The 1153433-nt window shown below is 38.6% G+C and overlaps 2 protein-coding genes, 5 long non-coding RNA genes, 2 other non-coding genes and 1 pseudogene across 19 annotated transcripts; 4 read left to right on the forward strand and 6 right to left on the reverse strand.

The window, feature by feature from the left end:
• Positions 1-19455: 19455 nt before the first annotated feature.
• SLC9A9 (solute carrier family 9 member A9) lies at positions 19456-704592 on the reverse strand. Of its 9 annotated transcripts, none has more exons than XM_084989943.1 (18): positions 704448-704592; positions 699129-699340; positions 667215-667286; positions 556064-556266; positions 530636-530713; positions 529044-529120; positions 435458-435573; positions 398149-398254; positions 322006-322144; positions 317977-318082; positions 292725-292813; positions 245369-245482; positions 243709-243820; positions 219482-219635; positions 135512-135563; positions 121617-121696; positions 23427-23532; positions 19456-21426 (listed from the first exon to the last, which is right to left on the reverse strand). In XM_084989943.1, exons 2-18 carry the CDS (start codon positions 699211-699213, stop codon positions 21199-21201), a joined length of 1917 nt encoding a protein of 638 aa, XP_084846069.1. In that variant the 5' UTR covers positions 699214-699340; positions 704448-704592; the 3' UTR covers positions 19456-21198. The 9 variants fall into 9 exon arrangements, with proteins under 9 accessions (XP_084846069.1, XP_084846067.1, XP_084846070.1 ...); XM_084989941.1 differs by having other exon boundaries at positions 699096-699340; XM_084989944.1 differs by lacking the exon at positions 704448-704592 and adding an exon at positions 702719-703927.
• On the reverse strand, positions 165691-165798 carry LOC146397510 (U6 spliceosomal RNA). Its single transcript, XR_014825453.1, has one exon. It is a non-coding gene; the product is annotated as a U6 spliceosomal RNA (small nuclear RNA).
• LOC146397511 (uncharacterized) lies at positions 182239-188969 on the reverse strand. The gene is made up of 2 exons (XR_014824092.1): positions 183619-188969; positions 182239-182552 (listed from the first exon to the last, which is right to left on the reverse strand). It is a non-coding gene; the product is annotated as an uncharacterized LOC146397511 (long non-coding RNA).
• Positions 681986-682628, forward strand: LOC100517497 (MOB kinase activator 1B pseudogene; annotated as a pseudogene).
• A 142-nt stretch (positions 704593-704734) lies between the features above and the next one.
• Positions 704735-931567, forward strand: DIPK2A (divergent protein kinase domain 2A). 3 transcript variants are annotated; one of them, XR_014824078.1, is made up of 4 exons: positions 704735-705618; positions 794471-794617; positions 928870-931068; positions 931187-931567. XR_014824078.1 is itself a non-coding variant. In XM_013982111.3 (3 exons), the coding sequence occupies exons 1-3, from the start codon at positions 704962-704964 to the stop codon at positions 723544-723546; spliced, it is 1293 nt and encodes a 430-aa protein (XP_013837565.2). In that variant the 5' UTR covers positions 704735-704961; the 3' UTR covers positions 723547-726085. The 3 variants fall into 3 exon arrangements, 2 of the variants coding, with proteins under 2 accessions (XP_013837565.2, XP_084846077.1); XM_013982111.3 differs by lacking the exons at positions 794471-794617; positions 928870-931068; positions 931187-931567 and adding exons at positions 720294-720597; positions 723215-726085; XM_084989951.1 differs by lacking the exons at positions 794471-794617; positions 928870-931068; positions 931187-931567 and adding an exon at positions 708496-714023.
• On the reverse strand, positions 705613-706697 carry LOC146397512 (uncharacterized). The gene is made up of 2 exons (XR_014824089.1): positions 706549-706697; positions 705613-705997 (listed from the first exon to the last, which is right to left on the reverse strand). It is a non-coding gene; the product is annotated as an uncharacterized LOC146397512 (long non-coding RNA).
• LOC146397513 (uncharacterized) lies at positions 725070-729859 on the forward strand. The gene is made up of 2 exons (XR_014824091.1): positions 725070-727482; positions 728517-729859. It is a non-coding gene; the product is annotated as an uncharacterized LOC146397513 (long non-coding RNA).
• Positions 732382-738294, forward strand: LOC146397514 (uncharacterized). The gene is made up of 2 exons (XR_014824093.1): positions 732382-732551; positions 733151-738294. It is a non-coding gene; the product is annotated as an uncharacterized LOC146397514 (long non-coding RNA).
• LOC146397515 (U1 spliceosomal RNA) lies at positions 794468-794625 on the reverse strand. The gene has a single exon (XR_014825439.1). It is a non-coding gene; the product is annotated as a U1 spliceosomal RNA (small nuclear RNA).
• Positions 920499-944799, reverse strand: LOC146397516 (uncharacterized). Its single transcript, XR_014824090.1, has 3 exons — positions 944624-944799; positions 938740-938968; positions 920499-922664 (listed from the first exon to the last, which is right to left on the reverse strand). It is a non-coding gene; the product is annotated as an uncharacterized LOC146397516 (long non-coding RNA).
• Positions 944800-1153433: the final 208634 nt, after the last annotated feature.

Raw genomic sequence — 1153433 nt, forward strand, 5'->3', positions numbered from 1 at the left:
CTGTTGATTTAAGCAACTAAATTTGTGGTAATTTATTTCAGCAACAATGCTCCACGTCAAAAGCTTAGATGCTGGAGAGATTTTTTTTTTTTTTTTTTTTACTTCCGGCAAATGCCTTTGTCAAACACCTGTTTCACAGAGCTTTACTGATATTTGTGAAGGTGGACAATGACTTCCCCTGAGCTGCTTAGGGGGTTTTGCAGGTTCCTCTGGCTTTAAGAGGGAAAAGAATAACTTTGGGTTTGTGTGTGCATCCTCAAAATTTCTCCCCTCACTTACAAGTTCTCGATTCTACACTTGCTTCCTGTGTTGCACTAACAATCACTCCCCACCCCCACCCCAGCCAGCCCCTCCACCACCCCTCCATAGCAGCTGCCAGTAAAAACTGTCCTGTTGCTCGTTCACTGGGTTTTGCTGTGACAGAAATTTTGGTCAGTTGTTGAAGACAAATTAACCATTTGGGAGTTCCTGTCGTGGCGCAGCGGATATGAAGCCAAATGGTATCCATGAGGATGCGGGTTTGATCCCTGGCTTTGCTCAGTGGGTCTGGGACCTGGTGTTGCTGTGAGCTGTGGTGTGGGTTGCAGACGTGGCTTGGATCCCGAGTTGCTGTGGCTCCAGCATAGGCAGGCAGGTGTAGCTCCAATGGGACCCCTAACCTGGGAACTTCTATATGCCACATGTGTGGCCCTAAAAAAAAAAAAAGTTAACCATTTAGTTCATACTTGCATGTTGTAATTTGACATTAGCAGTGGAAAGCCAGCTTCCATTGGGTTACTGAGGACCTCAGGTGTGGTGAATTTATCGTGGGACTGGGCCTCAGCTGGATGGGAGGATGACATGACTTGGGATATGACTTGGGTGTTACTGAAACCAATTAAACTCAGAAAAGATTAATGCTTAAGCTTAGTTTTATACATCCATAACTGGGCATATTGAACGCTGGTGACTGGTACTGAGACGTGCCAACTGGAGTCTAGGGAAAAAGAATTAACTTGCTTAGTAGCTATGAAGTCAGAGCAAAGGGTAGTACTAATATATCAGAGTTGGGGTTAACTTAATTCAGGAAAGTTTTCAAAAGAAGGCACTTAAAAATGTTTGGGGAAGTCTGGTCTGTGGGAGTTATTGAGGGTGCATCAGTGATGGGGGGACCTCTGGTGGCTCCCAAAGGCCCTCAGAAATCCTCCATGGCCCTGCCGGGGACAAACTCCCTGTGCCAGCCCTGCACCATGGCCTCTCCTTTTGCAGGCCAACTTTGGAATATCTCCCATCAGGTCTGACAGGGCCGAACAGTCAGTGATGAGGTGTCAGGGCTTCCCCTCTGTGTGCTCCAGGCCAACCCCTCCCCCGTGTTCCCAAGACTGTTCTTACACTGAGTACAACATGACTAAGATTGATTTTTCTAAATTACAATTACTGTTTGGTTTTGTTTCTTTAAAATTACACTCTGGTCCCCTTTATTGGAGTTTTGAATATTCCCAATCTTTTCAGTCACACATTTACGGTCGTTTAGTTATTTCCAGATATATCCAGACATTTACAGTCGTTTGGTTTATTTCCAGATATTTCCAGACTAATATTTTCATGTATTATGTATGGGTTTACAGGTGGTGTCTCAGAGGGCAAGTTTATTCTCAACCTTTTGCTGGGTCCTGTGGTCACTCCCATATTTTGTCCACATATTATGGTACTGTGTCACCTGTGAGCAGGCTGTTTACTCTCTTCATGGGAAACCCACCCATTAGCATAGCCAGGGGGCCTATGAGGGGGACATGTTTTCATCTTCCTCCCAAATTCCTAAACGGGGTGGTGGTGGGGATTGTAAGTGTTGAAACTGGATCACATCTGTCAAAAGTGTATAAATTCAGCTTCAAAACTTGAGAAACTCAGAGTTCCCACTGTGGTGTAGGGGGTTAAGGATCCGGCATTGCTGCAGCTGCGGCATTGGTTGCAGTTCCAGCTCAGATTCCATCCCTGGCCTGGGAGCATCCATATGCTGTGGATGCGGCTGGAGCCTTAAGAAACTCAAGTTGTGGTTCTCTTCATTCAGCAGCAGGGTGAGACCCCGTTTCTCACCAGTCTAGAGCACAAAGACAAAGAAACAAATGGCACCCTCGGGAGCAACTCAACTTGTGATGAGCATCCAGTCCCGGCCTCCCTATCCTCAGCGTGGCTGCCCTACCTCCTCCTTGCTTGGCTCTGCACCTGGATTTCTTACTCTCCTTCAATCGATTTCGATTTCAGCCACAGTTGGTTGTGACTTCCTGTGACTGTGTTTAATTAACATCGAGTAGAGACAACAGTTTTCTTTCCCCCTGCCGTCCATCAAGGGACTCTGCCTATATTCTAGCTTCTGGTCCCCTCTCTGCTTCCTCCTCTCTCCCACCGCCTGCAGCTCTGCTTTCACCCAGCTTAGAATCCATGTGAAAGGCCAAAGGGGAAAAACAACTACACCCCCGGCAACCCATCCTGTACTCCCCCCACCCCCCCAACACTTTAGTCTCACACTGTTAGGTTCAAACTATCGTCCTGTCTCCCAGGGCATTGATGTTTGTTCAGAGACCCTGTCTCCGCAGAGGGCTCACTCTCATCTTCAGCAGCTGTGCTACCTGCCTTCAGCACTTGAACTTGACCTACTAATGCTGCCCTCCAAATGATCCGCACAGTGTGGGAGAAGCATCAGTGGGCTAATTACATATGCTGGAGAAGAGTTTACCCCTCAGAGCAGGAACTCTTTTGAGGTTAAAACCACCATAAGTGCTTGTGAAATGCTGATGTCTGGAGAGAAAGCGCGAATCATTCCCCATTGTTTCCGGGCCACAGGACAAAGTCAAATCTAGTGGGTGTTGGAGGGAGGAGCCGTCCTTGTAATGTGTGTGATAGCCAGAGGTCATCTTAATTGAGCTGCTAAATGGAGTTTTGTGTGTGTTTTTCTTTTTAATGTGGATGGGTCACTGTTTCTATGACTGTACTTATTTCATCTTTCTTATAGCTGGCTTGGCTTATTGGCCACTGCCAGGTATTGCGGACTGAAAACTATTGGGAGTAATTTTTTCCCCCTTCACATGGAAAGCCTCCCCTGCTTCCTCCCAGCTTATCTGTCCAAAGCATTTAGTGCCACCTGACTTGTGGTAGGTAAGTGACGAAATTGGACTTGCAGCTTCTTGACACATGTTTCTTAAAACCTTAGCATGTAAGAATACCTAGCAGCCATTGACACACCCACGGACCACCATTTTCGTAAAAAAAAAAAAAAAGATGCAACATAATTTTTAAAAAAGCAGAGTGAAAGCTGCATTCAAAATGTCCCAGTGAGAAGTCTCTGTGAGCTAAAAACTGCTCCTAAAGATGGGGAGAGTGAGAGAGGACCGCTGAAGGTGGCGAGGAGGTCACGTACACATCTGGGGACGATTTCCTGTTACTCTTCTTATTGCACTGAAATCGTATGGAACTTACTGCAGTTATTTGGATGCACTATTTTCCCTAACTCCAGGTTTTCCCATGTTTTATTTCCTTCACCCATAACTCACTCCTCGCCTCCTCCATGCCATCCCACCATACCCATTCCCACTGCCAACCTCCTCATTAACCCCTCATTTAGCCAACAGGTTTTAGTTTAGATGCAACATCTTCATATCTGCCTTGTGTAGGGAAGTGCGCCTTCCCGTGTTTCCTTGTGTCACCCTTGCCATAGCACTTGATACACTATAGGATGATGGCCTTTTTTTTGCTGCTGTTCACTAGGTAGATTGTACTCTCTGTGAAGACAGGGCCAAATCTATCACAGTTACAAACATGTACCCAGTGGAGCTACGGACACTTGGTAGAAACTCAATAAACATCTCTCAGGTGAAAAACAAAAAACAAAAACCAAAATGTCCCAGTGAGAGACTTGATAGAGGTTACCACCACAAGGACATATCCATATTCATATGCAGATCCGTATCAGTGGTGGAGAGTTTGAGCTACTGATGAGTTTTCCTGTAGTCTATTGCTTTTTATTTATTTATTTTTTTACTTTGGTCTTTTGCCCTTTTTAGGGCTGTACCCACAGCATATGGAGGCTTCTAGACTAGGGGTCTAATCGGAGCTGTTGCTGCCAGCCTTCACCACAGCCACAGCAACACCAGATCTGAACCGCGTCTGCAAACTACACCACAGCTCATGGCGACGCCGGATCCTTTACCCTCTGAGTAAGGCCAGGGATCAAACCCACAACCTCATGGTTCCTAGTCGGACTTGTTTCTGCTGTGCCATGATGGGAACTCTGTCTATTGCTTTTTAGTTTGTATTTCTACTGTTTGAAAATCCTTATTCATAATTACGTGTTTGGTAATGAGGGCCATGTAGGGTGGCTCTGTCAGATACTCTGGACGTCTGATTAGGGCATGAAGCCAAATCACAGAGTGCGTTGTCATTATCGTCTTGGTGCCCATCAGCTCCCTTGTCAATTAACGTGTCCTACTGTGGAAATGGGGACGTTTCAACAAGGAATATGATGCTGAATGGCTTCCTTATTTATTCTTTGGCTTTGTTAGTTTCCTTCATATTCTTTTGTAACATTTAGATATAGCTTTTCAATATGCCCACTAATCAGCCATGTATTTCTCTCAGAAAACAAAAGAAACTGTTCTGGAAAATAGCTATTTCCAAGAATAAGTTGTATGCACCACTATTTGTTTCTTAAAAATGCAGAGGTCTCATTTTCCAATATCAAAAATTATGGCATTTTGCTCTGAAGTGATGGGTTCAGTCTGTTCAAGACACTGGATGATGGAGTTCCCGTCATGGCTCAGTGGTTAACGAATCCGACTAGGAACCATGAGGTTGTGGTTTGATCCCTGCCCTTGCTCAGTGGGTTAAGGATCTGGCATTGCCATGAGCTGTGGTGTAGGTTTCAGATATGGCTTGGATCCTGCGTTGCTGTGACTCTGGAGTAGGCCGGTAGCTACAGCTCCAATTAGACCCCTAGCCTGGGAATCTCCCTATGCCGCGGGAGTGGCCCTAGAAATGGCAAAAAGACAAGAAAAAAAAAAAAAAGGCACTGGATGTAAGACTGTGATATGTAACTTGAGCAGCACAGTTGAAATGATTAGTTATAGAAATGGTCTCCACTAGAATTCAGGGTCATAAATTAAAAAATAAAAAAATCCCATCAACCATAACCCCCCCCACAACAATTATGTGAGCCCATTTCCCTTGACATTCAGAGTATCTTGGTGAGTCAAAGCACAGAGGACTCAACATCCACTATTTACATGGCACATATATTTACATGGCACACTGAAAAGCTCTATACTTGGTGGCTACAATTTGATTTGATATGCAACTTTTTCTTGTTAAATCAAGATCATGGCTTAAAATATGGTCTATATGCCAAAGATTCTCATGAAAAGAAAATTCCAGGTCTAAGCTGCTGGTCCCAGAGGCGGATACGAGGTGCAGCAGGGCTAGAGCAGTGGGACCCAGTGGGACCCAGCCTGGATTAACAGACTCCCCTCCAACAATGACTCATGACACATGAGCTCAAAATTCTACTGTTCGCATTGCTTAGATTTTGTACTTGTTTGTTATGCAGCAGTAGTTGACCAAAACATCTAATCTCTATCCACTACCTCTCTAGAGTTGATTTTCAGCATAGAAGATGGAATGATCCTTTCAGAAGCCAGATTTTGTCAGTTATTTGTTGCCCCTGCCATTGGGTCTTATTTCCCTATGGTCAAACAAAACTTTTTACAAGAACTCATATGGACTACCTCCTCCCCCTACTCATTTCCTCCCTGACTTGTCTCCCAGAACCTTCCTCCTTGCTAGCTTGGCTCTAGTAGACACATTTCCTTACTGTCCTTGAACCTTCCAGAGAAGACTAGCACTTTCTCCCTGAAGGTATCCCCATGGTCTTTGCTCAAAAGCCATCTTCTCATGGAGGTCAACTCTCATCATCCTATTTAAAAACCCAACTTTGGAGTTCCTGTTGTGGTGCAGCAGGATCAGAAGCATCTCTGAAACGCTGGGATGCAGGTTCAATCCCCGATGTTGTCCCAGCTGTCCGTCCCAGGAGCACTGCTTTTTTCCTTCTCCTCGGTAAGTGCTACCACTGAATAATCTACCAGACAGTCATTGTTAAAGTCTTTTTCTTCTAGAAGGTAAGTTTTAAGAGGGCTTTGTTTCTCCTCAGTATCCTAAATGCCTGACACAGTGTAGGTACTCACTAAATATTTGTAGAATAAATAAAAGTCAGGAAGTACCCTGGTGACCAGTGAGGTTCTCTCTGAACAATGGATTGTGTGGATAGACATTTCCATTTGCCTGTAAAGGCCTCCCTGGCCACCTAACAGTATTTTGTCAGTATGATCCGAACACACCTTTCCTGGTCCACGTCATCAGGTACAAAAGATTTTCAAAGTAGAGAGTCTTTTAGGAGTTGTCATTGTGGCTCCATGGGTTAGGAATCTGATTAGTATCCATGAGGATGTGGGTTCGATCCCTGGCCTTGCTCATTGGGTTATGCTGCAAGCTGTGGTGTGGGTCACAGATGTGGCTGGATCTGGCGTTGCTGCGACTGTGGTGTAGGCCGGCAGCTGGAGCTCTGATTCAACCTCTACCCTGGGGACTTCCATATGCTGCAGGTGCAGCCGTAAAAAGAAAAAAAGAAAAGAAAAGCATAGTCTGACCCAATGTTTAGCTATTAGGCATAGAACTTTGAATGAGGTTTCTGGGGTTTGTGTAAGGGCTTTTAGTAATGAAGAGAACAAAAACTTACAGGGCATTTTTTTTTTTTTACTGCGTTTATTTATTTCACATAAACCTAGAGCCGATTCATATTCTATTCACTGGTAGTATTGTCCAACTGAAAACTAAAATACCCACTAGCAATCTCACAAGATCCCAAAGGCTTTTCACCTTGAAAACCGTGTCCTAAAGTTCACTCTTGTTTTGCCTCTAAGCATAGTATTTTCAATAAAACGCATTTAACAAACATTTCAGCTAAAGCATAGTCTGACCCACGGTTTAGCTGTTAGGCATACAAGTTTGAAGGATGTTTCTGGGGCTTGTGTTTCTTCTTCAACTTTGAGCCAAGTTTGTTAATTTTGTCTTGGAAGGGATTATTTTGTACTTGTTCTAGAAAAATGGAAGGATCTTACCACAGAAGGTAAAAGAAAGTTCCCCCTGTGCTCTGAAGTGGAGGTAAAGCTGTCTTCCTTCCTCTGACAAGTTTTGTAAAAGATGATGTTCTTCAAGGGAGTGGTGACCAGATAGCTGCTGGGTTTTAGTTGTTTACCTTGTGCTCTTGTCATCCTGGTGGATTCACCTGCCTGGCCACATGTCAGAACCACAGAAATAGGCTCTCACTCAAATCTCGTTTGCTATCTACAAGGATAATATTCTGAATCATAGTATTTACTCGACGCTTTCTAACCCTACTTTTATGCCCCAATGATCTGCTTTTGAGTCACTGATCCACTTTGGGAATGTGAAGACAGAGTACCAACAATAAAAATGCATATATGCATCTCTATGTTCATTGCAGCACTATTCACAATAGTCAAGACATGGAAACAACCTAAGTGTCTACCAATAGATGAATGTATTAAGAAGATGTGGGACATATATACAATGGAATACCACTCAACCATAAAAAAGATAAACTAATGCCATTTGCAGCAACATGGATGCAACTAGAGATTCTCATACTAAATGAAGTAAGCCAGAAAGAAAAAGACTAATACTATATGATATCACTTATTTGTAGAATCTCAAATATGGCACAGATGATCCTATCTACAAAACAGAAACAGATCATGGCCAAGGAGAGCTGACTTGTGGTTCTCACGATGCAGGGGTTAGGGCGTGGAATGGGCGGGCAATTCGGGGTTTTTGGATGCAAACTACTGTATTTGGAATGGATGGGCAATGGGGCCCTCCCGTACAGCACAGGGAACTGTGTGTGATTGGGTCGCTTTGCTGTACAACAGAAACTGAAGAAACACTGTAAATCAACTCTACTTTAATAAAAAATGCATATATGATGAACAGAGCCAATTTGCCCAAATAAGGAGAAAATTTATTAATCAAGATGAGCTGTGTCCTGTGAAGTGAAAATTAGATAACTTGAAGAAGGTGAGCTAACTAAGGAAGATCTGGGGCACACTGGTAATATCATCCTCACCAGCCGTGGACAAACTTTAAAAATAGAAAGATTTTCAAAGAGACAAAAAAAAAAAAAAAAAAAGAGTTCCCGTCGTGGCGCAGTGGTGAACGAATCCGACTAGGAACCATGAGGTTGTGGGTTCGGTCCCTGCCCTTCCTCAGTGGGTTAATGATCCGGCGTTGCCGTGAGCTGTGGTGTAGGTTGCAGACGCGGCTCGGATCCTGCATTGCTGTGGCTCTGGCGTGGGCCGGCGTACAGCTCCAATTCGACCCCTAGCCTGGGAACCTCCATATGCCGCGGGAGCTGCCCAAGAAGTAGCAAAAAGACAAAAAAATAAAAAAAAAAAGAAAGAAAGATTTTTATGAAAATCACAGTTAATATTATATTTCATATTAGTGCCCTGGCTGTGTATGAAAATGGTTCTGTCACTTTTTTTCTGAAGCTGCCAAACTGCTTGCAGACCCTTGGCAGATAAAGACCACCTGTTAATCGAATCCCAAGTCTGAGAAACACTGCCCTGGCCCCCAGCTACTGGAAGTGTGGTCCAGGGACAAGCAGATTAGCATCACCTGAGAGCTGGTTGGAAATACAGAACCTCAGCTCCCTTCTGAGACCTTTGGAACAAAGTGCTCAGGGCATTTAAGTCTGAGGAGTGATGCTCTAGACACCCATCCCTAAAAGGGGTATCAGGAGAGTGGACTCACTCTCCTAGAAAGAACAGCATCCTTGCAGCCTTGAAGGATGGCAACCACATCAGCTGAATGGGAAACAAAGGGGTAGCAGAATAAGCCACCCCAGAAGGTGCCACTTTGGCATGTGGATTCTTTTAGGTTGAAGACAGTTGGAGCCCAGCAGACTCAGAAGAGCTTTTTACCTCCCCTTTAACTACCCAAAAGAATTTAGATAGGGGGCCTGTACCGGGAAGAGAGCTATTATCAAAGAGTACTTTTTATATCCAAAAGACTCATCTGCATGATGACAAACATTTGCCCCCAAACATTGGCTCTTCCCATCTTCCTGTGAATTGTCTTCCTCCCCTTTGAAGCCCAGACCCCTACCTGCTTCTCAGCTCAGGATGGTATATAAGCCTCAGTTACCTGACTGCAGGGCAGTCTCATATTTTTATGGGGTGCCCATACATACAAAATTGGTTTTTCTCCTGTGAATCTGTCTTATATCAATTTAGTTATTAGGCCAACCAGATAACCTGGAAGGGAAGGAGGGAAGAGTTTCCTAGCCTACACAATCCTTGATGGAATCCATTATCATCTCTTCGCTTCTAGCTTGTGAAAACGGGCAAACGGGGGGGGGGTGTTGGGGGGGCGTGGGGGGCAGGGCTGGCTCTTTGCCAAGGTTTCACCAGGAAAAGAATGCTCTTGGAGACCAAGGCTAGCTCCAGATCTTGATGCAGTTCTACTCTTTGGATCCAGTGCAATGAAAAGGAGACAATTTAAAGTGATTTGGTGGATGATGTTGCATGGTCACAGGGGCTTGAAGGGAGCAGTTATTTTTTCCCCTTTGTTCGGCAGCAGCTGTGGCTCCCAAATGTATTGCCTGCCAGGGATTTAGAACTTGATGATTCACAGGTTTTGTAAGTTGGTGCTTTTCTAGCTGGACAGTGGTCTCGGCCAAGCATGTAGTTACAGCCTGAGGGTTAGAATCAGATACAATGAGATCGGCATCCCCCTCACCTCCCAGCTACTTCTTAGCCCATGTGTGGTCCTTGTTGCCCAGTCAGCAGGATGCCACGGATGGCCCTATGGTTCCTGCGATCACAGTTTCCCTGCTCTCCCCTTCCCTCTGCTGTTACTGCCCATCCCAACCAACACTTCCTTTTTGATGATTTGCTACAACAGGATGACATCTGCCTCCTCCAATGCTCCTGTCATCTAGCAGGTTGCAAACTTTGCCACACAACTGAATCATCTGGGAAGCTTTATGAAATCTAGACAAGTTAAGTCAGGATCGCTGGGAGTGGACCGAGCCATCAGGAGTGTGTAAAGCTTTCTGGGTCCATTAAAGTGCAGCCAGGGTGGAGAACCAGTGCCATAGTCCTTCTTGTTTCAGGGTTTCTCTTAAGCCTCACCTCTGCTTTGGGTGATGCCAAAGACCGTTGTTTTCTCTTTTCCCCTCTGCCCAGAGTGTAAGCTTCCACAAGTCAGGGGCAGAGTTTTCTTATCTCATACCCTCCACAGCATCTAGCACATATGCATTATTTCTCCTGATCACTCACTCAGTGGTGGGGCCCTTGGGTGACTTGACCGTTGACCCTGATTGGAAGGTGTATGGTTACTGCTGCTTCTGGATTCAGGGATTAGGGGCAGAGAAAGTCAGATACACACATGCTGAGGCTAGAAAAGCCAAACCTCTGATATGCTAGGGCCTTTGTTATTAAGCAAAAGATTCTACTCTGCTAGAAAAAAGTGTGCTTAAATGTACGGATGGCTACAAACCTCTTTGTCTGTTCAGGGACTTTTTGTTTTAATTATCTATTGCTGCCTAACAAATTACTGGAAAATTTGGTGGCTAAAAACAATAGTAGGAGTTCCCGTCATGGCTCAGCGGTAACGAACCTGACTAGTATCCATGAGGATGCAGGTTCAATCCCTGACGTCACTCAGTGGATTAAGGATCCAGTGTTGCCATGAGGTGTGGTGTAGGCCTGCAGCTGCAGCTCTAGCTGTGATCCAACCCCTACCCTGGGAACTTCCTAATGCTTCAGGTGCAGCCCTAAAAAGCAAAACAAAAAACAACTCCCTCCCCCCAAAAATCCCAACCAAAAAACAACCGTAAACATTTACCAGCTCACACAGTTTTCCCAGGCTAGGGGTTGAATTGGAGCTGCAGCTGCTGACCTAAACCACAGCCATGGCAACGCCAGATATGAGCCACATCTGTGACCTGCGCCACAGCTTGTGGCAAAGCTGGTACTTAACCCTCCGAGAGAGGCCAGGCATCCTCACAGACACTATGTTGGGTTCCTAACCTGCTGAGCCACAACGGGACCTGCAAGAGTCCTCAAATCTTTGCCACACGACCTCCATATGACTGCTTGAGTGCCTTTACGACACGGTAACCAATTTCCCCGCAGAGTGAGAACCTGAGCAAGACAGAAGTTGAAATGTCTTTGATAATTATGTACTGTTACCTCCACAACATCATTTTGGCTACCTAGGCCATGTGAGAGGGGACAAGACAAAGAACTCGGTTTTTCTTCACTTCAGGAGCTGTCATTTAAATGATCCTGTTAGTTCCCGTCGTGGCTCAGTGGTTAATGAATCTGACTAGGAACCATGAGGATGCGGGTTAGATTCCTGGCCTCACTCAGTGGGTTAAGGATCCGGCATTGCCGTGAGCTGTGGTGTAGGTCGCAGACGTGGTTCAGATCTGGTGTTGCTGTTGCTCTGGCGTAGGCTGGCGGCTACAGCTCTGATTTGACCCCTAGCCTGGGAACCTCCATATGCCACAGAAGCGGCCCAAAAAATGGCCAAAAAAGACAAAAAATAAATAGATAAATAAATAAATGATCCCGTCGATCCTCTACAGGATGGGCACATGGTGTAGGCTGGCCAAACCATTGACTGTGCCCTGCAGGTGAATATTATTGGTAAAGGTGAGCATGTGACACAAACTAGACCAACCACTGATTTTTCTGGAGTAATCAAGAGAAAGTTATCCTCTTGATAGGACGACTGGTTGTAAGAATAATGGAAGCCCAGAGCTGCTGGTGGGCATCTTTCCATTGTTGGGTCTGTTGAGAATGAGGCCAAAGTGGTGAAGAGCAGGGAGAGAGGGAAAAAGCATCTATATGGTATAGTTTGCAACTTATATTCAGCTACTCCAAAGCTAACTTCTGCTCCGGGGCTTCTGAGTTATGCAAACAAAGACATTTTTTTCTTGAGCTAGATAGGTCTAGATTCTTGCCTTATACACCAAGTTGGCCCTCACTCTCCCACGGCTTGGCAGCCCAGGGCCTCCCCACTCACTCTGGCTCCCTCTGCTCTGTAGGTGACCATGCTCTGGTTTCTCATCACATCACTGAAAACCCCATGAAGCTGAGGAACACCTGTCTGGTTTTCTGCCCCTGATATTGGGCATAAGATTTCTTAGTGCATTTTTGACATACTTGTGCTAAATCTGTCTGCAGCCTAATATAATTAGGCAGGAAGTCATGGTCTTTGGAGCTCTACAGTTCTGGGTTCAAAACGCCCTTCTGCCATCAATCAACTGTATGATTAGGTCATGACTTAACACCCCTGTTTCCCAGGTCCACACACATAAGGCAAAGGTTGAAATGTGATTCTCCCAGGGTGGTGGTGAGGATGAAATGAGATCGTATATGGAAAACGGACACCTGTATCAAAGGGTCAACTAATATTTGTTTCCTTTCCTTCCTTTTGTCATTTTCCCTTTTCCCCTCTTGACATGGTGCCAGGTACAACCAGGTTCTGCCAGGCTTGGATGGAATTCAATTCAGTTCTGTTAAATCAGCCTATCCTGAATGTTGGCCCTCTGCAAAATGATGAGTGGATGGTGGGGTTTCAGAGGGTGGCTTGTGGACCAGGCGTGGGATGGGTGAGTTTCATGATATGACCGCATTGCTTTAGGCCACCTCATGAAGTAGAGGGCATTTGAATCCCATCTCTGGTGTGTGGTCCTTGCTGAGGCGCTCCCCTCCTACTGACAGTTCCCAGCAAAGACGGGGCCCGGGAGAGGATGCTGATCTGCAGAGACGCTAGCTCCTGAGTGCCAAGGCTCAGCTGGCCCAGTGCCCTCATTTACCTGCAGACTGGCTTATTGGAGCCTCCTCTCCTCCCCTCTCTTGGCTATAAGTAATCAATCTGCATGATGAGGTGATGCAATGGACCAAGAAGTCTTGAATTAATGTGCTTTCTGGACTCATCATTGCTCATCTGTCCCATCTTTACAGATCCCATTAATGATGCTGACACTGGCAATTCCTAACTATGATTATCAGCAGTATATTGTAAGTGTTTCATAAATGTTTGCCAAATCGAATGAATGACAGGTTGATGGACGATATTGTGGGAGGCACATGGAACCTTCCATAGGTAGGCTTAAGCCTTGCAACCTCCCCCACACCTAGCTTGCTGACTGTGCTTAGCAAAAACACACACCTAAGGCTTCTTGGCTAATCTCACAAGTACCTCAAGAATGTGCTTCAGAACCATCCTGTGAACATCAGTTATCCTTGAACTGCGCTTTAGATGGAGAGGGGGTAGGAGATTGGGTCAACACCATGAGTAAACCAGAATATAGTATGGGATACGGTTTTTATAGGAAACAAATCCCTGAAGTACTCCTTTCAAAAACATTTGGATTGATCAAATAAGCTACCTGTTTCTTTCTTTCCTTTTCTTTCTTTCTTTCTTTCTTTCTTCCTTTCTTTCTTCCTTTCTTTCTTTCTTTCTTTCTTTCTTTCTTTCTTTCTTTCTTTCTTTCTTTCTTCCTTCTTTTCTTTTTTTTTTTTAATGCTTTTTTAGGGCCGCACCTGCAGCATATGGAGGTTCCCAGGCTAGAAGTTGAATCAGAACTGTTGCTGTTGGCCTACACCATAGCCACAGCAATGAGGGATCCAAGCCAGGTCTGAGACCTACACCACAGCTCACGGCAATGTCAGATCCTTAACCCACTGAGTGAGGCCAGGTGTCGAACTCACAACTTCATGGTTCCTAGTCAGATTTGTTTCTGCTGCACCACAACAGGAACTCCTAGGTTAGTGTTTGCCTGAAAGGCTGGGGGTAGTTCCCACCTGATGCAGTGAGTTAAGAATCTGACTGCAGTGGCTCCCATCACTGTGCAGAGGCAGGAGTGGGTTTGATCCCTGGCCCAGCACAGTGGGTTAAAGGATCTGGTGTTGCTGTAGCTGTGGCCTATGGCATAGGTTGCAGCTGCAGCTCAGATTCAGTTCCTGGCTGGGGGAACCATCCATATGCCCTGGCTGTAGCCAAAAAAGAAAGAAAGAAAAGAAAGAAAGGAAGGAAGGAAGGAAGAAAGAAGGAAAGAAAGGAAGAAAAGAAAAAGAAAGAAAAAGAGAAAAAGAAAAAAAAAAAAAGAAAAGAAAAAGAAAGACAGACAGAAAGACAGACTGGGGATTATATCTTAGCCGACTGACCACAACACAGAAATAGTAGAAATCAGTAACAGTAGAAATAACGAGGAACAGTAGAAATCGGTGCTCCCCTGGGCTGGTTCCCTGTCTTGTGGGGATGCCCAAGTTTTTTGAACTCTCAGTGAGGGCTTGCCCAGGGCTCTTTTCACAGAGGCCCACTCTCCATCTGCTGACTATAGCACTTCTCAGCCTCTGTCCTATCCCCTCCTTCTTCTTCTTGTCTGTGGTTCTCCCCAGGATTGGGAGGAGAATCATCTGTGGTACCTTTTGAAGAAAAATATGCTTGTCTTCCTGGAGATTCTGGCATGCCCCTTTTGTGGGAGGGCACATCGGAATTTCTTTCTTAGAGAAAGGTGAGGAAGGTCATGTAGCATTTGAGAAACTCTTGAGTGAAGCTGCTGTGCACATCTTTTCCTCCAAATAGACAGCTCCAGCCTGGACCTTTTCCTTAAACTTCAGAACCTTAGTAAGCCTCTGGAAGTCTCCCTGTAGCTCTGTCTTGGAACCTCAGGCTCAAGATGTCCAGAGCTCGGCTCGTTGGCTTTTCCTTGTTCCTCCTCCCAAAAACCTCAGGGAACGGAGCAATCAACCTCCTGTCACCTAAGCCTTCAACTTGGGATTATTCTGGGCCCCTCCAGCTTCCTCAGCTTCTATAGCCAATCAGTTATAACCTTTGTAGGTTCTAGCTCTGAAATTTATGTAGAAGCTGTGTTCTCCATCTCCCCGGATTCTGCCTTAGTTGAGTCTCTCATCATTTCTCTCCTGGGCTAGGGAAACTACTACGCTAACTGGGTCCTACCTGGGCCATTGCACCAATGCCAGCCTTACATGCACTCCATTTCCTCATAACACATGTAATTTTCTTCCCTGTTTAAAATATTTCAATAGCTCCCTGTTCTCAAAAGATCATGGCCCAGACTACTTAATGTGATCTACATTGCCAGATTTATCTCTTATTCTTCCTGCACACAAACACATAAACAACTGCACATGGAATAATTTATAGCTCCTCTAACGTGCCAGGTTGATTCATGCCCTTCTGGCTCTGCCTAGGCTGTTTTCTTTGGTTGGAATGCCTTTCCCATATTCTAATGACCCACCCCGCCCCTGCCCCACAGCCAATCATGTCTGCTTGGTCAAAGCCTCTCATCTTTCCAGACCTCACTCAAAGTTCAGTTCCTCAGTGAAGCCTTTCTTGACCATCCCCCTCCCCCATCTTGAAGCCAGAGCCACTCTCAGAACTGACTATTCCTGAGTATGGGGTCGAACTGACTATTCCTGAGTATGGGGTCACTCTAAAAATTAAAAGTAATGAGGATAAACCGAAAGGCTCTCTTGATTCAGCCCTCCTAGTCCCACTCTCCCTTTGGCTCAGTCTGCTGTGGATCATTCTAGATTGTCCTTGAAAATCTTTCCATGTGAGTGCATGCATATAGCCCCACCTCTACAGAGTGTAATTGCTGCGGAGTACAGGGGTAACACAGTTTAGTTAACTCTTTTCCTGTTGATGGATATTTTCCTCAATATTTTACAATAACAATGTCACACTGAATATCATTTTGTACACCTCCTTATGCATAAATGCCAAGTATTTCTTTTCTACAGACATAACAACAGTAGAAGTCTGTAGAGAGGTATACTTATTTGATTTTACATATTATTGACATATTCTTATATTCAGTAGTTTTTGTTTTTTCCTTTTCTCATGTATTAGTAGGGTTCTTTGTATATTTTGAAGAATAATCTTTAGTCATACAAACAAAAAGTATCTATATATTTTTTCTTCCAATTTCTTTTTAAAATTTTGCTTATCATATCTTTGATTATAAAAATTTTTTCTTTTTTTTTGTATGTTTAGGACCACACCCACGGCATATGGAAGTTCCCAGCCTAGGGGCTGAATCTGAGCTGCTGCTGCTGGCCTATGCCACAGCCATAGAAATGCTAGATCCAAGCCGGGTCTGCAGCCTACACTGCAGCTCACAGCAATGCTGGATCCTTCACCCACTGAGCAAGGCCAGGGATCTGAATCCATGACGTCATGGATACTAGTCAGTTTTGTTACCACTGAGCCACAATGGGAACTCTAAAAATTTCATATTTTTATGTAGCCAAGTTTATCATTCTTTGGTTTTGGTTTGTATCTTTCTCAGGAAGACTGTCCATGTGCCAAGGTTATCCACATATTCTATTTTGTATTTTTATTATCTTATAGTTTTATTTTTTACATTTAGCTAAGTTACTTGGAATTGGATTTTGTGTATGTTTGAGGGTATTACAAAAGTTCTTTCTTTTTCCAAATTGAAAGTCAGTTGGTCCACACTATTAATTGAGTAATAGACTATTCACCCATGTCCTTAAGTTGAAATGACATTTTTTCCCCCCTTTTTTGGCTGCACCCAGGGCATATGGAAGTTCCTGGGCCAGGGATCACATCTGAGCTGCATCTGTGACTTATGCCACAGCTATAGCAATGCCAGATCCTTAATTACTGCAAAGGGCTGGGATAGAACCAGCAATGCCACAGAGACAAGCCAGATCATCAACACACTGCACCGCAAGGGGAACTCCTGGAATGACATTTTTAAAGAACTAAGTCTCTAAATAGATCCATGAGTCCCTTTCTGTCCTTTGTAGTGGATTTTCTTGATGTCTTTGCTTATTTCTGGGTCAATACCACATTGTTTTGGTTACTACAGCTTTATCATGTATTTGATACCTTATAAGGAATCAATTATTTTTTAGCTGTCTGTCTTCTACTAGATACTTGATGAATGGGACTGAGTCATCATAGATGTTTGAATTTTAAAGACCTTTTACATAGTTTGCATCCAGTGTGTTGAACGATGCAAATGAATAAACCAGTGCTCTACCTTGTATTCTCAAGGTCTCAAAGATTGCGGTGTAAAATAGCTTTACAATGCTTCCTATTGTATCTCAGTTACTTCATCGGCATCTTCTTCTGCTTTTTCTTATTTTGAATAAATGATGCCTCTGCAGGGTACAAAGTCCAAAAGGTACAAAAGTGAAAAGTTAAGCCTCTCCTTAATCCTTAAGAGGCAATCATACTACCAATTTCTTCTTTAACTTTCCAGAATGGCAGCACACCATCTGCTCTATTCCTTGCTCTTTTTGTTCATTTGTTTTTTGGCTGCATTCATGGCATTGCTTCTGTGCTCTGTGACCTGTGCCGTGAGCAGTGACAATGCCAGATCCTTAACCCACTGAGCCACCAGGAAATTTCTGCACCTTACTCTTTTAATTTAACAATATATCTTGGCGATCATTCCATGTCGGTACATGTGATACTGTTTCATTTCATGTTTTATTTAACCAGATGGCAATTCCATTGTTTTAGTAAATACATTTTGTATATGTAAAGTTTTCAAGTATCTGGAATAAAATTTCTGCTCATGAAACAGGTAGGTCAAAGGGTATTCGAATTTTCAGCTTTGATTTATGCAAATTGTCCTCCAAGAAGTTTCTAGAGACTTTGTGAATGGAGACCATGATGGCATTTGCTCCCAGGCTTCAGACTTGCTCAGATATGTGCTGAGTACCAGGCAGAACACTAGAGGGGTGCTAGCTGGGACTCTGACGGTGAGAGGAACTCTCTGTGTGTGTATGTTTGTGTGTGTGTGTGTGAGAGAGAGAGAGAGAGAGAGAGAGAGAGAGATGTACACATGGTAAGAAGTTCAAGGAAGAACCATAAGTCAATTAATTAGAGTCCTGTTTAAAGCTCTAATAATGAGTGCAAGCATTAGCGGTTTGAATAAGGCTCTTTTCCCTTTACAATTCATTAGAAACTGGCAGTAAATAATAGGTTTGAATTTCACAGTCCTGATGCTGCTAATCAAAGCACAGAGCATTTCTTAGATCATAAATTATTATCCTTCACAACAGGAGCAGAAGGGGAACTTGGTTTTATGAATTGCTAAGTGGGACACTGGGTAGCCTCTCTTCTGGTCTTGGGCTGATTCAGAGGGAAGGAGGCTGCTTATCATGCTCTGAAGCTGAAACACTGTCTGATCGAGTGGGACACAATTTCCCCAAACTCACAATATCATACATTTGTGGGGTCACCTGGCACAAGTGGTTCAGTCCAGATTAAACAGCCCTCATTCTCCTTATAGGTGGTGGTTCATGATGTTCAGCTGGAAGGAGATTTTTTTCCAAGCAGGAGGCTATTTTTGACTCCTAGCAGGTTGGTGCTGGGTTAGGTCATGTCTCTTCCCCTCCCCACCACCTTTTGTCCACTGGTGTGTCATAATCCTTGCCCCTCTCTCCACTCCTGCCCCCACTAATGTTTGGCTGTTTTGCGGGGTGGGGGGGGGGAATCTTCTTTTTCTCCACGCAAAGGGAAAGCAACAGAACAGTGTTCTCATCCCTCCCTTTCACGTGATAAGGGGCAGAAATTAGACAAACCCTTCTCTGCCTTTCCTTATATCCTTTCTCTTCTAGTACCTCCTCCCTGATTTTTTAGGGCCGCACTCTCGGCATACGGAGGTTCCCAGGCTAGGGGTCTAATTGGAACTACAGCTGCTAGCCTACACCACAGCCACAGCAATGCCAGATCTGAGCCGTGTCTGTGACCTACACCACAGCTCATGGCAATGCCAGATCCTTAACCCACCGAGCAAGGCCAGGGATCGAACCAGCAACCTCATCATTCCAAGTCAGATTCGTTAACCACTGAGCCACGATGGGACTCCTTATTTGTGTGCCTTTCACACTTGCTCCACCCCAGTTCCACTTGCTGTTTTCCAAGCTCCAACGCTGGATCCTTTACCCACTGAGTGAGGCCAGGGATTGAACCTGCAACCTCGTGGTTCCTAGTTGTATTTGTTTCTGATGCACTACAATGGGAACTCCTCCTCCCTGATTTCTGAAGCTCTTCTTGGTTTCTGGTCCCCAGTAGTGTGAAAGGAGGAGGTGCACCCCTCTGCCTGACTTTGCCTTCCCTTGGCGTCTCCTCCCAGCCTAGTGTGTTCACTTGTCCTGGACTTGGCGAGGAGCCCCCATGGCTCTTCCTGGGCCAGAGGACCCTGGCATCTCCTGAACGCAGCCTTTCAGTGCCTGCTTCACCAGGCACTTTGAGAGTCAGGGCTTAGCACTTCCAATCAGCAGATAGAGAAGATGTCTTCAAATAAAACACCGGCCAACACAATGGTACTTCATAACAAAATTTTATTAGGATTAAGTCAACTTAGAAAACTTCATGCTTTGCCATTTGCCATATTTACCTGGAATGACCAGGTGATGCCTAGCTGAGTATAGCACAATTGGTGCCCCTCGTTTCTACTGTTTGGAAAGCAAGAGAATAGACGCATGTAGCGGCAAGCCCCAGCCCTCCAAGGCTCGTGTCTAAAGCCCGATGACTCTAACAGCAGAGTGTATGTTACTTCCAAGTTTTGGGCCCCCAGGAAGGCGCCAGTGGTGCCTCTGCCTCCCTCAGACACAGACTGACTCATCAGAGCCTGGGCACCCAGGACTGGGGGAGCCTGCTTTTTTTCTAGAGTCTAACATCTGTATTTCGAGAAGCTGGGTTTGAGGTATCTTAATGGCTTAAAGGCACAGGTCATGCAGCTGAATTAAAAGCTATTGTGTTGGGGAGTTCCCTTTGTGGATCAGTGGTTAGCAAACCTGACTAGGATCGATGAGGATGTGAGTTCGATCCCTGGTTGCTCAGTGGGTTAAGGGTCCCGCATTGCCGTGAGCTGTGGTGTAGGTCGAAGACCCGGCTTGGATCTGGTGTTGCTGTGGCTGTGGTGTAGGCCGGCAGCTATAGCTCTGATTAGACCCTTAGCCTAGGAACCTCCCTATGCTGGGGGTGCAGCCCTAAAAAGACAAAAAAAAAAAAAAAAAAAAAAAAAGCTATTGCATTGGTCGCTCAGCCTTGGGCCATGAACCCAGCCCTGTAAGTAGGGCCCTGATGTTGCATCCTTGCCTCCTTCGTGTGGTCCCCATGCATCCTTGCCCTGCTCCTCTAGCTCCTGCCCTGCTTTTCTGCTGTGTGAGTTGGAATTGCAGGGCATATCTGCACTCCTGCCGTGTGGCGAGGAGCCTGTGCTATAGAATCTCATCGCCCAGCAGACGGAGGGACTTGCTACAGAGCCAGGAAAGGACTCGAATGCAAGTGAGGACAGGAAGGCTGAAACATGGTAACGGCACAAGAACCCCACTTTCCCCAAAAGGGGTCCTACCAAGGTGGAAATCGGCACCACATTTAGCACAGAGCACACCCAAGCTGCCATCAACTCCTTCAGTCGTTGGAAGCAGCAGCTTGAAAAGGATGTGAGGAAAACAGGGGGGCCCCCTCTGTGCGCCATGGGTTCTGTGAGGCCGTCAACAGTGGTATCAACAGCATTTGTCTGGGCAGATAGCCCTGGATCATTAAGAGCAAGTGGCAGCCTAGCTTCTAAAAATATAAAACATATCGCTTCCTGAATAACTGGGCATTCCCTCCAGCTTAGGAGCCACATGTTTAAGCTCAGAAACTCTTGGTCTTATTTTTAAACTCTCCCTAATGAAGGGAATAAAATCCCAAATCTGAGCGAAAGGCCTGGAGAGCTGCACACAGAAAAGAAAAACCCTGCAGACACCGCACATCTGTTTCATCCTCCCAGCAGCTAGACTCCTGCCTCCCTCCCCTCTCCACCCCTCCCTCCCTACCCAGTTCGTTAATAAAAACGGTGCTGTCAGGAACGTCAATTCAGTTGCATAATATAGAGGGCTGATAATACATTCTCGTTTCTGCAGGCACTAGAGGACACATGCGACAAGGTTTTGAATCTCTCCAATTAATGCTCTTAAGACATCTTCCAGCCTCTCCTCTCGGCTGCCTCCCAACTTGGCTTGTATTCCTCCATGAGCCTCGCCTTACCTGTGACTCCCTCTGCACTGTTCACGCCCATTAGTTCAGCTGGGATTGACCTGGAGTTTGCTCAAGCTTGAGTCCATAGCCTCCCAGGCCAAGGTCCCCCTCATAAATGTTTTCCTTGCTTGGAGTCTGGGGTGAAGCTTTCTGGTCCAGACCCAGCCTCGCTGGAGGACTGCAGGGTGAGGTGGCTTGCTCCTGGTAATTCATGGCCAGTTCATCCTGATTTACAATGCATTCAACATCATCCTCTTTGAGGTGATCCTGGATTTTGGAAAGAGAGGGAGAGGGGTCACTTCCTGATAAAGGCAGAACACAAAAGCTGTCCTATAGTGTAAGAAAATTGGATGGGAGTTCCCACTGAGGCTCAGTGGAAACGAACCCGAATAGTATCCACGAGGATGCAGGTTTGATCCCTGGCCTTGCTCAGTGGGTTAAGGATCCAATGTTGCCGTGAGCTGTGGTGTAGGTCACAGATGGGGCTCGGATCCCGAGTTGCTGTGGCTGTGGCATAGACCAGCAGCTGTAGTTCCTATTAGACTCCCAGCCAGGGAACTTCCATATGCCGTGGGTGTGGCCCTGAAAAAAAGAAAAAAAAAAAGAAAAGAAAGAGGAGAAGAAAGAAAATAGGATGCTTGTTTTCATTTTCTTAATGGCCCTGTCTTGTCCTGGCTGAAGTTTCCGTTAGGGCAGTTGTGACCTTTTCCATCTCTGAGGTCGTGGTGGAGCCTCTCCCTGAGTCAGCATTGAAGACTTACATCATCACACAGCCCCAGGGCTGTGTTGGGTAAGAGAACATGTGCTAACTGGGTGCCTCTGTGGGTTAAGGGAGTTAAAAGAAAATGCAGTTTGGAGTTCCCTGGTGGCCTAGCTGTGAAGGATCCAGTGCTGTCATTGCTGTGGCTCGGGCCACTGCTGTGGCGTGGGTTTGATCTCTAACCTGGAAACCTCAGTATGTCATGGGCATAGCCAAATAAATAAATAAATAAACAATGGATGTTTTGAATTGGTACTTAACCTGGGTGAGAGGAGTTAGGAGTTAGCAGAATTCTGTGACCTCAGAGTCCAGAATGATTCTCAGTGTTGTTTGTGTAACACTGTTGTCTATCACAAAATTCTTCAAATGCGGTTTATCTTATATTTTCTTTTTCTTTCTTGCTTTCTTGCTTTTTTGCTTTTTAGGGCCACACCCACAGCATATGGAGCTTCCCAGCCTAGGAGTCTAATTGGAGCTGTAGCCGCCGGCCTATACCACAGCCACAGCAACGCCAGATCCGAGCTGTGTCTGCGACCTACACCACAGCTATGGCAACGCCAGATCCTTAACCCACTGAGCAAGGTCAGGGATCGAACCTGCAACCTCATGGTTCCTAGTCGGATTCATTTCTGCTGTGCCACGATGGGAACTCCTCTCTTATATTTTCTTTGAAAAGCATGTCCTCACAGCATGTTTTCTTGGGATGAATGTCACAAGACTAAAAATGGTTTTGAAGTTCCCACAGTGAGTAATGGCAAAAACGAACTAGATCAGGTTGATAAAGTTTTCCTCAGAGAGGGCATCCCTTGAAGAAAAGAATTAAAAAAAAAAATTAAAATCTCTACTCTTCTTCTGTTGGCTTTGGGAAGACCACACAAAATTACCTGTAGCACGAGCCCTGGCTGGGCGAGCTCAGGTCAGCGGCCTCCAACGCTGGCCTGTACCAGAGCTCTACAGTGGGGCCTGAGATTTTGCATTTCTAACAAGTTTCCAAGTGACACTAAGGCTTTGAGACCCACTGTCTCAGGCTGTAATGCCCTGAGCACACCTGACACCTGAGATGCCTCTTTCTCTGTTTAGACGAGGGATGGGTGGGCTGGACAACCTCCGGGGGTGCTCCAAACTCCGGGATTCTGCTCCTTTCCAATCCCTGACACTCTGATTTACTGGGAATGATTCTAATTGCTTCTCAGCATTTTTTATTCCACTCCCTTGAGCGATAAAGCACAGGCCTAATATTCAAAACCTCGGAATGCAGCAGTTTGTGAGCACACATTACTTCTTTCATATTTTCTAAATTCATTTTATGGTTAAAAAATTGGTCACCATAAAAAATTGCGTTTTTTAAAAGAAGAATGAGCCCACATCAGCAACAACCGAAAAGAGAGAGGCTTCTTGACGCAGTGAATTTTAAAAACGCTTCCTCCTCAAGCTGGGAGGTAAGAGCCCCAAGGATCCCTGGCTCCTCAGTGTCCCCAAGCCTGTCCCTCTGGTGATGTTTACTCACCCCATAGGCCTGAGGACTGGTGAGCAGTCTGGAAATTGGGCCGCACCATTCAGGTAACGTTGTGGTCAGGGGGGGACCAGAATGGGTTAAAATTGGTTTCAGATATCTGCGAGGCCTGTTAAGGAACACTTGCCAAAAGGAAGTTGGGATTTAGTTTCTCACACAGCACAAAGCTTTGCATGCAGCGAAGGAGACAGTTATTTGTACCTTTAAATCCCCTACTCTCTCATTTAGGAGGTAATTTGGCCTGCGACAATTGCTATTTATAATCTTTGTTCCACACACTTTCCCGGCCCTCCTGGTAGCCTTTAATCATGGAGAGGTGGCCCCTGGACCAGCCGACATCAGAGAGAGGGATAAATGTTCCTCTCCCCCCACCCATCCCCAACTCAGTGTCTCCTCTGCTTAGAGAACACATTCTTAAGAATTGTCTTCAACGGTAGCATAAAAGATTGTGTTTTCCTAAAACTGCACACACAGCTAAACCACCAGTAATTTTTACAAAGACGCATGAAGTATTTCATAAAATGTTCACTCATTCTAGAACAGGGTAGTGAACAGAAATTTTTTTTGCCAAAATACTTTAGTTTCACTATTCAACACAATCACTTCATACTTCATACATCAATGCATCTTTATACCAAATTATGTAAATAAGCTGGTACTAGGTTGATTCTATTGTCTAGCACCTGTCTCTCTCCTCCCTTCATCCCAAAGGGCTCTAACAAGTTAAAAGGAAAAAAACCTGTTCATCTAAAGCCATGTTTTCCTCCAATCTGTCAGTAATGAAATCCCTAGACGCTGCCTCAGGTTGCTTTATTTATTTATTTTTCCTCAAGAGAAAGGAGGGGCATTATTTCACCATTCCATCAGACACACCTTTTAAGCTTTATATTCTTTCCTCGGCTGGAGACTATTTCACCTCATCAACTTTCTGAAATGCTATAATAACTAGGGAATGGGGAAAAATGGAAAGCAGTTAACATTGGCTTGTGAACACGTGCACTCACCCCCAGGCACTTGAGACAAGAGGAGATAGTGGCCACAGCTCTACTGGAGCCCACCCACAGTTGGACGCCAGAATCATCCCCGGATGCCCCAGGCATGTGGGACAGAGGGAGCATGCAGCACACAGGGGCAGGAATCCAGTTGCCTCTGGCTTCAAATTATTCGCCACCATGGTGGGGACAAAGCAGGAGACACTCACGAATATAGACTCGTTAGGACGTGAGGAGACCAACCGAAAAGACACTTAAGGGGGTCTGTAATTGCCACTGCGGATGGAAAATGTGACGCTTCCTTTCAGATGAGCAGCCGTTGTGCTCAGTGAAGGATGGGAAAGATACTAAAGTTCAGAGCCTGGCATTCCCTGTGACATCTTGTAAGTCTATCGGCAACTCTGGAAAGCCCTTGATGGTCTTCCATTCATTTTTATTACAGAGTGCTATTCCCTTCATTTTACGGATGAAGGAATTGAGGCCTAGAGATGTGCTGATTTAAAATAATCCAGAGGTTCCCTTTGCTACCTGAATCTACAGACACCATCCCCTAGCAGGTGGTAATTTATCAAGGGAGGAATTATATGTGTGACCAGCTGTTTATTCAGGGAGAAAGCTTGCAGCCTGCATCCCTGCTGGTGAGCTATGGACATTTTTGGGAAAGGGCATGTGGTCTTCGTAGGGTTTACAGTGCGTACAGATCAGGGAAAATTTTTTTTTTTTTTTAGGAAGATGAGGTGGACAAGATATAGGTACAACTGGAATGTAAGTCAAAGAAAATCCAGCCAATTTTATTTGCAGATGGAAAAGTGATGGCAAGCGAGCAACACTTTTAGCAGTGTTGTATAAATAAAAATTAAGAAGTTTGTCAAAGCTCTAGGAGTTTGAGAGGCCTGGACAGCCTTTACTGGTTCAGGTTCTCAATATATGAAAAACCGAAATGCCAAAACCATGTTACCACAGGAAAAATCCCAAATTAAAATTGTGTGATGAACATTTTCTTCTTTTCATCTTGATGATGTATGTCTTTTATGGGTCATGTTATCAGACCTGATGCTTAATGATTTAATTTGTAGCTTTCTGTGAATGTGAGGCTTGGACCAAACAGGCTGCCATTTGGACAGACTCTGGGACTTTTTGACACAAAGGACTTGGGCACAACTGCCAGCTCTGCCACTTCACTGACCCTATGACCTGTGGCCTAGCGATTGATCCCTGTGAACCTCAAGTACTGCTGTGGTTATTAATTGAAATAACATGGAAGAGTGGTGTTCAACTCTCATGGGCCATTCAAATGCTATTTTATTACAAATTTTCTTTTTTATCTTTTTTTTTCTTTTTATGGCCACATCTGCAGCATATGGAGGTTCCCAGGCTAGGGGTCCAGTGGGAGCTACAGCTGCCAGCCTATACCACAGCCACAGCAATGCCAGATCCAAGCCACATCTGAGAACTACACCACAGCTCATGGCAACACTGGATCCCCAACCCACTGAGCGAAGCCAGGGATCAAACTTGAGTCCTCAATGATACTAGCTGGCTTCGTTAATGCTGAGCCATGATGGGAACTCCTAAAATTTTATTTCTAACCAATACTTTCTGGAGAAACTGGTGTATCAATCATTGTTCAAATAACAATGGGGACATGATATGAGGGTAGACTAAAGAATGGCATTCCTGGCATTTGGTGTGACACTGGAAGTCACAGGCTAGCTAGTGGTTAGAAAATTTAAGCTGTTCCTACACCACAAGTAGCCATTTGGGTTAAGTGTTGTTGTATGGGGGAACCAGTGTCAGCTGGTAGGTGAGAGATGGGGAGAATTTGTTGACTTAGGATGCTTCTAGGAAATTCATGATGTTATTCTGGCTGTTCTGGTAGCTTGGTCGCTGTAAGTCAAAGGCATGACACACATGTATGGCAGTGAGTGGAATGTGTAAGCCCCATTCACAGACACAGCAGAGTGAAGCGGGGTTTACGTTCTCCAAGGGCTTGGTTTGTCTGCTGCTTGCCATATATTATGAGCTCAGCGGATGTTTGTTGAATTTAGGACCCAGGAGAATGTTCAGCAGTGCTACAGGTAATGGAGATTGTTTCTGGGTAACTGAGCCAAGAGAAGAATGAAGGGGGCAGAGTATAGCCAACAATGCGGTTTTCTGGAGGATAAGAGGCTAAAGAAGGTCAAGTTGAAGATGGACCTCTTGGGCCTCAGTTACTAGACAAAGGAGACCACATAGTAACGGCATAAAATAAAGTGGTTAAAAAGCAACCTTGATGTTTCACTCACTCACTGGTTCATTTGTTCTTTCATACACTCACATGCTTTGGTCTTATGTGCTAAGTCAGTGAGATATCTACACAGAGAAATGAACTACAGCATTGTAGAATGGAAAGCTCCCTTGTCCCCAGAGAGTGATTTCTTTAAGGGCAGGAAGGTCCGTTTCACATGGATGTGGTGCTCAGCACATTTTAAATGTTCAAGAAATAGGTTTTTGTTTTTGGTTTTTTTTTTGTCATTTTAGGGCTGTACCTGTGGCACATGGAGGTTTCCAGCCTAGGGGTCAAATTGGAGCTGTAGCCGCCAGCCTACTCCACAGCCACAGCAATGAGGGATCGGAGTTGATTCTGTGACCTACACCACAGGTTATGGCAACGCCGGATCCCCAAGCCACTGAGCAAGGCCAGGGATTGAACCCATGTCCTCATGGAAGCTAGGCAGATCTGTTTTTGCTGAGCCATGACGGGAACTCCCAAGAAAGAGTTGTTGTGAATTAATGACAGCAACAGGCTCAGAGAGAGTAAAAGAATTGCTCAATGGAGCCCAGCCACCTAGTCATTGGTAGAGGTGGGCTGGAGACCCCAGACAATTCCACCACATGGGCATCTTCCTTCTGCGACAGAAACTCTGAGTAACAGGTCTCATCTGAATGGCTCACTGATTTGGAATTGAGGACTAAGTGACTTTCAGAGTTCTTCATTGCTGAGCAGTGTCTAGAAGGTGGCTGGATCTCCAGGGTTACCTAAATTATTAAAAAGTAAGAAAACTCCTTTGATCTACAAAAAACCCCAACTGCCGATTTTGCAAAATGCACTATTTTTCTTGTCAGGTTCTAGTATATGTTTGGAGAGAGAGAGAGAGAGAGAGAGAGAGATTCCCCATTGGGTATTTTTGATACAGCTAGTTTTGCTTCTCTAATAAGCTAGAAATGCATTGAGATGAAATGTTAAGCTGTAGGGGGAAAAAAAAAAAACAATGACTTTTCTCATCTTTAAAGGGCATAAGTTTGGGAATAGCAGTTTGGTTCAAGAGATGTAAGTAAAAACTGGAACCCTACCCAGAATTTAACATGCATGAAATAGGAAAGACAATTAGCTGGGGCCAAAGGATAAAATACATCTTCCATCAGCAGGTCCAGAGCTAAATTTAGTGCTTAACTCAACTAACATCCCAAATACGTGGTAATGTTGATTTCTTAAATCCTCAGGCTTTGTCTATTCTCAGCTGCCAAAACCAACGGGTGCACAGCTTGCTCATGCCTGTGCCTTGTGTAACACAGTCCTGCATAGATTTGTGGGAGGCAAAAACCCCAAGCAAAGATCTAGCTCCACAAAAAACATCTGCCGCTTCGAAGGAGATAAGCCCTACTGCCCCTACTGTGGACTGAATGTTCATGTCCTACTCAAATTCATATGTTGAAGCCCTGAGCCTCAGTGTGATAGTATTTGGAGATGGGGTTTTGGGGAGGTACTTAGGGTTAGACAAGGCTGTGAGGGCAGGGCCTTCATAAAGGGATTAGTGTCCTTAAAAGAAGGGATGCCAGAGAGTTTGCTTGCTCTCTCTCCACACGTCCATAAAGAAGGGGTCACGTGAGCACACAGTGAGATGGGGACTGTCTGCAAGCCCGGAAGAAACTTCTCACCAGAACCTGACTGTGCTGGCTCCCTGACCTCAGACTTCCAGGCCCTAGAACTGTGAGAAAATAAGTTTCTGGTGTTTTTTGTGTTTTTTTTTTTTTCTTCTTCTTCTTTTTATGGCCACACCTGCGGCATATGGAAATTTTAAGGATGAGGGTGGAATCAGAGCTGCAGCTGCCAGGATCTGAGCTGCATCTGTGAACTACATCGGAGCTTACAGCAATACTGGATCCTTAACCCACTGAGTGAGGCCAGAGATAGAACCTACATCCTCATGGACACTATGTTGGGTTCTTAACCCAGTGAACCACAACGGGAACTCCCAGTTTCTGCTGTTTAAGCCACCAGTCTAGTATTTTGTTATGGCGGCCTGAGCAGACTATCTTTAAGTCCCTGACTGGAGAACCCTGAAGTGCTATGCTCTATCTTGGCTTTCTCTAAGCTGGCCTCATCATGAAGATCCTCTTGAAGATACTGATTTGGCAGGTCTGGGAAGTGGCCTGGGACTCAATACAGAGGCTCTGTATTCTACATGCTCCAGGTGACTGATGATCAGGCAAGTATGGCACACAGTGGTCTCTCTCCAGAGTACTGCCCTCCATATGAGATTCAAATCTGAAATAGGAAGAAAAGCCATCATTTTCAGGGTGAGGATAGGTAAGCTCATTTTGTCCAGAACCCAGACCTGTCTAGTGCCAATTGTTTCTAGGGATGGCTCAGCAGCTTGGTTCAACAAGATACAGCCTTGATGATGTTACGCCCAAGAGTGGATTGATGCAGAATCTCCTCTTGGCTTGTGTAGGAAGACTGTGCCTATTGGAAGAATTTGCCCATGTTTGTGTATATAGGCTTGATAAGTAGTTTTGTTACCATGATGAAGTACTTCTTAATTCAGAGGTGTGTAGAGAAGGGAAGCACATTTATCTTTTAGGAATACCTCCTGCATCCTTTTATGTATAAAACATTTCTATATGTCTTATTGAATGGAACTGGAGACTCTCATATTGAGTGAAGTAAGTCAGAAAGAGAAAGACAAATACCATAGGATATCACTTATATCTGGAATCTAATATATGTCTTATTTTCTCTTTACAATTGTAGGTGGGTATTATAGTCCCATTTTACAGATCATGAAATGTGTTCTCGGATGGCTTTTCAATTCTATTTTGATCTATTCTTGCCTCCTTTTCCAGAGTGCATTTAGTCCAGGGTTAACTTGCCACCAGAGACAGTCAGGGATCAATGGCAGGTGGGCGGGGAGGGATAAGTGCATCCTGGAATGGGAGCTGAACTTGCCCTACAAGTCCATGTGTTACTGCAGGAAACCCGGTCTCACTCGTCACTGAGTTGCCGAGTCCCCACACTGTTATTCACACAGCATCCAAGAACATAGAATACCCCCAGATTGGATATACCCCATCCCTCTTTGATTCCAATATACAAATCATACCCTTTGTGCCTTGTCTCACAGGAAATGGGGCTAACAAATTGAATGTGTTCTCCCTCTTTCCTTTGGATGATGTTGGATTTTATAATTGGATACTTACTGTCTTGTTATCTGGTGTTAAGTATGCCATGAACTACTCTACTGAGCTATTTGGGGTTCAGGTTGGAGGAGATTTTAAAGGTCTAACCAAAAGCCCTCTTCTTTTTTCTTTTTTGCAAGTTCCTGGGCCAGGGATTGAATCCAAGCCGCAGCTATGACCTATGCCACAGCTGTGCCAGTGCTGGATCCTTAACTTGCTGTGCCACATCAGGAACTCCATAAAGCCCTCTAATTTAAGCTGTTTCATCACTGTTCTCTCCAGCTCGAGGGAGGACTTACAGTTGTGCACTGCACACTTGCAGTGGGATCTCATCTTCACAGTGGCCCTTCTATTTCAAGAACAAGCTGTTAAGACGGCCCCTTCCCCTAAGCTATCCATGAAGTTCTGGTTTACAAACAAGGGAAAGGCAGAAAACTGTCACATACACAGGTGAACATGTGTTCTTTTGGTTGACAATCCTAACCTTTACCACTTTATGGGAAATTGCACTAGACAACTGCTGGGACAGAAAGGAAGCAGCAAATGCCAGAATAAACACCCTGATGGGCGAGCAGAACTACCCGGAATAAGCCAGCAAGGAGGAATTCCCATTGTGGCTCAGTAGTAACACTGAGCAACCCCCTTCAGGCTGGTCTCTGAGCTTGGCCACTCACACGTCTTTTGGAGAATGGCTCTCTCTTCAAGGCCACGCTAGTGTATCCCTTCCTCCCAAGAGCTTCCTCAGACCTGCCATGGTGAACTGCTTCAGCTCTGTGGTGGTTCCAGAGCACAGCATACATACCGGTCTGGGAGCATTTATCACAATGTCTTGAAGTTAATTGTTTACTCTCCACCATCCTCATTTATTTATTATTATTATTTTTTTGTCTTTGTAGGGCCACACCTGCGGCATATGGAAGTTCCTAGGCTAGGGGTTGAATCAGAGCTGTAGCTGGGGGCCTATGCCACAGTTACAGCAATGCCAGATCCGAGCTGCATCTGCAACCTATACCACAGCTCCTGTGAATGCCAGTTCCTTAACCCACTGAGTGAGGCTGGGGATCAAACCACGTCCTCATGGATACTAGCCAGGTTTGTTACCACTGAGCCACAATGGGAATTCCTCCACCATCCTATTTAAACTCTAACTCCTTAAGAGCAAGAAATGTATAATAAAACTTTTTAATTGCAAAATTAGAAAGCGATACGTCAAAACTTACAAATTCCATGTCTATCTGAACAGATCATTACAAGGTAAGGAGACGTTCCAGGTTCCAGGAAACAGAACAGTTGGCCACCCTTGAAGCTCTTTCCAGATATCTCATCCTAATCAAAACTTCTCCCTCTCCCTAAAAGTAACTACTACCCTGATTTTTTTTTTTTTTTTTTTTTTTTTTTTTGCTTTTTAGGGCCACACCTATGGCATATGGAAGTTCCCAGGCTAGGGGTCCAATCAGAGTTACAGATGCTGGCCTACGCCACAGCCACAACAATGCTGGATCCTTAATCCACTGAGCAAGGTCAGGGATCAAACCTGCAACCTCATGGTTCCTAGTCAGATTCATTTCCGCTGCACCACGACGGGAACTTCCATCCTGATTTTTATACTAATCACTTCCCTGAGTTTTTAATTACAGTTGTATCACTCAAGTGGGCGTTCTGGCACACTACAGTTTAGTCTTGCCTATTTAAAAAACTGTGTTATGTCTTTTAATTTATAGATTCCTTCTCCATCCTTTTCTTCACAATTTGTCTGCTAAAGAACCTGGGCCATTTGACCTGTGGAGTTTTCCATGGTATAAATTGCTTATTACAAATTCATGTACAGCGTAGTTTGTTCCTCTGTTCTTCGTGTTTCCTGCAAATTGCCAGCTGGATCTAGAAACTGGACAATATTCAGGCTCTGTTCTATCCCTTCAGCAAGGCTAAAGAAGCCATATGATATCTGGTTGTCTCTCTTTGTGTGTTTTAGTGGCAGTGATGAGTAGTACCAGTAGCTATTTGCTCAGTGGGGTGTGCAAATGGTGAAACTCTAATTTTATCTTTTTATTATTTTATTAGGTAGAATACTTTTATAAAGAGACACTTTTCATTTGTTCTTTTGGGATATTCAGTGGAACAGTCAATGTAGAAAAGGTAAGATAAATGTTTGAATTATTCCCTCTGTTTACTAGTTTTCCAGATAATGATTGGTTATGACCCTCTGAAAATAACTGATTCTTTGTTTAAATATCACTATAAAGTAATGAATTTAAATGAATTTTATTGCAACTGTTAGGACTATTGAAGCTCAAACTGACCCATCTTTGGTCAGTGGGAGTCTTCAAACTGGCTTCTGCATCCTATTGACATGATGCCAGTATCTCCAACAGCTTCCTTGTCATCTGTTAAGTTGTCATAGGTTCATCTCATACAATTCCTGTTTCAGACCTCGACTGACTACTATTTCTCCAAAATTCTCTGAGTTCTTTTAGTGAAAAATGGTATTTTAACAGCACAATCTGGGCACTGAGGGTCACATGTACAGTGGGGATGCTGTTAAATGTTTGTTGACTTTATTAAATACAGGCAGATTTGTATTTCCCAGTTTCCATGGTGCCAATGCTCCCATTATGGCTGATTCCAGTACACCAACATAAAGTCATTAATGTGGAGATGGGACCAGAGATGTAGAACCTGTTCTAACCAGCTATTGCAAACCAGCTTCACCAATACATTGGTTATATATCTCATGAGTTCCTATGGAGCCTTCCAACTCAAGTTCAAGAATTTCCAGTTCTCAAGGACTTAAGGAATGACAGAATTAGAATATTCCCTAATTACTCATTTGTTTTATCCAACAGCATTGCACTTACAGTCGTGTCATAATAATACTGATACTACCACTGTAATAATTACATAATACATTAAAATTTTTGCTTATATTTTCTCTATTCTAACTTAGTAAAAGAAAATCTGCAGGACAACTATATGTAGTTGTGCTATATTTACATTGTCAGAACATAAGAACATTACATTCTCTATTCTCGGCCCTCATTCTGTACTTTCAGCTCTACAGGTACTTCATGCTCACCTTCATATCCTTATGTCAATGTCTTTCTAGTCATTTTGATTGTCTGAAGATTGTTCTTTAGTAAATTCCTCAGGAAGGACACATGGGAACATTCTCTGAGTTCTTGAATATTGGTAAGAGTTTGTGCCCTTTATATACTGAAAGGGTTTTTTTTTCTAGAAATAAAATTGTTGGCTATACTTTGATTACTTAAATATGTTTGTATCCTCTTTTGACCTAAGAAGTTTCTCCTGAAAAGTCTAATGAAAATATAATTTTCTTTCCCTTATGAATCATGTTTTTTTTTTTTTCTCTAGATTCCCAAAGGACTTCTTTAAAGTTCATTGATTTCACTAATTTTTTTTCTGATGTTGGTTTTTTCTAGTTGATAGTCTCAGGTACACAGTGTGCTTTTTCAATGCATAGTTCCAAATGTGTTAAATGTGTTATATTTCGGGAAAGTTCTCTTGAATTAGGACTTGTTCTGTTTCCCTGCTTTGCTTTTCTTTTTCAGGGATTCCTATTTTGTGGATGTTCCATCTTCTTTATCTTCAATATTTGTCACTTTCTCTTGACTCTTTTAAATATTTTTCTTCATTTGCTTTTAACTTAAAAAGCTTTTCTTTCTTTTCACCTGCTATTCCTCTTAAGCTGTTATCCATGCGTTTATTTGATTTTGTTGTCCTTCTGAATTACTGTTCATTTCTGAAATGAATTTTTTTTAAATACTAAATTATCTCCAGAGTTTTTTTCTGATTCTGATTTATTTTGTTGTTCCATGTCTTGGATCATTTTCTTACTGTCTTTTAACTTGTTTTTAATATAGTTTGCTATAGTTTCAATCTATTTATGGGCATATTTTTTTCTGGCATATTTTCACTGTAGAGAATATCATCCACTCCTTAGCCTCTTTTTCCCCTTATAATAACTCTGTATGGGTGTTGACGTCTTTTCTGCTGTTTATTTTTATGTGAAGTTAGTTTTCCTGAACTTACAGAATGAGGCGGGGCTCACAGTTTTCCCCCTTCTGCTGTTTTTGTAGAGGGGTAAACAAGGTGGCTGTGTTCTCAGCTCTCTTGCCCTGTTTTCCCTCCCCCTCCCCCCAGCTGATCCCGGGCCTTGGTTTCCTTTTATCACTATCCTCTCTCTGCAGTTCAATTTTGATTCCACTCCAAGGCAGTTTCTCCTGAGTGCAAGGCCCTGACCCCGAAGGGAATCCTAGTGGATCCATCTGGAGAGCTCTCAGGGGTCTCAACTGCTTCGGCCTCTTCAGTCCCTATTCCTGGGACGTTTACTTGTCCTCTTAGAGAAAGCTACACCCGCCTCCTTATCCCAACACCAGTTTTAGGGACGTTTATCAGAGTGGCCCAACTTCACTTTCCAGGAAATGCTATTGGCCACTGAGGAGTTCTCCTGATTTCAAGCCTGTCAGATGCTCCCCTCTTGCTTCTTTTTCCCTCTTGGATGGACACTTGTGCTATTGGTGGCTTGTTTCTACTCACTTGTAATTTAGAGTTTGTGGAAGAACTTGCTCCTAGTTTTGTTATAAAGGTGTTCATGGATTTTGGGTTTGTTATCTTATTGTTCCACCTACTGATATGTAGAAATTTGGAGAGATTGAAAGACTGTGTTGAAGCCATTGCTATCTTGCCATAATCCTCCATAAACTCTATTTTATTTGATCTTCTATCACTGGTGATTAGTATCTAGCACATTACTAATCAATGAGGATGTGGTTTAGTTAGATTTATAAATTGTACTCTGTCTGAATTGCCTGAGCTAACTAGGAACTGCCCATAATTCACCCAGTGTAGCTTAGATTTATCAAAATGGACTTCCTATTGCACAGCCAGGTGAGTCAGATGGTTCTTAACCTTCCCTGACCTGGGACCGGCATCTCTGAAAAAATGCCCATGTGCTCGTCATTGGCAGGCAATTTCATATGACGTTTCAGAGAGTCCCCAGATGCTTTGACTCGCATCCATGCTCCCTTAGAGGTCCTGAGCTAGGAAACTCTGGTCAGGGTTCTGAGCTAGGAAACTCTGGTCAGGAATGATTAAGTATTAAGAACGAGGGCAGACTAAAGGCTGATAAAATGGTGTGCTTGCTATCCTACTGGTACTGGGAGTTGGCTCTATCAGTGATATCTGTAGGATCTACCTATCAAATGTTAAGATAATTCTACCAGGCTCCTTGCTTCCAGAGAGACAATCTAGGGGCAGAAAAAAGGCAGTGGAGTTTGTCAGAAGGGTTAAAGGAAAGAGGTCAGGTGTAGGATACCAAAGTAGCCAGCATAAGTAGGGCAAGTGAACACAAGATAAACAGGGGAAAATACTGGGATCATGAGGCTGAAGGAAACCTGAGAGTTCATCTGATCCACTGCCTTGGGTCTAAATACAAAAGAAAGTCTAAACCTGGGGTTTCTCCAAGTGTGGCCGCCTGCTCATTCGCATCAAAATTGCTTTTGCTTCTTAAGATGTAGATTTCTGGGCCCTTGCCCCTGTACCCCTTGGGTGAGGGCCTAGCAGCCTACATATTAACAGTTCCCTGAAAACCACTGGTCTAAATGATGCACAGCAGGATGGCATCTTATCTCCAGAAGGACTCTGGATGTGGAGGCGCCCCATCTAGGAGCTGCACAGTGGAATAATAGCAGTAATAACAGTGATGGGCGATAATGCTACTTTTACTCTTACTACTGTTGCTTCTCCTCCCACTATTGTGTCCTTAAATTTTTTCTCTTTGGGCACAGGATGGGATCACTAGATTTCTAGGAATCTTTGCTGCCCATCAGATGCAGTGAAATCCATTCTCTCCACGTGGAAGTTTACATTTGGCTAATTGTTTGGAGAGAAAACAGTTCTGGGGGAAAAGGCTGCTGTTGCTCATGTGGAGTGGGTCCTGGCCTTTTGTGGGCTTCTGGTGCTTAGGGAAGTGCTGTCCAGACCCAGATCCTCTGTTGGAGGCTGGTGATCATGACAAGAAGTCTTTATGGGTCAACCCCCTTGCGGCAGGTTGGAGGATTGGATTCTGAGAGGTAACTCTGCTCCAGTGTTCCAAGTCTCCACTCTGGTTTGGAGGGAAATTTTTTTTTTTTTTTTTGTCTATTTGCTATTTCTTGGGCCGCTCCCACGGGATATGGAGGTTCCCAGGCTAGGGGTCGAATCGGAGCCGCAGCCACCGGCCTCCACCGGCGCCACAGCAACGCAGGTTCAGAGCCACGTCTGCAACCTACACCACAGCTCACGGCAACGCCGGATCGTTAACCCACTGAGCAAGGGCAGGGACCGAACCGGCAACCTCATGGTTCCTAGTCGGATTCGTTAACCACTGCGCCACGACGGGAACTCCTGGAGGGAGATTTTAACGTGATTTCTTCCTCTGGCACCCATTGGATGTGGTCTTGTGGGTACTGGCACCTCAGGGTTACCCCAGGTTACACCGAAGAGGGAGGTGGCCAGGCCTTCCCAAGCCCTCTCTGGTTCATCCAGTGCCCTGTGGGGCTGGCCTCTTCCCTTGATATCCAGAGCAGAATGTGTGCCTCGGGGGCACTGGTCCCCATGTGTACATAGGCAGGCACCCTGCAGAGATGCATAATTGTACACATCTTCCACCTTTGGGGAAAAAGGAACAGGCACCTCTGCATTGGCATCTTCAGTGTGGACTCCATGGGGCATGATCCTCGGAGCACAAAGATAAAGAGGAAACTACTTTCAGTGCTTTCATGGGGAAGAAGACAGCAGACACCAAACACAGATGGCTGAGGTTCTGGCTCCGTGACTGCTTCTCAACTTGGGCAAAAGTCTCCAATTCTTTGTGCCTCTAGTTGCTCATTACTAAGACTCAGGATGCTATGTTATATCTGGTTAGGCAATGATTTAGAGACGGCAATTACCTGGTATCTTTGTTTCCCAGGGCTGCCTAACAAAGTACCATAAACTGGGTGGCTACAAATAATGGAAATGTACTGTCTCCCAGGTCTGGAGGCCAGGAACCTGAGATCATGGTACTGGCAGGATCAGCTCCTTCTGAGGGCTCTGAGGGTCAAGTGGCCCCGTGCCTCTCTCCAAGCTCCTGGTTACGGTTGGAACTCCTTGGGATTCCTTGGCTTATAGGCACATCACTCTATTCCACCTCCATCTTCCCAAGCTTCCAGAGTTCTCCTTGAGTCTTGACATGACTGGCTTCTTATGAGCAAACAAGTGATATTGAATTATGGACCTACCCTATTCCAGTATAACTTAATCTTACTTTAAATCATTACATCTAGGAGTTCCCTCATGGCCCAGTGGGTTAAGGGGTGAAGGATCCAGAGTTGCCAATGCTGTGGCTCTGGTTACAGCTGTGGCTTGAGTTTGATCCCTGGCCTGGGACTTCTGCATGCTGTCTGGGGGGAGGCCAAAAAAAATTACAACTGTAATAAACCCATTTCCAAATATGGTTATATTGTATGGTAGGACTTCAATATAGGGGGAAATAATTCAGCCCATTACTTTCTGCTACTTCTGAATAATTCCAAGTCTTTGGCTTGTTTATTTACTTATTTATTGGGTAGTAGTTAAAAAGATAGACAGACTGGGTTTGAATCACATCTCTGCTACTTATTATCTGTGAATAAGCAAATTTCCTAAGTTCTTTTGAGCCTCATTTTCATTATCCATAAAATGGAAATCGGTTACAATAAGGGACCTCATGGGGAGAGGTTTAAGTGAGTTAAAAATCAATGCATTTTTTAGCACAGATCTGGGCACCTAATAAGCACTCAACTAACATTTGTTAATAATATTATTATTATTTCACTGTGTCTTTTGAGGAGCTATAAGTATTAGAAATACATTTCAAATATCCCCCAGTCATTACTCATGCAACACCCCCTCATATGCCCTGCAGAGTTCCTAATATTTCTTCTGCTGGAGCCGGGAGAAAGATTTTTGCAAAGTTCCTCTCAGAAGATTCTTTTCTATTCTTGGAGCCATGCCCCACGCAGGGTGCTGGGAGCCTTGCTCACTGTTTCACGTCAGCAGTTCTGCCCTGGGGCACTTACTCTATGAGGCTCTTGGCACAGGAATGACACTCTCCAGAGGAATGAGCCACCACTTGGAGGGGGCATGTTTTCAGGTTGTGCATCAGGCTTTTAAGTTCACCTTAGAGCAGCCCTATCTCATTGTCTGGGCTCTGGTTGTCCTTGAGGCCAATCCAACTTTCCTATACTCTGAAGACTCTGCCTCTTCCTGGCCATTTAGTCAACTCCTTAGTAGAATGCATACCCTGTGGCTCTTGGAGGAAGACAAATCTCTCTCTTTTTGTCTCTCTCTCTCTTTCTGTCTCTTTCTCTCTTTCACACACACACACACCAGCAACACTAACTGTCGTAACCCACTGAGTTTTTTATGTGTGTGGGAGACAGGATATGTGACACTGGGTTATTTTGAGCTGTGGAATGAAGCCCGTTAAGCAGACATTAGAAACTCTTTTTCCTTTTTTATTTTTTTTTAAATTTTTATTCTTTTTGCCTTTTCTAGGGCCTCTTCCAAGGCATATGGAGGTTCCCAGGCTAGGGGTCCAATCGGAGCTGTAGCCTCTGGCCTACGAGGCCACAGCCACAGCAACTCCAGATCTAAGCCATGTCTATGACCTACACCACAGCTTACAGCAACGCCGGATCCCCAACCCACTGAGCAAGGCCAGGGATCAAACCCACAACCTCATGGTTCCTAATCAGATTCGTTAACCACTGAGCCACGATGGGAACTCCCTCTTTTTTCTTTGACTGAGAGGACACAAGAGGAGAGCCCTTTGGTGTTACAGGGTCGCGTGTCATAAATAATCTCTTTCTACTCTTCAGGCACATTTTTCTCTCGGAGGCAGTCACTTTCAAACTTCTTTTTTCACCTCTAACCCCTACCTGGAAATATATTTCACAATTGCTACTCAGTATATGTCCTAGCATCTGCTCAGTCACAAAACTAAAAATACTTCTGTGATGCACTTGGATCTGTTCCTATTGCTATTTTTATTCTTAATCCTATTTCTCCATGCTATCCCATCCTATCCTATCCTGTTCTGTCTTCTATACACTTATCCTAGGTGTTGCTAGGATACCCAAATATCCAGGTCTCCTCCTCTCTCAGGTACATCAGCATTTTTGAAGAAGGTGCATTCACTTCTTTGAAGTAGGTGGGACTCTATCACTAATTCTGGCCCATGAGTGGTCATAGTGACTAGTATCACTTCTTCACTGAAACACAGGAAACCAGAAACCCTCCAGTGGACACCTTCTCTGCTACAGTGACTGATGGAGGCCTCAGGTTGAGATGTTGGAGCCTCGGATCAAAGATGCTGCATCACTGAATTGCCACATAGAGGACCATTGCCCTAGAGGGTCATTACATCCTTAGCAGCCTAAGTGAGAGAGAAATGAAAGTGTGTGAGGGGCCATTGAGATGTGGGAAGTGACTGTTACCACAGGTTAGTTTTAGTTTCCTATTTGGATGTGATAGTCTTTCCTATTTTTTAATTTTTTTATTATTATTATTATTTTAGAAATGCTGATCATGAGTTATTGAAATGATTCTATGACCCACTACGGGTAGCCTCCTACAGTTTGCAAATCATTTTTCCAAAGCATCTGTCACATCGAAAGCCCCAAAGTTTAGATGGAGAGAGAACTCCTTAGAGGAGGGCGAACTCGTATCAGTACCAGTGCTATCTCTCCTCTGGGTTCCAACTTCCTGTGATTTGTTGACTTAAGGACCAAGTATCTGTGTGATTTGAGACCTAGAGAGTTAGGTCACAATAGCTTTGGCAGGGAAGGCACCAGGGACTAGTTCCATAGTAGTGGATTTACCTCTTCTGTGGGATTTTTTGCCTTTTAGATATACATGGATCCAGACTCAGGCCTCACATAGTCTGCGTTCTATCAGTAGGCCTATATGCATTGGGAGCCCAAATTACAAGTGTATCCCACTTGCTATTAAAATAAGTTGGGTACAAACCCATGATTCTACCACTGTTCTATCAAGTCATGAGATCTGAGTCCTCCATTGTGGCTGCATCTGTGGCTAGAGGAACTTCAGTGTCCTCTGCTGATCCTGCTTACCTTCCCAACCCTATTCCCCACACTATTCCACAAGACTTAGTTTCTGATAAATGAAATTGGGCACTGATTCCTGTTTCTGTATCAATTATCCTCTGGGCTTTTGCATTCCCTCCATTTGAACAGCTTTTCTTTTCACCCTGCCCCTTGGAAATCCTACATCTTTTCAGATACAGCTCATCTGTCACTGCTTCTGAAACCCCACTGATCTTTTATTGACTCTTCTCCGAGGACTTGCCACTCTCTACCTTATAATTATTAAAGCACAGTTCTTCTCTTCCAAAATCCCACCTTGAGCCAGAGCTGCTCTCTTCTAGCTTTTTCATCTAGGGGTTCCTTGTGAAATTCCATCCAAATAAGAGAGTTCCTTATGAACAACAATAACCATAACACACACCCCAGAGGTAGACAATCCACTGACTTAAAAAAAAAAAAAAAACAAGGTTGATTTACTAAGGTTGACATGCAAGTCTTTTGTAGGCTACTCACAGTTCCCATATTTACCAAATACTATATGGACTTTTATCTTCGCAGGCTGTTTCTTTTACCTGGAATGTCCTTCTGCACTTTGTATTTTGGGGAGGCCCAATTATTCTTGAAAGCTTGTGGGATAGATTGCTCTTTGCCTATTCCAATATCCAGTCTCCCTTTCTTCCTTACAATAGAGAGGTTCTATTTCCCCAGCAGATGGAAGAAGTCTGTTGGGTAGAATTTCTAGAGAAGCTCTGCAAAGAAAACATCAATTTTGTCCTTTCTTCCTTCCTTCCTTCCTTCCTTCTTTGGATGTGCTGTCTGATGCTCCAGCAGCCATTTTGAGGTCATGAGGTAAACTTGAGTCTAGAAACCGTATACTAAGGACAGTAGAGAAGAAAGATAGAAGACCATAGGAATACTGATGTCATCATAGAACTCTGTTACCAGCCATAGATTTTTTAATGTTGAGCTTCTTTTACATGAGTCAAAAACTTCTATTTTGGTTAAGCTATTGCTATTTGGATTTTTGTTATAGGCAGCAAAACGTAATCCTAATGGCTATACAGCTCAATTCTTCTTCATCAGTATTCCTGTATTCCAACTAAAGAATTTCTTCATAGGGGCTCCAGAGTCTAGCTTTACATCAGCTTTCACTCAGATTTCTGATCACATTTAACTTAATATATAAAAACTATTTGACTATATATCCTTTCTCCTTTTAGACTGTGAGCTAAAAGGAGAAGGAACATTGTCTCCTTCCTTTTTTGTGCCTGCAGAGCTTAATGTTCAGTAGCCAGAGATGAGTCCTCTCAACTGATATTCGTTGAATTGAATTGAGACTTGAAAAGGATTTCAGGTTTTGGATTAACATGTGAATTCTTTTGGAAAGGGTATTATCTGAAACCTGAACCTTATTTGGATCTGTTTGGCAATAAGTAAAATCATGGGAAATGACACTGGTTGGGGGGGTGGAGGCTCTGGGATAAGGGTGTGAGGGATGAGTAGTGCTGGCCCAGTCACTGAAGGAAAGGTGGGAAAACCCTACCCATGGATTTCAGCCTGTCTGGATCTCCCTAGGGCAGCTCTGGTTTGCTGCTTCTCTTTTCTGTATACAAAGCTTCGCTTGCTGGGAAGCCCTGGAGGAGGGCTTTACCTGGCCCCTCCTGCCTCTCTGAGAGGCAAAGTGTCTCCTGAGACCAGGTATCACAGATAACTGGCTCCTTGGGCAAACTTGCAAGTGCCTCCTCTGCACCCCAAGCCTGTCCCTTTGGTCCTCCCAAACCACTTTGGAAGGGCCTGTCACTCTTGAGTTGCAAGATTAAATGAATGCATGTTTGGATAAGCTGCTTTTGGGCCCTAGATCAAAGTCTTCCCTGCCCAGGGTCCAGACCCCTTTTAGAGCAAGCATAAAACCTGCCAGCTCCTCTTCTAGTGCATTATGGGTGTAGAAGGAGAGAAGTCCTGCGTATCTGCCATATCAACACATCTTCTCAGGAGCAGAGCTCAGGTGGCATCCTCGGAAACCAGTGCACTGAGAAAATGGAAAGATGTGCTTTCTATGAAAACCATTCAGACATTTTATTGGTGTGAACAAATATGATCCCTTGGCTAAAGAAAACCACCGGAGAGCAAATTAAACCATGCCACATGATATGATTATTCTCTCCTTGTAAAAATAATAAAAAATGTTTTGGTAGGTTTGCTGTGTGTTGGTATGCCTGCTTTAATAAAAGGTTCCAGGCTCTTTTTTTTTTTTTTTTTTTTTTTTTTTTGTAAGTCACAGATCTGGATATAAGCCAAACCAGTGGCAGGAGCTGTCCCACTTGCCACAGAAAAGGAAGAAAAAGCAGCGAGTCGTTATACAATTTCCCTCTCCTAAATCAAACCTTCCATTTGCCACGATTATTTACCATTGCTTTGTAATTGTGAGCAGACAGCTGAGTGGAGCTGGAAGTCTATTCATTCTTTAAAGTGACATAAAGTGGCACTTGGAGTCCCAAATGATAATTGTTCTTTTCTCCTTGTTAATATCCAACTGCTGTTAGGAGTTCTGTGAAAGATTCATTTAATGCCAGCTCCAGAAATTTCTGTGGGATTTGGTTCTTGGCCTCTTTTTGAAACCCAATTTGAAATCACCCTCAGGAATTGGGAAGGCTGAATTGACCGTGACCTTCAGTTGGAATTCCTCTCTAAATATTTAGCAGTCTGGAGGACTTTCCCTCATTCACACCCCTCTGCTCCTCAGCAGGGGCATTGGTGAAAAATATTGGCAGTGTCTCAGAAATATGATTACTTTGAGGTCATTTCTAGCTCAATCTGAATCTTAGGAACTGGAATTTGGTAAGGAAACGAGATCTTATGAGATTTTCACCTAACCTAATAGGGCCTTGGTGTTGAGACAAAAACTTGAAGCCCATGGGAACCACTTGGCCAGGGTGGGAGGGTCCTTGCCCTTTGCCTACACTCTGTGGGGTTCCCCCGCCCTGCACAGAAGTGACCATTTATGGGTAATCAATCAGCTAAGCCTGGTAAAACCTTCTGCTGCTGAAATGAGTGATACGAATGGCTGTGTTCTTTGGCTCTACGTGAGGTTCCAAACACCCTTGAGATGCCTGTTGAGAGGCTACAGATAAGGATAGGAAAGGTAAACACATGCTGATCTCAATGGGCCTTTCCACCATACAGAGAGTTCCTGCTACTCTCACCCTCCCATTTCACACTCTATTCAACATTGTTGAATATCTGACCTGGGTCAGAATCAAAAGCAAGCAAATTCGTGCCTCTCCAACCCTCTGGCTCAGAATTGCAATATTAATGGTGTCCAGCCCTTATAAACACTAGGTACGCTGGCAGCTCTGTGTTAAGTGCTTTGCATGAACAATCTCCTTTCATTCTAGAAGTAGTTTTATTATTACGCCCATTTTCTGGGTGAGGAAACCGAGACCCAGGGAGATGAGGCCATACAGCGGGGAGGTGGTGAAGCCAGCATGGGCACTTGGGATGCTCACAGCCAGCCTTAGCCCTTCACTTTGACTCGAGCACAGGGCAGCATGTCACATCCCTGGCCTCAGAAAGAATCAGCAGAGGTTCCTCTTAGAAAAGACCTTCACTTTTCTTTCTTTTCTTTTCTTCTTCTTCTCTCTTTTTATTTTCCTGTTAGGGATGCATTCATGGCATGTGAAGTTCCCTGACTACGGGTCAAATCGGAGCCACATCTGTGACCTACACCACAGCTCACAGCAACACTGGATCCTTAACCCACTGAATGAGGCCAGGGATCGAACCCACATCCTCACGGACATGTGTTGGGTTCTTAACCCACTGAGTCACATTGGGAACTCCAAGACCTTCACTTTTTTGCATTGTCTGTGATGCTTTGCAATGGGTGGAATTTTAAAATTTGTCCCACTTATCCCTAGTTCCTTAAGGACAAAGAAGAGAAGGAGAGAAAAATAGAGACATCCTGAGGGAGGAGTTGGGCTCTCTCACCCTTCTCCCTTTCTATTACATACAGTTTTGAGGTTCCATTCATGAGCTGTAGCGATTTGAGCCTTTTAGGAATGAAATACACAGTTGAGGGAATATGAGATGTGGCTCATAACCCAGAACCCAGGAGAGGTTGGAATACAGAGGTTAGCAATGTACCCAGAACCGAAAGATTCTCTTCTCTTTCAAGCAACAAAAGAGAGGTCAAAGGCATTCAAGAAGTGGAGACTTTGGAAGTTGGGGAGTTTTCATATTCCATATGCCATCTGCTGACTGAGCACGAGTTGTTATCATTTTCTCCTAATCGAGCCTCTTTTTTTTTGTGGCTGATTTTAAGAGTGTTTGCAAGGGAAGGCGTGCGTGTGCCCTGGAATTGGCAGGGCCTCCATAAACCTCCCCAGGACCTGCCCTGGGCCTGTGTGCAGTGTCAATGGATATAGAGGCTCTGCCACCTTCTTGAGGATTTGGAGCATTCTATGGCTCTGTCTGTTGGCTTCTGCAGAGCCACAGGGCTCCTGATGCCATTCAGAGCCTTCAGTGTAAATCCGACATCTCGAAAGGAGGCTGAGGCATTCCCAGTACAGGCGGTGCCCAGGGGTCCTGCTGATAACAGAGGCTTATAGCCTGGTGACATCTCCTTCAGCTCCTGGCCTGCCTTTTGCTGGGTCCTCACAGGAGTTCCTGCTCAGGCTAGGGCTGCATTGTTCCCTACCCTGGACTGACATTCTTTTCCTCCCATTGTTTCTTCCCAGCTTAGGGGTGCAGCTCCAGATATAAGCGGAGCTACAAATCACACCAGATTTCAGGGGCTTCAAGTAACCATAAAATGTCATCTTCCAGTGTTTCCCTCAGGAAGAAAATAACTGATGAAATCCAAACTCTTCAGAATAAGAGTCTGACTGACCATGAAAACCAGCACCAAAGTAGGTCGCCTTTGAGTCATTATAGCCCACTTCATTAGAACTTAAAGCAGAATGTGGCTCCCCTAGATCTGGACCTCACAAAGGAGGTGTGAGCAAAATTCTCCAACTCTCAGGCCCTTCTCTGTGCTGGTGGCTGGGCTGGTGCGGGATGGGGAATAACTACTGGAAACCAAGGGAGGCCCAGGGATGCCCGGCAAGGCGGCTCTAGGTGGGCGGCTGGTGTGACCTGAAGGAGCAGCTATCAGATATCATTATCTATTCTCTGTTTGACCTCAGGCTTGGCCAGCTCACACCTTGGGTAAAAGTTTTTCATTGCCAACTTAGAAGAGTGTTAATAAAGCAAACTCTGAATAATTTGATGATGCAAAAAAAATAGCCTGTTAAGGGGCAGGCATCCAAGGATGGACGGGATGCCTGCCTCTTAAAGGACCAGAGGAAAAAATTCTTTAGCCCCTTCTTTATCCTCTGGGAGCTTCTGTTCCCACATTCACCATGGCTGGCTTCTCTTGTGACTTTGGGTCTCATTTCTGTGATTCACAGGTGACTGGAGTTGAAAGAAGAACCAGGAGCACATCACCCATTGTTTTGAGTTATCCCTGCAAATTCACTTTCTTTGTCGACACAGTGAAGGAGCTGACTATGCAGCGATTCCCTTGGGGTTTGGAATAATTCCCACGGCTGCTATTCACACAGGCCAGGGCAATCATTTCCCCATTTTTTCTGCTCAGCACCTTCTCCTTCACTGGTGATGTAATGGTAGTGAATTAGTTTATAGAATTGTTGTATCTACAGACTTTTGCACTTTAATTAGGAATGGCCTGGGCTGAGAGGAGAGCTCATATGAAGTGAATGCCAAAGGGGAGTTTAAAAATTTCCCAGGGGTAAACTGGTTTTGCCAGAATTATGCCAAATGCTTATACTTAAGTTTCACTAGGATGCTTTTCTTCGGTGGATTCTGGCCTGTCCCCCAAAAATGTCTTCCTGGAAGAAAAACAAATTTAGGCTTTTGATTGATTTGTTTTTATTCAGGAAAGCTGAAATAGAATTAATTTTATATGTGGAGAACTGGTCATTGCTTCCACGGCTGACAGTAAGTACTACAATAGAAAAAAAAAAGGAACATTTCCTTCTGAACAGAATGGTGGTGACTTGAGAACTAAAGAGCTTATGGAAAATAGCTTTCAAATGATTATTTTTGTTTGCTTAAATGCTTGATTATGATGATTGTAATTCCAGCTATACACAGAGAGAGCACGGAAAAAAAGCTAAGCCTAGACTCCTGTTATAACAAAAACCAAGGAACACATCACAGTTCATAAAATCCAAATGCTCATTGGTTTCTTGGGACTCCAGAGTAAAATATAAAAATACAGTTCGGGTTCTACTTGTTTGTGTTTTCAGGGCCAAGAATTCTTTTTAGGCTTTCTTTAAAAGGTTTACCTTGGCCTTGGGTCACTGTAAGAGCTTATGAAATGAAACTTGAACTTGGAAATTTCTTGCTTTGCATGCAAAGGTTGGCCCTCTGGATTACAACAAGGGGCCTTTGGGGGTGACTAATACATCTGCTGGTGGCTCGGGGTTTCAGACCACAGGATTGTTTTGGGTGAGATAATTTCATCGTTGCTACAGAGAGGCTACCTCCTGCCACAGTGCTGCTATCAAGAAAAGCCCTCTTGGCAGCAATGTTGCATGAAGCCATTTTTCTTGTTCATTGCTTGGAAACAGTAGGGCCGTTATAGACATGCAGTCACCTTAACTTCTCAGACCATGACCAAGATGAATAATATTAATAAACCTTGAACCAAGAACCTAAAGACAAAAATGAATGGACAATTAAGTAGAGAACTTCAAACAAACTTGGAAGATCCAAGAGTTGCCATGCAGTTTTAATCTCTGATCCTCTCTGGCCAAAAGCAACCTTAAAGCCCCTTGCCTCTGACCTCATCCAATCTGTACAGTGGCCCTAAAGATGATGAGAAACAGTGACAAGAGAACTGACACTGTTAGTGGATGGCTAGGGTGGGCTGGTGAATGGCTTAGAGAGATTTCCACCATCAGCCTGTAAACCTGCCTCAGCCTCAGGAAGGACTGAGACCACTTGATAACTGCTGGTCTCTTCAGTGGGGCTGTTGGTGGTAGCACAGGCTGGAAGCAGAAGGTTCTGTGCTCAGGGTGGGTGGGAGGGATGCTTACAGGGCCCTTGTCTACACCTGCTTTGTTGCAGGGCTAAACAGAGGAGCTTGGTGTTGGAGGCTCAATTCACTGCCTCCCAGACAACAGCAGCCAGTGACACATCGTGCCAGTAACAAGGCTGCTCTGGTACAATTTGACTTGGCTTTTTGTTTAATTCAGCTTCAAGAATGTTTGTGAATCATTTAAAAAAAATGCCCCTTTGTCTTTACCCTTTCAGTCCTGAAGCTCTGGAAAAGGACAAGACGCAGGAAGGGCACTTCACAGTCGTCCTGACCAAAATCGACCATGTGTCCTTCTCCCCAAGATCTGTTCCTCCACCTAAGCTCCCTGCCTCACTGAAGAAGACTCCATCATCCACTTTCATGCTCAGCATGAGTCTGACCTTCAGCTCTTTCGTCTTCCATCCCCACCAGAGTCAATCAACCAATCAATTAATTAATCACCAAGTTTTGTCTATTCCACCTGCTGAAGATCTCCTTATCCACCCACCCACCCATCCATCCATCCATCCATCCATCCAACCATCCATTTATCCATCTACTTCTTTCCAGCCCAGAGCTGTGGTCCTCAATCAGGCTGCCAGGACCTCTCCCTTGGGTGGCTGCAACAGTCTCCTCACTGGTCTTGGGGCTCTGCTGACTGCCCCCAGCTCACTGCCCCACTTCCACTCCCAGTCACAGCCAGAGTGGTTCTTCCACAGTGTTGACTAGCTCATGACACTTCCCTGTCTACAGCCCCATCGAAGGTTTCTCATGGCCCTGAAAAGCCTCACCTCCTTAGCATGATACAACAGGACTCCTTGAGACCTATCTCCTGCCTCTTTCAATGTAACCACATGTGCCGAGTCCTACCTTTTCTCATCCTTCTCACTTGCAATTTCATCTACCCAAGTGCTGATTCCATCAGTCCCTGGCTCCTTCTCCTCTTCCTCCGATTTCAGGACTCAAGTGTTAGGTCCTCTCAGAAGTTCTCCTGACCCTCCCTCCTCTGGACTTCCACACTCATGATAACTACAGGGATCTTGTAATCTAATGTCAGAACCAGGATACCAATAGGAGTGAAGGGATTACCTGCACATATTATGCATGGACAATAGGTATAAACCAGAACTGATCCAGACAAACCAGGATGTGTGGTCACCTTCATCATGGTATTTATCAAACCTTGAAATTTCTTGTTAACTGGCTAGGTCTCCCCCAGCCCTAGTCCACAGACTGCAAGGTCCCTAATGACAGAAAATGCCCAGTTTTCAACATAGTCGCTTCCATAGTAGGTGGTCAGTACATGTTTTTTAAATAAATGAAAAAAGGGATGAATATGACTGAAACAAAATAGTCTAGTCATGGGGTCCTAGACTCCAGAGTCAATGTGAAGTCATTTGTCCCTAAATTCTGCTGGTAGGCCTTGATGTCTAAGCTAGATTTTTTTCTCTTTCTCCTCTGAAGAAGCCTTCACCTATCACAAATGGCACAGAAGAGGGGTGTATCAGATTACCTTGCTAAACACCCATAAAGTTCTGAATCCTAAAGCACATCTATCTGAAAGGAAGCAGATGGGTCAGGTCCTGAAATGTGTTTCCTGGTGGATAAGCACCTTAGGATGTTAAGACATAGTAAATGCTAAATGGGTTCTGAGCCCAAGTGAGTCATAGAAATTAAGCTATCTCTTTATTGCTAAGGCTTTTTTAAACACTGAAATAGGTGGTGTTTCTTAATTTTAGATGGAAACAGAACCTATCCCCCTTACCTCTCCCATCTCCCAGCCTTCATGTTCCATGGAGCCTGATTTGGGAATTGGTAAAGTCATGTTGCCCAGGCATCTCTAGGAAGATGAAAGTTTTGAGTTCCTCAAGCCCAAGGTTGTACTTTACTCATCCCTCTCCACTGCCTAGACTAGTTGGCACACAGTTGACACTCAAAAAAAATGTTTGTTGCCTGTGGACTGGAGTGCCATGCATTCAACTGAGGACACAAGAGCTTGGGGTGGGGGGATCCTTGTCATTCTACCACACCCGCACTGCAGGTGACCTAGGAAAGGGGAGGGTGACAACTTGCCTGAACATAATATGGGAAATAAGGAGGCTGGTGAAGCTTGTCTGTCACCCTGTCACCCTCCCTTTGAGCAGGGCCCTCCTTGGCCTCATACTCTGTCCCCATCCCACCTCCCTAGTGTCCACTCCCATGGGGTTTGATGGCCACTGTTCACCAAAGCCCTAAGGTGATGAGGCTTAGTCTCATCCAGTGGTGTTTCCTTAGACGGTTCCTGCTGACCAACACCCTTCTGGCCTCAAGGAAGAGCAGCTTGAGTGGCAGAAGGCCTGGCGGCAGGGCATACTGTGAGTAGGATCCTGCCACTCCACTGCTTACATCATATTTCTCACCCCACCCACGTGTAAGGGTGGCCCTGATCATGCACCAAAGCCAAAGGCTCTCTCCATTACCCAAAGGGGGCTTCATGGATTAGCATTCAGAAAGGATGAGAATGGGTTTGTTGACGGTCCTGAGACCTCAGGAAAGAAAAACACAAACACAACTTAAAACCACCCAGTGATGAAGGAGAAAAGAAAGAAGTCACCCAGAAGTTAAATCCTGCTGTCTTAGAGCAGGCTTAGGAAGTCTGTCTTGAAGGATTTTTTTTTTTTGCAGTGTAACTTTGATTTTTTTTCTTCTGAGATACTATATTTCTCTTTCAAATTTATTATTTATGATAGAATGACAAATTTTCATGAAGCTACAAGGTGAATCTCCTTCTTTTTCACTGTCCCTTTTCCAATCTAAAAGGGGCAAAAATGTCAGAAAATGCTACAGTGAAAATCTGCAGTTGAGCCAATAGGGCCTGCAAGTGAGTTCAGTTGGTAGGACTGTCACCAGCTCTGCCTCTCTAAGCCAGCAAAGGTAGGGCCAAGGGGACTCTGCTAAGGAAAAGGGGGTCCTTCTGTGGGGAAATGAATTACTTTTCACTCCTAGTGACTTCTCCCTGTGCCTTACTAAGAGTGCTTTAGCCTTTTAAATTTTGCTCCTATGAAAAGAACCATCCTCTTGGCCTAACCTACTACTCCAACTAGGACAGCAGTCATGAAGCACCAGAAGCATCAGAAGCCACTTCACTGAGCACCTGGGATGAGGGCACAGAGCCCTTGCAATTTGGCCTAGAAGACCCTGCCCTGGTCCCTGGTGTGGTGCTCAGCTGCTGTAGAATAAATGATGGGGACATGTGGCCCCTTTACTTTAGGCTGGCCCCAGATGGGGCTGACTTTGTCACCAAATGGACTGGGAAATGCTTTTGGTTTTCAGGGCAGTTTGGATTTCTGAACTACCAATGACAACTGTGGATTTATACAATTATTTCCATTGCATAACTTGAGGATCAGAAAGGTTAGGGATCTGGCTCAGTTTCTATACTTTCTGCAGTTCAGATCTGTGATTTGAACACAACACGGCCTAGTTCAAGGAACCATGTTCTTTCTGCTACATCCTGCCTCCTTCTGGCCACATGGAAGTCCTCTGTTTGCTCTTTCCTCCATCTTTGGAGCAGACTATGTGGCTGGGGATGTCACAGCTATTAAAATGAGAGCTATGGATTGGATTGATCTAGAAGGTTCCTTCCTGACCTCTCATACCATAACTCTAAGCAAACACATGTTCCACTGTTTAACATGAAGTTCATGTCCAAGGGTATTCCTAGGAAGGGAAATTTGTCCTCTTTAAGACCTCCTTTCCAGTTGCAAGACACTGGTGCTTTTGGACCAAGTGACACGCATCAATCCCCTGATCCCTCTGTGCCTTGATGCTCTGACTGCCACATGGGTGGTCTCAGCCGAGGCAGGAGCCTGGGGCTAATTAAAGTAGAAGGTGCTTAAGGGCACTAGGGCCCTAGAATTGTAACTGGAGCTCTGATTGATTGATTGATTTTAAAGAGAGGTAGGGGTGGAAAGAAACCCGTTAAACTGGAGACTATGTGTATATAAACCTCTTCCCATCTATCTTTATTTTGAAATACATTTAAGGATACATATAATATGCATTCCTCTCCTCATATATCTCTATGCTTCTACCAATTCATAAATAAAATATACAGGTGCTCTGCTAAAATGTATCACTTGTCGGCAAGATTCCTCCTGCAGGTTAATGTCTTCTGCCATGGGAGCTGCCCTGGTTTGCATTGACTTTCAGTGACCTACTTGTAGGCACTGGTTCAGGCAGGGTTTAACAAGTGGTCCAGCAGATATGTGCATCTGCACATATTCTTCATTCTTACATGATTTTAGTATTGTTTGGCTTCACCCTGCCAAAAATCAATAGTATGTGCATAAAGTTAGCTTTGCAATCACACCTTTAGATAGGATAACTGTCACGAACAGATACTTTTGGAAATGGCTTGGGAGGGGAGACTAATTCATGCTGTTTATCATTCCACAGCTGTTCTGTTATTGGCATAATCGGAGTTTGCCTGATAGTTGCCTCAGGATCTTCAGTACTTAGGGGGGAGAGGACCTTCAAAATGGAACCCACCTGAGGCTGGTGGCTGTGAATTTCAGTGTGTTACTGTCAATCACGGGAACTTATCTGAGTCTTATTTGGCCTGGAATTGGAAATTCCTGAATAATGTGACATTCAAGCATGGGGTAGTCTCAGAATCAGAAGGCAGTTTACTCTCCATGATCAGATTTAAAATATGACTCCTACAATATTTACTAATACTGAAGCATTCCATCTTGGAGCACAAGGCAGTGATTTGATTGCATCTGTAACCCTTGCAGGAGATATTCCTTGTTAAAACCAAGCATTCAATTAGGGAGGAGAGAGTAAAAAAAGAGAAGAAAAAAAATTATAAACCTCTTTACTTATACACATCTGTAAAAACAAACAGAAAAAGTAAGATGAGATGACGAAACATAAGTTCATATAAAGTATTGTAGCGTATACTCAGCCAAGTCAAGCACTTGTGCATTGTGAATAACTGTTTCTTGTAAACTAAATTACAAAAAGTTGGATAAAAAAAAAATCAATGGACTATTATTTATGTTCCATTTAATCTAGGTGCTTTAATAATATCTATCTGGCCAAATACAATATTGATTTTTCATTGCTGTGGGATTCATTTAACCGCAAATAAAACTAAAGAAAACTAAACCCCGATCGCCTACTCTCTCTTGTAAATGTTGGTGTTTACAGTGGGAAAGAACATGTTGAATTTAGGCGACTGATGGGGGAAGGGGAAGAGACGTAGGAACTTTGGTTTTCTACTTGTTTTTAACAAACACCTATATTAGCTGTGAGATAATAGGAAAAAAAAATATATATATACATGTATATTTGCCTTTAACCTGGTTCCTGACACAGGACTCCTGAATCCCTTGCAAATTCCTGAGTGCTAAGAGCACTAGGAATATTTTTGGTTCTAATGAGGTGACTCTCGGTGGGCTCCTGGATGGGGGCTGGTCACCAGAAGGACAAGCTATGATTAGAAGCTTAGAATTTTCAGCCCCATGTTCATCCTCCAGATGGGGGAGAGAGGCCAGAAATGGAGTTAAAAATTGCTCATGACAACATGGGGTAGCCTCCACAAATTCCCGACAGCAGGAGTTTGGAGAGCTTCCAGGTGGGCAAAGTCACCCACACCAGGAGGGTGATGCACCCCAACTCCACAGGACCAGGCCCAGAAGCTTCTGCGTGAGGACCCCTCCCAGACCCTGCCCTGTGTATTTCCTCTTTGCTGTTCATCTGTACCTTTTATTACAGTCTTTAATAAATTGGTACATGGAGGTATTTCTGAGTTCTGGGGGGACCTCTCTAGCAAGTTACACAAACCTGAGGGGGAGTGGTTGGAACCCCCAACCTGTAGCACAGGTGATAACCTGGGCTTGTGCTGGTGTCTGAAGTGGGGGTGAGGGGAACAGTCTTGTGGGGCTGAGCCCTTCACCATGGGCTCTGACGCTATCTCCTGGTAGACAGTGTCAGAACTGAGCTTTGAGTTCCCCTTGTGGCTCAGCAGGTTAAGAATCTGACTAGTCTCCATGAGGACGCAGGTTCAATCCCTGGCCCTGCTCAGTGGGTTAAGAATCTGGCATTGCCATGAGTTGTGGTGTAGGTCAAAGATGCAGTGGATCCCTTGTTACCGTGGCTGTGGTGTAGGCCAGCAGCTGCAGCTCCCATTTGACCCCTAGCCTGAGAACCTCCACATGCCACATCTGTGGCCCTAAAAAACAAACAAACAAACAAAAAAACTGAGCAAAAAAAAACAAAAAAATTGTAGGGACACCCAGCTGGTGTCCAAGACTTGCTTGTTGTTGTGGGGAAACTCCCCCTTCTACCCCCCCACCCCTTGTACATTTGGTGACTAGAAGTGTCAGAAGTAAAATGTGCTGTGAGCCCTAGTAAAGGAGATTCACAGGAAAGAACACAGTGGGGAAGAACCGGGTTTCCTCTACTCAAGAAGGGAAAATCTGGATTTTTCCTCTAGAGCAGGGGAAGGCTCAAATGCTTACTATGCATTTTCAAATCTTGATAAGGCAAAACTATTGCTTAACAAGGTACCCAGTGTGAGACAAGGAAGCCCAGAAATCTAGTGGAGGAGTCTACTTCCAGATAAGAGTAGAAGTAACCATTTCTATTTTACATTAACTTTTCGAGAAAGCCAGTTGTATTCTAAGTGGGATATCCAGATACTGAAAGCAAGGAAATTTACAGACGAGGGAGAGTAGAGGGGTACAGGATAAGTCCTCGCCCAAGCTCTTCCTGATAGAACTTGTGTACTGTAACTTCTAATAATTGCCTTATTTAAATCTTTTTTCGACTCTGTAATTCACATGTCAGTGTCTCCATTTTGCAGATAACAACAGTGAGTACTCAGAGAGGTTAAGTTGCTTGCTTTAAGGTCATACAGCTCCTACTTAGCAGGACTGGGATTCTAACCTTAGACAACATGTTTTTTTCTACACAGGTCCCATGTAGGCAACAGATAGAATTATGTGAAAAATAACATTACCATGAGGATTAATATTTACAATTTAAATCCGTATTTATTACTTATTGTAAAATGTTTCATGGACAAGATGAGGGGCTGATCAGAAGATCATTGACTGAAGTCTTATCATTGATAAAATTGACCTGTTATTATAGGTTTAGAAAAAGCTGAAGTTACCTCTGGAATTCCATGAACTGAAATTAGCAGATAGGTTTTGTTTCATCTGTTGACAGAACAGATAAACATGTGATGTTTACGGTTTTTTTTTTTTAATTATTTTTTTGCGCTAACGTTGAAACAAACTAACAGGAAATCTTATATAAACATCTGAACAATAAGCAGATCTGGCGATCAAATCCGGGCGCCTGAAAGGTAACAAACAGTTGGTTCTGCTCATTTTAGATGTTGTCTACAATTTTCGATTTTACCATAGTCCCCACTGACACCTAATGTCTCTCTAACATTGAAACCATACATCAATTGCTTTTATTTCTTTTTTTTCTTCATCAAATCTGGCAACTCCCTTTATTAGCTGGCCTGCCTTGTCCCTGTAGGCACTTTTAGGTGGGTGTCCTGATACAGAAAGCAGTAGAAGCTAGCAGACTTGCTAGTCAAGAATCTACCATGCCACTAATCAATTCTGTGATCTTAGGCTAGCCCATTAACCACTCTGAGCCTCAGATTCCTCATCTGTTATACAGGAATGATGAATAGTTTGGGGAAGATTAAGTAAAATCGTCCATGAGGTTATGCTCAGTAAACACTAACTGACTTTTAAGATATTCTTAAAAAACAGTCGTCAAAGAAATTTTGCCACCCCCCCCCAATCCACAGAGAAGGCTGAAAATGACAATGTACCTACAGCCTCTCATATTCATCTTACAGCTAACCTTTCTAATCACCTATACTTTTTCTCTAGACCATTTCTCCCTCTCTTTCATTCTTCCTTTAGTCAAGTGATTTTTCATTGTGCTTCAGGCCATTTTCAACATTACTGTAATTACATAGCAACATCTTTTCATAATATGAAATGCAACAATTGAGCAAAACATGCAAAGATTTCTGCCCTACCCCCAATATCTTCACACAGCTGCTCCTGGCACCCTTTCTTTGCCCATTGGGAAATAAGGCCCCCACACTTTCTGGTGTGTGGCTTCCACCGTGGATGTTTCCATTATCACTCCTGTTTCAGGGGCCTACAGCTATTGATAATATGATATTGCCCATGATGTCTGAATAACTTTTTTCTTGACTTTCGGAGCCAGTCATGGTGGTGGTGTATGTACCTGAAAAAGGCTCCAGGAAGTGGAACTTGAAGTCCCAATAGTGACAATGAAATGGTAACCTTTAAGCTGGATGCAGGTTTTCAGAGTCCCTGACTTAACCTCAAACAAGAGGGGAAATGGCCCACAGAGGCCCTTACAGGAATAACTGACCTGCATTTTGGCAAAAGCATATAATTCAAGGAAAGTTACTCAGAGTGGAAAATGGCTTTTTTCTTGCATGAATTAGAAAGGCTGAGATGGGAGTTCCTGTCGTGGTGCAGTGGTTAACAAACCCGACTAGGAACCATGAGGTTATGGGTTCGATCCTTGGCCTTGCTCAGTGGGTTAAGGATCCGGCATTGCCATAAGCTGTGGTGTAGGTCGCAGATGTGGCTCGGATCCCGCATTGCTGTGGCTCTGGCGTAGGTCGGCAGCTACAGCTAGACTCCTAGCCTGGGAACCTCCATATGCCGCAAATGCGGCCCTAGAAAGACAAAAAAAAAAAAAAAAAAAAAAAAAAGAGAGAGAGAGAGGCTGAGATGAAATTTTTGTTTCGCCTATTGAAACTCTATAGAACTTATCTATTTGAACCAATTGTTGGAAGGACTTCCCACAGCTTGGGGTTCAGTTTAACCAGTGTGTATCACTGGTCATCACTGGTCCACTGTGGATGAATATGGAGATTGGAAAGAGGGTGTTTAGAGGCTGTGCTGGGCAGGTGCTGGGCAAGTAGACACAGAAGGAAGACTGTATGAATCCAGGATCCAGTGTGACCCTCTAAGCAGATGTTCGCCTCAATCTGTGATTGAATTAGCCAGTGTCTCTTTTGGCCTACTAGTTGGAGCATAGCTCAGAGCCTTGTTGTATTTAATGGCATGAAAATGATCTCTTAGTGGGGAAATGGGGGGAGGGCATGTCTCGCTAGCATGATTGATCTTCATATGTTCCTCTCTCTGGATAGTTCACTTCCCAAGTTCTAGATGTGGCAAAGAGGTTTCCCAGTCTTCTGAAGAGCAAAGCTCAAGGATACTTAGCAGGGCATTGGTACCGCAGGACCAGCTGCCTTGGAACAGACGCTGCCATTTAATAATAGATTTCAAAATGTTTCAGGGTGCTTAAGCACAGCTGAACTATTTCACTTTTTGTGGCTGGTCTATTCTTATGCTTTGAGAGCAGCTTCCATAGTGCAGCGAGAACATAGAACACAGAAAAGAGTTGTTGAGCTAGGCATCCCCGGGGCTTTGAGTAGGCGGATCTGTTTTGGGAGCTTGTTCTGAGAATTCTGGTATCCGATCATTCCAGATTTGGAGTGTATCCTAAGCTCTTTACTTTTCCTGCTGGAAGGCAAGGAACATAGGAGCACAGGCTGATGGACAAAGTACTGCTGTCACTTTGTGATTTTAGGCAAGTTGCTTCATCTCTCTGAACCTCAGTTTCTCTATTTCTCAGACAGGGATCATCCTATTAAATGAGATGATGCGTGAGCAGGGTATATACACTGTATCACCGAATGCCTGATCCCTGGCATATAGTAGGTGCTCAAGAAATGCCAGTTCTCTTTTCCTTTTCTGATGCCTACATGTTTGCTGCCCTAACACAAAGTGTATTGAAGGCGTGGAAAGAGTGCTTAATATTTTATCAGTTACCCATCATTTTCTTTCTTTCTTCTAGAGCATTACAGTTCTTTCCAGAGAGGTAAAGAAGGCCTTAAGAAGATTAAATCGGCATGTAAATTTCAGCTTAGTTCAAAGCTAAGCCCCTTAAGAGAAGCTGCAGCTTGTAGCAGGGGCTCAAGAACAGGAGCTGTGAGCCGAGCACACTGGTTCTCAAAGGAGATAACATCAGGATGGCCTGGAGGTCTTGTTAAAACAGCTTACTAGACAGGACTGAACATTCAAATTTCTCACAATTCCCAGATAATGCTGATGCTCCTGGCCTGGGGACCACACTTGGAGAAACGCTGCTGAGTGGGAGGAGACATGTAAGCAGCTGGGAGTCCTAGGCTCTGGGCCCAGCCAGGCTTTGAGAGGCTGCATAACCTTAGGCAAGTCACTTAAGCCCTAGGAGTCACAGCTTTCTCTATGTCTAACAATGGGCAAAAAGTATAAATTGCAAAAAGTGTAGTTTATTTTTCTTGATCGATTGATTGATTGATGTCTTTTTAGGGCCGTACCTGAGTACGTGGAGATTCCCAGGCCAGGGGTCAAATTGGAGCTGCAGCTGCCGGCCTAAGCCATACCCACAGCAATGCAGGTATTCTTAATTATTTATTTTTTTAGCCACACCTGCAGCATATGGAAATTCCTGGGCCAGGGATCAAACGCATACCATAGCAGAGACCCAAGCTGCGGCAGTGGCAATGCTGGACCCTCAACCTGCGATGCCACAGGAGAACTCTGGAAAAATATAATTTGGAGCAGAGCTTATTTTTTTCTTCTAGTGAGTAGCCAACCCAGGCCCTGCTGGAGTGATGGAGAGCTGAGGGGATCAAAATCTTGGCACATCTATAACCCATCTGGGGGTTTGGTTGGGAAAATCAGACCAAGTTTCTAAGAGCATGTGCTTTCAGTCTTGGAAATCTTAGGGTAAGTTCTCCCTCTTCTTATCTGTGTGGTTTTGCAGCTGTCCACCTAGGTCTGAGCCTCAGTTTGGTCAGTTGTGGAATGGGCACAGTGCTTGTATCTATATCATAGGTTTGTGATAAATACCAAACAAAATAGTGCACATAGAGTACCTGGCATGCAAAGTAACTTAGGTACAGTGAACGCTAATAAAGATTAGGTATTGTTTCCTATTACTACTATTATTTCCATTTCTAAAATTCTTCAATTCATTCTTGTGCCTCTTCTGTACCTTATTGGAAGAAGGAGCTTAGCCTTCAGTGTTTAGAAATGTAAAAACCTTCTTGCTTTTTAATTTTTTTTAAATTTTGGAGCAGCATTGCCCTAAAAGAATGCTCCTCAGACTTGAATAGGCATCCATATCAACTGGGTATCTTATTAAAATGCAAGTTCAGATTCAATAGATCCGGGGTGGGGCCTGAGAGTCTGCATTTTTAAGCAGGTCTCAGGGATGCCCACCTTCCTGGTCCAGCTCCTTGTCCACGGACCTAGCACTTGGAGTGGCAAGTCTCCACAGCAGTTGCTCTTTTTTTTTTAATATATATATATATATATATATATATATATATTTTATTTTCCCACTGTACAGCAAGGGGGTCAGGTTATCCTTACATGTATACATTACAATTACATTTTTTCCCCCACCAGCAGTTGCTCTTGAACTTGGTTGCACGTTAGAATCATCTGGGGACCTCTAACAAGCCCAGACCATAGTCCAAACCAATTAAATTTCAATCTCTGGTGTGGGATACAAATATCAGTCATGGTGAAGCGTCACAGCTGATCCCAACGTGTACAATTTTGACAGTGTTGGTTTCGACATGGCTGCATGTATGGGGAGTTTTAGAAAATAGTGATGCCTGGGTCCCATTCCCAGAGATTCTGATTTGGTTCAGGGTGAAGCTTGAGCATAAAGGTTTTCAATAGCTCCCTGGTATTTTAATGAGCAGTAAAGTTTGAGAACCTCTCTCTAAAGTCCAAAGGACCCTTTAGTGAGGCAAAGGCAGAAGTTGGATTGATTCGTCTTCCAGGAGTTTGAAGCAATTAACTTCCCTTCAAATGGACCCTCTTTTCCCTGGGAGATCTGCTCTGAAATATGGCCAAAATCAGAATTTTTTTTTACTCTTATTTTAAAGGCAAAAAACTGTTTAACATCTGCATTCAGGAAGCTGTGCTGTACAGTAGCTCAGAAATAGGCTCAGGAGAGAGCATTTAGCTTCTAATCCCCTCCATTACCGCCTTCATTGTGACCTTGGAAAATCTTTTCATGTTTATGTTTCCATATTTTCTCATTTTCGAAGCCTGGCTAATCCTACAAAGTGACCACAGGACTGGGGTATGGTCAGCTGAGGCTTCAAAAACACTCCAGCTGCACGTCTCCAAAATTGTTCTGATTTGCCAATGAACTATGCAAAAAATGTATACGTTGTGAGTCTTGAAAACCTGGCCCATTTAAACTATAGTTTTCTTTCTCTCTCAAGGGTACCAGTTGCTTTCTGTTCTAGTCAAACAAAGTTTAGGCTTAACACACCCCAGAGATTCAGCGAAATCAGCAAGAGGGCGGAAATGGTTTTTTAAAAAGCTGTGGTTTCACAGGCTTGGCAGGGTCAGTCTTTTTCTTGACGCTGCCCCACCACTGCACGCCCCAATGGAAATGTCCCACGACTTTCCAATGGTCCACTTGGTCCCAAGCCCACACTTCTTCTGGATGATTGCCTAACACTTCAGCGTATAAAACGGGCTCATACAGCTTTGTTTCCTTGGCACTTAGCACACTGCCCAGAACGTAGTAGGTGCTTAAGAAGAGCCAGTCCAACAAATGAAGAGGCAGAAAGAAGTAACATCAGCAGCACAGAGGAGCCAACATTTTCCAGAAGGGAAACAATACTGAAGGGAAAAAGTAGATAAAAATAAAGTGTTGATGCCAATAAATATTGAAAGGATATCAAGTGAAAGGCTGAAAAAAACCAATAAGGGAGATGCAGAAAAAGCCAGAAGACCTGAGTGAGGTTTGTGTGGGTCAGGAAGGAGGAGAGGGCCCCTGAAACAGCCATAAAAAAAGGGGAACATGACCAGAGAGAAAGACTAAAGGCAGTGACTGATGAGGGACTGAGGGAAGTTGAAAATGGAGGAAGGGAGTAAAGGCAGGAAGAAGGAGGTGGGGAGAGGGAGAGTTGTCATGGGGACAGACCCACCCAGGGGCCTGGACAATAGGTCCCCTGGCTGAGGACAGACAGGAGTGGTTCAGGTCTGAATGAGGCAGAATTGGAGGGAAAAGCCAAAACGATGCAAGTGAAGTGGGTCACTGTCAGGGTTCATCCTGTTTTCTGGAGTTGGATATTTTTAAATTACATAATCCTCTTTGTTCTCCGTTATCCTCTCAGTCCCTCCCACCTTACAAATCCACCTTAGTTAAGCCCCAGACAGCCACTACCAAGACCACGACTCCTGGCAGCACTCCCTGCCCTCCCTTTCCAGCCGCCACATCCTGCCCCTCCCCCTCCCAGCAGAGCCTCTACTCCAGCTCCAGGCATTTCCCCTCCTGACTCCCAGGCATTTCCCGCCAGTGACACATGGACTCTTAAGCTGACTTCCTGTCCCCACAGACCCTTCTTCCTCCAGGGCCACTGCCAGCCTATCTGCAGCCTTTGTGCAAATTGGAAAAGGGAGCCCATGGGGTCTTGGGCAGATGACTTAGAGCAAAGTGCAGGTAGACTAAAGCAAGACTTGTGTCTCAGAGCCAGAGATTCTACAGAGAAGCCCCGTGTGTGGTGTGGGAGGGCTGTGTGTAGAGAGGTGTTTGGGAAAAGCTGCTCATCGAAAGTGATATTTGAATTGAGATTTCAATGATGAGCAAATGTTTTCCCTGTTCCAGGTGGTTTTGGGGTGGGTGGGGGAAGGTGGAATAAGGGGAGAGAATGGCTTTGGCACAGGAATCGTGTGTGCAAAGGAGCAGAGGTGGGAAACAGTATGACTGTCAGTGTTGCTGGAGCGTTTGTGTGAAAAGCGGTTAAGAGGCAGCCCAGTGGTGGCAATGAGGTTAGAGCAAGTAGGAAGGACCAGGTCATGAAGGAACATGAATGTCAGGCTCAGAACCAGATGTCACTTTACAGGAAAGAAAGAGTGTCTGGTTTTAATCTCAGGTGAGATGTGAGATTTGCATACCTTACTTTGAAAAGATATTGTCATTGGTTTTTTATTTGTTATTATTTTTTATTTTTATTTATGTTTTGCTTTTTAGGGCCGCACCCACAGCATATGGAGGTTCACAGGCTAGGGGTCTAATCGGAGCTATAGCTGCTGACCTATGCCACGGCCATTGCAACACCAGATCCGAACCACGTCTGTGACCTACACCACAGCTCACAACAATGCCAGATCCTTAACCCACTGAGGAAGGCCAGGGATCGAACCTGCAACCTTGTGGTACCTAGTCGGATTCATTTCCACTGCGCCACCACAGTAAATCCTGTTACTGGTTTTTTATATATGAGCAAACTCAGCCTCAAAGGGGTATTTATAAATGACCTGCTCCATGCCTCACAGTTAATGGCAGAACCAGTTTTCGACCCCATTTTTTGTTGTGCTAAACCTGGAAGTCCGAGTGACCTCTGAAATTTCCCTTACAGAACTTGCTATACCCATCTCACCTCCCTCAAAAGTCAAAAAAGACTAGATTCAGGCCAGTTCAGATAATGCCCCTTGGGCCCCTAAAGAGGTACTTTTAAAAATCTAGCTGCTTCATTTCTTAACAGAAAGACTATTCATACAGGGTTCGTCTTTAGAGAGCCAAACCAAAAATACTCCACTGGGCATTTATTGGCACTGATTTCCAGAAAATATTTATATCGTCAGCTGAAAGAGGGAAAGAGGGCAATTGGGAGAAAGGGGACTTAGAAGTCCCTTAGTTCTTTGTGGGAAGACAGCAACTATGGTCGATTCTTAGTGGCCACTGGAACGGTGGCCACTGGTTTTGGCTTATGACTTCAACATAAATTCATAAATTCATGAAAACAAAAGGGAATGTCTTCAGTGTTTTTTTCCTTTTGTTGCCTCCTGTGCACAGGTGGATTTCTATCAAGCACAGGCCAGAGAGGAGAGAGATGAGAAAGAGCCTTGAAAATCCAATTTCTGAGTCACTGGTGGCTGAGCCATCCAGGAAACACCCACCTTAACAGTCATGCCTGGGAAGTGCCTTCATTACCTCCAGTGGTGAGAAAGTGAACCCCTAGTCTAAGACATGAAACTGAGAGAGGAACCCTAAGTCTCTTTATTATCTGGAATTCTACAAGGGAGGCAGTTTGGGATTAGAGGAGATGTTTATACCTTGTTTACACTTGGCTTCATCTTGGTGTCATTTAGGCCTCAGGCAAGAACTTGGTTTCAAGTAGACAGAACTGATAAAAGTCTAGCCAAGTTTGGCTCATAAATAAGATACCCAAGTGCTGGCTTCAGAGAAGTCAACAAATTACTACTATCACTGCTGATAAGGCTGAGTCTCTTTGAGATTTCTCTCAATAAAGATAGTGAGATGGCCATCATTAGTAAGTCTACAAATAACAAATGTTGGAGAGGGTGTGGAGAAAAGGGAACCCCCCTAGACTCTTGGTGGGAATGTAAACTGGTATAACCACTGTGGAAAACAATATGGAGGTACCTCACAAAACTAAATGTAGAACTACCATATGATCCGGCAATCCCACTCTAGACAAAGCATTCATTGAAAAAGATACATGCACCCCTATGTTCACTGTAGCACTATTCACAATAGCCAAGACATGGAAACAACCTAAATGTCCATTGACAGATGACTGGATTAAGAATATGTGGTATATATACACAGTGGAATACTACTCAGCAATAAAAAATAACAAAATAATGCCATTTGCAGCAACATGGATGGAACTAGAGACTTTCATACTAAGTGAAGTAAGTCAAAATGAGAAAAACAAATACCACATTATATCACATATCTGGAATCTAATATATGGCACAAATAAACCTATCAATAGAAAATAAACAAACCATGGACATGGAGAAGAGACTTGTGGTTGCTAAGAGGGAGGGGGAGGGAGTGGGAGGGACTGGGAGTTTGGGGTTAGTAGATGCAAACTATTGCATTTGGAATGGATAAGCAATGAGATTCTGCTGTAAAGTCCAAAGAACTATATCTGATCACTTGTGAAGGAACATGATGGAGGGTAATTTGAGAAAAGAATGTATATATATATATATATGACTGGGTCACTTTGCTATACAGCAGAAATTGACAGAACTTTGTAAATCAACCATAGTAATTATAATAAAAAGATAATGAGGACAATAATGACTTCTTCAAATGTCTTCTTAGACGTTCAAAATCCATCCCCTGTTAGTAAAAGTTTTTTTTTGTTTTTGTTTTTGTTTTTTTTTTTTTCTTTCTGTGCCCATGGCATCCTGAAGTTCCCATGCCAGGGATCAAACCTGTATCATAGCAGTGACCCGAGCCACAGGAGTGACAATGCTGGATCCTTAACCCATTGCACCATCAGGGAACTCCTCCTATCAGTAATTTCTTTTTTAAAGGTTGGTTTAAAATTCTCCTCTTCCTCCTAGAGTGTTCCTATTAATATTTAGGACCATTTAAAAACATTAATTGCCCTACTTTTACACACTGATCTTTGTAAGGGTTGACTGTTTGCAAGCCCAGGTAAAGAGCATCCCCAACTTTGGGTCACAACTCCTACACACACACACAGACACACACAGACACACACACACACACAATAGCATTCTAGCTCCTCCTGCTGGTGGCCACTCAGCTTTGCTTGTAACTTTATAACTCAAGGTCAACCAGTTGCCCTGGTCAACTAGTTACCCATAGGCAACTTTGGAGAATATTTTATATTTTGATATTTGATAATGGACCAGATGTATAAATTATAATTAATTTTGGGGATTAAGAAAAAGATTCCCTTTTCCTTTGCTCAGAAAGTGACAGAGCAAAGTTACAGATTTTATTTTAATGTCTGTGTGCTCAAGAATCCTAATGCTGGCTGGTGTGGGCCATTTGGGTAGACTGGGAAAGGGAGAATGGAGGACAATTTTTCAAGAAGCTCTATTAGGTATTTCTTCTGTTGCTTTTCACCCTGTTCTAACAAATGGCCCCTTTTCCTCTTCTAAACCTCTCCCTTTGGAGTTTCCATTGTGGCTTAGCATGTTAAGGAACTGACATTGTCTCTGGGAAGAGGCAGGTTTGAACCCTAGCCTCACTCAATGGGTTAAGGATCTGGCATTGCCATAAGTTGTGATGCAGTTTGCACACATGGCTTGGATCCAGTGTTGCCTTGGCTCTGGCGTAGGCCCCAGCTGTGGCTCTGATTTGACCCCTAGCCTGGGAACTTCCATATGCTGCGGCATGGCAGTACAAAATAAATAAATAAATAAACCTCTCACTGAATCACGATTGTTCTGTTAGGCAACAGAGGCTACTGATGGTGGTGATGATAGCAATAATACACTGAGTGCTAAGAATTTTATATTCTTTACCTCCCTTATTCTTCTTGAAAACCATATAGGGTAGGTAATACTATTTTACAGTTGGGAAAATGAGTTTCAGAGAAGTTAAGTATATTTTTTAAAGTCACACAGCCTGTAAGTTGTGGAAACAGTTACCTGAACCAGGTTTGTCTGACCTTAAAGTCCTAAAAGAAAATTTGTTCCCTTCATAAAAGTTCTCAATTATTTGGACTTCCCTCTCTATACAACAGGGATTTGGGCAAGTGAGTTGGTAGGAAGAGAAAGTCTAGGGAAAAGGCTGCAAATGGAAATACAAATTCTCTAGTGTCAAATGACCTCAAGGAAATCTTTTAGCAAATTTGATGGATCTGGTTAATGAAGGTGAATTCTCTTTAAAGCCCCTGATCAAAACTAACAGCCCATCACCCTATAAAAAGGAATGACCGAAGATAAAAAGAAACACATTTTTGATCAGAAGTGGGTTGGCAAAAATATAGCTCAAGTTATTGAATCCTCTCCTAGGCTTCTTTCCCAACTTGTCTCAATTCCTAAGCTGTCAAGTGGTGAGAAGAATGTTTGTTATTTTTTTTTTTTTTTGTTTTTTTGTTTTTTTGTTTTGTTTTGTTTTGTTTTGTTTTGTTTGTTTGTTTGTTTGTTTTGTCTTTTTGCTATTTCTTGGGCCGCTCCTGCGGCATATGGAGGTTCCCAGGCTAGGGGTCCAATTGGAGCTGTAGCCACCGGCCTACGCCAGAGCCACAGCAACACGGGATCCGAGCTGCGTCTGCAACCTACACCACAGCTCACGGCAACGCCGGATCGTTAACCCACTGAGCAAGGCCAGGGACCGAACCCGCAACCTCATGGTTCCTAGTCGGATTCGTTAACCACTGCGCCACGACGGGAACTCCCTGTTTGTTATTTTTCAAAGTCATATTTATTTCAGAATGAACAAAACACTCTAACAAAACCTCTTTTTGTAGTATATTTGGCAATTTAATCAGATTATAAATGATTTCTTTCCCTCTTTGGTGTGCATGATCTGAAAAATCATAAGAATGGAATTCCTTAAAAATATTCTAAAATGATGAGTTCCTGTTGTGGTGCAGTGGAAACAAATCCGACCAGGAACCATGAGGTTTCAGGTTTGATTCCTGGCCTCACTCAGTGGGTTAAGGATCTGGTGTTGTCGTGAGCTGTGGTGTAGGCTGGTGGCTACAGCTCCGATTGGACCCCTAGCCTGGGAACTTCCATATGCCACAGGTGCAGTCCTAAAAACAAAAACAAAAACAAAAAAATTATAAAATGATAAACACGGACATTGTTTTCCTTACTGTCCCAATTTAGCCTTACTTCCTCCTGAAATATTCTAATGAAACCCCAGAAGCACCATCAGGGAGGCTGTGGGGAAGCTCAGGGTTTGTTGGCTCCTGAGAGGACCTGGCCCCCTTCTGCCATCATGACAGCATCTACCTGCCTTCCAGATAACCCAGGCACCTGCACTGTGAACCCACTTGCTCCCAGTTGATGACCTAATATCTCAAGCAAGGGCAACATGTGGACCTATCTCCTAGAATTATTTGAGAGTTAAATTAGACAAATGCATGTAAAATGTTAAGTACTATGCCTGGCATGCACTAAAAACATGGGAGTTAACCCTTATTATGTCTTTTAAAACAATTTCTCCACTTTCCTAGAAGTTCCATGAAAGCTGGGACAGTGTTCTTGTTGATGAATCACCAAGGCTTCACACAGGTATAAATACATGGCTTGAGCTCAATAAATATCTGATAAAAACAAATATATAAGTCCTGGCCTAGAACACCAGCATCTTCCACCTGGGATATTGCCACAGCTGGCCTGGCCTCCCTGCTTGCCCTGTCTCTCACCCTTTAGCCAGAGTGATGGTCCTGTGGCTGCCTTAGCATAAAACCTGGCTCTGGAAGCTGGAACCTGCATTGTCTGGTCTCTGCTCCTCTACAGCCTTGTCTTTCCCTGCTCCAGGGCTTTCTCAGACGTCTTTTCTCTCTGCCTCCCTCTCTTTCCTCCTGGCCTGCAAAAATGCTGTCTCCTTCCTTTGGTCATGTCTACGCATCCTTCAGGTCTCAGTAGAAATCTCCTTCAAGGAGGTCCTCCCTGTTCTCTGTCTAAAGTTATATTGAGTTTTTCCCCCCTCTCCTTCCTCTTCTAGGACACTTTTGGTGTCACAGTTTGTTGTTTCTAATAGAGGTATCTTAGTGCTATGCTGGTGAAGATTCCCTAGAGCAGATTCAACACAACTTTCCCAACTCTGTCTTAGGTGACCTCACATTGGTAGCTTAGTATCAATATTCACATGGTGGGAATATTGATACCATGGAAATTGGCATATGCTATGAAGCAGTTTTTTACTTTTTCTCCAAATAGTTGGTTGTTAAACATTTATTAGCACACTATTGGTTAGTTCCACAAGAGCTGAAGGTATCCTAGCCCCTCCCATAGAAGCTGGTTCATCATAGAGTTCTTTAAATATTTATGGAATTAAATAAGCATAAATTGATACCTTCATGTGACCACCCTGAACTGAGCACTCTATCTATCTATCTACCTGTTTTTCTACCTATCTCTATATAATTTTTCATCTCGACAATGACCTCTTGAAGTTCGTATTGTGTCTTCCATTTTTCAAATGAGGAGAGTTAGGCTCAGCAAAGTGATTTCACAATGTCACAAAGCAAGTAAGCTGAAGATCCCTTGAGTCTGTGCCTTGGGGGTCTGTTCCAGATCAAGGTCGACAGCTGCTCTGTGGCTGGGCTCTGCCTTTCAGGACCTATGTGTGGCTCTGTGGGCATAAAACATGCCATAACAGGTAAGGTCTGGGGAGCTTCTAGAACTCCATACTTGCAACTGGACAGTAGGGTAAGCAACTCATCCTGGTTTGCTGGGGCTTTTCCAACTTTAGCCCTGAAAGTCCCATGTCCTGGGAATCCCCTACAGTCCCAGGCCGTCTGGAAGGGTTGGTCACTCAAGTCAGAGCACAGAGCACTCTGAGGCCATCCGAGGAAGGGAAATCCCAAAGGGGCTCTGAAAGCACAGCACCACTTAGCCATTCCCTTCAGTCACTTTCACACTGCCTGCTGACTCTGTATGTTTGTGTCCCCCTCTTTGTAAGTGGCCAGGACCAAGAGCAAGCCATTTAAAATTTCTCTCAGTCTCTGTTAATCATCTGTAACACGGAGATGTTGAAGCCCAGCTGCATAATTTCTAGGGTTCAGTGTGAAATGAAAATGCAAGGTTCCTTCTTCAAAAATTATTCTCAAGCCGGAGGCTGGCCCTGGAGATAGATAACACCTATCATTCAGAGTTGTGGGGATTCAATGGCCCAAAGCATCAATAGCGTTGAGCGTGGTACCTGGCCCAGATAAAAAATGTCCAGAAGGTGGGGGGGGGGGTGGGTGGGTGTGATTGTTTCTGAGGTCTGGCCTGACTCCCACTGGCTTGCTCAGCCTATTTCAGAACAGACTCCTGAATTCTTACCTTGACAGTAATGTGAATTGGGTGATCTTTTGTAAGTCACTTTAGCTTCTCTAGGCTCAGATTTTCCCTCTATAAAACATGGGGATTGCAGGAAATCTCTAAAGAGCTTACCAGCTCTAAATCTGTTTTGGCCAACTCCGTGACATTTATATATACGAGCAAGCAAGGTCTTAAAGTTCTTTTGAAAGCAGTTTCTCCATCCCCGGGTTTGCTGAGATTCTATTTGGCCTTCAAGTTCCATTCATATCAGAGAGTCTCTCTTTCCAATCCCGAATATGTAAATCAAGGGTTCTTAGATTATTTCAAGTTCCTCTAATTCAAAGGTCAACCCATTTTATACATGAGCAGTCTGAGGCTTGGGATGGCTGACTGCCTTGCCTGGGGCCCTGTAATGAGATGGAGGAGGGTAGGAATCCAGCCCTGCTCCTCCACAGTATTATATTATTTCTTTCCTGGCTAAGGAAACACCAGAGTTCATCTTTATAATCATACTTTGCAATGATTTTTCCCTGAAAAATTTCTTATAAAAATAAAGACGAAGTAGAAAAGGAAAAAAAAAAAAGTAACTTTTCATTTAGGCTCGTTAGATGGTTTTTTTTCCCAAGTAAGTTCCCATTTCCTCAAACCGAGGACACCTAAGCCAGGTTGGGATTTATGATTTCTCTAGTAGTTTCTATTTAGTAAGAATGAGGGGTCCTTCTGTTCCCATTTGAATGCAGGATTCCCAGATCCTTTCTTCTCACGTTTCTGTATTCTACGGTGAATAAACAGGTGTTCCTTTTAAGGCACATCTTAGCCTTCTGTTTCCCCTCTATCTCAACTCTTTTTTTTGGAGGGGTGGGGGTGCTATCTAATAATTTCCTTAAAAGAAAATGGAGAAAAGAAGGAAGAGATATTCTCAGCCATTCCCTGAGTCTGGTCCATGTAAATTCCCACTAGACCTCTCCATGGGGCATCTGGTCATGTGCCTGTGGTTGGAAATTTTTGAGCTTTTCCCAAGGGTGAGAGTTAGAGACAAGAATAAGTTTCTCTGTCTCTGGAAATTTTATTACTCCCTAAAGTGGTGCCAGTCTCATTTTTGCTGATCTTTTACTGAGGGAGCCCTAGCCGGACAATGGATCCAACTCACTTTTTTTTTTTTAAGCTTGTGGCATGTGGAAGTTCCTGGGCTAGGGATTGAACATGCACCACAGCAATGGCAATGCCTGGTCCTTAACCACTAGACCACAAGGAAATCCAACTCGCTTGTCGAGTAATATATTTTTAAATTTCAGGTTGCACTTTTCACATGAACTAGCTCAAGACCAGACTACTCATGCATCGTTTTCGTGGGAATGAAGACTGTAGTTTTATGCTCTTCTCTTAGTTGCATCCGCCCTTCTCCTGTTTAGGTTGCACTGAACTGACAGATGATTCAGAGTCAACTGGAAGGGGTTTTTTGGTGACACCTCAATATCTATTGAGATTTAGAGCAATATGCCATTTTCTCCATTTTCAAACAGCTCAGAAAGGAAGCCCAAAGGCTCAAATTCTAAGGAACTGCGCTTTGCTAACCAGTCTGGATCAGCTTGCGAACGAGGTTTGTAAACTAAGAACAGTTTCCAGTGGGCACTCCTTCCTTTTCCATAGGCTGTGCAATAACCTCCTTTCTAGAAGAACGTCAAATAAATCTGGGGCTGCTATGAATTTTCAACTGGTATCAAGCCAACATGAGGGCTGAGAAGCTGGGAGCGAAATGCGGGGGTGATGTGGCCTTTATAAAACAAACCCACACTTTAAAGTCTTGCACTTTAAAAAAAAATCCTTTTTTAGAATCTGGGTTTGCACCAGTTTCAGAAATGGATACTTCCTGCTTCCTGTCCCCATCTTGACACAACGGATGTGGCTTTCTCACTGTAGAGGTTGTAGAGTTGAGGGACAGTTATGGCTGTTTGGGTAGATGGAACATTCCCTAGAGGGACTAAGAAAACCAGGGGGCAAATCCTGTGTGTGCAGAGAGGGCAGCTGTGAAAAATGGGGTATTCATGAGAATTTGTGTCTCACACCTCACAAGACTGTGGAAACGCTAATAAGTCCAGGTGGTCATGAATTTCATGAATAGAAAATCAAGAAAATTTAAGTTCTAGAAAGCTATTCTGTGCTGAAAATCCTTTGGGGTTCAGAGTGTCCTCAAGTTAGACTGGATTGCTTAGTTGGCAGGATGTCAGATGTCCTTAGGCCCCTCATTTTAGAGATCAGAAAATGGGCACCTGGAAAGGTTGAGTTGCCTGAGGTTGTAAGAGCTCTCTGAGTAAACAACTTGATTTCCAGAGAAATTTTCTCATCCAGTTGAGCCAAGACTAAAACTGGCTTCCTACTGGCACAGGCAGTGGGAGAAGGTGGTCTTTTCTTTAAAAGCAAGTCCATTATGCACTAATTGGCCCTGGGTCAACTGCCTTGATACAGTGGCCAGGATTCTTCTCACCTGCCTGGTAGTTCTCTCTTATAGGAGGGCTTACCCTTTAGCGATATAGGGAAGCATGTCTCAGTGAACAAAAAAGACAATGAAATAGTCCTGATAGCCAGAAACCAAAGTATGCCTTGATCTTCCAGATTTTGATAATTTGGGCATACCTAGGGAAGATCTTCCATGGCTGGTGAAGTGAAATGACATTTTATTTGGTATGGGATTGGGTCATAAATATTCTACATTAATAAATTAATGTGTCTGCTTTTCCTATTGGTTATGTCCTTCTCTTACAGTGAATTGGGGAATTTAATGGAACAAAACCATGCAAATATCATGCATTATTATACATTTGTATAGCACTTAACAGTTAATGAGAACACAATGTTTCATCTGCTCTAAATGTCTGTTTTGCAAGGTATGTGTTCCCATTTTCACAGATAAGGAAATGAAAAGCATTGGAAAGAATGACTTGCTGAAGGGCATACAATTAAGTGGCAGATGTGGGGCTTGACTCAGGGACTTCTTATTCCAATTCAAAACTCTCTTTCCACCTTAAGACAATTCAGTGTTTTCAGTTATGAGAAATTCTTCTCTAGGACCCAGGGAGAAGTGGATTTCACTCCCAGGCATGTTAGGTGCTTCTACTAACAATAAGCACACCTTTAATGGTGCAGAACTAAACCACAGTCATGGGGAGGATTTGGACAAGTAAAGTTGTATTAGAAGCAGGTGACATGTCAGATATTATTATATAAAATAAAAATATTGGGAAAAAAATGTCTCTTCTAATTATGTTGACAACGGTGGGGAGAGGAACTACATTCCGATGGGTTTTTTTTTTTTTTTTTTTTTGTCTCTACCTGTTGCTCTGGCTGACTTTCCCCTGTGTACTGAACACCAAGCCTAAGCATTATGAGACTGAAAAGTGAGGGTTGCTATTCCCTATTTTAGTTTCTCTGAGATCCTCCTAAGTTCAGCCTTAGAAAATATTTTGAACATATATCATACTTCCCTACTGTTGGGGAAAAATGAAATGAGTTAGTTCTTTTGAGGGATGAGACACATTCTATTTGTCTACCAGAAGGTGCAAAAAGCATTAAGCTCCAATCTTCATGGGGAACAAAATCTGAATGCTGGCCATTTGGTCTGGTAAATCTTTTTTAAGTTACAGAGCATCAAAACACTCACTTGGCCTCTCACAATGTCAGAAGACGTGGTGTAACCTATTTCTGTCATTTATTGAACAAGGATTGATGTGTGGGTGTGTGGGTAGGGGGGTGGTGGTGGATGGTTGAAGATGTATTGTAACAAGGCTCAATCTAATAGCAAGTCAGAGGAGCCAGAATGAACTTTGCAGGAAACACAGAAATGGTTGCCAAAAGTTGAGCCTCCAATGTAATGTCAGAGAAGCACCTCTACAAGAGGACTTGCCTTGCCATTTTTGGAAATATGAGCATTTGTCTGGAGAAAGGCTGCTCTCAAATCTTTGCTCCAACTTCCATCTGACTCTCTCTGACTCTATCCCAAAGGAGAGAAGGAGGTTAGAGCTGCTTGATATCACTTAAAGGCAGGAAACATGGTCTTTCTAAACTAGACATTGGCTCACTAGGCCTGAGAATGAAGTGTGAATGAGTGAAGTCATCTGTTCCCTCATCCTGCCTTTCTGTCTAGTGGATGAAAACCTACCCTGCTTTACACAGCTGACAGAGAAGTAATGTTCCATACCTTCCTTCGGGAAACTCATTCCATGGGGTAGCAACCCCAGCTTCCTAGAAGGTCTTCTCACTTTTGAAACTGAGTCTGTCATGTTGCACTTCTTTCAGGGCAGCTGGCGACTATCTTCTAATACTATCAGACATTTGGGGACTGATGCTATACCCCTCTTACCTCTGACCATTGCTCAGACAAAGGTGGCATCTCATGCCCTGTGACGACCCATCTTATATTGCTGGCTCAAAGAATTCCCCAATCTTCCAGCCCAGATAATAAGCTTTTTTTTTTTTTTTTTTTTTTGCCTTTTTAAAAAAATTATAGTTGATTTACAATGTTGTGCCAATTTCTGCTATACAGCAAGGTGGCTCAGCCTTACACTTTTTAAAAAAATATTTTCCATCATGGTCTATCTCATGAGATTGATTATAGGAGCACAAACTCTTTTTAAGATTATATCTCCTCTTTTTTCAGATATCTTCTTTCAGGTCATTCTCTGGGCGAGAGAGCTAACTAGCCCATCTCGTGAGACTTTGATGAAGTTAATAATATTACACAGGAAATAGCACAAATGGTATGGAGACTAAAAAAAAAAAAAAAACCTTAAAAACTAGAATTAATTGATCTTCTACTGTGGAACACATAGACCTTCACAGCTAATCCTCAGGATGGTTCTCCAGGCTAGGTCTGGCTGTTGCTGGCCTTGTATTGGAGGAGATGGAGCCTCAGTTCTGTTGTGAATGGAAAAACTGCAGTTTGGTGTCTTACTGATCCTCTAAGGCTACACACTCAAGGAGGATAGGGGCCCAGTGATGGGGAAAGGTTCCATCCTCAAGTTTAAATCCCATCCCTTCCTCTTTTTAAATTTTTTGGTCCCCCTGTAGCCATAGGAACAAAGGTCCGCATGTAACTCACAAAACACAGCCAGGGCCCGGCTGGGCTAGGTTGGAATTGGCAGAGTGACCAAAGCTACAGTCCTGCTCCGTCCTGGAGCCACAATGGCTTTGAACACTGCTGCAGCCTTCTCACCAGAATGTCAAGAGTTCTGTTTACTCCCTGAATCTCCCCTGGAAATGTTGCAAGTGTTTTTCCCATTCTAGGGATAGAGAAACCCATATCCTGAAAGCAACGGGAGTGAAAGTTCACAGTCTTTTGACCTCTTGGCTTTCGGGAACACTTGGTCCTCTAGTTTTTTGCATTTCAGGTAGAGGCAAGGCAGCATGTCTCTCTTGTCATGGATTGTCCTGGAGAATGGCCCTAATTGGGATGCTGGCCTTCACAGTGGGCCTGTCATTCATGGGAAGTGCCACAGCACAGAGCACAAAGACAGAGGGGGGCATGCTTCACCTTGATCCCATATGGGCAGAACCCATCTCCAGGGAGTGGCTAGGCCAGGCCCAGAAGCTGACCATGTTGCTGCGACCTGCCTCTGCGTGGGACTGAGGATGTGTGTGTATGTGGCTGGAGTGGAAAGTGTGTTCAGAAACTCTGTTGGGAGCTCCCACTGTCCCAGTGTCCACTTCCATCACTTTTTAAGCCTCTGTCTCCCCATTTGAGCTCCTTGAGAACAGGGTTTGCATCTTCTCATTTCCATCTCCAGCAGGCAGCATAGTTTGTTAGTGTGCAGTGATTGCTCAATAAATAAGTGTTGGCTGAGTGGAAGGAGGAACATGGCTGCCTCATGGAAATCCCCTTCCTTACTGCTGAGACCACGAGCATCTCTATGCCATAGGTTGTCAGGATCCCACGCTCCTCTCCCTCATCCACCTCTCCTCATGTTCTGCTGGCCCTTCTCCCTCTGACCTGTCCCCATGGAGGGGCTGGCCCCAGGGAAGAGAGGTAAGGAATCCTATAGATAGAGCCATATGAAGGAGCATTACAAGCAGGCTTAGGGGTGGGGAGAGAATGGTTTGAATTATAGTTTTCCGGTTTTGAAGAGGGGCTGTGTGAGTGACACCCAGCAGCTGTTTCCATTTAAAATTGATTAGCAAGTATCACTACAAATGAACTCAGAATTCAAAAGAAAACTCCATGGAAACGAATTGTTCTAAATCATGCTAAGTGGGTTGAAGGAAAGAAGTTTCTCCAGCTGAAGACCGAAAAGCTGTCCTTTAGTCCCACTTTCCCCTGACTAGTCAGCCCTTCCAGAGGCGGCAGTCCCTGCCCCCATCACAGAGCTACAATGAATCCCAATTCTTTCTCGCTGGCTGCTTGTCATGAATTTTAATGGGTCCTAAGCAAATTCCTTCTCTGCAAAGCTGGAGGTAAAATGTCATCTGAGAAGGAGGCAGCCAGGCTAATCTTACTCCACTTTGGGTCAAGAGCCATATTCTTGGAGATGAACCTCAGAGCAGCCTTTGGGATGCTATCACAGCACTCAACAGTGAGTAGCTGAAAGGCTGGGGGCAGTGCTATTTCCATCAGCCCTTTAGCACCTGTTTGGCTTTTGAAATGTTCTTATTTGAGAATTAAGAGTCTAATTCACAGAAACAAATAACCTCAAGGAAATTTCAGAGAGTCTTGTGGTTATTAATAGCCATACAATGGCAGTCTTAGTAGAAAGCCTGATAGAGGAGGCAAATCAAATAAAGAAAATCAATTTTTGAGAATAAATTAAATTTAAAAAGCATCAGCTGTAAGTCCCCAGCAAAGACAAGTTATAGTACATCTTCTGGTCATCTAACTAATGGAAGTCACATTTTATTCCCATTATTCTGGGCGCACGGTACCGAGCTCTGATCTCTCTAAAATTAGATCTTTGCAAAGATATAGTTGGCTCCTCCTGACAGGGCTGATAGGTGGTGAGAGCCTCTAGCAGCAACACACTCCATCTGGGAAGATTCTGTTCTGCTCAGCTCTATAAAGCATTCTTTGTGTGTCAAGAGTTGATGTACTGCTGGCCGGCGTGACAAAACAAAACCCAGTGGGCTGCTTCCCTGCCCTCTTCAGCTTAGCGCCGAGTGAGTACATGGCGGCCCGAAGCGACATGTTGTCACCCCCAAGGAGAGCTAAAGATGCCACTTAGTCCCTTTCTTATAGAATTTTGTTTAAAACCACGTGTGAGGATCCTGGCTCAGGAACCAGAAGATGATAAAGAGCCAGGGGGTTGCTTGTCCTTCGGTCAAGGAGACTTGATAACGTGTACTTATTGTCTGTACCAGTTTTAGGCTTTTACATTATCTTCTTTAATTGGAGGTATTCCCACTTGGGCAGAGCTAAAACAAACCCAGTGTTTAATGCTTCCCTAGGGTAATGCTAAAATGCATATTAATTGTGTGCCGGTAGAGTGAACGTGATCCCACGGCCCTGTGCTGTGGAAAGTCCTGGATAAGACGGATACTGGCATCTAGATGGAGAGAAAAGAGCTCCAAATGGCACCCAGGAAGGACTTTTGGTGGATGAAAGAAGCCAGGAGGCAGCAAAGGAAGATGGTGACACCTAAGTTCCCTTGCCCAAAGCTACAGCCAGAAGGTTCTGTGGTAGGTATCTGAGTGTCTGAGTAGACAAATTGGGTTATACTCAGCTGAGGCAACCAGGACTGAAGAACACTGGGGTTAGGGAGTCAGAAGGTTTGAAACTAGATATGAGGAGGAAGTGATGTGTTGTTGAAACTGCACAAGTGAAGTCATCCCCCATCTTTAAACAGTGAAAACAACTTGCCACTCACAAGACCATGAGTTCAGCCACACGGGCAAAGGGGGTTGCCAGTTGTATTTTTGTTTCTCAGTTGATCCACCCAGCATTTACAGTGTGCAATTACTACGTATCAAGGAGCTTGCTAGCCAATGGTGATACAACCATAATTATGATATAGTCTTTGTCCTCAGACTTGCTCCAATTCCAGTGAGGGAGACAGAAAGTAAACAGGCAACTTCAGTTCCTATGCTCGATGCTCCGAGAGGGGCTGGATAGGAATCTTTGGGAGCACACAGGATGGGAACTTATGACCATACTCAGGGGCAAGAGGACCTCTGTTACATTCACAGAAGAGCTGGTATGCAATGAGATGCCAAGCATAAAATATTCCATGTGTGAATTGCTTTGGAGATGGGCCTTTAAGACTGCATGGACATGATCCCACAATGATGTTAATAAAATACTTAGTTGACCCCATACCAGGCATGTGAACATGAAGTAATGCACCCTCAACATGTGCTAAAACCCTGACCACCAGACATGGATGAAAAACAGGGCAGTGGGGAAAATTAGCCCTGCTAGAATCAGCAGGATCTAGTGGACACACCAGGGAAGGACTAGAGAAAGATGATATTGACAGTATTATCAGCAAATTCATACTGAGCACTTAAAACAAGTGTTACTGCTGTTAATTCTCCCGACAACCCGCCCAGGAAGAAGTGATCAATATTTCCATTTTATTGATGAGGAAACTGAGGCTTGGAGAGATCAAGTAGCTTGTGTGGGCTAAGACACTAAGTGGCGGGGCTAAGACACTAAGTGGCGGGCCTAAGAATCAATCTTAGCTCTGATCCTTGGGTTGTTACGAGGACTAAATACATGCAACGCGCTAGGAACCAGGCTCAAAACAGTAGCCAGTCGTCAATGAGCATGAACCATTATTACCAACACAGGGAAATCTCTCCAGCAGATCCTGTCCAAGAGAAAAAGAAAAGATCTCCTTTCAAATAGCCAACTTAATGCAGACCCCTCCGTGGTTAAAGGCACTGACTACCTTCCCCAAATGGATAAAAGAAATGTGGCAGGAGCTGGTCAGCCCCCTCTATCCAGCCAGGGTCCAGCTTGCATGCACAGAGCAGGAACCCCTCCATGAAGCCAGCTGCATGGGCGGCTTTGCTCCTTGCTCAGGTGGAGCCCAGTGTGGCTCTGGGAGCGCAAAGCCAGGATAAGTCCTGCCTCATTTATGCCTCCCTTTTTTCTCCAGCTGGATGACTCGATGTTACTGAGACTAAAAGATTTTGTTCAGTTAAAATCCTCCTCATTCCCAGGCCAGCAGCAGTACATGAAGTCTTTGGTGGGAGTGGAGTGGGGGTTGGAGGGAGAGATGAGATTCTGCAAACCACACCTCCCCCCAGTGTTTCCCACTCTGGGCACTGGAGAAAGTAGACGTCTATTGTCTTTCTTTTAGAGAAAGCAGTGTCTACAAAAATCATTATGTCTAGAGATTTGACAGGTTCAGTGTTCGATTTCTTCCTTCTCTCCTCATCCCAATCTCTTCATAGGCTTTTGCCACCTAATGAGATTTCTAGAAGATTGGTACGAGCACCAGCAGGGGTGCTGGGTATTGATATAGAGTCACCTTTTTATTTATACCTTTTCTTGGGCAATCGATTTTCAAAAACTACACCTAAGGTTGTTTAACTATTGACTAAGAAATGCTCCTAATGCATTTTACACTTCTTTCAACAAATCAAGTCTAGGATATTTCAAAGGGAAGATGAGAAATAAATTAAAACTGTATTGAGAAGAAGCTGTCATTACCGCAATCTTTAAAATAAGGAAGATAAGCTGTACTTTTTATCATTTTGTATTATTTCTTTAAGGAACTCAAAGTAACATTCAGTTAGCTCTGTGAAGTAAATATGAGAGAAGTGTTATGAGGTGCATTTTTTTCTCATGAAGAAACAAGCATGGAGAGGAAAAGTGATTTGCTGGTTCAGAGTACATATTGCACTTAAGCAGAACTTGTAACTGCATACAGATCTGACAATTAGCCAGTAAATGTTAATAGTCAACCATCTAGAAGCATACACTGGACCACATAAACCAAAACAACCCATCAGTCACAAATGGCTGCCCTTTATGGGGCACGAACCTTGGACTTGCCAGAGTTCCCACCACTCCTCCCTGACACAGGGTGGAGTCTCTCTTGGCATTCCTGGTCTTTACTTAGCCCGTGATACCTGTTTCTGTTGCCTGCCTGAGAACATGGTATAAACAGTGCACACAGGTGACAGGACCAACCCAAATAATATGACAGGGAAGCAAAGGGACAGGCAAGGACTATCAGCCCACTTCAAAGTCAGGGAAATAGAAACACAAAATAGGAAGGCATTTACTCCTTAGTCCCTCCAGGCTTCCACTCTCTCTGCTACCATTTTGCCCCGATGATCTTGCAGATGTTTCTTACAAGATCTTAAATTTGAATTGCAACAGGAGTCCTTAGTGGCTTGTCAGTCTCACCACCTAGCCTTCCCCCCAGCACATTTATCCTTTAGGAATTTGTGACTTGCGACAGACTGTAAATGTCAGCTGGGGGGAAAGACAAATGATAATAATACACTGGGAGTTGCAGCCTCTTTGCTAATTCACAGAAGCTGTTTCCAGAAAAACATTGCCTGCTAATTAAACAAACCCTTTTTTTCTTCTTCTCTCTCTCCTGACAGATGAAAACATGGTGAAGATATTATCCCATCAGATGGAGAGTGGCCACTGCCCTGGGAGGCGGCCTCTTTTTCTAAGGGGATTGACTTCTTGGGAACAGCAGTAAAAAGCTTTTCAACTAGGTAGAGCTCTGATCTTCAAGCCACTTGACAAACATTAGCTAATTCATCTACCCACATTCTGTGGGTTGGTATCATTCATTAGCACCACTGCTTCAAGGTCTCTGCTACAGTATGCCCACATACACAAGGTGTCTGTCACTGAAGGTCCCCTCAGTTCTCTGCCACCTGGATGGCCACTTTGGAGCTGCTGGGGTGACACTTCTTACTACTCTCTGAAATTATTTTGCTTGTCTGCTTGTTCACACTTTGTCTCTCTCCACTGCACTCAGAGCTCCATGAGGGCAGGCTCCTTATCCGTCTTATTCACTATGGTATCCTCAGTGCCTGAGACTGGCCTGGTGAATAGCAGTTGCTATATACTGCCTGTCTCCTCCAATGACAACAAGCTCCCATTTAGAAGAAGTTTCTTCCTTTTTTTTTTTTTTTTTTTCTGGCGTGGTAGATGTTGTTTTATTATTTTAATGCTTTTACTTAGCAAAATAAAATTTGACAAAATGTAATTTTTTTTACATGATAATAATAGATTTGAAGCATAGGAAATCATGGCTCTATATACAGAGTCAAAAGTCTCTATCTCACATTCCATTTATCTTACATGTTTCAGACTCTTCTCCAAAAGAAGAGGAAGTTTCTACATGTGAATTGTTGTGGCTGAAATGTATCCCCCCATACTGCATATTCAAGTTCTAACCCTGAGGGTCAGTGAATCTGACCTTATTTGGAAACAGGGCATTTGCCGGGGTAATCAAGTTAAGGTGAGGTCACACTGGATCAGGGTGGGCCTTACATTCAATGACTGATGCCTTTATAAGAAAAGGGAAATTTGTACATAGAGACATGGGGAGAAGAGGATGTGAGGATGGAGGCAGAGATTGGAGTGAGGCGTCTACAAACCAAGGAAAGCCAAAGATCGCCTGACAGCAACCACCAGAAGCTAGAAGAGCAAGGAAGGATTCCTCCCAGAAGCTTCTGGAGGGAGCCTGGCCCTGCTGACTCATTAATTTCAAACATCTGGTCTTCAGAACTGTAAGGGAATAAATTTCTGTTGTTTTAAGCCACTCAGTTTGTGGTACTTTGTTACAACAACCTTAGGAAATGAATACAAGAAGGTTACTATAGATCAACAAGAGACCTTTTGGGTAATGAGACAGGAAGCTCCCCTTACTTTTGCCTGGAAGCTCAGTTTACATATGACCTCCACTGCTCTTTAATCATAGTAGCTTTGTCAGAGTGGTAACGGATACGCGTGGGAAGAGAGGGAAGTTGGTGGAATTCACTGAGGCCTTCCCTTTGTGCCCAGGAACCCTCTGACCCTCCTGGGTCTATCTGGCCACAAGAAGTCCTTCATGTTTCAGAAGGCATTTCTCCCAGGGTTAGCTTCACTTGGCCCATTCACCGTCATGGATACCACTGGCTACCTACTGACTGGCTGCCCTTCATTCCGGAGCTTCAAGTTCTTATTCTCTGTTCCAAGTGAGACCCAGGGGTCTGCTATGGGCACTGCGGTCTGTGTGTCAGTTACGTTCTAGGACATTTTCCCTCACTTTAATCATAATAACTAAGGCCCAAAGAGTCAGTTGAAATCATACATCCATTGCTCTGAAGTATGTTCCTTCTTGTAACTTATGAATATTTAAAACTTCAATGGTTCTTGATTCTGATTATTAGCTCATTAAGAAGATTCTGCTCACTCTGGAGCAGTAGTTCTTAGACTTGCTTAGGTAACAGGCCCTTTGAGCATCTGATGATGTCATGGAGTCTCTCCTGACAGGTGAACATCCACACATTATCTGGATGATGCTTTAGGCCCTGGATCCCAAGTTAGGGACCCTGTTCTGCCCTTGGTGGGTCATCTCCCTCACCTCAGCTTGTCAAAAAGGGAAGCTTCTTAGCCTTTCCACAGACTTCTTGGAAGAGTTCCTGGCCTCTGGCTTTCAGGAGGATAATGGAGGAAGCTTGACCTTTTGGTTGATGTCATCTGACTCTTTTTTTTTTTCTATATTTGCATAATTCACCAGCACGATGGCTAGTATTATGTCAACTTGACTAGGCTATAAGTGTCCAGAAATTTGGTCAAACATTATTCTGAGTGTGTCTCTGAGAGTGTTTTTGGATGAAATTAACACTTGAATCAGTAAACTGAGTAAAGAAGATTGCTTTCCTCAGTGTGTATATGTGTGTGTGTATACATATATATATATATAGTGTTTATATATATAAACTATTTTTATATTTCTTTATATGTATACACTATAAATATTTACATATATACTATATACACTATATGTACACACACACATGATATTTATATATCTATTTATTCTCTTTCTCTGAAGGGCCCTAATATAACCAGGAAAAGCAGAGTCAGGATCTGTACCTCATTCTGCCTATAAACTGCTTCTTCCTTGGTGGATCTAGCCCTTTCTTGTGTGTGTGTGTGTGTGTCCAAACTAGAAATTCCAAGAGTTACTTTGAGGGTATTAATTAGTACAAAACAGGATGCCTACAGATTAAAAGAAAAAAAAAAGAAATCTTCCAGATCAGAGTGCCTGGCCTGGTCTTCACACAGTTGTAATCATAAAAGATGATTATGTTTGCTTTGTTTCCTGCATATGGCTCCATTTATAATACATATGTGCCCCGAGGAAACTAATATTTTTAAAATGGATTCTTGAAGCTTCAGTTTGTCAGCCTAAGAAAATGGTTACCTAATCTTCCAATTATTTAACTGGCCTACATACTTGGTCCCAGTGTATCCATTTTGCTTTGCATTATATTTATCAGTCTGTTCTTGGTGGTGGAGGTGATGGTCCAGATTGGAAGTTACTTCCTTTTGCTGTTCTTTGCTATCCTCATCAACCCTCTCCTTTGCGTGACTTAAAATTCCTGCTCTCTTGGGAAAGGGCAGAGATGCAGGCAGGGGAACAACCTCAGCCTTCTTCAAAGGGGACCTACTGAACAGGTAGGAGCACCATGGAGTCACTGTAATGCTCCCCAGGCATCGAATGAGCCTGGTCTAGGTCCCCTCTCCATTCCCACAGCCTCCTTGGGCCCCCAAATCTCCAATAACACAGGCCAGTGGGGAAGCACTCTGCAGTCAGACCAGCCTGGCCTTTAACTGCAGTCAGAACGCTTCTTCTTACTAGTGTGACCCCCCACTGTGTGAATTCCTCCAGCTCTGGAGGCAACGCCTGTCTTCTAGGGCTGAGTGAGGACAGTGCACATGTAAAAGACTCTGGATGGTGCTGTAAGAGTGTGGACACTTAGTAAATAGTAGCTGCTTCTCCATTAATCTACGTTAAGGCTCTCACGGCAACTTCCTAAAGGCTGCTGCTCCCACCACATACACGGCTGTCAGCTTAATCTTATTGTGATCAAAAATCTCCTATGGGAAAGATGCAAAAATTCCCCCAACCTATTACTCTGATTGGTCAGATTACAGATGACCTGCTGTTTTCTGTTTTTAAAAAATATATTTCTGTGTCTTCTTACTGACCAGAAAAAATAAAATAAGATAAAAGCACATCCCCTTTTTCCATGATGGTGAAAGCAGTTCCAAGCCCACCCTCCATTGATCCTGGCTGAATTTACCCTCACGGATTGTGTCACCAAGTCATTTAAACCCCCTCAATCCCAGATTTCTCTCACCTGTAAAACAGTGTTTGTGTAATGGGAAAATGCATATAAAAGAGTGCTTAAGTACTGAGAGCTTTGATCCCCAGGAAGTGCCTGAAATACTGGCCTTGCTAAGTATTTGTCAGTAGATCTGCAGAACATGGTCACCCAGGTCTCTCATTTCCTCGCTCTCCATAACCTGGAAATTTGCCCTGGCCTCAGTTCAGGTAGAGCTTACTGTCGGGCTGAGTTCTACTCTGGCAGAGTCACCCTGGCTGTCCTTCTGGCACTCCCTCCCAGACCAGAGCCCTGCACCTTATATGCCACACCTGCAAATCGGGATCAAACGTTTACCTCCCTTTACTAAGGGCAGGGATGCTTGCGGGCAGGAGTAACTGAGACACTCCTGGAAGGCTGTGGCCTGTTCCACAGGACAAGACATCCCCTTGGGCTCTGGTGTGTTCAAATCTTTGAAAGCCCATGGCCTCATGGCAGTCAGGACTATCAGCAGTGGCATCAAAAGGGACAGTAGTGGACTATTCATTGGTGCCTTGTCAGGAACTGCTTAAAGTGAATCCTGCAAATGTAGTCTCTGCCTATAGGATGAGCTCAGGGCAGACGTAGAGGGGTGTCTGTGAAGATTCTGGAATGTACAGATGTGTCCTCTGTCAGTCCTGAGGCATCATAATGTGTCCTGACTTAATGTATTGCTTTAGGAGGATGACTTTGTTTCCTTATGGTTGAAGCGCTGATACCACTTGGTATTGGTTTTCTCTTCATGCATTCAACTGTTCTGTGAGCACTTCATATGTTTGCTGACATGGGACTATTCATAGAAAATTCAATAAAGAGTTGTTGCAATGGTGGGAAAAAACAGAAATCTTGGACGTGCAGTGAGAGGAGGTGTTGTCTGTATTTGGACTCAATTATGGAGAACTGAAGACTTTGAAGGGGAGGAGGTAGAATTAGAAGACATTTCTCAACAGAAGAAAGGGTGGGGGAAAAAATGTAATTGTAACGTATACATGTAAGGATAACCTGCCCCCCTTGCTGTACAGTGGGAAAATTAAAAAAAAAAAAAAAAAAAAGACATTTCTCCCTAGGTCATTTCATCCTCTGTGGCCCTTCCTGGGTATCCCTTGTTCCCAGGGACCTGCGCAGTGTCTGGGTTCCATTTCACAGAGAACTTCTGGGCCTGCAGGTGACCAAGTGTTAGCACCCGAACAGGGACATATTTTGCGGCAGGGAAAGGGGCTTCTTCTGGAGGAAGCAAGAACAATCCTCTCTCTGGACAGAGTTGGAGAAAATCATTCAACTGAGCTGTGGTAACAAACTTCATCTGGCTATTTAACCTTGTGGATGACCCTATTGAGTTTTGTTGTTGTTTGTTTTTGTTTTTTAGAGAAGATTTGCTTTTCTTCCCTGAAATGACTTGCTTTTCTCCCCTCCAGCTTCCTGTTCTACCCTTGTTGTCAGCCCATGACCTCACCACATACTCTGCTGAAAATAAAGAGGAACCATCAGCTATAACATTCAGGAGCCACCTTCTCTGCCCCCCATCAAATGTCCATCTGGCTTGCGCACTCCTCCTCTGCTCCTCTTTCTTCCTAGGGTTTGTACCACCCCCTCAAAGGCCAGTCCATCCCCCTGGGATCTGGATTCCATCCCCTGACACCTTTTTTAGGGAATTCCTTTTTTATTCACTCTTCAGCACTCACTGCTATTTCCCTCCCTCCTGAGTCATTTCCATCAGCTACACACAAACGTGATCTGAAATCTTCCACATTTAACTCTTCTCCACATTTTGCCCTATTTCTTTGCTTCCTTTTGGAGCTCAAACACTCAAAGGAGTTCATTTATGCTCATTACCTTCACTGTCTCATTTTTATTCACTCCTCAATCTACCCCCAGCTTTCATTCCTGTCACTCACTGGATTTTGCTCTTGTCAGGGTCAACCAATGACCTTTGTGCTGCCAACTCCAGAGGACTCTTCTCTGTGTCCCTCTGTGCCCCAGGGCACAGTGACCACCCTTCTCCACACACCCTGCTACCCGAGCTCTCAAGATGATGCATCCTCCTGGCGTCCAGTCTACTCATGGGCCTCTCCTGTGACGTCTTCTTTGCAGATTCCCACCTGTCCACTTAAGTCTGAAATCTGGTTTCCTGGAAGGGCTGTCCTGGGACCTCCTCTCTTCCCCCAGACACCATCTCTCCAGGTGATCTTGTCTGTCTTTAGATAGCATCTAGAGGTTGACAAATCATATGTAACAAATATTAAGTCTTCATATATTTTCTGAGCTCTAGACTCCTATCTCCAGCTGCCTTCTTATCATTTCTACTGGCCATTCTCGAACTTACCTAAACCTGAATTGTTGAGTCCTCCCTGCCCCCACCCAGTCCTATCTCTGTAAATGGCATCACCATGTACATAGTTGCTGGAGTCAGAAACCTGCGAGTCAGTCCTGATTCCTCCTTTTTCCTGGCCCGCCTACCAGCCCCCACACCACATGCCTGAAAGTCCTGTGATTCTTCCTCTAGACTAGATTCAAGGTCTCCACAGTTCCTGGCATCCTGGCTGCCCTTGCCTCCTGCTTGCACTAATGCAACAGCCTCTCAACTGGCCTCCCAGACACCACGCTCACTTTCCTACAGTTCTGTACAGCATAACCAGAGTGACCTGTGAAAAAGTAAATTAGATCACATGATTCCCCTGCTTGATGGATGCATACTTCACTTAGAATTAAAGCTACACTCCTCAGTCTGGCCTCCAGGGCTCTGCATGATCTACTTCCCTCACTGGCTCTGCATCTCAGGCATCCTCTCTCTCCCACTCTTCAGCCCCACTGTTGCTAAGATCTTTCCCTGCCAGGTCTTTGCACACACTGTTCCTTTGAACTGGAACCCTCTCCTCTTAGCTCCTCAAGAGGGTGGCTTCTTCTCATTTTTAGTTTCAGAAAGCCCTTTCCTGACTGCCTTCTTTAACGTAGCTTTTCTCCTCTGTGGTTATTCTCCATCATGGTAAACAATGACTGACTGTGTAATTATTCCACTTGTTTAATTTGATTTCTTTTTTTACTTCCCTGCTCGATTGTTAGGCTATAAGCTTCATGATAACAGGAACCATGTCTTCCATCCCAGCTCCCAGCATGGTGCCTGGTGCTGGGGAGGCACTGGATAAATATTTGGACAATCAGGAGTTCCTATCATGGTTCAGTGGTTAGTGAACCTGACTAGCATCCATGAGGATTCGGGTTTGATCCCTGGCCCTGCTAAGTGGGTTAAGGATCCAGCGTTGCTGTGGCTCTGGCATAGGCCAGAGGCTACAGCTCCGGTTGGACCCCTAGCCTGGGAACCTCCATATGCCATGGGTGTGGCCCTAAAAAGACAAAAGACAGAAAAAAAATATATTTGGAGAATCAAAAAGTGTTATATCTTTGCACACTTAATGATCATGTTTCTCTCTCTCTCTCTCTCAGGAGTCAATTTTCTCTTACCTTGTGCTCATAGTTCTTACAAATGGTGATAGAGGCCACTCATCCATTTTGTGGTGAAATAAAGTAAGTTTTTGTTATCAGTAGTAATGATCCCCTTGAATCTGTCAGCAGACACACATTCGGAAAGAAGTCTTTTTAGGATAATTTCAATTGAAAAAGCGCAGAAATAGTCCTTGCAAGTATTCTGAGAGCACAGTGGAGAGCTGGAAACATACTTCTCCAGGATTTCAGCTAGAACTCTCATTGCAGAGGCTCTTTCAGACAGGAAAGAAAGGAAGGAAGTCTAAATTCACCAAAAATTGCAAACGATAAATCCAAATGAGAGCAAAATTTTAAAAAAATCACCACCTCCTACAATTAAAGAAAAAAATCTATAAAAGTAGACTTGTGGGGGTGAGGTAGAGTGGGGTGAATGAACAGTAGAGGAACTTGCCTATTAACTGTGGGGACTGAAGAAGAAAGCCAGCTTAGACACTGGATCAGACCGTGCAAAAAGGAGAAGTCCCTCGGTACAGTGCCACATGGAAGAGCTATGAATTTTAATTCAAGAGAAGGAGACATAGCTTTTGTCTGTTTAACTTCTTCCATCTCCTCTTATTATTACCAGTGGATTGATTCCATTTCTTGTGCCCTCAGGCTTTTCTTGTTTCCTATCATTTGAACTTAGAAGTATTTTCCTCTGTTCCCTAAGCCTCCACCCCTTTTCCCCTTCACTATTCTTAGTTCTTCCACAAACATCCTCCATCTACGGCTGGCCACCTACTGGAGATTAACATTTTTTTGTGCTCAGTGTACTTGAGGGTAATACTCTGAATGTAACAGGATTAACAGAACATTTTGACCTCAAAATTTTGGTGAGTGTATTCGCACACTGTTCTAGAATGCGGTAGTAACTAGATTTTCCAGGCTATCTTGGGGAAAAATTAAGTACATGTTGTAACTTTTACGAGGAGCAGTGCTGATTCTCCCAACTTCGTTCTAAAGTCTTTGAGTGTTAGGGGTAAGGATCTGGCATTGCCATGAACTGTGGTGTAGGCTGCAGACGCGGCTCTCATCCTGCATGGCTGTGGCTGTGGTGTGGGCCGGCAGCTGTATTTCCACTTTGACCCCTAGCCTGGGAACCTCCATATGCCGTGGTAACGGCCCTAAAAAACAAAAACAAAAACAAAAAAAGTCTTTGAGTGCTAACTAGTCTGATCCTCAACTTTCATGTTCCATTAAAAGTTGCAAACCTGGATAAGCTATTCTTACTAAGAAAAGAAAGGCTCCAAAAGGCTTCTCTCTTCCTGCTTGCAAGGTGTGTCAACGGAGGGAGTTTTTCTAAACGGACATTTCTGCTGCATGTGCAAATACTATGTCTTCCCTGTTTACATGGGTTTTAATTAATGATAGCTAAATATCTAGAAATCGGAATCCGAGTAGTTTTTGAAAAAGTAAACCATTACGTTTGTTACTGTAATGACGGATACGTGTCATTCCATATTTGTCATATTTGTCACAGAATGTACAACACAAAGAGTGTACCTTTGTACTAAAGTAAACTACGCACTTTTAGCTAATGATAATATATCATTAGTTGATCATCAGTTGTAGTAAATGTATCACACTAATGCAAAATAGTAATACTAGGGGAAAGTAAGTACAGAGAGAGAGTGTATGGAAACTCTGTACTTTCTCCTCAAAACTATGTAAACCTAAAACTGCTCTGGAAAGCAAAGTCTAGTAAGTAAAAAAATGCAAAGTAGTTTGTAATCCCTTTGGTTTCAAGACTTTTGATTATACCAAAGACTGCTTCACAGAATCATTCTGAACTGCCTGAAAACACAGCAACAGTGAGCACCATTTCTGTTCCACTCATCTCAGACCTCAGCAGTCCAGCCCTGGACTCGAAGGTCTGCTCCTCCTTAGGGGTGGTAGGGGTGCCTCAGGAGCCTGGTCCTGGGACCCTGGTAGCAGTCCCCTCCCCCCGCCCCAGCTTTTCTTAGCACCTGTACTCTCTGAAGGCTTGGCCATGTGTTTTGTTTTGTTTTGTTTTTTTTTTCTTGGTCATATAGGAGGAAGGGTAACTAGGAGGAAATCCCAAGAAAGAGCTTTTGAGATATTTAAAAAAAAATGCTGGAGGTGTAATTCTAGGAAGAGTGGAATGTGGCCTGGCTATGACCTGCCACGTGGGGCTTTGAGTCCTGGGTGGAGGAAACAGATGGCGAGGTGAGGGCCAGTGTGTGCCACCCCATGTACCAGCCAGAGCCATCAGCAGGAGCAGGTTGAACAGAGGGCGGCCCAACTGTATTTTAAACCACCATGGACTTGAGGGCAGGAGAAGAGAAGGATAAAGCTTTATAAGTGGGAAGTCAAGACGTTTGTGAATGGAAAGTGCTCAATCGTTTTATTTTAAATTTAGTGCCAAATGGTAGGGAATGGACGTTATTAGCCTCAAGTCTCACCTTCAACACTATGGACAGAAGCTGAAAGGGACTGTTTCCAGATAGTTTATATCCATTTCTGAGGATGGTGCCCAACAGTCAACTAATCAGACCTGAACTGTGGAATAAACGGCACCTGGAAATATCTCGTTATCATTCATTTTCATTTAAAAGCAGACAAGTGGTTTGGATACTATTTTGAGAGTATCTCTTTAAGTACTAATTTATGATTAGTGGCAAATATTTTAGGATATGGTTAGTTACATTTTCTTCGGTGTCAAGCATATGCTGTTTCCTAAAAATCATAAAAGATCTTCCTTCTGTTCCTAGCAGGAGTGACACATCCCATTGTCTTGTTTCCACAATGCTTAACTGTGTTATAGCTAATGTCACTAGTGAATTAACTATCCCTTTGAATGTTTCAAATATGATTTTTAATTAAGCATATTAACCTGATGTATCATCACTTGAGCAGCAACTAAAATAAGATTATAGGCATTTTCAACTTTTGGATGCCCACAGAACATGAAAAGCACTTTATGAAGCTTGCATTAATGCATATTTCATTATAATGTAATTCTATATTAGATATTCCACTTATGCATGGAGCCAAAATAGTTTCTGTTCTGCAGCAATGCCGATTTAAATGAGTAAACCCCAAGGAATCCAGAAAACTTAACTCTTTTTGCCTTTCAGGCTGGTCGTGGTGCTTCCTCTTCTCTTGGGGCAGAATTTCACCTTTAGTGAGTGGAGAGAGCACTTATGTTTCAGGTGGGATGGGGTGAGAAAGGACAGATGCAACATTTCTTCTGCACGACGTTAACTAATTAGGGATCATCCTGAGCAAACCCTGAGCACTTTCCCTTTATGCCACATAGACAGCTGATGAGTTTCACGGCACTGAGCAGTCAGCAAAGGCAGAGTGGCACACAAGAGGGTTGTGAGGGGCTGGTGGGCTGCCTTGACCACATGGATAAAAAGAACACGTGCAATAGAAATGCATAAAGAAACCCTGGGAACTAGATGGATGGTAATCTTGTAGGGCTGCCGCAAAACATCTTGCACAATATTACTAATAGACCGTTTACAATTTTTATAGCTTCCTGAGTTATTTTTGAGTCCATCCTAGTATTCAATTATTTCCTGTTGAATAAGGAACAAAACAGGCCTAAAGACTGAAAGAAAAAGCTGCTGTGGGGAGTGATCTCTCCAGATGGAAGTTTTCTGGCAGATTGTGATTTGTGATTCAGAATCAGCCCAGATCACTGTGCCATATGGATGGCAGCAGAGCCTTTAGACACTGACTCAGTCACTCAGCAGACTCCTGAATTCCCACTATGTGTCAGTTACTAGCTGGGCACGGGAAACAAAGATGAGTAAGTGATGGTATCTGCCACCAAGGACTTCATTCATTCATTCATCCATTCATCAACATTTACTGAGCATTAATGATGTACATCGTATGTATATTAGGGGACTTGAATATGTAAACATAGAATAAATTACCATATGGTATTATGACAAAGTCAGTTATAAAAATAGGGGGAAATGCCTCACAGGCATAGAGGTGGAGAGAGAGACTAATTATATCTGGCACAGTCATAGGAAATGTCTGAGAAAATGTGACATTTAACCTGAATTTTGAAGATGGAATTGGGGATTGAGAGGTGGTGGTGGGGTGGAAGGAGGGCAAGGTCCTTTCCTTTCCTGGCAAAGAAATAGTATAAGCAAAGCCATGGAGTTAAGGATTATTGTTTGGGAGGAAAAATAAGAAAATAAGAAATTGATTGTGGATAAAGCTTGTGGCTTCGTAAGCAGGAAATGGATCTAGAGAAATAACCTCTGCACGATCTTCAATGTCATGCTAGAGCTTTGTCTTTAGTATACTGGGAACGGCAAATCGCAGATCTCCCCGCTTTCTGCTCTCATGGCAGATGTCCCCGGGCTGCCATCAACGGTGTTCTTTCCTGCTGAGCCCAGGCCAACCTGTGGAATTCTTTTCCACACAGGGCTTTAGGAAACCACCTCCACCTTATTGGAATTGGAACATAGGAAAGGTATATTCACCATCTTTGCTATAGGCAAAGGAAGCTATCCAAGGTTTTTAAATATACAAGTGACAAGGTTAGATTCGATTGCTGAGAAGCCCATTTTACTAGTACACTAGAGAATAGATTGAAGTGGGCAGAATCTTGAATCAGAAGAACTGAGTGTCAACTGTTTAATAGTTTAAGCCATTGATTTTCAACCCCAGATGCACACTGAAATACTTGGGTGCTTGTTAAAAATATCTTGTACGTAGGTCTCACCCTAAACAAATGAACCCAGATGATTCATGTGTACCTAAGGCTTGAGACCCACTTGTTTGGGTATTAGTTAATGAGAACATTTATTTTATTTAAAAATTTATTTATTTGTTTATTTATTTTACCTTGAGGTTTTCCTTTTTTAAAAAATTTAATTTTATAGGAATATAGTTGATTTACAATGTTGTATTAGTTTCAGATGTATACCAAAGTGAATCAGTCATACACATAACAGAAGAGGATTAATCCTCCTTTGTGATGAGCTTGGAGAGAAGAAAAGATAACTTGTGGAAGAAGGAATGGATTTGCCATTGTTTGCTCTTTAACAATATAACTAACAGTGACTGTGCTTTCTTGGGAATCTTCTCAAGAAAACATATGTGTTTACATGTTTGCTAACTTATATACAGATATATCATTTCATTTGACCCCTAGATTAATCCTCTAAATATGTATTTATCATCCCCAATTTACAGCTGAAGTAATTGTGTCTCAGAGACCTTAAGTAACTTGCTTACAACAGGGTAATGTGAAAGCAAGAGTTATATTTTTTTCTCTCCTTCGTGTTACTCTCAGGACTTTAATTTAGACCACATAAAAAACACAGGAAATATATTAGAAGAAATAAGAGCAGCTGGGGAGTGTGTTGTTATAATCAAGTTCACTTTGGGGGAACTAAACCTGGACCTCTTGCTTTGTCAAGTAGACTGAGCTGGCCACGTGGCCCAGGAAACGGTGATTTTACACCTACTACAGACTTTTTGGGGAGAGACTGGTGGAAACGAGTAGTTCTCTCAGGTCTAGACAAGGTAATTCCCACCTACCAGGAAGTGTGTTTTCACTCTGTGTTCTGGTTGCCCTAAATCCTCATTGTATGAACATCACATCATTGCCCTGACTAGGTACATTTGCTTGGTTGTGATTCCTGTGAGCAAACAGTACAAAGAAAACTCTGAAAATTTTAAAAGACACACTGGCTCTTTTATTTATTTATTTATTTGGCCTCACCCATGGCATGTGGAAGTTTCTGAGCCAGGGATCAAACCCACACCACAGCAGCAGCACCAGCCACTGCAGTGACAGCACCAGATCCTTAACCCATTGTGCCACAAGGGAACTTCCCACACTGGCTCATTTTAAATGTCCTTTTGTAAATGTCTATAAATTTGGATTTGTTTCGCCAGTTGTTATTTAGCGACCAATTAATGCTCTGTGGCTACCTAAGTATCTGGATCATTTTAGAACTCGTAAGCAGGAAACTGGTGATTCACAGTAATTGCTGTTCTTACTTGGGCTAAAGTTTCAATTATATTATCTCTCTATACAATCAAGGCAGCTATAATAGCCAGCAGCCATGATGTGTGTTTAATTTGATAAGCTGTATCTCATCTACAAGCCAGCAGGTTGCTTTCTGGCCTGGGTGACAGGCCATGAAGGTTGGGCTTGAGGAGAAGCATGTTACTGGAGCCATGCGAGCCCTGTAGCTTGCCCTGACCATAAAAGACGCCAGCAGAGGAATGCATGACAGTGCAGAAGTCCTAACTCCAAGTCTCAAATCTTCAATTATCAGTTAATATTAACTCCTAACAATGGAGCCAAGTAAGGAGTGTCTTCTTTATTTGTTGTGATTTACTCCCTTGGCAAAATCTTATGCATGTCATTAGCATCTGCTTTTTTTTCTTTTTCTTTTTTTTTTTTTGATCATTGGAAGGAGACCTTAGGACCTTGATTTTCCAGTTATGTTCTGCGGAGCTCAAGGATTATTTTGTGTATGGGGGGGACCTCAGTGAGAAAGGGTGGGGCTCTAGGCCCTAGGATGTTCATCTCATCTTCAACCTGAGCAGTTTTGCTTTGACTAACTTTGTATATTTTTTTTAAAAAAGGCTATAATTGGTGTGAAAAGCACTGCACTAGACATGAGAAATCCCCGGGTAAGCATCTGCATGTGTCAATCATTTGAACTTCTTTTAACTTTAATAGTCTAGAAATACAATTTTGATCCTATGCATGTCTGATAAAAGTGGCCTGAACATAGCAGAAAAGAGTTGTCACAAAGCCCATGAACTTGACTCTTAGGAGAGGTCTGGATCTACCTACATGCCCTATACCATGACCAAAGACTTCAAATGGGTTTAAAGACAAAGTTTATGGTTTAACAATCCTGGTTATTAGATTTCAACAGCACATATTGAGAGAGAAGCTGACATGCTGAAAACTAATAGAAGTTACAGCAGAGAAAACGAGTTGAGACTCAGTCACCCACTGCATTGGAGGGGCTGTTCCATACAGCGTCCAAGTGAGGACTGTGGGATCTAACAGATTTTGGTTGATGACCCAATTTGGCCCCTTAACTTACTTTGTGACTTTGAGCCTCAGGGTTCTCCTCTGTAAAATGGGCATAGTAGTCAAGCTCTACTTGAATCTGCAGGGCAGCTCTTTCAGAGGATTGTGGACTCTCCCAAAGTTTCCTGCCAAGCTGCTCTAGCAGAATCCCCTGAGACAATGGTTAAACACACAAATACTCTGGTTCTACCCTCAGGCTGCCTGAATCAGAATTGTCAGGGGGAGGGTCAGGGATTTGAACTTTCAACCAATGCCTCAGGGGATTCTGAGCTGCCTCAATGTTTAGACACTACTTTAGAGGCAGCTTGATGAACCCTGATGAAAGTTTTTGGGGATCTAAAGAATTGGAAGGGGTATCTCTAGCCTATGGTGACCCTGATGCTGACTTTGTACTCACGTCCCTTTCTTCCTAGAACTGTCATCCTCTCTGTTGGCAGAGGAGCATCTCCTTGGGTACTTCAAAAGTCAGAACCCACTGTTGCTTCTTGTCAGGGCCAAGGTGGAACCAGTCATGACCCTAAGAAAAAGAGTCACATGATTTTTGCTTTTCTGTCCTTAAGGAAAGCGTTAAAAAGGGGGTGGGGAGGCTTCTTGAATGCCAATTAAGTGGCTTTTGAGACTAATATGGCTATCTCTTTAAATAAAAAGTCCTATTAAAACATACACTCATATGTCTTTGGAGAGTGTACTTTTTGTACCAGGCTACAAACTGGCTATGTTATCATAGTTGTCTTGGAGAGTTTCAAGAAAGAAAAGAGCTCTCATTTTGTATTGCAATGTCAAAGTGTTATTGTTATCAATCCAGTTGTGCCTAAATACATTTTAATTATAAATAAAACTGAATCCTGTTTTCTGTAATATTTCAGTTTGCACAAAAAAAGTGGCCAAGGGAAGGGTATTGTGGACATTTTTGGCCCAATTTGGTCTGTAGTTTTCTATGTCAGACTGAACTTCCTGACAGGCAGATAGGACAGTGTTATATTAACAGACAGCCTTGTAAAACTCATAGAGAGAAGGCAAGAGAGGAAGCAAGTGGGAGCCAGTCAGCTCTGTTTTACAATTTACTTTGGATTTAACTCAGTTCCAGCCCAAACTGTGTGTTCAGAACATAGGACCCACATACCTGTATTTTAAAAAGATTCTTTAAAAGTAATGACACATCTGATTGCATCCAAACCAGGTGATGGCCTTACCAGGGGTTTGCGTCCACTCATGGCAGCCACTGGGTAGAGGAAAAGAATCAGAATGGTCCAGGGCAATCAAGCACCTTGATGTTAAAAAATGACTTAAATCAGACTGAGGATTGTATGTTCAGGCTGCCAAGTTCTTAAAATAATCATGAATGTGCCGTATGGTGTTTGGCACTTTACTAATATGACAATAGCTTCTTCCCATTTTGAAGATTAGAAAACAGAGATTTGAAAAAGTTAAGTGACTTGCCCAAGTCACTCAGTAATTAAGTGAAAGACACAGGGGTCTGAATCTTATGTGTTTGGAATCCAAAGACCTTCTAAGTTCCACAAGTCATGCCACCTCTAACTCATAACATAAGAGAATGTTCTGTGATCTTTTCCCATAGGCCTTGCTGGAATTAAAGCCAAAGAGTTCTTGAGAATGCTGGAAAACTTCAGATTCCATGATATGTATTTTATCGACTACACAAGGCTGTGTGTCAGCCCTGGGGGATGGAATTTTGCCTTCCCCATGCCTCTCTCTTACCCCAATGGCTTCACTCACCACCATCATCAACAATTACTTTCGAGTCCCTGGAATTCCACACTGCTGTGTCTCACAATCTTCTCACTAGTGCCCCCTCCTGGTGCGGAGGCTCATCACTCTACTCCTTGGCCAGGTGCCCTCTACCTCCCTCCCTGTGGGGATGTGTTGGCTGTCATGTATGCTTTTGTAATTAATTACAGTTTGCTGCATAGGAGCTGAGTGGCTGGAGGGCAGAAATGCATTTCCAACTCTCTTGCTCACCTACTTTGCTTAGGATCTTCTTTGCTTGGGTTCCAGGCTACTTCATTCTAGGTCAGTGCTCAGGATTGCTTTTCCCTCCAGCTTCCCTCTGCCTCACATTCCCTCCTTCTGCACTGACATACTACTTTGTTTTTTAACATGAATAAATGACTCTTCAGATCCTTTTCATAGATGTTCTCAAGGTTTCCATTACACTGCATTGACACATCACTGAAAACTTGTTGTGCCCAGTGAACAGTAGTTTTTACTAAAACAGCAGATTATTGAGGTGTTCTCTGGAGTTCTCAATAATCACATCCACTCTGAGAATTTCCTTTCCTGTTCCAAAGCCAAGCTTGGCTGTGTTCAGTTCTGATTGTTAGGTTCATGTTAACAACTGTTGCTCAACTCACTGTTTTCTTACAATTATTAATATGACTCTGGGAATGACAACTGCTTCTGTAAAAAAATGGTGCTGCCTGAATTATGGGGTATGCTACATGCAATTACAGCTCCCAAAAGGGTGTTAACTGACACAGAAAAAAAAGCAATCAGGTCAAAGAGCGATGCATAGGAAAAATTTCAAAAGCATTAAAGACGCAATATAAGAACTTTTGCGTCTTGACATTGTAAACAAATTAATAAGTGTCTTGGAATCATGGTTGATTAAATTAACATTAGAAGTCCTTAGTACTATCATATTATGCTTAGTCTCCTAGGCACCCTTGCGCATTGTCAGCTAACAAACTATAATTTCATGCTTGACTAGCTTAACATGGACTTAGGTTCCAGATTCTGTGCACAACCATGCCAAACCACAAAAATTGAATGCAAACAAATAAATAAATAAAGAGGTAGGCAGAGGTCAAAAGATAATGCCCAGTACAGTCTCAAATAGAGCAAGTCTTTTGGTGAATACATTAGTGTTTTTACTATCATTTAACTGAAGGACCTTTCTGATTATCTGCTGCTTAGACATTTACTGGAATACCTGCTACGTACCAGGCATGGTGGCAGGCCTGGAGGCTATCACTGTGAGAAAACAGGAACCCAATCCTACTTGGGTTCATTACTGCTGAGCCACAAGTTTGCTCCAACACAATTCTAATGTGTGGTTGGAATATCTCAATGGAAAACCAAGATGGGTTCCCCATCTCAACCACTCTATAGAGTGGAGACTTTGAAGAGACTCTGTCAATGAGGTTTTGGTTCAGGTCTTTGGTGACTTTCCCAGGGCTCTCTGTTTGCACCTTCTTCAAGATTTCTACTGGAAAGGGGGCACCAATCCTTTTTCAGATGTAATTAATAATAACAAGTAATTATTATTTTATTTTATGAATAAATTCATATTATTTCAAGGATAATTCATATTACTATTATGACTATAGTAAAGCCAGTGCCCTTACCATATTCATCTGTCTGAATTTCAGAATATACTCAGAAAAGTTCTGCTCAGATTTTATCTCCACTCGGTAAAGATTCTCTCAAGGTCCAAAAAGCCTATTCACAGGCACCTTTTCATTTGTTCTTTCTAAGATGACAGTAAGAATGGGTTAGTATGAGGAATGAAAAGAAGAACGATGAGGAATTTATTGAAATTTGCCAATCATCAGGGGAAAAGTTTTTATTCATTTCTAAATATTTTGCGCAATTAAGATCATCTGAACTTTATCACTCTTGCTAATAGCAAAATCATAATTAAAGCTGAAAAGAGTACTTAATTTGAAGAAAATTCTTTAAGAAATCTTAACACAATTCTTTTTTTTTCCGTCTTTTTCGGACTGCACCTGTGGCATATGGAGGTTCCCAGGCTAGGGGTCAAATTGGAGCTGTAGCTGCTGCTTACACCACAGTCACAGCAATGCAAGATCCAAGCTGCATCTGCGACTTACACCACAGCTCACGACAATGCTGGATCCTTAACCCACTGAGCGAGGCCAGGGATCCTAGTTGGGTTCATTACTGCTGAGCCACGAGGGTTGCTCCAACAGAATTCTTAAGGCTAACCCTCCCACAATCTTTTAGGCTAAAAAGTCTGCACAGACAACTTTTGGCACTTATATTGAATATAGACAGTTCTTTTCTCTGATTAGTATTAATTTGGTATGATTGGGAAGTAATTTCCTTTAATTAGGATCTTTTTCACTATTCCATAGTGCTTCTATTGTGTAGACCCTTTAAGCAGAGGGCTTGCAAGTGCCTGGCTACTATGAACTTTTGGTCATGAGAACATATGCCTGAGATGGGACCAGTTTGGGAGCCTCCAATGCTTGAAGTTAAGAATTTGTGATCTGGAGTGGTTTGGGGGATCCAGGGCAAGATTTTAAAATAATTATCAATTCATGACTGGCTTGATTAGCAAAGGAGGGCAAGAGAGTCATCCTAGGTCATTAGCTGTACAGTGCAAATTTAAACTGAAGAATGAAAACTATTGGAGGACATTCTGTAGTAATCATTACTGGGGACCTGTGAATTTAAGCACACTTTTCAGGAGGTGACAAGGTATTTGCCATAGTGTGATGAGGAGAAGCTCTGCAGAATAGTTGGGAGAGATGTGAGGAGGAATTAGTCCAAGACATAAAATTGAGAATTAAACTTCTCAAGGAATCTTTGAACCCTGCTAAAGTAAACTGAAAATATATTCTCTTACTGAAACTATTCCAATAATCACATGCATAAAATAGTGCTAAATAGGTAGTAGAAATTGAAATCTTTCACAATGATGTGATATATTATTACAACAAGACAATGAATTTGTCATATTTTCTCTTTCTTGCTTACTCAAATGAACAGGAGTGGATCCAGATTTTGTGAGCCTGAAGGTTCTTCAATTTGGGGGACCCTCCTTAAAAAGCATATAAACTTTGAATATAAAATAAGGACAGATTCTTTACAAGGGGATCCCTCAAGTGAAGGGCCCTAAGAGTAGAATATCATTGATTCTTGGCAAATCCACCTCTGGATGCAGACCTGTGTTAACAGCCATGTCATGGGCAGGACCAGCTCTCCTGCCACCCCAGCAGGAGGCCAATGTGGAAACTATGGTTCTAAGTTTCACATTTTACTTAGCACATCTGAGTGTTTTGCTGACCCATCTTAGAAGTTGCTTTTTGTTTTGTTTTGTTTTTGCTTTTTAGGGCTGCACCTGTGGCCTATGGAGATTCCCAGGCTAGGGATTTAATCGGAGCTATAGCTGCTGGCCTACACCACAGCCACAGAGACGCCAGATCCAAGCCACGTCCCAAGTTGCTGTGGCTGTGGTGTAGGCTAACAGCTACAGCTCCAATTAGACCCCTAGCCTGGGAACCTCCATATGCCGTGGGAGCGGTCCTAGAAAAGGTAAAATAAAATAAAATAAAATATAATACAATACAATACAATAAAATAAAATAAAATAAAATAAAATAAAATACAATAAAATAAAATAAAACGCTGCACCTGAAGTTCCCATCATGGCTCAGTGGAAATGTATCTGACTAATATCCATGAGGACCAGGTTTGATCCCTGGCCTCGCTCTGTGGGTTAAGGATCTGGCATTACTGTGAGCTGTGGTGTAGGTTGAAGATGAGGCTCAGATCTGGTGTTGCAATGGCTGTGGCGTAGGCCAGTGGCTATAGCTCCAATTTGACCCCAGCCTGGGAACTTCCATATGCCATGGGTGCAGCCCTAAAAAGATAAATAAATAAACAAACAAACAAATAAATAAACACCACACCCAATGCTATCATCTCTGTAGCCACCAGAACAATATCCACAAATGAAATAACTTTCAAGGCCAAACAGCTGCCAAGAACTGGCTTTATCAAGATTAACTTGAGCAAGTTGTTAAAATCAGGCAGTGCTTATAGACACAGACCCTGTGGACATTGTAACATATCCCCTTATTTCAAAAGACCAAGGAAACAGAAAATTAGCTGCAAGAATTCCTATTGGATGATGGATCTATCTAATCTGCATGTGCACACACAAATATGTCTCTAGTCATGAAAAAGACTCTTTCTTCTTTCTATCTTATCTCTTTGAACAAACTGTGAAATAATCCTCTAGTGCTAAACAATATAGTCTTCAAATGCTAGTAACATAAAAACGATACAAGTGGCACTAATGCCATTCATGGTACATCAGTGAATGGCATTAGTGCCACTTTTACTGTTTCTCAAATCTGCAAATATCCTGTTTTCCAGCCTTTATTCCTTTATCTACTGAAATGAGTGAGATGGGCAGTTTACACACCCAGGGGAGGAGATAATGGTTTTGACCTTAATAGATGGTTTGATTGTGCAGCACATTCCATAGACTTAATACCAAAAGAGGTTACGGATTTTTCCCCTTGGTTCGCTTCTTCTTTATTATGAAGGGACTAATTTTCTGTGATCATGCACACCCGAGCACATGTATGACAGGAAATATTAAATTCCTTCTGATTTTTCGTTTTGTAGTGACAGGAACAGGCGGGCATTCTTTCAAAATTCTTTTCTTCTTCTAGGCAAAGTGTGGGAATGAAGGGTGAGAGTAAACCAATTTTCAGAATGAGATGTTCTAGCAAGATGTTAAGAGGGGAAAAAAAGTAATTTTCAACAGTAAAGAGAGAACTGCCACAAGTGGTAGTCGATCAAATCAATGACATGGCTTCATAATGTGGTCCCGGATTCAGCAAGAAAATGGTATAAAGAGAAAACTGCAGGAGTCCCTATTGTGTCCCCCAAAATGAATTTAAAGGCTCTGCTGGAACTTGGAGGGCTGTGACGGTGGCGTGACTACCATTGATTCTTCTGATGGTGTCAAAGATGATTCATGGTTATGTATAAAGGGAAGCACTTTTGTCTGCTATTCATACTTTAAAAATGACAGAGGATATACATTTTCACCTAGGCTATTTACCCAGCCCTGCTGCCTTGGAAGCCTGGTTCTAGGTCCCATGAGTTCCTATTTAACAAGTCTCTCTCTGTGATCTGAGCTCTGAATAAGGTCCTGAGCTGACTGCCTGAGCAACATTATATATAAACTAAAAGCCAGGTGTAGTGATCAATGATCTGAACAGCTTGCAAGTTACGGCTGAAAGAACAGCTTACTCATCAAACCTATATAACTCCCAGAATAATGATTATTTCAGCTTTGGGGCTGAAAATTATTTAAATGAAAGATTATTTACAAAGGGAGCAGCAGGGAGAAGAATCATGTAAATTAGATTCATTAAGTGGACAGATTCACTCATAGTTCATTTTGGGAAAATTTATGCCAGTTTTTCTGATGTCATCTGTTGTTCAGGTTAATAAATAGTCATGCTCATTATTAACTGATGGAGGTTGTTCTGTATTTTGGCAGAGGGAGGGATATTTATTTGGGAAAACTCCCATGAATATCAGTTTCAATATAGGTAGAGGGTTTATTTGCAAAAATGCAACTCTTGGAGTTCTCTTGTGGCACAATGGGTTAAGGATTAACTGTTGTCACAGCAGCGTCTTGGGTCACTGCTATGGCACAACTTTGATTTCTGGCCTAGGAACTTCCACATGCCACAGGCATGGCCAAAAAAAATTGCAACTCTTATGACTTTAAACAATTCAATATCCTTTTTTCTTTTTCTTTTTTTGGCTTTTTCGGGCTGCACTTGTGGCATATGGAAGTTCCCAGGCTAGGGTCGAATCGGAGCTTCAGCTGTTGGTTTATGCCACAGCCACAGCAACGTCAAATCCTTAACCCACTGAGCAAGGCCAAGGATCAAACCCTCATCCTCATGGATACTAGTTGGGTTCGTTTCCGCTGAACCACAATGAGAACTCCCAATTTAATATTCTGATACATTTAGTTCTACATTCTCAGGATGCTTTACAGAAAATGAATCATTCTTTACTAGTGTATAGTCAAGACTCAATGAAAACAGGGTAAAATGGTCATTCTAACTCTGTAGTGCTTTCTGTTTAGAACTAAATGTAATATTTTCAAATATATTGAGACATCACTCTTACAGACCAACTTACAGATCTCTTGAGAAATCCAACGTGATGATGATGCCCACTTACAAGATTTTATGATCAGAAAATTAAAACTCTGTTTCACAACTTCACCAAAGGGAAGAAATGTATGTATCTAAGAAGGGGAGACATGAATCCATTTAGACCTTTTGAAACTCTTGGTGTAACTGCAGTCCTGTATATGCCTCAGTTCTGTGTAATTTAGTGACTCTGACTTTGAGGAGGTGACAAGAATGATGCCCACTATTAATGCTGTTCCTCTTTTAAAACAAAATATTTCCTGGCATGTATTTTTTTTTTTTATTGTTGTTGTTGTTGTTTTTTCAAAAAAATACTTGACCCTTTGCAGTATTTCACACTTACATCATTTCCTATTTATAATTCTTTCTTCTTTCAGTGTGGTGGAGGAAAAAGAGGTGTTATAGAGTTCTTTTAAAAAATTCAACCAAACAATAACAAGCAGAATATTCTAAGCTATCCTGAACATAAATTCTGAAGGTAGTAAAACTGGTGAGAGATGATTTACAAAACAGCTGGATGAAGGAAAGAATATTGTGTGTGGAGGGAATGCTCAAGCTTTTTGTCTACATAAGAGAATAGAGGGGATGTAGGACATGGATTAGGTCTGGAGGGGAAATTCCTGAGTATAAGGCACATAAAATGGAGACACCAAGTTGAATCTGTGTACCTGGAGTTTGATGGCAGTTGAATTTGTGACATCTCTGTTTCCCTGTTATTTTATCTTACTTTTTAAATTTTTTTGGCCACACCTGTGGCATATGTAAGCTCCTAGGCAAGGGATTGAACCCATGCCACAGCAGGGACCTGGGTCACTGTAGTGACAATGCCAGATTCTTAACCCACTGAATCACCAGAGAACTCCAATGATGTCTTACTTAAAGTTATAAATATTTAAAGTCACTGAATATAAATATTCTTTTTAATCAAACTGAGGGGCAAAAGAGAACTAAATCCAATTTTAACTCCTCTGTCTCCCCTCAAATTTGTAGGAAAGTCTGAGCACAAACAGAACAGATTTCAAAGGCAGGCTCAGACTTGTATAAATTCTTATCTGAATATAGAATTCTCCCTTCATGCCAGTTAAAACTCTCTCAGCAGAGTAAATTTGTGGGGAAAAAAATGCTTTCTTCTTTTTATTTGGCTAAGGGTAAAGGAACACCACTGTGTACAAAGAACTGGAGTCCAGATGAGAAAAAAAAATGGAGAGAGAGGATGAAAAGCACAACTTTACTCAAAGGGGAACCTCATTTCATTTTTCCATTTTTCTCAGCAAAATGAATGCTGAGCTAATTGCTAGAGAAAACTGATACTTGATGTTGTAAAAAAATATACTTAAAAGTAATCACACCAAAGTCACATTTCTTCCTCTGCACCATGTGGCCTTTTAATATTATATTATTTTCATTAAAACTTGTGGGTAAAATGAAAAGGAAAAGAAACACAACACTAGCTATTAGAAAACAAGAGAAAAATCATGAGAAAGAACATTACAGTCAATCTCCACAAAACTTTTCAGATGACTGTTGTGAATTGTGAATTTCCAGAAAGGAAAATGACTAGTTATTCCGGAAAAGCAAAGGAAAGGAAACGGAATTTCTCCTTCCCAACTACGCCTCAAATAAACACAAAGCATCTAACAATTCAAGGCCCTGAACTTGGACCTGGTTGGGGACATACTGAAGCGACTGCTAGAATCCCAGAAGGTGCCTCTGAGATAATGGATAACATTTTCCTCGGCAAGGAACATCCAAGATTTGTTTCATCACTGAATTTGGCCATGTACTGGCTCAAGAACTTTCACAAATAGGGCAACTAATCACTTTTTTTACTAGAAAAGTGGCTTTATGTGTGGTTTAATCAGTGGGTAGCATGGGAGAGGAGCAGGAACAGTTATATTTGTTTGCATTAACACGGGGAATGATGAGAAGGATAAAAGGGCAAATCAAGAAAATCACTCAAGGAAACAGATAAGTGAAGGAATAAAAATGAAATTCAGAATTCCTCCAGAGAGAATTTGTTATAAGAAAATGTAGACATTTTCAGCTAAGCCAGCAATCAAATGGTGCTACTTCATGATGAAGTCTAGAGCGATAAAACAGATAGGGAAAGAGCCCCTGGGCAAGGGTGTCCCATGCCTTGGGTTTCAGTTCCAGCTCTGCTAAGCCTCAGTTTCCCTACGTCTAAAAAGAGGAGAGCCCCCTGCTCTGTGCTAAGAGAAATAGGCTGCCATTGTTACCACCTGCTCACTCCTATCCACAGCCAGATTTACAGTAGCTGTCTTTTTGATCTCTCTTCCAAATACTGGAGATGTGGTTTAAGGATAATCTATGAGTGAGCATGTATTTCTACCTCTGTCTTGAAAGAATTATTTCAAAACCAAAATGATGAAGAGGATCCAGTTAGAAAAAATATTTGTAAGGCGACAATTTAAGGAGTATCACAAAAAAGGATAAGTTCACGGCTTGTCAGAAACGATGTAAGATTACTTGTTTTGTTTCTATCAGAAATGGGGTAAACTCAGGTCCTGCTGGAAGCTGGATGAGAAGGTAAGCAGCTATTGATGGCAGCTTATAGGACTTTATTCCACTATTTCTTTCATTTTCATGTATGCTTCCTGTGATTGAATCATAGGAAGTTAATGTGTCCATTATTTACTCCCCAGGAGTCTAAAGAAAGCACCTTTATTTACTACACACCATCAAAGTGGGATATTACATCTTGCTAAGTTTGCAGAGATTAAAAACATGGCAAGTGTGCCCTATTTGTGGAGAATAGATTCCAAGTGGGCGACAGAGAGCCAAGGATGGCTTTCCTTTCTCCCCCCCCCTCCCCCACAAAGCCAGGGGAGGATACATACTCTTTTTCATAAAAGTGGCTTTCATTTTGACCAACTTTTCACAGAAGGATTTGTTTTAAGCACTTCCATTGTGCAATACAGTGTTGGTTGAAAGCATAGGAGGATGTGAAAAACTGCAAAATGAGCTCTAATTTCCAAGCATATTGAAAGATGTGGGGGGCACTCTGTGGGAATCACAGGTTGGCAAGACCTTGGGTTCCTGAGCTTGAGTGAGGAGTGTTGTGTGTTGGGGGAGTGCTCTCATTGTTCAAGAACAGGAAGGGGCATTCCAGGTCCTCACAAATGAGGAGCCTGGGGCTTGGAGGGGTTGCCTCAAGCTCACATGGCCAGCAAAGTGGGGGCCCCCAAACCAAGACTTCTTGACTTGTAATCTGCTGCTTTGTGACCTCTGGGGGCCAGCAGCATGCTCTTTGAATAGGATTTCTGGTTTAGCTGGAGAATAACTGACTTTTTCACAAGGAACACTCTATGCACTTAAGTAATTGTTTGAATGTAATGTTTGCAATCACATTTTATGACTAAAAAAAAAGAGGCACTTAAACTTCATGGCCAGGTGGCATCCCCAAGGATTATTCTGATTGCCCCAGCAGGAGGAAGCCAGCTACCTCAGCCTTCAGCTGATGGCAGCCATGGGAACCCAGTGTTCCCTGAGCCCCAACCCCTTACCCCTGGCTAATGGGTGACCAGAGTGGTACACGTGAAATAGTCCTGCCTCTGTGCCCTATCTCCTGGGGAGGGACACGGGGTATTTTTGGACCACTTCAAAAGTTATTTTGGGAGTTCCCGTCGTGGCGCAGTGGTTAACGAATCCGACTGGGAACCATGAGGTTGTGGGTTCGGTCCCTGCCCTTGCTCAGTGGGTTAACGATCCGGCGTTGCCGTGAGCTGTGGTGTAGGTTGCAGACGCGGCTCGGATCCCGCGTTGCTGTGGCTCTGGCGTAGGCCGGTGGCTACAGCTCCGATTCAACCCCTAGCCTGGGAACCTCCATATGCCGTGGGAGCGGCCCAAGAAATAGCAACAACAACAACAAAAAAGACAAAAAAAAAAAAAACAACACAAAAGTTATTTTGCCTAAAGAGACTGTAGATGGGTTTAAAGGTGTTTACCTGAGAGAAGAGGGGAAATAATAGCCTTTTTGCTCCTGCAGACATAGGTGCTGTCAGGTCAGCCCTGGGAGCCCCTCTCCTTGGGCAGAACCTGGCTAAGCCTCATTACTTTCATGGAACTAGTGAAAAGCTGTAGTGTATGGTTAGGAAGGTGGGTAGAACACATCAATTCATTCCCTTGAATAAGAGTAACAATAGCAGCCCTTATTGAGGGCTTATTTTTTCCCCCTAAGATCTATGCTGGGTATGTTTAATACTGAGCATCTTAACAACTATCCTGGAAGAGAGATGCCATTATTTGATCATCACTGTTTTACAGATTAGGAAGTTAAGGTTCAGAGAGTTTGAATAAACTCCACAGTGTCACACAGCCAGTAAGTGACAAAGATCTAAACCTAGCTATTTGACTCATCCTCCAGGCTGCTCCAGGCTAATGAGTTTGAACTTGACTTGGCAGGGTATGAAATCAGGGTTGTGTTCATAACACAAGTTAACCTGAGGGTTAATTTAAGCATAGTCTACAAATAGAAGACAGATTGATGGGACTAAATTTTCACAAAATACTAAAATAAGTGTTCTGCTTCCTTTTGAGTAGAATTTTAATCACAGAGTATCTCTCTGTGAGAGAGCAGCTCAGGGGAAAAAATCAAGTTCTCTCAGAGGTTGAGAGAACTTGTGAGGCAAGACTGGGCCAGTGACTCGTTTGTCCCACAGAACAGGCTTGTCAAGAACATGGAGCAGGTTCATGGAAACCAGTTTCCACCTGGGGGGCACCAATCTCTCATCTTCTCCCCATGAGAGTAGTCTTCCTGCCTCCCGTTCCTGTGCCTGGCAGAAGCAGAGGGCTGGAACCCTGCACTACCTGCAGTCCCCTCTCCTCCAATAGCTGCACCTCCCTGGCCCTTCCCCTCTGCAGCCCTGACACCCCCAGGACCACAACATTGGATTCCATGGGTTTGGGGACATAGTTTTCTAGCATCTACCCTTTCTAGTCCCATTGCAACCACCTTCATTTAGGTCCCGTGACTTCTCCCTAATCAATGCTCAGATCAGTCTTTCTAAAATAAGACTCTGTCACTCCTGTGTCTATAAATCATCAGATTCCTTATTGTCTACTGAATCAAATCCAGGTGTCTTCACCTGATACTCAAAATCTTTATGTATTTCCCTAAACACAGCTTTTTATTCCTTTCCTCTCTAATATCCAACCCTCGTGTGCCAAGCCACCATCCTCACTTCATCCCAGGAACAGTCACCCTTGACTTGTGACCTTTGCTTTGCCTGGAAAAACTAACTAAGCATATCTTGTGTTTGTTTTTCAGAGTGGTTTCACTTACCTGCTTCCATTTGAAAAAGTGGGGCAGATATTATACTCATTTTGCAGATTAGAAAATATGGGCTGTGAAGACATGGAAACAACCTAAAAGTCCATCAACAAATGAATGGATTAAGAAAATGCGGTATATATTACTACTCAGCCATATAAAAGAACAGAATAATACCATTTGCAGCAATATAGATGGAACTAGAGACTCTCATACTAAGTGAAGTAAGTCAGAAAGAGAAAGACAAATACCATATGATATCACTTATAGCTGGAATCTAATATATGGCACAGATGAACCTTTCCACAGAAAAGAAAATCATGGACTTGGAGAACAGACTTGTGGTTGCCAAATGGGAGGGGGAGGGAGCGGGATGGACTGGGAATTTGGGGTTAATAGATGCAAACTATTGTATTTGGAGTGGATAAGCAATGAGACCCTGCTGTATTGCACTGGGAACTATATCTAGTCACTTCTGATGGAGCATGAAAATGTGTGAAAAAGAATGTATATATGTATGTGTGACTGGGTCACCTTTCTGTACAGTAGAAAACTGACAGAACAGTATAAATCAACTATAATGGAAAAAAATAAAAATCATTAAAAAAATAACAAATAAAATAGAAAATATTGGCTGTGAGCAGGCCTAGAGCCTGAGTCTCCATAGCTGAGAATTCCAGGCAGGCCTAGGAGCCAGATCTTCAATTCCCTCTCTACATGGCTACACAGCTCCAGGCTACTTTACTTCCCCTCCCCCCATCTGGCTTTCCTGTGGCTCCCTCCAGTTTCTACCTGTCAAGTTCTACCTTTTTCTCAAAGTTCAGCTCAAATCCACTAACTCCGTGGACTCTTCCATAATAACCCATAAGAGATGATGGCTCTCTCTTCCCTAAGCTCTTACAGGTCCGTGTCTAGCTCCCCTGATGCTTAAGGCCTTTAGGTAAAAAGGGCTGAGAGTTCCTGGATAAGGGTTTGAGGCCAGCATAGGTAAGGTTTCAAGTCTTTTTGATTATGGTTTCCATTAAGAAACACATTTTATATCACAAACTAGTATACACCTACACAGACCCTTGAAAAAAGTTTCATGATAGAGTATTTACTTCTAATTCTGCAGTGCACTCTCATATTTTCTCTAGTCTACTTTCTGTTCTTCAAAAGTGCTGCTTAGGAACCTATGAATTGATTTTGAGCACCACTGAGTCCTGATCAGCAGTTTGAAAAACTCTGGTTTAAATTTAATGTCCTTTTAAATGGCCTAGTAAACATTTTCAAAGATTTGTAAAAGACTGAGCTAGCAAGACTACTATGTTCCTTAGGAGTTTAATCTGTTGTTTTCAGCTCTCAAAATGGCTAAGCCAAAAGGGAAGGGCCTCAGCCAGAGAGCACCAGCTTCTACTTGCTGGAAGGTTAAGAATAAGGATTTTTTTCCCCCAGCTTTACTGAAGCATTGTTGATAAATAAAAATTATATATTTGTAAGGTATACAACATGATGTTTTGATGTATGTATACATTGTGAAATGATTACCACAATCAAAGTAATTAACAAATCCATCACCCCACATAGTTACCTTTTTTTTTTTTTTTTTTTTTTTTTTTTGGTGGTGCGAGCACTTAAGATTTACTCTTTTAGCACATTTCCAGTATCTAATACAGAATTATTAACTCTAGTCACCATACTACCCATTAGTTCTCCAGAACTCACTCATCTCATATAACCAAAACTTTCATTTCCCCCAGCACCTACCCTTGGTAAGTACCATTCTACTCTCTGCTTTTATGAATTTGATTTTTGGGATTCCACCTTGGGATCATGCAAGGATAGGCATTCTTTTTTTTTTGGTTATGCCCATGGCAAGCAGAAGTTCCCGGGCCAGGGTTGAAACTCACACCACAGCAGTGACTCAAGCCACAGCAGTGACAATGCCAGATCCTTAACTACCAGGCCACCAGGGAATTCCAAGGGTAGGCATTCTTAATGGGTTAATTGACAGAGGAGTGGGGTGCATCCATTTCACAGTGGGTCATCTTCAAAAGAGTGGGATCGTGAGTGCCAGAGATCTGGGGAGAAAGATTTCTCAATAAGGCACATCTGTAGACTGAGAGGAGATGCATGTGCTCGGCATAATCTTGAATATAGCAGGAAAAGAGCTAGAGTTTTAAAATAATAAAAATGTAATAAAATTCTTTGTTTATATCTGCATAGTGAGTCTGAGGGCCTTCAGGCCTATAAACCTGTCACTGAATTCAGTACCATTTCAACTTTATGAAGCACTTGATGTTTGCAAAGTGCTTGTACAATTACCAATTACCATAATGTTCATCTTCTGAACACTGCAGTTCAGAGAAGGCCTGAGGACTTCAGACGAAGAGTAAAAATAATAAATAAATAAAGGGAAAAGAACTGGTCAAGCCAAAGACCAGGCTGCTGAGCTTATGCTACCGGAGCTGTTTAGATGTGAGGGCATCTGCTCCTGAGCGAAGTCCGCTCTTCCTGCAGCGCGTGCAGCTGGCCTTGGCATGCTGCTCTCGGGAGCTCCAAGCATGATCTGCATCTACATGAAGCAGGAGAGGGAAAGGCAAAGGGGTCGGCACCTGCAACCCTAGTCCTCCTGCTACTGAGGATGTGCGAAGAGGTGCTTGTGGCTTCTGGGAAAGGGTAGTGAGGAAAAGGACAAAGCAGTTATGTTCTTTACTGTTCCAGTTATTAAATACTGTATGTATTACCTGGAAATCAGCTCTAGCTATGTTTACAGGCAACAGGTCGGTGCAACGCAACACACTATTTACTTCAAGGAATTCCAAGGAAATTGCTTCAAAGGATGTTAAAGGCAATGCTTTGAGGATGTGTCTGTTTCCTTTGGAAAAAGGTTAGGTCTCCTGTGCTTCTTCCCCTGATTTAAAAGCATCAGTTACCACTGGCATGTGGCTGACTCCAAGGCTGAGTGTCGCTTGAGGCTGGTGGCATTCTAGTTTATCAGTTTAGGAACAAAAAGCAGCCTTTTTGCTGGAAGTGATTTTTAATTCAACCCTTTCTGTTAGATTAGTTAAAACCTCTGTCAGCAGTGCTCTGTTTTTGACCATGGAGAGGCAACTGCCTTACCAGAGGCTGAGCTGAGAGACTGAGTTAGCTTTTGAACCCCAAAACATCCTGGTGGACCTTAACAATTTCACCACTGGATCATTCTCCTTAGTGGAAGTTTAAGAATAAATCTCTTAATGAAACGATAGCTTTATATTTTAACATGGGTATCTTTTGAAACACAGAGTGAGTGTTCCAAAATGTTTCTCAAAGAAGAATGACAACATTCCTTTTATCCACATAGAAAATGAGTGGGTGTTTTGAGAGCAACTATACAGAATCATCCTAAGCTTATCATTCTCCCCATTTCCTGCTTCCACACAGCCAGGAGTTCTCTTCATTGTAATGAACTGGACTGTGTGACCCCATGCTTCAAGCGTCGTGTCAGTCTCCTGTTGTCAAGAAGCTAAACTCCATTTTCTTGACCATGATACGTGTAGTCCAGACCAGTGTGTCCATATGAGAGCTCTCTATAGTTTCACTTCCCACTGATCTAGTCACACTGAACTCTTACCATTTCCCAAACACCTCGTACCCCATTTGTGCCTCTGCTTGTGCTGTTTCCATAGCTAGAACATCCATCATATCCTCAGCCCAGGTCCTTACAGACTCTTCCTTATTTTTCTCTACCTGGTTACAAACTTACTTCTATGCGGTCTCTGATTCTCCAAAGTGGGTGAAAGAGCTGGCTACACTTGCCACTAGCTTCCATAACACTTTTTGCTCATAACTTTAATATAGCTCTCGGTGCCTTGGCAGCTGCTGTCTCTACCTCGTTAGGATGCTGGCCTCTTCAGGGAAACCATCATTTCTTTTTTTTTTTTTTTTTTTTTTGTCTTTTTGCTATTTCTTGGGCCGCTCCTGCGGCATATGGAGGTTCCCAGGCTAGGGGTCCAATCGGAGCTGTAGCCACCGGCCTACACCAGAGCCACAGCAACCCGGGATCCGAGCCGCGTCTGCAACCTACACCACAGCTCACGGCAACGCCGGATCGTTAACCACTGAGCAAGGGCAGGGACCGAACCCGCAACCTCATGGTTCCTAGTCGGATTCGTTAACCACTGCGCCACGACGGGAACTCCTTTTTTTTTTTTTTTTCATCATTTCTTATCTATCCTTGTGGCTTCAGAAGAAGCCAGAAGACATACTCATGTATTTTTTTTTTCTTCTAGGAAATAAGTATTAAAACTAAATTCAGTTAAAACAATGAAAGAGAATTTAAACAAAATACTTTTTCTCCCCCTAGGGAAATATTAAAATGAAATTTAATTCTGGAGTTCCTATTGTGGCGCAGTGGAAACGAATCTGACTAGGAACCACAAGGTTGCAGGTTCAACCACTGGCCTTACTCAGTGGGTTAAGGATCTGGCGTTACTGTGAGCTGTGGTGTAGGTCACCGATGTGGCTCGGTTTCTGCATTGCTGTGGCTGTGGTATAGGCTGGCAGCTGTAGCTCCGATTCGACCCCTAGCCTGGGAACCTCCATATGCCATGAGTGTGGCTCTAAAAAGAAAAATGTAAAACAAAATAAAATGAAATTTAATTCTGGAAGAATTAAATAAATGGCATCTGGTAAATGACTGTCATACATATGAAGCAGATTTGTGACAGAAAGGAAACTTTAAAGGCTCCTTAGCCTGTGACACACAGGCCTGCCATGAGCCATCTGAGTCACTAAACAAAGAAATAAAATTAATACTGATAAGAGAGAATTCTGATTATACTAGGTGGAGGGAATGAGAGCTTCCTCTGCTTCAAAGGCTGACACACAGTTCCCTGGAGACCACCTCCTTTCTCTTCTCCCAGTTCTGTGCCTCACAGGCAGGTTTACTCAGGCTTCGCTCAGCTATTCAAGCCACACGAGTCATGGGACCTCCCTCCATGTTATTCTCTCGGCTCAGAATGCTCTTCTTACCTTCCCATTGTTTAATTTCATATTAGGAGATCCCAGTTCCTCCGTGGCCTCTCTCCCACATGACTAGAAAAACAGCAGTCATTTCTCCAACATTTCTTCCTCTATTAACCACCAGCACAGGTATCTCTTTGCCCACTCTTATTTATGAGTTGGTTTGACATATGTTGAGACAGTGTCATCGCCATCTACCTTGTGGAGTGAACTTTAATTAGGGCAGGGCCACATCTGCTCACATGCTTTGTGTTGTGTCTACACAGCTTCACATGCAGATGAGGGCTGAGGACTGCCATTCAGGAGCTCGCTCTACTCTGCCTCTGCCTCCCTGTCAGGTGATAATATGTGAGGCTGGCAGCCATGGTTCATGCTGATAATGTGTCTCTGGTAGCTCATGAATTTGTTGGCAGCCTGTAAATGCCTTGGCTCCTACAGTGCAGAAGGAGTGACCACAGAGCAATGAAAGAAAATTTAAACAAAATATTCTTTTTTTTATTTTCCCTGTGGGGAAGAAATGGTGAAACTAAATTCAAAACTAGCAACATTAAGGTAATACATATATTTTTGTCAGTCTCAACATTTTTTTCCTTCTCATTTATTTTTAATAAAATGATTCAATATATACTGACCTAGAAATCTTCAAATATCACACCTCACCGCTAATGACAAAACATGACGCCTTCACCTGAAAGGTGCAATTAAAAGATTTCCTTTATCACAAGAAGGTGCAAGAGGGATAGATAATTACCATCAAAGGCTTGTATTGCTTCTGTTGTAGGACAGAAAAATTGCTATACTTTTTTATCAAGTCAAACTTGCTATCTGTGGTATAATTTCCAGAAAAATAACTATGGGATGATATACCATCACTTAAAAAAATCATAAATGAAACAATCACATGTGCAGAACAGGAGATACAAAGGAATGTCAAGAACCTGGCTACATCCATTTATTCCAGACCAAACAAGAAGAATTATGTCTGATTTACAGCCTAACTGGAACCTTTTGTTTATGGAGACTGAAGACTTTCTTCTGGTATTAAAATACGGCTGTTGCAACTAAAAATTATGACAAGCATACAGATCATGGACATTTTGGTCACTCAGTGATAATAAATGGCAATGAATACCAAACACATGACATGATGCCTCCCTTTAAGGTAGACATCACCAGGTAGTGATGTCAATAATAAAGCTCACATCATTTACCCCTTTTCTGAGTACTTCGTGTTAACTTACTTAATCCTCAAAACAAACCTATGAGATAGGGCCTTGTATTATTCCCATTTTGCAGCTGAGGGACTGAGGCACAGAGAGGGTAAGTAACTTTCCGAAAATGACACAACTAGTAAGCAGGTAGGCTACAATAGCAAACCAATAAATCCTGGCCATTGAGCCAGACTTTCCTCCAGTTGAGAAAAGCCCATAGTGGAATGTCTATGGGTATCTTTCTTTATACCATAGTCATTTCCTGAAAAGACATCTGTAAATCAGAAACTTAAAAGCGGAACCAGGTTGGAATGTATGCTTTGTGATAATTTGTCAAAAGCAGTATCCCTAGTGCCCAGTACAGTACATGGCTCATGGTAGGTTCTTGAGAAGCATGTGATGGATACATGAGTGAATAGAGAAAAGGGGAGAGTCTAATATAGTGCTTTGCAATGAGAAAGTACTCAGTAGATTTTGGTTTTTAAATATTTATTGGCTTTAAAGAAATTTATTTTATGAATTCATTCTAGAAGAGGAGGAGTTATTTTCTGATTTCTTGTTTGAATAAATCCAGATTCTCATATGTTTGCTTATGGTGAAGATGAAATGGGAAATTACTATCATTTAAAAGAAATATTACTGAAACTTTTACAGCGGAAAAGGCAAAATAACTCAGGGATGCCAAAACTCTTGTGGAATCCTAGGATTATTGTAGAAAACTCAATTATCATCTCGGGATCCACACTTTTTCACATTCGCAGTGGGGGATCCAACATGTTTGGGCAACAGTTCACAATATAATGCTTGTTGTCACTTGTCAGAACTCCAGAAGAGTTTTAGTTCAGTTATGGAATATTTCAATGTATTTAGGCCATAGCATCTTAAGAAAACTGCACTACTTAACTGTTTCAATCATGTTAATTGTGTTTTGGCTCTGAGAGGTAAGCAAACAAATTACCATCATTAGGAAGCTCTTTTAATAACTAGCCAACTTTTCTAATGGATTTAGCCAAAACAATAAATACTATTGTTCTCATTATATGGAAGAAGAAATCATGGAAGATCCAAGTTGGGATCTGAGCAAAAGACAGATCATGTTTCTGGAGGGAGTTAACATATCCCTACTTTGGTTCTCACCAAAAAGGCAAGAAACACAAGGATCCAGGAAGCTAGTGTTTTCTTTTAATGAATTTTAATTTCATTTCACTTAGGTACAAGGTCTATCTATAAGATCTTTCTACAGCAGCATCTGCGAGGTTAAGGATGACCCACTACCTGGTACAAGCTCAGCTCCTCCCTCCAGCCAGCTTCCCAGGTAGAAAGTAGGTGCATCCTCATGGGGGATACCAGTGGGAATGTATTTAGGGAGAATGTTTAGAAAGCTGATGACTTGTGTTTGTTTCAAATATTTTTAATTTTTGGTGCTTTCTGAAACTACTCGTGGAGTTAACTGGCTACATTTTACATGTGAGGGTTACAAATGATTTTTATTTATGGCTCCTTAAAGAGTTCTCCCATTAAATTTCGGTGATGTCAGTGTTTCTCTTTCCTACACTAAGGACCACCTGTCATTTTCAAGGGGCTTTGGGGTCATGACTCAATGAGTCAAATAAACAAGACTTCATGAGAGTCCCCCATACCTACCTTGCTTGCTGTTGGCCCTCAGTACCTGGTATATCACCTGGCACATAGTTGGCACTTGATAAAGTTGAACAAAAGGCATCTTATGTACATCTTCTGCTATCCTTCTGGCTTTCTACTTAAAGTACAACACACCTTACCCCCAGACTGGTGAAGCTTTTGATGAGCCATCCTAGATGCTATCACTTAAAACTATCAACTGTATGCCAGGCACACTTACAACAATAGCATCACACACATATTAATGCCACCAGAACTCAGTGGAAGGACTACCCAAACCAGGATTCTTCAGGTGGACACAGCCTGCTCTTTGTCGATTATGAAGGCTGGCTCCAAGTCCATCACAGAACTTGGATGTGACTTTTGTCTCCTTTGGGCTCAAGTGCCTCATTTATAAAACAGGAATCATAGAGCTAACATTCCTTGTTCCTCTGAGGGTTTTTTGCGAAGTAAACTCGAGTCATTCACAAGGCCACAGTACCAACCCAATAAATAATTCATAGAGGCTTCAGCTAGTCAGAATAAGAAAAAACTGCAATGCAGTGATCATCATTTAAAATGGAAATTGCTGCTCACAATATTCATACCTATGATTTAGAATAAGTGTGACTGTGTGGGGTATAATGAATTCTGTCAAGTTTTAGGAGGAAAAAAAGTTCTTTTCCCTTTTTTTTAAAGACTACAATGCCATAACATTTAAATCCATTAAATACTTGGTTCCAAGTACATTTTAGATGATCTTGATGTTCATGTTTACTTCTCCTGGAATGCAGTCCCTGTCTGTCACAATTTGGTACAAGAGCAGGGTGGTCTGCTATCCGCCACTTTCCTTGCCAGACTGTTTAATGGAAAACTCAAGAGCTGCAGCATCCACATATCTGTGGACCTTTCATTTTGTTGATGATATCCTGGTGCACAATTTATTTCAAACCAGGGATGGGAAGGAAGTCTCCATCCATGTGATTTTATGTAATTCTCTTACTGTGTCAACTTGCTAATCCATTGTTATCTTTGTGCTTTCTTTACACTTTTGTAAAATGTTGGCTACCGCAGGATGACTCCTTATTTTCAGTTGATGTTGGCGTACAGGAAGTGCTAAAAATGATTTTAGACTGCCCTTTTTATTTTGGAAAAGGTCATTCATATCCTGTGTCATTCACATTTGTAGGACTAATATATACACTTGCTTAAGGAGAGAGATGATAAATGACAGAACAGAGAGAGATTGTAGGATGCAGACAGTCCAAGCAGCATCATTAGTCACCTCCAAAGAAGGCCACCTATGATCCCCACACCAGCTGTAACACAGCAAAGCTTAGCAAATCATTGTATCTGATGTCTTAAAATCTGAATAAGGGGGCATCAATTTCTGCTTCTGGCTTGTCTCATTACAAGACATTGTTAGTGAGGATGATAGGTGGCTCTAAAATTCTGAGTTCTGTATATAAATAAAATCAACACACAATTGGGGAGATAAGACACAGACACCCAGAGAATGGCTTCTAAGCCAGAGCTGGGCTTGAATGTGCAACAGGGATCCAATTCTGCAGTGCGGCTGTCCCTGCCAAGGAAGAGGGACACTGAAGCTGGGGGAGGGGTGGGTGTCTACCTGGGGTTTGACTTTTGGGTACCAAAGGGCAGCCTGAGTGAAAACACTATTATCTGTTCTGCCTTGCTCTGCTTTAAGACTCACTTAGTAACCTTCAGATAATTCACTGGATTTTTTCCTCTACATCAATGTCTATGATGAAGATGCCATGGATGGAAAATGTTGTGTGCTTGTTTGATTCATTCATTCAATGAATATTTATTGAGTGTCTACTATGTGCCAAGCATGGTTCTTTGCCGTGAGTACAAACCCAGATCTCTGTCTGCAGAAAGCATATATCCTGGTGGGAGGAGAATATTATAACAAATAAATAAAGTACATATGGTGTCAGATGGTAAGAAGTGCAAAGGTGAAAAATGGATCTGGAAAGGGTGAGGGAATGCTCCTGTTGGGACTGATAATTTAAACATGGGGCCAGGAAGGCCTGACTGCCTAACTGGATGAAAGTGGTGAAGGAGGGAGGTACACAAATATCTGAGAGGAGAGGAGCCAGTGCAAAGGCCTAGAAGCAGGAATGTTCTGGGTGCATCTCAGGAAGGCCAGGGTGGCTGGAGCACACTGAGCCAGGGAGCAAGAGGAAGAAAAGTGGGTCAGAGAGTCACTAGGGACAAGATTGTGACTCTACCCTTCTAAGGGCTGGAAAAGAATATTCCTCCCCATGAGGATACATAGGATGATTAGGAATTTGATGTCTGGTTTAGACTGGTGCCTCCTTTGACCTTGGCTACAGTACATCCATCTCCATGAAACTAAACCAATCTTGGAGTCTTTGACATATTGAACGTTCTGCCTCTGAAAAGTTGAGGACCTGATTCAGAAACTTGGAGACTCCTTTGCGGTGGTGTTCTTAGGGTGGCCAACCAGGACTCCTAACCTTTTCACCCTATATATCTTCAGCAGATGTTTGAGATATGAGCTCTGCAATGAGCAATCATAATAAGCATTGCCTTATTGGTGACATTCTGAGCATGTAGAGATGGGGTTTTAGATGTAGAGGAGGGCTATTAGGGACATAGAGCTGTCAATGATAAAGCTCATTTAAATATATTTATGGACTTTAGAGTGAGGCAGATCTGGACTTGAATCATGGAATTGACACCAACTATGGATCTTAAGAAAGTTATTTAAGTTTTCTGAGACTTTATTTCTGCCATCTCAAAGAGAGTCTTTGTGAGAATTAAACCCAAAGGGTGGTTATTAGGATTGAATGAAATCATGTTCTCGATGGCAAAGCACTGGGGCTCAGTAACATATTTCCCTTGTATGTCTCCCCCTTCTCAATTTCTGCTTTGCGCTGCATGACTCAGAACTGCTGCCCACAGGGAATTATAATGAAATCTTAATTAGTCATCAATTTTGGCACCACAGGCTTCCCACAATGTTCTTGAATGGGAGAGCTCAGGTTGTTTCGTCAGAAGCTGACACAATCAGCAGTCCATTTGTGCTGAATTATACTCTCAGACCCTCCCACCCTCCTACAGAGCTGTGGGGGTGAAATAAAATTATAGTGGAAAGCTCTCAACCCAGCGCTTGGCCATTGTTCATCCTCAAGGAATGTTGATTTTTATTATTTTCTTTTCTAGCTTTTGGAAAAAAATGTATGGGAATGTCTATATGTACTAATTATGCTATGAAAAAGTAAAAAAAATAAATAAAGCCAAACTATATGACCAACAGTGGCTTGCTTTGTTGATACCAATGACGACTTAAGAGACTCTATCCTTTCTATCCTTGGGTCTGAATAGTGGGCATAAATGAATGTGAACTGAATACTGGGAAGTTTAGTTTTATGTGTTAACTTGACTAAACTACCTAGTCAATCAAATCCTAATCTAGGTGTTGCAGAGAAGGTATTCTGTAGGTGTGATTAACATCCACAGCTGACTTTACGGAGATGATCCTCAATAACGTGGACTTCAGAGCAAAACTCAGGTTTCCCTGAGGAAGAAGAAATTTTATTTCAATATTACAGCATCTCAGCTCCTGCCTGAGAGTTTCTAGACTGGGAACCTACCCTACAAATTCTAGACTTGCCGCCTAGACAATCACATAAACCAATTCCTTGAAATAAATCTATGTATGTGTGTGTGTGTGTATGTGTGTGTATACTGCTTACTGGTTCCGGTGCTGTTTCTCTGGAGAATCTGAAACCGAGCCCCTACAGGGGTCCTGGCACAAAAAGCCTTTCTGTGTCCCCCATTTCTTGTTTGTAGGGAAGAGGCTCCAGCCTCCATTACTTTCCCTGAGTTCCAAAGGGCAGGTTCAAACAGTGGCTAACTAGGGAAGGGAAGGGCTGCATAGACAGGGGAGGAGAAATCAAGAAATAATAGCACATCCCTCAGGCAGGGTCCTGGTTGCTCCTCAAGGGATACACCTAACTATATCTTTGAGTTCTGCAGAACCGAAGTTCCCAACAAATTGAAGATGTTAACCTCTTCTTTTTTTTTTTTTGTCTTTTTGCCTTTTCTTGGGCCATTGCCGTGGCATATGGAGGTTCCCAGGCTAGGGGTTGAATTGGAGCTGTAGCCACTGGCCTACACCACAGCCACAGCAACGTGGGATCCGAGCCACATCTTTGGCCCACACCGCAGCTCACGGCAACGCCAGATCCTTAACCCACTGAGCAAGGGCAGGGATTGAACCTGCAACCTCATGGTTTCCAGTGGGATTCGTTAACCACTGAGCCACGACGGGAACTCTGAAGATGTTAACTTCTTGATGAAGCATTCTTCCTTCCAGAAAGAAGGTCATGATAATCTCAAGGACCACCAGAACCAGCCCCCAGCTGCTAAAGACCAGCTTTGAAGAAGAATGTTTGCTTCAACCCTGATCCTTATCTGCAGCCCTATTTCCCACTCCCTAAACTATAAGACCATTTCCTATTTTTTCCCAAAGAAGGGCACAGTCTTTAGGGCACTAGCCTGCTGTGGCCTCCTTTGCCTGGCAAAGCAATAAAAGCTATTCTTTTCTAATCTGCCCAAACTCTGTCTCCATGTTTCTATTCGGCACCAGTGGACAGAGGCCGAGTTCCCAGAACAAATCCTCACTGATAATGGTGCACATGAAGCCTCATTTATTCTTCTTTTTCTTTGTCAGTAATTCTTTATGATGCCTCATTTGCATGATGCAGTTTTACTAAAATGAAACTTGAGCAGCTCCAAACTGCATAATCCATTTCTTTCAGCCTCACAACAATTTATTTTTGGCCTCTGCCAGGCAACCTGACCCTGGGGTCAAGGGAGAGGGTGGTTGGGGGTCATCTCTCACTGATAGTGGCTGGCATATCTTACCCATGAGGTTCATGGGGTGCTTCTTCTGGGTTCTAGGTGGACAATAGAATGAACATAAATGCCAAAAGGCTAATTTATCTCTAAAAATACAGATAGATCAAGAGATTACAGAGTGGAAACTGGTTGGTTTTTGCTACTCTCTGGGTATGAATTCTGAGCATAACTAGGATATAAAAACTCTGTTGTCTAAGTGAAAATATATTTATGCAGTGATGGTAGCCCTGCAATTTTTAGGATGAATGCATAGGAGGACAAATTACCATGAGAAGAGATATTACTGAGAGTGTAAGTTTGCTTTCATTTTTTGCTAGTCTGTCCATAATCATATGGAAATAACCCCCTCCTGAAAAGTGAAACAAAAACTATGACATCATCTGAATTTAGTGTCACTGCTTGAAACTTAAAAACTTGTGTGGGTTTCCACTTTCATTTTTCTTGTCTCCAAGTTTTTTTTTCTTTTCTTTTTTTTCCCATTTTGCTCCTTTTCTTTATTGTAAAGCATCCTTCACAGCACTGTCAGAATTTGAACAAAAACATCTCATCTCGTTTCTCATTTATGACTGTGTGATATCATGATTTATAAGAAGAAATAATGTGTTTGGGCTTCATCCTCAGTTTTGGCACCTAGCTCTTAAAATCCTTGGTATTTCCTAAGTGAGGAAAGCAACCGAGGTGTCTTTTGTTATGTTAATGAGTGACATTTAGACTCCACCTAGGGTTGGAGTTGGTTGCTCCCCCCAACCAAGCATGTAATTAGAGGGTTAGACCTTTCAGTTTCTACCCTTCCCACATCTGGGGAAGAGAAGAGAAGCTGGAGATGGAGTTCAATCACCAATGGTCAAGATTAAGCAGTTGTGCCTATGCTGCGAAGCCTCTGTGAAAACTCAGAAGGATGGGGTTTAGGAGAGTTTTCACGTTGGCAAACAGGTGGAGACTGGGGAGAGTGGTGCACATACCCTGCCTTATGCACCTCTTCCGGCTGGCTGTTCCTGAGTTGTTTCATTTTATAATAAAACAGTGATCTAGGAAGTAATATATTTCTCTGAATTCTGTGAGCTGGTCTAGCAAATTAATCAAATTCAAAGAGGAAGTTCATGGGAACCTCTAACCTGTAACTGATAGATCAGAAGCTAAGGGAACAACTTGAGCTTGTGACTAGTGGTGGGGGGAGGGCAGGCTGGTGGGACCGACTGCTTACTTGTGAGCTTTGACACTGTTTCTGGGTAGACAGTGTCAGAAATGAGTTGAATTGTAGGACTCTGAGCTGGTGTCTGGGGGATTGCTTGGAAGTGTGGGGACGCCCCCACTCCACAATTTGGAAATCGGGTCCAGGAAACCCAGAGGACATTTTCTTACCCTACATCGTCATAACCAAGCAGCCTTTATATGTACTCTTTAGCCACATTTTTATAACTTTCTATATATTTAGTTATCAGATAGTTTAAGCAATGGCAGGGGAAAATTGTGTTTCCGGAAGAGAAATCAACCTGGAACAGAAACCAGTATAACTTTCAAAGAATCAGCTTCCCTCAGAGAGACCAGCAGCATTTTGGGTGGTTAATGAAGTACCAAAACCTCCCAGAGGCAGTTAATGGCCAAGGTGGACCGAGTTTAGGGTGTGGCCACCTACACTGTCCATGAAAGCTCAGGATAGAGCTAGGTGAGGTATTTGCGCATAGGTAACAGAAGTGTAGAAAACAAAACTGTAGCCTCAAAAAACCTCTACCTTCAACATTTCTATTTCATAATTCTTGGGATGCTCTACTTTTCCAGAATTGCTTTCTAATTTTAACCATGTTTTGCTTATCTCTGCAATCTCTACTTGGCTTCTCTTTACTTCATTCTTACTTTTTTTTTTTTTCCTACATTCATTCCTCTAATTTGCTTTCCTTTCCTCCTGCTGTGAATTTCCTGTATTTCTCTTGCCTCCTCTCCCCTTTCCATTTTTACCTCTTCTTCATCTTACTCTCTGAGTTGCTTTTCCCGTTCTTAATTCTTCCTCTCCCACTGATCTGTTGTGGCTTTAATCATTGCTGAGCTGCTTTAAAATCACCCAGTGACTGACATTTTCTCCCTGAAAGGAGAGGGATTTGTGACTGTGGAAAACCAACTACAAAGACCCAACACATTCAATTTTCGGCGCAGTTCTTTCCTTTCTTCTGTGGCGCTTTTGCCTGGGATTAGAGATGGACCGCTTACTGCAACTCACAATGGCAAAGCCCTTCAGGCCTGACTTCTCAGTCCTGTGAGTCACAAGGCAAGGTGAGCCAGAGCTACTATGTTTACACTGATTGCTAGAATTTTAAAATTGTCCTTCTCTAGAAAAAGCTTACTCAAGTGTTTCCTGGAAAACAAAGTAGTGTTATTTTACAGTTTGATCACCAGACTCCTTCTTCCCCTCGGGCCATTCATCCTCCCTCCCCACCCCCTTCACTTTTTTATAGAACGAAACAAAAACACACAAATGGGTTCCTGGCAGAGGGGCGAAGGGGTTTGTCATCCTGGTCAACTCAACAGAAGTAAGACTTTTTACAAAGGAAAGAACAGTAAAATTAGTACAATAGGTCAGCTTTTCAGGACATATGACTTTTTCATCTGGCTTTAGGAAACACTAGATAGCCATGAACACACCAAATTCATTTGCCTCTGGGAGATTTCACTTTAGCGCTTTGTAACATTTAAGTACAGACTGCACAGCTTTTTATGTTTTGAAATCACTCTTTTTGCTAAGTTTGGTGATGAATTTGCTTTACCTTTCTGTGTTTCTTGAAGAGCAGGCACGCATACCTCAGTGATTAAGTGCTCCAGATTAGTCATTGGCAGGCAGCAGGATCTGGGAGATTATCATTATCAAAGGATACTTGTGGTCAAAGCTGTACCACATTCTGAAGAGCCAGGCACTCTCTGTTTTTGTCGTGCTTTTATTCAAGTTATTTGCTTCCTGGAGAGAGAGACAAATAGAAAAAGGCGTTGGATAAGTTAATCAATATAAAATATTGGTATAATATTACCATTAATATATAATACAAATATAATATTAATTTTTTTGGTCTTTCTAGGGACACACCCTCCACCCTTATGGAGGTTCCCAGGCTAGGGAGAGAATTGGAGCTATAGCTGCTGGCCTACACTACAGCCACAGCAACACGGGATCCAAGCCTCATCTGTGACCTATATCACAGCTCATGGCCGGACCCTTAACCCACTGAGTGAGGCCAGAGAACTAACCTGCATCCTCATGGATACTTGTCAGATTCGTTACTACTGAGCCATAACAGGAACTCCAATATTAATGTCTTAACTCTAAAAATACATGCCAGGAGTTCCCGCAGTGGCTCAGTGGTTAACGAATCGGACTAGGAACCATGAGGTTGCAGGTTCGATCCCTGGCCTTGCTCAGTGGGTTAATGATCTGGCGTTGCCATGAGCTGTGGTGTAGGTTGCAGATGCGGCTCAGATCCCGCATTGCTGTGGCTGTGGTGTAGGCAGGCAGCTACGGCTCCAATTAGACCCCTAGCCTGGGAACCTCCATATGCCTCGGGAGCAGCCCTAGAAAAGGCAAAAAGACCAAATTAAAAAAAAAAAAAAAAAAAAGTGCCAAACCAAATCAAACTTAGCCACTTTTTCTTCCCTTTTTCGGCTGCACCCGTGGCATGTGGAAATTCCTAGACCAGGTATTGAATCTGAACTGGAGCTGCCACCTACACCATAGCTGCAGCAATGCTGGATCCTTAATCCACAGCTGCTGGGCCAGGGATCAAACCCATGCCTCCACAGAGATAAGCTGGATCATTAACCCAGTGCACTACAGGAGGAACTCCTAAATTTAACCACTTAAAAAAAAAAAAACAAACTTTCTTCTTATAGGCATTTTCATCTAAAGGGTGAAGCAGCTGCCAAGCAAATTAGCTCATAGATTTTGCCATATGGATGGGACTCTTGTGGCATAATTCAACATTTACTTTTCTTAATAATCCCCACTTTATTAAACTGCTAAGAAATGCCACTTTTTTGACACCAGTAAAAGTGATATTTCTGTCAGATTATTGTTGTGGGAATTTTGCCGTTACTTCTGTCCAATTTGGATGGTATTTGTTTATGACTTATCAAAAGGTCAAGACTAAAGGGATGATAATTATTAAACTAGTTTTCATTTTTTTTTTGATAGATAACCACAAAAGGCTATTGTTAATTTTTTTTTTTTTATTTTTAGGGGTGCGCCCATGGCATATGGAGGTTCCCAGGTTATGGGTCCAATAGGAGCTGTAGCTGCTGGCCTACACCACGGCCATAGCAACTCAGGATCTAGCCCTGTCTGTGACCTACACTGTAGCTCATGGCAACGCCAGATCCCTGACCCACTGAGTGATGCCAGGGATCGAACCCACATCCTCACAGATAATAGTTGAATTTGTTTCCACTGAGCCACAATGGGAACTCCAGGCTATGGTTAATTTTTGATCTCTTCCCCCTTTGATTCTTAAGTGGTGAAATAAATATTCCTGATAGCGGAGTACTGTCATGGTGCAGAGGAAATGAATCTGACTAGGAACCATGAGGTTGAGGGTTCAATCCCTAGCGTCGCTCAGTGGGTTACAGATCCAGCGTTGCCATGAGCTGTGGTATAGGTCACAGATGCAGCTTGGATCTGAAGTTGCTATGGTTGTGGTGTAGGCTGGCAGCTGTAGCTCTGACTGGACCCCTAGCCTGGGAACCTCCATGTGCTGCAGGTGCAGCCCTAAAAAGCAAACAAACAAACAAACAAAAACAGAAAACAAAAATTCCTGATAGACAGCCTGTAATAATTGAATGTGTTTGTCCTGAACCTCCTCCCCTCCATGCTCTCTCTCTTTTTTTTTTCCCCAAAAGGACCACTGTGGGAGGGAGGAAGAAAAGGAATTGAGAAGGACAAGAGAAATCATTTAATGGGTGTTTATAGATGCTTATGTGAGAGTAGAGGATGAAAATTTGAGGAGAGGGAAAAAAGATGAAACATTTTTCTGATTTTAGAGACAGAAGATAATGAACATTACAGTATGGTAAGGAGATTTGGTGACATTTTTACTTCTTTGTATTCCATTTTGCATATTAAGAAAATAGAATGCACGGCTTCAATCAGTTGTAATTATCTCTATCATTAAGAGCATTTCTGTCTTAACACGGACTTTACTGTTTTGTTTGGGCCCTTGGTTTCTAACCCACAAGTGTATAAGGAATTCACAGTCCAGTAATAATGTGAACATGCTCAAGAAATCATGAGGCATGGAGGACACTGACAAACCACCGGCTGCTCTAGAGCCAGTCCTTGATGAGAGCAAGTTGATTTGCTTTCATTTTATTTTATTTACTTTTTTGCCCCTTTCCAGACAATTCCACTCCTGGTTAATGATAAATAACTGAATGCAAAAGGCTGTATTCTGCTCTCTGAAACATGTGTAACAGCAGATGCTGCAGTCCCATCCCCCACAAATAAAACGGGCATACAAGCATGTGGAGGGTGGTTCCTTCCCAATCAGCCATTTATCCTTTGTCTAACATGGTTGAAGCAGAGACTCGAAATAAAATGAAAACCCAAACTGGCATCCCTTCTCATTGGTTATTTTTAAATCTATGATTTCCAACACTGAATGGTTTCCTAAACAGTGTTCCTTAGTATGTACTGTTCTATATGATGAGAGAAGTTCTAGGCCAATTGTTCAGAAAAAGATGGGTTCAAGAGTGTTAAACAGGCTTGTTATATACAGATATTTTTGGAATCTTTCACTTATAAATGAGCATTGTAAATCTTCAAGAGGGAAGCACTTCTCAAACTTACCTGGCTGTGGATCTCATGCCCCATTCCCAAGCCACTGAAGAAAACTGATATAATGGAGTGTAAGCAAATTCCTTTTTGTTTGGTTGTTTCTAAGTAAAGGTGGACTGTGTAGTGTAAGCTTGGCTGGCAGTCAGGGGCCCTCGATTCTAGCACCCACTCTGCAGCAGCTTAGCTGAATGATGTTTGCAATAATGACAGTCCCCATCTATGGAATGCTCATTAATTCCTACGCAGCGTGCACATCACATTATCCAGTCATTAACTTTTCAGTCATTATTTTTCAATTTTCACAACAATCCATCAGGGTAGGTGGCATTGTATCTGTTTTATAAGTGAAGACCTAGAGAAGCTCAGAGAAGGGAAGGTATGAGTCCAAAGTCACACAGCTAGAAAGCTTCAGAGCTGGAATTTTTTTCTCTTTTTTTGTTTTTCTTTGTCGTTTTTTTTTTGTTTTTAGGGCTGCACACGTGGTGTATGGAGGTTCCCAGGCTATGGGTTGAATCGGAGCAGTAGCTGTTGGCCTGCACCACAGCCACAGCAATGAGGGATCTGAGCCTCGTCTACGACCTACACTGTGGTAGCTCATGGCAACGCCGGATCCTTAACCCACTGAGCACGGCCAGAGATCAAACCTGCACTATTCTAAGTGCTTTCTATATGTTATTATTACTGTTTTACAGATGAGGATACTGAGGCACGTCATGGTTCCTAGTTGGATTCGTTTCTGCTGTGCCACAACGGGAACTCCCAGAGCTGGAATTTGAACGTAGGACTTCTGGACTTCAAAGATGATGTTGTTTCTGCTAGTGTCTCACTCAGCCTTTAAACTTTGGAAAGCACACACATGTATGATAGACTTCTTGGGTTGCAGTTTCCTTGTCTGTAAGATAAATCTAAGAAATTGGACTGGCTGGTCTCTGAGGTCCTAATCATATGGAAAATACTATATTTTCATGAATGACAAGCACTGCAACAGCTGACACTTCTTGAACATATTCCATGTGTCAGACACTATTCTAAGTGCTTTCTATATGTTATTATTACTGTTTTACAGATGAGGATACTGAGGCACAGAGAGATTTCAAAGCACATTTGTGACCGCTCAGCAGCTGCTAAGATTCCCGTCATTTAGGTAGGGCCCCAGGGTGTGAATGAAAAGCAAACTAAGGCAAGTGGGTATGTGAATAGGAGATGAGGTCAAGATACTGGGATGCTCATTGAGCTTGAGATAGATTGGTATATATATGCCCAAACATAATGACAATGCATGGCTCCCCCTAGCTGGGAAAACCTTTGATGGCCCGGAAAGTGTCCTTGTAGACACTTAACTTTTATGTTAGAAATTTCCCTAGACTCCTAAATACTAGTTTCAGGGATTTCCTAAGGTCTTAGAAAACTTCCCTGTCTTCCTCTCCCTTTTCCCTCTCCTTTTTATTTTATTTCTTGAGGGGAATATATTAGAACACACAGGAACTTCTGAAGGAGCTTATACTCTATTTCTGGCAAATATTCCAGGGTAATTTTTTTTTTTTGTCAGCCCATGAGAGCAACACATACTAGGTAGCATTCTGGAAAAAATATTAATGCATGTAACCTATTTTTCAAACTTTAATTTACTTGGGAGACTGAAGATGTTATTCGTTCACTACTTTGTAGAGAAATAAACTGGGTTCCAATTGGAATAAAACATAGAACATGTTTTTTCCCAGTGAGGAAAATATCACTGATGACCCACCCAACATTGACTTTTCTGCTGATCTGAGATAAAATGTTCAGTGTATGTCTTAAATATCTGTTGGCCCAGTTCTGGATCCATTCATTTATTTTTCTGAAGTTATTGATGACTTAATAACTTGGTTATGAAAGGCCATCAATAAATGAGTAGAAATAAATGAGTTAGTCCACTGTGTGCTCTGCTTGTTCACTGGGGGTTGAAGATAAATGTGCCCAGGGAAGGCCAGCCTTTGCAGTCACCCTGGAACAGGGAAGGTAGCTGATGAGGCAGTGCAGAGGGCAAGTCCCTGGGAAGGCCCAGATGGACAGAGGATAGTAGGGAGCATCAATTTACCTGGATTATTCTGAAGCAGAGATCAGCTCACACCCAAGGACAATGGATGTGAGCAGTCCTCAGAAGTAGAATCTGGAACTTGGTGATATTTTCTTTATTGCCAGCAATGTGTCTTCTCTTTTGAGTCCTTTGATCCCAGTGGGAAAGTGGTGTGCATGTTGGAACAAGCAGAGGATCCAGAAACTGAAGACCAAGGTTTGAGTTCTGACCCTAGCAGTTACCATTTAACAATAATGATGCACTTTCCAACTCTGAGCCTCATGTTTCACAGCTGTAAATGGGAACTGGAGATTCAAGGGCATTGAATCTTAGTTTTTATTTCCCCTTGATACTTCTAAGGAGCAGAGTGTTTGATATATATGCAATTTCTGGTTCCTTTATTATCCTCTATTTCTGGGAAAAAATGTAAAAATGACTGGGGCATTTGATTTGCTGTCTTTCCTTTTTCTCTTAAACAAGGGAATAGACCAGAGACTGGGAAGTGGCTGAGCCCAACAGGGAGTGACCCGTCTAGCACCACCCTAGGGTGGGAGCAACAGGAGAATTATGAAGGCACTTTTTGTTTTGTGCTTCTTTGGATTCCTGAGAGAAAACAAAAGTCTCTGGCCACAAATCCTTGAAAGCCAGACACTGAAGCAAGAGGGGATTGTTTGTTGTATTAACCTTAATGAAAAAGAACCAGGCAAATGTAAATACATTTCTCTATCAATATTCAATGAGGGGCTTTTGCTAAGTGAACTGGATGAACTTTTGCTCTGTGACAATCATATGGGATTGCTTCTCATTTCAGGGGGATTCAATAGATTAAGAGAGAAAAGATTTTCCTTCCTATTTCACAAAATTCCATATTCAATACTAATGCCAATGGAAGTTGCACAGAATGATGACAAGGACAAATAATTAGCATAACAAATCTGTAGAGTTCCTTATGGGCTTCAGAGCACTTTTTCAAGTAGTAAGTGTGAATGGAATTTGATAGCAGTATGTTTGCTCTGCCATCTCCCCCAGGTTGTATTCATGTAATAATTTCAAGTTTATTGCCTTGATTTTCCGATTACCAAGAAGAGCACCAGATTCTGTGTCCCTAAAGAGAAATATTTCCAGATTCTGAAGAGGGGGAACATAATATTACTGAGGGTCAATAGGAATTTTTTTTTCAAATTTATGTTTTAAAAGCTAAAATAATTTCCAAGCCTCCACATAGAAAGTATTTTATGTAAATATTTTCACCTTCCCCAAACCATAATAAATTCATAAATGTTCCCAAGAAGGCATAGTCATAAAACACATGCTTAGGGAGAAAAAAATGAAGGAAACAACTAGACAGGATGGGTGAAACTGTCAAGAGGACATGTAGACATCACAGATATACCATCAGATGGGCTAAACTCATGGTCTAGCTACCCCCAAAGAAGGTTTGGTTCAAATAACTTTGTCCTTACAAGAGATCCAAGTCAATTGAGGGAAAAAAAAATTGTTTTGTTTAGGTAAATATAATATGGTTTTGGTGATTTAAAAACATACATCCACAAATTCTTTGGATACTTCTTCCTTAAAAAGATGTAATTTCCCTTCCTATTGAGTGTGGACTGTACTTGTGGCTAATTTTTAATCAATAGGATGGGGCAGAAGTGATCCAAAACAAGGCCATAAAAAAGCATTGTTGTTTCCTCTTTGCTGTCTGTCTTGGACCACTTGAGGAATGTCAGCTACCATAGCGCGAGGACTCTCAAGCAATTCTATGGAGCGATCCATGTGCTAAGCAACTGAGTCTCCCTGCCAATAGTTAGCAGGAAACCGAGGCCTCCAGCCAACATCCAGTCATCTGCAGACTCAGCCCCAGTCAAGTCTTCAGATGCCTATAGCTCTGGCTGACATCCTAACTGCAACCTCATGAGAGACCCTGAATCAGAAACACTCAGCTAATTTGCTTTCAAATTCTTGGCCCATAGGAACTGTGAGATAACAATTGTTTGTTATTTTAAGACACTAATTTTGGGGATAATTTGTTATGCAGTAATAGAAGGCTGATACAGCTATATACTGCAATTGTAAGTTCTAGATGTAAAAGGCATTGGAGTGGAAGCTGGGAAGAGAAAATAAAATTATAAGGTACAACTTTTTGTAGTTTACTAAGTATATTTGCAAAGGTAATATATTTGTGGTGTAGAAGACATGTTTCCACCTTAAATACATATGTGAAATTATCCTAAGTCAAGTATACCATGCTACTGATTGCAGATTGAATAAAAGACATAAAATGATGGACCACCTTAAAGGCAGGAGAAAGTTCACATCATCTCACTGTATTAACCTCACTGGATTCCTAATTAATACCTGATTTATACCATAATTTAGTTAGTGTATTGACTCTTTAATATACCTGTGCACACAAACACAGAAACATACACATACGCCCATACACAAACTATATTAGAGGAAAATGCACTGTGGAACAAGATCTTAGCTCATGCTGTCCACTAAACCAAAAACACCATAGCAAAGATAAGAGTCTTGCATCTAGGCTTGTGATTTGAGTATACAGTGTTATATTTTTGTCTAAAGCAAAACAAAACAACATTCCCCCCCCACAAAATTACTTCCAAAATGTATAATGTTTGGCCATGATGGAATAACTGGTATCACAAATATATGATAGAATTCAAGCATTGGATAACAGGCAGCAAAGTACTATGACCCTTGAGAGAAAGAACACAAATGAGGTGAGCCTTATATTCGCCTTTCTTTCTGCCTGGAGGCCCCCTTCAATTGTAGTTGGAGGATTCAGAGTCCAAGCAGAGAACAGCAGTCTCACTGAGCTCAGGAACTAGGAATTGGAGTTTGGTTGTTATTGAAATGGCTGAAATTTTTTTTGCTGTTGTCTTGGGAATGTTACTTTAATTCTTTGAACTTCAATTTCATCCCTTATAAAATGAGATTTACAATAGGTATCTTGATTGGACAAGGTAAAGATTAAGTGAGATTTTATATATGGCACCTAATGAATACATCGTGGCTTACCATCTTCCTCCACTTCCTCTCCCTCATTATTAGTTCTGCTTTCTAGAGCATTATAGAATCTGGAGGTAAAAAATACATATAGAGAATTATAGAGTCTGGAGATAAATATATATGTGTGTGTGTGTGTGTGTGTGTGTGTGTGTATACACATATATTTAGTCCTAAGCAGTAAAAATGTAGTGGGGAGGGTATATACTTTTGGTGTATAAGATATAAGTAAAACCAAAATAAATTCAGCATTGGCCAAGGGAAAAGCCAAGCTCTGAAATAGTCATTCTATTTTTCTCAAAGTACTGTTAATTGCAATAACATAAAAAAGAGAAAACTCTAATCTGGGTCAGATCAATTTTAGAGCCTAGTATTCTATTTCTGAAATATTTGTTGGGATGTAGCATAGAGTTTACATTCTATGGTCCCAACTCCAACAGCACGGAGACAAGTATGAAAAAATATTGATAATTGTTAAATATGAGGGACATATAATGGGGGACTCTTTATTTTCTATAAGCTTATTAGAAATGTTTGGAAAATATTCACAAGGCAAAATTAAATTTTAGTTAATAACTAGGTGATCCTACCATCTGCTAATTAATCTCTTTACTTCCTGAATCTACTTATATTTCCAGCCTTGCAATTCTAGATGACTATGAGTATGAAGTATCAATCATGTAGAAGAACAAATACTTTTTTTTTCCTTCTCCAAAAGAGCTCTTTTAGGCTTTAAGTGTACTTCAGGTTATGGTTCTCTGGAATTTGGCAAAGTCTTCATTCACCTTACTCATATCCTTTATATTTTTAATAGAAACTGTGTTGTATCCATTCTTAGTGCTAGTCTTTTTGCTAGAGAAATCCTAATTCTTTAATCTTCCTCTGTTCATGAAGCTGCCCTTCTCTAGCCCTTTCTCAGCTCTGTTTTGACTTTCTTTCTTTTCTTTCTTTCTTTCTTCTTTCTCTTTCTTTCTTTTCTTTCATTTTTTTATTACAAATGAATTTATCACATCTGTAGTTGTATAATGATCATAACAATCTGATTTCACAGTCTTTCTCTTTCTTTCTTTCTTTCTCTTTTTCTCTCTTTCTCTCTCCCTTCCTTCCTTCCCTCCTCCCTCCCTCCCTTCCTTCCTTCCTTCCTTCCTTCCTTCCTTCCTTCCTTCCTTCCTTCCTTCCTCCCATCCATCCCTCTTGCTTTCTTTTTTGGTCTTTTTGTCTATTTAGGGCCGCACCCATGGTATATGGAGGTTCCCAGGCTAGGGGTCTAATCGGAGCTGTAGCCGCTGGCCTACACCACAGCCATAGAAATGCGGGATCCGAGCCGAGTCTGTGATCCACACCACAGCTCATGGCAACACTGGATCCCCAACCCACTCAGCAAGGCCAGGGACCGAACCCATGTCCTCACGGATGCTATTCGGATTTGTTAACCACTGAGCCATGACCGTAACTCCCTGCTTTGACTTTCTTGAGCTGCAGTGACCAGAACTGATCCACTCAGGTTCCACACAATCATAAATGACAACCAAAACCAGAATTTTGATGAAAGGACCTTTAGAAGCAAAAAGAAATTGAAAGGTAGTATTAAGAGAGCACACAGAGAAGAAAGCATAGTGTTAAAAAATAAAATTATTTTAGAAAAGATGAAAATTAACCTCACTGTAACAGTCGACAAAGTTGGAGATGGAAGAAAAAATTTTTAAAAAGTTTTTAAGAGAAGACTGATCCCACTACTTCCAAGGGCAAAATCTGCAAGAGTTTTTGCTTGCATCACACATAGAATGAAATCAAACTTGCCACTGTAGCCAATGACCTGGACCCTCTTGGGAGATGCCAAGACCCCTCTCCCTCTCCATCTCAATCTGCTCCCACCTCACCTCACTGGGCTCCAGCCACACTGGCCGTCCTGCTGCATGGAGCACACCATAACCCACTGGGACACCGGGGTCTCTCTGGAGTTCTCTCTGCCTGGACTGTTCCACCACCGCCCCCCAACCCAGCCGAGGCTCACACATTGTTCAGGCCTCTAATCAAATGCTGCCTCCTTCCTCAGAGAGGCCTGCCCTGCAGGGCCAGCCTGTACCCCTCCTGCATTGTTCTCCATCCTCTTAGCTGCTCTATTGTTACATTCTCTGAATTCACTGTATGGAGCTGTTTACCTTTTTCTTCTCAGTGTCCCCCATTAGAGTGTAAGCTCTGTGAGTGAAGACTTTGAGTTGGTAACTGCTGCATCCTCCTCACACTTAGAGTAGTGCCTGACATGGGTGGGTGGTGTGCATGAGGAAAGGAAGGCATGGTGCAGACATGCACACCGGTTAAGAGGGGAAGTTCTAGAACCAGATTGTCTGGGTTCAAATTTCACTTCTTCTCACTACGTGTCCTTTGGCAAGTTATTTAACTTCTCTGCAGACCGTTTCCTTATTTAAAATAGAAGCATAATAGTAGTACCCGCACATAGTTTTATCTTGGCAGGTAGATGAGTTCATACAGATAAAGTGCTTAGAACGGCATTAACAATGGAGTCACAGATAATAGGATGATCATGAAAAATGGCAAGAAGGGTAACTGAAGAGCAATAGCAGCAGCCCTTCCTTGGGTAACAGGAATTTTCTACTGAAAAGTCTACTGAAAGATTAAGGCAGGCATGGGGCGCCAGTGATTCTCACTTTCTCTGCAATGTTGTGCTGCCAAGGACATAGAATCAATTACAGGGAAAACTTCCTATGGGGAAAAGGGTGTTTGAGGTCTTTTTATTTTATTTTTTTTTAACATTTAAGAGACATAAAATTCAAACTGCAATCCCTTCCACTTCTCAAAGTGGCACATTTGCATAGAGTATGTATTGAAAGTTTAATGCCTACATGTGGAACATGCTTTGTAAAGATTTTGGGTCTGGCATAGGTAAGATATAATACCACTCACACTTTTAAGGTGTTACAAGGTGAGAGTTCCCGCTGTGGCACAGTGGATTATGAATATGACTTCAGCAGCTTGGGTTGCTGTAGAGGGATGGGTTTGATCCCCAAACTGACACAGTGGGTTAGTGGCTCTGGCATTGCCACAGCTGTGGCATAGGTTGCAGCCTTGGCTCAGATTCAATCCCTGGCCTGTGAACTTCCATATGCTGCAGGTGCAGCAATAAAAAAAAAAAAAAAAAAAAGTGTTACAAAGTAAAACGGAAAACTGTGACATTGCCAGTTAGTCAGTACCACAAATTCATATTTCCCAAAGGTTATCTTACTCTCCAGAACAGAGAAAGAGGAAATTTCTTCAAAAACATGTACATGTCATTACATATGTTTATTATTGATTTTGAGAGAATATGATTAGTAATTGCCATCTGTGAAAGTTTTAGCTTTTGGTAACTTAGAATAAAGTCTTTATTCAGAGGTTGATCAATGCAAAGATTACTCTATTTGTTAATGCAAGGCCAGTGTGATAAATGCAAACTGAGTAGAAAAATGCAGTCCTCCTAAGAATTAGGTTTATGCTCTGTAGTCAGAGCGACAAATGCTGATAATAAGCAAAGAGCTGTTGGGCAAAATGAGGGCAAAGAGGTTCTTGACACATGGTCTGGAAAGTCCCTAAAAAACCCCTCTGTCCAGGTCAGTGGCAGCTGCTTGGACAGTGTGGTTTGTTATTTCTGGCCTGAGACCATTGTTTCCTGTACTTGACTTTGAAGATCAGAATTATTCCAAGGTGTAGAGAAAACCTCTTTCTGAAATGTAGCTACCTTGGTAGTCAAACATCACGAGTAAGAATACTTCTAAGGCACTTCTTAAGAATAAAATTACTTTTAAGCAGCAGCAGATCAGTAGGAACAGTGCAAATGACAGCAAGTTTAGTTAGACGGCTCTTTATGTGTCCTCTACAGGAAGCCCCAAGTAAGGAATTTCTTTTAAAGAATTGTGACCTATGAAGTTTTGTACCACTTGAGGCAAGAGTATAAATTTTCCCTCTAATTATAATAATTTAGTACATTGCTGAGTATTATTTACACCCCCCCCCCGTCCCTTTGGCTACCAGAAAGCTTACTTGTGATTCAACCTTATGGTTTGCTTATTCATGGATTTTTTTTTTTTTTTTACTCCTCTGGTTTTGTTTTCTTCTTCTTCTTTTTTTCTTCTTTTTTTAACTGAATTTTAAAATTCTTACAAAATATTTTCCTACTATTTTATTATATGTGGTGGTATAAGCTGCTTTATCAAGTCCTTCATAAGACAGTTTTAATGAAATTCATTGTTAGACAGTTTTCAGAAATATAATTTCATTTGACTGTCATAACAACCTGGAGGAGTAGACATTATTATCATTCACATTTTATAGACAGGAAAACTGAGACTCAAACCCATAGAAGACTTGCCCAAGATCCAAATACCATGTAGTTTTCACTGTACTATGTTGTACTATCTCATTTCTCTAACAACAAGAAAAATACATTTACTGATTTAAATATCTTCAGGTAAGAGTTATTTCTGAATTGACAATGGGGTGAACAAGCTAAAATAAATTTAATTTATAAAAGAAAAAGTTAGGCTGGTAGGTAATCTTACCATCAATTATATGTGATTGTAAAATATAAGGCAGTTAGAAGAAGATGAAGAATTTTCTTTGATGAATTTTCTTCTATCTCTTTTAAAGAAAAAGATATAAGGGAAGGATAAAATTTAGATAAAAGTTTGGCTTGAAAGTAGGAGAAAGGATTCGTTGACCTATATGAGAGAAAATGCTTTGTGGAAATCAGCTCCCACCAGCCCTTCCTAACTACTCATTACCGCCCACCAGTGTGAAGAGATGGGCTTTGATCTCCTTTCTAAGGTCACCACTCTGGCCCGAATCCCTGTACGCCGACACCCCTGCTGGGCTCAGTCCTGCAGTTAGGTGTCTGTCCTGGGCAATAAAATCTTGTGAAAACAGCACCAGCCTGGCCTTGGACCACATAAGACAAAAAAATTCAAAGTACCTATGACCAGGATCATTGCCAACTTAATTTTCCAGCCCTTTTTGTAGAGCATAGGATCCTTCCTTCTTTTATGTGAACCAAGAAAGCAGCAGCATCTTGCCCAGCAGCACTAACCAGCTGTGCCTCATTGATGGGATAGTAGGAAAAAACCAGGAAATAAAAGCGACATGGGTCCTCTTCAAATATAGATATGATCAGGACACAATTCATTAAGCAGCATCCCTTACTAATGATGCTGTTCTTTCATGTCTGTCTACCAGCAACTTCAGCAAAAGGTGTAACCTTTCTACACGATTGTTCGCTCTAAGTACTGAATTAAAAATGAGTAAAGCAAAATTGCCAATGACAGATTTTACTGGAATGTTACATTCAAGTCCAGAGTGTAGAGATTATATTTCCCTTACTTGAGGCGGCAGCTCATGGTTCTGAATAATTTTCCCTAAGGATCTTCAGGCTGTGTTTTTGCAGATTTTCCATGTTTCTGTATTTCTGTATACCTAGACCTGATAAATGAGAAGTCATGCAGGAGAAGCAGGCCCATCTGTTGTGGGCCCAACATGTATCAAGTATGCATCAAGTAAATCCCACCCAGATGATCAAACTAGCAAGTGGCTGGGCAGGGATTTGAACTCCAGCCTGTCTGATTCCAAGAGCTGTGCTTTTGCCCCTAAACTGCAGTGTCCAGGCTTTCTGCTGCCACAAAGTAGGCACAAGTGTATGCTAGTTCAAAGCACTCTAAAATTTATGCAAAGCTTATTGACACCCCAAATTCCTATGTATTTTATGGTCATCTGATTTGTTTTATCTTCAGAGGCAGCCCCCTTTAGAATGAGCCTCCTGGCCATGGGACAGAACATCTCATATCTCTGTACCCTATGCATGGGCTGCTTTGACTTGCCTGGTGTGAGGAGGGCTCCTGCTTCTGATCTTCATCCAGTTCCACACCAACTCTGTGAAAGAGGACAGAAAACTGGTAAGAATGTTGCTGAAAATGAGAGGAAACAGTCTTGTGTGTCAGCACCAGAACCACAGACAATACAAATCAGAGGAAAGCTTTGGCAGAAAACCATCGTACCTCTCCCTGAATCAAAAGAACTTCAAATAGGAGTTCCCTGGTGGCACAGCAGGTTAAGGATCTGGTGCTGCTGCTGTGGTGCAGGTTCAGTCCCTGGCCTGGGAACAACCATATGCAAAGAGTGCAGCCAAAAAACAAAGAACTTCAAATAGATTTATGGCAAAATGAGAACTTGTACAGCTGGGCCTCCACACAGCTGGGGAGATGGGGTACCAACAGCTGTTCCTTGCTGCTGTCTTTCTCCGCAAGAGCAGGAGCCCTTGAACCTAAAGTAGGAGCCCTCAGGAAAAAGACCTCCACGGCTTCAAAACCAGTATCCTGGAGGGAGGAATACCCGCTCTTCCTGCAGGACTCACTGACCAAACTGGTCTGGGAATGTGATGGCCCAGCTGCAGCAGGCTCCTCAGTACAGAAAAAACAGATCCTTTGCTCAAATGCTCTCGGAGGCTGGCACTAGGGAGGCTCCAGGTTTGTGAGGCCTGAGGCTTTATACAGTTTGCGGGTGCTCTCTTTAAGAAAATTAATACAGAAATACCAATACAAAATTAGGTATGAATGTGACTCTTCAGAAAGAGAAAATAAATTATAACACATTTCGTAGTTTTAAAATCTGGCAAATGCAGTAGACACCTCAAAATCTAAAATACATAATATCCTAATTAATTTACTGCCTGTTGCACCTCTAAAAGAACTTTTTCCTAATAAGCTTTGCCTGCGTATTTTGAAAACTATTTTTATATGATAATGATTTTGTATAAGAGAGACTAGGGAGATAAGGTAGTCTTTGCTCTAGCAAGATTGATCAAAATTACTAACAACTGGGAGGCTTTAAAGCATGCTTCTCCCCCCCCCCCTTTTTTAAGGCTGCACCTGTGGCATATGGAAATTCCCAGGGCAGGGATCGAACCTGCATCCTCATGGATACTAGTCGGTTCTTAACCCACTGAACCACTCAGGAACTCCAAAGCATGCGTTCTTATACACAAACACATTGGCTGTGTGCAGTACTGCTAACGGTTAATATTCCTGAACAGACAAGATTTCTGATAAATTTCATTTCATGCAATTCTCATAAACAGTACCCATTACATTAATCGTAGTATATGCTAAATCATTAAACATGCGCATTCCTGAATTTTGGTTTTGATGGGGCATCAATGAGAACAGAATCCTCCACTTTGGATTTTACACATCTTGTGACTGGAAGAATTTTTCCACAGACTAGCCTCTGGCTCAGTGCATTTCAAGCCTGGTTTTTTCTCCTCTATCCCCAGATGCCACAGCACCTGTTCATCTTCAATTCAGGCTTGTGGCACTATCCCTGTAAGCAGTTCCTGCAGGAGGATGGCCAGCAGCGACTTGGCCTTGCCTAGAAGTGAATGCAGACCACAGAGCCACATCCCACCAAACATAAACTAAACGCACTCCCAATTCGCTTCCCTTTAGGGGGATCCCACAGATGGGGGAGGGAGGGGAAAAGTGCCGAGAAGCTGTAGTAGCTAGAAAAAGCCCTCAAACCCAACAGTGGTGCAAATATATTCCTTTTGCGAGTCTTACAAAAACATAGGACCATGGGAACACAATGCTGAGGCTCTTCCCAGGGCCTTGGAAGGGCTGGAGCACATGAGAGCCTGGAGCTTGAACTTCCTCTGCTCCCCAGAGTGGGCCTCTGCCTGTGGAGGGCGGGATGGGGGGCTGCTCAGGGCCTCAACCACCCGGCTCCAAGCACCATCAGAGCCTTTCCTGAGAACACCACAACTTTCAGAGCTTTCCTTCCACTTCCGCCATGTAAACCCTTCTTTAGGGCCCTCGTTCTGTCCTCTCCATGGGGGAAGGAGAGGCAGGTTAGAAGCCACTGGTCCTGCAGATGTGACAGCATGTGAAAGGAAAGCTACAGTGGAGAGACAGCTTGTTTAAAATACCTCTGATTTTCCAAAAATTAGTGTCTGTGGGGCATGAATAACCCCTCCTCTCTAAACCAGGGGGTGAAATGGGTAGCTATTTATTGTGTGCTGAACTTTTTGGCCTTCAGGTAACTTGAAAGAGCTTCTGATGGGGACTTACCTTTGATATTCTTAGAGTAGAAAGAGCTTTTTGATATATTTCATTGAAGTTGGAGGGAGCGAAGGAAGGGAAGAGGGAGGAGGGAGGGAAAGGGGTCAGAACGGAGAAAGAAGGAGTGGGGAGGAAAGGGAAGAAGAGAGAGGGGAGGTGGGAGGCAGTGCTGGGGGAGAGAGGGGAGAGCATACTGGGGCAGGTGTAGGGGGTGGGAGGTGAGAGACAGGAAGGAAAGGAGGAAGGGGGAGTGGGGAGAGTGGAGCAGGAGGTAAGGCCCAGCCTCCTAAGATGGTCTACGCAGTGACTTTGGGGTATGGGTGGCCTGAATGCAACCTCTATGGACCATGGGGCCCAAGTGGGAGGCACCCTGGCTCCCTTTCTCAGAAGCTGGGCCACCTTCAAGACTCTGGTGGATCCAAGCTTTCTGGTGGATGGTGGGAGCCCCAGGAGCCTTTATTACTGAGTCAGCCTAGATCCCTCCTCCCCAGAGCTACCTGGTACCCACGCAGGCTGTGAGTTGAACTGAGGGTCCTGAAGTTCCCATTGGTGCCCCCGTTTAGGGCTTTTTGTTTTGTTTTGTTTTTGTTCTCTGTCTAGAAAACTGGAGAGAATAGAAATCAGATTTCATAAGAAACCTAACATTTTAAAGGCTGAGGCATTACTGAGGTTTTCCACTAAAACTTAAGCTTTTCTCCCTAGCAGCAATCAGAGCAGACATTTCTAGTTTCAATTATTCCAGAAGCCAGATGGAGCAGAGGAACCACAGCAGCGGATTATGTTCTTCAGTTTTATGTGGGACTCGGTGAAAAGCACCTCAGGGGCCCGAGAGATCTGCTGTTCTCCTCAGAGCAGGAATCCGTCTCCTCCCTCCTCCCATTTGATGGAAGGTCAGGGTCTACTCCTGGGGCCAGGCCTGAAGCCCTTCTTGTCCAGCACAGACTAGACCTCCTCAAGAGGCCTGAGGAAAGAGAAACTCTGTGTGAGTTATTTCCCTCCTGGGGCAGCTGGGCTGAACAAAGCAGACATGGTCCCTGCTCTCACGGGGCCATGCAGTTTGTGGGTTTAATTAGAAAAATCTAAAAACTTGACTAGAATTTAAGTGCTATGAAGGAAAGGCATATAAGAATGATAGCTTCTTCAGGAGTTCCTGTCGTGGCACAGCAGAAACGAATCTGACTAGGAACCATGACATTGCAGGTTCGATCCCTGGCCTCACTCAGTGGGTTAAGGATCCAGCGTTATTGCCATGAGCTGTGGTGTAGGTCGCAGATGCAGCTTGGATCCTGCATTGCTGTGGCTGTGGTGCAGGCTGGCAGCTACAGCTCCAATTTGACCCCTAGCCTGGGAACTTCCATATGCCACAGGTGCGGCCCCGAAAAGAAGAATGATGCCTTCTTTCACTTGTGATTTTGGCTTCATTTGATAGAAATCTTGCTAAAATATATTACCTGGCTCACTGCCTCCTTAAACAGAGCATGATGAGGATACTTGGAACTTTACTGGAGGTCTCAGTATCGCCACTGGCCCCATAAAATCTAATACTCACTGTGTTATAATGATTTCTAAGAGGTATGTGAATCTCTTTATGCTAACATTAAATGGTCCCTGGCTACTCTACTTTTTCTTTTTGAAATTCTTGCATCTTCCAGTTAGATTCCTTTGATATCCTGCCTGCAAAAGTCTGTTAGCCTATTATCTCTGTGCTCCACCCCTCTCCTTTTTAGTATGGAAGCGATAACCTGAGAGTCAAAATTAGTAATTTTTTTTTCTGTTCAAGTTTATAATATACAGATCCATAACAAAACAATACAATGGAAAACTTATAGAAGGGCTTATAAGAAAACACAGTTGTCTTCTGCCACACTCTGTACACCTGCCACACTTCTGTACACTCTGTACACTCTCCACTGCCTCTGAGGGCAATTTTTGGCCTTTTCTCAATTGTGACCTATAAACTAACATCATCATGCATGGCACATTCACACATCATCCTTGGGGTTAAGCAATCACCCCAGCTGAGTCTGTATCCCTTACTCTCCGCTTCAGAAAATCAAGTCAGAGTGTGAAAGTGACATTCTTTTAGGGTTAGCCTTGTATCCACTCACTTTTATTTGTAAGAGATTGTTTATACACTACGGGTTCTTGAGAGATTATTAGAAAGAAGACACGATGTCACCTTGGTATGTGGCACCACACATGTATACAGCAGCTCGCAGGTGAGATCACAACCCTCTTAGGTGATATCCAAGGTTCTTTAGCACCTTTCCCACCACGTCAAACTACCCTTTCTGCCCATCCAATCCGGATACAGTGCCCCCAGGGCTCGTAACTGGACCTGCCCTTGTTTTTGAGCCTTAGTACCCATAGCCATGAGGAGCTAGCCGGTGCTCTTCAGGATACACCAGTCCATGAGTTCTGATTCTGCCTAGATCAGTGCTTCTTCCATCCACTGAACCCCCTCTATCCAAACTCCAGGTGATGTTTTGGGCCATGCTGGTCATCACTGGCCATCTGTGATGTCTCACCTCCTTTCTTGAACTTCCCCCTACACCCTTCCTCTTCTGACTACCACTGTGGACCATCCATCTTGTCCCAACTTGGTTCAGATACCCCATCACTAAAAGTTTTCACTGACTTGGACTGCAAGTAGCTGTACACCTTCTACTCTGCTCTCTGCTTCTTGACAGAACCCCCATGGAGCCCCTGTGATTGTCCTGCTGTGGCTATGGCAGCCCTAGCCCACCCTGTGTTCACCTGGTTGGTTCCCCTAGCCATGAGGAGCTAGCTGGTGCTCTTCAGGATACACCAGCCCTGGCTGGGATCCGGGGACTCAGGATTACCCTGTGGTTGTTGAGGGGTGAGTAAAACTCAGCTATTAAAAGCCTCTCACTGCCATGTGACCTGCATTACTCTGCCTGGGTTTCCTTGTTTGTAAAATGGTGATAGTGACAGGATTTGCTGTGGTGGAGATTTAATGAGAAAATATTGTTAAGTGTTAGTTTAGGGCCTGGTACCTAGAGAGCTCTTAAGAAAGGGAGTTCCTGTCGTGGCTCAGCAGAAATGAATCTGACTAGCATCCACAAGGACACAGGTTCAATCCCTGGCCTTGCTCAGTGGGTTAAGGATCTGACATTGCCTTGAGCTGTGGTATAAGTCACAGACACATGACACGACTTGGATCTGGAGTTGCTGTGGCTGTGGCTGTGGCTGGCAGCTGTAGCTCTGATTCAACCCCTAGCCTGGGAACTTCCATATGCCAGGGGTGTGGTCCTAAAAAAAAAGAAAGAAATGTTAGTAGCTATTGTCCATGTTATTGTGGGTTTTTAAAATTATTATCCATACTTTTTAAAATCAGTGGGGCCAGGGCTCAGTACTGCCATGCTCACTGCTCAACCCTTCCAGTCCCTGGTTCTGTACGGGGCTACCCTCGGGTATCTACTAACAGCTACAGTTGAGCCACAGAGAGTGCCCAGTGCCCAGCGGGGACTTCCAGTTTCACCATAAAATATCATGTCTACTTATAGAGGGCTAAACTCCCCAGATTGGAATTCATTTACAATTTACCGGTAGGCTAGGGAGGTGAGAAGGCAACAAAGAAGGAAAGGAAAGTGTCTAAAGAGCATGGGGAAGGGAGGAAAGGGCAGAATTGAGCACAAAGAGAAAGCAGGTGAAAAGGAAAGAGCACATTAGTATAAAGGGTAGGTGCAGGTGATGGATAAATCACCAGAAAGCTGAGTGTAACTTTAGAAAGGGAAGCTGAGGGTGGATGGAGGAACACAGCCCAAGAAAATTTCTAAAAATATAGAGAAATGAGAAACCAGTAAAGGATTCAAAAGCCACTAAAAGACTGGTTAAATTTTTATACGATGTTTTGCATTTTTGATGTACCTTTTAATTTGAAACAAGTCGAGTGCCGCCTCCATGGTGTTCGAATGAAAATGAAAACGAGCTCTGAACATATTCCCAGCTGTGCCCTCTGACACCTCACTCTGGGTTCCACATTTACAGCATCCGGCGCTGGTTTCGGAACAAAACGCATCTCTGGGCACCATGATGTACCTCCCCACACCCCAGAGCACCTTCATTCTCTGGGGAGTTTCATTAGACACAGTAAAGTCTCAGGATGCTCCCGTATCCAACCACGGCAGAAAGAATGCTCCATAGTTGGGTTTTTCTTAGAGGGGAAGCAAGGTAACTAACAAAAGGCTCACTTTTCTCGTTAAAGCCAACAAAATCCATTCTGATCCTTATCACTTAGCACCTCCGGAAAGGCAGTGAAATAATATATATACCAGGGCTTAGTCTCATTGTGTGAATGCCAATAGCCTCGGGTTCAGTTTGGTTCTTTCGAACCCCCTGCTGATGGGGGCTAGGCAGTGGGGGAGGAGAAAACTATTTTCCTTAAGAACTGTATTTGATGGCTAAATGTAAAAAATGACATTTTCAGTACGAGAAGAGCAACTAGATATTGAGCACAATAAATACACCAGGACAATGGAGGAGTCTAAAAGACACCAGGTGAGGTATGTGGACTATTGCGTAGCCAGGAGATCATTACATAGGGGCAAATATCCGGGACTTCACTCCATTCTCATGCCATATCATTTGAATAAATATGAGTGAGGCTTATGGATGAACAAAATTAATCTAATTAATCATGCAAATATTTTAAGTTGTTTTGGGAAAATAAGAAAATGGACTAAAGTAAGTGGAAAATCCTGTCAATTCTGTGATGTCAGTGTGGAGTTGAGACCCTGGAGCCAGGCTGTACAGGTTCACATTTCATTTCTATCATTTACTACATTTGTAACTTTGGGACAAAGTGCTTAATCTCTCTAAACCTCAGTTTTCCCAACTGTAAATAGGGAATAAGAATATATTTACTCATGGGTTATGATAAGGATGAAATGAGCTAATATATACAAAGCAAAATATTGGCTGCCACTTAGGAAGCACACAGGAAACATTAGCTGATGTTTTTGGTGTTATCACTATTAGGGAGAAATCGATGTACCCTAAGTTGAATGGTAAATACAGTACAGATTAAAGCTAAGAGTAGACTGTCTGTAAATGACAGATGCTAGGATATAACGGTCAATGATGGGATTCCTGCCATCAGTGACCCTAGAGCTAATGGGAAAGACAGACATCAGAAATAAACTAGAGTATAGTGAGGTAAGCATTGTACACAGAATTACTGGAACACACCAACAAAGAGCCCAGCCATGATGGGCTGTGGAGGGCAGGGCATGTTTCAAAGAGGAGCTAGGTATTGAAAAGGGAGTGTAGTATAAGTGCCTGACATTAGGCTTTTGATTGCCAAGGCATCCATTTCTGAAGACATCCATGTTCAGTAAACACATCACCAGCTATATGATACAGCTCTTAGCCAAACCACCAGATGAGGGATTAGGCTGCCCACCCACAAAGTTCCCTCTTTCAGAAAGGCCTGGGTAACCCAGATGACTGGCTGCTTGAGTGACCCAGATTCTCCTTTCCTGCACCTGAATTCCTGTTCTTATGCTTTAAATTAGCCAATAAAGAGTGAAGACCCGAAAACCTAGACACCACACTCTCATACCTAATAAAGGTCCATATCCTCTCTCTCTCCCCTTGACCTTCTTGTGTGGCCTTGGGGACGTCAGATAGCCCAGTATACCCTCCGGGACATGTGAGCAATGAGTCTTGTTCCTTCAAGTTCCCCAGGAGTTTTTGGAAGAGTGTCCTGCAATCATAACAAAAACCACAAGGGCTGGTCCAGCCACAACTCTGGTCCCGGTGAGGGGAATGTCTGTGGGGTCTCTTTATTAGGAATTTGGGTGAGTCAGTGCCTCAGGCATCTCTAGCTCACAGCATCTCTATTGTAGGCTGGGACCCATGCCACAGTGAGGATTTAGTGAAGGAGAGGTTGGGGGAGGGCACTCCAGGCTGAAGGCACTGCATGGGCAAAGGCCTGGAAATTTAGAACAAAGTTGATTTAGACCATGGTAAATAACCGTGAGTAGACTGTGAGGGTTAGGGTATGCTGAGGTGGGCAGTGTTGCTTTGGGCAAGATCAGAAAGTAATCTGAGGTCAAATTAAAAAGGATCTTAAATGCTATGCTTAGGAGAGTGTTTTTTGTTTTGTTTGTCTGTAGGCAGTTGGGATTGAAATAATTAGTTTTATGTTCTAAAAAAACCACTGGTGGCACAACTGTGATATTAAGAAACTAGAGGCATGGAGGTCATTTTGTGGACTATTGCAATAGTCCGGCCAGGAGTCTAAATTGAAGATAGGGTTGGTGGAGAAGAGATGGATTTGAGAGACGTGTATAATGAGGAGTGGGGATGGTGGTATGTGACTGGGGCGTGAGGGAGAGGAAAGTACTGAGATGATTCTGAATTTCTACTCAGGACCCCTGAATGGTTCACCCCTGCCATTAGACAGGAGGAGCATGTGTGGATTTTCCCTGAGGCACATACTGTAAGAAAGACGGGACTGAAGCGCAGCATCAGGAAGTTCTGACCAGTCGTACTACGGGTGAAGCAAGGTCATCCCTCTACATTCTTATCAGCTGAAGGAAAGTAGCCCCTTCCCCTTAAGAGTTTGCTTGTCTGAAGTGGAGGTTGAGACCAAACTGTGAAATCCAAAGAAACAGGGAGAGAAAATGGGTGTTTCAAACCAAGATCAGTAGACTGGGAATGTTCATGGAAGCTGGAGAAGGGCACATCACATTCAGTATTTGAAGACAGATTGGACATCTTATTTAAGAAAGGCTACAGAGAGACTTAGGAAAGAGACTCTGGAGAGTAATTTACCACAGTCTTGAAGAGAGGTGAACATTTTCTGGATGTAGGCTGTGGCAATAGATGTAGGAAAATTTCAGTTTGGATTAATATATGTTACATGGGCAGTACCACATGGGAGCTACCCAAATGTAGTCGATGTGGGCTCAGTATCAAGAAAACAACCCCTCCGCACCCCCACTTCTTGTTTGCTTTCAAGCAGAGAATGAGGGCTCCTATGAGAGGTATGAGAGGGAGTCCCTTGATCATTAACTGGGTAGATGGTTTTACACTCCTACCAGAACACTGGATTTCAAGCACACAGGTTAATGTGTACACAGAGGCAACTCTGATTTTGAATTTCGGGAGTGATAAGGTAATACATCTGCCAATGAAGTAATAATTGTGAACTTCCACCTTAGAATAAGACACTGGCAAGTCTGGGGATGCTGCTGAAGGCAGAGCCACCCTCTGGGTTTCCACTAGCACATGGACACAATGTCATTCATTGGTCTCCTATTTGTTCTGCTAAGTTACACTTTTCTATCCCTGGGACTTGGCTGATTACTAAGTTGAAAACGGCTAGATCAAGGGTTCATGTAACATGTCCTGGTGTTCTATGGTTGCTCATATGATATTTGTTCTTTATGAGATTTTGCATGTGGAACAGATTCCTTGGATCACTGACAGGTTGATTGGACTAGAGGTGGGTCTGGTCTTTCTTTGCTGATCCAGGTTACTAAAATTACTAGGTAACAGCTAGTAAGAGCATATAGCATAATCATTAGGAGTTAGATACCCTGACAAGCTGGTCCCACTATTTACCTGTGTAACTATAGGCAAGGAGCTGTGCCTCCCTTTCTCTTTCTATAACATGTAATATGAGTAGTAACTATTCCATGGGGTGTTGTGAGTTGATGCATGTAAGGGGCTCTGCACAGGGCATCATCAAGGAAGTACTCAGGAGAGGTAGCTGCTGTTCCTGTTGCGGTGGCTGATGCTGTCTTTGCTACTTAGGCCCTCTGGATAAAGATTTAACTGTGATCATCTCCAGCATAGGAGTTATGTTTCACCCTTCCTCATCTGACCTTCATGTTCATTTTCCATGTGACTTTTGATTCTGGCAGAGGCTTATTTACAAATGTAAAGACTGAGAAGAGTAGGTGCACCCTGGCTGCATAGATGAACGGTGGGGCTAGTGTTTATGATCTCTAATAATTTAGAAATGCATCTTGGAACATATAAGTACACTGGAAAAATTATGTTCTTTGAGAAATAAACATCAATAAACAAATATGTCACGGACACAAATGCACATCTACATCATGTTCTTTAAGTTTGGCAAAACTTCCCTTGAATCTGGAGTGCTTAGTTCTGCCAAGATGTAAGCTAATTTCAGGATACAGATAAGAGTCAATTAGAAATGGGATTGAGACTGAATGCACAGACTGATTTCTCTCGATTTAAATCGCAAGCGCACTGACACACTTTGGTGGGAAGACAGATGTAATAACTTATCAAGGCATCTGGCCTTTCTTCCCCAAGGCTTTATTCTGGGTGCCCTCTATGGACAATCAGGGATTTATCAGAGCCAAGTGCTCATCCTCTTTCAAGAAAAACCATTCTTTCAAGTGGATTAACTTGTTTAAATTCCAGTGTGTTACCAGGTGGGCATCTTCTCAATGTCAAACTGAAGACGTTGTGTGAAGAAAAAGAGTGACATTTTACTACCGAATATAAAGTGGTTGTAGGAATCTGCTTTATATGTTGGTGTGAAACCAAAAATGGTTGAAAATAAATCCCAGACCATCAGCAGTTTGAGTGAGAAGTGGAAAACTTAAAACTTGGAAACTATTGTGGCTACTTCACAGTCAAACAAATAGGCTCCCACGACAATACCGGAAGTGTGTCTCCTCCCCTGGCTCCAAAACACCCCAAGCTGTAAGGATGTCCAGGTGGAACTTTGGCATAAGCCCAGCTCTCCATGAAAGACCATACTTGGTGAGCAATGTGGGTCTGGACTGGCATTTCAGAGCAAGTCTTCACACTGCTGCTCTCTGGTGTGCTCAGACTTCAGTGGGAAGGAGCCTGGATGGCAATGTCCTCTTGGTACAAGAAGCATATTCTCCCCATGAGAAATCATCCACAGAAATCAAGAATGGACTTTGGCAATGAGGGGGAAATATATGGAACACACATTTAGGGAACCATCAAATTCCTCAATGCAATAATCTGGAAAAATTGAGCAAGCCAGGAATGATGACCAGGAAACATTTCTATTATTTCCAGGATATTATTTCCATTATATCGTGGAAATAATCCTAAGAGGAGAACCACAAAGCTTGGCAATTCAGAGATGTTTACCCACAGTACAACTGATGCAAAATGTGTAATTCCAATGGTTGGTTCTGATTTCTCCATCCTGAATTAACTTTAACTGTTGGTAGGCAGGTAATCTACAAGATGTTTCGAGAAAGTTACCTCCCCAACTCTAATTCTAATGCCAGGACTTTCTTAGCATGAGATAAAGTGCTTCATTCCCCATTGAAGATTAGACCTACAGGCAAGAATTTGGAAGAGGCAATATTTGGACTTAATAGTCACACAATGTACAAGTGACTAGATCAGGCTTATTCCTGAGAACAGAAAGAGATGAGAACAAAAGGCCAAAGGCAAAAGGGCACCTAAGTACTGAGAGAAGGCACCGTGGAGTGTGGAAGTAAGGGAAAGAGAATGTGAAAAGGCAACTGGAAAAGTAAACTTGAAATAATAGTAGCAGCTAACCTATATTAAGTGCTCAAAGAGTGCTAGAATACGCATTAGGTGACAGTTATGGTTTTTTATTTAAAGCATATGGAGGATGGGAAGGGGATCTCAACTTATCATTGTAACACCATGTATTTTAGTAATTAAAATAAAAAAGGGATTTATAACTCATTTCTTTAAGTTAGCCATTAAAAAGCACTTGCAATTGGGTTCTGTAATAATTTTCCACCAGTAAATCTGTTGCTCCTGTCTATCCATCACCTGTAGATAGTACAGAATTATTAAGCACGTGGACATAAAACATGAAAAAACAGCCAAAGAAGATTGTTTCACCCATACTAAGAAATCACTATAATTGAAATTGAAAGCTTTGGGGTAATAATGGTGGCCAAAACCATTACTTAAGCCCCAAATTGGAAGTAGATTGTGATCCATAAGCTCTACAAAGCAACTGAAATCTTATTCTCCTTTGGGGTGATTAACAGTTTTTAAGGTCATGTGATGCTATTAATAATTCACACTCAGCTTTTTGAAATACATATACTTATTTTTTTAATGAAGAAGCCTCTTCCTTATCCCCAGAAGAGAATTAAGATAGAAATACTAGTCTCTTGTGAGTTCCCGTCATGGCACAGCGGAAACGAATCAGACTAGGAACCATGAGGTTTTGGGTTCTATCTCTGGCCTCACTCAGGGGATTAAGGATCTGGCATTGCTGTCAGCTGTGGTGTTAGCTGCAGATGCAGCCCAGATCTGGTGTTGCTGTAGGTATGGTGTAGGCTGGTAGCTGTAGTTCTGATTGGACACCTAGCCCGGGAACCTCTATGTGCCGTGAGTGTAGCTCTAAAAAGCTAAAAAAAAAAAAAAAAAAAAAAAAAAAAAAAATACTAGTTAGTCTCAATATTGCTTATCTTGCTTTTGTTAAAATGCATAAATATCTTATTTTTGAAAGGGAAATTGACAGGAAGAGATAATGATAAGCTGGGAAGCTGTTACTGCATGACTCATAAAAAAGAAGAAAATAATTTTAATTTCTTGCTGAGAGGGGATTAAGGTAAATCACTAGACAAATAATGTTTTCTCTGGCCAAGCCAGCTGCTATTTACTGTGAGACCAAGGTGCATGCCTGCATGCAGGAGTATGTTAAAATGAAATACAATTTTTAAATTTTAAAGCAAAAGAATTCAGGATTAACGCTAGAATTACACTGAAAACTACACCTTGATTTCAGAATCAAAGGATTAAAATCAGGGATGTGAAATGAGAATTAATGAAAATGCCATTGGGAAGAAGTTATCTTAGAGCAGATAAAGAGAGAGCCAAGAGGAGTGAGTAAAAATCTGCTGTAAAACAGGGTTTCAAATTATCATGAAGTCTACAGAAAGTGCATAGCATGGAAACAGAATTAGCATCAATTTGGCAAAAAATGAAATAATGAGAGTTAAGTGAATGCTCATGGCTAATGCAACACTCAGGCGTTTTTAGCCTGTCATCTCAAAAGATCTAGATGATAGCTTAAACTATTGTGTATGAACTGATATTTTTCCTGACACCACACTATCCAAGCCCTAAAGGTAAATATCAGCTAGGATAGGACTCCTTCATCCATTCCCTCCTTCACTCACTTCATTTATTCATTCATGAACCGGTTGGTTGAAGATTGACTGTTAATACATGCTAGATGTTGTGATAGATACATGCCAGATACATACTCTAAGTAGTTGCATTGGATTTCATCAAATCAAAGATGCCATCAATTATAGGGCACAGTATTACTTTGTATATCTCTAAGAAGAATACTGCTAATTGTACTTCTGCCACCATTGATTATAAGACAAGATTGACCTCAGAAATAAGATGTGAAAAAATGTGCAGTTGGAATCAATGACACATGCACACAAAATAAGCAAAATCTAGTGCTCAATGCCAATGCCAGGCTATTAAGCACAGTGGCCTCTGGGTATTTCATGTATCAGTAGTATATTATCTGCTTGGTTCTTGGGGGGAAAAGTCGAGATATTTTTAAAGTTTCTAAAGAAATATTTTAAAATTTTTTAACAAATGTTCTTTTTATGCTTAAAGATTAAAAGGTAATGTATTCTCCCTCTTAATTCTATTTCAAACAACTGGAAATCTTGCAGTGAAATCAGGGCTAGGACTAGGTGACTTCTCTCTCCAGTGCTGAACATTAGCCTGATCCTGAGAGGGAGCACCTCTTTGTTAAATTTTGCATCCCAGATACCTTGCCTGCCTCATCCTATTCCTGATCTTGAGTGAAATAATCTCATGGCTGATTTTGCTGTCCCGTGCCTAGATCTGGGAACTGCGTGACTTTTTCTATTTGCCCCTCTACGTCCTCTCTTACCCTTCTCCACATTGTCTTGGGCTCTGGAATGGTCAACATTAACTGTGTTCTCTTGCCTTCTGACTTTGGAGGGAAGCACTGACAGGATATTGGAAGCAGGTAGGAGAGTGAAGACAGTATTTCTTGAACTCCCTCCTTGCTAGTTCACTGTGGTTGTCTACGCACCTCTCCCAAAGCCTCAGCTCCTAATTGGCAGCTTTCTCTATACAGCTGCTCTCTCTGATCAATATTCCCTCACCCTTCCCTTTTGGGTACAGGGTAGCAGCTCCTTTCCACTGCTTCTAGCCCTGGGGTACTGCACCATGCCCTGCTGGTTTTCTTAGGCTAGCCCATATCTTTGTAAAATTCCCTTGATTAACTTTCCTTAAATGAGTCAGTTTGAAGGTGTCACTTGTTTCCTGCTACTCAGGCTACTGTAGAATATTTTACACCTCTAAACATGCATGTATGGAAAGTTCTTACTTGAACTGGGAACTTTGTTGACAGCTGAAATTTCTTAAGGATCTTCTGAATATCCTCTTAACAAGTCTTAAACAGAGTTTTGTTTCCAGCCTTAACAGTTAGAATTGTGATTTTAATTGGTTCTCTAGGGCACCTGCATATTCCTGCTCAACTTGACATAAACTGCTCCCAGCTCTAGGCTGGCTCAGATTTTCACTGGGAAAATCTGCCAACTACAGATATTAGGAGTGCAGATCATACCACAGACATAATAGGATCTAAACAGCAGGAATAAATGTGTTTCAGAACTGAATACACTTAGTACAACCAAAGTCAAACGTGCTTTATTAAATGCTCCATCTTAAACTACGGAATTCTGTAGGAAAGCTAAGAGTTCATACAAGTCTCTCTAGAAGTTGAAGTTGTAGCCTAGAGAAACAATTTCAGTAATCTGGATCCTCCTGACCTTCCTGATGGTGAGCTTGGTGAAAACAGTTCATACCAGCTCCAATAGGACCTCTAATGGTCCCATCCTACCACATCATTTATTTATTTATTTGTTTATTTATTTATTTATTTTTCTTTTCTTCCTTTTTTTTTTTTTTTTTTTTTTTTTTGCCACCCTATGGCATATGGCGTTCCAGGCCCAGTGATCAAATGAGAGCTGCACTTGAGACCCAGGTTGAAGCTGTGGCAGATCCTTTAACCCACTGTCCTGGCTGGGAATTGAACCTTTGTCCTGGCACTGCAGAGATGCCACTGATTCCATTGCTCCAGAGTGGGAACTCCATCTTACCATATCATTTAAAAAATGAGAATGCCAGGGAGTTCCTGTTGTGGCTTAGTGTGTTGAGGACCCATCATTGTCTCTGTGAGGATGTGGGTTTGATCCTTGGCCTTGCTCAGTGGGTTAAGGATCTGGCATTGCTGCTGTGTAAGTCACAGATGCAGCTCGGATCTAGTGTTGCTGTGGCATTGACCTCAGCAGCAGCTCTGATTCAACCCCTAGCCTGGGAACTTCCATGTACCACAGGCGCAGCTATAAAAATTAAAAATAAAAAAAGATAAGAATGCCAAGACCCACGGAGATTGCCTGGCAGAGGTAGTTAGGTTATAACAGAACCAAGACTTAAATCTGTTTTTAAATTTAGGTTGTTTCTTTTCAACTTTGTATGCTGCCCACCTTAAATAAGCAAATGAACAATGATGGGGGTGATAATAAAAGCTTTTTTATCCTTTGGCGAGAATGGCTTTTTAGCAGAAGGAAAGATAAAATGAGATTAGTAGAAGATACTTATTGTCTGAGATGTTGAGATGTAACAATGCAGAGTGACTTGGAAATTTGAGAATAATATGGCTATAATGTGGCAATTCCCAAAGTCTAATTCACATAGAACTCTGTGATTTTTTTTTTTTTATCTAACTGAAAGCCACTTGTACCATCATTTCTTTGATATTTTTCTTTAACTTTTCTTCCATACTGTCAGTTTTGCTTCATGTATTCTGGAACCTTGTTGTTAAGAACATGTGTTTATAATTGCTATATCTTCCTAATGAATTGACACTGTCTGTCATTATAAAGGAGTCTCTAGCAACCTGTGTGTGTACAGGTGTGTATGTGTGTGTGTGAGAGAGAGACAGTCCATTTTGTCTGCTATTAGTATACTGCTCTAGTTCTCTTACTGTTACTGTTTCCATGGTGTCTTTTTCTATCTTTTGCCTTTTAGCCTATTTGTATCCTTGAATCTAGTTGGATCTTGTTTTATTTTTTTTTTAAATCTAGTCCAATAATATCTGCCTTTTGATTCTATTGTTCAGTTCATTTATATTTAAAGTTATTATTGATATAATCATTTTTACCTCTGCCATTTTGCTACTTTTTCATGCATTTTTAATTCCTCCATTCTTCCTTTATTGCATTCTTTTGTGTTAAATGGATATTTTCTATGTATCATTTTAATTCCTCTAATATCTTTTAAAATATTTTTTGAGTAATTTTCTTAAAGGTTGTTCTGGGGATTACAATATACATCTTACGAAACTCTACTTCAGATTTATACTAGATTAATTCTAGTAAGATACAGAAAATTTGTTTTACTCTCCCTCTTCTGTATTGTTAATATAATATATATCACATCTATATATGTTACAAACACAACAGTTTGGTGTTATAATTGGTGTTTTATATAATCATTTGTCTTTCTAAGAAACTAAGAGGAAAGCAGAAAAATATATTTACAAAGTTTTTATAGTAATCTTATTACCATTTCTGGTACTCTTCATTTCTTCCTGTGAACTTGAGTTATCATCTCATGTCACTTCTTTGCTCACTGTATGTAGTGTCCTCTCATTTTTCCCTTTGTATTATATTGTCAAAAAAATCTCTATAGCTAGAGGCCCCACAATTCAATTTTATAGATATTGTTTTATCCTGTTGTCTTTTAATTAATTATGAGAAGGAAAAGAGATAATGTAATTATGTTATCTTTCATATTTAATGCATGATTTCCTCTGCAAGCACTTTTTGTTTTTCATATGGATTAAATTACAGTCTAGTATTACTTCCTTTCAGCTTGAAGAATTCTTTTTGTACTTTTTGTAAGGCAAGGTCTGCTAGCTACAAATTCTTTCAGTCTCTGTTTATCTTGGATTGTCTTTATGTTTTCCTCACTTGTGAAAGACAGTTTTGCTAGATACAGTGTTCTTGGCTAACAGGTTTTTTTTCTTAAAGCATTTTAAACATGTTATCCTCTACCATTTGGACTCTACTGTTTCTAATAAGAAATAAGCTGTAATGTCTTTGGGATTCCTTTCCATGGGATGAATCATTTTTCTCTGTTGCCTTCAAGATTTTCTCTTTCTCTTTTAACGTTCAACATTTTGACTATGATATGTCTAGATATGGCTTTTTCTTCTTAGTATTTGGAGTTAATTGAATTGAGTGTATAAATTAGTGTTTTGCATCATATCTGGGAAGTTTTCAGCCATTATGTCTTCAAAAAAAATTTTTTTTTGCCCTTTTCTTCTTCTTCTTCTTCCTCCTCTTCCCCCTCCCCCTCTCCCTCCCTGTTCTTCTTCTTCTTCTTCTTGTACTCATATTACATGTGTCTAATAGATCTCAAAGGATCTATTCATTTTTCCTCATTATTATTATTATTTTTTTAAGTTCCTAAGGCTGTATGATTTCTAATGATCTAGCTTCAAGTTTGCTTATTCTTTCTTTCCAGCTCATATATACAGTTGAGCCCCTGTAGTGAATTTTCCATTTCAGCTATTATGCTTATCAACTTCAGAATTTCCATTTTTAAATATGATTTCTATCTATTTGATGAGTCATAGTCTTCATGGTTTCTTTCTTTCTTTTTTGTTTGTTTTCTTTTTAGGGCTGCACCTGCAGCATATGGAAGTTCCCAGGCTAGGGGTCCAATTGGAGCTGCAGCTGCCAGTCTATGTCACAGTCACAGCAATGACAGATCTGAGATGTGTCTGCGACCTACACCACAGTTCACAGCAATGTCAGATCCTTTAACCGACTGAGTGAGGCCAGGGATCGAACCTGCATTCTCATGGATACTAGTTGGATTCTCAATCCACTGAGCCACAATGAGAATTCCCTTTAACATGGTTTAATGGCTTTATTTGTTTGAACATATAATAGCTGCTTTAAAATCTTTGTCTCCTTCATCTGGACCCCCTCAAATGCAGTTTTTATTGCTTGCTTGTTGTTTTCCTATACAAGGATCACAATATCCTGTTTCTTTCCATATTTCATAATATTTTAACAAAAACTGGACATTATAGGTATATACTGTACCAATTCTGGATTCTGATTAGTCCCCTCTCCCACCCTCAGGGCATGATGATGTTGCCATTTTTTATTAGTTTATTCATTTAGTGAATTGCATGGACAAATTATGTAAAGTCTATTTCCATTTTGGAAGTCTTGCTCAATTGATGTTTAACAAGCTTAGTTTATCTTGAGCAATGATATCTATGAAATTATGGTTTGATATGTTGTCTGTATATTTTAATATCCCTTTATCCTTGGTATACTATCAGCATTCATTGGATCTAATTTTAGTTTTTAATTTTTTTTTGAGTAGTTCTCTTTGTAAGTATTGCTATTTCATGGCATTTTCCCCTTCTTTCTTACAAGTCTTCCAAAGCACAAAGAGAAATCTTACATATTAAAAAAATAATACTAATTTTTTTCTTATAATTCCAACATAGTGATTGGATCCTTTTAGAAGTCTAAGATAGGAGTTCCCACTCTGATGCAGCAGACTGTTGCTACGGCTGTGGCGTAGATCACAGCTGTGGATAAGACTCACTCCCTGGCCTGGGAACTTCCATATGTCAAGTGTGCAGCCAAAAAACCCTCACAAAAAAACCCCTAAGATATATTATAAAATCTTAGTGATCTTATTTTTCCTATCTTGAAAATTTTGCCATTTTGTCATTCTAGAAATTATATCCTCATCACTCATTGTTCCCAATGATGCTAAAAATAATAAATTAATTAAAAAACACAAAGACTGATGAGATCATCTGGATACAATAGTGATATGAGCCATCACTATTTTATTATCCTTCAGTTTTCTTTCTTTTTTTTTTTTTTTTTTTTTTTTTGCTATTTCTTGGGCCGCTCCTGCGGCATATGGAGGTTCCCAGGCTAGGGGCTGAATCGGAGCTGCAGCCACCGGCCTATGCCAGAGCCACAGCAACGCAGGATCTGAGCCACATCTGCAACCTACCCCACAGCTCACGGCAACGCCGGATCGTTAACCCACTGAGCAAGGGCAGGGACCGAACCCGCAACCTCATGGTTCCTAGTCGGATTCGTTAACCACTGTGCCACGACGGGAACTCCCCTTCAGTTTTCTTATTGTGTTGCCTTAAGTATTGTGTTAACCTGTTAAAAATGTGTAAAATAAGATAGGAGACACTCTCTTTGTAGTTGTACTCTGCTTTTAGCTTTCACTGAACACAACTGAGAATTCAGAATTTTTTCATTTCTCACCCATAATGATAAAAAGAATAAAATGTACAGCAGAAGACATTTCACAATTATTAGACAAATGAGAAGACAAATGCAAAGAGACAGCAAAACTCTATTCTCTAAGGATAATGGTCAAATTGATTGTATTAGCAAAACCTTAGGCCATAATTCTTCAGATAACAATATCCTAGATGAATTGTTTTAAACTCAAGAATACGTGAGTGATGAATATAATTCTAAGAGCATAAAGGAAATATGGCATTCTCATTCATTTAGTCACTGAACAAGAAGAACTTTATCACGTAATATTTTGCAATGAGAACTTGGCTTATCCCATATTTCTAAAAGGACAATCCATTATTCTTTTACCTTTTATGGTGTTTTTGTACCAAAATTATTTGATATGATTTGTAAGTAGACAAATGCTAAATCAGATTATGTATACAAAGATGAGTGGACGAAAATTAAAATAATTCAAATATAAATTATTATTCTAATTGCTATTTATAAATCGAAAATGTTAATTTTCTAATATGAAATTTAAAAATACAACCTCTTCAACAAAATTATGATTAATCAAAAATTCCAAAAAAATCTTTAAGTTTTCCATTTTCATGATGTGAGGGCACAAAGGAGAGCCATAAGAAATGATATGCTAGAACCTTTTAGTGATGTATTTGAAACCTAGAATATGTTCTGGGTGCATGCATGACAGATGACAAAAACTGATTTACTCAGTGGATACTGCCCAGTTCAGATTTTTCTCTCTCTCTTTTACATACCTAGAGAGAAGAGAAATAGGAAAAACATATTTAAAAATTATGTTTTATTTATTTATTTATTTATTTATTTATTTATTTATTTATTTATTTATTGTTTTTTTAGGGCTGCACTTGTGGAATATGGAGGTTCCCAGGCTAGGGGTCGAATTGGAGCTATAGCTGCCAGCCTACACCACAACCACAGCAATGTCAGATCTGAGCTGTGTCTGTGGCCTACACCACAGCTTGTGGCAACGCTAGATCCTTAACCTACTGAGTGAGGCCAGGGATTGAACCTGCAACCTCATGGGGTTCCTAGTCGGATTTGTTTCCACTGCGTCATGATGAGAACTCCTGTATTTGAATTCTTATTAAAATTTTGAATAAAGTTGCTTTTCACTATCCTTTTATTCTGAAAATTATTTGTCAAATAATTGAGTATATAAAGAACAAAAGTGCATTGGATCTAGATGGTAAATGATGATGAGTATTTTTCCTATTATATTAGAGATAAAACATAAATGTGTAACTTAAAAGAATTAAAGTTCATCATTGTACCTCCTAAAATACTTCTGCAATCATATATATCATAATTTAGGCACAGGAATGGGCTAGAATGCCTGATGGTTTTGGAATCAGGATGACCCAGCTTTGAATTTGGCTCCACTCCTCTTAGCTGTGTGACCAGGGACAAGAAACATCCCTTCTAGGAATTATAGTTTATTCATCTATAAAAAGAGAACAATAGAACCTGCTCTACAGAGTTAACATCATATTCAGAGATGAAGACAAGGCAACCAATATATTTACTAGGACACATCAGATGCTCCAAAAATGCTTGCTTCTTCCTTCTTTCCTTTTTGGTATTAACAATCTTTGTGGAGGAGGATGCATGATGACTAATGAAAATATAGGTCTGGCTCAAAAAAAAAAAAAAAAACTTAGAAAAGAAGAATGTCTTGTGTGTTTAAAGATCTACAATAAGTGAAAATAAATCTTAGTGGAAAACTGAGATGGAGAGTGTTTCTTCATTGATGAAAGAGAAGTGGAAGGATTCTATTCTGGGAGTATTATACAAACTTCCAGGCCACATGGAGGCTTTGATGTACATTCCTAATACTGTGTACTGACCGATACAGAGGAGAGAAGAGCTCCCACTCCTGGGAAGTTTTTTTTTTTAAAGCATAAGGCATCTGATTATTTCTTGGTTTTTCCTTGCTGACAATTTCATTACTGCCACCCAGAAGAAAATGAAAGTCACAAAGGGATTGCTGTTTTGCTTTCAAAACTGACCAAGAAATCAGTACAGTGATGACAAAGAAAGATGCTCACCACATCATCCAGGACTTTATTAATATGAGGGAAAGAAATGATAAGCTCAATCAGGTACATCCTCTGGCTTCATAACATTCAGAAGACATGGTTAAACTGTCAGTGGTATTAGAAATCACTTCAATTCTTTTATAGAACAATTAGGCAATATGGCAAAGTCATATGTTGTTTGGTAACAAAAGCCTATTCCTGGGAATTGATTCTGAGAGATTAAACCATCCAAATGTTATTTAAAATAAAACCTAAACTAAATGCATCATCATGTTCAACATTGGTTATCACCAACAGTCCAAAAACCTATCTAAAAACAACTTAGGTTGTTCTGTCCCTTGACTCTCATTCTAATTCCCCTAGAATAGCAGTCAGCAAATATTTTCTGTAAGAGGCCAGTAGTGATTTAAGCCATACTCTGTTGCAACTACTCAACAGTGTAGTTGTAGCAGGAATCCACTCATAGATGATAATATAAATGAATGAATGTAACTGTGTTCCAATATTTTATTGTTAACTCTGAAATTTTAGTTTCCTATAATTTTCACATGTCAAGCAATATTCTTTGAGAAATGTTTCTTAAAACATTTAAAAATGTGAAAATGATTATTAGCTCATGAACCATATAGAAACAGGTGGTGAGTCTGCCCTTGGATGTGGCAGAGGAGAGACTTGGAGAGGGTAGGAGAGGGTAGAGTCCTTTCCTCCCATTCCAGGACTGGGTTTGGATTTCCCTGGTACCCACGCAGTAAACAGTTATCTGTTGCCCATTTGTCATTTTAGATGCCAATCCCTATTTGTAATGTTCTTTTTGAGAAAGAAACATTTGTCTATTAATATATGTTCTTCTGGTCATGCATCCTATTTCACCAAATAGTATCAATACCAAGGAGAAAGCTAGGAAGAAACATGCATTTATTTTATATTGGAAAATATTCAGGTTTTCTGAAAGGCAGTATATGTGATTCCAAACAACATAGTCCTATAAACATGATGGACCATCTTCCCCCCAATAGATTTCAGAGTAGGCCAATGCCACATACAAACAAATGCACTTGTAGGATAGGAAGCCTTTGGTATAATCCAAAGAGTTGTGCAATTGGTTTAATTTTGTACCATACAACCTCTGGTAAACCTCTTATAAAGATTCCTGAAAAGGGAGTGTATATTTCTGGGCTCACAAATGCATAGGGTTTTCCCAGGAGCACCTCTTCATTCTTAACCAGAGAACCAGGGTTCTCTTCATTTTAGAGATTGGTTGGCAAATTGAGATTAGCAAGGCTCTTCCAAAAAAAAAAAAATCAAATAATCAAAGCCTAACCAAGGCTAAGGCTCATTTCAAAGCCCATCCTGGTCCAAGGCTCAAGTTCTTTCCGTGGAAAAATGACAAAACAGGGAATGGGTTTAAATAATATCATGATCAAGGCTAACTAAGCAGTGTCTTTCTCATAACTTTATATGCAGGTTCATCATTCAAGGATTGTGTTAGGATGAAGTATCTGTTTCAGCAGGCATTTTAGTCAGCTTGGGCTGCTATGATAAAATACCACTGACTAGGTGACTTAAACTTCAGACATTAATTGCTTACAGTTTTGGAGGCTGGGATGTCCAAAATGAAAGTACTGGCTGATTGGGTTACTAGTGAGATCTCTTCCTGGATTGCTGCCTTCTCACTGTGCGCTCACAAGACCTCTTTGTGTGTGTGTATGTTGAGAAAGAGCATGAGCTCTTTGGAGTCTCTTCCTATAAGGACCCTAATTCTATTGGTTTAGGGCCCCACCCTTACAAACTCATTTAACTTTAATTCCCTCCTAATAGGCCTTATCTCCAAATACAGTCCCACTGGGGATTAGATCTTCAACACATGAATTTGGGACAGTGACACAGTTTAGTTCATAGCAGTAGGTGTGTGTGGGGCCTGAGATTCTGCAATTCTAACATGCCCTCAGGTGATATGGATGCTGCTGGACTTTGGATGACATTTGGAATATCAGGAAACTAAAGTCAAAGGTCCCAGGACCTGCTTTAGGACAGAGTGGGGGTGCTCAAGGACAAATGGGATGACACACAACTAATCAGGTAAATAAATCTTGTTTAGGAATGATGCTGATAAGAATGACAGCCCTGCATCCCATTTATATGTGAAAGGTTACCACAAGGGCAATTAATTCTTAAGCAAATGACCTTAAGTGAAACTTTCTGGAACAATATCTTTCATATTTCTGGATTTTTTTCTAAGACATGAGAAATTCTCCAGATGAAATGCTTCATGCCTCCAAATCTGAAAGTCTATTACCAAAGACCCCTTTTCTGGGACATTATCAAATGTTAATTTTCAGCTGATGTGAAGAGACAAAAATATCAGTACCATATGAGAAGAATAATCTTAGCACATAGATGGGAAAAGAAAACCCTACCTAAATTTCCAAATTTGCACCACTATTAACTCTACAGAGATAGGTGTAACTTAAAAGATGAAGAATCAGGCCATTTTGCCATCATTTTATTTAGGCTTTAGGTAAGCATCACCAGCCAGGAGAAATGAGCACTGACTTTACAAAAGAGCTTCACACAAAGAAGAGAAAAAGAAAAAAAAAAGGAGATGCCTGCCCAGATGTATTTTGACAATTTCCTATAAATGAGAAAAGTTAACCCTGGGCTCAGGAAAACCATTTTTTTCTAGTGATATGTCAGTGGTTCTCAGAACTACTTTGGATTATCTGTGCTTTTATTTTCCTTGAGTATTAACTGGGCTCATTTGAATGTTAGGTCAGGACACTGTGCCCACTAACAGTGTTACCTCAAAGAAAAACTTTAGAGGATTTAACTCTAAATAGTGTGATGTCCTGCTATTTCTTCTGACTGAAAATTGATAGGTAAAAATAGTTATCAGAACTTCTGTGGCCTGAATTTAGGAGAACACTTTTTGAGATACTGCACAGGCGCTTTCAGACACAGGTTCATGGCTGGAGGACCAACCTTAGGTCTCCATGTTGTAAGCATCTCTGGGAATCTGGAATAGTGACTTAGCCTCTCAATAACAAAGCATGGCCTCAAAGGAAGAACCAGAAAGCTTTGATTAAAAATCAGCTACCCGTATTCAAAGTTTCCGTTCCATTCAGAGGTTAAACCTTCTCACCAAAGACTAACTTAGCATGGAACAAATCAGTGGTAGAGAATTAACTTTTAAAGTATTAATTAATTAGGAATTTCCCTCTGTGGCCTAATGGATTAAGAATCTGACTGCAGCAGCGGCCCTGGGAACTTCCAGGTGCAGCCATAAAAGGAAAGCAAAATTAATTATTTTTCTTGAAAATGTTTCGCAATTTGTTTTATTTACAATGCCAACTTTTAAAAGCCACTAAACTAAAGTTAACTGGACAATGAACTAGGCACAAATCACTTTACAAAAGACGGAAAGCCCAAAATGCCACTTTCTATAGAGGATCCACCGTTCAGTTTTATTTACAGCAAAGGAAAAAGAAACTTCTGATCACACTAGAAGAAACTCAACCATAGGTTTGGAATTTGTACTCAAACTACCCAATGCAATGTGGGTGATCTTCTGCCTATACAATTGACTTGCTGCTGCATTTGTTGACTGTTTTTCTAATATTAACACTATAAACAGAGCAGTGCACCTAGTATTGGGAACAATCCTTACAATGTCATAGCACACAAATGTCAGGCACAAAATTTTATTTCTCCTCACACCACTGGTTCTCTTTGCATACCTGGGCTGATGTATACCTGGGCAAATATACTCTGCCTAAAGCTATTCTTCTGTGTCAAAGAGAAAACCAAGCTGGCCTAAGTAGAGGCACAGAACTGAAAAGTTTTTCCCGTATACTTCACTGCCTGGCTCTTTTTTTCCCACGCAAGTATTGTCATTGACTTGCTACTTTTCTAGAAACCATGCAAGATTAATTTGGATGAAATCCAGAATGTTTGTTATCAGATTTGTCTGAAAGTGTTAGCTGAATATTAAGAGATCTTGACCAGTAAGTCTTTTATTTGGTTCCCCAGATCCAGAGTTCTCAGGGATGTGTTGCTGGGGTGTTGGGCTGCAGGGGCAGAAGGGCAGAAGGACAAAGAAAACGTAAATTGAGCTGAAGTGCTAAAGCCTTACTTAATAGCCATTGAGCTACAACGGTGAAGTTGTGTTTAATTACTTCAGGAACAAGGCTCTTGAGAAGCTCCCTTGTTCCCTAAGTAGGACGTTTTGAGTTGAATAATGAAGCCTGATTGAGGAAATGCTGACCTTGCTTGTTTCTCTCTGTCCTCACCCTCCAATCTCTATCTCCTAGGACAGTCCCTCTGAACTGTAGCAGAGGAGAGGGTTGGAGAGGATGGAGCTTTCTGCTCTCTCACTCCAGAGCTTGGCTGCATATTTCTGGGATCAGCCTATATTAAATGTATGGGTTTTTTTTTTTTTTAATTTTCTTTCTTTCATCTTTCTTTTTTTTTCTTATTTGTTACTTTGATATGCCAACTGTAGCCCTGGACTGGTGACATAGGAATTTGGGTGAGCAGGGGCATATACAATTGTATAATGAGTATAGCACCTCATAAAATGCCTTGCCCATTGCAGACATGGCACACTCTATATATTTGAAATGGAACTTCATGTCTTCCCTCTCAAATTCATTCTTCCTTCCCAATTTTCTGTCTCACTAATAGCATCACCTTCACCGGATTATTCCATCTCCAACTCTTACACCTCTTTGATTCCTTTCACTTCCTATTTTCTGTCTCCAGATGCCAGGATCATTTCATTCCAGAACAACTTCTCAATCCAGCTCTTCTTTTTGATCCTGCTGTTTTAGTATTTCAGGCCTTCATCATTTTGCTACAGAATTATTTCCATCCTTATTTCAGAGCGTTTCTGATTGCTTAAGTGAACAGGTATATTTTATTTATTTTGTTTCTTTACTTTCGTTTTCATTTCTCTAATATACTAAAACATTTAAAGCTAGACAATTTCCCTTTGAATACAGTTTTAGTTGTGTCCTATACTCTTTGGTATGAAATGTTTTCTTTTGTGTTACTCCCTAGATAATGTCAAATTTTGGCTAGGTCTTGCCTATGAGATCGAAGAAGCTTTCTTAATTTGCAAGCAGTTACATTTGTTTTGGTTAATCATTTGTTGTTGATTTACAATAGACAGTAGACCCTTGAACACCATGGGTTTGAACTGGGTCCACTTATATATGCAGATTTTTTTTCAATAGTAAATAGTACAGTACTACACAATTTGCATTTGGTTGAATCCATGATGCAGAATCACATATATGGAAGAATCTTGAGTACAGAGGATAGATTATAAGTTATAGGAAGATTTCCAGCTGCAATGAGGGCGGCATCCCTACCCTTCACATTGTTAAGGTCAAGTGTAATTAGAAAATGGGTTCTTTGATATTACTTTCTTTTCCCTTCCAGATGAATGGTACTTAGGCTGGGTAAGATTTTAGGATCATAATCTGTTTTTATTAATAATCCTTCTTTCTCTATATATGTGTTTTATTTCAGTATTCTTTAGATTGGAGTATTTCAGATGATGAGTAAGTGACCTGTTCTTTTTGTCAGAAGGGCTGCAAGATTTTTCTCCCTATCGTGAAATTTCACTAGAGTTTGTCTCAGGTTTTTATTGTTGTTGTTTTCCCCTCTTAATTCATCTTCTTTAGGACTCAGTGGAGTTTTGAGTATGAAGAAATATTTCTTCAGTTTAGGGGATATTTTCTCCTATTATTCACTTATGGCTTTCCACACACTTGTTACTTCATACCCTCTAGCATTCCTGTCATTAACATGATAGACCCTCTGGATGTGTCCTCTAAGGCTCTTTTCTTATTCCACCTGATTTCTGCTTTGGGGACTAGTTCTCCCTGCCTTGAGATATTTCTTTAACTTGATCTCCCAGAATATGAATTCTATTCTCAGCAGTGAGCATTCATTTTTTCAGTTTGCCTACTGAACTTTTAAAATTCAGAAGTACCATTCTTGTTTCCAGAAAGCCTTTTCTGTGCTCTAATTATATCTTGTTCTAATTACTTTTATTAATGTCTTCTCTCTCTTCCATTAGTTCTACTATAAATGAAGTTGCCAGCTCTACTTGCTCAGCTTCATCTTTCTCCCTCTGGCTACAGAGTCCCCTGAAGTGGGTTGTAATTTTTCACTACCTACTGATTTTGTGTGCTCCCTCAATACCTGTACTGGCCAGTCTATTGGGGAATTCTATCAGTGATTGCAGGGCAGGGGGCAGGAGGCATGCCAGTGCCCATTTTTATCAGCTGGCGGTCAGCACACTGGCAAAGTGTTACCTTCCGCTGAGGTGCTGACTGAATCCTCTGACTGAGACCAATCCAGTCCATCTGGGAAGCTCCATGGAGGTCTAAGAGGGTGAGTATAAATTGGTGACCTCCTCTAATTGCACATCTGTAGTCAGTAGAGAAGAACCCCTTTCCAAGAGGACAGACAGACATCTGCTAGATGGGCTTCTTCAGGGAGTCACAAACCCAAGGTCTTCATGTTGAGGCTCCTCCTCTGGTGTTGGTCTCCACATCTTGCTGGCTGCCATGGAGCCAGAAGTTCCTAATGTACTCGCCCCTTGAGACTCTGGTTCTAATCTCACTTCTACGGACTCTAGAGAAGGGATTGAGAAACACAAGGGACAAGGGCCATGCTTCCTCTCTGGTGGTCACTTTCTCAGATTCCAAGTTATCTTCCTAAAATGTAGACATAACACTCACACGTTCGAGTGGCTCCCCATTTCCCACAGCATGACATCCAAATGCTAGGCCCTTTGAGCCAACCCCCCCTTCAGTTGGCCACACGGAGCCAGGCCTCATCCCCCGCTTTCTGCTTTACATGACTCCTCACATTCTCCAAATCCCTGCCATGTATCCTCTGTTCTGCGTTAACATGCACGTTTCCTTGATCTGGAAGTCCCACCACCTTCCTTGTCTCTGACTTTTGGCTTCCTCCTCATCCTCGGATTCAGATGTCACCTTTTACAGGAAGCCTCAGCTAGAATTTGTTCCTCCGTCCTCAGTGTGTGTATTGGTCCTGGTTGTTCCTCTGTGGCAGTACTTAATACAACTTTTTTATTAAATTACCCATGTCCCTCTCTCCTGGTCCCATCCCAGACCTTAAATAACATGAAGGCAGTTCCAGGTTTGTTTTAATTATCTCTTTGCACAGTGTCTTCCATGAAATGGATGCGCAACATTTGTAATGCTGAACTGACAATGGAGAGCAATTAAACTGGACACTGGGGGACCAGTCCTGAGTTTTTCTTACTGTAGGTGAGAAAGAGCATCATTAATATCTGCTGAGGTTCACCAGAGGAACTGATATCCTCAGCATCAGTTTATAGACTTCTATCTTCAGAAAAGGCCTCTGAATCCCATGGGAAGGACTTCCTATTATATTTTCCCACCTCATGGAGGTGTCATTGTACAGAGAGTGACATGTGGGATGTAGGGAAATAGGATTTGCGGTCAGCCATAGCCACTGAATGTCACATGAGGCCCTCTTCTCAGCTGCCTGGGAGGATGCAGGCCAGTCAAGTAGAAGGTGGCCGCCTAAAGCAACAGCCATCTCAGACCAGAGGTTTGTGCTTTTCAGAAGAACTGTCATACATGAACCACTACAAAGATATGCTCTGAGGGGGAAATGGCTCCAACACTTCAGGAAGTTTGGAAAGATGCATCATATTAAGCGGAAAGATTAGTCAAGCCAGGCACAGTCCTACAGAATGCACAAAAAGAGCTGAAAGGGGCCTTTCCCTTATTATGAAGCAGGATGTTCTACCCATACCAGCTTGCAGATCCTCACCTCCAGGAGAAGCCAGACACGGGGTAGGGGAGTGGGAGCTACTGTGCAGAGTTGTCGTATGGGAGGAGGGTAGGCTATGAAGGAAGAGATGAGCCATAACTTTCTGAATAACCCTTCACCTGTCATTAGTCCTCCTTGTGACTTGGGAATGAGCAAAGATAATGCTATTGGATAAGCAACAGTCTAATCTTGACTAGTCTAACTATTTTGCTGCTTAGGGCCCCTTGAAGTAGGTGATCGCATGGTGCCATTTTCTTGCTCTTGCTTTGGAAGCCACATTGAAGGCACTAAAATACAGAGACCAGTATTATTAACTGAGTCAGTGTGTGTGTGTGTGTTTATTGTAAAGATGTATTAGCATGCTCCCAGCAGCCTTCCCTGGGTGAGAATATACTGCAGCTCTTCCTGGAAAGGAGCCTATTGCCCCCTTTAAGAATCCCATTAAGCATGCTGTCACTTTAAATGGACCATTTAAAGGCAAGGGCCAGCGCATCACCCAGGGCCAGACACATAGCAGGCTCTTGAAAAATGTGACAAAAATGAAAAAGTTGGTATTCAGTGGAAAGGTAGAGATTCAGTCTGATCTCTTCTTTCTTCATGCTATTTGTTTGTATTTTTTTTGGAATTTTGACAATTATTTTACAGACATTTCTTTTTCCCTTTTTTCCTTTAAAAAATAACTTTTATTAAAAATGTGGAACATTTCACAAATTTGCATGTCATCCTTGTGCACAAGCCATGCGAATCTTCTCTGTGTTGTTCCAGTTTTTAGTATAGGTGCCACCAAAGTGAGCATCACACCATTTATTTTTGCAATTGCATTCCAATTCTTCCTTATGTCTTCACAATACCTTCAAGACTATATGTATATATGTGTGTTTGTATATGTATGTTTGTATGCATATGTGTGTATGTGTTTATGTGGGTAAAGTTATATATGACTCTTACATGTGTATACACACATCTGTGTATACATGATTATATTTTTGTATGTATAAGTGTGTGTAAATCTGTACATATGCATGTATGTGTATATATTTATATGCATGTGTATATCTGCACATATGTGCGTATGTATGTCAGCATGTGTATATATGTGTTCATGTACACTTGCTTTATACATATAAATATATATATTATAAATAAAAAATTATGTATCTATATCAGATAACCACTACAACTTGATGATCAAGCCATTTCTTCATAAAAGCTAGATTGAAAAGAGTCTAAATGACATCTTGCTTGGGTTTATTCCCTGATTCTTCTAGCATTGCTGGAGGAAGCCAGGGGAAAGGTAAAGAAGAGACAGTTATTTTATTGTACTGGATCATAGGAGACCATTTTGGGATGTTGATATTGGCCCTCCAGTCTAAAGGGAGATGTTGATGGTATGGGAAAGAGGGAGAAGAGGGTTGAGGGAGGAAAGATCTGAGAAATGACAGAGGATAGACTCCAGAGCTCAGGGAGGGGTTGCTTTGATAGGGGAAAGGGCAAATCTTCTACTGGATTATGTGGCTCTTTCCAAGCTAGATGACCCTGTTTCCCTGCTCTTGGGGCAGTAACAAGTGTGGCAGAGGCTCTGAAATAGTTCTTGCTATGGACTGAATTGTGTCGCCTAAAAGTCATATGTTGAGGCCCTAACCCCCAATGTGATTGTATTTGGAGATAAGGCTTTTAAGAGGTAGTTATGGTTAAATAAGGACATAAAGGTGAGGTCTCAATCCCATAGGATTAGTGGCTTATAAGAAGAGGAAGGAAAAGATTTCTCTCTCCACCTGCACAGCTGAAGCAAGGCCATGTGAGGGCATAGTCAGAAGATGGTCATCTGCAAGGCAGGAACAGAGTCCTCACTAGGAACTGACTCTGCTGGGACCTTGATCTTGGACTTCCCAGCCTCCAGAATGGTGAGAAATAAATTTCTATTGTTTAGGCAGCCCAGGCTCTGGTCTTTTGTTATGGCAGCTGGATCAGACTGACACCCCTCAAAGACCCTCTCCACACAGTCATCAACCTGTGGAAGAGTAGCTTCCGAGAGCCCGAGGGACTCTAACTTAGGGAAAAGCATATCTTTGCTCTGTGGATGGTCACAGAGGCTGGGACAATGGGAGACTCTTAGAGGAAGGTGTATTGGGATTCTGTAGACTTACTCTCCAGTGCAAGGAGCTTCATTGCAAACATTTCTTGTGCTCCCCTACCCTGGCATTCTATTTGGTTAATTCCGACTCAATATTCTCAAGAAGGAAGTAGACCCAGCAGGAGGGTCTGCTCTGAGCACAAAAAGGTTGACATAAAAATTCATGATTTATTACCTCTGCTTCCCGCATCTGCTGTCCGGGCCTCATGGTGAGTCTATACCGATTTGAGAATTCAGTCTGGAGTTCCTGTCTTGGCACAGCGGAAATGAATCCGACTAGGAACAATGAGGTTTCGGGTTCAATCCCCGGCCTCGCTCAGTGGGTTAAGGATCCAGCATTGCCATGAGATGTGGGGTAGGTGGCAGACGTGGCTCGGATCTGGTGTTGCTATGGCTCTGGCAAAGGCTGGCAGCAACAGCTCTGATTAGACCCCTAGCCTGGGAACCTCCATATGCCACGGGTGCGGCCTTAAAAAAAGACAAAAGATAAAAAGAAAGGAAACACTAGATGTATCAGTCTGAAAAATTTGAGGAGGATTAAAAATTATATTGTAAGCATCCAGGCAGGGGGTGAAAAGGAGACTTCTACAAAAAGCAGTCTGTTCACTACTAAATGGTGAAAGACAGGCATTCCTGTCATGGCTCAGCAGTTAACAAACCCGACTAGCATCCATGAGAACACGGGTTTGATCCCCAGCCTCGCTCAGTGGGTTAAGGACCCGGCGTTGTCAGGAACTGTGGTATAGGTCACAGACGTGGCTCAGATCCTGCATTGCTGTGGCTGTGGTGTAGGCTGGTGGCTACAGCTCCAATTTGATCTCTAGCCTGGGAATCTCTATGTGCTGCTGGTGCAGTCCTAAAAAGACAAAAAAAGAAAATAAAAGAAAAGAAGAATTCAGTCCCTGGAACCCAATGCCTGGGTTCATCAGTTACTGGTATTGTGACCTAGGGCAGGTTACTTAACCTCCTTATGCTGTGTTTTCTAATCTGTAACATGGGAATGATAATACCATCCACATTATAGGCTTGTTGAGGAGAATCAAGAAAGTCATTATCTATAAAAAATCTTAGTATGTAGTAATTATTGCGCTGGTTTATTATCTTTTGCTATTCTTCTTCCTTGAGTTCATTAGCAGTGGACCCACAGCAATTCCTGGAGCAGAAGCATGGGTGGTTCAGTCAGTTCTAGGCAACTGCTTTTTTTTTTTTTTTTCTTTGTCTTTTTATAGCCACACCTGTGGCATATGGAGGTTCCCAGGCTAGGGGTCAAATTGGAGCTGCAACTGCTGGCCTACACCATAGCCACAGCAACCCCAGATCCAAGCTGCATCTGCTACCTATACCATGGCTCACAGCAACTCCGGATCCTTCACCCACTGAGCGAGGCCAGGGATGCCCTCATGGATACTATGCAGATTTATTTCCACTGAGCCACAACAGGAACTCCTAGGCACCTGCTTCTAAAGGAAAATGCTCTTGACTGTATTGGGAAAGAAGATGCGGGCAAGTGAAATTGCGGCAGTAGGTTTGGTGGTGGAGAGTGAGAGGATGTGTGCCTGCTGGCTTCTGTATTCTCAGTGAAGAATGAAACAAAGTCACCAGCTGATGGAGAGGGTGGAGGAGGGGCCGTGGGAGGCTTGTGAGGGGTGGAGAAGGAATGAATTAGATGCCTAAGAGAGGGGGAAAATGAACCTTCTAGAGAAACCTAGCAAGCTTGCTGAGCAATATTGAGTGCCAATTTGAGTCTTGAGATCATGAATTTAAAGTGAAAACAGAGGCTTGATTGTGTGAATTTCTTCCAACATCCAGCAGCCCTGGGTGCTGCAGGGAGATGGCATGGTGTTGCTTTCTGATCAATCGTCCTCATTTGCAGGGGTGTGTGTCCACGGTGCACTAACATTTGCTTTTATACACAACAATTGTACCAATTTTTTTCGTAACACATTATGTTAATTATAAAGGGAAATATACTAGAGTCTTCTCACCTTGTTGCAGCTTCATTTTCATTTTCTTGTCCCTTTCCCCTGAGAACACATGTGTAAATTACCAGTTTATGGTAATTTAATTTGTAGAATGCTTTGGACAAAGAACTCGTTTTCTTAGTTTATGTGGCTTTGGGTACTATATTTTCTTTTTATTGCCCTCTCAAGGTCTTAATCTCTGCTAAAGCAACAAAGGCACAAGATGACGATGAAGGCTTACACCTAAAAAGCACTTACTCTGTGCTGGCACTGTTCTAAGCACTTTACATATATGAACTCACTCATTTTTCCCAACAACCCCATTTTATAGGTAGGGCACAGGGAACTTAAGTAACTTGCATGGGGTCACACAGCAACTAAATGTCAGAGCTAAGATTCAACCGAGGCAGCTCTGAAGTCCTGGTGCTGTACTGCCATGCTTCTCTAAAACATCCTTGACAAGGGGTTACAATATTTGTGTCTCTTAAAAAATATTTACTTTCTGAGAAAACTTATAATAGCTCTACCTACCTCTAATGGGGCCATTGCCTTATCTTCCTATCACGTGGCATGAACCTCCTCACTTCTCACATCATTAAGGACAAAGATCATCAGTATCACATCTTTCCAGCCAGCCAACATATATTTATGAAAGGCCTACCCTTTTACAGTGCAAATAAGATAAAGGTGACCAAAACATTCTCCTTGCATCCCAGAACTCAGTCTAACTGGGGATCACACCAAAGAACAGGGAAAGTACAACAAAGGGTACAGGTAACTCCCTCTAGACACAAGATCCTATGAAAAACAAGCCACGTAAAGAAAAAGAACAGGCCTGTGGCGCTGAATTGTTTCATTCTCAGTGGGAGCCTTTTTAATCCCTGAGCAGATGCTAATTCTTTTGGTTGTGTTAGGGAAATACTCTGGCAAGGAGATGCCAAAAGCTCCAGTCATTGTACATATGAATTTCCTGAACATGGGGAATGTGGAATGCGGGGAACTGGAGGTGATGTTCTGAGCTCACTGTGGCAATTTTAATTTGTCTCTTTGGCCAAATGGGGCATGGTGAGCATTGCACAATTCAAGTGGACGGGGTCATATCCTGGGCATGTTTCTCATGATGAGCAATGGGACAGTGGGCTGAACAGAAGGTAGGTCTGGGACCCCTCGCACACTGAATCCAATCTGGACCCAGTCTTTTACTGACTATGCAGCCTTGGAAAGACATTTAGGTTTTCCAAACTTCAGTATTCTAATCTATGAAATGGACCTTCCTTGCCAGGATGTTGTAAGCATTACCAATGAGTTTGCAAAGTTCCTAGTATAACATGCATTCAATCAACCAAGGCCACCATTGTTTATTATTACACAGTTAAAACTCTATGGTAAACTTTTCGGAAGTGTATCCTTCATTGCTGAAGCAATCATCTCTTCCTCCTAGTTCTGTCATAGCTTGGGGATATTCAGAAGGTGAAAATGCCATTAAATGCAACTTATTATAAGCAATTGCTATTTTAGAAGGTTATATAAGTGGACAATACCTAAGAAATCACATGATCATTTTAACTTGTGTTGGACTTTTTTTTCTGGCTTTTATTTTTGCCATTTCTTGGGCCGCTCCCTCGGCATATGGAGGTTCCGAGGCTAGGGGTCTAATCGGAGCCATAGCCACCAGCCTACGCCGAAGCCACAGCAATGCGGGATCCGAGCCAGGTCTGCAACCTACACCACAGCTCATGGCAATGCCGGATCCTTAACCCACTGAGTAAGGCCAGGGATTGAACCCGCAACCTCATGGTTCCTAGTCGGATTCGTTAACCACTGAGCCACGACAGGAACTCTGGACTTTTTTTTAATATAGGAATAATTACAGTCCTATTATTATTATTATTACCACTACTACCACTGCTTAACATTGTGGTGAGGAGGAAGGTGAAGGGAATAATTATTTATTAATTGTTTCTACCTATCAGAAACTATGACAAGCAGTTTTGCATACAATTAAATATCACAACCACTTAGGAACTTGGTGGTAGGATTATTTACGTTTTAAAAATGAAGAACAAGGCTCAGAGAAGTTAAATCATTTTTCCAAGGTCATACAGCCAGGGAGTGTCAGAGGCAGTCTGACCAGAGGCCGTTTGCTCTGACCTTCATACGGTGTGGTCTTCTGAAACAGGTATTACGGTCAGAGCTATTTTACAGCTATTTTAAAGAATGGCAAACCAGCGCAGTTAAAATACTTGTTCAAGATCATACAGCCTTGGAAGAGAAGGCCTGAAGACTCACAGGTTTCAGTCCAGTTTCCTTATTTGTCCTGGATCTCTGGGAGCAGACAATAGAGTAGAATATGTAGGAGCATAGGCTGTTAGGTTTCTTGATGTCAGAGAAGGGAGTTAACAAACATGCGAAGGGAAAACGAAATGGTTTTAGACTAATATTGAAGGCACTGGTGTGAAATTCTTATTTAAAGGTATATCTAGTGATGAACAGATATAGAAATGAACTATATGTAAATCACTCTTTCTTCACACACACACAAACACACACACACACACACACACACACACACACACACACACTTCTTAATTCTTTCCCTAAAGGGTGAGTTTTGAAGCAGCAAAGAGCACATCTAGCATCACATCTTCATTTCTAAATACTGTTCTTCACTAACAGAAACCAGAGATCCTTGGAGAAATAGTTGATGACAGGGCTGGAGCAAGGAAGGTACAAGATGAGCCTGGAACAGCTTATTGTGCCAATTAGCAAGGAAGTGCGTTAAAAATGATGGGAAAATTCAAAAAGACAAAGCAGACAGGGCTTTGTCTTTTTGAAGGGTTCCCAACAGGCAAATAGATAATTAGAACATCAAAATACACAATAGTAGTCATACATTATAATCCACTGAATAAATAGAAAAGCACGAGGCTGTGCTGACATTAATAAATAAATGAATGACTTGAAAGTTGATAACAACTGGAATATTTACATAGCTTCAAACTACCTCCCCATAAAATGCTTACTAATAGTGGGAGGTAAAAAGAGTAATTTTACAGTGGAGAAATCTCATTGACATCATCTTAATAAGTGATCAAAGTAAAGATTACTGGCAATGTCACAAGTCCAAATCATGTGTCCCATCACATCGTACAATGAGACAAACTCAGCATCACTTCTGTGATATTCCAGCTAAAGATGCAAAATATGAATCTAATCACGAGGAAATATCAGATACCTCCACAAGGGAAGGATCTCTATGAAAGATCTGTCCTCTAATCTTCAAAGGTATCAAGGTCATGAAAGTCAAAAGATTGAAGAACTGTTCCAGATTAAAGGGGACCAATGAGATGTGGCAAATGAATGCAGCACATGATTTTGAACTGCAGCTTTTTGCTTTAAGGGGCATTAGTGGTAAATTGGTAAAATGTGAATGCGGTGTGAGGATTAGATGGAAGAAGTGTTTTGAATGTTAAATTCCTGATCCTGGTGGTTGGGTTGTGGTTGCGTAGGAGAATATCTGGTTTATTGGAATCACAAATCTATTTCAGGGTGAAGGTGTATCAGGTGAATAATTTACTTTCAAATGGTTCAGAAGCAAAAGGTCTTTGTATTGTATTACGTTTTTTTTTTTTTTTTTTTTTTTTTTTTTTGTCTTTTTAGGGCGGTACCCTCAGCATATGGAGGTTCCCAGGCTAGGGGTCTAATCGGAGCTACAGCTGCTGGCCTACACCACAGCCATAGCAATGTGTGATCTGAGCCACCTCTTCCACCTACACCATAGCTCATGGCAATGCTGGATCCCCGACCCACTGAGCGAGGCCAGGGATCGAACCCGAATCCTCATGAATGCTAGTTGGGTTCATTAACCGCTGAGCCACGACAGGAACTCCTGCAGCTATTTTTAAATTTGATATTTTTCAAGATAAAAAGTTATTTCCACCAATACATATCTCAAAATAAAAACAGCAGGTGGTGCACACAGAGGTTATAGTAAAGTGATGAAAAATGCTCTTTAGGCTTTGAATTCCAGCTCTGCCACTTACTAGCTAGACAAACTTAAGCCTGAGTTATGTATGACTTACTTTCTTGGTCTATAAAATGGGGATAATAAAAAGTACCAATGTGAATTCCGTGTGGATTTAAATAAGTTGGCAGCCATAAAGTACTTAATATCAAGGTCTGCAATCACTGCTTAGTACCTTCAGTGGTTTTGGTTACATGGTAGGTGATGATATGATTCTCTGTGATCCATTTTCCCTACAGAGCATATGCCAGGGAGTGAGATCTGGTGTACCCTTTCTGACTTGTCCAGCTAAAAATAAAATTCAGCTAGAAAACATTTGCTATATGGTTAATCCTATTATTCAGGCAGATGGCTGCAGATTCATAGACTGAGAAAGTTTAAAATAACACTGTTATGTTTATAATCTTTAGATATACACTTTTTGATGGAGGGCAATGAGTAAATACATATATATTTACTACATGTAATCATTATATTGAACCAAAATATTGTGTTAGGAATAATCTAGGCATTAGTATGAAGAAAATGTGATTATCACATTGACAAGATGTTTCTTAAGCAGTTTAAAAATATACATGCATGGCCCATTATAAAGGATTACAGTGAATTTCCTATCAAGACTGGCTAATTCAATTAAAAATGGAAATTAAAAAATTGAAAGTAAAACAATGTTCCGGTTGGAAAGGAAATACAGAGAGCACTTTGATGTTGATTCTTTGAGATTATTCCTTTTCTGCCCTTTGGATACTTAATATTGAGCAGGAGTTGAGTTTGGGGGTGGGGAGAAAGGCTGATATTTTGCTAGTTATCTTTCAATGCATAATTTTTGGTCCATCTCCACTAATGAAATTCAGTTTTAAGAACCCTGAGTTCTTTTTCACTTAGCTTTAAATTGACATGAGAGCAGATGGGCTCTGACAAAGCCTCTTTGCTCTCTTATTTGACAGTCTTTAAAAATGCTACTTTAAAACATTTTAAAGGTTCACAGTGACCATTGCTAACATGAAAAAAATGGGCTCCACGTCACCCCATAGAAAAGAGTGAAAACCTCCAGCTAGGTTGAACTTTAACCTTGACCCAAAGATGCCTACTTGAATACGCCCCTTTTCTGAACTAAAGAGCCACACTTGGATTTTTTTTTTCTCAAAAGGCAGAGAATTTGTGATGCACCTTCAAGATTCCATTTATATCAGTGACATAATGGTGTCAGCTCTTTGAAGGAAGAAAGAACAGGCAGCAACTGGTATTATATTGTTAAGTGCCCAAGAATCAATTACATCCTTGCTGAGACAAGAGGCAATTTTCCCATTTAAACTTCACAGATGTACGGACTGGCAAATTATTGTTGGGTTGTTGCTTCTTTTATTATAATTAACAATTAAAAAACACACGTTATAATGTAATTAGCTGTTTACTGGCTATTACTGGCTTAGGTTGTAGTCGAGACTTTACGTTCAAGGATATGAACTACTAAAAAAGTATTTTAATCAACCCTTTTATATTCAGTCACTAGTGTGGAAACATTTTGGCCCCTCACAATTAAGTCACTGGAAATTTCCAAGCTGATCTGAGTTTATAAGAAGCATCTTATGGAAACCTATCTGTTTCCTTTCTTAAAACACCCAGCTTGGAGTTCACTGATTCTTCATTTCTGGAAAATGTAGCAGAAATTTTTTTTGCCCCCCACCCCAACATTTTTGCTCTTGTTCATCTCTAAATAAATTCTTTTATGTCAGTGTAGGCTCATTCTTAATATTTTTCAAACACACATACATATATCCTACTCCATGGAGACTAAACAACATGCTACTAAAAAACCAATGGGTCAATGAGGAAATCAAGAAGGAAATTAAAAACTATCTTGAAACAAATGATAATGAAGACACAATCTCTCAAAACCTATGGGATGCTGCGAAAGCAGTGCTCAGAGGGAAATTTATAGCGATACAGGCCTTTCTCAAAAAAGAAGAAAGATCCCAAATTGACAACTTAACCCTCCACCTAAACGAATTAGAAAAAGAAGAACAAAAAAGTCCTAAAGTCAGCAGAAGGAAGGAAATTATAAAGATCAAAGAAGAAATCAATAAAATAGAGACTCAAAAAAAAAAAAAAGAGAAAATTAATAAAACCAAGAGCTGGTTCTTTGAAAAGGTGAACAAAATTGACAAACCCCTGGCCAGACTCACTAAAAAGAGGAGAGAAAGAACCCAAATAACTAAAATTATAAATGAAAAAGGAGAAATCACAACGGATACAGCAGAAATACAAAAAACCATAAGAGAATACTATGAACAACTGTATGGCAACAAGTTTGACAATCTGGAAGAAATGGACAATTTTCTAGAATCTTACAGCCTGCCAAAACTGAATCAAGCAGAAACAGACCAACTGAACAGACCGATCACTAGAAATGAAATTGAAGAGGTCATAAAATCACTGCCTACAAATAAAAGTCCAGGACCAAATGGCTTCACAGGTGAATTCTATCAAACATATAAAGAGGAATTGGTGCCCATCCTCCTTAAACTCTTTCAAAAGGTTGAAGAAGAAGGAATACTCCCAAAGACATTCTATGAGGCCACCATCACCCTCATTCCAAAACCAGACAGAGATACCACCAAAAAAGAAAACTATCGGCCAATATCTCTGATGAATATAGATGCAAAAATTCTCAACAAAATCTTAGCCAACTGAATCCAACAACATACCAAAAAAATTATACACCATGACCAGGTTGGGTTCATCCCAGGTTCACAAGGATGGTTCAACATACGCAAATCAATCAGCATCATACACCACATTAACAAAAAAAAAGTCAAAAATCATATGATCATCTCAATAGATGCAGAAAAAGCATTTGACAAAGTTCAACATCCATTCATGATCAAGACCCTCGCCAAAGTGGGTATAGAGGGAACATTCCTGAATATAATCAAAGCCATTTATGATAAACCCACAGCAAATATCATACTCAATGGGGAAAAACTGAAAGCCTTCTCACTCAAATCTGGAACAAGACAGGGATGCCCACTCTCACCACTGCTCTTCAACATCGTTTTGGAAGTCTTAGCCACAGCAATTAGACAAACAAAAGAAATAAAAGGCATCCATATAGGAAGAGAAGAGATCAAACTGTCACTGTATGCAGATGACATGATACTATACCTAGAAAACCCTAAGGACTCAACCCCAAAACTCCTTGAACTGATTAATAAATTCAGCAAAGTGGCAGGATATAAGATTAACATTCAGAAGTCAGTTGCATTTCTGTATACCAGCAATGAAACATATATCTCTATATGTATATATCTCTCTATCTCTCGCACACGGAAGCTATCTATTTTTGCTCAGGTCAATTAGATATTTTATGATTACCCTGATGTGGACAACCTACTTGAAGGCATCTAATAATTTAGATGATAAGCAATGCCATGCTGGAAAACGGCACTAGAAATGGAAGTTATTAAGTGCAACAATAGATGACTATTCATAATTATAAGAGCTAACACTTATAGGGTACTTATTAGGTGCCAGGCACTGTTTTAAGTACTGAATATGCTATCCACAATTTAACTCATTTAATGCTCACAATGACCCTCTGAGGTAGTGTCTATTATAATTCCCAGTTCATGAAAGAGAAAAGGAAGGTGCCAAGAGGCTAAGTAATTAGGCCATGGCTATAGAACTTGCAAAAAGCAGGGCTAGGATTCAAACCCAGGTGGCTGGCTCTAGAGCCCATGCTTTTGGCCACTGCAGTCTACTAGTATCTACAAAACATGATGACTGTTAAGGCAAGGTTGAACCAATTTTCATGTGTTTGTTTTTAAATCCATGAAAATGAAGTAAAAGAGGTTTCAGAAGCAACTTGTTCATGTCCCTATTGACAGCCAACACTGATGAGATTCCTGGGGAATGTTCCATTTGGTACTGTGCACCAGGCTAAAGTATGAAGTGGGCTAAGTGCCCAGAAAATATCCATGGAAATAATGGCAAAACCTATGCTGGTATAATATACTCATGTACATAAGATTATTGGGAAGTTACCCATACTCCTTATGTGGTCTTGTACTCTAAGAAATTACCACATTTTGCCATAGAATTAAAATTGTCATTATTATTTAGAAATTTAGGTTACCTTTTAGGTCTTTAAAATGATGATCGGATCTTCTTCCTACAGCATCTGAGCATCTTGATTACCAGGCCTAATGTCTCTAATAATTATCAAATAAGGTACTTCTTACCCATACTCTATCCTTTTACAAAGTAACAGTTGAGGCAACTTATAATGGAAAGTCAAACAGTTGACTGAGGACAAGTGTTATGCCATGAAAAAGGGGATGGAACAGAGCGAAGGTAGTAGAAAATGATGGTTTCAGAAAACTTAGGGCTGGACATAGTTACTACAATTGAGCCCTGCATTTCAAGTTTAACTGGCATCAGGCAATGGTGCAATGTTGGTAAAATGTGTCTTGGCTCCTGATATATCATTTCATCCTTCTTCCCTGTCCAGCTACTGGCACTTGATGCTGATATTACTCTCAGGCAGGTTTCCTGTGGTTCCTTCCCCCCAGGGTCTCTTAGCTGGCTGTCAGCTCATTTCTTAGAAGTCACAGCTTGATATCAGTTTGAGGAACTACCTCTCCTAAGAGATTGGGGTAGAATAAATGAGAACACTCAGAAAACTTGAAAAGGTGTTAACAATATTTATTGTTATTATTAATGGGAATTCAAAGCAATAATACCTTTAAACTCGGGAACCAAATCAAGTGGTGAGTTAGGCAGTCGTGAGGATGTTTGAGGGATGTTTGGGGTGAGGGGCCAACTTGGGATTCCCTAATAAGACTGTGCGTAAAGCAGGCATTGCCTTGCAGTAGGAAGAGAGGAGAGGAGAAGGCAGGCAAAGGTAGAATGCAGAGCCCCACTGAGTCTATTTGTGAGGAGAGGAGTGGAGAAGGCTCTCTATCCCTGCTACCTTTCTAACCACAGTTAGAGCAGTTCATTTTTACAAACATTTGCTGAGTGCCTGCTGTGTGCCAGCACTGTGCTGCATGCCAGAGGTACCATGGTGACCCAGACATGACCCTGCCCTCAACAGGTTGATGGTCTAGTGGATGACACCGAGACAACTCCCCTCCATGTCTATCCACATCAAGATACCTACTTTTTGAGGGGTTCAGGAAGAGGATGCACATGTGGCTGGAGATCACCTCTGCAGATGGAGAGGCAGAGCATATGGGGCCCTTGCCATTAGAGAGTGTGTAGAATGAAGCCTGCATCCATGGTGGCAGCTAAGGTCCAGCCCAGGCCAGAGTTCCAGTGTCTAGTGTTCATTTCTCAGCTGTATTCGCCTTAGAGGTCATCTCCACATTGGTTATTTTGCAGGTGAGGCAACTGAAGGCCACACAATATACTGATTCACTGGGCAGCAAGTGGCAGAACTAGAAATAGAAACTGGATGCTCTGATGCCACAGTTAGGCCTGAGCCACAGGGGCTTGGAAGCTATTAAAATGGGGACACACCTAGGGGAGGGGATATTTTCTTAGGAATCATTTACACTTCTGGGGGAGGGACTTCATCAGGGCCTTGAGGAGCACTTATTTGGAAAGAGGGAGAAGCGAGATGGGCCACAGGAACCTGGGATCAGGGAGAGTTGGTTGGTGAAATCAAGTTTTGCAGACTCCCTGTGTGGCTTGGTCACACACAGCCTTGGATCCCCTCACATATGTACCTTCCTGCTTCATCACTTTGGCTGACAGGACAGAAAATTCTCCCAATAAAACAAAAGTGAGCCCAGCCGTCTTAGGGAAATTCTTTTTTTTTTTTTTTGCTTTTTGGAGCCGTACTCTCGGCATATGGAGATTCCCAGGCTAGGGGTCTAATTGGAGCTACAGCTGCTGGTCTACACCACAGCCATAGCAACCCAGGATCTGAGCTGCGTCTGTGACTTACACCACAGCTCACGGCAACACTGGATCCTTAACCAGTGAGGCCAGGGATTGAACCCGTATCCTCATGGATCCTAGTCAGGTTCGTAAACCACTAAGCCACGAAGGGAATGCCATATTTTAGGGAAATTCTGAGTATTATGTACATTCATATATCCTTCTTCTCCACAGAGAGGCAGATCCCAAAGGCAGCACAGGGGCCCAGCCCACTGCTGAGTCAGTGATGCTCATGGACTTGCAGGAAAGGTAGGACTTAGAAGCCCCAGCTGGCCCCCCCCTGGACCCTGGGGAGGAGGCAGGGCAAGGACAGTCAAGGGGGGGAGTAAGTGCTCCTGGGTAACTCTCCTGCTGAACCTGGCTCTAAGAGGTGGGGAGGCCGTGCAGCTGCATGTTGCCTTCTGGGAAACATCCTCTTCACTGGCATCAGCTGCATTAAGAGCCTGCATTGTTAGTTGTGGACACACTTGTTCCACCAGCCCTTCTGCTCAACCATCTTCCAGGTAGGAATGGTCATGTGACCCAGCTGGGCCAAAGATACATAAGCAGAAGTCTGTTGGATGGGGCTTCCAGGTTTGCTTTCCTGGTGAAATAAAGGAGGTGATGGGTTCATGTATTATACATGTTCTCTTCCCCCTTCTTTCCGAGAACTCGGACCTGGTGGCAGCCTCTTATGACCATGACAAACTAACACAAGAGGATGACAGAAAGAGCCTGAGTCACTATGTTATCATCGATTTTCTGTACTCGTTCTGGACTAATCTTTGGATTTCTTCACCTGTGAGACAAAATAAGATCCTTTTTGAATATGCTCCATAAGCTGGCATTTTCCTGGTTTCATAACAAGCAGCTAGCCTAGGACTCAAGGCCTTTCCCAATCTGATGTCAAAAAACCCTTCCTGTTTCACCTCCTATCATGTCCCTCCCTTATCTAAACGCCTTTCCCCCAATTCCAATATCACAGCCCTGAGAAGTTCTCCCCTGAACTGGTGGCACAACCTGCTCTACGCTCTAACCTTGTTCATGTCATCACCACAACACATAAAACCACACACTATTTGTTGATCTGCTCAGACTCTTTCAATTGCCTCCTAATTTGACTCCCAGCTTCCACCTTTGCCTCCCTACAATGTATTCTCAGGACAGCACACAGAGGGGTCCCTATAACATGCCAGTCAGATCTCATACCTCTTCTTTGCAAAACCTCCAGTGACTCCTTATTTTTTCAAAGTAAAAGCAGGTCCTTTAAATGGTCTATAAAATCCTATATGATCTTCCTGCCCCCATTTTTTCTCTCACCTCACCTCCTAATGCTAACTCTTCACCCACACTGGCCCATTGCTGTTCCTCCAACGTGTCAGGCCACTCTCACCCACAGGCCACATAAGCAGTTCCCTCTGCTAAAGTGCTCTTCCTCCTGCCTCTCCTTCAAGTCTGCTTGAGAGAGACCATCTTATGGGGCCTACCTGAACCACCCTAATTCAACAGCAACCCAAACCCATTCCCTATATCCAGCCCTCTACTCTCCCTTACTCTGCTCTATTTTTCATCACCTTCTAATATACTGTATTATGTACCTATTTATTATGCTTATGGTTTATTTCCTCCTGCCAGAATAAAAGCTCCCTGAGGGCAGGCAATTTTATCCTTTTTTGTTAGCTGATTTATTTCAAGTGCCCAGAATAGTGCTTTGTACATAAATATTTGTTGAGTGTATGAATAAACTGATTCATATAAGATTAATATGGCATTGAGGACCTACTGTGTGCCATACCCTTTCAGGTCTTGGAGCTTTGGGGATAATGAGAAATGATCCTGGCCCCTAAAGAATCTGCAGCTAGACAATTGCTTACCATCCCAGTTACCTCACTTTAGACCAGTCTCACTAATAGGCAGAGGGTATATTTAATCATATAAGGAAGAATAAGAATTAGAACATTAATTTCTGGAGGGCTACTTCATTACAATCACACCTATAATTCATACAGAAAGAGAAACAGATGTGGTCCAGGTTTCGAGGAACTGTAAATGAAAGATGTTATTACAACAGGCAGGCTGCCTGGGTGTCAGTCTTTGAAAGCTTCCTTTCCCTGAGAACGAAGGCCAGCTGGCTGATCTTGCCCACATTTTATCCTAGCTGAAGGCACTCTCACCTTTTTGACTATGGCTGAAACTCAGAATCCAAGACATGATCTAACTGGATCAACAACATGAACTAATTCCCTTGTGTATGAAGTTACAGCCCTGATAACTTTCTTTGAACTTAACAATGAAAGGGAGAATTTAAACAAAACCCTCGGGCCAGCATTCCTTTTCATGCAAATCTAATTGGACTTGATCACAGGATTCAGTCTTGATAAGTGTGCTCGTGATTTTATGGAAGGGTGGACAGCTCCTCTAACAGCTGCAAAGATTTCCTCCCTAACTCACATGGGTCAGGGTAATAAGAGCTCTTCTTGATTTTGACTTCATGGCATTTTTTAAAATATAGTCACTTAGTCCTTTTTTTTTTTTTTTTGGTGGGGGGGGGAAAGAGTATATAGCACAAACATCATGGGGATTTATTTACTTTTATTCAAAAATACTGTGGTGAATAATTTTTATTGTGTGTTTTGATTCTCCTTATTTCTTTGATGGAAAAGTACTTTATAACTGATAGGCATTTCAGCAGATCAAGGAGATTCATTACCCTGGCGGTTTTTCATTTTCAGATAGAAATGAGTAGGAATTATCCAATTTCTCTTTTTATAATAATGTCCAATACATTTAGTGTCCAATTTCACACTGCCCCTTGATTTATAGCATTTGCCAGATTAATCAAGATCTGCTGATATTATAAAAGATTGGTGTCTCTTAACCCTATAAACTCCAGGAGGCAGGCATACAGAACAACATAAGGATTAAACCTGTTTGACTTTCAAACATACTTCAGAAAGCAATTCATTTATATTCTATTTACTCATGTATTTCTATCTTGTCCTACCCTGCTCCAAATCTTGAGGAAATATGCAGATTCTTGGCAGCGGCAGGAGTCTCTTAGAAACCTTTAATAAAATCGTCTGGAAATTAAAGTAAGTGGGAAGGTGCATATCAAACTTTTAGCTTTTCAGTGGGTTTGCAGTTAGATAGTCCACATCTTTCTTCCTCTTCCTCTTCCTCCTCTTCTTCTTCTTCTTCTTTTAGGGGTCAAATTAGGGTTGCAGCTGCTAGCCTATACCACAGCTCATGGCAACAGTGGATCTTTAACCTACCAAGCCAGGCCAGGGATAGAACCCAAGTCTTCATGGGTATTAAGCCCGGTTAATTGTTACTGAGCCATTACAGGAACTCCACATCCTTCTTTTTTTTTTTTTTTTTTTCTTTCTCAAGACGCACCCTTGGCTTGTGGAGGTTCCCAGCCTAGCAGTCAAATTAGAGCTGTAGCCCCCGGCTGACACCACAGACACAGCAACTTGGGATCGGAGAGGAGTCTGTGACATACACCACAGCTCATGGCAACACCAGATCCTTAACCCACTGATCGAGGCCAGGGATCAATCCCGCATCCTCATGGCTCCTGGTCGGGTTTGTTAACTGCCGAGCCACAAAGAGAACTCTGGAACTCTACATCCTTCTTATCTTTGCACATCAAGTTTTCATACAGGTGCCTTCCTACCTGCTCAGTGCCTCTCATTAGAGGGTCATGTACTGCACATGGCCTTTGGGTCAGGCTCTCCTGGCTGTGCCACTTACTGGCTGTGTGGCTTTAAACAAGTCACTTAACCTCTCTTGGCTTCATTTCCTTATTGTGCCTTATTTTAAAAAATAGGCACAATAATAGGATAAAAAGTCAAGTTGATGGCAGGCAGTAGCACTGCACTATGATACCTGTCTCCCCCTCCCCAGAACACACATCCTTAGTTACTCCTAATTTACACGACATTTCAAGTTTGCTTCAAATTTCAGCACCTTTTTCAAGGTGGCCTTTATCATGAACTACAGTGTAGGATGTGATGTTGACATGTGGGTGCAGTTTTCTCTCTGCAAACATATTAAGCCTCTTTGAGAACAGGGACTAGTATTAAATTGTGTTTCTTTGATTTCCTACATAACTATATATAGTATGTCTGCTTTATAGATGTTTAGTGACTGATGACTTGAACGAGGAAAGAGAAGCAGAAAGGAGAAAGAAAGAGAAGGCTTATAGGTTCTTTCTTGCGTATTTGGAAATCCTATGTTTAGATTTCATTATGCTGGCATCTCCTGCTGTGCCTCTGAACTGAAGAAGTTCTCATGAAGAACATGCTGTAATTTTCCTTTCCAGCCTCTGTATTGTGCTGTAATTTTCCTTTCCAGTGTGCTATTGCAACTACTAAGACCTTGGCTTCCTCTTGCTGGCCTCATCCAGTCTGAGGACACAGGTTGAAATCAAAACACTTATTTCTGGAGTTCTCATCATGGCACAGTGGTAATGAACCCAACTAGTATCCTGGAGGTTGCAGGTTTGAACCCTGGCCCCACTCAGTGGGTTAAGGATCTGGCATTGCCAGGAGCTGTGGTGTAGATCTACACCACGTGTTGTTGCTGTGGCTGTGGTGGAGGCCAGCAGCTAAAGCTCCGATTAGACCCCTAGCCTGGGAATTTCCATGTGATTTGCATTTGGCCCCAAAAAACAAACACAAAAACAACCAAAAAAACCCACAACCTTATTTCTTCAAGAATCTGCCCGTTCTGTCTCTAAAATGCCTCCTGTATCTGCTCCTTCTCCCCAGCCCCACAGCTACTCCCCTAGGTGAAGTATTCATCTTATTTCATTTGGATCCAGTCCCACAAATGTCCATCTCCCCCTACCTGCTGGACCAGTTTGACTTGGGTAGAGCCCCCATCATCTCAGTGCTTCTGACTAGAGCATCAGATCCCTCAGCTGGTCCTCAGCACCCTCCATGATTTCTACACACCCAGTTCTCTCAGCCTCACCTCCATCTCTCCATGCCTCCTGGGCTTCATCCTAACCAAGCTCATGTGGTCCATCCCACCTGCATCTTTTGACTCCTCTTTTACTGCTCATGGTAACCCCTCCCTTGGTTGCTCAATATTGCCCTTGTCTGGCGCTCTGGACCCAATTTTCTTCCAGGCATGGCTCCTGTGCCTCTTCATCATCAAGCTTTCTCAACCTTTAGCTGGAGTGAACACCTCTACTGGCATCCCTTAGACCTTAATAAGACACCTTTAAAAACATTTACCCCTCTCAATCTTGTCTTATATCTAACATATTTTATATATTGTATATTATAATATTTCCGGTTTTGGATGTCTTTTCTCTCCTATCTGACTTTCTTATCCTATCTGACTACTTATATCTAAGTATTTTGGGGACAGAATGCATGACTGTGTTTTTGCTTTTTAAAGATTTTTTTTTCCCATTATAAACCCAGTGTGCCTAATTTTCTGAGTTGGAGGAAAGGCCTTTGTAGATAGTGAGAAAGTTCCATAGCCTTGTATTTTCTTGGTGAAGAAGATAGCAAAATCAAGGTTTTAAAGTAAGAGTATTGAGTCACCTTTTCAAAAAGTAGTTATTTCTCTAATAAATGCTCAGCTCACGTATTTCTATATATAATAATAATTCTATAGCAAATTCTACTATCCAAAAGATTTTCTTTAGTCATTACAGAAAACGTGGGAACTTCAGAAGTCAGAGCAAGGGAAAATGTTCTCACTTTAAGTCTGACACATTAGACTTTCTCTAAATTATCTTGAAGGAATGAATCAATGAAATCAAGCTTTTAAGGAGATAGGAGCTTTGGAATGAGAGGACCAGAGGCATGGAAGCCAGGGCAGATTTCTGGAGCAGCCTGTGGAGTGACAGGATTTCGGAGGTGAGGGGAAGCCCCATGTAAAGCCGGGAAGGTTCCAGTCAGTCCAAAATAGCACGAGAGAATCCTTCTCTCTATTCCTCTTGGTCAAACCACAACTAATCCACTTGAAGGGCTAACAATGATAACAAAACAGGATTATGTCATCCTTTTACATCCTTTCCTCCCTGGAGGACATACTGAGTCCCAAGGTAGTACCAGGAGGAATTCTGTAGAAAGGATTCACATGTTGCCAACAATTCTCTAGGATGATCATGCCAGCTCTTATATCACTAACTAACCAATCCCCTACTTTGAACCCACGTTTCTCCTTACCCTCCCGCATCCTCAAGAGAGGCCTTCCCTGTTTACTGCATGTTTCTCTCTGCTTTTCTCTTGCTCCAAGTTCCTCTCAATCAGCACCTCTCCAGTTAGGGCCATGGGGGCTCCCCTGGTATGGGAAGAAGTGGGTTAGAGTTTGCATGAAGCTCATGCTTGGTGTCTGTGGTGAGAGCACTGGCTGATGGACATAGGGTCTAGTCTACAGCTGACAGGCTCCACACATGCCACCCAGCCCCAGCTGGCTCATAAGCCAGACCCTGGCCTTTGAATACTCATTATGAGGACACTTAGCATTAGCATGAGACCCCGTTCTCTGTCATGCTCACAAAACATTCTGAGGCCTTCCAGTGGGGAAGCGTGATAAATGCAAAACAGCCTTAGCCAGATCTTGCACAGTCCATCAGCAAATGTGAGGTAAGTTACTGTGCTGTTCCAACAAGTCCCCTGCAATTTGGTCAGATGATATGTGAGAATCAGAGCAGAAGCAAGGTCCTTTGCTTTTTTCATAGTTCAGATGGAAGAAGAAAGAGGCCTGGCAGTACGGCTGCACTGATTCTTGGTCTAATACAGCAAAATAAAATATTTCCTCTTCATGGAGAGTAATTTGTGGCTAATTAGGTAGAAATGCATTCTGGCTGCCCAACTCCAATGCAGAGGTCGGCTGCTGTGTTTCCTAAGGGATCAACATGAGAGAAGGAAATGAGCATCCTCAGCCAGGATGCTTGGCCGAGTCTGTGTAAGCTCTGCTCCTCTGTCTGGATGGGTTTGCCTGGAGCCATCTCCCACCTACTTAACTCATCTTTTAGGAGTCCACTCAAAAGTCACTCCCTTCTAATGGCCTTTTCCTGCTCCTAGGTACCAGTATAGATTTCCTGATTATGTCTCATAGTCTTGTGTGCCCTTCTGTGTAGTTCTAATCAGAGTATTATCATTTCACACTTGATTCAACCCATGCCTCCCACTAGATTCTGATCTGTGTGATGGCAGGACCAGTCTGCCTTGGTCCCTCACTACTGTTCCAGCCGCAGAAGCTGCCGCTTAGCGGATGATCAATAAAATTGAAAGAAAGGCTCACAGACTGTTAGCAGTGGAAGGGATGATGAAATTCCCAGACGTGACATCATGTATCTAAAGACACAGTCCTCCTTATGGCAATCCTATTTTCCTGATTTCGAATCCCACATTCCTTCTTACATTCACTAGTGAGCCCCCTCCCTTCAGAATGAAAAGTGTTGCTCCCAGAAGAACCCTGGTCCTTGGACATGGGCTCAGATTACGGGATGGTAATTGGTGGGCACAGGGTGGCTGGAGGAAGGGGATGCCTGGCGAGGGTCCTGTCATCTCCAGCTCTCTCAGATATTAATGCAGCCCACTTTCTTTGAGGCACTGGGACATTGTACTGAGCTAAAGATCTAAGACTTTAACCGAGAAAAGAGCTGATCTCTACTAGAAGAACATTTGAGGCCCGAGGCAACTCAACAGGCAGAAAAGTAGGTCAAGTTAAATTCTGTACACAGGGATATCTGTGGCTAAATGATGGGGTGTGTGTGTTATGATCCCACTGATAGGGTCTAAGAGAAAAAGGTTCCCTACTGCCCAGTCACCAAACTGGAGATGGAGAAAAAAATTAAAGGACTTTATTTCCTAGAAACATCTCTTCTGTTCAGGGAAGAAAAATAGCTCTTAAGAGTGTTCAAGAAATAATTTCAATCAAGAGCAAGGCCATAAACATAACAGCATGAATGGTACAGAAGGATATAAAGAGCCAGGTGCACCAGAAAACACAGTGTCTTTAAGTTAAATGGCTGGGTTCTCTTATGGTCACTAGAAAATTATAGAGCGAAATTGTTAGCTTGGCATTTCCTTTTTCAATAGTAAATCAATGGATCTTTCATTTTCACTAAATTGTTTTCCTGCCCTCCAGGGAAAATATGACACAAGCATAATGCAGATGCAGAAAGGAAAGACCGGACTGGGACAAAACATTTAATTAAATCCCCTTTTATAAAACAACCTTCCTTCAGCTTGACAAATGGATGAAGCAAAATGTGCTTATACAGGCAAAACAATTAACCAGGTTCATAACAGTTTAAAACTCACACGGATCAATCACAGGTGGTAATTCATCCCATTGCTTGCCTGGTGTGAGCTAGAGAAGGGCTGGGGCGGGAGTCCTGGTCTCCTTAGAAAGGTGACTTCAGAGCTGAAACTCTGCACTCCCTTCACTGCTGGAGAACTTGCAGGCTCAATGGACTGAGGAAGCTCATGCCACTGACTAAACTCAGGCCTCCCTGGTCTGAGGTCAGGGCTAATGCCACCATAAGTTTCTGCCTCCTATGTCCTTACCAAGGTCTTCTCATTTGTTGATTCAGTCATTTACAGAGTTGTTCAATGTGTACAGCGTTAAACCTGTGATTGCTCCCACAGTGCTACCCATGGCTGCAAGAGATGAGGATTAAAGATAAATAAGCAGCCTTTATACCCTGGGGAATAACACAGCCCAACAGGAGTGACAACCCGTAATACTGCACAACAGTTACAGGAACTTATCACATGGGAGGCGTCATTTGGAGCCTTTTCTGTTAACTTAGTTAATTCCTCACAATAACCCTGCGCAGTAGGTGCTATTGACCTCATTTTTCAGATGGCAAAACAGAGGTGCAGAACAACTTGCCTCAAGTCACACAGCTAAGGAGACCAAGGGTCTAGTACCTTGGTCGCAGGGCTCCGAGCCCGTCTTCCTAGCCACAGCCTTGCACGTCTCTGGCTAAGCTTGCTGTGCCTTCAGAGTCCAGCGCAGGCACAGGGAGCAAGGGCCAGTTCTCTGGGGGATCAGGAAAGGTTCATGGAGAAGTTGCCATGACAACAGCACCAGGCAGAATAGGAAGAAGAATTAGGGCAAGAAAGGCAGCCTGAGCTCTGGGGGTTCAGCAGCAAAGGCTGGAGGGACTTTACCTGGCTTGTGGAGTCACGTGGCTTTCTGACATGTGTAATGTGTCCCCTCTGTCAGGGGCCAACTTTTGGGACCATACCATTCCTCTCTGTCTCCAGAGCATCCAAGAAACACCAGGTGAATGAAGGGAGAGGTGGGACAAAGAACACCGGCACCCTGGCTGTGAGGGGAGAGGGCTGTGTGGTCTGTTATAGACTTTGTTAAGTGGGGGAGAGGTAGTTCATGGGCAAGTGTGACCACAGGGACAAAGCAGAAGCCAGTAGTGCTAGGGGCAGCGGTGGCTCTTCCAAAGCTCTGGCACCTATGTCTGGGCTTTAAAATTAAGCCCACAATGGCTCTGTGGATTCAGGAGTTCAGAGCTATCCTGATGCCAAGTTCAGTGTGCCCCTGACCTTGTGGGCTTCCCAGGGCAGCAGAATTAGCCAGTGCTAATTCTGGCTTTGCTTTGACTTTGACTAGAGTTGCTTTGACTTTGTGCATTCACAGTGTGCTTATAGCAGGAAAGAGACAGTTAAGATGGAGTGAATGGGGAGTTCCCATTGTGGCTCGGGGGTTAAGAACCCGACTAGTATCCATGAGGATGCAGGTTCAATCCTTGCTTCACTCAGTGGGTTAAGGATCCTGCGTTGCTGTGAGCTATGGTTTAAGCCACAGATGTGGCTCAGACCCCGCATTGCTGTGGCTTTGGTGTAGGCCAGCAGCTGCAGCTTCAATTCGACCCCTAGCCTGGGAACTTCCATATGCTGCAGGTTTGGCCCTCAAAAAAAAAAAAAAAAAAAAAAAGAGTGAGTGGTGCAGGAAACAAGGGGAGCACAGGCTGACACTAGTGGAGAGTGTGTTTGACTCTGGCTTGACACTTTCCTCTGCAGGGGAGACCCACCTAAGCATTTTACAAGCTCTGAAAACACAGTGATTTCATAATGTTTCCTGTAGGAAATCTAAAGGTCCTTTAAGGCATTCTAGCAATTTCTTTAATCTCCGCTATGCTAATGTGGCTTGAATTCTGAGACTTCTCTACTGTTTACTGTTGGTAGGGTGGGGACACACCCCATTGGGTACATGAAATTATTGATGAACTGAGCCACAGGAACCTGGAGGGGTTTGCCAAGGGTCTTAGCAAGCCTTTGCTTCCCAAGGTAGGATCTTTACTGAACACAGAGAGTCTCTCTCTCTTTGATGTGAAATTCCAGAATGATCACAGAGGGCTCTGTGGTAGAAAACCACTTGCACAATATATTCCCCAAAGGAGCTTTGCTGGCAAAATTGAAATGTTTAAAAATGTTCATATAGAAGAGGCTTTAAAATAAGCCTGGCATAACTTTCGTGGGTTGTTATTCTGCAGAGCTTCGTCCAAACCTTAGATGTAAAGATGCAGTTCTTGGGAATTCTATTTACTGAGCTGAGCACCCGGAGTGGTTCAGCCTTGCTGGAGTGAGAGGGGGTGGGAGGGTGGCGTGGGAGCAGGGCTGCAGAGGCAGGTGCTGGCTCGATGGAATGCTGCTTTTTAAGTACTATGTGAACCAAAATGGACCGACGGCGACACTTCTACACAAACCACAAGATGGACTTCCTACAGAACAGTTTCTGAAAGGACTCAATGCGTTGTTAGAGACCAGCCTTTCGGCGGAGATAGTTCAACATAACGGAGGAGGAGAGAATCCACTTTCAGCTCCCTAGTTGAGAACGCTCACCAGGCTCTCTCACACACAGGCAATCCCTGAGTTATCACTTTGGTGAAGCGCTTGCTACCCATGCAAATCCTAGAAGTGTTTTAAAAGCCACATTTTTCAAGTACCCTTTATTAACAGGGGAAAGAAAAACAGGATTGGAGTGGCAGGTGAGTAGAGACTAATGGAGGCTCACTTAGGTGTGACAGGCTGGGAGGGCACGCAGTGCTGTGCAAAGAAACCGGGTGGGTTTATGGGGCCCCTGAGGGTGGGAGCTGGGGATGAAGGACAAGGATTTTCCTACTTCGATTGGAAGAATGTTCTCTGAGGTTGCGATCCTTTGATTGTTTCCAGTACTTAAGCATGATCAACTGCCATTTAAGCTGTGTAAGGTATGACTAAGGACTCCGGTTACAGCTTTGAGGAAAGAAAGAAGTTTTTGAATCCTCTGTAAGCCTTTCTGGCTGAACAGACAGGTGAAAGCACGGTGTACCACAAGCCATCCTATAGGTGAACAGAGAAGGGCGGCGGGGGGCGGGGGATGGAAAAATTACATTTTGAGGCAAGGTTTGGAGTGATTTTATCATCACCTGCTTTCCATTTATGATATCTCAAAGTCACTGCAAGGTTCCTGCACTGCTTGTGTGGGTGCCTCCTAGCTGATGAGGTGAGTATTGTTTTCAGGTTTAAGCATTATAGTGTTAAGATATAACCTCATTTGCTGCTCTTTTAATTGCTGCTTTGTGATGTTTTATCTATTTTAATTACTGTTTTAATGTGCTGCTTGTACCCCGAGGTGCTGGTAACATTTTAAGAAATGAAGAACTAGATAAACAAATAATGCACAGGTGAAGGATCCCATTAGTCAAACCTGTAACTAAAAGAGCATTTTCTACTTGCCCAGTGTTGAGTGTTAATGAGCAATAGTCTCTCTTTCAAGTGTAAGGACTGAAGTGTGATGTTCAGACCTGGACAGACATGGAGCCTGGGTAGAAATGAGAGTGGAAGGCAATATTCCCAAAGGCTCCCTTAGTTTCTAATAACTAAACTTCATGCTATCATGTTTAAATTTGCTCTTACGTTCTCAACAAGTCTTTAAAAGTAACAATAGTGCTAATGAAGACAAAAGTATACATTTTCCACTTAATCCTAGCAGCAATTGAATTGTCGTTCTCTTGGCCAGGAAACAAATTCCACAGACCCAGTTCTTAACCTGAGTCATGTTACCCTTAGTCACACACTCGATGGCATTCCTTGGCTCAGTAAAGTAGGAAATGGATGGTCAGTTCAGAGTTTCCTGACCTGAAGTAGGTGCTGTAATGACATAATGCCCCTCTGCTCCCTCCATGGCCACGCCAAGATTTTTATTTCCGCATTTAAGCACAGGCAAGGTCAAAACAATAGATGAAATTTCATAAAACAGTAGTAGTTACGCCTAAATGTTTTTACTGACTTCCTAAAAACATGCTGGAATCAGCTCCAACTGCGTTTATAAATGAAAAAGGAAATGGAGTTCAACACCCTCACCACAAAATTCTTTGGTCCTGACTTGGCCAGATTTCCTTCCCGTAAACAGGGTCAAATGTGAGTCCAGCCAATTGTAAACTAAGGTCCTGATCTCCTGGAGCCTCATGATCAAAGATGTCAACGAAGCCACCACAAAGTCCTGATGCAACATCTTAGCATGGAGAAAGGCCAGGCTGATGATCAGCTCGGGGGGCCAAGAGCCCTTGGAGTGAATATGACTCGTGGAACAACTTTACCATGCCTCCTTCCCCTCCACCCAACGCGCGTGCACACACACACACACACACACACACACACACACACACCACACACACACCCCTCTGCTTCTACAGACTCTCTCTATGGAGCTGGTACTGTGACTTTCTACTACTCTCAGATAGTTTTAAAAAAGAGTCCTTGGGTCACCTGTAATCACAGATATAGTCCCAGGCAATAACTATGTTCAGTAGCATGTAATAATATCAGAATCTGAATTCCACTGGAAGTGAGTTCCCCCCCTATCAGCCTGGGCCTGCTGCAAGGCATCATCTTTCTTTTGATTCTCCTGGTATTTGCTCAATGGAATGTGAGTAGACATGATGCACACCATGTCCAAGTAGAAGCTTTTAGAAACTCTGGGAGTTTCGGCTCCGTTTCTTGTCTTCTGCCACGAGACAACAGCACATTCCAGGTTCCAGGCTGCTCCATTAGCCTGGGTCTTAGAATGACAACACAGATGGCAGAGCTCCAGCCGACCTGCAGCCAAGAGGGGTCCAGCCTGGTTGGGCTGAAGCTAAGTAGAACCTAGGACAGTCAAGCAGACCTCCTAGCCTTTACATAACTTGAACAAGAAACATCTTTGTGGCTGCAAATCATTGACATATTTGGGCTACTGTCCCTGAAGCAAAAGCTGACTAGCTAAGTAGTAACACAAAAGGTATTTGGAAAATTAGAGGGAGTATGTCCTAGAATCCAGGTGAAGAAGGAGGTTGCAATTAAGAAGGAAGATCAACTGATTTAAAAGCTGTTGATAGCCCAGTAAAATTAAAGGTGGGGCTTGACCACTGGATTTAGCAACATGGAGGGGAGCATCGGACTGGAGAGAACAATTTTGGAAGAATGATGAAGGCCACAGCAGTATCAGAGGACATTCAAGAGAGAATGAGAGGTGAGGATTTGTTAATACTGAGAGTTGAAAACTCTTGAGGAATTCTGCAGTAAAGAACAGCAAAGAATGAGGCTATAGCTGGAAGGGGATGTGTGGACAAGAAAGATTTTTTTTTTCTTTTTTCCTTTTTTAGGGCCGCTCCTGAGGCATATGGAGATTTCCAGGCTAGGGGTCTAATCGAAACTATAGCCACCGGCCTACACCACAACCACAGCAATGAGGGATCCAAGCCGTGCCAGCAACCTACAACACAGCTCAGGGCAACACTGGATCCTTAACCCACTGAGCAAGGCCAGGGATTGAACCTGAAACCTCATGGTTCCTGGTCAGATTCGTTAACCACTGTTCCACAAACTCCGGAAAGATTTCTTGCTTTTACTTTTTTAAGGTGAGAGAATTTTTTTTCCCCTCTTTTTGGCTATACCCTCAGCATATGGAAGTTCCTAGGCCAGGGATCAAATCCAAGCAGCAGCTGTGACCTACCTCACAGCTGCAGCGATGCCAGATCCTTAACTCACTGTGCAACAGTGGGAACTCCCAAGATGAGAAAAATTAAACTAGGTTCTTAAATCAGTTAGTGAAGGGGGTAAATGATGACATGAGAAAGAAGAGGGACAAATGCTGGAGTGATGTTTTTCAATAAGTGAGAGAGGATGACACTGACACACAAATAGGAGGATGGGCCTTAACTGGAGCAAGGTCACTTTGTCCCTCATAATACAATGGAAGGTGGATTTTAAGGGCATTGATGCAGGAAATTAAGTAGATAAAGGGGGTACTTGTGAAAATTACCTATCTACCTATCTATCTATATTTTGCTATCTTATTTTAAAAAATTATTAAAGTATAGTTTATTTACAGTGTGCCAATTTCTGCTGTATGGTATAGTGACCCAGGCTGTATACGTATGTGTGTGTGTGTGTGTGTGTGTGTGTGTGTGTGTGTGTACATTTTTTTTTTCCCATATGGCATTTGCAGCAACATGGATGCAACCATAGATTCTCATACTAAGAATACTAAGTGAAGTAAGTCAGAAAGAGACAGATAAATACCATGTGGTATCACTTATATATGGAATCTAAAGCATGGCACAAATGAACCTACCTACAAAATAGAAACAGACTCACAGACATGGAAAACAAACTTGTGTTTGGCAAATGGGAAGGGCAGCAAGTGGGATGCACTGGGAGTTTGGGGTTGGTAGATGAAAATTATCTTCTGATTGGTTCTATTTCCTTAGTGAATTGGGAAGCTCAGCCATAAGAAGAGGAGACTGGGGAAGAGGTGAGGGGGCTTGAGGGGAGGAGAGAAGGTATGAATGACTTGCCTTGCGGAGTGAGATTGTTAATGGTTACAGAACTTTAGGATGATTGCTGAGCAACCCCTAAAGGTCCTGAATGCCAAGTCTGGTTCTAAAAGCTAGGAGACAAAGGGAAGAGATCCAGATCTTGCCCTCAGGGCCTCACAGTCTAGGTAGAGAGCTGTCATTCAGAGACATAAGTGGGGCAGATTACTTGTGTGAGGCGTGATCTCTCAGGAAGGGGCTGTGATGGGATCATGAAGTAGGAAGGAACCTCTTCTAGCTGGGGGGCAGACGTTGCTGATGAGAAAGTTCTCAGAGGGAATGACTGGCTCCAAGTCCAAGGCACAAAGGACAACTAGGAGTCAATCAGGTAATGAGGAGGAAAGTCTGTCCTGGCAGAAAGGAAAACCTATATTGAGGAAGGAGTGTGGCATATTTGGGAGGAAATAAAACTCTTTCAATATAGCTGAGATATAGGGGTGTGTGTGTGTGTGTGTGTGTGTGTGTGTGTGTGTGTGTGTGTGCATGCATGCACATATGTGTATGGACTCGCATGTTTAGAAGAGGGGTGTATGTGTGTCTAGCACATGTATTGAATGCCTTGATTAGCAACATTCTGCCTTTCTTTTTTTTTTTTTTTTCTTTTTAGGCTGCACCTGTGACACATGGAGGTTCCCAGGCTAGGGGTCCAGTTGGAGCTACATCTGCCGACCTACACCGCAGCCACAGCAATGCAGGATCCGAGCCATATCTTTGACCTACACCACAGCTCACAGCAATGCCAGATCCTTAACCCACTGAGCGAGGCCAGGGATTGAACCCGCAACCTCATGGTTCCTAGTTGGATTCGTTTCCATTGTGCGATGATGGGAACTCCACATTCTGCCTTTCTATTTCCATACAAAATGCATCACATAGTTGAAATTACCTCGGTATTCCCTCCGAGCCCCACCTATGGCAAATACACTTGGCAGAAAACAAAATTACAACGTTATTATTTATTTTAATAGTGTGTATTAGAAGTTATGGGACACACTAAACAACCCAATGAGAAGTTAATTGTAAGATGTAAACACAGGCGAGATTTTCATTTTACCTTGGTGTCCTACTGAGTTACACAGACTGAGGATTTGGCTCAGTGATTGGAAAAAAAAATCCCAGGCAAATATTTCTGCATTGGAGCCAGAAATATTAAGTAAAACAATAAATCAAAACTATACTATCAATATACACCAGTAGCTTTTCAAAATACATTTACTGCTACAGTTTTGTAATTCTTTTATTGGCACCAAAAAATTCTCTGAAAATGACTGCCTCAAAGTTTACCTTGAAAAAAAGAAACAGCACAAGACAAAGTTTGCAAATGCCCTGTGTGACTTCTGTTTAAAATGGTTTCCAGTTGGCAGTCCCTAATGGTTCTTCCGCTAACTTCCTACTAAAATGCTTTTGAAGGCCCAGAAAAGGCAAATAACTCCAATAGCATTGAAATCCAAAAATAACAGACAGGCTAATGTTAGCACCTCATAGGAGCTTTCAATAAACATAAGGCTGGTAGAGCTATTTTGAGATGAGCAACCAGCAGCCCATCCCTACCCCATCTTATGGAACATAGCATCCTTCCCCGCCTGTAAGACAGCAGGCACACACTTTGTTCTTAGCCCCACTATCTGCCCTGATTTAGAGAACTTGTATCAATCATAAAGCTAGAACAAAACGTCATAAGGTGGGGTGGAAGGTGGGCATTGGGGGTGTTGTATCAGGTCTACAAAGGCAGGGACTTTTGTCTCTTCTATTCTATGCTCTATCTGGTGGCTGGCACACAGTAGAAGGTCAACACATCCTTTCTGAATGAATTTCAATGAATAAGAGAACAGATTGGGGACACAGTATTTGCAATGGCACATTGCATTCTGGGGGATATATAAGTCCCATAAGTAGAGTGGCAGTCAAGGGTGGAGGTGAGGATATGCCAGGAGCAGAGGGCTTGAAGACTGAGCAGTGAGGACAACAGAAAATTCTATGCACACAGATCAGAACTTCAAAGATGAATATTTGCTTGATCCTAGAGCCTAGATTATAAATGTTGCAAATTAACTTAGTTGGCTATGGCTCCCAGAAAAGAATGTGATGAAAAATTAGAGGGTCATTGAGGGGAGATCGGGGCAATCCACACACCTGTTTGTTGGCAAATACCAAGTCTAGAAAGCTTTCTCCATATCTCTACTAACTGAGATAAGAGAAACTGCACAGAACTTATCAGATGTTCTATAGAATGAAGAAAAAGGAACATCTTCTTGAAGACCTAGAAGAAATGAGTTTCGGAAATCAAGACAAAATTTTAGAAAACTGTTAGGCATCCTCAAAACATGTGATAATCCTGGACCATAACAAACAGATTGGAAAGTTACCAAGGAAAGAATAAATTACATTGCTGGTGTTTAAATTAACCTAACCTTACTAGAAAACAATTTGACAAAATATATTTTGAGCTCTAGAAAATATTCTACCCTTGACTCCTTAATCTCATTTTTATTCTAAAAAAATCAGATTCAAAAATTTTTATACATGAAATAACCATATCATCATTTAAACAGTTTAAAATAATTCTAGTCTAATATCTTCTATACCAATTTAAATAAATAATTTTGGCATATTTATGTTTTGTTATTCAGTCTTGAAAACATAATTTCAAGAAATAGCTAATCAAATTAGAAAGTTATCATGCTATATATTTTTTTGGCTGCACCTGTGGCATGCAGAAGTTCCTGGGCCAGGGATCAAACCTGAGCCATAGGAGTGACAGACAATGCCGAGTCCTTAATCACTAGGCCATCGGGGAACTCCCTCATGCCACATTTTTAAGTAAAAACAAAAAATAACAGATTGAATTTTGTAAGAATAAATTTGATTGTCACAAAGTCTATAGAAATATGTACTACTGTTAGTAGCAATCTCTGTATAAAAGGACTTAAGATGAATTTCATTTTTAAAAATAATTTTTTAGTTTTCTAATTTTATGTAATAAATGTGTATTAGTTTATACTTATAAAAATTAGACGTGCTTAAATGCCTGGTATTGGTTCATGAAAAACAAAATTAAGATTACTGTTTCAAACATTTACATTTTCTCCCCTTTCTTTCAGAATCCCATTGACATGAAAAGAGTACTGTACAAAAATGAGTAGATCCATGGCAATAATAAAGTAAAAAAAGAAAAGGGTGGGATTATTTTGATGGCTACACCACAATAAATTGCAGCCTACATGGACAAAGGCTGCAGGCAGGCATGCAGCTACACTCCCTAGCAAAGCCCAGGGAAGGCCACACAGATGAGGAACACGGGTGAGAACACCAGGCTGAGGGGGTCCCAGAACGGACTGAACAAAATCCAGCATTTGAGCTGTAGCTTTCCAAACAAAGATGATCGTATGCTTGATGGGGACTTATGTGTGGGTGCTGTGCCCAAGGAGAAAGAGAGACAAAAAGGTTCAAGGGGACATGAGGTAACTTTTGATGTCCACATTGAATCCTGAAGAAGATCAGAAATAAGCACCCAGTGCCACAGAGAATTTAGCAGTTGAGACACTTTTCAATCTCACCTCCAAATACAGGTGCTGCTTCATTACTGGACAGTTATACTCTACCCTGAAAACCTAGCACCGGGAAGGGTGGAACACTCTTCTCATTAAAAAACAAAACAAAACAAAACAAAAAAAACAACAGTTAATGTTCTTCCAAACATTCCCTGTGCTGAGCACAATGAAACCCGCATTAAAAAATATTTTGCCTCCGGAAATGAATCCGACTAGGAATTATGAGGTTGCAGGTTCGATCCCTGGCCTTGCTCAGTGGGTTAAGAATGCGGTATTGCTGTGAGATGTGGTGCAGGTTGCAGACTTGGCTTGGATCTGGAATTGCTGTGGTTGTGGCATAGGCCGGCAGCTGTAGTTCCAATTAGACCCCTAGCCTAGGAACCTCCATATGCCGCAGGTGCGGCCCTAAGAAAAAAGCAAAAAAACAAACAAACATGTTTTGCCTCTAATGAACAATTTCCTGTCTTAAGCAATTTCTTTAAAGTGACTCTGTGACAGAATCCAGCACTTATTTTTTAAAACTCCAGTTAAAACCCCATATTTTGGCTACACAATTGATCTTTAGGATAGATGTAAAATGGGAGTTTTATTTAACTCTTTGGATTTTACATGGTAATTTTTCTCAAACTATTTCATTAAGGTTTAAGATGCATACTAGCAGGTAAAAAATTATAACAGATTAAAAACTAAGACTTTTTTTTTTTCTCAAGAGATGTTAAGGACCTCAGGGAATGAAATGTTGATCAAAACACTGAAATCTACTTCAAGCAATGCTAGCTCACTGCTCACTTATAACCAAGATAATATGGAGGAGAAAGGGAGTCCTGTCTAGTACCAATGAAAATGATTTTTCCATATTACTTTCACTCTTTATTTTAGGAGTCTATGTTATGAGAACTAGAAGATAGAAGAGGGGCATGAACATATAAGCATATGGCCATTTTAAGTTTTATCTCTGGGATGAGACATACCAGACAATTTGAAGATTCTCTATCATAAAATAGTATACTACACAACACATCAGAAATATGCAAGAGACTAAATATTAAATTAGACCTTGGTTACAAAAAAAGACCAAAGTGGAAAAATAATGTACCTTTTTCAGAATCTGATACTTAGTAAAAATATAGGTAAGGATACAGGAATTTGATTAACATAATCAAGAAACTCAATATATAGCTACAGAATTTTCTTAAAAATAGCAAATGTAGTTTTTTTTTTTTTTTTTTTTTTTTTGTCTTTTGTTGTTGTTGTTGCTATTTCTTGGGCCGCTCCCGCGGCATATGGAGGTTCCCAGGCTAGGAGTTGAATCGGAGCTGTAGCCACCGGCCTACACCAGAGCCACAGCAACGTGGGATCCGAGCCGGGTCTGCAACCTACACCACAGCTCACGGCAACGCCGGATCGTTAACCCACTGAGCAAGGGCAGGGACCGAACCCGCAACCTCATGGTTCCTAGTTGGATTAGTTAACCACTGCGCCACGACGGGAACTCCAAATGTAGTTTTTTCATGTCCATGGACCATATACCCAAATCAATGATGTAGTTGATTGCAAAGAAAATCTTATATTTTAAATGTAGAATCACTACATATTACACCCTCATTATTTGATAATTAGAAATAAAAAATAAAAAGGTGATCAAAACTGTAATCATCTGATAAACCAAAAAGCTCAAAGAAATTCTCTGTCAAAGGAAACCAAAATGCAATCATTTCAAATGTAATCACTCAATCAGGCAAAGACTATCAATGGATGCTGAAAACAGTGAGTCAAAGAGTGTTGGCAACAGGAGATTTACAGTGTTCAAGTATTGCTCCAGAGGTTGAAAACTAATTACAAGGGTAAAAGCATATTTTACAATGAAAGTTACCACAATAAACGTATGAACAAATTTAGCATCACCAATAGTGGGACAACTTGACCTTACATGCCTGTTAATATGAAATATGCATTATAAAATTTTTTGAAATGCATGTTATTAAGTATATAGCATCAGCAATGAATAACTTGCCAAAAATGTTCAACCTGAATTTCAAACCTTGACCTAATTTCTAGTTCACAAGAAATATAGAAGAGAGAATATATTAATTGATGCTCTGAGAAAATAACCAAGTCCAGAATGTAGAACAGTGTGCAAAACAACTGACCTGTTTTTTTTTTTTTTTTCTAAAAATCAATGTCACAGGGGGAAAAAAAGGAGGAAAACTGATTTAAAGAGACTAAAAAAATTTGACCAAATGCAATACGTAACCTTGATGGGATCACGAATTTAAAAACATCTATACATGATATTTTTTTTTGCAATAACTGGGGAAATCTGAGTAGTACTGTTAAAACTATTAATTGTTTTTAATACTTTTAATCACAGTAATGATGCTTTGGTAACTGAGAGTATGTTCTTATTTTTCAAAGATTCATCCTGCAGTATTTAGATATGAAGTATATGATGTCTGTTTTTACATTTAACTGATTCAGTGGAAAAAAAAGAAACATTTAATATATTTGATGTATATGTATACATAAAGGTAATAAACCAAAATGTGCATATTATTAACAGTGGATAAAAGTCAGTAAAGGGTATATGAATATCCACTTTACTATTAGGCTGAATCATATGAAATTGCCAATATATGACCATTTTGGAGCTAAAAAATGACAATTGTACATTCAAATACACTAATTACCATAGGAGACACTGGAAAGATGACTAAAAAACTACCATTAAAATGACTCTAGCAACCAGATGGTTTTACAGCTGACTCCTCTCACTAGTCTTTAAAGACCTGATCATTTCTGTGCTATGCAATTTCAGGCCATGAAAAAATAGAAAAGCTTTTAGCTCATGCTATGAATATAACACATCCTTAACACTATCCAAACCTAATAAAGAGAGCCTTTTCTCCCCAAAAGAGAAAAGGAAAACTATAGACTAAGCACAGTTACTATAGATAACAGAATTGTAGAAAACATAGCTATCCTGAGACTACAAAAATAATTCAATATCGGGATAGCTATCAATACATTTCATAACAAAAACAAAGATAAAACTATGTGATTATCTCAATATGTACTGAAAATGCTATTAAAATTCATCTGAATAGAAAAAGCTGTGAGTAAGACAGGGTTATTAATGAGTGCTCAGTTCTGCTCCCAGGATTTTAACATGTATTTTCTTATTTAATATTCACACATTTAGTCTTCAGCTGTTGTCCCGTTTTACTCTCTATGCTAAATGTCAAGGAAAGAGAATACTGAGTCGTAAAATAATTGTATGTTTAACTTTATAAGAAACCGCTAAAGTGATTTACGATTGGCTATACTGTTTTGCTTTCCCGCCCGAGTATATATCTTTATTTTCATTCTCTTAACGGTATCTTTTGCAAAGCAAAATATATTCATTTGATGAAGTACATTTTATCATGTGGTTAGTTAGATTTATTCCTAAATATTTAAAAATTTTGAAGCTATTGTTAGTTTATGTTGTTCATAGGTGTACATTGGATTCTTCAGTGTGGACTTTGTATTCTAGATTCTAGGTGAACTCATTATTTCTAGAAGCGTTAATTTTTTGGCAGCTTCCTTGGTTCTATACAGACAACTATATTGTTTGCAAATTGAGCATTTACATGTCTTCTTTTCCAATCTGTAAGAAACATTGATTTTTCTTTCCTTAATGCCCTGTCAGGGGTTGCCAGTATAATGTTGTTGAATAGAAGTGGTGAGTAGACATCTGTTTCATTCCTGATATTGGGAAGAAAGCATTCAGTCATTCACCACTAAGTATGATGTTAGTTATGGGATTTTTGATGCCCTTGATCAGTTTAAGGATGTTACCTTCTATTTCTAGTTTGCTGCAAATTTTTTTTTCTTTAATCATGACTGAAAATTGTTTTTTGTAATCCTTTTCCTGTATCAAGTGATATGATCATGTATTTCTTTAGCCTGTTATATGATAGGCTTCATTGATTAATATTTGAATATTGGACTGATCTTGCATTTGTGGGAGCAATCCCATGTAGTTGCGGTATTTAGTATTTTTGTGTATTGCTGGATTTGATTTGCTCATATTTTGTTGCATCTATGCTCATGAAAGGTATTGACCTGTAGTTTTACTTTTTTTGTGATGTTGTTACCTTGCTTTGGTATTGGGGTAATTCTGGTCCTTTAAAATGAATTAGAAAATGTTCCTTCCTCTTCTGTTTTTTTATTGTTTTTAAATTGGTGTAATAGCTTCTTCAATGAAGAGTTTGCCAGTGCAAGCATGTGGACCTATAGTCTTCTTCTTCTTTTTTTTTTGGAACGTTTTAAACTATGAATTCTATTTTTTAACGGATACAGAATTCAGTTTCTTTCTTCTTCTTCTTCTTTTTTTTTTGTCTTTTTTTTAGGGCCACACTTGTGACATATGAGGTTCCTAGGCTAGGGGTCAAATTGGAGCTGCAGCTGCCAGCCTATGCCACAGCCACAACAACATGGGATCCGAGCCTCAGTGCAGCCTACACCACGGCTCACAGCAATGCTGGATCCCCAACTCACTGAGCAAGGCCAGGGATCGAACTTGCATCCTCATGGATACGAGTCGGATTCTTTTCCACTGAGCCATGATGGGAACTCCAGTTTTTTTCTATTGTTTCTCCATTATCAAGTCCATTGATTTCTGCTCAAATCTTTTCTTATTCTTTCTTTCTCTCACTTTGGGTTTAGTTTGCTCTCTTATTCTTCAAATCCTGGAAGATTATATTGTCGACTCAAAACCTTCCTTGTCTTCTAACGTAAGCATTTAATGCTATAAATTTCTTTCTGAGCACTAATTTAGCTGCATTCCACAAATTTTTTTTTTTTTTTTTTTTTTTTTTTTTTTTATGTAAGAAAAGGAATTCTTGGGGTGTGTTTATTTAGATTGGCAAGAGGAAAGCAAAAAACTGTTTTGGCTGCATTGGTCTTTTTTTTTTTTTTTTTTTTTTTTTTTTTTCTTTTTTTTTTTTTTTTAATTTTATTTTCCCACTGTACAGCAAGGGGGTCAGGTTATCCTTACATGTATACATTACAATTACAGTTTTTCCCCCACCATTTCTTCTGTTGCAACATGAGTATCTAGACATAGTTCTCAATGCTATTCAGCGGGATCTCCTTGTAAATCTATTCTAAGTTGTGTCTGATAAGCCCAAGCTCCCGATCCCTCCCACTCCCTCCCCCTCCCATCAGGCAACCACAAGTCTCTTCTCCAAGTCCATGATTGATTTTCTTTTCTGAGGAGATGTTCATTTGTGCTGGATATTAGATTCCAGTTATAAGTGATGTCATATGGTATTTGTCTTTGTCTTTCTGGCTCATTTCACTCAGGATGAGATTCTCTAGTTCCATCCATGTTGCTGCAAATGGCATGATGTCATCCTTTTTTATGGCTGAGTAGTATTCCATCGTGTATATATACCACTTCTTCCGAATCCAATCCTCTGTCGATGGACATTTGGATTGTTTCCATGTCCTGGCTATTGTGAATAGTGCTGCAATGAACATGCGGGTGCATGTGTCTCTTTTAAGTAGAGCTTTGTCCGGATAGATGCCCAAGAGTGGGATTGCGGGGTCATATGGAAGTTCTATGAATAGATTTCTAAGGTATCTCCAAACTGTTCTCCATAGTGGCTGTACCAGTTTACATTCCCACCAACAGTGCAGGAGGGTTCCCTTTTCTCCACAGCCCCTCCAGCACTTGTTATTTGTGGATTTATTAATGATGGCCATTCTGACTGGTGTGAGGTGGTATCTCATGGTAGTTTTGATTTGCATTTCTCTTATAATCAGCGATGTTGAGCATTTTTTCATGTGTTTGTTGGCCATCTGTATATCTTCTTTGGAGAAATGTCTACCCAGGTCTTTTGCCCATTTTTCCATTGATTGATTGGTTTTTTTGCTGTTGAGTTGTATAAGTTGCTTGTATATTCTAGAGATTAAGCCCTTGTCAGTTGCATCATTTGAAACTATTTTCTCCCATTCTGTAAGTTGTCTTTTTGTTTTCTTTTGGGTTTCCTTTGCTGTGCAAAAGCTTTTCAGTTTGATGAGGTCCCATGGGTTTATTTTTGCTCTAATTTCTATTGCTTTGGGAGACTGACCTGAGAAAATATTCATGATGTTGATGTCAGAGAGTGTTTTGCCTATGTTTTCTTCTAGGAGTTTGATGGTGTCCTGTCGTATATTTAAGTCTTTCAGCCATTTGGAGTTTATTTTTGTGCATGGTGTGAGGGTGTGTTCTAGTTTCATTGCTTTGCATGCAGCTGTCCAGGTTTCCCAGCAATGCTTGCTGAATAGACTTTCCTTTTCCCATTTGATGTTCTTGCCTCCCTTGTCAAAGATTAATTGACCATAGGTGTCAGGGTTAATTTCCAGATCCTCTATTCTGTTCCATTGGTCTGTCTGTCTGTTTTGATACCAGTACCACACTGTTTTGATGACTGTGGCTTTGTAGTATTTCTTGAAGTCTGGGAGAGTGATGCCTCCTGCTTGGCTTTTGTTTCTCAGGATTGCTTTGGCGATTCTCGGTCTTTTGTGGTTCCATATAAATGTTTGGATTGTTTGTTCTAGTTCTGTGAAAAATGTCATGGGTAATTTGATAGGGATTGCATTGAATCTGTAGATTGCTTTGGGTAGGATGGCCATTTTCACAATATTGATTTTTCCAATCCAGGAACATGGAATATCTTTCCATTTTTTTACATCTTCTTTGATTTCTTTGATTAAGGTTTTATAGTTCTCGGCATATAGGTCCTTTACCTCTTTGGTTAGGTGTATTCCGAGGTATTTGATTTTGTGAGGTACAATTTTAAAAGGTATCGTATTTTTGTATTCCTTTTCTAATGCTTCATTGCTGGTATACAGAAATGCAACTGACTTCTGAATGTTAATCTTATATCCTGCCACTTTGCTGAATTTATTAATCAGTTCAAGGAGTTTTGGGGTTGAGTCCTTAGGGTTTTCTAGGTATAGAATCATGTCATCTGCATACAGTGACAGTTTGATCTCTTCTCTTCCTATATGGATGCCTTTGATTTCTTTTGTTTGTCTAATTGCTGTGGCTAAGACTTCCAAAACTATGTTGAAGAGCAGTGGTGAGAGTGGGCATCCCTGTCTTGTTCCAGATTTGAGTGAGAAGGCTTTCAGTTTTTCCCCATTGAGGATTATATTTGCTGTGGGTTTATCATAAATGGCTTTGATTATATTCAGGAATGTTCCCTCTATACCCACTTTGGCGAGGGTCTTGATCATGAATGGATGTTGAACTTTGTCAAATGCTTTTTCTGCATCTATTGAGATGATCATATGATTTTTGACTTTTTTTTTGTTAATGTGGTGTATGATGTTGATTGATTTGCGTATGTTGAACCATCCTTGTGAACCTGGGATGAACCCAACCTGGTCATGGTGTATAATTTTTTTGATATGTTGTTGGATTCGGTTGGCTAAGATTTTGTTGAGAATTTTTGCATCTATATTCATCAATGATATTGGGCGATAGTTTTCTTTTTTGGTGGTATCTCTGCCTGGTTTTGGAATGAGGGTGATGGTGGCCTCATAGAATGTCTTTGGGAGTATTCCTTCTTCTTCAACCTTTTGAAAGAGTTTCAGGAGGATGGGCACCAATTCCTCTTTATATGTTTGATAGAATTCACCTGTGAAGCCATCTGGTCCTGGGCTTTTATTTGTAGGGAGTGATTTTATGACCTCTTCAATTTCATTTCTGGTGATTGGTCTGTTCAGTTGGTCTGTTTCTGCTTGATTCAGTTTTGGCAGGCTGTAAGATTCTAGAAAATTGTCCATTTCTTCCAGATTGTCAAACTTATTGCCATATAGTTGTTCATAGTATTCTCTTATGGTTTTTTGTATTTCTGCTGTATCCGTTGTGATTTCTCCTTTTTCATTTATAATTTTGGTGATTTGGGTTCTTTCTCTCCTCTTTTTAGTGAGTCTGGCCAGGGGTTTATCAATTTTGTTCACCTTTTCAAAGAACCAGCTCTTGGTTTTATTAATTTTCTCTATTGTTTTTTGAGTCTCTATTTTATTGATTTCTTCTTTGATCTTTACAATTTCCTTCCTTCTGCTGACTTTAGGACATTTTTGTTCTTCTTTTTCTAATTCATTTAGGTGGAGGGTTAAGTTGTCAATTTGGGATCTTTCTTCTTTTTTGAGAAAGGCCTGTATTGCTATAAATTTCCCTCTGAGCACTGCTTTCGCAGCATCCCATAGATTTTGAGAGGTTGTGTCTTCATTATCATTTGTTTCAAGATAGTTTTTAATTTCCTTCTTGATTTCCTCATTGACCCATTGGTTTTTTAGTAGCATGTTGTTTAGTCTCCATGGAGTAGGTTTTTTCTCTTTCCTTTTCCCATGGTTGATTTCTAATTTCATGGCATTGTGGTCAGAGAAGATACTTGAGATAATTTCTATGCTCCTAAATTTATTGAGATTCGCTTTATGTCCCAATATGTGGTCGATTCTTGATAATGTTCCATGAGCATTTGAGAAGAATGTGTATTCTGATTTTTTTGGATGTAGTGTCCTGAAGATATCAATTAAGTCTAACTTTTCTATTGTTTCCTTTAGGATCTCTGTTGCTTTATTGGTTTTCTGTCTAGAGGATCTGTCCATTGATGTGAGGGGGTATTTAGGTCTCCTACTATGATTGTATTCTCATCAATATCTCCCTTTATGTCTGTTAATATTTGTTGTATGTATCTGGGTGCTCCTATGTTTGGGGCATATATGTTGATGATAGTAACATCCTCTCCTTGGATGGATCCCTTAATCATTAAATAGTGTCCTTCTTTGTCTTTCTTTATGTCTTTTGTTTTAAAGTCTATTTTGTCTGATATGAGCGTTGCAACTCCTGCTTTTCTGTCATGTCTATTGGCATGAAATACTTTTCCCCAGCCTTTCACTTTCAATCTATATGTATCTTTTGTCCTAAGGTGAGTTTCTTGTAGGCAGCATATTGAAGGTTTTTGCCTTTTTATCCACTCAGCCATTCTGTGTCTTTTGATTGGGGCATTCAGTCCATTGACATTTAAGGTGATAATTGATAGATGATTATTTATTGCCATTTGATCCTCGTGTTCCAGTTGATTCTATGGTTCTCCATTCTTCCTTTCTTTTTTTTTTTTTTTTTTTTTTTTTTGGTTGGATGGTCTCCTGTTATTATCTGCTTGAGTGTATTTTTTTTTTTCATTTTTTGCAAATGCAATATTTGGTTTTGGCTTGTGGTTGCCCTGTTTTTTAAGTATGCTAACCCCTTCCCATAATTGTGTGTTTTAGCCTGATGGTCCTGTAAGTTCAAACACTTCATTATTATATTAAAATTAAGAAGAGAGACATACATACAAACAAAAAGGATTATTTACCTCCTAACATCCCTTGCCCACATTTTATGGTTTTGATGACTCTTTTATTTTTTTCTTTTTAATTTTATTTTGTTTGAAGCATGTTCATGATTAAATCTGTATGCTGGCTTATTTGAGTGACTGCTCTCTGATTGTATCTTCCACAGTCCTAGTTCTTCCTCTTCTTCTTCTTCTTTTTTTTTTTCTTTTCTTTTTTCTTCCCTTTCCTTCCTTTCTTTTTGGTTTAGAGAAGCCCTTTCAATATTTCCTTTAACCTGGGTTTTGTGTTGCTGTATTCTTTAAGTTTTTGTTTGTTGGGAAAAATTTTTATTTCCCCTTCTATTTTAAATGATATTCTTGCTGGATAAAGTATTCTAGGTTGCATATTTTTTCCTTTGAGCACTTTAAATATCTCTTGCCATTCCCTCCTGGCCTGTAGTGTTTCTGTAGAGAAATCAGCTGATATTCTTATGGGGGTTCCCTTGTAGGTAACATTCTGTTTTTCTCTTGCTGCCTTTAGGATCCTCTCTTTATCACTAACTTTTGCCATTTTTATTATGATGTGTCTTGGTGTGGGTCTGTTTGGGTTCAGTTTGTTTGGGGCCCTCTGTGCTTCTTGTATCTTGAATCCAGTATCCTTTAGATTTGGGAAGTTTCCAGCGATAATTTCTTCAAATATATTTTCCATTCCCTTATCTTTTTCTACTCCTTCTGGAATTCCTATTATGCGTAGATTGGCCCGTTTTATATTATCCCATAGGTCTCTTATATTGCTTTCCAGTTTTTTGATTCGGTTTTCTGTCTGTTGACCAGATTGAGTGATTTCCATTATTCTATCTTCCATATCACTGATTCGTTCTTCTGCATTATTCATTCTGGTTTTTACTGCCCCTAGTTCAGTTTGCATCTCTGCAAATGAATGTTCTAGTTTTTCTTGGCTCCTCCTTATATTTTCTAGCTCCTTTCTGAGGGTATCTGCATTGCTGTTCATATCTTCTCTTAATTCCTTCAGTATTTTCACTATTTCTCTTTTGAACTCCAGGTCTGTCAGACTGCAGAGATCAGTTTCATTGTTGACTGTTTTAGGTGAGTTCTCCTGTTGGTTTGACTGGGGGTGGTTTCTCAGCTTCTTCATCTTGCTTGTTGTCTTCTTTCTCCTGAGGGAGTTGTACTCTCCGTTATCGGGTAGTGTTTGCCTTGTCACTGCCCTGGAATATTTCCTGAGGGCTGTCGTTGTTGGTCAATCTTTTTTTGAGGCAGTGTGGCTTTTCTGGAGTGTTGATGGGACTAACAGTGTTTCTTTGAAGCAAAGGAGGACTTCCTGAGGGCAGACAGGACTGGGAGGTCCACCCCACGATGGTAGCAGATTTCACTTGGTTCTCAGCACCCCCTGGGGTCTTGGGCGGGTAGCAGGGCCCTTGGAGACTCAAGAGGTTCCTCCCCAGGGCAGCCCGACTCAGAAAGACCGTCTGAGATCTTTTCCCAATTCCGCCAGGCTTGTTGCAGCTTTTCTGGGCTGCAGGGGGTCCTGCCTGGAGCTGGCAGTCCTATGCAGCTGGTCCACTAGGTCTCAGCACCCCTTGGGGTCTTGGGCGGGTAGCAGGGCCCTTGGAGACTCAAGAGGCTCCTCCCCAGGACAGCCCGACACAGAGAGACCGTCTGAGATCTTTTCCCAATTCGGCCAGGCTTGTTGCAGCTTTTCTGGGCTGCAGGGGGTCCTGCCTGGAGCTGGCAGTCCTATGCAGCTGGTCCACTAGGTCTCAGCACCCCCTGGGGTCTTGGGCTGGTAGCAGGGCCCTTGGAGGCTCAAGAGGCTCCTCCCCAGGACAGCCCGACTCAGAAAGACCGTCTGAGATCTTTTCCCAATTCCGCCAGGCTTGTTGCAGCTTTTCTGGGCTGCAGGGGGTCCTGCCTGGAGCTGGCAGTCCTATGCAGCTGGTCCACTAGGTCTCAGCACCCCCTGGGGTCTTGGGCGTGTAGCAGGGCCCTTGGAGACTCAAGAGGCTCCTCCCCAGGACAGCCTGACTCAGAAAGACCGTCTGAGATCTTTTCCCGATTCGGCCAGGCTTGTTGCAGCTTTTCTGGGCTGCAGGGGGTCCTGCCTGGAGCTGGCAGTCCTATGCAGCTGGTCCACTAGGTCTCAGCACCCCTTGGGGTCTTGGGCTGGTAGCAGGGCCCTTGGAGACTCAAGAGGCTCCTCCCCAGGACAGCCCGACTCAGAGAGACCGTCTGAGATCTTTTCCCAATTCCGCCAGGCTTGTTGCAGCTTTTCTGGGCTGCAGGGGGTCCTGCCTGGAGCTGGCAGTCCTATGCAGCTGGTCCACTAGGTCTTAGCACCCCCTGGGGTCTTGGGCGGGTAGCAAGGCCCTTGGAGACTCAAGAGGCTCCTCCCCGGGGGAGCCCGTCTCAGAAAAACCGTCGGAGAATTAGGTCGATCTATTCACGGCCTGGCTAGGCTTGTTCTAGCTTTTCTGGGCTGCAGGCCTTTTCTAGGGGGCTGGTGGTGTTTGGTGCTGCTCTGTGGAAGTGTAGCCCCTCCAAAGGGCAAGCAGGCCTGTGCAGGGAGAGCCCCTGCGGTGGTAGGCTTCAGGCAATTGTTGAGGCCAGCCCTCCTGGATGGCAGGCAGCCCCAGGTTCGGCGAGAGCGTAGGGGGTGGCGGGGGTGGGGGGAGGGAATGCACTGGGAAGCACAGCTTTCTGCTAGCTAGCGGGCCTGTAAGCTTGCTGTGGCGTGGGGGGTATTCTATGGGGACCCACCCCTTCTTCTCTCCCCTCCCCAGCACGGGCGCAGACCAGGCTCTTCTCCCAGGTTCCCTCTGAGGCGGCTTTCCCCTTCCCCGCCCCTAGAGTATTGCTCCCTTCCTCTGCGACAGCTTTGTTTTCTAGTCTCCCAGGCAGTCTCTGCCCCGTCAAATGGTTTAGAGACCTCCCAAGCAGTTTCCGCTCTTCCCCGCCCCCCTAGCCCGGGGACTAATCTCTGGAGCCGAGGTCTCGGTGCCCAGCCCCCCCCAGGCGGCGCCCCCCGGCCCTTTCTTGGGGACTAACCTTCGGAGGCGAGGTCTCGGTGCCCAGCCCCAACCCAGGCGTCCCCCGGCCCCCTCTCGGGGACCAACCTTCAGAGCTGAGGTCTCGGTGCCCAGCCCCCACCCAGGCGTCCCCCGGCCCTTTCCCGGGGACTAACCTCTGGAGCCGAGGATTCGGTGCCCAGCCCCCACCCAGGCGTCTCAATTTTTGGTGACTGTGCCCGTAGTTCAGATGGTCCGTTGGGTTCTTGATCGTTTTTCCGTACTCCGACTTACTGCTACACTCTTCTCTGCATCTGGAGATTCCTCCGGTTCGTTTGATGTTTCGCCCGGTAGGAGACTTTCCAGGGTGCGGGATCCCTTTCTCCTCCGCAGTTCCCTTTCGGGAGCGCCCGTCCCGCTCGGATTCACCTTCTCTCACTCTCCTCTTTTCTCCCGTTCTGCCCAATAATGTCACGAACTTCTTGCCGTTATTGGAGTTTAGGTTCCTCTGCCAGCGATTGGTTGTTGTTCTGTGCGAGTCATTTCTTCTGTAGATGTGCTTTTTTTGTTGTGTTTGTGGGAGAGGGCGAGCGTGTCCCCCTACTCCTCCGCCATCTTGTCCTCTCCCCACAAATTTTGATATATTTTCATTTCTCTTTACTTCAACTATTTTCTAATTTCCTCTGCGTTTTTATCTTTGAGTCATGGATTGTTTAGAATTTGTTGTTTAATTTCCAAGTATTTGGGTATTTTCCAAATATTTTTTGCGTTATTTACTTCTAGAGTAATTCCATTGTGGTCAGAGAATATACATTGTATGATTTAAATTTTCTTAAGTTTGTAAGATTTGCTTTATGACCCAGGATATGGTCTATTTTGCTCTGTGTGCACTTAAAAAGAATGTGTATTATTCTATTGTAAGTTGGAGTGTTCTATAAATGTCAATTAAATCCAGTTGGTTAATGTCGGTTAATGGTATTGTTTGGTTCTTCTATACTCTTGCTGATTTTCTGCCTACTTATTATACCAATTACTTAGGGAAGAGTATTTCAGTTTCCCTCTATAAGTATGGCTTTGTCTATTTCTCCTTTCAGATTTACCAGTGTTTGCTTCATATATATTTTAACTATGTTGTTAGGTACATACACATTTTATATAGTCATGTATTCTTGGTAAGTTGACCCTTTTACCATTATGTAATGTTCTCTTTAACCCTGGGAAACCATCTTGTTCTGAAGACTATTTTATCTCATACCAACATGGCCACTCCTGCTTCAGTTTCACTTTTGCATGATACATCTTTTTTATGTATTTTTCCATTCTTTTATATTTAATTTACCTATATCATTATATTTAAAGTGTGATTTTTATAAAGAGCACATGAGCTTATAGTTGAGTCTTATTTTTTTGTCCACCCTGATAATCCCATTCATTTAATTGACATCTTTATACCACTTAAATTTTATGTAATTATTGGTATGTTTGCTTTCTGTTTGTTTCTCTGTTTTTCCCTCCTGTTTCCTTCTCCTTCTTCCTTTAGGGTTATTTGAATGTGTTGTGTATTCCATACCATTTATTGAATTTTCTACTATATCTCATTGGTTAGAATTTTTTAGTAGTTGATCTAGAAATTATAATACAATACTTAGCTTTTCACAGTCCACTTTGAATAATTTTTTTACCACTTCAAGTGTAATGTAGAAAACTTACATCTTACAGTTCCCTTTATACATTCCCCTCTTTGAGAACCCTATAAGACAATGTTAAAATTTTTCTTCTAGCAATTTTTCTTCTTTTCATATATATTTGAAAGATTCTAAGAGGAAAAAAATCCAGTCTATTATATTAAACAGATGTTTACCATTTCTGTTCTTTTCTCATTTCTGTTGTTCAAAATTGCCATCTAGTATCATTTTTTTCCCATTTGAAGAAATATCTTTGGCATTTTTTAGAGCAAGTTGACAAATTCCATCCCCACTTTTGTACAAACTGAATAATTTCTAATAACCTCTCTTCAAGTTCACTGACTCTTTCACCTGTGATTCTTTATTTTGCTGCTAACCCAATCCAGTGAATGTTTTATTTTGCCTACTGCATGTTTTTATTCTAAAATTTCCATTTCTTTCTTGTAGTTTCTATTTCTCTACTAGCTTCCCTCTCCCCCATTTTTTTCATTTGTTTCTATTGTGTTTGCTCATACTTCTTGGGGTATGGTTATAATAGATGTTTAAAGTCTTGCTCTGTTAATACCAACATCTATGTCATCTTGGTAGCTGTTAGTTGTCTTTACCCTGGTGAAACACTAAGATTTTTCTTGGTTTTTATATGCTGAGTAATTTTGGATTTATCCTGGAAACCTTGAATGTTATGTTAAGTGACCCTGGATTTAGATTGTTAAGTGGCATAGGATTCTCCTATGAAGCATGTTGATATAAATATACTTTCAATCAGGCAATTAACCACATTAGGTCCAAGACACAAGTTTTTTCCTGTCTTCTATCTGTGGTTCCAGAGTCAGTCCAGTTTCAAAGTCTTTGCAGTGATATTCAGATACCCTACATGTGCGCCATCCACTGTCCAGTCTGGGACCTGAGTGATGCTCTACCTTGTAGCTCATTTCTCAAAGACTTTGGTGTGCTGTTCATGGTCAGATACATGCTTACACAGGTTGGCAATGAGCTCAAAGTTATTTGTAACTTTATTGGTTCATTTTCTTGTACTCCCTCCGCTCCACAATCTCTTCCACACTTTCTGGCTTCCCAAATCTCAGGGCTTTAGTTTCCCCACACTGCTACATGTTTTTCCATAATATTGGGCCTGTTTTCAAGATCAAGCATTGAGAGGAACAAGAGAGAAAAAAGTGCAATGGGAATTCTTTTCAAGGCCTCAGGACCTTAGGTCCTCTGGTTGGAAATTAGTGGTCTGTCCAAGTGTTGCTGCTGTCATCCCCACCACTGCCTCTGGCTTACCTGTCATTGGGATGAAAATGAAGTAAACAATAACAAATCCAGGGGATTATCCCCACTCTTTTGACCTACAGCGGTTCTTTTTCCTGTTCCTTATACCCAAAACAGTTTATTTTGCTGTTCTTTCTGTCTTTCTTGTTGTGCAGTTCTGGCCATTAAATTTCCTTCGAGTTCAGGTGAAGATTCCAGAGAGGAAAAAAATGGGAAATTCTCCACTGGTTTAATAGTACTCTGAATTCTGGCTTCCTTCCCCCAATCTGTCTGCTGGTTTTAACAGTCCTTAGATAACTGCTAAACGCCTTCTATCCAGGGATTTTAACTACATTCAGTGGGGATGGAGGATAGTAAATATGACCAGAACTGGTACCCCCTCCACAGCCTTTTGAGTCACAAGTTCCATCTATTGCATTTTAAATCCCACCCCCCCCCAGACTTCATCTATTACCTAAAGTAAAGATACATTCATTTCTTCAAGTAAGGCACCTATATTGGATCATACTTTATATCAGGCTGATAAATTCTCTTCAATAGAGCAGGATGCTCATTGTTTGGTAAACTTAATAAAAGGGTGAAGCTTATTGATACTGATGTTCTCAAGAGCATGTCAGAGAAGATGAAGAACGTGCCTAGTAGAGGGTAGCTGGCCATTGTGAAGATAAAGACTGTTATCTCTGGAAGATTCTGCACACAAAAAAGCATATTCAAGAGCCTAGATGGCATTAGAGGCAAATTTAGGAGCTGGTAATCCATGCTTGCTTGAAATTTAGGCTATATTTAGCTTAACAATAGGTTGCTAGAGTTAGCCAATATCTTTAGTAAAATGTATCAAAGTAGATTGATTTAAGCAATTCATGTTTGGAGTCCTGAAACATTTTTTAAAAGTGCTTACAGAAAATAGAACATGGGGGTTACAGGTAGAGAATATTAAGTGTAAGTTTACATTCAAACTAGAAAACCAGTTTTCTATGTTTCATGACAGAGGGTATTTCTCAAGCCTGCCAATGAAAATAAATCAATACAAAATATACAAATTGGTACAAAATCCAGCAAAGTAATAAACTGATACAAATCAACCAAGTGGTACAAATTAAATATCTGAGGAGAGCCTAAGCGAAGATTATTATGTTAAGAAGAAAATAGAAGCATGGTCTAGAAGGAAACTTTCTGAGCTGTTAGATAAATATAATGCATTTTGTGAGCATTTTTCTTTAAGAGGCTTATCATTTTGAATGCAGGAATGGGAGCTGCCTGTAAAATTGATGAATCTAGTCACTACATAAAATGAACTAAGCTCCCCAGAGACTAGTTCTTTCTATTTTCCATGTAAACCATGCTTTCACAAATACAATTAATTAAGAACAATTTATGTGTATGTATGCGTGTGTGTGTGTGTGTGTGTGTGTGTATACTATAGGCAGTAAAAGAGTGGATAAGAAAAGGTTCATAGGTGGTCATTTGGGTATTGTTACAGTAACATTTACTGAGCACTTACTGTGTGCCCTTAATTTATATGTGCAATACTTAATCCTTACAATAATCTAAAGAAGTAGGTATTATTAGTATTCCAATTTTACAGATAAGAAAATTGAAGCATACGGAGGTTGAATTTGTTGCTTAAGTCCCACAACTAGTAAGAAAGAGAGGCAAGATTGGGCCCCATATCATCTACCTCTAGAGTGTGTGCACTGCTTACAGTAACATTTACTGTTAATATGCCAGTGAGGTAAATCGTTAAACATGCATGAGACTCTGGATGCTGGAAGGAAAACCAAGCAGAACACAGCTAGATACAGAGGGAACTTGATTATACATATTCTCCGATTATATTAAATTGACAATTCCTTACCCAGCAATAAAGGAAATCTGTATGTGGGCAGATATATTCAACTCTATTATTAAGATTAAAAAATATTACTAAAGACAGTTCTCTCTTTACTTCTGTGTGCATTCCCATGACGGCTGTTATTAAAAACTTTGTAGCCAGTGGGTATATAAGATAAAGAAATCATTCTAGGATGACATAAAATAGGATGGGCCATAAATCCCAAATAAAACTTAAATACAAACTAAAAGAATGATAGTGGAGATGTTGTGCTATCTAAAAAGTATTCACTCTTCAGGGCAGTATGTACAATATTTTATTTGATCTGTGGAAGAGGTCTATAGTAGGTAGACTTGGGATTCCAGATGGAGTTGGGAGATGAGCCTGAGGGTAACAAACTCCTCTAATTCCAAATTCCTATAATTGAGGAAGACAAACTTCCCTGCCTGGCTATCTTAGACCTGGGCTGACCTTGTTTACCTCTAACTTTTCTAGGTCAAAGAGGAAATCTGCACCAAAAAATTTCTGTGCTGCATGAGCCAGTCAACCCAATCACTTATGATAGATGAAGATTTCCTGTGTTTGTTTTTAATAGGCCTTTCTTGGTTATAAAAGTACATCTCTTTTTCCCAGAAGGATTTATTAATCAAGGTAGATTGCAGGCATCAGGAATAAACTCATTTACTTTGGGCAGCAGAAGAATGAACTATTGAAAGTGCAGGCCCTGGGCTCAGGCTGCCTGGCCTTGGAGTCTGACTCTTCAGCTGGATGGTGGCTTGACCCTGGGCCATTTTGCCAGGCCTCTCCCACGCTGGGAGGTGGCTACTACTATCATCTCCATTTTAAATATTAGAGGCTGAGTCACAGGAAGGTTTTGTGCCTTGTACTTTATTATCTAACATCTAGCACAGAGTAAATAGTATACAAAAGCTGGCTATTATTTTTTGAGTTGTTCGAAGTAAAAATTTGGCAGCTGTAGAGGTCATCTTGCTGAGGGCACTTTCTCATATTGTCTGCAACACAAGTTCTCAATTGCTCTGGTGTGCAAGGCTTTCTGCACTGTGGCTGAGATACTTTGAAGAGAGGAGTCCAGTATTTCTATCTGAGAGAAGCCAGGAGAGGTTTGCAATATAGCATTGGCTCCATTCTAAGGAGTTTCATTAACTCCGTGTGGTGCCCTATACTAAACTAAGGATGAGGTTACCACCCAAAATTACATGCCTCTGCTCTGCCCACGCCCCTTTGGTCTTTGAGGTTTATTTGCAGGCACGTATGATCATACTGTTTACTGGCCTCTGTCGGGCAAAGCCTGAAACATTTGATCTCTTGCTTCCTGGCTAAGAGCAGAGCTGGTCCTTGGAGACAGAGGGTTGGGTTTCCCTCACCACAGGATTAATGTATTTCACGGAAGGTAGGAGATCTGGATTCTAATCAAGAAACCATTCTGCTTTCTTTTACAGGAAAATCTCCAAAATAATACTGGAAAAGTCTTTTATTTTTCTCTAGAAGTTTAAGAAAAAAGGTCTGTGATTTATTTCAAATGCTGCATTAAAATATTTTGTTATTATTTAAAAAAAACAGCTTTAGGACAGGAAATTCGAATGTGCTTAGGATAAGACTTAACCAATAGAGAATTTGTTTCATATGCAAAGATCACTCTGAATTTCCCTAAGCATGAGGTCATTGCTCTTTTAAAGTTATTTCTATGAAAGTGCAAGACATATTAATATTATCAATTTTACCTTACATAAAACATTTTGTCTGCACCTTATTGTGGTAGTTTGCAGCTGAATGGCAAATTTTATAGGGATAAAAAAACCAACTCAAGTATATACCTAATAGTTTAAGAGAAAAAAAAAGTAGCAATTAAAAAAAAAGGCAAGAAGGGAAGGCAATGTAAGGTGTATAAATAAGTCATAACCAACTGAGGATGTTTGAGTTCATTCAGTATCACATTTGCATTCCTGCCCCTTGGGTTTCCCTTTACGTGTCATTTTATTAAAGCCCTGATTTACTTACAATCTGGTATTTTATGGAAAGAGTCTGACATGAAAATTGGTTAATGAGATGTTGCTCTGTAAACAAGCTAAATATAGTGAAAATGATGGACAACTATCATTTAAGAGCTATAATGAAATTAAGACATTTTTGATAGCATTATAAACCATGACAGGAAAGTGGAGCACATGAAGGTATCACTAAAACATGATCAAACCAGATTTATATTGTTTGTGTGCATTTGAACATACACTAACTTATGGTCCTACGGCTGTTTCCCTCCCATTGATCAATGCACAGTGAATTTTTCTCCTCATGTTAGCCCTTGCCTCCCTCTGGTATAGGTGCTACAAATTTTAAACTCGAGGCTCAGGCATGCCTGGCCCTGGAGAACTGCAGCCAAATTTGACAGTATTCAATATTAGCCTCATCTCCACATGGGGCTATGCGTCTAAACCGGTGGTTCTCAAAATACGGTTCTAGAACCAGCAGTATCAGTGCTGCCTGGGGTGTGCTAACAATGAAAATTCCTAGGCCCTGACCCAGACCTACTTGATTAGAAACTCTGGGGCAGGGGCCCAGCAATCTGGGGTTTAATGAGCCCTCCAGATCGTTCTGATGTTCATTAAAGTTTGAGAGTCTTTGGTCTTGGTCTTGCTGCTCTGTGTCTTGCCTGCCAGGGTTAACTTCCTGGGTACACACATACCTATGAACCTCAGTTATCTGCCTCTGATTTCCTCATGACTGGGTCTCTGGTCTTTCTAACTGGGTTTCTGTTCTGATTTCAGATTAACACCCTAGTTCCCAGCTAGGAGTTGCACCTGGCCTGCTAGACCAGAGTCCTGTAGTGCCTTTCCTTAAAGACATCATGGTCCTGCTTTTCCTCTTCCCTCCTCTGGCTGGTGGACACATCTGGCACTGAATTAGTTGGGCTATTTGGAGACAGTTCCCATGGGGGCATCTTCATGACCTGGCAACTCCACGGTACCCCCCTCCCCCCCACCACAGGTCTAGTAACACTGGCCTAAGATGACCTCCATGCCTGTCACCCATGGACACTAGAGTTGACATTACTATCTTTCTTTATTAGGGCCTGTCCTATAACCTGAGTAAACATTCTAACCCCGCTAAACCTCCATTTTATATTACCCTCTCTCTGCTGATCCAGATATCAGGAGGCCGCATAAGCTATAATATCCATCTGAAGTCAGTGGATGCCTTCGGAAAACACTTTAGGGTAAAACGTGTTACTGATGTGGGGACAACCCCGCAGGGTAAAGACAGACAATAGTAGAAAATAAATTACATTTGAATGACTTTAAAAAAATGCTGGCATCACCACTTGGCTTTCTAAATATTTTCATTTACCTAACGGAGCATTCAATACGTTTATCTTGTGGGGACTGGTATCCTCTAACTTCCACTTTCCAAGTCCTAATTTTTCCGTGCATGGATCCACCTACTGAATTTTATTTTCCAGAAACCTGAGCACACCATTATCTTACTATCAGTTTACCGGGGACCCAACACTGTAGCGTTTAGTGTAATATTCATGCTCATCCAGAAGAGTCTACAAGTAGCTACCACTGTGAAAGAAACTGCAGGCCATATTTATATGCCTAGAAAATAGTTCAACAAGTATTTCAAAACACTCTCCATTTCAATCTTTGGTCAAAGCCCTTTTATATGTTTATCAATATTCACAGGACTTTAAAGATGCCCTTTCCCCCTGGAATTTGGTTTAATGTATAGCCACTTGACCCAGTTTAGACATAAGCTTTCTTATCTCAAACTCCTGAGACTTGCTTCTGTTTCTGTTTATCAAATAGATAGGAATTTGTCTGTAGACACTTAATAAAGTGAATTTATATGTGCGGTTATACTCATTCAAATTTTCACATAGCAAATATTTATTCAGCTCTGCTATGTGCCAGGTATTATATTCATTGGTGCTAAAATAATAGAGTCCTTGTCTGGAAGAATCTTCTTTGAAGTCCCTCTCCAGTCACATGGGTCTTTTCCTGTCAGATGAGGTGGGTATGGCTTTGCCTCTTAGAGAATGAGGGGGGACCAGGGATGGGCTGTATGATCATCAATATGCATGACTTTGGGAAATAAAATGTGATTTATGTAAAACCTTGTTATCTTCTGGAATATGAAAATGGAGACCGAGATCAAAGAAACACTTAAATAAAGACAACAACATTTTATAATAGATTTACCCTTTTTCACCACTGGCACAACCTATTCATTTCTCATCAAATCATCTGCTACCTGCATACTTCAGGTTCATAGCAGTCATCTTCCAGGCACTGCTTATTGGAGGGCCCCTGACTGAAGCCTTGACCCCATTTTCCCTTGAGAAAATTGTCTAATCAGTGTCCATAGCATCCCTCTGGCTAAACATATGGCTCACTAATCAAACACATTTAGGCATTTCCTGTGTCCTTAATTCTATTCTAAGTGCCACGAGGAATTAAAAACAAAACAAATTCATCTTCTTCTTGGTATTACAGCTTTTTCTGTATATATCCTCTTGTATCATAAGTATCTTAAGGAAAAGACTCATGTCTTACTAACTTTTGTAAATTCCATAGCATACCACATTGTACTCAAAATTTATCTATTAATGGAAGAATTAATAGATAAATTTATTTCTAGGGACAGACTGTAAACAGAGATAATCCTGAGAGTTCTAGAACTCTTGGAAAGATCAGTTTTGTTGGTGATAGGTCATGTTGTTTCACCTTATGAATGAAAGCCAACTTTATTCCAGGTCAAGTTAGGGTACAGATATACCACTGTACTCTTGACCAAGTCAGTGACACCAGAACAGAACAGCGCAGCCATGCCTCACGATGATGTCTTTTGCTAAGCAGCATCACTCACCTGATCTGAAGCCACGTCAGCATGGGGGTCGTTCCTCCCCCGAATACCCAGACTGTGAAGAACACAAGGAGCAGCGTGGTGGTGAACATCATTTGCTTGGGCTGAGATTCTGTGTTCCGAATAGCTAAGGCAAAGGCTATGGCCCCTCGCAGACCTTACAGGGAAAAACCAAAAAAAAAAAAAAAAAAAACCACAAAAAAACAGTATCTTCAGATTCTCATTTCATTGACTTTATCTTTACAATTTACTGACAAACACAATTGCTTTTTAAACTTTCTATTTTGATATAATTGTGGATTCACATTCAGTTGTAAGAAATAATGGAGACTTACTATGTGCCCTTTTTCCACTTTCCCTCCAATGGTAACATCTTGCGAAACACTAGTACAATATCACGGCCATGATGTTGGCACTTATACAATCAAAATTCAGTACATTCCCATCACAAAGATCCCTCATGTTGCCTTTTCATAGCCACACCTACTTCCCTCCCACAAACTTCCTCTTTAACATCTGGCAAGCAGGAATCAATTCTCCATTTCTATAGTTTTAGAATAAAATTAAATGGAATTGTTAACTATGTAACCTTTTAGAATTGGCTTTTTTTCACCCAGCATAATCCTCTGAATACTCATGCAGGTCGCCAAATGTATCAACAGTTTGTTCCTTTTTATTATTAAATAGTATTTCCATGGTATGGATGTTCCATAGTTTGACTGTCATCTGTTAAAGAACATCTGGGTAGTTTCCAGATTTTGGCTTGTGAACATAAGTTTTCATCTCTCTGAGATAACTGCTCAAGAGTGCAATCACTGACTGATATGGCATTTGCATATTTTTAAAAGAAATTACCAAACTGTTCCAGAATGGCTATACCATTTTACATTCCCACCAGAAATATATGCCATTCAATTTCTCTGCATCCTCAACAGCATTTAGTGAAGACACTGTTTTTTATTTTAGCTGTTCTGATAGCTTATTGGAGTTGTAATTTGCATTTTACTAATGTGTTAAACATTGTTTAATGTGCTCTTGGGTGAATGACCTCTTGGGTGAATTGGCTCATGTCTTTATCTCACTTTCTTACTGGATTCCTGGAATTTTGACTGTTAAATTTTGGAAGGTCTCTATATATTCTAGATAACAGCCCTTTGATGGATATGTAGTTTACAAATATTTCCTCCCACATTGTAGCTTTTTATTGGTGAAGTCTAATCTGCTGATTTTTCCTTTTATAGATCATCTGTTTGGAGTCACGTCTAAGAACTCTTGGCTCCAGGTCCCAAAGATTTTCCCCTATGTTTTAAATTTTTTTCTAAAAGTTATAACTTTACGTTTTACATTTAAGACCATCATTTTGAGTTAATTTTGGTATAAGGGGTAAGGTTAAGGTTGAGGATCCTTTCCTTTTTCTTTTTTCTTTTGCCTATAGATGCTTAATTTCTCTATTGAACTGCTTTTGTACCTTTGTCAAAATTAGTTGAATGTACTTGTGTGGCTCTATACCTGGGCTCTCTATTCTGTTCCATTGATCTATGTGTCTATCCCTCTTCTAATGGTACAATGCCATGATTACTGAATGTATCTGGTAGGCCTTAGCATCGGGTAGGGTGATTCTTATATTTTATTTTCAAAATTGTTTCCTCTAGTCTATATCTTTTGTCTTTCCATGAAATTTAAATCAGAATACAGAATACAGAATATTGTCTGTATTTACCAAAAAAAATCTTTCTGGGCAAAAGTACTTTTAAAAAAATCAAATATATTAGATAACAAGAAAAATCAAGCTTATGGAAAATTGAAAATTAATAAATTTTTAAGTAACATTTAAGAATGATTCCAGCTTGAGTACATACTTTTACAAAATTTATACTCTAAACTTACCTATTAAAACTTGTTAGTTTTATTTTTATTCTTTAATAACAATACGTGAATTGAATTTTTATGAATCCATATTAAATTTATTTATAAGAAGAAGTATTAAAGATTAGATGTGAAAATTTCAAATCAAAGTGTGATGATGTTATAAAAACAGATGTAAAACCCACAGAAAATATAATACTCAATGGAGAAAAGCTGAAAGCCTTCCTGCTAAAATCTGGAACAAGACAAGGATGCCCACTATCACCACTTTTATTCAACATGGTATTGGAAGTCTGAGCCACAGCAATCAGACAAATGAAAGAAAAAAAGTTATCCAAATTGGAAGAGAAGTAAAATTTTCACTGTTATGCAGATGTATGATATTATATATAGAAAACCCTAAGGACTCCACACAAAAACTACTTGAACTGATCAATGAACTCAGCAAAGTAGCAGGATACAAGATTAACATTCAGAAATTGGTTGCATTTCTGTATACTAACAATGAAACATTAAAAAAAGAATACAAAAATACAGTATCTTTTAAAATCACACCCCCAAAAATAAAATACCTAAAAATAAACCTGATCAAGGAGGTGAAAGACTTATGTGCTGAGAACTATAAAACATTAATCAAGGAAATTAAAGAGGATTCAAAAATTGGAAAGATATTCCATGCTCCTGGTTGGAAAAATTAATATTGTAAAAATGGCCATACTACCCAAAGCAATCAACAGATTCAATGCAATCCCTGTCAAATTACTGATGACATTTTTCAAAGAACTAGAACAAACAATCCAAAAATTTATATGGGACCATAAAAGACCCAGAATTGCCAAAGCAGGAGGCATAACTCTCCCAGACTTCAGGCAATATCACAAAGCTACAGTAATCAAGACAGTGTGGTGCTGGTACCAAAACAGACATACGGACCAATGGAACAGAATAGAGAACCCAGAAATAAACCCAGACACCTACGGTCAATTAATCTTTGACAAAGGAGGCAGGAACATAAAATGGGAAAAAGACAATCTTTTCAGCAACTGGTGCTGGGAAAACTGGACAGCCACATATAAATCAATGAAAATGAAACACACCTTCATACTCTGCACAAAAATAAGCTCAAAATGGCTTAAAGACTTAAACAAGACAAGACACAACCAAACTCCTAGAAGAGAATGTAGGCAAAACAGTCTTGATGTCAACCTTACAAATGTTCTCTTAGGTCAGTCTCCCAAGATAACAGAAATAAAAGCAAAAATAAACCAATGGGACCTAATCGAACTGACAAGCATTTGCACAGCAAAGGAAACCATAAAAAAGAAAACAACAAAAAGATAACCTATGGAATGAGAGAAAATAGTTTCAAATGATGCAACCGACAAGGGCTTAATCGCTAAAATGTACAAACAACTTACACAACTCAACAGCAAAAAAGCCAACAATCCAATGAAAAAATGGGCAAAGGACCTGAATAGACATTACTCCAACGAACATATATGGGTGGCCAAAAAACACACGAAAAAATGCTCAACATCACTGATCATTAGAGAAATGCAAATCAAAATTACAATGAGGTGTCGCCTCACACCAGTCAGAATGGCCATCATTAATAAGTCCACAAATAACAAATGCTGGAGAGGGTGTGAATAAAAGGGTACTATCCTACACTGTTAGTGGGAATGTAAATTGGTACAACCACTATGGAAAACAATATGGAGGTACCTCAGAAAACTAAATATAGAACTTCCATGTGACCCAGCAATCCCATTCTTGGGCATATATCCAGAAAAAAACTTTCCTTGAAAAAGATACATGCACCCCTACATTCACTGCAGCACTATTCACAATAGCCAAGACATGGAAACAACCTAAATGTCCATAGACAGATGAATGAATTAAGAAGATGTGGTATATATACACAACAGAATACTACTCAGACATAAAAAGAACAAAGTAATGCCATCTGCAGCAACATGGATGGAACAAGAGATTCTCATATGAGTGAAGTAAGTCAGAAAGAGAAAGACAAATACCATATGATATCACTTATATCTGGAATCTAATATATGGCACAAATGAACCTTTCCACAGAAAAGAAACTCATGGACTTGTGGTTGCCAAGGGGAAGGTGAGGGAGTGGGAAGAACTGGGAGTCTGGGGTTAATAGATGCAGACTATTGCATTTGGAGTGGATAAGCAATGAGATCCTGCTGTATAGCATAGGGAACTATATCTAGTCACGTATGATGGAATATGATGGAGGATAATGTGAGAAAAAGAATGTGTATAGATGTATGAGTCACTTTGCTGTACAGTAGAAATTGACAGAACACCATAAATCAACTATAATGGAAAAAATAAAAATCATTAAAAATAAAAAAATTAAAAAATAAAAGCAGATGTAAACTTTGAAGGAGAGTAAATAAAAACACAAATACTAAAGTAGAAAAGTTAGGAGTTCCCGTCGTGGTGCAGCGGAAATGAATCTGACTAGGAACCACAAGGTTGCAGGTTCGGTCCCTGGCCTTGCTCAGTAGGTTAAGGATCTGGCCATGAGCTGTGGTTGCAGACTCGGCTTGGATCCCCAGTTGCTGTGGCTCTGGCATAGGCTGGTTGCAACAGCTTCGATTTGACCACTATCCTGGGAAACTCCACATGCCGTGGTGTGGCCCTAAAGAAAGAAAACATAGGCAAAAAAAAAAAAAAAAAAAGAAAAGCAGAAAAGTTAAAATGGAAAGTCTCTCTTGGGTAACACAAAATTTATAAGACAACTATAGGCTCTGTTATACCATGTAACAGGGTAAATAAACTTTTTTAATGATAGTAAATATAAGACAAAGAGGTAGTGATTTTATTTTTATAGGAAATTTTAAGTCACATACATACATTTCAGTGGTTCACTTTTTATGATATTTACTGCATCATCTAGGTTTCTAAGTTTCCAAATCTTTACTCATACAGTAGAAGACTTTTAGAAAGTCAACATAGGGTAGGGTAAGGAAAACTATAACTACCTTGGTTGTTATCCTTGGGTTCCCAACTTTGAATATAATGCTCCTTTCTTATTTCCACACGGAGAATATACAAGAGACAAGTAGCTTAACACAAGATCCAGAGGATTAGACTAGAGAGACTTAACATATTTTGCCTGAAACAAGGAAGCCTCAGAAAGAGAGGGAACATGCACTCTTATTATAAAATTACCTTCAAGGAACAAAATGTAATGGAGGAAGAAAATTATTCTAAATCTCCATGTAGACAAGGAAATGGCCTGAAGATAGGGAAGATAACATTTGAAGTAGATGTTAATAAAAAAAAAAAGTTCTTTTACATTAGAAATTCTGAACACTTAGATGGCTGTTCTCAAGAAGAAAAGTTCCCTACCAGAGATGTTCATGCATTTAGACCCAGCTGCGGACAAGAGAGTGGGGAAATTAATAACCCTAATACTGGAGAATATTTCAATAATGTTCTCTCTAGGAAATACAAATGGTGTCATTAGGGAACGAGAACTGAAGGAAACAGTTTTGCAACAGTCTTCTATATCTGAGGAGAAAATTTATAGGCTAAAGTAAAGCTTCTAGCATTGTTTAATCAGGGTAAGACTGGAGATAGAAGGTAATCTTTACATTTTTTCTTTTCCTCAAGTACACATTGCCAGACATGTCCATAAAATGGCAATATTCCCAAATTAAGTGATATATATTGGAAATATTAAGTGACGATGTTCTAAGTTTTTATTTTCATTTTATTGAATATTTGTGTGTGTGTTTTTTTTCTTTTTTCTTTTTTTTAGCTTTGAATTTTGTGAGAAAGAAAATAGAGACAGGGGTAAAACTTACTATATCATGCTTATTGTAAATTTTCATTTTAGCTATCAAGGGCAAGGAAGGACATATTTATCTTCCTAAATATGCTTAATAATGTATTGTTATGTTAAAGTAGTATAACTAAACTCAAATCTAAATTATCTATACATGAGTAGTTCTTGGCTTAAAAATATATTCAAAAGATGTGGTGTTTCGACTTCTTAAAAAAATCTTTATCCTGGAGTTCCCGTCGTGGCGCAGTGGTTAACGAATCCGACTAGGAACCATGAGGTTGCGGGTTCGATCCCTGCCCTTGCTCAGTGGGTTAACGATCCGGCATTGCCGTGAGCTTGGTGTAGGTTGCAGATGCGGCTCGGATCCTGCGTTGCTGTGGCTCTGGCGTAGGCCGGTGGCTACAGCTCCGATTCAACCCCTAGCCTGGGAACCTCCATATGCCGCGGGAGCGGCCCAAGAAATAGCAACAATAACAACAACAATAACAACAACAAAAAAGACAAAAGACAAAAAAAAAAAAAAAAAAATCTTTATCCTATACATAAAACTCTCTGTATTTTTGCGAGATGCAATGTAGAGATATTTTTAAAAAAAAGAAGAAGAAGAAGGAAAAGTATAGCCACTCCCTTGTACTTGTTCTTGTGGCATATTAAAAAACATTGCTGGGAATTCCCATTGTGGCTCAGTGGTAAGGAACCCACCTAGCATCCATGAAGGCACAAGTTCAATCCCTGGCCTTGCTCAGTGGGTTAAGGATCTGGGGTTGCCATGAGCTGTGGTGTAGGGTACAGATGCAGCTTGGATCTAGCATAGCTGCAGCTCCAATTTGTATTTGACCCCCTAGCCTGGGAACTTGCATGTGCTGCAGGTGTGGCTCTAAAAAGAAAAATAAAAAAGAAAAGAAAGATTGCTAATTAGAACCAACTCCAAGATGGCCTTTCAAGTGGAGGCCTTCTCCATATAACAAGCACTTAAAAAACCACAGAGATAGTGTTTTTGGGGAGGAGAACATCTGTCTGCACCACATGTGAGATGGCCTGGTAGCATGGGAAGCATGGACTTGGGAAGGGTGAGGTCACTAAGTGAACAAAGTGAAGCTAATTTAGAACTCCAGATGAGAACTATTGCCTACATCCCACTCATTCTTTATGATGCCAAAGTTACTGATCACACATTTGGAGCCCAGACAATTGTGAAATCAATGGCCATCCATTGCTTCGTTCAATACATTTATGTATTAATCTGACATAACAAAATACCATGGTCTGGGTAGCTTCAACAACAGATATTTATTTCTCACAGTTTTGGAGGCTGGGAGGTCTAGGATCATGGTGCCACTATGGCCAGGTTCTGGTGAGAGCTCTCTCTGGCTTGAAGAAGGCTATCTGCTTGCCTTGCAAGAGCAAGCTCAGTGGTGTCTCTTCATATGGAACCATTGACTGAAACTGCCCACCTTGGCCAGGCATAGTAATATCTGCTTGTGTGAGTAGTCTCACGGCAGGAGGGCTTGGTAAGGAATGGGGTGCTGCCCTAAAGACTAAATGGGAGGATTTGGGAGGGGCCAATAGGAGAGAGGAGACAACCTTCTTGAACTCCATCTTAGCTGAGTGGTACATGTGTCACCAAGAAGGACCAGACCAAGTACAGGCTGAGCAAGATGATTTTCCAGACACAATCTGGAAACTTAACCCATTCCCATAAAACCAGACTGTGAGCCACATGGCAGAGCATTTCTCCTCGGTTCCCTTACCCTGCTGCTCTCCACTCAGGTGCCCCTTCCCAGTAAGTCTTTTGCTTTGTCAGCACGAGTGTCTCCTTGGGCATTTTTTTTTTTTTTTTGGTCTTTTGTCCTTTTAGGGCCACATCAGCGGCAAATGGAGGTTCCCAGCTAGGGGTCTAATTGGAGCTGCAGCTGCCTGCCTACACCAGAGCCACGGCAACACAGGATCCTTAACCTACCCAGTGAGGCCAGGTATCGAACCCATAACCTCACGGTTCCTAGTCGGATTTGTTTCTGCTGCACCTTGACAGGAACTCCTCCTTGGACAATTCATTTCTGAGTATTAGACAGGCCCTTGGGTCCTGGAAGGGATCCCTTTTCCTGCAACACCCTCATAACCTCATCTAAACCTAACTGTCTCTCAAAGACTCCTTTTCCAAATATCATCATATTGAAGTTAGTGTTTCAACTCATTAATCTGAGAGGGACACAGTTTAGTCCATAGCAAGATGTATTGATTATCTGCTGGGTGGAGTTTCTGAATACACTTCTCCTATCTTCTTCACATCATGGATTTGGAAAACAGAAGACTTTAGGATTGAAATAAACTACTCAGGCTACCAGCAGAATACTAGAAATGAAAGATTAATATTAACTTAGGGGTTTCTCTTAGCAAAACACTATTTCCAAAGCACACATGCCATTTTGCTTAGAAAAGAGTAAATTCAGAACTCATTTTCAAAACTTGTGTTTTGTTTCATGAGTAATTTGACTCTTTGATTTCTTTTTCTTTTCCTTTTTCTTTTGGCCAATTAATGGACATAATTCTATAATTCTGGGGATTGATAGACTATATCTATCATTCCATTTTAGAGGGGTTTACTGTTCAAAGACTTGACATATTTCACACACTCAGTTGGAAAGTTAGTATCATCTTGGGGAATAAAAGAATTACCTGCAATTAAATGTGGTTTCATTTAAAACCGGCCTCTAAGGGATTCTTATGTTAATTATGTTGATCTATTCATAACAATAGAAGCCTACTGAACCAAGGAAAGCTTTCAGGCAAGGACCCCTGCTGCAGAAAATGTGCAGCTCCTGTTTATCTCTAAACAGCAAAAGTGAAATTTAATCTATTATAAATTTGCAAATGTGTTTCAATGGGTGAAGGTCATATACAGATACATTTAAATCACAGGAATATAACTATCCCCTAAAGCATTTCCATTGAAGATGCAAAGCACTAGTCAAAACCTAAGTGTTTATTGAGCACTCATTCTGTGCTACATTACCCAAGATGCAGTTGGAGAATGCACTGATGCGGGAGTTTGGGCTCCTCTATTCCAGGGCTCGAGGTCCTACACAAACGATTCTCTCTGCATGTACAGTCTGATGAAGAATAAGGTAAGACTGGAGTTCCCGTCGTGGCGCAGTGTTTAACGAATCCGACTAGGAACCATGAGGTTGCAGGTTCGATCCCTGCCCTTGCTCAGTGGGTTAACGATCTGGCATTGCTGTGAGCTGTGGTGTAGGTTGCAGACACGGCTCGGATCCCACATTGCTGTGGCTCTGGCATAGGCCAGAGGCTACAGCTCCGATTTGACCCCTAGCCTGGGAACCTCCATATGCCATGGGAGCGGCCCAAGAAACAGCAAAAAGACCAAAAAAAAAAAAAAAAAAAAGTTTAAAGAATGAGGTAAGACTGCTAAACTTCATGAGGGTCAAGATCATGACCATTGCCAACAAATGTGCAGTCTTTAAGGTGGTGAAATCAATGGTGGGGCAAAAGAGGTCTTTGCATACATGGTTTTCTATACTTGAAACATTTTTCTCCTAACCAAATTCTCTCTATCTCTTTTTCCTATAACTTTCACCTAATTTTTACCTAATTCCAACTGATCTTCAGAGCTCAACTGGGCCTCTGATTTCTCTATGAAGCCTCCTCTGAGGTCTGGGGCAGGGTTAGGATAACTTACATTCCTAGTACAAAATATGCTTGGCCTATGACATTATGTTGTAATTGGATGGCTGCTTGTTTATCCGCAACACTTAGAACAATGCCAAGCACATAATAGGTGCTCAATAAATATTTGTTGAGCAAATCAGTGAATGGATGAATGTTCTGATTCTTCATGATTCCAGATAACATATGGAAAAGTGATTGATACCTCTTAGTTTAATGGGATGGTTGAGTAATTGTTTTTGCCTTCTGCCTTTTTACTATTCATTGAGATCCTTAAAATCTTGTACTGAGAGTCAAGGGACCTGGGGTTTGTACTTGGGCCTGCTTCAGCAGGTTGCATGATCATAAGCAGGTTGCCTCATTTGGATCTGTGTTGTCTCATCACGAAATGGAAGTTTCAAGACTAGATTATGGTCTTTAGCTGGAAGTGCACAGCAGAACCAGCTGTGAAACTTGAAGATACATGAGTCGTTCATGCTAGTGTCTGACTCTAGAGATTTGGATTCAGCAGAGAATGAGTTCCCTCATAGCTTAGGCTCCTTTCCTTTCCCTCTGTACCCCTTGGTCCAAGGCCCATCACCTCACACTCAGACTGAGCCTTGAACTGACACTCTGGTCTCTTGGCCTCACAGCCTCCAGCCTCTCCTCCTTTTGGACTACAGATGTCCCTTTGAACAGTTTTCTCAAAATGTGGCTTTATGAGCTTGAGATCTGAGCCATAAGTGGTTTCCCATAGCCAAAAGAAATTCTTCCATCAGAACTTCAGCCCACTTTTCCTGTCTTCCTCCTCTTGTTCACTGAGAACTTGTCATACCAACAAGGTGGCCTTTCTCTCCACAAACAGTTGTTATCTTGCCTCTGTGCCATGAACCTACTGTTAGCCCCTTGTTTTACTTTTTTTCTGTCTTTATTTCAGCCCCATGAACTTTTCTTAGAATATTCCAGTCCACACTGTTCTTTCTTGGAAATCCTATAAAACATATTGCTCAGTTCAGTCATATTATTAAATGATAGCCTAAGATGAATCAGTAGTTTAATGTGATCTGGTCTTTACCCTCAATTCTTAATCTTTTAAAAAGTTGGAATTACATATTTTTATACAGTTTTATATCTCTCATTGTACCTAGAACATGAAATTCAGCAAATTCTTTTGAATTGAATGATTATAGTGGTTTCAGACCATCTAGATAATCATGTATTCATGTACTCATTCCTTCATTCATTCATACTCCAGGGGATAGAAGAAAACAAGAGATAGTCTCTGCCTTACAGAAGATGAGTTTAAAATTTAAAAGGAAAAATGTATATAAGATGCTATGAAAAGAACCAAAGTAGGGTAAGAGGATAGAGAAGATATTTATGTGAAGAGTAGAGGTGTTTAGGGTGGTTAGGAAAGGTACTTTGGTTAGGTGACTTTGAGCATAGACTCTAATAGAATGAGGCAAAGGCTATGCAAATATGTAGAAGAAAGCATTACAGCCTTCTGGAACAGTAGGTGCAAAGGCCCTGAGGCAAGTATGTGCTTGGTGTGTCAAGCAGCAGCAAAGGGACTGGTGTGGCTGGAATGGAATGAATGAAGGATGGGAGGTAGTAGAAGGAGACAATGCCAAAGAGGTAACAGAACCAGATCATATTGGGCCCTTGAACAGTAAGGCTTTTGAATTTTATTTTGAGATGGAAAACTTTAGAAAGATTTTTGCCAAGGTAGTGATATGATCTATTCTATGCTGAAAAGAATCACTATGGCTCTGGATCTCCACGCCGGAGGTAAGGTCGGTGAGGGGGCTGCTGCATTAATCCAGACAAGAAGTGGGAGTGGATCAGAACATATGGTAGCACAGGAAGTGCTAGAACAATGCCAAAGGTCAATGATATTTGCTGATGGTTTGGGCAACAGGTATGAAAAGAAGAAAGAATTCCAAGAACTTATGGCCTGAGCTCTTGGAAGAATTATGGAAAAGCATGTTTGGAAGAGCATGTTTGGGTGTATGGGGGAGATCAAGGGTTATGTCTTGACAGTGTGAAATCCAAAATGCCTATTAGTCATACAAGTGGAGAGGTTGAGTGAGTGGCTGGATCTAAGAGTCTGGAGTTCAGGGGAGAGGTTAGAGGCTTTTTACTGAAGAGTGCTGGGAGGAAAGTTTGGAGTCTGAGAAGTGTGGAAACATAAAGTATATTTTAAACCAAGTTTGATCTTGCTCCAAGGCCTTCGTATGTGCTGCTCCTCCCACCTCCAGTGCTTCCCCAGGCTGCCCCTGGCTACTCCTCATCATCTCTGTCCTCAGAAAGGCTGCCAGTACTGTGCCACCTAAGTGCCCTCTGCTTTAACCCAGGTCTTTTTTTGCATGTCTTTTATTAACACTTATCATCATCTGAAATTATATGTTTACTTTTTAGCCTTTAAGACCTGTGTCCTTCCACGAGAAAGTGAACTCGGTGACAGCAGGCCCAGAGCTAGAATGGGGTTTCTCATAGAGTAGGCACTCCCTAAGCACTGGATAAATGCATGAGTGAACAGATGAGGGAAAGGTCATATTTTGCATTTGAAACACAACTGGAACCCGAAGGAAAATGAGCAGTAGCTGGACAGGAATGCAGAGATGTCCCTGAGAGACTGACCCATTCTTTAAAAGGAATGTCTTTTAGATGAGTTATTTTGCTGCCTTTCTTTCCATTGGGGGTATAACCCACTGCAATCCCTTTTTTCCTTTCACCTCAAGTACTATGAGGGGGTTGATTTCAAAGATTTAACACATTCTTATCATTAATCTGATAAATCAAATCCCAGTTTAGGTCTACAATTGAGTAATGTATTGCTTTTCCTTTTGCTGAAGACCCATGACCTTGCAAAGGGTAACTACTTTCAGCAAAAATGTCAGTCTGATTTCAAAATACATTTTCCAGGATGCTACAACCTTGTTACACAGTCCCATTTTCAGTTCAATGTCGTTTTGTCGCATGGAAGCGAAGCCAACAGATTGTTTCAGTGAAAAACCCTTCTGCATTCAAAAATAAATTGAGTTTTTCTGGAAACTAAGTCTGTGTTAGACAAGCAGAACTTTCTTTCCTTCATCTCTCTTCCTGAACTTGAATCATTTAAACTTAAGGCCACTGAGAAGGAATGCAACATAACTTCAGTATATTTTTGCATACAATGAAGTTGCTTTGGGGACAACTTTGGCAGCCAGGAAGGGTAATTGTAAATGGGATTAGTTCTGTCACAGCTCTGAGTCAACATGCATAGATGCCTCTGGCTTTGGAAGCTTATTTTTTATGTAGGTAAGGTAGATGTGGTAGGAAACTGTGGAGTAATCCTTGCTACCAGCCGAAATCTTCAACAGAGGGTTTCAAGAGAAAGGCTAGCAGAGATCAGAAGAAAGTTGACATGCTGTGAGCAGTACCCAACTTAGGGCCAGGATGTGTTCCAAAGGTCAATTTATAAGTTTTCTCTTTGACCAGTTGTTCTCAGCTTGGGTGATTTTGTTCCCCCAGGGAATATTTGGCAACGTCTGGAGACATTTGTGGTTGTCCACAACTGGAGATAGGAGATGTGACTGTTAATTTAGTGGGTAGAGAGTAGAGATGCTGCTAAAAATCCTATCACAATCCTATCCTGTACAAAATAGCCTCCACAGAAAGGAACTCTCTGTCCCCAAATGTCAGTTGTTGCTGGTTTGAGAAACCCAAGTATAGACACCAGATTGCCTTTTTCCCATAGGAGCAATGCTAAAAATGTTGATAATATTCCTACTGCAGAGGGCTATTTTGGCAAAGATGCCTATCTGTCCACCAGCACCTATTTTGGTTATCCATGGTATGCTGCAGTAACTGCATAAACAGCATTTCCTAGCATCTCTTGCAGCTAGGAATAGCTATATGGTGGGCTTCTCACCAGTGAAATGAGAGCAGAGGTGATGCATGTCATTTCTGGGCCAAGGCTTTTATTTTATTTATTTATTTTTGATTTTTATGGCCATATAGAAGTTTCCAGGTTAAGGGTCAAATTGCTGGCCTACACCACAGACACAGCAACACAGGATCTGCGCTGCATCTGCAACCTACATCACAGCTCATAGCATCACTGGATCCTTCACCCACTGAGCAAGGCCAGGGATCAAACCCTCATACTCCTGGATAGTGGTTGGGTTTGTTACTGCTGAGCCACAACAGGAACTCCATCTGGGCCAAGACTTTTAAGAAGCATTAGTTCCAACCCCAGTCTCTCTTTCTCTTTCAACCAGCCAGTTATAAAGCATGATGAGTCCCTACCGGAGTGCTCCTCAAATTTCAGCTACATCGGAATTACCTGGAGGATCTGTTCAACCTTAGACTACTGGGCTCGATCTCTCCAGAGTGTATGATTCAGTGGGTCTGTGGTGTGGCCTGAGCATTTACATTTTTAACAAATTTCCAGGTGTTGCCCATATTGCTGGTCCAGGCACCACACTTTCAGAACATTTGATTTCGGAGATTATGAGGCCACAAGATGGAAGTAGCCTGGTGATATCTGAATCACCATCTGGAGGAGAGGCATTGTTTCCTCACCCCCCATGTTAATATCCACCCTGGCCTGTGATTTGAACCAGAGATTTACTACTTTGGTTCAGCAACTGAATGTTGGGCGTCTGTGTGTTCTAGCAATTTAGCCATCATACGGCCCTCTTCATCTACCCATCTACATCTCTCTCCCTTACATGACCTGTGGAATCACAGAATATTTTCTTAACAGATGAGGGAATATGGGCTAGGAAGGATGGAGTGGCTAAGTAAATGTTATGGCTGGTTATTCAATCTGTGTTTCATCCCCCTGATTGCATATATAACCTATAACAAAGATAGAAAGATCCTGTTTATCTTAAGAATTTGAATTTTAAGGAAAGATACGAAGAAGAAAATCTTCTTTCCCTTTCCTAGGCAGAAGATCAATCAGAGACAACATTCTGAAATAGCTGTTTTGCCTTTTGCTCCCCCTCCCCAGTTCTTTCTGTGCCTTCCGTCCGGTCTCTCCCTTTCCCTGCATCACTGCCATCATGTTGCCCTCCCCGACCCAGCCCAGGCCACCTTATTCTAAAATGATAGGTTTGTGATTCTCCAGTCAAAACCCCCATTTCCGCATGCAGCCAAAATGAGCTTCCTGCCAGGAAAAAAACAAGTGGAAAGAAGAAATCTGCTGGGGAAGGATAGCATACAATTCTCTTGAAGTGTGTGCTTTTTAAAATAGTTGTTAACAAGCCTGCCTTCATGTTTACTTGTGGAATTTAAAATAGCTCCAGGAAGGTCCAGTGACATTTTTCAGGCACTGAGGGGAGTGGGCGATGAGTGGGAGGGAGGATTCTGCAAAAAGAGGGCAAGACTGTTATTCACAGGCAGGGTATCTGCCCTGGTATCTCGTTCTGCCCCCAAGTGCAACCACAGGTCTCTGAAAATTCCTGGTGCTTTTGAAAGTGGGTTAGTGAGAGGCTGGGTAGTGGGGCTTGGACCTAGCCCTACTCATAGAGGTTTGGTCTGTCTGTAAAGAACTTGGTTGCCCAAACAGCATTTGAGTGTCTCCAATATATCAGAGCAAACGCTGAAAATTCCTAAATGACGTAATGGCCCTATGGAAATTTAGCACAAGGCATTTCTAAATGTAACTGCTTCTTGCTCATTTGCACATGTAACTTACTTGAGTCAATCTTATTGACTTCTTCTGGACTCAATCCATAGAACCTGAGGGCAGAATTACAAGGATTTATGCATGGCACACACAGACTTATTTTTTTGAGCTTGATTTGTGTGTGTATTGATAGTTTTCTAAAGTTATGTCTACCTAATGCCAAAAACAAACAAGCAATTAGGAAGCGAATTCAGGCAGAAAACAGGGAAAAATAATGTAGTCCATTTGATTGCCTCAGTTGACAAGTTAGCTTGGCCCAAACTATCAGTCAGATATTTGTGATATCTGTGACACTCTGGACATGCTGAAAAATTGAAATGTGCACAGAAATTTCCTGAACTAAATAAGATTATTTATTTTTCTGTATCTTTCTAAGACCTTATCCTTGAAAACAAGGAGAGGTGACAAGCATTCTGGGTTGTCCCCTTTCATTACTCAGTGTCTCTCAGGGGCTGGTGTACTCTGTTGGCTGCACTCCTTCTCTAAATAGTATGGATGGATTATCTACAACGTCTTGCCACTTTTTCACACTCAATAAATGTCTAAACAGATAGTGACATTTTGCATGTGTCAGCTTGAACCAGAGGGGGCTACAATATATTTTCCTCAGAAAAATCGGTATTTGAGTCACAACATTTCATGTCTTAGTGCCAGGACTAAGTCACTGCTGGAACTAAAACGAGAATATCATTAAGTGTCCTTAAATGAAGTCAAGGGAGGAGCTTGGAGCATAGGGTCTTGCCATCACTAACACTTAGCATTGGCCTTAGACTACATCTTCAGCAGTGGTTTGACCATCAAACCTTCTTTGGAATGAAAACTTTAATCTCTGATAGGAGATTATATGACTCATGTCTCTGTGAGGCACTAACAGCTCTCTCGTCTGTGGTGGTTAAAGAAAGTGATGGGAACTCCCAACTGTTGAATGTTTCCTAAGTGACAGTCCCTGTGCCAGGCATTTTATATACTTTTTTAGTTTGGTTTTCAATATTGCCCATCTAAAGTAAGTACCATTTTATAGCCAAGGGAGCTGAAGTTTGGTGAGGGTTTTAATCACTTAGCACCCCCTGGCTGAGCTGGTTTCAAAGCCTGAGCCCACTGTGTTTCACCAAAACAGTAGCTCTTATTTAGAAGACATTGTGGTGTGCCATATAGCAGAACCTAATATGCTGCTTAAAAATGCAAGAGCTAATAACTTCTATTGTAAATTTATCTTGGAACTAAGTGAAGAATATGCTATTTTGACTTAACAATAGGGGAAAACTATGTGGCTGCCTGCGGTTCAAAGCTAGTTCTTAGATGTTCTGAATTCATCATGATCACATAAACTTTTCTCAGCATTTGAAACTATGAGGACTTAATAGAATCTGCAATTCATATGGGTCTTCTATGCTTGTCTACTTTGTCACAGCAGTGCTGTGAGTGGTTATTCATCATTCGAGATGACTTTTTCTGTGATTGCTTGATACGCTTGTTAGAACATTTTTATGACTCATTTCCCGCATAAACTGGTTCACCTTGTCTCATCTGAAGACCTCAGAAGACCTACGCAGGCTGCCACTTTGCTCACTCGTGGCCCCAGGCCACAGTGCGCAGCACATGAGAGAGGTAAGGACTTGGTAGAACTTCACCTCCTCAAATGGAGAAAAAGTCCTCAGCCTGTGGCCCATTAGCTGGTTAGTGGTCTTGTACTGGAAAGGAAGAAATAGAGGCCTAAGTAATTGCACAAGATATGCCCAGAGCCAGAAGGAGACATAGCACAGAAGGGGAAAGAACACTAGTTTTTAGGAGATGGGGCTGCGAAGAGGTAGGCTTGGCAAGCAATGCTTGACAGCCACCATGATGGTGTCATCCAGACTGTCTGTCTCTGGAAGGATGAACAAAGGAGAGAGGAGAGAAAGAGTCCTGCTGCTTAAAGGACTCAGACTCTCAGACAACTCCTGCATATACACTTAAGGAAATATTTTTCCTAAATTGAAGTTAGATTTACCCTGGTACACAATCCAAATCACTTGGCTCGTATAAAAGTCCCAGAATTTTTAATGAGATCTTTGTTTTTTAATTGGAACTCAAAACAACCCCCCAATACAAAGCAAACAAAGATTTGAAAACTATTCTACATCTGAATGCTACTTTTGAGGAAGTGTTAACAACGTTTACTGTTATGAACACTCAGGGAAGGGTTTTTTATCTAGAAGTGAATAGGTGAAAAATATTTTCTTTCATTTTAAAAATAGGGAATTCCCTTGTGGTTCAGTGGGTTAAGGATTTAGCTTTGTCACTACAGAGGTTGGGTTGCTGCTGTGATGTGGGTTCCATCCCTGGCTCAGAAACTTTCATATGCCACAGGTGAGGCTAAGGAAAAACAAAACAAAACAAAATTAAAACAAAAGGTTTTGTTGATCTCTTTCCTTAAATTTATTGTTGCTTAGCTCTTGCTTGTGGAACTGGGCTAACCTGGTCTGAGAGCTGCCTTTGGGGCCAATTCTGGAATTGGGAAGTTCCCAGGCAGGGCTGATAGAACAGGAATGGATAGTCCTAAAGTGGCATTTTAGTGAAATGTACAATTTTAGTTGAGTAGACGTTGTTGTAAGTTGTTCATTCATTTGCTTGTTAATCCATCAATTATTTGTGGAAGGCTACTCAGGTTCAAGTCGTGGGCTGGGTGCAGAGTGAACCAAATAGATAAGCATTTGGCTTTACAAATCTCCCTATTTAGAGGGGTGTACACGCAGGCAAATTAAAAATCACAGTAGAACGTGATGGGTACTAGGAGAGGAGAAGTGTTGGGTGTAATGGAAATGGAGGAGAGGGACATTAACCCAGACTTGAGGATTTACAAGGTTTCCTACAGAAAGTGACATCTAAGCTGAGTTTCAAAGGATGAAAGCAATTAGCTGAGTAAAAGAGTGAAGGTGGGTTGTTGTGGAAAGTGGTCCGGGCATTCGGAGAACCTAAGTGAACCAGGGAAAGACCTCTGCATGCTTAGGAATTGGAAGAAGTTCAGTAACTGGGTAAACATTGCTGTGTTGATCAGATGGGCAAATGGGAGAACGAGAAGCAAGATTAGCATCTGGGAGGGTCTAAAGCAAAACAGAATAAGGTGGGAGGAAGGCATAGAAGTGAGAGGTTCAGAGCAGAAACCATGAATTGTGATTAAGTTCTGGGAGGTGCTTCTCAAACTTACATATGTGCAAGAATTGCCCCGGGGGGTTCTCATTAGAAGGCAGATTTAAATTCAGTATTTCTTTTTTTTTTTTTTTTTTTTTTTTTTTTTGTCTTTTTAGGGCCATACCCGTGGCATATGGAGGTTCCCAGGCCAGGGGTCCCATCCAAGCTGTAGCCACCGGCCTATACCAGGGCCACAGCAACGTGGGATCCGAGCTTCGTCTGCAACCCACACCACTGCTCAAGGCAATGCTGGGTTCTTAACCCACCGAGCAAGGCCAGGGATCGAACCCTCATCCTCATGGAAGCTAGTTGGGTTTGTCAACTGCTGAGCCACGATGGAAACTCCGAATTCAGTATTTCTAAGTGACCTCAAAGCTACTGGTTGGGGGACCACACTCCTGGGTTTGAAAGATCAAGAAAGCATGGAAATGTCCCTTTTACATGGTGGCTGTTAGTTGTGGGACAGTCCTAGTGGCTTAATAAGCCCCATTAATGTGAGTGGTCGTACATACAGATTCCTGTTCCTAGGCATTGCTGAAACAATAACCCTTGCTCTGCACTTTGTCTTTTTTTTTTTTTTTTTGTCTTTTCTAGGGCCACTCCCGCAGCATGTGGAGGTTCCCAGGCTAGGGGTCTAATCGGAGCTGTAGCTGCCAGCCTATGCCAGAGCCACAGCAATGAGAGATCTGAACTGTGTCTGTGACCTACACCACAGCTCATGGCAATGCCGGATCCTTAACCCACTGAGCAAGGCCAGGGATCAAACCTGCAACCTCATGGTTCCTAGTCAGATTCGTTAACCACTGTGCTATGACGGGAACTCCTCTCCAATTTCATAAATTCCACTTATGTTTCCTTCCTGGCTGTAACTGATATATCAACTGGGGAAGGCTGCTTTTTTGGTCTTCCAAAAAGTCTTAGAGTCTTAGACTGGCTCAGACCACAGCCTGATTGGTGGCTCACCAAAAAAAATACACCAAGAAAGGTGGTCTCCTATACACTGACAGTAGTTCCTAAGCTGTCCTTCTGTAGAACAGCGGGGTTCTACACAGAGCATAGTGTTTCCTCAAATTTGAGTAGTAATGGCAGCCTATTTACCATTACGAGGGAAAAAGAATGCTAATAGGAAATTTTTCTTAATTTCAAGTTGTTCTTCCATGCCTTTCTCTTAGTTCTTTGGTGCCAGCGGCTATCTGAGCTCTAATGACTGCTGGGGATAACCAAATGAGCAGAAACAACATTAGCAGCAAAGCCTGGCCATGCTTGGTGCTGCTGTCTTTATGGCTATCTAAGCTTATGGATGAGGTTTTCTATTATATCCATACACTGAGGTCATATTTCCCTGGTTAAAATTCTTCCTGGTTTACGTGATAGGACACATTGGGGTTGCTATGTCTCTTCAAAGTACAACGGAAATGGACAAATTAGAGAAACATGTCCTCTGACACACCCTGGGCTCTGTCAACCCACCCGGGTGCTCCCAGGCCTTCCTTCTGTCCAGATCAGCACTCAGCTCTGCATGGAGCCTCTGCAGCCCAGTAGGCTACAGCCCCTGGTCACAGTGGTTTCAGGAAGGCTGCCAGGGCTCAATTGGGCTTGGTATTTCCCCTCCTTCCAACAACTCCCGGCTCTTATTTAGTTTTAAATTAAATAAAAATTGCAGCACATGGATTTGAATTAAAACAAGAGGCCCGATCTTTGTAATATGCACCACATCAATAGGAAAGCTAATTTGTGCAAAGCACATCTCCTCCTTTAATTTAAACCACAGAGCACTGCCTCTTCGGTTTCAAGGCAACTGAGAGCAGGGCGGGGCGGCTTACTCCGGGCATTAACTAAGGCTGCACTGAGAGGGACAGGAACAGTTTCAGGGGAGCTTAGCCTTCCTCTTAAGCCCTTTGTGCTGGGTGTCACAGGATACAGCAGAGCAGCTACGAACTCCTGGCCTTGAATTTAAAGAAGGTCTTAAAATGTCTCAGGGTAAACTTCCCCAATTGGCTCTTAGCTGCAACCTAGCTACCAAAAACAGAAGTTGCATTATTAAAAGCGTCTCAAGACAGAGAAGGCAGAGAGACCACGACACTCCTGACCTTGAGACCATTCCTCATTTTCAGATTCTAAGGCTGCGTGTGTGTATGGATTACTAGTCTATACAAAACAAATCAGCTAGGGTCTGTGCTAGGTGAGAAATTCAATCTGGGTCCTGACAGTCACTTCACTCAGTTTAACTGGCTCTAGGGGCCAAAAGGGGGAGGGGGGAAGGGCAGTGGGTGGTAGAGGTGGCTGAACAATGTGAGCTTTACTCAAAAACACTGCTGAACCCCAGCCATGTCCTCAGCTCCACGCCTTGCTTCAGTGCTCACTGCGGGTTGTGTGCTCTCACCACCAGGAGATAAGTAACGAGCAGCTGGGTCCCTCTGCAAATTATCACCTCCAGGGGCGTCTAGATTTGGAGGCAGGTCTGATTCAGGTTTGGCGAGGCCTACAACTTATACATTTTGGGACCCTCCTTAAGAAAAATGACACAGAACCATCTTTTACAAATTTTATGTACCATCAGGACACACTGCTAGGGCCCATCCCAGGGTCTCGGAAAAGGACATGAGGGAGCTTGACACAGAAGCTTCTTTAACTTTACAAGTGAATCTACTTCTGCTTGGAAAGCACCAACAGCTCTTCCCTGCCCAGGGCCAAAAAGGCATGAACAGGATGAGGGTGAAATGATGGAAAAGGCTTTGCCAAATAGTAGGTATAATTGACTAAGACAGAAATTCTGGTTCTTATTTGATTGGCCTTTGAACTATCCTGTGGTGTAGGGTGTCAGTGAACCAAGCTTGGCCCAAAACCAAGCTCTCTTTCTCAGGCTGCAAGCCACCTTAAGGGCAGAGTTCTCATCTTTGTCTTGGTTCACCCAAGTACCTACCCAAGAGAGCCTGGCAGGGACTGTCTGCTGAATGAGTAGCTGGGTGACTGACTGAGTGACTGTGGAAATAAATTCACACTCCCATTTCTAACTGAGGGTCGTTGTTGTTTACCTTCTCCAAAGGGCTCTATGAAAAATGTTTTGAGCTATGTAAAGAAAGGCTCCATCTAAATTTATTAGAGAGGCATAGACAACTAGATTCCACTAAAAAGCTTCTAGAGTCATCCTTCTTGACCCAGACCACTCCAGGCATAATTAAGAACATTACACTGTATTTTAATGCAAATATTCTTTAAGGGGGTTGGCTATTTCTTCTGATTTCAGCAGCTGTTGTGCCCACACACCCACAAAAGGCTAGACAGTGTGTTACTTGATCTGCCTTTTCACCTCCTCCTCTGGCTTATGTTACCTTAAGTTGACCTTTTAAATTCTTCATTTCCTGGCAAAGGCATTCAAAACCTTAGGTCCTGAGTGAGGTATGCATATCAGAATTCATGCAGAAAATCAAAGCCTAATCTGGAGCATTCTCTTTTGAAAAAAAAAAAAAATACTGCCCTGCACATGGTGAGCTCCCCTGACTTTTCCTGCACACTGATGGGGGTCAGTGGGTGCAGCCTATGGCTGGGAGGGTGTCCCCACACGTGCAGTTTACTGGGAACTGGATTGGGGTCAGGATTGCATGAGGGCCATGTCAAATATTCAGAAGTTGGCCCAGGCCAGGAAGGGCACGGTTTTGATTTAACTTTTGTTCTTATGACCTTGAGAGTAAGTCTGAAGTCATGTTATACAGATGAGAAAGATCTAAATTCAAAGTCAAGAGACCTGGGTTCAAGTGTCACTTTCATCTCTAATTGGTTGTCAGGTTGTGAGCAAGATGCTCAAACTCCCCATCTTTCTCTCTCTCTTTCTTTTCTTTGATCTGCAGAAAGAGACCTGCCCTGGCTATGAATTTCAAAACGTTGCCCACAAAAGGCCTAGAAAGGTATAAAGCAACTTTTGAGTTGAACATCTATGGTTTCTACATAACCATGTAACATGGAAATCTCCTCATTTTAAGGCTAGAAAGATAGAGTTTTAGCAGAACATTCAATGTTCTTAAAGATAGGAACAAGCAGATGGGTATTCCCCTGAATTAAGCTAATAATGTCAATCCCAATAATGCGATGGGGTTATTGTTTTCCTTCTAGAGGGTGAAGATGCTTTAGAATAGGGCCAGATAGTATTAGGTTTTATGTTTCACACAGTTTCTACTGCAACATTCAATTCTGCCCTTGTAGCATAAAAGCAACCTCAGACAATATGTACACAGAGGGGTATAGCTGTATTCCAACTTTATCTACAAAATTCCTGTGGACTAAATTTGGTTCAAAGGCCATAGTCTGCTGACTCCCTGCTTTAGAATATTATAAAGGTATCACTAAATTTTGGGCTTCCTCATGTCTGCTTATATACACCACACTGCTTGCCTCAGTTTTTAATGCAGCTCTAATATCTGACAGCTAAGCAAGCATAGAAGGTGCCAAATCCAGAAAACCATCAAGCCATGAGGTTATTCGGGCAGACACTTCGCTATCCCAACATGGCTATCTAAAACCTTTCATTTTTCTTAAGATTTTCTTTGTAAAATAAATCATTGTTTAAAATATAATACCTAAGTTTTAAAAATAAACCACCACTCTTCAGAGTAAAGCTAACGACATTTTGATGGGAAAGTGCTTCCCAACTCCTAGAAATGCTTTGCAAAAATGCAACTTCCTATTTATATGATCCAATTGGCCTTGTGCTTCCCCATAATAGGAGTCAACTTTTACCAAAGTTCATCAGTGCCCTAAGTCAAAGATTGATATCAGTAAAATTTACCTTCTGTATGACTCTCTCAGAAATGTGGGGAAGCACTGACAGAGGCCTGTAGAAAGGCAGTTTTTAACTCTGGATCTCCACTGGCCTGTACTTGATTAAATGACTCATTCTCAATCTGGGAGCTGCCACCCTTTACTGTGTGGAACAGGCTAGGAGAGAAGAGAAGGTGAAACAAACCTTTTTATTCCTCATACTACCTATAAAAGTGTGGATTTGGGGCACTTAGTTGGGTTCGAGGTGAAGTCTCCCAGTCTTGGGTTCAAGAATGATTTTATCCTTTCTTAACATCTTTGAGACCCTGAACCTTAGTTTTCCATCTACAAGATGGGTTAATACCTGCTCCATAGGATTGATGTATATAGTGAGTGACAAACAGCAAACATTCAATAAATGACAGTTTCTCTTGCTTTTTTCTATATTCCTCTGTATACTCCAAATTTTGTTTGCTCTATTCTAAGCAGTTTTGTTTGTTTTACTCTCGTGTATCTTCCAAAGAACTGCCTCTGAGGAAAATATATGTGAACAGATACATAGAAGGCATGTAAGGGGAAAGGTCCCCAAATAGGGAAAAACAGACGGTAGGAAAATTAATTGAACAGAAAGAAACACAATCGGCAGAGTAGTTCAGGATCAGCAAATTCCTTCTGTTTATCTTTGGGAAGGAGCCTTAAGGTATGGTTTGAGAGCAGAGACCTTGTCTGTTTTATCCACCTGTGCCTAGAACGGCTCTCGGCATTTGGTGATCATGTAACTAATACTTGTTTTCTCAATTAATAACTGAGCATAGTTACATATGATTTGTTTTTGTATTAACCATAAGAGACTCCTAGAGCTTTGCATAGGGAAGGAGTGGGAGTTCTGAGGAGGAGCCTTAACATTGGACAAAAACGGCATCATTTACACACTCTTTACCTTCAATTTGTGAAATCATGATGCAAATTCCTCCAAAATGAAAACTGATCTGAAATAGGTCAGGGGGAAGTCCAATGCCTCTTCTAGGCCAGTTTCTGGCAGCTACTGAACCTTGAGGCTATCCCAACAAGATTCTCTTTAGTTTCACTTTTCTTCTGAAAACAAAAATCCTACTGTTGCTCAGAACTTATTGCTATCAGCATGGTAGTATGTACAACAGGGTAAAGAGAAGTTATGTTTCCCCAGAAGGTCTCTAAGAATCCTCATGGTTTTCTAAGTACTGGGAAAGTATGAGAGCAGAGTTGCACTAACACACAATATAGTTCACATACCTGAAAACATCATCATGTGCTGAAAGTTCCAGGGGATCTTTTGCTTCCGGCCCAGATTCAGGAGGAAGGAGAGGGGATATATATTGCAGGCTCTGGCTACAAAAATTGCTATCTGAAGATGAGCACGGGGAAACATTGAGGAAAACATTGCCGCAGTAAGGGTGAGAGTCCTTGAGCTTTTAATATTACGTCCTTAAGCTTCTCTATGTTATGACCCAGAAAACAGGGGTAAACATATCAATCCATGTATGTCCAACTTGCTTCCAAAATTCATCTTTCAATGTCAATTCTTTTCCAGAAATAATAGAGAACTCCATCTTCTTTGAACATATTCTTGGGTTAAAATTGTTAACCCAATGCCATTTCAATCACTGTAAATTTTCTCATTACATTTATGTTGCTGATAACCGACTCTACGCTCAATTCTGCTGCAAAATGTGAGACAGAGACCATTTGGAGGCTGTGGCATTATCCTCTCAAGCAGCACTTTAGAAAGGATAAATGTGCTTCAGCTCACGATTATCATCTTACTTTCCATCAGTTTATACTCCCTAAATCTAGCAAGCTTCACTTATTTTTTTCTTTGAGTAGATTTAATTTGGAGAGGAATTGCCTGTCTAAATGTATAATACAACTGCTGCTTTAAGAGGCGTTTCATGAAAATCCAGGCTTTACAGGTTAAAATCTGTAAAAATATTGGTGGTAGTCACCTCTCCCTTTCTGTCTTTTCGGACACCTTCCCTGATAGTCTGTCTAGTCTAGTTTGTCCTCAAACGGGATGGAGTTATTTGGGAAGAGGGAATTTCCTTCTAAGACCCAGGTTTTGGTTGGAATTTGAAAATTCACTTGACTGCTCAGTGAAAAGAGAACAAGAGGCAGATGTAGGCGTTTAGTTGGGCCAGCGCCTCCAGAGAGGAGTCGGATCTCCTGGCTGTTAGGATCATCTGCCTGTGACCAGAGGGGGCATCTGGGAAGAAGGACAACAGCTGCTGTCTGTCCCTGGGGACATGCTGAGTAGCTCGGTATTCTTTCTGATAGACATTCATTCCCATTGGGAATGCTTACTAAGCTCTCTGCATTTAAAGTGAGGTGTAGATTGTACCTGCCTTTTTACTTATAAGAAAGGGGCTCTCTTATTAAAATTAACTTACAAGAGCACAATGCTGAAGATATTGAAAGCACATCCATCATGTTAATTTCACTTGCTCTTTATTCTGTTCATTCTTTTTTCAGAGTCCTTGCTGGAAAAAAATTTTACCATCTTGTAATGAAAATATTTCCAAAGTTCTAAATCCTGAACTGGCTGATATACTCTAATGAAGATTTAATGTATTTCTCTACAAAAAAAAGACTGACAAAAATTTTTTGTAAATGATTCATAATTTTAGTTAAACATATTTTGAATATTCAAAAGCTGTCATTCTCTTTTAGTTTTCCCCCTTTATTTCCCTCATGATTTTCTGAACTTCTTATCCTGAACCATAAGCATTTCATAAAGATTGCAATTTCTTAGGATGCTTTTTCTCCCCTAACTAGAATTACATATCTGCCTTGAATTTGAGCTTTGCAGTAAATCTGAAGAAAGTAACTATTTAACAGAATAATCACTAAAGTTTGTTCTCTTCTTTCATCACCCCGTGCTCTGTATTTCAAAGGATACAAAGGCTCCAAGTATGAAAAGAGCATTAAAGATATGATTCTGGAACGTGAACAGCGCCAGACCCATGTAACAGAAGATGACGTTCTCAGCCAAGAAGTTCATAAATTCAAACAACTGAAAACAAAACAGAAAACAAAACACATTAACTATGATTCAGCTTTGAGTCCACTTAATTTCTTGAGACTGTATTTGGTGACTGGGTGATCTTCCTGCATCTGGAAAGGCCATCCTTTGGCCTTGGGCTCAACCTCTGGGGGGGCGCGTGGGCCCCTGCCTATCCTGCTGGGCCAGCAAACTCTACCCTGGCTCTCTACCCAGTGACAGATGCCACAGCCGTGTCAACATCCCAGCCTCCCTTCCAGCTGCAAAGCTGCCAGAGATACTCCGGGGTGATATTAACAAGCATGATCCTCCATGGAGCAATTCCTATTAGGATGACAGAATATTCCCAGTTTCAGAATCTGAAACCATGTGGTTTTCTTAACATGTTCTGTAGTGAACAATGCAAAAATTGTTTAGCCCTTCTGTGCTGCACATCATCCAATAGGTGCATTTGAGTTCCCAGACCTTGAAAAACTAAATTAAAAAAAAAAAAAAAGTCTAAGCTAAATTACCTTCCTCAGGCAGGCAGGAGAAACAAACTTGGAAAACTTAGAAACTTGTAGGATGAATGTCTATTCTATTTCAACATTAGAATGATCAGTATACTTCAAAGTTCAGACAATGAGACTCATTAAATTGACTGATGTAGGTATATCCATTAAATGTCTACAATTTCTAGCTGGTAAAAAGAAAATGATTAATCCCAAAGATCAGTTTATTCAGCAAGAACACAATAGATACATCAAATTCAGTGAGAGGAATAGAATAATAACATGTTAGGCTGAAGGATGCTCCCAAGAGTTATTCTTAGACTGTTAACTAAACAATTTAAGTTGAACATGAAAAACGTTCTCCAACTTCCAGATTAGAAGTGAAAGGGAAATGTGTCCAGGGGCCACAGCAGACAGATTTGGAAGAGACTTTAGTTTATGTTCCAGACTTTTTATTTGGAAGTTTCTGAAACTTCATTCCCAGACCTACATAAATCACCGTGTTAGGTAAACGTCTCTGCAGGCATTTCTCTTGACTTTTTAAGGACTCATTATTTCTTCATGTAATGTATTTACAGCCCCACAAATAATGCCCAATACCTGTTCCACTGACAGTTGACAGAAAGAAAAGCAGAAGCTTGTCAGACACCTTATTTAAAACCAGTAATAGAAAGAAAGGATTAAAAAGCCACAGCTCCTTTGGTATAGGATGGTCTTTCTGCAGGGGGAGAGATCATCAATTATCCTGAGCACTCACTTTACATTCTAGGCCAGCTCATCTAAACAAACACTGCTGCCCAAGTAACCACAGACTATTTGAAACATGGGGGAAATATAGGAGATGGGGGACACTCTTCTACCTCATTGTATCTTCATTTTTTCAAAAAGTGAGATCTGGCCTTAATCTGCCATAGCAGGTTGGGCTGCCATAACTAAATACAATGAACTTGATTACTTGAACAACAGAATTTATTTCTCATGGTTCTGGAGGTTGGGAAGCCCAAGATCCAGGTGCTCGCTGGTTCGGTTCTGGTGAGGACCCTCTTCTGGTTTCAAACAGAAGCCTACTTGCTGTAACCTCACATGGCAGAAAGAAAGAGAGAACCTCTCTTCTGTCTCTTCTTCTGAAGGCACTAATCCCATTCAGGGGTGCTCCACACTCATGACCTAATTATCTCCCAAAGATCCCACCTCCAAATGCCTTCACATTGGGAATTAGGACTTCAACAAATAAATTTGTGGGGTGGAGACAGCTGTGGAGAGACATTCAGTTCAGAGCAGCTACCTGGTTTTTGATTATTAATAATCACATGTCAAGGTTAAATTGATAGCGTGCCTCCTCTGGTCCCCATCCCAAATGCATTCTACTCTAGAAGGAACTTTTTGCTGACTAGGATCCTTTCCACATTTTCTTAGTAGCTCACACCCCAATTTGTCTCTGGAGTCCACCTCTTTCCTTACATTCAGCCCAGCTTGTTTGGTTCAGATATGCATGTGATGAATTCAGCAATTATGAGCTGGAGTTAGGACTTCTGATAGAGAGATATTAAAAACGAATGTAAGTTAAAGAAACAAAGGATACAATTGTATGTCTGAAACCAGATTAATATATACATTTACACATAACTTTCACTTCACTTTAGGGACACTTGACATTTGTATTATTATTATTTTTTACCATGAATATGCTACATTCACTGTTTAAAAAACTAAATTAAATTAAAACAAAAATTTTAAAGTAGAATAAAGTATATTACAAATGTTTTCTTCCTTTAACCTTGCTCAAGAAGCAACTCTTCATTTTATTTTCAGGATATTATCAAGCATTCTTATGTATTTCTAACATTTTCCTTATTTTCTTTAAAAATCGTTCTTGAGTGCAGAAAAATACAAACAACAACAAGAAAGCACTTATCTTTTTGTAGAACATCTTTTTCAATGATTTCTTTATTCATAGATCCACAGATTATATAGAACACATGCATAATGTTACATAAATCTGACCGCGTTTTTTTTTTTTGTCTTTTTACTATTTCTTTGGCCGCTCCCGCAGCATATGGAGGTTCCCAGGCTAGGGGTCGAATCGGAGCTGTAGCCACCGGCCTACGCCAGAGCCACAGCAACACAGGATCCGAGCCGCGTCTGCAACCTACACCACAGCTCACAGCAACGCCGGATCGTTAACCCACTGAGCAAGGGCAGGGATCGAACCCGCAACCTCATGGTTCCTAGTCGGATTCGTTAACCATTGCTCCACAACGGGAACTCCTGACTGCATTTTTTAACAACTTACTTTAATTAATTCAATAATATTTCATAAGCCTCTTTCCATGGCAATAAATTTGAATCTACTAAATAATTTTTAATGGCAGCAAAATGTCCCTTTGTATCTTCATACCAAATTTTATTTCACCATGCTCATTATCCATGATTAGACATTTGGTTGTTTCAGATTTTTTCCTTAGAAACAACACTGCATTGAGGATCTTTATACAAATACCTCTCCCCGGCTGAGTGATTACTCCTTAGGTGAAATTCCTAGATGTGGGCTACTTCTGTCAAAGGATATACATTAACATTTCTTTTTCCACATACTACCAGTTTGCCCTTTAGGAAGACTGTATCCTTTTATATCTCTAATAATGGTGTAGAGGGTGTTGTTTTCCTCATACTCTTGCCAAAATTAATTTTTATCAATTTAAAAAACCTTGACAATCTCATAGACTCTTTTATTTTAAATTGTAGATGGTTGTTATCATTTAAAAAAAAATTCACTTCATAGCGAGGCAGCAGCACTGATTAGCAGTCTTTCGTCTATTTATATCATGTAACAACATTCCTCTGAATGAATAGGCTTCATAATAACTTCCTTCTTGGGGCACTTAATGAAAATGTGTGGGCAAATTCAACTTTGTGTTTAACATGCAAAAATCTCCTAAAGAAAAGTTTCAGAAGGAGAATCTACAGTAAGGCCAAGTTGACAGAAGCAACCAATTTGGCCTGAGTCTGGCATGGAGTTGTCAATTACTGAGGGAATAGACTTATTGGTCAATTTTGGAAAAAGGAAAAGAGAACAAACTCCACCCCCAAATTAATAACAACAACAACAACAACAACAACAAATGCCAAACTAGCAGATTCAGTATTCAATATGAATAACCTCAAATCTACCTTCTTCCCACTCAGGGTCACTGAAAAATAACTTGATTCAATGTTTTACTTATCCAGTACAATAAACGGCATTTGCTTTATTTCCATTAATTCACAGTTTGTAAGCTTTTGGAGGGGACCCAGGTTAAAAGTAATATTTGCTTAGCAAAGCTTTTCTTCAGGAAAAAATAGCAAGTTAATAGTGCAAACAAGACTAGGGAAATATTTAAACTGCATTAAGAGGACAATCTGTGTTTAAGAATTCTGAAAGTTCATGCTAACCACTCACATGTTAATTAAACAACTAAATCTGGTCAGCAAACCATGTTCTCTAAAAACATATGTTTTCTGGTCAGTGTTACTGTACTTATTGGAAAGAAAAAAGGCACATCTATTTTATAAAATATGTTTATTACTAATTTTGATTGACTTTTTCTCCTATTAGTAAAATAATGAAACTACCATATTACTATGGTTCATGCACAGATATATTACAGCAGTTCACCCTGCCTTGCTTAACTAACACTAATTAAATTCACATGAATTCCTCAATATGGCTTTCATTTGGCTTAGTAAAGTTCAACACAACCCACAGACTTTCATCTACTTGTCCAAGTAATGCACTGAAATTCATTTTAACTGGGATGTTAACACACAAAACTGTAATAAAGTAAAAGGAAGAACTAAATATATTCTTTATTTTCTCCATGATTTTGTCCTGGGATGATGATGATGATGATGATGATTGTTTATAAAATGTGCCTTTATTTCTAACAGGGAGCCTGTTTTAGAGACTATCTCAGATTTCATTTTTTATACATTATTGGGTATATCTGTAACTACTTTTATTCCTCTGTTGGGGAATTTGCAATTAAACATTGTAATATATTCTATTCAAATGATAAAGTTTTGCTCCTGAGATTCCAATATTTGCTTAGTCCCAAGTCCTGAGGAAATCTGTTCAAGGCGAACCCAGTACCTCCTAGGGGCTTTAGAGGTAGCACAGGAGATGAACTGTGCTGAAGACCTGTGATCTTTACCACTAGGAAGGACACCAGAGATCTGAAGTCTTCATTGCTAGTCAAAGTCATGGTTCCCAGAGTGAAGCCTCTCCTTACAAAGCTGGAGATTTACAGTTACAAATAAACACAAGCGCAATCCTTTGAGATCCTTTTCTAGATTTAAGACATAGCGATAATATTAGTATTACTACTTCTAAAATACTAATAATGCTAATGGGACTCATTTTTTTTTAAGACGTATGTTAAGGCTTTTGCTTGCTTTAAAAATGTTTAACAATTCACATTATTATGACGACAGAACTCATAAATTGATATTATTTCTATTTTACAGCTGGGGAAACTGCGCTCAATGATTGCTCTCATTTGCCCATGTAAAACACAAAAAAGGGAAGAACTGGGTTGTTGTGAATTTTGTTCAAGGCCCATACCACTTCTGCCAGACTTGGCTGCCTCTCTGTTCGACACAATTCAGGTTCAGGGATAGCAAGATATTTGTTAATAATAGTATTGGTGAATATTTGTAACACATTAGTGTCTACAAAGCATAGTTTCATATGTATATACATCTTGTTTGACCATCAGAGCAACACTTGGTTGATAGGGAAGATACCTGTGACTCTGACCACATTTTTTTTTTTTAAGTAAAGAAACACAAAGGATAAATTTCTTTGTACCCAAATAATGGCGGCGGGGGGGTGGTGACTTGAGGTGGGGGATACTTATCCTCTCCCAATGCCTATTACCATTCACTCACCCAGGACAATCCTTCCCACCTTCTTCCTCCTTTCAAAAAACAAAAAGTAAAAACAAAGCTCTAGCTGTGTATTTGTAACTTCAAGACAAATCTCCTTCCCAACCACCACCTTCCAACCTGTTTTGCCCTTGGAGAAATTCTGGACTTTGTTTCCCATGTTACCATAATAATGATTGTATATAGTTTTATATATATATATATATATATGTGTGTGTGTATATATGTGTGTTTATATATGTATATATGTGTGTATATATGTGTATATATATATAAACTGCACTCAATATTTTATATATATATATAAAATCTATCTTCCTATCTATCATCTATTATTTATCTGCCTAACTATCTATTTATCATCTATTATCTGTCTATCTATCTATCATCTATCTACCAAAATAAGACAAACCATGCAATGTCTCTGCCCCACTTGCAGGAGGTGGCCACCAAACCCTAGATCAGATTCTTCAAGATTAAGACCATGCAGCCCCTGAGTAAAGGATGTATATACCACTTCTGTGTTTAGAGAACTGTCCTTCATCATATATTTCTTTGTCTGAGAATTCTTGGGTTCTCTATGCATTCCTGGCTGCTTGCCCTCTTCCATCCACTGTATTTTTCATTGTTTTCTTTTAAACTTAATTTGACTTTTTAAAAACATGAGAATATCAAAAGCACAGCCTATAAAAACACAACAAAACACATTTTAGGAAGATGAATAGGCATCATTAAGTAAGTAAAGATAATATAGGAAATAAATGTAGTTACAGCTATAAGGAATTGTTTCATTAAACTGAATAAATAGTGTAGCCAGATTTTCTTGAAATCCTTGAGCTTATAACTTAAGGGGAAGGTTATTTTCTGTGAATTTACTAAATTACTTTAGCCAGTAAACACTGATAATAGTGTTCTTATTTCTGGAAGCTTTCGACTTTTGATTCTTCCTTTTTGTGGGGCTATTAGGGTAAAAGTTGGTGCAGAGTTTTAAGGTTGCATTTAAGTTAATATCCTATTAGGTTAAAAATAGCTTCTCAAGTCTGTAACTTCAAAGTGCTTTATTATCATGATATTGATCAGAAATACTGGTTCCCCAAATAAGACTGCGCTTAGAGATGTTTTGGTGAATTTAAACATACACTCATATACAGTCATACCCAACAATATAGAAACACAAGTTTCAAAGCTAGAGCGTATATGTAGTCCAGATGCCTAGCCAATGCTTGATTGCTCCAACACTTTTAGTAAGGGGCTCTCTAGCTTGTAATTAAACACAGACAAAGGAAGAAACCTCACTGCTTCCAGGAAGAAAATGGTATTTCTGGACATCTATAACTGTTAGAAAATCTTTCCTTATGTTGAGCTAAAATTTGGTTCTCTATCACTTTCAACCACTTCTTCTACTTCTTTAGTTGATAGAAATTAAGGCAAATAGGATATCATTTTGTTCCATACTGCTTTGCTCTCACTGCAGAAAAGGGATTCTATCAGAAGAGTTTCAGTAGTAAGCATTTCTATTGTAGGCAGCAACTGCCCCTTCCCATTCCACAGTCTTGTTAATCTTAAAAGTAAACATTTTGCTAGGAGTTTGTGGTTGGCATGTGGGCCTCTAGAATACCTGCAAGGGCTAGTGGCTACAGTAACCAGAATTATGTTCAAATAAGAGTTCTCCAGAAGGACCTTCTCAGTAAATCTAACAGTACTGACCCTTAAGAAAACAAAAAAAAGTCACAGCATAAGAATTAATTTCTTGGTGGTCTTGCCAATAAATACTAGTTAAAGAAAATTAACCAGTTGAAATAATATATTTTCTTTGCCAAAATTAAAACTATTCCTTAAAAAAATGTCTTAGAGAATAACCAAGAGAAACACTGATATTGTTATGCATTGGCATAAAAATTCACATATGAAAATTTTTGAAGATTAATATTCCATTTCTTTCTTTTTTTATCTATTCTTAATCTCTTTTCTTATTCATCTTGTGTGTCTTTTTATCTTTATGATTAGCCTATGCTGAATTCTTTCTTGAGTAGGAGTATGAGGAAAGTTCACAAAAAAGGAAGATTTCCAAGGATGTCAATACCAATACCCCAGCACTTATCACTTATCTGACAACCACCCACAACATGGCTGAGGATACACCACTCTATCCACTATGAGAATAATGTGCTCTTTTTACATGAAGACTGACCACCTGTAACATACAGAATATTGAGCCCCAAATACTATGAGCTGTGTTTGCCTTCTGCATGCCATTCCATTTCCATGATGAAAGTGTTGCAAACCAAAATACCTAGGATTGAGGACATTATTCAGTGATGTTTTATAATCAGCTCTTTCACAACATCATGCATTAGGCTATCAGGACAAGTGTAAAACACTGGAATCAAACCAGTATTCTTCAAGAAAGGCTTTGTCTCAGTATTTCAGATTGAGAAGTTAAAGCATGAGTTTGGAATAACACTCAGTTGTATTAGCAGCTTGAAAATTTCTAGAGCTTCTTTGCTTCCTGTTGTATTACTCCTAATAGATACTGTCATTGTTAGTACATCTATCATATTTGAATTCCTTTTCTAAATTAGCTGATTTTGAATACTTTATTATGATAGTACAATATTAATCAGATGTTCTCAGAAAAAAAAAATTTACCACCCTTACTCCATCTCTACCCGCTTTTTATTTTTTTCCTTTTAGGGCTGCTCCTGAGGCACATGGAAGCTCCCAGTCTAGGGGGTGAATTGGAGCTGCACCTGCCAGCCTACACCACAGCCTCAGCAACACCAGACCCTTACCCACTGAGCGAGGCCAGGGATCAAACCTGTGTCCTCATGGACACTAGTTGGGTTTGTTACTGCTGAGCCATGATGGGAACCCCCCATCTCCCATTTTTGAGGGAAAATAATTTGAAGACTAACTCAACTGATTTGCTATTTAATTTGAACAATCTCTCTGCGCAACTTTTCCTTTTGCTTTGTGATCATCTTTTGTACAATACATGGAGATAGGTGACAATTTAGAATAAAAAGAAGTATAGATTTTTTCTTGTGTATTTCAATATGACTTTCAGTCTAATATATATACATAATACTCAGCTTTCAATATATGCAATAGTAATATTCAAACTCTTAATTTCTTGATTTCCAGATAGTTACAGAGTTATTTGACTGACGAAGGAAAGAAAAAAGCACAACTTGGGAATAAAAATCTTCTTCATTATGCAAAAGATTTTGGCTTTAATTTCTGAACTATGGTAGATGGATTATGGAAAGGCATTCAGTAGAAGGCTGAGGTTTAGAGTAGAACAGTGATTGTGCTAAACATGATAAGAAATTGGGAGTCTTTATAAATCAGATAAATCAATAAAAGTGAAGACAAAAAGAAATACGACATTTGAATAATGCCATCTAATTAGAAAACAGCTACCAAATGATTTTTATGAAGGCATGGATATCAATAAATCAATAGTTGATGAAAATTAAATTTGCTTGACTTGTTTCTTTGTAATGTACAGCTGAAATGTAGTGAACATAGATTGTCAGTGCTTGTATCAAACTCCAGAAAATTGTTAGTTTACACCAATTAACTTTGTTGAGCTTTCTTTTTCAGCAAGATTTATAAAGCCCCCCCTCCTTAAAGCCTCTTTGTACTGAATCCACTGCACACCCTTGACAATATGGTTAAAATGTCAAAAATTATGAATTATTACAGTACAACAGTATATTTCTCTTTGTTTCCAAGGAAGGCAGTTTTATTTCCACATAAAAACCATGCATACATAAATCAATTCTGAATGAGAGTTTTAGCTTTCACTTACTTTGGTAGTTTGGAGCTAATTTTATTTTTGTTTCAAACTGTTTAGGTACTTCAAAGTTACCCCACAAAGATCCTTCAGAAATTTCTCCTGAGCTACATGTGTATTCTTGATGATGTTCAAAATGAGTTTATATGCAAAACAAATCAGGTACATAATATCAAGGGAGAGACTCTGCTGTAGACATGTACTAGAAGCTCTTAATCAGTCTCCTCTCCCTAGTTTAATGCTCCATTCCTTTTGGAAAACTCGGTGACCAATGCCTTCTGCACACTAAGTGCTGAAGGTACGAGGTTACTCTCCAGTGCGCCCAAGTTACTTCTCTCACCACCAAAATTTCAGGCTTAACAAGAGTCAATTCCACTTGTTTCAAATCTGTTTTATCTTTGCTAAAAGTTGGCATTTGTAATTGTTAATTTGACTGTGTAAGTTAAATATGACTATGAAAGAAAGAGTTGAAGTTTTTCAGAAGAACTAAGTTGAATCTGTAGAAAAGAATTGGTAACATTTAGCTGCTTAGAAAATGCTACTAAATCGGTAGTCAGCAGGACAACTGTAAAGTGTTACCAAAAATACATCTGAATATAGAAGAATCTTATATGTTTTACCAATGTCTCTTAATTCTTGGCTCTGAACTAAAAACACAAAAATAGAAACTGGAATTTCTGGTAGATATATTTTGGGTGTGCTTTGTGCAGGAAAGATATCCTAGAACTTTAAGATTCAAAGAAGCAGCATTGAATATTTATCTAAAGATTGGCAAATACATGCATTTATATAAGTGACAATTAAATGTCGGAGGTATTTGTGTCATTTTTCAAACAATTCCTTGCTTTAACTGACTTTTCTATTAACTGACCAATTTGAATTTTGTTTTAGATAAAAGTGGTGTCTGTTTTTCTTTATTTTAACTTTTTTTGGTATTTCATATTCCACTTGCTTATTTTTACAATTTCTTGCACCTGTTCCATGTTAGTATTATTCTCCTTTATCTCTTTAAGGATACTAATTATGCTTTATTTATTTATGTCTTTTTAGGGTCACACCCATGGCATATGGAAGCTCCCAGGCTAGGGGTTGAATTGGAGCTACAGCTGCTGGCCTACACCACTGCCATAGCAATGCCGGATCCTTAACCCACTGATCAAGGCCAGGGATCAAACCTGTGTCCTCATGGATACTAGTTGGGTTTTTTACTGCTGAGGCACAACAGGAACTCCTAATTATACCTATTTTAAGTGGTTGGCTTGCCTTTTCCAATAATTTTGCTTCTTATTATCTATGTCCAGATTTTGGTCTCAGTTTTTTAGTAGTTGTGCTCACTGGGCATCTTGTTATCTTGCCCCGTGAGCTCATATTTTCCAGGGTCAATCCTGTCTGCCAATGCTATGATGAAATATTAGGAAGGACACATACTAGAGCGCCCCTTCAGTGATTTTTAGGTGATGAGAAGGGATGAGCTCCAGGGTAGAGAAAGCCTCCATCAAGTTTTTGATCACCCCTCAAAACTGAATTGGGTTCAGTCTTTTGGCAATTCCTCTGGCAGGGACTCACACTTAAATCCTTATAACAAAGCAACACTGGGAAGAGGCAGTCAGTCATTTTCCATCAGCCTAGGGGATGAAGAAAGAGGATACTCAAGGGCAGAGCAGCGGATCATCCTGCATCTTCATTAACTTTTTTTTTTTCCTTTTTATGGCTGCACCTGTGGCATATGGAAGTTCCTGGACTAGGGGTGAAATCAAATCTGCAGCTGCAGGCCTACACCACAGCCACAGAAACACTAAATCAGAGCCACATCTGTGACCTATCCTGCAGCCTGCAGCAATTGAACCCAAATCCTCACGGACACTCTGGCAGGTTCTTAACCTACTAAGTCACAATGGAACTACTTCATCAACTTCTTTACTGCTCAGATGCTACTCTTGTCCCTGACAGCTGCCCTAGGCTATGGCCATAAGGCAGGTGAAGTTCATCCCAAAACAATGAGGGCAATGGGTGAATGCAGAAGTTAAAATCTCTAAATGATCCTCTTTTCTGGCTCCTGCTTGGGCTATTGTGCAGGTGTGGCCATTCCTCACACCACTTCGAGACCACCTCTGGCCTTTCCAGGTGTCCTTAATAGTTTTTGTTATCTGCTCAGTTCCATGCTTCTCAATTATGTAGATTCTCCAGACTTGATTTGGGAGGAAGGAGCCTGTAGCTGAAGCTAGTTTGTTATCTTGTCATCATTGAGTTTTGTATTATTTTTTAAAGTTGCTGACTGAGAATGATAAATAGTATTGAAGGGTCCTCCTCCATAGGGATTTCTGTGTTTAATTTGAGTGAAATTACTGTCCATATGGGAGTATTGCAGAGCCTGCTCAAGGCAAAGCTGGGAACACGATGCAGTTTGTGGCCTACGCCCCCAGCCTCTCTGTGTGCTGCACTCCCTCCCTTTCCCTGGGAGAAGTAATCATATATTTCTGACTTGAGGACACCAACCTCTTTTCAAATACTTTGTTCTTTTGTCCCCATATAAGTACTCTTGTGCTTTTATCCCATCTGTTCTACTTTTGGTTTGGAAAACAAAGTTACTTTATCCAAAGAGATGTCATTCCTTGTACCCCTTATACTTCAGATACCGAATACCCTAAAATCTTATCTTCTGGAAAATCAAACTGAGAACACAGAAGAATGGGTTAAGTCACAAACAGGCAATTTCTTAAAGAAGATGATACAGACAACCCCCAAACTAATCTGTAAGCTCCAGAAGGGCATCAAGCATATTTGCTTTGTTTGTCACTGAACAGCAAACCCCAACAGAGTCCTCAGCGTATCATAATGCTCAATAAAAGTCTGTTGAATAAGTAAGATGAATAAAAAGGGAACTCTCAAGAAATGATTTATGTCACTATAAGTTTGCACAGTCTTCCTTCACAGAAGTTTAGGAAAATATAATAAAATTTATAGGATGTAAAACCATGATCTGAACAATTCTACTTCTTGGAATTTTTCCTAAGGAAATAATGTGACAAGTATACATAGATTTACATTAAGATGTTCACTGCTTAAAATAAAAAAAAAATACAGAAGACAACCAAAACATACACCAAAAGAATACTTAAACAATTCAAAAGGGATTGCACTTCTAAAAAGTTCACTGCCATGTATGGTATTTTCTATGGGTTTTTAACCGAATACCTGTTTTCAGATAAAGAAAATTCTTCCTCTGTATTTTGCCAAGAATTTTTTAAAGCAATTTATGTGGACTCTGTCATATTCAACACTTTTTCTATATCTACTGAGATTTTTTATTTTTCATTTGTTTATGTGGTAAATTATACTGAAAATATTCTGATGTTAGAGCATACTTATATTCCTGGGATAAACCCAGCTCAGTCATAGTGTACTTTTTTTTACATTGATGAATTCAGCTTGCTGATATTGTGTTCACAACCCTTGCATATGTTCATAAGTGAGATTGGCATATACTTTTCATTTTTATTACTGCCACTGACTGATATTTATTTCAGGAGTATTATAATAGTTTCATTAAATGATTTGGGGAGCATTCCTCCTTTATCTTTTTTCGTGAAAGTTGTATAAAATTGAAAGATCCGTTTCTTGAAAGTTAGAACTCATAAAATAATCTGGGCCTTATATTTCTTGGTAAATAGATTTTCAGCAACTGATTTAATTTCTTTAACAAGTATAGGTCTATCTAGTTTTTTTCCCTGTCAGACAGTTTTGATAAGTTATGTTTCTAGGAAATTGTCCATTTCATCTAAATTTTTAGATTTATTTGGATGACATACTAACTTTTTAACTTCCGTAACACCTATGGTTACCACCTCCTTTTCTTTTCTAACATGGATAATTTTTGTTTTCTCTTTCTGTTTTATCAAGATTGTCTATTTTGTTGGTCTTTTCAAATAAACAACCTGGCTCTGTTAATCCTCTTTATTGTAGTTTTGTTTTCTATTTTTATTCCTGTTTTTATCTTTATTTTTTACTTAATTTTGTTCTTTGGACTTGTTCTGCTTGTTTCTTTTCTCACTTCTTTAACTGATATTCTAACTCATTGAGTTTAAGTTCATCATAGTTTTTAATATAAACATTAAAGGATGAAAATGCTCTAATTTCATTTAAATACTGCATTTAATTAGCTGCAAATTTTGTATGCAGCTGTAATTGTATTTCCTTTGTAAGATTAAATATAATTAAACAAGCAATACATAAATATGCTTAAAAATAATTAGAACATTACAGAAGATAGAACCCTCATTGACTATTCCTCCTGGTCCATTTCTCTCCAATCCATGTAGTCTATTTTTATCTAAAAGCTATACTCACAAAAATATTATTTTGTGGGAGTTCTCATCATGGCTCAGTGGTTAACAAACCCAACTAGTACCCATGAAGACAAGGGTTTGATTCCTGGCCTTGCTCAGTGGGTTAAGGATCTGGCCTTGCTGTGAGCTTTGGTGTAGGTCACAGATGTAGCTCAGATCCTGCATTGCTGCGACTGTGGCGTAGGCTGGCAGCTACAGCTCTGATTGGACCCCTAGCCTGGGAACCTCCATATGCTGCCAGTGTGGCCCTAAAAAGACAAAAGACAAAAAAAATATTATTTTGTGCATATATTTTTCAAAAATGGTATTACTTTGAAAATATATTGAATAAAAATGGAATCATTTTGAAATTTTGTTGGTTGTAGGTTTATACATTGTTAAATTATTAGATGAACAAAATTGTCTTCTATGTGAGTATATCTTTTTACCTTTTCACGAGAAGTTGATTGGAATATCTGTTTCCCTAAAACCTTAAAAACACCTAGCCTGGTCAACTTTTAAAATTTTTGACAATCTCATGAATATTATCTGATTATTGTTTTATTTGTAGTCCTGATTAATAGTGAGTTTGGACAACTTCTCATGTTTATTGACTGACTGGGATTCCTGTTCAATGAATAGCCTTTTTTCTTTAAGCATTTTCTTTAGATTTTTGTTTAAAATTAATTTTGCTATGTATCAAGTAGACGATATGGAATCTTATAACTGAGAAATATAAAAAATAAATAATATAACATATGTCTACACATTCCCCATACAGTTAAAGAAAAAGAACATGGCTTTTTACATTTCAAAATTGTTCTCTGCTCCTCTGTGATCCCATCCCTTCCTTTCTGCCTCTGTGGTAATCATTATCCTAAATTTTGTATACCTTATTACCCTACTTTTCTTAATATTTTTTTTCTGAAAATTTTACTATCACTGAATAATACATTATTGGTTGTTATGTTTTTTGAATTTATGTACTTATTTATTTATTTATCACATAGAATATATTGGTCAGTATTTTGCTCCTGAGATTCATCTATGTTCATTTTTCCATAGTTCTGATTCATTCATTCCCCCAGCTCTAAGGTATAAATCAATGGCAATGCAGTTAAATATTCTACTGTTGATGAGTATTTGGGTTGTGTCTAGTTTGAGCCTTCACTCTAGCAGGAATGGGTATGGGGACTGCTGTATTTCAGCTGTGGTTCTCATCTCCCTGGCAGTAGCATGAACTCTTTGGGGAAAAAAAACAAAAAAAAAAAAACAACTTGATATTTTATGACTCCCTTCCTGCTTTATTTTTTTACCTTAATGCATATCACTACTATACTGTGTATTTCAGTTATTTATCTTATTTAGTGGCTCCTCTATAGAATTTAAGTTTCAAAAGGCAAGGATTTTTGCCAGTTTTGTTCATTACCATATCTCCAGTTCTTAGAACAGTGACTGGATAGTAAGTCCTCAATAACTTTTTGTTGAGTGAATGAATGAATGAATGTCTGGTTTGGGCAGGAGGGGGCAAGCCCAATGGAGAAAATTTGAGAGGGAAAGTACAAATGTCAGAAATTATCTCATGTGCCATGTGGCCAAGGTAGGAAACTAGGAAAAAGTGGGATTATCTCAAGTGTTAGCTGAATGGCACCCTCCTTTTCACTGACTTTGCCCCAGGAATTTCAAAGGCACCAGGTTATTTTTTTGCCTTTGGTTTCCCTTCAATGGTGGTTGAAAAAATATCAAGGTGGGTGTTGAAATTTTAGTGTCCAACAAAGCTATCATTGACTTAAAGTAAAGACAAAGTAAAGATTTTTAAAATAGTGAAGAAGCAAGCCAGGTGGACATCTGGAAGAGGAACATTCCAGTTAAAGGCTCTGAAGAGTATCAAGGAACCCAGTGTGTTTGGAACAGAAAAAGAGAATGGAAGAAGAAGAGATGGGAGTGAGAATCAGGGATGTGGTAATCTAGGAAACTGAAGGATTTAGGATTTAGGCTTTTACTGGGGAAGATGGGAAGGCACTGGAGGGTTTTGAGCAATAGAGTGACATGGTTCTGATAAGGGTTTAACACCATAATTCTTGCTATTGTGTTGCAAATAGCCTACAGAGGCCAGTACTGAAGTTGAAAGACCAGTCAGAGGGTTATGTAATAGTCCAGGTGGGAGATGTGGGTGAACCTGGACGACTGGCAGTGACGAGGCTAGTGAAAGGAGAGAAAATTTTGTATATATATTTTAAAACAGAAGTAAGAGGATTTGCTGAAGACCAAAGGTGAAGTCAAAGATGACTCAAATATTTTGACCCAAACAAATGAAATAATTCTAATGAGATTAACGCCTCTATGAGGTAAGAAGAATTATTAACCACATTTTACAAATGAGGAAACCAAAGACCAAGTAAGAGGAGTAACTTGCCCTCAGCATATAACTAGGTATGTGGATCTGGGATTTGGACCCAGATAAGCTGACTCCAGAGTCTGTACTCTGAACTACTAAATTACATATTTAGGGTTTTTTTTTTTTTTTCAACAGTTTAATTTGAAGTCCCTATATGACCACTGATATTGAACTTTTTTTAATTTATTTTTTTCCTATCAAGTAGTCTTAATTGTAATCAATTGTTATTACCCCAATACATTATTTTTTTTTCTACTGTACAGCATGGCGACCCAGTTACACATACATGTATACACATTTTTTTCTCACATAATCATGCTCCATCACAAGTGACTAGACATAGTTCCCAGCACTACACAGTAGGATGTCATTGCTAATCCATTTCAAAGGAACATTTTGACGGCTATTAAGATTTTCTCTCATGTGAAATATCTAATACCTTTGTATAGTTTTCAAATCAATTGATAGTTTATCCTTTTTTTAATTGACTTGGAGGAATTCTTTACACAGCCTGGATACTGAGCCTTTGGAATTTATATGTCAAATTGCAAATATATTCTCTTATTTGTGACTAGACTTTCTACTATTTTTATGATGTCTTTTAATGAACAAAAAGTTTTTTTTATTTTAGTGAAGTCAAATTGATCAATCTTTCCCTTTGTATATTTTTGTGCTTTAGAAGTCTTGCCAAACTCTGAGTTCATAAAAACTGTCTTCTGAAAGTTTATGAGTTTTGCTTTACATAATCTAATCTAATCTGGAATAAAAATCTTTAATCTAATCTGGAATAAAAATAAAAATTAATCTATGCTGTTAGCGCAAGATAGTGGTTACTCTTTTGGGCAAGACTGGAAGAGGAGCAGGGAGGTGACTGGAGGGAGGCTTCTGAGGTGCTGGTGATGTTTCTTGACTTGGGTGCTATTTACATAGTTAAGTTCAGTTCACAAAAATTTAGCAAGCTGAGTACTTATATGCATTTCCCCTTCTGTATGTGATACTTCAACAAAAATTTTGAAAAGTTAAATCTATGGTTCCTTCCTTTTAACTAATGAGTTTATCTATTTACAGTTTTGTTTGCTATTAATGTATTTTATTTTATTCCTGCTATCTGCTTTCAAATAACATTGCCTTTTCTATGCTTTGGAGTTTTTGTTGCTGTTGTTGTAGTTCCCATTTCTGCCTGCTTTTGTATGATTGACTTTTTTCCTTATTTATTTCTCCACTGGGATGGAAGTTATACATTCTAACATACATATTTTACATAAACTGAATTTCTGTTAATATTTCCTTTTAAGAACTTAATGTTATTTGATCTATTTGTTCTTTATTTTATTTTTTATTTATTTACTTCTTTAACTTAAATTTATTTTATTTTTTATTAAAAAAAATTTTTTTTTTTTTTTTGCTTTTTTAGGGCCATATTCATGGCATATGGAGGTTCCAGGGCTTGGGGTCGAATCAGAGTTATAGCTGCTGTCCTACACCACAGTTACAGCAACACAGGATCCCTAACCCACTGAACGAGGCTAGGGATTGAACCCACAATTTCATGGTTCCTAGTCGGATTCATTTCCGTTGCGCCACGACGGGAACCCCTGCTCCTTATTGTAATCATTTATTTTCTCTCCTCATTTTGCCTCCACCTTTTTTTTTTTTTTTTTAATAATTTAAAAAACATGGAGTTCCCATCATGGCTCAGCAGAAATGAATCAGACTAGAAACCATGGTTGCAGGTTCGATCCCAGGCCTCACTCAGTGGGTTAACGATCTGGCATTGCTGTGAGCTGCAATGTAGTTCGCAGACACAACTCAGATCTGGCATTGCTGTGGCTGTGGCATAGGCCAGCGGCTACAGCTCTCATTCGACCCCTAGCCTGGGGTCCATATGCCACGGGTGCGGCCCTAAAAAGCAAATAATAATAATAATTATAATTTAAAAAACACATTTTATAATCTTTATACAAATCTTGGGTTCCAATTCTGTTGTTTGCTACTTCTGCTGTATCTTATGGTAGTTTGTTTCCTTATATCTTTAATTTTGGACTATGAGCTAATGTTGGTGGAACGTTAACAGAGGTGGTGTTTTTATGGCATTGTCTAGAATGTGGCTTCCAAAAGATGTTTGTTTTTGTTTTTGTTTTTACCAGTTGTTCCAGGAAGACTTCCAACCTGGACTAAATTTTAAATGTATTTTGAGTATTGTGGATACCATAGACAATATAAATTTAAACCATGCATTCTCATAAGGTCAAGCCTGAGATTTAAATTTCTCAGAGCATCTCTCCCCACTCAAAACTCACCAGTGTTTTCTGAGGCACTGTAGATACTGTAGTTCACATTTAAGAACTATTTATGAGACCAGTCAAGAAATTAGATTTGAAAATAGTTTAAAATCACTATTTGTATCCTCTTCAATTCCCATTTATTTCCAAATATTGGTTAACGGCTTACCATATGCTAAAACTGTGCTAGCCACTGGGGATACTATAAAGAATAAAAAATAATTTTTATTTTCAAGCAGTTAATAGTTAAATAGAGGAATTTACAATCTTATTACACAGAAATGGCCAAAACCTAGTAATGGGTACCACAAGTTCTCCCTTATGCTCATGACAGTCATCTTATTGGTCCCAGTTTTCTTTTCTACTGATTTTGGAAATAGCCTCCATCTCTACATTGTATTGTCAATTCATCTGAGTCTTCATACATCATCCCTTCTTGTCTTCCCTGACCTAGGAGAAAGATGTGAAACATCTCATATTCCCTCCAAATATAACCAGCTTCCAAGATCTGAAAAGACTGGGCGCCAGTGTGGCACAGAAACAATCGGATATAACAAGGATTTCCCAGGGCTACTTTAACACTGCCCTGTGCATCTACCTACACTATGGTACAACTTTGCCACTTCATTCTATTATATTCACTACATTAAAACTTATAAGAATATAAGAAAACACACGTGAAAATATGATTAAAATTTTAGTAAAACACAGCTTAAAATATTACCCTGAAAAATAGGAAAAGGGTAATAGAAAGAGAGTCTGTTAAGTTCCTCATTAGGCCCACTGCCTGCCTCTCATTACACACACCTCCTGATTCTCATTAGGCCTGTCCCAATTTCATTCGGTTCTCAGGTCATTGCTTATTTTCATACAGAGGCTACATAACAGTCTCTTCCAGTTCTAGAATTCCATGGAGAGAAAAAGAGAAAACGTCAATAATTAATGAGTTGTCAGGGAGATACATCTTCAACACCTCTTGAATCATGTAAAATTTCCTAGTCTATAGGTCTGAAGAGTGATGAGTAAAAGGCCAGCATATAACTTTTCTGAATATATTTTCATATTTTTCATAAAATAATGCTTTATATCTGTTTCCAAAATGTATGGTTTTATAAGGTAGAAAAAAGTTGGTATGTAAATAGAAGTGAAAAATGTGGATAGGAGTGACTGACTTTTACTTCTTACAAAACTTAAACTTTGTAGAACTTCCTGTTTTTCTAGGTTTTGGAAAAATAAATCAATAAATTAAAAAAACCATATAATTAATTTTTATCAAAGCTTGAAGTTAACCCCAGTAATCACCCTTCCTCATAATCTGTACCTCTTAGGAACTGTTGTATATTCTTAGTGTTGAGTCATAAAAAGAAAGTGTTGAGGTATAAAGACGCAGCTTGAATCCCAGCTCTGGTTGCAAGCTGTGTGAACTTAAGAACTTGAAGCCTCAACATCAGTCCATGTAAAATTGGAGAATTTAATACCTGCTGTACAAAGATGTTATTATGTAAACCTTCTGGGAAACATAAGGGACTCAAGAAGGGTAACTATTATCATTACATTTTTCTGTAATCCCCTCAATATCCAGCACATAGGGATTCTCAGTTATTAATTGTTGAAAGACAACATATGATGACAATACTGTATCATCTATACCTGAAGTAAAAAGGTAATGATAAAGAAACAAATTTTTGATGGTATTCATATGTACTTTTATTTCTGCCATATAAGCTATATATAAAGAAGAAAGTTGAATACAGCTGTCTCCTTTACACAAGTCAAATAATAAAATCTAATGGTAATGCAACATTTCTTTGACATGCTGAAAGGACATGATTTTGGGATCTTTTCTGAATGTAGACTTTGAGGCCTTAGTAGAGCAGATGGAAGACAAAGACGAGAAGATCAGAGAGCAGGAGGAAGTTCAGGAAAGGACTGACTGTCTTAGAGAAAGCAAGTGAAGAGGTGGTTTAAAATGCATCTATTGTCTACAATGAAAAACACTTCTGAAAAGAAACAGCTGGAATGGATGCAGAAGTTGAAGATACAAAGGAGGAAGAAGATGACCCAAGTCCTTGCTGACACAAGAGAGGAAAAGGAAAGGCTGAACTGAGATGGGAGTCAAGGCGAATAGATTCCCCAGCCAACTGATGACCTCAGTTGTCTCAGTCACACTGAAGCCAAGGGAGGGGTAGGGCTGGAGAATGGGCAAGAAAAGGAGAAATGAATCAGCTTTTTTTTTTTTTTTTTTTGTCTTTTCTAAGGCCTCACTCGCGGCATACGGAGGTTCCCAGGCTAGGGGTCCAATCAGAGCTGTAGCCACCAGCCTATACCAGAGCCACAGCAACGCCAGATCTGAGCTACATCTTCGACCTACACCACAGCTCAAAGCAACGCTGGATCCTTAACCCACTGAGCAAGGCCAGTGATGGAACCCACAACCCCATGGTTCCCAGTCGGATTCGTTAACCACTGAGTCACCATAGGAACTCCCAATGAATCAGCTTTAATAATCAGGGAAGAGTATATGGTGGTCATGCTGTTTTTCTGTATACACACAGATATTTTGAAAATGCCTGGCAGTACTAAATCAGTTTTTGCATACATTTTTTGAAACAAGCCTCTGGAATTCTATCTATGCCAATCATTTGGGTTTCCAGAGTGCCCTTCATTATGATTAATTCATATAATAAGATTTCTTGAGAAGCTACATTCATACTTGACCTAGATGAACAAAATATATTGAATGCTATGCAGATGTCAAAAGAAATTGTCAGCCTAGGCAAAACATGCGCTACCTGTTTAAAAAATGCTAGCCAAAGGAGGATGCAGTTAATTTAGGAAACAGGTTTCATACTTTTAAGGCTTTTGAAAATTCCATTTCTCTATTTTTATATTGTTTAAATTGACATAACTCCATAATGAAAAGACTTCATTTTGAATAGTAAGGACAGAGCTCCAACAAGCATTGATTACATGCTAAACAGTGTTGCCATTATTTCTCCCATTTTGCAGATGAAGCCTCTGTGGTTCAGGGAAGTGAAGTGACAAATTTAAGATCACACAGAAAGTAGTGACAAGTGAGAACTCTGGTTCTGTCAGCTTAGTGATGGATGCTTTCTCTAGAATGCTGAAGTAGGATATGAATCTCATCCTTTGAATCTCCCCACAATCTTCTCTTAGTTCTGTGAGTCTCTTGGGGAACTAGTTCTTCTTTTTTTTCCAGTTTTTAAAAATTTCATTATTATTATTTTTTTCTTTTTAAGGCCACACCTGTGGCATTTGGAAATTCCCTGGCTAGGGCTTGAATCAAAGCCAGCTGACGCCACAGCCACAGCAATGCCAGATCCAAGGTGCATCTAGCAATGCTGAATCCACTGAGTGATCCACTGAGTGAGGCCAGGGATCAAATCCACATCCTCATGGATACTAGTTGAGTTCTTTTATACTAGGAATTAGCAATTAAATGTTATTTTGAGCTTAGAGCATGTTTCTGGGCCTACACTGAAGAACATTTTATCCCTTTAAAACACACCCTTTTACTCAGATGGTGTCAATAAGTTGTGGGGAGTTCCCATTGCAGTGCAGTAGAAATAAATCCAACTAGTGTCCATGAGGATGCAGGTTCAATCCCTGGCCCTGCTCAGTGGGTTAAGGATCCGGTATTGCCAATAGCTGTGGTGTGAGTCTCAGACGCAGCTTGGATCCTGAGTTGCTGTGGCTGTGGTGTAGGCCGGCAGCTGTAGCTCCGATTCTACCCCTAGCCTGGGAACCTCCATATGCCATTTTCCCTAAAAGGAAAAAAAAAAAAAAGCTGTTGTGGAATCTGATTTAATTTGATCCATAAATAGGAAAGAATAAAATGATAAAAAATCCACAGATTGTAAGAGAAGAAAAGTAGATGGATCTAGATAAATCTCTTTGCCCAGAAATGACAAAACAAAGAAGACTTAGAATTAATGGGAGATGCTTAGATTCTGTCAGGTAGACAGTGCAGGAGACAAAATTGTACACACACAGTTTATTCTTGACTAAATTAAAATAGCTAAGAAAGACTGGATGGAAAAAAGCCAAAATATTAAGCAGTTCCAGTGGTTGCTTTTAGACAGAGGTAGGATTTTCTTTTAGTCTTATTATTCTGTTTTATATTTACTGGTATAAGAATTCTGTTATTTTTTATAAAAAGAAAAAATAACAAAGTCAACACCATCACCAGAACCTTTTGGCAGATGGCTTTAAAGTCTGGGTCTTTTAAATCCACAGGGGGAACTACACCAAACTCTCAAACCACAGAACCCCTGCTTGTATAGGGCCAAGGAATGACAAAGCAGATGCCAAAAGCACCACAAGGAAAAGTCTCTGGGGTTTGTTGTCTCCTTCCAGTGAACAGAACTGAATTTGGGTCTGCAAAGGATTGTTTCAATTCACTTGTCACAGTGGCGAGGACAAGAGCGGCCACCCAGAAATGCTCCGGAGCAGCTGCTCCCTGGGGACTACGTACTAAAAGAAAACAGGCAGCCATCATCCAGCAATTCCAGTTGTCTTTAATGAAACTTCAAGCTAATGCACTTACTTCCTGTATTTTAGCATCTACACTGGGTTTAAAAAAACCAAACTGCTGATAGTTTAAGAGAACAAAGGCCCCTCTCAGCCCCCACACACCCCTCCCCAGCACTGCACCCTGCCTCCACGCAGCAGCGCTCACCTCCAGCGATCAATTCCATTTCTAAGGAGACAGAGAACAATTTATTCAGCTTCAATTTGCTGAGAGGAAAACCTCCTATTCTCTAATATCAATTCTTGAAGCAGATTCAAAAACAATTTTTGTTCCTTGCCAAGGTTTGGGGCTTTGAAAGATATTAATGTAGACAGTCTTTGAAGTATTAGGAGTTGGCAGCCATTGTAAGGATCTTGAACTTAGCAAGGAAGTCTCAGTGCAAAGTATATGCTATCTATGTGCTGAAATATGTATCAAGCTTCCTGTGGGGTGAGGGGCCTGGACACCCTTGGGGAACTCTGGACACGTACATAGAAAACTGTTGCATTCATTTAAAGCAGATCTACCCCATAACAGGAACCAGGGATATTTGGGGAGATCTTTAAAGTAGTTTATTTATTTATTTGTTTGTTTTTTACATTTCTAGCTCTGAAACTCCTTCCATGCAGCTTTAGGCAAATCTGTTTGAAAACCACAAGCACAGAGAGAACAGTGATCACATGGTTTGATAGCACATTTCAGCACCTGTTTCTCCTTCATAGATTTAACATTTTCATTTTTGTTTTTGCTTTTCACTATTTTTCATGGATAGCATGAAATGTGATCTGTCATTCCTTTTCAGGCCTTAACATAAAATTAAGGCCTCATTTTACCTAAACATATTAGTTGTACTGGAGCACAGTAGGTTCCAATAGAGTTAAAGTGTTTGTCACTTGACAAAACTTGACAACTTGTGTCTTTTTTTTTTTTTTTTAACTTGTGTCTTTTTATTTGTTAGAATTTTTATTGGCTCAGGAGAGTGAAAATCAGGGAATGTGATCACAAGGCTGAAGTCACTGAATTAGGTTGTTTTTTTTTTTTCATTCAATTGACCAGCTGTCTTGGTGCCACATTGTATATGCTGAGTGCTATCGCATCAGAATTTGTCGGCTCTCATATAATGAAAGCAATCCTACAGAAGCCCGGCTCCAGTCCATCTTCTGACTTATCTTTCTAAAACACCATGTGCTCATGCCATGGCTTATAAACTTCAGCTGGCTCCTTACTGTCTATTGAATAAAAGCCAAACTGCTTAGCATGACTTTCAAGATTGAACACTCTTCAAGATCTAGCAACAGGCCCACCCCCTGAGGCTTAGCCCTCCTCCCCTCTGCCCCTTAGCAGTGGAGAACAGAGCCACGGGGGCTCTGGGCTGCAGGTGAAACTGTGTTGCAGGAAGTGATGGTCCAGGCAGAGGGGAGGGACACCTTAGTGGACAGAGGGTACCACCTCATGTTAAGAGCCAGGCAGTGTGCACCGGGGACAAGGTGAGGGGAATGTCACCAAGTTGGGGCTGGGCAGTGGCACGACCAAGGCTAAGCAGCTGGAATGAAAGTAAATAATCAAGGCAAGGTCAGGAGGAAAAGGAAGAAGACAAAAGCCAGAGAGGGACAGAGAAAACCATTTCCATTCCTTTTCCTCAGAAACCACTTTCATTGACAGACTTTGGAGAAACATAGACACCTAAGGGAAACACGAATGTTTCTCCTTTGAGCACTAAATCTGGGTTCAGATTCCTTGTGCTCTGCTCCCTGCTCCACCACTGCAGGCTCCGCGACCTCAGTCACGTTGCTTGGCTTTTCTGTGGCTCTTTTTACCCATTGGTAAAATGAAGATATGACTAGTACCTACCTCACTGAATCATTGGAAGGATTAAGCAGATTAACTCAGGTGTCTGCACATGGTAGGCCTTCCATAAAACTTACTGATGATTCTATTATTAGGATGAATTTAGAGATTTTTTTCTTTATACATTTAGGAAATAAGAAAGCACAGAAAGCCAAATTTGACTACGATGTAATAAGTAGGATGACCACCCAGTCCCAGTTTGCTAGGCCCTTTTCCTGCTATTAGCACTGAAATCCTATATTCTGGGAGATGCTGGACAAACCAGGACCCTTGGTTGGTCACCTAGTAATGAGTGTGGGAACCCTCTACAAATGGAATGTCTGGCTGCTTAGCAGCATGGTATTAGTTGAATCATATCAAATTCCCAGTTTTACAGGTCAAAATCATCAAACAGCAGTCATTTCAGATGGTCCAGTCTAGTAAAAAAGTCCCAACATGGTTAGGAGGGGCTCTGGAGAAGAAGCAGCCTTCTATGCTTTACTTTGTCCTATTAGCTCAAAAGAAATATAAGGCAACAAACATTTCTTGAACATTTACTGTGTGCCAGGGGTTATACTCTCTGATAAATCAGGAGTTTACTTTGGTTAATCTTCATGATTCATAAGCTGGGAAAATCAATAACACGAAACAATGGAAATATAAAGTCAGCAAGAGCATTAACGCTAAAGAAAAAGGGAAAAAAAAAAAAACCTGAAGGAGAGCAAATTCAATCTTAAAGATGAGGAGGAGAGAGGCAGGGCCAGGTGGGAGGAGACAGAGCCTCTGAACAGGGTGCAGGGACCCCTGCGGGGATTTAACTCATCGAGGTTCAGAGTCCCAATCAGGCCTCTCAAGCAACAAGCATAATATCTCATTTCAGGGTGGGAAATGCCTTCCAACGTTTCATAGCCTAAATCACAACACTGAGACAGTTAAGGAAAATACAAGTTAAACTTAAAAAATTTTTTTAATAAAAACACAAGGGGGGAAAAAAGTCCAAGTTCATCTGGCTTTTGGAAAAAGGATTTCTTATTCCTCTGAAGCTTTTTGGCCCTGTTTCTACTAAAAAGTTTTAATTGTTTTTGATATATAATCCTCTCTAGGGGTTTGGATAAAATAAGGGCATTATGAAGTTTGGTTTAGGGAATGTCATCTCATAAAAGGATTTGTGAGTGGATTGTGGAAAGATCCAATACGTTTTGTTGGATAGTTTTATATATGGAGTGAACCAAGCACATTAAAGCAGGAATTTTAAACTTTTAAGACAAGTTGAAATAAATTTTAACAGAAAGAAATAGAAATCATAGCTTTCAGTTCCAAGGACCCTGTGAATGGTTACTGGCTTCTAGGGGGAGATTGAGAAGGCACAGAATTATAACAAGTATAAAAAATTTATAAAAGTTTATATAGTGTTTATAAATTAGATTTATAATTTATAAAGTAGCATATAATTGTTGATTTATATCAAAAGTGAAGAATTCACAAATGGAAAACTAAGAAGATTGGACACTATATTTGATGCTACATTTCTTTTAAAATTCTTTTGGCTGAAGCATGTGGAAGTTCCTGGGCTAGGGATATAGCCCACGCCATAGCAGTAACCTAAGCTGCGACATTGACAAGGCCAGGATCCTTAACCCACTGGGCCGCAAAGGAACTCCTGATGCTGTATTCCCAATTAACTTAGCAAAAGAACAATTTGTCAAAGGCGTGTCTTACTTTGACTCAAATTAATGATAAGAAGAAGAGATGTCATCCCCTGTGACTCCAAGATGGAGGAGTGAGAATGAGAAGTTTGGGGTCAGGCTGTGCTTGCCCAGAGTCTAACCTTAGCATCACCTGTTCTTAGAGCCCAGGCAGCAACTGCAGCCTTGTTGCAGGTTTACACTTTATTTCAGCCTGCATTTATTGAATTTATTATATACCCTGTGCAAGGAGAAGGGAAGGAATTCTTGCCTTTGAGGAACTGAGAAGTCTGTGGCTAATAAACAAGAAGTAGATAATAAGCAAGTAAATTATCACAGTTGGTAGAGTATTCAAGTTATGTTATCTGGTCAAGGTTTTTCCTTACTGACCAGATGGAAAAATGCCCATGCATTTTCTCAAGTCTGTCAGAAGTCTTGAAAACACTATCCAAGTAATCATTGCAACAATCAGAAAACAGAGACAAGAAACAGGCAGCTGTCTAAAGGGCAGATCTGGCCTCTCACTGCTCTGCCAAGACATGCATTCCTCATTACCTGTCTTCTGAGCTAATCGGCTTGCGATTGAGCTACTGTATCTAAACTCACTGAAAAATTGCTATAATGTGATCCAGGATGTGCTTATGTCAACTTATCTTCTTTTAGCATTTTTAATTTGATTTCATGGAATAAGATAATCCTATTACAGATCAGAAGCTTGAACTGCAAAATGAAATTATGAGTCCTAATTCTAGCACTCTGGAAACAAACAAAATGAAATAACCCAAACAAAACCTAACGTGCATATAAGTGCCACAAACACTGTAAAAACAAGTGTGTGAAAACTAATTGAATCCTCACAACAATTCTATTCATTCGTTAACAGCTGTTTGGTGAGCACTGTCACAGATTCTGCTGCCGGAGGTAGAAGCTATGTTAACCCTGTTCACAGATGAACTTGATTCACCCCCTCAGGCCTCCTCTTGGGGCTCCCAGTCTCATTGAACTCTAGAGATTCTGAACACTCTCTTCGTGAGGGTGCCAAATCAAGATCCCCAAACTTCTTTCCTGACCTCTGCTCTGAACTCTCTAGAGCCCATGTTTCAATTCTCCTCAGAAGAGTAGTAGGGGACGTTTTGGATCACTGGGTAATGGGACTCAGTTGAAGGAAGGAAAGAACCAGAAGCACAAGTGGTCCACCATCCATTCTCCTGCTGGAAGTGGCACTAAATGGCGAAGTCATGACAGGTGGGGAGCTTATCTTTAAAAATTTTCAGAAAAGCAGCAGTCTACACAAACATTACTGAGTTCCTTCTCATCTCTTTATAGTCTAACGCTCCATAAAATACAGAGTGTGGGTGTAAATGATAAAAAATGGTAGGAAAAACAAGACCAAATGATCTAGGTAATTGTTGCTCAGCATATATTTTAATGAAGAACATCTATATTGTGGAGTTTCCCGGTGGCTCAACCGGTTAAGGATCCTGTGTTGTCACTGCTGTGGTGCTGATTTGATCCCTGGCCCCAGAACTTCTACATGTCATGGGCATGGCCAAAAAAGAAAAGAAAGAATAAAACAAAAACATCTATGTTGTGGCCTGGGAAATTACCATGATATGGTAAGTTTAAAGAGCTTGAAAAATAGTAAAAAGAAAAGAAACACTTTGCACAGGGGGACACTACAAATGTATGAGCAGACCCAGACTGAGAGCCCAGGTCTCCCACACTCAGCATTAGTTGCTCTCCCTGCCCTACTTCCAGATGCCAAGGTCGTGTGAAGACTGACTTGAAGACATGCAATAATTCAGTATTTGTATTCTCTCACTTCTGGGAGGCATTGCAAAGGTGTTAATAATTCAAAAAGTCATGGCTCTAGCCCAGCAGAAGATCCTTTGAAAAGGACAAATACGCTAAAACCTGGAAAAGTGCAGTAAGTGAGGCTAAACGGATAGAAGTAGTCAGATATATGAGCATACCACCTGCAAAACACAGCAAAGCTGACCTTTGTTGTGTTACTGATGCATAACCAGGAAAAAAACCCTTACATCTTTAAATATCACATATCTTCAAATCATCTGGTGGTGGATAGGCATTTTAAAAATGTATCTGAGAGAGAGAAAAATAATTCAAACAGACCATTGTAGCAAATGTGCCTCTGTCAAGGAAAGGTCTTTGCAAACAAAGTGAAATGGCATTTTTTTTTTTTAATGAGGTGAACATTTGTGAAGAGCTATTATGCATATTTTTCAAATAAATAATAGCGTAGATCTCTCCTGTAATGCAATAAATGTCTGGGTTTAGTCCATCTAAGCTATTGTCTAAAATAATGCAATTTTTAACATAAGCATCTACAAATAAATTGAGCCATATATTGCAAGTTGGAGCAATTTATAAAGCTATAGCAAAAGCTCTTCTTATTAAAGATTTCATATGATAAAACCTGAGTGTAATAATTATCTTGCCTAGATTTCACTCAAAAAAAAAAAGTTCTGTTTGTGGAAAGGAAGCCCACATTTTACACATTGAAAATTAATTCAGTTATTAGATGATACTTTGAAACTGAAGACGAACTCATAGTAATTAAGAGATAATGCTTCAAGAATCAGGTAAATCTGCTGCTCTACCGATGGAGTTATCCAGGCCCTCAAGAATCAGGTAAATCTGGAAGTCAATAAAACACAGAAATGATTTATTGGTGCTTTTAAAATTTTGAAAATAAATTAGAAAATTATTTTAAATTCTGCGTAACTTCGGTGCACAATCAAATCATCTCTGTTTACCTAGTTCACAGTTTGAAAGGTAAAGTATGACTTTATAAGGTTAACTGACTGTAAAATGTGAGCTTTTTAAATGGTTTTTCAACATGACTGCCATGAAGTCTGATATTCCTGTAGGAATGGCTGTCTCCCTGAGCCCACTGCATTTGGACACCTCTCCCAGAGCCCTGAAACTACTCCCCCATGGTCAGGCAATGATGCTTTTTGAGTGCAGGTGGTGGGTGTGCTTTAGTGGGAGGATCATTGGTTCATGTTAAAGATCATGAGTTCATTTAGAGACCCTAGGCTTTTTTAGTCCACAGGGCTTGGGTTTCCTCCCAGAAAATGGTGTCAGGGCAGAGCTGGGGAGCTTGGTCCCCACCTGAGTCTTGTGTGCTGATAAGCAAGATAGATTTAAGTATTTCTTTGTCAAGCTTAGTGGTTGCTTGGCTTGGTATTTGGAAATCTGGTGGAAGAGCTGGGATGCTGGACAGTGTATCAGAAAAACACATTTGGATTAAATAAGTTTGGCATGAGGTTTTCTTTGAATTGCAATCCTTAAGTCATTGAGAAACTAATGGACAAAAAACATTCTACTCAAAAAAAAAAAAAAAACCCAAAAAACTTAAAAAAGTCACTTTTTGTGTTCTGTGCCATAAGCTAAAGCTTCTATTGCAATTGAAAATCAAAAAGCATTTTCTTTTCGAACCGAATTTCTAGGTTGAAGGTGGCCTTTAAAAAATGATAGAAAAAGAAACTTTGATTGCATAAATCATTAGAATATTCGAGTGAACAATAGAAATGAAATCATCTCTCTTTTAAAAGCAGATCTGAAGTCTAACTCCTGTAGGTTACCACTTAAACCATCATAATAAATCACAACCAAGGAAAACATTTAGGAAAGAATCAATCACTTAAAAGTACTTAGAAGTGTTGAGAAGGCATATAAAATATATAGTCAAGTCAAAGTAAAATTAAGCTATTGATGAACATAGAGGTTGGAGCAAGTCTTAAGACAGCTTAAAATATTTTAGTGTTCTGTCACAGAAGTTTCTGTATCACAAAATCCACTAGAACATATTTTTTTTCTGAACGAAAAATTCATGTTAGAAGCAGAAACCCATAGTCAGGTTCAATCCTATCACTTTCTGCCAATGATACCGGGGTGTTTTTATTTTCATGTCCAACTGAACATTGTTGATGAATTCACATCTTTTTTTTTTCTTATCTCTGGAAAACATTGCGCAAATTGCTTGAAACTAAGGACTAATATATGCTTTCAGAAACAGGATTTTCCTTATCTATTCCCAAATAGTTGAATATGTTCCTTATGGTGATGTGAGCTTTTGGAGTACTTATAACTGATGACACAAATGTTTTCTTTGTGGGGAAGGGATTCAGTGAGTAGAATAATGTATTCGAAGATGAAAGCTCTTGAGAATGTTAAAGAATCTAAAATTCTTAAACATGTACAACATTTGCACATAGATCATAACATTAAATACGCATTCAATTCTTCTTTACGCATCTACCCCATTACATGGAAAACATTTAACTTTCTTTGGTACAGTTCTGAAAACCATCAAAATGTGCCTTGGCCATAGCTTTTGAAAAACAGACATGGCAACTTTCCTCCCAATTCATATAATAATTAGAATCACTGTCATTTAAGAATACCACCTCCTCAGATGATGAAATTAGATATTTGATTTTAATATTCTCAAGAGTATTGATTCTAAGAAGATATTATTTATTGCGGCTACAAATAATTGTAGAAAGAGAAAAATTCTCTACACTAGAATTATATACAGCATAGGATAGTGTAGGTAAGTCTAGATTCATATAGATCCTATAGTTAGCAACCTTCCAAATGCATTCCAGGAAATCATTAAAAAATTACCTTATGAAACTAAAGGTGGCAAATGAGAGTTAAGCCATGAGATACTTTTATGTTAATAAGCAGAGCTAGAAGATAGGCAGTTTGGTGATGTGGGAGAAAAAACTGGATTTGGAATCTGTCCTAATCTCATGTATGTCTATTTTTTGTGTCATCCCAGGTAAATTAGTTACCTTCTCTGCGTGTCAGTTTCCTCCTTAGTAAAATAGCTATTAAGATTTAACTCATTAGTTGTTGTCTTGAAGATTAAATATACTAATTTTCATTAAACCACCTTAGATAGTGACTGGCACTGATCAGGTATTTGATAAATATTAATCAAATCCACATTTTCCCAAGTTAAAGATGAAAGCAATGAAAACAGATACCCCTAAATAGTTGAAAGTCCCATTTTTTTTTTCCTTTTTCTTTTTTTAGGGCTGCACCCATAGCATATGGAGACTCCCAGCCTAGGGGTTGAATCGGAGCTGTAGACACTGGCCTACACCACAGCCACAGCAGTGCAGGATCGGAGCCTTGTCTGCAACCTATACCACAGCTCATGGCAACGCCAGATCCTTAACCCACTGAGCAAGGCCAGGGATCGAACCTGCAACCTCACGGTTTCTAGTCAGATTCGTTTCCACTGAGCCACAACAGGAACTCCCTAAGTCCCATTTTTTTTTTTATGTAGTGTAACAGTTTTACATGCTGTGATTACTACAGTGAATCTGTGAAGCTTAAAGTGAAACCTCCATTTGTTTGTTTCAGACAGACAAGCAAGTCACCCTAGGAGGAGGGGTCTGTCAATTCCCAATTGTTATTTTTGGTTCGTCAGTGTGACCGCCTTCCCAGATCTAAGAACTGTGGAAATACTTATCCAGATAATGTCTCTGAAACATCTTGACTGAAAATATAAAGGCATTTGTACAAACATACAAATCTTGATGACTCTGGGCCTCCACCTACTCATACCAACTATAAAATCCCTTCCAGAGTTTCCTTTCTTTGGAATATTTATGAGACTCCCAAAGGGGAGCTTAATAAATGACTTCAATGACTCCCCTAGGTCACTAATTCTCAAGCGTTGCTGTACATTAGAGTCACCCAAGGAGTTTTAAACCAGCTCTGCTGCTTGGGCCACCCTACCCATGCCAATTAAACCAGAATCCCCTGGGAAGGGACTGGGCACAGCTCCCCAGGTGATTTCAGTGCAGCCTGGCTAGAGAATCAGGGCCCCAGGCCCAATGGTGTGTAGTTCCTACCACACACAAAGTCACTTGGACAGTTTGGCTTCTATCTGTTGGATCAAAACCCCACCTGCCAAATGACAGGACCTCAGCTCCACCCCATCCGGTGTCTTTCTAGAGCCTCACTTTTAATGACTCATTAGAATCACTTAGGTAGAGTTAAAAAAAAAAAAATTGTGGCTGAGGCCCTGCCACAGAGTAAATACATCAAAGTTGCTGGGCACAGGGCCCAAGCATCTAACATAGTCCCAGGGTTGAGAATTATTGCTCTGAAGGCTTCCAGAGGAGGGAGCATGGGTGGCACATATTATCAGAGTCTAGAACTTATTACGCACAGCCTAGCTGCCCATGTGGTTGCTCTGCTCAGCCACAGCGATGCTACCTGCACCAACCTGGTCTTGCTCTATCCAAGCTGCTGACCACATTTGCCACTCTCCTCTGCCTGCTGCCTGCAGTTCTAAGACAGCCTCACTCCTTGGGGCATGTGCTATTTTTGCCACTGGCACCTTAAGGTCTATTTCTGCCTGCCTCCTGGTCTTTGCCACTTCTATCTCCCTCCAACCAGTAGGGGAGGGCTTCATTTCCTCGTGTCCAGTTCTTTTAGAGATGGTCCCTTAGTAGAGTTTTTCAGACACCTGCTTAAATTCTTTCTAGTTTACCCCCCAACATTCTGGGAACAGAGGAAGGTCCCAGCAGGGAAACAATGCTGCTGCTCCCACTTCCCATTTTATCAGTTAGTGCCTGTGTCCTCAGACTGCAGACACGCCAGCCGGTGGGAGGGTTGGGAGGGCCACCTCCATTCTCACAGTGTCCCACAAGGGGATGCTGACCTCAGGCTGTACTAGATGACTTCTCGTTTATAGGAATTTCCCTCTTAAGGGTTGAACTATTCCTCTCTGTATCTGGCTTCTGTCATCACCCCCTTCCTCACACTTGTATCACTACATGCCTGAATCCTAACCAGGGATAAAATTCAAGCTCCTTCCCTTGGGTTGCCCGGACCTCGGGCAAATCAGGAACTAGGGCTAGATGTCCCATGTAGTGCCTGGGAACATTCTGGAGCTTTTAATAAGGTGTTTTAAGCCCAGAACGTAGAGAAGACCCTTAAGGGATGTTACCTTATTCCACAGGCTCAAGTATCTGAGTCCTAGCAAGAATCTAGCTATTACATGAAACATTTGGTGGGGCCAAACAAAGAAGAAATATTCCCTTAAAATCAGACTATTTTCCCTGGAAGTTTAGATGGTCTCAAACTTTTACTCTAATAAACATAGATGAAGCAGAGATCCACCTGTAGACCACCTGCCCCAATTTTGTACCATAAAAGCAAGCCAAAAAAACCAAACAGTAAATTGGCATAAAGAATGGTGGTGTTTTCCCTAAAAGGATGGTGTAAGTCATTAATTCATGCCAGAAATGAGTGTCAATAAAATTGAATCATTATGGCACTGGCCTTCAAACCACTATTTGCAAGCACCTACTAAAGGGCATAAATGGTTAAGAGATAGTTTGCCTTGTGGCCCTAAGGCTAATCACTTAACTACCCAGAAACCTTCTGTGTCAGAATTCAGAATATTGAAACCTGGTTGGTTTTCATCCCATGTGCTACCCACAGTCCCTCTCTGCCAGCCTGTTTCCAGTCGACCAAGACATCTTCCACCTCAGCCCCTAGTTGTAGATCCAGATCCTATCATCAGAACAGCATCTTTAGAAATAAAAGCAAGTCAGAGGATGGCAAGTGCTGAAGTTTGAAGTCATTGTCCTAAAAACCCAAAATAACACTTTTTCCAGACCTGAGTCCCAAGGGCCACATTTTCACAGATCTCTGGGGAAGAATTGTGTGAATTCAGTTACCTACAATGCTTGAGACAAGATTAGACATTCTTTCCCAGCAGAAGAATTCCTTTATTTTCCATCAGTTATCTTTGCCCCTTTAGTTTGTCCTTGAAAATTTAATTTGAATGGAGCAAGGCACAGTACAAAAAGGGTAAAGAAATATTTTTTCAAGCATAATTTTTAACAGCTTGGAACCAGTGGAAAAATACATCAGGAATATTTTGCTATTTGGGTGTTCACTGCTAAAGTAGGTCCATTATAAGGGACATTCTCTTCTCCCTCAAGAACAGATCAGTCACTGCTGACTCCAATCAAGTTCTTTCTTAACGTAACCCAGAACAACTGCGTTGACTTTCCTGAAACCAAACTCTTCTCATTTATTAGATTTTCCTTTCAGGTATTTTCATCTCTCTACCGATGGGATTATTTGGATTTTTGAGGTTGGCCTCCAGAAGCATTTCAAGTTCTCTTTTGAAGAAATTGCACAAAGACTTAACATTTTATTAAATCCATTGCTTCATCTTTCAAGACCATCAAGGAAATGGCATCCTTAAATTTGGCAGCATTCTTTAACAAACACACACTCTGGCACATGCATTCAGCCTTGATGTCTTCTGCGCTGCATCAATATAATTTAATTTAAATGAGTAGAAAAATTATAATAATTTCCATTTATCATCCCAAAATGCCATTATGAGACTGAAACCCTTCATAGCTACACCTATTCAGCAGGGTGATAAAACTATAATGGGCTGTTCAAGAGAGTTATACCATTGCCACCCTTAGAAATTTTAAGGTAATAATGAGCAACCATCTGACTTGAATGTCATCGAAGTGGGGACCAGATCAGCTGATGTCTTAAATACTATTCAGATACATTTTTCCATTAAGCATTACATGGATCATATATATTTATATGTTGGTACTTAAGCATTAATGATGGAGTCATTTGTTTTCTAAAGGTGAAAGACAGAGGGAAAAAAAGGAGAATAAGAGAGAGAAGGGGGGCCCATCCCTCTGAGAGACTGAAGCTCTACCTAGTGGTAAAGAATGCAAAGCCATTATTTGGGGGGCAATGCAATAAAAATTAAATTTTAGAAAACATTTAAAGATGTAAGTATACTTCCTTGGGGTTTTGGAAGGTAAGACAAAAATTAAGAGAAAGCTTGGAATCTTGTTGGCAAGGGATGCCATGGTGAATTAATATGGGCCACAAAGATGTTGCCTATTGGGTAGAGATGGCAGTCCTGGCAGGTGATTTGGATATAGTCTTTTATGGTCATAATGAAGACGCAGAAGAAAACAACAATGAAACTCAATTACTGTTAGCTACATGGAACACTGATGAATCCTGAAGAAAGAGGAAACTAACAGTGGAAGAATGGAATAAAATATCTGTCACATGAAAAAGAGGAGAATAGGATAGAAGATGTGATAGCATCAATACTTTGGTGGAAAAAGAAAAGTCATTCTTGGTTCTACCTATTAATAAGGCAGTCTCCAGTCAGTGTTAAGGACGAGAAAGGAAAAGGAGAATAAAGGCAGAGTGTTGCGGCAGGGACAAGGTTACTTGGGTTCATCGTCATCTATTAAAGGGGACAGGGAGGAAGAAGAGAAACCCAAGGGGAGGAAGAAAATGATAATGATAAAGGGAGAAAAGAATAAAGTAGAGAATAGGGTAGTAGAATGTATAAACAAATCCAAGTTCTATTCCTTAAAATGATCAGTATTATATGTAGTTTCATAATTAAAGGGGAAAATACACATAATTTTCTACTGGAAAAGGCTATAATCACATATATAAAAAGACATTAAAAATAATAATGGGTGATGGTGCCCAACTCTATCCTTTGGGTGACCTTAACTTCTCTAAGGTTTGTCAAATCTGTCTAGTGTTAGTATTTATTTACTTCACGGACTTTTTGGTAAATGTTAATTGGAATAATTACTATGAAACATATATTTTTAGTGTCTGGTACCATAAACTGTTCAGCAATTGCCATTATTAGAATTTTTTAATATCTGGAGAGACTAGATGGCTTGCTAGGAAAAGAAAGTTGACTGAAGAAGTGGAAAATCTAAACATTCAACCATATAAGAAATTGAAACTATATCAAAAAATTATTTCCAAAAAAATATCAGGCTCCTACAGTTTTAAAATATGTTCACAATTCTTTGATACTCCTCCTTTCAGGAGGTGGAGCTTAATTCTCTTCCCACTGAGTGTGGCCTGAGCTTAGTGAGTTGCTTCTAACAAACAACATGGCAGATGTGTAATTTCAGAGACTAGTTCATAAAAGGCACTGTGCCTTCTTCTTTCTCTCTCTCTTTCTTTCTCTCTGTGGTTTTACTTGCTCTGGGAGGAAGTAACTTTCCCATCATGAGGATACTTGAGCAGCCCAATAGAAGACACACAGTGAAGAACTAAGGCTTTCTGCTAACGGCCATGTGAGTGAGCCATTGGAGTGGATCCTCCAGGTTCAGTCAGGTCTTCAGGCACTGCAGCCTTGGCCAACAGCTTGTCTGCAACCTCATGTGAGCTTCTGAGCCAGAACTACCCAGATAAGCTGATGCTCCTAACTCGGATCCTCAAAAGCTATACAAAATAGTACAAGTTTGCTATTTTAACTGATAAATTTTGTGGCAATTTGTTATATAGCAATAGATTAACAAATACACCAAAGGCTGGTTTTTAGAGGTGGGCACTGTGATTTTCAGTTTGCAGTGCATATTCCTTGAGCACTGGTCTATATTCAGGTTGGCCCCTTGTTTGAAGAACTGACTCTACCCCTCCAGTCATCACACTTCCTTGGGCTTCAGTTTCCTGCAATCAAATTCTGAGTTTAAAAGTTTATCTTTATAGTCCTATTGTGCTCTGAATTTCTTAGACTTTTATGCCTTAAATTTTTCAACTGCAATTATATACTATGATAAACAAACACAGATGTGTGGTTAAAAGAGTAGCTGAAATTTAATTGAGAAGTTATAGTACAATTATAGGAGTTTCCATTGTGGCGCAGCAGAAACAAATCTGACTAATAACCATGAGGTCACAGGTTTGACCCCTGGTCTCACTCAGTGGGTTAAGGATCTGGCGTTGCCATGGGCTGTGATGTAGGTTGCAGATGTGGCTTGAATCCTGCATTGCTGCGGCTATGGTGTAGGCCAGCAGCTTTTAGCTCCAATTAGACTCCTAACTTGGGAACACCCATGTGCCATGGGTGTGGCCCTAAACAAATTAACAAACAAAAACAAAAAAAAAAACCCAACAACAAAAAAAAGAAGTTATAGTACAGTTAGAGATTTATCAGAGAAAAAAAATAGATGAACAATTTTCAAGGGAGAGTACATCTCATACCTTACTTAGCTTTATTTTTTTTGGCCCCAGTACCTGACATACAGGAGATACCTACTGTCACCAGTGCCTAATGGTCATTTGTGGCCCATATTATAGTCCAAGTTGGTTGCTGGAATAAGGCTTCTTAACTAAGTGCTCACAGACTATAATTCTTTCTGGGCACTGAAGTACAGTGTGTTCTTGTCATGATGTGGGAGCTCCACTCTCATTAGCATTTAAAAAAGAACACTTATTAGCTGAACTACTAAATGTCCTTTATACAATATAATGAGTTTCATTGAAAAGAATCACCAGCTTAGCTAAGGAGAAATTTAAACACTTCGCTATCATTTATGAATTCAACCCTTCTAGGATGGTATTTTTAAAGGTACTTTGAATGAAGGGAAGAAGAAAAGTGGTAGAAATCTTGACAAAAGAAATGTAATTAGAGTTTTTTTTAAAAAAGGCAATTCTATGCTTTATGAAGATATCTTTGATCTTACTTCTCAGAAGCCAGGGAGGCAGGGGCATTGTTGCCCATGACTTTCTCTCTCCACTGTGCCTCAGAACAGGTAACTGGAATGGAACGTGCTTTTGTTAAAAGTGACGGAGGAAATTGCATAAAACCATAATCAAAACCCACTGTAATGCAAATCAATAAGGCAGAGGCACACTGCGGGAAATTCACACAAGTAATGGAACTGTACTTGATCTTTCTTTCGGTATCTTGGGATCACTCTAGAAATTTGCTTTATACATCCAAGTCATCACTTTTAAATTAATGCATCATATCAGAATGAACCATAAAACTATTAATTAGCATATATTGTTTCCCTTCTATTTTATCTTGGAATGTTAATGGTCATCATTCATTCATTTATTAATTCAGTAACTCCTAAATCCAATTCAAATCAGATGGTAAATTTCCATAAATTTTTCATATGGATCACAATATTGTAAGAGATTTGACAGCACAAAAATATATCTAGAGCCACAAAAGGTTAAGGTAAATTTAGATGCTACATATGCAAGTATTTATCAGAAGGAAGTGTGGTGAGCAGTGAGATTGATGTTATAGACTGATATCACTTCTTCCATGATGCTACCTTCATTATCTTTGGAAGCCAAAAATCTGATTATTATCATCTCTATACCTAAAAGCTTTAAGCAAATATTAGCCTTATAGAATATAATTCTCCTAAACATAGCACAGTGAGAAACTAAAATGTCCCCCTGAACTCACATTTCTATTTTATTTTTTAATTTTTAAAATTTAAAAAAAATTATTTATTTATTTATTTATTTTGCCTTTTCTAGGGCCTTTCCCGAGGCACATGAAGGTTCCCAGGCCAGGGGTCAAATCAGAGCTATAGCCACCGGCCTACGCCAGAGCCACAGCAACGCGGGATCCGAGCCACGTCTGTGACCCACACCACAGCTCATGGCAAGGCCGGATGGATCCTTAACCCACTGAGCAAGGCCAGGGATCGAACCTGCACCTCATGGTTCCTAGTTGGATTTGTTAACCACTGTGCCACGATGGGAACTCCCACTTTTCTATTTTAATTCTCTACTGTCCCCCACAAGTTTCCCTTTCTTGCTCACAACTATGCCAGCAGCCCAAACACACTCCTATCTACTTCTCCAAGGCAACCTGAGCCCCAGTCAGAGGGTGCCACCTTTTCATTTCTGAGACTTGTCCAGTTCCTTCTCAGTTTTTTGATTTTGCATACTCCTTTCTCTTTGCTTTCATTCCCCATGAGGTCTCCAAGCTTATCTCCTAATTATCTTTATACCCAACTCCAAAACACCCAACCCACAATCAACTTCCCATGAATACCTGGCTTCCAGGAAGCAATTCAGTCCCCTGGTTCCTGCGACATGGTATGTACCCTCTATGTTACCACCTGTCACATAGGATTCTTGTTTGTGCCTCTGTGTGCATGTGTGTGTTACCTGCTATATTAGGAGCTCCTAAGGGTGAGAACTATGTTTTATTTGCCTTTGTCTCCCTGGCTTCTACCGTGGTGCCTGCCATGCAACAATGTGGTGCTTAGTCTACACCAAATCCATGCTTGAGAAGAAAAGCGGGGAGGTTCTTCATTCAAGCTGAGACTGAATGGTAGCAACATAAGCTCTGTACTTTCCACCCCAAAGGCAGGCAGTCTTTTAGGAATCCAATGTAACCAATCATATAGGGGCAGAGAATTTTTCTAGGAAGAAGTACCCAGCCCTCAGCAAAGCTTTAAATCCCAGGATGAATCCAGGACTTTGATATTTGATTGCTTCATCCTTGGATTTGCTGTGACAACTTATTAAAATGATCCACCCAGGAGTTCCTGTTGTGGCTCAGCAGGTTAAGAACCCAATTAGTATCCATGATGATGCAGGTTCAATCCCTGGCCTTGCTCAGGGGTTTAAGTATCCAGAATTGCCATGAGCTGTGGTGTAGGTCACAGACTCCGCTGGGATCCAGCGTTGCTATGACTGTGGTGTAGGCCAGCAGCTATAGCTCCTATTTGACCCCCAGCCTGGGAACTTCCATATGCTGCACTGCAGCCCTAAAAAGACAAAAACAAAACAAATACGCAAATAAAATAAAACGGTCCACCCAATGATTTGTCAGCAAGAGCCAGGGCAAGCTCTGATCCATTCTCTTATCCTATGCATTGCAATTTGTAAACAAGTGATCCCTGCCCCACCGAAGTTTGGAAGAGGGAACCAGATGAATATCTTGTGCTCTATGCCAAGTCACAGAATATTAGGTTTAGAGCAACATCCTTCGAAGCCAGTCATAGAGTTCAATCGTTCATTTTACATATGAGAACACTGATGCTCATAGGTGTATAAATTAATTACCCAAGGTCCCATGACTAGTTATGGAGGTAAGGGAAAACTCCAGCTTTCTGAACTCTCTGTCAAGTATTCTTTCAACCACATTGTCTGATTTCTCCCACATTCCAAATCTTTTTCTTGAATTTTCTTAAAAAATTAAGCACAGCACATCCAATTTGGCTCCATTGTCTTTTTTTTTTAATCAGAAATTTAAATTTGGATTTGCATTGCTGCCTTTTCATTCAATAGTGATAAACACTGAAAATATCATCTGGAATGAAAATAAAATAAGCATCTGTAAAGAATGCGCTATAATGAAGATGTCATTGTTTGTCCATAAATGCTAGGCAAAGAATCTGGCTTTTCAAAAATAAACACATGAAAATATGTATGTCCATCCCAATCTGTATTTTAGTAAAAAAAAATGCACTGAAATTGTTACACTTTTGAATACGATAGAATTAAAAATAAGTAGCTAATTAGCTGAAAAATTAATAAAGACAGCCACTTATTCATTCATCTATCCATCCATTCAAAGTTTACTGAATAAATGATGCTAAGCCCCACAATAGCTACTAATTCCAACTACTAACCAAAGAGTATTTAGTAAGAGGCAAAATAGTTTGAACTACAAAGTCAAAGAATCTAAGTTCAAAATTTGCCTCTACCACTCATAAGTCTTGGCAAATCCTCTAACACATAGTCTTCTTTATTAGTCCCATCAGCATACATAAGTACTGTTATTCCTCCCATCTAAAAAATAAAAAGAATTTTCTTTTGGTCTCATTTCTCCCTCCACCTCTCATCTAATTTCTCTGCTCCCCTCACAGCAAAACTCCTTTGAAAGACTTGATACACATAATTCCTTTCCTCCTATCCTTTCCATTCCCTCCCATTACATTCAGGCTTTTACTCTGACACTATGGTTCTTACCAATGTCACCAGTGACATTCATGTTCTTCATTTTACCTGACCTGTCAGCAGTATTCGGCACCATTCATCATGCTCCTTCTCAAGACACTCTTCATTTGACTCCCAAGACACCATACTTTCTTGGTTTTCCTTCTACCTCCTGACTATTCCCTCCCAGTTTCCTTTGCTGGTTCCTAACTTCTTACCATCATTGGAGAGCCTCAAAGCTTGGTACTTGGATTTCTCCTTTGTTACTTCCTTAGATCTCATCCAGCCTCATGCTTTCAATATCATCTATATATGATAACTTCAAAAATTATACTCCTAGTCAAGACTTTTCTCCTCAACTCCAGAATTCTATATCCAACTGGCTATCGACAGCTCTGCTATGGTAAATAACATACATCTCAAATGTAACAATACCTGGTCCTTGATTGTTGCTCAAAGTGCTATCTTGCAATCTTCCCCAGGTAATAAATGGCACCTCCTTTCTTTTCAAATTGAAATTGTGTCATGCCAAGCCTGAACTTAAAAGCCCTCAGTGTTCTTCTACCTCGTTCACTCTCTGGGACCTGTCCCTTGTTACCGCTCTGATCCTGTCTTTCATAGACACACCACCTTGGCCACACTGGTCACTCTGTCTCAGGGTTTTGTTGTATATGTTGTTCCTAATTGCTGGATAGCTCTGTCCCAAATGTCCACCCTATCTAAAAGAGCAAACCTCTTTCCTATATGCACACTCCTACCTCCCTTCCTTGCTTTATTATTATCCTTATAACTTACTATGAATGCACTGTATGCTTTGCTTATTTATTACTCTAAAGGTCCTCACTAATAATTCTTTTTCCTTCACTCTCATACCCAGAACCTTGAACAATGGCTGGCACAAAAGAGGCTCTCAAGAAATATGAGATGAATGATTGCAGGTAATCAGTCACAATAAAATCTACCTCTTAGGTAGAGAAGTAAAAACTAAACAAGTACTTTGTGGGAGTTCCAACTGTGGCTCAGTGAGTTAAGAACCTGATGTAGTATCTGTGAGGACGAGGGTTTGATCCCTGGCCTCACTCAGTGGGTTAAGGATCCAGTGTTGCTACAAGTTGCAGTGTAGGCTGCAGTTGCTGTGGCTGTGGCATAGGTGACCCCTAGACTGGGAACTTTCATATGCCCTAGTGTGGCTGCAAAAAAAAAAAAAAAAAAAATGCTTTCTACATGTTAATGCATCATAGATGTTAATTATTTGAATTAATACTATATGCCATGTATGCCTATTGGGGTAATTTTTAGGTGGAAACTGCAGGAAGGAAAGCAGAAGTTCTAGTTAAAAGAGATGTTAGAGAAGTACATGGTTTTGTAAGTCAGCCTCAGGCAAGGATGAGACAGCTGATGGAAATACCCTGGAGTTTGGCGCAGATCACAAGCTCCCAGGCCTGCTAGGGGGGTGAGAGCATGAGGAATAAAGGGTTGGGGAGCAGGCTAGGACTTGTGTGAGTGGGGTCATGGGGGCTGTATGCACTCTTCCAGAGGGTTCAGGGTGAGACCTCTAGGCTTACAGATTGCTATGTGCTGATGTCCATCTCAAGCATCTCTAGTGGTTCTCAGTTTCTTGGGCAAAAGTCAGGGCTTACCATATTTGTCTGTCTGTGTCTCTAGAGCTAGATGTGCACACCCTAAAGGAAAAACACTCTCTCTGAGTACAAGGAAAGGGATTGTGGCCTGTGTTCATATAAAACTCTTTACACACAGAGTGATGTTACATGTTTCTTTATGGGTTGAAGGAAAAATCAATTCACCTGAATCTAGATGGTCATCATCGTCAGTTATAAAACATATTTTAAAGTAAAACTGCGATTTTAAAAGTGCACTCTAATTCTTGAAGCTATAAAGGATATATTAAATCTCAAAATCTTGGTATCCAGATGTAGCTGTTTGATTAGCTGGTATAGGCACAGTCCATGAATAAAATTCCCTTATAAATCATATTACCTAATGATTTTATAGCACAAAGTTGATTTTCATAGATTTCCCCTGAACTTCACTAACTGATTTCCTTCACTCCCATTAAACAGTTCTGGGGATGGAGGCAAAGAAGCTACTTCTCCCACTGACAATGAACACAACTTGGGGAGATGCAGAGCAAGATAATGTATTCTGTAACCATGTTTCATCATATAATACTTTATAAACCTTTCCTGTTTCAAAGGAAACAGTGGCAATCTCTATAATACCTGCCTTAGCTTTTCTTTACAATTTCTAATTGGTTTCCCACATGGAATTCAAACTGCTTGACACATTGATGCAGATGTGGCCAAGGACTTCGGATCTGTGAAGTTAATTAAAGGACTAGATCTCATTTCTTTTAAAATGATGCCCAAATGTCCATTGACAGATGATTGGATTAGGAAGATGTGGTATATATACACAATGGAATACTACGCAGCCATAAAAAAGAATGAAATAATGCCATCTGCAGCAACATGGATGGAACTAGAGACTCATACTGAGTGAAGTAAGTCAGAAAGAGAAAGAAAAATACCACATGATATCACTTATATCTGGAATCTAATAAATGGCACAAATGAAACTTTCCACAGAAAAGAAAATCATGGACTTGGAGAATAGACTTGTGGTTGCCAAGGGGGAGGGAGTGGGGTGGATGGGGAGCTTGGGGATAATAGATGCACACTATTGCCTTTGGAATGGATTAGCAATGAGATCCTGCCAATGAGATCCTGCTGTGTAGCACTTGGAACTCTGTCTAGTCACTTATGATGGAACATGTGATGTTAGAAAAAAGAATGTATATATGTATGTGTAACTGGGTCACCATGCTGTACAGTAGAAAAAAAATTGTATATAACTCTTTAAAAAAACGGTGACCTCAGACTCTAGATACTAGAGTGGGGAATGTGTATGTAGAGGTATGCATGTGTATACAAGCATAAATATGCATATATGCTATGTATGCATATATTAAGAGAAATGATAAATAGAAAAAGAGAGATCCTGAGAGAGAAAAAGTGAGGAAAGGTATGAGAAGGGAAGGGAAGGGAATTAGCATTCATTAAGCTCCTACTATGAACCAGGCACCCAGGAAAGAAGGCAATGGGGGAATAAAGATGGCGGGATCAATTATCTGGATGTTAAAAAATGAACTTGTAAGAATCTCCTTCCTTAATGGAAACTACTGTAAAAATGGATGCTGGCAGCCCATCAGGGAGGGCTTGTCAAGCCATTCAGAGGAGAACAGAAGGCTGTGGGGCACTGATTTTTGGCTTTGTTGCTCTAGGTGCTGGGCTGCTATCTCGCCATGAGATGAGTGATCTTTGAAGTTCTGCTGAGCAGTCTAGATAGCATGACTTAAAAGTGCAAGTCCCTAAACAGCTTCCCAGAATACAAATGCTCAGAAAATCATAGGAGGTCAGGAAAAACCAGCCGAAGATGTTTCTCTTTAAACGCTAGAGAATGCTAGCTGTTTCCATAATTAAAAAGATCCCATGGAGTTCCCGTCGTGGCGCAGTGGTTAACGAATCCGACTAGGAACCATGAGGTTGCGGGTTCGGTCCCTGCCCTTGCTCAGTGGGTTAACGATCCGGCGTTGCCGTGAGCTGTGGTGTAGGTTGCAGACGCGGCTCGGATCCAGCGTTGCTGTGGCTCTGGCGTAGGCTGGTGGCTACAGCTCCGATTCAACCCCTAGCCTGGGAATCTCCATATGCCGCGGGAGCGGCCCAAGAAATAGCAACAACAACAACAACAAAAGACAAAAGCCAAAAAAAAAAAAGATCCCCAAAGAGTATATATTGGCGGTTTCAAGGCATTGATATCAGTTTTTTGTTGTTGTTGTTGTTCATTTTTTCAAAATAAAGGATACTTAACATTTCTGTAATTGCATCTTTTGAGTCTTCTGATGGGCAGAGGGTGAGTGTGACCTTACTGAGTCCCTGGGTAGGTGAGAGATGGGGTCAGGTCCAACTGAGCTTGGGACATGACAACAAGAGAAGAATGCAAATAATAGCCATTTTAGAGAGATTTAAGATAAGTCTTTGAAAACTGTTTAGGAATTCCTAGTCAATTACAGGTTTGCTTAGATGTCTCACTGGCTTTTTCTACACCCATTGCCCCAACAGCACATCAGATGTTCTCAGCATCATTGAACCTATTATAGGAGCCTCTCTACTCCATTTCCATTTTGGGATAGATTGTAACCATTTTGTCAAAATCTTCATCATTTTCTATATCCATGTTCCTTTATATAACTTTACAGTGGTCTCCTGCTGTGGGCTAGTGACTTGCTCAGCCTCTTGACCTTGGGCTCAGCCATGTGGTTTTCTTTGCCTTTGGATGTTTAGGAAATGTGGTGCAAGGAAGGGCTTGAAATGAACTTGCACACTGGGGTTTGTTTTTCTGCCAGGTGAAGAATGATCACGCATGCACTGGCTGCAGTGCTCCAGCCAAGCCTATCCTAGAATGTAGTCTCACCAATACCACAGACAGTGAATCAGTCTAGCTGAGACAAGTAGAGCCACCCACATCAACCTATATCAAAAGAGTTGAACCCTGCAGATGCATACTAAACAAGTGCTTATTGTTGAATGCCCCTGGGGTTACTTGCTACATAGCAAAAGCTAACTGATAGAAGTATCATTTGATCCATGCTCTTCTTGTCTGTCCGAGTGATATTTTTAAATAGAACTTCAATTATTCTAACATTACTCTACCTAAGATGCTTCAATGACTTCCTGTTATAGGATGAGTGATGTCCCCTGAAATTCATATGCTGAATTTATAACCCCCAGTACTTCAGTATCTGACCTAATTTGGAAATAGAGTCATTGAAAATGTAATTTTTAAGTTGAGATGAGGTCATAGTGGAGCTAGGTGGGGTCCTATTCAAATATTACTGATGTCCCTATAAAAAGGGGAAATTTGGAGACAGACATGATCTCAGGGAGAATGCCATGTGAACATGAAGGCAGAGGTTAGGATGATGTGTCTATAAGCCAAAGAACACAAGAGATCCTCAGGAAACCACCAGAAAGGAAGAACAAGCAATAGAACAGATTTCCCATCGTAGCCCTCAGAAGAAATTAATCCTTCCTATCTATACCTTAGCTTCCAGAACTGTGAAACAGTAAATTTCTGTTAAGCCACTCCCCATCACCTTTAGGACAAAGTCTAAACTTCTTCAAAAGTTATGATGGTCCTTCCATAACCTGGTTTCTGGCTGTGTGTGTGGTCTCATCCCTCACTATATTCCCACTAACTTCAGCCTCACTCCATTCACTAGCCACACAGAACTGTTTAAAGTTCTCCAATCACCTGCTTCAGAGCTTTTGCCCTGATGCAACCTTGGCCTTGAATGCCCTTTCTGCTACTTCTCATCTCCTACTGGATGTTACATCTTTACCTAATTAACCTCTATTTGTATTTAAAGCTCCAGATCAGGCTACCATCTCCGGAAGCTTCCTCCTAACCTTCCCAATCCTAAGCATGAGAGGAGGCCCTATCAAATTCTCCCCAAACAAACTCTACAGATATTTCTATCACAGTACTCACCACACTTTGATTAAGTAATTGCTCATTGCACATCTTTATCCTCCACAGACTTGACAATGAATCACTTAAAGGGTCTGCCCTTTTATTCCTAGGACCTAGCACAGTGCTTGGCACAGAGAAGCTATGCTGCGAATGTTTGTGGAATGAATCTGTGTTTGTGTGAAAATACCGAAACAGATGTGTTCCTGGCATATGGGAGATACATTCTGCTTGTGTGACAACTGGCAGTTGAATTTACTTGGAAATGAAAGCACCCAATTAAAGACCAAACATTAATTCCTTATTCTTCTTCATTTCCTTCTTTCTATATAACTACCCAATCTCACATGCTTTATAATGCTTTTAGATGTAAGTGACTGTGAATTATTACTGACAGTGGGCCTTTCATCTTTAAGACAGACAGTTTCCATTCCACATTTCTCAGGAGGGAGAGACTATTATAACTATATTTTTGCTTACTAAGAGAATTGTTAATAGTTATTCTGAAGGAAAAACAATCTATAAATATCCAACCTATAATGAAGATTTAAGCTTACTTTCTTTACTAATCAAATTCTTTCTGAGTCCACTGCCAGAAATGCCACGTAACCATTACACTGAGAAAGGACACAAAGCCTATAGTGAGTTTTTTCTTTTACCTGTTTAGTCCTCATTTTGGAATCCAACGACAGGTTGTTGTAGGTATAATGTGCTTGTGTGACTCCACAGAAGAGAACAGCAACTATCCCTGAAATTTAAAAACATACCAGTCAAAATCAATATTGTTTTTCCCATCTAAGTCAAAGGGTAGGGATATCCCAGCTAGAAAATGCACTTGGTGTCAATAGAGTTAAAATTGCTAATAATTACGATGATGAAACCTGGGTAAACCTTACAACTTACTTTAAACATGGAGCTTGCAGGATTAAAGCTAAAGAAAAATATTAAGAAGTAGATTCTTCCTGGGGATAAATGATTCTCTGGTCAAAAGTTAGGAAAGTTATACTTGGAAACCCATGAACAAAAGACTGTATAGTCAACTTCAGGCCTCTCATTATCAGTGCCAACTACTTTGCTGCATTTTATACTAAGTGCTAGCATATTTGCTTAGATATTTGCTTTCCACTGTGTACTTAAGTCTGAAGTTCCTATCATACCATAATTTAGTATTAAAAACCATAAGTCATAAACCTAAGGTATCTACAAGGGTTCTGTTGACTCTGCCAATGCTCCTACTTGCCAAGCACAGAAAGAGGTGCTTGTTTGCTCCTCTGCCTCCTTGGCACAGCTGGGGGCTCCATCTTTCTGCAGCTGAATAATATCATGAACATATCCAAGGCAAACACTCCTGGAACGTAAGCTGGTCTGTTTTTGTATGCTTCCGACCTATAATGAGCACTCAGCTGCTTCTTGGCTGGTTGCAGGATTTATTTCATAAGCCATCATTACACCCAGCTTTAAATGCTGTAAGAAGCCACACATATAGTAAATCCTGCCTGGGGACAGAGGAGTAGTAACCATGGGACATATGTGTTATTTATCCCCAGGCTCTGTTATTTTCTGTGTTATTAATGCCCCTGAACTGGGGTGGGGCAGTGATAGGGGCTGTATTCTACCTTGGATTAAAGATTTGATTAATTATGGGAAATTGAGCATAGAAGAGGGCTTTGGGAAAAACACAAGATGTAAGTATTCCTCAACTCGAACCAAGGGGATTGAATTGAATTTTAAACAGCAGAATCTTTCCAACTAAAAACACTCATAAATTAAATGCTGATGATTCTTAAGAGTATAGAGATATGTGAACTGAATACTGACATTTCTAATGAATCTGCAATAAAGAATTTTAAAGAACCAAGCATATTTTTTATAGGAAGACATGCTTCTATATATATGTTGGTTATTTTGGGGGTTGGCTTTGGATAAAATATTGCTAAGATACATTTATCTAATATATTTATATCACTTATTTCCTTTTAATATTATGCTTCAAAATGTTAGGCAAAGGAACAAAAACAACTGGGAAATTTTGCCAAGAAATATATACACAATAAGCATTTATATAGATTAGATATTTTAGGTCAATTTTCAGTTTTCTAGCCTCTCTTCAGAAATTCTAAGAAAAAAATGCTTATAAAATATCATATTTCACTCTTCACAGAATTTCTATTAAAAAAGAACAACCAGTACCAGGGAAACTTTTAGAGTCCTGAAGGACTTTGAGGACTTCGAAGAACTAGGAGGATTGCCGTGCATGTTGTTTTGGTATCAAATATTTTTCTTTCTTTACTGAAAAAAGCAATTTATCTATCTCTGCTGATTCTGCAGTCTGTTGGAGGTTTTTCTGGGTGAGGTTTAGCTGATCTCCCACTGTTGTGGAGATGTTTTGACTATTGATTTGCTAAGAAGTAGTGAATAAAAAGGAAGGGGAGTGCAGGGAGTGCACAAGTGCATACTGAGAACAAGAACAGGTACCAGAGAATTATTACAAAGGTTGGCCAAATGCCTATTGTGGGCAAGGAACACACTAGTTTTATTTATATCACCTTCTTTATTTCATTGTTTTACTCTCTCACAACATGCTCCCCACTAGCAAGCAGCCCCTCCTGTTGTGTTCTCCTTCTCAGTAAGAGCATCTCCATGCTTCCTGCTGCTGGGGACCAAACTCTGGGAACACCCTTTACTTCTTGCTCTGTACATCAGCAATTTCATTGTCTTGGCCTTCAAAACTCACCTGGAATCCAATCACTCCTTAACACACCTCCACCCCAAAGGCCTTTACCAAGCTACCATCATTTTTTGCCTGCATTACAGTAATAGTTTCCTAATTGGCCCCCTGTATCCCTTGCTGGCCTCCCACCTCCACAGTCTATCTTCCACTCAGCAACAGTGATTCTTTTTTTTTTTAGGACCACACATGCAGCATAGGGAAGTTCCCAGGCTACCAGGCTAGGGGTCACATTGGAGCTGCAGCTGCCGTCTGCATAGCCATAACAATGTCAGATCTAAACTATATCTGTGACCTACACCACAGCTCACAGCAACGCTGGATCCCCAATCCACTGAGTGATGCCAGGGATCAAACCTGCATCCTCATGGATACTAGTAAGGTTCGTTTCCACTGAGCCACAATAGGAACTCTCAGAAATTGTGATTCTTTTAAGGCATTTTGAATCATGTCAGTCCTCTGCTTCCAACTCCGTAATGGATCCCTGTAGGATCTGGGCCTGCTCCCTCCTCCTCTCCCCACAGCCCCCTGAGCACCTCTCCTACCTGCTCCCTCTTTGCTACACACTGTTCTTGCCAAGCAGGTTCCACTGTAGAACGCTTCTATGTCTGGTCCCTGCTGTCTGAAAAGTTCTTCTCCAGACATCATGGCTCCCTCCTTTCCTTAAGATGTTACATTATCAGACAGGCCTTTGCTCTGAACTCTATAAAAATAAATCCCTCTTATCACTCTACTAGCCTACCTTGATCTATTTTTTTATACTGTTTACTGCCACCTAACATTTTATATATTTATGGGTTTTTTTCTGCCTCCTTGCACTGCAGTGGAAAGCTCAATGAATGCAGCATGATTCACTGGTCCCCATCCATTAGAGCAATGCTAGGTACATGGTAGGCACTCCACGTATTTGTTGAATAAATAAATGAACATTCCTATCACCAGGTAACAAGAAACCAAAGTAATTTATTCAAGGTCACCCTGAAAGTGGCAGAGTTGAGATTCAAAATTCCACAGACTCCCTGTACTTTTCTGCCTGCCTGTATTAGACCATCCATTAATGTTTTAAGGTAATTTTAAGCCACCTAAAAAATATCATTTATTTATTTATTCTTTTTTTTCTTTTTCTTTTTAAGGTCTAATTGGAGCTTCAGCTGCAGGCCTGCACAACAGCCACAACAATGCTATACCACAGCTTGTGGCAATGCTGGGGCCTGGCATGGCATCTCAGCTGATGCCAAATCCTTAACCTACTGAGTGAGGCCAGGGATTGAACCCACATCCTCACGGACATTATGTTGGGTTCTTAACCTGATGAGCCACAATGGGAATTCATAAAAATATCATTTCTGATGTTCCATGGAAAGAGTCAGAGATATGATGATGAAGATTATGTATCTGTATTGGCTGGAGATACCTTCTGAGGATATTTTCCCTAGTAGCTCCACTGGTTTTCGTCTCCTTGCATCTATTAGAACACTAATGGGCCAAGTTTCTGCTAATATTTTTTTGAGTTTTGTGTACCGATATGTCACACAAGCAACAAACAATGGAGAGCATGCCCACTTGACCAGAGTCTTGGTGTTGTAATTAAAATAAAACAGCTATGTTGATCTGACCCTTAGTATTAGCATAGATAATCACAAGTCTGTAGCTTGGTAATGAATTAAGTCACACAATTACTATAATTAGTGTGACTTAGAAGCCAAAACACATCTTGAAAATGTCTTACCTATATGTATCTATTAACTATTAAAATCTTGGCCATCTAAACAGATACAGAGTTAACAGTTTTCTACCTTACAAAAATGTGTTTTAACTGCCATTATATTTTTAAAAATCTGTGTGTGCCCAAGTTGTAACACTATTATGTGGGGCTCTAGACAACTCTCTCACATGCTCTGGATCTTGGATTCTCAGGTGTGAAAAGGAGAGGGAAGAGTGTCTCTTGCCAGTAGGTAAACTAGTGTCTCAGCTGTAAACCCACTCTCCTGTGCAGGCTCTCTGAGCCTGGGGCTGGGCTCTGCAGAGCACACCTTCCTTTGCCTGGGCCTGTAGGGCTCTGTCAGTATGGAGCCCTGGAGGAGAGGAGGATGCAGGAGGGGGGAGAAGGCCTTGCTTCTTCCTGTTTGCCTGCTGTTTGTGTCAGTTGTATCACAGCAATGGATTATCACCACGGCCTTGGCGGTTGCGCCAAGCCTTGTTTTCTGTTTTTGTTTTTTGTTTTTGTCCTTCACCTCCAGACCAGCCCCCTTGGACCCCCACAGCGGAAGAAGCAGCAGCCAGACAGTGTCCTCAGAGGCCTGAGTCCCAGCTTGGTGGCTCCTTCTTAGGAGCTTCTAGATTCTCTTCGCTTTGTCTTCTAGTCCTGGGAGGGTCGCATTTGCTTCCTGTAGTTTTTCCCTCTGTGTTGCCTTGGTGCTCTTTTTTTATTTTTGCAATTCTCTACCACTTCATATCTGATTTCCTGCATTAAACTCTGTCAATAGTCAGCTAGTTCCTCTTTTCTTATCTGAATCCTGTAGGATCCTTCTTATTCTAAATTTTGGTGGTCCTCTGAAACCACTGAGGGTGTGTCATCTGGAAGTAAGACTCCACCTGTATTCTCCTATTATAACTAGGACAATGGAAGATGCCAATGGCACCTGAGATGCCATGCCAGGTCCCAGAGGACTAGACTCAGGCTCGTTTCAATCCGACCTATGGTTGGAATTGGTGTTTTTAAAAGTGGTGAGAATTTTAGCCATTAATTTAGAACAAGTGGCTTAGGGACAGGAGTAATTAGGCCTAGAATGATTAAAGAAGGATGGCCCAGACTTGGAAATATGTCTTCTGATTCCCATTCACTGATTTTTCAAAATATGAGACCATCTTACAATGGAGTGGCTGCCTTGAAGTATGAGACTTTATCATTTGAAATGTTTGGGCTGAATGATCATCTGCCAGAGCTGCTGTAAAAAGAACTTTCTACATAAAGTAGAAATTTGAATACCCTCCAATTCCGTGGGTCTGTCATTTTCCTATATATTATTTTATTAATTCACTAGGATTAACACCTCAATTTAGACTTTTTTTTTTATGTTCAGGACAAAGAAATAATACTGGGTCCAAATGAAAGCTTTAGATAATTTCAATTGAGGCAGCCCGACTTTCTCAAAATATTTCAAATATCCTTTCAATTTTAGACAGATATCCCTTCTAAAGTAAAATTTTCAAACATATCATTATTATACCTTTGAATCATTTAAACTTAATTTTTTCAAGTAAATACGAAGTTTAAAGATGAACACAGGAAGTCTCCTCTGTGTAGAAAATGCTTCTAAATTTCTAGACCACAAACTTTCGGGTCAGAGGCCACTGCAAATGGTAAATTCTGATGTCTGTCTTAAAGTGACAGGCATATCTCACTTCAGAGGAACCCACTGCCTTTCTTTTCTATTACTGCTATTTCTCACCCCTTGTGTTGCTTGTCACTCCCAGGCTGTGCTTAATTTATAGCTTATCCTACTTTTTTCCCCATACATCAGAAGCCACTTGACCTCACCTGGAAGCTCAACTGTGGCCCAAGAATCTGTATCAGGCAAGAGAAGTGTCAAAACTCCACCTAATGCCTCTGGAATATTAATGAACATTCAAATCACCTGGGAATCTTGTTAACATGCAGATTCTGCTTCAGTACGTTTGGAGTAAAGCCCAAGCTTTTGCATTTACACTACCAGGAATGTCCATGCTACTGGTCCTGGGATCTCACTTTGAAAGGCAAATCTCTGACTAACACTTTGGTACTAAGTATCAACTCTCCTTTGCTATGGCTTGTCTTTGACCTTTGTGGTCCTTAAAATAGACTTCTGCCTTATTCTTATCCTTTCTGCAACTTGGGATAATTAGAAAGCAGCTTCAAAGAAGCAACAGTTTTTTTTCATTATCTTTTTTCTTGGTTCATAAACAACCTTCGCTAACTACAAAAAAAAAAAAAAAAATTTTTTTGTGTGTCTTATTCTCCATTTTTTTCTGTGACTTTCTAGAATTGATATGATTCTATGAAGTAATTTTAGTTTCATGGAACAATTATCTATTAATAGCATTTAATAGGAGTTAACATTTTCTTTTTCTTTATTTAAATTTTTTTAAAATCCCAGCAATACTAGAATGTAAAAGAAATTTTATGTAATAAAATTGAATATATTTTACTATCAAATAGTTCAATAAATTCTTTCCCCCTCCAAAAAAAAAAAAGAAAACAAATCATATCTTTATGTTCGTGATAAAATGTTATAAAATTCTAAATTAACAACAAGCATAGTTATATAAACATACCTATTAGGGATTTTAACTGTATTCTTTTAATAAAATTAAAGTTGAAAATGAAATCAAATTTGAAATTTTAGCTTATGAAGAAATAAATAACAATATGTGTATATTATATTTCTTGTCAAAACCAGTAAGATAAAACTTAAGGATTACTTGCAGGGAAGATTATAGTCTTACATGCATTTAATTAGAAAAAAATTGAAAATAAATGGACTGTTTACCTCAAGAATCTATATAAGACATAAAAATGGACCAAAAGACAGTAGAATTTAAAACTTAATAAAGAAAAAATTAGGAGTTCCCATCGTGGCTCAGTGGAAACGAATCTGACTAGGAACCATGAGGTTTCGGGTTCCATTCCTGGCCTCGCTCAGTGTGTTAATGATCCGGCATTGCCGTGAGCTGTGGTTTAGGCTGCAGACACAGCCTGGATCTGGCATTTCTGTGGCTATGGCATAGGCCAGCAGCTGTAGTTCCTAGCCTGGGAATCTCCATATGCCACACGTGCAGCCCTAAAAAGAAACAAACAAACAAACAAAAAAAAAAAGCAAAAAGAAAAAAATTTTAAAAATAGCCAAAGAGAACATTCAAAAAATAAGAAAAAATAGGTTTGGTCATGAATTAAGAGTTATAAAATGACAGTGTGGTCCATGGCTCTCAGGCTCTGGGGTCCCTCAGCTCTCCATCCCCCCAGGCTGCTATTCTCTGGCCATGGCTGCAGGTATACAATAGGTGATGCTGGCAAGGGCTCAACCCATCTATGACTCAGTTTTCTCATTTGGATAGCACCTACCTGTCTCACAGGTCCGTTCTGATAAAACAATACTATATACGGGTTTTCGAAAGATTTGTAAACTAAACACTAATGAGTAAGTAAATTTAAGGTTTTGCTATAATTACTAGAAATAGATGAAAGGAAGAAGATGTGAAAAAAAGGAATAACTGAGAGAAGCTCTTTCAGGAACATTTCCTATTCAGTAAGTTGCTGAGGAAGAAATGCAAAGCATCTAGTATGTTTCACACATCTTACGCCCTTCATCATTATTTGTTGCCTTCTTTTCAACACTAACTTCTGTATTAAGAAGAGCAGGTGAAAATGTGCTCCTCCCTCCCAGCAATCCAAACTTACACAATTCTCAGAAATACCACAGTTAGGGTACCAGATTTTTGCAAGTTAGCTTAAGTATCTGCTATTCATCCACGCAAATGCTGTCTCTCTATTGAGGTCATTCAATGAGGAAAGCACAGGTTATGGATGTGGGGAATTCAGGGATAAATAAACCTAATCCTAGACCTCAAGTAGCTTGATGTCTCCTACCAGAGACAACATGTATACAGAGACATCTAATAGCAGGTAGATATGCAGTAGGTGATAAGAATATGAGAATTCTGAGAGAGACTGATTTCTTTGGAGCTGAGGAAGGTGGAAGAGAAATGGGAAAAGTTTTCCTAAAGGATGCAGAGGCATTTAGGTCTTGAAAGATAAGAAGAATTTGGAGGTGCAGGGTCAGTTAGGGGATTCAATGTGAGTGAAGGTGGCAAGGTAGGAAACTGTGTGACATATACAAGAACATGCAGTTTACCAGCACACTTTGGGTTTGAATCCAAGATAGGTTAGAGAGTAAATACACATTGAATTAATTACATTTTTTCTAAATACAAAACTTAGAAACAACCAATATGCTCTCTGCTTAAAATGATCAAACTATTCATTATAGGTATGAAAGTATTTCTCTTACATTCTTTATTAATCCAAATACTCATAAAATAGAACTATAAAACATGTAGTATATCAATCTTCTACTGGTAAAACATTACTTCATTTTCTTTCTCAACAAAAATAAAATCTAATCATTTTGCTTCCATCTCTTCTGAAAAAACTAGCAGTCATTAAAGGCAACTATTAGGTTGGATGTCTAAGGTCTTGGTTTCAAGTTGTATTTATGGGGTCGTATGGCAATGACCTATGGAACCAAGTACATACACCTGGGTGCATAGGGAGTGGAGCAAGCTCAAAAATATCTGAGAACTAAAATAAATAAGGACCTTTGAAAGAAATCGAGAAGTGGCTTAGATAAAATAATAATAAGAGTTTCTGACTCATGTGTGTGCTCAAAATTGCCTTTCAGTTTGCACATTGAGCTTTCAGTGGTGGACAAGATCCCTGAAGAGCTGTTGGCAAGGACTCATTTATGCAATTTTGAACAAGAACTGGAACCAACACTTTATGACACTAACTAAAAGAGCTGTTTGAAAAACCACAAAGAGATACACAGTTAAATTCACAGTTAATTGGCAAGCAAAGAAGTTTAGGAAACAGCATGAGGAGGTCCATAATTCTTTGGGAAGAGAAACGATTCTGCTGGCAAGTAAATTTTTTCCAGAGAGATCAGTTTTGAGAGGGCAATTAATTCCTTTTGGTTAACAGAGTACCATTTACACTGCTCTCCTTGATTCCCACTTTTGGACCCTCCCAGAGAGCATCAGTACCATTAGTATTATTAATATAATGCTAGTGTGTGTGTGTGTGTGTGTGTGTGTGTGTGTGTGTGTGTACAAACATGTGCTTACATATCAAGTTTCATTGTGCGGTTGTAACTTGCATAAGAAAAAATGTACCACAAAGGTTGTCAGGAGACCTGGGATCTATTTGGTCATAGTTCAGACACTGAACTAGCTGAATGACTAGTGCAATTTAAATTCATTGCCTGGTCCATTGTTTTCTTCTCAAGGAATTAAAGAAGATGGTCTGCATTAGTGTTCTTTAAACTGGGGTATAAAAGAAAAATCACTGAAGGGTGGAAGAAAATATAAGAACTTCATAATTTTTAATTAGAATTTTTGTGCATTTTAAAGTATGTAAGTAACTTTGTGGGCAAAAAAAAATGCTTGTATGCAGACAGGTGCATGTAAAATGATTTTATTTTATTTTTTCTAATAAAGCTCAGAAACTCTGGCAAATACCTCTCTAGATGATCTCTAGGCACCTTCCCATCTTGTCTGTGATCTGAATGGCTCTTTTTACATTTGTTTCAAGATCTGATATGCAGAATTAAAGAATTACATGGGGACTTCCTGACAACTATATTACCAGTGTTCCTTCTCAACCTAGATCTCCTCAAAGGCTGGGTCTATAACTTCCTTCTTTGCATCGCCCCCAATTCCATAACAGTGCCCAGCAGACATCAGACACTCAAATGTAGGTTTTCCAAAGGGATGCATCTCTATTTCAAGAAATATTCATCTTCTCTGAAAAGGAAATGTAGGAGAAATTATTTTTGATCCTTACATACAGATATATGTTTATCAGGATTTATTGGTGGCAGAGTCTATTTTCTTCTAATATTTACATTTTCTTATGCAAGACTATTGTCATCTACAGTCTCTGCTACTGATAACATTATTCAGTAGTTTTTTTCTCATTAAAAGTTGATGAAGCCTTCATATACAGAAGCTGAAAAATAAACATCTGTCATATGGAGCATGATTTTCTTTGACATTAAATGCAGACTTGAGGGGTTTCTAAGACTGGAGAATATTGCGGTTTTGGACAGGAAATATTGATTATATCATCAAAACACAGAAAGAGAGCAAGTGAGAAAAAAAATGTGTCTTGCTCTTAGGCAGTACTCTGAGGGGCTTTAAGGTTGATGGGTTATTTTTCCATGCCACACTTTTATTTATTTTTGATCTAGTAAAAAGAGACATTTCTGACAGGTTTCTACCACCACTGCTGAACGTGAACTTGGATCTGAGAAGTCAAAGATTTAATGAAATGAAAAACTCCTTCAGGGAATATGAAGGATTCCAAGTTTCCAAAGAGTACAATTACTGTCTAGTCCACCACATTTGGCAATCCTACAGTTGGCAGCTTAATCATGAGTCTGTGGGATATAAGAGTATCAATATAGAAAACAGCACAAATCTATGTTCTTATTTCTCTATTGTCTAATGCAGAGTGTAGGCATGCACTTAAGAGATACTTCCTATCCATGATGCAAGGTTTACAAATTTCCATTTAAAACAAAAATTTCCTTCAATAATGTAGTAGTGAGTGTTTTTGCAAAGTAGCTTGAGGTCTGAAGGAGAAGAAAACTTTTCTTTCCCTTAGATCCCTGGCTTTCTATCTCAAATATTGGTGTTGGTCAGGTTTACCCTTTATTTTCAGTTTTCATTTCCTTTGAGTCAGCTAATACACATACATCAGTGTCACCTAAACTTCTAATCAGCAACCTCATCCCAGACAGTCATGCCCACTGGCCCACTGTATCTTTCCATGTGGACGTTCCACACTTGTATAGAATCCAGAAGATTTTCCAATGAACTAATTTTTGTGTCTCTCTTTCTGCTACATGCATTCATTCACTAATATCCCCCATTTTGGTTAAATGAACCATTGATCCATTTGAGAGAGGGACTGGGGATTATCCACAACCCTTCTTTCTTCTTCACCTGTATGTTAATATTCATGCCATCTATCTTCTGACAATTTTCTACATGCCTATGCAGAACATGGGCAACTGAGAAAGAACTTGCTTTTCCCTGTACCTGCTGGCATCATGAAGAGACATTAAATAATGACTGAAAACATTTGCAGTGAAGAAAGTAGAGGTAAATTTGTCCACTATTCAAGTTACATGTGCAAGGTTGTTTGAATACTGAAATGATGAGCTATTTGGTTCAAGAAAGTGCAGGTGTGAGTTAATGACTCATAATGTGAGGAGATATACTTTACACCTATGTTTATTGAGATGGTGTCGTTGCATGTTTGCCCTTGGTTCAGTGAGTTAGTTAACTAATCCCCTTGAGAATTTTGGGTGTTGATTGCTAGAGCTTGAATGCCTAATATTTTGAGCCTCTGGGTTTTATTTTTGGCTTGGAAAGCACTCAGTGAACCTCATTTTTTGGTGGATTGTTGGCTAATTAAGTTGGATTCACATGGTCCTGTCAATATGAAAGCAAGAACAGTTTAAAGCTGAGATGTCAGTTAATGACATGTATTGAGACGCTGAAACCGGACAGACTTGATTTGAGAATCAATTCAAACTAAGGTCCCCTCATGGTGATTTGTTTTATTTACTAAGATCTAGAAATATATTTCCTATCCAGTCATGCAAGGCATCTGTGGCAAGCCAAATGGAACACATCCACCTCTGAACTAGAAGCCTGTTCAGAGTTTCAGACAAGTTTTTTCCAAGCAGAGAGATGATGGAGATGAGACGTAATGAGCCAACCTACATACTCAGAGCAAGTAAAGTCTCAACATGTCCAATAATAGTCATTTCATTTGGAAATCTTTCCTCTTTGTCTATTGCAAAAAAGAAAGACTTCCTCAGGTTCCCTTTTCCCTGACTACTTATTCTACAAAGGCCTTTCAAGAGCTGATCTGACAGATAAGCAGGACCTGAGCTTTCAAGTGTCAGCTTTTGCTTATCATGACAATGTAATTAAGGCTTTGTCATTTGAGACCAACAGGAGAACATGCCTGGGTGATGGGGCTGAGATGAATAAACTGTTTATGTTGTGCTTGATGCTTGTGTGTGCTGAGTTCTCTTTGTCAGACATCTCGGCCAATTCCTTAGTGAATGGGCAGAATGTCACTTGTTTTTACTGTCCTACATTAAAAAAATTTTTTTTCAGACTCTCTAGAATCAGACTGCAAAACCCAATAGTATTATTTAGTAATGAGGACTTTTTCTTTCTTTCAGATTTTTACACGTTTATTTTCCTAGACAGAAACCATTCTAAGCTGAGTAAATAGTGGGTTATACTGTTTAACTATTTTTATGAGAAAGTGAGGGATGCTCATGGCCTCCCTCCTCCTCCTTTGCTTCCAGTGGACATAAAATATGCCCAGGAATCTAAAAATGGAAGCTGCCTTTATTACAGCAGTGCCTGGAAGCAGAGAAATCATTAGACGCAGTGTCAATGTTGCCATTAGAAATCTTACCCTTTGGGTGTTTAATGACAGGCCCTGAAAGTTTGCTTCTGGCAAAAACCTGACCCCCAAAGTCTCAGCTGGGAAACAGATTATCAAAATGAATTTTTCAAACAACCTGTCCAGCTGTGTTTTTTGGTTATCTTTATAAACTGAAAAGCAGTTTCTATGACAGGATTCAATTCCACTAGAGATTATGCTATAAATAATACTGCTGAATTATTTTCAATATTACCTTTAAGACAATGGCTCAGTAACCTAATGACTTTTAGAAAATAGGCCTCTGCACAAGAAAAACTCTACCCGATCAGAAATTAGGTAGGCATGTATATGGCAGACTTCAGAGAGGGAATACCCTGGGTCACCTATTTAGCCAAAAGTCACATTATATATATATATGTGTACAATGTCCTTCCATTTCAAAATAATAAAATCCTGTTACCTTAGCAGTAAATAAAACTGAAATATTAGTCAATAGGGTGATTTATTCCAATCCCTCAAAAGGTTAGCAGAAGAGCTAAAAACCAGAAACACACCCCTCAGTGGCTGATTTGGTAATGAGGGCAGACTCTTCCACACATGTTCTTCCTTCCATCCTCTCTCAGCATGTGAGAACCCTTACAGTCCATTTCTGTCTACATACCCTCATCCTCCAGAAAGACCTCTCACTTGCACTGGACAGTCTGTGAAGTCTTCCTGAAGAAAAGTTTTCTCAACCTGCACTTATGTACTCCCAATAGCAGAGCATCAGACTTTTGGGTAACAGAAATGCCAACCTTCATTTGCATGTCTAAAAGCCACTTGTTTCCATAAAACTAAGTTCTTCTATGTAACTACTGAACATTTTGCAGGTGCAATTTCCAAGAGACTGAGATGAGGTGCCTGCAAATGTGGCCCTTGAAGTAAAAGATGATCAAAATAAATCAAATGATCATCATCAAATTAGCAACAACTGAAAGTGAAAGCAGAAGATGTGGTAATTGGCAAGCCACCCTCACACTGAAGTGTTCGTAATGAATCTTATAAGGAGCTGAATCAAAAAGATAATGAACACTGTGCAAACTGTCTTTGTAAGCTTGATTCTTTTTGTTTGTCCATCAGTATGCACCTGGCATAAGACGGATCTAAACATCCTGGCCTAAAGGCTGTGCTGTCTTTGAGTCTCTCTTCTCTTCTGAATTGTTACAAAGTCATGCAGGTTTTTTTTTGTGGTTGTTGAAATACCTCTTGGATTATTCCTTCCCTTGTACTATTTAGGTTTCTTTGTTTGCAAGCAATAAAAACTGATTCTGGCAACGGTAATCAGAAAGGAGTTTAGGAATGACCTCAGGATTAAGATGGCGGAATAGAAGGATTGGAGCTCAACTTCTCTCCTAAAAACAACAAAATTCACAACTAAAGGCTGAACAATCTTCACTCAAATGGACCGGAAACCTTAAAAAAGATATCCTACTCCAGAAGACAAAGAGCAGGCCACATCAGGAGGTAGGAGGGGCAATTACACAATATAAGCAACCCCATACCTCATGGGTGGGAAGCCCCACAGACTGGAAAGTAACTGGTTCACAGAGACTCACCTACAGCAATGAGAGTTCTGAGCCCAACATCAAACTCTCACATGAGGGGATCTGGCACTAGGAGAAAGAGCCCCCAGGGCATCTGGCATTGAAGGCCAGTGGGGCTTGTGTGCAGGAGCTCCACGGGACTGGGGGAGATGGAGACCCCATTCTTAAAAGGCGCACACAGACTTTCATGTGCACTGGGTCCCAGGGCAAAGCAAAATCTCCATAGGAATCTGGGTCAAACCTGACTGCAGTTCTTGGAGGACATCCTGGGTAAACAGGAGTGAATGTGGCTGACTGTGAGGAAAGGATATTGGAAGCAAAGCTCTCAGGAATAATCGGCAGCATGCATTGCTCTGGAGGTGGCCATTCAGTCAGCTGCTGAGAAGCCACAGGGCAAACAAAAATCCAGGTGGGATCACAGCCCCACCCTTCAGTAAACAGGCTGCCTAAAGACTCCCAAGGCACACAGCTCCGCCTCTAATCCCATTCAAGAGACAAAGCCTCACCCACCAGAGGGAGTAGAATCAGCTCCACCCACCAGTGGGCAGGCATCAGCCCCTCCCATCAGGAAGCTACAGCAAGCCCCCCATACTGACATCAGCCACAGGGAGGCAGACATCAGAAGTAAGAGATGCTACAACTCTATTATCTACAAAATGGTCACCACACAAAAAAACCTATCAAAATGAAAAGACAGAGAACTATAACTCAGATGAGGGAGAAAGGAAAAACCCCAGAAAGTCAGCTAAGCCATGAGGAGATTCTCAGTCCCCAGGAAAAAGACTTTAGACTGTTGATGCTGAAGATGATGCAAGACATTGGAAATAAACTGGAGGCAAAGATGGATAACTTACAGGAAACACTGACCAAAGAGATACAAGATATAAAACTTAAACAAGAAGAGATGCAAAAATACAATAACTGAAATAAAAATTTCACTAGAAGAAACTAACAGCAGAATACAGGAGGCAGAAGAAAGGATAAACCAGGTGGAGGACAGACTAGTGGAAATTACAGATGCGGAACAGAAAAGAGAAAAAAGATTGAAAACAAATGAAGAGAATCTCAGAGAACTCTGGGACAACATTAAACGCACCAACATCCATATTATAAGGGTGCCAGAAGAAGAAGAGAGAAAGAGGGAGACAGAAAAAATATTCCAAGATATAATAGCTGAAAACTTCCCTAACATGGGGAAGGAACCACTCGCTCAAATCCAAGAAGCCCAACAAGTACTATATAAAATAAACCCAAGGAGGAATACCCCAACACCGTATTAATCAAACTGACCAAAATTAAAGACAAAGAGAAAATCTTGAAAGCAGCTAGGGAAAAGAAACAAATAACATACAGGGGAACCCCAATAAGGTTATAGGCAGATTTTTCAGCAGAAACTCTGCAGGACAGAAGGGAGTGGCATGATATGCTTTACGTGATGAAAGGAAAAAACCTCCAACCAAGAACACTCTACCCAGCAAGGATCTCATTCAGATTTGAAAGCGAAATCAAAACTTCACAGATAAGCAAAAGCTGAGAGAATTCAGCAACACTAAACCAGCCTTACAACAAATACTAATGGAACTTCTATAGGCAGAAAGAACAAAAGAAGAAGGAAAGAAAAAAGAGCAGCAAAAACAAATCCAAAGCAATTAATAAAATGGCAATTAGAACATACATATCAATAACTACCTTAAACGTTAATGGACTAAATGCCCTGACCAAAGGACATATACTGGCTGAATGGATACAAAAACAAGACCCACATATATGCTGTCTTCAAGAGACCCACTTCACTTCTAGGGACACATACAAATTGAAAGTGAGAGGATGGAAGAAAATATTCCCTGCAAACGGGAATCAAAAGAAAGCTGGAGTAGCAATACTTATATCAGACAAAAAATAGACTTTAAAATGAAGACTATTTTAAGGGACAAAGAAGGTCACTACCTAATGATGAAAGGATCAATCCAAGAAGACGATATAACAATTTTAAATACCTATGCACACAATAGAGGTTCACGACAATATATAAGGCAACTGCTAACAACCTTAAAAGGACAAATTGACAATAACACTATCATAGTGGGGGACTTTAACACCCCACTTACAGCAATGGACACATCAACCAGACAGAAAATCAACAAGGAAACACAGGCCCTGAATGATGCATTAAACCAGATGGACTTCATAGATATTTATAGGACATTCCATCCAAAAGCAACAGAATACACCTTCTTCTCAAGACCACATGGAACATTCTCTAAGATTGATCACATCCTGGCCTACGAATCCAAACTCGGTAACTTCAAGAAAATTGAAATCATATCACGCATCTTTTCCACACAACACCATATGACTGGAAATCAACAACAAGAAAAAAACTGCAAAAAACACAAACACGTGGAGACTCAACAACATGCTACTAAACAACCAATGGTTCACTGAAGAAATCAAAGAGGAAATTAAAAAATACCTAGCAGCAAATGACAATGAAGATACGACACTCCAAAACCTATGGGATGCAGCAAAAGCCGTTCCAAGAGAAAAGATTATAGCAATACAAGCCCACCTCAGGAAACAAGAAAAAGCTCAAATAAACAAGCTAACTTTACATCTCAAGCAGCTCGAGAGAGAAGAACAGACAAGACCTAACATCAGTAGAAGGAAAGAAATCATAAAGATCAGAGCAGAAATCAATGAAATAGAAACACAGAAAACCATAGAAAAGATCAACGAAACAAAAAGCTGGTTCCTTGAAAAGATCAACAAAAGTGATAAAGCCTTAGCCAGACTTATCAAGCAAAAAAGAGAGAGGACTCAAATCAATAAAATTAGAAATGAAAAAGGAGAAGTAACAACGGACACCACAGAAATACAAAGGATCGTACGAGACTACTGTATGCAACTACACATACGCCAATAAAATGGAAAACCTAGAAGAAATGGACAAATTCTTAGAAAAGGACAATCTTCCAAGACTAAACCAAGGTGAAACAGAAAAGATGAATGGACCAATCACAGGAACTGAAATTGAAACTGTGATTAAAAAACTTCCAACAAACAAAAGTCCAGGACCAGATGGCTTCACAGGCGAATTCTATCTAACATTTATAGAGAAGAGCTCACACCTCCCCTTCTGAAACTGTTTCAAAAAATTGCAGAGGACGGGATACTCCCAAACTCATTCTGTGAGGCCACCATCACCCTGATACCAAAGCCAAAGATACCACAAAAAAAGAACACTACAGGCCAATTTCACGGATGAACATCGATGCACAAATCCTCAACAAAATACTAGCAAACCGCATCCAACAATACGTGAAAAGGATTGGACATCATGATCAAGGGGGATTTATCCCAGGGATGCAAGGGGTCTTCAATATCCACAAATCCATCAGTGTGATATGCCACATTAACAAACTGAAGATTAAAAACCATATGATCCTCTCAATAGATGATGCAGAAAAAGCCTTTGACAAAATCCAACACCCATTTGTGATGAAAACCCTTCAAGAATTGGGCATAACCGGAACCTACCTCAACATAATAAAGGCCATATATGACAAACCCACAGAGAACATCATTCTCAATGGTCAAACGCTGAAAGAATTCCCATTGAGATCAGGAACAAGACAAGGATGTCTGCTCTCACCACTATTCTTCAACATAGTTCTGGAAGTCCTAGTCACAGCAAGCAGAGAAGAAAAAGAAATAGAAAGAATCCAAACTGGAAAGGAAGAAGTAAAACTATCCCCATTTGCAGATGACATGATACTATACCTAGAGAATCCTAAAGACTCTACCAGAAAACTGTTAGAGCTCATCCACGAATTTGGCAAAGTCGCAGGATACAAAAATCGATGGCATTTCTATATACTCACAATGAAAGATCAGAAAGAGATAGTGGGGAAACAATACCATTTACCATCACATCCAAAAGAATAAAATACCTAGGAGTACACCTACCTAAAGAGACAAAAGACCTGTACTCTGAAAACGATAAGACACCGATGAGAGAAATCAAAGATGACACAAATAGATGGAAAGATATACCATGCTCGTGGATTGGAAGAGTCAATTTTATCAAAATGACTATAGTACCCAAGGCAATCTACAGATTCAATGCAATCCCTATCAAATTACCAAGGACATTTTTCACAGAACTCGAACAAAATATTCTAAAGTTTGTTTGGAAGCACAAAAGACCCAGAATAGCCACAGACATCCTGAAAAAGAAAAGAGGAGCTGGAGGAATCAGGCTTCCGGACATAAGACATAAGACTCTACTACAAAGCAACACTCATCAAAACCATATGGTACTGGCACAAAGACAGAAATATAGATCAGTGGAACAGGATAGAAAGCCCAGAATTCATCCCACACACCTCCAATCAACTAATCGATGACAAAGGAGGCAAGGATATACAATGGAGAAAGGACAGCCTGTTCAATAAGTGGTGCTGGGAAAACTGGACAGCCACATGGAAAACAATGAAATTAGAACACTCTCTAACACCACACACAAAAATAAACTCCAAATGGATTCAAGACCTAGATATAAGACCAGACAGTATAAAACTCTTAGGGGAAAACATAGGCCAAACACTCTCTGACATAAACCACAGCAACATCTTCTCAGATCCACCTCTTAGAGTGTTGACAATAAAAACAAAAATAAACAAATGGGACCCAATAAAACTTCAAAGTTTCTGCACAGCAAAGGAAACCCTAAACAAAATGAAAAGACAACCCACAGAATGGGAGATAATCTTTGCAAGTGAATCAACTGACAAGGGATTCAGCTCCAAAAGTTATAAACACCTTCTGCAACTCCATACCAAAAAAACAAACAACCCCATCCAAAAATGGGCAGAAGATCTAAACGCACAGTTCTCCAAAGACATACAGATGGCCAAAAAAACACATGAAAAGACATTCAACATCACTCATTATTAGAGAAATGCAAATCAAAACCACTCTGAGGTACCACCTTACACCAGCCAGAATGGCCATCATCCAAAAGTCTACAAAGAATAAGTGCGGGAGAGGGTGTGGAGAAAAAGGAACCCTCGTACACTGTTGGTGGGATTGTACATTGGTGCAACCACTGTGGAAAGCAGTATGGAGATTCCTCAGAAAACTAAAAATAGAACTACCATCTGGTCCAGCAATCCCACTCCTGGGCATCTATCCAGAGAAAACCATGACTCGCAAAGACGCATGTACTCCAATGTTCATTGCAGCACTATTTACAATAGCCAAGACATGGAAACAACCTAAATGTCCATCAACAGTGGAGTGGATCAAGAAGAAGTAGTACATATACACAATGGAATATTACCCAGCCATTAAAAGGAATGAAATAACAGCATTTTTAGCAACATGGCTGGACCTAGAAACTATCATGCTAGGTGAAGTCAGCCATACAATGAGACACCAACATCAAATGCTTTCACTGACACCTGGAATCTGAAAAAAGGACAGACTGAATTTCTTTGCAGAACAGATGCTGACTCACAGACATTGAAAAACCTATGGTCTCCAGAGGAGCCAGTTTGGGAGGTAGGGAGATGTGCTTGGGCTGTGTGATGGAAATCCTGTGAAATTGGATTGTTATGGTCATTATACAACTACAGATGTGATAAATTCATTTGAGTAATAACAAAAAGAAAGGAGTTTATTGGAGGGAAGAGGCATAAAGGCAGCTCTAGGGATCTGTGGCAGGAATAAATAGAGAGTCCCAGAAGGGTCTTGCTGTTGGAAAGTACAGGTGTCAACTATTATTTATCCTTCTAGCTCCCTTCTAAAGGTGACACTCCAGGGAAAGAGCGTCTGGTTGAGCTAGCTTCAAATGTCCCAATTCTCTTTGGCAGGGGAGGGTGAGGTCCTTGATTAACAAGATGGTATCTGAGTAAGAGGGGTCGTTTCCCAATAATATAAGGATGCTGTTACTCATGAAAATGAGAATTGGTGCCGGGCAACCCAAACTGACATATGCCCACCATATTCTTTAGACTAAGCTCTTGTTTCCTCAGGTCTACATGTCTCTATTTTAACTTAACAACTGGGGAAATGAAATTGCAGATTAATGTAATGTATGATATGTCATTTAGCTGTGTGAATCTGCTCTGGAATACCCTGACCAGTGGGCATGTAGAATCTGTGAGAATATTATCAGGCAAGGCATTCGCTACCTTATAAAACAGCCTGTTATTCATATTTGGAAAGTTTTCCTTTTGTTGAGCTAAAATCATTCATTCCATTGCTCAAAAGATATTGAATGCCTCGCATGCTTTGGCCACACTACTGGTGCTGATATAGCCTTCGTGGACCTGATAGTCTAATATACCTTCAGCCCATCAATCCTAATTCTACACATCAGCTCTGGTTCTATATTTCAGCACTGCAGAGAGTAAATCAAATAGCATAGTGAAGTCAAGATGCACATAAACAAACAACAGCCATCCAGAAACTATAATGAAAGAAGTTTCCATTCATCATAGTATGCCAAAATGTGAAATAGCTTTAAAAGTACTTAATAAGAAATTTGTAGGTCTAATGTGAAAACAACTATAAAAATTTACTAAGGGCCATAAAAGATGACTTAAATAAATGGAGAGACATAACATATTCCTCAATGGGAAGAGTCAACACTGTAAAAACACCACTTCTCCTCAAATTAATCTAAAAATTTAATACAACTCCAATCATAACCCTAAAGTTATTTTCTGTTTGAAACATAAAGTAATTTTCAAGTCATTTTGGATATAAATATGTGAGTATAGTAAAAAATCTCTTGAAAATGGGAAAGGGAAGTGAGAAATGGATTGATGAAAATAGTGAAGAGCAAAAGTCCAGTGGACAATAGAAAGCCCAGAACATACACACACATATATGTACTTACATACATGGGCATTATATTATAAATTCACAGGTTAAAGTTGTTAGGATTAGTGAGTAACAACCTAGGAAGAAAATCAAATCCCTACTATATCCTGCACCTCATACCGAAAAAAATTCCAATTGGATCCCAATACAAGAATAAAACCAGACAAGTATTAAAAGGATGTATACATTATTGTAATAAATCCTGAGCTTTTAAGTAGAAATCAACAAAGTCTTGGGCTTTCTAAGGAAGAGATAAAATTAACCATATGAAACTTGAAATTTCTATAATGACATTTTACCTTACCTAAACATAACATATTTAAAAGGCAAAACTATGAACTGGAGAATATTTATAGCTTACATGACAGTCAAAAGTCTAATTTTTTTAACAGATAAAGAGCTTCTAAAATTTAATGTAACAAAGATAAGCACCTCAGTAGAAAAAAAGACAAAGGGCATTAACAGGCAGTTTGCCAAAGGAGAAATACAAATTGCCAATGATATATAATTAAAATGATCTCCTCAGTAAAAATGTAATAAATTTAAATCTGAATGAAATGGAACTTGATCATCATATTAGTAGGGATGAATATGATGTAGGCTGGTGAAGATATGAGTGAATGAACACTTACATTGATAGAGGAAATATAAAAGAATCCAAATTTTCTGGAGGATAACTTGGATGAATTTTTCTAAGACATTAAAATTTCAGCATTTTTATTAACACAAGAATTTTATTTTTAGGCAGTTAAATAAATAGAAGTTCATTCATCAGTCTGTAAGGATTACCACTGCAATCATATTAATAATGTTGAAAACTATAAACAATCAAAAGGTTAGTATAATAAATTACAGCAAGTTAATATGACATAGTACCAGGCAGCCATTAAAAATAATAATAGAGAAGAACACTTAATGCCATGAAAAATATTCATTATAAATTACTGAGTGAAAAAAGCAAGTTACTTAAAGATAAAAATATAATTACATATATCTATGCAGATATATATTAAATTAAGTGTATGAATATGGACTCAGACAAATACAAACAAAAGCTATTAACAGGCAGTGAGAAAACAGGTAACTCTAATTTTATTTCCTTCTGTGAGTCAGCATTCTCCAAATTTTCTGCAGTATATATGCCTTAAACTTGGTAGTAAGATAAAGCAAAAAAAAAAAAAAATGTTCTCAAAAACAGATGTATTTTGTTTAAAGCAACAGAAATTCTTTTTTTCTTTTCTTTTCTTTTTTTAGGGCCACACTTGCAGCATATGAAGTTGCCAGGCTGGGGTCGAATTGGAGCTGCAGCTGCCGGCCTACACTACAGCTCAAGGCAACACTGGATCCTTAACTCACTGAACGAGGCCAGGGATTGAACCCGCAACCTCATGGTTACCAGTCAGATTCATTTCTACTACACCAAGATGCGAACTCCCAGAAATTCGTTTTTCAAACGAAATCTTATGTAGAAACCCAATTTGTGGAAACAAAAAGAGGAGTGAAGTAGGGCGGCAAACCTGGAGCCCTGCTCACTTGATGGGCATCCTTGAACAACCACCTAGCAATGTCAGGGCCTGGGGAATTGTTGGAAAACCTCTGGTTGTAAATGCCATTCCTAGGACCTAGGACAGACATTGATGTGTAAAAGGCCCTGGGATTGCAGGTTATCACTATCACTCATAAACGATTTAAGAGCTCATTTCATTTCATTCACTGTATTCATTATCAAATATTCATTTGTTAAGCATTTTTTTTTTAATTTTCTAGATTTTGGCTTTGCATTATATTAGTTTACTTGTGGACTAAAACTAGAAGGATTTTCTTATTATATGAAATACCTTCAGAGAATTGTGATTTAATACCACATTGAAAGTTGATATGAGAAACGACTGCATGAAGAATGGCTCTCCATCTTGTCTAAAACAATATATTGTCCATTATGGTACTCAGAGGCCCTTACATAAAGAAGCATGTGATGAATTTCCCTAAAATTTTAGGGAAAAAAAAGGTTGCCCGTTTTTAGAAATAAGTGTGATTCATTTTTAATTCTATATTATTCCTACATAATTCATCATGTTTCCCTTTCGGCTTTGGCTGCCAGAAAGCTCAAAGCTATATTTATTGCCAGACCACAGCAATGAACAGCTGCCTAATTTTGCAGAAAAACTCCATCCCAAAGCAGTTGAGTGTCTACCCTCAACTAAATGGTCCCATGATATACATGGTTCATGTTATGAGTTGTCTCTAATCCAATTTAGAAATAGGCAAGGATTAAATAATAAACAAACGCATAAGTAATTTGGACTAAGCAGGCTTGGTCTTTGGCAATACAAAGTGCTCACACCTAAAGTCTGGTTTGTATCAAATGCCTGTTGGGCATGTTGCTTAATCTACTGTTTTGGATGTGAGCACTTCCCTGGACGCAACTGTGGACATTTGGATCTTTTTGCTACTGAGGCCCACACCTGCAGCCACACAACCCACGATGCTGGCTCCTTAGAGGTGATATGCATGACGTCTAATAAGGATATCCTGTTGAAAACAGTGGCAGAATAACAAGGCACAGATAAACTAGCCATTCATACATGGACCATAACCTTTAAATGAGTTAAGAAAATAAGATCTTGTTGAAACGGGACAGGAAATACTAAGACAATTGACACACTGAAAAAAATCTTAGGCATGGGGAATGTATGTGTGTGTTTATTACAAAGTTCAACAGTAGACTATAAAATATCAGGTGAATTAAGATACTAATTTACCTTTCCAGAGGGTCAAATACCTCATTCTAATTTTTAACATTATTTATATTATTTTACAACAAATTAAGTGCTGAATAAAGCATAGAATGTGGAAGAAAGGAAATCAAAATTTTTGAATGACTGATGTAAATTGTTTCCTCTAATATTTCATTTAAGGAACACTAGTATTCTTTTTCTCTGGAATGTGTATGCTCTTTGGCAACCTCTGTAATAACATGGTAAGGCACTAATATAATGGATGTTGTGTTGGAATGACTTGGAATGATACAAGGGCCCGGGAGGGCGGACTCTCGTAATGTCATCTTGATTATGTATCATAAGATCTGGCAGGGTGGCTGTCTGTATCAGAAACAGACCCTCAAAGCCTGTGGGAATTGTCTGGTTCCCGTGGCTATGAAGTAAGACAGGTCAGCTTCCTAGAGTGACAGCTTATCATTATAAAAAAAGATTTGCCATGGCTTTCACAGGAGATCCCAAACCAGTCTAGAAGCAAGTGGACTCGAAGGCTCTTGGAGCTCCAAATATCTTCCTACTCTTGGGGGCCTGCATCATATTCCATAGGTAGAATTTCATTCAAGGTAGCAGTCATTGGTACCCATGATTCCAGGCTCTGCAATCAGATCTCTTAAGTTTGAAATCCCAGTCTACCATGTATTGTTAGATAAGTAACCAGAGTATAGTAACTAAATTTGGGTCTTTCTGTAAATTAATGAGAATACCCATGAAAGACAGTTAGCCAGCACGTGGATCATGGTACACTTTCACTATATGTCAACTTTTATTATTATTTACACTTAAAGTATCACCTATGAAAATGCAAGATATGCCCAGGGAGGCGTATCTTAGCACTTCAAGGGGGGAGTCTCACCACTTGAATTCAATTAAGATGTAGTGAGCAGGCAGGGATCCAGGAGTGAACCCCAGAAGAAGCAGGAAACTCGGGCAAAGGAGAGAAATAGCTTGACATTTGCTCAGAGCCACAGTGATTCTTCTACATGGAAAAGCACCCAATCGTTGAAGCTAGCCAAGTGTAAACCCTCGCTGTTGCAGAAAGGCAATCTAATTGCCCTGAATCCAGATACAGGATGGGTGGCCCCCAGGACCTTAGGCACTGCTTCTTTCTCTATCAACTGTTCCACCTCAGAGGACTCTACATATAGACCTTCTACGGTAAGAGATATTAAACTCTGGAACCACCATGTTAGCTCCTCATTTTCTGGCCTGCCGTGGAGTGTCTGCAAAGATTTTAAAAACTGCTGTGTGTGGAGGTGTGCACCCAGGAGAGGCTTCCTAGGTGGGCATCACTGTTAACAGCCAAAGAAAAGCCACAACCCTGTTCTTTGCAGCAGGTGGGCGTCCCTTCACACTCTGAGCAGAGACTCCCATTATAAAGTCATCCATCACTTTCAAACATCAGTCATTCATAGATTTCAACATCCCCTTCCTGACCAGCAAGGAGAGAAGAGGAAATGGCAGTTTGGAGACTTCTGGTTGAGCTGTTATATAAATGAATGATTTTTTTTCCCCTCCACAAGGTACCCAGGAGGGATGTGACACAAACCTACAATGAAAGATTTCATTTCACCTCCTGCTGGGTCAGGGAAGGGGATGTGTGTGTGTGTGTGTGTGTGTGTGTGTGTGCGTGTGTGCGTGTGCGTGTGTGTGTGGTGCGGGGGGACACACACGTAGCCACACATCCAGTTTGCAGAACAAAGCACTGACCTGTTAGGCCAGCGGCCTCGGCAGACAGGAAGGCGCTCCAGGACAGGAGGAAAAACAGGCCTGTTTCCAGCATGGGGAACTCACACAGTTTGGTAAATTTGGTCAAGTGACAGAGACACGTTAAGGGAAACAACTGTTTTTACAGATGAATCTCCTTTTTAACTAAGAAAAAAACTAATCTGGTTGTAATAGTTTTAGATGAGAGAACTGATTTTCAGGCACGACTGTAACTCTCACTGAGGCTTACTTTGAAGGCCAGCATGAGTTTCATGCTCCACTGGGGGCTGAGCACTCTTGTAAAAATGCAAACTGGGGTTCAGATAAAAAAAGACATCTTACTAAGAGGAGAAAATCAGCTAAGTGTAGACACAAAATCTCTGAGAATTGGCCTCAGTCCTTGGGGTGTGCCCTTCAGGAGACTGGCAGATCTGGGAAAACAAGGCCAAGGAGCATGTGGCTAGGTGATGTGCTGCCAGCACATCAACATCAGAGAAGGACACTGCTCCCTGGGGAGCCCTGGGCTATGGACAGATCATCTTGAAGGGCCTTCTTTCTTGGGAATGTAAATTGGATGAGGAGGAGCATTTACATTCAGTGATAGGGAAGCTGCCACCCAGGCCCTCTTTGTATGAGTAGGATGGAAGAAAAGGTGTATTATTTCTAGGTCAAGCAAGATGCTCTTTGGCAGGCAATGGTTCATTTTGGCCAGGGTGAAACTTGATCAATAGTCTATAAGTTGCAAATAGAACAACTGCACGGTGATCTGAGTCATGCAAAGAATGGGTTACAGGGAGATGATTAGGAGAAGGTGCTAGATAGGAAAGGGCTACACTGCAATTGTGTCCATCATTAGGCAGAAAATGCCCTGACAGATAAGATGTTACATTGCGTTTTTGTGCTTCTAGGACAAAATCTAAAAAAAAGTTCCACATCAAGAGCTGTTTAGTAGAAGATCTGGGTTTGAACCTTGGCTCTGCAAGTCACTGGCTGTGTGATTTTTGAGCTTCTCTGAGCCTTATTTGTATCCTAGGTGAATTGGCAATAAGAATAATAACTACTCGCACAGTGTGGAGAGTAAAAAGAGACGACATATATTTAAAAAGGTGTTGTTTTTTTAAAATTTTTTTGCCACACCCTTGGTATGTAAAAGTTCCCTGGCCAGGGATCAAACCCAAGCCACAACAGCAATCCAAACTACAGCAGTGACAACACTGGATCCCTTAACCCACTATGCCACTGAGGAACTCCTAAAAATGTTTGTTTTTTAAGTCTTAAAAACAATCTTACAAAAAATACCAAGGATAATGTCACAGTTGGGAGTGTGGTCTTCAGAAAGCAACCACCTCTACCTGGGCTCATTCATTGTATCAGCTTAGATGCATCCCCTGGCCACTCTGTGCCTTGGTTTCCATGCCTGAATTGCACATAAGGATGCGACTTATGTCTTAGGTATATAAACCACTTACAATATGTTAAGAACTCAGAAGAGGGCCCTGTATGCAAGAAGGAATGTGTAAGTTTTTCAACTAGGGAGATTTGAATAAATTTGTTTTGTAAAACATCTTTTCTGGAAAGAGATTCAGTAAGGATCTGGAGACAATTCTTTATCTAGAGGAAAGTATGGGCTGCCCTTAACCCCTTCTCTAGCATCTGCTCTTGTTACTCAGAGGGAAGGCTTTGTTTCTATGAAGTTTGTTTCACTGAATCCCCTCTTATAGTGTGTTTTAAAGACAATACTCGGGCCAGATTCAGTAACAGTGGGCATAAGGGGTTCTTCTCTTTCCACGGCCATTAGAGGTTCAGTTCTGAGTGAAGCCCCAACTTGTCCAGAGTCCAGGGGCCCACATCCTGAGGAGGCTTTGCCTAGTTATGGAGGTACCCAGCTGGTTATGATGGTGGAATTGACCATACTCTTGTCTCCTTTGCAGCCTGAGTTTGTGAGAGCCAAGGCCAGAGGGCGCCACCACTATTTCTGAGCCCCTCTCTCTTCCTTTTCTGTATCATATCTCTAAGATCTGGACCCATCTCAGGGCATAAGTCCAATCTCCAGGAATAGTTTTCCCTTTCCTTATCAATTTGTTTACTTATGTGTCCATACATTCCCTGTGCAGCAGGCAGAGAAAAGTTCCAATCTCAGCTCCTCTACTTAGGGCAGTCCCTGGGGCCAAAGATCTGGCTTTAAATCCCTGTCTTGAAATGTCCTAGCTGTATGACCTTGGTCAAATTGTCTAAACTTATGTGTCCATTTCTTCAGTTGAAAATTGGGAGAATAACTGTATTTCTCTGCCTGACATGTCACCAATAACAGATAGATTGTTAGTTCTTATTTTTGTTGGAAGTCAGTCCGACCTTTTCTGGCTGGCTTTATTTTTGTCAGTGGAGTTGACATTCTCCAGGGTTTCCAGGACAAAACTCTGGGGTGGCCTTTTGATTCTCTTCTCTTCTTTATCTCTTATAACCAACCATCACTAAGTCCTAGAGATTCTTCTGAACATTGACCTCCTTCCTGATTTTCCCCCACAGTTCATCACAGTTTTCCTTGATTTTAATCCTCCTCCTCTCTTTCACTCTACACATCAGTTCCTCATTTATGTTCTAAGGACAGGACTTTCAGTGTCACTCTCCTGAGCAGAAACCCTAAATAGCTAATTGTGGACAACAGAAAGAAGCTCAGACTCCTTTGAATAACACTCCAAGATACTCCACCAGCTGATGCCATCCTGCTATTACCAGCTTATCACCCACGGCTTGCCAGACGGAGCCCTCCATTCTCTCAGGCATGACTGCCATGGGCCACAGCAGTCCCCTCCTCACATCTTCATGAATACTGGCCTTCTCTTGAATTGCTTATTATGTAGCCTTTGCATGTATCCTACCTATCTTTCAGGTCAAGCCCAAGTCCCATTCTGCATGTAAAAAATACTTTTCAGATTATTTTCCAGAATCATAAGATTGGCCAAGAGTCTGTTGGACTATTCCAGACACAATAGCCTCATCCTGATTTGAATATTTATAGTCTTAATAAGTTGGCTGTGGTTTGGCACTCTCATTTTCTATCCAACCCTTACTCTAGAGCTTGTCTTTCCAAGTTGGTCATTATTTAAAGGCAGTGTCTATGTTTTTTTCATCTTCTGACTTAGAAACCTTTAGTAGAACCTAGCTTTTTAGCTATTGCTCAGTGAACTTCTGGGCCAGTCCTCACCAACATTTTGCTTTCTTTTCCTTGACTCCTGACCCCTTTAGCACCTTTCTCCTTTCTTCTTTTTCTTTTTCTCAAGGTCTTTGGCCTTTTTCTCTGCCTTTTTTCAGCAGCCTCTGTTAAGCCCTCACACTTGACATCAGCGTTCTGGCTTTCCTCTTTAAATGTGACTTATTTTTGCCTTACCAACTATTTTAAGTGAAGAGCCCACCAGACCAGCTTCTTTCCCTGGCTCAAGTCCTCTAAGAACTCTACCCATCCTCTTGCTTCTCTACTGAAAAAGAGAGAATGAGAAGACACAATTGCCAATGACAAACATCGTATCTGCATTGCTTGCTGTTTCCCTTCCATAAAATAGCCATGCATGCTTGTTTAAACCCACAGTGATCTCTGGCTGGGCCAATCCTGTGAACTAATGATTGATACAAGTTTAAAAGGGAGGCAGAAAATGCCTAGTTTACCACTCCCAGTCAATCCTATTCATTCCTGACCTTGGATCTTCAATTCTTCCTCTCGACTCTAATATAGCCAATCATGATACCCCTGTATTCCTAGGTGGTAATTTTTTAAGACCTTTGATATCCTAGGTCAGACAGTATGAGTAGTGTGAAAACTGGCCTTGGACAGGAAAAGAGCCTGGTCCCTTCATCCACTGGTATCAACCTACGCTTCTAGGGGTGGCTCAGAGTCAAGATGGCCCCAGTGGTGCTGTACTGCACTTAAACAAGACTATGCAGCCACTTCCTGGCCTGAAATTTGTCCACCCACAGAAACATCCCAGAACCTTGACTGCTCTTAACAGTCCCCAGCTTTCCACATACAAAGGATATCAGTGCCGTGACAACAGCATATGCTGACCCCATTGCAAACGACCCAGCGAAGATCCCCAGGAAATTTCCCACGGACTGGAAGAATGCTGCAGCATCAAATGCATTTGGATTCTCCTTGGGACTGTAAATGGATATAGAACTGAAAAGAGAAGAGAGTGAAGGTTAGTCAGTGACTCCCATCTCATGACTCAACCACCAGACATCAGAATTGAGCACCCATTTTTGGGAAGGGCAAAAACACCCACTTTAGGTGCTAGTTGGAAGAGTTCAGGGGAAACAGATGAGGACAAGGAGAGGTGGATAAGGTGGAAAGGTTTCCCCTTCCTTACAGCCCAATCCCATGGGATCCATATATTGCTGCCAGTCAGTAAACATTTTTATATTGGAGGGGTCGTAAAGAATATTGTTTCTGAGCAAACTAGGCATTAAAACATTGTAGGTGTATAAGGATTCTGCTGAGGAGATAGATAACTGTGAATTATTTAGTGGCCATATGTCTTCAGTGCTGTTATATATTCACAAATGTTCCTGATAAAATGTGCACTTTTATGGCCTGTGCACAAATGGGTGATACAAATCACAGCATGCACAAAATATTCTGCTGTAATCTTGTCATAAACTACAAAGCATTGCTCCTCTTCAGTGTAACCCTTCAGAAACAGAGCTCCAATGACGTTTTGAGCATCACAATATTGACCCCTTGGGAGAGACAAAACTCTCATTTTCCCACTGAAACAAATGGCAGCAGCTGCCAGGGGTCATCTTTTATACCCCAATTCTGGTGGCTGCCAACAGATTTATATCCACTGAGAAAAATCAATCCACCAATAGGCAGTCTGCTCACTTAAATATTTTTGAGGACGTCGTATTTGCTTTTTTTTTTTTTTTTTCAAACCAGGACCCAAACCTCACAGTGTTAATGTAAAAGACAAGGTATGTCCTATTTTGGGAGACATGAACTCCATAAGGTAGCATTCAAATGAACAGATGTGCTAGAACCAATAGCTTTGGGGAGACTAACAAAGTAACATTCTGGATTTTTTTTTTTTTTTGCAGTTTTTATTTCAATATAAAATCTTTAAAGCTAATCTGGTAAAATCAAGAGTTTCTCAGTGCTTCTGGAAGGGACTCTCTAGTCCTGTAGAGAGCAAACATTACACTAGACACACTGACTTGAGATGAGATTGGATTTTACAGAGATGTAGCTGAATCTTTTATGGCCTGAATGATTAGAGCACGTTAACTCTCCAGCCTGATTTTTTGTGTCTAGAGACTAGTTAAGAGAGAGCAGGGGGAGTGGATTCCAATTCTCCTCCAGGAAGATGTATGGAATAAAAAAGGTAATTTTAAATGTTTCTACTTTTTCCCTGGATGTCTTTAAACCCCCAAAGTAGGCCAAACACTTCTGCTTTGATCACGTAATTGGATAAGGAAGATAAATGTGGATCTCAAATGCAGCCCTGAAATGTATGCGAGAAAGGGATTGCCTTTGAAGTGTTTTTCTCTTTGTAAAGTGTTGTGCTTTGCAGAAAAAAAGGAAAAGCAAACCCATATTTGAGTCCTTTGTAGCTGATAGTCCTGGGAAAGAGTATAAAACCCCACAGCCATTCTGAAACTTGCTGCCCAAAGCTACGTGTGTGAGCTTATGTGAACATATTTCTTCATTCTCATGAAGAAATAATAGAGACGAGAAAACATTCCAGTTGCAGTTTGCCTTTCGAATAAAGTTTTTTGCACAATAACACAGTTTTGTAAATAATTCTGTTAAATCCTAAGGATGTTCCCAGCAGATCCGATGCAGAACAGGACCCTTTTTGCCTCCATCCTCACCTTTGCATCCCCCACAAGTGTTTTCTCTGCCCTGTACTTCCCAAGCTTGAAGCACTGCCACTACACCTCTTAGCCATATTCCATGTCATTATTTATGTAACATTTGTCTTTAAATCATACATTTTTATTCAAATGAAAATATTATTTTAAAAATAATACTAGGAAATCATAGATTTAATGTGCTTATTCTATTGCTTTTTAATACATATGAGATTATGTAATTATTAAATCTGAAAAAAAAAGTTCCCCCGTGTGTCACCCAACATCATCTGGGTATCCCCACTGGTTCACAGTCTGCATTTTGGGAGATGTTGTTTGCTTCCTGGGCTTTGATCCCCACCCAACAAGGTACAGCCAAACTCCATACCTTACCTGTGGTGTTTGGCTTAACTGAAAGGAAGAGCTTAATTCTCCTTGATCTATGGAGACTTGTCGAGTGAACTTGCCAACCGTAAAGTGCCTAGGATGTTACTCAGGATGCACAGGGTATTTGCTAGGTACCAGGTGATACATTAGGTGCAGGTGTTGGGGGCAGGCAGGGAAGGGCATAGAGAAGAGAAGCAGAATTGGAGCCTACAAACATTTTATTGAACACAGGCAAGGCAAAGGCAGAGGAGCCTACGATACAGATGACAGCTAGCTCTACTCCCAGTGCTGAGTGTGACAAGATGTATAGCATTTATGGGGCAAATGAGGAAATGAGCACTATTTCAGAATAGAGGGGATGGCATTGAGCAAGGAAGCAAGTCAACAACTGATGATGGGGAGAGGGTATTCCACTCAGAGAAAAAAGTGGAAGCAAAGGTGAGGAGGTGGGAGAGTGGAGGGCACTTCAAGGTAGAGCCAGATAGCTATGGCTGCAGCCTGGGAGCATGTCTGTGGGCATCTGCAGAGGGATAAGGGTAGGTAGGTAGCATCACTCAGAGCTTTACATTCCATGTTAAGAATATACAAAAAGCCATCGCATTTACCTTATATTTAGTCCTCTTATTCTTACTTTACAAATTTATTCATTTCTATAACACCTCTGCCAGGTAAATCATGCAGGTTGGTTACCTGTCCTTTTTCTTTCTTTTCTCCCCTCATCTTTTAAAAAATAAAATACAGAGACTAATGGTCAGAGAAATAAAGATCATATAGCTACTAAATTTAAAATGTAGCTTTTGGAGTTCCCTGGCAGCCTAGTGGTTAAGGATCAAACCTGCTGTGGCTCAGGTTTGATCCCCGGCCCAGGAACTTTCACATGCCATGGGTGCAGCCAAAAAAAATGTAGATTTCTTTTTTCTCCCTTAAAAAAGTGATCTTTTGGGGAGGAAAACATGAACCCACATCTGGATAGTCGAGCGAGTGTGGCTGTGACTACAAGAGCAATATGAGTTCAGGTACCAGAACCTTTAATTTCATGCCTGGAAGGAACATGAGCGGCACTCTCCTGTACACAAGGATAGAGCAGAGCACGTTATTTGGGGCCATAGCGCCCTTTCTCTATTCCACTAGCAGGTGAGGTGCAGGGCTTCTCCTGGAAACCTGCTTTCATGTCTTGCTTCTGCTCCTGAACTTAAGCTTTGCGGGGTCTTGTTTCTTCTTGTATGCCCAGGACACAGCCTGCTGCCTGGCCCAAGGCAGGCTATATAAAGGCTGATGGAATGAGGCTGACTAGAAAGTAGAATGAAAAGAAGGAAGACATGCAGGAAGGAAGGAGGTTTGCAAAACTATTTATCTCTTAAAATGAATCATCGTCTACAAGATGTTTTATTAGGCATTTTTTATATGTAGTCATGCCGTGGGGAGTTTTAGGGTCATCAATTCAAGACTAAAGACAACACTCAAGAGACTTAACTTGAGCCTCATAGATCTGATCCTTATTGGCTGTATGGCCTTGGGTATATTACTTCACTACTCAGGCTGTTTCAAAGTCTGTAAAATGGACATAATGATACTCATCCCCCAGAAATGTAGGAGGATATGAGGTACATTTAAAACTTATATTTGTCTTGCAAGCCATTTCCTGAATGCTGATTATATGCACAAAAAATAAACACTCAGTGAATGTTGACTTTCATCACCTGTCATCATCATCATTCTGCTAAGAACTTCTACAAGCTCACAGTGACAGAGAGCAGAGCACTGTGGCCGAACCAGGCCTCAGTTCCAACTGTGGGCTGATGGGGTGTGGCTCCCGTCCCAGCACACCAGACTTCCAGGTTGCAGAGAACCTAGTCACTTTTGCATGGGAACAGAAAGGTCTCCAGGGAGGAAATGGCCATGGAAGTCAGGCTAGCAGGTCATGTTTAGCTAGGAGCTCTTGGCTCAGTTGATTTAGGAAGAAAGGAATGTCCTCAGCAGCCTGGACAAGGATCTGCCCAAGGACAAGAACAGGCCAGGTGACTGAACTTGAGGTGCATCTCCCCAAGTCTAGCAGTGGACATTCGGCAGGCAAAGCCCTCTGGCTTCTGGTGAAGAGCAGAATAAAGAAAGCAAGAGCTTTCATTTCTTTCTTTCATCTCTCCTCACGGCCAGGATTTTAGGAAGTTGTTCCTTTAGGCTCTTACCCCTGGCAAAGATGGAATCTCTCTCGGCTCTGGTTTTCAGTTTCCACAATAAGCCTCTGGATTATGGAACAGTAGCTGTAGAGGATGTTTTTGGAAACAACCAAGGGTTTGAGTAGTGCGTGTAGAGTTTTCCAACTTCAACTCGAGAAAGGATAGATTATCATGTTCTGATGGTTTCAGCATTTTAGACTTAAAAAGAAAACACCTCCTCCTCTGCACCGAGGGAGATGGTTAAACCATTAGTGTATACAAATCCTGAAATGGGGAGAGGCAGGGAAGAGGAATCCAACTTTCCGCCAACCTGTGTGATGCTTATTCTTTGGGATATCACTCTGAAGAGGCACTGTTTATAGCACAAGCTGATGAAGATAGATCTCTGATTCTCTAGATTTCTGGAAAACAATATTTGAGCTGTATAGAACTAATATCCTTGAAAATATCATGACACAGAAATACACAGTGGTCTTTAAATATTCATCTCATAAATTGGAAGTAAGTCCGGTTATTGATTCATTCTGTTCTGGAATAGATTATTCAGCAAAAACTAGTTTGATGACATCATATTAGATCTAGTCTCGGAAATAGAAGTGTGTATCTTTTATTCAAAAATTTTGAAATGGATGAAATATCCTAAATTCCTTTGATGAGAGCAACATGAATAATAGGATCATATTGCTCATGGTATCATTTAAGATTCACAGATATGATCGAAACTCTACATTTTTTCTCAACCACATTTCTTTTCATCTTTATGATGCTCCTACAGGGAACCCCCTGGCAGCCTAGGCAGCATTAAGAGCATAGGGTGAAAATCTCAGTCCTGCCACTTCCTGGCTATGTGACCTCAAGCAAGTTTCTTAGACTATAGGTACCCAGTTTCCTATGATGATGATAATTTTAAAATGATAATAAAATGAGGGTGATAATAATAGTGATAATAGTAGTGTAATACCTATCACACAAGGTTACTATGAGAATTCAATGAATTAATATTTAGCAAGATTTTGAAATGGTATCTGGCATATAAAACTAGATAAGCATTTCTTATCATCCTTCATCAAATAACCTATCCTTCCTCCTCCCCTTCCCCTCTTCCTCCTTCTCTCTTTCTCTCTTCTGTCTCTCTCGGCTTGGTTTAGTTCTAAAAGAAGTACCTCAAACTAGATGTCCAACCAGTACCTCAACCAAAACAGAACTGAGATGTCATCTCCTGACTCTCACCCTCTGACTGATTCTTGGTCTAGAAGCTTTGGGTATCAGGGATCATTTACTCTTATGCACTGTTTTGTGTGGAATGGCACGTGGCACATAGACTCAATAAATGTCAGTGTTGAAGAAGGAGGACAAGAAGGGTGAGGAAGAGAAGTAAGAGGAAAAGAAAGTAGAGATGAAAGTATTGCAATTATGCTGAGAGTGAAAATGAGATAGTGTATGGAAAGTGTTCTATAGATGGTACCACCATCATTACCAGAAATGCCATCCCTTCCAAAACTCTGGCCATCTTCCCATTCTGGGCCCAACTGAGTCATCTCTCTCTTAATTCTTACAATCTTTCTCAAGACCACCCAGCTTCCAATACCGCCCACTCCTACTACTCTTTACCACTACTGCTAAAATATTTTCCCACAGTTACTCACAGAAACTATTCAACAACCTCAAGTTCCTGGGCAGCTGTTCTTTCACAATGATGCTCTCCTCTGACGGGTTCTTCTAACTCCCACAGTCCACTCACTGTCCTGGGTACCTAATTGGAATAACCTGTTTCTCTGTCTTCCAGTCCAGTCTCACTTCTTCTGTTAACATGGAGTCAATACTACTTTAAGATTTTAAAGGAAAGTATTAAGCAAATATATCACATCCCTTTTAGTATTTCTATGAGCTTAATAATTAATGGGAAAAGGGGGAAGATGATTACTATAGCCAAAGATATACAAAAAGACCTTCCATTTTCTCTGCCAAATCTTTAATCCCTAACAAAAAAAATTAAACTACTGGCACCAGTTTACTATAGAGTTCTTGATTAGTTGGGACATACATATGAATTTTTTTTCCAATCACTGCTCCCAAGTGTACTATATTGAATCCTCTTTTTGCTGGGTATATAGTTCCATTAATGATGTCTTGGTCAAAGCTCATTATTCAGTTATTGAAACTTAGTACTGTCCAGCTTAAAATCTAAATCTAAATCTTCAAAGCAAGATTCTTCTCTTTGAAGAACTAGAGTGGCAGGCAGGATAACTTGGAAGGGAGGTGTCCCTCCATCTCCCTCTTGGACACCAGTGCCCCCTGCTGTTAGAGGCATGGAGAAAGGATGGGGAGACAAGGGCTCCATTTTTTTGTGGTCAAATGATTGTCCATGGTGCACAGGGGTCCCTAGCCTCACTCTGGTTCCTGCTTGCTCCCTCTCTTGGAGGCCTCTGCTGACATGGTGGCACTCCATTTTGTTGAGAATTCTCTTGCAAGGGCCACTCAATGTTCCATCTGCCTTGGCAGCTATACACATTCCCAGTCCTTTTCTATGGCTTGGATCAGGGCTACTCTGGCAGCTCAGTGACCATCACCCCTCTCTTGGCCTCCAGTCCCCTTTGTTTGGGGCATTACTGAGCATCTTCCATGGGTCATGAAGCACTGCTCTGAGTGGGCTCACCTCACTTCCCAAACACATCAAGCCAGGGAGCCTTCAGGTCCTGCTGACACAGAGGCTCCGGTCGACTCCCTTCAGAAATCTCTAGGCCTGTCCCTGTATTCTTCTGCACTCAGATGCCAAGAAGTCACATACAAGGACTCTGTTTTGAGAGGCCTCAGTCCCTCTGCACTTTCTTGCACCAGGGTTAAGCTAGAGCCTTCTTTTTGTAGGCAGTCCCAGTCTACTTGGGTGATTTCAGTGGAGTCCCTTTCACTTGACTTAGAGGAGAGAAAACTCCCTCATGGGGAGCAAGAGCAGCTTTACACCTCAAACACTGCACTCTGTCCAAGGAGGACCTCTATTCTTTCCCAATCCTTTCATCCACTGATTAGAACCAAAGAGATGGAGTTGGAATTGGAGGAGATGAGGCTAATTCTGTTGCAAACTAAGCCTACTGGTAGGTGTGTGGCCCTAACTGCTGGGAAGCCCTGCTGCTCCTTTTAGTACTGAGGCATTTAGCAACTTTTGTTTTCAGTTCTGCTCTCTAAACCCAATTTGGAAAACAGGAAAAGGCATACAGGATGACACATCTTGTGACCTTTATGTTTGGATGCTTCTAGTTTCTTTTTTCCCCCATCTATCTAGAGTTGCCTTGTTATTCTGCTCAAAAGGATACATCTTAAGGAGAACTACAACATGGAGAGGGTGATGGAAATTTGTAAAAGCTGTTCTGTTTGGTTGGCCCTGAGAATCACAGGTAAGACACAAAGTAGAAGAAAAACTAATTACAGTGCTATTTTGTGTTTAAAATTTTTTATCCCCCATCTACAAAAAGAAACAAGTGGATCCTTATCTATTATTCATCTTTTAATAACTGTACAAACCTGCCTTTTCTCAAGAAGCTGCTTAATTATGAATAAGGAATTGATTTTTATGGGGCCAAGAATTGTGTGTACACATTGGAATTCATTCTGGCATCTGGTTGCCCATTATTCTGGCTTATGTTCTGCCAAAGGCCAATGAAGCTCTGTCAAGAGAACCTGCTGTAAAACATAATGACTTCAGGAACTGGGGGCATTCCAGGCACCCTGGGAGGTTAGAAGAGTTGCCTCTTAATAATAAGAGGTTCTGGCCAGAAGTTCGCTGAGCTTGAGTTAGAACCATAGGGTTTCACCTTCCCAAGGGCCAATGACCCTGCAGAGAAAAGAGCTATGTTTGGGGAGGCACATTAATCAATTCTTTCAGCTTCTAGAGGATTGTTTAGTTAATGACTGCTCCCTAAGCATCCAAATTCACACCAAAGAGTGATTTTCCAAATCCCTTGACAAATACCATTTTGCCATTTTGATGTCTGGCACAAAAGAAAAAAAGATGAGGAGAATTCTTTGGGAAATATGAGTTAGTATATCACGTACCCAAGAAGAATACAATCTCAGGCTGAATTAACAAATTTGTTCCATTAACAAATATTTATTGAGCACCTACTGTGTGCAGACATTGTTCTAGGCACTAAGGATACATCAGGGAACACAACAAAGCTTCTGACCTCATGTTCTTTGCATTCCAGTGGAGAAGTCAACATAATAAATAACTAAGCAAATAAATAGATGATTTAAGGATAGAGACTGAAAAGAAGAATAAAGCTGCATGAGAGGATAGGGTAGAGAGTGAATGACAGTGCTGCCTTAGTTGGGGTGGTCAAGAAGGGCTTCTCTGAAAGACATGGCATCCTGAATGAAAAGCATAGGAAGAGCTTTCCAATGCTTGAAGCAGAGCTGGATCCTCAATCCGTAAGTCTGAGGAGCCACAAAGATGCAGTGTGGCTGGAAGGTAGTGAATGAGGGGAGAGTAGAAGACCCAGCTGGAGATGTTGCACAGACCAGGTATTGTAGAAGCTTTCAGGACATTTATAGGACTTAAGATTTTCCTCTAGGAGTAAAAGGACATTCACTGGAGGGCTTGGGATAGAGGATCATGGTGCAGAGCATTCCAGGTGAAGTCTACATTGATAGCAGTGGAGAAAGCTGGGCAGGAGTCAGAATGGTCCTGTCACACTCCTCAGTGGCTGGAGCAGACAGGCCTCTCTTCACTGGTCAGGATGCTACCATGTGAATGAGACTTGATGAACCACAAGAAACCACAGGAAAGAGTAGGGTGGTGGGGAAGAAGATGTAAGGAAGGAGGCATGTTTAAAGGATAGATGAAGTTAGCAGAAATAGCTACAGTGAGCATTTAAAAGATTATTATGCAGAGGAAGGACTGGCCTCATCTTTGTGTTTCCTGAAGGCAAGATAAATCCTACAAGTAAAACATCAGAGGGAGAAAGATTTCAGCTTTATATTCTATTTCCTAATTCTTACATCTGATGGAAAATGGAATGGTACCTATAAAAGGCAAGTGCTCTGTCACTGGAGATACTTAGAATGAAAGAGTTACCTGCTAGAGTGCTATGGATAAAACTCATTCACTAGACAGCTGGATAATGTAGCCTTGAGGTACCTCCTACCCCAAGAGTCACTGACTCCCTATCTATTTTCCAGCTTCCTCCAGGACGACCAGGAGAGGGATGGAGGGTACTTGGCTTTCTGTGCTAACCCAAATCCCATCATTGGAAACAGCAGAGAATTCAGCGAGCAAGGGGCAGTACTTCAATGGAGATACAATGAAGACAGCAATGATTTAGGTTGAAGCCAGGTTGATAATGACATCAAGAACAGTTACAAATTTCAGCACAGAATAAAGTCTTTGACAGATTCCTAAGTGGCTCTGGTCCATTAAGTTCCAACTTTAAAATGACAAAGCGTTCTGAGTTTAAAATTGGTTAAAAGGGAAGAAGAGTTAAAGGAGGTTTGTTATGAATTATATGTGCATTTTCTTTGAAAGGAGATCTTAAATTACTTTGCAATTTAGCCTGAAAAATCTTGTCAGAATTGAATTAGTCTGTGAGCTTTGAGAAATTTTCTCTTACACTTAATATTGAGAAGAAAGTGAGTTTGAGATAGTCCTATATTTTCTTTCTTTCCTTCTTTCTTTCTTTTCTTTCTTTCTCCCTCTTTCTTTCCTTTTCTTTCTTTCCTTCCTTCTTTCTTTCCTTTTCTTTCTTCCTTTATTCCTTTCTTTCTCTCTTTCTCTCTTTTTTGAAACAGGAATTTGAATCCCTCTACTGTGAGCCTATGCAAAAGAGAGATACACTAATTCTTATGATTTAATGGGAACTTCAACCCTTTCTGCAACTTTTCCTAGTTCCTTTAATCCTCACTAATGGAATCGTAACTCCAAAGAGTACTATGGCATGTGAAACTTTTAGTCATAATAGATATAAAAAGATATAGAAAAGTAGGTTAATAGCCACTAAAGATGGAAATCTAGTTAAAATTAAAATATAATCATTAACAGGTGCAAGGAATACCAACTATTAATCCCCAAGGCTGAATTAGAAAAGGGGGTCAGGTGCTACAGTATTTACTGAGCCCTCAAAATATTCTCTGTGTTTGTTACTATGGAGAATTTACTTTGGGTCAAGCATTTTTTACTTAGGTTAAGCATTTTTATAAACATTATCTTATTTCACCCTCACATGATCCCCTGAAGTAGGTACTATTATGATTCCCATTTTATAGATAAGGAAACTGTATCTTAGATAAATTAGATAACTTTATATATTCTAGCTCATTTAATTCTTCTAACAATCTAATGAAGACAGTATTTGCATTTTAGAGACAAACAGACTCAAGGATGGTGAATCACCTGTGCCAAGTAACTCACCAGTAACTTGAGCGGCAGGCATTCAACTCAGGTCTCACTAGTGAAAGCCTGTGTACAATGCAGACTGGGAAGTGGGAACACTGGGATCCATGCACACAGATCAATAACAAACATTTCATCTTCACAGGAAAGAGGCAAAGACTACTCTTGAAAGTTTAAGATTTTAGGACTTCTAGTACTAATTTGTAGGAAAAGTTTGTATTTGTGAATACATTCCTTCAGCATGAGTTTTGCTAGTGCTGCATGTAGGCCAGAATTTCCTCATGGAGGCCTCTTCTCCATATCAAATGGGTTTGTTATGAAATTACATATACCCCATGCCCCTTGGTGTTCAAACACCAGCTCAGCTCTCATATCATCTCGTACAGTTGTTCACCCCCTGCTGACACATGGTGACTGCTGTCTCCTTATAGTAATTACTTAATCTGTGTCTCAGTGTCTTCATCTAAAAAATGGTGGTGATAACAATTATTCCTCCTTTGTAGAGTGAGGATTGACTGGGTGAATACGTTTACAGTGCTTCTACTTGGAGCATAGAAAGCACTTCATAAATGTTAGCTGTTATTATTATTGTTACTGTTACTTAATATTAGTATTGGAATGATTACTCTGTGTTTCACCATTTGCTCAAAAGGAATCAATAAAAAACTGGGTTCTACTTTTAAGAATATGAGGGCATTTAGAAATTCCATTTCATGTGTCAGAATGAATCTTCTGAGGTGGAATGAGTAATACATTTAGAGTTAGATCAAATACTAAATTCATCTTTTTCTTAATGAGGCCTGTAAAGCAGAAGGTTTCTGGGATAGTATCAAAAAAGGAGACTCATGTAAATTGGTAACAATAGTTAAGACCAAAAGATCCATGGCTGTCTTGCAAATCCAACAGAGCTGAACTTCTGGCAGCCTTGCTGGAGAAGGGGACACCAAGGTAGACATAACACAGAAACCCTGTTGCTATACCTGAAGCAAAAAGTGTTCATGAACAGAAAATACCAATGAAGTTGTACAGAACTGCTGATCAGCAACAATCAAGGAAAAATCATGAGACCATGCAGTTTGCTTTCATGGCAATCACCAATTCACAGCTCACCACATGCTATATAAAGATAAAGAAGAATCTGAAGACAGGCACTTGCTTACACTGGAGCATGCAGTGCTTCATAAATGGTGTGTGCTGAGGACAGAGATGAGGGGCTGAATGCAATGCTAGTTTCCTCTGGCTAGGTCAAAGAATTTTCAGACAATGTCTTACAAAAAGCTTTCCTAATCTGAGTACCTTTCATTCCTGCATTAAATAAAACTCTTTCCTGTTACAAACAGCTTCCTGAGACAAACTGATGGAATTTCACCTGGTGACAAGCCAAGTCCCAGAAAATATTTGCACTGATCAACTCATATCCCTAGATCCTCTTCTTCCACTTAGCAATTAAGTGAGCATTTGGGTCTCAAATTAACAACTTAATTGAGAATCTGCATCCATTTTTTTAGAGTTGCAGATTATTTTGCTTGAATGCAAGATTATCTTTGGGGGCGAAGCACATAGTTATCTTCTTAAACTAATGTATTTTACCAAAGCATTTGTCTTACATCTACAGATTTTCATTTCGTGTTTGAAGTATGGGAGCTGCAGACCAACAAATCTTACCAAAGGGGGTTTTGCTTTCCCATAATGCTTTTAAATTTCATTATATGTGTCCAGCAGTTGCTGTGAAGTAGATATTGCAGAATGCTATAAAGTTCCACAGTACAGTCATCTCTGATACTGGATCTTGAGGACACAGCTTTATCTGCAATAAGAATATAGACTTTGCAGTATATTTAATCTCAAACCAATATAACCTGTAAAAATTGAGAGATTCCAAACTCAAGCAATTAATAAGTCGTTCCTACCCATGTAATAAAGAGAGTTACTAAGACTTGGAGTCAAATGCCAACCATCAGGATGAACACTTCATTTACCAAGGCCATTGCTGAGCTTGGCAGAGCACAAGCTACCTCGCAGTACCAGAAGCCAGGGCCCTGGAAGCAGTCTTGAAGAAATCAGGTTGGTTTTTGACATTTAGGTAGACGATAGCTCAGAGGCTGGGGGAAATTACAGGCTGGGTCGGGATTGGGGTGGAGGCAGGTCAGTGGAAGGCTTCGAGATAGACCCAGGTCAATATGTAAATAACCAGCAAGGCTGCCAGGGAATGGATGATACATGGAGTGGATGTGAACCCAACATAAATGCACATGTGCCCTTTCTTGGAAAGAGAGTCCTTAACTTTTACATACCTTCTCCATTTAATCCATGACCTCAAAAAGGTTAAAAACCACTGATGTAAGGGTACGCCAGTGCTAATAGCAGAACAAGGAGGGGGTGGTCAGAAGCTGAGGCAAATGGTAATCTGCAGAAGGTGAGATGAGGGACAGCATCAGACAACCAGTGCAAGGCACAGGAAATAGGACTGGGGTCACAGAGGAAAGCTTGTGCCTAACCCATGACTTTTCACACACTTTATGCTCAGATAGGGCTTGCATATGGGTGCTGTGGGCTAGCAGGAAATGCATGGGAGAATATAAATAAATAATGACATCTATATAGAGAGAAAGGTGAGATTTTGAGAGTTGCATTTACACAGGAATTAATGACAGAGCTAGGAAGTGTAGCAAATAACATCATGAAGCATAAGTTAACTGTGGCTTAAATTAACCCTACTTTCTATTCATGGTTTAGCTTATGTCAACTTTATTGAGGCAAAACATCCAAAGTCACATGCCAAGACTCACCATCATCACCACCACCACTACCAGGGCTTGGCTCTCCTTAAGTCAATCAAAATGTGTGAGACACAAGAGCTCCCGGGCTTTGTCCAGTACATTCATGGCAAGATCTTTGAAAGATCCACTATTGTCATGTGGGAGAAATAGGGAATTTGGAAGAGAAATGTTCCCTGATGGCTCAATTATGAAATGAGTAACATGTTGGTAATAAAAAGCATTTGGGATGCAGATGTCTCTTTCTGAGATGGGTTAAAAAACTAGTGAATTGTTCATATTGTTTGTAAGGGAGGAAGCTGGTAGCCAGGGTGGGTGGAAGGAGAAGCTGCTACAAGGTGCTGGGAGATATAGGTTTCCTCTTATTTGGAGGGCAAGTGACTGGTGGTGAGGGCTGCTTTTGGATAATTCTCCTCAGTTCCTTTTATGGTAGGGGGTCCTCCTACGCTCTCTCATTCTCCCCCCCCCCCACTCTGTTTTGTTTTTGTTTTGTGGATTTCTTTGGTCAGGTCTCCTTTGTACTACTGATCTACCCACTTACTGGTTATGCTACCACATAGTGTTGAACTTTACTTCTTAAGTGGGACCAAGGTTACATAGAAAATACAGTCTTTTGAGAAAAAGGGCTAAATTCAATAAATATACCTCACTTCTCTTGATTAAGCATATTTATTAGATTTTGATTCAAACATATTACCACCTTCTTGGAAAATCCAGCTTAAAAAAATGCCTTGGGGCCATTGTTAGAAAGCATAAAAATGGAAATAGAGGTGAGCCAGGGATAGGAGAGAAGCATGCTCTTTAGATGAAAACAATAGAGAGAGGACTGTGCTGCTCTCATATCCGTGTGTGTGTGTGTGTGTGTGTGTGTGTGTGTGTGTGGGTGTGTGTTAGCTGAAACTTCATCAGGAGGAGGTCAGTGCATAATTAGAGATTATAGCACCATGGATGCATAAGAAATGTGACGTGAAGCCCCAGGTAACTTCATTACAGGAAAAATATGATAATCTCCACAAACCTAATGCCAGAATTTTAGGACTGAAATGAAATGGAAAGTCTCAGAGAACTGGACAAGTGCCTCTGCCATCCTCTGACTTAGAATTGGCTGACAACTAGTCTTGCACCAACTAGTCTGTGTAGGTGTCAGTGGAAAGGAAAGAGAACATTGGATCCATTGAATTATTTACCTTGAAAATGTTCAGCCTTCAAAATTCTGGGTTTAAAAAAGGAACTTAGTAAATTACCAAAATGATGACACAGAAAAAAATAATGCTATCTGGCTTTTCAAACCATAATAAAATAAATTAGTAAAATATAAAAGGACAGTTTGTTGATAAATTGAGTGATCGTCTGTACAATGCCAGCTTCATTTTAGAGTCTTAAATATTGAATTTGGAAAGCATATATGGCCTGTTTCTGCAAACTGTTCAGTGTTAATATTCTCTTGGACTCTGTCCTTTCTGCAATGCAATGATAATAGCCACCATTTATGGCAGGCCCCTTGCAAGCCAGAACTATGACAAGGATTTGTATACATTATTTGTAATTGTTACAACAACCCCACAGGAGAGAGAATATTATCTGCATACTACAAGGAGAAATTGAGGATACTGAGGAAGGTTAAGTTACATGGCCAGTCACATGGCAAGTAAGTGGTAGGACCAGCATTAGAACCTGATTCCAAACCTCTCCTGTTGCCCTCCCTGTCACTGCCTCCTCCCAGTAAACTCTGGGCAAGTTTATGCCTCAACAAAAGGTTAGTTATTTGTATAGTAGCAATAGGCAATTTCTTCCCTTAGGTAGTCTCTGCTAGTGAGGTGAGGTCTTTCAAGTATCTATCTGCCTATTTATTTAGTTCTTCCTTTATGTTTTGTGAACTGGATGTTGGCACTTGTCATCTGGCTCTGTGTGGATTAAATCATGAGCCACTGCAGCTGCTGATACTCAACAGCCCCTGAAAGGGGTTCAGGGTGGAGATCAGGAGTGAGGCACTCTGTGCTCTGAAAAAACTGGCAGAACAGTTCTTTACATAGTTAGATATTTTCAGGATAGTTAGATATTTGCATCTCCTTGTATCTGGAAAAGCACTAAAATCCTTCATGGTGACATCTGCTCCTTATGATTAGGATACTAGCAGCAACCTTCTGTAAAAAATGTGTGCTTGGTTGCATGTACCTCCCCCCTTTACCAAAATCACATATATACTGACATTCTCCCCTGCCTCTTAGGAGTGGTATTTGAAATGCTGCCTCCCAGGCCATAGTCCTCATTTTGCCCCCAATAAAGCTTAATTCTCAACTTTTAGGTTGTGCATTTTTTTTTTTTAATATGGCCGCAATTGCGGCACATGAAAGTTCCCAATTGAGAGTTAAAATTGGAGCTACTGGCCTATGCCACAGCCATAGCAATGCAGGATCCGAGCAGAGTCTGCTACCTATACCTCAGCTCACAGCAATGTCAGACCTGTTAATCCACTGAGTGAGGCCAGGAATTGAACACGCATCCTCATGGATACTAGTTGGGTTCTTAACCCGCTGAGCCACAATGGGAATTCCAAGGTGTGCATATTTTTTATCGACATTTAATAGTAAACCAGTACCAAAAAGAAAAATTGTTCCAAGAGCTATTGAAACTGAAGTTGAACAGGGTCAGCTCTCCTCCAGACTGTCCCCTAGGGGCTTAAGAAAATGTTTGTTTTTGAAAAGTAGAAAGTTTTGCCTGTTATCTGGCAGTAAGCAGCATGCATATCTTTCCTTGGCTGCTACTAAATTTTGCAGACAATCAAAACATTTTTTCTATCAAATGGAGACTCTTCTAAGGGCAAAATGATGGAATCCTACACCACCAGAGCAGACTTGAAGACAGATGTCACTCTTGATGAGTTCTCTGTGAACTGTACTTCAAAACACAAGGATTTGGGGTAGTGATTCCTTGTGACCTGAGCACACTAGCAAAGGTTTTTATTTTTTTTTTTTTGGGGGGGGGAGCTTTTTGTCTTTTTGGGGCCATGGCCGCAGCATGTGGAAGTTCCCAAGATAGGGGTCTAACAGAAGGTGTAGCTGCCGGCCTACACCAGAGCCACAGCAACGAGGGATCCGAGCTGTGTCTGCAACCTACACCACAGCTCATGGCAACACCACATCATTAACCTGCTGAGCAAGGCCAGGGATCGAAACCTGCATCCTCATGGATGCTAGTCAGGTTTGCTAACCACTGAGCCACAATGGGAACTCCCAGCAAAGATTTTAAGTGGAGCTGGTGGACCTGCTTCTCCTTGCAGATAACAAGATCCTCCCAAAAGAATCATATCCCCAGAGTTCCCATTGTGGCTCAGTAGTAACGAGTCCGACTAGGATCCATGAGGATATTTGATCCCTGGTCTTGCTCAGTGGGTCAGGGATCTGGCACAGCCATAAGCTGTGGTGTAGGTCGCAGTCTCAGCTCGGATCTGGTCTTGCTGTGGCTGTGGTGTAGGCCAGCAGCTACAACTCTGATTTTAACCCTAGTCAGGGAACTTCCATGTGTCACAGGTGCAGTCCTAAAAAGACAAAAAAAAAAAAAAATCATATTCCCTTTGCTTCAGATGTAGTTGAGCAAAACTGAATACATACATTAAATGAGAAATTAATTATATTAACATGCATTTTATGCCAGATGGTGACTCCTTCTCCACCAACAACTCTTATCAAACATCTGCCTGAGGCTACCATATCTAGGAAAATATACTGACTTCTTACAAAGAGAATAATTATCTCCTTTACTGCTGCATTCCTTTCAAGGTTCCCTTTCCTGCATCAGGATTTTAATCAGCATGTCCTTCCTTTTTGGCTAGTTTAGTGAAAGTAAAATTGTTTGAGTTACCTTCCTCTTGAGTCTCTTAATAAATGATGCAATGCCATGAATAAACTGATGAGGGTGGCATGGCTGAAGTATAGAAATAAGGGGGGAATAAATCACAAGCACTGAAAATTTCCCTGCGAATATTCCATCAAATGATGTTCTAGTCCCAAATTCTGGTTTATTTTGTGTAACAGTTGCTTGGCTGGCTTAAATTGGGAATAAACTTGGCAGTGGAAAGGAGAGAAATGGGACATACTGCTTTCTGCACAATAGGTTCTAATATGCTGCCTTGTCTTCTAATAAAAATAAAACAATCCCTAGTGGCTGGGCTTAAAGGGGGAAAGGTTTTTGTTTTTTAGTCATTTCTTGGAATAGGATGAGATGGAGCCTTTTTGCAATATGTTTCCTATAGCCCACGGCAAAAACTTTCTCCATGGGCTTCTTTGCTTCTTCTGAGTGATGAGACAAAAACAAACCAAGGCACAATATAGTTTGACAAAGTTTAGATGAAATATAATTTTGGTGCTAAAATGTACACTCTAAAACTTTAGGGACCAACAAACAAAAGATATATGGAATAACTTTTTTTTTTTCTTTCTACAAACTGTAGCATATGGAAGTTCCTTGCCAGGGGTTGAATTAGAGCTGCAGCTACCTGCCACCATATCCAAGCCACATCTGCAAACTATGCCATAGCTCATGGCAATACTGGGTCCTTAACCGAAGCAAGGCCAGGGATGGAACCCACTTCCTCACAGAGACAATGTCATGTCCTTAACCCACTAAGCCACAACAGGAACTTCTGGAATAATTTTTATTTAATGGATTTGAATTTCATGAGAAATAAAGCGAATAATATAAATCCTAATCTGTTTTTAACACACACTCAGAGACATGAGTAGCCACACACCTCTGCACACTTGATCAGGTGTCAGAGTTCTTTGGAAGTGAACGAAGGGTTTTGGTTTTGATGGATGTTTGTGCCAAGGCTTATTTATCTGTAGTCTCAGAGACCACAGATTTTGGAGGTTTTATTATTTCCATAAGTTACCCAAAATTGAGATGAATTTTCTGTTTCCTTATAGTTAAATACTTCCTGTCGAATTATTTGGCTGTCTCCATCAAGAACACGGTCGATGGAATCATTAAAATGATGTAACATCACTTACAGAATACGAAAAACTTATTCAAAATCCAGCATACGGATGCTCCTCCCATAATGTATAGTCTTGAGCATATGTAATGGCAAGTCGTTCTTTGTTAGCTTCCTCTTCACTCTTCTTGTTAATGTTTAGCAAAAAGATAGTGCAAGAACATTTAGCATGAGCCTATGAAAGATGTTAATCTAAGAACTGAGTTAAAAGAAAACTGAATCTTACTCAAACTACTTTATACTTATTGGTTGAGATGAGAGCACATTGATTCCTACAGTCTCAAGCTTAGAGGTTCTTCAAAGCTCTAAAGAAGGGGTGGTGCTAAAAGAAGCAGAAAACTGGCTTCAATTAATTGTAATCATCACTGTCACTGCTATTAAGCTATTCTGTTTAGAATACCATGTTGGGTACTGCGGAGTTAAACACAAATAATGAGCACCGCCCTCCCTAGAATCCCAGTGTTGAGAGCTAGTAAGAAACAGTTGGATTTTAACTCAGGGGCCACAGATAAAAGACTTAATTCTTGCTAACCAATTCCCTGAGCTCTCCAGTTCTCTGGTAAATTTCTTTTGAACATACTCTTATACCTTTTTATTTTTAAAAAATGGAAATGTTAGCAGGAAAAATCTCTTCCATTGTAAGGGGCACATTATTCTGAGAGCATGGCTTTCCTCACATAGATTTCCAGTGTCACTTCCACTGCTCTGTAATAAGTGGCTGCAGCTGTTGCCATGGCGATTTTCCTTTTTTTTAAAAAACTGTATCCACACAAAGACAGGCAACACGGCTGTTGCTATGGGGCATCATAAAACACGCCCAGATGTAATGATGCTACTGCCTTTTGCAAGAATGAGAGGGACGTGTGTATAAGTCTGAGCAGAACCAAAGACGGGGCTGAAGCTAGGCTCCCACTGGGGCTTGTTGGAGGGTAACTTAGAACTCATGAGAGTTCAATTTATACCCAGTTTCCTTAGGCAGATACTTAGCTCCAGGTCATAGCTGTTTGCATAATTTTTTTCCAGTAGCTGCCTTTGAAAAAGATACCCTCATCCTCCAAATCTCAACATGTACCCCAGGAAATTCCAGAAGCAAGCTCTACTGTCAGCCCTCACTCAGTACTTATCTGAATTTCCATGGCCATGTGCCTATGTGTTACTAAAATGCTACAAGAAAATCAACATACTGTATTTAAAATCCTTTACCCTGAGTTCCTGTCGTGGCTCAGTGGTTAACGAATCCAACTAGGAACCATGAGGTTGCGGGTTCAATCCCTGGCCTTGCTCAGTGCGTTAAGGATCCGGCGTTGCCGTGAGCTGTGGTGTAAGTTGCAGATGCGGCTTGGATCCCTGTTGCTGTGGCTCTGGCGTAGACCAGCAGCTACAGCTCCGATTCGACCCCTAGTCTAGGAACCTCCATGTGCTGCGGGAGCGGCCCTAGAAAAGGCAAAACAACAAAAAAATAAAAAATAAATAATAAAAAAATAAAATAAAATCATTTACCCAGTTAGGGAAAGTGCGTTGTCCAGTGCTGTCCTGGTTTTTCAACAGGGAAAAAAAATTGGTTTTCTCTGCTACATGGGGTGCAGTGGGCATCAATAAAGACAAAAAGATACCTGTGGAGCTGCCATTTCTTTAACAATGACATAATCTTTCACAGGGAGCAGGACACTTTTGATTGTTTTGTTTTTTGATTTTAGAGCCTTGATTTTTTTGGCAAACCAGTTGCTAAAGATTCTGTGAGTAGAACTCACAGCTTTGAAATGTTGGTGGCCTCAATCCTTCATTCCAAACAAGATTCAAACTAGTTATCCCTTCATTAACCTGGAGGGATAGTTCTTGCTGTCACACAGGCTCAGTGGGACTGTGACAGCAAAGGAGGAAAAGAAAGCCTACCATGTGCCTCATGGAAAAAAGGTTTGAAAAGAAATTATATTCCCTGTCAAACCCTCCTCCACATCTCCTATCACCATTTAACTCTTAAAAAGCATAATTATGTTTCTGGATTTCTCTGTATTTTATCAAACAATTGGTTATAGCTATTTTGTTATTACTAAGAGCACTGAATTACAAATGGTATAAATCACCAAATGCCCAGGAATCTAATAATAAAAGGACTTTACTTGGAAAGCATAAGTGGTTCTTTTATTCTGTGAGGAGGGCCTTTGTTTGCAAAGAAATTTGGCTATGCTTAACATCCAAGTAATCAGCAATCTTTGTGGTGGTTGTTGTGATTAAACATAAGGTTGAGATGAGACCCACAAATAATCCACAGGAAGCTGTGGGGCTTTATGAGCTAAATAATTGCCTGAATTTGGTCCTAACTTGCCACTGACACCCTCTGGGACCCAGCAAAATATCACTGCTCTCCTCTGTGCTACTGCAATGGAAATGGCACTCAGGCTGACCACAGATAAGGCTGTGAGGAATAAGGAATCCAGACTCCTTCACAGTGCCCTGAAGTGTTCAATGTCACTCATAATAAAATATTATAATAAAATGGAAATAAGACAAACAAACTCTATAGGTCCCTTGAGACCTGGAAGAAATCAGTGTCCCAAAGTACTTCATGTTTTCTCATTATGTCCCAAGTGGGAAACCAGTGATTCTTTACATTTTTTTTTTTAACTCAGAAATGAAAGGATATCTGCAGAATGAAGTCACTTGTTCAGGGTCAAGCAGCTACTCAATAACCATCCCAACTATTGTTTTCTAGGCCTCTCTCACCTATTAGCCCAGTGTTGCCCTCAGACAGCCTGCTGCCCCAAAGGCAGCAAAACCAGAGTACTTTCCTCCAGACAGTTTAGAATTCCTTAAGCGTGCAAAAAATAAACACAGGTAGAACTCATTAATTTATCAGGTTTAAATATTAACATTGGTAACTCAATCCTTAAAGCTAACAAACATTATTAGCTTTTTAAATATTAATGATGTACAGATTAGTGACATTCTTATTCCTCAATGGATCTGAGATCTCTGCCTCAAACTCAACTTCCCCCAATAAATCAGAAAATGTGATCAGTAGGACAATGCCCATACTGGTCAGCAACCATGGCTAAGGTAAAATTGGGAAATTATTTCAGAGTTATCAAGAGGAGCTAAGGTAATAAAATATGGGTGATACAGATGGTTAAACAGACCAGAAGGATGAATTCTCCCCTCCCCCAAATGCTTCAACAACTTCAAATCCTCTTTTTCACTATGCCCAAGGCTGAGAGGAGAAACCCACTGGGCTATCCCTCTAGCTCTTGGCAGGGCTTGATAAAGATCAGAAAACAATATGGGGAGGAAGCTCTGTGTGATTTATTTTAACTGAGCATAACTGGTGATTGGGGATGTAAGCGGAAATGCTACAAGTATATTTGTTTGAGCACAGTTTCATTTCCCTTAGGCACAGGAGGTTGAAAGGGGAAACAGTCTCAATAATGACAATAGGAGTTAGTTTTCAAAATTTCTTCTCTTTAATGAAACTCCAATATGACCATTTCTATTGATATTCATGCTTATTTGTTCAATAGATATTTGCAGAGTGCCTGCTAACTGCCTGGCGTGATCATAGATGTGGGAGATATGTTGGCAGTATAGGAGAGGGACGCAAGGAGATAGACAATAAATAGTAAACCAACACTCAACCTTCTGGGATGAGGAATGATCTGTGACCCTCTCCGCACAAAGATTTGAAGTAATTCAGAATTTAGAATGGGAGGAAATAGTTTCAAATGATGCAACTGACAAGGACTTAATCTCTAAAATATACAAACAACTTCTACAACTCAACAGCAAAAAAACCAACAACCCAACTGGAAAATGGGCAGAAGACCTGAATAGCTATTTCTCCAAAGAAGATATGCAGATGGCCAACAAGCACATGAAAAAATGCTCAAAATCACTGATTATTAGAGAAATGCAAATCAAAACTTCTATGAGGTACCACCTCACACTGGTCAGAAAGGCCATTATTAACAAGTCAACAAATAACAGATGCTGGAGAGGGTGTGGAGAAAAGGGTACCCTCCTACACTGTTGTAAATTGGTACAACCACTGTGGAAAACGGTATGGAGGTATCTCAGAAAACTAAATAGAGAACAACCATGTGACTCAGCAATCCTACCTTGGACATATATCGGGACACAACTTTCCTTGAAAAAGACACACGCACCTCCATGTTCACTGCAACACTATTCACAACAGCCAAGACACAGAAAGAACCTAAATGTCCATCAACAGATGAATGGATTAAGGAGATGTGGTATCTATACACAGTGGAATACTACTCAGCCATAAAAAGAACAAAATAATGCCATTTACAGAAACATGGATGGAACTAGTGACTCATACTAAGTGAAGTAAGTCAGATATGATATCACTTATATCTGGAATCTAATATATGGCACAAATTAACTTTTCCACAGAAGAAAAACTCATGGACTTGGAGAACAGACTTGTGGTTGCCAAAGGGGAGGACTGGGAGTCTGGGGTTAATATATGCAAACTATTGCATTTGGAGTATATAAGCAATGAGATCCTGCTGTATAGCACAGGGAACTATATCTAGTCACTTATGATGGAACATGATGGAGGATAATGTTAGAAAAAGAATGTATATATGTATGTGTGACTGGTTTACTTTGCTGAACAGTAGACATTGACAGAACATTGTAAATTGAAAAAATAAAAATCATAAAAAAAACAATTGTAAAATGACTTCATAGAGAATATCTTATCTGAATTTCATCATATTCCAGTGAGGTAAGTTTTGTGGTAAGCTTCATTTTGTAGATTTGAAGATTGAAACTCAGCCAAGTTAAGTGACTTAGTCAAATCCAATCAAATAGTGAATGGGGAAGCCAGGGTTTAAATTCAGGACATCTTTCTTCAAAACCTTTGCTCTTTTACTGTATCATACTACCTCCATAAATTGATTTAAAATTTTGTGTATCTATGTAGTTTCCAAATCCAGTATTAAACGAGTTTCCAAATTCATGTTTTTACCTCTCCTACTCCCTACTGCTAGTTTATAGCACTTGAGTTTAACCATTGCTTTCAAATTTCACTATGGAGTGAGATAGAAGGGCTGGTGCCAGACCCTCTGGGTTTGAAAGTTAAGTTCTTCCACCCCAGAGGCAGCAATTTACTGGCCAAGTCACTCAATTTCTCCAGGACTGCTCCAAGGATTCAATGGGATTAGAGGCAATGGATGGCAAACCTAACATGATGGCTACCTATGTAAACCTGGGGAGTTACCACTACTTTTCTTTGCCTCTGTTGGCTCATCTGTAAAGAGGGAATGATAATTACTTTATTTATCTCAGGGTTATCATAAGAATCACACTGCACAACAGATATAGGGAGACTTTGGGAATGGTGATGTGTAATTATCATTAAAGGAATCCTCTAAAATCGCTGTCTGGTGGGAGATATGTAGCTAGACTAGGCTTCTCATTATTTCCATTCATGAAGTTTCCATTCAAACAAGAATTCTGCTGAAATCTGCGGGCAATGCCATGGTTTGAGCAGTACTCCAGTTAACAGACTAGGTAGTCTAATTCTTAGGTTTTCAAGTCCAGAGGCCTGTAAAACACACCTTTTGGGGTGATTTATGGAGCCCATTATGTACCTCTCATATAAAATCATCCAGAAGGAAGACCCAGTTTTTACATATTTTGAAAAAGTTTCTAAACTTGATGGAATATGTCCATGTGTTTGCACAAGAGCTCTGCTCTCTCTGAAGACAATTCTGGAGGAAATATCCTCCTTACCTGAGATGCTCTCTTTCCTGCCCCACCCCCCACTGCTCCAACACTCATCTCCCCTCCAGAACCTGGCAGAACCCCTACCACCACCTCTCCCACTCCCCTGGCTAAGACTTGAGGCTCTGCTGGGGAAACTTTCCTACTCTATTACATTTCCAGTCTGTATATGACAGTCTTCCAATATCCTCTTTCTTTTTTCTTTTTTTTTTTTTGTCTTTTTGCCATTTCTTGGGCCGCTCCCGCAGCATATGGGAGGTTCCCAGGCTAGGGGTCTAATCGGAGCTGTAGCTGCCAGCCTACGTCAGAGCCACAGCAATGCAGGATCCGAGCTGCATCTGCGACCTACACCACAGCTCACGGCAATGCTGGATCATTAACCCACTGAGCAAGGGCAGGGATCGAACCCACAACCTCATGGTTCCTAGTCGGATTCGTTAACCACTGTGCCACGATGGGAACTCCCTCATATTTGTTTTAAATTTTTAGTCAATGCCTTTCTTCAATTTTTAAAAACTTATTACTCAGATCAGTTTTATTTGTCCTTAATACTATCATATAAAAATTAACTTTGCTGTTATATTATTTAATGTTTCAAAACAAGAGTCAGGGGAGAGAGACGCCTGTTGGACCAGTTTGCTTTAGAAAAATCACCGACTTGCTCATTATAGGACCAGAAGCATGCAGCCAGCCCTGCAGCCATGGGTCTCCTTCCTGTGCACCCTACTGACCTGTGCTGGAGGCTCTGGCTCAGACCCAAGAACTTTAGGTCAATTACTCTCAAGATCTCACCAGTGAGATCTTAGTTAAAGTCTGTCCTGTAAGAAGTTCTTCCCAGTGAGGGAAGCCAGCTGTTTCAGGTCAGTTGCTCCAGACGTTTACTAGCTGCCTATAAAAGGACTGAAAGCCATTTTTTTTTTAACCCCCTAGAAATTCTTAATACTTAAGTACATTACTTTAACTCTGTTTAATACTAGCCTTTGTGCTTTTTTAAATTGATATTTCATTCATTTTTAATGGTTTAATAATTCCTTTTAAAAGGTTAAAGGAAATATAGGCATGAGTGGGACAATCCTGCACATAGTTGAAAATGAGAGAGCCTAATCTGTTTTTTCCTGGTTAAATATATCTGATGCTTAGTTCTATAATATCGAGTAAGATACTTAATCCCCCTCTACAATAGAGATGATAATAGTACCTGGCTTTCTCCAAAGGAGTCTTTTAACATGAGACAGTGCCCTTCTTCAGCTCTGTCCCTGAGGACCATTTAAGATACAGTTCTACTTAAAATCAGTCATCTGAAATGGCATTTCTAAGACTTGTGGCTGAGAGTGCCTGTGACCACACATGAGCTTAAAGGTTTTAAAGCCAGGAGTTTTTCTTCTATATTTTATGTCCAAAAATCTATGTGCAGCTCTTTAAGTACTTGGACACAATCAGATTTCTTTCTAGGAAACTGTTAGCTTTATCACCGCAAAGATGGGAAAGAAATACACACGTTTTCACCCCATACCAGGTACATTTGTCTCCTGAGACTGGAAGTATATACATCTCTCAATAATCAACAATATAAATATTGACTTGCAACCATAGACATCAACTTTGAATGGTTTTCATGCAATACTTAAAAGTGCTCACATATGAGATTCTACAAGGATCATCTAAAGTACATGAGAACAGGGACCTGCTGTATAGCAAAGAGAACTCTACCCAATATTCTGTGATAATCTATGTGGGAAAAGAATCTGAAAGAGAATAGATATGTGTATACGTATGACTGAATCACTTTGTTGTGCAGCAGAAATTATCACAACCTTGTAATTCAACTATACTTCAATAAAACTTAAAAAAATACTCTCAAGGTATGCATACACATGCATAAATTTTTAAAAAAAGTATAGGAGAACCAAACATTCTTCAGGTTGCTGTGACAGCCATCTTTTGAGATGGCCTCCAATGATCCTTGACATTGGTATCCCCAGCTTTGTCTAGTCCCCTCTCCCACCGTACCAGGGCTGGTCTGTGTGCCCAACAGAAGTGGTAAGGTGTTGCTTCCCAGATCAGATGTAAACAGATATCACAGCTTCCATGTTGGTTGCTCACTCATTCTCTCACAAATGCTACATCATAATCTTTCTCTTGGATTGTTCTCTGTGGGGAAAGCCAAGTCACGGCCAGCCCTGCAGAGGAGTACCTGTGGCATGGAAGTTAAGCATTCTGCTGATAGCTCTGAGGGTGAGCCTGGAAGTGGATCCTTCGGTCCCAGTCAAGTCTTCAGAAACTGCAGCAGTAGCCAACAGTTTCACTGCAAAGTCACGAGAGACCTCGAACCAGAGCATCCAAACTCAAAAGACCCTCAGGAACCATGAAATGAATGTTTGCCATGTTAAGCAGCAAAGCTGTGGCGTAATTTGCTACCTGGCAATGGATAACTAACAGTTACTTAAGCTCTAACTTAGTTTCACATCAGTTTATCAGGAAACAACTTTAAAGAACTATTATAGTAGTGGCTTTATTCGGTTGGGATTATTGCTTTATTTTTAGCTTTTGTAGAGGGCAGATTTTAGAAGGCCAATTTTAAAAATAATTTTTGTCTTTCATAAACCTATAGTCAAGAACATTGTCCATTACGTTACCCTATGCCCTATTTCTCATGGAGCTGAATAACAAAATAATACTGGCAGATGATTAGTGTGTTTTCTTCAACTGGCCCCTTTTCAATTTGTTGCCAGGAGGCTCTGAACAAAATTTGGTGCTAAATTCAGTATCTAATTGGTGCCAGACACTCATTTTTTTTTAGACATCTTATCATCTTTTACTGTTATTTATTTATTTTTAAAATAAATATTCCTTAGCCCCATAAACTAACTCAAGCCCTTTATGGAAGTAACTAAGTTTAATTCAAGATATTGTGAGTTTGATGACTACCTGTTAGGTGCCAAGCAAGGTACCAGGCTCTAGAAATACACAGATGAACAAGATAAGAAGCAGGGCTTGCTTTTAAGAAGCTCAGAACCTGGTACTTAAAACAGCTGCATGGAGAACCAACCATAAAAGCAGTTGATAGCCATGCCCTCAACAGAATGAATAAAGCAGGATGATGGTGTTAGCAAGAGAAAATGACTTCTTACTTAAGACAAAACCATGGCTAGGCCTGAAGAAGATGGAGAGGCTGGCATTAGGTTTCAGGGAAAACAAGAGTCATCTAGTATAGGGTGAGAAGTTTAGTGTGGCTCAAGTGGGGGTGAGGTAGAGGTATGGTGTACACATTAAAAGAAGCAATGTGTTTCTGAGTATCTGGGAACACTGTTTACGTGAAAGAGATTGCAACATAATAAAGGCTATTTTTCCAAATGAGTACTGACCAAATTAATAAATAGCTAACCTACCAGGGAATAATAACGCTATTTAATAACAGTTTACAGCACTCCCACTCAGCTGGGATACTGCTGAATTTTTACAAAACTAGAAAGAAGGAATAAGTTAGAACTGGAAACATATCCAGTTCTCATTAATTACCCAGAGGTTCTGTCAAGTCTCCAACAAGAGGCCCACTGGTTGAAACAAGAGTTGGAGAGCATTCTGGAGGCTCTGCTTCCAAAGAAACCATGAAACCTCACAAAGATACAAATGCACCAGTACAAACCAAAAATCAAAGCCTTTTTCTGCTTTTCTGCTGGTCTAATCCATACTGGAACCCACTGTGTTCATATTTACTGCAGTTAGTGTACACATTTTCTTTACAGGACCTTAATTTACTCCCCCAAATAAATATGCTTCGCTTGGAGTATATCAAAAGAACAGATCATCGTTCTGAACTTAGTGAGTTAAAGAAGTGTGGGCATGCTGAAGGCTGCAGCAACTAACCAGATTAATCAGCCCTTCACACACTTATTAGGATCTGAATGGAGATTTATTTGATAGCACTTTACAAAGTTTTCTACTTTCTTAGACCAAAGTTACAAACTCAAGTGCCTGCAAGGCCAGGGCTGTAATGTAAAGGAATAAGTTGTCTGTGGAAATAAGGGTGAAGGATGAGAACGCTAACTTTCATGATTAGCACAGGCATGCAGGAGGAATTGCATTTTTCTGGGGGGTTTTTTGTTTGTTTATAAGAGATAGTGAAAAAATTTATTATGTAAAATTGGCCAATAGTTAAAGCTTAGAAATGAATATAAAAATTTAAACATTGTGTGAATTAAACAAAATATGTATGCAGATGGGATCTGACCAGTGGACAAAAGCTTCGGCTTTAGATAGTCATATTAGCAGACACTGTCTTTGGCACATATTAAAGAAAATTGTACAGGAACGATTTTTAAGATTTCTATTTGTTTTCAATGACCTTGACATCACTGAGCGCTGACAGGAGTAGAGAGCAGTGTTAGGGAAGTCCATTGTCCTTAGAAAGTCATTAATAGGTGGTTCTTGCAACAGTAGAACAAAACTAATAGTGTTTCCTCCTACATTAGTGTATATAAATTTACATGTGAATTATAACAACTTTTTGAACTCATAGCTGAATGCAAAATAAATAAATGGAAATCCCCAGGAGCTAGAAACAAAGGGAAACTGAAAGCAAGAATAATAAGCTCTACTTGATGCTATTAAAAAAACAAAACAGAACAAAACCCTCACAAAAGACAAGTTTGTATGCTTTCTTTAACTGATCTGAAGAACAATTTTAAATCAACACCCTTCTCTTTTCATTCTAACTTTGTTTAATCAAAAATTTTATAATATACACAACATGTAAAACAAGAAACCACTCTGAGAAAGACGCAGAAAAAAAAAAAAAAAAGTTTAAAGGGAGAATTAGAACCATAAGAAATAGACACAGCAGCATAGTCTGAAAAACCCTCCAAAACATTTTAAATGATTAATAATACTTTAAAAATAAATATAAAACATAATGAAAGGACATAGCAATTTTGAAAAAAAGAAACAAACCCAAACCTAGAAAGTAAACCATAGGTAATAAAATTAAAAACTCAGCTGCCAAAATTGAATTAGAGGACAAGATCTAAGGAAATCACTCAAGAAATACAAAGAAAGAAAAATTACAAAAGAATAAGACAAATGTAGAATAAATTGAAAAGATCCAATACATATCTAATAGCAGTTTCAGAAGAAAGAAAAGAGATAAGGGAGAGACAATATTCTAGGAGAGTTTTTATAGAATTGAATAATCATATCAAGCTCTGAGTGGAATAAAGTAAAATTAATAAACACTTAGATTGGTGTGGTGAAACTACACAATTACAATATATAAAGAGAAAACCAACAATAATCAGAGAGAAAAGACAGACTGGCTTTAAAAATGATAATTATAGAGCATATTTTTAATCAATAGCAACAAAATCCAATATTCAACTATGTAATATGTCCAAAGTTATGCAGAAAAATATTTGTCAACTTTGAATTCTGTAGCTAGATAAACTATATTTCATAAGTAAGGACAAAATTAAAAAAATTAAGCCAAAGACTAATAATTTATTGCTAAATTACTATTACCGAGATAATTCGTTAATCTCATGTCTTTAGTAATCATTATTGGAAAAGATTCAAAAAGAAGAAAAATGGACACAGAAGTAAGAGTAGGCTCATAAAGTAATGTTAATTCAAAAAAAATTAAATACGAAGATAAACCAAAATAAGCATTAATTGTAATGATAATTATTCATGGTTAAAAATTAGATGGAATTAAAATACTAGACAACTAATAACATGAATAATGGGAGGAGTAAGAAGAGTTAAAGCATTTTAATTTATTCAGATTATCCAGGATGATGCCAGAAATATTTACTTACTTCAGAGTTTGTTAATTATGCATATTATGTGAATTATATATTTAAAATTTAAGGGTAATGACTAAGGTAACAAAAGGAACTGAATGAATTACTTCACAATAGTAGAACAAGGACAGTATAAGAGAGGCACAGAGCACTCAAGCAGGAAAGGAGAAATCAAGGAGCATGGAAAAGCAACACAGAAAGCACAAAATAAGGTATATGTGTGCATGCATGTGTGTGTGTGCCATCAGCGATGAAATGACAGGATCTATTAGGGAATGACATGATCTATGAGTGAATCAGGGATGAAAATGACATATTCTGTCGTCTTATTTCAGTGATGAAAATGACATGCTCTGTCATCCTACTTCACTGTTTAGATATATATTTTATATGTCATAATATATAGTATGCTATATTTAATGTAGTATGTAAAATATGTATTATATATTACATCATTACATAAACTATATGTATTATACATGAAATTTTCACATGCATATAAAATATGTATATATACATACAAGGATTTCATTTTTGTAATAGTAAAAATATGGCAACAACTTAAAAGTTCCATAAACAGAAAAATATGACAATTGTTATATATTTATATAATGAGCAACTACTCAGCAATTAACATAAATGGATTATATCTAGGATTACCAATATGGATAAATTGTAAAAAAAAAAAAAAAAAGAAAGAAAAAGCAAGTTTTAGGAGTTCCCTTCATGGCTCAGTGGTTAACAAACCCAATTCTGTGGTGTAGGTCACAGATGCAGCTTGGATCCTGTGTTGCTGTGGCTATGGCTGTGGCTGGCAGCTGCAGCTTTGATTTGACCCCTAGCCTGGGAGCTTGCATATGCTGCAAGTGTGGCCCTAAAAAGAAAAAAAAAAAAAAAAAGCTAGTTTTAAAAGAATAACATAGCAGACATCATGACTAGCTACTTAAAAGTTAATAGCCCCTTTTTTTTCCCCAGTGCTTTCTCTATGAAGGAAGCTGAAAAGCTAAAATATTCAGTATCTTGCCCTCTCTTGCAGCAAAGGGTATATCAGTTATAGCAAATGAGATGTAGTGAAATTCTCCCGGTGTATTTTCCTTCTCAAATAAAGTGACAGAATGGCTGTTGCCTTCCCTCTTTGTCCTCCCTGGAATGTGAACTGCTGAGGTTTTGTAGCCAACTTGTAACCAGCAGGTGAAGAGTTACCCACTGGAACAGTGGAGCAGGATGACAGATAACATCATTCTCATCTCTGATGATATCACTGAGCCATTGGATCACCACAGGATCATGGTTCCCTAGACTTTTTGTTCTATGAGACAAATAACACTCAATTATTTAATATCATATAGAGTAGTTTTCTGTTCCTTCAGGTGAATGCAATCTAATTGAACTAAATGAGTACACCATAATACCACTTACGTAAGAAGGGACCTGAGGGAAGGAAGAGAACAGGAAGGAACACAACTACGATAATAGCTGTAGCTTCATTCCTTTAAAAAGATTTCTAAAGTGATATGAATCTTTTGAAAAAAATCTGAATAATGGATACATTTTTTCTATATACTTTTATATAGTTGAATCCTTTGAAACATTTTCTCTAAAACAAAAGAAATGTGAAATCATGCAAATTCTCTGGCTATCTATGATGGAACATGGTATATTTTGTCTGTTGTGTGTGGTGTTCTATAACCCTCATCTGACCAATTTCCCCACTCCAGTGAATTAAAGTATGGGTGAAGATAAGTCAGTCAGTTCCATATTCAGATCAGCTGCAACTGTAGCCAGCAGATGACCTAAGAGAACAGATAACTGGGAAATTTTATGTTGCCACAGAGTAAATATATAAAAATTTTAGAGAGTGTATTCCAAGAAGCAAGCAAGAAGACATGGTGATTGGCAATTGGAGTTAGTGTAGGCAAAAATATGGGATGATGACAAGCTTGAAGAAATCCCAGCTTGTGGGCCAATTTGCCATAGGGCAAGCCAGCATAGAATCAATATTGTTTCAATTACATTTAAAAACTGTGTCACAATCTAGTATTTGGACAGCAAGCAAACAATGTTGTAGTTATTAATTTTAACAAAATTTTAGTTATACAAGATATGTATTCTTATGGGAAAAAAATGGGGAAAAAAAATCAAAGAGTGCAGAGGGTATAAAGTGAAACATGAAAGACTCTCCAGGCTCCAATTCCCACTCCCCAAAGTAATATTAATATTTCTTCTGCTCCTAGATCTTTTACACATGGATTAGCAAATATATACTCTATCTTCTTTTAGAACAATATGAGATAATACTGTACATATTACTCAATAAACTGCTTTTCAGCTTAAGTGAAGTATTGAATATCTTCCAAATCAGCTCACATATAATTATTTCATTCTTTAGAACAATTGCAAATATTGTATAAAGTTGTTACATTTATTCAACCCATTCCATATTGGTGGACATTTAGGTTGTTTTTAAATTTTTTTATTTTTATAAGCAATGTTGCAATAAATATTCTGTTGTAATTCATCTTTTCTCTACAGATATGAAAAGCCAACTTTACTGTATCCAAAATTCCCATATGTGTTTGTTTGGACTTTTTCAGACTCTAATCTTCCAGGCTTTTCCTTCACAGCACCAAACATTGATGACTAGAGCTTCATAATACATTTTAGAATCTTGGTAGACCTTGTACCCTCCAGGGCAACTCAAGACTTTTGGAATTTTCTTTGAATGTCTATTTTTTTCAGATAAACTTTAATATCATTTTGTTGAGTTTAAAATATTCAATGTCTCTCAAAGCAGTCAGCTATCATCATGCATGCTACCTTAAGATTTACATTTTTAAGAAACTGTAGGATGGGGGTTCCTGGACTGGAGACAACAGGTACAGGGGAGGAAGAGTGGAATACAGAGCTGAATAGGTGTGGGTTAAGTAAAAGTCCATATTTTATTCACCGTTGTGAGAACCACCAGATCTTTTTCCATACTGTACTATCAGAATGTTGATAATCTATCTTTTAATTACCTTCTATTAGAGGAACTATTTGGAGAAGATGACTGGTTCACAGATGCTTAGATTTGGAAGTGCTTCCAAATAAAAATCTGGCTCAGAGGGTTACAAACCCAGCTAGTAACCATGAGGATGTGGGTTTGATCCCTGGCCTATCTAATTGGGTTAAGGATCCACAGTTGCTGCCGTGAGCTGTGGTGTAGGTTGCAGACACAGCTCAGATCTGGTATTCCTGTGGCTGTGGCATAGACCTACAGCTGTAGCTCCAATTCAACCCCTGGCCTGGGAACTTTCGTATGCCACATGTGAGGCCCTAAAAAGCTAAAAAAGAAAAAAAGAAACAGGAAGAGAGAGAGAGAAAGAAAGGAAGGAAGCATGGAAGGAAAGAAGGAAATCAGTCTAAAAATGGACAAAAAAGAGTAAAAATCCAAGTGAAGGCATTCACTATAATAAGGACAGTTTATCTGAAACTAATGAAAAAGATTAATAAGATAAGGTTAGGGGATTAAGATGATGGAATAGAAGGATTGGAGCTCAACTTCTCTCCTAAAAACAACAAAATTCACAACTAAAGGCTGAACAATCTTCAACCAAATGGACCGGAAACCTTCAAAAACATATCCTACTCCAGAAGACAAAGAGCAGGCCACATCAGGAGGTAGGAGGGGCGATTACACAATATAAGCAACCCCATACCTCATGGGTGGGAAGCCCCACAGACTGGAAAGTAACTGGTTCACAGAGACTCACCTACAGCAATGAGAGTTCTGAGCCCAACATCAAACTCTCACATGAGGGGATCTGGCACTAGGAGAAAGAGCCCCCAGGGCATCTGGCATTGAAGGCCAGTGGGGCTTGTGTGCAGGAGCTCCACGGGACTGGGGGAGATGGAGACCCCATTCTTAAAAGGCGCACACAGACTTTCATGTGCACTGGGTCCCAGGGCAAAGCAAAATCTCCATAGGAATCTGGGTCAAACCTGACTGCAGTTCTTGGAGGACATCCTGGGTAAACAGGAGTGAATGTGGCTGACTGTGAGGAAAGGATATTGGAAGCAAAGCTCTCAGGAATAATCGGCAGCATGCATTTCTCTGGAGGTGGGCATTCAGTCAGCTGCTGAGAAGCCGCAGGGCAAACAAAAATCCAGGTGGGATCACAGCCCCACCCTTCAGTAAACAGGCTGCCTAAAGACTCCCAAGGCACACAGCTCCGCCTCTAATCCCATTCAAGAGACAAAGCCTCACCCACCAGAGGGAGTAGAATCAGCTCCACCCACCAGTGGGCAGGCATCAGCCCCTCCCATCAGGAAGCCTACAGCAAGCCCCCCATACCGACTTCAGCCACAGGGAGGCAGACATCAGAAGTAAGAGATGCTACAACTCTATTATCTACAAAATGGTCACCACACAAAAAAACCTATCAAAATGAAAAGACAGAGGACTATAACTCAGATGAGGGAGAAAGGAAAAACCCCAGAAAATCAGCTAAGCCATGAGGAGATTCTCAGTCCCCAGGAAAAAGACTTTAGACTGTTGATGCTGAAGATGATGCAAGACATTGGAAATAAACTGGAGGCAAAGATGGATAACTTACAGGAAACACTGACCAAAGAGATACAAGATATAAAACTTAAACAAGAAGAGATGCAAAAATACAATAACTGAAATAAAAAAATTCATTAGAAGAAGCTAACAGCAGAATACAGGAGGCAGAAGAAAGGATAAGCTAGGTGGAGGACAGATGAGTGGAAATTACAGATGCAGAACAGAAAAGAGAAAAAAGATTGAAAACAAATGAAGAGAATCTCAGAGAACTCTGGGATGACGTTAAATGCACCAACATCTGCATTACATGGGTGCCAGAAGGAGAAGAGAGAGAGAAGGGGACAGAAAAAATATTCCAAGAGAGAATAGCAAAAAACTTCCCTAACATGGGAAAGGAACCACTCACTCAAATCCAGGAATAACAACGAGTACCAAATAAAATAAACCCAAGGAGGAATACACCGAGACACATACTAATCAAACTGACCAAAATTAAAGACAGAGAAAATCTTGACAGCTAGGGAAAAGAAACAAATAACATATAAGGGAATGCTGATAAGATTATTGGCAGATTTTTCAGCAGAAACTCTGCAGGCCAGAGCATGATATACTTTACGTGATGAAAGGGAAAAACCTCCAACCAAGATTACTTTACCCAGCAAGGCTCCCATTCAGATTTGAAGGATAAATCAAAAGCTTCACAGATAAGCAAAAGCTAAGAGAATTCAGCAACACTAAACTAGCTTTACAACAAACATTAAATGAACTTCTCTAGGCAGAAAAGAAAAGACAGCAACAGGAAACAAAAATAACCCAAATGACAAGGCACACCAGTAAAGGTATATATACAGTACAGTTATGAAATCATCCATGTACAATTATGCCACCAAAATCAGAAATCATGAGAAGAGGTGGGTACAAATGCAGGACACTGGAGATGGACTTGCAATTAAGAGACCAGCAACTTAAAACAATCATATATATATATATATATATATATATATATATATATAAAACAATCACATATATATATAAAACAATCATATATATATAAAACAATCATATATATAAACAATCATATATATATATTCATATCAAAAATTCAGAATAACTGCAAACCAAAAATCTGCAATCGATACACAAACAAATATGAAAAATCAACTCAAATATAAAACTAAAGATTGTCATCACACCAGAAGAGGAGAGAACAAGAGAATAAGGGAAGAAAAAAAGGAGCAAAAACAAATCCAAAGCAATTAATAAAATGGCAATTAGAACATACATATCAATAATTACCTTAAATGTTAATGGACTAAATGCCCTGACCAAAGGACATATACTGGCTGAATGGATACAAAAACAAGACCCACATATGTGCTGTCTTCAAGAGACCCACTTCACTTCTAGGGACACATACAAATTGAAAGTGAGAGGATGGAAGAAAATATTCCCTGCAAACGGGAATCAAAAGAAAGCTGGAGTAGCAATACTTATATCAGACAAAAAATAGACTTTAAAATGAAGACTATTTTAAGGGACAAAGAAGGTCACTACCTAATGATGAAAGGATCAATCCAAGAAGACGATATAACAATTTTAAATACCTATGCACACAATAGAGGTTCACGACAATATATAAGGCAACTGCTAACAACCTTAAAAGGACAAATTGACAATAACACTATCATAGTGGGGGACTTTAACACCCCACTTACAGCAATGGACACATCAACCAGACAGAAAATCAACAAGGAAACACAGGCCCTGAATGATGCATTAAACCAGATGGACTTCATAGATATTTATAGGACATTCCATCCAAAAGCAACAGAATACACCTTCTTCTCAAGACCACATGGAACATTCTCTAAGATTGATCACATCCTGGCCTACGAATCCAAACTCGGTAACTTCAAGAAAATTGAAATCATATCACGCATCTTTTCCACACAACACCATATGACTGGAAATCAACAACAAGAAAAAAACTGCAAAAAACACAAACACGTGGAGACTCAACAACATGCTACTAAACAACCAATGGTTCACTGAAGAAATCAAAGAGGAAATTAAAAAATACCTAGCAGCAAATGACAATGAAGATACGACACTCCAAAACCTATGGGATGCAGCAAAAGCCGTTCCAAGAGAAAAGATTATAGCAATACAAGCCCACCTCAGGAAACAAGAAAAAGCTCAAATAAACAAGCTAACTTTACATCTCAAGCAGCTCGAGAGAGAAGAACAGACAAGACCTAACATCAGTAGAAGGAAAGAAATCATAAAGATCAGAGCAGAAATCAATGAAATAGAAACACAGAAAACCATAGAAAAGATCAACGAAACAAAAAGCTGGTTCCTTGAAAAGATCAACAAAAGTGATAAAGCCTTAGCCAGACTTATCAAGCAAAAAAGAGAGAGGACTCAAATCAATAAAATTAGAAATGAAAAAGGAGAAGTAACAACGGACACCACAGAAATACAAAGGATCGTACGAGACTACTGTATGCAACTACACATACGCCAATAAAATGGAAAACCTAGAAGAAATGGACAAATTCTTAGAAAAGGACAATCTTCCAAGACTAAACCAAGGTGAAACAGAAAAGATGAATGGACCAATCACAGGAACTGAAATTGAAACTGTGATTAAAAAACTTCCAACAAACAAAAGTCCAGGACCAGATGGCTTCACAGGCGAATTCTATCTAACATTTATAGAGAAGAGCTCACACCTCCCCTTCTGAAACTGTTTCAAAAAATTGCAGAGGACGGGATACTCCCAAACTCATTCTGTGAGGCCACCATCACCCTGATACCAAAGCCAAAGATACCACAAAAAAAGAACACTACAGGCCAATTTCACGGATGAACATCGATGCACAAATCCTCAACAAAATACTAGCAAACCGCATCCAACAATACGTGAAAAGGATTGGACATCATGATCAAGGGGGATTTATCCCAGGGATGCAAGGGGTCTTCAATATCCACAAATCCATCAGTGTGATATGCCACATTAACAAACTGAAGATTAAAAACCATATGATCCTCTCAATAGATGATGCAGAAAAAGCCTTTGACAAAATCCAACACCCATTTGTGATGAAAACCCTTCAAGAATTGGGCATAACCGGAACCTACCTCAACATAATAAAGGCCATATATGACAAACCCACAGAGAACATCATTCTCAATGGTCAAACGCTGAAAGAATTCCCATTGAGATCAGGAACAAGACAAGGATGTCTGCTCTCACCACTATTCTTCAACATAGTTCTGGAAGTCCTAGTCACAGCAAGCAGAGAAGAAAAAGAAATAGAAAGAATCCAAACTGGAAAGGAAGAAGTAAAACTATCCCCATTTGCAGATGACATGATACTATACCTAGAGAATCCTAAAGACTCTACCAGAAAACTGTTAGAGCTCATCCACGAATTTGGCAAAGTCGCAGGATACAAAAATCGATGGCATTTCTATATACTCACAATGAAAGATCAGAAAGAGATAGTGGGGAAACAATACCATTTACCATCACATCCAAAAGAATAAAATACCTAGGAGTACACCTACCTAAAGAGACAAAAGACCTGTACTCTGAAAACGATAAGACACCGATGAGAGAAATCAAAGATGACACAAATAGATGGAAAGATATACCATGCTCGTGGATTGGAAGAGTCAATTTTATCAAAATGACTATAGTACCCAAGGCAATCTACAGATTCAATGCAATCCCTATCAAATTACCAAGGACATTTTTCACAGAACTCGAACAAAATATTCTAAAGTTTGTTTGGAAGCACAAAAGACCCAGAATAGCCACAGACATCCTGAAAAAGAAAAGAGGAGCTGGAGGAATCAGGCTTCCGGACATAAGACATAAGACTCTACTACAAAGCAGCACTCATCAAAACCATATGGTACTGGCACAAAGACAGAAATATAGATCAGTGGAACAGGATAGAAAGCCCAGAATTCATCCCACACACCTCCAATCAACTAATCGATGACAAAGGAGGCAAGGATATACAATGGAGAAAGGACAGCCTGTTCAATAAGTGGTGCTGGGAAAACTGGACAGCCACATGGAAAACAATGAAATTAGAACACTCTCTAACACCACACACAAAAATAAACTCCAAATGGATTCAAGACCTAGATATAAGACCAGACAGTATAAAACTCTTAGGGGAAAACATAGGCCAAACACTCTCTGACATAAACCACAGCAACATCTTCTCAGATCCACCTCTTAGAGTGTTGACAATAAAAACAAAAATAAACAAATGGGACCCAATAAAACTTCAAAGTTTCTGCACAGCAAAGGAAACCCTAAACAAAATGAAAAGACAACCCACAGAATGGGAGATAATCTTTGCAAGTGAATCAACTGACAAGGGATTCATCTCCAAAAGTTATAAACACCTTCTGCAACTCCATACCAAAAAAACAAACAACCCCATCCAAAAATGGGCAGAAGATCTAAACGCACAGTTCTCCAAAGACATACAGATGGCCAAAAAAACACATGAAAAGACATTCAACATCACTCATTATTAGAGAAATGCAAATCAAAACCACTCTGAGGTACCACCTTACACCAGCCAGAATGGCCATCATCCAAAAGTCTACAAAGAATAAGTGCGGGAGAGGGTGTGGAGAAAAAGGAACCCTCGTACACTGTTGGTGGGATTGTACATTGGTGCAACCACTGTGGAAAGCAGTATGGAGATTCCTCAGAAAACTAAAAATAGAACTACCATCTGGTCCAGCAATCCCACTCCTGGGCATCTATCCAGAGAAAACCATGACTCGCAAAGACGCATGTACTCCAATGTTCATTGCAGCACTATTTACAATAGCCAAGACATGGAAACAACCTAAATGTCCATCAACAGTGGAGTGGATCAAGAAGAAGTAGTACATATACACAATGGAATATTACCCAGCCATTAAAAGGAATGAAATAACAGCATTTTTAGCAACATGGCTGGACCTAGAAACTATCATGCTAGGTGAAGTCAGCCATACAATGAGACACCAACATCAAATGCTTTCACTGACACCTGGAATCTGAAAAAAGGACAGACTGAATTTCTTTGCAGAACAGATGCTGACTCACAGACATTGAAAAACCTATGGTCTCCAGAGGAGCCAGTTTGGGAGGTAGGGAGATGTGCTTGGGCTGTGTGATGGAAATCCTGTGAAATTGGATTGTTATGGTCATTATACAACTACAGATGTGATAAATTCATTTGAGTAATAACAAAAAGAAAGGAGTTTATTGGAGGGAAGAGGCATAAAGGCAGCTCTAGGGATCTGTGGCAGGAATAAATAGAGAGTCCCAGAAGGGTCTTGCTGTTGGAAAGTACAGGTGTCAACTATTATTTATCCTTCTAGCTCCCTTCTAAAGGTGACACTCCAGGGAAAGAGCGTCTGGTTGAGCTAGCTTCAAATGTCCCAATTCTCTTTGGCAGGGGAGGGTGAGGTCCTTGATTAACAAGATGGTATCTGAGTAAGAGGGGTCGTTTCCCAATAATATAAGGATGCTGTTACTCATGAAAATGAGAATTGGTGCCGGGCAACCCAAACTGACATATGCCCACCATATTCTTTAGACTAAGCTCTTGTTTCCTCAGGTCTACATGTCTCTATTTTAACTTAACAACTGGGGAAATGAAATTGCAGATTAATGTAATGTATGATATGTCATTTAGCTGTGTGAATCTGCTCTGGAATACCCTGACCAGTGGGCATGTAGAATCTGTGAGAATATTATCAGGCAAGGCATTCGCTACCTTATAAAACAGCCTGTTATTCATATTTGGAAAGTTTTCCTTTTGTTGAGCTAAAATCATTCATTCCATTGCTCAAAAGATATTGAATGCCTCGCATGCTTTGGCCACACTACTGGTGCTGATATAGCCTTCGTGGACCTGATAGTCTAATATACCTTCAGCCCATCAATCCTAATTCTACACATCAGCTCTGGTTCTATATTTCAGCACTGCAGAGAGTAAATCAAATAGCATAGTGAAGTCAAGATGCACATAAACAAACAACAGCCATCCAGAAACTATAATGAAAGAAGTTTCCATTCATCATAGTATGCCAAAATGTGAAATAGCTTTAAAAGTACTTAATAAGAAATTTGTAGGTCTAATGTGAAAACAACTATAAAAATTTACTAAGGGCCATAAAAGATGACTTAAATAAATGGAGAGACATAACATATTCCTCAATGGGAAGAGTCAACACTGTAAAAACACCACTTCTCCTCAAATTAATCTAAAAATTTAATACAACTCCAATCATAACCCTAAAGTTATTTTCTGTTTGAAACATAAAGTAATTTTCAAGTCATTTTGGATATAAATATGTGAGTATAGTAAAAAATCTCTTGAAAATGGGAAAGGGAAGTGAGAAATGGATTGATGAAAATAGTGAAGAGCAAAAGTCCAGTGGACAATAGAAAGCCCAGAACATACACACACATATATGTACTTACATACATGGGCATTATATTATAAATTCACAGGTTAAAGTTGTTAGGATTAGTGAGTAACAACCTAGGAAGAAAATCAAATCCCTACTATATCCTGCACCTCATACCGAAAAAAATTCCAATTGGATCCCAATACAAGAATAAAACCAGACAAGTATTAAAAGGATGTATACATTATTGTAATAAATCCTGAGCTTTTAAGTAGAAATCAACAAAGTCTTGGGCTTTCTAAGGAAGAGATAAAATTAACCATATGAAACTTGAAATTTCTATAATGATAGAAATTATCAGTACCATCTCAGTAGATGATGCAGAAAAAGCCTTTGACAAAATCCAACACCCATTTGTGATGAAAACCCTTCAAGAATTGGGCATAACCAGAACCTACCTCAACATAATAAAGGCCATATATGACAAACCCACAGAGAACATCATTCTCAATGGTCAAACGCTGAAAGAATTCCCATTGAGATCAGGAACAAGACAAGGATGTCTGCTCTCACCACTATTCTTCAACATAGTTCTGGAAGTCCTAGTCACAGCAAGCAGAGAAGAAAAAGAAATAGAAAGAATCCAAACTGGAAAGGAAGAAGTAAAACTATCCCCATTTGCAGATGACATGATACTATACCTAGAGAATCCTAAAGACTCTACCAGAAAACTGTTAGAGCTCATCCACGAATTTGGCAAAGTCGCAGGATACAAAAATCGATGGCATTTCTATATACTAACAATGAAAGATCAGAAAGAGATAGTGGGGAAACAATACCATTTACCATCACATCCAAAAGAATAAAATACCTAGGAGTACACCTACCTAAAGAGACAAAAGACCTGTACTCTGAAAACGATAAGACACCGATGAGAGAAATCAAAGATGACACAAATAGATGGAAAGATATACCATGCTCGTGGATTGGAAGAGTCAATTTTATCAAAATGACTATAGTACCCAAGGCAATCTACAGATTCAATGCAATCCCTATCAAATTACCAAGGACATTTTTCACAGAACTCGAACAAAATATTCTAAAGTTTGTTTGGAAGCGCAAAAGACCCAGAATAGCCACAGACATCCTGAAAAAGAAAAGAGGAGCTGGAGGAATCAGGCTTCCGGACATAAGACATAAGACTCTACTACAAAGCAGCACTCATCAAAACCATATGGTACTGGCACAAAGACAGAAATATAGATCAGTGGAACAGGATAGAAAGCCCAGAATTCATCCCACACACCTCCAATCAACTAATCGATGACAAAGGAGGCAAGGATATACAATGGAGAAAGGACAGCCTGTTCAATAAGTGGTGCTGGGAAAACTGGACAGCCACATGGAAAACAATGAAATTAGAACACTCTCTAACACCACACACAAAAATAAACTCCAAATGGATTCAAGACCTAGATATAAGACCAGACACTATAAAACTCTTAGGGGAAAACATAGGCCAAACACTCTCTGACATAAACCACAGCAACATCTTCTCAGATCCACCTCTTAGAGTGTTGACAATAAAAACAAAAATAAACAAATGGGACCCAATAAAACTTCAAAGTTTCTGCACAGCAAAGGAAACCCTAAACAAAATGAAAAGACAACCCACAGAATGGGAGATAATCTTTGCAAGTGAATCAACTGACAAGGGATTCATCTCCAAAATTTATAAACACCTTCTGCAACTCCATACCAAAAAAACAAACAACCCCATCCAAAAATGGGCAGAAGATCTAAACACACAGTTCTCCAAAGAAGACATACAGATGGCCAAAAAAACACATGAAAAGACATTCAACATCACTCATTATTAGAGAAATGCAAATCAAAACCACTCTGAGGTACCACCTTACACCAGCCAGAATGGCCATCATCCAAAAGTCTACAAAGAATAAGTGCGGGAGAGGGTGTGGAGAAAAAGGAACCCTCGTACACTGTTGGTGGGATTGTACATTGGTGCAACCACTGTGGAAAGCAGTATGGAGATTCCTCAGAAAACTAAAAATAGAACTACCATCTGATCCAGCAATCCCACTCCTGGGCATCTATCCAGAGAAAACCATGACTCGCAAAGACGCATGTACTCCAATGTTCATTGCAGCACTATTTACAATAGCCAAGACATGGAAACAACCTAAATGTCCATCAACAGTGGAGTGGATCAAGAAGAAGTAGTACATATACACAATGGAATATTACCCAGCCATTAAAAGGAATGAAATAACATCATTTTTAGCAACATGGATGGCCCTAGAAATTATCATGCTAAGTGAAGTCAGCCATACATTGAGACACCAATATCAAATGCTTTCACTGACACGTGGAATCTGAAAAAAGAATATGATGAATTTCTTTGCAGAACAGATACTGACTCACATACTTTGAAAACCTTATGGTTTCCAAAGGGGACAGTTTGGGGGGTGGGGGGATGCACTGGGGTTATCGGATGGATATCGTATAAAAATGGATTGTGATGATCATTTTACAAGTATAAAGGTAATAAATTCATTGAGTAATAAAAAAATAAAATGAATAAAAAGAAAATGTTAGGAACAATGGTATGTTAAGTTCTCGTTGATTGTGTAAAAGTTAATTTATAAACAGTGACTTGGGTAGTCCTAAAAATGTATGCCTTTAGGAGAAACTAACAAAGAGGATGAAAGAATTGAGATTTAGGGAACAAGAAGTAGATTTGAAATATGTTAAATTGTAGAATAGCTGGGGCTCAGGAAAAAACACTCTCTGAGTCCTCACGAGAGACAGACACTTGCAGCAAAAACTTTAATGTAACCCAATAAAGAGACTTGGTGGTAGAAAATAATTTGCTCATAAGAAATTTGTTAAGATAATTTATTCAAAAGAATGACTTGCCAAAAATAATTATTTAACAACATTTTTTTTCACAAAGAGATAACTTGGGTGCTTATTTAGTTTATTTTATAATGTCTTATTTTTAAATATTTTTATAAATTTCCAGAATATTTTTCTCTCCTTTTCCTTTTCTTATATTTTCAATACTTATTTTTATAATTATTAGTGTACCTCTTTGTAATGGTAAAATATTACCAACACACACATCAAATACAACTAATATCCAACAATAGATGATTGGTTAAATGTTCTAAAACATGAGATATGCTATAATTTCCTTATTAGGTATATATGTATATGTTACATATATGTATGAGCAAAGAAATGGTATATATAAAATGGTGGTTGTTTCTAAGTAGGTTGGATCAATGGAGATTCTGCTGTATTTCTTTTTGCTTCTACGCAATTTGTGATTTTCTTCTAAAGTCCATAAATTATTTTTATAGGTGAAAAGAAATCAAACACAAAAATGGAAAATACTAAAATTTTTTATACTTCGGTGTTTTAGATATTTTTCTTTAATTTATAAAATTTGAGTTAATTCTTAGTCAAATGTGTCTATTCAGCTGTTAGACCTGTTCTGTGTTTTCCTCATATACTACTTCATGCCTTTTATACAAAAAGTTATAAAATTGTCATACAGTGAAGAGAAACAGTCATTTTTTATCCTTAATTCCTTAAAAACTTTTTCAAACAATTACAGAGGCATCAATCCACAACTATTGAGTACTTAGGGTTTTTTCAACATGATACCTTTTTTTGAACATTTAGTTCCTCTTGTATTCTGGGAGGTAGAGGTGGAGAGAAGTGGAGGCAACAGAAAAAAAAAGAGATATGATCAGAGGAGAACAAAGCATTATAAAACTGAACGTAAAAAATCAAACTAATATATGAAAAAAACCCAGAATGGAATATTCATTTATGGAAAAAAAACTATACTGATAGCTCAATTTGTTTGCATCCAGTTGGTCTCGCAAAGTTGTTTTAAAGTGGACCCTGTTCTTCAAGATGAGTAACTAGCAAGTGTTCTGGGGCCTGGGAGCATGAGTGAGAAATACAGAGTGGGTTGATTCAAAGTGGATCGTGGATAGAAAATCAAGAGGTTAAGGACAACAATATTATATAGGTACACACGAATCAACTGAAGATTAAAGCAAGGGGCATTTTTAGATTAAAACTCTGGGTCAATCATCAATGGCAGAAGCGACTAAAAGACGGACAATGAGTGCTGGACTTAGCCAAGACAGCATCCCAGGCTGCTCCACATTGGGGGTGGGGTGGGGGAGTTGCTGCAGAGTTGCACTGGCCCTGTCTCCATGCATCGGAAGCGCAAGCTTGAAGAGAGGTAGTATCAGTATGCATAGCAGCAGAGCAGTTATACTTTGCATTTTCAGCCTGTTTCCAAGTCTCAAATTCTGAACCCATGTGAATTTGCATGCGTGCAGACCATTTAAACAGAGTATTTTCTGCAAGGTAGAACCAAATCCTATGCAATCCTATTGCTTTCAGACAGTCTCTCACTCATGGGGTAATCTAACATAAATAAGCAAGGATCTGGCCTGGCTTGCAAATCACACTGACCTTCAGGGAGGTGCCCCAGTGATCTAACAGGTTTGCAAGAGGAAATCAGGGGTTAGGATGCCAAACTGCCAATATGGAAGTTGGATTGAAAACAGAGGTAAATAATTGCTTCTTTGATTTCAAGGTTCTCCAACAGTACTGTGTATTTATGAAATCTCCATTTCACTGTATCCCTTTGTTTACAGAAAAACAGACCAAGACACCTGCAACTAGTCTTGGCAGATTTTAAAAGATATACAGGGGAATTCCTGGCTAATTTGCACCAAGTTATATTTCCCTGAGGGCAAACTCTGTGACACTGCTCACTGAAATGTTCCAGCCTGCCACTTAGAGGGGACCACTGTGATTTCAAGTTGAATATTACACGTAAACAAAAGGAATTACCTCAATAGCAACTTACTTAAAAAACTGCCTTGGAAACCTGAAGCACTTTAAGAAAGCTAAATCAGACCAACATGGAATTTTTTTTTTTCCCTAATGTAGAAAAAAAGTGAAAAAATGACACAGCAGGAGCTGAAATATGTGACACACAATTTGGAAACAGCTGTGCTGATTGCAATAGTCTCCTGATAATATACTGCTTGTATTCTCTTCTCAGTTTGATTCCTTGACTCCAGGAAGTATTGAAAAGATACAAAACATTTTCTTATGGCAAACTGCTTTTACTGTGATCAATTACCTTTCCTTCCTATGCTGTGCTGCAGTTGGAGTCATGTGATTAATGTCTAAAGGCACAAAGGGGTGGGGCCACAAGGTATGCCCATTTTTTTTTTTCTTTTTTCCTTTCTTTTCAAAAAAGTCTTAGAATTGAAAAGTGTGTAAAAGAAATTCCAAATATCAATACCAAATGATTAATTTTCTGGCACTTAAGAACAACTTAGACTAAAAATAAAGTACAGAATCATAAAGCATTTGTGAAACTTTCTATAATTTTAATATATTTGAAGACTTAGCAACCAAAGTCTTCACAATATGTCTTAGAATACTGGAGATCCTCTTGGAATATTGGAGTTATCATCATGGCTCAGCAGTTAATGAACCCGACTAGTATCGATGAGGACATGGGTTCGACCCCTGGCCTTGCTCAGTGGGTTAAGGATCTGGCATTGCCATGAGCTGTGGTGTAGGCTGGCAGCTGAAACTCCGCTTTGACCCCTAGCCTGGCACCTCCATATGCCACTAGTGCAGCCCTAAAAAGACAAAAAAAAAAAAAAAATCTTAGAACATTTTCTAACACGCCTTTTTTTTTTTTTTTTTTTTTTTTTAAAACGGCTCCGCTTATGGCATATGGAAGTTCCCAGGCTAGGAGTTGAATGGGAGCTGCAGCTGCCTGCCTATGCCACAGCCACCGCAGTGGAGGATCTGAGCCGCATCTGAGAACTTGTGGCAATGAGGGCTCCTTAACCCACTGAGCAAGGCCAGAGATCAAACCTGCACCCTCATGGGTATTATGTTGGGTTCTTAATCCATTGAGCCATAATGGGAACGCCAGAATTAGCATTATTAATGATGAGTTTTTCTATGCAGTAGTACATTTCTCTCCTCTTCAAACTTTATAATTCCCCTCCTATAGGTTCTGAGCTTTACCTCTGCTTGTGTTTTCCATTGCCCATCTGCTCCAGAGCAGCAACCAATAGCTTGAATGAGTTTGTTATTCCTGTGTTTCCCTTGGAGGAGTTTTCAACAAGCCATGTAATGAGTACACCATCTCTGAGGGATGAGGCTAGTGTCTCTTAGGCTCAATTTCACGTTCCTGCTTCAGGTTAGCTCTCTAAATAGGTCCTTTTACTCATCTATGGTATGCTTGTATCAATTTCTGATCCCTTTTTCCTGCTGTCACCCTTGCTACCCATCATTTGGTAAGCTGTATATTTAGTTCTTTGATTGAGAGTGCTGGCTCTCAATCATTTCTAACCCTCCTTTCTAATAAGCCACAAAGCATATTCAGAGATACTGCTAGCTTGGGAGAAAATAGACCGTGCAGAGCTCTCTTCTGATTCCAGGCACTTTAATTCATAGTCTTCCAACAGACAATAGAGTACATCTTACTGATTTCCTAATAAAACGATGAGAAATTGCTCTCTGAATGTGCCATAATTAGATCATGTCCTTGCTCACATGGCATTCAATAGGGATCCAGGACACTTAAAGTTTGTTTTTTTGTTTGTTTGTTTGTTTGTTTTTGGTCTCTTTATTAGTATAAGAAAGATATAAACCATAGTTAGGACTTTAAAATTTTCCACTCCCATAATAGGTGATGGAACTATCAATTCAGATTCCATATTTACGGGATCTTTTTATGTGTCAGGTGGGGTACTTGGTGTTCTCTCAGGTCCTGACTGTAATACAACCTCAATTTTTCAAAATGCAGCTGTAAGCCCAGATATTTGAAATAAAAAAATAAGTTATAAAAGCTTAAGTCCACTTATTAGAAGTATCACAGGAGACAACTCAAAGCCAATAGTAATAGTAAAATAAATGTAGTAGGCACTGTTTGCTGAGTTTTATTATACATTAGATGCTCTAATTTATCATCATTGCTATTACAACAACTGCATGAGGCATGTAAATTTATCCCCATTCCATAGATGAAGAAGACATGTGCTCAGAGATTAGGTACTTGTTCCAATGCCACTTGGTAAGTGACCAAAGGAAGAACTGAATCTTCATCTCGCTAATATTTGTGTTCTTTTCAGTATTCTGCTTCTGTTTGTCCTTACTACCTACATAATTCTAAGACGTTTCAATAAGTTGATTACCCAACTGTATAATGTAAAACATATTAGAAACAGCAAATTGGACAGGGTTGAGAGACTTCTAGGAATACAAAAATTTAGAACTGAAATTTTAGGAGGAGAAAATAAAATCAGTTTACAAAAAAAGAAGAATATGGGGACATTGAATGAAGAGGCAAACAATTCTGTATGTCCCCTAATAATCTCTGAAATTATTACTGGATTATGGCATTAAATAAGGTTAAACTATATTCACTCTATGATTTTTTAAAATGTTGAAAAAAGTTCCCAAAGAATGTTAGGGATGGAAGGGAAATTTATGGACATTTACCAGCCCATTATGTTGGGCTGACTTTACAGATATAAATAATTGAGGTATCAGATAAAAACAGTATCAGATTTGACCCAGACAAGTGTTGGTCACCGGAAGAGCTAAGTACAGACCTGTTTTCCTAACTGATAGCCCAGGAGGTTGACAACTCCTCCAGGCTTCTTCTCCTAAGGACACTCAATGACACTTCCTAAGAAGTCTCTCCTAAATATGGATAAAGAAATAGAAATTTCATTGTTTGGTATTGTTATATTAGATGTCTAACTTTTACTTATACATTATATATTTTTTGCTAGATAAATTAGATATTAGATAAATGTTTGAGAGATAGTAATAGTCTAGTCAGAGAGACAGAGAAATGAAACAACAAAGCAAGTCTAATGTGGTAGAAAGAATGCTCGAGGTAACATGGGATACCTAAGAGAGTTGGGCTTTCAATAGAATCAGGCATGGTTTTCGAGGCAGGTGTTTATGAGTTAAGTATTAATGGGTGCCTGGGAACCAGCCAGTCAGATGAAAAAAGGAATTTCAGGCAAAGGAACGGACTCTATCATCACATGGAGTCTGTAGAGAAACATCAGTTATCTTAGTTTGATTAGGAGGGTGTCAGCAAACTACAGTCAGCCTATGGGCCTAATCCACCTGTTTTTTACAAAAAAGTTTTATTGAAACACAGCCAGGTTCATTCATTTGCATAGTGGTTTTGGCTGCTTTTGTGCAATGACAGAGTTAAGTTGCCACAGAGACCTTGTGGCTTGTAAACCTAAAATATTTATTTTCTGACAACCTACAGGAAAAAAGTTTGCAGAACCTTGGATTAGAATAGGTGGAAGCAGGGGACAAATTAAACGCTGATGGTGTCTGGGCCTCATCTGATTGCTATGTTTTATTTCACCTCTACATTGTTCTTTTGTTTGTTTAAAAGAAAATATGTTAATTTCTGGTGGCTCAACAGGGGTTAAGGATCCAGCATTGTCCTGCTGTGGCTTGGGTCACTGCTGTGGCATGGGTTCAATTCCCTGGCCCAGGAACTTCCATACGTCATGGGCTTGGCAAAAAAAGAAAAAGAAAATATGGAATATTTTCAACATTTATAAACTGAGATTGCACAGAAAAATCCCAATTCCTGACTACGCTTGAAAAATAAGACGTTCTATCAATTTTGGACATACTTTTCTGCATGGCAAGAATTAGAGCTGAGTAGGAGCAACCCCTGCATAGGGATGAGTTCTCCATTTTCCCATTGTCCTTCTACTCCCAGCCTAATTTGCTCATTCGTCTACCTCCGCCCTGTAGGAATCTAAGTTTACAAATTCAAGAAGCTAGAGATAAAGGTAGTAATGATTCAGTGAAGAACTATGAATGCCTTGTTGAGGAGTATGGACTTGATCCTGAGGTACCTGGGAGCCACTGAAAGGTTTAAAAGAGACAACTGACCTGAGGAGATTGGCCTTTTAAAGAACAAGAGTCTGATAATATCACAAAGAATGAACTAATGGAGACAGAGACTGGAGGCAGTGAGACCGGTTAAGAGGCTTTTGAAGAAGTCCAGTAAAGAACTGAGGAAGGCTTTGACTTAGTGTCAGAGGAAAAGTAAAGAGGAAATCGATATTAGGAATATTTGCATGGCAACCAAGAGCATAGCTAGGACTAAGATACAAACAGCAGATATTAGATCGACAAAAGCTAACTACATCTGCTCTTACTAGAATGATGTGGGGAAAAGCATTAACACTGACTATTTTTTGAATCCTAATGTCAAAAAGGGGTAGCTTTATATGGTTGACTGATCAACCTTGGGTCAAGACAGCTTGTGCATCAGGGGCTTTGAGGATGACAGGTGTTGAGGTAGGGCAGAGAAGCTCTTGAGAAGAGACTATAAAAAAAATCTCAGGGGAGTTCCCATTGTGGCTCAGCAGGTTAAGGAGCTGACATTGCCTCTGTGAGGATGGAGGTTCGATCCCTGGCCTCTCTCAATGGGTTAAAGTGTTGCCTTAAACTGGAATACGTCACAGATGCAGCTTGCATCTGGTGTTGCTGTGGCTGTGGTGTAGGCCTGCAGCTGAAGCTCAGATTCAACCCCTAGCCTGGGAACTTCCATATGCTGCAGATGTAGCCATAAGAAGAAAAAAAAAATCTGGGGCCAGTGGACTTCCATTGCAAGTAGGGGTAGAACATCAAGTTGGATTAAGGGAGAAATAGTTTTTTCAGGAGCTTTGGTGTTCAATGCACACCCGAGATTTGGAAAGTCTAATAAATATAGATAGATAGAGACCTCATAGGGGCTGAAAGATAGTACTAAATCCACATGGGTTTTTCTACTCTTTCCTAATTGTCTCTAAAACCAAGGGTGGTTTATGATGGTGGGAGAGAGACTGCCTCAAGACCAATTTAGGACTACAACAGGAGACTTACCATGCTTCTCAGCCTCCCTAGATGCCCAGCAGGTGAGTCACTTCTTACCTGTTGAAAGGACCCTCATGAGCTTTCCAGTAAGGACCTATTCCCATTTAATAGGAAGGAGCAGCACCTTACAGAACTGAAATGCTTCTTCCACTTGTGAAAGGAGAGATAATCTCAAGATAGTTATTTATTTGAAAAAAAAAATTACTCAATAGTATTTTTCAAAGATTTTGACAAAAGGGAGAATGAAAGAAGGACACAGAGGATTTAGGCCATTTCTCTAAGGAGAGAAGAAATGGCAGTTACCTTGGAGCATCGCGTCAAAGGAACTCAAACCAAGACATCTTAAAATTTGAAAATTTTGATAGTTTCCCCAATCAAGTTCATCATAACAGTGAAATGAATCTTAACAGAGAGAAAGGATTTTTCTCAACAACCCACACACCTCTATCTAATTCATTCAGAAGAGTAGCCGAGGCAATTTTCTGAGCCCTGTATTTTACCAATATTATAGAGAGATGCTGAAGAAAGTCCACAAGGAGTAACTGCAAGACAAGGGAGAAAGCAAAAAGGTTAAAAAGGAAACCTAGAAAATGCTGTCGCTGTAAAGATTACAGTTTCTGAAGCAAAATCTCAGATAATGCTCACTATTTGAGAGAACTTGTGATAAATGTTCCAAGCAGAGTAATTTTGTTTGTGTATGGAGAAAAAAGAAAGAAAACACATTTCTAAACAGTAACTAATATTTAGAAAGGAAGCTTACTTGAAGCAAACCAGAACCATTATGCTTGTCTGATGAAAATGGGATTTTCACATTTGCAAAAATTTGCATTTATACATAATGCACACCCATTTTCCATGCACAGCTTTCAAATATTAAAATCTTTATAGACCCTTTTATTTGGTGTAATGCATGTATACAATGTTTTGCAGCGCTCCAGACAAAAATTAATCTTGTGGTGTCATGCTGTGTCAATCTTGAGGAAATACATACAAATCCTCATTTTACCAGGACAATAGCTTTGGGTAAGAGGGTAAACTAATCTTCCTTAATGTCTACTAGCCTCCAGTTGACTCTGGAGGGCCACCCACATGGCCAGATATTTGGGGAATAGCTGAGGTGAAACACTTCTAAGAAGGGCCTTTTCTTTTCCAGTATCTCAACAACTTCTGAACCCACTAAAAGTAGAGGCCAAATAATAAATGCCATTTTCACGGTGCTTTACACTTAACAAAGAGCAAGTCTCAGTAAGTTTCCATAAAAGCTGCACCTATATTTTGTTGATGACAGCAATGTGGGTCAATTAGATTAAGTTGTTCAGGATCATTAGGAAGTGGCAGAGGTGGGGCTTCAACCCAGGCAGTTTGTGCCTTGACAGTGGAACAGCAGCAAGACTGGGGGAACCTCTATTCCTCTCAGTGGCCCCTGTGTCTGGGAGTCATGCAATGATCCCTTAGTTCAATTGCAGGAAGGGTCCTTCTTTTGTAGGACGTCTTTCTTTTGACATTCATTCTATTTATATCACTACAAATTGTACCAAATATCTGTGCAGTGGCCCATTACTAAGTTCTGCCTCTTCCTACATGAGGAGTTTTGAGCCAGTAGCTTAATATCCCTGAGCCTAGGTTTGTATTAAATGGGGATGAGAAACATCTATCACATAGCATTGATGGGAAGATTAAATATGATGGTATACACAAATCACTCATCAATATATAAGACATAGTAAACACTCAATAGATACAATTTAAAAAAATTAGTAGGAAGCTGGTAATATAGAAATTCAGTGGAGAACACTCACTTCTCTAGTTAAACTTTGAGACGTCAGAAGGACAGGCCATTATTTATTTACAAATATAATAATCCCTTCTACACACGCTTAGGAAAACACCACTTTCTTGCTGTTTGTGACCTCTCAGAAGAAGCACGATCTTGTTTAGAATGTGAGGACCTAGGGGGCAGAAGCTATTTCCCTAAGGGACAGATGGATGGGGACAGTGAAACAGAACAATAAAAGGATAGAGTACCATAAAAACTCACTCTTTAATACTTATCGTTAGTAACATGGAATGAATATAGACACCTATTTGAGTCATTTATTTATTTGTTTTTGCTTTTTAGGGCTATACCCATGGCATATGGAAGTTTCCACGCTAGGGGTTGAATCAGAGCTACAGCTGCTGGACCCAAGCCAGGTCTCGACATACACCACAGCTCATGGCAACACCAGATCCTTAACCTGCTGAGTGAAGCCAGGGATTGAACACACATTCATGGATAATAGCTGGGTTCCCTTCTGCTGCGCCACAACAAGAACTCCAGACTCATTTAAATTGATTATCTCTCTTACAACAATCACTTTCTGAACTATGAAGTTATTTTCTGAACTATACTTTGGTGTATCACTACAAAAATAAGAGGCATTTAGTCAACAGTCACTTTACAGATGATGTAAATCAGGACCAAAGGGTATGTTCAAATATATCTTTGGAATGTCATAGTAAAACTTTGTTTTCTCCAAGATTAATGCATTCAAAATTTCTTCTTGTGCAAAATAATAAAAAATAAATTTAAAAGATTTTAATGAAGCTTAATTACATATTTTTCTTTTTCATAAAAGATTAAAACAAAAACAAATACCATCATTAAAGGAGATTTAATATCAATGGCTTACTAATTAAAATTTCTTTGGGGTAAATCCATGAACTTTTCTGTTTCCTCTGGATTATCTGCACTTAGAGAGGTCACCTTTTTGGTGACATTACCAAAAAAAAGAAGTGATATTCTTTAACTGACTACAATCAGTCACCACATGGTGGGGGGAGGGAAGCACTAAGCAATAAATGGTCTGTCCACTCAACACATCAATCAATTAATGAAAAATTATTTATTAAGCTTGATAGCTCATCTGATCTCCAATCTACTCACTCAAAAATATATATTGAGCATCTACCAGTGCAAGGAATTGTATTGAGTGATGATGATACATTGTTAAGGAAAATGGACATGGTCTCTGACTCCATGAAGTTTACAAAATAGTAGGGGATAATAAGCAGTAAATGAGTATATAGTGAATATATAATTGCATATCATTATAAGTGCTGTGATCAGGGCAACATATTTAGGGTTGTCAGTATTAAATTTACATGTAGTAAAAGAAGTATTCATTGTTGATCTGAAGTTTCAATTTAACTGGGGACCCTACATTTTCATTTGCTATTTCTGGCACCTCCGCCAGTATATATAAGCGTGTGTGTGTGTGTGTGTGTGTGTGTGTGTGTGTGTGTGTGTGTGCGTCTGTGTGACAGAGAGAGAGAGAGAGACAGAGACACAGAGGCACATAGAGAGAGAGAAAGAGAGAGAGAGAAAGTCAGGGGAGAGTTATATTAGATAGGATACTCAAGCAAAGCTCACTTTAGGCACTCTAAATTGCAACTGGACATATGAAATGGAGCTAGCCAGGAAAGGAAGAGAGTGGAAAGGAGAGAGCTCTAGGAGAGAGCAGGAGAAAAGAATACCAGGCAAAAAGAATAGCATGTTCAAAGGCCCTGAGAGCTTTGTTCATTCAGCAAGTATTCACTGAGTGCCTATTATGAGCCAGGCACTAGGGATACAATGATGAATGGGTTAGAAGCATTCTACTCTCACAGACCAATAAGTCTAAAGAAACAACTGAGGATAATGGGGCACAGTAGCAGTGAAATCACATTTAGCAAGGGGATGAAAGGTAGTCCAACTATACCATTTTTATTCCCTAGCTGCTAATATGAGGCTCAATGAAAAAACAAAAATATGTACTTTTGTTGAATTCAACAATGATTTATCCTCAACTTGGTCAGGAGAAAAAAATTAAAAAACAAAAATAAAACAACAGAAAAGAAAGAAATTGACAGAAAACATTTTGTTATCCTTTACAGTAATTGTCTTTGGTTACTCATCAATAAAATGCCTCAAAATCAATGAGAGGTAAAATGAACTCTCTAGAGAAAATTCAGACTTGTTTAAATAACTCCCTAAACCAACCAACTGAAATGGGGAAAAAAGGCAAAGGCCACAAAGACAATAACATAAAACAACCACATGTTTGATCCAGTGTGCCTCAAGAATAGTAGAGATCTCTGGATATGAAAAAAGGACCAAAAAAAAAAAAAAAAAAGATAAATTCTAGAAATACAGCCATCTGGGAAGTTCCAAGATAACCATAAACACCTTATACTCCAATGAATTGTCTTTTTTCTCTGAGGGTCAGTTTATCTGGGGGAAAGGAGTGATTCTTGGATAAGAACAAAGAGCCATTTCTCTTAATCATATAAGCTTGCATTGACGATTATCTGAAATTTTTAGATAATATCCATTGTATTAATGATAATGCAGTTCATAGGAAAAATGGTCAGAGATTAGTTTTCAGGCCATGAGTTGAGTTCATTTTGTGAAAATCTAAGGGGAAGAAAGAGAATTCTCATTTACAGCTTGATTTTTAATTTGCTTGTTTGAACAAATTAAAAAAATGAATTCATATTTCAATGTATTTTCTTCATATCACAGACTTTGTTTAAAGTGTATTTCTTGGAAATGCTCTTAACTAGGGTTATTTATTAATTAATACCCCAAAACAAAACAAAATCTCATAGGATGATGATGACATGGTAATTAATAATTTAAAGACTAATTATACCAAACTAATCTTCTTTTTTTTTTTTTGTCTTTTTGCCTTTTCTAGGGCCACACTTGTGGCATATGGAGGTTCCCAGGCTAGGTGTCTAATCAGAGCTGTAACCACCAGACTACGCCAGAGCCACAACAACGCGGGATCCGAGCCATGTCTGCGACCTACACCACAGCTCACGGCAATGCCTGATCCTTAACTCACTGAGCAAGGCCAGGGATCGAACCCGAGACCTCATGGTTCCTAGTCAGATTCATTACCAATAAGCCATGACAGGAACTCCCCAAACTAACCTTAAATACATGTGGTCGTCTACTTCTCCAGCTTGTTGTTATCTCCTGGAATATCAGCATCTTATTCAGTATATTTGCTATACCTCTTAGATTCATAGCAATTGCAAATTTGATAAGCCTGCAATCTGCCCCTCCATCTCAGTCATTGATAAAAAATATTAAACAGAATAAGTCACTAAATAGAGCTCTCTGCCAAGCTACTAGAAATATTGATTTTCATTGCTACTTAAATCAATACCCAAATACTAAATTTTGCTTCTCATTAACTCTCAGTTCCCCACATTATTCCACAGTTTCTGATGAGAGGTCGAGCGCCTTGCATAAATACAAACAAAATTTAGTGGGGATTAAAAATAATCCCTGCATTTGTGTCAAAAATTTTAATGCACTTTTGAAAACATAACAGCAAACCCATTCACAGTAGAGCAACTAAGATGATGAAGTCAGAACTATGTCTTATGTAGAATAGAAATTGGGATTTGTACAGGAGAAAACATTTAATCCTTTCTGGTAGTTTTTAAAAAATATCAAAATGTCTTTCATATGAAAGAGAGGATGCTCTTCTTCAATACTAAGGTGGCAAATTCAAACTTCGACAGAGGTTGAGCAGGCAATGTGAAGGAGGGAGGACAGCCTTACTCTTTTCTTCCTTTGAAAGAGACATAAGAAGAAGAAATAATGCCTCTCAACTTTCCTGTAAAAAGCTGCTGCACAAACTCAATAGCTCCAGGCAAATGACACTTGGGCTCAGTTTAGGGGCAACAGAGAGTGTTGGGAACTGTGATTGCCTGAGGTGTTGTGCCCAGGTTAAAGGGGAAGGCAGCTGTTTCCTAAAGCTGGCTAATTGTTGTCAGGGAGATGTTATCTATGCTCTCTGAACATTAGCGCCTGTAACAGATTTTTCAAAAGAAACCAGAAATCTGTTTTTTGTTGTTGTTGTTTTGTTTTTCTTTTTATGGCCACGACAGCAGCATATGAAAGTTTCTGGGTTAGGGGTTGAATCAGAGCTGCAGCTGTTGGCCTGCACCGCAGCTTGCGGCAATGCTAAATCTTAACCCAATGAGCGAGGCCAGGGATCAAACCTGCATTCTCATGGACATTATGTCCAGTTCTTAACCTGCTGGCTCACAAGGAGAACTCCAGAAATCTGGGTTTTTATGTTAATTCTCTTGATTTTTAAATCTGGGCAATAAATTCAGATTAAACAAAACAAAACAAAATACTTTGCTGATCATGTTGGAAGGCAATCTTATCTGAGACTGGATTGATTGCCCTTTAGAGCCCTGTGTCACTTTGAGAGGCTATGGTTCCAAATAAAGCTGTCCCTGGGGTTTCAGAGAAGGAAATATATGGCTGGAAGGTTCTTGATAGTGTTTGTTGGTGAAGTAGGATGTGATCTCAGCTTTGCAAAACAATAACCATTTGGAGACAGAAGATTGAGGAGGGAATTCGTAGCTGATAAAAGAGCAGGCACAAAAGAAAAAAGGTCAGAATAAGGGTGGCCTGAAATGGTAGTGGCAATGAGAAGATTCTAGTTGAAGTGAATGGTTTATATGTCAATTAAACCTGAGTCACAAACTGGCCACCTCCAGTCATGTTGTCTTGTATCCTGGACCACGACAAATTTACATTGCCTGATTTGTTCCCAAAGTACTTAGAACTGCATTATCATTGGTACAAAGGCAAAAAATTTTGATTTTATGTAAATATATTTTCCTGAATCAAGTTCATGATGCACACATCCAGTACCTCTTAAACACTATTATGTGGTTAGGAATTTGGAAATTCAAATCAAAAATGATCTAAATAGATTGGCCAAAGATTTCAATTGTCTTTTCTTTTTCTTTCTTTCTTTCTTTCTTTCTTTCTTTCTTTCTTTCTTTCTTTCTTTCTTTCTTTCTTTCTTTCTTTCTTTCTTTCTTTCTTTCTTCCTTCCTTCCTTCCTTCCTTCCTTCCTTCCTTCCTTCTTTCTTTCTTTTTTATTTTTGCTTTTTGGGGCTGCTGGTACAGCACATGGATGTTCCCAGGCTAGGGGTTGAGTTGGAGCTGCAGCTGCCAACCTACACCGCCACAGCTACGGCAACATGGGATCCGAGCCACGTTTGCGACCTACACCATAGCTCATGCCAACAATGGATCCTTACCGGACCAAGCAAGGCCAGGGATCGAACATGCCTCCTCATGGATACTGCTGAGGTTCACTTCTGCTGAGCCATGACGGGAACTCCCAAAGATTTCAATTTTCTTTTTTTTTTTCTTTTTTATTACTCAAATCCAAAGATTTCAATTTTCAATCAATGGTTCTGGCATGAGAGGCACACACATCTCTAGGGTTTAACTCTTACAATTTAAAGTCAGATGTTGCTGTCACACAAATATCTGTGCTTGTATAATCCTTTAACAACCATCCTCCCATTGGATCCTCAACACATCCCTATTTGTTCATGCATTAGATGGAGACCTACTAACAACAGATGGCCAACTATTACTGCCAGTTATAGGTGCTCAGAATGTAGCAGTTAACACAATTTAAAACCTCTACTAGGTAAGCAGGTGAGGCATTTTTACTCCCATTAAAAATGCATTTACCACAGAAGTAAAACAGAAATACACTCTCTGTATTAAAGGTTAAGGCAATGCAAAAGTATATAGAGTAAAATTTGGACGTCATTCCCTTACATTTATATACAAAATCATTTTTTGTATAAATGCTATTACACAACATGTATTTTTCAGAAACATTATTTTGTAACTAAAAATATCTGAGATTTCTTTATGTCGACTTTTTAAAGGCTCAAAGTTTTCCCTAGTTTGTATGTAGTACAATATATTTAATCTCTTCCTTATCAATAGATATTTTTGGCTGTTTACATTTCTGTTGTCATTACAGTGATGCACTGTACAGGTATCTTTGTCTGCATAAGGAAATATTTATAGAAGTATATTACTAGAAGTAGTTTTACTAGGAACATTTAAAATGCTGAGTGATACTGACAACAAAGTGCATAAAAATGCCTAATCCTCTTCATTCTTGCCAATATTGAACTGAACATGAAAAAACGCTTGAAATCTTGTCAATTGGATGGATGTGAAATGTCCCAGTTGAATTTGTATTTTCTCCATTTGTAAATAAACACCATTTTACTTGACTATATATATTTATATGTATATATACACACATACAGAGAGAGGTCTGTAAATTAGTTGTTCATATTTTTTATTCAACTTTCTATTGTATTACGTTTTTCACATTGATTCGTAGGTGTTCTTTGAGTATATTTAAAACATTAAAACTGTTGATGATGCTGCAAATATTTTCTTCTAGCCCGTCATTTTTCTCCTATTTATGCTTTTATTTACCTTTGAAAATTCATGTGTAGTTGATTAATTTTTTAACACTAGATAAGTATATATTTATTTTTTTTACTCAATGAATTTTATTACATTTATAGTTGTACAATGATCATCACAACTGATTTTATAGCATTTCCATTAAGTTGATTAATTTTTAATTCTACTGTTTTTAAGTTTTGAGTCTTATTTTGGAAGAACCTCAACATTCCAAAATTATAGAAATAGTTCCTGGTATTTTCATAGTTTTTTTCTTAGTATTTTGCTCTGTAACCCCTTTTTAGGATTTAGGCATTTAACTTTTTCTCCCAAAGGAATAGCCCATTGACCCACACTATTTATTAAAACACCTAATCTGCTGCCTTTATATTGGAAGAACAATTTGACTTGGGTTTCACATTCTGTCCCTCAGAAGCGAAAATGTGCGGCCTTTCCATCTTCTGAAATTGAATGTCACTGTGGTGAAATCCAAGGCCAACCTGATTATTTCTGCTTTTGTAAGTGACTTGGATTTTCTGCCTAGACAGCCCCATAATTCTTTCTTTAAGCTTGAAATTCAATAACTTTGCCAGATTATCTCATCTTTTTGATGATTCCAAATGAAAATTTCCTGGCATCTAGTGGGTCCTTCAAGTCTTTCAGTCCACTTATTACATCATTTCAGAAGAATATTGTTTTATAACAATTTCCATGTGTTTTATTCTTCAAAAACACTCAACTATCTGCCATCCATTTCTGTCCTATTGCTTGTAGTCATTATTGTATCTTTGTTCTTTTCTACTTTGTTTTGTGTTATGTCTTCAAATCTGTCCCCTATGTCCCTGACAGCGTTTTCAGAGAATTTCATTCTATTTTTGTTGCTTCTAAAGTGTTTTTTTTTATCTTCTAAGTGATTTTATCTCTCTAGCTTTTCTCTGAGCTCTTCTAGCACACTTTTAATCTTCCTTGATTATTTTATGTCTCTTCTATGAAATCTTAAATCATATATCTATCTGTATCTATATTGAGAGAAAGACAAAATTCATGTTGTCTTCCTAATAATGGAGAATTCTTTGTCCAGACTGTTCTGTCATACTTTGGTAAATCTGTTTGGGAGGTCATGGGCTCTTCTTTGGCTTAAAATATATATATGTATTGCAGTTTCAAAGAACATGTCGCACTCCCTCCTTTTTGATTATTATTCATCTTTAAATGAGACTTTTTATTTATTAAAGAACAGTATAGTCTAGGGATAAAGGGAAATGGGTTGAATAAAGTAAACAGAAGCCAACTGCAGCTTTAATTTGGGTTTTTCTCTGGTTCTCTATCATTGCATTTAACAAGCCACCCCAGAATGAATGGTTTAAAACAAGAATCAGCTGTTTTGTATGCAAATCTGCACATTGGGCAGAGCTCAGCAGGTTCAGCTCATTTCTGCTCCACATGGAATCAGTTGGAGCAACTCTAAGAGGTTGAAGGATTCACTTTGAGGATGGACCACCCACAGGACTCAGCACTCATCATAAAGCAGAGCAGCTTGACCTCACAGAAAGGTGGTAGCATTCCAAGGAAGAGTGTCACAAGGGATATGAAATGGAAGCTGCTAGTTTCTTAAGGCCTAAGCTTGGAAAATGGCACTTCATCCTTTCCTCTACATTTTATAGATTAAAGGGGACAAGGAGACTCCAGCTCTCCATGAGGGGAGTGTCAAAGAATTTGAGGCATGTTTGAAAACTCCCTCAAGTTGTCTGTCTCATTTGTCACTAAATCTGTTTTCTTTCTGTTGGGCACACATCTTTTTGCAGCCCATGACATTCAAATTGAGTGCCACTGAGAAAAGACCCATAAGTTACAGATAAATTATGTTTTGATTTAGAAATTGTTGCCTCCCTTCCTCCCATGCAAATAGCCTCTTGCAGTGCCCTAGCTGGGAAACTGCAATGTAGGTCAGAGCGATTTCTGTTCATCTTTCATTTTGAAGGGGCAGATTATTTCCCCCCGTTTCTTCCTTGGCCCATTCAGTCTGATCTTATCTGCAACCCTAACCAATGGAATATTAGCCAGTCCTTTCAGTGATGTGATATGTTGTCAGGTCTAAAAGGAACTGATTTGGTCAGCACCATTCCATTTCTTGTTCACAGTATTTGGCAGCAATATTTCATACATAAACATTTCATATTTTATGGTTTGGAATTGTGACTATTTCTCTGCTTCATATGCTATAAAAATTTCCTTTCTATTTTTTCAATGTTTCTCATAGTTTTAGTTTGTTTTCAGCAGGTCTAGTAGAATAAAATATTTTATCCTGCTGTCTTAAGCACAAGCTCCATGTGAACTTTAGAATCACCTTACAAATCCATTGGGATTTGAGAAGGGAGATTATTCTGAAGGTACAGTTTACTTGGGAGAAGGGTTGACTACTTTACAATATTGAATCTTCCCATCCTATTTCACAGCAGGGCTCTTCATTTATTGAAGGTGTCTTTTTTTGTCCTTCACTAAAGTTAAGGTTTTTTCTTCTCACATATCATGAGGGATATTCCAATTATTTTAGATTTTAAAATGGTATGGTAAACAAAATAATTTTCCCATGATATTTAATCATCAGTTGTTACTGAAGTCTAGGAAAACTATTGATTTTTTTGTGTCAGCCTTCTGTCCAGCTGTATTTCTGAGCTCTCTAAATTTTGCCATTTGAGTCTCTTTCTTTCTTGCTTTTTAGGGCTATACCTACAGCATATGGGGGTTCCCAGGCTACTAGGAGGGAGCTGCAGCTGCTAGTCTCCACCACAGCCACAGCAACGTGGGATTCAAGCCATGAAGTTCATGGCAACGCTGGATCCTTAACCCACTGAGAGAAGCCAGGGATTGAACCCACATCCTCAATGGATACTGGTTAGTTTCTTTACCACTGAGTCACGACAGGAACTCCCTGAGTCTCTCATATTTTTAAGTAGACAATCACATCAGCTCAAGTATTATTTTGAATTTTATATTTTAAATTTCTATGATTTTACTTTTAAAATTTCAACTTATGCTTGTTTTAGGGATGTAAATAGTCTTTTATTCCATCTTAGTAAATAATTATACATGTTTTGAACTTTGGTTTTCTATAGTTTTGTTCTCCATGACATTGATCTTATCTGTCTTGATAATCTATATCTGCAGTGTAATCTCACTTCTATAATCCCAACAGATTTTTATATTTTAAACTGGGATTGATATGTATACTGAGGCTCCTATTTTGAGGGAATTAGAAAGCAGAACTGAAAAGGCTGACTGACTTGCTCAATGGCATAAAGTTGGTAAATGGTAAAGTCATTATCCAGACTCCCAACCCAATCTTCCCTTCTTCATGGAGAAAGTAAAACACACAATCCATACACGAAGCATGTTCTAAGATTAAAATTCTCCTGATACTTTTATCAGAACTACTAATAAAACAAAATTGAAGACATACGTGTATATATTTTTTACTTTTCATAACTTGTTCTTATAAACATGCTAATAAAAAGGCTATAAGCAGATAGAGCAATAGGCAATGTCTGAAAATATAAGCACTCAATAATCACATAATTAAGAATTAACTCCATTTAGAAGATATTCTGATGTCCATAAAAACAAAGTAGGCGGGTGAGAGTAGGGACAAGGTTAAACATAAAAAGAATAAACCTCCAAATATATTAGGGTTAGGGTTTAACTTAATAACATCAGGTATAGCATGCTCGCATCAATGGCATTAGATCAAACTTGATCATTTAATTGCCATTCTGGAAATAAGCTATTTGGCACAGGCTTCAGAATTTAACTTTCATATGTTCAGTTGAATTAAATACCTTTAGAAAAGTCAGATGAAATTACTTTATGATTTGGATACTACGGGATAATGTCAACAAGGATGCGGTCTGGATTTTATGTGTTTCATTTCATATAAAAATTCACGGGGCACTCACTCCACTATCTTTTGAAATGAGAAACTCTTGCTGTAAACCTAAGAAAAACAAACTAAATAGTGAAAGAATTTCTTCCTTTTCCCTTCAATATGACTGCCATTCTGGCAATGAAAAAAACGATGTATTTGAGGACCCCTGGGACAGGAAAATCGCTAAGAGCTCCCAACTTCTTTCCTGTAAACAACCGATATTTTAAAGCTATTAACACAGGAGCTGGGCATTCAAAGATAGTTCATTTATCATCCAATAGCTGGCAAGCGTGTCAGGCATTATAGTCATGTTCTGAAAAATGGGCCTGAGTTCACCCTCCATGGCTGAACAGCTGCTCTTCCCCAAAGTTTTAATCAGATTCCAGAGCATTACATGCCCAAGTAAGGCAGAGCCGACATAAAACCTGCAATAAGCCTGCCATGTAAATTCATTATGGAGCCCAAGTAATATGAACAGATTATATTCTCCAGGCCAAGAGAGAGCTTTTAATTTAGACCAAAATTATAACTGCATATTGATTTGGCCCCTTGTTCTCTGGATTTTTTTTCTTGGAAAAAAAATTCAGAATTGATCACCTAAAATAAAAAGGCATTTTATTGATTGTTCAGAATGAGAAGTCAAGCTTAAACACACTGGAAAGAAAATATGCCCTCAGGACAAAAAAAAAAAAAAAAAAAAAGAAAAAAAAAAAAAGAAACTTAACCCAGAGCTCTTGAAATATAAAATTTTGTCTTTTTGTTTAGATATACCTCCTCCTCTCTGAAGTGAGAGCTAAAGCTTTCTTTAGACTCAGAAGGAGTGATTAGTCACAGAAGAATTGACAAGAATCACAGAATCAAACACTGCAAGTAACCATCTCAGCTTTATGTAGTGGGGAGAGAGCAAGGTTTAGTTATCCTAAATAAACTTTGAGTAGTTTTAAATCGTCCTCAGTGTTCACATGGATTTGGGGAGTGGTTGCCTACCGCTTCAAAATTCCAAGTTCCAATGGGGGAAAAATACCTTTTGTGTGAAAGATGAAGATAAACATCTGATTCATCAATCTACCCTTCATCTGTTCCCATGCTGACCATACATCCCTCCAGATATTATCTGTCTTTATATGCAGGTCTGCCTACAGAAAAGATTGCGTTTATCATATATGATCTTTGGGACACTTGAAATCTTGGTGACGATAATTTCCTGTGGTGAATTAATAAAGTAGATGCTGATTATGATTTATCTCCCTAAGTAGCTGGGCTCTAGAAAGAAAATGAGCTGATTGTGCTAGCATGGATATTCTGGCCCGTGGGTCAGTAGTTTCTTGGTGTTTATTACAGTAGCACCCTGGTGTCCTCCTCTGCTTCATGCATATGTTGGTTGCTTAGTGCAAATTATTCTCTTAATATATGGCTGGTCACCCTAGGCTGAGACTGGAGAACAGCACCAGGTTCTTCAGTGTACAGAGTGAGGCAAAATTTCAAACAGGGCCAAAAGTGAATAAGAAGCTACTATGACTTAGTGATAACGTATATAAGAAGACAGAACTACCTCTTTCAACTCTCTCAAAACTGATTTGTTGCTTAGTACATTAGCTCGAAGTCACTCATACACATAAAGAACAAATTTTTTTAAAAGAATCGCCATCATGTAGCGTATCAACAATGGCTGTGGCAGAAAATGTCCCCTGCTTTCCACCTATAGAGATAACCTTTTCCTGGGACTTGGCAAGAACTGCACAGATGAATTCCTTGTGTGGATCATGAACCTGACAATAAGAGAATAGGAGGCAATCAGAATAAAGAGTAAGCAAACCCAGGAAGACAATGAGAAAGATGAAGGACAGCCTCCAGAGAGAACATAATGGGTCCAACACTTGAGACACTAGAGGTACAAAGGAGAAAGCCTATAATCTTGAGCAGAAAAATGGAAAGATCCCAGGGAAGATGCTTAACCAGCTTCCTAATGTATAGAAATACTTTATACAGTTTGAAATTATTAAAGACCCTCTAAAGGTTCAAAGCACATATAAGTTGATTTTAGTATTTCTAAACCAAACTGAAAAGGATTATCAGTTGTCAGAGTCTTGCAGGATTTTGAGAAACATTTTAATGAACACGGCTACTTGAGTCAAAATTGGATTGCTTTAAAACAGCTCTTTTGTTGTGTCTCCACTTCCTCTACACACCATCAATTCTCCCTCCGCTATCATTGTATCCAATGTCTTTGAATACTGCAGTAGATAATATAGTGCCTGTTACCTCCATAATGTACCCTTCCCTGTTAATCATCATCATTATTGTCATAGTCATTCCTTATTGGATTTATGATTGACCAAATTCTTTGCTCACCACACTTCGTCTCCCACTCCTTTATGAATTCAGTTTCTCATTTCTATCATTGATTATCTGAGTGGTAAACTCTGTCTATCTGAAAATGTCTTTATTTCATTCTTTCTCTTCAGTGATATTTTAGTTAAATTTAGAACCTTGTTTGTAGGTTATTTTCCTTCAATACTTGGTACATATTATTCTACTGTCCTCTGGCAGCTTTTATTGCCAATGAGAAAACTGCTGCCATCCAAATGTTTCCCATTGTAAATAATTTATCTTTTCTCTCTGGTTGCTTTTAAGATTTACACTTTGTCTTTGATGAACTCACATTTCATTATAATATATTTGGATGTGGGTTAATTTTCATTTATTCAGCTCTGGACATAATACGATGTTTCAATTTTTCTATTCAATTCTGGAAAATTATCATCCATTATCTCTTCAAGTACTTCCACAAATCAATTCTGCTTTGCATTCTGGGTCATTTGTAAACTTTATCTTCTGGTTAACCAGCTGGATTTAATATAACATTTATCTTATCTGCTTAGTTTTTAATGTCAAATCTACATTTTTCATTTTGAAACATTCTTTTGTTTCCTATTTTACTATTCTTTCTTAACTATTTTTCTGCTCCTCCATTTATCTCTTTATTCATTTTGCTATGTTCATTTTATAATTTATCTCAAGATTTTGTAATTTTTATTTAGTTCCATAGGGTGCTTGTTCTTCTCACTGTTTTGTTTATCTCCTGGCTTTTCTCATAGTGAAGTTATTTCCTTTTGTGGCTTGTAAATTTTTATTATGAATTTATTTGCAGGAAGGATTGATTGTTTTCTACTGTGAGATTTCCATGTGTCTGGATTGAGATAGAATCACTCAGAGAAGTTTAGCATATTTAGAAATAAGCAAAGGGAAATAAGGCTGCCAGGTGTTTCAATTGTTCTAAGACCTTTTAATTCATTGGTTTGTATTTCCTATATCACAACTTCTCAGGCCAGGAATTTTGATGCAAAATCTAAATAGATGAAAAGTTTCTTTGCCATTTCTTAAAGCTGATGGACAGGGTCTGTTGACAAAAGGAGCACTTTGAAACTCCAGGCTTCATTCAAAAACTTTGCTCAAGTTCGTTATTATGAGTGAGTCTACAAGAGACAAGGCTCTGATTTCCCCATGGAAATGGGGCTCCAGCTCCAAAAGTTCTGGGTCTGTATCCTATACAAAAACATGCAGCCACTGACTGTGGTAGCTTGTCACTCTTGCCTTGATTCCTCTCTTTTTTCTCACACCTAGGGAATCTCTTTTTCTCTTCTTCAAATCGATTCTACATTTAGAAAATATTTTTACCTTTCTAGATAAAGCATTTTCTTAAGTTTGTAAAGGCATAGGGCCTATCTGCTTAATTGCAATTCATTATGTTCTGAATATTCTATTATTGTGAAATATGGTAGCTGTTGTTCTGGGATGCCCTTTGTATTTGTCTCCCAATCACATCCTTCTAATAATAGATTCCATGCCACTAGCCACAGAGATGGGGCTATCATTCATATCTTGCCAATCACCATGTTTAATTTCTATGGAATACTATGTGATTGGCCTAGAGGTGATCTTCTGATACAAGCAGAGCCAATAGGATTCTTTCTCTGTGGCTGATATGAAAGTATTGGGAGATGTAAATATTATTTTGAGCTAGAACAATATAAGCCTGGAAGTGCCATTAGTTACCCTCTCCTGCTTCGTAGTTATCTATCTGTGCAGTTATCTAGCAAAGAATGATGCTAACACTCAGAGGGAATCAGGGCCAAGAAAGAAGAAGAAAGAATAGACAACCACATTTGAATCCCTAAGTCCTGGCATGCTCAGAGTCAGCCTAACTCCTCTTAAATAAGCCAGTGAATTCCTTTTGCTTAAGCTAAATTGAATTGTGTTTCTGTCACTTACATCTGACTTATACATCAATAAATTAAAGTACAATGGAATTGAGAAAAGAAACCATCAACATGGATTTATTTTATTTATTTTTGGTAGATCAGTTTGCAGTGCATGGTTTGGCATGAAGCAAATCGAGTTCTGAGTTCTGAAGCAGCAGTGAATATAAACATCAGATCTAAGCTGACAGACAAAGGATGGAGTCACAGGGTAAAGCCAAGGTCAATTCCCCGTAATCTGAACAGGGACATTTAGCGCTAGGGTGAAGGAGATGCCAGAGTCATAGCCAGGAAACAGGAACCAGGGATCAGGAATGAGAAAAAACAAAAAAACAAAAAAGGCTGCAGCAGCAGGCAGGGGTATAGGCAGCAAATGTTGGGTGTTCTGACTTAAGCTGGAGGTCAGCTGAGCTCCGCCTCCCAGTAGCTTCTTAAAGATGCCAAAACCCATTGCCATTCCTGCTAGGTGGTGCCACCTGGTGTCTAAAAGATGCAGTTGGCATGGAATTGACTGTCAGGACAAGGAGTCCTTAAGCAAAAAAGACAATAACTTTTTTTTTTTTTTTTTAATTATGTATCCCAGCAGTATCTAGACAGGCATCAAAATAAATGTGTTTTTTTTGCTGATTATGTTTGCAAGGCAAATATCCAAGTGAATTACCCTCAGATAGATGTGTCAAGGAGTTCCTGTCATGGCGCAGCAGAAACAAATCTGACTAGGAACCATGAGGTTGTGGGTTCGATCCCTGGGTTCGATCCCTGGCCTCGCTCAGTGGGTTAAGGATCTGGCGTTGCTGCGAAGTGTAGGTTGAAGAAGAGGCTCGGATCTGGCGTTGCTGTGACTGTGGCGTAGGCCAGCAGCTGTAGCTTCAATTAGAACCCTAGTCTGGGAACCTCCATATGCCGTGGGTGAGGCCCTAAAAAGCAAAAAACAAAAATAAAAAAAAGAAGGATGTGTCAAGATATAAGAAATTTGTTTTTAAGTTAATCAGATTCATGAGAAATATTATACTTCCTGGTTGTAATAACAGTTTTGGTTCATTCTCATCAAAAAAAGACACCTTCTTATCACCTCTGTGTTTACAGCTATGGGTCAAATGGGGAAGGAAGTAGAGCTAATGAGGATTCCTAATAAGCCTTTTCATATATTTGGAAGAAGCAATATGAAGAATATTAAACATCCATCTCCTGGAATGGATTTTAATGAGAGGTTAGTAAAATGCCCCCACCTGTATTTGAAAGGGTATATTATCTCACTTGTTTGGTAATTCTTTGAGACCCTTCCAGATAATTAGCTTCATGTCGTAGGGGATGGAAAAGAGTATAATTTGCCTTCGAGAAGCTTGTACTCTACTTAGAGAAATATTAAGAGAAATAATAGATTTCTTTAGTGATACAGGTTTATAAGCAATTCTCACATAGCTCTTTTCTGGGATGCTTTTTAGAGCAAGGTTTTGTTGCACCTATTAAATCCTGCTAGAGCGATCATTCTCCTATTTCAGTGAGGAGTTGGTTAAGAGCAGGGATGGGTGACTGTGCCCGTCCATCTAGATCACCATCACTTAGCCTAATGCTGGGCACATATAGGTGCTCAGTACATTTTTATTGAGTGGCTAGATGACATCTCAAGGTTCCTCTTAGTGACATGGTACTTTGAATCTCACAGCCATCCCATTAATTTCCATGTTAAATTTCCCTTAAGATGCATAGGATATAAGAAATGTGGTCTTTCAAAATGTCACTCACTTTAGGTGCCAAGCATTTGCCAGTATCACGCTTTTAAGCAGCGTAACACTTTTTTATTCAAAGAAAGAAAATGATGCTCCATTTCTCCCTCTCTTTTAATAATCTACATTGAATTTCCTTATAAGCATTTGCTTAACAGAAAATAAAAGCACCTAGTATGTACTTATTATCATCTAAGAGTCGGCTCTTTAATGAGATTTTTATTTTATCTCCAAGAAAATCTGGAGGCATTTGTACAATGTGGAATTATTTCACAAGAAGATGTTTCAGTACAATACTAGCAATATTTCAGTTTTGCAGATAAATGGCTGAGAACACTTAAAATCTTCTTTCTTCTTTTTAATGGGTAGAAAAAATTTTCAGACTTAAACCTGTGTAGAATCTGCACTTAAAAGAATATTGCCAATTATGAAGTATGTTAATGGGGATTCTTTGGACTAGAGTTGATCATAAGTAGTTTAATCTATTTCCAATAAATATATACAAGTAAAAATAAAATAAAAATCACCTGTGGTCCCAGCTAATACTGTGATTTTATAAATAAATTATACTTATAATGTGTTATAATTATACACACATACGTGCACACACACACATGAATTTGGCTGTTTTTTTTTTAACCAAAATAGATCTTATAGTACATACACATCATTTAAATTTTTTCTTATTTTCTTTAAAAACACTGTGAATACCTTTCAACGTCAATACATTTTTTTCTATCATCTTTTGGAATGTCTGCACAGGATTTCATGACATTAATATATTAAAGTTTACTCAACCAACTAGTAATTCATTTACGACTTCTTACTAAAATCAATGCACTCATTTCCATGGAGAAATTTTTGCACATGGTCTTCTTAACTGCTTCTTAGGATAAATTTCTAGAAATGAAATAAATGGATGAAAGGATTCACAAATTCCAATGATTCTATAAATATTGCCAAATAAATGGATGAAAGGATTCATAAATTCCAATGATTCTATAAACATTGCCAGTGTGCCTTTGTAAGAGTTCTATCTCTTTTCTCTTTCACCAGTAATGTAGGAAGGTTCCCATTTCCCTGAACTCCAATTTACTCCAAGTATGATTGTTCTTTTTTTCTGAAAATTTGAAGATTTGCCAGGCAAAAAATGATACTCCATTGTTGGTTTGATTTGTTTTATGTTGGTTTAATTTGTTCTAGTGAAGCCAATCTTATTTAGTAGAGTATTGCATTTATGTTTCTTCTCTCATTCTTTATATACTTACATCCTTTGTTCATTTTTATACTATGCTTAGCTTTTCTTCATTGGTCTTTTATAACAGGAGTAATATCAACAGCTAATATCTAATGTTTATTTGGTGTTAGGAGCCAGGCCTGTTCCAGTTATTTTTTGTTTAATCCTACCCAATGAGGTAAGTGCTATTACCATCCTTACTTTATAAATGATGTGTCTAGAGCACTGAGAGGTTAAGTAATTTACCTCAGGTAACATAATTAGTACATTTGTTGTATTAAAAAGATTAATAACTCATTACATATATTATAAAGACCATTAACCTATCAACATATGCATCAAGGTGCTTTCCTTGGTTTATCCTTTGTCATTTAATTTTGTTTATAGTGACTGCTAGGATTGCTTGACTCTATCACCATTAAATAAACTTGGTTTTCTTTTATTTTAATATTTTATCATATGAAGAGTATGTTAAATAAATATAATTCAAACACATACAAACATTCAGACAGTATGAAAGGATACAAAATAGTTAAATTATCTTTTCCCCCTTTATCAGGGTCCTACATAGCAAAAGTATCTCCTTTTAACCATTTATGTTTTTATTTCTTCTGATGGCTGCCCTATGACTCTAAATACTATGCATATACCTCCTTCCATTTCTTAATTTATCAACTCCACTCATACATACTGATTCCTCACTGTGAGAGATGTAGTATTTTAGGTGACTTGGTCCTGCCTTCTTCAATCTCCTCCTCCAATTAATTTCTAAAAGTAGCATCAGTTTTTGTTGTAAGTACTTGCAATACTTTAAGTAATAGACTTCAACCTCTGGTTCTTGATTTATCTACTTGAGACATTATGCTTTAACTAAGGGGTTCATTCCTAAAGGTGAAAATCACATATAAAATAGTTATTCTCTCTATTCTTTGGTTCATAAAATGTCATCTCTGTGAAGGAATGCTTCACTAGCAGCAGGTCAATCTTGAGTCATTTTAATGAAACCAGAGAGATCTGCGTAAGCAGAATGAAAGATATTGATATAAATGACTATATAAATTATAATAAGTATACGTTTATAAGCATAGATTACATAAATTATATAGATGATAGAGCCTTTCTAAAGATATTGCTTTATTTATTTCCCAAAGTAATTTTGTAATGTATATAGAACAACCATTCTTACACATTAGATATAAGTAAGGAAACAAGTGTGGAAAATTTACGGCCATATAAAGTCATTGTCATAGTCTTTTAGCTTTACTTTCTGATCAGCATCTACTTTTCCCTTTTTGGGGCACTGTTACTCTGAGAAACAACCCCACCTTTCCCCAGTCTCAGTTTATGTACTTCTAAGTAGAACCAATTACTGCCTTGAATTCATGAAGATGGTGACTGAGACCTGAGACAATAAATGCAGCACATTTCCCTGGCCACAAGTGGATCTGAAATGGCCTCACAATCTATAAGGTGTACTAAGATTTGGGCTGGAGATAATGGGACAAAGATTCTTGCTCTATTTTCCTAAAGAGAGATACAGCCCTGGGAGATGCCAGCAACCATCCTGTGACCAGGTGAGGGAAATAACACTGAAAAAGCCAAGTGAGGAGAGAGTCTAGCTCTTTTCACAGGGTCCTTTCTTGAGGCATTTCTACTCCTGCTGTTCAGTTACATCAGCCAACATAGATCCCCCTTGTGTTTATTCCAGTTTGGGTTGATTTTATGTCAACTGTGATAACTATACAGTTTAATTCTGGTGACTATTCTGACACAAGTTTTTTTGACTTAAATTTAGGGCTCTTTCTACTCTACCATGCTGCCTTTAAAGGTAATGTCTTTCAAGGTTTCTTCAATATATCTTTTGTTTTCCTCCATTGCCTATTAAACAATCTTTAGAAATATAAAGCCATAATATGGAATTTATTCATGAACCAATATGCATACATGTTTGGTCATGAAATTCCCTATATATTTGCAGTAATAGTATGGATCAGAAAAAAATTTACTTTCAAATTTTTTTTAAATAAAGTTGCTTTTATCTTAAGATTAAAATTTCTGCATCACTTTAAGCCTTAGGGACACCTGCTGTGTACAAGAGTTGTGGTCATCAAATTCAATTTTACATTAATTGTCTGAAATTCAGAGCACATTTCACCTAAGAAACAGTATTATAATTAGTTACTTGCTGCTTAGATTAGCACAGAAAAGCAAATTTAATCTAAAACATGGCTAAATTACTCTGTATTTGAATGAAAAATACTAGAGCACAGTACTGCCACAAAACTAATAATAATTTTTTAATTAAATAGGCATTTTATTTATTTATTTATTTATTTAAAACAAAGTTTTTTGAAATACTAAGAGGATGGTTCTTTTTTTTTCCATGCCTGCATCATGTGGAAGTTCCTAGACCAAGAACTGAACCTGTGCCACAGCAGTGACCCAAGCTGCTGCAGTGACAATGCCAGATCCTTAACCCACTGAACCACAAGGGAACTCCAAGGATGGTGCTTAAAGAAGGAGATGTGCTATTGGAAGAAGGGAAGGTAATTGAAAATGTACTGCCATTCCAAAGAGGCTCTGAAGTCATTGCTGAGGCCATAGTGGTTGATGATTTAGGTCCTTTACTGTACTTGATTTCACATCAAAATGTATCTTTTCTTTTCCATGGTATAATGAAAGCTCTAATCTCTATTCTTAAACTTCAAAACCACACAAAGATGGAACACTGAAAAAGGAAAAAATACAAGAGGTTTTCATTTGCTCTTTTAACGTATAGTTCAGGGGAGTTCCCGTCGTGGCGCAGTAGTTAACGAATCCGACTAGGAACCATGAGGTTGCGGGTTCGGTCCCTGCCCTTGCTCAGTGGGTTAACGATCCGGCGTTGCCGTGAGCTGTGGTGTAGGTTGCAGACGCGGCTTGGATCCCGCGTTGCTGTGGCTCTGGCGTAGGCCGGTGGCTACAGCTCCGATTCGACTCCTAGCCTGGGAACCTCCATATGCCGCAGGAGTGGCCCAAGAAATAGCAACAACAACAACAACAACAAAAAGACAAAAGACAAAAAAATAAATAAATAAAAAAAAATAAAGTATAGTTCAAGTGCAAAGACTCTGTCTTCAAAAATTTACTATCTAGAAAGGCAAATATACATGTAAACTCAAGATTGCACTGCTGAGCTGGCAGAGAATTGATGGAGGCACATACAGGAGTGGAGTAGGGACTTAGAATGTGGGCTAGTGGTTCCTGAAGGAGCAAAATGAGATGTGTGGTGAAAGACTTGATTACACAGAAACAGAAGCTGGGAAGGAGAGAGTTTTGCATGTGTAAAGAAACATGAAGTTATAAGCCAGAGAATTGTGTCTGAACACGATGCAAAGTTTAGAGGGAAGGAACAGAAAAATGAAGACAAATGTTTGAACTTTTGGTCTGAAAGTCATAAAAAATTTTCAAATAGTGCTCTTTCAAGGGAACTAGAAGATAGCTGGAAGAGAGTGTGAGGATGGAGCATTAAAAGGAGAGGAATGCATGTTTAAGTAGATGTATAAAAAGACATTGTCATATGTGCTGTAAAACTAAGTTTAAGAAACAAGTGAGATAAGTGAAGAGTTAAAACACATGGAAAATTGTGCACGGTGAAAAAAGTAGTTAACAACAGACAGGACTGGTGGACAGAGAGCCCAGAGCCAGGGTAACCTAGGTACAGGTGGCCCTCCATACATATTCCTGGGTTCCTCATCAAAGGATCCAAGGTGACCTGACTCTGCAGACATGGAACCCTTGGATAGAGAGGGCTGACTGTACTATGCCATTTGATAGAAGGGACATGAGCCCCCAAGGGTTTTGGAATCAATAGTGGTCCTGGAACTCATCCCCCATGGATACAGAGGGACAGTCATACATTAACACTCAGTAGAGCTCCTGGAAGGGTATGGTGGAGTTCAAATACATCAGGCAGAAGAGAGAGCCTGCAGATGTGAATGTGTGGAAGTTTCCAGGTCAAGTATTTCTAATTTTGAATTACCTTTATTTTAAAGTTAAAATTCATGGGAGTCACTCTGCACAACACCTGAAATGCCAAAGCTGGGAAGCGCAAGATTTCCACTAGCATGACAAGTGCCTGGTGCCTAGAATGGAAGGGATCTTGCCATGGTGGGAAACATGTTTTATTAAGACATGCAACACATGAATAGGAGAGTAGAAAAGACACTGCCAGTGATAACCACTTATTGACCTGAGGAAGTATTAAATGGATTGTTTCAAATGTATCCCATCTCAGGCTTGTGCTCAACATCATCAACATGCATCCTTGGAGTCTGCATTTTTAAGGCAAAACTACTGTGAGTGGTGGTACTGAAGTGGAAAGGCCAAACCTTTCCTTGGTTGTAGCTGCATGATTTTTCCCCAAGCTCGTTTGTGCTTTAGTGGTTTTGCTTTGCCTGGCTTTTTAAAACTTGGCAGCTCAGGAAGTGAAAATGGGGGACTCAGCAGATTTCTAAAAATTTTTACTCCAAATGTTCCTTTAATACTAGTATTTCTTGGACAGAGATTCCTGATGTTCCAGTTAATTGTTCTTGATGTTTCTTTAAAAGCATCCTTTAGCATTTGTGAATCTGCTATGGCTTTTGCTCTTATTTTGCACTCACTGATATTTTCCTTTAACGCAGGAAAGGCCCTTCTCAGTAGCCAGCTGAAATATAAATTTATTCAGAGACTCTTTCTTGAAAGTTGCTGAATTCAGTGGTAACTCTGGGGTAGCAGCCTTAAGAAATGTCAGCTGGCAGAACAGAAGAATAGTGGTGTTCTGTTGTTTCCTACTCCCCTCTGTGAGTTCTGACTTTTAAAAATCCTTTTGTACTTCACAATACATTTTCAAATGGATTTGAAGTAATTAACACCCTGGATTGAATCTTGTTGTCACATTTAATTATGGTAGAGTTACCTTCCTTGGGGGTATGTGACAGTTGCCCAAAATGTTGGTCTTAATCTAAAGCAAAGAAGAGACCTCTGACACAGTGAAAGCCACCAAAGTGGCATTTATTAAATATAAACAGTAAGTGTCTAAAGGGTAGGTGAAGAAAGAGCACTGGTTCTCATCTCAAAAACAAAATTCTTCCAGGATGAAGGGAACATTACATTAGCTCTCAGCTGAAGCTCCATCAGTTTTACTTGTCACGTGATGATTTTAAAATGTGGGTGTTCCCTATAACACATTACATTTGCACTGATAAAGGATATTCTGATGCAATTTCTAACTCCAATTTGCCAAACTTATAAAAACAATGGTTTCTGAGTCTATTATCTGGAAAATAACTTAAGGGAAAAAAATCTAAATAATATTGATTTGAAATGCAGAAAGCTTATTTACATGCTTTTAGGAACCCTAAGTGAATCAGCTAAATATACGCACCAAGAAAAAAAAAAGTTACCCTCTGCATGGTATCTTGTAATAGGCTAGAAACGCAAAACTTATTAATAGTATTAGAAATTAGGTGCCTAATGAATTGTACCCATTATTGGAGATTTTCTGTAGCAATAGTTCCTTAAAAGCTAGAAACTGCCTATATGTCCATGACATAGAGAAAAGATACTATTAAAGCCATTAGGAATTATCACCAAGTAGAAGCATATTTCTCATGGTCAAGAAGCACAGGTAAAGCTCTGGTACTTACTATGTGAGGACTATGGCAACTGCGTCATTCAACACACTCTCCCCAAACAAGAGTGTGTATAGGTCGGGGTCAACATGCAGTTCATGGAAGATGGCCAACACTGTCACTAGGGAAGAAAAACACAAATATGCAGAGTTAGCTGGGACATAGCTATGGACTTGTCCTTGGTTGTGGTCATCTCTATAAAGCACTCATTAACTGCTCATCTTCTCAAATCTATCACTATACACACATAAAGCCTTTAATCAAAACAATCTGATTGATCACTCCCCTGTTTAGAGATTTCTCTGGGCTCCCCAGAAAGTTTGAGCTCCTTGCTACAAGTCTTCCATAATCCACAAACCATTTACCTTCAAGCATCTTTGTATGTATCCCCTGCTCACACTTTGCTGTCTCCCTCAAGCCACACTGAATTTGTCATAATTTCTCAAGCACATAATATCATTTTTTAAATTACCTTTGCAGTTTGGTTCACTTTACCAGGGCAGCTATTTCTTTCCCATCTAAGTCCTACTATGCCCCTCCTTCCTTAAATATGCAAACACACACACACACACACACACACACACACACACAAGCTTCTTGCTACAAAAAAAACCACTTTATTTAATTTTTAAAACCCTTTTAAATGCTCCCCCCACCCCCAACCCTCTGATCCCTTAGCAGAGACCTGGCTCACTTCTTTTTGATTACAGAATTTAGATCAAATCCCAGAAGAGACTGTGAGCGCTTGGCAAATGCTCAATAAGTGTTTGATGTGTGAATGACTAAGTGAATGAATGAATAAACGAATGCCATTGCAGTGGCTTACTCCTGTGAAAGGAGAGGTGGTTGGCACCTGGCTCACATTCTTTTAAAGTCACAGTCATGTATAAAGATGGACTCAGTATTCCTAAGGATTCATTTTTGGCAGTCTGCTGCATGGTTACTATATGCCACATACTTGTATGAAGCCTCTGGGAGTGCATCAGGGCAGTAAATAATCACACACTGATGAACTGTGTTCATCAAAACTATTCAGTATCTTGATATTTGAAACAGTCATGCAAAGTGTGAACAGCAGTCATTAGGATAATGATCCATTGAGTTGATTGCCAAAGGGGAAAAGAGGGAGGTTGAAAATGATACTCATGGTAAATTTTTGAGGCAGAGTGGGCATTTTCATTTCTGTTCTTTCCTTTCCTATTTCATGAACTGAGAGTTTAGTAACTGTTGTAAAGAGTGCTGGGGGGAGAAAAAGCCAAGTTGGAATGTTTTGGAAGTAGGGTCAAAAAGTTTGTATATTTACAAAGTTATGCAACTATCACCACTATCTATTTCCAGAACATTTTCCAGAACCCAAAAAGAAACCTTGTACCCATCAAGCAGTCACTCCCCATTTCTACCTCCTCCCAGCCCCTGGCAAACACTAATCTACTTTCTGTCTCTATGAATTTGCATATTTGAATGTTTAATATAAATTAAATCATACATTATATGACCTTCTGTGTATGACTTCTTCACTTAGCGTAATGATTTCAAGATTCATTCATGTTGTAGCATATATCAATACTTCAATCCTTTTTGTGATTGGATGATATTCCATTATATGGGTATACTACAGTTAGTTTATCCATTCGTCAATTGATGTGCATTTGGGTACTTTTCACATTTTGGCTATGATGAATAATGCTGCTATAAACATTTCTGTTTAGGGTTTTGTATAAACACAGGTTGTGTTAATTTCAGGTGTACAGTAAAGTGATTCAGTTGTACGTAAAAAAAGAAGTTTGGCACTTGTCCTGCTATAATAGAAGGGTTTTAGTCAGACAGTGATGCAGTCTGATTTAAACTCTGGAAATAAAGTGCAAGCAGCAGGGCAGAGGGTGGAATGGACATGTGGCTGGAGCCTTCCCCAAATGTTTTGGCAAGAGATGAGTTGTCCCACGACAGGAAAAGTCCTAGACTTAGGCTCCTAGACTCTTGTATATCCTGCTCTGCTCTAAACATCCACTACCTTGTGTTCTGATAGGTCAGTGACCACAGTGCTTTGTACTTATTTGCTGGTTTTCATCTTCCTTGTGTGTCACTCGCCCTTAGCATGGCACTAGAATTTGGTAAGCCTTTAGTGAGTGAATGAATAAAAGATAATGGCAGTGAGGATAGAGCAGAGGTGATAATACCCACAAGATATTTGGGACGGAAAATTGTTGGGCCTTGGTGCTTGAGAGACAGCAAAAAATGACCTGGGTTTTAATTTTGGGCAGTTGGTAGATGCGCTGCATAAGAGAAATTAGTTTGCAGATGGGGGAATTTTGTTAAGTTTGTTTTTTGACATGTCGACTTAAGGAGCCAGGTGGAATTTCAAGTGAAAAGTTTAATAAGAAAACTGGAAGCAAAAGGCTGAAACCATATAGAGTTAAAGCAGAAGAAAGAATTTATTGGTTAGAAGCATGTAGAGGAACATAAAGCCCCAAGAGTGGCTTAGATTGCCTGGGAAAAGTACATAGAAAGAGAAGAGAGATCATGAAAGATCCTTGAAGAACACACTAAGGTGGAAGTGGAGAAAAAGAAGCATGAAATACATATGTGGTATATTTGCCAAACCTGACCTCAAGCATGAACAAATAGGCTGAAGACTATATCCGTCATGAATAGATTTTTACTTACTAAATTTATTTTTTTTTTACTTACTAAAAATTATCCTAGGGAAAGGAGTATTGAACTCAACTAGCTTTGGGGTAAAGAGACAACAGATACAAAAGTCATGAATTGGCATGACATTTAGCCATGTCCCATTTTGCTAGGCATAGAGTCAATTTCATTATTTTAACTAAACAGATCCTTAATCATGATAGGTGGAATGGCAGAGATGTATTCTCTACCTGTGTGTAGCTGTTTACATTTGCCACCATCCACAGCCCTTGCAGGTGGTAGTGGGAGGAGGCCAATAATTACCTCTGCTCAGTAACCTCTTGTTCTTGCTTGAATAGAGTCAAGACCCTGCATCTAATCAAAACAAAGAGGCTTCAATTGGGGGTTTCAACTAACAACATTTTTCTTTTGCTAGGGTCTTGTGTAATAAAAGTAAAGTTATTCTTAAATTAGAAAATTCTACCATGGAAGCTCTATTGCATATTGACTTTAGTCTCTGCAGATGTTTATTTGCATTTCCAAGATTTGAAGATGACTTGCAGCTTGTCTGTAATCCCAGACAGGTTTCCTAGGCCATGAATAGGGAGGTAAGTCTCTGGGCTTCTCTCCCCACTTCCCCAGTTGCTAAGTTCACCCTGTGCTGGGATGGACTCTGTGTCTTTCCAGTGCGAGCTTTGAGCCTCTGGAGGGAAAGACTTTTAATTGAATATCCAGTGCTGTTCCAAACTGCTCTGACATTCCCATAATTCCTTTTGCACAAAGAACTGAACTCTACTTCATAAACGTTATCCCACACAAAAGAGAAAGCTATTACTTTGTGCATTCCTATCTACCCTGTGAAGAAATGGAACAGCTTCCAAATAAAGCCAGGCAGTGTGTCCTACAAGAGGGAGTATTTGCTGGGACCACAAATGACTTGAATAGGTGAGTCAGGAAATTAGCCACCCACTCACTGCTAAGCTTAGAGCTTAAAAAAAACCCTCATTTAATTAGCTTGCTGGCAGGGCTCAATCTCACATACAATGTCCAAGACTCTCTGTGGCACTCTCCCAGCAGAGAATTTCTTAGAACAGCTGTGGACATGCTCACACGTCTCTGCTTGCACCTTGCTGGGTTTTAAGGAAAACCCACGCTGGAGGCTGGGCTGAAAAGCAATGTCTAGTTAGACAGTATGAAGAGAACATTCCAGACCTCGTGTAGATAGGAAGGGGAGAAGACACAAACCAATTTCTTTCTTTTCTTTTTAGGGCCATACCCACGGCACATGGAGGTTCCCAGGGATAGGGTCTATTTGGAGCTACAGCTGCTGGTCTACACCACAGTCACAGCAAAGCCAGATAGGAACTGCGTCTGCAACCACAGCTCACAGCAACGCTGGATCCTTAACCCACTGAGTGAGGCCAGCGATCAAACCTGCATTCTCAGGATACTAGTCAGATTTGTTTCCACTGAGCTACAGTGGAAACTCCCCAAACCAATTTCTTAAGCCTATGATTTTATCAGGGGAATTAGTCATTTTTGACTTTGTCATATTTTAGCTATACTCATTGCTTAGTGGCAGATTCTAATGCTCCGCCTGGGGCTTGGGGTTGCTTCCCCACACACCCCCTTCCAATCTGACTTTTTAGCTGGAGAAAAATCCAATTTGTCTCCCAAAATGGTAGTAAGGAATATAAGTGCATATAACCTTATGCTCAAATACACACACACACACACACACACACACACACACACACACACACAACTACCCCCAGGTAAAGTGATGGATGGCTAAGAAATGCCATTGAATCACTGGAGATATCTGAAAAAAATAGTTGCAGCAGTCAAACAGCAAGGAGTTGTGGGGGGAATGAATGAGGCAGTGGTGTGGATAGCACTTCTGAGAAGCTAGTGATAGAGGGAAACCTATGGAGTTTAGAACCAAGTGAGGCTTTCCCCTTGATTTCTACTATTTACAGGTTGGGCAGAATAAGCAGAAAGAGAAGGTGAAGACAGAGGAAAAAGAAAGGAACCTCATTATAGCATCAAAAACTAATATTTTCTCATTTCAGATGTAAAAACCATACCTGGAGATAAAAATTCAGATAACTGCCTGATCCCATCAGTATCTCAATGTGTTGACTCCTAAATAATGCTTTGCCTTTTTTTTTTTTTTTACTGCTAGCTGTTAAACTCACCATTTTCCTAATGCTCTTTCAGTCTTTCAGTCACAGCTAACTCTTCAGGGTGATTTAGTGACAGTCCCTTCACTAGAATCTCCGTTAGAAGCTCTCTGACTCATATATTCTTGGTGTTTTACAATGAATTTAAATTTCAAATGATATTTTAATGCAGTAGCTCTCAGTAACCTGGCACAAGATCTGCCTAGGTCTATGGACAACACCACACAATAGTTCCTACTCCTGTTGCTCTAAGTTGCCACTCAGTCTTGTCAAAATGCTGGCTCTCCCTGGAGAATGCTCTCTGTGGTTTTCTGTGCAAATCAGTATGTATGACACTTGTCCCTGACACAGGGAGAATCAAAAATGTCCCTGGCTTGTGAAGCTGAATCGTGTCAGGTCTGACAGTTGGAGAACTCGGGGATTCTCATAAACAAGATAGCATTTTTCCATTTCTAAGAATGATTATTGGGGAAAAATTGGGATTTTTTTTTCTTCTAGTAATTCCTGTATAAGAAACTCTCCAGCAACTTGCTCTACTTCTCTGAAATATTGTGCAGAGTGAGATTTCAAGGAAAACCTTCCAAAATAGTTGTGGTATCCTAGTACAAGCTGGAATACTTGAATTATTTTGAGCCTATACCTTCTCAGTGAAGACTTGGCAGCAGAAGCAGTACGTGTATTGGTTTTGCCAGTCAAGCTTTGCCAATCATATCCTAGAAATACAACTAGAAAAATTAACCCTTCTGAAATAGGTCAAAGAAAACAATGCCAGATCTAGAAAGGTAACCACTGGATATTACTTTGTTGCGGCATTCTAAATTATAAGTTATATAAACCATCATGAATGATTTAGCCCTAAACATTGCAATTTTATTTTGGCCATCAGGATTAGGTGTCATTTTGGTACAGAGTTAGTAGTGGAGAAAATGCTATATGCAAGCACACTATTGCAGCCCTCTTCACCAGGGTCCTTGGGAGAAACAACACCTAGTGCCCCATGGCAATGGTTTCAAAGCATGGTCCAAGAGCCCCTGGGAGTTCCTGAGACCTCTCCAGGGAGATGCCCAAAGTCAAAATCATTTTCAGAAAGATATGACAATGTTACTTGCATTTTTCATTCTTATGATTTCATCTGTGCACAGTGGAATTTTCCAGAGGCTATATGGTATGTGCTAGAGCACTTGAACACAGAAGCAGATGTGAGAATCAGCTGTCTTCTACTATACCACAGATTAAGAACATTTGCAAAGATGTCACTCTTCTCGATAATTTTTTTTTTGTTTTGGAAATAAATTTGTTTTTTGTAAAAATGTGTCATTTAATATGTGAATGGTTTATGATTATTATTTTAAATAGCTCAATGAAAACATGTTAAAAAGTTAAGTTCTAACATGGTAAGTATTGATAAATATAACACTCATAAACAAAAAACTCCTTAAGGTCTTTCCAAATTTGGAATAATTATAAAGGGACTATGACACCAAAAAGCTTGAAAACCATTGCCCCAAGGCATTTGTTGTATGCCTTTACAACAAATGTATATTAATTTATTCAAAATTTGTGAATTAATTTACATCCTAGGCAGCCAGAATGATAGTAGATAAGCCTCATCTTTGAGACAGATGAGAAAATAGTTCCTTAAATCATTTTCTGTAGAACTTAATTCCCTTGTTGGATTCCTGTTGAGAAAGCCTCCCTATATCTTAATATCTTTTGCCACACAATAACCAGCTGATTCTGTTGGCACACATGTAGAGGATTTCTAATAACTCTTATGTGAGTAAAATTATTCTTTTCGCATTAATTCAACCAGCACATTTCTGGAATCATATTTCTGTCATTAGAATTTCTGTCTGTTTAAATCCTTTTTGGAATGTAAGTGATTGGTGGCAGAAATTATTTCTTCAATTATATGGTTACAGAATAAAAACACTTGACAATTACACATCTTTTTCCTTGACTTCAAACATGGCTGAATGGTGTTCCAGAATAATCTACTTCCTCTTCTGCCTTAAAACCAGAAGTACAGTCCTTAGCAGTAACTGAGAATATAAAAAGGTAATCAGAAGATCATGAGGTCTAGCATTAAGAAAAGAAAAATAAGGCACAGTGGGCTAAAGATCCAGTGCTGTCACTGCAGTGGCTTAGGTCACTGCTGTGGCACGGGTTTGATCTCTGGCCCAGGAACTTCTGCACACCATGAGAACAGCAAAAAGAAAGGAAAAGAAAAAGAAATAAGATGTATAAAGATTAGCAGCATTGAGAACTATGTCTAGATACTCATATTGCAACAGAACAATGGGTGGGGGAAAAATGTATACATGTAAGAATAACTTGATCCCCATGCTGTACAGTGGGGGAAAAAATGTATAAAGATTAGAAAGGGATCAAAAAGATGTTATGTTCCATCCCACGCTGCTGTGCCTGTGGTGTAGGCTGGCAGCTATGGCTCTGATTAGAACCCTAGACTGAGAACTCCATGTGCCTCAGGTGCAGCCCTGGAAAAGACAAAAAGGTAAATTAATTAATTAATTTTTAAAAAAAGATGTTATGTTCTAGATATTTATATACCTAACAATTAGCCTTACAATGTATAAAACAAACATACAGAATTGCAAAGAGAAATGTAAAGCTTTTAAAACCATAGTAATTAACTTCTAAGCAGCTTTCTCAATCATTGACAAATGATCACCAAAGACATAGAAGATGTGAACACAATTTAATGAAAATATGCATTGGACAACTTAAAAATACATTTTTTCCCAGACACATATGGCATATTTCCAAAAACTGATTACATACTAAAGATGAACAAACTGTTATTGACTGAAAGTTTACAGATTAATAACCAGAAGATAAATAAGGAATTGCTGTATATGAAAAAAAAAGTACTTCTGAATAACTTAGAGATAATATAAAAGATCATAGTGGATAGTTCAAAACCACCTAGAACTAAATAATAATAATGATAATAATAATACCACCATATAGCAAGGTTTACAGAATGTAGCAAAAGTGGTAATTTGTGGAATATGTATAGCATCTGATCATCATAATAGAAGAGAAAATAGAAGAGAAGCATAGCCTAAATATTTAAAAAGAGGATAATAATAATTCCAAAAGTATACAAAAAGGAGGTAATAAAAAATAGAAGTGAATGAAATATTTATTTACTAAAATATTATTTATGCATAAGTATTTGCTGGGCACTGCTCTAATTGCTTTATAATTAGTAATTCTTCTCTCTTTTTGATCAAACTCTTCTACATTCTGTAGTAACTATATTCTTTGTACTTTTTGCCTTAATGTTTATCTTGTCTTGTTTTTTAAAATTTTTATTAGTATTGTTTGGCATATTGTTTCTTTTTTTTATTGTTATTTCCCTTTTTACTTTTAATCTGTATGTGTCCTTAAAGCACAATTTCCAAATAAGACACAGCAGATTTTCCTACAATTATTGTTTTTAAACTGAAAATAATATTCACAGTGATTATTAAAAATTTGATTTTTTCTATGATTTAAGATTTGATTTAAATTATCCAACTTGTTTTGCCTTTTAAAAACTTTAAAAAAAAATGGAGTTCTTATCGTGGCTCAGTGGAAACAAATCTGACTATCATCCATGAGGACGCATGTTCGATCCCTGGCCTCGCTCATTGGGTTAAGGATCTGGCATTGCCATGAGGGTGGTGTAGCTTGCAGATGAGGCTCAGATCTGGTTTTGCTGTGGCTGTGGCTGTGGCTAGCAGCTACAGCTCTAATTGGACCCATAGCCTGAGAACCTCCATATGCTGTGGGTGCAGCCCTTAAAAAAAAAAAAAAAAAAAGACAAAAAATTAAAAAAAAAAAAAGATTAGAAAGGGAGAAGCCTGAAAATAAATATGGCAGTTGAGGGGAGATGTTTTCCAGACCCCATATTTGGGAATTTATGGGCTGGAATCTGTTGGCACTTTAGCTAGAGTTTTAAAAAATTTCCCCAAGGTATCTACAACAGAAATATTCTAAATTTAACATTAGCACAGAACATAAACATTTAACAAAGTCCCAATTTTCTCACCAATGGGGTTTAATGAGCCATGTTGTAGTTTAATGGGGAATCTTTGCAGCATGTTCAATATCTGAGTGAAGATGACTCACCCTGTCGTACAAGCATTCTCCAATCAGGATTATGACTTAAGCGTTTTGCCACTTTAAAAATGAACATGGTAGGCAAGGGTTTGCCTACAAATCATGTAACGAATTCACAGAAGAGCTCCGTGGAGCCATAAAACAGACAAATTTTGGATGGGTCAGCAATGGAAGGTAAAAATATCACTGTGACCCACCAAATGCAACAATTGTAAGAATAGAGATGCCAGTGTTAGTTATGTTTGTGGAACACATAATATAAATGGGTTCCACAGCTAAATTCTCTTGCTACAAAAAAGGTATGAAATAAGCAGATGTCTTAAACCTGTGGATCAAGACCCTGAGGGACATTACAGAAAGGTTTCAAAGTAAAGAGTGCATATTCCTGCTTTTGATTAGCAAAGCTGCTAAGGGTGAACTAGAGTAATATCGAGAAGAGTCTACACTGGGAGGGGGGGAATGGGAGGAGAACTATCATATCATAAATCCAATCATTTCTGTCATCACTCTGTGTGGTAGGCTGAATAATGCTCCCCCACCATCCCCCCCCCAAAGATGTCCATGAATTTACTTCTGGAACCTGTACATATGTAACCTTACGACTTGCAGATGTAGTTAAGGTTCTCTTAAAATTGGAAGATTATGTTGGATTATTTGGTTGGGTCCAACCTAATCACACTTAAAAGTAGAGAAATTTCTTTTCCTGGAGTCAGAGATCCAGCTAAAAAGACAAAGAGAGACTAAAAAAAGGGAAGTCAGGAAGACTACTAACTCTGAGATGTAGGAGCTCATTTGCAAGGCTAGAGAGAGACTTCTAGAAGCTAAGGTATTTCCAGCTTTCAATGAGCAAGGAAACAGGGACCTCAGTCCTATAACTGTAAGGAAGTGGATTCTGACAACAAACAGAATGAGCCTGGGAGCAGATTTTTCCCAGAGCTTCCCAACAAGAGCCCAGCTTGTCAACACCTTGATTTTGTCCTTGTGAGATCTGGAGTACAGAACCCAGTTGAAATAACTGGCCTACTTACCTATAGAACTGTAAAATAATAAATTCATGTTGTCTTAAGCTGCAACATTTCTTGTAATTTGTTACAGCAGCCCTAGCAAATGAATACACTCTACTCCCATCTCACTAAAGGAACTATCAAACTGGTGGGCAAGCAAAACTCCCAGGCATTTGATGTTTCAATATATGAGTCACTGAGTGAGGATAAGGCTAGAATGGCCCTTCATCTCTCCCTACCTCTATCCTACCACAGGTAGAAGTTACTTCGACAGATCCATTTTTTAGTTCATGCTCATCAAGGAAAAATCTGGACTCATGAGAAGGCTTTGCAAATCTTTGTGTCTATGGGATCCTCTGTTCTGATTAATTATCCATGTGGGCCACCCTTGATGCAATCATCACACACAACAGATCACTCAGAATACATTATTTTAAAGCTCATCAAATCACTTTATTCTCCAGTGTTTATTTTATCTGCTCTATGCTGTTGAACACAATCACTACTAAGAATTGGTGCTGAAAGTAGGAATGACAGAGGCAAGCCAAGTCTAAGGAGAACAAGCCAAAAGTCATAAAGCAGCTCTCATGATAAAAGCAAGCCATGGCCATTTTTATTTTTCTTCTTTGAAATTTTTTTGTACATTGTAAATTTTTTACAATAAGTGTACCCTATTTTTAGAATAAAAGAGGACAAAAAGCCATTTTAAAAATCGCCAGAACTTAATAAAGAGATAAAACATAGAACGCAGAGTCTCTTCCCATGGCCCAGGATGCCATATGTGGCAGTCTCTCCTCCTCCCTTCTCAGAACTCCCATCCTGGGCTTCCAGACTGTCGAGTCCTCTTGTGCCATAACACTGCGGACCCTTCTTACTCTCCAAGTGCTCTCCTCCTTTGTGTTGGTGAGACTAGCATCTCTTAGTTTCCCTTCAACACCTCTAGCCTCTCTTCCTCTTTCCCTTTTGTAAACCCACCCCTTTGATACAGAGGCTTGCCAGGAACTCTTCCTCAGTTCTTTCTCACTCTACCAACTCCCCCTGAAACATCTTATCCACACTCAGTGATCTCAGCCTCCAGCTCATTTCTTCCTCTCCCTCAGCAAGACTCCCATATCTAGCCATTGCCAAGGCAGCTCCACCTGGTGTTCTACTACCGGAACAAATACTTACTAAGCATCACTGTGTCCCTGGCACTGGGCATGGATGTGCTAGAACTTCCCTATCCCCTACCAGACTTTTTCAGTCTGCTGCTTTTGCTCTTCAATTACCAATAGCAAGGAATGACATCATCACCTACCCAGAAACTTTTTGTGTTAAAAAAATGTGATTCATCTTATTTACAATGGGAAAAAAAAATCTCTGGCATTATAGGCTATAATATCAAGAGACAAGCCACACTTTGCAGTTCAGTAGTTTACAAGGTGAACCAAGGAAAGAAAAAAGAAGTCAGTTCTAGAGGTGCTATTATTGTATCAGATACTGCAGTATGAACTAGCTTTGTCATATCTGAAATTTTAGCCTTCTACAGTAATCCCCTCTGGACTGGAAAATAATATAAGAATGCAGAAGTTCAGTTGCAAATAAATGCTTTTTGTTATGTGAAAGCAGTATTATTAAAAAAAATTCCCAAGAAACGACCTGCAAGCATTTTAACTTTTGAGTTGGTCCTCTTGGATAAAAAGTTGATCATCACTGGTACTGGTTGTTCATTTATGTATTCAAATGATGTCTTTGATAGTTTCTGGCAAGCAGCAGGCCATTAATCCTGTTGGCTGAATGAGTGAATGAATGAATGAAACTTGAAGGTCATGTGCAGTGTGGCTAACTCCTTGATGATCAGACCAGCTCCTGACTCTCTTGTGTTCTCCCATTGTGATCAGTGACTTCTTTGCCTACTCACTGACCTGACAGCACTTGTTATAAAAGCTATCTCCATTTTAGTTCAAAATAATACCTTGAACAACATAATATTTTTTTACTTGTAGTTCTCAGGTCAAGGGTCAGTCCCTGTCTTTTCCCAACTGCATTCTAGAAGAAGGGAAAACACTTTTCAAGGAATCCTAATCCCAGGGACCTCTGAGAGGCTTTGTAGAGCAAGGTGACTCAACCTGGGCTGTTACTTGCTCTCCTGGCTCCCTAGACATCTCACCCTTTAGAAGATGCCCACTTTCAGGTTGTGCAAGTGCCGACTCTGCACTTATATATGACTTCCAGAGTAAGTGCCACCCTCAGTATGACTCACTAGTTGCCTCCCTGCCCATAGTTTTGACCTCAGTCAGGCAAGCTGAGCCCTAAAGGGAGCAAGACAGCCTCCTGTCCAAGAAAACACTCTCTAAGAAATTTCCAAATCCAATTGACCACAATATGCAGTGTCTTCTTTAACACATAAATGGAAAACGTGGGCTGGACATTGACTTTCAGAACTTCTGTCCTGCAGGTCTGTCTTTGAGCACTGCTGAGAAAGAACTGCTTTCATTTAAAGAGAGTCATTCTGTTCCCCAAAGCAGCTAGCCAGAGAGGTCTGTCAGCCACAGCTGTTTCCCAGCTGTCCACAGAGCTGCTGAATTGTTTCAAATTGTTTTTCAGCGTGCTCTTGAAATCCCATCCTCAGAACACCTGGAGTCCTGCTTTATCCACTTTCAATATCCTGAGGCATTTATATAGTTGGTTGTCATCCATTATCTTCTCTAATTCTGTTCTATGGATCTGACTTTCTATAACTGGGCCTCTGATTTCTGAAGCAAGGCCTTTGTGCCAAGACCTTGCTATTCACAACTCTGCCCTGAAGTAATGATAATGGTTGGGAACTTGACTCTGATGTCAAAACAGCCTGTGTTCAGATCCCAGCTGCAATGCAAATAAACTTGGTGATCTTGAGCCAGTTACTTAACCTCACTAAGCTTTCAGTAAGCTTCACTGGCAAAAGGGCAAAAAAAATATTCATCTTCATGTAGGTTTCTGGAGAATGATTAAGTAGAATAATTTATGTGAAGTGTCCAGCATATTGTCATTCAATTAATGGTGATAACTATTAATGCAATTATTGTCATTAAAACCATCAGAGGGTTTGTCCATTATTACGTGAAATGACACTTTCCACTTCTGTGTCTCCCCTTTGACACTCAAAAATGCCTTCAAAAGAGATAAATAGATATTATCAAGCAGAGGAGTGATGAAAACTCTTCTCTGCCTCCTCCCCTTTCCTACAAATTACCCCTTGAATTTCTGCATTTGGAAAGAACACCTATTCCTATTCAGTGTACATTTACTTTCTTTTTCTGAGTCTCAAGATCCTACCCAAAAATGAGGTTGTCTTTAAGGTCTTTCCAAAGCTAAAATTCTACGGCTCTCAAAATTAGACTCCAAACTGTAGACTCCAGTTGTGGGGAGTGTATATTTTCCTAATTACGCTGATGGAGCCTGGGTGCAGGATAGGAAGCAGGGTTTGCAGAGCAACAGGGGCAGAATAGTGTCAGAGACAAATGATCATGAGTGTAGCTCTTTTCTGCATAAGTGAGGAGAGAGCTGCCATAATAACAAGTGTATGTGCCCTTGATTGGACCCTGACCCCTGGGATTATCAAGACAGGACACTCCCAAAGAGAGTCTAAGCCCAGGGGATCCTGCTAATGTTGGATAGGTCACATCATCTGTGGCCTGGATGGGAATTTTAAAAACACTACTCTGAAGGCCATCTATTATAGGAGAGAAAGGTGGTTTGTGGTTCCTCCAACTCACATATCTTCTTCAATCAGGCAAAATAATGTCTTTAAGGAGGCTTTAAGCCTTCCCAGAGCCCTGTCTCTACTAGAGTTCATGGGGCCCTTCCTCTGGGCTTATATAGCTGTCTGACTATCTCTGTCTTATCTTGTAAACTTATTGCCAGTTGTTGTATTAATATCTCCCTTTAGCCTGGAGTATCTTGAGGGCAGGATCTGTGTTTTGCTTTTCACCCTCTTCCCCAGTCACTCGGATATTGCTAGTGCATAGCTGGTGCTGAATAAATGTTTGCTAAATGAAATCAATTATAAAGTGATAACTTGATATTGGGTTTCATTTTTTGCTAAGCCTGATTGGCACATCACTGTTCTATTTTGAGAAATACCAGTGGTATAAGACAAAGAATACTGGACATGCTTTGTCTCCCATCTCTGCCACTTATGAGCCTTATAGACTTAAATAATCCACTTAAGTATTTAGAATCTTAAATTTCTTAGAATGTAGACAACTGACTGGCTGTGGTGATAATCAAATTAGATGATACATGTGTACACTTAATTAATGGTTGTTATCACTAAATGACACACTCTCCAGGTAGAAAAATTCAGACAGAGTTTTTCATTTGCTACCAGTTGGTGGCTTTGGGTTCTAAATATTGACTCAAGTTGCTTTGATGGGTAGAATAAGGACATTACTGATTTTAGAGTTGGCTGCAAGTTAGCTGAAGTCAATAACATATTTTTATCACACAGATGTTAGCGTCTTACAAAAACAGTCTACTCTTCTAAGAAAACAGAAGTCCTGGTTTTGTGTCAATATTTCATCAACTAACTATAAAATCTTAAGAAAACCCCAACATTTCTCTGCGCCTCAGTTATTTCACCTAAGAAATGGATCCTCTCTACCCAGGAAAACTATGTAAAAGTAACTGAAATAATGTATGTGAAAGCTATTTGAGTTCTTTGAAAGAGAAACATAATATAAATTCAAACTGTTGTTTTTATTTCTGGGTAAATTTACTCAAGAATAGAATCTGGATTTATACAGTGGTGTTTTATAGACCTGAGTTTATGTAGAGGCTTTTCAATTGATGCTATCTCAGTGTGCTAACATGGAATTGGACAGACACAGAAAACACAGCCGAGTACTATTAAATGACACTATGTGCAGGTTTGAAGCACAGACTGCATGCTGAAATTGGCTGGTCTGTCTGCAGTCTCTAGAAGCTCACTGCCTTCAATAGGAAGGATGCTGGTCTAAGATCCTCTGACTTTCTCAGAGGTGTCATTTTTTTCCCCCTAGAATTCAATGAAAGCATTTGAAAAGACCCTGAATGATCCATCACTGCTTCCCTTTTTCCATAGCAATACTAATACAATACTTCTCTACCAAGTATTAGATAGTAAAATAGAATCACCCAAGTTTCTCTACAGATGACCAGTCAAATGATTTAGGGACATGAACCTTACGCTGCATGTGAGCTTTTTTTTTTCCTTTTTTCAAAACATGGGCATAAAACCATCTCAAACTCTTCCTATGCTGCTTAGTAAGATATTAAATGAATGTTGTCTTTGTTTTCAAAGCCAGCCCTCGTGCTGAAAGAACTGCTTTGTAAATTACATCTTTTTTTTTCTTTTTGGTGTTCCGATGAAAAGTTATTCAGTTTTCTCTTGAATTCCTATGTAGAATGCTGATAATATCGGTGATGAGAAATCACAAACTTGGTGTATTCTAAAGCTGTGAAATACAGAAGCAAAGAGGACCAGAGGAGAAAAAGAATATATATGACTGTAAAAAGAAGATATAATACAACCAAAAGAAATGAGTGAAGACCACAATTAGATATCGAAAAACAACAGTGAAGAGAGTGCGCAATCAAAGGGACTGAAAAAAAAAAAACCCTAAATAATGAAAACTCTTCTGATTATGACAATGTTAATAATCATTTCTTTCATATTAAAAAAATCAAAATTCTAACCAGAGAGTTCAATGACAAATGAAAAAATATGAGAGACAGCCCAATTAAGTCACCCTTACTGGTGAGGCTTTTCTCCAAAAATAACAGTTCTGCTTTTAATTATAGGTTCTTGGGTGTATTAATCAGCCATCTTCCTCAAAGCTAAGCTTGGTGCAAATAACAAAGAAGGATTCAGCAAAATGCCCTGTTTAATTAAAAAGAATTTAATTAAAAATATTTTTATATACATGACCAATCACCATTATTTATGCAGCTGTTCCCTTGTGCTTCTTTGGAAAGGCTTTTTTTCCTTTATTTTCCTCCTTTTCTTTCTTTCTTTTTTTTTTTAAATATGCTGTTCTTCTGCAAGAACTACTGTGAAATGAGAAGCACTATGACTGGTAGTTAATACCTATTTTTATCAAAACAGCAGTGTAGCTTGCACATCACCCGTGCAGCCGTAACCATAGTAACCCCAAATAGAAAGGGTCTTTGGATTATCAACACGATCAAAGGTAAGACAGTTCATGTGCTTCTGGAATAGTTACATTGAGGAAACTTTAAAGGATAAAGGTGGCTCCCCCCCCACACACACAACTTAAATGTTAAATGAAAATAGCGACTTGCAAGTACAGTGTGTAAAAATGCCTTTCATTTTGGAAGACTCTTATTTCCTCGAAGTGTTAAATAGTAGAAAAGATGAAAACTCAATGCTGCTCATTTGTCCGGTGCTTCTATCTGATTATACTGTAGAGACAATAATTATCATTTTGCCAAGTTGGAGAGTTTGTTACAGGGAAAACCCTACCCTTGGGCACCCTGCAGGATGAGATGCCATATGCTGTGTCCTTGCACTCAGAGGCTGGCTATTGTCAACTGTGATTGTCAACACACATTACATGGGATAAGCTATAGTCAGGGACTCGAGGTGTGGACTGGCAGTCAAATTACAAAGAAAAGGAGCCTTTAATGTGAGAATAAGCAGAATTGGTTTGAAGAAGAAGTGAAGTACCAACCCAACACAGATGTGAACTTGGCTTTATAATTTGCGGTAGGGGTAGAATGGGGTGAGGAGGGATGAGTAAGCAGGGAATAAAAGGCTAGAGCACCCATGCTCAATTATTCCATGACCTATATAATCCAAAACAGAGGCTAGCATACAAGCATTTATGCTACATTTTGTAATGCCTGATATGACTTCAGGGGCAGCATCTGGAAGCATGGGGGAAACTACTCTGAATTTTAAATATTTAAATGTACAGTGGATACTACAAAAAGTCAAGAACTCACACAAAGATAAATATGTTTTAATCATTGTTTCTTTTTAATCTTTTTACATTAGGGATTTACCCTGTATGTAGGTGGAAAAGTAATGAAATAGTATGAGAAAACAATTATTTCATCATGGTTACTTAAGAGAAGAATGGCTGGCTGACAATTTTATGTTCAGTTTTAAACAAATAAGAATGTTATGATAGTGTCATCTAAGAAGCCAAGAAAGTAACTTACGCAACTCATTGTGAGTAAAAATTTGCATAATAACACTTGGCAATTTACAAATAACAACATTTCAGTTGATCTCACAAGAACTCTGAAGAATTTGAAGGTATCTATGCTTTGTTTTGTTTTTAAAGCATCTATTTTAAAGCGATGGAAAGTAGGATTCAGAAAAGTTAAATCACTAAAATGTGGTGCTCCATTCATCTATGACACTTATCTTGCCTTAATGAACACATATTTTCAATATCCAAAATACACTGGAAGGCCCCATCCTGACCTCATTTTTACATAACTCTCCTATCCCATCACATACCTATTTTATTTTTAGTGGCAATTCCTCTTGGGATTGAAAGTTTATCATCCATCCCTAACTGTGATCCTTTTATGTGGAGAATTTCCTGGGCGCTCTCTTAAATGCTTTAACCTACAGAGAAGCTGGTAAGTATTCCCCAGTGCCCTAGCTCACACTTCCCCTTGACACCAAATGGCCCCAGAATTAGAGTGACACCTAACTGTGATTTTCAGTAACACATGCTGGGAAAGCTGGGTAATGGAGACTGCCAGGAAACTGCAACCTGGTGCCATCTCAGGAGGGAGGTCACTACTTCCAGAGATGGAAATCTCAGAGTTTTTCCAGCAGCACTTTCTACATTTCTGTGGTCTCCTGGGAACTAGGACTTTTACAGTGCACATTCTCTGAAGAGGGAACACATGTGATGGGGAAAAATTTATACTTACTATAATTACGCTGAAAAGTTAAGTTTTGCCACCCTTGAAATTACATGTCCTACAAGTGCACAAACTGATATTTACCTCAGCCTAAAAACATCAGTACTGAGCCTACTTTACTCTTGATGATTCACTATGTTTATTCAGAAATGCAAATATTTCACTCATCAATTCTTAGATTCATCAGCCTTCTGGACTGGCATCATTAGCATCAACTGGATGTTTATTACAGTTGTAGTTCTGGACCCCACATGGATTTACTGAATCAGAATCTCTGGAGATGGAGCCCAGTAATCTGCATTTTAACAAACTCTTCAACTGAGTTTTATGTATGCTCAAGTTAAAGGGTCACTAATGGAGAACAGGAAGTGTGACCTCAGCAATCATCTAATTCCTCTCAGAATGTATGAGGAAAGTAAACAAACTTAGAAAGGCCACCCAAATTTGCCCTGTGACGTAGTAACAGGAGCTGAACTAGTCCTTAGATCTCCCAATGCCCAGTAATAAAAATAGCATGGTGCTACAGACACTTGTCAAGTAGAAGGTGGTTGGGCTCAACATTAGCAAAGCAGAGACTGACTTTGTGTCTATATTCTTCTTGGCTTCTAATTTTGATAAATGAATTATCACCCATGCATTTAATTTAGGCTCCAGACAGGATAACACAAGAGTGAATATTATAAATTCAATTAACATGAGCCAGTAGTCTCCCTATGAAATCCAACACCCAGTGCTCAGGGCTTCATCAAGCACTTGGGATTCTTAGCACACTTCAGCTGCCAGAGCAAGTCAAGATGTGACTTACATGTAATGTGCAAAGTCATTGAAATTTTTTTGTTTGTTTGTTTGCTGCACCATGGCATATGGAAGTTCCCTGGAGAGGGATTAAATATGAGCCACAGCTTCAATCCACACCACAGTTGCGGCAATGCTGGATCCTTAAACCCAGTGTGCTATAGTGGGAACTCCCACTGAATTTTTGTTTTTATTACTTCATGATACGCATACTATCATATTGAGTTTGAAGATCTTCCTTTAAGATCTTCTCATTACACTTCACAGAGATTTGATATCAGGACATTTAAAATCTGGGTCAATTTTCCCATTTCTATAAAATTTTTAAGTTTTCTTTTTAGCATACATAGACATGCTTCCATAAATGCATAAGTGCATAAATATACAAATGCACAGTGTATATACTCTTTGTTAATTTTTTTTTGTTTTAATGGTCTTTTTTCTTTTCCTTTTTCGCATGTCTTTTTCTCCATATCTTCCTTTCCTTCCCAAGTAACCCAACTCTACAATCTAGTATCTGCCCCACCAGTGTCTTTATATGAAAATTCTCTTTATAATAATCGCATACACACACATTTGTAATGTATATTAAATCAGAAATTTGGACTGAGGAACAAAGAAAAATAACATTTTCTGCAGTGAGGTGCACAATTTTAAAGTATTTATTCCAAAAACCAGTTACATGACTCCCTCACACCTCTCACCTACATTAAGAATGTGAAAGGATCTCTAGACTCTAGCCTAGCAGTTTTAAGATTTGTGAATAGAGTTCTTCTGCTACTTGTGAATTGTGAATCTCACACTCCCAAATGGGGAGGCATGGAAGTGTCTGACCTCATCTCAAGCCTATGCAAAGGATCTTTGCCTAGACCATCATACAATTTAAGATGTGACCCCTGGAGTTTGAGAACACAGTGCAATACTGGTTGACTCTCACCTGAGAAATCTAATGGGATGTGGCTGTCCAGCTGCTCTAATTGTGGCTTATCATTAATCAAATAAAAAATATCCTTATCTTATCTCTACCTCCACCTTGTAGGAGTCAAGAACTGCATGTAGCAAGCAATAGATGAGGCACATGAGAAAGAAGACTCCAGCCATACCTGCCTTCAACATGCTAGGAGAGGTGGGGCAAGGTCTTGAATTAAATTTAAAACTTGCAATATTACATGATATTGGACAGGTTCATTGCTGAATTGAAACTCTGATCATAACTTAAAGACAAAAGTTTTTATCCAGCAAATGGGAAAGGAGTAGCCCACTGAATACTTTTAAAGAAGCGGTGGGAGGGAAAAACAAAAAAAAAGCAGTTATTATGGTTATATCCCATGAGTCCTGCTTTATATACATATATACAAATACAGGCATGAAAGTTAGTTAACTCTATGTAAATACATGAAGGGGACTGTTGTTTTAAACAAATGGAATCATATATATACTTTTCCACATTTTGTTATGCTTAGTCAACAGTGCCTCCTGGAAAACTCTCAAGTCAGCTGAAAGAGCGCCAATTTACCTTTTTTGATGGCTACATGACCTTGTGTAGATGTCCTACAATGCATCCAATGACTGCCTTATTGATAGGGTTCACTTTGTTCCTTTTATCCCCCTTCACTTAAAAAAATGCTTCAAAAATATTCTTATCCCTATATCCTTAAGAACTAGTCTTTTCACTTGTGTGGGACAGTCTCCCAGGAGTCAAATCGCTGGGAGAAGGGTCTATGTATTCTAAATTCTAAGAATTGTTGTCAAATTGCTTTCCAAAAGTCTGTTAATGATTTAAATTTCCACTAGAAATGTGTAAGAGTCCACTTTTCCCTGCCTCCCTGCCAGCAATGACTGTTACTTGGTGTTATAATTGTTGCCAAACTGCTAGGGGTAAAACAATAGGCTATTACTTTATTTTACATTTCTATGATTTCTGATGAGCTTAAATAACTTTTCACATTTTTGGCCCAAGTGGATTTGCTCTTCTATGAACTGTCCCTTTATCGTCTTTGTCCATTTTTCCTTTATTTTTTGCCAGTTTGTACTTTTAAGTGTTCTTTGTATACTAGAGATAATACTGTTCTGTCCTTTATATTTTTACCTAGCGTATTGTTTATTATCTTTTTTTATTGGACCTTTTCTCATTTAAAACAATTTTATACAGTCAAATACATCTATTCTAGATTTCAGTTTTCCACTCTTTGCTAAGAATTTCCCTATCTATACTCTGCAAATATAAATTTACAGATTTTTTGCAGGATTTATTTTACTTTATTTATTCATTTGCATTTTAATTCTTCTAGGTATATATTTATAAATGGTTAAATAAGTGTCCAATTTTAACATTTTCTAAATAGATAGACAGCCAATTGTGCAAATACCATTTGTTAAATAAACCATTCTTTTCCCCATTGAATTGAAGTATCATCTCTGTCCAATTCTCATTTATACTAAGATCTGCTTTTAGATTCCCTATTCTTTTCCACTGGTCTTCCTACTCCTAGACCAGTACCATATTAATTTGGTTATAATAGATTTGTAGTATATTCTTATAACTGATTAGGCAGTTCCTCTTATGATTTTATTATACTTTAAAAACTTTAAGATAATTTTATACAGTTCCAATTTTAAAGGGTTAGGTTTTCATGGGAAATGCAAAAAAAAATTTACATTAATTTGGGGGAAAGTGGCATTTTTATCATAGCATTCTTTCCATCACCAAGAGGACAAGCTGGTGTAAGCTACTGGATTCCTCCCCTAAATCAATGATAGAGAAAGTATAGAAAAAGATGAATTGGAGCTAACAAACAATGTTAATAATACCAACAAAAGCCATGAGAAATCCCCAGGAAGAAAGAAGGCTATTTTGAATTGCTGCTTATGGAAGAGAAGTGACAGAGGTGGGAAGGGCACATCAGACTCCAGCAAAGGGAAGCTATACAGAGCAGTGAAAAGACAAATTAGAAAAAAGTAATTTAAACTTCACCCTTTTGGCTCACTTTCATTCCAAGGAATAATTATTGCTCAGTTTTGCCACACTATGCAGACACAATTAGCTAGACACTAGGACAGGTATTCATGGGAGTAGTATCAGGGCAATGACCAAAGATCTCCAGGGGTAAAGAGTTGATGAGAATCTTAGGCATTCTCTTTCCCTTCAAATCCTGGGGTTGGTAGATTACCAAAGTTGTTTCACCTTAAGGGTCTAAACCCTGATCTGAGAAATTATCTAAAGCACATTTCTCAATCTTGGCACTGCTGACATTTGGGGCCACATGATTATCTGTTGTGGAGGAAACACATCATTCTGAATCATTCTCTTCTTTATTTCTCTATTCAGTTGTTTATTTGGAAAAATCATGAATTTTATCTGCCCCTGATCCTCTTAAATTTTCTTATAAGAATATTATTCAAATTGTCCTCAGACTATATCAGGAACTCATTCTGTGTGGGTATGTATGTTTTCTGTTTGTTTTGATCTTCCTCTCTCAGGCTGTTTAAGAGCCATGTTGTGTTTTTATTTTTCTTTGTTGGCTTATTGAGGCTTAAGATTGTTGGGCTACCTTCCAAGACAGCAGTCCTGTAAGTGGCAGAAGGTATGCCAGTGGTTTAGAAGAAGCAGGTGGGCTACCCTCAGGCACCTGGAGGAGGCCACCCCCTCACCCTGAAATCAAGGAATCCAAGTTCACTCATACATGGTCAAGCAGCTCAACCTAGTCCCCCTTTCCCATTATCCAAATCCCCAAATTTCTGCAAACCCAAACCTTTGTTGAATATTCATAGCTTTCTAGTCTCCATCTAAAAACATCTGTTAGGGTGGGATCTACGTGCTCACACTACTCATGGTAGGGAAAGCTCAGTGCTTGTTATTTCACTTGTAGTGAGCTCATTGCCTCATTGGCACTCAGTTGCATATATATTTCTAAACAATATTCAATGACTGCTCTATTTATTCAATAAATATTTACTCCGCACTGTGCAAAACTCAGTAGAACTTCTGTACTTTCGGACATGTGTGGACGCTTTCTTAGTTCTACTCATTAAATATTATTTAATGTTAATGATAAAGAAATGGATCCTGTTAAACACTATGTATATTTTGATTTGTTTAATTAAAGTATAAACTAATAATTTACATCGAATACACTTTTAAACTTTAAGCTTAATGAAAATAATTATGGGCTATATTTTCCTAAATGGCTGCACAGATAATCTCTATTTATTCCTTTTAGATAAATATTTATTTCTGATATTGAGTCTACCCAATTTAGGGACATTAAACACATCAACTTACTTTGAAACAGGGTTAACAATATAAATGTCAAGTTTCTTGAATTTCTGACAAGCTACATAAAATAAAACAGTTAATGGGCATTACAAAAACAACTCTGAGATTGTCAGGCTCTGAGAACTTGTTATTTATGTCCTACTAATGAAAGGAACATAACAGACATTTGGACAGGAATTTATTTAATCTGCTTCTCTCAAGCCAGAGGTTGCTGTATTTATAGTTTTGAATGGCGTATGCATGATATTTAAATCATACAGATATTTACTCTCATTTCTCTTTGATTTGCTTCTTACAGATGGGTGTGAACTAGTTTATGGGTTATTGTGTGTTGGAGCAGAAAAATAAGACTAGGCAAAGAGGCTTGAGAAAGAAAATTTCAGACATGTTAGTTCCATCTTATAAAAATAAAGGGCCATATTTCACCAAATGCCATAAGCTATGCAGTATGTTATATCTGTGCTTAATTTGTCTACTTGACTTTAAATTGTGGTATTTCTATTAAGGATCATTTTTGTGTGCGTAATCTAAAAAAGCTGACCTCATATAAATGGAGAGTCGAATGGTGGTTGCTAGGGGGTAGAAATGGGGGAAATAGAGCACAAGTGAGGGAAATAGAGTCCAACTATAAGATGAATAAGTTCTGGGGATCTAAGATAGAACATGGTGAACACAGTTAACAATATCATGTTCTACACTTGAATATTGTGAAGAAAGTAGATCCGGAATGTTATCACCACTCACATACACAAGGTAATGAGGAGTGGGGATAGAAATGTTAACTAACCATATTGAGGTAATCATTTCATAATACATATGGGTATCAAATCGCCACCTGCATACCATAAACACACCTATGTTATGTATCAATAATATCTCAAACTGAAAAAATCATATTCTTCAGCTTACAACAGTTTCATATCTATATTGTTCTATATTAGTGATGGTCAATAAAAAATATAATGTAAGCCACATATTTAAAATTTTCTAGTAACTATATTAAAAAACTAAAAAGAAATGGGCAAAATTAATTCTAATAGTATATATTATTTAACTGAAGTTAATATAATTTCAAAATATAATCAATGTAAAAATTATCAGTGAGATATTTTACTTTATTTTTACATTAAGCCTTTGAAATCCAGGGTGTATTTTATACTTATAGCCCATCAGTATCAATTTAGCCACATTTCACGTAGCTACTGGTGGCTCACAGCCACCATATTGTACAGAGCAATGCTTGAGTAAGCCCTATCTGAGGTTACCAAAATCAGGAAAACCTGGTTTAATTTTCTTGAAAGAAAATAGGGTAAATCTATGGAGAAAGAATTATTTTCTAGTTTTAAATACTAGACTAATAGCTCTGGAGTTCAAAATAGCACAGCTGTATTTGAGTCTTAATGCAGCTGCATTGTATAAAATGAAGACATTTTAATCCAAATAGGAAACAGGGAAATTGATGAAGTGAGAAAATGTACAGCCCACTTGTGCTTGAATGAATGGCTTCCTGGAGACCCTGGAAGAAATGTCAATCCTGTAAATACTAGGATGAGTTTCTGGCATCTTTTGGGTGATTAGTACTTAATGTATTGTGCTGAGTTCTTCCTTTTCCTAAAGGAAGTTCCTATTTTAGACACCTTCCAACCTGAAAGGAGAAAAAAACAAAAACAAAAACAAAAAACAAAAACCCTCCCTCACTATTGTAACTGCTTCTGAAAGTCTACAATCTATGGCTTGGTGCTCTCTGGAAAGTATTCAGTAGCTGACCACCAGTGAACAAGGAAAAAGAAATATATGCTACACAGCTGAACAATAAGAAAAGCATGTATTTTTGTCTTACTTGAATATCTCTCTTTTTTTTTTTTTTTTGGAATACAGAAACTAATATTGCTACTCAGCTATGTGCTGGAAATTCAGCTATGTGCTAGAAGTTCCACCTTCATTCTGAGTCATTGTCCCTCCCCAGGTCATGAGGTTCTTCAGTTCTGAGTATGATCTGGGACTCTCAGCTGCTCATATTTCGTGTCTGAGAAGAGATACCATTTCAAGCTCTACACTTTGCTCTAGCTGGTTCTTCCACAAGTTTATCAATTCATTCATTTAAAAGTATTTATTGAAAGCCTACTGTTCTAGAAATATATTTAGAAATATAAGAGTGAAAAGGTAGGGGAAAAATAGGATAAAATCTCCTTTAATGGGACAAAGAAAAAAGGAAAAATAAGAAACAAATAAATAGTAGATCGATAGTGACTAGTGCTCTACAAGAAAGTAAGTCAAGGAAAGAGTATGGAAAGCACAGTGATTTGGAGTGCCTCAGGGGGAAAAGGTGTGCAATTTTTGATAGGACGGTTAGGGAAGGTCTCATTGAGGTGGCATTTAAGCAAATACCTGAAGAAGGTGAGAAGGGAGAAATAACAAGTGCAAACACCCTGGAGCTGCAAAAAGACTGGAGCATTCCAGCTAATGTCATATTCAATGGTGAAAAGCTGAAAGCCTTTCTTCTAAAATCAGGAATAAGACAAAGATGCCCACTCTCACCACTTCTATTTAACATAGTATTGGAAGTCCTAGCCACAGTAATCAGACAAGGAAAAAAAAAAAAAAGTCATCCAAATTGGAAGGGAAGACGTAAGAGTGTCACTATTTGCAGATGACATGATACTATATACAGTATATATACCTGATGTCTCCACTAGAAAACTATTAGTAATAATAAAGGAATTCAGTAAAGTTTTAGGATACAAGAATAATATACAGAAATCTGTTACTTTTCTTACACTAATAGTGAATTATTAGAAAGAGAAAGCCAAAAAAAAATCTCATTTAAAATAACATCAAAATGAATAAAATATCCAGGAATAAACTTAACTAAGGAGATGAAAGAGCTATACTCTGAAAACTATGAAACATGGATGAAGGAGTTTGAAAATAGAAGGAAATGGAAAGATATCCCATGTTCTTGGATTAGAAGAGTTAATATTGTCAAAATGCCCAAAATACCTGAAGCAATCTACTTATTTAAAGCAATTTCTATCAAAATATACATGACATTTTTAACAGAACTAGAACAAATAATCCTAAAAAATTATATGGAACCACAAAACATGCATAATTGCCAAAGCAATCTTTAGAAAATAGAACAAAGCTAGAAATACCACACTCCCTGACCTCAGGCTATACTGTAAAGCTATAGTATTCAAAACAGCATGGTACTGACACAAAAATAGACACATAGATCAATGGACTAGAGTCTGAAGTAAAATCATGCACTTATGGTCAGTTAATCTATGACAAAGGAGGTAAGAATATACAATGGAGAAAAAACAGTCTCTTCAAAAAGTGGTGTTGGAAAAAATGGACAGCTACATGTAAAACAATGAAATTAGAACATTTCCTCACATCATTTACAAAAATAAACACAAAATGAATTAAATAAGTAAATGTAAGACTGGAAGACATAAAATTCCTATAAGAGAATGTAGACAGAATGCTCTTTGATATAAATCATAGAAATATATTTTTTGGATCTATCATCAAAGGAAAAAGAAATAAAAGTAAAAAATAAACAAATCGGACCTAATTAAACTTAAAAGCTTTTGCACAGCAAAGGTAATCATTGACAAAATGAAAACACAAACTGCTGAAGGGGAGAAAATATTTGCAAGTGATATGACCAATAATATGTTAATAATATCCAAAATATATAAACAGCTCACACAACTCAATACCAAAAAACAAAACAGCCCAATTTAAAAAAATGAGCGGAAGACGTGAATAGAAATTTTTTTTTCAACAAAGATACAAAGCTGGCCAATAGGTACATGAAAAAAATTCTCAACAAGCTCTGAGAACTTGTTAATTATGTTATTTATGTCCTACTAGGGAAAGGAACATAACCGAGACATTTGGACAGGAGTTTATTTAATCTGCTTCCCTCAAGCCAGAGGTTACTGTATTTATAGTTTTGAAAGGCATATACATGATATTTAAATCATACAGATATTTACTCTCATTTCTCTTTGATTTGCTTCTTACAGATGGGTGTGAACTAGTTTATGGGTTATTATGCAAGATAGGAATATGTAATTAACAGATACAAATTAATGTATATAAAATAAGTAAGAAACAAGGAGGACATATTGTACAACACAAGGAAATATAGCCATTATTTTAATAACTTTAAATGGAGTATATAATCTATTAAAATATTGAATCACTATGTTGTAATTTGATTATACTTTAATTTGTTAAAAAGCCTGGTGTGTTCAAGGAATAGCACACAAGTACACCAGGATTCCCAAGTGGCTTTACACATCTTAAAGACTTTTCTATCTCACTTGACCCATATAAAGGGACATTTCAGATTTATTAATAAAAATCATTATCTTGGACCATCTAAATTTACCAAATTGGGCCCCAGGTGAATGATGAAAGAGATAAGAAGATAGTATGAGGCCAGAGGAATCCGTAATGGGTTTTGGCCATTTGTAAAATGAGGGATATTAACTACAGCATTTATTTCCAGCTGCTGGGGCTTTTACTCTATTGCCATTTTGTTGATCATTTCTCTCCCCTCCCCCATACTCCTCTTTCTCCTTGTCTAAACATACCTGAAGATGAGCTGGCTCATTGATCAAGCCTGCTTCATACCTCTTCCCCTACCCAGCAACTTATCATACACTGTCTCTTTGATGGCTCTGCCTTTAGTTATTCACTCTTTCTGTTAAGGGCTGCAGGTGATTTTACATCTTCAACAAGGTCTTCATAAGTGAGGAAAGGAGGAGATTAAATCAATCAAATAATAGCCTAACTGGAGGTAAACAGAAAATTGGCTGAAGAGAGTCTGAAACATGCAGGAAGAATTAAAGTCTAAATATGTGTGTATGAAAGAAAAATATGACTAGTTAATAACACCTAGCTAAAATTTAGCTAAGGCTAATGGGAAAGAATTAATTTAAAGAAGGCCAAGAAAAATCAGACCCAGGGAGCATAGGTTCTCTTTCATAAATTAGTGAGTCACAATAATTTAGGCAATAGATGAATAATTGTGGGGTAAGATTAACTAGGTGTTTAAAGATTGTTGAAGACTTTAAATTGCACCAATTTAGCAGAGAGTAGATTCAATGTGTTTTAATTCAACAATTAGCTCCCCAAAGAGAAGGGAGCTTAAGTATCCCTTTTCATGCGTGGGTCTCTGCTATGTGATATCTTCTCTAACATTTGCTGAGTTGGAGTTAGAACCCCAGAATGTCTGACTGGGGTGCTTTGGGTTGACTTTTAACTTTCTTTAAAATTAAAAAAAAAAACTCACAGAAATAAGAATCACAAAATGTTAGAGCTGGAAAGGGCTCTAGTCAAAACTTTTCATTTTACAGATGAAAAGTCAGTTTCTTCATCTGTAAAATGAAGAGGTTGGAAGAGATGAGATTGGATATCTTACACTTCCAAGAACACATAAAGTCTAGAGTGACTAAGTGGTGCCCAAAGTTGCACAGCTGGTCTGTGCCAGACTTGAAAAGTCTGGCCTTGGTTCCCAGGGTTCTCTTTATGGCTGTTAAGTCAATTCTGTGTTTTAAAAAATTCAGTCAGTTCAGTTTGTTTGATACAAAGCAGATTAATGAACATCTCACTGAGTTGGATTTTTTTCTATTTTAATCAGTTTTCCTGAGTGATGTAAACATAACCTCAGGAATATCACTAGATAAAGAAGGAGCAAAGCTTGAACATAACACACTTATGCTTGATGCTGGCTGAATAACTCAACAGAATACAACAGCTTGGCCAGGAAACAATGGATGCAATGCTTTTTGACATGCACGTTTGTGCAAAAGTGACCTAAAAGGAGACCTGACTATGAAAAGCAAAGTAACCATATATGGCAGAAGAGAACAACCCCAACTAACTAGAACACACTGATGGGTTGAAAATACTTTGTCTTGAGGCCCCACTTCTGTGGATGCCAAGGAACTTCTGCATTTCCTTGGTGCTGGGAGAGTATAGCATTAAATGTTCCAGCAATGACTTAGTGGCTAGGTCATCTCCAGACCTGGAGATGGAGCAGTCTATCCCTGTACACCACTCTGGGGCTCTGATCCTGTAATTGACACCATGGATTCCAAATCTGAGACACCCTTTAATTTCATCCTCTTATAGGAAACAGGTCAACATCATACATTTAAAAATGCTTTGTATCAAATACCTCGGAATACACCTGACCAAAGAGGTAAAGGACCTATATGCCGAGAACTATAAAACCTTAATCAAAGAAATCAAAGAAGATGTAAAGAAATGGAAAGATATTCCATGTTCCTGGATTGGAAAAATCAATATTGTGAAAATGGCCATCCTACCCAAAGCAATCTACAGATTCAATGCAATCCCTATCAAATTACCCATGACATTGTTCACAGAACTAGAACAAACAATCCAAACATTTATATGGAACCACAAAAGACCCAGAATCGCCAAAGCAATCCTGAGAAACAAAAACCAAGCAGGAGGCATAACTCTCCCAGACTTCAAGAAATACTACAAAGCCACAGTCATCAAAACAGTGTGGTACTGGTATCAAAACAGACAGACAGACCAATGGACCAGACTAGAGAATCCGGAAATAAACCCTGACACCTATGGTCGATTAATCTTTGACAAGGGAGGCAAGAACATCAAATGGGAAAAGGAAAGTCTATTCAGCAAGCATTGCTGGGAAACCTGGACAGCTGCATGCAAAGCAATGAAACTAGAACACACCCTCACACCATGCACAAAAATAAACTCCAAATGGCTGAAAGACTTAAATATACGACAGGACACCATCAAACTCCTAGAAGAAAACATAGGCAAAACACTCTCTGACATCAACATCATGAATATTTTCTCAGGGCAGTCTCCCAAAGCAATAGAAATTAGAGCAAAAATAAACCCATGGGACCTCATCAAATTGAAAAGCTTTTGCACAGCAAAGGAAACCAAAAAGAAAACAAAAAGACAACTTACAGAATGGGAGAAAATAGTTTCAAATGATGCAACTGACAAGGGCTTAATCTCTAGAATATACAAGCAACTTATACAACCCAACAGCAAAAAAACCAATCAATCAATGGAAAAATGGGCAAAAGACCTGAATAGACATTTCTCCAAGGAAGATATACAGATGGCCAACAAACACATGAAAAAATGCTCAACATCGCTGATTATAAGAGAAATGCAAATCAAAACTACCATGAGATACCACCTCACACCAGTCAGAATGGCCATCATTCATAAATCCACAAATAACAAGTGCTAGAGGGGCTGTGGAGAAAAGGGAACCCTCCTGCACTGCTAGTGGGAATGTAAACTGGTACAGCCACTATGGAGAACAGTTTGGAGATACCTTAGAAATCTATACATAGAACTTCCATATGACCCTGCAATCCCACTCTTGGGCATCTATCCGGACAAAGCTCTACTTAAAAGAGACACATGCACCCGCATGTTCATTGCAGCCCTATTCACAATAGCCAGGACATGGAAACAATCCAAATGTCCATCGACAGAGGATTGGATTCGGAAGAAGTGGTATATATACACAATGGAATACTACTCAGCCATAAAAAAGAATGACATAATGCCATTTGCAGCAACATGGATGGAACTAGAGAATCTCATACTGAGTGAAATGAGCCAGAAAGACAAAGACAAATACCATATGATATCACTTATAACTGGAATCTAATATCCAGCACAAAGGAACATCTCCTCAGAAAAGAAAATCATGGACTTGGAGAAGAGACTTGTGGTTGCCTGATGGGAGGGGGAGGGAGTGGGAGGGATCGGGAGCTTGGGCTTATCAGACACAACCTAGAATAGATTTATAAGGAGATCCTGCTGAATAGCATTGAGAACTATGTCTAGATACTCATGTCGCAACAGAAGAAAGGGTGGGGGAAAAAACTGTAACTGCAATGTATACATCTAAGGATGACCTGACCCCCTTGCTGTACAGTGGGAAAATAAAAAATAAAAATAAAAAAAATAAAAATGCTTTGTACACAGTCTTAGGAGTCTATACAAAAACTGTTACATCTGATAAACAAATTAAGCAAAGTAGCAAGATACAATATTAACATTCAGAAATCAGTTGTATTTTTGTATACTAACAATGAAATATTATAAAAGGAATATAAATATCTTTTAAAATTACAACAACAAAAAAATACCTAGGTATAAACTTGACCAAGGAAATGAAAGACTTATACACTAAGAACTATAAAGCATTAATAAAGGAAAAGAGGACTCAAATAAATGGAAAGATTTTCCATGGATTGGAAAAATATTGTTAAAATGGCCATATTACCCAAAGCAATCTACAGATTTAATGCAATCCCTATCAAATTATCCATGACATTTTTCACAGAACTAGAACAATTATTTCAAAAATTTATATTGAACCATTAAAAAACAGAATTGCCAAAGCAATCCTGAGGGGGGAAAAAAACATAACTCTGAGGCATAACTCTCTCAGACTTCAGACACTGTTACAAAGCTACCATAATTAAGACAGTGTGGCACTGGTACAAAAGCAGACATACAGACCAATGGAACAGAATAGAGAACCCAGATATAAACCCAGACACCTATGATCAATTTATCTTCAAAGGAGCCAAGAATATAAAATGGGAAAAAGACAGTCTTTTGAGGAAGTTGTGCTGGGAAAACTGGACAGATGCATGTAAATCAACAAAACTAGAACATATTCTCACATTATGCACAAAAATTAAACTCAAAATGGCTTAAAGACTTAAAAGCTTAAACACAATACCATCAAACTTCTAGAAGAGAACATAGGCAAAACCTTCTCTGACATCAATTGTACAAAGGTTAAGTCAGTCTCGCAAAGTAATAGAAATTAGAACAAAAATAAACCAATGGGGAACACAAAAAAATTGAAAAGACAACCTATGAAATGGGAGAAAATAGCTGGAAACAATACATAAAGGAAATCATAAAAAAATGAAAAGACAACCTATGAATAGGGAAAAAAATAGTTGCAAATGATACATCTGACAAGGGCTTAATCTCCAAACTCATACAACTCAACAACAACAACAAAAACCAAACAACCCAATTGAAAAATGGGCAGAAGACCTAAATAGACATTTCTTCAAAGAAGACATATGGCTAGTAGGCACATGAAAAGATATTCAACATGCAATGCAAATCAAAACTATAATGAGGTATCACCTCACACTGGTCAAAATGGCTGTTATTAATGGGTCTACAAATAACAAATGCTGAAGAGGGTATGGAGAAAAGGGAACCCTCCTACACTGTTGCTGGGAATGTAAATTGGTACAGCTGCTATGGAAAATAATATGGAGATTCCTCAGAAAACTAAATATAGAATTATGTTTATGCATACATCCAGACAAAACTTTCACTGAAAAAGATAACATGCACCCCATGTTCATTGCAGCACTATTCACAACAGCCTAGACATGGAAACAACTTAAATGTTCATTGACAGATGAATGCATTAAGAAGATGTGGTACATATGTACAATGGAATACTACTCAGCCATAAAAATAATGAAATAATGCCATTTGAGGCAACATGGATGCAACTAGAAGATTATCATACTAAGTGAAGTAAGTCAGAAAGAGGACAAATACTATACAATATCACTTACATGTGGAATCTGAAATATGGCACAAATGAACCTATCTACAAAACAGAAACGGATTCATAGACAGGGAGAAAAGAGTTGTGGTTTCCAGGGGGAGAGGGAGAGGGAGTGGGGTGGACTGGGAGTTTGGGGTTAGTAGATGAAATTATTATGTTTCGAATGGATAGACAATAAGGTCCTATTATATAGCACAAGGAACTATATCCAATCTCCTGAGATACATCATGATGAAAAATAACATAAAAAAAGAATGTGTATATATATATATATATATATATATACATATATATATATATATATACATATATATATATATGTATGACTGTGTCACTTTGCTGTATAGCAGAAATTAGCACAACATTGTGAATCAACTATACTATAATTAAAAACATTTAAAAAATAAAAATGCTTTTTCTTCCCCTATCCATAAGCAAAATAAAACATAAAAACTGGGAAAATATCTGTAAATTACATTACAGACAAAAGGTTAATATTCCTAGTATTTTAAGGGCATTTAAAATTTGAAAAATAAGGGAGTTCCCATCGTGGCTCAGCAGAAACAAATCTGACTAGCATCCATGAGAATTCAGGTTTGATCCCTGGGCTCGCTCAAAGAGTTAAGGAACTGGCGTTGCCCTGAGTTGTGGTATAACGGTCGAAGACCTGGCTTGGATCCTGCGTTGCTGTGCCTGGGGAGTAGGCTGGCAGTTACTGCTCCAATTTGATCCCTAGCCTGGGAACCTCCATATGCTGTGGGTGCGGCCCTAAAAAAAAGGGTAAATTTGAAAAATAAAATATGAACAACCCCACTATTAAAAGGGCATCTTTTTTTTTTTTTTTTTTTTTTTTTTTGTCTTTTTGCTATTTCTTGGGCCGCTCCCGGGGCATAGGGAGGTTCCCAGGCTAGGGGTCGAATCGGAGCTGTAGTCGCCGGCCTATGCCAGAGCCACAGCAACTTGGGATCCGAGCCGCGTCTGCAACCTACACCACAGCTCACGGCAACGCCGGATCCTTAACCCACTGAGCAAGGGCAGGGACCGAACCCACAACCTCATGGTTCCTAGTCGGATTCGTTAACCGCTGCGCCACGACGGGAACTCCTAAAAGGGCATCTTATTAACATTTGGTTTTCAGGAAAATAAAATGCATACATCCCCTAAATGTATGAGTGAATGTTTAGCCTTATGCAAAATAAGAGAAGTACAAAGTCAAACCATAGGGAGATACAAATCCTCACCTACTGCATGGGTAAAACCCCAAAATTGTAATAGAATTCTGCACTGGCAAGGCTGTGCAGAAAAGATATCGTTATACATTGTGTATGAATGCAAAAGAGTATAAACTTCCAGGGAGAAGAATTTGGCACTCTAGGAAAATTACAAATTCCTTTTAACCTGTTTGTAGAAATCTATCCCAAAGAAAGAGTGGAAAAATGTGAAAAGCTATTAATTTTGACATTTTTAATTGTAGCACCATTAATAGTTGCAAATGGTAAGAAATAACACAAACGTCCATCAACAGACAACTGGTTAAAAAAACTATGGAGTACTCTGTGGTTACGAAAGAAAATGATAAACATCTTTATATGTTGCTATGATTTATTTTTCAAAATACTGTTAATTAAAGAAGAGCAAGGTGAAGTACTGCCTTGTACAGCACCACATGTGCAGTAGTATCAAGTAGAGTATGTTTGTGTTTGTGTATTTGCTTAGATTTAAAAATAGAAGCAACATGATTGAAAAATTAGGGTAGAGGGAATAGGGATAAAGCTAGATTTCTTTTGTTTTGTCCTATGGTTTTCATATTGGAATTTTGTAGATATTTAATCCAAAACAAAAATTAAAAGCAAAATGAAACAAATGAACATTATTGTATACTGACTTGTGGCTTAATCATACAGAGGATTACTTCAAGAGCTCTTAAAACAGAATAACATTTAACTGTTCATGCTAGTGGCATATATACAAAGGTTAAAAAGAACCACAATGAAATCTAAGCAGCTTTCAATAATCATATTTTAGTAATAATAGGCATATTAAAATTTTGAAAATATACTTAAAGGAAAAAGAAATTATATTAATGTAAGAGAAGAAAAGTAGACAGAAGAAAAATTCAAATGCAAATAAAAATTCAATCAAATGCAAATAAAAATTCAAGGGAATTAAGTAAAATTCCTATAATCCTAACCTGGATAACAATATTAATATGATTTTGTGATATAATTTCTTCTTCAAAACAAATAAAAGTATCTAGAAACAATGAGCAATATGGTAGCAATGAAAACACCTCCTGCCCACATTTTGGTATCTAAATAAATTTCCCTCTTAGAAAGAACCAGGGCTTCTTAGAGAAATGTCTGTTCCATGTCAGGATACAGGAAACACACACACACACACACACACACACACACACACACACACACACACACACACACACACACACACACACACACACACGATAAGCAGCATATCTAGTCCTGCTCCAAATAAGAAATCTATGAAAAGACCACTGAGTTCATGACAAAAGGATACAATAAAAACTTGAAGAGTCTCCTTGTTGTCAAAGATGGAGTACTTTGATCATTAAAAAGTATAATTACAGTAGAAGATTGAAACATTTCAACTATCTTTAGTCTAACGCTCTCCAAACTGAGCTATTTCGGCTGCTTGAAACATTTCAACCATCTTTAAATCCATGTGTTTATATTACACTTTTAAAAAGCCAATAAACCATCTCTTTGGTCATACATGGGGAACACTAGGAAAACAATTCATTATTTTAAAAATTAGAAAATTCATAATTTAAAAAAATCAATAATTTATCCTTCTCTTTTATTCAAATAATACCACAGGTGCTCAAATAGTAGATCTGGAAAACTCCTTTTAGGGGAGTACCAGCTAATATATGCAAAAGGTAGGACTGATTTAGCATAGTGCTAGTTTGTAACCTTCAATAAATACTAGACTAAGCAATATCCATCAGTGGGTACTAAAGCCATTAGTTAAAATGGGGAAGTCTAAAATGTAGAGTTTCTCAAACTTTAATGTGCACATAAATCACTTGAGGATATTGTTAAATTCTAGAATCTAATTTAGTAGTTCTAGGTTTGAGCTTGAGATTCTGCATTTATAACAAGCTACCACATGATGCCAATACTGCTGGTCAGAGGGCCATTCTGAGAAAGGGAAAAGCAGTCCCTGGCATGCGGGAGCTGGCTTGGTACTATCAGCTGGACCTTGTTATTCTTCCGATGAATGGGTGAATGTAAACAGTATCACAAAAAATCGTCAGAAAAGTTCACTCTATGACTATGATGGATTCCAAGACTGCTGTGGAATCACACCTAAGCACAAACAATAAATACACTCCAAACTACAAAGTTGACCAAATCTCCCCCTATGCTGGCTCTTACAAGTGATGCTGCTTCCTTACCAATTGTAGCCTTAGGCTCTACTCAGTCTTCCTCCTGCTGGACAAGAGTAAAATGCCCAATCACTCATGCTTCCTTTCAGCATCTAATGCAGAACAAAGCCCCAATTCCTCAAGCCATCTCTAAAATCAACAAGCATAAGCCCAGATCTTATAACAAGTCCTTTCTACCATTCTCTGAGAGGTCCCATGGTTCTTCTGATGAGCATTCTCCTCACCAAAAAATGTAATAAACACATCTTGTTCAACTACAGTGTCTTCTGGTGGTCTTTGCTGGAGTAGCAATTCAGTATTGTGATGGATCAGGCTGACAGCTGAGTCGCTAACAACCATGAGCTTCCTGATGCTAGGCTATAGAGACTCAGAGCAAGCAAGTAATCTTTCCAAAAATGATGAACCCCAATCTGATTAAACCTCCAGATTTAATCATCAGATTACAAGAAATACAGGGGTTAGAAGAATATTTTAAGCAACCATATTTAATTTAACCACAAATAAATCGCTTTTTTTTTTGACAAATAAGTGAAAAGGAAAATAGAAGATGGAGGGGAACATGTAGGTTAAAAGAAGCTCAATAGTCATATCCACCGATTGTAATGTATAGTCCTTATATGGGTCCTAATTTTTACAAACTACTACACAAACTAATGACGATAATGATAGTGACAAAAATACAACTGGGGATATCTTAACAGAGGCTAGCTCTTTGATAATATTAAAATAATTATTAATATTTTCAGGTATCATACTGAAAATGGTCATTTTTCAAAACATTTACAAATAAAACAATATGATGTCTAGAATTTAACATAATTCAGTCATAGTGAGACGGTATAGATAAAAACATTGGCCATATTTGATAGTTATTATAATTTGATAATTTGAAGGGTATAAGACAATCATTTTTACTATTCTACCTTACTCTCAATGTTTGAAAAATTACATAGTAAACAGTTGTTTAAAAATATTTTTACCATTCAATTCAATAGATCATTTTTAAAGAAGACAAGTTAAAAAGAGAAAAATTAAGGAAAAAAAGAGTTGAAAATGAATGAATATTCTAGAGAAATAAACTATAACAAATTAGAGTCTTTCCCATTACTGAAATTTCTTTTGGGACCATTTTTTGAGAGCTGTTAGAATATTTGCCTTTTTTTCTTTTTCGTAATCACTAACGGATATGTCAACTGCAAGTGAAGAGGAATAAGGGATTATTATTATGTACACCAGGTGATGGTCTTTAGAAAGAAAGACATTCAATTTAAATGTTTGACTCTTAAAAAGAAGACATATTATTTGAGCAATTACCTGGATCTGTAGCAGACATCAGTGAACCAAAAAACAAACAGTCAGTGAAATGAAAGTCTCCATTTTTCAGCTGGTCAGCATACACCATAGCCTTCACAAAGCCATACATAATTAACCTGTTGAAGAGAAATATATGATCTTCAAACATCAAGTTGAATCATGTGTAAATTCATGCCATCATAGCTAACATTCTAATACGCTTTCTGAAGAAGCATAATGCACAAATTACCACTATTCTGCCAATTCATGGCCGTGCTAGTTCTCAGTACTCTGTCTAAATCTCTTGACAATGAAAGACACACTGACCAATTATCACAACTCACTCAAAGGCAAAAGGTAACAGAACATTTTATAGTATATTTCAATGAAAACAAGTCTCAAAGATATAAAAAATAATCTGTAAAATATGACATAGCAAATCAAGCCCACAAATCCAGCAGCTGGGTTGACATCTGTAAATGGGATTGCTTTTCATTTTTTATTGTTTTGCCTGCTAGGAGTGTCTGAAAGGGTTCAAATTTTCAAGTCTGTCACTGCTATGAGAAGGATATTGGCCACTCACAGGGAACTTGGTCACCAGTTACTTTACAACAGATGTGTCTCTACTCTGGCTGGTGTCAGATCACTTCCACACCAGGTAGGGAATCACTGTTAGGTTAAAGCATGTGTATCTTCAACACATTGTTGAAAATGAATCCTGAAATGGTTACATTTTAACTTCGCAAGTAAAGCTGTTCTTTTCAGATGATTATAAGTTTACCAAACCCACACCATGGAATGCAAATTGTTTTGCTCATAATTTGCCATCCTAGAGCTTTTAAATTGTACTTAATTACTTAATTGACTGGTTGACTTTGCAAAATCCTAGTAGAGGAAATACAGAGATTAGGGAACTGGACCACAGCAGAAAAACTAAAAGCGATCATACAAGTCCTTAGAATCTGTAGATCCTCAGGCTAATAGAAGGCTGTTTAGGTATTCACATTAACTTAAAGTAAGTTTCTTGAAAAATGTTCCAGGGTTGTGAACATGGCTAAAAAGGCTAGAAATCAGATATTAGAAATTATAAAGTTAACAAGAATGTAGATGTTTAAATTCTGTTAAGAAAAATTTCTCTGTGAGAGAATATTTCAGACACAACTGCATTTAAATCCAGTTTCTACAACTCACTAGCTTTGATTTTAGGGGGTTACCAAAACTTTCTGAGACTTAATATCCTTACTTATGAGGTAAGGATAACAACAATGGTTAGCTGACAGAGTGTTTTAAGGACTATTTTAGATAATTTAAGTTTGGTTTTTGGCACATAATTTTCTATGAGATTATTACTAGTGCTAATAATAATTATCAAAATAGGTAATATTTATATACTATTTCTACTTCCTCATACGTTTTGACTCATTTCATTCACAGATTGATCCTATAAGGTAGGTATTATTTGCATGGTACAGATAAGAAAACTGAACACACTATAATCAAGTAACTTGTTAAAGGTGACACAGGTTTTAAATTGTGAAATCCAGGTATGAGCTGTGGGATTTGGCTCCAGAGCCTGAGCTTTTAACTACCACATCGTATTGCCTAAATGATCAATTCCATATTTTTCATTACATGTTATCTCATATAATAGACTTGCAACTAGCCCATAAGGTGGTTGATCTATGTAGTATAAAGGGGCAGCAATGGAGTAAGAACCTGGAAATGATACGTCCTTCTGAAATGGATATTAAGACAATTGTAAGGAGTTGGAGCAGAGATACCCAACATTGCTGCAAAGAGTGTAATTCTAGTAGAGGAGGCTGAATCTTCACCAGGCTGCAGGTATTAACATCCGAAGAAGACTATGTGATGGGACACAGCAAGGGTTTCTTGGAAGAGGATTCAATCATGTAGTTCACCTACACTTATCCTGGAGAGGGCATTCAGATGGTTACCAGGATGTGCTGCCTCTGGACAGGTATAAGGAAGCTTTATTCAGCTTATTTGTTCATTTAACAGATACACTACTGAACCCCTAAAATGTGTCAGGCTCTAGGTGGCTAAAATACATCAGTGAACAAGACAAAAATCTCTGCCCTTATGGAGCATGCATTTTATAGTAAGATAGGTAGAAATTAAAATAACCATACATTTTAATTACATGTGTTTTGTACATAACCCTCTGAATTAGGTTCTGTATGTATGATAAACACTGGGACACTCTGGACAGTCACAACATTATGGAAAATGCTCTCCAATGGTCATTCCTCAGTCTCTTCTGGTGTTAACCCAACTTCACAACAGTCTTTACTCACTTGAGCTTCACTTCGAATAAGGAGCATAAACAGGTTTGGAATCAATAAACTTTATGACCTGTGGCTATATTTATGAATTTTATACCCATTAGTTCATTTTACAGTTTAGAAATCAGAGGCTCAAAATTAAAATGACTTGTCTCATATTACATAGAAACCATTAGAGCGTGTAAAACTTAAAAATATATGCATATATACTACCCAGGCTTGGCAAAGTTATATGGATGCTAGAAACCTCATATACTATTGTTGAAAATAAAATTAAAATCTTTATAAAAGTCAATTTGACAATTTAAAACTATTAAATTTTTATATTCTGTAGTTTATTAAATGACTTTCTATAAATTTACCAAGAAATTGATTTGAATACAGACCAAAAGCTGTGTATTTAGATTATTTCAGATTACTATTAGTTATGAGTAAAAAATTCAACAGTCTGAATAAATTACATAACACACATATGATGAACTAATACGCAACTATTAATACTATATTCAAGAGTATACATTAGGAACAGAAAAGAAAATTGATAAAACAACTTATAAAGAGGTAATAAACAATAACTTCTAATTATATAATAATTGAACATACTTAAGCATACATATAAATAGAAAAAGATCAGCAGCACATAGTCTGGGATGTTAATAGTGGTTATATAATGGAATTAACATGTGACTATTTTCTTTTTCCTTTTCTGCATTTTCCAGTTCTTTTTAAATGTCATAATAAAAAAGAATAACAGTGTACATTAGTGAATGCTATTATGTACCACAATAGACATTCACTGTGTCATTTAATCCTCACAACGCTATGAGTTAGGTACAATAATTATTCCTTTTTACAAAGGAGAAAATTAGGATTCAGAGTGGTTCAGTAAGTTGCCTAAGGTCACAGAAGTTAGCCTGTGACAGAGCTGAATCTGAACTCAGGCTCTTGGATGCCAAAGCCTACATACTTAACCACTATTCTATAAAGCTTTTTAATTGCTTTGAAATCAGTATAAACACATGTACATGTACACACACACACACACACACACACACACACGCACATCTACCTATATACACAGTTTTTTTTTTTTTTTAAATAAAGTAAATGACTTACTTACTCCAAATCAACTCCTGGACACAAAAATACTATAGTTCCAATAGCTTCCTTGAGATAATATCGAAAAAGTCAAAAAAAAAAAAAAAGCTCAGTTCAGTATGAGCTCAATATGATCATTTTGTTATTATTACTAATAATAATGGTCATTAACACTGGTAATTATAATAAGTAAATAATCAGTGTACATGCCAGGCACTCTTTTATAGATGATAGCTATTATCATTGTTGCTACATTATTATAACTAACTAGTTATAACTATATTAACTGGGAGGATTAAAAAAATGAACTCATTAGCAACCACCACATTTTCAAAGGATGTGATATCCCATCAGCCCTTCCTGAGTATTTCAGATGGCTCAGGAAACCGGAAAGATGTGATCTGATGGGGAAAGGGAATCCAGTGATGCTCAGGGAGTGAAGATGGTAGACCTGAGTGAGATGTTCTCTCCTGGGATCAGTGTGTGGTTAGGGACTGAGTCATAGGGATTGGGAGAAGCAGAACTACCGTGTGAAAAGCAAAATTGTTGATAATATTAATTTCATCAAATAGCCATTTAGTGCTATGCTTTGAAAAGCATAGTGCTTATGCCATGGAGGATACAAAGGTAAAAATCCATGACCTGCCTTCAAAGAGTAGAGTATCACAGGATGGCAGTCATGTCGCTTATGCTAATGGAAAGCACTGGCTAAAAGAGAATTTGGGGAAATGCCCTACACATTCACTTTATTGAGTGTAACACACGCACTGATTTTAAATTTCATGATGATGTTTCACACTATTAAAGCTCCACACCTAAAGGCATGCTGCAAAAATGTTCCAAAACAAAAAGTTCCAGAAGGCTCAAATGCTTGGATGACTTTTAAGTATGCCATCTCAGTCTCTCTCAGTATTTTTTAAAAAGAATACATCTTCTTTTTTTAAAAAAAATAGTCTTGATCAAGCTATGAATAGATCTACTGAAAAAGGCAGTTTTTTGAATTGCTAGAGATAAGCAAGGGGAATTGCTGTCAGTTTGGAGACAGCTGTGTGGACCAGGCCTGTTAACTGTCAGAAGAGCCACTTCTCTGCTGTGAAAGCATGTGAAACAGACCATTACGTGGACCCCACTCTACAGTGGAAAAGCCCAGCACCAATAAGGTCTGGAAACAAATGGAGGTTATAACCTGCACCTAGATTTCTGATTTCTATACTCAAACATATCCTTTGGATAAATATCTTCCCCTATTTATTTGTTCACATTTTATGGATAGTTGCAATCCCAAAGTTTCTTTTTTTCTGGGGTATGCATTCCTACTGAAGAAGTCATAAATTCTTTTTCTTTCCGGTTTTACTGAGATGTAATTCACAAATACTATTATGTCAGTTTAAGGTGTACTTTGTCTTGATTTGATATGCATATATACTGCAAAATGCTCACCATGATAAAGTTAATTAACATATCCATCACTTCACAGTTACAACACTTTTCTGTGTGGTAAGAACTTTTAAGATCTACTTTCCTAGCAACTTTCAAATATACAAGAATGTGTTATTAACTATAGTCACCATGCTGTATGTGACATCCTCAGAACTTACTCATCTTATAAGTGGATGTTTGCATACTTTGACCATCTTCATTCACTTCTCCCTTCTCCCCCTCCCCCCATCCCTAGTGACAACCAATCTGTTCTGTTTCTATGAAAGAACTCATAAATTATTAATGCTGGGATTGGGAAGGTTTTCTAGCCAAATTCATTCACCCTTGCATTCATTAATTTACTCATTAACTCATTCATTCAATAAATAAGTACCAACAGACATAGGTCCTACTCTTGGGGAGCTTAAATTTTATTGGGGGAACCAGACATTTAGTAGCTAATTTATAATTTATTATTTTATCAATACTGTGGTGAAGTCCTATGGAGAGAAATATAGATTGCACATGTGCACACTTTGATCAGTTGGGAACATGTGTTTTATAGGAAAGATCACACATTCCACTTTAGAAATATTGGTATTGAGGAGCTGGTGAGCCTGCTGGGTATTCAGAGTTGGACTTAATGAGGGGTTTGCTCAAGAGACAGATTTGAGAGAACTGTGTGGTGTATGTTATTACAGACTTGGGTGTGGATGAAAGTGTTAAGAGAACATAAAGTGGAAGAGGTATCCAGCATTTGAAGATGAGGTAGAGAAGAGGAGCAGAGGATATCAAGAATCAGTCAACAGAGACATGAGTGTAATCTAGTAGAGTGTCACAGGAGTCAAGAGAAGTGCTCAAGAGGAGGGTATGATAGACAGGGTTGAATGTTGCCAAGGTCATTTTATTTAGTGTCTTTAGGAATGTGGGAGCTAATGTGAGATTAGAATGGGTTGATGAGTCCACAGAAAACAAGGAAATTGAGACAGGCAACATACCCATTCTTCTGGGAGGTTTGATTATGAGGGGAGTCAGATCTGTCTCCAGAAGGAGGACTGGGGTGAAACTTGAGTTGATTTTAAAGACGTGAGAAAGAATCTATGAAGAGGCTCCCATCTCATAGGTGCTCATAAACAAACGTTGCAAAATAAGAATTATTTGTCAAGATTAGTGACACAAGGTGGTAAGTCTGATTTTGGGTGAAATTACATGGGCCTTAGTGGGTCTGCAGAGCCATTGACTCCTACAGGTGTCAAAGGGATGTTTCTCCTCTATTGTTACTGTTTCTCACTCTTGTTTCATGTGTATACACAAATACATACAAACTCATACACACACACACACACACACACACATATAGTAAATGTCTCTTTCTCTCTCTGTATAGACAAATACAGCATTTACTAAGGTTGATAAAAAATGCAAAGATCAGTCAGGCATAGTTTCCATCCTCAGGAAGGAGAGACAATCATCTACAGAAGCAGAATAAGTGGTAGAAAGTGCTAAATGTCCTAGGAGAGGTGCAGATCAAGGGCACTGTGTTCACAGAGGAGAAGCAGCTCTCTTTACTTTGGGACTCAGGAAAGTCTTTGAGAGGAAAGTGGAATATTTGCTGAATCTGAAATATACATTCAAAAAGGACACTGACAGCAATGTCCCATCTCTATGTGAGATGTCCAAACCACTGGAATGCAAAAACCTTTCCTACTGAAGGTGGTTTCTTTCTGAATCAGTAAAACCCAATGGAGGAGTTCCTGTCATGGTGCAGTGGAAACGAATCTGACTAGGAAACATGAGGTTGTGGGTTCGATCCCTGGCCTTGCTCAGTGGGTTAAGGATCTGGCCTTGCTGTGAGCTGTGGTGTACGTCACAGACATGGCTTGGATCTGGCATTGCTGTGGCGTAGGCTGGCAGCTGTAGCTTCAATTAGACCCCTAGCCTGGGAACCACCATATGCTGCAAGTGTGGCACTAAAAACAAACAAACAAACAAACAAACAAAACCCAATGGGCAAAGAAATGAAGCCTTTCCTTTAGCAATATGGGAACCATCTGCCATTTGCCACCCACTGCAGAGATGACCGGAAAGGCTTGTATTAACTGAACTGTGGCTCTACTTATGGCCTTTATCTTCTGCCCCCAAGAAGCCCATGAAGATTCAGGTGCTAAGATTTCACAAACTAGATGACCTCTTGGCCCATTCTCCATTTCCTACAAGTCCCAAGATTTTGTTCTTTTTGTCTTATTGAAAGTTGGGAGCCAACTGGGTGGCTTGTGGTTATGTTAAAAAAATGGGGGATCAGATGAAGCCCCACTCAGCTTTGCTATGGTGACAAATGAGCCCCTGCCCAGTTCCTACATCAGATATCCTGTACTAGGAACTAGGAAGACTGTAGACTGCCTGCCCTTAATCCTCTTTCCTCTGAAAGGGATAGAGAGAGAGAGAGGCTTCCGAGGAAGGGAAAGGTTACGTCTAACTTTTCTGCCCCTAAGTGGAAAGAGGAGGCTGGTTAGGAAATAGGGGTAGGAAGGGGAGGAATGAGGGGAGGGTTCTTTGTCAGGGGCATACATGTGTGTGTTCATGTTGGGAAATTCTACGCCAGGACATTTGACCACTCAAAATTTTTGTTTGCGACAGACATCATCAAGACAATTGTACACCCACACTTCTTCTATCCATGGACTCTACTTTCTTCTTAGCTACCAACCTCATGGAACTTTAATTCTTCTCAAGGTAATAATCTGCCATTAGGTAGGGGGCTCTCTAGCCATGAGATATTAAGAAGGAATAAAAGTAATAGGAATAAAAATGGGAGAAGGGGGAAGGAAATGAACATTTGAACATTTGTTGAATTCCTACTCTGTACAGACCCCATGTTAGAACATTTTCTCTATTTTTAGAATCTTCACACACACACACACACACACACACACACACACACACACACCCCATTTGGGCAGCCATCATGAAACATATTGCAGGCAAGGAAGTCCAGCAAATGATAGAAATGAGATTTAAGTACACTTTTCTTTCACTTATTACTATTGGAAACTAAGAAAATTTAAGATATTTTTGCTTTGGCTTTCCAAACTTAAAAAGTCAATTACTATATTCTTTGTTTTTGACATGATACATAATGGGACCAGCTTTTTAAGGGTTAGGAATTGCCAAGAAGACCTTGCTTTTAGGCATCAGATTTGGCTATAAGAGGGTTTGGAAAACATCAGTACTTCCATGATTTCCCTTTTAAGCCAGTTCTATATCAGGCTTCCCATAGGCTTAAAAGAATACATGGTCACCTGGTTTTTCAAGAATGGGAAGGCTACAGAGAGGAGGCTGTGATGAAATACACTGTTCTTTAACGATGGTTGGGGTCTAAGGCTCTGGGACCTTGGGACACTTGGACCAAAGTTAAATAAGTCCATTTGCCCACATACTCTACTGCCCACTTGCCTGTCAACTTTGTTACCTTCTTGGGCCTCCCCTGGAGGCCCTATAGCAACCTACATAGTTGCTTACAGGGAAACAAGCTTCCTTCCTGTTGAGTGCTTCACCGTTCTTATAGGAAATGTGATATAAACCCCAAGCATGAATATGGAGTGGGCGTAAGTACAAGGCTGAAATGCAGTCAGAGGTTGAGATCAATTGAAAGGTGAATTACGTGTAGGTGAGAACTTGACCAGGCATCCTTATTGTATGTTTACTCATAGCCACTTTGTGGGAGCATGCTGGCTTATTTAGAGGTGAAAAGGGATCACTTCAGAAAAGACTGAGAGGAGCAATGAAGGCAGTGTGGGACTCAGTCACACTTATTAAAGTCATCATGTACCCTAAATGACAACCTCCCTCATGGCTTGTCAGTCTGTGCCAGCATCCAGGGATGCATGGCCCTTAAAGTTCTCTGAATAATCTCAGCTCCTCACCTCTTTCTACAACCCAGGAATCTTGCCTTCTCCTTTCAGAAAATACTGCCTAGTGTTTACTGGATATAATCACTGCTCTCTTCCCTACATCTCTGATGTGGTTAACAAATCTCTTTATCTTTATTTCATCCAGATCCTAAATTCCACCCATGGATTCTTTGTGTGCCCATCTTACCTGACTAATATGAAGAGAGAGTACATCTGGGCTGTTTGGCCTTCTGCCTTTTTTGTTCCCATCTCCATTTTATGCACATATTACCCAGACTTGCTAGATGCTAAGGGTTACAAAGATGAGTCTGGTATAGTTTCTGCTCTCTAGGAGCCAATAGCTTAGAAGAAGAGATAAGCAATGTGTGTAAACAGGACTACTACTTGAAAAATAATAAATTTGGTAAAAAAGCTAAAGTGATATGGGGTTCAGAGGAGAAAAGGAGAATATGGTGTAGCTGAAGGAAGTGTTGGAGGTGAATCTTTCTTGAAGGGCGATGGGGTCAAACAAGAGTTGTGGTAGGAGGAGGAGAAAAAGGGGTGGTCACTAAAGAAAAGGCAACAGGCCACCAAAGCATGTCCACACAATTCGGTGTGATGGATTCTTTTACTATGAATTACTAGACAGTCTAAATCAATGGTTCTTATATTTTGCTGCATATTAGAATCACATAGGAAGCTTTGGAAACCATGATGCCCAGGCTACATCCCAGCCTAAATATATCAGAATCTCTGTCAAGGGGACCCAGGCATCGGTATTTTTTTAAGTTCTTCCATTGTTCCAATATGTAGCCAGGATCTAGAACAAGTGTTCTAAATCACCATATCCAGTCTCTAATGTCCAGACCAAGCACCCAGGGATCAGCAGCGGGGAGTGTGGCCCGAGATTCTGCATTTCTAATAAGCTTGCAGGGGCCAATGCTGCTGGTCCCACACTATACTTTGAAGTAGGAAACTCTAAATGAGGATGCTGTCAACTAAGCAAAATCACTCAGCCACTTGTGTACATTCTAACCCTGATGGTAAACTCCTTAAGGGGACAGTATTTGGAATTCACAAATGGAGTTTGCCTCTGATGTAATTAATAATACATGCAGATCAGCACCTAAAACATGCAGATTCACATGCAGCTAAGCACCTGATACCCACTGCACGGTGACTTGGTCTCCCTGCTGATTTTTGGGTAAGTGATGAAGATTACTGAATAGCATGTGAGCATTCAACGTACTGTTACCTCTCGGTTCCAATTTGGAGCTCCTTGTAGAAGAACATTTCAAAAGGAGTAGGGAAGAGGGATTGAAAGAATGAGTTTCTCACTAAAATGTAAAATTTAAGAGACTTTCATTATGTCTTTGATCTACAGCTCCATGGAGACTTCTGTCCTTGGTACAGAGACCCCCTCCCCCGTCCTTCACTGACACAGGAAAAGAGCTGGATAAATGCTTTGGTCTCCTCACATCTGAGGCTGCTCACTGCAAAATTCTATTGCGTTTTCACAAGTGGTAAAGGGAATCTTCAAACTTTTCCTTTTCTTTTTATTTATTTTTTTGTCTTTTTAGGACCACACCCTCAGCATAAGGAGGTTCCCAGGCTAGGGGTTGAATCGGAGCTGCAGCCACTGACCTATGCCACAGCTACAGCAATGCCAGATCTGAACCATGTCTGTGACCTACACCACAGCTGATGGCAATGTCGAATCCTTAGCCTACTGAGAGAGGCCAGGGATTGAACCTGTGTCCTTATGGATACTAGTCAGATTTGTTTCTGCTGAGCCACAATGGGAATTCCCCAAATTTTTCGTGTTAAATGTTTTTAAAAATCCTAGCAGAAATTTGCAAGTTTATTAAAGGAATAATATGACAGTTAAAAAAACAGGCTTTTTTGCTTTCACTGAGATGTATCAATTCAGAAGCTCTGACTAGCAGTACAAATATGTGTGTGTATGTGTCTGTGTGGCACGTACATAGATATATATATGTATACACATATAATCTTTAATTAATAACAAGCAAGGAAGCCTGTACAAAATATCTCCAACTATGAAATTCATCCAGGCTAAAGCAGCAATAGAGGAGCTGCCCTATACATTTAGGCCCTTGGCTGCTACCTTCGCCTTTAAAAACATATGCATGACTGTTGCCTCCCTTGCTCTCATTCTTTCTGGGAGGTGGGTAAAAACAAGAGCCATTATCCTACTTTCACAAATAAAGTAACTGCCACAAGGAGATTAGAGGTCTTTTCACCACCTCATAGCCTTTGCTCTGATATTTTTCCTCAGGTTTGAAATGAAAAACTTTAGAATCAGTTGTTTAGGTTGGGAGAAGAAAACTTAAAAAATTATTCAACACAGAATCCCTATTTTTTGAATGGATAAGCAATGGGATCCTACTGTATAGCACAGGGAACTATGTCCAATCTCTTGGGTTAGAATATGATGGAAAATCATATGAAAAAAAGACTGTATATGTGTGTGTGACTGGGTCACTTTGTTGTACAGCAGAAATTGAAAGAACATTGCAAATCAACTATACTTCCATTAAAAAATTAAAACATAAAATAAGAACAATGACCTACCCAGGTTAACAGCTTGGTCAAAGTCACACTGAACCAGGCTAGTACAGGAGCCAGGATTGGAATGCCAGTTTCCTCCTAAAGAGAGATTTCACCAGAATGGGCAGATTCCACGGATGTTCTGGTGGTTGAGATTTCAGCAAAGGGAATAAAACCTATGATTTGAATATAACTTGCCTAATCTATTATCCCCCCAAAAAAACTTTCCATCCCTTTTCATATCCCCTAGCATGTTTATGTTCTTTGGCTGTACCACTTGGAACCCTAAAGCAATTGCTGATTACAATAGAATGGAAATAACATGAAAATGCAACTCTGGATTTTCCCCAATCAGATCAATTTTCCAGCAAGTAGTAAGCTCATAAATAATGGAGATACTTAAAATATATTTAGTTCAAAGTAAGATGTTACATTATTTACTGTTTGATTGATGGCTTTAAAATATATTATCATTATTGGTGACAAGATTGAATGAACAATTTATCTTGTGAGTGATGAAAATCAAACATTAATTTCTTACCCTGATTCTTCTTTTCAACCATGTCAATATATTTTCGAAAACTTTTTGGTGTAGAATGGAGAGTTTCGAATGGCCTGTTTTGCTTATAATGCATGTAATACAACTTCTTACTTGAAATTCCTTTGTAGTTGTAAAGTGAATTTCTCTTGCAATATTTTACATCACTTTTCAGAACCCAGAGACAGATTGTTCTCATGGGTTTTTCTTCTAATAACAGAGTTTACCAACTAATCAAATATTGAAGAAATCACCAAAATGATTTAGAGAACCAGAAAAAAGAAAATACTTAGTCCCATAAGTAATTATGTATTCCCATATACATTCTGAGCTTTGAGATCACTGCTGCTTCTCCCCAGCATCTCCCCAGCAACACAAGCATTTTCTAAGAACGTCACTTGGTTTGCTAAATCTTGTTCCTCCCAGTGTCCCTGGAGTAATACTAACTGATGAGACTCTAGGGCCTGCCTAATCAATCTATGGGAACATTTCTGACAATCACCCAGCTATCTGGTCTACATCACACTAGATAATTGATATAACTTACTCTTCATCTATGACCCTACTTACTGTCTACTAACCCCATCCACCCGACATATGAACTGCCTTTGCACTATTAGGCACTGAACTGAGATGCAGACAATTTGGCATGCCCCCCTGTGATTTGGGTTGAATGGGCTTTTAATTCAGCTGTAAGACAGAACATGGTGGTGTGTACCATCTACAGATGATCCACCCAAGTAAATGGGCCAAGAGTTAATGATTTGATTTATTAATAATTCCATTCCTCTGGAGAACAAAGCATCTGTTATTATCAAGCATAATTTCATCTTTTTAAACACAACATAGAAGGAATAAGTTTCTTCCTTATAAACATGAGGCTTAGAAGGAGAGGTAAGAGTCAAGTTTACTTATTAAGTCCTAAATACTAATTTATGTGTGTATTTATTTATTTAGGCTGTGCCTATAGCAGCAGAAGTTCCTAGGCCAGGGATCAAACCTGCACCACAGACGTTGCCTGTGCCACAGCTGTTGCAATGTTGGATTCTTAATCCGCTGCTTCATAAGAGAAGTCCCATACAATGCATTTTAAAATCAGTGCCTACTATATACTGAGCACCCTGATAGGTGCTGGAAATAAAATAGAAAAAAGATAAATATCCCATTGTAAAATGCCTCCTAAGATATAGAGGGGTTAGAAATATGTTAAAGGGGCAAGAGACGTAGAACTGAATTTGCTACCTGAGAGAAGACTGAGAAGCAACATGGCACACGGAGTTTAGAACTGGAGGATGGACATAAGGAAAAAGAGAATTTAATCTCTTTCTTCCAGAAAAGCAGGGGAAAATGAAGGGAAGTGGACATTACAAAGAGTCAGAGCAGCCTACTGAAAAACTGCCCAAAGAATGACATAGGAATGCATTATTAGAGGATGTAGTGAATTTCCTTCCCTGGAGGAATTTAAGCATCCCTTTAGTATTCTATGAAAAGAATCCTGGCTTATTACATAAAAAGGATACAGGTATACTTGAGGGAGTGAATTTTGGGGGTGGAACTAAATGAATTTTAAGGTGATTTCAAACTCTAAAACTTTATGATTTTATAGAACTCAGAAGAAAAAAATAAAAGCAAAGACCAAGAGGGAAGATGGGAAACTTTGTAACTGACAACATTGTCTAGCATTTAGTCAGTTATCAGAGTAAAAATAAAGACAAGTTTGACAGGACCTAAGGTCTGGCACCAGGATCTGATTTTATCAACCAGCACTTTTCCTTATTTAACAGCAGCTCCTTCACAAATGCTTAATTTGGGATTAGAATGAAAATAGATGAAGTTATCCTTGTCTGTGTCAAATACCTCAACCTCCCTAGGAGATGGGAGGAGACATCCACAAAACTCATTTCATTCCCCAAGATTGGAAACAATTCACTTTTCTTTCCCAGATGACCCTGAACAGGGTGTCTAGAAGCCCTTTTACCACATCTAATGCCCAGGTTCCTGTTCTAGTTTCTAGAAGGACCTACGTCCTATGGGCACGTTAACACACTAGCTTTGGGTCTGAACACTGGATTATATCCAAAACCCTGGAGTTACTCCAGTCTCTCTCTCTCTCTCCCTCTCTCTTTCTCTCCCTCCCCCCATTTTGACTGTGCCAGCATGCAGAAGTTCCTGGGCCAGGGATCCAGCCCACAGCAGTGACAGCGCCACATCCTTAACTGCTAGGCCAGCAGGGAACTAAAATCAGTATCTCTTTTCTTAGCAAAGGCAGTTAACTCCTACCCAGAATACTGGAGGTCATCTTAAACACATCTCTACCTCCTCCCTGTGCCCCTTCCCATAGGGGGAAGTCCATCACTGAACTGCTGTTTTACCTTTTGAATTGTTTTGAAATACATTCACTATCTCATCTAGACTACATCTCCTCCAGATATTTCTTTTTTTCTTTTTAGGACTGCACCCATGGCATATGGAAGGTTCAAGGCTAGGCGTCAATTTGGAGCCATAGCTGCCAGCCTACACATAGCCACAGCAATGCTGGATCCTTAACCCAGCAAGAGCGGGAATCAAACATGGATACTAGTCAGATTCGTTACCACTGAGCCATGATGGGAACTTCAAGATACTTCAATAGCTGCTGAAATTGTCTCCCTGTATCCCCTCACATCCCACCAATGTGTAGCCAGAATCACTGTAAAACACAAATCTGACCATGTAGCTCCATGTTCAAAAGCTTTTCATGACTTCCCATTGCTCTTAGATTAAATGCTAAGATACTTCTAGTGGTTATTCCTTTTCCCATCCATTCTCCATCCTTTCCTCCCTGCTCTGTGCTCCAAGATGCTGACCTGTCTGGGCTCCATCAGTGGGTTCCCTTCTTTTCTGGATTTTGGTTAGATTTGATCAATAGGTCCAAGGGGTAAAGAGACACTGGCAGGAGATGAGAGCGGGAAAGAAGAGTGAGGTTAGGGTACTTACTCTTCATTCTTTCATTTCTCTCCCTTCAGGGTCTATATGGGCTCTTTGTCCTTCAATAAAGGTCACACCTCCATTCAGTTTGTCCTATCCACATAGATCTCTCCACAGGTGTGAGTACCACTTCACCCCTTTTCCTCTCAGATAAGAGTGCCCCACTGTTACCAGCCCTGGGAAAGTGGACTACCCCTTACGGCTTTCTTTGCCCTACCCCCATCTTCCAAATGGTCTTTAAACATCACTATTTCAAGGTAACTATTCTGAACCCTTTTGCAAGAGTCATATCTGCCTAATAGGAGTTTTTGTAATGCCTGGGCTTCATAGCACTCCGCACAGAATTAAATTATTAATTGTGTAACAGACTGTCTAATGTTCATCTTGCCTGTTAGTATTAGGGTGGGGACTATCTCTGTGTTAGCCATCCTAAATCCCCAGAACACTTACACATAGGTACTCAATAATTATTTATCCAATAAGAGGGTCAAGAGAGTGGAGAAAAGTGAGAGGTAGAGAGGAAGGCCAAGGCAGGAGTGAAAGGGCTCCAGTCAGAATACCAGAGCCATCATAAACCCCAGTCTCCTACACTACAAGGCCAAGAAGTGAGGACACCATAGACTGACCTCTCATTGTCATAGAAAGCTCGGGGAGGTATGACATCAAAAATTTGTTTGGCGGGATGCTTTTTGCAAAGAGATTATTTGTCAAAGAGGATGTCTCCAGTTAAATGCATTTTAAAATGTGAGGTTTATACTCAAAAGAGGAAGTCATTTTCTGTTACTGCATGCCAAACCATCACATAGCAACTTGGCTGGATGTGACATGGGTGTTACCTTGAGTTATTTTCAAGAGAGAAATGGTGTTTTTTTCTTCAAGACTCAAATGTCAATATTTTTTTTAGAAAACCACATACTTAATTTCTTATTAAGCACTACCTGTTAATTATCAGTTCACATCAAAGAAGAGATTAATTAAAGTGTCTCATCTCAGACTCCTGATAAGTGGAGAAGAATTCAGCATAGGATCATGGGCTCCAGAGACTATGCTGTATTCAGGCAAGTCTCTCCTGTTATGTCACTGTCAGAGGAAGAAGGACACTCAGAAGAAGCATCCTAGGGGGTACAGGGTCAAGGTTAGGAAATCAGTCCGGAATGGGGTTGTCAGCCCAGTTGGTGATGGACAAAGGCTGAGGCAAAACAAAACACAATCAAGCCCAAAAACAAGCAAGATGATGAACAAGGAGGAAGTAGTAAGGAAATGTGCAGAAGATAGAAGAAAAAAAAAGGAGAAATAATTATAGAGTGAAAGTGTAGGCAGAGCTGATGCTCTTTATGTGGCTCTTTTGATAGTGACTTGGATGTCTGAGAGATCTATGGGGAGCAACAGCAATGTCTTCTTCAACCACAATTGGTGAGACCAGGGATGGGGCAAAGAAGGATGGGAAAGGCATGAGGGAGGGAGAACTGTAAATAAATCACAACCTTCAGCTGCTTTGCATCTGTAGCTCCTAGAGCTTAATAAAACCTTCTCTTGTGCTTCCTACAGTGGGTGAACCATGGCAGAGCCCCCTTCCAGAACATTAAAGTTGTCCTTACACTAACCATCATGTTATATAGACATCAATGTTTCTCAAAATCTAACATGCAGACCAATCACTTAGGTACCTTGTTAAAATACAGACTCTGATTCAGTAGGTCCGTGGTGGGGCCTGAGATTCTGAATTCTAATGCATTCAGATTTGAAAACAGGTGATATGAATACTGGTGGTCAATGGACCACATTTTAAGGAGCAGGGTTCCAGACTACACACATGGTAGGCATCTGCCAATAAATAACACCGTCTCAGCATGGCCTCTTCATTTCGTTCCTCACCTATCACAGAGACTGTAAGCTGGCTGCTGAGTGGCAAGTGAATGCCTTGAAAATTGTTAGAATTAGTGGCTAACAGTAAAAGATCGCACATAAAAATTCAGACTACAAGCTCCCCTGGAAAATAAGATCTAGCAATGTTGGACCCTTATTCTCTCATGGAAGCAGCCCATTGGAACTGAATGGTGACTGACTGCCTGCTTCCTGTGGGATGAGCCTCTCTACCTTGCCACTGTGTGAACTACTCTTACATCTAGGTACCTTCTATCATTACATCCCCTGCTTCATGCTCCTCTGCACTTGTGTCTGAGAATTATGATACGCTAGTTTGAACTGAGATGCACCCTTTTTTTGCAAGAGAACTTTGTTTCAAGTAAAGTCTTTTTAGTTATCAATATAATTCTCAATTTTACAGAGCTATGTCACTGGTATTGAGGACGCCGACAAGTCCAGAAAGAATACATTTTCTGTAGGCAATCTAGCCTTGTCCGTTTGTAGATAAAAAGAGAAAAAATGATTAGCTGAATAAACAGCGTTGGGGTTAGTAGGACCACACGTTACAATGCGGATGTAACATTTTCAAGGCGTAAGAATTAAGCAGCTAATCATGTTTAATAATGACTGAAGGATCCTGATGGTGATAGAAAGTTCAAATCACAGAAGCTGAAAATCAAATAGGTTATGGGGAGTTAAACAGGGGAAAAAGAATGACTGACGCTAAGAAGAAAAAAAAAAAAAGCCAGATAATGTATCCCACCTAAGACATTTCTTAGGAATTGGCAAGTTCACAAGCCTCTGACTAGAAAACAGTAAGAACAAAAAAAACATTCAGGGAGAACAGCAAAAAGCTGAAATAACTCCTTTTTCCTCCTTGCAGTCTTTGGATGTACAAGCTCGCCTACTGGTTTGATTTGCACTGTTTACTTACATTTTCCTGTTCTTCTTACATATTTCTCTCCCCCACACATACAATTTTGAGAAGAAACTCAGGGGGAAATGTTTTCCTTGCATAATTCTTTCTTGTTTTTGTTGAAACGATATCCAACAGAGTCCTTGCAGAGTGAACATTTCTGTCCTTGTTATGGAATCAAGAGCTCTGAATGAAAAGCACAGGCAGCAAAGTGCCAGCAAGACTGGATCAGGCCCTGCCATACTAGCACCTCTTACCTAGAGCTGAACTCCTCTCGGGTTGAAGTCCCTGGCTCCATTCCTTCCCAGCCCATTTCCACTTACCACATGGACCAGCAGGTTCTGCTGTTGCCCTTGAGCCCTTCATAGCTCTCCGACAAGTGGCCCTGGCCCAGCTCTGCTGCAGCTCACCTGGGTCAGCTCTCATGGACTAAAAATTTCCTGTTCTTCTCTCCTCTTATAAAAACTATTTAATCATAAATTGCATTCCTTAGAACTCTGCTTTCTGAGGTTCAAGGTAAGAACTAAATACAGGGGAAAGAGCATTTGGCTTGTGGTCGGAAACTCTGGGTTCAACTCCAAGCACGGTTATTCAGTAGCTGTTCAATGAGGACAGCTTAGCTTCTAGGAACGTCAGTCTCCTTTTCTGCATAATAAGGATAACAATACTGACCTGGGAGGCTGTTATGCTTACACACAGCAGGTAGCTAAATAAATGGCTGTTGAATCTTAAACAGATCTTTAAAAATCCATGCTAATGTGTTCATGGACAATAATTTCTTAAAGTGTTCTTTCAATTTGCATTTGTTTTTTTTATAGAACACAATGCACATCACTGAGAGGCTCTAACTGTGGGAATTTGTATTCCATGGCAGATAAAGGGCTCAGATTTTCATCATGCAGACAAGGTGACTTGCCACCTTCTATTTTACAAGCTCTTTGGGCAGGACTTGCAGTTTCCTCAAGGCCTCCATTCCTGTGGGGAAATATCTGCGCTGTAACAGGCCATGGGCACCAAATGCACAGGCAAGATGCTTGATGATGATAAAATAAACTGTAAATTTAAACTCTGTTTCACTTGGGGAAAAAAAAAGTCCCTTTTCCTGTGTCTTTAATAAAAACACAGATGAAGCCATGTAACCAAAACATATTCTTTACCTTTCAAGTAAGCCCTTTCAGAAATGGGAGAGATTAATTTAAAAGACAGTTTTGGATCTTCAGCTTTTAATTACCTTTGCCCTAATTAATCTAGTGATTATTTTATTTGAGTATTTGCTTGCTTTCTCTAATAGGGAAATGGTGAGAGTCTTAACAATGTAGAAGATGGTGGTCCTGGAGAAATACCATAGTCCATATTTTTACTTGGAAATAAAATCTATGCAAATATGTATGGTGTTCCTTTGGAGTAACATGTAGGGCTAATAAAACTGCACCTTGGTACTTACTGTTTCCTTCACATGGAATACTTTCCACCTCCACCACTCCCACCCTTGGACAGCCACTGAAATAGTCCTACTCATTCTTCAAGTTGCAATTCAGGGGCTGTGGTATCTTTGGAAAGCCGTCTGGACCTGTCCACTATTCACACTGGATCTTCCAAAGCAGTCTCTCCTTCCTTCTCCTACCCCTGATTCCCTGGGAGGTAGAGCTTATCTTGCTGCTTTGTAACATTTGTTTACTTGTTGTAACTAAGCTGTGGGGGCCCTTCAGCAGGCACAATGGGTTATTCTCTTATCTTCAATACCTAGCACAGTGCCTGGCATTTAAGAGGTGCTAAATAATTGCTGGTTGAAAACATTTGTGTTAAATGAAAAAGGCAATACTCGGTAGCAGTACTGAACTGTCTCCAATCCTAGTCCTATGTATACCCTCTTGTCATTCTGGGATATTACCTTCCACTTTTCACGCATCCACCCATATGTATGTGGGTCAAACATGGTAATACTTTTTGCACACCAGCTTTCAATCAGAGAACCAGTGGCCCTCCTACATGCAGAGTCCTTGAAGTTCCCTCCTGAAAAATTGCTGTTACTATACCTACTATTGAGTAGATGCCCAGTAACTAATCTGCTATTTTTTTTCTCATCATTAAGCTGTAATTCCTAACCCTAAATAGCTGACAGTATCTTTTAAAGGCTTCCAAATGAATGTTCTAAATTAAACCATTTTGATATCTGTAGAGATTCTCTCTCTCTCTCATACACACACACACACACACACACACACACACACACACACACACACACACACACACATGTGCCACACTTGGGTTCTCTACTAGAATTGTGAGGTTCTAGCCATACAGCTATACACATGATAAATAATTTGAAAAAACAAGATAGAATCCTATCTAGGCCCAGGGTTTTTGGTTTTTGTTTTTTATTTTCTGGGGTTTTTTTTGTTTTTTGTTTTTTGGGTTTTTTTTGCTGTTCTTTGGCTGGCAATCAAATTCAGGACTAATTGTGAGGCTAGAGACCACTTGAGGAGGATGCATTTGGCTGCCAAAGCTTGGGGCCTCACCTGCTGAGGAAAGAACAAATGAGCAGGTGCAGAGTTTTACTTTTTTTTTTATTCAATCCAGACATACAGAGATGTCAGGAAACCAGGCTCTCCTGCTAGTATAAGCTTCCTCAAAATGTCTCCTAGGCCTATGGGTGTCCTGTCACACACTTTATAACTATAAAGAGCCAGTATCCCTTCCACCTCTACCTTCTGTTGCTTCCATCAGTTTCAGCTTCCCCCTCCTTTCCACCCCCGTCCACCTGTCCCAGAGGAACACATGTAGTCTTCAACAGGAAAATGGGCAGAGCACTGAAAGTGCCTTTTTATGTTCTCATGCTCAGGTCACTTTTTTAGGTTCAGTTTAGGAAGGCAAAAGAATGGGTAAATCCAAATGCTAGCTGTCTAGGTACAGGAAGGGTCAATTTAATATTTTGAACCCACGTATAATTCAATCCTTAAGTACTTTCCTTTAACTTTATCTTTGTTAAAAGAACAAAATCCAAGTCACCAGATATAATTTTTGGACCTGAAAAGGTCCCAACAATACCGCTTAAAATTCCTCCCTTACAATCGCATGCAGCAGGTAGGAGATGTACCTACACATCCTCAGAATGTACAGGCACATTCCTTGTGGAAGGAAGCTATGAGAGAGGACCAAGACAGAAACCCTTGTGTGAGCAGACAGAGGGAGAAGTGCTGGGAATTCCTATTTATTAGTCTATTTAATGGCATGGTATAAAGAAACAATTAGAAGTGGTATTTCTACCCTCTAAATCAGAAGATGCCTGTGATGGTGCAGGGAGGGAGTCTCTGGAGAAGAAGGTAATTAGTAAAAAGAAAGTGGAGGGGAAAGAGCTGGAGGTGTGCCTCAATAATCCATCCCAGGTCGCAGGGAGACGCACTGTGACAGTAGGATGTGGAGGTGGGTAATTCTTTTTCAGCCTCATCCAACTAACTTCCAGCAGGCTGGGCTTTGCAGGGTCCTTCACACCAGCCTTGGGCAGAAGTGAGGCACAAAATTACTTGTGGTGGTGGTTGTAAGGGTCAGCAGTGGTGGAGGCAAAGGAAAGGAAGAAGAGGAAGCCCCACACAGTATCAGCTCAACACAAGGAGAGAAAGTGGGGAGTCATTTCTGATGTGACCTGTAACACCAAGCATCAGATAGACATCAAAAAAAGACAAAGGAAGAAGAACCTAGAAAAACATATTTTTAATGGAATGTTTGCTTTAATATCTCAGCAATCTGACTAGTCAGTGTCAAAAACAAGGGTAGTATTGAAAACATGGACTTTCTGAGGATTTTTGTAAACCAACTTCTTTAAGTGAACAAAGGGAAGCAGTATCATGTTAGGTTTTAAACAATTTGATGACTGGAGGGGTGGGGCCAGGGTAAGATGGGGAAATGAAGTACAGTTTTGCCAGAGGTAAATCTGGTAACACTCTCCTCCCTCCTAAATTCAACGGTTTTCCACAGGCTTATATGCATCATGATCATCAATGAAAATCGATGGCGCACCCTAGGGCCAAGTGAGTATATAAAAGGTCTGGCTTCCTGAGTCCAATGCAAACTGCAGAATCACACAGAACATAGGTTTCCCTCTCTGTTTGGTCAAAAATTCTCTGGTTTTAACTTTCTTTTCCTTTGTTCCTCTTTCCTTGGGAAGAGGACATTTTCTTTTCCACTCAACTCCTTTCAAATTTCCTTTTCATTTTTAGTCAATTTTGTCTTCAGTGGCCACTAATTAGTCTCTGTGCTATATTTTCCAAGACCATTTTCTGTTTATTTACCCATTCTCTATTCCTAACACCCAATTATTTTTGAAAATTAGTATTCTAACATTTGCTGAGCATACCGAGTATAAACAGGGTTCAGGACACTGATAACTTTGCTGTCTCCTAATTTTTCCCTCAGTCTCCTTACTATAGCTTGACGATTACTCTCCACTTCACTTCTCTCCTAGTCAACCTAGCAGGCTGATTGAGCTCTGGTACCCCTACAGATAAATAAACACAGCAACATATAAATCTGCTCTGAGCTTCAGTATCTGCCTTCTTTAGATCATAAAAATAGTATGTCTCCTTGGTATATGATTGATGGAACAAAGATTGCTTTTAGAAATCAACAAATGAATAAGCAGAAAAAAGAAGAAAAAAAAAACACGTGTTCCTAAAAATCAAGGTCAGGACAAAAATTTGGTCAGACTCTTGCTTATGTAGAGTTAGACACTAAACTCCAAAAACAAACATCCTGAATAGAGAGACCCAATCTTGCTATTGCTTCAAGTTTAAGTCCATCAGAGGCCAGGATGGTGATGAATGAGGCCTCTATTTTCTGTAGATAGGTTCCTGGGGATTTAGGGCAGGAGATGATTTTCATATTTTTCATGTTCATTCAAGCCAGAAGCCTAAACTAGTGGTTTGGTTGCCCCACGGAAAATGTGTGTTTTGGTGCCATTTTCAGAGTGCTGACTGGATTTAATTCACAGGAAGCATGTCCCCTGAATGAGGTGCCATTTCTAAATTAGGCAACTTTCATAACATAAATATCTTGAAACACAGTGGTCAGTATATCATTTATCCAGAAAATGTGGACCCATCTAACACCTCACCAGTCCAGTCACCTGTCTAAGTATGTCCTTGGTCCAGGAGCATTCATACCACCTGAGAGTGTATTAGAAATGCAGAATCTCAGGCCCACCTCAGACTTACTGACTTGAAATATGCCTTTTAACAAGATTCCCAGGTGATTCGAATTTGAGAAGTTTAACTTGTGAAAGTTTGAGAAGCCTATTGAAGAGAAACAAAACACCCCTAATGGTCAGAGATGTTAAAACAATGTTTAAACAACTGCCCAATCATTTGACTTCTGGAGATGGAAGTTTTACCACTGCGAAGATCTCTTTTCCTCTGCTCTCCCTCCCAATTTCATTCCCTGTTTGAGTTGTAACTTTCTGAAGATTTAAATCAGTCGAAAGTCACCTTAGAGTAAAGGAGACTGGCCATCAGAAGAGATGATGGACAGTTGAGGACAGTCTCTTGTAGCTATATCCCGGCTAGAAATCATCAACTAACATATTTCTCAAAACTGAAACAAAAAGTAGCTCCTTCAAATTAATTTGAATTATATAAATAGACTGAAATAAAACTCTCTTGTTTCTGATGAGAAGAGTTTAATATGCTAAGCATTAAAATAATTAACTTTTATTAAAATGTATTTGGTGAGTGAAGTCAGATATTTGACCTACCACAGGGTAATTACCGACAGACTTCTACACCAATGGCAGCCCCAGGGACTTGAGCTAAAATATAAAAGTGTGACACCAGAAGTGCCTTTAGAGGTCAGGTGGTTCAAGCTCCTCATGTTGTAGGTGGGAAAACCTACAGATAGTTAGAAATAGAGTTTGTACAAGAAAGAGCCCAGGCCTTGTATGTATTGCTTAGTCCAGGCCCCCTCCCACCTTGATACAGCCTGCCCCCACCCCCATGATTCTTGAGTACATCACTATCCTGCTGTTGAATTTCTTTGATGTCCATTTCCCCTTCTCCCATTAATGCATAAAGGTTTTGAAGGCAGGAGATGTGTCTTGTCCTTTGTTCTGCCCAGTTATTAGGACAAAGTTAGAAACAGCCCTGGAATTCCTGTTGTGGCTCAGTGGCAATGAAGCTGACTAGTGCCCATGAGGATGTGGGTTTGATCCCTGGCTTCACTCAGTGGGTTAAGAATCCGGCATTGCCATGAGCTGTGGTGTAGGTCAAAGATGTAGCTCAGATCCTGAGTTGCGGAAGCTGTGGTGTAAGCCGGCAGCTGAAGCTCCAATCTGACTCCTAGCCTGGAACTTTCAAATGCTGTACATATGGCCCTTAAAACCAAACCAAAACAAAACAAACCAAAAACAGTCCTAATCAATATTGTTTACGGGGAGAATGAGGGTGACTGACTGCAGAGGGGCACCAAGGAAACTTTTGAAATGATAGAAAGACTCTTTATACTGATCGAGGTGGTGTACTGGTACCAAAACAGACATATGGATCCATGGAACAGAATAGAGATCCCAGAAATAAACCCAGACATCAACTGTAAATTAAGGAGGCAAGAATATAAAATGATAAATAGACAGTCTTTTCAGTAGGTGGTGCTGGGAAAATTGGACAGCTGCATGTAAATCAATGAAACTGGAACACACCCTTAAACTATACACAAAAATAAACGCAAAATGGCTTAAAGACTGGAGTTCCCATCGTGGTACAGAGGAAACAAATTCAACTAGGAACAATGAGATTGCAGGTTCGATCCCTGGCCTTGCTCAGTGGGTTAAGGATCTGGTGTTGCCATGAGCTATGGTGTAGGTCACAGACATAGCTCAGATCCCGTGTTGTTGCGGCTGTGGCATAAGCTGGCAGCTGCAGCTCCGATTAGACCCCTAGCCTGGGAACCTCCATATGCCACGGTGAGGCCCTAAAAAGCAAAAAAAAAAAAAAAAAAAAAAAAATGGCTTAAAGACTTAAACATAAGACAAGACACCATCAAACTCCTAAAAGAGTAAAAGAGAACATAGGCAGCAAAACATTCTCTGACATCAACCTTACAAATGTTTTCTCAGGTCAGTCTCCCAAGGCACAAAAATAAAAGCAAAAATAAAACAATGGGACCTAATCAAACTTAAAAGCTTAAAACTTAAAAGCTTTTGCACAGCAAAGGAAACCATAAAAAAAAAAGACAATTTACAGAATGGGAAAAAATAGTTTCAAATGATGCAACTGACAAGCTGTTTGTATATTTTAATCTATAAAACTTATACAACTCAACAGCAAAAAAGCTAATGACCCAATGGAAAAATGGGCAAAAGACCTGAGTAGACATTTCTCCAAAGAAGATATACAGATGGCCAACAGGCACATGAAAAAATGCTCAACATCACTAACTATTAGAGAAATGCAAATCAAAACCACCACAAGATACCACCCCACACTGGTCAGAATGGCCATCATTAATAAGTACACAAATAACAAATGCTGGAGAGGGTGTGGAGAAAAGGCAACCCTCCTGCACTGTTGGTGGGAATGTATATTGATATAACCACTGTGGAAAATAATATGGAAATACCTCAGAAAACTAAATAGAGAACTACTACATGACCCAGCAAACCCACTCCTGGGCATATATCTGGACAAAACTTTCCTTGAAAAAGACACATGCACTCATAGGTTCATTGCAGCACTATTCACAATAGCCAAGACATGGAGGCAACCTAAATGTCCATAGACAGACAAATGAATTAAGAAGATATGGTATATATACACAATGGAATACTACTCAGCCAAAAAAAAAGAACAAAATAATGCCATTTGCAGCAACATGGATAGAACTAGAGACTCTCATACTAAGTGAAGTAAGTCAGAAAGAGAAAGACAAAGACCATATGACATCACTTATACCTGGAATCTAATATACAGCACAAATGAACCTCTCCACAGAAAAGAAAATCATGGACTTGGAGAACAGACTTGTGGTTGCCAAGGGGAAGGGGGAGGGAATGGGGTGGACTGGGAATTTGGGGTTAATAGATGCAAACTATTGCCTTTGGATTGGATAAGCAATGAGATTCTGCTGCATAGCACTGGGAATTATATCTAGTCACTTAAGATAGAGCATGATAATGTGAGAAAAAGAATGCATATATGTATGTGTGACTGGGTCAACTTGCTGTACAGTAGAAAATTGACAGAACATTCTAAATCAGCTATGACGGAAAAAATAAAAATCATTTTAAAAAAATGGAAAATTACACCTTGGTAAGGTTCATTTTAAAAGATAAAAAATCACAAATACTGCTAATTTTTTGTTTCATAAAACATCATTAGGTTTGCACTTGCCCCTGAATATTGTGAATACTGTCTGTGACATACTTCTTGTGTGGGTAAGCTACTTATCCATGAATAAGCTATAATATAAGCGTATTCAGATAAAAGCCAGGAAGAGGTGAATGTACATTCTCATAGCCAGAGTTTTAAAAAGTACTGATCTGTTAATTAAATAATGTCTTCATAGACTACAAAAAGTCCACCTCCTTTTTAAAATGCCTAAGGGAAATACTCTGGGAGGATATGTTTGATTGGAAATATAATAACCAACATAGTAGTTGTCTTTCCTTAATTCTCAAGGAATCCATCATTGCAAAAGAACCCATCACAAAGTATAGAGGACTCATCCCAGTGCCTCAAGATTGGAATTACTGCACCTGTGGGACTTTTAATCATCACTTCATTGAGATGAATCATAGAAGATTTTGAACATAAGGGATCCCCACCTCCACAGAACGTCCTGAGTAATTAGGTGGAAAAAAATGAATAGTAAGCAGCCACCCTCTAGTTATAGGGCAAAAAACAATAGAGGCTTTGAGTTTTAAAATGACAAAGGAGAAACAAACTTTAATTAACACTGTCTGGCACATCACAGATATTCAATAAATATTTGTTGTCTGATAAGAAGAGATAAAAAATTTCTGAGTACTTTGAGAAGAGAATACAAACCTCTAAAATCTTATTTTTACTTCTAAACAAGGTATCTCAAACATAGGTTGTGTTTTCAAAAGGTGCAAATAAAATCTACATTATTAAATGCTTTCTCTATAAGTGCTACTTGGGGCATTAACGGAACAATTGCTACATTTTAAAATCCAACTTCAATGACCTGGTGTGTTGTGTCATTTGAATTACAAATATTTGAATTATAAAATTTAGAATTAAAATATATCCCTATCCATGCATTAGCCTATGAGGACCAAAGATCCTCTGACCACTCTTTAGGCCTGACACTTGTTTCACTGTTATTACTTTTAGTGAATCATATTCTATTTGCTACCAAGGGAAAGGCTTTTGCCTCTCTCCTGCCAACATTTTATGGCTACCAGGGCTCATCTTCTATAACAAATTGCATCTTGGCTTCAAATTTGTAGAGTAAAGAAAAAAAGACAGATGAGAAAATAAAACATATTAATTCACTGAGTGCTTTCTCTTCATAGATGAAGAAAATGTTTTTGACAATGACTCAACTGGTGCTATTACTTTTACTTGCCACTATGAAATCTGTTAGTATTGAATTATTTGCCTATGTCAATAGATTCAATCACTTAGCTAACATTAATTTATTTAACAAATATTTATGGATGTCTATTTTGTGCTGGGCACTGTCCAGAGTAGTCACTTTGTTCCATGCCTGCTAAATCGAATTTATCATTACCTTACCTATCTACATTTTCTGCACAAGTTTTTACTACTCCTCCATATTATTCTATATTTCATATTGTCCCTTAAAGTTGTTTTTAAGACTCCAGTTGTTAGTGAAGCTTTATTAAAGAATTACTGGAAGGCAGCTATACTTCTAAGGACTGGGTGGGCTATTCTGGGCTAGGCACTCAGGGCAAAATGTGAATAGAACCAAATAATTACTGTCCTCTTGGGAATTAACAGACCAATAGAAGAGACAGACATTTAACAAGCAGATTCATGGTGACTGCTTGTAGTGAGGATAATAAGAAAATGGCAGTATCAGTGATGGAGCACAAATTGAAGTAGGATAATGGAGAATGGAAGGAGGAATCAAGTAAAGCATTGTTTAAGCTGAAATCTGAAGGATGGAAAAGAGGAAGTCATGTGAAGATCTAGAAGGGGATTATTGCAGGCAGGAAGATCAGCATGGACAAAGACCTCAAGGCAAAGAGTACAGTGTATTATAGGGTCTTGAAGGAAGTGGAGCAAAATGGAGGAAGGGGAGAGAAAGGTGAGGACAATGTGGAGAGGAAGGTAGAGCTTTCTCAGCTATGGTTATGTTATTTGGATTTTATCTGAAATAAGCAAAGCCACGGGAGGATTTCAAGCAGGGGTGAGGAGGTAGGTGGTCTGAGCTACATTTTTAGAAGGTTGCTATGGATGCTGAGCAGAAATGCAAGGTCACAAAGGAAATCCTCACCATATCCAAGTTAAGAATGATTTGCTTAGACTTGGGAAGTGGCAGTGAGGATGAAGAGCGGAGATGATTAGAGATACATTTAGAAGGGAGAAATGTCCTCATTTAACTCTTTTTTTTTTTAAGATCTGAAATTATACAATTTCTTTTTTTTTTTATTTTCCCACTGTACAGCAAGGAGATCAAGTTATCCTTACATGTATACATTACAATTACATTTTTTTTCCCCACCCTTTGTTCTGTTGCAACATGAGTATCTAGACAAAGTTCTCAATGCTACTAGCAGGATCTCCTTGTAAATCTATTCTAAGTTAACTCTTGATTTATTGAATAAAGAGGTAGGGGAATGGGAAAATCAGGATGACTATCAAGGTCTAGTCTTAACAACTGGGTAGATTATGGTTGCAAAAACTGATATGGTGGAAATATTTCTGCAAGGACCAAACACATACATAATAAGTGAAATTCAGACTCTTTGAGACTGCATACAGTACTTTTATTAGTCTGTAAGCCCTCTCCCATTTTACCACCTCACATGCCTCTCTTACCCACTCCTCTGGGCAACTCCCCCAATTCACCTCATTGTGACTTCTTACCCCCTAGAAGATTCTCACCTTAAATGGCCACTTTTTCTGAGGTTCCTTGTTTCCATCAATCCTTCTATCCGTAAGTCCTTTCCAACTTGCAAACTCTTACCATTACTTATCATTCAAAATCAACAGAAATACAATCTACTCTCTGTACCTGAGCAGTCTTCTCCCATTGTATCCCTCAGGGATTTCACCTGTGTGCATACTTTTGCTATAATGTTTCCTATCGTATGGTGGTTATGTGTTATGGGTGTGTTTTCTCCTCTATCCTGTGAGCTCCTTAGGTACGAAACTTCATGTTTATCTATGTATCTTTTCTTAAAGATATCACATATAGCAGGTGGTTGATTACGTAAATGTTTTCATAATTGACGTGCACACATTAAGGCCAAGTAAGGTGCCCTTATCTAATTCTGACAATCAGAACCAGAAAGGGGGTCATAAAGACTTCAGGGAGCATATTCACTTGTTGGACAACCTCTGAAAGAGGTATTTGGGGGGACTTTGGCATGACTGTGTAACTCAAGAGCAAGGATTAGTCTTATAACCTATCTCCCATCCTTTCTCAAACCTACCTTCTTTCTCTTGCAGAATCTGAATAAAATCTTTTTTTGTTTGCCATTCTCTAGGCTTCCTTTATGATGCAGATAATTCATTTCCATGTAGCCTCCTTTCTGCTTGGATTTATATTTAGGGATTAAGCAGTTGGGATTGCTTTACTAATTCTTTTTGCTTCTTCAGTTCCTACTCCCTGAAACATACCTTCTGCTGGGCAAGTTCTAATCAATCTCTTTTGTTCTACTATACATCTGACCTGGAGATTAGAGATCATCCCTCCTTGAGCTGAACCACCAAGACATTTTATACATTCCTATTTTATAAGATTTATATCATCTGCTGTGAGCATTGCAAGAGCAGGCAGGGGATATTTACAGCTCATTTTCATATCTTCTCTACTCATCTAAATGCCTGGCATATTGTAAGCACATAATACATGATGGATGGATGGATGGATGGATGAATGGAGAGAGCAGAAGATAGAGCTTTACAGACAAAACCACACCCCCTCCCTCCAAATTCCACCAAACTTTCTGAAAGTTGGAATGACTTAAAAAAAAATCTATCAGTTAAGATGTTATAGGCTACAAGGGACAACCCTACCTACACCCAGCTTGACTCATACGGGTAATTTTTCCGCTCAGCTGTTTTCACCTGATCAACATAGACTGATTCATTTGTGGTCACATGATGGCTGCAACATTTTGTTCCAGGCATTATATATAGATATAACCCATCTTCAGAGAGAGAGGAAACCTTTCCCAGAAGTCCCTCAGAGACTTCTCCCAAAAGCCTCATTGGCCAGAACAAGTTCACATGCCCAGCCAATCTCTGGCAAGTTACATAGTCACACCTTTAGAGATTTACTCTTGAACTAGGAAAGAGATCACCATCTTCAGAGCCATGTGGGTAATAGGTAGATGCCTAATTGCCTGAACAAAATAGGGGTGCTGGTAGCAAGGGGAAGGAAGAGAAGATTCTGGGTAGGTACTGTTCCCCAAGTCAAACTTCCCAACTGATTCCCTTATTCATTATGTACACCCAAACAAGTGTGAGTTCCACTGCTCCTTCCTGGTCCTGTGCAGGGTTTATAAAAGGATGAGGACAGTGTTCCTGCTTGTTATGAGCCCCTACTTCACTCTCTCTGTGTTTCACTTCTCCTCTTCCACTCCAGTTTGTTCTCATTCATCTTCTCACATGCAGCTTGACCTCATAAAGAACCCACAGCCATAATTCTGATCCAAGAAGTGCTGGGATACACCTGCCCCCCTCTAACATCAAGTACTCTTATGGTTAGGATGATTTGGGATGCAGTGCCCCACAATGAACATGAGAGTCTTAAGATGTGAAAAAGTTGCCCTTGCTACACCCCTAACCCAGGACAGGTCCTTGGTGCCCAAGCTGCAGTCACTTTTCCATGTCCATTGCCCTTTTCCAAGGAGATTCTACTGTGTCTTTTGCCCAGGTCATTTTTGAATGAAATCATTCCTTTCTGAGTGGTAATATATCCTCATGATCTGTTAACTTCTATCATTCTCCAGCGATCAAAGAATGTGAGACATCACTTGAAATTGTGCTCCAGTGGCTCCTTTAAGCACTTCTCTTACCTGCCATCTGTTCAGCCACAGCAATATGTCCAGGAATTGCCTTGATGTCTTAGTCTGGTTCACTGTCAGTGCATGACCTGCCCAAAAGAGTTTATTTACATGGCTTCTGTTCTTGAGGATTGGATTCGCTCCAGGAACTCTGTGTTGGTTAGTGACTAGAGTCTGTCACTTGATGTTTATTGGAGCATGTATCACTGATTCGGAGGATGAACTTGATGACAACAGAAGGCCTAGGTCTCACACTTCAAAAGATAAGCACACTGTGCCATGAATTTAAAATATTTTGCTTTGTCTGAAACTTGATGACAGTTTATACCTCTCTGTCAAGAATCCAAGTCCCTTAATTTGGCCTCCTAAATTCTATTTTGTATTTTATCTGTGAATATCTTAATTTGCATTTAATCTGTGATCTAATCATGGACATGTAAAGAGTTTATAGAGAAAATGGGGAAGCTCTTCATCACTCTTTCCTCATGCGACAGAGATCCCTCAAGTACCATAAATGACCTTTTTCTCATAAATGAAAGTGTTTATGGTGTTAACCTTAAAGAAAGAAAGAGCTTCATGCAACACTACCTTCTGCTGCATGTGTGAATGTCTTGGAGAACATGGGAATTGTGAGTAAGGATTTGAGGACAGCCTCTGACCAATTTTACTTTAACTTCTCATTAACAAAGACTTGCTTAAAATGTTTAACGTCCAATTTTACAACAGACGAATCCACGCTTCAATAGAATCCATCTAAATACTTCATTAACCTTCTCTCTGGCCATACCTCCTGGGAATCCAAGGCACTGCTAAGCTATCTTCTCTAAAGGAGGTTTTCTCACTCACAGAAAATAACAATGGCCTGTTTGTGAACTCCAGAGGGATGAAATCTTGATCAGAGATAAGAAGTGTTAAAATATGGCATGATTATCACTAGAAAAAGTTTGTCAGAATACGTGGCTGTCTTAGAATGAATATGCTGAGTGGTAACTAGCCCTTGGAATGGTGAAACAGAGGCCAAAAAAACTGTCAAAACCATCAACTGTCCTATCAGTAAGTAAAGACTGCTTTGCCTTATTCTCTAGAACTAGATTGATTTTTTTTCCCAAATAGTCTGTTCCATGAACTACTACAACTTCATTTTAGTCTCACCTTGGCTCAGCTTTTGGCTTTATAGTAGATCTTGGCTTCTCAGATTTTGAACTTTAAAGTAGACAATGACTGGAGAGAAAACGGCTTTCGCGTTTTTCTCAAAAGCTTAGGCTTTGATGTGAAAAGCAAAGGTCTTGAAAGATTAAGGTCACAAATGAATAGATCCAGAAGGATAAGATTTTGGCCACAGCCAGATTTTCCAAGCCCTCCACTGCTAGCACCAAATCCAGGTCAGAAACAGTTTCTAGGCTAGAAGGAGAGAAGAGATGGGCATGGGAGGAGGATAAAGAAAGGACTTTACATATTGGTTTGTCCCCAGGCTTCAGGATGGGAATGGAGATGGAGGGGTAGATAGACTTGGGGCAATTTGAGAGCATAGGATTTATGGACTGTTTTCCAGTCAGGCCCCAGTAAGGGCACCCACCACAACTTGGTCAGAGCATGCCTTGAGAGGTATCATGTAGAAACAGGTGTGAGGGACCCACACACACGGGCCTAAGGCAACTTTTCCTATATATTCTAATTCTTAGCAAAGAGACAGGCAGATAGGCAGCAGACCTAAGAGGCTCTGCTGTAAATACAGTAAGGACATGGTGGTCATCTATCTGAACCAAAGATGAAAAACCACCCAGGATTCAGATCTAGCCATAGATCGTGGACAGAGGATAATGAAATACCAGATGTCCTGACTTTCCACCAACACTGTGACTCCTGGAACTTAGAGAATCCCCACGAAAAAAGAAAGAAAAGAACTTGAACTGACTTAAGATAACTTGGATTGACTAATCAAAATCTAAAAGTCAAGATTTTTTTTTTTGCCCCCAGGCGTAATGGTGATTTGATGGCTTACATACCATGGCTTAGATACCTGAGTTGTTTTTTTTTTTTTTTTTTAACTGATTATATGTATCCATAATTTGTGGAAAAAGAAAAGAAATATGTAAAAAAACAGGATAGTAGAATTATGTCTTATTTCTTCTTCATATATATTTACGGCTACACCTGCAGCATATGGAAGTTCCCAGGCTAGAGGTCAAATCAGAACTTCAGTTGAGGCCTACACCACAGCCACAGAAACACTGGATCTGAGCCACATCTATAGCCTAGGCTGTAGATTGAGGCAACATTGGATCCCCAAACCCACTGAGCAAGGCCAGGGATCAAACCCACATCCTCACAGAGACAACATTGAGTCCTTGATTTGCTGAGCCACAATGGGAAATCCCTAATTTTTATTCAACATTTTCCAAGAGGCATGTGGACTTTAATATTAGAAATAAAACTTAGTTAAAAAAGAAAGAAGTTGATGTAAGTAACCAGTCTGTGAGTATCAGAGAAACAGAACATCAGAAAAAAATGACCCTAAGCCCTTCGTGTTCTGCAAGCTGGCTGGAAACCCTGTAAGCAGTTTTGTCCCAGGATGCAAACAGGATGTGGTTCAACACCTGAGGTCCTTTCCTTCCTGTCTTTATTTCTTCTTTAAAAAAAAAATTTTTTTTGTCTTTTTAGGGCCACACCCATGGCATATGGAGGTTCTCGGGCTAGGGGTCAAATCAGAGCTACAGCTGCCAACCTATACCACAGCCACAGCCATGCCAGATCCAAGCCGTGTCTCCGACCTACACCACAGCTCACGGCAATGCCAGATCCTTAACCCACTAAACAAGGCCAGGGATCGAACCTGTGTCATCATGGATACCAGTCAGATTTGTTTTCACTGAGCCACAATAGGAGCTCCCCTTCCTGTCTTTCTTGCCAACAGAACCTTTCGTTCAGGTATCCTTCCTCAGTGCACACTGGGTGCCAGCCCCATGAGTGAAGCAGAACAATCTAAACATGAGGGGCGATCTTCTGGCGAGGGTGGATGGGTATTATGGGATCCATGTGTGAGAAACAGCTGCCTAGAATTGTTTCAGCTGTTGTAAAGAGAGGAGTTGACTTGATGGGAGGAGACTGGAGATGGCAGAACAAAATGATGGGAGGAAACCAGCCTGGATATAAGTTGCTCAGTTAACCAACTGTGAGAACTCCAGATGTCTGGTTATTTGAGATAGTGAAACAACAATACACATTTTCTTCGAGCATTTTGAACTGTTCTTGTTTGTTTTTTACTTGCAGCACTGTTACATGACATACGTACTTAGCACATGGTATGATCAATAATGACTGATTTATTTGTTTGTTTTTCATCCTCCATGAGTCCTTCCCTCTTCCCACCTTGCATCAGGACCATCTTGGGAATGTGGATTATGTTATTTATTTATCTTTGTATGACTAACCCAGGGCTGTGAAAATGTAGATGCTCAATGGATGTATGTAGAGCAAAATTTATTCTACCACAAAAAGGAGTGAAGTCTTAAAACATACCACAACATGGATGAACCCTGAAAACATGCTAAGTGAAATAAGCCATATACCTAAGAATAAACATTTTATGATTCCTCTTACATGAAATATCTAGAATTGGCAAATTCATAGAGACACAAAGTAGATTAGAGGTTACCAGAGGACTTAGAGGAGGGGAGAATGAAGAGATTAATTAATGGTCACAAAGTTTCTACCTGGTAATGTTGAAAAAGTTTTGGAAATAAACAGAGATAACGGCTTTACAACATTAGTAATGCAATTAATGCCACTGAATTATATACTTTAAAATGCTTAAAAGGGCAAGTTTTATGTTATATATATTTTTTCACAATTGGAAAAAAAGAATGAAGGAACACTGTCCCCACCACCTACCACTCATGGATCATATGCTCAGAATGGCCACAGGAGGATTTTGAAAGTGATCAAGGGGAAGGGAGAGCAGGCTAATGGTCACAGGCTGTAGGAAGCCTTCTTTAGGGGTTTACAATTCAGAGGAAGGAATGAAGAGGGACAGTTGGTCTCCTTTCGTTTTTTCATTTGTCAGGGCCCAGGATCCATAGCAATCCAGGCATTTTGATCACTGGACAGATAATTCCAAATAGATCCTCTGGGAGAAAGACCAAACTGGAGGCAAAAATATAAGCAGCTGCTGGAGTTCCTGTTGTGATGCAGTGGTTAACGAATCTGACTAGGAACCATGAGGTTGTGGGTTCAATCCCTGGGATTGCTCAGTGGGTTAAGGATCTGGTGTTGCCGTGAGCTGTGGTGTAGGTTGCAGACGAGGCTCGGATCCCCAGTTGCTGTGGCTCTGGTGTAGGCGGGTGGCTACAGCTCCGATTCGACCCCTAGCCTGGGAACCTCCATATGCCACGGGAGTGGCCCAAGAAATGGCAAAAAGACAAAAAAAAAAAAAAAAAAAAAAAAAGTATAAGCAGCTGCTCAGTGGAAACAGAGAGAGGAACGTCTGTTTACTTGAGTCAACAATACAACTGTTAAATGTTCATATTTCTTGACAATTTTATTTTTTGGCATTTGGAAAGATGCCCTATTTTTATTCATTCAATACTTAACTACCTCTGAGCATGAATTTAAATTTTTGCTAATAGGAAACCACATAGACACATGATGGTAGCTGTCACCACTACAGACTGTCAAGAGGAAACCTGAGGTCAGAGCCCCTCATGGTGCATGCTCAGAGCTAGCCCAATTTCTCCATGGCCCACCTCGTGGGCTAGGAGCTGTCTCTAGCAGAATATCTTTCCCTCCTGCCTTTGCTTCAGCCCCCATTCCAGAGCAGTGTCCATAAAAGCAGCAGAACATTATATATTTGTAGTCCAGCCTTGTATGTGCTGAATCATGGTTACTTACATCAAATCATCATATTCCGCAGGTGTTACTGAAAGGAGCATTTTGGTATTCTTTCCTCCTCATATTCTTTCTCATCTCTAAGCCTCACTGCCAAAGGATTTTATCCTCCGAGATACCTGAACCTATTTTAATGGGTGTGGTTGTTTCTAAATGTTATTATTCAATATTTAACATATCCAAATAAGAACAAATCAACACACAACTATAGTAAATACGTATCTACCCAGCTCAGAAATAACATGTCATCAAGACAGTTGAAGACCTCTCTTTAATCACATCTCCAATTGATTTATTTCACCAGACAAAAGAATTCCTCAATCCCTCTCAGTAATAAACTAATGTTCAAGATATATAAATACTAGGAAATTTTTCTGTATTGGCTCATTAATCCACGTGTGCTTTCTTTCAACTAACAGATCAAGAATCTTTTGTGTGCAAACATCATGGGAATAGCTTACCTAGCCTCTATTCACCAATCTATTTTGTAGGCCCTAATTTTCCTACTTTGTATGCAGTCAAATAGCAAACAGTTGATTGCCATCTTTAGGGTAATAATCCTTCATATTGCTCAGCACCATTAATAAATTATCTTTCTCCTTAATCTAATACCATGAACCTCATTCTCCACAGTGTTCCATTTCAAAGTTTACACTTCAACCTTCTAACCTTGTGGTTCTTCTCTAGCCCTTTTCTAATGCTCTTATATCTTCCCATGTATATATGGTACCAGACCAATGAATTCCTAGAAAATAATGTCAACACTTAGCTCTTATTGAGTACTCATTACATTCTGATTTCTTTACATACAGGTGCTATGTCTAATCTTCATACATATCCTGCTGGGAGGTTTGTGGATGAGCATACTCTATTATGGAGAAATTTAATAATGTGTTCAAGGTCACAGAGATGACAGAGTTGGGAGGCAAACTAAGTAATGTGAGTAATGTGGCCATGCTCTTTCCTCTATTCTCCCTCTCTAAATGGCTAAAGAAAATCCCAGGTGAGGTACCATGTGGATAAGTCATAATAAAAATGATTAGATTGTGAATTGTGTTGTCCCCTGCACTTTGGCAAAGATGAACCAATTCAGAGTTCCTATTGTGGCTCAGCAGATTAAGAACCCAACTAGCATCTGTGAGGATTCAAGTTCAATTCCCGGCCTCATTCAGTGGGTTAAGGATCCAGCATTGTTACAAGCTGCAGTGTAGGTCACAGACATGGCTTGGATCTGGTGTTGCTGTGGCTGTGGTGTAGACTATCAGCTGCAGCTCTGATTCCACCCCTAGCCTGGGAACTTCCATGTGCCACAAGTGTAGCCCTAAAAAGTAAAAGAAAAAAAAAAAGATGCATCAATTCAACATGGCTACAGCTCAATTGGATCCATTTAACAAAAGACAATAATATATTGTACTCAGAGTCAAGCACTTGCTTTGGGTAGAAGGAAAGGTCCATTCACTAAGACACAGAACGCAATCTCTGACAAAATCGACATTAACACATGTGAGAGCCACACTTCTTGCGCTGTTGTTAAGATAAAAATGAAAGTAAACTCACTTCTTTCTTCCCATTCCTCAAAGAGAGAGCAATCTCTGGGAATGGCTTTTGAGGACCAACTACCTAAATGAAAATCTTAATAATGATTAAAGCTTCTGCAATACATAATGTGAAGCAGAACAATAGACAATAGACCCTAAAGGCCTCAAATAAAAGAACTCCTGCCCTTTGTGGGAACTCCAGGAATTACTCAAATAATATTTTGTTCGGTCCTGGAATTCTAGATTTAAAAGATATTCTATGTGTAAAATTAGATTTTCATTAACACTTCAGTGAGCTTGAGAAAGTAAAGTTGGAAATCAAGACTTTTCTCATCATCTTTCCCCCAAACCCAGGACAAGCAGTGTTATGAATCAATGCTAGCATAGTGCCTGGTATCCATGAGCTGACTGAAGGAATGAAGCAATTAAATTGTGGAAGGCTAAAGGGAAAATAGGTCTCTATAAAAGCATTCAAACTATAGGCTTCCTTTTTTAAGACTTCATGTCTTAAATAAGACTTTGAATAACTCACTTGATTTCTCAGGTATAATAATTCAAAGAAAGAATGAACTAAGTGGAAGCCTCACAGAGACTGCCAAGAGGTAGTGTTAGTGTGTAAGATTATGGATTGTAGAGTTAGGAAAGATGAGTTCAAACACCTGATCTCCCATTTGATACTTGCCTAACACTGAGCAAGTTACTTAGCCTCTTTAAGCTTTAGTTTCTTCAACAATGATTTTAATGTGCCACTTTCAGATTCTCCTTGCAACTTATTTGTTCTTTCCCATGTCCTGTCATTTCTCTTTTTTGAAAATCATGACACAAAACATCAAAAATTTGCGGATCATGCAGACAACTTCCCTTGAGATATTTTTAATAGATGATGCTTTTCTTTAAATATGTTGAGTTATTTCTCTGGAAACCTTCATTTGGCTTGTGGAATACCTAACAATTCTTTAAAATCTATGTCTCCTTACCCCTAGAAAGTTTGCTCTGCCTCTATACCACGACACCCTCACATCCTCCTGACACCAAATTTTTATTTATTTTTAATTTTTTTTGTTTGTTTTTTTGGGCTGCATATGTGGCATATAGAAGTTCAAGGGCTAGGGGTCGAATTGAAGCTGCAGCTGCTGGCCTATCCCATAGCCACAGCAACACAGGATCTAAGCCCCATCTTCGACCTACACCACAGCTCATGGCAACACTGGATACTTAATCCACTGAGCCACATCCTCATGGATACTAGTCAAATTCATTACCTCTGAGCTACAGCAGGAACTCCCCTCCTGACACCAAATTTAGTTTTGCCCTGAATGGCATTCTTTCCTGTACCTGTACTGTAATAATTCATCACCTACTACCTTATATCTACTTATGTGTCTGTTTTTCTTCTAACCTGGAAGTTCCCTAAAGGAAAGAACCACGTTCCCTTTACCACGGTACATTAGCATCAGCCAATTGTCCGTTTACTCATTAAACACAAGTTTATTGAGCATTCACTTCATGCTAGGCACAATTCTCAACATGTGGGTTCCAAGATAATCCAAATAAAAGCCTACTCTCTTAGGAATGATGTTCTAGTGGAAGTAGATGTTCAATAAGTGTGGTTTTTTTTTTTTCCTTCTTTTTTTGCTTTTTAGGGCCACACCTGTGGCATATGGAGTTTCCCAGCCTAGGGGTTGAATTGGAGCTGTAGCTGCTGGCCCATGCCACAGCCACAGCAATGCAGGATCTGAGCTGCATCTGCAACCTACCCCACAGCTCACGGCAACGTCAGATCCTTAACCCACTGAGCAAGTTCAGGGATCGAACCTGCATCATCATGGATACTAGTGGGGTTCGCTAACCACTGAGACATGACGGGAACTCCAGATATTCAGTAAGTATTGAACAGACACAGAGCATATCCTAAATAGGGGGCTTTGTCAAACTAACTATTTACTCTCTCTTTCAAGTTTTATTTGAATATCTGGAGTTTTGTTTTAACCAATAGCAAGAAGGTCTAAGGCTGAGGAATTTCTATTTGCCCTTGGTGTTCATAATGATCAAAATAAATGACTATGGTAGGTGACATCTGTGAAAGAGGAACACACCACAATTCCATGCTCCTGTACACTAAGGAGAGGCTAGTTAATTGGCTCACTAATCAGTTTTTGAGCAAAGGGCTAACACAATAATGGGCCAGTAATGAGATGACTCTTCCGAGTCAGGCTGCCAGCTAATCACATCTGGTTTGTAAAGTATTAATCAGCTCTGAGTCAGTGGGTAGGGAACATTAAGAATGTGGTTACTTCCTAAATAAGTTATTTTCCACTTACTGTGACAATCATAATTGGAGTATTTGAAATAATTATTTTAATACAATAAGTAGAGCAAAGCTCAGATTTCGAGTCATTCTAATAATATTCTTTGATTAAAATACCAAGTTATAATATTTTATACTGTTAAAGATTTATGACAATAACTTAATAGGCTTCACACCACATTAAAAATGTCAAGGCAGTATGTAGCATTTTAAGATTTGTTCTGGAAGTACTATGTTTTCTAGGTCTTTACATAATTTCATCATGAAAACAACATTTTTCTACCCCAGTATTTTAATTAGCCCTTTAACTGGAATTGTCTCCCTGGGTTCACTGAAAAATTAGCTCTCTTCATTCTCCTATTACTCTTTATGTTCCAGGTATATTTAATGTTCTTCCTGTTAGTCATTTGCCTTTTTCAATTTTTACCAAGATGTTCTCACAGGAATTGGATGCACTTTTATTTTTAGAAGACAGCAGGTAGAATAATTAAGTTTGAATCACAGAAATAAAGGCTTGATTCAGAATTCACTCAATACCTAAAATAAGAAACCTACTAAAGAGAGTTTTTAAACTCCTTTGAATGGCAAAGCTAGTAAGCATTGGGATGATGGAATGTTTCAATCTCAAATTTCAAACATGTGCAGGACGAAGGTCAATGTATTTGGTTCATGTAGAATACATATTTTGCTTATGAGTTTATATACAGTTTCTTCTAACATGCTATTCTATACTAATATTTATATGCACTTATAGAAAATATGATTTCCTATCATTTATGTTGGTATTTAATTTTCTTCTAAATATATAGTAAGTTTTTACTGTAGAAAATTTGAAAGAGTGGAAAAGTATAAAGCAGATTTTCCATCATCCCCTTCACCCCCTAAGCCCTTATCATCATTGTCATCATCAAGAATGTTTACACTGAAGATTTCCTGTTGTGGTCCAGTGAGTTAAGAACCCAACTAGTATCCATGAGGATGAGGGTTCAATCCCTGGCCTCTCTTTGTGATCCAGCTTTGTTGCAAGCTGCAAACTTCAGTATAGGTCACAGATGTGGTTCAGATCTGACATTGCTGAGGCTATGGCATAGGCCAGTAGCTGCAGCTCCAATCAACCCCTAGCCTGGGAACTTTCATATGTTGCAGGTGCATCCCTAAAAAATAAAAAATTACACTATCTAAATATTTAAAATGTGCTCATATGCTTTGTCAATACTTTACATGAATTTGTCACTTAATCCTCATAAAAACCCTATCAGATAGTATAGGGACTGGACTTTTAAACTATTTTTAGGTGATTAGCTAATAATATTCCCATGCTTCTTTGTGCTTTTTCCTTTATCACAGGAGTTGGAAGACCAAGAACTACATGTCCTAGACTCCACTACCACTCAGGTTCCAAACGAAATTTGCATTTGCCATTTAGTGAGATGCTAAGAGGGAATCAGAATTCATTCTTCTCCTTGCAGTGGGACATATGCCTTTGAAGGCAGATATGTGGGACCTCAGAGAAATTAGTCTTTCAATGGCTTCTGAATCCTCTTCCAGTCACATGTCACAAGACTTAGGCATAACTGGGATAACAAAGTTTTCCACAATCCCTCATCATTGGTTGGGATCTCTGAGACACAGCTGTAAAACCTTCTGGCTACCTTCTTGATTTCTCTCTCCAGCCCTTCCAATTGTTTTGTAAGCCCCCAAATATTATTACACCTTTTCTGTTTGAACTACCTAAAGTAGATCTTTTTCTCAACTGAACCATTAGCATTATAGCTAATAATATGAGTTCTTATATATTTTACAGTATGAACAACCAATTCTCCAATTATCTAGACACTGACTTGGTGTTCAACAATTCTATTTAATTCTGATACTCTCTACTTGGAGTTAGCATCAAAATCCACAAATTAAAGGGCACAGTCCCACAAGACTACTCTCAAATTAAATTCGTCACAAGGCAAGAGCCATTTGTAGTTCTAACCCACCAGCTATAAATCAGGACTTTATATAACCCCCTCTCAGTTCAAGAACATGCTAGAATAGCTCAAAGAATACATACGAACTTTTTACTATTACTAGTTCATTGTAAAAGGTACAACCTGGGAACTGGCAAATGGAAGAGATGTATAGAGCAACGTATAGTGGCAGTGGTGTGGGGGTGTGGAAAAACAGAGTTTCCAAGCTCTCTCCAGGCACACCACCTTCCAAACACCTTGATAGGTTCACAACCTGGAATCTTTGAACCTCATCATTTATGGCTTGTACAGGAGGTTCTATTACATAGGCATAGTTGATTAAATTATTGGCCACTGGCGGATGACTTAATCTCCAGCCTTTCTTGCTTCCCTGGAGATTGTGGGGTGGGACTGAAAGTTCCAGGCTTCTAATCATGCCTTGGTCTTTCTGGCAACCAATCCCCATCTTGTAGGCATATAAATGCCTGCAGGAGTCACCTTATAAGTATAAACTCAGGTATAGCTGAAAGGAGCTTGCTAAGAATAATGAAAGACTCTACCATCGCTCTGAAAACTCCAAGGGTTTTAGGAGCTCTGTGCCAGGAACCCATGGCGAAAACCAAACATTTATTTCCAATTGTACCAAAACTCCCATTTCACAGTGGAGAACAAAAACAGATTAACAAACCCATTCAAGGCCACATGGCTATGAAGTGTAAGACCTGAGGTTTATGCCCATTTAGTCTGCATTAGGAGGGAGCACTTAGTACTGAATACTAAGATAAACTGTATACATTAGCACATTTTATATCAATCTAATTTTTATGCAATTTAACCCATCTGTAACCCATACCATTTATAAAATGTTGAAAATTGCTATTTTTCACCTGATAAATGATTTTTTGTCATTTACACACTTAACTTGTAAGAGTTACAGAACATTTTATTTAATGTACTATATTTATAGTCCTTTAGTATTGGACATTGAGATGAATTTCAATTTCTACTCTTAAATAATTCTCTCAAATTTTGCCAGCATTTCATACTGGACCATAAAGAGAGATTCCTAAAAACTGGATTACTATATCTCAGGTTACAAATTTATTTAAGATTTTTATATTAATATTTTAAGATACACTTCAAATGATCAAATGAAAAATGAAGAAAATTTGAGGTTTATTTTCAAAGTAAACCAAGAAAAAATTTTGAAAAAAAATTTCCTTCTTCCTCATATTAACTGTGACCCCCAAACAACAACAAAATCTCCCTGATTTTAAAAAGATCAAATCCAAAAAGAATTATTTAATCATTAATAAAAATCTGCCATGAAAAGAAAAGAATTACAACAAAGAAGATAATGTCAATAATTGTCACTTTTATTAAATTCACAGGTTAATATTTCCTTACTAACCTTTCTTGGTCTTATGATCAGTGACCACAGTACAATTAAGGAAACTCCAAGGTCCAAGTTTAATTTAATTTAGATACCTAAAATTACATTTGTCTTCAAGAATTTTTCTTCAAGCAGTGATATTTTCTATAATAACATATACAAGGTCAATCTTTCCTTGTGCTTCCTTTAGGCCACTGCCTGAACACCTGAACCAATGGTTCTCACAGTGTGGTCCCTGTACCTAGGACTTCAGAATCTCCTGAAAGTTTGTCAAAAATGCCAATTCTTGGGACCCACCTACTAGACTAGAAACTCTGGCATGGGACCCAGCAATCTGTGCTTACTAAATCCTCTAAGATTTTAAATCTCTCTCCCTAACCCTATCATGGTATCTTGGTCCTACATATGTTCCATCCAAGATGCTATTTCTCAGTTGGGTTTCTATAAAGTGAAGTGAAAGCATCAGTGTTGTCAACCAGAACTATCTTATTTAAGAGTCTGACAAAATCCAGCTTCTTCTCTCAGAGATCCTGAAGTCCTCTACATTATACCATTTGAAGAAGTTGCAAAAACAGTGAGAAGCTGGCCATAGTTATGAACTGACTGTTGCCTCACGTGTTCTAGAATTTTATGAGACTAGTTTGGAGAGAACAACATTGCCAATTTAGACCAAAAAATTAGGAGAAAGATATATAATGTATACAGATTATTATTATCTGCATACCAGATTATTTTTTTGAACGTGAAGAATGTCATAGATTGAGGATCTGAAGCTAAAATAGGATTCCTAAATGCCTATGCATTAAAAGAAGATACAGGTATGATATAGACAGCCCTTGTACATAAATTAACTCAATTTTTTCCCAAACTTTAGCCTTTCCCCTGTCACTGTCAATTTTCATTAGTATGACCCAATTTTTAAATTAAATATGTTTACCTTTGTCCTAATCAATAGTTGTCATGAAGTCATAGTTTTGATAGGCTAGTTATGTACTTTTTTCTAGTACAAATTAAAATAAATGAGTATCTATTAAAATAAAGATGTCTTTAAAAACCATCTTGCATATCACCAGTGATATGTTTGATAAACATGAGTTTAATGTATTTATTAAATTGTCACATCTCTTCATTAGGGAATTCCTGGAAAAAATGCAGACTTTGATGAGTATATAGCTGTATTACAAATGTGTGAAACAACTCACTAAAGGGAGAAAGGGGAATGGTTGACCTAAAGACCTAAAGGCAAAAGGAACTGTAGGGAAATACTTTTCTGTAGTAGATTAAATTTTTTTCCATGGTGGTATGGGTTAAAACCTCTGATAATGTTATACATGTATATTGGAATTAAATAATTAAGTAAATGTTTCTTCTTATTGGAGAGAAAATTTATAGATCAGGAAGGGAAAGAGCCTAGAACAATCCTTATGGTAATAGGTTAGAGTTGGAGATGTCAGTAAGAACTCATGTTTAAGTTAACATAGATTCAGGTGGTTACATATAGAGATACTTATAGATATATGCATATAGACAATTAGTACACACACATATATTTCCTTGCTCTGTCGGCTGAAAGGCCTAAAAAAAAGGACCCAGAATTTCCCGTTGTAGCTCAGTGGTTAACGAATCCAACTAGGAACCATGAGGTTGCAGGTTCAATCCCTGGCCTTGTTCAGTGGGTTAAGGATCTGGCATTGCCGTGAACTGTGGTGTAGGTCGCAGACGCAGCTCGGTTCTGACATTGCTGTGGCTCTGGCATAGGCCGGCGGCTACAGCTCCAATTTGACCCCTAGCCTGGGAACCTCCACATGCCGCGGGAGCGGCCCTAGAAAAGGCAAAAAGACAAATAAATAAACAAACAAACAAATAAATAAAAGGACCCAGTAGCAGTGAGTACACTACCCTCAGAGGCTGATTTCTAATATCATTCTCCAACAAAAGAAACAAGTGCTCCCTGGAGAAATGGCTGCTTCTAGCATTGAGCAGGAAATATATAACATGAATAAGCTTGGAGCATCTTGGAGTGCCAGAAAGTAAGGAAGTGACACCCCTCCAAGGAACCCCACAATGATGGGAGTATGTTAACAGGGCATAGCAGCCAAGTGAAAGAGTTCCCAATGATCAAAGCTAAAATAATTTGAATAGTAAAATAAAGTAGTATTGGATTATAAAAAAATATTAAATAAATATCCATGAGTCCATACTGAAACAAATAAATAATAAATAAGTTAATAAACAGGGGAGAAAAGACAAATATCTCCATGTAGAAGAATTCCAGAAAAATGAGGCAGATACTCCATGGAAAGGAAAAGGAACATAACTCTCTACCCGTTAAGTGTGGGCTATGCATAGTGACTCCCTTCCAAAGAGCACAATACAGAAAGAAAGGGAAAGAATAACTTTATAGTGAAGAAACCTGACAAACAAACACTAACTCAGCCAGATGACCAAGGTCAATATCAACAGTCAAAAATCATATTGATAGTTTTTACCCTTGATAGGATGTGATAAAAATAGCAATTTCCCTTTGTGACCTTCTTCCCTAAAACCCCTAACCCCAGTCTTAATCATGAGAAAAACATCAGACAAATTCCAACAGAGGAATATTCTATAATATATCTAATACTTAAAATTGTCAGTTATTAAAGACAAGAAAAGTCTGAGAAATTGTCACAATCAAAAGGAGCCTGAGGAGATGACAACTAAATGTGATGTGATTCTGGATGGGATCCTGGAACAGAAAAAGGACACTAGAAAAAGGAAATTTGAATAAAGAATGAACTTTAGTTAATAATAATTTATCTATATTGATTCCTTAGTTGTAACAAATGTGCCAAACTGTTAAAAAAAGAAACAGCAGGCCCAAAATGGAGTCACTTGTGGTAAGCCTCATGTAATCAAAGACTTAATACCTAACCTAATTGCAGATACGGCCTCTCCCAGGAAGGTAGTCTTAACCAGTCAGTCTAGAATTTTCTAATCAGCACCCATGAGGTAATCTGGGGGCTCAGATTAGTCCCCTTCCTTCCCCCAGAGGTTAATACCTAAGCCTGAAATCACCTACTCTTCTTCCCCTTCTGCCTATATAATTCTTCCATTCCATACAGCTCCTCAGAACTCCTTTCTATTTGCTAGATGGGTTGCTGCCCAATTCATGAATCATTCAGTAAAGTCAATTAGATCTTTAAAATTTACTCAGCTGAATTGTTGTTATTTAACAAAACTAATGTAGGACATTAATTATAAGAGAAACTGTGCATGCAGGGAAGGGGGAGACATAATGGGAACTCTGTACAATCTGCCCAATTTTTCTGTAAGTCTGTAACTAAAATATAGCCTATTATTTTAAAAAATTAAAATAAGTACATTACAGTTTTCTAAGAAAGCTACCTCTTCCTAGAAGGTTCTCTTTATCTCCTTGCAAATTATGTCAGCTTAGGAGGGTGATTCAGGGCTGATTCTCAACTCCCACTCTGCTTCTACGGACCATGGCCCAGATGTTAGGCTGTACCACTTCAGAGGGGGCAGCTTTGCGTAATTTGTATAAAGGCATTGGTATGTCCTTATAATTTGCATAAATGCCTTGGTATGTGCTAGTTCCTGTGTTAGTTTCCCATAGCATTCCTAATTATTTCAAGAATGAAAGCATGAGGCTGAGGAGAATATTTTTTCTGCTGTACAGTTCTTTAGATACATGAAGGCAAGTGAAAAAATTCAACTTTAATATATCCTGACACTTTTAAGCCCCTAAAGGCAGAAGTTTGGACCAGATGACCATCTAGGCTTTATGGCTTTATGATTCTGTGGATGCAGGTGTTGAGTAGCTAGTATGATTAATATAGTAGCAACATCAATTAAATACTTAACCATGTTCCAGGCACCAGCAATATAGAATTTAAGGTAATTTTTTGACAAGTCCAGAATCTTTCATGCCTCTAGGTTAATGCCAATTCTCAATTTTGCTTTAGAGCATAACAATGATACAGTTGCGCCTGAGTCCCCGGTATCCCCAGACAGTCACTCAGCAGGGAGAAACCTGCCACCGCCCGTCGTCTTTAGGAATATTGGCAAAAGCTACTTCGTACCGGTCAAAGGCATCCCCCATGGCCCCTCTTGACTGGGAAGATCAAGCCTCTAACAGGCCCTGAATGTGTCTCCCTCATTGCAGGACTCCAGGCCGGGTTAATCAGAAATGACAGGTACCTGCACACAGTCATTTCCCACACAGGTGTCCCTAACTCAAAACCCTTTCAGAGCTGAGCTACAATAATGGGAAACTTGTCTCTCCTTTCCCCAGGGCCCCATCTGTACACTCACCAGCCTACTCAGGCCCTGCATGTGCTCCTCTTATCATTAAAAAGAACTTCCTGATTCTTTTTTTTCCCTGTCTTATTTAGATAATAATTAGAATTCACCATTTTACGCTCTAAAGGTTTTAACAGGCTTAAAAATCTCCATTGGTCTTATAGCTTTTTTAGTCAAAATGATTAAGTGAAAAACAGCTTTAAATGTTTCCTGAATTAGGCAAATGAATAATGATTAAGTCTGATTAAGTGGAGAAGGAGAGGAAAGGGGTGTGAGCCAAGGGTAGCTTTTTATACCAGGTATTTACTGAGCCAATATCCAGAGGAAGTTTTTAATGAGAAAGGAATTAGATAATACTTATCTGAAGTGAGCCCACTAAGGGGGAACTATCTTAGATTTGGTGGCTACCCCAGTGCAGAGTTAGGCATTGGTTTTTAAATCAGTCCAAGTCTAATGGCTAATTAAAGCCCATTTGTTCAACTCTGTCATCCTCTTTTGTTGTTTACTGCTTCAACTTTGAATGCCAGAAGCTTTTTAAAGAGAGTTTGCCCTTTACACAAAGGAGCTTTTTCAGTTTAACCTCTAATTTAATATGACTGGCATACAAAATATACTAGTTTGATGTTCAGGTAATAACTCAAAGGAGAGAGGGAGATAGAGCTTTTAGACAAAACACAGCATAGAGACTGATAAATGAAAAATATTGACCAGTGAGCATTTTTAAGCATCCAAGACATGGTTTTATAATAAGTTTCTCTGATTGCTAAGCATTTATAGATATTGTTTCATCACAGAACAAAGCCTCCAGAGAAAGATTTTCAAATAACTAATTAAAATTATCACAATTTTATCTCCTGGACTGTTCTAATTTTAAAGTGATACTGTATTTTTTAAGTCCATTTTTACTCCTGTGTCATATTCTAGCTCAATGACTAGCCTGGAAGTCTGGAAAAAACACTAAAATCATCCTTCATGAAAACTTTACAGCTGTGCAAAGCAGCCTTTATGGGATTAACTCTCAAGCCTACTTAAAGGATTGGGATAATAACATCACCACTGTCTACAACACTAGGGTTTGATGCATATTTTGGGGGGGAAATTCTTTCATCAAGGCCTTGGCTTTGGGCAGTATAGATTTTGAATTTTCATATCATGCCAGCTGTCAAAGCTTTCATCCATCTTGTCTTATGACAAGCAATGGGAATAAAATGTTGCATAAGATTAACAAAGTCCTGCCTCAAGGAAATTGCATTTCAATTGAAAAGAAAATATAAATAAATAAACACAGGAAATTACTTTGGAAATTGATACTTGCTATGGGCAATCAGAAAAATTCCTCTGTCAAGGACATACCTTAGCAGAGACTAGATAAAAACAAAAGCTAAGGTAGAACAAGGGAAAGTGCAAGATCAAAGGACCTGAGGCAAAAATAGGGTCAGAGTTTCCAGGAAGAGAAAGAAGCCTAGAGTGGTGGGAGAAATGTGAACAACTGCAACAATAAAAGGTGGGCAGGGGGTAAACTGTGTAGTTTAGAAAGCCCTGGCAAGGAAATGGAATCTTATTTCCAACATGATGAGAAATAATTAGAGGTTTTAGGCAGAAAAGATGTGGATTTCTTGCACGGAGAATGGATCTGGAGGGATTAGTTTGGAGGCTGTTAGAGTGGTTCAGGCAAGAGGGACGGTAGCTTGAACTCAGAGTGGGATGGAGGAGGTGTTAAGGAGGAGAGGGCAGTGGTCCATTCATTCAAATATTTATTGAGTGCTCCTCGAATGCCCAATAGTTTCCTACGTTCTCTCTTTTTTCCTCTTGGACCTTTAGCCTCAGCACTTCAATCATATCCTCCTCACAGCACTTAGCACATTGTATTTTCATTTTCATAATTGTTTGTTTCTGTCTCTCTCTCACATGTAAATTGTGAGCTCTTGGATGACATGTATGGGATAAAATTTATCTTTCTACTTCCAAAGCCCAGTGCTTGGCATCTAGCGGTGTCTCAATAAATGTTTTTGAGTTTAATTAAAATGTTGAATTGAATTCAAGACTCCTATCTCAAATTCTCAGGAAAAAAAGCTTATCATCAAGCCCTTCCTATTTGAGTACATTCACCATTTTTTTTAAGTACTCAGATAATTTCTTTCCAATGTGATGTGGTTTGCCACCTGCCCATTCCAAATTAAAATAGTTCTAATGAATATAAACAAAATTGGAAAACAGTTGGCTAAAAACTGCTTTATTGGTCATCTGCTCTGAGTTTTCCTCCCTAACCATGGAAAAAGATGACCAAATAGAAAACTTTTGTCATCACTGGCGATGGTCTTGACAGCATTCAAGATGAAAATATTTATATCTTATATTAAATCATGTGACAAATCGAACTGCTTTTCCCCCAAAAGTAATTTTTTAATCCTTTTTGACCAAATATTATAACTTTAACCATCAGACAAAGACAATGCTGTGGTACACTGAACAGTGTGCCCTGAAAATATCAGGTCCTAATTGCCAGAACTTGTAAACATTACCTCATATAGACACAGAGACTTTTCAAGTATGATTAAGTTAAAATCTTAAGGCGGGGGATTATCCTGGATTATTCAAGTGAGTCCTAAATGCAACTACATAAATCCTTATAGACAGAGGAAGAGAGAGATCTGAATACAGAGAGGGATTTGTGAAGATGAAGCAGAGAGATTTGAAGATGATGGCTGTGAATATCAGAGTGATGTAGCCATAAGCAAAGAATGCCAACAGCCACCTGAAGCTGGAGGAAGCAAAGAATCAATTCCGGCTAGAACTTCTAGAGGAAAAGGAGCCTTGCTGATACCTTGAGTTTTAGCTATGTGAAACTGATTTCAGACTTTGGCCTCCAGAACTGTGAGAGAAGCATTTCTATTGTTTTATGCATCCAAGTTGATGGTAATTTGTACAGCCATAGAAAACTAATATAGCAATGTTATATTCTGAGTTATTTTTTTAATGAATTCCCCTTGGGAATCTGGTCACTTTCTGTCCTCTACAGCTTCCCACTTCACCTCCCAGCTCACTGGACAGGCAGAGCTGCTCTCAGACCTGATGAAATGACCAACTGTCCAAGGTCCTGTGCTCTAAAGACCCAACTATCGAACTTGTCCAGAGATCCCCTCTCCCCAGGGTAGACTGTGTATGGGCCAAGGAGATGTGGCCACCCTGAACCCATAATCCTCCTATCCAGGCCACACTCTGCTATCTGAGATTGCAGGAACCTCTGCCACTAATGCTGCCAATCCTGCTTCTGTGGGTCATTTTCCTAAGTCCAAGGTGGAACCAGAGTGGGTTGGCAGCCAGGGATCTGAGACTCACACTCTTACTGTCTCTGTATTCTGGTACTGTACTTGGTCTTCCAATTTCCAAATTAGAACTGGTCTTCTAGGTCATTATAAAGGTATATTTGTCAAGGCAGAAGTATGAATATAATAACTAAGCAGTCTGCTGGCTTGCTTTTTAACTTTAGCTACATGATATATAGGTGTCCATTTGTTCTTTTATACTGAGCCCCACAAATGTTGGAGCCCCACGAATGTTGGAGGCCCAGGAATAGGGTCTTACCAAGCTGACATCATGACTTCCTCTATCTTGCCCAAGACCTAGTATGTCTGATGGCTAAAGAGCATTCCAAGTTCTTGATCTCCTTGGTCTGATTTCTTGTCCAAGTTCTTGGCACCTTACCACAACCAACAGGGCAGAGAACCAACAGGAAGAATTGGGGCTCTGGAATCAGACCTGGCATCAAATCTGTGCTCCACCACTGGTGGCACATTCTTTAATTAAGTTCAAGGGGCCTCAGCTGCCTGTCACTTGCCCCACTGCAGTGACCTCAGAGTCTCTACTCTTGCCCCTGCACAGTCCATTTCCCACCAGAAACTGGAGTGATATTTTTAAGAAGAAAATCAGATCATGTCACTGGCAAAGATTCTCACCTTCACCAAACTTTGTCAGGCTCCTGCCCTTCTTAAGCTAGGCTCTGTTTAGGAGTCTTGTCCTCAAGAGCACAAATCCTTTTAAGTCAGTTTATAGAGAATCCTTTACCTTAAATATCTCATCACACTGAGGGGATGCCTTCAACAAAGAAGACTGTTTAGTTAGATTAGACAGGATTCCCCCCTCAGCCCTAATGTTTTTTCAAATAATTTTTAATGAACTGACCCTCACCCTGCTTATTGGCTGTAAATACCCTCTTGTCCTTGTATTCAGAATTAAGTCCAGTTCCATACTGAGGTCTCTTTCACCCATTGGAAGAGTTCCTGATTTAAATTGGTTTTGACTACCATAATCACTGTGCAGCTTTGTTTTTGTTTTTTGTTTCTATGGCATCGCTCCTCTGCAGAAAACTAGCCAAGTACTGGCCATCACACTTAGAAAAAGAGCCCATGGTCAAGGTGTGATGCCTCTTTGACTTCCTCTCTTTCTTGCTCCCTCCTTGCTCACCTTTCTCTAGACCTACCATTCCTTTTGTTCCTTGAAGATGTTCTACTCATTTCCATTTTAGGGTCCTTTGCCTAGGATGTTCTGCCCTCACACTGCCTCTGGACTGGACCCTTCCTTCCAAGTATTTCCTAGCAAAACAATCACTTCCTGAGTCCTACTCTCAGGCTCATTCTATCACATGTTCACTTGTTTCCTTCCTTTTTGACTGTCTGTTTCTCTTAATGGAGTAGAAGCCCCACATGGGCAGGGATTTTATGACTGTTTCCCTGCTGTATTCTCAGTGCCTAGCATAGTGCTTGCTCTGTAACTATCTTCTGAATGAATACCTGTCAAAGGCTTACTCTGAGAATTCAATGAGTCCATCACCCATCTTATATTAAGTTTCTAATAAATGCTGATCCTCCTCACTTGCTTCCCTTTGACAGGGTATATGATTCATGATCCCCTGGGCACACTACCTCTTGCTTCAGGAATGTTCATGCTTTATCTGGTACTGTCATGCTTCTCTTTCCCATCATAAACAGAAAGAACCTATTAGTCCAATGAAGCTCTGAGATTTGGTTATTTTATTCTTTCTGTTTTTGGTTTTGCTTCCCTGATAACAGAAAGGACCTTTCTGATGGGGAATTCCTATTCTTTCTTCAGGCCTAAGCACAAGTATTTCCAGTAATTTATCTCATGGAATAATGATAGCTTGTATACTATTCTGTCTTTTCCCATGGCCATGAGTTGCCTGAAAGCAAGCATCATATCTTATCAATCATTTCTTTCCTGCAAGTGAAACACACATCCAATAAACCAATCAATATGCATGTTGACTATATACATTTAATACATATGAAATCTAAGAGGTTTCGTCCTGATAACATTCATTTGTTCATTCAAATACACCCATGTAAGACAGGTTCAGGGACATGTATGCCTATATATATATCAATATTTAAGATGCCTTGTTTATTTGCTTGCTTGCTAACCACTATCCTCCTTCCTAAACACACAAACACAGTCACATATAAACACACACTTTCTTCATAAAAGTGATTTCAGAAGTCTTAATGTAAAATATGATAGATTTATTTCAATTGTATAAAATAGTTGAAAGAGAGTTAAAAGAATACATATTTTTAAAAGGATGGTACTAACAGAGACAGGAATAAAATGAAAATCGCAAGGAGTTCCTGTCGTGGCTCAGTGGTTAACTAATCCAACTAGGAACCATGAGGTTGCAGGTTCAATCCCTGGCCTCAGTCAGTGGGTTAGGGATCCGGCATTGCCGTGAGCTGTGGTGTAGGTCGCAGATGTGGCTCCGATCCTGCATTGCTATGGCTCTGGCACAGGCCAGCAGCTACAGCTCCAATTGGACCCCTAGCCTGGGAACCTTCATATGCCGCGGGAGCGGCCCTAGAAAAGACAAAAAGACAAAAAAAAAAAGAAAGAAAAGAAAATCGCAGACCAAAAAAACTCAAACATAAAAAGAAGTGTATAATAGCATCATACAAATGTGTGAATAATAGAAGTGTCACTTTCCATAGAAAATAGTTAAATATGGTATATATATTTTCTGACTCAACTTTATTTTTAAAATCTTGGTCTCTGTCTAGGTTTTAGTGCATTTCATGGATGCAAGTATAGACTATTTAAAAATTTAAAGCATTTTATTATTATAAATATTGTGGACACATGGTTTTACTTATTCGCTTTGCTTATTTGTTATTTTAAGATGATGTTCATAAATGCTACAAAAATTGCTTTGCCCTGTTTGGAGGCACTGAAACGGTTGGGATGTTAATTAAAAACAGACAGCTATGCTGTCATTCTTTATCACACAATCAAGATGTTTTCTTCCTCTACTCTTTGTTTCTTCCTTTTAGAAAAAAATGCATCCATGGTTAAAGTTAAGAAGAAAATTAACTGTTAAATCACATTTCAGAAGCATGACAGTAATGTGAAAGACAACCCACAGCAAAATGCTACAGCATCAAAGAGCTAGGCTAAGAATTCTATGTCTGGAGACTTGGCTGGAATTCCTTTTCTCCCACTCAGGAAAACATTCCTAGATGCTAAAGATTAAGCATGCTACTTTATAGGACTAATTTAAAATGCTCTCTACTTCATTCAAATGTAAAAAGCAAATAATTTATAAAGTTCAATATTTTATGAGTAGGCTAATATTTATGTTATATCTTAAAGCTAGAGTTGAGGAGAATGGCTAGTTGGAACAACACTTTTGCTCTTTAGTTGATTTCAAGGCCTAAGCAGCTTAATGGTTGATTTGTTTATTATTATAATTCTCCGATAGCCAGAACTGCCCTTGAACATCCCTTAATTGGTCCATGAGGTACCACTATCCTGGTTTCAAGAATATATTTTTGAGGGCAGAAATCCTAGAGTATACCATTAAAGTTTGAGAACCACTAGCCAGAAAAAATTAGGAACAAAAGGAAAATCGATATGCAGAAGCTTAGGCCTCTAAATTATCCTGCCTTTTAGATATGATTAGACCCCAGCAGTGAGGAGGGAAAGAAATCTAAATTACACAAGCTCCTTTGCAGGCCCTACTCTATTTTTTGGTAAGATTAAGCCTCCATGATCTTAATATTTGTTAGTAGCCTTATCATTGTAAGGATAAAAGCTCCTAGCAGACAGAGAGAAAGAGAGACACTCAAGTCAGCTTCTTGGTTAAATGCATGGTACAGTATTATCTTGATAATGCAGTTAAAAGTGGCCCTAAATTCAAAGAGAAGAAAATTAATGCATCAAAGAGGTCCTACTTAAAGTCCTATCCTCAGTTATAATCATTTATTTCGAACTTTGTTCTAACTTTCAATTGAACCTTTAATGGCTTAGTAAATGACAATGTGTTTGATTTTCCACTGATGTTTTCCATTTTCTCAAGCTCCACATTTCTTCATAGAGCCCCAAGCTTGGTGGAATATTTTTTGTGACACCTGTAATCAAGGCCTTTACCCAGGTCCTAAGCAAAGCTAACAAATAATTATCCTTCACAATAGAGCTAAAAACAGGAGTCTAATTAATTAAAGCACTAATTGAACTTCCCCATTACTGATACATTAGTTCCTGCTCTGACATAAACATTAATCAAAGTCATTGAATAATTCAGCTCTCCACTTCCCCCACCCGTGTAGACAAATCTACCCACTATCCTCTAATGATAACATAGAAGAAAATGTTTCATTATGCTGTTTGGTAATATTTTTGTCAAGTGCCAATAACTGATAACCATTCTTCAGTAAAGTGGGAAGAACAGACAGGTAAAAGCAAAATGTAGTCTCATATATTATATGATATGCAAAATACATACTTAAAAATACATGTATATTACATATACATATATTTATTTGCTTCCTCTTTAAATAAAAAAATTAATCCATGAAGTAAAAAGTCTTTTCAGGGAATATTTTAAAGTATTTCACAAAACTTTTGGATTTTAATGAAGTGGGCCATTTAGATTGCAACTGTACAGGGACAGTGGATTTCCTTTAATGATGTGATCAAATAAATATTTATATTTTTTTCTCTGTGCTGAAATTCAGGCTTCCTGTTGAGTCAAAATGTTGGCTCTCTCCTCTCCAGCTGGCAGAACCAGTTTCCAGAGCTCCTGGAGAAGATGTACAGCAGATGCTGCTTCGATAAGACATGAAATGATGACATTGTAGACAGTTCTGTTTTTGAAGCCAGGCTAACTAAGACCCGAGATTGTCACTGTAGCGTGAGTTGAGGCTGCTGTTCTTGCCACTGCTCAATCACGTTCCTGCTGTGCATACAGGAGGATGCAGATTTTTAGAGGGCATGCTCCTTTCTAAGCATCTATCACCTTAAAATCACTAGTAGGATATTCCTGGCAGGCCCACCTAAAGGTCTAACACGTACACTGTAGTAATGATGTGATGCGTGGCCGCATCTCCCTTCAGTAATGCAGGACTTATCTGCCTGCTGCTGTTAGCCCGCTATAGGGGTGGCTGTGGTTGAAGAGACTCATCTTGTTCGAGGGCGTACGTTCTCCTAGGGGCAGCTTCCATTCAATAATGTAAAAAGTATAAAGACCTGGCCTTCTTATGTCAATTTGGGACAACTCTGAAGGGCCATCCTGGCTCCAGGGTCTCCCATCCCCTTGGGGCCTTCCTTGGGACTGCAGGAAGCTCACCTTCTCCCTCTGCCCCATCCTACCTCCTTCCATAGGCTTGTATCACAAGACCGCTCCCTAACCTGCACATTAACCTCTGCTTCAGAGTTGGCTTCCTAAGAAACTGGACTATAATAGAGGTGACAGGAAGTTCCCTTCCCGAAGAAATAAATGATATGATACTGATTAGAGTAACAAGGTGGGGATGGCATCAACAGGCAAATGCCAAAAGGAAGTAAAAGAAAGAAGTTGGAGGTATGGGGGAGAAATAGGCTACACTGAAGACCAAAATAAAGTAGACAATGCTTTCCTTTCTCCTCAGACTGAGTTGAGACAGGGAGGTTCTGGACCAGAGGATGGAAAATCCTCAGTGAGTCCAACTATTGAAAAATCTGTTCTTGACAACATGGCCCACCTTTGAGAGGAAAAGACAACTAGGGCTGGGAGAAGAGGCTATTTCTCTATCCACAGTCTTTTTAATCACCTCTCAGACATTCATCAAACTCTTCAGAAACAGCTTCAGAGTTACTTCAAAGAAGCCTTACTTCAAAGTGATGTTCAGAGATTTTAAAATAAACTCCAGAGTTCTCAGAAATCTCCTCAGCAGCAGAAGCAGAGCAGGCACCTCTCCTGCCCTTATCGTGGAAGTAAAATGGCAATTCGGGGATCTGCCTTGCTGGCAGAGAGAGCAGAGAGAAGAATGGCCCATCTTTGGAACTAAAGATATGGAAACAAACTGTTCACATAATTCTAGCAGAATCTGGCCACAATCCTGTCTGTATTGAATTCTCCTTTTTATCACCTTTGCCACAAGTGGTCTAGTGAGTCTCTGGATGAGACCATGGGTTTTAGACACTACTACCTGATGAAGGTGAGACAGGATTTAACACAAGGGATCCTCACTGGGCTTTACTGACCATTATGCAAAGAAAAACCATTGCAGCTGCAAGCATAGGCCTGCCCACCTAAGGGGGAGTGGAAGTGGGTGGTCAGAAAGGCAGAAGGTAGAGGCAAGAGTATAGGGGCAACTTTAAAGAATAAGTGTAGACCTAATACTTGGTGATACTTTGTCACCAAAAGCTATCGCAGGCCTGGCTGTCTGCACACAGCTGCATCTCATGAAAGGGCACTAGGAGGGCTATGTGAAAAGGTTTCTTTTTTTTTTTTTTTTTTTTTCTCAAGTTATCTGCTAGATGCCCTGAAAAGAGCTTTTTGTGTTGAGCTTAAGGCAGCTCAGTTTAACTAGCAGTAGGCAGAGCATTGTTAAAACGGATAAAAATGGGAGATAAGCTTTGCTCCCACAATCTGCTTCCAATGGATATGGAAAAGAAAAGAAGTGGCTCCTTGGAGGCACATTGTTATTGCACTTCTTGGGCTCAAAGGCCTTCCTCTGGAATTAATATTTACCTCCAATTACAGTTGTCTGGGGTAGGGCGTCCCCACAGATGATCCTGTTCTGAAACGCTTTGATTTGTTGAAGGGGTAGGCAAATCCACTCACTTAGGTACCCCCTCACAGAAAGCAGCCAATAAAAAGATTAAAATCAGAGCAGGAGGAATGTTTTATTTACATTTCTTTGAAGTTCAGGCCTCCATTCCTTCTCTTTCCCCACTCCCTTGAGCAGAATGGCTCCAAGAAGTTTTGCTCTGCTTTTAGAAAGCTCACATCTGCCCCAGGCCATAATTTCCCTTTGTATTTTGCCACATTTGGAAAGTTTCCCTGCTTCCTTGAAATTAGGGTTTGGCCTATGCGGCCGGGGGTGGGGGATAGATGTGTTACTTTTCTCACTCCACATGCATGCAAGCTGGGGAGTGACAGGCGGGTTGAACTTTGCAAAGATACCAAACATTGAACAAAAGCTCTGCTTTCCCCAACCCCCTTATGATATTTGCAGCCAGATAGGGCTCCAGCCCCTTCTTCGGATGGGTAGGAAAACAAGGCAGGATTTTTACTCCAAGAGAGAAAAATAAAGGAAGCCAAAGGACTGTCCCCTTAGCCTGATGCAACATTGGCCTTTGTTCTTTCCTGGTGCCCTTCAGGACCCTCACGTGTCATCACAATTGGGCTTCGCAATGGCGACCCATCCACGGCAACCTTGGAGGATTTGTAAGGATGGATGCTGTACTCCACTGTAGCAGCCCCTAGAGCTCTTTGAACCCAGTGACCCCTCACTGAAAATGGATGTGGCTGAGTACTGAGGGCACTTAGTCCTCTCAGGCTTCCTGTCCTGCTGGTCCTCAGCTTTGCCAGTATCACTTGCATACTAGCACTGCCCAGAAGGGCATGTGATAATAATATATTATATATATATATATATATATATATAATATATGTAGTCTTGAAATTAAGTCCTAGTTTTTTCTGTGGAGGAAAGAAAGGAAAAGGGAGGCTGAAGAAGAAAGATTTTTTGATAAATGTAAATAACCTACTTAAGATTGCCTGTCAACAGAGAACAGATCAACAGGTAAGCTGAATCTTCCTCTAAATCAGGCATGTCTAGATTTCTCAGGATTTCTCTTTCTCCTCCTAGGAGGCAGGAGAAGGGCTTGAAGCCCAGCCATGCTCTACAGTTTAGGATAGGCCTTTCAGAGACCACGTCTGACAGACTCTTGGGACAAAGATACAGAAAAGAGAGGACTGACTGTCAGAATTAGCCACCTGAATCCACAATTGTGGAAGAATGAAACCAAGGAAATAGAAAATATAGAGAAACATCACCACTAAGCCGGTAAAACAAGAGGAAATGTTCCTGTAGCCACTCCTCACAGTAAAAGTTAGTTCCAATACAGTAACCCCAGGGTCAGGCTATAATGCTTTGGGGATTTTCCTGCTCTTATCCCTCTGAACAGGAATAAGGTCTATGGCCAGGAAGCTCCCACCAATGGATATTTTCTATTCTTTCTTTGTCAGGGTTTTCCTTTCCAAGCTCCCAACAAGATCATTTTGCCAGGGGAGTGTTTCTTGTGTGCAAAGGGTTTTGGGGATTGTTTGTTCTGAAAAGCATCTGCAGACAATAATTGGGAAATGTGTTAAACCTGCCATCAATTTGCTTTATTGATGTGGAAGCCTCAGTGGGTCCCCGAGCAGAATAGACTTTTCCCCATGTGAACGAGCGACTGAAAAGGCTGAGCCACTGAAAAGGACGAGTCAGACAGAGGCAGGCGCCAGGAGAGGAAAGTGACAAGAGGAAAACAGAGGGGTGGAAACTGAGCCAGAAGTCCTGAGACAAAGCCTGTGATGAAAACAAAAGCTTCTGGAGATGTTCAAAAGGAAAGCTGGTTATCATGGAAGCACCTCCAAAAAAGGAATTTTCATGGATTAAGACAAGGGTGGGTGGTGAGGAGAGATGAGGGAATATGTATATCAAAAGAACCTCATCTGGGTGGCACAGTTCCTGTCTGTTAAGCTGTTAAGGTTTTATAGAAGCTTTCTCCCCCTGTCCCCATTACAACATAGCATTCAGTTCGGTCATGGAGAAATCCAGTCTCTCGACTTGGTTTATGGCACCTGGACAAATGGTAATCATCAGGCTGTAATTCCCTTGAGGGGAACTGATGTTTCAATAAATTATAAGAGCTGAGCTTGAGTGGTTTACAGCACCATCAAAGTCTTGCTATGGACATATAATCTTATGAATTAAGATTGTGAATAGGTGTTTGCCCAATGGGTGATTTAGTAGTTCTCAGAGAGCACTGAGGGCTGGTGGGCTCTCTCTGGCTGCCCCCCGAGCCACCCTCAAATGGAACTGAATACATGTCCCCCCTCAGTAAGTTGCAAGGCTCACTGCCTTGACCTCTCACAGTGAACACATTTGGAGCCACACTGGTATATACATCTATAAGATTTGTTGATCCCCCAAAATAGTGATCCCCAAAATGACCACAAGTGTGTTCTCAAGTGTTTAACATATTCACAGGTATCTCAGAGCACAGAGAAGTTTTATAGACTACACCCAAGGATACAGGGAAAGGGAGAGTGCCTAAATCAGTATGCAACCTTGGTCAGAGTGATTTAAAATTACAATTTACAAGATCTGTTTTGAAAATGTGTTAGAGCCAGTATTAGAAACAATAGGATTCAAGGCATTCAAGAAATATTTATTGTGCAGCTCCTATGTGGCCACATAGAAATGTCCTATTAAATAGTCAGGTGGAAGACAGAGAAAAATATGGTACGATTGGTAAAAAGCACTTAAAAAATAATTCATTATTTATCTAGTGTATTTATAATACATACTCCTCTAACTTTCTAAAATAGTTTGAAGCTGCTTAGGAAATGTCATAATATATATTATGCTAAATATATCTATTATAAATGCAAATACACATGCATGTGTATATGTGTAGGTAATTTTTAAAATGTATCAAGGAAAGAGTGTGAGAAAATTGTGCTGGATATCAAGAAATAAGTTAAAGTAACTTGGCTCTAAATTTATCTGAGCTTCCTAAAACAAGAAAAGAAAAGGAAAGAAAAAAGAAAAGATGATGGGTACCATATTACTGTTTCGGAAACTGCAGTTCCACTAAGAAACCTGCTCAGTGGCATGTCTTAAGTAATGCAGTAGTGATTCCGTGGACCAAGTCCCTAAGACACTATGGCAGGTAAATTACCATCTCTCATGAATTGAGTCCTATTCCTCCTCTCTGTACCCACACAGAGTCAAACAAATGACTTCAGCCATCACACTGTCTCATAAAGAGAAAATATCTAGAGGCCTTTCTGCGCCTGTGGTCACAAAACATGAAGGCCACAATCCCATAATTAGACATCAGGATTTGGGAAAGAAAAGCTTGTCTTCACAGAACAGTGACTGTATCCAGGCCTTATAAATCCCTGGAATAAACCAATTAAAGCCATTGACTCACCAAGCAAGGGCTTTAGCATGAAAAGAGAGGTATTGCTGTCCTTTCCATACACTATCTCGTTCAGGTACCATAGTTTTAGTCTGCTTTCCTAAAAATGTCTATGTTCCAAATTGCCTGACAAACTTTAACACAAACATCCATTTGCCTTACAATCTTTGCCCTATGTATGTGAAACAGCCAAAGATTTTCAAAAGTACTTATTTTCAAAATAAGTCCCCCACACCTTTGCACATTAGAAACCAGTGCCCTCTGGGGGAGATTTTTGGTCTATTGAATAGATAATCCATTTTGCAGCAATAAATACAGATAGGCTGAAATATTAATAGGAATAGCCACATTATAAGAATTTGTGCAATAACATATTTTCAGACTCCAATATCAGTTCATGAGGTCTGTCTTTCCAAACAAAGGTGTATGCTGCCCTTAACTGCACAAGAGAATTCTATAATCTATTATGTGATTAATCCAAGGAAGCACGGAGTTACATTAAATATCTGACTGAAGTAACAAAGTAATCCTGGTAATTCTATTCCTTGTAATTGATCTCTTAATTGGTTTTCTTCTTATTTTTAATTGTCCTGTTACTATAAGCTACCTCAAAGTCTTTTTTAAAAGGTATAAATCATGTATAAGCAAATGTAATAGAATAAAAATGCTTTCTACAGGGGTTTAGGTAAAATGTAGGATGAACCAGAATATCTTTATCAGAGCACAAGAGAAATGAGAGAATAAGGGCTCCTTGAAATAGCCTAGAAACTGTCCCTTGGAACAATGTCAGACATGGTCCACAGGGCCAAACAGTTCACATATTTGAGGAAGAAAAACCAAACTAATAACAGGAAGAACACAGGGTTCTCCTTTTCAATAATATCGATTTATGACACCTAAACCAAAATCACTAGGCAAATTTAAACGCCTTCAAGTTGCAAGTAGGTGGTATAAACAATCAGGAATAAAGTCGTGAAAAGGGAATGGGCTTTATTGGAAAATGGGGGAATGTGCCTTCCCACCACTCAAATTTGTATTTTTTATAAAACAAGCCTCAAGGCAGACAAATCTGTTCCCCACATTTACTGGCTCAGTGGCTATGTTGAGACCACCTGATCTAAATAATCAATATATTTCCTCCACTAAAGTTTCTCAACAGTGGAACTACTGGCACTTGGAGTGGAACAGGTTTTCACTGTGTAAGACTTTGCCAGGCATTGCAACTATATGAATATCCAGATCTCCCAAGAACCAAAAGCTTAACACCATTCAGGCAACTAAAAGCATTCCCCCAACCCCACAAATTTCAAATGTGTGTTTCCCATCCCCCAAGGTGAGAACCATAGGGTCTAGTTCCACGGCTAAACCATTCTGCCTCTTGATATTTTCATATCTCACCTTGTATTTTTCCTTCTTTACAACATGGTTTTCAGGATTTAAGAAGAAAAGTATAATAGCAGACCCTTTCCTTTGTCTTACACCGGATTAGAACGGGTACCATGAAGGAGCTGGCAGGAAATATGAAGATAATGAGATGAGGAGGAGGAGAAAATGATCAAAGGACAAGCCAATGCAGTCACCAGGCAAAGGAAACAGCAGGGAAAGTATGTGGGGAGGGAGGCTGGACTAGTGATTTTTTATTATTTCTACCACCACACAGTTTTTCAAAGCTGCTCTCTTTCATCCTTTTCCATCACCTTGGAACTTTCCCAGGATGCCCAATTTGAGAAACTTTGCATTTACATCTTTAGCCCCTAAATTAAGTTAGAATCCTGTCTTAATGACTACCATTTATAACATCCAGTTCTACATAATGAGGCCATTGCCAACTCATGGTCAACAGCCCACAGTAACCCAAGGTTACTGTTATGGATATAATTAGCTTTCTTAAATGAAAAACTCATGTAAGATAGATGTATTCCCAAGTCATTGTTCGTTCACCACTCAACCTAGTTATACACCTATTGATATAGTGTTTCATTCAGAAATAGAAATTACTTTTGGATGACCCACGTTATAATAGACTGTGTAAATCTGGCATCAGTTCTCAAAGTGCAATTTTTTTGTTTCCTTTGAACAAAAGGAAGCATCCTTTTGTCTCCATTTTGAGTGGAGAATGTTTTAACCTATAAGGACTTAATGACTGTAAGGATTCCCCCAATGGAGTAATGGTCTTCCTATCTTTAAAAAACGTAAAAAAAAAAAAGAAAAAAAAAAGACGAAAAAAAGGGGTTCCTGTCATGGTGCAGTGGTGAACGAATCCAACTAGGAACCATGAGGTGGCAGGTTCAATCCCTGGCCTTGCTCACTGGGTTAAGGATCCTGCGTTGCCAGGAGCTGTGGCGTAGGTTACAGACGCGGCTCGGATTCCGCGTTGCTGTGGCTCTGGCATAGGCCAGCGGCTACAGCTTTGATTCGACCCCTAGCCTGGGAACCTCCATATGCCATGGAAGCGGCCCTAGGAAAGGCAAAAAGACAAAAAAAAAAAGTAAAAAAGTTCTCAGGGACATGCTAATTTCAAGATGTTTGGAATAAAATTATTAACAGAGAAGAGAAAATGAACCAAGAGAGAGGTGAGGGTGTGAATACAGTTACCAGACAATTTCAAAAGTTCACAATAGAAGAGTGTCAAATATAGGTAAAGCAGCATGGAAGTCCCAGGGTAAGGAAAGGTCAGGAGGTATAACTGACACTAAGCTTGGTGCTAGCACAGAAGCAAAGACTGGCAGACTGGCTGTGTGTTGCTGAGGAGAGAGGGGACAGAGTGAGGGGTGGGGGGAAGAAGGAGTCTTCTAAACCTTGGTATAAAGCTGGGCTTTTCAATGTAGACATCCATGCTCATTGGCAAGGAAGGGAGGATTGCAAAATAAGAAGTCACTAACAAGTTCCTACAGCCTCAGAAACTGATTCAAAGTAACCCTGGATAGGTACCTTTTCAAAATTATGATAATATCAACAACTAACATTCATTAGCTATGCTCTATCGACTGCAGTGTTCTATTAACTTTATATGGATTAGCTTTTTTCATCTCAACACTAAGGGCATCCTCATTTTACAGATGAAGACGCTAAGGTGGAAAGGGTTAAATGACTTGTTCTAGTCAGTCCCTGGATGACAGACCCCTTGAGAACTATCACTGCCTCCCTAAGAATGGGCCCCAGGAGTCCTGTGTGCACTAGCCCCTCCCCAGGATAGAAATGTTCAAACTGACGTGGGCGCCTGGTCCCAAATTAATTCATTCAGATTTTCTCCCCCTCGCAACCCCCAATAACTTGGAATTAGGATAGAAATAACCAGTCAATTTGGATTAGTCTTTTTTGCTAAGAAAATGTCAGTGCAGGGGGGGGTACCAAGAGTCTACTTCTTCCCTCCAGGTCTCCTGAGACAGAAGATGGGGAATGAGTGGAAAGACACAGAAAAGAGATAGAAAGTAAATATCTGCTATGACCTTGGCAGTTGTTCAGTTCCTTATTCCAAGCCTAACTGAGGCCGGATCCTTTCCTGAATCAGATTCGGTGAGATACCCTCTGTCCTCATAATAATCACCTTCCTCATAATAATCACCTTCTTTTTGCTTAACCTGCCCTGAGTTGGTTTCTGCCACTTACAACCAAAGAGACATAATTAAAACAAATAGAGACCACCAGTCTGTAGTTTCAATCTCCTCTTAATGTATTTTACTGTCTTAAACATTTATCCATTTCATCAACATTTTGTCTTCTTTCAGATGAGAAACACTTTCCTAAATCCCACTGAGATTTATTCTTAGAAAAATAATATCATAGACACCAGCAGAATTCCATCTCCTACTATAAAGACTGGGAATAAAATAACCACAGACTGTAGAACACACATTTGATTTATGGAAATGGCTTTAAAAATAATACCTATAGCCACCACCACCATCATATCTAATATCATAAATATCCTTTTTATTTGTAGAGTGGACTTTAATTTTAATGGTATTTGTGCTATTTTGATAGTCTACCAATTTCATTAAAATGGAATCCTACTATAATCCCTTGCTAAATAATTAAAATAGCACCTGATAGAAGTTTAACTTTTATATTCCTAAATAAAGCTCTGGAATGGGATGCTTTAATAGTGTGATGATCCCCAAATCAACTTTCCCACATGGACTATGTTTATATGAGTGAGATGGAGACAAGGATACTGCCTATGGTTATTTTCTCAAGTTGACCTGAATGTCCCTGAGCAATTAATATGCTTGTAGATGAGCACAGATAGAACAAGGAGATTTCTTTCTCCATTATCCTCATTTTACAGATGAGGATGCTGAGGCTTAAAGAGCAAGATCACACAATTTAGTGGCACGGTTAGCACTGGATCCTGAGTCAGCTGGCATTCTTAATTTAAAGTTCTTTACATTTCATCTCTTTGAGAAGGCTTTGTAGCTTTTACAAGTTTCATAACATTAAGAGGAAACCTATGGTTGAGGAACTCAGATAAATTCAGATGAGAAGTGGCCACTGAAATGGCCAGACACTGCATGGGTAATTCTGGTCCAGGTTCTACCATTTATAGAGTTGTGTTTTGGGGTTCCATTTGTGAAAAGGGGAAGGAGATGAAACTACTTTCAATAGCAATTCTTTCTTGATATTTTAGAGACTCCTCAGATGTCTTTGGAAGAACCAGCTAGCCTCCCCCTTGGGACTCTTGGTGGCAGCTTCTACTGGCTTTCCTAAACAGTAGACAGAGCTGGAAATACATGCGCTCCTCTTGTGAGACAAGAGTCCCCCACCCTCTCCCTTTAGAACCCAGATAATGGGGAGTTCCCATAGTGGTGCAGTGGAAAAGAATCCGACTAGGAACCATGAGGTTGCAGGTTTGATCCCTGGCCTTGCTCAGTGGGCTAAGGATCTGGTGTTACCGTGAGCTGTGGTGTAGGTTGCAGACATGGCTTGGATCCTGCATTGCTCTGGCTGTGGCTGTGGCCGGAAGCTGTAGGTCTGACTGGACCCCTAGCCTGGGAACCTCCATGGGTGGGCCCTAAAAAGCAAAAAAAAAAAAAAAAAAAAAAAAAAAAAAAAAAAACCAGATAATGTACATGAGATATAACACAATGACTTTCCAATATTTGTGTCAGTCACTAAAGTCAGAGTCATTTCGTTCACAAGCCTTGGAAATTTACATTCTTCTTTTCTTTTTTTCATCTTGACTTTACCTTACTAGATTCTGAACAAAGAAATTTTGATTTAAAAAAAAAAATCCCATAATCTGATTGAAGGTAAATGTCTGTATAAAAAGATAAATTCAGGTAATTGATGTGTGATTTGGTCATTGTTGTACTAAAACAAAGCACAAACCCCTGCACTTCTCTTTTATAAAAAATACTCCATCATGAATTTTACACTCCTAGTTCCTGGCATCAATACAGCCTCCTGTGATAGGTGTTACTAAAAATCCTTGGAGTGCTTGTTTGCACAGGCCATATTTTCTTTAATATACCAACTGATAAATAATTCCACTCTGCAATCTTTCTAAAGGAAAAAAGTCATGAAAAATAAAGTAAAAAACAAAATGAAAATTTTTACATTCCTTCAATTTTTTTGTCATAAGGATGTCTATGGCTCAGGATCTCCACCTAGTGGAATATTCAAGGTGATAACTTAAAATACCTCTGAAACCCAAGAAACTTGGGGATGGGGCCATCAAGTCAGAGGAGCAATTTTTTTCCTACACAAAATGTATTTATTAAGGGTCTGATATGATAAGTCAATATTGCTTCTTTTTAAGTTGGATGGTTCACATCTCCTAGGTTATTATCAAGAGATTTTTTTCTATTAAGATCTTTGAACCCCAAAAGCCATCTTTAGTCATATCATGTGCAAGTTCTTCCTCCTTCCCTTTGCCAAGCTCATATTAAAAGATTTCATCGCTTTTAAAAAAATCCACTCTGGATGGCTAGGAAGAGGGATAGGGACTGTTGCTTAGGAAAGGCCATTTTTCTCCTAGTTATTAATTCTCATCAAAAGTTTGATGGAGAAAGTTGATGATAAGGTGTCTAACAGGTTATGTGAGTGCTTTAAGAGAGATTAAGAGACATAATAAATCACGTACTCCCATTTACTTCTCAGGATGAAGGCAAACTATTTCTGTGCAACCAACTGAAGAAATTTCAATGATAGCATGTCATTTTCCAGACAGACCACTCTGATCCTTTTTCCCTTTGAAAGATAAAACATATGCAAATTATACTTCCACAAGCAGTGCTAACTGCTGCCCTCAAAATAACTTCTGGAAAACCTTTAGGTGCATAGCCATCACCTCATGTGGTCACCCCAGTGATATGGAAAGGCTAATAATCCCTTCACTGAATTTTCCATCTTCTCTTCATTATGTCTGGTATTCTGTTTCCAGCACCCGTGTCCATTACCAGTGGTCTCTGAGAGATCATTAAATCAAGAGGGATCCCTGTTTTCCAACTCCTTGAGGTCAGACGCTATGAGTCTGTCACACTATATATGTGCTGCCTAGAAAGGTGGGTGGCATTTGGGGTTCAGAAGGGATCTTGTTATAAGTATGCTGCTCAACAGACTAGCTATTTATTCATGACCAACACATCATATTTGGTAAATAAATCCTTATTAAATTAGGTAGTATTTAATTTGTATATAATAGTTGTTCTTTATTCCCAAAACAAAAAGCATCAGTTGTTAGTTTGTATAAAGACCACCGTCTATGAAAGAATGAATCTGTGATTGCTGATATAAATTGCTGGCATAAATCTGAGCTTCATAGTTACCCTGGGCTCTGCACAGCCAAATTCAATATTTCCTGTCATATTTTAGTGTGATGATTACATTAATGACCCCATTTCCTCACCCTTCCATTCATTTGCCCTGTCACTTTGCAGTGCCCTCTCATTCTGCCTAAGGCCTTAGCCCTGTGGCTTGATTGGCAAATAGGATGTTAGCAGACTTGGCTCAAGCAGAGGCCTGACAAGGGTTTTGCACAGTTCTGTTTCACTCGCACCACTGCCATCACCATGAAAACACATTCAGGTAAGCCTGTTAAAAGGTGAGTGGTAAGTGGCCCAAACCCTAACCCTAACCCTAACCCTACACCCTGAGCTTGCTTTGAATCCTCTTCTGCATCATGCTTTTCCTACACCTCGAAACCACACTTTCTCTTTATTCCCCTCAATGAATTTATACAATCCCTAACCATGTTAATGTTAGGGAAAACAAGTCCATATTGAATTCAGTTGCTGATACCAACCTAGCCTATTTAATGTTTTATTTCTTCAGTCCCTAAGGGATTCCTCTGAAACAAAAGCAAAATCAGGAGAAAACACCAGAAAACGTGAGAACTGTTTCTTTTCCACACGAGTACAAACATTCTCTTTTGCTATTTTCTAAGAGTAGCTTTGTGGCCCCCAAATCTCCAGGAAGCTATGCTAACTTGTAATTCCATGTGGGCTAACAAATAAAAAGTACATATAAATATACATAAATATAGCAACAAGTTACTCCAGTATTGATCTAAAAAGGTAGTACTCCACGAAAAGGTCAAGAAAGTACAGCCATCTGTGTTAGGTAAATAAGAGCATATGCTCTAGCTACAATTCAAAATATTTTTACCCCCAGTGTGGCACAAGGATGGATGATGTTTACATGCAGAATACATGCTCTTGAGTACAGAGATAAGATATGCCAAGAGGACAGTGAACTTTCTAGGGAGCTCGCTGCAACTATGGGCTCTCTTCCCCCAATTCAAGAGACGGTGTACCTGAATGCAAGTAAGCCTGAGTGCTTATGAATAGCCTGACATTTACTCTAATAGCCTTACATTCATTCTAACTATATAAAGAATATAAATTATTTCCTCATTGATAGTTTATCACTCATTATAAATTACTTGTGACATGTATTTCTCGAATAGGAGGACTCAGCCTCATAAACATATACATTTTTTACAAGTTAATTTATAAATTTGATACATTCCCAGTAAAAACACCTAGTTCTAGATGATTTTGGTATAAGATTATATACATAGTTCATAAGTTAATATTGAAAATAAACAAGAATAATCAGAAAAATTATGGGGAAAAAAGAAAGCGACGTTAGCCCTATCATACATTAAAACATATTTTATGGCCATAATAATTAAGATAGTGAGGTACAGATGCTTTTAAAAGAAGCAATGGATAAATTAGAATACACCAATCAGGAATAGATCCAAATAAAACTATAAATATGGTATATGACAAGTATAGAATTTAATATAAGTAAAAGAGACGTATTGTTCAACCAATGCTATAGGAATAAAGGGGTAACTATCTTATGTGTGGAGGCTGGCTGGAAGGAAGATAAAGTTAGAGACTTACATCATAACTATTATGTCAGAAATTGAAGACAGACCAAATAGTTACTACAAACACAAACAGACATGGAAGCACTTGAATTAAACAAGGAAAAAAATTTTAAATAACATTTAGACAAGAGAAAGCCTTTGTGATAATGACCTAAACCCCACAAAATAAAGTATTGATAACATCAACTGTATGGGTGTGGGGGGGAAACCTATCATAAACAAATAACAAAAATATTTGCAACTCACATCACAGCAGACTAATCTTGATGTACAGAGAGCTCCTATGACTCAATAAAAGACAAAACAGATAAAAGTTATGAAGAAGATGAGTCACTGAAAGGAAATATAAATGGATCTCAAACAAATTTTTTTTTCTTTGTCTTTTTGTGTTTTTTTTTTTTTCTTAAGCCAATCCCGCGGCATATGGAGGTTCCCAGGCTAGGGGTCGAATCAGAGCTATAGCCACCAGCCTATGCCAGAGAGCCACAGCAATGCAAGATCCGAGCTGCGTCTGCGACCTACACCACAGCTCACGGCAACGCTGGATCGTTAACCCACTGAGCAAGGGCAGGGACCGAACCCGCAACCTCATGGTTCCTAGTCGGATTCATTAACCACTGCGCCACGACGGGAACTCCGGATCTTAAACAAATTTAAAGATGCTCAGCCCTATTCACAATGAGAAATGTTAATATTTTTACCTATCAAAATGGCAAAGATCAGATCAAAAGGTCTATAGAATGGAAAAGGCCTCACCCATTATGTTCCACCTGGAGCCCTGATTCCAAGCACACATTATGTAATATTCCAGCTTGAACCTCTATAACAAAATACAATACACTGGGTTGCTTAAGCAACAGACATTTATTTCTCATAGTTCTAGAGACTGGGGCATCCAAGATCAAGATGCTGGTAGATTCCACTCCTGGTGAGAGCCCTCTTCTTGGCTTGCAGATGGTTGCTTTCTCACTGTGTCCTCATATTGGCAGAGAGAGAACAAGCACTGGTCTCTCTTCTTCTTCTAAGGACGCTAATCCTATCACTGGATCCTATCTTTATGTCATCTTCTAAATTTAATTATCTCCTAAAAGATCCACCTCCAGATACCATCATTTGGTATGGTATCTGGAGGTAGGTCCTTCAGAATACCATGGACCCACATGATAAGGCTTCAACATATGAATTTTGGGAGGGAGACACAAATAGTCCATACATCACAACAATGCAAAGAGGCAAGGGAATCTCATACCAGGCCTGAATTATAATGGCTGAGAGTACCTGTGGGGAACAAGAAAGCAGTATTCTCTATATAGAACCAATGTCCACTGAGTTTCAACCATGTTAAGGAGGAGGTTTTTTGTTTGTTTGTTTTGTTTTGTTTTTGTCTTTTTGCCTTTTCTAGGGCCGCTTCCCTCAGCATATGGAGGTTCCCGGGTTAGGGGTCTAAACGGAGCTGTAGCTGCTGGGCCTACACCAGAGCCACAGCAACACGGGATCTGAGCCATGTCTGCAACCTACACCACAGCTCACAGCAATGCCAGATCCTTAACCCACTGAGCTAGGCCAGGGATCAAACCTGCAACCTCATGGTTCCTAGTCAGATTCGTTAACCACTGAGCCACGATGGGAACTCGAAGGAAGAGGTATTTTTTATGATATTTATTTTCTTCTTATGACATGGGTGGTACTCTGATTCAATCACATATGGTGCATGGTGTGTACCAGAGAAGGGAAGTGAAGCAGTGACTAGATTGCCTTTTCATATTACCACTATCCTTATTAGTTACATACATGTACACACTGACAGACACCCTGACCCTACGGAGAGTTAGGTACCATGGGGGAAAGGCTGACATCTCAAGCTTGAGAATAAAGAGACTGAATGGAAATTTATCCTCTACAATGAACTGTCCCATTTCAGGCTAACTTGTGATTGAAAACCCAGGAAACTCCTTAATTATAACAGGAATTTTATTGACATTGGGATGGACTTAGTTAATAAGACATTATGATTTCTTTTCTATTCTGATTGCCATTCCTTGTCATGTTTTTGGCTGCGAAAGTAGCAGAAACTACTCAGACTCTTTTCTGCTATTGTCATCACTTTTCTGCAACCAGTAGAAGACTTCAACTTCTCTCTTCACTTACCAGAGGGTGGAGAAATGACCACATCCCTTTCCTAAATTAGTAGACAGGAAGAAGCAACCTCCTTTCCAGACTTCCATCCAGTCTGGGCAGCAAAAATAGAAGAGGAAGTGCTCGAGGAGAGCCAGACGGGCTGCTGAGACATAGCTGAGCCTCCAGCATAAGTATATGGGTCCAAGGCTGCTTCAGAGGATCCCCAGAGAGAGAGAGAGAGAGAGAGAGAGAGAGAGAGAGAGAGAGAGAGAGAGAGGGAGAGAGAGAGAAAGAGAGTGTGTGTGTGTGTGTGAGAGTGTGTGTGTGTGAGTGTGTGTGTGTGTGTGTGTGTGTGTGTGTGTGTGTGTGTGTTGGGGAGGCAGCAGAATGCTTCACATGAATCCCAGAATGGCACACACAAGATTCAGGCTGCTGGCAGCCTTGGTGAGACTTTGCTGCCAAGACACGTAAGATATACAGGTGAAATGTATATCCTGAAGTCCGGCCTATGGTGTCTCTGTGAATGCTAATTGCCCAGATAACATCCAGGAGGCCCCTTACCCCTGATACCCTGGTGTTCCATAGTCTCCTTGGACATGATCCCTGAGAGAGATGCAGTCAGCCACCCAGACAGGATATTAAAGCCTCAAAACAGAAACCCATTTTAGTAATAGGAAAGAGAGTCAAGGAAAATTTATTTCTGGTATACTCAAACTTATGGATTAAAAGACAGTATAATCAAATATAGATATTTGAGAAGAAAGGTTCTAGGTGGAAGGGCTTCAAATTCCAAGTTGAGTCATGTGTAGTTTATTCTATAAGCCCAAGGACTCCATGGTTGTTTCTGAATTTTCTCTCCACCTTGTTGTTACCTGAAGTGGAAGCAGGTTCTGAAAGGAACTGTAGCTCTTAAACCCTACTAATTAAATACTTCAAAAGGCCTTTTCACTTCAAAAGAAGAGTTCTGACCACTATTGTGAAGTGCTAATTAGCAAGCTGACTGGTTGTTCCAAAGTCTAGTTTTCGGAAAATTGTCAGATCAGAGCTGTGACTGGAAACATTAAGAGAGACATTACTGCCCCCAAGAGGTCCTAACCAACAGATTTTGATTTCAGAAGTTTGTCATTAGCTCCTGTAGTTCCAACAGCAAATTCCATGAAAATAAAGTTGATCTTCACTACATTAAATAGTAATACTTTAAAATTATCATTGTTGGAGACCATGGTGGGTTTTGAAGTTTGTTTTGTTCCACTTTTTGTTTTTTTAATTTTGAGTGTGTGCATGGCTCAAATCACTAGCTCTACTGGACCAAGAATTCTTTTTTAGTAGCGGTTGTATATTAATATTCGCTGTAACTACTCATATGCTACTAGTGTTTAAAAACTAGCTCTTTGGGAAGAAAAGCCCTGATTTTATAGCATTTGCCAATTTCTATGATGTAAATATACAAAGGCCAATTTCAAGCTACCAACGCGAAGTCTCTGAAGTAGAATTGGGAAAAAATGAACAACTGTTAGCACATTCTTATATCATATTTCCACCATACTGATAACAATCATAGATAATATCAAGAGCACAAATAAATAAAATGTAGCAAATATTAGGAAGTGATGATTTTAGTGTTTATTGAATTTGTTTTAATATAATTATATATTTTATATTCATGTAATTTAATCTTTAATAATGGTTGTGTTGGACAGTTGGTTCACAAATTCCTGAAATGTTAACCATTGGCTCTTGGGAACCACTATAAGCCATATTTCACTGTGCCACTGACTGTAGCCCTGTCCTTCCAATGGTGATTGCCATCTGCTAGGTGTTTTACAAGTGTTTGGTAAATTAATTGTTGTATTAGTTAATAAGTAACAGAGCCTAAAAGTCTTCCAAGTGATAATGAAATAAAAGATTCAGGTTTGTTTAAAATCAAGTAAGGGGTGGATGGGGCGATCCCCACATATAAGGCAAAATGCATATAAAGCAAAAAGGCATATAAGGCAAAAACTATGTTTTCTCAGCATCAGTAAACAATAAACCATCCAGTAAACTTCCACTTTTACTACTATGTAGCTTCCTTATCAACTCAACAGATGAGATTTAAACTCAGTAAGACAAAATGAGCCACTGTGAGACAATAACTTAGCCTTTCTGAGAAAGGCACCTTCACTGGTTGGGGGCCTTCACTGGTACCAGTGATGCCTTTCATTTTTAAAGTTGAGCCATGGGTTATAGGTGTTTATTTATTTTTATGCTTCATAATTTCATGTAGGTGTGGCATTCTTGTTAAGAGCATGGGTCAAAGACAGATGACTGGGGTTTAAACACCAGCTCTTCACATTTACTGTCCATGTGACATCTGTCATGGTATCCATTCCCGCTGGGCTGCAGTCTCCTCATCAGCAAATTGAGAACAACAACATCACCCGCTCTGTGGGGTGTACGTGATAAGTGAATGGGTTAAGATGTATGAATGGCATGGAATAAAATACATACAAAAAAATTGGCCTATAAAGTTAGCTGTTATATTATGATCATGTATATCATATTTATTATAAAGAGGAAAAGGTAACTTTTAAAAAAACAGAAGTTGAACTATGTATTGTTGCAATGTTCTCTAATTCTAATTTTTTTTTTTTTTTTTTTTTTTGCTTTCTAGGGCCATACCCACGGCATATGGAATTTCCCAGGCTAGGGGTTGAATCAGAGCTACAGCTGCCAGCTTACACCACAGCTACAGTAACATCAGATCTGCAACCTATACCATAGCTCCCGGCACTGCCAGATCCTTAACCCACTGAGTGAAGCCAGGGATTGAACCCATATCCTCATGGTTCCTACTTGGGTTCATTAACCGCTGAGCCATGAAAGGAACTCCCACTCTGAGCCTTTTGAATTGTCCAAGCACTTGTGGACAAGTCCACCCCAAGGCTGGGTGAAAATGCCCCATTGTATCTCCCATCTCCACTCCTACCCCAAGACCCTGCCAGCCTCCTCTCATCTGCCTCCTTCGTTCATTTTCTCTTCAGCTTTCCCAGCTTCACAAGCCTCCCTGCGGCTCTCTGCCAGAGACTTTTGTCCCCACCTGGCCCAGGGCTGGTGACCTGGAGTTGGATTTCCCACTGCTAACTTGTGTGAAGGACCCCAAGTCTCAGGCCTCTGGTCTTATCAGCCGAAAAGAGTAGCACCTCCTTGGACCCACCCCTGCCCTGCTGGGGTCTTGCCCCTCATTAGCTCCTCTCTGAAGAGGGACAGGAAGCAAATAACATTTTTAAAGCCTGTATTTGCAAATACGAATAGATTGGAGATATGATTTCAACACTGGGAAGACCTTAAATTAACAGAAAGTAAAGAGGGAACGTATTGGACTAAATTCAGAGTTAATGAGGTTAAATGAAATGATGCTTCTATAGTGTCTGGCACTTAAGATGTATTCAATAATTAATACTTTCTCTGGGACACAGGAGAACGGAATAATAAATAGTTCACTTTTTTTAGGCCTGGCTAAATTATTTAACACCTCCAGGTAAAACTGGGAGGTTGGATTAGTTGATACCTAAGGCAATTCTGCCTCAAAAAGTCATCATGTATTTTCCCTTAAGCTAAATTTTGATTATACATAAAGCACAGAAACAAGAAATAACAAACCTTGTTGAGTCAGTTTAAAACTGTTACATTGTGATTTACAAATTTTCCCACCAGAGGGCACAATACAAAAGCCAATGGCTGCCGAGCTACAGCTGGTGTATCATTTACCGCATATAAATTCTTTCATTCTGTTGATTTTGGAATGGAGTTTCAGCTTCCTAGGTGGTGATGGTTGCCCCCTCCTGTTTAACATCCATTTTAACATGATCCACACTCCATTCTTCACATGTTTAGGGTTTGCCTGAGCCTGAAATTCACAAATAATTTCACCAGAATGGTTTTTCACATCTGCTTATTGAAACAAGCCTTTTTAAAGTTCCAACTTTTCCTTCCAATAGTCAAAAGATTGTAACTTTGAAATCATCTTGAAATGTAAACTTACAAGAAAACACTGCAGTGTCTTTAAAGACTGCTGAAATCTGGCTTCATCTCTGCATGGGTATTAGCCATCAGAAAGCAAGGGTGCAGGTTTATCATTTTGTTTTGTGCTCTGAATCTAGTTTATATGCAAATCCATGTTCTAAATAAAATCTCCCACCTTCAAAATTTAAATGCATATTCTTTAAATCTAAAACATCACAATTATATAATATGCTATTATTTTCTGCTTTCTTAAAGCAATATGTGTCTATTTAAAGTACTAGCAGTTTGAAAGAATTTTAATACATACAGCATTATTCCTATCCTTTAAAAAAGCTGTTATAAAGATTACTAATAGATCTTTTTGTATATAATATATAGTTTATTGTTAGATCTTTATATATACACACATACATACGTGTGTGTGTGTGTGTGTATTTGTGCCAATTGTTAAATTCTTCTCCATCTATTCAAACCAAATTTTGTTAAGGGAGTTTCCCCTTAGTATTGAGATGCTTTTCATAGTGAATTAATGGACTTATCCAGTAAAGCTGTAAACTAGGAAGAAAACATCTAAACATCTTGAAAAAAAATCTGAACAGCAAGGTGAGTGATAAAAACAAACTCTAAAGCATTATAAAGTTAACTCTTGCATTCTAAAGAATATTACTTGTAATATTTCCCCCCTTTTAAAAAAGGATAGAGTAGGAAAATGCCACTTAAAATAAAAGCTATTTTCCATAACTATACTTCTGCTATAGACTATGGATTTTTAAAAATTGTGTAACTGGAGAAAAAAGACTAAAATTTAAATTGAATAAGCAAAAAGTCTCATAAATATTATTAGATATTAAAATTGAAAATTATGAGAGATCTACAAGGGGGAATACTTTTCTAGATGAGAATTATTTTCAGTTATAAATAACATTCCAAAGCAAATTTTATTTCCCCTTCAAGATGAATAAATTTCACACCATGGTAGGAATGTTGCTTCAACTGAGGAAAATCTTTTCATACATGTTTGTTATTTTAGAAAGAGAGCAAATTTTGAACACTTCCCATCATAAGAATTCTGTAAACTCACCTAAGGGAGTGTTAAGATATATTCTCAACATGAAACCTTTTTTTTTTTTTTTTTTTTTTTTAAAGAAACCACTCAAATTTCAGGAACTGAATATCTCTCTGGTGAAAGATACATCAGCTTAGCTCTTTGGGGTATCAAGGAGGCCACTACAGGGCATTTTTGTCACCTCTTCCTTTGTCCCATTATCTTTCTCTCAAAAACACTAGGCTGGTCTTGGTTGGTGTACCCATCACAGAGATCATGCCAGAAACTCAGTTCTAATGGGCCCCTCCTGGAAAACAGCCACTTTCATTAAAAACTGTTACCTGAAGCTCAGCTACTTTAAATAAACTTAATATGGAAAGATTATGGTAGGAAGAAATGTAGCTAACTGAGATTTCAAATATCCACCTGAATTGCCTCCCTTTTCTCCCTGACTCTAATAAAGGAAATTCTGAAGCAAAGTTTATCTGAGTTAAACATTTTATACTTTGTAACCAAAAATCTCCTTCTAGGAGTTCCCGTTGTGGCTCAGTGGAAACGAATCTGACTAGCATCCATGAGGAAGCAGTTTCCATCCCTGGCCTTGCTCAGTGGGTTGAGAATTCAGCGTTGCTGTGAGCTGTGGTGTAGGTCACAGATGCAGCTCTGATCTGGTGCTGCTGTGGCTGTGGTGTAGGCTGGTAGCTTCAGCTCCAATTCAACCCCTAGCCTGGGAAACCATATGCCATGGGTGTGGCCCCCAAAAAATTTTAAAAAATTAAAAAAGAAAAAAAAAAAAAAACCTCTGTCTATAAAAAAAATAAATGCCATCTCTTAAAAATGCTTAAGTAATTTTCCAATGAAGCTTAATGAAATTAAGATTTTTTCTTAGTATGATGGGAGATAATATGGGGAAAAGAATATGTATGACCAGGTCACTTTGCTGTATAGCAAAAATTGACCCAACATTATAAATTAACTACACCTTAATTTTAGAACTTTTTTTAAAAAGACTTGTTCTGAGAAACTAGTTATCCACCTAGTGAACTTTAAACTTTTTTAAACCATAACCTAAAAATGATTATCTAACCATTTTCTTTTCCTATATGAAATGCCCCTATCATAAGGAAGTCTCTGAATTGATCTTCCTGAAAACTGCTTCTCAAACTCTTTGTGGTGAAAGATTATTAATTAATTAAATAATGTTATTATTATGATTTCCAAACTATTGCCATTGATGCTTTTATAAAATGCAATAAAACAAAATGCTGCATAAATTTTATTTTTACATTACACAAAAATGCAAGTCCAGATATTTTATTTTGAATTCAACAGATATCAAATGACTGTGAATACTCCTAAACACTTATTCTCGGTTTTATAATTATTCTACCCAGTCCAGTAGCACCCAGCTCACAGACCAGCGCATGTCTACAGACAATACTTTGAGCAGTGTTGTACTCATGGCCTTTCCTCTTATAGCAAGGTTGTAAAAAACTTGATATGTTCTTAAAATTACATTGTCTGAAGAATACTAACACTGTTCAAAATATGTTTCAAAGTAACTAAATAACTATGAATGACTCAAGATTTAAGTAAAGTCCATTTCATCTTGTGAAGTTTTAAAACAAAAATCCCATTACTATTACCGAATGCCGAAATTCTCCAATATGAGAGGAATGGAGTCAGAGAATAGCTTTTGGAACTGTATATCAATGCCTAAGCATGTCCCTTGTAAATTTATCCACCTGGGATGTAGGGAGGAAGAGAAAAAGGAGGGTTAGAAATCATGTGGCAACTATGTAAGAAAATATCTTTTAAAATAGCTGTATTTTCCTAATCTGATAGATGGAAAGTTAGTTAAATTTAGAAGGAAAAAGAGAAAAGCCTTTGGAGAAACTTCTGTACTTTTTTTCCAACAGGAAAGCCAATTTCCTTACAAAAAGTTATGCATTAGAAGAAGCCAACCTAAACTGCACATCAGTGGAAGTAATAGAACAGTTGAATCTAAGTAAAGATTAGAGACACAGCTCCTAAAAAGTATAATTTGGGCTGCAATTGAGTGGGTTAATTCTGGTTGACTTGCCTGCTCTGTGTATGTAATTTCCTCTCGAGATTACCTAAATATAGTCCTCCAACTTCTGTGAGCACAGCACTACTGCTAATGTAGGACTCTTGCAATGACATGAAATTACACCTCCAGTGTTCTTTACAGTTTCATTGGATTTATATTCATTTCTGGATGTGGCTCAGGGATATCATTTGCAGGAAATCTCACACCCCAGCTGGCTTGAGAGGCAATTAAAATAATAGATGTAAAAAAATTAATTAAAAATTAAATGTGTGTATGTATGCCTGTGTGTGTATGTGTATCCATATGTATATGTGTATATATACAGTGTATGTAATGTACTGTTATTATTTATCATGTCTCTTATCAGTCTCAAATTTCACTTGTTGTACTGAGTAATCAATAAGAGAGTAGGCTTTAAGGGTAGAACAGGCCTTTAACCAAGGCTGAAGAGCATTTGAAGAGATCTAGGAATTCAAAAAAAATTAGTTATCATCCCCAGTTTTGACAAATACTAATAAAAAAGTATTTGAGAAAGTAATTTAACTTCTCTAATATTCAGCTTCTATCCATAAAGTAGGATAATTTCTGCCCCTACCTATCCAGTATGGTTGCTGTAAAAGGCAAATGAATACACTTCATGAAGAAGGTAAGGAACTATGGAAATGGTACCTTTTGCTCATATTTCTAACATTAGAGTATCATTCCTAAACAGGCCATTTTAAGGTGAATTGGCAAATAGTCAAGAAATGTGTAAAAATAGGTTGTAGGTACCTATTATCCAGTGGCAATGATCTTCAAGATTAAACTTGCTCATTGAAGCTAAAACAATGATGCCATCATTCATATTCATGATTCTGTTGATAATGTAGCTTGCCTCTTAGAAACCTTTATAGCTACCTGTCTTGCAGTGGGAATTAGTAAATAAGGGTGAAATAGAGCAATAAAGCATCTCAGAGCTATAATAAGATTGACTTCTATTCCTTTCATTGGGGCCATTTCATTTTAATGACATCAGAGTGTAATTGGTAAATCAGGTTGAGTACCTCCCACACTGATAGTGCTAAAACCCTTGGACCAGAATGTTGGGCATTTCTCACTAAGATGGCACGGTGTGCTCAACTAACAGTAATCTACCGATTATCTTCTGCATAACATGCATACAGTATTTGACCCAGACGTGTGCAGAGACACAGGTAACTATTTAAGTCTGGTGGATATAAATTATAAAATTAATTGATTTGGTTTAGTTTCAATGATGCCTGGGTAATATGGATTACATACAAGTTAAAGACATCTTGATTCCTATAGTCTGTTCTTACTAAATCCCTAAGTAAGGTTTTGTTTGTTTGTTTGTTTTTAAATAACACATGTCACTTTATTAAAGTAGATTTTGGAGGTGTTCTTTAATTTTATCCTTTATGACAAGCTATTGTTCAAAGAAAAAAAGATGGATCCTCTCCTGGCAGAGTTCAGCCACTCTCTGCCTCTGTTGGTCAGGTTTTCTGAGTTATTCTGTGATCAGATTCACCCTTACTCGTCTAGGCTTCAAACCCAGTGCCATCACCACAATCACGTGTGCTCAGCCTGACTCACTGAGGAGAAAGTGCCCCCTGGGGAAATTGTTTTTTTTTTTTTTTTTTTTTTTTTTGCTATGTTAGGGTTGCACCAGTGGCATATGGAGGTTCCCAGGCTAGGGGTTGAATTGGCACGCTAGCTGCTGGCCTACACCACAGCCACAGCAACCCAGGATCTGAGCCACATCTGCGACCTACCACAGCTCATGGCAATGCTGGATTCTTAACCTACTGAGCAAGGCCAGGGATGGAAAGCACATCCTCATGGATCCTAGTCAGGTTCATTAACCTCTGAGCCATGAGAGGAACTCCACCCTCTGGGGAAATCTTATCTGGACTTTGCTGACTGTATTTAATCCCAGTGTAAGTAAGGTATTAAATCTCAATACCAAACTGGAAGTACTACATAGCAAATTTACCTAAGACTTTTGTTAATATGCACATTAGGATTCAGGAGGTCTGGGATGAGGCCCGAGACTTGGCATTTCTAACAAGTTCCAGGTGCTGCTGCAAGTCCAAAGATGTAACTTAAGTTGCAAGGACGAATTTGGCATACAAGCTCTGTAGTCAGTCACTCCTTAGAAAAATTACTTAATATAAGGCTCACACTTCTCACTTACAAAAACGGGAATGATAGAAATTATCAATCTTTACTGTTTGTTGTGAAGATTAAGTGAGATAATAAATGTAGGATGGTGAGTTCAAGGCCAGTAACATAGAAAATGTACCAGAAAGCTAGTTTTTGTTGTAAATTTTGTTATTTCTACTATCTTGTTGTCAACCAAAGGATATGCATTTCTCAAATCTTTCATTAACTCATTGATTCACTTGGAAATATAGTTACTGAGTCTTATTAAAAGTAAGGACATGATAACCAAGAGGTTCAAGTCTACTAGGGAACATAAGATAAGGATGGAAGGGGATAGCAGATGAAGTCCAAAATGTTTTAGATCTGACAGTCAAATGCAATGAGGTCCTTTGTGGCACAGCAGGTTAAGGATCTGGTGTTGTCACTGCAGTGGCTTAAGTCCCTGGCCTAGAAATTTTAACATGCTGCAGGCGCAGCCAAAAAAAAAAAAAAAATCAGAGTGAGCTTATGGTGTGGTGGAAACCAGAAAATTGACAGTCACCCATGATGGCCTTTAGTTGTCAGTTGCAGTTCGCAATCAGTTCTCAAACCCAACCAAGTAGTCTCCAGGTTTAAAGTACCATCACCTCCTAACCACTATCTTGTTTTCCTCCTTGATCTGCTTTTGTCCATCCTCATATTCCAGTTGGAGTGAACTTTTAAAAGCACATATCCCCTGTTTAGCACTTGACAGCCTATAGAGCTACATCCGAACTCCAGAAGCAGGTCTCAAGTCCCTGGGATAAATTCTCTCCTCACCCTGTGTATCTCCTCTTGCTTCCTTTCCATACTCTGGCCTCTCTGGACAAAAGCCAAAACTAAAGTTCCAATTTGCTGCCTGCCTCCCACATGCTATCCTTTCTACCTAAAACATCTTCTCCCAGATCTTTGCCTGGCTCTCTCCTTTGAAGTACATACAAGATCTTAGGTTAGAAGTCATTTCCCCAGAAGCCTCTCCTGCTCCACTCAATGTGCTCTCACAGCCCTCTCTACCTACCCCTTTACAGTTGTTGTCACACCAGACCCAACCCTCAAGCAGATCCTCCAAGTCACTGATGTCTTTGTACCATTCACTTCTCCTTGCTCACACTCACTGCAGTTGTGCTTTTCCATGTGTTTGTGTGACTCCCTCATGAATGTCTGCCTTCCTTGTAGACTGTAAGCTCCAGGTCAGCTGCAACTACACCATTTTCTTGATGGCAAGATGCTAAATTCCAACACTAAGAAAATAAAATGTTGAAAATAAACCTATGTACAATATAATACAGTATTTTTAGGAAGAAACTGAATACAATTTGTGCAAGACTCTCCATGAAAACTTTTGATCTTTATTGGAAGACTTAAAACCTAAGTAAAGAGAGATATCAGAATTTAATAACAGAAAAACAATATAAATGTCAGTTTTCCCTAAACTGTTCTATAGATTTGATGCACTTCTAATCAAAAGGCCAATGCAGTGAGTCAAAGAATTTGATGAGATGATTCTAAAATGTTCATAATGAAAGAAAAAGATCCAGAGAGCTCAAGAAGAATTCTACTCAAGAAGAATATTGTAGGGAGTATGTGGTAGGGAGGGGGTGATATTGTTCCTATTAAATAAAGAGTTAATTACTAAAATGCAATGGTAATTAAAATAGAGTGGTATTGTCATAGGGCTAGACAAATTGATCATGAGGAAGTCTGACAACACTAAGCACTGATGAGAATGTGGTGTAATGGAAACACACAAGCTGGTAGGGAAACATTTTTTTGCTCCAAGTTCATTGCTTAAATACTGTTTGACAAGGGCCCATGGTGACTTGCACAAAAATATTCATAGATGGAAGCAACTCCATCAATAAAGAGAATAAGTAAAATGTGGAATATTCACACATTTGCGTATTATCGATGAAAGTGAATGATGAACTACAGCTGGAAATTATAACGGATGAACCTCAGAAAGATCATGAATAAGGGGAAAAAAGGAAATGGCTTGATGACATAAAGTCTGATACTGTTTCTATAAACTTTGAAAGCATGTGGAAAAACTATAAATAAAAATTCAGCATAAAAACCTCTGGGGATGGGGGAAAAGAGAATGGGGAGGAGCACAGGTAAGTTGGACAGTTTTGGCAGTGTGGTTTAAAATTTAGTGAAGGATTCATCGGTTTCCATTTTTAAGTTAATCTTCAAGGTCCTGAAAAGTTGCAATAAAGGCCATGTGGCATAACTCTTTAACCTTATTCCTGCTTAAACTGTTCAAGCAAAATGAATAAGCTGTCAAGATCAAGCTTTAGTCATCTCCAAAGTTTCACACTTTCCCAAAGCACCACCATCATCCAGACAAACATGGATGAAAGCCCGGCAGCTCGACATGACAGCCCTTGACAAGGGATGTGCAGCCATAAAATAAACCTCAGCAGAAATGTTGCCTTTACAGCTAACATGGCCACACCTTCACCTCCATGTTCTCTGCATCACTTGTGGGAAAAAGAGCAATTGAAACTCTCAAATTAAATAAAACTTTCCCATAATTCTCCACTCTAGCTGAGCAGGGCTCAACTTTCCATGAATGCCCTTTGCTTTGGTAGCATAAAATCTTAGTGAGCCATGCTCTCTATTTCCTTTGAACTTTATATTTTTCCATAAAAGTTTTATATCCAAACATAGAACATTATATTTCTTGTGAAGGCACTTAAGTTATCTGGGTACATATTCATTGTTACTGGTTTCAAAATATCGGAAAGTGTAACTGAGAAGGCTAGCAAGTGAGCCCCTCTAAGCTTGACTTAATTCTCTATTATGTTTTCCTTTTGGAGCCATAGGTTTTATACCATATTTTGAGTCCCCCTTTTTAAATGCAATCTCTTACCTTGATATCTCTGAAGATATTTTGTAATTCCTACCTATGGTAGATTATTTGCAAAGATGACCACAATAACTCTTCCCATCCCTATATGCCTACCCCTTTGTAATGTGACTTTATCACACCCTGCATCTAGAACTGGAGCCTATTTCCTCATGCCTTAAATCTTGGCTGCTTTCATGACACTTTGACCAATGCAATGCACTGAAAGTGATATTGCAGGACTTCTGGGACTGAGCCTTCAGAGTCTTGCACTACTGTTCCCATCATCTTGGAATGTTGCCTTGAGACCACCAAGAGAAAAGGCCAGGACTAGCCTCCTGGAGCTGAGAGTTTGCACAGAACAGAGCTGAGTTCCCTAGACCAACCAGCTAACAGTCACAATTAGCTACCAAACATCTGAGTGCTCCTACATTGGACCATCCAACTCCTGTCAAGCCCCAATGACTGTGGCGACATGAGAGACCTCGGATGAGAACCACAGAACTGCCTAGCTGAGTGTGATCTAAATTCTTGAGCCACAGAATTGTGAAGTAATAAAACAGCTGTTGTCTTACATCATTAAGTTTAGGGAGTGGTTTCTTATATAGCAATTGATAACTGATATATTTTCCTTATTATCTTTTTAACCTTTTATCTGCACAGGCTATGGGGTGTGTGTGTGTGTGTGTGTGTATGCACGCGCACACGCGAGCGTGCATGCACATGTGCATGTGTGTGTAGAAGCTGAGCTACATTTACTGTAGCTCCTCCATCATATTTTGGTCAAATTAAGAAAAATGTTTGACTTTGTGCCCCAGGGTGCTGAAAAATGAAGGTAAACTAGGTAATTCCAAGACTTGAATATTTAATTTAAAAGGAAACCCATAGTTAGAACCTTTAGGATAAGTTGTTTCATGATGATATGGATCAGGTGAATGTTTTTTCAGAATAGAGTATGTTTCAATTATTTTTATACTTTTTATTATTACACATTTCTCTTTTTTCATGTCAACCATCTCTCATATCATTTTGTTCCTTCTACATGACTTTCAACATTTCCCTTCCTAATTTGGAGTTAGATTTTATCTGCTTTCCTTTTTGAGTCTTTCAGAATTTGTCCTGTCATTCTGATTCTCGACAAGGTTGTGACAGAGGGACTAAATTGGTGTCTAACATATGTGGCTGTGACGACTTTACTTCCTTTATCTCCAAACTACCTCTCTGATGTTTTCACAGTCCCCTCCATTCTATCTTTTGTTTCTTTTCTTCATAAACTTTACTCTCCTCTCTGCTGCAGGAAACGAGCCCATGCCTGCTGTGATATGGATATGAGAAACCACACCGCTAAGCAGCTCAGGCTGTACTTGACAGATTAGAGATTATTTTATTTTCTTATTTGGCTGTGTCAGGGCAGTGGTGTATTTATTTTTCTCTTTGATGCCAGTGACAACTATTACTATGCCAGCTCTGAATCCAGAGAGTAAATGAGTGAGAGGAGAGTGGGGCCTTTTAGTCTGACTCAACACAGGCCCGTCCCCCCCGCCCCCCGCTGCCGCCTCCCCAGCTCTGCTGTGTTGCAGTCTACTGAAAATGGAATCTCAGAGAACAGCAGACCGGAGTCTCAGAGAACAGAGAGAAAAACATGGTTGGGAAGGAGGGGAACAGAGAAGGGAGAAAGAAGGGAGAAGGTGAAGATAGGAGAAAGGAAAAATATAGGGCTTTGTGGTTGATAAGAATTAACCAGGGGATACTGGCAAATACACTCTTGGTGCCTTTGTATCTCTGCTACTGCCTGCCAGTCGGAGTTATTCTTACTAACACATACACAAAGTGAAACAATAGAAGAGTCAGGTTTCCCAGAAATTGAAGTAAGCAGTATAATCGAGCTGCTTAAACTTATAAAACTATTAAATAGCTCCTTCCACTTATTTTTTCTTTTGCTTTCCTTCTAATATAATTGATACATGAAAGAGAATGTAGAGAAGACATACGCAAGTTACAAATTATAACAGTATATTGAATACCTGGAAACCCACTCCAAGCCATGAGCCAGAATATTACCAATAACTTATCCCTTTCTGTGTGTTTCTTTCCATCACATTCTTTTCCCTCTTTTCCAGAAATTACCACATTGCTGAATTTTTTTTTAATTCCCTTATTTACTACACACACATATGCACATATGCATTCTCACCTGTATGCATGCATGCTTATACAATATTGTTTAATTTTCATAGTTTACAAACATTATAAAAATGAGGTTATGACAGACCACTGTAAACCAGCTATAATGGAAAAAAATCATTTTAAAAATGAGGTTATATTACATGTAATTTTATGGGGCTTGATTTGTTGATCTTTATAAATATATATATATATTTTTCCCCCCACTATACAGCAAGGGGATCAAGTTATCCTTACATGTATACATTACAATTACATTTTTTCCCCACCCTTTGTTCTGTTGCAACATGAGTATCTAGACAAAGTTCTCAATGCTACTCAGCAGGATCTCCTTGTAAATCTATTCTAAGTTGTGATGATAAGCCCAAGCTCCCGATCCCTTCCACTCCCTCCCTCTCCCTCCCTCCCTCTCCCATCAGGCAGCCACAAGTCTTTTCTCCAAGTCCATGATTTTCTTTTCTGAGGAGATGTTCATTTATGATTTGTTGATCTTATGTTTCCAAGATTCACCTACATTGTCATAAGCAATTTTATTTCATTGCTCTCCACTGCTGTGCAATATTATATAATATAAATTTATTTTCCTTTTAATGAAATGTTTTTGCTATTTTGAACAATGTTGCTACTAATATTTTTTATACCTGGTATACATGTGCATATGGTTATAAGGTATACAAATATGTTCAAAGTATATAAGAATGTATTTATAAATGTTAAAGCTATATACTCATAAATATATACATTGGAATAAATTTCTATTCAAGAGTAAAACACTAATAATAGAAAAAATGCTCATGAAGATGGGTATCCTTTTAAGGTATAAAGACTTATTATAAAGCCATCATAATTAGGAGGGTATGTTTTTGGTGCAAGGATAGACTACAGACCAATCGGATAGAATGAGTACTTGAGAAAAAGAAACCACAACACATCGAACAGGGGACACAGTAGATTCTGGGGGAAAGTGGGGTTAAAAAACAAATGACGTTAGAATAATTAATTGTCCCTTTGAGGAGGAAAAATTCAATTAGATGTCTACTTCATATTATACACAAAAATCAATTCCAGAAAATGGGCTTACTGCAAAAGGCAGACTTTAAAACACTTTAGAAGAAAATGTCTTTCTGATTCTGGGCTATGGAAGAAATTATTAAATAAAATTTTAAAAATGCTAACCATAAAAGAAAAAAATTTATAAACTGACTACATTAATTTAAGAAATTCTGTTCATTAAGAGACATCATGAAAAAGTAAAAGCACAAGACACAAAGTGGGAGAAAATATTTGTGGCATATGTAACTAAATTCAGATTACCATGTAAAACATAAAGAAATCAAGCAAATAAATTAAAATATGATAAAACAACTGATTAGAAAAATGAAACAGAAACTTTGGTCAGGTGTTATATGAAAATATAATCAACTTCATTAACAGTCAAAGAAATACAAAACAGACCACAGTATAATTTCATTTCATACTGATTATGTTGCCAAAAAATTAAGAAGAAAAATTGGTATAACTACTTTGGAAATGATTTTACATTATTTTGTAAAAATGAGTATTTATTTTTAGACCCTACCACATGGCAGTTCCACTTCTAGGTATGGATACAGAGAGGCCAGCAAATCTGGGAACACAGACAAATATGTAATAGCTGGTTTATTTTTATTACATTATAGTATATGATAAAATAATGGCATGCGTATTTCCAGACTTTATTATGGCCACCCTGAATACAGTCTAGAGATTTCTTTAGTTCTAATTAAATATGGAGATATGTAAAATCCTTCCTTTCCCAACTCTCTGTTTAGGTTCTTGAAAAACATACTCGTTCTCCATCAACAGTAATTCCCATGCAAAGCTGAGGAAACAATGAAATCTATGAAGACTTTCTCCCATAAAAAATTTGTGGATAATTTAAGGGAGTTGGTTGCTTCCCTGAAGTCTTTCTATGCAGCTTCTAAGGGTCTGTTTCCTGGATTAAGAACTCTGCTCTAGGAGTTCCCTTTGAGGCTCAGTGGTTAACAAATCCAGCTAGGATCCGTAGGATGCAGGTTTGATCCCTGGCCTCGCTCAGTGGGTTAAGGATCCAGAGATGCTGTGAGCTGTGGTGTAGGTCACAGATGAAGCTCAGATCCTGCATTGCTGTGCTATAGGCTGGCAGCTACTGCTCCAATTCTACCCTAGCCTGGGAAATTCCATAAGCCACAAATGCAGTCCTAAAAAAAGCAAAAACAAAAAACAAAAAACAAAAAACAACTCTGCTCTAGGCCATTCTCTTTCCATTGTTAGCACGTAAGGCACTGAGATCTTGCTTGGCTTCCATCTATGGACTGTACCTCTTCAGGATTTGGTTCCAGGCCCTTGTCCCTTCTTCCAGGTTTAGGGGTCAGAATTTTAAGACTATTGAACCCCCCCTTACCTTATCCCATTTAAGGACAGAGAAGTAGTGATTCCAAAACCAGCACTATGGGCGCTTAGGCCTAAAGGTCCCCAGGTTAGCAGGCACAATGATACAAGAGGTCAGAGTGTCAGGCATGCTTCTGTGGTATATTAAGAAGCCCAATAGTAAAGTCAATATTCCTGAGGAATGTTGAAATGAATAATATGAACAACCTCCCATTTCTGAATCTAGGTTTTCCTGAGTGAGTTATCCAGAGACCAGCAACTCTAAGCAAGCAAAAGGGATTCATACCATCCTTCCAATACCTCCAGTAAGAAAAGACAAGCTCCTCAGAGCTCCCGTTGTGGTGCAGTGGTTAATGAATCTGACTAGGAACCATGAGGTTGTGGGTTCGGCCCCTGCCCTTGCTCCGTGGGTTAAGGATCCGGCGTTGCCATGAGCTGTGGTATAGGCTGCAGACGCGGCTCGGATTCCGCATTGCTGTGGCTCTGGTGGAGGCTGGTGGCTACAGCTCCGATTAGACCTCTAGCCTGGGAACCTCCATATGCTGTGGGAATGGCCCCAGAAAAGCCGAAAAGCAAAAAAAAAAAAAAAAAAAAAAAAAAAGGACAAGCTCCACTTCCGCTTTTCAATTATATTCACAGCTCATTTTTAAACATTCAGATTTTTTTATAGTTGCTAGCCATAATAACAAATGTAAGAATCTGAAATTACTGAGGATTTGGTTTGACTGGGAGATATAGTTATTAATTGCAAAACACTACAGGAAATGTAAGGCATCATATCATCTTAGAAGGAGGAGAAGGACAGGAGATTCTAAGAGTGTCTGTTCTGAAGTCAGACTGGCTGTTATTTATTACCATTTACTTACTGTGTACCTTGAGCAAGTCTCTCCCTCAGCATCCTTGTATATGAAATAAGTATACCAACAGTATGTATCTCATAGGGGCATTGGGAGAATAAAATGAGGTAATGTGTGTAAAAACCATAGGTCAGTGTCTGGCACATGGGATGTGATTTAAAGCATGATCTATTCTTAAAATTTAAAATACACTCTTTTCTTCATCATTTAGATCTGCATTCCTTTTTTCAAATATTATTGAAGTCATGGCATTTGTTTTAATTTCTCATTATCAGGGAACTAAAAGGGTATAATTTTCATTGTTTTTAAAGAGGAAGCATTTTATGGTTACTAATGAATCCTTAGGACACAAAAACGTACGTTCTGACAGTAAGCATTAGTTAGGTTGCCACTGTGATGACAAAACTGTGTTGCCGTAAGAATGGAGACATGAAATCAAAGATAAAAGAATAGTCCCCAAAGGTAGAGAGATGAATAGAGAAAAACATGGGTTTTATTTAAAAACAGTATTTAAAATATTTCTTAAGTGATAAAAGGAGGGAGAGGACTAGAAAAAGTAGTTGAATTCTTTAAGAAAAATCTATCCTTAAAATTTTTTTTTAAGATTTCTTTGACTTTATTGGCCAGGGAGATATTGTTAAATTTTCCCATGTAATATAAAAGGTGATTTACATCTAATTTTTGAAAGAAAATGAAGTAAATAAAACTAAAGAAAATCATTTAAATGGACTCAATGATCTCAAGATCTCAGATATAAAGTATCTGAGTCCAGCTCTAAAACCAACCTATGGGAGTTCCCGTCGTGGCGCAGTGGTTAACGAATCCGACTAGGAACCATGAGGTTGCGGGTTCAGTCCCTGCCCTTGCTCAGTGGGTTAATGATCCAGCGTTGCCGTGACCTGTGGTGTAGGTTGCAGACGCGGCTCGGATCCTGAGTTGCTGTGGCTCTGGTGTAGGCCGGAGGCTACAGCTCCAATTCAACCCCTTGCCTGGGAACCTCCATATGCCATGGGAGCGGCCCAAAGAAATAGCAAAAAGACAAAAAATAAAATAAAATAAAATCAACCTATGGCTGATTAGATCCAGTCTTTACCTATGGGAAGACCACGGCCAGTAGCTGAGTTTTCATTCATGTTCCACTATCACTCCTCATGACCTTCACATTCTCATAAATTTCTGATCCTGGGCTCCACAGCTATCTGTCAGCTCACGCTCCAGCTTTTCAGTTCCAATATTCTCTTACATTGCTCTGCAAAATTTACTGTCCAACTTGGAAACTTGCACCATATTCTGCACACCCACCACGACTAATGTACTTAATAATATGGGAAATCCAACTACTTCGTCCTTTTGCATTAAATGAGTGCCCAGAATCTACCTCCTTTATAAAATTATTCTCAGAGTCCAATCTAACTGACTGTCCTAAGGCCCTCCTTTTCCCATTCCATGCAAGTATGAGTATAAATTCAGGCATCCCTTCTTCCCCTTAAAAATGTGATTATTTTTGGATGGGATTCCCCAATTAAAAAAAAAAAATCTCTCATGTCTATGAGAATTTCTAAGGGAATAAATGAAGAAGCATGTGGCATGTTAGTAAATACAGACTGATTTACACCATTTTATTTTTTAGTTTAATATTTTAAAGTTATTTTTAATGATATTAACAGATAGAAGTAAAGCACATTTTTGACATTAAGAATTTGACTCTGGAGCCAAACTATTTAGTTATTAACACCAGCCCTATTACTTACACTGTATTATTTTCTCCAAACTTATGCTGTCTCAACTGTTATGAGGATAATAAAGGTATCTTCTTAACAGGATTACTTGGAGGATTAAATGAAATAATCTGTGTAAAATACTCTTTAAAAGGCCAAAGTACCTATCAAGTACTTAATAAATGTTTGTTGTGTTGTTCTTAACATCATTAATTTATCAGAAACATGTAACTGGTCATTTTCTAAGGTTTAAGTGCTAAGTTTGAGTGACTCACACAACAAGATTCACCCAATTATGAAAGAGTCAGTTTGGTCAAAATTTAAGTGTATACCTTTCCTTTGGAATTTCTGAAATTGCACCTGGAGATCAAACAGCATGAAAGTAAATTATTGTTTTTCATCATACAGTACCCCAAAATATTGGACCTGTCAATATTCTTTCTCTATTTGAGTGTGAAGTCACCCACCATCTTGCAGGGGTTGAATCCAGGGGATACCTACACCTGCCCCACTTGACTTCTCATGTGTTAGACACGGTCCACCCTCCATCTACCTCTTCCTTTGATCACCAGACACATTCCCTGATGATTTGCTTCCTGTTTCTTGGGCCCAGTACTTCTTAGTCCTTTGTGGGAACCTCTTCTGTTCCTTCAAATAGTGCTGTTGCCCAAATACCTTCCCTTCTTGCTCCACACACTTGCCCTGGATGACCCCATTCTCTCAGGATTTCAACAAGTTGATGACTCCTTACACACCCTTACTGCCACTGCCTGACACTAGGCCCTCATCACTTGCCAACATACCCTGGAAGGATAGGAAATTCCCTCTTAAGTAGTCCCCTCACTGCCTTTTCCCCACTTTAAAATTTGTCCTTCTAAAGGCCACCAGAACAACCTTTGTAAAGTATAAATCTTGTAGTTCCCATCGTGGCGCAGTTGAAACAAATCTGACTAGGAATCATGAGGTTGCGGTTTCGATTCCTGGCCTCACTCAGTGGGTTAAGGATCTGGCGTTACTGTGGCTGTGGTGTAGGCCAGCAGCTATAGCTCCAATTAGACCCCTAACCTGGGACCCTCCATATGCCATGGGTGCAGCCCTAAAAACCAAAAAAAAAAAGGTGTAAATCTGACCTTGTTACCCTCAAGCTAAAACTTGTAAAAATTTCCCTTACCTTGGCGGACAAAATCTTAAAATATTTACACTATCTATCCTTTCTGCATTTTAATCTAACGACCCACATTAAGAAAGCACCCTGCAAGTTTTTGTTGTTCAAACAAAGAAGACAGTTCTAAAAGTTTTGCCAGGGATGCACTTTTTATTCAAATCACTTTCTGTTATAAATTATTGATTGCAGCCTTAAGAGTCAATTAGAATAGTTTCTCAACTACAGTAAATATGTATCACCAGGTCTCTTGAACTGAAAATTTTTAGAACAATTAACACAATGCATGTGTATGACACACACACACACTCTGTACATTGTTGTGCTTTACAAAATAGATGTGTAGATTTGTAATGATAGTAAAAGCATATTATATAAATGCATACACTTAAGTATACTTAAAATCAGTTATGCAAAGGAAACAGGGTAGTAATGAAACTGATTATTCCATAAAATACAGCATAGTCCACAAGTTTAGAATCTGGATCTATTATAAACTTTAGATTTCCATATTATAGAACTGCTAAAGATCAATATTTGCTGTAAACTGATAAACAGCTATTAAGAGTCCACACATATCAGATTCTGGCATCAATGTACAGGAACAATGATTAGGGATGTAAAGGAATTCAAGAGAAATTGCTCAATGAATAGGATGGGATTATAAATCCTATTGGACCAGGAGCAGAAGTTCTGAATTTTTTCCTGACCAAGGTTCTGCTTCTTGTAGATGATGAGACTAAAACAATTAATTGGCCTTTCAAGATGTTACATTTCTCATCTTCAGAAGGAAGGGTTTTAATTATACAGATATGCAAGGCCCTTGTCAACTTTGAAATTTGAATATTTGGCTATGGCATACCCACAGAACAGAAAAGCCATCCCCTGAACATGCTTTGAGAAGGAGCAAATCTACTGTGACTCTCCATCACAAACTGTTAGTAGATCTCTTAGCTGTCTAGACTTTATGCAGCTCCCCAGTCTACCTCTGCAAGCTTCTAGCCACAGGTGTTAAAATCCTCAGGTTCCTCACTCCCTTAACCATGCTAGACACTTTTATATAATGTAGCCTGAGTTGCTCTAGGCTTGAATCAATAAAAATTTAACAGAGAATTCAACATAAACCATCCCCGCTTTCAGGTCCAAATAATAATAGCTCCTTAGCCTTCCAATGACACATGCTAAACACTTCATAAGCAAAGGCTGGATGAGTGAATAACATGTGTTTTTAGATTCAGTTTCTTGTGTTAGAGACATACAGCTGTATGCAGTAAAATTCCAGGGTAGAGACTTGGCTGTTTCAGAAAATGTAAGACATCCACACCATCATAGTCATAGCTGCTGAACATGTTTTCTGCAGTGGAGATTTAATGTATTGGATAGGATTATAAGTGAATTGGATTGGCTTCACTATTTTGTACCACATTTTGCTTTATGATGAGCTGCAAGCCAGAGTCTATATAGTTATACTTGAAGCTTAGCAGCATAACTAATAAAATATAATGAGAAAAAAACAAGTTTGCATTTGACAGTGTATTGACTGAAAAGCCATCCTGGCATTAAATAACTCTGCTGATATTTGGAGATGTCTGTCTCGGACTGCTCTCTTATAAACTTCCCCTTAGAAAGAAAACCCTTGACATTTGGTTACTTTTGCACTTCTGTCAAATATAGGTAAGGTCTTGCAAAGAAGACGGAAAAAAGAATGCAAAAAAAGAATGCAATGTGCTTATCTGTGTTATTTAAGCCCCCCCTCCAAAGGCAATGTACTTCACATAACTCAAGCCAAATTATCCACATTCTAAGTCAGAAGTCCAAAACTCAGAAAGTCCAACAATCTAATTCTAGTTTGCTTTGATGTGAAGCCTTGTATTTGTCAGAAGACATGCGAGCTTTGAAACTGTGTCAGAAAAATGTTTAAAGATGTGATATACTGAAAAAAACGACAATTCACCCAGTCAGTGTGAGTCCAGGAAATGTGCGATGTGCGATTCCTCCCACAGATCACTGGACCCACAGCCTTCTGGAACTTGAGCTCCGAATGTCACTTACCCTATGATGATACAGGAGATGGCAGTTCCCAAGAAGGCATATGTTAAAATAGATCCTAAATTTTGAAAAAAGTGTCTCTGGGGAGAAAAAAATTTATATTTCATATCAGCATTTTTTTTTCTCAGTGTAAGAAGAAGTAAAAAATAAATGTATGAGTTTTCATAGCCCGACCTTTCCTCACTGTTTAGGCAAACTTGATTTTTGACATTTCAGTTCCTGGCCTTATTATACAAATAATGTTTATCTGATTTATACTGCAAAGCATAGAGGTTTCCAAGAATAGGGGGAAAAATACATCTGGAAGGTGAATTGGTAAGATTAGAGAAACTACTTCCAGAACTGGCTGGACCTGAGGACAGAGGGAAGGGTTGGGGCAATGGCCATGCAGGACTCTGAAATGATTCAAGGAAAACAGGGTTTTTTTTAAAAAAAGTTTTGTTGCCACTGGAACTTCTTTACCACTTTAAAAATACTATACTTAAAGACTTCAATTGCCTTTTGACTTTTATTGGATTGCTGATTTATATTTGTTCTGAATGTGATGAAGCAAAACCTTAATCACCTACAACAGTTTATTTTAATGAATCACACAAAATGACACTAGGCTTTGGATGAGGAAGGATGACAGGAATAAATCCAGCCTTCTAAATTGTCGAATGCTTGCCTAGGAAAACTCCCTTTTAGTTCTCTAAGTTGGATCTGAGTAGCCAGAACTGACAGCAAGAGGGAGCCTAGAGTACACAAGAAAAATCAGATCTGTGCTAAACAAGCCAGGACTGCTGGAGCCCACAAGCCAAAGGGAGGAGAGCCCCAGGAACCTCTGGAGTTGGGGAGTGAAAAGCAGCTGCACTACCTCTGTATCTCGAAACTCATTTAGGCCAGAGCCTCACTCTGCAGCAATGGGGATGCTAGCACTTAAATCATGATGCAAATTACTAATTTAGGAAATGTGCACATTCAGGCTGCACCTAAGCAATGCCAGGCAAGTACATAGACACTGCAAAACTGGACTTTCTCTCTGTGAGAATCAACAGCTGAATGTTAGGAAAGTACTTCTGAATTTTCTCCCCAATGGATAAACTCAATATTAATTAACAACTCTTTGGTTACAATCATCTAGAATAATATTGCCCCAAAGAAATATAAATCATTTAAAAAATTGTAGTAGCCACATTAAAATAAGTTTTAAAAAGCAAAATGAATTTTGATAATATATGTCTTATTTAACCCAATATATGCAAAACATTATCATTTCTACATGAAATCAATCTAAAACATTATTGAAATATTTTACATTCTTTTTTGACACTGAATCTGTGAAATCCAGTGCATATTGTACATTTAAAGCACATCTTCATTTCAGACTAGCCACATTTCAAGAGCTTAAGAGTTGCATGTGGCTCTTGGTCAGTATATTGGTCAGAGCAGGTTTAGAAGAATGCTAAGCATGTCTAATTTGAGTCTGTATCACAAAATCTAAGATAATGATATTCTTACCAAATAAGTAAATGTACAAAATAACTGGCTTTTTTCAACAGTGCTGGCAAAATTCTCTACTTAATGATAGAAGAAAGTGATCACTCCACAGTTACCTTCTTTAGGCTGTATCCTGCATGAAATATAATTGGTGGCAGTAAAACATTGAAGAAGATTTCTGGGTCAAATGTCATCTGCCAGAAAAGACAAAAGTGTAAGTTAGGAAGCTATTCCTTTGCGCTCTTAAAAACAGGTTTTAAAGAGTTATAGTCATCTTTGCTAAGGTGGATGAGGCATATTAACATGCTATTAAATTATCAGAGATGAAAAATAAGAGAAAATGCAAGCTTAGAAATTCATAATTTAACTGTAAAGTAGTATTTTAATTGTAAAACTTATACTCCAATTCTGTAGCTAATAAGAACAACAAAAAAACCTCAGCAAAACCTCTCTAGGCAAAGAAAACTCTTTCCTTTTTTTTTGATTAGTCATCCTTCATATTTTAAATGTTCTTATTCATTTTTTTCTCTGGTCAAGGGGATTGGTAGTGTTCAAAAATTGTAGCTTCTGACAAGGATTTATTTAAAGTTTTCCCAAACAAAACATTTTTAGAAATTTAGTCTTAGTTTTACCTGCTTTATCCCATTCTAAAGTTCAATATATTTTCCAGACTCTGGAAAAACACGTTTGAAAGTGAAAGTGGATTTTTCTAGTATTTGCCTATTGGCTTTTCCTTAAATGTTTAAATAAACTTGGCAAAAAATTTCTTAGTGTGAAGTACAATGAAATGAGATGTAGATATTCTTACATCCCGTATCTGCTATTTGCTGGGTAGTCTAAAAATGAAAGCTCTTTTCATTTTTAAAACCTTCTCTAGACACATTTTCTTCTTCCCAATTTCTCTTTCTCTCCCCACCCTCACCCCCACACCACCATTCATTTTACCTCTTAAGCCTTCTTGCCATTACAGTACTCATCAAAATCTTTCAGATGTATGGGTTTCACAACTGTAGTTTCAAATTTCCTCCCCTTTTTTGCCTGGATTCCTACTCATATCTGAACCTGGAGCTCAAAAAGATACTCCTCACTGAAACACACTTTGATTTCTGCAGTCAAAACTGACCATTCTTTCTTCTACGTTTTTTCATCACTTCATACTCTGCCTTACAGCATGTTTCATAACGATTATGGTTTTAACGATTATTGGTTTGTTTTAAACGATTATTGGTTTGTTTGACTATTTTCCCTATTAAAATTGGGAACCTATCAAGGATCAATCACAATGATGCCTTAGTCAATTCCATATTGCTTTCATCCCTCCTGGTGCTAGCCCACTGCTCAATATATATATATATATATATTTTCTAAACTGGAAAAAAAAAGTAATTGCCTTCGAGAGTCAAATCTATTAAAATGGAATGAATTATATATATCTAATAACCTTACACATCACAAGGAAGAATTACTTAAGTAAAAATTAGAAAAGGCTTTCTTGACTCCATTTTTTCACTTTGGACCTAATTGAGCAGTTAAGTAGGAGTCACCTGACTCAGCTGGGTGCCCCCTTATAAACCTGGTTATTTGCTCATTGATGCTACAACATCTTATACCAGCAAGCATTCAGCTAGATCAGCTTGGCCCATTCATAGCTCTCTGTGCCTTCATTTCTTCATCTTTAAAATAAATATAAATCCTATAAAACTGAATTGTGATGATCATTGTACAAATATAAATGTAATAAATTCATTGAGTAATAAAAAATAAAATAAAATAAATGTAATAATCTGATACCTAATTCTAAGGTGGTTATAAAAATTCAATGAATTAATACTTGTAAAGCCCTTTCAGCATTGCCTAACACCTAGTAACCACTTTTAAGTATTTATTATTAAAGAAAATAAAATGTCTGACTAAAAATTTCTAGTTGAAGAAATTGTCCTGCTGTCAGGAACTTTTGAAGGTTACAACTGTGTAACATTTGAGCAAAGGTGTTACTTTTTCTTCTAAGTTTACTCTTTTTTCTAAGATTATCTGAAACACCATATTTGATCTATTTTTCTGAGGCCTCTTTGAGAGTATATCAGTTACATATTTGAAAGTTTTTAGCAAGGAGATATATTGCTGAGTTCTGGAGGAGCAAAGTAATGCAGCTGTGATCATCAGGAAGAGAATTACAGTGGCACATCTTGGACAGAAGATCCCTTGCCTCGGCAGTTTTTCTGTAAAAATCAGGTTAATCACTCAACCAGAACATTCCAATAATCAGAATGCCCTATCCCCTGCATGTAGGTTAACTAATGTGCTATTGAATTATATTTTCTGGAGCAGGCAGATGAAACTGGCAGACTGAGAATGGCATGCAGCGTACGAGGATTTATCTGTATATACAAAACAGATTTGTGTTCCTTTCAGACTTGCTATAAGCTTAGGAACTGCTAAATCAGAGTTCTGGGAGTAACTCCAAACCCAGACAATTTCTCAGAAATCGCTGGATCAGCCTCTGCACCAACCTCCAGATGGTGGTTCTACATGTCATTCTCCTCAGACTCTGTGTTCAAATCACAGCTTTGAAGATGAGACTGTTTTTTAAGGCCCTAATAATTAAAATTTTTCATTACAGTATGGGGGGGGAATCTAAGACAGATGTGAAAGGGAAGAGCAGAAAGTTAAAAATATTTCAGCTCAATACATTAGTCTTAAGATACAATCTTATGGACCAGCCCTGTCTAATAGAACTTTCTGTGATGATGGAAATGTTCTATTACTATACTGCCCAATGCAGCAGCCACAAGCCACATGAGCTACAGAGCAGTTGGATTTTAGGCTACTGGAACTGAGGGGCTAAGATTTTTACTTTCCGTGGCTAGTAATATTGGTCACGTATTTATAAAGAGTTAATAGAATTTAAAAATTAAAACCACTCAGTTTCTAGATGGTCTATCATCCTATATAAAGAATGGCTTCTTTGGAGCAACAGATCTGAGACTCTGAGATGGGAGAATTAAGGATGCTTTATGAAAGCTGAGTTTTTTTGTTTTTTGTTTTTTTCCTTTGGCCATGGCTATAGTGGAAGTTCCTGGGCTAGGGATTGAACCCATGCCACAGCAGCAACCCAAGCCAGACAATACCAGATCTTTAACCCACTGCACCACAAGGGAACTTCTGAAAGCTGAGAGAGTTTTACTTATGCATTTTTTTGGAATTAAAAAAAATTTATTATAGTTGATTTACAATGTTCTGTCAATTTCTGCTGTACAGAAAAGTGACTCATTTGTATATATATATAGTACATTCTTTTTCTCACATATAACCTCCATCATGTTCCATCGCAAGTGATTATATATAGTTCCCTGTGCTATACAGCAGGATCTCACTGCTTATCCGTTTCAAATACAGTAGTTTACATCTACTAACCTCACACTCCAAGTCCATCCCACTCCCTTCCCCTCCCCTTGGCAACCACAAGTCTGTTCTCCATGTCCATGAGTTTGTTTCTTTTCTGTATATAGGTTCATTTGTGCCATATATTAGATTCCGTATGTAAGTGATATCATATAGCATTTATCTTATTTATTTTATTTTTATTATAGTCGATTTACAATGTTGTGCCAATTTCTGCTACACAGAAAAGTGACCAAGTCATTCATATATATGTATACATATGTGTTTGTGTGTGTGTATTCCCTTTCTTACATTATCTTCCACCATGGTCTATCCCAAGAGAACGATTTTTAAATATTGGGGTTCAAGTATTAAAATACCAGGTAATAAGAGATAGAAAAATACTAATATGTTCAACTATCAAAGACACAGAGTAGTTTTTTCTATTTTCTCATAATATGCATTATGCATAAGTACTTGGATAGGAAGAGCCAGACATATATTCATAGAGGCAGTCAACTTGAAAACTTTCAAGAGTAGAAGGGAAAGATTCCAAGTTTAATTTTAAAGTTCATGAGAAGGTTATAAATACAAGATTCTGTTTGGGCCTGAGTATTAATGCATCTAGCAACTCAATATGAATTATCTGGGAAGAAACATCAGTGTTCTATGCAACCACTAAATAAATAAGCACTAAAATAACAACTTGAATAGGGGACTATGATTTATGTGGCATATTACTTCCAAAGAGGTCTTTTTAAAACATTGTTTCATCACCTCCGGCAACATTCCTGAGTGGTAGCTGGCAAATGCAATTACCCCCAATTTTCAGATACAGAAGAAGAAATGAATGGGCATGCCCAGTATCAATCACTGTGACAGAGCTATCATTGGGAATTGGGTGTATAAGCATGGGTAAACTGAAGGTGTGCTTTTCAAGGGAATACCAGACTGACACAACTACTTAAAGCAAGATTGAAAAGTGTTTAAGAGAAGCTGGGACTTCAGAAGTAGGTTTTCATTATTTTGGCAATCCCAGATTTCTCTGGAAAAGTAAAAATGGTTAACACAATGTGTTCACTCATCTTCAATGCTTTGTTCATTAGAAATGTAACAAGCTTCTTCTCTGCTGCAAACTTCTTGAAGATATATGATAGACGGACTGAACCCATGAAGGTCATAGTCAAAGGAAGGAAAGACACTGTGCAGTTTCAGTATGAGGCATGGGGCTGAACTGTAATTCAGAGTTCTTTAGGACAGAGACCTCACTCTAGGCTTGCTGACCCTGCAGGGAGACTTGATACCGAAGCAGAATATGAGCTGGGTTTTGAAGGATATAGGAGCTCGTCTATGGGCACTAATATAAAGAACCACGTGTAATATAAAGAACCCCAATATTTATAAAGAGGAGGCCAGGATTTTTAAAGCAGAGGAAACTAGTAGCTTCCTGGAATTTCAGTTACACTTGATAGCAAGTAAAGTAATCTGAAATATTTAAAAAATTTTTTAAATTCAGATAAATTAAAAAGTGAAATTCAAAATCTTAATGCATTTTTAATATAAGTCGGAGACTTCAAAGAAAACTTAGCTATCTCGAGACAGGCAGCTTTGGGATGTATCTAGAGTCAGCTCAAGGGCATGTGCTTCCTTTCCTCTGCCCTAAGTCATGCTTTGATGTGAGAAGCACTAGAGAGGGAGAAATAAGAATGTAAATTCAAAATATCTGATGAAATATACCACCTAGTAATTAGATGGTCTTAGTTCATTAACTTGATCTCCTTGAGCCATAGTCTCCTTATTTGTAAAATGGACCTGCTTTCTAGAGTTACTTTTGAGGATGATATATGTAATAATAGATATAAATGGTTGTACTTGGTACCCAATTTTGATTGTTTCTTAAAAAGTGCTCACTGACCTGAATCTAAATGAAAGAAACTGTTGAAATAATGGAGCAAGGATTGGAGGCACAAGGCACACTTGGAGAACAGAAGCAGACAATGAACACCGCCTAAGGAATGGAGGAGGAGGTTAAGATCTGGCATATGGATACTACCCAGACTACGAACCTCTCTCTGACCAAGAGGAAATGAATTGAAATTGCATTTATTCAAACATAGAGAAAAGAAGAGATATTTCACATAGCAGGATTAAACAATAAAATGGCTATTGGGAATATAAATTTATATAACCTTTTAGTAGGATAATTTAGCAATCAAATATCCATACCATTTGATGCAGCAATACCTCATCTGAGAATCTTTCCTACAGATATACTTGCACATGTGTGGAATCACTTAAGGACAAGAGCATTCATTACAGATGAATGAAAGGGAAAAAGAGAAAGCAATGAGGATCACTGAAACATGGACTAAATAAATCATGGTATTAATAAATCCTGGGGATGTCCCGCTGTGGCACACTGGGTTAAGAAACTGACTGTAGCAGCCCAGGCCACTACAGAGGTTCAGGTTCGATTCCTGGCCCAGCACAGTAGGTTAAAGAATCCAGTGTTGCTACAGCTGTAGTGTAGGTAGCAGTTGAGGCTCGGATTCAATTCCCTGGCCTGGGAACTTCCATATGCTATGGGTATAGCCATTAAAAAATGGAATAAAATAGTAAAGTAAAATAAAATAAAAAATTACTGGTATCATGGTTAAATAAATAATGATATACAGCTGACCCTTGACCAAGGTAGGGGTTGGGGTGTCCAACCCCCATGCAGTCAAATATTCGCATACAACTAGTCGTACCTCTGTACATAAGGCTCTTGCCTTTCTGCAGTTCTTCCTTATCCATGGCTCTTCATCCAAGGATTCAAGCAACTGTGGATCATATACTACTGCAGATTTGCTACTGAAAAATATCTGCATATAAATGGACTCACTCAGCTCAAACCTGTGTTGTTCAACAGTCAATTGCAACCCGTAAAACTGAATACTATGCCACTATTAGAAAGGCTGAAGAAACTGTCTATGAACTGATATGGCTGATTTCTAAAATTTATTTTCTAGCTAAAAGAGCAAGGTATAAAACAACCTGTCTAGCATGTGTAACAAAAATTGCTATGGGCTCACCACACCCCATTTCCCTTTTGTCCTGGCCAGATACCTATACTACATTTCCTGTAGTCATGTGAGTGAGGCCATATGACAAAGATCTGGCCAGTTGAATATGGATCAAAGTAATATAGATAATTTCCAAGCCTGGTCCCTAAAAATCCCCTAGCTCTTTCACATACTCTATCTTTCTGCCATTTTAGCTCATGTAGAACATCTGGCAGATGTCCCAAATACTAGGGACTGGCAGAGCCACTAGATTAAAGGAAGCTGGGAATGATTAATGGTCCTTGGAGAAGACTGCAGTGCTCCCGTCATTGGCCAAAAGGCCTCACTGGATTGAACATGAGCAAGAAATAAACTTATATTATGTTAAGTCATTGAGATTTGGGGTGAATTTGTTAATGTATTTGGCCTATTCCATGATTTGTGTAAAAAAAGGTGGGCATGTAGAATATTTACCTACATATTATTTATATGTGTGTGTGTGTATATATATATATATAATTGTATATTGTGTATTCTATATGCATGTGTATGTGTGTGTATACATATACACGTGTGTGTGTGTGTGTGTGTGTGTGTGTGTGTGTGTGTGTATGTGTGTGTACCACTATCAGTTGCCTCTGGGGAGGCCAGGGAGGAGAACTTAGTGGCAGTAAGTGTGGGGACTGGAAGGATTTCCTGTATGTACTTAGTGAGGGATGACTTTCTTTGCCCTGGCTTCATAGCTATAGGTACAGAGGTGACTGCTACTTTGAATGGTGCATCCCAGCATTTTTGCCATCATGAAACACACACGGAAAATATACTGGATCAGTGAGGTAAAGTGGGGGCGAGAGTATTAGTCTTCTGATGAGACTATTCAGTGCTCAAAGGATGAGACTAGAACTCTGACCATCCTCAGCTGAGGATGAAGAGATTGATAACTCACAGCACACCTGTAACCCATCAGCACACCAGCTGGGGAGTCCTGTATAGGATTTCACTATGACTAAAAATAATGCAATAGGTATTCTTGTACTTAAGCCTTTGCATACTTATGCAAATTTCTCTAGAAATGGAAAATACCTAGACATAGAACTGCTGGATGATAAGGCCTAGGAATCTTCAACTTTAGCAGGTATTGCCTTTCAAGTGATTACATCAGTTTATACTCCAAGGAGAGTATAGGAATATTTCCCCACATTCTAGCCAACACTCAGTACTGACAATTTCAAATGGATAAGTATGAACTGATACTACATTATTGGGTTATTTTTTGTATTTCTCATTACCAATGAAATACGCATATATTCCTTGTTTACTGGCCTTTAGTGATATCGCTCTACTGAGTTTTTGGATCACTTCTTTTACCCAGCATGGCTTTTTCTTATTTATTAGCTCTTCATACAATCTGGCTACTATTCTGTTTTAGTTACTTACAATTCAAATATATTCTTCCATTCTCCGACCTCTTTAAACTTTTTAATGTTGTCCTTTAACTTTATCAATGGTGTCTTTTTCATGCAATTTTTAAAATTTTAATGTTGTAAAATTTAATCCATTTTCACTTTGATTCAGCACTTGGTAATTTCTTTAAAAAAAAAGTCTTCCCCATCCTGATGTTGTATATTTTCTCATAAAGTTTTATAAAGTTTTATAATTGGTTGTTTACCTTAAATTTCTAAAAGCCTGAGGGAAGCTTTAGGTTATAACAATGAATAAAATTACAAAGTTTTAGAGACCATCTGATTTAAACCACATAAAAAAATAAGTAAAATATTTGTAAATATATTTATTTATAATAATATATAATAATCATAAATTATCATTGAGAAATTGTGAGACTACTATACCACAAAACTATGGTGACGTTTCAAGCAATTAAAATTCCAGAAGTCAGACATATACTATTGTGATCCTTAATATATACAAAAATGACAGATATAAACACTGGTATTTCATTGGAGATAGGTGATGTCTACAAACCCATGCAAACTTAAGTAGAGAACTGCGAACAAAAGATTTATGTAATTATAAATATTTAGCGTGGTAGAATGGAGTTGTGCAAATAACACTGAACTCAGAGTCAGTAGACCTGGTCCTAAGACCAGTTCTGCCACAGGTCAATATTGACCAAGTCACATAAACTTTCAGAGCCTCAGTTTCCAACTCTGAAACATGGGGGCAATATCTGTTCGCCTCATGGAATAATGGCAAGATTAAGTGGAAATAATAACTATCTTGGAAAAGGGAATGTACAGTCATTATAGCTTAAGGCTGGAGTTCAGGGTCTGTCTTCACTTATAGACTGGTACTATTACCTATTATAATTAATCATAACAATAATTAATAATAAAAATAACTGACATTTCCATAAGGTTGTTACAGTTTTAAAAGTGTCTTCATACATAGACTTGTTTTTCTTCACAACAACTCTTTGAGATAAGTATTGTGAACATCCCAATTTTACAATGGTGGAACAAAGGGTCAGAGAGTTACAGGAGCTTTGCAAAGTCACATAACTTATAAGCAGCAAGATTTAGACTTAAGCCCTAGCTTCTAATTGTGAGTCCATTGCTTTGTTGATAACAATATAATAAAACTAAGAGTTAATATACCTTAAGCACTTACTGTGAGCCACCAAGACTGTTCTAAATGCTTTACATGTATTTTCTCATTTGCAACTCACAATGACCCTACAATTTAGTTAGGAATATTCCATTTTGCAAATGGGAAAATTGAAGCATAGGGAAATTCATTATCTCATGAACATCACACAGCTGGTAAGCAGCATTTGAACCAATAATATGGTGCCAGGGACTGCCTTCTTAACTAAAATATTCCATCTGCTATTCACCAATGGGTTCAGTTTACTCACTCCACTGTTGGATGTGTCCTGATTAGCTACAAATACATAAAGACCACTTAGGTTTTCCAGATGATTGACATAGCACCTAGACACTGACGGCCAGAGAATCTCTTATGTTTCTGCATAAGATTCTTTGACACGTGGATTTACCTCTGTTAACTTTGCGACCCTTTACTGAGGTAAAAATACCCTGGTTTGACCAGAACAGTCCCAGATAATACCTGTTTTCCTGTTTACCTTTCCTAGTTATCATGCTCCCTTTCACTCTCAAGAGTTCCAGTTTGGAGTTCCCATCGTGGCACAGTGGTTAATGAATCTAACTAGGAACCATGAGGTTGCAGGTTCAACTCCTGGCCTCATTCAGTGGGTTAAGGATCTGGCATTTCCATGAGCTACAGTATAGGTCACAGAAGTGGCTCGGATCCCACGTTGCTGTGGCTCTGGCGTAGGCCAGTGGCTACAGCTCCAATTCGACCACTAGCCTGGGAACCTCCATATGCCACAGGAGCAGCCCTAGAAAAGGCAAAAAGACAAAAAGAAAAAAAAAAAAAAGAGTTCCAGTTTGAAAATCAAATAATATGGTTTCCTACTCCTTGACCCTAGACATCCAGCCTCCTGGACTTTTAACTGCCCACACATAACTTGGGCTGGCTGTGCTCCCCTGTGGGCCTGCCCTTTGCTGTGTGGCTTGTCTACCTCTCCTTACCCCTATTAGCTGTGGTATTAACATGATAGGGGGATTTCCTGGCTTGTTATGATCAGGGGAAGAGAAAATAACCCGTGGATGTAAAAAGCCTGGTCCTCCATTTCATCAAGAGTATTCATTCCTCAGTACCCAGTTGAGAATTGCAAAAGGAAACACATCCAACACAACTGAAAACCTGGGCATCAAAAGTGGTTTTCCCACTCCAAAGAAGATATACAGATGGCCAACAAGCACATGAAAGAATGTTCAACATCACTAATTATTAGAGAAATGCAAATCAAAACTGCTATGAAGTTACCACCTCACACCTGTTAGAATGGCCCTCATTAAAAAGTCAACAAAGAAAAAATGCTGGAGGGGGTGTGGAAAAAAGGGTACCCTCCTCCACTGTTGGTGGGAATGTAAATTGGTACAACCACCATGCAAAACAATATAGAGGTACCTCAGATAACTATATATAGAACTACCATACACCCCAGCAATCCCACTCTTGGGTATATATCTGGAAAAAAACTTTCCTTGAAAAAGATACATGCACTCACATGTTCATTTCAGCACTATTCACAATAGCCAAGACTTGGAAACAACCTAAATGTCCATTGACAGATGAATGGATTAAGAAGATGTGGTACATATACACAATGGAATACTGCTCGGCCATAAAAAGAACAAAATAATGCCATTTGCAGCAACATGGATGGAACTTGAGACTCTCATACTAAGTCAGAAAAAGACAAATACCTTATGATATCACTTATATCTGGAATCCAATATATGGCACAAATGAACCTTTCCACAGAAAAGAAACTCATGGACTTGGAGAACAGACTTGTGGTTGCCAAGGGGAGGAGGAGGGAGTGGGATGGACTGGGAGTTTGGGGTTAAAAGATGCAAACTATTACATTTGGAATGGATAAGCAATGAGATCCTGCTGTATAGCAAAGGGAACTATATCTAGTCACTTATGATGGCATATGATGGAGGGTAATGTGAGAAAAATAATGTGTGTATATATACATTTGTATATACATGTATGACTGGGTCACTTTGCTGTACAGCAGAAATTGACAGAACACTGTAAACCAACTATAACGGACAATAAAAATCATTACAAAATTTTTTTTAAAAAGAGTAGTTTTCCCCTCAATCTGGAATTGATCTTAATCTTGGCCAATCTTTACAGTATAGGCAAAAGAAACTGTGCTTTCCAGACCTCAGAATATACAGGAGCATCACAATCCCCCAGAGTTTCTTTTTTGCCTTACAATTTTTCTGAATTTGCGTGCAGCTTCCCCATCACAAGACCTCACCAGGGAGCAACTGGCCTGGGGAAGCTGGATAGGGAAGGGCTGAGTCAGCAAGGACCACAGGCACAGCAGGAATGCTTGAGGGGATTTGGGGGAAGTGGAGGGAGGTGCTGAAATCAGCAGAAAATAGATGCCAAACAGCTTGATTTAAAATTAAAATGATGTGTTTTTCAAACAGAGCATTCACCTTAAAAATGATGTATTAAAAAACAACAACAAACTTCCCCCAACATGCCCACCTCAAACTTTGTCCCAAAGAGGAAATCCATGCTTGCCAAGGGCAGATGTTAAAGAAGTACAGTAATATTTACACTAATCATAACATTTTCTCATTTATTTTACATTGATCTCAGTTTTATAGATTAAAAAATATATATATGAGAAGTTAACTTCTCCAAGGTCTCAATGCTAGAAGTGGCAGAGATATGTTTCAGCCCAAGTATTAACTGCAAAACTGCAATAGACTGAATACTCGTTTTCCTCAAAACTCTTATGTTGAAATCTAACCACCTCCTTGGTACAAGGAGGTGAGGCCTTTGGGAGATGATTATGTCATGAGAGAAGAATCCTCATAAATGGGATTAGTGCCCTTATAAAAGAAAACTGAGAGAGCTCTCTCATTGTTTCCACCACCTAAGGACATATAGCAGGAAGACAGGCAATTATGAATCAGGAAGTTAGTTCTTACCAGACATCAAATATGTTGGTGCCTTAATCCTGGGCTTTCCAGCCTCTAAAACTTAATAAAAGTTTTTTGTTTAAGTTACCCAGGCTAAGGTATTTTTGTTATAGCTTCCCAACAGCACTAAGACAAAACTCACACATTTCTCTATATCACCTTAGAGGCAGTCAGTTCAAATTGAAGATATGAAGATCTAACAGTAGAATTTTAAGATAATCATCATGTGGGAAAGAACTTTCCTGTGAGATGAAAAGTGAGATGTGTGGATATTTCCAGTTCTCCTAAAAGTGCAATGATATAAGCATATATTCACTAGTGTACTGGTAAATTATCTCTCTGGAGGCAAAAAAAAAAGCCCACAAACCCCATCTGCAGCATTTGACAATTTCTGTGATCTAAATACTCCTATCATGGCCCATTTCAAGCTGCTAATGTTTTAGCAGCTGGCTTGCAAAAATGCCTGGATATTTAATTAATAATCAGCTCTCAGAGCGGGACAAGCTGCTCTAGCGCTCCACTGTGTTATTTACTCCAACTATGTGTTAATCCATCATTTGAGTACTCCTCTTGATCATACAACCTATATAAAGCTCCCAGATTATGGAGGGTATAGAAGACCAGAATATAACCCCCTAAAATACACCTTTGGAGCATAATAATTATTTTGAGTTGATTATTTTGAGAAACGGCAGGCAGAGGAGAAGCTCTGAAAACAGGCAAGAAGTTACCTATTTACATTAAGGAAACCTCCGTTTGTAAAAATGTCTCCTACTTGGTACCAGAAAGAGAAGGATAACTCTAAATCAGAAGAAACTTATCAATAAAAAAGGCACAGACTTAAATCTGCACAACAACCTTACCCTTGTTTATTAGACATTTCCTGGTCACCTTCTTAAAACTTGTCTCCCCAACACACTTTTCTTTGTTTTAGCAGAAGATGGTATTGAAGACTGAAATCTAAGCCATCTCTTTGGGTTACTCATTCCCTAGATTTCTCTTAGGTTTATATGAAATAAACATGTTAATAAAGTTGTTTGTTTTCCTCTTATTAATCTGTCTTTTGTTACAGATGTCCTAGCCAAAAACATGGACAGGTAGAAAGAAAGCCTTTTCCTCCCATGCAAGAGTCGATGTGTTGGATACTAGGATTCCCCTTCAATGAAGGCCTCACTATCTCTGCTGCCTGGAATGCCATCAGCTCCTTCAGAGACTGCCAAGACCAAAAAGAGCCACCTCACCCCAAGCCACGCCCTTTCCAGAGTGGTGCACATCCAAACACAGAATGATTTGGTATGTTAGAGTCCAGGCCATCTCAGTCCACCTGGGGGGGATGACTCTAGGGCCATTCTAACTCCAAGGAGTTAGACAAAATTGTTGGGCCTGCATCACAGCTTAACTTCTCCCCTGGCCCACTCAGGCTTCCTGCCTCTCCCATTCATAAGGTGTTGCTCTCCAGGGCACTTAACCATTCTAATCACTAAACTCCATCTCTGAGTCCTCTAGGAACCCAACAGTCAGAAAGAACAGTGAAGAGTACCTGAGTTTGCAGAATATTCTTGATCCACACACCCCAACCTGAGGCAGAACTCTGTAAAGCAGACCATGTCCAGTTAGTCTTAACATTAGAACTGGATCTGAGAGGAGCATCTGGGAGACCTCTACCTCAAGACAAGCTTAAACGGCATCAGCAGACAAGCCAGCTAAATGCAGAGCTTCCTTAAGGTTCCCACCCCTTCTGATTGTTCCCACCCCTCCTGTGCCACTAATGCATATCCCACCTTCAAGTTCTAGAAGCTACTAATGAGGAGCCTCTTAATGACCTTAAGGAAGAACCAGGAAATGCAGTTTGATGGAACCTTACATAACTACTCTCTGGGGACTAGCATGATAAATGTGCACTCTTGCTACGGTTTAATATTTTAGAAGGAACAAAGCAAAAGGGAAAGGAATTGAAAGATCTATTTTAGGTTTTATCAACTCAAAGTCTGATAAGAAATCTTTCTCCCTCCCTTCTTTTCTCCCTCTCTGTTTGTCTCTCCTGTGCTTAGCCTCCTTTTTCCCTCTTCCTCTATCCTTACTGGATTATTTGTAAATGAGACCACCAGCAAGTCAACCCTCTGAGTAGCAAAAACAAACAAACAAACAAAACCAAAACAACAGCTAAAAACCATCACAGGAGTTCCCATCATGGTTCAGCAGTAAGGAATGACATTAGGATCCATGAGGATGTGGGTTCAATTCCTGGCCTTAGGATCTATGAGGATGTGGGTTCAATGCCTGGCCTCACTCAGTGGGTTAAGGATCTGGGGTTGCTGTGAGCTGTGGTGTAGTTCACAGACACTGCTCAGATCTGGGGTTGCTATGAGCTGTGGTGTAGTTCACAGACACTGCTCAGATCTGGCATTGCTGTGGCTGTAGTATAGGCTGGCAGCTGTAGCTCTGATTTGACCCCTAGCTTGGAAACTTCCATATGCCACAGGTGTGGTTGTATTAAAAAAAAAAAAAAATCACAGAGCCCTGGTATTTCACTTGGAGGAAAAATCTTTGATATATGCTTGGGTATAAAATGGCCAGCAACTAAGACAGGACAGAGCTGCAGTGAGAAGTAGAACTGACAAGTGGAGAATGATACTTCATTGTATCATCTATTCACCTGCCAGAGTCCACAGAGTATCAGCCATGGGCCAAGCATCCTGCTGTGAGCTGAAATTACAAGATGACCACAGACAGACCTGGTCCTCCTGGGGGCTATAGTCTAATGAGAAGATGGACATTAATCCGACACCACAGATAGAAATATTAACTTACAATTCAGCTAAGATACAGTGGGAGAACACCAGCTGGAGCTCTGAGACTACAGAACTAGATACTGAAGTATAGCAGTATGGGGTCACTTGGGGTGGGGCTGAATGTTCCTACAAAGCTAACAGCCACTCAGAACATCTTTATCTCAGTCAAAGAGCCTGTGTACATACTGGTACTGCTGAGACTCAGAATAAAGTAAGATTTCATGAAACAGCAGAATTTTTCAAGAAACATATCAAATATAGTTAAAATAAAAACAATAAAATATGAGCTATTCTATTGGTCTTTAAGTTTAGGTGTACACGTATACATTAGGAAGTGAATGAGATGATCCACTTGGGTGTGCAAAGAACTTTTTATATTTTATTTTTATCTCATTCCTTTAAAATTCTACTTTGATGTTGCTTTACAATGTGCATAATACACTGATACAATAGTACCACATCTCATTCATAAATAAACAGGCACATATTAGGCACTATACTCAAGAATGTTTTACTGATGGAGTACATATCAAAGTATGGAAATCAGTATTTTAAAGTACTTAGCAGTTAGCTAGTGCTTAATAATAACAGTTAATATTTACTGAGGACTTATTACATGCCCTGGCACATTATTTCATTTAGTCCTCATAATAACCTTTTGACATTGATACTAGTATTGCCCCATTTGACAAAACTAAGGCACCAAAAGTTAGGTCACATGCTGAAGATCACCCAGCAGGTTACAGATGGACCTGGAATTCAAACCCAGGTATTTTGATTGAAGAGTAAGGCTCTAACCATAATGTTATGCTGCCTCATACATACCAGTTCTTACCACATACGGTGCTGATGTTTAAAAGAATAATAGTTTGGGGGTTTTGGCTTTTTTTTTTTTTTTGAAAAGTTACTTAGGAATACTTTGTTCTGAGATAACATGTAATACACACAAGACTTTAATAAATACAGAAAATAGTATCAAATAACAAGGTATGAATCATTTTTAAAGACTGGCCTCTCATGGAACATTTAAGCACGATCTTGAACTAAGTAGGAGAGTAAAGTGTGGAGAACAGCTTCAGAGCCCCCAGCTACCCAGTCCTCCCCAAAATAACTTTGAAAACCTGTCCTTTGATATCTAAGTGGATGGTTACTCAGCATCCAAAAATGCTAGCTCACGGTGTGCTCTGCCATGCTGGCTCCCATAGTTCCTAAAAATGGGTCTATGCTACTACCACTTTAAGTCCTTTATGAAATTAGGCAAATGGATGACCAAAGGGATGGAACTAAGATGGTCCAAGACTAGGCAATAGTCAGGAGGAAGGGATGATTGGGAGACGGAAGACATCTCAGTTGTTTCCCACCCTAGTGGTCTGGTGTATTTTCTTGGGCTTAAAGCCAGGAATCTAAGAAGCCATCCCTTTACTCCATAGCCACTCCCCTCTTATCAAATTTTGTCATTTAGAAAGAGCACCAATGCTGGGGCTCAACCTACTCATATATTTCCATATGACTCCTTTCCTTTTCCAACCAAGAGTGAGTGTGAGAGACATCAGTACAATCTGCCCTAATCACATGGCACTCCAAGAGACTATTGCCACCAATGGCTTTGGCATTATTTTGAGTAGCTAGGTTTTTAAGAAATAAAGTTAGACAGCTGCTTGGCATGCAATCCCTGCCACAAATAAATGTTCTGGTGGTCACTTTCCTTAGAACACGAGTCCTAAGTGATGATCTGTGAAGAAGAAAGGAAGTCACAAGAGTCTTTGAGTGCTGCATCCATAGTCCTGTCTCATAATGCCAATTCATTTCAGGTGGCAAGGACTTAACTGAAATTCCGCCAAACAGATCTGTCTAGGGTAATTCTTAATTCTGCATTTGGATGCTCCAAGTTACAATCAAGGTGTAGTTGAACAATCCTTGGTATCTGGACTGTGCATTTCGAAGGCAAGACTGCAAAAGTATCCAGGACACTAAGCAGAGCCTGCCAGTCTTTGGGGCGTGATGTTCCTGTTATTTCTGCATTTTCTGCATTTTCACTGTCCATTCCAAGTTGGTATCTCTCTTCTTCTCCTCCACCCTTCTCAACTACAACAAAAATAATTTTTTCAGGACTTTTTGTGTACACAAAATGATTTGGATATTGATGAAAAATATGGCAAAGATATGGCAAGGAAAAAAAATGACACCCAGAATGCAAAGGTATCTCATCTTAGTTTTGCCCTCTGCTTTGAAATTCTCTTCTTCCAGATCTCTACATGGCTCACTTCCAACTTCATTCAGATCTTGGCTTCAATTTCAGCCTCTTAAATGAGGCCTTCCCTGCAGAACATATCTAAATTACTTCTCTCTCCATCCTCTCATTTTGCTAACCTTTCTTCATAGCGTGTCTCCACCTGATATTGGATTATAAATGCTTCTGCTGAAAGGTGCCCTGTCTATCTCTCCCCTAGAATCCAAGCTTCTTGAGAGCAGGACTTTGTTTTGTTCACTGCTGAACTTGCATCACCTAAGACAAATGCTTGGCCCAATAAGTAAATATTTGTTGAATGACTACATGAATAAAGAAAATCTTTGTTGTTCAATGACTAATCAAAACCAAATAGAACTGATCATCAGGGAAATGCAAATCAAAACCACAAGGAAATAGGAGCTATCACCTCACACCTGTTAGAATGGCTATTACCAAAAAGACAACAACTGTTGGCCAGAATGTGGAAATAAAGGAACACTTGTTCACTGTTGGTGATGCAGCCATTATGGAAAACAGTATGGGGGTTTCTCAAAAAAATTAAAAACAGAACTACCATATGATCCATCAATCCCATTTCTGAGAATACATCCAAAGGAATTGAAATTAGGCTCTTGAAGTGACAGCCATATGCCCATGTTCACCATAGCATTATTCATAATAGCTGAGACATAGAAATAACCCCAGTGTCCACTGATGAATAACTGATTAAGAAAATATTGTATATAATAATAGAATATTATTCGGCCATAGAAAAGAAGGAAACCCTAGCATTTGCAACAACATGGATGGATCTTGAGGACATTATGTTAAGTGAAGTAAGACAGAGAAAGGCAAATACTGTATGATCTCATTTACCTGGAATCTAAACATAATGAACTCACAGAAACAGAAGACAGATTGGTGGTTACTAGAAGTGAGAGATGAGGGGTGGGAAAAATATTTGAAGGTAGTCAAAAGATACAAAGTTCCAGTTATAAGATAAATAAATCCTGGGGATATAACATACAGCATGGTGACAATTATGTAAGAATTTAAAAGTTCTCATCACACAAAATTTGTGTTACATCACAAATAATAACATGAAGTAATGTATATTAACTAAACTTACTGTGATAATTATTTTGCATTTAATATGTATAAATACATAAAGTCATTATGTTATACACCTTAAACTAATACAATCTTATATGTTATTATCTCAATAAAACTGGAAAAAAATTTTAATGGAATGGAGTCTTCTGACATTTCTGAAATCATTTCTCAGGTCAATTTTCTGCAAAGAAAGTTGAACAAAGGTGGGAGAAAACAGATAAAACAAATTAAAAATGCTATGTTTCCTGATTCGCAACAGATCTTTTAACTAAGGTTTAGGATGAAAGTAGCTAAGTTTGTCCAAACAGCCTCATCCCATGCACTGCCAAGCTTGAGATTCCCTGGGACCACATGATGTGGAAGAGCCAAGACTTGTCATAACAGAGAAACATAAATCATGAATCCCTGTTCTCTGTAGAATGCAGAAATAATTGATAGTATCCTACAATTGTTTCTCCAAGCCCAAAGTGCTGATTTATTGTGATGCTTGCTCTGTTGTGCCTAGAGCAGTTTTAGAGATTTCTTTCCTGTCTTTTCTTTATCCTCAACCAAAGTGTCCCAGCATTAACTTGCACATATTTCATTTCATGATATAATGACTCTGGTCAAGCTATTTCTATTACCAGAAGAGCTTTGCCTTCTAGCCTCTATAGCCAGAATAATCAAGCAAAAATAAAGACTGGAAAGAACAGAAATAGTTTACAAGTAAATACCTGAAAATTAAGAGTCTGAACCACAGTCAAATCACAACTAGAAAAAGTTGAACAATGAGGAAAAATTAAGAAACTGATGTTTTAATGCTGCAAATACAAAACTATTTTTCAAAGTCTTATAGTTAGCTGTTGCTATAAGGACTTCCCTAAAATACCTCAAAAATATCCAATATTATCAGCACAATTGATAGTAGCTTCAGTGTGAAGCTCCAACTCCCTTCATTGAAACAATAGACAGGACAGATTATTCAGCAGTATAACTCACTCCAAAATAACTTCCCTTCCCAAATGATAGTGTCACTTTTCACACAGGAAGTGAAGACTTAGCAAACTTTTTACTGGGTAGTTTCCTTTGACTTTTCATATTACATTCAAATAGTCAACAAATTATAGGAAGTGTAAATTTAAATGTGCTGACAACTTTTTGAAAAGCTACTGGATCTGCAAGACCTCTCCAGCCAAATGGCTTGCTGACCTTAGAATCTAACTCAATGTGGAAAAATATAATGTGTTGAATCAATGACAAATAAATTAATGATGAGATAGACTGATTCATTCATTCATCAGTTTTAAACTATACTTGTGAATTTCCACAACAAACTAGCTCCTTCTCTTAACTTCTAAGTTCCTCATTTCTGTCCTCCTGCTCTCTGTGAACCCACAAGACAGGGTAGCAAAATAAGCTCTTCTCTCTTTCTCCTCATGACCAATTGATCCACTCTACAATGTCTTCCTTCCTGGCTTCTCTTCCTCTGCCCCTTAGTTACCATTCAAGCTCAGGTCTCATCTGTCTCCCTGCCTTCATTCTCTACCTTGTACACAGCAGCAGGCTTTGCTTTTGTCAACATTACACTCTTCCACTGACTGTAGAATGGGCATTACTCAGCCTGGCATTCAAGGGATTCTGTAACCAAGTTCTGCCCTTATCCCCAGCCCTATGTTTCATTGGTCTCCCATACTCCAACAAATTAGAAACATTTTCCTTTCTTGGAATATTATCTACCCCTTCTTCTACTTTCACATCGTGCTTTTCCCTCTGCTTGGAATAAGCCTCCCACCACCACACATTACATATATCACCACTAGAGTAAATCAATTATCCTGCTTTGAAACCTGTCCAATCACACTAACAAGAAATAATACTGTCCCCTCTGAATGTTTGTGGTGTTTACCCACTCCTTTGATGCATGTCTTGTGGTGTATGTATTCACATTCATTTATGAGTAAATTCCCTAGATTTACTAGTAAACTTCTTGAGATCATTCCTGATTTCAGAACTAAAATTGATGTAATTCAATTCATTTGTTTTGAAGGAATGAATGAATGAATGAGTGATAGAAAAGGTTCTTTTGTCATCTATTCTTTAAAAGCAAGTTTTAAACCTCCTATTGATATGAAATTCAGAAATTCTTAGTAGATATTTTGGTATTCCTAAGTATTCCGTAAAGAATTAATGTCTGTAAAGCCATTACGTAATAGAGTATAGGCCCCACTCAATTAAAACTATCTAAGAATACCTTGAATCCACAGAATAATTTGACAAATGGTATTAGAAACATTAACTGGATAGATACGAAACAATACAATCTAGTTTTATTCTCTCAGAAGGTTGTTTTGAGATCATTAGCAGCTCATAACATATATAAAAATAGTCTTCACCTGTCTTGAAGCAAAAATTTTTTTTTCTTTTCTACACTTTGATGTCTATTGAGCATGAACAAAAGAAGCTTGGCATATGGCATTTCCTGAACTTTTCATGTTCATAACATGGCATAAAAGCACAGCACACACTGATGCTTATATAAATGCCAACAGCTCTAATATTTTCCAGTTTTATATCTTCTTATTGGAAGAAACTTAGGGAACCATCAAGCCCGGTGGTGTTTCCAAGTACCTCAATGCCTAACCATCCCAGAAATATACATGCTCTTACAAATATTCCAAGAGATGACTATATAGCGTAGGAATTTATTCCAGCCTTTCCAAGTCCTGAAGTCAGTAATTTCATCCAAGCCCCTAAACTACATTCTTTGGAGAGTAAAACTCATTTCCTCATCCTGTAGCTTTGGAAACAAAGGCCAAATACTCCCTTTAATCTAGACCACAAAGGAAAAGGACTCAGTGATGCCACTCCACTGGACCTCTTTTCCGTTCTCTGTCCATCCTCTTCTCTTTCTAGCATTGGTGCTCATCTCCTTCTACCTGTCTTAGTGTGGAATTCCTCAGACCTCAGCCTGAGGCACCCTGCCCTTCTCTGTCCACAGGGCCACTTAGGAGCCCATCCAGTGGTGTGGGGTATGATAAACCACTAGGACTCAAAGTACTATGGGTCAGTTCTGCCTCTGACCAGTGGATGAACCAGGTAATTTCTCTGGATATGAACTTATATCTGCATGCACACAACTAAAATTAGATAATATCTTAGTTTTGTCAACCATTAAGCATGCAGGGCATTATTCTACCAGCTCTAAGATGATAACTTCCAAATATTCTAGCTGTATTCATCCCACCAAGCACTCAGATTCTTTCATTCATTCATTCACAAACTATTTAGCAACAATATGAACTGGGCACTGTAGTAGGCTTCAAAGGTACACTGGGTAATAAAAAAGGCATGGTCCCTGCCTTTGTGAAGTGTATAGTCCAGTGGACATCAAACAATATAAGAATGATAATTAATCATCAAGAAAATACACAAAATTTCAAATAGTGCTAAGTACTTTAAAACAAAAGAACAGGCAAGAAAGAATATGGGAGAGAGGGTGGGGGGATACAGTGTGATAAAAATCACAGGGCAAGACCTCTCTGAAGAGATGGCATATTCTAGGGATAAAAAGGAGCCTGACATCCAAGAAGCAGAAGTAAGGTCATTTTGAGCAAAAAGAATAAAGTCTGGAGAGGTCCTGAAGCAAAAAAAAAAAAGTGCTTTTAGTGTAAAAGAGGTTGATAGATCTGCAGCAGTGGAGGTGAAGGGAAACACAAAAGTGACATTTATTTCCTCACCATATTAACCTGAACACAACATGGCATTTAAATCAGTGGTTCCCAAATCTGTTTATACATTAGAATCACCTGGTGATTATCTAAGAATTCCAAAGCTCAGGCTGCACCCCAAACCAGTAAAATCACAAGCATTGGCACACAAGCATCAGGGTTTTTTGAAGCTTCGTATGACTCCAAAGTAAAGACAAGTTTGAAAACCACTAACAAATCACTTTAGGGCTTACGTTGTTCTTTTACTCATCCATAAAATGATGGAGTTCAACTTAATGAAGTCAGGTCTCTTTCTTCTCTAAATTCAATGTTCTCTCTCTAAATGCAGATCTACGGTCATTTTTACCCATCTTCTTCCACAAATCTTTCTTTCCCTTGCCTCTATCCTGGGACTCTCATTTTCTCCTAGCCAGACCTGACCTGAAACCTTAGAATCTTAGATTCTTTTCTTCACCCTGTTCCTACAAACCAAGCAGGTTTCATTGATTCAAAGCATCCATGAAGCCCTCTCTTCTCTTCTCACCTAGATAACTACTTCCTGCAGGCTCATTATCCCGCCCAGACCTACTGAACTGAATCCTGCTGCCTATCCAAACCATACCCATCCTTCCAAGCCCTTCTCAGGTCCCACCTCCTTCAAGAAGCCTCCCTAACAAGTTTAAGTGTCTTTGAAAACTAATTTGTAAAGTTTTATAATCCTCATAGTCTCTATGATACAATTTGGAACTGAATTATATTCTAGCATATATTATACATTGGTCTTATCTCCCCAAGGGATGTTAAATAAATGGAAAAAAAAAAACTAACCATATAGTTTGTTAATTCCTGGCATATACTAAGCATTCAAACATACCTAGTGGCAGCAGTGGTAGCTGGAGGTAGTGCAGAGGTGATGGTGCTGGTGGTGGTATTAGAAGTGGCAGTATTAGTAGTAGCAGAGGCAGTGATAGCAGTATGATGCCAAGGGCCTTACAGCAGTATACATCACCCATTTAAACATTAAAACAACCCTGTAAAATAGTTCTAATCTCCCCACTTTACAAATAAGAAAGTTGGAGATTAGGAAATTCAAGGAATTTAGGACAGTCTGGCAGATCTATCTGGTCCTGGTTTTTTTCCCATTACCCCATGTTACCTCCCTATAAGCCTTCCAATAAATAGATCCTTTTTGAGAATTCTTTTGTATCTGACATAGATTGATAATTGATTGGCTTATATAAATATAAGTTGCATGCAATGGAGAATTCCTAGTAAGGAAGACAGATTACGGGCATTTCATTTTCACAAACTAGGGTCCCCCTACATGGCACATAAGCAACAAATACTCATTTAAGATATACTCTGGCCATTTATAAAAAAGATTCTTTCCACTTAAAGTTGTCTAATATGGTATAAGTGTACCAGTGGATGCCCCTTTCTCCACTAGCAATGAGCTGGGGGATTTACCCTGGGTACTGAGTCACCTATTCTCAAATTTGGATGCTAAGGGGAACAAGTGCTAATAGTGACTCAATAAGTCACATAATTTCTAAAAAAAAAAAAAATCTATAATATAATTGAGCCAAACAAGGTAATTTAAACATTTCAGGTGCAGAACTCATAATCCATCCAATGTAAAAACCAAAAGGGCCCCAAAAACCTAGACATTTTCTCCATCTCTTGCCTTAATTTTTCAAGAGCAAACACTGGAGTTTGGTGGCTGATAAAAAAAATCACTATGTCAATAATATAATAACAAAATTTCTGCTCAGGTGTTTGTTGGCAATCCTGTTAGAGAATAAAATTGCTATAATAACAGAGTTAATTATCAGCATCTTTTTGGGTCACACTCTTTGGAGAAATAGTGCTGCTTAGAAATGCAGATAAAGGAGTTCCTGTTGTGGCTCACAAACCCGACTAGTATCCATGAGGACGCAGGCTTGATCCCTGGCCTTGCTCAGTGGGTTAAGGATCCAGCATTGCCATGAGCTGTGGTATAGGTCACAGATGTGGCTCGAATCTGGCATTGCTGTGGCTATGGTGTAGGCTGGCAGCTGTAGCTCCAATTCGACCCCTGCTGTGGGAACTTCCATATGCCACAGGTGTGGTCCTAAAAAGAAAATAAAGAAATGCAGATAACATTAGGTAAGAGAGGAGGAAAATAATTTATGTTCTGGTACTAACCAAAATAAAACCAAAGTGTGTATTTAAATCCTATGCTGCTAACAAGGTCATTTAAAAAATTGTTTCTTTCAAAATAGATAATTTTCTATTATCCATGTGAACAGAACAAATCTCATGGAAGAGATCATCCAAAATAGCAGATCTAGAAGTTGCCTCTATTTACTTCAGAAATACATTATTTCATTTGCTTTTTTGTGCTTCAATTCACTTTCATAAATCTGATTTAGGTTAATATTATAATTAGTTTGGCTTTCCTGAGCTCTCACCAAGTGCTAGGATGAATTTAATCTAGAAAGGAGCTAGTAGAAGATAATATGAAAAAAAAACAGTAAAAATTACATTCATCTTAAATAAGGAAAAATGGTAGATCACATATTTCCTCCTGTCTCAACTCTCTCAAAATGGAAAAGATATATACATATTTTAAAACGAAACTAAATCTATACGGAATAAAAGTGATAAAATGTACTTCCATAACGTAAAACTTCTCAGCTCTGACACAAAACTATCTAGAATAAGTGATGTGAGATCATAGTTTTTAGCATGTACTTGGGTCATTAAATACCAATTCACTTGTTCCAAAGACTGATCCACACACAAAGTGCCACAAAGGCAACTCCACCCATTCTCTGACTCAGAGTACTGAGAGCAAAAGAAGTTTCTTTCCAATAACTGAAGCAGTTCACATATTTGCAATAGTAAAACCATTTTGTAAAAGATGAGCAACTTCACAATTTTTCTTTTTTTCAATCTATGATTCCCTAACTAAAATGACAGAGTTAGGATCCCATGAGATTCTGTGTCAGGGTATCCATAAATAGCCAAGTGGCCAATGTTTTCTGTTAACAGGACAAAGTCAGCCATCCTAGACCAAGACTTGTAAGTGCAAATTTTTTACTCCCCTCCATTTTCCTTTTGACTTAATGAACATATGAACCGAGTAACCAACTCAGTGACACTTAAAACACATGTGTGAAAATTTGAATCAGGTATCATGAAAGGCAGAGTCAGATGAATTGTCTTTTTTTTTTTTTTTTTTTTTTTTTTTTGTCTTTTTTGCAATTTCTTGGGCCGCTCCCGTGGCATATGGAAGTTCTCAGGCTAGGGGTCTAATCGGAGCTGTAGCTGCCAGCCTACGCCAGAGCCACAGCAACTCGGGATCTGAGCCACGTCTGCGACCTACACCACAGCTCACGGCAACACCGGATCATTAACACACTGAGCAAGGGCAGGGATCGAACCCGCAACCTCATGGTTCCTAGTCGGATTCGTTAACCACTGCACCACGACGGGAACTCCTTGAATTGTCTTTTTACCTAATGTAACTGTAGCTTGCAAAACAATTATATTAAAAAGTATTATTTTCTGACTTCTAGGGAAAAATGCAGACAACTGAGCTTACAATAAGAGTATATCAAGGCATTAACTGCTTAGTCAACTAAATTACCCTATTAATATGGTGTTAAAAAGGAGCTTATGCATATATGTGAATGTATTACATATGATACAATTATTTATACTGGAAAACAGAAATATATGGCCAGTAGGATTCTTACCTTTTCAAGTATCGCATTGCCTTGGTGAGGACTGATGTTGTGCTGACTTATTTCTCTCTTGTATTTATATTCATGAACTTGGTTACTGATATTAATCAATAGAGTTGATGGACTGAAGACCAGTTTTCCACAATCATACACAGTTCCACTTTCAATATCAGTTGGTGCTGTAGCATATCGTAAAATTAACCCCATTACAAGGCCTAAAATAAAGAATAAATAATTGCACTGGAGGAATGTAATGTAAAATGTTCATTATCGGATGCTTTTAAATATATGATTTGGAATTTAAACAGGTGGCATGAGAAAGGGTCATTATCTGGTTTAGAAAATTGTTCACTCTTCCACAGATAGCAGTTCAATAAATTGTATGGTTAAAATATTTGTGATGCACACTGTTAATAGTCCCCCCTTTTTTCCTTCCTAATGTACCCACAAATTTTGGAGAGAAGTGCTACCCACCTCTTCTATTCATCCAAGTACTTCAAGAAAACCTTGGCTTTGTGACAGATACTGAGTAATCTAATCCGTCAGGACATGGAATTCCCCTGGAAAAAGTTTCTGGTCTATAGATCAGCACATACATGAGACAGCCCCATCAGCCTAAAAGGTAGCACTTATATACCAGGGTTAGGGGATACTTGTTCTTATTCTCTTCCTCAAGACATGATCAAGGCAATATGTTTCTCCATTTTTTGCTGGCGGGTGTCTTGTGACCTTGAGGGGATGCAGTCCAAGGACATAGTCAATATACTGAGGGTGGCAGGACTAAGATACAGACAGAACTCAGGTCCTAAATGATTTCACTGAGCCTGGGATCAACCTATCCTGGAACTACCCTAATTCTAGACTTGTTATGTGACATAAAACATTTTCTAATTTTTCTAACAATTTTAAATCAAGTTTCTGTTTACCTGTAGCCAAACACATTATAATGTACAGTATTCCTTTTAGTGAAGAGTTGAGCCCAAGTAACAATCCTTGAATTTTAAGTTTATAAATTCTGTTAGGATGCTCATGGTAATCTGTCTGATAAATGTGAATTCTCTAAATGTTGTGATTTATTAACAAATAGCAAAAAACTTTAGAGGCCCACATATTCCTCAATTTAAAATTAGGGTTTATGTGTTTGTTTTAGGATAAATACACAGTTCACTCTTCAGAACATCAAATGTTGAGGGTTTTACCACTCTTTTGTGACTCCAGTCATCTAATTGCCTTTCTTTTATTTAATAAAGCATTTGTTAGGTGCATATATTGTGCCAGACATTTATGGATTTAAAATAAAAATACAGTCTCAGTCCTACAGAAGCTGAACTTTGTAAAATGAAGACCATAAGCAAACAATTATAATACAACATGACATGTGCTGTGACAGCTGGTAAGGACTCTGTGTTATATGAGTATGGAGAGGAGACACTCCAAAGCCCTTTGAACGATGCGAAACTTTAGCTGAATCTTAAAAGGTCACATAAGATTTGTCCAGATGAGCTGAATCAGGGACTGAGCTGGGATCCAGGCTGCACATGTGGGTGGCAGCATGTCAGTAACAGCAGAGACAGCTAACCATTCCCTAGGATTTTTGTTTGTCATTGTGCAGAATAGCTGTCAGGAAATGGCTGCTCAGCCAGAGATTGTGTTTCTGGCTGTCTTGCATCAGGCTGGTTTCTCACCAATGACATAGAAGCAAAAGCATGATAGGTGCCACAGCACTGAAGAAGTAGGTGAGTTTTCTCCCTTCTCTTTCCCCATCTATTAGATGGATCAGGAGGAAACAAAGGCTGTGGAGGTAGAGAGAGAGATGGCACTGAGGAAGCCTGGATCCCTGAGATAGTAGGTGGGGGAAAGCCATCCACCAACCAGGAAAACCTCCATTGGGCTGTTATATGAGTGAAAAGCTAACTGCTCTTATGTAGTCACTGAAATGGGAGTGCTTCTGTGTTAACAGTCGCTAGGGTAACCTAATAACATAATGTATAAATACAGAGGGACTTAAGAAATCTGATGGATTTAGGGAATCAGCAGTGGAGTAAGAAGAGAATAAGTGAAGAGAGAGAGAGAGAAACTAGACTATAGGGGCCAGCTTGTAAAAAGGCTACTCTGTCATGCTAAAAAGTTTTTATTTTTAACCCATTGGTAATATAGAACTATTGAAAGATTTTAGGCAGGAGAATAAAAGTCAAATTTTCATATAAGAGCTATCACTTTGGCAATAATATGGAGAACTTGAGTGAGAGGAGAGAATGAAAATAGATTTCCGTCAAGAATATTTTTACCTTACTTGTTCCTGCTTCGGCATCTAGCCCATTCCTCCTTGATAGTGAGAAATATGTTATCCTAAGCTTTGCTAAGAAAAAAATAAGTGATGAATGTGTAATCACCATGAGCATTTGATCCATCAGAGACCAGTGGGCTGCCTTCCACATAAGCGTCAAATTACTACAATAAAACTAGTCAGGGAAGAGAAGGGAAGACACATCACGTACATGGTTTGGGTGCCCATATAAGAACATAGATTTTCTAATACTCTAGTTGAATCCTAGGAAGTATTAGGTTTCTAAAATCTACTTGGCAGATACTATGAATGATACTATGACCCCTATTTCTGCTAAGTGAGAAATATAAAGAAGAGAAACAAGATACTAGCTGTCCAGGCTCTGAATGGAAAGAACCTGTTTAATATTATTTGAAATTTCCACTGGGTAAGCTGCTTATTTTTGCAATATACTTTCAACTCAATAACAAGAAGTAAAGGTGAAGTATCCATTATTTTTTTTCCAAGCAGGGAAAACAAGTAATTGTCATAACAACAAATGCTTAGTACCTGGGCTTCTGTGGGTAAATTCATACAATGCCTCAAAACCTAAATGGCCATCCCTGGCCCGCTGTATCAGCTCTGGTCTGAGCCTTCAAGAAGAGGCTAAGAATAAGTGGAGTGGAGGTGCTTGCCACCAGAGTGACCAGATGTATGGCTATGCAAATACACCATTCAAATAGATCTCCCACTATGAGGAGTACAGTTAACTGATGATCTGGAATACACAACTGCATTCATGCTGCGGTCATCAATGACTGATGTCAGCAGGGGCACTAAGACATGGAGATGGCTCAAAGACTCTGCATCAGCCAGGCCAAACCTTTTTTAGAATTGCACCACAACCTAAACCTTTTCCTACCCAGCCTCCCCTCCTTCTTTCTCTCCACCAGAGTTGCTTGGGGCTGCACCAAGGCCTGACAGGTGACCTAGCATCCGCAGGATCCCTCCCCATCTTTCATTAAAGGAATTTACCCTGATAACTCTTTTGTGCAACTAATCTCTTTTCAACATCTGCTTGTTGGAGGACCCAAAGTAACACACTAGACAAAAGGCTCTGATTCTCTCCAACCTCAAGGATTGAGAGAAAGCAGTATCTTGGTACACTGTAAGGGCGAGGGGGAAGCTGCAGCCTCACCATGTACTTGGTTAACAAATGCATCCAGCCATTGGTGTGCCTCTGTTGCAGCAGCAGCAACTGGAAAATCCTTAATATTGGAGGCCAGAAACCTACCCATAGACACTCATAATGCTTTTGACAGCCACTCAGAGCTCTAGCCAATGCTCACACAAATGCAGAGTCTTGAGTTAAAACACTCCAGCCCAATGTTGTATGAGAACAGGTGACTGATTGCTAGTAGAAAGAAAATGCTAATGAAAAGGGGTCATTCTTATATTCCCACAAAGATACAGGATAAAGAAAGCATCAACCACTTATGTACAGAAGAAGGAAAGAAGGGAATGTCTACCACAGCTTATGGACATAAACTAGTACTCTCTTTGGTAAGCCATGAACCAGAGTCCTTCTTGCCCACGGAGAAAAGGAGGCAGCCTGTCCCATCTAAGCAATACCACCAACACATGTGTGCATAGCCCTGATCCCAGGTCATAGCCTCAGAAGCATGATACTTTGCTGAGCTCTGTCACCTGGCCAGGCATTACCTCCTCCAGACAGAAACTCTAGTCCAGACGTATCCCATGGGCCTATACGTCTGAGCATCTGGCAACTAGGGTGACAATAGTGGGAACCTACTCTTTAATGAACCCTGACCTTTCCCCAGCAGTATGCAAGTCCCATAATGGAAGGTGGACAACATCCGTCATCCCCAAAGCACTCACAATCCTACGAAGTCCATCTCAAATCCCACCTGGGAAGGGGGGAGGGGTTCTCTGATGCAACCTGTACTCACTGAGTTTCCCAACTTTGAGTACTTACAGTTTGAACCACACCCTTTAAGGCCCAGTTTTATAAAGACGTATATTGTTCAACATTGTTTTGAGGCTTTGGCTTTGTCACCCCCTACCAGACCATGATTCCGTTTAGGGAAGAAACTGTACTGTTCATCTCTTTTTTCTCTAGAAAAGCCAAACACTTAAGGCAGTTGCAAACCAACTTTCTCCAAGTCCACAAATTCCCTTGGATTCAAGAAGAAAAAGGTCCTCTGAATTTATGCAGTTAGTCAGTGGCCAACATTTTCAAATGTCACATGTAAGAAGCATCAAACCAAAAACTTTTAAAAATGAAAAAAAATAAAGAAAAAGAAAAGGAGCATCAAACCAAATGTTGTGATGTCCCTGTCCTTTCTGAGCTTGCAACATAATTCAGCAGATGCCTGACTTATAGTTGATATGGTGATGTCTGTGGGAGAAGGAAGGAGGGAGGGAGGAAGGAAGGAGGAAAGAGCTCATGAGCACTCAAAACGAGGAACATTTAGGAATATGGGAGTTCCTATTGTGGCACAGCAGAAACGAATCAGACTAGTATCTACGAGGATGCAGGTTCAATCCCTGGCCTCATTCAGTGGGTTAAGGATCTGGCATTGCCATGAGCTGTGGTGTAGGTGGCAGACACAGCTTGGATCCTATGTTGCTGTGGCTGTGGTGTAAGCCAGCAACTGTAGCTCTGATTCTATCTCAGAGAACTTCCATATGCTGCAGGTGTGGCCCTTTAAAAAAAAAAAAAAGAGGAGCATTTAGGAATATGAGCCTTATCTTTCTGGACTGGCTTTCCATTCTTCACACTGAAAATGAGAGAAAACCCCTCTCCCTCCCTCATTCTGCTTCCATGCTACAGACACAAAAGGCATTTCTCTAGTACTTATGAGAGTTATAAAAATGAATAAAATATGTCCCTGATCATAAAATATTAAAACATTTTAATCCTACCAGTCCTTTTCCCTTGGCCTAATCCTGTGATACTGATTTCCAGTAAGAATCAGGTACAACAAGAGTTTTCTAAGTATCTTCTTATATTATGTCTGAATTTCATAACCAATTCCCCTGCATCTCATTGACAGTCATTCTACATGATGCTTAAGCATCAAAAAAGGGTCTTTTCTTAGAGGAATATGAATGGGGATTTACTTTTCTATATAAAGACTATATTTATATATAATGAGATGGATTACAGGATGGTTTTTAAAACACAAAGTGTTGAAACCTCTTTGGCTATGTTCAAACCAGTAATCATGTTCACACACCATCACACACACTGCCACACTACCTGGCACATTTCAGCAGGCTCCCTTCAGATTCTCTTCCAGTCAGAGTGATACTCCCCTGGAATCTCATAATGCAACCAGCCCAGCTATACTCATGCATCTAATTAGACTGCTACACAGGTTTATATTTAAATGCCACATGATATTGGAGAGAACTAAGGGCCTTAAGAAAATGTAGTTAATACATGAAGATTGTAGAAGAACTGAGTTTTGTAGGTTTTTCACTCTGTGCACTGAGTTGCTACCAAAAATAATTTAGATAAATCAGGTATTGTCTCTTACTTGAAAAAGGAAGATATATCATCCTTCAACTATGTAATATTATATTTCAACTTGGAAAGGGTATTAGACACTGTTTATTGCCAACCCAGCATCTTTCCCCTCATTTTCGCAACAAAGTCTTGATTTGTTCAGCAAACTACCCCTCCCCATACATGCTTAGGGTAAGTTGACCTCTCTCTCAGTTCCAAGGATGTTTCCATTCCCCTTGCTTATAATTGGTACTAGAAGGCATGTGACTCTATTTTAGTCAATAAAATATGAAGGGAAGCTTGCTGGGAGGCTTCTTAGAAAATTTCTGACATCCTAAGAGAGAGGAAGAGGGGAGAGAAACTCTCTTCTTCCTCAGGGCCCGGTTAGGACATCAGAAACTGCCATACCCATCTCACTCCCATCCTGATACTGAAGTCAGCACTGGGAATAGCAAAGCAGAGAAAAGGAAAGAACTGGGTCTTTGACGACAATAGGAGGCTGCTAAATCATCCAGCCCTATAGACTACTCTTTTCTAAACTTCTAGTTATGGGAGATATAAATGTCCAGATTTCTTCGGCCTGTTTGAGTCAGGGTGTCTATAACTAGCTGCTGAATACATCCTAACAGATACAAATGCTTTTATTTTTTACCAAGTCAATGTACAAAGTCCCAAGGAATCTTAAAGAAGATCAACTATTTCCACCCCTAAAAGTGTTAAGAAAGGCTTCACAAAGGAGCTTCTTCATGATGCATAGAGTGTGCAAGGTAGAGAAAAGGGCATGGATTTTTCTAGGGAGAATCATACGGAAATCAGTGAACAAATAAATGGCTCATCAGGCACATTAAGCAGTTTGGGTGGCCCAATAGGGCATCTGAGATCAAGGGCCCCAGGGCAGCTGAGAAGCAGAGGGTGTTCCAGAGGGAAAGATGGTTGCCAAGAAAATCCTGAGGAAGAACAGAGTAAGCTCCTTTTGGGGAGGCAGATTTGCTCTATTTTGGAGTAGAAGAGTGTTTGGAGATAATTACCTGAAGAGAGAAAAGAGAATTGAGAAACAGTGGAAACATGGAGAGGAAGTTAACATTAAAATTATGTTTTGTGAAAAAGAGGAATTTCAAGATGACAGGAATAAAATAAAGCCCAAGGAGGAGTGTTCTTAATCACTCTTAAGACTTTTTACAATGGGAGACTCTTCAAGGCAGGGAATCTAAGATTTTATTTCAATCACTCAGATTAAAAATGTGTATGAACTAGGGATCCAGATGTGGAAGTGAAGAAGGAAACGGTGTGATAAATATTCTAAGGAAGCCAAATCAGTGGACACCATTTAACTGTCTTTAAGATAGTATTCAAAAGTATTAGACATTAACTGGAATCTCCACAATTTTTTAGCTGTTTGACATTTATTCACCTCTACCATCTTATCAAAGCCTCTGTCATAACACTGATTTAGAAATATGATATGGGTTTGAGTTTCAAATGCTAAATGCATTTCCTAACACTTTCTTTTAGCAGTTAGTTTTGCACCAAGATTAGTCAGGGATAGAACTGAAAGTAAAAATATACAATGTCTTCTGGTTATTTAGGGCTTTTGTTCTTTCTCTGCCCTCCCACCAACCTTCTAAATTCAAAGGACTAAAAGAAAGTGTGGAGGTTGCTAAAAGGGACACAATTTATTGCTTTATGCTGGCTCACTATCAGCTTGCCTTAGTGAAGAAAAGATGCCCATAAAGATTTCAGAACAGGTCTGGGGCATCTGCCAGCAAGAGCATCCCACAATACTTCAAAGTGGAAAGTGGCCAATGAAGCTATTCCACCTTGGGATGCCTAATCCATTCAAAGTTCTATCTTCTCACAGGTTAAAGTCACATGGGAAATGACAGAGAGTCCCAACCATGAGATCCTCCACCATAGTGGGCTGTCCAAGGTGTGCTGCCATCTTTGGTGCATACCAGACAATATACATGTGACACACTCATGCACACAACATACCCAAACACACTCATGCACGCAAAACACACACACAAGCACAACGCACACGTTTCACAGCACTCTGGGATTCCTAGCACTATGGGTAACTTTCCTCTAGAAGCTACCTCAGCCACCAGCTTATACACAACTAATACCCTTCCGTGAAACCATCTTGGGAAATTTACAGAAATAAAGAGATAAATATATCTAACTGGATAGATACTGACTAAAACAAAATGATTCTTACTTTATAATGTTTACACAAGGTCTATTTTTTTTTTCTCAAACCAGAGGTGGAAATGTCACAAAGTATTATAGATAATGAAAGAGGAAGGGACTCTCCAATACATGGAGATTGTCTACCAAACTCTCTTCATCACAAGAAGGTAATGGAGTGAGAAAGAAAAAAGATGGGAGGAATGAAAAAGATAAAACAAGGAACTGCATGTTCAATTTTATTTCCCTAGTAGTTCTCATACTTTAATGCATCAGAATCCTCTGGAAGTTTTGTTAAAACACTGCTTTGTGGAGTTCCCTGGTGGCATAGATACAGTGTTGTCACTGCTGTGGTGCAGGTTTGATCCCAGACCTGGGAACTATCTGCATGGCACAGGCATGGCCAAAAAAACAAAAAGCAAAAAAGCAAACAAACAAACAAAAAAATCCCACTGCTTTGCTGGACCCCATCCCAAGTTATAATTAAGTAGGTCTGGGTTGGAGGTGACATATTATTTGCATTTCTAACAAGTTTTCAGGTGATACTGATGCTGCTAGTCCTGGGACGTCACTTGAGAAGCACTGTCCTGTAAGGTAACAGTTTCCAACAATATGAGTACCATCATGGTTATTGTCAATTCCATCAACATCCACGTAACCATAGGTTCACATAGGTCTCATCAAGCCTGGAGACCCCAGGGGGCATAATTAAGGATTTCTATCTTCAGTCTCTTCCAAAAATGTAATTCAATTAAACTAACATATGACGAAAGCCTATTTTGCACACTCCATACAATTAAAGCACTTCAGTACCTTCCCCACCCATTCTAACAACCACAGGCATTTAAAACCAGAATGAATGTGGACTTGCAACACCATCTTCCCTGATGCTGGGGCAGGTGTGTTCAGGTTAGCCTCATCACTCTCCCTGGCACATTTCAACCCAGCTACTTGGCATGGATGTACTTTCACGATACTGCTCCCACTGTCTTTCTCATGCTGGGCTTTTTGCTATCGACAGTATGACATTTATGAGGCCTCAAGGTAAAAAGAAAACTTAACTACTCATTTCCCTTCCCCAACCTCTCTCCACTCCTAACTTCGTGGGAGAGTTAAACACCAACAGGAGACTTTGATGAGAGGACAAATGCAGTCAAAATTTGAGGGCACTAGTTTTCAAAAACAGTGCTCTTGATAATTATTGTGGGCCTTGGCCATAGTTTGTGTTGAAGTTTGTTTCCTTATATACAAACAGAAGATCCTCATGCCTATTCTTCACAGATATGGTGATGATTAGCAACGAGAGTTAATACGTAGTTACATCTCTCAATCTCCTTTGCCTATACATTTTCTAAGGTACACTCACCTGGTACAGGATTACATTTATTAAATAACAACAACCTTTCTAAGGCTAAATGTGTGGTATAGATGAAAAACATGGATTTTACAGTACAGGTTTTGAAATTCAACCCTGGCAGTTACCAGCAAGTCACTTTATGTCTCTCAGTCTTGGTTTCATCACCTGTAACATAAACAAGATACAACTTCCCCTCCCACACCCCTGGCAATACACGCATGCACACACAAACACACCCATACTTGTGATACACAATAGCCTCATGAAGACAAACTGCCAAGGTCTGAGTCCCAGCTGTGGCATCTAACAGATGTGTGACATTAAGCAAGTTACTTAATCTTTGGCGTCTCAGTTTCCCCATCTAAAAAATGCTTGTTGTAAGGATTAAATGAGTTAATATATTTAACGTACTTATGATAGCATAGATCATATTGTAAATGCTATTTGTGTTAGCTATTTTTATTATGGTTATTTGTTACCATGTAATTTTTATTGTTATTCTGACATAATAAATGTTTAACAAATGTTATTTCTTTATGTTCCCACTTGCCTAGCCATATAATTTTAATTCAATTTAGACTATATATAATACTCTGTAAATAGTTTAAATCCTAAACTCATTTTCTTGATGTGCACACTCATTAGCCTTTAGAACCCAAGAGGGGAATCCTTTGAAGTAATGGAGTAGTTTGCTCTGAGGGCTTCCTCTGTAGCTCCTTAGGGATTCAGAAGCATAGCGGAATATACAGGAGGTTATTTTCTTAAAATCAACTTTTAAAAACCTACATAGGAGTTCACATTGTGGCACAGTGGAAACAAATCTGACTAGTATCTATGAGGACGTAGGTTCCATCCTTGGCCTTGCTCAGTGGGTCGGGAATCTGGCATTGCCATGAACTGTGGTGTAGGTCGCAGACACAGCTCGGGTCCTACATTGCTGTGGCTGTGGTGCAGGCCAGCAGCTGTAGCTCCCATTCGACCCCTAGCCTGGGAAAATCCATATGCCACAGGTGAGGCTCTAAAAAAAGAAATAAAAATGAAAATAAAAAACCATACATAGATCAACATGCCTTTAATTTTTCTACTTTTTCAACCTTTCTTTGGCTACACTTTACAGCATGGAAAACTTTGTCCTGATTGCTAAAGCTCCTTAAAATCAACCTTTTTTCACCAAAAGGGAAAGCAAGTTTAGTTCATTAGGCTCTTAATAACCTTTTCTACAGATTCCTTCAAATTAAACCAGAGCCACTCTGATTTTCATACAACATACATCCACGAATCCCAAATCCATAACTTTCTGATGGTAGAACTTTCTCTCTTTCCTTTTTAACAGGAATTCAAGAGGATTTACTGAGTACTTAATACCAAATCAGAGCAGGACTGAAGGAACTAAGAATGGTAACTAAAGTCCTGTTTGGGAGAAAAGATTTGGATGTCATTATAGGCTGATACGGTTCTGGGAAAAACTATTGAGGACCTGGAGTAGCTGTGAGATTCAGGTCAGTCTTGGCCTAAATTTTGAAGGGCTTTTGTAGCAAGAAGGGAGGTTAGTGATATATATTTCATCTCTTTCACATTTTATAAATGAGAAAAGTAAGGCTAAAGGTTAAGTTCCTTGCCCAAAGTAATGCATCTAGCTACTGAAAAAAAAAAGAAAGAAAAAGAAAATCATAAAGATGTAAAAATTCAAATCCCCAAGAGTGTATCCAATGCTTTCTCCAAAAACCATGCCACATTTTAATAAGTAAAAAGCTTTAAAAGGGCCTCCCAGGCTGCGAGAAAAGTGTGTAATGGCACTCAACACCTCCTATGGGCCTGGCAGTCAAGGAGGAGGCCTGGACTGGAACAGGGTAAATGGGTCAGTAGGGTAGAGCTACACCATCCCCAACAACCCAATCTTATCCTGAGGCACCTCCAAGCAGTGCTAGGATAAAATTAATGCCTCATGATTTTTTTCAAGAAAGATAGCTTTTAAAGCCTTGATGATTGACTATGTAATGATATTTTCTTTAAATATTGAAAAATAGGCTGTTGAGTGAACTCAACTGGCCCTACTAAACTGCTAAGGATTTCTTAGGGGATAAGACACAGTTTAACAGTTTAATTTAATTTAGTTTAATGAATTCAAAAATTTAAACTTTGTGACTTGAAATTTTCCTTCAACACTAAACAGCAAGCAAGATTTCCACTTGATTTTGAGACCATCCCTTATATTGTAAGGCCATGAAATCAAAGGTAGAATTCTAAGAGGTTTAAATTGTTCTGCCCCTAAGCTGGGATCCCAACCCTCAAACGCATGGCATTGTGAACGCCCTGCAAAGTCAGGGAGCCCCCAGTGATGTGTAATGGAATTGTTAATGCTATCAGGGCACAAGGAGCAATTTTTCTCTTATGAACAACAAGCAAGGGATATAGGGCTCTAAGCGAGCAGCACTAAGTGCACCATCTGCTGTCAATCAATACTTTGGCCATTAATAGTCTTTTAAGCTTTTAGTCCAATTTAAATGAATATCATCATGGCTTATATTTTAAACCAGTTATGGATTCTAATTCTTTGATTCTAAAATAATGAGAGCTATAGAATGTCCTGAGACACAATTACCAATTACTGTTCCTGGTGAAGCAAAAAAAAATTGTTAAAATGCTGCCACTAATTTTTAAAAGCATCCTAGGACACTTGATACCAAGAAACAAGCTATTTTTCTTATAATGAATTATTTTATTTAGAGCATTAGATTTATCTCCAATGAGCAGAGTCAAACCTAAAACCACACATGGTTTTTCTTGGCTTCTACAACCCTTCATATGATAGTTTAAGGTTAACAACTTGGAAATTGTTTCTAACAATAACATAAAAGGTAGTAAAATGTTCTGTCTGATCACTTTTTCCCTCACTTTCCTTTAACTGCACATTTTCCTAAGCCCCTGATCCCTAGAATTTTTTTAACTGGATTTCCTGATATACTGACAAAAATGCATCAACATCTATTGTGTATTCTAAAGGATAAAACATGTCAATGGAACACCAGCAGAAAAGCAGACAGCAGGCTGGGCTAAGGTATTACAGGAAATCTGGTGCCTAAGAAAAAAAAATATTTATGGTTCTTGATACAGAGGAAAATGACACATTGTACAAATAGTTGGTGAGAGTAAGAGCAGTAGGCCGGTAGGTGAACTGCTAGTCAAATTCATTGATAAGCATTAGGTACAAGACCAAGAAAAGTTAGAAAATGTACAACTGCATCTGTATGGAAGATGGAGATGACTGCAGTAAAGTTTACTCTCAAATGTTCATCTCCATTAAAAAAAAAAAGCTTTTATAAGTTTAATTTAAAACAAAGTTTTATTTCTTCTCTTCCTCAACGATTATCACTATGCTCCTTGTAGGACTCTCACAGGAACCATGGGTTCTGTCCTCTCATAATGAAGAGTCTATATGGTCTTATTCTGAAATTTCACTCTTTTTGACTTCCTGGAAAGCAGAATCTATCAGACTAATATTGTAAGCATAAACAATATGATGATGCATCTGGATTTCACAGATACATCCCCGCTCCAGGACAATCATTGAAGAATTTACTTATTTTAAAACATTTTCAGGGAGTTCCCTTCGTGGCTTAGCAGTTAACGAACCCGAAAAGGATCCATGAGGATGCAGGTTCGATCCTTGGCCTTGCTCAGTGGGTTGAGGATCCAGCATTGCCATGAACTATGGTGTAGGTCATAGACGTGGCTCAGATTCTGCATTGCTGTGGCTGTGGTGTAGGCCAGCAGCTGCAGCTCCATTTCAACCCCTAGCCTGGGAACCTCTATATGCTGTGGGTGCAGCCCTAAAAAGCAAGCAAAACAAAACAAAACACATCTTCAGTATCTCTTAGTAGAGATAGAAGTTCCAGCTCGATGGTTAACTAATAACATGACCTTTGTGTCTCTAAGTCTTCATTTTCTCACCTGTGAAATGAGAATGATGGACCTACAAAATCTAAGACTCCTTCTTGAGGAATGTATTTCAAATTCATTTATAGCTACTGGGACATTCTATTCACTTGGCATCTCCTTTCCCCTTACCATTGAAAAAGGTTTACTTGAATGTCCCATCTTGTTTCTCTGTTGTAATTTCAGATGATTTTATTACATTACTGACAGAACGTCCCTAATAAATATTACAGATAAAACATTTAGATCACCCCTGAAGAAGAAATACGAGATGTCACTAATGCCATCCATATGAACCATTTTCAGAGATTATCAGTGAGAGCTCTTTAGAAATGAACACAAACCTTATTAGACATGTGGATGAGTAAAAGCACATGGATGCCACCATGAGCAGCTATTCAGTTTTAGGGAAGTTACTTCATTTCTTTGAGATTTAGTTTTTTCCTCTATATAATGAGGTAGCTAGAGAAGATAATCTCTAATGTCCCCCTTAATTCCAACAATTATAATTTATGCCAACAAAAAATTAATATTAAAGTAAAAGTCTTTTCATTGACTTATACAATTCAAGATAACTCAAGTATACTAAAAGTTCTAGTAATGGAATAATTATACATATATAACTCCGTGCTCTGAATATATATATGCATGTCTCCATAATTTTTATAATCCTTAAATATTTCACTGATTCAATAACTTGCTTTCAATAACCTTAATATAAAAAATCATGAAAGGACAGAAATCAGACAGCTCAACTTAATTACAAACCTACAAATCTTAAGCCTAAACTTCCTTAAGAATAGCAATTTAGAGAAATAGAAACCTCAACTATTGTTCAATGTGCTAATATTTTCTGACTTCAACCACAACTTAAAGGTATTTTATGGAGTTTTTGAGGATTGAAATTGATCTGGAAATTTTCAGGTTCAAAAGTAAAAGTTACATTTAAATATTCTCAGTACAGAGTATATCTGAATTTTAACAGGTCACCAAAATTTAATCAAAATTTTACAAAACAGTATCTCCATCATATGTAAACCGAAATCGGTAAAGGAGTCATAGTTCAATTCCAATTCAGGGCCCTGAAGAAATGTTTCTCTCTAATAAATGTTTGTCATTTTAAAGCCTGTATTGTTGTGCTAAACCATTTATAAACCTTTAACTTAATGACAAGAGTGACATTGTTTCTGGCATCTCAGATTACATCCCATATGCTTGTTGATTATTTATTAGTGAGGTCAAGAGAGAGAGCCTGGTCCATTGATGATGGGGAAGAGCAATGACTGGCACCTAGGGCTTTACATCTGGTGGCATCACTTCCCTTCTCTTTCACTATTTCTCTCCTTAACCTGATTGTGAGCCCCTTAAATGAGAGTTTCAGCGTATGTTTTAATTCCCTTTGGAGCAAAGGAATTTAACTTTGTGCTCTGAATGGATCAGCACATCATCCTCCTGAAAGAAATTGCACTGCTTTGCCTGAAACTTCTGCCTTCTAACTCAGGTATCTCACAGTGGGATCCAGTTAAGGCATAGGATTTCTTATGGTCTCAAATCATGGCTATATATTTTTATCATCAGGACATCATATGGTTAGCATATAAAATGTGCATTGATCCTGTTCCCTGAACCTCAGGAGTATAAAAGGCTTCAAAACTTCCAAAGTAAAGGAAGTGAAATATAAAAATATATTCTTTGTTATAAATTATAGCAATGCTTCAGCTATTTCCATTGTGTTCAAAGTTCCTATCCATTATCAAGCTGAGATAAGAGTGGTAAAGCAAACTATTTCTTCAGTAAAATCACTTTAAAAACTATGTCTTATATTTTACTTTAAAAGATGAGAGCACACCCTGGATAATCTCTGTCACATTTTTTATTAAACTTTCTGAAAAGAATGACATGGTAAGTTGCCCATAAAGAGCAATGACTTAGGAGTTTAAAGGGTTAAATGCTTTTCTACACCTTCTCTCTCCCTCCGAAAGAGAAGATTATAGCAAATAATACTGATAATAACAATAATTATAAATTAGAAAGTATGAAATCATGCTAAGAAATGAAGAGTACTGCATAAAGAAACTTTTGTGTATTATAAGAAAATAAAACATGTTCATATAATTTAAATAGATTTGAATAAAATTATTCCAACAGAAGGGGCGGAATACATTTCTGCAAGTTTTCTTCTTGAAACTAGTTGATGTAAGAAGATTTACTCAATCCATGTTTAAGTGATATTATTTCTAAAACTTTATAATGCTCACCAGCCCCTCGGTATGAAAGAAGGCTGCTCTGCTCTTTGTGATTACAGAGCCATCACTTCCCAAAATCTATCATTACAAAAAAACAAACAGCTAGCCGGGTTTGACTCCTCACATGACAATGGATCCACATCTGTCAAAAGGCTCGCATTCTATGCCCTGTGAGAACAAGAGTGTGGCATTAACTCTTGTGACAAGGCAAATTTTAGCAGCTCATCTGGAAAGAGATGAGCATTCATTATGCTGCAGCACCTTTCATCAAGCTAATGACATTTCAATCAGCACATTTTCTCCAGTTTCGGTACTTTGCCATCTGAGCACAAGTCTCTAATTACACCCAAGCAACAAGTTTCACATCAATCCTACAATTTCTGCACTCACCGTACACCATCGCTCCTCCGGTTTCATGCAAGAAGCGAAATCGATGATTTTTAAATAACCAGATTGTCAAAATGGTAAGGATGAGCAAAAAATTAAAGACAAGCAGCTCCACTGCTCCCTGATGTTGAAACTGATACTCATCCTTCTCCGACATGAATCTTTGCTGTCTCTCCATTCTCCAGTCTTCTCGGAATTCCTTAGATAAAAACCTGGATAAGGACTATTTTATCAAGGTTTGCCTAAGACAGGCTGACTGCCTGAGGATTTCAGGATAAACACTGCCACTTAAGTTGCTACTTCATGAGCATTCTGCCTTGGCTTAGTATTCAGATGGCTTCTAGTTACAACTTCCTGTTTCTCTCTTAAAGCAGCCCCGTCTCTTTTCAAACTCCAGAGTGTGGTTTCATTGTCGGCTCTTACTGTCTTTAAATGATTCACTCTATGAACTTTTCTTTCATATTAGACAAACCTGCAAGCAATCATTCTGAGATCTTCAGTCATGATCTTATTGTTTCAAATAAGTCCTCATAAGCTGTATAACTGGTGAATTGTAGATTAATTATGAAACACATCACTTTACATCAGCAATATTTTCTAAGTTCAAAAAGCCAATTTCCAAATCATACCCTCACTAACATTCAAGATTTTTCCTCTCCAACTAAACCCTAGCAATGTGATGAGGATTGACTTAGTAATTTCACAGGGATTTTTTTTTTTTTTTTTAAGTTGAGAAGCAAGAAATAATTTTGTGTATGACTCCCTCTCTCTCTCTTCTCTGTTTGGTTTTACATAACTGGTAGTCAGAAGAGCAGTATTTAAACTCTAAATCAATTGTTTTTCTTTTGACAAGAATAGATGAAAATATAACAAAAAAAGAAATCTGTCCTCATCTCTGCAGCTGCACTGTTTTTATAGGTAGTCAAAATAAAGATAGAAAAAGCGGTAAAAAAAGAAACCAAACACATAAACACGTATCTTTGAAGGAAGAAACCATACACTCATCCTCAGTAATACCACATTTGTGCTTTCTTTTTTTTTTCTTTTTTTTTTTTGCTATTTAGGGCCACACCTGAGGCACATGGAAGTTCTCAGGCTAGGAGTCTAATCAGAGCTACAGTTGCCGGCTTTACCACAGCCACAGCAAGGCAGATCAGAGCCGCGACTGCTACCTACAACGCAGCTCACGACAATGCCAGATCCTTAACCCACTGAGCGAGGCCAGGGATGGAACCCACATCCTCATGGATCCTAGTCGGATTTGTTAACACTAAGCCACAACGGGAACTCTGTGGATTTCTTCTTGTAAAGCTCCTGGTTCAGACATCCAGGACCCGCAGCAATCTGCCACAGGTCACAAAACTCCTGTCTTATGGCAAAGCAGTGTGGTTCACTGAGAAATAATCTGCCACCAAGAATGAAGTTTCCAGAATCCAGGGCACAGACAGTGGTTACTCTTCAGATCATCTTCCGTTTGTCAGGTTTATTCTGTTTGAATTAATATTTCTATGCTTTTTGAAAACGTTCAAGACAACATTACCATAGGCTCTGCTATTTTCTTAGCAATTATTATGATTTGTTTGCCTTCTTGGTCCTATGGTGCAACTAGATATAGGGTTAAGTGAGGTTTTTCATCATTTCATGATAATATTATAACTCAGGGGTTATAATAATCATCTAGCATCCCCATACTTGAGAGAATTAGCATTCAATTCATTTAGTGTAATGATTCATTAAGTAGAATGAGTACAAATATAGCCTCAAAACATCTTGTCACCAAAAGCTAGAGGTCAAACCTGCAGTATATTTGGAGCTAACTAGCTTCTCAGTAACAATTTTACCCACAAGGAAAGCCTATCAGCCACTTAAGATAAAACCCTGCTGTTTCAGCTTATTTGCCTTCTGCAACTTTTGAAGCTGATTTCCTGAGTTTAACTCAGCAGGGGGTATTTGTGTGGGCTGCAGATGTTCTTTTAAGACACCACCCTTTTTGGCAGGCATATCTGTGATGACTAATACTCAAACTGTTTTGAAATCTGTCAGATAATGCTTGCAAGCATTTCATGAAGCTTTGCTAGCAGGTTCTACCTTTACAATTTTGCAACCCCACAGGTTTAGTCTTGAGTGTTAGATTTACAAGATAACCCAAATTCAAAACTTGGTAATTTCCTATCTTTTTTTCTTTTCAGTTATCATTTAATTACTTTGGTTTCCTTTTAGCAATGATGATCATTCCATCTGAGCAGAATAAACTTTATTTGGTTGTCTTATTACAACATCCAATTTCACTCTTATCCTGTGAAGCAACTCAGTGAAAGGATTAAAGGCCCATGGAATATTTTGACTGGCTAATGTACTGTTTTTAAAAATCCTGAAGTTAATGTCAACACATGAAAAAAAGTATATTCCAAATTTTAAAAATCAGACACATGCCTTCTCTAGAGAAAACTGGCAAATCTGGCACACTTGCCCCTCCTTCCTGTGTGGCCACAGTCAGTGAGGCCTGAGGGGTTGCCTGTTTGCCACAAGTCCCATTCATCCCATTTCACTCATTTATGTTCCCTGCATGGCCCCTACAGTTATTTGAATATGTGGTCCCTGGTTTATTCCAGGAATGGAATATATCACTATTCCATTTTCCAATCCTGATATTGTTTAACATTAGGTTGGAAAGCTGAAAGAAAAAGGGGCTTAGGAAACTTTTCCAACTCTTTCGCAGAAAAGTATTTCATCTCCTCCTATTTGTGTTTTCTTCTCAGAATATCATTTATATTCTTCTGTACCAATAAAAATAAAAACATAAAATAGAACCACATATTAATTTATTATCTACCATGGAACAGGAAATAAGCTAGGAATTTAATTTTGTTTAAGGTAATATTCATAAAAAAACTCTACGTGTGAGGGATTTAAGGCTCAGAGAGGGCTGATAATATATCCAAGGTTGCACAACAAGTAGGAGTTAAATTCACATGTAGGATTTAATGGCCTTAAGATGGGTGATCCTTCATCTTGGCTTGTCAGATATTTTCCCAGTTTTAGCACTGAAAGTCCTGTATCCCAGGAAACTCTTCAGTCACAGGCAAACCAGGGCAATTGGTTACCCTAAGAGCCAAGTTGCTCCAAATTTACAAATCCTATACTACCAAAAATGACTGTTCTTTATGACAGTACTGATGGAGACTATCAATTAAAAAAGACTATAAATAAAAAATTAAGGCACTATTTTATTAGTTGGTGGAATTATCCTTCATGCTAGGTCTCTTGATGAAGCTGGGGTAGAATTCAAAACATAAGTACAAGACTCAAAGAAGAATTCTTGACTTCCCTTAACAGATCTTAATACCTGCTGGCCATTGAGTCAAAGGTTCTTGCTGCAAGACACAACATGCCGGTAAGAGGAAGCAAATAAAATGAAAAACAGGATGGTCCAGCTTACTGTGGTGAGTATGCCCTGCCTCAGTTTGACAATCCAGCTCCATGGAAGGAAAAAGTCAAAGAGAAGAGCTTTCCAGACCTCGTGTAACACCTCCCATTAGTGAATATGACCAGTTAGAATGCATAGACTGAGTTTATAATCTAACAAATCACTCAAAATTTCCTTGTTCTTAAAGAGGACAGTGGAGCTTGTGGGCTCATAAGATCAAGAAGAGAAACTTTGCTGGGTGAAGAGAGATGCTGAGAGTTCCTCTTTCCCACTCCCTGGAGTCCCACTTTGCCCAGTCTTAGTTCTCTCTTGACCACTGAGTTTAACAGAAAATATTTTAGTCAACCCAGGCTCTGGGTTAGAGGAAAATCCCATTGCCCCATTCACTTGGCTTCTCCCCTGATATTCATCCCTCTCTGAGACCAGTGATGTGGGAGTTTCATATTTTGCCCCCAAAGTTCTAAAATAGGTCTGGACAGGACTATAGCTAAGTTTGCTTAAAGACCACACAATGCACTAAACCAAAGATTCACCCCCTATTCTATTTTCAAACTTACCATAAAGCCATCTGTTAAAGTAATTAAACAAGGCAACTATTAGATTAGGAAGATTCTAATGCCTTGGTCACCTAAGCAAGCAAACCAAACCTCAGCCAGAGTCAATGTGCCCAAATCCCAGAAAAAGAAATTTAAAAACAATCAGGAGTTCCTGCTGTTGCTCAGCAGGTTAAGAACATGACATAGTGTCTGGGACGATGCAGGCTTGATCCCTGGCCTCGCTTGGAGGGTAAAGGATCTGGCATTGATGAATGCTACTGCACAGGTCACAGGTGTGGCCTGGATCCAGCATTGCTGTGGCTGTGGTGTAGGCCAGCAACTGCAGCTCAGTTTCGACCCATAGCCTGGGAATTTCCATATGCCGCAGGTGCAGCCATAAAAAGGAAAACAAAAAAAACAATCGCAAATGGCCAATTAGGCTTTCCCAAATAAGACAACCACTTAAGCTACAGCAATTCAAATAATGCCCTAGCTTTGTTTCCCCATCTTTTCTATAAAAATTCCTGTTAGTGGAGCACCCCTAATCACTTTCAGTTTCACTGCCCCAGTTTGAATGGATGTATGTTCAAATAAACTCTTATAAATTTTAATGTGCTTCAGTTTATCTTTTAACACATCCAGCTTACCCTATCCCCGAAAGACACATGTTAGCATAAAAATGCCCCTAATTTGAACAATATGAACCTCTCCCATTAGTAGATTCCCACAGAGAAATGCAATTCAAAAATTTCACAAAAAGTTAAATTCCATGATATTTGAACAATGTTAAGTCCCAAAGAAATTCACTGCCCAATACCTGGTTTTCCTCTTTAGGCTCTGCAGTTTGAGTCTATGGGATCAAGGACCATGAGTGCAGGATAAAACCCTCAAGTCCATATTCTTTCCACTGCTCTTCATTATGGTGGCAAGGTGAAATAAAGGTCATTGAGAACTCGTAAAAATTAGAGGGCATGTATAATTTTATTACACAATGTGTACATGTATGAAATCTCTTGCTGCTTCTACCCCATCGACAGGTTCTAGCTATTTCCTGAGGAGGGAAAATCAGGGAACAGACCTCAGTGTTTTCCCAGGTGTGATCCTATATCTGGATTGTTCATCCTTGATGTGCACATAATAAGGTCCCCAAACCAGTGATGACCAGAGAAGAGAGGAATCACCTTGCACTTGCACGAGATGCCACTTGCTGGTTTTGCACCAAGAAACACATGCTGGATCCCACTTTTTATTTAAGTATTCTTCATTAAAGAGTCCCCAAACTGTATAAAGCTGAAGAGAGGCAAATCTGGCATTTTTCCTGTGATCTAGCCATGTCATCCCTATGCCATCAAAGACCAATGACCTCACAGCTAAAGCCTCAGAGTGAGGGAGGTCCCAAATAAATATCCTTTGATTCCTAATTCTGCCTCTCCTCTCCCTTTGTCTCTAGACTTTTAGCCATAGCATATCACCCCTTTTCTTTTGCAGAAAGTACTTTTTTTTTTTTTTTTTTTTTTTTTTTTTGCCATGCTCGAAGCATGCAGAAGTTACCAGGCCAGGGACTGAACCCAAGTCACAGAAGGGACAACTCAGAATCCTTAACCATTAGGCCACAAGGGCACTCCAAAAGAACTTTTTAAGAAATAATTAAGGTTACGTGTCAATTATATATTAGTGTTTTTTTTTTTTTTTTAAATAGAAATAAAGTTTCAATCCATTGGTCCCTTTTCTGTCTTAAACATATTGAAGGGTCAGTGATAAGAAAAAATTCACTCATTGGCTTTTTATTTTCATCAGTCTCTGTCAGCTAGCTCTTCACAAGGCAGGGTAAGTACAAGCCAGCCACAGTGGCTAACCTTCCCCACAACCCAGGATGGAGGCTTTAGAGTTGGAAAGAAATATAAGCTCTGGAGTCAAGGACAGGGAGAAGATGGAGAACTGCCACTCCAAGCTGCAGTTTATTTTAAACCAAAGTCCCTACGATCAAAGACCCGAGAAAATTTATTTCTTTGATCTCTTAAGTGTTCACATGATAAATTCACATTCCTCATAAGATGTAACTTCTATGTCTTACAAACTAATAACTTTGATCCATTATCTAAAAGATAATTTGTCCTATCACTTCTGTATTGAATTATAAAAATTTATATTAACTAGCAAAGAAAGGCACCACACCCTCACCCTAGTCTCCACATTTTTTTCCAGTGAGAGAAAGGTATACAGGAGGAGAGAAGACAAAGAGCCCAACAAGATGAAGTAGCATATACTCAGAAATATTTTTCTGAAATGAGCACATAAATGCCAAGAAGATTTTGATAGAAAAGTCTCTTAGTCCTTCTTAAATCTATTCAAAAAACAGCCTTTGAAACAGCCTTTGTTGGAGGATATCTGAATATGGGTACCCTTAAAAGCAGAGCCTGAGACAAGGACACAGGTGTAGATGGTTTACTTAGGAGCCAGCATCATGAATCTCAGGTGAGTGTGCACAAAGACTAGAAAATATTTTTCAGAAACAAAATTTTAACCCTCATTGTAGCTTACTCCATTTCTTTATAGGGTCTATGCACTTTGAAACTTTAGTAATTTAATCTATAGGTATGCTCAAAGCAATCCTTAAGCAGCAACTAGGATAGCTTTTGTTTATGATAAAGGTAATTAAATTATATAGTAAATTTCATGACAAACAATATGGGTCTCTCAGCTAAGAAGGCAAATCATGCCCTACGGTCAGCAGAATTAAAGTCCCATATCACCTGTGGAAAGAGAAGTCAATTTGATTTGAAATGTCATTTTCTCATGGATATGTCATATCTAAAGTTTAAATTTTAATTTATTTATTTTATTTTATTTTTTGGCCATGCCCACAGTATATGGAAGTTCCTGGGGCCAGGTATCAATCCAAGCTGCAGCTGCAGCCTATATCACAGCTGTGGCAACAATGGATACTTAACCTATTGCACCACAGAGGGAACTCCTAAAGTTTAAATTTTAAATTAGAAGTTTAAAATTACTCTGGGACTCCCTGAAGACAATATATTTGGCATAAAAATACAGTACACACCCTGCCAAGTTCTTCCTCTAAATACATTTTAAATCAATAATGTGTTAATTTTAATCCAGTCTAGCAGGTTTTAAGAAATGTCATAGGACGGTGTGATTTTGTTTCTGTAAAAATGTCCTGCATTACAAAACAACAAGTATTTACAAAGCAAGATAGAGTTTACAATGGCAATTTTGTTGTTACATTACATACAGATTCAAGAATGTTTCTTTGTTACCTAGGCTGAGTATGCATACACTATCCAATTACTAAAACCCAAATATCTAAATAATCTATTTTCATTTATAAGCCATCACTGAATGTTTACATCTCCCTACCCCAAATTCATACTTGAAATCCATCCCTACTCTGTTGATTTTGGAGGCGGGGCTTTGGGGAGATGATTAGGTCATAAAGGCACACCCTCACAAATGCCCTTTTAAAAGAGACCCTAGAGTGCTTCCTTGCCCCTCCCACCATATGTGAAGACACAGCTAAAGACAGCCATCCATCTATGAACCAGGAAAAGCAGGCCCTTACCATACACCCAATTTGCTGGCTGACCTTGATTGTGAATTTCCCAACCTCCAGAACTATGAGAAATAAATATTGTTTAAGTTACCTAGTTTATGGCATTTTTGTCGTAGCAATTCACATAGACTAAGACACCAGGTGGGGGAGAGAATTGTTCCCCGAAATACTATTAGGGACTATAAATCTCAATTAAAGTTCCAGCAGAGAATATTGTATTATAGCAGCTCACCCTCAAAAAATTACCTAAATTTTTTTTATAACTTTGAATATTTGTTCATTCTTACCATCCCTGCTAAAAGAATTTTTCTTCAGTATATTTGGGCTTCAAAATTGAAGGACTATAAATGGTATACAGTTTTAAATGTTAAAGTATTTTTTGAAAAACATCAATGTCTTTCTAACACTACTTTGAACTTACTTTAAACCTTGTCTGTTACGGTACTATAATCTTAAGAAATGTTGGATTTTGGAAAAGCAGAATCAATTGGCTTTCAGCAATTTGAGATTGAAACAGTATTGGCTTCCACCAAAATCTACTCTAATAGCTGCATTTACCTCACTGTGAAAAAATGGAATTGTTCTGTTGAAGGTTCGGCAGCCTAACCTCACAGTTCCTCCCTGCCACCATCTTAACCAAAGAAGAATACATACAAAACAAATTGCTGAACATCAACATAATCAAATCCAAAATATAATGTTTTTGGTGAACTATGTTTGAGAAAGTGGCTTAGATCAGAGGCCTCCACCTCATCTCAAATCTACAAAGCGTCTTAGAAGAACACACTTTAGAGACACATTTGTTGTTGTAAGACATTTTCTGCAGAACAGAAGCCACATCCATGTACTCAGCCTGTTTTAAGAAGGGGGGGTCTCCTGCACAGACTCCACAGGAAAAAGAAAGAATGTTAGGGCTTCACGCACCCCTTAACCTTCTGGGCTCGCTTTGATTGTAGTAATCAAAGTACGAAAAAGTCAAAATTCTCTGCTTCTGAGCCTAGGTGTGACCCAACCAATGTGATGCCTAGATGACCCACTGAATATTCTTGTTCCAAAGGATCAAAATTGAGGCAGAAGCTCCCTCACAGCACTTGCAAAAGGTCAGAAGCATGGGCAGAACTTTCCTCCTGCATGGACCAGTGTGGAAATGTGGGGATAGGAGCAGAGGTGTTCCCCATTAACTCTCTCCAGGCATTTGTTCTTTAAACCTGTTGGACTTTACTACCAAGTCTGTGGTCAGCCTGGCTGAACCAGTCCAGAATGGAAATGCACTGTATGCACGCAATCCTGCTCCTGTGTTCAGGAGGGTGTTTCTTTTGCATCCTCCTGGGACAAAGTGTTGAATAGTCTGTTTCCCCAAAAACCTGTGACAAAGGGTAAGAACTCATTAAATTTGCCTTAGCTCCACCCCTCACCAAAGTGTGAAAACTCACTCACTCCTACTCATTTTTTTTTTTTAGTGAGTTGTGTTGATCAACATTGTTCTGCTCATAGCTCAAAAAAAAGTATACAAGCTCCATGTGCCAGCATAAAAATACTCAAAAAATGCACCATACAAACAACATTCAAACTCCTCAAATTTGAACATTAACTATTATTAAATTATAAAAATCACTAACATTCTAAATCAAATTCTCCTTCCTCTTGTAAACTAAATTCAGATTTTTTTTTCCGTCTCTACTTTCTGGTTTTGGTGGATTTATTTCACTCTGATGGGGCTAGATTTCTTTTAGTAGCTGCAATTTTTTGAGCCATCTTTGAAGCCCTAGAATAACTATAGCTTCTTCAGCAGCTATGAAGTTGAATCAATCCAATTATAAATTAGTCATGCATTTTGCTATATCAAAGAACAGGGCACTTGAGAATCACAGCATCGGGCTTACTCTAACAAAGTTTTGAAAACACCGGCAAGCAATTCCTGTGACACTATAGCATCATCCCAGGGAAAATTATCTGTCCCTAGTTTTGTAAACAGTACCATCTAGGTCTGTGTTTTTGTTATCATCCATGGAACATTACTGCAAATTTTATCCTAGGTAAAGATAGGCACATGAAGAAAACACCGTTACAGATAAGCTATTTTGGTTTCAGGCTAACCAACAGAGACATCAATCTGAGCATGTGGTCCAGAGCCATTTCCAGAGAATTTAAACCCATAAGGGAGAAAATTCTCCTTCATGGTCATACCACGTTTCTTGCAACAATGAGAGAATTCATTTGGAACTCACTCTCACCATTAGAGAGTGGCATTTTAAACACTATCTTATTGCAGAAAATGTAATTGATAAAATTCAACATCCATTCATGATAAAAGCTCTCACCAAAGTGTGTATAAAGGGAATGTATCTCAACATAATGAAAACCATTTACAACAAATCCACAGTGAATATAAAGCCCAATGGTGAAAAGCTGAAAACCTTTCTACTAAATTCTGGAACAAAACCAGGATGCCCACTCTCATGACTACTATTCAACATAGCACTGGAAGTCCTAGCTACAGCAATCAGATAAGATTAATAAAAAGTGTCCCAATTGGAAGGGAAGAGGTAAAATTATATATATGCAAATGATATGATACTCTATATAGAAAACCCTAGATAATCTGCACAAAACTATTAAAACTAATAAATTAATTCAGCAAAGTAACAGGATGCATGACTAACATACAGAAAGCTGTTGCATTTCTTTACACTAACAATGAAATATTAGAAAGAGGAAGTGAAAAATCTAGCAATAAACCTAACCAAGGAGGTAAAGCCCTATCCCCTGAAAACTATAAAATATTGATAAAGGAAATTGAAGATGACTCAAAGAAATGGAAAGATGTCCCATGCCCTTTGATTGGAAGAATTAATATTGTTAAAATGGCCATACTACCCAAAGCACTCTGCAGATTTAATGCAATCCCTATCAAATTACCCATGACATTTTTTCACGGAACTAGAATAAATAATTAGAAAATTTATATGGAACTACAAAAGACCCAGAATTGCCAAAGCAATCCTGTGGAAAAAGAACAAAGTTGAAGGCATAACCCTCCCAGACTTAAAAATACTATAAAGCTATAATAATCAAAACAGTATGGTACAAAAACAAACATATAGGTCAATGGAACAGAACAGAGAGCCCAGAAATAAATCCACACACCTACAGTCTATTACTCTTTGATAAAGAGACAAGAATATACAATGGAGAAAAGACAGTCTCTTCAGAAAATGGTAATGGGAAAGTTGGACAGCCACATGTAAATCAGTGAAGTTAGAACAGTCCCTCATACCATAAAAAAATAAATAAATAAATAAACTCAAAATGGCTTAAAGACTTGAATGTAAGACATGGCAGTATAAAACTCCTAGAAGAGAGCATAGACAAAATATTCTCTGACATAAATCATACCAATGTTTTCTTAGTTCAGTCTCCCAAGGCAAGAGAAATAAAAGCAAAAATAAACAAATGACACCTAATCAAACTTATAAGATTTTGCACAGCAAAGGAAACCATAAACAAAACAATGACAACCTACAGACTAGGAGAAAATATTTGCAAACAAAGTGACTGACAAGGGTTAATTTCTAAAATATACAAACAGCACATACAGCTCAATCTCAAAAAAATAAACAACCCAATCAAAAAATGGTCAGAAGACCTAAAGAGACATTTCTCCAAAGAAGACATACAGATAGCCAATATGCACCTGAAAATTTTTAGAGAAATGAAAATCAAAACTACAATGAGGTATCACCTCATACCAGTCAGAATGCCCATCAATAATACTTCTACAAATAACAAATGCTGGAGAGGGTGTGAAGAAAAGGAAAGCCTCCTATACTGTTGGTGGGAATGTAAATTGGTTCAGCCACTATGGAGGATAGTATGGAGGTACCTCAAAAAACTAAAAATAGAACCAGTAGATCCAGCAATTCCACTCCTGAGCATATATCTGGAAAATGTGAAAAACTCTAACTCAAAAAGATTCATGCAAAAGATATATGCACCCCAAAAGATACATGCACTATTTACCTTAGCCAAGTCATGGAAGCAATCTAAATGTCCATCAATACATGAATGGATAAAAAAGATGTGGTGTGCGTGTGTGTGTAGGAATATTATATATAATGGATGGGATATATATAATGGAATATGTATATATAGTGGAATATTAGCCAAAAAAAGAATGAAATGTTGCTATTTGCAGCAAGTTGGTTGGAGCTAGAGATTAGCATCTGAGTGAAGACAGAAAGACACATATTTTTAAGATATCACTTATATGTAGAATCTAAAAAATAATACAAATGAACTTATTTATAAAACAGAACAGACTCACAAACTAGAGCACGAATTTATGGTTACCAAAGAGGAAATGGCCGGGGATAATTAGGAATGTGGGATTAACGGATACACACTACTATATACAAAATAGATAAATAGTAAGAATTTACTGTAATTCCATATCTTGTGACAAACTATAACAAGAATCTGAGAAAGTGTGTGTGTGTATACATATATTCATTCATATGCGTGTATACCTACACACTGAATCACTGAATCACTTTGCTGAACACCTGAAACTAACACAGTATTGTTAATCTAGTAATTTGAAAAATAAAATAAATTAAAAATGTATAAATGCCATCTTCTAAAACTTTGAAATATGCAAGGGTGACATGTCTAATGCAGTCCTCCAGGTTAACTCAAGGTTTCATTGGTCCCCTCTGTGTCTGCCCTATCTGTTGAAAACCTCTGAATTATTTATTAATGAGATGATAAATATTTGGGCCTTTAACATACTCCACAATAAAAGCATGTGAGGGACTTGTTAAAATAAGAATGACAACAGTTTTATGATTGTCGGGACTACATGATAGAAATCATTCTTTCTATTTTTGTGTGCAATTGAAATTTTTCACAATAAAACTTTTAAAGTAGGTTTTTATTTCCTTCTTGAGTTCTGCTTTTGGAGACCCATAGCTTGAACTCTGCCTAATGATAAAGCCTCCATAACCTTCTAGGCACATTTATGACTCACATTCTATGTAATCTTAAACTCTTTCCCTTCTCTTAATCTTCATCGGCAAGAGAAACCCAAGAGGGTTTTAGCTGGTGCTAGATCGGATTCGTAACTGAAATTCCTTTCATCTTAATCTAACAAACCATATCTTATAGACACAGTTCCCTTTTATCATACTGGTGGCCTCATTTAAAGACTTACCCTCAGTAAAGCCCTAACTGAATCATCTGTGGACAGTTCTAAATGAGGATCATTGTGTTGCTTTTCATGTGCTTTCCCCTCAAACTCTGTCTTTCCTTGGCTTTTGGACTTTTCAGACCTTGAACATCTTTCTTCCCACATCATCAGTAGTAGAACAATTCCTTCAATTGCATCTTTTCCTATAGGAGTTTGATATCTCCTAATGACCATTTCCTTTTCTCCTTCCATGAATTTTGCAGGCTCAGCAGAACTTTGAATTTTTTTTCCTTCTGAGTAGCACTTAGAGCTGGGTCAGAGTTCACAACTTCTTTTTTTTTTTTTTTTTTTTAAACCAGACAGTTGTTCTGAGATCCCCCATAAAAAAATCTGTGAGTTCTACCTCAGCCAAATATGTTTATTGTTCAAACATAGCCACTCACTTTCACCATCTCAAGTTGGATAATTCTACCCACAAATACCCATAAGTACCTGAAACTGATCTCTTTTGAAACTACTGGGCTCTCCTTCACTGTATTTCATCTTCCCTAAATCTTTGTTCAGAGTCCTAACCCTGAGAGTTTCCCATAAGCAATAACCATATGAGCTTTGCCACCTGAAATGATTGTGTCACCTTCAAAGTCAGCAATTTTAATATATTCTCTTCTAAACTTCCCAATCCTTCTATCATAAATGTCAAAATTTTCTGCAACCACCTAATGTAGAATTTTGATGAAATATCCATGAATATATGAATAATAATATATAGACACAATATGAAGGAATTATCATTATTTTCAAATACAATTTTAGAGTAGTTTTAGGTGTACAAAAATTTAAAAGGAAGGTACAGAGATCTCTCATATACCGCTTGCCCACACATGTGAATAGCCTCTGATTATCAATATCACTCATCAGAATGGTACATTTTTTACCAAGTATGAACATTATTTTGGCACATCAAAATCACCCAAAATCTATAGTTTACCTTAAGATTCATCTGTGGTGTTGTCCATTCTCTGGGTTTGGACAAATGTATAATGGCATACATCCATCATTATAATATCATACAAAATGATTTCACTGCCCTAAAAATCCTCTGTGCTCTACCTGTTAACATTTCCCCTCTCTCTACCCGCTGCTCCTTACCAGCAACCACTGATCTTTTTATTGTCTCCATAGTTTTGCCTTTTTTAGACTATTATATAGTTGGATTATATAGTATTGTAACCTTTTCAGATTGGCTTCTTTCACTTTAGTAATATACATTTAAGATTCCTCCTTGTTTTTTCAAGACTTGATAGCTTATTTCCTTTTGGCACGGAATAATATTCAGTTGTTTAGACTTACCGCAGTTTATTTATTCATTCACCTACTGAAGGATATCTTGATGCTTCCAAGTTTTGACAGTTATGAACAAAAGTTATGAATACAACAGCTATATGCATCCATGTTGAAGGTTTCATGTGGACGTAAGTTTTTAACTACTTTGGATAAATACCAATATGCTGGATCATATGGTAAAGTATGACTAGTTTTGTAAAAAGTTGCCAAACTGTCTTCCAAAGTAGATGTACCATTTTGTATTCCTACCAGCAATGAATGAGAGTTCTTGTTAACTCCACATTCTGTATTTGGTGTTGTCAGTGTTCCAGATTTTGGTCATTCTAATGAATGTGGAGTAGTATCTCATTGTCTTAATCTGCATTTCCCTGATGACATATAGTATCTTTTCATATGCATATATGTCATTTGTATATCTTACTTGATGAGCTCTCTGTTAAACATTTCGCCCATTTGTATTTGGGTTGTTTATTCTTTTATTGATGAGTTTCAAAGGTTCTTTGAATATTTCGGATAGTAGTCCTTTATCAGACATGTCTCTTGCAACTATTTTCTTCCTGTGGATGGCTTATCTTCTCATTATCTCAACATTGTCTTTTGCAGGCCAGAAATTTTTAATATTGATGAAATTCAGCTTATTATTTCTTTCATGGATCATGACTTTGTGGAGTTGAATCTAAAAAGGCATTACTGTAGACAAGGTCATCTGGGTTTTCTCTTATGTTATCTTCTATGATTTTTACAGTTTTGTGTTTCACATTTAGGCCTCTTATCTATTTAATTAATGTTTTGAAGGCTGTAGGTCTATGTCTATTTTTTTTTTTTTTTTTGCATTTGGATGTCCATTTGGTCCAGAACCACTTGCTGAAGAAATTATTTTTGCTGCATTACATTGCTTTTGTTCCTTTCTCAAAATTCCATTGGCTATAGTTATGACCATCTGTTTTGGGACTCCGTTCTATTATATTAATCTATTTTTCTATTATTTTGTCAATACCAAACCGTCTTGATTACTGTAGCTTTTTTATTTATTTATTTATTTATTTTGCTTTTTTAGGGTTGCACCCACAGCATATGGAAGTTCTCTGGCTAAGGGCTGAAGTGGAGCTACAGCTTCCAGCCACAGTCACAGCCACAGCAGCGCCAGATCTGAGCCGCATCTGCAACCTACACCACAGCTCCTGGCAACATCGGTTTCTTAACCCACTAAGCAAGGCCAGGGATAGAACCTGTGTCCTCATGGATATTAGTCAGGTTCGTCACCACTAAGCCACAGTGGGAACCAGTCTTTTTTTTCTTAATTGAAGTATAGTTGGTTTACAGTATTGCATTAGTTTTGGATGCACTTCCTTCATAATTCTAAGTTTGAGTTTTTTAAACTGAGGAAACTACGATGGGAAGGCCAGAACTTTAAGTGAGTCACTTAATGAGACAAATCACAAATTCAGAAGCTTTCCTAAAAAAAAATCATAGAACTCTTTGATATCCCTCTTAGTATAATAATATAATTTTATATTGTAATGCTTCTAACAGTTTTTCTAAATTCTAAACATTTCATCCTTGGAAGTACAACCCTGTATTTTAATATCTCTGCAGTAACAGCATATGAACTCAGTAGGAACATTCCATTTTTTGTCAAACATTGTGATCCTCAAAGAGAGGTCTGGACCAACAGCGTCAGCATGGCCTGGAAACTAGTTAGAAATGCAGATTCTTTCACTCCAAAACACTGCATGAGAAGCTCTGATGCGGTAGAGTCCAGAAATATGTGTTTAACAAACCCTCCAGGTGGTTCTAATGCTCACGAAAATTTGAGAATGATCAATTCAAAAGATAACTTGATAGATTCATGGATTGATATAGCAATAAATGGCTCTTATCATAAAGCAAAAGGAGCAAATACACAAATGAAAAAGTGCTAAAGTCTGGTTTAAAAACAATAATATAACTGGTATGGAACATCAAGTGTAAATAATACTACACAAGCCAAATCTTCAAAGTGATAATTAACCTAGTCATGGATACATCAGATGCAAAAATGTTCCTCTTTAAGAAAGAGTTGTGTGTAGCCAGTGCTATATTTTTTCCTTTTTTTAACTGTGCAAAAAGATAGTAAACATCCTGCTCATTCTCACAGGCGTTGCATCACTTTCATTCCCAAGAGTTCACATCAGCGTCTCCCTACAGTATCTCACAGGATTATCCTCTTGTCTCTTCCCTCATCATTCATCTGATTTCTTTCCTTTGTACACTCTGCCTCACCAAGTGGCATCGTTATTTTGAAATAATATTGGATGTGGTTCTGCCCACAATGCCACTAAGAGCTTTGACACAATAGACATAAAGATGATTATTAATCTAGACATCTGTAATAACAAATAGTATTGTTGTTGTTTTAGTCCTCTAATCTTCTTTTCTCCTACCTTCTCTACTCTCAGGAAGCTCCTCCAGACATAATGTCTCCTTTCTCCTTTCCTGTATCCAGTTCTAGCTCAGCACACCAGCTCAAGCTTCCTGGTGACATCTTTGTGAGTCCATCTCATTTTCTTCCTTCTTTTGCTTTTTCTTTCCTTTCTCCTTAATTTTCCGTAACACATTTGTATACGTCATTAGATCCCTCTTTTTCCTTGTTGATTTCTTTTCTTCATCTTTCATCTTATTTCCCCTCTCAGCCCAACTTACTCAGGAGAAGCTGAGCCACCTGAGAGACAAACAGGAAACACTGGAGGTGCTCTTGAGACACTGAGGACATTTGCTGAAAGTCCTTGTCTTGTGCTGGGCACTCTTGGAAGTAACAATATTTAGAAGCCAAGATCAGCTTAAACTTTGTGTTCTATGCACATTATTTTCTTCACGATTGCACAGTTTAATTCTTCCAGTTTCAGGCACTTGCCTTCTCTGGTTTCATCTTCCTGTCTCTGCTCCATTCAACTCTACTGCACCTGAAAATACCTGTTATATAAAACAGGCAAGATTGTAATCCCACTTTCTTATTCTAATTATTACAAAACCATTGCAGAAGATGTAGTTAACAGGCATTCCTGTGTGACTCATCAGGTTACAAACCTGACTGGTATCCATGAGGATATGGGTTTGATCCCAGGCCTTGCTCAGTGGGTTAAGGATCCAGAGTTTCCACAAGCTGCAGCATAGATCACAAATGCAGCTCAGAGCCTACATTGCTATGGCTGTGGCATAGGCTGGCAGCTGCAGCTCCAGTTTGACCCCTAGCCTGAGAACTTCCATATGCCACAGATGTGGCCCTAAAAAGAAAAAAAATGAAGAAGTAGTTAACAAATAAAATGTATATATACAACAGCCTTTAAAATACCAAGTGACAGAGATTTAAATATCTTACAAGATTCTCATTCTCCCATGGTGTGTGCTATTCCCATAAACTTGTAAGCCTTGACAAGAATCCAGAGAGCATATCAGAGTTCTCCTATTCAGGCTTTCTGGAAAGCACATTTCTGGAAACCATCCCTTATGACAGGCAATAATCCCTTAATAATTTTTAAGAATTTTCTCCCATTATACTGGATTTCTGCTTAAGAATAACCCTGTTTTCTTGCTGAACACCACCTTCTTCATTCCTCAGATTCAACTGTGTCCTCTTCAATCCAGTGACCATTGTTGCTCTTAAGAATCACAGAACTGGACAAAAGTGTGCTCTTTGTCACCTCTCAACAATCTGCCCCTTAGTATTTTATAAAAATACTATTTGACATAGGTCCTGCAACTTTGTAGTATTTGTCATGGATGTTCCTTACTTAGATGTGCCAATCATTTCATGGTTCTTATAAACAATAATAATAGCTAACATTACTGTTACAATACCATTTCATACAACCTGTTTAACCACGCAGTAAAGTAGGTACTATCATTATGCCCATTTACCACTTGAGAGAATTAAACACAGAGAGAGTCACTTGCCCAAAGTCCCGCAGCTAGGAAGTAGTAGAGCTGGAACAGGAAATACTTATATCATCCATCTTTGGATTTGAAAATAAAGATAGTAATAATGTAGACTTAATTAAGGCCTTTTTATTTCTATTTCTTTTTTCCTTTTCCTCTCTTTGGTCTCATATCATGTAAATCTAACTAAGACAGAATTTGGATAAAAGGCTTTGAAAGGAATAAATTTGTTCTTGAAAATAACACCATTAATTAAAGGCCAAGTTTCTTTTCATTGAACAAAACATGACTAAAATTGCCAGAACATTTTCTTGGGTTGGAGGTTGGGGGAGATTCGGAGCAGCACAATCCTGAATGAAGTTATGATCACTGATTATTATTTACTTCCTTTTTAAAGCATGAATCCACTTCCTGCTAGGCAGTTAGCTATTTCTCTTAATTTTGCCCCTATTTTTTTCCAACATGTAGTATCAGAAGATTGACCTTTTTACTGCTTATAATGATGTACAGCAGGAAAATAACAAAGTAATCTCACTTTATTTCTTTTATGCCAGAATTGGATGACACTTTCAGTGTGTGTCTTAGTTTGGGCAGCCTAAAAATTATCTACAAATTATCATAGACTGGGTGATTTACAAACAACAGAATTTTATTTATCATAGGTCTGGAGGCTGGAAAAACCAAGATCAAGACACCAGCAGATTCAGTATCTCAGAGACCTTCTTCTGGTTAAAAGCTGCCATCTTGATGTGTTCACATGACAGAAGAGTGCTCTGGGGTCTCTTTTTTTAGGGCACTAATCCTACTCATGAGAGCTTCACCCTCATGACCTAATAACCTCCCAAACATTCTACCTCCAAACCTCCAAATATTATCACATTGGGGATTAGGTTCATCATATGAATTTGAGGGGCACACAAAACTATTACACAATATATAGCAGTGTGTAAGTAGACTTAAGTTCGTTACTGGTAGAAGATATTATTTCCTGGCCCTATTCTAATGTTGTGCATGAAGGCATTTTATTCAGAAGTAGAAAGAGTATGAAGTATATGGTTAACTGGATTTTATTCTGAATATACATAGAAAGTGAAAACTTAAATGCTTAGTGTTTCTTTGGGCTGAGTCATGCCCTGCATATCAAACTTACATTAAAAAGCTACACATTGGACTGTTAGATTCTTTGATTTTTAATTCTGAGTCTGCCACAGGCGTATGTGTCTCTGAGAAAGTCTTTGAAAAACCTTGTTTTCACTTGTACCCTTGTAAAATGAGATTTTACAATCTGGTAGGGAAATTCTGAGGATTAAATATCAAATGGTAGCAAAGCACTTTGAAAGTACTAAATGGAGTTATTAATAATTTAAGAGAGAAGCAAGCCTTCATCTGAGTTGTTGAAAGGAACATGTGGCATATTTATTTCAATCATTTATCATTTCACTGAAACTTCCTCTACTTTGAGCTACTCATAAAACATTTGATTCCCTTTAAAAATAAGAGTTTAAAATTAATTCTCTTTTTATAGTTTTTCAAAGTATTCTCACACCAGTTATCTTGTTGGATCCCCACAAAACTCCAAGGAGGTGTAAATAACATATAACATAGAAATCAGACTACAAGGAATAGACCACCTAACAAATCCTTGTTTAAACAATTAGAGGTTTATTATTTTCAACTAAGGAAAATCCCAGGGTTAAGATGTTCAGGGCAAATGCAGAGACTCAGTAGTGTCATCAAAGACCCTGATTTCTTCTTTTTCCTTCTGTCATCTTTGATGAATTGGCTTGTTCACAAAATGGCTGTTATGGATCCAGACACCATATTTATTTTTAAGGTAATAGGAAAGGAAGGAGGAAGCCCCATTAATCATCTCTCTCTCTCTCTCTTTTCTTTCTTTCTTTTTTTTCTTTTTAGGGTGGCACCTGTGGCATATGGACTTCCCAGGCTAAGGGTCTAATCAGAGCTGTAGCTGCCAGCCTATGCCACAGCCACAGCAATGCCAGATCTGAGCCACATCTGTGACCTCCACCAGAGCTCACGGCAATGCTGGATCCTTAACCCACTGAGTGAGGCCAGGGATCGAAACTGCACCCTCATGGATGCTAGTCAGATTTGTTTCTGCTGAGCCACGATGGGAATTCCAACCATATCTGTTTTTTTTAAATGAGGAAATAAAAGTTTTCCTAAAAGTTAATCCAGGCAAAGTTCTACCAGAACTGGATCATATGACCCTACTAGGGCAAGAGAAGAAAGGGCATTAAGTTTATGGCTTTCTATGCTCTGTGGAGGGAGGTGGCAAGGAAGAAGGGGGCTGAGAACGTTTTGGGGAACTCAATGCTAGTGTTGAAAAATAAACACTAGCATTGTAAAAAAGGTGTAAAAAAAGTCCATTTTTCAAGGTGGCACAATAGAAGAGGTTAAAACATCTGAATCACTCTGCTCAAGTGGAAATATCTAACAGTAACTTGTAAAATAAAGTAGAATTCTTTCCTGGTGATCACTCCGAGGACTACTCCATGTACTCTCACTACATGACTCCATTGCACCCCCATCACAGTGCTGCAGCAGAGGAATGGCTTTCCACTTGTGCACATGATGAACTTGCTGTTTTCTGAGGAATCATCCTCTGTCAGCAATCCGATTCCTCAGGCTGCACCCTCCTCTTCTTCTTCTCCTCCATTACAAAGAGAAGCTCAGCAAGGTCTCACTAAATATGTTGGAAAAAATCAGTCACTTAACAGAGAACTGTCATAGGGAAGGCAACTTCTGTGGCTCCTTGTCCAAATCATTTAGGGTTTGTCTGCAAGAAATGGAGCTGAAAGGATGCAATGCAGGAGATTGGGTGCTTATAGAAGTGTTACAGGGGCTGAAGGAATGACTCCCAATAAACATCATATAATAGGCCTGCCAAGAAAGCTGCTACCTCCAACATGTTCAGAAATGTGGGACATAAGGAGGTGACATTTTGGTTGGCTGACCTGAAATCCCATAGCCACCTACTGTGTCCCAGTGTTCAGGAAACTGCAGCCATTGCCCTCTCCATCACAGCTGCCTCTCAGCATGCAAGGAGCTAGTGAAGGGACAGTGGATTTCTTCAGAAAAACTCAAAATCCTCACAACTTTGTTTACCAGTTAGATTCAAAGCAATAGGAAGATGGCACCCATCTCAAGTTCACTTTAAAGTCTCTGTGTAAATGCACCCAATTAAAGAGTTTAATCTGTACCCAGAACACCAGCTGAGTAAAAGTTTAGGAAAGGCAGGTTTCAGTGTGCCAGTCCCTGCACAACTCCAGAGACACATGGAAGAGTTTGGAACTGATGTTGAATGCCAATCTACCATCTCCATAACATCCTACCACTCCCAAACATAGACAGGAGACAGCTATCAAAGGACAATAGAAAGGAGCTTCCCATTAGCATCTAACTTTTGGCTGGGACTTGCACACATTTTATGAATTTAACTTGATTGGAAGATTGGAAGTTCTAGTAACAAAAACTTAATTTAGGATAAATTCTACAGGATGTCAGACCTAATTTCTGGAATATAAAAGCAAGAGACATTATTCATTGAGGACTCATTTTGTGCCAGACACTATTTTTAGTGCTTTGCATATAATTTATTAAAACCCACAATAACCTTTTATGACAGAAAATGTTATTAGAGCCAATGTTCAGATGAGGAAATTGAGGCACAGAGAGATTACTTACTGAATATCATAAAGGTACCAGTGCTGGAACCACATTTAGCACAGCAGTATGTCTCCAGAATCTAGGTTCCTAACAACTATAATGTATTGCTGCCCCATAAAATAAGTTTAAGTGTAAAGCCATGCTGGATAAATTTGTCCTTCAAAATCTCCTTTTGATTTACTGTTAACTTCTTGCTATCTTCCTAATCAACTGATCTTGATGACTTTATAGAAGTATCCAAGATGGTACTATTAGAAGAATTCCTATTCGGATAATCCCATTTGCCACTGATTTATATCATAAAATTAGAGTTGCATTTTGCTTGAAACTCTGAGATTTAAACTCACACAGAAAGCAGATTATTATTTTCTTAAGAGTACCCCCAAAGCCAAAAGTGAGGACTGCTCATTTTACAATTTTCTCTTCTCAGAAAATAGCCCCAATTGTCTGGAGGCGCCCCTAGTGGTCAAACATTACAAGATCACCCCTTTAGGCACACTTGATTGGTCCCAAGTTGTTTGTAGGTTAATGAAAACCGCAACTAAGAAAAGAGGTATAGTCCTTCTCAGGGATCCAAGCTGTGAAATGGGAATTGGGAATAGGGAAAGCAGGCATGCAAATGAAGTCCAATGACCTAGGAAAATGATATCTAGGAAAAGAGAAGCAGCAATGACCAGTGGATAGGGAGAAACTGATAGAGATACAGGAAATTGTGAAAGTGATCAATCTGATTCCAGCTGTGCCCGATACCAGTCTGTATCCCTGCCTTTATTTGATGAAAGTGCCCCAGAGGTCGTCTCAAAAAACTTCCAACAATTTCCCCTCTGTTCTAGTTATTCATTCATTGGTGTGTAAGAATATAAACCATTCCCAAACAGAGTCCTAAAACAATGTACCATTTATTTTTATTATAAACCTGCAGTTTGGGCTGAGCCAGGAGGGGACAGTTTGTCTCTGCTCCAGTCAGGACCAACTGAGATGGCTTGAAGGCTGAGGGCTGCAAGAATCTCAAGCCTGGCTCACTTTCTCCCAAGTGTGGCAGTTGATACCAGCTGCTTACTTGGAGCTCAGGTGGGGCTGGGGTGGAAATAACCTTCACAAAATCTTTCTGTAGGGCTATTTGACTTCCTCACAACAATGTAGTTGGATCCCAGTGGCAAGCATCCCTAGAGAGAATGAGAGTTTGAGCATCCATATCACTTTTTATGACTCAACTTGAAATTCAATTAGTCACTTCCACATGGTTCCAGAACCACCCAAATTCAAGGGAAGTATCAGAATCAAATGATAAGAAGAGCTTGTGAGGTATGATATATCGATGTAGCTACTTTTGGAAAATATAAATTGCCACATCCTCTATAAGATGATATCATTGTACTATGATGCAATAAATATATTTTTGATCTTTGTCTGTGGTTCCTAAAACCCTTAGCATCTCTGGAGCCATGGAGTGTCTACAGTATGCTTGTGAGATGACTGCTATTCAAGGGCCCCTAGATAGTTCCAGGATGGGGGCTGTTTGCCAGAAAGACCAAGACATGACTAAAAGGTTTGAACTTTCAGCACCATTGCCTAACCTACAGGAAGGGACAGGGGTTAGTAATTGAGTTAATTCCCGAGTTGTGCTTTTTTGAATAAACCAGTAATCATAAGTAAAATGTTTTCCTAAGTTTTGTGAGCTTTTGTAGATTACTAAGCCTGAAGAGAGAGTCATGAGAACTCTCAATTTCTAACGGGTCAGTCAGAGTAGGGTGATTCAGGACTTAAAATTGGTATCTGAAGTTGGGGGCAGTCTTCAGACTGCCCTTGGAATGAATGCTTAAACTAAGAGGTCTGTTCTAAGTCTTGTTTGTTAGTGTCAGAATTAAATTGTGTTGTAGAATACTCAGTTGAAGACCAGAGAGTTGGAGAACTTGTTGGTGCTGGGAAAAAAACAGAAACAAAAACATGCATTTGGTGTCAAAAGTGTTCTGGGTAGAAATATTTCACAGTTACCTAAAAGTAAAAGTGTTTGCTATTTACAAACACAAGTATCCATTTTAAGAGATAATGTATTTTTGTGATCCAAAACTCAAACAAAAAGTAATTTGTATATAGATAGAAGTATAGTGAAAAATGTCATTCCTTCCCCAATCCCAGTCCACCATGTACCCTACGTGGGGCAATACATGCCAAGAGCTTCCTGTAAGTCTTTCCAGAGTTACTTTTTGCTGCTATAAGAAAATGCTGTACATATACAAAGACCTCCCTTTCAACTATTTTATACAAATGGTGTCCCCCCTTCATACTTTGTTCTTTTAACTTATATTTAGAGATCATTATATATCTGTGACTTGGAGCTCAGCTGGGGCATATTTTCTCAGTCTTCTTGAGACTGCTTAGTATTCCAATATAGGAATGTACTATAATTTATGTAACCAGTGACTTAATAATAAACATTTAAGATTGCTTCCAATAACACTATTAAAAACAACTCTTCAATAAACTTCTACATCTTTCACTTTGCATGTGTGTGAGCATGTTTATTGGATAAATTTACTGGAAGTGGGACTTATAGATCAACAACTATGTGCATTGCCAATTTTGTTAGATTTTGCCAAATCTCAGCATTAACTTTGACAGTATCTGGTTTCCAACATGGTCCCTAACACAGCATGCTATCAGGTTTTCTTATCTTTGTCCAAAAATGGTATATCTGAGTAATATGCATTTTTCTCATTATAAATGGTTCTATACATCTGTGCAGGTGTGTTAATAGACATTTACACCTTCTTTCCTTTGAACTGTCTGCTCATATCATGGGCCTTCCAAAGAGTGAAGCAAAAACTTCATCATCATCCTCATCATTATTTTGCTTCTTTGCAATGAACCAACTCTCACCTTCTGGAAGATATCTACAACCACTAACCTCAATGTCTCTCCCAGCGTGGAGGTGAGAGGCATGGACAGAGACAGGACCTAGATGGGCAGGATCGTTTCTTCTCTGAAATAGATTTTTTTTTTCTTGTCTTTTGCCATTTCTTGGGCTGCTCTTGTGGCATATGGAGGTTCCCAGGCTAGGGGTCGAATCGGAGCTGTAGCCACCGGCCTATGCCAGAGCCACAGCAATGCGGGATCTGAGCCACATCTGCACCCTACACCACAGCTCATGGCAACGCCGGATCCTTAACCCACTGAACAAGGCCAGGGATTGAACCCACAGCCTCATGGTTCCTACCTAGTCAGATTCGTTAACCACTGCGCCACGATGGGAACTCCCTGAAATAGATTTTAAAGTGTTTGCTTTTTTTAAAATTTCATGATTCAAATGTTAAAATGCTTCTAAGTGAACTAATGATAAGAGGGGACTTTTCTTTTAGTTACCTAAAAGATGAATCAAGTATACGACAACATTCAAAGAAAGAAAGGGAGAAGGCCATTAAATGCTAACTTAGATGACCTTCCATCCTCTAGAACTTTGTCTCTAAGGCAGGATGAAATTTCTTACAGAGTATTTCCTCCCCTTAGCTGAGCCTTTCAAAACAGGATAAAAATGAATTTTGCAGGAGTGTGGACTCTTTGTTTCCTCAATTTTTAGGCAAGATTGTTTTCATTAAAATTATTATGGTAATAATACTGAAACTGAGAAGGGCCCTGAGGCTCCCTCCTGGATACAAAAGCCTTTCTGTGTCCCCCGTTTCTTGTTTTTAAGAAAAAGACTTTAGCCTCCTAGACCTTCCCTGAGCTCCAAATGGCAGATTTAAACAGTTACTTATTGGGGAAGTGAGGGAATGCAGAAACAAAGGAAAATTAGTCAAGAAACAATAATGCAGCAGCAATAAAACAGAGTCCTCCTCAAGGAATACAGAACCTGATACATAGCTTTGATTTCTTCTATAGGAACTAAGGCCCCCATCCAGGTGGAGGACGTCTACTTCAGGCTGAGCACAAGCAGTAGACCCCAGACTTGTGGGAACCAGAAGGCTGAGCGCAAGATTCCTGGAACACCATCCTGTTACCTCATAACTAATCAATCAGAAGAAAGTCACACACAACGAAGTCATCCCTCTAAATTTTTACCTTTAAAAATGCTTCCCCTTGAAGTTCCTGTCATGGCACAGTGGTTAACGAATCCAACTAGGAACCATGAGGTTGAGGGTTCAATCCCTGGCCTCGCTCAGTGGGTTAAGGATCCAGCGATTCTGTGAGCTGTGGTGTAGGTCGGCAGCTACAGCTCTGATTAGACCCCTAGCATGGGAACCTCCATATGCCGAGGGTGCGGCCCTAGAAAAGACAAAAAAAAAAAAAAAATGTTTCCCTGAAAACCATCAGGGAATTTGGTTCTTTTGAGCATGAGCTGCCCATACTACTTGTTTGGCACCTGCAATAAATGTTAAACTTTCCTTTACCACAACCCAGTACTGGTAGGCTTTGTGTGTGGCAGGCAAGAGGACCCAAGACAGGATTCTGTAACAATACCTGAGTGAAAAGTGACTCTTCTGGTTATTTTTTTGACTTTTGTCTTTTTAGGACCACATCTGTGGCATGTGGAGGTTCCTGGGCTAGGGGTCCAATCAGAGCTGTAGCTGCCAGCCTATGCCAGAGCCACAGCAATGCCAGATCCAAGCTGTGTCTGCGACCTACACCACAGCTCATGGCAATGCCGGATGCTTAACCCACTGAGTGAGGCCAGGGATTGAACCTGCAACTTCATAGTTCTTAGTCGGATTCGTTTCCACTGCACCACGATGGGAAATCCTCTTCTGGTTATTTGTTTCCACTGTAAGCACAATCTGTGTATTTTGTTTGCTTGCTTGTTCACTTTTATTCACTTCAGGAAGTTCTCTAGCTGGAAAAATATATATATATATACATATATAATTATAGAGTAAGATTCTCTGGGTTTCTGATCATCAGCTAAAATCTAGTTGAGGAAGAGGACCCCAATCAGCTGCAGTTCAGGGGTGCCTTGTGTCAGTGATCTTGGGAGAAGAGGGCAGTGACCGTAGACCAAGACCAAAGGGCTAGTAAAGCAGTTTTTTTACCTGGCTGTGATATAACTGCTCTCAGTGTGGCCAAAGTCAGATTTTCCATGATACTGAGGTTGGTAGGACAAAATATGAAGAGGATGCCATGGCAAATACAAAGAGGACAAAAGTATTTTCCTGTTAATTCAAGCCTTTCCAAGGAAACTTATAAATAGCCAAAATGACTAAGTAATAAAACAGAGTCCTTCCTCTTACTTGCTCTGTGATTCTCTGAGGGAGATTTAGGAGGCAGAACAGGGACCCAGATAAATCAGAACTGGGAGTCTCTATTTATTGTGTCTTCTAATCTTGGCACTTCAATTGCCCTGGGTGGTGGGGGTGGGAACGAACCTTGTGTATATTTATTATCCAAATATAAAAAGCAGTGAGCTTTACAAGGTGAATATAGTTAATAATGTGAGTCTAAATGCTTTGGTATAAAAAGAAAGTATTGATTATTTCCCCTGAATGAAGAAAACATAACCTGGAATCTAAATATGTGGACAAAATGAAAGATAACTACTAAGACTTGTTATCATTAGCCTTGTGACTGTAACAGATAAATTAAACTGAAAGGATATTTCTGCACAGGTAGCACAGCATTCCTTTTGTGCACTAGGAGCATTCATTCAAAAAGAAGGTCTTCTGGGAATATGCAGATGTTCTCACTGGCTCTCTATGGGCTTCCTTTCTGAGCTCTTTTTCCCATTCTCACTCATAAACACAATTGAGTTGTAGCTAAGATGTCAGCTTTTGATGTTTAAGACCTTATTTTCATCAGCATGGAGTTCAAGCAAGGGTTCTTCGAAACCCAAGAACCTTCCAAATGCTGTCATGAATGGTAGAACTTAGGTATTAATAGCTCTTGAGTGTGTGTTGGCAGGATGGGAAAGGCAGGACCACCAACCAAGAGAGGAAAGGATGCTTTCAGGTAGGGATGACCAGGGTAGCATGAGCCTTCAGGGTTGAAGATAAAATAAGGAGCAGGGTAACATTTTTAAATACCACCCAGTGTTTCTCTGTAATTCAGGTGGTGTTTTCCTCTTCAACTCATTGTCATAAAGACAAATACAGAAAAGCAACAAATTGGTAATACCTGAAGTTAAGATGTGTTTGAACTTTTCTCCCGGCAAGACATTTTTCTTCCTAATAACCTGGCTTTTCAATCCCACAGCTGGGTTTTCACACATCAAAACCAAAAGCTTGAATATCAGTCAAGGAAAAAAAAGGACAAAGCTCAACAGGTGAAAAATCATCCAGAAGCTAGAGGAAGAGAACTGGGGAGAAAGTGGGTCTCCTAGAAGTTCTTTGGAAGAAAGGCTCTGGAAAATTGAAGACAGTGGGACATATTCCCTTTTTTCCTTGGGAAGACAGTGAGAAAACTGCCAGCCTGCTATTCCTGCCTCCAACCCAGGCTGGGTAAGGCAAGGAAGTATTGGTTGGGAATCTAGGTACAGGCCTGTACTTAGCTATGCGAACAACCTCATAGGGTCCAACCTCACCTGTGGAGAAGCAGCCAAGTATTCTTAGAACCTTGAAGAAGAGATTCTAAGGAGACCTGGTGTCAAATGAGAAGGCCACAGTATGAGGGGACCTAACAACTGGGGATAGTGGCAAGGTCTATGTACATTCTGACATTGACACTTTTACAGACTGTGGGTAAAGTGCTTGTTGTCTCTGTGACTACAGTTTCCACATCTGTATCTATATCTCAGAGCTGGTATGAGAATTGCAAAGTTAGTACACCTCAAGTTGTTAGAACAATGCTCTTCTATATGGTATGAGTTCAATAAAAGCTAATTGTTATAAGCATCAGTTGTAAATACTACTCTGAACACCAGATGAGACCACCCTCACCTCCATAGTTGATGGAACAGGACCCCAGTCACTGAGGCCATGAAAGCCTGTAGCATATATGGCAAGTGGCCAAATGAAGTGGTATACTATAACCAGGTCCAGCAAGGATGAGATGACAAGTCTCTAGAGCAAACCCATGAACCACGTTTCCCAGATTTACAACCACCAGAGAAGGACTAGATGGAAAAACACAGGGTAATTATCCAAAATATACTATATTAAACTGTAGGAGATGGAGACAAACTCACCTGACAAATCAAATATTTTCTACCATAAGAGGCATGAGAGAATGCAAAATAAAATGGGACAAGTTATTTAAAAAAATAAAGGAAGTTTTTTTCCCTGCACATCTGAGTCATAGGAGTGAACTGAAATCTTGTTATATGGCTCTCTGGCCCTGTTTTGCAGGAAATTAATTTAATTTTCTGCACATTTGATTCACGTTCATCAATTCACTGGCCCACATCTGTCTGTGGAAGGGTTTAAGACCACCAACACTCATTAATCAGTAGTTTCACTGTTGATTACAATTATTTTTAAAATAAATTTTATATACTTTTCTGATAATAAACATAAAATTTGAAATTTAAACAAAGTGTAAAAAAGAAAATTTAAATCACTGGTTATCCCACCAACCATAATTAACTACCAATAACATTGTAACAATTTACTCTACTTTTCAATTTATGCACTTTTAATTACAATCATATGACATCAAAAGTTTTGTGTTTTGTTCTTCTATCTAGCAATTACCCAGAAGTAAGAATTTGGAAATAATTTGTAATGCCTATGTAATATTCCACAATGTGAATAAAGATATTAAATTTTTCCACCATTGTTGGACATTAGATTGTTTCCAATTTTTCATTATGACTAATAATTCTATAATAAACTCTTTTCACTTATATCAATTGGTATGCATATTCTGGATTTATAGAATTGAAATCTATAAATTTACATTTTTTTTGAAATTTTATTTTTATTTATTTTTACAGAATAAAACACATATATTTAAACACAATTACACTCACACAGATTATTATATCATGGATCTTAAGAAAGAGATTAAGTGACTCCCTCTGGAGAAGTGGAATGGGAAATATGCTGAGACAATTAGGAAATTTATTCTATACTTTATCCCATTTTGTATGGCTTTCATCTTTACTATTTAGTATTATCTATTACATTTCAATTTTCCTTTAAAAATTAGCATTATATTACAATTGTGTATATTATGCAACTAAAATTTATAAAGAAAGCCTTATATACCATTAAATATTTTATATGGCATAATAAAAAGAATAACTTAACTGGTAAGAATAGCAAAAATAATACACCCTCTGAAAATAAGTAAAATATAAAATGCATAAATTGGTTAAAAAACAGTGTAACTATATAAATATGTCTTCACAATTTGTTACATCTTATTGATTCTTCAATATAGGCATTAGACCATTCTAGGTGATGTGATAAACAAGACATTGTAGACCTTACATTGTACCATGGAGAGAAATGGTTATTAATAATACAATTGTAGAACTGTATTATTTAATTGTACAGTTGCATTATTTAATTATAATCATAAATTCTTTGATGGAGAGGAAATCAGAGTCAGATCAAAGAAGACTTCAGCATTCCAAGAATGATGTCAAATGACTCCCTTCATGGTGGATTATGCACTTATTTATGATGAGATATATTTCTTCTCCAGAGATTCCTTGTTTGTATATCAATTGGAGATTACTGGTTTGCAGTTATTCTGAAGTTTTGATATGAGTCTATATGTATATGAGATTGTCCTAAGTTGTTGTTCTTTTAATTGCAAGTTCATCTCCAGTGTCCTGCATTTGTACCCACGTCTTATGATTTCTGATTTTGGTGGTATAATTGTTCATGGATGATTTTGTATCTTTACTGTATATATACCTTTACTGGTGAGCCTTGTCATTTGTGGAATTTTTGTTTCCTGTTGCTGTCTTTTCTTTTCTGCCTAGAGAAGTTCCTTTAGTATTTGTTGTAAGGCTGGTTTAGTGTTGCTGAATTCTCTCAACTTTTGCTTATCTGTGAAGGTTTTGATTTCTCCTTCAAATCTGAATGAGAGCCTTGCTGGGTAGAGTAATCTTGGTTGGAGGTTTTTTTCTTTCATCACATTAAGTATATTATGCCACTCCCTTCTGGCCTGAAGAGTTTCTGCTGAAAAATCTGCTGATAACCTCATTGGGGTTCCCTTGTATGTTACTTGTTTCCTTTCCCTAGCTGCTTTCAAGATTTTCTCTTTGTCTTTAATTTTGGTCAGTTGGATTAATATGTGTCTTGGGGTGTTCCTCCTTGGGTTTATTTTATATGGTACTCATTGTGCTTCCTGGATTTGAGTGAGTGGTTCCTTTCCCATGTGAGGGAAGTTTTTGGCTATTATCTCTTGGAATATTTTTTGTCTCTCCCTCTCTCTCTCTTGTTCTTCTGGCACCCCTATAATATGGATGTTGGTGTGTTTAACGTTGTCCCAGAGTTCTCTGAGACTCTCTTCAATTGTTTTCAATCTTTTCTCTCTTTTCTGTTCTGCATCCGTAATTTCCACTAATCTGTCGTCCACCTGGCTTATTCATTCTTCTGCCTCCTGTATTCTGCTGTTAGCTGCTTCTACTGAAGTTTTTATTTCAGTTATTGTATTTTTCATCTCTTCTTGTTTAAGTTTTATATCTTGTATCTCTTTGGTCAGTGTTTCCAGTAAGTTATCCATCTTTGTCTCCAGTTTATTTCCAATGTCTTGCATCATCTTCAGCAACAGTCTAAAGTCTTTTTCCTGGAGGCTGAGAATCTCCTCATCACTTAGCTGATTTTCTGGGGTTTTTCCTTTCTCCCTCATCTGAGTTATAGTTCTCTGTCTTTTCATTTTGATAGGTTTTTGGTGTGGTGACCTTTTTATAGATAATAGAGTTGTAGCCTCTCTTACTTCTGGTGTCTGCCCCCCTTGTGGCTGAAGTCAGTATGGGGGCTTGCTGTAGGCTTCCTGATGGGAGGGGGGCTGATGCCTGCCCCTTGGCAGGTGGAGCTGATTCTAATCCCTCTGGTGGGTGGGGCTTAGTTTCTGGATGGGATTAGAGGCAGCTGTGTGCCTGAGGGGTCTTTAGGTAGCCTGTTTACTGAGGGGTGGAGCTGTGATCCCACCTGGATTGTAGTTTGCCCTGGGCCTTCTGATTGATGGGTGGGACCAGATTTTCCCAAAAATCTGGGATGCATTCGGCATGCTGCTGAATATTCCCGAGAGCTTTGCTTTCAATGTCCGTCCCTCACAACAAACCACATTCACCCCTGTTTTCCCAGGAGGTCCTCCAAGAACTGCAGTCAGGTTTGACCCAGATTCCTATGAGACCACGCTCTGCCCTGGGACCCAGTGCGCGTGAAAGTCTGTGTGCACCTTTTAAGAATGGGGTCTCTGTTTCCCCCAGTCCTGTTGAGCTCCTGCGCACAAGCCCCACTGGCCTTCAATGCCAGATGCTCCAGGGGCTCTTTCTCCCAGTGCCAGATCCCTGCAGGTGAGGGTTTGATGTGGGGCTCAGAACTCTCACTCCTGTAGGTGAGTCTCTGTGAACCAGTTAGTTTCCAGTCTGTGGAGCTTCCCACCCAGGAGGAATGGGGTTGTTTATATCATGAAATCACCCCTCCTACCTCTTGATGTGTCCTCCTCTTTTTCTTCTGGAGTAGGGTATCTTTTTTAATGTTCCTGGTCCATTTGGGTGGAGATTGCTCAGCCTTTAGTTGTGAATTTTGTTGTTTTTAGGAGAGAAGTTGAGCTCCAATCCTTCTATTCTGCCATCTTAATCCTCTCTCCCGAAATGTTTACATTTTTTTAAGGTTCATTATGACCATTGGTGGTGAATGGGACATGGGCAAGAGAGGCATTGATTAGCCTAAGTCTCTATTCTTTTAGGCCAGGAAATTGGTAAGAGTGATTTGGACAGGGGATATGGGAGTAAAGGTGGTGAGATATGGACTCTAGATTATTATTTGTAAAATTGGGGTTTTTTTTACGTAATTGTTATTATTATTATTATTTGTCTTTTTGCCTTTTCTAAGGCTGCTCCCACAGCATATGGAGGTTTCCAGGCTAGGGGTCTAATCGGAGTTGTAGCCGCCAGCCTACACCATAGCCACAGCAACACAGGATCCTAGCCGCATCTGTGACCTACACCACAGCTCATATGGATCCTTAACCCACTGAGCAAGGCTAGGGATCGAACCCACAACCTCATGGTTCCTAGTCAGATTCATTAACCACTGAGCCACAACGGGAACTCCATAATTATGTTTATTCTTTATTAGCCTCTTATTTGCTATTTTGTTGGAAATATCTTCCTGGTTGTCATTTAACTTTTGAGTTTGTATACAATTTTTGATGTACAGAAACTTAACAATTCCATATATCAAATCAATTATTTTCATGTTATATAATCCTCTCTTGCCCTGAAACTTTCTTTTTTTTTTGTGGTTAATGGGTTTATGAAAAATGATATTAAAACTCTAAGTCCTGTTGTCATAGTTTTTTCTGAAGCCCCAAAATCTCACGACAAAAAAAAAAAAAGGGTGGCAGGTGCTCCCACATTCCAAAGTGGGATGCTTAAACTTCAGTGCCTCAGCAACACTGTAAAGGGGTAACAAATACCAGTGTGTGGCTCTCAGCCAAACACAGAAAAAAGGCCTACAACGACTGACAATGAAAAAGTCAAGAGAGGGTGGCTTTTTTAGGAGGTTGTCCATGTGGTTCCCATACCTACTCTGAAGGTAGGTACTCTTTGTTTTCCTTATCATGTTTTCTATAAGGTAAACTTAGAGAAAGAGTCTTGCATATTTTATACATTATCTGGGCACTGTAGCAAACTCTTGTCAATTCTAGGAGTCTTTTCAGGTACTCTTTACACCATTAGGAAAGGTGAAATTATTGAAGTATGATAACTGCACCCTTCACTCTTAGGCTGTCTCAGCCTGTCCTACAATAATTCCTTTTTGTTTCTTTTCCATTCTTCCTTCTTTTTCACCCTCACAAAAACTATTTCTCCCTCCTTTGTTCTTTAGTAAAAATTTTAAGCTTTTTTCAGTTCTTCTTTGGAAAATGTTGTTTATCTCCTCTGATATTTCACTGCTAGGAAACAAAAAGAAAGCAACTACCCTCCAGACTCCCAATTTCCCCCAGTTTTACCTAGCCCTTAGAATGGGTTTTCTAGTTCAGCCCACATTATAAAGCTCTTACTGTTTCTTTTCAGCCAGTGATAATCAGATCAAATTGCAAGACATGAGATGTAAATGACCCCAAATCTGAATGAACTCACCCCTGATGAAATTTCAGCCCCACAGAAAACTGGGTCTGCTTCAGTTGGAAGATCTATTCCTGAACCAAGAGAAGCCAATAAGTTTGAAAAGGAGGACAAAGATTAAGTAAGCAAATCATAAACACTTAAGAAAAAGAATAATTTTCGTTAGTCCATGAACCTATTAAAAATTCAGTTCTTAATGACCCGGAAACACAGCACTGCTTACATAAAAAGGGCTATTCTTCATCCACAGCTCTTCTCAGCTGAATCACTGGTATTTAACAGAGAACACAAATCATACTTTAAAATGCTGTAGGAAAAAAAAAAAAGAACAAATAGTTTTGCTGAATGAAAATATTGTGCTTTCTTTAAAATAGATAGAAGCAAAAACTTTTCTATTCACTGGAACCAAGAGCCAGATCAGGCCACCTCTTATTGTATGGGTTGCACTCTTGAAATGTTTTTTTTTTTTAACAATTTTTAAATTGTAAAAAAAAATCAAGTGAAGAATAATATTTTTATTACATGAAAATTACATGAAGGGGAGGGAGTGGGATGCACTGAGAGTTTGGGGTTAGCAGATGCAAACTATTGCATTTGGAGTGAATAAGCAATGGGGTCCTGCTGTATAGTACAGAGAACTATATCCGATCACTTGTGATAGAACATGTTGGAAGATAATATAAGAAAAAGAATGTATGTATATGTGTAACTAGGTGACTTTGCTGTACAGCAGAAATTGACAGAACATTGTTAATCAATTGTAATTTTAAAAGTTAAAAAAGTTAAACAAAAAAGAAAATTATATGAAATTAAAATTTCAATGTTATTAAAAGATAAACTGATTAATATTTTAAAAAGTAAGAGTTTATTTGAGCAAAAATTGATTCAAATGGGGCATCACCAAACCAGAAGTGGTCAGGACAGCTCAACTGACAGGAGCTCAGGAGGGACTTTTACAGAGAAAACATGGAAGGAAGGAAATTATTGATTGCTACAGCTTAAAGCCTAGTTGGCTATTTGTGACTGGTTGTCCTTAGGTTTCAGTTTCATAAACTTGTGGCATTTATAGGCTTAGATTTTGGTTTGCTTATGTAGGCAGTCACAGCATTAAAGCCACCTCAGCCTAATGGTTTCCTTGCTTAATTAATTTAATAGTGACAATAAATATAATTTAATAGTGTCCATAAACACAGCCACACTCATTTGTTTACACGTTGTCCATGGCTTATTTCACATTACAATCAGAGTTGAGTCATTGCCACAGAGTATGGCCTAAAATGCTTACTATCTGGTCTTTTACAGAAAATGTTGGCTAAACTCTGGGTAGACTAGTTTCAAAACCTTGGCACCAAAAAAAAAAAAAAAAAAAAAAGTGTCAAAAAAAAAAAAAAAAAAGAATCTACACATGTATATGTAACTGGGTCACCATGCTGTACAGTAGAAAATCAAGGAATTCCCATCGTCGCTCAGTGGTTAATGAATCTGACTAGGAACCATGAGGTTATGGTTTAATCCATGGTCTGCTCAGTGGGTTAGGGATCCAGCATGGCCGTGAACTGTGGTGTAGGTCGCAGACGTGGCTCGGATCCTGCTTGGCTGTGGCTGTGGTGCAGGCCAGCGGTTACAGCTCCAATTAGACCCCTAGCCTGGGAACCTCCATATGCCACGGGAACACCCTAGAAAAGACAAAAAGAAAAAGAAAAAAGGAGAAAAAAAAAGAAAATTGACAGATCACTGTAAACCAGCTATAACGAAAAAATAAAAATCACTATATATGTGTGTGTAAAAAAAAAAACCTTGGCACTAGCCCAAGAATTCCCACATACTGCCTGTGTGGCAAAAAAGAAAAACAAACAAACAAACAAACAGAGAGAGCCTGAAATAAATGTTGCAATTCTCATTCAAAAAACAAAACAAAACAAAACTTTTCCACACTGTAAACCAGCTATAATGGAAAAAATAAACATCATTAAAAATATAAAAACAAAACAAAACAACCTTCTCCAGCCATTGCCCAATGTCCCCAGAGGGGCATAGATCCTTCCTGGTTGAGAACTGTCACAGGCAAAGTCCACTGTTATCCTCAGAAAAAATAAGACGGAATCTAGGTGACAAGATCTAACCTCTTCTTTAGTGTTAAGTCTAGTTTCACTTGCCTACAGGGGGCTGTGTCCAGAGACCTTGCATATAACTCAACAGGTTAGAGTTCCCAGCACAGAACCTCTGCCCCTAATGCCCCAGCTTGGTGGACTGTGTGCAGAAGCACTGTCTACGACACTGAAACTCCAGGTGGTAGGTAACAGCACACGGTGTGCAGAGACACTGCACCCAGTACTCCAGCCTGGAGTGCTCTGAGCAATAAAATTGCACCAACCCACGAGAACTCCACCTCTCACTCTCTAGTGGAGACCCCTGAGAAGCAGCCTGCCAGCAGTGTCTCTGGAAGAGCATGCGCTCTAAGCTCGCACCTTTCCATTCTTTGATTAAAGGATAAAGCTTTCCTTTGCTCGTGAATGGAGCTCAATCTCTTTCTATTTGCTTACATGGCACTGAGCAAAAGAACACTTGTTGGGGACCAACTCAGACTTTAGGAGGGTCCGTAACAGAACCACTGCTGTAAATGATGAAAACACTACCCCAGTAATCTTCACAGGGTCATAAAGATGATTCAAGTTGCTAAAGGAGAAGAAGGGGGAAGGGAAGAGAAAGAAAAAGGAATGTGCTAATCTATCGCTGAATACTATTTTTACTTTAAAAACTCCCCAAGCAAAAGGTGTACAATGCTATTTAAATATACCACTCATGTGGATTCTAGGTATGCAGAAATTGTAAAGTTACTTCTTGTTCTCAAGACATCAGCCTTCTTCTTAGCCACTCCATTAATATAATGTATAATATAACCTCCCACTTGCAAAGAATTTTTACATGTTAACTTTCTGATAACTTTCAATTATATGCTGAGGATGCTACATATTGATTTTGCTATAAGCCCTGTGCTTTATTTCTTTAGGTTCCAGGAATTTCTATGATGGAAGAGAATTTCCTCAGTCCATTCAGTGAGGATTCATTCTGCAGAGAGAGAGTCTTTTCCCTCAGAATTCTTTTGGTTTAATTTTGTTGAACCTTTTATACTTTAAGCCTCCTGAAGTTATAGCAAGTAACTTCAAAGACCAGCTTCCCAACTTTTTCCAGGAGTCCCAGAGTGAGTTTAGTCTGGCATGTCTGGAAATCATGCAATGGGCTCACAGCAGCCTTGTTTCCCTGAGGACTAAGAGCCAACTGAGGTGCCTGCTCTGCCTTCATTTTTTTTGTTGTTGTTTGCTTTGTTTTTGTTTGTTTGTTTTTTTATGGCTGCACCTTGCGGCATATGGAAGTTCCCAGGCTAGGGGTCAAATCAGAGCGGCAGCTGACGACCCATGCCACAGCTGCAGCAATGCCTGATCTGAGCCACTTCTGCAACCTACTCTGCACCTGCAACATACACTGTAGCTTGTGGCAATGCTGGATCCTTAACCCACTGAGCGAGGCCAAGGATCAAATCCTCATCCTCATGGAGACTACACTGGGTTCTTAACCAACTGAGCCACAATAGGAACTCCTGTGCTCTGCCTTTTTGCTTTAGCTCTTATATTGTAAAGAATTATCCTTTTTGAGGTCTACTCATTGGCACATTTTTTGCATTTTTGTAGTTTTCTTCGTGATTTTACTGTTCAAAAATAAGTCCCACATGTAGTGCTGACATTCTACCTACTGCTTCAAAGCTCCAGAAAGCTGTGATATACCTTACAGGGAAACTTGATGTGTTAGATAAGATATATGCAGGCATGAGTTGTAGTGCTGTTGACTCTGAGTTAAATGTTAATGAATCAACAGTATATATTAAATAAGGTGCCTTTAAACAGAAACATACATTAATCAAGGTTAAGTATTGATTAATTGATTAAAATGTGACCAGAAGCTTGAAGGAAACTAACCCTATATTCCTCCAGGAGCAATGTCAGTATTTGCTAATTCAGAGTTCACAGTGACTTTTTAGAATGTTACTACCACAAACAATTAACATCACCTGTATATATACTCAGAGGAGAAAAAAATAATGCTTCAATAAAATTGCAAAGATAGATTTTTTTAAATGGTCAATGACTATTAAGACAATAAAACTTTCATACTGGACAGAAATCATTGGAAGCTTATCAATATCTATAAGTTAACACCAAACTTACAGAGTCTAAGACTTAATCAATAGTAAATAGAAAGTCAAACAAACTTATAGCCCCCTAGAGCATCAGATAACACTTAATCAGGCATGGTAGACAATGCTCTAGTACAGGGTATCTCAACCTTGGCACTACTAACATTTTGGGCTGGATAACTTGGATTAATTGACATGAGGAGTTATTCTGTGGGCTGTATGATGTTCTACAGAACCTCTCAACCCCCTGGACACCAGTGACACGTCCCCTCTCAATCATAACAATAAAAAGTGTTTCCAGATATTTTCAAAGGACCCTGGGGGACAAAATTGCCCATAGTTGAGAAGCACTAGTCTAGTATGATTTTGAAAGGGCATATAGTAAGTTATCTTTTTGCCTTTTTTTCTAAGCTTTAGATTTTTTTTTTTTTTTTTTTTTTTTTTTTTTTTAGTCTCTCTCTCTCTCTCTCCTTTTTTTTTTTTTAGGGCCTCATCCATGGCTTATAGAGGTTACAGGGACAAATGAGATCTGTAGTCACCGGCCTACATCAGAGCCATAGCCAATGCAGGATCTGAGCCACATCTGCAACATACACCACAGCCCACCGCAACCCCAGATCTTTAAACCAATGAGTAAGGCCAGGGATTGAACCTGTGTCTTCATGGATACTAGTCAGGTTCATCACCATTGAGCCACGATGGAAACTCCTAAGTTTTAGATTATCTTAATACATTTATAAAAAGAGAAAGATGTACTTTTTCCCATGCAGCACTCAGATTTGAAACCTTCAAAACGTGCCAAAATTTTTAGTTATATATATAAAAGTTCACTAGCTATATTCTATCTCCCCTATGGTGGCCAATGATGATAAATGAAGCACAGTGCCAGGAAGAACACAGAAGACATTCAATTAACATTTTCGGTAGGAAGTCAAGAGGTTTGGAAGGTTTCAAGATCTCAGCTTGGGGTGAAGCACAGTAAATGAGGATGGAGAGAACAGATACCTAAGGAGAAACAGTCTTACTGAAGCTGAATTATTGTTGCCCATAGAAGATATCTGCCTGCCATCTCCCAGAAGGACTAGAGGGATGCAATCTGTAAGGGATGAGACCTAATTGAGCAGGAAAGGAGAGGTCCAGTTGGAATTGTAACTCCATTTACAGACACAAGTTACTAAGGCCTGGGGAATTGGGTGATACTGACATCAGCCAGTGATACTGTGGCAAGGATGGCTCCTGGAGATAGAATTGGTACAATTTATGGTTCTTTCACTGAACCTCTCAGAGCTGGATTTCTCCATCTACAAAATGGAAATAATAACGGTACTGCTATGAACTGAATTGTGTACGCCAAAATTCATATGCTGAAACCTTAATGCCCAATGGATTGTATTAGAAGATGGGACCCTTGGAAGATAATTAGGTTTAAAATGGAGCCCTCATGATGAGATTAGTACCCTTATAAGAAGAGACACCGAAGAACTTGCTCACCCTCTCCATCCAAATGTGCCAAAGAAGGTCATGGGAGGACACATGGACACAAGCATCAGACAACAACCCTGACAGCACCTTGATCATGCACTTAAAGCCTCCAGAACTGTGAGAAATAAATCCTCGTATAAGTCATTCAGTCTATGGTGCTTTGTTATGGCAGTCTGAGTTAAAATAAGTATCAACCTCATAGCATTTTTTTAGGGATTAAATGAGAAATATATATACATTGCCTAGCATAGGACCAAATGGCAAATATAAGAATTCCTTACATTTTAACCAAAACAGACAGACTATGAAATGACAGTGGATAGAGGCTGACTGTTCAGCTGACTTGAAATTGCCCTCTATATACAACATCCCTTTCCTGTCTTGATGCATTTACATCAGAAGAAGCTGATATTTTCACTAATTTATTTTGAAGTTAGAACTGTAAAGCAATACCAATATTCAATGCACAGTTTGATTATTTTTATATATACCAAATTTTATAGCTACGAAAAATGTATCAGGCCTAATTTATAAGAATGGATAAATAATTATCTATTGCTGCCTTTTTGAAGAGGTCTACATGTTGTATACCATTTATGCCATACCCAACAAAATACCCAATAGACTCATATATTATGTGACCTGACAGAGTTCAGCTATGTGCAGAAAGTGAGGAGTTGGGCGCTCTGCACAAATAATGTAAAGTTTAGTCTGAGACTAAACTTGGAAAGTTCTGTGTCAGATAGTTGTATGGTCCAAACGCAGGATATGAATTAATGAACCAATGTGAACTAATGCTTTTATAATAGGGACTTTCTTTTACAGTGGTTTAGGTCACTCTCTGTACCTGATAAGTATTTTAACCTTATTTACATAAACTTCTCTTTCTATTTTCAGGTCCTTTAAATTTAATGACCATCTCCTTTCATGTTTCTGTGAAAATGGCCAGAAAATAATTCAGAAAACAGACATCATTCTTGTCTATGTTAGAACTTCAGTCAATAAAGAAGAGACCAAAGCCAAAATGAAGGGTAATTTTGAAGGAACAAAGAAAAGCATTATATGACATATTCCAGATTTTGGAGATCTCCCTAACAAGTTTCCCAGAAGAAACTTTGTCCCAGAAAACACTTTATTTGGGTAAGGACATCGAAACAAAGTTTCATTGTTTATAGTGTTTGGATAGTAAACATTTCTAATTTAGAACATTTGTTTTAAACATCTTGGTGTATACTAAATGGCCCTTTCTTTGGAAAAATTAGGGAACAATAATTTTTACAAAAGTTTTCCACTGTTGCTTAAATGTAAAAAGTGTTACACAAGTGCGGCAGCAAAGTATAGCCCTGAGCTCTAGATAAGATGGATGTCAGCTGAACCAGGGTACCAGTTCCCTCCTTTACAACCTCAGAATGCCTGTGCTGGCTGTGATGGATGGTCAGAGGGTCAGGGTCATGAGCACAGCCTTGGAAATATTCCCCTGGCCCCAATATTCTTCCAGAGCTAAATCACAGGGTTTGTAAGTGACCTTTTTTAGTACTTTCACTGCGGGCTTGGAAAGATATACAGGTATAAAGAGGTTTAGTGCTCTAAGCCAATTCCTGGATAGCAACTTAGTCAATGATGCATATATGGATTTTACCCTACAGCTCCAGATGTGCAAGAATGTCATTTTCTTTATTCAGATCAAAGTAAATCTCAGTCTGTGTCTTGATTGTTGGGAAATTTAATCTCAGATTTATTAGGTCCACTCACTAGGGTCATGGGAGGGTCCTGGGGACCTTATGCAGGAAAACATTTCAAAGGGTGAGGAGCAGCCAGGAGTGTCAGTCCTCTTTGTTACAAAGCCCACGTCTCTTAAAGTCAGGGGCATGGCTCCTTTTTGCATGAAGGCAAGAGACTCTGATGGAAGCCATTATCTGACAGCTCACCAGGACATCTAGAAGGCTTCAGGTCCCTAGGACTTCTGACCCCTTCTCAGTCAGAGGAAATTGTCTTCCTTTATTATACTTCTTCTAAAGTATTTTTGGGACACTTTCCTCTCCACCTTATGTCTCCCACAGGGGTTCTCTAAGTGGGTTCTTGAGAGCAGCAGCAGCAGTACTGAGGGAGCTTGTTTGAAATACAAATTATCATAATCCCTGATGTAGAGGCCCAGAAGGAGGTGTTTTAACAAATTCTCCACATGATTCCAATTTAAGGCTACATTTTGAGTAAAACTGATCTAGCACAACACATTCAATTAACTCACAGTTTTGAAAGAAAAAAACACAGGTAATTTCTGTTTTTAATCTTATTACATGTACCCCACCCCAGCTCAAGGCCAGGGAAGGAAAAGGCCTGACTATAATAAAAAAATAAACACTTAACATAAAACATAAGCATCTTGTATAGGAAAAGATCTGAATAGACATTTTCCTAAAGAAGACACACAAGATGGCCAAAAGACATGAAAAATGTTCAACATCACTAATCATCAGGGAACTACAAATCAAAATCATGATAATATACAATTTCAGGCCTATTAGAATGACTATTATTAGGGAGTTCCTGCTGTGGCTCATTGGGTTACAAACCCAACTAGTATCCATGAGGATGCTGGTTCGATCCCCAGCCTCACTCAGTAGGTTAAGGATCTGGCATTGCCGTGAGCTGTGATGTAGGTCCAAAACACAGCTCAGATCCTGCATTGCTGTGGCTGTAGCATAGGCCAGCATCTGTAGCTCCAATTTGAGTCCTAGCCTGGGAACTTCCACATGTTTCAGGTGCAGCCCTAAAAAGCAAAAAAAAAAAAAAAAGAGAGAGAGAGAGAGTAGCTATTATAAAAAAGACAAAATGTAATGAGTTTTGGCAAAGATGTGGAGAAAAAGGAGCACTTGTGCATTGTAAATGGAAATGTAAATTGGTGTGGTCACTATGTAAAACAGTGTGGGAGGTTCCTCAAAAAATTATAAATATTAGAACTACCATATGATCCAGCAATTCCACTTCTGGGTATTTATTCAAAGAAAATTGAAAACACTAACTCAAAGAGATATATGCACCCCCATGTTCACTGCAGCATCATTTACAATAGCCAAGATATGGAAATAACCCAACTGTTCATCCATCAATGCATGAATAAAGAAAATGAGGTGTTTGTGTGTGTGTGTGTGTGTGTGTATATATACATCTATAACAGATGATTACTCAGGCATAAAAATGAATACACTCTTACCTTGAGGGCACTATGATGAGTGAAATAAGTCAGACAGAGAAAGACAAATACTGTATGATATCACTTATATGTGAAATCTTAAAAAAAAAATGAACTCATAGGTATAGATTTCAGATTGGTAGTTACCAGAGGTGGCGTGGAGGAGGGGTGGGCAAAATGGGTGAAGGACATCAAAAGGTACAAACTTCCAATTATAAAATTAAAAAGTTATAGGTATATAAAGCAAAACATGGTGACTATACTTAGAAATACTGTATCATGTACTAAAAGTTAAGAGAATAAATCTTAAAAGTTCTCATCACTTAAAACTTTATAACAATGTATAATAATGTTAAATAGGCTTGTAGTGCTGATCATAATACATATGATATTGAATTATTATGCTATATGCTTGAGACTAATATCATATGTCAATTATATATCAATTAAATAATAGGTTCTCAATAAAGATTTGGAGAAAAAAAAAACAAAAACATAAGCATCTCTCTGATTTTTCTGAAACAGGAAAACAACATACCAATTAATAGCTCAATAAATACTTTAAAAAATTATCTGGCCATAAGGATTAACTTTAACAATAATAGATTTTTTTTTTTAGGGCTGCACCCATGGCATGTGGAAGTTCCTAGGCTATGGGTCGAATTGGAGCAACAGCTCCAGCCTATGCCACAGCCACAGCAAATCAAGATCTGAGCTGCATTTGCAAACTACACCACAGCTCATGATTATGCCAGATCCCCAACCCACTGAGAGAGGCCAGGTATCGAACCCTGTCCTCATGAATACTAGTCAGGTTCATTCCGCTGCGCCACAGTGGGAACTCCCAACAATAATAGATTTTTGAGCAGGCAAATTTTAGGAACAAGGAGATGTGGTAGAGGTGGGGTGATTTGGGGTCAAGAATGAGTCCAGGAAAGTGAGATAATAGATGAAGAAAGGTGCTACATCAATGATGGGGGATAAAAATGAAATTTTCCTGGGCCAGCATTAACTTCTAGAGAAATTGGTCATCAAAACCTTTTATTTCCCAAAGTGAGGCCTAAGATGGCTTTATGGGTAGTGATTTTAAAAAGTCAATGACTTACACTCCTCAGAAAAGGTTTTCTCAGATGTCCTGAGGCTGTGACAGACAAATTTCCATTCATTCCTTTCTGTGTGTGAGTGCAGTTGTGCCTGCCTATGTGGCCATTTAGCTAGAGGCTACAATATGTCCCAAGCCTCTTTGCATCTAGTGACATAAGGAGTGTCACTCCAGGGCCTGGGCCTTAAAACAATGCCACAAAGCCTCCTTGCACTTTTCCTTTCTGTGAACTAGAACAAGTTGGTGCTAGTGACTTACCTTTGACCATGCAAATGAGGGCAACAACTTAGAGTATAAGTCAGAGGAAAGGAAGCTGGGTCCCTGAATAGCCATGTGGTACATACAGAACAGTTCACCTACCCACACTGGACCACTAGGTAAGAGAAATAATATTCTTTAATCCACTGATTCATTGGGCTCTTTGTCACAGAAACTAGATTCTCATATAACTAATACCAAAAGCAAGAGCTCATGTGAAATATCAAGGCAATGCTTGCAATTCATTGGAGCCCAATAGTACCAAAGCCCCCACAGCAGGTGCTTCATAAATAGTTACTAAATGAACGAGTGTGGCACCATGAGGACCTGTTGGGGCAAGAGATGCCCAGTTGTCTCATAAAATTATCTGCCTAAAAGTAAATGTAACTGGTGGGTTGCCATCTACAATGAGAAGAGCAGTAGCACACAAATAGCATCAATGGGTTAAAATCAAATGAAATCTTGGTGTGTACAATGTAGAAATGATTGCTAATTACAAAGCAGTCATTTTAATGATTTGCAGATAGTAATCATAGTCACTGTCATTTTCCAAAACAAAAGAGTTATACACGCACAGAAAGGTAAATCCTTCTTTTAACAAGCTTAATAAGACATCAAGATTGCTATGCTGTACAGGGTCCATAATAAAATGAAAATCCATTGCTACAATATGCAGAGTGAATACAAAGTCATTTTTAATGTACTCTGCAAAAGGCAATTTTTGGTAGTATATGGCCTATAACTCCAAATCCATTGCTGAACATTTTGAAGAGTCTACTGTGTTAGAAGTACTGCATTAAATAAAATGAAGAATTCAAAGATACTAACAAAAACTTTAATAAAGGTATAAGAGGAAGAGAGTGCTATATAAAACAGAAGTGTATGAGTTCCTTTCGTGGCTCATTGGTTAAAGAACCCAACTAACATCCATGAGGATGCAGGTTCGATCCCCGACCTTGCTCAGTGGATTAAGGATCCGGCATTGCCATGAGCTGTGGTGTAGGTTGCAGTCATGGTTCAAATCCCACATTACTGTGGCTGTCAGGTAGGCTGGCAGCTGTAGCTCTGATTTGATCCCTAGTGGGGGAACTTCCATGTGTCGTGGGTGACACCCTAAAAACAAGCAAACAAAAAACAGAGGTTTACATTTCTAACAAATGGCAATTAAGGAGTGCCTGAACTGATTGGGCTATGCTGAAACTTTTTGTGGTTTCACGACTATCACAAAAGTGATTCTGAGACAAAGTAACATATATAAGGCACCTTGTGAGTTGAGCCCCAGAAAATGCTACTTCCATTCTTATTAACCTGTACTAGAGTATCTTAAAAACTTGAAATATCCTTCTGAAACTATTTCAAAAAATTGCAGAGGAAGGGATACTCCCAAACTCATTATATGAGGCCACCATCACCCTGATACCAAAACCAGACAAAGATACCACACAAAAAAGGAAAACTACAGGCCAATTTCACTGACGAACTTAGATGCAAAAATCCTCAACAAAATACTAGCGAACCGCATCCAACAATACATTAAAAGGATAGTACATCATGATCAAGTGGGATTTATCCCAGGAATGCAAGGGTTCTTCAATATCCACAAATCCATCAGTGTGATACACCATATTAACACACTGAAGAATAAAATCATATGGTCCTCTCAATAGACACGGAAAAAGGCTTTGACAAAATCCAACACCCATTTCTGATAAAAATCCTTCAGAAAGTGTGCATAGAGGGAATCTACCTCAACATAATAAAGGCCATATATGACAAACCCACAGTGAACATCATTCTCAAATGGTGAAAAGCTGAAAGAATTCCCGCTGAGATCAGGAACAAGACAAGGATGTCCACTTGCCACTACTCTTCAACATAGTTTTGGAAGTCCTAGCCACAGCAATCAGAGAAGTAAAAGAAATAAAAGGAATCCAAATTGGAAAGGAAGAAGTACAACTATCACGATTCGCAGATGACATGATACCATACCTAGAGAATCCTAAAGACTCTACCAGAAAACTGTTAGAGCTCATCCATGAATTTGGCAAAGTCGCAGGATACAAAATCAATACACAGAAATCGATAGCGTTTCTATATACTAACAATGAAAAAGCAGAAAAGGAAATTAAGGAAGCAATCCCGTTTACCATCACATCCAAAAGAATAAAATACCTAGGAGTAAACCTACCTGAAGAGACAAAAGACCTGTACTTGGAAAACTATAAGACACTGATGACAGAAATCAAAGATGACACAAAGAGATGGAAAGACATACCATGCTCTTGGATTGGAAGAGTTAATATTATCAAAATGACTATACTACCCAAGGCAATCTATAGATTCAATGCAATCCCTATCAAATTACCAAGGACATTTTTCACAGAACTTGAACAAAATACTTTAAAGTTTGTTTGGAAGCACAAAAGACCCAGAATAGCCAAAGACATCTTGAAAAAGAAAAATGGAGCTGGAGGAATCAGGCACCCTGACTTCAGACTCTACTACAAAGCAACACTCATCAAAACCGTATGTTACTGGCACAAAGACAGAAATATAGAATCAGTGGAACAGGACAGAAAGCCCAGAATTCAGCCCATGCACCCACAGCCAACTCATCTATGACAAAGGAGGCAAGGATATACAATGGAGAAAAGACAGCCTGTTCAATAAGTGGTGCTGGGAAAACTGGACAGCCACATGGAAAAGAATGAAATTAGAACACTCCCTAACACCATACACAAAAATAAACTCCAAATGGATTCAAGACCTAGATATAAGACCAGACAGTATAAAACTCTTAGGGGAAAACATAGGCCAAACACTCTCTGACATAAACCACAGCAACATCTTCTCAGATCCACCTCTTAGAGTATTGACAATAAAAACAAAAATAAACAAATGGGACCTAATCAAACTTCAAAGTTTCTGCACAGCAAAGGAAACCCTAAACAAAATGAAAAGACAACCCACAGAATGGAAGATAATCTTTGCAAATGAAGCAACTGACAAGGGATTCATCTCCAAAATTTATAAACACCTGCTACAGCTCCATACCAAAAAAACAAACAACCCCATCCAAAAATGGACAGAAGATCTAAACAGACAGTGCTCCAAAGAAGACATACAGATGGCCAAAAAACACATGAAAAGATGTTCAACATCACTCATTATTAGAGAAATGCAAATCAAAACCACTATGAGGTACCACCTTACACCAGCCAGAATGGCCATCATCCAAAAGTCTACAAACAGTAAGTGCTGGAGAGGGTGTGGAGAAAAAGGAACACTAGTACACTCTTGGTGAGATTGTAAATTTGTGCAACCACTGTGGAAAGCAGTATGGAGATGCCTCAGAAAACTAAAAATAGAACTATTATTTGATCCAGAAATCCCACTCCTGGGCATCTATCCAGAGAAAACCACTACTCACAAAGACACTTGTACTCCAATGTTCATTGTGGCACTGTTTTCAATAGCCAAGATATGTAAACAATCTAAATGTCCATCGACAGAGGAGTGGATCAAGAAGAGGTGGTACATATACACAATGGAATATTACTCAGCCATTAAAAGGAAAGAAGTGCTAGCATATTTAGCAACATAGATGGACCCAGAAATTATCATGCTAAGTGAAATCAGTCAGACAATGAGACACCCACATCCAATGCTTTCACTGACATGTAGAATATGAAAAAAAGGACAGAATGAACTTCTTTGCAGAACAGATATTGACTCACAAACTTTGAAAAACTTATGGTTTCCAAAGGAGACAGTTCAGGGGGCGGGAGGATGCGCTGGGGTCGTGGCATGGAAATCCTATAAAATTGGATTGTGATGATCATTGTACAACTATAAATGTAATAAAGTCATTGAGTAAAAAAAACTTGAAATAATTTTCAAAATGTTTCATTGTTCATCTGTTTGAGCCATAATAGTGTTGCCTATCTCAAACCCCCACGTATATGTATATGCTCACACATACTCTCCATCCAGAGCAAATAAAGAGTATTGCACTTTGCAAACCAAGGAATAATTGGCTATGATGAATAAGAGGGGTTTCAGATGTAAGCAAGAAAATTCCACTCTGGTTATTTATGCTGAAAGCTGATTTATTGGAAAGAAATCTAGTAGCTTACAGAATCCACAGAAAACTAAAAAATGATTGTTCATTTACATTTCTCCCTAGTCATGGAGACAGTTGTTACAATATCACTGTTGATGTGGCCATCTTGGGATGCTAGATGTGTCCTTAAATAATCTTTGGTCATTTCCTTGACTACCTACTGCTGCCAGGTCCAGTTTTTGTACAACCCAGAGCTGCTGGACCCTCATGCCTTCAGGTCTGAGCAATTTGCTTGGCTTCCTAGACAGAGAGCTCCAGAGATGGCTCATGCTGTTTCTGTGGTGCTAAATGCTTTGCTGCAAACATCATCACATCTCCTATTATCCCCTACTTTATCAGTCTCCCCTGAGATGGGGTTAAGTTTTGCATGGCCCAAGCAGCTTGAGAGCCAATCTAATCCATCCACATATACAAAGCCTTCCCCATAGCTGCCCCTGAGGACAGGTTAACACAACCCCAAAGTGCAGGTCAGTTAACAACCAAATGATGTTGATCTGTAAGGGAGGAAAGATGGGAAGAGGCTGGAAGATAATTCTTCCTGCTTTCTTCCCCCTCTGGACTGTTCTACGACAGAGTTCCATACACACACTGTGGTCATGTCTCACATAACTGAGCTGCCAATGGTGTCTACTTGAGAAGCTATGGCCAGATTTGTAATATATCACTTTGTATTTTCTTTCCCCCCTGCCCTGCTTCACTTCCCCCTTTTCTCCTCACTCTTTATTTCCCTGGCAAACAAAAGCACTTGGCATCTAACTTTTTTCCAGTGTCTTTTATCTAGTAAACCAGTGCTAAGTCAGTGTTATACTGTTAACTTGCAGATTTCCAGGCTGGAGCAGTCAGTTAGCTGATATTGGACTACAATGCTTATGTCCTGTGCCAGCAATCTGGGAAAAGGAACTTCTGCCTCATTTATGAGGCCATGGTGAGAGGTGGAGTCCTGCCTCTCATATATTTGGAATTAACCCCAAAGAGGAAAAATGCTTGGATTCTGAATAGTCACAGAAATGACAAATTTCCCTTCTGAACCAACCTCTGGCCTTAGGAGCTCCCTTCCTTCCGCCAGGTTCCTCCACATCAGTGTCTTCCCTCTGTGTATCATCACCTCAAGGTATCTCCTCCACATCCACCTCCTGCCAAATCAGTTTTCACCTGTTCTAGACTCGCTGCTTCTGATATACTTGTTGTTCCCATTTTCCCCATCATACCAAATATTCCATATTGACCCATTCTTCCTAGCTTCCCCCATTCCCAAATGCAGAACTCAATTCTCCTTTGCATTTCCCAATCCACAGGCATCAACTAGCCAGCTCTAACATCTGCCCCTGGCATTGGTCCCCTGTCTGGTTGAGCATTTCAGGTCTTTGCGGCCAGCAAAGTAAGAGTAGATGATTTCAGGTATAAATAGAAAATTGTGGACATCTTAAATCTTTTAGTACAGAGGAAGATTAAGCCAGAGTCAGCAAGGATCCAATTCTTTGGATTTGAACAAGATGGTCGGACAACTCAGCCTTTCTTTTTTAAAAAAGTGTCTGGGGAAAAGTCTTGGACTGTCTTCAAAAGGGACTTTCCTGTAACTGTAGATGCACTAGTCTATAGCTCTAGGCATCTATATTACTGCCTAGTTTGGAGAAGTATTACTGCCTAGTTTGGAGGAGGTATACACTTTTGTGATTTTTAAAAACATCATTCATTCATGCACACGGAGGTGGTAACATTCTCTTTGGCTAGTTATAACCCGCTCTGATTAGCAGGCTCTCACTCTCAAACACTTCTGGGGATTCCCATGGTATGCTATGGTATTGCATCTTTCCAGTACACAGATGTGTACAATTGTGCAGGTCTGTAATACCAGGGGAACCACACATAAAGGGGCATAATTCCCACTGCAGATATCGTAGGATTATTGCAACAAATTTTTCTGGCAGACAGAAGTAAACTGTTTTAACAAAGTAAGTTATCAAGAGTTTAGCTAAGCTGCTCCAAGGAATTGTTGCCTTGGCATTCATTTTGTTCAGCCAGGCATCCTGCAGTAACCTTAAACTGACCCTAGCCCTTATCATACAAGTACATGTCCCAGATAGCAGCCTGTAGGGTCAGAAGCAAATGTAAGTTCTGATATTACTTTCCCAGCTTCCTTTGTGATCAATAGTGTCCCCTGCCTCCCTGTGCCTGATTGTTTTATGTGCCTCTTAGATAAGACACTCATGGGACTTACCAAAACCCAGCTCTTTTGGTTTGATTTGGCTAATCTGGCCTTTACTTAGGAACCCTAAAGCACCTCAGCTTTATATACGTGTGTGCCCTGGGTCATGTCTCTCTCTCTGACTTGATACCCCCAGGTGGCCTCACGATATGTGTCAGGCACTTCCTCCAGGACCTATGTGCAATAAAACTTGCCTATTTCAATTTATCTTGGGTCTGTTGTTGAACTGCTGATCACTCTTCAGCACCCTGGGCTGCACTTAACAAACGTTAATTTGTTAACGTAAATGTATTAGATCAGTTTCCTGGTGGAAGTAAGCAATCAGATACTGAAGAATAGGCATCTTCTAATTTTATAAGGAGCTAAAGGCAGTTCTGCCTGTCGCTCATCCAGCCATTTTACTCTGAACCCAGAGCTTCTGGGAGCACATGGTGAGGTGCTGCCACTGCTCCTAACTCAGCTGCTTTGTTTGAGTGGACCCCACCATTCACCACCACTCACATATATCCTGAAAGCTCAAGTGAACCCAGGCTAGAGTGTTTAATACAACTGAAGGCTGAGAGCTTAGAAAAGGGAATTTAAATAAAGGAGATGAAAATGTTAGGCTCTTTGTATAACATTGTTCTTACCTCCCCTTGGGCCAAACTGCTACTCAACTATCTCTTTAACATTCAGATAGATGTCATTTAGTGGCCAGCCTGCTACCCACATCTATAAATGCCTTTTACCATGTCACAAGGAGGGGACTTTTTATTATTTCCTTGCTCCAACCTATCTCCAGTCTGATATCTGTTGAATGATATGGTAATCTCTAAAAAACAAAACTAAGAAAACCACCACTTTGACCAAAATGGAGACAATCTACTGCATGTGTTAATGCAACTCAGTCTAGCTTTTCTGCGTCCTGACTTGGCATTCTGGAATTGAATTTGTCTTTACCTTTGCATAAGTAAAAGCCCATTAATATATTTTCTTAAAATAAGTTTAAGTAAATCAGTTAATGCCTCTTGGATAAAATAACCAATTGTCTGTCTTTCCAACAATCACTCCTTCAGAATCACTGGGGTTCAATCTTGAAGTACCTTATTACATATTTAGCAAATAAATGTCTAAAGAGATTCTTTAGGAGCCAGGCCTTGGGCTAAGCACTAAGAAAGCATATCAGTCAGTTGTGGCTTACTTTTACCTTTCAGCTTGGAGAAACTGGGAAGTAAACAAGCAGGTTCAAGAAATTGGAAAGGAATGATCATTAAAGAGCATATAGGTTAAAACAGTAATAGGAAGGAACAAATGGCTCTTTTCAATTGAGGTTGGAGGGGAAGGATTATAAAAGCTTCAAAAGCCATTGGCCTGGTAAACAAAGGAGGAAAAGGATATTCCTGTTAGAATGGCAAATGCAAAGATTTTGTTTAAGAAAATCCCAAGCAGCTGGGCATGTCAGAGTGTAGGGATGTGAGGAAATGTCTACTAAGACATTTAGTTCCAATGTCTAAAAACCCCAGAAGTATCTGGATGATGGAAGGGCACTTAATGTTGTACCAAGAGAGGAAACACAGAAACAGGACAAGTATTGTGTTAGAATTTAGATAAAATTAAAGTGGTTCAGTTTCTAAAATTATCACCATTCCCATGTCCTATGCACTTGAATCCCTCTGGGCATGCCCTATTCTCTGCCTAAGGAACCCTTGAGAAACCTGACCCAACTCTATGGGAATTGGGGCAGGGAATTGCTCCTGTGTTCACCTTCCTACTTCAGGCTGGACAGTCTCCCCGTTTTGGCTTCCCATCTCAGCTGGCATTCCACACCAAGGAATTGACTAGAAATCCAATCTTAATCATTTGCAAACAGACTGTAGATACACCACCAGGAAAGCCCCAGTAAAAAGCAACTACGTAATACAAAACCCTGATGAAATAAATTAAGTCAATTAGTGGAGAAAGTAAAAGTGATAGGCATCCATCTGACTATGAAACTATGGTCTTCACTCTGGAGTCAGTTGCCACCTCCACTGACAGTGTATCTCAAACAGTAGATAATAGTGTGAAAAAGAACTTGAGGCCAGCCATGTACCCCATAGGGTGGTGATCTCCAGGAGCGCAGTACCAGAGGAGATCAGCCAAGCAAGGAGCAAAGAAATAGGGATCTCAAAACACACAGAAAAAAGACCCTACTGTTTACTAAAGCTTGAAGAGCAAAAGAAAATAATCTAAGAAGTAAATATCAAGGAAAATTCCAAAGCTTCTCCTACTATAGAAAAAAATTTTAGTAGAGGTTAAATGTTTCCTATTTATGGGAGTAAAATGCATTAAGAAATTTTATCCCAAAGCCAGTAGAATTATAGCATTTTGTTTTTTTTCCATACAATTTTTCTGGATTGGTTTAGATATTCTCTTTTTAAAAATTTTTCCAGCAGGGGTCTCTCTCTGCACATGGTACAAAAAATTCTTACATGTCGAAGTGAAGTATTTTCATTTTGCTTATCCATCTTAACAACATAAATGGACACAGTGGCAAAATATGTCAAAACTTGTTTGTTACATTACTCAAAAACCAAGGTATAATGTTCCGTATGACTTGGGTGATTAAACAGGTGTATTCATTATGTGCTAATTTATCATTTATGATTTTTAGGGAGTTTTGTGCTAATGTATTATACCTCAAAAAAGTGAATTTCTGAAAGATATAACCCATAATTTGTCTGCTATTTGCATATTATCTCATGTTTTTTATTTATTCTTTAAGTATTTAGAACAATGGAAATTGGCTCTTTTATCTATTTCATTTCATTGAATTTTATACAAATTTTATAAATTATGATATTTGGTGTCTGTGTTGAAAGAAAAATAGGAAAAAACTAAAACATATCCGTAATAGTCAAAAGAAAAATGAGGAGTTCCCGTCGTGGTTCAGTGGTTATTGAATCCGACTAGGAACCATGAAGTTGTGGGTTTGACCCTGGCCTTGCTCAGTGGGTTAAGGATCAGGCATTGCCATGAGCTGTGGTGTAGGTCGCAGATGTGGCTCGGATCCTGCATTGCTGTGACTTTGGTGTAGGCTGGCGGCTACAGCTCCAATTAGACCCCTAGCCTGGTAACCTCCATATGCCGTGGGTACAGCCCTAGAAAAGGCAAAAAGGCAAAAAGACAAAAAAAAAAAGGAACAAAAAAGAAAAGTGACATTTAATTGAAAGAATTTTCAGTAAAAAGCTTCACAGTGGTTTTGAAATCATGAACTTTTACCAAGAGGCATTATCGTCGTTGGCATCCAAGCTTTTGGGTAGGATCCCAAAGACCAGATGGATATTCATCCTATGACGTGCTCTGGGATTGGTCTGTATTTCTAGTGAGAACAGGTCAATAGGGGCCAATAGCTATGGAAAATGTGGCCCTCCCTGAAGAGGTTTGCTCATCTGGTGTCAACCGGTTGATTTTTTCTGAGCAGAAGAGAAGTGGCTACAAATCACCCCTTGCCAATTTGACAAATGACACTTAAAATACAGTGGTTGAGAGAAATATTTGTCATTAAAATAAAAACAGAAATAATTAAAATCCTATTAAAATATTGGGAAAGATTTTTGCAAAGCACCTGGACTGCTGGCTCTATGCTTAAATCTCAAGCTTTTGCTATTTTTCTCTTGCTTTATTCTTTACGGTTGTACCTATCACATCTTTTCCTGTCTCTATTTTCATTCCTTCTTTAATCTCTCATTTCTCAAAATCATCTTTTGATTCTTAAGAAAAAAAGTATCAACATTTTTGTGGCACCTTTTAACAAAGTACATATTTTCCCTTTAAAAATTAATATTGGGCCATTAAAAACTTCAATCTGTCTGAGCACTAATAAAACAAAATATTAAGTGAAAATGTTTTATTCCAAATGACATTGCCACTTATTTTTTAAATAGTATTAGAGTAATTTCCTAATTCTATCTTGGAAAAAACACCCATGAAGAGCCTTTAATGAAGGAAATATATATTTGTAATGGACCAAATGGCAACATGCCCTTATCTGAAGCAATCACACTGTCCAATAAAGGAAGATCCACATTTAAATGTGGGGCCTCTGAACACCAAGTATTACAAAAATTCCTAGTCAGCAGGATGCTATGCCAAATGCACTCCGTAAATGGGTCTACCCTTTCTTACTAACTTGTGGCCCTATTCTAAGTATTTCTTTTATAGTAATAGTAGCATAATGGATAGTTCCAACAATATAGACCTTAATACCTCACATTTATCTCTGGGCTAGTCAAATCAATAAATATTACAAATCCTTCATTGGAAACATTTTTTCACCACTTTGCGTTTACATGTTTCTTCCTGCCTTGCTATTTCTTATGCGAGCCACATTTCTGCCCTCTGTTTTGCTTATTGTTTCCTTTCTCTCTTGTTTGTTCAGCTTCTGTACAATCATTTCTCTTTGCTCTGCCCCTTGCTCCAGTCTCATGTTCATTTCAGCCTCTACCTTTTTTCCTTCACAAACCTCTTTGATTCCAGTTGACAGCTTAAGGTTTTTTTTTTTTTTTTGGCTTTTTTTTTTTTTCCCTTTTACTTTCCAGAGGCTCCTGTTGCCATAGTGATACTTGATGATGAAGACCATGACTGCTTCCATTGGCACTCTGGTTGCTATAACAATGTCAGTTAGCTGAGAATTCTGTGGAAACTTGTGAGAAGGATGCTAGTTTACACCTTTGCATGGGACAGCCAGCCAGGAAATGCTTCTTAGTCAATGGTTGTTTGTAGCAGTAAAACTCTAGGCCCTAAACTTAATGGCAGCCCACTCAGGAACTAAAAAAGCCAAAACACCAATGTTTACCTCTTCACACCCTGAAAAATTTCTCTCTCTTCCCTGTCTTTGTTTTCCGTCCTTTACTATTCTATTTATTCTCGATATTAAAAACATATCTGCTATGGACTGAATGGTGTCCCCACAACATTCATAAAATTGAACCCTAACTCACAATGTGACTACACTTGGGGCTTTTAGGAGATAACTAAGGTTAAATGAGGTTGTAAAGGTGGGCCCCTAATCCAATAGGATTGGTAGCGCTTTAAGAAGAGAATTAAAAATTTAAACTTTAGAGTTTAAACAGACAGCACAGTCCAAAACATGATCAACCCACGAACATACTGTAAGTTGGCCCTGTATTCAGCTGCACAAATTCTGGAATCACAATAACTGAATCAAAACAGTTGAACAATTGCTACAAATGGGTATTATCTTTAACTTGACTTAGTGCTTTAATTCTACAACTATTGAAGTTTAGTCACAAGAGCTTTTCCTCACCACTCCCTCTTGATGAACCAAGTAGGATGCAGCTTAAAAAAAAGCTAAAGAGGGATTTCCCATCGTGGCTCAGTGGTTAACAAATCCGACTAAGAACCATGAGGTTGCGGGTTTGATCCCTGGCCTTGCTCAGTGGGTTAAGGATCCGGTGTTGCCGTGAGCTGTGGTGTAGGTTGCAGAGGCAGCTCGGATCCCGAGTTGCTGTGGCTCTGGTGTAGACCAGCAGCTACAGCTCCGATTAGACCCCTAGCCTGGGAACTTCCATATGCTGTGGGAGCGGCCCTAGAAAAAGGCAAAAAGACAAAAAAAAAAAAAAAAAAAAAAGCTAGACAAATGTAGGAAAACTTAAGTGGTTTTTTTGTGGGGGGGGGGGTGTTTGTTTTTCCCTACCCTTGTGGCATGTGGAAGCTCCCAGACTAGGGATTGAATCAATGTTATAAGCAGTGACAATGCCAGATCCCTAACAACTAGGCAACCAGGGAACTCCGACTTAAGTGATTTTAGAGTTTAATTATTCAAGAGAACTTCAAACCTGAAAATATTTGATCTCCAAATTGCTTCATCTTTGAGTGAATGAGTTGCTCTATGAGTGTGTGCGTGTGTGTGTGTGTGGGCATGTGTATGTGGGTAGAGAGAGAGAAAATGAACAAATGAGCCATTACGGGAGCAGACTGACTCAAGAGGAAACAGATCTGTTGCTATATTTTATAACTGTCATTTTATTGAGTAATAGCTTAGAAATTATTGCAATATATAACTGTAACCAATTTTGCGGCATCTACGTATTGCTAATTGGCATATACTATAAATAAATTGCCCTTCAGAGTGTTATGATTTTGCACACATTTTGGTCCTTGGAAATCCCAAAGTATGAATGATTCCATCTACCCTCTGGGCCCTTCAGAATAAACCTTTCATGTTTCTTAAGGGGGAAAATCGCATCAATGAAATGTTCTTCAAAGAATTATCTTCTCTTTGAAAATGCACACATCACACTGATCTTCTCCATAGAAATATGAGGAATCTCACATTTCTAAGAGGTGCTCCCTCCTGAAAGGAGGAAAGATTAGAATTTTAGGGGTAACATGGAAGAGGACTATACTGACCCACTGGGCAGTGAAGCAAAGGCATATGGACTTCTAGGTTCTTTAATACCTGATTACTCAATAGCCTCCTAGCTCCCAATTCCTTTCATGTGCTAGCACCAGGTAGTAAGTCTTAGGTCATTCAGTGTGCATATCTCAGGCTAGTGTTTAGAATATCAGTCTACAAGGAATGAGAAGCAATGACTCTTCTTGGTTGATCACTAAAAATTATCAAATCAGTAATGATGTTGTAAGAAAAGGACTGATTGAAGAATCAAGATACTTGCCGTATTACCCAAGCCTTTTCACTCTCTAAATAACTTTAGGACAATTAGTTACTATTTCTAGGCCTCAGTTTCTTCTAAAAATACTTCTTAGGGTGTTTCAGATAAAATTGAGTTTCTTCTAAAAATTTAGGGTGTTATTTCTGTAATTAATATTATGGATAATAGGTAGTTCCTTGGTGGTCTAGTGGTTAGGACTTGGTGCTTTCACAGCTGTGGCCCAGGGTTCAATCCCTGGTCTAGGAGCTAGACCCCACATCAAGCCACTGCATGCCAAGGCCACACCCCCCAAAATTTTAAAAAATATTATGGCTAATAGCAAAGGAATAACCTATATACATTTCTGCTCTTCAGATGAGATTGATGAATACTTGTTTCCTGAAGACAGAAACATGTTCAAGGGAGGAAAGGCACAGGACTGATTCCTTGACTGAAGAATCCTGATTCTTTAGGCTAAGATCTTATATATTAACTTATATTAGGCTAAGATCTTATTATTAACTTATCTGATTCCCTTTGTTGCAAAAAGTCTTTGGGGTGACATAAAAATGTATAACAAGCAGAATAAAATGAATTGCTGAGGTAACTGGCATAAACAAAAATTATTTCAGCACATCACATATAAACAAGTAAAAAATTTGGAGTTCCCATTGTAGCTTGGCATAGAACCTGACAGTCTGTGATGATGCGGCTTTGATTCCTGGCCTTATTCAGCAGGTTAAGGATCCAGTGTTGCCACAAGCTGCAGTGTAGACTGAAGATGTGGCTTGGATCCCGTGTTGCTGTGGCCGTGGTGTTGGCCTGTATCTGCAGCTGTGATTCAATCCCTGGTTCAGGAACTTCCAGATGCCACAGGAGTAGCCTTAAAAAGGATAAAAAGAAAAAGGAAATTTGCTTTTGAATCTCCTGATAGGTGAACTAGAGAGGAAAAAGTGATCAATTATAAAATTAACTATAACTTAAATCCTGTGCTTGTGCTGGTTAGAGTGTAGGTGGGAATGGGGGGATTAGTTTAGAATAATTTTTGCTAGAACTGAGGTAAGAGAGGTGTTTTCCATGTTTTTTAATAAAGGAGAAATAGGTGATGTACTATAGTGGTTTTCATCTGGATATGTATGCAACAGAAGAGGTCTCTGTTAATATACAGAATTATATGTTTTTTAAGTTTATATGATTTTTAATTTTTTCCATTGTAGTTGAATAACTATAACTTTCTCTTAGTTTCTACTGTGCAGCAAAATGGCCCAGTCACACATATATATTTTTTTTCCTCACATTATCCTCCATCATGTTCCATCACAAGTGACTAGATATAGTTTCCTGTGCTATAGAGCAGAATCTCACTGCTTATCTACTCCAAATGCAATAGTTTGTATCTATTAACCCCAAACTCCCCGTCCATCCCACTCCCTCCTCCTCCCCTTGGCAACCACAAGTCTTTTCTCTTTAAGTCTGTGAATTTCTTTCCTGTAGAAATTTCATTTGTGCCATATATTAGATTCCAGATATGTGATATCATATGGTATTTGCCTTTCTCTTTCTGACTTACTTCCCTTAGTATGACAGTCTCTAGTTTCATTCAAGTTGCTGCAGATAGCATTATTTTGTCCTTTTTATGGCTGAGTAATATCCGTTGTGTATATATACCACATCTTCTTAATCCATTCATCTGTTGATGGACATTTAGGTTGTTTCTATGTCTTGGCTATTGTAAATAGTGCTGCATTGAACATAAGGGTACAGGTATCTTTTTCAAGGAAAGTTTTGTCTGGATATCTTCTTTGGAGAAATGTCTATTCAGGTCTTTTGCCCATTTTTCAATTGGGTTGTTGGCTTTTTTGCTGTTGAGTTGTATAAGCTGTTCATACATTTTAGAGATTAAGCCCTTGTCAGTTGAATCATTTGAAACTATTTTCTCCCATTCTGAAAGTTGTCTTTTTTTTTTTTTTTTTTTATGGTTTCCTTTGCTGTGCAAAAGCTTGTCAACTTGATTAGGTCCCATTGGTTTATTTTTGCTTTTATTTCTGTTGCCTTGGGGACTGACCTAAAAAAAAGCATTTATATGGTTGATGTCAGAGAATGTTTTACCTATGTTCTCTTCCAGGAGTTTTATGGTGTCTTGCCTTATATTTAAGACTTTAAGCCATTTTGAGTTAATTTTTGTGCATGGAGTGAGGGTGTTCCAGTTTCATTGATTTACATGCAGCTGTCCAGTTTTCCCAATGCCACTTACTGAAGACTGTCTTTTTCCCATTTCATATTCTTGCCTCATTTGTTGAAGATTAATTGATCATAGGTGAGGTATCTGGATTTATTTCTGGGTTCTCTATTCTGTTCCATTGGTCTGTACGTCTATTTTGGTACCAGTACCACACTCTCTTGATTACTGTAGCTTTGTAATATTGCCTGAAGTCTGGGAGAGTTATGCCTCCTGCTTGTTTTTTGTTCCTCAGGATTGCTTTGGCAATCCTGGGTCTTTTATGGTTCCATATAAAATTTTGGATTGTTTGTTCTAATTCTGTGAAAAATGTAATGGGTAATTCGATAGGGATTGCATAGAATCTGTGGATTGCTTTGGGTATATGGCCATGTTTATGATGTTAATTTTTCCAACACAGGAGTATGGAATATCTTTCCATTTCTTTGAATCAATTTTAATTTCCTTGAATAATGTTTATAGTTCTCAGCATATAAGTCTTTCACCTCCTTGGTCAGGTTTAATTCCTAGGTATTTAATTTTGGGGGGTATGATTTTAAAAGGTACCATATTTTTATATTCCTTTTCTAATATTTCATTGTTAGTATACAGAAATGCAACTGATTTCTGAATGTTAATCTTGTATCCTCTACTTTGCTGAATTCGTTGATAGGTTCAAGTAGATTTTGTGTGGTGCCCTTAGGGTTTTCTATATATGGTATCATGTCATCTGCATACAGTGACAGTTTTACCTCTTCTCTTACAATTCGGTTACCTTTTATTTCTTTTGTTTGTCTGATTGCTGTGGCTAGGACTTCCAATACTATATTGAATAAAAGTGGTGAGAGTGGACATCCTTGTCTTGTTCCAGATTTTAGTTGGAAGTCAAATACTTTTTCTGCATATATTGAGATGATCATGAGGTTTTTGACTTTTGTTAATGTGGTGTATCTTGTTGATTGATTTGCATATGTTGAACCATCTTTGTGAACCTGGGATGAATCCCATTTAGTCGTGGTGTATGATCTTTTTTAAGTGTTGTTGGATTCAGTTGACTAAATTTTGTTGAGATTGCATCTATATCCATCAAAGATATTGGCCTATAATTTTCTTTTTTGGTAGTATCTTTGTCTACTTTTGGTATTAGCGTGATGGTGGCTTCATAGAATGTCTTTGGGAGTATTCCTTCTTCTTCAACCTTTTGGAAAAGTTTAAGAAGGATAGGTATAAGTTCTTCACTATATGTAGGTAGAATTTGCCTGTGAAGCTACTTGTTCCTGGACTTTTGTTTGTACAGAGTGTTTTTTATTACATATTCAATTTCATTTCTAGCACTCAGTTTGTTCAGTTGATATATTTCTACTTGATTCAGTTTTGGGAGGCTGTAAGTCTCTAGAAAGTTGTCTATTTCTTCTAGGTTGTCAAATTTATTACCATATAATTGTTCATAGTATTCTCTTATGGTTTTTCGTATTTCTGCAGTATCCATCGAGATTTCTCCTTTTTTCATTTCTTATTTTGCTAATTTGGGTTTTTTTCTCTCCTCTTCTTGGTGAGTCTGGCTGGAGGTTTGTCAATTTTATTTACCCTTTCAAAGAAACAACTCCTGGTTTTATTGATTTTTTTCAATCTCTATTTTGTTGCTTTCCTCTCTAATCTTTATGATTTTCTTCCTTTTGCTAATTAGGTTTTGTTTGTTCTTTTTTTAATTCTTTGAGGTGCTAGGTTGTCTATTTGAGATTTTTCTTTTCTTTTCTTTTTTTTTTTTTTTTGAGGAAGGCCTGTATTGCTATGAACTTCCCTCTAAGCAGTGATTTTTGCAGCATCACATAGATTTTGAATGGCTTTGTCTTCATTATCATTTGTCTCGAGGCATTACTAATTTCCTTTTTGATTTCCTCATTGACCCATTGGTTTTTTAGTAGCATGTTGTTTAGTCTCCATGTAGTCAGTTTTTTTTTCATTTCTTTTCCTGTGGTTGATTTCTAGTTTCATGCCATTGTGGTCAGAGAAGATACATGAAATAATTTCTGAATTTGTTGAGGTTAGTTTTGTGCCCCAGTATGTGGTCAGTCCTTGAGAATGTTCCATGTGTACTTGAAAAGATTGTATATTCTGATTTTTTTGGATGTAATGACCTGAAAATGTCAATTAAGGCTAATTCTTCCACTGTGTCATTTAAGATTTCTATTTCTTCATTGATTTTCTGTCTAGAGGATCTGTCCATTGATGTGAGTGGAGTGTTAAAGTCTTCTACTATTGTTGTATACACATCCATTTCTCCTTTTATGTCTGTAAGTATTTGTTGTATGCACCTGGGTGCTCCTATATTAGGACCATATATATTGACAATTGTAACATCCTCTTCTCGAATGGATCCTTTTATCACTCAACAGTGTCCTTCTTTGTCTTTCTTTATGGCCTTTGTTTTAAAGTCTATTTTGTCTGATATGAATATTGCAACTCCTGCTTTCCTGTCTCTTCTATTGACATGAAATATCTTTTTCCATCCCCTCACTTTCAACGTATATGTGTTCTTTGCCCCAAGGTGAGCCTCTTGTAGACAGTAGATTGTAGGCTCTTGTTTTTTTATCCAACCTGCCACTCTGTGTCTTTTGATTGGAGAATTCAGTCCATTGACAATTAAGGTAATTGTGGATAAATATGTATTTAGTGCCTTTTTAAACTTTGTTTTCTAGTTGACTATGTTTTTCCTTTATTCCTTTCCTTTTTTGGTTGGATGATTTACTTTCATTTTATGCTTGTATCCTTTTCTTTTTAGTTTTTCTGAATGTAATATTTGGTTTTGATTTGTTATTGCCTTGTTTTTCAAGTATGTTAACCCTTTCCTATATATGCCTGCTTTAACCTGATAGTCATATTGGCTCAAAGACATTCTAAAAAAAAGTATCTAGATTTTCTTACTTTTCTTATTTTATTTTTTTATTTTATATTTTTTTCCACTGTACAGCATGGGGACCAAGTTATCCTTACATGTATACATTTTTTTTCCCACCCTTTGTTCTGTTGCAGTATAAGTATCTAGACATAGTTCTCGATGCTACTCAGCAGGATCTCCTTGTAAATCCATTGCAAGCTGTATCCAATAACCCCAAGCTCCCAATCCCTCCCACTCCCTCCGTCTCCTGCCAGGCAGCCACAAGTCTTTTCTCCAAGTCCATGATTTTCTTTTCTGTGGAAATGTTCATTTGTGCTGGATATTAAATTCCAGTTATAAGTGATATCATATGGTATTTTTCCTTGTCTTTCTGGCTCATTTCACTCAGGATGAGATTCTCTAGTTCCATCCATGTTGCTGCAAATGGCATTATGTCATTCTTTTTTATGGCTGAGTAGTATTCCATTGTGTATATATACCACATCTTCCGAATCCAATCATCTGTCAATGGACATTTGGGTTATTTCCATGTCTTGGCTATTGTGAATAGTGCTGCAATGAACATGCAGGTGCATGTGTCTCTTTTAAGTAGAGTTTTGTCTGGATATATGCCCAAGAGTGGGATTGCGGGGTCATATGGAAGTTCTATGTATAGATTTCTAAGGTATCTCCAAACTGTTCTCCATAGTGACTGTACCAGCTTACATTCCCACCAACAGTGCAGAAGGGTTCCCTTTTCTCCACAGCCCCTCCAGCACTTGTTATTTGTGGACTTATTAATGATGGCCATTCTGACTGGCATGAGGTGGTATCTCATGGTAGTTTTGATTTGCATTTCTCTTATAATCAGCGATGTTGAGCATTTTTTCATGTGCTTGTTGGCCATCTGTATATCTTCCTTGGAGAACAATCTATTCAGGTCTTTTGCCCATTTTTCCATTGGGTGATTGGCTTTTATGCTGTTGAGTCGTATAAATTGCTTATATATTCTAGAGATTAAGCCCTTGTCCGTTGCATCATTTGAAACTATTTTCTCCCATTCTGTAAGTTGTCTTTTCATTTTCTTTTTGGTTTCCTTTGCTGTGCAAAAGCTTTTCAGTTTGATTAGGTCCCATTTGGTTTATTTTTGCTCTTATTTCTGTTGCTTTGGGAGACTTACCTGAGAAAATATTCATGAGGTTGATGTCAGAGAGTGTTTTACCTATGTTCTCTTCTAGGAATTTGATGGTGTCTTGTCTTATGTTTAAGTCTTTAAGGTATTTTGAGTTTATTTTTGTGCCTAATGTGAGGGTGTGTTCTAGTTTCATTGCTTTGCATGCAGCTGTCCAGATTTCCCATCAGTACTTGCTGAAAAGACTGTCTTTTTCCCATTTTATGTTCTTGCCTCCCTTATCAAAGATTAATTGAGCATAGGTGAGGTGTCTGGGTTTATTTCTGAGTTCTCTATTCTGTTCCATTGGTCTGTATGTCTGTTTTGGTACCAGTACCACACTGTCATAAAAATGTTCCCTACAAATAAAAGTCCAGGACCAGATGGCTTCACAGGTGAATTCTACCAAACATACAACAAAAAACTTATACCCATCCTCCTTAAACTTTTTCAAAAGACAAAGAAGAAGGAACACTGCCAAAGACATTCTATGATGCCACCATCACCATAATTCTAAAACCACCAAAAAAGAAAACTATAGGCCAATATCTCTGATGAATATAGATGCAAAAATTCTCAACAAAATTTTAGCCAACCAAATCCAACAACATATTAAAAAGATCGTACAACATGACCAGGTGGGATTCATGCTTTGTTCACAAGGATGGTTCAACATATGCCAATCAATCAACATCATACACCACATTAACAAAAGAAAAGTCAAAAACCACATGATCACTGCAACAGATGCAGAAAAAGCATTTGACAAGGTCCAACGTCCATTCATGATTAAAACTCTTACCAAAGTGGGTATAGAGGGAACATACCTTAACCCAATAAAAACTATTTATGACAAACCCACTGCAAATATAATACTCAATGGAGAAAAGCTGAAAGCTTCCCACTATAATCTGGAACAAGACAAGGATGCCCACTCTCACTGCTGTTATTCAGCATAGTATTGGAAGTCCTAGCCACAGCAATCAGACAAACAAAAGAAATAAAAGACATCCAAATAGGAAGAGAAAAGGTAAAACTGTCACTGTATGCAGATGACATGATACTATATATAGAAAACCCTAAGGACTCCATCCAAAAACTACTTGAACTGTTCAACAAATTCAGCAAAGGAGCAGGATATAAGATTAACATTCAGAAATCAGTCATATTTCTGAATACTAACAATGAAACATTAGAAAAGGAATACAAAAATGCAATACCTTTTAAAATGGTACCACAAAAATCAAATACCTGGGAATACAACCTGACCAAGGAGGTAAAAGACTTATATGCTGAGAGCTATAAAACATTAATCAAGGGAATTAAAGAATATGTAAAGAAATGGAAAGATATTCCATGATCCTGGGTTGGAAAAATTAACATCATAAACATGGCCATATACCCAAAGCAATCTACAGATTCAATGCAATCCCTATCAAATCACCCATGACATTTTTCACGGAGCTAGAAAAAAAATCCAAAAATTTATATAGAACCGCAAAAGACCCAGAATTGCCAAAGCAATCCTGAGAAACAAAAACCAAGCAGGAGGCATAACTCCTCCAGACTTTAGGCAATAACACAAAGCCACAGTCATCAAGAGTGTGGTACTGGTACCAAAACTGACTGATTTTTAAATGTTAACTTTTTATCCTGTAACTTTGCTATATTACATATTAGTTCCAGGAAATTTTGGGTGATTCATTTGGATTTTCTACATAGATCATCATATCAGCTGCAAACAGGCAGTGTTCTTTCTTTCTTCCCAAATTATATACTTTTAATTTCTTTTTCTTTCCTTATTGCATTAGCTAATATTTCCAGTAGGATGTTGAAAAGCAGTGGTGAGAGGGGAACATCCTTGACTTGTTACTGGTCTTAGCAAGAACACTTCAAGTTTCTGATCATTAAGTATGATATTAGCCATAGGTAGATAGTATATATTCTTTATCAAGTTGAGGAAGTCCCCTCTACTCTTCATACACTCAGAGTTTTTGTCATGAATGTGAATTGTGTTTCATCAAAATGCATTTTCTGCATCTATTGAAATGAACATATGATTTTTTTCTGTAAAAACACTGAAAATAACATAATATTATAAATTGACTGTACATCAGTTTAAAAAGAAAAAGGAAAGGAAAATAAAATTACTGAGAGTTGTAACAGAAGTGGGGAGCACTTAAATTTTGGACGTAAAAGTGGGTGGGATGGGAAGAAATTCCTCCAGAAGTGGCATCTTAATTGAATACTATAGAGTGAATAGAACAAAGGGCGGTGGGAGATGGGAGGAGTCAAAGAGTAGCAAATAAAAGAGACCTAGAAGAGGAAAGGCATTATCTGTGGAGCAGACCTGTGGCTGCCCTATCTATGTCTCTTGGGCTTGAAAATGTCCTTGCTTCCAGTGCACTTCCATCTGCCTGTACCTGCATCTGCATGTGAGAATTTTCTCCTAGGCTATAGAAGGCTATTCTTCCCTGTTCTGGGGAGCTTGAAAAGACTCACAACCCTAATAGCAGCCCTTGATCAATGACAGAAGGATGCAGTTGATCTGAAAATACCGCAGTTCCTTCTCCCCTCAGGTGGAATAATTCTGAGTGTGTTTTACAATGTTTCTCAGAGTTTCCCTGGGATTAAGCTCCAATCCACCACTGTGGCTTTTTCCTGCATCATTTTCCCACTCCCTACCAGTGTTTTTTGTGCTCCTCAAATAAAGTGTTTTCACGCCAGTCCTTGTCATAGGATCTGCTCTGGGGAATCTAAACTAAGCAGCCTTATTAGGTGAGTTGCAAGCAGCTGAGCAACAGAGGAAACGTAATATCCAAAGAAGTTAAAGCAAAGTTAGGCCAGAGAATGCAGGGGTCTTATTTGCTAGATTTAACATATAAAAATACATATGTACAGGTAAACTTTAATTTCAGATAATAAGAAGTAACACTGTAGTATATCCCAAGTATTACAAGGGACATAACTTATACAAAAAGAATTACTGTTTACAAAATTAAATTTAAATTTAATTTGTATCCTGCATTTTATCTAGCATTGCTACATGATCTAGAATGAATTTGGAGCTTTATCTATAGGACTCTTTGACTGCAGTGTACTGAGGAGACCTAGGCCTGGGGCTGTCCAGGAGATGGGAAAAGTGGATGGAAGGCATAGGGGCATTTGGAAAGCTCTCTGCACATCTCAGATTAACTGCCAGGGCAACAGAATTCTCACTGGATAGAATAGGGAAAGACTGCCAAAAATGATTTCAAGATGTCCTGAAAATACTCCCTGACTGTTAAGAGAAAGACCTCAAACTAGCAGTACAGGGCCTCTTTTCCCAGCTTCCTCTGAGTGTTTATGCCCATAAGTGAAACACCTCCTCAGGCCCAAACACCTAGCCCTCTAAATCAGGCTACAGGGACAGCTTTGGGCCTAACCACTCCTCCTGAGCTGTTCCAAAATCTGCATTAGAATGGCCTCTGCTAAGCCCTATCCCCAGACAAGCCCCTGACCAGAGGCTCTGAGAATTACTGGCTGTGCATGATAAGGGGCACTAAGGAAAAGCAAATTCTCTTGAGGCTCATTTTCTTTTTGTTGTTGTTGTTGTTTCCCTGGGATGCATCTTGCCCTAATTGATAACCCCAGCCATGACGCCCACATTTCTCAGTGATGGCATGGAAAATCCATTCTCATTATGGAGATGAATGGGAAGCATATTTGGAATCATATGGCCTTCTCTTTGTGAAGAGCTCTTCGGTTTCGTTTCAACTTTCATGAAGGAAATTCCTGTGGGAATCTACTTCCAAAACATATAACATATTAAAATAGAAAGGAGAAAAATGAAACCTATTATACCAATGGTAGACTCTTTATTTGGTTTCATTGTTTCTTCAATTTGAAAAATGCATGCCAAAAACCATGAGGGAACATAATTTGAATTGCTTTACTCCGAAGCAATGTTAAAGTGTTAAAAAAAAAAAAAAAAAAAACTACACCAAAATGAAAACAGACCTTCATTCATGTTCTAACACCTGAATTTGATTGTATCTTTCATTTCTGAAATTATATAGGGCAATTTCTTCAAAATAAATTATAAATATTTGTATCAGACTATAAAGACACATACGTGAGTAGTTATCTAGATGTCACACAATTTCCACCCACATTCACATACATACACAGATACCATGAGTGACCTGAGTTAACAGAGCTGTTGATCACATATTCAGCCACCTCAGAGTAGTCAAGTTGGCACCCAAAGTCTCTGGATCTCCTCTGCCCCAAGGATCATTTTGGTTATTTACATGTAGTATATATTTAATTCTTATAACAACTTTATATGGTGGTTATGCCCTTATCTACTTTATAACTGTAAAAACTGAGACTCAGAAAGATTGAATAATTTTCCCAAGGTCACACAGTTGATAAGTGACAGTTGGGGGCTGAACTCTGTCCCTTTCAAAATTTATATATGTTGGTCCTAATCTCTAGTACATCAGAATATAACTACATTTGGAGATATGGTATGTAAAAAAGTAATTAAGTGATTTGCAATGTTGTGATAATTTCTGCTGTACGACAAAGTGATTCAGTTATACGTGTACATGTATCCATTCTCTCAGATTCTTTTCCCACATGGATTATCACAGAATATTGGGTAGAGTTCTCTGTGCTACACAGCAGGTCCCTGTTGGCCAATCACTCCATATACCTCAGTGTGCACATTCTAATCCCAAACCCCCTGTCCATCCCCTCCCCTACCTGTCCCCTTTAATAACCTAAATTTGTTTTCAAAGTCTGTGAGTCTGTTTCTGTCCTGCAAATAGGTTCATTTGTATCCTTCTTTTAGATTTGTATCTTTTTTATCACAACATTGTAAATCAACTATAATTCAATAAACCTTTAGCTCAAATCCCCAGTTTGCCTTGGGATATTGGATATTAAGTAAAATTAATTCTTCCTTAACTCCATTTCCTCCTAGGCCTGATTCTCTGGTTAAAAAAAATAATAATAATAAGATTTCAAGCCAGGTGAAAACTGTGGGTTAGTCACTATGGTTAGTTTTCTAGGGCTTCCATAGCAAAGCTCCACAGACTGGGTAGCTTAAACAACAGAAATTTATTTTCTCACAATTTTGGAGGCTAGAAGTTCAAGATAAAGGAGTGGCAGGGTTGGTGTCTCCTTAGGCCTCTCTTCTTGGCTTGCAGATGGCCAAGTTATCTAAGATAGTCCAATGTGGTATCTTGGTGATGGTGGGTGCTCTAGGGAGGAAGGACATAGCAGCAGAAGTTCCTAGGCAGTTCAAACCTAAAAGAGTAGCATTGTCCTTCTAGGTAATCAGTTAATTGAGTCACACTGCAGACCATGACAAGAGATTCAGAAGCAGAATCTAATCCCCATCATATAACCCCGCACAAGAGACTGGCAGAAAGTGTATTGTGTTGCCCACATTCTCTTCCCAGCATTTACTCTCCCACAGGTTTTCCAGGTATTGCCCTGGAGTTTTGATGGCTAAAGGATCAGACCCCTCTCCTGGTCCAACACAGATCAGCTGGGCAGGGCAGGGCAGAAACTGGGCCCAGGCCCAATGATCCAGAAACGTTCCCCAGAATGCTGGAGGGGCCAGTTCTTCTTCCCACAATGCACTTTTTCTTCTCAGAAATTTGAGCACCTCCCAAACAGGAAGGAGTTGAGTACAGCTATCTATGGAATCCAGTTTGTGCAGATGCTATTCAGTGGTCAACTTCAAATAAAGCAACCATCACTCTCCCTGGATTCCCAGGGCAGAGGCTTTGATTTTATTCTACCCACATCTCTTCAGTCTCACTACCATATTCACAGGTGAAAGTTCTCAGTTCTCAGCCCTGTATCCTCTGAGCTGGATGGAGGCCAGGTTCAGCACATAAATTCCTCTAATTTCGCTTTGTTCTATCGGTTACAAAATATCTAAAAAACATCCTCATAGTTTTGCAACTTGATATTTCTGATACATAGGTTGTCCAAAATTCAGAGCTTGGAGTGAGAGCCCTTTCTGCCCAGGTTTAAGGGCTGTGCTAGAGTACTTAGTTCCCTAAAAAACAAATGTCCAGAAAGTCAACCAGATTAATATTAGAAAAATTATTTTATTTTTCTAAAACTATAAGTTAGTTTGCATTCAGAGTAAAATGTATGAGGTTTATAAGATTAAGTCAAGATTATATCTCAGAAGTATCATAGATTTTATTGACATATGGCAACAAAGTTCATCTGTAACTGCCAAATGACAAAAGCTTTACATGGTGAATTGCTGTGTGTCCCCCAGTACTGGATACTTTCTTTGTCACTTCTAATGCAAATCTTCTTTCACCAAAAACGAAATGTGATTGGACAAAGTTTCTCCACAGTGCTTAGAGGTGAAAGTAAATGCACAATGAGCAAAATAAATGTAACAGAACATGGGCTTCAAATTCCTAATGGTTGCTTGGCAGTAAAATATGTGTATGCAATAATAATGGCAATGTATTACCCTCAAGAGCAATGAGATTCCTCTCCGTAGGAAAAGAAGTGCGTTACAGTGCCAAGAAACCCATTCTAGCAGCCTCAGTAGGTCCCCTCCTCCTGTTCCATCAATCAGTCAGGCAGGGTAGGAAGCACTGGACCAGGCTGGGTCCTTGAACCTGACGCTGAAGTACCAGAGCAGAGCCTGGGGTGTAGAGTGTGTGACATGAGAATGTGGAATTACAAATGCTACTCCAAACCCCAGAACAATACAGAGTCATCATGGGTGAACAAAAGAGCTTCCTGGGAGAAGAAAATCATATATTATAAACAAAGTTTGCCAAAGAGAGTTTTTTAATTCCTTTTTGAGTTGCTTCTCTCTGACCTCTCTTCTGTTAGTACGAAGAGTCTGAGCTTCAAAACTAAGTTCTGAAAGAAATTCCTTGCATGAATCTTTATATGTATAAAAGACAGTGAGTATCTGAGGGATAAGGTCTTCAAGATTTTACAGTAAATCTGCAGAAGCAGATTTTATGAAGGGTTTGATAAGGAGAAGCAAAACTGGTTCTCAAGAATATTCCTAGCAACTGTTTCATGGTTGGTAGAACAATTGGATATATAATCAGGGAGTATGCAACTTTGATTATAGTGGATTACATCAAGAGACATAATAATACTGCTATAATTATATATCAGCAGTTAGGGCTCAAATTCTTTTTTTAGAAAATAGCTACTACAAGTTTTACAGAAATAGATCCAAGATAACAAGAAACATAAGGATCACAGTAAAAGCCCTTTGTGACTAAAAATGTGGCATCCTGCTCCTCCCCACTCCTCCATCTTAAACCTCCTTAAAAATAAGTTCTTACTGCATAGGACAGCAAACTACAAAGCATATTTAGATTTTAACTTAATTTTTTTCAAGTATAAGCTAAATGCCTCCTTTCAAAACAGATACATGCTTAAAGTGATTTACGAAATTAAATGGCTCAAACAAGACTGACTAGCAATATTTATTGAGGAGCAATTTCTTTTTCAAAGCTTGTAAGATACCACTTTCCTTTACCAGAAATACTGAAAGCTTTTTTTAATTGTTATGGAAACCAGAAATATATGAAGATCATTTTAGAATAAAACTAGAACACATTAATTCAATCTTGATGATTTTCAAAAAGTTATCATCCTTGAAGCTAATACTTTTTCCATTAATTAAAAAAAAATTTTTCCTAAAGGTCTTATCAGAGCTATGAGCTACTCCTAATAGTATTGCTACCACTAGTGTTTATGTTCCTAGTATTTAATTATTTTTATATTTTTCATCAATTATGATTGCATATGTAGTCTACTTTCGCTTGCTGTTTTCAAAATGAAGTTTGTTGGAGTTCCTGTAGTGGTTCAGTGATTAAGAATCCGACTAAGGAGTTCCCGTCGTGGCGCAGTGGTTAACGAATCTGACTAGGAACCATGAGGTTGCGGGCTCGGTCCCTGCCCTTGCTCAGCGGGTTAAGGATCCAGCGTTGCCGTGAGCTGTGGTGTAGGTTGCAGACGCGGCTCGGATCCCGCGTTGCTGTGGCTCTGGTGTAGGCCGGCAGCTACAGCTCCGATTAGACCCCTAGCCTGGGAACCTCCATATGCCATGGGAGCGGCCCAAAGAAATAGCAAAAAGATAAAAAAAATAAAAAAAAAGAATCCGACTATGAACCATGAGGTCGAGGGTTCGATCCCTGGCCTCGCTCAGTGGGTTAAGGATCCAGCATTGCTGTGAGCTGTGGTGTAGGTTGCAGACGAGGCTTGGATCCCACATTGCTGTGGCTGTGGGGTAGGCTGGTGGCTACAGCTCTGATTAGACCCCTAGCCTGGGAACCTCCATATGTTGTGGATGAGTTCCAAGAAAAAAGACAGAAAAAGACCAAAAAAAAAATGAATTTTGTTTACAGAGGTGATAATTGACTAATTACTGCAAAGACATATGTGGAATATCTCAGGAGAAACTGATAACATAAAAAATGAAACTGAACTTCTAATGTGGTTCTTTGCAGGCAATAACTGAATTATAAAATTAGATACAGAAAACTAAGACTCTAGGAAAAGCACTTTCATTTCATATAAAAACAAAGTGAGAAAGATTCAAACCCACTCATTGACAGGTTTGACTTCAATGAAAACATGGAATTTTCTTATTTCATGAAGTACTTATTTCCAAATTAACAATCAATTACTCAAATATTCTTTCTTTGAAAATAGAGTTCAAATGAGATAAAAAATTAATCTGTTATAAAAATTCACAAGGGGCTAAAACATTTTAACTCAGAATATAACTGGACACTTAAAATACTCCATGGTATTTGTATCCAAAGTAAATTTTTGATACAAGTTACTAGACAGAAAGTAAAAATAATTAAATTAAATAATAATATAGTCTAAACTTTATAAGGTGAATTACTGTTGTCAACTCTTGTGCTTGTGGCCCATGTGCCATCTGGGTTCCCTTCCCATGGGGTCTGGGAGAGACTGACCTGACCTCAGCTTGGTGAAAGCTCTGAGCCTTCCTCAAGTTTCTCAAGTACAAAGTGAGAGGACAGGGAATATTCTATTTTCTTAAGGTCATGTTGGCCTCCAGGATCCTTCTGACCCAGTTTCAGTATTAACTCAGATGCAAACATCTCCCTTCTTAAATTCTCCAGAAAATTGCTCTTCCAAAGCATGTGAAAGTATATAGAATTTTCTGAAGATTATGGCTGATGGAACTCTTAGAAGGGTTTATTTTGCAGCACACAGGTAATTTCAGATGAACATGTTCCTCTCTGCTCTTTTCCTATCCTTCAGTCTCTCTGTCACTGGGAACATGCACTGGCCCTTCTCCCCATGGAGATTCCTGTCCCACATCTTCAGAGGGTTCTAGCTTCCTATCTCCCTCTCTTCCTACCCCATTCTCTCAGCATTAAAGAAACTTGTCTCCCCATCTTTAGAGTCACAAGTTCCCCAACAAGATGCTCATCAAGACACTAAATATACCTGAATATAAGAGATCCAAGAATGTATCTTCCTAAAGAGATAATTCCCTTTAAAAAGTTTTTAGCCAGGTTAAATATGCATATAAAAGACTGATATTAAATGTCTTCTTACAGTATTGAGTTTATCAATTTAATCACACAATCATACTTAAAAGCATGCATTAAAGAGGACCTATATTGCTTTTTAAAACAGATTTTTTTTTTTCCCCACTCTCAGAGTTCATGCAAATTCTTCACATTTGACATGGGTGTCTTGCTATCAATAGAGTCATTGCTAAGTCACTTAACACAGTTACCTAAAACACATTAAGTTCATGTTTTTCAAACTAATTTGAAGTACAGCATGTTTAATCCAGTCAGCCTGTTTGTACTGAAATTTTATCCGGAGCCATAAGAATCAACTTGTTATTTATGTTCTTCATAATGTAACCACTTAATTTATTGCTTTTTAAAATGACCTTTAAGCCTATTTACAATAACATTCAACACTTGCAATTGAGAGGTTATGCAGGGGAATAATGATTACAGCTGGGTTAAATTTCTTTGCCTCCTTTTTTTTTTGTAACCAATTCTCTTGGGTGACCTTTATAAACAACTGAAATTAACATTGATTGAAGCAGTTTCAGGCAGATCTCCCCCAAATGGTTCTTTTTGTCCAGCATGAAACTACTGAAATAATGTTCTATAACGTGAGATTTAAATTTAAGGTTGCAATATTTTTTGGAGGGATAAATAATTTTGAGGGTGAAAAACCCAAACTCTCACCATATATTCTAGCATATCAGCAACTGTCCCTTAACTTTCTCCCTAGGAAGGATTATGCTGTGAGTTGTTAAATTTTTCTTTATCACAGATGTATTAATTTTATCATTAAATCTCCATAGCAGGGAAAGTACTATAGCTATGCTATGAATGAAGAAAATGAAGTTCAAAGAAATGTACCATCACATGGATTGACACTGGGTCAAGTCTAGCCAGTTGGTTGTCCTTAGAATGGAGTATTACTTAGCCATAAAAAATGAAATAATGCCATTTGCAGCAACATGGATGGATCTAAAAATTATCATTTAATTAGAAGTTGGAGAGTGAAAGATAAACATTATATGATATCACTTATATGTGGAATCTAAAAAAAGGATACAAAGAAACCAAACAGAAACAGAAACAGACTCACAGACTTTGAAACACTTATGATTACCAAATGGGACAGGTGAGGAGGGGACATGGACTGAGGGTTTGGGATTAGAAATTATCAAACCTTTTAAATCAACTATACTTCAATAAAACTTTTTAAAAAAGTTGCTAAGAGAGTAAATATTAAATATTCCTACCACAAAAAAAGAAATGGTAATTACGGAATGTGATGAAGGTGTTAGCTAATTCTGTGGGGTAATCATTTTGCAGTATATAGGTGTATGAAATCAATGCATTGTACACCTTAAATTTACACAATGTTATATGTCAATTATAGCTCAATAAAGCTGGGGAAAAAAGAAACATATACAATGTACTCAGTATGGTTATAATAGAAAAATAAAAGACCCATCAAATTAATTAATTTTTTAAAAATATGGTAATAGTTTCAGATTAAGAGGAAGATTTTTTCCTAGCAATTGGTTCTGTAATATCAAAAATAAACACAATTTCTTATGATGGAGCATGATAATGTGAGAAAAAAGAATCTATACATATATGTGTAACTGGGTCACCATGTTGTACAGTAGAAAATTGACAGAACACTATAAACCAGCTATAATGAAAAAAATAAAAAACATTATATAAAAAAATAAACACAGGAGTTCCCTTCGTGGCGCAGTGGTTAACGAATCAGACTAAGAACCATGAAGTTGTGGGTTCAGACCCTGCCCTTGGTCAGTGGGTTAAGGATCCGGCGTTGCCGTGAGTTGCGTGTGGTGTAGGTTTCAGACACGGCTCGGATCCCGTGTTGCTGTGGCTCTGGTGTAGGCCGGTGGCTACGGCTCTGATTAGACCCCTAGCCTGGGAACCTCCATATGCCACGGGAGCGGCCCAAGAAATAGCAAAAAGACAAAAATAAATAAATAAATAAATAAATAATAAAATAAACACAATACTTTTAACTATTTCTAAGATTAAGAGGAAGACTTTTCTAGCAATTGGCTCTGTAATATCAAAAATAAACACAATTCTTTTAAGTATTTCTTCATTACTAAACACTTTCAAATATCCCTTGGAACTCTTTTCAAAAGTCCTTCCCTTTTTACCTATGATAGGGTCATTTATTACCAAATTCAAACGTTTGAATAATCATTTTTCTCAATAACGAGAAATAACATTTTAAATAATTTGTGCCTATGCTAAAATAAGAAATCTTCTATTTTATGCCTGCTTATTTTAAAAACAAAAGTGACACATCCATTCAAAGACTGTCTTTCTAAGGAAGTTTTTGTTCTCACTGCTGAATTGAGGAAAAGGATTTTTTTCTCCAGAATCTCAGGGGGAATACTCAGCAGGAGGAACACACCACTCTTCTTGGGGGAGGTCAAGCCAGACATTACTTGGGATTTTGAGAGTCTGGGCTGCGGACTGTGAAATTCAGGGTGTGTGGGTGATAGAGAGGACTGCCTGCAAAAAAAAAAGGGGGGGGTGGGAAGAGACAGTGATTTTTAAACAGCTGCTCAAAGGTGAAAATGTGGAGGAGAGCTGCTAATAGATGTCAGGGTTGCAGGTATGATGTGCAGTGTGAAATTACTGTGCCGCCCCATTAAGAAAACTCATAACAAATGTCCAAGTCATCTTCAGGTCTTGCGTAGTCTCATTGTTCTTTCAGGAAGAGGTGAAAGTACTTTGCAGTTCAAATCCTTTTTAGGGAAGGGAGAAAGAAAACAAAAGAAGTAGCCGAGCTAAGTTCTTTAAGCAAAGATTTGTTCATTGGACTGCCAAATCCTAGATTCAGACTAGCCTTTCCACATTTTTCAATGCCAAATACTTTGCTTTTGTCCTCACTCAGGAATGATAAAACCTGAGCAAGGTTTATGGCTCCCAAAATAAATCTGAACTGGAGGAAGACACCAGTTCATGTATAACATGAATGCTCTTATAGGTTGGAGTGCCAGCCTCTTCAGCATGGTCACCTTTTCAGCTTAAACCCCAAATATTATCAGAAGCCACTGAATTAGTTCACTTAAAGAAATCACTATCAAAGGAATCAGGCAAAATCCAAATTCATATAATCTCCTTGTAGGTGAGCCCTTGGAGCAACAAATCAGAAGGCCCTTTGTTCAGAGGGTCCCTTCTTGGGATAAAATCAAATCAAACAGAAACACTAACCTGAACCTCAAAAGGAAAGGTCTTGGTTTAAAAAAAACAAAAACAAAAAAATACTCTTGAATGTTTATCAGTAACACCTTGCATCCACAACTACACAGGGACTCATTAGAGATCAAATACTATGAAGTCCAACTGCTAGGAAACTGGGTACTCCTTGATTGAACAGCTCCCACCCTATTGGCAAGTCCTTCTTTGGACATCATGATTTATTCAGTGAGGGGTCAAGACTTCTGTCTTTCTAATTACTTTGCATACCTATGCAATTATTCCCTCTACTTTGATCCTTAACTATCAATAAGCAATCTTATTTCCTTCCTTTCCTACACCTGGCTCAACATACTACAGGTGCTTGAGAGAATCCTACCATTACTTCCTAAATAACAGTGTTATAATTTCTGTAAGAGAAACCACACAGTCACTCATTCCTTTTTAAAAATAATTCTTTCCTAAATTTCTATTTCTCATTACTTAAAGACTCTAAGAAACATATATAAATGTAAAGGTATAAAGTCTTATAAAATTTAAATGATATTCCTTTTTAAATGTTTAGGCTTTGAACATTAGCAGAAGATAGGGCCGTGTAAGTATTCTGGTAAACACCTCATTTTACTCCCTTTCAACATTTTTAGAGTCAATAATAAATTCTTCCCTAATCTCTTCATTAAGTCCAAATGGAATTCTAGCCTATCAACTACTTGTGTTTATTTATTTGTTTTTATTTTCATTCTTGTTCTGCAAAAAGCTAAAAAAAAAAAAAAAAAAAAAAAAAAAAGGCGGAATGCATTTTAGAGGGCTCTGTGCTTCCTTGGGACAATCCAGTATCATAGCAATCACTAAGGTTAAGTGTCCAAAAAAAAAAAAAAGAGGTCTGGAAAACATTTACTCTGCCTATTTATAGATTGAGCCTGTTTCCATGGCATTCCCAGATTTAAATAATGCATGGAGCCCTTCTCTACCCATCCTGATTAATTATTCATTCACAAATATTTTCTGAGCATCTCTACACTGTGTCGAGCACTGTAAGAGGTACAAGCCATACAGAACAATGAAGTTCACATCTAGAGCCAGCATCTAAAAAAATTTTTAAATTGAGCAATGCTATTAGATAAAAAAAGCAGTACACCCAGTTTTTATTTATAAATAACATATATTTTCCTGTACTAATACTGTATATAAGAATTCATAAAAATAGCAATTTTAAATGGATGAGTTTTTTTCAAAAGTTAATAAGAAATATATGTTCTAACATTTTGTTTCCACACTCCACTGGATCAATTTGCATAGCAATTAAGGTATGGCAGTGCCCTACTTTGAAGATCAACGACTCTGTTGACCAGTGTTTAATGCATCTGTCATTGTTATTTAAATATTGAATTTATAAAGTGGAAGTATATTTTTCAAAATATTTTACAGATGAATAAACCTCCTTCAAAATGTAATATTAATTTAAGAGTTACATGTCAATGTAGGAAAACAACTTAAGAAAAAATATTTTTCTGCAAACTTCTGCAATTTCCCACTCACAATGTTATGATTTTAGATTTGTAACTTAAAAAATATATATGGCATGAAATGAGTATCTCAACTTGGAATTCAGACAGAGAATATAAATATGTTATCTTATAGTTATATTTCTTTACCTTTGTATTAATATGAATCAAATTTAATGACACTCCAATGCAATGTATAATATAATCGTTACCCAGTATCTTGTAAAACAATAAAATATTGACTGATTAATAATTGTGATCCTTTACTAAATTTTTCTTTTTTTTTTTTTTTTTCTTTTTTAGTGCTACACATGCAGCATGTGTGGCCCTAAAAGAGTTCCCAGGCTAGGGGTCGAATCAGAGCTGCAGCTGCTGGGCTATGCCATAGCCACAGCAACTTGGGAGTCAAGCCAGGTGTATGACCTACAACACAGTAATGCCAGACTGTTAACTCACTGAGTGAGGCCAGGGATAGAACCCGCATCCTCATGGATACTAGTCTGGTTCATTACCACTGAGCCATAACGGGGACTCCTTTTACTAAATTTTTCTTAATAATGGAGGTGTAGTTTGTTGTCATAATTTATCTTATTGCTAAACTAATAATTCTTTTTAAAAAAATTCTGGGGAGTTTCCAACGTGACTCAGCGTTAATGAACCCAACTAGGATCCATGAGGACATGGATTCGATCCCTGGCCTTGTTTAGTGGGTTAAGGATATGGTGTTGCCATGAGCTGTGGTGCAGGTCACAGACATGGCTTGGACCTCACCTTGATGTGGCTGTGGCATAGGCCAGAAGCTATAGCTCCAATTCTTGGGAATTTCCATATGCCAAGGGCATGGCCCTAAAAAGACCAAAAAAAAAAAAAACCTCTTTGGAAGATGAATACAAAAGGCAACAACAATAGACCTAATTCCTAAGGATATGTTGGATGAAGAGAAACATCTTGTCATTTTAAAATACACAAAAATTTTAAATTTTAAAAAATTTACATATTTATAAATAAAAATGTTTATGTGTATATGTTTGTATCTATAAACCATAGGATTTGAAAAGAGAAAGATGTGATGGTACATGGAAAATCTTCTTAGTAGGAAAGTAAATCTTCCAGATTAAGTATGAAAAAATATTAGAGGTCAACAGACAGGGAGAAAAGAGCTTTTTGGGAAACCTAAGTAATCAACACCAAAGCTTTTAAAATCCTCACTTTAATTTTGAAACAGAATATTTTAAAAGAAAAAAAAATTACCTCCAGCAAAAAATTTTCAGGTGGACTATTAAAAAGGAAGACTGTATTTGAGATCTTTTGATCAAGGAAACTGAAATTCATATTACTAAGTGAAAGAAGCTTATCTGAAAAGGTTACACGCTGTATGATTCCAATTATATGACATTTTGGAAAAGGTAAAACAATGTAGAAAGTAAAAAAGGTCAGTGGTTGTCAGCGGTAGGAGGGTGGCAGCAATGAACAGATGGAGCACAGAGGATTTTTAGGGCAGTGAAACTGTTCTATATGACACTGTAATAGCAGATAGTTGTCATTACACATATGTTGAAATCCACGGAATGTAGAACACCAAGAGTGAACTCTAATATTAACTGCACACTTTGGGTGCTTATGATATATCAGTGCAGGTTAATCACTTGTAACAAATGTACCACTCTGATGGGGGATATTTATAATGAGGGAGACCATGAATGTATGGAATCAGGCAGTACATGAGAACTCAGTACTTCCCATTCAATTTTGCTGTAAATCTACAACTGCTCTAAAAAAATAAAATCTTAAAAATAAAATCTTGAGGAGTTTCTGTCATGGCACGGTGGAAATGAATCCAACTAGGAACCATGAGGTTACGGGTTTAATCCCTGGCCTCGCTCAGTAGGTTAAGGATCCAGCATTGCCATGAGCTCTGGTGAAGGTCACAGACATGGCTCAGATTTGGCACTGCTGTGGCTCCAGCGTAGGCAGCAGCAACAGCTCCGATTAGACCCCTAGCCTGGGAACCTCCATATGCCATGGGTGAGGCCCTAAAAAGACAAAAAAGACAAAAATAAATAAATAAATAATAAAATAAAATCTTGAAAAAATAAAGTCTACTTAAAAATCTGTAAGCTCTGGGATGATGCCATTTCTTAAAAGGAAGTTATTTATTTATTTATTTTTAAGTTTATTGAAGTATAGTTGACTTAAAATGCTGTCAGTTTCAGGTATGTATATACACATTCTTTTTTCAGATTCTTTTCCCATATAGGCCATCACAGAGTATTGAGTAGATTTACCTGGACTATACATTAGGTCCTTGTTACTTAACAGATTTTGTGCATAGCAGTGTGTATGTACCAATACCAACCTCCCAATTATACCTCTCCCCAACATTTCCCCTTGGGTAACCATAAGTTTGGTTTCAAAATCTTTGATTCTGTTTCAGTTTTGCAAATAAGTTCTTTTGTATCATTTCTATTAGACTACACATATTAGTGATTTCATATATTTGGCTTTCTCTGACTTATTTCACTTAGTATGATAATCTCTAGGTCCATCCATGTTGCTGTAAATGGCATAATTTCATTCTTTTTTTCTGGCCAAGTAATAGTCCATTGTATATATATACCACATCTTTTTCATCCAGTCCTCTGATGATGAACATATAGGTTGCTTCCATGTTTTAGCTACTGTAAATAGTGCTACAATGAACAATGGGGTACATGTATCTTTTCTAATTATGGTTTTCCCTAGATAGATGCCCAGGAGTGGGATTGCTGGATCATATGGTACTTCTATATTTAGCTTTTTAAGGAAAATTTGTACTATTTTCCATAATGGCTGCAGCAATTTACATTCTCCCCAACAGTCTAGGAAGGTTCCCTTTTCTCCACACCCTCTCCAGCATTTATTGTTTGTAGACTTTCTAATGACAGCCATTCTGACTGGGATAAGATGATACCTCAATGAAGTTTTGATTTGCATTTCTCTTATGGTGATGTTGAGCATCTTTCCATGTGCTTTTGGTCATCTGTCTTTCTACTAGCATAGAGAAATGTCTTCTGCCCATTTTTTTTTTTTTTGATTGGGTTGTTTGTTTTATTCATGTAGTTGTATGAGATGTTTTGAACATTGATCCTTTGTTGGTCACTTCATTTACAAATATTTTCTCCCATTCAGTGGGTTATCTTTTTATATGGTTTCCTTTGTTGTACAAAAGTTTTAAGTTTAATTAATTCCCATTTGTTTATTTTTGTTTTTATTTTCACTAATTTGGGATGTGGATTCAAAAAATGTTGCTTCAATTTATGTCAAAGAGTGTTCTGCCTATGTTTTCCTCTAAGTGTTTTATAGTATCCAGGATTATGTTTAAGTCTTTAATTCATTTGAGTTTATTTTTGTGTATGGTGTTAGAGAGTGTTCTAAGTTCATTATTTTGCATGTAGCTGTCCAGTTTTCCCAGCACTACTTACTGAAGAGGCTCTCTTTTCTCCAATGTATATTCTTGCCTCCTTTGTCATAGGTTAATTGACCATAGGTACCCAGGTTTATTTCTGGGCTTTCTATGCTATTCTTTTGATCTATATTTCTGTTTTTGTGCCAGTACTTCATTGTTTTGATGACTGTAGCTTTGTAGTATAGTCTTAAATCAGGGAGCCTGATTCCTCCAGCTCCATTTTTCTTTCCCAGTATTGCTTTGTCTATTTGGTGGTCTTTATTGATTTCATACAAATTTAAAAAAATTGTTCTAGTTCTGTGAAAAATGCTATTGATAATTTGATACAGATTGCACTGAATCTGTACATTGCTTTGGGTAGTATAATCATTTTGACAATATTGATTCTTCCAATCCAAAAGCATTTGCTTCACCAATGTCAATTTTTCAGAGTACAGGTCTTTGCCTTTTAAGGTAGGTTTATTACTAGGTATTTTATTCTTTTTGATGTGATGGCAAATGGGCTTATTTCCTTAATCTCTCTTTCTGATCTTTCATTGTTAGTATATAGAAATGCAAGAGATTTCTGTATTAATTTGGTATCCTGTAACTTTATTTATTTATGAGTTCTAGTAGTTTTTTGGTAGTTTTCTTTAAGATTTTCTATGGATAGGATCATGTCATCTGCAGACAGTGACTGTTTTACTTCTTTTCCAATTTGGATTCATTTTATGTTTTTTTCTTCTCTGTTTGCTGTGGCTAGGTCTTCTAAAACTATGCTGAATAAAAGTGGTGAGAGTGGACATCCTTGTCTCGTTTCTGATCTTAGCATGAATTCTTTCAGCTTTTCACCACTGAGAAGGATGTCAGCTGTGGGTTTGTCATTTATGGCCTTAATGATGTTGAGATAGGTTTCCTCTATTCCTGTGGGATTTTGTTTTTGTTTTTGTTTTTTTTTTGTCTTTTTAGGGCCACATCCACAGCATATGGAGGTTCCCATGCTCGGGATCTAATTGGAGATGTAGCTGCTGGCCTATGCCACAGCCACAGCAATGCTGGATCAGAACTACATTATGCAACCTACACCACAGCTCATGGCAACACCAGATCCTTAACCCACTGAGCAAGGTCAGGGAGGGAACCTGTGTCCTCATGAATGCTAGTCAGATTCATTTCCACTGAGCCATGATGGGAACTCTAAGTTTTTTGTTTTTTTTTTTAAATCAAAAATGGGTGTTAAATTTTATCAAAAGCATTTTCTGTATCTATTGAAATGACCATATGGTTTTTAATTCTCCAGTTTGTTAATGTGGTGTATCACATTGATTGATTTGCATATATTGAAGAATCCTTCCTAGGATAAATCTCACTTAAATCATGGTGTATGATCTTTTTAATATACTATTGGAATCAGTGTGCTGATATTTTTTGAAGATTTTTCTGTCTATGTTTATCAATGATATTATTCTATAATTTTATTTTTTGTGGTATTTTTCTCTGGTTTTAGATAGTGGCCTCAGAATAAGCTTGGGAGTTTTCAATTTCAGAACTTGTGATTTGTCTATTCATATTTTCTATTTCTTCATCACTCAGTCTTAGGAGAAGGATGTACTTTGTAAGCATTTGTCCATTTCTTCTAGGTTGTCCATTTTATTGGCATATAGTTGCTTGTACTAGTCTCTTTTGATCCTCTGTATTTGTGTGATGTCTGTTGTAACTTTTTCATTTCTAGTTTTACTGACTTGAACCCTCTCCCTTTCTTTCTTGATGAGTCTGGCTAAAGGTTTTCATTTTTGTTGATTTTTTCAAAGAACAAGCTTTTAGTTTCATTGATCTTCTCTATCGTTTTCTTTGTCTCTATTTTATTTTTTTCTGCTCTGATCTTTATAATTTCTTTCTTTCACTAACTTTGGGTTTTGTCTGCTCTTCTTTCTCTATTTGCTTTAGGTATAAACATAGGTTGTTTATTTGGGATTTTTCTTGTTTCCTGAGGTAAGACTGTATTGCTATAAACTTCTCTCTCAGAATTGATTTGTTGGAGTTCCTACTGTGGTTCATCAAATTAAAAACCTGACATAGTGTCCATAAGGATATGGGTTCAATGCTTGGCCTCACTCAGTAGGTTAAGGATCCAGTATTGTCTCGAGCTGGGAATAGTTTGCAGATGTGGCTTGGATCCAGTGTTGCTGTGGTTGTGGCATAGGCCTGCAGCTGCAGCTCTAGCCTGGGAACTTCCATATGTTGCAGGTATGGCCATAAAAAAAAAAAATACTTTTAAAAAAGAACTGCTTTTGGAGTTTCCATCATGGCTCAGTGGTTAACGAATCCAACTAGGAAACATGAGGTTGAGGATTTGATCCCTGGCCTTGCTCAGTGGGCTAAAGGATCTGGTGTTGCTGTGAGCTGTGGTATAGGTCGCAGACGTGGCTCGGATTCTGCGTTGCTGTGGCTTTGACATAGGCTGGTGGCTACAGCTCCGATTCGACCCCTAGCCTGGGAACCTCCATATGCCGCAGGAGCAGCCCAAGAAATGGTAAAAAGACAAAAAACAAAAACAAACAAACAAAAAACAGCAAAAAATAAAAGAATTGCTTTCGCTGTATCCTGTAGGTTTTGGATGATTGTGTCTTTGTTGTCATTTGTCTCTGGGTATTTTTAATTTTATTTTTTATTTTTTTCCATTGGTTGTTTAGTAGCATATTGTTTAGTCTCCACCTGTTTATGTTTTTTGCAGTTTTTTTCTTGTGGTTAATTTCTAGTATGATAGGGTTGTGGCTAGAAACAATGTTTGATATGATTTCAATTTTCTTAAATTTACTGAGGCTTGATTTGTGGCCCAAGATGTAATCTATCCTGGAGAATGTTCCATGTGCATTTGAGAAGAAAGTGTATTCTGCTGCTTTTGAATGAAATGATCTTTAAATATCAATTGAGTCTATCTGATATAATTTGTCATTTAAGCCCTATGTTTCTTTATTGACTTTCTATTTGGATGATCTGTCCATTGCTGAAAGTGGGGTGTTAAAGTCCCCCACTATTACTGTGTTATTGTCCATTCCTCAAAAGGAAGTAAATTTTTTTCAAGACAAACAATATCATTTTCTCAGGTTCAACTAAAATGTTCCACTATTGTAATTTTTAAGTGTAATTATATGACTAAAATAAGCCATTTATAGATCTGGCATTGCCATGAGCTACAGTATAAGTCACAGATGTGGCTCAGATCTGGCGTTGCTGTGGCTCTGGCTGGCATAGGCCAGCAGCAACAGCTCCAATTAGACCCCTAGCCTGGGAACCTCCATATGCCTTTTTTTTTAGGTGTGGCCCTAAAAAAAAAGGACAAAAGACAAAAAAAAAATTAATTAATTTTAAAAAATTAAAAAAATAAAATAAGCCACTTATGCATAGATGGTCCAATGAGTATAAAAAATATTGACCAAGTTTCAGTTTGTTGAAGTACCATTTTATAAATGCCACTGTCTTTTTCTGTACACTTGTTTGAACAAATAAAAGTAATGATTAATTGGAAAACATATTTAGTTTTGTACGTGCTCAGAAAGATGACTCAAATATTCAATAAAAGGCCATTTTGGAGGCTGTACTTTGAAGTAAAGCAGAAGACTGAATGAAAAGCAGATAATCAGGTTAGAAGAAACTGAGAAAACAGATCCTATGAAAATTACTGGACATTCCCAGAATCTTCAAACGACTTAAAGGTGCCCTACAAATAGTTTCATAGAAGTGCGATTTTTATCCTTAAGGCAAGACCTAAGGGGGTAAAAATGCTTCACTTTTTGTGTTTCTACAGATCTACTTCATTACATTAAAATGTTAATATGGATTTCTCCTCTTATAATAATGATATCTCAGAACTTTTTTTTAGCCATGCCCATGGCATGTGAAAGCTCCTAGCCATGGATTGAACCTGTGCCACTGGAATGACCCAAGCCATTGCAGTGACAATACCAGATCTTTAACCCACTGTGCCACTAGGGAAATCTGATATCTTAGAACTTCTAGTGCAGTAACAGAAAACTAAACTTAAATTGTGTGACAGACTGCTAGTTGTCTCCTAAATCTAATTCCCCTTCTTCTTTAGTAATCAAGTTTTAGTTGGGCATGCAGGTAGAGATTACATTTCCCAGTCTGCTTTGAAATTCGATAGGGCCATGTGACTAAATTTCTATGTGAATACAAATAGCGTTGGCCATTTCTAGGCTTTGGCCTTGAAAATATTAGAGATATAGTTCTCCAGCTTCTCTTTCACTTTTTTCTACAGGCTGGGGTATGAACATAGCAGTGACCTAGCTTCAACCATTCCCCCCAAAAGAGGTAACCCTAGTGATAGTAAAGGAATAAGATGGAGGATTCTTGGTCCCTGGATAGCCTCATGAAACAGAGCTGCTTACTCAGGCTTAGATGGTCAAATCAAACCATAACACAAGAAATAAATAAACTACCATCTTATTTTAGTAACTAGTTTTGGGTTTTTGCCCCCTTGTTTCTTTGTTATAGAAGCTTAAACAAAAGTTATAGAAGCTAAGACAAAACAAATTTAAAAATAAAAGGGATTTATTGACTGATATAACTAGAAAACCTAGAGCTTCTGTGAGCCTCAGGATTGGTTTGATCCAGGAGTCATTCCTTTCCAGGCCTCTGTCTTCTATTAGCCCCATACTAAATTTGGCTTTCCTATGGTGGTCAATAATTAACAAATCACTGAGATTCAAAAGTGAAAATATAAAATCTACTTTGGATCTGAAATTCATGCCTCATCCTAGAGCCAAGGGTATATGAAGCTGTTATGATTACCAAAATGAAAATTCAGGGAGCTTTTTAAGAAAAGAAAAACAGAGGCTGAAATGAAAGTCACACCACAATATTCACTACATGTGAGTTTCAAAATTCCCATTGAGTGGAAATTTTTTTTAAAGTAAAAGAAAAAATTCCCAGGTCTGTCCCTTCTCCATGACCCCAATCTCTTTGAGAACCTCTGCCCAACAGACTTTGAACTTCTTTTTTGTTGTTTTTGTTGTTGTTTCCTCAGGACTTAGGATATGTGTCAGGCATACAACAGAAACCAAGAAAGATTTTTTGAATTGAATTCATTCAAATTAAGTTTGAAGAGAGTAATTAGGGGAAAAAATCATATTTAGGCAAAATTTCAGTTTGAAAATTTTAACTTCAATTTTAAGTTTGATGTTTTAGGGAACTAGGCTGAATCAAATATCTTTGATGGAAAACAATAATTTCTTAGACGGATTAATAATTTTTAAAAAACCATTAAAGGGAATATATAGAAACCATTATACTTTATTTGATGAGGCTTTTATTACCAGGAGAATAGTGGGGTGAGATGCTGACTGCCAAGAGCAATAGGTAGTATAGAATATTACATGAAAGGATTAAAGTTACAGAGGGTAGAGTCTATCTCTATATTGAAACCCAGCTGACAATTATAGACAGAATTGTGGTGTTCAGAGTTGGAGAGCAGGCCAGGAAAGTAGCATCCTAAGAATGCTATCCTGAGAAGCTTATTACATTCACATTCTGCCCCTCCTCAAAAGCAACTTGGAAAGCAAGAAAACTCTAGACCATACAAGGTATAATTATTATCATTTCAGGCTCTGAAGTCCATCTTGTCTGTGTAGACACATTGCAGAAAATCATGCCCTTAAGGATTTTCCCAGAAACTATCTGGTCAGCGCCTACAATGTTCCACTTGAGCAAGAGCATTTGGCTTTGTGGCTACATCTCTGTGGCCTATCGTCAAAGGAAACATCTTCTATTTTTCTTTTGACTAGGCTGAGCTAACCATAGGGTAACCATTGTGGAAAACCAGATTCCAATCCTAGGCTGGCTTTATACATACTACTTAGGAGAGAAAGCCTAATAAAGCAAACAGTGGCGAATGATGAAAGGAGTATACATTTTGTAGACTTTAGATTATAAACTCCTTGACAGAAGTGTCTTACGTCTAATTTGGTCTCTTGGTCCTCTAATGATGAATTCACAGAATATAAAAAGTTGCTTTTTATGAAAAACTTCATACAGAACAGCTATGTTGTTTAAGTGAACAGTAGGCAGAGTAAATAAAATCATAGTAGCCACTGACAAGTTCAAAATTGTACCTAAAGTATTGGAAGGTATTGTTTAAATTGCTTTAAGAAAGTATTGCTAGAGGCCTGAAAGTGATATGTAATCATTATAATTATTAAATATATAGTCACTAATTTGTATGTTCATTTGCCCTAAACTAGTAATCATTCATTTTTATATATTTATTAACAACAAAAAAAGACACAAAAGTATGTATTTTAGAGGCAAAATTAATCTATGGTGGTAGAACTCAAAATAATAATATGAAAAGGATGAGTATTAACAGGGAATAGACAGAAGAGAAATTTCTGGTGGTGGAAATGTTTATGTATTGACCCGGTGATGATTACAGAGGTTTATATATTTGTATAAATTTATCAAGCTTTTCTTTTAAGATTTGTGTATTTTACTGTATATAAAACATATCTTAATTTAAAATATTTTTAAAATGTGTATTTTGCTTAGGTGAAATCCTAGATTTAGATGCTTTTGGTGTCAGAGATTTATAGTAGTTGTTGATTGATTGATTTTTGTGGTTTCTTTTTTTTTTTTTTTTTTTAGGGCCGCACCCATGGTATATGGACGTTCCCAGGCTAGGGGGTGGAATCAGAGCTACAGCTGTCAGCCTATACCACAGCTCATGGTAATGGGATCCCTGACCCACTGAGTGAGGTGGGGGATAGATTCATTGTATTTGTTAACAGCATGAGCATAAATAATACCACATGGTACATTGTGGAGACAGCATTTTCCTCAGGTGTGGTCAAAAACTCATGTTGAAATTCTCATCACATTCAACACAATAAATCAGTTCATGAGGCTGATTAATACCCTTGGAAATTAATTTTAAGGTAGTTTTTTAAAATGGAAAACTAAGGAAATTCTGCAAATCCAGCTAATTTTGCTGCAATTTTGTGGTAGTCAAAGTATGTCTTTGTCTGTAGTCCAACCACCATAAAATCCTATATCCCTGAGATTATAATCTTGTGGCTATGATTATGTCACTGGCTTTATTATAACTCTTTCAATATATTTACATTTTGAGAATAAATATAAAATTAGAAGGAAAAAATAACATGAGGTATACCCCAAATTTTGAACACAAAATACAGTGTTAGTATCAACTCTAAACATTTTTTTTCATTCCTTTTTGACACTCCCACTACCTACACTGACCCACTACTCAAAACACAAAGCTTATTTAGGATGTCAACCCCTCCACATACAATTAACTATTCAGTCTTTATAAGTTCCTAGGAATGGGGCAATAAAGGAAAAGAAAGTAATAGCCCTTTTTCCTAAAGAACTTGCAATCTAAATGAGGAGACAGAACAATTCATTTAAAAATCATTATTTTTAAAACATTTAAAATTTATTTTATTTTATTGTTAAATTACCATTTGATAGAAAAAATGATAAAAGAAGTATATAGTGGTATGCTGGTAAATGTTTAACAACTGGCTCTCCAGGGAAATAAAAAAGTCTTGATTTGTAGCTTTTACCAATTTCTGTGTTGTAAATACTCTCATCATGGCCTGATATCAAGATCCTAATGTGAAATCAACTAGCTGGAAAAATTCCTTAAATTTTGACCATCTGCTTTCATGAGTTGGTATACACCATTTCTGGCATCTAGTGAGAATGCAAATTATTTCCATAGAAGCCTCAAACCTTTTCTTGTCAAAGAAATTCACTTTATTAACCCTCTACTAAAAATATTGTTTAAGATATTAAGAACAAAGATGATTAATTATAGTCTTTACTCTCAAGAATTTTATAGTCTATGGGAATGAAATTAGATAAGTAAACCCCTGAGAATACATACGATCATTAAATGCCATGGTAAGGAGGGATCAAATAACTGGACCATAGGTCAGACATGTTCCAAGTGGAGGTGATACTTGAGTTGCATGTTGCACGTAGGTAGTCAAGCCCTCTTGGCAACCTGACTTCAGCAGATCTAACACTCAGAGGCAGGCAAAAGTTGTTTATAAGACATTCTGGGAAATACCTTCTTATTTTTCCTTATAAATCTCGTTCAAAGGTTAAAAATTTGAAATAAATATTCAAATCAACTGATAGATGACAAAAATAATTGAATGAAATACAGCAATTTTCCTAGTGATTAAAACCAAACAAACTTCAAGAAAGTTCCCTGGTGGCTCAGCAGGTTAAGCACCCAGCATTCTCAGTGCTGTGGCTCTGGTTACAGCTGCAGCATTTGTTCTATACCTGGTCCAGGAACTTCCATGTGCTGCTGGTGAAGCCAAAAAAAAAAAAAGCAGTAGAACTTAGAACAAAAAAGCACTTAAGGCAGGCAGGGTTATTGCATATGAGAAAAGGTAGTCAACAATGAAAATACTATAATATGGAATTTATATGGACTAATATGGCATCTAAATATATAATGTAGATTGATAGGCTTGTAATGAGAAAATAATTTTTAAAAAAATAAAATCATAGTGGGAGAGTTAAAAAAAAAACAAACTATCTTAAAACCTTTTACCAGCATTTCCTAATGTAAGTTCCATGGTGTGTTAATAAATCACATTCAAAATAAAATTTCATGGTTAAGTAAGCTTAGGAAAAAAATTAATGAAGAAAGCTAAACAGGCTAGTTACTGCAATACTTCTCAGTGGCTTTTAATCTTCTCCTGTGCAATGTGACCCTTAAGAGTATGTTACGACTCCTTTACAGAGACTTACAGGATTAGTGTGCCAAGAACCAGACTTTAGGAATTATAAAAGTACAAATGCTCATTAATGAGTTTTAAAGGGTTTTTTTCAATAGATACTTTGTAAACACATAGCTAGTCAAAGGAATAATACTCTTTGTTATTAAGATACCATGAAAAAAACCCACTGCTTTAGTTCTACTTCATCATCTCTCAATTATGTTATGGGCAGCATAACACCTGGCAGCAAATTATTCTCAATTTGCTGCCAGGTGTTATAATAATTTAAAACATCTCTAGACTAGTAGTTAAGGTGGCATCAAATGTCAACAAACACTACACCACTTGTTAAGCCCTAATGGCATTTGGTGAGGTGGTACCAAAAAACGTGTGCTCCCAAATCTTGGTTCATTGCCAGTGTCAAGGTTGACTTTATGAATACTGAATTTTCTCTATGGTAGGAATTGCCAGAATGGAGCTTTTGGTTTCATTTTCCACAGAGCAGTTTTGGTACCATCTTTATAAATCTCTCCTTATTTACTTTTTAAGGCATTTCTTAGAGTCCTCTAATAAAGAGAAATCCTTCCTGAGGGTTAATCAACACTAAGCAGATTTATCAGCTGTTTTCTAAGTGAGAATCTGAGAAAAGTTTGCCCTAAAAGAATATATATAGAAGCAAGATAGTTGTATTTGGAGAAGAGGGGAAAGATTTGAGCATGGTATGGGTTTCCTTTAGAACATAGCAGTCCAGGTTTGGTAGGCAGTGAACTATCTGTGTCTGGGTGAGGCACTCCAAAGTTGGTGGAATTTCTCCCTCTTTCTAGCTTCTCATTGCCTACTGGTGTCCCTCAAATGTCCAATGGTGATGCAGTCTGTTAAGGGCAGCCTCTGAGGTGACAGAGGAGGAGAAGGGAAAGTAAGGTAGTGAAAGCAAATGAAGCAAAATCAGCACATCTCAAGGCCAACTAAATAAAGATAGATGCCACCATTTAAAAATTTCTTCTCCCTAATTTATGCTGATGGATATTTACTAATTGCCCCAAACAATATATCTGGAATCCTCAGTGTGTTTAGACCCAGGCCAAACAGATACAGCTTATGGCTGCTGGCTTTGGTAAATAAAGCTTTATTGGAAACTAACCAGGCCTATCAACTCTACAAAGTCAGAGTTGAGTAGTTTCAAGAGTATTTAAAGTTTACAAAGCCTAAAATACTTAACTATCTGGTCTTTGACAGAAAAAGTTTGCCAAGCCCTGGTACAGACAGTCCTTTTTCTTTCCATTTGAATCTTCTAAAATGTTTCCAAAGTGACTTAAAGTTTGCATTTTTGAAATTAGATTTTCTCTGTGAAAAGATTCAGGTTATTTTACACTAAAAAGCAAATTATAGTTAAGTCTGTGTAACAGCTAGGCTAGCACATGCAGCTGAAAAGTGGGAAAATAAAATGTTTGTTTTGAAAATATCCTTTTTTAAGATCACAAATATCTGGATATTTTCCAAGACATCTGGAACACCAGCTGACTGACTCGTTTATATTTAGCCAGGTGCATTTTGTAAAACTAGCATTAAAAGTTAAGCATTAGAAGTAAAACCAATAATTTCAGGTAATATCTTTGTACAAAATATTTAACATTGGGCTTTCTTGTTCTTTTATTTATTTATTTATATTTTTTTGCTTTTTTTTTTTTTTTTTTTAGGGCCGCACCCATGGCATATGGAGGTTCCCAGGCCAGGAGTCCAATCGGAGCTATAGCTGCTGGCCTACACCACAGCAATGCCAGATCCAAGCCGCATCTGTGACCTACACCACAGCTCACAGCAATGCCACATCCCTAACCCACTGAGCGAGGCCAGGGATCAAACCCACAACCTCATGGTTCCTAGTCGGATTTGTTTCCACTGTACCACAATGGGAACTCCTTTCTCATTCTTTTGAAATACACCAAGAAATACAAAGACATCTGTAATTCTCTCAGAGATTTTGGAGAATGTAAAGAACATGGCATTGTAATATTTATTTATTATTATTTATTAATTGTTTATAAAATTTTTTTTATTATTTGGTTATGAAATATCTGTAATCTCATTGTCTGAATTGTGGAAGATAATATCTTCCTGATGTTTTTTAAAAAGACTTCACTACTTAAACAATGTATATTTCAGTTACTATATAGAAGAGTATCAGCAAAGTGATATGAGGAGCTTCCCATCTCTAAACAGTTAAATTGAAATAAAACTTGTTCCTCTGACACTTGGTGTCAGTTCTTTTGATGTTGGAATGGCCACTGATTAGAGCCAAATACATTGTCATAAAAGGATCTGAGGCTTTGGAGCCAGACTAGAGTTTGACTTCTGGCCCAAATACCTTCTAGGATTTTTGGCCTAAGTTTCTACTTAATAAAATGGGGATGATATTTTTTTTAATTGGTGATACAGTATATATAGTGTCTGAAAAAGAGTAATAATAACAAAACTATGTTCCTATTTATTGTCTTGCTTACTATGTGCGAGCCCCTTACCTCAGTATGTCGTATACTTTATATCATTAAATCTTCACAAAAACCATAAAAGTAAGTATTGTTATTAACTCTTATTCCGGAATAAGACAATTGAAGTGTTAACTTCCAGTTTACAAATTCTACCCTTAGAAACGCAGCTACCAACCATCTACTGCCTACTGCGTGCTAGAGACTTGGCATTTGTTTTCTCTTAAAGTTTAGAGAGGTTAAATAGTTTGACAAAGTTATACAGGTAATAAAAGGCAGGGCTGAGGTTAGAGCCCAGGAAGAAAACCTCCCCAGGGCCATTGCCATTAACTTTTACTATTCCATCTCAGCAAAAAGTAGCTATTGTTATTACTACAGCTATCATTTTAAAAAAGAACATTAAATCAATACACTAAAAAGATACACCTATGCATGTGTTTGAAAATTGACAAATGTAATGAGAGAATCAAATGATCTTATGTATAACCTTTTGAATTAAGAGCATCTACCTTTGTACTGAACTGCAAAGTAATTATGAGGACAACTTCTGAAAGTCAAAATAGAGCTAAGCACTCCACACCTGGATCCACCTCCCCAGGACAATCGTTCTAGGAACAAAATTTGAAATTTTATATTCTAAAGTTATGTTCACATCTGCATCAGATACCTTAAATAGTGTGTGTTGCTGAAAAGTGACAAAGCCTGCAATTATGTCATCTCAAGCTCTGAGAAAGTAAGGTGCAGTAATGGTTATGAAAGAGCATAGTGCCATATGCACTCCATGTCAGAAAAATCAATTTGAGTTCCTCTGTTCTTGCATCCTCACTGAAGACTGTCAGCCAGAGCGATGTGCAGAAATCTGTAGCTCACTTGACTTTGTCCTTGCTGAAATAGTCACAGACTTATGGGATAAATGGATTAAAACTTCTACCTATATAGACTTTTCATCTCTTGATTTTTTTTTAATCCATCATTGGATTTAGGAATGGCTATTAACATGTTTGCAAAGAAATGGGCTAATATAACCAAGAAAATTCCTGCAAAATTTTGGTTTGTATTACAATATTTTGACAAGTATTAAAGATGTCTTCAGGCAATAAAAGATAGTGTTACAGTAAAATAAAAAAATTTGGACTACTATCAACAAGCCTTTTCTTGAAAATTCTGCAGAAAGCATAGAAACTGGTCCACTTTAGCTGGGGACAGGAAACGTTAGAAATGTGGGAAGCCTTTTCTGTTTTGCCTTTTCATCATTCCATTATTTCCACACTGATAGTGAACCATAATTGATCTTTCTTTGGGTCACCCACTCATTGGAAAATTTCTGAACATATGAGTATGCCTCCAGGTGGTGAAAGATTTTACCATTCATTTGCAAAGGACTGGAACTTTAACAGATCCTTTAAGAAAAAGGTAAAGATGACAGAAATTGATGGAAAGACATAGCATGCTCTTGGATTGGAAGAATCAATGTAGTCAAAATGAGAGTACTACCTAAGACAATCTATAGATTCAACACAATCACTGTCAAATTACCAGTGACATTTTTTACAGAACTAGAACAAAATATTTTAAAATTTTTATGTAAACACAAAAGACCTCAAATAGCCAAAGCAATGTTGAAAAGAAACCATGGAACTGGAGGAACCCAGCTCCCTGACCTCAGAGTATACTACAAAGCTACGGTCATAAAAACAGTACTGGAACAAAAACAGAAATATGGCTCAATGGAACAGGATAGAAAAGCCCATAAATAAACCCAAGCACCTATGGTTAACTAATCTATGGCAAAGGAGACAAGAACATACAGTGGAAGAAAACAGCCTCTTCAATAAATGGTGCTGGGAAAACTGGACAACCACATGGAAGAGAATGAAATTAGAACATTTTCTAACACCATACACAAAAATAAACTCAAAAAGGATTAAAGACCTAAATGTAAGGCCAGATACTATAAAACTCCTAGAGGAAAATATAGGCAGGATGCTCTTTGACATAAATCACAGCAATATCTTATCTGATCCACCTTCTAGGGATAATGGCAATAAAGACAAAAACAAACCAATGGGACTTAATTAAACTCAAAAGCATATGCACAGCAAAGGAAACCATTAAAAAAAAATGAAAGACAACCCACAAAATGGGAGAAAATCGTTGCAAATGACTCAAACACCAAAGGTTTAATCTCCAGAATATACAAACAATTCATACAACTCAACAACAAAAAAACAAACAACCCAATTGAAAAATTGGCAGAAGACCTAAATAGACATTTCTCCAAAGAAGACATACAGTTGGCAAGCAGGCACATGAACAAATGCCCAACATCACTAATTATTAGAGAAATGTAAATCAAAACTACAATGAGGTACCACCTCACACTAGTTTTAGTGGCCATCATTAACAAGTCAACAAACAACAAATGCTGGAAAGAGTGTGGAGAAGAGGGAACTCTCCTTCATTGTTGGTGGGAATGTAAATTGGTAAAACCACTATGGAAAACAGTATGAAAGTACCTCAGAAAACCAAATATAGAGCTACCATATGATCCAGCAATCCCACTCCTGGGCATATACCCAGAAAAAACTTTCCTTGAAAAAGATACATTCACCCACATGTTCATCACAGCACTATTCACAATATCCAAGACACGGAATCAACCTAAATGCCCATCGACAGAGGAATGGATTAGGAAGATGTGGTACATATACACAATGGAATACTATTCAGCCACAACAAGGGCAAAATAATGCCATTTGCAGCAACATGGATGCAACTAGAGACTCTCACACCAAGTGAAGTAAATCAGAAACAGAAAGACAAACACCACATGATATCACTTATATGTGGAGTCTAAAATATAGCACAAATGATCTATCTACAAAACAGAAACAGATCATGGACATGGAGGGCAGACATGTGTTTGTCAGAGGGGCGGTGGGAGACTGGGAACTGATGGGGAGTTTGGGACTGGTGGATGCAGACTTACATTTAGAACGGATGGGTGATGTGGTCTTGCTGTACAAGGCAGGGAACCGTATCCAGTCTCTTGGGTAAGAACCTGACGGAAAATGAAAAAAATGGGAGTGTATGGGTGGATGGGTTACTTTGCTGTACAGCAGAAATTGAAGGAACAGTGCAAATCAACTATACACTAATAAATTTTTTTTAAAAAAGGAAAAAGGCAGTTTCTTTGACACTTATGTCACCAATTATTCAGCTAATTTGTTTCAATCATTTTCTTTTTCCAGACTTAAAATCAAGTATTACTCATTATTACAATTTAATCTTAGTTTTATCTGGTCAGTATAATGAACAGAAAATAGCTAGGGAAAAATAAAGTTCTATAGCTTAAGGGATTCCTGTCTTATACTTCCTAGGGCCATGTGGAGAATTCAAGACATGGCACTTTAAAGTAGCCCCGATTAAGAGATCATGCTGAGAATGTACTTCACATGTCTTAAAAAGAGTCTGAATATTGTTTTTTCTTACTCTATGATACAAGATTTTGTAGTTTGAAGACAGATACTGAAGAATTTAAAGTTCATTTGGAAAATCTATAATGCACAAGAACTCACCTCATTTTTATGATTACTCTATTAATAGCTTAAAAATGCAAAATTAAATTTATTCCTAAGGATAATAGAGTGTTTAATGGTAGCTTTTTATAGCAGAAGATAAAAGAGATTAAATTACCACTTTAACAGTGAATTGTTTTAAATATTTTAATAACATCTGATTTTTACAAGATAAACCTTAACTGTTCCTTCATTAGTAGATTGGGTTGCCACATAAAATACAGGATGCCAGTTAAATTTCAATTTCTGGCAAATAGTAAATACATTTTTTATTGTAAGTTTGTGCCCTACAATATTTCAGACATGGATTACTGAGAAAAGTTCCTTGTTCATCCGAATTTCAGATTTAAATGGGAATCCTGTATTTTTATTTGCTATATCTGGCAACACATTCGGTAAATAGGCCAAGTCCTTTGAATGGTTTTCAAGAGTTCAGTTCTTTCAATACCCTTTACATTCACCCATTCAATCATTCACTCACTTATTAATTCATTTAATTCATTAACAAGTATTTGAATATTTCCTATACTATTGTAAGCACAGGAATAGCTCTGAAAGAACACTTACTTCATAAATCAATGGTTCTCATTCTTGGTTGTCCATTGTAATCAGCTGGGGAACTTTTTAAAACATGTTAATGGAGCCCTACATACAATCCTCAAATTTTCTGAATTACTTGTTCTGGGATCTGGCTTGGTCATTAGTGTTCAATAGTCTCCCCAGGTGATTCTAATGTATGGCCAAGATTGAGAAGCACCACTATAAATGGAGACAAATTATGTTTTCTTGGTCCTTATTTTTGCAATGCCTGCACCAGCCACTGGTGTGCCCATTAATGCTTGTTTCACTCAGCTTATTAACTCTTCATGGAAGCAAACTGTATAAATTTTAACTGAGGTTTTTCCAAAGAAATATAACATCTTTAAGCTAGCATTACACTTTTTTTTTTTTCCTTTTTACGGCCACATCTGTGATATGTGGGCTAGGGGTGGAACTGGAGCTGTGGCTAAAGGCCTACACTGCAAACACAGCAACACTGGATCCAAGCCACGTCTGCTACCTACACCACAGCTTGCAGCAATGCAAGATCCTTAACCCACTGAGCAAGGCCAGGGATGGAACCCACATCCTCACAGAGACAACGTCAGGTTCTTGACCAACTAAGCCACAATGGGAACTATGGCATTATGCATTTTTAAATTAAACTATTTTGCCTCAATTTAAAAACTGTGAATATTTAAATAAATACATTTATACATTCATTCCAAAAATACTTATTTCTGTTTAAGCATTTGGCATTGTACCAGGCAAAGCCATGAAGAAAAAAACTTCCTCTTCTTGTAGGAGGGACAGATGATTAATAAGGAAACAAAAAATAAACACTTCCTATAAAGAAAACCAGAGAGTCAAAGAGAATTAAGTTATAGAAAAGGGTGGCATTTTAGAGCAATGAGGAAAAACTTCTCTGACCAGACACCTAAATGAGGTAAAGAACTGAATCAGCAATGATACCAAGTGAGAGGTAAAAGAAATAGCAAGTAGGAGGGTCCTGATGCCAGAGCAAATTTGGTGTATTTGTAAGAAGAGTTGGAAGAATAGTGTGGCTGGAGCAAAGGCAGGGAGAGAGTTTTATAAGATGAGGCCATACAAGAGTATGCAGTTTCTTAGGCCAAGGTAAAGACAATGGGCCATGTCCTGGGGTTTAGGGCAACATACACAGTCTACTTGACATTGTAAAAATATCATTCTGGCTTCCATATAGAGAGAGACTGGATGGTAGAGTAATGGTCTGGTAGAAGCAGACATTTAGAAGACTACTATAGTAGTTTGGCTAAGAGATGATGACTTAGACTAGGAGAGTAGCAGTAGAGGTGTCAGGAAGTGATCAGGCTTAGGATATATTTTGAAAGTAAACTGAACAGTCCTTGCAGATAGGTTGGATGTACACTGAGAAGGAAAAAGGAAATAAGAATGTTTTGGATTTTAGCCATCTACTAAGATAGGGCTAAAGGGCTGAGAGAAGAGTTCTGGTGGGGCCAAGTTAAATTTGAGGTGTCTAAAGGTCATCCCAGTGGATAGGTCAGATATGTGTATTTGGAGCTCCAAGGAGCAATCAAGACTGCAGATATAAATTAGATCATCACCAGTACATGGAAATGTACTTCCTTTTCTCAGGTTTAGGATGCTGGACTGTTTTTAAACAAACTGGTGTGGTTGTTTCCTTTCAAAGTGAATTACTTTCTCTAGGAGTACACCTATGACCTTCTCAATTATACTGGCACGTGATGACTTCTAAACCTTTACTATAGAAAATGTATATAAAAGGAAACATGCCCCCACAACTTTTTAATATTCCTAGGATGAACACAAGAAGTAACTGTGAAAATTATATTAGATGATTCACAAGACCTTTTTAGACTATAACTAAAAAAATCATCTCATGATGAAGAAAGGATAATTTTCAGCTGTAACTGCACTTTTTCTTAAAATTGGTTTATCACATATTTTAATATTCACATAATCAAGAAGCTTTTTTTTTTTTGTCCACCCCCATGGCACTTGGAAGTTCCTGAGCCAGGGATCAAACCCACACCACGGCAATGACAATGCTGGAGCCTTAATGCATCAAGCCACAAGAGGACTCCCAGAAGTATTTCCAAAATAAAAGTAAATGATAAATAAAACTTAAATTTTTTATACCATTATATCTTTTAGAATGAGGTTCATACACCTAGCACTATTTTTATAGGTTAAAAGAATTTTAATGTATCAACTAATCTCTACTATGATATTCAGTAGAGAATATTTGGTTTATACTTTTGTTGGAAAGCTGAGTTATAGTAGAAAAAAACAAGATTTTGAGTTTCATATTTGCCATTAAACTGCTTATATAACTGAACACAAATTGTTTAGCTGCCTGGAACCTGAGTCTTCTTATTTGAAAAAAGTTCTATATCTATTTCTAAGGTCTTTTAAGTGAAATAGTGTATGAAAATTTTTTCATAAATAATAAAATTATACATAAAATAAATTGTAAATAAGTCATGGACTATTGTTAACATGCTTTTTCCTATTAGTAAATGTCATATCTAGTACTTAAGAACTCCAGTAGATGGCAATGATGATAACCCCACTATGATAAATTAGTCATAAAGTATTTTAAACTCAAAAATATAAAGTCTAAAACTCTTATCTCTCTTTTTTAAAAAATCTTGTTTCTCTGGTGGTATTAGTTTATTTCTTTTTCTTGAGCTTTTAAGTCACTGAGTTTATCTCTTTTTTCCTTCTATCTTTGATTAAGATAAATGAAGTATTTGAGATGGTAAGATTAAGGAATAACCACTGCCAGATGGAGAAGGAAGAGAATTGTAAAGAATTCAGATAAGGCACAAATAAATTGTAACATAACTCTCTCTTAAAATTTACAATATAAGCAATATATAATTATGTGTTTATAGTAGTGATTATAAATATTGCTAAAAGGTTTTTTTAAGAGAGTTAATTTTAATTAATCACTAAAACACTATTGGTCAACTTTTAGAATATGTAAACAGTTATATTAAAGATCAGTAGGATTCATTCCCATTTCTACTTGTTACCTGAACCTGTGAATCCCGTCTATGGAAGAAACAATTGGGAGTGGCATTACTCACTATTATTCCCAGGGAACCACTAGCAAAAATTTTGCTTCCTGTACCTGTCACCTTACTCTCTGATCCACAAGTCTGAGTTTTAAGGGGAGGAATGCTTCTAACAGGAGACACAGGTAGAACACCATGTAAAGGCACAGAACTGGATTAATGCATCTACAAGCCAAAGTACGCCAGAAATTGCTGCAAACTACCAGATGCTAGGAGGAGGCAAGGACGAATTCCCACTGTATGTTTCAGAGGGAGCAGAGCCCTATAGACACCTTGATTTTGAACTTCTGGCCTCTAGACCTGTGAGATAATGGATTTTTTGGTTTTTTTTTTAAAGAGCTAGTTTGTTGTACTTTGTTATGGCAGCCTTAGAAAAGTGAGACAGCCACTCTTTTAATAAATCCTCTAGAGTCAACAAGGCATAGCACTTGTTTAAAAAGATTTACTATTTTCTAGGAACTATTAGCTAAGGGGCTATGTCTCCTGTCTTTCAGAAGCAGTTAAGGAGGAACAAGATGGTAAATTGAATCAGGTAGTACAATCTTGAAGTTTAAAAAAAAATGTTTATGCTCTCTGCAATAAAACACCTTTTATTTTTTTTTCACTTTAAGAGAACAATAGGTGATTCTAGATGTGGAACAACATTGGCAAGTAGAGTTGGAGAAAAGGAACCAGTTTTATAAGTGCAACAGAGGATGGTTTAACATATAATGATGTACTTTTAGAAAGAGTCTAAAAGACAGGGGATGTCATTTGTGTTGCCCACATTCCCAGAGCAATATTTGATTTGGGTCAAGGAAGTACAGACACTTGAAGTATCTAGGGGAATTTTAAATGATACCATAAGGAAACTTTTAAAGGAATGTAACATCCATCATTTTGTCAACAGTGATTTGGTAAGGGTGAGATTTTAGAGCAATTCAATAGACTCTAAAATCTAAAATGCGGTGTTATTTCACTGCTCAAGACACATTTTAATACATTTATATAACTCAGCACTTTATTACTTCTTACAACCACCAGATAATCTGCAAAAAAAACCCCAAAAAACAAAAAAAACCCCAAAATTATAAATGTCATAGCCAGAAATTCTTTATAACTTCACAAGAAAAAACACAACACTCTGTTTTGTGAGAAAGAAAATCATGGCATCTGGGTTAAAGGAGGGATTCGAAAAGTAGCTCAAGGAGATAGTAAAAGAAAGACATATTCAGTAACAGAGGAGATAAGCAGATGTTAGCAACCAGGTTTTAGTTAAAAGATCATGAAGAGGCAGAAATAAGCTGCTAAAGGAACGAAAAGTCATAACCCTGTGTCAAGAGTTAGTACCCAACATAGAAAAAGAAGTTAAGACAAAGGAACATGCTAGGATGAGATCATTCTGATCAAATGGTTGAATGACCTGAAAATATTAATAATTAGACAAGGCTAACTGTTAATTCAGAACCTTTACATGGTAGAAAGTAGGTGAATGAAAATGGTCTTTATATTGCCCTACCCAGCAATATTTCAACATCATCTTTCCTTTGAAGCTTAAGGATAGCTGATAGTTGGGATTTGAGCAGTTCAAGGCCCCATAACTAAGAAATCCCTAAAGGTGCTACCTTCTGGTGAGGAGGGCCATGTTTCTGGAGGAAAAAGTGTAACCTATCATCTCTTTCTATATATATTTAGAAAATAGCAAATTAGTTCAAACCATCTTCTCTGGCCCTCTCAGATTTTTATGTCAGATCTTTTGTGTTCATAGCTGGCCAAGAAGAAAAGTGAGAAGACTGCATGAAATATTTTATTTTATTATTTTTTGCTTTTTAGGGCCAGATCCGCAGCATATGGAGATTCCCAGGCTAGGGGTCCAATCAGAGCTGTAGCCGCCAGCCTACACCACAGCCACAGCAATGCCAGATCCAAGCCACGTCTGCAACCTACACCACAGGTCATGGCAATGCTGGATCCTAAACCCACTGAGCTAGGCCAGGGATGGAACCCACAACCTCATGGTTACTAGTCGGATTCGTTTCTGCTGAGCCACGATGGGAACTCCTGCATGAAATATTTTATTTTCAAGCCTGGATGTTCCCATCTACCGTATTACTTTGTCCAGCATCTGGTCACAAGGCCATATTCATATTGCATTTTGGGCCAGGGATGCTAATCTTCCTATATGGAAGGAGAAATGGGATTGATAAGCATCTAGCAATTTCTGCAAAAAAAAAAAAAAAAAAAAAACAACTGATACATACAAATATCCCCTATTTTGATTTGGTTGGCATTTGCAAGTATGCCAACCAAAATCAATGTCTGTGCCCAGCTATTGATTTTCAAACTTTCTGGATTAGATTGATTTCAGATGAATCTCTTTTACCTATAGTGTACACTTAGGTTTTGCTTTATGATTTGCTCTAAGAGTTTCTTCTTTCACTATGTGAGCTTATTCCATTTAAATTTTTGATCTGATGGATGTTTGTTCTTAGTTTTGTCAGATTGTTTTTTCTTTTAATTTTTTAATGTCTGCTATAAAGTTTTGTTTTTTATTTAGATTTAAGCTTATTTTCTTCCTAATAATTGCAATGGTTTTCTTTTTTAAATTAATATAATTTATCATCTGATTTTTATAGGCATGAAAATTCTGTTTGTTGGCTCTAAACATGTGCAATAATTTGGTTTTGTGTTAAATTCTTAGGATATTCTTCCTTTTCCTGAGGAAAATGTAAATAACATTGCATCATCTTCTAGCAGTGATTGTAACTGGGATAAATTCCTATATAAACTTCTCTCTCTCTCTTTTTTTTCTCCTACTTTTTAGGGTCACACCTGCAGCATATGCAAGTTCCCAGGCTAGGGTTTGAATCAGAGCTACAGCTGCCGGCCTACACCACAGGCACAGCAACCCAAGTTCTAAGACAAGTCTATAACCTACACCACAGTTCACAGCAATGCCAGATCCTTACCCACTAAGAGAGGCCAGGGATCGAACTTGCATCTTCCTGGATACTAGCTGGGTTCATTTCTGGTACATCACAATGGGAACTTGTATATAATTTTCTATTTTTGAAATAAGGTAAATTTTTATGCTATTTCTTGACATTGACTTATTTGTGCAAATGTGTTCTATGACAAGATGTTGTTGAAACTGCTAAGTGGTTTTGCAAAGTATTGTGCTGTTTCACAATCCTACCAGCAATGTATGAGTTTCCATTGTTTCACAGCCTTACCAACTCTCATTTCTAGTTATTTTAATCTTAGCCATGTGAAAGGGTATGTAGTAGAAACTCATTTACATTTCAGTTTGTATTTTTCTGACAACTACTGACAGTGAGGATTCTTTCATGTGTTTATGACTAATTATATCTTTATATATTAATCATACATTTAGTTTTATAGAAAACATAATTATAACACAAATATATATTATGTATGTTATACATGCATAATTGTGTATACATATATATGTTATATAATTTGATAGATACAGCATTTTCTCACAATCCATGGCTTGCCTTTTCATTTTCTTTTTTAAAAAATATAATTGACTTACAATGTTGTGCCAGTTTCTGTTATATAGCAAAGTGACCCAGTCATACATACATATATATATACACATATATATATATTCTTTTTCTCATAATCTCTTCCATCATGTTCTATTCCAAGAGATTGGATATAACTCCCTGTGCTGTACAGTAGGACCTCATTACTTATCTGTTCTAAATGTAAAAGTTTGCATCTTTTCATTTTCTTAATGGTGTGTTTTAAAGAGCACAATTTATCATGGGAAAAGAAAAATAAAGTAGGAGGCATCACTTCCTGAAATCAAGCTATATTACAAAGCTGACATAATTAAAATAGTATAATACTGGGATAAAAACAGACACACTGAGCAATGAAACAGAATCAAGAGCCCAGAAAAAAATCCATGCATATATGGTCAACAAACATTTGACAAGGGAGACAGGAATACACAGTGAAGACAGTCTCTTCAATAAATGGTGCTGGGAAAATTGCATATTTGCATGTGAAAGAATGAAATTAGACCTCTATTTTACACTTCTCACAAAAATTAATTCAAATGGATTAAAAACTTCAATATGAGACAAAAAAAAAAAAAACTCACAAAACTTCAAGAAGAAAACAAGAAAAATATCCCCTTGACATAGATCTTGGCAATAATTTTTTGGATATGACATCTAAAGCAGAAGCGACAAAGTCAAAGACAAACAAGTAGGGTTACATCACTAAAAAGCTTCTGCACAGAAAAAGAAATGAGCAACAAAGTAAAAGGACAACCTATGGAATGGGACAAGGTATTTGTGAGCTGTATATGTGATAAGGGGCTAATATCAAAAAATATATAAACAACTCAATAGCAAAAAAATAGTAATAATCTAATTTAAAATGTGCAAAAGAACTGAACAGACATTTTCCCAAAGAAGATATACAAATGGACAACAGGTACATGAAAAAATGCTGAACATCACTGATCACCAGGAAATGCAATCAAAACCACAAGGAGTTACCACCTCAAACCTGTTAAAATGGCTATCATCAAAAAGATGATAAAAACCACTGGTGAGGATGTAGAGTAGAAGGAACCCCTGACACTGTTGGAGGGATTGTAAATTGGTACAGCCACCATATAAAACAGTATAGAGGTTCCTCAAAAAAATAAAAACTACCAAATGATCTAGCAGTTCCACTTTTGGAAATATATTCAAAGGAAATGAAAACACTAATTCTTAAAGACATATGCACCCTGATGTTCACACAAACATTTTTGATAATAGTTAAGAAATGAAAACAACCAAAGTGTCTGTCAAAGATGAATGGATAAAGTTATGATATGTACATATGTATATATATCATGTCATCATACATAACATGTATATGATGGAATATTATTCTGCTATAAAAAGAAGGAAATCCTGACATTTGTGTCAACATAGATGGATTTTGAGGGCATTATACTAAGTGAAATAAGTCAAATAGACGAAGACAAGCACTGTATGATCTCATTTGCATGTGGAACCAAAACCAAAATCAAAAATCAAATTCATAGTAAAAGAAATTGTGTTTGTGGTTACCAGAGACGGTGGGGGGTATAGCAGAAACATGATAACAGTGGTCAAATTTACAAACTTCCAATTATAAGACAATTAAGTACTAGGGAGGTAACATACAACATGATGACTATACCCTGCTGTATGGTACATTTGAAAGTTGTTGAGAAAGTAAATCCTAAGAATTTTCATCACACCCATGCACACAAAAATTTTTCTCTCTTTTTTTTTGTATCTATATGAGATGATGGAGCTAAACATATTGTGCTAATCATTTCACAAGTATGTTAAGTCAAATCATTATGCTGTACACCTTAAGTGTATCCAGTGCTATATGTCAATTATATCAATAAAATTAGAAAAATAAAATATACTGTTGCAAAATCTAAAAAACAGTAACTCATTTATTAAAGCCACTCCAAAAGGAACCAAGACTATAACTGTGTCAAAACAAAACACACTGTAATACAGATTTACACCTAGAAAAGGGATAATAAAACAATCCTGAGGGTGAAGAACAGAAGGAAAGAAGAGGGGTAGTTATCACCATGAGATCTTTCAGCACTCCTGCAGGTGCTTTAAGCAAGAAAAAACATCAAAGCAGGAAAAACAATTAAGTAAGGGTAAATTGGGTGAACATTGTAAACCAACAGCTAATAGTTAAGAAAAAGCTGGAAAAGAGAAAAAAAAGTAGGAAAGTCAGAATGATAAATTATTTTTTTAAAAGAGTATTGGTAGATTTCAAACTAGTCTTAAAACATAGATCTGCTCTCATACTCTGTCTTAGGATAAAGTGTGGTCTTACTCTGCCAAATAGGGTTTTAAAAGATGCCAAGATTTCCTGGCATTGAGCATTACTTTGGGATGTCAGCCGAGTCAGGATGCTCTCATTGGTGTCTGCAATTTATGTCTAAACAGTTACATCTCAGAACTCACTTGCTCCCTCTCTCAATAACCTTTGAAACCAGTTCCCCAATCACTTTAACTTCTTACCTCATAAAATATATTTTACATATTAAATAATTTATTTAACTATAAAATTTACAAGAGCACTTTTAAAAAGAACAGAAATCTTTATTTTGATAAAATAAATTTACCACTTTTTTATTTCACGATGGGAACTTTTTTTTCAATGCACCCATGTCCCAGGCCAGGATTGAATACTATGCTACTGCTGTGGCAGTGCTGGATCCTTCAGGCTAGGAATGAAACCTTCACCTCTGCAGCTATCCAAGCCACTGCAATCAGATTCTTAACCCATGAACTAACTGCTCATCATGAGAATTTTGGTGTTTTATCCCAAAAACTGTTTTCTACTCCAGTTCTGGGAAGATTTTCTTCTAGGTTTTCTTCCAGAAGTTTTATGTTTCAGTGTTTATGTTTAAGGTTTAAGACCCATTTCAAGTTAAATATCTGCTGCTTATAAAAATTAAATCAATATTGCATTTCTAGAATAAATTTTACTTGCTAATAAAATGTCATTTTTATGCATTGCTGGATTCGATTTATAATATTATGATAAGGATTTTTGCATCTATTTTCTGAGGAATATTTGTCTGTAGTTCTGTTTACTTATAGTCCCTGTCTGGTTTTAGGGTATTAAGATAATTTGGCATCATAAAATGAGTTGCAAGTGTTTCATTATCACTATTTTCAGAAGGACCTTGTATAAGATTAGCGAAGCTTTCCCTTTAATACTTGTTTGAATCTACCAGTCCAACCATGTGGGGCTTGTCTTTTCTTTGTGGGAAGTTTTTAAATAATCAATTTCATTTTTTCAAATAGGAGAGCTATTCATGTTTTCTTTCACCTTCTATGCCAGTTTTGTTAATTTAGTCTTTCAAGAATTTTCAGTTGTATCTAAGTAGCACAGTTTTCAAAAAAACAGGTCCTTATTATTCTTCTAATGCATGTGGGCTCCATAGAGTTTTCTCCTGTTTGATTTTTGTCTTTTTTTGGCAATTTTTGTCTTCTTTCATTTGTGTGTGTGTGTGTGATCAGTCTAGCAACAATTTTATTGATCTTTTCAATGAACTAGCTCTTGGTTCAATTATTATATCATTTATTTTTATTCATTATTCTATTCCTTATTTCATTCTTTTTACTTTTGGGTTTAACTTTTTTTTTAACTTTTTAAAATATAAGCTTAAGATCATTGATTTTTATTTAATATTTAATTTTATTTTTTGCTTTTTAGGGCCACACCCATGGCATATGGAAGTTCCCAGGCTAGGGGTTGAATCAGAGCTACAGCTGCTGGCCTATACCACAGCCACAGCAATGTGGGATTTGAGCCACATCTGTGACCTACCCCACAGCTCATGATAATGCTGGATCCCCAACCCACTGAGCGAGGCCAGGGATCGAATTCTCATCCTCATGATATTAGTTGGATTCGTTTCCACTGTGCCACAATGGGAACTCTAGGTCATTTGATTTTTAAATATTTCCTCTTTTCTAATACTAGCACCATAAATTTCCCTGTAAGAATTACTTTATTTATTTATTTTTTTGCCTGTGGGCCGTACTTGCGGCATACGGACATTCCCGGGCTAGGGGTCAAATTGGAGATACAACTGCTGGCCTTGCCATAGCCACAGCAATCGGAGATCTGAGCCGCGTCTGTGACCTACACAACAGCTCACGGGCAATGCAGGATCCCGGACCCCTTGATCGAGGGCAGAGATCGAACCCACATCCTCAAGGATACTAGTCAGAGTCGTTTCTGCTGTGCCACAACAGAAACTCCAAGAATTACTTTAGTTACACCCTACAAGTTTAGAAGTATTATTTTCATTATAATTTTAAAATAATTCCATTTCATTTAGTTCAGTGTTGTTTTCTAATTTACCATGCTACTCACCAAACCGTGGGTTATATAGAACTGTGTAGTTTAATTCTCAAATATTTAAGTATTTATTTACAGATGATTTTGTTATTATTTTCTAAATTAATTTCATTATGTTCACAGAATACATGCCATATGACTTTGATTATTTTACATTTATTGGAACTTCTTTTATGGCTAAACATATGATGTATCTTGGTGAATATTTCCTGTGCATTCACAAATAAGCTGTGTTCTCAAGGATGCCCACTGTCACCACTTTTATTAAACATAGTATTAGAAGTCCTGGCTATAGAAGTTAGACAAGAGAAAGAAATGAAAGATATCCAAATTGGAAGGGAAGAGGTAAAATTGTCACTATATGCAGATGACATGATACTATATACAGAAAACCCTAAGGACTCCACACAAAAACTCTTAGATCTGAAAAATTCAACAAAGGAACAGCAGGATACAAGATTAACATTCAGAAATTGGTTGCATTTCTGTATACTAACAATGAAATATCAGAAATTTTATTTCTGATTAAAGAGAATGTAAAATAAAAAATAATGGCTTTTAAAATCACAACAAAATAAAATATCTAATAATAAACCTGAGTATAGAGGTGAAAGACTTATACACTGAGAACTATAATACATTAATAAAGGAAATTAAAAAGGATTCAAAGAAATGGAAGGATATCCCATGCTCTTGGATTACAAGAATTAATAGTTAAAATATACATACTATAAAGCAATCTATAGATTTAAGGTGATCCCTATCAAATTACCCATGACATTTTTCACAGAACCAGAACAGATAATCCAAAAATATATATGGAACCATAAAAGACCCAGAATTGCAAAAGCAATCCTCAGGAAAAAGAACAAAGCAGGAGGCATAAATCTCCCAGACTTCAGACAATACTACAAAGCTACAGTAATCAAAACAGTGTAGTACTGGCACAAAACAGACATATAGATCAATGGAACAGAATGGAAAGTCCAGAAATAAAGCCAACAACAATGGTCAATTAATGGTCAACAATGGTCAATTCAACAAAAGAGGCAAAAATATAAAATGGGAAAAAGACAGTCTCTTCAGCAAGTGTTGCTGGTAAAACTGAACTGCCTGTAAATAAATGAAGTTAGAACACACCCTCCTCACACCATGCACAAAAAACAAACTCAAAATGGCTCAAAGACTTAAACATAAGGTATGACACCATAAAACCCCTAGAAGAGAACAAAGGCAAAACATTCTCTGACATAAACTGTGCAAATGCTTTCTTAGGTCAGTCTCCTAAGGCAACAGAAATAAAAACAAAAATAAACAAATGGGACCCACTAAAATTTACAAGCTTTTGCATAGCAAAGGAAAAAACATACAGAAGAAATATTTGCAAATGATGCAACCAACAAGGGCTTAATCTCCAAAATATGCAAATAACTCAAAAACCAAAAACCAAACAACCCAACTGAAAATGGGCAGAGGACCTAAACAGACATTTCTCCAAAGACAAATGGATGGCTGGTAGGAACATGAACAGAGGCTCAACATCACTAATTATTAGAGAAATGCAAATTAAAACTACAGTGAGGTATCTCCTCACACCAGTCAGAACGGTCATCATTAATAAATCTATAAATAACAAATGCTGGAGGGGGTGTAGAGAAAGGGAACTATCCTGCACTGTTGATGAGAAAAGAAGTTGGTACGCCTACTATGGAAAACAGTATGGAGATTCCTCAGAAAACTAAAAATAGAATTACCATATGATCTAGCCCACTTCTGGGCATATATCTGGACAAAACTATAATTTAAAAAGATACTTGCATTCCTATATCCACAGCAGCACTACTACAATAGCCAAGACATGGAACCAACCTAAATGTCCATAGACAGATGAATGGATTAAGAAGATGTGGTACATATATATAATGGAATACTACTCAGCCACAAAAAAGAATGAAACAATGCTATTTGCAACAACATAGATGCAATTAGAGATTATTATACAAAGTGAACTAAGTCTGAAAGAGAAGGACAAATACCATATGATATCATTTATCTAAAATATGAATCTAAAATATGGCACAAATGAACCTATCTACAGAACAGAGACAGACTCAAAGGCACAGGGAACAGACTTGTGGTTGCCAGGGGAGAGGGGCAAGTGAGTGGAATAGACTAGGGGTTTGGGGTTAGTAGATGCAAACTATTACATTTAGAATGGATAAACAACAAGATCCTACTGTATAACACAGAACTATATCCAATCTGCTGGGATAGACCACAATTGAAAAGAATCTAAAAAAAGAATGTATAATATAGCAGTGACACTGAGTCAGAAATTGGCACAACATTGTAAATCAATTATACTTTAATAAAAAACAAATTAAAAAATGAATCTTCAAATAATGAAAGTAATGATTAGGATATAAATGAAAGCAACTATGACTAATATGTGGGTCATTTAAAAATTAAAAACAATGTTAAATAAAAAAAATAAGTTGCAGTTGTGACAGCCAAATAGCTGGTGCTCCCCGCCTCTTCTTCATCCTCTCCTTCTCCTTTCTCTCCTTGCCTGGCTGCTGCTGCCGCCTTTGCCCAGAGGCCTTGCATTCGTTGAGCCTGTAACCCACACCACGGCTAACATGAGTTTCTTGTTTGGTAGTCGCTCCTCTAAAACATTTAAACCAAAAAAGAACATTCCCGAGGATTCTCACCAATATGAGCTCTTACAGCATGCAAAGGCCATACTTGGCAGTGGAAACCTGTAGATGGCTGTCATGCTTCCTGAGGGGGAAGAGCTAAATGAGTAGGTTGCAATGAACATGGGTTTCTTCAATCAGAACATGCTTTATGGAACAATCACAGATTTTTGCACAGAAGAAATTTATCCTGTGATGTTAGCTGGCTCAAAGTATGAATATCATTGGGCAGATGGAACAAACATAAAGAAGCCTATTAAGGACTCTGCACCAAAGCATATTGATTACATCATGGTGTGGGTTCAGGACCAGTTGAATGATGAGACATTATTTCCATCAAAAATTGGTGTCCCATTCCTAAAGAATCTCATGTCTGTGGCAAAAACTACTCAAAAGCCTCTTCTGGGTTTATGCTCACCTTTATCACCAGCATTTTGACCCTGCGATCTAGATTCAGGAGGAAGCACATCTCAATACATTGTTCAAGCACTTTATTTTTTTTGTCCAGGAATTCAACCTTATTAACAGAAGAAAACTTGCACCATTCCAGGAACTGATTGAAAAACTCACTTCAAAGGACAGATAAAAGGATGCAGACTTATGCAAATTATTCCTTAAATGAAGCTGTGTGGAGTGTATTTGGATTTTTGTCTATATTTACCTTGGCTGCTTTTGCCTTAGGTTTGTGGGGCTTGTTTGGGTTCCTTTTCCTTTATTCTGAATAAATGAAACCATATCATACTGCTAGAGGGGAGAAAAATAAGCTGTATTCTTTGTTGGATGTAGTTTTCAATAACTTCAGTTAGGTCAATCAGGATGGTCAATCAGGTCAATTTCCTGGTATTATTATTATTTTTGTCTTTTGTCTTTTTAGGACCTGGTATTATTTAATGAGCCTGAGATAACTTCCTTTATCATTACAGTGCTTTTATTGCTGGACTGTTAAGGATATATTTTCTTAGCTTTGTCTAAAAATAGCTTTATTTTGCCTTATTTTTGAAGAATATTTTAATTAGGTATGAAATCTGATTAACAGTTCTTTCCTTTTTCTTTCCATACTTTGAAGATTTTTTTTACATTGTTTCTAATGATAAGTTCATTTTAATTCTTATTCCATTAATTCTAAAGCATGTAAACTGCTAACCACCCCCCCTTTTTTTGTCTTGGTTCATTAAAAACTTTTCTCTTTATCATTGATTTTTAACAATTTGTTTTTATGTCTCTTGGTATGATTTTATTGTGTTTGTTCCACTTTGGGTTCCTTGAGTTTCATGGGGTTGGGAGTTTATAGTTGTCTTTTTTCTTTTTCTTTTTTCTTTTATTTTTTTGCTTTTTAGGGCCGCATCCAGGACATTTGGAAGTTCCCAGGCTAGGGGTCCAATCAGAGCTGCAGCTGCCAGCCTACACCACAGCCACAGCAACACCAGATCCAAGCCACGTCTGCAACGTACACCACAGCTCACAGCAATGCTGGATCCTTAACCCACTGAGTGGGGCCAGGGATCAAACCCGCCTCCTCATAGATGCAAGCTGGGTTTTTTAACTGCTGAGCTGCAACAGGAACTCTTATAATTTTCTTAAAATTGAAAAGTATTTGACCATTATCTTACCAAAAAAAATTTCTACTCTCCTTCTTTAGAACATTATATATATTTAAGTTGGATCACTTGATATTGTCCTATGGCTCACAGAGTGAATGTGTTCATTTATTTTCAGCCCTTTTGCTCTTTGTACTTTGGTTTGAACAATTCCTGTGCTATGCCTTTAAGTTTATTGATTCTTTATTTTACAGTGTGCAATCTTCCATTAAGTATATTTGTTTTCTGTTTTTTCACTTTGGATATATTCTTCAGTTCTAAATGCTCATTTTAGTTCTTTTATCTTTCATTCCTCTCATTTTCACGTTTTCTTCTAAATCCTTAAAATATTTCTAATTACTATTTTATTTTTATTTATTTATTTTTTGTCTTTTTGCCATTTCTTGGGCCACTCCCGCGGCATATGGAGGTTCCCAGGCTAGGAGTCGAATTGGAGCTGCAGCTGCCAGCCTACGCCAGAGCCACAGCAATGCGGGGTCCGAGCCGCATCTGCAACCTACACCACAGCTCACGGCAACGCCGGATCCTTAACCCACTAAGCAAGGGCAGGGACCGAACCCGCATGGTTCCTAGTCGGATTCGTTAACCACTGTGCCATGATGGGAACTCCTAATTACTATTTTAAATTATGTGTCTACTAATATAATCATCTATTTTATTTACGTGTTTGTTTCTATGAACTAATTGCATTCCTAGTTATCAGTCACTTTTTCCTGCATGTATAGTAATTTTTGATTCAATTCTGAATATGATGATTTTCATGTTGTTGAGTCTGGATTTTTAGTTTTCCTCTAAAGAATGTTGACTTTTTGTGACACAACAATTTCATCCATTTAAGGTTTTTTTCTGTTCACGAGATGCTAGAACAGTCTTAATATGGACAAAATTTAGCCTTATGGTATCACCCTTTTGTGGTCTCTACTGAATGTCTTGATGTTTCATTAATGTTTCTCCACTCTGGTTGGTCTGAATGCAGATATATCCCAGATCTGTCCATGCTCTCCCTTCCTTCTTTTCATTCTGCAAAGTGCCTCCAGTTAGAAAAGTGGAAGGATTGTAGGACTCGCTTAAGTGGTTTCTCTTCTTTTTAGGATCATAGGCTTGTGCTTCCTGTTTTCCAAAGTCTGAAAACACTAATATCCTATATTTGGTCCAGTTTTTTAGTTATTTATGGTATACTAGTCTAGTACTTGTTATTTATTTCTATTGTTTTTTATTGTAAAATAAAAGTTATAGAAAAACACACAAAAGAAAATGTTGCTTAGTGAATTACTATAATATTAAATATACGCTATGGTCTGAATTTTTGGTTCCCTTCCCCCTAAAACTCATATGTTGAAATCCTAACCCCCAAAGGTAATGGTATTAGGAGGTGGGAGCTTTGGAAGGTGCTTAAGTCCTGAGGATAGAAGCCTCACAAATGGGATTAGTGCTTTATAAAAGAGGTAACAGAGTGTGACCTAGCCCTTTCTGCCTACTGAGAATACAAGAATCTGTGACGTGGAAGAAGGCCCTCACCCCAACAATGCCAGTGGTGTCATCATGGACTTCCATGTTCCAATACAGTGAGGAATAAGTGTCTGACATTTATAAGCTACCCAGTTGTGATATTTTGTTACAGCAGCCCAAACATTTTAAAACAATACTTTTGGAACCACCTTCCTGGCCAAGAAACAGAACTTTTGGCTAGCTATCCTAGAAGCCTCTCTGGGCTTTAGTACTGTGACTTTTATAATACTCATTTCCTTCCAATTTTTATGGTTTTCAGTCACTCAAGTGGTCACCCATAGACTTTGTAGTTTAGTCTTACCCATTTTTGTTAACTTGAATTGTCATATGTCTCTTTTTATAAACAGGTGTTCCCTTCATCCCCTTTTTTTCTTTACTATTTATTGCAGAACTGAGCTGTTTGTCTTGCCCAATTTCTTAAACAGTCTGAATTTTGCTAACTATGTATTCATGGTGTAATTAAACATGTTCTTTTTCTGTTTCTTGTAAACTCTTCAGGAAACAGAAACTTGATAAAACTACCTTTTCATTCCTTTGATAAGTCTATAATTTCCAGCTGAAGGCACTTATAACTTGTTTTCATTCAGTTTCAATGTTTGCAGCCATTTGTGCTCAATGCCTAGCTTCATTAATTCACTGGTGTTTGCAAAATAGTGATATCCTAAAGTTTTTATTAGCTGGAATAACTTTATAAGAACATGCAAGCCATTTACTATTTTCACCAAGTGGTATGATTCATTTAGGAAAGTCATTATGAATGCATGTTTTTTTTCTTTTATAAGACAACGATTTGTGATATATTAGTTTCCTATGGCGGCTGTAACAAATTACCAGAAACTTGATGCTTTAAAACAATATTTATTTATTCTGCTGGAGGCCAGAAGTCTGAAATGAATCTTATGGTGCCAAAATCAAGGTTTCAGGAGTTCCCTGTTGTGGCTCAGTGGATGAACGATGAACCTATTATCTATGAGGATGCAAGTTTGATTCCTGGCCTTGCTCAGTGGGTTAAGGATCTGGTGTTACCATGAACTGCAGCGTAGGTCACAGACACAGCTTGGAACCAGCCTTGCTGTGGCTGTGGTGCAGGCCAGCAGCTGCAGCTCTGATTTGACCCCTAGCCCTGGAACTTTCACATGCCATGAGTGCAGCCCTAAAAAGCAAAAAAAAAAAAAAAAAAAAAAGCAGAAACAAAAACATTTTAAAAAAATATGAAATCAAGGTTTCTGCAGGGCTACACTCACTTCAAAGTCTCCAGAGACAAAAACGCAATCCTTCTTTCATGGCGCTCCCTCCGTCTTCTCTCTTTGACAATGTTATTTTCAGTCTGCAAATTTCCTGCTGTCTCCCTCACACGAATACTTGTGTTTAAGACCCATCTGGATAATTGAAGATAAACTCCCCATCTCACTATCCTAACTTAATCATATCTGCTAAGACCCTTTTTCTACATATAGTAAAAATCTTAAGAACTGTATGTCTTTGGAGGCCTACCATGGTAACCGATAAAATCTTTTTAAAAATATTATTTAACATTATTATAAACTCACAAGTTTAAACATATTTGATTGGTTTCAATATATTGTATTTTTTATACAAGCTATGGCCAATTAGAGCCCCAATTTGACTTGTGAATCCTTGTGACATGACTTTTATATTTGACTATTTCTCTGTTATATAGTATTTCAAGATATTGTAATATATTTTCTGCTGTGGACCTGGAATCAGTCATATCTTGAAGAAGCCATTGTTCCCTTTACAAGAAAATTATATGTCAAAAGAATAGTCTGAAGGATAAGGTTGCTATTTGCTACTGGTTGGTGATTTGTTTCCTAGGATTTTTGTAATTCAGGAACACAGGATTTTTACTCAGTCTTTTTTTATTTTATATCTTTCTTTCCACAATGAGAATCCTCATTCTCAAAGTCACAAGTAATGATAAATTTATAATATATCATAATTGCTCATTTGCTTTATCTAACTTATACTTTACTCCATTTAAGTATCTTAAACATCTTACTCCATTCCTCTGGCATAAAGCATTGCTATTAAAAAGTATGATGAAAATATACTTTTGATGCCCTTATAAAATATGCACTCTTTTCCCTAGATTCCCAAAGTTTTTTTTGTTTGTTTGTTTTCAAGTCTAGTAATTTTAGTAGAATATTTCTTGGTCTTATTTGTTCTGGGTTGATATTGTCAGGTTAACAGTATGCCCTTTTAATGTATATTTCACAATAATATTTTTCAGCAAATTTTTAACATTTATTCTATTCCCTAGATTTTTTTTTTTTACGGACTCCTGAATGTTGAATCTTTTTATACATTTAATATTTGTCATTTTCTCTCAAAACCTTTTTATTTATTCATTTTGTTTTAAAAACTCACTCCCTTTAATCTACCATTTCTTGTAAGGAATTTTTTGTTGTGTTTGGTTTGTGTGTGTGTGTGTGTGATGGGATGGGATGTGTTTTTTCTTCTAGTTTATTCTTCGGCTCAGGAATATTTTTATTTCTTTTTTGAGCTATGTCAGCTAATTTATTTATTTTAATTTTTTTATATAATGATTTTTATTTTTTTCCATTATAGCTGGTTTACAGTGTTCTGTCAATTTTCTACTGTACAGTATGGTGACCCAGTTACACATACATGTATACATTCTGTTTTCCTCACATTATCATGCTCCATCATCAGTAACTAGACATAGTTTCCAGTGCTATACAGCAGGATCTCATTGCTTATTATATCAGCTAATTTCTAAGTTTCTCTAATTCTCATTTTTGTTATCATCTCTCTTATCTTTTTACTAAACAACATTAAGTATCCTAGATCTTTTTTTTGGTCTTTTTGCCTTTTCTAGGGCTGCTCCAATGGCATATGGAGGTTTCTAGGCTAGGGGTCTAATCGGAATTGTTGCTGCTGGCCTATGCCAGAGCCACAGCAATCCGGGATCCAAGCCGCATCTGTGACCTACACCATAGCTCATGGCAACACTGGATCCTTAACCCACTCAGCAAGGCCAGGGATCAAATCCGCAACCTCATGATTCCTAGTCGGATTCGTTAACCACTGCACCAAGATGGAACTTCCTAGATCATTTTGAAATGTATGTTTCAATCTGCATACATGTTGAGCATGTCTCTCTAGTGTGTTTCCATTGCTTGCAGGGTTAATTCTGTTTTTTGTTGTCATCCTTTGTTACAGTGACTTGTATGGCATTTGACTTCAATGGTTTTCCAATGCTCACTTATACATGGATTTGATTTGCATGACTTCTTAGAAGATTTGGTTCAGAAAGCTTTTCTAATTTCTTATGGGCTCCTTTTTCTGTTTTATAGGGATCAGACAACTCTAAGACCTACCTTTGATTACTGAAATATGCTAAACCTCTTCTAAGTTTAGCTGCTCTTCTCAAATTGAATTGCCATGCTTTCCGGTGAACAACTTTTAGTTTATGTGGGATTTTTCTGTTCTCAGGTCCATCTGTTGCCCCACTGCTTCACACTGATTTCCCCAGCATAGACACTAAGACACAGGTCTTGTGACTACTGATGGCTTGTTCCACCTGCTTATATTCTGGGGCTTGTGAGGAGAACCCTTTGTTTGCAAATTTTGTTTGTTTTTGACTTTGTCGTTGTGTTGCAATGTCTTTTTATGTGGGAATTCAAAGATCTCAAATATATGCTACCATCTCTACCACCATCTTCTCAGAATCTCATGGTTATTTGAGATGACTTAATATTAAAAAAAGTTAATTGGATATTAAAGTACCAAGAGGCATAAAAAGAACTCATGAATATCAAAGAGCTAGAAACTGCAGGAAGCAACTACCATATCTAGATCTGGGGGACCAAAAAAGAGTGTACTGCTTGGCTGCTACAGCATTTCTGAGTTTAGATGAGGGGCTCAGAGGGTTGGGAACCAGCCCTAAGAGAAGCTAGAGCACCATTGGTACAGGTTTCCGTGAGAGGGCACAATCAGCATGGTATTTGAAAAACTGAAACTATAGTCAGCTGCTGCTGTTTTAAGGAAATACTACTGACATAGTGAAGCTTTATTGGGGTGATGGCAATAGGAACAAGAAATAAATGGTAAGAAGAGTTTCTTTCCTCTTCCTTCTGTCTTATGATCACCTTTTATTTCCTGCTATTGCTAGAGCTTAAGAGTGCAAGCTGACAAATCAGAAATGCAATGTCCAGGGTTCTAGTTCCAGCATCACAAAGGCAAATATAGAGGGGTAAATTTGAAGCTAAGAGATAATACCTTAAAAACTGGCTTACAATTGCTATATTCCTTGTAAACTGTGTCTTTTATTATCACATATGCTTTATTTTGTTTAATACTTTTAACTTTAATTTTATCTAATGTCAATGTTGCCTCTCCTCCATTTTTTTTTTGTATGCAGTTGCTTATCTCTTTTCCCCATTTTTTAATTTTCAATATCTCTTCACTGTTCTGTTTAAATGTGTGTGCATTTTTTTTTTCTTTTTACTGATTACTTTTATTTTAAAAAAGTTTTTGTAGGAGTACTCCTATGGCTCAGTGGGGAAAAGATCTGGTCCCTGTCCCCACCCCCAAACTCCTAGGATTTACTGATATATTTCAATTGCCTTTAGTTAAGAGTCTACTAACAGGGTTTCCTTGAGTATGCCAATTGTACTTCAGAACTGACAGTATTCATAATATGCATACTCAGCCACTCCGCATTTCTGTTTAGTTTTCTCACTAGGTAACAGATGTGTTAGAGCTCATCACTCATTTAGTTCATCTTCCCATGTATTGAGGTCTGTATTTTCTTTCGTTTGTGGTTTGATTAGTCCTTTAATATTTCTTCAGTTGTGCTGAGTCATATATTCTATATCAATATTCATATATTTCCAAAGAATTTTTCTTTGAAATTGGTGATTAAATGATATCTTGGTTATATTAGAGTTATTGGATCATAGTCCTATTTCTCAATATAAATGATACTAAATTTTCTTCTAGATTCTAATATTTTAAGTACAAGGTGGTCTGATTCTTTTTCTTGCATGATTTATTCTTTTTCCAAGGAAGATAATTAGGTTTTTCTTTATCCTTAGAACTCAGAAATTTAACTAGATTATGTTTATAACAAAATAGTATTAAATATCAGAATATGTAAAAGTTGAAATCTCAACAAAGTGATAGGTCCTTAAAATATTAATGAATAGATTCTATGACCCCTTATAATTGTATGATATTGGCACACCTTTTGGGTTGACATTTTGTTTGGTAATTCATCACTGCTATTTCCTTTTTCATTAATTATCACTGAGGTCCTTTTCCCTCTGTTGACTTATAATGCAGTTCTTGGAATTGTCTTTCCTTGTACTGCTATAATAAAAGAAACCATGATAATTTTGATGTGCTGAGAAATTAGTTATGGTTGCTTTGCTATAGCTGGTGGGAACTCCCCTCTTTTCTGCAATTCTTAGTAAATAACAAATCTTATTTAAAAATTTTAGTCTATGATCATATTTTCCACAATGCTTTCCTTCATCAATCCTGCCTGAGTAAGATCTTTTATCCTGCAGGTGAATGTTTTTCTCTTCAGGGAATTTTATTTTTCTTTCTATAAAATGTTTTTTTCTTATACAAAATGCTACCCCATCTTTTATTCTTCCTCTTTTTGGAACTCATTACTCTCTGCTGGGTTTTCTGTGTCTTTCAGTTCTCTTGTCTTTTATGCTTTCCACCCATTGCATTTTTGCTTTGTGCTGTCAATTTTCCTCCATTTGATATTTTATACTATTAATTCTGATGTATAACTTTTGTGCTGAGTTGTTGGTGGTAGTCCTTCTGTATTTTTTTGTATCACACCAATGGCAAAGGGGAGTTTCAGGGCCAAGAATCAGCTGTAGCTAAAACCTTCGCCTCAGCTCTGGCAACACCAGATCCTTAACCCACTATGCTGTGGCAGGAATTGAACTAGTGCCATCACAGAGACAATGCTATATCCTTAACTCACTGCACCACAGTGGGAACTCTGGTCTTTCTTTTTGGTTGTTGTGTCTTTGTATTGTTTTATTTCTTTTTAAAAAAATTAAACATTTTTTTTTTTTGTCTTTTGTCTTTTTAGGGCTGTACCTGTGACATATGGAGGTTCCCAGGCTAGGGTCCAATCGGAGCTGAAGCCACAGGGCTACGCCATAGCTCACAGCAATGCCAGATCCTTAATCCACTGAGCAAGGCCAAGGACCGAACCCTCATCCTCATGGGTGCTAGTCGGGTTTGTTAACTGCTAAGCCACAATGGGAACTACTCATTTCTTTTTTAATGTGCTGAGTTTTAAAATCATGATTCAGATCCTTGGCTTTGGACAGAGTGAGACAGGGTTATTAGTTAATGTGCGCCTAAAATTTCCAGGCTAAAGACTCAGGGCTAAAATAAGTATATAAGACCAGTAGAAATGAAGAAGTAATTAATTGTTTTGTTAGCTTGCTGGGGCTGCCATAACAAAATACCATAGCTTGGGTGGCTTGAACAATAGAAATTTGTTTTCTCAAAGTTCTGGAGGCTGGATGTCCAAGATCAAGGTGTCAGCAGTATTCATTTCCTTTGAGGCCTCTCCTTGAGTTGCAGACAGCTGCGCTCTTATTGCCTCTTCACATGGTCTTTTCTCCATGTGTGCACACCACCTGGTTTCAGTTTATGCGTCTAGATTTTCTCTTCTATAAGAGGAACTTCTTAGGCCAAAAAATGGCTTCTTTTATATCAGAAAGCCATACTTGCTCCTCTTTCTCTGTGGACCCCCTATCCTATCTACTTATACTTTCAGTCCCACTCCAGGACACCAGTCATATTGGATTAGGACCCACCCTAATTGTCATTTTAACTCAATCACCTCTTTAAAAACCTTATTTCCAACTATGACTACACTCTGAGGTACTGGGGATTAGGATTTCAACATATGAATTTTGGGGGAACACCATTCAGCTCATAACAACTGTCATGGTAAAAGTAGATATTTGTGGTTTATTCTTATCAACTAATTCTTGTATCAACTAGGTTTCCAATAAGGGTTCCAAACAAACCTCCGAGTTAACAGTAAGATCCACAAGTGTCTAAGTTCCCTAAAACTGCACTCAATTGAGACACTGGCCACAAATGGGGTGCCAAAGCTATTTAAATTTCTGCTCAGCAGACTAAATATTCAAGGGTTCCCTCAACCCTCTCCATCGGTTTTGGTACATCACCAGAACAACTCACAGAACTCAGGAAAGCATTTACTTATATTCTGTCTTATTATGTAAGAAATAACTCAGAAACAGTCAAAGTGTTGACAAAATTCGGCCTCTGTCCACTGCTGCCAAATAGAAACATGAAGACAAGAGTTTAGGGTGGAGGTGCCAGGCAAAGAAGGGTCACAGCAGGCTAATTCCCTAAAGACTATCCTCCTTTTGGAAGAGATTAGGAGGTGGTTTTATAGTTTGGGGAGTGGAAAATAGGGCTACAGATAAGGATGAGGGTAGAGGCAAGCTTGCACTGTTTCTCAAAGCTGGTTAGTGGCCCCGGGACTGGTTCTGGTGATGCTCCTTCTTTTGGGAATGAAGAATGCTTCATTTTTTGAGGGTTTTAGTTCTGCAGAAAGGCTCAAAGATACTGTTATGTATACTTCTTGAGGAGGAACCAGAACCCTAACCCAAGGCTGCACTACCGTCTTGTCTCCTGGACTGCTCCTCCCTGGTCTCTGCATCCCCTCCCTTCCCAGATTAGCAACTGTTTGAACCTGCCCTTTGGAACTCAGGGAAGGTCAATGGAGACTGAAGCTTATTCCTTAAAAAGAAGAAATGGAGGACACAAAAGAAGCTTGTGTGCCCAGGAGGCCCACAGGGCCCTAGCCCAGTTACAGTAATGGTGTGAAGATTTCACACCTTCTACTCCTAGCATCTCAATGAGTTTGCCAACTGAAAAACTCTACAAATTCCATTGATTAGGGGTGTTTAAAGAGGTTTCATTACATGGCCATGATTGATTAAATTATTAATAATTCGTAATTAATTCAATCACTAGCCCCTCTCCCCTTCCTGGAGGTTGGAGGGTAGAGCTGAAAGTGTAAGCAGATAGGGTAGGAGTTCCCTGGAGAAAGAGAACCAGGTATGGTTTTTTTCATATAAGAAAGACCATTTTTGGCCTAAGCCATTTTGTGATCTAAATGTGGCTGCAATGCTTGCCTTTGAACATGTCTCAGTAATTAATGATCTTATTTATTTATTTATTCTTTGCTTTTTAATTGCCACACCCTCAGCACATGGAAATTCTAAGGCTAAGGGTCAAATCAGAGCCACAGCCAGGCTACACCACAGCCACAGCAACGGGGAACTTGAGCTACACCAGCGCTCATGGCAACTTCAGATCCTTAACCCACTGATGGAGGCCAAGGATCAAATCCGCATCCTCATCGATACTAGTTGGATTCTGCTGCGCCACAACAGGAACTCCAGTAATTACTTTTCTTAGCTAAGTGAGGGAATGCAGCAACAAAAGAAAACCAGTCAAGAAACAATAGTTCAGTGATAAAGTAGGGTCTTAGTTTCTCCTCAAGGGGTATGCATCTTTGACTTCTGCAGGAACAAAGGCTTCTGGCCAGGTGGAGGATGGTAACTACATGCTGAAACCTCAAGCTAATGAACCCTAAGAAATGATGTTGACCTTTTCCTTTTTTAAAAAATTTTTTATGGCTGCACCCACGTCATATGGAAGTTCCCAGGCCAGGGATCAGCTCTGCCAATGCCAGATCCTTTAACCCACTGCACCAGGCTGAGGACTGAACCCCCGCCTCCGCAGTGACCTGTCCCACTGCAGTCAGATTCATAACCCAACGAGCCAAAGCAGAAACTCCTGAGGTCAACCTTTTCTGATGCTCATGACTTCAACCAACTAAGCTTGAACTTGGTCAACCTTTGTCCCAATACTATTCTGACTTCTCTACTGCTTTAAGCCCCTTCATAAATGTACTCTTAGCTTAAAACTTCCCCTTTTGCTGTTGGGAGACAATGCTTCGGAAAAGAGCCCCTTGTTCTCCTTACTTGCTATAATAAATTCTTCTCCCATTCTTTGGCTTGGTTATATCTTTTGACTCACCAAGAAGTGAACCTGGTTTTCATGTAACAAAAGTTCTAAGCTTCTAATCATGGACTGGCCTTTCTGAAGCCTCATCCTGAAGCTATCTAAGAGCCTGCCTTAACACTAAGGAAATTCCAGAGGTTTTAGTTTTGTGCTAGGAACTGGGGCAAAGACCTAATTTTTTTCCCCTTCTTTTTTGGCTACCCAGGTGGTATATGGAGTTCCTGGGCCACAGATCAGATCTGAGCCACAGTGGGGACCTAAGCCATAGGTGTGGCAACACTGGATCCTTAGCCCACTCTGCTGGGTCAGGTTTCAAACCTGCACTCACGGCACTCCCAAGACACCACAGATTCCCCTTGTACCACAGTGGGAACTCCACAAATATTTCTCTGCTATGCCACATTTATGAAAAAAAGGTGACACACAGAATTATAAGATGCTTTTGGACCCTTGATGAATACAGACTGGGAAAAATGCCATTTAAATGTTATAATTATGTGTGCCTTTAAAACTGTTAAATTTACCTTTAGATTATTTCTTTGTTCTAGGAAAGCCACAAAATGTAAAAAAGCCATAGGGTAAATGTAAATCAACTCATCTACCTATTGTTCATGGGAAAACTTCAAGAATCTTGAATGTAAATATCTTAGAACAGCTAAGAGTTTTGTTTTATAAATTAAATACATCTAGGTAACAGGTATCTACAGTTTTTTTGGCTTCCTTGGGAAAAGTGTCTTTTTCTCTTTGGGTTTAGATTATCCTCTATATTATTTTTTTTTCTTTTTCCTTTGGACAGTGGTAGCAACTCTAGTGCTGTAAAGTAAAAAAAACTCTAAGATGAGAAAGCTGACTGGAAAAGTGACAGTAGAAATCAGCTACAAACTCAGACATCTTTAGAGACCAAGAAAGTGACACAAATGTGTGTGAAACTGTTCATTCTAAAACTATATTTAGTGGTGAATAGTTTAGTGGTAAAGCTGGAAAGTTTATGCATTCTCAAGTAATGTGGTTTCAAAAAAAAAGTCTTAAACACTCTGAAGTAAGTTTAATTTCCAGCCATGGTGGAATAACAGGGCCCAGATTTTATCCTCCTGCCATAATAAACAAAAAACTGGACAGAATATATGAAACAATGGTTTTCAGACTCTGGAAAACATCAGTACAGGACAGTGATCAATGACCCTGTTAAAAAGGAAATAAGGAAGGTAAGCTCCATTTTGCCCAAGTTTATTTCCGGAGTTACCAGGTTGTAATATATGGAAGGGTACCCAAACAGAAATCAGTAGTCACACTAGATTAAGGAAATGGAGTTTGGTATTTAAGGATGCCAAATTTTCCAGAATTTCCAAAATAATAATAATGTTGAAGAGATATAATAATGTATATAAAGCACTGCAGAGATCTATAAAAAGCTGATCTAGAGTCTTGCTGAGCATTAGGTTGTCCGTTGAGCCTAACTTTTAAAAATGTCTGTGGAATTCAAAAAAATTTTTCAAATTTTTTTTGGCATTTCCTCTGAAATTCCCTTTGTAATTACTTCTGGTTTTAAGAGAGAAAACAATGTAAAAAAATGTAATTCATTAGTAGTAACGTTGGTAGAAACAAACATTCCAAAAAAATGAATAACATACATGTTATGATTTAAGGATTTTCAATAAATACATTTTTTTGGCCACACCCATGGCATGCAAAAGTTCCTGGGCTAGGGACTCAAACCTGCGCTGTAGGAGAAAATGTCCATATAAAAAGGTAGAAAGGAGAGACCCCAACCATGATGACTAAGCAAAGTCCAGTCAACTGCCCCTAACTACCCCTCCCCCACATCTGCTTCTATAAAGCTGCTTCTGCAACTACAACCCTGCCTGTTCTCACTCTGGTCCGACCAGCCAAGCACAGACCCAAAAGAGCTAGCCCATTAAAGCCTTGTGAAACCCTTCTTAGGGTTTCCCCTCAGACTCAAGAGAGCCATCTCCTCTGAGTCTGCAGGTGTAATAAACCTGTGTTCTCCAACTCTCCAAGTGCTCACTTGGTTTCTTGCCAGGTAAAAGAGCTGCTGGAACTGATAACACTACAGCCACAGGGTTTTTGCTAGAGTTGACACACTGAAGCTGTGGGCTGCTGGGCAGCTGCCGTAAAGCACCATAGCAGTGACAATGCCAGATTCTTAAACCACTGAGCCACCAGGACTTGATTTATAGGAAAGTTTTCACTATTTACTATTGGTCAATTGCTTTGGTATTTAAATTAACACTGAACTAGTTTTTCTCTCTTGATGTTTTTAAATTGTCTTTCATTATCTATAGTTCAACCCTAAGTACTAGTGTCTTAAAGACTTGGGAATCAAAACCTAATACAAAAAAAGAATTAAAATCTGCCCTTATATAGAGTTAAAGCTTCTTTTTAAATAAATTCTAGAATTTCAATTACTGTATTTACTATTGAGTGCAAACTGATAGCTGCAATTACATGCTATTTTACGCTGGAATGATATAACATTTACAAAAATTTTAATTGTTTTGACATTTCAGTTTATTCTAAGCTGCTGTTTTTAGTTTGTCAACAAGTTAGAATGTTTTTGTTATCATTGATTAGGTCACTATACAATATATTTTACTTACCTATAATTATTTAAGTTCTGTTTTCGAAGAAGCAGGCAAAACTTCAAGGAAGCTTAGTTATAATAAAGGAATATGTAACATTTCTAATTCCTTCGATGTGATTTAAAATTTTAATTCCTGACTTTGAAGCAGGACTCTTTGGGGACCTCCTGGGTACAAAAGCCTTACCATGTCCTCTGTTTCTTGTCTGTAGAAAAAAGCTTTATCTCCTAGTCCTCCCAGAGCTCCAAAGAGGAGAAATAGTTACTAATTAGGGAAGTGAGGGAATAAAGAAACAAAGGAAAAGGAGTTAAGCAAGAAAAGCAGTGATAGCTTAAACAATAGTTCAGTGATAAAACAGTCCCTATTTCCTCCTCAATGGATACACATAATAATTTGATGCACATCTTCAAGCTGTTCTTCAGAGACTAAGACCCCCCCTTAGCAGGAGGAAGATGGTGCCTACATGTTGACCACAAGCCCAGAGACCCCAGACTGGTTGGAACCAGAGGCTGATGGTTAAGATCTCTGAAAGATCACTGTTAGCTCACCACCAACCAATCAGGAAAGTACATGAGCTGCGACTCTGGGACTCTCATTCCAAATGCTGCCTTTAAAAAATTCTTCCCTGAAAGCCATCAGAGAGTTGGGTCTTTTAAGCATTTGCTTGGGGCCCTGCAAATAAATGATGTACTTTCCTTCACCTCAAGCCTGGTATCAGGCTTTGCTGTGAGGCAGGCAAGTGGGCCCAAATTTGGTTCAGTAACAACCTCTCAAAAAATAAGCAGAACTTTACTATTTCCTGGGGGGGGAAGGTGGATGGAGGAAAACCCTATATACCAATTACTTTCTACAGAAAGTATGAGGCAGCACGAGAAGGACAGAAAAGTAGAGGAGAATCTCTCAAATTGGATACACCAGTGACTCAGTTATATTTCTATTGTGAACTCAGTTGTATTGGCCATACAATAGACTATACTGAATGATAAGACCTCTCTACAGTTAGTTCCTGTGATATTGTGATTTATAATAAAAAATATATATTTGGCCTTTGGTTCCTGGTCCACAGTTTCAAATCCCTGGAATTTCCTGAGCAGAAAGCAAGTACCTTTGCTATAACATTTGGTCTTTTGTCTTCAGTTCATGAAATCACTTCAGAGCAAACAAACTGAAATGAGGGTCTTGCTATTTATAATAAGCCCCCTTCCACTACAATGGGGTTTGTGTTAATGAGTTGACTTTTGGAAAGCACCTAAGGATACTGCTGGTTACCAGGGGAACCAATGGAATAGAGGAATAGAGGGCTTGAACTTTCAGTCCCACCCCTTGACCAGAGGGAAGAAGAAAGGGGCTGGCTGATGAATCAGTCACTCATGTCCAATGACTTAATAAACTGTGCCTAAGTAATGAAGCCTCCATAAAACCCCAAAAGGATGGGATTAAGAGCACTCCTGGGTTGGTGAACATGTAAAGAGTCAGGGAGAGGCATACTCAGGGCACAAAGGAAGTTCCAAGTTCTTTTCCTATACTTTGTCCTATTTATCTCTTCTATTTGGCTATTCCTGAGTAATATTCTTTTATAATAAATGAACAATTACTAGAGAAAATGTTTCCCTGAGTTTTCTGAGCCACTCTAACAAATTAATTAAAATCAAGGTGGGCATAAGGTGAAACGCATAGGTGAAAACCTGGATTTATAACTGGCTTCTGAAGTGGGAGGGTGGGACTTGTAGGATGATCCCTTAATACGCAACCCAAGAAGGGGTAAAGAGAACCTCTGATTTGTAGCTGATCATCAGAAGAATAGGTAACAACCTGGGCTCACCATTTTCTTCTAAAGTAAATGGCAGTCTTGTGACACGGAGCCTTTAACCTGTGGAATCTGATGCTATCCCCAGGTAGATAGTGTCAGAATTGAGTCAACTTGTAAGATATCCAGCTGGTGTCAGAAAATTGCTTGTTGATGTAGGGAATGCCCTCCCAAACACATACACTCGCCACACAGGAACTGGTGACCAGAATCTTTAGGTCTCCAAAATGGGAATTCTTAATTATTTATCTACAGGGTTTATAAACCCTTTTATAAGAACAAAGCCAAAAAAAAAAAAAAAATCAACTGATCTCAACCACATAATTTGGAATGCTAAATATACACTATGTTTGATATCCAAGTGCAAAACATAAATGACTGTTGTCAGCCCCATGGCTGATCTTTATAACTGGAACAGCCATTAGGCTGCGCTACGGCACATCTTTTACCTATACATGTGGTTTCCATGAAGCGATCCTTACTTAGAAAAGAAGTCAAAGCTTTAGCTATCCAGAGTGTGCTGCTGTCCTGAAAGTGGCAGTTGTGGTTCTTCAAGCATTCTAGCATGTTTGCTTAGAAAGGTCAATGGGTTACAGCTGCCATCATCCAGCCGTGGTGACAGGAACATCATCTGCATAAACCAGTAGACTTGGAGAGGTAGGAGACATAGAATCCGAAGCTTAGGAGGAAAACACTGTCAAGGGAAAGAGAAGCAAAATTATCCAAGTGCACAAAATCTGCTCTCCTAAGAAGAATGTTATCAATGCAAAGACAATATCTATAGCTATAGGAATATCCTCTTTGCTTATAATCCTTTAACATTTACTTATATCCCAATATTTACCACAAACATGTAATAAAGTTAATATGTATATATTTGTCTCCTCCATTGGACTCTGAGAACCCAACCCTCAGAATCTTGTACTTGCGTGGAACTGAATAAGGGGTACTTTCATTACGTACGCCATCTTATAGAATAGATACTAATAATTTACATAGGTTTTGGATTTTTTCAAAATAACTTAACAACTGAGTAAGTAATCTCTTATTGAAATGGTGTTAGTTTTTATGTCTTTTCATATCTTATTTATTCTACTGAAACAAACTGGGAAAAAAGTATCAAAACTATACTAAGAGAAAAGTGTGCCTCTCTGGATTAGCCAAGGTAGAAAACATGTAACGTTGTATGTTAATCTGAATTAATATAAATCAAGGATTGCAAATTGCAGTTGCATTTGAGATAATGTGAACTATTCTGACCATGTCAGAAAACTATTTGATACAATTATTTAAAGCAAAATCTTGGTTTTGACGTTTTTGAGTTTAAGAAGTCTATTTTTATATCCAATGAAGCCAAGTGTTTGATATTAAACCTGTCCTAAAAATACTTGTGATTGTTATTGATTTAAAATACAATGTGTTTAATATTCTATTTTAACAGCTTTTAACTACAAAACCTGTCCTTAAAGTACATCTAATAACATAAGTCAGATAATTAACATTTCTTGATAGAAGAGTTAGTTAACATTGTCAAGTGTTTGAATTTTAGGCGTTGGACTAGGAAACAGGGAAAAGACACCATCTTTTTTTTTGGGAATGACTGCATAGGTTTTTAACTACTGAAAGTAATATGTACTACTATTTATATTTTGATAGCTTTCAACAGCTAAATTAAGCTCAGAAACACAAATATGGCACTGAAAAAATGGTCATAGAAAATTTTACTTGTATCTTATCATTTTTTTCTTTCAATATCCCCCATTTCATTAAGAGGTAACTCTTAAAATCTATGCAGTGAGAGCTGATGCTTATCCTTCTCTCACATCTAAACCTTGAATAAATTTTGTTAGAATAGATCTGTCTTCAGAATATATCCAAAAAGTTCTCACCAGCTTCTTGCTATCAGCTGTCACTTCTAGTTTGGATTATTACAATAATATTTAATCTTAAAATGTTCATGGGTTCAATTGTTCACCCATTGACTCATCAAACAACTGCTAATAAACAAACACTTAAATCACAGTTAAGTACAAAAAGAATTGCTCTTTTGGCCTTTACAAAAGGAATACCTCTTATCCACCCATTAAATTTACTGTGATGCATTATTCCAGGGCATAACTGCCAGAGTAGTAACCAATCAATCACAAGAAAATTAATGACTCAGTAAGGAATCATTTTCCAAGCTGAGATTTCAATGCTTTGCTTCTAAACCAAACTAAACTGGAGAACCTAAGAATGATACGTCACTAAGAATATTGTAATAGGTCATTGTCAGTAATGATTTTTGGCATACAACATTGAAGGAATAAAAAGAACTGAATGACATTACTGTGTGACATTTTTTTTTTTACTCCTCTCATCTTAAATGAACAAGATGTGGCCTTTATATCTCTAAAATTGAAAAAGAATTTATGTTGAACTCTGTTAGATTCTAGCAATAAATAATATTCATTCACAACTTTACCTAAATGATAAAAACCCCAATCTCTTACAAAATGTATTCAGGAGTCCCCATTGTGGCTCTGTGGTAACAAACCTGACTAGTATCCATGAGGATGCAGGTTTGATTTCTGGCCCTGCTCAGTGGGTTAAGGCTCTAGCATGGCCTTGAGCTGCAGTGTAGGTTGCAGATGCTGCTCCAATCTGGCGTTGCTGTGGCATAGGCTAGCAGCTGTAGCTCCGATTTGACCTGGCAACTTCCATATGCCTCGGGTGCAGTCCTAAAAAGAAAAAAAGAAAAAAAGAAAAAAGAAATGTATTTCAATAAATTATTTTTTATAATATTCAAAATTGTGACATATTCTGATCAGCTGTATAGTAGTAATAGTTCTAATGCTAAAATTTTCTCTAAATTGACAATATTCAGAATATTATGATCACACAAGATATGCAATAAATGTAAATATAAATACATTTTGCTGCAGGAAAATGACAACCAAGAAGACTTTTCATACCTAAAATCTTACTACCTAACAGTAGAATTCTCTAAGTCAGAGTTTCTCAGGAGCACAGCACTATTGACAAATAGGGCTGGTTAATTTTTTGTTGTTGGGAATTGCCTAGTGTAATGTAAGATGTTTTGCAATATCCCTGGCCTCCTCCACTAGATGCCAGTAGCCCCTATTCCCTAGTTATGGCACCAAAAATGTTTCCAGATATTGCCAAATATCCCAACTACCCTCCCCCTCAAGACATATTCTCTAATTGAGTACCACTGCTACAAGGGATATAATAGCAATCAATGCAATATAATATTTTGACTATCAAAGACCTAGTTCATTTTTAAAAAATATATGATGGGTATGAAAATACTATGCTATTTAATTCCACTGCATATATTTAAAAGCATAAATTATTGTAAAATTACATTTTACAATGTGGCAGAAATTACATTATTTGTCTTTATTTAAACTTATGGGGAAGAACTCTGTATGTCAGCTTACAATGCATTAGCCAAAAACATTCTGAGGTTTATAGGATAGATGGGTAATGTTCATTAACATTCATTTACTTTTCTCAAACCTTAATATGGTACTTTAGAACACTCTGGTTTTATCTCATACAGCTCTAAGCCTTCCCGCCTCCACTTGAGGAATGTGTTACATTCTTGAAGACTGTCTTTCCTGATAAAAGTCTAGAAAACTTAACTGAAAGGAGTATCAGGGCTTAACAAATGTAAAATACTTAGATATAAAGCAAGTATTTTTCAAAATTCAACTTATATAAGCTTGTAACTTTTTACATACAATCTTCAAATGATTCCTACACAATTCCAAAGATTTGAAGGCTAAGAATAGTTTAAGAACCCAAAAGATCTTTTCTATACATAGAAGCAGTACCTCCTTAATCCTGCCACTAGTCTCTTAAACAGTCTCTCCTTATGCCTCAATACTCTCAGCTTAGTCACTGGCAAGAATGCCAAGGAATTCATTCATTCTAAATATAGAAATGTAACGCCTTCTACTGTATTAAAGTAATTCCATATAAATTATCTTGTATTAATTGAATACATCTATAGGACAAATAGAAAAGATGTTAGGAATAAGAAATCTGCAGTTTAGTAGTAACTTGCCTAGTTCACAGTTCAGCAGCAGAAGCAGAGCTGACATCTCCAGACCAATCACACCAAACACTATTTCTATGAAATCCTCATTTGAGATTTTGCTCAGAACTTTACATTGCATGGAATAAACGTACTGAAGGCACGTTAAATCAAATTACTGCCAAGGGTTTGAAAAAGCCCTTAGTTTCAGCATTTTTCTTAAGCAGTCACTTTGTACAGGCTTTGAAGACTAAATCTTCCAATTTGTCGTCAATCTAACATCATATAAAAGTCACTTCTGTGTTGAACACCTTAAATTGTATAAAGGTTTTCTTTTTTCAAAGTTTGAATTCTTATATCACGAAGGTCAAAATACTGACTTCAACAGTACTTCTCAAGAGAATGGCTCTGCCTTTTACAAACAGGTGTTGAGAACAATAGAAGTCAATTTAATAATCCAATATATAGATGTTTCTCATTTAGCTACTCTTGAGTTCATTCATGCAGGCCAGTTCATTGGTCTTCTAAAAGTCATCATTCAATCGCTATCATTAACTCAGTTAAAACTCAGATATTTAATACTGTATCAGGAATCACTTATCCAACAGAAAAACTACTCATTTTAATTATTCCAGCGCAAAAACTAAACAGCATTAAAATTACATGTCCCAGCTACTGTGGAGTCTGGGTCCCCTAAAACTTCTACCAAAACGAGGCGCTGTAGTTCCGCATTTCCGAGCTATTTTTGTAGTCGTGGCGCGAACTTGAGCCAAGGTGCCGGTGTGGAGCACAGGCTGCCCCGGGTCCCCAAGGGTACCGCCACAGCGACGCGGCGTGGCCCGCGGGGCAGGCCCGAGCGTGGGGGGAAGGGCGGGGCGCATAGCCGCACGCCGGAGACCCTCACGGTAGGCAGGCGCGAGGACGCCAACATCCTTGGGGAAGAAGAAAAAAAAAAAAAAAGGCTTCGGCGCCGGGCTGGGAAAGACTAGCCAACCGCTCGTTTCCTCATCTAGGCAGTGTTTGGCACAACTCAAAGTGACACCAGGCCGCGTCAGTTCCCTCTTCAGCCTACTTTCCCCTTTTTATCATGGTGTGTGGCGGACTTCGTTTTCTCCGTGCCCACTCAGGATACTTTAAAATGCCTCCACAGAAGTAGCTGACGCCAAAGGTGAAGCATCTCCCCTCAAACAATCCAGCCACACCTCGCGCCCTTCCACCTCCTCTCTGCAGGCCCGCCCCCAAGCGGAGGCGCGCGGGCCCAAAGACAAGAAATCCCTCCCTGGCCTCGCCTCATCCCGCCCCCAGGCGCGCGCCCCACCCCTATAAGGCGCAGTGAACACGACGCCCCGCCCACTCCGCCTACACCCTGCGGGCGCCTTGCGGGTGCCCTGCGGAGGCGAAGGATTGCACTAGGGTTCCGCAGTTTTTTTTTTTCCGACTTAGAAGACGCTTTCCACAATGACAAAAGACAGCCCCCAACAAAGTCAACGATCATAAAAAAGCAACTATTACTAAAAGTCATTTCTCCACAGGAGCTCGCGAGTTTACCCTGCCTCTAGAAGCTCGAGCCCCGCCCCTCGGAGTGGGCCCCCAAAGCCACCCCCAAGAGCCCGCGATTACGCTTTCCGGGCGGTACGCCACACGCTCGCTCCGCCCCTCCAGCCCCGCCCCCAGCCCCCTCGCCCTCCCTCCGGGGAGTCGGCGCGCAAGAACTGGGGCGTGTGGCGTCAGGGACGCGCGAGCACCTCATCCTTCCCACCTTCCTACACAGTTGCTACTTTTCGATGTTTGACATTCCAGCTTCTCTTCCCCTTCCGTGAGTCCCTGCTTCCCTCTTCTCAGACACCCCGCTCGCTCAGGAGGCGGACGCCGCCGCCGCAGCTCTCGCGCCCCAAGCTAGCTATACGCGTGCGCGCACACGGGCGGACGCGGGCGCGCGGGCGTTGGGTCCCCGCGCTCCCTCCGCCTCCCGCTGCTGTATAACTTGACTGGCTAGGAGGAGGCGCTGCCGGAGTCGGAGGGCGGGGAGCTCGGAGGAGGGAGCTCGAGAGTTGTGGAGACTAGTGACTGGGAGAAGTCGCAGCCTGCTCCGGTCGGTTCCTTCCAGCTCCCCGTCTCTCTTACACACCTACTCCGCTTCCCGCCCCAGCCCGCGCCCTCGCTCCTTCACTCGCCCGGGGGCCCCCTGCCGGTCGCTCCCCGGGTTTCGGCGCGGCGGGGGCGCCCCGGGGGTGCCCTCGCCCTCCGGGTGCGGGGGACGGGCGGCGGGCGGGATGTGGCGCCTGGTGCCCCCGAAGCTGGGCCGCCTGTCCCGCTCGCTGAAGCTGGCGGCGCTGGGCAGCCTGTTGGTGCTGATGGTGCTGCACTCGCCGTCGCTGCTCGCCTCCTGGCAGCGGAACGAACTGGCCGACCGGCGCTTCCTCCAGCTCAATAAGTGCCCGGCGTGCTTCGGTACGAGCTGGTGCCGCCGCTTCCTCAACGGGCAGGTGGTGTTCGAGGCGTGGGGCCGCCTGCGCCTGCTGGACTTCCTTAACGTGAAGAACGTCTACTTCGCGCAGTACGGCGAGCCCCGCGAGGGCGGCCGCCGCCGAGTGGTGCTCAAGCGCCTTGGCTCGCAGCGCGAGCTGGCGCAGCTCGACCAGAGCATCTGCAAGCGGGCCACCGGCCGGCCCCGCTGCGACCTGCTCCAGGCCATGCCCCGCACCGAGTTCGCGCGCCTCAACGGCGACGTGCGGCTGCTCACGCCCGAGGCGGTGGAGGGCTGGTCCGACCTGGTGCACTGCCCCTCGCAGCGTCTGCTCGACCGCCTGGTGCGCCGATACGCCGAGACCAAGGACTCGGGCAGTTTCCTGCTTCGCAACCTCAAGGACTCGGAGCGTATGCAGCTGCTGTTGACCCTGGCCTTCAACCCCGAGCCGCTGGTGCTACAGGTAGGCACGAAACCCCGGAGGGGGGCATCCTGCCCGGAGGGCCACCCAGGTTACGGGAGTCGGGAGCAGCGGCCCCGCCCGCACCGGTCCTCCTGTCAGGACCTGGCCCCCGGGGGGCCAGGCGGCGGGCTTGGGAAAGGAACGGCGCTGGGGACCCCCGGGCGCGGTGCGGGATCGTGGAGGGCGACCCAGCTGGTGGCGAGGCTTGCTCTTGTCACCTAGACGCGGGCGCATCTCGGTTCTGATTGCGGATCTTTCAACGCCAGAGGGAGCGCGTTTGGTCTGGTACGCTCCCAAAATGTCTCTCCGGCGAGTTTCCTTCGGCTCTCCTCCTTGCCTTTCTGCTTTGCTCGCCGGGCTTGCACTTCCTCGGCGCAGTCTGTTTAGGAAGACCTTAGTTCTTAAGTGTTTCTATACCGCTTTGCTTTCCCCTTTAGTACCCCTCGTGACTGGCTTAACTTCGGCCCCAAAGTCTCTTTGTTTTATCCCTTAGCTCATTCACCTGGCGAATCATTTGGGGTGGCAGATTTGGGGACAAACTCGGGAGGATGAGGTTAGAGTATGGAAACTGTGGTCCGGATGGGGCTAATCCCTGAGGCCTGCTTTAGGTGTTAGATTAGAAAGAGAAAAAAAAGTAAGGCGTCGTTGGACTTGGGGCTGCGAGGGTTTAAGGCCAAATCGGGCATTTTCATCCTGATCCTGTGACCTGCTCTGTTCATCTGGTAATTTGACTGCAGGAGGAGACGAAATGTTAGGCCAGGGCTGGAAATGGAGAGACTAGAGTCACCTTTCTCCTGTTTGACTTAGTGGCTCTCTCGTGACTTTATTTTGAAGACAAAGGAGCTTTTTCGGGGAGTAGGTTGGAATCTTTTTACTGGTGGTGACAGCTAAGAGGAAAACACCCCGCCCCCCCAAAAAAACCCTGCTTACCTTGGGAAAAGTTACGGAGTTTATACACATTCCCACTCGTCTTTAATGCAGTGTCCTTGGATAGTGGTTGCAACTTTGGTGCTGTGATCTCTTATGATATTCCCAGGGAAAATAACCTTCCTTCTTTTCCATACCAGTTGTGCTGTATTGCCAATACAAAGGGGAAAGAATGACTTAAAATTAATCACAAGTAATTTGGTGTACTTCACAGCCTCTTTGCGCTGCTAAGAATGTCACTGGGAGATTTGTATTTTTTAAAATCTGAAGTGTGTGAATAGGAATGTGCAGAATTCAATGATACTGTTTGCTTTTCTCAAGTTCTCTGCTGCCCAACTTAGCTAAGAGAAATGAGCATAGTGTGATTAGTTCAGTCACATAATTTTAACGCAAATATTTTGCTTTGAAGAAAACTGTAATGTGGGTCCTGATAAATTTTAAAGCGTCTTAGGATGTACAGATTGTGTATAAAATGCTGCTCTCTTTAACGGTGTATGCAAAACTGGTTTAACTTCCCTCAGAGTAATTACTTTATTTCTTCCTTTCAAAACTAGTCAGCCTCTAAAGCTTAGGTCCATATTTATGATATATACATTTGATTTGACACTTTCTTTTTCTTTTTCTTTTTTTATTTAAGTTGCCTTTTCTCTTTGAGAAAGATGTTTGTGTTAGCAAGGTTGGTCCCTGGAGAAAGCTCTAGCAGTTTGGTTTGTTATATAGAGTGTGTCAAATTCTCTGGGACCTAAGAATTTAGTGAGGAGCTATCTTAGTGATACACATTTTCTGCACCTATAATAGTGGCTGCATATTGACACATTATCAGGTAATTCAGCTAATATTAGAACCAATATCTTTAGAGAGTTTTATATATCCAGTTCTATAAACATATGGCACTTTAAGGAACTTATAAGGAATTAAGGTATTTGATTTGTATGAAGGTAAATCTGCTTTATTTGGGAAGCTTATGTGTTTTTGAAATTTGAAGTATTAGCATCTTCAGTTTACTTTACAGTTGAGGTAGTAAAGTGAGCTTGTATCTTTTCTTATTAACTCTTCCCTTAAACTTTTTCTTTCTCTGTTTTCATCTTTAGTGATAAGCAACTTTAAAAAAGATCAGTAGTGGGAGGTGGGGGGATGTGCTGGGTTGTGGGATGGAAATCTGGTAAAATTGGATTGTGATGATCATTGTACAGCTATAAATAAAATAAATTCATTGAGAAAAAAGAAAATAGTAAAAAAAAAGATCAGTAGTATTTTGGTAATTGAAATTTACTGACGTAGTCGCTCTGCACTGGTGGCTAGGTGGATTATAGAGTATGAGTTTGTTTTTGGTATGTGAAGAAATATATGTATCAACATTGTTGACTGTGATATTTATAAATTGAATTTTTAATTTAGTCAACTCAGTTCTATAGCTGTTTACATGCTGTGTAAAATATAAATTTAAGATGTTTAGTACCAATCAGTCTTTGGTATGTTTATTATTATTATTTTTTTAACTGACAAACAAGCAAGTAGAATAAGAAGACTTTTTTAAGTAGAAGATCTTCATAGAGCTGCTACTTTCTTTATAGAACCACATTATCTTTGGTAAAAACTAGTGAGTTAAGTATGAACATATAATTAAGGTTTGATGACAGTATGAAACCACTAAAGTGAAAGGAATCTCAAAATTCAATGATCAAGTGTAAAGATTTTTATACATTAAGTCAAATCATGATTGTTCATTACTTTTTGTTAACTAGGCAAATGTACACAATTTAAGTAAACAGGTTTCTGTGAAACTTAATAGCTGATTATGATAGTATTGGGATATTAATTGATAAGGGTAGAAAAATCACTTAAATTTGGCTCTCTCTGTATATTTTGATGCTTGTGTATTTTTTTTTAAGGGTGTAAAAATGTGTGTTTTACAACTTAAACAGGAACTCACATTTTTTTTTTTTCCAGGAGAGGGAGCTACCTGTTGAATTTTTGGACAGTTGTTGCACCAAAATTAACTACTTGGGAGAAAAAGTCTTCTAAACTGAATTCAAACAAAAGTTCCAATGTAGTAAACATGCTTCCAAAGTAAACATTTAAAAATCTCTTTAACAAGATGCTAAAGAAAGAACTGAAAAGTATATATGAGTTTAACCCATTAAACTTGCCTCTTCTGATTTTAAGAAATAGTACCAAACTGCAGTTTCTGTTATGCCTTGAAAGGAGATGTGACTGTTATTAAATGTCTGCAAGATATGTTATGGACCTACCTTATCTATATAAGGCTACATGGATTTGTAGTACAGATTTCCTGATATGAAATGATGTAAAAGTACACTCTCCTCCCATTGTTGAGTAGTCTTAATAACTTACAGCAGCTTATCTAGCTCTTAAAGCTGTTCTGCCACAGTCTAATTTAAAAAATGTTTATAAACACCAAGCAACAAGGTAATGCTAGAATCTTTATCTTCTACTCTGATGTCTTCTTTTCCTCTTAACATTTTTACTTCACCAAGAAGTATATTTTAATTACAAGTATTCCATAATTTTATGGGGGGAAAATTTGGCAAGGGACTTCATAATATTGTGTATAGCATTCTTAGGATAGTAAAAAATTAAGGTGTTGATATATTTAGCAATATAGCAATATGTTTTCTGCTATCAATAAAATGTATCCCTGTATTTGTACTTACCTATTCCTTAATTTATAGAGAATGTATGTATGAGAGAGAAAGATGCTATCTGGATTTTTTGAAGTCCTTTACTTACCTGTAAAGTGAGACTACTGGATTAGATCTTTCCTTTTCAGCCTAAACATCCTGTGACTCTCATACTCTTGCAAAATTATTGTTCTGCTTTTGAGCTTGACTTTAACTGGTGTGTTTAAGCTTTTCTAAGAGGGGGCTGGAGGTTTTGGTTCTTGATTACTGCCTGGGGGTATGGCTTGAAAGCCAGGCTAGTTAGCCCTGTTTCCACCTTATCTTCCTATCCCCCAATTTTTCATGTGTGAAATCAGATTAAAACAAAACAAAAATTCAAGACTGTCTTTAAAGGGAAAAGTCTGCAGTTAAAGGTAGCTAAGGATCTTGTGGGGCAATAGCATGTAGAAAGGATCTTTCAGACTTTATGTCAGGAGATTCTTTTCAGGCTGCAGTTTATAGGGAGCCACCTACTTCTCTCCTACTGGCTACTGCTGTACTAACTGCCCTCCCAGATTTAGACTTCAGGGATGGTTCTGACTAGGTAGTTTTGAGAAGAGCACTTTTTACCTAGTAAATTCATAAGCTTAAATCTAGAGGATTTTTTTTTCTTGTTTTTAATCAGGGGGTTCATTGACACTTGACACTTGATCATCCTTTATGAAAAGGTAAAAATACTAAAACCTATGTAAATTGGGTCCAAAAAAAGAAGGAGACTTTTATTTTGGAAAGATTATAGAAGCAAAAATCACCCTTAGGAAAGCACCACTTCCAGGTCAGGGGAGCAAAATTATTTGACACCCCAGCCTATTTTCTGCATATCCATATCTTTTGACTGTTACTAATTCTGAGGTCCTTTCTGTACTTTTGTCTAATTTTCTAACTATGTTCCCTCATATTTCCATTGCATGGGTCAGCACATATTTCTCACAGGTGTTGGTGGGTACTAATAGAAAGCTTACTTTTTTGGGGCTCTGCTTTCTGGACATAGATGGTCGATTTCTCAGGGGATCATTGGACTGGTTTTTATTCTAATTTTCTAGCTTATGGTCTCTGGCCTACTTGCTATATTGCTGGTGACTGTAAACAGAATGCTGACGTATTTTCTTTGCTTTTTGCTCATGTATATATTAAACTAATATGGTCTTAGAATATAAGCCCTGCATTTTTCCTCTACATACAATGAATTTTAGTAACTGATTATAAAATGTCTTAAGAGTGTCGGTAAAATTATTGGTATAAGGTGAGGATAGTTACTCATCATGGTTGTAGACCCTGAAAGGTTTTAAATTATGTAATCAAATTTTTTTATCCAATTTTTATGTCTTTTTATAGATTCTTGATAGGAAGTTATCTAGGAAATACCTGGAAGATCTCTGGACTTAATAGACCTGTATCTAAAAGTCAGAAGAACTGAATTTTGTTCGTTCATTTGGTAAATAGTCTGTTAGGAGGCATTTGAGTTGAAAAGGTCTTAGAAAAGATGCCTTGAAAGGCATCATGTAGCTTAGCTATGTAGGAGGTATGTATATAAAAGATGAATTGCAATCAATATAGCATAATAAGCTCTACAAACAAAGATATTATGTACTCTGTCAGATAACTCATTTAGGGAAGGACATCTGCGTGTCTTATAGAGTGGATACCAGTGGATACCAGAACTCAATACCAAGGAATTGAGTTCTGAGGGTAAGTGGGATTTTGCCCAAAGATTTGGGGAGTAGGGTGATGGAGGCAGGAGGTGTGGTAAGGGCAGTATTGTAATAGCATTCTGTACTACCACAAAGTTGTTGGATGGCAAAGAGCAAGTCATTTAATGTTTGAGACAATTTTTTAATCAGTAAAATGGGAATGTTAACATTTATCCAACAGGATTGTTTCAAAGATTAAAGAAGATAGGACTATTTAGATAAAATATGCAAAATATCCTTAATTGTAAAGTTTTTTACTGTATTTTATTTCTTTGAAAATCAGCTTATTTCATTTTAGAATGGCTATAGTAATTGAAAAGTTCCTTAGTACACTATGTTGACATCTGTCTTAGGAATATGTACATTTTTCTCTTCCTGTGGTAAATGTTCAAATGTCATGTATTTTAGATGGACATACACACATCGTAAATGTAGCTTCTGCTTTAAACTATGAAGTTTTTTTGAATAGTAATGAAAAAGGGGGTTGGGATAGTCCCCTATGATGATAAAGTAAATATTGTAGGAAATATGATTCACATAAGGATTCAGTAATACAAGGCGCAAATAGTTTAATTTTTCTTTGTAAATCATTATTAACTTTAATAACTCTATTTAGTACCTTGGTGAATGATCATTTTAAAAATAGAGGTTAAATCTGGGGTATTTCAAGGCATGCTTAGATGCTGAGATAGAACCTTAAAAAGATTTGTTATCTGAGGTAGGTGTGATGTTTCAGGATCTTTGTCATATTTTGCCTTAGTGCTCATTTGGAGTTTCAACTGTGAAATGAAGAAATCTGACAAAAATTGTGTCAATTGCTCAGTAATGCTGGGAACTGGCCTTTGCCCTTAGGGTACAATAAAGATGACAGGCCAGGGCACATTTGTTTAGTCTTTGTTTTCTGGGGCATTAGGTGTGGGCAGCAAACATGTAAAGAATAAGGTAATTTTAGATTTTACATACTATAAGAACAAAGCAGGCTCCTGTGATGGAGAATTGGATTGGTGATGGAATACTTTACATTGAGTGGTCAGGAAGAGTTACATTTTAGTGGAGATGTGAATGATGAGAAAAAGACACTAGAGCAAAGTTCTGAGGGCACAGTATTTTTAAACAAGAGGTGTGCCAAATTCAGAGGGCCCAAAGCAGGAGCGGGCACGGGAGTAAGGAAGCGTGGTAGAACACAAGATCATAGAAATAGGCAAGGCCCATCCATATCCTGTAGAGAGCCTTGTAGGCATGCTTAATGAGCTTAGGATTTTGATTTCATAGCATTGGGAAACTAGAAGATTTTTTTGTTCGTTTTTTAAGCAGGGCTTGTTTTGTGGAGAATGGATTAAAAGGGGTAAGAGGAATTGGAAAGGCTTTTGCCGTGGTTTGTGGGAGAAAGCTTGGTAGTTTTTATTAAGGTGGTTGCAGTGGAGGTTATGAAAAGTGGTTAGACCCAATATGTTTTGGAGAAATACCTGACAAGACGCGATGATGGGTTATGAAGTGAAGGAAAGAGAAAAATAAAGGATAATTTTTGGTCCGAGCAACTGCATGGCTTTGGGGTGGGGAGATTTTGGCTGTATTTAAGGCAGAAATGGGAATTCAAATCTAAAACCAGGCATGAGGTATTTAATGCACAGAAATACTATAGTATGCATCTAGCAGATATTTTTCTATACTTCTGAAAGACCGTGTTAATTAATTTTGTGTTTCAGGGGAACAGAGGAAGTTAGCACTGTTCTATTGGATTTTTTTTTTTTTTTTTTAAAGAAATCAGATCTTGACTAAAGGAAGTAAGGGGGCATTCTTAGGTTATTGGGTCCAAAAGAAACTGCTTTTAGCTATTCCCCCCCCATTTGACATTTTGTTTTACTCGAAATAAATATTTGATATGTTTCTGGGTATGTATTTCAACTTAGAAACATGGATCAGAATTGCTAGTTCTCTTGAGGTAAGAAAGGGTCAGATGAGACTAGTAAATTTATGCATATTTAAAATTTGCAGCCAAGTGTTTTTTTTTTTTTTAACTATTCTAAAAGAGTTATTTCTATTAGACTTGGTAGTTTGTTGTTGTTGCATTTTAATATAAGCTTCCAATTTTAGGTACAGCTGTTGGACATGATATTCAATGAAATAACAAGCCATGCTATTTTCAAGGCATGCTTAATATTGTTGGAATTGTAGGTGGGTGGAAATGGCATCCAGAAAATTATTTAATGAAATAAATAGAACATATCCTATGACATGAAAATCTTGAGATTACCAAGATTCTACAGTATTTGCAGTAGATTTTGGCCACTCTTTGGCAGTATAAATTAAGAAGCTAAGGGCTTAGAGAAATGTTAGCAAAAATTAGGTAACCATTAAATCATCCCAGTAATTTTATTCTATTCCCCCTCCAGACAGTTCACAAAACTGTGAACACATTAGTCTGTCACCAGTACAGTTGACTAATCTCTATGAACAGCTGTTATAACATGCATTACTACAATGGGATTTTGTTCAAATTTGGGCTTTTAAAAATAATTTTGAAACTCACATTGAACCTTTAAGCACTTTCTGTCCTCTGATAACATTTACTTTAAGTATTCTCAAGTTTAAGCCAGTTCTATAGAAAATTTGTAACTAGATTTTAGATTGTGTATTTTGATTATTAATGGATTTTTTCAAGCCAGTATCTTTTTATTAGGAATTTTCTCCCTTAAAAACTAGTCTTGTAATATTTCTTTTTTAGGTGAACTGCAAAGTTATATTCCTTATAATGGACTGTTGTGAGATAATAAATGGCTACAAAATATTTTCTATTTTTTGTATGAAAAGAATTATCTAACTTGGACTGCAAACCACCTCACTTTTGGTGTTGTAAAGAGAGAAAAGAATAATAGAATACAAACAATTTAGAGTTGACCTTATTTTGTTCTGTTTTTCTTATATATCCCATGCCTCTTTTTTTTAGGATTGTATTCTGACATAGTAGAATAAAATGACCTAATTAATCTGGTAAGACAATGGCTGTTGATGAAAGGATATTGGGATATTGTAAAAACTCTTTTTTCAGAGTGATGCCACGGGATATTGGTTAACTTCAATAAATAAGATATTTCTGAATGTTAAAGCTTGGGCACATATTTGTTTTTTTCATAGCATAGAGACCATGTTGAGCACTTTGTGTTTTATTCTGTTAAGTTCCAGCATGATCTGATTCCTGCTTTCCTCCCCATACTTCAAGCCATTCCCTCCTCATTTCATGCCGCTGCTTTGGCCTTTTTTTTCCTCTTTTCAGTTCTGAGAAGACGATTTTCTGGCTCTAACATCTACCTGGAATATTCTTTTTTTTTTTTTGTCTTTGTTGTTGTTGTTGTTGTTGTTGTTGCTATTTCTTGGGCCGCTCCCGCGGCATATGGAGGTTCCCAGGCTAGGGGTTGAATCGGAGCTGTAGCCACCGGCCTACGCCAGAGCCACAGCAACGCGGGATCCAAGCCGCGTCTGCAACCTACACCACAGCTCACGGCAACGCCGGATCGTTAACCCACTGAGCAAGGGCAGGGACCGAACCCGCAACCTCATGGTTCCTAGTCAGATTCGTTAACCACTGCGCCACGACGGGAACTCCATACCTGGAATATTCTTAATGCCTCATCCCCAGTCTATATAATACTATGCTCATCCTTTAGATCTTGGTCCCTAAGTAGTGCTTCCTTTGAGAGGCTGTCCTTTCCCACACAATCTGAAATAGGTCCCTATTCTTCTCTCTCAGCATTCTCTATACTTCTGTAATTTGTAACAAATTCCATAATTTATAATTTATATGTATTTAATAATCATCTTCCCACCTCAGGCTGGAAAGCTTTCCTGAGAATAGGGACTATGTTTTATTTTTACAACTGTCTACTTTGCATTTTGTGGTGGAGTTAGGCTAGACCTAGGATTTTTCAATTCACAATTTGTATTCTTTATGTTCCGCAATAACTTCTCGCTGCCTTTTACTCCAGCTGTTGTATTAGTCAGTGAAATGTGGGTTGACCTATAATTCTTTATCTGCGATTCCAAATTTAAAAAAAAAAAAAAAAGGTTCTATCACGTTAAAAATAAATATGAAAACACAGGAAGTACGTTATGTGCTTTATCTCACTTGGGATGAATAAGTGTACATTATTTTTGCAGCATAATGTATTTCTTTGTGAGGTGCTACCTCAGACTCTTCCTGAAGGCATTATATAATATGAGTATGAAATTATACATACCGATAACCTTTCTAAAATTTGAAAACTTCTGAAACAGAAGTATATTGGATTGAGGGGTTGTATTGGCCTGACTTCACTTCCTATTGACTTGTGTGACTTGAGGCAAATCACTTAAACTATGCTATTAAAATTGAACTAGATTTACAACTCAGGTACCCTCCAACTCTAGAATTCATAGATTTCGCATCCCGTTTATTTTTTGTTTTTTGACCGCATCTACGGCATGCAGAAGTTCCTGGACCAGGGATTGAACCCTTGTCACAGCAGTGACCCAAACCATTGCAGTGACAATGCCAGATTTTTAACCCACTGCACCATAAGGGAACTCAACATCCCACTTATTGATCACATACAGTCATGACATTTGGTTTTGATCAATAGGTGTTAGTCACATTAGCATTTAGAATTTATTTTGTGGCGCTTACCTATTATAAATGAAAAGCTCATTAAAATGTTGTGTTTATGTGTATGCATATTACCAAGTTTTAATTTTTTCATGTTTTTAGTGCTTGTGGATACCCTGTTCATTTCTTACAGCATCAAACCTGTTTAAAGTTTGGTAACTAGTTTATATGTTATTTGTAAATAGAAAGTACCAGAGGACAGTGAAGATAGATCTCTAATTTAGTGGTTCTTGGCTGTATTTGGAATGTGTTCAGTATTCGTAGATGCCTTTCAGTAGGTGATAGGAAAACAAGCACGTCTATTGATGAATGTCTGGACTGGACTTGTGTACATAGGAAGACTTAAATAGAAAGTATAAAAATGTTTTGGTAAGCAATTCTTCATAAAGCAGTGGTAAATTATACATTTCATGCTTCCTCCCTCTTTGATCTTAGATTACCCTGATGAATGTGGAGCAAATATTCCTATTGTACAGGGGAAGAGAGTAAAGCTCTAAGATTTTGCTACCATCACACTGCTGGTGAGATGCAGACATGAAGTTGAAACTTAAAGCTGGACTTGTGGTTTCAAGTCCATTATTCTGCTTACGTACTATTTTGCCCTTAAGTATAGAAATTTTATAAAACATTATATACTTTAAAGAATATGAAATATCTAAATTTTCTCTTTACTTTATTGACTAGATACATCTTATGTCACCTTCATTTTATTTTCCTTGTAAAATGAAGATAATATTAAGGATTTTCGTTTCTGAAACCTTGGTTTAAGCTAAAAGATAGGTAGACATGGTGATTTATCTTAGGTTTGTATTAAAAATACTTTTTATCTTGTAAATTAACAGTGAAGGCATTTATTTAAATCTTAGAGTTAATCATGTTTGACCTGATACTTAAATATCCATTTTTAACTTTTATACTGGTAGTAATATTCAGTAGATTTTTTCCTTTGGGTGGTCACCAACTTGATGTAAAACAACAACAACAACAACAAAAAACTCTGTAATACAATAAATATTGTTTGTAACTGTTCTGTACCTTTGTATAATCTTAAACTAATATTTAGTTTTAAAAACTTTAATATATATTAACACTTTATGACATACATTCAAGCCTGATGGAAAAGCCTGAACAGTTCATTGGAATGTCTCCAATCTGATTAGAATTTAAACTATTCCAAGTTTAAAGACTCTTTCCTTCAAATAAAAAGTATTTGTACACAATTTTTCAGTAAATCATCCTTTGCACACATTTCATGATACAGCTCAATACGAAAAGTATCAAACAACCCAATTAAAAAAAAATGGACAGAAGATCTAACATATAGGTGGCCAAAGGCACATAAAAGGATGCTGAACATCGCTAATTATTTGAGAAATGCCAATCAAAATACAGTGAGATATCTGTCACCCCATAGCAACCAAAATGGCCATCATCCAAAAGTCTACAAGTAATAAATGCTGGAGAGGGTGTGAAGAAAAGGAAGCCCTCCTCCACTGTTGGTGGGACTGTAAATTGGTGCACCCATTATGGAAAACAGTATGGAGGTTACTCAGAAAACTAGAAATAGATTACCATATGATCCTGCAATCCCACTTCTGCACATCTATCCAGAGATAGCCATCATTCCAAAAGATACATGCACCCAAGTGTTCATTGCAGCACTGTTTACAATAGCCAGGACATGGAAGTGACCTAAATGTCCATCAACAGAGGAATGGATGAAGAAGACATGGTGCCTATATACAATGGATTATTATTCATCCATAAAGAAGAATGAAATCATGCCATTTGGAGCAGCAAGGATGGACAGAGAAAGACAAATATATGATATTGCTTATATGCGGAATCTTAAAAAAAAAGATACAAATGAACTTATTTCTAAAACAGAAATAGGCCCACAAAGAAAACAAACTTATCTTTATTAAAGGGGAAATATTGAGGGGCAAGAGAAAGAGATAAGTTAGGAGGTTGGAGTTAACATATGCACACTAAAATATATAAAATAGATAACCAACAAAGACCTACTCTATAGCGCAGGGAACTCTACTCAGAAATTTTTAATAACCTATAAGGAAAAAGAATTGGAAGAATCTAAACAAACACATACATGTTTAACTGAATCACTGTGCTGTACGTGTGAAATTAATACTATGCTGTAAATCAACTATACTTCCATAAAAGTAATAAAATGAAAATTAAAAAATACATTTTATTTCAGGGTATAAATTGTGTCCTGTTGTAGGCAATTTGAAAATCTGATTTTAAAATTTTAAAGAAAAGAATGTGGATCTCAGCAGTAAACTTCTTATCTTAGCTACTATGTTTTATGCCCTGTGGGAATTTGGTAGTCAGAAATAAGAAGTTCTGTTTCATATTTCTTGATATATTTAATAAATCTAAGAAGCAGCATCTTCAAATTTTATCTCTTGAACTCTGCTTGATCGTGGTGATTTGGTTCTAAGCCAGAATTGTTTTAAATACAGATTATAAATATTTTGGCTTCCTTTGAGCATTTTCTTGGTACTACAGTGTGTTCAGTAGAATTCTCTTCTCGTTAATGAAATCTGACTATTTTGATTACACAGTGAAAATTCTTGTCATATGAGCAAATGATGTGAAATCATTTATTAAAAGTTCTTCCAAAAGATTAGGTAGCAGACTATATATACTGCTCTTAAGATGAGGCATAATAGCATTTCAGCTAACATTGTCAGAAATTACTATGAATATAAATTTGCTCAGTGTGACATTTGTTCATATATTTTAATTTTCTTCTATGAGGGACTTGGGTAATGAAGTGTGTATGTATTTGACTGTCTTTTGCCAGTTGGATAAGCTCCAAAAACAAGGAGGCATTTGTATATGTGCAGATGTTGGCAGGGTTCCCTTTTCGTCTGTTGTCAAAGACCATTTTATTTTCACAAAGATATGTTTGTATCTGTTCTACAATATGGCATGTGAATAATACACCAATAGTGTATGGAAGAGTTTTTTGCTTTACTTTTTTGCACCACAAAACTATGTAATCACACAGACCCAGTTTTTTTTTCAAGTGCTTTCATTTTTTATGTCAGAGATTTTATACATGAATACTTCTGGGAAAGTAGTAAAACAGTTAAATCTTTTGTAATCATTTTGTCTAAATAAATTCTCAAGGTTGTGGAGGTATCTTATTTGGGAAGAAAAATTGAAAAGAACAGGTGGTTAACAGTTTTTATGTCACATTGGACATGAGCAATCTCACTTTCCCAATGCCCAGAAGAGAAGTTAAAAATCTCAGATACAAGGTAAAAAAATGTGCTTTCTTCTAATTACTAAAGAACCCTGAACAAAATCGAGTCAATTCATTTACTATATTTAAAGATCCATCATGTCATATCTTAATTTTTAATTTACGTAATTAGTATTTTGCCACAAAACTGCAGGTATTAAAATTTAAAAGAAAAATGGTATATGTACAAAGTACAAGTACAGTTATTGTGCATTGATAGACTTGAAAGGAAACACAAATGAAAATAGGTTATGGAAGAAATTTGGTTCTAAAAATCTTTTTTGCTTTAAAGTTGATAAAAGTTTTAATGTAAGAGTTACTACTGAGTTTTGTCAATTTTATAAAAGCTCAGTGTAGAAAGAATTATTACTTTCTTGAGGGGGTCCAAGAAGAGCCTTATCTCTAACTCTTTTAATGAATATAGATTTTTCAGTTTTTTATCATGGAAGTAGGCTATATTTATATTCTGTAGTTTGTGTGATCTTTGCATAATTTCTTACCCCAATTTATGGAAAGTTTTTAGGCTGAAAAGTGGCTCTTAAAACATATCTGGTCATGTGGTCTTCCAAGAAGTTGTTTAAAACATTACTTCACACCCTTTTGTACTCCAGTGCTTATCTTGCAGGTGAATGGGTTTTGTTTCGTTTTGTTTTGTTTTATATCAGGTACCTTAGAAGAGGCCTGCCATTTTACTTAGGTTGAAAATAACTTGTTTACGATCCTGGAAGCCTTTTGTTTTCGGATATTAATCTTCCTAGTAGTTGTAAAATCCGTGAGAAAAATATTGCTAAGATTAGGAGAATAATTTTGAAGTGGGTTTAAGGTGAGTAGAAAATATGGTGGCCTTGGAGGGGGAAGCAAGACTAAACTTGGAACCAGAGGTAGTTGGTGTGGAGATTGTATTAATAGGTTATTAGGTTGCTCTTTACCAGCCTTTTAGGTATAGATTAGAAGATACTTATCTAGAATCCCTCTCTGAATTCCATCCCTTCCTACTTGTGGACAAAATAATGCACCTATTAAAGACTCTTTGAGACCTGCACCACTTTTTAGTAACTAACACTTACTTACTTACTTGTTTGGTATCTGTCTTCTCTAAATTTTTCTTTTTTCTTTTAAACATTGTGGTTCTCCCTTATTGCCAGTATAGATAGTATAGTGCCTGGAGCCTGGTAAATTCTTGTTGGCTAATAGTCCTGCAGTCCTACATTCAAAAGAAAAATTGGTTGTTTGTGCTTAAAAGAGTCAAAAAGATAAAGGAAGGCATACATACTTTTAGATCTGGTAATGAAGATGTCTTGTGTTTTGCTGATAAATCTGTCAAAAAATATTCAAGTCCATGGGTTAGAAGAGAAATAAGGTTTATCTTTATTGAACTATTGAATTTAACAAGAAAATCCAAGCTCATGCCTAGTACAAATCTCTGAGAGATCAGAATCTCTTATAATAAGATAATTCTTTTGTAGAGTTTTCCGTCTGATGAAGGTTGGCCATTTGCAAAATATCTTGGAGCTTGTGGAAGAATGGTGGCTGTAAATTATGTTGGAGAAGAACTGTGGAGTTACTTTAATGCACCCTGGGAGAAACGAGTTGACCTTGCTTGGCAATTAATGGAAATAGCAGAGCAGCTTACAAACAATGACTTTGAATTTGCACTCTACCTCCTGGATGTCAGCTTTGACAATTTTGCAGTTGGTCCTAGAGATGGAAAGGTCATCATTGTGGATGCTGAAAATGTTTTGGTTGCTGACAAAAGGTTAATTAGACAAAGTAAGTATATAACTTTTAGATTTTTTTTCCCTATGTCAGGGTAATGTTTACATTTATGTGAAGCAAACCCTACATCTTTATTTTATTTGTCCAGTATCAGTAGACAAATACTGATTTATTATATTTACACTTTTGTGCTTAGTCAATTTGTCCATGTTTAGGAAAATATCCTTTAGGTTCAACTGAACACAGATATACTCTGTGTGTGTGTGTGTTTATATATGTCTTTTTCATACTGTCTGCTCTCTGCTGTGGCTTAGGAGTCTAATGCAGAGTTAAGTTTTTATATAGTTAAAGGTTACCAGAGACACTTTACTGCTTTCATGGAGGCCATCTTTTTTTGTGGAGTCTCAGATATTTTGTGATTCATTATTCTTTGGGGCCCCTCCAGTGATTTTTTTTTTCCCCTCTTTTAACCATTGAGATGATTCTTAGCACTGCAGATCTCTGACTTTGGTTTGACTTTATTATATCTCATCCAAAACTTTGCTCTTCCTTTATTTATGACCTCTTCACAGGATAGGTGGCATAATGTCTGGTTTTGAAAATTGTCAAAGGAATTTTAAAGTTGCAGGGATAAAGCCTGTAGTACAAAGCTGATAGTTCTATAACTGATACACTTAGTAAAAGAAACTGAAGAATTGTTCCATGGTAAGGGTCTTGTCTTTTTTAATCTCCTCCTGTCATATGGGGGGGGTCTTTTGATGAAGAGACCAAACATTTGTGGCACTTAACGGAATGCAGTGAATGGAACAGCAATGTATTAAGTTGACATTTACTTTTTGCATCATCTTAGCTTGATCTTGTTAAATACTTGAGATTTTTCTCAATGCCTTGGTTCCATATTTACCAAACCACTTTCTGTGTATTTCTTGATCTGCTATGTAGATCCTTCCACAGGGAGTAGATGTCTTGCTTTGGAGTGCTTCATTTCCCACTTACCTTTTCTTTTATTGTGAACAAAACAGCAGCTTAGAACATTCTTTTTTCAAGTGTGCGGTTCAGTGGTTTTTATTACATTCACAGAGTTGTGCAACTTGCCTAAACTTTAAAAAAAATTATTCCAAAAATAAAATTGGATGAATACAATATAGCTTCTGTAGTCTTGCATTTTGTACAGTGAACATTGCTCCGGTGCTACTTTAGCTCTGGCCAGTTCTTTTCAATTGCCTGTTGGTAGGTCTGTCTAAATAGACACTTCACAAAAGGCCATATCTATTTATCCACCCTCTTTTCTAAACTCCTTCTAGTAAATGACCTTTATAGGGAAATTCTGGTCTTGTTGGGGCAACTTCTTCAGTGTCCTTCTCTTTATCATCCACATTAGTTAATACATTCGTCTCTTTTTCAGACGGAAAAGATCCTTCTTTGAGAACTTGTATTAGTTGTCTTCTTTAACTTCCCACCCCCTCTTTGAAATCCAGTTTTTCTTAACTTCCCATAATAAGTATGTACAAGATTCTTTCCTCCTTTCCTACTATTTTTAAAGTTTTGCTTACTACCTGTCCCTACTTCCTCAGCCCCCATTCATTTCTCAGCCCATTAAACCTGACTTAGAAGTCTGCATTGCTGTTACCAACCACCTAATTGGCAAATTCTTCAAGTAACTGATTAGTAACTTTCTGAAATTCTCCTTTGGTTTCCTTCTACTCACGTAGTTCCTTTTTTAAAACATAAATCATGATCTTAGCACTCCCTTGCTTAATGCTTTTAATGATTTCCCATTGTTTTTTGGAGTAAAATTCGAACTCCTTAACCAGAGGATAATCTGTGTGACTTGGCCCTATTCTGCTTCATTTTTAGCATCCCTTCGCTGCCCTTAATGCTTCGGCTATAGTGGCCTTTTGATTTCTTGAGTAAACTTTTTTACTGAGTACCTCACAGCTATTTTATATCACTCTGTGTTTATATGTTAGTAGTGTGTACCTTGTCATCTAGTTAGATCCTCAGACTTTTCTCATGCACTCCCTGTTAATTTTTGTCTCAAATATTTCTACAATCTGGCTTTTTTTCCTGGGCCTTGTTTAATTGCTGTCGTCACCTTAGTCCCTAGTCTTCAGCCCAGAGTTGAATTTCTGTTAGACAAATCATAGTCATGACCATACAGGGTACAACCTATTTTTTCAACCTTATCTGTACCTTCTTTCCATGTATCTGTCTTACACTCCAGCATGTGAATTTATTGTTTCCTGAATCAGCTGGAGCAATCCTTAAAGCTATGGCTGTCCCCTAGTATGCTTTTTTCCCTTTTTTCATACTTGCTTATCTTTCAATATCTAAAAGAGTTGTTCTCTATGAAGCTTTCCATGGCCCCACGCACAGGTGGTGCTTCCTCTGTATTTATGTAGCACTGTGTCATTCTTCTGTGTGGCTCTTTCTTATCATGGAGAGTTTTACTCTATGCTGAATCCTATAGTAGTTGGGACCTTGTCTGATCCTTCAGCCTGGCATTGGTGAACTCACAGCAAATGTCTATAAATTAATATATTTGAATGTTTAAAGTTAAAATGCAATTAAGAACAAATACTATTGTGTTAATTAGTGGAATGTTACATGTTGGGAAACAATGAAAACTCTTAAAATAATTTTTCTCTTTCTGCTTTCTTCCTTTTCACAGATAAACCTGAAAATTGGGATGTATGGTATGAAAGCAAATTTGATGACTGTGATAAGGAGGCTTGCTTATCATTTTCAAAGGAAATTCTTTGTGCTCGTGCCACTGTGGACCACAATTATTATGCTGTTTGTCAGAACCTCTTATCCAGACATGCCACCTGGCGTGGCACTTCTGGAGGACTCCTTCATGATCCACCAAGTGAAATTGCCAAAGATGGCCGCCTAGAGGCCTTGCTGGATGAGTGTGCCAACCCAAAGAAGCGCTATGGCAGATTCCAGGCTGCAAAAGAACTGCGTGAATATCTAGCACAATTAAGTAACAATGTGAGGTAGTCAATGCTGAATCTTTTTTCCTCATTTAAATAGCACTGGCTGAAACGAAACCACCAAAAACTATCTGGAAAAGTGAAATTTGGAAATAATATATTCAGAGGATGGTAAACTTGCACTGATAGATCTTATGTTCACATCCACCAGAATAGGATATAATTTCAAAAATCACATGATGCTTCTGCAAATAAGTTTGTTCTTTGGAGACTTGAGCTATCGTTGACTGCTTTGCCCCTGAATACCTGAGTGAATTAATGAGTATTGTTAAGCTATTGGAAATGAGTCTGATAGTTACATTGGCTTGTGTATCAAAGGGTACTTGGTACTTGACTTAGTTTGCATTACTGTCATGATTTTGTGAATCTCTTGCATTTACTTTGAATGTCAGGTTAGATTGGCCTGTTTTATAGGCCACTTTTTCCTTCTGATGTGTAGGGTTTGTTTTTCCCCCCCATTTTTATGTTTGTTTTTTTTTTAAATAAAATTTTACACATTCACGTTACAGTAGGTTTTCATTTCTGTTTGGGCTAGTTCTTGTTCAGTGCTATGCGGTACACATTTACTGTTAGGGCAGGATTTCCAGGTTTATTGTGTTTTTTTCAGAAAACTGAATATTTTATTATATAAATACATTTCTTCTACTTTCTATGGTTTCACCATTGCATGAGATCATTTATGGTTATTTAGCAGTTACATCCCTCTATGCCAGTAATTATAAGTGTACACTAAACATGAACTTTGGCATATGCTGCAAAATGTCATTTTGGCTTTAAGAGTATACTAGCAACCTGTACCTTGATATTAATTTTGATTGAGGAAAAAAAACCCAGTATTTTTTAAATGCTAACTAGTCCACAATAGTAATGCATATGCCAGAGAAATATTAGATTTAGTTCTGTGGTTAGATTTTAAAATTGGTCACTTACTTATTCTTACTATCCTACTTCTAATACTTCAACTCTGTCATTGTTAAAAATCATTATCTTCCTGGTTTTTATTTTATGTTGAAAAGTTAAGCTACTGCTTTTAAATATATGTAATTTAAAGATGTCTTACCTTTTAGTCATTGTTGTTTTGCAAAAATCAGCATAATTGTCATTGTTTGTGTTTAATCTGGCATCGTAACTTTTTATTTATTGATGGACTAGTAATTATAAAGCAGACAGATTTAGCCAGTCTGCCCCAGTTGGTCTTCATTATCCAATTGTTAAATATCAAAGCATCAAATTTAAATATGTGGATAAAAATGAACAAAAGTGAAATTTCTGCGGGCTCTTTTTTAAAGTTAGAGTATACAAATTGGCTTTTGCTAATAACATAGGTGATAGTTTTCTGTTTGAAATTATAACTTTTGTTTATGACAAAGTTTGGTATAGTGTGTAGTATTTAGTTCTAGACCGACCTTATTCTAATCAGAAAGTGATTAAAATATGCACAACCAAAGCCAAGTTTTTCTTTTCTTTTTCATTCCTTCAGCAACTATTTATTGAGCATCAACTCTGTGCCAGGTACATTACTAGCTGCTACACACTGTTTAAACATGACATATGGTTAAGTAACTTTACAATGATTATCAAAGACTTTAATGTAGGTATTAAGTTGAAATAGCATTCATTAACTTAGGATGATGCTTTCATGTTATTTTACTGTTGTGATGGAAATTCTTATACCATCTATAACTGGGTTGCTACAAAAAGAATAGGAGGAAATCAATAAAGTTAATCCCAGTTTTAAAACTGGAAGAAGGGTAAGATCTTTTCATTGTAAAATATATTACATTATGTTAATTTTTATACATCAGTACATTACATATATATCAACTAGCCCTCAAAGAAATATTTATGTGCTGGAAATTTTACTAAGCTGACTTTTTACAACTTTGGAAAACTTTTGAGGGGAGTAGGTAAAATTACTTTGTCAGACATTTGCCTCTTATTCAAAATGTCAAAAAAAAATAACACATTTTCAAAGTGGAACACCTTTTATATTTGATAATGTATTCATTGTAAACCTTAGAATGCCAGTCATAGAATTGTCTTTCTGTGGTTTAGCTAACATTTATCTTTTTGGAAGAGTGATTATGATTGCAGAAAAGAAGTGAGAAAACACTGCCAGCAGTGATTGCTACTTGAGGTAATTTTTTGTAACCACCATTTCCCCATGAGATTATGTGGAATTTCTTTTATCTTTGGAAAAGTTGAGGAGAAGATAGTAAAAGAATTAGGAATTTAAAATTACAGGGAAAAAATATATATGTGAAAAGCAATAAATATTTTGTTCACTTTGCTATCAAGATGTTCACTATCAGATATTTATTATACAGCAGCAATTTATATTTTTAATCATTGCCCATTAAATAGACGCAGTAAGATATTTTTGAATCAGACATTTGGGGTTTGTATGTGCATTAAAATTGTCTTTTGTACTGTAAGTTACTGTTTAATTTGACTATTTTATCAGAACTGTCTCCCTGTGCCTTTATGATATAAAGTTGTTTCTACAACTTTTAATGATCTTAATAAAGAATACTTTAAGAATCATACTTTTCAGACTATCTCTTAACTTCAGATATTCAACTTTTTCTTGAGTAGAAAGTGAGGTTATATAGATAAGTTTTTTTTTTATGTTGCATGTATTTTGATATAATTTTGAGAAACTCTGTTGAGTATGAGCTGGACTTATAAGATGTGTGCCTTTTTTTCTGTTTTTCTATAGTAGTTGGTGATTTTTAAAACTTAAATTTGATTCAGGTGTACACAGTAGGCATTTTCTCCTCCAAGAAACACATCTAAAAAATTAACAGCAGTACCTCAATATCACTGAAGCAAGAAAGTTCTCAAAAACTCAAAAGATATCTTCTCAAAAGCTCAAGATCCAACTGCAGGGGTTCTAGGCCACTGGCCATAAAATGGAATAATTTGATGATCAACACGGATAATAACTGAAGTGGAGTGAAACACATTAACTATGGAACTTAAGCATTCAAAATGATAAAAGTGACCCAAAACAAAACAAAGCAACTCAGTTACTTTTGGAAATATGTTGAGGAATTATTCTGAAAACTGGCGTAACATGGGGATAGGAAACATTTATCCTGTCTTACCCCAGGATAATAAATAATTGAGGGGAAGAATTTGTAGAATTATTTCAGTTCATGTATTCAGGAGTGTTGTTGGAATATCACTGTTTTTAGATAACTAATAAATTGGCAAGAGCTAGGCAATGATCATCAATTACTGCTGAAGCTATTAATTGAAAAGCTGATGAGAAACATTGGATGGATGGATCAGGATGGCAGCACCTGATGAACTTACTGTTTTATCTTAATGATGTGCCTTCTAGTATAACTCATTGGTACTCAATACCACCTATGAAGTATCTTGACAGAAAAAGCAAAAAAGCCAGAATCTGATCAAGTTCCAAGATCTATCTATTAATGGGAAATACACAGCGCAAAAGAGAGAACATCCTGGGAATGCAACCAACAAAATGCAGAAAACAGGCACTTCTGCAGGATAAATGACTTGGCTTTGTTTTGACAATTGCAGGGAAAAAGAGTTGGACCTTTTACATGAAAAGAAACTTAAATAACATAAAGTAAATGCAAATGTCATCTTTATAATCCTGATTTGAACAGATCTGCTTTTAAATCAACTGGAAACAGAAAATTGAACAATAAGGAGGATGTCTTGAGTAATCTCATCCACTGTAATTTTGCACTTGCTTTAATACATAGAAAAACCATAGTAGTACCTATTCAACTAAATGAGCTACATGTCTAAATTTTGGATTAAAACATTACAGTTTTTTTCTTTTGAGAAGTTATTTGTGGAGTTCCCATTGAGGCTCAGGGCTAATGAACCTGATTAGTATCCATGAGGACACAGGTTCCATTCTGACCTCCCTCAGTGGGTGAAGGATTGGGTGTTGCTGCAAGCTGTGTTATAGGTTGTCACAGGCAAAGCTCAGATCCAGCATTGGCTGTGTCTGTGGCGTAGGCTGGCAGCTGCAGCTCCAATTTTGACCCCTAGCCTGCAAACTTATATATACCTTGGGTGTGGCCCTAATAAGACAACAATAAAAAAATGTTATGTGCCCATGGTTACAAAAATAGGTAGTGACAGACCCCAGGCTCAACACTGATTTTCTGATTGACTTCAGCATTCTTTGTGCTGTACCGTGTTGCAACTTTTAAGAACCAGAAGTATGTAGTTGAAGGTAAGATTATGTAATTGCATAAAACGTTCCAATGCATTTTCTCAATTATTAATAAATAAGTGAAGGGGAGATTTTTGAGGGCAAAAGAGGTAGAGAAATCCCAATTGAGGTACAAGGTGAAAAAGAGGAAGTCACGGTTAAGAGAGAGGTGAGGGAGAAGGGTTAGAGAGATAGAAGACAAGGGTAGAAAGCTAGCGAAATGAAAGACAAAGGGTAAGATCTTTTTACTTTGACTTCGAAACGTGAGGCCTCTCAGGTCTATATAGACTTAGATTATTCTTTCCACCATGAGTTTACAAATATATTCTGTCTCGGGATCTACAAAACTTGCTCAGCCTTTCAAGTTGTGGTTTTTTTTTTTCCCCCTTTCACCTTCCTTTATTCTACAGATACTGTTGAAAATGTACATCATGCCTTATACCCTAATTCTAAGAATATATAGACTTGGAAGAAAGTCTACCTTGTAAGGTGACAGGCCATTAAAAATCTGTGCAGTCAGGCTTGGGTTTTGTTAATTTTAACTTAACTTTTCAGTGTGTATCTCAAGTGTTTAGTAACTCAAAATATTGAGAGGTCACCTACATGCTGTTAGATAAAGATAGGACAAGCAGAGGCACTGCTCTTTCAGTATTTCTCTTTGAGCCTCCAATGATATTGAATGGTCTCACCGATTTTCTTTATTTTCTTTTTAGGGGTACACCTGTGGCATATGGAAGTTCCCAGGCTAGGGGTTGAATCAGAGCTGCAGCTGCCAGCCTATGCCACAGCCGTAGCAACACCAGATCTGAGCTGCATCTGTGATCTATGCTGAATCTTGTGGCAACGCCTAATCCTTAACCCACAGAGCAGGGCTAGGGATCGAATCCACACCCTCCGCAGACACTGCATCAGGTTCTTAACCCACTGAGCCACAAGGGGAACTCCTGTTTTTTCATTTTGTACCTAAAGATATTGATTTTAATGTCTTACTATATTTATAGTAGCTATATATATATTATATATATTACTTAATTGCAGTCTCTTTAAGGACTTCTTATATAGGTTATCTTTCCATATTTTTAGTAATCATTTAGTAATATTAGGTTGGTGGAAAGGGAGTAGTGAGTAAAACACCCATGCCAAATTATTTTCTGAGACTTGGCCTTGAAAGTTGTATTTTCAGTTGTCTCATTAACAATTCTGAAAGCCTTTAGACTTTTTTTTAAATCAATGCCTATATTTTTATAGTAATGCCATGGGTCGAGTTCCTTTGATTTTTCTACTATTACTGGAACTATAATTTTGTGGTCCTTTTATGTAATGGTTTTCAGACATAACTTATTTTCGAATAATTTGGGAAAGTAGAAAAAAGTAAAAATTTGGATAAGTTACAGATTTTGGTCTCATGAAACTGGTTAATGGTACTGGTATACCTTCATGAGATGTGATGAGGTTTTAAGGATGGTACTTCCCCATCTTCCTTTGAAACTAATATTTTCTTTTTTTTTTTTTGTCTCTGCCATTTCTAGGGCCGCTCCCATGGCATATGGAGGTTCCCAAGCTAGGGGTCTAATCGGAGCTGTAGCCGCCAGCTTACACCAGACCACAGCCAAGCGGGATCTGAACTGCATCTGCAACCTATGCCACATCTCACAGCAATGCTGGATCCTTAACTCACTGAGCAAGGCCAGGGATTGAACCCGCAACCTCGTGGCTCCTAGTCAGATTTGTTAACTACTGAGCCATGATGGGAACTCCTGAAACTAATATTTTCTTTTAAAAAATAATTTGCTGTTGCTAAAGCCACAAATAGAAATCTGTCATTTGAGAAAAGGCAGTGAAAATGGGAGGGAAGATAGACCTCTTTGAACTATTAAAAATATGTACTTAGATGTTTCTGAGAGAATTTAAATCCCTTCTTTGACACTTGCAAGTTGTTCGCCTAGATAAATTATTTAACATCTATGAGATAGTGTTCACATTAAAGAAACAGCATTTCCTCTTTGATTCATTACGGGTTTACTGGCCAGATGCAGTGATGTATGGGAAAACACTTTGAAAGCTGTAAAGTGCTATATAAATATATTGTGATAACAAATAAATATTAATGGTTTGCCCAGAGAGAGGAAGCTTCATTCAAGGATTAAATAATTGGCTTCTTGCTGGCAGTGCACAGCTACCCATGATTTTCAACTCTTTGTAACTTAAGACTCTAAACTAGTTTTAGCAGGGGGAGAGGCAGCAGATATTTTTAGAAAACTTCCTGTGGTTTAGATGAAATTGCCAAAGATATGATTCAGCATGAGAATTTTTAGGTTCTAGGTTCCTGTGCTTCATAGGATAATAATTTATAATCAGCAGGGGAAAATCACATGAGGGGGGAGGGGACTATTTACTTTTGTCAAATTATCACTTTTGAAGCTTAATTTTTGCACCTTTTGTTGAAATACCAAAAGTAAAAAAAATGTCAGTAATCATGATACTTAAGGTATGGTTATTTATTTTCAGCTCACGGTTTTATTTCTTTGTTTTATCAGATCAAAATTAAATGAAACCAGTATAGTATATCTAACTTAAGTCCTCCAGTTCTCCAAAGAGGAAACATAGCAGGCCTAATATGGTAAAATATGCGAACTTATTAATAATCAAATAATAACCTACCTCTCAGCTCTCCAAAGAATTACCAATTTATACTCCCCAAAACAGTATGTAAGAATAGACTTCTTGAGAGTTCTGTCACTTCAGTGGTTTGGGTTGCTGCTGTGGTGCAGGTTCAATCCCTGGCCCAGGAACTTCCACATGCTGTGGATGCAGTCAAAAAAAAAAAAAAAAAAAAAAAAAAGACTTCTTAACTGCCTGCCAAGCCTGACTATTATTTATTTTTATTTTTACCAATGTACTGTGCAGAATACTATTTCCCTCATTCCTAATAATTAGTTGATAAAGCTTGAGAGAACTAATAACATCCTCTTACCTTCCTGCCTGATTTAGAATAAACTGAGAGGCAGATGCAAGAATCAAGAAGAGTATCACCTATCCTATTGATAAAACTGTCGGGCAGCATGGCCTATATCCATGGTAACAATAGTTTTCTGAATACTATAACCTTGAATTAATCTTCCCCACTTTTATCAGAGGCGGAGTTGGAAAGCGACACAGCTTCTGCCATTGGTAGTCTCTCCTTGGAAACCATATAGAGAAGCAGAAAATTTGCAATTTATAAGATAGTCATAACCCATAAGAAAAGAGAAAGGGACAGTGTCTGAACCACACATGTTCAGTTCCCTTTCCCAAACTCACCAGTTAGATGAGTCACCAGGGAGGGGGAGAAGACATCAGAAGTGGCACTCGCAGCCAAGTCCTTCCACTTGGAAACATGAGTCAGTGTCTTCCCCTGACACTCCAGCCTCAGTCTTAGTGACTATCCTATAAGTTTGATGACCATTTAACTTTTTTGTGAACGGTTTACTTTTTTATTTGTTCATATTTTTCTATTTTGTAGGGATGCTTCATCTTAATAAGGATATTAACCTTTGGTTACTTATTGCAATTAACTGCATTTATTAAATCTAAGATGCCATTGCTTGTAAGATACCATTATTTTATATATTCCTAAGGGGAAGGTGGTTAACAAAACAACAAAACACTATTAGTTAAGCTATGTTACAGTGAGTCTTATCACAGAATTTTTATTTTATATGTACTGAAAGAGCTTGCTTAGACTTTTTGAGTGTATGCTTAAAAGGGAAAGTATTAAACTAAATTGATTGGCTGAGGAATTTGCAAAACATTTTATATTCAGAACTCATCCACTCTCTTGCCTCACTTTTTTCTTCAGAGCCCTTGCTTTACATAGTTTTTCCACACTGTGTTTCATCCTCTGTGTCATCAAGAACTTTGGTGCAGCCACATTTCTCCAAAGAGTGTTTCAGTGCTGTCTTCAGAATTTTTTTTAAGTCATAACCACTAATTCTTTCAGTTTTGATGCTGGCACTTTCTTGAACTTACCAGTAGATGTAACAAGGTTTCAGACAAAACAAAAACCAAAAAACTAGAACTTTTATTTTTCTCCTTAAATGGTGTTTGGATAGTATGTTGACTCAAGTGTTTAGTAACTGCACCTTTCTAAAAATTATGGGAATATCAACCAACTTTGAATATGTGCAGGCAATGGCTCCACTTACAAGTACTACCTGGCAGACAGCAAATGTAAGTGATGGTGAAACAAACATTGATTTCAGAAATGTTAAAATTTGAGGAAATGTTTATGCTCTAATTAATGAATTAGAGTGCTTTTTTCCAGTACGTCATGCCTCTTTTTTTTATGGTAAAATATATAAAACAATTTGTTATTTAATTACATTTTTGATTTATGATTCAGTGGTATTAATTGCATTCACGATATTGTGCAGCCATCACCACTATTTCCAAAATGTTACATCACCCCAAACAAAACTTTGTATACATTAAGCACCAGTACCCATTACCCCTTTCTTCAGCCCCAGGTAATTTCTAATTTACTTTCCATCTCTATGAATCTGGCTTTTCTTGATATTTTATATAATTGGAATCACACAGCATTTTTCTTTTTGTGTCTGGCTTCCTTCACTTAGCATGTGTCAGAACTTTATTCCTAATTATGGTTGAATAATGTTCTATTATATATCTATACCATATTGTGTTCCTCTCTTTACCTCTTGATGGGTACTTGGATTATTTCCATCTCTTGGCTAGTATAAATAATACTGAAAGGAACACCAGCAAAGAGGTAGTTGTTTGAGTTCCTGATTTGAGGGGGTATATACCTAGGGGTGGAATACTGATTTATAAGGGAATTTTATTTTTAACTTTTTCAGAAATCTCCAACTGTCACATATCTTTTAACTTTAATATCTGATTGACCCATGGAGATGAATAGAAAGTGTCCAAGATTTGGTAAAGGTGCAGTAATGGCTGGGAGGAAACAGAACAAAGCATCCATCAATGATGTCCACACTGGTAGATGCAAGTGCAAGAGTGGCCAGAGGTTCTTTAATTATATCTTTAGAAACAAAGAGATTAGCCATTGTAAATCAATCTAAGGAGTAAGCCTATGCCCAGAGTTACTGAACAATTTATCTTTCTTAAGTTTGAAATAGCCGGTGAAAAGAGCTAAATGGCTCTGCCTAAGAGAAGGAGAGAGACTGAGAAACCAGAAATGACCTGCGGCTCGTGTAGGGAAGAAGCTAGCAGGAGGAGACAGGGAGAGAGGAGAAACAATTGATTTAGGTCTGTTAACATCAATTTAAATGCCATGCCCCATGAGCACACACCATTCTCCATGAGTGATAGGCGTTGTGCTTAACTTTATACATTTTTTTTTTTTTTCTTTTTAGGGCCTCACCACAGCATATGGATGTTCCCAGGCTAGGGGTCAAATTGGAGCTACAGCTGCCAGTCTATGCCACAGCCACAGCAAAGCCAGATCTGAGTTGCGTCTGTGACCTACACCAAAGCTCACGGCAATGCCAGATCCTTAACCCACTGAGTGTGGCCAGGGATCAAACCCACAACCTCAGGGTTCTTAGTCGGACTCGTTTCCACTCTGCCATGATGGAAACTCCTATATCTAAACTTTAAAGCAAGATAGGTATGATATTTCCATTGTACATACTGGAATCTGGCTCTGGGGTTTTAGTGCCTGCCCAAGGTTATAGAACTAGTGAACAGCAGAGATGGGATTTGCAGCCCCCAGACCCCCAACTCCAGCCCTTTTCACCGTCCTCTATGGCCCTACAGTTTCATTGTTGGAAATTATTTATCTATCACTCTTTCCTGTCTACCGTTGTCTCGTCCTTGCAGGTTTGCCTTGCCCTTCATGGTACTGGCCGTTGTTCTTGTGATGCTGCCCAGAGCTGTGTAAATGCTTCGGTGTGCCTGGTGTCTGGTTAGTGAGGTACAAAGCTTCATTCCCAAACACTTATACCATCCTTTGTGCTGTTGGTATGAATTTGCCTTCTTCTAACCTGTGTCTACTTTGTGCATACTTCAACATCAAAGTCTTGTCTTTTGCTGAATAACATGGCCTCCTATTTTCACAGGAAAAAAAAAAAGGTAGCTTATGGGGTTGCTTTTCTAAAGTGTACCCACCCACATGCCCTATCCTTGCCCTCTCAGCAGACCTTGTATTTCCTTTTATTAATTTATATTTAAATGTCAAAGATTGTCTCTCCTAAGAGCCATCTCAAAGGATCCTATGCCCCTGGGGTTGCAACTGCCACTACAGGGGTCTCAGATGGGTCACAGATTCTCTTTTTCCTTTTTCTCTGAGAATTACATTTTTTACAGAGCACACGTCATACTAATTTGTTGATAAAATGATTGTTGTAATAATATTCTCCAAAACCCAGCTTCCTCTCACTGACTTCCTCCTCAGGAACTTGCATTTATTTTATCTTGTCCCAAATTTATTCCCAATTCTTCCCCACCCCAAGACCATTAGAGGCTGGGAACTAGGAGCCTGGATTGAGTGTAGGGCTTCAGAGCATAGAGAAGATATTTTGGAGAGATGCTAACTCAGCATTCAAGTGCAAATACTGGATGATATTCCAAAGAATTAGAAAAGCTAGACATCTCTTTAAGGGATTAATTTTAAAAAAGGATGGTTCATGTATGCAGTGAAATATTATATTTTCTGGCACTTAAAATAATAATGCAGGTATATATTTATTCACATAGAAGTGGGTGAATTCAGATTTTGTGGGACCTGAAGTTTACACAATTTAGGGTCTTTAAGAAGAAGATAGATTCAGATACCTGGAAGGGGGTCTATGCTTATGTGGGGCTTTAAAGCTTCATAAATACACTTTGTGAAGAAAGTAGGTTTCTGAATAGCATGTGAAACTGTTCTTATTTCAGACAAGTCTAATGTGCTATGCAGAGGGTTGCTAGCAGTGGTTATCTGTTGTATTTTCACTTTCGATATATTTGCATTTTGCATCTCTGCAATGTGATTATATATGTGGATCTATGCATATATGTAAAGTGTGTGTACATTTCAAAGTACATGTGTGTTTAAATATCAATATTTATGTTTTTCACTTGAAGGTCAATGGGTCATCCAGACTTCTTCAATCTAAAGGGCTAGGCAGGAGACTTTAGGTCCAAGATTGTAGGATGGAAAGTTGGGAAAGCAGATGTAAGTAAAGTTTGAACCAGAGAATAGGAGCATAGAAGAATTCTCTAAGAATTGGTTGCCAGGTTTGTTTTTTAATAAGCTTTTTGTTAAGCTTTTTAGAGTTACAGGAAAGTTACAAAGATAGTACAGAGAGTTCCTGTACAACCTTCACCCAGTTTCCCCTGTGGTCAGAATCTTTCATTACAATGGTAAATTTGTCACAAAGGACACAACATTGGTGCATTATTAACTTGATGCCATACTTTATTTGGATTTCACTAGTTTTTGTCTAATGTCCTTTTTCTGTTCCAAGATAATCACATTACATTTTATTCTCATGTCTTCTCAGCCTCTGTCTATGACAATTTCTTAAACTTTCCTTGATTTTATTTTATTTTTTTAATTAAAAAGAATTTTTTTTTTTTTTTTTTGGTTGTGCCAATGGCATGAGGAAGTTCCTGGGGCAGGGATCAAACCTGCCCCACTTCAGTGACCTGAGCCACAGCAGTGACAATACTGTATCCTTAATCTGCTATGCCACCAGGGAATTTAAAAACCTCCCTTGATTTTAATGACCTTAACATTTTGGAGGGGTACTGTCTGATATTTTTCTGTTGGTTAGGCTGGAGTAATGGGATTTGGGGATGTTGACCACACAGATAAAGTAACATCCTCATCCCGTCAAACCAAGGATTCATGTTACCAGCATGACTTGTCAATGACAGTGTTAACCTTGATCTCTTCCCAAGGTAGTTTCTGCCAGGTTTTACCCCTGTAAAGTTACTCCCCCACCTTTCCTATTCTATTCTTTGGAAGCGAGTCACTAAGCACAGCCCATACTTGAGGGGTGGAGAGTTAGGCTGTGTCTTTCAGAGGACAAGTATCTATATAAATTATTTGGAATTCTTTTGTATGAGATATTTGTCTCTTCTCCCCCATTTATTTATGTATTCAATCATTTATATCAGTATGGAATCATGGATATTTATTTTACATTTTGGATGATAACCCAAATACCATATTATTTATTTTATTGCTTGAATTGTTTCAGTTTTCTTCAGATTGGTTCCTATGTCCTTTGGCATGACCACATCATTTATTTCTTCGGTGTTTCCTCACTCTCTGGCACTGCTAAACACTCCAGGTTTATTCAGTACATTTCCTGCCCAGCCCTAGAATCAGCAGTTTCTCCCAAGAGCAGTGCTTCCTTTATTGGAGAACAGTACAGAAAGCAATATCTGGGGCCTTTGTGTGCTTGTTGCTACTGGAATGTCATTGCTTCTAAGCCTTTCAGTGCACAGAGCCAAGAAATAATTGTGTGCCTATTAACATACATGTACACACATGTATACACACATATCTGTAGTTATTCATGTGTTGATGATACATTCATATCCATATTGAGCTAAACATGAGTTCATAGTGATGTCTCCAAATCTAATCCAGACCCACATGGTCCATTCTAGTCTTCCTCCTTTGCTTGTCTGTATCCTCCTTTTCCAACAAGAAGAAACCTGGCTCCCACCATCTGTCATGCCTTTACTTATTTGCCCAATCACAGTGTATATATACAGTACTTTCAGAATTGTTAACCTGAACCCCCCACAGGAAAGAACTTTATCAATGTAAGTACAGTATTTATATACCTTTCCTTTTGTCTTTAGTCTTAACCGTTTCTAGTCAGAACATTGTTTTCCAAAGTTACTAAGGTCAGCACCATTTATTTAATTGCCAGGTTTTACAATTTTTTTTAATTTCAAAAAAATTTTTTAAATTGGGAGCTGACACTCCACATATGAGTGAAGAAAAATGCTTTAAAGACATTCTAAAGATAATCTCTCCCATCTTGTACACAAGCCCCTTTGCAACATGACTTTTCCCATTAAGAAGTAGATTCTGTTTCCTCACTCCTTGAATCTGAGACTGGCTTTGTTACTGCCTTGGCTGATAGAATATGTGTGTGACTCTGAACCTAGGCCTCAAGAGAACTTAACAGTTTTTGCTGTTGTGCTCCTGGCACACTGCTGCTGTTCTGTGAAGGAGTCTGAGAATATTGCCCCAAGTCATATGACTCAGATATGTCTGTGAAACAAAATTCACCTATTATAACAAGACTAAAAAAATTTAAATGTAAAAAAAATGTCTTTGCCCTTTGGCTTCCTCTTCCCCCTCTATTGTTCATTGCTTATCTGCGTGTTATATGTCAAGTTTACCAAACCTCAACAGAAATACCTGTTCAACCATAAAGAGTAACTTCCTCTTAGTATCAATAAGACAATTCCTTGAAAGATAACATTCTTCTTTATCTTAAGGGGCCACAATGACACTTAGATCTGGATTGTGTAAACTGTCAGTAATATGTCATTTAATGTGTAGCCCTGTGTCTTAAAAAAAGTATATAACTGTATCTTGACTTCTAATAGGTGGAACAGTTTTCAGAGCTTTCTGAGATGCTATTCCTGGGTTATAATCCTCAATTTGCCAAGAATAAAAATTTCCATTTCTTTCTTAGATTGATGGATTAATTTTTTGTAGATGTATCTGTAAGGCTATTATAGATCATCCTGTCTCAGTTGAGCCACCTAATACCTGCAGCCACTTGAATGACCTGGCAAAAGCAACAACAAAACTGCTCAGCTGAGCCTAGCCTAAATTGCTGACTCACTGAATTGTGATCAAAAATGATGTTTGATTTATATTATTTCTTTAAAATCATTAAGTTTTAGGGTATTTTGTTAAAGCAATAATAGATAAATGATCCAGGCACTGATGCAACCTGGGCAGTTTTTAACATTCAAGGAAGTTCTATACTTTACCCATTTAAGTTTTTAGAATGTTCCCCACAGGCTATGCCAACTGATAGAAAAATGCACAATATACAAATTGTTAGTTAAATTTTATTCAGGGACTTTACTGAGGACTAAAGCCCGGGAGACAGCCTCTCATATAGCCCTGAGGAACTGTTTTAAAGAGGTAAGTGAGGAGCCAGGATGTATATAACTTTTTTTTTTTTGGCTGGGAAAAAACAAAAACAAAAACAAACATGTTATCAAACATCAAGAGATTACTGCTAATCACAGACATCTAAAGTTAAATATTTTAGTGCTTTTCCATTTATGGGAAGACGTAAGAATCTGCAGTCATTGAAATTTTTCCTTAAATATGTGTCTTAACTACCTAGGAGCCTGTATATCTAAAGCGCAGAATGCTTCCTGTTTTTAATCCATCCTGAATTCCTCTCAGGCTGCACTTTTGAGGGGTGACTGCAATGGCTAATGACTCCATCCTTGCAGAACTGTTATGGCCGGCAACATTTTTTTCTTTGTAGCTATATCAGATCAGCCAGCTTAAATCATTGAGGGTCAAATAAATATCATGACTATTTCTATAAAAAAAAATAAGATGAAACCAAGTCATTGATTTCACGTTTCTCTATCATGTATGATTTTCACAAAGATTCCTGGTGCTGGATCTTTAGAACATCAAAAGATAGCTAGAGGTTCCTTTTGTGTAAATAAATAGCTGATTACAGCTTCCAACTCACAGTACTTCCTCAGCCATATAGCTTCTCTGCTTTCTCTTTGCGACCTATTTTTAACTTCTGGATCCAACTTTAAAATTGAAAGCTTTCCATACTTCCTGGTTATTCTCATCTTTTTCCATTTTTACTTACCTCATTTTGTATGTAGATGATGATGATGAAGATGATGATGTGATGATAATGGTTGCACCATCACATATAAAGCTTTTGCTGTTTTTCTCCAGTATCAGTCTGGCCAGCTGAGACCTGATAGGTTAGATCAGCTAGGACAGTACTGACACAGAGCTTCTCTGGAGAGTCTGTTCTCCAGCCTTGGAGACTACCCCATGCTTCTCTAACATGGACTGCCACCCTTTGAGAAAGAACATCAAAATGTAGGCAAAATCTGGAATGTAGACAACACTTAATACATGACAAGGCAGCCATAGAAAGAAATGGATGTGCTACTCTCTAGTGGAGGTTATTAAATCAAGGGAGTACAGCAAAGACCTTTAAAAACCCATAACTAATTTTAACTTTTTTAGAATATTGGGCCAAAGAGATGTTAGTGGTTTAGCCCATTAGTTTATGAAAGTATTACAAGTAGAGTTAAACTATTTGCAAACAAAATCCCCAAAGATTCTCAGTAGATAGAACAGATAAATGGTAGACCCACACTGACTACTGTAGCCATTACCCATGCCAGCTTCAGGATGACCCTAAAGAGGGTGCTTTCTCAAAACCCTATTTGAAAAACACAATTAAAAAATCATTCATCCATTCACCGAATCTAGTTTCTTCTTCTTCTTCTTCTTTTTTTTTTTTTTTGGCCGCACCTGTGACATGTGGAAGTTCCCTGGCCACGGCAGTGACCTGAACCATGGCAGTGAGAATGCTGGATCCTTAACCTGCTGAGCCACAGGAGAAGTCCTTGTTTCTTCATTTGATACATGAGAAATTATACCAGGAGTGATATAAGGTCACTACAAGGTAGTAGGAGGGGGCAGGTAGTCGTAATATTTAGCCTTGAAACTGGTCTTCTTCCCTATTTTAGATCTTCTTTCACTACGTATCTTACTTTTCATTTGAGCTCCTTCCGCTCAATAATCTTTCATGATTTAAGTCTATATCATCAATATCTGAGAGTCTCTTACACATTTATTTTGTTAAGATATATTTAAAATGGATGTGCTTTTTATATGCATCATGGTAGGATGATGAATATTAAAAAGGAGTAGAAAATAAAAAAACATGTGAAGCAATACTTTAAAAAAAAAGATTTATCTCATTTTAAATTGTAACCACAATGAAATTTTAAGGTGAAAGGTATAGAAGCATCTTGAAATTTCTCACTTGATTCTTATTTTTTTTCTTGTGATATACACTTTTCTCAAGTACAGATATTTCAGTCTTATTTTGAGAAAATGATCTCTTCACTCTTACCTGAATGCATAAAACTAAGTTCTCAATTATAAGTGTGCTGGGATGAACCTGGGAAAATTAAGGTCTCTAGATCTTTAGCAATGCTTTTGTTATTCTGACAAGCCGTTCAGACTGTCAAAAAAATCTAGGTAATGCAGTCCCTGAAGGAAAATGTATTTATGTCATTCCTAAGGATGAAGAAACCTCTTAAGAAAACAGTTCCATGGTTTGGATCCCACTTGATTCCCAGCAATTCTTTTCTCCCTTAAGTGTTTTTACTAACACTAACTATTTTAATTAAAAAGCATTTACTTACTGCCTTTTTTGTGCATTCTGTGGGGATAAGAGTGATTAAAAAACTATGAATTCAAGCCATCAGTTTTTTTATTTACCCTTCATGTCTGGTTTTAATAACAATTCTAAATCTTAGTTTTGACAACTGCTAAAGTAATGTTCATATCTGTTCTGTGTTTCCTTTTAAAATGCTCTCAAGTCACATGTTAGGAAAAGACCGATCAGATGAGATTAACTTTTGAGTTTACATGCCACCTCAGGTTATATTTAGTGCTACTGGCAAAAGATTTTATGGGTCTGCAGTTCTTTCAGCTTTGTTCAAGTTTTTGGCAAGATTTTTTTTCTGTGTGTGTGATATTTGTTTCCTTTTGGCAAGTTTCTGACAACTTGATGCTTTAAAAAAATATATGTCTGTGATGCGATCTTCAATACCTGCCTTGCACTGTTTTATATTTTGACACTAAAAAGTTAGCTTGTACCAGGCCTTGAGCTCAACAAAATATATCTCATATGTGTTGCCACATTTTAAGAGGTTGTCCTTTCTTTGGAGGGCATTTCTATTTGGGATGAATGAACCTAGAGTTACATATATGAGATACTGGAAAAAGAAGAGCTGTGGCCATGGGAACTCATCCTTCACCTACTCACCACCTGTCTTCAATAAGACAGAAAGGAAATGTTGGAACGGTTTTCAGCCTGACTGTCTCCAAATAGGAGACTGTTGAAAAATCATTCTTGAAGGAGAGAAAAACCAAATCTGAAAAAGTAGGACACATTCATTAATTTTTTTCTGTCTGTTTACATTTGAAAGCAAGCTCATTTTTATCGCTTTAAAGTGATTTAAGGGGACACAAAAATGGCTGTCTCATCATAGTTAACCATTACTTCCTTAGTTTACTGTAAGTTAACAATTTCGGGAAATGCTATTTCCCCCCATTTTTCCTCTGAGCAGCTGCCTTGTAAATAAATGGGAGCACCTGGTCAGCAGTCAGGTTGGTTGAAGGAAAAAGAATGTTTAGTACATTTTCTTTGATATCTACTGAGGAAAAAAAAAAAAAAAAAGTGTGCTTTACTCTGTAGGATGCAAGGAGGCAGTCCTTGACAGAAGTCTCCAATGTAATATCCATATGGAAACCATGGCCTTGAAAGAATTTTTTCTCCTTTATAATGTTCCAGATCTGAATCCCTTCTGTACCCACTTTTTAGTACATTTGCTGCCACTCCAGAGCTGAGTCACTATAAATAATCTCTTCGTCTTTAAGGCTGGTTCAAACCTGGAGGATAACATCAGAAAATGCCTCATCCTTAAGGCTGAATTAGCTCTTCAGATTTGAGAATAGATGTTCTTAGCTGAGAGCTACTACATTGTCTACCTAAATGTCTTCTTCTTAGACAATAGGGCACCAGGGTCAGGATGGCTACAACCTCAAGGTGAAGACTGTTTATTTTTGTTAAACATCATTTGGCAGAGAAGACTTAAATGCTGCTCTTTTGGTATGATAAAACTAGTGGTGTCTATGGATAAATTTTAGTACGTACATTGTCAGAGCATACTTAAGCATTGTAAAGATATTTTGCTCAATTCTTTAAAAATGCAGTTTGTGGAGTTCCCATAGTGGCTCCCTATTTAATGAACCCCAGGTTTGTCTGTATTATACCCTGAAAATCATTTTTTAGTGCATTTGTCATATCTTTAATTGTTTTTGTCTAGGAATAAACTTGTTTTTTGCATAGCCAGGAAATATGGTTCTCTAAATGTCAATTTCAGCAATCTCAGACTAAACAAACGAATCTAACTTTAGCAACTTGTGGCTTTCACCATGGTCTCTTCTCTCTATATTTATGAATCTATTATTTATACTCATTCTAAGGGGGGGATTAAGTAATGAAATTAATGTTTGCTTATTCTAGAATGTGCTAGAAAAGGGCAGATTTTAGCTTAGTCCCTCCTGACTCCTGAGTTCTCCTCTTAGAAGAATTTGCACCTTAGGATCGTGTGTGATTCTTAAGGCTGGTATGAAAAAATGTTCAAAAAGTTCAGGCCTTCACAGGGAAATGGCAGGTCCTAATCCAAGTCTGCATCCTCAATTCCAAGCTTCTGTTGAAACTGCACTGGGTGACTTCCTACTGACTTTTCAGAAAACCTCAACTCCTATACAGAGGAGTAGGATCTAGGTCCAATATCTATCCCCCTTTACCTAAGAGCACATTTCCCTAAGGCTGAGGTATTCTGAGAACTGGTAAAGGTGGGGTCTAGGGAGACAAGAAAATGTAGTTAATAGTGACTGCCAGAATGCCACATTCCACTGAAGAGTAGAAGAGAGTAGGCAGATGTGAGTTCCTTTGTCTTCCAGTTGTATAATTTCCAAATATAATTTCCTTGAAGATCTTATCACTAGATTTCTTTTAGCCAAGAGAGAATAAAGATAAGGGATTTACCCTCTTGCTATTAACAAGTAAGAAAACAAGACATAAATATATGAAAAAAATACTTTTCAGTATACTGGACGTAAGCAATGAAAGATAACAATCCTTAAAAGATGGGCAACACATGAAGTTAGCCCTGCTATTGCCTCTTTTATTACCTGAGGGTTTCTAGGCCTTGGTGCAGGGAAGAGAAAGTGAGACAGAGAAGAGTAGACTCTTTGAGTTAAGGAGATGCTCCTGGGAGTCCAGAGAGATTATGGTTCACAGGGCCAAGTGTTGAAAGGAGAGAGCTACACAAAGTGAGAACCTTGGAAATCTGCAGAGGGTCCTTCGTTAGTATTCAGAAGAGTGCTAATCAACACATACATGGGAGGAAACTACCTAAGGTCAAGGAAAAAAATTATTAAAAAAAAGATTAGAGGTAATAGAACCCATTGTTCACACACTCCCAAGAAGAGGGCCTGATTCTACCAGTCACACTGGAAAAGCCTCACAAGTCAGGGCATTGAGTAAAGTATTCAGAATGGTCTCAGTAGTGAAGAGTAATTAATCAGGCCTAAAATAAATTGTTCTAGTCCTACCTAACAAGCCTTAAAGGCAAATTCTAAAAAGGTCAAAAATTTCCCAAATAACTGTGTTGAATAAGAAAGCTCGAGAATATTTATACAAAAATGTGCAACCTTCAGATATATAAAAATCACAATGTCTGACATCCAATCAAAGATAACTAGGCATTTAAAAAGCAGAAATACATGACCCATAATTATGAAAAGTATCAATCAAATGAAGCTGACCAGGAACTAGATAAAGATAAGGACGTTAAAACAGATTAAACTATATTCAAAAAGCTAAATAGAATATATTTAAAAGACTCAAACTTCTGGTGATGAGAACCACAATGACTGAGATTTTAAAATAGGGTAAACTACAGATAAGGCAGGAAACAAAAAGATTAATATATTCAAAGACATAACAAAATTTATCCAAAAGGGGGAGTTCCCATTGTGGCTCAGAAGGTGGGGCCCTAAAAAGAAAAAAAATAATAAAAAGAAATGAGTTATCTTCTTGTTCAGATTCTTTTCCATTATAGGTTTTTACAAGATACTGAATATAGTTCCCAGTATACTATTTCTTAAGACATGTACGTTGTTTTTTAGATAAACTGATACTGCTCACTTATTAGACTAAAGTGTAATGTAAACATAACTTTTATATGCAATGAAAAACCAAAAAATTGGTATGACTTGCTTTATCACAATATTCACTTTATTACAATGGTCTGCAACCAAACTCACAATATGTTTGGGATCTGCCTGTATAATAAAAAGAATTATCTAAAATAACATGAACTCTACAAATAAAAATTTATATGTGTTAAACATGATTCATCAGATTCAAATTAAACTCCTGAAATTGTACTGAAAGTAGAGTTTATTTTATGTGTCTTTGCGTTAAAATCATCAGCACACATCAGACATTAACCCTCAGTGAAACTTATGATTTGGGATTAGTTATATTGCTCTCTAGTGCTGCAGACACCACACCTTTTGTCTTTCCCTTGAGTGCACAGGATCTAAGGCCTCTGAGGACAAGGTTCTTGTGTTGGCTTGCACAGTCCTCTCCTTTTTCTTTATATGTCTACTCTAAAATATGTGCCAAGAATGGATGGGATACAAATATGTAATTCCTAGAAAATAATACCTCTTTGTCATTTTTATTTGGCATTGAAATTCATCAGTTGAAGTTCATCAATTGGAGAACAGTGAAAACTAATCTTTAACAATAATGTTCTTCAAATTGCATTTTTACAGTATTTCAGGAGCTCCATTTGTTTTAAGAAGTCCACATTAAGCATTTGTATAATTTTAGTATCAACTCTCTCATAAAATATTATTAACTACTAATCTATATTTCTAAAACATTTTCTTTTGGATTTAGAGAATTCTTTGTGTCCCTGGGAAGCTCCACTCTGGAGACAGGCCTGCGGGAAATCTTTGTGACGATTGGTATAGTTTTAAGGGATTTGTTGGGGTAGGGAGTGACTGAAAATTGTTGGTGGGATTGAAAACATATCCTTGTAAAAACCTGCACATGGATGTTTATAGCAGCGTTATTCATATCTGCCAAAACTTAGAAGCAGCTAAGATGTCCTTCAACAAGTGAATGGATGAATAATCTGTGGTACATCCAGACAATGTAATATTATCCAGTGATAAAAAGAAACAAACTAGCAGGTCATAAAAAGTCATGGAGTAAACTTAAATGCATATTACTAAGTGAAAGAAGGCAATCTGAAAATGTACATACTGTATGATTTCAACTATACAATAATTTGGAAAAGGCAAAACTATATGGAGACAGGAAAGAGATCAGTGGGTTGACAGGGATAAGAGAGTGGCAGGGATGAATAAGTAGAACACAGTGGACTTTGAGGGCAGTGAAACTCTTCTATGTGATACTACCATGATGTGAACTTATATTGCACATATGTCAAAACCCATAAAGTGTATGACATCAAGAGTGAATCTGTTGATAGAAAGACATCTCTCCATTGTGGGGTATGGGATATTGATATTGGGGGAAGCTGTGCCTCTACAGGGGAAGAGGGTATATGGGAACTCTGTACTCTTAGTTCCATTTCTGCTCAGTTTTGCTGTGAATCTAAAATTGCTCTTTAAAAAAGCTTATTAATTCGAAAACTTTGTTTGTGGGCAGTGGGAATTGAGAAGCCATTTGACACAAGGTAACTAACATGGTTCTTGAATCAGACATCATTCGAATCTTGACTCTACCAGTCAGTCTGAAAACTGTGAGATTTAACGTCTCTGGGCCTCAGTTTTTTTGGGAATAATTAAGGTGAATAATACCATATGAAACTGATGTGAGGGGTAACTTAGATAACTTCCTACATGCTCGATAAATAGTAGCTGTTATTTATAATATATTTCAGATTTGGGGCCAGGGGACTAATCCTGCAGGCCAGCGGGAGAACAGAAGGCAGTAGATGAAACTATACCCTTTGAGAAGCAGTTTATGGGAGACACGGAAAAGATTAAATCTGACCAGGTTCAAGTATTTTGTGTTTTAAAATTTTATCTTTTACTCTAGCAGTGATAATGTCAGATCTCCTTTGGTAAACTGATGTCCTGTGAAAATACCATGCATACACCTCACCCCTGAAAAAATATTCAGAGATCTAACACTGGAAATGATACACAGAAAGTCTATTTCTTGATGGATTTGCCCCTCCAAATAATGGAAACGTGACTAATATTTCTAAAAATAGAAGAAAGAAAAAAAATACATACATGAAAAAAAATTGCTAAGAAGATGTAGTCCCCGTATATTGGATCCTAGTCATTAGTCTTATTGAGAAATTAAACTTGCAATTATTCTAATAATGAGGAGTAATGACAGGGCAAAGTATCTTTTTTTTTTTTTTTGGTCTTTTTGTCTTTTTAGGGCCGCACCCATGGCGTATGGAGGTTCCCAGGCCAAGGGTCAAATTGGAGCCATAGTCTGCTGGCCTACACCACAGCCACAGCAACGTGGAGTCTGAGCCGTGTCTGCGACCTACACCACAGCTCACGGCAATGCTGGATCCCCCAACCCACTGAGTGAGGCCAGGGATCAAACCCGCATCCTCATGAATGTTAGTCAGGTTGGTTGGGAACTCTGCAAAGTATCTTGAAAAATACAAAAAGAGAAAAATTAAGGCAATTGGGAGGAGTGGGTAACCACGAAAACTGTCAGATTGCTTTTCCATTTTTTTTCCTTTACTCCACATCAAAAAATCCCCACTTAAAAAACAAAACAATGTCCAGGGGCAGAGTTTTTGACCTGCCACAGCATCCATCCCTTCCTTTTCTCTTCCTAACCATAACCCCCACCTCATGGGCCTTTTTGTTAATATATCCCCATTGTGACCCTGCATTCCCTGGGCTTCAGGTAAGAAGATCTGTTCCCAAGTTCTAGGAATTGTTATCACTGAGCAAACGTAATCCCTCTTTTTTGCCAGTGATTGCTTCAGAAATGGGCATGTGATGTGACCCAGTTTGTGCCAATGAGACATAAAAAAGGTTTGCTCAGTGCTTCAGGGAAAGGAATTTTCTTCCTTTTAAGAAAGAGCCACTCAAAAGGGATATTCTCTCTTTTTCTGGTCATCATGGAGTTACAGATAAAGAGCTCAGAACTGCCATAGCTCTTTTTCCACCATGTAGAAGCTAATATAAGGATGAAATTAATTCACAGTGAAGGACTCAGTGGAGTGAATTACAGAGAAATAGAACTGGAATTCTATTCTGGCTTGTTCCAAACCTCCACTGGGCCTTTCTCTGGTATTCTAGGTACATGAGCCAATAAATATCCTTATGGGAGGGAGACAGCTTAAATCATGCTTTATTTGTAGCTTGAAAGCATTCCAGCTAATATCAGCTGACTAATGAACCTTTAGAAATGGTTATTTCTGGTGTTCTTGCTGTGGTGCAGCAGATTAAGAATCTGGCATTGTCTCTGAGATGGTGCAAGTTTGAGCCCTGGTCCGGCATAGTGGGTTAAGGATCCGGTGTTGCCACAGATGTGGTGTGGGCCGGCAGCTGTGGCTCACATTCAATCCCTGGACTGGGGACTTTCATATGTCATGGGTGAGACCAAAAAAAAAAAAAAATGTTATTTCTGACATGTTGGTTTTTATTAACATTGTGCACGAAAATGTTAATAAGGATATAGTAAGCCTTTTTTTTTTCTCAGTGAATTTTATTACATTTATAGTTGTACAGCAATCATCACAACCAAATTTTATAGCATTTCCATCCCAATGGTAAGACCTTTAGGTCACGGCATAGGATAAAGAAAATCAGGAGTCTGATACCCTGGGAAGAGTTCTGAGAAGGGAGTTAACTTTCCTGTCTGTAACTACCACCACTCATTTTTGAATGAATGCTTAAGCTATTATGCCAATGTCCTTTGGATTTACTTTTTTTTCTGAGTTTTGTGAATTATGTGACCTCATACCTATCTGGGTTAGAGACATAAACACCATGAATAATTGGAATAGACTCAGTGGGTCTTAATCACATTGTGGATAATGGGAGCTAAGTAATATTGACAGTTACAGCAAAGATGATCACAGGGAATTTTTTATAAATGGGTTTATTAATGTAATGTTGACTGCAGATGCATTGGCATTTTATGACTAGGTTTGTTAACAGGTATTTTTAAACAGATGAATGTGTTATCAAATTGTGGAGATAGAATCATACTGATATCTTCTATGATATGAAAACAACTTGTCTTTCTTTTTTAATACATAAGTAATTTCCAACATGAAGGAGGACAGCACACATTCCCTAGTTATCCTGAATTGACTTTCACATATATTGAATTCGACTTGTAAACCTTATTAATGGGATGGGATTAGAGTATCATTGATGTACAGTAAATGTAATATGGCATTCATGATAAAAGTAAATGTGTATTTGTTGAGGAATTCCTGTTAATGGCTTAGTGGAAACAAATCTGACTAGCATCCATGAGGACTCAGGCTTGATTCCTGGCCTCGCTCAGTGGGTTAAGGATCTGGCATTTCCGTAAGCTATGGTGTAGGTTGCAGACATGGCTTGTATCTGGTGTTGCTGTGGCTGTGGTGTCGGCCAGCAGCTGCAGCTCCAATTCAACCCCTAGCCATGGGTATGGCCCTAAAAGACTATATATGTGGATATATCTATATATATTGTTGACTTCAGTGACCACTTAAGCTACTGCCTTATGCAAAAGTCCTATATGGTTAAGATACTGAATTCCACAAACCGCTTGTGAAACTCTTCACATTACTTTATTGTTAGATTTAGCTCTAGATTCAGGTTTTCATCTTTCCAGATTCCTCATAGAACATTTTTTGTTTTGTTTTTAATTTTTTTGTATTAAAGTTAGTTGATTTACAATGTTGTGCCAGTCTCTATTGCACAGCAAAGTGACCCTGTTTTATATATATATATACATATACATATATACATGTATATGTATATATATTCCTTTTCTGAACATTTTCACATGCACATCCCACTGTGGATGTTCCCAGTCAGGCCTCCTCTCCTAGTCGCTGACAGATACGTCTCTCAATTATCTCTTATTTAATTAGTCATGGAGTCCAGTTTACTCTTCCTTTACAATGTCCCTTCCTTCCTAGTCCCATGGCTAATGACACATTGTTGTTACAGACATGTCATTCTTATTTTGTTTACTTCCAGTTCAAACCATGCTTTATACTTCTAACAGATTAATCTAACCAAAACGTTTTCATTGTGGCTTTCTTTTGCTTGCAAACTCATGGCTGTAATATGACTTGAAATTTGAAATTCAATTGAATTTGACTATCATTCAAGGTCTTTGATCATTGGCCCAATATTATATTACTTATAGAAATTGTCTTTCAAATCTCCCCAGACTATAATTCTCTGCTATAGCTTGGTTTCTGGTACTAACTCGACACATTCCCCCACCTTTACTCATGTTGTCTTTGCCAGAGATGCCCATTTGCAAACCCTTATCCAATTTAATCCCTTCCCTTTCTCTTTTACCTTCACCTTGCCTCTCAATCCAAATATCCATGCTAAGCTTTCTTCAGGTTTAGCTAAGTATTACCTCTATAAATATTCCTGACTATCTCGGTTCAGTTATTCTATTCTGAAGGAGCATATACCCAACAGCAAATTGCCTCAAGTTGTTTAAAATTATGAAATTGGATGTCAGTATTATGCAACTTTGAATGAAATGAGCCTCAGCTCCCCTCTCTGACTGGACACAAGCATTGGGGAGCCCTGAGGCCGTGATTTCCAGTCAAAATATAGTTTGGTGATTATCTGCTAACTGTGATTTTCCTCTGTAGCTTCCCTAGTAGGAATTTCTCTATTGGAAAAAATAATTAAATGTTGGCTTTAAAGATTCTTCCTTATGTGTAGGTGCATTGTAGTTATAAAATCTATCTTGCATTTGGAGAATGCTTTAAGACAATGTAGAATAATATTTAGAAAAAGACTCATACTTGAGCTGTTACAGTATATGAAAAAGGCAGAATAAAAATTTATATGTAAGAATGTCTTTAGTATATCAAAAATGTGTACTCTAAAAAAGGTAGGAATATTAATATTAGTTATGGTCTTTTTTGGATGATGGTATTGAGTGACTTGTTCCCTGTTAAAAAACTTTATTTTTTTAACTTGAATTTTAGAGGAGTAGAATAAGGTATGCTCTTAAGTATTCTATAAAAGTTATTGAACTAAGGCGTAGAAACCTGCCACTGTGTGTGTGTGTGTATGTGGCGGGGGGTAATGCCTTAAGTTCTGGGACCAGGGATCAAACCTGTGCCACAGCAGTGACCTGAGCCGCATCAGTAACAACAATGGATCCTTAACCTGCTGCACTGCCAGGGAACTCCCCTGTTGCTTTTTGAAAAGCATTAAAGACTGTGAAAAAATAGAAGATAAAATATTTTTAATTAAGACTTACAGGGCAGGGAGATAGTTAAATGCAATATAGAGATGATTTTGCTTTGAATATCTAAAGTTTAGAAAGTGACAGAGTAACTTTAAAAAAAACTTCATTTTGTTTATATTTATTGTTATTAAAAACTTACAACATACTGAAAAGTATGTAGAATGCTATATATAAACACCCATATACCCCCACTTAGATTTTACTTTTGTTGTATATCTATTTTTTTGAATAGATGTTAAAACTTTTGTTATGTATCTATTTTTTTTCTGAAATCTTTTAAAATAAATTATAGACATCATGACATATTTATCCCTAAACACTTTAGGATGGATTTCTTAGAATATGAAGGCAGTTTCCCACATAATTACAATTCTGTTTTTGTAACTAAAAATATGATAATAATTGCTTCACACTATCTAGTAATGAGCCTGTATTACAGTTTTCTGTCTTATCCTAACATGTCTTTTATAACCAGTTACTGAAACCAAGATCCTAACCAGGGACACACAGTGCATTTGGTTGTGATGTCTCTTGTTTGTTTTTATTTATAAACCCATTTTTTTTCTCCCTGCCTCCCTTACTTCCTTCCCTGTCCATGATATTAACTTGTTGATGCTACTCAGCCAGTTGTCTTGTACAGTCATCTACTTTTGAATTTGTTTAATTGCTTCCTGGTGATGATGCTTTTGCTGATTCTTTCAGCTCCTGTTTTTTCAGAAGCTAGTTTGATCTTTAGGAGTGATCAGATTCAGGTTGAACATTTTGACACAAACACTTTACAAGTAATGTCACCTTGTTCCTAAGGCATCCCATCAAGAGGTACGTGATGTATGATCGCCCCTCCACTATTGTGCCCAGATGGATCCCCAAGTCCAAGAGGCCCCACACTATCTACTTCCCCACAAAGCCGCCAACCAACAATCTCTACTGTGAAGCCTCAGTACCACCAAGTAACTAGATTTTAAAATTGATTTTTAAAATAGAATTCTCTATAGTGTTCATATTTAAATGCACTTAATTTTAGAAATCCCTTGGAGTGTGTGAAAAATATCTTTTGACTTTGAAATATGGCCACTCCAAATCAACATCCTATAAAGAGCAATACAAACACTGTGTTAGGCCAAATGACTTAATGGCTTAATTCATTTTTCTTCAAGTACAAGCTCAGTTCTTTTAAAACTGTCTTTCATATTCTGCTAAATAAAAATATTTGATGTTTCAGGCATACCATAGAACTTTTACTTTTGCTGTGTAAGCATCCCGGGGTCCTTACACTGCTTCTTTTCTGGGGTTTACAGGAGCTGAAACACAAGTGCCCTTGTGTGTGCTTTGCTGTGCCCCTCGAGGCACGCCTTCTGCCAATCAAAACTGACCACTGCTGCGCTGCCAACCTCTTGCATTGGTTCCTGGGCTATTGCCAGTTCTTAAACTTGGCGGCAGAACTCGTGCTGCAAAAATTTGTGTAGCTACGGTTCCCACTCACTTTAAATCTGGGGAAAACTCTTACTCTAATGTTTCTTTGGGATGGTACTTAAATGCTCCTTTTGAATTCTGCGCACGTGCACTTTATAAAAGGTGCTAAAATGTATGCAATTTATTTATTTATTTAATTAATTTATTTATTTTTGCCTTTTTCTGGGGCCACATCTGAGGCACATGGAGGTTCTCAAGGTAGGGGTCTAATTGGAGCTGTAATCACCAGCCTACGCCAGAGCCACAGCAATACGGGATCCGAGCCGTGTCTGTGACCTACACCATAGCTCACGGCAATGCTGGATCCTTAACCCACTGATCGAGGCCAGGGATTGAACTCACAACCTTATTGTTCCTAGTCAGATTCGTTAACCACTGAGCCACGATGGGAACTCTGTATGCAATTTAAATAAAAATTTAAATGAATGCCTACAACCATAATAGACTGTATATTCTCTGTGGTTATCATTGGGCATCATTTGCCTAATTAATGGAATAAACTCTTGATTCATTGATGTTTTAGAAACATTTGAGACGGCATCTAGGACGTGGCCACAGACTTGCTCCTGAATTTTATAATATTCTCAGTGACATTATCCTTGGAAGTTATGCACTTAAAACAAGCGGGAGAGTGGATTAATTACTTACTTCGTATTTAATCTAGCAGATTTAAATCTCAAGATACTTTGTCCTTGTGTTATTTTTACATTACAGAAAATATACTCATTTAAATATGAATTGTTGAAAATAATACAAGTTAGAAAGGTAGGCAAAGAAGTAGGTAGAAATAGAAACATTTATTTTTCACAGTTATACATAATCTGCTTTCCTTTTCAGAAATGCCTTTGCCTAGGAAGGATTATATAGTGTATGTTCTCCAAACTGTAATGTGAAATTTTATTTCTCCATAAGTTCTTGAGCTAGAAGCCAAAACTATGTTTTTTTGGGCCTAAGTGCATTGCTTGATCTTGCAAAGCCTATTTCATGATCTGCTAGATTCTAATGGAGGTGGTTGGTAATGAGATAATATTTATTTATATAGAAAATAAATTTACAACGGAGTGCAAAAAGCTTACAGCAAGCAGTACCAGCTTTAAAAAATTCATAGTGAGACCACATGAAATTTCTTCTTTCCCTACGAAAACACACACACTATAGCTGCCCTGTGCACATACCTATAACCATATGTATGTTCCTTTTACTCAGAGGTACATGAGTACCATGGGGTATCATTGTGGGTGATTCTTGCAGTCTAATTTAGGCTCTAGGATTCTTACTATCCCCAGCACTATTCATCAGCTTGCTGCTTTCCTTAAATCGATTAATAGCAAGTGTTGAATTTATTTGCTTAAAGCAAGTTCTGTGCACCAGTTAAGTGATATATATTTCACCATCTATGAACAGTAAAAGAAAATTTTATAGTGTCTTTTGGTGACCTTAGTAGCTGATGTGTTAATAACATTTCAGACTGACGATTTGTGGCAGGCTTCTGGCCTAGAGCTCTGTAGTGAATTATGGCTGCATTGCAGATTTCCGTTTAATTCCTTAAAAAAAAAAATGCCTTGTTGATATTTGGGTTGCAGAATCCAAAACCACACTCAATCTGCTGCAGCTTGGAAAAATCATCTCTTTAGATGAAGCATAATGTGATTCATAAATATGCTCTATGCCAAAAAATATAATGTGATACCTTGATTAGTGAAAACTCTGGGAACTAGTCTCTTTTATGATGAAATTGGCAGTATTAAAATTGTGGGAAGTAAAGCTTTATGTGTGGTTAACCAGCTTGAGAAATGGCACCGCACAGCTTCCACTTGTCCCATCTAAATACAGACGGCTGGGGCTGCAAGGAGCAAAATCGTGAGGCTTTCAAAATATGCCTCGCCCTGTTAAACCAATGCCCTCCTATGTTTTCTACTCTCAACTCTGCCAAAATAGGAAGCTCTAATAATCTTCACTTCCACTAGCTTTCCCAGTGGACTGAATGCCTTTTGATGAGTGAGTTATAAAATGGCAGTCTATGTCCTGAGTTTGGCTGGCCAAACTGATTTCTTTGCCCTCAGAGTGTTTTGAATTGCTTGAATGAATTAGTTACCAATGTTTTGAAAATACAAACATTTTACATAAAAATAGGGATCAGCATCTCTCTTGAAATATAAGAAGAAGCTCTTGCAATATTTGTAATGATGCTGACTTTGCTTTGGCTACCCTCTGCTGAAGCTGGGGGATGTCTGTCCCCTGCAGATAGGGTGTGCCCTCTACAGCAACCCCAACTTTCCCCCTCCTCAGCTGTTTCACTCATTTATGTCACCTGCTGGACATTTGTTTTGACTTTTGGCATTTGTTTTGACTCTGGGGTTTCAATAGCACTTATGTTTTATGAACTTAAATTTTATACCTATACATTTCAAATTGTGAAGGCTATGACTTGGTTTCCTCCTAAAAGAATGTCAGACCTTGGGAAGCAAGTATGTAAGAGACTCAAGTTATGAGGTCTCTAAGTGGTGAAGGTAAAGTTGAGTTACTCCTATTAAAAATAAGAGGGGGGAGTTCCCATTGTGGCTCAGTGGCTGATGAATCCGACTAGGAGCCATGAAGTTGTGGGTTCAATCCCTGGCCTCACTCAGTGGGTTGAGGATCCCACGTTGCTGTGGCTGTGGTGTGGACTGGTGGCTACAGCTCCAGTTTGACCCCAGCCTGGGAACCTCCATATGTCGCAGGTGCGGCCCTAGAGAAGACAAAAAAAAAAGAAAAAAGAGAGAGAGAGGAGTTCCCGTCGTGGCGCAGTGGTTAACGAATCCGACTAGGAACCATGAGGTTGCGGGTTCGGTCCCTGCCCTTGCTCAGTGGGTGACGATCCGGTGTTGCCGCGACCTGTGGTGTAGGTTGCAGACGCGGCTCGGATCCTGTGTTGCTGTGGCTCTGGTGTAGGCCGGTGGCTACAGCTCCGATTAGACCCCTAGCCTGGGAACCTCCATATGCCGCGGGAGCGGCCCAAAGAAATAGCAAAAAGACAAAAAAAAAAAAAAAAAAAAAAAAAAAAAAAAAAAGAGAGAGAGAGCGCTGTGAAAGGTGGAAAGAAATAGACAAAGGAGATCAAAAGACAGAAGCTTCCAGTTGCAAAATAATTGAGTTATAGGTATGAAGTATACAGTGTGGGGAATACTGTCAATAAATATGTGATATAATTATATGGTGACAGATGACAACTGATATCATGGTGATCATTTCGAAATGTATAGAAATATTGAATCACTGTATTATGTAACAGGAACTGACATAGTGTTGTAGGTAAGCTATACTTCAAAAACAAACCAACATGATGGAAGATAATATGAGAAAAATAAAATATATATGTATGTATGCCTAGGTCACTTTGCTAAAGCAGAAATTGGCACATCATAAATCAACTGTACTTAAATAAAAACAAAACAAAACAAACCAACAACACAACTTTGTAAGTCAACTATACTCCTGCAAAATTTATTTAAAAAACAACAACAAACAAACCTACAGCAAAAGAGATCAGGAGTTCCCTGGTGGCTCAGAGGGTTAGGGATCCAACATTGTTACCACTATGGCTCTGGTGTGGTGTAGGTTTGATCCCTGGACAGGGAACTTCCACATACCATGGACCCAAGCAAGAAAAGGAGATCAGGAGTTCCCGTCGTGGCGCAGTGGTTAACGAATCTGACTAGGAACCATGAGGTTGCGGGTTCGGTCCCTGCCCTTGCTCAGTGGGTTAACGATCCGGCGTTGCCGTGAGCTGTGGTGTAGGTTGCAGACGCGGCTCGGATCCCGCGTTGCTGTGGCTCTGGCGTAGGCCGGTGGCTACAGCTCCGATTCAACCCCTGGCCTGGGAACTTCCATATGCCACGGGAGCGGACCAAGAAATAGCAACAACAACAACAACAACAAAAGACAAAAAGACAAAAAAAAAAAAAAAAAAAAAAAAGAAAAGGAGATCAGATTTGTGGTTACCAGAGGTGAAAGAGTAGAGGGATGGGGAATTGAATGAAGGCAATCAAAAGATACAAACTTCTAATTATAAGATGGAGAAGTACTAGGGATGCAAAGTACAACACGATAAATAAATAACACTGCTGTATGCTATATATGAAAGTTGTGAACTCTTAGTAACTCCCAAGAATTCTCATCACAGGAAAAACATTTTTTTTTCTATAAGTTTGTATCTATATGAGATGATGGATGCTCTCTAAACATTGTAATCATTTCATGATGTACGTAAGTCAAATACTTAGGCTGTATACCTTAAGCTTGAATAATGCTGTATGTCAATTTTATCTCAGTAAAACTGGGGAAAAATGAAAAAAACATACAAATAGAGGAGGAATGATACTTCAATTTTTTCCTGAGACTACACCTCTCAGCCTGTTCCCCTCCTTCCTCTGCTTCTGGGTCCCCATTGGCACTCACCAGGGTGGCTAGAGCTCCATGAAATTGTGTCCTTTGTTACAGGGTCTTACAGAAACTGAGCTGTCCTGTCCGCCAACGGGTCACCTGGAGAACCTTTTCCAATCAGCTTTCCCCTGAACCTTCCACCTTTCTTAACTACGGGGTAAATATTAGGTTTCTTTAAAATCCTTTAGCATGATTTTCCATCATTAACTTCCACACTGAATCATAGGAGGCCTGTTTTATGTTTTCCAGTAGATTCGATGCTATTTTCTTTAGTATTTGTCATATTTGTATATTATGTGTCGTATTTTTACCCTCCTACATGAAGTACCTAACATCTCTATCTTTTGTGGGTTTTTTTTGTCTTGCTTATGAAATATCTGATGAATAAGTGTGTCATTGGAACACTTTCTCTTCATTAATAGAGGTATTACTGCAAGCCTGTGTTAATGTCCCACTGGAAATAAACCTGCAAGAGTGCTCATATTTTCAACAGGTTTTATTTGCTGAATTTCTCCCTGGTGCATTCTTTCAGAGTAAAGTAAGAAAAATGCATTTTTATGCCTGACATTTGGATTTTATTTTAAACCTGACCGTTGTTTTTATACACAGTTGTATATACTGCTGCCTAAGGCTGCTTTGTAGAAGTGCTTGTTCTTAAAACCTGTTGAGCATAAAGTTATCACTTTGGGCTTTTCTGTTCTGCCCCAGGTTGGGTCTACTGGGGAGCAATGAATGGAGTCAGACCAGCTTAAGAGCGTTCCTTCAGTCTACCTGTGATGGAAGCATGTGCGATGCTTTCCAGTCTGTCCATTGGGATGTGTGGTGATGGGATTTTCTAATCTAATATTTTTCAGGGGAATTAGTAGTATAAAAATAATGTCCTGAGAGGAAGAATATTTCTTTCTCATATGAGCTTTGAGACAAAGGCTTAGTATTGTAGTATGTCAGAATATGGCATGATAAGTCATGCCTGGCCTCTGTGTCCAGTGACTTTACAGATCCCGGTATAGATGCAAGAATGAGAGGTCAAGGAAAAGCATGTGTATGACCAGGGAAAAGACATGTGAGGGGAGAGAGGCTTTTTTTTTTTTTTTTTTTTTTTTGTCTTTTTGTCTTTTCCAGGGCCTCACCCGTATCATATGGAGGTTCCCAGGCTAGGGGTCTAATCAGAGCTGTAGCCGCCAACCTACACCATAGCCACAGCAACACGGGATCCGAGCAACATCTGTGACCTGTGCCACAGCTCACGGCAACTCTGGATACTTAACTCACTGAGTGAGGCCAGGGATTGAACCTGCAACCTCATGGTTCCTAGTCAGATTCATTAAACACTGAGCCATGAAGGGAACTCTGAGAGAGGCTTTTTTTAAAGCAAATTCCTGGAGGGAAATTTGAGAGATAGTCCTTTAATTAAGCTACTTTGCCTTTCATTTTACCTACTTCCTAAAAATGTACATATTCCCAAGAGTTTTATCCACAGTCACAGTCTCAGCAGAAAACTAAGCTGATCCAGCCAGGTCATTGGGACCCAAGGTTCTGAGGGGTCCACTTTAGTAAAATTTTCAATAGTGTTGATTGTGATCATTAACTAGACAATTATATTTAGAAAGCATTATGACACCAATAAAATCGCATCTGAGTAAAATTTAATTTTTTGGCTGCATTTTCATAAACTTCATGGAGGTCTCAATATGGCATCCAAGGCCGCTTATGGTTTGACCCTGAGTTATTTCTCCAGACTTATCTCTTACTTAAGATTCTTGTACACTATGCACCATTGGACTCCTTCTTTGTGTCCTTTCCCTTGAACAAGGAATATGAAATAATAGAAGAAAAGATAACAAAAATATAAATCTCTCTTAAAAAAAAAACTAAACACAACAAAAAACTCTGCCCCCAGTTCCTGGCACAGAGCTCCTAAAACACTTGTCATTTCCTAAGTGATAAGAGCACCAAGAACATGTTTTGTTCTTATATTTGGTCTTTGACCCCAGTTCCTGATACAAAACTTCTAAATTCCCTAGGAATTTCTTAAGTGATAGGAATGTTATTTGTTCTAATGAGGTGACTCTGGGTGGGCTCCTGCATGGAGACTGCCTATAAAAAAGACCACACTGGTATTAGAAGCTTGGAACTTGCAGCCCCACCCTTGGTTCTTGGGGAAGGAGACAGGGCTAGAGATGGAATTAGTGTTCTATCATGCCTACTGTGTGGAAGCCTCCGTAAAAATCCCAGTGCTACAGAGCTTGAAGAGCTTTCGGGTTGGTGAATATATCCATGTTTCAGGAGGGTGGAACACCCCAACTCCACGGGGACAAAATTTCCTGTACTAGGACACTGCTGGACCTCATCCTATATGTCTCTTCATCTTTTTTTTTTTTTTTTGTCTTTTGTCTTTTTTGTTGTTGTTGTTGTTGCTATTTCTTGGGCCGCTCCCGCGGCATATGGAGGTTCCCAGGCCAGTGGTCGAATTGGAGCTGTAGCCACCGGCCTACGCCAGAGCCACAGAAACGCGGGATCCGAGCTGAGTCTGCAACCTACACCACAGCTCACGGCAACGCTGGATCATTAACCCACTGAGCAAAGGCAGGGACCGAACCCGCAACCTCATGGTTCCTAGTCGGATTCGTTAACCACTGCGCCACGACGGGAACTCCTGTCTCTTCATCTTATTGCTCATTTTATCCTTTATTATATCCTTTATAATAAACCAGTAAATATTAAGTAAGTGTTCCCTTGAGTTCTGTGAGTTATTTTAACAAACTATAGAATCCAAGGTGGGGTTGGATTCTATGATAGGAACTCCGACCTATAGACAGTGGGTCAGAAGTACAGGTAACAGTCTGGAACTTGCAATTGATATCTCATAGGACTGAGCTTTTAATTTGTGGGATCTGATGCTAATTTCACATAGACAGTGTCAGAATTGAATTGAATTATAGAGACCCAGCTGGTGTTGCACAGTTGCTTTATGTGCGAAAACCCCCCACTTCTGGTATCAGAAGCATTGTAAATATGTGAGCAGAGGAAAACATAGGAGCATTTTTCCTGGATAATGGGAGAAATTTAACCATCACTGTATTTTTGCTTATTTTGTGCCACCCACCTTTGAAGACCCAGGCCAAAGGTCACTAACACCATGAAAATTCCAAGAGCATCTCATCAGAAGTTATCTATCCATCCTTTATTTTTCCCACTGTATTTTGACATCTCTATTTTATCACATTCCATTTGCTTTATGTTTGTAAGTGCTTGTGTGTCTGTCTTAATCCTCACAAAAGATGTGTGTGTGTGTGTGTGTATGGAATCTAATACAATATACAATCACCATAATAATATATATAACTATATATAGTCACAAAGGATTATATGTATGTAGAAAGAGGACTAGGAGTTCCCATTGTGGCTCAGCGGAAACGAATCTGACTAGTATCCATGAGGTCGCAGGTTTGATCCCTGGCCTTGCTCAGTGGGTTAAGGATCTGGTGTTGCCCTGAGCTGTGGTATAGGTTGCAGACATGGCTTGGATCCCACATACCTGTGGCCGTGGTGTAGGCCAGCAGCTACAACTCTATTTTGACCCCTAGCCTGGGAACCTCCATATGCCGTGGGTGCAGTCCTAAACAACAAAAACAACACCACCACCAACAAAAGAAAGAGGACTGACACATTGTTCATCTTTTTATTTCCTTTACTACTCAGCACATCATCATAAGCCCAATAGATGCTCAGTAAATGTTTATAAAGTTGTACTTCTTTGGAATTGTAGCTTGACAAAAGAATTAATTTGATACCTGAAATATGAATTAGAAGGGGTATGTTTTATTTAGGCAAGAAATTTAAAATTGGACTTTTGAGAATGTGGTAGTTTAGAGTAAATAATAAAGAAAGTATAATTTGAAAGTGGTTAGAACAATGTTAATGTGAGATTCAAGGAATAAAAGAGAACTGAGGCTGAAAATATTAGTGCCTAACACATTTCTGATTGGCCCAATAATTCTCAACATTTGTGTGTTTCAGTTCAGGGAAATTCAGCAATTTGTGCATTGTAATTTAAGCACCATGATTCAGCTATTATCTTAGGCACAATGGATATTTGTGCAAAATGAACAAAAAAATCTATTACATCATATATACCCGTCGTGTAATATCTATATTACAGTTAAGTAGGAAGGATTTTTAATGCTCTCTCAGAATTTTGTAATCTTAATCTATTCTGGTTTATATAACAAAAATACCATCAACTGGATGGCTTATAAACAACAGAAATTTATTAGTTCCAGAAGCTGGGAAGTCTAAGATTAAATTGCCAGGAGACTCAGTGTCCGATGAGAACCTGCCTCCTGGTATAGAGACAGTCATCTTCTTGCTGTAACCTCACATGACTGAAGAGGCAGGAGAGCTCTCTGGGGCCTCTTTTATAAGAGCACTAATCCCATTCATGAGGGCTCCACCTTCATGACCTTATCACCTCGCAGTGTCCCATCTCCAAACACCATCACATTGGTGTTAAGTTTTATTTTTATCTTCCTTCCTTCCTTTCTTTTGGCTATACCACGGCATGCAGACATTCTCAGGCCAGAGACTGAACCCACAACATAGCAGCAACCAGAGCCACAGAAGGACAACACTGGATCTTTAACTCACTGATCCACCAGGGAACTCTGGGCATTAGATTTTAATATACGAATTTTTGGGGTGACACAAACATTCAGTCTAAAGCACATACCACCTGCATATAGGCACTATTAATATTTTATTTCCAGCTATATTTTGATATATACATAAGCATAAACACATTTAGAGGAAAAGAAATTGTCTCATTTATGCTATATAATATCAAAGCTTTTTTAAAGTTTTTATTATGAAAAACTTCAAAATATATATGAAAGGAATCAGAATAATATTATGACTCTCCATCCCTGTTTTGAACAATTACCTCATGACCAGTCTTGTTGCATCTATGCCCTTACCCATTTCCCTCCTCCTGTGTTATTTGAAGCAAATCCTAGATACTAGTATGTGTATCTAAAAGATAAGTATTCTTTTTTTTCAAAATGTATAACCACAAAACCATATCATAAACAAATCTAATTAACAATGTTCCTTCTTTCCATTAGAATCCAGGCAGTGTTCAAATTTGCAAGTGTCTTTAAATGCTAATTTTTTGTATTTATTTATATTTTTACTTGAATTTGTTTAAATTATTTAAATCAGGCCCACACATTGCAATCAGTATAATTTTAAGCCTCTCATTCATATCATTTCTCTCTTTTTTTCCTTGTGATTTATTTGATGAAGAAACCACATCATCTGTCCTGTTCTTTCCTATAGCAAGTTCTTTATTAATTTTGATTCAAATAAAACCTCAAAGCTTATAGTTACCACTGATCTAACATGAGAAGAAAAGGAGTTAGGAATTTATGGGCAGATGTACGTGTTCAGTGTCTGAAGGCTAACTTTTGTGTATTGAAGTTTCATTGGCATTAAAATGATACCCATATGATCATGAAATTCCAAACACAAATTCATGAGTCTTTAAAGAAATTGACTTCTCAGAAGTGTACAGTCCTTGAACGGCGTAATTATACTGCTTTATCAAATCTCTGGAAGTACATATTAAGAGAATCCAATGCCATGGTTTTGAAGTCAACAATAAGAATAGGTTACTGTCTCTTTTACCCCCTGCAAAAAGCTTGCATAAAGACAAAATGACACAGTGTAAAAACAAATAAAAAACACCAACAGGAAAATATGTTAAGTTACTATTTAAAAAGTATAATGGTCCTGAAACTTTCAGAAGTGTTGCATATTGTGTTCTCAATCTTTGTTCTTTTCCAGGAGCAAGGATGCACTCATGCTGATTGAGGTGCCAGGGTTTGTTGTCAGGATACATGGGAAAGCTCTCTGTGCAGTCCTGAAAGATCAGGACTCAGTGGTCAGGGCAGAGGTTCTGCAGGCAACCTACAGCACTCCTGGAGATTCAGTGGTGGCTCTGGAAGCTGTCCTCAGAGCCAGTGCCCATACTCTGGAGGGGCTCCATATGGCAGCAACCCATCAAGCACCATCTCTGCTTCTATTGCTCTTGCCTTTACTAGTTGAATTCTCTCCATTCTCCTCTTGGTGGCCTGGTTTTTGATGCCCCGGGGCTTCTACCACTTCATTACTTCTACTGACATAGAGCTTCTAACTGCTTTCATTCCTGGTGTCTCTGCACTTCTGACTCTGCTACCTACCCCTGTCTTTCTGTGTTCTTCATTCACACACCCACTTCAGAGATTCTCATGCACTTACTCCCCATTGTCCTTTTCTTACAGGGCATGAGTATCAGGTATGTTTTCAGTTTTTACTTTCTAGTTAAACCTATCTATTTCTATACTCTACTTTAGCTAGTGGTATCAATGATCCAGACCACCAACCTGGGAGTCATTCTTTTTTTCATCTCAACTAACCAAATGCTCACTAACTCCCATTGATTCTACTTCATGAAATGCTCTCAAATCATCTTCTTGATCTTGTCTACTCTCTTACTTTCAATTAGGAGTTTTTCGAATTCTCCCCAGCAGTGGTTTCACCTCTAGTTTCTTCCTTTATCACATTACAAGAGTGATCTTTAAAAGCCACAGTTTTTTTTAGAAGTGTTATTTGACTTCCTCTCAAACTAAAATAAATAAATAAATAAATAACTACTATTTGTCTATGGGATAAAATATAAACTCCTTAAAATGCCCTTGAGGGTTCTTCATGAGCCATCCCCATACTCCTCTCCAGCCTCATTTCCCAGCAGCCTTCTCCCATGGGTGCTGTTCTCTAGCAGCTAAGAATTATCGCCACATACAAATTACTGCCTTTCATCCCTCTATGCCCTTTCTTGTGTTGTTCCTCTTTCTTGAAATATGGATACCTTCTGCCTCCCTTCTCCACCTATTAAAATTCTGTTGCCCTTCAAGGCAAAACTAAAGGTCATCTCATCAGTGCTTGCCCAGGATGATGGAGCTGTTCACCTGCAGTGTTTCCACAGTATTTCATATACCTGTGTCAGACCACCAATCACATTGTTCTGTCATTATTTATTCCTCTGTCTGTTTCTGCCACTGCTGTGGGACCTATCTGAGGACATGTTCCATGACTTATCCTGGTCTCCCCTGGTGAGTGCAGGACCTGACACATAGTAGGCATTTACTTGAAGTAATGTTTGTTGTGTACTAATGACTGTGAAGTTACTCTTTTTGCTGCAGTGTTTAAAGCTCTTTGTTTCTGTTAAGGGTACAAGGTATTCAGGTATCATTTCTGAAATATTACCTTGCTGAAATACGTGTAAAATGGAATTGCTGCCAGTGGCAACTGTAGCTGAAGAGGGAATCCATTGTTACTAAACTTCACTAAATACCATGCCAGCAGCAGTCACTAGAAGAGTCCTGCTTGGGAAGAAGGGTCTCCTTTTATTTATTTATTTATTTATTTATTTAGTGAGTAAAAAGTTGCTGCTTTATGATTAGAAAGGAAAAAAAAAAAACACAGAAATTTACATTGTCGCTTGAGAAGCATCATTCTGCTTTCTGCTCATTATCTTTTCTCCCGTGTGGAACAGATAAAAGAGAGACTCTGGGGATCCTGAATCTGTGTGAAATAATTCAGCAGCAGCTCCTGAATGAGGAAAATCGCAAATATTATTCTTTGACTCTAAATACTCATGACCAAAAATTATAAGATCCTTCAAGAATTTCAGTGAAGACTTAACTCAGAAATTTTCCTCTTTACCCCATGCCATGTACCTTTCAAGTGATTGTCTTAATTATATACCTAAAGTCAGAGGAGAAGAATTGATTTTTTTAAAAATACAGATTTTTTTTAAAGGTTTAATTTTTAAAATAGCCCTTTTGGTTTTTCATGTAAAATAACAATTTGGGGCCTTCAAATAGCTGACTTCCTCTTTCATGTGGCGTTGTAGAACTGCTAAAAGTTCAAAAGCAAACAAACTGCATCATGATTCACTTTTTTAGAGACAGTTTCCTGTGGCAATTAAGGATTTTCAGTGCTAGGTTTGTATTTTAATTCTGCAACTCAGTTACCTGTGTGATCTTGAGAAAGTCACATGACCTCTCTGTACTTCAGTTTCCTCATCTTTTAAATATAAATTATAAGGACAACTACTTCATAGGGAGTTGTGGGTTCGATGAGTTGTTATTTACAAATTGCTTAGAAAGATGTCTGGAAAATAGCAAGTGTTATGTGAATGTTTATAAAATGCATAAATATTCCCATTAGAGTGGATAGTGTATGTGAACATTGTCTGTCATGTACTCTTTGGTAATGTTGGTGGAAATTAACCCATCAATTTAAGAGAGAAATTGAAAATTTTATTCGAGGCAGATTGAGGATTATAACCCAGGAAGAGCATCTCAGAAAGCTCTGAGAACTGTTCTGCTCATTAGAAGTTATTTAAGGTTTTTGAGACAGAGGGCTGTATGTTAAATGCACATTAAATGACAGTTTGCACAATCCAGATCTAAGATCAAGAAGTAGTGTTATCTTTTAAGAAGTTGTCTTGTTGATGTTAAGAGAACATTGTTCCTTATGGTTGAGCAGGTATTTCTGCTGATGGGGGAGGTTTAATCAATATATAATACAGATACACAATGCACAGTAGAGGGAGAGAGGAGGCCAAAGCACAGAGAAAAATATTTATTTATTTATTTATTGCTGTGCTTGCAGCATGAAGAAGTTCCTGGCCCAGAGATCAAACCTGTGCCACAGTAGTGACCTTAGCCACAGCAGTGATAATGCTGGATCCTTAACCCACTAGGCCACCGGGGAACTCCCAGAGAAAATTTTTTATGTTTAAATGTTTCTCGTCTTGCCGCAAAATAAGGATTTTGTTTCAGAATAGAAAACAAAAGTTGAGAACTGTAGCCTTATTTATTTGTTTTTAACTTTTGGAAGCCCTTTCTTGGTTGATCTTTATAATACTTGGAGGGAAAGGAGCAATAGGTAAAGGTATTAACAACTAAAGGACTTGCCCAACATAACACAGATATTTAACAACATGAAGAGAGATGAACTAGAGTCTTGACTTTGCAAAGCCATCTGCATTTTTTTTTAAATTGGACTGTGTGATTAGAAATCAATATGTGTGAAGTTTAAAAATGTTTTATTGATTAAATGACAAGCTTTAGCCTGTTTATTTTTAAAATACATACAAAGGTACTTAATACAATAACTATGTCCAACTTTATCATAAAAAATCCAGGGTCGGAGTTCTCATTATTGATTAATTTTGATCTTCTCACTGAGAATATTAATGTTTAATATAGTGAAATATCCGTGGGCCATGACCAGAGCTGTTCAGCAATTGCTAAGTTCTTTTCCTAAATATCAGGAGCTTTTGATTATTCAGGATCTTTTAGGCTATGTCTGTCTCCCACCACCCTGTCTGAGGGGTATGTTACAAGCCATATCCTACCAAGTAAACCATTACTTACTAGTGAAGAGATATCATAGAACCAATTCTTGAATCTTAATTAGACACCCTACTGTCTGTTATCAGGCACTTGATCAATGAGATACTAGGTTTTTTCCCCCAGGCTCTGCCATGGATAGGGGAAAAGATTATAGAAGTCTTTTGGAAATAAGGCTTTTGTTAAATGTATAAAATCTCTCTGCAGGAAGAAACAGGGAACGTTTATCAGTCAGAAGTTAGACATTTCAATTTTTAGGACATTAAAAATGACTCAAGTATATTTTGAAAATGAGAATATTAACAGTAAATTAGATCAGTTGTGAATTAAAAGTAGTAAACTATATATATGAAACAAGGGAGGCATAGTAAATAAATACAGATCTGAAGAGAATTTCAGATATACATTGAAAAGAATGGGAGTCAAGGTATTATTTTGGAAGAACAAAGAACAATGTGACATTGAAGAGTTAGTGAAGATGCTTCCAGAAAGAAAAATGGATTTTTAAAAATGAATTGAGATTTCAGAAGTTCCCATTGTGGCTCAGTGGTAACGAACCTGGCTAGGATGTGGGTTCGATCCCCGGCCTCAGTGGGTTAAGGATCCCACATTGCTGTGAGCTGTGGTGTAGGTCACATAAGCAGCTCAGATCCCAAGTTGCTGTGACTGGCATAGGCCGGCAGCTATAGCTCCTATTCAACTCCTAGCCTGGGAACTTCCATATGCCATAGGTGCGGCCATAAAAAGGAAAAAAAAAAAGAACCGAGATTTCAAAACATACTACAAATTTCTGTTGACTATAGAGGGACTAATTTTGTCATCCTATTCTCTCTTCTCTGGATAAAGAAATCCACACATTTATTCCTATATATTTTTTAGTGTTAACTCTGCCTTTCCAAGCACTAGCATTGTTCACTGTGAGAGATCTGTGAGGAAGGTAAACATAGTGTAAGTTCCAGTCTGAGGGCAGGAGAAGAATGATGTCTCCATTAAGCAAACAGGCAGAGAGAGAAGGCTCTCTTTTCCTCACTTCTTTTTTCTACTCTGGTCCTCAACCATTTAGATGATGCCCACTCACACTGATAAGGACCACCTGCTTAACTCAGTTCACCATCTCAAATGTTAATCTCTTTTTGAATACCTCTCACCTCCCAAGAACACTAACAACACACACACACACACACACACACACACACACACACACACACACACATCCAGAAATAATGTTTTAACCAGATATCTGGGTACCCTGTGAGCCAGTCAAGATGGCATGTAAAATTGACCATCACAACGGTACATTGCGGTATACCAACCAGGTGGTCCTTCCAGGAATATGTTGAGTACCATTTACACTGTTATGTCAATTACCATCAATCTTCAAGAAAGTGGCAGTCTTGTGGCCAGTTCCCCTGAATTCCAGTTTTTCCTTTCCCCTAATTCTTCTGTTTAACCATAGAACTCTGCAGCTTCCACCCACGCCAATCTCCTCATTCTGGTATCCTGAGAAATGTAAAGTCTTGGGACCTGCGGGTAATTCTTTAAAATATTTAAGATTATTTTAGTTGAATGTGTATATTTTATGTGGCTCCATTTGACCCCAGGCCATGACTTACGGAGTCTTTCTATTGACATTTTCCATGAAGCAGAAAATGCCTTTTAACTGATGTAGTTACATTTATTTGTTTCTATATTCTTCATTGATATCATAAATCAATAAGATCATCTTGACAATATAAAACAATAGAGATATTTTTAAGTTCTTTTCTCTCAGGTTATTTTATATTAGCCTTTCCCTCACCCCCTCCATGTATCATTATGGATTTATGTTCTTTTCAGATTTGAAGTATGAATCAACTTCAGCCAGTTTTCTCCTTTTGATTCTCAAATTATCACAGATTTGGACAATGGGAGCCCTGTTTTGATTGGCTCTGGTGTAATTTTGACATGACCTCATAAACTTTGAAAGCTTCCTTGCTTTTTTGACTGATAAAGTGATCTTCATTTGCTTTGTAACTTCCTGCTACAAACACATCACTCATTTTTCTAAGAAGCCTGTAAAAGCAGTATTAGTGATCATAGAACCTGGTGGTAGGAAGATTTTCAGAAGTGACATTGCAGAGTTGGGAAAGGTTTTTTTTGGGAGGGGTTGTTTTTTAAATTTTGTAAAGAAATGAGGTAATCTTCATTACCTCACAGGCCTCTTTCCCATGGAAAATTTCCAAGTCCCAAGTACTTTAAACTGAATCTTCAAGTACTTTCAAGCTTTTACATTTATTTTGCTTCTTTTTCTGAGCTACAAATTCTTTTTCATTTTATAATGTATAACATCCCCTTAAGAACTCAACATCTCATGACTTACATTGTTATACCATGTAGACAGTATACAAGTCCAAATCTCCCAGTTCGGATCATATTGACCCTATACCATCAAGTCTTCAATTTTGCTCCAGGAATATCAAGGCAATACCTCATATGTTACAACTCATGAGATTATCAAAGAACAAAACATGGATATGTAGGCTTCTCACACTTGGAATAAAAGGTCCAACATACTTTGTATATATTATTGGTAGCCTTAGTTTAATAAAGATTCCAATAAACATAGTTTTTTTCAGAAGCCTTTGTATAAAGATAGATATTATCTTAGAATTTATGAATTGAGACTTCTAAAAATCCAACTAAGAATGTTATAAATATATCAAGAGTATAGTCAAATAAAATGCAATTGATTTAAAAGATAATTGGAAAACATGGAAAATTTTATATTCAAGAAATTCAAGTGGAAACTTTATCATGGATTCATGTAGTTTTCAGATTGTCTCTGGGTTCTGTTAGAATGGTATTCATAAAGAATACCCAGGCTCGTAGTTATAACACATTTCAATTGCAAGAAATGTCATGTTTTGCATAAAACATTAGTGCTTCAATTTTAATGCAGAAATTCAAATTCTTGAATGGAAACAAATATATTATGCTCAAGATTTCCAATTTCATACGTCATAGAAATTGCTCTTGTAACTACAGAGTACAATTTAAAATTGTATTCTTTACAATTTTTGTACACCAATAAAATTTCACTTTTGTTATATAATATTTTTGAAAATTATGGTTTGAGATTTAATAGGGTCTAACTATAATATGTAGTTAAAAGTTTAACTCATATAAATATAGAATGAGTCAAAGATATAATCAACTCATTAAAAAGGAAACCAGCAGGATGGCAAAGCTGGATCAAAGGAGTATTCAAAAAAAGAATATGGAAATAACAGCACTAAATTAGGTGCAAAACAGGACAATAAAGCTTTACTCTTTGGGGCCGTATTTTCTGTAGGGCAGACACCTATTCACATCTCTACCAGATCAAAATCATTTGCAACTTATCAATTTTCTGCAAGTTAATAGCTAACTTTATAGAGTCTGAACTTTAATCAACAGGAAATAGTGAGTCAAACAACAGAATAATTCTCTAGTTGTCTGACTCTAGAACATCACACGATGTTCCAGAATGACAATTAAAGGACACACACTCATCCTTTTGCTTCATTTTCATATATCAGATATATTTTCCCCAACAGGGGTGTTTACAACAGCAGCAACAACAACACAACCCTCTCAAACTTGCAACGAATGTTTAGGAAACAAAGGTGAGATAAAATAGGAATATTTTATTAAAGGAGAGGGAAATAATTAGGTCACGTCTTCCTCAGTTTTCTGGAACTGTAGTCTTTGCTGTTTGTAGATTTTAAACTGACATCCTTCCTCCCTTCCTTTCTTCTCTTGTTATTCATTTTCAGATGTTGGCCTCAGGTGCAAGCCTAGTATCGGTTACTTGGCTTGTTGCTGGTCTTTATCAGACCAAAGATAATTTTTTATTTCCATTTCCAAAAAATTTATTGAAGTGTAGTAGATTTACAATGTTGTGTTACAAGGTAACTTTTTTTGAGCATTAGACTTTTCTGGTAAACAAATAAGAATTATTTAATACCCTTGAAATTTTTTATACACAGACTTTCAGTATCATTCTGCTTTTCTGGATAAAAAATCAACTGTCATATTCAGTCAACATATTCTAATGTAGATTCAACACAGTTTGTACGTTTTAAACCATATTCACTTAAAAATAATATTGCAACAGAACAAACGGTGGGGGGAAAATGTATACATGTAAGGATAACTTGATCCCCTTGCTGTTCAGTGGGAAAAAAATATAGACATTTTGTATGACAAATGTATTTGGAGTATTCCTTTTCAAATAGTTAAGATTCTTAAGAGACTCTCAACATCATTTGTAATTCAAAAACTTTGTGCTATCCAGACAGACTTTTACTTATATTATTTTAGAATAACATTTTTTATGTTATTTTTCATCTATGGTAGAGAGATTACATTACAGCCTAAAGCGGAGTTGCTTACAATTATACCTGTTTCAATGTCAACATCTACTTACTATTTCCTGCTAGACTAATAATTTTTCTATCCTACTGTTCTTTGTAATTTAGGCTTACTTAAGAAGAGAGGTTAATTTGACCTACTTCCTGTTATTTAAAAACAAAGGAATGGACTGCAGAGGAATTAATTTCTGAAAAATAGGCCTTTCCTAGGGATCAGTCTTTGTTCCATTTACTAAAAGTGGAGTGACCACCACTGGCCATTATTTCTAAGGTGTGACCTCCTCAGGGTTTAGGTAATAATGTTTTGAATATTTAATCTTATGCTGAAGTAATTGTACAGAATCTTTTCTGGTATTCCTGAGGAAGGAAATCTGGAAGGTGGTAGAGACTCACTGAATGGGTGGTTATGAGCTTAGGAACAAAATATAGAGGTTACTGAAGTTATTGCCTAGTCTTTTATCAATGCCAGGATTTTCACAGGGGTCCATGTCCCCGAACTTAGTCTGGTGGAAGGACCTAGGCTTGTAACCCCTCTGAGGTAGGAGGACTAGTACTTTTGTTCCTGGCACCTCTGAACAGATGTAATTATAAGGCTTGTCCCCCAATTCTCTCTCTATCTCATTTTCTTTTTGCATGTCCCCCTCTGTACTTTGTAAGGTTTGCAACCTCTCTTGGGCATCTGAGAGGAGGTCAATTAAAATATGGCTTTTTTTCCCTCTATGCTTCTTCTTCTTCTTCCCATAGATACCAGACTTCATTTGGCCAGGATGGAATTTTTCTATTAGAAAAAACATTTTCTATTTTTTCTTAGATGATTCAGGTCATGATGATCCTATGAGTCTTCAGGGAATCTATCGGGTCATTGCTGGTACACCAAATTACGCAAAATGGAGTCCATTTGGTTGAAAATAACTGAGCAGGCTGGGACTTCACCTTCCTAACTCATGGACAGAGAGCATCCATAAAAAGTGGATCTTGCCTAGATGAAAATAGGCTACCTATAAAAAATAGTTTATGGAATCTTTACAGAAAATATGTGGGGAGGAATGACAGTGGATAGATGGAACAAGCATGTTTTCAGTAGACAATACCTGAAATAACAAAAGCCTTTTAAACTGAAAACTCTTCAGGGAAGGTTTTCTGGAGATTTTCATGAGAGTTTTTCCCATAGCCCATCTACTCTTTTTCGGCGTCTGTTCTGTTCTGGGTTAGGCCAGTACTGCACTACAGTGAGATGGGAAAAGACCTACATTGCATTTGTCATTTTGGAGGCTGAAATGTTGGGTTGGTCATTTCTGCCAGAGCCCAGGGACTATCACACAATAGTTTTTAACACCCTATTTAAAGGAAGTTAAGGTATTTATTTTTCAAGCTTAGGAGATAGCAGTAAAAAAAGTCAAGTACATATTGGAAAACAAATTCAAATAAACATTTTAAAAAGATGGGGCAACTGAGTAAACAAACATTTGAAATAAAAGGAAGTCAATTGTTCCTTCAGAACAAAGAAGCATATCCTTTCAGGTAAGTATTCAAGGCAGTCTATACCTTTAAGGATATTTTTTTTATTGGAGTTTTTACCTTTTAGAAATTCCATGGGTTAGGAGGGCTTCTTTCATTACTGACTGATTAATGATCCTTTCATTATTCTCATTCTGATTGGCAATGAGATCTTGAGTGAGTTAGTACCCTCTCTGTGCCTCTGTTTCTGTCTCTGTGATAGATACCTCTGCATATTTTAGAGGATTCGGAGAGACAACATGAGTTTCTACAGGTGTGAATCTTAAAACAGTGCCTGACAGACAGTAAATGATCCATAAATGTTAGCTCTTACTATTTTGAAGGTTCACTCTGACATGGACGTGTACACAATATGACGCAAACATATTCCACCATTCTAGGGGTTCAACATGAACTCTGGTATGGTCAGGTCACAAGGTCACCTGGAAAGTGGGAAGAACCCAGAACCCAAAGGAACAGTAAGCTTAGAGTGTGGGCGTTGCCGGCTTTTTGTATTCACTTCATTCAAGAGAATTGGAATCTGTATAATCATTTTAGTCCAGGTAAACACCATTGAACACCATTTATTTCACTCATGAAAATTATTTTCTAGGCATCCATCATGTTAATTAACAAATGTCCTGGTGCTTCAGTGATGGCGACTTTCATTGATGCTTTGATATCCTTCAGGGATATCATTTGAAGGGCTTAATAGACACCTCTGTCATGTAGATTTCTGACTGGGGTCTTGTCTTCCAACCACTAAAGAACCACTTATAAAGTTAATTTATGCATATATATCATACTATTTATACTTAAGAATTACCCTAAAAATGCCATGGAGATAACACCCTGGATTATACTAAAGCAGAGCCCACATTTAATATTTTTACTATTTCTTTTCTTACCAATACAGCTACATTGATTTAACTTAGGTATCAGGGTGGTATTCATAAAGTAAAATATTATTACAAAAGATAGTTTATATGCTTGGAAATAAATCATGTGAGCCTTATGAAGAATTTTAAGTCTCATTATGTCAAAGTTACAATTTTTCATATTTGTGCAGAGAATTCTCTTAAAGGGAACAATTAAAGAAATATTGGACAAAAATTGGGATGTGGTTCATATAGAAGTACTCTTTTTCTGAGAAAGGAGAATTTGAGACTTGGGATAGCAGCTTTGAAAATATAGAAGCAGAAATACACAGAATATGCCTTCCTCATTTAAAGTGAATATGCCTTCACTTTATAAAGGGGAAACATGGATGAAAATATTTAAAGCGATTGAAGTGAAAAGGTAATAGATAATCATAAATCTAAGAAAAGTTTAAATTGACTTTTATTTTAAAGCAGTTTTACCTTTTTAGAAAAATATATGAAATAGAGCAGAGAGTTATAATAGACCTATACCCAACTTTCCCCTATTTTTAACATCTTACGCTGTATGATATATTTATTAAGATTAATGAACAAATTTTGATAGATTACTATTAATGAAAGTCTGGTCTTCATTCAGATTTCCTCAGTTTTTAACTTGATGTCCTTTTTTGTTCCAAGATACTGTATTTAGTTGTCATGTCTCCTTTAGGCTCCTCTTGGATGTGACAGTTTCTCAGACTTTCCTTGTTTTTGATGACGCTGACAATTTTGAATAGTACCATTCTATAATTTTGTAGAATGTTTCTTGATTTGGATTTGTCTCAGGTTTTTCTTATGATTAGACTGGGGCTCTGGGTTTGGGGGAGGAAGACCACAGAGGTAAAGTGCCATTTATCATGTCAAACCAAGGATATATAGTATCAACATGAATGAATGATCACTGTTGACATTGACCTTGATTACCTGGCTGAGGTAGTGCTAGGTTTCTTCACTGTAAGTTATTTTTCCCGCCTTTCCATACTATGCTTTTTGGGAAAAAGTCATTATGTACACACTACTTTTAAGCAATAAGGAGAGAATCTTAAACTTTTTAAAATGATTTTTACTTTTTCCATTATAGTTGGTTTACAGTGTTCTGTCAATTTCTAAACTTTTAAAACTATAAAGTCAATGCAGAAAACCAGGAAAATGCACACACAGAAAAAAGTGCCTAGCTACACTGTTGAGTAATTTACTTTTTCACTATGAATATATTGTGAAAATATTTTCATGCCAAAAAATATTTCTCCAACATGATGGCAACAGCTGCAGTTCTTCCATGGTGCTAATATACCATCATCCATTCAGCTGTCCATTGTTGGCTATGTGAATACAGATTCTGGGAACAGTAAAGCCCAAGGACACGGGTGTGCAGTCCTTGCAACCAAGAGCTTAGTGCAGAACAACTTGGGAGAAGGCTGTTACTTGTCATCACTTTTTTGAATCTCCGTTGTGCTGTGGCACAGAGAAGCTCACCTAGTTCTCTCTTTTTTTTTGTTAGCAACTACCATAAATGTATTTATTTATTTATTTATTTATTTATTTATTTATTTATTTATTTTTCCCACTGTACAGCAAGGGGATCAAGTTATCCTTACATGTATACATTACAATTACATTTTTTCCCCCACCCTTTGTTCTGTTGCAACATGAGTATCTAGACAAAGTTCTCAATGCTACTCAGCAGGATCTCTTTGTAAATCTATTCTAGGTTGTGTCTGATAAGCCCAAGCTCCTGATCCCTCCCACTCCCTCCCTCCCTCTCCCATCAGGCAGCCACAAGTCTTTTCTCCAAGTCCATGATTTTCTTTTCTGAGGAGATGTTCATTTGTGCTGGATATTAGATTCCAGTTATAAGTGATATCATATGGTATTTGTCTTTGTCTTTCTGGCTCATTTCACTCAGGATGAGATTCTCTAGTTCCATCCATGTTGCTGCAAATGGCATTATGTCATTCTTTTTTATGGCTGAGTAGTATTCCATTGTGTATATATACCACATCTTCCGAATCCAATCATCTGTTGATGGACATTTGGGTTGTTTTCATGTCCTGGCTATTGTGAATAGTGCTGCAATGAACATGCGGGTGCATGTGTCTCTTTTAAGTAGAGTTTTGTCTGGATAGATGCCCAAGAGTGGGATTGCAGGGTCATATGGAAGTTCTATGTATAGATTTCTAAGGTATCTCCAAACTGTTCTCCATAATGGCTGTACCAGTTTACATTCCCACCAACAGTGCAGGAGGGTTCCCTTTTCTCCACAGCCCCTCCAGCACTTGTTATTTGTGGACTTATTAATGATGGCCATTCTGACTGGCATGAGGTGATATCTCATGGTAGTTTTGATTTGCATTTCTCTTATAATCAGCGATGTTGAGCATTTTTTCATGTGTTTGCTGGCCATCTGTATATCTTCTTTGGAGAAATGTCTATTCAGGTCTTTTGCCCATTTTTCCATTGATTGATTGGTTTTTTTGCTGTTGGGTTGTATAAGTTGTTTATATATTCTAGAGATTAAGCCCTTGTCAGTTGCATCATTTGAAACTATTTTCTCCCATTCTGAAAGCTGTGTTTTCGTTTTCTTTTTGGTTTCCTTTGCTGTGCAAAAGCTTTTCAGTTTGATTAGGTCCCATGGGTTTATTTTTGCTCTAATTTCTCAATTCTATCCTCTGCTTTTATGGGAAAACAAACAAAAAAATAAGACAACAAGCTAATATATAGGGTTTATATAATACATTTCAGTATGTTTCATACATGCAGAGCAGACATAGACTAATTTCCACCATTGTTCAGAAAAATCATTTGGAACTTGGAAATAAGTAAAAGAGATTAGTGAGTATTATTTCAGTGTAGTGCTGGGCTTCTATTAACTGGGCCATTTACAACTCTGTGGGACAAAGTTTAACTTGTAGATTTATGTCAGGTCAAATGCAAATAATTTCTGGTCAGTGGAACAGATAATCTCAGCTGTTGGTCAATTAACCAGTTTTAAATCTAACCCAGTAATCTTCTCCTAATGTTTTCTTGTTAAATTACCTATGTAAACCTTTTCAAATGTTCTTTGAACCAGTTTTGGCATCTTACCTGTTCTCTCATTAAATAATGAGTTAAATAAAACCTTTAAAATGCTTATATTTGCTTGAGTCATGATTTGCCTTTTTGAAATTAGATTTTAACAATATTATATAATGAAGTTTTTTTATAGTTACATTTCAGAACCATTTTAGGATCCTGAAAGGTACTTTGATTATCATGATTTAGCAGAATATTATTTGCCTTACCTGCAATTTTCTATATAATCTAGTAGCAAATATTATGTGACACATTCTAGTTTAATGAATATTTATTGAAAAACTGTTAACCTGATTATATACTTAATCAGAAATTTTCATTTCCTACATATTTGTGAAAATATGAGTTTAGTATAATTAGAAAATGCAGTTGGAATAAATGCCAAGTACTGAAATTATTAGGTAAAATTATCCAACATTGTTGAACCTGATTTTTATAGTGGGGTTTGGCTTTACTCAGGCATTGGTAAACTGGTCTGTGGGTCAAATTTGGTCTGTCACTTGTTTTAGTTAATAAAGTTTTATTGGCTCACTGGTATGTTCATTCTTCTGTGTATTGCCTATGGCTACTTTTATGCTATAGCTGCAGAGTTAGGTAGCTGTGACAGAGGCCATGTAGCCTGTAAAGCCTAAAACATTTGCTATCTGACTTCTAACAGAAAAAGTTTGTTGACTCTTGGCTTTCCTTGTTCTAGGATAAGATTTCTTATTATGCTTGCCTAATGTTCTACTTTACTAACAGAGAGAGGACACTGAACAAGAAAATATAATAGCAACAGTTATTTTTTTCTGTTTTGCAATGGAAATACTTAAAAAAACCTAATCTACATCTAATATTTTATTGATCAACATACATATTTATTATATTTATTAAGTAAATATACTTTGAACTTTTCATTGTGAGCTAGTCCTATGTAATCTAGCTTTCTAAAATATTTGCATTATACTGTTGACAATTGGTTCTGAGTCATGAAACAGTTTAATAGTTTAGTCTGGCAAATAATTGCTTGCCTTGGGTATGTAATGGCCTTTGCTGAGTGAGAAGTATAGAACACTTCTGTTTTAGCCTAGGCCAACTTTCTGATAAAGCAATATAAAGTAATACAATTTTTGGTAATATTTGTAAAGATTCAAGTATGTTTTCAAACAGAAGTCTTGCAAATAGATTTCATGTTAGTGCAAGAACAGAGGAATAAGACACTTTTTTATCATATACTGCATAAAGAACATTTTTATTTCAGAAATTGGTAATTTTCAGAAAGGAGAACTTTAGGCATTATATAATTAAGAGAAGGCAGTTTCTGAAAATGTCAGATCTTTAAAATCCAGATAATACTGACAGTAGCTTGATTAGTTTTCAAACTCACTTAGACAACCTCTGTCTACAATTCTTTCTTCCAATTTTTTTTTTTTTAATTCATAAGTGGATCTGTTGGCTTCTGTCCTTTAATCTATTGAAATGCTCCCATTCTCGGTTTCTGGGTTATGTGCCTTTTCAACAGATGCTCACTGAGCATTTCCTGGGGGCCACGGGGTTGAGTGGTGTTTATAGATAAAGTAAACAAGGGCATAACAGGGAAAGGACCTTGCTGTACACATTTTTCTTTCTGTCTGACCAGATCCTGAACATGACAGACAACTCACTGGCATTTACTAAGGATGATGGAGAGCACCTGCAGACATCTCATGCTTGGTAGAGGCTGCTCCTGACTCTGGGATAACGTTTCCCAGCTGCTCGGCAATCACCAAGGCTGCTGGCTTCCAGGGCCCTCTGCCACAGAGCCCTCTCTCCAGCCTCCAATGTCACTGAGGAATCAGTCCATCACAGTAGATTTACAACCTGCGTTAGCTCCATTGTTCCTTTGTTCCATACGCTACCAAGGCTGCTGGTGGGAAACTAAGAGGCCATCCCAGGATTCTACGTCTGAGTCTGGAATTTAAGAATTAATTGGATTTACATAACTTCCCAGCACATGCTTGCTTTGTGTGCTTCATAATTAATGAGTTCCTGCTTGTTCCTTCCAAGCCAGAGTGTAGAAGTTAGCTGGGAGTTTTCTTGATAAATCAAAGACACATAGATGGGGGGGTGGAGATTGAGTATAACAGCTTTTAAGTCTGTTCAGCTTTAGACATATTCAGGGTTACTCTACCTTGCCCAGTGTATGCACTTTGAAATAAATTTTTGTGTCAACTTTTTTTTATACTCAAGGGGAAGAAGATGGTGAATTCCCAAATCGGAAATGCCAATAAACACTTCCTGTGCCTTTAGGAGTTCAGGAGAAGAGGCTCTGTGTTTGTGCCTGCCAATACTCTGCTCTGCTGACTCCCGGCTGTGGCTGAGTTCATTCTGTCGATACTGTAAAATCAGATCCTTGTTTTGTTTGCCTAATTGGGAAAGTGAGGCACTGCTTTTCTAAGTAATTGTTCAAAAAATCATTAGGGTAATTAGGATAATCTTTGTTTAAAGAAGCAAGTATAAGAGCTGTAATCAAACTTCTGCTAGTGGGTTAAGAAGGAGATCCTAGACAAATATCTTTCTTTTTCTGGTTCCCATTCTTGTAATTCTCTTATTTTGCATCACCTAAGGATATGGTTCACCTCTTGTTGACTCGACCTCTCCTTTCTGTTTCTATTGATGACTAATCTATGAAAGAGACAAGGCACATTCATCCAGTTTACAGAGGACCCAACCTTCAACTCTGCTTAAAAAACATTTCTCAGGGGCAAATACATCTCAAATTGGAGGCTGGTGATTCTCCCATGTTGGCACAGGAGCAGTTGATCATGCAATATTTAAAAAATTTTTCTCTATCTCACCCACATGTATGCTTATGGAAGTTAAAATAATGACCATAAAGGAATCCTAATGTTATGTTGTAAATGATACTTGAACTTGACTATAGCAAAACCTAAATTACACAAGAAGCAAAAATGGAATGACAGGTAATTTTCTAAAGTCAATGATATAGGCCAGTCCTAAATTGAAGGTTATTCAGATAAGGGGAACTTGGCAGGCTTGCAGACATAGTGTTTGAGTTTTGTTCCTGTTGGAGAACTCTCTGAAAGGTGCCAGGTTTAATGGAATTTAGATAAAGACATTCTCATTTTAGCTGAAAGTTGAACATACTTCTGTGTCTGATTCATCCCTGTAATATTGCCAAGTCTGATATGATTTTAGGAGCACTTCACCATTTTTAACAGTCTCAGCTCCTGAGTAAGCTGTCACAGCATCTCAACCTGGGGGTTAGGAGAAAATAAGGAGAATCAGAGTCTCTCTAGGCAAGTGAACTTAAGAGATGCCAAATAATGGAAATTTCTAGTATAATGATAACATTCAAGGGCAGAAGTGAATCAGCTGATGCAGGTGAATTTAGGTAGCTTCAATGGCTTGGGATTGTCCTCACCCTTGCTTTAGAATCTTCCTCCTACTGACCTTAGATCCAGTAGACATTCATAAAATAAAGCATAGTTCAAAAAGCATCTATTAATATTTCATGTGAGTCAGTTGACTAGCTTTCTCTTGAAGTGTTGCAGCCTGCTTAGGGCAGGTCTCTTAGGAACTATACAAAGAGTAATGACGGGCTCTTCCTGTCGTGGCTCAGTGGTTAAGGAACCCAGCCAGTATCCATGGGTTTAATCCCTGGCCTTTCTCAGTGGGTCGAGGATCTGGTGTTGCTGTGAGCTGTGGTGTAGGTCACAGACACGGCTAAGGTCTGGCCTTGCTGTGGCTGTGGCATAGGCTGGCAGCTACAGCTCTGATTCGACCCCTGGCCTGGGAACCTCCATATGCCATGGGTACGGCCCTAAAAAGACAGAAAAAGAAAAAGAAAAAAAAAGAGTAATGAAGGGCTAATGTGGACCAGCATATGAGAGGCCAGCCTGAGGAGGTTATTGCAGTGTGGCCAAGGGTAGGAGTAGCAATTGGGTGGTGCTTTGGAAAAAAGGAAAACTGAAAAAGCATCAAAGGAAGAGTTCAAAAGGCACCTTGTGTGGATCTTTGGTGCTTGTAGTGTGGTCTCAGTGGACCAGTTGTAACAACATCATCTGGGAGGGATTTAGAAATGCAAGACCCAGAATGGGCATTTAACCAGATCCCCAAGTAATTCATAGATGCACCAAGGTTTGAGCAGTACTGATCTTCTTTTGTAAAGGGCCTGCTCAAGCAAAACAGGGTCTTGTTCTCCTGCAATACCTGATAGACTTTTAGGATGCCCTCTTGAGCACATGGATTCACCAGCCCAAAGGAGAATTGAATCGAATTCACTTTTCAGCAGTGCCATTTCTCTTGGCAGCTGTTTTAGCAGAGAAATTAAAACTTGTCTCTTGCTGTAAGGATGAAGATGTCGGAACTGCCAGAAAGAAGAGTCAATACCTGTTAAGGACCAAATTATGTCCTAGGAGAGAGTTAAACAGTAGTTCTGAAGAGGTAGGAATTTGCAATAATAGAAAATTTGGAGATAAATTTAACAGCATTCAAGTCTTTATCATTATAGAGCCTTAGGAAGGTTATTGACTATATTAGGCCAGTTTTCGTCATTTTGTGGTTTTATAAGAAATTGGGATAATTTTGTATCAGGAATAATTTGTAAAATGTGAAGGAAAAGCTAGTTGTTAAAAAAACCATTTTCAATATCAAGACACAAAGTTGGAGCCAGCTTAAGGGTATTATGAGAAACAAACTTTTTGAACCATTTCTGGATGACAGATTCTGACGGGAGAAGTGAGACTGTTCTTGATAAGGCTGGCAGCAGAGCCAGATATGAAGGTAGGGCAGATGTTTGCTAGAGAATAGCTGGAAAAAAAAAAAACCCAGAACTACCAGCAAGCATTAGGGAAACACCACCATCCATCTGATTCAAGGCAGAGTTGAGTCAGAGCTGCTATTTTCTACCAGGGACCCTGCTGGATATGTTAGTGATGATAACATAACCTTTTCCTGTCCTCTAGTGTTCAAAAGACAATTAACCATAGTGCAAGTCAGCTTAGGGTAAGTGCCATAATGAAGGAGTATGAGAATATTGTGCTTTATCAGAAGAAACAAAAGAATGAGAGTGGACAGAAAAGAAGTGATTTAAGTGTGTGTCAGGGGGAGGGCATGTTTTGGCCTTATGGTACTTGGGTTATGTACTTTAGAACATGGCAGTGCACTTATCTCAGTATTTGACCCGCTTTTGAATCCTGTGAGAGCTTTCTAGTTTGTTACCTAATACCTATAAACAAATTGGTTTGCAGAAAAACACCAGCTGCTGTATTATTACAGTTCGTTTTTTTGCTTTGATTCCTTGTTGTGTCTTGGTTGCCAAGACTTGGTGGTAATATGATTCTTAAATGTTTGAATGCTTTGCATAATGTTTAATTTTTACATAATGAATAATAAAAAAAATAGCACCTTTCCCCCTATACTGTACTTAGTTCATTGATTGATTTGGGGCTCATTACACTAAGTTGCCAATAGAAATAAGTGTTTAAATCAGAGCTGGCCTCTACCAGCTTTTAGAATTGATGAAACTTTTGCAGCCTTATCTCTATCCCTTGAGACTCTTGAAGAGCCTTTAGATTTTCAAAGGCTCTCAAGATCATTTGCTTAAAAAAAATCGCTGACCATTGTTTCATCTACATCTGGGCTTTCTCATGCTACAATTCATTGCAGTTTTCTTAACCAGAGCTCTCTCCCTCATCTCCATCATCAAAACCTAGCTGTTTTGTGTTTTATTTCCTAGTTTTAGATTTAATTTTTTTCCTGATTTTATAAATTAAGACAGTATGATAACTGCTATTGTTAAAGTTTTTCCTTTCTGATAATATAATTACAATGATAATTTATACATTTATTTATTTATTTATCATATATTCTCAACTTTCTTGACCCTGGTAGGCATTTGCATTTGGAAATCATGGTCTAGTTAGTGCATGGGCTTAGTCTAGATTTAGGGAGCAAATAAAGTGGATGAATAAGTTAAATATTCTGCCACTTTGACACCAAACTCAAGTTTTAAATATCTAACAGCTCTTAAATAATAAGAAACAATTATTTTGGATTAATAAGCTGGCTAGGTCTAAAATCACAGATAAGTTCTTGTATTACTATGGTTGAAATTAGTCATTATGCAGAAAGTAAGCAATTTTGTCTACTGAGAAGCTTATCATATTTTGAAGATAAAGTTTAGAGGCCTTTTGGAAACTGAGCCCATAGTAATAAAAGGAGATGATGAGTAAATTATTATTATTATTATTGCTTTTTAGGGCTGCATCTGCAGCATATGGAGGTTCCCAGGCTAGGGGTCTAACTGGAGCTACAGCTGCCAGCCTATGCCACAGCCACAGCAATGCGGATCCGAGCCGTGTCTTCAATCTCCACCACAGTCAAGGCAATGCCAGATCCTTAACCCACTGAGCAAGACCAGGGATCAAACCCTCAACCTCATGGTTCCTAGTTGGATTCATTTCTGCTGTGCCACAGCAGGAACTCCAGTGAGTAAATTATTTTAACAAAGCTCTGCTAATAGTCTACTTTAATGAAAACTTTCAAAACTCTAAAAGTTGAAAGTTGGTAAAATTAAAATCTGTCAAAATGAAAGGTTGAGTTTTAATCTCTCTTAAGAATTGAGGCAGATGGAGTTCCTTGGTGGCTTCAGTGGGTTAAGGATCCAGGGTTGCCATAGCAGTGACTCAGGTCAGGGGGGATTTGATCCGTGGCCTTGGAACTTCCGCATGCTTTGGGCTTGGCCAAAAGAAAAAAAAAAAAGGAAAATCATTAAAAAAAAATGAGGCAAAAAGTCAAGAATAATTAAAATGACAGGTTTTTAATAAGGGAGGCAGTAAGATTACCAAGCAAGATACCTAGTTGTGCTAATGGATGTGGATGCTTTTCATTAAAAAGCTGATTTTACTTATTAGTCTTTATGATTAACGTTATTAAAGATGAACTTATCACTGTGAATTATTTTAAGTTCTTTGTTTCAATGGAGAATTTCTTTTGAAGCAAGTAAAATAGATCTTAAAAAAAAAAAAAAGGATAACCTTAGTTTAAGGTGGATTGAAATTGAAGGAAGATGTTTTGATTGTAGTAAGTAGTGCTGGAGAAGTTTTGAGGGTGTATAACTGAATGGAAGAAAGAAAAGTGCATATGGGAAAAGTATGGGATAGGAGTTCCTGTCGTAGTGTGGTAGAAACAAATCCGACTAGGAACCATGAGGTGGCGGGTTCGATCCCCGGCCTAGCTCAGCGGGTTAAGGATCTGGCATTGCCATGAGCTGTGGTGTAGGTTGCAGATGCAGATCAGATCCTGCATTGCTGTGGCTCTGGCGTAGGCCAGCGGCCACAGCTCCGATTCAACCGCTAGCCTGGAACCTCCATATACTGAGGGTGTAGCCCTTAAAAAAAAAAAAAAAAAAAAAAAAAGAAAAAGAAAAAGTATGGCATAGGTAAACACTTCTTAATTTCAGAAACAAAAAATATTGGATTTCTTCGTCTCAAAATTTCTGTCTACCTCAGTGACTTTTGTCACCAAGTTTGCAATGTTTCGTCAGTCCTGGAATGAAACAACTGGCATCTCTCCGAGGGGTATGTGTGTGTATGTGTGGCGTGGGGGTAATGCAGTGAAGATTTTTATTTTCTGTAACTATTTTACTATACATTTTTTTGCTTTTTTTGCAAGTAAGTGATGTCTTTTATTACAAACTCTCAATTTTGATTTTTGAAAGCATAGTAACATTTTGAAAGGCACACTATTATTTCTTTCTTTTAAGCAGAGAGTGACTTGCTCTAGGCCAGAAACTCAATGAACCATTCAAAACCTACTCTATTGCTCTTTTGTTTTTTAGCTGGAAGCTATTATCTAGATCTCTAAGCTTCTTCCCCAGATATCATTTTGATGGGCGATAGGTTTGAACATTGAGTTTTGAAACCAAGAGTATAGATCAATTATTGTCCTTTTCTTTTGGTGGTTGTTTTTTTAGTTTTATTTATATCACTTTAAAAAAAAAGTGATATAGAAATTTAACTTTTAGGAGGGAATTTGGGGTTTCTTTTTCATCCATTTAGCAGTGTCTGCAGCAGAATCAGCTAAAGAAATAGAGACACAGGGGTCCTAGGTTTAGAAGTGAGACTTTACCATGTCTCTGCAACTCTTCATGCAAGGGGCTGAGCTTAGGGTTTGGTAATAAACCTTGGGGATCATTTCTTTTCTAGTATCCTTCCTTGATTATCCCATGAGTCATTCATTCTCTTCCAACTCTTCCCTACAACCTCAATTTATTTTATGTGCTAAATACAAAAGGAAGACCAGACTTGAGAATCCTCTGAGGAGACAAAACCATTTAAGCCATGTAAGCAAAAATAAATCCAGCTTGTTTTTATGAGCACAAGTGAAATTTAGCTTAAGTTATTTCTTGTAAGTGCCTCTGACAATCATAAAAGCAGTAAGTCATCTTCCTTAAAATGGTATGAGATAATCACTTTTAACCAATTTCCTGCTGTCTAAAAACCCTCACTGTAATAACCAATCATTGTAAAGGTTAACAACTTTCTCATTTTCACTTTATAAACTGTCCTGTAACTTCATGCTCCCAAGCTTCTTGTCAACCTTGGAACTGCAAAGCTGCCAGTTTGCAAACGGTTCTTATATATACAATAAACTCTTACTAAATACTATTTATTGATTTGGTAGCTTTAATTTTGCTATTTCTGGATTTTTGACATGTGAAAAAAAGTTTGGATCAATATTTTCCACTTTATTATAAAGTAAAAACATCTTGGATTGGTCAGACAAATCAATTGAAACACATTTGAATTGTGAAAAATGATTTTAATGTCACTAAAAACTCTAGAGTGCTCAAAGCTGCATAGGCAATTTATTATTAAAATATGTGTATAATTTGTAGTTTCTTCTCTATTAAAGTAATACACAGTCATAGTAGAAATATTGAAACTTTAAAAAACATAATAGAAATCATCCATAACTTTGACAGAGATGAATTAGATAGTCTTTAAATATATTTTATGTGATATTCTATATTTGTGATTTTTTTTACAAAATTTGAAATGTTATTTTTTATTCTGCTTTTTAAAAAATTAATATTTTACCCTTAACATTTTCTTATACACTTATGCATTCTTCGAAAACACTTTGAATGGCTAAATAGCATTCTATTTATAGAAAAAAAATTAATAATTGCTTTCAATCATTTAGATTGTTTTTGCTATTTTCCTATTATAAGCAGTTCTGTGACATATTTTTATCTAACGTTTTCTGTGTTCCTCTAATTACTTCCCTAGAATAAATGCCTGGAAATAGAGTGATTTAAACCCTTTCATTAAAATACCAATGATCTTCAGATTGCAAAATCCCCCAAATACTTTTCAGTCTTGTGTTTACCTGACTTCTCAGAAGTACAGCACTCACAAAACTCTTTTCCTCCACAACTCAGCAATTCAATAGCAATGTCCCTTTTCCTCCCTGGGTTTTTTTTGTTGTTGTTTTTTTTTTTTTTTTGGTTTGTTTGTTTGGTTTTTTTTTCTTATCCTGTCTTTTCTACTCCCATGGCTTTAAATATAAACTTTATGTTGATAATTCACTAACATATTTTCCATGAAGACCTGTTTTTCTGACCTGTTTCCTTACATTTTTGGATGTCTCTCAGGCATGTCCCACCTAACATCCTCACACCTTATCTCCTTTTCCACTTCTCAGCCTGTTCCTCCTTGGGGTTTGCCCTTACCAGAGGAAGAGCTACCATCCATCCAGTTGGGAAGAAGTTCACTTGCTCATGCTAGAAACCTGTTCTTGATAGCAGTACCTCACATCTCATGTCAAGGTCTATGACTTCTATATCCAAAACAGATCTCAAGTCTGATTACTTCTTCCAGTCATCTCACACTATCACTATAGCTATTTGTAAATCAATTTAATGCTGATTTTCTCTACCAGATCATAAGGGGAAATTTGCATGTCTTGTTCTGTCTCTATTCTGCAGCAGAGTATCTGAATTTTATTGGTACTCAGCAAATTTATTTTAACAAGTAAAATAATTTATATGGCTAAATGACCTTTCAGAAATGCTGTCACAAATTAAGGTCCCATCAGCCATTTATGGTTGTGCTGGTCTTGCTGAAACCTTCATCAAGTTTATATGAGAAAAATAACTGTTTTGTTTTAACTTACCATTTTTGTTAATCTGAAAATTGACTTTTTAAAGCTATGTTTATTAACTATATTCTTTTTTGAACTGTATATCAATTTTTATTGTAATATTTATTTTATATTAGTTTACTTTGAGTTATTTATGTGTTAAGAATACCAATCCCAATTCTTATTGTGGCTCAGTGGGTTAAGAACCCGATATAGTTTCTATGAGGATGCAGGTTCGATTCCCAGCCTTGCTCAGTGGGTTAAAGATCAGTACCAATCCTTTGCTAACATGTTATAGATATTTCTCCAGTTTGTCATCTGCCTTTTATTTTTTTAGTGATCTTGTTCTGATATGCACAAAGTTTTAATTTTTGTTATTACATTTTATTTATTTATTTATTATAGGGCCGCACCAGTGGCATATGGAAGTTCGACTAGGGGTTGAGTCGGAGCTAGAGCTGCTGGCCTACACCATAGCAGCAGCAACACCAGATCCAAGCCACGTCTGCAACCTATACCACAGCTCATGGCAATGCAGGATCCTTAACCCACTGAGCGAGGCCAGGGATAGAACCTGCGTTCTCATGGATGCTAGTCAGATTCATTTCCACTGAGCCACGATGGGATCTCCTGTTATTAAATTTTACTAATGATTTATCTCATGATTTTTACTTTGCTTTTATGCTTAGAAAATTTTCCTCCTCATATAAGAGAATAGTCGCCTATTTTTTTCTGGCTGGTTTTTCAAAAATTTCATTCTTTTTTGTCATGGAGATTTTATTTTGGTGAATGGTATAAGGTAGAGTTCTAATTTTATAATTTTTTCATATATGCATATTTAAGAAGAAAGGAATATTTTATCTACTGAAATCATATTAAATATTAAGAACATAAAACAGGTTTTTTTCTTTAATGACTTAAAGAAGATCTTTAACTTGCTCTTAAATATTATTCTTTTATCTGTCATGTTGCTCTTCTTAGCTGGCTTCAATAAAGGATTGTGTGTGTGTGTGAGAGAGAGAGAGAGAGAGGGAGGGAGAGCATTCTATCTGACATTGCTATCTGGGGTAGAAATTCACATTGCCACTTTTACCATGTACTATACATTAATGATTTACTCTAGCTGGAAGTAATAATCATTTTTGTTTTAAGTAATGCTTCACGATGTTCAAATCACTTTTATCCCATTTTCTTATTCAAATCTCAAATGATTCCTTGAGGTTGACAGAGGAAGTGTTATTAAACCTATTTTTCAGATGGGGAAACTGACAAAGTTCATTTAGTTTGCTCTAATTAGTAGAGTTAGAAGAAGGTGGATTGAAGATTAGAATTTGGCTTTCTTTAATTCTCAGTCCAATGGTTGTTACATTACATGTGAGTAATTAATGTAGGATCTCATAATAATGACCTGCTTTATTGTTGCCATTGTTGCTCTGTATTGTGAAATGAGATTGCTTACATTTCAAGTCCTATTGGTTTTGGATAATTAAAGCATTTACTTTAAAAAATATATATACTAATTTGAGATTGGGGACACTAGTCCAATTCATAGCAAGGCATAAAAAAAATGGCTTGGTTCCTCCAAAATAGAATGTATTTTCCAAATTTTTTCATAACATTGAATGGCTCTCACCATTCCCTGAGAGCTACCTGGACACACCAATCTTGGCTCAGCCTATTACAACAAGAGATTAAAGCTGGAGATTTTGGCCCAGAGCTCTGTATTTCAGACCGAGTACTGTGTAGTCTTTTAAACAATGAAATTTGTCTTCTTAAAGAAGGAAAACAATTCCATTTTTCCAATAATGCCATTTTTTCTTACACTTTGATGCTGTCTTTGTGCCAAAGTTCTTGAATGGTAACCTTCATTTTTCCATATCTAGCAGGCCTTTTAATCCAGAGCTCTGTTTGAGTAGTTGTTCAGTGGTTGGCAAGAGTTATAAGTTTATATTTTACTCTTGACTGGATTCTGGTTGAGAAATTGAATGGCACAAATGTTGAAAAACTAGCTTGCTGTAGACATAATGAAGCAAGCAAAATGAAATATCCCAAGGACGAAAGTGTAATGCCCTTTCTTTTTATCTTATAGGTACAAGCTTGTGCCACATCTGACTTTCTTGCTGTGGGCAAAAAAAAAAAAAAGGAGCCTGGGTACAAAGATGAGTTTCTATGAAAAAGACCAAGAAGAAAAAAAAAAAAAGTGAGGGTGTAGTTGAAAGGGAACTGAAGTGCATTTCACAAGTAGACATCACTGCTCCTAAATTTTTTTTTGAGAGTTGTATGGAATTTAAATATCTTTTCAGTGTTACTGAGCATTGGGGGTGTATTTTTTCTTATATTTAAGAGAGTAGTTTCTCATAGTTTATAGCATATTTTGTGGGGGTGAACTCTCAAACCTGGTTTTAACAATAAGACTTATGAGAACATTGACATTGAACTGCAGGGGGATGATTCAGATAATCTAGGAGATTCAGCATTGTATATGGATCTTTCTAGATTAAAAAAAAAAAAGAAATTCTTATTTTTATGTTAATTCCCATAGCAACACACTAAAAGAGTCTAACCAAGGTCTCTGAAACTAGAAAATAACCTTTTCTTATCTGCCTCAAAGAGTTTAGCTGTTTCTGTGGTTAACCTCAAAAAATAGAAATCTTGCTCATTATCAGAACATTTATTAAAGATTTTTTTTTTCTTTTTGGGGTCACATCCGTGGCATATGAAAGTTCCCAGGCTAGGGGTCAAATTGGAGCTGTAGCTGCTGGCCTACACCAAGGCCACAGCGACGCCAGGTCCAAGCCACGTTTACCACCTACACCACAGCTCATGGCAACACCAGGTCCTTAAATCACTGAGCGAGGCCAGGGATCAAACCTGTGTTCCCATGGATACTAGTCAGGTTCATTACTGCTGAGCCACAATAGGAACTCCTGCAGAAATTTTGGATAATTAAAAAATGTGATGAAGGGAGTAAATATGGAAAATAGCCCATAATTCTAACCCATAATTCATAATTTTTACCTCTCAGAAATCAACATTCATGTTTTTGGATTTTTTTTTTTTGGTCTTTTTTCTATGTTTGTCAATAAATATGTGTAAATATTTGGAACAACCTAAAAGTTTTAACTTTGTTTTCCTTCTCAAGTATTGTATAATGTTTATTTTCACATGAAAACCAATATTCTTCTACAATATAAAAAGTATAGTGAGACAAAGCCAAGTCATGAAATACAAAACCACAGAACCTTGGAAAACAATTATAACCAAAGAATTCTTTGTGGTTTTTGATTTCAGTTATTCTTTGGATCATTGTATATATAATTGCTCAAAAATGTTTGTTGAATGAATGTTGAATTTCAAAGGAAAAAAATGAAACTGGGCCAAAGGAATAAGGAGCATTATTTCTAATGCTTTTCCATCATTTTTGGATCTTCTGAGAAGCAGATACCAAGATGGGATTTGATTGCTGGAAGTTTTTTGGAGAAAATAACTGTGTTCTAGTCCTTTCAAGTTACTATAACAGAGTGCCATAGACTAGGTGGCTTATAAACAGCAGACATTTATTTCTCACAGTTCTGCAGGCTGGTAAGTCCAAGCTCATGGTGCTGATAGATTTGCTGTCTGGTGAGGGCTCACATCCTGGCTTATAGATTACTGACTTCTCACTGTCCTCAAATGGCTGCAGGGGCAAAGGAAACACTTTGGGTTCTCTTGCATAGGGCTCTGATCCCATTTGTGAGAGCCTTGCCCTACGACCTAATCACCTTTCAAAGCCCCCCCCCCCATCTCCTAATACCATCATATTGAGGGTTAAGATTTCTACCTATGAATTCTGGAGGTATACAACTGTTTAAGCTATAATATTCCACTGCTGCCCCCCACACCCACTTCATGTCCAGGCAAAATACATTCATTCCATCTCAACAGATCCAAAAGTCTTAACTTGGTCCAGCATCAACTAAAGTATAAAGTTTAAATTCTTGTCTAAGTATCATCTACATCAGAGATAGGGTGAGACTCAAGGTACACCTCTTCCTGAGGCCACTTCTCTCCAGGTGTGAATCTGTGAAACCAAGCAAGTTGTGTGCTTCCAAAATACAAAGGTGGCATAGGCATAGGATAGACATTTCCATTCCAAGAGGGAGAAATAGGAAAAAGAAAGAGGTAACTGATTTCAAGCAAGTCCAAACTTTATGAGATCCTAAAATCTCTGAAAAATTCTCTTTGGCTCAGTGCTCTGCCCTCTAGGACTGCTGTGGAGGCAATGTCACCCCAGGGCTCAGTGGGACAGCCCTGCAACAGTTTTCTGCCTGGACTCTGGGGATCTCTTGGGACGAGGTCCTGTACCCGAGGCTCTGGTAGATAGTCTCATCCTTTGAAATCCAGGTGGAGGCAGCCATATCCCTTAGGCCCACATGGAGGCTGCCATAATTTGCTGTCTGCATCCTCCAGAGGGGCAGCCAAAGTGGCCTGTGCTGTACCAGGCCCAATGGTGCCAATCTTTTGACTTTTACACCATTTGCTCTTTCCTACACCCTGACTCTCTACTCCCTTGCACTTTGGGCTAGTGGTGGACCAGCAGCTCTGGTGCTTTCTGAATTGTTTTGGGGTCACTCTTCCACTGGCTTGGGGAGTAGTGCCTGGCTTCTGCTTAGAGAGCAGACTAGGTCCACAATTCACACTCAGACTAAAATCCTTATCAACTAGCCTCCTTGCCACACCCGAGTCTTCTCTTCCTCGCATGCTCTCATTTTTTGCAATATCCATCAGCTGAGAGTTTTTCAAATCTTTTATTTCTAGTATGTTTTTCCTTAACAATTCTGTTTTTAAGTAATTTTTCCTTTCTTACAGCTTACTAGGAGCAGTCAGGGGGAGCCAAGCTATGCCTTCAACACTTTGCTTAGAAATCACTTCAGCTAACTATACGACTTCATCGATCACAATTCTATCTTCCACAACTCAGCTAAATTCTTTTCCACTTTATAATAAGGATTTCCTCTCCTGTCCAGTAATGTGTTCCTTATTTCTGCCTGTGACCTCATTAGGATGGCATTGACTGTCCATCTTTCTCCCAACACTCTGACCATGGCTAGTTAGGTAACCTCTAAGAAGACAGAGGCTTACCCTGCAGTTCCTCTCTTTTGTGAGCTCTCAGCACCATTGCCCTTACCAGCCTGCTCATGGAAAGGATGCTTTTTCTAGCACACACTTCAGAGCTCTTCCAGACTCCGCACATCTCAAAGGTGTTTCCACATTTTCAGGTATCTGCTACAGCAGCACCCATTCTTCTCAGTACAAGTTTCTGTCTTAGTCTGTGTGAACTACTGTGACAGAACACCAAAGACTGGTTAGCTTACAAGCAACAGAGGTTTATTATAGTTCTGTAGGCTAGAATCCGAGATCAGGTTGTCAGCATGGTTGAATTCTGGTAAGAAGCCTCTTTTGGATTGCAGATGGCTATGTTTTCACTGTCTTGTCACATGGAGGAAGGGTTGAGGGAGGTCTCTGAGTTTTTCTCTTTTGAGAGCACTAATCCCATCCTGAAGGCTTTACCCTCATACTCTAATCACCCGTTTGGAAGGAAGATATTGACTACTATCCTCTAACTGAGAAGGCCCTTTGAGACTGAAAAGCTAGGTGTGCAGCTCCATATAGTGCAATTATGATGTTGTGGGTAACTTACACCCAGGCAGGAAGGATCAGGTAGAGGCAGGCAGAAGATCCAGAGGCATTTACAGCTGCACTCCACACCACCAAAAGGTGGCCAGGGGGGTTTAGAGAGGCCAAAACTAAAACTAGTATTTGAATACCAAGTGAGAAGCATGTTTCACAGGGGATCTCCCCCTCTCCCCAGACTCGGGGGGGGGGGGACTGGGGGCTCATGACCATTAACCATTCGTATCAGAAAAAGCTACTCTTCCAGTTTTCCTATCAGATGAAGGCGAGGGTAAAAGTTGATGGTGAACCGTTTTGGCTTGGGCTCATTCCTTGTGAGCCGGCCAAAGTTCAGTTGTACAGAGAAGGGAGTGGGTAGGACTGTGGGTCAAAGATGGAGTTGACAAAATGGAGTCTGTGTGATTCAGGTACCCACAAAGGTCCTGACTCCTAATACTATCATATTGGGGGTTTCCAGATTGCAACATATGGATGTGGGGGAGGAGGGGCAGGATAAACATTAAGTCTATAGCAACCTGTGAGGAAAAAATGAGAGAGAGCTGGAAGAGCCTGAGAGAGCTCTCAGACCCATGTGGGTCTGAGCTTGGCAAAGTAGAGAGGGAAGGAAGGAGGATTGGAGAGGTAGAGCCTTACACTGCAGCACAGTTCTAAGAAAGTTCAGCAAGAAGTCCTTGTGTCAAATTTGCCTCTCAGGAGCTCCTGTTGTGGTGCAACAGGATCAATGGCTCTCTATAGTGCTGGGACACGACACAGGTTTGATAGCCCAGTACAGTGGGTTAAGTGTCTGGTGTTGCCACAATTGCAGCATAGGTCACAACTGTGGCTCGGATATAATTCCTGGCCTGGGACCTCCATTTGCCTGGGGCTGGGGAGAAGGCACAAAAAAAGATAAAAAAAAAAAAGTGTTTCTCAGAGGAGGGCCCCATTTTGCAGGAAAGGACCTGTCTTAGTGCATGTAGCACATCAATCATTGGCTAAGAGCAGCTGGGGAGGCACAGTCTGGGTGCTAAAACAGTGGTGGATTCAGAGAATGTGAACCTTCAGTCCTCATGCCCCTGCAGCAGGAGATCCCACTGGTGCATGTTCATGGACACTGCATGCCAAATTTGCTCAGTTTTACTATAAATGTTAAAACTGGTATCAGGATCTACCTGTTCTCCCAACTTAGAAATCTTAGCACCATAAGTGACTTTTTAAGTCTTTCTGATTTTTCATCATTAGCTTTCAAATATTTTCTCTCTTGTCCGTCTCCACTGCTATCACGGTGTTTCAGGTCCTGACAGGTCTCCTTCAGTCTCATAGCCACTCTCCAATTGGTCTTTCTTGCCTCCAGTCACTACCTCAACAATTCATTCCACACTGCCAGACAAATATTCCTACAGCATGACTCACTCTCCTGCTTGAAAATATTTCATGGTTCTCAGTTGCCTTCAGGACAAACTCAGCACTGGATGCAAATTCCAAAGACGAAACCCCTTTCCAGCTCTTAGCACTCCACACTGCATACCCTTCTAGGACCAGACTGGATTTCTCACTAATCCCCCAATATAGCATGCTCTTTAATATCTCCATGCCTTGGACCATGTTCTTCTCTATCCTGGAGTTCCTTTCCTGGACTGTCCTCTGATGAACTTAAACTTACTCCCTCACCCCTGCAAGCAATAAGAAACTTTAGGATCCTGTCATATTTCCTTGTTTTTACAGCTATACCAAGATATAATTCACTTTTCATAAAATATACCTATTGAAAGTGTTCCCTTCAATGGCCTTTAATATATTCATAATCAATTTTAGAATGATTTAATCATTCCAAAATTAAACCTCATGTCCCTAGCAGTTATTCTTTATTTCCCCTCTTTCAAGCTCCTGACAACCACTAATCTACTTTCTGTCTCTGTGGATTTGCCTATTTTGTACATTTCATATAACTAGAATCATTCAATATATGGCATTTTGTGACTAGCCCCTTTCACTTTGCATAACATTTTCATCTGCGCTGTAGTGTGAATCAGTACTTTGTTTTATTACCAAATAATATTCCATTGTGTATACGTACCACATTTTATTTATCTATTCATCAATTGAGGGGCATTTGGGTTATTTCCATTAAGGCCTATTTATTTTTTGGCCTTGCCGAGGCACATGGAAGTTCCCGGGTCAGGGATCAAATCCACACCACCACAGCAATCCATGCCTCTGCAGGGACAATGCCAGATCCTTAACCTGCTGTGCCACAAGGGAACTCCATTTGAGGCTATTATTAATATCTGTGTACTGGTTTTTGTGTGGACATATGCTTTCATTTCTCTTTGCTGTATACCTGTGAGTGAAATTGCTGTTATATGATAACTCTACTTTTAACTTTTTGAGGAACTGCCAAACTGTTTCTAAAGCATACACACCATTTAAAATTCCCACCAGCAGTGCAAGAGGGTTCCAACTTCTCCACATGATCATGAAGACTTGTTTTATCTGTCTTTCTTATTAGCCATCCTAGTGGTATCTCAAAATTTTAATGTGCATTTTCCTAATGGCTTAACATGATTGTTAAAAAATAAACCCCAGCTATCTTTATCTTAGACCTTCTTCAGTTCCCTGGACCAGTCCCTTCCTTGTATTCCCATGGCTCTCTATAACCCTACTTATTATATTGGAATGTCACCCATTGTTGGTGTGCAATTCCTTCCTAAACTTTGAGCTCCTTGAGGGCAGAGATTGGTCACTTATTCATTCTTCATGTCTACCTAGATCTCATTTCTCCAAAGTGATTGAGAATAGACTGATCTCAAACCATATAGAGTCCATACTCTATTTTATCCATTAAATGGACAGCATGGATCTATTCTCTTCATTTCTACCAGGAAGCTTCCTGGTCACAGGGTTTGACAGGATATATGACAGAAAGGCATGCTCCACAAAATTAAGATCTATGTGTTTCCTGTTGCTTCTCTCAGAACTAATCTCTTCACATGCTTCCATCTGCCTTAGGGAAACTGAGGTAGTTTACCAGAGTTACTTGCTCTCTTCTCACATTCTCTTACTCTATCATTTATGTCATTAGTACTTCTAGAATACAATGATGTCTCCTTAGACGTGCAAATATTGGTAAGATAATTTGTGTTCATTCTACAGCTGCCTTTCAAGATTCTATCTTTCCAACTTTTGAAGATCAAAACTTCTCACTTTTAGCCCCTCTTATAAGCTCTTTAATGAGTAAATGATATAATGAAATTATATACACATATATTTAAGGTAGATATACGTGTGTGTGTGTGTGTGCGTGCACATGTGTGTAGAGGTTGCTTCAACAGTTGGACAAGTTTTCTTCTTTGGAAGGGAAAAGTAAATCCCAAATCCCTTTTTTTTTTTTTTTCTTAAATCAGGGAAAAGCATGAATGCAGTTCGCCATAGACTATGCAGTCAAGTTTCCCACATTTAAGGAAACTGTAGGAATTAGCACATCCGGAGTGGAGTGGATAAGCCTCGCCTTAAAAAAACCACCTTCGTGATCCTGGTGTCTTCCCTTCCTTGTAAGTATCCAAATCCTTTATAAGATGCTTGGAGGTAAAAACTGAATCCTAAGGCGAAGTCTGGAGTGAGACCTCCCCTCCTCCTCTCTTCCTAACTTTCTTCTTTCCTCTCCCCTTCCCTCTTTTTACCAAAAAGATTCCTTGACCTCTTGCTCTGTGTCAGGCATTTTGCAAGTTAATGGGAATAATAATTAAATTTTTATTTTTATTTTTTAAAACTTTAAAAATTTTTTCTCATTATGGTTGGTTTATGGTGTTCTGCCATTTTCTACTGTATGGCTTTAAAATGGCGTAAGTAAACAGTTCAGCACAAGAAACAAATGGGAATTTTGGAAATGAGGGAAGAATAAAAGAGTGGGGAGAAAGAAGAAAGGAGAGAGGAAGGAAGAGAGAGGACTTGACTGGCAGCTGGAGCCTGCTGAGATGGGTAATGAATGAGAAGTCCTGGTGCACTGCTGGGAGGGTCTCTATGTTGTTTGAATCCCTACTCTACAATAGTCATAGTGATAGGCACTGGGGATAGAAAGTCCATTGTCTCAGCCGTGTTTGGAAAGTTTCTATTTTTTTTTTTTTAAATCAGGTAGTCTTATATAAGGTAAAATTCACCCTTTTAATTTTTATTTATTTAATTTTTATTGTCTTTTTAGGCCGTACCTGCATCATATGGAAGTTCCCAGGCTAGGGGTCAAATTGGAGCTGCAGCTGCCAGCCTATGCCACAGCCACAGCAACACAGGATCCAAGCCATGTCTGACCTACACCACAGCTCACAGGGACGCCAGATCCTTAACCCACTGATCGAGGCCAGGGATTAAACCTTCATCCTCATGGATACTAGTTGGGTTGGTTACTGCCAAGCCATGACATGAACTTCCAAAATTCACCCTTTTTAATGTACAGTTAGAAGAATTTTCTAAGTGCAACAAATCATGTAATTAACATGCAATCAAGATAAAGAATGAGCCTATCACCCTCCTTCTGCCCCTAATTTCTTATTACTGATTTGTAGTCTACTTCTTCTTCATCCCCAGCCCCTGACAACCATTGATCTGTCCCTAGAGTTTTGCTTTTTCTGAAATATCATGTAAATAAGAGCATAGACTGTGCAGCCTTTTTCACCTGGCCTTTTTTTGCCTAGCATAGTGCATTTAAGATTTACCCGTGTTGCTGAGTTATTGTTTGTATAGGTAGTTCATTCCTTTGTATTGCTGAGTAGCATTCCATAATAGGGGTGTGCTAGAGTTTGCTTATCCATTCATCAGTTGAAGGGTATTTGAGTTTTTGGCAATTATGAATAGTCATGAAAAGGTTTTGTGTGAATATAACTTTTTTTAGGAGTTTATCTCTTTTTTTAATTGAAGTGTTGATTTACAATATTATATTAATTTCAAATGTACAGCCTGGTGATTCAGTATTTTCATGGCTTGTACTCCATTAAAAGTTATTACAAGATAGTGACTATAATTCCCTGTGCTATACAATAAATCATTTTTGCTTATCTATTTTATACATAGTAGTTTGTATCTTTTAATCTCATACCCCTAATTTGCCCCTCCCCACTTCTCTTTCCCCTCTGGTGACCACTGGTTTGTTTTCTATATCTGCGAGTCTGGAAATAGGAATTTCCCAGACTTTTGGTATAATGCATTTATTTGTTTTTAGCTTCCACATATAAGTGATAGCATACAGAGTTGGTCTTTTTCTGACTTATTTCACTAAGCATAATATTTTCCAAGTCCATCCATGTTGCTGCATCCAGGTCCATCCATGTTGCTGCAAATGACAGACTTTAATTCTTTTTTAAGGCTGAATAATATTCCATGGCACACACACATATATATATACACACAGCATCTTCTTTATCCATTTGTCTGTTGATGGACACTTGTGTTGCTTCCATGTCTTAGCAATTGTAAAAAGTGCTATTATGAACATTAGGGATACATTTATCTTTTTGAACTAGCGTTTTCATTTTTTTCCAAATATATACCCAGGTGTAGAATTGCTGGATCATATGGAAATTCTATATTCAATTTTTTTAAAGAAAAATTATTCTATTTTCTACAGTGGCTACATCATTTTACATTCCCACTAACTATACACAAGTGTTCCAGTTTTTCCACATCCTGTCAACACTTGTTTTCTATCTTTTTTTTAATTGTAGCCATCCTAATGAGTATGAACCATCCTAATGAGTATGAGGTGGCATTTTATTATGGTTTTCATGTACGTTTCCCTGATGATTAAGATAATGTTAAGCATCTTTTCATGTGCTTGTTGGCCATTTGTATATGTTCTTTTTAAAAATGTATATTCAAATCTTTTGCTTATTTTTAAAAGCAGGTCATTTATTTTTTGTAATTGTTGAAGCATAATAACTTTTTAATGGTTCTTTAAAGCAGAAATTCTCATTTTTTTTGACAAGGGTGGGGTGAACTTCTGATAGAGTGCAAATTTCTCATATACCTAAATTATGGCACCTACCACAAGCTGACTTGTACTATGACTCGTTGTCTCCACTTGAACAAATGGAGGACAAGCAAAGGTCATATTATTGGTTCTTACTTGATAAATCTCAAGTTCATGGGAAGGTGAGTAGTGCATCAGAGTCCAAGAGAGGAAGTTAGCGGTGCATGGGCATTTCAGAAAAGCTCTCAGGTGTTTCAGGTAGTTATTCCTATAACAAGCCACTCCCAAACAGAGTGGTTTAAAACAACAACCCTTTAATTTCTCATGATTGTGTGGGTTGGCACAATGGTTCTCTTTTAGTCTTCCCTGGCACACTCAGTTGCTGCATTCAGCTGGCAGCTCGTCCAAGATGGCCTCATCCGCACCTTCATGTCTGGAACCTAGCAGACTGAGGGTATGCTCTGTCCACATAGTAATTCATCGTTTAGTAGGCTTCTTTACATGGTGTCTGGCTTTGAAGCGGGTAAAAACAGATGTTGTAAGTTCTCTCAAAACATAGATCCAAAACTCAAAAAATACCAAAGCCAAAATAAGTCACAGTACCAGCCCAGCTTTAACTGGAAGGAAAATAGACCCCACCTCTTAAGGAGAAGGGGGCATAATTACATTAGTGAAAAAGCATGGGAATGTGAGTGATCTTTGTCATCATTTTGTAACATAATGTATCACTCCAGGTGAGTCTGAGGTCTCCCTGGGGAAAGGACTCCTCTAGTTTGAGACTCACCAGTGTGTCAGCTCACCTACTCCAATGACTATTCTATTGTATTTCTCTCTCGTTTGCACAGCTGCTCTGATTCTGTATCTATTCCTCATAGTCAGTAGGAATAAGACTCATACATGTAGGAACCTGTTGTGAGAATCCACGAAACAATAGCAACAAATTTGTAAACACAGTATAAAGGCTGCGGGAACAGAAGTAGTTTTGTTTTGTTTTACTTGGTTGTCTGTCATATGATATGCGAGTATCCTTTTTTTTTTTTTTTTTTTCAGTGAGAAGATAGGTATATAGCTCCTGATCCAACATTGGTAGAGCATTCATTTTGAGTTATTTTTATTGATTCACTCACAGACCCTCACTGATAGGCATTGGTGACCACAAAACACATTTCCGAGACAGCTACCTGGATCAGGTGCAGACTGGGTGAAAAGCTACACAAAGCAAACTTACCGAGGAAAAGTTTGCAGTCCTTACTCACTTTATAAGAACCAGATCAGGGTGAGCAGAAAAAAAACAAGGTCTAGACCTGTATTCAGTGCCAAGTTGTGGGTCCAGCCTTTGCCACATCAACTAAGGGCTCCTGAGCTTTCACTGTCCTCATTTATAAATTTACAATACATGTCTCAGTGTTCAGAAAACCAAGTAAAATGACCTATATAACAGCTGGCAGTTACATCACTTGCTAGCACAAGTATAGGAACTAGCATACAGAGTGAGTAAACCATACATAAAGGTTCTGTTGACATATTATTGTACATTAATCTCTCATACTGGCCTATTACACCTAAAAGCAACTTCTAGGTGGTTTTTTTCTTTTTGTACTTGGCCTCTACTCAAAGTCACGGCTGTGATTGCTGCTGTGATTATTCAAAAATGTCAAGTTTGGTTCTGCTTATAAGCCTATAATTAAAATCAAAAGGAAATGGTAATTCAATTTATAAAATTTTACCTGTTTATTCATTGCAAGCACATTGTATTGTTATTTATAGTGTATGTATGAGTCCAATTTCTTACTTAGATCAGTTCAGTTGGCTTTTGATGGCTAGGATTTGGGCACCGCGCTATTTTGATCTCCTGTATCTGTATCTTATTAAAATTTAGTGATGATCAAAGTCAATAACTTACTGCATAAAATGTGTCAATAAAATAGACTAAATGGGTTCCAAACTGGACATAATATTTAGGTTGTAATGTCTTGGTTATGAGCTGACTAGTGTCCAGTCCAAGTTCACATGTTGAAGTCCTAGCTCCCAGCATCTCAGAATGTGTCCTTATGTGGAGATAGAATCTTTATAAAATGAAGGAGGAATCTTTACTAAATGAGATCATTAGTGTGGGCCCTAATCCAGCATGGTTGTTGTCCTCCTAAAAAGAGGGAATTTGGATACGATGATGCATGCGGAAGTAAAGAAAATGAGAAGAGACATGGGGGGAGGAATACAGCCATCTACAAGCCAAAGAAAGAGCCCTGGGACAGATACTTCCCTCATAGCTCTCAGGTGGAACCAACCTTGATGACACCTTGACTTTGGACGTCTAGCACCCGTAACTGTGAGACGATAAATTCCTGTTGTTTAAGACACCTGATCTGTAGTACTCTGTTATGGCAGCTCTAGCAAACTAATACATGTCTTAGGAAAAGGGACAGGGTTCTTCCCAGCACTACTTATTACATTTAGGGAAGAGTTGTGTATGGCCCATGAACTCACTGATGAGAATCACAGAAATAGATATAAATTAGGGATATTCTGTACCCTCTTGCGAGGATGCTAGGCAGCTTCTCCCTGATGTCCTATTTGATAGGTATCTGAAAGAAAAGTAATAAAGATATTTCTAAATTCACATCTTTCTCATCTAAGAGAAAAGCTGGAGACCCAGTGATGGTGCTTGTTTCCAATTTGGATTACATTCCTTTCTCTAAGAATCCTTTTTAATCATAGGGAGAGCTTTTTGGCAAATGGTTGGAATATGTGTTTCATAGTAGTATGTGTTTCATTTCTTGATGAGTTGGTATCAGTGTGGGTAATTTGCATTGATATGATCTTCTGCATACTAATGAGATAAAATAATGAGCAGTGAAAATCTGTTTACTCAGGTGACAACCTGTACAAAGGTGTGGTTTACCAGTTTTTGGAGCAGGAAATAGGGACATTTGGACACCAGAATGAGGCCTCTTATTCCAGGTAACTCTGAGCCAAATCAGTAGGGCCACAACTATGCATTTTGGGTAGATCTTAGTGTCATGTTACTTTTGTTTGAGATACTGAAGCTGTCTCTTTCCATACTTCTCCCTGTTGCAGTGAATATCTATTAAATTCCATGAAAATTTATGCTTGAGCTGGCCAAGGACATGTTGAATGAGATGAGTACCGCAGGCTAATTGCGGTGTCAAATTCAGAGCCTCATTACTAGTCTAGTTATGTTTAAAGTTGTGAACAGCAGTATTTTTTTCCCATTTAATCATAAGTATTGCTTTCCTCACTAGTTTTTTTTTTTTTTTTTTTTTTTTTTTTTTTTTTTTTTTTTAGAGCCGTTCCTGCGGCATATGGAGGTTCCCAGGCTAGGGGTCAAATTGGAGCTTCAGCTGCTGGCTTACACCACAGCTCATGGCAACACTGGATCCTTAACCCACTGAGCAAGGCCAGGGATTGAACCTGCAACATCATGGCTACTAGTCAGATTCATTTCCACTGCTTCACAACAGGAATTCCTTCACTAGTATTTAAGGAAAGAAAATGGAGAGAAATTCAAAGCTTGTGGCATCCTAGCAAAAATGACACAAATTCTTCTTGCCTGGGCTTGCAGAATCACCAGACTTTAGTAAATAAAGGAATGTTATTGTAATTTTTGTCATAAATAAATAAATAGGCATGTGCTTGTGTGCACATGTGTGTATGGATTCCTTGCTGTGAGAGTGATGGAGAAATTCACTTGATCAGGATTCTAGAATCTGTCTGTCCAGATTTTCCTTGAGGAAAGTGAGGGAAAGGAGAAAGCAGGCAGCAGAGTAGAAACGGAAACACCTTTGTGCAAAGCCACTGGGCTGTAAGATATGGGTTAGAATTATATCCAACTAGAATACATATACTCTCCAGCCTTCAGTTCTGTTTTTATTTAGGAAAAACCTGTGCTAAGGCTAGTACAGTGCAATAAATCTTTCTGTCCTCCTGCAGGTTCTTTGGATGAGCTAGTTTAGAAATAGCAGTCTTTGGAATCTATGACTAATCATGTAAGGTGGTAATTAGATTTTATAGAAAGATGTTGTAAGGAATGAGATGGTAGATATGATAACACTGTAAGTTCTTAAGGAGAAAGTTATTACTAGTGTGGGTTTCTTTATGCATCTGGGTGACTCACTGTTCCTGGTTTTAAATGGCTTGTGGGTACATGATGAATTAAGGAAGTGTGGCTTAGTTAGATTTGTCTTGAGAAGAAAAAAGTTGTGTTCAATTTTAAATATTTTAAAAAAAGCCACAATTGTACAGTGTAAATCAAGAGTATAGTCAAATCAAGAGTAAGAATTAGTCTTGTATGAGATAACAGGAGGGTATGGAGGAATTATATTTTATTCCATTGCTGTTGAGGTGAAAACTAGACTGGAATGTCCAGAATATCAGCAAGTTGTCCACACACTAGCATGATATAGTGAGCTTTAGGGTAAACAGGCATTGGCCATTTTCTAACTGTGTGGATTTGAGAAAGTTATTTAAATTTTTTGAGCCTCAATTTACCCAGCTGTAAAAAGGGGATGATGGTGTCTTATCCATGCTCAAATGCTGTCCTGAAAGCACCTGGCTGGTAGTAGGGCCTCAAAAACTGGCTTTAGGCACTCCTTGCTCTGCGTCTTACATCCTTGGTGGGAAATACTTTAGAATGAGAAGAAAATCCATGGAACTGTTCCTGTGAAGGATGTGACATTTAAACCAGGAAAACTATTTCCCACTCCACTTTATTTGCGGGGAGATTGTCCAGTGAGCAGCCTTTCTTATGAGAACGTTTGATTGTGGCATTTCCTTAAGTAAACCGCTATATGGAAGAGAAAAAATTAAGGATTCTGTTTTTGTCCTGCTGAATCCATATAAAAGTAGATCCTCTTTTATTTTGCCTGTGTTCCATATGCGACTTTACTTTTTGTCAAAGTAATAAATATTGGGAAGTCAGAGGATTGCTTTGTGAAACTCTGGTGTATTTAAATTTCTCTTTTGTATTGTGACTGCTTCAATCTCTGATAAGAATTGCCAGGAAGGCAATTAGATCTAATTCAAGAGATAAAGGGCAGATCTCTGACAGAAAATTGCCATCTGATGGCAGAATTTTCCATTTATTTAGTATAACTTATTTCAGTTGTCTACATTAGTGTGGTCTTTGAAACATCAGTTTGACAAAACCTCAAGAGGCAATTTTAGATACAATGTATGCCTGGCAGAACAATTTATATGATACATTATATTAATAAATGTTATTTCTTAGAAAACAGAAATTTTCGGCTATTCTAAGAAAAAGTCTCTCCTCCCCTCACTCCACCTCCTTTATTTGTCTTTTCCTATAATAGTATTTTTATAATTTAATCAAGTTGCATTTATTCCCTGAACAGAAACAGACCAGCTCAAGTAAATTTATGACTTGGTTCTTATTGCATCACTCATTAGTCTTAATCTGATTGCCTTTATCTCTCCTTAGAGACTCTACCAAAAAGGTAGGTTTCATAGGGAAGCAGAGTTAGGAATTGATAAACATTGGGTTTATGCGGAGTTGCTGAAGGATGGTATCTCTTACAACATTTACCAGTTTGGACCTAGCAGAACATCAAACCCAGCTGCATCCTTACTCACCTATGGGCATCATTTGCTTATTTACAGAGGAATATAAAGAAGAAAGCACAGCTTTTGGATTTTTTTTCTCAGTATTAGACTGGTTCAAGTACCTATTTTTTCAAGGTGTTTGTATAAATCAGTGAATATACACAGTGTAACTTTTGCAGAAAAAAATATAAGCATTATCTTATTTATATGGGGATAGCTGCAGCATTATTCATAATTATCTATTCCAAGCTTCTCTAACAATTCATACAAAAGGGACACAGGGGGGTTGGGCAAGGGCCTGAAGTTAAGCCAGTGAAAGAGCTGTACTTCAAAGTCATACAACGGTGCCTTTTCCTAGGAACTATTCAATCTTAGAGTAGGGATTGGATGTTGTGGCAGCAAGGTAGATTTTTTTCACAGGGAAATTCATATTGCTTGGGGAAGGAATATGAGCTCTGATGTGTCCTTTGCAAAACATATTTTTCTGGACTTAGGGAAGTACAACAGAGGTGTAGCTCTGATCTTTTCCTAAAAAGTCAGCCCAGTCATCCATGCTTATGTTACAAGCCTCATTCCATGCCTAGCACGGTCCAAGCCTGCTCAGTCTCAAAGAGTCCAGGGCAAATAAGACACTGTTGAGGACCTCAAGAAGGTTACGATTTAGCACTGGTCTCAACTTACCCTTCCTCCCACATAGAGGTGAAAGAAAAGATACTAAAACTTCTAATTATATTTGTTTCCTAAAAATAAGAAAAACATTAGCATTATAAAAATTTAGCATGTGGATCAAAGTAGCCCATATAAATGATATGTAGTAGACCAATACACTTACTTTGGAGATGAATATGTAAAATATTTTACTAGCATGGATGTGTGACCAAAAATGTTTGGAGATATTGTATAGTAGAATAGTAAATAAGCATAGTGAATTTGGAGACTGATATCGGGGAGATAATTTTCATGAACAGTTTTTCATATTATGAAGGATTGATTTTCAAGCTGAGAAGGAAAGACTCCCATAGAAGGGCATACTATAATTTTCAGCATAAGGAAAGAGCTCAAGAAAGTTCAAGAACGTGATCCCTTATTTTTCTTTTCTTTTTTTTTAAGGCCCACACCTGCAGCATATGGAAGTTCCCAGGCTGGGGTAGAATCTGAACTGCAGCTGCTGGCCCATGCCACAGCCACATCTGGGTCCTTAATCCACTGAGCAGAGACAGGGATCGAACCTGCTTCCTCATGGATATTAGTCGGGTTCTTAACCCACTGAGCCACAATGGAAACTCCTTACTTTTCAATATAACTATAAAATAGTGAGAATTCTTGCTTACTACACTAAGAGTCATAGACAAAAACACGAGAAAGAGCTATGAAGTGAGGTTTGGAGGAAAGATGACTTCGGAATCATCCATTAGGAGTTCTCATCCTTGCTGGTAACCCTGGTCAAGTCCGTAAAAGTGTGGTTAACTCCGTTTTTTCATCTGTAAAAGGAATGTAACAGTAACAGTTTGGTAAGGTTGTGGTGAGAATTAAAGTGGAATCAAGTGTCTGAGCACATTCATATAGTGCCTGCTAGATCTTAGAAGAGGTAATAAATATTAATGTTCTTCCTTTGAAATAAGACATCTTAAGGGTTAAATACCCACCTTCATGTTGAACATTGGCTTCTAAAGATTAAAATTCCACACAAAGCCTTCAGTTCTTTATGAGCAATTTTCACGTTGCCTCAAGTTATTAACTGTGACTGTTGACATCTTGATAAGATCTTCATATTTGTTCCATAAAGAAATACACAAAGAGATTTGTAGCATTGTGGTGAGATGTAAAATTCTATTATGGATTTAAAAATGAGTTGAGAGATTATTAAAACAAGGAAGAGAAAAAGGCAAGTCACAGCATGAAAATATATTAATTGTACAACATCCATGCCTCCTACACTTGGATTTGAAATGTTCATATTTTCAAAGAAGTTTCTGACGAACTGGGCTGAGTGGTCAGACGTACCAGATGATAAATTATTTAGTCAGGGCAAAGATGAGAAAGGGCTTTCAAGACTCCCAGAACATACTAAATAGATTAGATAATTATGGAACAAACACAGTTAATTGAGCAAAATAACAGCAGGTGAAATTCAAAACAGGCAAATGTGAAGTCGAGCACACTGAAGAATAGGATGCAAACCACTTATACACATTGTACGTTCCTAATTGATTATAAAACCTTTCAGAGCAATGAACTGACAGGTATTATGGGCCAATTAAGGAAGCATCTTGCCAGGTCAGTGAACCTTTCCCTAGAGTGAAAGAGCATTTTCTTATTAATAGTATTATTTTAAATCTTTAAAATATTATATTTGTATTCAATGTAGAACATTGCAAAGAGGAACGGGAAAATTCTTGGAAAACAGCAAGTGGAACTGGGGCGGAGGGAGTGTGAAAGGCTCACAAATAAGGAGTTCCTGTCATGGCTCAGTGGTTAACAAATCTGACTGGGAACCATGAGGTTGTGGGTCCTATCCCTGGCCTTGCTCAGTGGGTTAAGGATCAGGCATTGCCATGAGCTGTGATGTAGGTTGCAGACACGGTTCGGATCCCGTGTTACTGTGGCTCTGGTAGGCCGGCAGCTGTAGCTCCGATTAGATTCCTTGCCTGGGAACCTCCATATGCAGTGGGTGCGGCCCTAGAAAAAGACAAAAAAGAAAAGAAAAGACAAAAAGACAAGGCACACAAATAAAATGTGTTAAATATCCAACACAGACACTCGGTTACCATAGTAAATTGTATTATTTTCTCCAAATTTTGCCATTCTCTGTAGCCAAGCCGTCTGTTCTGTGACATTGCAGTTTCTCCTACCAGAGGTGGCTATATTTTCATGCTCCACTAATGTTGGACTTGCCCATGTGGCTTGCTTTAGTTAATCAGATGTTAGCAGACATGATGTGAACAGATGCTTAAATGTGTTTGTGCATGAAATAGGCATGTTCTCATGTGTGTCTGCCATTGCTGTGAGATCATGCCTTGGGTAGCTACTAGTCTAAGGAGGATGAATGCGCCTTGTAAACCATTGAGATTCTGTAGTGATGGTTAACTTCATGTGTTGACTTGACTGGGCCATACAGCGCCTGGATACTTGGTCAGACATTATTCTGGGGGTGCGTGTGTGCATGCAATGAAATTAATATTTGAATCATTGGACTGAGTGAAGGAGATTGTCCTCCCATTACTGATGGGCCTCATCCAATCAGCCAAAGGCCTGAATCTAATAAATGAAGATATATATCTAATAAATGTAAGATAGATCTCTTCCTGCCTGAATACTTGAGCTGGAATATCAGTCTTTCCCTGCTTTTGGACTCAAACTGAAACACTGGCTCTTTTTGGGTTTTCAAGTCTGTTGGCTTTTGGACTAGAACTATATCATCAGCTCTTCTGGGTCTCCTGCTTGCTTGCTTCAGATCTTGGGATTTCTCAGCTTTCATAATCTCTCTCTCTCTATATATATATATGTATGTATCTACCCATCCATATACATATGTATATATGTGCGTATGTATGTATCTATCGTCTCTCCTACATTAGTTCTCCCTCTCTGGAGAATCTAACATAATAATTCTTCAACAAAAGGAAATTTGCAAATATATATAAATTAAAACAAATATATCGTATATGTATATTTGCTATATTACTGAGTTGATACAGTGGCACTTAAGTCATATGATTATCCCCTGTGGTAGAATTTTTTTCCCCTCATTTTTGCCAATGCAGAAACTCAGTTTCCAATGACTAGTTTAAGGTCATATGATAAGTGTCACATGCTGGCACTGGGATTTAAATCCAGGTCTCTCTAGTTTCAAAATTTATGTTCCTTTCAATATGCTATATTGTTTACCAGAACCCTAGAGAGATCACAGCAGAGGACTTGTGATTTGGAGAATTCTCCTGAACAACATTCAGGACTAGGCAGGACGTCGCTCTCTGGTGTTCCAGATATGGGGTCAGCAGTGTAGGCTGGCCCAGTGATCACTCCCATTGGGCTATGAAATTATAGATGAGCACCTAGCACCTGATTTACCGCCCACCTATAGGTTGCATAAGGAATGACCCTGTCACTGTCTGCTCTCTTTATTCATAATATTACATAGGTAAATTACGTTTTTATCTATATCCAGGTGGCCCTAGGAGAGCTCTCACTAGGAGAAATGGATGTCTCAGGGAACGTGAAACCCAAACAGCTCCCTTCCAAGTGGCTAAGAAGGAAAAATACTAATCAGTTTCAGAGGAATCGTGAAATCTTATACTTTGTTGATTACTATATTCTGCTCTAGCCTAATTATAGTTAATGTCAGCATAAATGTGAGTTTTTGCATAGATAAGGCCAATGTATTTATTTGCTTTGTTTTTTTATACTTTGGTTATATCTGACCCAACAAATTAGGTTGCTTAATTCTATATTTATTTATTTATTTTTGTCTTTTGTCTTTTTAGGGCCATACCTGCGGCATATGGAGATTCCCAGGCTAGGGGTCTAGTTGGAGCTACAGCTGCTGGCCTATGCCACAGCCACAGCCACAGCAATGCAGGATCCGAGCCATGTCTGCAACCTACACCACAGCTCACGGCAATGCTGGATCCTTAACCCACTGAGCAAGGCCAGGGATCGAACCGGCAACCTCATGGTTCCTAGTCATATTCGTTTCTGCCTCACCATGACAGGAATTCTTCTTAATTCTATATTTAATAAAAGTGTCTCTTTTTCAGTTTAAGACTCCTCCTCTATTTGATACAGCTTTTTGTCAGGAGTTAAGAGACAAGATACTGCCAAAACACATTAAACCATGTAATTAAAATTGAAGTCTTGGTTTTAATGCTTGGTGATGGAGTTAATTTAATGGAGCAGTCCTGTATTGTTGAAGCTCAAATTTTCCATCTTTTCTTCCTCAAAGGTTTCTCCATGTCCAGATATATTTACCTTTGTCTTTTAAGTATATAGAAACCTGTTATGGAAGAAGACAATTAGAATATGCTTGACTCTACCAGGAATGTGAGAATAAATAGCTCATTATTTATAAGTGGAACCATGTAGTCTTGAGAAAATTGATTCTTGCATTGTGTCCCATTGGACTTTTGTGAAGTGTAATTTTTGGTCAGTATGATCACTTCTGAAACAGATCTCTTCTTCAGAGACATTTATGTTAAAAAAAAGTCTTGTCAAGGTTTAATAGACACTTTTTGGTCATCACTTTTATTTTTGAATTTCCCTCTTTTACTATTTTCTATTTATAAGAATAATATATGTTCAGTATAGGACACTGGAAGAAAAAGTATAAGGAATAAAATTCACTCATATATTCATAATGTAGGCTGAATGATAATATTTTGAATGCTTTGTTTTTACCTTTTGTTTATGAACATATATTTACATACATTGTAACCAAAATGTATATATTACTTTTTTTTCTACTTGAGAATATTTCCTGAGCATTTTTCTATGTCTTTATAAACTCTGAAATATTTATTTACAATTCTGATCTTTAATTTTCACTTTTGGGGCGATGACTCTCAAATTGATCATCTTAATGTTAACAATTCCTTGCTGGACATTTTGACCTGGACAATCTTCTACCTATTTAATCTCAATAGTCTGAAAACTGTGTTTAACTCCTTCTTCTAGAATATTTTCTTTTTAAAATCCTAATCTCTCTGTTAACAATGCTGAAATTCTCTTAGTAATGTAGGCTAACAACTTTTGAATCCTCCTGCATTTCTCTCTCTTGTCCCCTTGTTTCTGGTTACTTACTGAGCCCCGGGGTATGACACTGGCAATGTCACTCATATTCTTTCTTTTTTCTCAGTCTCATTTGGACAGTTTCTTTTTTTTTCTTTGGTTTTGTTGTTGTTGTTGTTTTAGGGCTGCACCTTCCGCATATGGATGTTCCCAGGCTAGGGGTCAAATCTAAGCTGTAGCCGCCAGCCTATACCACCGCCACGGCAATGCCAGATCCAAGCCATGTCTGCGACCTACACCACAGCTCATGGCAACACTGGGTCCTTAACCCTCTGAGCAAGGCCAGGGATTGAACTTGCATCCTCCTGGATGCTAGTCAAATTCATTTCCACTGAGCCACGACGGGAACTCCTCATTTGGATGGTTTCTTAAGTAAAGCCTATGGCAGGGCAATGCTTGTTCTATTGTTGTGGACCCCATTGCCTTCTTCCATTGCACTTCCCTAGTATAGGCCACCTTTACCTCCCTCTGGATTATTGCGATATACTTTTAACCAGATTCCAGCTTAAGCCAAGGCAGGCTCAAAAGTCCTTAAAGAATTATAGACTATCAGTGATGAAAGAAGCTTTTATCTAGAAAAGAAAATGAGTTTTAGCAAAATTAATATTTTTGTTTTTTTCTCAAATAAATGAAACTTCAGTAATTTTATGGTATACAAAAAAGAAATGTACAAGCATTGTTATACATTCCTTTTTTTTTTTTTTGGAGTTGCTTTTTTTAAGGTATAGTTTATTTACAATGAAGATTAATTTTCTTACTGTTAAGTGACTGTAAGTAGCACTAGAAGCAGGTGTCCTAACTCTTATTTTAGAATTCTTTCGATTTTATCACATCTTCTTCAAAGCTTTCTTAGTGAGTGTTAAGTAAACACCCAAATCATTAGCCAGCAACGCAAGGCCTTTCACAATCTGCCTCTCAGGTCATACTTCCAGTGCACCTCTTCTTGTCCTTTGATCACCCCTCCTTCTTCTACCATATTTCTCCTGCCTTTCTGCCTAGGTAGAATGGAATCACAGCCTACCAGGATCTGCCCAGGATCTCCACTGGTTGAAAAGCTTCTTCTGATTCAAAGCCAAGATGGAACCTAGCCCCTTTAGTCATAATTTTCTTGAAGATTCCTGTTGAAATGCCCTTTTGTCTGCCCTCTAAACTGCCAATCATTTGAGCATAAGTTGCCAGTTCCCAGTAATATAGATTTTACATAAAAGCATAGACTTCAACATCCCTACTAAGTTCTTTGCTCCTTCAGGACAAGGATAAGGAGTTCTTAATCATTATCCATTCAGAGCATATGGAACACAGCCTTCTCTGTAGTTTATGGCCATGAAATCTTTTTTGGGTAAAGAAACCATCTTATCTGTTTAGTTTCACATATTAATTATAATTATATTCATAAACAAAAATTCTAATAGTAAGAAAAGTATTACAAAATTACCAAATTATTTAATTTTGACATTCTGTGTTAGGGTGTGCGCATCACAAGGACTGCATGATGTTGGAGTGTGAGAAGAATATAGTAAAATTTTATAGACGTTTATCTCTTGATCTTTAAAAATATTGCTATTTCTTATGTTGGTTTTATGTATAAGATATTATCAGATAAGTATATGTTGATGATTTACAAATAAATTTTTTTGTAAATAAGATATGAAGGATATATAGGAGGAGGCTATGAAGTCAAAAATTTATATTGCTGGGATACAATTAGAAATGTACAAAGAGAGAGAGTTCCCGTTGTGGCTCAGTGATATTGAACCTGACTAGTATCCATCAGGACGCAGGTTCAATCCCTGGCCTCTCTCAGTGGGTTAAGGATCCGGCATTGCCATGAGCTGTGATGTAGGTTGCAGATGCAGCTTGGATCCCGAGTTGCTGTGGCTATGGTGTATGGCTGCAGCTCCAATTTGACTCCTTGCCTGGGAACTAACGTATGCCACTGGAACAGCCCTAAAATGATGTATTAAAAAAAAAATAAAAAGGTACAAAGAGGAGTTTCATTTCTGGCAGTGGCTGACTAGGCTATTCTGGATCATCCTCCCATTATCATAGTTTCCTCAAGTAGCTTGATGTAGCTAAAATCAGGGAAATTTCTTATTGCCCAGTGTTCAAAACAAATATATGCATTTACTTAAATTGTGGTCCTGACTCTCATTGTTAAGGAAAATCCAATCTCTGTAATGACACAGGTAAAGCTGAGGGTTGATCTTTATCATGGGTCTAGTCACGTTTTGCTGGTTTGTGATAGATGAACCAGGGAATAAGGAAATGTACTGGCTTCTCTGCTGCCCTGAAGGGGTCCTGTCGAGTGAACTACAGGGCTGCCATAGCAGCTGATTATATAGAAATTCCCGAAGTTGGGATTTCTATACACAGTCACTTTTCAGATGCACTTTGTTGTAAACCTACATCAACGTCCCATAGGCATCGTTTTTAGAACCAGTCAATAATCAATGAGCAAATACTGTTTTTAAGTCAGATGATCTACTTATATATTCTTTTAAATTAAAAAAATAAACAACAACAACAAAAAAATGCTTTTTCCTGGATAGAAATACATATTGTAGGAGGTTTTTTTTTTTTTTTTCCAACTTATGATGATTACTACTACATTTTGTGAAATAGATGTTGAAGCACATTTTTTAGTTTTAGGAGGCATCCATCGTAACAATTTGAGTGTTTAATTTTGAATAGCAAAGTACCTATGTAGTTAAAGACTCAAAAATATAAAATAATTTACGGTGAAAAAAATTTTCTTCCAAGTCTGTCTCCTGGTTGTCAAGTTTCCTTCCACACTGGAAATCAATATAAGTAGTTTCTAAACTCTTAGTGAGATAGTTAAAGTAAATATGAGCAAACATAGTATGTATTTTTCCACTTTTCTCAAGCAAATGTTATCACACTATATGTATTCTCTTGCACAGCACTTCTTTGAGATATTTTCACACCAGTATGTATATTAGCAACTCAGTCTCTCTTTTTTTCTTTGCTTTTTTTCAGACTTACACTTTTTCTCTGAAGGTAGGCAGTATACTTAATTGTTTTAACCAGTTCTCTACTGACAGACATTTAGATATCTCCAGTGTTTTCTTTTGAAAAATAGCTTTGTAGTGAATTCTCTTGTCACCAGAGGTACAATTTGGATAATATCTTAAAATTGGCTTTGCCGTCTCAGAGGGCGTGTGCATTTGTGATGTGGGAAGCTATCAGCTACTTACCATCCAGAGGAGTTGCCCCATATCCAATTCCACATGAGATACATGCAGCCCCTGCTTTCTTGAAGTTTTGCCCATCTAGGGCATTATCAAACTTTTGGATCTTTTCAGTCTAACAGGTGAAAAGTGGTATTGTGGTGTGGTGTTTTTTTTTGTTTGGTTTTTTTTTTTTTTTTGGTTTTCTTGTTTTTGTGGATTTTCCTTTTTTCAGTGTAGTTTTAATGTGAATTGCTGTCACTATAACTGAGAGCGAGCTGTGCCATTTTCATACCCTTAAGAAGCATTTGTATTTATTCTTTCAGTATCTGCTTCTTTATGAACTGTTCCCATCTTTATCTGATTTCTTCTTAAAGGAGTCTTTCATACACATACACACACACAAAGTCAGCTCTTTCTCTGTATCAATTGCAAATTTATTTTACCAGTTTGTTTTCTGTTCATCTCAATTTTATCTGAAATGACTTTGCAGCATTAAACCACCAACTTCCTAAATTTCACTCAAAATAAAAACAAGAAGTACAACTAAAGGGGAGAAAAATTTGAAATGAAAGATACATTTTCATATAAGTAACAATAAGTTGAAAAGTAACATGTAGAACTTATGAACTTCCTTATTTTACAAAAGAGGTCAGTGTGGCTCAGAGCTGTTAAATGTCATACATGGGCATCTAGCAGTGTAGTGGTAGACTATACAGCAGACATTGTTGGTTGCCAGACCAAGTCCATTTACCCTTCTTTGGTGGCTGATGCTAATTTTTTAGGTTTTTACCCCTGACTCATTGACCCAGAGCTAATCCTGATTGGTTTTGGCCTTAAGGAGAAGTCCATGAACTCTTCCTGGCAATTAGCCAATGAACTGAGAAGGAAAATCTGTTAAGGGGATCCTCGTAAAGATTCTCTTGTTCAAGAATGCAGAGACACAGGACTGATGCCCTCCATTTTTCACCTGTGCCTTGCCAATTGAGAATTGATACTTCAACTGAGGCAGTCACACCTTGTTACCACGAGAGACGCTAGCTTGGAGGACAGTTATGCTGAGGATGGCAGAGCAGAAAGATAGAAATCACTGGGATTCTGGATGTTGTTGTTAAGCAGCTGAATTAATCAATTTTGGAAACTTTCTGCCTTGAATTTTTAGTTATGAGGTAATGATATTTATTTATTTATTTACTCTTTTTATGGCTGCACCTGTGGCATATGGAAGTTCCCAGGCTAAGGGTTGAATTGGAGCTGCAGCTGCTGGCCTACGTCACAGCCATGGCAACACGAGATCTGAGTAGCATTCTGTGACCTATGCTGCAGCTTGTGGCAGTGCTGGATCTTTAACCCACTGAGCGAGGCCAGGGATCGAACCTGCATCCTCATGGATGCTGTGTTGGGTTCTTAACCCAATGAGCTGCAACGGGAACTTATTTATTTTTTAAGCTAACTGAGTTGGGGTTTTCTATCACTTGGAGCTTAAAGCTTTCTGATGCTACCCACTACTTAAATCTCCCACTCCAAGCAAAGCGAAGTTTGAATACATTGTGTTCTTTACACATAGACATCAGATATGAAAATCTTATCATTTTCATGGAGAAGGATATTGGAAAACTTTTTTCCCCCCAGGGTAAAAGCAGATGTAGAAATATATATTTAAAAAGTTAAATGAAATGAAAAATTCTTTACCATGATCAGCCTTCAGGCAGGCTAAGCCACTTGTTCTTTATTGTAATGATTTTTCAAAATGTATAGAAAAGTTTTGCTTCTTTGTGACATTGAAATCAAAGATGATTCTGATATTTTTATTTGATGCTCACTTACTGTAAAAGAGCACATCCGTTTATTATTTTTTTTATCATCCTCCTGTTCCTGTCAATTTTGTGTATGATGTAAAATAAGATCCTTCTGTGTAGCATTTGAGACCCTCCAAATTCAGCCTCAATTTATCTCTTGGACCCCGTTTTTCACCGTAACTCTTGATTTATCCTTTGTGCCAGCAAGCCTGAATTAATGTCCTTCTCATCCATGACCACCCTGTGTCCTTGCTGCTTTGTTCACCTTCCATTGTTACTTCCTTTTCTTTGGGGGCATGGCTTATGTGCTTGGAGTACAAATTCTATCCCTCTTATCTCCACTTCCAACTTCCTTTGAAATTTTCTGTGATACCTCCTTTTCTCTGTTCTCAACTCAGCTGACTATAGTATGCCTTATTCTGAACTTCCATAGCATTTTATCTTTCCTTTTTAAGAAACTGATGCCTTATATTTTTTTAATGTATTTTTCTTCTGGGTACTTTCCTCTACATTTTAAATACTTCTCCCTCTCGCTCTCTCTCTCTCTTTTTGCCTGCACCTGTGGCGTGTCAAAGTTCCCAGTCCAGGGATCGAACCTATGCCATTGCAGTGATCCGAGCTAGATCCGTAACCTGCTGTGCCACAAGGGAACTCTAAATACTTATAAATTTGTGAGTATGATTTTCAAAATGAAATACCTAAATGATCTTGAATTTCTTGACTGCTCTTTAAGCTCCTTAAGGGAATGTTCATATTTATTTCATTTTTGTAACTCTCCAATAGTGCTAGTGTTAACACTGAGACTTGCTTATAGTATTTGTAGAATGAATATATTGGATTTTGTGTCATATTTTTCATACTTTTACAGCTCGCTTGTTTGTATTTATTTCAACTCAACTAGCCATCAATAAATCTTCACAATGTTGAAAAGCAAGGAGTCAATCACCATAATTCTTCAAAAAGGAAAGGATTTCAATATTGTTAGGTAGTGTTAGTCAGGGTAACTACAGCTACCTTTCTTGCTAGTCATTATCCAGTAATTACAATTTGGATTTTTTTTTCTGAATCATTGCCCACCCGTGTCCCATCTGTCCCTAGGACATTATAGCAAAACAGTATGACTCTACTGCCAGCACCAAGAAATACATCTATTAAGTCACTGAATTTCATTAAGCTTTTTGGGAGTGGTAGGCTGTGATTGCCTTGCAGTGGACTTATCATAATGTGCTTTTAAAAGTTACATGTTTCCTATGGAATGTAAAAAAATGTTGCAAATGAACTTATTTATAAGACAGAAACAGATTCACAGGCATATAACACAAATTTATGGTTACCAAAAGGGAAAGAAGGGGAGGAGTAAATTAGGAATTTGTGGTTAACAGATATATATAAAATAAATAGACATCAGGACCTACTGTATAGCAGAGGGAACTATTTTCAATATCTGGTAATAACCTATAATGGAAAATAATCTGTAAAGGATTATACATGTATAATATATATACATATATATACACAGAACTGAATCACTTTGCTTATACCTGAAACAGTATAACTCAATTATACTTCAATAAAAAATAAAATGTATATAATTCCATAATAACATAATTAATTTATATTATATTCTAGATTAAAAATTCCTTCAGGAACAGAAATCTTGATTTCCCCTTGTTTCAGTTCAGGCCCTCCAGGAAGCAGAAGCTAAGATGGTAGTAAGTATAAGACATATACTGGCGGCCATATCTATGAAAGATAAAGGTGAGAAAGGGAGCAGGAGTAGGCAGTGAAAGTTTTCAGATCTGAGTATAGTACTTGTGGAACAAATGCTATGACTTAAGAGTGGGAAGGAGGGAGGATTGGATCAGGAGAGCCTTAGGCTGTCGTGCAGCGCCAAGAAAGTCTTGTCCAGACCAATCAGAAACTCTGGTTCAAAGATGAATGTGGAGAAGGTCTACATTTTGCAGAAACGGCTGTGCTCTAGCACACCCTCCAGTCTTGGGCTGGGATTGAAAGCTGTGGTAAATTGACAAGATGCTGCATCTGGGTGCCCTAAGCCACCTGCACTTCCTGCAGCACGTTCTCTCTTGAAGGAAAAGACTGAGTGGCTCCCTTCATGCTTAGGGCCACACTAAATGGACATCACATGCAGACTTGTAGAGAGTAGAACTTGGTTTAAGAAAATCAGTGTATAAATTGAAACCACCATGTTTTTATTCATTGCTGCAATCAGTGCACATGCTATGGCCCATTTGCTGATGAAAGTCTTTCTGTGACTAGGTGTTATGCAAAATCAGAGAATGAGTACAAAAATTACTTTGCATTTCCCCTGGTATTTCCCAGTGGCTTTAAAGTTTGCTCACAAATCATTGATTTCAAGTGATTCAATAATTTTCTTCACTTGGACAGTGCTTAGCTTGCCTTGGATTGAAGTTATTGCTAAACTGAAATTTGGGCTGAAACATACACTCTCATACTAAATGCTGATAACAACAGCTCCAGTTTGCTGGTCTGTGTCGTATGACTGTTGTTTACATTTTGCACATGAGTGTACACATTGATCCTTCACTCTTTAAGGTGGATATTGTTATCTAAACTTTATTTTTTTTCAAATTTTTCATTTTTTTGCTTTTTAGGGCTGCATGTGGATGATCCCAGGCTAGGTATCTAATGGGAGCTACAGCTGCCGGCCTACGCCACAGCCACAGCACCACCAGATCCAAGCCGCATCTGTGACCTACACCACAGCTCACGGCAACGCTGTTTGCTTAACCCACTGAGTGAGGCCAGGGATCGAACCCACAACCTCATGGTTCCCAGTCGGATTCGTTTCTGCTGCGCCATGATGGGAACTCCTTGTTATCTAAACTTTAGAGACAAGGAAGCTGAAGCTCAGTGTGGGGAAACTGCTCAAGTTAGGTCACATGTTTAGAAAGTGGCAGGGCTTGGAATGGTTTTCTTACTGGGTAAGATGCCTTGCTTGATGAGTTTCACAGGACTAAGTACATACACAGGTTAAAACTTAAGGTCCATGCAGGAAATGAAGGGGGGTACATTTTATTGAGTCTTCCTTTACTATATCACTGTATTATTTCAAATATTTTAAAGTTGCAAGTGTCCATCTCTTTAATTTGTAACACATAGAGTTTACGTGGAGAATACAGCAGTTACAGGGATGTTCTCCCTATCCTCGGTTTCACTTTCTGTGGTTTCAGTTAACCCTAGTCAACAGCAGTTCGAGAATATTAAATGGAAAATTCCCAAAATAAACAATTTGTAAGTTTTAAATTGTGTGCCATTCAGAGTGTAGTGATGAAATCTCGCACCATCCTGCTTCATCCCACCTTAGCTGAGAATCATCCCTTTGTCCTTTGTTTCCTGCCTGTTCCTCACTTAGCAGCTGTCTGGGTTATTAGATCAACTCTTGGAGTTTCTCAGTGCTTGTGTCCAGGTAACCCTTTCTTTACTTAATAAGTGTCCCAAAGCACAAGAGTAGTGATGCTGGCATCAGACATGCCATAGAGAAGCTATTCAAGAGATTTCTTCAAGTGAAAAAGGGGGACGTAATAAGGAAAAAAATAAAACAGTGTGCTGAGGTTGCTAAGATCTACAGTAAGAACGTATCTTCTGCCTGTGAAATTGTGAAGAGATACAAAGAAATGTGTGCTAGATTTGCTGTTGGGCCACACACTGTGCAAGTTACGACCACAGGATGTGTGTGATAAGTGCTTAGCAAAGATGGGAAAAGGCATTAAATTTGGACAAGATACTTTGGGGGAGGATTCACATAACTTTTATTACGGTATATTGTTATAATTGTTTTATTTTATTGTCATTAATCTCTTATTGTGCCTAATTTATAAATTAAACCTTTATCATAAGTATGTATCTATAGGAAAAAATATAATGTATATAGGGTTTGGTATTATCCTTTGTTTCAGGCATCCAGTGGGTGTCTTGAAATACATCCCCTGTGAATAATACTGTACTAGCAAGGTTTTATTACATATCATGCCAATCAGAGTAGTTAGTGTGCATAGAATTGAAACAAATACATTTTATAAATATTTGTTAAGAGAACTAGCTATATTTTTTCTTCCAGTTGGCTGAACACTGGGTATTTATTTCTTCCTTTGGTAATTTACTATATTACTATCCACTGACAGGTCTTTAAACTCATATCAACAGAATCATTTCCTAAGAATTCCCAGGTTTGTGGTGTTAAACAGAATTAGTACTTAAGAGAAATTAAGGACACTGTTCAGAGTTTGTTAAAAGGAATCTGTTGCACAAGTCAGGAAATTACTTTACATTTGTTTTCTCTCCTGCACTTCTCAGGAGCCAATTTGCCTCACAAAAGAGTTTTATGAACTTCCAGTGACTGTTCTCTCCCATCTTGAAAGATGTGCCTGTTATTAAATATCTGGAGTCAGCAGAGTCCACATATGATGAGGAACCAGACATAGGAAAGAGAGTTGGGGAATTAGCGTTTCCTTCCATGCTATGTTTTTTCACTATCACCTATGTTCTCCACATTTCCAGAAAGAGTAAGGAGGAATGATAATAATAATGATAATAGTGATGATCAATATGTATTCAGTTTTTCCAGGTCTTGTGCCAAGAACTTTTCAAGCATTACTTTAATTCTTACAACAACCTTGTAAGTTACGATTATTGTCTTCATTTTATAGGTGACAAAACTGGTTTAGATGATTAAGAAGCTTATTCAAACCACACAGCTGTCAGTGGTGGGACCAAACTGAGTCCTAGGTCTAATTCCAGAAAACATATTCTCTGCCACCAAGGCAAAGTTCCTCACTACATAGCAAATAACATGCCCTTCCTGTGAGAGGGAATACCTTCTTTAAAAGTAAAGTCACCAGTTCCCTGATGGGGCAAACCACCTGAACCAAGCAGCTCCAACTCTGTCACCTTCGAGGCACTCTCTCCTGGGGTGACCACTGCCACCACATACTGCTCTGGGTTGGGGGAACCCTGTCTTTTCTGGAAAGGTCCACCACTGAGATAGGCTAGCATGAAAAAACACAGTTACTTCAGTCAATGCTGACAGAGAATGTGAGAAAAGCAAACCCAGAAAACACTCAGAGCACAGAAACTGTCCAGCTGGCAGTTTTGTGACCCTATGCTGGCTCATTTTCCCTCTGGGCTTGTGAGTCTGGCCCCATTCCATATTCTGCAAGGTGCTCCCAAAGCACCGGGACGTATTTTTGCCCACCTTATCAGGGAACCAGTTTCTAACTTCAGCTGGCAACAAGATGGGAGCTGGCCCTGGGTCCCCCACTCCCCTACCCCATCATCTGAGGCTCTTCCTTCTCGGCTTCCTTTGACTTCTGTGTGTAAGAAAGCAGAGTCTGCTGCCTGCCAGGTGCCTCCCACCAAGTTGACCAAGTTGATTTTCCAGTCCTAGGAGCTTTCTCTTCCCCCAGGAGTTGGCAAGACTCTGGCAATTAACACAACAATGTGCTGGCCCTGCAGGTGCCTGCATTTGCCCTGAGCCTGAAAGCCAGTGGAATGACAACATCTCCAAATGTACAAGCAGAAGTGTCAAGGATGAGTAGCTTAACCACCATGCTCTGCTGTTCATCACCAACGGTGAAGCAGTTGTAGGAGGAATCTTATAGCAGCCATTTGTTTGACAAGTGAAATTGTTCTGTAGAAGGCTGAATGCAACACCCAGCCAATTGCCAGGACCCAAGTGGTCCACTGTGCACCCAGCACCCCTGAGTGAGTTCTGCTGGCTCTGACCCCCATTCCACTCATTTGTATGGGGCCCAGACCCACCAAGAGTAAAGAAAAGATGGAACTCAATGGGATGGGAAAGGATTTCTAGCAGTGCTTCTGCCTATTCCAAGAAAAAAAACTACAACCTCCAAATCATTACTGACTTTCCTCACTCAGGTTCCTGACATCTCTCTCTACCCTGATATCCACCCTTAAACAGCAGAAATTCCACTGCAAACCTGTTTCCTAGGGCAATTTGCTCAATAAGTATCTATTAACATATTTATTTTTGGTTCAGGCTTGGCCCTTAGAAACTCTATTGATTTTTATTTGAGAAGAGGTTGCTAAATTTAATTCTAGCATTTCTCTCAGCAAGGCACTCAGGACTTTGGAACTCCATTTCCCTCTATCCAGTTGCTTTACCACTTTTAGGCTTTCTGGTTTGTTTGTAGTCAAAGTCCCATTTTGTAGAAACTGAGGCTCAGAGAGAATGGGTAACTTACAAAGTAGGGTTTGCTCTTTGTCATCAAATAGGACCTTTATCTTTCTTTTCTTCTTTCCTTTAATATCCACATTTTTTTTTTTTGAATTATGAGTAGACTTTAAGGAGTAGAGAAAACTCAGAAGCTTATCATAAAATCCACATGGAAGGTAAGAGGTGAGGAGGCGAGGTCAGGAGGGCTGTTGGAGAGAACTATAATTCCCAGGTCATGAATGGCATTTTTTTTTTTCTTTTTCTTCAGTCTCAAGAGATTCAAGAAGTTCCAGGTTTTTTCACATATGAGTTTTGGTTCATTGTAATGATTCAGGTTACATAACCAGTTCTTCCTGAGTATTAGGAAGAACTTGCTTCAGGCAGTCACTTGTCCACACTTGTTCATGAAAGATGAAAGACATCTAGAGTGAATCTTGTCCCAGAGAGCATTCTAGAGTCAGCCCAGAGCATTCTTAGGTCATGCCTGCAAGACTAAAGATCTTTGCATAATAAAAAGCAATGATTATGTTGTAGCCTCCTGAATTTTAGGGTACGTTGTTATGCTGAATCATTACAAAAGTAGTTGATTGATACACCCTCCTCTCCCAGTCTACTTTCTCCTGTGAAACAACTTAATTCCTCCATTTCTAGCTCTGCTTTTATTTATCTGGATCACTTGAGATACCAGAAAGAGTCTAACATCTCTTTTTCTCTTCAGGACTCTTGTCTTGAAGCTTGGAAATAACATGAGACTTTTTAGGATATAAAATATTATGAGCCTGAGGCTACAGGAAACTGAATGTTGTCTCTGTGTAATCTCAGATGTCAAGCTATAAAGCTAAAATGTTTGCCCTGTGTTCTAAGAATCATTCCTTCCACTATGTTTCATGTTCTTTGGAAAATCAGAAATAATCACAGGTACTTCTCAGGACAATGGTACAGTAACTAGGCAGCTTACCCAGGTGTGTGATGGAATGCTGCCTTTGTGCCCCTCCAGAGCTAAACATGCCAGACATGGCAAGATCCATTTAACCAGAGCATATGAAAAAGAATCTTAGATGTGTACATTTTTTTGTCTTTGAGTTGTTATTGAAATCTGTATATGGCATTTTAGAGTTTTCACTTTAGAATCTCTACCACTAAGATTGTAGAGAATGTGTTAAAGATGATCTGGCCTGGTCCGTACATCTCTACTATGAATTACCTAAGTGGCCTAGAAACATTGCAAAGAAAAAAATAGCAACTGAAGTGCTTTCATGATGCATTTGGCCATGAAATTACAAGGAACCATTCCATTCAAGATAGGTTCGTGCCTAATTATAGTAGATTATGAGAAGAGAGAGCCATGAACATAGTAGAGTTTGAAGGTGACATTACTACCTGCAGGCCCCCAGTTCAAAATTCCTGCCTGCATCTGAGCCTTGCTCCGTGTTCCCTCTGCTTTCAACATCTCCTGCTCTTCTTTCAATCCCCAGTTCACTAGTTCTTGTCTTTCATAAGTTCTACACTCTCCCATCTTTCCTGACTCATTTTTCTGCTTTTTTTTTTTTTCTTAAATCATGAAGGTCCTACACCCATGGGGAGCTGCATTCTTATTCTGAGGTATTCTTGAATCCATCTTCACATATATGTATATTCTCAATTGATAGTGATTAAAACTATGATCACAATTACATAATCATATACCTTCCTTCTGACCTACACACACACCCACACACCCACACACACACATGTGAAAAAGGATCCTGTATCCCGCTACAGAGGTTGTCTGCAGTAAGTTGTACATGGCCCTAGATCTTCATGCCCAGGATGAGAATCACTTGTCAGTACCACACACTTCTGCGCTTGGGTTCTCTAATTATTTTATGTCTGTAGGGCTTGTCTCCTTGACAATGTAAGCTCCCTGAGGGAAATATTCTCAAAAAGGACATTTTTCATAGTTATCAGAGTTTGGCACATAATAATAGAAGCAAAAGGAGCATGTCTTGATATTTTACTTTCTCAGGCATCTGCCTGCACAGCCACTTCACTCAGGCTCCATCTCATGCATCTCTTTCGAGGAGCCTATTTTAAGCAGAGTTGAGAAAACACACAGTACCCTTTGCTCCAAAGTGTAATTAGTATGTCTTTTTTTGAGTTATCAAAAAACACTGTTGGGAGTTCCTGTTGTGGCTCCAAGGGTTAAGAACCCAACATAGTGTCTAGGAGGATGCGAGTTTGGTCCCTGGCCTTGCTCAGTGGGTTGAGGATCCAGCGTTGCCATAAGCTGTGGGGTAAGTCACAGATGTGGCTCATATCTGGCATGGCTGTAGTGTAGGCCAGCAGCTGCAGCTCCAATTCAACCCCAAGCCCTGGAACTTCCATATGCTGAAGGTGCAGCCCTAAAAAAAAAAAAAAAAAAAAAAAAAATCAACACTGTAGTCAGTTAATGTAAGTAAATTGTGTGTGTGTGTGCTTATGTGTGTATGTGTAGTTTTAGTATATTAAAGTTCAGAAAGACAAGATTATAAATCACCTATCTTTATTAAAATGCAAACATGCCCACTACTTCAGTGCCATCACTAACAGTAGTAATGATCTGGACCAACGGATGGTAAAAAGTCCTGGCATCAACAGAATGGCTTTTGCCACTCCTGCAGAGGAGGGCAGATGAGCACAGAGGACAAGCCTTTTTAAAATATGAACATGGTTTAATAATAGTGAAACTTAAAAAAGTGGTAAAATTAACAACGTATATTGGTTCAAGACTTTTTTCCCAATCATGGTAGACATTTATCAATGCAAAACTTGTAGTGTCTCTATTGTATACTCTGAATCCTTCTTCCTATTCAGCATGAAACATGATGCAGTCAGAAGTTTCTTTGGCAGACACTATCACGTGCATTGATATGTCAACCTCAAAGCATTTTCTCCCTTAAACTCACCTGACCAAAGGTATCATCAAAAGACAAAAATGGCCTGTCTGGGGTCCATACCCCTGCTTTCTTACCGCTTCCTTTGCATGCTTGTGAGAGCTTGACTAAGCCATTGGGGTCACCCATCCCCTCATGGAATAATAACTATACCTTCCTGCCAGGGTTGTCATGAGCATTAAGTGGGTTCACACATCTAAACACCAAGAGCAGTGTCTGCACAGTGTAAACACCCCGTTCAATCTTAAATATTTTGTATTATCTTCTTTCTCTGAGTTTCAGCTTCTAGAGGACAGTACCTGTAAGATTCAAAGAGATTGGATGAGATCAACATGGGGGAGTGTTTGTAATGTGTAAAGAGCTATACAAATAGAAGATGCTATACCTTTTAAAGTGCCACTTATTATTTTTTTTAATGGCCACATTCATGGCATATGGAAGTTCCTGGGCTAGAGATCAAATCCAAGCCACAGCTGCGACCTATGTCACAGCTGCAGCAGCACGGGATCCTTAACCCACTAGGCTGGGCCGGGGAATGGAACCTGCATTGCTACAGAGACAACACTGGATCCTTAACCAGATGTGCCACAGTGGGAACTCCTAAAGTGCCACTTTGAAACAGAGTACTGATTTCTGTGCTTCTTGAAGTTTCTCCCCAAATTCTGAGTTTTCTGCTTGTGTGATTTGATTGCAGAATTATGTTGGATATTACTTCAGACACTATTTCGAAGTAAGAGATATCAGACCAGACCTTTGAAAATTAATTGGAAGGACAAGGTGGAGCATGAAGGAAGGAAAGGAAGTGAAGCAATGAGATATGCTGGGGAAAGGTTGAAATCATTGAAGGAGCAAAACTGGAAAGTGATCAGCAGCGCAGCTCATACGACTGCTGCTTTCATGACAAAACTGTGAAAGTCTGAGTCTCCTGACAGACGAGGTGCCTGAGTTACAGGCACTGCCTGGTCCCAGACAAAACCAATTGCTGCTTTCAGTAACACCTCCCACCCTTGACGTCACCCCCTGCTGCCGCAGGAGCTGTCAGGGTCCACAGAGAGTGCCCCTCGGTGTGCAGGACATTGTTGTCTCATTTCACACAGAGGCTTGTTTTGGTTCTCTGCCACTTGACCTCTAATTCAATGAACTGATCCATGTCGATGTGTACACGACCTTACTATATCTGTGTCATTGGAAATTGCTTAAGGCAGGGCACAAGGATTACCTGCAGTGGTGAAATACTTACACCTTAGCTCACTGCCTATCTTTAAAATAGGCTGGGCTCAGGCAATCTCTGGTACCTAAATGAAGAAAGCTAAATGTAAGGATGAAGCTTCTCTTTTCTCCTCTGCAGCCGTATAGGTTCTATTGCTTTGTGTTCTTACCCTCCACCTGTAGGTTCAGTCCTAGGACCCTGTTTGTTAGCCCTTTTCTCCTTCCTCCCTCTTTCTTCCCTCCATCTTTCTGCAAATATTTTCAAGTGCCAGTTCTTTGTCAAGTAGCTGGGATTCAGCAGTCCCCATCCTCATGGAGCTGACTTCCAGTCTTTAGGATAAAATCAGGCTATAGGAAGTAGAGGTTTCATCACTTTTACTAAAACATTGTTTTTAAAAGTATAGGTCTTGGAGTTCCCATCGTGGCTCAGAGGTAACAAACCCAACTGGTATCCATGAGGATGTGGGTTTGATCCCTGGCCTCGCCCAGAGTGTTAAGAATCCGGCATTGCCGTGAGCTGTGATGTAGGTCACAGACGTGGCTCTGATCTGAGCTTGTTGTGGCTGTGGTGTAGGTTGGCACCTGCAGCTCTGATTCGCCCCCAGGCCGGGGAACTTCCATGCTGTGGGTGCAGCCCTAAAAAGTAATCAATCAATCATTCACTCAATCAATAAAAGTTCAACTCTAGTTGGGAAGTATTTCATTGTATGACTGTACCACAGTTTAAGCACATCACCCATTGATGGACATTTAAGCATCCCTCCCAGTTTTTTGCTATTAAAAAGAATGAACAGAGGGGGAGAGAGATGTGAAGGAATGGTCTGGGACTCTGAGTCTCACCGCTTGTGTTCTTCTGCCAAATGTTATTTTGTGCCTTGTTTTCTATCTTGTTGGGCTAACTTGGCTACTGTTTTGCTCCTATAACAAAGTTTTCCTTAAACTGCAAGAGTCAACATTGAGTGGCATGCAGGGATAGAGCTTTGATTCCTGCTTGACCTACCTGGGAAACGACTCCTCATGCTCCAGGCACTTTGCCTTGTTGGGTGTGATTCAAAACAGCTGTTTGATGGTCTGCTTGCTAGCATACTGATACCCTCCTCCCCTGCTTGCTGGCATAGTCGGAAGTCTGGGACTGAACATTGGGTTTGTGATGTCACATTGGACCTCTAGTATTGGCAACCAGTGCAGTTCTTTCCAAACCCAAAAGTTTTGGTTTTATTTTTTCTGAATCATTTTTATTTGGAAACATTCTCAAACTTACCAAAAAGATACAAGTACAATAAAAGAACTTGGTTTTTGCAGAACTATTCGAAGGTAAGTTGTCAATCTGACGCTTCATCACCTCCAAACACCTCAGAATATAAATCCCACAGTCAATAACATCCTCACAGATAGCTGTGATACAACCATCAAATTCAGGAAGTTAACATCGATGTATTGTTAATATTTAATGCTGAGATCCCATTCGAGTTTCTTCAGTTGTTCCAATAATGTAATTATGGCAAAAAGGATCAGTTCAGGCTCAGGTGTTGAATTAAGGTGTCATGTCTTTTTAGTTTCTTTCGGTCTGGAATAGTTTCCAGTCTTCCCTCGAATTTCATAGCTTTATTATTTGAAGACTGCAAGTCAGTTACTCTGTAGAATACCCCTTAATGTGGGTTTTGCTTTTTTTTTTTTTTTAAATGGTGAGATGCAGACATCTTTGACAGGGCTCTCTCGGATGTGATACTGTGTTCTTCTCATTACATTCTACCAGGAGGCGCATGATTTCAAATTGTCCTATGTCTGGCGATCTTCGCTTTGATCACTTGATTAAGTATCTTGATTGTTATCTGCCAGTTTTCCCCATTGTAAAATTATTCTTTCTTCCTTGCAATTAATAAGTAATTTTTGCAAAGGTAATTTGAGACTATTTTTTTCTTATCAAATTTTATATATATATAGCTTTGAACTCATGGATTCCTGTTTTATTTAATGGGTTATCTTCCATGACTGTTATTATTTGGTTCCTGAAATGTCCCAGGTGAGATCAAGGGGAGCCCCTTCAAATTCATAGTTAAAACTCCTAACCTCTACTCTGAATTGCCCTCCTCTCTCTAAGTGTTAACACATTCATTATGCAGTTTGTATATTCTTCCATTAGCAGATCTAGCTAAGTGTGCTTTGTCACCACTGAAAACTTTTATTAATTTCCATCCCAGAAAACTTGGGTAGATTACTGCAATCAGGCACTGAATGTCAGAGTATCCATACATTTTGCTCATATCAATGTTTATTCCTGCATATTTTCTTATAGTATATACATTAAATTATTTTTTAAAAATAGCTAAAGTCTTTTAGTCTTTGAGGGCTAATATCCCTTAATTATGATTCATTCTGCTAATGAAATAATCAGCTTTCCATTAGTTGTTTCCAATATAGATATATTTATGATATTTATGCCCATGTTTGATTCCAGCTACCTCAAAAAAGAACTTGAATTTCTCTATAAAAGTAACATGTTTATGAAATAAGAGAGTTAAAATAAGCAAGTAGGAATTACCAGAGGAGACTAATGATCCCTATTCTCAGTGCCCCCCACCCCTAAAAACCACCAGTCTGTTTTTTGTTACTATGAGTTCAGTTTTTTTGGTTCCACATGTAAGTGAGATCATGAAGTATTTGTCTTTCTCTGTCTGACTTATTTCACTTAGGATAAATGCCCTCAAAGTCCATCTATTTGTCACAAATGGCAGGATTTCCTTTTCTTTTATATCTGAGTAATGTTCTACTGTAATTGAATATTACATCTTATTTATTCACCACATCTTATTTATTCAGTCATCCATTAGTGGACTCTTAGGATATTTCCATGTCTGGCTATTACAAATAATGCTTCAGTGAACATGGGGGTGCAGATATCTTTTCATGATAATGATTTCATTTCCTTTGGATATATATGTCCTGAAGTGGAATTGCTGGATCATGTAACAGTTCTATTTTTAATGTCTTGAGGAACCTCCACACAGTTTTCCATAGTGGCTACACCAATTTATAACCTCACCACGGGTGCACAAAGACTCCCTTTTCTCCACATCCTTACCAACACTTGTTATTTTTTGCCTTTTTGATGATAGCCAGTCTAACAGGCTTGAGGTGATATCTCATTGTGGTTCTGATTTGCCTTTCCCTGATAATTAGTGCTATTGAGCTCCTTTTCATGTACTTGTTGGATATTTGAATATCTTCTTTGGAAGAATTTACATTTTTAGCAAATTTCCATATAATGTTGGTTCAGGAACCATACTTTGATAACCACTGCTCTAAACAAAATTGTTAAGTCTGTGTACCTAAAACTCACTGCTATTATTGTTACTGTTATTGTTAATTTTTAGCCATTGCTCCTTTGCCTGGACTCTATTCCTCACTATCCCCACCTATCAAAACTCAATGCTCTTTCTCCTTCATACCTCATTTCAAATACACTTCATCAATAAAACAGACACCTACTCTTAGTCCTAACCACATGGGCTCCATCCTTCCCTGAGCCCCCATTACTGCTTTGATCACAGAATGTGCCTTTTTTATTATCCCACCAGACAACACACTCCTTGATGAAAAAAAACTGAACCTTAATCTTTTTTTTTTTTTTCTTTCTTAAATCCTTCTAGATTGGTTCTCTAAGAGCTTTTAGCCAATCTTTTAAAAGGATTCAAGGGTGTCATATCTATGGTGCAGTTTGGCTTTTTCTTGCACCCTCATTTGTACAAAACCCGATATTAACTATGATTAGATCTAGTATGTACATTTCCCAGGTTTTTCTATACTGGGAGCTAGGCTTGTAATATAGAACAAATAGCAGTGGTTCAATGGTTTTGAATCCTGGATCTCTTCTTTAGCATCACACTTGATCCTTTCTAAAACAGTTTGTGATGGGAAAGGTAATGTCTTTTGAATAATCCAAACTTAATTAGAAACACTGCTGCTAAAATTTGATTTTTAATTTTTTTTTAGGTGACAAAAGCTTTGTTTCATTTTTTCTGCAACTGCTTCTGCCCTTTACTCAACCCCCTCTTTCTTTTTTGGCCATTTCTCTCTGCCAGCCATTAAATCCAGGGGCTAAATTCCCAGAGATTTCATTCTTCGTGGTAGCATGTGGCTTTGGGCAGTTACACAGACATCTAATTACCAGAGAAATCTAATAAGCTGGTGACTGCCTGAGGCATTTGCTGGGGAGGGGCTTGGACACCCTTTCTCTGGAAGCTCTTTCTGCCTGTCACCTGCTTAGACATGGAGAGTCCTGCCCTCAAAACAATTTCCCCAAAGAAGGGTAAACATGGGAGTTTCCTTGGAGATGGCTTTTCCCAGACTTTGAATACTTGCTTTTCTCACCCTTGTCCAGAGAGGCAAGCTGCCAGAATGTTATAGAGGGTTAGCGTCTTGGTTATCTAACAAGAGAAAATGTCCCCAGACTCTTAACTGTGGGAAAATATTAGGAATAATATTTTTCAAACTCTGCTTAAAATTTTGTCACTCATGTTGTTGTGAATTTCTTTAAGGCAGGCAAAATAGACATTTTGGGGGAAAGTTAACCGAACATTTTTTTCCTTCAAGAAAGAAAAATAAATTACTTAAAATTGTTTCATAATTTATTTGCAGAAAGATTAGTAATCTAATAAAGATTAGATTAATTAAGTAAAGTTAATATTATTTCCCCTCCCCCTTTGTCCCAACCAATCATCCTGAATGACAGGTTTTTTTCTTGACATAGAAATTCAAGTTGGTTTACTGTACAAGTCTTTGTATCTGAGCCGTGGCCTCATAAAACTTTCCCAGACTCTGGAAGCCCAACTTGGAAGACCTTGGATGGCTTCTCAGTGTAATAAGATTGTTTCTACCTGTATTGGTGCCAGATATTTTTCAACCTCTCAGTCTATTCTTCAATGACTCAGGGCTTGTATGTGCAAAGCAAATAAGAAAATAACATGATTGGATTCTAAGAAGATTTAAAAAATTTGTTTACAAGGACATAATGAAAATGACCTACATGTAAACATGACTAATTGAATAATGATAAAGAGTATGATTGGAAGGAAAAAGAGGGGGTCTGAAAGAATGCATTCTCAAAGTCAGAAAACCGTATTATGAGATACCTCATAGACCTGATCATTTTCTAGGATTGAACTTCCCAATCTATGCAATTCCTGAGCAATGTTCAAGTTAGAACTTGAAAGTATTGTTGGAATGAATCACTAAGTAAAGAGGCTGAAGGAAGAAAATATTTAAATACAACTCCTACAGTCCAAAACAACCCATGTGGTTTACTTATCCACAAAGAAGCTTCAAGTGATGTAGAAGAGCATTGATTAAACACAGCAGTGACCAGTCACTGGGTCAGTGTCTGGATACTGAGGCCTCTGGGTGGCAAGCTCACCCAGCACCACCTGATGTGGCTGGTGGGGACAGGGAGTGGAGATAGGAGTGGGGATGTGTGAAAAGTGATATAACCCCCACATGGGCAGTGTATGTGCTATGCTGGGTTGTGCTTTTACTGTGCATCAAACCATGGTGCACAGTGATGTTCTTTTTAACTCCATCACTTTTGGCCTTTCCAGGCTGGCAGCTTGATGGGAGCAGCCTTACAAAGTATGTTGGGTTCTTTCCTCTGATGAGTTCTCAGGGCAATTCTATTAGCTGTTTACTCATCAATTTGTAGTAGAAACTGGTTCTCCTGGAGGCCAAGTAAGCAGAAATGAAGCAGAAACTCTCTGCTTTTTAAGAGGCAGACTAAGTAATAGATGCCCCTACTGGGATGCAAATTAAAGTTCCAAGAACAGTTAAGCCCTGGGCACCTTAAATGGATATCTTTACCATTTCCTTGGCTTTGCAACTTTTCTGTACATGTGTAATTTGTCTATCATGGTCACTAAAGGAATAATAATAAATAATAATATAGTCTGCTCTCCCCCATCCAAAACCTTTTAAACTTTTAAATAGATATTCACAAGAAAACTTTACATAATTTAGGACTAAGCTTCATGACCAAATGAATATTGAATTTGAATTAAAGGCAGCATTGGATAGTGAAAAAAGTATGGACTCAGGAGCTAAGCAACCCTAATTCAAAATGTGGTTTTTCTCCTTGAGACTTATGTGACTCTGGGCAAGATTATTCAACTTGTTGACCTGTAGCTTCCTCATTTGTAAAGTACCTACCTAACACAGTGGTTCCTCAGATTAAATGCAGCATAAATGCTCAGATTTAACATACTGCCTGGTTCATAAACAGCCTACAATCAATATTAGTTTCCTTTCCCCTTGTATTAGTGGCGAAAGTTAAATGATTATTTTTTTTTTTCAGGTTTGGCCATTAGGAGCTCTTTTAGTTAGTTTCTATATCCATGGATTTCTTTTTTAAAGCACTTTCTTACTTCTGATTCTCCAGGTTTCATTTCTTAGAAGCAAAATGAAAAGGATCAACCATTTCTCCAAGGAGACTTTGGTACTAGAAACCAAGATCTGGGTACTAAAAATGCTTACATGCATTATTATTATTTTTGATTATCTTTTACAATAGTTTTAGATATACAGAAAAATTAAGTAGTTCAGAAAGTACCCTCAACCCCACAGTTTTCCCTATTATTAATTATATGCTATATTATTTATTCTATTATTTATGATTTATGTCAGGTATCCTGACTTTCAGGTTACTCCCTAAAACAGGCCACTCCCTGTTTTCTCTAGTTCCTGAAAGATGCTGTGCTCTTTGGAAGAAGTTACTATGTGCAGCCCATACTTAAGCAGTGGGCTGTTGTGCTCCCTCTCTTTGAAGACAGAGTATCTACATAAATTATTTGGAATACATTGCATGGGATCTTTAATATATTTATTGTTTTCTAATCTTGGTTTTTCAGTGTTAGAAGTGAAATGTTGTTCATATTGGGCAAATTTCATTTACGCAAATATATAGGCCTTTCCTCATTAACATTCAGAACAATTGATGATAGATGAGCATATTTTTAATCTAACATTTCTTACTTCTCAGTTATTAAATCTGTGGTCATATAGTGATCTTGGCTCTGTTTTTCCTATTTGAACATCCATTTCTTAAATATCACTATTTCAGCTTAAATGTTTTGGAAATATCCCTACTACAGAAAAGTTGCTTTTCATTTTTAATGTATCTCTGAATTTCTACACTGCTGAGTTTTCTGGTGGTTGACCATGGGAAATTAGGCTCTGATCTTATTTTAAAGAATAATTGGCCACTAAGAACATGAAGCAAGCTAGACATACTGTGAAGAGCACATTTCGTGCAATAATTACTAGGTTGTTTCCTAATAAATGGCAGAGCTGTGCAGCATCACATTTAGTACGAGAGTACATAGAAGCTGAGAGGAGTTCAGGGTTAAAAGGAAAACAAAACACTCCCTGGGGTTTTAATCACTAATTACAGTTCTATAAATAGCCATTTCTTGGATTCAGAAGGCATCTGGTCTCCTGGATATGATTTAGTTTGGCATATGGGCTTGCCAGGTTTTTTCCTTCTTCCCTTTGTGAACTGCTTGAAATGACTAGAGAGGTCAGACGTGTGGACAGGTGGTGAAAACATTCAGGGGGAAAAATACAAAAAGTAATTGTCTGGAATTGCCAGCAGTTCTATTTAGTGACCTACAGGAGTTGACCCAGCACTATATTTAGATTTTGCAAGATGGTATACCACAACGCATTTTTTATAGGCCCCCATTTTCTGAGTTACTATTAGTTTTCATTGAAAAGGTTTCTACTGGTTTGTATAGCATATGGTCCATGCAATGTATAAGGAAATTACAAATAGTTGATGAGAAATAATGAAAAAGGAAATTCAAACCAGAGAGAAATATAGCTATTTCCTCTCCTTTTGAACAGAGCTTTCTTTGGATTTTGAATTGAGCAAAACTTTAATATGTCTATGATAACAAGCATGGGTTCTTTTGGGAAAAATAATACTTCAAGATTGAATTTGCATAACCTGAGTAAAGTGTTGTATGGTTGTCTGCCAATATTTTTACTCCTTGTTTTATAAATTGTTATTTTGTGTAATTTAGGATGATGTCGCCTTTTAAGGCCCTGCTGGCTCAGGGGTCATTATCCATTTCTTACTATTTGAAGGAAAATTAACACCTGGGTTCTAGTTCTGTCACTTATTTTGATAGAATCTAAATTCATGTAAAACATAATTGGTTTCAAGGATCTTCCTGAGGAATCAAAAAAATCTCATCTTGTACTTCAAAGGGATACAAAGGGTTGAATGTGAGTTAAAAGTTTCACTCCAATCAAAAACTAATAGTTCTTTTACTTCATAAAGTTCAGTTTCCCCCTCAAGCTATTCAGTGTTTTACATATATATAATTTTATATTGTTTCAAGGTGGACCAGAACTTAATTCTTTATTTTTACATTATTTAGTAAAAAAAAGAGCTTGAGGCACTGAGAGGTTTCTGTCAATGGGTTTGCTGTAGACTAAGCATTTTGAATTTTAATCTAGGACTCATTCTACCAGGGTCTTATACAAAGAATCTGAAAACTCTACAGTAATAGAGGTAGGATAGTAATCGTACATAGACTCTCTTTGCTTCTTTCTCTCTTTCTCTGAACACATTCTGGACCTTCAACACTACAAGAAAACATGAAAAACCTGTTGATCAAGCACAGCTAAGTTTATTGGACCTCTGTAGTCAAGAAGGAAATCACCTTGACAGTCTTAGCAGTGTCTTTGAAGCCAGGGAGGGTATTTGCAGGTTTTAGGGCCTGGGCTGAGTAATATTTAAGGCAATCTTCCAAGGCAAGAAACCGGTGGAGATTAGACAAAGTTTATAATATAATTTTGGATCAGCAGCTATGACAAGGCTATAGTACTGAAGCTGTTAGTCTTGAAGAATAAGCTGCTTAGTTGGTCCACAGTCTTGCTTTCAAGGAGCAAGTCTGTTTCTCAAGGAATTAGCTGAGTTATTTTATGCTTGTTCTCATTACTGTTTAACATGGGGAAAAGAAATTATGCCTGGTCCCGGATCCTTTACCAGAGGATTATGTTGGTTTCAGTTCCATATACACACATCCAAACTCAGCAACTCTTGCTGGCTTCATGTCCATCATTACTGCTAGTTCTGTAGTTTTAGCACCATCATCCCTCACCTTGTAACTTCCAAATTTTCTACTTTGTCTTATATTTTTCTCACATCCATTCTCTACATGGTTACAAACTGATCACATTTGCCTCCTACTTAAAATTCCCCAAAAGTTTCACATAGCACTTGTTGAGCAAATGACATCTGTTGCACTTCTGCCCACACATCTTGGGAGCAGTGTCTTCAAGAAAAACACAATAGCATTAAGCACTGAATGGAACATTGCTTTCATCACTTAGAGAAGTAACTGTGCAAGATTAGCTTCAGAGGGGCATGTCATACCCCCAGGGGCAGCAGGTTCCTTCTAACAGCCAATTCAGGGCAATTGGCCAGCACACATCCTTCTTAGGCTTCAGCAGGAGGACCTTGTCCTCTCCCTGAAGGGGACAAATATAGTAGTGGGGCTGACCAGGTGCCAAGTGACCCGCACTCTTAAGTGGGATAAAGCAGTGCACCATTGAATCTGAAATGGGAAAAGATATTCCCACATAAGGTGATAAACCCATTGAGGGCTATGAGGGTGTGAGGACTCTTTTGCGCTTGGTAAGGAAGGATTCCAAGTTCACAGCCCATTCTTATGCTGCTAAGATGGGGTTGAAGACTACATGCATGAGATTACCTTTACCACTAGCGCTCAGAATGAAACCAAAATTTCTTGCATTGACATGTTGAAGCCCTGGCTTGAACTTGATCCATTCTTCCTATTGGTCCAGTATTGTGTTCTGGCCATAGTGACTTTCCTTCTGTGTTTGCCTCAAGGCCTATGGACTATTACCTTAAGTTTTTCTAGGCAGGATCTGTCTCCAGTCTTGGGATAGATATCTGCTTATAATTCAGATCTCATTTCAAAGATCGTTTGATCAGTGAACTTCCTTAACTTCTGAATCCAAAGTAGTCACCTTTGCCTCCATATATTATGTGATCTAATTCTACTTTCTTCATATAATTTATCATTATTTGAAATTGTGTTGTTCATTTACTCATTTGCTTATTTATTTCTTCCTTCGTATAGCATGTAAGCAGGGATCCTCTGTCTTGTTTAATGCTATACACTCAGGACCCAGAACATTGCCTTGTACATACTAAATATTTAAAAATAGTTGTCTCATTGTGTTTATGGGGATTTAGGGAGACACTCTCATATATTGTAGGTAAATTAGTATAGTTCATCAATGTCTTAAGATTGGAAATGTTCTTTTTTTTTTTGCATTTTTAAAAATTAAAGTATTGGTAGTGTTGTGCCAGAATTCCAAGTGGTTTGATTTCTAGGATACTATTTTTGTCCATTCATACCTATGATTATTTATAAATGTGTAGAGAGTATCACTGGAAATATGTTCAAGAACCTGATAGTAATTAATTCCTTTGAGGAGAGGAACTTGATGGCTGAGGGGAAATAAAGAGAAAGAGAAGTTTTACTATCTATCTTGCACTAGTAAGTTGGCACTAGTCACATGGGGCTATTTAAATTGAACTTAATTCAAATGTAATAAAATATTCAGTTCCTCAATTGCACTAGCCACCTTTCAAGGCTTAATAGCTACATATGGAGAGTGGCTACCGTTTCGGGTAACACAGAAATAGAACATTTCCATCATTTCAGAATGATGTTTTGGATAGCACTGACCTATATTTTTTTTACCATTTAATATACATACCATGTTCATGCTTTCTTTTTTCTTTTCAAAAATGATCTAAAACAAAACAAAACAGTAGTTGAGTGAATGAATGATTAATGCTGACAAAAACATTCTCTGCCAACAGACTATTCCGAGAATCTCAAGAAGTAAGACCAAGTCACCTGTTTTTGTGGTAGGAGTTTACATCTAGTTAAAGTAGGTAAGATCAATAGCAGCTTAAATTCTCACTGCCTCTTAATAAAAACAAGTGTTTAGCCTAAGGGCTGAAGCCAATTCCAGATCTTGGAAACCCTAGCAGATTCACCAAGGAGAGTGCGAAGGAGCATGGAGTGGAATTATTGGCCTCGCCCTTTAGCCAGCTCCAGCAGTTTATGCCATGGGCTTTTGGCTAGCTTCAATAAAATAGAGTAAAACAGACCTCCCTTCTGTGTTCTTCCTCACTCCCTTAGTAAATAATGTTTGTAACTTCATGTCTCCCAAATAAATTATAATCAATTTTATATGCTTAAATGGAGAGATGTCAGTAATGGTACTATTAATATTTTTTATAGTTCAGTTCAATAATTATTAAGTGCCTATTGAATAGTAAATGGTCTTTACCTTTGAGGTTCTTATGGGCTAGTATGGGAGATGGAAAAGGGGACCAGACTGTGTTGATATAATAGCATTAAATGGCATCAGATAAAGGTTTGCTCAAGATACACTGGAATGTGGAGGAAGGCTGCCCGATACTGTCGTGAAGGAAGTGTAAGGCATTTTAGGCATAGAGTGTGGGAAGTGTGATCTAGGCAGAAGCAAAGATGTGAGGCTGTGAAGAAACCTGTCTTCTTGGGAGTCCCACAGTAGCTGAGTAGTAGAGTCCAAAACGACAGGTGGTGACCAGGGCAAGAAGTGACAGGAAGGGCGAATAAGGGTTAAGTGGTGGGAGATCTTTTTCTGAATGCTAAATGGCCAGATTTTATCTGGCAGAAATCTTGGAACTTGAAAAGGAAGGAGTGTCCAATTTGGGTAGATTTCCCTGAGTGCATATTGTGATGGATTTAGAAAAGCAAAACCCAGGCAAAGTGACCCATTAGGGGGACTGTTGTCACAGTCCAGATGAAAACACGCTGACGAGGGCCTTTTGTAAAGACATTCCATTCTATTAGCATTTCTCTCCTTCTTGAACCTGATTCCTTGCCTCAGGGTCTGCTACTGAAAGAATCCAAAGTAAGAAAAGTACATGGTCAGCAGAGTCACATGCTGCACAGAGTACTGAAGATCCCTCTTGCTTCCTCAATATGGAATCATTGGTTACTTTTGCAAAAGCAGGTTCAATGAAGCTGTGGCAGTAGAGTCTAGATTGCAGAGAACCAAGGAGGGGTTTGGAGGTGAGGAAGAGGGAAAATGAGATATATTGGCCTCCAAAAAGTGTGGCAAGTGGTAAGGTGATAACTGGAAGGAGACAAAGATTTAAGGGTAGAATTTTGAGAATAGGAGAGGTTTTTTACAATGAATATGACTGATGATACTATGATCCTACCCCTCACACAGCCATTTCTCAAATAATCTTACAGTGACTGAAAAGACACAAACAGTGAAAGAAAGTCAAAGAGATAGAAACTAGTAGATTACTGAGAGCATCATTCAAGTGTCTGTATCCAGTTTTGACTGAAGTTTCCAGATCCCCCACCCGTGTAGCGGTTTTAAGTGAGTAATTTTCTATTTTGCTTAAGTCAGAATGAGTTAAGTCTTTGTAGCTTGCAAACTGTGAGTAGTCCAGACCTTTCTTCTATGAAGCTAATTGGAATACATTTCTGTTTTTGCAAAATGTGAACACACACACACACACACACACACACACACACACACACACACACACACTCTATTCAGAGTGTTGAAAGGTCTGAGGTTTGGCATATGTTTACTGTAGTCTTGAAAATCAATGGCATACCGGTGGCTCTTGCATTGCTACATTCCCAACAGCCTTGCAAGTGACCATGCCTGAGTTTCAATTAATAGCTTCCTTGATAGAATGCTCACCCTGAAAGGCACTGTGAACCTAGGCTTAAGAGCTTTGGCTTTATAGCAGAGCCTGGGGGAATTTTGTTTTTGAGAAAATATAGTTTAAATATTCCATAGAGATAAATGCATCATACAAGAATCCACCTTAGTTCTTGTCCCAGTCTTTCACCATATCTAAATACTCTGTTCCTTTTATATTATAAATACTTGCTCTCTGAGTTTAATTTCTGTGTATATGTGTATTTATTTCTTGGTCAGGCATCATTTGCTAAATTGCTGCTGAATCCTCCTGGTTGCTCAATTATCCATCATTGCCCCCTCCTCTTGACCTCTCAAGGACTCTGATCTGTGGCCTAATGTGGCTGCCAGTGGTGTGACACACAGAGGACTAGATTTCAGTGTGGCAATGTGCGGCTGAAAAGAAACTGCAATCCTGCTTCATTCACTTTGCTCACATTTATGATTTTTTAAGTGTAGATCATATGTGCCGTGTGTTTTGGTATATTCTTTTCAATGATGAACAAAAATGTTCTGTTGTATTGGCTGAAAAAGGGTATAGCAATGAAAGAGCCTCTCTTTCCTCTGTGGATTATTCCTCCAGCTGTGCCCTGGGCCCCAGTTTCTTTCTTCTTCCTATGGGTCTTGTACCATCACATATGCACTTTCTCTCCTGAAACTCCAGTGTCATCCCCTCTATTGTCTATTTCCTATCAGCACTTAGTTATACATACATAACACCTTAAAAACTTTTGTTTTTAAAGTCCTTATTTAGCCTCATATTTCCCTCTGAGAACTACTTGACTTCTTATCCCTTCTTCTAAGACTTATCCACAATTGCCATCTTTCCTTATCTCTATCCTTAAGACACTGCAAAATGACTTCAGTTTTCATCCTCCAGTGATAGAGTTATTTTCCCCAAATTCAATAAGTTAATGGATATTTTCAGTCCTAATCCTGCTTAGTTTCCTTTGCAACCTAACAGCTAATATTTACTGAGAGATTACTATGTGTTGTGCCTTAATGGAACTTCTAACCTCAAGACAACCTATGAGGTAAGTACTACTTTTATGTCTATTTGTTACATGAGGAAACTGTTGCAAAAGTGGTTGGGAAAGGTCCTCAAGGTCATCCAATAGTAAATGGTGAAGCCAGGATCCCAAGCCAGGCAGGTGAACCCAGAGCCCTTGGGGAGATGTCCTTGACCACTCTTCCCATCTTTTGACCTGTGGACATTCTCTTGATTCCATTATGTTTCTCTCAGACTTTTCAATCTTCTCCACCTTGCTGCCACTATTCTAGTTTGGAGGACACTTACATAACTGGGTTCATTTTTAAAGGTTCCCAGTCAGCTACTCTGCTTCAAGACTTGTTCTGTCCAAACCATTTTTTTAGACCATGGTCAGAATGATCTTGCTAAAGCCCAAATTCCATCACAGCCATCTCTGCTTAAAATCTTTCAATGGCTTTCTGGTTTTTAACCAGAAATGCAATTCCCTTTATGTGGTCTAAAAGGAGCTTCAGGTTCTGAGTCCTGTCAAAGGTACCTCTTTGGTTTCATCTCTGGCCATTTTTCACTTGCTTTTGAGGACACCAATCTACTGACCAAGGGCACATGCTCTCTCTTGCTTCAGGTTTTTTTTTTTTTAAGGCTTTCTCTTTTTTTCTGGAGGTCCCTTCGTGGTTTAGCAGTTAACGAACCTGACTAGGATCTGTGAGGATGTGGGTTCAACCCCTGGCCTCGCTCAGTGGGTTATGGATATGGCATTGCTGTGAGCTGTGGTATAAGTCACAGATGCAGCTCAGATCCCGCATTGCTGTGACTGTGGTGTAGGCCAGTAGCTATAGCTCTGATTCAACATGTGGCCTGGGAACTTCTATATGCCTCAGGTATGGCCCTAAAAAAGCAAAAAAAAAAAAAAAAAGAGAGACTTTCTCTTTTTTGCTCTTTCTGGGAAGTTCTTACCCTCGGCTTCTTTTAATCTGGTCTCCTTTTGGTCATCACCACTAGGAAGTCTTCCCTGGTTCCCTTGCCCCATGTTATGTGGCCATATCTGTGCCCTCACAGCTCCCTCCCTGTACTTCAAGCCTAGCACTTTCCATTCTGTTTTTAAATTACTCATTAATGGTTGCCTTCACTAGTGGAATGTGTCTTGCTCACCTAGACCAATGTCTGATACACAGTATGGTCTTATTAAATATTTATTGAATGACCAAATGAATGTGAAGTATTTGAATAATACTAAGAAATGGACTTCCAAATGCATTTTAGTTGGACTCATGATGTTTCTGAGCCTCTGTTGCTTTGCTTATGAATTGGGAATACTATAGATATCATAGTTAAAATCTACTTATGCTGAAGTCACACAATTTAAGTAGCACAAATTTTATGTCTCAAAATCAATTGAGAATTGTTGTTAACAAGAAAAAATAGAATTGTGTATTTTATTGAAATGTATATCCTCCATATTCTTGCTTTATTTTTAACCTCATTTTTTTGAGAAGTAAGTTGGTTTAAGATGAAAGATTAATTAGTTGACAGTATTTATTTTGTCTATAATAAAAGCCTAATCTTATAGCTTTTTAATTGCTAATTCACAGGAAAAATTGACAGTAGTGTCAGAAAAATAGAATGGTGCATTTTATGTATAGAACAATCTACAAACAAGGATATTATTCCCAAGTGCTTATGAAAAGAAATTATTCAATGAGTTATTTTTACTTTGAAAAACTGAAGCAAACATAAGGAAAAAAGTATTTATTAGGTTTATACTTGTAGCTCTTGATTCACTTCTTCCCTCCAACTTTTTTTTCCCCTGATATACACTGGTTTAAGGCAGCTTTGCTCCCCTTTTTACATTGTTGCTTCTAACTGTTCTAGGATTTTTATGGCCTTTACATCCTTTTTTGACTTTTGTAATTTATATCTGATTTCTTGAAAAACCGGTAAAAGCTTTATCATTAGGCTACACTTGATACAGTTGGAAGTCACATATATATAAGTTGAATATTGTGTTATACTGAGATAAACAACTCCAAATATCTGTAGTTTCTAATAACCTAAATTTATTTTCCATTCAGTTATGTTTATTGTGAGTCTAGAGGAGATTGGATTCATCATAACTCTTTAGGAACTAAGGTTGAGAGCATAGCTGCCATCTTGAATGTGGCCAATCACCATGCCAGAAGAGAAAAGAAAGCTTGAGTATCTCCCACTGGCCATAAAATGCTTTGATCCAGAAATGACATACTTCATCTGAGCTTATGACCCATTGACAAAAAATAGTCACATGGTTTCACCCATAGGGACGCCTGGAAATTCCTGGAACACAGATAACTGGAACTTACTGGCAAATTATGTTGACTAGCTTGGTATGTTGCTGACACCTTCATTTCCACAATAACTTAGCTTCCAACAGTTCTTTTTAACAGTGTTTTCAACATTTTCAGGAGTAATCCTTATTAATATTACACCAGATTCTAAGACAAGCTGTATTCAAATCGTCTTTATCTAGTGCATATGTACGACATAACAGAGTCATCATTTTTTTTTTTTCTTTTTAGGGCTGCATCTGCAGCATATGGAGGTTCCCAGGCTAGGGGTCGAATTGGAGCGACGGCTGCTGGCTTATGCCACAGCCATAGCAATGCAGGATCTGAGCCATGTCTGTGACCTACACCACAGCTCACAGCAATGCCGGATCCTTAACTCACTGAGCGAGGCCAGGGATCAAACCTGCATCCTCATGGATCCTAGTAAGTTTCATTAATTGCTGAGCCATGAAGGGAACTCCCAGAGTCATCATGTTTTGCTTTAGCATGTTCTTATTACTGTCTGGCTCCTGTAGTGTCACTACTACCCTACCCTGCAGCTTTGACCTAGGACTTGTTTTTCTGTTTCTGAGCATCAAGACATCACTTATGTATCACACATACTTCCTATTTTCCCTCTAGAGCACCAGCATCTGAAAGAAACAGGAAATGACCATTTCTAGGGTCTATAGATTTAAACTCTTGTAAAGGAACATTTGCATCACAGAAATCTACATTGCTTACACTGTAACAGAGAATAACAAACCTGAATACACTGTGGATTTATTCTTTTAGCTCTAACCTTTGTGCTCTATTGCCTGCACTTAGTCATGCTGTCTCTCTGCCCCTTTGTAAAGGAATATTGCCTATAGCCTGAATATACATAACAGCCCTTTCTCAAGGGTCTGCCTCCAAAGCTTGACCTTTAAGGGTATAACACCTTCCATTCATGTAGAGATAAAAGGTTATAGAGCAGAGAATAACATTTGTCTTGGATGTTTATAGGGACATCAGTAACAAGACCTACCTGAACAGGTGCAAGAACAAAGGATTATCATATCCCCTCTGGACTCTGGCCAGAATCAAGAAGTTTTCAGCAACCAGTTCCTCCCAACTCTTAGTATAAAAAGCCTCACCCCACTTTTGGTATAAAAGAAACCTGAATTCTGACTCTGATAAGATCGTTCTTTGGGACCGTAGTCCACCATCTTCTTGGTTGCTGGTTATCTGAATAAAGCCACTGTTCCTTGCCCCAGCACCTCATCTCTCAAATTATTGGCTTTTTGCATAGTGAGCAGTATGAACTTGGACTTGGTAAAGCACTACTTAAAAAAGAAATGCCTCTTAAGCCTGGCTCCACATATCCTAGATTTCTAAATAGAAAATAGCAAATGTCAGTGGAGCACAAAAAATATGGTGGTGCTGTAATTAGATGGGGGAATGGCACCTTCCCTACAAAGGTTCACCACAGATAGGACCATGCATACCATATTAAATTCCCACAGTACACTATTTTTTTTTCTTGTTTGTGTGTTTATGCGTGAATGTATGGCTCTATAAGCCATAATCACTTTTTCATTGACAGGAATTTTAAGATTTTTTTTTACCGTGGTTCTCTTATCTTTGTTTTATTCTTCAGCATTCAACATTGAGAGCGGAAAAATGGACTTAAAATTGATAATCTGGTTACTTACACTCCAAGTGTGAATAGCAATTGAATTATTACAACTCAATTGTAATGTTTTCCCAAAAGAATACTTAATTAATAAGACCTAGATAAATTGTGGTTTTAGACAGTTTTGGACACATTTTATTGCAGGCACAATACTTAATATTGAAAAGGAAAAAGCCAGATTTTCTAATTTTTCCATGCTACTTTAGGTGCTTTTCTTAAAAATACAATCGTCTTTTTAAAATCACCTCCCCTTTTTAAAAATAATAATGACATGAGTTGTTTTTTTTTTCCTCCCCCATTTCAGCCTCCCCCACAGCATATGGATGTTCCCAGGCCAAGGATTGGATACAAGCTGCAGCTGTAACCTACACTACAGCTACAGTAATGCTGGATCCTAACATATGAGCCTGGCTGGTGATTGAACCATCACATCTGCCGAGACAAGCTGGATCATTATGCCACTGCACCACAGCAGGAATTCCTGATATGAGTTATTTTTTATTTAAAAATTTTTATTATAGTTGATTTACAGTGGTCTGTTAATTTCTGCTGTACAGAAAAGTGACCCAGTTATATATATGTATACACTCTTTTCCCCACATTGACCTCTATCATGTTCCATCACAAGTGACTAGATATAGTTCCTTGTGCTACACAGCAAGATCTCATTGCTTATCCAGTCCAAATGCAATAGCTGGTATCTACTAACACCAGACTTCCAATCCATCCCACCTGACCTGACTTTTTAAAATGTTTACTATCTCCTTGAGTGCCTACTAGTGTTTCACAAATTATTTGCTTTCATCAAATAATCATTTATATTATCTATGAATACTGGGATCTGATTAAAGAAAAAAAGACTTGAGGGTAAAATATTCACAACTGTTCTTTTTCTTTTTTCCAAACAGAACCTTAAAATAAACTTGGAACATGGATCAGAGTATAGTGGTGACAGCAGTGTGCCTGCTGACTATCAAAAGTTGAATTCTGTGTCAGGAATGATAACTACTAGCTCTGTAGCAGAAAAACTATCTAATTCTGCCCTGATTACTAATTAATCAGGTGCTAAAGGCATTAAACCAGTGACCTATTTCAGCAGTGGAAATTACAAAGTGATACTTAAGACTTAAAGGGAGACTGGGTCCTTCTCCCCATTCCCCACACCTCCAAAAGTTTAAATGCTCTATTAGAATAATTCTTTATTAGGCATATGTGTGTTTGTGTGTGTTGGAGAGGTGGTGTTACCATTTGTCTTATTCTCAATGAAGCAGGATTCAACAGAGAGAGTATGGTTTTCTAAAGACTCAGTTTTGAATTGTGCGTTAGAAGGATAATATATCATTATCCAGTGGAATTTATTCCAAGGATGCAAGAATGGCTCAATATCTACAAATCAATCAGGATGTTCTCCACTTAACAAAATGAAGTATAAAAATCATATTATTATCTAAATAAATGTAGAAAACATATTTGATATGATTCAAGATCCACTTACAATGAAATTAAAATGAGTACAGTAGAAATATACATCAATATAATAATAAAGGCTGCATATGACAAACCCAGAGCTAACATCATACTAAATGGTGAAAAACTGAAAGCTATCCTTTTAAGATCAGGAACAAGGCAAGGATGCCCACTCTCACCATTCTTATTTAACATAGTATTAGCTGCCCTAGCCAGATCAATTAGTCAAGAAAAATGTATCTAACTTGGAAAAGAAGTAAAACTGTCACTATTTATGGCTGACATGATTTAACATACAGAAAATCCTAAAGATTCCACCAGAAAGCTATTGAAAATAACAAAGAAATATAATAAATTCCAGGGTACAAAATCAATATGCAAAGATATGTTGCATTACTATGTATTAACAATGAGCAGAAAGAGACATTAAGAAAACAACTCCATTTATAATCTCAACAAAAATAATAAAATACTTAGGACTAAATTTAACCAAGGAGGTGAAAGACCTGTACACTGAAAACTATAAGACATTGTTGAAAGAAACTGAATAAGACTCAGAGAAATGGAAAGATATCCCATGCACATGAATTGGAAGAATTAACACTGTTAAAATGTCAATAATACATTAAGCAATCTAGAGATTCAGTGCAAATCCCTCTCAAAATCCCAACAGCATTTTTCACAGAACTAGAAGAAAAACAATTCTAAAATTTATATGGAACCACAAAATATTCTAAATAGCCAAAGCAGTCCCCAGAAAGAATATAGCTGGAAGTGTTACAATCCTTTATTTCAAACTACATTGCAAAGCTATAGTAATCAAGACAGCATAGTACTGGCACAAAAACAGATATGTAGATCAGTGGAAAAAGTTGAGAGCCCAGAAATAAACCAACACATATATGGACAATTAATTTATGATAAGGGAACAAAGAACATACAATGGAGAAAAGAGAGACTTTTCAATAAATTGTGTTGGGAAAACTGGACAGCCATAGGGCAAAAAATGAAACTAGATTACTGTCTCACACCATACACAAAAATCAACCCAAAATGCAGTAAGGACTTGTGTAAGACCTGAAACCATAAAACATAAAACTCCTAGAAAAAAACATTTTTGGTATACTCTTTGATATCAGTATTAGCAATATCTTTCTGGATATTGTCTTTCTGGATCTTGTCTTCTTAGGCAAGGGGGGGAAAAAAGAAAACAAGTGGACTACATGAAACTCAAAAGTCTTTATACAGAAAACCATCAATAAAACAAAAGACCTCCTACTGACTTGAAGAATATATTTGCAAATCATATTTCCAATAAAGGTTAGTGTCAAAATATATAAAAAACTCATATAGTTCAGCAATAATGAAAAACAAACTTTTTTAGAACATACGCAGAGGAATTGAATAGACATTTTTTTCAAGGAAAACATACAGATGGCCAGCAGGCACATGAAAAGTGTTCAACATTCTAATTATTAGGGAAATGCAAGTCAAAATCATGAGATATCATCTTACACCTATTAGAATTACTATTATCAAAAATGCAAGGGCGTTCCCATTGTGGCTCAGTGGGTGACTAACCTGACTAGTATCCATGAGGACGCAGATTTGATCCCTGGCCTCACTCAGTGGGTTAAGGATCTGTCATTGCCATGAACTGTGGGTTAGGTCACAGACATAGCTCAGATTCTGCATTTCTGTGGCTGTGGTATAGGCCTGCAGCTGTAGCTCCAATTCGACCCCTAGCCTGGGAACTTCCATATGCTGCAGTTGTGCCCCTAAAAAAAAAAAAAAAAAAAAAGCAAGAAATAGCAAGTGTTGGTGAAGATAAAGAGAAAAGGAGTGCTTGTGCACTGTTGGTGGGATTGTAAATTGGTGCAGCCCCATGGAAAACAGTGTAGAGAAATCCTAAAATATTAAGACTAAAACTACTATATGATCAAACCATTCCACTTCTGAGTGTTTATCTGAGGAATATAAAAACACTAATTAGAAAAGATATATGTACCTCTATGTTCACTGCAACATTATTTACAATAGCCAAGATAAGGAAACAATTTAAGTGCTCATTGATGGATGAATGGATAAAGATACACACACACACACACACACACACACACACACACACGATGGACTACTACTCAGCCATAAAAAAGTTGAAATCTTGCCATCATGACAACTTGGATGTACTGTGAGAATATTATGCTAAATGAAATAAGTCAGATGGAAGAAGACAAATACCCTGTGACTTCATGCATAAGTGAAATATGAACAAACAAACAAAAAAAAAACCCTCAAATAAGTGAAAAAACCAAACCAAACAGAAACAAACACATAGATGCAGAGAACAGAGAAGTAGATACTAGAGGATAAGGAGGGAGAGAACAAAATGGGTCTATTTTCCATATAGTTAATTTTTTATTGATCAATTTATTAAATCACACTGTGCTTTTCTTCTATAACTTGATATTTTTATAAACATTTTTGTGACTAAATTTACTTCATCATGAGTAAATACTGGGTAGTAGTCAATTGAATGATTACTGGGTAGTAGTCAATTGAATAATGTATACAAATGTATTTACTCAATCCCTGTCATTGGAATTTCATATTGATTCCAACTCTTCACTGTTGTAACACTGCAATAAAAACATCCTTTTACATAATTATTGATGTACATCTCTAAGTAGTTCCTTGATATAAATGGTTAGAAGTTGAGTTAGGGTCAAAGGACATAAATATTTTTAAGGTATTTGACATATTGCTGTTCAGAAAGTATGTACCATTTTCATGATTATTAGCAGCATATAAAGGGACTCCTTTCTTTAGCCCTCAGCAATACTGAATATTAACCTTTAAAAGTTTTTATCAATAGATTGGTGAACATGGAATTTTATTTTCTCAAATTACATTTTTCGTATTCTGTTAAGATGAAACATTTATCAAGAATTCCTATGGATTCTTTCTTAAATTGTCCATTAATCCCTTTATTTTCTCTTTAGGCTACTTAACTTTTTTATTGATTAGTAGAAAATTCTTTATATATTAAAGTTATTAGCATCTTTATCTTACCTAATACTATTTTTTGTTCTAGATTATCCTTTAGACTAGAATTTATTTTGCCTTTTTCTGTAGTTTGAAATGAGAATGCAGACTTTCCGTTATAATAAATAGGTAACCTAGAGAAAATAATTTATTTTTTCTGGTACTCATTTGCCTCATCTGTAAAATGTGTGGGGATAGAGAAATGGGGGTGATTTTGGAGAAGAAAATTGACAGATTAGATGAAATGATCTGTTATAACTCTTCCAGGTCTAAAATTCTATGATTTCATTACTTCCCAATTCTATCCTAATTACTGCATACAATCAAGCCATATGGTGCTTTTTTGATCTTGTATTATTTGGGGCAAGCATTACCATTGCTCATTAAATCACAGTGCTACAAATTCAGGGTTAATTTTCTTTTAATGAAGAAACTTCTGCATGCCTCCGGGGCTTTTTTCTTCTGTTAAATTGTTATGAACCATTTCCATTAAAAAAAAAAAAAAAAAAAAAAAAAAAAAACGCCAATAGCTTTAATGAGTTAGGCTGCCACTTTCATAAAATTGCAGCTAATGTATGACCTTGCAAAAAGAAATGGGCAACACAATTAGACTTACAAAAATTTTCTTTCTGACTCTGAGCATGCTTAACTTTTCCGCCATGTATGGGGACACACATAGAGAGCCTCTGAAATAAAATAATGTGTTTGTGGCTGCAATGCTAATAGAAGAGAGTATAGTGTATACCTGAAGCCATCAGCAGTCATCTGCTTACAAGGAGACACTGGAGCTAGTGGACAAGGGGTTCTCATGGTGATTTACAGCTATTATGTTTGAAGATGTCTGTGTTTCTAGATTTATGTATTCTATGGCATATTCTCTATTTTTATACTTTAGTAGGTGTTGCCTGGGGAAGTCCCAAAGCACTTCCCTTGTATCAGAACAGCAGGCTTTGTTTCATGGTATTGCCGGAGTGTTGAATAGGCAGATCTTGAACCTCTGTGTGTGACCTGCCTTCATAGATCACAGGAGGCCTCTGTAATGAGCCAAGTGATTTTCCTTTTATAGGTTTTTTTTTGTCATCACATTAAAAATGAAACCAAAAACTTACTGATCATGAACTCTAGAACCTGGCTTTTCCTGCAGAAAATGTTTATAAGGAAATTTTACTCCAGGTTGTTACTCATTAAGGTAGTGTTTCCTGTTTTATGTATTACAGGGTTTTTTTGTCTTTTTACTTTTTTTTTAGGGCCACACCCATGGCACCTGGAGGTTCCCAGGCTAGGGCTCTAATCAGATCTACAGCTGCTGGCCTACTTCGCAGCCATAGCAATGCCAGATCCAAGCCACGTCTGTGACCTACACCACAGCTCACGGCAATGCCAGATCCTTAACCCACTGGGGGAGGCCAGGAGTCAAACTGCGTACTCATGGATGCTAGTCAGATTCATTTCTGCTGAGACACAACGGAAACTCCTTGTGTATTATAGTTTTTAAAGATCCATCTTAAGGACAATTTTCCCAGAAAAACTTAATTTATAATTATCTGGAATTAACCCTTTATTTATACTTAAAATGTTTCTCCCTCCTCCAGATATCACTGTGGGAGAAATCTAGGAGATTTCTCTTCAGGAAATCACTTCCACAAGCTGAAGTATAGTGGATTTCTGCTACTTCTCTGAATGCTCCTCTCAACCCAATATAGCTGTTTTTAATTTTTTCCTTCCATTGCTGAGTATATAAAAATGGTTCTTGCTGTTTCTTTTTTAGGTTATAAGCTTGTGTATGATATTTTTGAAAGCTTCTTGATGCATATCTCTTGGCTAGTAAGTTCTCTACTCTGGCCACCATTGTGTCATGGCCTACAAAGCTAGAATCTAGAAGAGGAAGATGTGGTGCTAGGGAAGGGAGATGGAAAGGAAAATGAAAAAAGGAAAGCTCCTGATAGCAATTTCAGAAGGACAGTGGAAAGAGGAAGAGAGTGAGGTGAGAGAGACAAAGTGAGATGGAGCCCTGGCTCCTTTCTTTGGCTTTGGCCTGAGCATAGGAATTAGACAAACCAAAGGGAATGATGTTGGGCAGAGTTTCCCTATGATTCATTCTGGGGTTCTAGGAAAAGACTGCCTCATATTTTGTTTTCCTTCTGGTCACAGCTGTGAAGTCCCCATGGCATAGCCTGAGAAGACCACCTGGGTTAGATTTCTGGGCTGACTTGGCTGATGCATGATCGAAATAGAATCCTCACACACTCCTGTGGGAGGTGGAAGGGAGCTGTCTATCTGGTTGGACCCTTCCTAGCACAGCAATGGCCACAACAGCAGTAAACACTTAAATAGCACTTATATGTGCCAGATCCTGCTCAAAGTATTTTGCTTTTATTAATTCAGCCTTATAGTAACTTGGAGAGGTAGATACTATTATTATTATCCCCCTCTCCCCACTATTTTAGAGTTGTGGAAACCCAGGCACAAAGATATTAAATAGCTTGCCCAAGGTCACAGATAGTAAAGAGTGATTTGAAAACCAACAGTCTGGTGTCATATTCTGGGTGATGATCTTTGCTCAGAATCAAGTGGTCCTATAATCAAGACCTCTAGGGAAGACTGCCTCAGACAGACCTCAGGATGTCCTGAACACCAATGAGAGTTAACTAGAGAAGCCCGTGGAATCCTGATCAAATGAAGAGGCAGTCCAGTGATGGACTAGTCCTTATTATTCAACAGGAGATGCTAAAAGGTTTAGTGGCAATGAGAGTTTCACAAGCAGTACAAATATACATATACATAGTATAGTATACACTTACACACATACATAGCCTTCACCTGCTGCTCAAAGAGCATGTCTTTCTCTTTCATCTACCCACTGCCAACTTGAGGAAGGAAGGGAGAAGGGTAAAGAGCAGCGTTTATCAAAACAAGATTGTGTGACCCAAGCTGATGGTTCAATGATGGGTTTGCTATTCCACTGAGTCTATGGAATAAAAATCAGTTATTTTCTTTGCCACCTAGAGGGTGGGGCTCAGGGAGGCAGTTGAATCTGTTATAGAGAAGCTAGTCTAGCAAAAATTTTCCTGCATGTCTGAGTGCAATGTAAATACTCAAAAGACTGAAGTAATTTTCTTTTTCTGTGCAGTTTAAAGTATTTGAGTATAGTTTTGTCATCATCCATGGGGGGGGGGGAAATAAACCTTAGATGTATTATTATCATTTTCCACTAACTAGAGAGAAGTATGACTCAAGCGAAATTATCTGTTTTTGTTTTGATTTCTTTGTGAAAGTTACTTTAATTACACGACTCCTGACTGATTTCAGATTACTGACCTGCATTTTTCTTTTAAAGTGACCATTAGAACACAGGTCCCTGAAGCCATGTAATTTATTCTGATGGATAATCTAAGAGACAATTACCTTTCTATTTCTGGAAGGATAGGGGATAGAAAGATCCTATAGGACAATTGCTTAATTTAAGAATAGTTTGTATTTGTCCTTGACAAAGACGCTCTTGACTGTTAGGGAGACAGTCCAGGGAGTGCGTGGACAATGCAGTTCAGATGAGCCAGAGCCTGACTCAGCAGGACATTGTGAACATCCAAGGTGCTCCCCAGGTGAAAAGAAGTGCTCAATCACACTTTGGAATTCTCAGGCAGAATCTGCTGGATGAGAACTCTTTGGCGCCTAGACAGGCCTGTGGTTAGGGTTTTGATGTCAACTGGCTTGTGGTCTGGGGAACTGTGGAGTTGGATAAATCTTTCTAGACTTGGAAGTGCTCATCTTTTTAGGGTGATATGCCCCAAATAGTAGGCACTGGAGGGCTATCTTCACGATGACCACCTGTTGTGTTATTTATTGAATACTTTTATTTAAATTGATTCACTGTGCTTACTGAAATACATTTAAGGAGGAACATTTATATGCTTATCAATAAATGATTAAAAAAGAGAAACTTTTTGCCATAAATAGGCCATAATCAATATAAATACCATTAAGCATCCTCCTTCATATGAATCAGGTTGGAAGACAATTGAAAAGGCCAAGACAGTATTTTACTCTGTGTCTGTGTACCACTGAAGTCTGCTCTTATATTACTTAATATCATCTCAACAGTTTTTTTTTTTTTTTTTGATGACTATGGACATACCAATGTAGGGGAAAATATACATTCTTCTCCTCAGGACAAGCTGGTCCTGCCTCACCCAGACAGAGACCCTGGAGCATTGCCGGAGCTACCCTAATGCTGAAGGGCTTGGGGGCAAACAAACAGTGGACTTTTCAATTGCATACTTTTAAGCTGTATACCATGCAAAAATGCCTCCAAATCAGTGCAATCTGTGGTGTAGTGTATTACAAACTATGTAGGATTTTCTACTTTAAGGTGAAAAATAGGCAAGTGAAGGGAAAACAGACTTTTTTTTTTTTTTTTTTTTTTTTTTTTTTTTAATTTGAGTGTGCCAAACAAAGTGCATTGCATTTCATGACATGACAGGGTGATTGTCTTTGTGGACAGTGGAAGGAATTGCTCTTGCTTGGCCTTGAAAGGAGGGTGGCCACTGTCAGAGTGTGACACTGAAGAAGGTAGGGATGGTATTAGTTTTCTGTAGCTTCTGTAACAACTTACCACCAACTTAGTGATTTACAAGAAGAGAAGCTTATTCTCTCACAGTTCTGGAGGCCAAAATCTGAAATCAGTTTCACTGTCCAGAATCTAGGGGTCCTTGGGACTTCGTTCCTCCAGGAGCTCTAGGGAGGATCCCTTCCTTCTCTGGTGGTTGCCAGCCTTCCTCGGTTTGTGGCCAGCTCTGCTTCTGTGGCCATCGCTGCCTTTTTTTCTGTGTCTAGGTCTCCTTCTGTCTTTGTCTTACAGTGACACTTGTGATTGGATTTACGACCCACACGGAGGATCTAGGAAAATCTCATCTCAAAATCTTTAACTTAATCACATTTTCAAAAACATATTTTTAGCAAATACTTTACATAGACAAGTTCCAGGCATGAGGATATGGATAGCTTTTGGAGGGTTTGTTTTTCAGCCTATTACAGAAAGGGAGTATAATGTGACTTAGTGAAAAGGTAAGATTTGTAAAACACCCTCTATGAACTAGACATAGTGTTGAGTATTTTGTATCTCAGCTTATTTATTCCTGACAGTGATCTCATGAGGTATTGTTGTCCACATGTCACAGATGAGGATACTGTGAAAGAGAGCCTAAAAACATGTCCAAGATTACAAAACCAATAAGTGGCAGAGGCTTTAATAGTCCTAATTTTCAGCGGCCTCATCCCATCATAGTTACAACCTCACCAATCCTATGGAATTGAGTGAACATGATCTGCTCTCCTGGATGCCCTGGACCCATCTGGCATCTGCTCAAGCTCCTTGTTCTCTGCTGAAGGCACCTTTATTATAAGCTACCATGACAGGCCAGGGTGAGGAAAGAAACTCTCTGAATTCATGGGTGAATGTAGATTTCCTTAAATAAAAAGAGAGGGGAAAACCCTCCCCTGGTAGCTAAAGCATATCAAGTATCTCCTTATTTAATATCTAAGCTGCTTCAGAGTTCATCCTGTATTCAGTAGTTTTGTTGAATCAATCAGTCATAATGGTAAGTTGTTTATCTTGCCTACAGAAGGCAGAAACATTGCAATATTAACCTTCATGTGCAATTTGTGTGGTTCTACATTATTTTTAGTAGGTGCTGGAATTGCTGTTAAGAATGGAGCTTACCAAGACTTTTAAACATGAACCTGTCCAACAGCTTTACTTGGACAGAAGTTTTACAAGGGCTACACTCAGGCAGGCACAAATTTGCCTGGGATGCTTCGTTCAAGATCTAGGTTTGGGGGCAACTTTATCACTGACGTCCATGTGTCCTTCTTCAAGTTGATTGAAAGTAGAAAGCAAATTAATGATGAAATCTTTTAGCACAATCTGGTTAAATGGAGTTTTCTAACTGCCTGAATTAGAATTTCTAACTGCCTGAATTTGGATTTCTCTGAATCCCAAATATAATGCTGCTTTATGTAGAGAGAGGAAAACAAGTGAGCTAGGGCATTGGTATGGGGGGCTTTCTGTTGACATACAAGGCGAAACAGATCTTGGGTGGATTCATGTAAGAGAGCATTCAGTATTTTGCTTCAGATATAAAAGTTTAACCACCACACGTTTATTTTTGCAGAGGTGAGTCGAAAACATACAAATAAGCAGATTTTGGTCATCATGCACATAGAAAGTATCCTTCACACTTAAGATTCAGAGCTATTTTCTTTGGAAGGTTGTACTTTCCTTTTGCAAGCTGGGTAAAATAAAGATGCGGTCTCTCCAAGTTCTCTTCTTCCTACCTCCCAAACTGTAACTCCAGGCAGTTTCCCATGATCTCGAATAGCTGCTCTTTTCCATTTCCTAAAGGTTTATGCCATAGCTCTGTATTTATCTTGGACATACCACTGGGTTGAGCTTATTATCTTATTGCTTTACCAAGGCAGAATTTATTGAATAAAAAGGAGCCACTGCTGGCTGTGAGCTATGAGTGGTAAGTTCAGAGTTTGAGTCTCATGAACGAGGGCACCAGATGCATAAGTACAATAAACCCGTTACCCCTCTAGCCTTAGGGATGAGATTTCTCTTTGGACTGCACCTTCTGCAGAGTTAACAATTTAGATTAAATTAGCTCTGAACACAAGAAGGCAATTTTCATTTGTAAAGGGATTTTTTCTTTTCTTTCCTTCCTTCCTTCCTTTCTTTCTTTCTTTCTTTCTTTCTTTCTTTCTTTCTTTCTTTCTTTCTTTCTTTCTTTCTTTCTTTCTTTCTTTCTTTCTTCCTTTCTTTTTTTCTTTCTCTCTCTCTCTCTTTCTTTCTTTTTTTGCTGCTGCTTCTTTTTAAAGCTATACCAACAATCTAAATACAAAGATAGATTGAAATGGGATTTCATTTTTAAATGGCTTTCAGTAAAACAAATAATATTATGAAAGGAAAGCTACTGGGAGGATGCTGAAGAGCATCTGACCATGGCATTTTAATAACTGTAGGTAATACATTTAAAGTTTTAATTTGTGGTGCTGGTATTTTAACTGCTTTATAGAAATACACCAGTGTGAACTGATGAAGCCCGTGAGGACCCTTCCTTGAGAAAGATTCATGAAGGTATTGATCTATCTAGGGAGATATCCTAGAGCTGTTCAGAAGTGAACCAGGAAGATAATAGTCTTTGGCTTAGAATAATTTACATTTCTAATACATTTAATCTATAAAATATTTGGCTGACTGCTTTATACTGGGGAAACTCCTATTCAGTCTATAAAATATAATCTTACGCATTTGATGTCAATGAACTCTTCAGGTTAAATGAATTTTTCTTTAAAGGTAGGGCTAACATCCTATTTTTGAATTATTTTTGCCCAGTGAGTATTTGAATGAGGGATTGCTCACTTCAGTATCCTATGGAGTCTTTCATAAACACCAGGAAAATGAAGAGAAAATGTCAGTCCCTCATTTCCATTTGCTTAAGAAGACCTATTATTAAAAATAAGCAGTATGGAGAATCTAACATGTTGAGACAATACTTTCCTGTAGCTAGAGTGACTTGTGAAGGAAATCATGCTGTCTCTGGTTGCCACCTGCTCCTTTGGTCATAGATTAATAACATCTGACCAAGCATGAAGGCATGCTGAGGCCATCTGCCGTCACACTTAGCAGGATGGGTTTCAGCTTTCTCCAGTAGAATTCTGACTACATGGCTCCACTCTTGGAGGATCATTATCCTCTTGGACTGTACAACCCAGTTATTTTGATATTTTGAGATGATATTTTGAGAATTCAGTACTCATCTCAAACCAGAACTACTTCATCTGCTTGGTAGTGGTAAAAGTATTAGGCCACCTGCATAATTCTGATGATCATTATGAGCCATCTTCTCTGTTTGTGTAGTAATAGGATGTCAGATAAGACCTTTGCATTCATCTCTGTGTTTTGATGTGGTGTATGAAACTGAGGAAAACAGATACTAAGAACCTCTGCATCTAAAAATGAATTAGATCCTCTTTCCTCCACACCCATCCCTCACCTCCCACTCACCAAACAGCCTCCCCCACCTTCACCTCCATGGTCATCATAATTGTGATCACCACACTCTTCAAGATGTTTCTATGTTCTGGCCTTTTGATGCCAAGGAGCCAGGGGTGGACTCTGTAGCTGATAGGGAAGAATGGGGTTAGTGAGAAGGATGGCCCCCTGGCCTGGTATCCGTACTGTAAAAGTTCTTAGGAGTCAGTGACCCAACCTTCTCCTCACCTTTCTCCTTCAGGGTATGGAGTGATCCCTGATGACATCATTATTGGCATTCCAAAGGAAGCCTGCCCTCCAGCCAGAATGTGTGTGTGGGGGGGTGCGGGGTACAATAGAAATGCTGTTAGTCCACAGACTTACTCTTATTCTAAATATATTTAGCTGGGCCATCTTGAGAAAGCCATTTGATTTTCTTTTTAATATTTTTTTATTAGAGTATAAAAACAGTGTTGGGGTCAATTGCCATTTGATCTTACACAGCCTTTACATTTTTTTCACTTAAAAGTTAGGGGACTAGAATTGATGGCCTTAAAATTATGTCATAAAATTTCACAGTGGTGTTTCTAGGACTACTGGTCAGACTTCACACTTCCCTTTCTTCTTCATCCACCTGGAATGATACGGATTACCTGGCAGTGAAATCTGTTTTTTTTTTTTTTTTTCCTTTGACTTTTTAGGTCTGCACCTGTGGCATATGAAAGTTCCTGGGCTAGGAGTCAAATTGGAGCTGCAACTGCCAGCCTACACCACAGCCACAGCAACTCTGATCCAAGCTACATCTGTGACCTATAGCACAGCTTGCGGCAACACCAGATCCTTAACCCACTGAGTGAGGCCAGGGATTGAACCTGCATCTTCATGGATACTAGTGAGATTCTTAACCCTCTGAGCCACAATAGGAGCTCCCAAAGCTGCTACTTTGTGATCCTGGGTATTCAGGGAATGCCGCCTTAAACTAGTACCATTCATCAGGCAGTTTTGAGATCAATAATTACATTTAACATTCAGTTAGTATTCTGTAACCATCTGCAGTATAAAGTGTTTCTATCATATAATTGAAGGCTTTTTAAAAATTTTGTTTTAATGGAGTTTTTAGAATCCTTACAGATAATATCGCTTTAATGTTCTTTTATAAATATTTTGTTTTTAGATGACAAATCTGAGCACAATATTTATAATCCACCCCTTCCTTATATACTCATAACAGAGAGAAGTTGATTTCAGAAATCAAAATGGGAGATATTAAACCAGAGAAGCTACTCCATCATTGACAACTAGTGTAGTTAAATCATGGTGATTTTTGAGGGGGTTGTTCTCTTATGCCCTAAAATAATTAAAGTAAATTCCTTGCTAATTTTTAGATAAACAGACATTCATTTCTTTTTGCCTTTAATAAAGCAAATGCTGTTACTTCTTGCAAAATCCAGTAACTGGCAATTGTAACTTTGAAATAAAACTTAGATTTGAATTTCAACTGTGAAATCAATTTAATAAGCAAATATTTATTTGTAAAAATGTTGATTGAAATATTCTAGTCCTATAGATTCACATCTTGATAAATATCAGTTCATTGCTAAAATAAATTGAATTGCAACTCTAGCCTTCAAATACACACAAAAACCCTCTGGAATGAGATTCTGGCTTGAAACTTGATAATGTTGAAGACATATTTGGTTGAAAGATGTAGTGGAAACATGTTACCTAGGTTACATGAATTTATGATCAAAAATATAAAATGAATCTTTTAAAAGCATATAATCCATCCTCCTCCAATTTAAATACATCTGAAGGAGTCTGTTGCCAATTTGATGACTTCTGCTTTATAACATCACTCATATTTTTGATATGAAAGGAAAAACATTTTTTCAAGAGAGTTAATATCTCTATTCCATAAAGGTACAATGGTTTATTTATAACGCCATTTTTATCATAGGTCACTAGAGAGAGAAATAAGGCTTTTTTTTTTTTTTTTTGAGACAGTTAAGAATAGAAATAGAAACAGTTTGGATTTTTTACTAATATATTAAATTCCTATAAAATCATTTACACTCATGTAACAAAAGATACAGGCTAGAGTAATGAAAGGGATGTGGCCTTTAAAGCCAATGAGGCATGCTTGGAATCCCAGTTCTCCCAGTCCACCTCACCAGCAGCCTTTCCCAGTCTCCTTTCCTCCTCCCAACTTCCCACACAGAGGCTGAGAAAGAATACAACTTCCCCAGAGTTGTGTGACCCAGTTCTGTCCACCAATCTGAAAGGGGAAGCCTCCAGGGCATTTCTAGGAAAATTTTTCTTAAAAAAGGCAGAACAACATGAGGAGAAAGTCAATTTCTTTTTCCCGCCACCCAACTTCTTCCTGTATTGCCTTTGCCAATGGATAAAATGGTTGCAGTTACCTCCTGACCAAGAAGCAGAGAACAAGAAGATGCCCAGACCCTAACCTTGCATCCCTACCTACTTAAATCACTGACCTAATCCTGGGGTTAGAGCTTCTGCATTCCTTGTAATGTGATAAAAAATATAATTTAATTGCTCATAGCCAAAAGCATTCCTTTCTGATGTATAACATTTATTATGATGGGCAAACATGTTAACTCCTCGGAGTTTTAATTTCCTTTTATGTGAGATGGGAATAATAGGACATAACTCCGTTTATGGATTGTTGTTCTGTAAGGATTCATTGAATAATTTATTTTAAAAGACTAGCACAGGGCAGCAACTTATTAACAAATACCTCTTTGGTTATGCTATTGGAGCTGGTTATGCTACTAATAAACTTGTAGAAGAGAGAATTTAATAAGGATCTACTAGTTTGCCAAAACTATGTGATCTGTTTTTAACTTATTCTTTCTCAATATTTAATTCTTCCAGCAAATGTGCAAGGAAGGGGATTTTTCCATTTACCGATAAGGAAACTGAGGCTGGGAAATAGAGACTCTTCCAAGGTCACACTGTTTGAAGGTGTCAGGGCTGGTGTTTGTGCCTTAAATGTCACCCTACATGCCTTGGAAGATAAGAGAACACTGAACTGGGACCATGAGGAGGCATCAAGTTAGAAAAACAGTGGATTTAAAACTCAGCCTGAGAGGCCCAAAGTAAGTGCCAAAGAGAGATCCTGAGAGTTCTATAATGTATATATTACAAGTAAGGATGCCAGGAGGAGGGGGAGGGAAAGACTTGGGCACCAACTAAGATGGAGCGTAAGACCGATGGCTGAGGAACAGGAGCCAAGAATCAGGGTCCAGAAAAGCAGGTAGGGCTGGTGGCTGACTCACATGCCTTCATGAGGAATATGTGAGTCTAGAGGAAGAAAGACAGAATGGATGGAGGGAGTGCACACTGGAGAAAGGGTACATGCCTCACCCAAAGACATGAAATTTTTTTGACCAAACAAGACACTTCCTTGGAAAATATTTTATTGCTGGTCACTGGTTTGCCACCTGGAAAGTAATGTAGTAGAAAATAGAAATCCAGGTCGCAAATGACTTCAAGGCCCAAGCTATTTTTCTTACCACATATTACTTGGTATTCATTTACTCCTTCATTTATTCACTGGTTCCACCAATCAACAACATCATTTAGGGTCTTTGGACCACACACTGTGCTAGGGGCTGGAGTTAGTGAAACTCTGGACTGGAACAAAACACAATCCCTGTTCTAATAGAAAGAACATCATATTTATAATTGTAGTAGTTCATGAGAGGCCTTAGAATAGCTCTTTTACAGAGTGCATTGGAGCACAAAGGACAGAGCAACTGAATCTGCTACTGAGTGATCATAGGAGGCTGTTCAGAGGAAGTGAGAATTTACTGAGTTGATGTAAATAAATAGGATTTTGCTTTTGCTGTACATTATGCATAAGATGAGGGCAGTAGTTGGAGTGGGGAACATTAAGAGGAAACTCTGCTTTAGTGAATAAATGAGACTAGATTAATGCTTAATTAGCATTTCCAACAAATTTCCATGTGATGCTGATGCTGTTGCTGCTGGTCTAGGTGCCCCATGTTGAGAAACTCTGGTCCAGGTCACTTGCAGGATTCTTCCTTGGGTAATCTACCATGCACTTTAGAAACTGAGACAGGTACTGAATATAAGTTGTAAGAAAATAAGTGGTCGGATCGGAATTTTATGATTTGCCAAGTCTCTGATTCTAAATGGACGAAGATCAAAAGGTTTTTAACACCACACAGTTTTATTTCCCACGAATGATACAGTCATTGAGGCAGGGGGAGTTAGAAGGAAACATTTATTTAGGCTTCTGTAGTGAGGAATATAGAATAGTTTGGAGTGATGATTCAATGATGTTTCTTTGTAGTATTTATTACAAGAGCTGTAAACAAGTAAATAATAAAAAGATTGAAATAATTCATGCCCTGTAGAAATGTTATTTTCTCAGAAGAGCATCTTAGAAGTAAAGTTTGGCTGGAAGGTAATAAATGACACTATTATTTCCTGAGGCTCTTTGTAGATTTCTCCTTTTCTCAAGATCCCCTCAGCTCTTTGTTTCTACTTCACTGTGGGTTGGTCTAGTCATTGCAAACATATTTGGGTGTTTGGTGGTGCAGCTGGGGCTGCTGAGAGCAGCAGACCTCCACCAAAGACTGACTGAAATCACAATATCAGGGAATAGAAGCTCTGAATCTATATTAACAAACCCCCAGGTGATTCACCCTCACCCTGAAGTTTGAGAACCAATAGCGTAAATATCCAGTTCACATTGAAAGAGCTTTTCTTCTCTTGAGACGTTCTTACTCTTGTTGATATATAGCTTGTCTCTTTTTTCCCCTCTAGTTTCACTGAGATTGGATTGACATATAATATTATGTAAGTTTAAGGTGTAAATGCAATGCTTTGATACATGTATATATTGTAAGATAATTACCACAATACAGTTAATAGCTCCATCACCTGATGTAGTTACCTGTGTGCGTGTGTGTGGTTAAACCATTTAAGATCAACGTTCTTAGCAACTTTTGTTGTTGTTGTTTTTGTTTGTTTGTTTTTTAGCAACTTTCAAGTGTATGCTATGGTATTGTCTTTATTTATTTATGTATTTATGTATCTATTTATTTGCTGCCCTGAGGCATACAGAATTCCTGGGCCAGGGATCAGATCCAAACTGCAGTCTCAACCTAAACACAGCTGCAGCAATGCCAGATCCTTAACCCACTATACTGGGTTGGGGATCAAACCTGTATCCATTGCTCCTAAGATGCTGAGGATACTGTTGCACAACAGAGGGAGCTCCATATGGTATTTTAACATTGTCTCTTTATAAGCAATTGTAATATACCTGTAGCCTAAAAAAGTGATTCTTTTTTTTTTTTTCTTCTTCCATCCCTCTCTCCGTCCCTCTCTTCCTTCTTCCCTTCCTCCTTCCCCTCCCTCCTTCCTTCTCTCCCTCCTTCCCTTCCTTCCTTCCTTCCTTTCTTCTCTTCCATATTTTTGCTTCATTTTCCCTTGGTTGAAATTTGATTAATCTTGGTACAGGGGTGAGGGGAGGGGGAAGGGAAGTACAGATTTCACTTTAAGCAAATGGCCCAAGTGTTGCCAAAATCACTTTCACTCCTGTCCAGTTGGTGAGAACTCAGCCACATGGTGCCTCCTGGATGCAAGGGAGCCTGGGTAATGTAGTCCTGGCTGGACAAACCCATGCCCAGATAAACTCTCATAATTTGAAAGAAAAACTGAATGGATTTTAGAGGAATAACTATCAAGCTTCCACACTGCCTTTGCATTTTTCTTTCCTCCTAATTTCAATCAACTACCTCTCTAGAGGCTTACCTGAAGACTTGGCTTATATTAAGCAGTTTTTCTCAAAGCTTGAGCAGTATTATCTCAAGCCTATTTCTTGAGAATTGAGGGGATGCCTGGAAAAGGATTTAACCTTTGTTCACTGCCAAGTTTAAGAAACATCTAGGCATGTGGGGGAACTTGTCAACGTCTGACAGAAGTCTGTGTGTAGAGGGAAGGGCCTCCCCAGGAGGTCTCACTATAAATCTAAGAAGCCCTCCAAAGTCAGCTGGGCTTGCCGGCAAGGTCTGTCACTTTGGAAGGGTACACCCAGCTAGTGCAGGGTGGTGACAGTCCCTGAATCACTGATAGCACATTTTGGTCTTTGGAAGGAAGAGCAATGTGTAACTAACATCTGAAAATGATCTTACCAAACTTTGTAACATTTTTGAATCCAAGACACATTGCCTTTTGGGACCATTCCAGCAGCTTTTGACGTGAATGGGGGCCTTGATTTTCTCTCATTGTTCTATAATGAGCACATATGTTGACACCTGGCAGACCCAGGAGTGTACTTGTGCAGGATTGTGGTGTCTTAGGGGCCTCCAGGGAGCAGACCTCCAGGTGGAAGTAACAAGAGGCAGCCTGAGTGTTTGGTGGAACTGTCATTAGCATCACAGGAGAGATTAAGTGACGTGACTAAAATCACACAGTTTCTTATTTCTTATGCCTTGAAGATGCTGGTCCCAGCTGAGGATGGGGAGACTGCTATACACAGATAAGCACAGCAGATATCCCAAGGAGCAAAGCTGAGCAGATTAACAGCAATGCCTGGGGGAGCAGATTGGACAGTGGTGAGTAGGCGGGTGGTCGCACATCTGAGACCCTTTCTGGGGACGTACCAGACAGGGAGTTTGCCCTAGGCTGTAGCTCTTGTTTATGCCAGAGTCAGGACAATTTAGCTTCCCTAAGATAGAGACTTGTATGGCTTAGGCCAGGTGCAAAACATCCCCTTTGACTGTGAAGAAAGGACTTCTCAATAAACTCTATCCTTAAAGGCTCTATAATTAAATTTTGAAAATATCTCATAATTTAAATTGTACTGATTTATGCTAAAGAATACGTCACAGACCTAATTGCATGCCTTAGGTAATTTGAATTAGTAGAGAAGGAACGACAATTTAAGGTGAGACTGTATGTATCACATTACAACTAAACCTGGAAAAACACTAAGAAATAATCTTCTCTTCTGTAGAACCCCCCCCCCAACTCGTTGCATTTCTCCTGTACTTCGTTGCTGTCATCTTTTATTTTAAATGATTTGATTTATAAATTGTTAAGGATGAAAGATACCTCTCAGATTATAGACAGGGACATGTGTAGCCAAGCTCAGAGAGAGAGAAATTAAGAGACTTGACTAAAATCACACAGTTTGTTCCTTTCTTTCTTTCTTTCTTTCTTTCTTTCTTTCTTTCTTTCTTTCTTTCTTTCTTTCTTTCTTTCTTTCTTTCTTTCTCTTTCTTTCTAAAAATCACACAGTTTCTTATTCCTTTTGTTAGGCTGCAGTGTCCTTGAAGGCAGGCATTGTGGCTTACTGGCCACGTCATACTCTGCAAATCCCAATGCCTTGTTCATGGATGGTACTGTAGGAATCAGCTGACAGGAGCTAAACTGGATCGTATTTATGTGAGATGCATTTCATATTGGGGATTAATAATAGTGCAAAAATCTTGTGAGAAGCCATATAAGAATGTAAATGCTTATTTCTATGTAAGAAACCAAGACTTAGATGCATCCTCTAAGGGGTAAAACTTAATAATGTATTAAACAAACATTTATGTAATTCTTACTATGTACCAGGCGTTATTCCAAATGCTTTACAAATTTTAACTACTTTGGTCTTCACAACAGAGTTAGGTCCTGTGATCCTAGACTTTATATATGAGGGAAGGAAGTTGTGGAGAGGAAAGTAACTTAATGAGAAACACACAGTGAATAATGACAGAGATGGGATTCAAATCCATCAGCCCAGCTCCACACTGCTTCTCCAGGGGTGTGGACTCCTTGCAGAGTTCATGCAATTTTCTCTTCCTCTCTTTAAAATTATGACTGAAGTGTCAGTCTTGCTTGGGCAATTTCTGCAGCCTGGTCACAAATACCATGTGAGGTTCCAAGAAACCAGAACTGCCGCAGCTGACACATCTTCAAGTCTGTGTCATTACAAGATGAACCACAGCCAAACATGACACAACTTATGAGGGTCTGGGATGGGTGCCCTGATAGAATCCTTCAGCAGAGTAAGTACAGGCAAAAACCTGTGTGACTTTGCTGATGCAGCTTGCCAGCCTCAAGAGGCTTTTGTGGTGACCCGGGTGCCATGGAAGGAAGTTAAGACATCAGGGGTTGTAACTTTCTTTCTGCATCTTGCAGAGGTTGTAATTCATTCTGGGGAAAGCACTGGAACTATAAGTGTTAGATCTATGTCCTTGAATAACTTTTCTTATCCAAGATTTGAACGGAGTACAAAAGTGGTTAAGTTGTCGCTTAGACTTGCCAGAGAACAGAGAAGTGACTGGAACAATTTACCATAAAAGGAAAAGTACTCATTTCCAAAGCCTTTATTGAAATGATTGCTTTACTCAAATTTCAGATTTTCCCCATAAGATATAAAACTAGCCAGAGACTCTTGGTTCAAACTGAGCTTGTTTTATCTTAATGGCATATGTGGATTCAACATTAGAAAACTGGGGAGATTTTAAACCTCAAATGTAACATGAAGTTGGTGTTTAGTGGGATAGTGGGAAATAGATTGAAAAGTTGTGGGTGAATATCGAAACTTAAAAGAAACTTTGAAATGTTCTCTGTTATGATTGTCATGAGGTATCAACTTTCAATATCCATATTTAAGCTCTTTTGAATTCCTAGGCTGCTGTGATTTGGTCAGCATAGAAAAAAGGGTCATTCATTAATGTATGATAATTTCCCAAAGTCCTATCTTGGGACAGACTGCTTGTCATCTGCTCAGTTGTTTCACAGAGATTCGGTAAAGGGAACATCTTTTCTGATATAAAAAGGAAATTCCATTTTAAAAAGCTGGATAAGAGTATATAGTTTAAATCAGCCCTGAAATAATATTGGAACCAGATCAGATTCTGTGGTTAAAATAGGTGTCTTGGGACATATTCAATTTTGATGGCAAAAGCCCACCTCCTGGGATTAATAGCCTGAGAGGCTTTCATTCAATTTAGAAACAAATTGTTATTACAATTTTTTTTTTAGGGCCACACCCATGACATATGGAAGTTTCCAGGCTAGGGGTCTAATCAGAGCCATAGCTGCTGGCCTACACCACAGCCACAGCAACGCCGGCTCCTTAACCCACTGAGTGAGGCCGGGGGTGGAACCCGCGTCCTCATGGATGCTAGTCGAGTTTGTTACCACAATGGGAACTCCTAGAAACAAATTAAATAGAAAGACTTGAGCAGAAATGTGTAGCTTCAAACATTATGTGGGATTCAAACTGAATTTCAACTAGGTGCCAGGTACTGTGTTGTACTGTATGGTACAAGAGATAGTTCTGACCTCAAGGAGTTTAAAAATGGGATTAATTTAAGGAATTATTGTATAGTTTGTAATCTTTTTGGTGTCATGGACCTTGGGTTGGTTAGGATGTTGATGCCTTGCTGCAAAGGATGGTAGATAGTAGTCTTTATTCTGACATGACTCTTCTCAGTTAAAAATAAAGGGAAGAAAGGACTATTACGAGGGTTAACAATCATCATTCCATGTGACAGACATGTTTAAGAATTTTTTTCAAAAGCTAACGCCCCTTTAGAAAAATTCATATAAGCATACACACAGTTTTATGTGATTTTAGGGTTTTTGTGGACTTCCCCTCTCCTAGAGTCTGATCAAGTTCCCCAGGAATATGAAAGTATCTAAGTGACACTTCTCATCAGCATCACCAATGTCGCACATTGGAATCTCCAGGAAGCAAATCTGAGATGGACTGAGAAGTTTTAACTTTTTTTTTTTTTTCGGGGCGGGGTAACACTTATAAAAACAAAAGGAGAAGTAATAGAGTTGGACAGGTGGGAGGCATCAGATAACTCTCTAAACTCAGTGGGGGTATTTTTGAACAAGGACTGCCTGTTAGAGAAGTCAACACCGGGCAGAAATGGCAAGGCGCCACTGCCATGCTTAACCATTGACCAGTGACTTTCCTGGCCAGAGAGAGACCTTGAGAGCCTAAAGGAGATAAAAACTGGAGGCTAGTTGCTAATCAGTCTTTGCAGTGGACAGGAGCCCTTCCTTGAAGGGATCTGAGTGGTGCATCTCCTTGTCTGCCCCGACCAGCTACCCTCAAGAAGTTTGAATTACATAGCACCACCAAAGCCTGCTTTGGTCATGTCGCTCTTGGGAAAATTATAACTCCATGTTAGCACTAAAATTCTTAGAGATCTTTTGTATTGTGTATCTTGCATGTTAAGTTCACGATGAAGCCATGTAACAATGCCTTTGGCCATTTGTAATGAGTGGCTTAAGAAAGGAGCAGAGAATAAAATGGAGAAGATTCCACACCTGAGCCATCTGTGGCTGAAATGACATCTCCATCTTCACCTACTAACCTGAGAGGAGGTAATGCTGGTCAACAGTTTGAGTCATGGATACTCCCCATTATCTGAGAGCAAGTTTAGTAGTAATAATTACTCTCTCATGCCAAAGATTGATAAGCCAATGCTCTATGTCCAGTTCGGGGACCAAGGATATAGATTCTACATGAAGAACGGTGACACAGCAGCTTGATTACTTTAAATGATCAAAATGGAGCTCCGTTAGTCCTATAGAAGTTCAGCTCACCTCCTATCACGAGTTCTTGATTATTCACAGAACTTAAAGCCTAAGTGTTTTTCATAATTGGGAAATTATCGGCAAGATTCTGCCTGACATATCCACAAATGATGAGCTTGCTCAGTGCCAGGAAAGCCTCCACCATGACAGCATATTAAGCATCTAATGAAAATGTGAACTTGAGATATCCAGTGTGATTTTTTTTCTTTCTTTTTGGACAGAAGTGCTGAGAGTTGATTTAATTATACTCTTCACTCCATGGCATACTAACTCATTGTATTATATAAAGTTTTATCCTTAATTTAGTTTTATTTCCCCCCATTAGTTTCCATCCTGGTCTGGTCCCTGACATAGGCAGTCACTCTAGTATGTTTGATATATGTTCTCCAATAAGTCTGTATCTTTGTAAAATCTGTAGGGTTATTATGTTTGTATGTGTATTTTAAATTTCTATGCATGTTACTCTGTGGATCTCCCTTAATTTTGTAAAACTTAACACTGTGTTTTAAATCATGTTGCCGTAGCTGTACATCCATCCAGTTCTTTACTTCTAACTGCTGCCTTGGATCCCAGAGCATGCATCCACACCACTTTTATTGACCTCTTCCCTAGATCTCTAGGTCACTCCCAACTCCTTGTGGTTTTGAGAGTCGCATCTCCTGAGATAAGATAACATGAAATGTAAGCAATAAATCTGTGCCTTTTATGCAACTCAGAATTGGAACAATAACAAACCTAACACAGTGGTGCCCAACAGGGGTGACTGGACTCAACTCAGGTCAGGAGACTTAAGCAGTATCTGGAAACATTTTTGATTGTCTTGACTGGCATCTGGTGGGTGGGGGTTAAGAATGCTGCAATGCAGGATAGATCCCTATGACAAAGAATTATTCAGTCTAAAATGTCAGTAGCACCAAGATTGAGAAACTTTGTTATAGCACAATTATTTTTAACTCTGCAAATGTATTCCCTTTTTACATTCTTTTACATTCTTTGAGTTTTGATCTGGTTTGGTTTTCTTGCTTCTGCTTCCTTGCTGTACTGTGACACTGACATTCCTTTCCTCCTTTGTCCTACTTTATTTATTAGCTGTGATTTCTGCTGTCTTGTTCCTCTAACTGTGGCCCAGTGTTTTGACAGATTGGTTCTTGGCAATTACCAGTTGCATACCTGCAGCCAGCTCCTACTTAATGACTTGACTTTCTATCCCAATTCTTCCCATTCCTTAATGCAACATAGTCATATTTCTTGCTATAAATCTATAACTTGATATTCTGATTCCTATATGTGGAAGAGATATTAGTTACCAAATAATCTCTATTCTCTACTTCTACCTTACTAACTGAACTCCAGTTTTATTACAGGTGGAATCAGTAAAAGATTCAATATCTGGGCCTCCTCTTTGGTTATTTGGAACATGTAAGCAATTGCTATTGGTAGGTCTTTCAAAATGTTCCCTAAGAAGAAGACCATCTACTAGCATGCCTCTTTTTTTTCTCTCTTTCTCTTCTTGCTTATTGCTTCCTGGAATGTTGCTGTCCTGGACATCTTGAATAATAGGGAAACTTTAATGATGGAAGACAATGGTAAGAATAGCAAAGGAGAGAGAGAGTCTGGGTCCATGGTGACAGTGCAAGCACTACAGCAGCCCTGCTTTGCAACTTTGGACTTATTTCGTTAGAGAGAAATAATATTCTATCTTATTTAATTGTGGTGTGAACTTAGGTCATGTGAATCCTGCCCCCACAAGAATTGAGTACAACTCTGGAAAGCAAAAGATACACAATTCTAGACCATGCTGGACTGAGGAAAGTAAATTCTCTGTGAAGTCTCCCACCTGTCTGCCATATTACAAGGTGATAGATTTTGTCCTTAATCTGTTTTCAAGCCTCAAGATTCATACCATTGCAAGCTTTCAACAGAAACTATCCACTCATGAACCAATCTTTGCTATTTCTAATAAAGTGGTATTTTAGAAGATGTTAACCATATATATATAATATTTTCATGTATCATTTACCTGAAAATATTAGCAAGAAGCAGTACCTCATGATCTGGAAAAGATAACTGACCTTCAAACATGGAAAAATCACTAAATTTCTAAATTGACCATGAAAATGGTCAAGAATCATTGTTGATTTTAAGAGACTATTTTAGGGCAAACACTTCTTTCCTTTGATGCCATCCTATGAAGTGGTTTATGTTTTTGTTGAGCTTAAGGTACATGTGAACTTTATTCAAGAAAGCAAAAAGTCTATGTTCATAGGACCTGGGCAACAGATGTACTAAGCCTTTCCTCGCAGGCCTACTGAGTGATTGATGGATTAACATTGCAAGACTTTCCTTAACTGTCTCCATTCTGTCCTAGAAAAATACATAGCATGTAGGGAAGGATGTATTATGATGTTGCTGGATCTATAGCTGTTCTTTACACATTGAAATGAGGTTGTACTGTAATAGTTTATGTCATGATTGGCCTGACAATAGAATGGTGTCACTGAGTTCTTCCTCAACTATGATATTTTTATGAGCCTGGATGAACAATAGTATTATAATTTTCCCTCTAATCCAGAGATATCAAGGGTTCATATTTTGACTGGGTAACTTACGTCTTAAGGACGTTATAGAAACTATAGGATGAAAGTGACAAAAATCCTTAGGACATTACACTGCTGAAGTAGAATCAATGTCATGGATTTGGAAATATCAGAGTACCCACCTCAGAAGAGGATATCCACTTATCATATAGAGATTGTGCTAGATCAAGGTATTACAGGAGCTGGGGAGGCTGGGTTTCACTGTTTCTAGACCTGGGACCTATTTCTAGGCCAAAGTCTGCAGCCTGAGGAATGACTTCTTTCCTCTGTCTCCCTGAAGTACTGGGGCAGACCCAGTGCTTGGTGTGTACTCTGAAGAGATTGTTGTCTGAATGAATTAGTGCTGAGTCACTTGCATCTGCTCAGGGGAGTTTTATGAAGCTTTGTAAGGAGACTGACCAATGTCTTTTTTAAAAATTTTTAACCCCTACTGACATAATCTGACAGAAGGCATGAGAAAAGTTAGAGATAACTCCTAGGGCAAAGCTGGAAAATGAAGAACATTGAGATATAACCAGTAGTATAATATTAGGGAATACAGGTATGTATGTATATTGTTTAGATAGATACCTTATCTTTCAGTCTTTTGGGACAACCTTACTCTTTAGGAGTTAATCAGATGGTATTGAGCCCCAATCCTGTAATCTTTCCCAGTTATCGCCAGGGATCTCAGAGGCTTAGTTTTCCTCATTTGCCTTAGAGTCCTAACTTCCAAATTGTCCCTTCTCTGTTGTGAATTTCTTGTGCACCCTCTTTACACTTGACATCACCAGTCTGGGTGGGTAGTATCCATATCCTTTTATTTTTCGAAGTGCAAGGAAATTTGACATAAGTGGTCACCATCCTGCCAGAAAACTGAGGTACAAAGTGGTTAGGTAATTTGTCCAAAGTCACCCAATAAGTAAGTTTGAAAGAAGATAGCTTGGATCGTGCTCTTAGGGACCTTACAGTCCTAGGACAAGACAGATAATGACTATCCAAAGTAATAAGATGTGCTGTAGTAGAGGGGTGTAGAGTGGCGGTGGAGTTTCTCTGTCTGGTAGAGGAAGAATAGCCTCAGACAGGGGAGAGTGTGTTATCCTGGAGTTAAGACTTGAAAGACAAATAGACACTCAAAAGTTGGGGAGAGGGAGGGAACTTTGGGAACAAAGACTGAGAGGCAGCAGAGCATGGGAACATCCTGAATCACCAAATACAGGGAAAAGGAAGAACAGCGGCTCAAAGCCTCCTTAGGTAGAATTGTGCCATGTTGAGGCTTTATACCATGGGCTTTTAGGGCACCATTGAAGGATTTTGAGCAGGGCCATGACATGCATTTGCAGGTTACGCTATTTTAATGAGTCCTCTGCTCCCTGGCAGTACTCTTATTAGCTACTGAAGCCTGTTACTGATGTGCTATTAAAGCAGGGTCTGTGTTCTCAGGAACCATCCAGCACAAATTGACTCATTGTGAAAGTAAGCATAGTACCCAGACATGCCATCGTCTCCTCCCTAATTACAAATCTCTGAGTGTTTTGCTATCCCAAGTCATTAGGATACAGCTTCAAAAATCTGAGCCACTTTTCATCCAACTACATCACCGATCTCCCTTTGAAAATAGCATTACATCCCATGGAAGAGAAAGATCACCCCCAACAACCCAGAGACCCTGTATTACCTGTAATGCTGGCCTCAGCTGAGTCTCTGTGACCTACCCAATCACATTCTCTACTCCTCTTCTTTAAAGACCCTGGGACTTGAACCAGCAGCCACTTTCCTCTGCAGCAGGTGTCTCAGAAATGAAGTTACTTGTTCACTCTACAGCAGTTAGAAACGTAGTGCTCTTGAGAGAGACTCTTGCTGGTTCTGAAAAAAATAGCCCTCTTTTAAATATGGCGAAAGTATTCTGTTATAATTTATTTAAGATGCATAAAGTTTCTGCTAACTCTGCCCTTTCAAACCCCAACCTCAAATTCTAAACCGCAGCACTGAGCAGCAATTATCTTAAAATTCTCCTAATCATTCTGCCATAAGTAACCTTTCCCCAAACAGTCTAATAGCAGAAAGAGTTTTCCTTCAAAGGAAATATTCCAAACTTCATTTCTAATATTTTTTCCCAAGGCGGTTGAAACTATCTGAAATGTACATAAGACTTATAAAATGGAAATAAAATTACCTTAGTAAGACTTTAAACTCTTATTGAGTTTCTACAGTCATAGTTCTCCTCTGGGACAGGCCTAAGGCAAAATGATACCATAGGAAACATTTGCACATACCTTGTTGGCAAAATTTCTCTCAAGGATGTCTGCTTTCAGATTTTATTTCTTAGTGTGGCTATAAGTCATGTACTACCTCTCCTGGAGTCATTTTTGTTTTGAAAATAATCGTGATATCACAGGATCCAGATTTACTGTAGCTGAGACTGGAATGAATTGAGCAGTGATATGGGTATATATTGCACCTCTTTAACAAATACCAAAAGGTATTTCTTAATTAACCCAGGGAGTGAGAAATCGATAGGAAAAATAAATCTTGAATTGTGTTCAGAAATTACCTTTGGGCTTACATAGACATGGCTGATGGATATAGGGGGAGGCCAGAGAGCCTGCCATCAATAATATAGCAATCATATGATTATATATGTGTATGATGATTTGATTCCTATTTACCTCTTCCACTGGACTGTAAACTCCATGAGAGTAGAGGCCTTGTCTATTTTTTCTTATCCTTCTATTTCCCATACATGTATACTTATTATTTATATAAATGTAAACCAGTACTTGTGCAAAAAATAAAATGGCCTGGAAACTACTTGAGAGAGGCATGTGAGATAGGCATCGGGGAAAGAGAATGTGTGTCTTAGTCATCTCAGGATGGTCTATCAAAACACCATGATCTAGGTGGCTTAGACAAAGAAATTTATATTTTACATCCCTGGGGGCTGGGAGATCCAAGATCTTGGTGCTGGTCAATTTGGTTCCTGGTAAGAGCTCTCTTATTGGCTTGTAGATAGCTGCTTTCTCACTGTTCCCTCTGTCGGTGGTGTGGTGGTGCTGATGCTGGGGGAGGGAGAGAGAAAGAGAAAGAGAAAGAGAGAGCAAGAGAGAGATATTTTTTGCTATAATAAAATAGAACAAAGTCCAAGTCTGGAATCTTGAGTTCTCTGGTGAAAATGCCCAGTGAATATCTGATAAGGAATAGTGGTGCCCTTCTGACCTAACAATACCCAACCAATGCCAAGTAGGAAGGATTACTTCAGAATTTGTGACCAGGTAGAAGCAGACATTTTCCAAACCAAATATCCTAGAAGTACTGTAGCTTCTTTTCAGGTGGATAGAATCTAGTCTAAGCAGAAAAGGGCCAAAAGAACGGATGATCTGGATGGTTACTGTTAATAGACTTCTTTGGGGTTGGCGTGTCTAGAGGTATGTAACTGCCTGATATTTTTATTGGTTATTTAGTGAGGTATACAGGAAAGAGAGCTGGATTTGCAACCAGAAGTCCCACCTGGAGCAAACTCAATTTTGTTACTTGCCAAGTATATAATTCCTTTTTAAAAATTTATTTCTCTGAAGTATAGTTGATTTATAACGTTGTGTTATTTCTTTTTTTGTAAATTATTTTTTTATTACTCTAATGAATTTATCACATCTCTAGTTGTATAATGATCATAACAATCTGATTTCACAAGATTTCCATCCCACAGCCCAAGCACATCTCCCCACCACCCAAACTGTCTCCTCTGGAGACCATAAGTTTTTCAATGTCTGTGAGTCAGCACCTGTTCTGCAAAGTTCAGTCTGTCCTTTTTTCAGATTCTACATGTCAGTGAAAGCATTTGATGTTGGTGTCTCATTGTATGGCTGACTTCTGTTGTGTTATTTCTGCTATACAGCAAAGTGATTCAGTTATATATATATATTTTTTCATATTCTTTTCTATTATGCTTTATTATAGGATATTGAATATAGTTCCCTTTGCTATACAGTAGGTCCTTGTTGCTTATCCATCCTATGTATAATAGTTTGCATCTGCTATTCCCAAACTCCTGTAGTCCTTTTTTTAAATACAAGGTTTAGCATCCTTATATGTATGATGATAATCATTATATAACTCTACGGGATGATTTCATAGATTGAATAAAATAAAGTAAGAAGCATTTTACACCTAGTAGGTAGTGAACATGTTTATTAAATTGAGTTGCCTGGGCAACAAGATTCATGGGATTTTTCCACACCTACCATCAACTAGCTGTGTCCACCTTAGCAAATCTGTCATAACTGCTGACATTACTAGATTCTACCTTCACATCATCTGTCAATCCTACCAGTTTCTCTGATCGGTTTCTACCTTGCCAGGTTCTATTTTTAAAAATTTTTTTTGTTATTCATTGGTAATAAGGACGTGTTGTGAGGCTCCAGCTTCATTGCTGAGGTTGCATTTTGAACGAACACTCATGATGGTCCCAAGAAGAGCAAATCCTACTGGATTCATGCTGCATGGAATCCATGAAATCATTTCCTAAGTGATGTTTTCCAGAGGAACTTTGGCGTAATTATTTCCAAAGCAAACTTGGCACCTTGGTCAAGCTTTCATAAGCATTTGTACTGTCTGGGGCCAGATTCTTAATGTATAAAAGAGAAGGTGTTGAAGTGGAGAAGAGGAGTTTAAAAAAAAAAATGTAGTGACTCAGTGCTAAGGACAGTCAGTCCTAAAGAGAACTTAGTTGGTTTACCCTGAATTAGATCCTCTAACTTTAGTAAATGTTAAGCTTGCAATAGAGTGAGTTATGAGAAAATAATTGGCATCTTGTATTATTTTTCTGTGTTGTATGTTCTTTCTTTAGAAACAGGAGGATTTACATTGGGCTTCTCCCCAAGGTTTGAGCTCTCCTTGTTCCCAAAGGAGGATTAATAGATTTTTGTGGAAGAAAGAAAGAGTTTTAGGCATACCGGAGTTGACCCAAAGGGCAAGAGGGAACTCTGGTGGTACTTTGTGTCTGCGCTGGGTAATTACTCTTCCCAAGAGGTTGATGCCTCAAATACGGAGAAGGAAAACAAAAGGGCTGTAGGTGACCCAATGAGGCACCCGGAGGTGACAGGACCCTGAAGTGTATGCCTGGCTGTGTGTATCGGGGCATGGCCACTCGACTTAGTGAAGTCTCTGGAAAGACTTGGTGCAGAAAGAGTGGAGCCACAGAACTCTGAAACAGTTTTGTAGGCCTGGTCAGGGAGCATCCTCATCATTGACCTGGTAGACTGATAACTAGACCTCTTGTTCTTATTTTGCTGGTTAAGGTTCTAGTGAAATGGATGTGAAGGGAAAGAAACCATGAAAATTTATGATGTTGAATATCTCGATGGCCTTGGTCAACAGATGCAGGATTTTAATCAGTTTTGTACAAGTGAGGAAATGTGACATATTTTGCACACTGAGGGCTCTTCATGCATGTTACTAGTCTACCTAATTCTGGGATAAAGAACTACTCCCTCAGTAAGTCATTTACATGCCTAAGTAGGAAATGTTATGAGACCTTTATTGTTTTGTTGATGGGAAAGTTTTCTTAAAAATGAAAACATAAAACAAACAAGATGTCAAACCGGCATATTACAAATTTAGAAACAGTTTAAATATCCACTAGCAGAGAGTGGATAAAGTATGCAATTTTAATACTATGGAATTCAATGCCACTATTTCTCAAAATTTAGTGTACATCTCTGTCATTCAGGGATCTTGTTAAAATACAGAATCTGATTCTGTAGGTCTGGGGTAGGTTCCGAGATTCTGCATTTCTAACAAACTCCCAGGTGCTGCTGTGCTACTGATCCACAGACACTATCTGGAGGAAGGTTCCATCCAACTGTTAAAATGACCCAGAGCTGCACCTGCCAAGATAAATCAATCTCAAAATAATATATCTTTGAGGTAAAGAAACATGTTGCAGAAGGATATGTTGGACAGGATACAATTTGAATAAAATTTAAATGATGCAAAACAATGTTGTAGATTTTTTTATTGATGTATATTGCATCTATAGTGAAAATGTAAAAACAAGAGTAAGATTGATCAACATTAAATTCACAATAGCAGATATCTTTGGGGGATTGGAGAGGAGAGGTTTAGGAAATTATGAAAGGGGCTTTGTTATGATCTGCAATGTTTGTTTCTTATGCTTGGTGGTGTATCCAAAGGTGTTTGTAACATTATTTTCTTTATTTTTATATATCAACATTAGGACTGTGTGTGTGTGTGTGTGTGTGTGTGTGTGTGTGTGTGTGTGTGTTTGTGTGAATTCAGTTGTATAATAGAGATTCTATATAAAAATGTGAGCCTTTTTTCATTGTGGTCTTTTGTTTTGAAGATGCAGTTATAGAGTAATCACAACTGATTTTATTCCTTGGAGACATGCAAGGTGGATAAAGTACCGTCAACAGTACTATACGGAGCAAAAGAAAACAAAATTTATTTAAGAAGAAATATGACATTTTCTTACGTATCTTTAACAGAGGTTTCTGTATTTTCCATGATAGGTGGTTCAACACATATTTCACTGTTAACATTTAAAATTTGCCAAAGAATAAATGTTGACATTCTGGAAAAGAGGAGCTCATGACATGTTGGAAAGGTGTTATTGAAAAACAGCTCATATTTTATTATTAGCCACAGGTAATATTGATGTACTTACAAGGAAACTGTTTCTGCTGAGTTATTCTCTTTTTGTTTTATATTAGTTTTTTAAAAAGGAAGTTAAAGAAGAACCATGGGTTTTAATGAGTAAAAATAAATGTCACAAATAGAAAAAAATGGGAGTAAATGGGCAAAATATACAAATAGAATTCTCACAAGGGAGGAAATACAATTTATAGATAGGTATCTAGAATCATCTTCATGTTCACTAGATTTAAAAAGTACGTAACAAAACAGCTATGAATGATGATTTTTGCCTTTCTAATGAGCAAAGAGCTCTTATTTTTTTTTACTGTACTATTTAATTGCGTTGAGGATGTGGTAGTATAAGTACTTTCATTTTTTATTGGTATTAGAGTAAATTGAGACAATTTGGAAACCATTTGGCAACATGTGCCAAGAGTTCTAAAAATGTTCATTTTGCCTACTAAAGAATCTCATTCAAGAATTTTATCTGAAATTCAGAAAATATGCATAAATGTTTTCATCACAATTTTATATATCATCATAGAAATTTTGAAATAATCTTTGCTGGTTTGGATCCTACAGGAAGAGGATGCAAAGATAAGATTATGTTAAGAGATTTATTGGACAAATCTGTGAAAGATAAAGAAGTGGGGGCAAGATTTGGAAGAGCCTTCAGACTGCAGGATAGTTCTTAGAAAGGCTCAGCTATATTGATGGGAGTCCTTGAACAGAGGTTGTAAGGTCCCTGCTCTGGGTAGGGATATCCGGGCTGTATCATGCACTGTGTGCTCAGTCACTGGCTGGGAGCAGGCGCTTGCTGTGAAAACCAGAGCGGAGCTAAGGAGCAGTGCCTGGGGCTGTCAGTTAACTATGCTTCCTTTCGAAGGAGATCTGAGCAGTGCAATTCCATCACGGCTACACAACCACAACAGTCACAGAACCAATACGTGTAGAAGATAAAATTTTAGGGTAAGCTACACATTGATGAGGGTAAGCTTGATGATGTAGCAAACAACCACCTTCGTGACATAAAAAAAAAGTTCTAATTTTTGCTTATGTCATAGTCCAACCAGGTATTTGGTAAATGGCCTTTTATGTGGTGCATAAACAAAGCACATTCTTTCCAACTTCTTGGATTCCTGAGTCTTTGGCTTGTTCCTCTATATCCAGTTGAGGGGAGGAAGAAGGGAGAGTGAAGGGAAGGTATAGAGGAGAGGCTTAGGAGTGACATATATCACTCTCCTGCACAGTCCATTGACTAGGCTCTACCTAATCTTATCTGCAAGGGCATCTGGGAATGAAGAGAAGCATATGGATGCTGGTACAAAGAGTACCAATATCCTCCCACATCCATGATCCATCCATTCAGCAGAATTTTATGCAGATATTTACAAGTATCTAAAACTCATTCTTAATTTTAGTGAAAGCTGCAGGTAAAGCTTGCAGCTTTCAAGCTTAATTTAACAAATAACTTAAATCTATGCAAAGAAATAATTCAAGAAAGAAATTTTCTAAAATAGTATCATGATTGTATTAGAACATACCATTGTGGAAGTTTTTCTTTTTAACTATTTGTTATTTTTCCATCATTTTCCCTGCCTTCCTGTAGATTTCTATTTTACATTTTGTAAATATAATCTATAATAGGAGATGTGAAGTAATTAACTCCAGGCTGTTAATATTAATTACCAAAACATTGGGTTAAGAATGGGGAAGGGTAAGCTGAGTAAAAAGTAAACAAAATTATTATAGTAAAAGAAATACATAAAAGTAAAATACCCTCTAGATATTGAGTATAGAAATTTAGCAGAAGTTAAAATTTAAATTTTGGAATACAATATTGTTTATTTTTAAAAAACAGATTTTATATCACTTAAAAAAATTAAAATGAAATCACTGATTTTTGGATCTATAACTCCTAAAATTTAAGGAACTTCTACATTGTTAACATGGGCTAATTTTGCATAGAGGCCTCTCTGATCCACTGAAATGTCTTTACTTGGCCCTTCTCCTTTTCCCCATCCTATTTCTGCTCTCAGTGACACAGCTGCCACTGCCCACTGCTCATACTCTTCTCTGGCTTCTTCCAGGGCCACATTGTCTCCCAGTAAGTCAGTGCTATCTAACTAAATGACAGCTTTAATATCAGCCATGATGGCAGCCATTAAGCCAGTCCTGATTAAGTAGGATTTATGTCACACATGTAGTCAAACTAGTATTTTAAAACAAAGCAAAACAGCACACAATACAACATAACAAAACACAACAATAGATACATTTTAATTTTAATTTTTTACTTAAAAAAAAATTTGGCTGCACCCACAGCATGTGGAAGTCCTTGGGCCAGGGACTGAACCCGTGCCACGTCAGTGACAATGACAATCCTTAACCCCTGAGCCATCAAGAAACTCCTAGACACATTTTAGAGTAAATTTTTCTCCTAAACATCCTGATGTGAAGTTTAAACATCCTGATGTGAAGTTAACAAATGATAAGTTTAGTTCTCTTCAAAACCAATCAGCCATTTCCAAGATAAATTAATACAACTGCAGGAGTCTCCATTCTATGGTATGTTTACTTCTGTTCATTGGCTTCAATCTTAGAGTCCAGATGGGGCTAAGACCAGCTGAACTTTCTTTTTGATCAGTTTAGGGTTACTGAAACAGCTGGAGGAAATCTGGAGAATTTTGTTGATGTGACTTCTGTCCCTTCAACGAAGAGGCTCACTTATCTTCTCCCTGAATCTCTGAGTCTACTTATTTTCCATAGACAAATACCAGCAGCAAACTGGCATTGAATTTGAACCACTGCTATTTATTTGATGAAACTTCACTATAATTATCTTTATTTGGACCAATTTTGTACTGATTACTAGACTGGACTCTGATTTGAAGTACCATTGAAAGAAATTGTAGGTGCTTAAAATAGCCATCCATCATGCAGTTGCTTCATAATATATACCGGTTTGATTTACTTTGTGATTAAAAGGAAATATTCTAGATTCCCTCAGAAGCCATAGAAATACCATAGCTAACAGATATTCTCTGTAATGAACCTTGATTCATCATGGAACCTGGTCTAGTCACTCTTAGATGGCAGTTCTTAGACTTTGGAGCCCAGATTATGATGGACAGTCTCATTAGGTTATTTTATGTGTGAGCACAGTGCATCCATGAGAACTGGCACATCTTTGATTTGTGAACTTTGGACTTTGATTGTATACTACAGCTCAACCTAGTAATACCCACAGTTCCAAATATGAATGTTAGGTGAGTGATTGCTGATGACTACTGCTTCTGTCCAATCTTTTGTGATTTTATTTTTGGTTCCTACATATTTTATTTTCCACTGCCCAATACATGACTTAGACCCACACAGGTGATGGTGTAGAAATATTTCACTCTTTCTATTCTTGGACTGCAAATAAATGATTGTCTGTGCTAATACTGGCCAAAAAAAATAAAAGTCAGATTCATTCAACACTTGGCTTAGATTTTTATCATAATGCTTCCAGGATTGTTACCAAAGTGTAATTAATAATATGCTCTCATCTCTAGGTTATTTTCATTGATCTATTGTTGACTCTCAGTGCTTCTTTTTTCTATAATGGCTTCAGCGTAGTCGAGGAATACCAGGCATAGACTCTGTGGAAGTCTACAGACCAAGAAACAGATTTGCTCTCCCATCAAATAGCCTCTTCAAACTTAACTTGGTTCTTCTTTAGCAATTCTTTAACCTGTTTCCACATTTAGTTTTATTGCTAATTGCTGCCTCTCAGTGATGCTTCTATTTCATTGGTGTTTATCCCTCCTATTTACCCACATGTTGGAATGATAACTTCCCTGAGTGGGTCTCCCCAGCGCCCATAAGGGAAGAGCTGCTTTAACCTACGGTCTCCCTCCCTGATTCTGAGTCCAGTTGAACTTAGTGCAGAAGGAGGGCCGGTGTGCCATTTCCATACCGTACAGCCTTTGCAAAGAGTCAGGCATATAAAGATTGATTTTGATTTGGTGATGGTTTCTCCCATGAGGCGTAGCTCTCCCATGACCATCTTCCTCACTTTGGAGTTTATGCATCAACCACCTGTGAGAATGATTGCAGAGGTCTGAGAAGATTAAAAGGCTGAAAGCTAATAAACTCTTTAAAGATGAGAAGTACTTTACAACTGCTAATTATAATTTATTTAAATATTTTAACTTTTTTATTATGTGAAATTTTATAGTTAAATATGCTGAAACCTCTTTGCTTTGAGGCAGAACAAATAAAGTAGTTTAAGTCAAAATGATGATAACCAAAATTTTCTTCTGCTACTGTTGACTTAAAACCAACCTAAGTCCAACAAGATCAAAACACACCAAGCCAAACTATCCAAACAATAATGTCCATTTTATTACATCACCATATTATAAGGGAATGTTATATGATTTATAGTATGAGTTTTGAAGTTGCAGAAACCAGATAAAAATTCAAACATTGCCACTTTCTAGTGGCAAGGTATTTGGCAGTCAGTTAACTTTCCTTGGGTTCAGTTTTCTTATGGGTAAAATGGGATGTTGGGAAGACGAAGTACTGTAATGTGTTTGTAAAAGAGTGACTGATTCAAAACAAGTGCTTGATTAGTCTGTTTGGGCTGTTATAACAAAAATACCATAGACTGAGCGGCTTAAACGACAGATGTTTGTTTCTTACATTTCTGGAGGCTGGGAAATCCAAGGCTATGGTGCTAGAAGATTCAATGTCCTGCTTCATGATTCATAGTAAGCCATTTTATTGTGTCCTCAAATATCAGAAGGGGCAAGCTATCTTTGAGGTCTATTTTAAAATGGCACTAATTCCATTCGTAGGAGTTTCACCCCTATGACCTAATTACTTCCCAAGGACCCTAACTCCTAATAGAAGGAGACCTTGGGGGATTAGGATTTGGGGGGGAGAGGACACAAACATTTAATCCCTAACAGTGCTCAATAAAAACCAGGATTTAGAGTTTTTAACAGTGACATTCAGCCAGTGTGTACCAGTATCTCATTTCTCGAAACCCAAAAACTTTGGCCAGCATCTGGACTGATTGGTGATATGAGACTAATTTATTGCTGGCCTTGGTGCACCTGTGTTTTAGCATTTGCTAATATTATCCTTATATTGTAAATATGTTGTGAGATTATTTCAAAGCAAAAAAACAAAAACAAAAACAAAAACCAACAACAAAGTAGCCTCTTCATTCTCTAACTCCCACTACTTCAAATGCTATACCCTTTTAACACACCACACAATAAAAACAAAGTAATAAAACAAAAAATTCAGTCCAAACAAAACATTCCTTTTGGAGACTGTTTTACTGATGCATTGTCTAAAGTCAAATGTAAAATGTAGATTAAACAATAGCAAAAAAAAAAAAAAAAAAAAAATTGAAATTAAAATCCTCTTCTGGTTTCAGCAAATCTTTCCTAAGCTATTAAACTTAGAGTTACTTCATATGTTTGACTGATTGCCAGCCCACCTCCCTTTGTTATCTTTTGCTTGATCTTCTTTCCAGAGCAGGCTTTCTCTTTGTCTCTCTCTGTGGAGGAGGTGGCTTAACCTTTGTTGAGTTCTAATTAGGAAACCCTTGTTCTAGTTCTGACTTGGCCACTGACTGGTTGTATGATTCTGGCCTCCTCACATAAATTCTCTCATCCTTAGTTTTCTCTGCATATACTCTTACACCACATTAAGTGGTAACTATTAGGTTTTAATAATGGTGTTATTTTGGCAAAAATATAGGTATCCTTTAGACTGTTTTTCTCAAGAAGTCACTATTTGAAATAAACAAAAAGAAAAGAATGCAGTGGCAGCACAAATGGAGTTAACAATGACTTTGGCCTTTGAATTTAGGCAGTTCTGATAACTCAGTTGACCCTTGAGGGTTTTTTGTTTGTTTTAAATGAATGCTAAATAGGCCAAAAGAACTTTAAACCAAAGCTGGCTTTGCCTATTTTTCCCCTAAGGAAGGACAAGCTAAGAGACCCTGTTCTTCTAACCTAAGAGGTCTGAAGATAAGGAGTAAGAGAGAAAACCAATGAACACCTAACACCTAGGTCTCACCTAGGACCACCATCCTCAGTGAGAGGGCAGGAGAAAGAGAGGGAGGGAGGAAGTGGGAGTGAGGGAGAGAGAGACTGAGAATCTGAATAAGAACTATACATGGCCATTTGGAAATTACAGTGTGAAGGAACACTCTTCATGACTAACATTTACTAGGGTAGAGTAACGCCATTGGTGCACTGCCCAGCACACAGGATGCTCAACATTGATGGTGTAATTTGATAAAGTTGGGGTGCTGTACCTTTTCAGTCAAAATCAAAAACTATCATTGGCTGTTTTCTCGATTAAGAAGTCAGGGAATTGATACCAGGCTTTTATTGTAAATGGCCTGACTTGGATCAGGCTTGGTTTAACAGGAGTTGATGGCTTGGTTGAGAGTAGCAGTAGCTGGAGGAATAGACTAGTTATTAGGACTTGTTCTGGATCTTTCTGTGGATCAGGTACAGCAACACAGTTCAGTGGTAAAAAGCATAGACTCTTGAGTTTGAATCCCGTTTCTGCTACTATTTATATGACCATGAGTGAGTCATTTGACCTTGTACCTCAGTTTTTTTCATCTTTAAAATTAGAACTACTGCTAACCTCTCTCTTTGCTTTTTTACTTATTTACTAATCTTTTCTTTACTTCTCTTAAAGAATTTAACTTTGCCCAAAAAGAAATCTGGCCTTTGCTCTGACTGCTTGAGGTTATCTGTAGGCCCTTGGAATGTTCTTCCTGATAAGAGCATGTTTGTTTACCTGGGATCTTTGAGCCATTCAAGAAAGTCTTACAATGTGATTTATGGTGGGGATTGTGAATTCTCTGCTATTAGCATGACCTATGTGGAGACTGGAGGCTGATGTTGGCTATGTGGGCAGTCAATGATGGAGCCCCAGGGAAGACTCCAGAGTTCAGGTGAGCTCTCCTGGTTGGCAAGGCTCTGTGTGGACAGTCACCCGCCATCTCTAGGAGTTAACACTGCCCACACTTCCACTAGGCAGGACACATGAAGGCTGGTGTGAGACCCTCCTGGGGTCTCTGCTGTGTGTCTCTTCCCTTGGCTGATTTTAACACGTAGTTTTCAGCTTAGAAGAAACCATAACTGCGAGTCTAACAGATTATGGTAAGTTCTTTGAGTCCTCTAGTGAACTATTGAAACTAAGGGTTGGCTTGTGGATCCTGAACTTTCCAGTGGGGTCAGCAGTGAGGGCAATGTTGTGGACTATGCTCCCTCTAACTCTTTGTAGAGGATTATGTTAGATAATCTATGTTAAAGGCAAATATGCCTGGCACAGAGCAACTTTCAGTAATTCAGCAATTGTTATTGTTTATGTAATCTCAAGTAATACCAAGTAAGACCTGAGAAGTTACTCAGCCAGAGCTGTTCAATTTAGTGAATAAAAATACAGAACATACTTATACTGAAAAAATGTTCGTTTGAAATTCAAATTTAACAGGGCTTGCTGTATTTTATCTGGCAACCTGAACCACAGCCCAACATGTTCATTTTCTAGATAAAGAGGCTGTATCCACAGAGGCTAAATATGCTGGTATCTGTAGTTAGAATGAGATTGACATGGCATAAGAAGGAAGATCTTTTGATTCCCAGGTACTTAGGGGAAAAAACCTAAAACATGCTATAGGTGGAGGAGAAAAACCTTGAAAGGAAGATTAATAAGGGACTAGAAAAGGTGATGATAAAGACAAATACCATATGATATCACTCATATCTGGTATCTAATATACAGCACAAATGAACCTTTCCATTGAAAATAAAATCCCGGACTTGGAAAATAGACTTGTGGTTGCCCAGGGGGAGGGGGAGGAAGTGGGAGGGATTGGGAGGTTGGGGTCAACGGATGCAAACTATTGCTCAAGGAATGGATTTATGACGAGATCCTGCTGTGTAGCACCGAGAACTACGTCTAGATACTTACAATGCAGCACGACAATGGGAGAAAAAGTTATGTATACATGTATGTGTAACTGGGTCCCCATGCTGTACAGTGGGGGAAAAAAAAAGTTTGTTGGGGGAAATAACAATAAAAAATAAATTAAAAAAAAAAAAAGCTGATGATGTTAAATAAGGGGTTGTGATTGCACCCTTATAGCCACTCAATTGGGGGACCCTAAGAGGTCTCCTGGTTCCTATCCAAAGAGAAATCACTTGACAGAGAAAGTTCAATTTCATATGTTAGGACAGGCCATGTGAAATCTATTCTGAGCATAGTATCTACTCATTGTTTTGATACTATAAATATGTTCCATGCTTGTTTGAAGGAAATTGGTATTTTTCTGGGTACCTATCACGTGTATTTGGAATTTTACTGATGGTATTTCCTTGGGTTATTTAGTTCTTTACAATTTATAAACCATTAATACTTTTGATAGGGGTGGAGTAGTCACAGTAGTGTAGAAGTCACAATAAAAGACCATAGATAAAGAGGGAAACCTAGGGGACATTGGGAGACCACTGTAAGTTAATAATTGCTCCAGAAAGCCATGGGAACAAGGCAGCCTTGCTTGACTAGTGGAAGTGTGAGAATTGCCTCAGGTCCTTTGGGGGGGTGGGATGAGGCCCCCAGATTCAGACCCAGGGCAGGAGTTTGAGGACCGCCCTTCCGCTGATTTGAATACACCCTTTACCAAATACTAAGGAGGAGAAAGAGGAAGAGGCTGTCTTTTCCAGTTCCCACTTCCCTTGGATGTAGCCCGTCAGATCCTCCGGGCAGAGCTTTTTTGCCTGCCTGCTGTTATCTCGCACACGCATCCCATCATAATAAATCTCTTTCTTGCCTGTCACTTTGTCTCTCACTGAATTCCTTCTGCATGGAGACTTGAAGAACCTGAACCTCAGTGAGTCCAGACATAAGGTGAGTGATTCTTTTAAAACTGTGGGTTTAAGTCCCAAACTGGCTTTAGGCTGGGTTCAAGTCCCGGCATGTGGGTTCAAGTCCCAATCTGTTTTTGCATGTGTTCAAGTCCTGGCATGTGGGTTCAAGTCCAAGTTTGTGTTCTGGCTAGGTTCAGGCCATTAGTGCTGTCAGTTTCACTTCCATTTTCATAATACCTTGGGGGTGTAGGCTGAGGGAATAGTAACATCTGTTTTACAAATAAGTAAGCCGGGTCTCATCTCAAAGAATCCTTGGCATGCCTACATTCACTGGCTGGTTTGCTGAGGAGAAGGTATGAGATCTTCCAATTCTTGGTCCAGGGATTTCTTTACTATTCAATGGTTCAGGACTCCAGACATAGAGAGGGAGATTATAAATAGATACAGAACCATTCCTTCTGTATTAGTCTGCTCTTGCTGCTGTAATAGAATATTGTCAACTAGGTGTTTTAAATGACAGAAATTTACTTTCTCCAAGTTCTGGAGGCTGGAAGTCTAAGATCGAGGTGCCAACAAGGCTGATCTCTGGAGAGGGCCCTCTTCCTAAGTTGTAGATGGCTACCTTCTCACTGTATCTTCAGATAGCCTCTTTGTGCACTCAGAGAAAGAGATCTCTGGGGTCTCTTCTAATGTGAGCATTAGTCCTGTCACATTTAGGCTCCACCTTTATGATGTCATTTAACCTTAATTACTTACTTAAAGTCCCCATCTCCAAATACAGGCACATTGGGGGTTAGAGGTTTCAAAATATGAATGTGTAAGGACACAATTCTATCCGTAACACCTTCCTTGAGTGCCTTTGTGTGCTGAGTCCATTGTTAGTGCCAAGTGATGTAATGGGAAAGAGTGAGAGTTCTACATGACCCTGATGAGGTCCATTCCTGCCTCCTTCCCCACACAGTGGTTAAACCACTTGAAACAATTTAACCTCCATGAGCCCCAATAACAACAAAACCTCATAGGGCTGTTGTGAGCATGAAAACGAAAACATGTTGGTAACGTTCCTAACATGAACTATTCAAATATTAATGCCCTATCCCTTTTAATGTCATAGAAAAAGAATAAAATGAAATACTGATTCACTTGTCTTGATCATTATATGTATATTTTGGGGGAGGACAGAATTGTGAGCTTGTTCTCCAAATTCTTAAATAATGTTTTTTCTAACTTGTTTTTGCAGGTTCCTGGTTTTCAAACCACATTTGCTTTAAATGATATTTTTATGGTTTAAACATTCATATTTAGCATGAAGGATCCCTGTAAAATCCTTGTCTATGGGTGGTCTAAAAATGGCTGTTTTAGACAAAACTGTTTATTTTGCAGATAATATAGTAACAATTCTGTTTTGACTTTCCTACCCTGGATAGTATCACATTTTACAAACATATGAGTGAAACATGCTGATGTAAAAAACAAAGATGCCCTCATGCAGAACAAACATAATAACCTTCTCCAATCATGAGGATCAACTACAGACTTGTCTATACAACCTGTCTGACTAATGTCTGTAGCATATTTGGCTACAGAAATAGTTTGAATCATCAATATTGAAATATACAATGCTTACTTTACAAGGTGCCACAATAATATAGTTGTTGTATTGGGGAAGAATTGCAGGACCACTCTGACTGCCTAGCAAGCAAGGCCAATTGATTGGGACTTAGGAGTTTGAGAGTCTTCAACTTAGTTTTGGATGTTACAAACTTCAAAGCCTTGAGAAAGGGTGGAGTCATCCCTTCAGGATTTTAGGATTTTATTACATCCCCTGCCCTACCTCCTTGATATATTTAAAGAAGAGAAGTCTTTAGTTCCTTGCTGTTCTTTTGCTTAGAACATTGGCTGTAGATTGAAATCACCTAGGGATATTTTTCATATCCTGATGCGGAGTCTCACCCAAGCCAATTAAATCAGAATTTTGGGAGTGGGGCACAGGCAGTCATCTGTAGTTGTTAAAGCTCTTCAGTGCTTCCAGTCAGGACTCACCCCCATTTTAGAAAGAGACAAATTTTTTTGACCAGAATGGTAGCTTTCAACCAAGCTGAACATTAGGATCACCTGGGAGAACATGGTGAAACCATCACTGCCTGGGGCCCCTCGCTAAGAAGTTTGGGAATTTTCTATATTAGACAGAACTCATTTCTAATACATAGCTAGAGTTAAATGCACACCTTTGAGATGACACCAAAAGCAGTAAACTACTTTTCTGCCCTCTGCAAGTCTCTGGATGGTGCTTAGATATATAGCTCCCAGGTTTTACTGTACTTTCTTGAATGCTTTAACCTTCCATTTCTGTAAAAATTCTCACATGGTTAAAACAAAAGAAGATGAATATGTCCAATACATCCAAAAAGATGAATTGTGCACTTAAGAAGAGAAAAAAAATTAAGCCAAAAATGTCAGGAAAAGCACAAAAATTAAAAATCAACAATATTTAATTTACATGTGGACATTTTCAGTTTCAGGAACAATACTTGGGTAGTATCTTATTTAAACATGTAACAATCCTTTGAGGTAAAGATTATTGTTAACCTCATTTTTTTAGACATGAAAACCAAAGTTTCATTTCCAAGATCACATGGCTATTAAAGTGGCAGAAAGTCAGCTGTGAGATTTTACTCCATTTGTAAACTAACATTTTAGCCTATCACAGTTTCATGGATGCTCACAAAAGATACGAGTCTCCTGGATCAAAGACAAAGGACAGGGAAGGTAACATGAATTCCATGTTCCTGTTGGTTATTCTTGCCCTTCAAGTCTCAGAAAAGTAATGTGTATGTTGTGGGCTTTGCATTCTAGCTGAGGAACCTCAAGTTTAGGAAATCCCAATCTTTTTAATGGGCTGCATGCAAACTTGTCCAATGATTGCCCTGGATGGAAAAATTATCTTTCTTATACTGGGCAGCCATGAATATACCCTCTGTTCCAGAGCCTGTGCTTTTAACTGCCATACAGTTTTCTTGACAAACTGGAATAAGTAATTAGAAGAGAAAACACGGGAAGATAAAGTTCAAAGGGGTAGAGTGGGAAGCTGTGGAGAGCATCGAAGTTGACAGAGGAATTAACTAGTTATGTACCATTTCCACTCCTCATGTAAATATTACTGACTTAGGGATGTGAATTACCTTTACCAGGAGCTAATCTCCATTCTCTTTCTCTTTAGCTTGATTTTCTGGGGATAACTGAGGTATTTTACTCTGTATCCTACTGTTGCAACCTTGAGAAATCAATGAAGAAGGTATGGAGGTTGAGTGTTTTATCTACTGAAACATCATGCCAGGGGATGAGGTCTTAGAGCATACTCTAGGATAAAATAACTTTCTTCACAGCACAAATAATGTAAACAGGCATTATTATTGATATAGTATTAAATGATAACCTTTGTGAGGTCCAAATTGCATTGTTTCTATGTGAAATGTCACTTCAGGAAACCCAGCTTTTGAAAAAATTTTGGAATGTGATAGTCTATAAATGGAGAGTATTTTAATAATGTCTGTTGCTATGTGTATATTTTATTTATTTATTTATTTATTTGTTTGTTTGATTATTTATTCATTTGTCTTTTTGCCATTTCTTTGGCCGCTCCTGCGGCATCTGGAGGTTCCCAGGCTAGGGGTCGAATTGGAGCCATAGCCGCCGGCCTACACCAGAGCCACAGCAACTCGGAATCCGAGCCGCGTCTGCAACCTACGCCACAGCTCAGGGCAACGCCATATCCTTAACCCACTGAGCAAGGCCAGGGATTGAACCTACAACCTCCTAGTTGGTTCCTAGTTGGGTTCGTTAACCATTGATCCACGAGGGAAACTCCTGTGTATATTTATTTTAAAAGGTAAATTTTGAAGCCTAATTTCAATTGTTTCTTCAAAGTAGTATAGCTAGGTGCCATTTATACTCTAATAACTTTTTAGTGGAAAAATTCAGCAAAGCATTGAGAAAAAATATCTTAGATACAACAAGCTGCATGCATGCCAGTATCAACTGGATAAATTACCCAAGTATGTTTTGTAATATAAGAGTAGAATAATAGAATATAAACTGAAGTGGCGCATACATTAACATGACATGAATTATATTGTTTTATGATATGAAGTGTCTGTTCCACAATTTGTATATGGATTCAGAAGTTCAATGAGTGCTTTGCTGGCTTCCAACCCTTATGAGAACAGCCAATAATTATCTTAATATCTCCTGAAATGATCTACAAGTAATTCAAATTGATGACAACTTGAGTGGTGCCAAACGACTTGGCAGGAAGTCAGAGACTTCTTTGAACATGACCATTTGTGCTGACCTGCTCTGTAACTGGATATAATGTGATTTGACTGATGCAGCATTGCATTAGGCATCTAGTATAAAACTGGGAAGCAGCACTATCTCCAAGCCGTCAACATGAGAAAAATATGGCTCTGAACTCTGTGTGTTGAAAGGGATTCATTTTCTTCTAGCTATTTGCTAGTTTAACACAAGACCATTGAGTCTGGGACACCTGGTTGATATAAATGAACTGGATATGTCCAGAGAGATCTGTGATGAATCCACCATCCAGAGGTAATAAACTGGCCAATAGATGACAGATAGTTGAAAGCAGAGACATCTTCTGTTTAGTGTTATTGCCATATGAAGGTATGGCTCAGAGAAATCTATTCCTGATTCTAAATAACAGTTTTTTTCAGGATCATTAGTCCCAAATCTTTATATTTCTAGCTTTTATTGAAGATGAGAAAATAATCCATTTATTGACTCGAAATTATCCCTAGGACATTTTTGGTCTTTACATCACTTCCCTAAATATATCAACAATTTTTGTCAAGGAGTAAATTGACATGGTTGTGGGGATCAGGGACAGCCTGGCATCTCTTCCCCTTATGACAATGGTGATATTTTGTGACCTTTTCATTTCATTTGATATGGGCCAAACTCTTCTATTTGTTACAATATTTTCAATGACTGCCTCTTGCTGAATTTTTGGGGGGCAGAAATATTTTATTTTTAGCGGCTGAAAAAGATAATATTGACACTAACAATAAGTTTTGAACAGAACTAATTCTTAAAGTTTATTAACCTTACTTATTAAACAAATATTAAGTGTGAATCAACTATGAACCAAGTGAAGTGCTATAACTTGCAGACAAAGAGATGAATCATACAGTCTCTTCAATTAAGTTCATAGCCCTGCTTGTCTCAGAAGTGTCAATTCTCCTTGCTAAGTAAATCACTTGGAATTTTTTTTCTAATTTTAAATTTTATTTATTCATTCAGATATTCAAATGCAAGTTTGCTAAAAGCCACATTCAGCAGTCATTATGCTGTAGAGCCCAGATTCCTATTACCTATGTTAGCAGTCCTCAGCTCTAAACTGTCTCCTGGAATTTCTCTCTGCTGCCTTGCTCAAGGAGGATCCCTTGTCCCATCCCTGGGGCATCCAGCATCCACTCACTGGAGGATAATGTATAAAAGCCTAGCTCCCTCGTCCCAACTCAAGACAACTCTGCAGGACCTCCAAGCTCCAGAGCTCCCTATGGAATGTTTAAATAGCTGATGTAGGTATGTTTCCTAAAATTGAAGATACAACTATATTAAACATGTTAGATTAAACACATTAATTTATGTCCAGTCCTTCCTGAAATCCTACTAAAATGATATCAAAAGAATTAAAAAGAGGGAGTTCCCATTGTGACTCAGTGGGTTACAAACCCAACTAGTATCCAGAGGAGGATGCAGGTTTGATCCCTGGCCTTGCTCAGTGGATTAACGAACTTGAGTTGCTGTAGCTGTTGCTTAGGCTGTCAGCTGAAGCTTTGACTCTTAGCCTGGGAACTTCCACATGCCACAAGTGTGGCCCTGAAAAGAAAAAGAGAGAGAGAGAGAGAAGCCCACAAGGAAAAATAAACATAAAGAATAAAAAAGAAGACTACAATAAACTAAAAACATAAACTGAGTTTTTAAATGCTGGAAAGCTGATGTATGAGTGGTAATTGACTTAATTGAACTACAGAAATCTCAAGTCTAAACCTGCTGGTGGGAGAGTCAAGAAGAACCAAACCAATTTGTCCTGTGATGCCTGAGAAGGCCAAAGAGTTGGTGGTATCAGGTACCTCAGGACACAGGCTATATATTGGGCCAAAAAAGGAAGATCAGATGAAAGTCTTGAAAGTATCAGATCACCAGATCACCTTTATGATCACACATGGTTACCTTCTCTAACCCATGAAGAAGACTGAATAAAATTTTCTTACTATAGATGTTGAATCAGGCAAGTTCTGATTTGGGGAACACTGAGCACACCTGGGGCAGCTATGGTGGGGCACACTAAAATGACAGGAATTGAGGGGAAGACTACATACTGAATTGTGAGGTCCTTACACCATACTTCTCTTCCTTGATTCCCAACATATTCTTAGCTGGGTGATTTCCCCAGTTGAGAGAGTGAAAAATCGCCTTCTTGGAAACTGACTAGCCTACGAAAAAATTCCTATGTGATTAAGTAGGGGTCCTCAATGAAATTACTGGGTTTCAATTTGACCAGGCTACAGTAAAGCCCACCAGAGGTCAAGATTACTTATGTCTGTAGAACTTCCAGTCATCAATTTTGTACCTTGTTCTTAAAGGTGAAGTGATAGCTCAAATTACCTGACTTTCAAGGAACCCTCTATAAGAGAGAGATGATGAGGAGATAGGTGGGTGGGTGGAGAGAATAAAGTCAAAGATGAAGAGGCAATACAGGTAACAGGAAAACACACACACACGCGCACACACACACACACACACAGCCATAGACTGTATATAGCCTCTCCCTCAAAGACATGTGTCGAAACCTAAATACCTAGTGTAATAATATTGGGAAGTGACAACTTTGGGAGGTGATTATGTCATGAGGGTGGAGCCTTCATGAATGGGATTATCACCCTTATAAAAGAGACCTCAGAGAGCTTTTCCACCATGTGAAGACAAGGGAAGAAGACGCCCCCTACAAACCAGAAGGAGGTCTCAAATCGTTGGGGCCTTGATCTTGGGCTTTCCAGGCTCCAGAAACGTGAGAAACATGTCTGTTGTTTATAGACACTCAGTCTATGGTATTTTGTCATAACAGTCTGAATGAGCTAACACACACACACACACACACACACACATGCGCGTGCGCGCGCCCTAATTAACATCCTCATAGAAATGTACATGTGAAGTAAGAACAAAGGACCATGGATATGAGTCAGATAATAAGAAAGAGCTCTTATAAATAAAAAATGGTAACATAAGTGACAAGTGAAAAAGAAGGATTGAAAGTTAAATTCTAAAATATCTTTCCAAAAAGTCTGAAAATATTGGAGACAAATTAAAAGCAATAAATTCAGTAGGTCTGACATTCAACTAAGGCACGTATACCTGCAGGGAAGCACAAGTTTGTATAAGATAAAAAAAAAATGTAGTAATAGCATACTTAGTAGCTTAACTGTGAACAATATTTAGCTGGTCATAATAATGTGAACATTGAGTACTAATTTAATCCAAAAATATATCACTATATTTGGAGGATGGGGATGAGGAAAGAGTTCATGTTGGTGTGTGCTTGTTTATGGAGAAAGGCACATTCTTCCTCTTCCATGTAAGAATTAAATAATTGATACCAGTGTAATCATGTTATTTTAAAAATATGAATGTATATTCCCTAAGAAAAAGCTGAGAGATGAAAGTGGTTGCTTCCATTTAGTGAGAATCAGTTGTTGGCCAGAACAATCAGGAGTGGGGAGAGAGGGGACAGAAGGCAGGAGCTTTTCATTTTAAATCTAATATATTCTTTGTTTTGAAACTGTGAACCTCTGTGTTTTTATTGAAGTATGCAATTGATTTATAATTGTATTACTTTCAGGTGTACAGCAAAGTGATTGTTATATGTGTGTGTGTGTGTGAGTGTGTGTGTATGTAATTCTTTTTCAGATTCTTTTCCATTATAAGTTATTATAAAATACTGAATATAGTTCCCTGTGCTATACAGTAGGTCCTTGTTGGTTATCTATTTTATATATAGTAGTATATCTGTTGATCCCAAGCTAATTTATTAATTTATCCCTTCCCCCACCTTCCCCTGTGATAACCATGTTTGTTTTCTATGTCTGTGAGTCTATTTTTGTTATGTGAATATGTATATATATTCATTATTGTTATTATTATTATTATTTTGACTATGCCCATAGCATATGGAAGTTCTTGACCAGAGATCCAACCTGCACCACTTGCAGCAACCCAATCTGCTGTAGTGACAACACCAGATCCTTAACCAGCTTTGCCACAAGAGAACTCCCCATTTGTATTATTTTTTAGATTATGCATATAAATGATATCATATAATATTTGACTGTCTTGAATTACTTTACTTAGCATGTAATCTTTAGGTCCTAAACTGTGAACCACTATTACTTTCATAAAAATGAATGCTAAATCTTAATTTAAAAAGAGATCTGAAGTCTAGGCTTTTACTATTTTGAGTCTGTTTGAAACTCTTTAATTATAAGTTTTTTGTTTTGTTTTTTTCTTTTCCTAGGGCCACACCTGTGGCATGTGGAGATTCCCAGGCTAGGGGTCTAATCAGAGCTGTAGCCGCCGGCCTATGCCATGGCCACAGCAATGAGGGGTCCGAGCCAAGTCTGCAACCTACACCACAGCTCATGGCAACGCCAGATCCTTAACCCACTGAGCAAGGCCAAGGATTGAAACCGCAACCTCATGGTTTCTAGTTGGATTCGTTAACCACTGAGCCATAATGGGAACTCCAATTATAAGTTTTCATGTACAAAATCAGATATTCATGGATGCTGAATTTTTTCCAGGGTGAAATGTCACCATTCTGTAGACAGAAAATTTCCCCAATTTTATTGCACATAGCTATTTCAGAATGAAGGAACAGATCAGAATCACTAAAAATTTGAAAATGGTTTTCCATCCTAGAAACATGTCAAATATTCAAGGGAAAAATGGTGAAAATGTAATTCTTTTCTAGCAGTTCTGGCAATCTATAATGAAGACAGTCATTGAAAAGATTTTTAGAATGTAAAACTAATTTTAAGGCAGATGGCTTAATTCCAAAAGAAAATTAGTAATCCAGAATTGTAAGAGATGAGGTAAATATAAAAATGACAGATACAGAAATCTGCTTTTAGACTGAAAGATTAACCTGACCTACAACTTGGGAATTTCAACTATATTTCAGGGCAGAGGACTGAATGTACAGTAGCAATAATAACTACTGCATCTTTTATGCACGATTAATAATGCACTTCCACTGGTGATTATGATTTATAACATAATGCATATTTCATAGTGGTCCAATCACACATTTTCCAAAGAAATTACTGTCTTAACTGCACTCTTGAAACTAGAATCCAAACTTCACTAATTTTCTCAATAAAACTCATGGGGACATGGTCGTGTTCTTAGAACAATTAGAAACATAATTCATTTGAATGTCAAAGAAGGATAATATTTATGCATGTATTTCTGGATATATATGAAAATTATGAGAACTATTCAACTGCCAATACTTTCTATCCCCAAATCTTGGAGAATGCAAATAACATAATAACCAATACAACATTTTATGTGTGACATTAATTGTGATTTTCAGGGGAAATAGCGTTCTGCTGTACAATGAGGGCAGAGATGCAAATAGTAGGAACCTGGGAAACTAATTGGAGATACCAACTTTTTTTAGTATAACTCAAAGAAACAGTTAATAAAAGACTATTACAATCCTATATATGCAAGACCACTAACCAGCTGGGTGAATGGTGTCCTTCAGCTGGAATACTGGTTGAAGGCCATGGGAGCCTATAACAGGTCGTAGAGGAAGGAAGTAAAAAAAACAGCCTCATGACCAGCAGCAGAAATGATGATGTTAACGTTTATCATTATTTTCTTCCTTGCTCGTTATGCAAACATCTTTATACATTAACTCAATATATATTCTCATTTTTCTTCCATTACCCTGCTACTTTATAAAGGAGGTTAGGTGGTAATTAAATTTTCCATTCAGTTTCTAGGCTATAGAATATTGAGATGGTATCATGAAGGAACTAGAGGAGGAAAAGTACAATGCCAGTAGTTCTGGACTTGGATCTGGATGAATTTTAGTTGTTTCTTTAAGAGAATAGATGAATTTTTGTTATACAGGGATATTGTTGAAAATGTACATATGACAGTTTGGCTGTATGGCTTTTGCATAGTCAGAGAAGTAGACTGTAGTGGAATTTGTTTTTCATTGTCAATATAGTGTAATTTCTTTTAAAAAAAAAAAAAACAAAAAAAAAACAAAAAAACCCCAAACCGAGCACTCCTATTCCTTCTTGAATAAGTGCTTCTTCTCTATTGAATATAGTTTTGTAGGGTTACTTTAATTGTTCATACCTCCCATAGCCAAAGGGCAGGACATCATGCAAAATGGGCGAGTTGGATGCTCTCTTAAATCTTGATCAAAGAGACAAGAAACCAGGCTGTGTTAGGAAGTGGATTTTTACCCTGGCGGTGGTATACTGACTTGATTGTCCATGTCGCAACCAAGCGTGTTCCCTACACAATTCTCTTACTAAGCCTACTACCTTCAAATTGTGTTGTTAGATTCCAATAACTTCTCTTTTGCCTGTTAGCCAGAGTATTTCTGTTGCTTCCAAGTACTTATTGACACAGAGACCAAAGGTGTGGAGTTCAGACAGGTGTATAATATACTGAATGATGTGTATTGTTTAAGTGTTATGGGAAAATAATGAATTGAAGTAGCAGTTGAGGGACTTCCCACTGTGGCTCAGTGGGATACAAACCCAACTAGCATCCATGAGGTTGTGGGTTCAATCCCTGGCCCTGCTCAGTGGGTTAGGGATCCAGCATTGTCATGAGCTGCGGTGTCAGTCACACACATGGCTCAGATCTGACATTGCTATAGCTGTGGTATAGGCCAGCAGCTGCAGCTCCAATTCGACCCCTATCCTGGGAACTTCCATATACTGCAGGTGTAGCCCTAAAAAAAGGAAAAAAAATAACAGGAGATATATAGGAGACCGCAGGCAACACCTTCTCTTATAATGGGTAATAATATTGGACATGTTAGAAGGTGCAGATTGCACTCAAGAAGGACATAAGGAAATTATGTGGTTGGAGTGGCAGGTATCAATGGATGAGCTGATGAATGAAAATTCTGTAAAGTGTTCAAAGATAATTCTTACTGAGTGTGGGTGTAGGGAGAGTTAATTTTGAGATTATTTCGTAGGCTATTTACATAGTCATTTTAAAGTAGTCATATTAAAGTACTTAAAATGATTTTTTCCATTTTGTAAAGTTTTATTGAAGTTTAGTTGATTTATAATGTGGTAATTTCTGCTGTACAACAAAGTGATTCGGTTACACATATATACTCATCCATTCTTTTTCAGATTATTTTCCCATGTAGATTATCACAGAATATTGGATAGAGTTCCCTGTGCTTTAAAATAATTTTTAAAAGGGATCCTAATAATCTTACATTATAATCTCTGTGAAAATCAAAAAGGCAGGTATCATAAAAGTTTGTTGAAAGTATGTGAAGTAATATAAAAGCATGACTATTATTATGATTATTTTGACTCTGTTGTTATTTAAATTGAGTTGAGCCATGAAATATTCTCTTTGAATCACTACAAAAATTTTCCAGGTGAAAAATGATACTGTAAGTCGCTAGAGATAGTAATCTAAATACATCTTTCATTATCGAGGAGTTTAAAAAAACAGCAACAAAAAAAACTATTGATTTTATGATTTCTATGTACATGAATGAATATGGAATGTGAATATATGCTTTCTATGACCTTTTTGTTTTTAAGAATGCATTTTGAATTGCTTTTTCTTATTGACTCCTTAGGAAAAATCATAAATACTATGATCTGATAGCAATATCAGTGAACTTGGAATCAGAAAACCTGGAAACAAAATTCAGTTTCACATCTGCGTGAGCCCTCTCAGTTATAATATCCTTCACTTTGATAAAGATAATAATAATCCCCATTCCCAATGTTGCTGTGGTCATTAAATTAGACATTTATATGAAAATATTTGCAGAACATGAAGCAGAATAAGTGAGCAATTTTATTAATAATTAATAGACTTTTTAGTATATTTCAGCTTGCTTTTCAGAAAGCCAACCAAAGTAAGACATTTATTCTTTCATCCAAAAAAAATTTTAAGTTATTACTATGTGTTTGGCAGTATTCTAGGTACTAAAGATGAAACATTAAAGAAAATACATAAGACTTCTGCTGTCATGAAGCTTATCCTGATGGTCAGATAGAAAATAAACAAGAACCAAATCAACATGAAAAAAAGATTATTTCAGGTGTGTGTTGGTCACATAATAAAACAAAGTGATGTGAAACAGCGTTGTGAAATTGGTAGAGCTAGTTTAGATTGCATCTTCAAGGGAAAGGTTATCACAATTAAACAAAGGATCCAACAGCAGAAATCAAGAACTTGTCCATGGACATATTCAAGTGAGAATGTCAGGTAAGATCATGGTGTTCAAAGGAGAGGTTTAGGCTCAGATATAACTGAGAATTTCCAGCATCTGGGAGTTGTCTTAAAACCATTGGAAAGCCCACAAATAACAAATGCTGGAGGGGAGTGTGGAGAAAAGGGAACTCTCCTGCACTGTTGGTGGGAATGTAAGCTGGTACAACCACTGTGGAGAACGGTATGGAGGTACCTTAGAAAACTATACATAGAACTACCATATGACCCAGCAATCCCACTCTTGGGCATATATCCAGACAAAACCTTTCTTTAAAAAGACACATGCAGAAGTTCCCGTCATGGCTCAGTGGTTAACGAATCTGACTAGGAACCATGGGTTGTGGGTTTGATCCCTGGCCTCGCTCAGTGGGTTAAGGATCCGGTGTTGCCATGAGCTGTGGTATAGGTTGCAGACGTGGCTTGGATCCTGTGTTACTGTGGCTCTGGCATAGGCTGGCAGCTACAGCTCCAATTAGATCCCTAGCCTGGGAACCTTTATATGCCTTGGGAGCAGCCCTAGAAAAAGACAAAAAAAAAAAAAAGACAAAAAAGACACATACACCCGCATGTTCAGTGCAGCTCTATTCACAATAGCCAAGACATGGAAACAACCCAAATGTCCATTGACAGATGATTGGCTTAGGAAGAAGTGGTGTGTATACACAATGGAATATTACTCAGCCATAAAAAAGAACAAAATAATGCTATTTGCAGCAATGTGGATGGAACTAAGACTCTCATACTGTGTGAAATAAGTCAGAAAGACAAAGACAAATACCATATGATGTCACTTATATCTCGAATCTGACATATGGCACAAATGAATCCACAGAAAATAAAATCATGGACTTGAAGAAGAGACTTGTGGTTGCCAGGTGGGGGGAGTGGGATGGATTGGGAGCTTGAAGTTAATAGATGCAGACTATTGCCTTTGGAGTGGATTAGCAATGAGATCCTGCTGTGTAGCATAGGGAACTATGTGTAGTCACTTATGATGGAGCATGATAATGTGAGAAAATAGAATGTGTACATGTATGTGTAACTGGGTCACCATGCTGTACAGTAGAAAATTGACAGAACACTGTAAGCCAGGTATAATGGAAAAAAATATTGAAATCATTATATAAAAAAAGAAATAAAACTAGGATCATGGAAAAAAATTGGAAAGCATGAAATCGTCTAATGAGGAAAATATATCACAAAAATTAGAAATGATTCCAGGTAGTGTGAGCCTTGGTGAACTCTTGTGTTTAGAGATTGGGTGGAAGAGGTGAAATCACCAGAGTAAGATTGAATGGCCAGAAGGTAAGGGGCCAAAAATTCAAAGAGTATGAAATTGTGAGCAAGAGAAGAGAGTATTTCTAGAAGGAATAAGTGATCAGCCATGTAAAATACTGTTAAGAGTGTGAGTAGTGTGAGGGAGAAATGTGCTCAATGGCTTGGCAATGTGGAGGATATTGGTGACCTTGAGAAATGCAATTGTAAGGAGTGTCAGCTGTCTTCGGACTGAATGGAAATCAAAGAAAATCAGCTTACTTGTGTCATTTGAGAGCTTAGTTTCTCAAGAGGACTAAGGGATGAAGCCTGGAGCAAGTCAGACTAAGAAATAATTGAGACCTGAGAAAGTACAGAACACGAATGGAAGGTTGTGTTGAAAATCTGAGGAGCATTGAAAAATGTTGTGCGTGAGTTCTTATTGCAGCGCAGCAGAAACGAATCCATGAGGTCGTGGGTTCAATTCCCGGCCTCATTCAGTGGGTTAAGGATCTGGCATTGCAGTGAGCTGTGGTGTAGGTCACATACTCGGCTGGTATCTGGCATTGCTGTGGCTGTGGTGTAGGCCAGCAGCTGTAGCTCTGATTCAACCCCTAGCCTGAGAACCTCCATAAGCCATGGGTACAGTCCTAAAAAACAAAAAAAAAGGAAAAGAAAGAAAAGTGATGTGCATGTTTACATGCATAAGGAGAAGAGGCACTTGGGAAATACAAGGGATACATGGGACTAAAAATTAAGTTACTACTATATGCCAGGTATTTCCAGATGCTGCATTGAATTCTTTTAATCTTATGAGATGTTGGAATATCTCTAATTAGTGGACATGAATAATGAAAGGAACACATGTACAAAATCTAACATACCATCCTAGTTCCCAATACTGTACAAAAATGCATGTGTCTCATCCTTCCCTTTGAGAAAGAAAAAAACAAAACAAAACATAGGCACATGGAAAGATTCAACAGATTCCAACAAGCATATCAATCACTGGCATCAATGAATGTATCTTCCCAAAAAAGAAAGATACAGCAAAAATCAGTGGAGAAATTTAGAAATTCCATTGTTGGATAGTGGTTAAGAGTCCAAGTTTTTGTCCAGATTTAAGGCTCTGTCATTTAATACTTAGAGAACTTAGACGAGTGATTACTCATTAGCCTCCCCAAATTCATCTCTTGTTCTATAACTTAGAGATTCCTCCCACCAAAGTGTCAAGATAAATTTCCTTGCTTCATGACTTTAAGTTCAGCCAAGTGACTTTAAGAATTGATGTCAGTTCCCAGCATAGGCCTTAAGAGGCCTTACATATTTCTGCTTGTCTCTGCGTTTTTTAATATCATCATGAATACCCATGTATAGGCTGACTCCTACCAGAAGGAGAAGAGACACATGAAATAAAGTGGAACCACCTGGATAAGCCCATCTAGATCAGCCAACCTCCATCCAAGCCCTAGACAATTGAGCAAACCCAGCCAAGATGAACAGTATCTTCCAAATGGGCCTAGCTAAGTCCAGCCTGGTTTTTGCAATGTTACTAAAGCTTTATTAACCTCAGGGTTCTTGTCTGTTTAAATATGAATAATCTAAAGATATTATGTATGCAAATCTATGAAAACACAGTAAGCAATTAATTTCATTACCTATCATTATTAATCCTACTATTATTATTAAATTATTTAATAAAATAATATTCTCAATGAGATTGAAGGAAAGTTGGTTTGGAGATGACAAATGCAATAGCAAATAAAATATTCAATCAAAGTAGTAAATAAATTTTGGATATTGAAAAATAACCTAATTTTGTAATAGTTTTAAATGAAGGCTCAAAAACTCAAATCAGAAAAAAAAAAATGAAGAGAACATAATAAGAAAAATGCAGAAGGCTATAAATACATATCCAGTAGATCTAAAATGTATAAAACAGGAATTCTGAGAGTTAAAAACTAAGAAGGCAGAATGGAAAAAAAATCAAACACATAAAAAGTTAGTTGAGCCCACATACAGATTTATATCTTCTGAATTATAGGATTTGTTAATTCATCTCTCCCTTTTCAAAATTTTATTATGTAAAATTGCAAACCTATACAAAAGTAGACAGAATGGGTTAATAAACCATCATATACCCATTACCCAGCTACAGCTATTAGTCCTTGGCCAATCTTGTTTCATCTACACACACATTAATTTCTTCCTCAATTATTTGGAATTAAGTCATATACATCATTATTATTTCCTCTGTAAATATTTCAATTCTTATTTCTAAAACAAATAGTTTTAAAGAGCCTATTATCATTCTTTAAAAATTGAGTGGATAATATCTACTTAATATCAGCAAGTATTGAGTCTTGTGTGAATTTCTAATTGTCTCATAAATGTTATAAAATATTCATTTTTATCATTTGGTTAAATCAAGGTCCAAATAAGGTCCTTACAAAGGAATGGTTGATTTCTGTCTTAGGTAATTTCTTTTATAGATTTCTTCTCCATCTGCCTCTCTTTTTTTTTTTATTTATTTTTTTTCTGCTGTACAGCATGGGGACCAACTTACACTAACATGTATACATTTTTTTTCCACCCTTTGTTCTGTTGCGATATAAGTATCTAGACATAGTTCTCAATGCTACTCAGCAGGATTTCATTGTAAATCCATTCCAAGTTGCATCTGATAACCCCAAGCTCCTGATCCCTCCACTCCCTCCCTCTCCCCCTGGGCAGCCACAAGTCTATTCTCCACGTCCATGATTTCCTTTTCTGTGGAAATGTTCATTTGTGCTGGATATTAGATTCCAGTTATAAGTGATATCATTTGGTATTTGTCTTTCTGGCTCATTTCACTCAGTATGAGAGTCTCTAGTTCCATCCATGTTGCTGTAAATGGCATTATGTCTTTTTTTGTGGCTGAGTAGTATTCCATTGTGTATATATACCACATCTTCCCAATCCAATCAAAACTACCATGAGATACCACCTCACACAGTCAGAATGGCCATCATTAATAAGTCCACAAATAACAAGTGCTTGAGGGGTTGGGGAGAAAAGGGAACCCTCCTACACTGCTGGTGGGAATGTAAACTGGTACAGCCACTGTGGAGAACAGTTTGGAGATACCTTAGAAATCTATACATAGAACTACCATATGACCCAGCAATCCCACTCTTGGGCATATATCCATCTCTCTTATTTATTTGTTTTTTGTTTTTACAATTATTTCTTATTAAAGAAAGAGTGGGTTGGTTTGCTTTTAAATCCTGAAGTTTTCCAGTCTGAGTTTTGCAAATTCCCTCCCTGGTGTGTTGAATAAAAAGTCTTTTAATCTTGTATTTCCTAAAAGTTAGTAGATGGATCTAGAGTCTTGACCAGAAAAGGCTGATCTTTTTTGGTAAAGCTGCTTCATAAGTAGCTTTGTGTTCTATTAAGAAGTACGTAAAGTCTGGGTTTTTGTCTTTTTGTGATATTAGAAGCAATTGATGGTCAATGCCCAGACTCATTATGGTTTGAAAAATAGGAATACTCTTCTATCATTCATGCCTTAGTTATCAACTAGAATATTTCTTTAAAAGAATTTTCCTTTCATTACTATCTTGTTATCCCATTGTACAGTATAGGAAAGGCAGAGTAGATATATGATTCTTTCCCTTTTTTACAAGTTTGTGAAATTATGAATTGATTCACTAATATCCTATATGCCTAGTTTTTTTTTATGTCATGGAGATAAAGATTGAAGTATTTATGATGCGTTTCAAACCACTTTATTTATGGACATTTTTAGCACTTATTAATGCTAAAAATGTCCATCTTTGATCAGTGTGAGCCTCTTTAGGTTGACTTCTGAGTCCTTTTGACATGACCCTAGCAATCTTAGAGAGTTTCCTTGCTATGCAGTCTGACACAGTACACTGAGCTCACTTTATAGAATTTCTGCTCTAGACCTGGAATCAGACATTTCTCCAAGGAGCCTCAGTCCCTTTTAATGAGGAATGGTATGTGGTGGCTGTAATCTAGGTGCCAAGAGCATTTGTTAGAAATGAGTAGGTCCATCCATGTTCCAAAACCAATCTTATGCATTACCATAGGTGAAATCATTGGGGGCAGGGGGAGGAATTGGGATGGTGGGAATAACATATACACACTACTGTATAAAATAGATGGTAAATGAGAACATACTGTATAGCACAGGAAAATCTACCCAATAGTGTGTTGTAACCTATATGGAAAAAAAAAAGGAATGGATATATTTATATGTATAACTGATTCACTTTGCTGTACACCTGAAACTAAAGCAGCTAACAGCAGAATATAGGAGGCAGTAGAACGAGTAAGCAAGGTGGAGGACAGATTAGTGGAAATTACAGATGCAGAACAGAAAAGAGAAAGAAGATTGAAAACAAATGAAGAGAGTCTCAGAGAACTCTGGGACAACATTAAACGCACCAACATCCATATTAGATGGAGAAGAGAGAGAGAAGGAGACAGAAAAAATATTCCAAGAGGTAATAGCCAAAAACTTCCCTCACATGGGAAAGGAACCCCCCTCACTCAAGTCCAGGAAGCACAACGAGTACCATATAAAATAAACCCAAGGGGAACACCCCAAGACACATATTCATCAAACTGACCAAAATTAAAGACAAAGAGAAAATCTTGAAAGCAGCTAGGGAAAAGAGACACGTAACATACAAGGGAACCCCAATAAGGTTATCAGCAGATTTTTCAGCAGAAACTCTTCAGGCCAGAAGGAAATGACATGATATACTTAACATGATGAAAGGAAAAAAACCTCCAACCAAGATTACTCTACCCAGCAAGGCTCTCATTCAGATTTGAAAGAGAAATCAAAACTTCACAGATAAGCAAAAGCTGAGAGAATTCAGCAACACTAAACCAGCCTTACAGCAAATACTAAAGGAACTTCTCTAGGCAGAAAAGAAAAGACAGCAACAGGAAACAAAAATTCCACAAATGACAAGGCTCACCAGTAAAGGTATATATATGTAAAGATACAAAATCATTCATGCACAATTATACCACCAAAATCAGAAATTGTGAGAAGAGGGTACAAATGCAGGACACTCGAGATGAACTTGCAATTAAGAGAACAATAACTTAAAACAATCTCATATACATATAGACTCATATCAAAACTTCAGAATAACTGCAAACCAGTAATCTTCAATTGATACACAAACAAGGAATCTCTGGAGAAGAAATATATCTCATAGTAAATAAGTGCATAATCCACCATGAAAGGGGTCATTTGACATCATTCTTGGAATGCTGAAGTCTTCTTTGATCTGATTCTGATTTCCTCTTCATCAAAGAATTTATGATAATTATAATTAAATAATGCAACTGTACAATTAAATAATACAGTTCTACAATTGTATTATTAATAACCATTTCTCTCCATGGTACAATGTAAGGTCTATAATGTCTTGTTTATCACATCACTTAGAATGGTCTAATGCCTATATTGAAGAATCAATAAGATGTAACAAATTGTGAAGGCATATTTATATAGTTACACTGTTTTTTAACCAATTTATGCATTTTATATTTTACTTATTTTAAGAGGGTGTATTATTTTTGCAATTCTTACCAGTTATTCTTTTTATTATGCTATATAAAATATTTAATGGTAAAAAATAAAAATAAAAAATAAATAAGTGGGTTGGTCGTTCTCTCTTGACTTTTTAGCATTCAGAGTTAGGAAGTGCTTTTTGTAAAGAAAAATTAATCTCAGGTTTGCATTAGTAATTTCAATTCAAATTCAAGATTACAAGTGGTTTTACTTTTAATGATTTCAATGTTGTATTTGTATGTCCTCACTCATGCATAAAATCCTGGTTCTCAATAGCATGGGAGAATATCGCATTTATATTTTTTGTACCAAAATACACCAATAGCAGATTCTGACTGACAATATCAACACCTTGCTTATGATTATAAACAATGAGTTTTTAAATTTCTTTTAATTATTGGGTTATATCCTTCTAGAGATGCACAGTCAAATTAATATTTTTAAAATTAATTTGGAACAAGCTCTGTGCCATCAACTAAACACAGATTTACTTCCAAATTTTAATTTTTTGGAGATTGCTTTAAAACAAATTTACTTATAATTATGTAAAGTGTAAAAAGCAAGATAAAGGAAATCACTCTTTTAATTTTATGATTTTTCTGTTGTTTACTTTTTAAGATCAGAAGATATATATTTATGCTCATATCCTTCCTTTTTGAGCTGAATGATAGCATTTTGTTTGTAATTATCCCCACCTTACTTTTTTTCTTTTTTAAAATTTACCATATTTTGTGGAAGTCACTCCCTAGTAGCACTTTCAGATATTCCTTATACTAATTAAGAGTTACATAGCTTTCTACTTTGTGGGTATATTCATACTTGATTTAATCAGCTCTGTTGAAGGACATTTGGGTTTTTACAAGGTAAGAGTCTTGCAGTGAGTAACTTTGTGCAATGACTTCATAGTTTTGTCAGGGTATCTCTGGGAAAATTTGTAGTAGAATTTCTGGTCAGAAGGTACTCTATAAATAATTTTATTAGATATTAACAAATTACCTGCTGTAGAAGTTATGCATTACATATTCATTTGAGCAGTACATAAGATAGATTGTTTCCCCATAGCCTCACTGACAGAGAATGTTGTCAAACTTCCAGATATTAATTGCAGGCAAAAATAACAAAAATTACACATTTAGAATATATCATGGTAAAAGTTGAATTCTCATAACCAAAAGGAAATCTCCACACATTTTTTGCAGATGGTAAAATCCCCTTCCTCTTAACCTTACTAAACTAAAAGAGATTATCTAATAAGGAGTTAAGAAATACACACACACACACACACACACACACACACACACACACACACACACACACACACAGAGCCATAGACTGGTGCCAGTGAATCCTCCATAACACTGAAAGCGAGAAACATTGGAATAGTTTCTTCAAAGTCATAAGGGGATAATTGTCACCAAGGCATTTTCTAATTTATGAATTTATATTTCTTAAATAAATGCTTTAAAAAGAAATTTCAGACAGGCAGTGATTTAGAAAGTAGCCAATTCAAATAGGCTTCCTGGAAAAAATTGCTAGAAAACTTTCTCTAGCTACCTAATAAATGAAACCAAACGAGTATCTAAATTATATGGAAAAATCGGAGTTCCTGTCGTGGCGCAGTGGTTAACGAATCCAACTAGGAACCATGAGGTTGCGGGTTCAATCCCTGCCCTTGCTCAGTGGATTAACGATCCGGCGTTGCCGTGAGCTGTGGTGTAGGTCTCAGGCGCGGCTCAGATCCTGCGTTGCTGTGGCTCTGGCATAGGCTGGCATCTACAGCTCCGATTCAACCCCTAGCCTGGGAACCTCCATATGTCGCGGGAGCGGCCCAAGAAATGGCAAAAAGACAAAAAAAAAAAAAAAAATTAAAAAAAATTATATGGAAAAATCGAGTTGTGAAAAAAATAACATAATTAAGAAATAATATGTGTTAAAATATTATTTTAAAAGAGATGATACAACAAGAACAAATGAAATACTTTCCATATAAAAATTCCAGATTATTTTAATGAACACTGTGAGTTGAGTGTGAATAGAAAGAAATAAATGTTAGGTTTTTTTTTTTTTTAAATTCTGCTGTTGGGAGAGTTCTTTTCGTCATGGTAGAGAAATAATAGCTCAGTTTTTAAAAGTTAACGTAATGGTAAACACCAAAAGCAAAAAAATTTAAACCACTTGAAAAAAATATAAAGAAAAGTTGAATAATAAAACAATATTAGAAAAGAGAAAGCAAAATAAAACATAAAACACCAAAATAACCCCAAATAAGACCAACGAAAGACTTTATGCAATTTATATCCAACACACTTAAGACAAAAATTATTCATAGAGGAAGATTAAAAATAAGAGTACACATCAATAATGGTGAATATCTGTTATATTTTTGTTTATCTAGCATTTTTGAAAACTTTCCTATGTTTGGAGAAATCCCTACTTATGTGTGCTCAGCATCCTCAGAGTAGAAACTAGAAAATTCATTTTGTCAGCCTCTCTCACACTTAAGGCACAAGTGTGAGACCTGGGTAAATCCAGTTAAACTTGGTGTCAGACTGTGGTTCAGAAGTGAACAATGTCAGATAGGAGGCTCCATGAAGAATTCATTTTACTAGCTATACTAGTCAGTACAGTACTTAATCATTTGCCTCTCAGGGATGAATTGCTCTCAGAATGAATTCCTAGCACGAAAGTTTCATCAGTATCAGTTGCAAATAAAGTTTTTTACAAAAAAAACTGTGATTTTTTAAAAAAATATTTTTAACAGAGTATTTCCATTAACTGAATATCTGTAGATTAACTCTTTGACTGTAAAGATGGAGCTGGATTGTACAGGATTACATCTTGCTTTGGCAAACTATTTTTTCCCAATTTAGATGGCTTTTGTTTCTTTTTATATTTAACAATATCTTAAAATTGAAGTATAGTTAATTTACAGTGTTGTGCTAGTTTGAGGTGTGATCCAGTTAGCAAAGTGATTCTGAATATATATATATTCTTTATCAGAAATATTTCTACTGTAGGTTATTACAGAATATTGAATAAAGTTCCCCATGTTATGCAATAGATCCTCGTTTATCTATTTTATATATAATAGTGTATATATGTTAATCCCAAACTCCTAATTGATCTCTTCCTCCTCCTTCCCCCACTCTCCCCTTTGGTAACCATAAGTTTGTTTTCTATGTCTGTGAATTTAGTTCTGTTTTGTAAATAAGTTCATTTGTATCATTTGTTTAGATTTCACATGTAAGTGATATCATATGATATTTGTCCTTCTTTAACTTACTTCAGGGAGCCCTCCTGCACTGTTGGTGGGAATGTAGGCTGGTACAACCATTATGGAGAACAGTATGGAGGTGTCTTAGAAAACCATACATAGAACTACCATATCACCTAGCAGTTCCACTCTTGGGCATATATCTGGACAAAACTTTCCTTAAAAAACACACATGCACCTGCATGTTCATTGCAGCTCTATTCACAATAGCCAAGACATGGAATCAACCCAAATGTCCATCAACAGATGATTGGATTAGGAATAAGGGGTATATATACACAATGGAATACTACTCAGCCATAAAAAAGAACAAAATAATGCCATTTGCAGCAACATGGATAGAACTAGAGACTCTCATACTAAGTGAAGTAAGTCAGAAAGAGAAAGACAAATACCATATGATATCACTTATATCTGGTATCTAATATATAGCACAAATGAACCTTTCCACAGAAAAGAAAATCATGGACGTGGAGAATAGACTTGTGGTTGCCTGGGGGGAGGGGGAGGGGAGAGAATGGGATGGCTCGGGAGCTTGGGGTTAATGGATGCAAACTATTGCTTTTGGAATGGGTTAGCAATGAGATCGTGCTAAGTAGCACTGAGAACTATGTCTAGTTACTTATGACAGAGCATGATAATGTGAGAAAAAAGAATGTATACATGTATGTGTAACTGGGTCACCATGCTGTGCAGTGGAAAAAAAATGTATTGGGGAAATAACAATAAAAAAATGATAATCTCTAGCCTGTCCATGTTGCTGAAAGTAGCATTATTTCATTCTTTTTGTATGGCTGAGTAATATTCTGATGCATTCATCTGTCAGTGATCACTTAGGTTTCTTCCATGTCTTGGCTATTGTAAATAGTGCTACAGTGAACACTGGGTGCATGTATCTTTTCAAGTTATTGTTTTCTCTGGGTATATGCCCAGGAGTGGGATTGCTTGATAGAGTAGTTATATATTTAGTTTTTAAGGAACCTCCACACTGTTCTCTATAGTGGTTTTACTAATTTACCTTCTCACCAACAGTATAGGAGGATTTCCTTTTCTCTACACCCTCTCCAGCACAAAGTCTTATCACTTGCAGTCATATAAACTCTAGTCTCAAGTGCTCAGTACTGGTGGCAATGACTATTCCCTCTTTGGACCAATTCTGTGGTATGGTTGTAGGCATTAATTCTGGAATATTTAACTTCCATTTTTCTCAAAATTTCATCAGCTGCTGTATCTTTATAACAAAGTCATTTTCTGCTTAAACTATTAAAATTAGCTTTTTTTTTTTTTTGCTTGCAACTTATAACCTTGAATGATATAGAACTGACTCCAGAATTCATATTACAAAACAGAACCTCAGGTAAATAGGAAGTATCTGGAATTGGTTATCTGGTCTGATTCAGGCTGAAGGCACTGAAATCTAGCTGATATGAAAGGCTCTTGGCAAGCAGTGTGAAACAGCCCTTTAATTTTCATCTGTGGTCACCTGCAATGAAGTAGTCACAGAAGGCAAGTCTTTGAGGGAACTAGGGCCATAGCCAGAGAACCATATGTAGAGACATAAGGAATTCAAGGAATATTGAATGTTTGATTCTAATGGCATTTGACAACTTGAAAAAGAATTACAAATTCAAAATCTGAGTTCGTGTTTCAAGAAAGAGAAGAGAAAGCAAGCCAGGGAATTACTTCGCTAAAAAAATATATATTATCAATTATAGCATAAGGCTGAGGTATGCAAAAACCAAATTCAGATTTTGATCCTGCAGTTGCTACTATTTTGCTGTTAAATTCACACCTTTGTCTGGTCTCTCATGTGAAAGGGCTTTGGGAAGGACTCAAGACTTAGGGTGATATAAATTGAAATGGATTGCTCACATACAACACATTTGTTTATGTGTTTCTCAAGAGGGCTCTATAAAAGACTCCCTAAAAGGCATAATTATTGGAAGGAATGCATTGGTAACAGCAGCTCCATCATCTTTGAAAAGCACTTTTGAAAATATTTTCTGTTAACTTGGGATGCTGGTAAGAGACACTGTCATTGAAAAGGGATGCTTCATTTTAAATGCAAAGACAGCATCCTGGAGTGTTAGGTTCAAACCATTACATGCCAGAGACATGGACATAACTATGGTAATAAGTAAAGGGATAAGCATGTTCATTAAAGTGGTTTTACTCGCAGTGATCCATGGTAGTGGGTAATTTGCTATTGATCCCTAGTCTTTAAAAAGATGAAAAGCCTACCTAATCAAGAAGGATCCTACTTGATTTTTATAACTTAAAAAAAAAAAAGAGTCTGGTGAACAGAAACCTAAGAATCATAGCTTTGTACCCAAATATAGAACCTTAGTCTATTCACATGCCTACAGTCCCTGAAAAGAGGAAAGTCTTTCTTGAGGAAAAACCAGGTACAAATTTCACAAACATAAAGAAAACATACAGAAAACACCAGAGACATAAGTCTCTATGTGGCCATTTATGTGAGTCATTGTTCCGGGGAAAGACAAATGATCAGACTTTTCAGGCATTTTTGGAAATGAACTTGAACAGACAGAAATCCTCAGGTCCACAAGCATCACTTTTGTTCATCAGTCAGAATGGAGGCTTATGTGGATTGATGAAAGATTTTGACCCAAATCAACTTCACAGATAGCTTATTAGTACCTCTAAACCATATGTGGCTATTCTCTAAATTCTGTGTATATAATCACCATAAATATACTTAGCAAATAATAGAATTTCCATAGTGACTTTCTAAATCTTTGAGTGACAGATATTATGATATGGTGAACCATGTAGAAGCCCCTCAAGATGCCCCTTTTCACAAACACTGAAAACCAAGAGCAAATTCTTACCAAGACATCTTGGTAAGACAAAAGGCAAATTGCAAGTCAGAAGATGAGATCAATTTCATGAAAACAGAGGTGCTTGCAAATTTATTGAAATTTATAAGGTCCAGCAGTCTGGGGCTTGCAAGGGAATCTCTTCAAAGGTAAAGGACAAGTTGCTATAGCTTGGATTTTGGAGGCAACATATATTACAGTTGGGAGTGTTATTCCACTTAATATTGTTTATTTATGGGCAAATTACTAGAAAATTCTGTAGTGAGGGAGAAGGAGCTAGCACCCAGCTCCAGACTTATACTTTTAGATTTGAGCTTGGAGGAACATGAACCAATTTTAGAAACATAGCTTAAAAGGGAGACAGTTTGGAGTTTCTGCTGTGGTGCAGTGGGTTAAGGATCTGGTGTTGCTGCCAGTGTGGCATAGCTGACAGCTTTGGCTTGTATTTGACTCCTGGCCCAGGAAATTCCATATGTTGTGGGGTATGGCCAAAAAAAGTGTGTGGGGGGAGGCATTTTGACAGTTGTGGCAGGTTCAAAAGGTATAGCAATCTGATGTGTGATCCAGGCAGTATTGTGAGACCCTATTTGTTTGTGACAAGTAATGGACTTGGCATGATATTCTAGAATGAGTTCTGTCAATAATTTTTTCTTCATATCTCGTCACACATAAAAATAACAAAACTGTGCAAGTAAAGTCTCAGGAGCAGAGCCATGAGAGGACATTGGAGAGAGAGATGTCAGAGGACAGTTCCCCCACCCCTGAAATGGTCGTTATGAATGGTGAAGCAGCAGAAATAGCAGGGTATATTTCTAAATTATTTTAGTATATTATACAGATATTGCTAATTTATGGCGGCTATAAAAATACATTAGAAGATAATAAAACTTTTGAACCTGCATTCTTGGATAATTTTTCTGCAGAAATTCCATAAACCTTACTTGAGCAGTACTTCAGATAAAGACATTTTGCAGTATGAGACACAGATTTGATAATCCCTTTTCTTAGGGCTATTTTCTAATCATTTGTTATGTTCAGTTTTATGTTCTATTCTTGAATATGTGTATGATTTGGCTTCTTGGATCCCTACTTAAATTTGATTCCTTTCATTTCAGGGTTGTGATAATTTGGAAATGAAATAGAATAAAAGGTAACATAAATGCTTACCTATTATTATGTTTTTAATTCAAAATAAAGAAAAATTTAAAAATAATAAGACAAACACTCAAAAACCTCCTTGATGATTAAACAGAGGTTAACTTTCATCAATTATTCCAGACTTTAAGAAATTAATATTACATGTATATCTAACTCCCTTTTTTTTCAGCCTTGAGACAACCCTCATCTGAAATTTTGGGGTATTATATTCTTATAGCATATGCAATATACTGTTATTATGTGTACCTGAAAAATGGACATGCATGTTTGCAAGTACAAGTCTGGTGCTAGTGCTTACTCAATCCTCCTCACTACCAGGATTTTTCCATAAATCCAATAATTTTCCCTATTTTTCTGTTTCTAAGATTTGTATATATAATTTAATAATTTGCAACATATCATATAATGTATTTATATATATTTCATAGATTTTTATCTAATATTCCATTGCACAAATAAGCCATAGTTACTAGTTTCTCTCCTGCTAAGAATCAGATTATTCCTCTTTTACACTATGACTAACAGAGCTACAGTAAATAATTTTGAACTTGTCTTGTGAACATGTGATGTCTTCTCTAGGGTAGACACCAAGAAATGATATTGTTAAAATAGTTTCCAAAGAAACTGTAAAGTTTTACATGTTCACTCAAGCGTGTAAAAATCTCCCTTTATATTACATTTTCACCCATACTTGGTGTTAACAGACAAGTATCTATTTTCTAATCTGCTGTATATCTCATTGTTGTTTTAATTTTTTTATGTTAGAGACTTTTGTGGTAAGCAGACTAATGATTCCCCAAAATATCCATGTCCCAATTCCAGGATCAGTAAATATATTTCCTTGTATTGCAAAAGAGACTTTGCAGGTGTGAGTAAATAAAGTATTTAAAAATGGAGAATAGACATGAGGTTTCCAAGGGGGAGGGGGAGGGAGTGGGATGGATGGGGTGCTTGGGGTTAATAGACTCAGACTATTACCTTTGGAATGGATTAGCAATGAGATCCTGCTGTGTAGCACTGGGATCTATGTCTGGTCACTTATGATGGAGCATGATAATATGAGAAAAAAGAGTGTATACATGTATGTGTAACTGGGTCACCATGCTGTACAATGGAAAATTGACAGAACACTGTAAATCAGCTATAATGGAAAAAAATCATTATGGATAAAAAAATAAAAAATAAAAATAGGAGTATTATCCTAGATTACCTAAGTGGCCCCAGTAAAAGTCACAGAAGTCCTTAAGACATGGAAGAGGAAGGCAGAAGAGTCAAGAAGGAGACATGAAGACAGAAGCAAATGTTAGAGTGATATGATTGCTGGTCTTGAAGAAAGGTGGGATCACAAACCAAGGAATGTGGGCAGCCTCTCAGAGCTGACAAAGTCAAGTTATTATTGATCAAATGCCAGACTATAGAGTAAGTTGTAGAGATCCAGTCAATACTGCATTTCTCCATCGGACTTCACTCTTTGCTCTGCAAGTCAGATAGAGTTGGGGATGAGCATGTACCCCTTAGTTTCTAATCAGAAACTAAGCTAATTCACAGAGGTCCCTGGTAGTTAAGGATACAGCATTGTGTGTTCTAGGTCATTGTCTGCTGTCATTCTCTGTTCTAGGTCATAGTCCTCCAGAGCATTCAGTGGGGAGGCTACTGTGTGCCCTGGGACCCCTCTTCTGGTTATTTCTGAACTATAGTCCCTGACTCTTTGGTAAATGGGTTTCTAGAAAATTTTGCTCTGATTTCTGTGCTCCCTCCTTGACAGAACCTCAGCCTCCTCCCTTGTGCAGCTTCATGATTTGACGAATGTCTAGAAGAGAACACCATCAAGTTTCCAATTAGAGAATTATCCAGTATCTAGTATGTGTGTGTGTGTGTGTGTGTGTGTGTGTGTGAGAGAGAGAGAGAGAGATTGTATTATATTCAGGTTTAAAGTTTGCCTTTATTTAATCGTTTCTAATTTTATCTCTCCATCTTTTTAAACTCCTAAAACCTCTAATGTTTTTTTCTATTCCTAGAATGACTTATCTGCCCAGGAAAAATCTAAATTCTTACTTAGCCTTTTGCTCAGTTCCCCAAATCAACAACTGGACCAGGAAAAAGCAGCTGCAAAAAGTCTGTTCATTTCTTCATGGTTCTACTGTTTCCAAAATCCAGACTCTCCTCGATTTCATTGATCTGTAGTCCTCCAATAATATTTCCAGACATAGCATGCTTGTTAGCATCCAGCTTTTCCTACTGTTTTGTTAAGAAGAAGACAACTTCCCTAGATATTGAGATATTGTTCTATTACATAAAGTTCTATGGGATTAAGTCTTGTTTTTATGTCTCCTGACTCTTGCTTGGATGCATTTTTCCATGTGTTATGCTAACTTTGGTTGCAACCCAAATGTTTGCTTCATCCATTAGTCTTGTGTGGCTAATTAGTCTTTGTGTGCAGAACACTTTATAGGCATTTGAGAATTTTTCCCCATACTCCAAAGCCACCAATTCACAAGATAACCAGCCATTGAATTTCTTATGACTTTTTTCTGGGATCTCAAATACTATGGTTCCATTGCTACTTTTCAGTCCTTAGATTAACATTAAAACCCAAGTCCCTAGATTATTAGTACTGATGCTCTCTCCCTGGGCTTTCAGAATTATTTCACACACACACAATGGGGTTTTCAGAACACTATAGAGATTTAGCACCTGAGATTCCACCCTGTTGTTTTATCGTTATGTTACGTTTTGAACAATAAACTTGTTATATTTTACCCAGTTTTTCTAAAAGTTTGTATTAAAAGATTTTTCTATGTAATAGTCTACCAACTTATTTTTTCTACTGATTATGAAACAGATTTTTTGCTAAAAAAATGGAAGGATAATTTTCTAAAAAATCTATGTGTATTTTGGTGAACAAACCTTATTTTTCTCTTAAGAATATATTTGTTGTACTATTTAGAAATCCTTTTCATTATTCTTATTCATTGAAACAGATTGTTAGGAATATTTTTGGTCTGGTTTGAATTACTGCATATACTTCAAGAAAAATAAAATCACATGAAACAAGACAAGGCAAAATGAGTGTTCTATAATTCAGATATATCATCCCCCAAAATTGGAGAAGATATACAAAGTTATATGTATACCAGGAAATAATTTTAAAACAATTTAAACTTCAACACTTGAATCAGGTTGGCAGTAATAAAGCTTATCTAGTACTAATGTTTTCTGATATTGTCTTCTACAAGCAGTGAACAGAATAGGAAAAGTCTTTTGCAGTCGTAACAGCATTTGAATGTATCATCTAATTCCATGGAAGTGTATCCTTTGTCCTTTAGAACCCAGAATTATTATTATTATTATTATTTTTTGGTATGGGACAAAACACTTAGTAATAATGAAAGGAAACAGGGCAATTAACATAGGAATGAGGGTTTTTTAAAAAAATAACAATAAGTAATTTTGAAACTGTTATTATTGTAGGATTTTTAGCTGTGTGTAACAGATTATACTAAAATTGATGTTCTAATTCCCCTTTGCTTGATGAAATTTTCACTAAATGTGTTTTTCCCTAAAAGTCAGAATAGAGGTCCATTTATGATCCAGTAGCAAACATCAATAGTAGAGATGGTAGAGACTTTCTGAGTTTTTAAATGCATTCTGGGAAACCACTAAAACTTGGCAAAGTCTCTCCGTGGTTGTTTTATTGTGCAGCGCCTCACTCTGTGTAGTAAAAATAAAACCAGCTTCATTTGGGCACAGTCCTTATGCTGCTTTATTTGATTTTCACTTTGGCATATGGCCCTTCAAGCTTTAATAGGGCAGATGTGGCTTTGGACGAGTTTACTAATCCACCTTGGTTAATGACTTCCATGGTAGAAGCAAGCTCAGCAGTTTCCTCTCAGTCCATCTTTATTTCCTCTCCTCTTTGATTTTTCCTTTGGTGGGAAACCTCCCCGTGGAGCCACCTATTATCAGTAGACATTTTGTTGAATTTTGAGGTAACTGCCTTCAGGTTTCTGGGCTGCAAAAGCACAGGCAGAGTAAATGCTTCGAACCCTGAGCTATTGATTACTGAGGGAAAGAGCAAATTACGACTCCTTTCATGATCCACAGCATGGTGGCTTCAGATTGCTCTGCGGGAGAAAGAGTTGACTATGTAGGTTTAGCATTTGGGAAAATCCTATATGAATTAGAATTTTTGATGATCATTGTCATTCCTGTGTCAGTGCAGGACCATGGAGTGAATATGGGCTGCAGACTCAGGTGGTCCATCCTTCAGGTCCTGAGGGACTGGATAGTGTTTTAGATTTCTCTGAGTCCAGTTTCTGAAAGTAATGTAAATTAATGCCAGCATCACAGGATTTTGTGAAGACTCAGAATCTAGAAGCGGTGTTTCCCAAACTTTATTCACATACCACATGAGCAATTTTTAATGTTCTATCTTGGTTCTATCTGTATGACTAATTACTTACCATGTTTTACCAAGCAACTTTCTCCCTCTCATATTTTTTGTCTTTCACCTTTTTAGGGCCGCACCCAAAGCATATGGAGGTTCCCAGGCTAGGGGTCAAATCAGAGCTGCAGCTGCCATCCTACACCACAGCCAGAGCAAAGCAAGATCCGAGCCAAGTCTGTGGCCTACACCACAGCTCATGGCAATGCCGGATCCTTAGCCCACTGAGCAAGGCCAGGTCAAACCTGAATCCTCATGGATACTAGTCAGGTTCATTAACCACTGAGCCACAATGGGAACTCTTCCCTCTCATTTTTAAACTTATTGCTTCTTTGTCATTATCTCAAGCAGTATTTGCAAAAGTTTGGTGCACTGGATATATTTTTTTCATTACATATTAAAATAAATGTAAAATCATCTCTTTCACATCTTGGACATCACTAATATATACTCAGATAATATGATAGCCTTAGTTGTACTAGTTTATATCTCCCTCTAGACTACAAGTTACTTGGCAACAGGGGCTTTTATCCAATTTATTTACTCATATCCTTGATACCCGGCATAAAATATAGCATACAGGAAAGTCTCAAATTGTCTTAAAATTACACTGGGCTTTCTTGTTTCCTTGGAAAAGGAGCCAGATGGGAGAGGAAACTATTCCTTCTCTCCATAGACCGTACAACACCCAAGCTCAGCATCCCACAGGACTGGGGCAGAAGGGGCTCTGGCAGGAGGGGCTGGACTTGGACCAGATTTCCCATGAGCTCTAAGAGCTGGATGATTGACTTTCCCAGATCAGTGCAGAGAGCTCTAGAACCTGAGCTGGTCTTCCTGGTTCCCCGGTATTCTGATTACTACCACACTCTCACTTCTGCCAAATTTTCTCTTTTCTCCCCTACCCTATCCTCTTTCTCTCTTTCACAAAATACACACACAGTTGGTTTCATGATTGCCTTATAAGAAGGGAGATCAACATAGTGACAGGGACCCTCCCCCTGAACCTTTACCCGTGGTGTGTCCAGGCACACCCATCTGCTGGGTCACAAAAGTGTGTGACCTCTGCCTTCTCTTCTCTTGTAGTCCCAGGCTTGGCCTTTTCTTTAGTCTATACAGTATGTTGTCGAAGTCTTCCCAAGCCCTCCTCATGACAACTGGTAAGCAAAATGGTGTTCGCATAACCAAAGGATGGCATCATATATATGTAACTTCATGTTCAGTTCAATGCAATACTCTGAAATCAGAACATATCCCTACTCAGTGCCCAGTCTGGCACATAGCAGCTACACAATAAATATCTCTTGGCCCCCATGATGAGTGGATAAATGAATACTTGTGGCCAGTAAGAGAATAAATGGCTGAAAAAAACTTTTTACGAGTTATAATTTCATGTTTAATAAAGTGAGATACAGAAATCTCTGAGGAGTGGTAAACCAGAGCTTAAGTTAGCTGGCACTTTTAGAGGATGCAACCTAGACAACCAAATTTCCTGAACAAGTGAAACTTATTCTTCAAAACATATATGTATTTACTATCAAATAAGCTCTCTTTAAAGGGTACCCTCTTTCTCTGCTTTATTAAATTGGACTTGATATATATAATTCAAGGACAGTGTCCTTAATGCTTATTTGTAAAACATTTTAAAAACAATTAAAATTAGATATAGATCTAGAAATTCCAGAAGTCTTGTTTGTGTAATTTTTGCTACACTGCAAAAATAACCTGTGTAACCAAGGGATACAGACACATAGTGTGTAGAATGTGAATGGTCTTTGGTAGGGGTCTATTCTTTATTTCAACAATGTTCATCTTACATGGATACTTTTTTTTGTCTTTTGTCTTTTTCAGGCCACACCTGCAGCATATGGAGGTTCCCAGGCTAGGGGTCGAATCAGAGCTACAGCCGCCGGTCTACACCGCAGCCACAGCAATGCAGGATCCAAGCCATGTCTGCGACCTACACCACAGCTGACGGCAACACCGGATCCTTAACCCACTGAACAAGGCCAGAGATCGACCTCGCAACCTCATAGTTCCTAGTTGGATTTGTTTCCACTGCACCACAATGGGAACTCCCCACATGGATACTTCTTTAGAGAAAGGAATTTGGAAAGATTATACACAGGCATACCTCAGAGATATTGCAGGTTTGGTTCCAGACCACTGCAAGAAAGCATGTATTGCAGTCACGTGAATTTGTGTGAAGCTAGTCACATGAATTTCTTTGGTTTCCTGGTGCATATGAATGTTATGTTTACACTATACTGTAGTCTATTAAGAGTGCAATAGCATGTGTCTAAAAATATACATAACAATTAAAAATACTTAAAGTAAGAGTCATCAAAACCATATGGTACTGGCACAAAGAGAAATACAGATCAGTGGAATAGGATAGAAAGCCCAGAATTCAACCCACACACCTACAGCCAACTAATCTATGACAAAGGAGGCAAGGATATACAATGGAGAACAGACAGCCTGTTCAATAAGTGGTGCTGGGAAAACTGGACAGCCACATGGAAAAGAATGAAATTAGAACTCTCCCTGACACCTTACACAAAAATAAACTCAAAATGGATTAGAGACCTAGATATAAGACCAGACACTATAAAACTCTTAGAGGGAAACATAGGCCAGACACTCTCTGACATAAATGAAAGCAACATCTTCTCAGATCCACCTTTTAGAGTATTGACAATAAAAACAAAAATAAACAAACGGGACCTAATCAAACTTAAAAGTTTCTGCACAGCAAAGGAAACCCTAAACAAAACAAAAAGACAACCCACAGAATGGAAGATAATCTTTGCAAGTGAATCAACTGACAAGGGATTCAGCTCCAAAATTTATAAACACTTTCTGCAGCTCCACACCAAAAAAACAAACAACCCCCCATCCAAAAATGGGCAGAAGATCTAAACAGACCATTCTCCAAAGAAGACATGCAGATGACCAAAAAACACATGAAAAGATGTTCAACATCACTCATTATTAGAGAAATGTAAATCAAAACCACTCTGAGGTACCACCTTACACCAGCCGGAGTGGCCATCATCCAAAAGTCTACAAACAATAAGTGCTGGAGAGGGTGTGGAGAAAAAGGAACCCTAGTACACTGTTGGTGGGATTGTAAATTGGTGCAACCACTGTGGAAAACAGTATGGAGATGCCTCAGAAAACTAAACATAGAACTACCATTTGATCCAGCAATTCCACTCCTGGGCATCTACCCAGAGAAAACCATGACTCACAAAGACACATGTACTCCAGTGTTCAATGCAGCACTATTTGCAATAGCCAAGACATGGAAACAACCTCAATGTCCATCGACAGAGGAGTGGATCCAGAAGAGGTGGTGCATATACACAATGGAATATTACTCAGCCATTAAAATGAACGAAATACCGGCAGCTTTAGCAACATGGATGGATTTAGAAACTATCATGCTAAGTGAAGTCAGACATACAGTGAGACACCAACATCAAATGCTTTCACTGACATGTGGAATTTGAAAAAAGTATAGACTGAACTTCTTTGCAGAACAGATGCTGACTCACAGACATTGAAAAACTTATGGTCTCCGGAGGAGACAGTTTGAGGGGTGGGGGGAATGTACTTGGGTTATGGATGGAAATCCTGTGAAATCAGGATTGTTATGATCATTATACAACTATAGATGTGATAAATTCATTTGAGTAATAAAAAAGTAAAAAAAATAAAAATAAAAATACTTTATTGCTAAAAAACTCTATCATCAGAACCTTCAGGAAGTTGTAATATTTTTGCTAGGAGAAGGTCTTGCCTCAATGTTGATGGCTGCTGAGTGATCAAGCTGCAATTTGGGTGGCTATGGAAGTTTATTAAAGTGAGACAACAATGAAGTTTGCTTCACTGAATGACTCTGCCTTTCATGACTGATTTCTCTGTAGCATGAAATGTTGTTGATAGCATTTTAACCACGTAGAACTTCTTTCATTATTGGGGTCAATCCTTTCACATTCTACTTTGTCAACTAAGTTGATGTGGTATTCTAAAGCCCAAGTTATCATTTCAATAGTCTTCACAGCATCCTCATCAGTAGATTTCATCTCAGGAAACTACTTTCTTTGCTCATCCATAAGAAGCAATTCCTCATCTTTTAAAGTTTTATCATGAGATTGCAGCAATGAAGTCACATCTTGAAGCTCCACTTCCAATTCTAGCTTTCTTGCTCTTTCTGTCACATCTGCACTTCAAGACCTCCATGGAAGTCTTGAATCCTTCAATGTTATCCCTGAGGGCTGGACTCAACTTTTTCCAAACTCCTGTTCTTATTGATATTTTGACATCTTCCCATGAATCAAGAATGTTCTTAAGAACATCTGGAATTATGAACCCTTTTCGGAACAATTTTCAATCATCTTTCCATAGATCCATCAGAGGGATCACTATCTATGTCAGAGAGACCTTTCAACATGTTTTTCTTAAATAATAAGACTTGGAAGTTGAAATTATTTCTTGATCCATGAGCTGCAGGATGGATGTTGTGTTAGCAGGCATGAAAATATTTATCTCATTGTATATCTCCTTCAGAGCTCTTGGGCAACCAGGTACCTTGACAATGAGCAGTAATATTTTGAAAGGAATCTTTTCTTTTTCTGTGCAGTAGGTAGCAACAGTTTAAAATATTCACTTAACCATGTTGCAAACAGATGTGCTGTCATTCAGGCTTTGTTGTTCCATTTATAGAGCACAGGCAGAGTAGTCTCAGCATAATTCTCAAGGGCTCTGGGATTTTCAGAATGGGAAATGAGCATTGGCTTCAACATAAAGTCCCCAGCCACATTAGCCCCTAGCAAGAGAATCAGCCTGTCCTATGAAGCTTTGAAGCCAGGCATTGACTTCTCCTCTCTTGCTATGAAAGTCCTAGACGGCATCTTTTTCCAATAGCAGGCTGTTTTGTCTACATTGAAAATCTGATGTTTAGTGTAGCAACCTTCGTTAATGATTTTAGCTAGATTTTCTAGATAGCTTGCTACACCTTCTACATTAGCACTTGCTGCTTTACTTTGTACTTAGATGTTATAGAAATAGCTTCTTTCCTTAAACCTCAGGAACCAATCTCTGCTAGCTTTAAACTTTTTTCCTGCAGCTTTCTTTCTTTCTTTCTTTCTTTCTTTCTTTCTTTTGGTCTTTTTTTTGCTATTTCTTTGGGCTGCTTCCGTGGCATGTGGAGGTTCCCAGGCTAGGGGTCTAATTGGAGCTGTAGCCGCTGGCCTACGCCAGAGCCACAGCAACGCGAGATCCGAGCCGCCTCTGCAACCTACACCACAGCTCCTGGCAACGCTGGATCGTTAACCCACTGAACAAGGGCAGGGACCGAACCCTCAACCTCATGGTTCCTAGTCGGATTCGTTAACCACTGCACCATGACGGGAACTCCCCTGCAGCTTTCTTACCTCTCTCAGGCTTCACGGAATTGAAGGGAGTTTGGACCTTTTTCTGGATAAGGCTTTGACTTAAGGGAATGTTGGGGCTGGTTTGATCTTCCTTTCAGACACTAAAACTTTCTCCCTATCAGCTCTGTCTGTTTCACCTTCTTAGAACTCATTTGTTCACTGGAGTAGTTCCTCTAATATCCTTCAAGAACTTTTCCTTTGCATTCACAACTTGGTTAACCCTTTGGTGTAAGAAGTCTGGCCCTAAGCCTGTTCTGGCTTTTGGCATGCCTTCCTCATTAAGCTTAATCATCTCTACTATTTGATTTAAAGTGAGAGATATGCAGATCTTCCTTTTACTTGAAAACTTAGAAGCCATTGTAGGGTTATTAATCAGCCTAATTTCAACATTACTGTGTCTCAGGGAAAAAGGAGACCTGAGAAGAAGAAGAGAGATTGGGGAATAGCCAGTTGGGCAGTCAGAACACATACATTTAATAATAAATTTTGCTCTTATATGGGCATGGATCACGGTGCCCCAAAACAATTACAATAATAATATCAAAAATAACTGATTCCATTGGCACATGCACACTGATATGGAATGATGGCCAACAGGGACTTGCTATATAGCCCAGGGTACTCTACCCAATATTCTGTGATAATCTATCTGGGGAAAGAATCTGAAAAAGAATGGATGTGTGTATGTGTATAACTGAATCACTTTGTTGTACAGCAGAAATTATCACAACACTGTAAATCAACTATATTTCAGTAAAACTTTTTAAAAAAAGATTACTGATCCTAGATAACCATAAAAATATCATAAAGTTTGAAATATTGTTAAGAAGTATGAATATATGACAGGGAGATATGAAGTGAGCAAACTGGAAAAGTGGTGCTAATAGACTTGTTGGACACAGGGTTGCCACAGACCACTTTGTAAAACACAGTTGGTAATCTGCAAAGCACAGTAAAATGAGGTATGTCTGTACTATACTTAGTTAATCACATATCTGTTCTAGTGTTTGTATGTTAGCTTGAATTCTTGCTTGATCCCAATTTCTTCCTTCAGGGCAGTTAAAACCTGATTTTATTCTGACTGGTTCTTTTCGTGACTTTGTAAGGCACTACATCCAACCATGCATGTGCAAAAGGATATTCAATGGAGTAGACTTTTATAGTTAACATTTATTGAGCATATATATACCATTGCTGGTCATTGTCTAAGCATTTTAATTTTACATTACAACTCTATGAAATAAGTGACGTTTTCACCATTTTCAAATTAACTGATGCACAGAATAGTTTAGTAACACCACTAAATCTCACTGCTAGAAACAATGTCTGTTGACTTTTCTTGGTGACCTTGTTTTCTCCACACTGGACATGTATCTTCCTTTAATCCCCTGTGTTATCATTGTTATAAATGTATTGTTGGAGATGATGAGATCCAGGGATAACCAATGGGAAGTAGAGCATGGTACCAGAAAGCGCTCTGACACTGATGTTGAATTTCACCATGACTAGGAAATTATCCCACCCCTTGGGATGTATCCTTCATAGAACCTCATCCTATGCCACACCCTTCTAACCATGAACCTCTCCTCCCCTGAGGAGCCTCTCTACCCCCAAACCTCACCTATTCTCCTCAGGCAAGCCAGGGGCAAAACACAGCTTTCCCTCTGCTATGCAGGGCAGCTCACTTCCTCACCATAATTTCCTCTTCCTTCAGACCATAAATGAATTGTTATTCTTCATGCTCAAAGAGGATTTTTCAGATATTTTCCTAAACAAAGAACCATCCCCACTGATATAGGGACACAGTCATGAATAATATATTTTGTTTGTTTTTAGTCGATATTTTTCTTCTTGTTATATCTATTAATATAAAAAATGGAAAAGAACTTGTGTGTGATAATAAGACACTGGCAAATAAAAAATATAGCTATAGCATGAATTGTATGTTTAATTCCTTGGTAAAGTGTTCACTAACAGTAAGTGATAAAAACAGATTGCAAGAGATTTTTAAAATCACTATATGCAATTCAATACTTTTTTTAAAAATGTCTGTTATTCACTATAGACTACAACAGAGTGATCCCCTCTGGGTCTATCCTGGTGAGTAAGAGCCTTTGCTTTTACTCAAATACTCCCAACTGCTGAGCTTTCCTAATACCACCTTCACTAAGAACTAACAATTACAGACTCTGAGGGCCTATTCTGCACCAAACACAGTCTGTGCACTTCACAGGAATGAACTCATTAAACTCATTCAAAACACCCCACTGTGGCACATACCACTATCATCCCACTTTATGGCTGAGTAAACAGAGGCACAGAGAGATTATGTGCCTGGTTCAGTGCTTATGCAGCCCATAGCAAATCTAGATATGAACCCAGAGTCTGGTTTCTGACTACACTCTTTCTGCTAAGCTCGAGTGTTCATCCTCTTTCCTCTCTGCTTCTCAGATAATTCTTCTTACTTCGATTGGTTCTGCTTCAGTCTACATTTGCCACTTCTCACAGGTGCTCCTCTGCTTGTTAGGGTAGAATCAGGATGCTCAGAGTAAGCATCACCTAACTTATTAAATTGATAACCTTAATTTTATGTACAATGCTAAATCCATTGCTTCAGCTCAAAAGAATGTTGATTAAACCTCCTCTGCCCCTCTTCTATAGAAAGGGACTATGTCCTTCCTAGAGTTCTCTCCTTGTTTAATTCAAGTATGAGTCTGTTTCCACTAAGTGAATTGTTGAAAGGCTGACTTTTAGGTCATTGCTGTGGTGATTAAGTACTTAATACTATTTGTTGGTCAACCCCTTTATAGACGGATTCAGAAAGAAGGGGCTTAAGTGAGCATCTGGTGCCTCCAGCGATAAACTTGGAGAAGCCCCAGGCTTGTAAATAGTAGATTGTGGGTGGATTTTTTTTTTTCTTCCTGCCTAGAGAGTCTCTGAGGTGACGAATCATGGTAGGGGGACTCCCATAGAGCCTAGTGCTGCTCCCAGGACACCTGACAGTGGGCAGAACCCTTTTGTCCCTAGTCCATTGGAATCAGGCTCGAGACTGTAGTCTAGACGCATCTCCACCTCCCCCATTGCTTGCTTACTCCACAGAAGAAGGGTGAGACCCAGCTGGCAGGCGAACAGTGGGCCTCACAGGACGTTGTTATGGTTATGTTTTCATCTTGTTCCAATCTCTGCTTGGCTGGATAGGAGCGCTTCTCTGTAAGTGTACGTCGTAAATGTGTCACCACACGAATTCTCTGTAAGAACTGGTAATTCTTCATATCTGCCTGCAAACATTTCAGTAATCAATTTCCCTGAAGTCTCCTGCTGAAGAATATTAAGAAAGAAGATCAAAGGCAGCCGCACAAGGGATGGTGCTAAAAGGGGGACGGGGGTGGGGAGCGACACCGATTTCCAGTGGATAAGATGATGTTTGTTGTTTCACCATGGTTTCCAAAACAAAATACATGATAAGAATAAGCAGGCACTCCTGGAGCTTTGCTTGTACAAGAACTGATTTTCCTCCTGCTCTCTGTGGCTGCAGTGAGAGAGAAGTCCTTGGATGACTGTGTGAGAGGATTGAAAAGCAAATGCCTTTGCTCTAAATTTATCTTAGTCTTTCCCATTGTTGGGCACTGGGATTCTGCTCTCCTCACCTCTCCCTGCTCCATACTGTATCCATTACTAGAAGGTATCCTTTAAATAAATGAAAAATTGAAATGTGCAACTGTCACACAATTGCCCTTTAAATTACGTGTTCACCTTGACATGTGAAAATTGCATTGTGCTGTTCTACGATGCCAAACTATGGTGTTAGCAGAGCTGCCCCGTGGCCTTTGACTGGGCTGCTTTTGTTATCACAGTACAGCAGCCTAGATTTGCCCTGTCACACAAATGTGCTGTCAGTAGCTTCGTTTTGACAATTTTAGTTATGTGTCTCCTTGTAGCATATTTTCACACATTGACAAGAAGCAATGTAGTTTGCTAAATATAAATCCTCTGGAAAAAAGAGAGAAGTAGCTCTTGGGGTAAAAACTACAAATTATTTTTTGAGTTAATTTGTTTCATGTTGGATCAAGAACCTTTTCTAGGTGATAGAAAAAATGTTTTCATATCTAGTTTATTTTTAAAAGAGTTTTAAATGAACAATTGATGATTTTTTAACATTATTAATTATGCATAGATTTACTATAAAATGAAAATAAGGTAACACCAACCTCACTTATGGAAATGGCAATTTATACATGCTCTCATCTACCAAAGGAGGTTCATGCTGGCATATGACTCCAGAAAGGGAGAGAACCACAGTGTGATGTCTGCATAGACATACACTGACCATCTGGCACAGAGGAGATCAGTTACCTAGGAGACATCCCATCTCAAGCACAGATTTGTAAGGGATATAGTGGATTTTTCTTTTTTTTAAACAGTTGCAACTGGCTGGCTCAGACAGTAGAACATGAAACTGTTCAGCTCATGAATGAAGTCATATTGGGTCCCCAGCAACAACAACAATAACAGGTTTCAGTGCTTAGGCCTCTAGTATGTTTTCTCTACCTCTGTTCCCATCAATCCCAGCTTGAGTTTTCTCTCTCTCTCTTTTTTTTTTTTTTTTTTTTTTTTTTTGTTGCTTTTTTTTAGGGCTGTACCTGTGGCATATGGAACTTCCCAGGTTAGGGGTCCAGTCAGAGCTGCATCTGCCAGCCTATGCCACAGCTCACAGCAATGCTGGATTCTTAACCCACTGAATGAGGCCAGGGATCAAACCCACATCTCATGGATACTAGTAGCATTCTTAACCTGCTGAGACACAATGGGAACTCCTGAAATTTCTCATTTTATTCCTTCTCTTTAGATTATTTATTTATTGACCACATGTATAGCATGTAGAAGCTCATAGGCCAGGGATGGAACTGACGCCACTGCAGTAACCTGAGCCATAGTGGTGATAATGCCAGATTCTTAACCTGCTGAGCCACCAGGGAACTCCTACATTATTTTTCACTTAAGCAGCATTTGAAATCATGAAAGCTTAGTCTTATAAATGAAATGTGTATTGTCCGATGTATTTTAGGTCTGAACTCCCAAACATGACTTTCCACATAGATCAAGCTTTTAACAAATTCTAACAAATCAAGATTTTCCTGACTGGCTTTTCACTGTTTCATAAACAAAAGATAAACCTTTAGGGAACTGCCGCTTTGCTCAGGGTATCTCTTTGGTCTGCGACATCCTGATGTCCTTGGTTTCTCACAGTCTATTCTTCCTTCATGGCCACTTCTGTCCTCTGTCTTATGCAAATGTGCCTACCTTCCTAGAGCCCATTTTGTTCTTTCTTATGTTCTTTTTTAAATTGAAGTATAATTGATTTACAATGTTGTGTTAGTTTCAGGTGTATAGCAAAGTGATTCAGTTTTATATAATATTGAATATAGTTCCCTCTGGTAGGCAGCCATACCTTGGTTATTTATCTATTTTATATTTAGAAGTGTGTATCTGTTATTCCCAAATACCTAATTTGTCTCGCCCACAGCCTTTCCCCTTTGGTAACCATAAGTCTGTTTTCTATGTCTGCGAATCTATTTTTGTATTTTTGTATTACAAGTAAGTTCATTTGTATCATTTTAAAGATTTCGTGTGTAATATATTTGTTTTTCTCTAATTTACTTCTCTTAATATGATAATTTCTAGGTCCATCCGTGTTGCTGCAAATGGCATGATGTCATTCTTCATAACTGAGTCACAGTCCCTTATGTATATATACACCACATTTTCTTTATCCATTCATCTGTTGATGGACATTTATTTTCTTATATTCTTGTTAGCAAATTTCATGTCTGTCTTCCCACTGCCTGTAAAGTCTTCAAGTGAAAGGAATTTTTCTTCCTTACGTCTGTGTCCTGCATGGAAGGAAAATGCTCAGTAATTGTATACATAAGTAAAAAAGTCCTAAAAGAGGCCCCCGAGATGGGGCACATGGTATCGTTAATCTTATAGAAAAGAGTCCAGTAGGTTCTGGTCTGAGTGATGTTTCATTTCATGGTGGCTTCATATCTCTGGCTGATATAGTAGCAAAATGGATGAACCTGAAAATAATTGTTTCTGCTCAATGGTTGACTTCACTGTTGTTTTTATTCTTTTATTCAAGCATACATTCACCATAAAAGATACAGAGATAAGAAAATTGGACAGAACAAAACAAACAATAAAATAAATAATAAAAAAATAGACAAAACAGCAACAAAGAAACATGAAAACCAAAACAAAACAATAAGAGCCAAATAATAAAAGTGGGCAGAGAAAAAGAAAGCTAGGATGCTTAGCTTAATCAAGGCAATCTCTTATATATTCAGTGTAAGGGAACATTAAAGATCTTTGCAGTGTCTCTGACATAATTAAACCAGTGGTTTTTACAGCAATTCTTTGAGGGCCCAAATGAATTATTCAGCATATTCCATAGCATTAATAAGATCACTTGGGCTTTTTAGGACATGTACCAAAAACAAACATTGAGATCTCTAGTAAGTCTCAAAGTGGAGATATTCTGAGTTGTTGATAGAACTTTCCAATCTAAGTCTTCTACTCCTTGGATCACCTGCTCCAGGAATGATAGGATTGAATTTGGGTGCAGAAGAGGCCTTAAGCAATGAGTCTGTGATTCTGGGTGTTCAGTGATCTAATAGTAGCCATCTACAGGAATATAAAACTGTCAGTGGTATTTCTATGTATGTACTGCTACCCCTTAAGACAAAGGGTCACAGAGTCAGAGATAAGACCTATAAAGCAATGACAGATACACGTTCATAGAACAAAAGCTCTCCTTAACTCTGTCCAATCCTAGCCAGCTTAAGGAAAAGGCAGGGTGAACATAAGGGATGTTTACAAGGATCCAGAGGAATTTTACTAAATGGAAGGGTAGACGGTGGGTCCAGAACTGAAAGGTTAGAGACCGGAGTCCCTCCATTTCTCCCTGAACAATCTCCCTTTCTCAGCCCATCTGCTTCACCTTGTCATCACATCGTAGGTCACTTTCCTCTGCTTTTTCATGCAAGGACTATAAATACTAACATGAGGCATATCTCCCCACTCCCCACATTTTGAAGTCCTTAAAAATTCAGTGTCATCAGGTAAGTGACAGGAGTCTGTGAGTCCTAACACTAGCCTCTCAGGAGAGAAAATCTCATTAATCCAGTTTGGGTCAGAATTTGCCTTAATTGAAAAAATTTGGGCAAAAGAGGCAGAGTCCTAGAGGCAGACTGCTGGAGGGAGGTTTTAGAGAAAAGGGCAGAGCCTGGGCAGTGTGAACAAAGATCTCATTTAAGGAATGTAGGACCAACCACATTTGCAGTAAGTGAAGACCATGCAGGGAAGGACATCCACAGCATTCGGGAATCAGCTTTTGCTTTCCTCTGGGGTTTGGAGGGAAGTATTTTGTACCTTAATGAAGGCTGTTCCTTGCTCATTGAAGTACTGAGTCTCTGTCATTCCTATAGAAAGCAAGAGTGAAGTTCAAACATGCTTGTGAAATTTAAAGGCATGAATAATCGCTTCCATAATTGTTTCTACATATTTATCTTGAGAAAAGCGGTAACGGGGACAACAATAACTGATCTTGTTGTCATTTGTTGCTGTGGACAGTAGTCGTATATGGCCTTCAGCTGTGACATAATACTGTCATCCACTGTAATCACTCTTTTTTGTGCCACAGCCATGGCATGAGGACATTCCCAAGCCAGGGATTACTTTCACGCCGCAGCAGTGACAATGCCAGATCCTTAACCACTAGGCCACTAGGGAGCTCCTTATTTGTTGTTGTTGTTGACTTTTTAAAAAATCCATGTAGAATAAGACACAAATGGTATCAGTTCCTTCTGAACCATCAAAATTGATGACAGTTGTGGTGACAGGAGCGATTGGCAGCATCTACTTCCTTTTCCCTCCACTCCTCCTGGGCCTCCCAGCCGGACTGCATCTTCCTTTGTCACCACTGGCTCCTTGGCTTCTCCTTGCCCCATGAGTCCTCATTCTGTTTTCATTTCTCCTGTAGAGACTGCTGGGCTCCACAGTCTGACCTTCACCCTCCCCGCCAGAACATGGAGCCACACTCTATGCTTTATACTTTCCAGATGAGTGTAGACCTTTATGAAAATGGCGTTTAAAATATAAATTGCATGTCTGAGTCAGACCAGCCTACAGTGAGCACATTTTAAGGATTACTCTGTAATACATCTCTTTTTCTATTTTCTTTCTTAAGTGATGATTTTTTTTTAAACATTGTACTATGACTTTCATTATTATGCTTTAGTTCTGAAGACAGTGCTACCAAAATAACAATGGTGTCTGCTCTAGTAATTTAACAGAAGAAAACCTACCACCAGCCATTCTGAAGCATTAATAAAAAGCTTGATGCTAAGGGAGTGTCAATGGCATTGGGAGGAAAGGCATTAGACATCAAGGCCTGGAAAAGTTACCTCAAAGCAAACTATGCATTATGACAATTTGAGAAGCTAATAGTTATAGATTTTCCTTTTTGTGCTTCTGTTGTTATGGAAAATATAGTGAACCTTTGTTATTCTACTCTATGTTTAGTTTCTCATCTATTTTTGAGTAGGAACCTTCTCATATTTCTCTCATATTGCCTCAGCTGAGTACACAGCAGGTGGTCAATAAATGTTTGTTGATTGACACGAGCAAATAAATACTTAGTAAAAAGTTATCCTGGGTTTTTAATAATACTGAGGAAAGCTCATTGTAGCGTAGAATACAGTTTTTTCCTCTTCCTCTTTCCCTTTCCTCCCTAAATAATTCAGATGGTGTTGATAAAGGTGTCCCTGTCATTGGAAATGGGGAGCTAGAGTGAGCTGGGAGTCAGGGGTCCTACAGGGTGATAAGGTCACCTGCCTCCAAGGGTTGCCCAGCATGCTTCGTGAGAGAGGAATTCATGTGGGTGGGTGGTCTTGTGGACCATGTCAGAATCCCAGCAAGTTGAGAGATGTTCATGGACATGGACATGGGGGCATCTACCATGGGGAGTCAGAGCCTGAGTGAGCCAAGGAGGACATCCAGGCTAGCTTTGGAGTCCTTGGATGGGGAATATCCAGAAATGGGATATTGGCTGTGTATATGGAGAAATTCATCAAATAAATAAGTATTCTAAAGAGGAGTTCTCCTGTGGTGCAGCAGGTCAATGAGCCAGCTTTTTCACTGCAGAGACCAAGGTCACTGCTGTGGCATGGGTTTGATCCCAAGGGCATGGCCAAAATAAAATTTATAAATAGATAAATAAATAAACAAGTATTCTAAAGATAATGGGAATCATTTTCTCATGGTTGGAAAAGGCATTACAAATATAACAAGGGAGAAAACTAGAATGAACTCTGTAGACTGGATTCAACAGTATTGATGTGAGTTCATGGCCTTCAGTATATAGTTGAATAAAAATAGGTAACTATAGAATTAAATATAGTTACATGTGTCGATTTTCATGTGCGTCTCTGAGTGTATTAAGGGTATTCTCACATTTATTCCCTAGATCTGTCCCTGAAAGGGCTCTGGGATGACTATTCTCTGCAAAGAAGATCCAGTGCTCCTTTGAGAAATGCTACTTTCACGGATGGGGCAGGGGAAGTTTGATAAGCCTGAGTCATCATGTGGCAGAAGAAAAAACTCAAAAGCTTTCTTGGAGGGATTTCCACTAACCAAACCAAGTTCAATTTGAGTATCAAGATAATTATTAATTTTAAGGGATTATAACCCATTGGCAAAATAAGAAATCATGAGTTTTGATGATACAATTAAATAAATGAATAAATAAAATCTTGACAATAAATAGGATATTTAGATCCCATGTTAATTGAGTGATCAAAGTGAATGTCATTATCAATGGGACAAATTGAAATTATGTCCCAATTTTTATATATTGGATGAATAAGTGAATGGCTAAGAAAATATGAAGAAGGAATTAATGCAAATAAAAGTATTTATATATATATTTAAAATAAAAGGTAAACTAAAAATAAAATGAATAGATGACAAAATTGACAAACACTTGCTAACTCTGATCAAGGACAAAAATAACAGGAATAATAATGAAACAGTAATAGAAAAGAAGAAACACAGCAATTAACTAGAACTGTGGGGATGAACAATTTTGAAGAAAATGCTATTTACAGATTTGGACCAATACATTTGAAGCTCTAGGAGAAAAAACTATTTTTCTAAGAAGATATAAAGTAAAAAAGTGACTCAAAAAGAAGTAGAAAACTTAAAACTATCGATAACGGCAGAAGAAATGGAAAACAGTCAGAAATCTCCCTCAAAGGAAGAACTTGTGCCAGATGGTTTAAGTTTTATAAAAATGTAAAGTATCAGTAATTCTCATATGTTAGAAATTCTTCCAGATGATTAAAAAAGAGTGGAAACTATCTAATTAATTTTCTAAGGCTTGTTTTAGAGTAATACCAAGGCAGTATGATTTTAATACCAAAAAAGGCAAACTTCTAGTAGTATTCTGATTATAAACATAAATGCAGAAATTCAAAGTAGGTTATTATCAAGGAAATTGCAACAGAGTATTGAAGGTAAGACCAAGAAGGGATTATCTCAGGAATTTGGATATTTCATCAGGAGATCTAATGCAATTCTCTGTAGAAGCAGATTAAAGGAGGAAAATACCATATAATTATCTTAATCGATGCTCTTCAAAAACAATTAATAAAATCTAATACCAGTTAATATTAAAAACTCCTTATTTGGAACAGAAGGGAAGTTCCTTCAGGAGCTAGTGGGTATCCATCAGCTATTTTCAGCAAGTGTCACAGAAAATGTTATAACTTTTAAAGACTTCTTAAAGTCAAGACTAAGACAAAGATGCTAACTATTACAGCAACTCTTCAACTCAGCTAGAGGACCAAGCCCAAACAATAAATTTGATAGGAAAAAAAGAAAGAGGAACTATTGGAAAGTAAGAGACACCTGTCATTATCTAAAAGATGACACAAGGATCTTAAATAGAAAACCATGGATTTAAATGGGAAGCACTTAAGACCAGCGAGACTGAAATGTGCTATTAGAGTGAAAGATCTAGGCTTGTGAGAAGGATCACTGTCCAGGTTACCACGCTAATTCTAGTTGCTCTTTGGCCAGGTGACAAAATTAATTTTATTTTGTAAAGAATTATTAAATGTTTGTACTGTGTTTTCTCAAGTTGTTTTCATAAGACGTCATTTTGTTATATTTAGAAATGAAGCTTCTATGTGTTATGGCATTATTTGGAAAAAGTTTTAAAATAGAAAATAAAATTGGGCTATCCAATAGTTTTGCTGATTCTTCAAAACAACCATTTCCAGATATTTACTTTCTTTTTCATCTGCTTATGGAAAGCCAGCAGATTCACATATGTGGATATATGTAAACTCATATTCTATATTTGCAGTGGAGTTTCAGTCTCTTTTTATTCATATGACCTTCTGAGTTGTAGAAATTATTAGTATTGTCATTATTACTTTCATGCATCATTGAACCCTTTTTGAGTCATTGATCCAAGTTTTCAAACAGGGGCATTAACTCAGCATGATACTTACAATAGAAAATGCTAAATTCTCAATTATGAAAAATATATCACAAATGGTGGAAAAACTCATCAGCAGAGACAAAAATACACTGTTCATTGAAGAATAGACAGGAAGAATTGATCAACATATTCTCAGCACCTACAACAACTTTCCAAAAGGTGATGATTATCATATATATGACTAGATTTCTGTGAAGATCAAATCATTTCCCATTTCCCATTATGTGTTTCTGAAATGCTTCTTGGCATAATCATTTCACTGCTTTTTCTTTTAAAGCTTCCATATTATTTGAAGACCACCTGATTGACAACTGGACCACCAGACATCAGGAAACCTCACTTCAGGAAACCCTGTTCCACATATTTGAGGAAGGAAAGCTGAGACAACATCTTAACTTGCTGAGTTGAAATTATATATAGGTGTGAAATAGCTGAAACTGCTCACCTCTGCTCTGTTTTCATTGGAGGAGAGGCTCAAAGCCATTCCCTGGAGCGGAGCCTGGACTTGACAATTTTTTCTCCATATTTGAGGACTTATTTATTAAGTGTCAAAGTTTGAAAGCTTCTATGGTGGTGATGATGTCTTAGAAGTCATTGAGAGTGGGAAAGCAGAGCCGCATAGAAATTTTTTTCCCAATAAAATCATAATTTAAAACTACCTATATCTTGTCTCTGTTTTTGAAAGAAAAGTTAGTTTTCAGTTTAAAAGAAAGTTTCCAAAAACATTTTCCAAAAGTATTAAATCTATTTTTTTGTTACTACAATAATCAAGAGTTAAATCTGAGAATATTTAGTATAATACTTCGGGCTTTTAGACAAAGAAAGGAAACAAAATTCTCAAAATGCTTAGGAAGATATTCAAATTTGATGGCGACTTTATAGACATTGATAGAGGCGTGTGGCTTTTGATTCCTACATATTTAAAGGATTGGCTCTGGCAAAGTCAAATATGCCTGTGTGAGTGAATGGAAAAAGCAAGAGAGAAGAGACTTGTTCGGACGATTCCCTTTGCTAACCCCATGTTTTCTTGGCTTTGAAGTGGAAATATCTGGTATTTCCAGCTTGGACTAAATCACAGATTTCTAATGAGTTTTCTTGATATTTGCTCTGACCCGATTCAGGTCAGCTTATTACTTTCTCTTGTAGTCGAAAAGCAGAGGAACAGGAGGAAAGCCTTCCTTTGCTCATTAAGTTTTCAGTGAGTGATCTTAACTCAAGCATTTCTAATTAAAATGTAAAGATCATTAGTATGCACCATTAATAGAGGTTTGTCTTTGGACACAGAATGCTCTGATGGAAGTGCCAGCCGCTCTCCTACACCCGCTGGTGCCGAACAATTGCTGCTCCTGGCAAGGTCTCAGAACAGGCTGAGGTTTCTGTCTGCTACCTGAGCTGCTGGTGACAACTACAACTTATGTCAGGCTCAGGGGCAAAGAGGAGCCAAGAGGAGAAACAAATTGCAAAGGCAGCTTTCTCCTTTTTACTGCTACCAGTTCCCAGCATGGCCAATGCTAAATAGGAAAGAGACTTATGCTGATAAAAAAGACACTAAATACTATTTTTAAATTATTTATTGCCTCCCTGCACCCCCCCATAAGGTGTATATTCATATGGTGGAATCATTTTTATTCCTTTTAGTCTTCAGGAATTCAAGTATTTATGTAATCCCCAATCATGCTGAATATTTTAATATGTGTTATCTTTTCCTAAAGATGAATATTACTTTTAGTCTGACATTTAAATTGAGAGATGAGCTGAAAGAAAAATTTAATTATAATGGCTAAGTTATTTAATTATGAATGTGAAAATTCTGATTAGTTGAATCTTTAAAGGCATATCATATGTATAGGAATCAAATGAAGGATTTAACCCAGAGTTTGTAATACTTATATATGTTAGGTTAAAAGACTAAATTGAAGAGACATAGTAAAAAGCGAGTTGAAACAGATTGCTATGAGAATGGCCTATTACTTGGCTTTCATCTTAGAAATATTAACATGGGGATTTGAGGCATATCAGGAATAAAAAATGAAATTAATGATGTTCTAGACACTGGTAATTATAGAAAATTTCTGTTAATTTATTGCTTTTATTTGCTTGTGTATACAATCATCTGAACTTCTCACCCATTTGAATTAAGTTACAATAGAATTAGTGTTTCTATTCAAGTATTTGGAGCTGATAGAATAAAAATTATTCCTTCATAATCAGGTCTACAGTGTACCTGGGGAAGACTTTTTGGGGGGGGAGTAGTTATTTGTGATTTCAAATTCAGTTAGCCATAATGGCAAAAACTCATAATTTATATGTAGGTTCTTATGCCTTTTGTCTTATTGATTAATCTTGTTTGAATTTGGGGAAGAAATGTGAGAATTGACTTTTTACTGTGGTTTTTTTTTTTATATATAAAATTCATTGAAGGCTTAGAGAGTTTGGAGACTGAAACTGTATCCTGTGCTGCGACAAGAGAAAGATTTATTATCCTTTAACATAAGTACAATAAGAAACTGCTGGTTTTCATCTGTATTGTAAATGAAATGCTCACTTCATAGAAGGCTGCTAATAATTTGAGGACATCAAGGAAAATAATCATCTAATCATTGTGATGGAGAGAAAAGTTGAAGCAGAGGTGAAGTCAAGGAAGAGTTATATTACAATCACTTTCTTTTATAATGAGAACAGATATTGTCCAGTTTTCATTTAGATATGACTATTTGAAATCTACTGGGATGGGCCCAATTACTATGTATTTTTGCTTTTTTTTTTTTTTTTTTTTTTTTAGGGCTGCATTTCCGGCGTATAGAGGTTCCTGGGCTAGGAATCAAACTGGAGCTGTAGTGGCCGACCTACACACAGCCACAGCAATGCAGGATCAGAACCGCCTTTGTGACCTACACCACAACTCACAGCAACGCCGGATCCTTAAATCACTGAGCAAGGCCAGGGATCGAACCTGCATCCTCATGGATACTAGTCAGATTCGTTAACCACTGAGCCACAACAGGAACTCCTATATGTTTTTTTTTCAATAGAGATGAACTGTTAACTATAAATCAATGAATTCAATTGTTAAATTTAAGAAACTTCAAATTTAATAATTTATAAATCAGAAAAAAGTTAGATTTTTTATATATTCCACTGTCACCATAGTTTATGAAAATACTTATCTGTTTAAAATATATATACGTGCATCCAGAATGACCAAGTGATTTCTTCTTAGATACTGAGTAAGCTTAGTCTGACAATGTAAAAGTCCTATGAAAGAAGACCTTGGGTAACACATATAGTCAGCTTACCCCAAGTTGAGTTTATCAGAGCCTGTAAAATCAGAACCATTAGAACAGTGGTTCTCAAACTTGAGTGGTCATCAGAATCACCTACAAGCCTCATTCAGTCCATATTGCTGGGCCCCACCCCCAGAATGTCTAAGGTCCCAGAAAATGTTAATGCTACTAAGCAGGGACCCCATTTTGAGAACTACTGCATTAGAAGATACCTAAGAGATTTTAAGAAAAAATTTCCCTGTCTTATTCCAGTTTGCACTTGGGCTAGTTTTTTTTGTTTTTTTTTTTTTTTTTTTTTTTTTTTTTTTAATGTGTAACTCATCAGAAAAAAATATTGTATCATCACTCTAAGGTATAATCTGTGATGATTTTCACATTGTGTTTCACATGCCAACAAACATGTATAATGTATATTTAAAATGTATGTAGTTTTTTATCTATTTTTTTCTATAACCTGTCAAAATAGAGCTTTTTGCCAGATGGGTTTGAATTCTGTTAAACTCTTAAATAGCTCAGTGATTTTGTATTTGAACTTGGAGATGGTGGTTAGAAAAGAATTAGAAGTTAGAGGAAAATCTCTAAGGATTAAATACCACAGTTTTTTCTCAGGTTGCTCTTAGTGACCCATCATTGACTTTTACAGAGAAAATTGATGTGGTTCATGAGAGATCTTAAAGATATCAGATATCTTGAATAATCCTATCATTTTATGAAAATGCTTCACTATTGAGATGTTCTAAAATCTGAATTGATATTTTAAAAATTTTGTCTGGTGGCTCAGAGGGTTAAGGGGGATCTGGTGTTATGACTGTTATGGTGTGGGTTCGATCCCTGGCTCAGGAACTTCTGCATGCTATGGGTGTGGCATATATATATATTAGTATTAGTATAATACTAATATATATATATATATACATATATATATACATGCATATATATATATATATATATATATATATACATACATATATATAATACTAGTTAAATGTGAATAGTTACTTTGGTTTGACTCATCAACATGTTTGCTTGTCTTTCAAACTATGCACTTTCTAATCAGTCCTCCTCAACCCAAGCAGAACTTCAAATTTATAGTCACTGGCACAATATTATTGTCTGTAAAATCCTGTCTGACAACTGGGTTGATGAGAGCAGATGTTAGGTAAATAGTGTGGAACATCTGTTTGAGCTGAACAGTCTTCCCTGCTGTGGGCTGCCAGAACATGCCCAAGGACTGACACCCTCCTTCTCTGACCCCCACGTGCCTACACTTGATTAGAACTTTTAAAATGAGAGACCCTTACAAGGGATAGGCTTCCTAGCAGAGAAGGTTCCCCAGTCTCCTTCAAGGAGTCTGTCTGCTCTCAGTGGGGAGTGTCACACTGTGGGCATGCCTTGACATATTATCTCTGCATCTTGTATTATCTGGAGACAGGCTAGGCAAACAGTGGAGCCTCCAAGAATTTGCTGGAGGATTGCCTCTGATTTTTTTTTTTCCAATGTGATTTTGGTATTTGAGGCGTGACAAATTAACTTACATTTCTGAATGTTCAGCACCCTATGTCCACCAAAAAACATTTTAACTTTTATTTGATCAGAAACTATGAGTGTGATGACAGTGGAATTATAGGTACATCCTTAAGACTTAAGAGGTGAAGACCATATTCACAGGGATATTGAGAAAAGTTCTAAAAGGAAGTGACACATAGCAGGTTGAAGAATACATGTACAGTTATAATACGTGTACCTTTAAAATTCATTTTTGTGTTTGTATGTATAACCATTCGATACATAAAACATACTTTTTTGACTTAAAACATAAAACATATTATGGGTATTTGCTGGATATTTGCCCAACACAGGAAATACAGATATACTTTATTCATCTTAATAGCGGTCTGATATTTACTGTACAGATGAATTCTAATTGATTTAAACAATCTGCTGTTGATGGACTTTTGTAGTCTTTATTTCATTGCTATAGCAAAATGAAATTGCAATGACTGTCTCTGTACACAGTAGGAGTATATCTATGCGATAGATTCTTCAAAACTAAAGTTTCTAAGTTGACATGTATGCACATTTGGAATTGTAAGTCACTGTCTAATTGCCCTTTAAAATCCTTTTACTGACTTAGGAGTTCCCTTTGTGGCTCAGTTGTTAACTAACCCAACTAGGAACCATGAAGATGAGGGTTTGATCCTGGGTATCCCTCAATAGATTAAGGATTGGGCGTTGCCATGAGCTGTGGTGTAGGTTGCAGATGTGGCTTGGATCCCATGTTGCTGTGGCTGTGGTGTAGGCTGGCAGCTGTAGCTCTGATTCGACCCCCAGCCTGGGAACTTCCATAAGCCATGGGTGTGGCCCTAAAAAGAGGAAAAAAATTCCTTATATTGATTTAGAATTTCAGCCACATTTGAGTGACTTTTTTCCCCCCTCATGTTTATGACATGATAAGCGATAATTAGTATAGACTAGATATTTTGATTTACATTTATCCAGTCATTATTAAGGTTGTCATCTTGTGTATTTATTATTGCTTTTTTCCATAAATGTCCACATTGTAACTGGTTTTTATAACAATTATTTCCTAAATGCTTTTCTAATAGTTGTATGGTTTTGTTTTACACTGTCACACTGCTAAACCACTGGACCCTAGTTTTGAATAAGGCATGAGGCAGAGGGGGTCTAGTTTTACTTATTTTCCAAATAATTAGCATATTCTTCCAATACTAGTTATGGACCAAATAATTAACCCACTAATTTAAATTGCCACCTTTATGATATTAAAAAAAAATCTCATATCTAGGTTAGTATCAGGATTCTTTTTTTTTTTCTTTTTAGGGCCACACCCAAGGGATATGGATGTACCCAGGCTTGGGGTGGAATTAGAGCTGTAGCTGCCAGCTTATGCCACAACCACAGCAACAACACTGAATCCTTAACCCACTCTGTAAGGCCAGGGATCGAACCTGTGTCCTCATAGATACTAGTCAGATTCGTTTCCACTGAGCCACAATGGGAACTCCGGGATTCTCTTTCATTCTATCTGAACAAGAAACTTCCCCGTGGGCTAGTTTTCTATGTGTTAGGGATTATAAGGAACACACATTCTCCCCAGAAGAAATAGCCCGTTCATAGGCTCATAGCCATGGGGCAAGTGTTTTTATGACATAAAAATTTTAGTGTGGTTGGAGATTTAAGTTTAAGAAAGAAAAATTATTAGGAAGTCATTAGCAAAAATCAATGAAAAAATTACTATAAATAAAACACAACTCTCTAACAAGAACTTAATATTTATCCATCTCAATTTTTGTTCATCCATACTTGGACTTATTTTAGCTCTTCATTATCTGCATAGAGGCCAATATATTTAAGTTCAGTGTTTTCTTTATACTTTTTAAAAAATTTTTTGGTCTTTTTAGGGCCACTCCTGCAGCATATGGAAGTTCCCAGGCTAGGGATCAAATCGGAGCTGCAGCTGCCAGCCTATACCACAGCCACAGCAACACCAGATCTGAGCTTCATCTGTGACCTGCACCACAGCTCACAGAAATGCTGGATCCTTAACCCACTGAGTGAGGCTGAGGTTCGAACCTGAATCCTCATGGATACCAGTCTGGTTCGTTACTTCTGAGCCACAGTAGAACTCCCTTAAGTTCCATGTTTTAAGAAGACTTTGCCTTTAACTCATGATTGTTAGCTTCTCAAAGTAATTATATGTCTGCAATTTTCCTCTCTCTCTTTGGGGAGAAGAAAGGCTGACAAAAAAAAAAAAAAAAGTTCTGAGATTTTGTTGTTTACATCTAATCTTCCAGAATTTTTCAGTTTCTTTCTTTTTTTTTTAAAGAGTCCTAGCAGAACTTAAACATAAATCATGTGACAGTGGGAGGGCAGGCATACATGCAGATAGAAATTATATGTTACAGTTTTTGTCATTAATTTTTCATCCTTAATCTTAACTTTTTTGTGAAACAAATGCAAACCTAGAACCCTGCATGCTGACATGTCCAAATATTGGCTATTACACTTAGATCTTTCCAACACAGTTATCAACACTAATTTGAATAAACAAACAAACTCCAAACCCACAACTCACTTTTTTTTTTCTTGGTTAAAAAAAAAAAAGAGTTCCTTTCATGACTCGGCGGTAACGAACTCGACTATTATCCATGAGGATGCCGGTTCGATCCCTGGCCTCGCTCAGTGGGTTAAGGATCTGGCAATGCCATGAGCTGTGGTGTAGGTTGCAGATGCTGCTTGGATCCCACACTGCTGTGGCTTTGGTGCAGGCTGGCAGCTACAGCTCCAATTCAGCCTCTAGCCTGGGAACTTCCATATGCCTTGGGTGTGGCCCTAAAACAACAAAAACAAAACAACAGAAACGGAAAAACATCGTTCTCTTTTTGCTCACTCTTTTCCTATTTCCCTCTTGTCAGGTATCCAAATAGCTGCAGGCAAGAAAAACACCTTCAAAAGTTATTTTGATATAAATCAGCATCACTTCCATGGTTTAACCATTAAAATGTAGTTAAAATGTCATACTTACTTTTAAATTGCTGATTCAGGTTCACATATCTCAGTGTAATCTGAGTTTTTCAAAAACATCATGCCACCCCATACCAAACAGACAAAAAAAAAGTTTCAGATTTACTAATAAAATGAACACGTTGTTCTACAACTCCAAAATATTTTCTGAAAGTAATTTAAGTTCCTTTTTATTTGTTGAAAGGTTGACGTTTAATGGTATTTCCTTTCCAGGTATGGTGCATAGATTCCTAGGAAAATAGCATAAGGGAAATGTGAGAGAATGCTGTTTATAATGATTGGTAGCTTCAAAGCCCTGCATTGGAACACCATGTAAATATGCCAAATTGACTGTTGCAGAAATAGACAACTTGTTGTGAAATTTTGGACATTTTCCACATCTAATGGTGCCAGACCCTGGAGGGGGTGGACATTCTGGTCCATGAGCAAGTAAACAAGTCAATAGAAAAACTGATGGTTGGAAAGACTGACCTCTGAACAATGGTATCTCTGGGCTCCTCAGAGGGTCAGCTGGGTTTGGGAAATATTTTAGTTGTCCCTGTAACATGTAACCTTGGGTGCTGATCAAAGTGCTTTGTTTTGGTACATAAAGCTCAACCTCTGAGATGGTGCCAAACATTTTGCTATCATGGCACGTGGGGTATTAGCCAACAATGCTGGCTTGAGAAATCCAAGTATTTCTCTAAAGTAGAGAATTTGCCTCTTAATTTCACCCTCCTGGTTCTGGGTAGTAAAAATTCTATGACTAGTTTCTTTCCTGAAACTACTGGGTTTTTTGTTTATTGGTTTGCTAGGCTTGGAAAAGAATTAAGGAGCAAACTTTTCAATACTGAGTTGCTTGGTGAGTCCAGGGGAGACAATGACTCTGTTGAAATAAAAAATTATAAAAAGACTCCACGAAGACCACTGCTGTGAGTCCCAAATAGTCGAGTTGCAGCTTAGGTTGAAGGTTTGGGGGTGTCTGACACTTGCTTTTCACGTTTCTATTTATAAAAGGAAGGCAAACAGGCTGTGATGTTTCTTGTTTTCTGGAAAAGTATTAGAACCTTCTTAATTATGGTAGAGTGAACATGGCAGGAAAAGGAAAAATATAATTTTAAGTATAATGGTGCATGCTGGAAACACAGATTGGCAACATATGGGGTTTTGGCATCTGGACAGAAGCCTTCGTAACCATCTGCTTCTCAGAGGTTATTTTGGCATTTTTTGCAGCAATTCCAATGATTCACAGGACTGGGCTAAGGGTGTTAGCAAGCAGCTAAAGAGGGCACAGGTACATAAAGGCAGTTACCGGGTCTACTGTCCACACATTAATTTCATTGTTGTGGGTATTGTCACTTTAAGATGGTCTATGTGCCAGTACTTCATTGTGATGGTAGCAGATGTTCCTTCATGCTAATACTTTTTTTCCCAATTTTATTCACCCAGTGACACTCATTTTTCGCCTTCAGAATTAATTTGGTATATCACCTCCCCTGGCTGTGGAGATGTGAGGAATATGTGAAGGGACTTGTGTTTTTGTGTGCTCTGCTGCTAGTGCTAAATTGTGGACCTAGTTGGTAACCTCCAATTCTCCCCGACTTTCTCATTCTACCAATGTTCCCTGGGAATTTTGGGAGTTACAGCATGGTATTTAATAATAAGTGTGATATCAAGTAATATTCTAATAAGAACTCACATGCATAGTCATTTAGCAAGGACCTTTGCGGTTAATCATAAAGTAAAACATGATGCATTATAAATTGAAAATCTGTTATCAATTTTAAAAAATTGAAGTATAATTGATTTACAATATTGTACTAGTTTCAGGTATATGGCAAAGCGATACAGTTACACATATGTATGCATGTGTGTATACATATATTTTTTCATATTCTATTGTATTATAGGTTATTACAAGATACTGATTGAATATAGTTCCCTGTGCTATACAATAGGTCCTTGTTGTTTATTTATTTATTTTATAAATGTGATGCAAGCAGAGGTTTTTTTTTTTTAATTAATTTTTTTTTCCTTTTTAGGGCTGCACATGCAGCATATGGAGGTTCCCAGACTAGGGCTCCAGTCAGAACTGTAACCGCCACCCTACGCCACAGCTCATGGTGACACCAGATCCTTAACCCACTGAGTGAGGCCAGGGATTGAACCTGCATCCTCATGGATGCTAGTCAGGTTCATTAACCGCTGAGCCATGGGAACTCCTGTTTATTTTATATATAGTAGAGTGTATATGTTAATCCCAAATTCCTAATTTATCCCTCCATTCCTCCTGTCCCCTTAGGTAACCATAAGTTTGTTTTCTATGTCTGTGGGTCTGTTTCTGTTTTGTAAATAAGTTAATTTGTATCTTTTTTTTTTAGCTTCCACATATAAGTGGTATTATATTTGTCTTTGTCTGACTTACTTCATTCAGTATGATAATTTCTTGGTCCATCCATCTTGCTGCAAATCACATTATTTCATTCTTTTTATGGCTGAGTAATATTCCATTGTATATATGCATCACATCCTCTTTATCTATTCATCTGTTGATGGACATTTAGGTTGCTTCCAGATCTTGGCTATTGTAAATAGTGCTGCTTTGAACATTGGGGTGCATATATTTTTTCAAATTCATGTTTTTATCTTTTCTGGATATATCAGTCTTTATCAATTTTGCATCATAAAATATTATTTCTTGAGCATTTGTAATGTGTCAGATAATAGGATAAATGTTTAAAACATAGGGTTGTCAAGGAGTTCCTGTCATGGCAGTGGTTAACGAATCCGACTAGGAACCATGAGGTTGTGGGTTCAATCTCTGGCCTTGCTCAGTGGGTTAAGGATCCGGTGTTGCTGTGAGCTGTGGTGTAGGTAGGTTGCAGGCACAGCTTAGATCCCACGTTGCTGTGGCTCTGGTGTAGGCCGGCGGCTATGGCTCCAATTCGACCCCTAGCCTGGGAACCTCCAAGTGCCACGGGAGCAACCCAAGAAATGGCAAAAAGACAAAAAAAAAAAAAAAAAAAAAAAAAAAAAAAGGTGGGGTTGTTAATACAAGGATGTGGGTAGAAGGGGTTGAGGGTAAGAATGAAAAAATAGGAGTAGGTGAGCCCTCTTCTGCAGGACCAGTTGCCAGTGTCCCTCAGTGTCTTAAATGCATGTATCCTATGACTACCTAGCCCTTCCTCATTCTTCTTCTAAGACTGTCCTATAGAAATGTTATCATATACTCATAAGGCTATCTATGTTCAAACATAAATGTAAAACAGGATATTTGGATGGAAATGGACTAAGTCCCTCTTTTAAGGAATCAGGTTCTAGAGTCATGTCTCTTTTGTCTATTATGTCTCTTTCTCTTTTTTCCTCTAGATTATACCCTGGTGGAGGCCTCTAATATATGACACCACTTTGTGTATTAAGCAGAGCCATCAGGGATTACCTATTCCCTTTTGTATCAAAATGTTTGGCCTTAATTTTCCCCCAGATTATGTGTAGACAGCTTAATTTTTATTTTGATCCTGTGACAAATTCCGAGGGACACTCGATTCTAAGACATCAGGAGAACCCAGATCCTAAGAAAACTCAGAATTTGGGTGGATGCTCCAAATGAATCAACTCCAAGTTGGCTCATAGATCTGAATTACCTGGAAAGTTGAAAGAAAAAGAAATCAGAATATCATCTGACATACATCACAAAAGCCCATGAATGACCCCAAATCACAATTCCAACTTTCTGAAGCAGCTCATCCTGACATGCTAGCTTTGTCCATGCTGTGTGCCCATTGCTTGTCATGTGGTGAAGATGTAGTGAGTAAGAGAGGGCAGATCAAGTGGAGAGAGGACAGCCAGGTGCTGCAATGGGAGGGAAGATTTTGGCTTAGCCAAGTCTTGGTCGAATATCCTTCTCTGACATAGGAGAGGACCATCAAGTTATCTGTTTCCACTGAGGTGCATCATGAGACCAATCACATTTTATAAGATGCTTTGAGCCACATGTGCCTCTCTTCTTGGTTCCTTGAGTTTTCAGGGATCAAGGACTACTGTAGGGGATTTCACACACTGGTTTGGGGAAGCTTTTTTAAAAAAAACCTGATGTCATCATCCTATTGTAATTTTTTGTCTGTAAAACATTATGAAAGCTGCAAAGAAATTTTTACAAAACCCCCTATCCTTAATGATATAGAGAGTGGAAGGGTTGTTTAAAGTAAATGAGTGCCAGAAAGAGGAATTTTGATATATTTAGTAAAATAAGCTTTTGATTTTTTTGCAGTTGTTAATAAAGAAGAGTCTACATCATACATGCAAATATATGTGTTTTTTTCTACTTTTTATATTATGGAAAATTCCAAACATGTCCAAGATGGAGAACAGGAAAATGAATCTTCATTAATTAAAAACATTCTGCCATTAGTTTTGATTTGTGCCCCATTTTTTTATTTTAAAGAAAGATGGTGTATTTTAAAGAAAATTCTAGATGTGGTATGTTAGCCATAAATACTTAGGTTGAAAAGGACATTGAAAACAAAGATAAATCAAATGATTTGTCTTCATATACCTTAACAAAGTTTCATCTACTGCCTCACTACTTGAAATGTCACATCTACCTTACATTTTATATGTTGCTCCTAATTTAAGGTAAATAATCTAGGATTTTCAAAAGAGCCATTAATAAAATAAACTGAGTAGAAATATAATTTTCAAACCAATAGATGTTAAGGCTCTTTGAAAATCAAAATTATAGTCTGCAAATAAGAGTGCTTCTTTTGTAAACTGTTATGTTTGTTTTATAAAAACTAATACAGGATCCTAACACAAGACATACAAAATGTTCTCATATAACATTACTATTCATAGGTCAGGAAATAGGAGCAATCAGAATAATTCTGAATATTTGGTTCATAATATCAATAATTGGGAAAAACAATAACAATAGTTATCCGCAAAATAATTCAATTTATTATTTTTTTATTTAGGTGTAATTGACCTATTTTGGTTTCAGATGTACAACACAATGATTCAATACACATGTATACTGCAAAATGATCACCACAATAAGTTTTAGTCATATCCATCATCTCCCATTGCTACAAATTTATTTTTCTTGTGATGAGAACTTTTAAGATCTAATCTCCTAGCAAATATGCAATACAGTCTCCATGCTCTACATTGCATTCTCACGACTTATTTATTTTACAGCTGGAAGTTTGTACTTCTTGACCCTGTTTACCCATTTTGTCCATCCCCCACCCCCACCCCACCTCTGGCAACCACCAATCTCTCCTCTGTATTGTTTTGTTTTGTTCATTCGTTGTCTTAGATTCCACATATAAGTGAGATCATACAATATTTGTCTTTCTCTGACTTAATTCACTTAGCATAATGCCCTCAAGGTCCATCAATGTTGTCACAAGTGGCAAGAATTCCTGCTTTTTTATAGCTGTGATATATTCCATTATATGTGTGTGTGTATATATATATATACACACATATACATATACACGTTGTATACATATACATGTTGTATATATATTGAAAAAAGATTTTTTTCATTATTGGGCACTTAGGTTACTTCCACGTCATGGCTAATGTAAATGATGCTACAATAATAACATAGGGGTGCATATATCTTTTTGAGTTAGTGTTTCCATTTCCTCCAGAAAAACACCCAAAAGTGGAATTACTAAATCATATGCTAGTTCTATTTCTAATTTTGGGGGGAAACTATTGTTTTCCCTCATGTCTGCACCAATTTTCATTTTTTAAAATAACTCTCTTAACTAGCAAAGCAAAGATCCTCAAAAATATGAATGGCATGTATTGGGTTTTCTTCATTCACTTGCAGTTCTTAACAATGCATGAACCATAAGCCTGGGCCTACAAACTGTTATAGAGTGGACACTGATTACCTTGCAAATTCACCCAAGTTTGCTCTGCTCACTGCAGGACAGACCGATAAATTCAGAGATGAGTGGGGACAAGGAATAGTGACTTTAATCAGAGAGCTAGCAGACTTAGAAGATGGCAGACTAGTGTCTCCAAAAAAACCCCATCTTGCCTCAGTCTAAATTCAGGCTCCTTTTATACAAAGGAAAGGGAGGGGGAGGGGCCAACGGTCACTCACTAACTGTCACTTGCTGCGGGGAAGGGCCCACTGCAATGCTGACCAGTCGCTGAGCAGGACCACTAAAGGTCGCTCACTAATGGTTGCTCACTTACACATTGAGTTTAGGGAAGGCTGACAAAATTGTCAGCCCATTTGCTGATAGTGGTGCCTCGTCTTTGTTTCCCACAATTAAACACATTTGCCAATTCTAAATCTTCTAGTCTGCAGGGGTGACCTTAACCATTAGGATTTAAATAAAAATGCTCCAACTTCTATTATAAGACCAGAAAGCTCAGAAATTCTGTTGCCATCTTAATATTTTAAGGCTCTTTGTAAGATTTCCATTTATTATTTTCTTCTCTTGCTTTACTCTTTGGTGTCTGCCAAGCTCCCAACTCTTGGGCATTCTGTTACCTTCATGCCTACCATCAACCCACACTGGATACCACCCAGATTAATTCACTTTCCAATGGCCCACCCTCTTGAGACTGCATGTGCAGCTGACTGAGGCTGGCGTTTGCGGAGTAAATCAAGAATAATTGTCTCATCACTGCCCCAGATGCCTCTTGGACTCCCTGTCTTTGCTCATGTCCCCAGCTTTGCCCACAGAGGGCAGGCCACCACATCCAGTCATCTTCTTGAGCATTTTCTTCTTCCTCTTCCTCCTTAAACCCCTCATCATGTATGCCCATGCTCTTGAAGCTTAAGCTTCATCTTACATATTCTGCTAAATAGTTCAGTATTCTTTAATTTATATGGCTGATGGACTGTGCCTGAGTGCTTCACTTTTTATATGTCGGAAGGAGTTTTTGAACATGCAGTGTCTCAAAGGGAGAAAAATTATCCCATTCTTCTAGAAGATGGGGACTCTAGTTATGTGCAGATTAAATGGCAATATTTACCCTTTTGGCTGCATTCTCTCTCTCCTTCTTTCTTTCTATCTCCTTTCTCTCTCTCTCGTCTTTATGGCTCTCTCTCTTCTTGCTTCCTCTCTCTGCATATGTCTCTATTTATCAACCCACCGTCAACCCACCCAACCATCAACACAGTATCACAAAGGTGTGAGCAAGAGCAAGCTCACATAAACACACATTCAGACATTACCTTGGCTATTTCTGGGCTCACTTTTTGAGGGGGCACATAGAAAATACTATGTGGGCAAGGTAAGTAAGCTCTTGTAAATGTGGAAAAATTCTTACCTGGATTGCTTCTCACATATGCCCCTCTGGATGATAAAGTAGAGGGACTCTATGAACATTGTTTTACCATTGGGTAAGTGGTAATCAGAAGCCTTCACAGATTGATAGAGTTTGGCGAGAGAGTGAATGAGAAAGAGAGAGAACCCTAAACAGAAATCCCTTTGCAACAAGGCCACCTTACACTTCTGCTTACATACCTCCAGGAATGAAAGCCTCACTCCTCTGTGAGAGGGCTACTTTTATTTTTCAATAGTCCAAATTGTAAATGTTCCTTTTGCATTGCATCAAAATTTGACTCTATAATAGTCACTCATTGCCGTTGGCTTTATTCTCTGGGGTCTCTCGAAGTAAGTTTACTCCTTCTTTCAAAAAATAGCATTTCAAATATTTGAAAATTACACATTAATTCCTGAAGTCATCTCTTCTCAGACTAAATACTTCTTTTTTCTTCAGCAATGCCTTTTATTTTGCAGCTTCCAGACCCCTTAGCTTCCTGACTTCAGTATTTTGGAAGTCATTCCATTTCCTCACTGTACACTCTCAAAATGCTCTATCAAAGCTGAACAACACACACGAAGAGGAGGGATAAATGCTGAAAGAATTTAATGTAACCAAGCGCCATACACTATATACAGTGCCAAAAGTATCCCCATCTCTCATCTAGACATTACACATTTATTAATACAAGATTGCATTAAGCTTTATTATAAATCTCACAGGCTTATACTAGAACCTGTCTTGACATTTTCCTCTTAATCTCCATTCCTTTATCTGAACTTGGTTATTTGATTCCCTGAATTGCAGTTTTACATTTATCCTCATACATTTCTGGAGTTCCCATCATGGCTCAGTGGTTAATGAATCCAACTAGAAACCATGAGGTTGCAGGTTCGATCCCTGGCCTCGCTCAGTGGTTAAAGATCTGGCGTTGCTGTGAGCTGTGGTGTAGGTTGCAGCTTGGATCTGGCGTTGCTGTGGCTGTGGCACATGCTGGCAGCTGTAGCTCTGATTCGACCCTTAGCCTGGGAACCTCCATATGCCATGGGTGTGGCCCTAAAAAGACAATAAATAAATAAATAAATATCCTCATACACTTCATTTTGTTGATTCCATTCCATATTTTCACATTTTGGAAATTTTGAATCTATCCCATCATCACAGTAACAATTTTCCCATCACTTTCGGGTCATTTTTTAACTTTTGTTGGAGAAATCGTTTCTCCTTTTTTCTGTTATTTTTTATTTTAATTTCAATAAAAAGTGTTTTTAATGTCCATCAATTTTGATTTATGTATTGGATTGAAGAAATGAAATTTTCACTAAAAAAGTTTGAATCCCACTTACAAGTTAAATCTTAGAATATTTCCTCAATTTTATTGTGTACCGGGTACCGGTCCTCCCTGCAAGAGTCACAATTGACATGAGTATATTAAAGGCTTGGAGAATTCCTTATGGTTAATAAATGTGTAATTTTGTTTTGCCTTTTATTCCAAATGTTTTTCACCATAGGGTCTAGAATTCTGTGTTCTTTGCACAACATTTATATTTTGAGGACCACCAGAGTCTTACGTGACATGTTTGGGAAACTCTTCTAGGTTGATGTCAACTAACATAATATTCAGAGTACCATTTCATGCCTTCTTACTCCTTCCACATCTTTTATGCTACTTTGAATTTGATTCTTTCAGTGAAAGTCCATTGCAATGACGGGTTTGTAACCTGGATTTCTTTGCTTCTGGCTCTGACTGGTATTGCAGGACTGTACATCTTTGGCAGAAATCACACCTGTGTATCACACCTGGTTATGCACAAGTACAGTTAGTCCAGGATGGCTCTGTGGAGTTGTGAGAACTCCACACTTCCTTTCCCACTTCCTGTGTGTCTCTTAGGCATCTCCATACACAAATTTCCACTATTGCTATCATTCAGTACCCATGAGAACATGGCCGTGGTCACCTGTTTCCAGACAACAGGCACTGTGGTCTCTCCCAGGTCGTCCTGAATCACTGAAAGTGTCACAGCTCTGAGTGTTCAGTAGCTCAATAAGGGGTGAATACTTCCTTTGAACTCCAGTGTTTTATGTGCTCCAATATCCAAAAGTGTTTGGGTAGAAATTGCTTGTATTAATTGGTTTTACTTTTCACCATGACAATGCTGCCCAACAAATAACACCAAAACATGTGTGGCTCACAGTAATCATTTAATTTTTACTTGTGGTTGGGTGGGTTGGCATTGGCTCTGCTGAAATCAGGCAGGATTACCTGGACTTAGGCTGCAGGTTGTTATCAGATCTATGTTCTTATGGAAGTGGCAGAAGTTCAAGAGTACTGAATGAAAACACATGATACCTTTTAAGACCTCAGAAAACACTCTAACTTCTGTCCACATTGTATTGGCCCAAACAAGTCATGTGGCCAAGAAGTAGCTACTTCAGTCACAGTGAACCACAGCAAGGGCAGGGAGGGAGGAAAGTAAACTTTGGAGACAAATCTTTCATTTTTATACAGCCTTCTCTTTCATTCTCTTCCTATGAACTTCATGATCTCGAGAGGGCAGCAAAATAATCCCTTTGGCAAATGCCATGTTAGAGTCAGCTCTTCGCTCTGAGGCATGGAGGGAGCTCTATCACTGAGTCAAGCCTATTTTTCCTTGTCAGGTTAATTTGTCTTCCTTAGAGTGTCCTAGAAGAGAGATTCTTGCAATCAGGCCTACTGCACCAGTTCCCCAGGCGGGTCCAGACCTGTTTGAAATTAACAATATGCATATTTATACTCAAGCTGAGAGGGATTTGTACCCTTTGATATCTTCTAAATTAACCTATTGGTGGGAAGAGGTGGGACTCCATAGGATACCACAGTAAAGCAACTTTATTTTTCCTCCATCTGCCTCTCTTAATCTACTTAGGGCACTAGTTTTTCACCACTCTTTGGATAAAGAGTTGAGTAGGTTTGGTGACTTTTCTTGCCACTCTCAGAGACCAGAATATCCTCCAGTCTTTTTTGCATATTAAGATGACTTCATTTCAGGGAGTTCCCATTTTGGTGCAGTGGTTAATGAATCCGACTAGCAACCATGAGGTTGCGGGTTCGATCCCTAGCCTTGCTCAGTGGGTTAAGGATCTGGCGTTGCCATGAGCTGTAGTGTAGGTTGCAGACTCAGCTTGGATCCCACATTGCTGTGGCTCTGGCGTAGGCCGGCGGCTATAGCTCTGATTCAACCCCTAGCCTGGGAACCTCGATATGCTGCAGGAGCGGCCCAAGAAATGGCAAAAAGACAAAAAAAAAAAAAAAAAAAAAAGATAACTTCATTTCGGTAATTAGCATGTTCAGTCCAGTATAAAATCCAAACTCCAAATCTCCTTCTTTTTTCCCAGCTTGGTGGACTGTGGCTGTAAGCCTGCTGGGCAGTGAGCATGTGATTAGCACCTTCTCTATTTCCCTGTTGTATCTTCCCCTCCTCCACTCACAAGGCCACCCTGGCCCGCCAAGATTGGAAACAGGTAGGGAGCAGAGGTAAGGGGCAAGGTCAGTGCTAAGAAAATCTCTTACTTTCTCTTGACCTTGGCAGGTGTTTAAAGCTAAAAATTTTATCTTGTGGGAGCATCTATGAGTATCTTCTCCTGAGTAGCCAGACTAATCCCTTCATGTGGCAAGAACCTCCCCTGCAAATATTATCCTCCTACCCCACCTCCACTCTGGATTTTTCGCTGAGACAGGCTTGTCCTGGCAATGCCCAAGCAGACAGCCCTAGAGTAGGCTTTGCATTTGGACTTTGGGAAACACACCCAGAATTTTGACCTCCTACCTGTAGGATCATAGGTATTTACAAACACTACCCTTTCATAATTGCTGCAAAATTTTATCTGAGATCTTGTCAAAAACGAGACACTATTTTACTCCAAACCCTAAATACCAAAGGGCTACTCTGCACCACCCCCAGGAAGCTCCTGTCATGTAATTTAAGGTCATGGGGTAGGGGGAGGATTCCCTTACCCTGCCCTCCCTAGGGCGAGAGGCCTGGTGAGAGGGAGGGTGTATGTGAGGTACACTGCCACAGGGCATCCATGACTTTCTCCAGCAAGACTCTTATCTTCCTCAAACTTCATCTTATTAAACTCGCAGGATAGGTGTTGGCTAGTGGTACAGAACGTGTGTTTGGTCCCTTCTCAGGTAAGTCTTGGCTAAGTGGTCTTGTCTCCTCATATTGGAATGTGAAGACCCCTCAAGGTAGTGGCAGCATTCTTTCAATTAAACTAAGGATCATAGACTCTTTGAACTTGAACAGATCTGAACATCTCATTCATTTTATAAATGAGGCAATTAAGTCTCTAAGTTAAGCAAATGCTCCAGGCTCATATAGCTTTTCGGTATAAAGGGACTCAAGCTATGTATAATCTGTGGTCCTCATCACCTCTTTCCTCAAATTTATCATCTTTAAAATGAGTGAATAATTATTCAACATAAGATGGCAAGTCAAGGCTTATTGTAAACGCTGAATGAGTTAAAGGGTTGAAAGCTTCAGCAGAATGTGGTACAGTAAGCACTTGCAGTCAGTAATGATCCTTCTCTGCCTTCTTTCTTCCTTCCTTCCCTACCTCCTCCTTTTAACCTCTTCCACTTTATGCAAAGATTCATTTGCCCAATATTGAATATACAAGCAAGCAGTGCTAAAAGTGCCATTAATCACTGATCAATTTGGCAAAAATCATCTTTCGAGTTATAAAGCCTAGTTTATCCTTTATACTTTAAAATTATAAAGGGATATGTAACAGGAATTTCCAAACTGTAGCATTATCTCTACTCTGTCTGTAAAGGAAAACTTAAATGTCCAAAAGCAAGGGAACATTTAAAGGAATTTAGGGACATCTATACAATAAAACATGACATGGACTCTAAAATCTCATGGATAAACATAAAAACGTATTAAATGAACAAAAGCGTTTTTCAAAACTGTGGTATAGTGTGATATCAACTTTAAAAATAAACATTTTTCTTTTTTCTTTTTGTCTTTTTAGGGCTGTACTCTCGGCATATGGAGGTTCCTAGGAGCTGTAGCCACTGGCCTACGCCACAGCCACGGCAACTTGGGATCTGAGCTGAGTCTGCAACCTATACCACAGCAATTCCTGATCCTTAACGCACTGAGCAAGGCCAGGGATCCAACCTGTGTCCTCAAGAATGTTAGTCAGATTCGTTTCCCACTGAGCCATGACAGGAATTCCCATTTTTATTTTTATATTTTATTCATTTATATTTTAGTTCTGGTCATCTAAGGTTGTGACCCACAGAGGTCATCTTTGGGTTGGGAGCCATTGGTGATTTTTATTTTCATACTTACCTGTGTTTCTTAAATATTTGTACAATAAACTTTTTAAAATATATATATATAAAAACAGGATGGGAATTGATTGAGAAGTTGAAAAACAGTGCTGAACTTTAGAATCAATGGGTTTTGTCAGATTATGCTTTATTGGCCAGAGGAAGACCTAACCCCACAGGTCTGCAGAAGCCTGTGTCCACAGATACTGTGCCCGGGAGCCATGGTAGAAACGTGGAGAACATGAGGCTCCTTCCACCAGGAGTAGCTGTTTCATCTGGGTACAAGCCTCTGAGGCTTCATACCATGCTCAGAGAACTGCTGTATAGAGATAGTAAATCTGACAGGAGAAGTAAAGGAATGCTCTTAATCAGTATAACACTTTTAAATGTCTGCTTTTCCAAAGAGGTGGATGAGAAATAATAGTTTCTCCATTCATGCAATTTTTCTCTAAAGAAGCCAAGATAGAAAATGAAATATGATGTTATAGAAAAATAGAAGGGACAGCAAGGCAAATATTCTCATTCTTTGATGTGCATGGGACGGTCCCTCTTTCAGTGGGGAGAAGTCTCCTGATTGACTTGAAGGGCGTCCAGTAACTGTTCCAACATTCATGAAATGGCTATAGGTGAATTCCGTGAGACATCTAAAAAGTTTGCAGATCTGGTACTTCACTAAAAGGCAGGAAGCAAAATTTCCCTATTAAAAATTGAATTGAAAATTTTCTTTCTTTCTTTCTTTTTTTTTTTTTTTTTTTGGCTTTTTAGGGCTGCACCTGCAGCATATGGAGATTCCCAGCCTAGGGCTCTAATTGGAGATACAACTGCTGGCCTATGCCAGAGCCACAGCAGTGCAGGATCCAAGCCATGTCTGCAACCTACAACACAGCTCACGGCAATGCTGGAACCTTAACCCATTGAGCGAGGCCAGGGATCGAACCGGCAACCTCATGGTTCCTAGGCGTATTCGTTTCTGCTGCTCCACAACGGGAACTCTGAATTGAAAAATTTCTGACACTAAGAAAGGAACCAAGGATCAATGACAACTGAATTTCAAGGGATTTCTTTTAATAAAAGGGTTGTGGAAAAGTTGAATTTGTAATAAAATTTTAAACATATATATCAAAGTTATTTATAGGCAGAAAAAAAATTCCTTTTTCTTTGACCTTTACATACCTTGTGTAGGTGTGTATGTATGTATGTGGGGGTGGTTTCTTTAGGCGAGAAAAAGCAAAATAAATACTTGCTATTTTATAATTCTATGGAAATCTAAAATGGCATGACATGAAGTGAAAAGAAAGATTGGTTCATTGGCTCATTATGGAAGAGGTTCAGACCTCAAAGCTCTTGAACCAGATCTTTATTCAAGTGGCTCAAATTAGCCAAGTGTATCTGTAATATACAAAACTCTCACTTGTTAAAAGATTCATCACGTAACCGGTCAGTTCCTTGTTGCCAGGGTCAATATTTTCTCAGTGTAGAAACAGGTGGAGGCTCTATATTTTCTGTCTTGATCATGGTAATTAACTTTTGGTCTGTTGTCCAGTATGGGTCAGGGTAGTGTTATGATCCAGGATAAAGCAAGATTGACATTTATTTATTTATTTATTTATTTATTTATTTATTTATTTATTTATTTTAGGGCCATACCCACAGCATATGGAAGTTCCCAGGCTAGGGGTCGAATCAGAGCTACAGCTGCTGGCCTACACCACAGCCACAGCAATGCCAGATCCGAGCTGCATCTTGACTTACACCACAGCTCACAGCAATAGCAGATACTTAATCCACTGAGCGAGGCTAGGGGATCGAACCCACATCCTCATTACTAGGTACTAGTCAGGTTCATTTCCACTGAGCCACAATGGGAACTCCTATTTATCCCTGGGATAAGCAGTCTGGATAGCAAAGAGGCATAGAAATAAAAATGGTGCTAGAGAAATCCAAATCTTGCCAAGAGCAGTGTTTCTCAACCAAAGACCCAGAGCAGCAGTTAAAGGAACACTATGGTCAGGAAGGAGAGAGAGGAAGGCAGCTTAGGAGGCAATGATCACAATTGATCAAATGATGTTTAAATGGGCCCTATAACTATTAAAACAACACCTCATTCAGAAACCGAAAGAGATACAGGCTTAAAGGCCAGGAAACTTAACTGCAAAGCTGTGATAAAGCTTTCACTACCAATAATTGCTCTGCTTTAGCTAAAAGGCTGAGAGTGCATCAACATTTCAATTATTAGGCTAAATTGGTTAATATGCTTTCCAAATAATAAAATGGCTTTTGAAGACGTCAGAACAATCTACAACTTTTATAATACCGAGCTTTAACCAATTTCAGATGCAGGAACTTGAAATGATGGCCCTTAAATTCTCCTTAACATTATTCTGACTTAGGGCATTCTTCCTGGGGGGAGAGGGGCATTCTTTTGTTTTGCAAACATGTTATAGGAAACAAATGTGTTGGCCACTGATCTAAAGGACATATGTATTTAAAATGGACAATATGTTAGTTTCTACAGAATTATGTTCACATTCACAGTGATTAAATATTAATCAGACTCCTATATCCCATGAAATGCTAGAGGGAAAATGATAATTCATACGATATTCTTAGCATCTATCATGATGTCACATATCAAAGACATCAATGATATCAAAGAATTGCATATTAAAGTGGTATTTTCCCCTAAAGGAAAGAAAAGCTGTTTCAGAAGTTTTGTAAAGGTTTTAATTTTGCTAAAAATTTTTGAGCCCTCAAGGAGAAAGAAGTAACAAAACAAAGTATTTCCGATAACCATAGTCCATTTAAGGTCTTATAAGAGTATACCTGATTAGTAATAAAATATGAATGTATGCTCTTGGTGAACGGCCTGAGTTTTTGATAAGAGTCTAAAGACTTTTCCCTTTGCTTGTACAAAATGTGCTTGATAGCGGAGGAGAATCTTCCACTACAATATATTTCTATCACTAAGACATAAATGGATGTTTTCAAGGTTTGAATTGAAAATATGTTAATTCTCCAAGCTCTCGGATTTCAGGAGAGACTATAATTGTTAAGAGGAGAGCAAAGAAAATATGAGATTTCCTACACTCTTAAAAAACCTAAAGCTGTTTAATTCATATTTTAGCATTCAGATAAAGCCAGTAACTGCATATTCTCTGATGCAATGTTTTTACAGATAGATGATTAGTATTTTTGGAAAGCCTTACCACATGCCGTGTTTCATATGTGTTTCAACATGCAGTTAAGCTAATAAAAGGGAGTTAAGGTCAGATGCAGTAAAATTTCTCGTGATTTTTCAAATGCAAAGCAGTGCATTCTTCTTTTGAAGATGGAACAATCTAAAATGATTCAAAATGTTCTAGTATATCCAGATAATTGTGCTTTTGAAACATAACTTTTTAAAGTGAAATACATAGATTGTGTAATAATAATATCCAATTTGAAGAGATTCTTGACATTGATCTTTATGTGTTTTGTAGTAAATAGTGGAAAAATAATACCTGGAAGGCTGTAGGTCTATGTTTTCCTCATCATCAGAAACAGACTTTGAGATGGAGAATCATGAACTGGAAGTTTAATGAGTGAGCTTCAGAACAATATCCATGGGGGATGAAGGAAGCAGGGTTGTCAACAGGAGAGGCTGGGGAGTTTTTCAGGAGTCCAAGTAGTACTCTCTGTTTCTATTTCATTTATTTTTATATTTTTCTTTTTGGACTGTACCCGAGGCAGGGGGAAACTCCTGGGTCAGAGATCAAACCTTTACCACAGCAGCAACCCTCTTCACAGCAGTGACAATGCCAGATCCTTAAACCAGCAGGGAGTGCCATCTATTTCATTTACTTGTTTTGGTCTTTGGGGCTCTTTTGTTCTTCTTTCCCAAGATCTGATTTATCTCCTTTTCCATTCACGTGGCAGGAGGAAGAGGACTAACTGACTGACTGTTCCTCTTGTCCTTGGTTTACATCCCATCTGTACAGATTTCTGGGGAAGAGAGAATCTGGGCCAATTTGGATCAGGCATTAATTTTGTTCCAGTCATCTGTGGCCATGGTTGCAGGACCATATATATTATTTTATTTTTTATTTTATTTTATTTTTTGCTTTTTAGGGCTGCACCAGGGCATATGGAAATTCCCAGGCTAGGGGTCAAATCAGAGTTATAGCTGCCAGCCTATACCACAGCTCACAGCAACGCCAGATCCTTAACCCACTGAGCCAGGCCAGGTATTGAACCCGCAACCTCATAGTTACTAGTCGAATGCGTTTCCACTGTGCCACAACAGAAACTCCAGGATCATATATTTTAAATATGCCTATTAAAGTCCTTCCCCAGTGGACGGAATTAATTCTCAGAAGAAAGGGTTTATGATAGGCAGAGCACCTACTGTACCTGTTTTATTCAGGCCTCCTTAGTTTGTGCATCTCTGAACATTGCAGGACATTCTTTTTTTTTTTTTTTTTTTTTTTTGGTTGCCCTTAGGCATATGGAGTTTCCGGGGCCAGTGATTAGAGCTAAGCCACAGTTGTGACCTACGCCCTGCAGCATTGCTGGATCCTTTAACCCACTGTGCCAGCCGAAGATTGAACCTGTGAACTGGAGCTGCAGAGACGCTATCGATCCTCTTGTGCCACAGTGGGAACTCCTGCAGGATATTCTCTCTCTCTCTCTTTTTTTTTTTTTTTTTGCTTTTTAAGTGGCCACACCTGCGGCATATAGAAATTCCCAGGCTAGAGTATAATCAGAGCTGAAGCTGCTGGCCTATGCCATAGCCACAGCAATGCAGGATCCAAACCACGTCTGTCACCTACACCACAGCTTACAGCAACACCAGCTCCTTAACCCACTGAGTGGGGCCTGGGATCAAACCCGTGTCCTCATGGATACTAGTCGGGTTCGTAACCCACTGAGCCACAATGGGAAATCCCCTGCAGGACATTTTTGATGGAGCATTTCCTTAATATTGTTTTTGTTTACTTACATGGATGTAGAAAACTAGATAAGAATGTGAATCCTGCTGAATTTAAATATAATACTATAATCACTTTAATCATATATAGTGATGTCATAGCAGAAAATAAGTTGTTTGAATTGTTTCATATAAAGATGCTCAAAATGGATTATCTTTTCTAAGCAAAAGAAAAACAGACTTAAGTTGATCTGCATAGTGTCCAAGTAGTGCATTTAGCAGATACAAGGGAGAATGAATGTTCCTCATAATTCTTGACACCCAGGTGTTCACCCAGAAAACTAGATATTTCTGAATAAAGCAGGAAAGCTTTAGATAAGGTTTTCTTTACTAATTATTCCTCCCCTCTTGCTGCTATCAGCAGTGGGTTTACGTGAAAACAGGAAAGACGCTTATAAACCGGGCAATGTGGGGCAATCTTTCTGTTTTTCCCTTATGACGTAACATTTACTCATACCTTATCTTAACTGCCAGTCTTTATCCCTAAAATAAAAGTTAGATACCAGATGTGATTGTGGATAATTTTTTTTCTTTCAAAAGGCAATAAAACCCTCCAAGTCTGCCATATAAACAAAACCTTATCGGTTAGCTGGCCGGTTCCTCAGTTTTTAAAATGCCACATCCCTACACTTGGGTGGAATCAGTGCGGCATCCTGTAAAGGGACCATCAGTGCATCCCAGTACATGGTTGACAACTTTGTGTGTGATAATTGCTTTCCTTTCCACTCCTGCCTCACCTCTTTTTAAAGAACATTTTATCATGCCAACCTCAGGCTTAGAGCTTTAGCCGAGGGCTAACAAAGGCAGTATTGTAATTCTAACACGGCTGAACATGATTTGCAGAATACAGAGCACTGGTAAAACATGCTAGGGTGGCAGAGAGCGCACCATCCTGCAGGGGAGAAGAGGAGAGAGGTTTGAAAGTTGGGTAAGTGGAATCACTCACATGCCCAAGGCCAGGTGACAGATGAATGTCCTTGTATAACAATCATTTCTTATTGAAGGAAGGAGAGAAAAAAATGCAATAGAGAAAAAGAGATGTTGCCACTGAAACAGTCATACCACCCTGTTTTCTCCCTATTGGGGGCCTGAGTAAGGAATCCAATTGTAAGGCAGAACAAGTGTTGATTTTTCTTGCTTAAAAAACAGCCTCCCGTTTTTATGGTCATGATATATCACTGAGTTCTTAAAGTGGAACTAAATGGTTACAGGAAGATGGAGATAGAGCAATGTTAGAATTCTATCTTGAGACCCTTCTTGTGCTGGCAGAATCCTACTTTACGCTGGTGATAAAAAATGATTTCTCTTTTGTGAGATTTTCTTCTCCCTGCAAGATCACTGTCTTCATCCTGACTTTCAAGACCTAGGCTATAGCTGAGTTTAACATACCAACTTGTAGGCTTCTATTGTTTTTCCATTTTGTATTTGATTATTTTTTCAGTCATTTCTGTCATTTCTAGCTATATTCTTCTTGTGTCTTGTGAAAATTTTCCATTTTCTTTATGGATTTGATTTTTGTTGAAATACCTGAATGTGAATTTTTTGAAATCTCAGTAATTTACACCTGGGCTTTATCTGTATACTTGTTCATATTTCTGTACTTTATTTACTCTCCCTTTTTTAGTCAGTCTCTAAGTTTGATTTTTAGTGTTCTTTTTTATGCTTACCCTAAGTGAAAAATAATAACTCTTCCTGACATAATTAAGCCAAGAAAATCACCCTGAGATATCAATGGTGTGAATGAATTTCACTCTGACCTGGTAAACAGTGCTCAGAGGCCTTTATAGTTATTTTTTGGGGATTTACCTAAGCATCTTAGCTTAATGAGACTTCCTTATTAGAATTTACTGGCATTTCCCCCATTTTTCTCTTATAGTTCATTTCAGACTGATCTTGAGAATTTTTTAATATATTATATATATATATATTATACATTTTATGTTTAGAGAAACTGAGACATTCATAGTTAGTGATGATTCTCATTTTCATAAAACTTCTAGGACAATTTCAAAAATAATACGGCTTTTCTGAGTTCATTCTATTATGATCAAACTTATCTTTTTAAGGGATCCCAGTGAATACCCCCAACTTTTGGTATTGCTTTTGGTCCTCCATTACCTTTATGAATAAGGTGTAAAATTATTTTATATAGTATATTAATATATTTCTTAATATATAATGTACATTGTATTACTATAGTACAATATTATATGGTTATTATATTTCATATATTCCCTTCAATTTGCTCTATTAGAGCCATTTCAGAATTTAAAAAATGCTTCCAGTGATCGCCTATTTTTCACTTATTGAGAATTTAAAAACCTCATGTGTCTGCAACTACCCTATATGTTTGTGAGAAAAGACACCAACACATGCAAAGTACAGCTTTCCTATATACCACTCACTCCTCTCTGACCAGTCTGTGGGTTTGGTTATTTTGCAAACTGAGATTTAGAGAGAAATGCTGCACCTGTGATTCTCCCGGGCAGACTGGTTGGTGAAAACCCCAGGAGTGCAGGAACCTGGGCACTTAGAAAGCCGGCCACCCCTTCTGGTTCCTCCATTATGATTTCCATTCCTACTCCCTCACACTGACTTAAAATCGATGTACCTGCTGCTGGGGCATTCTGGTAGTGCATACATTTTAAAGTCTCTGTCTCCTGTAATGCAGAAGCCCTGGAAAGCTACAAAACCATTTCCTCCAGGGAGGCCTAGAGAAGGAGGTCCAATCAAGAAGGCCTGATATAAAACGCTGGAGTCCTGAGCTCGTTGATTTCCAGACTGGCCCCTCTGAATTTCTCCTCTCATATCCACATCTCAGTAGGAGCTTACACCACTGGAATTCTGATAAGATCTAACCACTCTGAATTCCGCTGTGGGGAGAGTCCAGAGCAGTTGTGCTAGAGCAGTTTGTGGCTGTAAATCGTACCCATGTTATCAGTTGTATCGTCATCGTGTAGTCCATCAGCCTGTATTCCATTCCTGCTTTAGTCAGAGAGCCTAGCTGTTCTTTGAGTGGCTTACTTTATCATAAATATTTTGTCTCTATGTAGGATTTTTGTTTGTGGCAATATTTCCTTTTGGTCTAGGAAACCTAGTCAAGACAAAGAGAACAATGTGTTCTGTGTGGAGAATGTTTTTAGAAAAGATAACCTGTGTGTGTATGTGTTTCCTGGAAGAACCATTCAAATGTTGAATTCTAAGTTTTTGTGTTGTTTCCATATTCTCTAGGATTATGCTAATTAAATTTTAAGCCTTTTCCTATTTCATTTACTTATGCATTTTAAGGTTTTGAGGGTCATACAATTGAATAGTTAGCAACTATTCAAAACATCAGAAAGTCAATGAACTCTTGTTTATTTCTTTCTAAAGTTAGAATGTATTTTCCTTTAAGTATATTCAAGAGAGAGGTCTACATACCTACACTAAATTAAGCTTGTTTATTTTGTTAATCTAAATTTATAATTTACTGCTTTTTATTTATTTATTTATTTATTTTTGGTCTTTTTGCCATTTCTTAGGCCGCTCCTGCGGCATATGGCGGTTCCCAGGCTAGGGGTCGAATCAGAGCTGTAGGCACCGGCCTACGCCGGAGCCACAGCCATGTGGGATCCAAGCTGCCTCTGCTACATACACCACAGCTCACGGCAACGCCAGATCCTTAACCCACTGAGCAAGGCCAGGGATTGAACCCACAACCTCATGGTTCCTAGTCGGATTCGTTAACCACTGAGCCACGACGGGAACTACTTTTACTACTTTTTTAAATCTTCATAAATCCTATAGATTTCTAGACAGATAAATCTCTCCTTAATGAAAACTGGCTAGTTTTTATCATGTTCAGAAATTGCAGGATGATATTTTGGGAGGACGGAGCAGTTTACCAAATATCCTGCTTGGTATTTATGGGGCCATTTTAAACTGAAGACATTTCTCTAGGACTTTTGAGACTTTTTAAGTTTCTTAACTATTTCCTATATGTAGCCTCTCTGATCACTTATTGCATTCTTCATGTCTCTGAACCTTTCTTCTACACTTCCTTTACTTTCCAGTTCCATGATTTTGCCCCATTATGCTATTTAGTCATTTTGCTAATTACATTTCTGATCATCGTATTTTAAACATTAATGCTTTCTACTTGTTTTCTTTTTCTTGAATGAATTATCTTCTCATCTCTCTCTGAAGATATCAATTGTCCTTAAAGTTTCTTCTTTTTGTTGAAGTACTCCTATTCTGGGGGGATGGGGTTTATTGTTGTTGTTGTCATCTGTGTTTATTTTTCAGTGTTGTTTTTCCTGAACCACATAGTGATTCTCAATTATGTATTCATCTTTATATGAGAGTCTCTATTTCCCTGTTGCTGGAGGCTCTTCTGATAACCAGAGGCCATCTGCACTGAATGCAGTGGGGTGGGTGTGAGAGTTACAATGTGTGGCTTTTACCCATGGTTTGCCTTCTGGTAGTTCATAACTAGGTTGGTTACAGCCATCCTTACTACTCTTCTTCATGGACACGTGCTTCTACACCAGTTGCTCAACAGAAATGTGAAAGAAAAAAGGAGCTAAGCAGTGTCTTTGCTTCTAACACAATTTCTTATTTCCAGTAAACTCCCTGGGGTATCTCATGAATCCCTGAAAAATTCTGGACAACCCTAGAGCCACTCTCACCTCTGCAGCAGTTCCAGCCTGAGTGGGTGTTATCTATGATTTTCTCTGCTGGTTTTATCTTGGTTTCTATTTTCACAGATTCATCCACATTTATGCTTCATGATTGACAGTATTTCTTAGTGGTGATCTGGATATATTTTAAGGTGAATTTATTGGAATACTTAGCTAACTCTCTATATATTCTGACAAATTCGAATGGCTTCAGTCAGCCATCTTAACCTAGTTTCTTCTCTTGTAATATTTCTGGATGGTTTAGAGATATAGAAGATTGTGGTTGTAAATAGCATCTTCTGCTTTCTATTTTAAGGCTTAGGATCTATTTTGATTAATCTTCATATTCAAGTTTCTATTACTGCACTAATGGAAATATGTTTCAATACAAAGAATCACTGTTGAATGAAACAGAGCTGTTCTTCATTCAAATCAGAGTGATTTCTAATTTTAGGAGTTAAGAAACACTTCAAACCCTCAAGCAACATTTCACAATGCAGCACAAGTGGAAGATTTAAGAAATGAAATCTTTTCATTAGCAATCAATGAAAATATTATCACTAATAAATGCCCAGAATTACTAACAACAGGAGAAAAAATTGTGACAGGCTGCAGTAATTTCTTAGTTAAGTCAAAACCATCTCTCTAATAAATGATTTTCTTCTTCAGAGCTGAGTAATGAGACAATTTTGCCTTTTATCTTATCCTAATGAAGCAGAATGACATGAGATTCAGTGGAACCAGTTTTAAGTTGCACTGGTACCATGGGACACTAGTGGACTGGGCTCCCAAGGTGTTTCTGGTAACTAGATTTATAAGAGATTAAAACGAATATACCTCTAAAATATTGAGCTTATGGTGTCAGTTCCTCTAATGCTGTGTTCAGAGATTCAATTCATTCCAGAGTTTAAATATTACATTGAGATATAAGATATTTTGAGGGGTTTTTTGGTATGGTATGTCACAAATCCAGTCCAGGTGAAACTGCTTAGAAATGAAGTAAGGAAATGCAGCAGCTTAACAATCTCTGGGTTTCCTGCCAGAAATAACTTACTAATGCAAAGAAAAGATGATTAAACAGAAAAAAAGGCTTCTCTTGGTGGATGTCTTAATTGAAGCTGAGGTGATTATTAACTATATTATCCTAAAACTGGATCATTTCTATTCTTGAGGTGCTGGAGCATGCTGTGTGATTTCCTCAGTTTGATGAGGTATGTTGAGATGATTAGTTGTAATAGCAGCTGCTCTCTTGACACAAAACTACTTCAAGAGAAGGGAAGTGGAGTAGGAAAAAATAATATGAATAGGCCTTGGGTGCTGAAGGGACCACTCAGTCATTTTCAGGCCAGTGTGGCACAGGTGTGCCTTCATGGAGGGAGGCTGATGGAGTTCTGACTCCAGAAAGCAGAAAGCAGAAGAGAGGGCCTCGACATGGCCTGCAGTGTGGCTGGTTTTGGTCTCACGGAAGAAAGGTGGCTCTTTGCAAAATAGAAAAAGGAAATATGCAGTCACAGTAGAGGACTCAGACCTCAGAGAATTGAAGAATATGATGAATGATGATCACACATAAATGGAAACCAAAAGAGCTAATTAGCCACCAGTTGATGGGAGCTGGATGCTCTCAGCTCTAAAATTTTGACAAAATAAACTTAGTCAAACAATCAAGACCTCTGTCTTCTATTTTCTTGGAAGTAAAAGGAGTAGAGAAAAATCTCAAAATCTGTTTTTTCAATATGTTCACTTTCCTAATATATTATTCTGTTTCTACTGTCCGTATCCTGCAGCTGGAGTGGAAGAAAGGTCTGTGAACGTAGGTGTTCTGGGTTGGGAAATCAGGTTGTGTTTGAGCTGATTCTCTGCCTCCTGCTCACTCTCCCTTTCTTCCTCCTTTCCACAAATCTTTTTTTGTTTTCCCACTTGGTGCTGATACTCTGTCTTGTTAACAAAGATGTAAAATGTATAAAGGGGTTAGATAGAGTGGAAGTCAGAAGATACTGAGGGAAGAAACAAAGAAAGGGAGAAAAGAGAGAAGAGAAAGAGACGTGCCAAGGTAAAGCAGGAGCCTGTTGGAGTCAAGAGCGGAGGTAGTTTCAGTGGATGATGAACATAATATGTGGGTTGAGGAGCTCCTGTTGTGGTTCAGTGGGTTAAGGACCGAACAGAGTGTTCATGAGGATGCAGGTTCGATTCCTAGCCTCGCTCAGTGGGTTAAGTATCCAGCATTGACAAGAACAGATGTGGCTCGGATCTGGCGTTGCTGAGACTGTGGTGTAGGCTGCAGTTGCAGCTCCCATTCAACTCCTCCTTATGCCACAGGTGCAGCCCTAAAAAGAAAAAAAATAATAAAAAAATAGGTGGGTCAAAAGAAATTAAGTATCAGACAAAAGCTTTAGGCGAAACATATGGTTTCCCTGTCTTTGGCGAAGAAAGAAATTTAGTGGACAAATAAGGAGACAAGAGGAAGCTACGAAAGCAATTCACCTATTTTAAAACTTTACCCAAAGTCCATCAATTTTTTAGGTTATTCCTGCATTTTACTGCAGAATGTGCAAATATCTCTGTGCCTTGTCCTTGAGCCTTTGTGCTCCGTACTAATGAGTGTATAATGAATGAAGAGAGCATCAAGGAAAATTGATAATCCTTTTCCTTAAAAAGTTAAGCTCTCTCATTTAGTTTCTAAGTCATAGTCAAATTAGCCAGTGAGTGAAGGGGTGGATTTGGGAGAGTGGGGAGGAGTGCAAAGTCCTCAGCATGGGTCAGTGTCTACATGCTGGTATTAAGTCTCTTAGGGCAGGTGACTAATTGATATCTACAATAATACGAAAATGTGGGCAAGTAACTCAGAGTTAGTCCTGAATTTTTCCAAGTATTTAGGAGCTTCAACACTGGTTCATCCTCTCTCTAGCAGAGATAATGCTCCTCCTGTCAGGGATTCTGAGCAGCAGTTTGGAGCAGATGCAGATCTGTCCCAGCCTAACGATCAGCATTGTAATAGGTGTGATGTCTTCGATCTGTGCTCCAAGATGGTAGTGATTAGATATAATCTTCAGAAATAAAAATCAAACTGAGCTTTTAATGTATATTTGAAGATAAATAGATGAGAAAATCTCTGCTTGGACAGCAGCTGTCTAGGCAATGAAGGTTATGTCTAGACTCAGCAGTTATTTAAGTGTGTTTCTTCCTTTTTGGCATGATGATAATGGCCAGTGTAATGTATTTCATTTTTCTCCAGGGTAATGATGCAGCCTCTAATCATCCCATTGCCTGAAAATTATTTTCAAAATTGGCTAGAGAGGAACAGGATATTCTCATGATTAAAAAATATAAAAATAATTAAAAAAAAAACAGGAGGGAGGGGGCAGAAATGTGAAAAGGGAGCCATTTCTAAGAGTGGAGTAAAAGTGAATAGATTGTTAGCATGAGATTTTTAAATTTTCTTCAGGGGAACCAGAGATATATGCTATTTTTAAAACACTGCTCTGTTTTGCTTTTTTTTACTTTGTCGAAATGCATTGATGGCATCATCTGTTTGTTAGTTTTGTGAATCTTTTACTTTTCCTAGTAACATCCAAGAGCGAAGAGCCATCCATACAACATATCATAGGTAGGATGGGAGAAGTAAAGATAGTCAGTCTTGAGCCAGTGAGGTTAGATGAGGGAATTGGATTTAGTTGCTAGAATAACAAGCCACCCCGGTGTCTGAGGGTCAGTCTGTGCATGAGTGCATGTACATGGTGTGAATGTGTTTGTGTCCTCATCTCACCTGGGACTGCCCACATATTAATTCAGACTATGACCTGAAACCAAATATTTACCTCAGTCTCTTCTAAAGGTGTGAGAACATTGCCTTCATCTCTGTTACATGTGTTCTGTCTTAATTTAGTTTGTTGATAGAAGGTCATCACAGTCAGGAGTACATGTGTGGTGTGATAGGAAAGATCTGCTGCTAAATAGTTTAAGACGGAAAATTATTGGAATGACGACATTTGTTTGGAGTAACAACACAACCCACAAACAGGCAAACCATACAACACCTCACTTTCTGTGAAAGTAAAGTGGCACATTTTACTGCTCAGGAAGTTGTCAAGAAGCAAAAAGTAAGGCTTAGGAAGGCTTACCAGTAACCAAAATATTAAGGTCTTCACCACCACCACCAAAAAATCCTTACTTAGCGTTTATTTACTCTTAGTGTAAGTTTACTTTTAGCAAGCCTCTTTATCTGGTTTCTGGGCTTGCAGCAGATCAGAACACTCAATTAGAGAGAGAGTGGATCTAGTAGACCCTAACAGAGTCTGTTAGACTCTTTCCCACATAGTGAGGAGAGATGACAACTTGGCCAATAGGGTGGTGAAGAACTGTTAGAAACAGACAAAAGTCCTCACAACACTACACTCTGTAGATATAGAGCATTCTTCGGTAACCTCTATATCACTGTAGACTAATTAACCCCAAACGTCTTGAGAAATGCAAAATAAAACAAAATACATGTTTTAAAAAGTGAGAAAGTATGTCATATTTTTCAACAGCTTTGTTTTTGAGAAACATGGTGGTTTACCCTGTTAATGCTAAATAAATAAGGATTTGCTGTATATATGTACTGTTTTCCATTTCTGCATAAAAATACATCTCTTGGGGAAGAAGCTGTCTACTTTTTATGTTAAATGCATTCCCTTTTAACAATGTTTCCACTTTCTGGAGCTACATGTTTTGGCAATAATCTTTCTGGGTCACATGCTTGGTAAAGTAAACAGTGCTTTAGAGCAGAGCCAATTATACCTCTGTATGTAGGTCTGTGGTTTCTAAGTTATAAGTTGTAAGGTTCCATGAAGTAGAAGCCAAAATAGTGGAATTTCCTCTATGAATTTTCTATTGACTCCCTTTACCATGCAATTTCTTTTCTGAATATGGACCTCAGTTGCATGTTCCAAATTCTTATCAAGGCAATAAATGATTGCGCTTTGGCCAATGACAAGGAGAAAAAAATGAAGTTCAAGTAATAGAGCAAAAATAATGTGAATCAGGGTTGAAAAAGTTTTATTTAGCTATAAAACTGTTCCAGAAAAAATGCATTTCTGGCTATCCCAGAACACAAATACACTTGCTGCCCGTCAAGTCTAGTTCTCTTACGTCTGGCTTGGTCCTTTTTGAAGTGTTCTTTTAAGACATTGGCATGTTTTCCTTTATTCCTTCCATGAGCGTATTTGTGAGTATTGTTCTTTCTTATGTGCATTTCAAGAACACATTTTAAAAAATAACTCATCTTTTCCTTAAAAAGTATGTAATTTTTCTTTAAATGGTTTTGTAGATAATAAATGGAAATTTGATGGGGGCTTAGGGATGAACATTATGGTGTTATAATCCCCTGAGATCTTAAGCCTCCTCTTGGAAAACGAAAAGGTCTTCTATGGGAAACACTATGGAAAGATTCACCAACCGGAGCAGCTCAGATTAGGTGGGGCAGCTTGATATTCTTTCCACTGGGGATGCTACATCCAGGTATGAAACAAAATCATAATATGATACCTGAAGAAAGGCACATGGAACCTGAGCTGATGCTGTTGATTTCTCCTTTAGGTTGTAAGTAATCACACATATTTTACATTGGCAATAACTTGTACTCCATTCTAGATCACATATTAATTGATTTGAAGAACTTCACCAGGCATATTTTTCATTCATTCTGAAAGAGTTTTGGCTTCAAGTAGTCGCTTTAGCTTTAAGAAATAGATGTGAAAATATTACTTCCATTTTTGCCTGTATGCTGTGCACATATTGCTTACTTTTTATTTTCACTTTTTAACGTTTTATTGAAGTATAGTTGATTTACAATATTGTGATTATTTCTGCTGTACAACAAAGTGATTCAGTCATACATATGCTCATATCCATTCTATTTCAGATTCTTTTCCCACATAGATTATCACAGAGTATTGAGTAAAGTTCTTTGTGCCATACAGCAGGTCCCCACTGGCCAATCATTCCATATATCTCAATGTGTATATGCCAGTCCCAAACTCTCAGTCCGTTCCTCCCTTGAACCCCACCTGTTCCCTCTGGTAACCATAAGTCTGTTTCTGTTCTGAAAATAAGTTCATTTGTATCTTTTTTTTAGATTCTACATATAAATGATATCATATGATGTTTGTCTTTCACTGTCTGACTAACTTCACTTAGTGTGATATTTTTTAGGTCCATCTATGTTGTTGCAACATGAATTATTTCATTCCTTTATTATGGCTGAGTAATATTCCATTGTATGTATGTACCACATCTTCTTTATCATTCCTCTTTTGATGGGTATTTAGGTTGCTTCCATGTCTTAGCTATTGTAAATAGTGCTGCAATGAACACTGGAGTGCATATATCTTTTTGAATTATGAATAGATGCCTGGAAGTGGGATTGCTGGAGCATATGGTAGTTCTATTTTTAGTTTTTTGAGGAACCTCCATACTCTCTTCCATAGTAGTTGCACCAATTTACATTCCCACCAACAGTGTAAAAGTGTTCCCTTTTCTCCACAACCCTTCCAGCATTTATTTTTCAAAGACTTTTTGATGATGGCCATTCTGACTTGTCTGAGGTGATACCTCACAGTTTTGATTTGAATTTCCCTAACAATTAGTGATGTTAAACATCTTTTCATGTGTGTTTTGGCCATCTGTATGTATTCTTTGGAGAAATGTCTATTTAGTCTTCTGCCCATTTTTTTATTGGGTTGTTTTTTTGATATTGAGCTGCAGGAGGTGTTTGTATATTTTGGAGATTAATCCCTTGTCAGTCACTTCATTTTCAGATATTTTCTTCCATTCTGTGGTTGTCTTTTCATTTTGTTTATGGTATCCTTTGCTGTGCAAAAACTTTTAAGTTTAACTAGGTCCCATTTGTTTATTTTTGTTTTTATTGCCATTACTCTAGGAGGTGGATCTGAGAAGATATTGCTGTGGTTTATGTCAGAGAGTATTAGGCCTATATTTTTCTCTAAGAGTACATAAATCCTGCTTATGAAAATTCACTTTCAGCTTTTGACTGCATCTCAAGGTTATCACAATCTTTTAGAATTCTACAATCACCTTCCTGGTAGCCCTCTTCCCCATCTATTAGTGTGATAATGAGGTGGGCGATATAAGGCCTCATCTGTGTAACTTGCAAAGCTTTCCCATCTGAAAGACAGAGGCTATTCTTATAAGCATCTGTCTCTAAATTATGTTCTCTAGGAAGCCAACACTCAAGAGTGTACAACTAGAAATATCCTAGGGCCATCAGTGATACAGAATAAATTAGTCTTTTGGCTAGAATACATGTCCTTATATACTTTTATTTTTTAATCTTCTAATTATAAAGTGATGACTGTACTACTCAGGCTAAAGCATAGAGTTTATTCTTTGAGAGAAAGCAGCATCTGAGAAAAGGGAGAACCCAAACTGTACCCAAGAAACAGTTGCATAATTAAAGATGGGCCTTGTAAAATCTGACTGTACTGTGATATGGAAGTAACTATGCATATAGTTTCATTATAACATAACTAAATTTCAGTGAAAACCTTATCACTTGAACATGGTAGACTCTTCTACAAATAATCCAAATTAGTGAATCTTATATTTCATAACTAAGCTTTTAGATGTTTCTAAGAGACTGAAGAAGCTTATGATCGGAACCAAGTCAAACCTGGCTCATCAACTCTAGAGGTAACTTTGAAGGATTACTCTTAGAAGGAGATGTCTTCCTGAAGACATAGTGGTTAGAGTAGGTTTCTTTTTATTTATGGGTTCTGGTGAGAACAACAAACAAATAATATGCTGGGAGTTGACAGGCTTGTATTGAACAGAGTGTAATGACTTTGGGAGGCTTACAGTGGGCACACAATATTTTACCACAGTACTTTAGCATGTTTCCAATATTTGTTTTTTGGTTTTGTTTTGTTTAGTTTTGGTTTGGTTTGGTTTGTTTTGTTTTTATATCAAGGCATTTTTCCATCTATTCAATAAAATTTACCTGAGGTTTTAGCCTGTATTCATTTGCTTTTTGGGGGGAAAATTTCACAGTAAAACCAGCTGGAATAGTTCTTCAACTAAATGGAAGAAATGAAGGATGTTGTATTTGAATATACTATTCTATTATCTCTTCCATCATTTCCATTGCTATTGTTTGAGTTGGTTACTTATCTGTAGCTACTTCCAAAGAAAAGAAAAGAGAAATTACAGGGAAAAAAAATTGAGTCTACTGTATGTTGTTGCCTGTGGCCTTAAATAGACATCTGGTTTGCATTTTCTGTCTGTTTCAGAATTTTACTGGCTCTTGAAAACATGATAGGAAAATTAAAGCATGAATAAAAAAATAAGCTGTTTCAGAATTAGGCTGATATTGAAGAATGAGGTTGTAACAGGAAGAAAAAGTAGAAGACTTACCACCTTAGAGGAGGTAAGGAGGCAAGCATGTACTTTTTTGCAACTTATTCTGTGGAAGCAGGGCCTACATATATTGCTGTCTCTCTCTCTCTCTTGCATCAGAATGAAGCTATTAGGACAAGCACCTTCTGTTCTGGTCAAGCCCTTCTAGTTATCTTCTTGCTGCCTTCTTTAACTGAGGAGAATCAAGGAGGATCTGGAGAAACCTGGGGAAATTTAATTTGGGAAAAAAATACACTTATGTTCTTTTATCACTTCTGTTACTTACTTTACTTCTTACCTTACTAAGTTTCCACAAATCTAGTTAACAATGTTGTGATGTGAATTAAGAAGTGGTACAAAAGCATCTCCAACTTAGAAGGTAGAGCTCTGGGGAAAAAAAAAAAAAAAAAGAGTACAGTGACAAATAATACTTAGGGAAAAAATGTGTTTTATGGTGAGGGCAGGAAGAATCAAATCATGCAAAAGGAAGACATATAGCATCTACTGTTTCTGGATAAAAATCCCTTTTTGCAAAGGACTGATAATGGTCTAAATTGCTTTAATGAATCATACCTCTAGTTTATCCCAAATCTTGAGCAGTATAAAACTCAATAAAATATCAACATGGGGCTATTTCTTTTTACTTATTTTCTTTCAAGAAATGCTTCTATTCAGAGATGCATCAAGGTCCCCAAAGGTTAGCAACATTTGACTTAGCACAATTTATATCCTTTTTGCACCAGTATTAATGAGCAGTTTTCTAAGGTTTTTGCAATATCCTCCAGGATTTTAGATGTATTCGTAATAGCTTGTATGAGGTTTGAAGGGATTTTTTTGTTTTTGTTTTTTAAATTGTCTTTCCCTATTTTGTCCTTTTTCCTGATCTGGAAATCATATGATGGGTCAAGAAAACAGGTTTCGTCCATCCGAACTTTTAGTGATTCAGTGTGCCCACTTGGAGCTATAAATTGGTGGAGGCAGTGAGATGGAACAGCTCTGTTTCCAGGTGGGGGGTTTAGAAAGTGGCACGTCCTGACTCAGAGGTCTCGAGCTCCAGGGGGCCTGGCTATCCTCCTTATAAGGACCAAGGATGGTGCTACAGAAATGGGTTGAGTGGTGAGTTCAGTCCCACTTGGATTCCATTAGTTTAATTTCCTTACATGTTAGTAGGAATAATGACAAATACAAAACAGACTCCTATTTTATTATCTCCTTTGACATTCTCAGGGTTGTCCCTTTGACATTTTGGAACACCTCTTGTTTCCCTCTGTTTTCTGCCTTCTTCCTCTTTGTCCCTCTGTTTGCCTTTATTTTTGCTTAAAGATTGATTACCTGCATTCAAATATCAGTTCTCCAACTTCCAGTGTGATGTTGGGCAAAGATGGGCCTCCATGTCCTCTTCTGTAGATAGGGGATGATAATAGCATTTCCTCTTAGAGGGATTCTTTGGGATTAAATGACTTGCACACATAAGAGATTTAGAATAATGCAGGGCTCATAGTACAGACTGAATGTTACAGGTAGGAACAGGTAGGTGACGGTAGGGGTGGAGTTTTGAGAAAGGGAAGTTAAAGAGCTTTACCAATTTTCTTCACATGATCCTCAAATCTCGTCCACAAGAAGAGTTATTTAGGTGCTCTTTTTGAGCACTTCAAGGCTTCTTTTGTGGAGGTAAGAACATATGAGGCTTTGGCCAAGAAAAAGCCACTGGTAGCCAAAAAAATAAATAATGTGCAATAACAATAAAAGGGGGGAAGTGCCTTGCTCATGAGTGGAGGACTGGCAAGTAATTTAGCACAACCTTTCTTGAGGTCAATTTGGCAATATGTACCAAAAGCCTTAAAATGTGCATGCTTTTTGACATAGTAATTTCGCTTTCTGGAATTGTTCCCGAGGACATAACTAAAGATGTGGGAAAGATTGAGCTCCAAGAGTATTCGCTGGCATGCTTTTTGAAAAAGCAAAAGTTGGACATCACCTAGCACTCAGTTGGTTATGCAAATTATAGTGCTTTCAAACAATGAACCACTATGCTATAAAAAATGTAGATTTATTGACATAAGATGATCATAATATATTGGTAAATGAAAACAGCAGCTTCAGAAGCATCAGGGTTTGATTTGAACATGGCATAATAGGAAGGGGAGTTTAGAGGGTTATGCACCAAGATGCTATAGTGGTCCTTTTTGAGTGGGTTGGATTTGGTACGGTTTTAATTTTTTCTTTTTGTCTACATATATTCTGATTTCCAATAGTAGACAAGTATTGCTTTTGCAGTTTTAACCAAACTGCCAAATGAAAGGCATAAAGAGCCCAAATCTTACATCTGATTTTTTAAAAGTCTGAAAATATCTGACCACACATTGTATGTAGATCTTGGTCTCCAGAACTAGCAAATGAGACTGTACACTTAAAACCAGTCCAGGTCTTCATTTTCTCATCTGTAGGATGGTCACGGTGATGATGAAACTGCCTCTGTGAGGCTGTGCGGATCAGATAAAATAATAAATGTTTAAGTATGAGTGTCATGTAGAACTTATTATTAATGTGGAAGAGTGATCCACTTAACCCTGATGAAGAGAGGGATAAGTGATAATTGAACAGCCAAAATGACAGGATTTCTTTTAACTTAGTTTATGCAGAACTATGCTTCTCAGGTTTCTTTAGACAATACATGGTCAATTTATGAGGCAGGTACTGAAGAACCCAATTGCTTAAGAAACTATCAACATTGTCTAACAACTTAGTGAAAGTCAGATTTCCTAATATGGAAGTAATCAGAGTGAAGAAATAGTCAAGGTAGGATTTTCTAGACATAAATTTAGCAACTCACTCACACTGGCAAATAAACATATCATAGGAGAATGAATAGTCTACCACCAAAAACCTCTTACGTGCCTTGACATGTAGCTGTGATTACATTACGAAACATTAACTGGCTAAGGTCAGCACAAACTCTCTGCCAGCATTAGGAATGATATAACAGATACTTTGCTTTAAAAACTCTCAAACATAATGCATTTTTTTTGGTTTTAAGAATAAGTAAAAAAAAAAAATGTAGCTTTAAAATAATAGCTAAAACGTATTTACTGCTTGCTCACTATTTTCCAAGGATTGTGCAAAATAACTTGCTTGCATTATCTTACTCACTGGTTCTCAAAGTCAGGTTTCTAGGCCAGCAAGATCAGTATCATGTGATAACTTAATAAAGACACAAATCCTTGGGCCCCATCAGAGGTCTTTTGCACCAGAAACTCTAGAGGTGGTGCCCGACAATCCATGGGTCAACAATTCCTCCAGGTGATTCTTTTTTTCTTTTAAACCATTTTTTAAAAATTGAAGTATAGTTAATTTACAGTGCTGTGTTAGTTTCACATGTACAGAAAAGTGATTCAGTTATACATATATCTATCTATCCTTTTTCAGATTCTCTTTCATCATAGGTTGTTACAAGATACTGAATATAGTTTCCTATGCTATACAGTAGGTCCTTGTTATTTATCTACTTTATATATAGTACTGTGTATACGTTAATGCCAAGCTCCTAATTTACCCTCACACCCATCCCCTGTGGTAACCATAAGTTTGTTTTCCATATCTGTGAATCCATTTCTGTTTTGTAAATAAGTTCATTTATATCATTTTCTAAAGTCTGTACATATAAGTGATATCATATATTACTTATTTTTCTCTGACTTACTTAGTAGGATGATCTCTTGGTCCATCCATGTTGCTGCAAATGGCATTATTTCATTCTTTTATTATAAAAGAGTAATATTCCATTGTGTATATATTGCTCCATGTGATTCTCGTGTGTGCTCTTTTTGAGAAAAACTGTCAAAATGAGCCCTCATTCTAACTATATGTGTCTTCTTTTACTATCCATATTCTATAGCTGAGGAAATTCTAGGTTAGAGATTTTAAGCACCTTATCTGAGGGCACATAAGTACTAGATCCAGAACATGAAATGATGTCTCCCGATTTTCAAAGCCGGTGAACATGACCACCATTGAATCTGAATATTTATTCCTCTCTTTTCCCTTCTTTTCTTTCATCTCCAGTCTAAGAGGTAGCATGAGTTGTGTTGAGATGGGAGAAACTTAGGAAGGGCAGGGACCCAGGAGTCCAAATATGATCCTGCCCTAGTGCTGATATTTGGTTCATTCCACAAGCAATTCCTGAATGAGAACTAGGTCAGGCAAGGACTGGGGCTTTAGGCTCCAAACCCCAGTGTCAGTCTTGAGCTCTAATAAATTGCCCTAAATGATGTGGAGCCAGAGGACTTTATTAACTTATTGGTAGCCTCAGTGTCACAGCAAAAACTGAGGTGCATTGGGGGTAATCTCTTCAACCCATTTCCTTTTAAGTCCTTGCATGGATCTCAACTCTCTCTAGCTTCTCTTAATAGCAAGGAAAGGCAGGAAGTCACATCAAGGAATGGAACAGAAAGTCCCTTTTTTTCAGAGAATTTGTGCAGATGTTCTAGACTCGGGCTTCTTTTTACCGATTTTATAGAGAAAGACACTTTTCAAGAAACAGTTCTGAAGCGATTTCCCAAGGGAAAAAAAACTGCCGCAAAGGCCTATAATTTAATCCTATTCCCTAGAGCACTGAGAATTCGATACCCTTCACCTCTCCTTCAATGGTACATCCCTTTTAGCTCGCCTTCCCTGAGTCTCCCAGGGAGAATGCGGGGGAAACTTGAGCTCCCCCTAGAGGTCACTGAGATGGTGGTCATAAGGTCATTGCTTGGTGTTGCCAGAAGCAGATATCAAAACTGTTACTAAATATTTCAAAGTGTTACTTTTGAAAATAAAAGGGAGAGCTAGATAGACATTTTTGTTTGGAAGCAGGCTTCATAGAGGAGACTACAGGCATTTTAAAATGTTTGGTTTATCTTTTGTCAGAAATGTAAATAAACCCTGAATTTGAAAAGATTTTTTTTTTTAATTTTTAAAAAATCTTTTGGAATTTAATCAATTGCTCATCCCTCTCCTGGACCAAAAATCGAAAAGATATTTTCAATGTTTAAAATATTACTTGCAGCTGGAAACCTTTTGATCAACTTACCTGTTTTTCAGGGACTTAACTAATGGTACTAACTCTGATTTACTGTTTAGTATTAGTCCAAGCCTAGGTGGAGGCAACTGATATTAGACAGTTCTCAATTCAGGTGATGGATGGCTTTGGAGGGATGTATAATTAGAATCATCTAGGGGGATTTTGCAAAAATAGACATATATCCCATCTCAACTTTTTGGGAAGGGGGGGTATATTGGAATCATGGGGGTTAGGTGTTATAGATAGAGAATGAGGGAAACATTTTGAAAAACTTCCTAGGTGATTTAGATATTGTTCAACACACTCACTGCTGATAAATATTAGCTTAAGAAATACTAATCATGGGAGTTTCCTTTGTGGCTCTGCAGGTTAAGAATCTGAGTATCCATAAGGATGCAAATTTGATTCCTGGCCTCGCTCAGTGGGTTAAGGATCTGGCATTGCTGCAAGCTGTGGTGTAGGTTGCAGATGCAGTTGGGGTCTGTTGTTGCTGTGGCTGTGGTATAGGCCTTAGCTACAGCTCCGATTTAACCTCTAGCCTGGGAACTTCCATATGCTGCATGTGTGGCCATAAAAAGAAAGAACAATAACACTAATCACAGAATTCTCTAAATTTCAACACAACAGTAAACTAGAGCACAAGAAATACCTAGTCTGTGTTATAGTCCAGGAGTGACTAGATCATGTTAAGAGGATCATGCTCCCATCAGCATCCTTTACAGAACCATGATTTAACATTATCTTCATTATTCATAAATCTCTATAGTTTTGGATATAAAATACACTCATATATAATATTACTTATACACTTTGTACAGTTTCTTGTCTGCAAAAATTTCTACGATTCTTTAGGAGACTCAGATGTGTCTTTACAAATCCAATTAATTTGTTGCTTATTGTTGGCACCCAGAGTTGTCATTATGACTGGGCTGGAGGTTGCCTCCCACAAACTAAGCTCATTTTGGCTCCATTGGGGTGGCATTGTTACCCAATGCTGTTCTTAACCTTCAAATTTTTTTTTTTTTTGTATTTTGTCCTTTTAGGGCCGCACCCACAGCATATGGAGGTTCCCAGGCTAGGGGTCTAATTGGAGCTGTAGCCGCCGGCCTATACCACTGCTATGCATCACCAGATCTGAGCCATGTCTGTGACCTATACCACAGCTCACCGCATCGCTGGATCCTTAACCCACTGAGCAAGGCCAGGGATTGAACCCACAACCTCATGGTTCCTCGTTGGATTTGTTTCCCGCTGCTCCATAATGGGAACTCCAACCTTCACAATATTATGGCAGTTGGGTCAGCTTTCAGAAATGTAGAGAGAAAGCTTATTTCCTCTTTATTATGCTGTTAGAGTTTGTCACAGCTGGGTGTATTGGTCACAACGTGTAGAATTCAATGAGAGAGTACTTTCACCTCATCTGTACAGGACTTCCTCTCAATTGCCTCTAGAGCTGTTGGCTGAAGACAGGTTTTGATGGACAGAAACCACTACTTCTATTGGACACACATGCCTTGGCAGGGGGCTGGGAGCCAGATTTTTCTCCTTTTGAGCAGGTATCTTTCTTTTTTTTTTTTTTTGTCTTTTGTCTTTTTGGTTGTTGTTGTTGCTATTTCTTGGGCCGCTCCCGCGGCATATGGAGGTTCCCAGGCTAGGGGTTGAATCGGAGCTGTAGCCACCAGCCTACACCAGAGCCACAGCAACGCGGGATCCGAGCCGTGTCTGCAACCTACACCACAGATCACGGCAACGCCGGATCCTTAACCCACTGAGCAAGGGCAGGGACCAAACCTGCAACCTCATGGTTCCTAGTCGGATTCGTTAACCACTGCGCCATGACGGGAACTCCCGAGCAGGTGTCTTTCAATGCTTTCATGGTCCTCATCCACTAGACTGCCTGGTATGTCCAAATATCAGAGCTGTTTGTGGAAGGCTTTTTTTTTTCCCTCCAGAAGGATTTCTAAACTCCATTGTACATAAGTAGATGCAATTGGATAAATGTAGGACGGATGTGCCTAATCTGGCATGCCGAAAACTCTGCCAAGACACGAAACTATTACATTTGTAGAATTAAGATAATGTTATCTGTTACACTGTTCTGCATTCAATATGTAAAGTTTTCCTTAAAGCTAGGACTATTTATGTTGTCTTTCATTTAGCAAGCATTCATTGAATGTCCATTAGCCAGGTACTAACCAGGTACTAAGTTTAGCCTAGCAAAGATGAATAGGCTAGACCTTCCCCTCAAAGTAATCAGACTGCCCTTAGGAAGCAACCAGATGCCATCTGAAAAATGCTATAATAGGGCACTTGAACACGTTTTTGCTGTTGCCTGAAAACTAACTCTTCTACTGCCTCTTTTTTGGAAGTCTTCTGCAGTTCATGGCTCTGCTCAATTACCACTTCCCTGAATGGAGCCCTGTGTGAAGCAGATCACCTCTGCCTCTCACCGTCTAGTATGTCCTCTTGCATTGTTAACTTTCCATGATGCCTTCTTGTGACACTTACCGGTATCTGAAATGATTCTATTTATTTGTAATATAAACTCTGTGAAGGCAAAGCTGCCAGCCTTGTGCACTGCTGAACCCTCAGTGTTCACACAGATGCACCTTTTGGAGGAATTAGAAGAGTCTGGCTGAAGCTAGAAGACCAAGCTGCACTTTTTTCAAAACTAAGACAGGAAAAGAAGAGTATAGGAGAGCATACAGGGAGGTAAGCCATATGTGAATCTCTTGGAGAACTGCAGAAAGTCCAGCGGTACGTGGTGTGGAGTGGATAGTGAAGGGGGGAAGCCGGCCAAGCATCCATGCATCACATCATCAAGGACTAAGAGCTTAGGAGGGGCTGGAAGTGGCTCTGTTGATGTTTCTGGACAATTCAAAGTTATTTCTTGAAGTGGGATTTGCAGCACACAGCTTCTTGGGCTTTTCCAGCATCTGAATTTGGTTTTGCTGCCTGGACTGACCTGGGATGGAATGAGTAGAGATTTGACTTTGAGCAGCATTGTTATCTTAATTATGACATCTAAGGTGGCATTTGTGAAGGTGCACTTCATCATTAGCTGGTCTTTTCCATCCTTCTCCTCTTTCACAATTCTTTAAATCCACCCAGACCCTTGGAGGTGGGTTGTTTCCATTTCTCACAATATGGCATTTTCACAAGGGCAGGTGGTGGCTTGCTCACCTCTTGGGGAGCCCGGGTACATAGGGCAGACAAGGTTAATGGAGGAGTTCATCTTTCTTGAGAGACTGAGAAGTTCACCACCAATGGTAGTTCCTGTCTGCCTTGGTTCTACTGCATTTTAATTATCATCCTGACCATCCTCTGGGTTCAAAGAGTGTGTGCGGGGTGGGGGGGGGTATTGCATATTCACCATTGTTTTACCAATGTCCAACAGAGTATTTTGCAAATCAGCACTCAATAAAGATGTGGAGATAAATGTCGCATTTAGACTTAAGTTTTGCTTTTGGCTGTGGTAAACATCTGCACCTGTGTTCTTCCAGATACTGGCTGGATTGATTGGCTTTAGTTTGTGATAACGGTTGTAGTTTTATTGGATCTGAGAAAACCGCCTCATCTTTAAAATAGAATCTTAAATAAAATGCCACCCAACATTTTTTTTTTAACTTTAGAAAAACTCTCCTAGCTTTTCTATCACTGGCTCAGGGCAGCAGAGGTAGTGTTGCCTTCCAAAACAGATAATCCTGGTGTTGAATCATGGTTCTGACATGAAGTAGTGATGGAAAATGGTAAATAATCACACTGCCCTGAGCCAAACCATCCTCCTCTATAAAATGGAGACAAGTAAGCTGTCGTACATAGAAGGTTGTTGTGAATATTAAAAGAGATAATAGTTGAAGAAAGCTTTCACTCTGCCACATGAGTACCTATTAATGTCAATTTCCACATTTTACTTTCCTCCATGAAAATCAAGAAAGTAAAACATCCCCTGTAAAGGGTGTGCCAAGAGGGGGGAGAAGAAAAAAAAAAACTTCCTTCGATGCTAACTCAAATTTGTGACTTTCTCGCTGAATATCTTGAGTAATTTTCTTAGATGGTCCTCAGAGCTTCCTTGATTACGTGCTCATTTCAACACATATAAACCTGCCAAATGTCATTGCTGGTGAGGATAATTATGGCTTGTGGAGAGCATGACTCTCTCTCTCTCTCTCTGAATCCTAAGGAAAGAAGGGAAGCTATTGCCCCCCACTTGGTAATTCTAGATTGTACACGAGAATCAGTTAGGAAAACAAGCGTTTTGCTTAAGACTGCAGAAGTTGCTGTGTTTGTTTAATGATTACTACAGCTTGCTTTGTAATTATGATTGCATGGATAATCCTGCATGATCTAGGGAACTTTCGGAAAGTAATGACAGTAATTTACGGCCATGTGGTTTCATCTGGATGCTTAAGTACTTGGTCAGTGGCCTGCTTGCACGCTCCATTGCCTGCCTGATGGACCCATTCCCCACCTGAACAATGTACAATGTTTCCCCTTCTTTTTTTTTTTTTTTTTTTTTTTTTTTTTTGCTTTTGCCTTTTAGGGCTGCACCTGCAGCACATGGAAGTTCCCAGGCTAGGGGTCAAATTGGAGCTGCCAGCTGCCAGCCTACACCATAGCCACATCAACCCTGGATCCAAGGTGTGTCTGCAACCTACACCACAGCTCATGACCCAGACCTAAATCCAGCTCACAGCAATGCTGGATCCTTAACCCACTGAGTGAGGCCAGGGATCAAACCCTTATCTTCATGGATACTAGTCGGATTCATAATCACTGATTGCTGAGTCACAATGGGAACTCCCTGTTTTCCCTTTCATGATGGAACATTGTAGAATGATTTCTGAGATTGTGTGAAAGACAAAGGAAAGGGAATGTGTGTTGGGAAAGGGAGAGTGGAAGAAATTCCTTTCACTGTATTTTCAGCTTTTCAATCAATGAAAACAAATCACTATTTTCATTTTTTTCTAAGACAATGGAATATAAAGTCATTGCAAATTAGGCCACTTGGTGGTTATCCAAAGTTTTAAAAGAACTTGGAAAATTCCTATAGGCTTCAGGTAAACTTCTGTGAATGTTTCCTTTTAACTGTATATTTTTAGATAATTGAAAACCAATTGAGGTAACTCTCCATGGCTTACAGTTACTCATGAGCATGTTTTATTCATGATGACAAGCTCCTTCAAAAAAAATAAAAGCCCCATGTTTAATTCAGATTTTGGGGGAAAGACAAGAATGATAAAGTTAAGAGAAAATAGTAATTGAGCATCTAGTTTCTGTCTATTGCCTTTGAAAACATGCCACATCCTGAAAGGAAATTCTGCTTATGTGTGCCATGGTCTCCAAAAGGAAAATGAAGATGCTGTTTCAATTCTTCAATAAGCCAGACCCAGAGAATTCCCTTTGAAGTTGTTTTGTATGCTTCTCTGCTGAAAAACTTTGAGATAAGTTATAACCCTGCTTTGTGCTTGGAAAATAAATTCAGCACATTAATTGTATTTATGGGAGAAAGTAGTAAATGTCCCAGAATAAATACACAGCCGTAATTTACTCAGAGGCAACTGCTACTGCCCATAAACTTCTCCTCCTCGCCTCTCCTGGTTTATGACATCAGCCAGCCTCACAGATGAATCACTGCTTTGTGCACCATCAGGTCCCTGCTCTATGTAAATTTCCACCAAATGCTTATCAAATAGGATTATTACTTATTGCATATTTTCTTTGCTGATTTTCCAGGAGATTAAATAGTCTATATTTTAAAGGGAGGGTGTGGTTTATCTGAGCTACATATTCATTTGGATTGAGAAATACTTGACCACCACTGGCAGAATATGAGGTGGATGCCTGGGGTCTCTTTGCATCAGGAATTGAGAAATCCTGTAAGAAAACCTCATCATATGGGGGAGAGAATTGGATTCATATCTAGCCACACCTTGCCACACCTTGCCATCAGATGGAAGAGGTGAGTCTGCATTATAGTGTGGGTAACACTAGTGCAATTGTCTGTATCCACGCTTGAGTTCTAGAGGGAAAATGGTGCCTGGATAAAACCAAAAGAGAGTGGGAGGGATCGGGAGCTTGGGCTTATCAGACACAACCTAGAATAGATTTACAAGGAGATCCTGCTGAATAGCATTGAGAACTATGTCTAGATACTCATGTTGCAACAGAAGAAAGAGTGGGGGAAAAACTGTAATTGCAATGTATACATGTAAGGATAACCTGACCCCCTTGCTGTACAGTGGGAAAATAAAAATAAAAAAAAAAGAGCAATCTTTACATATATACCATGTTGGAGAAAAAGGCAGCTTCTTTGAGGGGTCAAAATAATAGAATAACAGTACAGGTGGAGGGAGGCAGCCTCCACTTTGGATTGAGTAAAATGAAGCTCTGGATAACCAAGGTGAGGTGCTGTTAGGACACCAAGGCCACAGTGGTGGCAGAGGCCCTCAGCCATGTCACGTCAGTACTGTGAGCAGATCGGGGCTGGATGGAGCAGGAGGCATGACCCCCTTGCCTTCCTCTTTCCTGGAGAGCAACTGGGGCTGCTTCATGCACCACTGGGAGAAACTAAAGCCTCTGGACTTAGTGGCTGCTGAGAGAAAGGGTTGAAAGCCTACCTGTGCTGGTCCTTGGAGACTTGGAAGCAAGTTTGAGATGACTTCAAGGACTGAAAGTTATCCTCACCCATTGGGGAATGAAATCCAAAATAATGCCGCTTATTACTAATACTGAGACACCATTTCTGTCTCAGGGATAGTGTGGCCTGAAGTATTCAGAATAACTACTTGAATTCTTTAGTTTCTCCTTTAATCATTTTATACTTCTTGATATACTAATGGATAAAGGAATGTCCATTGTAGAGCATTTTCTATCCCATTTTTGGAGAAATATTTGGCTTTAATTTAACTATGTGCTATCAAATATTGGGAATAGTTTTCCAAAGTCATATCGATTGATTCCAACAAATTCTATATGATTTCCCACACTTGCATTGTCTCTGTCTCCTATGTCAGAAGTGTCTGCTTTTTTAATGCTTCCTGTGCCACCAGACTTCAAAGAATAGTAAGAAATAAGATTTGTGGATTTTCACATCCCAAAATAAAGTTTACTTTTAATTTATTTTTTTTTCTTTTTATGGCTACACCCATAGCATATGGAAGTTCCTGGACTAGGAGTCCAATTGGAACTGCAGCTGCCAGCCTATGCTACAGCCACAGCAACATGGGATCCAAGCCATATCTGAGACCTATGCTGGAGCTTGTGGCAATGCTGGATCCTTAACCCTCTTGAGTGAGGCCAGGGATAGAACCCGCATCCTCATGGGTACTAGTCAGGTTCTTAAAACACTGAGCCACAACAGGAACCCCTAAAGATGAAATTTATTAAAAAAAAATTAAAACCCACAATTTTGTCCATATCTATTTGAAATGAGTGGAGGCTAAAATAATAGCACTAATGTATTTAAAATACTTTCAGGCTTTTTCTCTGATTTCTTATTGGTCATTGTTTGATTTTCCCATGAGGTCATCTTAATCTTTCAGACATAAGCAAATAAATCAAGATTTTTTTGTTTTTGTCTCCTATCCATTATTTGCACCTAATGACTCTAAGAGATGTTTGCTGCTAACTCACTTTAATTTTAAATACCTGGGGTAGTGTCAAAAGTTTGAAAAAGATTCTAAATAAAATATCATTAAATAAAAATAATTTAAAACAAAGCAGAAGCCATATAAACTCTTATAAAACTAAATTGAGAAATATTAGAAAAGAAGGACACGCGCATGCCATCCTCTACCACTACCAGCAAGTCCCTGTCCTATTAAAGCAGTTCTTTAATAATTTAAAAATAAATGACCGAAGGAGCACAAAACCTGTGAGAAGTGGTCGAAGAGAAATTATAGAGGTTTTTAGAAATTTTTTTTTTTTTTTTTTTTTTTTGTCTTTTTGCCATTTCTTGGGCCGCTTTCATGGCATATGGAGGTTCCCAGGCTAGGCGTCCAATTGGAGCTGTAGCCACCAGCCTACGCCAGAGCCACAGCAACATGGGATCTGAGCTGTGTCTGCAATCTACACCATAGCTCATGGCAACACCGGATCCTCAACCCACTGAGCAAGGCCAGAGATTGAACCTGCAACCTCATGGTTCCTAGTCGGATTCATTAACCACTGAGCCACGATGGGAACTCCGTGGTTTTAGAATCTTGAACACACTTATTATCAAAATAAATGAAATGTGCTCAAGCTCAGGAAGTTATTACAGCAAAATAAATTCAAGGAAAGTAGAAATAAATGATTAAATGTAAAAGTTGAAATTAGGACAGAGAGAACTATCAAAAAAGATGTTAAAAATCAGAACCTGGTGCTTTGAAAATAACTATTAAAAACATCCTTTTGTTGATAGAAAAGACCCAAGTTAATAGAAAACAGAAAATTTAGTTATAAAAAGAAAATTTAGTTATATTTTCATAAGCAAGGAAAATGTAACTGCAGAAACTGAATCAATTAAAAACTATAAAAGAATTCTATGAAAAGCCTTATGTATACAATTGGAAAACTCAGAAAAATAACTTTCAGTTAACATTAACTCAAGAAACGTTGAAATATTGGGATAGACAAATGCCACTAAAAAACTTAAAATAGTGATTGAAATCTATTTCTATTATTGGCAATATGGCAAATTAATTATCTTGGAAAGATCTAACAACTTACAAGGACCATGTAATTTCCATACTAGATAAAATTTTCCAAAAATAAAAAATATGAAACTTAAAACTCAATGAATAAGCTGAGAGTTACCTTGATACCAAAACCTAAAGAAAATAATGTAGAATAGATGTCATAGATTTTGTGTGTTTATTTGTTAGGAATTTATTTATTTATTTTTGGTAATTGTGAGTTTGTACTTTACAACTAATTACCAAGCTTGTAAGATGCTAAAAAGCTAAGGTAACCTAGTATATTTAAAGTATGATTTAGTTTTCATAAACTTCAAGTGTATACTTTTCCAAAATATACCTGGTTTGCAAAAATTTTACTCATGAAAAATATCAAGTCAGGGGAGGGGAACTGAAAGCAAGCGAAGACTGAGTTCAAGCTACCACATGGAGGAAATGCACCTCATGAAATAGCAAAAAAAAATTTCACAAAAATCATATACATAAGCACAGAAAAACAAGAGTGCCATATGAAAGCTCTAAATTTCTGAAAGAGAGAAAACAGGCACAGATCTATGGGCAAAAATAAGATGAAATAACAGCCAAAGACACATTGGAGGATATTGCTATGGCAATAGAGTAGTTCTAGGAGCTAAAACCAAAAATAAATGGACTGAAAAAGTCAAGAGAAATTAACTGGTAAACTCTTATATTTAATAAAATTCAGTAAGTTTGTTGAATCAAATTACAAAAATAACTCAATTTTATACACTACATAGTTTAAAGCAATACTAAATAAATGATACTGTTAAGCAAAATAGCAAAAATTAAAATTCTAAAATACCAATAAATAAACCTTATAAAATGTAAGGATTTTATGAAAAAAATATGAACTTTTACTAAGACATAAAAGGAAATCTGAATGAAATAAATAAATAAATAGAAAGTTAGGAGCTCCTGCTGTGGCTCAGTGGGTTCATGATCTGGCTGGTCTCTGTGGAGGCACCCTTTTGATGGCCAGCCTGGCACAGTGAGTTAAGGATCCAGCTGCAGCTGTGGAGTAGGTCAGCTCTGGCTCAGATTTGATCCCTGGCCTGTGAACTTCCATATGCTGTGGGTGTGGCTGAAAGAGAAAAAAATAGAAAATAAAATAAGAATAGTTAAAATAGCCTATTGGGTATTGACAGGATATAAAACTAGAAAAAGAGTACCTTCCCTTCTCCCCCACCCCCTGCAACAACAAGAAAAAGCCAGAAAATCTATGAAATCATCATTTTTCTCAAACTCATAAAGAAGTCCAAGAATGGGACCCAGATAAGGTCTCTGGGCAACTAACTAGCTAGAACTTTAAGGAAAAGAAGGTCTCCAAAGAGTGTCAGCATGCCCGTACTATTTCACATATAGAACAGAAGGAAGAGAGGTTCACCATAAAAAAATGGAAAGAGAGTGTTTTTTTTTTTTTTTTTTTTTTTTTTTTTTTTTTTTTTTTGTCTTTTTAGGGCTGTACCTGCGGCATATGGAGGTTCCCAGGAAAGGGGTCTAATCGGAGCTCCAGCTGCGGACCTATGCCAGAGCCACAGCAATGCCAGATCTGAGCTGTGTCTGTGACCTACACCACAGCTCACGGTAACGCCAGATCCTTAACCCACTGATTGAGGCCAAGGATCGAACCCGCAACCTCATGGTTTCTACTCAGATTCGTTTCCAATGCACCACTATGGGAACTCCCGAAAAAGAATGGTTTTGTCAACAAATGGTATTGGAACAGCTGGACATCCATACACACACACACACACACACACACACACACACAAAGTATTTTGATTCATATTATAGACTGAATTGTCCCCTCACCTCCCACCCTCCCATTTCACCTTCATGTGTTGAAGTCCTAACCCCCAGAGCCTCACAAAGGGACTGTATTTGGAGATAAAGCCTTTAAAGAGGTGGTTAAAGTTAAAAGGAGGCCATTAGGCTGGAGCCTATTCCAACCTGACTGGTACCCTGATAAGAAGAGGGGATTGGGACACAGAGAGAGAGACCAGGGATGATGCTCACAGAGGAAAGGCCATGTGAGGACATAGCAAGAGGGTGGCCGTCTGTAAGCCAAGGAGAGAGGTCTCGGAAGAAATCAAACCTGCTGACACCTTGACTTTGGACTTCTAGCCTCCAGAACCGTGAGAACATAAATTTCCGTTGTTTAAGCCACCCAGTCCTAGCAAACAAACACAATGCATAAATCAAATTCAAAACTCAAACCATAGGCTTTTTTTTTTTTTTTTTGTCTTTTTGTCTTTTGTTGTTGTTGTTGTTGCTATTTCTTGGGCCGCTCCCGCGGCATATGGAGGTTCCCAGGCTAGGGGTCCAATCGGAGCTGTAGCCACCGGCCTACGCCAGAGGCACAGCAACTCGGGATCCGAGCGGCGTCTGCAACCTTCACCACAGTTCACGGCAACGCCGGATCGTTAACCCACTGAGCAAGGGCAGGGACTGAACCCGCAACCTCATGGTTCCTAGTCGGATTCGTTAACCACTGCGCCACGACGGGAACTCCAAACCATAGGCTTTAATATAAACCCTACACTATAAAACTTATAGGAGAAAATGAGAAAAATCTTTATAACCCTGTGTTAGGCAAAGATTTCTTAAAGAAGACAGGACTAAAAGCATAATTAAAAAAATAAATTTATCATCTGGACTTCATTAAAATTAAGACTCTTGATTTTCAAAAGTATCTGCAGAGTGCCAAGGCAAGCCAAAGATGGCAGAAAATACACTGTATATGATAAGAATTTGGATCAAGACTACATAAGTAACTTCTACATCACAATCATGAAGAAAAAACCCAATAATAAATGAGCACAAGATAATGATACTTCACCCAAGAAGATATTGAAATGACAAACACATGAATGATGCTCATCATTAGTTGGGGAAAATGGAAATTAAAACTTCAGATTTTTATAATGCCTAAAGAAGCAAAACAATTCAAAACCCCAATAATATCAAGTACTGATGACGAAGATGCAGGACAGCTGGAATTTTTATATAGTGGTGAGAATGCCAAATAGTACAATCTCTTTGGAAAACAGTTTAGCAAATGATTTTAAACATTTATTTGCTATGTGATTTCACATTCCTACTCTTAAGTGTTTACCTAAGACAAATAAAAACTTAAGTTTAGGAGCTCCCATTGTGGCTCAGTGGTAATGAACCCAACTAGTATCCATGAGGACACAGGTTCTATCCCTGGCCTCACTCAGTGGGTTAAGGATCTGGTGTTGCTGTGAGCTGTGATGTAGGCCAGCCCCTAGCCTTGGAACTTCTGTATGCTGCAGTTGTGGCCCTGTAAAGCAAAGAAAACAAACAAAAAAAACCCTTATGTTCATCCAAAAATCTTATAGTAAGTATTTCTAGTGGTTTGTTATGACCCAAACAAAAACTACCCAAATGTTTTTCACCTGGTAAATGGTAAAGATGTGGCCGTTTGTACAGTAGAATATCACTTCTTATAGAGCAGTATAAAGTAACTGTTTGTTTGTATCTTCAACTAATGAGATGAATATCAAGCCTGAAAAATGCTAGATTCAAAAGGCTGCACAGTATATGATGCCACTTATGTGACTTGATATAAGAGGAAATCAAAGGAACAGAAAAAAAGATCAAAAAAGATCGGTGGTTTTCAAGATCTGGATATTGGGCTAAGAGCTGAGAAGACGGACTTGAGAGTTGAGGGACTTTTGGGAAATGGAATGGTTCTGTTTCTCTCCCTCTTTCCTTCCTTCCTTCCTTCCTTCCTTCCTTCCTTCCTTCCTTCTTTCCTTCTTTCCTTCTTTCCTTCTTTCCTTCTTTCTTTCTTTCTTTCTTTCTTTCTTTCTTTCTTTCTTTCTTTCTTTCTTTCTTTCTTTCTTTCTTTCGTTCTTTCGTTCTTTCGTTCTTTCGTTCTTTCTTTCTTTCTTTCTTTCTTTCTTTGGCTGCACCTACAGCATGCAAAACTTCCTGGGCCAGGGATCAAATCCATGCCCCAGCAGTGATCTGAGCTAGATCCTTAACCCACTGAAGTTAAGGGAGCTGTTCTGCTTCTTGATTGTAGTAGTGATATTGTGATTGCATGCATTTGTCGAAACTTGTGCACTAAAAACAATGAATTTTATTACCTCTAAATAATAGCTCAGTAGACCTGGATTCAAAAGACAAGGTTTGAAGAAGGAATAGGATAATATATTGCCTTAATTTAAGGAATGTTTTCCTAAGCAAACGCAAACCCCACAGATTTGGATACAAAAAGATTCAAACTTCTGTATAACAAAATACACTAAATATAAAATCAAACTTACATTAAATAGAAATAATACTTACAACATGTTTAACAGGCAATATCTTGTTATCCAGAGTATCTAAACTGTTTCTACAAATTAGGAAGAAAAATATAAAAATTGCGGTTAAAAATATTTTCAAACTTGAGTTTCAGGTTTACTGAAGTATAATTCAATGAAAACATGCTAACATATTTAATCAGGAAAAAACCAATTAATGACTGAGATGGTTTTACACTTTAGATTGGCACAAGCTGTTGAGGGTGAAAGACAAGTGGAAGCTCTCATACATTCTGGTCAGGGTGCAAAGTGGGGGAGTCTACCTGGAAGGCAATCTTACAGTATCTTTCAAAAGTTTAAAAAAAGTGTGCTATTGACCCAGCAACTCTATTACTAAAATCTAAGAGGTATTTTTTTTTAAAAAAGTTGCTTCTTATAGTTAATAAAAATTTAGAAATGACCTATGTAACTGTCAACAGGGGACATGTTAAATAATTGTGCTAAACTATATTATGCAGCCAGTTAAAAGTTAGGATAAAGCTGTATGCATTTACATACAAATCTCTGCAAGTCATATTGTTAAGGAAAAAAATAAATTAGACTTTGATGCATAGACTTTCATATCATTCATGTAGGAAAAAACTTTGCCCAGGGTGTGTGTGTGTGTGTGTGTGTGTGTGTGTGTGTGTGTGTGCGCGCATACGTGTGCATTCTTGGATAAATAATGTGAGGCTTGCAAGCTCAATTAGAAGTCACCATTATCTGTTGGGGTGAAGTAAATGAAGAAAGATTTGAGGTTTTGTACTCTGTGTTTTCCTGTTTGAATCGTTACACTGACAAAAATACATGTAAATTACTGAAGTAATTTGAATGAAAGGAGCAGAAAATAGAGAAAATAAATTGTACAATATATATTGTGCAGTGTTGCATAATGCCTGTGTTTTGAAATGCTTTGTTTAAAACAATTTATAATTGTTCAGATATTTTGATCTGGTAGTGTTTGAGTTGTGATCACTTAAAGCATCACACGTTATTATAAGCAATGTCTGTTTCCTGCATGCCATTATTTACAGCCTTGCTAGGAAATAGTTTATCTCTATAGAAATTATGTCAGCTCCCTCCTCCTGGGACTCTTTGCTAGGTAATGCAGACATTCACATTGGGATATGTGATAAATACAATAATGTGTAGCTAGTTCCTGATAATGCCTGCATTACTACAGGGAAGATTCAGAGCCAGATTTGAACTTGTAGGCTTTCTTTTTCCATCAGTGTGTAACAGAGAAGGGAATATGACATGCTCATATATAATAACTCTTTACAATTTCTAGACAGCCCGTCACATAGCATTTGAGACACTTTGCATGTCAGTGTTTTGCTTCTTTAGTGTCAGTCACCGAGTAGTTCAGGCTTCCATCTGATGGGAAGATTTCACCATTAATCTCAACCACCTCCTTACTCTGCTCCAAAATGTTCCACCGTCAATCAGTCATTATGTCTCATTTTCTTGAAGGATGGTATTATTAAACAACTTCCCTTAGGCCACAGAAGGTATCAGTTGTAAAACCTAGCAGAAATACCAATTCCTAGTTCAGTACTTGTATCAGCAAGTCTTGCTACCTTAAAGGAACCTTTTTCTTTTGCAGATATAAATTCAGATTTGCTGTTGGAATGTCTGATAACATCGTGCAGTCCCAGAGAAAGTTCTCACTGCCTGTTGATAAAGATTATTGAAGGCTGAGGGGGTTATTTCCATTCAAAGAGTCAAAGGAACTGGGTAGTGAAGGCTGGATATTAAACTCAAGGGTGGTAGCTGTTTACAAATATCTAGCTCTCTCTCTCCTTCCGAGCACATGGAAGGGTTGCGTGACTGCACCCGATTACAGTTATGCACAATCACATGACCTGTTTTGGCCTTCGAGAGTGAAGAAAGGGATGTGTGTCACTCCAGGGGTGGGGGGTTGAGGGGGAGTCAGTGTGTGCCTTGTTACATTTTTTCTCCATTAGAGTGATGGGCACTGTTCCAGATGGCTGTTGCTCCATCAGCTTGGGTCCTAAAGTGAAAACAACACGAATCAGAGCCAGATGTGTGATAACATGTGATATAAGTGAGGAAATGCCCCAGAAACCTGTTTTAAGCCACTGAAATTTAAGGATTGCTTATAATTGTACATATTCTAGCCATTGTGACTAATGATGTTTTCCTAATAATTTTTCCCTAGACCAAACTCTCAAAGTTTCATGATGGACATGCTCAGCTAAAATTGTCTATCACTGCTGTTAATAATTTTTGGCTTATAAATTGGTGCAATAGAATGTTGGTGTTTTTAAAGTATGTGTTTTTACAATCTCTTCTTTAAAGTTTAACATTTTCTTTTCAATTTCCTGATTATATTTAAGTTCTGTAACAGGGATTTTCATATCAAGAACTAAGGTTTGTCTTTATTTTATTGGCATGAATTTCTTTTAAATGTTAAAGTTGTGACCTTTTATTTTTTATGTTCTCCTAAGGAGAGCTAGCCAGGAATCACTGCAGGCATCTTTTTTATGATTCCTTATCCAGGAATTCTAATGGTCGTGCTACTGCTAATGGTAATAGCCATCATTGAATGTCTGTGTTCCAAGCTTAAGGCTTGGTTCCTGATACTTTTTATTTCATTGACTCCTCACTGTATCTATGCAAGTTACAGGACAAACAGACAAACCAAAACTCAGATTAAGTAACTACAGTGTTTCAGAGACATTAGGAAAAGAATCCCAGCTGAAAGCTAGAAAGGAGTATCGAGCTAAGAGAGGAAAAAGGAGAGTGGTGTCCTGGAATCCAATTGAAGGAAGTAATTTAAGGAAGAAGTGCCTGATTGTGCAAAATGTTGCCCATCATTCAAATCAGAGGAGGATTAAAACTTGGCCATTAAGAATCCTAAGTTCTACATAGGAGTCATGGTGACCTTGACAAGAGAAGCCTTGTCTGGAATGGGTTAGGAGGAATGGAGGGAGAGGATCAGAGGATTAGAGGGAGAAAATACAGACCCCACTTTCAAGGAATTTTGCACTAACTGGAAATAAAGAAGTGGGACAGTAGCTGGAGAGAGAAGGGATGTGAGGCTTTTTGTTTGTTTATTTTGATTTAGAACTGGAGAAATACTAGTCTGAGTGTATGTTCAGGAATGCAGAGAATTGCTAACAGTGTTCTGGAGCAGGTGAGAGGGGGTGGGTGTGGGATGTCCGTGCACATGGGGGACTTCCACAAGAGTTTGGAGAGCTCATCTGCTTACCCGAGAGGAGGGCTGATTGTGTGCTAAAAGGGAGATGTGGAAAAGGGTGGGGGAGTTCTAGAGAGTTCTGTTTGCTCAGGGAAATAGAGAGCAAGGCCTGTTGTGAGAGAAAGTGGGAAGAAGCTTGGGAGGAGAAGGTGAGAACATCTCATCTCTGAGAGCAAGGGAGGGAACAGACATGGGCAGAGGACGACAAGCTTGAGCAATGGGTGTGATGCACTGTGATGACATGGGATTCAGAGATACAGAGTTCAGAGAAGAGGGAGAGAATGGCATGGAACCAGCAACCAGGGCCAAAGAAGACCTACACCTTCTCCAAACATGGGAACCATAGATTGAAGAGAAATAATAGCCTTCACTCCTGGGAGACATAGGGGAGGCAGTGTTTTCTGAAGGGATTCAGGACTCAATTAGGGCTAGAAGTTAAGGGACACATTGAGACATGAGGTTAGATAGAGACACCAAGGGGTAGAGAGGGCTGGAGAAGGCCCGTGCAATTCAGATCTCATTGGGCTTCCTCTTGGTCCCTCCAGGTGAAGGTACAGGTAGGTCTTGGCAGGTGTGTTCTTAGGGCACAGGACTCCCTCAGAACCCCACTAGTGGGCAGGCCTCACACATGAGCATTATCACAAGGGAAACTCAAATGACTACGTAGTAAAGAAGTATTCAGCTTCACTTGAACCTCAGATTCCAGAGACACAAAATCATAAGAATGAATTCCTCTTTGTTGCTTTAGATTTGCAAAAATTAAAGGTTATATGATATCAGATGTTTGAGAAGATGAGAAGAAATGGGACATTTTGTGCCCAACAGTAAGATGGTAAGTTGTGGCCCTCATTCTGAAGAGCAACCTGGCAGTAAGAAGGAAAGTTAACATGCTTATACCCTACCCTAGCAATCATATTCCAGGGCGTATCCATCAGGGAAGAGCTTTCACTGGTTCATAAGGAACATATAGGAAGATGTTCACTCTAGCATTGCTTATAGGATGTGGATGTGAAAAACATAGTGTATGTGCATGATGGTACAATGCAGTTGTACCAGAAGAATTGAGTAATGAATTAGACACAACATGAACATATTTTAAAGTATAGTATTGAGCATGAAAAAAAAAAGAACTGTGTGGAAATTTACAGTACAATTTAACTCATGTATATTGTGTCACACACAAGAATACTATATATTTCTAGAGATGCATATATAATAAAAGCATGTATTATATATACTACAGCGAGTGACCCAGAGGGAAAATGGGGTTAGAGATGGGGTTGAAGGGAAACACATTAAGATAAACTAGTAGGGGAGTTTGCAAAGATGATAACAGGCCAGAAAGGAAGGAGTCTGATTAACTCAACTTTGCACACCTGAAATTTAAAAGAAAAAAAAATTCCTTTACGATCTACTTCTTGGATTGTAAATTAGACCTGGCATGTTATTGGTCTTTATGTAGAGATTAAGATGGAACCAAGTACTTATTTCAGATACTGTATACATATTAACTTAATAGAATTAAGTAAAGAGCAAAGAAAAAAAGGAGTTGGTTGAACCTAAGCATTTCTTATTTCTTCCTGAATCCCCTCTAAGATATTTTTAAAGGGAGTGTTTATATCAACATCAAAATAGTGTAAGCACTCATTATTAGAGAAATGCAAATCAAAACCATCATCCAAAACTCTACAAACAATAAGTGCAGGAGAGGGTGTGGAGAAAAAGGAACACTAGTACACTGTTGGTGGGATTGTAAATTGGTGCAACCACTGTGGAAAACAGTATGGCGATGCCTCAGAAAACTAAACATAGAACTACCATTTGATCCAGCAGTCCCACTCCTGGGCATCTGTCCAGAGAAAACCATGACTCGCAAAGACACATGTACTCCAGTGTTCATTGTGGCATTATCTACAATAGCCAAGACATGGAAACAACCTAAATGTCCATCGACAGAGGAGTGGATCCAGAAGAGGTGGTACATATACACAATGGAATATTACTCAGCCATTAAAATGAACGAAATACCGGCAGCTTTAGCAACATGGATGGACCTAGAAACTATCATGCTAAGTGAAGTCAGCCATACAATGAGACACCAACATCAAATGCTTTCACTGACATGTGGAATCTGAAAAAAGGACAGACGGAACTTCTTTGCAGAACAGATGCTGACTCATAGACATTGAAAAACTTATGGTTTCCGGAGGAGACAGTTTGGGGGGTGGGGGGATGTTCTTGGGCTGTGGGATGGAAATCCTGTGAAATCAGATTGTTATGATCATTATACAACTATAGATGTGATAAATTCATTTGAGTAATTAAAAAAATGAAAAAAAAAGTGTAGGCAGTTCCTTTCTTCAAGATGGTGAGCAAGTCTTCCTTCTTCAAGAATGAAGGCAGTGTTATTATCAAGTTTCTGATACAGTGCTAACTAAGGTAAATGCTTAATGAATGTTTGCTGAACAAAAGTGGATTCTAGGAGTTCCCATCATGGCTCAGTGGTTAACGAATCTGAGTAGGAACCATGAGGTTGTGGGTTTGATCCCTGGTCTTGTTCAGTGGGTTAAGGATCCGGCGTTGCCATGAGCTGTGGTGTAGGTTGCAGACTTGGCTCGGATCTGGCATTACTGTGGCTGTGGTGTAGGCCAGTGGCTACAGCTCTGATTTGACCCCTAGCCTGGGAACCTCATATACCATGGGAGCGGCCCGAGAAATGGCAAAAAGACAAAAAATAAAGGGGGGGATTCTATATATTGAGAAAACAATGGTCAACAGTCATATTTTCAAATGCCAGAGAACTGAATCCTTTTTTTTTTTTTTTTTTTTTTTTGTCTTTTTCGAGAGCCGCACCCATGGCATGTGGAGGTTCCCAGGCTAGGGGTCTAATAGGAGCTGTTGCTACTGGCCTACACCACAGCGCACGGCAACACCAGATCCTTAACCCACTGAGCGAGGCTAAGAATTGAACCTGCAACCTCATGGTTCCTAGTTGGATTCATTTCCACTGTGCCACAACGGGAACATTGAGAGAACTGAATCCTTTGTATGATGTTACAGATTTGGTTGGTGGCTGCCCAGGCAGCATGAATCAATCGATCGTCTTGTACAAGAAAAGTATGTCCCGTGGAACCTCTATTTCTAGTCACTACTGCGGTTCTCACACCTGCAATGAGAACTACTGTAAAATTTGAGTAGGTCCTGTTTAGTAATTTAGTAGTTAATCTATGAATCATGTTAAAAGAAATATTGATCAAGATGGTAGATTCAGAAGTCATGTTTATCTGGATTGCAAAATTCAGGACAGTTTATTTATTTAATTTAATTTGATTTAATTTTATTTTATTTTACTTTTAGGGCCACACCTGCAGCATATGGAAGTTCCTGGGGCAGGGCTCGAATCAGAGCTGCAGCTGCAGGCCTAAACAAAACCAGATCCAAGCCACGACCTATGCCGCAGTTTATGGCAATGCTGGATCCTTACTGAGTGAGGCCAGGGATTAAACCCACATCCTCATGGAGACAACTTTGAGTCCTCAACCTGCTGAGCTACATACAAAGGAACTCCCTCAGAACACTTTTTACATAATACATTTTAGACATAGTGACATCAGTGACATGTCACCACACTCAATTTCTTTTATGAATAGAACTGTGGTATATGTTATTCTACCAACCAAAAAATATTTTTTATGGCATTGAATCTTATTCTTGTGTGTAAATCTGACATTGGCTATGGTCCAAAAGTAATACACACTACTGACCCTTCCTGGAGATACAGTGTCTATTCCCACCTGCAGAGAATGCCACAGCCCTGGGAGGGGTCTGGGGAAAGGTGAGGAAGCCAGGTAAGACCAGTTACACACAGGACTGAAGAACCATAGAAGGCCAGAAAAGATGAAATCACTCTTCTCTTTGAGAGAGACTTCTACTTCAAGCAGAGATTAGATAAACTGAAAAAAGCATCATTGCCCTTGCCAAAAAAGCAGAAATTTGGTCAACTGGACCCTAAGCTTAAGCAGTTCTTACAGCAAAGTAATTCCATAGGTCAAGATTTCAGTTGACACTGGAAATAGAAATTAGTCTAACCCATCCATCTGCTGCAATGTTTTATAATTTGAGTACTTTATATTGTGCCACTTTCTTATTGTTGGACTTTAGAGGATTTCCATTATATACTTTGCCACAACAATTATTTTCAGCACATCTTTAGATCTCTTAATTTTTGTTTTGGATAGATTTCTTTGTGTGGACCTTACTGGTTCCAAGAGTAGAAAATGTTAACGGTTCTATGTGTATATTATCAAATTATTCTAAAAAAAAATCAAATTTACCTGTCTACATTAGTTTATAAGGCAGTTGTTCTCAATTTAATTTCAGCAACTTGTATTTTTGGAATTTTTGTCAATATAGCAAAATGTTAACTAGTTACTTTTATATTTTTTTGAAATATGTGCAATTGACAAATATTTATATGCTGCTGGGAATATACGTTTCTTCTTCAAATTTCTTGGCCTATTTGTGTTTTTTGCTTTTATTTTAGTATTATTTCGCCATTTTATAGTGGTGTGTTAATGTTTTTATAATTATTTGTGTTATTAATACTTTAAAATATCCATATATCATATCTGGCAAATAGTTATCCCTGTGTATTATTATTTTTACTTTATTTTATTTATGGTAGTTCTAGGAATAAATTTACTTTATTGGATTTTTTTTTTTTTAATCACAAAAGTAATACATGTACCTATAACAAATTAAGTAAGATAGAGATCTGTGCCCCTGGCCATTCTCACATGCCACCAGTTCAAAGATGATCAATATTAACAGCCTGATCTGCTATCTTCTACATGTTCTCTATGTTTATATAAGCATATGTACACATGTGTAGGTGGTTTTTAAAATTTTTTTCTTAAACTAAGTGTAATTATAATAATGAAGCTAATTCATTCTTATCTTTTGAAAACTTAGTAATGTAAAAATTACTATCCTACTCAGATAGTAGGACTTGTTAAGGTCACTGTATTTTATTTGATTGATCATTAACTTTTTATATTCTAGAAAGACCTAACAATTGCTGATTAATAATGTAAATGACAGTAACTCTTTAAAACTGAATTCTTTGAAAGCCCTTAAAAAGTCATGCAGATATTTCCTTTTTAATTATCTGCAACATTATTTTATATCTAATACATATTTTATTAAATCAGTCTTCTATTGTCAGATGTTTTATTGATCCTAAGATAATTTTAAGCCACAAAAGTAATAGAAGCCTTTGTGTCTTATTACTGCTTTTGATAGGAGGATGTCTAGTCTACACTGACATTGAAAAGGGTGAACTAACTATATTATTTGGTATGTTATTGACTAGTTGTTTTAGATATTCTTTATCATGCTCCCTAATTACTTCCTATTTCCCCTTTCTTAAGTTCTTATGTCTAGTTCATAAAATAAAATGTTTAGTGAAGAATTTTTTAAATGTTGTTTCTGTATCAATTGCTTTATTTTTTAAAAAATGATCTGCTGTCTCTAATAGATTTTCCTGCTTGTTTTTGAAAGTCTTATTATGTTCAAATTCTTTTACCACACCACATCAGCTTAGGAATTTATAGAGTTCCACTAGATCCCATTAAACGTTAAAAATTGAACTGCTGGGATAAAATAGTGAGTACAGATATTACAACTAGACTCTTCTCATGAGCTGAGGAGACCTTACTGTACTTGGGTGGGAAACCCCTCCCTGCACTGCCCTCCAGAAAGTGCTGCCAGGCAGTACCCTAGGGTGACTATAGGGCTTTTTCATTTGTTTTCGTTCTCTCAGGGATCACAGTTCTGCCTTGTATGTTGTCCAATATCTACAAAGAGTTATTTGGTGTATTTTGCCTATTTTTTTCATTGTTTTTGGTGGGAAAGCAAGTTGGTTTCAATGACTACATTATGCCAGAAGTGGAAATTTAACAGATACAATTTTAAAGCAAAATGCAGACAAGTTATATGTCTCAATTCTACTCCATCTGTCCCCCTTTAATGGGTATTTATTCCATTTTGAAAGTTGTTAGGTGAGACAGCAACATGTTCTACTATATAGGACACAAGAAAAACTTATCATTCCAGACGGACCATTTTAATCAGGAAGGATCATATGACATTTACCAAATTATTATATAAAGGAAAGACTCACCATCAATTAAATATAAACTGAAATAATCAACACTCATTAATATTTAAATAATCAAGATTAATCCAACAAATAAGGCCATACCTGCGGCATACAGAAGTTCCCTGGCTAGGGGTCAAATTGGAGCCACAACCATGGCAACACCTCATCTGAGCTACACCTATGACCTACGACACAGCTTGTGGCAACACCAGATCATTAATCCACTGAGCGAGATCAGGGATCTAAACCCACATCCTCATGGATACTAGTCATGTTCTTAACCTACTGAGCTACAGTGGGAACTCCATGGTATTGATATTCTTAATATTTAATCTTTAAGAGGTATTACACTGAGGTTTTTCAATGAATGAGAAGAACTGATCATAAAGCAAAACAAAGTCATTTTGGCCAAAAAAAAAAAAAAAAAAAAAAAAAGCTTTCGGAGTGCAATTATTTCCCTCATGTTAGAAGCTGCAGATGGTAGAATCTTTACTGTGGTCCTGTCCAAGGCCAATGACAAGAAAAACAGTTGTTCCTGGACTGGCGTCTCTGCTGTAGTGAGACAACTTGTATGTGATGCAAACAAATGTGGTTGTTGACAAAAATGACAAGTCTTGACTAATAACTAAAGCAGGGAGGTTTAGTTTTAACTGACAACCCGGAATATTTACACTGCAGTTTCCTGTGAGAGTTAAATCATGAACTGACAATAATCTAGCCTCAGCCACCATTACCTAAGGAATCGAGGATTTGAGAGAATCTAATAGACACGTTCATTGTTTCACTATTGAAAATTATCCCCCCTCTTACTTTAGATTCTGAGAATGTGAGGCTCTGGACTACCTTGTCTTATCTTCTCCCCCAGTGCTCTCATTAAATTTTACTTTAACTTAATGTATGCTATTTTTACAAAGGGTGGTCTGAATGGATTTTTTGGTAATCACATAATTGAAGTGGTTTGGTACTTGCTGTGTCTTCTGCAAGGTTTCATGTTATGAATTCCTGCTTGAATTTCATTCTAAGAAATAGCACAGACTACAGAGACAGTTGTGTGTACTTTCATCAGATAATGAAAAGAATGTAGTTCAACATGTTTCTCGTGGTATTTCAGCTGGTAGAAAACATGGAGCCCAGTTCTGCCCACACTAAAGTTCTGCCACTTACTTCAAGTGGGGGATGCTATCTACTTGCTTTTGGGTTCAGGTGTTTGGTTGAAACCCTGTTTTATTTCTCATTGCTCCATTTTATACTGTTTCACTTTGTAAGACAGTTTAAATGCTTTTGGAAGAATATGGTATATACAACCTAAATTAAAAAAAAAAAACAACGTAATTTTCTTTTTTCTAGTTGCGGCTTTTTCTTTTTCACCTAGAGAAGTTCCTTTAACACTTGTTGTAAAGCTGATTTGTTATAAAGCTGATTTGGTGGTGCTGAACTCTTTTAGCTTTTGCTTGTCTGTAAAGCTTTTGAACTCTCTGTCAAATCTGAATGTGAGACTTTCACTAGTCTTAGTTGTAGGTTTCTCCCTTCCATCATGTTAAATATATTGTGGCACTCCCTTCCGGCCTGAAGAGTTTCTACTATTGCCAAAAAAAAATACAAATAATAAATGTTGGCAAGAATGTGGAGAAAAGGGAACACTTGTACACTGTTGGTGGGAACATATACTGGTGCAGCCACTGTGGAAAACAGTATGGAGGTTTCTCAAAAAACTAAAACTATAACTACCATAGAATCCAGAAATTCCATTCTTGGATATTCAAAAAGATACATGTAGGAGTTCCCGTCGTGGCACAGTGGAAACGAATCTGACTAGGAATCATGAGGTTGTGGGTTCGATTCCTAGCCTCGCTCAGTGGGTTAAGGATCTGGCGATGCCCTGAGCTGTGGTGTAGGTAGCAGATGAGGGTCAGATCTAGCGATGCTGTGTCTGTGGCTTAGACCGGCAGCTGTAGCTCCGATTAGACCCCTAGCCTGGGAACCTCCATATGCTGTGGGTGTGGCCCTAAAAAGACAAAAAAACACATGTACCCCAGTATTTACATCAGTGTTATTTACAATTGCCAAGCTATGGGAGTAGCCTAAGTTTCCATCAACAAATAAATGGATAAAAAAGATGTATATGTAGATAAACAGATAGATATAGATATATCGTACAACATGGTGAATATTGTTCGTATTTTAAAATAGCTATAACTGGAGTATAACCTTTAAAAATTACGAATCACTATAACGCACACCTGTAACTTATATAATATTGTACATCAACTATACTTCAATAAAAAAATAATTTTTTTAGGAGTTCCTGTCGTGGCGCAGTGGAAATGAAGCCAACTAGGAATCATGAGGTTGCAGGTTTGATCCCTGGCCTTGCTCAGTGGGTTAAGGATCCGGTATTGCTGTGAGCTGTGGTATAGGTCACAGATGCAGCTCAGATCTGGTGTTGTTGTGGCTCTGGTGTAGGCTGTCAGCTACAGCTTCAATTAGACCCCTAGCCTGGGAACATCCATATGCCTTGCGGGTGCGGCCGTAAAAAGACGAAAAGACAAAAAAATAATAATAACAATTTTTATAAAGTGAATGTAGGAAGAGAGAGGTGGGTGATCTGGACTGATAACAAGCTAACAAGAGAAAATGATTAGAGAGGGGAAAGGTTTTAGGACTATGAGTACATTAAGGAGTGTTGAATGTAGCAAAAAAACATGATGCCATTAAGAGTTGAGCAGGGACCTTGGGATTTGGTCACTTTACTGGATCAGTGAATCAATGAAAAGGTAACCAGATTTCATAGGTTTGAGAAATTAGATGTGAAGAAATAAAGCTCAGAGAAATAGATTGTCTATTTAATTAGTCTAAAACATGAAATGTGCAAAACCAAGAAATATAAAACACTGTAGCTGGGTCATTTGCAAACCAGGGTTTTGATTTAGAGCAGAGGATAAACCTGTAATTTTGTATTCTACTTCAACTTCTCATTATCCTGTGCTAAATATGCTGTGTGCTGTGACCTAAAAGCACTTGTTCTCTTTTAATTTTAAAGATTCTATTTCTGTGTGATTAAGAAAATCTATCTGCTGTTTTTGGGGGTATTTGTTTCTGCATGCTTTGGTGTAATTAAGTACTTTTCTAGGAAAAAAAGTAACGTGATTTTTCCCAGTTTTTCATATATGTAACCAGCTTTTTTTTTTTTTTTTTCTTTTTATGGCCACACCTGTGGCATATGGAAGTTCCTGGGCCAGGGATCCAGAGCTGTAGCTGAGGCCTACACCACAGCCACAGCAACACTGGAAATATGCCCCAGCTTTTGGCAATGCTGGGATCTTTAACCTACATCCAGGGATCAAAACTGCATCCTCACAGATAATATATAGGGTTTTCAACCCATTGAACCACAGTGGGAAGTACTAGTTTTTTGTATGATCAATGCATTTTTTTTTTTTTTTTAACTCATGAGTAGAGCTTGGGGAGCAGCGCAGGCAAATCATAAAAAGTTTACAACAAGGAAAGTCCCAGGAAGACTACAAGTATCAGGCTTGCTCCAGTATCTCTCATGATGTCTGACTCAATAAACATGTGCTGAATGAGTTGCGATGACTGCATTGATAATCTGATCCTCGGAGAATAAGGATGTGAAGTGGCAGTAGCTAAGCACCTAGAGGCGATGGGCAGCATTATTTCTTCACAGTACTGATGCTAGAACTGTAGAAGTATTAGTTTCACATTCCTGCTGCTGCTTTGGACCAGTGAACTGACGGGAGGTGTTTCTGCATCTGACACCGGCACAGGATTTCGTTAAAGGAAGGATACACCTGGGCATGCATCATCTGTATGTTTTAGCTAGTGTGCTTGGACCCTCCCCAGAGTGGCTCACACTTGGGAAGCTGAGATAACTCAAGACCTGTCAGGACTCAGAGGAGCTGACGTCTGAGTATTTGCTACTTGTGGGATAACCAAAGGGTGGTGTCCTCTCTGTCGATCAGGAGATCAGAGTTCCAGGGTAGTTCTGCCCCTCTCTTAGCTGAGTACAGCTTTCACTGGCCGAATTTGAGTCACTCACCTTCCTGGGTCTCAGCATGCTCTTTCACTATAGCCAGGAGGTTGCTTTTCTAATGTCTTTCCAGCTCCAAAGTTTTATAATTCTATTTTAGGAACCAGGCTGGCAATATTTCAGATACTCACCTGTTCAGGATCCACTTATTGCTTGCTGAACTGAGAAAGCACCTATTATTAGTCACTTTCTTTTTGGAGAATTAGGCCAAATCAGGCCCTTGTTGTCTTTTGTGTTTATTCTAGGATGCAGGTCTGAGAACATTTCCAGTGTTTTAGGAAGAGCTGAGCCTTCCATTTAGAAGCAGGTAGTTTTAGTGAGTTCATAACTTAGTTTACAGAGACAAGTGCATGACTAGCAGAATTGTCACATGCTTGTTTATGAGATCACTCTGTCTGCCAGCTGGTACAAAATGAATAGAGCAAGACAGCACTTCACCATCTCTGAAAAAAGAAATTGCTTTCATTGTTTTTAAATTTTTCTATTTTCTGGCATACGACTGTGAAAGAGACATTTTATGTACCACCAGCAATGTTTCTGGGTTTAAAAATCAACCCAAAAAGAATGACTCCTCTGTTCTTTTTCAACATTTCTAACAGATAAAATGTTAGATATTTTGGAAAGAATGAAGAAAGTTTTTGTTGGTTTGTTTTGTTTGCTTTTACTGGTTGCTAATGACATTCTTTTTGAGGTATCTATGAGCATGAAAGAATAGGTTTACACAGAAAGACTAAATTCCCACCTCAACATTAATTATTTTATTCTGTGCCTCCAATGTCTAATCGCCTCCACCTGCATCTCTCTCCATCCCTCTCCAGTCTTCCTGTCTGAATGAAAAGATCACATTGTACCTCCGAGCAGAGGGAATGGAGAAGGCAACCTTGGAATGAGGGCAGCCAATTAGGAATAGTGATGATGGTTACATTAACCCAGGTGAGTAATGAAGAGAATCAGAATGAAGATAGGGTCACTAAGAATAAAAGGTGGGGGGCCTTTGAGAAATATCCACCACGCAGAAGATCTAAATTGTGTAATAAGATATCCAGAAAGACTTTTTTTTTTCTGGAGGACTGGTGGATGTTGTAGCACCAACCATTGAGAGAGGACAGCAGGTTTGGGAAAAGATGGGGAGGTTTGTTAGGAAAACTTGTGGTTTTGAGCTGCCTGAGTGTCTTCAAGACGTGATGTCTGAGATGGTTGAATATGTAGGTCTGGTCTATTGCTTCAAAAGATTTGCAAACCTGTGAGCTTACAATATTAGTGTTTCTATCTTTAAAGCTAAACAACTCAGCTAAAGAGGTTAATTCATTTAGCAAAGTAAAATTTCAATAGATTGAACATTGGTCACTCAAAGTCATGTGCATTCTGCCCTTCTTGCTTTAAACAGCTGGAGTGAATCTTGAAAACAAAGGCTTTTGAGCAAAAAATTTTTTTTTCTTTGAAAAAAAATTCTATATTAGAATGTCTTCCTGTCATCAAAAGAAACTTGTCTGAGAAAAATAAAAGAGTCTGGAAGAAGTTTCAGTGCTAATGTATCATGACCTTCCACCTGCCTCCCCGCCTCGTCGCTTTTCAGATGGGCACTTGCTACTCTGGAGTCATCACACATGCAACCAACACAGGCTTTCTGTAGGATCTGGGAGCTACAGAGACCTTGGTGGCTCTGGTATTTGCTGATTCGACTTCCTATCAAATAAACCACTTTCATTTGATGCTGTGGTTCCTGTGGTTACCCTTCAGGTAGGGGGTCGAGAGAGTTTACAAGCAAAGCAACTGAACTCTTTTCTACTCTAGCACTGTTGGTAGCCAGATGGCTTCACTTTGTTCTCCTTTTCCTCTCCAGACGCCTCCCTCACAGCCTTTTGATTCCTCTTCCCCTCGACACCAAATCTGCTCCAGCCCCAGCACTGGCCAGGCAACTCCCTTTGCTATACGCTTTCTACCTGTCATCTCTTTGTTCCAGCTTACCCTAGAGACAGTGGGAACTTTTTCTTTTTTGCTTTTTTTTAGGGCTGCACTTGTGGTGGCATATGGAAGATCCCAGGCTTGGGGTCGAATTGGAGCTAGAGCTGCAGGCCTACACCACAGCCACAGCAATGAGGGATCTGAGCCACGTCTGCAACCTACACCACAGCTCACAGCAATGCCAGATCCTTAACCCACTGAGCAAGGCCAGGGATCGAACCCACATCCTCATGGATACTAGTCGGATTGGTTTCTGCTGAGCCATGACAGGAACTTCTGAGAACTTCTATGCCTGGTAACCTGGATCTTGACTAAGAAGTGAACATCCCACTTGTAAACAGAGAGGGTCCTGTGAAGATCCCTTATCTTTTTGAAAAAAAATCCCATACTCTCTCCCAGTTACACATGGACTTGCAGACCAGGACTGCCCGATATATACTAGAACCCCAATCACTGCCTTATACATTCTCTTGAAGACATGGTTATAGGAACTTTAAAAAAGTATTTCCCGAACATTTTTCTTTGATTCTTAGTTCTTTGCTCTAATTTCAGTTGTGCCACTGGCATAATTTCAATAACTTTTCATTTCAAGATGTTTCATTTCATTACCTACACGTTAATGCTTTGATGCTGCCATGAAAATTTTACGACTAATTTTTAAAAGTGCCACAAAAGTGAATGAGAGGCAATATATCTTATAATATCAGAATGCAAAGGCATTACTCAATATTTTTTATCTCTTTGAATCTGATGGTCCCATGGGGCTTCATGGAATATATAGTGAAATACAGCCTAGTTTGAAATTTTGGGTGCCCATGATGGCATTTCCCATTAGCACCTTACCAAAGGTTTTAGCAACTTTGTGAAATAGGAGGCTCACTAAGGCATGAAGTAAGTTTTAAAGTGCCTTTTTTAAATTGATGAGTTAAAGTAAATTTTCTTAGCACTGGAACCACTGAAAGAACATGCTCCTGGTTAAGATGACTAAAGATAAGCTTCATACGACTAAAAAAATATAAGACTTGTCAGGTGGGAAATGAGTGAGGCAAGATGTGCAGAAAACCTCCTCCAGTGTCCTCCCAACAGGATAGGTATTTTCTTCCAGAGGACGAAAATAAATTTTCGGTCTTTTCTTTGTTGGTTTTTTAAATTTATTTCCACAGCAGGATTTTTTCTGATAATGCTGGTCTTTTGCTGGAATCAGGGCTGCGACAAAACTTCAGCAGTCTTTATACAGCATTGTCCCGTTTGCATAGGATCAACTGGGCTTTAGCAAATAATGTCCTTCAGTGCTAGGGGCGGAAATGGTCTGGCAGGAGCTGTGGTGAAGGGAAAGTTCTATCTAGGACATCTCATTCCCAGTTTATTGTGCAACACATCAAGAGCCATTTCCTCTCCACTTAACAAATACTGTTCTGTATTGTTCTGATCTTATTATTTATTCCATTGGATGAATATGTCTATTCTTTTGTGAAAGTCATGCATGACATGACTGTGATGAAAAATTGGCTATGATGAAATATTATTAGCCTTTACTTTTACCATAAGTTAGTATATTTACTATAAATAATTTGCAAATTTCAGATTCATTTAAATAGGTCTGTCCCAGTCTCTAGCCTTTGCATCCTTCTTCCTTATCTTTTGGGTCCAGATAGGGACATTAAAAAAAGTCATTGTCAAGTGGAATAAAAAGTGTGGATGATGAGAACTTCCCTCTAAAATTTATATAAAGCAGAATCACCTAGAGGGCTTGTTCAAACACAGATTGTTGCCCTCCCCAACCAACAATCCTCAGAGTTCCTGCTCCAATAGCCTGGAGTGGGGCTGAGAATGTACTTTCCTATCAAGTTCCCAGGTAAGTTGATATTGTGGGTCTGGAGACCACACTTTGAACAACTGCTGTAAGTCAAATGAAGTGTTGAATTTAAATTCTTCTCTTGATCCCTCAATTTTCTCTTCCATGTATTTTATCTTTTTCTATCCACCCAATCCTGTCTCTTTAAATGGATAGTGACATCCTTGATCATGCATATCAGGAAAACATCAAAGCCCATATGTCCTCAGTCATGGCCACCTCAGCCCTTCACAGTTTTTTTTCCTCCGTCCCCTCAACAAGCCCCCACCTACCCCTACTGGTTCCATAGTTGGGCTTCCACTGTATCCCTCATCCTCTTTATTTTTTAATTTTTAATTTTTTTATTAAAGTATTGTTCCTTTACAATGTCGTGCCAATTGCTGCTGTGCAACAAAGTGACCCAGGCAAACATATATATACATTTTTTCTCATATTATCTTCCATCATGTTCTATCCCAAGAAATTGGATATAGTTCCTTGTGCTATACAGTAGGACCTAATTGCATATCCATTCTAAATGGAATAGTTTGTATCTACTAACCCCAAACTCCCTGTCCATCCCACTCCCTCCCTCACCCTCCCCCTTTTGCCTCCGTTTCCCTATTTGTAAAATTGTTTTGAGTATTAAGTAAATTAATATTTGTTAGGAATTTCAAACAGTGCTTAGACTCTAGTAAGCAATATATAAGTGTCTATTATATAAAGTAAACGATGCAAGAATTCCTTTCTATAATCATTTCTGATGTATGATCTTGTTCAGTTTTTCCTGAATGCCTAGCATAGAGCCTCGCAAATTTTAGTTGCTCAATTAAATTGTTTTTGAATGAACAATATTTGCATACTTCCAGAGTTGAGGATCATAAGCCCATGAATAAACCCACTTCCTAGTTGGACATCTTTAGATAATAGAAAATATTTTCCTTTAGTAAGTCAAAAACTGTACCACCTCTCATTCCTTCCTATTATTCTTAGTTCCAAATTCTGCAGCAACTCACTAAGAGTTCATCTCATTCAGAGGATGGCATCTTTTCACATATTTTGAGGATCATTTGCATATTCTTTCTCTTTATAGGGCTAAGCATTCCTTAAGAATTGTTCTATTGTCTGGTATCTAGACACCTTATCACATTCATTACCAATATTTTCCTCTCAGAACTTTTCCTCCTCTGACCTTAGCCTGCTCATAAAATTTTTGGACTAGTTAGGAACTCCCAATGTGGCATCCTACTTAACTAGTGATTTTTTTTTTTAACTTTACCCAATGAAGTCTTACTTGACCATGATCCATTCTTAAAAACTCATTTCTATGATAATTCAGTAAATTAATTCAAATTTAAATTATTTACGCTCCATAGGGGTTTCATTGTGTATATAAGTCATTACAACAAGTACATTAGGGTTTTAGTATATTTGGTTTCTTATATTTCTTGTTCTGTAAATTGGTAGGCAAGAAATAAGAAAGAATAGCTATAGGCTTTGGAAGCAAGCATACTCAAGTTTTTATCACCAGCAATGTTATCATGAAAAGTATTTGTTCAGACTTCACAATTCTGAGGAATTACATGCAGTAATATATGTTAGAGCAATTAGCTCAGGATTGGCTACATAGTATGACATTTAAGAATTTTCATTGTCTTTCAATGTGTGTTGTTTTTCGTATTACTCAGATGAATTTATCACATCTGTAGTTGTATAATGATCATAACAATCTGATTTCACAGGATTTCCATCCCACAGCCCAAGAACATCCCCCCACCCCCCAAACTGTCTCCTCCGGAAACCATAAGTTTTTCAATGTCTATGAGTCAGCATCTGTTCTGCAAAGAAGTTCCGTCTGTCCTTTTTTCAGATTCCACATGTCAGTGAAAGCATTTGATGTTGGTGTCTCATTGTATGGCTGACTTCACTTAGCATGATAGTTTCTAGGTCCATCCATGTTGCTAAAGCTGCCGGTATTTCGTTCATTTTAATGGCTGAGTAATATTCCATTGTGTATATGTACCACCTCTTCTGGATCCACTCCTCTGTCGATGGACATTTAGGTTGTTTCCATGTCTTGGCTATTGTAGATAATGCCACAATGAACACTGGAGTACATGTGTCTTTGCGAGTCATGGTTTTCTCTGGACAGATGCCCAGGAGTGGGACTGCTGGATCAAATGGTAGTTCTATGTTTAGTTTTCTGAGGCATCGCCATACTGTTTTCCACAGTGGTTGCACCAATTTACAATCCCACCAACAGTGTACTAGTGTTCCTTTTTCTCCACACCCTCTCCTGCACTTATTGTTTGTAGACTTTTGGATGATGGCCACTCCGGCTGGTGTAAGGTGGTACCTCATCGTGGTTTTGATTTGCATTTAATTTGATGTTTAACATCTTTTCATGTGTTTTTTGGCCATCTGTATGTCTTCTTTGGAGCATTGTCTGTTTAGATCTTCTGCCCATTTTGGATGGGGTTGTTTGTTTTTTGGGTGTGGAGCTGCAGAAGGTGTTTATAGATTTTGGAGATGAATCCCTTGTCAGGCGATTCACTTGCAAAGATTATCTTCCATTCTGTGGGTTGTCTTTTTGTTTTGTTTAGGGTTTCCTTTGCTGTGCAGAAACTTTGAAGTTTGATTAGGTCCCATTTGTTTATTTTTGTTTTTATTGTCAATACTCTAAGAGGTGGATCTGAGAAGATGTTGCTGTCATTAATGTCAGAGAGGGTTTGGCCTATGTTTTCCTCTAGAAGTATGATAGTGTCTGGTCTTATATCTAGGTCTTTCATCCATTTTGAGTTTATTTTTGTGTATGGTGTTAGGGAGTGTTCTAATTTCATTGTTTTTCATGTGGCTGTCCAGTTTTCCAAGTACCACTTATTGAACAGGCTGTCTTTTCTCCATTGTATATCCTTGCCTCCTTTGTCATAGATTAGTTGGCTGTAGGTGTGTGGGATGAATTCTGGGCTTTCTATCCTATTCCACTGATCTATATTTCTGTCTTTGTGCCAGTACCATACAGGTTTGATGATTGTTGCTTTGTAGTAGAGTCTGAAGTCAGGGTGCCTGATTCCTCCAGCTCCATTTTCTTTCTCAGGATGTCTTTGGCTATTCTGGGTCTTTTGTGCCTCCAAACAAACTTTAAAATATTTTGTTCAAGTTCTGTGAAAAATGTCCTTGGTAGTTTGATACAGATTGCATTGAAACTGTAGATTGCCTTAGGTAGTATAGTCATTTTGATAATATTAACTCTTCCAATCCACGAGCATGGTATGTCTTTCCATCTATTTGTGTCATTTTTTATTTCTTTCATCAGTGTCTTATAGTTTTCCAAGTACAGGTCTTTTGTCTCTTTAGATATGTTTACTCCTAGGTATTTTATTCTTTTGGATGCAATGGTAAATGGGATTGCTTCCCTAATTTCTCTTTCTGATCTTTCCTTGTTAGTATATAGAAATGCTGTCGATTTCTGTGTATTAATTTTGTATTCTGCGACTTTGCCAAATTCGTGGATGAGCTCTAATAGTTTTCTGGTAGAGTCTTTAGGATTCTCTAGGTATAGTGTCATGTCATCTGCAAATAGTGATAGTTTCTACTTCTTCCTTTTATTTCTTTTACTTCTCTGATTGCTATGGCTAGGACTTCCAGAACTATGTTGAAGAGTAGTGGTGAGAGCAGACATCCTTGTCTTGTTCCTGATCTCAGTGGGAATTCTTTCAGCTTTTGTCCATAGAGAATGATGTTCACTGTGGGTTTGTTGTATATGGCCTCTATCATGTTGAGGTAGGTTCCCGTTATGCCTACTTTCTTAAGGGTTTTTATCAGAAATTGGTTTTGGATTTTGTCAAAGGCGTTTTCTACATCTATTGAGAGGATCATATGGTTTTAATTCTTCAGTTTGTTAATGTGGTGTATCACACTGATTGGTGTGTGGATATTAAAGAAATCTTGCATCGCTGGGATAAATCCCACTTGATCATGATGTACAATCCTTTTAGTGTATTGTTGGATGTGGTTTGCTAGTGTTTTATTCAGGATTTTTGCATTGATGTTCATCAGTGATATTGGCCTGTAGTTTTCTTTTTTTGTGGTATCTTTGTCTAGTTTTGGTATCAGGGTGATGGTGGCTTCATAGAATGAGTTTGGGAGTATCCCTTCCTCTGCAATTTTTTGAAATATTTTCAGAAGGGGAGGTGTGAGCTCTTCTCTAAGTGTTTGCTAGAATTCGCCTGTAAAGTCATCTGGTCCTGGACTTTTGCTTGTTGAAGTTTTTTAATCACAGTTTCAATTTCAGTTCTTGTGATTGGTCCATTCATCTTTTCTATTTCATCTTGGTTTAGTCTTGTAATATTGTACATTTCTAAGAATTTGTCCATTTCTTCCAGGTTTTCCATTTTATTGGCATATAGTTGCATATAGTAGTCTCTTATGATCCTTTGTACTTCTGAGATGACCATTGTTACTTCTCCTTTTTCATTTCTAATTTTATTGATTTGAGTCCTCTTCTGTTTTGCTTGATAAGTCTGGCTAGGGGTTTATCAATTTTGTTGGTCTTTTCAAAGAACCAGCTTTTCGTTTCATTGATCTTTTCTATGGTTTTCTTGGTTTCTATTTCATTGATTTCTGCTCTGATCTTTATGATTTCTTTCCTTCTACTAACTTTAGGTCTTGTCTGTTCTTCTCTCGAGCTGCTTTAGATGTAAAGTTAGCTTGTTCATTTGAGCTTTTTCTTGTTTCCTGAGGTGGGCTTGTATTGCTATAAACTTTCCTCTTAGAACGGCTTTTGCTTCATCCCATAGGTTTTGGAATGTCGTATCTTCGTTGTCATTTGCTGCTAGGTATTTTTTAATTTCCTCTTTGATTTCTTCAGTGATCCATTGGTTGTTTAGTAGCATGTTGTTTAGTCTCCATGTGTTTGTGTTTTTTGCAGCTTTTTTCTTGTTGTTGATTTCCAGTCATAGAGCATTGTGGTCAGAAAAGATGCTTGATGTGATTTCAATTTTCTTAAAGTTACTGAGGTTGGATTTGTATCCCAGGATATGATCAATCTTAGAGAATGTTCCATGTGCACTTGAGAAGAATGTGTATTCTGTTGCTTTTGGATGGAATGTCCTATAAATATCTATTAGGTCGATCTGGTTTAATGCATCATTCAGGGCCTGTGTTTCCTTATTGATTTTCTGTCTGGTTGATCTGTCCATTGCTGTAAGTGGGGTGTTAAAGTCCCCCACTATGATTGTGTTATTGTCGATTTGTCCTTTTAAGGTTGTTAGCAGTTGCCTTATATATGGTGGTGAACCTGTGTTGGGTGCGTAGATATTTAAAATTGTTATATCATCTTCTTGGATTGATCCTTTGATCATTATGTAATGTCCTTCTTTGTCCCTTAAAATATTTTTCATTTTAAAGTCTATGTTGTCTGATATGAGTATTGCTAATCCAGCTTTCTTTAGATCACTGTTTGCATGAAATATTTTCTTCCATCCTCTCACTTTCAATTTGTATGTGTCCCTAGAAGTGAAGTGGGTCTCTTGAAGACAGCATATATATGGGTCTTGTTTTTGTATCCATTCAGCCAGTCTATGTCTTTTGGCTGGGGCGTTTAGTCCATTCACATTTAAGGTAATTATTGATATGTGTTCTTATTGCCATTTTATTAATTGCTTTGGATTTATTTTTGCTGCTCCTTTTTTCTTTCCTTCTTCTCTTGTTCTTTTCTGCCTATAGAAGTTCCTTTAGTACTTGTTTTAAGGCTGGTTTAGTGTTGCTGAATTCTCTCAGCTTTTGCTTATCTGTGAAGGTTTTGATTTCTCCTTCAAATCTGAATGAGAGCCTTGCTGGGTAGAGTAATCTTAGTTGGAGATTCTTTCCTTTCATCACATTAAGTATATCATGCCCCTCCCTTTTGACCTGCAGGGTTTCTGTTGAAAAATCTGCCGATAACCTTATTGGGGTTCCCTTGTATGTTATTTGTTTCTTTTCCCTAGCTGTTTTCAGTATTTTCTCTTTGTCTTTAATTTTGGTCAGTTTGATGAATATGTGCCTTGGGGTGTTCCTCCTTGGGTTTATTTTATATGGCACTCGTTGTGCTTCCTGGATTTGAGTGAGTGATTCCTTCCCCATGTTAGGGAAGTTTTCAGCTATTATATCTTGGAATATTTTTTCTGTCTCCCTCTCTCTCTCTTGTTCTTCTGGCACCCCTATAATATGGATGTTGGTGCGTTTAACATTGTCCCAGAGTTCTCTGAGACTCTTCATTTGTTTTCAATCTTTTTTCTCTTTTCTATTCTGCATCCATAATTTCCACTAATCTGTCCTCCACCTTGCTTATTCATTCTTCTGCCTCCTGTATTCTGCTGTTGGTTGCTTGTAAAGAATTTTTTATTTCAGTTATTGTATTTTGCATCTCTTCTTGTTTAAGTTTTATATCTTGTATCTCTTTGGTCAGTGTTTCCAGTAAGTTATCCATCTTTGTCTCCAGTTTATTTCCAATGTCTTGCATCATCTTCAGCATCAATAGTCTAAAGTCTTTTTCCTGGAGGCTGAGAATCTCCTCATGGCTTAGCTGATTTTCTGGGGTTTTTCCTTTCTCCCTCATCTGAGTTATAGTTCTCTGTCTTTTCATTTTTATAGGTTTTTGGTGTGGTGAACTTTTTACAGATACTACAGTTGTAGCCTCTCTTACTTCTGATATCTGCCCCCTTGTGGCTGAAGTCAGTATGGGGGGCTTGCTGTAGGCTTCCTGATGGGAGGGGCTGATGCCTGCCCACTGGTAGGTGAAGCCATTCTAATCCCTCTGGTGGGTGGGGCTGAGTCTCTGGATGGAATTAGAGGCAGCTGTGTGCCTGAGGAGTCCTTAGGTAGCCTGTTTACTGAGGGGCAGGGCTGTGATCCCACCTGGGTTGTTTGCCCTGGGGCTTCTCAGCAGCTGACTGATGGGTGGAGCCAGATTTTCCCAAAATGGCCACCTCCAGAGAAAGGCACAGCTGTTGAATATTCTCAAGAGCTGTGCTTTCAATGTCCTTCCCTCACAACAAGCCACATTCACCCCTCTTTTCCCAGGATGTCCTCCAAGAACTGCAGTCAGGTTTGACCCAGATTCCCACGGAGACCTTGCTCTGCCCTGGGACCCAGTGCATGTGAAAGTCTGTGTCGCCTTTTAAGAATGGGGTCTCCATTTCCCCCAGTCCTGTGGAGCTCCTGCACACAAGCCCCACTGGCCTTCAATGCCAGATGCTCTGGGGCTCTTTCTCCCAGTGCCAGATCCCCACATGTGAGAGTTTGATGTGTGGCTCAGAACTCTAATTCCTTTAGGTGAGTCTCTGTGAACGAGTTAGTTTCCAGTCTGTGGAGCTTCCCACCCAGGAGGTATGGGGTTGTTTATATAGTGAAATTGCCCCTCCTACCTCTTGATGTGTCCTCCTCTTTTTCTTCTGGAGTAGATATCTTTTTTAAGCTTTCCAGTCCATTTGGGTGAAGAGTGCTCAGTCTTTAGTTGTGAATTTTGTTGTTTTTAGGATAGAAGTTGAGCTCCAGTCCTTCTATTCTTTCATTGTAATCCTGTCTCCTCAATGTGTCTTTTGATGTCATCTCTAGTTCTTTAATTTCAAGACCTCAGGTATTAGATCAGGCCTTGATCATTTTTTATCTAGGTATTGTGTTTACTTTCCTCCCTCCAATCTTTCCTCTACATTTCTACCAGAATTATATTTGTGAAATAGTTTGCCATTTTAGGAAACTCTGATGATGTTATATTGCTTAAAGAAGAAAGCCAATTCTGCTTAATCAGATACTTGACTAGATTTTCACCCTATCTTACCGGCCTCATTATGTGACCATTTTCTTCTTAAAATTTCTTATTTTGTCACGTCAAACAGTTTGGCAAGATGGCCATACACCATATGCTTTCATATCTTTAAATCTTTGTACAGGAAGTTTCTTTAACTTAGAATGCCTTTTGTGTTTTTGTTTTTGTTTTTATTTTTTGGCTGCACCTGCAAAAGTGCCCTGGGACCAGGGATCAAACTCATGCCACAGTAGTGATACTAACCTGCTGAGCTCCCAGGGAACTCCTCCAAGCTCTTCATTGTTTTAAATTTAATTTTATTGGAATATTGTTGATTTACAATGCTGTATTAGTTTCAGGTACAGAGACAGGTAGGTCAGTGAAATATATAAATACTTCCATTCTTTTTTCCCATCAGGTTATAACCATTGGGTAGATTTTCCTGTGCTATACAGTAGGTTCTCATTAATCATCTATTTCATACAGTAGTGTGTATATATTATTCCCACCCTCCCAATTCTTTCCTCCTCACAATGATTTCACCTATGATAACTGTAAGATTGGTTTTGAAATCTCTGAGTTTGTTTTTTGAACAAGTTCTTTTGTATCTTTTTTTTTTTCTGCTTTTTAGGGCTGCACCTGCAGCATAAGGAAGTTCCCAGGCTAGACTTTGAATCAGAGCTGCTGGCCTATGCCACTGCAACACCAGATCCTTAACCCACTGAGTGAGGCCAGGGATTGAACCCACATTCTCCTGGATACTAGTTGGGTTTGTAACCCACTGAGCCACTATGGGAACTCCTTTTGTATCATTTTTGTTGGATTCCTTATATAAATGATACCATATATTTGTCTTCCTCCATCTGACTGCATTTACTCAATATGTAATCTCTGGGTCAATCTATGTTGCTGCAAATGGCATTATTTCATTCTTTTTTATGGCCGAATAATATTCCATTGCATAAATGCACTATTCATCTGTCAATGGACATTTAAGTTGCTTCCATGTCTTGGCTATTATAAATAGTGTTGTGATGAATACTGGGATGCATATATCTTTTTCAATTGTGGTTTTCTCTGGATAAGAATGAAATTAGAATATTCTCTAACACCACACACAGAAATAAACTCAAAATCGGGTAAAGACCTAAGCGTAAGGCCAAATACTATAAAACTCCTAGAGGAAAACATAGACAGAATACTCTGACATAAATCGCAGCAATGTCTTGTTTGATTTACCTCCTAGAATAATGTAAATAAAAATAAAAACAAACCAATGGGACATAATTAAACTTCAAAGCTTTTAAATAGCAAAGGAAACCATTAAAAATAAAAAAAAAGACAACACAAGGAATGGGAGGAAATCTTTGCAAACAAATGACTAAGAAGCAATTAATCTCCAAAATATACAGATATCCCATGGAGCTTTATATATATGTGTATATACATATATATATATTTTAATATATATATCCCAATCAAAACAAGGCAGAAGACCTAAACAGACATTTCTCCAAAGAAGACATACAGATAGCCAAAAGACACATGAAAATATGCTCAGCATCACTAATTATTAGAGAAATGCAAATCAAAACTGCAGTGAGATATCCTCTCACACAAGTCAGAATGGCCATCATCATAAAGTCCACAAACAATAATTGCTGGAGAGGATGCAGAGAAAAGGGAACCCTCCTACATAGTCGGTGGAAATATAAGTTGGTGGAACCGCTAAGGAGGACAGTATGGAGGTTCCTTAAAAAAATAAATGTAGAACTACTATACAATCCAGCAATCCCACTCCTGGACATATGTCTGGAGGAACTCCACTCTCTTTATGGTAACTTTTACCTTACCAAATCCTTCTTATTCTTTTGTATTTGATTCAAATGCCTCCTTCTCTATAAAGCCATCCATGGTCTCTCAGAAAGAATTCACCATTTGCTTTTGTGTTCAAAGTATTTTTGTGTTCACTTTAAGTTTTGGTTTTTTTTTTTTTGTCTTTTTTTTTATCTATTTCTTGGGCCGCTCCCACGCCATATGGAGGTTCCCAGGCTAGGGGTTGAATCGGAGCTGTAGCCACTGGCCTACGTCAGAGCCACAGCAACTCGGGATCCGAGCAGCGTCTGCAACCTACACCACAGCTAACGGCAACGCCAGATCCTTAACCCACTAAGCAAGGCCAGGGATGGAACCTGCATCCTCATGGTTCCCAGTCGGATTTGTTAACCACTGTGCCACGACGGGAACTCCCCCACTTTAAGTTTAAAGACCATACTGACAGTATGAATTCAGTGGGCTTCTTTTTTTTTTTTTTTTTTTTTTTTTTTTGGCGTTTCTAGAGCCACACCCGCAGCATATGAAGGTTCCCAGTTCCCAGGCTAGGGGCCTAATCAGAGCTGTAACTGCCGGCCTACATCACAGCCACAGCAGTGTGGGATCCGAGCTGCATCTGCGACCTACACCACAGCTCATGGCAACACCAGATCCTTAACCCACTGAGCAAGGCCAGGGATCGAACCCACAACCTCATGGTTCCTAGTGGGATTCGTTAACTACTGAGCCACAACGGGAACTCCTGATTACGGGCTTCTTGTTCATATTTTAGAGGGCATTTTCTCTTTCTCTTTTTTTTTAGGGCTGCATGTGCAGCATATGGAAGTCCCAGGATAGGGGTCAAGTTGGACCTTTAGCTGCCAGCCTACAACACAGCCATAGCAACACAGGATCCAAGCTGTGTCTGCAACCTACACCACAACTCACCAACACCAGATACTTTACTCACTGAGCCAGGCTAGGGATTGAACCCGCATCCTCATGGATACTAATCAAATTTGATTCTGCTGTGCCACAATGGGAGCTCTCAGGAGGCTTTTTTTTTTTCCTCCTCTCTCCACACTGTGTCGTGGTGGAGATATGCAAGTTTTCTGTTTCCTTTTTCTGTATATTGAGACTTTTTCTCATTTTCCTCATGTTGAAATCATAGCCCTTTGGTATATCCACTTAACACAGCATCTTCTTTTCAACTCTTTGCTTTTTTTTCTTTTGTAGTACTACATAAAATAATGCTGTCTGTCATAATCAAAGTCATCTCAGATTCAATATGGTACATCTCTACTTTAAATATGAGAAATTGATTCATGGTGCTTTCAATTAAGTTGCCGAAGGCCTATCAGACACAATTGCTAAACAGTAATGAAGGATTGAAGACCAGATACTCAGGCTGTGGGACCCTCTTTCTACTACACCTGCCATTATTGAATCATGGAACTGCATATTTAACTTGAAAAAAATGCATTATAACTAGAAATTTCCTTATACTCTACCTTTTATCACCAGTTGTCTTGACAATCCTTTCTGACAGTAGATGGGGGTTGCATAACAAATAAATAATTTAATCTGTACATGCCCATATAAAGGGTCAACAATAAATAAACAATATGCTTTGTCTCCCAGGCAAGACACATTCTAAAAGAAATAGTGACTGACCTTTGTGACTTTAATAACGTATGTTAACATATGTGGTTCCAGATCTGCAATAAGTTCACTAAGAGAGACTTTCCAGTACTTTTTAAAAAAAATATTCCCATATTCACCCTACTGTAATTAGCTGCCATCCTGATGTAATACTCTAACCCCTAAGACAATAAGGCTTATCACTATATCTCTTGCCTAAAATCTGTGTCTGTTAACTAAGTTATTCACTGTTAAGGTCAGAGGGCACGTGATTATTTGACTCACCTAAACTCTTTAATTCAAATAATTAATGCACAGTGGTGAACCAACAAATATTAATTAAAAGATAATGAATTAAAACCCCAGTAACAAAATTTGTATCCAGCTGTGAAAGTCTATGCATTTGAAATTTTAATATTTAGTTTTTTAATTTTGCAAAGAAAGAATAACCTTATTGCCCTAAGCTATTGTTTTTTTATCTAGCTTTATGTTTTAGAAATATTAAACATTTTTAGAAATTCCATACAAGATGAGATAAGCTCTGAAATATTTGCCAATAAAGAACCACAAGTTTTTCTCAAGCTGCAAAGCAGCAGTGGGATATTAAATATTTAAAAACCCTACAAAGTGTTCTCTCTGAGCTGCCAACCCTTTCCAAAAAAAATGTATTAAAAGAATTCCCTCCAGTCTCTATAAGATCCTTGCATTTCATGAATAAAGGTAATACTTTTTCCTCTATGCTGTAAATAAATCTAAAATTTCTTCTCACTGAAACTCCTGAAAGTAAACATATGACGCTTTTTCTCATAAGCTATAAGGAGGCCCCTGAATAGATTTTCACCACCTACAAATAACCAGGCTTTGGTTATTGGAAAGTGCCATATGTTTCTCAGTCTGGCACGTAAGGATGTGGGTTTTTAGCTTTCTTCCAGTTGGAGATGTGTGGTGTCAGACTGCAATACTAATAAATAAGACAAATAGTTCAGAATCTTTCTTAAGTAGTTTTCTGGGCATATTTAATTCAACAGATTTGGGAGTTGACATATGTTATATCCATATTTCATTTTGTGTAAATAAAACAGTGATCTTGTAACGGATAAACATTCTTCAATTATTTTTCCACACTCAGATTCTCTCTGAAATGCCATATTTTACCAAATTTGGCCTCACTTTTGTTTTCTGCTAGCCCTTTTACTTAGTAGATCTTTATTCTTTGTCATCTTTTTCCTTTCTTTCTTTTTTCTCTTTCCACTGTATTGTTAGCTTAAAGAGTTTTTTTTTTAAAGTTGCAAAGTGTGACTAAAATGTTAACTATTTAGCTCTATCTAGGTCTTGTACTTCATAATCATTTAGCGACTATTACAAAATGTATTCTTTTTCTTTTTAGGGCTGCAGCTGCAGCATGTGGAGGTTCCCAGGCTAGGGGTCAAATTGGAGATGCAGATGTCTGCTTACACAACAGCCACAGCAACCCCAATCTGAGCCCCATCTGCGACCTATACCACAGCTCACGACCTACACCACAGTTCATGGTAATGCTAGATCCTTAACCCACTGAGTGGGGCCAGGGATTGAACCCAAATCCTTATGGATACTAGTCAGGCTTGTTTCTGCTGAGCCACAATGGGAACTCAGTATTTTTCTTTCCTTTCTTTCTTTCTTCCTTCCTTCCTTCCTTCCTTCCTTCCTTCCATCCTTCCTTCCTTCCCTCCCTCCTTTCTTTCTTCCTTTCTTTCTTTCTTTCTTTCTTTCTTTCTTTCTTTCTTTCTTTCTTTCTTTCTTTCTTTCTTTCTCTCTCTCTCTCTTCCTTCCTTCCTTCCTTCCTTCCTTCCTTCCTTCCTTCCTTCCTTCCTTTCTTTCTTTCTTTCTTTCTTTCTTTCTTTCTTTCTTTCTTTCTTTCTTTCTTTCTTTCTTTCTTTCTTTCTTTCTTTCCTTCCTTTCTTCTGTCTTTTTAGGGCTGCACCTGCAGCATATGGAGGTTCCCAGGCTAGGAATCTAATTGGAGCTGTAGACCCCGGCCTCCGCCACAGCCACAGCAACACCAGATCTGAGCTGCTTCTGGGACCTTCACCGCAACTTGTGGCAATGCCAGATCCTTAACCCACTGAGCATGGCCAGGGATCAAACCTGAAACCTCATAGTTCCTAATAGGATTTGTTAAACACTGAGTCATGATGGGAACTCCGTATTTTTCTTTTAAAGTCAGCTTTTCAAGAAACTTCTATTATCTTTAAAGATTCATTGCTATGTCTGAGTTCACTTATTTCCAATATAAATCCTTGAAAATTATTTCTCTTCAACAAATTATTGGTGGATATAGTAACACTAAGAAAAGGAATAGTGCCTAACATTTTACTTAGTAATGTTTTAAATGCTTCATTCGCCTCAAAATAACACAATTAAAACAAAGAAAATGCATAGTGCTTTTTAGTTCTAAGAACTAAATTAAAAACCTTAGCACAAAAGAAAAACATTATACAAAGAGAGATTTATTGTGTGTTGATTTAGAATTTACAGTGTTATTACAGTGTAGGGCAATTCTGAAAGCTTTCTTTTGCTTTTTCTTAACCTGCTCAGAAGTGGAATCAAATTAAACCTGAGTGCTAGCCTCCAAAGGTGGCTGCCATCAGTTCCTTCTGTCTGTGTTTATGCATGCCACTCCTCCACCCAAAAGTAGACTGTGATTCTTCTTTCTGTAGTTCTGGGCTGGTGCTCTGACTGCTCTGATCCAGAGAAGTTAGTGTAAGTGGCATATCTGGTCTTCCGAGGCCAGGCTGTAAAAGGATTAGAAGCTCCCTAATTCCTGCTTTTTGATTCCTAGCGGCCGTACTGTGAGGAAGCCTGAGTAACCATAAGTACATGTCCTCATGGAAGAGAATGGAAGGCTCTGGCTAACAGCCCCAGCTGAGCTCCCAGCTGGTAGTCAGCATCAGTTTTGTGCTTTTAAAGCCTTTTGGATCATGCAGCCATTTCAGCATCCCAACATACCATGAAAAACACAGATACACCCAACCAGCCCACATGTGCAGAGGTATGTAACTGGTGTTAGCATGTGATTCTCTGTTAGGGAAAAGACTAAGACCTGGTCAGATAATCAGGATGAGTTCTGAGGGATCAGGGAAAAAGGGCACCAGGGAGGGCAAAGCAAGTTTGGCATTTTAAACTCTAAACTGTTTAGTTCCTCATGGGGAATCTAGGTGATTTTTCTGCAATTATACAAGTAATGATCTTACATACACTCCAGGCCGAAGAAGGAGAAAGGCTAGTTTATTAGCTAAAAATCATGTCTTACTTTTAGCCAATCAATACATAGAGAAGCCAGAAGAGCTTGCTAAACTCCTCAACCTCAATAATTTAAGTGCACCCAAAGGACACCTGGGGTGGGTGGGGATCAGGGCTTCACCCTATTCAGCTTGTTCTACTGGTTTCTCAAAGAGCATTAATCATGTCTCTTTCCTCCTTTAGCACTAATTTTGTTCTATTAGTCTGCCCAGCCACCCACCCATCACCTCCTCTTGCTAGTCTAGAGAGGGCTTCTAATCCTCTTATTGGAGGAGGTAGTTTGAGGCAACCTCTCCTCAGGAGTGCAAAGTCTGCTGTCTACAAGATGTTTCTATATTTTATTGCAGTATTAATGCTGTTTCACTTAGTATTTTAAAGGCTGTATGCTAAAATATTAAGTCTATTTTTCCTGTTCTCAGTTGCTCTATAGAAAGCAGCCTTATTTTTCTTTGCATTGTATATTCCGTATCCTAGGCAACCCTTCCTTGCCTCCCCCCTGCCCACCCCACACCAACCTGTCACAAAAAGACAGCCTTAGGTTGCAGATTACTAGGTCTTTTTGGTGATTGCTATCAGAATATTTTTGGGCCCTCCACTTCACTTAGGGAATTAGTCTGCTCTACAGATAGGAATCCCCCCTTTTTTTCACCCATAAAGGAAATATACCTTTGTTTCTATTACTGACTTACCAGTAAGATGTTCTTAAATTACTTTCCATGCAGTTCAGAATGACTAATCTTATTGGCCTAGAGAATTTGCTTGGATTGATAAAGTTTTTCCCTTTATTAAAATTTTACCACAAAGTCTCAAGATCCTGAAATATCTGCAAGAGAAGTTTCAGGGGCAGGAGATTCGTTAGGGTGTTCTCTCCATGGCGTGGTAAAACCTCTGCTCGTCTAACTCTGGACCAGGGGCCACTGCTTGTGTAAGTATCCTTGACATAGTCTCTCCTGGATTCCTGGGGTCACTGAGCTTGCTCCTTTACTTCTTATGTTAGAAGCTGCTACTGGCGACTTTGTAATTTAAAGGTTTGGTGAAGTGTACTTGCCCCTAAAGCTATTAACTTTACTAAGTAACTTGTAAGAATCTTAATTTGAACATCCAAAGAGGTATGACTTTTTAAAAAAATTAAAATAAGGATATTCTAACAAAAGGGAAATATTTTTCTGCAGTAAAACCGAAATGAAGGAGTTCCTGTCATGGCTCAGTGGTTAACGAATCCGACTAGGAACCATGAGATTGTAGGTTCGATCCCTGGCCTTGCTTAGTGGATTAAGGATCTGACGTTGCCGTGAGATGTGGCGTAGGTGCCAAACACAGCTCAGATACTGCGTTGCTGTGGCTCTGGCATAGGCCGCCAGCTACAGCTCTGATTAGACCCCTAGCCTGGGAACCTCCACATGCCGCGGGAGCGGCCCTAGAAAAACAGGCAAAAAAAGACAAAAAAAAAAAAATGAAGTCAAGATTCAAAAATCACTGGAGTTCCCATCATGGCACAGCAGAAATGAATCCCACTAGGAACCATGAGGTTGCAGATGTGATCCCTGGCCGCGCTCAGTGGGTTAAGGATCCGGCATTGCTGTGAGCTGTGGTATAGGTTGCAGATGCGGCTCAGATCTGGTGTTGCTGTGGCTGTGGTGTAGGCTGGTGGCTACAAGTCCAATTATACCCCTAGCCTGGGAACCTCCCTATGCTGTGAGTGTGGCCCTAAAAATACAAAAAAGCAAAAAAAAAAAAAAAAATCATTGAAGTCCATTAAGTCATCATAAAATGATTCATGCATTATTAGTACAAGGCAAAAATTCAAATAGTTAATAGCGGGCACTGAAGACCACACGGTAACACCAGAATCAATTTTAATTGCATGAAAAAATTTACATATTGAATCTAATAATAGTAGTCAAGATATTTTAAGTTTTCAAACATATTAGGAAATTATATACCCTGAAATAACTAATTAGGACTTTTTAAATAATTAGACTATAGTGATTTTTATGGGGTGTTTAGAAATATGGTGTTATACAAAAATGATATCTTGCAAATGCATAGGAGCTTTTAAATATCAGATCTTTTCTAAGGGAAAGGGGAATAAAAATTATCCTCCAAATGATTTTTTTTTTTTTTAACAAATAAAAGCTGGTAGACAAAACTTTTGCCAGTTCCAACAAAGAATAAATCACTTTCTTGGTTAATTTGATAGCATGTCCAGTTCGCAAGAATGGAGAAAGCCTATTCGAAGAACTGGGACCCTTGGGTATAGAGAGGTCACTTCTCTATTAAAGAGGACAATACATTATTTGCAAAATGCCACTCTTTCTACACATTTGTGATGAGTTTCTTGAAAATTAATGACAGTCTTCAGAAATTGCTGTTGTCAGTCCCTGTAGATTCTGACATCATAAATTATACCATACCACATTCATTAGGAGAAAGATTAAAAAATATGTCAGCAGGACACAAAAAGCTGATGGCAGATGTTTTACCTGGTATTCTATTCAGGAAAAGAGACACATTGAAGGATGGTGTGAAAAATAACTTATTAAAAATCCAAAAATTTTAGTTGTGTTTTCACAGTATCCAGTGGTTTTTCTCTTTGATGCTGTCTCAAAGTACTGAAGGAGCTTCTAAATCCCCAAGTTAGGATTCAGGAATGTGAGTTTTGTTTGCCTGTTTTGTTGTGTTTCTAAATTCTAATCATTCAAACATAGGCAGTAAATTATTTACTCTAGCTTAGCTAAATACTTTATTAACTAAAATGCTTCATTGTTTAAGCACTTTAGGTAATGAAGGGCGGCATTCCCAATGACCACATGTCAAAATGAATTTCCTTCCTAATATAAGACCATATTATTGAAACCAAGGGGCTAGTGAGAGTCTAAGAAATGTTCAGGAAAAGGATTGTGTGCATATGAGAATGGTATAGAAATGAAGCGATAGAGTCAAAGACAGTGGTTTGGGTGTGAGGATGTTTCACAACAGTAATAATCCCTAATATTGATTGACTGATTGATTGATTCATTTTTTGTCTTTTTGTCTTTATTTTTAGGGCCACACCCTCAGCATATGGAGGTTCCCAGGCTAGGGGTATAATCGGAACTGTAGCTGCTTGCCTACCCCATAGCCACAGCAACGCAGCATCCAAGCTGCATCTTCGACCTACACCACAGCTCACAGCAATGCCGGATCCTTAACCCACTGAGCAAAGCCAGGGATCAAACCCGCAACCTCATGGTCCTTTCCACTGCACCTCAGTGGGAACACCCCACAATATTTATTAAGCGCTGTTCATAGAATCAATGTGCTCAGTACTTAACATGAACAAGGCAATGTTAGGTGACAATGATTGTAGTGGTGTGATATTTATGCCCATTTTTCATAGGTGGGTGCAGTGAGTGATGAAGGACTTAAAGGTCTTGTTCAAGGCCACACAGCTGCTAAAGGGTGGTTGGTTAATTGAACCAGACTGTTTGAATACAAATTCCAAACTCTCAAATGAGGGATTCACAATACAGCAGAGGCAGGGCAGGGATGGTGGTACACATAATTGCAAACAGATTCTTAAATGGTTGGTGAAAATTGAGCAAATTGGTGTCTTCAAAATAAATCTGGTAAGTGCTCTTATTTAAATATGTGAGATGCTATGCAGTTTTACCCTTTAAATTTATGGGCTCTTATTTTTCTGCTTTATGTCTTTTATGTAAATTAAGGCATTGATTTGAAACCCAATTCACCTAGTGCTAAACAGTCCCTGCTCAGAATTCCAGGGTGCTTGGGAAAAGCCTTTGCTAAAAGCAGATTCTTTCTGTTTCTCATTTTGTATTCCTATGGCCTCACATTTCTCCTGAATTCTCACATTTCAGGTTCCAGCTATTGTTCAGATATTGACCCTTCTCTGTTCACTGTGAGAGTGACAAGTAGGTGACAAAACAGGAAATGTGTAGGCAAGCTCTTGCAGAGCTCCCTTTGAAGCCTGTCAAGGATTTTCGGAGAACACTCTGAGCCTATATGTAAAATGTTCCCAGGCTATTTGATCATTGATGCTTCCACTTGATTGTTAACTCTCTTTATTAATCTAGGAGTGCAAATTTTATAGGCTAACTTTAATACAAGTCTTTGAAAATGTCACCATCCCACCAACTCCCACCACTCCTCAAGAGGGTTCCAAACTTTTGTAAATTTATTCTAATATTTTATGACAGAAGAAAAAAGCAGGCAAAGGCTGGGACTTTCTGCCACTTTGTATTTTAAAAGCCTTACATTGGAATCTGCATGGGGGGTTGAATTTTCTGCTTTTACTAAGTCATGCTAATATAATGACAATAATGACAATAGGTGACATTTGTTGAGTCCTTGTTATATGCTTCTGGGAACCGTGCTTAATAAACACTCTTACACTTATCATCTCATTTAATCTTCACAACAGCACGAGGGAGTGTTCCTATCAGCCCTCTCTTACTGATGAGACTTGGAGATTTTAAATAGCTTGTTCTGGGTCATAAGTTTGCAACAGAGTCCAGTTGTTTTTTGTTTTGTTTGTTTTTTTCTTTCACTTTTTAAAGTTTTGTTGAAGTATTGTTGATTTACAAAGTTGTGATAATTTTTGCTGTATAACAAAGTGATTCATTTATACATGTGTACACTCCCATTCTCTTTTAGATTCCTTTCCCATATAGGTTATCACAGACTATTGGGTAGCATTCTCTGAGCTATACAGCAGGTCCCAGGTGGCCAATCATTCCATATACCTCAGTGTGCACATGCCAATTCCAAACCCCCAGTCCATCCCTCCCCACCTGTCCCCTTTAGTAACCATTAAGTTTGTTTTCAAAGTCTATAAGTCTGTTTCTGTTCTGCAAATAAATTCATTTGTATCCTTTTTAGATTTCACCTATAAGTGGTATGTTTTATCTTTCACTATCTGGCTAACTTCACTTAGTACAGTAATCTCTAGGTCGGCCCATATTGCTGCAAATGGCATTATTTCATTCTTTTGTATGATTGAGTCTAATCTTAAAACAAGCAGTCTCATTCTAGGTTCTATATATGTTTCTAAGTAAAAGGCCAAATGTCCAAGAAATTACCTGCATGTTTGGACAGCTTGTTTGTTTACTTTCTGTATTAGTCCACTGGGGCTGCTGTAACAAAATGCTATAGACCAGGTGGCTTCAACAACAGACATTCATTTTCTCACAGTTCTGGAAGCTGAAAGTCTAAGATCAAAGTGTCAGTGGGTTTATTTTTTCCTAAGGGCTTTCTCCCAGGCTTGCACATGGCCACTTTGTCTCTGTGTCCTTATGTGGACTTTTTTCTAAGCATGCCCAACCCTGGTGTCTCTTCTTTTTCATATAAAGTAACTAGTTTTATTGGATTAGGGACTAAGGTATGATATCATTTAACTTCAATTATCTTTTTTTTTCTTTTTCTTCTTCTTACAGCAGCCCAGGAAGTTCCTGGGCAAGGGATCATATTGGAGCTGCAGCTGCCAGCCTACACCACAGCCACAACAACACCAGTTCCAAGCTGCATGTGTGACCTATACCATGGCTTGTGAGCAAGGCCAGTTATTGAACTCATATCCTCATAGACATTATGCCAGGTTCTTAATGCACTGAGCCCCATTTAGGAACTCCAAGTTTAATTTCTTTTTAAAGGCCGTACCTCCAGATACAATCATAGTCTGAAGTATGCTGGGCATTTGGACTTCAACAAATGAGTTTTAAGTGGTTGCATTTTAGTCTATAACACTTGCTATCAGAATTCTTAAATATCCCAGAGACTGAGTTTTCCTATTTATAGAGCTGTATCAGCAGGCATAAGTGAGCATAGGTCACTGCTTTGTGATTTTAGTGTAATATTACTATCATTCTTTAATCCACTCAGTCAACATAACCAAACAAATATAAATCCCCACAATATTGCTCAAGAAAGGATACAGAGAAAAAAATGCCCAGAACTAAGCCTTATAAACTAGGGGAAAAAGGATGCAAAGTACCTCCACTTCTGCAAAAGGTTTGGGAATTCTAGTAACTCAATGATCAACCTTCTTTTACGGTCTCTCTTTTTTCTCTTCTGTTTTTGTTTGTTTGTTTGTTTTCCCAAGTGAAAGTTTAAGGAGAGTAAAATAATTCCTGCAAACTGTATTTTTCAACTATCTGACCTGTCTTCTCTAGTTCCACCCATTCCCTAATCTCTGAAACTGGGGAATTCATTGTTTTCAGGTAAACAGTTCGCATTTGTGAAAAGCAAGTTATTGTTTTTTGAATCCTAAATCTAATTTAGGACAACTGATAAAATAAATAATCCAGAGCAATGCAATTCAAAGTGCATTGTGAAAATGAGTTTTATGAGCTGTTCCATGACAGAAATTCTCTTAGTTACACATTTAGGAAATTGTACATAATATGTTTTCTATTGAAGGTTGACCATCTCAGTAAAGAATATGTACGCAAAGTTTTATGACAAAGATACCAGTGTTCATCAGTCTTCTTAAAAAAAAGAAAATAATATTGCCCCCAATTAATATTCCTTGGACTTAATAGGTATATAAGATGCTATACAAAATGTTTTCAGTGGGTCTAAGTTTGTTCATGACCTAACAGGGATGACTAAAAAGGGAATGAATGGCAAGTTAAATCCAATCAAAAGTCCTAGAAAAAACAAAGAAGTCAAACTGAGAAATTATGGAGAAAGCAAGACAGGGTATCCTATAAGGCAAGAATAATAGAGAAGGACAATCAAAAAGCATAAAGTAAATGGGCCAATTCGAGCATGAACAAACTTGACAAGGGTCTTTGCCAGAAACTAAAGACTTCTTTATTTACGTAGTCATTTAATAAAAATGTAATATGTGTCTATGCATTCTAGGTGTTATGCTAACTACCAAGGATGTCCCAAACTGATCGATCTGTTTGCAGACTAAAAAGTAGTAAATAAATTTAAATTATGATACAGGAAGACAGAGTGCAATAGGAGGATAATTTAAGTGTCAAGGGATTGTAGTAAAAATTCCATGTGTTTTGTGTGGTTCAGCTTCAACCTGAAGGAGTGGGGTAATAGTCAAATCTTACAGGCATATGAGTACCAAGCAAAGTTAAGAAGGCTGGCTTTGGTGACATCATCTTAGAGTTATCTGATTTATTCTATGTTGGGCTACTTTGAATACCAAATGCAGGATATGAACATTAAATCTTTTAATATAAAATCTTTATTCTTTTGTTTTTCTTTCCTTTCTTTGCTGCACTAGATAGAGGCTGAACATCTGAAGATTAACGCCCCCCCCCCCCCCCCACATAAGCACCCTTTGAGTTTCCAGGGATTTGGGATCTGGGATTACTGGGGCATTGATTCCTACTGTCAAAGACCTAGAAAAGAATAGATCTGAGAAGGTGGAAAAAGAATGGCTTTCTCAGGAGAAGAAAAAAATTTCAAAACAGAGATCATAGGAAGGATGGATTAACCCAGAGAGTCTTGGAATCTGGAGAACTGTTTTTTGAGAGAGGTTCTAAGGTGGGAAAGTGTCCAAGAACTAGTTGGATGTGAGCTCTGGGAAGGAAAGGCCTGAGGGGCATTGTTCAAATTCCCTGCAGCTTAGTGGGACTGAGATATAACCCTGGGATTTCCTAGCCCTCCCCTACATTAACATCTACCATGGTTTGAATCCTGAGGCTATGCCAGTTTTCTTTCTATTATTGTCCATTAAAGACTTCACTTTGTCAGCATCCAGCATTTTACTTGTTGACCTCTCAGCAGAAAAAATGCCCACCCATGCTATATTAGTTAGCTATTGCTTCAATCATGCTCCGTAACAAATTTTTGTGATTTCAAAACAATGACCATTTAAATTTTCTCATGAGTGTATGGGGTGGCTGGGCTTGAAAAGTCTTCTGGGCTCCCTCATCCTCTTGCCAGACACTGGTAGGTCATCTGAGGGCTGGTTGGTCCAGAATGGCCTCAGCCAGGCTGAATCAGCTTTCACCTTCCAGCAGGCTAGCCCAGGCTTGTTCTTATGGTGGGGGCAGGAATTGGAAAGATGCACAGAGGAGTTCCCATTGTGGCGCAGTGGTTAATGAATCCGACCAGGAACCATGAGGTTGTGGGTTCAATCCCTGGCCTTGCTCAGTGTGCTAAGGATCCGGCGTTGCAGTGAGCTGTGGTGTAGGTCACAGACGCGGCTCGGATCCTGCATTGCTGTGGCTCTGGCGTAGGCCGGTGGCTACAGCTCTGATTAGACCCCTAGCCTGGGAACCTCCATATGCCACGGGAACAGCTCAAGAAAAGGCAAAAAGACAAAAAAGAAAAGAAAAGACTCACACAGCCTCTTGAGGCCTAAACTCCTATTTGACCTACTGTCAGGTCTGCCACATTTTCTTGCCCAAAGCAACTCAGAAGGCCAATCCCAGTTCAGTGGGTGAGGAAGTAGATGCCACCTGATGGGAAGAGCTGGAAAAATCAAGACCTAGATTAAGGTAGGGGAAGATTTGGGACTATTTTCATAAACATTCTTCCACATATACCTTAAAATTAGTCCCGGTCCCTCTCTGATTACTCCACAGAGTAAGATCTGGCTTCTTATTTGGGGGTAGTTATGGGACAGCCTTCCACACTGTTCTTGGGAGGGCTCAGAGAGGTTGACTGAGTTCAGACTCCCTAGCTGAACAGGGATTAATGATGCTTTTATTTTAACTTCAAAGAAGTTACTAATAGTGAAAACAGAGAGCAGGACCTGCAGTGTGAAGCACAGGGAAGATAGAAATTTATGATAAAATAATGGACACATTGTAGGAAATTAATTTAAAATTTAAAGCTAAAGGCAGACAGACAGATAAGAATGAACGAACAAAAATCTGAAAAAGAATCCAATACGTCATCCTTTAGGCACAAGCAAATTAAAAGTTTAGTTGGGGGAGTTCCCATCATGGCACAGTAGAAAAGAATCCGATGAACCATGAGGTTGTGGGTTCGATCCCTGGCCTCACTCAGTGGGTTAAGGATCCAGCATTGCCATGAGCTGTGGTGTAGGTCGCAGACGTGGCTCGGATCTGGCCTTGCTGTGTCTGTGGTGTAGGCCAGGAGCTACAGCTCCGATTAGACCCCTAGTCTGGGAACATCCATATGCTGTGAGTGCAGCCCTAAAAAGGAAACAACAACAACAAAATTTGGTTGGGAAGTAGATGAAGCTTGTTACATATTTCTGGGCCGCATCCTGTGGCTGAAGATGTTGCTCTGGCAGTGTAGGAAACACTGCTGGATTCAACAGAAGCTTCTTGTCCTGTCAGTGCTGCAATCTGCTTTCCATCACCCAAGTCCTTAAAGAGCCCATGTGGAATATTCAAATGTTTGGAGGAATATATTTATTCTATTCATTATTATTAATCCAAATAAAGAACATATGCTTCATCTGTATTTAATCAAAATATACATGCTTTGGAAAGATCACCAAACACCATTGTCTTTCTTTTTAAAAAGTGTTCAGGAGACACTTTTTTTTCTTCCTAATTTTGAATTAGGTAAACTATAAAGGCAGGAGAATGTTGTAATAAGAGAAAAGGCTAAAGAAACCAGAATAATTTAGACTACAAAGCACAGGGTCATTAAAAATTATTCAAGAGTGGGAGAGCTTATTATAGAGAAGATGATAACAATTTATTTGCAACTTGACAGGAAGGAGAACATTGAAGAAAAACTGTAGAATTAAGGAATCTTGATGGATATAAAGAACCTCCCAGTTGTGAGAAGTAATAAAACTTCTCTGAGCATTTTTCAATGTCAAGGAAAGTGAATCACAATCTTTCTACAAATTTGAGATTTTATTTTATTGGTTTGTCTGTATTTTTCCATTTCATTTATAACAAAAATGTAATCTAAAAACTTGCCTTTATGTAGTCTCACTTCTTATAAATATGTTTTATAGGTATTTTCACATACCTTATTTCACTTTTTCCACAATACCCCTAGAACAGAAGGAATAGGCTTTAGTCATTTCTTTTGTGTGTATGTTCAAGATGAAGACGCTTGAACACAAGCATCTTATTTAAGTATCTTGCCCAAGGTCAAATAACTCAGGTTGAATGTGATGATTTTTAAATAAAAAAAATGTTGATCCAAATTGCTATGCAACTGTAATATGGGCTTGGAATAAGGACAGATTGCTTATTTTTATTCATGACTATTTGCCAGATTTTGTGCCATTCTCTCAGGCTAATGTCATCCTCCTACACAGTAAATTCAGTGCCTTCTGGTTGCCTGTCAGACAAATTCCAGACTCTCCAGCCTGGGTTCACAGGGCTATAGATTCTCTCCTGCCCTCCTCTCTCAGTCTTCCATTTTACCTAGCCTGCTAGCATCCCCACGACAGTCCCTTCCCCATCCCTGTAACCACTCTGAGTAGAGGATAGATGATGCAGAATGTGAGGAATGGGGTATTCTCCACTCATAAGTGGACTTCTATTAAAAATTATAAGGACTTTTCAACAAGAAAGAAAAATACTGTCCTGCCCATGTGCATCTTTGGAAGGCGCACTGGTATAGAAAGATCAAGGATATCATTTTAATAGATAAGTAATTCTCCGAGCTGTTGATGCTGCTATCAAGTTACCTAGTTTCTACCTTCATCTTCTTAAAACAAGTCACATGCTCAAAAGTGTGCCTTCATCACTCTTAGTCTTCTCTCTTTCAATGAATAAGACTTAATGGTGGGAGAGTTTAAGGTGTAGACTATTTACTGACCATTACATTTGCTTTGGAGTATTGTCTTGATTTTCTGAAAGATCATCTCAACTCTTACAAGGCCTATCAGTACCTTTTTTGACGGATAACACCTCCAGATTCCTGCCAAAGATGATTTATATTGAAAGAAATGTAGAGGGACACCTCAAAAGCCATCATTCGGAGAAATCCTCACAGGGCAGGATCTTAAAGAGAGGGTGGATAAAGCTGATTCCTCTCCTGCATCTCAAGGGGAAAGGCTGTTAAACCTTCCTGACATGTTGTAACAGTAGATTCTGTCATTTCCCAGTGCTCCTGGCTTCCTCCAGCAGCACATCTTCCCCACATGCACTAATCCCATTTTTTTTTCCAGATAGAGAATGATGAAATTGATGCTTCTAGTCATTGATGATTTCAGCAGTGGAGGGGAAAGTGATGGGTCCACCAGATAATTCTCCAATACCACTTCATGGACAAAGGAAATTACCTCCCATTTTTAGGAACTTATAGGTGTCCCATCAAACCTTTCTTTTTCCTTGTCGTATACCAGGAGGAAACTTTTACTTCATTCCCTAAGCTGGGAAGCGTACAGTATAGTGACTCGGTATTTTCTTACCATTCAGAACCTGTTCCATGCAGTATTTCTAGAAAATTATATGCAAAGGTTCTTTCTATTTAAGAATGGTTGATAGTTTCTGCTGCCTCATATGCTATATTTCTCTTTCTGATTGATGGCAGTGGAATAATTCCAGGGCGAATATGATATAAGGCTAAGAGATCAACATTATTTCTTTGGTGAATTGATTACTTCCCTCTGAATTTATAGTTCCTACCAGGACTGCAAATTAATATGGTGGATGCACTTAGTTATTCTGATTGTGCCTTATATTTAAATACTGGCAGCCTAGACATGAAACGGTCCACATTTATAACTCATAATCAGATGGTAAGTCCTATGAACAAGAGGAGATATTTGTATCATGTCTGAGTGGAAAATGTTTTTGAAATAGTGGTGGATCTCAGTGTTGGATACTATATTGTGTAACATGAAATATATGTCTGGCAGCCCATCTATTATTCATTACATCAATATGTATTCAACATCTGACTCTAGGTTCTCATCTAGGAGAAATGAACACATGTACCAATAGCTTGGGAACGTTGTATGCTGTATATATACACATAAGTGATAAATTATATGTGTGTATATGTGAAATGACTGTATAGGAGTAATGTGATTTAAAATTTGTATTTGTGTATATTTGTTCATAAACAAAGAAAGCTTTTGCTTTTTCGATGTACAACCTTCTATTTTTGAAGGTAAGTTACTAGGAGAGGGGAAATTCATCATAAAGGTTGTGATTTTTGGAGGGGATGATTGTTACTTTTGCAAATTATAGTATAATTTAAAATTCTCTTTACCTAAATATAGGATTTTATAACTAAAAAGACGATTGAAATGAGCTTCCCTAAGTTTCTCAGATTCCAGGTCAGTCACTGGAGGCCCCAACACCAAATGACACAAGTGGGTCAGGCCACTCCTTGTTAGCAGAGCTGGCACTCTGACCCAGTTTATTGCTTTTGCTATTTTATGTCTTTTAGCTGTAACCACAGATGCCTGCAAAGTGGGATCTCAATTCCTACATTCCGTGGCTATTTTAACTATGGTTGTCTTCAGGATTTTCCTAGGATAAACTAAAATAATCAAGTATTTGCTAGGTTCTATATTTTTCATCCTGAATTGTGACACAATCTTGAATCCACACAAAAGCAAAGGAAGATATCATCATGAATATATAATATTATTATTTTGGAAACAAATGTTGGGTCAAACATCTCTTTTCCTTTCAATATTGATCGCCAAGATCATGATACAGAAAAAACCCATACTTATACTACTGCATAGCAAAAATCTTTGTTGTCTCAGTTGCAATGGTAGAGGACCCTCAAGTCGAGATCCAGAGGCTGTCCTTTTAAATGACTAAAATCTGAATGCTATCCTGGGGCATATTGAAGACATTTGGGGATTTGTTGAATGCATAATTTACTCTGGTTAATTTTTTTTGTAGGGGTGTGAAGAAATGCCCTTTAACTCTTGAGATAATTGATGTCGACTGGGTAAGTGTAATTGCGATGGAAATGCATGTGCGTATATTTAGATAGAACTTGACTCACTGGCAACTTTATTAGCACAGCAGCTGCAGGCTGGAATTTATCACTTTCATATGACTTGTTTGGTACCAAAAACACAGAAACTGTTAGATACTGTGAGTACATTTTTTTCTCAAATTGTAGATTAGCTGCTCTTTAAATGATTTGTGTAGTCAGTCTTCAGGGCCAAAAAAGCTAGCTGTATATGGAAGTGGTGCCTTGAACACCATGACACACTGAGTAAATGTTTTCCACGTACTCCACTGTTTTCCAAAATTATAACTGTGTAGTTATAAATCTGCAATGTGCTTATCATCTGATATATTACTTTGTATACTTTTCAGGACATTAAGTATTTCTCAGAACTGTACAAGGAAGTATAGGAGAAACTAGTTTTAACACAATAAGTTACTTAATAGTCCAAAGTTACCATATACTACTTATAAATAATTTCGTGTTTGCATTGTTCTTTTTGCAAAGTTTTACTCCAGAAGCTACAGAATATCTTCTTAAGCACTGGGGCAATTTAAATCCAAGAGATACTCTTTTTTTCCAAAATGTATTTCCAAAGAACAGGATATTTTCTTAAAATAGGAGGAAACATATTCATTCCTTTATCTTTAATTTTTAACTTTTTTTCTCCCTTTATCGCCTGTGCCCTGCTTAGAGAAGCTGCAGTTTGAAAAAGTAGGATGCTATCCAACTGCTCCCCATCAGTTATTATAGGGCTGAGTATTGGCAGATCCTCAGCAATGTCCTCAGTCCTGTGACATGGTGGGTCTTCAACTCCTGAATTTCTGCTGCTTCTGGCATTGGTCTTCACTAGATTCAAGGCAGTAAAACAGGAGGGGAGAAGGGCTTTCTTTGCAGTCCAGGACCCTGAGTACTTGCCTGGCTTCAGATCCTGGCATCTTGCTGGGAGCTCTGCTATCGGGCAGCCAATGCCCATGGTTGATAACAGCTGCTACACTTGGCTTTTCCTTGCACTCATGGAGTGATCCCTGTTCCCTGTCTTCTCACTACACTGGCAAGAAATAAGCTAATAAGTAGCTGTGTGTATAGAGGAAGCTGCAGCAGGAAGGTCTCCACCTCACTTCCTTCTTCATTTCCCAAGTTCAAAGTCTCAGTTAATATTAGAGCTTTCAAAGATGGTACATTGGATCTTCTCCCTATAATCCATTAGTCTTCAGGAAAATTCTCTGTATTATAATGATACTCTCCCCCAAGATAAATATGAACATAGGACTTAGAAGTATACTGAGAACTTCACATATACTGTTTTCTTATGTTTGGTACTTAACACACTTTTGGGTAGATATTATGATGAAGTGGGAACTAAAATAGCCTAAGGGGATCTTCCCCCCCCCCCCCCAGATTCCACAGCCAATTAAAAAGTGAGTTTAGAACTTAACTCTGGTAGATTTTGAATCTATGTAGACCCCAAATTTCAGACTTGATTCCAAGGATTATATGCTCTGCTGTGCGAACTATAGTGACACATAACATGAAGATACAATGCTTTACTTCTTGTATTAAGTATCTATCACTAGTTTTATTGAATCACTCAGTTCTTCATGTGATGTTCAAAGGTTATATTTAATGAACATGTGTTTTAACAAGTTTCACTGATTTCTTTGTAGTTCTGCATTTTTACTTCATTTGAATTTCTGTGTTTGGGATGTTGAAATGTTAACATCTTGTATAGCACAAGCCGTGCCATGTTTTATAGGTCATCTCAACTTTGCTTATAGTTAATCTCACTGTTGCTATGCAAAAATCTATAATAAGATCCCATCTGCTTTTATAATTGCTCAAGAAAAATACATTATCGGTATCATTTGGATAAAGTGGAATTCAAATGAAACTGTCCTGATGAAAATGATTACTTTGGGAGTTTGCTTTTTAAAATCTTATGAATACCTGATTCAAGGTAATATATTCTGTAGCATATATAGTGTTTGTAAATTTAAATATGCTATCTGTGTTTAAAAGAAACACCTATCAATTATATATAAAATTTGTATTCTTTTTTTTTTTAACTAAAAATGAGACATCCTGGTTAGAGAGAAGAACAAAGAAATATATATTTTGGTTTCTTTTCTTTAATGACCCTCTCTATTATCCTTCTGTACTCTTAGAAGACTACATGTTATTGTGAGCAGAACGCAGAACTCATAAGATTTTTTTAAATCAGAGACAACATTGTTTTTATTTCCTATTATCCCTTTACTTAAAAAATATTGCAGGAAGTATTTCTCTATCCCTGGACAGGTAATTTGGTCTGGTACATGACATTTATAAATCACTCTCAGATTACTGAAACTTTTAAAGTCAGTTTGTATCACTAATCTGGCCTCTGCTCAGAAATCAGAAGGGACAGTCACGTGTATCAATGAGAACATTGGGACTGAATTACAGCTAAATCTTCTTCCCTTCCTTGGCTGGGGTTCTGCTGCAGGCTGGTTGTTGGCAGTGAGAGAAAGAGAAAGGTTGCCTTTCTACAAAAGTGTTTTAAAAAAAGTTTAAAGCATGACTCTCCTGCAATCTAAAGTGAAAACGTCAAAAATGTACATTAACTCATTAATGAGAAAATCAGGTGAATGATCAAGCTAGTTTTAGAGCATTTGCAGAATCAATAGTTGCTCAGAAAAAGAAAGCTGAATTAATTTTCCTGAATTTGTCCTAGAAATGTACCCTTTTGGGTTCTATTTTCTCCTAGGCAGAAATCTATAAGTCAATGTCAAATTCCAGAGTCTGGGCCCTATTCAGTAGAGATAGTAAATGAAATAAAGATTCCTCCCTGGGTAAACCTGTGAGCCATGCTTTAATGCAACACTGAAAGGACATGCAGTCTGTTTTCCTCTCTTTGCCAAGTTTTAGACATTTTCCCCTAGCATCCCTGTTCTAGGCTTTGAATTTTTCCCTCTTTTCCCTCTGTTGCTTTGTTCGGTTTCTGGCTCTGAAGGCAGAGGAAAGAAGACAGGGAAGAAGGTAGGAAGGGTTTTTTTTTTTATTGATGGTACTACTAACTGGCATTTCTGTCGCCTTGGCATCTGTTTAACATGGACTCTCAGAAGGGTGCCTTTGTGGATTCCCAGAGGCCCCCCCCCTCCCCCGGGTACATATGGTGGTACTTCCCCTGAAGTGAATGCTGTTTTTCTCTCTTGTTTTCTGTGTACCCCCTGAGTTCTGGAATTCCAGAGGTCTCCTCCAGCACCCAGATTCTCATTGTTGGAGTTAGGGGAGCTTTCCAAGATGGTTTTCTCTTGGGGAAGCCCTCTTCAGCAATTGTGGTTGGCTCTCTATTTCGAGGCCTCACATTTGCACAACAGGAAAAACTTATGCCCTTTTTTCCAACACAACTTCTGGGCGGGTAGACCAGTCCCGGTATAGAAGCAACTTTCATTCTGCACACCCTCCAAGTAGCTCTCTGGCCAGTCCCTCCTGCTTACTAAGCCTCCTCCGTGGAAGGCAGACACTAGTTCAATGTGTCACCCTCCTTATAGGGAATGGTCCCCTTGAACTCTCCTTTCTTCTGACCTGAGTTGAAGAGGAAAGTGTTTTTCCTTCCCTCTCTTTGGGGTAGGGAATAGAATTCATCTTGCCAAACAAACTCTTCCCCCTAAATTCTCACTTCTCTCTTTATTTATTTATTATTTTTAAAAATTTAATTTCATTGGAATATAGTTGACTACTATAGATGTTATATTAGTTTCAGGTGTACAGCAAAGTGACTCAGCCGTACATCTAAATATATCCATTCTTTGTTCCCATGGAGGTTATTACAGACTATTGAGTAGATTTTCCTGTACTCTATACAGTAGTCACTGCACTCTTTTATACTCTTCACTTGGACCTAAGTAAAACGCAGCTTTAAACTTATATTTTACTTGACAGTGTCCTTTACAAATTTGTCTGTCTTGTTTCTTGCCTGGATATATAATATCTCTCCTAATGTCCCAGATGAATCTTCTGCTCAAATAGACCATGGGACTAGTTTTAGGAAACTAGGAGTCCCCAAGAGACACTATCTTGCAAGCATGCTGTACTCATTTGAATTTTTCCCAGAATGATTTTGTCTGCTTTTTTGGGGGGAGAACTATCTGTAGGGCAAACATTTAGGACACCTGTCTTGAGCGTATGTTTGGAGGAATATGGGGGACAGATGTGAAGAATGCAGGAGTGGGAGAAGGCCCAGAGAGGCAGGTGGTCATGAAATAATCTGACTCTCTTTCTTGACTGAAAAGATATATAAAAGCACAGCATCTGTGCCAATCCCATCTCCCCTTCCCACGTGCAGCCCCTTTTGTCTTTTTTAATTCCAGGCGCGCTCAGCATTTTGACTTGCTGTCACAGTACAGTATTCAGAGGGGAGAAATTAGTGTTGTAGTGTAATAGTCAGTAGATTTCTCTTCCCCTTAGATAACAATTTCCTTGAAGGGAGAAACTCTATTATTCTCATTATTGTATCCTCAGCCCTAGCTGGTGCCTAGTGCACGATCAATCTATATTTACTGAATGAATGATTGAGACAAAGGGGGAGGCATGTAGAGTAAGATTTCCCCCAGGGCCCTCTTTTCTAGAAATGATTTTGGTCTCTGTTTTTCCCTTTTAGAAGAGTTAGGATTGGGGAGGCGGTAAAGTAGAAAACCACACTTATCATTGTTTGTAAGAGACTCTCTTCTGTCAATGTGATTCATCTGTATGTACATGTAGGAGGAAGGTATAAAATTATATGTAAAATTTTTGAATAATATTACACTGCATGAATATATATATACCCTGATTTTTAGAAACTATCTAAAAACTGTCTTAGATTGAAATTTTTTTAAGACTATAATGTCATCATTCATTATATGTCATATTCACATTTAAAATTCATTGGTTCAATTGAATAAAATGACATCAACTTTTACTATCTTGACTTGATAGGATTGATCTCCTATTTGGAAGGATTACTTTTATTTTTAGTCTTTTCTTTAGTATGTCAATAAATCGTCTGAATGGTGCCCCTTTTGTCCCTTCTTTTCCTCTACTAAATGTAATAGAAAACAGCAACCCATTTTTAGAAGGTAGACATGGTTATCCTTATGGCAATTCCCCTCTCTTCCAGAGATTAGAGTTTACTGTAGGGTAGCAGCCTGATAGGATTGTCCAGGAAATGGATTTTCATATAAAATATTAACTTATGGTATGATGTGTAGCAAAAGGAAGGATCAAAATATTATATATATATTTTTTATTTTTTAAATTTTTTTATTTTTTTTGCTTTTTAGGGCCACACCTGTGGCATGTGGAAGTTCCCAGGCTAGGCATTGAATTGGAGCTACAGCTGCTGGCCTACACCATAGCCACAGCCATGTGGGATCCAAGCCATGTCTGCAACCTACAACACAGCTCCCGAAAACACTGGATCCTTAACCCGAGTGAGGCCGGGGATCGAACCCACATCCTCATGGATACTAGTTGGGTTTGTTTCTGCTGTGCCATGACAGGAACTCCAGGATCAAAATATTATATAGAAAGAAGCTACATTATTATTTTTAATAAGATTGGTATTGTGGTCGTAAAGAACATAATATCATCTGTTCCACTCAGTGCTTTCTTTCCGAATTTACCATGAAATGTGTTTTACTGATAAGGCACAGCATTCTGATCCATTATTTCTCTAAAAGCCTGGTTAAGAGATTTCCAGTACAAGATACTGCTCATGGTCTGTGTTACTTCATTGAAAATAAGAGCTTCCAGTGGGTTAAGAATCTGGCGTTGCCGTGAGCTGTGGTGTAGGTGGCAGACGCAGTTTGGATCCTGCATTGCTGTGGCTGTGGCGTAGGCCTGCAAGTGTAGCACTAATTCGACCCCTGGCCTGGGAACCTCCACATGCCAAGGGTGTGGCCCTAAAAAGCAAAAAAAAAAAAAAAAAAAAGAAAGAAAAAAAGAAAGAGCTTCTATTCTAAAATTGAAGGAAACAAAATATGTATTTCACAGGTATGTATTTTTAATGCCCATTCCCTGCATTTGGATTATTAAATATAAAACTTTAAATAGAGTCACTTTATGTCAGATTATATTTAGACAACAGAGCTCCTTGTTTTCTATTGGGAAAAGAACAAATTTTAAACTGCTCCACTAAAATGTTTATTAGAAAGTTTTCCAAAAATGTGTGTTTGTAGTTCTGATATCTAAAGAACAAAATATGTATATGTGGGGTTTTTTTACTCTATCCAATTGACATCTGAATTCTATGTAATCTAGAGCTATAAATTCTACTATATACTATATTCTCCCTATATAACACACTATAGGATATATACTATATAGCATATACTCTCTATATAGTATACTGTATCAACTGTAGTATAGCTAATCCTAGTATTTCCTTACCTTTTTTTTTTCTTTAGTCTTTTTGTCTTTTTAGGGCCGCACCCTCAGCATATGGAGGTTTCCAGGCTAAGGGTCTAATCAGAGCTGTTGCTGCCAGCCTACGCCACAGCCACAGCAACACTAGATCCAGGCCGTATCTGCGACCTACACCACAGCTCACGGCAACACCAGATCCTTAACCCACTGAGCAAGGCCAGGGATTGAACCCGCAACCTCATGGTTCCTAGTTGGATTTGTTTCTGCTGCACCACGACGGGAACTCCTTTCTTTACTTTTCACTGCATTTTTTTGGTGGAACTTTTTAATGGAAACGTTTAGTAAGAAAATCAAGAGATAGTTTTGTTTTGTTTTTTAATTTATTAAATTCCAAATTGTTAATTTAGGGAGGTGTGAGAAATAATCTAGGTGTGCTGATCATTTGACACTTGAATGGTAGGTCTACTGTTTTTGGAAGAAAAGTATTTGTGCATGTACATCATATGCATTCTCACAACTCCTTAAGTTAGTTTGGAATTTGATGATTGCAGGATATGACCTGTTGTTTTTCTTATTAAGAGTTTCCATTAAAATATTTCTAATGAAAAAATGCAGTGAAAATTAAGGAAGTCATTCGTACTAGGATCAGCTATCTTTAAGAGCTTGATTGGCTATGTCTAGCTCCCAAAAATGTAAGCTAAAAAGTTAAATATATATGTATACATACACACAAATAATATGCCCTCTGGCTTTAATATATTAAGTTTTAATATATTAAGCCTCGGCTTTACTTGAATATTTCAAGTAGAATAAAATTTAGATGCAATTTTATATTAATTGTGTTTTATTCCTAAACAAGCTGTTATAAAGAATAAGTTAAATGGAGGCCTAAAATGGGATAATATGCAGTCTGAGATCCTATGGAAAAAAAAAACAAAAAACTTGTGGAGTTACTAGATAGTGAATCTACTTTGAGATAAGGTTGTTAAAATGTTTTGGTTTTTTTTTTTTTTTTTTGGTCTTTTTTGCTATTTCTTGGGCCGCTCCCGCGGCATATAGAGGTTCCCAGGCTAGGGATCTAATCCGAGCTGTAGCCATGAGGATGCAGGTTTGATCCCTGGCCTCGCTCAGTGGGTTAAGGGTCTGGTGTTGCCATGAGCCGTGGTGTAGTTTGCAGATGCGGCTCGGATCCCGCATTGCTGTGGCTCTGGCGTAGGCCTGCAGCTACAGCTCCGATTCGACCCCTAGCCTGGGAACCTCCATAAGGCACAGGTACATCCCTAAAAAGACAAAAAAAAAAAAAAAGGAGAGAGAGAGAAAGAGAAATATTTAGAAGATTTAGAAGATTTAAAAATCTCACAAAGGCTTTGCTATTGCTTATGTATATGTTCTAGCAGTAATTTCAAAAATTATTTTCAAATAGTTTGTTCTAAGGTAACATATTATGTTAAAAAAGAACTCCACAAAAGATGTGTTTCATCTTGTACTTCCCTCAGAATAACTTCTTTTCCTTTTTTTTTCATTTAAATTCTTGGTTTTATATTGTCATAATGCTTGACTTCGCGTTACCTCTTGAAGTGCTTCGTGATCATATAATTGGGCCTAAGTAGGAACTAAATGCACCTAAGCTTAATGGTTGCTGCTCACCAACTACATAATTATTGTCAGGGTGGCTAAAAATGCAGAATGTCTGTCAAATATGAAAGAAGCACAGGCGGGGAGCAGTGGTGGGGAAGATGGAAATCACAGCTGGAGGTAATGATTACTCTGAATGTCTTGCTACAGCAAACATAGCATTTGGAAATTCATGAGCATTCCTTTTAAGTGTTCAAAAGTCTTTGCAAAATAAACCCTACATTAACTAAAACACTCATGAAGGTACTGCCTACACACTAAGCTGCCCATAATTTGGAGGAAGTTTCTTTCTAGGCAACATCAAAAGAAAGAACCATGAATCTTTTATATCAGAATCAGCTTTGGTGACAAGTAAGTTTGAGATCAGTAATACAAATAGTTCCACTTCTCTGACACCCAATATTCAATGCTATACCACATAATTTTCTTTAAAAAAAGTTTAAAGTTCAATATGTATCTGATAATGATTTTTTTTTTTTTTTTTTGTCTTTTTGTCTTTTGTTGTTGTTGTTGTTGCTATTTCTTGGGCCGCTCCCGCGGCATATGGAGGTTCCCAGGCTAGGGGTCGAATCGGAGCTGTAGCCACCGGCCTAGCCAGAGCAACAGCAACGTGGGATCCGAGCCGCGTCCGCAACCCACATCACAGCTCACGGCAACGCCGGATCGTCAACCCACCGAGCCAGGGCAGGGACCGAACCCGCAACCCCATGGTTCCTAGTCGGATTCGCCAACCACTGCGCCACGACGGGAACTCCTGATAATGATTTTTTAAATGTGGCCATCTTTTGCTAAATAATGCAGAATACACAAGTCATAACAATTAATCACCCCAGACTGATTCTTTAAAAATCCACTGGGGTTAGTAAGCACCTCTTTTAGAGAGCAGCTTTGTGCTTTTTAATAAAAAGGGGGCTTGACTTACATCCATTCCAGTTCATATGCCCCTCTGCTGTTCTGGTGCCACCATTAACCACTGTTCTCTTTGGTACTGGCTGTCCATGGCCTCCTGGGACACAGAAGACAGCCCCTAGGACCAAGGGATAAAGACTGGCAAACCACAGTTTCCTTTATTCCTCAGATTCCTGGTAAGTGGTCAATAAATATTTTATGAATGAGTCAACGAATGAAAGAAAGGAAAAATGAATGAATGGATGGATGAATTGAGATTCTTTATTTTTCAAAATATCCTCGTGTAATGTTACTGTGTTTTACTGGAGAAGTGGTGTAGGTTTTGTTTGTTTGTTTGTTTGCTTTTTCTTTCTAACTCCTTTCTAACTATAGTCTTAAGTCCTCTTTGCCTGAGAAATAGGAGTCCATTGCAAAGCCCTCTATCCAACTGTAATCACGAAAACCCTTCCCAGTCTTGGAAAATACTTTTGTCCTGTAGGAAAGATTCTATTTTGCAGAAAAGGCTGAGGGCAGTTGTGGTACGGAGATAGCTCTTCTCTTTACTCCATTTACCATTATTTTCTCAAGATAACACTTTCATAACAATATATATCAATGAATTCTTCACTTTTAGCTGTTTGCAATTCTGCTAATAGAGTAAGAAAATGAGAGTGGGTAAGAGGTCAAAGGAAAATCAGTTCTATTAAAGATGTCTATTCGAGATCAAGACACAGTTGTCCCTGGAAAGGATAGATGTCACCATCCTCTTTGCAAGAGGAGTAAGTGAACTTTCAAAGTGTAACTTGCAAAGTCTTCAAGCTGATAACTTACAGCAGAAGGATTGGAACCCAGAAGTGTCTAATTCTAACCAGTATTATTTCCATAATATAATACTTCTCCAAATCTTGAGAGAATGAGGGAGGTAAGAGTCATTTGGAGCAATACGGCAATTACTGCATAGGTGTATCGGGGAAGCATGGGGAATTTTGGATGGCAATTTTCAAGGAATTGATATCTTAGGGACATGGAAGCACAGCATGGCTCTAGCCAGAGAAGATCTTGTTAACTGAGTGGTTATGACTATTGTGAGGTCAGGTGATTTTTCCACCAAAACTGCTTGCAGGTCTTTGGAGTGTTGTGGTTTCCAGGCGTCAATTTAAAAATAAAACCCCTTTCATGGTGTCATGAAGATCAATTCAAATGTGTCTGAGAGAAGAAATATGAAAATGATAAAGAGTCATTAAAATATTGTTTAGATATTTTTTCACTAGTTTGGAAGGCTTCAAATCAAAGCCTATTCAGGTTTCTTCTCTTTTCAGAATATATATCAGGTTTTGGAAATCATTTAAGGTCCATGTTTCCCAAAGATTGTTCTAAGGAGGTTATTTCCATAGGATTCAATTACATGTTATGGGTTTTGTGGTTAGACATGTTTGGGAAGCACAGTTAAACACAGCCTACAGAGAGCCTTCTCTTTGTTAACATCCATGGTCCAAGGGTAAGAAGCCTTGTTTACCAGAATTCTTTGAACTTGGACCCTTTATACTTAAAGAGTCACTAAAGAGGTAAGTGGCTTCCAAAATCAACAGAACTTCATGTCACATATTCAAAACATTAAAATCTAAACTAACAAAGATATTATTGTTTCCTAGAAACACCCTGTTACCTCTTTACTGATAACACAACTTACTGATTAATATTTTACTGCGTAAATATGGTGGCCTCTTTCATCTCTGTCTTAGCAGAACCCTGTCTAAACAGCCTTTTGTAATTTGGTGATTTATGATTACAAAGTCTAACCTCACTCTACTGCTGAGTTAGTGCCCTCCTCTTTGCTCACCATGGGGGAAGAGTCTGAGAAGTCTGAAATCCCTGCTTTGATATGGCTAGGAACCCAAGTGTGGCGTCTCCAACTATGGGGTGAAAAACACTCCCCTTTGTACTCTGTCATGCTGGTCTTATAAGTGGCAACATCTTCTTAAAAAACCTGACAGTGCAGTGGGGATTTTCTATACCAGACACGACCAGTGTCCACAGGCCTTCCATAAGAAATGCCCTTTGATTCTAATGATATATCTTTTTAAGTGAGAAAAATCAAAGCCAGAATATGTAAGTTATTTGCTCAAAGAAGACAGAAGCTGGCATCTCTGCTGGGGAGTACTTATCTCTTTGGAAGGATCATAAGAACTTTCTTCAATTTGCTTGCTCTTTTCTAAAAGAAAATTAATATCCCATGACCTAAAAGAGAAAGTGAGCCTAGAGCTTAAAGGACAAAATCATTATCTTTGACAGCCAGCAAAAATCCAAACTGAAATCTGCCCAAATATAAAATGCTGAAATGGAAAAGGAAAACCTTGTCTCTAGAGGATTCTGGGAAGAATTTTTTTACATTGCTCCCCAAAATTTCTACCATCGTGTAATACCATGCAATCAAAGTGAGATTAATTTTGTATTGAACAGACTCAGGAAGGAATGTGATGTGAGCACTGTCATGGTTTCTGAATGTGTGGGTCAGTAATACTTAACAGGTCCCCACAGACATGCAAGGGAAGCCCCCATTTTGAACACTATTGTTCATTAGTAAAACTGATTACTTTGTTCAGTGAATTGAAACATAGGAAGTTTTGCATTCTATTAGTCTCTTTAATTAAAAATTTTTTTTATTTTTAATTTTTAAAATGAATTTTATTTACCTACAAGAAGTGACTGACTATGTTGTGTTAGTGTCAGGTGTACAGCAAAGTGAATCAGCCATACATATATATTCATTTTTTTTCAAATATTCCCCCATAGAGGTGATCACAGAGTATTGAATAGATTTCCCGTAGCTGTATAGTAGGTCCTTGTTACCTGTCAATTCTGTATACAGTAGTGTGTATGTGCTAATCCCAACCTCCCAATCTGTCCCTCCCCTAGTCTTTCCCCTTTGGTAACCATAGGTTTGGCTTAAAAAAAGGATTTTTCTATTTTTTTTTTTTTTTTTTTTTTTTACACACCTGCAGCATGTGGAAATTCTTAAGCCAGGGATCAAACCTGCCACAGCAGTGACTTGAGCCACTGCAGTGACAACACTGGATCCCTAACCCACTGCACCGCAAGGGAGCTCCTACTAGTCTCTTTTGTTATCTTGTGGAGAAAAATAATGTTATCTTGTGGAGAAAAATAATGCAAAAATACCATGCAAATTCCAAAGTTCTTTGACAATTCACAATTGAAGATTTATTTCTTTTAAGAAGTAGAACAGAAATATGACAAGCTAGAGGTTCATGAAGGGGATGAGTTTGGTTCATTTGAAAACATTTTGTTTAGATATTTTAATAAGTAGGTATTTCTTACAACAAACATTTCAGGAAATGATTATTTTTTTTTGGTCTTTTTTTCTTATTAGGGCTGCACCCATGGCATATGGAGGTTCCCAAGCAAGGGCTCAAATCAGAGCTGTAACTGCCTACCTACGCCACAACCACAGCAATGCGAGATCTGAGCTGCGTCTACAACCTACACTGCTGCTTACTGCAATGCCAGATCCTTAACGGAACAAGCAAGGCCATGGATCAAACCCACCTCCACATGGATACTAGTCGGGTTCGTTAACCACTGAGCCACAATGGGAACTTCCAGAAATGATATTTTTTATTTATGCATCAAGGTTGCCCACACAGCTCTCCTCCAGTCTGAGCAGTGTCCTCACAGATGAATGATCACTCTGGCCGGTCCTTTAACAATAATGGGCACATGGAAAAGACATCCCTTTAAATTAGAACTCAAGCCAGTCCACCTCTGCCCTCCCTTTATTAGCTGATGATTCATGTTCATTTCATTATCTTAGTATGAATGCACTCTCCATCAGGAGCTTTGTTTAAATTGAGCTCTGAGAAAGATCTGCCAGCTAAGTTGATTTCCTGACTCTGATGCTGGAACATCTTGATGACACAGACAAAAATTCTCCGAAATAATCTGTCTGACAACACTGGGAAAGGATAGTTTATTGACATATTATCTCCAAGGGCAGGGGTTAGGTCTCAGATTTCAGGACTTACTGCCTGATTTTGTGAGAAGACTTTCTTCTGCAATTTCTTACCCTTTCCATCACCTCCACTCCTCAAGTCAGTGGTTTCTTTCTGTGGCACCGCCATGGGGCGCCTCTTTCCCCCTTCCCTATCTGCTATTCTGTTTATTTCATGGGTTAACTCATTTATCATATATTTGTTGAGATGTTGTTATGTTCTCTAGTACTGTTTCAGACTAAGAGAAAAACTTGAAAATTAAAAAAAATTAGAGAAAAGAATAAAACAAAGACTGATTACAATGAATCAGAACAGCAGCAAATATTTCAAGCTTATCCCCACACCTGGTGAAAGTTCATTTAGCTTTGGTTCTGATCATTCATCCTTGAATTTTGGCTTCCTCCATAGGATGTTAACCCTTTACGTTGAAATAATCCTTCTGTATGATTAACTACTTTAGGTGCTGCTAATTCTCAATCTTTTATGTGTATCGAAGAAATCATCACCTAAAAGTTTTCTCTTATATATCAAGAGGCGGGACTTATTTCATACATCCTTCTAATTTTACAAACCATGGTATTAAGAAATAGGATAGCTTTTCTGCGCTGAAATAAATGATGCTTTTTTGCTTATTCTTCATGGCCCATGCCTCCTTAACAGGATATTGCAGAACAGCTCAGAGGAATGCTTTGCAAACTGAGCTGCACAAGACCATCTTAAAACATGAATTATAGTTATAGATTAGCACATGACACTGTCATTTGCCCAGATTTCTATGGATGCACAACACTAATGGCAACACTAGATTTAAATCTTCGAAATATATTTGTTAGAGGAGAAACACTCATGAAACATTGATAAACTTTGACATTTCAGTTGTCAGAGTTATATTAATTTATTATTCCAAACACTTATAGACTCATAAATTAATTCAAGGGAATATTCCACATTATTTGTTGACGACTTTATAAGTCATGGGATGTCAGTTACAAAAATTTAAGCATTCTAACAGGTTCTATATTTTATTTTCAGTATCAGCTGAAATGTTAATATACTTATTAACATCTCTTTTTTGATTTTCAAAAGGAATATATTTATTTTCATTGAGGCAAATTTTTAAAATGTACAGATCTTAATAGATCATTTCTATCATTCCAGAAAATTATCTTTCCAACTTCTAATCCTTGCCCCCATAGGCATCCACAGTTATAATTCTTGCCTACTCTTGAATGTCATATAAATGGAATCATAGAACATGCATTCTTTCATTTGTCTGACTTCTTTTGTATCACATGTTTGTGAGTTTTAAGCACATTTTTCCAAGTATCATTAGTTTTTTAAATTACTGAATAACATCCTATTGAATAACCATAATTTGTTTTTTTCCATTTTCTGCTGATGTATTTTTTGATCATTTCCAGTTTTTGACTATTATGAATAAAACTTCCAAAAACATTCTTTTATGCTTTTTGGTATATATACTTAGATTTGGAATTGTTGGATTATATATTAGGTATATATGTAACATGATAATAAATGGACAGTCTTCCAAGTTGATTGAATCATAGTATAGCACCCCCTTCCCTCCAACCCGACCCCACCCTGCCCCTTGAATGAAGTAGAGTTTGCCTGCTTCCACATCTTTGCCAGTATTTGGTGTTCATTTTAAAAAAGGAGTCTAGATTTTCTTACATTTTTTGAAGTCCTTTTTTAACGTCTTCATGTTTGTTCTTTTGCTGTTCCTTGTGTTTATCATCACTTTTACAATAGGTTTTTTTTTTTTTTTCCTTTTAGATCTGTATACTGGCTTATTTAAGTTATTGCTTTTCAGTTGTGATCATGGTATATGACGTAGTTGATCACTGTGGATTTAGCTTTGATTTGTGTAATGGCTTAAGATGCCCAACATCTTTTCATGAGCTTATTGAACATTGATTTATCTTATTTTATCTTATTTTCATGAAATGTTTGTTCAGATTTTTACCCTTTTTTTCTTTTGTCTTTTTGTCTTTAGGGCCACACCCAAGGCATATTGGTGTTCCCAGGTCCATTTAGAGCTGTAGCCACTGGTTTACGCCAGAGCCATAGCAATGCAGGATCTGAGCCATGTATGCGACCTATACCACAGCTCACAACCATGCTGGATCCTTAACCCACTGAGCGAGGACAGGGATCAAACCTGCAACCTCATGGTTCCTAGTCGGATTCGTTAACCACTATGCCATGACTGGAACTCCAAATTTTCACCCATTTTTAAATTGCATTTCATGTATTCTTCAGTTGTAAGTGTCCTTGTCAGATATTGGATGCAAGTGCTTTGTTGGACACTTGTGCTGAGAATATTTTCTTCTGGTCTGGGCATTGTCTTTCATCTTTTAAGAATATCATTCGATAACGAAGTTATTTGATGAAGTCCAGTTTATATTTATTTTTTCATGTATCTTTAGTGTTTTCGATTCTTACTAAGAAATCTTTGCCTTCTTCAGGATTATGAAAATGTTCTCTTTTCGTCTGGGAAGCTTTATAGTTTTAGCTTTTAAATTGCTCATCATATCAATGACCATCTGGACGTCATTTGGGGGTATGTGATATATAACACTGTATTTTGAATTAAATTTATTTAATTAAATAAATTATTAAGTAAATCACTTTTAGGATTAAGTATTTCTAATGAATTGCCTGATTTATCATAATTTTTGGTGATAACTTCTTTCTTAAAATCTATGTTCTTTGATATTTCTATAGTCACACACTCTCTTATACTTACAATTCGAATGGCTTATAATTTTTGTGTTTCAATCTGTGTTGTTATATGTGGTACACTTGACTCTTACTTTCTTATTCAGCCTGACAAGTTCTATCTTTTAATACAGTTAATGTGACTGTTGATATGATTACATCTACTCCTATAGTCTTGTTATCTGGAATCTCATTGTTTCCTCAATTATTTTCTTTTTTCATTTTCTGCTTCCTTTTTTTGTTACTCAAATATTGTTTCATTATTTCATTTTAATTTCTATATAGGTTTTTTAGTTATATGTTTTTGTTCTTATTTTCTTAGTTGGTTGGTCTAAGACATAAAATACAGTTTAATTGGAGTTAATATGTACCACATATTATGTATATATGTACCACATATATATGAAAGGACCTTAAGAAAAATAATTTATTCTACTCCCTTTATCCTATAATTTTCTTCTACAAATATTACAAAACTCAGAATGTAATATTATTTTTGCCATAAAAATTCAGCGTCCTTTAATAAATAGAGAAAAGATAGACAAGCTTTTATATTTACCCACATACTTACAGTTTTCAGTATTCTTTATCTTTTTGTATCACTTCCAGTTTCCATTTGTTATCATTTCTATTCAATTTGAAGAATTTCTTTTAGAGGCTTTTAGAGTCCTGACCTCCTTGCTACTAAGTCTCTGAGCTTTTATTTTTCTGAAAAATATCTATTTTTTTTTAATCTTAAGAGCAATGGGATGCTATTGGAGGGATTTAGGCGGGAGAGTAAAATCACCATTTAATTTTTCTAAAGCTACACATTGCAAGCATAAATAGTTGCACACAGGTTGGAGATGGGCCAACACGATGCACCAGGCCAAGAAACAATTACACAGGCTAGGGCAGGACAGAGGTAGAAGTGATAGAGGTGGACACAGAGCTTTTTCATTATGACTAGGGCTTATTAAACTGTCCAAACTGTCCTGAGGAGAGGACACAAACATTCTCTTCCAAACAAAATCTAAACCCCACTGTAAATTAACAAATCGATTTATCAACATCTTTTACATTTGGGGGATTTTTTTTTTTAATTTTTACCACTGCACCTGAGACATATGGAAGTTCCTGGGCTAGGGGTTGAATTAGAGCTGCAGCTGAGGCCTACACCCCAGCCATGGCAATACTGGATCCAGATCCAAGTCACATCTGCCACCTATACCACAGCTGCAGCAATGCCCCAGATTCTTATTCCACTGAGCTAGGCCAGGGATGGAACCCACATCCTCACAGAGACAATGTCAGGTCCTCAACCTGCTGAGCCACAATGGGAACTCCCATTTTGGGGAATTAAATAAATCAAGCTCCAATCACATGTGAGTAAGCTGACAAAAGTTAAATGCTCTACACAATTAAAGATCAAAGCCAGAGGTCATAGTCTAAATCTACTCACCTTTTTTACTTTGACTATAATAAATAAATGTAAGCTAGACCACTATAAATCATGATATAGGAGTATCTTGTGCATTAATAGAAAACGAAGCATTCTGTTATGTCCCTGTTATTTAAACATAGAGTCTAGGCCAGATAATGATTATTGTCCAATTTTTATAATAGCTGACATCAGTGCAAGACATATTTATTCCTCTGATAACTAATTACTAGATATTACCATTTATATGTAAACTTAGTGAGTTATATGAGTAGCATGTGTGTTATCTGTTAGCATGTGTGTTAAAAAATAGAAAATGTAAAGTATTTCTTCTTCATTTCTCTCTTATTCCCTTCAAAATAGGGTGAGATAGATAGAGAGTGAGAGTATCACAATTTTTCACAAAGAACCTTCTTGTCGGGTAACTCTCGTAGAGTAAATCTCAGCTGTGGCTGATTTTACCTCTAGGAGGTATTTAGGAATATATAGAGTTATGTTAACTGGGGATGCTACCAGTATTTTAGTAGATGAATAGTAGGAATCCTAAATGTCTTGAAATGCATTGGTCCATCCTACACACTAAAGAATTGTCCTACCCAAAACACCAGCAGTGCTCCTGTTGCCATATGGATGGGGCAGGGGTGATGTTGACCTCTTCCTTGAATCCTCCACTGTACTTAGCACAATATTTTATACTGTGGTTATTGGCTGTTCTATTTTAGGTTGTATTTTAAAAATTTAAATAAATAAACTATTCAAAATATACAGAGATTTATTTATCTGGCCTGGTAGGAATATAAAGATTTCATTTTGGTTGGCTCTTCCAGAATTGGAGCCAACTCTTCCACCCACTTCATGCCCTGTTTAAAGTGAACTCTCTCTCTCTTTGTAAAGATGGCCAAGATCCTTTTTATTTAAGCATGGTACATGCATCATAAATTAATGCTGGCCTTACCCAATATAGCCAAGAATACAGTAGAATTACTGGAGTCTTTCATCTTATGGACTTGCTGTGTAATCAGTTGTATGGCCTAATATTCCATTAGCCAAATTATTCTCAGTGTCTATATTCATTAAGTAGAGGGAAGAAGAAGGTTTAATCTGATCTGCTTCTCTTCTCCATATTTTTCATACTTATAAGTTTCCTTTACATAAGGGTACAGAGTAACATGTGGGACTGTGCAGTCTTTTAAAAATTTTTAATTCATATAGTCATCAGTTTCCAATCAACAATCAATTATTGCATTTCTTTTTTTTTTTTTTTTTTTTTATTTTCCCACTGTACAGCAAGGGGGTCAGGTCATCCTTAGATGTATACATTGCAGTTACAGTTTTTTCCCCCACCCTTTCTTCTGTTGCGACATGAGTATCTAGACATAGTTCTCAATGCTATTCAGCAGGATCTCCTTATAAATCTATTCTAGGTTGTGTCTGATAAGCCCAAGCTCCTGATCCCTCCCACTCCCTCCCCCTCCCATCAGGCAACCACAAGTCTCTTCTCCAAGTCCATGATTTTCTTTTCTGAGGAGATGTTCATTTGTGCTGGATATTAGATTCCAGTTATAAGTGATATCATATGGTATTTGTCTTTGTCTTTCTGGCTCATTTCACTCTGGATGAGATTCTCTAGTTCCATCCATGTTGCTGCAAATGGCATGATGTCATCCTTTTTTATGGCTGAGTAGTATTCCATTGTGTATATATACCACTTCTTCCGAATCCAATCATCTGTTGATGGACATTTGGATTGTTTCCATGTCCTGGCTATTGTGAATAGTGCTGCAATGAACATGCGGGTGCATGTGTCTCTTTTAAGTAGAGCTTTGTCCGGATAGATGCCCAAGAGTGGGATTGCAGGGTCATATGGAAGTTCTATGTATAGATTTCTATGGTATCTCCAAAGTGTTCTCCATAGTGGCTGTACCAGTTTACATTCCCACCAACAGTGCAGGAGGGTTCCCTTTTCTCCACAGCCCCTCCAGCACTTGTTATTTGTGGATTTATTAATGAGGGCCATTCTGACTGGTGTGAGGTGGTATCTCGTGGTAGTTTTGATTTGCATTTCTCTTATAATCAGCGATGTTGAGCATTTTTTCATGTGCTTGTTGGCCATCTGTATATCTTCCTTGGAGAAATGTCTATTCATGTCTTTTGCCCATTTTTCCATTGATTGATTGGTTTTTTTGCTGTTGAGTTGTATAAGTTGCTTGTATATTCTAGAGATTAAGCCCTTGTCCGTTGCATCATTTGAAACTATTTTCTCCCATTCTGTAAGTTGTCTTTTTGTTTTCTTTTGGGTTTCCTTTGCTGTGCAAAAGCTTTTCAGTTTGATGAGGTCCCATGGGTTTATTTTTGCTCTAATTTCTATTGCTTTGGGAGACTGCCCTGAGAAAATATTCATGATGTTGATGTCAGAGAGTGTTTTGCCTATGTTTTCGTCTAGGAGTTTGATGGTGTCCTGCCGTATATTTAAGTCTTTCAGCCATTTGGAGTTTATTTTGGTGCATGGTGTGAGGGTGTGTTCTAGTTTCATTGCTTTGCATACAGCTGTCCAGGTTTCCCAGCAATGCTTGCTGAATAGACTTTCCTTTTCCCATTTTATGTTCTTGCCTCCCTTGTCAAAGATTAATTGACCATAGGTGTCAGGGTTTATTTCCGGATTCTCTATTCTGTTCCATTGGTCTGTCTGTCTGTTTTGATACCAGTACCACACTGTTTTGATGACTGTGGCTTTGTAGTATTTCTTGAAGTCTGGGAGAGTTATGCCTCCTGCTTGGCTTTTGTTTCTCAGGATTGCTTTGGCGATTCTGGGTCTTTTGTTGTTCCATATAAATGTTTGGATTGTTTGTTCTAGTTCTGTGAACAATGTCATGGGTCATTTGATAGGGATTGCATTGAATCTGTAGATTGCTTTGGGTAGGATGGCCATTTTCACAATATTGATTTTTCCAATCCAGGAACATGGAATATCTTTCCATTTCTTTACATCTTCTTTGATTTCTTTGATTAAGGTTTTATAGTTCTCGGCATATAGGTCCTTTACCTCTTTGGTCAGGTGTATTCCGAGCTATTTGATTTTGTGAGGTACAATTTTAAAAGGTATCATTTTTTTGTATTCCTTTTCTAATGTTTCATTGCTGGTATACAGAAATGCAACTGACTTCTGAATGTTAATCTTATATCCTGCCACTTTGCTGAATTTATTAATCAGTTCAAGGAGTTTTGGGGTTGAGTCCTTAGGGTTTTCTAGGTATAGTATCATATCATCTGCATACAGTGACAGTTTGATCTCTTCTCTTCCTATATGGATGCCTTTGATTTCTTTTGTTTGTCTAATTGCTGTGGCTAAGACTTCCAAAACGATGTTGAAGAGCAGTGGTGAGACTGGGCATCCCTGTCTTGTTCCAGATTTGAGTGAGAAGGCTTTCAGTTTTTCCCCATTGAGGATTATATTTGCTGTGGGTTTCTCATAAATGGCTTTGATTATATTCAGGAATGTTCCCTCTATACCCACTTTGGCGAGGGTCTTGATCATGAATGGATGTTGGACTTTGTCAAATGCTTTTTCTGCGTCTATTGAGATGATCATATGATTTTTGACCTTTTTTTTGTTAATGTGGTGTATGATGCTGATTGATTTGCGTATGTTGAACCATCCTTGTGAACCTGGGATGAACCCAACCTGGTCATGGTGTATAATTTTTTTGATATGTTGTTGGATTCGGTTGGCTAAGATTTTGTTGAGAATTTTTGCATCTATATTCATCAATGATATTGGCCGATAGTTTTCTTTTTTGGTGGTATCTCTGTCTGGTTTTGGAATGAGGGTGCAATTATTGCATTTCTATAATATTATAATGTCCTGTTACAAACTGGATGCATACATAATAGTAAGAGAGTTTCTACTCCTAAGAATTTAGAATTTAAAGGGGAAGACAGGCAGTTGAGTGTGATAAAGAGATGTGTGTTCTGGGACAAGAGTAGGCTTATTTCTACTGAAATGAGGTCCAAGGAAGAGAGTAACCAGTTCTTCCAATGTGTGTGTCTGTGTATGTGTCTATTTGTGTCTGTGTGTGTAGTGGGGGGAAGTGACAGTTTGGGGTAATATCTCAAGGAGTTAGTAACACTTGAGCTGGATCTTGAAAGAAGAGTGATTATTAATTAGGCAGGCAAAGGGGAAGGAAAAGGGAAGAGTAAATAGCCAAGCAAAAGCAAAGAGGTAAGAAGCAGTGAGGTACTTTGCATGCATGAGGGCCCATTTCTCATATCTAGATAGTGGTGTAAGGAGAGATGGGTGGACACAGCTCTGTACACCATGCTATGGGTTTGAAATGGATACTATAAGCTGAATGATGGTTCTCAAATTGTGGTTTCAGTCTAGCATCAACAAGACCACAGGGGAACTTGTTAAAGATGCTTATTCTCAGATCCAACCCAAACCTGCTGATTCAGAAATTCTAGGGGTAGGACCCATCAATCCATGTTTCAACAAACCTCCTGGGTGATTGGAGCATGCTAAAGTTTGAGAATCATTGGGCTAAGAGAAGCCCCTGAATGGCATTAAGCTGGTGATAATATGTTCAAATATGTGTTTTAAAAGATTATTTTCATGAAAATTTGTTTATGAAATAAAAGGAGCAGAGAGACCATTTATGAATACATGTTAACTTCCATTAGACCATAAAGACAGGCAGGTGTAAAATGCCAGAAAGGAAAGAGAGAGGTGGAGAAGTCACAAAGGACATTTAAGGAGGAAGAATCAATGAGATTTGATTCAAAGAAAAGCAAAGACCTTGACCACTACCATACTTCTACCTTTGATGCCTTGATGGTGAAAGTGGTGCCCTTCATATAAGGTGGAGAGTACCTTATATGAAGGGCTAAAAATGCTATTTTAAAAATGCTAAGATTGAATTTCCTGCCTCACAGTTGAGCAGATATGTTGAATAGGCAACTAGGTGCATAAGCATGGAGTTCTAGAATGGATCCTGGGCTGAAAATGGATATGGGGAAGTCTTTAGCCACTTTTAGATGACTGAGGGCTTAAGGCTTAGGAAAGTGTGCTGGATAAAAAGAGGATATGCCAGTGTAATGCTTCAGGGTCTTTTATGGTCTTGACAGGAAAGGAAGCACCTTTACATGTGACTGAGAATAAATGGTCCACTCTTTGGTGAGGTTAGAGGAGAAGCAGGAGAGTGTGTGGTCTTGGAGACCACAGGGAGAGAGCATTCCAAGGAGGAAGTTATTGGTCATTAGTGTCAAACTACAGAGAGATGAAAGCCCAGAAGCTTTTCTCTCTCTCTCTCTCTCTCTATGACCGCACCTGTGGCATATGGGAGCTCCAGGTGAGAGGTCTAACAAGAGCAGCAACTGTCGGCCTATGCCACAGCCAAGGCAACACCAGATCCAAGCCACATCTGTGACCTACACTGCAGCTTGTGATAACGCCAGATCCTTGACCCACTGATTGAGGCCAGGGATCAAACATGTATCCTCGCAGAGACAACACCAGGTCTTTAACCCACTGAGCCACAATGAGAACTCCTAGAATCTTGTGTTTTGATTTTAGGGGATCATTGGCAGCCTCAGTCAGGACAGTTTCTTCAGTGCAAGGAGGATGTTTTTGAGTCTCTGGTCCAGCAAGGACAGCAGACTTCCCATTTTAGACAAAGGTGCTGGTTTTATGTAGTTCTCAAATTATTACAGCCAATGTTGAGCGTGCATGTGAAGTTGCTGGCTGAATCAAGTAAAGTATAGAAGGTTTAAGTTCTTGAGAACAGAGGGTATAATTCCTCCCAGATAGAAAAAAGAGTCATGGAGGTACTAGAGGCTGAGATAAAGAGGCGAGGGAGGCCTGCATTCTCACCAGGCAGAGCTGACATTACAGCAGAGTGAACAGAAAGCCTCAGCATGTGGGTCACAAGGAGGAAATATCAGAGGTCTTGACAGGCAGCTGGGACATCAAGCTGATGGCAGGAAAAAGCCACATCTGCATGCAGAGAGAAAGGTGTTTGGAAATATGAGCAGGAATAATCGCTTTTCCATTTGCCAATCTTATTCCCAGTGAGCAAAGGTAAGACTTTGATCCTTTCCCTAACAAGAGTTCAAGACCATGGGATAAAGATTACATAGGTCCTCTAGTCTCTGACATTGACTTCTGCCCATCCTGGATGTTAGGTTTAAACTAAAATTAAATCTGAAACATTCACTCTAGTCAAAACTTGAAAGATTTGTGTGACTTGAGGATGGCAGGTGGTTTGGGCATTGTTAGAATCGTGTTCCTGCCCATGGTGGCCATAGTCATTAACTGGAGTGAAATGGCACATATATATATAACATAAACATGAAATTGTTCTGAGCTTTAATTTTTGAAGTAAAAGTCCTAAAGAAAGAAAAATCTTGTGTTGATTGTCGTGTAAAACCATAATTTTAATTTTAAAGTGACTTTTTACCCTGTAATAGCTTGTAGCCACTGTCCTCATCTCCACACAAGGGCAGGAATCATGTCAATTAATGACATGAGATGAAATAAAATATTTGAAGACTGTTTTCTGGCTTCTTTATTTTTAGGACTGGGTTAGAATGAAACTTGTCCCAGGAGTTTTGGGAGAATTAGTTCATGATACCCTATAGCATTAAATGCTTAATTGGCTTCTGGTCTAATTCTGGGTGTCTGAGACAGATTCTATTTAATAATTTAGGCTCCATTATTTTAGAATTGAATTGAAACGACCTTTGAATATCTGGGATATGTATTTCCTAAAAAATCCCTGTATCTCCAAGCTTCAAACACTCATACTTGTCATATGATACCATTTAGCTTCATATTTGACAAGAAAGAATAATTTTCATTTGTCATATTCCTCTGCCATTTCTGTCTTACTAGCATAAGTGGAAATATTCAAGTACCAAGTCATACAGTTTATTCTCTTCTTAAGAAATTACTTCTATGATGGAAAAATCATATTAATTTAGTATAAAGTGAGTATTGGAATTATAGAGAAGTTTTGGGGAAATAATCCAAAAGGAATTCTAACAAGTTTTTATTTTGCCAAGAAATTAACAACAAAGAGAACATATTTATGGAGAACTGTGTTGTTTGGTTCTAGATCTTGTAAATGTTTATGAAGCCAAGATGCACATGAAATCACAATCTCTGAAAGTTGTAGCTCCATTTTAAAGAATATATTTATTATCTTATTTGATGTGCATATGTATAAAAGCCTTTTAGTTTATATTTTGTAATGTTTGTCATATTATAATAATAGAAATGGGCTCTACAGACAAATAATAGAAGTGATTAGTAGAATTAATCCATGATAATATAAATGTTTCCTACCTTTTGGTTTGATAGCATTCTTCCAAAAATTCAATTTAGGCAATAGATATTGTGTTTCTTCAGATTCTGCTATTTATTATTGCAGTTTTGGCTGCAAACAAGACTGACACAGTCCCCAGCCTTCAATAAGTTTGCAGCTCAGTGAAAAAGACAGACAATAAGTAAGTAATTCTGAGCGTGACAGGTGTCTCAAAAGGCAAAAACAGAATGAATAGCATTGTAGACCTGTCCTGATTTGGGGGCCAGAGCTTTCTGGAGAAATGGAAATTGAGACTTATACTTGACAAATAACCAATGGAATAGTTGATTTGTCTTAGGTGTATCTTTTTTTTTTTTTTTTCTTTTAATTAGGACCACACCTGCAGCATATGGAAGTTCCCAGGCTAGGGGTCTAATCAGAGCCACAGCTGCCAGCTTCTGCCACAGCCACAGCAATACCAGGTCTGAGTCACATCCTCGACCTATACCACAGCTCACAGCAATGCCGTATCCTTAACCCAATGAGCGAGGCCAGGGATCAAACCTGCATCCTCATGGATACCAGTTCGTTATTGCTGCGCCATCACAGGAACTCCTGCCTTAGGTGTATCTAAAGCCAAGCCACAAATTGGGAAGGGTCCAGGATGACTGGGACATAGAGTCCCAATCAGAGTGGTGAAAATGAAGCTTTGGGAGTAGATGGGAGCCAGGTGTGAAGGACTGTATCAGTTGTGTCCAAGAGCTTTGATTTCCTCTAAGGCCGAGGAGAAGCAGTTGAGTTTAGTGGTGGGTGTGATTATATTTATGTTTTTACAAAATGTCTCTTGATAACAGAATGGAGAAGATTAGAGAACAACAGGAGTGGATATGGCAATACTGGCTTGTAGGCCATGCAGTGGTCCTGACAAGGAAAGATGGCAGCTTGAATTAGAGCAGTGGCAGTGGGCATGCAGGACCAAGGTGGTTCTGACAGCTAATTAAGGTGTAGAAGCAGCAAATCTTGATGACTGATTGTGAATGTGTGTGTACTGGGTAGCACCACTGAGAGAAAAGGAAGGGAATTCTACTAAGTTTATGGCTTGAGAAAGTAGGTAGAAGGCAGTGATCTTTACCAAATATTACAGAATTACTGATAGATTCCAATGAGAATGAATTCCATTTTCTATTATGGCATTAAATGATACAATATAGAGAAGTAAGCAAATTTAAAATATGAGTCAGTGTATTATAATCCCCCAAATATTCTCATGCACAGCATAGCATTTAAGGAATAGTACTTCTGCATGATTTATTTTGTTCACAAAATACTTTATATAAGTTAAAATCATTTTTATTGAACCTTCCAGTTAATTACAGAGTATTACATTCTTGCAGCAAGATAAAAGGCCAACAACAAACACACACTTTTAAACATAGTTCAAATTATTTAAATTACACATTCCTGTAAATGAATCTTGGGACCCTCTCAGAGAGCTTTCTCTGTTCTTTTTCCTGGCACATCTCCTCTTGGGCATCTAGCAGGGGGAAGAGGCAGGCGTCTTCTCTCTGATCTTCCTGATTTTTTCTCTAGGAAGCTAATCTGTATTCTTCCAATCATCATCTTTGCCTCCCCAGTGCCACCCTCTTGTTCTATCGCTTCTCTTCTTCCAAGTTTATGGCCCTCCATGTGTTCAGGGCCCTCATGTCCTTTTCAGTTGGAGACTCTTGTACCCAAAACCACTCATCATGTCCAGAGCGGAACCCAGTCTTTGTTGCATTAGGATCAATTTCCTTCCTGAGTCTCTGACTCTTTCATGGATTCCATGTAAAACCCTTGTCATCTTCAGGCTCCTTCTCGTCCAATTGAGTTAATGGAAGCAGCTAACATAAGTCAAGCCACTACTAAGTGACACTACTCAACATTTCACACGTGGATCTCCTCTGCTTTACCCACCAACACTGTGCAGCTGCTATTAGGAATTACCCTACTCTACGGTGAAGAAACAGGGGTTTGGAGTGGCTCCACCACTCCTAGTGTCACACATAAATGAGAAATGCAAACATTAAACAGTGTTGTCCAGACTCTCAAAGCACCAAGTATATGTTCTTAAGCACTCTGCTCAAAGCCCTTAAAACCAGTCAGCTATCAAGTCATATTAGTATTTAGATATTTCGGGTGACCTTGTCTTCCCCATTTTCACTTCTGTAGTCCTAAACCTGGTCTTCACATATCATCCAGGAATAAATGTAATGACTTTTTTGCTGGCCTGTCTAACCCAAGTAGCCTTCTCTTTGATGCATTCAGTGTACTGATGCTTTAATAAGAATTTTTTTAAATTTAAAAAAAAATTATTACTTAAGGAGTTCCTGTCGTGTTGCAGTGGTTAACGAATCTGACTAGGAACCATGAGATTGCAGGTTCGATCCCTGGCCTTGCTCAGTGGGTTAAGGATCCAGTATTGCCGTGAGCTGTGGTGTAGGTCGCAGACATGGCTCGGATCCTGCGTTGCTGTGGTTCTGGCATAGGCCGGTGGCTACAGCTCCGATTAAACCCCTAGCCTGGGAACCTCTATATGCCTCGGGAGTGGCCCTAGAAAAGGCAAAAAGACAAAAAAAAATTATTACTTAAAATAACATATAGTTACTTTACAATGTCATGGTTAGTTTCAGATGTACAGCAGTGATTTGGTTATACACACATATATGTATATCATATAAGTATTTATATATATATATGTATATATATATATATATATATTCCTTTTCAGATTATTTTCCTTTACAGATTATCACAAAATATTGAATATAGTTCCCTGTGCTTTGCAGTAGGTCCTTGTTGGTTATCTATTTTATATTTAGTAGTATATATATGTTAATCCCAACCACCTAATTTATCCTTGCCTCTCTTTCTCCTTTGGTAACCTAATCATAAGTTTGTTTTCTATGTCTGTAAGTCTGTTTCTATTTTCTAAGTTCATTTGTGTTGTGTTTTAGATTCCACATATAAGTGATATCATAATGGTATTTGTCTTTCTCTGTCTCACTTACTTTGCTTAGCATGAGAATCTCCAGGTCCATCCATGTTGCTACAAATGGAATGATTTCATTCTTTTTTATGGGTGATTAATATTCCATTGTATATATGTACCATTTTATGGCTGAGTGATAATATCCCATTACATATATGTACCACTGTATTTATCTTCTTTATCTAGTCCTCTGTCAATGGACATTTAGATTGCTTCCATGTCTTGGCTATTGTGAATAGTGCTGCTATGAACATACAGGTGCATGTATTTTTTTGAATAATTCCTAAATAATTGCTTTACATGATCACTTTTATTATTAATTTCTTAGATTTTTTAGAAATTGCTGCGTCCTGAGTAGGCCACACCTCGTACAATCTACCAAGACTTCCACCCCGATTTCTATACACAATCCCCCTCTACAGGCTTTCCCTATGCAAATTACTCCATGCTACAGCTGCCTTCTCTCCAAATTTACCTCTGTTACCTGGCAGCTTCCAACTAGATGGACATCTGATCTAGAAATATCCCATCTACAGCTGGCAGCTGGAGAGGTAAAGAGGTGAAAGCTTTATCCAACGCATGGCTTAGAACCAATCCTCTCTCTCAGGACACGACTGGCCGTGTGAGAGGAGTCAGCTCAGTGGAAGTAGGAGCATCTACATAAAAAATTGAACAAAGAATCTGATGAGGTTGCTATGAGAAGGAAACACAATGAACTCTTATCTCTTCAGAGCCCTGGAGCCTGAACCACACTTGGGTCTGGCCATCTGGTTACTGTGAGGCCAGATTTCTGTTCTCTGATGGTTGCTGGGTTCTTTTGAGACCTTGTTCTGCTTTGTCTTTATTTCTATGTTTACTCCTAAAAAAACAGACTCATGTTACTTGAAGGAAGTCAGTAGCAGGGTGGTATTTTTTTTTTTTTTTTTTCCTAAAAGAGCCCAACGTAGAATGTTTGCTTTTTATCACATTAAGTCACATAGTAATAATAATAAATACCGACAACTATTACATGGACTTCGCAGGCCAGGGGTGGAGCTGAATTCAAATGTAGTTTTGATTAATCCTCACAATCTTTTCAAATGGGTTTTCTTAAACTTCATTAACAGATAAATCTACTGAGGCACAGAGAGGCTCAGTAACTGGTCCAAGATCACATACTTTGGAAGTGGCAGAACCAGGATTTGACCTCTGGTCTCTGTGATTCCATTACCCACATTGTTACCATATCCTGTCAATCCTTCTTTATATGGTTTTAAAGACTCCATGATTTCTCGACATAAAACTTTGTGCTCACTTGTTCTTCTTTTCTTATGATAATGATGTCTTGTTGTCCCACTAAAAATCAACCTTATTTTACCTTATTATTTTTTTTCCTTTTAGGTCCACACCTGTGACATGTGGAGTTTGCCCTGCTAAGGGTCGAATCAGAGCCTTAGTTGGCAGCCTATACCACAGCCACAGCAACTCCAGATTCAAGCCACATCTGCAACCTACACCATAGCCCATGGCAACACCGGATCCTTTAACCACTGAATGAGGCTGGGGATTGAATCTGCATCCTCATGGATACTAGTCAGGTTCTTAATCTGCTGGGTCACAACAGAAACCCCCTAAATCTACTTTATTTTATTCCCTGTTTTGTTTTTTGTGTGTGTGTGGTTTCTTTGGAGGGGCGTTGTTGTTCCTCCCACCCAGGTTATCTTCTGACCTGGTCTAATTAAATCCTAAAAAATCTTGGTTATTCTGCCTCAGTCTTCTTTGAAGTTGTCTAAATCCATCTATTTTTTCCATAGCAAGAATACACAATGTTGCTTTGTTGAAGCTCCCATTCCATTAGTCCACATAACTTCACTTACTTACTTAAGCATTCTCCCCAGTTAGGTTAATTTTGTATATGGAGTCTTATCTTTTCTTCTTTATTTATGTGAAAATACATTTGTAGTGCCAAGGTCATGGTGGAGTCTTCACCACATCAAATACTTCATTTGCTGTTTGATTAAAAGGGTAAATGTATTAAGTAATATGTATAAAATATATTTTACATTTAGTTTTACACCAAAAGATTTTGGAATAATGAGTAATTTCAGTCAACCTTAAACAAAGTGATTTTTGTCACTTGACAATTAAATGACTGCTTCTTTGTGTATGCCAAGAATGTATGTCAGTTTAGTTTTATTTCGAGTCTAGTTAAAAAAAAAAGATGATAGTGGAAATCTTTGTCTTTGCTATGCAGTAACCATTCTCTCTCTTTTTGGTAATAAATCCACAGTTGTCTTCTGATGAACAACACACTCCTTTATTCACAGTCCATAGAGTGCAATGCAGAAATCTTCACTTTCTGGCTCCTGGCTCATTGAAAGTATTGCTCTGGTCACCATGATTTAGGAATGGATAGAGACCCAGTCAAGGGAAATGAAATATAAGGAGACTTTCTGGAATCACTGAAAGAAAAGCATGACTCTTGTCTCCTAGATCTTGTTAGTAACAAGGAAATATAAGCCAGAAGCTCCAGGAGGCTACACAAGGAGCCAGGAAACAAACCCTACAGAGAAACCAAGTCCGGTTAATACTGAATGCATTCTTGGATCAAGCTGAACAAGAACTTTCTCTAGTGTCTTTAGATAACTGACCCAATAACATTTCTTTTTTTAGCTTAAGTTACTTTGAGATTTCTATCATATGTACTCACAGGAGTTCTGACTCATCTTCTTTTACCAAATATGAAAGAGATTAAATTTTTCGTTGTCCATGACTTCCAAAACAAAAAGTAAACTCCACACATTCCATTCACCTTGCAATATGTAGTCATTGTTTGCCCCCATTCAACCATAATCAGTTATTATCTAATTTCATTACAAGAAAAATGAAGGTTTGTTTATAGGTAAACTATACAAACACCAAACTCTGATTTTGCTGCTTGTACATCTTAAAGAATTTCTGTTTTGTTTTATTTAAGTCAACCTTGTACTCTGATTTTTTTTCTGCTCTGTGTGCTTTGTGTTGGTACAGGTAGGTGATATCTGTCTTAACTAAGAATGTTAGGGTTAGGGAGTTCCCACTGTGGCTCAGTGGGTAATGAACCCAACTAGTATCCATGAGGATGCAGGTTCAATCCTTGGCCTCATTCTTTGGGTTAAGGATCCAGCGTTGCTCTGAGCTGTGGTGTAGGTTTCAGACTTGGCTCGGATCCCCCTTGGTTCTGGCTGCAGCATAGGGCAGCAGCTGCAGCTCCAATTTGACCCCTAGCCTGGGAACTTCCATATGCCACAGGTGTGGCCATAAAAAAAGTTAAAAAATTTAAAAAAAAAAAAAAAAGAATGTTAGGGTTAGAAGTCTTGCTAATTCACCTGAATTGAAATGAACAGGATTGTATAGGCATGATTCTGTCTGTCAAATTGCCCTACATATTTCTAGACTGGCTGGATAAGTCCTCAGAAGCAAACAGACCCCAAACGAGCAGTCCACTCAATTTAAAGACTGTGTCTGCCATTGGAAAGAATTGCCAGGAGTTTTATAGTAAAAAGGAAAAAAAAAAACACACCAGATTTTCAGATAGGAATCAGGATTGGGACAAACCTTCATTCTTCTTTGTTTGGGGGAATCTTAGACATCAAAACTGGAGTCAGGAGATCTCAGCACAATCATGATGGTGATCTTCCAGGTTATTGCCTAGAATAACAGTATTTGTGAGAAGGGCATATTGATCAGAGATTAGAACAAACTAGGAAAGTTCCTGAAAAACATCATGTGCTAATAATATTTAACCCACAGGCAATTGTGCTCAGGGTGCCTAATCTTTAGCTTATGGGTGATTGTGTTTAAGGTACAATTAAGCCAGGGAGAAGGACAAGGAAGGCCTCTAAGCTGTTCATTTTAAAGTACTCATTTCGAAAAGAAGCATGAGGAATGTAACTTTTAAGAGTACCATTTGCCTATATTATTATGTGTATCCCTTGAGAGGAAATCAGGATCCTGCCTCAAGGCTATACTATTGTTTCTTGACTGCTCCTCCCCTGTCTCTGCTTCCCCTCCCTTCCCTGATCAGCAACCATCTGAACCTGCCCCTTGGAACTCAGGGAAGGTCATGGAGGCTGAATGAGGCCCATTTCCTAAAAACAAGAAATGGAGGACACAGACAGGATTTTGTGCCCAGAAGCCCCGCAGGGCCCTGCTTGGTTATATTAGCAGCGAAGAAAATTAACCGGAGAACAACCCAGACAATTCTGCCATGTGATTACTCTGTTAAAGAAGCAAAATTTAGTGGCAGCAGTGGCAGCTGTGGGCCAAATGAAATAGTTTATTAGAATCCCAAGTTAAATGAAGATTGATGAATTTGCCTTTGGGAGGAGTAGAAAGGAACTTTGCTCTCAAATCCTACCCTCCTTTTTTTTTTTTTCAAGAGTCATCTTTATCTAATATTTGAGAGTCTACCAGGAAAGAAGTGGGTCTCTGTGCTGAAGAAAACTCTTCCTGCTGCAGCATTTTGCATTATAATGGATACTATGCTCTTAAATAAGTGGGCTGCTTCCTTTTTATTCATTGTAAAGTTTCCCCTTTGTGCTCTTGCTCTTGTCAAAGGCCTATGTGTGTTATATAAATGGAGTTCTAGGCTACTGTATTGTGACAGAAGTCTACCTTCTTTAAGAATAGTAAAGTTTTCTAAATTCAAGAGGATATAAACATAATTATATTGCTTGCAATGATTCCTGGACAGCCTTCTCAGGCCAGTAGGTGTTTTGCTTTTAAGCCTGAAAAGATGAATATTCAAGTAGACACACAGGACAACAACAAAAACAAAGCAGCATTCTAAAAAATAGGGAGGCCAGGCCTGTTTAAAATGATATCTAAATATTGAATGGTTTCTTTCTCCTTTTATCTTTGTTCATTGTTGAATGATCTGTCTGCTTCTTTGGAAAACATTTTAAACTCAATTCAATTAACATTAACTGAGTTCCTAACATAGAGAAGTCATCATACTAACCTCTTTAGGAACACAATGAAAATACACTTATTGGTAAGGAACTTATCATTTCCAAACAAGACAAGACTCAATATATAAATGAGTATAATGCAAGGTGAGAGACATTCACTTTTACCTTAAGTTTAAACACTTACCATGGAAATAAGCAGTCAAGTCTGCAGAATCTGGAGAGACTTTTGGACTATAAATTGGCTCTTTAGGGTGGACAAAGGGAATTAAGACTCCAGTAGTCCAGATTGGAGGATCTAGATAAGAGGGAAGTTATGGGGTCAGGAAATGTTGAACAATTGGATGAGTTGTACTATACCATCAAGTTGGACTAGAGCAGACAAGGAACCTAAAATGGTGAACTTGAGCTAGACGAAAAGCCACATGAGGAGTGTGGAAGCAACATCAAGCTATTGATTATTCCTGGCCAAGGCTTGAGCTCCTCTTTGCTTTAGATTTACATGCCTCTGTTTGCAAATCACTGACATTCATTGAATACTATGTTCTGGTCAATATTCTAAGCACCTCAGACATACTAACTCATATAATCTGCCCCCAAACCCTATTAATTGCTTATTACTGTAAGTTTATTTTATAGATCAAGAAATTTAGTCACAGAGAGGTTAAGCAACTTGCCCAAGGTCATACAAGTTACTCAAGGTCATACTCTTAACTACCACCTCTGTGGATGGGAAGAAAAACACAGCTATTCCTTCCTGGTATACATTATTATTTTCATACTTCTATTAAAAAGGTCATACATCAAAGTAAATGTATCTTATTTTTGAATTTGTCTGATGGTTTACTGTAGCAAATTTACAATGTAAGCTTCAATTCCTGTAATTCTCTGTACAGGAAGATATCTCAGAAAAGTAAAAAAAAAAAAAAATAATGCATTAATAATCATAAATCTTTCATCTAGAAGAAAAGTTAGAAGCCACTTAAGGCATTACAACATTTACAATATTTATTATTTAAAACAAAAAGGAAAAGGCTTTATAACATTCATTTAGTCGATCCATGGGACGTTGGAATTAAAACAGACGATAATCATCAGCGAGGCTAGTTTCAAACTGGGTCTCCTCAGATGTGATTTGTTTGGCCTCCACAGTAATTTCTTTTCTGTCTTAATTGAATAACTTGCCGATTTTGAAAAATATCAGGAAAGTTAATCTAAAGATATCCATTTGCAGCATCTCATAAAAAGGAATACAGGGCAACAGTGAACCCACATTTCTATGGTAAAAATGAAATAGAGCTGAGTAGAGGGTAGTTCGTTCAGGTGGGTCCTGTAATGAATGCTTGGCTAGTCACAGAAAGTACATTGCTTTTCTATTGCTGCATAACAAATTATATACATTTATCAGCTCACAGGTCAATAGGTCAGAAGTACATCAGCACGAGTCTTTTTTCTGCTAAGTGTCTCACAAGCCCACACTCAAGGGACAGTTCATCAAGACTTAAATCTGTAATGGTTTAAAGCTTATCCCAGTTTATTTATTTACACGGTGTGAGAAATATTCTTGCCAATCTTCTTTACATACTTAAGGCAGATGACAATTTTTACTTTGGATATTGCTTTCATGATTCTCATTTTCTCTAACAACTCCAGTTTGATTGACATTCATCATTTTGCTATATGCTCACAGCTTCAGTTTCCTTATAATTGGGTTTATAAGCCTGGAAGAATTTGTTTCTTTTATGTGACATTGCTTATCTCTGCTTGATCACCTCTGAGTATATTTGATAATGGGGTTCCCCAGTATAATCTGTTATCTTTATTTCCAAACTAATTTAAACATCCACTTATTGACAACAGTAGGTATTGCTTGGATAATAAGGACAATGTTCATAGCTTCAGTTTTTTTGACAGCATATTTATAACTGTAAACAAATTTCTACCACGAGTCTTGCAAAGCACTTGCCAATTATAAAAATTCATCCATTTGTGACTATTTGTTTTAGGTTTCATGTTTCCCTTCACATTTTATTTCCATTTAGCACAGATGTTCTGTAACAAAATTATAAGGGTTCCTAGAGTTTTTGCAAAGAAGATGCTGTTGAGGTCTAATATCATCAAACATGCATTGATTGCTGAAAATATAAGCATCAACTCAATCAGTAAATTTAATTAAAAACCATACAGATAACACAATTCAGCTAACTCTTCTTTGAACTCCTGAGTGGTGGGGGAAACATCTATTAAAAAAAAAAACAAAGCAAACTATTAACCATGAATAAAGTCGCTTGTCTTTATTCTGGTCCTTTTAATAAGATTGTCTTAATTTCTAAATTGTGGTTATTCTGATTCTGAGAAAATCTGTAGTTTGATTCTAAATGAACAGATGAATTAAGCAGGATATAAACTTTTTGAGTTAAGAATGTATCATTTGCTTTCTAAATCTCTCCTTTTATAATGGCTAAAGGAACTAAAGGAAGAGAACAAAGTTTTCTCCATATTCTTGGAATAGTTTATCTTGCAAAAGGTGTGATATGATTTTACATTTTTTGGGGGGTACTCTGGGGGATTATTCAATTTATATATGCTGAGGTAACAAACCTTTTAAGAGTTCCCATTGTGGCGCAGCAGAAGTGAATCTGATAGGAACCATGAGGTTGCAGGTTTGATCCCTGGCCTCACTCAGTGGGTTAAGAGTCTGATGTTGCTGTGAGCTGTGGTGTAGGTCACAAATGTGGCTCGGATCTGGTGTGGCTGTGGCTGTGGCTGTGGCCAGCAGCAACAGCTCTGATTAGACCCCTAGCCTGGAAACCTCCATATGCCGTGGGTGCGGCCCTAAAAAAAAAGACCAAAAAAAAAAAAAAAAAAAAAAAAAAGAATCTTTAGAGGATTAGAATATGCTCCATATAAGACTTCCAGTTTGTTTGAGGTTAAAAATTAGGCAAATTCTCTTGTTGGTTTTAGCCTAAGATGAACATGTGTAAAGGATCTTATTTTTGCAAGGAATTAAAAGGCCAGAACTCTAAATCAAAGAACCACTCCTAAAGTTAAACACAATGTATATTACTCTCCTAGAAATGTAAAAAGGTGTCTTTATCCAGCTAGTGTGATAGATTGATATGTATAATCTCAAAAATTGACATTACAGCTAAATAGAATAATGCCATCACTGGAAATTCAGTCTTTAAGAGCAGTAGCCTTCTTGAGCTTACTCAACATGCATTTATTGAGTTTTTCCACGGTAGAAAAGCCATAGAGCTATAGGAATAAAGAACTGTATTGCAATGTTTGCAGGTTACCCTACATAAAGAGCATAGATTCTACAGAAGTAAACATGACAATTCAATTGTAATGCAAGTCGAAAGAGAAAACAAGTATAATTATACCTCTCATTTTTAGCAAATAAAAATAAATTTATTCATTCATTAAATATCATTTATTGTTTATTAAATATTATCCTTTAACATTAATAACTATTGGTGTTAATATTTATTAAATAATAATAAATTTAGCAAATAAATAATAAATGTTGTAGAAGATTGTGGAATGAAGATGCTTTTTAGAAGTGTTGGAACTTAGAAAAAAGTCACAGGCTGGTAGCTGTGACAGTCATTGTTATGTGGTATCGTAACTACAGAAACTGCATCTGATTTAGTACCATGAGGCTTCTCTAAGCAGGATTCCTTCAGTCAGTCAGAAAAGTCACATCTTGCTCTTAAGTAATAGGAAAACTTGTTTCTCCTCAGATCCATCCAAGCTAGGCAGTGAGTAACAATTCATTCTGTTGTCCTCCGGTAAAAGACACCTTGGAAGTGTGTAATTTTGAGAACATTGAGTGAGGTATGCGTCTTGTTCATTAGTTTGAAGAACTACTATTTTAGGTAACAGGAAAGAGTTGAATTTAGCATGTTTTTTATTGGGTCATTCTCAAAAATTTCTGGTTGACACCAAAGAGCTATCCAACAAGTTCCATTTTGGCAAAACTGGATAGTAATAGCAGGACAGAGGATAAAACTCTTACGTAAGATGTTCATTATATTGAAACATGAAGTTGCCTATATAGACCATCTACATTTAACCTCCAACCTGGCAATTTAAAATTCAGCCAACCTAGTAAATAGAATGGCTTTTGTTTCACTTTTGGCTGAAGCTTTTCAGGCCAAGAATAACGTAATCAATGTTGAGGATCCCAAGAGTTTCAAACACCTTTTAACCAGGATGTATTGAGATGTTAAATTGATTCTATCATATTAGTGATCATTCACCTCCAAGCACAGAAACTTAGAGGCAGATAATGAATGAGGGAGATTTTCTTTAGAGAAAGTATGGGGGCTGTGTGTTCTCCTTTCTATGGGAGCAAGAGGAGAACTTATTCCTTCTGCATTTTATGTCAAGTGGGAGGAGACTAAGGAGAACTTCCCAACTCATCCAAGGGGTAGGGGGAGCCTGAGTGGAGCCATCTTGAAAGAAAATCGATTCAACACAATTCTGGGTGACATAGACCAGCAATGTCCTGCTGGTCCATGGATTCTGAGGCTGAGAATGATGCAGGTACCCTGTGCGTCATGAGTATTCTAGTAGGAGGTAGTAGAGAGGGAATCTTAAAGACCCCCATAGTAGCAATTAGAGAAAAATTCAGCTTGGAACATACTCCAGTCTCATAGGACAGAGCCATCATTACACAAGTGATTTGACACTGCCTTGTGTCTTTATTTTACTTGTTAATTTTTTTTGCTTTTTAGGTCTGCAGCTATAGCATATGGAAGTTCCCGGGCTAGGGGTCCAATCGGAGCTGCAGCTGCCAACCTGTGCCACAGCCACAGCAACGTGGGATCCGAACTGTATCTGCTACCTACACCACAGATCATGGTAACGCCAGACCCCCCACCCACTGAACGAGGCCAAGCATCAAACCTGCGTCCTCATGGATACTAGTTGGATTCGTTTCTGCTGTGCCACAACGGGAACTCCCTGCCTTGTCTCTTTAATCTTCTCTCCCCTCTGGCCCTACTCCAGAGAAGTCATCACTTAAATTTGTCATGTCTGGCACCATGCTAAAGCACAATGAGAGCATACTATGCATCAATAATTGGTTTCCAAATAGTTCTTATACTATATCCAGTATCTTGGGATAGAACATGATGGACGATAATATAAGAAAGACTGAGTCCCTGTGCTATACAGAAGAAAATTGGCACAACATTGTATATCAACTATACTTTATTTATTTATTTATTTGTCTTTTTGCCGTTTCTTGGGCCGCTCCCTGCGGCATATGGAGTTTCCCAGGCTAGGGGTCAAATCGGAGCTGTAGCCACCAGCTTACACTAGAGCAATAGCAACGCGGGATCCGAGCCGTGTCTGCAACCTGCACCACAGCTCATGGCAACACCGGATCGTTAGCCCACTGAGCAAGGCCAGAGGTTGAACCCGCAACCTCATGGTTCCTAGTCAGATTCGTTAACCACTGCGCCACAACGGGAACTCCATCAAGTATACTTTAATAAAAAATAGTTCTTATAGTGCTTTCTCTATGCATAGAATAGATAATACCTAGAATGCTAAGGTTGTGTGTGTATGTGTGTGTGTACAGAGACACACACATACATAAGATTTTAAAATTTCAAACAGAATTGTACCACTGGCATATATAGAAACTATCTCTACATAGCAATAGATGTTACTATAAGATAGTGGGATGGCCTTGTGTAGGCTTTTCTTTCACTATCTCTTCTTTCCCTCATGCTTTCATTCCTGTTCTTTTTCTCTCCCTCTCTCACTATTGCTCTTTTATTTATCTGTTTGTATACTGAGCCACTTACCAGGTGACTCCTTCCTATGGGGGTTTAGGCTCTGAGCTGTTGAGCAACCCCAGCCTGCCTGCCACTCCCCTGGCCTGACCGTTAGATTTCTAACAGATGTCCCAGCCTTGCTTGGGTTTGCTTCCCCCTGCCCTTTCCCCTGGGAATTCCTACTCTGCCCACTAAATGCCTCCTCCTCTTCCTCCTGTTTCCTCCATGATCTCTGGAAGGAAAGGTTCTTATCTGTGCAGGAACTCTTTATCTTTTCAGAAAGCTTTGCTTTGGTCAGACTTCATTAATTGAGATGACCTTTTGGAATGGCCCAAGGAATATCCAATAGATGCAAAATAAAGATGACATCTACAAGGCTTCTGAATGTACATAGGTTCCATAATAGCACAGTTCCACACGATGAGCATAAAATGTTTTCTTCTGTTGAGATCTGACAGCATGAGTCATATGATACCTCATACAAGTTCTTTGACCTTCACTTCTGATTTACTTGTTTATTCATATGACTGATTCTTCACATCACATTGAATTTCACCTTCCCTGTGATTCTCAGTTGCCATGACTGCAACGCATCTGAAAATTGTCTATGCTGAAGGAAGCCCACTAAAAATAGTCATAGAAATACTTATACACAAACACATACACACAAACACACACACACAACAAATTGCCTACAAATTCAGGAGAGTAAAGTAAGGTTTCATGGCTGAAAACCCAGTTTATTGATGGGGAAAAAGCAAGGGCACAGACAACTATTTTTTATGAATAAAATGATCTTAACAGAAGCTATCTTTAAAGAGTCATTTCTCAATTTTTCCTACATAATATATATAGAGGATGATAATTTTGTCACCATTCTTTCACGTATGTGGAAAAGGTTTTTCCTGAAGCATCTGTACCTCAGCACATCTGTAAGTTATTCCCAGCCCTCAGGTTTGGAGGCTCTGCTTCAAGGATTACTGCCAGGCTGGCTTCATTTAAGGTTTTTATAAGCGATTGGGAAGATGAAGTGCCCAGTAAAATCTTCAAGTTCACAGATGACACTAAGCTTCTCCGAGTAATTAAATGTCAGGCTGATAAGGATAAACTGCAGAAAAACTTTCCTGCTTGTGTGTGAGGTCAGAACACAGAGATGAACTTCGCCATGGATGTGTGAATATTGTAGACTAAGAAAAAATCATACAAGCCAAATTTTATATGATGATGACCTTTGAGCATGAGTGATGACCCAGGATAGAGATTTGAGGGTTATTACTATCTTCTACTCCTGGAGACTTCTACCTCAGGTTTGTGGTGACAAAAGTTATTACAAGTCTGTGAATCATCAGAGAGGCTGTGCAAATGACACAGAAACATCAGTAGCAGTGCAAGTACTTTTATATATGTTATTTTGTTTAGTCCTCAAAACAATCCTACGTAATAATTTTTAATGCATTGGCCATTGAGGGAGGTGAGGCTCAGTAAGTGATTAACTCTTGCACTAAAGCATAGCCTTCTGCAGTTAGCTCTGGATGCTGTCTGTAAAGAAAATGGAAGTAAAAAATGTTCAGAAATGGACTTTTCGAATAAGGATTGGGTAATCAGAAGGAAGAAATAAGGAAAGAAACAGATGTCTCTAGAAACATATTTTTTTTAAAAAAGAGTCTTTGGTATGGAAAAATGACTTAAATACTGAGTGTCATATGGCTTGAATGAAGTTCTAGAACTCTAGATATGATTAGGATGTGGTATGATGCAGAAAAAATACTATATTAGTTTGCTAGGGCTGCCATAACCAATCAAACCAACATAAATGTTTTGTCTCATAATTCTGGAGACTTGATGTCCAAGATAAGGTATCAACAAGGTTGGTTTCTTCCAAGGATTTGCGAGGGAAGGATCTCCTCCAGGCTCCTCTTCCTATGTCCGTTCACATTGTTGTTTCTCTGTGCATGCCTGTCTCTGTATCCAGATTCCTTTTCTGTTTAAGAACACCCATGGTGTTGGATTGGGGCCCACCCTAATACCTCACCTTAATTATGTCTGCAAAATCTCCTTTCCAAATAAGGTTGTGTGTTAAGATACTGGGAGTTGGAATTCAATATGAAGATTTCGAGGGGACACAATTCAACCCATCCCAATTGACAAGGAAGCACTGCACAATGGGTGATACCTTTGTGAAAATTATCACTCTGAATAAGAACAAGACCTAAAGAATTTACATGTCAGTGAAAAACAGAGCATTGAGAAAGCATTAAACCAATAAAGAGATGTGGGTGGTTGTGGGAGGGGACATGGTGGCAGAATCTTAGCCTCACAGCGTTGGAGACCTGTGGGAAGCCAGAGAGATCACTGTGTTTTCATAGTTGAGCATTAAGAAAGAAGAAGCTTCTTTCCTTGTCCAACAACAACATAACCAGTTGATTTCATCTAATAGGGCATTAACATTGCCAGTTATTTGTGTCAGTTTTTTTTTTTTTTTTTGTTATCCCAGAAAAGATTAAACCCCAAATATTTAAAAATACAGTTTACTGCAAAACCCAAATAATTTCAACTCTTTGAATACATAAGGAAAGCTTCAGGATTGATCTTCTCTTTCAGATTAAAATCAAAACAAAAACATTTTAGACAAGTTTATACTAGATACACTCATACTGATAACAGTTTCTAAACTGAAACTCAACCACATTTCTCCACGGAATTGAAGAAGCACTTTGATTCAAGTTTATTGTTTTAATTATTATTTTTATTTTTTGCTTTTTAGGGCTGCACCTATGACACATGGAGGTTCCCAGGCTAGGGGTCAAATTGGAGCTACAGCTTCTGGCCTATACCACAACCAAAGCAACTCAGGACCTGACCTGAGTCTGGGGCCTAGACCACAGCTCACAGCAATGCCAGATCCTTAACCCACTGAGCAAGTCCAGGGATCGAACCTGCAACCTCATGGTTCCTAGTTGGATTCATTTCCACTGAGCCACGATGGGAACTCCTTCAAGTTTATTTTATACAGGATTCATCAATCCCTATGTCACAATGTCACATGTTATATATGGGTTGAGAGATATCTTAAGGTATGTATTATAATAAATTTTTACTGTATTGTATGGAAGTAAGACATGAAATGATAAAGAAAGGTAAAAATGTCATGTTTATTTGTTACTGCATCCATCCTCTAAGACTGTAGCCTTACTTAAAAATGACCTTTAGTGTAGTCCTAATCATGATACCCTGTGCATGGGCTTTCTCCAGGACTGTTTCGTTAAGGTTATTGTCCATGAATCTTTGGCCTTTAAAATGTTCCCATGGTTATTTTCCGTTTATACTGATCCTCTGAGCCCACATCTGAATGGATTTGGTCATTGTCTTCTCTAGACTTCTAACTCTTGGCTGGTCCCTGGAGAACCTAGTGGCTAGGAGTGATTGACAGCTTTGGCAATACCAGACAAGCCTCACCAGCACTGGGAAGTGGTGATATGTAAATGCAGTTCCTAGTTTTCAAATGTAAATATCCTTGGGTTTCTTGTCAAAGGATCATCCAAGTTGACTTTTGCTATGTGCAGCAGGGAGAAAACTAAAAATTGACACCAGTTTGCAATGCCTTTTGAAACAGGATGATGACTTGGGTCTAGGCACTGAATGGGATTGGCATTCGGCCTGGAATACCTGGATCCAAGTGTATGAAACAGAGAAGTGGGCAAGGAGCAGTGTTGAAGGCCATCAAGGATAAAGACAGAAAGGCTTTCTCCCCAAGATAAGAAGATGGGAGATTTTGTCTTTGGACATGTAGAAATAAGAAACTCTGAATTGTTTGAAAGAGACCATGAAATGCTATTGCTATTTTTTAAAAATATGATTAAATTTTATTCTATAAAATTGGAATATAGAAAGAATAAAACATTCTTTGTTATCACAATATATCATTACAGTATACACAACTAGTAATATTTTGATCAGTTTCTTCCCAAGCTCTGTATTGTTGTATATGTTTGTGTTTCTCAATATGTACGTTTGTGTTTTATATGTTTATATATTTTATATATATGCGTTTCTCAATATGTATGTTTGTGTTTCTCAATAGTCTCTCAACACATTTCTAAAATTTATTTAGACTATTGAGAAATGTTTCTCAATAGTCTAATCAAATTTTAAAATTTTGATTTTGCGTCAAGTACCTAGAATCTTTTTATGTTCACATTGTATATATAATCATCTCTGACTACTTTTTAAATGTTGATATTTCCCACGATTCTATTTTTAACATTTATTTATTTATTTATTTATTTATTTATTTATTTATTTATTTATATTTTAGGGCCATGCCAGCATCATATGGATGTTCCCAGGCTAGGGGTCGAATTGGAGCTGCAGCTGCCAGGCCTACACCATAGTCACAGCAACACCCCATCCGAGCTGCATGTGACCTTCACCACAATTTGGCAGCAACTCTGAATCTTTAACCAACTGAGCAAGGCCAGGGATTGAACCCATATCCTCATGGATACTAGTAGGGTTCTTAACCCACTGAGCCACAGCAAGAATTCCCATTGACTTTCTTTTTTATTTTTTCCTACTTTCCATAATCTCCCAGGTCTTTCTCAAATTCTTTTCAATTTTATCAGAACAGTTAACACCTAAACACTTACAAATCACAAATTTATACTTTACATTTCAGACTCACAAATATAACTATTAGCTATTTAGTTGTTCCTTAATGAATTAATTCATCAATAATTAATAAGTTAACGTATAGAGCTCTTAGTATATGTTGGGCGGTGTTCTGAGTACTGGGATTTTAATATGAAAAATGGTGGTTGGATGTGATAGAAGATGGTGAGCATTGAAGCAGGGTTGGACAGGTATGGAAAGTCTACAATTTGAAGGTTCTTAAATGAAAAATGTAGGCATTTGGACATTTATTTCTAGTCTACATTATGTACCCCTATTACCGTAGTCTTTAATCATCAGAAGTATAGTTAGTTATTGGACCGATTATTTTGTTTGGATCTCTATTAGTTTTCAATTGTAGCTGTGACAGATTGTCACACATCTCAAAACAACTCAGAATTCCTATTTTATAGTTCTGTAGAGCAGAAGTCCAACATGAACCTCACTGAGCTAAGATCAAGGTGTTAACAGGGTGCCTTCCTTTATGCATGTTCTGGCAGAAAAAGCCATTTAGTTGCATTTTCCTCTTCTAGAGCTGCCAGCTTTCCTAGGCTTCTGATTTCTTTCCTCAATTTTCAAAGCCATAGCATGGGCCAAGTCTTTCTCACACTGTCATTGCTTTGGTGATATTTTCCTCATTTAAGTACCCTTGTGATCATATTGGGACCACCCTGATAATCCAGGATAATCTCCTTATTTTAGGGTCAGCTGTTGGCAACCTTAATTCAATCTTCTGCCTTAATTCTCCTTTGCCAAGTAACTAACATATTTACAGGTTCTGGGGACTAGAATGTGAACAGTTTGGGGGAGGGGGTCATTATTCTGTTCATCACAGTGTTTGTCTTCCTCCCTCAGATTGTAAATTTCATGTTGGAGTCTCTGTACCCACTCTTTCCCTTCTTCTTCTTCTTCCTCTTCTTCTTCACTTTTTTTTTTGTTGTTGTTTTGTTATCATGATTTAATAAAAAACCAGTAAATTAGAGCTTGGAGCAACTGTAAGCCTTTGTTCAATGTGAAGACATCTATATCTTTGCTTCTTTCTTAAGAACAGAAGGTTGGATTTATTCAATTGGGCCATTTCCCAGCTAATAAAATTCAATATCCTGGCCTCCACTGTAGAACAGAGGTGTAATGTGACACTGTTTTGGTGAATGAGTTATAAGGGGAAATCTCCTGAGTACTTCCTGCAGAGAGGTTGATTTCCTGATAAGTATCACCCCTTTTTCCTGTACCCCTGCCTTAAAGTCTAAAGAACAGTCATGGGCAAGAATGATAGGAATGAATACACCAAGGCTTCTGCATTAAGGATAAAAAGTGAAAATATGGAAAGAACCATGGAAACACTGATAACATTGTTTAGCTGACATCTGGTATTAGTCCAAGGCTTACCTTTTTTTTTTTTTTTTTTTTGTCTTTTTGCCTTTTCTAGGGCTGCTCCCCGAGGCATATGGAGGTTCCCAGGCTAGGGGTCTAATCAGAGATGTAGCCACCAGCCTACACCAGAGCCACAGCAACAAGGGATCCAAGCTGCATCTGTGACCTACACCACAGCTCACAGCAATGCTGGATCCTTAACCCACTGAGCAAGGCCAGGGATCGAACCCGCAACCTCACGGTTCCTAGTTGGATTCATTAGCTCATGTGCCACAACGGGAACTCCAAAGCTTACCTCTTCTGGACTTCTTGTACTTGAGAAGAAATGTTTGCTACACACTTAAGCTACTATAGTAGGATTTTTGGTTACTTGCAGACAAATGTAATCTTGTTTCATAGCTGACATGAAAGCAGGCACCTTTTCTATGTTGCTTACTACTATAATTCTAAAGCCCAGGGTGGAGCAGAACATTTGCTAGGAACTCAACACCTGTTTCTTAAACCTCTGTTGAGATTTTGACTTTCAATCTGCATTTAATGGATTAAATAAACATTAATTAGTTCAAGAAGGAAGGGTGAGTAGATCATCCAAACAAAGAGTATTTGTTAATGTTCTGAAGTGGAAAGAAGCTTAAATTTGGGAAAACAGTAGAGAGCAGTATGACAGCAAAATAGTAGGGAATGAGAGAAGGTTGCAAGATGAGCTTTGTGAGATCAGTAGGCACAGGGTCACCAAAGACCGTGTTAACATACATTTTTTGCAATTCTAAAAGCATTGATCAGAAATAGACAGATTTTAGGTGAGGTTATCATATTTGTGTTTTTGAAGGCTCTCTTAGGCTGCTCTATGAAGAAAGGCAGTTGAATGCTTCAAGAGAGATTAGAAGGATATGGAAATTGCTTAAGTAAGAGATGACAACAGCCTGATGATCCTGGAAATGGAGCGAAATGGATGGATTGGAGAAACATTAGGAGGTTAGATTGACAGAAGCCTAGACAGGATGTGAAGGAAAGAGGGAAGTGTCTGGAGTAAGTCTTAGGTCTCATAGCGTGTAAGGGAGGGTTTTGGAGGTGTTCCTGCAGCAGCAACAGTCTGGGCTTGCTCTGTTGAAGGTACTTTATTCAGGATTTTTTTTATTATTGAATGTTTATTATGTAGCAAGTTAGTAAGTGCAGGACTGGGATGTAAACCTATATTTGAATACTTCAGAGCCTAAGAGGAGGTGCGAATGGAGACTAGTGCCTGAAGATAATGCAGAGCTCAGTTTAGAACTAGGGCTATGAAAAGCTTTACAATCTACCTTAAATAATGTGTTAGTTTATTTTTCTGTATGTACTTTTTGAGGACACTGTTTCAGGAGCTGTGGACATGAAGATGAATACCCTGTTTCCAATGAGCTAGAGTCTAATACAGAACTTTTTCATATGAATGAATCACAGATGCATCGAGCTATATACCCTTCAGCTCTCAGGGAGCCCAAGCAAGCTCCTCTACTTAATACCAGTGTGGGGTGTGGGGTACACAGGTATGATTTTCTGTGTTTGCTCTGTGGAAAAACGTTGGGATTTATAGGTTTAGAGACAAGTTAGACACATAACTAAAGATAAGAAGGATAAACTACAGTACACTGTAATGATAAACTACAGTACACTGTAATGATGTAACAGCAGACTATAAAGTGATCATTTTAAAACTTCCTACAATATAATGATGTAATAAGAGAAGATAAGGCAATAATAATAGTTAAAACAAAACAAAACAAAACCTTGCTGTGGAGATGGTTTTGGTGATAGTTGGTACCCATCCTTCTGGATGCTTCAAGCCTGAAAGTTTTGGTAGGGTTTCAACTATAAGATTTCTCGTTTGTTTCTTCAGTAACTACTTATTTTTCAGGTAAAATGACATGAAGCATATTACATCATATTTTATTAGCTGATGAATTTTGAAAATAATACCTAGAGAATGGATGGCAACATTATGCTTTGTCTCTGTACCATTTTTCCCTCTGTGTAAGAAATGGGTTTGGATGGGTGATGTAGCTTATTATTAAGTAGAACTTGGGTGTTTCCTGAAGTGATATCATACTCTTTCAATTATTTACTTCCTTCAGCTTCCAAAAGTCTAAGTTATAGCTCTCTGAGAGTGTCAAATACTTTTTAGTAAAAGAATCATCCTTTTATAACTCCTAAAACTGTACATTTGCCTGTTACAATCATTCTTTTTCACCACAGATTTGCTGTACTTATAAAATAACATTATTTTGAGTGTTTTAGTACATAAGCACTTCATTAAGTCTGTATAATTGTATAGTTTGACACTCATCTTTTCTCAAGGAAGCATGTAGAAGGTCAAATAACATGACCATTTGCTAAATCCGGCTTCTAATGCAACTGTTCGATGAAACTTTCAATAGATTCCAAGGGGTTTTAAATTGTGATTCAGAGTTGAATTCAAATAGATAAAGGAATCTTTTGGAGTGACCACTACAATTGAGCTGGAAACTGAAACTCATTTGGTTTACTGAGTCACTAAAAGCGAAAATAAATAGTCACTGAAAGCTATTTATAACATATTTAATAACATCCAGATATGTTGAGCTGTCTTCAAACCCCTCCAAATCTGTCGTGCTAGCAGTTGGAAAGAATGTCAAACTCCCTGACTATTTTTCCAATGCCACTGATGTGCTATTACTCCCATGAGACTTTAATAATGAGGATTCAGCCTGGGCCTTGAAGCCCTCCCCCACTCCTTGTTCTTCCTCGAGGTGCTTAAACCACCAATGGAGCTTTTCTAGACTTTTAGAGCTGAGCATAAAAACCATTCTTCCGTTTCACAAATGTACCACGTAGGCTCTTATACACCATCATTATGATAGAACTTCTTACCACATCAGCCCACTGTTATAATCAAGCTTTTTGTGATAAGAGTGTTTTAAGCCATCTTGACAAATGCTTATAATTATAATCGTTATCATATGGAGCACTCAGTATCCTCAAAGGGATTTAAGTATATGCTAGAATCTTCCTTTTAACAGAGTTTATCAGCCAGCAGATTTCCATTCTTATGTACAGAAAGTACATTTTAGATACATAAAACCACAATAAATGAGCTCTTAGCCATGTCAACCGCTGTCGTAATCAAGCCCCTTTCTTTCTGAAGTATTTAAACTATCTCATTAAGTATCCTTCTAGAGGATATAATGGCATCCTTCCGCATAAGCAAGGAGAATGTCTTGCATTTATATCCTTTCTGATTAGACTCAAGAGTTTTAGAAGTTTGGTCTCTGTGATAATTAGTCAACCAGTCCTCCTCAACCCCCTTTGCCTACCTGTCAACTCTAATGGCTGGAGAAAGATAATTTGCCAAATTGAGAAAGTTGCTATGAGGCTGGAGGGAAGTGTAGGACAAAGGCAGATTTATAACCTGTCACCCTTAAAGGCTCTGAGGAATAATTTATAAGCTCTCGAGGCTAATGTCAGTGGCATGGCCTAGAAACATGGGCATTTCTTATATAAGTCCTAAAGCATTTATCCATTGATTTAAAAATATGGCAATATTTGACCAGAATGTTCCATGGAGGGTCTCAAGCAGCTTTAAAGTGGGGCAGGGCCTGCAGCGTGTGGGCACTGCTTGGCTCCTGGCCTGGTCACATTTGGAGGTATGAGTCAAATGTGGGTCCAGCTTCTCTCCCACATGAATTTAGAGTTTGAGGGTCCAAGACTCTTTTTCATATCTTCTAATTCTTCCATCAGCATTGACTATAGCAGGTAATAAGTGTGAGCCATGATGCAAAAGAATGAGACCTGTGTTTTGTGGAATCAGACATAGCTTTATCACTTTATTTTTACTTTAGTCCGTTTTTTACTCCATCCTTTAATACAGATCTCTTTCCTATGTATAGATCTGCAGTGGGGCATGGGGTAAAATACTTATTTAAAAAGTCAAAATAAGGTGATAAATAAATTATTATATATATATATATATTTTATGTAAATGTTACACATGTACATTTATTATATGTTATATGTATATTTGTATGTATTTACACACACACTGAAGGGATGGCTATACAGGTTTAAATAATAAAAGCAAATTTTAAAGTGTTCATTTTCATTTTCAATAAAATAATCAAATAATGATAAGTAATTCAATTAAATAATAATAACAGCGAAAGATGAATGTAAGTCTTTTTTGTAGTCATCTCATCGTGATGCTCTCACACTCAAAAATCAACATCCAACCTCTGAGCTTATGATGTTGTAGTTCCAGTTTAATGTAAATCCTGTAAAAAGAGCTGCCTGCTCCATCGACTCCCTTACCTCCTTTGTGTGTGCCTTTCACCAAGTGTGCTTATTTACTGCAAATAACAGTGGCGCAGCCATAAATCCGTATGACTGTTTTGCTTTTCACAAGCTGGGAAAAAGGCAAAATCAAAGCCAAAATGAATTGGGTGGTACTGAGATGCTGATGGTATTTGTAAAGGGCACAGGCATATTTTGTTGTGCTGAGTAATGCATGGGCAGTTATCTGGTGTCAGGGCTGCCGCAAGACTGATGTCTTTTCACAGAGAGCAGTTTTTGTCCTAGGGGAACAATCAAATTGAGAAAATCAAAATCCTCATGTAAGTGGAAGCTGCTTCTCTCTAATGTGATGAGGTGTGACGTCACTGTGGACTGGATTAGCATTTCTTCTCCTTAATATATGGAATATTCCATGCAGTTTTCTTTCAACAAAAACACATTAAAATATTCCAGCCCGCACTTTAAAATTCTTCTTTTTGCTATTAGCTGCCTTTGGGTGGAACACAAGGTGGTCTTTCTTGTTTGATTGCTCTAGGCACAAAACCTAAAAGAAGCCTGCTCTCTTAGGTACCTAGAGGGCTAGAGACTGGGAAAACAAGCATTCACACTTTCAGCACATCTGAATTTGTTGGCACTGCCAAATCTTAACTACCATCCATGTCACCATCCCTAAGCACATCCCTCTCTCCAAGGACAGAGTCCCTCAGCATCGCTTCCATTTCTTGCTTGGTCCCAAGATTGTACTAATCCTGTGTCCTTTCCTTAGGTTCATTGCGCAGAATTAAACTCCTGCTTGCAATGCTCAGACTTTGAGCTGTCAGGGGGTTGCCCTAGAACTGCTAGCCAAGTGTCCCGTGACCAGCCTGCTTGGAGGGAAATGGACAAAATGATGTCGAAAAATTGTGTGGCTCCGTGTTCTTTGGCATCAGAGCCTCGCTGTGATCGGAATTGAAAACCTTGTGTCAGCATTTGTCCTCATTCTGCTGCTCAGCATAGAGCTTCTGACAAGCAACACTTTGTCATAGCAGCAGATTTGAGAAGGACTTGTGCAGTACACTGTACATCCATAAATCAAAAAGCAGGGCTGCTCAGGTCCTCCTGTTTAGGAATAAATGGAATTGAAAATGAAATGCCTAGTAATGAACACTTAGCTGAGAAGGTTAGCAACTGGGACAAGGAGTGGGAGATGAGAGAATGAGGACTGGGTGATTTATTAAATTGACAAAATCCCTAATTTTGCAATTTAACACCATTTCCCTTTGTTCTGCTCTCAGTAGAGATGGAGAACAGCTGGTTAGTACCACCTGTGTAAGAATCCATCATATTCTTGAATACCATTAATAAATTTTCCCACAGCCTTTTCAGCCTTAGAAAAAGAGCAATTCCTTTCATCTTTCCAAAGTGGTAAATCAAGCCACCAGTCCAGGAATTCAAAATGTTTCCTAGGGATGGTTTGTTTCCTCGGCTAGAGCCCAGAACAGAAACTTTCTCAACTAAATGGGGTAGGGATTTCCTGCCTGAGTGGGAGTAGAAATGACAAGGACAGGAATTCCAGCTCTGCTTTTAGGACTTGTAAGGAACTAAGAAAACTTAATCCCTTGAGCCTCATCAGAAGAACAGGAATCCTTGTCTACCCAGGCTTTTAGGGAATGGCTACTCTGGTTGGATTGCCATATTTCTTCCTAGTTTATGTTACTATGCCATTAATATTATTACAGCTATTAACATGACTTGGCTACTTTTATCGGCAGCTGCTTCTATGATTCACTGAACTGATTTTTCATTGGCTCCTAGTAAAATTTCCAGAGTGTTTGTGATTGACCAATAAAATTTTATAGACCATTTATCAGATTATATGTTGAGGTATCCTTCCATCCAATGTTCATCCTGGGTCCAGTCTGTAATGGGGGGGTCACACGATATAGAACATCTCCACCAATAACTGGGGCTTCCTAGGGCTCCTCTTGCAGAGTGAAATTGACAGCTCATCAGGAAATTTGGTGAGCCAGTTTAATAGGGTTAGCATAGATAGTGAAAAATGGGGTGGGCTGAGAAGCAACTTTTCTCTGTTGCCTTTTTATCTAAACACATCCTTAAGCTTACAACTGACTTCCTCTGCATCAGTGGCTATATCACAACTAAACAAATGTCAAATGTTAGGAACTGGGAGTTTTGCTTATTTGTATCTTTCTGCAGGAATTGCATCTTCTCACTTGAAACACCTTTGTGAATTCTGAGCATTTGTGTTTTTTCACGTAGTTAAGTTTATCAGTTTCCAAGATAGCATTTGATCTATTTCTCTATCTTCTGGGATCAATTTCAGATATTTGTGTTTTCCTGAAAAAAAAAAATCTTCTATTTCACTTGAATTTTATTTTATTTTATTATTATTATTATTTTATTTATTTTTATTTTTTTTTGCCTTTTCTAGGGCCGCATCCATGGCATGTGGAGGTTCCCAGGCTAGGGGTCTAATCAGAGCTGTAGCCGCTGGCCTACGCCAGAGCCACTGCAGCGAGGGATCTGAGCCGTGTCTCTGATCTGCATCACAGCTCTCAGCAACACTGGATCCTCAGCCCACTGAGTGGTGCCAGGGATCGAACCCCCAACCTCATGGTTCCTAGTCGGATTTGTTAACCACTGCGTCATGACAGGAACTCCTCACTTGAATTTTAAATGCTTTTAGATAGAGTTTTGTGAAGTCCTCTCTTGTACTGGAATATGAACACGGGCTCCAGGATCTGACGCAGCACTTTCACTTTGATAAGCAGGAATGAATAAAGCTATTTAGGCTTCATCACTTATCCTGCCATCATTACACTGCTCTTTCTCTCACCTTACTTTTCTACTATTCTCCACCTTCTCCAAACACTGCTTCTTCTCTTCATTGGTCAGAGTTTACAAACTGTAGACCCTTCCCTTTAATTGATTCTTGCATTGCTAACATATGGTGTCTGTTCTATTATCTAGTCATCTTCAAAACATCTCCAGAAGTGGGTAGGGAATCTCATATCGTCAATCAAATCCCATAGAGAAAGCACACTGCCTCCTAACGCCTGTCAGTAAAGCTTTAGCCATAACATAGATTAGTCAATGTGACCAGGCAGCCTTGAATATTCTCAAGTACTTGTGTTTATCTGAAAAATGTCTTCCCTCATTTCCTTTCTTCCAGGCTTTCAAGGTGCTTTCTGGTTTTTGAAAATATCACATTGGAAGAAAAGTGAGACTCCAACATCTGGGACATGATATCCTGAGTAAAACAGGCCTGCCTTTTTATTTTTATTTTATTTTATCTTATCTTATTTTATTTTATTTTATTTATTTTTTTGCCTTTTTGCCATTTCTTGGGTCGCTCTCGCGGCATATGGAGGTTCCCAGGCTAGGGGTCGAATCAGAGCTGTAGCCACCGGCTTACGCCAGAGCCACAGCAATGCGGGATCCGAGCCACGTCTGCAACCTACACCACAGCTCACGGCAATGCCAGATCCTTAACCCACTGAGCAAGGCCAGGGATCGAACCCGCAACCTCATGGTTCCTAGTCGGATACATTAACCACTGCGCCACGACAGGAACTCCAGGTCTGCCTTTTTAATGACCTAATTTTGAATAAACTATACTGTCCTTGTGGTATTTAATTCATTAAAAGAATATTTTTTCTTTAAAAAGTGGTATTTACATTAGAAAATTAAGAAACAATGTTCATAAACAGTAAAACCTATGTGCTTTTAGCAGATTTTTCCATAAGAAAATGAACCTTTAAAGTATCTCTGGCATCTGGGTATATTTAATGGTGAAATTACATGTCAAAATTAAAAAAAAAAAAAGCTTAAGAGAGACTTTTCAAAGTAGTGATATATGACTGTTTCAAAATGCATTTGCATTCCCATTTTTACCCAGAGTCTTATTGCAGCCCTTAAAAATCTACGTTTGTTTCTAATTTATATTGTCATAATCCTTCAAAATGCATTTTGTCAGCACCTTCTCATTTAAGGTTTAAATTCACTCACATTAAAGGAGAAGATAAGTGCAAAGTGCTATGTGTTTAAAATTAATTTTCAGTTAACTTTTCAAAATGTTGTTTAAAGATCTTTTTGATGTTTGGGAAAGCTCAAGAGAATTTTTTGTGTGTGATTTAGCAATCTTTAACACAGAACATCAAGTTGTGTTTTGTGATGAATAAATAAAACTTTAAAAGATTTAGATGATTTTGAAATGTAGGAATTTTAATAAGTTCTACATTTGGCCAACTATTATCTCCCATTTTGCTTATTATTTTCATAACTATCTTTTCTTCTTTTGGCAGTGCCCATGGCATATGGATGTTTCTGGGCCAGGGATAGAACCCATGTCACAGCAGTGACCCAACTGCTACAGTGGCAATGCCGATACCCCAACCCTCTCTGCCATAAGAAAAATCTATAACTATTTCTTCTTGATGGTTAGTTATTCAGCAAACAGATTAGGATAAGCTTAAGCTTCAGTACCAGGCAAACACAGACTCTCGGTGGATTAGCACTCAGCATTTATTTCTTCTTATGTAAAGACAGCTGTAGGTCAAGTAACTCTCCAGCAGCCTGTCTTTTAGGCAATGCTTTAGCAAGCCAGTCTCCCTTGACCTATGGCCAAGCCATCTCAGCTTTTGATCTCCACACTTCCTGTAAATGAGAAGAGAACTTACACTTGCTTTTCAATCTTTGGCCAACCTCTGCTCATAGCACATGGACCAAAACTGGTCACATGGCCCTGCCTAAATCAGAGAGGTGAAAAAAATGTGGGGAGCGCATAGATTATTTGGTTTGCAATGCTAGCTGTACTGCAAAAGATAATTCTAAATTTGAGTTTTAGAGATATTAGTAATTTGTGGGAGGATAGCTCCCTAGCATTATTTTATAAATAATGAAGGGGAAGCTAGATGCTAGATCAGCTCACACTGCTACTTGTCTTAGGGAGTGTCTTCCTAATGCTTTATTTGTTTGTTTGTTTCATGTGTTTGTTTTTTTAGAGTATAGTAGATTTACAATGGTAACAAAAACATTGTGTGCCATCTGAGGAGGAGAAAATGTGGACTCTTAGTGACAGCATGATGGTGTGGGCCCATCCATTTTCTAAGAGACCTAAGATAAGAAAGTGGGTGTCCTGAGGGTTCCACCGGGTGCTGGAGGCAGTGGATGGCCTAACATGAATAGTGAGGTGCTGTACATCCTGGTGGCCTCTCCACTTTTATTTGTTGTCCTCCATGATACTCTCTTGCCTTCCAACTTCATGGGCCCCTTGAATCCATTCCCAGTCCCCTGCCAATTCCATGCCCCCTCCTGCCCCCAGCCCCTCCAACTAGACTGTCTGTTCCTCACCACGGGGACTTCCACTCATGTTCATCCAGCCTCACCTCTTGCCAGGGCCTCTGCACTGACTGGGTTCTTCCCACCCTATCCTTCCCTACAGTCTACTTGGCACACACCAGTAGACTCTGTATTAATGGCTTCTGCCATCTTTAGAAAATACCCCAAATCCTAAACCAAGCCTTCCCCTTCAGCCACTGGTCCTACCCTGCTGCCTACACAGTGGTCACAGGGGCCTACTCCGAGGTCCTCCATTGAGCCAAGCACTTTCTTACCTGAGAACATTCACTCAAACACCTTGTTCTCTCTGCCTGGAAACTTCTTCAGCTCATTGTGACTGGTCAAGTCCATTTATTCCAAACAAAGTTAGGTCTCTAGTCAAAAACTTCAAAGAACCCTCAACTTTTCTTCTGAAACTCTCATCAGCTTCTGATGACACAGGGACGACACATGTGGTGGTGAGGAAGGTGAGCTTGCCCTGCCATCAACTAGCTATGACTTTACAGCTGCCTCTTAACCTCTCTGTAGAAGCAGTACACGTATTAATAGGGCTTTTGTGAGGATTAAATGAGCTTTTATCTAAAGTTTTGAGAAGAAAACTTTCAAGCTTACTTTACATATTACAAAGATAATTGAGAATTATCACTGCTGCTTAGAAAAGGGGGATATTTTAAATAGATGGTGAAAGCATGTTAGCCCCGGAGATACAGTTACTAAAACATTAGTTTGCTTATGCCTTTCAATCAGGGCTTAAAGTCATGTTCAGAAATTTTCATATTCGGTGTCAAATCACCACCTTTACTTAGAAGAGGGTATACCGTGATTAAGCGTGCATTCTCTAGCCTGTGATTGTTTGGTCCAGACAATCTGGAATTTCTGCTGTGTAAACTGGAGAGAGTTGCTTATCCTCTCTGAGCCACAGTCTTTTTATATGTAGAATAGTGGTTGTGAAGATTTTTGTGAAGATTAATGAGAGGATGCATGTCAATTACTTGGATTTTTTTCATAGATACCCCATAAATATTAGTAATTATTACAAACTGATGAAGATTTATATTGACTAAGATTGTTACTTTGACTAATATTTCTCAATCCTAAATCTCAGTTTTCTCATCTAAATTAGGGATCTGGAGTTTCTGTCATGGCTCAGTGGTCAATGAACCCAACTAACATCCATGAGGACATGGGTTTGATCCTTGGCCTGGCTCAGTGAGTTAAGGATCTGGTGTTGCTGTGAGCTATGATGTAAGTGCAGCTTACAGATGTGGCTCAGATCCCTTGTTGTTGTGGTATGGTCTAGGCCAGCAGCTACAGCTCCAATTCCACCCCTAGCCTGGGAACCTGCATATGTCACTAGTGTGTCCCTAAAAAGACTAAATAAATAAATAAGAGATCTATTTAATCAACAGATATTTATATGGTGCCTGGCACTGGACTGCAAAATACCTGTGGCTAAAAGAGAGAATAAAACTCAAGGAGTTAATAGCACCTACCTGCAAAATTTGTGTGAAAGTGTAATGAGAATGCATAATTGAAATATTCCTTACACTTTTTGGCATATTTTATTCATTAAACAAATGATAATTTCCTTCCTTTCTCCTTTTCAGTTGGTGGATGTGTCTTACTCTCTTTTTTATAAAGTCTAAGTATACTCATTTTTAAGTGATTTAATAGGATGGCCATGGAATAAATTCCTTGCTTTCCTTTTACTTTAACCCAAATGGTATGTGTTGTTGAGATACGATTTATTAGATGAATCACCTACATCAAGCTAAATTATTTTGAATTAGATCTGTGTAACCGAATGTAATAGAAAAATAAAAAAAGAATGCCTTGTTCTTATGGAGTGTCATAACCACGTGCGTGTTTACTCCAACAGTGGGTTGCATGAAGGACTTGTAATGCCCAAGAATAGCTTTTGGCACTTCATTTATTGCTGATCACACACTGCTCAATATGGATTGAAAGATAATCATAGATTGAAAGAAAATCACCTAAGAAATATTTAACTGAAGAATCTCGTAAATAATGAAAAGGGGAGTTCCCGTTGTGGCTCAGTGGGTTATGAACCCGATGTAGTGTCCATGAAGATGTGGGTTGGATCCCTGGTCTCACTCAGTGGGTTAAGGATCCCTCATTGCTGCACAGTGCAGCATGGGTCACAGATGCGGCTCAGAACTGGTGTTGCCTTGGCTATGGTATAGACTGCAGTTGCAGCACTGACATGATCCCTAGGCAACTTCCATATGCCACATGTGCAGCCCTAAAAAGAAAAAAGAAAGAGGGAAAATGTTTTGATTCATTGTTCCCTAATCCCTGCTGCCATCCTTCCACCTTCTGTCCTTTAGAAGGGAATTCTCAGGCCAGGAACTGAATCTGAGCCTCAACTGCAACCCGAGGTGCTGCAGTCAGGTTCTTAACCCATTTCACCACAGCAGGAACTCCCTACCAGAGAGGTTTGATCCAAATATGGAGGACATAGGGAACTCTTTTTTTTTTTTTAAGGGCTGCATCTGTGTGGCATATGGAAGTTCCCAAGCTAGGGGTCAAATCACAGCTGTAAACTGCTGGCCTACACCACAGCAATGCCAGATCTGAACTGCGTCTGTGACTCACACCATAGCTCACAGCAACACAAGATCCTTAACCCACTGAGCGAAGCCAGGGATCAAACTCACATCCTTCTGTCCTCATGGGATCTAGTCAGATTTGTTACCACCGAACCAGGATGGGAACTCCATGAGATGGGGAACTCTTTTTTTTTTTTTTTGTCTTTTTAGGGCCGCACCTGTGGCATATGGAGGTTCCCAGGCTAGGGGTCTGATCAGAGCTACAGCTGCTGGCCTACACCACAGCCATAGCAATGCCAGATCCAAGCCGAGTCTGCAAACTGCACCACAGCTCATGGCAATGCCCAATCCTTAACCTGAGCAACAAACCTTATGGGTTCCTAGTCAGATTCATTTCTGCTTTGCCACGATGGGAAATCCAAGGGAACTCTTGAGAGTAGCAAAATACTCCAGGGTATCTGTTCTGATAGGTTGAGGCCCATGTTGTATCAATTGTTAAAAATCTTGAATAGTTACAGAAAACATAAATACTCCTAGGCTGAGAATCATGCGGAGTGCTAACTATCAAATCGAGAAGGGAATTAGGAGGAGGCAAGCAGGACTTGAGGTAACATTGGGATTTAGAACAGATTAGAATCAGGGAAACCAGAATTGGTAAAACTGAGCTAGAAGCAAATCAAAGAAGGAGACCTTACACTCTGGTTTTGAGTATCAGGTATCATTTGAAATTGGTTTTTTAGGGCACATATGGGGAGGAGACTGAATGTGTGGTTGGCCTCATTAAAGTATGAGTGACATAGTACTAGTGATATAGCATCTATTTTATACCTAATTGCAAATATTTCTGGAATTTGGAGAAGTATTTCTTAGGTCATTTCTACCATTAAATTTTTTTCTTTAAAAAAAACCGATGCTATTAACTTCAACTGAAAAGAGTTCTACTATTTACAGTAATGCTTTGGGAACAACTATATTACAATCAGAGGTTTCTGGTATTTGGGACAATGATTGGATTGAATTCCCTAAATTGCACAAGCTTCCTAATCTTTTCTAAATCCTAGAATACACTTAGCTCATGTCAGCATTTTTTTATTTTTTGACTTTAGGCATTTCTAATCCTGACACCTCCCAGATAAGATAAATGGATTTGTGTGGGTAAGACAATGATGGTAAATTCAAACTTTAGTCATTATCTTAAAAGGTTCTAGCCCTATGTTTTGCAAACAAATGCTAGTATTTTATTTTATTTTATTGGCTGCACCTGCAGCATATAGAAGTTCCCAGGAGAGGGGTGGAATCGGAGCTGCAGCTGCAGGCTTACACCACAGCCACATCTGAGACCTACACGGCAGCTTGTGGCAATATTGGATCCTTAACCCAGTGAGGAAGACCAGGGATCAAACCTGAATCCTCAGGGTCACCACCTTGGGTTCTTAACCTGCTGAGTCACAATGGGAATTCCAATGCTAGTATTTTAAATTACACTTATGAGAAAAAATTAAGTTGAAATATCTGGAGCAATTCCAATTTTGCAGTATGCATTGCTGAATAACTCTCTTCTGAGATATTGGGACATTTATGGGAATTTTTTTTTTTTTTTTTAAGAAGAAAGATAGGCACTGAAAGGAAAGAAACAGCCTTTACTACTCCAAGTAACTTGTAAAATGTGTAAAATAATGCCGTTACTAAGTACAAACCATATACATAATACTTATTGAAATTAATATAGTAATAGTTTCTAATAGACACATGTCTTTGCAAACATGAATCAATAGTTAAAGAAGTTCCCAATGTGTTTAAATAATAGTAACAGTAGTCTGTAGTAACTACTCTTAGATTTATAGGGCAGGGGTTGTCTAAACTATTCCAAATTTTTGTGCCTCCTCCTGAGTTCTCTTAATATTATTTTAGTCTTATTTACATTTTAGAGATCTGTTACTCATAATATTAAGTAATTATCTGTAGCTGATAAGACAGACATACACGTAGATGTATTAAAACCTCCCCTCCAGGTGTCACCATAGTCTCCTTCTTTATCTTACCTCCCTATGTGTTTCGCCTTTCACCTCTTACAGCAGTTTATACCACCCTAGAAGATAGTGTTCTATTTGTTTTATTTTAAATATAGATGATCTTGAATCATAAGGGCACTGCAGTTGAGATGACTGCAGAAGTTATTTATTTTATTATAAATATGGATGATCTGCTATTATGGGGGCACCACAAAACCACCTGCCTTCCTCCCACCCCCAGCACTGGCTGAATGCCAAGGGCACCGAGTCTGCACTGCAGAATGTGCCTCGAGGTGTCTTAGCAGATCGAGAGGAAACACAGTGGAGTAGTCAGTGGCTGGCTCAGGTGCCACAGTCCTTAGAGCCAGTATGGGTCTGTTGTATTGCTCTTCATGTCTTCTATATTTTCTCCAATTTTTAAAGTAATATTCTTCTATTCTATGTCTGCTCAGAGATATGCTTGGGATTTATGATGGAAAATCCCCTCAAAAATGAAGAAAAGCCTTACTTCAGAAATGAAGGCTGGAATAAAAGTGAAGGAGCTAACCTCTAAGTTCAAGTTGTCTCAAATGGGTATAAGAATCATTTTTTAGAACAAGGGAAACTATTTGAAGGAAGAATAAAATGCGAAGTCAATTCAATCAATGGTGGCATGAAAATGCATGGGCTGAGCGATGAGGTGGAAACATGTGTGACTTTGTGGATGCCTGATCGGAAAATACATATGTCTCTGAAGTTCAAAGTCTAAAGCAAGAAATGAATTTTAGCATAGGTTCTTGAATCAATAAAAGGAATGCTGTGATTACTTCCAGAAGAGAAATTGTTGGCCTCGCATCAGTATTTAAGGGAAAAGTTGATGCATGGCTATGGAAGTAGCCAAGGCTTTTTCCAAAAATGTTGTTTAGATTATTGAAAGGGAGGACAAGTATTTACAATTGATATTTAAAGCTGATGAAGCAGGGCTTTGGGGAAAGTGGTTACCCTGCAAAAGTACAGTCTCATGGTTACAGGAAAATGCGCAGGCCTCCTTTACAGGAGCTTAGTGATGAAAGAGAAGACCATTGGGATCAAGGAAAAATTGAGTCTCCATGAAGAGATGTCATTTTTGTTCACTCATGTTTTCCAAGTTCTAGAACAATAGCCAACATGTAGTCAATTCTCAATACTTACTTGTTAAATAATGTTTGAAGAAGCCTCAAACATTAGTGTATTTCATATTTAAAAAAAATCATAACATGCTTTTATAGTGTGTCAGGTGATTATATTGTGTTCCTATAAGACATACGTGTGTTTTTATTTTTGTTCCATTAATTTTGTAATCATGGCTTTGGTATTTCTTGGTTTGGGATAAAACGGCTTCTCAGGACCCTGAGTTCATAACATGGCATCAGTAGGAAGACAATGAGGTCAACTCAGCATGGCTGGACTTGGGACTCTACCTAGGAACCCACTGAGTTGTCTACAATCATTTGTCTTGTTCTTTTTTTCTTCCTTCTTCTCCCTCTTCCCCCACCCACCAGGGTTTCCAAGTAATTGTCATTGCATTTACTGTTATTTTCTATTTTCCTTTTAGGTTTCTTTCCCTTTATATCTCTCAATTTGTTAGCTGAGACCTACTGAACACACCCAAATATCCTCCTCACCCCAAATAAAATGCCCTAATGATATTTAGAAGGCAATAATAGTCTTGGAGGTAGACTAGAATATCCTACACTGTGAAATGATATTATATATAATAAACAGCAGTGCCACTATTTTCAACATCTTTGAAAGTCACTGGATGGCACTTTAGACTCTCCAGAGAAGTCCTGTTTTATTTTCTCTTCTTGTTAAAGCTCTCTGCTCACAGTGGAATTGGAAGTACATTTTAAAAATTACTATTAAACATTTATATTTTGGTTCCATTTAGTTTTATTATTGCAGATGTATATGAATCTATTTTAAAATTGGAAAGCTGCAATAATTCAGCTACTTGCTTAAACATATTTGGTATGATTGCCAAGAAACCTAACCATTTGTAGCATTGTTTCTCAGGGATAAATGGCCTTTTGGATCATATCCTGCTTATAAATAAGAGGCTGCCAGTACACTTAATAAGAATGAGGTTTGTACCAGGTGTTGCATAGGAAACATTAGATGGAAAATTATAGACCAAATGATTTTTGCTGTGCAAAATTTCACAGGTAGAGAAATCTTGATTTACTTCCTAACTATGCCACTGTAATTCTCAGCTGATTTTAATTTTAATTAATTTTTTTTTTACCCATTCTCTTGATTTCTGGAACTCTAGAATTTTGGAAATAACAAAGCATGTAGCTCTATTTTCTCCAGATTTATACAACTTTAGATTATAAAAGATCCTTTAAGTTTGGCACATAAGTTAGATCTTACATTTCATACTGAAGCAATATAGTCTCCTTACTTCGTGAATTAAGATTGTGATTTTTATCTTTTTTGAAAGAAGAAATAAATTTTAAGAAAAAAAACAATAACCAAACTTCAGATTTCTTATCTCAAAAATCACTAAAATTAGGCTGTACTTGATAATTAAATAGAAGAGAATATATATCTGAATTACCTTACCTAAATTAAATTTTTCCTTTAAATTTTTTCATAAACATATTATCATGCATGACCATGCTTTAAATTGTCCAGCTTTTATATACAAAGCAGAAGTGGATCTGGGCCAAACCGAGAATGTAATAAATGTGTGAATATTGAATATAAATTATCAATCACTGTCCAGTATTTGGAATTTTTATCATTACCCCTTTCCATTCACACAGATAATCAAGACACTTCCATGGCATGAAAGTGACCTAATTTTCTTGAAATGATTAAATTTAAAATTCCAATGTGTTAACACACAAAGCAATTCTTTCTGTCTCACGGAAACATACCAGTTTTGCTTTTTCTTTTTCCTCAACTATTTTCCTGAACAAAAGCAGAAAGAATAAAGATTCTGGCTTTTGTGTGTTCTGTGTGTTTATGTGCTAAATGGTAGTCAACCGTATAAACGATAGCAGAAACTTCCTTTTGGAAGGTCTTTTCATCTCTGAAAGCAGCTTACTGTAGCCATCACAGTTAATTTTACTATTGGCACTCAAGCATAAACCTAGTGAAACTGTGGCTTCAGAGTACATTTGCACATAATGATTATCCTGGGAATTCACAGTTCTGGGGTAAATAGCACCTTCTCCACTTTGATGACTCAGGGTGATTTGGATTTTTAAAGCACTAATAACACTGATGGACAATGGGAAGTTCATGGTTTTATTTGTTTATTTCTCTAAAGTAGATCAAAGGGAATTTCACTGGCTTAGCAGTGACTCATGGTAATAAGACCTGGAATGTTCACCTTGGCCATAAGGTCTCTTAACAGGAATGTGATGTGGTTGTCAAAAGAAAACATGTTTTGGACTGTGTTACTAGAGAAATCATATCAGTCACTGCACACTGGGCTGATCAGGTTATTGGAGCCCTGGATCAGATGGCAGGGTCCCCACTGCAAAGAAGGCATTAGCAAAAAAGTGTCTTCAGACGATGCTGTGTAATTGGCAATGCATGAAGCAACAGGAAGCATTGCTTTAGGAAATTAATTTGCAGTCCATAACATGAAATCTGTGAGAAATGAGCAGAGAAAATGCCTGCATTCTTTCAAAGCCGTGTTTTGTCTGATGAGTGATTTGTTTTTTGTTAGAGGTTGGTTGTACGCTTCATCCACTGGCTCCTAGGAAAGTCTGAAGAGTGAATGTGACCAACATTGTGACTTTCTTTATACCCAGAGAAAAGGAAAAATCCCAATCCCCCAAGTGTTATTCTCAAGCCACATTTTGACGCTGTCATCGCAAACTTTCTCAAGGCCTGGAGGAATGGAAGGAGCAGTGTGGAGGCTTTTTTCCAAAAACATTCACCTTTACAAAATGAAAAGGCTTTTGGATTGAAAGACATGGAACTCTACTACATATGCAAACTCCATGAATGCAAGTTTAGTTCAGATTTCAGTGTTTAGGAGTGCTTACATTTACCAAGAGAGAAAACCTTGACATTTTTCTGCTTTGAAATTTACGGTTATAATTATTATTTTTTCTTTTCTATGATATATGCCAACTTCAAACCTTGCAGGATTGGAGGAGAGTTAAGGTTTTTAGGTAATTGCGCCTTATCTTTTTTTCAGGGTTTCTTATACCAAATATCTTTGCTCATTTTATCTAGATTAAATTTTATCTGCTACAGAAGTAACATGGAATGACTTAATATAAAGTACTCTTGGGATAGTTTAAATCATCCTTAAAAAGCATATGTTTCTTGAACATATCGAAGGGTTGTTATTTAGTACTCTATAAGTCAGAATGGCTTCATTGGACAGTGGAAGACTTGTATTTGTTACATTCACACTAATATGCAGGACCTCATTTCTAAGAAGAATTTAGGGAAAACAAACCAAGGAAAGTAGATGGTGCTCTTACATACTCTTCTAATGAATTGGTCTTCTCAAATTATGGTTTGAATGTCATCTTTCTCTAAGTATTCCTTTAGTTAGTGCAGAAAATATTCAGTGTATTAATAAATTAGCTTCAGAAAGCTGAAGTTGGCAAATATTTTAGATTATTCAAAATACTTAGTGGAGCATCAAATTAACATTGCCCAGTTTATAAAGAAAACACTAGCAAGTGCAGAGTGAAATTATTTCACCTCATAATGACACTGAATGATATTTCTTTTGATTAAAGCTTATCCTTTTTTATTTGAAGTTTGGAACAAGTGGGCATGGATTTTTACATTCCTTATTAACCAAATCCTGATGAAGTAGGTTGCCTTGTGCTAGAGTCTATTCTACTTGAAAAATATGAGTAGTCATGCCAAAGTACCAGAAAGGCTGCCATAGCTAAACAAAACACTCATTCTCCCTCAATTTTTCAGAACTCAATAAGAAAAACAGTAACATGGGCCATAGCTAATCACCAAACAGAAAACATGCATCATGATATGTAAAAATATACCTAACTCAAAATACTCATGTAAAAAACATCAACAGTTCATAAATTATTTTTGGCCATATGCATTCACTGTAAATGTTCATACGTGAATAAAAAAAGTGAAATTTATCTTTGGAAATACAAATATAACATTTATTTACTGACATTAAAACACTGAAATGAATTTCAGTTAGAGAAATTAAAAACAAAAACATTCACATATGTATGTGCATCCACAATGATCATTATGGGTCACTAATTTGTTTTTGCTATAGTTTTAGAATAAGAGATTCACAAACAGTATGCTTGGGGGCAGGAAGGCTCTTTAGAGTGATTTACATGATGGCTTTACCTTAGTGGAGTCCCTGTAGTTCAGGGTCATGTCGCTAGAGTATATCATCTCCTGATGTTGGGTGATCGGTAACTGACTCCAGGAGATTTTCTTTACCAAATTCACAAGGAAACTGATCAGTGTACCAGGTTTCCTAGTAGTTAAATTAAAATGAGACATCCAATTGTCATAGAGACCAGAGGAATCTAGTGTTGCCATAGGGAAGTCACATGGGAAACCAAATTAAAATCAGAATATTGCTTGGAGAGCAATGAGTCAGAGCAAGAGGAGCTTGTTGCATGATTAAAATAGCTAATAGGGCCAACTGATAATAACCCAATGCATCTGTTGTCATCATTAGGACTTGGCTACCATGGGAGCCACATAGTTAAGTTTGATGTATTAATACCACTCACACTTTGTATGGTTGCCTGCTTGTGAATTGGGAGCCACTATGCTTCCTAGGATGACTTTTGCGATGATTTTATTACATCTCTTATGAACTGACTTCATGAGATTAACTCTTAAAATCGTGGAGGGTCTACTGATACTCAGCAGTACAACAAAGTGAAAAGACTACAGCACCAGGGCCTGACCTTTCTGTGTTTGAGTCCTAGCTCTACAAATTACTATCTCAATTGTTAACCTCCATTTGAGACCAGGTTTTCAAGTTTGTGAAGTGGGAATGATAATATCTATCTGTTAAGGATGAAATATTGACAATGTCAACTCCATACACAGCAGAGAGCACTGTGTGTTTTTTAAGAGCTTCGGTTTGGAATTGACCTGACATTGGTCCCAGGTCTCCCATGGCTTTCCTCTCCTAGCCTCCTTTTATTCATTTCTAAAATGTGAGAATAGGCACATTGTAAATCAAATATGCTTTAATAAAAACAACAACCAACAACTCAAATCTGGAACAAGACAGGGATGCCCACTCTCACCACTGCTCTTCAACATCGTTTTGGAAGTCTTAGCCACAGCAATTAGACAAACAAAAGAAATCAAAGGCATCCATATAGGAAGAGAAGAGATCAAACTGTCACTGTATGCAGATGACATGATTCTATACCTAGAAAACCCTAAGGACTCAACCCCAAAACTCCTTGAACTGATTAATAAATTCAGCAAAGTGGCAGGATATAAGATTAACATTCAGAAGTCAGTTGCATTTCTGTATACCAGCAATGAAACATTAGAAAAGGAATACAAAAATACAATACCTTTTAAAATTGTACCACACAAAATCAAATACCTCGGAATACACCTGACCAAAGAGGTAAAGGACCTATATGCCGAGAACTATAAAACTTTAATCAAAGAAATCAAAGAAGATGTAAAGAAATGGAAAGATATTCCATGTTCCTGGATTGGAAAAATCAATATTGTGAAAATGGCCATCCTACCCAAAGCAATCTACAGATTCAATGCAATCCCTATCAAATGACCCATGACATTGTTCACAGAACTAGAACAAACAATCCAAACATTTATATGGAACAACAAAAGACCCAGAATCGCCAAAGCAATCCTGAGAAACAAAAGCCAAGCAGGAGGCATAACTCTCCCAGACTTCAAGAAATACTACAAAGCCACAGTCATCAAAACAGTGTGGTACTGGTATCAAAACAGACAGACAGACCAATGGAACAGAATAGAGAATCCGGAAATAAACCCTGACACCTATGGTCAATTAATCTTTGACAAGGGAGGCAAGAACATCAAATGGGAAAAGGAAAGTCTATTCAGCAAGCATTGCTGGGAAACCTGGACAGCTGTATGCAAAGCAATGAAACTAGAACACACCCTCACACCATGCACAAAAATAAACTCCAAATGGCTGAAAGACTTAAATATACGACAGGACACCATCAAACTCCTAGAAGAAAACATAGGCAAAACACTCTCTGACATCAACATCATGAATATTTTCTCAGGGCAGTCTCCCAAAGCAATAGAAATTAGAGCAAAAATAAACCCATGGGACCTCATCAAACTGAAAAGCTTTTGCACAGCAAAGGAAACCCAAAAGAAAACAAAAAGACAACTTACAGAATGGGAGAAAATAGTTTCAAATGATGCAACGGACAAGGGCTTAATCTCTGGAATATATAAGCAACTTATACAACTCAACAGCAAAAAAACCAATCAATCAATGGAAAAATGGGCAAAAGACCTGAATAGACATTTCTCCAAAGAAGATACACAGATGGCCAGCAAACACATGAAAAAATGCTCAACATCGCTGATTATAAGAGAAATGCAAATCAAAACTACCACGAGATACCACCTCACACCAGTCAGAATGGCCCTCATTAATAAATCCACAAATGGCAAGTGCTGGAGGGGCTGTGGAGAAAAGGGAACCCTCCTGCACTGCTGGTGGGAATGTAAACTGGTACAGCCACTATGGAGAACAGTATGGAGATACCTTAGAAATCTATACATAGAACTTCCATATGACCCTGCAATCCCACTCTTGGGCATCTATCCGGACAAAGCTCTACTTAAAAGAGACACATGTACCCGCATGTTCATTGCAGCCCTATTCACAATAGCCAGGACATGGAAACAATCCAAATGTCCATCGACAGAGGATTGGATTCGGAAGAAGTGGTATATATACACAATGGAATACTACTCAGCCATAAAAAAGGATGACATCATGCCATTTGCAGCAACATGGATGGAACTAGAGAATCTCATCCTGAGTGAAATGAGCCAGAAAGACAAAGACAAATACCATATGATATCACTTATAACTGGAATCTAATATCCAGCACAAATGAACATCTCCTCAGAAGAGAAAATCATGGACTTGGATTAGAGACTTGTGGTTGCCTGATGGGAGGGGGAGGGAGTGGGAGGGATCGGGAGCTTGGGCTTATCAGACACAACCTAGAATAGATTTACAAGGAGATCCCGCTGAATAGCATTGAGAACTATGTCTAGATACTCATGTTGCAACAGAAGAAATGGTGGGGGAAAAACTGTAATTGTAATGTATGCATGTAAGGATAACCTGACCCCCTTGCTGTACAGTGGGAAAATAAAATAAAAAAAAAACAACAACAACAACAACAAAAAACCCACAAAAGGGATAAAAGAAAAAACAAAACAAAAAAACTACAAGGACCTACTGTACAGTGCAGGGAACTCTATAATCAATATTTTGTAATAAACTTTAAGGGAAAAGAAGCTGAAAAAGAATATCTATATTATATAGATTACATGTTATATATTATATATGTATAACTGATTCATTTTGTTATATACCTGTACTAGTACAACATTGCAAATCAACTATACTTCAATTAAAAAATCAAAATAAATAAATAAAATAAAATGTGGGGAAAAAATTTCACCCCAGAGAGTAGCGTTAGGATTAAAAGAAATAAAAGTAAAACATTACAGTTTCTGTCAGTTAAGGCATGCTCCATAAATGATAGCTATCGATATAAATAACAGCACAATTAGTATTCTTTCCATTGCTAAGAATTAACAACTTTTGCTGTAGTGAATAAGTCTTGAGCCACAGTGAATTAGAAAATAATACTGTTTCTCAGGTTCCAAGGGATCATCTTTTATTTGAAGAGTTTTCAACTATTCTTGTCGGTCTTTCGGATGCTGACGAGTTTAGGGCTAACTGAAAGCGATTACTCCTGAAATTTACGGGCTCTGATGAAGGGACTCAATCAGTGCCCTTTGTTGAGCGCAGCATCAGAACTGCCCTGGATTAATAGGAGCCTCAGGGAATCTAAGGCCTCACTGCTGGAGCCTTCAGACTTGTCACATTCACTACCACAACACTCGTTCTGGATATGGGAAACTTCCACCTTATTTCCAGAATGATATTGTTTGGAGGATTATTTAGAAATGCTGATTATCCCCAGCAAGAATCTGGCTGCTTCTTCTTTGCAATAACCTGGAAACCTTTCAAAAGAAAATTATTAGAAATTAGATGTAAGCTTTCAGAGAAGAGAAGTTCATGGTGGCCTCTCTTTTCATAAAGCAAGAGATGCAACATTGGTGTTATTTCCATCAATGAGATAGAGTTTGTATAAGTGACATTACAGAACTAATATAATTTGAAGATATGATGAAATATATGCTTTAATGCCTAATCTTAAGAAGAGTGAAACTTTTTGCTGCAAGCAACTGCAAAATTAGAAAAATGTTGAAAGAATGAAGTATTTTCTAGCTTTGTCTGTCAGGAGATCATAGGGTATATGTATATATATTGTGGTTATTTAGTAGTTACTGAAGTTACTATACAAAGTAACTGTCAAGTGGTAGCTAGGAAATGTGCCTGGAAAATAATTCCTCCAGGTGATTTTCCAGGTATAAGCTAGATTCCAACTTAGCATTAAACAGATTAGAGTGTCTAAGACTTGCAGTTATTAAAAACACTTATGTGTGAAATTCAAAAGTCCCTAACTAAAACCTTGACTCCTTACTGCCCACCACAAATTTGCTTTTCCCACAGTTTCTTTTCCCATCTTAGTAGCTCAAGCCTCTAAAACTCCTTTCTTTTTCTCACATCTCAGATTCAAACCACTAGGAATTTCTTGTAGTTCTGCCTTCAGAATGTATCCAGAATCCAACCACTTGCTCTCTCCTGGGCTACCACACCTGTGTGAACCACCATCACCTCTCACCTGGATCATTGCCAGAGCCTCAGTGTCTCTCTGCTTCCAAACTGCCCCCTACAGTTTTACGCCACACAGCAGTGATCCTTTAAACTCTGTTAGATCACGTCACTCTTCTACACAAAACCCTGTCTCAGAAGTATCCATTGTGGTGCAGTGGAAATGAATCCAACTAGTTTGTGTGTTCAAGCCATGGCCTTGCTCAGTGGATCAGGGATCCCGTGTTGCTGTGGCTGTGGCTCTGATTCTCCCTCTACCCTGGGAACTTTCATACACTGCGAGTGCGGCCCTTAAAAAAAAAAAACAAAAACCAAAAACAACAAACCTGTGTTGGCTCTTCATTGCAATCAAGCCAAAACCAAACCTGGTAAAACCACCTAAAAAAGACCTCAATGACTTGGTTCTCCATTACTTCTCTTCTTCCTACCTTAGTACTTTTCTCTGGTTTACTCCAACCCAGGGACACTGAGTGCCTTTCTGTTCTACAATCTACAAATCTGACAGCTCTATAATATTGCTACCGAAGGAACAGCATGGCGAGCCTGGATTTATAGGTATAGAACACAAAGAGCCAGTATTCTGGAAAATGAAAACAAAGACATATAAAACCATAACTAGTAGCAGTCTGTAAGAATTTATAATTAACAATAGAATTCTAGACCACTTGATGGAGATAGCTGGGGTATTTGAAAGAAATAATTTTAGAATATTTCAAAGGAAATATGTTAAATGCTTATAAAATTATATAAATATTTGTTAGAATAAAATATAACTGTTGTCAGCAATATTTGAAAAAAATGGATAGATTCATAAAACCTCAGAGATGAATATCTAACCTTGTGAATGTAATACTATGTAATATATTCACTCCAGTCTCCCAATTGTTCATTAGAACCATATTCTTGATGGGTGGACCATTATGTTAACTCGGTTTTATACTTTTTATGATCCCAAGGATTGCTTTTATATAATTTAAATATAATAGCAAATATACGTGTATAAGGTGTTTTCACAATTTGCTGTGAATTTTTTTCTTTCCATTTTTAACAAGAATGAAAGCAACTTTACTGTGCTGTTTTATCATTATACATAATGCTCATTGGATATACCAAATGGAATATACCATTATTAAGAAGAGAGAAATGGTTATCTGAAATCCCAACAAGCAGGACATTTTGATGACTTTGCTTTTAAATTTATGTACAAACTTGCAGACACCTACATTTTGAAATATACACACATACATGAAAATTTACACATACATGATCATATAAACACTGGGGATCCCACATTTAATTAATTAAGTAATGGAGTAAATCCTTCCATTTTTTAGTCTAATTACCCTAACTGCTCCTAAACAATATTAATAGTCAAGTGTATATATATATATATATATATATATATATATATTCTCATATTCTCCTTTCTCTGTTTATTTAACCATTTAATCACAAAACACAGTCATATACAGACATTTTTGTCATTGTTATAAAAAATAAAGTTATGCTACTTTTCTTCCTCTAGCTTTTGAAATTTAATCCATGCATATTCAAAATCTTTCCACATGAACCAGTGGCACTTCAATTTATTATTCTTAAAATTATGAATAATATTTCATAGTTTAAATATAACCTAATTATTCACTGAATCCCCTATTATTCTGTTTATACTTTTTGTTTCCAACTTCTTGCTTTCAATCACAAACAATTCTACAATCAACCGCCATGTATATATATGTATCTTTATGTTTTGTTGCCTTTATTTCTATGAGAGAGATTTGTGGAATTGTGATTGCTGGCTTTACACTTATCAAGATGGATGGGGTTGGAATATAGATCACTGAGAGACAAGAATTGCCACATAAAGATTCTATATGCCTCAAAGATGTTTTTTACCCATCATGGTTAAAAAAAAAAGATATTTGAAGCTGTGCGAAGGTTTTGAAAATATATCACCAGGCACTACCTCAAAGTAAAATATTAGAGAAAAGACTCTACAAGACAAATGAGTCAAAACAGGGACCTCTGATAGTAGAAGATGAAGTAGAAAGGAAACTGGTGAGCAGTGAATCTTACAATATGTATAGTTAATTCTAATGGAAAAATGATACAGTGATGGTGAAATGTGGAAATTCAGGGATATATAAAGCTTGAAACAGAAGCGATGTACTACAAGGAGAAAAAGTGAAACCAGAAGTCCTAAATTATCAGCAAAATTTGAGACAGGAGGAGTGTAGGGAACATGTATTCCAAGGATTTCATCTTACAGAGAGGAATCTGAATGACAAGGAAACAGAAACTTTGGATGGAGGCAAACACGTGAATTTGGGGAAAGGGAAGATTTGTACACTCAACATTCAAATGAACACAGAGTGAAACATTATAAGTATCAACAACACCAAAAAAAAAAAAAAGGTAAAAGATGAAAAAATAAAGTAGGATAAATTGCAAAAATTTAATAGGGTGAAGATAGTAAAATCAAATATGTAAATTTTTAAACTAAATGTGAAACATTGAATGATTCTTCTAGAAGATAAGAATGATAAGATTAGGGTAAAACCTCACAGCTACTTGCTGTTTAAAAGAAACACCCCCCCTTTTTTTTACATTTGTTAAAAATTTAATTTTATTGGAGTATGGTTGACTTACAATGTTGTATTAGTTTCAGATGTACACCAAAGTGAATCAGTCATACATATAAATATATCCATTCTTTTTCCCATATATGTTATTACAAACTATTGAATAGATTTTTCTGGGCTATACAGTAGGTTCTCATTAATCATGTATTTTATATAGTAGCATGTATATGTTATTCTCACCATCCCAATTCTTCCCTCCCCCCAATGGTTTCACCTATGGTAACCATAAGATTGGTTAAGAAATCTGTGAGTTTTTGTTTTTTAAATAAGTTTTTTATGTCATTTTTATTAGATTCCACATACAAGTGATATCATATGATATTTGTCTTTGACTTGACTTCACTTAGTATGATAATCTCTAGGTTCGTCCATGTTGCTGCAAATGGTATTATTTCTTTCTTTTTTATGGCTGAGTAGTACTTCATTGTATATATATATGTGCCACATCTTTTTTTATCCATTCTTCTGTCAATGGACATTTAGATTGCTTCCATGTCTTGGCTATTGTAAATAGTGCTGCAATGAACATTGGATTACATGTATCTTTTCAAATTATGGTTTTCTTTGGATAGATGCCCAGGATTGGGATTGCTGGATCATATAGTAGTTATTTTTAGTTTTTTGAGGAACCTCTATAATGTTCTCCATAGTCTTTGCACCAATTTACATTCCCACCAAGAGTGTAGGAGGGTTCCCTTTCTCCAGAGCCCCTCCAGAATTTTTTTTTTTTTTTCCATTTTTGGCTGTCCCATAGCATATTGAACTCCCAGGCCAGGGATCAGACCTAAGTCACATCTGAGGCAATGCTGGATGCTTAACCTACTGTGCCAGGCCAGGGATCAAACCTGTGTCAGTGCTCCCAAGATGCTGCCAATCCCATTGCACCACAGTGGGAGCTCCAGCATTTATTGTTTCTAGACCTTTTGATGATAGCCATCCTGACTGGTGTGAGGTGATACCTCACTGTAATCTCCACTTGCATTTCTCTAATAATAAGAAACACTCTTAAAATGACATGTTGAAAGAGACTGAAAATGAAGATCTAGTCAAAGAGAGAACAGGCCATGTATAGAAAATAGCAATATTATTACCACAAAAAGTGAAATTTTGGGTTAATGGCAATAAAAATATTGAGGAGTAGCATGTAATGAAAAAGTTCAAATTAAAAGAGAATAGTACAGTAAAAAATTTCTGTTCCTCAAACTGCATAACAATTGGAGTTCCCTCGTGGCTAAGTAGTAACAAATCCAACTAGTATCCATGAGGACACAGGTTCGATCCCTGGCTTTGCTCAGTGGTTTTTAGGATCTGGCATTTCTGTGGCTTGCAATGTAGTTTGCAGACACAGCTTGGATCCTGTGGCTGTTGAGTGGGCTGGCAACCGCAGCTCCAATTCAGCCCCTAGCTTGAGAACTTCCACATGCTGCAAATGTGGCCCTAAAAACAAAAACACTACGTAGGAGAGCTCAATATATTTCAAAGCAAAAACTATTAGCAATGCAAGACTTTAAAAATTAAATTAAATTAATGGAATATCTTTCAAGATTGGGTAGAAGTCAAAAGCAAAAAATAAATTTAAAAAGAGCAACTAAATAATATATTCAAAAGATTTGATAAATGTATACATATATAATGCCTATATAAATATACAAACATGTTTACGTATTACAAATAAAGGATATTATACACTTTTTATATGTAACATAACTTTATATATAATCACAGTTAGGAAACAAATATACGCTATTAAAAGCTGACCCTTTAAAAAAAAAAAAATCAAAAAAGACTTTACCTAATTTAAAATTATAGGCTTATAAGTAATACTGTTATAGAAGAAATAAAGTTAAAATGGCAAGCCATATAAAAAGTAATGTAAATGAGGATACTTCATACCAAAACATATAAACCAAAGTTTTTGTTTGCATTTATAGCTTTAAATGCACCCACAAGAAAGAGAAACCCACAGGAAAATGTGGGAAATTGACTTATAATTAATCATAAAAAATTACAAAAAGAATGACAAAAAAAATGCAGTAACTAGAAAGAAGGACTTGATTAAGACTAAAGTTCAAATTAATGAAAAAGAATGATAAATAAAAGAGAAGAAACCTCAAAGTTCATTTTTGATGGATACAGCAAATTTTTAAAGTTTTTACTCTAATAAACATAAAATCTTTTATCTCTACAGGTCTTTCTGTTATGCTTAAATAGTATAGATTTATTTATACAGAAATATATAGTATTCCCTCAGGTCTAAGAATATCAAATGTAAAAAACGCCATTATTTTATGAACCACTAAGAAAGAAAACCCTCAATTAAACTGTTACTGACCATGTATTATAAGAATATACTAGAAAAAGTATGTCTTTTCTAGTATGTGTGTGTCTTCCCTGCATGAAGGGGATTATACTCTTGGTGTTACTTTGCAATTCTCCTTTTTCACTTAATGTAGTGGTGGATAGTACTATTTAATTCCTTTACTTTACTGATATTTATTATTCTAAAATATGGGTGTATTTACTAATTAATGGTCACTTGATCTATTCCCTCTTGTTTGTTATTACAGATAATTCTATAGCAGTTCTCCTTCTAAACAGGTTTTGATACATAGGTGCAATGGATACTGGACAGTAAGGAGTGGAATTACTAAGCTAAAGATTATGCTCACTGAAAATGCAAGTATACATTGCTAAATTATGTTAAAATGCTGTATTAATTTATATTTCCACAAGGAGTGTTTTAGAATAATCATTTCTTCATTTCACTTTATTTGATATTTACAATTTTTCCAGTCTGATGAGTGAAAATGATATCTCATTTTTGGTTAATTTGCATTTTTCATATTATAAGTAAATATTTTTACATGTATGTATTAGTCATTTGTATTTTGCCATTTGGTGATTGTTTTTGAATATATCCTTTTTTTTCAGTTACCTATTGAAATTTTGTCTTCTCTATTTAATTTATAGTAATAATTTAAAATATTTTGATTATTAGTATTTTTATAATATTTTATATACTACAAATATTTTCTTCCAGTCTGTCATTTGATTTTTAACTTTCTTTGTGAGTATTCTTTTGGCTGTTCAGAACTTTTTAACATTTAAAGAACCAAACTTATAGTTGCCTTATTTATTGATTCTGAAACAAATTTTTTTTAGAGAAGTTCTTTCCTACCTCACGATTATTATTTCTTAAAAATCTTTTTATTTTTTCTAGTAGTTTAATTAATAATCACCTCTTTAATGCAACCTGAAATTTTGTCCTAAGTTTTTATCCATCTTCTTTTTAATAGAGAGGAAACATATATGTATACACAGAAGAATTAAAAAAACCAGTATGGTTAATCCTGAGAATCCTAAAATATCCAAGTGTCCAGATTATTTTAAAGGATTTTATTTGGTTCCAAAAACAGAATTTTTTTTGGAGCATTACTTCAAATACTTGAGAAACAACTGAATGAGTTTAAGATATCAAGGTGTACAACAAAGCTAACTGAACAGTTTGGGCTTTGCTGTTATTAACACTACTAATTGATAGAAGTAAGAATGAGATATCGAAAAAGGAAAAGTAATGTAAGACCGAAGCCAGGTCATCAAGATCAACAGTGGTAAGTCATACTGATATGAGGGAACCTTGATGTGGTGGAATAGAAATGGCACATGACTCCTGGGGTCTTCCTACCCAAAACCCATGACCTTTGATTGTGGGAAAAAAACAAAACAAACAAACAAACAAAAAACAAATCAGACTAATCTCAACTGAAGAACATTCTACAAAATATTTGACTAGTAATTTCTTCAAAACTGTCAAGGTCATTAAAACAAAGAAAGTCTCAAAAGCTGTCACAGCCCAGAGGAGGCTAAAAAGATTTGATGACTAAATATGGTATCTTGGATGGAATCCTGGGGCAGGGAGGGAGAAAATGACAGTAATAGTTTAAAAAAAGAAAAAGAAAAGAAAAACTATAGAGATTTGAGTTAAGTATGTATTTTGTTAATCATACAGTACTGACAATTTGTTCATTATTTTTAATTTATTAATGTAACAATATAATGTGATGTGATATAATAGAGGGGAAACTGGGTACACCATCTCTGCACCATCTTATAAATTTTTCTATAAATTTAAAACAGTTCTAAAATAAAAATTTATTTAAAAAATAATGTAGGGAGTACCCCGGTTGCCCAGTGGTTAAGGATTTGGCGTTGTCACGCCTGTGGTTTGAGTTTGATCCCTGGCCGGGGAACTTCTACATGCCTCTGGGTGAACAACAACAAAAAAGTGGCATTGGTTTATGGAGTGGGTCCATGTTAAGAAAAATTATATGAAGGAAACTTTGGCTTCCCTTTAATATTCCAGTTTCCTGAGGGGATAGTGGGCATGTGGTTAAGTGAGTGAACATGTAGTTGAAGAGTTACGTACATTTCAATTCAAAAGAAAGTTTATATTAAGTTCCAGTGGAAGTAAGAAGAGAAAAGATTTGTGTTATTTTCTTGAACAAAGTAAGTAAAATATTTTGAAATCAGGATGGGCTGCTTTCTTCCTCCTCCCCCTCCCATGGCCACCTCTAACTAAATGAAAAGTATTAAAGAAAAGCAGAATTTATTTTAAGAGATAACATTCGGGCAAGAAATATCGTCATTAAGAAAAGACCCAAACTTAGAAACTTTTTTTTTTCTTGCCTCTCAGATTGATGACATGGATTCTTCACAGAACATTATAGTTTTCAATAGTTTATGCAAGTTACTAGAAAAACAATTTTCAGTGATATGGCATTTTAAAAGTGAGTATGAGATACTGCTATATAATCATTTTCTGGGGTATATTTCAAACCCCTAGTGCTCTGGAGACAGTGAACCCCCAGGCTGTGTGGGTTCCTGATGGGCATGAAAAATGTGAGCCTTTTTTTTTTAAATCAGAGAAACTGTAATTCAGTTATTAATTGGAGAACTGAATGAGGATTAAAGCTGACCTCTTGTGACTTATCCACAATAAGTTTATCTATCTTGTACAAATTTTCATAAAAAATGAGAATGAAGAGAACCGAAGTGAAAGCCTTCAGGCAATATGAAGATGCTCTATCATACATTTAAGTTAATGTATTTTAAATTTTCTTCTCTAGATAGACTCTTCCCAGTGATAGACAGGGACAACTTGAAGATTATCTGCAGCCATTTGGAGAAATAACTGTTCTCTTTCCTGCTTTCAGCAAACTCATCCACCAAAATTAAAACGTTAGAAATAGTATTTGCATTTTGCTTTTATCTTCTGGAATTTCTTAATGTATCAGAAGAATGTGGTCATGTAGACAAAGGGAGATGGATGCAGATATGCATTGTTCTTGGCTACACAACATAAGCCACTTATTATTATTATGAACTGTGTTCTATACACCCTCTCACTCTCTTTGCAGAGTTTATTCTCTGCTTAATTCCCGTCTAATACCACATTTTATAAATTTTTCTTCCCTCTTTCTTTCTCTCTCTCTCTCTTTCTTTCTTTCTCCCTTCCTTCCTTTTTAAATCCATCACTCACTCACTCCCTTCCTTCCTTTCCTTCTGCTCTCCCGTTCTTTCCTTACTCTATTCCTCCCCCCCTTTTTTAAATTAGGTCTTCTCTCATTTAGAACTATTTTCACATAAATAAGTTTATTTTAATTCTTTTTAAAATGTGCAAAATCCTTGCCTCTGTATGTTTCGAAGTTCATTAGTCTCTATTTTGTATTTTTCACAACTTGGAAAGTGCAATGATATGTATGTTTATGTGTTACGCAAAATGTTTCATAAAACTATTCATAATTATGTCACCTTTTGTTTTTATAATTGTGGCACCTTACTTTGTTTTTCCCAAGGTACAATTGATTTTAACAGTTAAATTATAAAAATTTGGTGTATAGCTCTAATTGTGTATGGAAATTTCCTTTTTTGTTCACAGGTACATACATTCATATATAAAGGTCCTATCTCCTTCTAGGACTAATGACCTTCTTTGCAGGGGATACTTTATTGTTTTCACATCCAGCATCTACACTAAAATTTTATTGTTACTTTTGTGTAGAAGCCGCTAAATTCTTGCTTACACAATGTAAAACTTAGTAGCCATTGGGATGTTTATTACCCATGAAGCTCATTTCACATCTCATCTATTATATGAGTAAAATGTGAAAATAATTATGTTTTTCTAAAAAAGACGCTGTTAGGAATGATTGCAAGGAAAACAAAGCAAAACAAAACAAACTCCACACCGCCCAAATTAAGTTTACAGATTGTTTTAACCTTTCTATTAATTTTTATAATGAATTAGTGGAGAAAGATGCTATATCTAGTGGTGGCACCCAAAACCCAGACCATGTGCTCCAAGCTATAAATGAAAATATTAGTAATGGGCCCCAAAGCAAATAAAGTGAAACTTCTTTAGACTTTTCTGTCTGATGGAGAAGTATGGTCATGAGCCATGCTCAGGGAAGATCCAAATCTGTGAGGCCTAAAACTGACATAATTTGAGGTGAAGTTTCTCTTAGAAATACTATAAAAGTACAAACTCAAAATGAAGTTCCAAAATAACTTTTTAGAGTGAACCATGGTTGGAGCTTTGGAGATTCAGATCCATTTCACCTGATATCTCTCAATGTGATTTACCAGAGTTACTTCCTGATTGCTTCCCAGGTTTCCATCTCTATCTTGACCTTCAACACAACTTCAAATGGTCAGAGATAGAAGGGTTCCCAAGTTTAAACTTCATTGTCCTCAGGATAAATCTGCACCTGCTCATGCTGATGGTTTTTCTTTTCCATGTCTCTGCCTACTGTGGGTTTTTTTTGTTTTGTTTTGTTTTGTTTTTTTGGTTTTTTTTTTTTTGTCTTTTTCCAGGGCTGCACCCACAGCATATGGAGGTTCCCCGGCTAGGGGTCCAATAGGAGCTATAGCCGCCAGCCTATGCCAGAGCCACAGCAACACCAGATCTGAGCCACATCTGCGACCTACACCACAGCTCATGGCAATGCCAGATCCTTAACCCACTGAGCGAGGCGAGGGATCGAACCCGCAACCTCATGGTTCCCAGTTGGATTCATTAACCACTGAGCCACAACAGGAACTCCAAGGCTATTGTGTTTTTAAACCTGCCTCCTCCTCTGTTCTTCTGGGCTGCTTCCCAAATGTGCTCCCCACCCCATCAACTTTATTTTTCTACAATCTCCAGCTTTTCCATAAGCAATGAAAAAAAATAGCTTTAGTTCTTTGGCCATAATACAGCATTTTTAAACTTTTTTTTTTTAATGGCAAGTGAGAATAACTGTTTGCTCATAATTTTTAAGCCACGTTACTTCTCTTTTCAATACAGATAAAAATGGTGATGTACTTTTTCTGCAGTTGAGGAAGAATGGCTTGAGTCGGCCACTTGAACAGCCTGAATGGCCATTGGGTAAATCAGCCACCCTGAGGAAAAATGGATCCGGGTGCACAAGCTGGGTCCACGCAGTCTGAATGGGGAGATTTTCAGAAATAATTACAAATAAAAATGATTTTGCAAATGTTTCTGTGAGATCCAGAGCCCAGAGACCCAGGCATTGTGGTCCCTCAGTGTATCTGGAGTAACAAAGGGAGATCAACCCCCAAACTCTGTCACTAGAGTGCATTTCATTGATATCAAATTGGTCACAGGGCCTGGGCATGTAGCTAAGCCAGTTCATATCTGGAACAAAGGGAGAGTGAGCACTTCAGCAGCCAGAAGGTTCTCACTACAGCAGTGATGCTGGGGCCAGGCAGTGCTTGTAACTATGAAGCATAGTTAGGTATTCCTAGTCTTTGCTACTGTTGATACTCAAATGCCTCATAACCTATTGTTAAGGTTTCAGCCAACCATGAAGAATTAGCTGATGATGATCTATTATATGATCTCCCTCCATTTTCCCATAGCTAAACATAAACATAAACTCTATAGGCATGAACTGCTATTGGTGTGATGAAACCATAGATAAAACCGTATACGAATATTCCAAATCAAAATTGTGACTTTAGAGGGGAAAAGTCAAGCTGTTCTTTGAAGTTATATAGATAATTTAGCAGTTTAACATTGTCCTTTACATTGACAGATGCATTATTTTTAGCCTTTTTAAACCAGAGTTTGAGGAGGTCCCCAAGAACGGGAGCATTCTTATGAATTTGGAAAAGGAAATATATAAACACCAAATTTTTGCTGTACTGTTGAAAAAAAATTGTATTGTGGAAATAACAATTAAATAAATAAATAAATAAACACCAAGTTAGGACAATTCACATTGTATGCCTCATATTTTGAATGAAAAGATATTATAAATTGTGTAATTTTGTCTGTGACGGTTTTGCTGAATAAGTTGATTTATAAAACTAAATATTTCCACTCATTAATTTTTCTAGCAATGAACTACTCTGTAGGCAAAGTCTAAAAGCTAGTCGTGAGGGTTGTTTTCATTTTTTTAATGGTTTCTGTTGCTGTGCAAAAGCTTTTAAGTTTAATTAGGTCCCATTTGTTTATTTTTGTTTTTATTTTCATTACTCTAGGAGGTGGATCCAAGAAGATATTTCTGTGATTTACTGATGTAAATGGAGGCCTGTCAATTAGCATGATGAATGAAAGAGATTATCATTAGTTATACTAAGTTTTCAAGACATGTGGAATGGCTATAATATTGTGGATATTATCAAGCATCACCAGAACCAAGACATGGAATGGCTACAATATTGTAGATATTATCAAGGATCACCAGAACAGAGTGTGTGAATTTACTGAGTGTGTGAAGCTTATTTCCTTTAAGGATGATGCCTGAGGTTTGAGCTTTGATTGATCCAATGTTCAGGCATTGATTTAGGAGGATTTCCAATGGCATGATCCCAATTAGAGGCAAGGATTGAATTTTACCAAAGTCTCTCTGTATAATAAATGTCTATAGATTTGTCAGAATTTGGCTTGAGATTTTTTCTTATTAAAAGTTAATAGGAAGGTAATGAGGGCATAGTTAAACTTTGCTCTCTGAAGTTCTTTGACAGTTATTATCTACCAAAGAGAACCTAAGCATTATGCAGGACCGATTAGGTGTATGTCTGTAGAAGATAGTATTATGCAACACATCCCCAGCTTTTACAGGAAGGATGAGAGTGGCCTGAATAACTAAATTGGAGATGGTGGCTGGATTGACTTAAAAGTATAAGAGGTAGACACAATTGAATATGATAATGATCAACAAGATGGGAGATTGAGGGAGAAAGAAGAAAGAACAACCATATCCAATTTTCCATCACTATCAACTGGGTTGGGGGAGTTTCCATTCACTAGGAAGACAAAAGTAAAAAAGCAGGTGTGGGGAAAGATGATGAGTTCAGCTTTGTAAATATTGAGTTTGAAGTACCTGAAACATTCAAGCACAGCCATCTAGCGATTAGATAGACACATCTGAAAACATGCAGGGTCTGTGCTGTGAATGAGCAATGGGATCCAACCATCCCAGGAAGAGGAAACAAGGCAGCAGATAACCTTACTTTCAGCAATCACCCAGCCAATGAACTATGCTGGTTTTCACCCAAGATTTCTCCTGGGTAGTAATCTTTACTGGCAGAACATGAGACATAAGGCCAATATGCAGCCCTATAACTTATTGGCACTGGCTAAAAAATAAAATTTTCTAAGAAACAATACACATTCAGTCTCTAGAAGCTCCCAAGTATTCTGGATCAATTTTAACTCACTTTACATGATCCAAACTCTATTCCTCCCAAGGTGAAGCTAATTAGACCTTGAGTTTCCTACCTCTGATAAGTATTAGTTTCATTCATGTGCGCTCCCCCAATTTAAGCATTATTGGCAAAAAGATGGCCTCTATTTCAAAGGGAGTCCACAGTGTGGTGAATGAACAGAAGGGCCTTGCTTATAAACTTCTCCTTGTTGGCTCTTTTTTCCTATGGTGAAAATAATACAAACATTCTGCATTTCCTCATTTTTTATTCATTTTTTCCCCTTTGGCTGCACCAGCAGCCTGTGGAAATTCCTGGGCTGGGGATCAAACCCATGCTACAGCAATGACAATACTGAGTCTTTAACTGCTAGGCTACCAGGAAACTCCAGTATTTCACCATTTTTTTGTTTCTTTTAAGATTTTGATGACATTTTTACTCCTCTGAATGCACCCAATTCAAATATTTTAATTCTACTCACTGCCTCTGAAATATTTTCTTTATTTTATATAATAAATTATGCCTGCAAATCAATATTAATTCCTCAGTGGAATTTGCTCAGGGACAGTGAGGACTCAGAAGAGAAAAATTTCCTGAATAAGATTCAAATCAGACAAGCAAACAAATAAATAAAATAAAACAAATCTGTATTTAAAAAAAAAAAAGAAAAAGCACAGAAAAGACAAATTTGTAAAAGATTGGGAAAGAGTAGCTGAACTGAAGGAGAAAATCCAGGAGAGTGTGGACTTAAGATGAAGAGAAGAGGAGGTTTCTGGAAGGAGGACATGGTCAGCAATGCCAGGGGCATCCACAGGAGATGAATAGCTATTGCCTTTACCTACAGCAAGTTTAGTGCTGAGTTCTTGAGCAATACTGGGGACAATAATAAGTTCAGAGGGCAGTTTGCTGGGGAATTTGCAAGAGTTCAGAAACTGGAGAAAGAGCGAACAACTCTATTTTTAAATGTTTGGCTTAGTAAAGGAAAGAGAGTCAGGATGGTTATTAAAAGGGGCCAAGGTATTGACATTGATTTTTTTGTCTGTTTAACGTAGAAGAAACGTGCTTACAGTTCTAGTTTATTAATTCAGAACAGAATAAATATGCAGAGAGGGAGAAGATGGAAAGAAAAGCTTAGTAGCAAATAATCGATTGATCAAATTGCTTAAGCAAGCAGAAAGTCATGGGTCCCAGATCCCCTGTATGCAGAAGATGAGCTGTGTGCAGGAGAGGGGCTTTCCCACTGTTTGAAGATAAAGGAAGGAAATGATATGCATCAATGGTAAAAAAAAAAAAAAAAAAAAAAAAAAAAAGGTTTTGAGTGCTTATTATGTGCTGACCACATTTCTAAGTACTTCTCACTTACTAGATCAGTAGTTCCCAAATTCTGGTTCCCGAGCCTGGGCTGCAAAGTCAGCATCACCTAGGAATCGTTAGAAATGCAAATTCTGGGGCTTGATGTTAGATCTACTGATTCAGAAACTGGGAATGTGGCTCCATTTGTGTTATAACTATCCTGGGTGAGGCTGACACTCACCCAAGTTTGAATCTACTGCACTATATCATTTAACAATACAGTCTCTTTTTAGGTTAGATGTTAGAATTGTGTCCATTTTATAGAGGAGGATGCTGAGACACAAAAATTTAAGTAATGTGCCAAAAGTCACCAACTGTCTATATCTAAATCCCATTCTTTTCAGTCCTATCTTATGCAGTCTCTAAGCGTTGCTTTTAGAATCAGTGATGGGATGTTGAACAATTTTCTGTCCAATGATTTCATGATTTGTTATTGTTTTCCCATTAACTTGAGAAGAGTCACTTCCTGAGATTGAGAGGGGCAAGTGGTAGGATTAGCATAAAACAGTAAATATTCAACATGAGAGTTCCCTTTGTGGCTCAGCAGTAATGAACCCGACTAGTATCCATGAAGATGAGAGTTTAATCCCTGGCCCCTCGCATTGGGTTAATGCATTACTGATGTTGCAGTAAGCTGTGGTGTAGGTTGCAGACTTGGCTTAGATCCTACGTTGCTGTGGCTGTGGTATAGGCCAGCTAGTTCCGATTAGATCCCTAGCCTGGGAACTTCCATAAGCCACAGGTTCATCTCTAAAAAGACCAAAAAAAAAAAAAAAAAAAAAAAAAAAAAAAGAAAAAGGTTTAACATGGTATCTGTAGAAAATTAAATACACACCTGAGTGGAGCAAAAGGAAGAATTGTTGTTTAGTAGATAGTAAATATCCAGGAATTTATGAAAGCAATAATCTGGATGGTTGTTGGTTGATTCCAACATTATCTAGGAGCAAAGAAGTGAAATAGGTGAATTTATTCAGGATTGACATTTCCCTAGAAATATGTCACAAAAGGATAGAAAAGCAGGAAAATTAAAGGAATTGAGAAGAGAGTAGTTATAATGATAGAGAATGCTATCTTAACTGGATAAGAAAGAGAGTAAAATTAAGAAGGAGAGAACAGATAAAAACAGTAGGGAGTCCACATGTATGGATACTAACCTTCTCTTCTAAGCAACACAGCAATAATAATAACAGCAACATTAAGAATAATACAAATTAGGAGTTCCTGTTGTGGCTCAGCAGAAGTAAACCTGACTAGTATCCATGAGGATGTGGGTTCCATACCTGGCCTGACTCAGTGGGTCAGGGATTTGGCATTGCCGAGAGCTTTGGTTCAGGTCACAGGCAAGGCTTGGATCTGGCATTGCTGTGGTTGTGATATAGGCCAGCCGCCATAGCTCTGATTCAAACCCTAGCCTGGGAACTTTCATATGCCACAGGTGTGGCCCTAAAAAGACAAAAAAAAAAAAAAAAAAAAAAAAAAAAGGATAAAAAGAATAATACAAATTAAACCCTACTGCTCTGTTGATGATGATGTAAATTGGGGCAGCTACAATGGAGGACAGTATGGAAGTTCCTTTAAAAGCTAATACAGAACTACCATATGACCCAGTAGTCCCATTCCTGGGCATACATCTGGAGAAAACCATAACTGGAAAAGTTACATGCACTCTAACGTTCATAGCAACACTCTTTACAATAGCCAAGACATGAAAGCAAGCTAAGTGTCCATCAACAGATAAATAGATAAAGAAGATGTGGTACCTATATACAATGGAATATTACTCAGCCATAAAAAAGAATGAAATAATGCCATTTGCAGCAACATGGATGGACCTAGACTTTATCATACTGAGTGAAGTTAGTCAGACAAAGACAAATATCATATGATATCACTTTTAGTGGAATCTAATAAAAATAACACCAAAGAACTTATTTATGAAATAGAAATAGACTCACAGTTTTCAAAATCAAGCTTAACGGTTACCAAAGGGGAAACATGGAGGGGGAGGAATAAATTAGGAGGTTGGGATTAACATATACACACTAATAAACATAAAATAGAAAATTAACAAGGACCTACTATATAGCACAGGGAAATATACTCAATATTCTATAATAACCTATATGGGAAAATAATCTGAAAAAGAAAGGATATATGTCTATGTATAACTGAGTCACTTTAGTGTATACCTGAAACTAACACAACATTGTAAGTCAACTGTATTCTGATAATTTTTAAAAAAAAAATACAAATTAAACAGGTAGGATATGTTTTCAGTACAGTAAACATAGAATTAATTAAACATTCTCTTCTTGAAATAAGTTCTTAGTCTACATGACACTATATTTTTTGCTTTTTTTCTTCTAACTCCTCGTTCTTCTTTACAAGCTCATCTTCCTTTACTTTGTATTCACACTTCAAATGCTGAGATTTCACAAGGATTTGTCCTTTGCTCTTTCCTCTCCTAATTCACTTCTTTATGTGATATCATCCATACTTGTGATTTAAATTTTAGATAAACCAAAAATATAAATCTCTAGTTCAGACTTTGCCTTTGAACTGCAGGTCTGTACACCTACTTGTCTGTTCCAAATCATCACTTGCATGTCTCAAAGTCAACACAAGTCAAACAGAATATTGTTTTCCTTTTCTTTCTTTTTAGGGCCACACCTGCAGCATGTGGAATCTGAGCTGCAGCTGACAGACTACACCACAGCCATGGCAACATGTGATCTGAGCCAAGTCTTGGATCTACACTGCAGCTCACAGCAATGCCAGATCCTTAACCCACTGAGTGAGGCCAGGGATCAAACCTGGATCCACATGGATACCAGTCAAGTTCATAACCCATGCAACCACAGTGGGAACTCACAGAACATGTCTTTTTCACTCACTACATTTGGCCTTCATCCAGAGTTTCTACCTTCACTGTGTGGCACCATCATCTATGTGGTTGTGCATGGCAGAAATATATGAATTGCCCTTAATATCCTGCCTTCTTCATACACAGTGCATGAAGTGGAGCTGATTTGTATCTTCCAAATATTACCAGATTTGTTCTTCTGTTCTCCTTTTGCCCTACAATCTCTTGATCTCTGTTGCCACTATCTCTCTGTATGAATTGTTTACCAATCCCAAGAAACCTAACCTTCACCAGGATCTAGTTTCCACCTTGTAACAAAATAATCTTTTTAAAAAAAAATATGTACATCTCCCTAAGTCTCTTCTTCACCTTTTTGGATAAAGAGGTCTTTATATGGACAGTCTAGTCCAATATTTTTCAAACTGGGCATGTGACACATTAGTGGGTAATAAAATTATTTTGTGGATAATAATTGTTTCAGTTATTTCTCTATTTTTAATATCTAAGTATGGGTGTGTATATCCACTGGTTCTTGATATAAAATGGGTTTCTTACTGTGGGTCATGGTCACAAAAAATGAAAAGCCACTATGTCAATTTCTCCAGCCTCTCATTTCTTACTATTCATTTTAGCTATGATGGCCATCTTTTAATTCCTGTACTAGGACCTTTGGACATTTTTGAACTTGGACAGATGGAGAATTTAAATTATATGAAGCCCTGAGTTCAGGCATGACTTTCCTAGCATAGTCCTCACCAGTAAACTTTCTACAGCTTACAAAACCATACCAATGCTTTTGTAGCACTCATCATAGTTGAGCTTTTGCACATACTTTTTAAAAAAATGATTATTTTGTCCATTATAGTTGGTTTACACTGTTCTGTAAATTTCTACTGTATAGCAAAGCGACCCAGTCACACTTATTATTTGATAAATGCCTATCTCCCCAAATAGAATTTTTCATTTACTCACTAAATAGTTATTGTTTCCACTACATGTCAGTTTTTATTCAAGATATTGAGGACCCAGCAATGAATGAGATATGGTAGGATACTTGCTTTCATGGCACTTGTATGGTATCTTGGGATATGAACAATAATCATGCAAACCAGTGAATGAATATTATACTATCTGATGGTGATTTGCTTAGTAAAATCAATAAGGCAGTGTTACTACGACAGACTGAATGCACCTCCTTTGATATAGTGACCAATTGGGTGTCTTTGAAGGGATGATATTTGAGTTGAAAATAAATGGTGAGGATAGGCCAGGCATGCAAATAATCTGTGAGGACTGGATCCAGGTGTGTGTTTGCTCATCAGTGAGCATGCTGATATTTGGCACACAGTACCACTAATGTTAAAAATTATATTGCTGAATAAATGAAAGAATACGTGGATGAAGGAGTAACTTTGCCAGATGGCAGAATGACAGTCTCTAAAAATAAGAAAAAATTATTTTATGATTATGAACTTGAAGATGTTGCAATAAGAAAAAGTAAGTACATATTCAGATGATTGGGTAGATTAGAATGCTTTTCACCTTTCTAAAGAAGTATGAAGAGTTATTACCCTTAAAAATATTCAACAAAACAAATGCAATCTGCTTTTCTTTTGAATGCCCGTAAAATGGTGATTCGACAAGGCAATGTTTTCATTTTTAAAGCCATTTGTTAGTTATATATTTGGCTTAGAGATAGAATTACATAATAAGATGGGAGGTAGATTGAAGTTAACATTTTGTAACTCATTTTCTGCAAGATTATACCTTTATAGGAAACAATATAGTCTTTGTTGGAGAGAAATGATAATAAGAACAGATGGCACCATTCTAAGATGAACCCTAAAGCCGTTTTTATATTCCTAAAATGATAGTTCAAAAAGCAATAACTTGAACAAATGTCCCTGACTCTATTTTTTTTGTTTGTCCTTCAGATGCAAAAATATCACAAACACACTAATTACAAAATTACAAACTAATGACACATTTCCTATATTTCCTGTACGTTTATGTATTGTACAAATATACTCATGTTTACCAACCTGTGTCTTTTTAGAGTAAAAAGAAAATTGGGGGGCAGGAATTCTAGGATTATTTTTGTTTTTTTTCTTTTCTCAAAGTGGTAAGGGGGAAAAGGTAAATTGCTCCAGGGATCAGTTTTGTTAGGGGTGAGAAATCTTATTGATAGGTTCACAGTAATCATATCTTCAGATGTGGGACTAGTAATCATCAACCCCTTCATTCATTGTTGAATCTCTCTCTAGGAGTAAGGCACCTTTGTTTGGCAAAAAATGGTACTATAATTATCAAAATAAAAAATGACGATTATGGATATAGGCTAATTATATCTGTAAATTTTGTTGTTATGAAAATAATTTAGGGAATCCCATTTTGAGACTATATGTAACTACTTTCTCACTTTCAGAATGGGAGATGGAAACCTATGCCTAATGTTTCTCTCAATACCCAGTGGTTTTTTCCACCTTCCATTGCAACAAGATCTCCACCTGAGAATTAATGGATTAAAGCTATAAAGAAGGAAATGACACTAATAAGACAAAGTCATGTGTATTTTATTTAAGAAATCCTTTGATTGCTTTCCACTTCTAATCCCCAGACTGAATAGATGTTAAAAGGGATTTTGTCTCTTTATCTCTGCTTATGAAAAATTTACTCTTTTTTTTTTTCTTTTGAGAAAGAGGCTAAGGGGAGTTCCCATTGTGGTTCAGCAGGTTAAGAATCTGACTAGTATACTTGAGGATGCAGATTCCATCCCTGGCCTCGCTGAGTGGGTTAAAGGATCTGGCGTTGCCATGAGCTGTGGCATAGGTTGCAGATTTAGCGCAGATCCAATGTTGCTGTGGCTATGGCATAGGCAGGCAGCTGTAGCTCTGATTTGGCCCCAAGTCTGGAAACTTCCATATGCCATGTGTGCAGCCCTAAAAAGAAAAAAGGAAAAAGAAAGAGGCTAAGTTTCCTTCAAGAGAATATAGATGTACTAGAACAAAACAAGAGCACTGTCTTTAGAATAAACACAGGCAGAGGTATATTAATATGATTATGATATTGAGATTGTAAAAAACATCTGGTAGACTGTTGGATCTGTTAAAGATAATATTAAAATAAACATTTATTGAGTGAAAACTATGTGTCTCTCAATATTATACTTACTGGTTACAAGGATCCTACGACATTGGTCTTAATATCATCCTCTTTGTATAGATGAAAAACTCAGATCATGGAGAAGAAACTTGTTTAAATCCATGCAACTACTAAGATCAGCATTAATTTAATTCAAAGTTATTTTTTATAATTCTATTATCTTGTAATAATTAAATAATTTATAAATTGGATGAAGAGTCAGTATTATCTTTTATAAATTTATGCTACCTCTTGATTACTCTACTACTATGTCCTAGATTCATTCATTGAGCCCAAGCATCATTTTTTTACTTGACTGCTTAATAAATGCTATTTTCCCCCCATATCCCATTTGCTATATCCCTTAGACAATAGGAATATAACACGATTTTTGTCTATATGGAGCCCCTACTATAATTCATGTATAGAATGACCAATTTGACTACCATTAAGTCCTAAAGGGATAGTATTTGTTATTTGTAACCACAGCTAAAACTTTATCTGTAAGCACAGAAAATATGTATAGTATATGTAAATTAAGGTAATGGCCAGGTTTGTAGTGATTTTTCCAGCAGTTGTGTTCATGCCATCTACTCTCTCCCCACTTGCAAACCCTCCCCCGCCCCTGCCAGAGGGACTCTGCCTCTGTCTTCTCATTCTCCACCCTGGCATGTGTTCTTAGAGGGATTCAGATGACCTGTCTTTCTGGCCACAGTGATTGGAATGAATTCAGAGTAACTCGATTTCCTGACCATACTGATTTATGCATGGATTGGGCATGTATAACTCCAATTGGGTAATCAAAGGGCTTGCATCTGTAAAATTGGAACTACAAAAAAAAAAAAAAAAGGAAAGAAAAGAAAGAAACTCTTTTCTTTCTGCTTTTAAAACTCAGGATAGAAGTATAGGGGCCTCTGGTGGCCCCAGTCCCAGTGGAGGGGAATAATGAATTTGTCACACAGAGAAAAGCAAAGATAAGGGATGGGATGAAAAAAAATAGAAGTCTTGAGAGCATTTTGCATATCAGATACTAACTTTCCTGCTAAAGCCTTGCAGAGGTTTGAACCAGTAAATTTACTTTCATTACATTTCATTTATTTCATGTCTTTTATCTAAACTAACACAAGTTGGATTTCTGCATAAGTTAGGGGCTTAGTTACACACAATAGTTATGAATTCCCACTAGTTTAAGAAGAAAGGCAGTTTCAAAAGGATTTTATAAACCCTACTGAATCTTTGGGCTGGCCAGAGAGCCACGCTTAGAAACAACACATCCACGATCAATATGCAGAATTACAGGACATAACTGGTCTGCTGAAGATGCCTCGGCTGCTCTCCTTGGATACACACACTGTGGGTTTGCAGTTGACAGTACGTAGACTGTTATGCTCCTGTCTCTGGAAACTGAATGTCTCTGTCCTTCTACTGCCCAAAGAGATTCTTTACAGATACTGCTTCTTTGCACCTCTGACTTCCAGCTCTGTGTTTGGCAGGAATATTTCTGATGACGAAAATTAACGTGCTCTCATCCATAGTCCCAAGGAGGATGAGGAAACACACGTGGGAGTTCCATGGTGAGTAGTAGGAAAATAGCATGAAACTGTTCAAAGATGTTTGGTCACTAGAAAGAATGATAAATATTTACTACCATTTATGTAACTTTCAACCAAAGATGTCCTCAATAACATAGCTTATGGGTTAAATGGTGGCTCCAAAAAGATATGATGTCCTGACCCCTTGAACCTGGGGCATGCAACTTTATTTAGAGATAGAATCTTCACTGATATAAATAAGTTAAGGGGAGGTTCTATTAGGTTAAGATCGGCCCTAAGTCTAATATGACCAGTGTCCATATAAGCAGAGGGGGATTTTTACACAGGGAAGAAGCCCAAGTCTAGATGGAGGCAGCGATTAGAGTGATGCATCTAGAAGCCAAGGAAAGCAAAGGATTGCCAGCTACCACTAGCTGCTCTTAGAGGCGGGTAAGGAGCTGCCCCCTGAGCACGCAGAGACAGAAGTCCAGCCAACACACTGGTTTCCGAGTTCTAGTCTCTGGAAATGAGAAAATAAATTTTTGTGGTTTTAAGTCACCAAGTTTGTGGGTATTTGTTTTGACAACCCTAGGAAACTATTACACAGCTTCCTTCAGGAAGTGACATCTAAGCAGACCTCTGGAGGAGGAGTAATTAGAAGCAGACTCTGATACAGTTTAGTGGGCAGGCTATTTACTAGAGAGAGTCACTGGGATCCACAAGTGTGGCAGGAAGGGGAAGGACATGGCCAGCAGCGGGAGAAGTCAAGCTGTTGAGGTAGGTCTTTGCCGACCTCACAGGGAGCTACCATGTCCCATCAGAATTATCCTGTTACCCTTCGCCTCCATCAGTCATTGGTTGTGGGCTTTTCCAAAAAGGGCATGACCTTGGGCAAAGCAGTTCCCTGAGTCTGAGGCAATTCCTGAGCAGGATAATAGTTGAAGCTGTCTATCAACTGTACCCCCAGCCATTGGGACAATAAACTCTTCCTTGGGGGACTTGAGCATCATGTCTTTGTGTCACCACAGGAGTCCTCAATTAGATGAAGGGAGTATAAGGTGCAGATAGAGTGCCAGGTCAAGGTGATGGTATGTATGAAAGCTCTGAGGTGGGATGGTGCTGTAAATGTTCTCAGAAATGGAAGAAAATGTGACAAGGATAGTAAGAAAGCAAAGTGGGTCAAGGTAAGACAGTGAGAGAGACCAGGGGTCAGACCATAAGGAGTCTACATATATTCTATCTTTATTTTAAGAAAAGTGGGAAGCTGTAAAAGTGTTTATATAAGTCTGAGGTTGACATCATTGAACCCACCTTTTAAAATATCAACAAAGTCAATAGAATGTAGAGTAATATAATGGTGCCAACAGGACAGTTAGGAAGGTAGTATTCTATTATACTTCCAATACAAGAAAGAAGACAGTTATACTGGGGTGGCAATATTCATTGGAAAGAAGAGAACAGACTTGAGAGCTTTTGTAGGAGGTGACTGAAAGTATCTAGAAAGAGAAGGAGAGGTATTGACGATGATTTCAAGTTTCCTATAGACTGAATGTTTGTGTCCTTCACTCACCAAGATTTATAGGTTGAAGTTCCAATCTTCAATGCAATGGTATTAGTAGATTGGGGGGTAATTAGATGATGAGGGTAGAACCCTCATAAATAGAATTAGTGCCCTTTTAAGAAGAGACACCGGAGACAATTACTCCCTCCTCTATGTAAGGATATAGCAACAAAGAGGCTGTCTGCAAACCAGGAAGTGGGTCCTCGCCAGACACTGAGTCTGCCAGCTCCTTGATCTTGGACTTCCCAGCCTCCAGAACTGTGAGAAATAAGTGTTTGTTTGTCTAAGCCACCCAGTCTAGGGTATTTGTTGCAGCAGTTGGAAGTAAGGCAACACTTCTTGCTGAGATGGAGACTTCCTGTAGAAGCCTGGCTTAAGGTGGCCCAAGCCAGGGGTCAGCTTTGGGAATGAAGCAGTTGAGCTTGCTGGTGGGTTCCAGTGAAAGGAAAAGTTATGATTGCATATGTTTGCATGAACTTCAGTGGAGACATTTGTCTTGAAATAGAAATGCAAGAGGCTTTAACTGAATCCATGGGGTGGTTGGAGTTGCTTAGGGATTAAGGGGATATAGTAGAAAAAAAAGTGTGTTATTGGGCTTCAGAAACTCGGAGGTTTAAAGACTGAAGAGAGACTAGTAAATAGGAAGAGCCAGAGAAGTAGAAGAGGTACCATGTCTGAACACAAACATATTTGTATCTGTGTTATAGATACAATTTTATGTTTTTGAAAGTACAGTATCGACAGAGGAAATATTTACCCTTTCATTTTTTTCTGACTCAAATTATATGATTGTTTGACATGAGATATGAATAATTATGTTATGATGAATGATTTACTTCCTAATCCATACATTAATGTGATTTAGAAAATGACCTTTTCTATAAATAAAGAAGTAGACTGACACAAGTGAGGAAGTATTTTAAGTTTTGTGCCATTGGAGGAGTGACCTAATTAGGGTGTGAGGAAACCAAATGGATTTTTTTAAAAAAGCCATTTAACAGTTCATTCTGTTACTTTAATGCATATTTTAAAAGTTAAGATGCAAAGGACAGAAGGTTTGATTCGCCTCCCCCTTCAGAAAACTTTTGAAGTAAGATTTCAACTTGGACTCTGCTGGAAGGTGGAGGACTAATTTATGGAATAATATTAGTTCTCTGCGGAGGAGAACATGCAGGGTTGCCTTGAATTGCAGCATTAGAAGGGCTAATTAGGTGTCTTCATGCAGCCTAGGCATGTAGGCCAGCTAAGTCTTTTCAGAGTAAGAACATTATTATGCAAGAGAGATGTTGTTTGCATAGCGACCATGGAAATGGAACTGTTCTTCCACAGTTAGCCAACAGAAGCTAAAGCACAGAGAAGTTTCCTTGTTTTGGTTTCTTTTTGCCCTGCCCCAGTATAGGATTTCTAATGAATACTGTGTCAGTGTATGGTCCCAGCACTGTAATTACAGGGTAAGAAGTAAGGCAATTTAGGCGATGTTCTAGCCTGGAAAACAGTGCTTAACACTGAAGTTTTCTGTACCCACAGGGGACCAGGAAGAGTACAAACCTCTAGAAATGTACATGGGGTCCCGGTACTTGGAGTGAAGAGTTAAAGTCCAAGATGCAGTGACTTCTAATGACGGTATTTAGCTTCGAAGCAACTTATGACACTGGGCTATTTTATTTTATAAATTTTCTCACATAATTTATTTTCTTTTAAGTAGTAACCAAATACAAGCTTTTATATACAATGCTTTAATCTAAATTACTCCATGAATTTTTCATAATTCAGATAATAAAGATGGATTATATATTAAACTGAGAAAATTATAACATATGGTTAGATATTCTTAATTTTAAGAAATTTTATAAAATAAAAACCCCACACAAACTTCTTAATGCAGAAATGGTCAAATATTTACACATACCCAAAACACAATAATAAAACTGATTTCCTCTGTCTTAGTTTCTGTAGAATTTTCAAAAAAATAGGTCATAAATATTCAAAGGGAAGATGGGAAGAAGTAGATGGATGGAAATTTGTGTGTTATCCTCAGCTCAATACCCATTTTAAATAAGCAAAGAGATAAAGTCTTTTGCAAGAGTCTGGAATAGTGTTGTATCTTCTGTTTTCTTCTGCTTTGGGTGAGGGGAGCAGAATTAACCCATCTTAATTCAAGCCCAGTGAGAAAGACTTCCCAGGAAACCACTCAGGCTGTTGACCTGTGTCCCCTGGAGTTGATGAGGTGTAGATTCCTGGGATAGGTCTGCAGCCAGAAAAGTCTGATTTGAGAGACAGGCTGGCTGGTGGCTGTCATGGGAGAACAAGAAGAGATGGCTCCAGTGGTCCTTTCATGGTTTGAAGATACAAAGTCTTCAAGGGTGCTTCCTATGAACAAGCATGGGAAGGGGGCTGGCCTGAAGCCAGCTTAGAGGGACTGAAACCAAGAAGGCTTCCTGGAAGGTAGATGAGGATGAGAGCCAAAAAGGAAATCTGCATGGAATTATTGAGAAACCAGGGGTTGAGTGGAGGAGGCACAGCCTTCCTAATGAGACTACTGGTAAGTTTATCAATGCTGAGGGATCTCCAGGGAGCACTGCATCTGATTGAATATCTGCTCTGACCAGATGAGAGTAATGCAGACTCAAGGCAGACCTTCTCTGTGCCTCCTCCCTCTTCTTCTTGCTTCAACTTGGAAGACTCAGAGGAACCCAGTGAGCAGGCATTCTGTTCATATTAGACCTGAGCTGGAGAAGTGGCTGAAACAGTGTAAGTTTGCCTGTCGTCACCACTTCTTCTTTTTTTGAATGGCTGCATCTGCTGCATAAGGAAGTTCCTAGGCCAGGGGTTAAATCTGAGCCACAGCTGCAAACTACACCATAGCTGTGACCCGTACCACAGCTGCAGCAACACCAGATCCTTAACGTACCACACCACAGCAGGAACTCCCTGTCACCACCACTTTTATTTATCCATCCAGTGGAGTTTTGATCACAACAATAGTGCAAGAAAAAGTAGAAATTATAAGAGTTGAGAATGAAAAAAATGTAACTGTGACTATTCATTGATGACATGGTCTATTCATAAAAAATCCAGGAGAATCCAAGATAAACTGTGAAAATTACAAAAGGAATTTAGCCAAGTCAGTGGACACAAGATCAAAACATGAAAATATTTTGTATTTCTATATATTTAGACAAAAAGTTCATAGAGAATGAGCATTTCTAAAAATAACCCCATTCATGATAACAGCAGAAAAGTTGAAATGTAGTAAAAGTAGACAAAAAAGATGTACAAACAGTTCATACTGAAATACACAAAATATTGTTAAGAGCAGTTAATGAATATATAACTTAATGGAAGGCTATGTCTTTTTGATGAGTTGAAAGACAATATTGTAAAGATGCCAATCCTCTCTCAAATAAAGATGTTTTGTGGAAATTGCTAAGCTGATTCTAAAGTTCATATTGAAATTAATATCCTAAGGAAAATCCAAGGCAATCTTGGAGAACAACAAAACTAAAGAACATAAATTTCCAGAAAAAATAAAAAACTGTGGTAAGATGATACCATACAGATAAATAAAGCACAACAGAGAATCCCCAAAGATACCCAAATTTAGTTGCCTGATTATGACAAAGGTGACAACACAGGTAAAGTATGACTTTTCATTCAATGATGCTGGGTCAATTTGATGTGGATTTGGAAGACAAAATATTTTTATCCCTGTATTAGTTCTTATAGGGCTGCTATTAACAAAGATTGCATGGCTTTAAACAGGAATTTTTTCTTGACACAGTTCAGGAGTCCAGAAGTCCTAAATCAAGGTGTTGGTTCCTTCTGGAGTCTCCAAGGGAGTAACCATGCCATACCTCTCTCCTAGCTTTTGGTGATAGTCAACAATCCTTGGTGTTCCTTGCCTTCTAGGCAAATCATTCCAATCTTTGCCTCTATCCTTGCTTTCTTCTCCATGTGTGTCTCTACTGTCCTTTTTTGTCTTTTTCTCTTGCATAAGGACTATCTCATTGGATTCTAATGTGATCTCATCTTAATTTTTTTTTTTTTTTTTTTTTGGCCCATACTCACTGAATGCAGAAGTTCCCCAGGCCAGGGATTGCACCCACGGCGCAGATGCAGCCCAAGCCACAGCAGTGACAAAGCTGGAAACTTAACCTCCTGGGAACTCCATATATGATCTCATCTTGATCCTTACCTTAATTATATCTCTAAAGATCCTATTTCCAAGTAAAGTCACATTCTGAATTTCTAGATGGACATGGATTTTGGGAAGATATTTCTAAACACACTATCGTCTTCTGTCTCTTACTATGCAAAAATTCAATTCCAAAGGAATTACAAGTCTAGATGTGAAAGATAAAAACAATACTGATTTAAGAAGAAAATGAGAATATTTTTATAAAATTGAGTTAAGAGTGGTGGTTAAAGAGTGGGATTTAAAAGAAATTTTCAAACATTCAAATCCTGATTCCACTGTTTACTAGCTAAGTGACATTTATGTAAGCACTGTTCCACAGTTTCCTCATCTCAAATACCAGCATTTATCATGATGCCTACTTCCTAGTGTTTTTACAAAAATTGAGGGAAAAAAAAGAAAGTGTATACTTGGAAAGTACTTAGCATATACGTTAAGGGGCATAATTATTATGACTAAAGTGACCAAAAGATTGACTAAGTGTCCTAGAAATAACATTAGGGGTCTTATGGAGATTATTTATTCAGGGGTAGGATAGGATAACATCCTACCCTTCAGAGGATTTTAATAGATGTGTAACTGACAGGTTTTTTTTTTTTTAATTTTACTCTAATAGAATCATACTTAACCTACTGATTACATGCAAAAGATTATATGTAAAACATTGGGACATTTTTTACAATGTTAAAATGTTGAAAACCACTGAAATATTTAGCTGTCAAAGAATGATTTTTAAAATGATGGTATATACATTCTACTGTATACAAATATGGAATAATTCCTATGGCACATTGTGAAAGAAACAAAAGTAAATTAAAGAACTCTCTCAAATCTTATAAAAAATGACTGCTATATTAGTATAGGTGTAAATGACTAGAGTAAGTGATTACAATGTATTTGATATATAACAAATTACAGACAATGGGCATCTCTGGGGAAGAGCCTGGAATTTGAGTGAGAACACAAAGAGAGCTTTTATTCTATACTGCTACTAGTTTGACCTTTTAAAGAAAGCAGGACCCCATATATACAGTTTTTTGCCATATTAAAAAATAACACAACTTTTCAAAGGTAGAGAAATGAGCAGAGCATATGAATAAATTATTTACAAAAGAAGAAAAACAGCCAAGGAATATCTTAAAATTAGCAAATTATACTTGCATTTAAGTAAATAGAACCAACATTTTTGTCACATTCTATTTAATATCAATTTTAAAAGTCTCAGTGGAGGTAATAACCATTGTTGAGTGATCCAAAGTTACATGTAAGACTGAAAAAGTGTTTTCTTCTTTTATTTAAAGAACAGCAATTATGTGTGTATGTGTGTGTATGAGAGAGAGCAAGAGAGTAAGAAAGAGCAAGAGAGAGAGAGAAAAACGAAATAAAGAAACACCTGCAATAACAATCTAATTTTAGTGTATGAGCAAACATTTGCTACAAGGATGTTCATTATAGTATTAAAGTATTGGGAAAATGGTATGTTCAATAATTGATTGAGTACATTGTGACACATTTAATCAATATAATGATATATATCAACTAAAATACTATAGAATAAAATGTGTTATAGAAGGAGATGTAGATAGCTTTATTATTATTTTTTTGCATAGAATGCAGTTACAAAATTATAGAGATTATATGAGACCAGCTTTTATTTAAGATCTGGAAGAGTGGGCACCAAAATATTATAATAACTATAGTTAAGAAAATTATGGAACAGAGTTAATGACAGAGCTTTTCTACTAGTTATTAATACATTAATACATTAATTTATAAGTTATTTAAAAGATTATCTGTAAATAATGGAATTACAAGCTTATTATTTCATTTTGTATGCATATCTGTATATCTGATTTTCTGCAATTACTGTATATTATTGTGTAATTAAATAATGAAAGTTTATATTCAAAAAGTCTCCTCCAAGTAACTCAGAATACTTTTTCATAAGTTATTTTTAGATTTCACAATATTCTTACATATTTAGGAGTTAAACATGGGTTCAGTTCTCTCCATTTCTATTGAAAAATTAGCCTGCTTTGGGAGGGGGCTACACCTTCTTTCAACACTTTCTTCCTTATCATTTTATCTCTTGGACTAAATAGAAAGAAAGAATATATGGCAGTGGAAACAGAGCTTGCCCATTTGCAACAGAGAGATGATTACTCCAGGACAGTGGTTCTCAGACCTTAAATAGCATCAGAATCTCTGGAGAGCTTGTTAAGCCCAAATTGGTGGGTCCCATCTTCAGTGTCCTTCATTTAGTTCAATTTCACCTGCGGCCTGAAAAATACCCATTTCTAACAAGTTCCCAGGCAGTTCGGATGCTGCTGGTCTGGGCCCGACACTCTGAGGACTACTGTGCCTTGGGGGTACGCACATATTTCCTTGAATCTGGAGCAGCCAGCCTCATGGACAGGCTTTGCTCCCTGAAAGAGTGAGGTGAATAGATAGATACATTAGAGCATAACCAAAACTTGTCCCACTCCCTCTATGTTTTTCATCCTTATTGGTTCTTACAAAAAGATTAGTTGGGCAATGGAGAAATCAGATCTTTTTAAAGAAAAGTATGCAAGATTTACATGTATCTTTGATATTTCTGAGAATTTAATATTGTCTGCATGAATATATAAATTATCTGAGGTTACCCATATATGAAAGGCACTGAACCTAAATTCTGATTTTGGAACGATGAATTTGATTTACTGTTACTGTGTGTTCCCTGTTTGTTCATTTCTCTGCTAAATTTAGAATTTTTTTAAAAAAGATTTTGTGTCATATTCATATGTGAGCTCTGTACATAACAGTCTAGCTTTTGCTGTCAAGGTTATACTAACCTGGAAAAAAAGGATAAAGGCACAGTCTTTATATTTCTATTCTCTAGACTAAGGTCAAGAACTATCTGTTCCTTAACAGTATAGTGGAACTTGCCTGTAAATCATCATAGTGTGCTTTTGAGAGGTAGTTTATTTTGTTTGGAATGCTTTTAACTGCTACAAAATTCTGTATTTCTTAAAGTGAATTTTGTTGAATTATAACATGCACTAAAGTGATAAAAGTAGAGCTCAACAAATTTACACAGAATTAATACAGCAATGTAACCACCACAGAGCAAGAACTAGGATGTTACCAGCACCTCCTGAACGAACACAACTTATAACTTACTTTTAAGTGTGTCCACTATCCTGACCTCTAAAAATTGTTAAATTAAAAAAAAAAAAGACTACTATATAACAATCTAAAATAAAGCTAAATTTACTTGCTTGCTTGGCAAGAAACAGCAACACTGTTTAAGTACAAATGCAGTTTCTCTTTGTAAGGAAATTGGAAAAGGTGGATATAGATTTAAAAAGGAGAAAGTACAAGATTAGGCAGCTTTTTGAATTCAGGTCTCTGGGAGCCTTTCAAGGTGGATTGTAAACTCTTCTTTGCACGTGGCCTTTACTGAGTTTCACTTTACTACTAACTGGAAGCCTGATTTTGAACTGTCTGGAATGAGTTGTGTAAAATTCCAGAGAATAGCGTTGTTCACCACATATACTTGTGTGTACACATGCAAAGTTGAACAAAAATGTTCTTCAAAATAATATGAATTAGTTTTGAACATCATGTCAGTGAAATCTTATACTATGAACTCTTGTATTTGGCTTCGTTTGCTTAATGTTACTTTTATGAAATTCATGTTACTGCATAACCTGTAGTTCCTTAATTCTCATTATTTTATAGCATTCCCTCATGTGACATATATACACTTAGCATCTGATATCTCATTTGTTTAGTTCATTGCTCAAGCTATGTTCTTTTCCTTCCAAATAGGAAACCATAATGGTATTTTGGTTTTCACCATGCTGGTGCTTCGGGGAAATGTGTGTGTGTGTATTTCATATTTGCTTTTTTTCGGAAGAAGCTAGACACTAATGATATCATGACTAAGTTAACTAACAAATCCCTCAATATAATTTATTCATCCATGTTAATGTTAATGGATAGTTGAGCTATTCTAGTATCTGGCTCTTATTAATAGTCTAATATAAACATCTTTCTACTATTTTTATACACATACATATGCACACACACACACACTTTAGTTGGGCATATGCCCAGGATCAGAATTTCTGAGTCATGGGGCATGCCTAGGGCATCTTTAGTGGATACTGCCAGTTTTCCTTAGCAGTTGAACCAATTTATAATCTCACCAACTGTACATGAGTTCCAGTGGCTTCATATCCTTGTCATCACTTAGTATTGTCAGTCTTTTTATTCTAACCCTCTCAGTGAATGAATAGTGCTGTCTCATTGAAGTTTTAATTTGCATTTCTCTTATCGCTAGTGAAAATGAACATATCTTTTAATGTTTATTACCCATTTGGATAGCCTCTTTTCTGAACAAATTGTTCCAACATTTTACCTATTTTCTACTGCATATTTGTTTTTTTCCTCTCAAAAAATTACAGGAATATGTAACTACACACACAAATACTTACATGCACATATACATATACACACATGCACACATATATGGATATGTTCCGGGTTTGAGATCTTTAAGGTTATGTTTATTCAAATATAGTCTGTTCTTCGACTTGCTTATTCATTCTTCTTTTCTATGCCTTGTCTTTGTATTCTCTTAATGGAGCCTTTTATTAGACAAAAATTCATAAGAAATACATCCTTAACAAATATAAATGATTCTAGCTCAAGTTTTCTCTTATTCTATTTTGGTAAGTTATAATTTATCAAGAAATGATTTATTTAATCTATTTTTTCAAATTTATTGGCATAAAGTTTCTCTTGCTACTACGTTATGATTAAAAAACTCTACTCAATCTGTAGTTAACTCACTTCTTATTCCTAATACTATTTAATTGTGGCCATTTTGTTATGTTTTCTTGATATTGTCACAGTTTTGTCTGTTTTTTTTTTTTTTTCAATAAGTTCAGATCTTTATTTCCATAATTGTAACATCTAAATTCATCAAGATAGCTTCATTTCATATTATGGGTTTATTTAAAATGCTTTTAAATTTTATCTAGAATATGGAAGATGACGTTCTTTACTTGGACGGAATGATTGTATGAGTTTAAGAACATTAGACAACAGAATCATATAGGAGAGTGGATACAGAATATTTAGATACCAACTAGTATGTCCTGGTTTTTTTCATTTTAGGTTCTATGCTAAATTTATAGACACTTCTGAAATTCGGCCGTTCTCTTGTATTTTTCTTTCTCATAGACTGAGAAATATGCAAATATTGTGTTGTATGAAACTAACTATTACTTGTGAAATAGCTGAGTAAACATGGAGGAATTTAGGTCATGATTTCCACAGTAATTTTAGTGCAGTCTAAGTAGAAGTGGGTATGATAGCATTACAAGTCAAGTTCTCATTTGCCTTAGACTTAAAGCTGCACAGAGTTCTTGGCCTCTGGTGGAGGTGTGTTTTGCACTTAGAGTTGGAGGTTGCTTTTTCTCATTCAGACCCAGAACAGAATAGAAATCCCTTCCTACTGTGACAAGTCAGCTCCAAGTAGGGAAAGGAAAAGACAAGGAGACAGTGCTTTGCAAGAAGAAAAACAAAGCTATTTCTGGAAAATATGTTATTAGTGGAAAACATTTTCCAGAATATATTAGAAAAACAGAAAGAGAAACTCTTTAGATCTTTTAAAGCAAGATCAGAAATTTTAGAACTCACCTCCCTGCAGTCCCTTTCTCTCCCCCCATCTCCCAAAATAACACAGTTCATTAAGAACTCTTAAAGTCTAGACTCTTAACAATAAGAAAGAATAACTAAGGATTTTTTCAATTAGTATAAAAGATAAGAGAAAATGCCTGCTCCTGGCCAGATATTGTAGGGTATGAGAACTCTTGAATTCAGAGAAAGGATAGGTAAATTAAGTATATCCAGATAAAGGGAATGAGAAAATAATTCAGGATGGGGTGAGCAGCATGGCTGTTAGTTAGTCATACATGGCTAAGACAGGGTCAGCAAGCACATTGCCTAGTGCCAGCATGCACTTTCCTGGCATTGCTGATTCAATATAGCATTTGTTTCCTATTGATCCAAGCATGCCTCAACAATCCTCCTCAGAACATACTTGAGGTTGTCATCTCTAACCTACCAGTGAGTGTTGTTGGCCCATGAGAAGCAACTACTTTGCTTAAAGAGTACAGTTATAGATGAGAAACTCATAGTTAATAGCAAAAATGTATCACATGTGTAGATGGTGTGTGTGCTTACCCAGGAGCAGACTCTTTATTATTCTCATCCTACTGAATAGATTCCATCACTGTCAATCAATCTACCTTTATAAGTCTTGCATTAAGTAGCCTCTTCAGAGATTGTTAGAGGTGAATCTGGGGGGGCCTTACTCACAACTCAGTAAAGATTTGGGTGTCTATACTCTGTATAGTATACTTCCTTAATAAGACTTATTTCTGTTCCCATGTACATTATTCATGAACTCTTGAGCATTTGTTTGCTTTCTTTGTTTCAGAATAATTTATTTTCAGTCCTCTTATTCTGTAACTATGTTTTAATTCTTCTCCTAAACTCTCTATCCTTGATTTTTAAAAAGTATGTATTAAAACACAACCATCAGCCCCAGGCCAGTATCTTGGGGGCAACAAACCAGGCAATGTGATCTGGGCCATAATGGGCAACCCCCTGGAACAGGGCTTCAACTAGGTGAGATAACCAAAACCAAGAGATTAGGACACATTTGGCCTTATGTCTTAGGTTAGTGATTCTCAGCCACAGAGAACTCTTACCAAACACCAAATTCTGCTCCACATTCTCTCTGGAGTTTCTGATTTAATTGGCTTTGGATTACTCCCAGACCAAGATATTCCCTAGGCATTTGATATGCATCTAAAGTGAAAAAAAAAATTGTTTGGGGGAATGAAATTCTGACATTATAGGCAGATGACTGGATTTTTTAACAGGTGTTGTTTCTAAAAGTAGGATCAGTGGCAGCCAAGAGAACCAGACAAGTCTGTATTGTCCCACAGGGAGCAAATGCTTCAGAGTCGATTTGCTTTGGAAAGTCCTTGATCAGATTAGCTCTGTTTTTCTACAGTAGGTGGATCCCCAGGGCTACGCTGATGTCTTATTATGGCAGAGTCATATTTCCTAGTTATCCTTGGGCTATCTTCTGGTATGGTATTTCCAAGGGCATTGCCTCCACCCACTCAGATTTTTCATTTGGAGGGAAATAGTCACCTTCATTGAATGTGAGGTATGTGATATTGCTGTAATCCAACAGATCTCTTATATGAACCTAAAAGAAACCACGGAATAAAACTCCAATTTATGGCAGCTGGAAGAGGAAATGAATAAAGACAGTTAAGCAACTAGATAGACATTCTCAACATAAATAGAAATTTGGATATAGTAGAAAGAACCATGGGAATAAAAAGACCTCAATGATCATTAAAGTGTTGTTGATTGACAATTACTCAATGAATGTTTTTGTTTATATGGAAAAACTACCCACATACCTATCTTATTTATTGAGCTTATTTAGCTTGTTCAGATCATTTATTAAAAATCTTAATCCTTTCAGCTGATATTTAGCAGAGTAATCAAATTCATTCCTGCCATGAAAAATAATAAAATAAATAATAAAATAAACTTTACCAAACATAACCCATCTGTTGAGATTTAAGAATTAACGTTCAGAATTCAAAACAAACTCAAGCAGTGCATTGATGCCACAATCTGTTCTTACCTCATAGGAAATGCCCTCTATAGACATAAACTGAAGTTGCATGCATCATACTAACTTGGAAGAGAACAAAGTAATTTGTCAAGAGATGACGACAAGCAGTTCAGACATGTTCCAACTGATTATTGCACTTAGAGAATTTCTAGACGTTTGTTCATCTGAGGAAGGTGAGTTGAGGCTAATCCATAATTTATCAATTCCACTGAAAAACTATCAAGGCACATTTATATATAACTAGGAATACTTTTTTGTGTGTGTTGGAAAATAGACCAGTAATTACATCTTATGACAAAGCCCCCTCCCAATAATGTAAAATTTTACCTTTGAATTTTGCTGATATAACTAGATAATTAGTTTTGATTGTCAAAGTCTATGCCTTAGGATGAGTATTTGATCTCCAACTGCTGCATTCATTCTAATTTTGATTATTGAAAACATAGTGTAAGGATTAGTATCAGTAGAAGAAATAAAGAGACTTCCAATAAGTAGATAGATTTTAAGTGCGGTTTTAGACTGCTTTTATGCTTTATTACTAAGAGTTAAATTCCATGGTAACACAGCAGTGGGTGAGTTGAGGTACTTTATAATAGGCATTGAACATAATTGTCTATTCATAGCATTGGGCGCAGCCTTTTCAAAAACACAGAGAAACAGAGTGACTATGGAAAAGCAAAATTATTGAAGAGACTGATCTTAATTGTTTCTTATAAGTAATTTTTTAGGCTGGAATGTGTGCTCTTGGGGAAATAATGTGACATTCAAATTTGTTACAGACAACTAAAGTTCATGACAGAAGAATTATGTGTATTTCTAAAATATGGTTAGTGGAGATGTTTTTATCACACTTGTCCTTATGTCTTTGTGGTTGGGGTTATTAATGTTACTGTTCTTCTCCCAGACACATAGATTCCAAATGCAGGCATCTTTGACTCATCCTTATTTTCTTCCATATCTTCTTTTTTCCTCACTGCAAAGCATTTACAGGATGTTTAATCTTTCTAATTCATGGCGCCTAATATAACACTTACCTGTTCAGAAACCATTAATGCTTCCACATTGCATACTAAATTTTGAATTAAATGTCTTTTGCTAGTACACGAGAGCAATATTACAAAAAATGCACATTCTCAAATATTGTGTCATAAAACTAATTGTTTCAATGGGCGTGAGCAGGGGAGTGTGGAAGGTGAGGGAAGGAGTAAATAATACCAGAACAGCAATAACCAAATTAAATTTATTTCAGGAATTTCAAGAATGAAGAACTTAAAAAGGGCCAGATAAATACTTGGAAAAAATTAAAAATAATAAACTGGTTGATAAAAGCAGGCAAACATAAACTTGGGAGACATCCCTGGGAAAATTCTGAAGAGCATGTAAGATCAGACAAGAATCAATAAACTTTGTACAATCAAAAGGAGTGCTAGTGCTGTTTACAACCTCTAGCAGGAAACAGAAGAAAGGACGCCAGCTGAGCATCTATTTACTGCCCACCAAGCAGGTGTGAGTTCCTACACTGTTTACTCAGAAGTGTTTTTCTACTGAGCAAGGTGCTTCTTCCCAGTCATGGCAACATTATATCCAACAGCTACTGGAGTAGTGCCAGTCCTGCTCCTTAATTACTGAATCACATTCTTTCCAATTCATAATACAAAAACTCATGCTGTTGGAGAAATGCCTATTCAAAGTCTTCTGTCTAGGAGGTAGGCAAGGACCCCACAATCTACTTTTTTACAGACTTTTTTTTCATTTTTTAAAGGTTTATTGAAGCCTAGTTGATCTCCCATGTTGTGATAATTTCTGCTATACAACAAAGTGATTCAGTTACACATATACTCATATTCATTTTTTTTTTAAGTCTTTTTGCCATTTCTAGGGCCGCTCCTGCGGCATATGGAGGTTCCCAGGCTAGGGGTTGAATCAGAGCTGTAGCCCCTGGCCTATGCCAGAGCCACAGCAATGCGGGATCCAAGCCGACTCTACAACCTACACCACAGCTTATGGCAATGCCAGGTCCTTAACCCACTGAACACGGCCAGGGATCAAGCCCGCAACCTCATGGTTCCTAGTCGGATTCGTTAACCACTGAGCCACAACGGGAACTCCCTCATATCCATTCTTTTTCAGATTCTTTTCCCTTATAGGTTATCATAGAATACTGAGTAGAGCTCCCTATGCTATGCAGTGGGTCCACAATGACCATCCCTTCCACATACAACAGTGTGCACATGCCAATCCCAAACCCACAATCCATCTCTCCCCTCACCATCTGTCTCCTTTGATAACCATAAATTTGTGTTCAAAGTCTGTGAGTCTGTCTTTTAATCTACTTAGCTGGTTAAAGTCCTCCCCTTTGCTCAATAGATAGTACAGCTTAGTGGTTAGAAATCTGGGCTTGACAAGCACTCACCTCAGTTCAAATTCCAGCTCCCATACTTGTTAGTTGCACTCTCTGAGGCAAGTTATGGGAACACTTTGTGCCTTAATTTCTGTATCTGTAAAATGATGGGGTTGTTAATACTGTTATCCCCATAATCTTATTGGTGAAATCAGACCAGTTATTAGATCTAATTGTGCAGAATATTGGCTGCACCTGGCATGAAGTTCTTACCAGTTGGAGGGGGCTGTTATTACTTTCCTGCATCTGCATGGTTATTTCCTCAACATAAGCCTCTTTGCCTCTGATAAGCATGCTGTTTCATCCTTGACCTGCTAGAATCTTACCTGTTCCTATGGATTTATTTTGACCCATGTCTCTTATAATCTTTTCAAGTGGATGGAATTTTCTTCCCTTTGTACTCCATTTCAGCAATCCCTCCCCCCTTTTGTATGGCCATACTTGTGGTATATGGAATTTCCTGGGCCGTAGATTGAATCCCTCCAAGTTGCAGCTGCAGAAATGCTGGATCTTTTACTTTAACCCACCACACACTGAGCCAGGAATTGAGCATGCACCTCCACAGACACCCAAGCTGCTGCAGTAAGATTCTTAACCCACTGAGCCACAGCGGGAACTCTTCTGGCCCTTTGGTTCTTGGACTTAATTTCCTAAGTTCAAGACCATCCATATATATATATATATATATATATATATAATCACTAATCACGATTGTGTGAAAACCATCATTTTAGGCTTAACACATAGATGCTAGAGAAACCTGAAATCCAAAATCACAAATCCAATATGCTTTGTGATTTTGCAAGACTAGAAGTATTTGCTCCAGCTTGCAGAGTGTAATTCAGCTTGTGGACAGGTTACCCAGTATCAGACACACAAGGAACTTCCAAAACCAAACCAGTCATCTGAATGCATGTTAAGGTCACATTGATACCATTATGGTGCTTTCACTTAATGTTTCTTTGGTTAAGTTTTGCCATTTTATTGTCTAAGTGAATGTATTGGCTGAGCCAAATCACTATTGAAGATGATTTTTAAATACATTTTTGTTTTTAAAAAATGCAGATAAAGGCTAAACAAAACAAAACAACTCCACCCACTTGGACCAGGCCCCAGCCTTGACCCATGGCATCATCCGTGGTGTTCTCAAAAGAATGTTTCCTGACAGAGAGGGTTGGATGACAGGGTCAGCTACTCCATCTCAGGAAATATATATATATATCCCCCTTTCGAATACATATATATATATATATATATATATATATATATATATATAAAACCCTCCTTTCCTAGCTATAAGAATCAGCTTTGAATTTATTAGATTAAAATGCAGCAAAATTTCTCATTCTCTTTTGAGATGATGAGAAATAAATCAGGGAAGAGGATGATAGATGCTTCCCAAGGTTGCACTGGGCCACTTGGTAGGAGTACTTCAGAGTTTACTCAATTAAGAGGTAGGCAATGTCTGGACCTACAGATGAATAACTACGACATACTATTTGGAAATGGGTGTTTCTCTATCATTCTAACCACAGGTTTGTGCCTGAGATTCCCAAAAAATCGGTGATTATCTCTGAATTTTCAGTGTCCTGGTGACTGGTGCTAGTGGCTCAGAATAAGCTTGTTTAACTTTAGAAGCCATCTGGACTCTTGACCACTCATGATGGGTGATGCTAGTCACAGAAATCAGTTTATCCAAAACTGCAAACCTCCTGATTTTGTTTCAAATTTATTTTCTTCCCCGTGTAATCCTTTTGAGATCAGAGCAAAATACGTAACCTTATTTTTCCTAATAATTGCCCAAACTATAAGCTGCATACTCTTAACATAATTTTTTTTTTTTTATCTTTTTGTCTTTTTCCAGGGCTGCACCCGTGGCATATGGAGGTTCCCAGGTTAGGGGTCTAATTGGAGCTATAGTGCCAGTCTACACCACAGCCACAGCAACTCGGGATTCAAGCCGCGTCTGTGACCTACACCACAGCAACGCCAGATCCTTAACCCACTGAGCAAGGCCAGGGATCGAACCCGCAACCTCATGGTTCCTCGTTGGATTTGTTAACCACTGAGCCACAATGGGAACTCCAAATTTGAGTTTCCTACAAAAGTCATTTTGAATGAACTTAAAATCATTGTTAATGAGATTAATATTGTACAGATTGTTTATGCAATATAAAGTTTTCAAAAAAATGAAGGGAATTTTCTCTACTGACTTACTGTGCTGTTTTTAACTAAGGATACCAAGGTTCAAATCAAGATTTTGAATGTGTTGTTTGAAACATGTTGGGGTTGGTCATTGCTTATGGTATAAATTTCAAAATAAAGTTAATTCTTTTATGGAAAAAATGAAACCCGTTTCTAATCATTTAAAATCCAAGCAATTAATGTTATTTAGATTTGCATAGGATTTTCTCTGTAAGCATATATGTACTCTAATTGTTGATATCTTGTTATTTTATCTGTGCACACTGGGTCAATATAGGAATAATCTTAGTCATATTTATATGTGTATGTGTGTGTTTATTTATATATGTTTACTGAAATGTATATTATTGATGATAAATATATATGAATGCTTTTATATATAATTATTTTGTAGAGTTCATGCGTTCTGTTGACTTTATAGTAGCAGATGATATATAGATATATAGGTATTGGATAGATACTTCATAGTCTAATACTTTTTAATGCCTGTAAAAGTTTGGAAACCTAGTCTTTATTCCTGAGATGTACTCCAGACATTTTGTTTTATCTTTTTTTGGCTGCACCTGGGATGTGTGGAAGTTCTTGGGCCAGAGATCAAACCTGTGCCACAGAATCGACCTGAGCCACTTCAGTGACTGCATGGATCTTTAACCCACTGGGCCACAGGAGAATTCCAATATACTTCAGAAATTATTAAGAAACTATATGAAAGTCTAGGAACAGCTTATTTTTATCTTAGAGATTTTTCCTTTGTATTGAAACTGAGCTTTTTTTGTTATTGTTGTATTTTTACGGCCACAGCTGTGGCATATGGAAGTTCCCAGGCTAGGAGTCGAATGGGAGCTGCAGCTGCCACCTACACCTCAGCCAGGGCAACATCAGATCCGAGCTGGGTCTGCAACCTACAGCACAGCTTGTGGCAACACTGATCCTTTAACCCATTGAGCAAGGCCAGGGCTGGAACCGCATGGATACTAGTTGGATTCTTAACCTGCTAAGCCACAATGGGAACTCCCAATTTAAACTTTGCTTTTAATACTCCATCTTATTCTCTTCATCGTAGGAAATAGCAGTCTCCTATTGAGTCAATTGATGTGGCTCTCACTGAAGAGATCCATCCTTAAATAGAAGAAGGCAGTGCCCATGGGAAGGAGCAAAGACACAGCTGGTCCTAATACGTGGGTCTTCACGCAAAGCTGTTGAAATCTACACAGTTACAGAAAAAAATAATAATTTAAGTTATAAATGGTTGAAGAAACAGTGGATAGAAGTGAATCTAAACTATAGTCTGAATGTAGAAGCAAGGCTATACATGGGAAGGAAAACCATGTAATCAAAAACTGCAGAGATGAAGAAACAGTTAGATTGTGGAATTCGAGGTGGGTTAGGTAATTGAGACAATGCTAGGGTAGTGAAAGCTGCCCAGTACAGAGCTGGCTGGATCTAGTCACATTTGACAACTACAAGGACCATGTGCTTGATAAAGTAATTGATGACTCTGTGTACAAAAATTTTTGAGCTTGAACAGAAGTTCTGTTTTAACTTTTGATGGCTATTTTTTAATAGCAATTATTTTTTTCGTGGTTTCAAGGATTGCCTCTATTTGTTTCCAAATAGTTCCAGTAGTTACCAACAGTCCACTTTAGCCACAGAACCTATCCCATTGCCAAATAACCAATGTAAATATTTTCCCCGGGGATATTATTTTTGTTAAAAGAACAGATATGGATTTGTATTTACCAGTTTTCCCCTGAACTAGATTTCCCTTGTATAACACCATTTTGTTGTTGCTGAAGGCATCCATAGACCCCATTAACTATTCTCAGTATGTTTAGTTTCACTTTCATTTATCCCCTTCCTTTATACTTAGATCTTGAATTAAGTTGGAAAGTGGATATTAGGACAAAGTTTAGCTGACTGGACACTTTACAAGTTCTGTTTTATATACTTCTGATGTATGGAGAACATTTATATGCACAGGAAGCAACTTAGACTAAGTCCCCTCATTGCCCTGGAAGGTCTCCTATAATGATTTCTAGTGATTTTACATAGGAGAGCTCTACTTTTACTGACATTAGAAAATCAGAGATACAACTCTATTGCTCAGAGCATAGCAACAACCTGGGGGCATCAAAAAATGTGAAATGTGTCCAGTATACTAGGCAAGTATAAAAATGGGAAATGTGGCTTTATTAAATTACTGTAAGTTATGCGCTATACTTTTTCAATTCTCAAAAATTCAATTTAATTTTCTTTTAATGTTTCTAAAGTTGGGAAACATAATTGATGTCAAAGTAGACTTGAGGTCACAAGAAGTTTATATGTTGCTGGGCAGTGAAGTAAATTATAAAATCGTTGTCACTTCTGAGCTCATGGTAGATAACATGGCCAAGAGTTTTGCCAAGAGGCAATCCTTTACCCAGAACTCTTTCTCTGTTCATCTGACTGTGATTGCGTCAGATGGCAACATGAGAAGAGTTAGTTGCCTCAATACCACCAGAGCTGGTTGAATTTTGAATTTGTATCAGCATTTGTTATTCAAAATATCCTCAAAAAAGATTATACCTTTAGGGAGCATTGTAATGAAAAGTTACTGCAAACTAGATGATCATTTGTCTTTCGCCATCTGATGTAATTCAGGACAGTAGTGTTTCCAAAATTTGGAATTGATCATAGAATTTTCAGAACTAGACGAGATTTCTGGGACCAATTTTTGAGTCCTGAGGGACCATCACTCATAATTAACAGCCATTCAAAAACAAAACAAATAACCATGAGTTCAGCCAAATATTGAGTGGAGAATAAACTCTAGGATTATCAGACGTGTTTCAAAATTACACTGTCATTTTTAAAATTGCTAAAGAGATTAGAATCATGTGCACTGCTTATCACCATGATGCAATGCTTAATCACTGATGGTCAAAATTTATCAGAACAATCTTAAGACTTAGAATGTGTTATGGCTTAAATGCTGATATTAATCAACAACATGGCATGGAATTTTAAAGATAAGTGTACACTATTGTTGTGCAGTGTGCATTTTAATATAATACTTTTCCTCTAAATACTATTCTTAAATTGATATGCCTTAAAAATCAATACTGTTTTAGTATTTAGGAAATGTGGTAAATTAATGGTGCCATTGAAAAGATAGAGGTTGCCATACAACTTCATTTGCATTACTCTTAGGCTATAACATTTACTATAATATTCACATTTGTACAGTCTTATCTTCCAAACCAGGCAGGAAGCTTATTGAGGAAGAAGACATGAATACAATTAGCATATCCCTAGTAGGAGCTCATGAATTCTTGTTTCCCTGAAGAAGTTAGGAGAGGGTGAAGGAGTATGTAAACAAGAGAGAAAATAAGAACTGAAGTGAGAGGTTATATCAGAAGACAGGAACACATGCTAATTTGACTAGCTTAGCTCTTTGACTGATATGCAAAACCCCAATCTGCCAATATTTCTACCTCTACATTCATTCACTCATTCACTCAGTCTCTACATGTTAAGAGGCAAATGTTTACATTAACAGTTTTAAATGGGAATGCAAAAATAAATGAAAAATAATTTCTAAGGGGAAGGGTTTGTGGAAAAGATACATGTATAATTATAATATACCTGGTACAACATCAATGTATAAATACTAGAAATTATAAGGGTCTGGAGAAGTTCTAGTTTCCCATATGGGAAATAATACTAAAGTTGTAATGTCTTTGAAACCGAGCACGGCCCTGTGGAGCTCCTGGGTGCAAAAGCCTTTCTGTGTCCCCCATTTCTTGTTCTTAGAAAATGGGCCTCATTCAAACCTCCATGACCTTCCCTGAGTTCTTAGGGACAGGTTCAGACAGTTGTTGATCAGGGAAGGGAGGAACAGTCAAGCAGAAACAGTACATACAGCCTTGGGAAGGATCCTGGTTCCCTCTCAAGGAATACACCTAAGAGAAAAGTTATATTCCTTATGCTTCTTTTAGAAATGAATACTTTAAAATTGAACAGCTTAGAGTCTTTCCTTGTCCGTCTCCCTGACTTAATTGTACTCTAAACACAGTCACTTATAAGCTAAAGATTAGACACCCTGAGCATAATTGCCTGTGGGTTAAAGATTATTAGCACATGATTTTTTTCAGGAACTTTCCTAGTTTGTTCTAATCTCTGATCAATATGCTCTTTTTGCAAGTGCTTTTATTCTAGGCAATAACCTGGAAGACCACAATCATGATCATACTGAGATCTCCTGACTCCAGCTTTGATGACTAAAATTCCTCTAAAGAAAGAAGGAAGCATGTTTATCTCAATTCTGATTCCTATCTGAAAACCTGGTTTTCTCTTTTTTACTACAAAACTCTACAATTCTTTCTAATTGGGGGGGGGGGCACAGTCTTTAAGGCATTAGCCTGCTGTGACCCTCCTTTGCCTGACAAGGCAATAAAGCTATTTTTTTCTCCTTTACCCAAAACTCTGTCTCTGTGTTTTAATTCTGCACTGGCAGACAGAGGCCAAATTCTGGCAACATCTTCAGAGTAATGGCAAACAATTTATTTTCATGCCTTCAAGTCACTTTGCTTTATTTATTGAAGATTTTAATAAAAAATAATCATTTGTATATCACAAATGCCCAGAAAGAGTAGGTATTGTGTTCAAATCCTTTCAATTTGATTTATTGGTCCCTAGTTTATTTGAATGCCATGTCACAGGGTACTGCTAATAAAAGCATGAAGACCTGTCTTCGGGCAAGTTTGATTTGAGGTGAATAACATTAAACAATAGCCTATTGACAGGCAATTAAACAATACTTCTTTTCCTAGCACTGCTTTGAATCATGGTTGTCCTAACTAATGGAAGCATCCTTATGTTTTAGAATTCCAATGTAATCTAAGATGAGAAGAGCCTTTTAATTGGATTTTCAATAGAATCGGCCAAGACCCACAGCTCATCATCTTGACTGCTTATCTTCATTGACTGAGGCCAAAACAAAACAAAGATAAATAGCAAAATTCATTAACAATCCATTTACTTCAACTGCAACATCAAATTGAGTGGACATTATTCATGCCTACTGCCATATCCTCGGGGAATATCACATGGTATTCCCCAGACAGAGTGCTCTGCTTCTTAGCTTTCACTTTAATTTAGTCAACTCTTCAGCATTTTGGAGGAAGCTGGCTGATGCAAAAAAGAAATAAGGCTATTATTTTCTTCTCCCATTCACACTTAACAATATTTATTTGAAAAAGGAGAGACAAGCAAAGAGATACCAAAAAGAAATTAAGCACCTCTTTTAGCATCAAAAAGAAGGGAAATCCCCCAAATACTTTACTAAAAAAGTCACAGGAGATATTTACACTATGCAAAGTAATACTGAAGTCAGCCCAGACAAACATCAAGGAGAGAAAGTTAATTATGATATTCTCTTATAAAGGAAGAAGCTATTATTTCACCACTTAGATTTGATGATCCAAAAGTTGTGAAATAAAGGGACCCATGAGCTTCTGGGTTCTATAAAATGTCATCTGTGGGAGTGTTATTTAAATACTCATATTGCCAAGGTACAGTCTTAGGGTGTTTAATTAGCAACCTCCTTCCAAGAGAGCCTTGTCACTTGTTCATGATCTTATTCCCATTTTCCATCCTCAGCCAAGTCCAAAGGCGTTAGTACAGGTATTCTTAAGTTTTGCATTTCACCACAGTTTGTGGTGGTTTTAACAAGCAGCATTTGTTGCCAATTAAGGCGGTGTTTTATTTCCATGTAGCAACCACTAAAGAACTGCTTCAAATTAACAAAGAAATGAACCAGCTTTTTTTAAAAAAATGTTTCTTCATTGCCTGTGCCTTTCACATAATTCCAATTGCTATGTGCATTAAATCACATACAATTTTAAAATCACATACAATTTTGAGGGCAAAAGAATTTCACTGCAATCTGATGTGGGATTAACCATTTTGAAATGAATGCTTATACTGCCTAAATTATACATGATCATCCAAGTAGAAACTAATAATGATTAGATAATAAACAGGCAGAAACCAGGTTGCTAAGGAAAGAGAAAAGGAAATTAACTCCCTAATTAGATAACCAAGGTTTTTTGTCTAAATAATGCCAAAATCATTAATTTAATATGTTGAATAAGTTAGACTGGTTTTTATCATGTAAGAAAACCAAAGGACTGATTCCTTGATGTTTAATTCTTCCATTAGCAGTGGTGGCATTATACAGACATAGGTTAAACATGTTTCATGCTGCTTTTCCACTGTGTCTAAGGCAACATTTTCTAAGGAGCTGGCCAAAAGGGAAATTTTTTTCTCTTTGGTTATGAACCGATGTCCATGTTCAGAAATTAGTTTGATAATTCTGATTGAATTTACCAGTAGCGTTAGCACCAAAACTGTGCCTGTGTGTGTGTCTATATCAGTGTTTGTTGACATTTCAACAGAGTAAATTGATTTTTAAAAAAACATCTAGCCAAATATGTTTATGCATTTTAGTCAAGAAATATTGACAGGATAGCAAAATAATCAGAATTGTAGATCCAGGTCTTATCATAGAAAATTTGTCTTCCTTTAGATTCTATGATGCCCTCGTTTCCTGGTTTCTCTCTAACCTTTATTTGGGATTTCTAATGCTACACATTGGAGTCTTCTATTAGTTCCAGGAAACTCAATCATAATGCTCTAAAAACTGCTTCTCAGAGGTAATACTCTACTTCTGGGACTCCAAGTAGGCATATGATAGCCCTTTGTACCCACTCTTCTTGTCTTAATCTACGTTTCAATATTTTCTATCTTGGAGTTCCCTTTATGGCTCAGTGATTAATGAATCTGACTAGGAACCATGAGGTTGCAGGTTCCATCCCTAGCCTCTCTCAGTGGGTTAAGGATCTGGTACTGCCATGAACCGTGGTGTAGGTCGCAGATGCAGCTTGGATCCTGCATTGCTGTGGCTGTGGCTTAGGCCGGCGGCTGCAGCTCCGATTAGACACCTAGCCTGGGAAACTCCATATGCAATGGGTGTGGCCCTAGAAAAGACAAAAAGACAAATATATATATATATATTTTTTTTTTTCTATATCTCTGTGTGATATGGTCTGAGCAATTTTTAAAGAATCAAATTCTAAAAACTATGGAAAATAGAAGTTCCTAGGGCCTCTCTATGCTCATCTCTCTACTCTCAAAAACAGTTCTTTTGATTCTTTCATCTGATTATTTTGGCATTTGTTGGACTGCTGCTCACAGGCTTGCAAGTCTTGTCACTGCCCAGCCTCAAGACCAAAGAAAGAAGCTGGAGTCAGTGACAGAGATATCACAGTTTATTGGATAGGGTCTCTTATGTGTCCGAAGTAAGGGCTTGGAGCAGCACCTCATTGCTAATGGGGAAGAAGGGAGGTTACCAGTTATAGGGTGAATTGATATCATGTTGTCTCATTGGTTACCAGGTAAGCCAGCAGAAGGGCTTGTCCCTCACAACCCCTTGATAAACTAGCATCCTGGAGCCTTTCTGATCCAAAGATTAGAACAATCACCAGCTGCGGCCAGATGTAGGCGTTAACTGATTAAGGCTCTAGGATTAAGAGAGAAGGTCAGTCATATGAGCAGGGTGTAGGTGAAGCAGGGACTGATTGAGCAGTGGGTGTACAGAGAGCAAGAGAATTATCACTTTTATTTTTTTGGCCATGCCCATGGCATGGGGAAGTTTCTGGGCCAGGGATTGAACCTGCACCACAGCAGCAACCGAGTCACTGCATCAGCAATGCCATGTCCTTAACCTGCTGCACCATGAGGGAACTCTGAGAATCACTATCTTGGGTGGTGTGATCATATAGCATTTATCTCTGTATTTCTTTCTTTCTTTTTTTGTCTTTTTAGGGCCCTACCCCAGGCATATGGAGTTTCCCAAGCTAGGGGTCGAATTGGAGCGTAGCCGCTGGCCACAGCCACAGCCACGGCAACGGCCACAGCAACTGTAGATCCAAGCTGCACCTGCAACCTACAATAAAGCTCACAGTAACACCAGATCCTCAACCCACTGAGCAAGCCGGGGATCGTACCTGCAACCTAATGGATACTAGTCAGATTCATTTCCACTGAGGCATGATGGGAACTCCCTATTTCTGTATTTCTAAATAATAGGATTTAATGCATTCTTATCATTGGAATAATTGATTGTCTTCTTGTGGTAAAGTTGAGAATCTAGCTACTAAGGTCGTAGGGAGAGAGTAAAGGGCCAAAGTAGGTGATTACGTGCTTAATCCCACTAGGGGATCATAAATAGGAAAAAAAACAGTCTGGGAGACCCTGTAAGTTAATGATCACTTAAGAAAATAGGCTTGCTTAACAACAAAACCAAGCAAGTTTGCTTAGCAACAAAACGATGCAACTGACGCTTGAGGCATGCCCCTGAACGATAAAAAAAATGGTGGACTGAGACCCACATCCTGCCAAGAAGTTAATGATTCCTAGGACATGCTCCTCTGTGTACCCTAAAAATAAAAAATATAGGGAAAATGACATTCCACTGAAACCTGAGATGATTTACTGTATTTTAGTATAAGTTACTGCCTTTTTACTCATTTCCATTGCACCACAACAGTCCCAGTTTGACCAGGTAGGGACCTGCCCTAAGTGCAGGAGGAAATGGCGATGGAAGTTTGACATCTATTCAAGAATGAGAAAGGAAATGGTCTTTCCTCACTCTTCCTTTGACTATAAAACTTTAGCTCACTAAGTTTGCAGGGCGGCACCCTCTTGCCTGCATGCATATAAACCTCACAAGCATCCTATGTGAATAAACTCTTTCCTTAGCTATCACTCTGCCTCTCACTGAATTTTTTCTGCTCTGAGACAGAAGAATCTATGTTCTACTAAGTCCCGAAAGGCACTCTGCTGTTCCAAAAGGGTCTGTTTGATATTGAAACTCATATCCTTCAGTTGTGGGAAATACTCTGGAATGAATTATTTGATGATCACCTCCCCTTGGTTTCCTCTGTTATCTCTTTTTGGGATTGCCATTATCGGGAAGTTTCATCTCTCAGACCAATCTTTTTACTCAGACACTAATTTGACTTCATTTTTTAGGACTTCTATAAAGTTTCTCATTTTTGCTATTATATTTTTAATCACTGAAAGCTTCTTTTAATTCTCTGAACCTTCCTTTTTATGGCGTTGTATTCTTATTTTATGGTGTATCATCTTTCCTATTTATGGAAAGATATTAAATGGTTTTCTTTCCATGTATCTTCTCTGTCCCATTAGGGTACTCCTTCCTGTGTATCTGCTTTGGTCTCTACCTTTTGGGTTAGAGGCTTTCCCAAGTTGTTTGCTAGTCGTTGGTTCTCTGCACATGATCAAGAAGAGTGAAAGCCTCTGAGAACTGTTGCCTATAAGCTTCATTGAAGAGTGAGGTGATTGAGATTTTCCTTTGGGACACTTCTGATATCAGAATTTTAGGTCTTTCACTTGAAGTTGTTGAATTTTCCAGATTTTTTATAAAGGGTAAAGACCTGATTGCCAGCATTCTGGGAGCCAGGTAGTGTAAGAAGTTTTGGGTATGGGGTGGGGAATGAAAGAGCCTTGGGAAAGGGGGGATCTGCCGGCAAGTGGCATGTTTAAATTTACTTTATTTCTCTCCCTTTTTTAATACGGTGTTTAATATTCCAAGATAAGAAATTCTAGCAGTCTTATAAAGGTAGGCAGCTATATGGTCTGGGGAAGGGGATATGGAAAATTAATTAGCTTCTTAAGATATCTCAACAAAGCCTCTAAACTTTTGTGGATGATATAGCCAATATTTTGAGCTTTTGGGAATTCTGAAGTACAAAATGGATTAGTTGCCTGCTCATTTCACTTCCAGTTTAAAAATCACCTTTTTGCCTCAACACTGTCTGTGACCATTTGTCTAACTATTTTCCAGATATGTCCAGATTTTCAAAAAATCTTGATAGCATTTCTTCTCTTGTTTTTCCTATCCTTGTGGGTTTATTGACCTCGGGTTTCATAAGGAGAGATTTAAATGTATTTACTTACTCTGTCAGCCTTTTAAAAAAATTTTTATTTATTTATTTTTTAATGGCCGCACCTGTGGTGTATGGAAGTTCCTGAACCAGGGATTGAATCTGAGATGCACCTGCAACCTGTGCCACAGCTATGGTAATGCCGGATCTTTTAAACCTCTGTGCCAGGCTGGAAATTAAACCTGTGCCTCCGTAGTTACCCAAGCCGCTGCAGTCAGATTCTTAACCTACCGTGCCACAGTGGGAATTCCTAACTCACTACCTTTGTTTGAAATTCTCCAGCGATTTTTTTATTTTTTTACTTTTTTTTTACTTATTCTACCTTCATCTTTTTAAAAGCCTATTTGCCTTTTTTTTTTTTAAATAAATCTGCCTGGTCATTTTCTAGAGTTCCACTCTTTGCCATATTCCAAAAATCCTATCTTACCTGTTTAACCATTCTCCTTGGACTTATTTTGTATTCTGTGCCTGGTAATTCCAATATATAAAGTACTATAGATCTGATTTGGCTGTCTGTTGTTTCTTCTGGCTCTCATGTAACTATGTGATTTTCGTTGATTCTTATTCTTCTTGAAATTTTCAGTAGGATTTCTTTAAGGTCTAGATGAATGCATTCCACCAGAGAGGACTGCACTTGCTTTTCCTGATCCTCTGGTATGGGAACCATTTGAAACTAAATTCTAAGCATTGGAGTTTCTGGAACAACTAGGTATTATCAGTAAAGCCTAGGTTGCACTTATGAATTCTTACAGGGAGAGTTTTGTTTTTTTTTTTCCCCCCTCTCTCTCCACTTCGCATTAAAATTTAAGAAGGCAAATTTCCTTCCTGCCTGCCTTTTTCAGGAGGAAATAAATTACTTTTTGTTTACTCTTGTTCTGAGGAGGGGATACCTGGGGAACTCAGCTTTATGTGGGTGTCCATTAGAATGCCCACACTGGCCTGGCCCTAGGTTCTGTCTTTTGCTCCTTGTACCCTGAAGGGTTGTGTCATCACTTGCATTAAGCAAATACTCTTAGAGTTAGATGACATGGATCTTCTTTGTACCATATAGATTCCCACTTTCACTTTGTTTTCACTGCTGCTGAAACTTTACTTTCTTTTTTTCTTACTGAAGTTCTTAAAAAGATGCTTTGTGTGATTTATCCAGCAGTGCAGGTTCTTTCCAGTTGTAAGGTTGGTCATGGTGACTGACCCATTAGCCATTACCTCACCTTTGCAGCTTTTCTCCTAAATATATGAGGTCTATAAATTTCAGTCCTTCCTCCACTGCTGCTTATATCCTCTTTTTTTGGCAATATCGTACATAGCCATAGATTCCTCTAACATCTATGTTCTGAGAATTCCCAAATATGGGTCTCCAGCTCAGTTCTTTAAGCTGAGCTCCAGAATGTTTTTTCCAAGTGTATCTATGACATCTTTGTTAGTTGTCTTAATAATTCCAACAGGAGTTCTTAGGTTGTTAATGTTTGTTGTTTTGTATTTATTTATTTTATTTTTACTCAGAAGGAGCTTCTCTCTCTCTCTCTCTCTTTTTTTTTTCTTTTATCTTTTTACCTTTTCTAGGACTACTCCCGCGGCATATGGAGGTTCCCAGGCTAGGGTTCGAATGGGAGCTGTAGCCTCCGGTCTACGCCAGAGCCACAACAACGTGGGATCTGAGCCGTGTCTGCAACCTACACCACAGTTCATGGCAATGCTGGATCCTTAACCCACTGAGCAAGGCCAGGGATTGAACCCACAACCTCATGGTTCCTAGTTGGATTCATTAACCACTGTGCCACAACGGGAAATCCAGAAAGAGCGTTTCTTTTTGCCTTCCGTGTCTTGGATAGACTCACCAATTGAAAACTCAGGCTCGTTGTAGTCTATTTAATTTTGCTACTTTCCTCACTATCAGATCCAGCTAGTGGCTAAAACCTGTCTATTCTATGTTCTTACTGGCTCTTCTTTCTTTTTACTTTGTCTCTATTCTCTTGGCCACTCCTTGGAAATACGGTTATATTCCCTTAACTGGCTTGCCTTTTCTTATCAAAATTCTCACTATCTTGATTATATATATTTTTATTTTATAATGATTTTTATTTTTTCCATTATAGCTGGTTTACTGTGTTCTGTCAATTTTCTAGTGTACAGCAAGGTGACCCAGTTACACATACATGTATACATTCTTTTTTCTCACATTATCATGCTCCATCATCAGTGACTAGAAATAGTTCCCAGTGCTATATAGCAGGATCTCATTGCTTATATATTCCAAAAGCAATAGTTTGCATCTATTAACCCCAAATTCCCAATCCATTCCACTCCCTCTTCCTCCCCCTTGGGCATACATCTGGACAAAACTTTCCTTGAAAAAGACACATGCACCTGCATATTCATTGCAGCACTATTCACAAGAGCCAAGACATGGAAATAACCTAAATGTCCATGACAGATGATTGGATTAAGAAGATGTGGTATATATACACAATGGAATATTACTCAGCCATAAAAAAGAACAAAATAGTGCCATTGGCAGCAACATGTATGGAACTAGAGACTCTCATACTAAGTGAAGTAAATAGAAAGAGAAAGACACCCTATGATATCGCTTATATCTAGAATCTAATATATGGCACAAGTGATTCTTTCTTTCTCTCTTTCTTTTTTCTTTTTATAGCCATACTTTCGGCATATGGAAGTTCCCAGGCTAGGGGTCAAATATGAGCTGTAGGTGCTGGCCTACACCACAGCCACAGTGATGCCAGATCCGAACCACATCTTCGACATACTTTACAGGCTTGTGTCAACACTGGATCCTTAACCCACTGAATGAAGACAGGGATCAAACCCCCATCTTCATGGAGACTATGTTGGGTTCTTAACTGGCTGAGCCACAGTGGGGACTCCAACAAGTGATTATTTCTAAAGTGCAAACCTGACCTTCATTGACCTTAGTCCTCTCTATGGTTCCCACTTGTCCTCAACAAAAACACAAATTGCTTAAAATGGTGCTCCAAATCCACAATAATATGACTTTGACTTCTTTCATTTCACCTTCTACTCTGTGGATCCTCATCTTGAGCAATAGATTGCAACTGTTTACAATTCCTCACACATCCACATGTTTTCCTTACACTTGCTTACCTCTGCATATCTTTACCCTTACACCTCTTGGAACTCCTTGATGAGAGTTCCAAGATTCTCCTTGATTCGTCCTGTCCTCTCTATCACCACTGAGCAGAGTGTTTACCTTTTTATTTTGTTTGTCTTTTTAGGGCCACACCCACAGCATATGCAAGCTCCCAGGTTAGGTGTCAAATCAGAACTCTAGCTGCCGGCCTACACCACAGCCTCAGCAACACCAGATCTGAGCCAAGTCTGTGACCTACACTATAGCTCATGGAAATGCCACATCCTTAACCCACTGAGCAAGGCCAGGGATCAAACCTGCAACCTCATGGATGCTACTCAGATTCGTTTCCACTAAGCCATAACAGGAACTTCTACCTTTTATACTAGTAATTACTTTCTCTTCCTCATCAGAGGACAAACTGCTTGGACTATGTCTTTTTTCCTTTCCTTGTCCCATTAAGTTACTAATGTAGAACAGACACAATAAATTTTGAATTTATGAATGAATGAATTTATTGGAAAATTTGGAATGGAACTCTGTCTCCAGCCTTCCTTTTTGTTTTGCTGTGTAATCTGAACCAAATTTAATAAGAAGAATAACTTTTTGTAGAAACACTTTTCATGTCCTAACAATTGTAAAC

This window comes from Sus scrofa, chromosome 13, assembly GCF_054392235.1.
Source record: "Sus scrofa isolate SSC_HxYL_T2T_F1_AM1 chromosome 13, Sscrofa_HxYL_maternal_Yorkshire_Landrace_v2.0, whole genome shotgun sequence".
NCBI classification, from domain to species: Eukaryota; Metazoa; Chordata; class Mammalia; order Artiodactyla; family Suidae; genus Sus; species Sus scrofa.

Coding starts and splice junctions, on each gene's coding strand:
- DIPK2A (XM_013982111.3), top strand. CDS start 704,962: ATGTGGCGCCTGGTGCCCCCGAAGCTGGGCCGCCTGTCCCGCTCGCTG. Junction 705,619..720,293: donor CCGAGCCGCTGGTGCTACAG/GTAGGCACGAAA, acceptor ATTCTTTTGTAG/AGTTTTCCGTCTGATGAAGG. Junction 720,598..723,214: donor CAAAAGGTTAATTAGACAAA/GTAAGTATATAA, acceptor TCCTTTTCACAG/ATAAACCTGAAAATTGGGAT.
- SLC9A9 (XM_084989941.1), bottom strand. CDS start 699,213: ATGCTAGAATGCTTGAAGAACCACAACTGCCACTTTCAGGACAGCAGC. Junction 318,083..322,005: donor ATGCTGTTGTCACGGCACTG/ATATCCTTTGTA, acceptor TGTCTCTGTCAC/TTGACCAAATTTACCAAACT. Junction 23,533..121,616: donor TGGTACAGCTTTGACCACAA/GTATCCTTTGAT, acceptor CAGGCCTCGCAG/ATATCTGAAACCAATTTTAA.